The 1,132,341-nt window shown below is 32.0% G+C and overlaps 57 protein-coding genes, 2 long non-coding RNA genes and 3 pseudogenes across 73 annotated transcripts; 29 read left to right on the forward strand and 33 right to left on the reverse strand.

Moving 5' to 3' along the window:
* Positions 1-11,794: 11,794 nt before the first annotated feature.
* LOC149477913 (uncharacterized) lies at positions 11,795-17,127 on the reverse strand. Its single transcript, XM_089709939.1, has 4 exons — positions 16,980-17,127; positions 15,264-15,343; positions 13,324-13,526; positions 11,795-12,825 (listed from the first exon to the last, which is right to left on the reverse strand). Exons 1-4 carry the CDS (start codon positions 17,087-17,089, stop codon positions 12,694-12,696), a joined length of 525 nt encoding a protein of 174 aa, XP_089566065.1. The 5' UTR covers positions 17,090-17,127; the 3' UTR covers positions 11,795-12,693.
* Positions 17,128-22,033: 4,906 nt separating this feature from the next.
* Positions 22,034-26,130, reverse strand: LOC149477914 (uncharacterized). Its single transcript, XM_089710027.1, has 2 exons — positions 25,463-26,130; positions 22,034-22,656 (listed from the first exon to the last, which is right to left on the reverse strand). The coding sequence occupies exons 1-2, from the start codon at positions 25,980-25,982 to the stop codon at positions 22,355-22,357; spliced, it is 822 nt and encodes a 273-aa protein (XP_089566153.1). The 5' UTR covers positions 25,983-26,130; the 3' UTR covers positions 22,034-22,354.
* Positions 26,131-33,745: 7,615 nt separating this feature from the next.
* Positions 33,746-38,203, forward strand: LOC149477915 (uncharacterized). Its single transcript, XM_089709664.1, has one exon. It carries the CDS (start codon positions 33,746-33,748, stop codon positions 38,201-38,203), a length of 4,458 nt encoding a protein of 1,485 aa, XP_089565790.1.
* Positions 38,204-38,315: 112 nt separating this feature from the next.
* On the forward strand, positions 38,316-38,936 carry LOC149477916 (uncharacterized). Its single transcript, XM_089709665.1, has one exon. It carries the CDS (start codon positions 38,316-38,318, stop codon positions 38,934-38,936), a length of 621 nt encoding a protein of 206 aa, XP_089565791.1.
* A 3,358-nt stretch (positions 38,937-42,294) lies between these two features.
* Positions 42,295-55,059, reverse strand: LOC149477917 (uncharacterized). Its single transcript, XM_089710018.1, has 3 exons — positions 54,600-55,059; positions 49,530-49,657; positions 42,295-42,578 (listed from the first exon to the last, which is right to left on the reverse strand). The coding sequence occupies exons 1-3, from the start codon at positions 54,997-54,999 to the stop codon at positions 42,396-42,398; spliced, it is 711 nt and encodes a 236-aa protein (XP_089566144.1). The 5' UTR covers positions 55,000-55,059; the 3' UTR covers positions 42,295-42,395.
* Positions 49,618-649,951, reverse strand: LOC149477918 (uncharacterized). Its single transcript, XM_089710024.1, has 3 exons — positions 648,232-649,951; positions 535,260-535,600; positions 49,618-49,846 (listed from the first exon to the last, which is right to left on the reverse strand). Exon 1 carries the CDS (start codon positions 649,695-649,697, stop codon positions 649,260-649,262), a length of 438 nt encoding a protein of 145 aa, XP_089566150.1. The 5' UTR covers positions 649,698-649,951; the 3' UTR covers positions 49,618-49,846; positions 535,260-535,600; positions 648,232-649,259.
* LOC149477919 (uncharacterized) lies at positions 59,528-61,091 on the forward strand. The gene is made up of 2 exons (XR_016317504.1): positions 59,528-60,315; positions 60,826-61,091. It is a non-coding gene; the product is annotated as an uncharacterized LOC149477919 (long non-coding RNA).
* Positions 67,393-70,274, forward strand: LOC149477920 (uncharacterized). The gene is made up of 2 exons (XM_089709728.1): positions 67,393-67,507; positions 67,804-70,274. The coding sequence occupies exon 2, from the start codon at positions 67,805-67,807 to the stop codon at positions 70,157-70,159; it is 2,355 nt and encodes a 784-aa protein (XP_089565854.1). The 5' UTR covers positions 67,393-67,507; position 67,804; the 3' UTR covers positions 70,160-70,274.
* Positions 78,508-80,080, forward strand: Osi11 (Osiris 11). The gene has a single exon (XM_089709955.1). The coding sequence runs from the start codon at positions 78,616-78,618 to the stop codon at positions 79,381-79,383; it is 768 nt and encodes a 255-aa protein (XP_089566081.1). The 5' UTR covers positions 78,508-78,615; the 3' UTR covers positions 79,384-80,080.
* On the reverse strand, positions 81,120-85,137 carry Osi10a (Osiris 10a). The gene is made up of 4 exons (XM_089709954.1): positions 84,448-85,137; positions 83,878-84,062; positions 83,143-83,424; positions 81,120-81,954 (listed from the first exon to the last, which is right to left on the reverse strand). Exons 1-4 carry the CDS (start codon positions 84,741-84,743, stop codon positions 81,761-81,763), a joined length of 957 nt encoding a protein of 318 aa, XP_089566080.1. The 5' UTR covers positions 84,744-85,137; the 3' UTR covers positions 81,120-81,760.
* Positions 96,796-103,723, forward strand: Osi8 (Osiris 8). Its single transcript, XM_089709951.1, has 3 exons — positions 96,796-97,232; positions 102,187-102,473; positions 102,798-103,723. The coding sequence occupies exons 1-3, from the start codon at positions 96,852-96,854 to the stop codon at positions 102,841-102,843; spliced, it is 714 nt and encodes a 237-aa protein (XP_089566077.1). The 5' UTR covers positions 96,796-96,851; the 3' UTR covers positions 102,844-103,723.
* Positions 111,499-116,505, forward strand: Osi9 (DUF1676 domain-containing protein Osi9). The gene is made up of 3 exons (XM_089709998.1): positions 111,499-111,699; positions 111,769-112,024; positions 115,383-116,505. The coding sequence occupies exons 1-3, from the start codon at positions 111,553-111,555 to the stop codon at positions 115,703-115,705; spliced, it is 726 nt and encodes a 241-aa protein (XP_089566124.1). The 5' UTR covers positions 111,499-111,552; the 3' UTR covers positions 115,706-116,505.
* LOC149477925 (uncharacterized) lies at positions 132,797-136,253 on the forward strand. The gene is made up of 3 exons (XM_089709745.1): positions 132,797-132,958; positions 133,419-133,671; positions 135,456-136,253. Exons 1-3 carry the CDS (start codon positions 132,827-132,829, stop codon positions 135,776-135,778), a joined length of 708 nt encoding a protein of 235 aa, XP_089565871.1. The 5' UTR covers positions 132,797-132,826; the 3' UTR covers positions 135,779-136,253.
* LOC149477926 (uncharacterized) lies at positions 149,032-150,472 on the forward strand. Its single transcript, XM_089710017.1, has 3 exons — positions 149,032-149,242; positions 149,426-149,678; positions 150,012-150,472. Exons 1-3 carry the CDS (start codon positions 149,111-149,113, stop codon positions 150,359-150,361), a joined length of 735 nt encoding a protein of 244 aa, XP_089566143.1. The 5' UTR covers positions 149,032-149,110; the 3' UTR covers positions 150,362-150,472.
* On the forward strand, positions 150,736-154,164 carry LOC149477927 (uncharacterized). The gene is made up of 3 exons (XM_089709834.1): positions 150,736-150,938; positions 151,417-151,672; positions 153,236-154,164. Exons 1-3 carry the CDS (start codon positions 150,801-150,803, stop codon positions 153,580-153,582), a joined length of 741 nt encoding a protein of 246 aa, XP_089565960.1. The 5' UTR covers positions 150,736-150,800; the 3' UTR covers positions 153,583-154,164.
* Positions 162,329-163,802, reverse strand: LOC149477928 (uncharacterized). Of its 2 annotated transcripts, XM_089709812.1 has the most exons (4): positions 163,591-163,802; positions 163,213-163,468; positions 163,106-163,123; positions 162,329-162,823 (listed from the first exon to the last, which is right to left on the reverse strand). In XM_089709812.1, exons 1-4 carry the CDS (start codon positions 163,711-163,713, stop codon positions 162,447-162,449), a joined length of 774 nt encoding a protein of 257 aa, XP_089565938.1. In that variant the 5' UTR covers positions 163,714-163,802; the 3' UTR covers positions 162,329-162,446. The 2 variants fall into 2 exon arrangements, with proteins under 2 accessions (XP_089565938.1, XP_089565939.1); XM_089709813.1 differs by lacking the exon at positions 163,106-163,123 and having other exon boundaries at positions 163,591-163,800.
* LOC149477929 (uncharacterized) lies at positions 180,831-185,431 on the forward strand. The gene is made up of 3 exons (XM_089710019.1): positions 180,831-180,990; positions 181,342-181,597; positions 184,655-185,431. The coding sequence occupies exons 1-3, from the start codon at positions 180,862-180,864 to the stop codon at positions 184,969-184,971; spliced, it is 702 nt and encodes a 233-aa protein (XP_089566145.1). The 5' UTR covers positions 180,831-180,861; the 3' UTR covers positions 184,972-185,431.
* Positions 190,267-191,564, reverse strand: LOC149477930 (uncharacterized). The gene has a single exon (XM_089709821.1). The coding sequence runs from the start codon at positions 191,547-191,549 to the stop codon at positions 190,719-190,721; it is 831 nt and encodes a 276-aa protein (XP_089565947.1). The 5' UTR covers positions 191,550-191,564; the 3' UTR covers positions 190,267-190,718.
* Osi5 (Osiris 5) lies at positions 208,598-238,144 on the reverse strand. Its single transcript, XM_089710022.1, has 4 exons — positions 237,926-238,144; positions 213,557-213,958; positions 210,518-210,630; positions 208,598-208,827 (listed from the first exon to the last, which is right to left on the reverse strand). Exons 2-4 carry the CDS (start codon positions 213,840-213,842, stop codon positions 208,648-208,650), a joined length of 579 nt encoding a protein of 192 aa, XP_089566148.1. The 5' UTR covers positions 213,843-213,958; positions 237,926-238,144; the 3' UTR covers positions 208,598-208,647.
* On the forward strand, positions 238,216-258,738 carry LOC149477932 (uncharacterized). Of its 2 annotated transcripts, XM_089710012.1 has the most exons (5): positions 238,216-238,664; positions 247,482-247,562; positions 252,762-252,954; positions 256,587-256,837; positions 258,141-258,738. In XM_089710012.1, the coding sequence occupies exons 1-5, from the start codon at positions 238,325-238,327 to the stop codon at positions 258,218-258,220; spliced, it is 945 nt and encodes a 314-aa protein (XP_089566138.1). In that variant the 5' UTR covers positions 238,216-238,324; the 3' UTR covers positions 258,221-258,738. The 2 variants fall into 2 exon arrangements, with proteins under 2 accessions (XP_089566138.1, XP_089566139.1); XM_089710013.1 differs by lacking the exon at positions 256,587-256,837 and having other exon boundaries at positions 238,218-238,664.
* On the reverse strand, positions 270,664-288,113 carry Osi3 (Osiris 3). Of its 2 annotated transcripts, none has more exons than XM_089710021.1 (5): positions 287,956-288,113; positions 278,637-278,794; positions 274,818-275,017; positions 272,515-272,729; positions 270,664-271,111 (listed from the first exon to the last, which is right to left on the reverse strand). In XM_089710021.1, the coding sequence occupies exons 1-5, from the start codon at positions 288,019-288,021 to the stop codon at positions 271,106-271,108; spliced, it is 645 nt and encodes a 214-aa protein (XP_089566147.1). In that variant the 5' UTR covers positions 288,022-288,113; the 3' UTR covers positions 270,664-271,105. The 2 variants fall into 2 exon arrangements, with proteins under 2 accessions (XP_089566147.1, XP_089566146.1); XM_089710020.1 differs by having other exon boundaries at positions 270,664-271,126.
* On the reverse strand, positions 309,281-325,786 carry LOC149477934 (uncharacterized). Of its 2 annotated transcripts, XM_089710014.1 has the most exons (4): positions 325,698-325,786; positions 320,532-320,968; positions 316,118-316,293; positions 309,281-309,811 (listed from the first exon to the last, which is right to left on the reverse strand). In XM_089710014.1, the coding sequence occupies exons 2-4, from the start codon at positions 320,959-320,961 to the stop codon at positions 309,614-309,616; spliced, it is 804 nt and encodes a 267-aa protein (XP_089566140.1). In that variant the 5' UTR covers positions 320,962-320,968; positions 325,698-325,786; the 3' UTR covers positions 309,281-309,613. The 2 variants fall into 2 exon arrangements, with proteins under 2 accessions (XP_089566140.1, XP_089566141.1); XM_089710015.1 differs by lacking the exon at positions 325,698-325,786 and having other exon boundaries at positions 320,532-321,090.
* On the forward strand, positions 326,658-342,221 carry LOC149477935 (uncharacterized). The gene is made up of 4 exons (XM_089709723.1): positions 326,658-326,668; positions 337,639-337,786; positions 338,770-338,864; positions 342,119-342,221. The coding sequence occupies exons 2-4, from the start codon at positions 337,653-337,655 to the stop codon at positions 342,148-342,150; spliced, it is 261 nt and encodes an 86-aa protein (XP_089565849.1). The 5' UTR covers positions 326,658-326,668; positions 337,639-337,652; the 3' UTR covers positions 342,151-342,221.
* Positions 351,064-403,581, forward strand: NPFR (Neuropeptide F receptor). The gene is made up of 4 exons (XM_089710010.1): positions 351,064-351,379; positions 387,729-387,935; positions 397,971-398,204; positions 402,584-403,581. Exons 1-4 carry the CDS (start codon positions 351,359-351,361, stop codon positions 403,265-403,267), a joined length of 1,146 nt encoding a protein of 381 aa, XP_089566136.1. The 5' UTR covers positions 351,064-351,358; the 3' UTR covers positions 403,268-403,581.
* On the reverse strand, positions 416,210-421,448 carry LOC149477937 (uncharacterized). The gene is made up of 4 exons (XM_089709996.1): positions 421,415-421,448; positions 420,965-421,112; positions 418,921-419,015; positions 416,210-416,241 (listed from the first exon to the last, which is right to left on the reverse strand). Exons 1-4 carry the CDS (start codon positions 421,446-421,448, stop codon positions 416,210-416,212), a joined length of 309 nt encoding a protein of 102 aa, XP_089566122.1.
* On the reverse strand, positions 429,142-430,260 carry LOC149477938 (cecropin-like). The gene is made up of 2 exons (XM_089709678.1): positions 430,101-430,260; positions 429,142-429,754 (listed from the first exon to the last, which is right to left on the reverse strand). The coding sequence occupies exons 1-2, from the start codon at positions 430,194-430,196 to the stop codon at positions 429,659-429,661; spliced, it is 192 nt and encodes a 63-aa protein (XP_089565804.1). The 5' UTR covers positions 430,197-430,260; the 3' UTR covers positions 429,142-429,658.
* LOC149477939 (cecropin-like) lies at positions 433,838-434,828 on the reverse strand. Its single transcript, XM_089709677.1, has 2 exons — positions 434,681-434,828; positions 433,838-434,265 (listed from the first exon to the last, which is right to left on the reverse strand). The coding sequence occupies exons 1-2, from the start codon at positions 434,774-434,776 to the stop codon at positions 434,170-434,172; spliced, it is 192 nt and encodes a 63-aa protein (XP_089565803.1). The 5' UTR covers positions 434,777-434,828; the 3' UTR covers positions 433,838-434,169.
* LOC149477940 (cecropin-B-like) lies at positions 437,213-438,320 on the reverse strand. Its single transcript, XM_089709679.1, has 2 exons — positions 438,180-438,320; positions 437,213-437,416 (listed from the first exon to the last, which is right to left on the reverse strand). The coding sequence occupies exons 1-2, from the start codon at positions 438,273-438,275 to the stop codon at positions 437,324-437,326; spliced, it is 189 nt and encodes a 62-aa protein (XP_089565805.1). The 5' UTR covers positions 438,276-438,320; the 3' UTR covers positions 437,213-437,323.
* On the forward strand, positions 465,110-519,111 carry Osi24 (Protein). The gene is made up of 8 exons (XM_089710008.1): positions 465,110-465,259; positions 505,212-505,840; positions 507,448-507,567; positions 509,432-509,627; positions 511,277-511,358; positions 512,783-512,882; positions 513,964-514,126; positions 517,214-519,111. Exons 2-8 carry the CDS (start codon positions 505,279-505,281, stop codon positions 517,416-517,418), a joined length of 1,428 nt encoding a protein of 475 aa, XP_089566134.1. The 5' UTR covers positions 465,110-465,259; positions 505,212-505,278; the 3' UTR covers positions 517,419-519,111.
* On the reverse strand, positions 537,708-543,632 carry LOC149477942 (uncharacterized). The gene is made up of 3 exons (XM_089709838.1): positions 543,529-543,632; positions 540,215-540,283; positions 537,708-538,445 (listed from the first exon to the last, which is right to left on the reverse strand). Exons 1-3 carry the CDS (start codon positions 543,601-543,603, stop codon positions 537,978-537,980), a joined length of 612 nt encoding a protein of 203 aa, XP_089565964.1. The 5' UTR covers positions 543,604-543,632; the 3' UTR covers positions 537,708-537,977.
* LOC149477943 (uncharacterized) lies at positions 548,214-549,264 on the reverse strand. Its single transcript, XM_089709697.1, has 3 exons — positions 549,199-549,264; positions 548,906-548,968; positions 548,214-548,483 (listed from the first exon to the last, which is right to left on the reverse strand). The coding sequence occupies exons 1-3, from the start codon at positions 549,262-549,264 to the stop codon at positions 548,214-548,216; spliced, it is 399 nt and encodes a 132-aa protein (XP_089565823.1).
* On the forward strand, positions 554,376-580,266 carry LOC149477944 (uncharacterized). Its single transcript, XM_089710009.1, has 7 exons — positions 554,376-554,694; positions 564,693-564,962; positions 567,477-568,017; positions 569,112-569,301; positions 570,748-570,961; positions 571,617-571,744; positions 580,050-580,266. Exons 2-7 carry the CDS (start codon positions 564,701-564,703, stop codon positions 580,128-580,130), a joined length of 1,416 nt encoding a protein of 471 aa, XP_089566135.1. The 5' UTR covers positions 554,376-554,694; positions 564,693-564,700; the 3' UTR covers positions 580,131-580,266.
* On the reverse strand, positions 588,710-590,921 carry LOC149477945 (ADP-ribosylation factor-like protein 3). Its single transcript, XM_089710023.1, has 5 exons — positions 590,809-590,921; positions 590,466-590,726; positions 589,712-589,844; positions 589,246-589,349; positions 588,710-588,873 (listed from the first exon to the last, which is right to left on the reverse strand). The coding sequence occupies exons 1-5, from the start codon at positions 590,809-590,811 to the stop codon at positions 588,829-588,831; spliced, it is 546 nt and encodes a 181-aa protein (XP_089566149.1). The 5' UTR covers positions 590,812-590,921; the 3' UTR covers positions 588,710-588,828.
* Positions 591,493-592,804, forward strand: NHP2 (NHP2 ribonucleoprotein). Its single transcript, XM_089709729.1, has 2 exons — positions 591,493-591,818; positions 592,132-592,804. Exons 1-2 carry the CDS (start codon positions 591,580-591,582, stop codon positions 592,361-592,363), a joined length of 471 nt encoding a protein of 156 aa, XP_089565855.1. The 5' UTR covers positions 591,493-591,579; the 3' UTR covers positions 592,364-592,804.
* On the reverse strand, positions 599,580-618,235 carry RhoBTB (Rho-related BTB domain containing). 4 transcript variants are annotated; one of them, XM_089710006.1, is made up of 19 exons: positions 618,023-618,235; positions 612,919-613,101; positions 611,627-611,730; positions 610,422-610,505; positions 609,983-610,096; positions 609,480-609,687; positions 609,054-609,146; positions 608,315-608,470; positions 607,921-608,006; positions 607,544-607,670; positions 607,115-607,252; positions 605,616-605,729; positions 604,268-604,438; positions 603,694-603,881; positions 603,122-603,179; positions 602,168-602,301; positions 601,645-601,766; positions 600,403-600,493; positions 599,580-599,795 (listed from the first exon to the last, which is right to left on the reverse strand). In XM_089710006.1, exons 2-18 carry the CDS (start codon positions 613,096-613,098, stop codon positions 600,420-600,422), a joined length of 2,151 nt encoding a protein of 716 aa, XP_089566132.1. In that variant the 5' UTR covers positions 613,099-613,101; positions 618,023-618,235; the 3' UTR covers positions 599,580-599,795; positions 600,403-600,419. The 4 variants fall into 4 exon arrangements, with proteins under 4 accessions (XP_089566132.1, XP_089566131.1, XP_089566130.1 ...); XM_089710005.1 differs by lacking the exon at positions 618,023-618,235 and adding an exon at positions 617,675-617,761; XM_089710004.1 differs by lacking the exon at positions 618,023-618,235 and adding an exon at positions 616,417-616,477.
* On the forward strand, positions 618,762-640,178 carry LOC149477948 (uncharacterized). Its single transcript, XM_089710025.1, has 29 exons — positions 618,762-619,326; positions 620,547-620,697; positions 624,989-625,148; positions 625,423-625,683; positions 626,133-626,346; positions 626,694-626,847; positions 627,054-627,222; positions 627,556-627,723; positions 627,996-628,139; positions 628,471-628,570; positions 628,715-628,819; positions 629,055-629,177; positions 629,620-630,898; positions 631,061-631,214; positions 632,536-632,682; positions 633,260-633,341; positions 633,470-633,518; positions 633,620-633,726; positions 633,837-633,866; positions 633,997-634,103; positions 634,177-634,216; positions 634,592-634,683; positions 635,006-635,113; positions 635,193-635,639; positions 635,740-635,774; positions 635,933-636,007; positions 636,298-636,349; positions 636,481-636,527; positions 639,847-640,178. Exons 1-29 carry the CDS (start codon positions 618,911-618,913, stop codon positions 639,949-639,951), a joined length of 5,121 nt encoding a protein of 1,706 aa, XP_089566151.1. The 5' UTR covers positions 618,762-618,910; the 3' UTR covers positions 639,952-640,178.
* On the forward strand, positions 641,438-644,214 carry LOC149477949 (myrosinase 1-like). The gene is made up of 6 exons (XM_089709667.1): positions 641,438-641,460; positions 641,673-641,800; positions 642,018-642,688; positions 642,901-643,209; positions 643,392-643,630; positions 644,015-644,214. Exons 1-6 carry the CDS (start codon positions 641,438-641,440, stop codon positions 644,202-644,204), a joined length of 1,560 nt encoding a protein of 519 aa, XP_089565793.1. The 3' UTR covers positions 644,205-644,214.
* Ublcp1 (Ubiquitin-like domain-containing C-terminal domain phosphatase 1) lies at positions 644,697-647,760 on the forward strand. Its single transcript, XM_089710011.1, has 5 exons — positions 644,697-644,931; positions 645,413-645,594; positions 646,023-646,158; positions 646,504-646,715; positions 646,943-647,760. Exons 1-5 carry the CDS (start codon positions 644,763-644,765, stop codon positions 647,273-647,275), a joined length of 1,032 nt encoding a protein of 343 aa, XP_089566137.1. The 5' UTR covers positions 644,697-644,762; the 3' UTR covers positions 647,276-647,760.
* A 1,447-nt stretch (positions 649,952-651,398) lies between the features above and the next one.
* LOC149477951 (cytochrome P450 4V2-like) lies at positions 651,399-658,448 on the reverse strand. Its single transcript, XM_089709734.1, has 10 exons — positions 658,274-658,448; positions 658,090-658,179; positions 655,552-655,665; positions 654,255-654,440; positions 653,744-653,940; positions 653,388-653,436; positions 652,904-653,090; positions 652,420-652,568; positions 651,842-652,021; positions 651,399-651,556 (listed from the first exon to the last, which is right to left on the reverse strand). Exons 1-10 carry the CDS (start codon positions 658,416-658,418, stop codon positions 651,399-651,401), a joined length of 1,455 nt encoding a protein of 484 aa, XP_089565860.1. The 5' UTR covers positions 658,419-658,448.
* Positions 658,449-665,250: 6,802 nt separating this feature from the next.
* Positions 665,251-674,266, reverse strand: LOC149477952 (cytochrome P450 4V2-like). Its single transcript, XM_089709736.1, has 10 exons — positions 674,073-674,266; positions 673,881-673,970; positions 668,549-668,662; positions 668,077-668,262; positions 667,609-667,805; positions 667,247-667,295; positions 666,738-666,924; positions 666,061-666,209; positions 665,689-665,868; positions 665,251-665,410 (listed from the first exon to the last, which is right to left on the reverse strand). Exons 1-10 carry the CDS (start codon positions 674,212-674,214, stop codon positions 665,253-665,255), a joined length of 1,452 nt encoding a protein of 483 aa, XP_089565862.1. The 5' UTR covers positions 674,215-674,266; the 3' UTR covers positions 665,251-665,252.
* Positions 674,267-684,362: 10,096 nt separating this feature from the next.
* LOC149477953 (uncharacterized) lies at positions 684,363-687,475 on the reverse strand. Of its 2 annotated transcripts, none has more exons than XM_089709987.1 (5): positions 687,309-687,475; positions 686,947-687,175; positions 686,544-686,687; positions 686,029-686,140; positions 684,363-685,947 (listed from the first exon to the last, which is right to left on the reverse strand). In XM_089709987.1, exons 1-5 carry the CDS (start codon positions 687,350-687,352, stop codon positions 685,742-685,744), a joined length of 735 nt encoding a protein of 244 aa, XP_089566113.1. In that variant the 5' UTR covers positions 687,353-687,475; the 3' UTR covers positions 684,363-685,741. The 2 variants fall into 2 exon arrangements, with proteins under 2 accessions (XP_089566113.1, XP_089566114.1); XM_089709988.1 differs by having other exon boundaries at positions 686,947-687,195; positions 687,309-687,464.
* Positions 687,476-688,037: 562 nt separating this feature from the next.
* Positions 688,038-700,073, reverse strand: LOC149477954 (MICOS complex subunit Mic60-like). Of its 2 annotated transcripts, XM_089709971.1 has the most exons (18): positions 699,961-700,073; positions 699,258-699,424; positions 698,614-698,770; positions 697,929-698,019; positions 697,559-697,630; positions 696,999-697,168; positions 696,473-696,599; positions 695,676-695,839; positions 694,820-694,945; positions 694,111-694,183; positions 693,709-693,797; positions 693,002-693,112; positions 692,443-692,560; positions 691,998-692,132; positions 690,858-690,961; positions 690,315-690,416; positions 689,746-689,831; positions 688,038-688,887 (listed from the first exon to the last, which is right to left on the reverse strand). In XM_089709971.1, exons 1-18 carry the CDS (start codon positions 700,003-700,005, stop codon positions 688,710-688,712), a joined length of 2,115 nt encoding a protein of 704 aa, XP_089566097.1. In that variant the 5' UTR covers positions 700,006-700,073; the 3' UTR covers positions 688,038-688,709. The 2 variants fall into 2 exon arrangements, with proteins under 2 accessions (XP_089566097.1, XP_089566100.1); XM_089709974.1 differs by lacking the exon at positions 697,559-697,630.
* Positions 700,074-700,888: 815 nt separating this feature from the next.
* On the forward strand, positions 700,889-701,687 carry mRpL35 (mitochondrial ribosomal protein L35). The gene is made up of 2 exons (XM_089709737.1): positions 700,889-701,010; positions 701,129-701,687. Exons 1-2 carry the CDS (start codon positions 700,989-700,991, stop codon positions 701,638-701,640), a joined length of 534 nt encoding a protein of 177 aa, XP_089565863.1. The 5' UTR covers positions 700,889-700,988; the 3' UTR covers positions 701,641-701,687.
* A 604-nt stretch (positions 701,688-702,291) lies between these two features.
* Positions 702,292-715,770, forward strand: LOC149477956 (oxaloacetate tautomerase fahd2, mitochondrial). 2 transcript variants are annotated; one of them, XM_089710029.1, is made up of 5 exons: positions 702,292-702,715; positions 704,237-704,462; positions 708,367-708,528; positions 708,841-709,007; positions 710,089-710,268. In XM_089710029.1, the coding sequence occupies exons 1-5, from the start codon at positions 702,426-702,428 to the stop codon at positions 710,243-710,245; spliced, it is 1,002 nt and encodes a 333-aa protein (XP_089566155.1). In that variant the 5' UTR covers positions 702,292-702,425; the 3' UTR covers positions 710,246-710,268. The 2 variants fall into 2 exon arrangements, with proteins under 2 accessions (XP_089566155.1, XP_089566154.1); XM_089710028.1 differs by lacking the exons at positions 708,367-708,528; positions 708,841-709,007; positions 710,089-710,268 and adding exons at positions 714,237-714,401; positions 714,724-714,890; positions 715,289-715,770 and having other exon boundaries at positions 702,302-702,715.
* A 1,341-nt stretch (positions 715,771-717,111) lies between these two features.
* LOC149477957 (uncharacterized) lies at positions 717,112-731,212 on the reverse strand. Its single transcript, XM_089709668.1, has 2 exons — positions 731,166-731,212; positions 717,112-717,712 (listed from the first exon to the last, which is right to left on the reverse strand). The coding sequence occupies exons 1-2, from the start codon at positions 731,210-731,212 to the stop codon at positions 717,112-717,114; spliced, it is 648 nt and encodes a 215-aa protein (XP_089565794.1).
* Positions 731,213-744,580: 13,368 nt separating this feature from the next.
* On the forward strand, positions 744,581-753,799 carry pll (serine/threonine-protein kinase pelle). Its single transcript, XM_089709715.1, has 11 exons — positions 744,581-744,784; positions 746,786-747,008; positions 748,011-748,090; positions 748,513-748,590; positions 749,006-749,171; positions 749,522-749,659; positions 750,450-750,576; positions 751,019-751,183; positions 751,674-751,867; positions 752,798-753,586; positions 753,762-753,799. The coding sequence occupies exons 1-10, from the start codon at positions 744,665-744,667 to the stop codon at positions 752,971-752,973; spliced, it is 1,467 nt and encodes a 488-aa protein (XP_089565841.1). The 5' UTR covers positions 744,581-744,664; the 3' UTR covers positions 752,974-753,586; positions 753,762-753,799.
* An 8,269-nt stretch (positions 753,800-762,068) lies between these two features.
* Positions 762,069-765,353, forward strand: LOC149477959 (juvenile hormone esterase-like). Its single transcript, XM_089709977.1, has 3 exons — positions 762,069-762,241; positions 762,642-763,981; positions 764,644-765,353. The coding sequence occupies exons 1-3, from the start codon at positions 762,113-762,115 to the stop codon at positions 764,813-764,815; spliced, it is 1,641 nt and encodes a 546-aa protein (XP_089566103.1). The 5' UTR covers positions 762,069-762,112; the 3' UTR covers positions 764,816-765,353.
* Positions 765,354-768,347: 2,994 nt separating this feature from the next.
* On the forward strand, positions 768,348-771,532 carry LOC149477960 (juvenile hormone esterase-like). Its single transcript, XM_089709978.1, has 3 exons — positions 768,348-768,500; positions 769,364-770,703; positions 771,285-771,532. The coding sequence occupies exons 1-3, from the start codon at positions 768,372-768,374 to the stop codon at positions 771,454-771,456; spliced, it is 1,641 nt and encodes a 546-aa protein (XP_089566104.1). The 5' UTR covers positions 768,348-768,371; the 3' UTR covers positions 771,457-771,532.
* Positions 771,533-773,516: 1,984 nt separating this feature from the next.
* Positions 773,517-778,420, forward strand: LOC149477961 (juvenile hormone esterase-like; annotated as a pseudogene). The gene is made up of 3 exons (XR_016317507.1): positions 773,517-773,610; positions 773,718-775,047; positions 778,153-778,420. The product of XR_016317507.1 is annotated as a juvenile hormone esterase-like (transcript).
* A 630-nt stretch (positions 778,421-779,050) lies between these two features.
* Positions 779,051-782,431, forward strand: LOC149477962 (juvenile hormone esterase-like; annotated as a pseudogene). The gene is made up of 3 exons (XR_016317509.1): positions 779,051-779,621; positions 780,529-781,869; positions 782,245-782,431. The product of XR_016317509.1 is annotated as a juvenile hormone esterase-like (transcript).
* Positions 782,432-782,806: 375 nt separating this feature from the next.
* Positions 782,807-792,153, reverse strand: wfs1 (wolframin ER transmembrane glycoprotein wfs1). Of its 2 annotated transcripts, none has more exons than XM_089709967.1 (9): positions 792,001-792,153; positions 790,753-790,853; positions 790,147-790,246; positions 788,452-788,571; positions 787,932-788,047; positions 786,958-787,062; positions 785,177-786,366; positions 784,427-784,932; positions 782,807-784,128 (listed from the first exon to the last, which is right to left on the reverse strand). In XM_089709967.1, exons 1-9 carry the CDS (start codon positions 792,033-792,035, stop codon positions 783,756-783,758), a joined length of 2,646 nt encoding a protein of 881 aa, XP_089566093.1. In that variant the 5' UTR covers positions 792,036-792,153; the 3' UTR covers positions 782,807-783,755. The 2 variants fall into 2 exon arrangements, with proteins under 2 accessions (XP_089566093.1, XP_089566092.1); XM_089709966.1 differs by having other exon boundaries at positions 790,753-790,857; positions 792,002-792,152.
* Positions 792,154-796,775: 4,622 nt separating this feature from the next.
* LOC149477964 (protein SHQ1 homolog) lies at positions 796,776-799,558 on the forward strand. Its single transcript, XM_089709702.1, has one exon. It carries the CDS (start codon positions 796,894-796,896, stop codon positions 798,331-798,333), a length of 1,440 nt encoding a protein of 479 aa, XP_089565828.1. The 5' UTR covers positions 796,776-796,893; the 3' UTR covers positions 798,334-799,558.
* A 3,879-nt stretch (positions 799,559-803,437) lies between these two features.
* LOC149477965 (myrosinase 1-like) lies at positions 803,438-809,467 on the reverse strand. Its single transcript, XM_089709633.1, has 6 exons — positions 809,433-809,467; positions 808,682-808,824; positions 806,942-807,609; positions 805,816-806,118; positions 804,410-804,648; positions 803,438-803,645 (listed from the first exon to the last, which is right to left on the reverse strand). Exons 1-6 carry the CDS (start codon positions 809,465-809,467, stop codon positions 803,438-803,440), a joined length of 1,596 nt encoding a protein of 531 aa, XP_089565759.1.
* A 4,154-nt stretch (positions 809,468-813,621) lies between these two features.
* Positions 813,622-825,135, reverse strand: LOC149477966 (myrosinase 1-like). The gene is made up of 6 exons (XM_089709976.1): positions 825,049-825,135; positions 824,300-824,445; positions 823,248-823,915; positions 822,584-822,889; positions 816,669-816,910; positions 813,622-814,037 (listed from the first exon to the last, which is right to left on the reverse strand). Exons 1-6 carry the CDS (start codon positions 825,108-825,110, stop codon positions 813,818-813,820), a joined length of 1,644 nt encoding a protein of 547 aa, XP_089566102.1. The 5' UTR covers positions 825,111-825,135; the 3' UTR covers positions 813,622-813,817.
* A 1,364-nt stretch (positions 825,136-826,499) lies between these two features.
* On the reverse strand, positions 826,500-832,667 carry LOC149477967 (myrosinase 1-like). The gene is made up of 5 exons (XM_089709983.1): positions 832,446-832,667; positions 831,478-832,145; positions 830,726-831,031; positions 828,862-829,103; positions 826,500-826,831 (listed from the first exon to the last, which is right to left on the reverse strand). The coding sequence occupies exons 2-5, from the start codon at positions 832,129-832,131 to the stop codon at positions 826,612-826,614; spliced, it is 1,422 nt and encodes a 473-aa protein (XP_089566109.1). The 5' UTR covers positions 832,132-832,145; positions 832,446-832,667; the 3' UTR covers positions 826,500-826,611.
* Positions 832,668-837,949: 5,282 nt separating this feature from the next.
* Positions 837,950-844,392, reverse strand: LOC149477968 (myrosinase 1-like). Its single transcript, XM_089709634.1, has 6 exons — positions 844,358-844,392; positions 843,840-843,985; positions 842,610-843,277; positions 841,882-842,187; positions 840,870-841,111; positions 837,950-838,538 (listed from the first exon to the last, which is right to left on the reverse strand). Exons 1-6 carry the CDS (start codon positions 844,390-844,392, stop codon positions 838,319-838,321), a joined length of 1,617 nt encoding a protein of 538 aa, XP_089565760.1. The 3' UTR covers positions 837,950-838,318.
* Positions 844,393-855,715: 11,323 nt separating this feature from the next.
* LOC149477969 (myrosinase 1-like) lies at positions 855,716-862,375 on the reverse strand. The gene is made up of 6 exons (XM_089709706.1): positions 862,237-862,375; positions 861,732-861,877; positions 860,760-861,427; positions 860,007-860,312; positions 858,250-858,491; positions 855,716-855,935 (listed from the first exon to the last, which is right to left on the reverse strand). The coding sequence occupies exons 1-6, from the start codon at positions 862,269-862,271 to the stop codon at positions 855,716-855,718; spliced, it is 1,617 nt and encodes a 538-aa protein (XP_089565832.1). The 5' UTR covers positions 862,272-862,375.
* Positions 862,376-864,608: 2,233 nt separating this feature from the next.
* Positions 864,609-870,948, reverse strand: LOC149477970 (myrosinase 1-like; annotated as a pseudogene). Its single transcript, XR_016317468.1, has 6 exons — positions 870,914-870,948; positions 870,373-870,521; positions 869,156-869,813; positions 868,423-868,728; positions 867,063-867,304; positions 864,609-865,238 (listed from the first exon to the last, which is right to left on the reverse strand). The product of XR_016317468.1 is annotated as a myrosinase 1-like (transcript).
* Positions 870,949-872,861: 1,913 nt separating this feature from the next.
* LOC149477971 (peroxiredoxin-2-like) lies at positions 872,862-882,863 on the reverse strand. Its single transcript, XM_089709687.1, has 7 exons — positions 882,749-882,863; positions 882,628-882,673; positions 882,001-882,142; positions 881,443-881,578; positions 880,340-880,442; positions 879,085-879,213; positions 872,862-873,331 (listed from the first exon to the last, which is right to left on the reverse strand). The coding sequence occupies exons 1-7, from the start codon at positions 882,779-882,781 to the stop codon at positions 873,240-873,242; spliced, it is 681 nt and encodes a 226-aa protein (XP_089565813.1). The 5' UTR covers positions 882,782-882,863; the 3' UTR covers positions 872,862-873,239.
* A 56,380-nt stretch (positions 882,864-939,243) lies between these two features.
* LOC149477972 (dopamine receptor 1-like) lies at positions 939,244-964,197 on the reverse strand. The gene is made up of 7 exons (XM_089709635.1): positions 964,168-964,197; positions 949,179-949,266; positions 944,808-944,988; positions 944,311-944,439; positions 943,002-943,247; positions 941,988-942,235; positions 939,244-939,629 (listed from the first exon to the last, which is right to left on the reverse strand). The coding sequence occupies exons 1-7, from the start codon at positions 964,195-964,197 to the stop codon at positions 939,322-939,324; spliced, it is 1,230 nt and encodes a 409-aa protein (XP_089565761.1). The 3' UTR covers positions 939,244-939,321.
* Positions 964,198-1,086,879: 122,682 nt separating this feature from the next.
* On the reverse strand, positions 1,086,880-1,093,029 carry LOC149477973 (uncharacterized). Its single transcript, XR_016317508.1, has 3 exons — positions 1,092,945-1,093,029; positions 1,089,010-1,089,113; positions 1,086,880-1,087,030 (listed from the first exon to the last, which is right to left on the reverse strand). It is a non-coding gene; the product is annotated as an uncharacterized LOC149477973 (long non-coding RNA).
* A 29,411-nt stretch (positions 1,093,030-1,122,440) lies between these two features.
* LOC149477974 (uncharacterized) lies at positions 1,122,441-1,123,799 on the forward strand. The gene has a single exon (XM_089709833.1). It carries the CDS (start codon positions 1,122,725-1,122,727, stop codon positions 1,123,790-1,123,792), a length of 1,068 nt encoding a protein of 355 aa, XP_089565959.1. The 5' UTR covers positions 1,122,441-1,122,724; the 3' UTR covers positions 1,123,793-1,123,799.
* Positions 1,123,800-1,132,341: the final 8,542 nt, after the last annotated feature.

The following is a 1,132,341-nucleotide window of genomic DNA, read 5'->3' on the forward strand; positions in this document are numbered from 1 at the left end:
TCTCAGCATAGTAAAACTTTCCTATAAAAAAGTATTTACAACAATAACTTCAAATAAAATATTACCTGCGTATAATAACGGTCAATCGGAACACTTTTTTGAAACGTTTTCTCGAAAGACTTGATCAATTAAAATAAAAAAAAAATTGTATCTATAATTGATAGAAATTTTCATACACTTGATTACGTTTGGTAAAGCTTTTCTGAAGTTAGCTCTTGATGGGGTAGAAATTGATTTCATATAACATAACGTATGTAACGCAATGGTCTATAACATGCAAAAGTCATTGAAGAGTCATTGGCAGGCTGCAAATGAACTCATAGATAGCGAAAGCATTTATATAGCTAGTGCCCGTCCGCGACTTCGTCCGCGTTATAAGAAATTACTTTGGTAATAGGATATTTCTGTGTTATAAACAGTAGCTTATATCTCTCTCTACTACTAAATATTATGTCCAGACAAAAAAAATATATATCTTGAATCGTCCCGTTCATGTGAAAGAAAAAACAAGCGATCTGTTCAATGTAGGTACACGTTATAATAAAATTGTTACGAGCTGATATCTGTGTTATAGATATTGAATAAAGAGCGCTAAATATTATAAACAGAAGGCAAAGCAATGTTTTATGTTTATTTTTTTTTGCTTTTCTCTCTATGTTTTAACGCTTATTGCACAAAATTTAATTGGATGCAGTTTTCACCGATACATGTGTATGTCATATGTTCACAGAACTTATAATATACACCGTATGAATAAATACAAAAACGTACTAGAACGTCGCAGAAATAAAGTTATATTAGTTAAGTTTTAAAGTCATGAAAAGCTGAACTAATTTTTTTTATCATCGCCGACCGCTGTCATGCAATGAGTTTGAACTGTGACGATCCTTCTAAAGATCTTTCTTCGGTATTATTATATGTTCTCTTACATTATATATATTATGTTAGTTCAGTATTTTAAATTCAAATTACATTTATTTGCAAGAATGTAGTTATAAAAATAGGTGTTATTAAAGTGAAACTTTTATTACATCGTCTCAAACTTTTTGGTCTGTGTAGCGCATGTCGCGTGTATCGCGGCTGCCGAGTAGGTATACCTACTCGGCAGCCGACCGTCACGCGACATGCGCTACACAAAGCAGTGTTCGGAACCGTTCGAACAGTTTCACTTTTACCGTGGTTTCATAAAACCACACAACATTTTTTTTACAATGTTAAGGCGCTAATACATTCTACCCACTAACTGGGTGTGCAAATATTATTTAATAATTTATAATCAAAAAATCTAAAATATATCAGTCGTGTCGATGGGGAAGAGTTAAAAAGTTTTCCATTCCTACATAAATATGTAGATAAAAATAAAATTAATTTCAAAAGACCTTTATTTCTTGCTTCACAGTAGAGATTCAAAATAGCTCTTCAATTCAGTCACATTATTCCATGATTTTGAAGTGAAACTTCTTTATCGGGGTTGGAAAAAAATTTAGTGTAACATTTTTTCGTTACGCGTGACATTTTTCCGTTACGCGCCATCTTTTTCTTATCCCTACCACGCGTGATTCGACGTATTTCTGTAAAGTTGCATGTAGTAAATTATTTTTTGAAAAATAAGGTCATAAAGCAGTTTCACTTCTTACGTGTGTACACTAGTACACGCATACATTTTTTTTACAATTCTACCTCATTCAGTAAAAACCCTCTCTTGTCTAGCTATGAACATGAATATTTTTAAAAAGTTTGTAATTTAAATACTGAATTTGATAAATAAATTGACTTGATGAATTAGATGAGATAATTGAAAAACGAATAACACATTTTTTCTCATAAAGCACGGGTAATGCACATTTCCTTCTCGTTTCATTATGAATAAAATAAATGGACTGTATAGTATCATAACACAGCTGTTTATAATATTGATAAATAAAACAAAATAGTTAATGTCAAATTAACAGAACGCCGTCCGTTGCAACTTCATTTTCTTACTTTCATTTAAAAAAAGAACAAAAAAGCGCGCTCTATCGTTTATTATTGAATCTTTCACTTTTTATATCTCTCCTCGCTGTTATTTTATAATGTTTACGACTATTCGCCGGTAGATGGCGCTGAAACAAATTTTGTGTTAGTGCGGAGAAAACATCAAGAGAGGTCGCTAGCAGTAGCGTGAATAAAAAGAAAAAAAACCTCTTCATATGCAGACTACCTTTTGTATTTTTTGTATACTTTATGCTTTTCACTATTTACTTAAATTATTTTGGTCTAAATGTTAATTTTATTGCATTTACTAAGTATTCAATTATGTAGAAAATAAGTATTTTTATTGAAGTTATATTTTGAGATAAACGGCGCCTATGGATAAATAATTCGCTATTCACATTGTTATAATATTAATATGGCTATTCAATAAGGAAATCCTTCAATTTTCTGCGCTATTTCTTGAAGCTTATAAAAGTTGAAATTATTTTTTTCTATCTTACTAGAAAGAGCCGTGTCTTACCAGTCTTATGAGAAATATAAAATAGGTAATGAATCAATTTAAAAAATAATAGAGCAAGTTAAATGGATTTTTGTATAGTAGAGTTCTATCAAAAATACTTTTTTACGGAATAAAAATAGGTTCTATTCTTTAAATGGGATAAATAATTGCGTATTATAAAGTATTATTAAGTATATATAAAAATAATAAAAATATTTAATTGAAATAAAAGTTACAGAGAAGGAAAACATAAAGTGCTTACCTGGGATAGTTGTCGTATATCTACTATGTTATAAATTAAAAAATAGGATAAAATGTGAAGTAAAAACGAGAAATAGCTAAACGTTTGAGAAAAAGCGTAAGTAAGGTACTTTGATGAATAATTCTCAATGACTTTAAACGTATTTTAATGTATGTGATGTAATTGAAATGTTTAATTATGTGAACTATAAATAGTTAAATAAAATAATGTTATACCCGTTTTTTTCGTTCAGATATAGGTACTAATACTACTATAGATATACAGCTCTTACATTATCTAGAATATTTCAGCAGTTAACTCATAAATATTATTCAACAGAACACAATACAAATTCGATACCCAAACAGAGGTAGGTAACAAAAACGAAAAAACTTACAAAACGTTACGTAACCAAGGAATTTGGTATCACATTCAAATCTCGACCTTGTCCTCTGTATTTAGGGTACATTTTGTGTGTTTGTAGAAAGTGGCACGGGCAGGTACATGAAAAATGAAAGTTGTGAAAGTAGTCGCTCGCCCGTGAACGCAGTTGGTAATACGTAGAGAGTATTACGTGGTTTCTCTCTAAATATTTTGTGAAGCTCACCTGCTGTTGTCTGACTGGTTAATTTCTTCTCGACTTTTGCTACTAGAATATAGTGAATATCAACGGTATTGTGGGTACATATACGATTTATAACAACGAAAAAGTCAAATACATTAAAAGATTTACTATTTATTTATTGAACACTTTATTGTGCAAGATACAAAGTATATAATAAATATAATAAATAATATTATAAATGCGAAAGTAACTCTGTCTGTCTGTCTGTTACTCAATCACGCCTAAACTACTGAACCAATTTTCATGAAATTTGGTATGGAGATATTTTGATACCCAAGAAAGGACATAGGCTACTTTTTATCCCGGGAAAATGACGCAATCCCGGAAATCCCACGGGAACGAGAACTATGCGGGTTTTTCTTCGACTGCGCGGGCGAAGTCGCGAGCGGAAACCTAGTATAATATAAAGGTTACAATAATACATTAAATAACAGCACAAAGGGCGTTCTGCCAACTATGTTATAGCTAGGAATAATTTTAAAATAACCAATGAACACGGTATACATAAAATCATGACGTATTTCCACATAACAATTACTTACTTACATAAATTAGACTTTTACTTAAAACAATAAACTGAAATTAAACTCGTAAACATTCGTAATGATTTCATACTAGTAGAAAGATAATTTCAATTAATCAGCAAATGGAAAGTCTTTTACTTATCTACTAAATTTCATCTGTAATATATTTTCTTTGCAAATGTTACAAACTAAATGCTGTAACTTACTAATATTCCACTTTTTTGTAATTGATAATCAGGTATTTATGAATATTTTCTATTGTTTCTATGGAGAACTTTCTGAACCAATCGATTGTTACAGAGACATTTAAGTTTACATACAGTCTAAATACCTCAATATATATATATTATAGTATACTTATGGCGATAAAAGATACAATTTGACTGTTATTCAATAATTTTCTATTATCATTTAATTTCTTACAGATACTCTCTACACTTGGTATAGGTAATATAGTGAACAAAAACATTGATACATTAACAGGTTTTCATAAAATTTATCACTTAATTAATTTAATTTTAGCCGACCTTTTGTCAAAACAAATCTCACACAACAAGTGGTCTAATGACTACATAAATTTCAAATAATTTTCTCAAATTATTGCAGATAAGATATTGATTATCCAACCTTTAGTTATTTTCTCCAATTTAGTAGTCATAATAGCAGAGCTTGGGAGAACTCTACCAGACTACGCCTTATAAACAACACAATAGTAATAAACAGTTTTGTTCCCATTACATACTATATATTCTTTATTAAAATTCACACATTCATATGAACAAATCAGGCCAATAGGCTCACATTCCAATCGGCATCCCAAATACATATTTATAAAAGCAATCGAATGAAAAACAATTTCCACTCTATTGCCTACGTAATAAGAACTTATGTTTTCATGGAGAAAGTGCCTCCTGAGCATTTGAAGTTCATTACAAGCATTGGAATGTATGGGACAAGGTTAAAGAAAACGTTTATGTATGGGATTATTTATTTAGTATCGTCTATTCCGGTATATTTTGAATTGAATTTCCTTTGTATGTGGTGGTTATGCCTTCAGCTGTAATCTATACTAAAATTATAAAGCTGAAGAGTTTGTTTGTTTGTTTGTTTGTTTGAACGCGCTAATCTCGGGAACTACTGGGCCGATTTGAAAAATTCTTTCAGTGTTAGATAGCCCATTTATCGAGGAAGGTTATAGGCTATATATCATCACGCTACGACCAACAGGGATGGAGCCACGGGGGTGAAACCGCGCGGAGCAGCTAGTTAAGTATATAGGTAGTGAATACGTTATTCTGTTTAATTGAAAATTAATTTGTGGACTTTTTGATATTTTCGAAGATAGAGAGATAGTATTTTATACATATTGATATTCAATTATTGATTGCATATTATTATACAAATTGAAATGGCTGTACTATAAAATCTTATATATAAAAATGAATCGCAAAATGTGTTTGTAAGCGCATAACTCGAGAACGGCTGAACCGATTTCGATAATTCTTTTTTTATTATATTCCTTGAAGTACGAGGATGGTTCTTATGTAGAGAAAACGTAAACATGTACCACGGGCGAAGCCGGGGCGGACCGCTAGTATTTCATATATTTGTTTCATGTATATGTACTTACAACATTTGTTTTATGATTAAAAAGTATTTAAGTAGTTTTTAAAACGTACTCTTGAAAAATAAATATTTTACTACATTGAAAATGTCCAAAAAATTAAGATACCTTTAAAAGATTATTTTAATTGATAGATTGAACCTTTATTTTAATAAAAAAGTTCAATCTTTCAATTAATTTTTTGTAATAATAAATTTTCATGTGAATATTGTATTAAAAACACTTCTAAAGATTTCTAGCTGAATAAACAAATGTTAAAGTTCAAGTTTAAATTAATTCAGATTACAGATACAGAACCTTTCCTAAACATATCTCTCCATAACACAGATAAAAAATACCCCTCACATACATACCACAGACAATCAATACTTATTTTGAACATATAAAAAATAATAGAAACTTGTCGTGTCTATGGACATCCGCTCCCACAGTATAAGGTAAGTGTGCCGGTCCGGGTTCAACGACCGACTTTCCCGAATGATATAACCATACGTGACGTCAGAGAAAGCTCTGTGCTATGGTACATGTGATGTTGTTACGAAATGAATTTGAAAAAAATGTTGATTCTAGAAGAGAAAAAGAATATTGTAGAGAGAAAATGTAATGGCAAAAATAATAATTAATATGTTTTAAGTTGTTGTGTCCACTAATTTATATTCCCTCAAAGATTTAATACAATAGGAGGTCCCTATTGTTTTAAATCTTTGACATTTCTACATAGGTATGTAGTATATATATATTATATTAACTGGCTTAGTTATATATTTTTAAGAAAATAATCGTATAGATGAAAAGGGCATTTATTAGTTCAATATATTCGAGTAAAGTAACTTTTTTATTAACTATTTTCTGAACCGATGGTTAATAATTTATTTATTTATTTAAACAACAAAAAAGTACTTCTTTTAGGAGTTTCTTTGAATTTATATATCATATTTTAATTATAGCTTATATTCATACTAACTTTTTGCCGCGGTTTCACCCACGTGGTAAAATAAATTCTCATGGGAATACGATGTTTCACCGCGGTAAAAAGTAGCCTATATCACTTTATAGCCTTCCAACTATCTCCAGACTGAAAAATCATAGAATAAAATTACTTCGTTGCGAACTGAAAGACAAGCAAACACACATTAATTAAAATGTTATGTAAGTACTAGATTTACCCCTGCGGCTTCGCTCGCGTTTTCAAAGAACCTGCATAGTTCTCGTTCCAGTGGGATTTACGGGATAAAAAGTTGCTTATGTTTTATTCTGGATCTTCAGCTACCTACATACCACATTTCATTGCAATCGGTTCTGTAGTATTTGCGTGAAAGAATAACAAACATCCATCCTCACGAACTTTCGCATTTATAATATTAGTAGAATAGATAGCAGGAATTAGTAAGGACTAGCAAGGAAGCAATTATGATATTTCTTTCAACAATAAAATAATACTAACTATACAGAACCCGCAAATCCAACGCAAAGATTTCGAGCAATAATTACGAATTTTTAAGGGCGATTCACATTCACTTTCCAACTTTCGACTTTCACATGAGTTGCGAAATAATACACCTGTATTCGTTGATCTGATGTAATCGAGTTTCTCTTCTCTCGAAAGATTTGTCTGAATATAAGGAGTATTGTAAGATTTGGTTAGGTTTTATCTTGGATTAATGTTGGACTTAACGGACTGATAATCAGTCCGTTAAGTAAAATAAAGTTAAATTAGTATAAAGTTAAGTTAAGTATTTATGCTAATAAAATAATGTTAAAACGAGAATAGCTTATGTTATCTAGTTATAATGATGTTTTTGATCAGTTCTTTTGTTAACGTTGAATTATTAATTAGTTTATTTCATAGAAAAATAAATTAACCTTAAAAAATGTGTTATTATTACTCTACTAATCAATTTAGGGAGTATGAAATCAGATAGTATTAAATTATTATGAACTAGCTTACCGCCCGTGGCTTCGCCCGCTTTGTCTAAAACCTTATAAATTATATACTAAAACCTTCCTCTTGAATTACTCTATCTATAAAAAAACCGCATCAAAATCCGTTGCGTAGTTTTAAAGATTTAAGCATACAAAGGGACATAGGGACAGAGAAAGCGACTTTGTCTTATACTATGTAGTGATGATGGGCTTAGAATACTGGGAATACTTGGAATACATTGTTATAAATGTATTGAATCTTATAAATTCAATAGAAATCATAAACTAAGTATGGATTTAGGTATTAAGCAATTGTTAATTGAATATATTATCTATGAACAATATCGTTTGATGTATTGCCTTAAAATACTATATTTGCGTTATCCTAGATAACGTTTTCTTGTTTATAATATGACAAACTTTGAGATAGTTTCAAGTATTATAACTTACTAGGTTTCCGCCCGCGGCTTCGCCCGCGCAATCAAAGAAATGCCCGCATGGTTCCCGTTCCCGTGGGATTTCCGGGATTGCGTCATTTTCCCGGGATAAAAAGTAGCCTATGTCCTTTCTCGGGTATCAAAATATCTCCATACCAAATTTCATGAAAATTGGTTCAGTAGTTTAGGCGTGATTGAGTAACAGACAGACAGAGTTACTTTCGCATTTATAATATTAGTAAGTATGGATGATTTAAATTTGCAACTATCAGTGCCTATTTCCTTGGTGAAATTATAATCGTACTTTAATTTTAAAAGGATTAATCATGAAGCTCTCTGAATTTATATGAATATGTTTGACATTAATAATTCTTTTATATGAATATTAATTCATACGTAAATCTACCAAACCATAATTTCCCATACATCAACGAAATGATCGTCACGTATGAAATAAATAAAAAATTATACTTCCCTCTCCTGATTGAAGAAAGTCGTAAACTCAAGACTCTATCATTCTAATTTGATACAAATTGCTCAGATAATATAGATGAAATTTCTTTGATAGTTGTTCTAGTATGTTTTAGTACATCGGGGCCACTATGTTTGGTTTCGTGAAAGCAAAGAGAAAGGTTTATGAAGAACGTAGGCCCAAATTCCGTTGAGATTTTTTTATTACTAACGCAGGTGTTTGTTTTCGTTTGATATCTTTTGGTTTATTTAATTATGAGAAACAGGAAAATGTTTTAAAAAGATGTCTAGTCCTTCTGAGCCTAAATAATTAATCGTACCTTGTTAACGCGATTTCTATTATAGTAGCCGTAATTGTAATTTGTAACCAAACTAAGTTATCAAAATAACAAAAATAAATGAATGAAACTGTTAAATATTGGAAATGCATTTTTATTTTTTTCACTGTTTTACTTTGGGATTAATTAATCAGTAAGCTGTTTGGTAATAAGTAAAAAATGATTTTACTTCCTACTACTTATGATTCATTTCGTTCATTAGGTACTTAAATTATTGTCTAGCAAGCAAGTAATAATTTCTTTACAACAAATATGATAATATTCAATTTATAAGAGATAATTTATTTATATAAAACGTAAATAAGTTAAATGAAATATCAACTGAATGTTATGCATTATTGTAACTATGAAAATAGTGTAATTTATTTCTCGAAACGATTCCAATTTTACATAATAAAATGTAAAAGTATCTACGTAATAAGTATCTACAATGTTCATAAATAATGATTTTTCATTATAACATGTACCTTATAACAATCCAATACATAGATGAATGAATGAATGAAAAATACTTTATTGTACACCTTATAGAATACATTTTACAATCTTAAAAATATAATGTAGGTAACAATGTACAGTAGGCTGATGCTGTTATATTTTATATCTATGTATGCTATAATTATTATATAAAATTTTAAAAAATATTGATATATTGCATGAAAGCATACAAAATAATACAATAGCAATCCATCATAATAACTCAGTTACTATTTACTATTAATTACAAGCATATATTTTATTTTTTATTATTTTTAACATCGAGGAATGAAAATAATAATATTCTACTTGATTAATCAGCATCAAATCTCTATTTAAACTATATTTAAAATGTAAATATTACATTAATACGAAAATTTTCGAATAAGCGCGTTATATAACATTAAATAAAAACAAAATAAAAGTTTGTAAAAGCGTAAAGTAAAACGTAAAAATAGTGTAGAGTGAAAGTCACGCACACAAAGAAAATCGATGTAGTGGTAGGGAAAGTTTGTTACCTTTGGAATGTGGCTACAGACTGCTATGGAGTAGGCATTGTGATGTATATTTTTTTAAATAATGAAAAGATAAAAAGGGGAAGGATTTTAGAGAAGAAATAGATGTATAAATAATTAAGATCTTAAAGGTTTTGCTAGTATTTTTAAGTTTCATTTCAGTCGTACTTCCAGTGCTGGATAAAGAATTCAAATATTTCTAGAACGATCAATCCGATAATTATTATTGTAGGTATGAGTGAATTTTTTTTTAATATTAAGATATTACAATACAAAGTGAAAATACACCCAGATTTCAAAAGAAGTAGGTTTCAACGAAAATAAATTTAAACTACAACTAATGCTGGAAGATTACAATTAGGAATTTACTTTGAACTACTTTTATTTATTTTAACAATACAGGAACAGGAACAGGAAGAGTATTTAGGAAATTATGGATCGTATCCACTCATAACCGTTAGCCAGACATTCATACATTATTCTATTTTTTATAATATTACTTTCACGGAGAAAAGCCTATCGTAAATCCGTCCTTACTTTTCATTTAACTGATATTTATTGATATTTTATATTATATGTCATATCCGGTAACGGAACTAAAAAATGTAAAATAAATCGACTCCACAGCACCTCTGTTCCCAAAGAATTTTGTAAGAGTGTGCGTGACATTCGTGTAATTACACTAGCGTACCCACGCGAAACACATTTGTGTGGGTGTATGAAGAGTTTTTCTTAGAAATAATTGAAACTGGTATAAAAGTAGATATAGACATCACAACTGCTTAGTTTCTATTTTGTAATGTAAAGAGTATGTTTGTATGATTTTCAGGAATATTTTCTAAATATAAAATAATATAATGCTTGAGAAACATACTTTTTCATAAAAACTGTGTAGAATTTATGAGATTATAATGTTTTTTCAGATTTCTCAAAACTTAAATATTAATCTTTTCTAAGAGTTCTTGCTTCTTCAGATAAGAGTCTGTTATTATGCTCTAAAATATTATGTTTTCACAGATTCTTACATTATAAATATACTCATATCATTGTAAATTTTTGAATTTAAAGTTTTTTTTCAATAAACTAGTTATTTACTTCATACTACCATATTATTACTAAATAATTAAGCTGAAAATACTCTATTTTTATTTTAGACCATCACAGAAATACATTTTTTTTAATAATATGAGCAAAATAATTATAACATGTTTTTTAAACTGTCTGTACTTACTATTATTTTTACGTACCTATTAAAAGTCTGCTGAACTTTGATATTTTAAAATTGAGTGACTCATAATAGATAAAAAGTATATAGAGTAATAAAATGAAGGATTATAATATTATCATGACTGATTTTAGGTATGGTTTAATATACGTTTTAGTTATTTCTTGCAATTTCTCTCTACAACTTTTTGGGTATAAGAGAGAATAAGTGAAGAACTTCTTGGTACTTTATCAAATTCGTGTTATACATGTTATCATAATTAAAAGAAATCCTATAAACTTAGCAGTGTTTATTTAATAGAATAACAACTGAAACTTATGTTTAAAGCGATAGTATAAAGCATGACCAATAGATGGCGCCCGTTGTTTCTAACTCTACACCTTTGGATAATCGTCAATGTGAATTGAAATGCAAAATAAGTATTTTACTGTTATTTAATACTTATCTGTATTAATTTCAAATGTAACTTTAGTAATTCATCATTTTTAAAATGTCTATATTAGTATGCTCTATCACAGTATAGAGCTTAAAAATTAAACTTGTCGATTTATTATAAAACGCCCGATATATCGTTACTTATAATAACCTTGTGCTTAAAATGAATATAAATTTATTTATTATATGTAGCCAATCACTGACTTTTAATTATTAGTGGCATTATCATTTTACAAAAAACTATTTACACAAGTCGTTTCAGAGTTTTATAATATTTTGTTTTAAAATTTAATTCATTTCAGTGTGAAAAATAAACCTATCATTATAATAATGAGATATTAATACTTTAAAGGTATAATAATATTCAATAGCTTCTGTACAACCATCAATAGATGTCGCCACACGCATCTTAACGTTGCTTCTAGTTAATTTTTAAGGCTCTATGAAACTAAAATATTATTAGTGTAAAATTAAAACTTAAAGATTTTCTTTATCATTTCTTTATTATCCTTATATCTAATAGTACAGTCTTATTTTGTTTACAAATAAATTAAAAATAAGTTAAGTGGTCTAAGAAGACGATACCCGTAAAAATAAGATCACTGAGTAATAATATCTGAAACAATAAATGAAGAATAATATGATAGGATAGATTTTTTTTACATGCTTCTGACCCTGTTTTCTCCAATTTTCTCGTTTGTACATTTATATATTAATAAAAATCGTTTAATCTAAATAAACTCTGTAATTAATAGATATTCTAAATCTGTTTTCATATGAAAATATTCTCGACTTAGATAAATCTTATGCACCATTGAATTCAGCCTTATAAATACGTCTTAAATGGAAATAAATTAAATTATAAATATTCCTATTAATTTAAATAAAATTAATAATAAGATCATTGGAAATGACGAATAATTTGAAAAATAAAAAATCTGTACTTATTCTTTACAAAAAATCAATAAAATTTAAACAAAACAATTCGTTGGTCGACATATAATTTCTGTAATTTTCGTTAATTAATTTCACTTTTATAATTCGAATTCATTAATTTTGCTGCCGTAACATTCGAAATAAATAATACAATGAACACTATTCTATTATACTTTAGGCGCAAAATTGTAAATCAAATTTGACAGAATATATCCGCCCGAAATTAATAATCTCCTATCTAGTAAAATTACCAATATTCGATTATTGTATATCTTTCGATCAAAAACAATCCTTATAAACAAATATAGTATATATATGTCTTCGAAAATACATTGCTAAATGCATCTATAATTTTAATTATTCGTCTGTATTTTCGGATTGATTATTAATATCGGGCGTTAATCTATGCTTTGATCTGGCAACATATTTCTAGTACTTTATAAGTTCTATTATGAAGGTACTTGTGACCTATAGGCTAGGTCGTTAGCGTCGTTGGCATCAGCTGATCTTGCGTAGGGGTATGTGTTGGACTGCGCAGTTTGTGCTGACCACGCTTGGGGTGCGTTTTGAATGCTAGCAATCTGTAAAACAAATTTATTAGTTATTATATTGTTCTATATTTTATAAGTAAGTTTTGTACGGAACTTCATGGTATGGAGTATGGACACAATATGCTTTATATCTGTCACTGAATGAATTTTGAAGATTTTATCGGAAACGACTCTACTTTTTTGTCAGTCTCTACCATGATGTTTGAACAAGAAAATTGATTAAATATTCAACTACGGATTAAACTGAATAAAATTATCGTTGTAACCGTTTTATCTATTGGTGAGGTTTCTTAAGGATGAAGGCTTCTCAAAAAAGAATGACCTATTGAAAAGGTAACACTTTAAATAATAATAATACAAATATATTTTATCCTACTCAATATGGTAGTTGAGTAGGCTAAAATATGACAACGGTCGCCTTGTTTCACATTCACATTTATTTGTCGTATAATATCATCTTGTTTCTTCTCATACCATATCATCTCATATTTACTCACAACATCGTTACTTTAATTCAATACCACCTACCTTTCCACTAATACTATTCAAGCCGCCTTCAGCGAATATCTTATGCAGGCCAAGCGCAGCAGCTGCCATGAGCGCCAGCTTACCAACCACCAACGCCTTGGTAACCAGGAGAGTCAATGCGCCGAATAACAAGCCCACTACCGCGATAACCTTCACTCCTATACCCGCAAGGAGTGGCGTATACTTCTTTATTTTACCTCGAGCTGGAAAAGAGATTTGTGTAGTTTTCTGTACGATGTTAAAATCTTATAGTAAAGTTATATCTGAGAGAAGAGGGTATTTGTAAGTTTGTATGTTAGTATGTAGCCTACTTTAGACTCGATTTTGACCCACTTTAAACGGACAGATATAATTCAAACTTTGTTAAATTATTATCAAGGCTCTTAAAGACGATACAATAATTTTATAAGTTTAAGGCGTATCTTTTAGTTTTTTCAATTTATCCATTATAATTCTCGTAAATATATGCCCAACAACAAGCTTTTGAAAAAACTACACTCTTGCATATTTTTTCCTTTATATAAATTAGAAATATAATCGTAGCTTGTGCAGAAGTATTAAGGTAAGTATTGAGGTTACTATAGAAAAATATACTTATGTCACATTATGTGGCCCTTAAAAATATGTCTAATGTCTATAGCACAAAAAAAATACCACAAAAAGGACAATAGCATTTGTACAAAATAGACTAAGACCACCAATACTTTCCTAATCCTAAAATTAATTTCCATTTATCACATTAAAACAAAAAAGCTCATACATTTATAGCACGTGATATAAACGAGACCTGCGCACGAGTTGCATCGACCTTGACCAAGCGTTGCGTGCTCTCATGTAACAGTTCATTGACACATACTTTCCATCTGCGGTTAGGGCTGGCACACTTGAGTTTTATTTACGTTTTTATGAGGTTTTTAATTGGAATGCTTTTAACGTTTGATATGCTTAAGTATGGTCTGTAGTTTTTTGTTTAATTGATTAAATATGTTGGATACTTAGAATCATCCCACATTTAATTTTTATCGTGTATATAGGTCAAAGATTCGTTTAAAATTTGTTTGTGCTTTAGTCTAATATTTTTATTTCGTATCAAGACTTATTCATAACTTAAAAATGATGTAATATGTAAGAAAATATACTTAAAATAATGAAAAAAAAAGGATTTTTAATAAAAGTGCTATATGTTAAAATTGTTATATGTTTTAATTCTTAGGTGATATTTTCTGCAAAGTGCCAACCCTATTTACTATAGCCATTGCCATAGTGGTCACGTTCCAACTTATTCTATGTTTTATTCAGTAACTGCATTATGACATCGCATGCAAGGCAAGTATCCAACAAATTTGCTTATTTATTCATCTATTTGTCTGCGAGGCTTTCCAATACTCAACACGCATGTTTTAGTGATAAAGTACGATAAAATGACATTTTACATGCAAGAAGTATCACAACGTAAAAGGAAGGTGTTATGTTTTAATAGAGCTGTCAACATTCTAATTTTATAGTCTTATATATATAAAATTCTCGTGTCACAATGTTAGTCTGCATACTCCTCCGAAACGGGTGGACCGATTCTCATGAAATTTTCTGTGCATATCGGGTAAGTCTGAGAATCGGCCAACATCTATTTTTCATATGTACCACGGGCGAAGCCGGGGCGGGCCGCTAGTATTTATATAATATGTAATGTACATTTTCAATGGAAATGAATCGCGAATTTTGCGATACTTCTTTTTCTTTTACATTTTAAGAACTTTTTATCTTATGTACTTATAACTCTTTAGGTACATGAAACTAAAATAGTAGAAGAAATTCAATTATTAAAGTCATAGGTGGCCTGCGGATCAAATTCCACATCAAGATCGATTTAAAATGTATAAATTTTTTGAATATTAATAACTATGTGGATGGGATTGGGTTTTTTATTATTAGGTACTTACCTTCTTCAAAAGTTCTGGCAGCTTCTTTCAACTCTCCTGGTTCAAACTTGACATTCAATTTTTCAGTACCTAACGCGTCTCTGAAAGAAATAAAATAAATGTTTCTGAATATAGGTAACATATTTCACAATTAAATCTTACACTTCCTCTAAATTAAGCTCTCTTTGATTATAATACGTATAATATAGGTATTCGTAATAAAAGCACATCTTCTATTATACAAGAAAGTACATACAACAATGTGCAGCAGTAGCAATAAGCAGAATTTTTTTTAGCATAATGCTACTGCTGCACATTTTTTCAGTTTTCTCAATTTACTATTTTAATAACTCGTTGTATTTAATAACTCGTAACCACTGCTTATACTCTGCAGAATCCTAAAGTACAGAAATAATTACAGCTCTACGTAAAAATATCAGAAATATCTCCTCAATTTTAGACCAATATAAAACTTGTTACGTCCATTCTAACATTCCTTGATACAAAGACAAACAGTTTTACACTTAACAATAGATGTACACTGTATAAGGTACAATAATTTAAAGTACAATTTTAACACATTTATCACTTTCACTAGTGTTTGTGTCTCAATGAGATCAAAATGTTTTGTTCCGGAACTATTAGGGCGAACATAATATGAGAGAAAACTTGATTATTTATTTTATTGTAACTTTTAGGACACCACTACCAAATTTTGTTGCATAAATGAACCTTTGATTTATAAATGAACGATATCTTAATATATATAAATCTCGTGTCACAATGTTTGTCCTCAATGGACTCCTAAACCACTTAACCGATTATAATAAAATTCGCTCACCATGTGCAGTTCGATCCAACTTGAGAGATAGGATAGTTTTTATGAAAAAAAACGTAAACATGTAGGTACCACGGGCGAAGCCGGGGCGAACCGCTGGTTAATTATAAATACATAACCTATTATAAGTAACACATTTAAATAAGTATGAACATGTTGTAATTATTATAGAATGTTGGTCAAAGTTTAAATATTAGTAATGCATATGGGCTTATTAAAGCTTCTATGATAAAAGTTCTGTACATAATATGACATTATAAGTTTTAGTGATGAGTATTCATGATGCTGTGATAAACAATTACTCTTAAATACTGCTTGATATTATTATTTTGTACGTATTTACTTTTATATCCCTTTTGAAGGCGATGATGAAAATTGGGATATTTTATAGTAGTTTCGTTTTAATAAATAACTAACTTGGTATTATTTAGATAATTTGATTTAGTTTCGATTTTGCTATCATAACCAAAACTCTATCGTGGCATTCCAACTGGCAGTACTACGTATAATAAAATTTCAAAAGTACTATACTGTTTTTCACGAAACCGAACTTACTGAACTATAACTATCTACTGATCTAACGCAACAAATTGCTTCCATACTTTTATTCATCATAATATCAACTTTGTCAACTATATTCTTTGGTAAATTGGATATTGAACCTTCACCTTAAAGTAAATTAAAAACAAACTACACACAACGAAATTAAAGACTTTATCATAATTCATAATTTATTTCTTCAATTGTGTATCCCAACATTTCGAACACTACTGTGAGCTGTCTAAACCAATCATTTAAGTCTTTAATTTCTAGATCTCACACTAAAATAAAACAAGTTACTCTGAGATAAAATAGATACAGAACCTCCACCTTAGTCGATTAATAAACTAACTACTTACTTTTCAATAGCAACACCTTTGAACAGTTCAATCCGCCCATCATCACTGCTGCCTCCAGGCGCCGCACACGCCGCTCCAATTAAAACGATCACACATAATATTACTCTCATTATGATAGTGACGAGATGTTTTCAGTTACAGTGACGAGGGTGAAATGAAGGCATTGGGATGCGACCACGATATATATAGTACGCGGGATTTGGTAATCCTATGTAACTCTGGTAACTGGGGAGCGATGGGTTTTGATACTTTAAGGATTATATGCTACGAACGGAACGAGTTATAGTATTAATTGTTTGAGAAATGCCCATTTTTCATTTTGGAGAATGATAATACTGTATTTAAGAATTTCAGAACTTGAAGTATAATTGATTTTTAAATGAGCATTTAAAATATTTTGTTTTTAAGTAAGGTATACTTCAAATTTCGTTGCGTTAGGCAAAACCAAACTCAAAAAATGCGACGTTCTAGAGCTCCTCAAAAATATTTGTTTCAATTATTATTTCTATATTTAATAATTTAATGAATATTTAATATTTATTTCAATAAAAGAGTTAAGGCTACCAGTTTAACAATCTAAGCTGTGTTATTTTATTAATTTAATTTATAAAAGATGAAGTATATTAAGCATTCAAAATACTTACTTTATTAATAAATTTTAGTGAGTATTTCATAAACTACAATCTTAAAGAAAAACACCAACAATATATATTTTAAATTAAATTAGAATGAAAATTACCAGCAATTAAAAAAAAAAAACAAAGAATTGTAATCGAATCAAAAGTATCAAAACTTCACAATTGCAGTATAACGTTTAGGAGTTCATTCATACATGAGATGCGTATTGTACTACGAAGAGGCGTTACTGAAACGATAACAAACATAATAAAAATCGTCTATGATTTTGAACTTAATGGCCTTAATTATAAGGACTATTGAAATGCACATCTAAATATATTGTACTTTATAAATCTTAAGTACTTTAATCCTTACTTTCTTTTTGATGTTACATGTTTGTGTTTTTGTGTTAGAGTCTAAACAAAATATTAAAGGTTAGTACAATTCTTTGTCATTTGTTTTTGTTAATAAGATTTTTGTTGTGTCGAATTGAATTATTACACTTTCTTAAATAATTATTTAGGGCAAGTTATTTTAAATGCAGACCTTAGGCTTATTTTAGGAAAAAAATGCCTTTTAAATTTACGATTCACAGCATAAAACAATATCTTTCATTTAATATTTCAACAAGCATATATAAATGTAAATAGATAAGATCTCGTGTTATAATAAATTATAATCTCTCACTTTTTTTTTTAATAGCAAATACACTTAAATAATTAATTCATTATGATAATGAATTTAAATAAATTGAATATCTAACTGATTCGTATCACGAGGAACTATTTCAATAACTGAATGTGCAAACACACATTTCTTTTAAATAATAATTCTCGGTTTTTTTTGTATCTGTGGCACGTCTTGACAGCTGTCATCATGAGCATGAAAAGGATATAATGCTAATATATTTCATGTGATATTTCATAATTAATATTTGATGATTATGCTATTTATGTAGCTATGTTGCCGTATGTTTAATACGTTCAAATAATCTGATTCAAAAACATCATTTTCATACAATTTTTAATATTTTTGATGTTTATCAGCCCATAAATAATAATATGTTCCACTGCACGGGTCATGGGCTCAAGGGAATTATGTTATATAGGATAAATTTAAGATAATATTTAAGATATTATAATCTTTGTTAGGTCCACAGATGACATTAGGTATAGTAATAATTTCATTGACTAAGAAATAGAAGGGTGATATTGTGGTGATATTATTTTGTTTAAGAAAATGAAAAATAACAGAATTTTTCAAACTCTACATTTCTAAAAAATATGTTTATAAAAATAGCGTTCAAGTCCTGTTTCCATTTCCATGCAATATACAGATAATGAAAATTTGGAAATATAGGTTCACGTTCTCTTCATATTCAGTACGAAATAGGACAAGGACAACGTACTTTCTCCAATTAGTAAAGATGAGTTTATATGCTTCTAAAATGTTTGCTTAAGTTTGTGAGTATGGATTTTCATTTCTCTGTCAAGCAAAAATGGCTGATTAGATGTCGATGAAATGCCTACAATTTGATTATGGCTTTGGTATACAGTATTATTATTTCAAGGCAGGTGAAAGCGTGAACTTTAGGCAAAAAACACGAATGGTATAACTTGCGTATTTTTTTATTATATTAAAAGGCTTAAATCAAGCAAACCCACCACAAAGTTCAAAGTGTACATTATAACAGTAGAAGTAGTTTTTTATATTGGTTTTATAATTTACTATATAAAATTAACTACCTGATACAATTATAAATCATAGCCTTGCTTAAGATTGGGTACTTATATAAGAAGATTTACACGCTGAATTGATCTTGCCATAACATTTTGCTTTACAAATCAAGATGCTTGTAAGCAATTATTTATTCTATCTCTCACTTGCCGCCATGTAAGCCCACCGTTACATGGTATCGATGCGCTCACTCAAGGCCACGACAATGAACTTGTCGATATACTTTCTATTTGAACTGCACTGACTCACAGAGTATAGAAAAATGCAGATTAAATACATTTTATTTATTAGAATATTTTAATTTTGAATTAAGAAATATTAAATTCGATGTAAGTAAATACGAAATATATTTTCATGTTTGTATTTGCTATATAAGTACAAAAGTGTAATTATTTCATTTTTAATTTGAAATTGTATCCTCATTGAATTGATTAAGTACTAATTAATAAATAAATAAATTTTATTAAGAATTTTAAAAATATAGGTACCACCATGCATTGTGATTTTTAACATGATTACAGTAAACTGTAATCAGAAACAACGTAACCAATGAGAATATTTTTTCGCAATGAAGAATCTACAATTCTTCCATATACTATACATCTGTGTTCTCATCTGAGATAATATTACGCAACTTTACTCGTTCTTGGAATATTGTGCGTGTTAGCTGTGGTGTTGGTAAATATTCTATGAACTTTGAAATGAACAAATTCTATGGGATTATTGCAAATACTTACTTTCTTCTTTATAAATTTAGTAAATATGAATATAATTATATACTATATAGGTTTAAAATTTGATGAAAGTTGAATGAATGAAGTTTTATTAAAGGTTTAGAAGGATGATATTATTTTGTTTAAGATAATGATAAAATAACATAATTTTTCAAACTCTACATTTCTAAAAAATATGATTATAAAAATATGTAGCGTTCAAGTCCTGTTTCCATTTCCATGCTATGTCCTAAATGTGATCCTATATTTTTAAACGATCAAAATGAAATATTAACACCCAGAAAAAAGTTTCCACAAAGAACATTGACACTGTCCGTTAGAACGAAAACAGAATAAACGGCTGACACATCTTGTCACCAAAAAATATGAACACGTCACAATGTAAATTTTAAGAAAAATTCCCAATAAAACATCGAATCAGAAAAAGAACGAAAAATGCAAAACACCGAGACTGTAAGTTGTTAAACCTACCGTGCGCTATATCCCTCGTATTGATTATATCTAGAGATGGGAAAGCGCAGGAGGAGAATATTTCCCAAAAAGAAGAGATCTGTATTCAGTAGACCGCACCCAATCAAGCGGAAGATGATGTTACGTCATAGGAAGATGAAGGCATTCTTTATCAAACACAACCCTCGGTGCTTCATAGAGAAATCGGTGAGGAAAGTCGTGGGAGGGATCTACACAGTATCAGATAGAGTGAGGGATAAAATAGCGGAGAGTACACTGGCGCTAGACAACCCTTTCAGTGCACATTTCTATGAAGACAGATGTATTATACAGTAACTTGCGAATGCAGCAAGAAATTGGTATGGGTATGAATCGTCAGAAAACACTGTCCAAGGTTTTATAGTTATGCTCTTCCATGCATCAATAAGTCAATAAATTGTAACGACGTTCAGATTTTGTTTTTCTTCACTTTTTGATTATCTAAATCTTATGGATCCATTTTTATTGTGGACATAGGTTTAAACTTGAACTTCCTGTAGTTAAACTTACAACTATGTAACTGGCTTCGAGTGCCATTACTAATAATTATTTTCAATATTTATTTACAATTGCTATCAGCAAGCCATCAGCTACCAGATATCTACAATAATTCCTTATAATATTAATATCAACCTCATTAGTTTACAGATTAATGTAATATGATAGAGTAGTCCATATTCAGTCTACTATAGAATCAAATATAATGAAAATATAAATAATACTGAAACGATGTTGTGGCTCGTAAAATCACAAAGGGGAAAAGTTTTATTTGTACTACGGAAATTATATTGCCGAAGCTGTAGTGATGATGTGACCTTTTTCAACTTACGAGATAAATCTTAAAGCATTATGAACGTTTTCATTTTACCTAAAATAGTTTTCTTCGTTACGTTAAAAAAGTTTAAATATTCTTTGCAAATAAGTTTTTTGCGAATGCCTATATTGCTTTTCAACTGGTTACCATTTTGCTTGATAAAAAATAACGTATTTTATAAGTGTGAAGGATTAATAAACTATTCCTAAAAATAATAATATTTATATTCTCAGAACCATAGAAATGCCTATGCCAGTGGTAGAAAATAGAACTCATTTTGATTGATTTATCTTGGGAAGCGTGTATAACTGTATAAGTATGAGGCTTCCCTCATACTTATACAGTTATACACAAAATGCTATAAATCTTACTCTGTTGCTACCAGTGAAGTGTATGCAGTTTACATTCGTTATACTCATTTCCTAAATTTCTCCGAATCCGAATTGTATTATATAATAATATTTCCGACATTCCTTACATAAAACATCGTCCGTGCACAGGCTTGTTGTATTTCTTTTAAGGGAGGAACTATGCCATTGCTATATTATATCTTCCAGACCATTTAAAATCGAATATATATAGTCCCTATATTAAAACACATAACCATTCAAAGCTTGTGTATTAAATTATTTATACAATACGGCTAAAGTAATAAAACCATATCAGTGAACAATATTTAATGGTAACTACATAAATATACTAATACGCAATAATACAAAGTTATAAAAATTATTCATTAAATAACTTAAATTACGCCTTAACAAAATTATTTACAATCGCGATACAATCGCTTGCATATTGAAAACAGAGACAGGGATAATAACGACATCAAATATCTTAATGCAATGGAAAAGGTATCAAGACAGATACGATTCATTACTATCAAAGACGGGAAAATAGACGACAAACAGTAGGGAAAAACGGTCACAGTATTGATTTGTTATCATAAAGATGGCATCGAGAACGTCGACTTTATTATTCTATTAGTATCCGCCCTTTTGTAGGGCCATCGTTGCTGCGAACAACGCAAAGAAGAAACCAGCTAAGCCGGTCGCCCCTACCAGTAAGACCAGACCACCGATCATGACTGGCACTATCGCCAGGTACTTCAATTTGTACGCCATCAGTAGGGGCATCATGTACTTCGAGTATTTCTTCTTATACTTCAGTTTGCTTTTCTTCTTCTTGTTCTTTCCTTTGAACTCGCCGTCTAGTTGGTCTTCGTCTTCGATTTCTTCTTCTTCCTCGTCTTCCTCGGCTTCTGCTTCACCACCACCGAAGATGTCTGGAACGTGATGGAATTGGTTAGATTTACGAGTACAATATGGGGGTCTTCAAGCGAAGAATGAACCGGTACCTTCTAGGGAAGCGCGCGAGATCGTGGTCAAGCGCTTCCCTATCATACAATAATAAAAAAAATTGTATGAACTTTGTTGTGAATTGGACACAAATTATTATTAAAATATTTGCTTATCTGGTAACATGATTAAGTTTGATAATGCATTTAGTAGAATGGTATGTTTTGCTTTCAGAAATATAATTTAAGAGACATAATTACACTTAAAATATCATTAATTAAATATTTTTCTTATTCCTTTGAAGAAAATATTTTTCATCGATCCTTAAAAACCCATGAAGATATTAAAGACTTCATCGCTTTTTTAAGTGTTTAAATCTTTTTCCCTTAATCCTTGCTCATAGAAAATCTTTCTATCTTAACAATAAAGAATTCTTAAATAGATAACAAACGATCAATTTTAAACAATGATTCTTAACGATTTGTTCGACAATTAACCACATGTTGTAATTTGCGATCATTAAGAGCGATATCGTCAGAGAATAGGCGCTTGCGGTGTATTTTTCTATAGTAGTCACGGGAAATTAATTTTTAGTGCTTAACCTGAATATAATGAAACCTGATAATAATGAGAACGTTGACAATAATAAGGCCATAAAGCATGTTGGTAATTAATCTAAGCTTGTATTTATGGTGAAAATTTTCTTTTTGAGAAATTGGGTCAGTTATATTTCAGTTTTTAACCAATGAAATAAACAAGCGAAGTCTTGTAGCTAATACTTGTTGATTAACTATATTGTTTAAAAATATTTTGATTGTTGAAGTAATGAATCACCAACAGTTGCTCAAGATTATTTGCATGAACAATCATCTTCTGAAATATGTTTTAAATTATTTGTTGACAATAGACCAATAATAATTTTGTATTAACAAAATTGCTAATTCAATTACTTGAAACATATGATTTATAATGTAAAAATTACCCTTGTCGATGATATATAATTAGTTTCTACTTCACTTATTACGTAATAAAGCAATTCATTCAAATATTATTTTAAAACATCATAATTAGATGGAAATAGATATCAAACTAAACAAAACAACGTACACACAATATTTCACACCAAACGCGAACTGTCAAAGGAACATACACATATATCATTGATTTAAAAGGTATGAGGAACATTGCGTTTTAATGCGTGACCAATACTGGATAATAGATCACGCAATTTTACAAAATAATTGAAGTAAACTGAACTATTTTCACTATTTCATGTACACAAGCATTATAATCAACACGAAGGTTTGATACGGAAGGAGTTTTTATATTACTATTACCTTATTAGCTTAACTGCATTGCTATTAATTGATGTAGTTTTTAGTGCTCGTAATTCAATTGGCAGTCGGTGTCTGCGTTAAATAAGTTGTCTTTTGATGTGTTAATATTTGAGTTAATATATTAATTATTTCATGATTGAAATTGATCGAATGAAATTGACCTATATGCTCTTATTTATTTTACGCAAGAAAATTTAACAATATACGGTGTTGATGCTTCAAACATTTGGAAGATTGCAGATTTCAAGATCATTGAAAATACTTCATTATGTCACTCTCATTGCTCTATTATTAAAATGTAAATTATGAAAAAGAGGAAATATAATTATCTGTTTCGTGTGATACATTTTTTGTTCTTTTCTATAAGATGGTTTACTTCTGATATTTAAGTAACGTGTACTTTGCATGTTTAGTTAAGAAATGTTTTTAGATTCATTATCATATTTAATGGCAGAGGAAAAGAGAAGGTCAGTTATCTGATGATAAGCGGTCACCACCGCCCATATTGTTTTAATTATTATTTTATGAAAAAATATTACATTGAGATGATTACAAATCCATTAGTTTTAATTTAAATACCAAATTCTAGACACCCTGTTCATAGATATAACCTGATTTTTTACACTACCTTGCTAAAAACACCTACAGTTACGATAGGTCGATAGGATAGGATACGATAGGATAGGATATACAAAAGGTCTTTCGCTTCAGTTGAATAACTAACAAATTAGAATAAAAATTGCCTTAGCGCATATTTCTTTGTGCATCTAACTAATTAACTTGTTACTAAATAATTAGAGCAGAGATTTATAGGAAATTAATATAGAAGAAACTAGGACAGTTTTATAATGTTTGAGCGGTTTTCGTGTTTGAGTTTATAGATTAGTTTTCTGTGCTTATGCAGTTTGAACTGTCAATATAATTAAATGTATCTGATTTTCCAGAATTTCGGACGTTCTTAAAATTTGAATACCTTAAAGATTACTCAAATGAGACGAAGGGAATTAATTTGGAATGCCAGTTAGTCACGCTGTTTCAAAGCATTGTTATCAATTCGTAGGAAACAATTCATTTCTCCAAATTAGTCTGAAAGTAGTCTGTTATAACAGTTGTTCACGTATCTATATTTGTTGTCCACCAGCGTAACTGATTGTCGGTTACCATCGATGAAATTTTAGGTTTCTGCGGTTCAGAGCAAACCGCTGGACGGTGAAGGAATAATAGATGGCAATCAGGCTAAACCTAGATAATACGGCTTAGAGATTTTGCAGCTTTCTTTACGAAAATTATGCTGTTGAAGTTGATTCAATTTTAAGTGACTGATATTTAGATTAGGGGGCCAAATATTTAACACTATTACTTGGGGTGTTTCTTGTATAAGATACTATTACGTAAGGGATAGGGTTAATTGATAAACATAAGAAATACATTGAATAAATGTTAAGTTAATACCCACATGACAACGATCTTCTCGTCGCAGCCAGCGCAGAGAATTCTTCTGGTTTCTCATCCTCTTCATCATCATCGTCCAATGACCTGGCTTCGAATCCGGGGTCCCTCATCAGAGGTATCGTTTGCGGTTGAAATCGACCTGAAACTGCAGCATCATTGGCAAGATCCTCACTACTTTTCTCTTTGGCAATTGCAAAATAATTACCAGGGAAAAGTATTTCAGATTTGTAGTTGTTCAAATTCAAATTGTCCTTCGCGTAGTACACAGCTTTTTCTTTTTGTTCTGTGTTAAAGGTGCGCGGTCGGAATGCATACTTCTGAAATTCAGGAGGACTTCTCGACGTTCTTGCTGATGCGTAATAACTGGATGGTACATCAGACGCGTTCATGTTGCCCGCTGGACGATCTCCATTCGATGCACTCAACGATAGCAGTCTCGCCAAGTCATTCCTGCGGTCAGCTGCCGCCAGCACCACGTAGCATAACACCACTAACGTTTGACACCTTAATCTCATTTTAATCATATTGTCCAGCTAATTGTCTGCTAATTTCTGCGCCGTCACCGATTGCACAATCGCCGTCACTTCACTTTCTTCCCTTACTGTCTCACCCCGCCTCGATCCATCATTTTGTTGCAAGCGATCGCGTAAAACTGAATCACTATCGTTACAAGACGTTATATTTATACATGTGTAGGTATAAACTTTGCGTTTTTCCAGAGTATTCACGGTCGGACGGCTTCGCGGAACCTGCCTCGGCTGGTTTCAATTCCGATATGGGTGAAATATCAAATACGCCCAAATGAAAATGGTACCAGAGTTGATATGATTAGCCGGCACGCATGGTCTCCCGCGCTAACGACGCCAGCATCTCACAATTTCCCCCGATGTGTCCCGCAATCTAATTTCGTTTTCTATAAAGAAAATGTCATTAGGTACTTATTTAGTATGTAATTTTCATGTCAGCATTCACGTTTGTCGGGTTCCGTGAGACGGGGCTTAATAATGTTCTCATCTCACATGGAAATTTAATTTACTATTTTTACTAAATACTATGTTCGATATAATTTACCATCGTCACAAGAGCAAAATTGTAAAATTTTCACCTATACTAACACTTGAATTTCAACTATAGGTCTATCAATATACTAAATCACAGTAAGTATGTAGATACGATCATTCATTTCCTATTGATTATTATAAAGTACAACTATTTAGTGCAAATTTAACAGTTAGGCTGGGAACAAGTTACTTGAATCATAATTGTCAATCATAGTTATAGAGATAATTTACACTAATCGATGGAGTGATATACTTGCGTTACGTATGGATTACACATGATTATTATTCAATTTAATTATTAGGTATTTGCTATATTACTTGTAATTATTAATAATGTACCATGTATGTAATGTACACATAGAGGTATTGGTGTGAATAATTAGGTTTAATGGATATGCATATTACGTCACATGGTATTGAAGCTACAATGAAATGTATTATATTTTGTAGAACCTCAGCTTTAAATAAAAAGGTATACTGATGGACCGCCTCCTTGGTACAGTGGATGACGCGTGAGCATAGAACCGAGGGGTCCTGGGTTCGATTCCCGGTGGAGACGAAGAAAAAAAAAATGTCTCGGTCTGGCAGGACACAGAAGGCTGATCACCTACTTGTCCCTAAAGGAAATCGATCAGTGAAACAGATGTATAATGCATCTGCCCCTTACCCCACTTGGGGACATGGGACTTCACTACTACTACTGATGGTAACAAAGAAACATGATCATGTGAACAAAACTCAAACAAATAATTAACGCTTACATAACATAAAGCTTCGTCAAAGTTGCATTTAATTTCCACTGTAAGAAAATTCATCATCATTTTTTTCTTAAAAACTATAAGAATAATAATATGTAATATGTGTTTATGTGTTTATGTGTTTATTTTATTCGTATATTTATAGTGTGTGCTATAAATTATTATGTAGGTATATTTCTTAAATCATGACTGTAATTTGTCCTACACGAGCTTTCCACCCGCGGCTTCGTCCCCTTTAACGAAAACTTAACACTGAAATCTTCATCGAGAACCACCGTTGCGTAGTTTCAGAGATCTAAACATACCAAGGGACAGACAGACAGCGGGAAGTGACTTTGTTTTATACCGTGTAGTGATTTAAGACGTTTGACGACGATTACGGTGCATTTACATCAAACCAGCGAATGCTCATTCTAACCTCACTAATCACTATGTCAGATGAACAGACGTAGAGTATTCTTTCCTTGTTCTTAGTGGGTTCGAAAAGATCAATGCAATTTTATAATACTGAACCACACTGAATACGATCTTTCATTTACACTTAAAGACCACGAAATAATACTCTTGCTCTAGCTCTAGTTCTATGTTCGTTTGATGTAAATGCACCGATAGACGACAATTAAACAGTTTCTTTAGATCATTCCGCAATATTTCTTAGCTTTGATTTTGTTACTCGGTGAAGATAATGGTAAAATGTTAAACTATTTTTTTTAAATAAATCATTCCCTTTACCCATATTATTTTCATAATCAAATTATGTGTAGTATTTTTAAGTAAATAGGCATTTACGGCTAGTTAGTGAAATATCAAGTATCACGTGTCAATTAATTATTAACCGCATTGTAACGTCATTTTCTAATTGCTTTAAAATTTAATGTTGACATTGTGATTTTCTTTTTTATTGTTTGCAGATAGTTTGCGTGTAACAAGCCGTATCGGATTTTAGTCCTTTGTTATGTTTGATGGTTTAAGCCTGAAAAAAGATTGGTAATATGTGGTATAAATTCTAGTTCATGTAACTGCCCTATGTAATGCCAGGTATATTTCATTTATTTATCTGTTAGCATGATCGACCTTAAGAAATATATCTGACTAGCTGAGCTTCGCGGTTTCACCCGCGTGGCACCGCTCCTGTTGGTTTTAGCGTAATGATATAAGCTTATAGCCTTCCTCGATAAATGTGCTATCTAACACCGAAAGAATTTTTCAAATCAGACCAGTAGTTCCTGAGATTAGCGTTCGTAATCCCACCTGAGTAATAGAACTTCTTTCAGTTTAGTGTGCTTTAAAAACGTCTGATTTATAAACAAAGCATATTTTGAATGATATAAAACGAAATATCAAAGCTTACAAGGGATGTAATCCAGAAACTCGTGTCTATAGCGTGGTTTATTACCAAACCCTAGAAAATGTTTTAACAGTCAGTAATGCTAAATTCAGCAACGGTAGTCAAGCGTTGAAACCGCAAATTTGCGATCAAAATATTTCGGTGAAACGACGAATTTACGAGATACATCTTTGTGGGAATCAATTTATCAAAACAATCAATTTTTTTCACGGGAAATAATATTATTATACACTAGGCTTATGGCCATGTTCCGACGAGGGCTTGGTAAGGGTTGGTAGATTACTACGTGAAGCATACTTTCAATGATTGTGATAACGATAGATGATGGAAGGAATCTATCTAACCAGCTATCGTTATTTGGCGATAAGACCGCTATTTGTTTTAATTTATAATTAGATTAAGTTTCATAGTTAAGATTTAGAGCAATAAACTATAAATAAATAAATGTGCAAATAAATTTAAAATTACGCAATTGATATTTCGTACGCATTTTAAGTGAATGTGCACACTGCACAAGCAGCTGGTAGCGTATGAAAAATCTATGATGGTACATGGCTTGCATTCAAGGGTGAAAGCCAAAATGTGTGAAACCATATTATTAATTATTATCTGGTTCATGATTCAACAGGAAGACTTATTAATTATTATATTAAATAGACGTCTTATCCGCTAACGATTTTATAAAAAATCGTAGCATAATATAGATTACGAAGCTTGTAAATTATTTTGCGCTTTTAAGTTATTAATTATGGTTACTGGTAGATTATTTTTTTTGTGAATTACGTGGAAGGTTGTTAACAATTCTCCCCACATACTAGGATGTCTTCAAGCAGCATTTCCTGTATTGAAAAATGACAGCACTATATAGGTCGTAGAGCGCCATAACTTTTACACAGGGGATAATCCTGCTATAAGTAATCATGGTAACTCCTCAGTTACTTTTTTCGACTTTTTGTACATTTAACTTATCTATATACCTATATAAAAGAAAGTCGTGTTAGTTACTCCACTTATAACTCAAGAACGGCTGAACCGATTTAGCTGAAAATTGGCAGGGAGGTAGTTAAGAGCCAGGAGAAGGACATATGATACTAAATATGTACCACGGGCGAAGCCGGGGCGGACCACTAGTTCTTATATAATTTGGAATACGCATACAATCGGAACACGCAGTCAAGCATAATAAATGTCTTGTTGAACTGTAGTTTTGTCGACAGTTCAGAAGTTTATAAATATTATGTAAACATGCTATTCATTAATGCACGTAAGATACGTCAACGAGTATCTTACGGATGAAGAATTTAATATTATTATTCATTCATTTATTAATATATAATATACTAGCGGCCCGCCACGGCTTCGCCCGTGGTACATATGAAAAATAGATGTTGGCCGATTCTCAGACTTACCCGATATGCACAGAAAATTTTATGAGAATCGGTCCACCCGTTTCGGAGGAGTATGCAGACTAACATTGTGACACGAGAATTTTATATATAAGAGATTACGGGAATAGAGGATTTAATTTTAAATCACAAAGTAAGTTACTATCAAGGCGTGGTGGATTATTAGGAAGACTTGTGGTGTCTTGGAAAATATTATTTGCAAATTCTGAAATTCTTTTAAAATGCATACAAATATAAATAATCAATCATTTTATTGGACAACAGACTATGATAATTTATTGATATTATATTATTTTCAGTTGAACATCGTTTCTTTTAAATATTAAACCATATTTAAGACGAAAATCTATCTGTACAAGGTACTATAATTACAGTAACCTATTACTATAAAATAAAATAAACATTTCAGGACAATTTTCACACACGGCACGGTCTGATCCCATACTAAACTTTCGCTTGTGTTATGGAAACCAGATGGCTGATAAACATACATACATATATAATTTTAAATAATACTAGATAATTAACACCCAGATACAGAGTAAACATTCATCACACAAATATTTGCCCCGGGTGGGAATCGAACCCACGACCTCTGGCTTGGAAGGTAGGGCCACTACCAACCAAACCAACTGGTCAGACTTTGTATAATATAAATTGTAAATTTATAATCATTTGCATCATCGTATCATGTTTCAAGGTCAATTATAGATTAATTTTGAAAACACTAAAATGAAAATATCGTGCGAACAATTTATCGCATTACTAAAACCAATTTATATTATTACTGTTTATTTTTAACATAATCTCAACTCATCATGCATGATACTTTCGTACTAGCGTTAAATATCACGTATAAACCGCCTCACGTAAAACCCTGCTTTTTAATAGTACCTACAATAAATGGATTTAATAGTTCTCTACATATTAGTAACATAAAATCTAGTAGTAATATTATACTTTAGTACTTACGTAGGCACGTATGGTCGAAAAAATTTTTCCAAAACCATAACGCTGCAATCGTCTCATTGTTTATTTCCCATAAAAATGCATTTGGAGTGTTCCTAAACAATTTTGTTGTATACTTAACAATAACGATATAACAATAAAATCTAGTAGCGATAATGGAAATTACACATAGCTCTTTGAGATGATGAAAGGACTAAATAATAAAGTAACATAATATGTTATACGAGTAAACGATGCCATTGAATAAACTGCAACAGTTTTTATCAAAAAAAAATCTATTATTTTTGTGAAATTGTTTATTATGAAATAAAGAATCTGAGACTTTCGCAAGCTACATATAAACTATAATGAATGACCTTTTTATAGTAATTTAAACGCCTCCAGCCCCCCTAGACAAGTGGCTTTCTATTAGCGTAAAGTTCAATAGAATAGATTATGAATGTATGAGATTGACGTTTGATTACGACGACGACGTCGATTGATTACGTCAATATCATACATTCATAATCTATTCTATTGAACTTTACGCTAATAGAAAGCCACTTGTCTAGGAGGGCTGTTCTTCAAAGAAAACTGCGCGTGTTTTAACGCAAGTGTGTACTACGGAACAGTCGTGTGTAAGCAAGTCGGGCATGAAACACGTAAATAAAGGAAACGTTCACTTCCATTTGATTACGCGCAATGACGATAATTAGTATAGGAAGGAATGTTTATATTGTTGGTTTTAGTTCTTAGGTTTCAATTACAAGTCTGATTAGGTCTAGGACCTTAACATTATCCTAGGGTAGGCCTTAATCGGCATGATTGATATAATATATCGTAATTATGTATATAGTAATACAATATGAGTTTTAATCCTACTAATCTTAATAAATGCGAAAGTTTGTATGTTTGTTTGTTATTCCTTCACGCAAAAACTGATAGATCGATTTTCGTGAAATTTGAAGCACATAGTAACTTGGATTATTACATAGGATATTTTTTTATCCTGAGAGTGCCACGGGAATGAGCTTTACTCATAGAAATCTAAATAACAAGACACTAGAAGTCGTAAGCGTGCGTGACCTTGTCGCCACTCAGGTGATTTGCACATCACCAGTGCATTCGTCACTGTTCAGTTGCTCTGGAGACGTATGAGTGTATACATGGTGTGTTTCAGCAATTCCCATTGCGGAAATTCTTCCACAAGTTGTAATTATACTTATAAAGGAATAATATTTCATCGGAAAATATATTTTTTTAGAAATAATGCCGTTTTTCCTTAAAATTATAGAATATTTACAAGTATTACGAGTGTCACCATAGTAATCGAAATAACAATGAATGACACAGTCGACCATTCTTATTATCACGTTTGTTCGTATTGGAGCAAAAAGTCTCATCTACTTAGGGATGTTATTCTAAAATAAACCGTAAATTCGTGCGTTAGGATACATATTCAAAAGCTTAATTTAATAGATAGTTAGTTTTCACTAAAATCAAGCTGTCCAATAAAAGGCATAGTTTACTTGTGTGTACTGTTTAGCTTTCGGTTTGAATGTGTTGATTTTTGCGACAGCGGTTTTCATACGAATTATGACATTATAGCCCTTCTATGTGTCTTGTTATTTAGATTTCTATGGCTTTACTACACAGGCTAAGATGTGGGCGAAAAGCTAGTGTTTCGTTACCGTGTAATTGATCGTGGTGTCTATTATCGATGTTTGGCACAGAGTATGCAAACAAGGGTTGTCAAATTATTTTGCAACTGTCATGCACCACGACACAGTCGACAGGCGTCGACACTTGTACTTCCGCATTCGATCGAGCCGCTCCTCTGCTGTGCGCGCGCGGCGGCTATTGAAACACGTGTATCGCATCGGATGATTGGGCGCAAATTCATCGAGTGCTGCAGCATCTCCAAGGTACGTGGTGCATTGTTTTTGCTGCTCACTATATTCCGAACATCGATTTTGTGTTAACGTAATTTTCCCTAATGTAGTAGAAGCCACCCGCTATTTCGGCTTGGTGCGATTCTACATTATTTCTGGTGCCGAAACCCGGGAATTTGCGTATCAATTATCATATTCAAAAGCTTATGGTATTACTGGTCACACGTAATTCATAATCTAAAATCAAATTCAATTCCATTCGTATTAGGTTCTTTGTTTAACAAAGTAGGAAGTTGTTATAAGATCTATTTAAGCAAACACTTATTATATCGGTGCTTAAATTCAATCGTAAAACAATTTCATATTCTAAAACTTAATACATATTCAGAAGTACAAGTCAAAAGTGTTTAATTATTGTAGGAACTAGTTAAGCAATCACATATCTCATCGGTGCTTAATTTTACACAGGCCTATAGTAATTTCACATTCCAAAACATAATTCATTCACGTTACAGTTTATCCTAACTACATAACTAATATTAAAACGTAATATTAGATTAAATCGTAATATAAAATAATTTCATTTTATATTAATTATACTCGGGGGTAAATCGAAAAACATTCTAGCGGCTCGCGCAGCGCATCATCACTTTAACTTGTTATTGAAAGTTATAATCTGTATTCATTCACATTACCGTTTCATGCGATTTTCATCCTTAACTTCATATGCGTAAAGGTGAAATAATAATTTCATTGTTTCATTTTATTTCATTGTTTGAAAAATTACATCGAAGATTAACTTTGTTATTTAATTGTTTGTGTTTAAACGTTTTTACATTTTGTTTATTCGATATATAAATTTAAATTTAACAAGATGTCTTTATTAACTAAACATTCAACTCGGAAGTTAGGTTCTTTGAAAAAATTAAAATCTAAATCGGTGGATGAATATTATACGACTAAGGACTTATCGACATTGCGTAGAAAACGTACTATAGCGCTTAAAAGATTATCGAAGGCGTTAGAAATAGGTAATGCAGCTTTGAGTGATCGTTCACAATACGACCTATTTTTATCGTATCATCAGGAAATTAAACAAATCGTTTCAAATTTCGAAAATGCTCATTTTAATATACTCGATCTGTCGGACGACGCGGATAATGAATCTGAAATTGAGGAACAATTCGATGAATTATATTTTCAGATACAGTCTATTTATATTAGTTTAACTAAACATGATACAAATAATTCGAATAACTCGAACATCAATTCATCGAATATCCGTTTACCTAAAATTACATTGCCACATTTTTCGGGCAATATCAAGCAGTGGCCTGTGTTTTATGATACGTTTAATTCTTTAATTCATAACTCAACGTCAATTTCGGACACGGAAAAGTTTCATTATTTAATTTCTTCTCTTAGCGGGGATGCGTTATCGGTGGTTAAGGCGTTCCCTATGACTCATGAATATTATCGCGACGCGTATGAAGCTCTTATTAATCGCTATAAATGTAAACGAACATTAGCTTTTACTTGTTGGCAAGATATTTTAAACACTAACTTCATGCATAACAACGCAACTGAGTTTCAAAAGTCACTCGACTTATTCGATGAAAATTTAAATATTTTAAAATCTATTGAGTTACCGATAGATCGTTGGGATTTTGTTTTAGTTTACCATATTTTATCAAAATTAGACAAGAACTTACGCCGCGATTTTGAGGAGAAATATTCTAACGTGGAGTTGCCGTCTTATGATCAATTAAGGGGTTTTTTGCGTTCCAAATGCGAAGCCTTATTACGAGATACACATTTTTCTGGTGTGAACAAATCTTTAAAGCCTTCGACTACTCAAAATCAATCAACGAAACGTTTCAATTCAAATGCACTTGTTGCTATGAACAATAGAGGTAATTCGAACGATAAGTCTAAGGTTTATTCAAGCAGCTGCGCGTATTGCCATAAGTCGCATTCTATTTTTTCTTGTCAAGATTTTATTAGTAAATCGATTGACGATCGTATGGCTATTGCCACTCAAAACAATTGGTGCTTTAATTGCCTGAAGCCATCACATCAATTAAAAAATTGCAAATCTATTTTTTCGTGTCGTATGTGTAAGCGTAAACATCACACCTTACTCCATCGCGATCATAACACTAAGATCGAATCAAATCAAATCGGGTCGTCGCTGGTGTCAAGGTCACATACGAATCATACAGTGCTGTTAGCCACAGCTATCGTTCAGGTTAAGGATGCTTCAGGTAATATGCAATCGTTTCGTGCCCTGTTTGATACGGGCAGTCAAAGCAATTTCATAACAAAATCAGCAGTAAAACTTTTAAATTTAACGCCGGCTTCAACAACCGCGGCAGTGAGTGGCATAGGGCAAGCGGATGCACCTATTATTGGTGACGTCACTTGCTCTATCGGCACTAACGGTCGAATTCTATTTAACTTGGATATGCACGTCATATCTAAAATATGTGGCGATCAACCTATCGCTCAACTTAATTCATCAAGTTGGTCCCATATTAAATCGTTGCCGTTAGCGGACCCTGGTTTCGATATACCTGGTCCCATTGACATTTTGCTTGCTGCTGATGTATTCGCTGACTCTGTTCTTAATCAACATATCAAGGGAGGTGTCAACCAACCTACCGCGTTTAATTCAATCTTTGGTTGGCTACTTCTAGGTAAAACTAATATTTCATGTAGTAGTCTGTTGCAGACGTTGCCTGTAATCAATAATGATTTAAATTCATTAGTTCATCGTTTTTGGGAATTAGATTCGGTACCGCAAACTTCAATGCTAACTCCAGATGAGTTATTATGCGAACGTAAATTCGTTGATGAACACTCACGTGATGAATCTGGGCGTTATATTGTTCGTATTCCATTTAGGAATAATTCAGAACCTACATTTGAGGGCTCTCGCGAAGTTGCTTTGCGTAGGTTCTATGCTATCGAACGTAGGTTGTCACGTGACGCTTTGTTAAAATCGCAATATGTCGACTTTATGTCTGATTACATCGAAAGTGGTCACATGACAGTGGTTCCTGCAGCACAAGTTGGTACAGGAAAATATTACATACCTCATCATTGCGTTCTACGCCCTGACTCTGCGACCACACGCCTCCGCGTTGTATTCGACGCTTCTGCGAAGGATATGCATTCTAAGTCACTGAATGACACACAACTTATCGGCCCAAAGCTACAACCGAATATTTTAAATCTACTTTTACGCTTTAGGGAACACAACGTTGTCTTCATGGCTGATGCTCGTCAAATGTTTAGACAGATTGTAGTAGCGCACAAACATCGTGATTACCAGCGTATTTTCTGGAGGAGTTCTCCTGATGAGCCCCTTTTAGAATATCGCTTAAATACAGTCACATATGGATTAGCTTCGTCTCCGTTTCTCGCTTGCCGTACTCTTCGACAGCTTGCTGAAGATGAGGGAGATTCTTATCCACTCGCAAAACGAGTACTACTCTCTGATGTTTATTGTGATGACGTCACAACCGGATTTTCATCGTTAGAGGTCGCTCAGGAAGCAAAGTCGCAGATTATTAAACTTTTTAAGTGTGGACAGTTTGAACTTAGGAAGTGGGCTAGTAATAAACCGCAGTTATTGTCTGATCTACCCAGTGATAGTTGTTTGACTGGATCCGTATCGTTAGACAATTCTGATAATCAAATTCTTAAGGTATTAGGTCTTAAATGGAATCCATCCACAGATACGTTCGTTTTCGAAATTGAATCTACTTATCGGCCATGTACTAAGCGGTCAATTCTTAGTGAACTCGCTAGGGTTTTCGATCCGTTAGGTTTTTTATCTCCCATCACAATTCTATCAAAATGTTTAATTCAGAAGTTGTGGATTCTCGGCGTTGGATGGGACCAAACGCCGCCTAACGAGATCATCAATACATGGAACAAGCATCGCACTCAACTTAATCTTTTGAGTGAACTTCTGATTCCTCGGCAACTTACCTGCACGGATGCTGTATCGTATGAGCTACATGGGTTTTGTGACAGTTCTACCCTTGCATACGGAGCTGTTATCTATTTACGTGTTACAGATGCTGTTGGTAATATTCATGTTTTCTTCGTTTGCTCTAAGGCTCGAGTTGCACCTCTTAAACATACATCGTTACCACGACTCGAGCTCTGTGCTGCAGTTCTTCTATCAGATCTTTACAAATTTGTAAAAGATACGTATCTTTCTCGTATTCATATTGATTCTGTATATTTGTGGTCTGACTCAACCATCGTTTTGTCTTGGCTGCGTTCTCATTCTTCGCGCTGGACAACATTTGTCGCGAATCGTGTCAGTCACATACAGGATATCACCCCTACAGACTGGTGGCATCATGTATCCTCAGGTGATAATCCTGCTGATTTGTGTTCACGAGGTTTATTTCCGAGTGAGCTTGTGCACAATGCCTTATGGTGGGCGGGACCGTGCTGGTTAACCCAAGGTAGTGATACTTGGCCTACGGATACAGCTGTTGTCACATCAAATGAGGAGAAGGTCGTTATGGAGAAGGAGCAACGGAAGGTAGCTCTTTCCGCTGAAGAGAGAGCTCCAATCGAACCAACAATAATTGACTCTTTACTTAATCGTTATTCATCATTTCAAACAATCGTTAACATTTTGGCATTTGTATATCGTTTTATCAATAACTCTAAAACCCCAGCTCAAGCTAATCGTAACAGTTTCATTAATAACGTTGAAAGGCACAACGCATTATTAAAAATCGTTAAACATGTACAGAGTCAAGTCTTTTCGAACGAAATGGCTAATCTTAAATCGAACAAACCTTTATCGAAACCTTTTCGAAAACTCAATCCATTTATCGATCGATTAGGTATTCTCAGGGTGGGCGGTAGAATTTCACGCGCAGGTTTAGAATACGAACAAAGGCATCCAGCCTTTCTACCGTCTGATCATCCATTAACGTTTTTAATTATCGACAACATTCATCGTAACTACTTGCATCCGGGCATCAATACTACGCATTTCTTACTTCTTCAACAATTTTGGATCATATCGGCAAAACGTACTGTACGCAATCGTTTAAGCAAATGTATACAATGCTATCGAACTAATCCGAAGCCATTACAACCGTTTATGAGTGATTTACCGTCATACCGTGTTAATCAAGTCAAACCATTCTCTATAGTAGGCGTCGATTTCGGCGGACCGTTTCGTATTAAATTAGGCCCACATCGAGGTGCTAAGATTGAAAAGGCTTACCTTTGTCTTTTTATTTGTCTTACAACAAAAGCAGTACACCTCGAGGGTGGTGTCTACACTGTCCACTGACGCATTTATAGCTGCGTTACGACGCTTTGTGGCACGCCGTGGTCGATGTAACGTGATACACGCGGATTGTGGAACAAACTTTATCGGTGCAAGAAATCAATTATCGTCTCTTATGCATCAAGCTTCTAATTTAGAAAAGATCGAATTTAAGTTTAATCCTCCATCAGCTCCTCATTTCGGTGGTGTATGGGAAATTCAAATCAAGGCGGCTAAATCTCATTTACTTCGTGTAGTTGGTGATCAAGTTCTCACGTTTGAGGAACTTACAACGCTTTTCGTGCAAATCGAAGCAGTATTAAATTCGCGACCGCTTTGTCCAATCAGTTCGGATCCAAATGATCTATCGGTCTTAACTCCAGGCCATTTCCTTACCTTAGAGCCTTTGACGGCTGTCCCTGATGAAGATCTATCAAATGTTAATATAAGTCGGCTTCATCGGTGGCAGTTGTTACAATCATTTCACCAGAGTTTTTGGTCCAAATGGAAACACGAGTATCTTAACTCACTAACACAACGCGCCAAATGGACTAAGGATTCTAAACCGCTTCAGATAGGCTCAATGGTGATAATTAAGGATGAAAATCGTGCGCCACTACAATGGTCTCTTGCCAGAGTAGTGGATCTTTTACCCGGTTCTGATGGTGTAGCTCGGATTGCAGTAGTTAAAACAGCGAAAAATCATATAATTCAAAGACCGTTGGTTAAGTTATGCCCTCTACCAATCGAGGACTAGCTTAAATCGTTTATCTTTCTTTTAGTATCGTAAGGTATCTAGACATTAAGTTATCGTTAGCAATAAGATATCGTGTCTGTGTAACATCTATCGTGTTATACAGAATCAATTAGTTAGGTAACTAGTTTTTATCGTAATCAATAAGTATCATCAATAATTATGCGGATCATTCTTATCGTTCTCGTTCCCATTATGTTCTATTTATCGTCTGACCAGAAAATACCATAGGCATTTTGGTGGGCGGGATGTTTCGTTACCGTGTAATTGATCGTGGTGTCTATTATCGATGTTTGGCACAGAGTATGCAAACAAGGGTTGTCAAATTATTTTGCAACTGTCATGCACCACGACACAGTCGACAGGCGTCGACACTTGTACTTCCGCATTCGATCGAGCCGCTCCTCTGCTGTGCGCGCGCGGCGGCTATTGAAACACGTGTATCGCATCGGATGATTGGGCGCAAATTCATCGAGTGCTGCAGCATCTCCAAGGTACGTGGTGCATTGTTTTTGCTGCTCACTATATTCCGAACATCGATTTTGTGTTAACGTAATTTTCCCTAATGTAGTAGAAGCCACCCGCTATTTCGGCTTGGTGCGATTCTACAGCTAGTGTGTTATAAAAGTTAACAACACACGTTTAGGTAAAAAGTAATTTTAACTTAAACTTTACTTTGACGTAGTGTTTTATTTTATGCCTTCACTTACATTGATCCGTCATAATAAAAACAATAGTAAAATAAAGGCCTGCAAAGAATGTAACTTGTTAGCTGGTTAAAGAATCTATCGTAGTTTCGGACATCTATTTTGTTAAGAACTATGTGAAGAAATTTTGAGGACACAATATGATGCTATATTATGCACCATAATAACATGCATATTCTTATTATAGGTAAGTATATGTTTATTTTCTTGAGTTAAATTGTATAAGGTATGTTTTTTTCAAATATTTTTTCCAAATTATGGTGTGTTTTATCGACAATAATTAATATTCTGGTCACTGTACTTTAATCTATTATGTGGTGGACAAATTCTCAGTTTAACCCTCTCACTAGATGATTCTACATACCTCTACTTTAATACAAAGTAATAATGGTAACAATATATTATGCAGGTGGCGCTTATTAGCTTACTGTGTGTACTACGGACAATGTAATATTGTTGTCGACACAAAAGAAACAAAATAATAGTTCCTAGTACTCTCTATGTAACGCTAGATGGCTCTGATTTAAACTATGGTAAATGTATCAGCTCAACGTTTATAGCATGTTTATAATCTGCAATAATATTTCAAAAAATTAAATGTAATGAGTATAATGTTATATATAATATCTATGGATACATAAATTATGACATACAAATTACAATCAAAGATTCATAATAATAAGGTATGCAAAAATATTTGGGCGGGTTTGGAACTCGTCAAATTTGATTGCCTTGGATCTAAGAAAAAGTGCTTTTTGATACCTAGGTACTTCTAGAAGGTGCAAGTTCGATCATTCATGGATAAATATAATAATAAATCTTTGTAGTATGTTACAATGCAATTATTTAACACTCATATACTAACATAATCTCTTTATTATCTGAAATCGTCCCTACCTAAATAAACTGTCTGTTTTGAGGTTATCTGTAAACAGTTCAATTAAATTGAAGGAATTCAATGTTAAAGGTTCTCTGCTATAAAGAGATTATCATAATATTATGAGTTGGGCAGTGTATTAATTTAAATACAAGAGTAACTAAAAGATTTTCTATATGAGGGTACTTTTAAACATTTAATCACGTATTGAATTAAACAATCGATCAATTAAAGAATCAAACAATTAAACAGTACAGCTGTAGACAGTAGATACTATAGGAAGCTTATCTAGGTCTATTAATCCATACATATTTGGCAATGGTAGATACTTTAGCTAACAGGCAATTAACACTAATTAATGACTGATCCAGATCAAGTTATAGTATTACTAAAAGGAAGTATAATTATAAGTAGTAATTATAATTAATTACTACTTATAATTATAATTAATTAATACTTATAATTATACTTCCTTATTCTATATCTACTAATATTATAAAGCTGAAAAGTTTGTATGTTTCTTTGATTGTTTGTTTGTTTGATTGAACGCGCTAATCTCGGGAACTACAGACTGGTCCGATTTGAAAAATTCTTCCGGTGTTAGATAGCCCATTTATCGAGGAAGGCTATAGGCTATATATCATCACGCTAAGACCAACAGGAGCGGAGCAATGCGAGTGAAACAGCGGGGAACAGCTAGTAATTTTATATAATACTACATCCATTCAAAAATTTTGTATTTTTCAGCTCATACTTTTCTGAATTTTTTTAATTAATAGATAAAACTGCATCGCATCTTGGCGACGGACGCAATATTGAATCCCGCTTCTGATCTGATGTGACATATCACATATTTTATTTGAACAATCGTGCGTGGAACAATCAATGGAAAGCCGGGAAAATTAAAAACATAATTAAATAATTTATTTTTATTTAGAAAACACAACATGAAAAAGCAATAAATAAGTTAAATAAATAATTATAGTATACACTTACAGACTTCGTCTTAATACTTTTTATAAAAAATACTTTTTTTATTGTTCATTTTCGAACAATTAACATTTTATATAAGGTACATTGGCAGTTATATTCTACGTGCCTTATATAATTCAGTACAAACATTATAATATTATTATTTACATATACTTTTCAGACAATACAATAGTAAAGTTATATTTTAAATAATGTATTGTCATAACAGTTTTGCGAAAGTTAGAATAATATACATGCCCAATACTAACAGTTTACACAATTTTAAATTTATGTGTAACCTCATAGTATGATTGCATATTTTTTAAAACCTTAGAACAAGCTTAGAACTATTATAGATGAGTTTGAGTATTCGAAGTATACAATGCTGGCCTTTACATATAAGTTTGATTCCAATTTGTACATTATAATTGATCAGAACTTATAAATTCTATCGCATTCGTTTTAGAAATTTCGTAATATTCACGAATTTGGCCTACACGAATTGTCAAAAAATATGAATAATAAATACTCTTAATATAGATACATTTTTTTGGTGTTCCGAGAAAAATTACAATAGTACAGGATACCTTTGTATATAAACAGACATTTTTATTTTAATTATTGGATGAAACAATACCTTTATTCATTCCAAGCTAACTAAATAATGTGAACATTTCTATACAGAATTCCAATTACTAAAACATGCTAAAAGTATCCCGAAGTTATAATAATACCTGAAATATCAAATTCTGCACCTTTTGATAACATTATTTTGATTTGAAACTATCTTCAAATTTATTTACCATTCAATAAATCCACGGAATACGAATTCCAGTCACATCAACTTCCAAATTATACACCCCAATACATTCTCGTAATATTACATCTTGTATAGTCTAACATATCCTAAGCTTTCTTATAGGCGGAATAAACCAAATCTGCTGCGTCATCATACGACCGTCTGTCCCAGCCTCCACTTGAGCCGCCGGACGACCAGCCGCTGCTATGACTATCATGCCCACCGCCTCCACTGTTCTTGGCTGCGATCAGCTTCTTCAGGGCTAAGATACCAGCGAGGAGTAAGGCGATCTGGAAAAAGGAAGACATCACTACATAATATAAAACAAAGTCATTTTTTCTGTCCCTATGTGTATGCTTAAATCTTTAAAACTACGCAACGGATTTTGATGCGGTTTTTCGTAATAGATAGTGTGATTCAAGAGGAAGGTTTTAGTATATAATTTATTATGTAATGTAATGTAAATAAATCAAACGTAAATGGTAAAACTATGTTATGCCAATACAAAAGTTCTTCTAGAAGTATAATTTATTAAATTTATATTTGAATTAGTTCGTAGTTTACAAAGGCTAGGTACTTAACATGTAATGCGAAAGTGACACGGGCTGATTTTAAATCTGTTGTTTTAAGACATATTAACTGTAACTGTATTGAACAGTCGATGATAACCCTGAATATTGGGATTAAGCGAATGATATAGGTAATATTATAATTATTATGTATAGAGATAGTGTATTATAAATGTGATTACCTTTATATTTTGTTGATTAAATATTTCCGTTGTTGGTTCAAAATCAATCTATATAATATACAACTAGTTATTATGTTTCTCAAAAACTATTCCTATTTTATTGAAAGTAATAACTAATAAGTATCTGTTGCGAATTCTATTTATATAAGGGACATTACTGTATAACATGAAAGGGCTTCCTTCTTATTCTAATTGTATAAAAGAAGCCATAGTATAAACAATGCAATATTACTCAGTGTAGTAAATATTTGCAAAATTGTTTGCATTACATTTGCATAAACGTTTATACAATTTTTTATTATAATTCTTTATAAGTTGTTAAGGTTATTTATGAATTTTGATTAAACATCTTTTAATGATTTAATAATATGTTTTATTCTTAATTTGTTCATATAAACATAATATGAATGAAATAAAATTTAATTTCGGTCATAACTTGGACATTTATTAATTTTACAAATGAACGATCCATCGACACACTAAACACATAGACTGAAGTTGAATCGGAAAGATTGTTTACAAACATTCTACATTTTCATCAACTATTTGAATTGTGGCTTCAATTTGAAACATCACTAGCAAACCGGGCGAACTCCGTTTCGCCACCAGAGACACCTTTTCTTTGCTATAAACCCCACGGAGCCCGAGACCTTTCCAATGTATGCAAAACCGTGGAAATCGTTCTGGAATTGAGTATTTGAATGAAAATTTTTTTTGTGATAAATGGAAAGATTATATATTAGTTTTATAACAAAACTGTTTTTATTTTTATTTTTTTGCAATAATTCAAAAGTTATTTCAAAATAAAAATGAGTCTTTGAATCCAGTACCGAAGACACGCCGACAACTCGCGAAGCGTCACCCGAGCGCGTGTGACGTCATAATGTTAGTTTTCACTCATTGCAGTTGATAGAAAAATAAATATAGTTTGAAAAACTAAACAGGATAATAAGATAAATGCATGAAATTATTGTATTGTTACCGGGTTTTTATAAGTATACAAAATTTAAATTAAATCCGTCGGTTTATAGTGGGTCTAAATCTAATCGAAAGGAGAATTGGTTACTTACAAACATATGTTTTAAGCCATGGTTTTAAGCTGATCCTGGCGATCCTTATCAGTATAAAAGGATAAAATTTATGATATTATTGTATTGTCATCGGACCTTGATAAGTGTTCAAAATTTGTGGGTCAAAATCGGGTCGAAACTTCGAAAGGAGTCGGTTATATACAAACATACCGGTGAAGCTAATAAAAGCGTGTTAATAATAAATACAGTGTTTTGATCTATTTAATTTTGTTATCATTATTAAATTACATATTAATTATATTAATTGTTAATTATATTATTTAAATTTATATTAAAAATGGCGAACCTCAAAAGTTATCGTTTTGTACCATTTTGTACGAATACTACAAAGGCAACTCCTGACAAAAATCGGTGATCATAAATATATCAACATCAAGAATATTATTTTCGTAACTAACTAACTAATTCGGAACCAACAAACAAATCGCATCTTAGCAATAAATTTGCAATATTATTGTCTAGTCACGTGTAATAGCCGTAAACGCTATGTACTTAATAGCTATAACATTATGACGTCACAACTATGGTGACCTGCAGTCATGGCGCGTTTGTAGTCACGTGATTCTAATTTAAATTTCATCAATTTTTAATTGCTTATAATTAACGGAAAAAAATTATTTTTGAAGTTATTTTCATTAAATATCAATATTATTGATAATAAAGTTTCAAAATACATAAAAAAAAATCAATAATTTTTTTTTATTCAAATACTCAATTATAGCGTCAGGAAGGAAAACCCAACTTATTTTTATATAGTAGATTATCAAATAAATTAAAATGCCCGTTTATACCAATCCGTGGCAGCTAAATAAAACATTTTTTTATATATTTCACTAGCGACCCGCCCCGGCTTCGCACGGGTGCAATGCTGATACTAAATACACTACAGAAAAACTGTGAACGTTGTATATAAAAACATAGCGGCCCAGCCGGCCGGTACCGCCGCAAACGCTACGTCCCGCAATTTTTAAATCTGTAATATCTTCGAAAATATTCACTTAAATCATACGGTGTAAAGGGCCATATAGATCAATATTAAATGAACAATGTATTCAAGGTATTTAATTGGTTAAGGATTAATGCTGTATTGGTGAAAATCGCTTCGAAAATTAGCTTTTATTTGTCGTAAAAAGTAAATGACAAAAAAAATTTATTGTGGGTTATCCATAAGAGATAGACATATACCATCGCGGACTTTTCTGTAGACCTTTTCAATATGTATAATACTTAGTACATTATTTTGATAAAACTCGTAGGGTTCAGCCTGCGTTTGCAATATAAGCGGAAACAATGTAATTTTTTACGACATCACATTAGAAACCTCAAAAATAACAGTACTTCTCCACTATTTAATGGATGTTATTATACATATAAACCTTCCTCTTGAATCACTCTATCTATTAAAAAAAACCGCATCAAAATCCGTTGCGTAGTTTCAAAGATTTAAGCGTACAAAGGGACATAGGGACATAGGGACATAGGGACAGGGAAAGCGACTTTGCTTTATACTATGTAGTGATTAAATTTTACAAATCCGTGCCAGGGTTGCCAATTTCCTATCAGTCTAAGTAAATCTCATACAGCTTGGTGACATACAAGCCGCACGAGATTTACTTGGAGCGACGGGAGATGTTCACTGACTGACTGACGGCGGCGGACTGGTTAATTGTTGCCTAGGGTTGCCGAGTGCGAGAAACAGTGCAGTGTTTGTGTTAAAAATTGGATTAAAACTGGGCAAATAGAAGAAAAGGTTTCGTCTTGTGAAGTAATATTTTGTTTTAAAATAATGTTGTCACAAATTGTTAGGATAGTTTGAGAGGCAGATAAAAATGGGGCTTTGATTTTGAAGCATTGTTGCAGATGAAACTGTTAGGTAAATAATAGGGTGTTTTCTCATTATATTATGTGAAGTTATTTTGTGTTGAATAACATCGATGTTTGGGGAAATAGATTTGTAGTTCGATTTTTAATGAAACTTAAAACGATTTATAGTGTCTATAAACATACTAGAGTTTTAATGGGCAATTATTTGAAATGAAAAGTTAAGAGAGATCTCCGTAAAATTTGGGAAATCTCGGGATATTTATAATCTAGCAACACCGAATCTTTATACAAGATTACTGTGAACAGAGGCACGTAAATGGACCACCGAAGGCCACACTACATACACTTATTAAATTCTTGTTGAAATCTCATAAGTGGATGAGTTGAAACCCTATGCAGTGGTAATAAGATTTAAATTTGCGGTTCGTTATCCGAGGTGTCAATGGCCGGACAGATATAGCCGGCTTTTGATAAGTTTGTTGTTATGTAACATTTATTTTGGTTTGCGCGCTTTATTTAGATAAATGTTATCAAATGACACGGATATAAATATACTTTTTTGTTACTTCAATAGTTATTTGAATGTTTAATTCAATGCGTAATTAAGTAATTATCGAGTTTCTTGTGGTTTTGATTTCGGTAGACAAATTGATTTGGTAATACTTACTTTTTGGGAGAATTTGAATTGAGGTTTAATTAAAAATTGATATGAATTTAGTCATAATCCTATTAATATTATAAATGTGAAAGTTTGTATGGATTTATGGATGTTTGTTACTCTTTCACGCAAAAACTACTGAACCGATTACAATGAATTTTAGCACACATATAGAGGGTAACTTGGATTAACACATAAGTTTTATCCCGGAAATCCCACGGAAACGGGAACTATGCGGGTTTATCTTTGAAAATGCGGGCGAAGCCGCGGGCGGAAAGCTAGTAATTTATAAATTTCAGTATTAGTACTAGCTTTCGGCTGCTGCTTTGCTGATCAAGAAGACACGTACTTAGTCAGTAGTAACAGAGCTGTTCCACAAACAGTTATATACCTTTACTGTACTTAATTGTTCTAATTAAGGGATGTAAATAAATTGCAAAATCAAGTATTTTTATAGCTCACTACAAAGATTGGTCCAAATCCGCCTCGCAGTTTTTTCCTGACAGAGTAACAAACATACAAAACCCATCCTTACAAACTCCCACATTTATAATCTCCTTCAGTATCTTAATTTTCACAATAATTGTAAAAATATTACAGTGTAAGTCTTAAAAATTGTAGAGTATTGTAAAGAAAGTGAATAACGTATTATGCTATTAATTTAATGAGATAAAACATCACAGGAAACAGCTATTAATGGCAACATAAATGGAAATAAAGACCTTAATTCAAAACTCTATGTTCTATGCTAATGGTGAAAGTCTAGGAAACCTAGGTAGTAAATAAATGTCCGTTTATCTTTGGCTTGATCTTAGAAAATGTAGTGCCTTTCATTCTTGTAATAGGATGGAGAATGTAGCTTTTGTGTTAACTGTCAGTTTTAAGCTTTATATTCGTAGTAAAAAGTAAGCTAGTAAGTAATATATAAAACAAAGACTCTCATTTTCATATCAAACGCTATAAATATCAAGCTGTAGTTTCAACAATTTCAAATTTTATAAGCATTTTAAAATAATGTAAAGATTTATGAAATGGATTAGCATCTCGTCAAAAGTCCAGAAAAATAAACAAAAACGAAGTAAAAATGTAAATCGATACGATATCGGTAGCTTACTGATGTTTAAAAGAAAATAATAAATATCAAAAGCATCGCGAGAAGTATTGGTTGTATAGGTACGTTAACATTATATCGATAAAGTTGAACAATCCATGTGCATAGCAGAAGGAATAGCAATGAATATAAAAATAAAAAAAATACTGAAATAATACTTTTGAGTATCATGTCGAGCCATATAAACCGTTTAAAATGACATCAAACATACAAATCTAAATTTTTAACTTTTTCAAACCATACACACTCTTACTAAGAACGCAAAATTTGCTCTCAAGTCAACAGCCACTTATCACCTATTAAATTGCGAGATTTATCGACTCATCTTACTTCCCACATTCAACAATAGCACCTATTATAGTATATTATGTTCACATCATTGTTCTACTTCCAAGGCAAGTCACCAAGCGCAATGTCATCGAGACCAATTCGATACAGGCTATAAGAACATCATTAGAAATCTATAGTTCCTGCTAATGTATCGAGTAGAGGATGTTTTCTAGTTTCTACTAGAGAAAATATTAAGAATCTTGGAACAGTATGGTGTTGTTCTAATTTTGATATCTTTTTTTATTTTATCCGTATTATCAAATTGTGAAGGTGAAGGAAAACATCGTGAGGAAAACGTGGCGAAGAATTTAAAGTTCGACGACAGGTGTCATCCGCCAACCCGCATTTGGCCAGCGTGGTGGATTATGGCCTGTACCCTCATATCCTCATGCCATGGGATCGTTTATGGGCTGATGATCAAATTTTAAATTATTTATAATTAATTAGTTCACAATATTATACTTCGTCTGCTCTCGCGTTTTAGCAGCGTTCTTAAATGAATCATATTTATTGGATTTAGTGTGATAATAAGTTAGTCTTCCTCGTCCAATGGACCTTCATGGAAATCGACACAATTTCAAAAATATTTTTTGAATTATGGAAAAGTGCTTAAGTTAATAATTGCTAAAGATGGACTTTTGGACGTAGACTTTTTCAAGACACACTTTTTCAAGATTTGGACAAATGTCAAGATAAGCCTAATAATTGAAAAGAATAGCATAGAATTATATATTATTTGTGGATCAGCTGTTAAAATCGGAATCTATAAAATTATAATACTTGTTTTGAAAAAGTGCATTTCATTCCCTGCCATTTACCATTGTATCTGTTTATATAACAATAGCAATGCTCGTAGATACCTATGCGTTTTAACCCAATTTTCCATACAATTAGTTCATTGCCATGTTGTATTCCCACGGCCAAAGCCACTATAGAGCTCTATATACATTTTCCACGTTTTCTCTGATTGTAATCAGTTCATTTAATCATAGATTAAATAGCTCACGAATTACTTTTACCTTTAGTGGTTCGTGCTATTTTCGTAGAGAAATCTTTCCAAAGGTTTATTTCAAGTTTTTACAAATTTCATTGAACTGAAGAATTTTACGATGAATTATGTGAGTATATTATGGTAAATAATTAGGAATAGTAAATCCCCTATATATATAAAATGTATTATGATTTCAGCAGGATTCACATATATAAATGTTATGAAATTTTAAACAGTTTCATGAAAAAAAAGACGCAGACAATAAGTATTTCAACTATCACGGATATAATGATTGTACTTTTCTTTACTTCGTTATGTTGTTTTAAGCTAATTTATTTTACCTGTTTTTTTCACAATATAGGGGTATCTAGATTAAATTTATATTAGTTTTTACTTGTCTCAACTGAAATTAAGATCATAGCTTTTAAACCTTTGAAAAAATTACAATAATTCAACTCATCGAGTTCTAATTACAAATTACATACCTTTGAAACAATCAGTGCTTTTCCCGCTAAAATGAAGAGACCAGCCATAGCCACTGGTATCATAGCAGCCATTTTCATAGCGGCTCCCATCATCATCATTCCCATCATCTTCTTCATCTTTCCTCGCCCTGGAATTGTGTGTAATAATATTTTAATTATATTATGTAAAATTGTAATATTTATGAAAACTAATAGAAATAACATACACAAGTTATAAGAATATGCTACGACCACGCTACGACCTCTACCATTTTTCGGAATGTCGGTTGAAATTAGTTTCATCGCAAGAAATACATTAATTATAAGTTCAATATTAACTATAAATATGTTTATAATGGTAGGGAGTTCATAAAAAAAGATAATTTGTTAATGAGGAAGTTGATAATTGATATAATTTTAGTCTTCAGTGGGTCAGCTTCACATCTAAAATCGAAGAAAGGAACATAGTTCAACGTTTGACATTAAATAATTTGAAGAAAATTTTAATACCAACTTCCAACACATAGAATCTAAATGAAAAACGAAAAAATGGACCCATTCCCCCCCTCCCCCCACTCCGGGGCTCCTCCTAGTGTCCCGGGGTTTTAGTATGTTTATTACCTAGGGACTCTTGACATGTTTCCGAAGAAACATATTCTTACGTTACTAACTCACGCACTCTAGAACTTTTTATTCAATGGACTAATCTATAAGGCCTAAAATTAAGTATCTCTACATTTTATTTTTAAGCTATTGCATAGCTTTTATCTCAGATTTTGTGCGTGGCGACCGAATGTAAAAATTCCGTAACGAAAAAACCTAACACCCCCCACTCCAACCGGCACAGCGATGCGATGCTATGCAATAGCGCAACCGCGGCAGTCTTCGAGTGCCACACGTATTTTTTTCATAAATTCTATCAAAATATGTGTATGTTTTGAAACATTGTTATCAGAATAAGGCCACGCCAACTTCAGCCAACATGCTAAACGTAATATTTACTTTAATTATTGTTATAAATATACCCGTAACTTCCTTATTCAGATAATTAACTGAAAGTGGAAAACTAGTAATTAAATGGTATATATGTAATTTACGTGAAATGGGTTATAAATGTTGATTTTAAACGAATCCGGATATTTAGGTGTGAAGATAACAGAGTTTATTACTTCCGATTGTATAAATACGCACATAAATGGTCATTATGTAAAATGCATATATTTTATTTCTACTTTTGGTTTCTTCTAGTTTTTCCTTACCTTTAGGCAATGAAAAATCCTTCTTGATAGCAACAGATATAACAAGAGTCAGTCGAGAGGTACTCTTTATTATTTAAGTAAGTTTTTCTTAAACGTATTTCAAATCAAATCAAATCAAATCAAATCATTTATTCATTTCATCATGAATACAATTAATTACATAATCATTTTGTTTACTTATATGCAATAATGTTGAGGATTCTAGATAAGGTGAAATAAAATCGGATTATTCGTATTAATTCAATTTATATGTTAGTTGTTTTTAATGAAATTTACTCAATTTAAATCTCGGCCTGATATGAGAAAAGCGAGTGAATATAATATGGACAAGTTTTTAAGTACCCATTGTAATTTTATACAATTTTAGTGTCAAATATCCACTAATTATAACACTAGTGCAAATACTCGTAATTGTTATGAACTAAATATTATTATATCACCGTCAAATTTCATTGAAATCCGTACTATTTATTCAGGAATGCCACACGCTATTTCATCTACGATAATAATTTTTTGGTGCGGTTCCTTTCAAATGCAATTTGCAAATTCTCTGAACTTCAAGCTACAAACTGAATATCATGGCGTATAATTACAATAAAAATTCAAATGAAATGGGTAGCAATTACACATAATGATTTGTATAATAAGATCACATGTTCTGCACTATGGATGCTCGTACTGTGTGCATCTTAATGGGGTAATTGGCCTTTCTCTTGTATGAGATGTAGTTATGATTGTTCATGATTTTATTGACATGTATGTTTTAATTATTAGGAGTATTTCATCCGGTTTTATAGTTCAAATAAGGTCAGGGTTGGTGTCTATAAGTTGGGATTAGTTGTCTTATGTACACGCTAATTTGGGGCTCAGACTTATTGCCGTCGACAATATCATGCACGTCATACTTTTTGTGGTTAAGCTTCATTCATTAATGAAAAAGTCATTTAAAGTGCCAAAATGAAGATAGTACGCTCAATCGTGTTTTGTAATAAAAATTTGCTCGCCTTTTAATGCAATTAGATCATGATACAAATTGATGTCATCCTCGTGCAAGTCATACCTAACCAAAAACAAAAAAGCATCGACAATCATCGAGACTTAAAACTCATTAATCATCAAAAAAGTAATAAAACAAGAAAATGGCATACAATCACCATTATTACAGAGGTCAAGACGAAATAATGCTTAATGAGAACAATAAAATCATTATTTGTCTATTACAAGTCACTTTCTCAAAAATGCAATGTCGTGGTTCACGGCTCATCCTTTCGTTTTTGTTGCGTTTTATCGACCGTATTTAAAATAATGACAATCGTAAAAGTAAGTTTTTTTGAAGAATTTATTGTTGGAACTAATTGGATTTTTATATTATGTATGCACAGCAAAAATTATTTCAAACTTTCAGTTTTCTTTTTTCATGTTACGACGATTAAATGGAAGCATAACCTTTGAATCTTTAACTTCTTTCAGTAATTAATTGATCATATTTAATATGTTAATATGTGGCCTTAACGTTGTAAATACAATTATAAATGATAATGTTTGAAATTTGAATATTTGGAAAACCTTTTCAAAAGAAGAACAAGCTATCCATCATTTATGTTGCTCAAACAACAATAAAATGACTGAAATGAATTGGAATGAAAATGGTACAATATATGGAATATCAGATTAGCTATTAATGTGAGTACTACGTGAATACAGCCGCAGGATAAATGTGTTATTTTTATAATCTTATTGCATTTGTAGCATGCATTGTTAAATCCCATTATTCCAGAAACTGTTCTACGTATAAAAAAACATTTATGTATGAAGTACCTACCATTGCATTACTGAAGAGTAGTAAATATTTAACCTTATTCCGCAAGTACAAAAAATATTACATGCGATTATACGGGCTTTCCCAAACCAATGACCAAAATCACGTTCATCATGAGATTATATCTCAAAACTTTTACCACTACAATACGTGCTCAAACCAGGGGTTACCATGATGTCTTATAGCAGTATTGTTTCCAGTGTGGGAAAGTGATGGCGCTACACGACCCATATAGTCCTGTCCTTTTCTCACACTGGATATAATACTGCTTTAAGACGTAAAGGCAGGAATCGTGAACAAATTAAGCGCGAAAGCCTCTTGAAATCACTGTCTAAGCTGGAGAAAGCTTTTGAATTCAGGACACGGCTAAAGGGCGGAGATTAGTAGTATCTTAAGCACTACAATGAGATATTATGCCTTGGAGTTGGAGTGTTGGATCTAAGATACAGTTTCAAGTCTATTACGATGTTAATTTGGTAGAGATGTGATGTACTACAGTAAAACAGATTACATAATATAATACTAAGATACTAGCAAATAATGAAATGGCTTTGAATGTTGTTTTCAAATCTTAGTCCCTTTAGGGTTAAAATCGGAGGGTTTTTTTCCTTGTAAAGGACTTGATTATAAAAAAAATAATATTAATAGATGCCTTTTCTTTAGCTTTAACAGAATATGTATTTTCCAATTAGTACTAAGTTATTAGAGTTAGGGTTATTTTAACGTTTACTAAAATAGTTGAATTATAAGATATATTGGCGATAAGGCCGCCAATTTGTACGGTGAAGATTCATTTTGTATATTATTGTATTTTATATCTGCGCATTGTACAATAAAGCGTTTTTTATTTATTTATCTATTTGAATTAAAACAAACAACAAATATGTTACCAACAAAGTGAAGTTAAATGTAAATATGAAAATATAAAGATCAAAAGCTTTGATTTTCATTCGATCTAGATTTACGCATGACAGGTACATAAATATTTCATAAGTGTTAAACTAGATCATTTCCTAAAATGAAGTCAATTCATGCATATTATTATTATCAACTAGCGGTCCGCTCCGGCTTCGCCCGTGGTACATATTAACGTTTTCTCTACATAAGAACCACCCTAGTACTTCAAGGAATATAATAAAAAAAGAATTATCGAAATCGGTCCACCCGTTCACGCGGGATGCCGTGACCAAGGAAAACGGGTTTCATTTTTATACATATACATAGATGATTCAGTATTTACAATTTGAATAAATAACAGCCTTTAGATTATTTATCGTATACGTAAAACTCATAAAAAATTGTTGTCCCATAAAACCATTAGGTACCAATTTAAATATGAACATTATCTTCTTAGAAATCTACCCTAAAGGTAATTATTTCATTAGTATGTATTGTGAACAATTTTCTGTTACTTACGTCCCTTATTTAAATAATAAAGGGTTAGAATAATGTTAAGTCAACATGCTTTTTGATTATTAGGGGTGAATTTATTAAATTTTTGTTACCTTACTAGAGTGATTTGTAGTGATAAGAATGTAGGTCATTTAAGATTACTTACTTTCCGTTATTAAGGGAAAAGTTTAAAATGATTGTGTTAGTATGTAGGGCAAAAATAATATATCTTCTCTTATATATAAAAATGAATCGCAAAATGTGTTGGTAAGCGCATAACTCGAGAACGGCTGAACCGATTTCGATAATTATTTTTTTATTATATTCCTTGAAGTACGAGGATGGTTCTTATGTAGAGAAAACGTAAACATGTACCACGGGCGAAGCCGGGGCGGACCGCTAGTGTGTTATATTACTAGAAAAACAGGAATCAAGCTGAGTTTATATTACTGTTGCTATAATTTTATTTGAATGTTTACAGTGATCTTCTTAAGTGTACTACATCATGCAATTGTGATGTATTCAATTTTGTCATTATTCATTGCTCCTTCATCTGTGATATTTACAATTATAATTAGGCATATACAGTGACTTACTTCTACTTTAAAAGCATTGACTTACCTTCTTCCACCCCCTTGTTAAGTTCCTGACCAGTCATCTTAGGCAGTGACAGTTGAATCGTCCTGGAGTTAGCAAAAGCAGCAACCCTGTCCCATAGCATTTCGGTCAGCGCTTCGTCTTTGCTCTCCAGATTCCTCGGCAGACTTGCATCTATATCATTCTCACTATTAGCAACTTCTTCAACATCCGAAATTTTGACAACATCAACTCCATCTATCAAAGGTATGGACTCCATCCTGGCAGCTCGATCGAAAAACAATATGGCCTTCCGTTTCAAACATGGAACTATGCCGTTCGAATTTTGACAGTCTTCGTACACCCTCGTTAAGAATTTCATCCCGAAATCATCAGCTGACGCCACACTAACCAAGAGAAGTAATGCGAGCACTTTTCCAAACATTTTGACCTTTGAACCACGATGGTTGGTGTAATAAAAAAGACTGTGTGTGCACTGACTGCTGCCGCGTATTTATAGGCTATGTACGATATAAAAAGAATTGTGCCTCTTGGATCGGGGGTACAGTCTCTGGAGGTGTGTTCACATTGAAGTAACTGGAGTGTATTGTACGCGCGATCGCTGGGAAGTGAGTGGAGTCTAGGATGCTTACGGTCGATGCGAAAGCACCATTTTGTGTTGTTTCTGTGTGAGTGTGTAGCGAAATGGAAAATTGTTTGCTTGTCTTCGTAGGTCGTGAGTTGAAGTTAGATCACTTGCTTTTGGATGCGCTATGGTCTATGGTGACAAATTACTATGAGATTCTACTGGAATTTAGGTACTTGACAATAATAACAACAACCAGGTTCTATGCAATAATTAAATAGCGTATTTATTATATTTTTAAATAGTTCGTGAGAAAATTGGAAATCAAAGTTAGTAGTTAGTTAAATTGGTGCATGATCAGTGAGTCGAGATTTACTCAGTTGATGATATCATTTCTAAATTACCTTTCAATGAATTTCTGAAACGTAGCGTCATGAACGCTTATTTTCAAAAAAATAGATTATCATTTGAATAATACAGGATTTTTATGTTTATAACAGTCAAGAAAATGTCTTTTGCCATTAAGAAAAGTTAGATAATATTCGCAAAGACGTCAAAGGTATCTGTTCCGATATTATCTTTATATTTCTGAATTTAAATCTTTACAGGTATCGTATACTCAATAATTAAAAAAATAACAAAATATTGCTTTATGTGTCTTTATATAGGTACATCACTTATCGTCTCAACGCGTACCTATTTGATTGATTGAAGTCACGCAAGTTTAATATTATTCACCAATTATGTTCAAAACTTATGTAAGTAATATAGTTATGTGTTTATTACCGCATCCGAAGTTCGCACCTCCATGTTTATGAACGGAGCATGCAAACCACGCGGAATAAACAGTTATAAAATTACATTTATTTATTGTTATTAATTACATTTTCCTGATTAGGTAAATCGTAACGTGGTGTAGAGGAAATAGAGGGTTACCACTCTTTAAAAACTTTTAGAGTCGTGTATTTTCAGATGGAAAAAACGTTGAATATTATTTAGTTATGCATTTTATGTATTACTTTACTGATTTAAAATATTTTATGAATGCTTTGATATGTATTAATTAGGAATTATTTACTTATAATATGACAATTTTTTATAAGTAGAATTATGAACAATAATCATATTATTTACTACCTACTTTATTCATTATTATTATTTTATTAATGTTTTGATAGGTATAATAGTTTATTTTATAATAATGTGACAATTTTCCTAATTATAATGATTATTAATAATATATATGGATAATGGATATTGCTCTACATAATATCTACGTTATTTGATTATTAATTTTTGGTCACGGAAGAATATTTCAATAATATTAGAAATTAATGATATAAAACACGCACAAAGTTATTATTATACGTACAATTGTTACACGTTGAAAATTTTGACGTATTTATTATTTCCTGTGAAATAATAAGTAGATACAATAATTTAATCTTATATATAAAATTCTCGTGTCACAATGTTAGTCTGCATACTCCTCCGAAACGGGTGTACCGATTCTCATGAAATTTTCTGTGCATATCGGGTAAGTCTGAGAATCGGCCAACATCTATTTTTCATATGTACCACGGGCGAAGCTGGGGCGGACCGCTAGTAAAAATATATAAAAAATAAGTGTCAAAATATTATTAACTACTTCGTAATTAAAATAAATCCGTCTTTAGAACCATTATATATTTCAGTCTACATACTACGTAGATGTGTAGTTATGACAGCCTACGCACACAGGTAAACTTTATCCTCACACTCACAGATAGATGAGTCTCACTCCTCTTTTGAAATCGACCAATTTTGCCCAAAAGAATTATTTTTGTAATAGAAGAATTTGCAGGGATACAATTATTACGTACATATTTTTAATTCATATTTTTAACCTCGTCTCTACAAACAGAATGAAGTACATCTAAATGAACGATTTATTTAATTATTCAAAACATAAAAATCCATATTTTACTAATAGGTATTCGTACAAATTAGAAAAAAAAAACTACAATGAGTTGAATAAATAAATTAATCTTCCCGCTAACTTCTATCCGAAAAATATTTAAAATACCTACTTTTCCGCCCGAATCAAATAATAAATTGGAGAAATTTTCTGATCTGGAAAACAATTAGGTATATTAAAATTCGCTACACGTAAGCATCGTAGGTAAATGTTTAAACAATGATAAATGTCATAGATTATGAGATTACCTACGTTAAAAAGCTATACGTTGATGTTGTTGTTAAAAACCTTTCTTTTCAAATTTGCAAACTCTTATTAGCATCAAGATGTTTGAACTATGTTGGCTTGTTTATTATGCATGATAATAAACACTATTTTCTTATGTGTAAAATCTGATCATCGTAAATAATTAAACAAAATGCATGCAAATACTCTACTCATATAATAATTAGCTCCGTCACGCTGGAACCCGCTTTAAAAAAAACCTTACTTTTTTTCAGCCTATTTTACCTACAAACGATGCTAATAGATGTAGTATAGGTCAATTTTTTGTAGTCTTATTAGTTACTTAGAAAACATCATTGATATCGTTCGAAGTAAAAAATATAAATAATAGCGTGTTGATTAGTTTTGGAATGGGTTCCAAATTGATTGTAGTTTATTGTAGTGGCAAGAAAATTCTTTATTTGCGTTGTTTTATCTCAAATTATTGCAAGAAGGTCACAATAACAAGATTTTAAAAAATAAATAACACTTGTTCAAAAACTACAAACGATGCCAATAAATGTAGTATAGGTCAATTTTTTGTAGTCTTATTAGTTACTTAGAAAACATCATTGATATCGTTCGAAGTAAAAAATATAAATAATAGCGTGTTGATTAGTTTTGGAATGGGTTCCAAATTGATTGTAGTTTATTGTAGTGGCAAGAAAATTCTTTATTTGCGTTGTTTTATCTCAAATTATTGCAAGAAGGTCACAATAACAAGATTTTAAAAAATAAATAACACTTGTTCAAAAACTACAAACGATGCCAATAAATGTAGTATAGGTCAATTTTTTGTAGTCTTATTAGTTACTTAGAAAACATCATTGATATCGTTCGAAGTAAAAAATATAAATAATAGCGTGTTGATTAGTTTTGGAATGGGTTCCAAATTGATTGTAGTTTATTGTAGTGGCAAGAAAATTCTTTATTTGCGTTGTTTTATCTCAAATTATTGCAAGAAGGTCACAATAACAAGATTTTAAAAAATAAATAACACTTGTTCAAAAACTACAAACGATGCCAATAAATGTAGTATAGGTCAATTTTTTGTAGTCTTATTAGTTACTTAGAAAACATCATTGATATCGTTCGAAGTAAAAAATATAAATAATAGCGTGTTGATTAGTTTTGGAATGGGTTCCAAATTGATTGTAGTTTATTGTAGTGGCAAGAAAATTCTTTATTTGCGTTGTTTTATCTCAAATTATTGCAAGAAGGTCACAATAACGAGATTTTAAAAAATAAATAACACTTGTTCAAAAACTACAAACGATTTTATTATTAGTTGAAATTATAAAAAAAATAACAAATAGTAGTACTAAGTTATATCACATATCACTCTTGTAATTGCATATAAATATTTATGATTATTTTATTACATAAAATAACATATGTATTGTTTTTTTATGTTTTGATGTTTTCTAAGTAACTAATAAGACTACAAAAAATTGACCTATACTACATTTATTGGCATCGTTTGTAGTTTTTGAACAAGTGTTATTTATTTTTTAAAATCTTGTTATTGTGACCTTCTTGCAATAATTTGAGATAAAACAACGCAAATAAAGAATTTTCTTGCCACTACAATAAACTACAATCAATTTGGAATCCATTCCAAAACTAATCAACACGCTATTATTTATATTTTTTACTTCGAACGATATCAATGATGTTTTCTAAGTAACTAATAAGACTACAAAAAATTGACCTATACTACATTTATTGGCATCGTTTGTAGTTTTTGAACAAGTGTTATTTATTTTTTAAAATCTTGTTATTGTGACCTTCTTGCAATAATTTGAGATAAAACAACGCAAATAAAGAATTTTCTTGCCACTACAATAAACTACAATCAATTTGGAACCCATTCTAAAACTAATCAACACGCTATTATTTATATTTTTTACTTCGAACGATATCAATGATGTTTTCTAAGTAACTAATAAGATAATTAGCAAATTTTAACACTTTTTAACACGCATACTTACACTCTTCACATATACTCTTATCGAAAACAGAACACAACTTTATTCACCTCCCTAAAAATAAACGTACATTTATTTATTCTCTGCATTAAATTTTTTCTAATCCGCGTTAAAATAAAAGGTTTCGCACCCCTAATATTCATCATACGATCGCAACATTCCACAACTTTGAATAATTGTCCGTATTTATGCAAAATGGAACCACTCGACAAATTTCGTTTTTTGCTTTTATTGAAGAATACTCATCCAAAAGTGGTCTAAATTCTTATACAAACAAGAACCACATGATTTTTACGTTGGAAACAAGGTATACTAAAAGCAGAAAGGAACCACCAGCAACAACGAATAATACCATATTAAGCAAAACCGAACCACAGCACCACGGGACTGCTTTGTTCAAACAAATAAACGATATTACTATCATGTCATTTTATACAAAACAGATCCACACCTACTTGGTACCATTATACATTACACATATTTCTATTAATAACAATTATTTTTAATACACAAAATGGAACCAGGTTTCTGTGGTATGGTTATGCGTAAAATAAATACATAATTTAATTGTATTTTTTTATTGCAAAATAAAACCACAAGCATTCGGTTCTATTATGCATAAATAAATATTGTAAAACATTCTGAAAACCATCATCGCTATATGGAACCAAATGCCTTGACTTGTTACAATGCTTCTCATCTTTAAACAACGTATTTCATTACTTAAGTGCAAAACTCCGATTTTTTAAGTAAAACGTCGAACATCTGTCAATATAGGTGACATTCAGCGAAGTAGTTCGAATACGCGACGGTGTTTTTTTCCTCCGCGAAGTAAGTTCTATTGTTTTTGTTAATTATTACCTTTAAAATTAAATGTGAAAATGTTTAGTAATAAATAAATAAGCAAGCAATGGGTAAGAAAAGCATTGGAGACGAACACCGAAGATAATAATGAAGATACAACGGGTAAGTAGTTTTATTTAATGCATATAAGTACTTATTGAATCTGAGATGCAGGTACGCTTTATCCACTTTTGATTCATTCCCGATTGTGGTGTGATTTTAAGAAGATAGTTCATTAAGTAAGTACAAGAGGAATCCTCTGTGGATTTACGTATTTTAACGACAATGTCGTTGTTCACGAAGGCAAGTCGAATTAAGAGTCATTTTGTTACGATTCATCTGTCATTGTGAGATGAAACTACTAAAGTCTAAACCCCGTTTTAAAAATAACTGTCGATGATCTAGGTACCTACCTACTATTTTGGTAAAATACGTTTAGATGTATTTCTGATGCCGCTGTAACAACAAATACTAAAAAACAGAATAAAAAAAGACGTGTGGCACTCGGGGACTGCCGCGGTAAAGCTATTGCATAGCATGCCTTCAAGCCACACCTCCGAGCCCGTCGGAGTGAGGTTTTTTCGTAACGGAATTTCTCGATTCGGTCTTCGGTCTTTTTTCTTTTTATTACAGAAGATAACGAAGAACCTTATACGTCGCTGCCTCTGGAGAAGCTTTCTTCACCTTCTAGCGATATTCAGTCCATATTACATCTCATTCCACAAGATGCACAGTTTTTATAACGGTCTCATTAGTGATGATGCAATAGAAGATACACATAGATGGACTAGACACGGTGGATTTCGAAATCCAATTTGATGATAACGTCGAATAAACGTCCTATATAAGTATTATTTTATGTATTTTATTAATTAAAGCTTTAATTACGATATTATAAATACATAGTTTCATTTATATCATGAAATCCCTGGGATGTGGTTCCTTTTTGTATAAGAGAAAACCTATCAATTGATAAATGTTAAAAGGAACCACATGCACATTTTCTTAATTATCTAGAAAGTTTAAGAATATTCAGAGAAAATTTATATACACATACTTAAATAAGTAATTTATCAATGAATTTAAATAAAATAAATTTTAATTTTACTTCATCTAACAGAGCTGCAAATGTTTTTGTAAATCCTTTGATATCTCAGAAGTGCGTTTTTGCTGGGTGGTTCCTTTTTGCTTAAGGGGGCGCATAAAGCAAAATAACCAATCTTCTATTAGATGATACGTGTAATATGCAAGACCAAATCTAAAAAATAAAATATATATCAAACTAGAGGATATGTTCAACGATTCTGTTTAATCAAAAACATAAAATATTAAAATTGACTCGATAAAAAAAAATCACCAGGTTAGCTCTAATTTTCACACTTTTACGTTTTCTACTTGACATGGTAATACTTATTATGATTTTTTTTTCATAAACAATTATATTAAAACATTTGCAAGATATTTGTCAGAGCATTTTGTGTAATTACTTTTAGTTTTGGTTTTATCTGCGATAAACCACTTTTATCGTGACAAGATCAAACGTTTATCTCGAGAAAAAAAGAGCGCCAAAAGTGGTTTATCGCAGATAAAACCAAAACTAAAAGTAATTACACAAAATGCTCTGACAAATATCTTGCAAATGTTTTAATATAATTGTTTATGAAAAAAAAATCATAATAAGTATTACCATGTCAAGTAGAAAACGTAAAAGTGTGAAAATTAGAGCTAACTTGGTGATTTTTTTTTATCGAGTCAATTTTAATATTTTATGTTTTTGATTAAACAGAATCGTTGAACATATCATCTAGTTTGATATATATTTTATTTTTTAGATTTGGTCTTGCATATTACACGTATCATCTAATAGAAGATTGGTTATTTTGCTTTATGCGCCCCCTTAAATACGGACAATTGTTTCTCAACTACCCGCATTTCTCGCAATATTCTTCGTCGCATTAGTTTATTTTTATATTTTAAAGATTATTACGCAATTCTGTTTTATAAAATAATATTACTTACGGTAAATTGTGTTATTAATGTATTCTATCGTTGTTTTGTATATTTACTTACGCCTGCAAAGGTAACTTACATACTAAATAATAATAGGTACATTAATATATTGATTAAAGTTTTTACCTATATCTTTCAATGGCCTCGAAAAGTAGTTGTTTAAATATTTATTATCAGAATACTCGCGGTTTACGAACTAAGTTACCAGAATTGCATAAAAACATAGCATCAAGTAATTATGACATTATAATTATAACGGAAAGTTGGTTATGTGACAGTGTTTTGGACTCTGAAGTTTGTGACGCTCGCTACGATGTTTTTCGGTTCGATAGAAAAAACAAAAATAAAGGTGGTGGTGTCCTATTGTGCGTTAAAAAATCGTTAATGGCATATTATAATAAAAATATACGGTGCGACGACGTAGAAAGTGTTTGGATCACAATTCCTGCGGAGGTTTTTAATAATCATTTTTCTAAAAACGAAGGTGATTTTCAAATAATAGCCGTATATATTCCTCCCAACTCTGATTTACCGAATACGTTAAAAAAGTTTAACCACTCCCTATTAACACTTTATGAAAATTACCCTAATAATACGTACTTCGTCGCTGGAGATTTTAACCTACCTTTTATTTCATGGAGTGATAATTTCACCTACAATTTAACTGGTAACAATAACTCCCAATGTTCGGAAGCTGCATTGGAACTTCTAAATATTATAAATTTAATGGGGGCGCGACAGTATAATTTCTCGACAAACTGTTGTGGAAATATTCTAGATCTTATATTTTCGAATTTTTTAATAGAATGTAATAACATTGTGTGCTCCGATTCACTTGTTAATATAGACCGCTATCACTGGCCCCTAGTTATAACCATAAATGATATTTATATTAAACCATTTAGACCTCAATTTATTAAATTAAAAAAATTCTTTAGTGCGAATTATGATGCAATAAATATTGAAATAAGCAAAGTTGATTGGGGCTCACTTCTAAATTCGGGTTCGGTCGATGAAGCTACTGCTTGTTTTTATAGCGTTTTAAATAGTGTGATTGAGAGGTTTGTACCAACAATAAAAATTTCATCACGCCATAGATATCCTAAATGGTACACTCCAGCCTTAATTAACATGATTAAAGAAAAATATAAATTTCATTCGCGATGGAAATCTCATAAAAATCCTAACGACTATGCGGCTTTTTCGTTACTTAGAACTAGAGTTAAAAATATACAAAAAGAATCATATACGAGATACATTCAGCGTTGTCAAAATTCAATTAAATCCACGCCTAAGGAATTTTGGAAATACATAAACAACAAACGAAGTAACTGTACCTATCCTTGTAGTATGGTTTACCGGGATCGTAACTTAACGAATGGACATGACATCTGTTCAGCGTTTAGCGAATACTTTCAGTCTGTTTTTCAATCTGATAATCCTTCGGATTCTTTGCCCTCGGTATGTGAGTCTCCTTTTACTAGCAATTTATTTACAATCGCCATAGAAGATAAGGATCTTAATATGCTTTTCAAACAATTAGATGGTCGGAAAGGAGCTGGTTCTGACGGTATACCAGCAATTTTTATAAAACGCTGTCATAGTAGTCTTATCGCTCCTTTACGTATTCTTTTCAAACGATCTATAGACGAAGGCATCTTTCCAAATTGCTGGAAAGAAGCATTAATAATACCTATTCATAAAAAAAATTCCAAAAAATGTATAACGAACTATAGAGGGATATCACTACTGAATATATTCGCAAAAATGCTAGAAAAATTAGTATACCGACAGATTTATAACCACACTATAAGCTGTATTCCTTCCGAGCAACATGGATTTATTAAATCGCGCAATGTCGTAACTAATTTACTTGAATTAACACATTACATAAATAATAATACGAATAACCGTGTTCAGATTGACGTAATATACACAGATTTTGAGAAAGCTTTCGACAGGGTTAGTTACAATGTCCTAATGCGTAAACTTTTTGCAGCCGGAATACGGGGAAATCTTCTTAGGTGGACAGAATCATATATCCGAAACAGGTGTCAATCAGTCGTACTGGGAGGGTTTAAATCCGACTTCGTCGATGTAACCTCAGGAGTTCCTCAGGGCTCACATCTCGGTCCCTTATTATACAATTTATATCTGTTCGATATCGTTAACTGCTTTTTAAATTCAAAATTCTTGTTGTACGCCGATGATAAAAAAATTTTTAGGAAAATAAACACATTGGAAGACTGCTTTTTACTTCAAGAAGACCTAAATAGACTCTCGAATTATTATGAAATTAATAAAATATCCGTTAATATCCAAAAATGTCAAAAAATATCATTCTCTCGTAATAAATCTATTATATCTTTCAACTACAAAATCTGCGATGAAATTATTCCGGCTGCTACAACTGTAAGGGACCTGGGTGTGATCCTTGATGAAAAACTTTCTTTTAACATACACATTGATACAATAACCCAAAAGGCATATAAAAATCTAGGTTTTATTCTTCGCCAGGCAGATCCGTTTGATGATATTCTCTGTCTTAAAGTAATTTATTTTGCTTATGTTCGCAGCATCCTTGAATTTGCTAGTGTCATTTGGCGTCCAATATATAAATGCCACATCGAGAAAATAGAAAGGCTTCAAAAAATTTTTATTAAAAAATTAAGTTTTAAAACTAAATATAACCCATCGAATTACCCAGAGGCTTGTTTACACTTCAATATTAATACCTTAGGAGATAGAAGAAATCTTATTGATATGATGCTATTGCATGATATTGTAAGTAACAAGTTTGATTTTTTATCAGCGCTCTCAAATATCAACTTTTGTACACCTACTCAGAGAACTCGCCACACACCCCTTTTCCATGTACCGGCTGTATCAACAAATTATCTTAAAAACACACCATTTCTAAGACTTCCCAACGTTTTCAATAAAAAATTTTCATCTGTTGACATTTTCCACTTATCTCGTGCTAAATTTAAAACTGCGATCCTTGATTTGATTAATTTAGAATATAAAAAATAATTTGCACACTTATTTACACTAATTCCTACATATAACACACTCTCTCTCTCACACGCACACACACACACACACGCACACATACACACACACTTTCATTCTCAAAAACTCACATACATACACATTTACACATACTTGTTTCGGGTTAAAATTTGCTATTTAATTATAATAATCAATTCTCATTTTGTATTGTTTTAAGTTCTTTAAACACCGTTTCTATAATTCTTTATGTTTGTCACTTACGTTGATCGGATAATGGTGTACCTTGTTATTGGCGTACTTAATTATTAATTATTCTTTATTGTATTATAAGCTGTAAGGTACCTTTTTATAAATAAAATAAATAAAATAAATAAATAAATAAATAAATAAGACTACAAAAAATTGACCTATACTACATTTATTGGCATCGTTTGTAGTTTTTGAACAAGTGTTATTTATTTTTTAAAATCTTGTTATTGTGACCTTCTTGCAATAATTTGAGATAAAACAACGCAAATAAAGAATTTTCTTGCCACTACAATAAACTACAATCAATTTGGAACCCATTCCAAAACTAATCAACACGCTATTATTTATATTTTTTACTTCGAACGATATCAATGATGTTTTCTAAGTAACTAATAAGACTACAAAAAATTGACCTATACTACATTTATTGGCATCGTTTGTAGTTTTTGAACAAGTGTTATTTATTTTTTAAAATCTTGTTATTGTGACCTTCTTGCAATAATTTGAGATAAAACAACGCAAATAAAGAATTTTCTTGCCACTACAATAAACTACAATCAATTTGGAACCCATTCCAAAACTAATCAACACGCTATTATTTATATTTTTTACTTCGAACGATATCAATGATGTTTTCTAAGTAACTAATAAGACTACAAAAAATTGACCTATACTACATTTATTAGCATCGTTTGTAGGTAAAATAGGCTGAAAAAAAGTAAGGTTTTTTTTAAAGCGGGTTCCAGCGTGACGGAGCTATAATAATTCTGTTGTTCTACTTTTCTGTGTTAACATCAATTTATTTTATTGGTTCAATTATGTATTTTACATGATACCTACTGCAGATTTAATATACTTCATTTAGATATGTATTGTATAAAATAATCATGAAAATTAAAGAATGAAGTTTTAGGGAATGTATTTGATACTATGACGATAATCCCAGTTTTACAAATAAAATAAAATATTAATTGATAACCTTTTTTACAGTCGATTACCAAAAGAACATAGTCGTCATATAAAGAACAACGTTACCCATACAGTCTCAACCGCAGTCGAAGAAAAATACGAATATCATTGGAATAAATTACTACTAAGTAATGCATATTCTAATATCGAGGTCACTAATGCACGTGCTATCATAACAGATAAACGATTTCTTGCAACCGTCACCTACTTTTATATGACTGTCTTTTCCTAATGATGATTCGTGTCCGGGAAGTTATGAAAATCTCGATCGAAATCGAATTATTCGATTTGGTCCGCCATTTTGTCTATTCTTATTTATATCGATATTAATTTAATAGATTTTTTGAAGTGAAACTTATTTAAGCGCGTTCACTTCTGCACGCACACTCTTTTTCAATGGTAACCTTATTTTTCTCCATACTTTTTTTTAAAAACAATGGGTAAAGTAGGTACATAATATCTGTGGCCCTAGTGAAAAGGGGTACAAGTCCGATTTTGTCGAAAATTAGTTAAATATACCAAATTGATCAGAAAGATATGCTCTATAATTTGGTGTAAACAGATCTAAGCTATTTCTAAAAACAAAGAAGTTTTTTGGTGCATATGGGGTTAACTTATACAAACAAAACTACATAATTCGGATTCAAGTACTTTCGTATTGTTTTAAACTGAAAAATAAAAAATAAAATTGTGTTTTTTAATCTAAATTAACATAAACTACCTACATTTTTATCAAATTGGTGTTAACTAATACAACAACAGATGGTCCTTATTAAATGGCTTAGTGAGTAATGATATTACGAGACATCAATTTGTTTTCACCAAAATAAATGTCAAAAATCAAATATAACTCTTTTGAGATCAGTTTTCACATTATGCTATTGTGAAATTAATAAATGTAATATAATACAATTCTAGTTGTATCCTACGAATAGCTTTCATTTTACGTGAGAAACGATATAACTCGTCGCTGCGGGGGAGTGGTACGGGTGAGTGGGATGCGGATAGCGCCCGCGTCCCGTCAGTCGCTCGCGCATCCTACTGAGCAGAACCTGTATTAATGTGCTGCAGTAACGTGAGTAAATTAGATCGTTTTTCACATATTTTTTATAATTTATGTCGTAGTGAATGTATACTTTAACAGGTTCAAGTCTAATTGTACCTTTTTTCACCTAATAATTACGTTACAAGAACGTATAAAGAAACGTAACTATTTGGTAGTACATAGTAGGTATAAATCTTTAAAAATACGCAACGGATTTTGATGTTTTTTTAATAGATAGAGTGATTCATTAAGTAGGTTAAATAGTACATAGTTATTGTACATTTAAATTAGTTACATTTATTTAAATTAGTTATTTTCTTTTTTAGGATGGCTGGTAGAGGTAGAATTAACCGAATGATAGATCTTGTTCATCGAGAACTGGAAATGGTTAATGACGTCGATTGCTTAATTGAAGAACCTGTACCTACTTCTTTTCTGTTTACCGAGAATCAATCTCCAAAGCCAGGATTTTCGAAGAATAACTCTCCAAAGCCAGGATGTTCTACGGATTATGCCCCAATATTTGAATGTTTAAAAAACGTTTCACCAATCAGCTCAAAAGTATGTTCTCCTATGCCTGGATGTTGCCAAAATTTTACCCCAAGGCCGAACCCCGACAAAGATGACATTATATTTACTGATTCCGACGAAACATATCTCATATGTCTTGATATTGTTTCTCTATTAGTTGACAAGCTGCCATGCCCTGATCTCGATTATTCTGGTGAAAGTAGTGATGACTACATACCAAATACACCCGATACAAGTGACTCGGATTGTTCAATACGGAATAGGCGTGCAAAAGGAAGACGCAATGTTATTATTCCTCAGTCAGACTCAGACGAGAGCAATAATACGTCATTTTGGGATAGAGAAGGTGTTATACAGGGTCGAAAACGTAAACCGAGGAAAAGTACAAAAGAAAGACGAGAAGATAGAGAAAATAGAAAAAAGAAAAGAAACCTTGGAAAAAGTTACCAGACAAAAAACGGAAAACCTGTTAAAGAAAGGAACATGAGACGTTTGGAAACTTGTAGGATGAAATGTGCTGAAAGAATTCCTGAAGCGTTAAGAAAAAACATTTTTGATCGTTATTGGAGTTTAGGTGACTATGATAGGCGTGTATTGTTCATTAGTAACCTTATAACGTTAAAACAAAAGGCAACACAAAAAATGGCGCCTACAATCAAAACTAGGAATTATTCCAACGAGTTTTTCCTGAAGTTGGATTTAGAGTGTCATCGCATTTGTAAGGGTTGTTTTTTAAACACATTCGATGAAACGCCCAAGTTTGTCCAAACTGTGACAGATAAATTAAAACTAAGCGGTGGTTTGATTTTAAATAAATCGTCAAGAGGGAAAAAACCCAGTGTCTTTAAAATTGATGACGAAAGGCTAGAAGATGTTAAAGCCCAAATTTTGTCATTCCCTCTTTACGAAAGCCATTATGGGCGATCGAAAACAAACAAAAAGTTTTTGCCACCCCATTTAACTCTTAAGGACATGTACAAGGCTTACTGTGAGATGCATGAAAATCCAGTATCAATCACCATCTACTCATGGGTTTTCAGAGCCCAAAATCTATCTTTTAAGGCGCCCTATGTTGATACGTGTGTGAAATGCGATACTTTAGGTACGAAAATAAAATATAGTGAAGGTGCGGGGAGAGAAGAAAATGAAAAGCTTTTGATAGAGCACCAACGTAGAGCAGAAACTATTTATGATCAAAAATCTAAAGATCGGGCGCTTTCAATTACAAAAAAGGATACAGTAGTCTTGTCATTTGACTTACAGCAATGCTTGCCAACACCGTACCTTAAATCTGGTGCTGCATTTTATAAACGTCCATTATGGACTTATAATTTGACTTTGAGGGACTGTACCTCTAATAAGGTATATTGTTTTATGTGGCATGAAGGAATTGGTGGTAGAGGGGCAAATCAAGTAGCTTCTTGTTTGTTTTATTATATAATGAACTGCATATCTGATGACATAAAGCATATTATATTTTATTCTGACTCCTGTTCTGGCCAAAATAAAAATATTCACGTTGTTTGCATGTTCCTGTTAGCTATGCGTAATAATACAAATTTGGAAACCATAACGCATAATTTTTTAGTACCAGGCCATACTCACATGGATTGTGACGTGGATCATGCGTTAATTGAAAAGGCCAAAAAAAAAACTCAAATGGACATTCATCATCCGCGGGATTGGTATCAACTTGTCCGAACATGTAGTAAAAAGAAACCATTTACTGTTGTAGAAATGCATTCTGAATTATTTCTAGATTTTGCGAGTTATCTTAAAGGGCCACTGCAACAAAAGAAAATTGATGAAAATAAAAAGAAGTTCAACTTGTCTGAGTGTGCAGCTTTTAGGTATAAAAAAGGAGAATTTCCTCAATTTCATTACAAAATGCATGGTGAAGATGAATGGAACATAGTGAATTTGCAAAGAAAACGAGGAAAGTCACCGCTCCCAAGTGTTTTTGAAACCGAATGTATACCCAAATTATACGATGGGCCGATTGCAATTTCTAATGAGAAAAAACAAGACTTGCTTAGTCTTCTTCCACTTATAAACCCCAGTGTCAGATCTTTTTATACTAATTTAATCAGTAATGATAACAAAGATCAGCATCCTCTTCTAAATGATGATAGCGAAGATGAGATTTTCTAAATTTTTTTAGTTTTTTAGTATGTTTTTTAACTGTTCCTATAATTTCAAACATTGTAAAATAATAATAATTTTATAATTTCCTTTGAATAGCGCAAAAAATAAAAAATAAATTATGTTCCGCTTGTTTTATTTCTATTAAAATATGGGTCTAAGTAGCACAAAATAGTTTATATAAGTCTACATGTACCACACGCCACGTATAAAATCTTTGTGAAAAAGACGCCAAGATATTTTTTTTTCATAATTTTCTTTAATTTTAAAGTTGAATTAAAGTACACAGCTAAACACTGTTTTCTTATAAAATGAGCTATTAAATATTTCATTTAATTACTTAGTTATCATAAAATTCATTCAAATGCGTATTCCTTTTCACATAAGCGAATTTTCAATTTACTTATGTGTTAAGGGGTATAAGTTATTTTATATCCTCGAGTAATTTATTTTGTAGAGAGTATAAGTCAGTATCTTAAAAACTATTAATTTTACATAAAAAATAACTCATTAATAATAAAGAACATACTCTGTTTACCAATAAAAAACATCACATGTATTACTTTTGCTGGTGGTTTAAATGTCACACGAGGACATCCGCAATTTTTGAGCGCGCCGTGTGTTTTTTGCCTCTCCTGTTAAGTTGTAGTTTTAGACTTAAATCCCTTTTCACTAGGGCCACAGATATTTTAAACGATATTTGCAAAATGACTAAAAGTTTAATTAAGAGCGTATGTTTCATTCTTTATATATATATATATATATATATATTTTTATATTCTTTTTATGACCGATTGTCTGCTTTCAACAAATTTGCATTAATTTTTATGAAGATTGAAAGAGCGAAACTTAAGTGGTATTCACATAGATTGTATAATAAAAATGATACCTAAAAAGCTCAATCATTGGAAGATGAATAAATAACCTTTAGCCTTCAAATATTAACAACTAGCTGTATGATACTCTGCGGTTTTACCCGCATTGCTCCGCTCCTGTCGGTCTTAGCGTGATGATATATAGCTGATAGCCTTCCTCGATAAATGGGCTATCTAATACCGAAAGAATTTTTCAGATCGGACCAGAATTTCCTGAGATAAGCACGTTCAAATAAACAAACTCTTCAGCTTTATAATATTAGTAGGTATAGATAAATAGCAGACAATTGCAAGGAATGGCAAACATAATTACTCTTTTAAAACTGACTAAAAACTGCTTTAAAAAAGAAATTTGTTAAGTGCACGGGTAATTACTCTTGAGGAGTACAATTCTGAAATTGCAATTACTAACATCTTTTGCGATTTCCATACAAATGTGAAAATTATTTGCTTTCTCTATAGCTGTTTGATAAATGTATGATAGCGTATAATACATTGACGACATGATGATAATAATGTAGTGTCAAAATGAAAGTGAAAATCTTATACTAATGTAAAATTATTATGTCGAAGAAATTAAACAAATATGTCAGCAGCACTTACAATAACGGATGCAAGATACGGTCAGCAAAACGTACTAATTACCTTTTTTTCATAATTATTCTATTGACTGTCACTAATATGTACTAATAATAGTTGAAGGTACAAAGATAACATTCATAGATGATTCGTCATCTATCTACAATGAAATTACTTGTTTAAAACTAATAGTACCTAATAACAGAGCTTCTTAACGTGTGTAATACAAATGAAAAGTAGAAACAACCTTTTTTTTAATATTTTAAGCTTTTCTAATTATAACTGCAAAGGTGTGTTTGTTACGATTTTTGTATCTACAAAATATACACAAGCGCTAGAGAGTATTAATGTAGGCTACCTGTTACCGCGATAGAACAGCTCATTCCCATGGGAAATTCCTTGAAATATTGTAATAAATATTATACAATATTTTGTTAAAATATGAAAGCTAATAAATAATATGGTGATGATGGAGTAAGATTTTCGGTAATGGTTAGTAGCTAGAAACTTGAAACTAAAGTCAAACACTGGAACCCATCAATTAACCCACAAATTATCTGTCCTTGACTGCCTCTATGAGGAGACAGTCTTCATTTTATGAGACGGAAAAAAGGACGTATCTATCGAAAGAAAAGTCAAACATTTATTTAATGTACTTTAAAAGTTTTTTTAGTACTTTTCAATAGATATTGATACCTACTTAAACAAGGTTCAAAATGCAGTTTGCAGAGAGCAGAACAGTCTTTATAGAGAAGAATACTATAGAGTAGGAAGGTAGGTATTTATATATAGAAAATTGTCTACCATGTATTAAAGAATTCCCTGCAGATAAGCCGTCCGCTTAAACTTATTGCGAAGTACATCAATTTGATAAATTGAATTGATAAAGAAACATTTATTAGTCACGCTATACTCTTGAAAATAACCAATTTACCTTAAGATATTGGATGACTATTGATATTTGATATATTATTATTAGTTATATTTTACTATAACCTGGCCAACAGAAGTTCGCACAGGTACTATCTATTACTGCATACATTAGTTCTTAAGAAAAATTTAAGGTAATAATTATATACCTACATTAAATTTTAATTCAGTTAGAATAATAGTTTTCAAGCATATTATGTAAGTTGAAATCTATGTTTATAGTTACATATTTTTTTATATTATCGTATATATATTTTTTGTATATAATTCGTATATAATTTCTACTCTAATTATAAATTATGTATTCTGCTTCCAGCACCCAATGTTCATACATGTTTGTATACATTGTCTTAATGATAAATCGTTTAAATAAATGGAACAATTCTTTAATTTTTATGACAGCATTAAGTAATAAGTATAATAAGTTTTACCAATTCCAATCCAATGACCATTCTAATTTTAAATGTGTGCAATGTCCTTTTAGGAGCATTATTTATTAATAATGCTTAATTTTTCTTTCATGAATCTTTTTATCTCACCAACCCACATCTACATTATAACAATTATCAAACCCATACTATACCGACCTCAAAAATAAACGAATCATTACGCATGTCGCATGAACAATAGAAAGAGATATTACAATTATCGTGTGCGTATATAATCTGTATAAGTGAGAAAAAGCTTTAAAATTGTTCTTGTAAGATTCATGCCGCGCCATTTCTTTTAATAGCACTTTCTTTTTGCTCTACTGTCATCTCAAAATGTATTATGTTAGCCTGTATGATCTAATTTTTATGCTTTGTCATAACATCAATGCTACGTAATAATTTATTAAAGTTTTATAGGGTTCAATATGATCGCAGTAAAGAAAATAAATGAAATTCAGATTTTTCTTATTAATTCAAACAAAAATTTAACTTTGAAGTGACCTATTCAGCTTCGTTTAATCTCATTCCCTTATTAAGGCAGTCATTAACCAGTATTTGATTCATTTTAATCAATGTCTCCCCTTAATCAATTTTTGAATCAATATTTCTTGGATTCTACCAACTTTTTACCATTATAATATCGTGCCATTATACTGACATATTATAATATTATGTGCTCATAGGTTACATTTTTGCTTTGAAAAATCTTTTCAAAGCCGGAAAAAAAGAATACTTAGACTTATGGATAAATTACATTCAGTATTGAATACTGACAAGATATAAAATATAACATACAAGATGCAACGCATAAAAAAATAAACATAAACACTCGAATCGCATTAAACATAATGTTAGATTTTCTCACATCTATACATAATTACTGTAAGTACTTCATGTGAAGTGTAATCTTCAAAGAAATTAAGGTCTTCTCGACCTTTTGACATGATGTTTTGACTTTCACTGGATAAAAATGTGTACAATACAGTAACTATAATAATAGATATAGTGAACAATGCAAGGTACAGCAACAGATAATTTTAACACACTTTTAGCTTTAGCTGTATGTTTATTTATTTAACAACAAGCTTTCCACCCGCGGCTTCACCCGCGCAGTCAAAGAAAAACCCGCATAGTTCCCGTTCCCCTGGGATTTCCGGGATAAAACCTATGCTATGTCCCGGGGTAAAAAGCAGCCTATGTCCTTTCTCGGGTATCAAAATATCTCTATACCAAATTTCATGCAAATTGGTTCAGTAGTAGCACACCCCGAACACTCCATACAAAATTATCGTTTTGACAGTCACACTGTAGAGACTGCAAATGTGTGTGTTAATTGAATCGTAAACAATGGACTATTGTTAACTATTTAAAATAATAATTTAAAAAATATATTCATGAGTTTTCAATCTATAGTGGTTTAAAGTTAACTCAAAAATGGAGCATTTTCGTAAATTTTCTAAAAAATCTTAGAGAAATCGTAAGAAATGTTATAGTATGCTATATATTCGTGATCTACTTAATAAGCTCTTTCATTTGATACCCCACACGGCATGTTTTGGAATTTTTTATTTTTTTCTTTGTATGCCATATTTAATTACCGGGTTGGGGGGAGGGGGACCACAAAACTGGTTGGCAACATCTGTCTATAGGATGTCTGGGATCTATACAATATATATCAGAAGTCAGATTTAGGTCCACTATTTTTGCAAACGAAACTCCACTGAGAATCCGGTCTAACTTATCAAGGATCGGTGACAATACAACAATTATAGCGAGTTTTTCAAACTATATATGTACTAGATTTCCGCCCGCGGCTTCGCCCGCGTTTTCAAAGGAAAACACGCGTAGTTCCCGTTCCCGTGGGATATCCGGGATAAAACCTATCCTATGTGTTAATCCAAGTTACCCTCTATATATGTGCTAAATTTCATTGTAATCGGTTCAGTAGTTTTTACGTGAAAGAGTAACAAACATCCATACATCCATACATCCATACATCCATACAAACTTTCGCCTTTATAATAGTATTAAGATCAAACAACTAGCTTTCCGCCCGCGGCTTCGCCCGCTTTGTCTAAAACATAATAAATTATATTATACTAAAACCTTCCTCTTGAATCACTCTATCTATTAAAAAAACCGCATCAAATCCGTTGCGTAGTTTTAAAGATTTAAGCATACATAGGGGCATAGGGACATAGGAACAGAGAAAGCGACTTTGTTTTATACTATGTAGTGATGGTGACCCATTAGTATGACCTAAATAAAGAATTTGTATAAGTAGGTAAATCAGCTATCCATTTATGTGTAAATTAGAAAAATATTACATTGATTACCTACAACTTAAAATAGTAAGGGTTATAACTTATAGGTAATTTCAAATTATAACAGAACCAATTAGAATAATTAATATTATGTTTTACATATTATGAAGCTATTGATATAGTTACGAATGAGTGCTTCTGTGTTATATAAATAAAATATATTCCTTTAATAGTTTTCTACGAAATTACTTTTCATGAAATCTACTCAAACATATTCATGAAACTTTTTTATTTAATAAATTTTATTTATTAATTTGAATTCAACTCGAGTAGAAAATATAAATGTTTTAATTCACTTTAATGTACACGCTATTGTTAATAACTTATTTAAATTTAAATATGAAAATATAGGAACTAGTAGAGTATTTGCGTTAAAGAAAATGTTATAAACTGTTCCTGAAATGTTACAAAGTAATTTTAATATTTTCATGTTTGCTTTCAAAAATACACGCACAGGAAGTATGTAAAAGTGACTTTGCACTAAGTTAAATATATATTATTTAAATGACTATCCAAAAAGGCTTGATTGATAGCAGTTTCAATTCAAAATTTAAGATAGATCAATGAATTTAACGAAAATTCTAACTTAATCTAATATATAAAATTCTCGTGTCACAGTTTTCGTTGCCATACTCCTCCGAAACGGCTAGACCGATTCTCATGAAATTTTCTGTGCATATCGGGTAAGTTTGAGAATCGGCCAACATCTATATTTCATATGTAGGTACCACGGGCGAAGCCGGGGCGGACCGCTAGTATTATTATAAATGTGAAAATAACTCTACCTATCTATGTGTCTCTTCTTCACTCATCAACCATTGAGCCGGCTTAGATAAATTTTAGTACAGATATTGCTTGAGAGCTGAGAAGGGAAATAGGATAATGTTATTACCGGGAAATCTCACGGGCCGGGAACTATGCTGGTTTTTCTTTCACTACGCGGCTGAAGTTGCGGGTGGAAAGCTACATCGTATAAAATATAGGACACTATTTAGGAAAAAATAAATAAAACGTACATTTAGTCATAAAATCCTAAAAACTACTACACCAGACTTTTGTAACAAAACACACAAATAGTTTAAGTTGCATCATAAATAATATGCTTGCTAATTATTGTAAACAGACTTGTCACATTGTTTTAAGAAAAAATGAGTTCATAACACGTTCGTTAAATTAATCTTACATTGCTGTCTCAATTAATGTTTATATCATTATTACCTTTAAAATGCCGCAATCTATTATAAATGATTCTTAAATACCAGCATCAGAGTCAATTACATAGTGTCGCGTGATCTGTATTATATAATTAATGACGGGTGATTAGACGCTAGTCACTGATCTAGTGAATCAAAGATTAATTGACGAATCGCTTGTGCAAAATACAATGACCTTTTTGAAAGTATTTTTTGTCATAGTTGATTTTTAGTGTACTCGTAACTTTTTTTAGAAAATGATAATTTCCCTCTTACTTAATTTGAAAAGTTGGAAAAAAGTTCTGTCGTAAAAAATAACATAAGAATATCTTGATTCCTTCTGATTAGTTTTACAAATCTTACATAATAATACATACATAATTGATAACATAAATAAAGCTGCAATACGTACATATTGCAGCTTTATTTATGTTATCAATTTTATATTTCACGTACAAAATCACCCAAAGTCAGTTATTAAACAAACAATACCAGGATATCATAAACACTTCGAAAGCGATAGTGCCGTCTAATACTATAATATTCTAATTCAATTATCTTGATGTCTCCATTCATAAATATAACTATAATACAATAAAATGACGTGTCCACAAAATGGTCCAGTAGTTTTAACAAGAAAACCTATTTTTCTCTTACGGATGTTATAAGAATCAATTAGACTGCATTACCCATATTAACAAGAGCATGCCGTGAATGTTGCTTATCTAGTTATTTTTCAGTCAATATTAAAGTTACTGGAATTTTAAAATGATTGAGAATATGTGCTCTTTTTGGACTTGAACAATATACGATGTCACAAAGAGGATAAATGTTGTAGTCGTGTAAAATAGTAAATCGGTAAAATTTTCGTTCATTTTCTATACCTACACAAAATAATAAAATAATAAGAATATTTTTTTCTGGCTACTAGAAGTCATTTATAAATAAACATATTTATTACCTATATCTATTAAAATAACTTCTTCATAGTGAATTTATTAAAGAAATTCAAATTCAAAAAATATGAACTGATTTGTGAAAATACTGAAATCATTTTCTGTAGAGGAAACATGGCAACTCATTTATTAATGAGGGGCGATTCAATATTTTCTGTAGTTTTTATTTGTTTTTGTTGTTTGTAGTTGTTAGTTTAACGAATTATTTGTACCTTGTATCACGTAAATTCTATGTTTGAGACGAAAAAAGAAGAGAAGATACCTCCTCTAATAATGTGATGGAAAACTTATCATTTATTGATTATAAATATTTTTGTTTAAGTTTAACTTCAACATTCATATATAATATGCGGGTCCACCTAATTCGAGCAGCTTCGTGAATTATTTTCCATGCGAAGAAGCTGTGTCTATGTGGACGAGGGTCCATTTTTCTTGAAAAAGGCGGCTCATACGTCCTGTGCAGCAAGGTAAGAGTATCACTTAACACACAACACGAACGGTAATTTTTACTTAATTTTGATTGGTCATCCCATCAAAATTAGGTGAAACATCACCATCTTTCAGCCAATTGAAAGCTATCAAAGCGAAGTTTTCTTATGATCGTTCGTGCCGTTTGTCTTATATGATATTTTAACCATGCAGGTCTCTTTTTGTTTACCCGGCTAATCAATGTATTATAGTGGAAGTTGATAATATGGTTATTTGATATAACTGGACAATTTATCTATAATAATCTATAATAAGAATATTTTAATTAAAAAGATTAGCTATTACATTCAATTAATGTACTATACATAATACAGACACTTTTTTATATTTTAAGTTTATAAATAGAAAAATAAAATCATTTTTCTGGTCATTTTGCATAAATTCGGAATTCGCACACAACCTTGACATTGACCACGAAGTGCAGCGATCAAGATCAAAGACAGCTGACCACTACATGGACACAACACCCACACACCAACAAAAACAAACATATACATACACGCCTCAGTGCACGACTATACGATGCAACGATTGCACGCTCTAAAAGATTTATAGATAAATGCAGTTCCCGGTGAAAATAGATAAATGCCAGTGCTCATGTGTTTTCTACACATTTCAATAGGCGCAACTGCATTGACTGGACATTGGTGGCGTTGAAAGAACGGGGCATCCGCGGTATTTTGTCAAAATGGTGCACCGCGGGGTTATTGTCCTGTGTTTCAGTGCTATCCTGGCTGTGACTTCAGCAGACACCTTCGGAGCAGGACTCAAGCTACTCGGAAGGATGTACGATGACTGCGAGAAGTCGGAGGATATTTTTAAGTGCTTCAAGATCCAGGCGACCAAATTTGTGGACAGGGCTGCGCGCATGCAGACGCTTCCGCTCATGGACGGCGTCTCACTTGTGCGGACAACGGAACAAGGTAGAGCATTCCCATCTTCATTACCCGAAGGTGATTTAAATTCCTTGGCATCAGACGAAGTGGACAAGCTGCTCCACCTTGCTACTTCAAAGCTTTTGCAGAGCCATCGAGTGGTTGTATCACCAACGAGTGTCGGAGCTGACATTGGTCGTTCATTAGATGAAGCGAGAGGTAAGATGAAGAAGATGATTGGACCCATTCTAGCTGGACTTGCGATTAAGGGTGGTTTCGTGGCCATGGCGTTCCAGGCTATCGCGATAATTGCTGGCAAAGCTTTGTTGATCGGAAAGATCGCGCTTCTGTTATCTGCAATCATCGGTTTGAAGAAGTTGGTAGCTGGCGGAGAATCTCATGAAAAGACGACGTATGAAATAGTGAAACACCCGCAAGTATCCCAGAGCCATACATATTCATCATCCCATTACGGAAGTGACTTCGACACCACCGGTCCCGGAGGTCATTACAGAAGAAGCGTGGAAGACGAGGCTGCTGCCCAAGACAGGGCTTACAGAGCATATGCAAGCAAGCAGTAAATTGTAACAGAATGGTTGTGGCTTACGACTCCTTTACAAATAGACGACACGGCATATTACTTGTTTATCTGAACCTCCATTGCCGAATTCAAGACGTTTTGCGTCAGCAATACGTCAGCAATGGAGACAAAGATTCATGATGTTTATTTAATAATTCAGACGACACTGTTATTTGGTTAAGGTTTATTTATTTGCTGTATTATTTATTCGTTGTAGACGCTTTTTATTAGGCTAATAATAATAATTTATAATCAGTGGTTGATCGTTTTATGTAAATACAACATAGAAATGAGTAGCCTAAATAAATATGTGAATATTATGTAATAACTTGTAACCTCTTGCACCAAGATTGTCTTAGAATTATTATACGATGACTTAAGATTAATTAACGTAGGCTAGTCGACGGGTAAAGTGCATTTTCCTCTCATCCGATTGTCCAATTTTGTAAAAATAGGTTAAGTTTAGTATAATTTTATATCATTGGTGCGGTATTTTTAGGTAATTTATTATATTTATAAGATATTTATTGTCATCAAAAAGGTAGTTACGCGAGTACCTTTATATGTATTAATAATTTGTTAAACAAATAATTTATTAAATCTATTGATGTTTGCTAATGATAGCTTATATGATAAGATAGATGAATTTATTAATTTAGAATGAGGAAATGACGATAAAAGTAGTTGAAACTTGATAATCGTTTTATTTGTCCCGATAATCTATAAAGAATGTGCTAAAATATAAGCTATGTTGTTGGTATTCCCAATCATTTTAGTATCAACGTAAAACGTTCACTTCCTAATAAGACTGAATTTAGGAAACGATAGCTATAATTGTTATCGATCAGTCCTAAATTACGCCGCAATTAGTAAAAAATACCGATATTATCAGCTCTTTATTCCTCACTTCAATGCTTATAGTAATTCTATAGCAAATTCCTGAATCTATTTGAAAACTATTCGAACTATTCCTTCAATTTGTTTAATTCCTGAAATTATTTAAAAATTCAAACTATTTCTTCAAGCATACAGAAGAATACTTCCATAAATACCTTGGAATACCAACAATAAACTACCATAAAATGTCAGTTAGTTTGGTCCATAATTTTTAGGTTACCTCGCCAATATCAACCCGTATTCAAATACATTTCCTGACAGCGTATCCATAAATAGCAGAAACAAATATACATATTTCACAGTTATCAGCCCCAATACATAGCTACAATATGTAGCTACTGTATAGAAAGCTGAGCATCACGCAAATATAATAAGGCACGCGAGGAACGGTTAAATGGTATTCAATGAAAAAACGATGAAAGTGCACTAAATGTTGGAATTGAGCATTAATCATATTGAGCTGAATGTTTCTGTTATGTGGGCGTAGCACGGAAGCAGAATATGTGTATACGGTATTCGTTTTATTCTACTTTTATAGAAGAGGATATTATTAATCCTCCCTTGAAAGAAAGATGGTCATGTATTGTACCTACTTATGATACAAAACTTGGAATTTTTTGAACTGAAACTTCTTTAGGTGCGTTGAGAGTACAAATTTCAAGGTCGCGTCATGGATAAAGGCGACGATTTTGGTATTTTTGAATCTTGCCAAATGCCAAAGAAGTTTCACTTCTAACAAGTGTGCTCGGTATACACGCTCTTTTTTGATTGATGCTGATACAGATAAATCCCAGGATTAGGAAAATGGAGGAGAAGAGAAGGAACAGAGAAAAGTAAGTGTTAATACTAATCGCTAAATTGGTTATTAATAATTGTGTTTACATTAATACCTATAAATATCAATTACTTCATGTGAAAGACATTTACCTTATAACGTACAGGATTGAATTTATTTCCCCCGCATTCAGAGCGTGAAATTGCATTCGTTATAGGATGTTTTTATTTAATGTAGAACAATGATACTAGACAAAGAAATTATGTATTACATTTATTTATTGTAGAATATAAAAAGAACAAACAGAAAATTATAGTCTACTACTACAAATAAATTACTTCTTAAAACACTTTTTGAAATTATATAAACATTATGCTTAATTTAATGTGGAAACAATTAAGGTATTCCACATTTTATTGACTCTTTTATTATTATTCCATTGTAAATTTTACTTTTTGTCCACAAAAATAAGGTTTAGGATCAGAGTTTTCAGTTAGACATAATTATCTTTTGTAGAATCTAACTAAGGAATGACGACAGTTATAGAGAATTTAAACTATGCATTGCATGTCTCGGGCATTTTTATTGTGTCGATATTTCGCTGTTATATAGGTATTACACGATTTCTAGGTTACCAGATATCTACTGACTGAAAACTACATGACAAATTGACTAGTGAAATTTACATCAATATCAATTAAATCTATCATACATTTATAGGTGTCCAGGAGAATTTTCTGCCATTCCGAATCTTAAGTTCATCATCATCTTTTTTGGTCACAAAGAGCCGTTCCAATCTATCTCTTAGTTCATCAGGGGTGATGGGAGACCCCGTTGTGGGTTCATCGTACTTCTCCTTATAGAAGTAATCTGCTTGGTGAGGGTGTCTGTGGAAGTAGCCTGGAATAAAAGGTTCTGGTATAATATTTGGAAAAATTTGGTTAGGGGGAATTTCTGAGCGAACAAGCGTACCTTATGTTAAACCTTTATATGAAACTTGAGGTTTAAACGAATCACTTTATTTGAATAATATTATGTAAAATAATAAAATCAGAATATTATTATTTTGTGTTCATCATTAGTATTCTGTTATCTATTATGATACAAAATCAAAATAATATTATGAAAACATAACGTATTTTTAGATGATACTATGTTTTATTGTTGAAATAGACAGACAAAATTTATTACGTAAATTGCAAAAAAACTGCATTCATCAGCAAAATCATCCTACATAATTGTTGCCTACAGTCTATTGTAACAATAATTATTTTTCCCTGTGCTTTAATTTTTCATATTTTAAGAATAAAGGTATGTGGAATACTTAACATTCAACTGACGTTCAAGTAATCTTTGAAAAATGCCATCTAGTGGCGAATGCAGAAAACATATTAATATCTCAGCAACTAATAACTAGTAGTAGTATGAATAGTAATAGTAGCAAAATCGGAAGAGTAATATGAATTTAAAACGTGATTATATGTTTTATTTGCCAAGATGTTTTTATGAATTATTCATACAATATATTTTAGTTAGTGAGCTTTAAGCAATATAAACATCGCTCTAAAACTACTCACTTGAGATGTATATTAATTCTTGATTCATTAATTATTTGGTCTAATTATATGACAGTTACATGATGTATATGCACCTGTTTAAATTATAGTTATAAGTGATTGATTGATTATACAATAATTAGCAGATGAAAATACACGATTACTTAAAATTAACAAATAGATTAAGCTATCTTCAAATTAAAATAAGTCTCGAGGATGCTTACTGATTAATTAATATTTTAATTATAATATGAATTTCCCCCACATTATTCATATCGAGTTTGTGAAACAAATTCGTAATAATGCATTGAGGTGTTACAAAAAGTATATCGTTGAGCCGAAAAGCTCTATGTGACTAATAACAACTTGCAGTTAGCAAGTATTATAAAATATTTTACTTAAATCCTAAACCCTTTTCAGTCCTTGTAGAGGAAACAAAAGTAATTTATAGCTCTGTAACAAACTTTCATCAGTATTAGCCTTTCACGTACATACCTCCTTTTTAAAAGCTAAACAAATTTATGATACATACCTCCCGAACCAAGAGCAGGCTGGTAATGCCCTACATTTTCATGAGTATACGACGATATTGTTGGCCCGGCGAAACTATTCAAACCACCAAAATAGTTCCCGTAGTTCCCGCCATAGCCACCACCACTAAATAGGGTCACCGCTAGCAAAGCTACCTTCGCTAACAAAAAGGCCTTCTTACTAGCTAGAAGAAGCAACCCTAACAAAATTGGTAGTAGTGTAGATATGTTGAATTTTATTCCAAGCAGAAATGGTACGAGAAGATTTCGCGCTAATAAACGACCTGAAAGAAAAAAAAATATTAAACTTTTATACAGAACAAGTTGAATTATTGTTGTGAGGAAACCAGTCTTCATTATGAACTGATGTAAGTTCAAGGAAAAATTTATAGATGGCGCTGACGATTCAAGATCAATGTCGCTCTAACCTTGACCATGGTTGTAAAATAGTTTATCTATATTGCAATAGATGGCGCTCTATACAAAACAGTTTTGTGTGAAAATTCTAATGGAAATTTTAACTACTTATTTGAGATTTAACAATTATTATTGTACACTTGAATATAATATTGTATTCCAATAGGTTTTCTCATATTTTAAAATTAATGAAATTGATAATAATATGATATTGGTATATTTTTCATGCAGAAACAAAGTAAAAGCTCATTATATGACCGAGGACTCCCATGTGAATCTCAAGTATGCATTGTCTTAAAATGTTCTAATTTTCCAATTACCTGTGGATTGACTTTCACCCTGGGGTTGATATGTTCGATCCTTTATCCTTGGATCTATAACAAAGTCCAGTACACCGTTGGCCAACGTTGGCCCAATTCGCATCACCAACCCTGGATATACCATTCCCATGTCCCAATGGAGAGATCGCTTGGATATTAAATTGCTTGCATCTTCCATTATTGACCTAAAACAGAATGTATCACGTATAATAATATCATTATACTTGTAATGTGTAAGATAATTTATTGTGAATGAAAACAAAGAAAAATCTCCATGAATAAATTAATTTTTCATTGCGATTGCTATAACAAGTAAAATTAAAATCTTATTAAAAATAGACTTTGACCAGTAGGTTTATAAGATTATGTGGTTTGTTTGTCTGGTTTCACAAAATATCATTAACGTTTCTGAATATAATCACATCATTTTCACTTTATATGTGGTAAGATTGATTTAACTCATATTCATTTCGTTCACTCGTTTTCACTCGTTTCATATTCATTTCATTTTATGAAACCCATTGTTTAATAATTTTGCTTTTGCCCTTTCAATATACAAAATACACATACCGAAAATCCATAGGATCCTTATCAAGGAAAGCACTAATATCTCTAGGAGTTTTCTCATCTCTCACAAACGAAACACCGTTCGCCAAGCTAAACGAATCAGCTTCATCGTAATTATTCAGCTTATGCAACAACTCCTTGCCGAAACAAACAGCTGCACCCCTTTCCTCGTTCAAACAGGCGTTTAAATTTGTATTCTCTACATTATTTCCTTCTAATGTTTCTCCTTGTTGCAACTGTATTGGTATCACCTCGAGTACGGTTATCAGGATCAACGCGGTCACTACTTGTAGCTTCATGATGTAGTATTACTGTTACACCATTGCAAGGATCCACAACACCACTGACTGCTCCGATTTAGATATTACGTATACCTTATTGTATCAAAACCTCACCTGCTTTATAGACTTTGCTTGTTATGTACGAGTGAACTCTTCCATTGTTTCGAGGTCCGTCACGGGTTGTTCCCACGTCCAAAAAGACAATGCAGTGAAAATTTTATAGATAATTCGCGAGACGTTTGAGAGTGCTATTTGCATGTTAGATGTTACGGCAGCTTGCATAATGCTGTTGTTAAATAACTTAATCATAACAATGGAGTATTATCCTTCACAGGTTGAAGACATTAGAGGTGAGAGGGTGAGTGCATTAGACTTGATTGTATGATTCATTCACATAGGCAGATATTGATATACATAGATAGGTACTTATGACATATTAAGTAAAAGAAGGTCGAAGGGAAGGTAGGAATCTGAATAGTCCTAAAGACTTGTGCATTCTGTATACATTTACGTTTTGTAAGAAAAATAAATATATATTTTTTCCAGTTACAGGACATTCTACACAAAATAATAACAACACAGTAAAGTTCTCGAAAGGGCCTCTGCGTGTTGGATCCGTGTCCCCACGTAAGCCTTCCAAAGGACCGGGTACCTTCCTTATGATGGTACCCGAGTATTATGGAATTGAGATACATAATAATAATAATAAGTGGTTGTTTGCAGCAAATACCATTTGTATGGTATATTATTTGATTTATATATATTCTAATATGTTGGTAATCTAATAATGCTATAAACTTCCACCCAATCTTACCACGCTTATTTTAAGCTTTTATGCACACTTACCTTAAACTATTGTCATAATGCAATCTTTGATTTCCTGTAGTTATTGGAATTAATAGAGATAATTTTCACGATTGGTTTTCGTATATCAACCCGTGTTTTTTTGTCTCATTTCATCGATTTTCATAAGGAATTCAAATTGTAGTTCGGAAATCGGTTTTGCGATATCCATTACCTTTAATCATACCATTTAAGGCCTCTGACCTTTTCCAACTAAGCATCATGGTGGAATGTATTATCGAGCACAGCAATTTCGTTCTTACATCTTTGAGATATAAGTTACAATGGCTTGTCAAATATCCGGCGTTTATTTCCTTATTTCGGTGTCGTGTCAAGGAGTGAAAGTAGACAATATATTCTTCTATACGTCCGGTTTGCCCAAGTAAAAGTTTTGTTTGGCTGATGTAATAGTTTCTTGTTTTAACTCGGGGCCTTTGTTTCTGTATTTGTTACGCGTCTTATAGGCATTTTGAGTCACATTGCATTTTATGACCTCCTTGATGGGTCTTTGATCAATGCAATTACGCGAATTTTCTTCATAAATTTTTTATGTTTTATTATTAAATACGTCAATAAAATTGTTATTATAATGCTAAGTTCAATTATTAATTGAATTAAATGTAATGTTTGTTGATTGTTTTATCAGTAGGTATTAACAACAACTCCATGATAATAATTATATTATATCATCAAATTGATAATAATCAAATATAAAACCAACTTTTAACCAATTAATAATTGACATTAAGTAAATGAAAAAATTACATATAAAAGAGCAGAACAATTACTACCAACACGAAATGTACTTGTCAAGATTGAATGTATGAATAAACGCATTATAAGTCATATAATAAACATCTTCCGTTTTAATAAATTATGCTTTTCATAATGAAATGTAAAAATAAATTACAGTTTCAGAAAAAAGCGAAGGAATTAAACATTATTTGTACGCACAAATAATAATGTTACTGCCTGTGAATATGATAATTGATAATAATATCTACTAACAATATCAAAGAATTTAAATGCAAAATTAATTTCGTTCACACGATAATATTCAAATGAAATAAAGCATTCGGAAACACTAAAATTCAATAACTTAATACACACGTCAAGCTTTCTAAAATGTTTAAGGCATTTGAAAATATACTCATTATGTTGTCCCTGTCATATAAGCTGACCTTCGCAAGCATTAGTCATACCGCTTTCACTGCCGTCCCTGGAGGGCCTGTAGCTTTCTTGAACGCGTCTTTATGTAACCTCCCTACCATAGCTTCGGATTTTTATTCGTAACACAAATAAACCCTTATTACTTCGATATAAGACATATATTCGCGTAATTAGTAACGAATGGAACGAGATTAGTCGATTTAAAAATTGATTCGTGATTAACCAATATGCGTTAGATGTGTACACACGATTATCAACTCTAAATCAAGTAAATAAAGTTCAATTTTCTTTGCCGATTATGAGTGCGAATTAAAGAAAAGCGGATATTAGTGGAACACCATGCCCATGAGAGAAACGCTTTAAGGATGTGTCAAGTGACACAAATATTTGATGTAATGACGCGAAGGTACGTGACATAAGGACTGTTATTCAATGAACATAATGACGGATGTCTGTTTTGGGTTAAGTGTATTATATAATACTTGTAAATTGTGTTACAGTGTATGAATGAAGGCGGGATCCTGTTCATGGAATTGGTGTGGAAATGAGGTTTGGTAGATTGATTCATGGCTTAGAAACTTACATGATCAGCGATACCATGCTTATAAGCTTTATACCTATATCATGCAAAAGCTATGCAATAAGTTAAATAGGCACCTAGTAGTTAACTTTTAGAACAAAAGCATTTTTCATTAATAAATCAGGAAGAAGAAGAATAAATTGAACCGTATGCTGCAAACAATACTAAAAATCCATACTAATATTATAAATGCGAAAGTAACTCTGTCTGTCTGTCTGTTACTCAATCACGCCTTAACTACTGAACCAATTTGCATGAAATTTGGTATAGAGATATTTTAATACCCGAGAAAGGACATAGGTTTTATCCCGGAAATCCTACGGGAACGGGTTTTTCTTTGAAAACGCGGGTGAAGCCGTGGGCGGAAAGCTAGTATTCTATAAATAATAATGTAGAATGCTGTATGCAGTGTAAAATTCACAATTCTCAAGTTCACAATTCTCAATTTTACCAAGGCTTTGATTTCTCGAGTATTTTTTGTTATTAGAGATTTAATATTAACTGAGTTACAACTTTAGAAATGGAGCTTATTAATAAATAAATAAATTATTATTTTGGTTCACGAACAGCTGTCCCCTCTTTGAACATTAAACATAATTAACAACTAGATCTATATTATATTAGTCACATAATAATACATACAAAAGAAAATCTATCAGTTTCTTTTAATTCATTAAATTGTTATCTACTACGTTGAATAATATTCAAGCCAAGATGCAACACAAATTAGATTTGAAAAAATTAGATTTAAATAAATTATGTTCATATTATTTATGTATCCGAATACATCGTGAAAAGAAAAACGTTATGTAAAAAAACGTGCTTAAAGTATTCCAATTTTGTGCATAAAATTATTATAATTCTATTACTTCCGATTTATTAAAATATATACTAAACAGTGTAACTATTTGATTATAATATTATTTCAATAACGGAATTGAATAAAATTATATTATACTAGCTGTTGCCCGCAGCTTCGCCTGCGTGGAAAAGATAAATTTTCATGGTACAAACTTTCACCCCCTATTTGATCCCCTTGGGGGATGAATTTTCTAAAATCCTTTCTTAGGGGACGCCTACGTTATGACATCTACCTGCTTGCCAAATTTCAGCCCGATACGTCCAGTGGTTTGGGCTGTGCGTTGATAGATCACTATATCAGTCACCTTTGAGTTTTATATATATACTAGCAGTCCGCCCCGGCTTCGCCCGTGGTACATATTTACGTTTTCTCTACGTAAGAACCATCCTCGTACTTCAAGGAATATAATAAAAAAAGAATTATCGAAATCGGTTCAGCCGTTCTCGAGTTATGCGCTTACCAACACATTTTGCGATTCATTTTTATATATATATATATAGATTAATATCAAACTATCTCTCTTACTATACGTTACGTATTACGTTCCTATCTAGAATTTTATTATAATATAGATAACACACTATTAAAGTAAAGCTTCAAGAACTTTTATCCACATCATGCGCAAACTAAATCATTACTAGAAAAACACATTTCATTGCCAAAATTTTTAAAAATAGTTCTGTTTCCTTGAGAAGCCGATTAAAACACTATCTTTTAAATACAAAACAAAAATAGCATAAACATTCAAAAACTCTCGCTTCTCAAGAAAATTTTCCATAACTCCAATTAAATATCGAGAAAATTAAGTACAGTTTCCTATAAAAAATAACCTGCATCTGTATCTGGGCCACCTAAGAACGGAACTGTATAACTGTTCTGTTTGATACGGCCATTAACTTCACTTATTAGAACATATAGCGCTGATAAATCAATCATAATTGTATAAAAGGTGGGTAAAAATAATCTGTTATATAGGTATTGTAATTAGGTCAACCCAACTAATGGAGGAGCATAGCCAACGCAAGGGATTTAATAAAGAAATGCGTGCTGATCATTACACGCTTTATATTAGCTTCACCTGTATGTTTGTAACGGACTTCTTTGGGCGCAATTTTGACCCACTTTAAACGGCCAGATTTCGTTCAAACTTTGTAGATTTATTGAGGACCGATGACAATACACTAATTTGATAAAATATTTTAGTTCAGTTTTCTATAAAAAGCGTGTTATTTAGTTTTTTTAAACTATTATTATTTTAGGTTGCGTTATTCCATCAATCTCAAAGTACCATAATTAAAACTGTTTTTTTATTATATTTTTTACACGATTTGTTAAGATAAACTCATGATATTATTATTATCTTCTTCATGAATGTAAAAGTTATAATTATTATATCTGACCATTTAAAGTGCGTCAAAATCGAATCAAAGGAGTCGGTTACGTACAAATATACAGGTGAAGCTAATAAAATTAATACAGTTAAAAAATCATGCCTAAAATCATGAAATTATTGTATTGTCATCGATCCTTGATAAGTGTACAAAGTTTGAATTGAATATATTATATTTCCGTTTAAAGTGGGTCAAAATCAAAGCAAAGAAGTCGGTTACATACAAGTGAAGTTATGGCGTGTAAAAAATATTATACGTCTCATATACCATACTTCTAAATACTTAATATAATCTATATAATCTCCATAGATACATAGATAATCTCATACCATCACGTGTACATAGCATTCAGACAGTAATTCTTGTTGAACACATTTATGAAAATGAACGTGTTTTCGTGAAAAAAATGTTACGATTGGAGCCGATAATTTTCTTTCTAAGTGAAAATAAAACTGTACCGTATGAATCCGATTCATTGGGATGGTAGATGCGTATTTATAGTGCATTCCTAGTGAGGTTATTTTCTTATAAATTATTAATTACCTACACCGCACTAGTGTAAAAAATAGTGTTTTATTTAAAATAAAGAAATTTAGAGATCTTTTCAGAAGATTATAAATATAAAATAAAATTAAAAATCATTTGCAGATAAAATAAAATAACGTTTACTATTTCCTACAGACGAATTTTAAATTTGCTTATAAAGATTATCAACATCTTATAGAATGCACATTTCCACATTATTATTAACAAGTAGTAAAATTTGATTGTGAGAAATTTTAGATATTAGTAAATCGATAAATATTTGAAATCATAATCATGTATATTCAAACTACATTCTATTATTGAGTACAAGAGTCTATATTATCAACATAGAAATCCTTTCACGATCTATGATAACAGTTACAGTATACCTACTTATTAAAATAATATTAAAAAATTTATATCTAATCTTTTTAAAATCTAGAAATCACAAAGGGAATGTTTTAAATAGAAATACTGCGCAATTCAAGACCTCGTCTATAAATACGCGTCATTGTTATGCAAATAATATTTTTTGCTTATTTAAATTGTTAAGCGCGAGCGAACACGATACGATTGAGATTCATCTCGAATGCGATTCTAATGCAAATATTGGGAATAATAGTTTGGTTCAGTGGCTGTAATTTACGATGTTTAAAATCTATTTATTTAACTTTCTTGATAAGTTATGAAGCTTTTTGGAGATTAAGTCGTTTAAAATAAGTTTTCATATAATATAATGCATATAATATATTTAATAATATCTTTAGTTATTTTTTTTTTTGTTTTTATTATGTAGTTATTCTGTTTAAAATAAGGTTTAATATAATATGTAGTAAAATACGCTGCAATAAAATTTCGAATAATGTGTCTCATTCTAATTTATTTTCGGTATTATTAAGATTTTTATGATGTGCTTGAATAATTGGGTTTAGACGTTTTGTTTATAGCCGTACTAGATTTCCGCCCGCGGCTTTGCCCGCGTTTTCAAAGGAAAACCCGCATAGTTCCCGTTCTCGTGGGATTTCCGGGATAAAACCTATCCTATGTGTTAATCCAAGTTACCCTCTATATGTGTGCTAAATTTCATTGTAATCGGTTCAGTAGTTTTTACGTGAAAGAGTAACAAACATCCATACATCCATACATCCATACATCCTTACAAACTTTCGCCTTTATAATATATTAGCCGTATCGTCTATTAAAGGCTTTTACCACAGACTAATAATAATATACTACGTATACCTTTTACTCATTCATTACATCGTAACGAAATATAACAAATACAAGATTACGTGTTTCATTCCTTGATAAAAACAATAATATGTATAACTTATATTGATTGAAATCATTCGCAAACGTGATCGTATATAAATGATACTGTATGCGTGACAGGAACTATAGATATATTATAGTTTGTTTCCGACAATAATGAATAGTTAAAAAATAGTGCAAGCAAATTAACATGAACGTTTTAGACAAGAGGAAGTATTGGTTGCAATGTTGTATGCGTTTTTCTGCATAATATCTCATTGTATATGCTACATGTGTAATTTCAATAGAACATGACTTGCATTTTTGAATGACGTATTTCAAAGGAAACAATGAAATTATTGAAATGTAAATTCTGTATTCCAGTAAAAATATATTATAAGTATAAAATATCCGATTTGTGAAAATTGTAAGCTCCATTTTTTTAGTTCTTTAATTTTATACTATATGCCTACCTATTCTTATAAAAATAAAGTAAATCTAGCGTAATCTAAAAGTATTTAGCGATAAGGCCGCCGTTTGTTACAATGTATTATTTATTTATTTATTTACTCTTCAATAAAACTATACATAGAAAACTTATTGCTAATATACAAAACAAAAAACAGTATAGTTTATTAGGCGGCCTTATCACTTAGAAGTGATCTCTTCCAGGCAACCTGGGCAAAAGGTAACAAGCTTACTGAAATTACGATGGTAGGTAGAAGAAAAAAGGCAAGGAACAAAAAAACAAGATAAATAAATAAATGATAATAATTAAAATAGATATACATGTATCCTAGATTAAGTCTCAATTTGTAATTTTTAAGAGCAATAAAGTAATAAATAAATAAATAAATAAATCATAAACTATCTTTATATCTATTATTTACTAGCAGGTCGTCGCTCGAATGGCAAGTGGTTACTATGTTAAACATTAAACACATATACATATGTGGCTATTCATAACATTATCTCTTAAAATTTTATTCAGTTCTGCTCTGCTATGCCTATTTTTAGCAGCCTCATCTCTTATATATAAAATTCTCGTGTCACAATGTTAGTCTGCATACTCCTCCGAAACGGGTGGACCGATTCTCATGAAATTTTCTGTGCATATCGGGTAAGTCTGAGAATCGGCCAACATCTATTTTTCATATGTACCACGGGCGAAGCCGGGGCGGGCCGCTAGTAGTTATATAAAAAATAGGCAATCATTAAGAGAATATGTCATTACATACCCATTTTTCACTCCATTGATTCAAGCTTGTAGCCTTAGATAAGAGACATCGTTGAACTCTTTTACATGGAATAAAGGATTCACAACTCAAGTACCTAATTTTTATTTGATAAACTAGCAGCTAGCCCCGGTACATGTTTACGTTTTCTCTCCATAAGAACCATCCTCGTACTTCAAGGAATATTATAAAAATAATTAACGAAATCATTTCAAATTGAGCGTTTCATTTTTATTTTATAATTATAATATGTACATGTCGCAAAATTGTCTCTTAGAACTGGGATAAATACAGAACTTGTAACACAAAGAAAGAAAAACTAACAGTCATGGCTATTATAAACTACTTAAAAACAACACGTTAGTATGTTGTACAAACCCGATCATATTAGTAAGGTTAGAAGTGTAGAAGAATTTTCACAGCTACCCGCAGCAGATCTAAATTAAAAAATGTACCGTCATCTGTATCATAAGCTCGTTATACATCACTAAAAATGTTTATTTAAACTGTTAAACGTTAATGTTTAATGCCCTTTTATAAAATGTTTATTTAGAGAAAAATATACTAACACACTGCTTTTTTTATTTATTCCTCTAACTAATTAGGGACGAAAGAGACAGAATGAATCTATGGCCCATTCATCCTAAAATCAATTAAATATTTATGAAGGTAGAATGAATTCATAACCTCTTTTAATTACCCGCAAATATTTTATAATAATTACAGTATAGTTGTCAGTTACATAATAAAAGGTGTTAATATTTTAACCTAATAGTTCAAATATTGATTAATAATATAATTAATGTGAACTGATAAAATAATTAGTTTAATAAGTTTTAATTTTAAGTGATAAAACTTTAAGTTGTACTTTTACAGGGTGAGTATATTATTTGCATTATTGTTATTGTTTATTCCTTACGCCGTTATTCGAGGCCTTTAAACAATAATGTAAGAGGGCCCCTGGATATAATAAGAGTTGAATGGTAAGTAAAACTCGACTATTTTGTAAGTATAATTGTCGAGGGCACAATTGTCCCTTCGATTAAACACTACATGTTAGTTCTTTTCTCAATAAAACTATTTTATGTTAAATTTTATATACACAAGTATACCTACAGTAAACAACCGGTTTCGATAATCAGCGCAGTAGAACGGCTGCATAATAATGCAATTTTAATTATAATCTCTAAACTTTTCATCTCAATATTGTTGCAACGGTATGCATGCATTGCTTTTAAATCCGGTCTGAATGTTCATTGATAATAATAATTAATATTGTAGTTTCTAGTGTGAACAATGACTACTATTAGTCATATTGTAGAAGCTGAAATTTGTATCTGGCAGGTAATTATGGGTCTATTGAATAAAGAAGATATTTTAAATAAAAACAATAGTATAAAGTGTCTCCTGAAGATTTACTTTACATAACTTATATGCTGATTTTATTATGAAAATATTAATTTCATTTTTTGAAATTATATTTTCAAAAACATAACTTACTGACACGGTTCCTTTCCTATTTAATTAATTATTAAGCTATTGCATAGCTTCTATCGCGGGCCTTGAGCGCGGGGACCGAATCCAGAAATTCCCAAACGAAAAAACCTCACACTCCCCACTCCGACGGGCACGGAGGTGTGGCTTGAAGGCATAGCATGCAATAGCTTTACCGCGGCAGTCCCCGAGTGCCACACGTCTTTTTTATATAAATTTTTTAAGGAATTTTAATTGATGTGTAATTTTTTGTGCCTCGTAGAGTGAGGTCAATCTCATTGGAAAAGGTCTCCTATTTAATATTCACTAGCCATGGCGTTAGTTTGCTATGGAATATTATATACTACTGAAGAAAGTATATAATATACATCCATACTAATATTATAAATGCGAAAGTAACTCTGTCTGTCTGTCTGTTACTCAATCACGCCGAAAATACTGAACCAATTTTCATGAAATTTGGTATGGAGATATTTTGATACCCGAGAAAGGACATAGGCTACTTTTTATCCCGGGAAAATGACGCAATCCCGGAAATCCCACGGGAACGTGAACTATGCGGGTTTTTCATTGACTGCGCGGGCGAAGCCGCGGGCGATTTCATTCGAATAGGCTTCGGTGTTACAATGGATGTTACAGGATCTGACATTTAAAGATGCTGTTCGCAACCAAAGACCGTATCAAAAAAGAAAAATTATGAATTTGGTTAGAAGCTTGCATCTAATGATCCTTTATTATTTCAGTAGATACCATATTTAAGCATAGTGTGATATATCATATAAGTTAACTGTGCATTTCATACATGTCTTAGCTTATCATCAAATACACACACAGGATAAAAATGCTAAAGCTGCCTGTGTCTTTTAAATAATCCTTTAAAATCGTTATTTATATTCCTAACTATATTATTATCTTTATCATATGTGTCAAAATTTTGTCGTGAAAATCGGTTCAATCCCTACTAATATTATAAATGCGAAAGTAACTATGTCTGTCTGTCTGTCTGTTACGCTTTCCCGCTTAAACCTCTCAACCGATTTTGATGAAATTTGTCACAGACAATCTTTAGACCCTGAGAAAAACATAGGCTACCTTTTATTGCGAAATATGTACCACGGGCGAAGACGGGGCGGACCGCTAGTTATGATGTATGTCGATATCAATAATTACAAGAAGGCTATTTATTATAATATATTTTAAAGATCTCTTACTACTCTCCGCGGATCAAAAGAAACCCCAAACCTCATTGATAAGACCTCAATGTTCGTGCGCTAATACTATCTCGAGTAATGTCGCATACACAAGTGCAACTATATATAATGGAATAAATGTAAAGTCAATTTATTTTTTTAAAGCATTTAAAGTTTTATAAATACTTTATTATAATTGTTAAAGAATAAAGAATATGTGATTCGGGATATTCGTGATGCAGAATACTAACTTACCTACGTCTTTACGCTTTAGCATGGCAACGTCTGCATGTGAATGTACCTGTTTTTTTTTAGTAAAATACAGGTTTTATTTTTTGACTGAATTAACAATATATTTAAACTTATAAAAAGTTTTTGCTTTAGAAATACTTACCTTTGGATGAAGTTAGTGTTAATAAACAACAGCTAATCTAAAACAAGCGCAACAAGTTTAAAACAGATAACTAAACAACAATCTTACATCTTTTCTTAATGCTTCCTTGCATTGTAAAAGGCAGCACGATGCAGATCTTCAATTTTCTATCTCTAACTATAACTGTCTGTAACTGTCAGTTTTGGCATAGTTAGGGATATGCGGTGATATTGCGTTACTCAGTAAGTATTTTATCAGTATTGCATGTTTTTAATTCAAATTCAAATTACATTTATTTGCAAGAATTCAGTTACCAATATAGGTGTTGTTATTACAATTTTATAGTGCTAATACATTTTACCCATTATCTGGGTGTGCAAATATTTAAATTAGAGGAATCATTGAGATTATTTCTTTGAAATGATATTATTGTGGATATAATTTATTTATCTATTGAACACTAAATGAAATATTCAGCCAGATTTTATGAATCAATTGCTAAGCATCCATGCAAAAACTTTGACGGATTAGAAAGACTAGATATAACCATCTCTCATGTTATTAAATAATGTGTTGAGGTAAGTTGTTATAATTTTACAATTTATTTTGCTGCTTAACAGATTTTTAGAATTCCTATGGTATTGTATGGAAGCATCATCCATCCGTTGTTATAGAGTAGGTTGATCTGATGAGTTTTAAGAAATTAAATTCTTAGCCATTGAATCACCACTGGGAATCTCATTATGTAATAGCAAGTGCAACGCAAGCGCATCATGCAGTATGGAATGGAATAAACGTCGGAAATGTGAAACATCTTTTGTGGAGTTCGCATGAAATAAAAACTAATAAGTTACCTTAAGCTATTGGATAGGACTGACTTTTTTGAGCTAAACTGTAAATTGTATTCCTATAAAAGAATGAAATTGTTCTATTCTGAAGTTCCTTAAAGGTATCATTCACAAAGTTTTCAGGTAATTGGCTTCCACTTTTCTTCAGTCAATCTTATGAGGCTGTACCACCCATACATTATAGTTGACAGAATTTCATATTTAAACATTAATCCCTTGACTGTACAAGCAACTGCATAAATGCATCGATGCATCCCTCTCAGCAGCTTCACTGTACCGTGAAACTAAGCGCATATAAACGCAAATACTGTTACAGTATTAAACACAGTGCCTATCCCGCCACGAACGTGCGAACGACTTCAAAATGGTACCACATTACCTCCTCGTTTTAACACTGGCAGCGGCCGTAAGTGCAAGGACAGCGAGCACGAACCAGAACGTCGAAGAAGGCCGGAGTTCAGACGACACGATATTAGGGGACTTGAAAGTTGCATACGAAACCTACAGAGACTGCAGTGGCAGCGATCTAGCCAGTTGTCTGAAGCTCAAATTGGCAAAATCCTTAAACAGGATATCGAAGAGCGACGAGGTAGTGCTGCTAGGAGGAGTTACCATTACGAAGGATAAGAATGCAGTCGAAAAGGTGGACGTTGAGGAGGCGATTCCGAGAGGTCTTGACGAGAGCTCCTTGGACAACCTCATCTTGGACAAAATCGTTGGATTCATGCAAACTCATACCATCCAGGTAACAGACGAACTTCCTCTTCGATGAACTTCTTCTTCTTACAGCCTATATATTCAATCTTGCAGTGGTGACCTTTGGGATATTCGTTATGAATAATGGAAGTAAATAATTAAATTGCGCCAGTTGTAAAAACTTTGCTCATTTCTTTGAGATAATCTTTGTGCAAAATAAGTTCTATTGCTCCTTCAATCTTCTTCAAGCTTATCGCGTTATTTTTAATGTGGTTTTGTGGGTGTTAATAGAGTTAATCAAAACTACCCTAACCAATTATCTTAACTTTTGGATTTAAACAAAATGCGAAAACATTTTTTCTGTTATGTTTAGTACCTAATAGGCAGGCAGGCAGTAAAAATAATAACTTTTCACTTAAGTTGAACATTATCAGTTTTAAACGTAAATTTTTTATTATTTATTAATTCTACATTGTTAGAAAACAAACATTGTTAGAATAAATGGGTGGGTGAGAACCCAAAAAATATGAAAGACAGTATGTCATTTAATTTGTCCATTTTGAAATGTTAAGTAAAATGAACTCATGGCATCAAATTATCTCTCTTTTAATTCATGTCATGAAAGCTTAACTGACATTCCTACGAGCTACATAGTACAATTACAGAGCAATAATGCAACATTATTCCAAATTTTCGCATAGAATATAGATCATAAATCCATGTTAAACAAAATTTCTACCATTTTTAGACCCAAGCAAAAAACCTTTAACAACATCACTTGATTTCTCAGTACTCAGTTACGGCGTGAGTTTTAATTTCTCCTCTATTTTAATTACTGTCTAGTGTCCACTTTTCTATAGTGTCCATAATATGACAAGTTTCTAAACGTAACCTACTCTTTGTGAAGTTGCTTTGCAATGTTGAAAAGAAAGCTTTTCAACATGAACTAGCAAAATAATACGATTATTTCGTATTATGTATGCACAATTATGAATGAAAAGTGAGATTTGTCGCAATGATAATCTGTTTATGTTTTAAAATTAGTGTTGAGTCTATTGGTAGGGGAAAAGTGTAAGTCATAAATATGTATTTGTAATCCTGGAATCTTAAAAATACTGTTTTTGGTACTAAAGAGAGAAGCCTGCGTCTCCAGCATGTTGTATTATATCTGAAATGAAATAATTTTCATTCACCCATTCATGCTAAGATGGTAAAATGGGGCAAATTAACTTATAAAATTCTAATTTCATTTAATTTAATTCATCGTAACCTTACAATAGTTTGGCTGAAGTTATTATCCTACTAATATTATGTTTGTTTGTTACTCCACACGCAAAAACTGCTAAACAGATTTTCATGAAATTTAGCACACACATAGAAGGTAATTTGAAATATCATATTGTAAGACCAATAGAAGCGGAGCAATGCGGGCCAAGCCGCGGGGCTCAGTTAGTAAATAAATAAAAGTGTTTTCGTTAGCATATTTTGTACGATATTAACTATTCCTTGTTACATTGTTGTTTTTTTTGGTATCTTAATACTTCGTTTGACAGTTAACATGAAAGCATGTGTCTGTGGAGGAAGGAAGGTGGAATTCCTCCATCGAAAAAGGGAGGATCCTCGACCAGTCTACTCGACTGGCCGGCCGTGAAGGCCCCAATGGATGATGTCGGAAAGTTGTATATATAGCTCTGTAGCGAAAACATTTCGCTTGCGCGATTCAGAGCGAGGTGTCGCTACAGGACTCCCCTCCGAGACCGGAGGTCGTAGTACGAGTTGCCTTGCCAGTGCCAGGTGTGTTCCAGTGAGTCGGAACAGGAAGCCGCTAGTTCACGGTGAGTCGGAACTGAGTGCGGTGATGCTGCGTGTAATGCTCCAGTGAGTCGGAGTGTGCAGTGAGGGTGGCTGTGGAGCTGACCAAGCATGCGCGATCGCACATGGTAGTGGACAGGACTCCATTTGAAGCCGAGTGCGCTGGCTGGCGGGCGGTGATCGTAGGCGGGGAAGGGATAGGTGCGGGCATTGACATCATGGATGGACAGAAGGAGTTGTGAACTGTCAGGGGTCACCACTGTGGAGGAAGGAAGGTGGAATTCCTCCATCGAAAAAGGGAGGATCCTCGACCAGTCTACTCGACTGGCCGGCCGTGAAGGCCCCAATGGATGATGTCGGAAAGTTGTATATATAGCTCTGTAGCGAAAACATTTCGCTTGCGCGATTCAGAGCGAGGTGTCGCTACAGTGTCATACATAATCATTTGTTTACAACCATTAGAAACCATTTAGCTTTTGTTTCTTAAATTCACTATGAAAGTATGTAAAATGTAATATTTACTCTTTTCACGTGTAAGAAAAACTTAAACTTAAAATAGAAATTAACTTACAAAAAAGGTCCGTATAAAGTAATATGAATGAACTTTCAAAATATGGAATAGCATTATAAAACTTGAGGAAACTGGATATTATTGAAAATAACAACAGAAAAATATTATCAGCCACATGGGTAAATTATTATTATATAGGCAATGTTTTTAGTCTTGTTGTTATATTATATCTGTGATTATTTCACTGAAACCTCCGCAAGATCACGGTCATAACAAGTCTGTACGTCTTTTATTGTAAAAAAAAACGCGTTTTAAAACCTATTTATTACTAGCTGTACTTTATATATGAAACAGTTGAATAAAATCAATTCTATGTATTAGTATGCATCCTGCATCATTAGGTTTATAAAAGGAAATCTTAATAGCAGTTCAATGTTTCTTTAATGTTGTACTTGACCCTTCACTAATGTAATTATTATTTAATCGTTACGATTGTATTACCGCATATCCTTTCACTCTGTATTAACTTTGATACATTTGTGCTTTTAAGTGTAAAGAGTAAGTAAAATATAGTGACCAGTCAAATTTACGCGTTTTTAAAAGTTGTGTATTGTGTATCTTAGGTTACTATTTGACGACCTAAAAAATAAAAAAAAATGTCTAGTGAAAAGTCTCCTTTATAAAGACGGATTATCATGTAACTGCGTATCGGATATAAACCTCCAGATAAATGATATTTGTGTGCTATATTTGAATTTTAAGTTGATTTATTTCGTCTAGATAAAAGATCCAGATACAATTAGAATTGTAAACTAGGAGGGAGTCGGGAATTTTAAACTTTTATTTTCATACTTACTCGTAATATAATTACTACTAATTAATCCAGTGATTAATATTCTTTCATATAAATTATATGCAGTAGCGATGAGGCTGAAAATCTGTAAAAAAATAGGTTAAAATAAAAAGGTACATTCTTCAAGTGATTCTTTACTGCTGTATGCGAAAACAAATCGTAGAAATAGGTTACTAAAGTATTATATGAAATGTAACATATTATTATAATGAATAATAAAGAAAAAACAAGCTACATAATGCCAACTCTACGTCACTTTTACGAACATCGTTTAAAAAATTGCAGTTCTATGAAAAATTAATCGTGTTTTAAATCTATCGTTATAGTGAATGAATAATGGAAGTGTGAGTGAATAAATCAGTGACTACTCGAGTTAGTTTCTTATAATAAATTACGCGACATTTCACGCCTCTCATAAATTGAAACAAAACATGCAATAATAATGAATGAAGGCTAATTATTATCAGCCTATTTGTCAGTTAGTAACTTGTACTTTAGTATGTTTTATGAGCGTAGTTTATAACATTTTATATCGTTTATGACTTCGCTATTAATATAGAATTTATAGATTTCCGTATCTGAATGATTTGTTGTCTTTGCTTGAATAATTGAATAATTTTAAAGTAATTTTAACTAATATACCTATTTGATAAAACTACTACAGATTTTCAGATATAAAAAAGCCACGTTAAAACATATGACTTTATTTATCATTATTTCAATTTATATTAAAAAGTTTTTTTTAGGCACGTAACACAGAACACTTTTTTAAACAATTCTAGGTACTTTTTGTTGTCGACAGCAAACTTGCTGTCAACAAATGACTATTTATTAAGAGGGACTTTTAGATTGTATTTGTATAGTTATACAAATACAATCTAAAAGTCCCTCTTTGTCAATCATATCATCTTTATAAATCCGTGTAAGTCCTACTAAACATTTTCCTAAATAAATAAAACATCTGAAATCTTGAAATAGCAACCGTAAAAATGCATTTTCAATTGCGAATTTCTACAAGAGATATACGTTCGCATACCGTCCGTCGACGCACCGTAACGCTTTCTCTATATACATCTTTTTAATTACGTTCAATTAATTCATCTTGAGTTAAGAAATTAGTTTTTTCCACGCTACACTCTATTAAGCATCCGACCCACATAGTTTCTTAGCTAATTGCGAGCGTTATGCGTGATGAATGCAGTTTTTCGGATGCAAATTTTATCTTGAAATGTTTAGCTCTCTGTATATGAAATAAAGGGTGTAAATGTTCTTAGTATGTAAATGATCGACTATTTTCATGGAGTTCTTAGCCTGGCATAACATACCGATTTATGTTCAATTTTACAATGTGTTTTGAGAATTTTGCATGTAATGTATATAAGTATCGAGACAAATAGTGAATAGGAATTTGGATTTTGATTTCGCTTTCACTATACAATATATTACCTGACGCTGAGCTGTTCTATTACTAACTATTGAGCTAAACTTATGTATATAGATACCTATATCTAAGCTTGACTAATTGTACATAAACTTTTAAGCTGTTTACTGCACGTGTATTGCCTTTGAACATTTACGGTGATATAATCGTAATTTTTACCATTTTTATCATCTTACCACTTCATATTAGACTATAATATAATAATTAACTAAACGCAACAAAACAATGACCACATTTAGTAAGAACATAGCTTTATTATTGCATCTTACATTTCATTCTACCATTCATCCTTAAGCTTCGAACAACTGAAAAAGCCCATAGCCATAGTTTCAGATAAACTTCAAGCACCTATTGACCTGTACTAAAATATACCACATTATCTACAGATCAAATTCCCCACCGGTTCGGATCTGCAGCGCGCGTTCGACGAAGGCCGTGGTAGGAGAAAGAAGCTTGCCCCCCTCCTCGCCATCCCCCTCCTCATCGGGGGCATGATTGTGCCCCTCGCGTTCGGGGCCCTGGCCCTGCTCGCTGGAAAGGCCCTGATCGTGTCTAAACTGGCCCTGGTGCTTGCTGGTATCATTGGCCTGAAGAAACTGTTGTCGTCTAGTGGTACTGGAGAGGCGCATGAGGTTGTGGTCTCCTCTGGGCATGGAGGAGCAGGGTGGAGCAGGTAAGGACCTTTTAACTGTTTATATAAAGCTGTGATGTAATTTAATAATACTGGTATTGAAACTCAAGTTAATATAGTTATAGAACTGTGTTCAAGTACACTTGAGAAGTATGTTTGGTTTCTTAGAGCCATTTGTTAATTTATTGACAAACAGGATCGTTGTTATTACTGTTGGTTTTTAAAATGTATTTCTTTTAAATAATGCAACAAAGTTTATATTGTTAGATAATTGCAAGTTAAGCTTAAAGTTTTCAAAAGCTTTCCACAGAACTTTTGACATGGTATTTTTCTGGAATACATTATAATTCATAAATTTTGTTTCAGGTCTCTTGACTCACACGACCTAGCCTACAATTCGTACACGCAGTAACCCACCTTAGATATCAATTATCCTATTGTGTGTAGCGTAGAAGGCAGACTATTTATTTTAGATTAAGGCGTACATTTTTACAATCAAAGATAAAGCATAGCTTATCCGCGATTGAACAAAATATATGACCGTAAAAAGAGAAGAACGTACTAATAATTGTTCCAAAGATAATTTATATAATATTTATATTATGATGGTTTAATAATAATGACAAGGGCGAGCAACGGACCATGATGCAATACTTAATTTATTTTCTAAGTGAACAGTACCTCAATACTCTATTTAAATGAGTCATATAGATATGTATAATATGTAAATATATTTATGTAAATAACAATATGTAGGGAGTCTTTGGATACCGCTTTAAATTATGTATTAACATTTTATTATAATATATATAAACAAAGTATAGCATTACATAGGAGAATGTAAATAATAATATTATTAAATATATAATATATTTATATATGATATGACTGTGAATTAAACGTATTTATTATTATGTATTTATCATATCAAAAGAAATATTACAATTATATATTTTGATATCTACATAAGTAAAAGATTGAATTAATATTATACGAATAATATATTTATATTATGTGTATATATGTAAATAATGTATCGCATTTATATATTATAAAATAGGTTTATAATATTGGATGTATTAAATGGAAAATATACAATTATTCAATATATATTTCTATATTATTTCTGGTATATATTTATCTATATTATGTATGTATTTATTATATTTTATATTTTTAAATATTTATTGAAATTTTCTTCATATTATAGCATAGTAATGCAGTACATCTTTTGAAAACACTATTAATTTATTGACTAACTTATTGCAATGAAATTAAACTCTGGATTAATTCATGTGTAATTTTATTTGTGTAATCCTTTTAGTTAATATGTATTTAAATTTTTAAACTGAGTTTATAATCTAAAAAGATATACTGGACAAAAAATAGATGATAGATTCAATTATTATAATCCTCACAATTATTTTCTTTAATTCTTTAATGAATAAACTATATTATATTCTATTGTTATTTATATCACATTAAAAATGCCAAGTGAGATCTTTTGTACTACCGTTATAAATATCTAATCTTATGGATAAACTATATTTTTTACAGAGGGAAGAATATCTCAGTACATATATGATTTAGTTATTTATTCCTAGTAATAATAAAAACATAATATAATAGCTATATTTAACAAAATAGGTTAAAATATAAGCCAGCGACAGAGTTGCGTGCATTTGGTATTATCTCCTTACATCCCTTATTTATTATACACTAGTTTTGCTTCGCGGTTTCACCCGCGTGTCTGAGCTCCTGTTGATCTTTACGTAATGATATATTATAGCCTATAGCCTTCCTCGATAAATGGGCTATCTAACACTGAAATAATTTTTAGAATCGGACTTAGTAGTTCCTGAGATTAGCGCGTTCAAACAAACAAACTCTTCATCTTTATAATATTAAGTATAGATTTCATTCCTTTTAACTGTTTAGTTTGGTCTACGAAGTCCCTAAGTTCTATCAAGTCTGTCTCTTTGCCAAATTTCAATTAAAATCGTTGTTAATGGTGTAGGCGTAATAAAAATAAAAATAAAATACAAATTCGACCGTAATAGATCATGCCAAGTTCATCGCTGTTGTCTGAACAAAGAAGTGATTTTCTTTGCCAAACAATCAAAACCTTTTTAAATTGTGTAACACAGAAAGAGTAACACAAATAAAAACAAAATTACAATTCAACTAGTATTACCTGAGTGAATACAGAATTATTAGTGATGCTCTTTGAAAAATTTCAATGAAAATCGTTTTAAATTGTATGGCACAGAAATAAAAACAAAATTACAATTAAACAAGTACTAGACATTACATAGATACAGCACACCTTCACAGGAACATGTTTTGTGAAATTGTATTACCTACTACAAACAAGTTACGAACACGTTAAGTGGCTACTTCAATGATTTTCACCGTGACTCGTGTTCATTCATGGCTTCCACGTGAAAGCTCTAATATGTGATAATGTAAGAAATTCAGACAGATTGCTTGAGGAGAAGATAGTTGAATCGTAGTAGGGATAGGTTTGTTCCAAGAAAATTGTTTGGAACAGTATTATTCATAAGATAGGTTACATAGTAGGTATTTATAGTTTACTATGCCAATGTTATAGTAAAAATAAAATTTGATACTCTTAAATATAACAGTAATTCAAGTATTAAGTACAGATACCTAAACATTTATAAATCTTCTTATTCTTCAGCCAAGTATCAGATTATGAAGTAGATTTTTTTTATAATATGATCTAAAAGCTTTATTTTACCTATTCATGGATGCATAATGACATTACCCACAGGTGTTCGGACGTAATATATAAACTAATAACACTTTCATAATATCGTAAGCGAAAGCGAAGCGAAATGAGAGATTATCCATTGTTGTGACAAGTCATATAAGTTTACTTAAGAACAGTGACATCGAAGAAAGTCAATTATTATTATTAACGTAGCTTTACACATACATAGATAGAAATAACTTATCGTATTTTGTATTGATTGTAACTATGTTAACATTTAAATAAAAGATATTATTGCGTAATAATTCTATGATAAAAGTTTAGAACATAGGCGAACACATCATTCTTAATTTTAAGGATCGACCGAAGATTTTATATGTTCCTCAATCCAAATGTGCCTAAAAGTTATTAAAGCTTTTTGAGCTACAAGAAAGATCCGTATTGCATTTAACTTGTAATAAAATATTACCCACTTTTCGTTTCACGAAAAACAGTAAGTATGAAAAAGTCATTCAAAATGACTCCTCATACCCTCATACACATAATTAATTATTTGAACATAAAAAACTACGCGCCTTTTTCAAACTAAGCGCAACGTGCATACAGACGCAATGACTGGCGTTATACAAGCTAGTCGTATAAAAAAATAATGAGGTTACATCATGAAAGCAAGCTACTGCTTTTTTTTCTCATAAAAAAAGAAAGTCAACTGGCCAGTGCGTTTGAACTGTTCTAGAATTCTGAGGTCATAGACAGACGTGAACGATATTTGATTTTTTTTAATTATCTGTTTCTTTTGTCTATGGTGGTATTTTTAATTGATCGATCACTCGATGAAAAAACAAGGTTAAAACTAGCTAATTACGCACAGAAAATCCATAAAATAAATTAAATTTGAAACCTATGAATTCTTTCAACTTCAAATTCAACATTTTGCTAAGTTTAGCTGTAGCCTGTAACTATTCATATTGTTAATAACAAGAAAATGCTTTATTTTTAAATAGAGCAAAAGTATTTAAAGACATGTATCTAAGACAACAAATGGAGCTTCTCTACGTACCTAAATTGAAAGCTTCATAATTCAGTTTTCCAATGATATATTTTGAGGTTAGAGCATTAATTTTTTTACCTTTTATAAATACACATTGGCAGACGCTGCTTTTGATTGTATAAATTATAACCGATATAATGTACTGTGAATTATACGGTGTAGGAGTTAAATAGCCTAATGCTTTAGAGATACACTTTAGAGATACGTCTTACACATAAATCAATAAAATTCTAACATTTTATTTCTAATCGTATAGCAGAACAGTGTGTAATTGAGATTCTAAACACTAAAATGTTATACAGAGGATATAAACAGGATTAAAGCTACAAAAAGTGAAAATTTATAGTGTTATGGAAATTAAGCAAAAAATCAACGATTAATCTTTGATTATTATTTGTCTTATTTCCATTACAAAAAACAAATTCATCACTACATAGTATAAAACAAAGTCGCTTTCTCTGTCCCTATGTATGCTTACATCTTTATAACTACGCAACGGATTTTGATGCGTTCTTTTAAATAAATAGATTGATTCAGGAGGAAGGTTTGAGTATATAATTTATTAGGTTTTAGACAACGCGGGCGTAGCCGCGGGCGGAAAGCTAGTATTGAATAAAAGGCAACAGAATAACTAAATATTATAACCATGATTCTAACCCTGCATTTGTTTCCATGTTGTTTTCCAAACCTATAAATTTTTGAACACTCGTTTGTCGATCCCCTTTTCAATGAAATCTAAGACATAATCACTGAGTCACAGCAATAAGACACATATTATTCCCACAAATATAGGCCTTAAACATCATACAAAACATGTAAACATGCATTTTGTTTGAAGACACCAAAATTATGTTAATTGGATAAGACGGACCGTATAATTGTTGTTAATATGCACATAAATTTGAATTAAATTTACTTGGCTTGTAGATTTTCTGTCTCGACTCAGTCTACTGTATTGTGTAAGATCGTTTTATTGTGTCGATCGCTAGACTAGTCGTTTTACCTGGGTTGACCCGGGATAACAATTAAACAAAAATTTAATAAAGATGAAGGTCTTTTATGTTAAAGTAAAATCGATAGAGCAGTATTTGGATATATTTAATACAAAAAAAATACTTCGATACTAATATTTTCTGTTTTCATTGACATAGGAAATTATACCTACAGTATTGTTCACTAGGTACTCTATTTCCTATTTATTCTTTCAATCGGATTTTTCATCTGCTTTTAGTAAATAAGTATCAGTAAGTTGAAGTTGAAGCGTACGTAGCGTAGGACGACCTGCTACACGGTGGAGTGACGACATCCGCAGGGTTGCTGGTCAAAACTGGCGACAACGAGCGAACGACCGGGCTCAGTGGCGTGCCATGACTGAGGCCTATGTCCAGCAGTGGACAAGTGTAGGCTGACAATGATGATGATGACGATGATGAAGTTGAAGTTACAATATTATCATTCAAAAACTGTTATTATGCTGACTTAATTAAAAAGAGGATTATCATTTGGTACCGATGCTTCTTCCAGTAGTTTTCGAGTTGATATGTGGACAAATACACGGACTATAATAAGAGTATTATTGTTTTAATAATGGCTATGAATGATGCAGAACAAAGCTTGGTAAAGCTTAGTTAAACCATTTAAAACTAAGCTTATTTCGTTCGCTCTTTCATATTAAGTACACAATATACACAATATACATATACATAATATTATCTACTTCAATGAAAAAGAAAGTACCTATTCTTAACTAGTTGCGCTCCGCGGTTTCACCCGCGTGGCTCCGCTCCTGTTGGTCTTAGCGTGATGATATATAGCCTATAGCCTTCCTCGATAAATGGGCTATCTAACACCGAAATATTTTTTCAAATCGGACCAGTAGTTCCTGAGATTAGCGCGTTCAAACAAACAAACTCTTCGGCTTTATAATATTACATAGTATAAATTTATTATTCGTATATTTCTTACCGTCAAATGACTCTTCTCTTCTACCTTAAACAAGAGTAATATTTCATACGCGCTTCTTGAACTGATTTTGATCTTTTAAGCTTATTGCAATAAGAAAGCGTGGTAATTAGCCTCTGTAAATAAGTGTATAGACAATATCATTGGAGGTTCACATCGGAACTCATTGTTGGAAGCAATTGAAGTATTATGTTCACATGGGCCGCTCTAGATGTACATGTATCTCTGATCTATTTTTTTCTTAATAAATAATTCGGAATATGGGCTAGTTGCTTGGAAGTTTGATAATAAAAGCAGTATTTTTTAATAATTAATCTGTATCAGTATTTTCAGTTTTTTAACAATTGTTTTGTCTAATTCATCTATTGTAAACATTATTTTATAGGTTTAGTAGTTTGGAAAAAAGGTTTGAAATGGTTTAGTACATTGTATAATGTGATAAAATGCATTCAGTGTTATATTTTCGAATTAGAGACAGATAAAGATTATAACTATAATTTGTAGTAAATTATATAGTAAACCTTTTATTGAATTTTCTTATCTACAAAAAGTATAATTTATTGCATGGGTAACATTGATCCTTATTGGTCCAGGATTCGAACCTAGGAACACTTTTTAACCAAATATGCAAACACCCAAGGGTATATTAAACTGAATACTTCAACCTATACCTAATGTAAAATTAAAGGAGAATGGGCATTTTACTATGGAAGTTGGGCCTGAACCCTTGAGTTGGACCAATACACATGAGATATTGTTTTTATAATAGATCATAACACATACATAAAGGGAAAAATATATATAAAAAAATAATCAACCGGGTTTTTGTACAGTCACATCAAGTTTTATTTCTTTGTGTATAATATTTTTTGCAATAAATAACTGTTATAAGACAATGACAATATCTTTATGTTACTCCAATTCACTTTCACTTACAAATACGTTCTAATCTTAAGCCTTCTAATAACCTAAATACACTAATATTATGTTTTGTAACATGTACCTATACCGTGTTTATTATAATTTAACGTAGTTAGACGTTTTTTTGTGGTCGCTCAGTCACTCCAGTGACATTTAGATTTATATAATTACTTCACTCGAATTAAAAACACCGTTATTGTGCGCAAAATAAGAGCCAAATAAATAAAACTTTTTGCATTGACTGTACAAGAACCCGGTTGATTTATTTTTTTATTTTATTTTTTTCGTAAGGTATGTGTAATGATCTATCACAAAAACAATATTTCGTGTGTATTGGTCTTAGCCCAAGTTTCAGGCCCAATTTGCCCATTCTCCTTTATGACCTAATACTATGAATAAGATTAAAAAGTAAAAGTCAATTTCCTTCATATTACGCTATTCGCAGACGAAATTTCTATTTATATTAATTACCATCTAATCAACTCGGAAGCATAAAATTATATCTGACGCCTTTCTCTCAAATTAAAATTTGTAGTGAGAAAATTAAAATGCAATTCACACCATTATATGTAGAACAATGGTTAACGAGAGTTAAAGTAAAGAAAGTGTTATAATAAATAATGTATAACAACACTGGACCTAAATCTGGATACAAATAATAATTTGTAGGTCTATGGCCTTGTCACTACCTAGTACTTTTTTATAGTTACTTCGGTAACTATTATTTTAGTGCACAATAAAGTATTTTTGTTTGTATTTATAAAACAACTATAGCTTCCGCCCACGACTTTGTACGTGCATCCCCGTTTTTCCCCGTTCCCGCAAGAATTTCGGGAAACCCTTTCTTAGCGGATGTCTACGTCCTAACATCTACCTGCATGCCAAATTTCAGCCCGATACGTCCAGTGGTTTGGGCTGTGCGTTGATAGATCACTATATCAGTCACCTTTGAGTTTTATATACAGGGTGTCCCACTGTTGGTATACTAAGCTCAAAGGAGGTTATAGTTTTGCATACGCTGAGTACGTAAAAAATACTTATAAAATTCCGGACCCATTTTTTTTTCAAATAGATGAATTCTTAAAACTAAATGTGTACACCCAAAACAAGCAACCCGCCCAACTTTGCCACCAGCACGTGAGCTATCGTTTGCGATTATGTTTTCATAGACAAAATGCTCACATTAGAGAAGCGGTATATGCCGGCTGCGCGAAGCTAGAGAAGAAAACAAGGATTTTCAGGAAAAATTTAGCAAAAAATTTTTGACGTAATTTTGTTGTTTAAGTATTTTTTACGTGATCAGTGTATGCAAAACTACAAGTCCCTTCGCGCTTAGTATACCAATAATGGGACACCCTGTATATAGATGCCTTGTCCCTGTCTGTCCATCCCTATGTATACTTTAATGTATAAAATTACGCAATGGATTTTAATAGACAGAATGATTCTCTAGGAAGGTTTTCGTGTATGATGGTTTTATAATATAATTTATAAGGTTTTAGACAAAGCCAGCGAAGCCGCGGGCGGATAGTTAGCTTTAATATCAATCTTTAGTTAGGATAAAATAAATAGATCATAATAATATTAGGAAAGAAAATACACTTTAGGTTTAAGGTCTGTTTTATGCGTGTTTTATTATCATCTTATTGCTGTTAACTGTGTTCTTATTGAACTTAATTTACATTTTGTTCTATTATAAAAAATTGCTAATAATCAATCATTGTTCAAACATTATAATTATAAAGAGATAAATGGTATAACAAGCATTTTTATATAAGTGGAAAGTGGATGCAGAATATATTATATTTGAAAAAAGTAGTTCATATAAATTTTAATATAATCTGGGTCACAAAACATTTCACCGAATAATTTTACTGAACACATGAAAGTCTAAGCATAAATTGTTATTTAATCAATGATAAAACATTATTTGCCTATTTATATTAAAATAAAATGATTCCTGGAGGAATTTATTAAATAATAGCAAATGTAAATAATCAATTAATATAGGTATTGGCAGGAAGATCAATTATTATTACAATGAAATTATAGAAAAACAAATTTTTTTAACATACTCGTAGCACCAAAATAAAACTTACTGCGAGAAACCATCCAAAATTCGTACGCGTCCTTCTAGAACAAAATTCCAACCGAGCCCTTGCAACCATAGCTTTACAAATACTATAACCTTACAAATCGATCGATTAGAATAATTGAGTATCGATTACATAAAACGCACTATTACCTCACATATCATCCGTGAAACACATGAATAGCAAGTACGCGCGTCAAGTGCACGAATTAAAATAATTTCGTCCGTGCTAGTTAAGACGACCGCCTTAAGGTTCACTTTACGTCCGGTTGCCCGGAGTGGGGTGAGACACTTAAAACACACGACTTTATACACCGTAGCCACACTTTGTGCTAAGCTTTCTTAGGGGTAGTAAACAAACATGCGGTCGTACGCAATTGCCCTATTTCTGATAGCCGCAGCGCGGGCTATGCCTGCGCTGGAGAAAGATAATGAACCGAGCGTGGTCGGCAACGTTCTGGGCGTCGTCAAGGAGTGTTTCGACGGCGACGTGTCCTTGTGCCTGAAGGTGTGTGGAGTGCTAGTGAATCTGTGATCAGTGTTTGTGGATTTTACTAAGTTTATTCTTTGGTTGCAGGAGAAAGCGTTGAAGTATGTGGAGACGATATCGTCTGCGCGGGAGATGAACCTCGCTGAGGGGGTGACGCTGTTAGGTACTGGGTCGCCGAGGTCTGCGAGGGCGTACGAGCCCTTGGCTGATGAGCCAAAAGCTAGAGAAGCTCAGGTCGAGTCCAGGCTTGTGGATATCGCGGCTGAATTCCTGGAGAACCATGTGATTGAATTCCGTATGCCCTCGTCTGCTGTAGAAGGCATGAAGCGGTCTCTTGAAGAAGGTATGTATATCAATCATATCGTAATTAATTACCACCGAAAGCGTTTAAAAATTTGCCGCATCACTGCGTTATAAAACCGTTTCTATCAAATACGCAAGTCATATACTCTCACTATAATTTTATGGAATCTGTGCTTACATAACGTTCAAAATATATAATTTATAACATAATTTCCAAAAAAGTAAAAGTCAATTTATTTATCGGGTCGAAATGTATTACTCAATACTTTTATGGTCGAAACTGTAACGAATGATTACGTTTTTGGTCAAGTTCAAAGCAATTTATTGCTTGCTTTTATTTATTTCGTTGTAACAAACCGTGAAATAGTATCTTCTCTTTTTACAAAATAATAATAAATAGTTAGATATCTAATCCAAATTATTTAGAGAAGTTTGTCAAATGTAAAATTAGAGGTTTATAATCGTAAACTGATTATAAAATAAATATCCTTACTTTAATTGCAAAGTTCTCAATTAATTATCTCTAATAATAATATTATATTTTTTTTACATAAACTGATTTATTAAAGTTTAACACTAAAACTCTACCAAAGAAAAACTAAATCATATTTCTATCCAATACCTAATTGGACTACAAAAAAATATATAAATAAATAATTGCATTTAGCTAAATTAGATTGATCAAATATTAAATATCATTTGATGTTATTTCAACTACTTATAACATTACTGAGCAAATTCTAAATAAAGAAACATAAAAAAGTGAAATTGAATACATAAAATATAGACGAAATCATGAGCTGAAACTAGTTTAAAATAACATGTCGTTATTACTTATTATTATAATAAGTGTCTGAATCTTCAATGTCCGTTCTCATCTCAAATACAACTTTTACTTTTAATGTGAGAGTTGACTTCCTATATTGCTTATTCGATCTACCAAAATTGCCTTTCACACATCGACTTTTGATTAATATATCATCTTATAGAAAATTTATAGAAGTTACATAAAAATTAAGGATAGTTTCAACTTCTTTTACTCCTGATTTTCATGAATGAAAATAGGAAATCTTCAATTGTGTTTGTCGATCGTTAAATGGCAATTTTATCAAAGTAACTGCCCGCCCAAAAGTTTACACATTTTATATTAAGAAGGTATGTTACCGAAATTTTGTTACTAGAACATCTGATATAATTTCCAAATTATATAAAAAACTAGCGGTCCGCCCCGGCTTCGCCCGTGGTACATATTTCGCAATAAAAGGTAGCCTATGTTCTTTCTCAGGGTCTAAAGATTGTCTGTGCCAAATTTCATCAAAATAGGTCCAGAAGTTTATGCGTGAAAACCATATATACATACATACATAATTACAAACCTTTCCTCTTTATAATATTAGTATAGATTATCTACCAGTTAAACAGACAGACAATCAGATAGAATAACTTTCACATTTAATTTCGTAATTGTTATTGTAGATTCATCTTAGAGCAATTAATTAAAAAAGATATAAATCCATGTACTTTTACATTCCTTAATTCAGAGAAAATTGTGGAAGATCTTAAGGCAAAATATGAGATTTCTCACTTTCATAGCTTTAATTAATAATACAAACTTAATTATTATAATAATGGAGATATACGGTTTAATGGTGCTGCAAAATATGATATATCCCTTTGGACCTTTATATTCCATGCATTGCTTAAGAATCATTTTCTATAAAACTTTGTAATTATAAGCAATTTTTATAACCCTTCACACTAACTCAATATAACAGAAACGTAATTTTAATAGATCTCTAGAACATAAAAACTCAATGAGTATCACGCTCCAATTGATAAAAATTAGCATCCTCTTCATGATCATTAATTTTTAACTTTATTATTAATCTGAAACCTTTGTTCAATAACTTCATTACCCATTATGGTCAGTACAATGTTTTGTGTATGTTTTGCTCGTTGGAAATTAACATTGAACTCAGAGATAGTTATCTTATTTTAATTTCTTTGTTTGGAGTAAAATTATAATTCACATATAAAAATCAAATATATTCACTCATAATAAATACAATTAATTGAGATCAAAGAAACCCCTTTTGTAATTCTAAATGCTAGTTTGTCAAGAATATTAAAAGCAATTTAAAGTCAATCTACTAAAATATCTCAAAACTAACGACGGAATTAATAATTATAAATCTCCTTCAATCAAATAATAAGCATACAGCATAAAAAAGTAAAGAATAACCAAATAATTTGTGCAAATAATATATTCAAACTTATTAATAAAAAGCACAATAATAGACCAAGAAAGTAGTACTACATAGTTACACCCATTTAGCATCAAGAGATCCTGCCTTTGCTTTCAGAACAGGTTTCCTTCCTTGTCAATAAGATTGGCCACTCCTATAAGAAAGTTCTCTCAATATGGATGTACGTGGGAATGCTTATCGGATCTCTTGTTCCATATGTATAGCTTGGTGATGAGTACATTGAGATAATATTACTACGTATGGAGGAGATACCACGAACAAAATCTGTGCGCCATTTCACACATCGATAAGTCTTATGACAAATCTAAACTACAGTTCATTTGCCAAACCAAAAAGGAATCGACTTAATATTCAAATACAATGAACACATTCACACACGTACCAGACCGTCCTAAATTCTTGATAAATAAATATTTTCATAGCGTACGGTATAAAATTTAAATCGCAAACAAACAATTAGCTGCACATATTGAATACTCAAGTTCATGATGAACAGGTTGCGAATACAAAAATGTTGACCTAATTATGAAACTGGTTGTGGAATTTGGAATAGAATGCCAATACGCATCATTTACACGCATGTATTAAGTACACATTGTTTGCAAATACTTTTTTCTGACCTTACGCAAATCTATACTAATATTATAAAGAGGAAAGGTTTGTATGTATGTATGTAAGGTTTTCACGCAAAAACTACTGGACCGATTTTGATGAAATTTTGCACAGATAAACTTTAGACCCTGAGAAAGAACATAGGCTACCTTTTATTGCGAAATATGTACTACGGGCGAAGCCGGGGTGGACCGCTAGTATGGTATAAAGTGGAACGAGCCTTTTACCAGAAAAATGTTTCTAAATTATCCTATCATCACTTTTCTTTCCATCTTCAATCGTCAATTCACGTTCATAATGATTGTTATCTCAAATTATCTTAAACGTTCACAATTAAAATCAAACAATTAACATTCAATAAAACTCGACATAACACATAACTTTCTATTTACTACTGCGATTTAATTTAACGGTGGAAATTTATCTCGCCATCAATCTTAACTACGTTGGTTCATTGTAATATAATGAAATTGCAGTATTACGTTCGTTGTTTAATGATGTTCGTTTGGTTAATTACAGCTCGTGGAAAGAAGAAGAAGTTGAAGCAGCTCCTCCCTCTCCTGGCTCTCGCTAAACTGAAGATCATGGCCCTCATTCCTCTGTTCTTGGGTATCATCGCGTTCGCCGCTGCAAAGGCCGTCCTCCTTGCCAAGGTTGCCCTTCTCGTTGCCGGTATCATCGCTTTGAAGAAACTCCTAGCTAGCAAACACCATGAAACCAGCTACGAAGTCGTAGCCCATCCTCACCATGAAGAACACTACGCAAGCAGTGGCCATGGATGGGGCAGATCAATCGACGAAGCGCAAAACTTAGCTTACGCCGGCCATATTAAGTCAGATTAAGGAGTCGCACAAGGACCAGTTCTTGGTACTTAATTGTTCTTAATGTATGCAAATGAAAAATGCGATATGTGACATGCAAGCGAAACGAGTTATTTATTATTAGATGTAAGCATATTTATTGTGAACTAGTATGTAAACCCTTTGTAAGGGTCGTAGCGAAGTTCGTTACAGTTGTTTTTGTTTTCAATAATATGTTCTGAGTTTGTATGGTCCCCTCGTTGTACTATATTAGTATATTTTTCACACTCTATACGGTATCCGTATTTGTGTATTTGTTATAAACAAATATTTAAGATACTTGATACTTATTTCTACTTTAATTTACTTCTATAGCTATTTTGTGATCTAGTCCTATAAGTTCTTAGATATGTATATGTAATATATTATACCTATTATTATATTTGTATGTGTTCATGTAGATATTATGTTTTATGTGTATATTTTGTAAATATTGTATATTTTTGAACAATTATATATGTATCACTGTCATACCTCTGAGTATCCGAATTTATGTATAATAATGCATCGATATGATATTTCACCTCATTCATTTCTTATAATAATTATGTAAAATGATTATTATTTATATTATCATCCTAATATTTATCATTCATCTTTATATGATTCATTCCCTTTTATCTTTATTTTCTTGAATCGAAACTAGAAACCTCTCAAACGCCAAAGGAGAAGTTTATTTATAATATTATGCATTTTATGCAATACCGTATTATATATTTTATTATCTATATATTTATCGTTATTACAAACCGATTCGTACAAATAAAGAACTGAAGATTAAATTGTTGTTTCTTTCTATTCCTGTGATTGACATTATAATATGATGGTCTACCTTTTTATTTATTCCACACAATAATTGCAATAAACAATATTAATAGCATTGAAAATAATTATGAGAAACTGTCTTGTATCTAAAAACCAAAAAGTTGAACGAACTGCATTTATTTGTGTATCAATCATCGTAAATCGACATATCAATGACATTTTAGAGTTGAAACAGAATTGCCCGAGGATGATGAATGTGATAAAGAAAGAAGTACGAAACAGTTTACTAAATTAAAATTAACCAAAATTAATCGCAATACGCTTTTTACTGTAGTTAGTAGTGGTATGTGTTCAATAGAGCTTTTTTCTGGGAAGGCACAATCAAAAGCTTTCAAACAAAATGATAGGTAAGTAATTAATACATCTTTAATTTATTCTTTACTAGATTTCCGCCCGCGGCTTCGCCCGCGTTTGCAAAGGAAAACCCGCATAGTTCCCGTTCCCGTGGGATTTCCGGGATAAAACCTATCCTGTGTTAATCCAAGTTACCCTCTATATCTGTGCTAAATTTCATTGTAATCGGTTCAGTAGTTTTTACGTGAAAGAGTAACAAACATCCACACATCCATACATCCATACATCCTTACATCCATACATCCTTACAAACTTTCGCCTTTATAATAGTATTAAGAATTAAGATTGTAAGACAAAAAGTAAATTAACAGATCTGTATCTTTACAGTACAATCTTAGTTAAATGAAATATAACTTTAGTGATCACTAAGGGATCTTGAAAATTTACACTAAGAGATTTGCAAATTGCTTAATGATTGCCCACAAAGCTTTATGCAAAAACAAGCTACTAGTATACTAGTATGCTACTAGCTAATATTTAGATGCAACGCATAATATTATGAAAATAAACATAAAAATTTGATATGAACTTGATTTTTAACGATAGATACATTTAACATTTACAATTTCAACGAATTAAAATGTAAAAATTCTTCAGTGAAAAATTATATTGGATGGATATCATATTGATGGTCCTCAATCGAACGATCGATTGCTCGAACTTAATTTATGACTTAAATAATTGTAGAATAGTTCAGAATTCAGATAGATGTTTCACTAAGCATAGTGTTTCGTTAGATTTAGCTACGTTGGTGGGTTGATCAATAACGTTCCAAATAATTAAAACAGTATATAATGTAATTAAAACAGTATAAATTTATCAGATTAAATCTTAAAGAAATTTATAAGTATGGTGGTTTCTAGATCAGCGTCTGGTCATACAAATATATGAAAAGTGTGAACATATACAATAAGTGCCCTCAATTGGAGAATGAGGTATTCCACATACATCAATTTTATTACTCAAAGATTTTCTTATGTGTTATACCATGGTCTTTCGTAATTATTAAACTTCTTTCAATATACATAATATAGTAGGTATGGTATCCAGAATGCGTATATTATTTAATTTAATTTAATTTAATAATATTATAAAGGCGAAAGTTTGTAAGGATGTATGGATGTATGGATGTATGGATGTATGGATGTATGGATGTTTGTTACTCTTTCACGTAAAAACTACTGAACCGATAACGATGAAATTTAGCACACATATAGAGGGTAACTTGGATTAACACATAGGATAGTTTTTATCCCGGAAATCCCACGGGAACGGGAACTATGCGGGTTTTCCTTTGCAAACGCGGGCGAAGCCGCGGGCGGAAATCTAGTCTATTATAAAGGCGAAAGTTTGTAAGGATGTATGGATGTTTGTTACTCTTTCACGTAAAAACTACTGAACCGATTACAATGAAATTTAGCACACATATGGAGGGTAACTTGGATTAACACATAGGATAGTTTTTATCCCGGAAATCCCACGGGAACGGGAACTATGCGGGTTTTCCTTTGCAAACGCGGGCGAAGCCGCGGGCGGAAATCTAGTATACAATAAGTGCCCTCAATTGGAGAATGAGGTATTCCACATACATCAATTTTATTACTCAAAGATTTTCTTATGTGTTATACCATGGTCTTTCGTAATTATTAAACTTTTTTCAATATACATAATATAGTAGGTATGTTATCCAGAATGCATATATTATTTTTCAGCAAAGGATTAAAAGCATTTTATGACTCATTATCATTTAGTATTATAATAAGCATTTGCTAATGGTCTTATAAATAAAAATATATCGTCGCATAACTATAATAAATCTTATATATAAAAATGAATCGCAAAATGTGTTGGTAAGCGCATAACTCGAGAACGGCTGAACCGATTTCGATAATTCTTTTTTTATTATATTCCTTGAAGTACGAGGATGGTTATTATGTAGAGAATACATAAATATGTACCTCGGGCGACGCCGGGGCGGACCGCTAGTAATAATTAATAAAAATAGTTTTATTTAAAAATATGTTAACTATACGAATCATTTAAAGATTTAAAAGTACAGTTTCTGCCGGCTTATCTATGCCGGCTGGTTTCTGATTCATACGTATGTTATAACATGCTTTATGTCATTTCAGAAGCTTTTAAAAGCTGTATTATTATTTGAATAAACAAATATTTGGTTGTGAGTTTCATAATATCCTGAATACGTATCCGCATACATGGACTACATGACTAATATTCCCTTTCTCATGCCACAGATAATATTATATCTTAGTCATACTAACACAGTATTTGCCTAGAAAGTTTAAAGACAGAAAACAGGGCTCGATTTGAGCATTGTTTTTATTAATTTATTTATTCACATCACACATAATGAACCCCTTTTTTAGTATAATCCTAACTAATTACGAAAGTATATGTAGTTAACATAATAGTCTGACTATCTACTTGTCTGCCACTTCTCCACGTCTAAACCACTAACCCGATTTGGATGAAATTTGGCAAGAAGATAGTTTGAAACCTGAAAAATTGCAGAGGATATATTTCGTCCCGGAAATTTCACGGGAACGGGAACTATGCTATGATTTCAGCTAAGCTAGTGAATGATACATAGAGGTAAAATATATTACGTGACTTTAGTCAGAAAAAACTGACCAAAACTAATGCGTGTGGTAATAGGAGTATCATTATAGGTTGTACCTGTAAGTATTACAACACATTACACCTTACATTACAACTTTCTTTGTTTGGGAGTCACGTTTGAGTGTAGGGTAGCCAAACGTTTCGTTATTTATGTAGGTATTAGCTACTATTATTTTTTATTCGATATATTACATTGGTTATTTTATGTGATATAATTACGCCATATGTGATGTTAATATTCATTTTTTACTTATTTAAGCTTTATTTGTGCACTACAATTTTAAGTATCATCATTTCTTTCGGTTAGTAGAGATTTATAGCGATAATGCCAACCTCTCCATACCTAACTATAGCTATTAATAAGCAAAATTAATTATATCGTGTAAAAAGAAGAAAGCAAGATCATACTAATATTATAAATGCGAAAGTAACTCTGTCTGTCTGTCTGTTACTCAATCACGCCTAAACTACTGAACCAATTATCATGAAATTTGGTATGGAGATATTTTGATACCCGAGAAAGGACATAGGCTACTTTTTATCCCGGGAAAATGACGCAATCCCGGAAATCCCACGTGAACGGGAACTATGCGGGTTTTTCTTTTACTGCGCGGGCGAAGCCGCGGGCGGAAACCTAGTCTAATATAAAAATATTAAACTATTAAATCAATTTGTCTCTATTTTATTAATGTCTGGTACTAAACATGGTTACCCTACACCCATAACCGGAATTATAGGCCTCGTGGGTGCATCAATGCGCTTGTTTAACATACCATGACCTTATAAGTAAGTACTTATTAAATATACGAGACGCGTATCCGAATTGTTATTACGGCACGAATTTGCGACGTCTTTTAAATTCGCAGCGGAGATCTTATAATGGTGTAAAGAAAATCTAATAAATGTAATTGATTGTAGGAATATATATATACACGTATCCTTACTGTGATGACTTAAAGAACAAATTTGCGGATGCATCTTTAAAATTCGCATCTGAAATTTTAAAATTTTGTAGAGAAATCCTAATCTATACATATAATAAAATCGTAGGAAAGTCAAAACTGTACATTGAATATTTTTTTAAAAGAATACATAATCCATGATCTATAATCGATATAGAAGCCAAAAACATAGTTTTTAGAATTTTTGTCTGTTTGTCTGTTTGTCTGTTTGTCTGTTTGTCTGTATGTTTGTCCAGGCTAATCTCAGAAAGTACTGCACGGATTTACTTCAAATTTTGCATGAATATTACTAACAGGTCGGGTCAGGCTGTTATATACATATTATCATGCTATCACCTTCGGGGGAGGAGCTGTGAACCTTTATTTTTCTTACGTATTCCGTGTACTACGACAGCGTACAATATAAAGACTCATGTTTAAATGTTGTTTTTGAGTAAGCCATGCTATTGTCTACCTTTACACTATAAAAACTACGTCTTTTAAGTAATTTTGGCATAGAAACAGTATAATGAATCTTAGTAGTATAAAGACAAATTTAAAACAGCGCCATCTATGAGATTTCATTAAAATTAAATCAATTTACATAATATTAACGCTCCTTGGAAATTCATAATTTAAATATTATGATGTTGGTGAGTTTGTTTTTTTTTTAAAGTTAAATAAATAATTCATATCTTCCCAGAGTAAATTTCAGGTGCGCTTATATTTCATGTGAATATACTAAATTTTTATAAGTGAGGGTAGATGTTTATTATTTGATGTTAGTTACAGTTATATAGGTAATAGACGTAGTATTTGTATTCTCTTTGGGTAATAGTAGATAACAGTGATTGTGTTCATTGGTTACATTTTTAAAAATCTTCGGCTTTTTTTAAATTTTCGCCTTCTTGCGTTCCCACAAAAGGTAAGTTGTAGCTTTTATATTTATTTTTTTATTATAATTATATAGTTAGACTCATGTTTTTAATTAGTTAAAGTTATGACAAAATAAGACAATGATGAAATTTTATTTTTATCATGTATAACTTTTACAAGACTATATTATACGCCCAAAGAAGGTCACTTTAGTTCTTGATAAAACTTTATTTGTTAGTAGCTTTTTATTAAAATTAGGTACACTTATCTTTTGATTTTTTTTTATTTACAGATTCAATGTTCATAAAAATTGACGATTTGCGTGAGGATGTAGTGGAAATTAGTAACCTTGCGCGTGGTCAATCAATATTCAATACATATTATAATAAAATTCTAGAAAAGTGATGTCTGTACAATGAAAATATGTAAAAAAAATAGCAGGGGTTATTATTAAATCGATCTCAAACCCAAAACTGTAGTTATAATTTTTTTTGTCTGTTTGTCTGTATGTTTGTGCACGCTAATCTCAGAAACGGCTTATCCGATTTAGATGCGGTTTTCACTAATATATTGTGGTAATCTTCATTTAACATTAAGTGTTTATTTCATGTTAATCGGTTTGTAAATAAAAAAGTTATGACCATTTAAGTATTCACGGCGAACATTTGCAAAGGCATTCTATTGTACACTATACAGTGTACGATAAAACGTAAGTTATCTGTTATACGCTACAATAATTATTCCTTATAAATGTCCAGGTGATCATATCGAAAGTCCCCAAGGGTGGGGGGGTAAGCTGAGGTAGTAGGGGGGGAAGGGGTCAAATTAGAATTATGCTTACTTCTAGGTAAATTTTATACATAAAATGTCCTTTAAATTATGTCGTATTATATTTTTAACCCCTTTTAACCATTTTTAACCATCAAAAAGATGTGTGATAAGTGTTTGACCGCTATGTTTGTCTGTTTGTGCCACCGTAGCTCGCTAACAGGTAATACGAATTAGATGCGTGTTAGGCAGCATATTTTCCGACGCTGGTTCTTAGATAAAGTGTATCAAAGTCGGTTCATCCATTTATTATACCTAGGTATATAGAGGTAAAAGTGGGAATGTGGGAAAAAATATTAGTTATATTTTTATCCAATTCGGTTTATCCATTTATTAGATTACAGCGGTGAAAGTGGGAATGAACAATAATCGAATGTGGTCAAATAATATACTCAAGCGGCATATCAAAATATAAAAGAGCAACGTGTTTTATCGAAATCGGTTCATCCGTTTATTACATTTAGGGGTGACAGTGGTTAGATAAATAAACCAAATGGAGCATCAAACGACAGGATATGACGTGTACATATAGGTATAATTAGATAATATGGTTTACATCAAAATCGGTTCTGCCATTTACTAGGTGTGGAAAGAGAAGGGTTGAAAGTCTGTGAAAGAAGAGGGGGATATGGGAGCGAGAGGATAGCCACACCCTGGAAATTTTGAACTCTACTCAAAGCCACATAGGCCTGGCTCTTGGCAATTTTTTTTCCTAAAGATACCACTTCTTTTGCCACTGTGATCCATTACAATTTGTGCACGGTTACGGCCCAACTTAAAAGATGTCAAGGAGCAACAAACTTATAGATATCAATATGATGTAGGAATGTAATATGGAGGTAGAGGTAGGTCTCGCTCACTTGAAAATATCACATGAAAATAAGAAACAGAAGTTAAAAATTTAAAAATTAAAAAGAAAAACCCAACGCAACGAAGGAAAAGGAATAAATAATAATTTTACAAACTTCCCGACGATCTTTAAAATTAAGTACCATTATAAAAAAAAAATAATTGTATATGATATGATAATGATGGTATGGCAGCCCCGATGACTTTGTTTTTTTATTTTTATAAATATTTAAAATGGTATTTATTTTTAAAGATCTTCGGGAAGTTTGTAAAATTAGTGAAACTTTTATTACATCGTCTCAAACTTTTTGGTCTGTGTAGCGCATGTCGCGTGACGGTCGGCTGCCGAGTAGGTATAAAGCAGTGTTCGGAGTCATTATCGTACAAATACGATAATTTTGCTACCTACTATGCAGTCACTATTCCACGCGGACGAAGTCGCGGGCACAGCTAGTTATGAAAGAAAATTGATGACTAGGTACGAAAATATTATCTAACATGATTCTTTTATTAAGTCATGTTTGTAATTTTTATGTATTCATATTTTTTATTTTGTTCAAATAAATCTGATAATGGTATTTGATTTTAATATTAGATTCTTAAATACTACCAATGTAATCAAATCTATCAATAAGTAAGGCCAAAATATTAGTCTATATTCTATATTATTCTATAAGTATATTAACAGGAGGTGTATTTATAAGAAAATTAAAAAAAAATATACCTTAATACTATTGAAAATTTAAAAGAAAATAATACACATATTTTGAACGACGTTAATAGGCTCGGATATTCTTATATTATTAAAGTACGAGAAGGTACATGTTGCATTATGAAACAATGTTTAAAAAAGCTGAATAAATATCTAACTACTGTTAGTACATTGTTACTTTAATTAAATATACGCATAATTCCAAACCACCAGATTTAATTACACCTAATTAATATGAATGATGCGCAAAAGCCTTACAAGGAGCCAAGTTTTCACCGTTACGTTCATCATTTGCAATTGAAAGATTTCCCTTCATTTAGACATTCTGTGAGTGCCCAGAGGCGATCCTCTAAGCATCTAATACACAATAATATAGCCTCTATTCCATTGTAATAAGGGCCTTTTTAAACCAGTAAATCACATTGAATATGGACAATGAAGCAACTGAGCTCTCTCCTATCGAAGTGTCGTTGTTTGAGCAGTGTCAATAGAGCTTACAGTTTAATAAACTTTTTAATATTCATTGTTATTGTCTTGGAGAGACAAACAAAATCATATTATAATATGAATGCATTAAAGTCGATATTTGTTTACATATCGCACGCTGAGAACGAAAGTGACCTAATACGAAATTCGTGTTTTTTGGGAATCATCAAAAAAGTGTTCGTAATTTACAGAACTATTTACAAATCATGTCATAATTTGTTCGCATGCAAAGTTATATAAGATATTAAAGTCTGATATCATTTTAGAGGATATTGTCCACCCAAACAATCCATAAAAAATAAATTAAATTAAATTTAAATATTTTTTGTCTTTTTTTAAAAATTACCATTAGATATTGCGTCACTTTAGTACTGAAAACTTGTAAATTATCTTTGACTAGTTTGGGAATGAGTCACTTTAGTATTTTTGTTCTATGCATGCATTTGGACGTAACCTGAATTATGTCAACTTAGTATTAAAATATTAATGGGAAGTAGTCTAATGAAACCAAATGTTAACTAAGAAATTATATTTATTGTTTGTTTCAAGACTCATTTTTACTATTTACTTAATACCTATGGGCAATCAACTCTAATATTGGTATTATTAATCAACAAAAAATTATACTTCAGTATAATTAATTAAAAAAAGTAATACAAAAGTGCAGTTTTAGTTAGGAACTAGTGGTCCGCCCCGGCTCCGCCTGTGGTACATATTTCGCAATAAAAGGTAGTCTATGTTCTTTCTCAATGTCTAAAGATTATCTGTGCCAAATTTCATCAAAATCGGTTCAGTAGTTTATGCTTGAAAACCATACATACATACAAACCTTTCCTCTTTATAATATTACTAGCTTACCGCCCGCGGCTTCGCCTACTTTGTTTCAAACCTAATAAATTATACACTAAAACCTTCCTTCCTTAATCACTCTATGTATTAAAAAAAACCGCATCAAAATCCGTTCCGTAGTTTTAAAGATTTAAGCATACAAAGGGACATAGGAACTGAAAAAGCGACTTTGTTTTATACTATGTAGTATAGATTTATTTCGCACCTCTTAAAGTAAAAGTTTATCTAAAAATTTTGGCTCAGAGCAGATAGATAAATAGCGAATAAAACGCAAGTAAGATCCTGGGAAGTACTAAGTAAAATTCTACTAACAGCTGCGAGTGAAAATCTAGGTAATGAGATACGATGCAGAAACAAGTGGCCGAATGAAAAAAGGTTACTAACGAAAAGAATGAAGCATACCTATCGTTACAGCAGACCTACACTTGCAGACGAGAGAGAGCATAAAGCGCAACGAAGGAAAAAAAATAACTACACAAGAGAAAGAAGAAGAAATGTGTTGATGTCAACTAACTTGAAGAGATTGCTAAAAGTTTCTCAACGAAGGACTGGAGAAACTTTTACAGCCAAACTAATAGAGTAGAGGTAGGAAAGATTTCAAACCTAGAACCTCAGCTTGTAAAAGTAAAGATAGTGAGCTACTAAATAGTAAGAACGATATTATTAAAAGATGGAATTAGTACTTCCAAGAACTGCTAAATTGCACAGAAACTGCTGAAACACCTTCTGCCATACAAAATTATACTAACATCCCAGATATCTCGCTGCCTACAAATAGACGAAGTTAGATTGGCCATTAGGAAACTCAAAAATCATAAGCCACCAGGAACTGATTACATCTCTGTGGATTTGCTTAAATATGCTGAAACTAGCTTTAAGGAGAAATTTTATGAGCTGATAGTCCAGGTGTGGTAGTCTGAAATGACGCCCTGTTAACTTTTCTTTATTCTTTCTAAAAGCACATTGCCTTACACATTGCATAGGTACATGAACCACAGACTAAGTACAGGGTTGCCACAACAATGACATAAGAAAAATTATAGTTAAGTTTTTCTAATATAATCTAATACGCCCGATGAGTGGAACATCGCAGTAACATAGGGTATATATTAAAGCGGTGTGTACAGCACAAGAAAGGTGACATATTTGATTGCCAGAATTATCACGGTATATCTCTTACACGGCATATAAAATCTTCGCCTATGTCCTTTTCAATAGAATATCTCCATACACAGAAGACAAACTAGGCGACTACCAGTACGCTTGGGGCCCTAACCGTTCGACTACTGATCAGATTTTGAAACACTTGAGTTCAATGTCATAACACACCATATTATTTTCGTGAATTTTAAGGCTGCATACGACAATGCTCACCGAAATTTCCTGTACCAAGCGTTGACTGAGATCGGCATTCCACCACAATTGGTGTCACTTACAGCAATGACGTTAAAAAAATAATAAAGCGTCGTTCGGATCCATTCAGTATCTTGCAACCTTTTAGGGCAATGGAAGGCCTTAGGCAGGGTGATGCGCTCTCCAGCCTTCTGATTAACACAGCCTTAGAAAAATGCATCCGAGATTCCAGAAATTGAGACATCGGGCACTTTATTTTTCGAATAGATACAAATACTGAGATACGCGGATGATATAGACCTGGACCGGGAGGACGCTACCAGCAGTGATCCTCTACTGCTGTTAACGCATATCTTGCTATAGACCAAACTCCCTAAAAGCTCGGTCTACAAGTCAAGTTCGTGGCTGTACGTGACTTTGTGTACCTGGCATAATTAATAACAAACCAGAACGAAATATCTGCAGAAATATGTAAACGAATTATGGCTGATTCGGCCTTCTAAGATATTTTTGATCGAAACTGCTATCCCGAAACATAAAGGTACTGCTATAAAAGACCCTACTAAGACCAGTACTAACATACGGGTCCGAAAGTTGGGTCCTGAGCAAAAAATGAGGATTGCCTGCTGGTGTTCGAGCGAAAAATCCTTAGACGGATTTTCGGTGCTGTGCTGGAAAATAGACATTGGAGAACGCGGTATAACCATGAGCTTTATGAAATGTACGAGGAGCGAATGTCTTATAGACCATAAAACTAGGCCGTTTACGCTGGGCCGGATACGAGGCACATATGGACGACAAGAAGGCACCTCTGCGTCTTCTCTATGGAAAACCAGATGGGCCGAAGCTCCGATGGTTGGATGGCATCTAATGATTGCTGTAAAAATCTGGAGAACTCAGACAAAAGACCGAGAGATCTGGAAGAAAATACTGGACCAGGCCAAGGCCCACTAGCAGCTATAGAGCCTCAGATGATGATGATCACTCAGCGAGGAAACTCTTGTATTTCATGATAACTTTTTGGGTATGAATTTTTCGTTTTCTTTTTCATTTTCTTGAACCATTTGTAATATAAAATCATCTTTAATCTCTTCATATAATGACCTAAACATAAATATTTAAACAAATTATTATTGAAACAACGACATAAACTTTAATACGCCATAAAATTAACTTATCAAAATATTATTAAAACGGCCTATTTATACATAATACACTTAAACAAAGAAAGCATTTAATAAAGTACAGGCATAACGAGAAATATGTCGTTACCTTTAGAATAGTTGATAATACAAAAATGACTTAATATGATTTAAGTCACAATTCAAAAACTGCATTTTAGTACAAAAGTGACCTAATACGAATAACGGTCTTTTTAGGATTAGAACATTGACAAAATATTTACTTACCTTTCGGTAAATAAACGCCGCAATCAGGATTAAATCACTTTAAAACTAAGAAATGAAATCACCGTGCCGACATAATACTAAAACGGTCACTATTTTAGCGGAGGGACGTTTAAAATACGCAAATTATAAAGAGACGCAACATACGTGTTTTTCGGTTTCTAGGTGACATAGGATAGTTTTTGATTTATTAAATGATAGAATACCTTATTCTGAGTCATTTTATGAGTATAACTCATTTTTGCAAAATTTTGAGTTAGGTCACTTTCGTTCTCAGCGTGCGATATAATGAATGATTATCGAAATAAAATATCATGTAGATAGTAACATTGCAAACACTATTCAATCGTCAAAAGGTTGATTATAAATTATTATTGTCACTGTTCGCAGAAATTATTTTCTAACCAAAGATTCAAAATCCACTTTTACAAAATAGGCAGGAGTAAATATTATAAATTAGGTACCTTCTAAAAGTTTTGCAAAAGAAAATGTAATACTAACAGTTTACATGCCCAACGTTTTGCCATAAGAAATGCATAGGATCTATTTATTATAGTGTTCTACTACCTACATACGATGAGCTTTTCAATCTCACAATGTTAAACAGACGATCATCTTTCAAAGCTGAATGTTTGTCCTGACAATTTGTGTACGCTATTCATTTCATAAATATTCCCAAATGAATCTTTTTATAGCCACACATTGCACAAATTCCAAGGACTCAATTGTATTTTTCTAATTTCATACCGATCATTTGCAATGCCACCATAGATTGAATAACATACCAATATAACATAGCTATTACCAATATATACTATAAATGACGTATAATATAACAGAAGTGAAAACAAAAGTAATCGACTATTAAATCCGTGAAGATGTAAATTATATAATTGGGCTGTTTACATTCAAGATCTAGCCATACATGTACACTTTCGCTGCAGTGTTATGACTCCAAACTGTCTAATCATTTCTATGGAATACAAATGTTAATTTTAGCGGTTATATGTGGAGCAATTATTTGGAAAGCTATTGATTGAAGCCGTTATACATTTACGTGTTTGTTCATTGAATGGTTGATGTTTGAGTCGAATTTAGTAACACCTATAGTCGAGTTTAAGTTTATTAATGACGGAAAAATAGGTGACGAAATGGAAGCAAATTTATAGTGAGATTTTGTGCTCGAATGTTCAATGATTGAAGGAATTTCGTAAGGGAATTTTTTGATAATGTTGGTCCTAAAGCTTACCTCTTACCTCAGAGTGTTTGTATCATAAATAAACCGTCGAAAATAATCTTTTGATCGATTTAAAAAGTTTTAATATATTTATGTATCTCTATAAAATGTATATTGTACACATTTTTAACATTAATTTAATTTCTAAATATTTATCGATAAAAAGGAAAGTAATGTGGAATTCTATTTTATACATTACGTTTTTTTATTATTTTGGTTGCATAAGGTTCAATGCATTTAAATTTATTTATTTAAAAATATGTTAGAAATTTGATAAAGTTATGAAAATTTTAGTACAAATTTAATATTCATTATGAATTAAGAATATTATGACACGAATTATTTAAATGTATAGCGATACAGGAAAACCGTGAACAAAATTAATTCAGATATTGAGTAACGAAGTGTCAAAAAGAAATTAATAATGTTTCACTTAAATATGTTAATCGGTTCGTTAATTCGCATCATCATAAAATATTAATTTCACTTACTTAAGATGATGTAATTGTTTTAAAAGTACTTTTATTACCCATGTTTGTGATTATGACAATTAAAACTCTCTTCTCACTTTTTATACTGTTTTAATTGAAATCACAAATAGATTGCAGGTTAAAAAACTTCGGCAAAATACTATTCTACTCGATTCAATTAGTAATAAAGCACATCGAATGTTTTTAATGGATTTGCAATAAAATAAAAAAATATATATCTTGACTTTCTTAGAAAATATCCGCATAGACGTTTTGCTCAAACTATTCAAGCAATGGTTGAAAGATAGTAATGGTAATTAGACACTTATAAATAACTAGCTACTAGCTGCTCCATGCGGTTTCACCCCCGTGGCTCCACTCGTGTTGGTCGTAGCGTGATGATATAATATAGCCTATAACCTTCCTTGATAAATGGGCTATCTTACAACGAAAGAATTTTTCAAATCGGACCAGTAGTTCCCGAGATTAGCACGTTCAAACAAATAAACAAATAAACTTTTCAGCTTTATAATATTAGTATAGATATATAAAATTTAGGCAAATGAACTTAGTAATCAAACGTAATTTACAACCATAAAGAGGACCTTATTATAGCAAAACTTATATAGAGTCGTACACGATTAAGCATGATTTATTCAAATCCAAGTAATAATGTTCTCATTGTTTAAACCTGAATACAGTTTCTACACTAATTCTAAAACCATCGATCTTAAAATAGCATAATATGAAAAATCTAAAAAAAAACAGTTCTCAAGTGAAGCTCTCCACTTATTGTTAATTTCAACCGGCATACATATTCAAACGACATAGAAAAAGTTCTTATTAAAAACGGTCGAGAAATGCGTAAATATTATTATCTTTCATTGATAAGAAATCTCTGTAAAGGGGTTTGAAACTTTTTGTATGGACGCTGGCATATCGACCCGCCGCCATTTTGATTTTTTTTCAAAATCGCGGCGCACGATTAAAGTGGTATGTATGGATAGAGGACACATAGACGAACAAAAAATGTCTCATAACATAGTACCCTAAAGCGTCACATTACCGAGATATTTGGAGGTAAATATTCACTTATGAGTACAACGACAAACACTAAAAATAGACTTATTACGTGTCTATATGCATAATATTATCTCCAAATAATCACTCCCAGGTAGATTATTATTATTACAGGAAGAAAGTAGGTATTAATTACATTACTTACATTTTTATGTAATGTATGTATGTTTTTATGTAATGAATGTACCTACTTTCTTCCAATAAACTGTTAATAATAATAATCTACCTGGGAGTGATTATTTGGAGATAATATTATGCATATAGACACGTAATAAGTCAATTTTTAGTATTTGTCGTTGTACTCATAAGTGAATATTTACCTCCAAATATCTCGGTAATGTGACGCTTTAGGGTACTATGTTATGAGACATTTTTTGTTCGTCTATGTGTCCTCTATCCATACATACCACTTTAATCGTGCGCCGCGATTTTGAAAAAAAATCAAAATGGCGGCGGGTTTGATATGCCAGAAAGTTTCAATGCCCTTTTTAAGTTTAATTTGTAGGCGCAAATATGAATTTAAATCATATACCTACGTTTAGACTTTAAACAACTGCAATTAGTTGTTACGCAGATAATTGTATTTTTATTAATATTTTATAATAATATAAATAAAATAAAGTATTTTATAATCATTACCTAATTTTTAAAAGTAACATTAACAGGTTTCGTTTTAAATAAAAATACACTAATAAGTTACAAAATAGGTCAAATATAATATTTATTTGGTCATGTTACGTAGGTAAATTGTATGCATACTGTTAAGTATTTGTGAATCGTGGTTTGACCCACAATGTTAAATCACTTGTACATTGCTAATATTATTGGTTTGGTTTATACTAAACATTGCTAGGTTGAAAGCTATTAGTATAATTCCAAAGGAAAATCTAATATTCTAATATAATAATATAATATAATATATTATAAAGGCGAAAGTTTGTAAGGATGTATGGATGTATGGATGTTTGTTACTCTTTCACGTAAAAACTACTGAACCGATTACAATGAAATTTAGCACACATATTATAGAGGGTAACTTGGATTAACACATAGGATAGTTTTTATCCCGGAAATCCCACAAGAACGGGAACTATGCGGGTTTTCCTTTGCAAACGCGGGCGAAGCCGCGGGCGGAAATCTAGTATAAGATAATAATCAATTATACTTACGCCTAGTTTGTATGATATGATTAAGGCGGTAGAACAGAGAAGAAAAAGCGCAGCTCAAGCTTTATTTTACGGATTTTAGCTCTCAACTTTTATTGATTTTAGACTACAGCTGTAATTATCATACTAATATTTTAATTTATAAATTAGGTTAAAGGAATATCTAACAAAAATTGTGTTTTAGATCCGTAAAACTAACGTCTTTTCTTAAATTGACGCCATCTAAATATGTTTTCATAAAACGCATGCAAATAGCAATTATTGTTTTATCTAGTTTGAACAATAATGATACATTGTTAATAAAACTTTATTCTTGTTTTGTACAGTATAATTTTAGTGAGATTAGATAGTGACAGTTATGCATTGTTTTAACGAAAAAAGAGATCCGATCTCGAGAGACAATTGTTTAATTGTTGTGTGAACTAAAGATCTCTTGGGAATAAATTAAAGTAAAATTTCTTCTAGTTTTTCATCTAGTTTAAGTGTACGTGAATATTATGATGTATTGTTGTTTATGAAATGAAATGAAATTTGAATAACAAATTAGGATTTGTTAGAAATATGCTGTGTTAATTTTTGCTACGTAATTATTATATATGAATAGGTATGTTAAGTTTTAATTGAGATAAAAGATACATGTATTTATGTGTTAATTTGTGTGAAAACATGAGTAGTATTACTTTTAATTTTCTTGCAAAATTTAGCGTTTTGTCTGATTTAATTTTTAAAAATTATGCACACGTATTCCTAGTTGCATTGTTGCTTAAAATAACTGACAAAATGTCATAAACAAACATACGAATTTGCACCACCATAAACACCTAGCATTTACGGCGTCGTAAAAAAGAAAACCATTCATTCATTGCCCCAAAAATTTCACACACTATTAAAAACTTATGTTCACTTGCTCATAGTACTACTTAGGCAGGCATTTCGTCACACCAACGTGACATATGCACATTAAAAGAGGGGGGAAGGAAATAAAACTGAATGTGCTACATGCTTGTTTGACAATTGTACATTGAGCTAAGATGAGAGCATTCGTCTTTTTGTGTGTGGTGGCGGCGTCGGTTGCCATGCCAACCAGGGAGGATGGCGTCATGGAGAGATTCGTTTCCACACTCCGAGACTGTGTGGAGACCGACACCATGCTGTGTTTGAAGGTGTGTTCAGTGCAGTGATTAGTGAAGTGATAAGATGTGATCCTTGATGGATTTATCGGCCTTAAATTTTTCTAATAGTGTTCGATCTAGTATTGTTCTAATGTCCTTAATATTGTCGTCATTTTGAATCTATGGTTTGTTTATATATATCGAAGCTTAGAAGCTTTCAAAGCTCCGCTACTAATAGTTGAGCTTTTAGCGATTTCTTCAAAACAAGATACAATGTTGTACATTAGTGTTTACTTTAACATTAACAGTTTAGTAATGGTATTAAAAAAAACCAATGAAGTAACTCACTACTTGTCATAATTTTTATAACGAAGTCGTCGAAATTTCTTGCGGTTTTGTGGTTGCAAGTGAATAACCATACTCAAATAATTTAAACCATATTGAAATTATTTAAATTTTTTTTTTAAATAATATAATACACCAGTTAAAAACTTAACCTCTATTTTTACAGGAAAAAGCGATGAAGTTCACAGAAAACTTGGCAGTCGCAAAGGAATTGAGCCTGGTGGATGGCATCAATTTCTCCAGAACCGGGTCACCACGTTCCGCAAGGAGCTACGAGCCCTTAGCCGACGATCCTAAAACCAGGGAACTTCAAGTAGAAGAGAGAATCATGGACAACGTTGTTGACTTCCTAGATAACCACGTATTGCAGCTTAGAATGCCAAAGTCCTTCACTGAAGATAACTCTATTGAAGAGGAAGGTATGTAGATTTCACACATGACTTGCAAATGATTTACAGTACGGTTAACTGTAAAGCTCGTTAAGAATAGACGGATGATTGAATAGGTATAGATATGCTAAATGTTGTTCCGTTGTTTTTGAGAACAGTGAATTGGTAATTTTAATGATTGATAATTGAAAATTGAGCTGATAGAGTTGTTCCTTTTACTCATAAATTAATTTATTACCATTGCTTTATGATATCTTTGGAAGTATCTCGATTAGAAAAGTATTAAATGTTATAATATAATTACGGGTAAAGTAGGGTCAAGTTACAAATAATAAAAAACATATAAATGTTATTTTAAAACGTGTAATTCCATACAGAGCATAAAGTGTCAATTTCAAATAAAATATCTCTAACTTATTAAATACATTATATTTGGAAAATAAACATTTAATAGAGCATAATTTGAGTACTTAAATAATACAGTTATACACCATAACAAGGACAATGGGAACGATAACTTGCATCATTTATAAAATCATCACGAAATACCACTATCGTAATAGTTCGTGATGTTTTACTAGTTCAATTACTTTCGTGAAATTTCTATTTGTGTTTTTATAGCCACAGAAAGCTTCATGTAAATGTTGACTATCAAATTTAAATGTGGCATGTAATGGTCGTTTATTTTGGATCGTAGAGGTCATTAAACGGACAAAAAATTAGTATACTTCAATTAATCATTTCGTCTTACTGTGTATTTACATCAAACGAACATAGAGCTGGAGGTAGAGCAAGAGCATTCGAAAACTCGTATTCAGTGTTGAATGTGCATTCGCTCGTTTGACGTAAATGCATTGTTACACGTTTTTGTTTCTACCAATCTTTAAATTAGATTTAAAACTTACCTATCTTAAACTTACCTTCAAATCCTTCATTAAATATATTACGTATATTAAATCTTATATATAAAAATGAATCGCAAAATGTGTTGGTAAGCGCATAACTCGAGAACGGCTGAACCGATTTTGATAATTCTTTTTTTATTATATTTCTTGAAGTACGAGGATGGTTCTTATGTAGAGAAAACGTAAACATGTACCACGGGCGAAGCCGGGGTGGACCGCTAGTACGATATAAAATAACTAGTTCTCAAGATTAGTGTCTTGTCTTACTTGAAGTCCGCAAAGTTAGACAAGCTGAAAAAGAAATTGAAAATATTTTAAAATTTATTAATAAACACTTATGTCATACTTCATTAGAAACGGATGAAGATTATATTAATCCTACATCCGTTTATTAATATTTGAATTGAATCTATTAATTAATTACTATGAAATCTTGAGAGATATTTATGAGTGAATTTTGTTGCATAAGTGGTCTACTTCTCGATGTCAAATTGTAATTAATATGAATTATTTTATTCACTGGCTATGTAATTAAATAAGCATAATTGAGCGGCATGTGAATTGCATAAGTGTGGTAATTTATTTTATTAGATTCTATATGTTTTGGTTGAAGCTGTTTTATGTATGAATTATTTTAAGTTCACACAAAGACGTGGGTGCCTATTGAAATGTTAGATCCCTGTCACATCATAAATTTTATGCTTTAAATATTAACAATAATAATGGAATTGTCAATAGATGCAACAGATAGATCAAAAATAATTCAACGGTCTTCAAAGCTTTTGAAAAATTGTTTTTTGTTCTACAAATTAAAATCACTAAACGACTACACTTATTGAAAAACATCATTCATACTATCAATAATTTTGTTTCACCTATAAGATGTACTAAAATACAATTCACTTCCAGGCCGTGGCAAGAAGAAGAAGAAGCTGAAGAAGCTCCTCCCCATTTTAGCGCTCATCAAACTGAAGTTGGCTGCGCTCATCCCGCTGTTCCTTGGTATCATTGCCTTCGCGGTATTCAAGGCTTACCTCCTCGGAAAGGTCGCCTTCATCGCTGCTGCTATTGGAGCCTTGAAAAAGTTATTAGACTCTAAAAATAGCAAGAGCAGTGGCTGGTCTGAACCTCCTCATGAAGAGCATGGTTGGGAAAGCGGCGGCGGCGGCGGCTGGGGCAGATCCCAAGACGCCCAGAACTTAGCCTACGGCGCTCATATTAAACAGGCGTAATTTATAATACCATAACTAATTTATTTGTGTGAATCTCTATTTATTTCTCGACCACCGTTTGTGAGCGTGCGTGTGACAGTATTTATGTATCCGATATTTATGCTTTAATCTTGACTGATTATTTAGTCTATGTAGGTTTATAGTATGTATCGTTTTATATGTGTGTGATTTTTTTGTATATAATTATTCTATGATAGATATTTTTATATGCTATGTATATTCTTCGTATATTCCTTACAGTATTTTTCGATAGTTTTCTTTTTATCTATTATTTTACCAAATATTTTAAGTTTTTGTTCCAAAGATATATGTGTATTTTTATAAGTATTATGTTTATTTCTTATTAAGTGGTGTGTGATTGAGTGGACCGAGTCATATAATTTATTACCGAGTTATCGAGAGATTGCTTTAAGTTATTAAAATGACAATTATTTTGCGATATGTATTCGTGAAATTAAAATGTGTACAAATTAAAGATTTGTTTTCATTTTACCTTTACTACCTTTGCTCTGTTTAACAAGTTAATAAAATACCTTTTAAGCGAATAAATGTGAAGACATTTCTTTTAATTTTTTACCAATAATACTAAAATTTTCTTAAAGCCAATACTCAACAGTTATTACTTTTAAAAAGTATTACACTAAATAGACTATTGTACTCGTTTCGACGAGTCATGAACTCAGAAATCAAACAATACAAACCTGTTTATGAGATCTCTGTGAGAATCTTCCGTAGAGAGAAAGTTATCCATCATTATACAATTTGAGAGATTAGATATTTGAGTGTGAGACAAACAGTTTAAGATTATCTTTATTGTTATTTTACACACGTTTGAAGTCCTCAAAAATGTCTGCTATTTTAACGAAGTATAATTGTACTAACATATTGTTCTCTTTTTAATAAAAGTTAAGGTTTATATTTAATTTACTAATAATGTACAGTGATTTGTTATTTCTTTTTTGAAATAAATTGAATGCTTATTTTTCTTTCATATAATCGGTACCAAAGAAGTAATTTTGAAACAAAAAAAATATGCTGTAACCGTTAATTAAAACAAATTAAATACAATAACCATAATTATAAATCATAATCAGTGATAATTACACGCTTTCCTACAAACGAATTTAACCATTATATCACATACAAAAAACACATTTTAGAATACATAACACCCGTAAATAGGACACCAAAGTATATATCACTTTCACTCTTACTATTCATATATACGAGATGATATAAGCGACTTAACTTTCATTTTTGTGAAAAATATTTGTGGTTATGTAATTTCTGAAAGCGATCGGATCCTGTCTTACTATATTGATGAATGGCCTTTGTATTTTAGTGTTTGGAGAAACATAGAAATTACCGTCTGATTAGACTTCCTACCCACATAGTATTAAGCACGTTACTATTGTTTTGTGGGTAGAAAATGTTAAAAGCTCTTCCGATAAGCGGCGGCTTTATTACCTCGACTAATATATATCTTTCTCTGCCTTTTATTCTATATTTATCTTTTATTCTAAATACGACTAACGTTAAATAAATAAAGTGACAAAGAGTAATCATATCCTTCTAGAGAAATGAAATATCAAAGAGCAGTAAGCTTGTATCCTTTACGTTACAACTTAACAACTGAGTGACAATTAATCTTCCAGAACTTTCTAATACAAATAGTAACAAAATCTCACTGTCCTTTGTGAAGATGTACAGCAAAATGCAATAACTTAATGCATCTCGTGTGCGCATCCGTCGAACAAGACTTTAGCTATATTTCGTGCGCTTTCAAAATCGTCTTGAGCATACAAAACGCATGCAATTGCTATTTTTAACACTTAATGTATGGTTCCAGATAAGCCTTTGACAAACAGACGAAAGTTTTGTATACAGATTCTGTGGTACTTTATGTGTGAGTTTATGATATTTTGTTTCATTTTTACAGAGTAGAGTGAGAGAATTTTAAATTTACTCTTATAGAGAACTGGAAAGAACATTCATAGTAAGATAGAACTGATAAAAAGTTTAACATAACAGTTTTATTTAAATGGTATATTACATTGGTATATTACATGGTATATTACAAAATTAGGTGTAATGTTCAATTTGATTTAAATTCATTCAAAATCAATTCCTAAATCGTTTTATTTCCTAATCAATCGAAGTCAATACTAATTTAAGCTCGAAAGTGTTTGAATGAATAAAGATTTTGCTCCAACACATTTAGCATAGTGATCGAAGAGTAAGAATAAGGACGTATTTCAAATAGAAACTTGGCTTTTCACACATTCATAGAGTAAACAGTTAACACATTATTAATTGTTGTTCATATAATTACCGAACGTGACTCTATTAAAGATGATATTGTATACTAGAAAGAGTTTACAGAGGGGCAGAAGATTTTAAATGAAAATGAAAATGAAAAAATAAATATTAGGAAAAAATATCTAAACCTTTCATTGTCAGTGCGATAACAGTAGGATTATTTTTGCCTGTCTCTTAGATATAGAAACGGAGTACTTTATTTTGAAGAATTATTATTTCGAATATGGAACTGATAAGTCACCTTTTATATCAAGAACAAGTAGAGGTATCAAGTTATTCATAAATTTATTTCAAACAGTATGCATATCAGGCACTATGTAATGAGCTTTTAAGTTCAATTCAATGAAAACACTTTTCCTTCCTGACTTATAACCAAAACTTCTGAAATACCTTTACAACCTTAAAAAGCTTAGATTTAAATAGCTATTAGATTTAAAAATGAACTTTACTTGCACCTCTTTTCACCAACAACTATTACTTTTTCTACTACGACTCTCTTAACTACTTATACTGCAACTGCCTCTACTTTAAAATTTTAGATAGATGTTTTTTCTTAAAAAAGCTCCAAATTGAAATAGCTAATAATATATCTAAAAAATCACTCTCATCACAATCCTTTTCACCTACTTTAACTAATCCTAGTACTAACTTTACAATTTACACCAGACACTTACTACACGTACTATCTCTACTATCTCTACCCCTACACCCTACTATCTCTACTTCACACACGTCACACGTCAAAAATCAATCCCTATGGAATGCAGCGACCCCAATACGAGCTATAAATCTCGCCACACCCTGTAGGAAGCGGTACCATTGAGAAAGCTGGGATGAGTCAGTAGCTCTTGGCCACTTGGCCGTCGAGAACTGTGACCTTGACGTAACGGTATCGGTGCGTGCGCGCACACTGGTCGATTTATTATTGTATTTATTTAACTAAATTTAGCACGTTATTGGCATTTTTTAAATTAAAACCTATTGATAATAAAAAATTAACATTACACAATGTAGGAATAGATATAAGGCAGCATAATAAAAACATATAAAATATGTCGTACTATTTAAAATAATATGAAAAAGCTTGATCAATTATTACTAATTCAATAATAATATGTCCAACTCAAATAATTCTTATTTATTCAATTCCATAACTCAACTTTTGTTCCAAAAGCGGTTTATATTAAACTCTGTAGAACTATAAAAACAACATATGTATTATCATATTAATGTATAGACCAAAGTTGCTTTAATCAAATCATTTCAAGTAATAATAAATAAATAATCTTAAGAAACTACAAGAAAAACTGATTTTTACAGTAAAAGCTTAGTGAGTAAGTACCTATGTAGATTTTTCTACGTGTTGATTATTGAGTTTTATAAAATACAATGTTATATTGACTATCTGGCATTTAAAAATTTGGCAATTCCCTCTAAAAATGATGTGAAGTTGGAGAAAAAATTAATGTACTGAATTTTCCTTTGATCAAATTGTAGAGTCACACTGCAATTTGTATTTGTGAACGAAACTTGTAATTTACTCTGCATAAAACCATAAAATTTAATGAAAAATGAAATAAATAAATAAAAAGTTTCCATTTATTAACCACCTAGTGTGATTCGACTTCCACGCACTTGGGTGCGGCACTACGAACTTTCGTTCCGTTTTGCGGCTTATTACAATGAACCTTACACGAATATCTTACGCATCCAAAATCTCACACCATAACCGTCTCTATCGACTTGCAATACGAGTCATAATCGCTTGTATACATTTGTAGGTCAATAAATTATATACGGATGTGAGTATTGCGTACTTTCTTAGTTACGTGAAGTCGTTACGTGTCATGATATCATTGAACTTCAGGTGTCTGTAACATTAGATCTATTAATAATTTTATATATGCAAATGCATATGCAAATTTATAATACTTGACTAGAAGTACTTAGTAGGCTATGCGATAGTTTTCCTTTTTAATTTGACTTAAACTTTTATGAATAATGCAGAATTGAGAATGCAGATTAAGGTCACATTGGCACATAATTATAAATTATGTCATGAGTAAATTCTGTGTGTAAAATACGCATTAGATTCCTTATTTTTTAATAATAAGCAGTTACATCTAATATTAGGTACAAAGTGTGATATTATAATATACCTACGATTAATCTGAATTAAAAATGCAGGAATGAATATATACAAAAACATCCTGTGTTTGAAGTGAAGTAGTACATTTAAAAGGAAAATTTATTTGACCCTCGTAAAATTAATATGTGCAAAATATATGTTGTTTAAATTAACCTAATATGATAATTAATTTAAAACCAATATAAGTTCTAAAAATACACCTTCAAGGAGAAAGTTAATAAGTTAATGTTAATGTTCTTCTAAGTGCTTTCCAAGACAGTTAAAACTAATGACATTTTACGAAAATCTCTTTAAGTTCAAAACAAGTAACAGTTAAGTAATTTTAAAGCACAAGTAGATGCAACTGTATTTATGTTAGTGTAACTGTTTAACATATTTTTCAAGTAAAGATAGTTTAACTATCTTTATCGTTAATTCAATGACTAAAAATAGTCAAAATATAATTTTAAGTTATATTCAATTAACAAAGAAAATTGTATTTTTTTTGAGGTTATAGTTTATTGCGAAAATTAACCCCGGTCGTCAAACAAATCTTATACGGGCCAGGATCACTTTTATAAAAAGAGGATAAAATAACTTGAACTTTGAAAAAATAATAGCATTAGGTACCTATTAACACTTCTTTATTAACATTACATTTCTTTTTAATATAATTCCTTAATACACTAACCAGGAGGAAAAATGCGACGTAAAAAAGAAAAGAAAAGACGTGTGGCACTCGGGGACTGCCGCGGTAAAGCTATTGCATGCTATGCCTTCAAGCCACACCTCCGCGCCCGTCGGAGTGGCGAGCGTGAGGTTTTTCGTTACTAAATTTCTGGATTCGGTCCCCGCGCTCAAGACCCGCGATAGAAGCTATGCAATATCTTAAAAAACTTTGAAAGCATAACTCCAATCATAAAACCAATCAAATTTCTTCCTTAATCCTTACACGCACCTTCTTACACGCACATAAAACCTTGAAAGTATTCTACCATCAAATTACTCAATGAATCTTCAAACATGCAACTGAAAAAATAAGGATCGTCTCCAAAAAATCAATCATTGCATACACCCGACCTCCTTCCTGCGAATATCTACTTTCACTGACTGCACCACGTAACTGATGTAACAATGCTTCTTGCCATTATTTAATCGTTTTATAATGAATGCCACTGAACTTGACTGAAACTAATCATGTTCTATGGTTTTTGTACCAGTTTAGAGCTGTGACTTAAGGTTCTGACGTCATAGATGTTTAATCATTTTGTTTGTAAGCTTTTATGTTGCACTAGCTTTCCGCCCGCGGATTCGCCCGCGTTTTCAAAGAAAAACCCGCATAGTTCCCGTTCCCGTAGGATTTCCGGGATAAAACCTATCCTATGTCATATGTGTTAATCCAAGTTGCTCTATATGTGTACTAAATTTCATTGTAATCGGTTGTTGCGTCAAAGAGTAACAAACACACACACATCCTCACAAACTTTCGCATTTATAATATTAGTTTATTTATTTATGTTGTATATACCATAAATAGTAAGTAAAACAAATCGTTGCATTAAGCATATGAATTTTCATTTAATGTAAATGTAACAATGTGTGTGTGTGTGTAACAATGGAGAACGTAATAAGGTTTATGTATTTATACTTTGCATATTATAAAGTTAGTATTGTATTGATTTTTTTTACTTCTTTTCACCTTAATTTTCTTCAGTCTTTTAATTTAAAAAGCAAGCAATAATAAATGTTTAATTATCAAGCAGATAGAGATTACAATAGCTTTATCGTTAACTTAACAAGACAAAGGTCGTGGGTTTGACCACTTGTTAAGTAAAAAAAAGTTTCAGTTTAACAAGGTAAACTGTGCTGACCTAATTTGTTCATCTATACATATAATAAAATCGTAGGAAAGTCAAAACTGTACATTGAATATTTTTTTAAAAGAATACATAATCCATGATCTATAATCGATATAGAAGCCAAAAACATAGTTTTTAGAATTTTTGTCTGTTTGTCTGTTTGTCTGTTTGTCTGTTTGTCTGTATGTTTGTCCAGGCTAATCTCGAAAAGTACTGCATAGATTGACTTCAAATTTTGCATGAATATTACTAACAGGTCGGGTGAGGCTTTTTTAAACATATTATCATGCTATCACCTCCGGGGGAGGAGCTGTGAACCTTTTTTTTTCTTACGTATTCCGTGAATTACGACAGCGTACAATCTAAAGACTCATGTTTAAATGTTGGTTTCGGGTAAGCCATGCTATTATCTAGCTTTACACAATAAAAACTATGTCATTTACGTAATTTGGGCAGAGAATCAGTTTAATGAATTTATTAGTATACAAATTTGAAACAGCGCCATCTATGAGATTTCGTAAAAATCAAATCAATTTACATGATAACACTACTGAACACAATGTTAAAAATTAATAATTTAAATATAATTATGTTATTTATTTATTTATCTCTTTAACCCATATCTTCCCTTCCCTATAAGGTGCGCTTATAATTCGTGTGAATATACTACATTTTTAAAAGTGAGGGTAGATGTTTATTATTTTAAGTCAAACTAGACACCATTACAGTTAATCTAATATTGATTGTGTTCATTGGTTACATTTTTAAAAATCTTCGTGTTTTAAAAATTCGATAACGAGGCGGGACTCGAACCAGCATTCTTTAGTGGTCGAAAATTTCTATTCTTTATAAATTTATTGTTTATGAATTTATATTTATAAACAATAATACAAAAAGGTTAGTTCGTTGATAATTTTATTATTCCTTCATCATTTACATGTTGTAAGTAAAAATATACTTTGACTGTTAATACTTTTGTTCAGTATTTACCTGTATGATTATTGCTTGGTAATTAATATATTTTAATGTCGTATACCTAATTAAAAACATAAGTTTGATGTGAAACTAGCTGGATTTATTTTTACACACTCACAGTCTTATATTTTGTGTTAATGTTAAAATAGTATTAATAGTGTAAATCATAATATTTTTTCACAATTAAAAATATTTGGTGTTGGCATCGAATTAAACCGCGCTGTCGTTTCGTTCACAAAAAGTGAAGTTATGAGGACCGAATATGTAGCCGCCTCAACTTACGGAAACGAGAGTAACCTGCGTTGTCTGTTAGTTATTGTATAGTCGAATTTAACGTTACATGGAAATTGGCATCTAATTATATGTATAATACTTATATTAAATCTGTAGAGGTCAATTCTGTACATGAAATATATTTCCTAAATAACTATCACGAGGTGATTAGGGATCGACACTGACGCCAAAAATTTTTGTCCGTCTGTCTGTCTGTATAACCGTTATAGAAACAAAAACTACTCGACGGATTTAAACGAAACTTGGTACAATTATTTTTCATATTCGTGAGCAGAGCAGTAACTCCATTTTAAGCTTTCGTCGCGTGTGCAACCTTAAGGGTTAAAGCTACACAGAAATCAAGTATGAAAGAAATGTTCTCCATATTATATAAAAAATATCTCCCGACATCATAATTAATGTCTATCTTTTATGGTTGAGCTTAGGAGTTCAAAGCTTTCTGATTATATTTGTCTACTAGCTGTGCCCGTGACTTCGTCCGCGTGGAATAGTGACTATGGGATCTATGACCATGGGCTCAAGGTGGGGCAACAATAATTGTTTTTATTTTCATGCTTCCACTCCCACGCCCACTCCCAGGCCCAGGCCCACGCCAACGCCCACGCCCACTCCCCTTCACAATTGGTACCTACCAGATCAAAGCCAGGGTAAGCGCCCCACCCAGCCCCACCGTGGCTACGCCCATGCTGAATTACTACTTAACATACAATTATTGAGTAAATACGTACTACCATAAATAATTAAAAGAATTGTTATTAAAATTTCTTACTAAACTGAGCTAAAAAACTTACGTACCAACTTATTAAAGAAAATCAAGAAATGAAATGCCTAACCTATACCAAATAGTTACTACATAATATTGTAATTAAAAATTATGATTAGTATATAATATCGAAAATCAAAAAAGAAATGCCTAACTAATTCTACGTAAAATTTCTTTTAAATTATGTCATATTATTTTTTAGGAACCAGGGGGGGAGAGGAGCAAATTCTATTTCCTTCCTTTCTTAAATGGATGTTTTTAATAATGTATGGTGTAGCCACTGATCAGCTTAATCGATACTCAATTTTTATCAAATCCAGCAACAAATCCAAATTAGATGTTTCCTGTCTCACGCACGTAACTTAACCGTTTAGACGAAGAAAAGTGTATAGAAAAAGGAATAAATAATTTCATAAACTTCCCAACGATCTTTAAAAATAAATTATTATATCATTTTTTCATTCCCACTTTTACCCCTATGTAGGTATAATAAGTGGATGAACCGATTTCGATACAATTTATCTAAGAACCAGCGTCGGAAAATATGCTGCCTAACAAAAAAAAGCCGCATCTAATTCGGTTTACCTGTTAGCCAGCTACGGTGCCATAGACAGACACACACACACACACACAGAAATACATAGCAGTCAAACACATAACACCCGTCTTTTTGCGTCGGGGGTTAAAAATATAATACGACATAATTTAAAGGACATTTTGTGTGGAAAATTTACCTATTAGAAGTAACCATAATGTTAATTTGACCCCGCCCCCCCTACTACCTCAGCTTACCCCCAAACCCTTGGGGAATTTTGATATGATCATCTGGACATGTAAAGGAATAACTGTAGCGTATAACAGATAAATTACGTTTTATCGTACACTGTACAGTGTACAATAGAATGCCTTAGCAAATGTTCGCCGTGATTACTTATAAATTGTCATAACTTTTTTATTTATGAACCGATTGACATGAAATAAACACTAACTGTTAAATGAAGATTACCACAATACATTAGTGAAAACCGCATCTAAATCGGATAAGCCGTTTCTGAGATTAGCGTGCACAAACATACAGACAAACAGACAAAAAAAATGTTAACTACAGTTTTGGGTTCAAGATCGATTTAATAATAACACCTGCTAATTTTTTTCTACATATTTTCATTGTACAGACATCGCTTTTCCACAATTTTATTATATGTATTGATGATGATGATGATTGATGATTATAACACTCTCAGTCCGTTTTAACTTAATTTTTATTTACTCGCATCAGTGCCACCTAAAATATCTTTATATCGAAATTCGAGCAAAGCTAAGAAAATGAGAAATAAGAGTTCTCAAGGATCGTTAGAGGTAAGAGGCTTACTATTGACCGAAAACAACATATTGTGTTATGCCGAGAACCTGAAACCGCTTCACAACGAGAATTGCGGCTCACAGCTGACCGCGAACGGCATGTACTATCCTGTGAGACCGAAACCTTCACTGAGAGGGTATAACGTCTCACAGCTGATCGCAAATGGCATATTTTATCTCGATAATCTGAAACTTTTACTCAATATGAAGACCGATTGACAAATGATAGGGTGCACCATAATATTATTCGATCTCTTGAAGATGAACATGAGCATAAGCAATGACTAGAGTAGGGACGCGAATATTACCATTATTTAAGACAAGATTATTTGAGACAAGTACGATTAATAAGTTTGTTTAATGAAAGATTAAGAATTGAAACTATTTGGTCTCTTGAAACGGACGAATAGCGAGAGGCCCGTCATACTGTAGACAGATTTCGACAGTCTTAATGACTTAAGAGGTAAACATAGAAGATCAATCTACGAATTCGGTGGTGTGGTCCGACAAATATAAAAGTGGGTTTGCTTATAACCTCACAATTGATTACAGATCATCTTCTGTATAGGCGATATTAACGTAGTATGTTCTTTTTGTAATGCTTTAAAGAGGAGTAAGGAGTCGGCTTTCGTTTGAAGATACACCAGAACCTTTGAAATCACTACTTTTAGAGGAACATGTGCAATCTAAACAGTTCTTAGACAATATTCGCTCTTATAGTAGTGCGTTTTAAATTATCCTTTGGTGCTCAACAATTATCAGAGGATCCCTTCATGCTTACTTTTAAGATACAAGGTCAAGTTTATCATTTGATAAGATCCCTTTTGCCTGAAGGCCAACCTAAGTTTCTTCAAATATATTTTGTATTCGACTACAACGAATAGTCGAATACAAGAAATCAATATTTCTCGAATTTAAAATATAACAATTTTTCCTACAGTAGGGTGACGAATGTATTTTCGCATAGTAACGGAGGGGAACTCGCGGGGGGTCAAGTGACGCGGGCCACGTACCACAAACATGCTTAGTTTGTTGTACCGAGCGCGAAAGAAAGTCATCGTGTTTTTAGTAAAATTACTATGTAAACTAACGTAATTTAATACTTAGGTACATATTATATAATGATGCGCTCAAACTGTTAATCTACATTTAATTTAGATTATTATTTGAATTCCTAAGTAATGTAGAATTTAAATCAAATTCACTCATGTTTTCCTCAGATTTTCGATGTCCTCCGATTTTAAGATTTTCTTATCAGAGTATTCAATTTTAATGTAGTTTATTTTTATAAGAGACAATTAAGAACATTCAAAAATAAAGTGTCACGTATTTTTTTTAAACGACGAATGACGAAAAACGACGTAATCGCGGACGAAGTCGCGGGCAACAGCTAGTCTTATATATAAAAATGAATCGCAAAATTTGTTGGTAAGCGCATAACTCGAGAACGGCTGAACCGATTTCGATAATTCTTTTTTATTATATTCCTTGAAGTACGAGGATGGTTTTTATGTGGAGAAAACGTAAATATGTACCACGGGCGAAGCCGGGGCGGTCCGCTAGTATTATATAAAATCGCTCTATTACGAGGCAAAATTAATAAAAATTAAGGAAACATTCTAATTGTTGCAAAACGATTTGTGAAAAGGTTTTATCTATGGCATCTTGTTTAAGGTCAACAGAGAAATTTTATTTACACAGAAAAAGGATCCGTATTTGCATAATATCAACATTCCTAACATTTCTGCTTGTCGGCAAATCTGATAACGTTTAGGCAAATTCTTTACAATGAGGCTTGTATTGCAAACTTTTTTTTAATTCACTTTTTCTAGGTAATAATGTACGCGCTATAAATGTATGATTTTTAGAACTATATTAATATTGATGAGTATGTCTCCTAAAAGCGCATACGCATAATATATAGAAATGTAGAAAACGATTTTATACGATTTAATAATTTATTCGATTGGTTCTTTACAATTATTGTTTATGTAGATATCATATTATTATAGTACGAAAACTGTAAAGTTATATACCTATATAGTATAATTTCAAAAGCTTGAAAGAACGTATTATAAGGTTTTAAACAATATGAAATTATTGTAGCAGAATTTTCTTCATATTAAAAATAATCGAAATAATTCAATTACTCCTACTTAACCTACTCTATTCCTCATTGGATATTGATGAATGAATTGAATTGTCATTCAAATCAATTGAATTATACAGCATTTATATATGATAATACATTATTATGATAGACTGAAAGTCAGTTTTGTGGTCACTGAGTGGTTCTTCATGAATATATTTCAGAAAGAGTGAAAGTGTTCACACTTGACGATGTAACGTAAATCTTATGCCACTATGATTACAAATTTCATTCACAAAATGAATATTGATTATTTTTTAAACGGTGGCCATCTTCTTTAAAAGCTTTTCGAGTCAATTTAAAAAATCGTAATATTGAAGGAAATTGCAAATTTTTCAACGAACATGAATTTCATAAACTTTCACTTAATTATATAATATACTTAAATTTCGAATGCAATTAAATCATTTTTATGGTTTCCTATCGACAGTAAATGTGATTCTGATACAAATTACATATACGTTTATATAATAACACAATATTCGTTAGTTTGATTACCTAAATTTTTTTTGAAAATTGTATCTATTCCTTAAAAAAAATTCAAATAATTTGATTAATTACTAAAAGACATAATTGAATAATGCTGAAGATGAATCCTGAAGTTTAAAAATTTTTTCAATAAATTATGAAGAAGAATGATAAAGATGTACATGAACAATTGAGTTAAAAAAATGTATAAATGTGACGTATAGAAAAATTTCGTAGAAATGGACAGTGACACTCCGCAGAAAGTTCATTTTCTAACCATAAAAGTGACTTTACCGGTTTTACTATAAACTAGCGTGACCCAAAAATTGTGATTAAAAAAATAGCTACATATAAAATTAGACATGTTTATTCAACAGTGTGCTATTCAATTTTATGTAAATAAAATAATATTAAAAATACTGCTTTTTAGCAAAAAATTAAAAAATACATTTTTATCAAAACTGAGCAGTGAGCATATCAAAAATCTCATTGAAGAACTGGTACCTAGATGAATTTCAATAATCAGAGGTCAAACATTATAAGTTATAATCAGCATACAATTATAGACCCTTTAAAGTTGGATTGATAGTCGAAGAATGTGCCAAATTGACACTACATTACGAGTTTTTGTTCATACACCACTCTTATATTCGTACATTGTAGCTCCTATTACGTACGTGCTAAGTGGTATTTCCGCTTGTAGCTACTTTATGGTGTTTAGTACATAGGTACGAAAAATCAAACAATCACACTTTTTCTTTCGTTTCATTTACACCGACATAAGAGTGCGTATTTATTTCGTTGTGAACACACTTCGCTTTCTATCCAATATTTATTTTTCTACTTATCCTTATGTATGGAGTCTCATCAGTTAGCGTAAGTTGTCAAACAGTGCGTATTACGAACACTAGTGGGGGGACAAAGGATAAATTCCATGACAATTTTGGGATGATATCATAACATCTCCATCATTGGATCTTGAAGTGTTCTGTAGTGTTTTAACACAATACAAAATATGTGGAAGATAATTGCCAGTTTAGCCGTTTTGGCTCTGGTGCATAGTAGCCCAGTGGAATATGGAGTCGGTGAAAATATCGTTGGTGCAGTATCGGAATGTATCGACAATGATACATCGTTGTGCTTGAAGGTGAATAGTGTTTTGTGGTTGTGAACGTGCAGTGCTTACACTTAAAATAATCAGTGCGACAAATTATTATTAGACACAAATTCAAAGTGTATTCTTCCAATACACTCTTGAATATATCTGACATGTAGTATAATCGATAACCAATCTGGTATACTATAAATTAAAACGTTATCATTGTTACAGGAAAAGGCATTGAAACTGACGGAAAAACTGGCTATCACTAAAGATGTGAACCTTCTAGAAGGTCTGACCCTGGTCAATACTGGATCAGTGCGATCAGCCAGGAGCTACGAGCAATTATCTGCTGATCCCAAAGAAAGAGAATCACAGCTAGAAGAGAGGATCGTCGAAAATGTTGGAGATTTCTTGGACAATCACGTACTGCAGTTGCGTTTGTCGGACGACTCCGGAGAATCGAGGGGATTAGATGAAGAAGGTATTGTACATTGATATGATTTACATAATACTTCATATCTGTTTACTACATAAACTGAAATTATTAGTAATATACATGACACATATAATAAAAGTTTATTAAGTATAGTCCTAGGAATTCTACACGACACTAATGCCAATAAACTGTTGTGTTGAGTTATAATCACTCCCTTTTTGAAATTTCTAACAACAATCAATACATATTGCATTGTAACGCTAAAAATGTAAAAATAGAGAATTCATCTTAATTGCATGTTACTTTAAGTCCATCAGTTTTTGACGCTACTTGTACTGAAGTCTAATTATTATTTAACAAATTGTTTTAAATTTCCAGGCCGTGGCAAGAAGAAGAAGAACAAGAAGAAGCTCAAGCAGCTCCTCCCCATCCTCCTCCTCTTGAAACTGAAAATGGCCGCGCTCATCCCGCTCTTCCTTGGTATCATCGCATTCGTTGCTGTCAAGGCTGTGTTCCTCGGCAAGATTGCATTCGCTGTCAACGCCATTTCCCTAATCCGAAGACTTCTGTCAAAGAATAACAAAGACAACTCATCTGGTGGAGCAATCTCCTTCGCTCCTGCGCATACAGAGGAACACCCTGGATACTCCTACGAACCAGCACAGGGCTGGAGCAGAAAGGTCAACGATGCCCAGAGCATGGCCTACGCTGGACAACTTACGAACTAAATGAATAACGTGTGAATGTGTGTGTGAATGTATTTATGAATGAATGTTTGTCTCGAAAAAGAACCTCAAAGTAATTTATTTATTTATTACAATAAACTATTAATCAATTTATATCGTTTTTTTAATTATGTGCCTGATAATAATTTAATACAGTAAACCACAAAATATTTTAATAATAAAAAAAAAATTCTTGCTCCATTAATGCTTGAACTTATCAAAGAAAGAAGTATAGTAGTAAATTAAATTATATGGAAATAACTATGTCATTCACTACGGCATAACGTCTTCTCAGGCTTCATATGGCATCAATTACTTTAAAATGTTAATGTCGAAACAGAGAAGTGGGGACAATTTAGATAAAAAACTCTTACCAATCAAGCTGTTCACACAGTCGATTTCGTTTCGCTAAAGGACGTGGACCTTTAAAAATAAAAGTAAAATGAAGACCGTTTTGATATTGCTCGGTGTGGTGGCGACCGCGTATTCTGGGCCTATAGCTCAGGAGGATTCGGTTATGCGTTTGGTTGCTAGCAATTTTGTGAATTGTATGAGCAGTGATTTGAACTTGTGCCTGAAGGTAATAGTGATTGTGTTTACGAGGATTTAAGTGCATTGTGATAATTTAGTGCATTACAACGCGATTGTTATCAATTTCATTCGAGATTTTAATCGTTGTTTTGATACACTCGTGCATTGTACCTGTACTGAAAATCGTTATGGATTGATTTAGATCAATTTAATATCGAGATTCTGCCGGAAGATATGATGTCAATACTTTTGGATTTTGCATGCAATAAAACTAGTGCATGGCAGTGATTTAATTTTAAATCATATTTCTCAATCTTCAATAATAAATTGATATTTTTTTTAATTTAAAATTTTATTTTCATATAATTTTAAAATTTAGAATTAAATATATTTAATGCATGATATATTAAAAAATGGAATGATATGTTTTAAAGTTATAGCTTCAACGAAAGCTACATTTTTTTCCAAATTTACCAGTGAATTAAAAACCATAAGTCACAAACCTTGATACAATAATTTATTTCCAGGAACACGCATGGAAGGCAGCCGAAAGATTAGGCACAGTTCGCAAATTGAATATCATTGACGGTCTTACAATTTACAACAACGGTCCACGGGAGTCCAGGAGCTTGGAAGCGTTATCTACTGAACCTGAGATCAGGAACAAGCAACTGACTGAAAGACTTTGGGAGAGCACCACAGATTTGCTGCAGAAGAGTGACCTAGAGGTCAGCTTTGCTGGAAGCGACGATGAGGAAGAAGAATCCAGGTCTATTGATGGTGGTACGTACTTTTTTGAAGTCAATTATGTTAGAGAGAATGGATGGAAAGTTTTAGAAGTGATACTTGCAAATTTTGTGAATGGTATCGCACGTAACCTTTAGAAACAATATGCTTTTTTGGTCTATATGTACTATATGTTATATTTTTAGTAAGTTTTGCAATAAAAATAGTAAATCCAGATATTTGATAAGATAAAGAAAAAGTTAACCTAAAATAGAAAGCAAAGAAGTTTTATTATAAGTAATCTTAATATAATTTTTTTTATATGTACATTATTTAAATTGGCCACTTATATTCACCATAGCTTTTACTTTTTTGTTAAAAACAAGAATTAATTAAACCTTTGTATGTTAATGAAACTTATTCAAAATAAGATGATAGAGATAATGTGACTCTATAATATTTTATTACTTACTAAAAGTTAATTGTCTTATGGGCTATCATTATACTATTCAAGAGAAGGAAAACATTTGGACGTAAAAATGGATAAAATCTGATCACCAAAATGATATTATTGAAACTATCAAATTTTAAAATAAAACTTTCGATAAATCGCCAATAGCAATATCAAGGGTCAAATATTAATAAGAGAAATGGTGATAAATATCCCGTTGTGAGATTGCGTAAGAGTGAAATACGGCATGGGGATAAAAAGTGTGTCAACAAGACTGGTTTTTGGATTTAAAAATTTCACCAGTTTTTATATGAAAGAACTTCACTAATTATTGTGCTGACCGAACGGTATATACCAAGTGTGATATATACTTGATATATGAGATGTTGTTGAGAATTTTATTCAAGTTTTACATTTTGCTGTTTCTGACTGTTGCCGTTTTAAAAATTGTGAATATGTGAACAATGTATTTTAGTTAAGAGTATTCAGTAATAATTGATTTTTTTCTTTGATAATCAAGCTCAGCACTTAAAATAGAATTGACATTTATGATGGTTATCGTTTTACTTCAGTACATTTACATAAAATCAACATTTGAATCGAATCTTTCAGGCAAATCAGTTTTCTTTGTGCAGTTCATCCTACAACAAATAGATTTTATCCTATTCATGATTTATGATGCTGCATGTATGCCGTATGGCTTTATCGAATATCGATTAGTAAAGTCACGTTCCATAGTACAAAGTAATATGAAAGCTTTGACATACTTGTGATCAACACCTTGTCATTAATTGCCGACATTGTTCATATCTGTGTTAGTGAGTCTTCCAATTTCACCATTCTTATAATTTTTCCTTCTCACGCGAATATATGTCATGCGTCAGGTTAATTACGATTAAGATCTAACTTAACTAGATCGTTTAAAGCTATTGTACATTTATCTGGCTCCCATATGGTACCTGATTTTATAAAACCTATAGGTTAATGTTTGAGATTTTTTTAAGGTGATTTATAAATTAACTTTACTGATACAACTTGAGACGATATGACTTCTTATTAGATTATCTAAAATTGGGTTCAAATTAAACATGATTAATTAATCTCGCTGTCTAATTTTGCATGACAGTTCTAATTGCCAACTTATATTTAATTACATCTTTTGTCAACAGCCGAAGAAGGCCGTGGCAAGAAGAAGAAGCAGCTCAAGAAGAAGCTCAAGCTCCTCATCCCCTTAGCTATCTTGGCTAAAGTGAAGGCTGTTGCTCTGGTTGTCCTCGCCTTATTGGTCATCGCTGCATCTCTCTTCAAGCTGGCTGTGCTCGCCAAGATCGCTTTCATCGCCAAGGTCATTGCTATCGTCAAGGCCCTCATCCTTGCCAAGAAGCATGCAAGCCAAGAGGAGCACACATGGGTCGCTCATGAGGAGCACCCTCCAGTTCACGGTGGATGGGAGCAAGGCTGGTCCAGGTCCCGGACTGAGGCCAACAACCTGGCCTACTCCGCGTACCAGCAGTAATCTACCAAATAGTTTGAGTTAAGACGTGTGACTGGTAATTTATTTGTATGCGTGTGATTCCGATTCCATTGATGTTTCTCGTTTTATTTTCTTTGCGCATTTTTTGTTGTTTTTTGAATCGTATTTGTGATACTTATATTCTTTTATTTTATATATTATTACTTTTTATGTATTTTTATGCTATGTATTGTTTTGTATGTATGATTTTTGTATTATTTATATGAGTATTTATTTATTATTTCTGCTATTTATTGTTATAAATATTTATCGGTCTATATTTTATCGTATCGTATCATATTATAATATCTATTTACTTTTTAATATGTTATAATTTCTATATTTATATATTGAGAATATCTTATATCTTTTTGACTTTATACGTAATATTCTTATGTATTTTAATATTTATGTTTATTTTTTGTAAATATTTATGTATATTCTTGTCTTGATCTCTTTTTATTTTTATTTGTTTTTATGATTGTTCTAGCAACACAGTATCGTGTATCACGAGATATGAATGTGGACTATTTATTGTGTGTTTGTATTTCAATAGTCATAAATAAACTGCATAATTTAAAAATATTTTTATTTTTTATTTTTTCATCCCCTAATGTTTCACACAAACAGTAAAAAATAGAAAAAATATCCAATAAATAGGAGTTTAATTCCCACATGACTTTACATTTGAATATTCATTTAAACTCATACTCAAACATATTATATGGCTAAATTTATTTCAGAAGCGTTTTAGAATCTGCTAATCTCAAAATACGAATGTAATATAACAATTAGCACCTGATTATAACCTTCATAATTGTTTTCTTTTCATAAGTGTTTATTTTATTTTAACACTAACTTGCGGATTTGCCCGCTTTCTCTAAAATTTAAAAAATCACATACAAAAATCTATCTCTTGACTAACTCTATCTTAAATAATTAAAAAAGCTTAACTTTATTTTAAAGATCTAACCATTTAGCTGGACGTACAGTGGGACTTTGTTTATAAGTGACTTTGTTTATATTATTGTGTAGTTATATTGTACGACTATAAAGTTTACAACAATATAATATTAACACACTTGCAAAATGCTATTGAAAAAACATCTAAAAGAACCCGACTTCCAAATAAATTAACTTTTACTAAGAGTGGATATTTTCAATGTTCATTGAAAATATCTACTCTACAGAAATTTCACCATACACAAATTAAAAAAATAAAACTTTTTGATCTTAAATTACAATTTTCTGAGAAAATGAACTTTCTGCGTTTACTCAAAGTAGAAACAACATGACCTTAATCGATTAAATTCGGGCTGCTAATAATATGTCGGTACTGTATCGAATCGAATAACATATTAAACTTATTGCCATACATAATCTTATATATAAAAATGAATCGCAAAATGTGTTGATAAGCGCATAACTCGAGAACGGCTGAACCGATTTCGATAATTCTTTTTTTATTATATTCCTTGAAGTACGAGGATGGTTCTTATGTAGAGAAAACGTAAATATGTACCACGGGCGAAGCCGGGGCGGACCGCTAGTATTATATAAAAAATATTAAGCTTTAAAAACCAGACTGTTACAGAAAACGTTATGGCAATATTCCAAATGTTGCAATTTTTTTTCACACATTGTAAAAAATATGCTTGTTTTTACACATGAAGACATAGAAGGAAAACTTATGAAAGGTCCCAGAAGATTGGAAAATTTAGGAAAACTTAACAATGAATAAATATTTTTTTAATTTAATACTTATGTTGTTTGTTTGTGAAGATTCAACTCGAACGAAGAACTACTTGACCATTTTATTTAAATTATTTTACTGTATTAGTACTTAAAGGATAATTTTTTCCTGGATCGTCCTTAATAAAGACAAGATGAAAAGCTACAACATTTCACTATTTCAAACACTTTGCTATTATGAATGTCATTAATACGGACACACATTTCAATTAAAAACGCGCATAATTCCCGTTCCCGTAGGATTTCCGGGATAAAACCTATTCTATATGTTAATCCAACTCATCCTCTATTTTGTGTGCTAAATTTCATTGTAATCGATTCAGCAGTTTTATCGTGAAAGAGTAACAAACGTACACACACACATACATCCATTCTCACAAACTTTCGCATTCATTATATTAGTAGGATAGGATAGTAATAACATAATGTGTGTTATTATAATGTTTTTACAATATGGTTGTCTTTTTACAACGGCTTTCCTCGTCTTTTTTTTTGTTTCGTTCAAGCTTTGATGGACAAGCATGGAGCATTTCAGACATACTATTATTCATTAATAATATGTTTTTCTATTAAAGCTCTATTTTTACATAAAAGCTTTAGTTTTGAAATACATTAATAGTAGTATTTTTACACATTTCTATCAATTGATATTATTTGCTTAATCAATTTATATTAAAAAAAATCCTTAGTGCATATAAACGGCTTAAAATTAAATATTGTGTTAAATTATGTTATAAAATTAGTCATCCTACACATTAGAGATACAATAAGTTTTAGTTCTTACAACTATATTATACCTACAATAGATACCTATAATTTAATAGATCTTAGAACTTAATAGAACCTATAATTTAAAAACCGAAGAATAGTTTTCAAGCGCCTAATAAATTGTCAACGCAATAACATCTTGTGCAAGCGCAGAAGAAAGCTTTCTCCTTTCTATAAACTCGATTTCAAAGCCATCGAAGACAGTGCTATTTTAATTCTATAGGCTCTACAAAAAAAGAAGTTGCTGAAATTACAGTTATATTTCACCAAATTAAGTTACTTTAGTGTGAGGTAATTAGTATTTCACAACTCCTATTACTATCTTATTTTGTTATCAAGTCTAACATATTAAACTTTTCAATTTAACATTTTAACATTAATACAATTTTCTTTCAAAATAATATAATCCCCTCACTTTAAATTGCCACTTATTCATATTATACAGTACCAACTTCTAACTTATTTGGAGTTCACGGTTTATCTCGACGCAACCAAATAATATTTGCTAAATTGTATGCAGATCTAATCCTTTTATTCATACTTTAACATATCCAAAATGTGCGTTCCGATCAACTGTTTTGTGTGGATTCATCCTCACAAACTTTGCATTCATAATATTACTAACTTAGGATACTAGTATAAAATAGCTTTATGGAGGGCCGAAAGTTCCAACATTCTTCATTCGAATTAACCCTTACTATTTCATTCATAAACACTTCTTCAGTAGGTCTACCATGAGTTTACGCACACGATACTCGCTAGCGATTGTAGTAAGCGGTTTGTATGAAATTTCGTACAGCGCCCCCTAGTGTGCCGTATTAGAACTAAAAAGCCTACCATGAGGTGCATTATAGTATACTACAGTCTGTAGATAACGTATAGTAAACTATACTACACTCGCTGTAGTAACCATACAATTTTTGCACCATGAGTTCTAATTTTGACATATGTCATAGTTTATAACTATTCGATGATAGATACGTCATTCACGGAAAATAATCTCGTGAACTATTCACGTTTACTATTGTAGTTACGTCAGACGATTTAACTATGTCAACTCATGGTAGGGGTACAGTTCTTGAACTTGCATAATCCTACTGCCACGAGAAAGATCACGGTCGACTTGCGCTAGCGACTCGTAATGCTAGTGAACTTGGCACTGGAACAACTTTTGCAGTTGTGAAACTTACGTGTTTCAATCTCGTGCCGCTAGATGGCGCTGTAATAAAAAATGATTTTTTGAGCTTTTGAGGTGAAAATTGCATCATTGACTAGTTAATAAAATATTATGAATCGTGGAATTCAAAAAGTTCCTTTAAATTTATTGGAAATTTTAATCATGCCTAGATAGCGTCCATATTTTTAAAGATAAGTAAGTAATGACTTAATAAAATAATTACTTAGTTTTTTTTTCTTTACGCACTTTGGCAAAGACCTTCTTTACCCTTGTCAGAATTTGTTAAAACTTTACCATAGCTCACAACTGAATTAATTTAGAGTTTTGTTATAAGGTGCTCTGTCGTCTTTGTATGCTTGTCCTTAATTTATTATAGGGAAATAGAAAAACTGAATTTAGGGGTTTGTTATCAATGATGTATAACTATCGTAATTTGTTTTTGAAGAATTAAATGTTTGAGTTTGAATTTTAGCACTTCTTATGGTGACCAAATAAAAACCTTAAATAGCTTAAATTCATGAGCAAAAATGAATATTAGAAAACAAAATCAGTACTGCATTGAAAGAAGCCTCTAGATAAAAAAATAACCGTATTAGCCGGCATTTAACCTGTCATTTCTTTCCCTTTGACATAACAATGGGAAAAAATACGGCATTCTTATATTGCAATTTTAAACAGAAACTTGAACTTCTAGAGATAATGTGAATGACCTGAGGAATATACACGTCAATTGTGTAACAATTTATATTCTCAGAGGTCTTGCATTGACCTTTTAGACTGTTTACTTTCAAGTTTTGCATTGATTGTATATTATTGAAGTTCTTCTTAAGTCAAGTAGGGTAAGGTTAAAAATATAGTTTTTTTTAAATGGTTATTTTTAATTGGGATTTGCGAAAACTGTACGAGTAGACGGAGCCCACATTTTCAAAACTATCTATAAAAATAATGCGCTGAATCGCAAGCAATTTATTATGTTACGGATCATATTTTTGTTAACAGTTTACAAGATTATATGAAAAGTTAATGAAAAGGTGTTTATGTATTATAAGTAATGTTCAATGTACCTGTAGGTATTATTTTAATTTATTCCTGAATTCCTTTTGTCACCTTCGAACTCGTTGTACCAATCGTGTAATAGGTTCTTATTAGTGTTATGCATATAATTACATAATATTGTATTGCAATACACTTTCACACAAGGTTATCTATCCCATGGGAAAGTTCTTTATTTTTAGCTCAGCTATTGTGTAACAATAGAAATACAAACTTGACATTGGTAAGATGTTTGTTATTGATTCGTTGTTATGTTGTTTTTATTAAACATTCTTAAGTATAATAGAATACGCAATTGTAGAAACATCTAGGTATTTTAATGGTATTCAATCGATCTCTAGCGCTTTTGACTCGCAAAAAGCTATATTATTGCCGTTTATTCGATTTTTTCGTCATTATTTTTTTCACAGCCATTTATTATATTAAGCGAATCATAATAAAGTTATTGATATGGTCAGAAAATAATTTATCAACAACTAAAGCTGTATTTCTAATATTTTACTTTTAACCAATGAAAATATTTTAAAATATAAAATATGAGAGAGAAAAATGAAATCACATTACAAAGATAAAGGGAAAATGTAATTCAACACCGATCATTTGATTACACCACTTATAAATTTCAACTTTCACATTTTATGGAGTAAACTATAGAATAAACTCGAGAAGCGAGTTTTATGACACAATAATTCATTTTCCATGAGCTTTTTGAAAGTAAGAGTAGCGAGAATGATCTACATTTGAAGAGTTAACTTGTTAGTAAGTATGTGTATCAAAATATAGCATGTGTGTTGGATTTAATGTGTTTAACATTTCAAAGCATATGTTGTTATTTTGTATTCAACTCAAACTCAAAGATTTATTTATTCAATTAGACTTCTTCTATTTGAAGCACTTTTGACATGAAAACACATAACATATTTTTACGAAGAAGAATCGACAAGAATCTCCATAGTCCATTTAAAAGTTGTTGTTCATATTATAATGTTATGTTGTTGTCATATTATTATTGTATGTAACATGAGATAGTTTTACTCACAAAAAGTCTATTGTGCGAGTTACTTCGGCCAAATTACATAGCAAAGTTTATACTCTGCTGTTATTTAATACACAAAAGAAAGAACGTAAAGTTGAATTGCTTCTTTTTGAAACGTACCATTATGTAGAGGTGCAAGCTTCGATTTAATAGTGCTAAACGGTTACTCATATAAAGTTATATAAAAATTATAATATCAGTAACTAATGACAGGAATTTTTAGATAAAAACTTTAAAAAGCGCCTAGATAAGCTTTTGACAAATTTTTTCAAACTTTTGACAGATTACTCGACTGACAACTATGGTTAATTACTTGTTTTATACTACAAGTAAAGATGTCATATAATTAATTTTTGTCTTTGCTTCCAATTGAACCACCTTCATAAAATAATTTTATGCAATAAGCTTAAAAAAATCAAAAAGAAAGTCACGCACCAGCCATGCCATACACGTGATCCACCGACCGTGTCATTGATTTAGAACCACAAATGTTCGACAAATTTAATACAGGTGAACCGAAGCTTAGCATCATTGACCACTAAGATGAAATGGATAAAACGAGAGACCGTAGAAAGCAATAATTGCAAACCGGTTTTAACACGTGCCGCGGTATGCGAGATTTCTCGACTAATATTATACGAAATTAACATGTGGAACGAACGTAAATAAAGCAGAGAGAGTGTTTTTTGTACATTGACATGGTTTTAAGGGCGGAGGTTAGAACTTAATTTGAATGACGGAGCTTTGGATAACATTAAAATGACTGTAACAATCCAGAGGCAAGTGCTGTATCATAAAGGCAATTGGCTTATAACTGCACGCTCACTCAATTTTGAATGGCGAGCATTTAGCACATAATATGTATTATTTGCTAGCCCACTTCGTTGATCCATAATTAACACAATCATACACCACCATTTTCTTAATCAAATAACATATTACTTACTTTAAAGGAAAAAGTGTACCTATTAATATAATTTGTATCATTAATAGCATCAGATTACAATAATCTTATACAACTAGAAGTATACTATAATTCACAAAAAGGTCTAACAAGCAAAGGCGCTTAGTGTTAGTATTAGTTTAAGTATTAAAATAAAACCGAAAATACAAGTCAAAGATATTACGTATGAAAATCATAGGTAATCTTCGAGCATTAGTAGCATTGGCATTGCAAATAAATGAATCGACTAGACGCAGTTGAATGACCAAAAGCAAGTGCCGATGTTTTTGCTATGTTGGTAACACGTTTATATACAGACCTTAACATCATGTTACATAATTATTATCTTTGCTGAATGCATTTACTATTTTAGATGTTGGTTCACATTGCATTATTTTAGGCTGTTTATTATTAACTGTTTGAAAAAATAAAAAATGTGTACATGCTATGAAGCTTTGCTGTTATAATTATTATTTACTACTAGCGGTCCGCCCTGGCTTCGCCCATCGTGATATAAAGCAAATTATGTACAGCCTTTATCCGTGCAGACGAAAATAAAAGTGTTGATTTCCGATTTTCTCTCCTTAAGAATATATTTTTCGTAAATAACCTCTTTTTCTTTTCTATTACCTATCATTGACGCTACTGTCGTAATGTACTTAATTACTTAAGTATCATCTTTGAGCTTCTGATAAAAAACAACAAATTTATTTATTTTATTCTCCAGAATTCTTAACCAGGCCTTAAATACAAAACTTATAATTACTAACAGGAAACAGTACCCATACTTAACTACGTATTTGACCATGTATGTTATCATAACCTTATTACCGTAATACACTTTCTGTTTGTCTATCTGTCTTAGTAAAAACATTCGTTTAAAGACTATGAAATAACTTTAGAACGTCTTACTTTTAATTGTCAATATATTCTTGCAAATAACATAAAACATGTATTTTGTTTTCCAAACAACTTTCTTCATAAACGATGAATTTAAATTCTTGTTGAACAGGAATTGATGATTATTTTAAACCGTTCTTTCTTAATTTTTATAATTAATATTAAATATTGAAATTACCGTAAATACTTCATATTGTTTTTATTTGTTGTTTCCAAAAATATAGTTGTAGAAACGAAATCTATCGAATCAAAATTATTATGAGATATTACAACTAGGTACTAATTATACACAAAATAATCATACAATAATTTTAAGTAAATCTTTAAAATACTATCATAAACATTTAATTCGTCGAAATATATTTAGTTATACCATTTACTTCATTCACTGTGATTTATTTTCTCCGCTTGCTAGATTCGTTAGAAAATTGGAAGTGAAAATGATTTAAAGGTGGATTGTATTCTTGAGATTTATTTGATAGAATTTCTTGTTGAATTCCAAAGCACTATAACGTTACTTTATTAATATTACATCCGTATTAAGCATCCTGTAATATGTACTCTTTTCTTTGTCTATTTTTTTGGAATAAATAAGGAAGAAAATAGAAATATCTTTCATAATTTCTCACGGAATTATGAACGGATTGAATAAGCAATATTCCTTTTCCTTTTTAATATCATTGGCATAATAAGTCTGGTTATGACCTCAATCCAAGCAATTACTGACTAAATAAACTAATGCCTCATATCTTCAAAAATATTATTAAATATCAATCTCAGTAAAAGTGATCTTTTCGAAAGTCAAAGGCGATTATCACACGCACACACCGTGTCTCAATGTTAAATAATTTCCAATCACAAAATTCGTTTCCGTTATAAATAAAAACAGTTAACGATGCACAGAATACCGTTACTTAATTGCATAAACTTGTTCAAATTAATTATCTGTGCAAAATAAACATTAAAAAAATCATTCTCTACTCGTTCATTATGTCATATAATATATCATCTGTGAAATTGTTCAGCTAGAGATACAGGCTACAATTTAAGAGAGACTTTCGAAGCGATAGTAACGTACTTTCATTAATGACTTGCAAACAGGTAAATGAATGGCCATGTGTCCAACAATAATAATTTATTCCATACAGTAAGTAATAAGTTAATAACAATAAATTAAATAAATAAGTCTTTGTACAATGGATGCTATTGGTAATACATTTGGTCTAGTTTATGATTGATTAGTGGGGTGAGTACGCTGAGTAGGCGAGGTTCTGGGCTTCGTCGATGTTTTTGTTCCAGTCAGATCCGTAGCCGGAGTAGCCGTGACCGTGGCCGAGATCGTGGCCGAGATCGTGGGCAATATGTTCCACGTGGACTGGGTGGTGCGACTCGTGGTGATGAGCGTGGGGTATCACTTCGTATGTCGTCTTGGTGTGGTCCTGCTTGAAGCAGTATGCGACGAAGAGTACTACAGCCAGAACCAGAGCAATCTTAGCGGTCGCGAGAGCCTTCAGAGCAATCAGCTTGACGATGAACAACTTTCCAAGCAACAATTTGGCTCCAAGAAGTCCGATAATGCCTCCAATTCCGCTGCCTCCCTTCTTCTTACCACGACCTAAAAATAAACATAGGTATTATAAATTCATAGAAAATGCTCGCAAAATATCTTAACCGTATCCTTTAAATTCTAGTTAGCATAACAAATAAGAAAGTTAGGACGTTGGAACCCCGTTGGAAGTAAAGAAACAAGAATTAATATCAGAATCTGGCAAGGCGATGAGCCCGAGCCTACTTGCCCTTGACGAAATTTTGATAAACAAATGTTAAATAGATCTGCCCCTTTTCACTATAACCCACGGACACGGAATCTATCTATTTGAATTAGAAATAAAAATACCCTTTTTCTTGCCGCGACCTAAAAAAAATAAATATTTAAAATCTGTGTTAATCCATACAACTAAATCATAATTATAATTCAATTAAAAAAATTTATATAAAATTTACCTTCTTCTAACGAGCGTTGGAAGGATTCCTTTTCAGCATCGTTCATTTTAACTTCAAGAGCGTGTGTTTCGAATAGGTTTACGACTCCATCCAACAACCTATAGTTCACTTCGGTGTCTCTCGCAATGGGGTCGATGGGCAAGGGCTCCAACTGCTTCCCGGTTCTTAAGGCAGGCTCACCCTTAAGCACTACACCTTCCGCGATAGAAATGCTCCTAGAAGCCCTCACATTATCGACAATTTTCAGCAATTTTTCCTGAAAAATTAAAAACCGTTAAAACTTGTGATGAAATTAAAAATGATTAAGAATTAGAACGGCCCGATGCGGTCACTGATATCACATTCACTGATCACTTTCACTATAATAAAATTATTGACCTTAACACATAAGAAGTAATCCCCTTGGCAATCCTTGATAAAATTAATCGCTGTTTCCATGGTTTTGTCTTCTTCAGCACTAACTAACGCCCCTAAGGCCAAGAGAACCAAAGTGAACTTCATTTTTACTTTTTTTAATATTTTTTTTCTTACGGATTAATAATTTTCTGACATCGAGAGATGTTAAGATATGTTTGACTTGCTGTCGGTGCCCGCATACAGTTTTATTGCGCTCCCCCACTTTTATCTATTTTCTTTAGACTGAGCTCTCTATGGAAGATATTCGATTCAGTTTGGACCCTAATGTGTATGCAAATCAGTTTGCTTTGTACATATTAGTTGTTATCAAAAGGCGTTGGCTTTACTGGTTTCGTAAGTTCCGAATTCATATTTTCGATATTTTATTTGATATACACATTAGAAATTTGTGTAATATTTTAAGATTAAGTAGGCTTATTCGATAAACGGTTTTTTGTGTATGAAGTGAATTATGAATTTGCCATTACTTTTAAGTATTAAAATTAAAGTTTCAATTAATCGTATGATACGTAGTTTTATAAATAATTGAATATTTTTAATCGTCAATAGATATAATTATTTAAATTAATTATTATATGACCTAATTACACGTATTTTGTTTATGCAACACATTGAATATTTTATACGTAACTTATTGAAAATGAAAGTATATTAAGAGAAGCTTTGTATATTATGTGTACTGGTAGATCCTTGTCCCATATTTTAAATAGGTATTATATATTATAACTTTTTTATCTAGCATATTATGTATTACTATTTATTCGTGCAATGTTATTCATTATAGTATGGTTTAAGTATAATAATAGTAATTAAAATGTAAAATTTTTGGACCTTTAATAAAATTAATTAATGTTTTATCCCTTTCACTTTCACCTCATTGGATGAAAGGAAGAACGGAACAAAGTATTGAGTAGTTTTAACATTTATTCCGAAAGTATATAGGTTTAGTTTTATTACATTAATAAAAGTTATTATAATGGATTCCTTTTGTTTATCATTTATTATACTTAATACATAGAATATAGGAACCTCATTATTTTACAAGTAGAGTATTGAAAAATAAATATTGTTTTCTTTTCATTATAAGCATATTATTTTGTTATTATAACTATTAACTAATACAAATAAAATTTACAACAGTATTACAATAAGTAAACAAAAGCTGATTTTTGATTTAGTTATTTTTTTACTAAAAAACTGCATAAAGGTGTTTTATGTTTTCTCTACAAGTGTAAATATATAATTTTAAACAAGAAACTCAACATTTTTTGCATTATAGCCATGTAGAATACTTTCTCATAAGTATAATATTATGTTGAAAATATAAATGAGCGCCATGTTTTAATTTTGCACAAATACGGAAAGTTATGCATTAGTTTAGACTCAGAAAAGACTTTCACTCTGAAATTTTTGCTCATTTAGAATCATTTTCTGTAAAAACTACTATAATTTATATTTACTACAATGAGAACTTAGAAATTATAAATATAAAATGATGTTGTCTTAATTAATCTTTATTTCTGCAATTAATTATTTTAGGAATAGGTATGTGCCTAGTGGCTAGACTAATCTAGTTACTAATTCAAATAAAAAAAAATCTAAAATTAGTACCTATTACTATTAGCTGCAGCCGGCGTAATAACATGTGTGCTATTACAATTCATAATATTCTATATCTGTATAAATTTTTCATAAAATTTCTTTGATATCTGATAAATTTTTGCATAGAATAGAAATTATGGGGTTGACAATTATACATATTTAACTACGGTTAATTTTAGGTTAACAAATTTAATATAACTTAAGTTAAACCATATCTAGTATCATCGTATTCAAAGTATATTTCAAGATACACTAAACGATTAAAGGCCAATTATTTACTCAAAATAGCAGAAAATTCAAAGGTAGTTTTAGTCTCTTGTTGTATAATACAAGCCTGCCCTTGAAGAACCTTAACCTTACTTCATACAGTGGCAAAGTTGAAAGGTCATGCTATCAGTTTATTGATCCCGCAATAGCATTGCGTTGAAATAATAGTGAAAGTACATATTGTAACTGAGCTTACATAGCTGAACGATATTATATGACGACATACAATACAAGCTTTCCGCCCGTGGCTTCGCCCGCGTTTTCATTGAAAAACCCGCATAGTTCCCGTTCCCGTGGGATTTCCGGGTTAAAACCTATTCTATGTGTTAGTCCAAGTGACCTTCTATATGTTAGCTAAATTTCATAGTAATCGGTTCGGTAGTATAGTGATAGAGTAACACACATACATCCATCCTCACAAACTTTCTCATAATATTAGTAGGATAGAAGTAAAATAAATTTCAGTTTTCATGTATTCAGCCTATAGTCACTGATATTTTCTTAAATATAATACTTATGTAATCTTCTTATATATAAAAATGAATCGCAAAATGTGTTGGTAAGCGCATAACTCGAGAACAGCTGAACCGATTTCGATAATTCTTTTTTTATTATATTCCTTGAAGTACGAGGATGGTTTTTATGTAGAGAAAACGTAAATATGTACCACGGGCGAAGCCGGGGCGGACCGCTAGTATTACAATAAAAGTGAAGCATTGCTGAATAATCGAACTACAACTAGGTAGTTTACTTGACATGTTGTCCATGGACAACTCTCCTATTTATAGTTCTTATCAAGTTTAAGCTCTGTAATAAATGATAAGTAAAAAACAGTATCAAGACAATTCGTTTTTATTTTAAAAACGCTCTGATTTCGAAATTATTTCTTAAACAAAAAGTAATGTGAGTAAAAGTCCAAAAGAATTTGTGTGTTTATTATCCATGATCTCTGTAACGACGAGTCCGGTTTTGAAGTTATTTTGCGCTAGAAAGCAGTTACGTGGGCGTATTTGCGGATACAAGAACATATTTTTATCTTTATTTATGTGTAATTTCATATTTTTGGGTTCCACATTTGTACGCTTTAAGAACAATAATTACATACATTATTAGATAATATTAACATGAAGTAGCGATAAATTCAAACGACGTAATAACTGTCTGTCGGCTGTCTTAGCTAACAAGAAATAACCATGAAATAACCAAATTTTAAGGTTCTAATACCACAAATTACGCTTAGTAAATCAATTATTATCGTAATTTATTCATTTGCTTCAGATCAAAGCAGCATTTTATTTCATAAATTGTCATATATAATCCATTAGTACTGCAACAAAGATCAGTCAATTGAGAACGTGCCAATTAGCAGAAATGTTAATAATAATTGTATAATTTCTGCTAAACTATGTAAATAATTTATGAAAGTCTGATGCTTCTATCTATAATATAATATTTTATAATATAAATCTGAAGACTGTGTTAACGTGCTAATCCCAAGAACTACTGGACCGACTTATAAAAAAATTCTTTCACCGTTTGATATGCGATACCTGAATGTTATAGATAAAATCCCAATGGTTTGATAAGAAGATAATAAGTAAGGATGATGTGTTTATCAATAATAAAAACTAAGATAACAACTGAACGGCCACTAACAATATAGTAATTACCAAGCTTTGTTTATCCAAATATTGCACAAAAGTATTACATTGATATTTTTATTATTATCTCAGAGCAGAAGTTCCACGATGCATCCGTGCAAACACAATTGCTAAATTCAGTGGTTAGATATTGCTTATTGTCAATTGTAACAGAGTGCGAATTAGATTTGCACGACTGTAAAAATAAAATTGAGGAGATATTGTCCACTGTCACTTCCAACGTCTCTTCACATAGTTTAACTTAACAGACAGTAAATAGCAATGTGTAAGCTGAAGAGTTTGTTTGTTTGTTTGTTTGAACGCGCTAATCTCAGGAACTACTGGACCGATTTGAAAAATTATTTCAGTGTTAGATAGCCCATCGAGGAATGCTATAGGCTATATATCATCACGCTACGACCAACAGGAGTGGAGCCACGGGGATGAAACCGCGGGGAGCAGCTAGTTAATGATATAAAGGGGCCAGTTGCAGATAAAGTCCCCATTTATATAATTAATATTTGTAGGACTTATTGGTATTTTAATCAACAGAAGCTAAGCCTATGCTGTAGCTAAACATATACAGAATAAACTGGTTATAATTGTATGATTTATATAACCAATAGTTTATTTACTATGACATCGAACTCGAAAACTCTCGATTGAAATGATTCAGCCTAACCACTCCATCAAAATGGCCGTCAAAATAACTGGTAGATTTAAAGAATGTAACTCGAAAACTAATTGGGTTTAAACCATCCTACTAACATACTTCCTATGAGAACCGACCATAGACTTTAACTCGCACTTGACCGGTTTTATAGTCTGTCATAAACATTTATAATTTATGAGTATTTTTTTTATTAAGATTAAGGAAATAGTTCGATAAAACGAAAGAGTTATCAGGGAGTTTGTGCGAATTTTATAAACTACTAGCTTTCCGCCCGCGGCTTCGCCCGCGTTTGATGAAAAACCCGCATAGTTCCCGTTCCCGTGGGATATCCGGGATAAAACCTATCCCATGTGTTAATCTAAGTTACCCTCTATATGTGTGCTAAATTTCATTGTAATCGGTTCAGTAGTTTTTACGTGAAAGAGTAACAAACATCCATATATCCATACAAACTTTCGCCTTTATAATAGTAGTAGGATTACTTTGCGTAATTAACGTCATTCATATAGCTTTTCTTTGTTATTTTTTTACTTTTTTGTAAAAATAATGAATACATTGTTATCTGTATTTATGCAACTATAATATTTAATGATATAAAGTTAATAAATATAATAAGTAGGTAAATTAATCATGTATAATTCCGTATCAATTGAAACATATCTTAAATTCCCCTGATCTATAATTTAATAATATAAAGCTTTGGGTATTTCTTAAAAAAATAAATACAAACAAAATTATTGCAAACTAACAGCTAACAGCTAGTAAACAAATTTAAAACACCGTCGCCGCGTCGTAACCACTAATTGTATGCTTCAAGACACATTAAAATATGTAAACAATTAGCGAAAAGAAAACGTAGAAAGAAATTTAGACAATTCTCGTTTGTCAGGAAGTAAACAAGACTATAGTTTTTAGTGAAATCCACAGTTTGAAGGTCAGCATTTCCCTAAGATAAATTATTACGATCGTCACGAATAGAACATTTGTCAAGCCTCGTTTGTGTGGTAAGGACGTAAATCTTTGAATTAACTAATAAATATGTTAATATTATTTTATTCATACACTGGTTTGTATTATCTGTATAATGTGTTGCGTTCTGGGTTCTGGGGAGGTTAAACAGATTTCAGCTTATGACATTCAAATTTGTTATCTCTTTTTTCCATAAGTATAAATATTAAAATGCAAAAGTGTTTAACATTTTCCAAAAAGTCGTAAAAATTACTAGAGCCTTATTTTAGTATAGTAAGAAAATGCAATATCACATTATTAATGCGCAATCATCTTTAATTGTTCGTAATCATCTCATATACCTAATATTATGTGTATGAGGTACTTGCTAAGTGATCGTTGAATTTTTTTTAAGAAGCTCATAGACACTTAAAGTGAATGCATAATTGAATTGTGATGACGTCTTATTCGTAGTAGTACATTGTAATACGAATATGCAAGTTTTTGTGCTTCGTAAAGTTAATTGTGAGAGTACCTATTTAAAAAAAATCAGAATGTTTATACTTTTATGATATTATGCCTTGACAATTCTTTAAATAAAAATAATATATTTATTTTTAAAGAATACCGCCTAGCAACTAGCAAGTAAGTTATAATGGACCAAATTCACAGACGATTTATAAAGCTTATTGTAGATGACAATCAAAATATTTGTTGTATAACTATGAGTTAATAATGTGAATGACTACAGCGAACCGAAATGGTGTTTTATTTTTTCACGTTTTCTTTTACAGTTTGCACTCAAATTAAACAACAAAAATATATAGCTTTATGTAGAGCTTTTATTCTATAGTTCTCTCTCCTTCGATTTCGCATAACGAGCAGAAACAATCTGCTCTCATATTGCAACGTAAGATAATATATTTGTAACAAACCTGGTACATAAACTACATCACTACCAAGTATCATCAAAATCCGTTCAGTAGTTTACACGTGAACGAGTAGAAACATACAATCATCCATCCAAACTTTCACTTTTATTATATTAGCACATATTATTAGTAAGATAAGGACTTCCTTTAGAACCGCCTTTGACCGTCATAATACATAGAATAAACTAAGTTATGCGTTATTATCATTAAGCTGATGAAATACATAGATATTTGGATAATTATTAAAGCATCGGTCGAAAGTAAAATGAAAAACGAAAGCGGTCCCGATCTATGTCAACGTATCGTGATTACGATGAGTCTTAAAATTTTAAATATGTCGTAGAGCTTTTTACACCATACGACACGATTTCATGTTGTTATGTGTCCACTTTTTTTAGATTAATTTTTAGAGCAGGTTAAAAAGTTAAATTGTATTTGAATTGTTGGTTCTATACAACTAGAAATAATTTAACAAAAGTGTTTTTCTCCCTGCTATTGAAGATGATCAAATATAGAGCGCTCTTACCTAGAGGGTTTCTGTTCAATCTACTCTATTAATAGCATAATACTATTAAAGTAATTGGTCCCAAATACTTGTCAGTCTATCACTCAGGATTAAAATATGTACAGACAACACGTAAAAAAAAATAAAGATTTATTTATTCAACTAGAAGGAAGCAAGCAGTTTTTAAACACGATTCGATAAATTTAACTACCACGGGTAGTAAAAGCAGATCCTACAGAGAAGAGTCGGCAATATATATTATAGGAAAAGTATATTTAATCTTTAAAATTCTCTCTCAGAAACATACTCGTATAATTATTAATTAACTAAAAATAAATAAAATTTTATCGTGAGTTATAAACGAGTCTAACGGTAAGCTCGAGTTATCGATTAAGCGTCTCGTTTCCAACAAAATGTGCGTTTTCCACACTGTAGCGCAACATCACTCAATTGTGATAAGTACTGCTTTCTCCATGCCTTCTAATTTTATAATTGCATCAATTATAGGCAATATTTTGATCTTTATAGACTAAAGAATGCCAACAAAGTAACGTTTCTAAACAGCCTGTTTGTCTCTTCTTCACTCCTAAATCAATAAACTGATTTAGGTAAAATTAAGTATGAAGATAATTTAAGCCCTGTGAAAGGATATATATAGGACAGCTAATTCCAACGGGTACAGGAACAATGCGGGTTTTCATTTGACTACGCGGAAAGCTAGACTGTGCTAAAGCCTAACAGAGACTGTCCTAAAGATATTATAATAATATTATTATGTACTACTACTTAACTAATCTTAGAATAATTTATTTATATTAATAAAATATAGAAGCATATTTAACATCTATTATTGTTTTATATCTTCATAATCGTCCCACATTTATTTTCCGACATGCCTTTTTCTAGTACCTATGCCATATATGTGATATTAAATTATAATACCCATAGATTTAAATGTTCACTAAAAACTTCATAAATGTTTCAAAATCATGCATATCTCTAATTAATTATAAATCACTCCACATTTATCAAGCCACAAGCATCTAATCATCTTAAGCATTAGAAACACCAAACATTTACTATCTTCCAAAACACACAAAAACTCAAGATAAATACAGAGTAACTGCAGTCCGTAACAAAAACCTATTAGTGTAATAATGTAGCGTAACTAAATGGACTAATAATAATACTTCTCGTAATGTGAGATTTAGCAAATAAACTAAAATGAATGAAGAGCGAACGAGCCACTTTTTGCCGAAATTGTATCTTATTAGACGTTGGATAGAATTTATTAAATTCTTCGCATTTATAGCGTTGAGGCGAGCACTTATAGGTACTTAATGGTTTCTTTTAGTTTTATTCTGATATTTAATGTACCAATTGTATGCAGCACATATTGTTTTGTATTTTAGAAGTTTAATAGTCAGAACGATCCTTTGCTAGGTTGAAGCACGCGTAAAGCCATCAGATTTGTGTTTATCTTTTCGATTTTAACTACTTTTTTTAATTTCACTATTTTATAATTTAAAAAGAGTTAAACAAACCTATTTCAGGAGGTAATATATTCTCTCTTTATTCAGTTTTAATTAGTTGGTTTTAACAATTATTGCACGCCTCATAAGCGAAGCGTTGAGGTGGGTACTACTGTCACTTCGCGCAAAACATCTGATTTTTCAAACTTAAAATGTCTTTATGTATCATACATTGCACTTGTAAGATAATACATACACACACATATTAAGAAAAAACACTATTTTTAACGTTCATGATATTTTTGATGTCATTTTTGTTATTTAAACTAGTTAAAAAACAGTTTTAAAAAGTTCTGTCTTGGACGTCCGTGTGTCTGTATGTGCGGATCCTTTTTCTTGTTAACACGATAGCGACCGAAATACTTTACTAATCGAGTCTTTTTTTTTCTCTTACGCTTGAGTATGCTCAGGAATAGAACCCTTTCATTTTTCAGGGTCTGATTCGATGTGGTTTAATTGTTATTAAATAAACAAAAATAATAATTAATAAATATTTATTAAAAAAAAATTATGAGGCGTGCACTTTTGGATTTTCCAAATTATTTACAATAATAAAGCATGAACATCTTATACTGATCTCCAGCATGGATTATTATTGTTAGTAATTGGTATTAATCAATCTTTAATTTCTTACTAAATATATTAGCAATTATTTTGAATGTCGTATTACTTGTTCAATTCATAAATGAAGGCGTCTCATTTTTGTTTCGTAAAAGTTTTCAGCGTTTAAAAGTTTTAGAATTCGTTTATTTTCTAATGTGTATTATTTCATACAGGTATAATTTTAATCAAATGCGTAAAATATAAGTCTATAGCTGCAGACCTTTCTGGATTATTTACATTTTTTTTTTATTATTTTTTTTTTATGTTAGAGCAAGCAAAGGGGCAGGTGGGCCGACTGATGTTAAGTGGTCATCGCCGCCCATAAACACTTGTAACACTAGAAGTGTTGCAGGTGCTTCGCCGGCCTTTTATGGACAAATAAGCTCTTTTCTTGGAGGCCCCAGTCGTAGTTATTCGGGAACACCGCAGGTGGCAAATCGTTCCACAGTTCCATTACAATCACAGTTTTATTTTTAGTTCCCCTACTTGAGAGATGAGGTAAATGTTTATTTCGTCTGTTTCACTCAACGATTTTCTTCAGGCAAGTTTAATCATTAGCCATTGAAATCCTTTCTTTTTTGCTTCTCACGTATAACTAGTTAAATGCCAATGCAATAAAATAATGAATTATGCTTATAAAAACGCGATCACAGCGGAAGTTGTAAATTCGTGTAATAATTGGATGTTATTTGATAGAATATTGTGTTACTTAATACAATAGTTGCATTGTAATGCAACTGTTGTGTGTATTCATGTATTTTTGCAATGGCAGCAGACAAGAAATATTTTTCCCTAAAATAAATAAACCTATTTATTTTTGTTCCTCCAATGTTAAATATTATAAAACAATTACAAACAATTTATCAAAAAATAGGTACCGATTTTGATTGTTTGTTTTTAAAGCAAAAGTGGATGTGGATCGCCTGTGGTAAGCGAATTCACAACCCTTATGCAGAGGTCTCTGTGTGTTGCTAATAAGTGATATTATGATACGTCTATCTGATTGAATGATATAAATCTAATGTTTAATTATAATAATATGCTCTCGTCGGCTTATTCTTCTCTAACTCATACAGATCTCGACCAACATAAATTATAAGCAACTAGCTTTCCGCCTGCGGCTTCGCCCGCGTTTTCAAAAAAAACCCGCATAGTTCCCGTTCCCGTGGGATTTCCGGGATAAAACCTAGCCTATGTCACTCAGAAATGATGTAGCTTTCCAACAGTGAAAGAATTTTTCAAATCTGCCAAGTAGTTTCGGAGCCTATTCAATTCATACAAACAAACAAACAAACAAAAAATCAAACCTTTCCTCTTTATAATATTTGTATAGATGTATAGATTTATTGATAAGTTGAGGTGAGGCGTTGATATTTTAATTTTTATCGCATCACGAATCTTCAAAATTACACTTGTCGTGAGTGCTTGCCCTCATAGTAGACCCACAGTATTACCATATTGTAATACTGTGGTAGACCTATAAAGTCCCTCCAGAATAATCAAATATGTGTTGATAATAATAACAACTACAGATTAAAAAACATAATTTCGTATAAAACAATTTACTCGCGAATCGAGCGTATAACAGCGTTTTTATTTCACAGCCATCAATTTCCAAACAAGGGTTATCTGCAGCGAAATTATTCTAGTATTTTTCCAAATAACCAGGTATATTAGTCGCACAGGTGATTGTGAGAAACACTTACGAATTATGAAAGTAAATCCAACAATGTATGTGAAGTTCACATTGTATTGTTGTAAACAATTTCTTTCATAAACAAAATTACCGCGATTGAAGAGTAAATGAAATTATGGAGTGATTCTCTGCAGTTAATTCTACTTGTAATTTCGTTTTACTGTTGTTTTTCGTTTTCCCGCAAGATTCCAAATTACTGGATAAATAGCGTCTTTGCTTTCTAATCTTTTTTAGATTTTGTGATAGGGAAGAAGCACTTTAATGATATAATAAACTAAAATTTCTAATAGATTTCCTACAAGTTAGAAGTATTGAAATGAGACAAATATCAGAAATTGTTGTAAAAATGTTTTATTGCATATCTATAAAATGTTGAGTTCCTGAGATAAGTTGTTTTAGACCTTTGCGATGGTCAACCATTTCATACTAATATAGCTCAAATCTATTTAGACTGGCAAAGTTTGCAATAAAATTCTTCTTCATGTATTTTTAACCACCGTGCTCCTTTGGGTAGATGCATTTCTCCTATATAAAATTGAGTGATCATATTCTATACGTCAAACGTACGTAAAATTATTGTAGTTATCGTCTATCGAACTGCCTCATAAGCGCCAACGGCTAAACAGACGCAGTTAGTCCATAATAATCTTAAATTATAACGTACACAATATAATTACCCAAACATTACTCTAATAAAACTAAGTGAAAGCAATAGAGTTAAAAATTAAAAGTTAGGTATAATATCTAGAGTAACATTGACTCAGATATTTTGAGAAATTACACATAAACATAACGAGAGAAATTCGTCAAGTTCAACCGGATATATTGCCCAATAAATGCGTAACTATAATTAACTCTGAAACGCAATAAAAGTGTGCGTTTCGTGCGATAGTCCAGGAGGCGGTTGGAAAATAGTAAGTTTTCATGCAATCCAATACAGGCGCAGTGGCAACCGAAAAGTAGGAATCACTAGAATATTATTTGGAGTTTAAATTAGACTTTAATGCACAGGAAGCATTATTTTCCTACACTTTTAACGACCGGAAGCCTTTATTGGTGAATATTATGCGCAGAAATATTAGCGTGTTTTATTTTGTAAATTTTAATAACACTTTTCATTTTGACGATTACAAACGTAAATAAATTTATAACTGAATAGAAATCAGAGTGAATGTAGTATGCAATATTATGTCAATATTTAATCAAACGTGTCTTTTACCCGAAATTGGATACAGTGTCCGCTATATCAGAAAGGTTTATTCAAATATGAATGTTATAATTATTTTGATGTAACAGAAAATTATATTACCGACTCGAATATAAATATTTTAACACACCCTAAGAGGGAAAACATGATTAACAAGGATTATATAGAGGCAAAAATTTATAAAAGATTAATTAATCCCTCAGTCCCTGAATCACAGACACAATAGAAAATCTATTGTGTCGCGGCCCGATCGGGCCGCTCGGTGGTCAATGGGTTAAGCAATATCAACACCACCTCTCGGTCTATATCTAAAAACAAAGCCGTCTTCCTCAAGTTCAGGCGGATCTGGTCATGTAACGAATTAAAGCGTGGAATTAATTTCACCGTTCGCGTTATGTGAACGCTTACATAATCCTTATAAGATCTCATTCATGCCGGTCATTCACTCGCTTTCTTTAAATTTGGATTGTCGCCAATCGTAGTACTCGATGTATGAATACTAAATCTAGGTATATACTGGTTCGTTCATAGTTTGGCAATGTTTGTGAATTGATGAACTGGTGAACTGGTGATGTGAATGCTGAGTAGTTCACCTAATCACGAATACAATATAAAGATATTTAAATAAATAAATAAATATTAAAGGACATTATTACACAAATCGACCTAGTCCCACAGTAATCTCAATTAATATTTGAATACATTAATTATTGTATTTCAAGATTTTTTTTTTCAAAATTTTGTAAAAGTATTTGTGATTAAACGTATTTTCTTTCTTTCTTTCTTTCTAGTGCGTCGAGCACACGATGGTCCATGGACCACAGCCATGGACCATGGAGTTAGGGCTAGCGCATACATACAACTTTTAGTTGAACAACTATTTTGTTGTGTCTCATAAGAATATAGCAATATAGAGCGTATACTACCAATGTATCATAAAGAGAAAAGATAGAGAACCTTTCTATCTTTTTTAAATTAGTAGTTCATACTCACAGTTCATAATTAACATGATTTAGTGATAGATCACAAGTTGTTATTTAAATGATATAAAACAAATTATTAAACATATCAAATAAATATAATTTAATAAATAAGCAATTTTATAGCTGTATATAAACTATAAATATTTTAAAAAGATTAACCATACTTACGTACCGTACTTAGGTATTTGTCACAGAATGAGTAATCTGTACACAGAACAGCTGCTTTTAATAAAGCTATGTGTAGATAGTCATAGACGAAATACATATTATAATACTTTTGTTTTTAAATCCCAATCGATTTTATCAAATATGTATGAACTCTACTTTTAACTATAGCCTCTTTTAGTTTAGGAATAAAAGGACTCGATTTTCCTCATATTATAGGTAACGATTACAATGCAGATTTGTTGAATGCATATCATCGCATGCACTAGAAAAAAAGAGTTAGTTTTAAGATTATTTGAAAGAAAGGGTCTTTACAGACAGGCGTTTTTGTGTTTGGTCCCAAAAAAAAAGAAAAAGTTTTTATTATAAGACACAGCATAATTTAAAAACTTAAACAAACAAACTGACTGCGACCACCAGCGATCCTACAAGTATTAGCAAATCAAATGAGAACACTTCATTGTACGCATATCACACGTGCCTTAAACTTCACTTTCATAGCGTTTGCATTAAAAGGCAATAGAGTTTGCGGTCACGGCGCTTCAGGTCAATATAACAATGATATGTATTTGTCCTACGACGTGAGGGAAAACAGCTGTACATTGGAAGATGTAACTTTTTAATAATAAAATCCCTAATGAATTAGCCAGAGGCAAGTTATGGTCCAATAATTATGTTACTTTTACGATAAGATTTTACGATTGTTTGTGCTTTCTAAATGTTTTTAATTTGAGTTATTTGGAAATTCTTTTTATTGTTTCGTTATTGAAGGTTTTATGGATGTCTGATTCAATATTCCATTGTAATGTTGATTAAAATATCGTGTAGGTACTTTATTTTTATACCTATGTTTCTATTATGCTAGAGACTACATTTATGTAAAAATAGTACGTCTGGACTAAATACTAAACTAGACTGGTGTAAAATAATGGACGCGTTTAATTCTTTCACACACGAATTCTACTTCATACATAAGCTAAGAAGCTACTTTAGCTTGGAATGAGGGGCATGGTTTAGAAATTAGGACATGGTCGCATCACACATGTTTAACTGGTACTAAAATGTTACCTACCCAGGTAGACGTTATAAAATATGTGGAATTATAATATTTAATTGTTGTATGAAAATATTTATATATTACTAGCGGTCCGCCCCGGCTTCTCCCGTGGTACATATTTACATTTTCTCTACATAAGAACCATCCTCGTACTTCAAGGAATATAATAAAAAAAGAATTATCGAAATCGGTTCAGCCGTTCTCGAGTTATGCGCTTACCAACACATTTTGCGATTCATTTTTATATATAAAAGATGTATTTATATACTTTGTGTTACAAAACTAAACTTATCTAGCGTATTTTTTTCTGCGTATTTTACGCGGAAATATCATTCAAATCCTTAACTATGGGTAGGCACTAGGCGTGTATTTAAAGATATATTTTCAGCTTTTCAAATAAAACAACGATACGTATTCAGATAAAAACTTTATAATATGATCAATGAATGTAGGTTTGTGATGAAGGTAGGCTTGTTATAATTTTTTGGTTTTATTTTTATTTTATAGCATATGAAAAGTTGAAATAGTTAAAAAAATTTGATCATGAGGCGGTATTCGGACACGGCTCTTGTCGCCTAAAATCACCCATGATCCTACTTCAGCTGTAGCATCTCTTCTACTCAATCAGTTTTATCTGCCTATAGGGACTTTAGTTACCGTAAAATATTTCATTTTTCAGTCATATTGGTTATTTTGAACTGCATTATATAATATCTATGTAGTCTATCTAGTCACTTAAAAACCTAGTACGTGTTTTTGATGCTGTTCGTCAGTTGTTCACATATACCTGACCCAGAGGTCACTGGACGTAAACAAATAACACCTCACAGCCAAACATTGACAAAATCATTTATCACTTCGATGCCGTCATGCCGTCTGGGAGGCTAAAAACTTGTTTTTGTTACGTATACATGATACACGTTTTATGTAATTTTGTTAAAGCATAACTTTGGTAGCGCCAATATTACGAGGTAAATCATGTAAGGAGTTTTACGACGTTAGCAAAATTTCAAAACGGAACCTTTTTCCCTTGGCCGATTTTTGTTACAGTGAAGGATGTTTTCTAAAGGGGTTTTGCTCCAGTAAAAAATTAAAAGCTCTGGAGATGAGGGAATAAATCAACTTTCATTTACTTATCAAATAAACCCATGAATGAAAGTTTCTCTATTTTTATTCTTATTTATTCTTACAAGAAGACAATACCTGAATTAAAGCGAAATTAATATGTGTCTCGAGTTTAAAATTTTCATAGAAGAAAATAGGATAAACAACTATCTATTTAAAAATATAGTGTTAAAAAAACATACGCATGCCGCAAATGTTCTGAACAGTACCTACCTAACATAACATTTTTGTATCAATGTCAGTGTGTTTGTATGAAATTCTAATAAGCTACAAAAAATAAAGCTAATGATTATAATATATCCACATTTAAACTAAAATCGACTTTATGTATTGTTCGCTCTCCGTTTTTTACAAAAGTAAAAAACACTAAATTTTGAGATATTTATATAAGAAGCTAAATTCTATATTATTTAAATTTGTTTGCTTTCTTAGCACTGAATGTATAATTAAAATTTTTAGTCTGAACATGAAAATAACGTATCTAGTACAACATTAGTGTTATTAAAATGTGAAAGTTTATTTATTAAATTTATGTATGTTTGCTGTAAGTTATTTTCATATAACTAACTAACAAACTATTAGTGAGATTTTATTTTCATATAAAATTATGAATATTATAAAAAGCGATATTTAATATTCTTCTCATTAACTTACATTGCAATAAAATAATTTTTAATTGTTACATATCTCATTGATTAGTTTTATTACTGATTATTCAGTAGGTATGACTAAGGACAAAAATATTTTTTCGATTTCCAAAAATAACATATTATACAAATGTTTAGATATTATAATAATAAACTATGTGCTACATATAATATATAATATGTGTGTAATGCGCTTTTTAGCATCTCTTAGCGTCTTGAAGGCTCTATTATTCAGCCTTAACATTCATATTCATGTTTTGGATACGTTTTTGAATTGCCATAGAAAATATCTATTATGTTTACATTTTTATAATTGAAATTAAAGTACATATCAAGAACTCGATCTCACTACATTATAATATTATAATATGTTGAGTCATCGATTACTTATGATATAATTACAAAATTTTAATTTGTATTCCACTTGACTACCCACGACTTCAATTGTCTGTAAGTCTAACAAACCGGAATCTAAAATATATTCTATGTCCTTATTCTATAGGACAGTTAACTGGTATTATCCTATGACCCTATTTTCGAAAGACCATCAAAATGCATTCAGCTTTCGCTAACTTTCTATCATATTAATTAAATAAATAAATATTTCAGGACTTTTTTCTCACACGACATGATCTGATCCGATACTAAGCTTTTCGTTCGTGTTATAAAAACCAAATGGCTGATATACACACGTAATACTTACACTAATTTTTAAATAGACATAATTAACACCCAGACATCGAGCGAAAATCGATGTTCATCTCACAAATATTTGTTCTGGGTGGGAATCAAACCCACGACCTCTGGCTTCGAAGGCAGGGTCGCTACCAACTAATCAATTAGTTAAATAGAACTGAACTAAGATACAATTTCGATGCTCGATTTTCGATTTAAAGGAAGTTATATGACCACCATGAAACACGCGATGCGCATGCAACCAATTAGTTATTCAAAAAGTTATGATATGAATTTCGTACACGCACACTTATATAATGTTAGAAAACATCCAATAAATGTTAATTTTACAGCTTAAATACATGATTCACGGATTCGCGGGGCAATCGACTGCGTAGTGAATACATGAACTCGATAGCCACGCTTGTAGAGCTAAGAACTGAATAGAGCCGCATAAGATTGAAGCAGGTTATTTTAAAAGAAACACTAGTTATCTTAATATGTGTATATATAATAATACTAACATAGAAAAAAATTATATCCAATGTTTTAAAAATCCTGGAAGTATGTGAGGATTCACATGGTTTTAAATGTTTTCATTACAGGATGTTTAGTAAAAATAAACATAGTTACCATCGCGACGGTAGTAATAATGATTATGAGGTTTATTTATTGTTACGAATTTCTGTTGAATTAACATTTATGTTTTCACTTGAACAATAAAGTAATATCTATATAATAATTAAAAAATAACTAATATAGTTTAGATTAAATGCGTAATACAATATTTTTGCCAAAATTATTTAAATCTAATGCATTCCAAATTACATTCATGCATTATAGCTTCCAAAGCCTAGTCTATACATTCCGACCCCTACCAATACGAGACTAGCAATTTTGTTACCTATCCAGTGGGGGCCGATAAATATAACAGCCATAGCACACACTGTACACATCACTTACCACCGTCGCACCATGAAGTACTTGGTTTTGGTATTGTGTACTGCGGTGGTGGCCGCGAAGCCGGTCGAAGATGACGTCATGGGATCCGTCGTTGGGGTCGTCAAGAATTGCGGGGAAGCGGACGTCTCCTTGTGTCTTAAGGTGTAATAGTGTTGTGATTTGTGTGAATAAATTTAGAAGTCGAGTCCTTTTGTGGTGGAGTCATGATGTAGATGTTCTGTTAAAATTAATTCAATTGTGGTACTCAATTAAATGTAATGGAATAACTCTGCCTTTGGCAATGTTCTGTATCAGTTTAAATAATTATCACTTCTGTAATTTTTCAGTAAATGATAGAATCTTAAAATAATTAAAAATTCAACTTTATCCGCTTCTTAGTTAGATGAACAATTATTAAATATTTTCTTACCGAAATTTTGAACCAAATTGCCATAACAAGATAAAAGATCCAATTACAATTTGCATTACTATAACTTACTCTCTTAATTCCAGGAAAAAGCGCTGAAGTACGCGGAAAATCTGGCATCAGCCCGCGAAATCAGCATCACAGACGGCATAACTCTCATTGGAACTGGATCTTCCCGATCAGCCAGGTCCTTCGAGCCTCTCCCAGAGGAGCCCAGGGCTAGAGAGAACCTGGTGGAGTCCAGGCTTCTGGACGCAGCTGCTGATTTCCTTGAGAACCATGTGATTCAACTGCGCATGCCAAAAGGCGCGGTGGAGGATGTCAAACGCTCGCTTGAGGAAGGTCAGTATCTTTTGCTTATGTCTATTGTATGTTTATCGTTTTTGGGTAGATTTTATTAGGAAATTTTGGCGAAGTTTGGTTGATAAAGCCAGGAAGGAATGCTAGTAAAATTGTTGGTACTATTAATTAGTCGAAATAGGTATAAAATAGATAATTTTTGGTTAGGAAAAATTCACAAATTCTATTAATGCATTAAACTCGTTAAAATTAATTAGCCATTATGATAGGTTTTTAAGATGTATTAAGTAGAGTAAATTTTCTATAGTTCATATGTATTTATCTAAAACTCAAGATAAATAAAAATAGGTAATGTGGTCAGTTACATGAGCAAGTTATTAAGATTATAAAATAAAGATTAATCAGCTTGATTTATTGACCATTTCATTAGAAATAAATTCAATTCATTGATTTTACTGATTAAAGTAGTCATCGATCCTTCTAATAAAATATTTTTTATTTTTTTTTATATATTATCACTAGCTTAATTTTCTTAAAATAAGCAATCATCACATTTCCTTTTTACGTCAATCATTGATTCCTTTTTACGATATTTTAATAATATGCGTTTATAACATTATTCGCACAGCTTTTCAGACAGAAAAATTAATTGTATGTGTACATTTAATTACATCTTATCTCCACGCCACATAAATCCGATTACGAATCAAAATTAATTAATTAGATGAGAAAATTCACACATTTCAGAAAGTGTGAAAGAAATTTCGTACAACTTTTGCGTAGTGAAATAATTGCTTGATAGTAATTATTTTATCTGAAAACATCGTAAACATAGAGAAGATAATATAATTATTTAGATATTTTTATTTCCTAAACATTCGTCCTAAATATTCGTATAGTTAAATAAAATTCATGTTTACATTCCTAAAGGTTTGTGCTTGTAACTTTTATTTGTCCAATATCGAATAAATCTATTTTAAATTTATACTCCTATTTGGATTCGAATCTTAGGCACATAAAACCGAAAGAATAGCCTGAATCGATTTTGATAAAATTACGTTTTTATGTAGATTATCACTGTAAGAAATAACTATGTGGTGTTTGCATAAATTATATGCTTTTTATTTCCGAATAACGAAAATAGCCTGGAGCTAAAATGTAAGAAAAATCTGAACGAACATTATCAACATTACTATAGTATGTGTGGCCGTTTGAACGATAAAAAGCCAAAGTTTCTCACTGCGTAATTATTTTGAAGCGGTTCATATTTAATAATAATATTACTTAGTACTGAGAGATTAACCTCGTAATCTACTTTATCATATGCTGTTAAACTTGACAGTAAATATAGTTTCTCTCATAAGTTATACTCATTTCTCTAGAAGGTATATCTGCTCATGGTAACCGCAAAACTATCGCATATCATATATCTTAAATCGAGCATAATTACGCAATATAATGTTATATAAACATAATATAACTCTCGCCAAAAGCGAAAATAGAAAGTATATAAAAAATTTAATTAAAATCAAGAGAATCTAGGTTTTAGAAATTGCATCCTTGCTTCTTCTCACTTGTTTCTGTAAGTTGTTTGAAAGTACTGGAACGGGTCTAGCCGGGGTATCTAATAAGGCCTATTATAGTTGAAAGCTGGCAGAGTCAAGTTTTTACTGATGCTCCAAGTATGTAGCTTTTTAACATCCGTTACTTTCAAATCGTACTTGATGGACATTATCATTTTCATACTGTTGAAAATCTGTTTCAATTATAAAAATAACAGCTGAAGGTAGCAAAATATTTTCGGACATGAATTTGACCTACCGTAACAAGATATCTTTAGATAGCTGACAGCTTCTCATATCTGTTACATCGAAATAAGTTTTGTTATATAACAATAAAAATGAGAGTGAATTTTTAGTCTACGCGTTAAAGCCTTGTCATGCTTCATAGTTAATATTATATTAGTTACAATCATAGGTATTATTACGTTAAATATAAATATTTAATCTCGTCAATTAGCAGCGTAAATTTTCGTTTTTAGCTTAGAAGAACATAGAGATATTGAAAATAGGTAACAACGCACACATAATTTGCAATAAGCATTTACCCAAACACATTAATTCATGAAAAAAAGAATTTAATTGCAAACGCTACTTGGCTAGATCCGTTATTCGGATAAATTATTTTTCTCTTCAACAGACAATGTTTTAAATTAATAGGTACGTGTTTATATGTAAAAAGTGAAAATTCAAACTTCTTCGAGAGAAATTGTAACGAGACTCTAAAAACACTTGTCTGCTCGCTTCTATATAAGATATTTAAATATATACTTGGGATTGTCAAACTGTTTGTTTATAATGACACGAAATAATGCAAGTAGCAGAGCTTTTGCGTATCGAATAACCAATGAACTTTCACGGCATTATGCAAACATGTGACATCTTGAATTTCAATGAAAGTAAATGTTTGATTTTCATTGTTTTAACTGTTTGGAATTCGGTTCAGGTTATTTGTTCGGTATTTAGATTAGAACTATGGGTGCGTTTGGAAAGTAGGCGGGTAAATGATTTTGAAAGGGAATTAATTCACTTGCATTTTGCATACAAATACATTGTATATAAATTATGTGTTTTACGATAGCTTTCTTTGGTTTTTATGGTTTATGCTACACATAGATTCGTAGGTTTTGGTTACATTAGCGAATTTATACAATCATTTGTATTGAATAATACTATTTGTCATACCTATTATAAGAATTTTGATTACTAATTAAGAAATAATTAAGCTTATCGATATCATCATTTGACTTTTTCTTGAGATGGATTGTTACGCTTTAATGAATTATATAAGCCGAAGCGATAGCATTTTTAAATATAAGATATTCTCTCTCTAATTTATTATAATTATTTCTACAATGATATAATATTATTATAATAGAATTTATTATCAAATAGTCGTAACATTGTTACATAATACATACTCGCGTTAATGTATGCAAATAACGAGCATAATAATATGTAAACCACGTATGATTTTAGTAAAATATTTTTTTTAAATAACTAACATTCAGGCATATTTTTCATTGTTCTTCCTTTCCAGGCCGTGGCAAGAAAAAGAAGCTAAAGCAGCTGTTGCCCATCTTCGCTCTGCTCCAGCTCAAAATCCAGTCATTGATCCCACTCTTCCTTGGAATAATCGCGTTTGCTGCTATCAAGGGTCTGATGCTCGCTAAGGCCGCTCTCCTAGCATCAGCTCTTCTTCTCCTCAAGAAACTCCTGTCAAAGCAAGAACACCACGAAAGCTATGAAGTGGTTGCTCACCCACACCACGACGAACATTTCTCACACCCAAGCCCCCATGGAGGCTGGGGACGGTCCCAGGACGCCCAAGACATGGCCTACAACGCCTACAACTAAACCTAAGAACAGTCAAACGATTATTTATTTAATTTATTTAAATTATTGTTGAATGTTAAGCCACGAAGCTCCGCGTCACCACTTTTTATTGTACCTGTTCTGTTTAGTACAAATAGGTTTATAGCTTTAATATTTCCTTGTTCATGACCTAGTCACTTCGCTTTTTATGCTTATGTAAATAGCTCTTTTTTATGTGTATGCTTATGTAATTTTATGTATTCATTTTTGATACTTATGTATGTATTACGTACTTTCGTTATTCTCGTATTATATTTTATTATATATGTAGGTATATAATATTCTTCGTATATTGTATGTAACGGTGATGCTTCTATGATGTTCCTTCCTACCATTTTCCTTTTCAGATCATCTCAGCCATATTTAATTTATTACGCTAGATAACATTCAAAGATTGTTAAATATTTGTTAAAAATACATAAAAATAAAGAAATATATTACAGTTTTTTGTTTTATTTTAATTTGTGACAACTGCATTCAACCACACACAGTTTTGATGAATGTGAATAACACACAAAAGTTGGAATTAAATCTTATATTTTTTTTGCATTCCACTTTTAGTTTAATAAAACACACCCTTTTGTCATATATCAGTCTAAATTAATAAAAGAGAAAATTATATCTTCATATTATCTAATTTTATATAAAAAAACTGTTACAAACGATGCCGAAGCCTCCAACTCACAAACTCATTAGTCTTCCACTCTTAAAGTCCGATGGAACGTTTTCTTTATGCTGATTCGATCAGAGAAATCAGGACTTTGATGTCTCATAGGAATGAATGTATGCCAACTACTACTACTAACCTACAAAAAATGCTGATCTGTTGATATATGCACCTTGCAAATGCAAAAATTGCATTCAACCACACACAGACCCGAAGTTATCTAAATAGATAACTTACGGCCTTTTCCTTGGTTCCTGTAGTTATTAAATTGCAGACAATAAGCTCTCTAGGAGCTGCAAATGTCTGCAAAGCAACATTTATGAGGTGTTAATTGACAATTTATAAAAAAATAGATGAAGATAATTTCTATTTATTTCTTGTACTTAACAACTTGAAATCCAACAATTATAATTGTTCGTATTGTGTATTGTGTAGACACACACCTTACCTTCAATTTAAACAGCTTAAAGTAATGTTTCTTCACTTACCCATTAATTTAAAAACATATAAAATAAACGACTTATCAAATAATTCTCAATATAAATCTCACCTGTGCATCCGCAAGCCAGTCTTTATAATAATCAATAATTGCATCGATGTACTTAATTATAAAGGTAGTTTTGAGCTATGTAAAACTTTCTAGCGACCGTTAATGTCGTGGGAAATAGTGTAAGTATGTTTGAAACAATGGCATTTAGAAAATGCACCGCATGTTCAGTGGAATGTTAAGCAAGTGTGTCTATTTAAATTGTCAAAGTTTATACTCTGTGTTGTGACCGGAACGCTGTTAATGGCTCAATCTTATAGTTTTATAGATCTATATTACGATGTTTACAGGTCTGTTGTGTATTACCTATCTTTTAACTATATAAAAATAAGTCGGGTTTTCCTTCCTGACGCTATAACTCCAGAACGCACTAACCGATTTCCGCGGTTTTGCATTCGTTGGAAAGGTCTCGGGCTCCGTAAGGTTTATAGCAAAGAAAATTCGGGAAAAATTTCAACAGAAAAGCGGGAAAAAATGAAATGTGTAGGTGGTGGCGAAACGGAGTTCGCAGGGTTTGCTAGTTTCATATGAGAAAAAAGATAGAATGGTTTTGCTATAAGTTTAAAATAACTAATGCAATTATAAAGAAGATAGTAAAGACTAAAGTATCTCTACCTATAGATTCTGTTCTCAATCTACACTGTACGTCGTATGATGTCAACTTTTTGATTTAGGTTCTCGTGATTTTACGAAAAAAATAGCAGTTGTAAGCTTAGTCACTTTACAATGAGTTTGTTGAAATGCCCACTTTTAAGAAAAGTCCTTAAAAGCACCTAGCAATATGAAAAAGATTTAAAATTATTCACTTTTTATGGACGAGTTGCGATTTCGATAGATCTGCCATAAATTATAAAGGAAATTACTAACACTATAAACTTAGAATAATTTAAGACTATAAAGTTAGGTACCTATTAATATCGCTCAGAACTTGTTTACGGCACGTTTACATATTTATGTGTTTGTGAGTCTGTGTCAATGTGTCAGTGTGTCGTGGAATTTCATTGATAATTCAGTAGCTAGTGGTTCTTGTATGCTGGGATGTTAATGTTAACCTATCTATCTACAGCTAAGTGCGTATAAGGTCCTTGATAAATTTATATGTTTGAAAGGTGTTTGCGGAAGATAATTAATTACTCTATGGTGCTTGAAATCTTTGTTCTCTTTTTCTTTATGACTTAAATTTGCATATAACTATGTACATACCTACATAATATTTAATTAGAATATTTCGTGTCTTTGGATGGTTACAATTTTACTATTACCAATTATTTTATAAGCTCTTCATTTATGTTTACATATTTGTATATGAAATATGTACCTATATAATACCTATTATAAATTTAATAAGAATATAGGTACCTAATCATTTTCTAGATAATGAACATACAAATACAATGGAAATTAATAAGTAGATTGTAGATTACACTAACCAGTTTATTTTGCATGAATAAAACAAAAGCATATTTTTCCACCCTTCTCAGCCTTTGCAAATTTTAGTTCCGAACATAAATTTGCAATTAATAACATTATAAATAGCATTTCAAATTAAAAATAATAATTATTTGTGCCAATCAATTTCAGCGCCATCTATGGATCATACGTTGAACTACATTCATGGCCAAGTTTGTTTACATTCGCAATACTCGTATGAATGAATTTACGGTTTACGCTCAAGGTTTTCCGATTGTAGCACTACTACGCTAATTGAGGCCTATGAACTTTATTTATACCTACGTTATGTAATAATTATGTATTATCCATATAAAGAAAACCCAGTGGGAAATTATTTCAAGTTCTATTTGCATGTATATTATTGTTAAGATTTTAATGAATGAGTTACAATAATATTATTATGTAGAGCTTTTGAAATAGATGATTACCAAACGTCGTTAAGTAGGTTCTTACAACTTTCTTGATTATTTAACATGAAATAAAGTTATCTAAAAACATTTTCTTTTTGTTAAAAATATAGATAGACATTAACGGTATCTGTATGTTGTGAAAAGAATTACAACCAATTTGATTTCTAGAGTCGAGACTTCGAGAGTAAGTTCACTGTTCAAGGTTACTACTTTCACAATTTTTACGCTAGATGGCAGTTTTTAAAAAGTGAAGCAATAAAAATAAGACTGCACATTGCACAAGCATGAATATGAATAAATACATACAATCGTGATAAAAATGCACTCGTACCGGCTAGGGCTCTTCGAGTGTTACGGTAAAATACTGAAATTAAAATATATACTAAAGAGTTCTATATTACAGCTACTAGCTTTCCGCCGGCGGCTCCGCCCGCGGTTTCAAAGAAAAACTCGCATAGTTCCCGTTCCCGTGGAATTTCCGGGATAAAACCTACCTATCCTATATTACTCGTGGATAATGTAGCTTTCGAATGGTGAAAGAATTTTTAAAATCGGTCCAGTAGTTTATGAGCCTATTCATTACAATCAAACAAACAAACAAAGTTTTCCTCTTTATAATATTAATGTAGACTAACCTTAAAAGAATTTTCAAAATCGGATAATTAGTATTGTATGTACTGGGCGGTATAAGTAATTTATAGACAATCTGCTGCAGCTCTTCTGGTATAGGTACTAGCCGTGTCGCGTGGTTTCACCCGCGAAAGAAAGCATTTAAGTTCAACTAATCGAAATCAATTCGATGATTTTCGCGAAAAGAGTAGGTAACATACCATACATTCTTACAAACTGTTTCTATCATGCTTAGTAGTAGCATTATCTATGGTACCGACGCGACGGTGTAGTTCAGCCCTATGAATATTTATTGTTTTGGACACGCCATTGTCCAAGTAAGTAAGTTAATTGATTATAATTATATTTTGAATCATGCATAATATATTCTTTGCATATAACATAATACATTATTTGTAAAAGAACGCACCTTCTCTGTATAATTTTGGTATCTTTAATATTTGGGACAATAAGTCAACTCTACACGAATAAAATAATTTTATTAAATATAATTTAGGAACACAGGATAATGGGTATTCTGTTTGTTTTAATTAAGTATTTTGAAATCTAACTCACAAATAAATTGCAAGAAGTATCATTTGTTGCACGCTTTAGGTATACCTACCTCACACAAAATAATAAGAATCATATCATGCCAAAATTATAATTATGTAGATACTTACTTACTTTATTATAATTATATTGATATTTTGTACTTATGATGAGTGATCACAATATTTCCTATTATGAGAGGTTGAAGTCGGTTAAAACTGTTTATTTCTGAAAATTTATTATGGCACCCATTTTAAAAGTAAAACTTTAACACGCAGTAACATTCTAAAACGTATGAAAATCACAATTATTCAACTTACGAAGCTGAACTAATGAGCAATTTAAACAAGAGCTTAATCACTGGAGATACTATCTTCAGTGTTATAACCGTGATAAGATTATAATATCTCCTATTAGTTACTGACCTACTGTTATATCCGCTTTTCACTCGCTTTTACTTATAATATACAGCCCCTGTACCACGATATCTTAAAGCAGTAATATTTCCAGTATGGAAAAATGACAGCGCTATAGGTCATCTAGCGCCATCCCTTTCCCACACTGGAGATAAAACTGCTTTAAGAAATAGGAACCCTCAAGAATGCTAAATCCGTCTGAAATAGATACAAGATAAATGAACCACGGATAATATAAAACTAAATTGTTGTGGAAGTCATTAGAAACGTGACTCAGACATTATGGCGGTATTATGTGCCTTTTCCTTTTGTATTCTTTTGGCAATTTCGTAAATTATCACTTGGCATGCGAGCTTTGATGCGAATAATTTGAATTTAATTGGTGGTTTTATTTTGAATAAAAACTTCGATTGTAAAAGCTTGCAGACGCTTTTTATTTCTATCTTAATTATATAGACCGTACTTTTTTTTAAATTATGATTTAATAGTTATAGTTTATTTAAAGTGACTTTATAATATTTCAATTGTTCTCCCATATTTTATACCAATTTTAAAATGAACTTTTTATTTAAGCGTTTTATTTTGTAGGAATGCATGGGACCAGCATAAAATGAAACACGTAACAATTTTTTAAACTTTAATATTTGAAACAAACAATAAGTTACTTATTTAAAACAACAAATTATATACTTACTTAAATATTCTATATAAATAGACATACATAGGCGAGTTCATCAGTACTTTTAATAAATATAATAATACTATACAAATACTGAAATAACATAAAATATATTATATGATATTTATCACGATATAAATAATAAACAACCCGTGAGGAGTTCGACTTCAAAACCATAAACAGGCAAAGTACTTAAATAACTTAAATAATAATTAAAGCCAGGTACACACGAACAATGCATTAACTATCTATAGCACACATTAAATACATACAATACTATAATAAATAGCTACTCAATACCTATAAGGTTTACTTCATTCAGTCATAAATACAATCACACGGCACACTTGTACACAGGCGTGGAGAAATCGTCACGGAAATAGGTCGGTTTAGTAGGCTAAGGCTTTTGCGCGGCGTACGCTATGTTCTGAGCGTCTAGGGCCCGCCCCCAACCACTACCGTGACTGGCCCCGCTACTGTAGCTGGCCGTGTCACCTCCATACCCACTTGCACCGCCGTAATCGTGACTCGAGGTATGACTCGCCGAATGGTGAGGATGCGCGACCACCTCGTACGTCACATGCTTCTGCTGAGACAGGAGCTTCTTCAAACCGATTATAGCGGACAGGACCAACGCCAACTTTCCAATCAACAACGCTTTTCCAGCTATCAAAGCGATAGCGCCGATCGCTAATGGCATCAACGCCATCATCTTCAACATGACGGCCGCAATTATCGGGCCGAGAATCTTCGCCGCTTTCTTTTTCTTCCCTCTCGATTCTTCAGAAAGATCATTGTCATCCGCGAACGATGTGACTGTTTCTTCCAACGCTCTTCCCACATTAGAAACCGTGTCAATGACATCCGATCCTTTGACTTCGATGCGCAATGAATGCGTTTCGAAGTAATTCTTCAGTCTCGAAGCCGGATCTAAAGCTCTGGGCGCGCCCGTGGTAGGGGGTGCGTCTGCAGCTCGAACCACCGTGACCCCATCCGTTAAAGCGAAGGTTTCCTTTTGTCCGATCATTTTGTCGACGAAAGAGAAGAATTTGTACTTGAGGCATGACGTGGAGTCTTTTCGGAGACAATCAGAAATTCCATCCAAATCATTGTCGGTATGGCCGCTGTCTTGTGCGGGAAGGGCGGTGCAGATTACCGCAAATGTGAGTACAGCGACCGTCCTCCACATAGCTAAGTTTCTTAGAGACTGTGCGCCGGCGCAATGCATCTAACCTTAAATAGCGTACTCTCCGCACCCCTCGCGATGTGACCCGTGGAAAAAACGTATCAAAACAATATAATGGACTTTCTCAGTAAGTAGAAGTAAGGTCCAGTGCGGTAACGTTGCGTCTGCGAAAGCTTCTGGTCATTGCAAAGGTCGTGAACTTGAATTGGCCATTGTGTGGACCATAAACGTCTCTTTGAATTTTGCAACTATTCAAACCGGTATTAGCATGAACGTTGAAGTGATTTTATACAATGTCTCTATTCTACTATTCAATAATAGCACTTGGACGAACTTTGACCAAATCTTTTTAATAAAAAAAATAATTAGGTTAGTGTTATTATAAACGGTGGACGAAATATTTCTTACAATAAATTTATGTTCATTAATCATTTGTTTATTAATCAAGCTACATAGGTAATACGAGACTTTCCAATAAAATTATAAAAGCTTAATAATCAAAGAGCTTTTAAAATAACTTTTATTAAAAGTCTTTTATTATATAAACTTGCAATTGTTAGTTTTGTCGTTTTTTGGCACGTTAATTGAAGATCTTTTTTCTCTACATTGTAACTTTGAAATCAAAACAATAATATCACAATGTATATAAACCACATATTATCATGAAGATTGAAAAAACAAATGGCAAATCCGTCAATACATAATTTCACATTTACAATTGAGACCAGTTTCCAATCCTATGAAAGTTGGCGACACTTGATTTAGTAGTAGGTACTAGAACTTTGAAAGTAATTCCTTTACCTAGTGCATTCCTTGAATAGAAAAAAGTGAAGGAAATCCCTTTCTGAAGATATAATATCACTCGCTCAGTCGTAATTTTTTGCCTAATAGCCGCTAGACCCGGAAAAGAAAAAATAAAAATTTAACAGAAATAATAAAGCTTTAAGCTGATGAAAGACTTTTTTATATGAAGAAGAAGAAGTAGTTTATCAGTTTATTCCTTTCAAAAACTTATAAATAAAAAATAGAAGGACGTAATAAAAGCTTTTTCAGACAATCAAAGCGTATAAGGTTGTAAATTGAAAAAAATCAAATTAATTTAGTAATTTCTATAAAGAAATTAGTAAGTACAAACTATAAACAATTCCACTAGAATTATCACTTTTTAATAATAATATGTAAAAACTCATTAACAAAGCTTTTTTAAAATGATACGTTTAATATAACATACCAAATTATAAACAGCAACTCACATAATTACTTATCATTTTTATCTTCACTGTCATTACATAATGCATATCTTATTTGCCACCATTGTAAAATAAATAAAACTTTTGAAGTGCAAACAAACTAGACCACTACAATGTAATATTATGTTCAACCCGTATCTTCGTTTAACTCAGACAAAAAACATTTTTTTCAGTTATACCAGGCCATTATCCATTTGCTTATAAAACTTTGTAATCCATAGATGCTCTGTGATTTTGGGTGTATCATATTATTATTATGGTAGACTAGTACCTACACAAATAATTATTAGAATGCATTCCAGCAGTAAAAATATTGAATAAAAGCTACATCTTCACCAAGCAATAAAAGCTGATTTTTAATCGAAATTAAAAATTCAGCTTTTATTACGAAGCCAGGGTAAGTGTGCACTAGTGGCGCAAAATAACACCTAAATCCAACCAATATTATAAACTAGATTTCCGCCCGCGGCTTCGCCCGCGTTTGCAAAGGAAAACCCACATAGTTCCCGTTCCCGTGGGATTTCCGGGATAAAAACTATCCTATGTGTTAATCCAAGTTACCCTCTATATGTGTGCTAAATTTCATTGTAATCGGTTCAGTAGTTTTTACGTGAAAGAGTAACAAACATCCATACATCCATACATCCATACATCCATACATCCATACATCCTTACAAACTTTCGCCTTTATAATAGTATTAAGATATTAAGATTAAGATATTAAGATATGAAAGTTTGTACGTTTGTTTGTTACTCCATCAGACAAAAACTGCTGAATTGATTTTCATGAACTTAACACATAACATACGATAGTTTTTATTAAAAACTATCCTATGTGTTTAATTACCGTTCACGTAGTACGTTCCCGTGGGATTTTCGGGATAAAAAAAAATTTTTTCCCGAAAATCCCACGGAAACCATGCATGTTTTTCTTTGATACGCGGTTAAAGCTACGAGCGAAAAGCTAGTCTAAATAAAAAAACTAGTTTAAATAAACATAGTTGTTACACTGCTGTGTTCAGATTTGTAAGCACACTACAAAAAAGTTGGTTGTAGTTGTTTTATTCTATATTTAGTATTTTATTTCTGGTTAGGTTATTTCATTCATGTGATCTCTGTAAGATAATATAAGTATATTAACGAAGTCGTTACACTTTAAAATAAGATTGTGACAGTGATATAAGAAATAATTATGTGTTTCCATATTGTATTTATTTTGGTTTATTGATACAACTTTTCAAGTATTGATTTCATTGTCATGATTAATTCTGTATTACTTGTTATAACTTCAGCAAATTTCGAAAAACAAATAAAAAAAATTAAAGCCATAATTTTAGAAATTCAGTAGAGATAATTAAGCTGCGATCGTACAAATTACATGCTACAAATTCTCAAATTAACTAAGTCGTTACTTTTAACTTTTTCATACATTTAACATGCAAAATTACGTACTTGGATGCTTAATAAACCCTCAATCTGTTACACGCCATAAACAAAAAGTAAGAGTTAATTCTTAATGTTTACGGAACTGTGATTTGTAAGAACCTCACGTTTATAAATTGTAACATGGTCTAGTCGATTGGAAATTGATGCGTTTGTACCGTTTTTGACCTCTTTGATGTCTCATTGACTGTAGTGATGTTTTTGTGATATGTGTATCGATGTCTTTTATTTTACTATGTTAAATGCAGTGGTGATTGTTGAATGTACATATATAGTTAATATTATGTTATAGGTATGTTATATCGCTAGATATAAATTGTTTTGCTGGACAGCAAATCTAATGAAATAGCACAAAAGCAGTGAGTGATAATTTTCATCTTAAATATGTAATACTTATCCAAATTTTTTGCTGGTTTTATAGCAATAGCATAAGATTGAGCTTATAGTATATGAATGAGCTTATATTTATTTGGATAGTGTATCTTAATATGTAAAATTTATAATTAATTTTTAGCTTACATAGCTTATCCATAGCATAAATTAGCTGCTATTGACCTATTTTGAGATTATTAATTAATGATTGTGAATGGTATTATAAGATTTTACGAATATGGAATACTTACTTGTATTATATACTTAAATATAGTTAACAATAAAATTGTATCATCAACCTGAATAAAAAAAATTCTGAAAAAACAACGTCTGTCTCTTTGTTTTATTATAAGTAGGTATATAAGTATATGAAAGTTACACTTCAATGATATAATATTACACTCTGACCTGATTATATTTTTGAGAGTTTCTTTGTAGAATAAATTGTTATTTTTTTTTTGCTTTTGATGTTATTTTTACTGTCTGGTTTTTTATACTATATTAAAGGGGTTTAACCTAAATTTATTTAATATTTTCATGTTTTCAGAACTCAGGTAAATCATAACTTTGCATATTATTTAAAAAAACCTACTTATATCGTAAAACAACTTTATCAATTGACTAGCTTTCCACCCGTGGCATCGCCCGCGCAGTCAAAGAAAAACCCGCATAGTTCCCGTTCCCGTGGGATTTCCGGAATAAAACCTATCCTATGTGCCGGGGTAAAAAGTAGCCTATGTCCTTTCTCGGGTATCAAAATATCTCTATACCAAATTTCATGCAAATTGGTTCATGGAAGGCGTGATTGAGTAACAGACAGACAGACAGAGTTACTTTCGCATTTATAATATTAGTATTGATGCATCAATGGAGCTCTATAAATGATACATTATTATGTTATATCAAGTGTGTCAAAGCAGTTCACATAAGCATGTAAGTCTAGATTCAAGTCATATTCATATTATGTTGGTAAGTAGGTTTGTGTTGCCTTTGTTATGATATAAACTAGAACAAGTTCAAAACTATGTTGTTTGTATTCTTCACAACATGATATTTATTATCTGTCTTTTACATAAAATATATGGTGTGAATATAGAAATATATAGAGCGTGAATAAATTTTGTTTAGTAAAGATAATAATATTTAATAAACAAATTATATATGCGGTATTTTAGTAAGTGAAAATACGGAAATAATAATTATATTTGTTAATTTTCTTGTTAATGAATATTATAAACAATGCTTATAAAGTGAAAAATTAACGCGTTTTAATAGTATGTACGATGGTTTTAACTTAGAACAACAATTAACAATTCAATTCGCATATTTTACTCACATAATATGTAAAATTTCAATTAAATCACAAATATTAAAGGAATTAAAATTTATTCAAATTAGGTAACCTTTCTTCTAGATTATACGTATACCTATTACTCGAAAAAAAAATAAATAAAAACATAGAAACGTCTTCGATTCGCTCCGGTTTGCTCTGCTGTAACAATATTCTTTTTGTTCAAATTTATTATTGGCAAGGCTTAGTTCCTATTTGTATATTTATTAACTTTAGGCAGTTCTATCGAAAAATAATGCTTTATAAGTACAATTATTTTAGATAAAAACATAGAACTATATCATGCAATTATTGATAGAATGGATATCTTAGAAAAGAACAAAATATAATATTTATAGTTGATTCATGGGATAAAATAACAATATAGAAAGAGAGATGATCATATTATTATTACGTTTAATTCGAGTAATTTGAAACTAAGCAGTAAATTCACATTGCCTTTCACTTTCAAAAGCTTTAAGGTCGATGACTCCTTGATGTTAGATAAATTGTAAGAGCAGATTTATTTTTGCATCCTTATTGTTTTATTAAGACCATAAGTGGGCAGATTAACTGCATTGCAAATGCATTAATAAAATATGAATATGTATCATGTCATTGGCTATGTGGATGGTAGGTAAATATTCGTAAAGAAATAAACAAAAAAATATTCAACATAAAGAGATTGTTTAATACTGTGTTCGCATTATTACGCCTTATTAACTAATAACACATTTATATTGAAAGTTTACTTAATATGAATACCTATTACATATATGAAAACCTTTTCTACTCTATAAATACACTTTCTTAGTAGGTAATGGTTACATCATTTATAATAAATTGTTATAATTTGTATAACAGCATAATCTTACTACAATTTTATGCTATAACACCAATGATATAATATTAGGCGCCGTTAAAACCAGTTTTAAAATAAATAACTTCATCGGGTCTTTGAACTTTTTGCAACTACATAATATATGTAATTTGAATGTGTATGTTTATGTTACTCTTTTTTATAGTTTTTACATACAGGGGACCGCTGAAAATCCGTGCGAAAAGTCAGAGCTTATTCTTCGGAAACTGAGTAGCATCATTTCAGTATTACACTTAATGTATAATAATAATTAAGTGAAATAGTATAAAAATATAATGTTTAATATCTCCTTATATTTTATTTTTTTATTTAACAATAAAACAAAAATTCTACTCGTGCGAACGGTCAACGGATAATAGAAACAATCAGTCTATTTATACAAATCAGGAAAATGTACACCACTCAAATCAATATTCTAATACAATTGCATACGAAAATAAATACATATTATAAGCCCTTGACTTTCTCACTTTCGCTCGCGGTCGCAGGCCACCGAGCATACAGGCAGAGTTCAAATGTCAAACGTAAGGTATGATTACACTTGTAGAACCTTAACATTGGTACTCATTTCTCACGTTTGTACTACGTTTACGAGAATTCCGTGGGTTTACGATGAGATTAATGAAGCTAATTTCACGTGGTTTTGCTTTGGTTATATACATCTAAGTTATGTAGGTACATATAGGGAAAAGAATCATAATATTCATATATAATAATTTAATCAGAAAAGTATTATTAATGAGGAGAAAAGCCTACCTCTCTATATTTTTTTAATATTCACAAGTTACATTTAAAGATATACATCTAAAATAAAATCATTGAAGTCACTTTAGTGTTATCTTTAACAATTAACTAATTATAAAATTAAATCGATGTTATTGATATCTTCACTTTCATCAAACCTGCGTTGAGAAAACTAAACGTCCGCAAAACAGTCATATTACGTGATTTAGAAGAATAATGTTTATGATAGATAAGCGTTAATAATAATCTTTAAAATCTTGTTACCTCTGTTATAAGCGTAAAAGTTTGTGGGAATGGATATCTGTTTATCACTTTCAAACTTGCTTTTCGGGTCTGGATGAAATTAGGATTAGGAATTAAAACTAGCATTGAAATACATTAATATAGCCTAGAAAAAAATGGACTTTGGAATGAAGAATAGAAACAAAGTACGAAAATCCACCTACAGGCACTATGAGTTATATGCTTCAGCCTTCAGCCGTAAATTTTTAATTTTGCGCTTCTACCAAAGAAATTCTTCACCACATAATAACTTGAGCTTTAAGATACATGTAATATATAAGAAATATAAAATTTCAACATGCTTTTTATGTGTTATTCAATTTAGTAAAAATACAGATTACAAATTATGTTTAACTTTTAAATAGGTCCATTTCTAATGTAGGTATTTGTATATAATGTATAGAATGCATTGTGATCTAAGACGTGTGTACACATGTTCTCAGGGTTAATCTCATTCACGATCATTGATAACAATAGAAAGAGCATAGTTTAGTTAATTATAGACACTGGTGGCTCAAGAATTGTATTGTTCTGGGGATGAGATTTCTCGTCTTCAAATGAACTCCATGGTTTTAATTGATCTGACCTTTGTAAAAAGTTATGATTTCTATTTAGGGAATGTTAGGGCTGTGAAGGGATATAGACAAAGTTCGAGAAGATTTTGTGGTCGTATCAAGATTTTTATACCAAGTAATCGGTGCTTTTTATGTATCTACAAAATGTATACCATTGACTTAAGAGAGGGGTCACAAACTTATACATAGGTAACAATTATTGAGTCACCTATAATAATACACGGGTTCGGGACTTTGCTGGTATTTGAATGAAATATAGAAGATTTATCGCAAAATTAATCCGATATGAACTTAGAGCCTATTTGGCTTCAGAACACTAATTGTTACGATAAAAAAGCCCTTTTACGACAGAAATTTCTCCAAGGAAACATTTCCGCGTCAACCAAAATAATTAAAAAAAAATTGAGATTGAGTTTTCCGTTTATTTTTGCAGATAATATAACACTCCTATATTATTACACTGGCTCTATAAGACTATGCTTGCTATGTGAATATGCTTTGCTATTACTACTACTATTGTTACCTATTTATTTAAAAAAAATAAACAATAGTAAATAACATAGTATGAATATAGAGCAGATGAATTTGCATGTTTGAACGTGCTCATTTTAGGAAATACTAATGAATCCAAAAGAACAATTATTTTTGTGTTGACTAGCACATTTATAAAGAAAAGCTATAGCCACGAAAAATATAACACGCGCTGATTTATAGAAGCATAACCTTTGAGTAAAGGTAGTGAAATAATTTTATTTGGACTATACTAACTACCTATCTGCAAATAATAACAGAAAATTATGGTTCTGTGGCCCAACCATTGACCATGTCTATAGTACACATTGTTCCCACACTTTTTCCTGTATCTCACAGAAAAACCACGGGACCAGATTCCATTATATCGTCTATTACATTGTAGTTAAATGAACACGAACGACTTGATATTGTTTTATGGAAACGAGGTGAAAGAACGCATAATTGGATGAACTTGCAAGATTGGAAAATATAATTTTATGATGGTAAATTGTAAAGTGATTTATTCTTATCAATTTAAGTACTAACTAAGTTGACTTCAGACGCACGCTCGTGTGGTAAACTAATGAAATATGACAATATGATCTTGTGAGACATTCCACACATTATGATGTTCTTAATTTCCCTGCATTGTGCATAAATAGCCGTTTCCTGAAATAATAAAATTTTTTAATATAGGTATTTCATATTTTAGTATAATAGTACTAACCGTAATTAGAATATACATAAAAACCTCATACGAATCTATAGTAACCGTGCTATAAAGTTACAACTTCGTACTTCTACAATAGCTATAGAGATTGTGTATGTACCTACTTTTTCATTGTGTAGGCAATATGTTGCTTGAAAAATATATTATTACCAATAAAATAAGTAATTTATTTTTATTCTTATAATTTGTTCAATAAGGTCTTCCTGGACAAGTAGTTTTTGCCTCACATTATTATACCTCCTGAATAGCTTTTCCATAGCTTTTTCCGTAGCTTTTTCCATAGCTGTTTTATGCCCTTCTTCAACTTAAGGACTCATTACAAAATTCATTGATGCTACACTCATTACAGCCACACCGTAACTTTCTCCTTTATAGTTGGATATTCAATATAATAACATAGATGGTTCTCACTCGATTTGCGTAGAAAGTAACATGATGTACGCCGCTTTACCTCGAAACACAGATATGCGCGTGCGCTGATGTACATGCGATTAATACATGAATGGAAGAAATATACCCTGGTTCCCGATTGACAGTGTGAGATACTTTTTTAAAGATTGTGTTTTCTCATCTGATTTATAACTTCCTTTGCTATATAATATTGTCTTATTAAACGAACCTATCAATTGTATTTGGTAAAAACGTGAATCAACTTTTCGATACAGTGTAGTATTTTAATAATTAAATATCTCCATAGACCATATTAACCAGATAACCTGCATGCCAAAATTTAGCTTTAACTTTTTAAAGACACTAACAGAGAAGTTAAAATACACTACAATTTCATTTAGAAAATCTCTACATTTATAACAATAAACTATAATCTCACACAAACTATCAATTCAATACAAAACTGCCAATAAATCATATTTATAACAAAAATTCAATTTCCAATACAACATAAATGTAATAAACAGAGATAGTAAGCTATCTAATAGGTAGGTAATTACTTGTTATGAGCAAAAATAACAATTTCACAAAGCTAATGTTCTAATACTTTCGCTAGAGGTTAGTAAGGTTTGCCGACCTTGGGTCATACTGTATAGAATTGTTGAGCTTGTAATTTACATAAAACAATTTACATATTGTTTACTAATAATATCATACGTATTCAAACCAAACGAGTAAAATAAAATAAACTTGCACTAACTGTATTATGTAGGTATCTCATAACTACACATGGTTAGGAAATTGCTTTTTTCAAGCTATACCTATATTATATAATACTTATTATATTATGCAAAATAAAACGATTGACAATAAAACTTAAATAGTTTGGATACTTTTTATTTTACAGCATCAGGAAACTAGATCACTCTGTAACGACTCTCACGCATTCCATAGCATGTAATAACCACAGAACATATACAGGGTGTAATCGTAGGCGATTATTCCGTAACTATTACAGATATCAAAAAACTTAAAAAAAATTAGTTTGGATATTTCTCTCTCTAATTTTTTGGATATTTCTGGTTATATTTTAAAAATGTATTATGGCCATTTTACTCATCAGGAAACTAGAAATACTACTACTTAAGTACTTTCGATTTCAGTTAAAAGTTTTTTGATATCTGCAATAGTTACGGAATAATCGCTTGTGCACACTTAACGATTACACCCTGTATACCTAGTATATATACTCATTACTCAGGTAAATAACTATGTCAAAGTAACATCCATTTGACAAATCATCATTATAATATACAACGATCATCGCGATAATATATGAATGTTCTATAATAAGTAACAGAATACTATTCACTGCAAATTAATAAAAAAAAACTCTCGTTGGACAACATTTAAATAAGTTCAACCGGAATACACTAGCTATCAAATAAAAAAATGCATCATCAAAATCGGTTCACCCAACCTAAGTTATGGGGTAGGTTACAAACAAAAAATACTCCTCTCCATTCCCTATTTTTTGGAATTCGGTTGTCAAGAAATACAGTTAAGAATAATTGATATAAGTACCTAATACCTATAGATAATATTAAACTAGGGAAACTAGTGAAATACGTAAGAGTCGGATATCCTGATGCGATTATGGCGCTGCGTTTTCTAAGTCACGGCAAAACGAGATTGCCAGCACGAGTCTGACCGTCTTGTACGGTCAGCAAAACAGGTTTATTATTGAAACATTTTAATTGTCCTTAGTTATTTTATACGTTCTATAATTACCTAAATACAATTTTTAATCTGTTGTTACTTTTGACTTTAATGTAAAAATATCGAATCGGCCGCCTAGCCTCTCGATTTCTGTAAGTATTATGAGTTATGACGGACAAACTATAATCTTGTAAGCTTTTATAATATAATAATAATATGCTTACTTCGATCATTAGATCATATGAATTATATTGTTTTTTTTAAATTAATATAATCTAAAAGTACCTACAGAAGTACATAATTACTTAACTACATATTTTATAATTATTACTCTTCAAATTTCATACACCCCGAAACAATCATTATTTATGCTAACTGTACCTACTCAGATCATCAGGCATTGACCCGTGACCATCGAAATTACAATTCCCAGTGTAGTCAAATTTAACTCGTTGAATCTATCAATAATTATTTTCATCGTGAATTTATACTTCTGCATTTTGATCAGTCATGCTCTTTACGTAGAAAATATTGACTTTATGCGTTTCGGAGTACCTATCTATGCCCTAAACACTCGTCAAAATGATTTGGCATTTGAGTTATAATCAAAGAATTTGATAAGTGCACTTTGAGTGCATTCAAAACAAGCAAAAAGAAAATATGTTAACTTTTTATCTTCAAATTTCTAACGGACAGTAAAAACAAATAAATTTTCATCTTCATTCCTGTAATAGATAGATCAATCAATTTAACAGATAATATGAGTAACATCTCATATACCTACTCCTTACCCCACAAGGGGAAATTAATCAAATTCTAGTCCCACTTTAGTCAGGTACCGTACAGGAACCTAAACTTTTTTGGAATTCCGTTGAAATTTATGCAGCACGCGGTATTCATGTGGCATTTGTATGCTGAATGCATAAAAGCTACAAGTTGCAAGAATTTTGATGAATGATGATTCAGTGACAAAATATTTAATCATATACCGGATAATTCGAGCTGGCCCACTGTTGGGTAATATAAATATTTTTTAAAAATAATATTAATGGATCTGACATTTTTAATCTATATTGACCTATGTATACCTAAACTTCATAGTAGGAACTTGCCGTGTGGTATAGAATAGAAAAGCAATATTCTCCTCCTACAAGCCTCCTACAAAATATAGGGTCAACCGGGGCAAATGCAACTAAAAAATAACAAGTCTCAAGTTTGATCGGTTGCAGTTATCTCCTTTTATATTTGGTCATTTATTTGACCCATTTATTGTTTTTTGTATTTATTCAAGATTATTTTAAACCAATCAAGCAATACAGTAGTCTTATAAATAACTGGTAGTGAGAATATTTCCTAAAATTGGTAGAAAAAGTTACATTAACCCCTAGTCGGGGGTAAATGCAACTAACTGCCATAGCTCTTCTTCTATTTCATATAAAACAACGAATATAGAATATATTTATGAGATTTCATGTTATTCATAGGATTTTGAACTGGATTACCGTGTAGCAAGGACGAGTTTTCAGGAAAAATCTTATTTTTCTAAATGTGGGGCAAATGCAACTATTTGTTAGAGAATTAGTGTGGGGAATGCAAAAACTTATTCATCGATATATTTTTATTATTCTATATATATATACAATAACGTTATCTATACAATAACGTTGCGATCGTAGATGGCGCCGCATTATTTAGAGGAAAATCTCATGTACCTACTTTGATTTACCACTTTAAATCGCAACAAAAAAAAATTACAGTGTACTACCTACTAAGTCAATTTTAGTTTTTGGTCAGAACAAATAATATTCTTTGTGTTAAATATTGTTAAAAACGTAAACCAAACAAAATACGTTTATTAGTTAATCAACCGTTAACTAAAAATTACTTGAACAATCACAGAACTATCCTACCTATCGTTTTTAGTTACTTATAGTCTTTAACCACGCTTTATCTAATTTTAATTTTACTTATGAACCCGTCTCTGGATATAATATCGAAGAAATAATCGATGGTTCTTCTTTAATTAATCATAAAGAAAGTATATTTTGACTACCAAGAAGGATACATAATAAAAATATCGACACTGTCACATCACTAGTGTTTTTAGTTTCATACAAAAATATAAGGGGCTATTGTAACTAACCTCACAGTTGCAATAACCCCACAGTGAAATTTTCATGAGGCAATTGTAACTGCATCAATAACAGAAAATAGAGTCAACTAACGCATTAAAAATATAAATGAAATATGCTTAACGGCTTGTGATAATCGTGTCCAATCAAAAACACCTGCAAAAAATCACTCCTAAACAATTTTTTTGTCTGTAAAACTCGACACCTGTTTTTACGCACACCAACTTCAAAATAGCGGTTTGACACAATGGCCTATCAATCAAATAGTTTTCATCGTAGGGGCACCATCTATTACTTGTAAGATTTATTAGTCGTTGAGTTATTGAATCATAGGTGGCGATATATTACAACAACTCTAATAAATTAGTTATGATAACTAGTTGCCATAGCCCCATAGTTGCATTTGCCCCGGTTGACCCTAACTATAATTAAATGTCATCTAATTTGTGTGGAGTCTTTTTAAACAATGAGAAAAATAAGTTATTCCATTCTTTAAGTTTTCATTTGTTTTTCTAATCTATCTACTGTTTCTTAAAAATGTGATTTTATAATAATAAATGCTTTAATATTGATGCATTTCAAACAATAAACTACATATAATAATATAGTCATTACAATATTAATTTATAACGAGTGTTTGTAGCTTTTGAAAAAAACGCCATCTATTACAAAATCACGTAATTTGAAAGAAAATTAGTAGGTAAACGTAGTTCGTAGGAAACGTACTAGATGGCGCTGTATTAAAATGTGTAATGTGTTTAAGTGTTTAATATTTTAAAAACAATTTATCATGAGGTAGTGGAAACTATTATTCACACAGTCTTAAAAAATAAAGATATTATTTTGTTCATTAATAAACATCATTTTAATTCATCAACAATAATAATTATAGTCTATAGTTTTTTTTATTTTATTTTACGCTATAATTTTTCACTCAATACTAATAATTATAAAGCATGAAATATTGGATAGCGTGACCCGGAAGATTTAGTTACCGACATAATAATTATAATTTATTTTCAAACCATCTCCGTAACGATAAATTGAAAAGAATCTCAAACATAACATGATACAAGAAAATATACGGTTTTTACTGTTTATAGATAATAACTTACCTACTTTATTTCTCTTCTTCATCATAAAATTTATAACATGTCGAAAGCAATAGTCAAGCGTTTGCGAACTATAAAAATATTTTTCTTCTTCTCAGTTCTCTTAATTAATGACTCACTCATAAAAAATACAATACCTACTAGGTACATCAAACAATGACGATTCTCAAATCTTAAAATTAGAACAAAATGTTTTTCATTAAATTGTTTTTTTTATACGCACAGATAAAAAAAGCGCGAACCGCTTACTTTTCTTACTAGCCAGTTTTATACATAAATAGGTAAGTTATTAAAACCTATTTAAAATAATATTTATTTAAGTAAGAATTAGTAGTAAAATAAGTTATATACAGATAAATTAATATACTTAATTTATAAGATATAAATTTCTTAGTTTATGAAATCAAAAACTGGCAATGAAATACGTTCTCCCGCGCTGTGTCCCGCGCCGCGTCACAACTCACAATATTTTGAAATAAGAATAAAATTAAAAAAAAAGAATGAAAGAAAATTTTATTCGTATATAGTATAGATAGGTATTGGTTAGGTATATTTTTATTTGTGAACGAATTTGTTTAATATTTAAGTATTGTGAAGTATCCACTAAACTTACGAATTAGACGGGAAGAGAATTTTCTTCGTGTTGTGAAAGTGAATACATTTTAAGATTATTTGCATATCTGTGGGAGTAAAATGAACTTGAGGGTGCTAAAAGGAATATTAATAAGTTTCATTCAGTACGAAGAAGTTTTTACTACTTTTTAAAAAGTAATATTGTGGAAGATGAAAATGAACTTGAGATGATAAATTTGCATGCAGAGTATAATTAATTAGCTACTCGCGATTTTACCCGTTTCGTAATGACAAATTGTTCGCAATATTTTTGGTACTTAGGAAAAAGTCATACATTGAAATTCAAAACCATTTTTAAATTTTACTATAATGGTAAGCTCATTTTTAATTTTACAAAACTACCTACATAGTAACTAATTTCACAATATCTACCCTACCTTTACAAAATATATCAAATTAAATTTATTTCTCACAAGATGTAGGTAAGTACATAAAATATAAAAATATATTCCATAAGTTCGTACATATCTAATAAAAAAAGACGTGTGGCACTCGGGGACTGCCGCGGTAAAGCTATTGCCTGTGCTATTGCATAGCATGCCTTCCAGCATGCAAAAATCTGGTTTTGGTGTATCTGGAAATTGATTCATCTGGGAAATTAAAAAGGAATTTTAAAAAGTTGTCATTCATTACATCTGTCTTTTAAAAGTTCTAACAACCGTTTTCGGGATTTTAAGATTCGGGTAATAGAAATTCGAGTTTTTAATAGGTTACCCTTCCAGCCATACCTCCGAGCCCGTTGGAGTGGGGAGCGTGAGGTTTTTTTCGTTACGGAATTTCTGGATTCGGTCCCCGCGCTCAAGCGCGGGGACCGAATCCAGAAGAGGGCCTTGAGGCCCACGATAGAAGCTATTTAAATTTTGTAAAGCCAGTTCAATAAGTTACAATTTCGTCATTTGTTACGTTTGTTCATTTCAGGTTCTATAACATAATATGTTTGTGTTTATCTTTAATACTCGTATACTAACGATCTAATAACAATTTAAACTTACTATCTTAACTCCTAAACTACCGTAAAACATGTACTCGTACATCTTACACGTACACATTTCAAACAATGTATTTCAGTCTAAGCCGATAACACAATATGTTAATAGGATAGTGTGTTCTCGGCATTTCATTTATTCCGTTCGCAGGTAGGCTGACTTCCGTACATCGTTCACGCTTGGAAAGAGACCATTCATGTCTACTATTGTGGTGTGACTACATTGCTGGAGATAGCGGGAAAAACTATCTACTCTACAGTTCAGTTAGTATACTATTTGTGCTTTGTGAATTACGTTACGGAGGGTTCTTATGGACACATGTTTCGTGTTGAATGCAGTTTTAAGTAAGATTTGGTTGTTATTTTTGAAATTTTGATTACTCTTACTTGCAATATTAGGAACTTGCCCTTCGATGAAATTTGGATAAATTAATATTATATGAGCAGTATATTACTGAATAATTAAAGTGAAGGTTTGTGCTATAAATAAGTATCAATTATAACTACAGTTTAATTTTATACTGTGATATATACGTTGTATTGTTACATCAGGATGGAACTGCATTTTATAGTTCACATTTTATCGTCTGAACTAGCTTTTATTATATAAAAATCTAAATAAAACAAACAAAATAATTGAATTGTGTGTTTCTTAAAAAATCTGAACTATATCTACAGTTGAAATCGTTTCGTACTAACGTATAAATACGTAAAATACCCGGTTAATGATCTAAGCGGCGAGCTTTATGAACATAAATTTTAATTAAAAATATTTATTGAAATTAAATTTAAATATTAAAAAAAAACATATTATTCTAATTAATCGCTTATCGCCGTAATGTGTCCTCACCTTTGGAAAATATTTACGCTTTTATGGTCCACTTCTGTTTATTTGATTTTCTATTGAATTGCTGTTATCTGTGTGCCTACTCTTTAGTAGTTTATTCTTAACTAGTTATGCCCCGCGGTTTCACCCGCTTTATAATATTAGTATAGATTCTGTTCGTCGAACTTTTGATTCTTCGACATGTCGGTTTCTTCACGATGCAGATATTGTGTTCGTTAAAAATAAAAAGATGAAGAACTATATTGAAATATATTATACATATTTGAATTTCATTAATTCATTCCTTATTCTCAGGAAATCGTATCACATTTAAATTATTTATATGAGGAAATGGGAGCTTCCGAAGATTAGTCAGAGAACAATAAGCCTGTTAGTACTTAGTTCCTACTAATTATTACTTACTACGTCGTAAAATCTTGTTAATACCAACTGCGCATTTCAATTATTCAACTTTATTGTAGTTTAATGCACTTAGCTGGATCCACTGAAATATTAATTAGTCCTAAGCTGAAACCTAACAGCTACATTGGAAAAGGAATTTATGAAGTTCTGTACAGAATATTATTGCGTTTCTTCTATTGTCTTGTGCTTTTGAGTTTTCTATACAATAAGGGAAGATTCAGTTTTATCATACTAGTTGAACCACGCAATTTCGTCTGCTCTCAAAAATTTTTTGTACCATTTTTCAGTCTATTTTTATTTATCCTATTATCGTGATGATTAAAAAGTTAAAAATTATTCTTTGTGAATTAACTATGCAAAACAAAAAGCAATTGACATTGTGAAATAGCAGTTCCTAAGATTAGTGCGTTCATCTAAACAAAAGACTCTTCAGCTTTTTTAATATTAACATCTAGATATAAATATAAAATATTATTTATATCGAGTTTTCAATGTTGAAATAGGTTCAATAGTTATCCAATTAAATGCGATCATATCAATATTTCTAAAATACATAATCCTTCTTTGAAAAATAAAAAAAATTCAATAGCTAATTTGCGTAACGATTACAATTTTTTATAAGTTATAAACTCCTTTTGGGCAAGTTAGACTAACGATCATTACTTTTTCCAAGAACCAATTTAGCACTCATACTAACTCCACGAAAATAACACAATCTTTTACATGTAAATTGGGAAAAAAACACTAAGATGATTTGAAACTTTATTTACAAATAAATAAATAAATAGCTTAGCAAATAATTTAGTGTTGGTATTGAGACCATCCTCTATAAGGTAAGGGTGTGTGCACATCTCTCCGCCGTCGATGGTGACCATGACCAGCGTATATTACTTGGTGGTCGTCGTGGTCGTCGTGTGACGTGAGCTTCTTGATGCCCACGATCGCGGATAGCATAAGAGCTAGTGCGGATACTGCAAGAGCCTGCGAACAAATGCATTATGATATTATATTTAATAATTTATTGAAACAGCTTTGCGGGTTTCGATGTATTGCTTTGAATAACGAAACTCGCGTAATACTTTCAAATTAACTTGAAATTGGCGAAGAAAGAAAAAATATGAATTTTAATGGCCTCATAGGTAATGTTAATTTTAATTAGGTATGAAAATGTATTTATTTATATTTCAAACACACTTTTGAAATTTTTTTCATGTAGATAAAAAATTTGTTTCACGATGTTTACTTATTACATTGTAAGTAAGTTGTTTTTTTACGATAAAATTTTCTCTTCAAGAAAATTAAACGAGGACTTCGATAATTTTTGAAACTTTCTAATAAGAATTTTTATTTTACAAGTCTTGGGTTATAGTACAGATAAGTGTTTTGATACTAAAGGGTTTCAGTATAAATTGCTCTCAGACATGGGATTCATAACAATGTTCTTTAAAGGGATAGAACAGTTAATTATATTTAGGTATTAAATAGTTCATAATTTTCTGTAAGATTTTACTTCTTTTAGCATTAAAATTAATTTTAAGTAAATATAAATATACATTGCAATATTTTTGCCGCTTAATTTTATTAAACATATTTTGGAGTACAATTACCATTGAAGATGATATTATTAATTAGGCCAGAAATATGTATCAACAAGATTCAAGATATTAAGTTTCAAAACCACAATAACCAATAACAGAATAATCCAAAACTAACGGATAACTATCATGTTAAGTTTAGAGCCGATTTTTCAATCCTTGGTTAAAATTTATCCGTCCAATAAAGTATTACACGAACATATTAAAATTTCACCTGTAAACTGTCAAATACGGACAATTACAATACATTTTTGAAATGGTAGTTTTATACGTTATTCGATGAATAAGTTTTAACCAAGGATTGAAAAATCAGCCCTAAATAGTCTAAATTTTCGGTGGACATGGAGACATTGAATTGAATTTCGTGGAAATAAAGAATTTTATAGACTACCTAACTTATATATACTGTCAAATTAATTTTAGAGAAAAATGGGTTCATTGGTTTTATATACAATTTAAAAATAAATACATCTAAAATAATATGAACCAAGGGACGAGACATGAATTTAATTTGCCAGTTTTATTTACAGGAACGTTATTTCATTGACTCTGATAGGATTTTCGAGATAGTACATGAAAGGAGGTTCAATGGCCGATATTTTTGATGAAATAAATGAAACGTAAACATTGCTTCTTAAGAATAATAATGTCTTGAAGCTTCTTTATGGCTATTTTAACTTTAATTATACCTAAATCAATTACTTCGTATGGATACTTAATTAATAAATTGGTAAATATATTTACAGGTTGTCCCGCTGTAACCCGCCCATCAGCGTAAGCAAAATATAAGACACATTTAGCGTATTGCCACAGATTACGAAATACACAATATACAGATACAACCAGTAGGGAAACTTCTTACAACACGTTCGAAAGTTAGAAGAATACCCTTACGATTCTCGTAAACACGCTTGCTTGTGGCCATTTCGAATGTGTTGTATGAAGTTTCCTTACTGGTTGTATCTGTATATTGTGCTAAATGGTTAGGTAATAATATGTAGTATACCGATGGCCGGACACCCTGTAGAAGGCAACTGAAACGGAACGAAAGTAGTGGTATTATGTTTATTATTTACCTTCATAGTGAGTAGCCCCAAACCTCCTATGCCAGCAGCTCCCATAGTTTTAGCGAACATAAGTCCTAAAAGGGCCATGGACCCCATACCTCCGTTTTTGGCTCGACCGGTTCCTGCAAAAAAGAAAATTTTATTTAGCGCCTTATTGGTTAGTGACCTTTATTTATTATTGTTATGATATGAAGTCGTCGATTTCTTTATTAAATAGTGCAATATTATTTTATACGAAATAATAATATCTGTCACTATATCTCCAGTTGTATTCATAAAAACTGAAGTAACAAGCCATCAAGCCAAGTATAATGCTTCCTATAAGTTTTGATATGCCTAATTTATGAAGAGATGGACGGGTGGATTTAATGAGAAAATTTCTGTAAAAAATAATATTTAAAACTTTCAAACGCTCATACTCAAAAATCACCATTTTGTACTTAAGTGGTACGTACCAAATACCACAGATATATTGGTAGTTACAAAATACAATCAGATAAATAAATGTTCTACGAGTATTCGTAATACTTGTAGAACAACCCAAATTAAGTAAATTCAGTATAATTTTTCTAAACTATAATTCGCTATACCTTGAAATAATTTAGAATTCCTTCCTAGAACCAAAACAGTTCTAATATGTACATAAATTTACAAAGGGAATCTGAGAAACGTACGCATATTATATTTCCTAGGAAAATGTTTCAAACTACCCTGCAACCAAATCGTAAACACCTGCGGGTAGGAATAACATGCGATGAACTTCAGTGTAAAGTGTGTTATTAGAAAACTATACTATTACTCAAATATAGGATTAAAATAACTGAACGGTTTAATAATATTAGTACTTAACGATATTTATAATACAAAATGTGTACCTATATGAAAAGTATGTAGGTACTAAAGTTTATTATAAAATATTTTCATACGAGCAATTTTTTATTAATCTAAATAGGTAATATTGTCAGATAAAATGAATTACAAAAGAAAATATTATGTTTTTAATTTGCATTCTTTAGAATGCAAATTAACTGTTTTAACACACTTGAAAGTGAAGTAATGTATATTGTAAAATGTTATCACTTTGTAATATAATAATAAATAAATAATTCAATACATAATAATTGATCATGTTGATTCGCTTTCAAAAGAAAGGAAAAATCACCACAAAAAGCAACACACGCAAGAACCGCTATCATGCTATTTTTGAAATGGATTAATTATTAAATTATTAATAATCTATTGTTGACAAACGTTATTATAAAGATAAATAAGCAATCAAATTTAAAATGTCTCTACATCATCGAATATTTTTACTCAATTAAGGTTAAGGAAGAGCGAGATGTTCTAACTTCTAACACAAGCATTTAAATGCTTCAAATGATGTCTCAATGACGGTAAAGTTGTAAGCATATTTGCTACTGATTTTGATTTGTTGCTTTTGACAATTCGTATTTATTTAAATAAAGTCTACACTTGATTTTTCAAGTTGCCTAAAATAATAACAGATATGATATTATCTACTTGCCAATATTGTATTAAAATAATAACGAATCTATATTCGTGATTATTTTAATACAATATTGATGAATGAAAAAAGTAACGTTGTAATACTATTATTACATGAAACAATTATAGCTTAATTAATAATGCTAGAAGAGGATCACGTCACGATAGGAAATTTATGATCAAATGATATTATAATTAAAATTATATTCGATATTATCTTTTAAATATACGTGAAAGAGTTAGCTCACAATTATTGAAGTGCTTACTTATACTTTAAAAAGTATTTTACAAGTGCGTTTACTCACACAATTGAACTAGGTAAGTAAACTTAACTGACTCAAAAAGGAGTCAAGATGGATAATTAAGCAGTTGTCTTTGGGAAATTAAAGCCCGCATTTCCTCGATTGTAGGAAGTTTAAAAGGAAAACTTTTTAATCAATCTATATTGCTATGGGTGATGTATGGGACTGAACTTTAAATTTTTGACGCCAAGAACATTGACCTCGATGATGTTACGTATTTACAATATAACTAACCTAACCTAAACAATAAATTTTATAATATATATCAAAAACCTTTGAAATTATGTAACAAATCAGACGCCCCAAATATATTATTAAGATGAATTTAGTTGTGAAGTTACCGCCTTCCTCAACGTTATTTTTATTCATTTACGAGAATAAAAACTTCTAGTCATACTTCTTAGAAATTGTTCAGTATTGGTCTAAAGTTTCCTATAAAACAACCTTTCCCGTAATCTAAAATTATAAATAAAACACGAATATATTTTGAGGCGTGTATAAAGCAGGAAAACATTCATATTTTATGAACGTACATTTGAGAGATGAATTTTTCAATAAGACTTGTACAAATAGGACGCCATTTGCGGAGCATTGAACTTTTTTTTCATTAAATTCGGTCTATATCGGGTTGAAAAGCTATGTAAATAGAAATATTTGAAAAAGACCGCGCATTGAAACTAAGCTGAGGTTACAGAGAATGTTAAATGGATATAATTAAAATGCGAAAATAAGGTCTGTAAAAGCTCGAGATTATTTGCTAATAAAAAGAGACGCTTTTTACCTATTTGTACAAACAAGTAAATAAGATATATTATAAAGAACCTATCATACCTACTGGTTACTGGGGTTAATTTATGGCGCCTATAATTTCACTGTCACATAATATTATATTGCTTTTGATATATTATGTAGGTATATAATATAAGGCTATATTACGCGACTTCGCTCGCGTTGACTCCAACTTAACAAATCATATTATACGATTTTAATAAAAAATTAATGATAAAATTTTAATGCACCACGTCCTAATGATAACTTAATTATATTGTTGGTATTATTTACCAAATTTTCCCATGAATTCTTATGTAACATTACCTATTCATATTCATAATTTTCCACTAAACACTATCACCACAGTATTACAATAATATTGTAATACTGTGCTCTGTGCTATCACTTACATTTACCATACCTAAATCCTAACACTATCTTATATAAATCGATTGCAAATCACACTTACCATTATTTTCCTTATACTCGTCGACAACCTTCAAAGACTCCGCGAAGAGTTGACTGATCTTGTCCTTCTCGATTAAATTGGGTAATTTCACATGTAACTCATGCCCTTGTAGGAATTTGGCCATTCGGTACAAAACCGAATCTCCCATAGAACGACCTTGATCTTCCAGACTATTAGAAACTGGGACACCAACCAATCGAATGCCATCTGTTAAATCTATGTCCCCATCTAACAGAGAGGCTCGCACACTCGACAAAAGGGCCACCAGAACAATTTCCCGATACATTTTTCTCAGACAGTCATTCGAGCAATAAGTGTGAAAGGGTGATATAAATGCTTTTATAGTGGCTTTCGAAAAAATGACTAAAAGTACGGCGGACGCGAGAAAACGTGAGGGCAATTCTGTAGACAATTTTACAGTCTGCTTAGTTCATGCTGTTATTATAATTGTGTGCTATTGTTGTGTGCAAGACTAGATTATGTTTGCTTAATTACCTACTGTATGAAAGTTAATTATGAAAATTGCATATTAACTTTGTTGTTGTACAAAAGTATTTGCAAATGACCAAAAACTTGTTTGAGGTGTGCTACGTTTAAAATAAACGATTTTCATCCTAAACGTACCTTTAATTTTGTTCTCAAATAAAATTAAAACAGTTGATTATTTTTTTCTTTAATTGTGTTTCAAAAATTAAAACAATCACATGTTTATAAACATCGATACAAATATAAAATTAAAAACAATCATTGCAAACATAAATAAGTAAGAAATATTATATATTTGGAAAGTAAAATACCGCAGAATAGCCCCTCAAGATCGCGGCATTGAAAACTAAACAAATAAAACAGAAACAATTTTTATGCTCGAGCCCGTTTCATGATAAAGTAACTAGAAGTGACGCTAATTATGTAATCTTCAAAATAACGTCACCGTTTGAATTTCATAGTACATGAGTGTAGGATGTACGTAATGAGGAACTTTTAAAAATATTAGGTTTATTAAAAAAATGTGAAGTTTATATTACCGAGACTTATTGGTGTACGAAATCATTCAGAATGGTACCTACTTTATTGAATAAACACAAAAGTATTACTTACCTATAGTTTCAGTGAAAACTATCACAAATATAACAATTGAGTGTCTTATCATAATATACTCTACATCATTTCAATAAATCTAAATTACATGTACTATAATGTTTTTAGCGCTTTAAATCAATTAATTATAGGTACCTACTGCGTTTTTTGTTTAAGTAATAAAATTGAAAATACACAAAACCTCTGTTATCTATCAACGGTCATAAAACGACGAAAGCTTTTCTATTCGTAGTGTGTTTTTTATCAATACATAACTTTAAACTTCCTTTCTACTCGACATAGAACAGCGATCTAGTTTCAGTTGTCGCTTCCAGTACACAAACATCAATGTGTACAAAGATAGTTGTTGGTTAAAATTTTTTTGTTTATTTTTCTTCGAGTGAGAGTAAAGGGATAGAGAGTAGTAAATTAAGGGTATCGTAGTAATGTGAATCTATCGAAGTAAATATAATAAACGTTTACGATTTATTATGAAATTGCAGTTTGCTTATGTGTTAATAGATAAATGGTTAGTTGATTGCGTCATACTACAATTATTTAAAGTAGGTAACTTTTGAGGTTAGTAGATGATTTAGATTTGATAATAGTAAAGTTATAATATCACAATTTTGCAGTTTAAAGTGTGATAGAAATACAGGGTAACATAGAAAGAGAGGATGCAGTATATTTGTATAAAAATTGTCATTAGTTTTCTATTTAAAAGCCGTATCAAAATCCGTTGCGTTGTTAAAGATCTAAGCGTTCAGACACAAATACAACGCAAAGCGACTTTGTTTTCTACTATGTAGTGATGTAGGCTGTATAACATCTCTCTACGATAAATATAAGCGGAGGAATATATTCCTTCAGCTATTATTATAATATTACTAGCGGTCCGCCCCGGCTTCGCCCGTGGTACATATTTACGTTTTCTCTACATAAGAACCATCCTCGTACTTCAAGGAATATAATAAAAAAAGAATTATCGAAATCGGTTCAGCCGTTCTCGAGTTATGCGCTTACCAACACATTTTGCGATTCATTTTTATATTATAGACTAGCGGTCCGCCCCGGCTTCGCCCGTGGTACATGTTTACGTTTTCTCTACATAAGAACCATCCTCGTACTTCAAGGAATATAATAAAAAAAGAATTATCGAAATCGGTTCAGCCGTTCTCGAGTTATGCGCTTACCAACACATTTTGCGATTCATTTTTATATATAAGAAGAAGATAATGCGTATTTGTTTTGCCTTTTTATTGGCCTATTGACTACAAATTTTGGAAAAAATTTAACATAAAAGGTTTGGGAAGTTCAAAACATACCCAATAAAATAAAGCAGGTATTTACGTAACTTTTGTTACACAAACTCCTTATAAAGAATAGCATAAGGATATGTAACAAAATCCAGGAAGCCATTTTCGTGTCATAAAACCCTCTGTTTACCATATTTACTGTTTTGATGTGTCGACACTTATTTTCTTTCTTCACGCATGTTCGATAATCGAGGTCCTATGGGTGGGGAATATTTTGTTAGGGTAAACAGGTAATATGTATTTATAAGATTTTTAGGGTATTTTGTGAATTATGGGAAAACTATTTCCCTCACGGATTTGTAGTACCGATCTTTTAATGTGTCGTACTATAGTGCGAGAATAAAGCATGCTTATTTGGTGTTAATTTTTATTTATTCCTTTTATAAGCTAAAGTGTTCTCTTGTTTATTTATTTGGCGGAATGCTCTTATCTCAACATAATCTATTTATCGAGGAAAACAATAGGTTATAGTAATTGATACATGACGCTGCAGCTGCCATGAATAGGAGCAGTAAAGTAATGAAAAATGCGGCAAGAATATTTGCGTTGTTCGGCTTGTAATTATAAAACTTTATCAGAAATACAATAGAGCTATTACAAGTTTTATTTACATCACATAAATGGTATTTTTATATCTACACTTTCAAATGTGTGAAGCAATTCTTATGAGTTTGAATCTGGCGTAACAGAGTCAATCTCAATCATGGTTCAGAAAAAAATACCAACACTGCGAATTGGACACCTTTGTAGGAACTATGTTTATATTGGAAACAGGTAAATTTTTATTGGTGAAAAATTGCATTGCACTTTTAGAATGCAGTTGGTTTCAGTCAGTCATCAACATCAGGAATAATATTTTTTAACAAAAATGAAACCGCCTTCAAGCGGGCAGAACTTGACAGAATTTAAATTTTAAAAATTAATTACAATATATTTATTAAGATATTTATATAATACGTAATTCGAAGGAAGTGAATTAAATAAATAAAATATTGTACGAATAAGCAATAATAACGAGTCAACTTTATGAACATACTAAAAGCCAGAGATTCAAGCGAGCGGGCAGAATTATTCCCAAAAGTTTGCCGAGTTATGCTAAATAGCAGGAAATGTTTTATAACTATAGGTCCTTGATCCTTACACTAAAAGCCATGTGTGTTTGTTATGCTAGGGAAGTTATAGTCGGAAAAATAACTTTCATTTTGATTAATAAGAGTAAAATTATTTATTAAACAAAAGTTTACAGACGAGTGTTTTTAGGGTTAACTTCCTCGTTGGCAAGTTCTCTTGAGCATTAAAGGCTTCTGGGTTCAATCCCTATAAAGATTACTAAAATAGGCCAGCCACCTACTTGCCCATTGAAGTCATTATGTATGTGGTTATGTAGCCATTTATTTGTAGCGACACTGCTCTGAACCGTACAAGCGAAATGTTATCGCTAAAGAGGATATAATATTATTTTACAACTTTCTGACATCATAATTCGAGGCCTTACCGTCCGCGTCGGGCCAGTCGAGTAGACTGGTCGAGGAGCCTTCCTTTAACGATGGAGGAATTTCACCTTCCTTCCTCCTCATTTTCATGACATAAGCAGTGTCATTTGCTGCGCAACAATTGGTCAAAAATCTTGCTGAAAGCTTTTTAAATATTTTTGCTCGGACGCGAATTTTTTTATTAATTCGTTATCAACTCAGCAACACGTTTGACTGAAACTTTACAACATGTTAATTGAAATTTGTAGCTAAACAAATGTTTATCATTAATTGAACTGCTAATATAGAATAGCAGTCGGCTTCGTATGTATGAAATATTTTTTAATCGTTCCAGTAATTTCGGTGATTAGAGCATTCAAACAAACAAGCTCTTAGGTTTATATTATAAGTATTGATAAATGAAACTAATGTTACGTGTAAATATCTGTCCCAAACCCGGGACACTGGACATAGCCATTGTATTAACTTTTCGAAAATATATATATCCAGAACTAGATGACAGTTTAATTACTTACATCTTCACACACTTTCGATTTAAATTATTATGTCGATAACTTTCAATACAATTCGCTGAAATAAACCAAATAAAATGATAATGCTTTCTACTTTCACTATCGAAAATATATCCGTCCTTGTTCAATGTATTATTTGGTGTATTTCCCTCTCTTTCACTTTGACTATATTTGAAAGGTATATTTTGCTATTACATACTATTATCGGGTTCTGTTTGTAATAGTTATTTTTTATTTATTTCGCATCTTATTTAGTTCAATGTTTGATTATAAGTAGGTGTACAATTTAAGTGTTATTTCAATCAAAATATCTATTATATAAAAAATCTACCAGTTACTTGGTTACTCTATACAAAACTTACCTTACACTATCGCCAAATTTTTAAAACATAATACGTATTAAGTCGTGCATAAAGACTATAATATACTGTATGTATTTAATATTGCCTTTAAGCTCAATAACAATCCATATCTATAGTGCAATAGGTACATAATAAAATCAATATCTACCGTTATAGTACTACGTAGAACAACAGCTGTGGTAGTACGTAGCGTCTATGACCTAATCCGTGGTAAGGTGGTAACATAATTATTGTAATCAATTTAACACTCAATCTATCGACACATAGACAACAAAATGAACGTATCTAATTCTGGAACATTCCACGCAACTGCATACAGCCAATAACGTGACCTACCCCCATACTATGTTATCCTAAAACAGTATTATTTCCAGTGTGGAAAAATGACAGCGCTATATAGGTCGTCTAGCGCCATCCCTTTCCCACACTGGAAGTAATACTGCTATAAGAAACGGTAACCCCTGATTGGCCGAGATTACTGAATGGCACTGATTTAGAATTCAATTCGCAGAACTTGGAATTTCCAATAGTCCGAACGTTCTGGAACACAAATTCTTAGAAAGTGAGTGAATAATACACGCATAGGTACATTTTCAACTTGGTCGGCTAATGACTGTTCACCGTAAGGAAGCATATTTTGTATGCTTAGCTTTTGAACACTAACGAATTCTAATTTTGTAAAAAAAATCCAAACAAAACATTAAGAAGATATAATATTTTGATAATGTTTTGATTTAATCCTTAAACAAGCAAAAAATAAATAAACACAAAACACCAATAATTTAATCGCAAAAAGCCACAGACAATCAGCATTCTAAATTCAAATTTCGACCACAGATTAAAGAAAAGACGTGACCGCATTCCATGTTCTATGCCACAAATGTTAATGTTAAAGACGATCGCATTTCCGTAAGGTAACGGAAAGAGTGGGCACAGTCAACTTTGTTATTCGTTGGCACGAGCACTGTCACGCGTCACTTGCGGCTTGTGTGCAAAGATTAGGAAGTATACAGATGCGCTAAAGTCGTAGGTTTTTTGTCTACGGAAAAATAAATTAAAATGTGAACATCGTTTAGCATTAGATTTCTATTTGCCTGCGGTGATGTTATAATGATAGCAAAATGCGTAATTAATGCATAATATAATATTATGGTTACTAGTTGTTATTTAATATAAATTATATTGCTTAGATAACTGGTTAACAAACAACTAACAGTAAATAATTAAAGCAATTATTATTAATAGAATATATAAAATGATTACATTAGGTGAAATGCGTTCATATTTCTTATGTGACTAAGATTCCATGAAAAATTTAGATATTTTTTTACAAAATTGGAATTTTCCATACGATTAATACGCTACTATTTTTTTTCACAAAATATTATAATCGTTAAATTGTTTGCATGGATTATTGATACAGAACTACTCTGGAATATGTAAAATATTATTATGGTTAAATGTGGTATTTTTTTAACTACTTCTTACTTGAATAAAAAAAATATACACACAACATTTATAATACTTTTCATTTTACATAATTACGGAGGATCATTCATAATTAATACCAGTCTCTAAATTGACAACAATCTTTGTCTTCTAAAAAAATATAAATAATGAAGATCTACATAATATTAATTTAATCGTTTTCATTTCAAATGCCTCACAGAGTAAAAGTTCGCATACCGCATCTACGTCACCTAATCTATGAGCAAGGAAATTGTTCAGTCTGCGTGTGCGATACGGTTCCTATTGCACAAATATGTATTTCTACTTCCTAATTAGTTATTCGTGATTCATTATACGCAATGTGATTTACTTAGTCGTGCCACTCTTGACATTTCTTTGTTATAAATTAATTGTTCTCTTCTATTGACCTAATAAAATCGATCTAGCGTATCGCACACGCGAGTAATTATGCGTTAATTGTTAATTGGACGAAATTTTTATGATATTACCTAGTAAAGACTGTACAATATTTTATCAACTGAAAATAACGTGAAAATTAAAATATTAAATGTAATTTTGTTAAAATCATGACTGTGGAAATATGACAATTCTATAACAGTTTTTAGATGAAAAGAAGCTTCAGAAAATATAACATTCTTTTTTCAGATCTTATCATAAAGCTGTAAATTTTTGTTGTCAATAATTTTCTGAAATCGTTTAATAAAATTCATGCATCCGAATACAATATTATTTAGATAAGTAATTATTTGACCGTCTAGGTAATTTATAAGAAACTACCTTTCCGCCTGCTGCTTCGCCAGCGTTGTCTAAAACCTAATGAATTATATACTATTTAATAAAACAAATCCGCATTAAAATCCGTTGCTTAGTTTTAATGATTTAAGCAAACATAGGGACATAGCGCCAGAGAAAGCGACTTTGTTTTATACTATGAAGTTATAAAACAAGACTTAAGATAATAAATATGAAAACAGCAAACCAAAAGCTTCGTGCTGGTTACATCTAGTCTTAATAATAAATAAATAAATAAATAAAAATTCTTTATTGACAATAGAATACAACATTTTTAAATGCTGAAGTCTCTGACTCCCAAACTAGGTAAAAACCTGTATGTCAGGAGTCAGCGCCCTCTTCCAAAGAATATTCAAGAAATGCCAATAAGAAAAATAAAAAACAAAAATGTATAACAAACAAAAAATAAAAGTAGAAATTGATTTTTTCGGCATGCATGTGTGTGTTTTAGTGTTTAGGCCTTGAATGTGTGTGTGTATTTGTGTGTGTGTTGTGTGTATTTGTGTGTGTGTTGTGTGTATTTGTGTGTGTGTGTATGTGTTTGTGTGTGTGTGTGTGTGTGTGTGTGTGTGTAATAGTGGGTACTATATACTCAAGTTATAAGATTTTCCGTTTCTTCGTAATCTAGAGTCAAAAGCCAGTTTTTAATTTTTAATTCTACATCACGCAGAGTACATGGATAAATATCAAGCAATTTATTAATTTTATTATATAGATGTACAGAAACAAAACTGTGTTGTCTTTTCAATAAAGCAGTTCGACACCTCACAGGATCTATTACATTTGTACGTGTCCGTTTGTTACGAAACTTATTGGGGTCATAAGGAGTCGTAACATGTTGTTTTATAATAGCATGATAAATATAAAATTTCCTTACAGACAGTATTTGGCATATCTCATATAATTTTGTTGTTGGGAACCTATAAGGCTTGAACAACATTGTTTTGAGTAGAGACCGTTGTGCTCATTCAATTTGTAGCATAGTGCTTTTAAATGTCCCGCCCCATACCCCAATACAATAGCCAATGACAGATTGAACTAAAGCAAAATAAACAGTTCGTAGAATATCACTATCTGCCACATGTCTCAGGTTTCTAAAGACCCATGTAAGTGTTCTAACTCTAGATGATATCATATTATTAATATGTGGCTGCCATGTTAACTTCGCATCTAAGAGAATACCTAAATATTTTAAAGATGTAACTTGATTCAAATGTGCACATGAACATGTTTTATTAATTGTAGGCGAGTTACAAGTATGAATCTTTACTGTTAGATTAGGCTCTTTAATACGGGAAGTAGTAAATTTAATAAACAAAGTCTTAGATGTATTTAAGGTTAAAACATTTTGTTTAAGCCACAGACTAGATTTATGAAGACCGATTTCAGCATTTATCCTAACTTCGTCCCAAGTATCTCCATGGAACAACAACGCAGTGTCGTCCGCATAGGAGATGATTTTACCCTTGTTTAGTTTTAATTTGCATAAATCATTTAAATATACTAAGAATAAGCTGGGGCCGAGTATGCTGCCTTGCGGAACCCCATATGTAACCGCAATGTCGGAACTGATTGAGTTACCAATCTTAACTTTTTGAAAACGCCCAGTAAGAAAACTTTTGAAAATATTCAATTCATTACCCCTTACACCATATCTCTCCAGCTTGTCTACAAGGGTGGGCACTGAAACAGTGTCAAAAGCCTTCGCTAGATCGATAAAAATACCGATGCACTTTTGTTTTTTATCTATATTATTACTTACAAATTCTACCAAAGATCTAACAGCCCCATCCGTACTTTTTCCAGCTCTAAAGCCAAATTGGTTTTCTGATAGGATATTATTCCTTTCCAAAAATTTCATAAGCTGATTATTCAGGACTTTTTCTAATAGTTTCGATAGCGCTGGCAAAACAGAAATCGGTCTGTAATTAGTGACACTATCTCGCGCCCCACCCTTGTAAACTGGGGTAATAACCGATCGTTTATAAACGCTGGGAAAAATACCCTGTTCAAAACATAAAGTTATGATCTTGGTAAGATGGGGGATTAAAATATGTCTTGCCATTTTAATAAATCTATTCGAAATACCGTCCCAGCCAACAGCAGAATCATTCTTAAGATTCATTATTAATGATTCTATTTCTTGTTCATTGGGAGGGAGTAATACAAGAGAGTTTTTGACACTAGGTATATTATTTGTACAAGAGTTATGATTATTTAATGGCCCAGGATGGTTGTTGTTAGTTTGAGATATATTTTGAGCTAAAAGTTTCCCCACGTTCGCAAAAAACGAGTTTACCGCTTCAGTGGCATCAAGGGGATCTCTGTGAGTTTTTAATAATTCAACTGCATTATCATTCTTTCTGTTACTACCGTTTATTAATTTAATAGTGCGCCACGATTCCTTGATATTATTAGCTTTTTGTAAAATCGATTTTTCATAAGCTCTCTTTAGTTTTCTTAGTAGTTGATTGCAAAAATTTCTGTAACGAGTGTATGTTATTTTTAAAATATCGTCGTCAGGATTTTTTCTAGACTTTTTATGTAATTTATCACGGTTGCGTATGCATCTTAATAATCCAGGTGTAATCCATGGTTTTATTATTCTTTTACGACTAGATACAATTGAACAAGTGGTATTTAATTTTATTATATCGGATAATTTATCTGTAAATTTAGAAGCAACTTCTTCAGCATCAGCTGAAGATGATATGAAAGAAAAATCGATTGATTCTAATTGTTTTATGGCGGTGTTAAAGTCAGTTTTAATTTTAAAATTTTGATTTTTGTTATTATGTTTTTGATTATAAGATAGACTGAGGAGGACAGAATCATGATCTGTTACTGACGATTCAATAACTGTGATTATAGCTAATCGGCAAGTTTTGACCATAATATGGTCTAAACAATTGTTAAGCCTAGTTGGTAAAATGTGTCCTGGTAGAAGCCCTAGTTCAGCCATGAAGTTTAAGTAACACGAGCTATTTCTGTCATTGTTATCGGTTTTAATATCAATGTTAACGTCACCAATAATAAATATATTTTTTAAATTTTCTGTTCGTAATAAGTTATCAATAGTATTTATGAAGCTATCAATGGAATAGAAAGATGGGGATCGATATGTGGCTAAAATCTTTATATCAGGTTCAACAGTAATTAATAAAAAATTTCCACCTATTGGTTCTGGTTCCGTAATAGTATAGCAATTTATATTTTCCGAAATGTAGACAACAATACCGTCGTTCTGGTTAAGACATTTTTTAGAAAAGTAACAAGAGTAAGAATCTAGTGTTGGCGGAAGTTTATTTTTATTTAACCAACATTCCGTAAGAATAATGATGTCTGGGTTAAATGTCAATCGTGCCAGATGGCTAGTAAAGTCATCAAAATTCTTGTAGATGCTGCGAATATTTTGAGTGATAACCGTAAGTTTATTGCTCGTATTCTTAATTATATCGATACATTTTTCTGGGATACACCTAAATGATTTAGCTACTGTGACATTATCGATATCATGTGTAACGCTATTTATGGTAGCCATTGGAAATAATGGTTTTATAATACGTCCATAAATAATTTAGGTCTTCATTATTAAATCTATAAATTATATAATATATAATTACAGCTATTGTATACTCAATGATGGCTCTTACAATATTAGAACATGAGTATTATAGTAATGATTTTTATGATAATTATAAGTATTATAGTGTGTGTGTAGAGAGTTGTGTAGTGTAGTGTAACATAAATACAAGCCAAACTTCATCGTAATGCATAATTTTAAACTTATATGATAAAAATCTAAGTTATAAAAGACAATTGTTAAGTTTACTTTACATAGAAAGAAGACAAATAGTCACATGGAACTATTAGATTTTAGCTTTTGAAGATCTTCTTCTGTAGTAATTCGTATATGGGGATCATCAGCGTGTTTCCGGACATAAACCACACCATGTGAAGTCCAACAAAAATTGTAACCATAATTTTTGTATTGCGTTCTAGCCAGGTAATACAATCTTTGTGTTTTGTAGGTAAGTCTTTCAGAGACATATACTGATACTTAATCAAAGTTATCAAATAAATCCTACTAATAGATAATATTATAATTGTTTTTCTGTGAAACTAAAGAGACATTCTCGGAAATGAAAAGTTGTCCTTACTCTATATTTAGCATTTAACGTTGACAACTAATGTAAATACTTGATACATAATTCTTAGTGTCTTTGCTTGTCTATTTATAAAGGCGTTTAAGTTTAGACAAATACTTTTTATTTATTTATTTACTTACTAGCTGTTGCCCGCGACTTCGTCCGCGATTCGGTCGTTTTTCGTCATTCGTCGTTTAAAAAAAATACGTGACACTTTATTTTTGAATGTTCTTAATTGTCTCTTATAAAATTTAACTACATTAAAATTGAATTCTCTGATAAGAAAATCTTAAAATCATCGAAAATCATAGACATCGAATATCTGAGGAAAACATGAATGAATGTGATTTAAATTCTACATTTCTTAGTAATTAAAATAATAATCTAAATTAAATGTAGATTAACAGTTTGAGCGCACCATTATAGAATATGTACCTAAGTAATAAATTACGTTAGTTTACATAGTAACTTTACTAAAAACACGATGACTTTCTTTCGCGCTCGGTACCACAAACTAAACATGTTTGTGGTACGTGGCCCGCGTCACTTTACCCCCCACGAGTTCCCCTCCGTTGCTATGCGAAAATACATTCGTCGCCCTACTGTAGCAAAAATTGTAATACTGCGGCCTGGGCGTTATAACACGCTCAGGGAATTCCTGAGTGCTGATAGACTTCCGTCTATCGGCATTTATACCAATTTTATATTAATATCACCATCTTGAGGAAAAGCTTCTAATGTCGATTTAAAACGCATATATACGGATTAACCTGATGAATTAACATGTTCTAAAATTGTGAAATGAGTTCAGTTTTAAATTCGAGAAATATTGATTTCTTGTATTCGATTATTCGTCGTAGTCGAATACAAAATATATTTAAAGAAACTTAGGTTGGCCTTCAGGCAAAAGGGATCCTATCAAATGATAAACTTGACCTTGTATCTTAAAAGTAAGAATGAAAGGAGCATCTAATAATTGTTGAGCACCAAAGGATCATTTAAAACGCAATACTATAAGAGCTAATATTGTCTAAGAACTGTTTAGATTGCACATGTTCCTCTAAAACTTAAAAGTAGTGATTTCAAAGGTTCCGGCGTATCTTCAAACGAAAGCCGACTCCTTACTCCACTTTAAAGCATTACAAAAAGAACATACTACGTTAATATCGCCTATACAGAAGATGATCTGTAATCAATTGTGAGGTTATAAGCATACCCACTTTTATATTATTTTGTCGGACCACACCACCGAATTTGTAGATTGATCTTCTATGTTTACCTCTAAGTCATTAAGACTATGTCGAAATCTGTCTGCAATAAGACGGGCCTCTCGCTATTCGTCCGTTTAAAGAGACCAATAGTTTCAATTCTTAATCTTTCATTAAGCTTTCATTAAACAAACTTATTAATCGTTCTTGTCTCAAATAATGGTAATATTCGCGTCCCTACTCTAGTCATTGCTTATGCTCATGTTCATCTTCGAGAGATCGAATAATATTATGGTGCACCCTATTATTTGTCAAACGGTCTTCATATTGAGTAAAAGTTTCAGAATTCTCGAGATAAAATATGACGATCGTGATCAGCTGTGAGACGTAATTCCCTCTCAGTGAGGGTTTCGGTCTCACGGGATAGTACAATATGCCATTTGCGATCAGCTGTGAGACGTTATATATACCCTCAGTGAAGGTTTCGGTCTCACAGGATAGTACATGCCGTTCGCGGTCAGCTGTGAGCCGCAATTCTCGTTGTGAAGCGGTTTCAGGTTCGGCATAACACATGTTGTTTTCGGTCAATAGTAAGCCTCTTATCTCTAACGATCCTTGAGAACTCTTATTTCTCATTTTCTTAACTTTGCTCGAATTTCGATATATAAAGATTTTTTAGGTGGCACTGATGCGGGTGAATAAAAATTAAAACGGACTAAGAGTGTTATAATCTCAATCATCATCATCAATACATATAATAAAATTGTGGAAAAGTGATGTCTGTACAATTAAAATATGTAGAAAAAAATTAACAGGTGTTATTATTATCGAGAAATCGAGAGAAACCATTTTTTTCTCTTAAAAGCTCCCCCCTCCCACTTCCCGAACTCCGATTGACCGTAATTTATTTTTCCTTACATTTTTATCATATCCTTTTCTAATGGGTTTCATCCTACTGCGATTTTTTTTTGTTTCAAAAATTATCTACCCTGGTGTATAGGTAAATTTTCCACATAAAATGTCCTTTAAATTATGTCGTATTATATTTTTAACCCCCGACGCAAAAAGACTGGTGTTATGTGTTTGACCGCTATGTATTTCTGTGTGTGTGTGTGTGTCTGTCTATGGCACCGTAGCTGGCTAACAGGTAAACCGAATTAGATGCGGTTTTTTTTGTTAGGCAGAATATTTTCCGACGCTGGTTCTTAGATAAAGTGTATCAAAATTGGTTCATCCACTTATTATACCTACATAGGGGTAAAAGTGGGAATGAAAAAAATGAAAGTTATAATTTATTTTTAAAGATCGTCGGGAAGTTTATGAAATTATTTATTCCTTTTTCTATACACTTTTCTTCGTCTAAACGGTTTAGTTACGTGCTCTCTCTCTCTTCAGCCTTTAGTTACGTGCGTGAGACAGGAAAGATCTAATTTGGATTTGTTTCTGGATTTGATAAAAACTGAGTATCGATTAAGCTGATCAGTGGCTACTGGCTACACCATAGATTATTAAAAACATCCGTTTAAGAAAGGAAGGAAATAGAATTTGCTCCTCTCCCCCCCCCCCTGGTTCCTAAAAAATAATATGACATAATTTAAAAGAAATTTTACGTAGAATTAGTTAGGCATTTCTTTTTTGATTTTCGATATTATATACTAATCATAATTTTTAATTACAATATGTAGTAACTATTTGGTATAGGTTAGGCATTTCATTTCTTGATTTTTTTTAATAATTTGGTACGTAAGTTTTTTAGCTCAGTTTAGTAAGAAATTTTAATAACAATTCTTTTAATTATTTATGGTAGTACAACAGTACAGTATGGTTGTACGTATTTACTCAATAATTGTATGTTAAATAGTAATTCAGCATGGGCGTAGCCACGGTGGGGCTGGGTGGGGCGCTTACCCTGGCTTTGATCTGGTAGGTACTAATTGTGAAGGGGAGTGGGCGTGGGCGTGGGATTGGGACTGAACGTGGCATATGGCGTGGGAGTGCGAGTGGGCGCGGGAGTGGGAGCATGAAAATAAAAATGATTTTTTATTGTTGCCCCACCCTGAGCCCATGGTCATAGGTCCCATAGTCACTATTCCACGCGAACGAAGTCGCGGGGACAGCTAGTAGACAAATATAATCAGAAAGCTAAGCTCAACCATAAAAGATAGACATTTATGATGTCGGGAGATATTTTTTATATAATATGGAGAACATTTCTTTCATACTTGATTTCTGTGTAGCTTTAACCATTAAGATACACGCATTAAGAACGCACACGCGACGAAAGCTTAAAAATGGAGTTGCTGCTCTGCTCACGAATATGAAAAATAATTGTACCAAGTTTCGTTTAAATCCGTCGAGTAGTTTTTGTTTCTATAACGGTTATACAGACAGACAGACGGACAAACATTTTTGACGTCGATGTCGATCTCTAATCACCTCGTGATAGTTATTTAGGAAATATATTTCATGTGCAGAATTGACCTCTACAGATTTAATATAAGTAGGTATACATATATTTAGATTCCAATTTCCACGTAACGTTAAATTCGACTATATAATAACTAACAGACAACGCAGGTTACTCTCGTTTCCGTAAGTTGAGGCGGCTACATATTCGGTCCTAATAACATGATTTTTTGTGAACGAAACGACAGCGCGGTTTAATTCGATGGCAACACCATCAGAAAAAAGGAAATATTTTTAACTTTGAAAAAATATTATGATTTACACTATTAATACTATTTTAACATTAACACAAAATATAAGACTATGAGTGTGTAAAAATAAATCCAGCTAGTTTCACATCACACTTATGTTTATAATTAGGTATACGACATGAAAATATATTAATTACCAAGCAATAATCATACAGATAAATACTGAACAAAAGTATTAACAGTCAAAGTATATTTTTACTAACAACATGTAAATGATGAAGGAATAATAATTATCAACGAACTAACCTTTTTGTATTAGAGTCCCGCCTCGTGATCGAATTATTAAAACACGAAGATTTTTAAAAATGTAACCAATGAACACAATCAATATTAGATTAACTGTAATGGTGTCTAGTTTGACTTAAAATAATATACATCTACCCTCACTTTTAAAAATGTAGTATATTCACACGAATTATATAAGCGCACCTTATAGGGAAGGGAAGATTTATTATGGGTTAAAGAGTTAAATAAATAAATAACATAATTATATTTAAATTATTAATTTTTAACATTGTGTTCAGTAGTGTTAACATGTAAATTGATTTGATTTTTACGAAATCTCATAGATGGCGCTGAATCAAATTTGTCTTTATAGTACTAAGATTCATTAAACAGTTTCTCTGCCCAAATTACGTAAATGACGTAGTTTTTATAGTGTAAAGCTAGATAATAGCATGGCTTACTCAAAAACAACATTTAAACATGAGTCTTTAGATTGTACGCTGTCGTAGTTCACGGAATACGTAAGAAAAGTAAAGGTTCACAGCTCCTCCCCCGGAGGTGATAGCATGATAATATGTTTAAAAAAACCTCACACGACCTGTTAGTAATATTCATGCAAAATTTGAAGTCAATCTATGCAGTACTTTTCGAGATTAGCTCGGACAAACATACAGACAAACAGACAAACAGACAAACAGACAAACAGACAAACAGACAAACAGACAAAAATTCTAAAAACTATATTTTTGGCTTCTATATCGATTATAGATCATGGATTATGTAATCTTTTAAAAAAATATTCAATGTACAGTTTTGACTTTCCTACGATTTTATTATATGTATAGATAACTTATAATGGCCGATAAATTTTAATATAAAACCTTCGTTACAAACGAATAACGTATTTGAAGTGATACAATTTGATAAAATCAAATTTAACATAGATTACTTCCAACAAACATATTACAAACTACTATTCCTTGTAGGGAATATAATAAGAAGGCACTAACAATTTAATTATACCTAAATTATATTCTAAAAAGAAACTACATAATATTATATAGTTACATAGTCAGGAACATTAGCGTGTTAAACCTTATTGTTTCTTGTAAACAATTACATTCTAACAAGAAACCATTATAATGTAACATGGGCTCTATTTGCAATTAAAGCACATGCGAATACTTCTTTAAAACTACAGCAAAAATACTAGTGGCTCAGTGGTGAAGACCTCGAACTTCAAATCGATAAGTCGCGGGTTCGAGACTGTAGGGGAACGTGTAGGAAATAAATGTATGTTGCAATATATCTGCGTATGTTGATAACATCACCACTGTCGGTAAAGGAAAAAAAAACATGGTAAGGAAACGGACATGTCGAAAAATGATAAGTTCGACATCTGAAATCTGCCAACCCGAACTTGGCCAGCGTGGTGGATTATGTTATGGCCTGTACCCTCATAGCAAGCCCGTGTCCCAGCAGTGGGAACATAATGTGCATAGGTTGATGATGGTTGATGAATATTTCTATTTACATGCAATGTATTACAACTACAGCAAAATGGAATCGAAATACCACAATTTACAATACATTGAATCGAATTCGAAAATAGGTCAATTCAATATCGTGTTACCTACATTAAAATAATTACTGGATAGTTATTGGTTTATCTGGATAAACGAATTTTAATATATTATTACCGGTTATTTAATATCGATATTTACACCATTGTTGATGTTGTTATGTACATTATAATACAGTTTTCTGAGTAGAAAACTGTATTATAATGTACATAACATGTACATAAGAATAATTTTTTTAGGATATAAGAGTTTATATCCTAAAAAATTTATTCTAAAGGTAGCATTCGGATCTGGGCTGTCGCGACCTGGCAGCCGCGGCCCTGCAGCCGGGAACATTGTCACTGCTGTGCGGCGCTGCCAGTAGCTTACGGATAACAGCGTCCGCGACCCGGGCAGCGACTGCCACGCGCAGTTGTCAAACAGCACTCAGTCAAAATAATAGTCAAATATACGAAAGCGAGAACTCGTGAAGAGACTGATAGAGGACGAAGAAGAGGATGATCAAATAATGTTGGTCTTACTATCATCAAAGAGGAATAAAATCGATTCATTATATCATAACATTATCCTTATAGGTTTTGAGTCAAGGATCGTAAAGTGGTGGATTTTTAGCAATTAATTCAACTAAAAACTCGTCGTTTTCATCGGTAAACGTCGCCAGCAGCGCGACCGTACTGCTCCCGGAGCGGTCCGGCGGCGCTGCCAAAGTCGCGAGCAGGCCACGCCCCTCGGCCGCGCGGCTCGGTCGCTTGCGTCGGACACTATCGCATACAATTTCCTACGAAGCGGTGCCTCGCGACCACGGTCGCGGCTGCGGGGCAGCGGCTGCCGGGTCGCGACCGCCCAGATCCGAATGCTACCTTAAGTCTCAGACAAGCCGTAATTTATTTATTAATTGTACCTATTAGTATTTACCTTCTCATTGTTATTGTATTTCTCATTGTATTCAATCCGATTGAAAAATTATTTCACTGGTAGATAGTCCATTTATCGAGCCTATAATATAATAATATCAACAGGAGCGGAGCAATGCGAGTAAAACCGCGAGGCACAGCGAATTTTACAAATATTCATATAAAGGTTTTGAGTATTCTTTTGATCCTTTAAACTTAAAGTTTGCACTCAAGTTTGTTTGCAATCTTGTAAATTACTGATAGAGCATCAACCAGATTGTATAATAATATCTACTTCACTTTTTATTGAACCACTTATTTTTTAAATTCATGGCGATAACCGTTTGCTGTAGATTGCAAATGGAGTTCTCAGCAAGCACTTTTAATTTAGATCTTGAAGCCAGTCTGGATTTTAAGTCTTAATTAATCAGTAGGTATTACCTGAACTATGTATATTTAAATATACATGTATTGTGGTTAAAATTAGATTTCATTTTAAAGTTCATAAAAGGGCGCAGTAATATAGCACTGCGCCCTTTATGAACATAAAATATTGTAAAACGAAAACATTATAATATTGTAAAGTGTAAACAACGAACAACATATTTTAGTAAGAGAAAACGCACTGCATATTCTTCAATCCATTTATGGTATATGCAAAAGAAAATATAAAAAAGTTTTTAAATTAAACAGCTAAAACATATTTCAGAGAACTTCTTTAAGTAATTTTGTATGCACCACTCTGCGTTAGAAATTTTATTTGTTTTAGACTAAGTAACTAATATCCCATGTGTAAAAGTAATTGATACAAAATTGATTACATAATATCAGACTAAATCACTTCGGGGAATTAATCCTGAAAATGGCTAGACCTTGGAAAGAGGCAACGTACAATGGACTGTAAATAATGAGAAACCATAATTCTATTAGTAGTCCTTATTTAATAAAAGCAAAGAAACACTTTTATTATACTATTCTACTATACACACGCATATTTCTACAACAATTTGAACTTTTCTCTGGTTTGGTTTATCGGAGATAAATAACATCTATACAAGAAACAAACTTTTTAATTGTATTCATTTAGTCTAAATCAATCAATCGATTAACAGCCATGGTAAATGGTCTTAATAATTTAGCTAAGATATAAAATATTGACAGAAATCAAGATAAATATGTATCATAATAATATTAAGTTTAAAAGTGCAAATACAGAGTTTGCCGGCTCTTCTCTGGAGAAAATGCTTCCCGAACCGTTGGTAAATGTTAAATTATGTATTTTGACGATTCAAAAGCACTTCTGAAGGAAGTCTAGTTGAATGAATAAATATTTGAATTTTCTATAATTCCGCTATTCAAAAGCATTTCTAAAATAAGCGAAGTTAAATAAATAATTCATGATTATTTTAGCGACATAAGTGACCAACAGTCTCTGGTTTCAAATATTATTGTTCTAAAAGTTGCCACTATTTTTGTATGTTTATATGTTTAACGACGCTCGTTTTGTGCTTTATTTGAATTGATACAGTGATATCATAATTAAAACCTTTCTATAATTATAGGAGATATAATAAATTTTATATTTAGTGCATGTCACTGTACAAAATATATAGTCGTTATAAGTTTATTACTATTATTTTAGAAATTATAAATAAGTATATCTTCGTATCAAGGTATCTTTACAATTTAACTAAATATAGATACTTATAAGAGCATACATATTCTGTTTATCAAATCGTTTACCATAGATCATTTCTTCATTTGTTTCTGACAGATTCGATTCTTATGAAAGTTGTAGCAAATATTTTTCCACTAAGGCTACGTCTGTCTGGCCAACAATTTTACAATACAGATGTCATTGCATTCACTATGTCAAAGATACATGATACCTTAGATTACAAAATAAAATACAGATGGAGCATGTCAATCATTCATCGCCCTTGTCAAAGAAAATACGAAATCAAAAACGAATACGTTCCTCCGCTAGTGCTATAGCGATTCTAGTGTCATGCAATACGTCAAAAGGGGTTTGATATTTTAGTAAAAAAATGCTGTCTTGTGATATTAAAACGCTGTAAAACTTGTACCCAAAAACAAACAAAAAGATAAAACATCGTTTTACAGATTTTCTGTAGATTATTTGGCTTATTTAATTTCGTATACAAATAATAATTTTACAAATACGAAGGAATTCAAAACTTCAACGTATGCTGCCAGTATTTTGAAAATGAATTTGCCATTTTTAGGGGTAAAATGGTTAAAAGATATTCGGGGTAGTGCTGTTGGATTTTTCGATCGTGAATGTGATTATTTGTATAGTGCAATAAAAGTTCATGGTCATTATTAGATTATTTTAAAAAGCATTATACATTTTTTTGTTACTTTTATAAAAAGCGTCGTTTTCGCTTGCGATTTAATTCATGTGAACACATGATGGATATGATGAAAATAAAATGTCCCGCATTCTCGACTAAAACCTACCGCTATTCGCATTCATATGTTTTGAAAAATAAAAACTTTTTTTAATGTAATTTATTTAATAAATTTAATGTAATTTACTTATTTAATAAAAATTGAATAAAATTATTTTGTCCATGTATAACTTTAGTAGATAGGTGATAAAATAATTTTTACAATATTATAAAATAATATCAAAAACCCGAATTTATATTAAAATAAAAATTAAAACATGACTGCTAATAATTTATGTAGCCTACGTCACTACCACCACAGCTACCTTCATAATTCAGATGATTGCAATGACACCTCATAAGTCACAACTCAAAATCGATCCAACAGTTTATACTGCAGGGCGTGTCAAAGAAATATTATACATACATACCTACACTCGAAAAACATAACCCTCTTTCTTCCGTAGTCGGGGAAAATTTTGGGAAAATTTTCAATATCTGGTAACATAACACCCACACAGAAGCACCGTGTACGTACAGTGCAACGGCGAAATGACAGCACACATAGCTTTATGGAAATGACGATAAATTATTCGGTTTAGTTCGGCAACGCTCCATCTGTCTTTTATTTTGTAATCTAAGCATGATACATGCATGCACATGGCATATGCACATTGCATTATATGACAACCTTTGACGTCCTATAAGATGTCTTTAAAGGCAGGATCGAGGTAAGGTGATAAAATTTATTGCGTCTCGAATATTTCGTGATATTACTCAGAATTTCTCTATATTCAGTTATCGCATTAAAACTAGATAAGATGACTTCTTACACGTGGATGTCGAACTTATTTTTATTTTTAATGCTTGATTTGAATATAACCGATGTCATATCCTCTTCTACCTATTGAATAGCGTCGAGCTTTAAAATTTATTACACAATAAATGGGCTAACGTTGTGATTGATAACCTTCCACGATTTTGGTACATTATAAATAGGAATAATACGTAAGAAAAACAATTAAATATTTGATGCGCTACCTTCATGAAAACCAATTTAACAAAATTTTCAATTGTTATTAACAAACTTTAGTTGACGTTTCTTGAAAATAAATATCAATTGACGATTTATGAAATAGATTTTTTAATTATCTGTAATAATTTAGGTACTAAGTGCATGCCAAAGCATTGCACCCAACAATCAATTTAATGGTTTAAGTAAAGAAAAACATCTACGCGTATTGCGTGCTACGGAACGGTTAGACTAATAGGGTAGGAATAAAAAGTAGGTCGAACTTTTATGTGGAAAAACTTTTTAGAATAATTTATGTGTCAACGCTACATGTGATTTGTGAGGACGAAAATTTTATTCGTGGTTACTATTTGGAAGTTGTTACGATTGTTATGACGTCATATATCTGTGTGCTGCAGTAATAGAATATAATTCGCTTTTTCGTTGGAGAAATTGGTGTTTATGAATTTCCGCCAAGAGATTAAAGTGTTAATGGATAATGATTACATTTATTATAAGATAATAAATATTAAAATACATACAAGATAAGGGAAGCCTCCGAGGGAAGCATATAAAAATAAAATTCGTGTTAGCTTAACATAATAATACATAGCTGCATAAAATGTAATTTCTGTAAGATATAAAAGTTCTTTCTTCAAATTTTAATCTACTCAGACTGCGGGTAAATACGTCGACATAAGTAAGTTATAATTAAAGCCTTGAAAATAAACGCAGGAGTGCTTTAATTATTGAATTATGAAGATTATGTTTTATTTAATATCATTCAAAGAATAAAATATTTATAGCTTTAAAAATAAATCGCAAATTTGACAGAAACATCAGCAAAAACGTTTAAAAAACAAAACACTAGCCTATGTTCAAACATATTTAAAATATTTTACAAACATATTCTATAATTTAAGGCAAAACAATTTACGACAATGTATAGTTTAATTAACTTCCGCATTATTAGAATTTTATTTAAACATAAGTGTAACATAATACCACAGTATAATACTATGAACATAATTATTTAGCGTAGGTACGTCTCTACTGTTTAAAAGGTGCATTATGATTTCATTGAAATTGATTGCCTTAAAATTTACTGAAAGAATAATCGGGAAATCTATTAAGCAAAACCAGCGTTCTTTATTTCCTTTAAACTTAACGTTGAAAATTTTTCCAAAAAATATAATCAACGTCAATCTATTTTGGTTTCTATTGCAGAGATTTTCCCTTTGAAGGCTTAAGCCATAATCCATTACGCTGGCCAAATGAGGTTTGACAGATGGAAACATTTTGGTTCATGTATTTGCAGATTTCCTCGTGATGCTTTCCTTAATATATTAGACTAGCTTCCGTCCACGACTTTGTACGTGCATCCCCGTTTTTCCTAGTTCCCGCAAGAATTTCGGGAAATCCTTTTTTAGCGGATGCCTACGTCCTAACATCTACCTGCATGCCAAATTTCAGCCCGATACGTCCAGTGGTTTGGGCTGTGCGTTGATAGATCACTATATCAGTCACCTTTGAGTTTTATATATAGAAATACTTATTTTGTATCCACATAATATATTATATACATACACATATTATGTTATACCAATTTTGGACAGAAAATATAGAGATAAATCCGGTTATTATGATGACAAATTTAATTGAAGTTGGTAAGTAATTATAATCATTAAGCAAGCTATTATACTTGCTCTTTAGGTATTTCTTATGAAAACGTGATAATAAGTAAGTCAAAAACCGATTTTCATTATATATAAGTAGTAGTATATATAAGTACCTACTATGAATATACGCAATAACTCTTTCCTTTCTGAAGAGATTTCCAAGAATCTTTTAAGGATTCTGCACTCCAAATGACATGAAAGGAACCGTATATGTAATCTCTTGTGTTCATCTATTGGGAGTCCCTTTTCGCAGGAATTGAAAGAGAAACTCATGTTTTGAAAACAATTTTCGCTTGAGTAATTGTTAATTAAAGTTTTCAATTATATTATTGACTTTATGACCTTCAATCTAAAAAGGATGTTTTCCATGTTTTCACATGTTTTATTCAATGTAGTGTGATAGTAAAATATAGCCTTCCTTGATTAGTGGAAATCTAAGATAAAAATTTTTCAATCAGTTAATGTTTTCCAAACAAGAGTTTTATCTCTTAACTCATTCAAACACACATTGAAGCAAAAGCTCTTAAGCTTCATAATAATATAGATATGAAAGAAAAATGAATTAATTTTTTATGGCAGAATAAGCAATATCACCACCCAATCACCGCCATAAACACTTTTTACACTGGTTTATGCATCTGGCATCTAAAAGATGAGTACACTCTTTTATAAAATGTCACAACATTATTAAACGCTTTTCCTTATACACCACGTTCATAAGTCTACATAATACTAAGGCCGTTTCCTGACTCCAAGTCAGTTATACGGAATTTCCGTTATATCCTAACAAGGAGTTATTATATTGTCAACGGTTTGATACACATACGCATTTTAAAAATATCATTGCGTGATATTATAATCATTAGAAATTAACACCACTCGAATATATTTATGATTTATGTTTCTACGATGCGAGAATATGTAGGAATGTGACGGTTGCACACTACCGGCCACATTGACGAAAATATTAAGTTTCATACAATGTTATGTTCGTTTGTTATTAATAGGCTTTTTTAATTAGCATTTATTTGCGATGTCACTTGATCTAATGTTTTTAACATGGTTTTGAGTTTAATGAAGTCTGGTTCGATGTATAGTTTGATTTATAGGGAACACTTAAATTTAGTAAAGACGAATTATTATAAAATTGTTTCGATTTCTCGCTTCAATCTCTATATATAAAAAGCTGGACTGGACTGAAAGCTGGACTAATTTTGATAATTATTTTTTGTCTATTGCTATTCATTGCTATTAGTTACTTTCAGAAGGATCTTATGAAAGAAAATCTTTGGTTTTCACTAAAAATAAAAAAGTGAAAACCGGCTCTTAAATTGACAGAACAATGTTTAACAGTTTTATATAAATTGCACACATTGCATTAGTTGATGATTTATTAAGCAACTGATTAACATTCATGTTTCACAATTACTTCAGTGATTTAAACTAGGTATTAATTAAAATCCAAACTTACCATTTAGCTCTCATCACCTCTTATTAAAAATATCTGCAAATTAACAACAATTCACTACGACAGACATAATAATATGTAAGAAAGTGAACTGTCACTGCGCGTATTAAATAAATACGGAGCGTAAGAGAAATAATTAACCAACCCGAGATTTTACGTTAACAAACGGAAAGTAATCGAATGTACACGCAAGGAAAGAAAAGTGTTACCAGCTAGCTAGGAACACGTTGAAAAAATAACGCCTACACGCTGCACAGTGACCACCGTACCATGACGGTGGATAAAAATGATCAGCAGCGGCACCGGGGGCTCATTGACGAACAAACCACCGCTGGTGGTGTAAGTGGTGACCCACAAATGGATTGGTGACTTGTGTAAAGTGCGTGACGGATAGTGTCCAAAATGACTGTATTGCTTTGTATTGTCGCCTTCGCGCTGGTGGGACAGGCGAGAGGACTGGTCGAACTGAACTGCAGTGATAATTCCACATGTATAGACAACATGGTTAGGGAGTTTGTTAGGAGTATACGGGAGCAGAAGGCGGTTAGGCTGTTCGATACGTTTACTATAGAGCCGTTGGGTAATGTGCGGCAGGCGAGGGCGTATAAGGATCCCTTGACGAGGCTGCTGGCAAGCCACGCTATCAGCTTTGACTGGAACGACTTTACGTTTACATTCTCCAACACGCAGGACAAGAGTGACGCCTTGGACCTGGAGGTGTATGAGAGCAGGACTGCTAAAGGTAAATCGATTTAGAAGTATTTTTAAAGTATATCCGTTAAGGATGTGTATGTTTTCTCGTTAAATTCTGTAGTATAAGAAAGTTCACAAAGGACCTGTTTTTTATAGAAATTAGGTCTATGAGGATGAATGATCGTGAGAGTAAAAAACAACAGTTCATGAATTTGTTTCATTACTTTTAATACCTATTTTTACATTTCATTAATTAATTATTGGAGCAAATCATTATTTGCTTAAAGCTTAATTTTCTCTATTATTCTCAAAATTGCTTCTGTTCTAAATCGTACGTACAACCAAATGGATTTCCACAGATGTATAGCGATTAATATTAATAAAACGTTAATCATTCATTCCTTTTTCCCTTGAGGAAGAGTTCAGAAATTTAAACAAATTATGCAATCCCGTGGTTTATTTTTTATGCATGAAACATAATAATAATTGTAATTAATTATGTTTTAGTAATAAAATTTAATTACTATTATCTTTAGCTTATAAATGTTAATATGGATAGGTCCAAGGTTTGATAACCATCAGGTACAAGTATAGAAGAGTGCAAAACACAGTTAATAGCTGATCACCTACTTACTCGTAGAGCAAATCAATTAAAGAAATAGATGTGCATTGCATCTGTTTTATGCTTCGTTACGGAAATATAATGAGGGAAATTACAAATAATATAAACAAATTAATTGACAATGCTAACATAATTTTATTCTTTAGTGATGTTTCTATCAATGAAAACAATATCAAAAACAGTTTAGTTGTTTCGAATCAATTAGCAGAAACAGATCGTTTCCTTAACTCTCATATTCTAGTACATTAAATATGTAATAAAGATCCTTCGATAGTGTTTCTAATATAAGACAATGAAATAGTACTTTTAAGAAATTATACAGCACAATACCAACACAATCTTTATAATTATTAAAGAAAAACACAGTATATAATTGGTGTGTTTTTCACGGTGTTATCTTAACTACATGTATAATATCTTGCAAGATAATGTCCAATTTGCATGCTTCGTTAAAATGTGAAGAACCAACGTACGTGTTAGGGCCAATTTACATCAGACGGGTGAATGCTTATTATACCCCCACTATGTCAAATTATTTTAGTGTAAACAGGCGTAGAGCATTCTTTTTACGTATTCTTGGTGCATTCGAAAATAATCACTTATAATACCACAAGAGCTTCAAAATTATCGGGTATTTTCCGATAGGTTCGTTGCAAACAAATGAAGGAGTCAAGTTTTTAGTCAAGGTTAAAAAATCACGAGCGCGAAGCGCGAGTGATTTTTCCTGAAAAACTTGACGACTTTATTTGTTTGCAGGGAACCTTGAGGGAAATGCCAGATAATTTTGAAGCTCGTGTGGTATTCGGGGGATTATTTTTCCGTCCCAAATGTCGGCCAATAATTTCACAATTGAATTCAACCTGTCAGTTTGACGTCAACGACCAGAGAAAATTTTCAAAAAATTATCAGTATAATACCATGTAGGTTGTACCACGTGACGTCGAATGGTGCAATTCTATTGGTCGATATTTGGGTCGGAAAAATAATCACTTATAAATACCACAAGAGCTTCAAAATTATCGGGTATTTTCCGATAGGTTCGTTGCAAACAAATGAAGGAGTCAAGTTTTTAGTCAAGGTTAAAGGATCACGAGCGCGAAGCGCGAGTGATTTTTCCTGAAAAACTTGACGACTTTATTTGTTTGCAGGGAACCTTGAGGGAAATGCCAGATAATTTTGAAGCTCGTGTGGTATTCGGGGGATTATTTTTCCATCCCAAATGTCGGCCAATAATTTCACAATTGAATTCAACCTGTCAGTTTGACGTCAACGACCAGAGAAAATTTTCAAAAAATTATCAGTATAATACCATGTAGGTTGTACCACGTGACGTCGAATGGTGCAATTTTATTGGTCGATATTTGGGTCGGAAAAATAATCTATGAAATTTTTTAATAGGTACTGAACAAAACTGAATTTTCGTTTACACTAAAACGATCACGAATGCTCGTGCTCTAGTTCTAGCTCTATGTTCGTTTGATGTAAATCCACTGTAAGATAGATTGTTCCTCTCTTAAAACTCTGTTAAACGTAAGAAAAAGCATAACAACTTAGAGATACAGGGATCGTATTAATTGAGAGTTAAGTAGATGAATAAATGTTATTTCAGATGATTAGGTAAGAGCATGAAAATACTGGATAAATAATTAATTATACGTGTTAATAAGCATGTCCTATTTAAATTTAATAGTGGGGAGCAAGTAATAGTTTTCTTCTTCGTATATTTGCTGCTATTAAAAATACAGAAATAAACAAAGAAATACGTCCTGATTAATAATAATAAGTAGGAGCACTTGGTTATAGTACCTATATAATTATGGTGTATTCCTCATTCAGGTTAATTAAATAAAACGTAATAGAGTACACTGTACACTCATTGTTTCATCTGAAACTGTATCATATCAAAACTAAAGAAAACGTTTTTGGTGGTAGGATTTAATTGACCTAGGTCATCAGATCAACCAATCAAAATGTTGAGTTTCAATCCTTCCGTATAAAGGCTTGATACACAATTCGGTTTAATTTAAGAATATCAGTAATTGACTACACGTGGTTATTCTCATACCATGTCTAATAAAATAGTTATTTTCATAGCTTCGTTCAATTTATTTTAGAAGACTTTTTGTACTTAAAAGCTTTTCAAAAAGTTCATTGATATTGGGTTTAAAGTTACTGAAGGAAAAGTAAAAGGATCGGGTGAAAAATGAAAAAAAAAAACAAGTTTTAAAATGTCTCCTTAGCAACTAGGTGTCAGGTTTAGTTTAATCAATATAAAGTTTGGCTTTTCTTTGCTAAAGTCAAATAAAAAATGTACGCTCTTGTAAAATTTCAATAAAAGTCACCCTAAGCAGGCTTAACGATTTTTTGTGATATCCTAAGCGCTAAGGTATAGGGGAAAAATGTGAAAATAATGATCACCTAGACTTTTTAATAATGATTACTTTGTAGGAACGTATCAATCTGTGTTGTTTGTTAAAATTTTTAATCTGAAATTAACAACTAATTGAGACTCATATATTATAACACACAATGTTATTTATATTATGTTTGTCTGTTACGCTCACATGACTAAACCACTGCACCCGTTTGAATGGAAATTTAAACTCACAGACGACCAAAATTAAACATAGGCTTCGTTTTTTTTCAAAATTTAACGCTCGAAGTTTTGAAACCGTGACCATATTAATTATTGAGACAAATATAATAAACCCGTAGATAGGTAAAACTATTCCATTACTACTTAGAATAATCCGAGATAGGTAGTTAGTATTATATATTTTTATTTTATACTAGCGGTCCACCCCGGCTTCGCCCGTGGTACATATTTCGCAATAAAAGGGAGCCTATGTTCTTTCTCAGGGTCTAAAGATTGTCTGTGCCAAATTTCATCAAAATCGGTCCAGTAGTTTATGCGTGAAAACCATACATACATACATACATACATACAAACCTTTCCTCTTTATAATATTATATTATAATTTATATATAGTATTTATTTAATAGGTAGTATTATACATATATTATAACTTATCGTAAACTATGTCATGATAATTTGCACTCCATATAATTAATTATCGAGAGTAAAATGTTAAGACGACGATGACGTTTCTTACTTTTACAATAATTATAATATTACAATAATTTCTTAACTACAACGTAAACATGGAAAGTTGAAAATTATCATATATTTATATCATGCATATACAATATACATTAACTTATTTTATTGATAAATTATTAGTAATAATTGACGATGAAAAAATAATTATCATTACTTTAAAATTGTAAATATAAATTGGAAAATTAAATATAATATACATAATTATAATAATACGTAGCTCATCATTAATTGGTGATTTCTTGTAAGCATATTTATGGTTTACTGTAATATAGAACAGAAATAGCTTTAACATTAATATTAATATAAAGAAGTATATTAATATGAAACTTCTTTATCGGTGTTGGAAAAAAAATTGAGTGTAACTTTTTTCGTTACGCGTGACATTTTCCCGTTACGCGCCTTCTTGTTTTTATCCCTACCACGCGTGATTGACGTATTTCTGTAAAGTTGCTCATAGTAAATTATTTTTTGAATAATAAGGTCATAAAGAAGTTTCACTTCTTACGTGTGTACACTAGTAAGTACACGCACACATTTTTTTGGTTGTTTTTGAATCTTTATAATCCGTTATCATGCCCGGGTACCTATTTGTAAAAAAATCTCTATCCCAATTTACTTTTAGTGGACGTTATGAATATTCTATTTAATTTAAAATATTCGATTAATATTCATGAGTTTACGAAATATATTCTTTGAGATTTTGTAATAATTGGGATTGTAACGATTTAATTTAAAACATAACAGGAATAAATGGGCAAATAGCTATGTAAATAAACAAATAACATTACAAACAAACAACAGTATTATAGCATCACACTTCAACAAACGTGATAAAAACCACATAACCTCGTATTTGCGAAAAAAACATCGATAGAAGAATTAAAATTCAATTTTTTACCTTCTAATTTGTTGAAAATATTCCTGATTACTGTTTCATAATATCAAAGCAGAAACTGCAGATACATTTAAATTTATCTTATAACTAGCTTCCGCCCACGACTTTGTACGTGCATCCCCGTTTTACCCCGTTCCCGCAAGAATTTCGGTAAATCCTTTCTTAGCGGATGCCTACGTCCTAACATCTACCTGCATGCCAAATTTCAGCCCGATACGTCCAGTGGTTTGGGCTGTGCGTTGATAGATCACTATATCAGTCACCTTTGAGTTTTATATAATATATAGATTTCCTATAAAACTTATTTATAAGGTTTTTGTAAGTTATAGTTGTAAGATTTCCTTTATATATACTAAACTGTCAATAAATAAAATAAATAAATATTATCTTGCTATTCTACTAATTTCTATAATAGGTACAAAACCATAAATTGAAATAAAAAGGTCACTGTTTAATTAATAAATTCAATCGAATTCTATTTTTGCATCAACGGAATGCAAAAACACGCTCTCATGAAAACAACACACATCTCTTGCGTTCAAGACTGAATAAATTTCAGCATAATTAATAACAGATTCCGCAATCTCTCGTATTTCCTATAATCTCATTCACTGCAATCAGATCACGCTTTGAATAATTCAAACGGTTTTCTCATAAAGCACGCGATTGTAGCAATTAGTCCATAAAACTTAGACTATGTGACGAACATCCGTGTGATATATCAAGCAGTAATGGATTATTATTTTAGTTTTAATAGGTATAATGTTTATAGTACAGTAATTACATATATTACGTTTTTTCTAATCAATACTAAGGAAAAATGGTGCGGAAACATCTCAAGCAAAAAGTTCAATGGCTTGTGTTCAGGCATGGAAGCAGAAATATAAGCATGATGGTTTAAGAGATTAATTTTACATATAAATGTTGCTTTTATAGATAAAATAAGTTTTAAAGGTTTGTCAGGAGTGTCATATCTATCCTTATTAATATTATAAAGCTGAAAAGTTTGTTTGTTTGAACGCGCTAATCTCAGGAACTACTGGTACGATTTGAAAATTTTTTTTCGGTGTAAAATAGCCCATTTATCGAGGAAGCATCACGCTCAGACCAACAGGAGCAGAGCCACGCGGGTAAAACCGCAAGGCACAGCTACATATAAATGTACACTAGTTTCCATATGAATGTTGCCGCTTTTAAAGTAAAAATAATTTATAAATGTTTGTCAGGAGTGTCATATTGCAATATATTCATACGAATTAACAAAATATTTTTCGATCATTTTAAAATATAAATTCAAAAGCACGCTACATCGTAATGATAATATGTATGTGTAGTGTGAAGTACAGATGTTAAAATTTATATCCTCATAAAATTTATAGCTATTTTGCCGAGTGCCTAGATACAAGGCCGGCTATGTTTCATAAATTTCAAGCTCAACCGTTTACTGCCATCCCAGTGGAGTTGGTAAACATGGATTTAAAAATACTGGATATGCCATAGTAATATTAAATGATACCGAATATGTTTATTGCTCTTTTGAGTCAGAGAAGAGGATAGATTTTAGACAAACATTTGATTTTTCCGGGTACTAATATTCTTCTTGAGGTTCTTCTTGAGGTTACACTTTACAATATTAATATTTCAGTAAATTTCTCTTACTAATTTTGCGTAAGTGTGTACAAATAAGTAAGAGAAATTTAATGAAATATTAGTATAGTAAAGTGTAACCTCAAGAAGCCAATCAGCTAGATAAATCATAATTTATAAGAAATTACTTACATTTTCTATGTTGTATAATAATATATTATTTGTAAGCGGTTATTTAACAAATATACCTATATATAATATACCTATGTATTCGATAAAAGTGTATATGATTCGATGATAAAAATGAAATGTAGAGCCAAAAATTTTAATGCGCCTAAAAAGACGTGCGTGCCTCTTGGTATATTTAAATATTTAGTGAGCTTTAATCGCAAAAAACTGCTTTTTACTGCCGACAATTTCTAGCCAATCTATATCTGTGTGCGTGAACCATTTATAAGAATAAATACGTTGCATATGTGTGAAAATAACACCCACACAACAATGTTTACCTTTGTGTTAATTAAAGTATAGAGTAATTGTTAAAATGTTTATTTATTGTTACCTAGATATTAATTAAAACAGAACTGTGGGTAGAGGTGAATTATGTTTAAAGAAAAGTAATTATTAAAACTGTTTATTTTGGTACACAAAGGAGCAAGTAAATTAGTTTATTATAGTAAACAGTTTCTAATGTATGACGCCATTATTTCTTATCAAAACATACCTAATAAAATAAATCTCTTTATGGCACGTGATATCTCTTGAAATAAATCCTAATTGATCCTGTAATTGGCAAGTACGATGGCCTCTTCCATAACACGCTCTGTGAATTTTGAACATTGTTTATATACCATTAAAAGTAATATATCCTGGAAAATAATGAATCGAAAAATACAATATAATTATATTTTATTGATACAGAAAGAAACAGTTACAATAGCATATGACGGCACTGACCTTACCACGGTATATTCATTCTAATAAAACTGAAAATAAGATAGAGATCTTGAATAGAGTTGCTTTGGAACGTCTCTTTTTAGTCTTACCTTTAGAAGCTTTTACCAATCAAATATAATATTAACAAAGCCATTTAAAATAAATCTAGTACAATAGGATGTATTTTGTATACTTATTTCGCTAATGTAAGTTCGTGAAAAATATAATGTCCAATTACTACGCATCGATGATAACTCCTTCGAGATACGAAAATAAAATAATGAGCTCTTGAGCATATACAGATTTCATTTTGCCAGAAAATGTCTTCATAATAAGCGAATCTATATAAAAATTCGCTTACATTACCGTAGAATCTATACTAATATTATAAAGCTGAAGAGTTTATATGTTTGTTTGAGCGCGCTTATCACAGGAACTACTGGATCTGAAAAATTATTTCGGTGTTAAATAGGCTATTTGTCGAGGAAGGCTATAGGCTGTATATCACCACGCTAAGACCAATAGGAGCGGAGCAATGCGGGTAAAACCGCGGGGCACAGCTAGTATGTTATACAGCATTAAAATGTATAATTTACTTTAGGTATAAAATAAATAAATAGGTAATTATAAAAAAATTAAAGGTTATTATATATTGCATGAGTTGACCTTCGTTCTTTGTAATTAAATATTAACAAAGAAATTTCGTAAATGTAAATCCAGTGCTTTATATTTTTATAATTATTTATTTTCATGAAACAAAGGAACACATAGTTTATTTAAACTGTGTTTGAAAGCTGAAGGTCGAATAATTAATTAAAAAATAGTGTTTCTTTTTTAGGACTCATTTTATTAAATATTTAACATTTTGAAAGTTAATTAGGTGTTAGTAGTTCTAATTTATTAATCTGTCTTTGTCATTGATATTTTCTCACAACTTAAAACCCGTTTGAGTAAGGTCCCTAATTTTTTATTTTAATTTTAATTGCTAGTCTATATAATATTTTTGTATTTACTTTTAATCAAAGAGATTATTTTAAACTAACGAAAGTATGACCTAAATTGCAATCATATAAACCAATTCCAGAAATTTTCGAATATGTATGCACATAATACACTCGTTTCTAATTAATAAGGCATGAAATGTTAATATTTTCGTATTTCTCGAACAGGAATTTTTATGCCCTGCGGCGCAAATCTTAAAATACGCTCCTGGTACTCTGTATGTAAGGAAATATATTCTTTTCATATGCTGATCCATCAAGGTGTTTATTCTTCTTACACAATAAAGACTAAGTCAAATATTTTATAAATGTGGGAGGATATACCCAATCTCGATAGGTAACTGATGATTCAAAACATTCTTGGATATTAAAGTACCTACTTACCTTTTGAATGCCTACTTTTTATTATTATTTGCATCAAAAATATATCTGGATAGTGTGATATAAACTAGCTTTTAAGCGCGGCTTCGTATGCTTTGTCTATAACTTAACAGATTATATTCAAACCTTTCTCGAGATATTTCTGTAGATATCTATTAAAAACCGCAACAAAATCCATTGTGTAGTTTTAAAATAGCATACACACAGACAGACGCCGGGAAGTAATATTTATATGTAGAGATAGTGTTTGAACTCTACATTAAGTAAATTATTCAATAATTTAAGCCAATAATCTTTAATGTAATTTTTATTTATTATTCCAGATGTTTCGGATGAAGCTCCCAAGAAATCAAACAGCAAGGTAGAAGAAGAGAAACCACAAGACAAAACACCCAAACGAATTAGTAAGTTATTTGTATTTATTACCCAAAAAATAAGCGCAAAAGATGGATTATAATATCATTTGTACGGTATTGAAGTATGATTTTAATGGTTAATCTTTTATCCCAAATTTTTCAATTCAATAATTACTAAATATCTCAAGTAAATATTATATAGACATTTGAATTAAACGTAGCGTTGATTATGTCTATAATTTATTGATTTAAAAACTCTATAAACAAAAATATCTAAACTATTTCCTATGTATCATTCCAAAAGACATAACATTAAACATAACCTATTTCTACAAAAAATAATGGTAAACTACCTATATGTATCCCATAAAAATCGTACACTTAATATTATAAAGCTGAAGGGTTTGTTTGTTTGTTTGAACGCGCTAATCTCAGGAACTATTGATCCGATTTGAAAAATTCTTTCGGTGTTAGATAGCCCATTTATCGAGGAAGGTTATAGGCTATATATCATCATCCTAAGACCAACAGGAGTGGAGCAATGCGGGTGAAACCGCGGGGCACAGCTAAACATATAAATTTATACTACAACAGAGTCAAGGTTGCTACAGTGACATCATCCGAAGGTTACACCAATATAAAGTTAATGTGAAACTCGCAGCGGGAACCACGCCAGGGTGGCGATTTGAAGGCTATATTTCCTTGCTATTTTACAAACATACGATAATATACCAGTGATTTATTGAATTAATATACCATCGAGAGTAATCTATACAAATAATGGTTTAGTACCACCAAGCGCTTATAAGTTACTAGCTGTGCCTCGCGGTTTTACCCGCATTGTTCAGCTCCTGTTGGGTCTTAGCGTGATGAATGATGATATAATATAGCCTTTATAAATGGGCTATCTAACACCGAAATAATTTTTCAAATCAGACCAGTAGTTCCTGAGATTAGCGCGTTTAAACAAACCAACTCTTCGGCTTTATAATATTAGTATAGATAACTAAAGAACGGCTGATCGAGTCATAATGATTTTTCCAATGATGTATTTTTTGTCTCCGTCTTTATTAGTAAAAAAATAAAATTGTGTAGGGTTGGAGCTCGGGCGAGCAACTAGTGAAAAATACAATTAGTAATGTAATTCAGATTTACATCAAAATATTGAAAATATATACATTATACACTTTAAATATAATGAACATGGGTAATATAATGTATAAGGCATGACTACTAATGGCCGTTCCCAATATTCAAACTACGGTTATAGATAGACAGCTATCTCCGATAGCTAGCAAGGTTCTATTTATCGTAAGACAGATACGATATGGGGAACGGCCATTACTAGCTGACAGCTGTCAAAACGTTATTAGGACGCTCAAATAGACAAATTAAAAGAATATACCTCTATAGTAAGCAGTTAGTCCTCCAGACGATAGATAGCGATCAGATATAGGTTAGCTTATCGCTAGTAAGCTTATTGGGATGCCAAAACAAAAGATAGATAGCATTTTCTATCTTTAGTAGGGTCAAACCGAAAATAGATACGATATTGGGAACGGCCATTACACAATTACAGACTTCTTTTACTAATTAGCAGTTTATTAGTATAGGCTATAATAATATAAGAATACGAATTATAATCTATATATACATATAATAAATCTGTAGAAGGGTCAATTCTGTACATTGAAAATATTGAAAAAATAAATAGCAGGGGGTGTTACTGGATCAATACCAAACCCAAATATGTGATTAAATTTTTTTTGTCTGTCTGTCTGTCTGTCTGTCTGTATGTGAAGGCATCACGTAAAAACTAACGGTTCAACTTCGATGAAACTTGGATTATACATTATTATCCTGGGCATAAAATAGGATACTTTTTATCCCGGAAAAATACGTAGAAAAAAAATAAATCTTAATTATTCTTAATTTTTCCGCGCGGACGGAGTCGCGGGCGGAAGCTAGTTCCAAATAAACTTAAATAAACATATAAGTAAACACTAAACTCTAAACTTTCTCTTGGGAAACCTACGTAAACTTTGCTGGTATGATAATAGACTAATTAACGGGTTTTACCCTCGTTTACCCTCGGTTTTGTGGAAGATGAAAACTAATTAGTGTACTATTTCTGTTTTTTATTATCAAATATTTTTAATAAATTGTTTGTGCTTGGATACGTACTCGATGAAACATCAAAAATACAAAAAGAATGCAGTTAATTATTAAATTCTAAATGATGGTTACCTACAGCCAAAGAAGTATCTATGATAAAACTAAACATACTAGTTTCACAGCATTTCTCACAAATTTAACTTATTTTCAAGACATGTTTCCTTAGAATCACGATCAGAGGTAATCATTTTGTTTTGTTAGGTAATATGAACCATAGGATTATACATACAAAATATTATTCTTTACTTTTATATAAGACTAGTACATATTTCGCAATAAAAGGTAGCCTATGTTCTTTCTCAGGATCTAAAGATTATCTCTGCCAAATTTCATCAAAATCGGTCCAGTAGTTTATGCGTGAAAACCATACATACATAATTATATACAAACCTTTCCTCTTTATAATATTAGTATAGACATAGCGAAACTATATTAAAAACTACTAGCGTTTAATATATATATAAATAAGGATGATTTAAATCTATTGCAGATTTGCATACTTTGCATACGTCATCTCTAAAGTGGTTTACCATGTCGTCTCAAGCTGGGTACCTATATCGTAACTCTAAGTGCAACCATTTTATATCTATAGTTTCTTTAGTACAGTAACTAATTATTAAAGGAGAGTGCTTCATTATATAATTGAAAATTGCATTAGATAGCTTTTGTTGAGCTTTTAGTGTTTTAGAGCTTTATTGTGAGTTCCTTTTAAAGATCTATAACTAAACTACTACTTACTACTCATTTTAAAATAGTATACTAATATCTAGTGTATATAATTTTAGCAAAAAAAAACTGTATGAAGTAAGTTGCATAAAATATTCTATTCAGTAAACTGTATTCAATATTCGAAAAACACCACACAGAAGCTCATATTGATATTCATTTTAATTAAACATAAATGAAGTCTCTTTTGATAACGCTTAATACAAAAAAACATTGCGATCTGCAAGCTTATTAATTTAGCTTTTGAGTTGAGCTCCCAAATTAATAAATTATAAAATTTCCATAATATTAAAATTTTTGGACACCAATTGTCACTAAAATGATTTTGTCATTATAAGAAAAAATAATCTTTATGATATTGGGCAAAGTCCATTGGTATTTAAAATAAATACAAAATGGATACCTGCTAACTTGTTTTACGTAAATACGTTATACGATATAGAAAAAACAGAAAATTCAAATGCCTGAATAATAATTATGGAGAGCAAATCCTTAAGCGACGTATTTGCGTAAATAAAACAGTAGGAGCAAATGTTTTACATAAATAGCGATGTACGTGAATTATATTATTAAGTTCATTTTGGATCAGTTAGACTACGAGCAATCCTGTTAAAGCCCTCTCAAGTTGTTTTTCCTGTTATTTATTATGCATACTTGTTTCCAGTGCGTGTTTTCTGGATTAAAATACGACATTGCGAAGTAAAAGACAAATTAAGAGAAACAACTGAGCAATTTCGTATTTCAGGTCAATTGCTATGTTGTTTCAGTAGGATAATAAATATAATGATTGTATTTATTTATTACTAGCGGTCCGCCCCGGCTTCGCCCGTGGTACATGTTTACGTTTTCTCTACATAAGAACCATCCTCGTACTTCAAGGAATATAATAAAAAAAGAATTATCGAAATCGGTTCAGCCGTTCTCGAGTTATGCGCTTACCAACACATTTTGCGATTCATTTTTATTTATAAGATTGCTAGTGTGTGTATAATATTTTCGGAAATATTATCAATGATAATGTAGAATATTTTAACCAATGTTATGTTTAACAAGCTGTGGTTATTTCTATAAATAGTCATATTGGTTTGACGTTATTTAGTTTATGGAGTAATAATTACTACACTGATATATTTTATCAGTTGATATTGATATTGTTATGGTTTCAGTAAATATATAAACTAGGCACAAAATAGATATTTGATAATATCATAGACTTGTAATTCAAATAAATTGTATATATTTTTACAGCTCTATTGTCGTTTTAGGATTTGTTTTTCGCCTTTCAATGATATTTTTGTTCCAAATATTATTCCACGCGTCTGGTTCTTATTCTAGAATAGAAAGTTGATTCTAACTTAGATTTATAATTTTGATCTAATTTAATATTTTTCTTGTAATGTTCTTTGGTTGGTATGGGTTAGTTTAAGCAACCATGAACCATCATCACTAGTAATATACTCTAATGAGTAAAAAACCTAACAACGAAATCGGGTCCAAAACAAAAAATGCAATAACAGTTGAAAATAATTATTTAGTGTGGTAGATTACCACCTAAATTCACATTATAAATCCTGTGTTCGCTGCTCCCTGTATGCACTCGCAACATTAAATGTTTATACTATTAACACGTAATATTCAATTCAATTAATGCGAGGAGACACACCTTGTAGGAGCAGGTTGGTAGGTCTAGTTTCAGTCGTAATAAAGTCAGCTTAATATACAATTAAAAATTAGAATCCGCCAAAACGAAGTGCATTCGACGACACGATAATAAAACAACATTTAACATTCCACACTTTCGTGATGATACAAAATCAGTAAAAAAGTACACAATAAATTATGCATAAAGCAAATTAACATTATGATTAGCTATTAACATCCGGATTTGACACAAAGTGGGGACTGCTTGTGCTAAGGAAGAGGAAGAATGTAAAGCATAATATGAGCTATACATGTTGTTCACTACTATTCGATGTATTATGACAGTCTGGTAATACCCGCCCGTCAACAATCACGCTGGCTTCAAATAATAGGGTGGTAATTTTACCTTATTTATCAAGTCTTTATAACCGTTCAAAATTCGTTCAAGTTCATCTAGAACATAGTGACAAGAATCTGCGTTTCAGTAACGTAACCAACATTATTTACGTAAACATAAAAATAGTGTTTAAAGATTAAATCTTTAGATCTTAGTGACGTGAAACTGAATTTCAGCAACGAGTTTCAATGCAATACGTTCTGTAATCTACAAGATATTTTATACCTCTAGAAGTCTACAAACATATCCATATAGCGACTGAGTTATACGTTGTATATGTGTTATAATATACAAAATTATGCTTCCAGGAAGGCGACATAAACGCAAAGTGATGCAAGCGGTGATCCCCCTGCTATTTGGTATGAAGTCGGCTGCAATAGCAATATTCTCGCTTGCGGTGGTCGCAGTCATCACGATTAAGGCTTTCTTAGCAAGCAAGCTAGCTTTGCTAGTCACCGTTGGAATGGCTGCTAAGAAACTGTATGAGAATTACACTGGCGGGTAAGAATCTTGTATATACTTTATAAAAGTACCTATTCTTAATCATATTAGTTGTACCTGTATAATAGAATATATGACTCACGCTACATGTAACTAATTTTCTAATTAAAGAGTTGCTTCATTACCTACTTTATGATTATTTTATTTCTAAGAAGTTAACATGTTTCAACGGATATCAATACGTCTTAAGATATTATGTTTACTACACCATTTGATTGTAAATTATCAAAATTATACTTACCTGTAGAATCAAGTTATACATGTACAACTAAACAGAAAAAGTACCCTATAAAGATGTCTCAGTAATTCCTAACAAGTACTCTAGATTTCTCAGTAAACTATTACTTATTTATGCAGCTAATTTTGTCCTATGTGGGTAAATGTACTAGGTTTCTCCAACCATTAAACGCTCAGAATGTCATTAACTATCTCAAAGTTCAAGCGATTTTCAATCAAGATTCCCGATCGACGAAATTATTTATAGACGCTATTTGCAATTAATTATATTGTAGCTCATGTTCTCTTTAACTAAGTCTTCTAACAGGACAGATAAAAACATTGCTAGAAGGAATGAGTCGAATAATATTTAGGACACTGGTTTTTTTTAAATCGGTGGCTCAATTGAATTGAAAAATTAGCATGTACCTAATCGTACAGTATAAAATATAATTAATACTTATATATAACAAAGTAATGTTGAAACTGTTGTCAAGTTTAACGCGTCGTTTCAAACATTAAAATAGAGATTTGTTAAATAAAAAGCACTCATTTCACTTCAAATACTTGTTTCAGTAGTACAAATGGTAAAATCCATTATCTATTTTAAATAACTAATTAGCTCCTCATTTATTATTCGAGATCGGTTAATTTAATTTTTAATCGTATTAAAATACAATTTGAATACTGTAAAACATATTTCATGTTTACCTCTTTAGGATACAGTATAATTTTCCATTAATTAAAGTAATGAGTTATGTTTGATTTTTAGTCTGAAAAAAAAAGAAACAATTTTGTTAAGTGAGCTGCACTTAATTCACAAAATTAATGCGTGAAACAATAATTATTGTTTTTCAATAAATAAAATGAAAAACTCTATTCATACATTTAGAAACGTTAAATGCAGACTATGTTACTTGCTATAATTTCGTTATTAAAATATATTATACTAAATTACTGGTTGTAGATAAATTAGGTAAAACATGACATTCTAAGCATATTTTTCTTCTAAATATAAAAAAAATAATGGAGAGCTTTCTTCACAAATATTTCAATAAGTAAATCTAAAGTACTTGTTGTAAATACATCTGGAGTATTATTATTTTTCCCTTGTTGACAATTTTTATTTAGTTTCTTTTAGACTTGACCTTTGACTGTATGTGACTGTGTTGTAGTTGTGAACATCTAAATTTGTTGCTAATTTTAAATTAAATCATTTTTAAATAATGTGTAATTTATAAATTACAATAGATGCGGTAAAATAATAATTGTTTTAGTGCAATGACAATGACCTTTAATTTAATTATGCTCCAAGTTGCATGTCTATAACAAAAAAAGCAAATAAAAGAACATGCAACATTTTCACTACATTATTAACTATTATTAACAACTATAATTGATATTACAGACTGTTTTCATCAGTTTTTTCAATATTTAATTAATTAACCATACGCTTTAATTCAATGTTCATTACATTTCATTAATTTAATTATAACTTGATTATTAATTCATTTATCATTGACCGTCACTTTATGAATATACTTATATATACAATCATCGGACATAACTTTTAAAGCATCATCTATATAAAATGCAGTTATTACCCACCTACTAAAAATTACGGTTACATTTTGCAAATACAACCAATTAAAAGTAAGTGAACATTTTCAATAACATAAAACAGCAGTTATCTTTACCGCTTCTGTAAATAACGGCCAATTAGAGAATCGTTGAATTAGCAACAATTTCGACTGTTCCAACTATGTTTAGTATAGCATGACGGATATAGCATGTTGACTCTCACGCATACCACAGCACTGGACTGATTTCTCCACTTGACGTGACTGCAAATGCTTAGTGGAAATGATAAAAACATTCGCACAGTACATGTAAAGAAATTTCATCTTGCTTCATTGGTTCAATACATATTGGATCGACTTTCTATCATTCGAAATCGTAGTAATGTTTGTCCTATTGTAAATAGCAAGACATTTTGCAATCGAGTTAAAAAAATGTAATGACACTTAAACTTTAACAGCCGTACAAATAAAAACTTGCTTATTCAAACCTTATGCAACGAATAGATATGATAAGAATAAATAAATAATAAGGATGTCATAATTTCTTACAAATAAATTTGGAATAACGTCGATGTAACTATGCTCACGCTATGCAATAGGCGCGGAGCGGCAACGTAGCAATTCATTCACAAAATTATGAAAAACATTGAAATTGTCTACGGTTAAACCTTGGTGCTGTCATTTTGACGTTCGTTTGACTTCGTCGAATTTGTTGTGAAGTTTCATCATACGATGTTCTGTTTATTTATTTACAAATAACTGCAGGTACTCAAAACATACAACTCCAAGCTTAGAAGATTTATATTTTCAACGAAAGTTTATATTATTGTGATAAGTTTAGAAATAAGTGTTTTATGTACCTATGTATGGTTTGGCGCATGTCGTAAATAAATAAATCATTATAAATATCAAAAGGGTTCTTCATAATTTCGTATATTTTGACATTTCATACTAAATTTTCCATTTCAATAGGTACGTAATGAAATTATTAATTTGCTGAACTTTTTCTACTTCTCGTATTACTCTTATTGCTATTATCTCAAATTTAGATTGAAAATAGGTTCTAAAACTTGTAAAACACAGCACAATGTACTAAAAAATACGTTATAACTCAGTTATGTCAGACTTATACTAGGGTGGTAGCCGGAATAAGGACGAAATAGCATTAGTATAAATACTTATTACGAAGTTATACTAGGTTTCATTTATTACGTGTTTATTTGTATGATTTTTCCTTATTCTTAGTTTATTCTATTCATAAAATGTTATAACTCGTTTATTTGTACGGCTGTATATGTTTAAACTTCCTGGGTCAATCTCATACAAACATAATCTATTCTATTAAACTTTACGCTAAGAGAAAGCCAGTTGTGTAGGGGGGCTGTTAATAATAGTCTTCTTACAAATCTATATATTATCTAAAATGACATGTACAGAACATCAGTTACCTACACATTCCAGAACTACTTACTGACCTTGTGAGGATAATGTTTTGAATGTTATCCACACAATAACATTATTTTCGTAAATAAAAGGAAGTAAAGATTCCAGAAGGAATGTAATTAATATGTATGAATCGCCACGCTTTCCACTTCGAACTTTCTTATTTAAATATAACCCCACTCACTCAAGATAATGGAATTTAGACAAAGACTGACGAAATTAAAGGGACGTCTTGGTTTTGTAACGAAATTGAAAATCTCCCTTCAATAATGGATTCATTATGACGTTTGACAAAGGACGTGACGCTGCACACAATCTACGGACGACTGCTCAACTTTGTATCAACTTTACGATATAATCATTTATCTTAAACAATTATTGTTTGCGTTCCAGTGCCGGTTTGCAAAACCATCCGTATCTATACTCACAATACCCGATAGACTTTCCAAGCGCCTCGTCGCACGCATACTCCGTTAGCGGAGTGAGCCCACAGTTCGGTTCATCAGAAATGTTCAGTCCCACCGGGCTGGGATCGCAATCGCATACCCACGAAATACTTCAAACGAACGACCCCAGCGCTCAGCAGTCGCAGCAGGCGCCCGCCGTAGTAGCTAACGCGACGCGGGCAGCAGAAAGATGGGATGGTAAGTCAACACTGCTCAGATTTTTTGAGCCAGTCGTTAATCAAATCAGGAGCTTCGTTGATCCGATAGCGAGTGTTTTTTACGATGCAATTCCAGCAACTTTCAGAGGTCTCAAATCTGACGTGTCGACCGCGAAGAGCGTGGAAACAGAAGTCATAGAAGGGAAAAAGAAACCGAAAGAGATTTTACTTCCTCAACCTCGACATATAGCCCAACGAAAGATGTCTTTCAAAAAACTACCGAGACAAAGACCAAAGAAATTTACAGAGCTTAAACTAGATTTAAATAGACTTAAACATAATAAGGATTTTCGCGATTATATTAAAACAAAGAAATATAAGTTTAACTATCCTCACACCTATTATTATCCTAGAATTAAATACTATGTCAATCCTGCTATGTTTGTAGCGAAACCAAATAACAGTCGATTAGTACCGTACCAAAGAAATGTTCCAAAACGAAATGTATTAGTCGAAATAAATAATGCTACACTTGCACCCGAGCCCAGCGATTGGAAGCCAGTAATAATGTTTAAGTTTGAAAACCGAAAGAATCAATCGAATAAAACTGAAAGTAAACTTAAAAAGGTGTTGAATAAAAAGCGCAAGCGACCCAAGCGAAGTCTTGAAAACTTTCAACTGGAAACAACAACAACTCAATCTTACAGTGAACCAAGAGCAAAAAAACAGAAAAAGCCAGAATTTTTAGATACTCTTTTATATCAAGCAAGAGATTATATTAAATCTTTTTTAAAATCTACTCTCAAGTATAAAGAAGAACCTCCAGCCTATTATACCGTTACGTACAATTTGGTTGTGTATATCTTGGATATAATCGAAGGTTTTGTTGAAGTGAATGAAGACTTATTTAGATTCTTTAGCGAAGATACTAAAAAAATAAAGAAATCTAAGAAGAAGAAGAAAAAGAAGAAGGGAAGCTACTATCACGATAAAGTCAATAATAATCACACCCTTAAACTTGACTTCGATGAAATATTCATGACCAACGATACAGATTATACTAACAACACATACCGTTTTGTTATGGCATAAAAGTTATCTGTACCTACACATAATTATTTTGTTATTGTTAGTAACGGTGAAGGTCACATATTGTGAAATTAAACGCAAATGGGTAAAATTTCTGTAAATATCAATGAAAATGACTCAATTCGTACACGATAGCTTAAAAAACCTGAGCATTTATGTCATATATTCATTAGTTTAGTATCAAAGGTCGCTAGAGCTGTACGAGTCATTTGAATTGACATTTACACACATGTAACGATTGTTGTATGATGCAGGGTACCGGAGACGTCCAATATTTTATGGAAGCTCGCGCGCTACTTCAGATTCTTATTCGGCCTCCCACCGCCGCCGCTAAGCGCCTCCTCCATGCCGATGCCCCTGTATACCTTACCTCAGAACATGGCGGAACAACATAACATGGCAATGTTTAACCCGTCAATGTCAATGCCGGCGAGTCAATAACAGAATTGGACAACAGGATCGTAAAATTGGGTCAAGTGGCGTCATTTAGTTCGAACAAGCTAAATGTCAGATTACCACGTGGCTGCTTGATCCGCTCAATTTTAGACTTCAGTCTTAGCGTGGTGATCTGACATTTAGCAAATGAACCAGCCGTAATGTTTTAAATTTCTGGACCTGATCATTGGTCATTCTTGTTTCTTGTGTAAATTTTTTATAGTGTCCAGATAATTTGAAGCATTGCGAGCAGTTTTTTATTAAGACTGATTTAGTTGCTTGTTAACTTGAATGAAGTATTTTTAAGCGCGAGCCCGTCGACTTTGTTAAGAGATTAAATAAGTTATTTATTTTAAGGATAAGTGTTGTTAAGGCTTATTTATTCAGCACCTAGTGAAATAAATTTTGTTAATTATTTTCGATGTTTTATTTAATCTAAGTATTCCCATTAAAAATCCTATAATATGGTATATATATTACTTTCCTCTTAGGAATTAAAAGACTGTACTGAAGAACTTTATAATGTTTTGGAAGATTGGTAGCCATTTTTATATTATTTACTCATAAAAACGCTGTTTTTGATAGGAAAATTACAATGTAAAGAGCTTATACAATAAGAATTCCTGAAGTAAACAATCCAAATTGCTTTCATAAACAATAAACGAGGTTGTAAAAACAACGAAATAAAGCATTCGATTTAATGACACAATACAATAAAATAATATAATGAAATGTTATTTATCCAGTGATTTCCATACCTAACCTGTTTTTATTACAATTTTCGGATACAATAAAGCGCAAAAGCCCAGAATAATTTTTGTATATAGTAACTTCAGTTGGTTTCCATAATTTAAATATTATGTAAATGAGAATACATTATTTTCATCGGCAGAATAACGACTCTTTTATTAGGGTCGATGAAGCATTATACTTGTTTTCCTTGTATCTAAAATAATAATTTATTTAGTGTCTGTCGTTAGTAAAAGAAAATCTGTGTCTATGGTATTGGTATTAACATATTATCATCAAACTCAAACATTTATTTATTCAATAATTAGACTTCTTATAAAAACACTTTTGAATCGTCATAACATTTTTTAACATTTATCATCAGCATTTGAACCATGAAAATCTGTCATAGGGAATCAAATTAAATACTTTCGTAAGATTCAGTTGTAAAGAAAAAACGTTTATTAGAAAAGAAAGTGATCATTCGTCAAAATCGAAAAGAAATATCAAGAGCTTTTTCAATTATCTTTGTCTAGCTGCGAATCTATTATTTTGTAAGCTACGCTAAAACTATTCATAATATATTTGAATAACTTAGCTAATTCAATTATTTTTCTGTTTATAATCACAGAGTGTATTATAAAACTAGATTTTTCAGAAATATTATTTTTTTTCATAGAACGTATCAAATAAAAACTAAAACCTACTAAAACACGTATTTTAACAGATTTAAAATATGGTTCACAACAGTTTTAACATAATATTTCTGTTATTTCTCAATCAACTTTGTTATGACTGTAATATTGAGTAATTTATCAATTATGACACTGTAATAAATGGAGCATTAATTTTTCTTCCTTAAAATTGCTCGTATATTTCCATGATGTTACGTAAACAGGAAAATTTTTCGTATCTACCGATGAAATAACATTATCAAGTAACTACATGCTTTACTGGGATTTTCTAATGTATTTTTATCATAACTCAAACGCAAAATATTTGCTATTCATAATAATATGTATGTACTTTTCTCCATGAATGGAATGCATAGCAAATTTTCAATATAAAATTCAGAGTAAAGACCCTTGCAACAGATTTATTTCATAAATAAGAATACTTTGATTTTTTTTATATAAAAATTGACATCAATCAAACTCGACCTCAAACCTTTATTATTCAACTAGTGGTCCGCCCCGGCTTCGTCCGTTGTACATATTTCGCAATAAAAGGTAGCCTATGTTCTTTCTCAGGTGATGGGGTTAATGAGTCACAAACACTGATTACTTTAAATTAACTTTATTTCTAAGTAAAAATACCGGGAACACATGCAGTCGCTATAATGTCACGGAGCAGAGAGAGACCATAGATTATACACCTCACAGGAAGGCACGCAATTTAGAATAACACAGATAATAAATAAATTTACTTTAACACTCCCTTCAAATAAGAGCCTTCCACAAAGAAAATATAAACAAAAAGTTTCAACTTCACATATACATAAGTTTAACATAACAATTTACTTCTTATTATAACAGAACTTAATATTCACCTTTTATTTAACATACCAAATTTACTTTTAATCTTAAGTCTATCTTGCTATACAAACATTCAAAGTTTTCAAATTTAACATACCAATATTACATTTATTCAACTTAAATCTATATCGGAATACAAACACTTTAAGTTCCTAGATTTGACATACCAATATTACATCTTAACAATTTAAATCTATCTCGAGGTAACGCTTTAGTAAAAATATCAGCAAATTGATGATCTGTACTAACATACTTTAAAGAAATAATCTTTTCATTATATTTTTCTTTCACAAAATTATACTTAATATCAATATGTTTACAGCGTTTATGAAATTCACTATTTTTAATTACATTTATAGCACTTTGATTGTCAATATTTAAACACACAGAACTTTGTTTGTATTCTCCTAAATCACACAATAATTGTTTTAACCACATTAATTCTTTGGTGGCCGCACAGGCAGCCATAAATTCCGCCTCAGTAGTTGACAAGGCTACACTATGTTGGCGTTGACTGGACCATGTGATCGCAGCTCCACTTTTCATGAACACATAGCCAGACTGACTGCAAACATAATGTCTGGTCTGCTTACAGTTGCTAGATGTATAAGTGATCCAACTGCTTCTCTGTATGGTAGCTTGTATGCAAGCATCGTCTCATTTTTCTGTAACTTTACATGAGGATCAGCTGACAGTAGGTGAGAAGGTTTCATCATAGTCGATCCCCTTCGTTTGTGCATAGCCTTTTGCACACAGACGAGACTTGTACCGTGGACCTGTTGGCTCATCCTTTATTCTGAATACCCATTTGCATCCAATCACTTTGGCATTTTCAGGTTTCTCAACCAATGTCCATGTCTGGTTTTCACTATGAGATTGTAATTCCTCACTTATTGACATTTTCCACTTCTCAGAATCAGCTGATGTAATTGCATCATTGTAGGTTAAAGGTACATCTAAAATTCCTTCATTATAGCATAAATATGTTCCAAAATCTTTTAATTTAGAGTGCAACTGTTTATTTCTTGGTCTTAATGTTATGTTTGGATCGGGCAGGTTATTAATATTTGTATCTGGTACATAAATACTGTCTGACGATGAGTCATAAGAATCATATTCATCATAATTACTCACTGTGTTTGTGGAACTTGACTTTGTGCTGTCTGAAGGAAGCTCTTCATCTAGGGACTCGTCCTTTGCTTCAGTTAAGTCCACCGGAACATAGTTTCTTGTTACAGTTGATTCTAGGAAGACAGCATCTCTGCTCTTCACAACCAGTCCAGATGTAGGAATGACAAACCTGTAACCCTTGGTATTAGTACAATAACCAGTAAATATTGCTTTCTGTGCTTTTGGATCCCATTTCTTTCTTTTCTCTTTTGGTAGGTGTACCATCGCTTCACATCCAAATACACGTAGGTGACTAACACTTGGTTTATTTCCCGTCCATACTTCTTGAGGAGTTTTATAATCTAATGACTTAGTTGGTATTCTATTTAGTAGATAAGCAGCCGTATGGATAGCTTCCGCCCAGTATCTTTTAGATAATTTTGCATTGAGTAACATACACTTGGCTTTTTCTACTAATGTTCTATTAAGTCTTTCAGCGACACCATTTTGCTGTGGTGTATAGGGCACAGTAGTTTGATGTATGATTCCATTACTTTTTAAAAGATCAGAAATATTCTTATTAATATATTCAAGGCCATTATCAGTGCGTAGACATTTGATTTTACATTCCAATTGTTTCTCTACAAAATTTTTGAATTCTTTAAATTTATCAAGCACCTCTGATTTGTGCTTTAAGAAATAAACAAATACATTTTTAGAAAAATCGTCGATAAAAGTGAGAAAGTACTTAGCTCCACCGAGAGATTCTGTCTCCATGGGCCCACATACATCGGAATGCACAAGTTCAAGGAGTTTTGTCGCCCTTGTTCCTTTATTTTTGAAAGGCAGTCTCGCTTGTTTTCCTTCTATGCATGTTATGCATGTTAAATTGTTAACACTTTTCTTTAGTACTTTCATACCTTCAGTATTTTCTAATAGTTTATCTAAGTCACTGAAATTCAGGTGACCTATACGTTGATGCCACAAATATGCATCATTTTCTTCAACATCGGACATGCATGCATAGCCTCCTCCGGGCATGTTCAGCCGGTACATGTTGTTGATAATACTAGCTGTTGCTACTATCTGATTTTTATTGTTCATAATAACGCAGCCAGTTTTGTCAAATCTTACTTGGCCTCCACTGCGAATAATCTGACTTACAGATAGTAAGTTTGTAGCTAATTCAGGAACATGTAATACATTTGTAAACAGTACCTTATTTTCTTGACCTTTTTCATTGTAAGTATTTAAGCTCACTTGCCCTGAGCATTGCACTGATAATACTTTGTTATCTGCTACTCTTATATTCTTTATAACGGAAGTAGTCTCATTCTGAAGCAAACTCTTGTCTTTGACCATATGTGAGGATGCGCCTGAGTCCACATACCAGGAATCACACTGTGCAGTTGTCGCAGTAAATACAGCAGCATATGATGAACTACTGGAATTTTGTGATACTTCTTTATTTTTCAATTTGCATTCTGGGCTTTTGTGTCCATATTTATTACAGGTGTAGCACCTAGGTCCTTTAGAATGCCTCTTGAAATTTTTCTGAAATTTTTTGTTAACTGCGAATGCATTTGACTCATTTTCATATGGTCTGACATCCTGTAATAATTTTGCCTTTACAGAATCTGAAGTAATAGTTGTGCCTGAGCTTTCAATGGCCATTATCATTGGTTTGTAGCTTTCGGGCAGACCTGAGAGCAACATAGTACCTAGCCACTCGTCGTCCACTTTGAAACCAATGTTTCTGAGTTTATGAGCTGTGTTCATTATTCTGCTTACATACTCCTCTACATTTTGACATTCAGTTAGTGACGTGTTACATAAATCACGCAGTAGCCCAACTCTGCGTGTCAGCCCAGAGTCATCAAATGTTGAGGACAATTTATCCCAAACTTCTTTGGCGGTGCGAGCCTCTTGGATATGCACATAGTTCGTGGGATCCACTGAGAGGATTATCTTTGTTCTCGCCTTAGTATCTCGTTTTGGATCTGATTCCATGTTAGATTCTATGCAGTCCCACAACTCCTCATGTTGTAGATATGTTTGCATTGCAAACCGCCAAGTTGCATAGTTTTCCCGACCGGATAGCTTTTCAATTAATGCCGATTGGTTATTTGTTGCCATTTTGTTTGAATTTATTCACTTTCAACACAAAAGTTTGTATTAACAAAAGTCACGTTGCCGGTTTGAGGTTAAGTTCACATGTAATGTTTTAATCACTGATTTTACAACGAGATTTCGCACTTTCTTTGTTTCTGAGCTACTGGGCCCATAACCTGATGGGGTTAATGAGTCACAAACACTGATTACTTTAAATTAACTTTATTTCTAAGTAAAAATACCGGGAACACATGCAGTCGCTATAATGTCACGGAGCAGAGAGAGACCATAGATTATACACCTCACAGGAAGGCACGCAATTTAGAATAACACAGATAATAAATAAATTTACTTTAACATCAGGGTCTAAAGATTGTCTGTGCCAAATTTCATCAAAATCGGTTGAGAGCTTTAAGCGGGAAAGCGTAACGACAGACAGAGTTACTTTCGCATTTATAATATTAGTAGGGATTAGACTTCTATAAGCATTTTGAATCATCATAACATTTACCATTTACCACCGCCCCGAAAATCAGTTTCTACAGAGAGACGCTTCTACCTTTCTACTAACGCCTATAGCGCTTCTTATTACAGATACTTACAATTTTAGTAACATAAAAGTTAAATTATAAGCTTCGCCTCATCTACTACAAAAATTGTTTTATTCATAAGTTTTTTACAAACCCATGACATCTTCCTGAATTACAGATATTTCAACCTTACCACTGTTCTATAAGAATATTTACATGAAACAATAGAAAGATGAAAGCCTGCTGACATTCAAGTATACCATATTATATAACAACGTGGGTGCTGTGTTGTGATGGGATATATTAAGCCTTTGTTATATCAAAACAATGCGGTAACTTCCTGTTTTTATTTTTATTTTTTTTTTTTTTATGTATGTGTAAATGCAATCTGTTCATAGAACATTCAGCACTTGGTTATGAATGTATTGAGACTTGTAGGGCGAGCGATCCAGTGATGCCTGCCGTTATTACTTTTTTTTTTTTCTTTTCTTATAAATCTATGGGAGCTTTTCTTTTAAGTCTTTGGAATCTTGTGTCGTTTTTCATTAAATCCATGGCCAAAGCATTGGGATGTTTATCAAGTCTTTTTTTGTAGGAGCTCATAGAGTGCTTGATTTCGTCTTTAACTGTTCGAATTTTAAGATCGTGGTGTAACTGTTGGTTTGTAACATACCAAGGAGCGTTTGTGATTAGTCTAAGCATTTTCGATTGAAACCTTTGCAAAATTTCGATATTGGAGTTGGAAGCAGTTCCCCATAACTGGATCCCATAGGTCCAGATTGGTTTAATGATGCTTTTGTACAAAAGTAATTTATTTTCCAACGAGAGTTTAGATTTTTTGTTGAGGAGCCAGTACATTTTTCTCAGTTGAATGCCAAGGGCTTTACGTTTAGTAAAAATATGTGTTCTCCATGTGAGTCTGCGATCCAGATAGATGCCAAGGTATTTCGCGCCATCGGCCTGAGGAATAGGTACACCATTGAGAGACACTTGTGAGCACGAGCCGTAACGAGTCGCAAATGTTACCTGTACAGACTTCTTTTCATTGGCTTTAATTCGCCAGGTTGATAACCAATCTGTAATTTTATCAAGACAGACTTGGAGGTTTTCACTAGCTTGTACTGGATTTTCGTGGATCGCTAGGGCTGCAGTATCGTCAGCAAAAGTTCCAATTACCACGCCATCTGTCATGGGCAAATCTGCTGTAAATAGCAGGTACAGTGTAGGACCGAGTACACTTCCTTGGGGAACTCCGGCGTGAGCTTTGTGAAGGGTCGTAACATATTCTCCTTGCCTTACTTGGTAGTGTCTGTCCTCTAGATAGGACTTGAGAAATATGAAGTGATTAGTTGGTAATTTAGTTTTTATTTTATATAGTAGGCCCTGATGCCAGACTCTATCAAAAGCCTGTGATATGTCAAGAAACACTGCACTGCAGTATTTTTTGGCCTCGTAAGCTTTGTGAATTTTTTCTACCAGTCGGTGAATTTGTTCTGTGGTTCCATGTTTTTGTCTAAATCCGAATTGGTGGTCCGGTATGATTTTGTTTTCTTCTATAACTGAGTTCAACCTTTTCAAGTAAAGAATCTCTATTACTTTGGAAAGAGTAAGAAGCAAACTTATCGGCCTGTAAGACGACACTTCTTCTGGAGCCTTACCAGGTTTCAGGATCAATATGACCTGTGCCACTTTCCATTGCCGTGGGAAAATGCCTCTCGATATTATACAGTTGAACAACTGAGTCAAAAATATTAATGCTGAGTCTGGTAGTTCTTTCAGCGTTTTAACAGTTATAAGGTCATATCCAGGAGCTTTATTCTGTTTCAGAGTTTTTATAACTGCTATAAGTTCACCCTTTTTTATTTTCTTTATTGGGAGATCAAGCTGGTAGGGATCATCAATGCTTTTAAGGCGATTCATCATATCGGTTGTCATAATTTTTTGACAAGGATCCTGTTTTTATGAAAAATATGTGTCTTTCGTATTAAAAATATTATACTTTACCTTAAAAGTTGTTTTGGTGATCCCCTTGCAGATTTTCACCATCCATAATAATTAGAACGTGTGTTTGTTTGTATGCTACGGTTTAACAGCTAAACCACATGATTGGTTTTGATGAAATTTAAAAAAAAAATAGTCTGCTTTTTTCAGGGTTAATTCATGGTTTTATCCGTATGCAAGTCGCAAAACACAGCTGGTTTCCTTTATATATTTTTTTAATTTTTAGTAGTGTACACCAGTTATTAATTTGAATACTCATATTTAATTATCTGTATTGCTGTTAAGATAAACAAAAACTAAACTAGAGTATAGGATTCTACAAATTCTAGGCCAAATTCTAAACATTTCATTATATCGTGATAACTTAAATAAAACCATAACATTAAAAGGTAAACAAATATAGAGTGGGAACCCTTTTTTTTTGTTCAAAACCATCATTTACATAGAAATTAGAAATACCTTCAAAAACTGAATCTCCAATACACTCAATTCATTCTGCTTAATATTATTTTATTCAAAACTTAATGAAACATTTTCAACATTCAGACAACTCATCTCTTTAGAAACTACAAATAAATGGCTAAAAAATAAAACAAAGCTTTCAAAGAACATAATTTATTTATTGTATGTATGGATGGTCTAGTATGATGTATGGATGATCACGGATGGTCGTATGGATATTTGTCTATATCATCCACCATGTCCCACGACTCTTTGTTTGTTAGTTTGTCCGTGAATACCTCGTACGTCACGTTGTTCAAAGGCTGTGACATAAATCAGTAATAATTAAATAATTTTAAAAACATTTTACACATTAATTAAGTAGGTACTTATTTTTATATTAAGATGTTAATTATTTTCTAAAAGAAATTACATTAAATATAAACAATATTATACTTTTTAAAACTTACTTTGTTATCCCTTAACCTGTAGTATAAACTGCTGAGAATGACATTTAAAACCAATATCATGCAATAAGAAACATGCAAACAAATTATGTTTTCTCATGATAAAAACGTAGCTGTTTGTTTTCATCGAGAGAGAAATGAGTTTGAAATTGCGTAATTTTATTCCATCGAGTTCCGGGACCAAAGAGGCCAAACAACAATATTATTGTATACTAGCTTACATGATTCAGATTTCAGACCGTTTTGCATTAAAAAAAAAACACAACCAGAATATTCGATACAATGTGTTCTATCAAAAAGGATCTTCTCTTTACGGAGCATTTTCATCAAACGAGCGAATGCTTAATCTAACCCCACTATGTAACGTAGTGTAAACAGGTCCAGAGCATTCTTTCGTTATTCTTAGTGCGTTCGAAAAGATTCTATGAAATTTTCTAATACTGAACAACACTGAATACGAGTTTTCGATTACAATAAAAGATTACGAAAGAATGCTCTTGTTCTAGCTGTAGCTCTATAGTCGTTTGATGTAAATGCACCGTTAGAATCGTGTAGAATCCCCAATTTCAATTAGAATGGTTCAAGCTTACTGAAACTGAAACTGTAATCTGACTAAACTATTACTCAATCTAACAAAGGATGCCTATGTATTATTTATGCGTTAAATTCTATTGTCATAGCCTATATTTTATGCGTTAAATTCTATTGTCATAGCCTATTTACACAGTATTACAATATCTATACAGTACGGAAGCGAATGTACTTGTGCAGAGAAACGGAGGGGAACTGGCGGGGGTCGGGCGACGCGGGCCGCGTAAGGCAAACACGCTTAGTTTGCCTTACCTAGCGCGAAAGGACGACGCAGTCGTATTTTTTGTGTAATAATTTTATTATACATAGGTACTTACATATTCTATTATGGCGCGCACAAACTGTTCCGTTTATGGATGTAAACCTACATTGAAATCCCAGAAGGAAACAATATTTCAGAAAGATTGTATTAATTGTATCTGTTGAATTAAAATCAATGTTGTCCTCATTATTTTCTAATCAGATTGTACATCCCAATGCGAATGCATTACTTAGTTAAATGTTATAATATACAATTAAGAACATCCAAAAATAAAGTGTCCACGTAAATAATATTTAGCAGTGCAATATCTGTAATTATATATTTATGAACAAATAATTACATCAGATTTAATAATCGCAATTATTTTGAATGTACATATGAATAAATGATTTCATCATAATATAAATAATCACAATTGTTTTATTTCCCATTTGTTGCAACCCTAGCGTATTTTCGTGTGGCAGCGTAAGTACCTACGCTGGTGGCGGCATCGCGCGACATCAAAGGCGTTTCCTTACTGTAGGAAATAATATTGTAATACTGTGCTATATTTTATGCGGTAAATTCCATTGTCAGAGCCTAAGTGTTATTTAGGAAGATTCAGTCACAATTATAAATTCGATTTTCACATATTTTTGAATGCTTTCAATTGTTATAGTAAATAAAACTCACGCTTTAATATTAAGATAAGCTCATGAAATTATTGCATTCTCACCGGTCCTAATGTGTTGTTTGTTAAAATCTGTCAATTTAAAATGGGTCAAAATCTGAAGAAGACATACAAGCTAATACAAATAGGTGAAGCTAATATAAGCATGCTCAAAATATCGCCCCATAACAGCTGCTCATTTAACTTTTTTCTCTTCATATGAACCTCCACTGTACCTTAGGCCCTGGCACTAAAGCTGGATCCGCCCTTGACCTTAACAAAAACGTAAAACAAAATTGCAGAACCGTTTTCGAGTCTTACGCTTAGCAAGGCATTTGGCAATTTATTTTTATTTATATTATTACTGTACCTACCTGTTATCTGTTATAAACACACACACGCAGAAAGTGTGTATATGCATTCATTCTCAATGTATTATCAGCCTTCATAGGATGTGGAATCTCTGCAGCCTTCATAAGAAAGAAGGGTAACGTATAAAGGGCATTGGAATCTTCATTTAACGTATAAAATGCGATGACGATGTTTTGGCTGATCGTAGTTGATTATATTATGTAATTTTATGACATAGAAGTTTGTTTTTGCCCTTTCAAAGTTCAAAGGTAATCAAATCTTTTTTTACTATACATTTTCCTGGATTTTTCTACTTTATTTTATAAAATGTTACATAATGTTACATAATTAGCGTGATCATAATATTATATAGACTTCCTCGATAAATCGGCTATCTAATACCAAAATTTTTCAAATCGGACGTTAAATTCCTTAGATTAGCGCGTTCAAACAAACAAATAAAAGTATTGATAAGATTATTGGTTGTAATTAATAATAAGTTGTATGTTTATTAGTCGATTAGTTACCTATTATCTTTAAGCTGTATTATACATAAAAAATGCATACATCTAAGACTATATATAAACATTTCTTTAATTAAGCCATATAAAAGTAGACCAACTTCCAAAACCAATTTCCCGTTCAGAATAGAATAAAAAAAACTCTATTTCAGATATATTTAATCTGTATTGTTGCTTTGTATTCAACTTATTTGAAAAATTGAACCAAGCCTTTAGAACCGAGCTTTTGAAAACCTAAAATCTAGTTTGAATTGAAATGGATGCCTTTAATCCATTCATGCTGAATCACTTTAATTTATTATTTGCATAAAGACTTAATTACCTATTTCAGCTTTTTCGTAAGCAAGTACACCCGCGATTCGAATGCCACGAGCGAAGTTGCGAGCAGTTGTCAAAGTAATTCTAAATGTAGGTACCCATTATTATTTATAACTATTTTAATTATGATCTCACAAATAATACTTGTTGTGTTACCTTTTAATAATTATGTCCTGAGACAAAAAAAATAGGTATCTATTAATTAAAAACGATCCTCTATAAATATACAGTCGATAAGAATGTTAATCTCTACATTATGTTATTTGTAATTTCGCCCGTGGCTTCTCGCGCTTTGTCTAAAGTTTAATAAAATGACATACTAAAAGCTTCGAATCACTCTATCTATAAAACAAACCACATCAAAATACGCTGCGTAGTTTTAAAGATTTAAACATACATAGGGAAGGATAGCTAGTAACAGCGACTTTGTTATATTCTACTAGCTTTCCGCCCGCGGCTTCGCCTGCGTTTTCAAGGAAAACCCGCATAGTACCCGTTCCCGTAGGATTTCCGGGATAAAACCTATCCTATGTTTTAATCCAGGTTACCCTCTATATGTGTGCTAAATTTCATTGTAAACGGTTCAGTGGTATTTGAGTGAAAGATAAACAAACATACACATACACACACATCCATCCTCACAAATTTATAATATTAGTAGTAAGTAGGATATTATAGTGGTTTAATAAAAAGCGTTAAGGGTTATGACTTATGAAATAAATGCATTGTTAGTGAATAATTATTTAATCCACATACATAATTGTTAGTACATTTCATGTTATTTACCAAGCAAATGCTTAGTTTTAAATGCGAAACTAGTATATTGTACAAGTTAGTAGATTTATCTTAGTTAAAATAAATAAATAAATATTATTTACATTCGTTATATACCTATGTCGGGTACTGCAATGTTAGGAATTAATATTAACCGTTTGTTTGTTGTATTACGATTGTAATACGATTGTAACACGATTGTAATACGATTGTAATACGATTGTAACACGATTGTAATACGATTGTAACACGATTGTAAAACAATTGTATTGTAATTAAACTTATTACGTATATAGAAACGTCTAGAATTAATTCCTAATTTTGCGATTATTTGTTAGAAGCTGGTATAATCCTTGGCCAAAATCTCCGTCAGGTCCCATTCACCGATATGATTTAGTCCTTTTTGATGATAGCCTGGAATGTATTTGAAAATTAATTCTTTTTTTATATAATGGCATTGTTATTAAATAGGAGTCGTCGGTCATGCGTGACATTTTGGTGTTAAATATTAGGTCAAATATTATAATGAACTTGGATCGGGATAATATTACATATATAATTATAATAATATGATGGTGTGAATAAAATATATACAAAACACTCTATGTAGAGCTTTTGAGTGTTTAAGAAGTAGTGTAGAAACCAACTTAATGTTGTTTATGTATAGAGATTTAGTTTTAAATATTCTATAGTGAATACGTTCTAAGTTCAGTGGTTTTTATAAGTTTTGAAAATACGAGCGGAGTTGGATCAAATTGTTTTGATTAATTCGACGCTAAATACTGTGAAGGAATATATGACAAAAAATATGCATAATATAGGTACCTATAAAGTCAATTCCTGTTTGAAAAGTAAGTAATTTTGATTTAATTTAATAATAAAGAAAAAAGTCAAGCATACGTGCACACTGAAAAACAGTTGAAATACCTAAAATAAAAGTATAGAATAACGAAGAAAATAAGAAATTAAACACAGAGAATAGTTTCAATACATTTTAATCATGCACATGCCTTCATGCTCGATTGGTGAGAAAGTCACTGCTATATCGAACTGTCTTGTAGACGGTTGAAAGCATCAATATTACTCTTAAGGGAAGATAATTTTCTATTCTTGGAAAGTCTTGGAGAGAAAAATAGTTCAATAGTAAACTGTGATAATAATATAGTGGCTATTCTTCGGAGTTGACTTACATGTTATTAAGTTAACTGAAGAATAGAAATTAAGAAGTCAATAAATTGGCTACATGAAATATCATCTATTCTTGTCGTATTTTTTACTACTGCATTTTCATTTTTAATAAACTATAAAATGTTGATATTTAACTATCAATCTATCAATCTATTTTTCAATTGTTTTAATAGCTCATATCATTTTATATTTCTATAAAATGTGCATTATATGCGTACAAAAACTTTAACTACAGTTTTTAATTCTGATTTTCTCTTTACTTCAAATAAATATATTTACCTACATATAAAGTTAATTCTTCCCTTAAGAATAAATATATTTCTCAACCAGTCATATCTTGCAAAAAACATCTTAACCTAATAAGCGTCCATGCATCTCATATAGTGTTACCAGGTGTAATATAAAAAATACCCCCATTTTTTTAAATAACAGGACCATAATTCAAACCCCCAAGTAATCCTAATTATCTTCATAAAATTAATTAATAAATAAATTATTATGCACTAGTTCTTATTAATGAATATGTGAAATGCCTCTAATAATTTAAGAATTTCAACCCTATTCAAGAGACAACCAAAAAAGATTTCCCCAAAAATCAGTTGCTAATCTATCACCTGAGGAGAGAATAATTTCTTCAGTCCAATGATAGTCGCGAGCAAGAGAGCGATCTTGGAGATGAGTAGGGCCTTTCCGACCATCAGGTAAAGGCCTTTAAACGTGAGGGCCCCGAGAAGGCCAAACTTCATAGCCGCCGCTGCTAGGAGCGGTCCCATGTTCTTGTTCCGTTGTCTGCCACTTTCGAACACTTTTGGTGCTTTCATTGATACTCCTGAAAGATAACATTATTATAGAAAATTTAAAATGAAAAGTAAGCATGATTATAACAGAGAATACACAGAATATTGCAGTCTCTTCTCTAACATTATTATATTATGAAATATTAAAAGTTGGCATTGTATTGAGTGGATTATAAATTTCTTACAGAGACAATTTTCTAACGTTTTCTTTAGTAATGGGATATTGTTTTTGTTTACACAAAAAATGGTTGTTGACTCTTTTTATTTTCGGCTTTAGCCTCTAAGGGTACTGGAAAGTATCCAAATACTAAGTGAATTTTTAAGTAAACTTATATTTTGCTTTTCGGCTTTATTTTGATAAATTAATTTAGCCAAAAAAATGTTAAACTTCACACCGTTTATTTTTCCACAAGACAAGACTAAAATTATCAATAAAATATAAAGCGCGTTTTGATAAAATTTAAAATATACAAATTATGACTAATTGAAAAGGTTAATTAATAATGTATTAACAAGTTCATCATTTCAATGATCATTAATATTTCCCTTTATAATATTAAAACATGTTTAATTTAATGAACAGAACATAAAGCCTCCAAGGCTAAACCTGCTGAAATCTCGTGGAAATAAATTTCATTTGCATTTAATTAAAATATAAACAGCAGGTGACATTTATTATCTTGTAGAATAAATCACTTTTGTCGTGTTAAATTTTCGAATCATGCAAATGCTATTACGGTAGTACCAGTAGAGTCAAGTACAATAATTATTATTTTTAATAAATTAAAACGTGTCACAATTAGTAACTTTCAAAATAACTACTTCGTTCAAGCTTAAATAACAGACAATTTTCATCCCTAAATCTCTACCTGTATGATATGAAAAGCAAAAAAAAAATGCAAAAGCATTTTGAATTTACTTTGAAGTATTAAAGTACGTGATCTTTCAGTTAATATTAAGTACTAGCTTCCGCCCGCGACTCCGTCCGCGCGGATGTCGGTATTCGCGTGGATGGTTTATTTCTCTATTTTGAGTAACTCTGACAATGACATCTTATAAAATATATCTATTGGACCCAAATACGGCTAGGCCTATAATAATACGCAACGTGTGTTCGCGGTTGTACAGAACAACGTCTATGGATAAAACTCAAAAATTAAGATTTTTTTTTCTGCGTATTTTTCCAGGATAAAAAGTATCCTATTTTACGCTCACGATAATAAGGTATAATTATACCAAGCTTCATCGAAATCGAACAGTTTTCACGTGATGTCTTCACATACAGACAGACAGACAGACAGACAGACAGACAAAATTTTTTGTATCGATCCAGTAACACCCCCTACTATTTATTTTATCAATATTTTCAATGTACAGAATTGACCCTTCTACAGATTTATTATATGTATATGTCCATTTCATTTCACCCATCATTATAAAACCTAGTGGGTGTTGTAATAAGTTGAAATACCAAGAAATTTAATCAAAGGATAATTTCTGAAAGGGGGTGGAAATTATATTTAAATCTCTCGCCACAGGCGTCAGTAGTGATATTAATTATTTTAATTCAATTTACAACAAAATTGGCAAAGGCTTGCCTATTAGGGCCCTTGGTTGGCATTGATGGAACGTGGTTAATGTAAGACACTGCTATTAATCGTGACAAGTCAATTATGTATTCAATCTTATTAGACTGGCATCTTAGGTATAAAAACACCGTAAAGAGTGGCAAAGTTATCATTTTGAAGATAACTACTTTTCCGATGGCGTTTCCGAACCTTAGATTTATAGTTTTTTTTTTCAATAATAGTCCATTGAGTTACTGACTACTGTGTAGTACGTAGTACATAGTAACTGAATGTAATAGTCAAATGATTGTTCTCAGAACTGTTACAGGCTTTTTTGCCTTATTAGAACTACTATTTTCCAAACCCGTGATAAGTAATATTTTTCTGTATTTGACCATACAAAAATTTTAATTGAAATACGTAATCAACAACATTTGTGTCTTCTAGTTTTTTTGTTTGTTTTGACAACAAAAATAAATCTTTACACTCAAAGCATAGGTGGGCAACCTACTACATAATATGTTTTACGTATATATTTGGTCATATACTAACCTACACCAAGGCTTCCATCTTTCTCCTGTCTGCCAGCAATCACGACATCTGTGTTGTCCAGAATCCTGTATCTCAAAGACCGTGTGGTCGCGAAGTTCCACAGTTTCTCCATGATGACCTGTTGGGCCTGGTCTTCCAATGATGTGCCTGCTCTCGCGAGGGACTCTGGTTTCACTGGGATCTCAGCAGCTGCACCATTGCTGAAATTATCAGGAGATAATATTAAAACATTGCTATACAGAAACAAGTTATTTTTATTTTCTTGCCATCTATACTAATATTATAAAGCTGAAGAGTTTGTTTGTTTGAACGCGCTAATCTCAAGAACTACTGGTCCGATTTGAAAAATTCTTTCGGTGTTTGATAGCCCATTTATCGAGGAAGGTTATAATATATTATTACGCTAAGACCAACGCGCCACGCGGGTGAAACCGCGGTGCGCAGCTAGTAATAAATAAATCTAACAATTATTAGAATCTTGTGGTGAAAGAAATATCGTGAAGAACGATTCTGGATTGTTCTAGAAATATCTATCGAATTTTATTGTTATTTACAAAAGGATTGAAATCAATGATGCATAGAGTTGAATGTGTTGTTCATTTATGATTTCGAATAATAGTCATATTAATAATTAATTTCAATACACAATATTTTAACGTGGTAACATTTGAACAATATTTTAAGCTATAATTGTCGAATTGCCAATAATTAACATTGATTCATATTCAATATTTAGTGATTGTAATTTAGTGAATTCATTATTTCGACAAACTCATGTATTCTATTATTTAGTTATTCATTCGAATATAATATTACAATCAAATTCATTTGAATTTGATTGTAATATTTATATATTATGATATTTATTATTTATTATGATATTTTTTTTTTAATGTTTATTTTTTTGAACGAGCTTATTGAGTAGATCACGAATATCTAGCATACTATAACATTTCTTACACTTTCTCTAAGATTTTTTAGAAAATTTACGAAAATGGTCCATTTTTGAGTTAACTTTAAACCACTATAGATTGAAAACTCATGAATATATTTTTTAAATTATTATTTTAAATAATTAACAATAGTCCATTGTTTACGATTCAATAGTTCGTACAGTGAAATCGTTGCATGGGGGAGTGGGGGGAGCATTCAAAGATGGCGAGTATATTTTCAAGTTTATGCCAGAAATAAAGGCCTAATACAAAATATCGGTGTCAGGGCTTAGAATAATTATCTCTGCACTGTCTTTGTGTTTGACTGAATGAAAAATATGGCAGAAAATTCTTGAATCAGCCTCTGTGTGATTAGATTTGGCATAAACTTGAAAATGTACTCGCCATCTTTGGATGCTCCCCCCACTCCCCCATGCAACTATTTCACTGTACGAACTATTGAATTACCGGGGTGCGGGGAAGGGGACCTCAAAACTGGTTGGCAACATCTGTCTATAGGATGTCTGGGATCTATACAATATATATCAGAAGTCAGATTTAGGTCCGCGATTTATGCAAACGAACATCTCCTTGGAGCCTGCTCTATTATATTCTCGTGGCAATATCAAACATTTTGGTGTGGTTTTTATTCACTAGTCTTTACTATTATTTTTAAGTTCATTTTTGGGTTATTATTTTGTTTGTAATGCATTAAATATTAAAGGAGGATGGCCACATATGACCTGAATGCGAACATTAATCATCGGTGTATCAAAAAATAGTAATTTATGCGTGCTTTTACTAACGGGGTCTAACTTATTTTTTTCGGGCCGGGAAAATGTTATGTATTATTAATAAATAAACTCAAATTCATAACATTGTTTGAACGCATCCAAACGTCTTTCATTTTTACCTGTGTCATGCGTTTCGTTTTCACAGCGCAGCGGGAGTTAATTAGCGATTACGTTTAAAAAAATACTAGAATAATAATTTATATATTTCTTTGTTTTATTTCACCTATCATATTTAATAGCAAAAACAGTAAGAAAGATATAATTTATAGATTTAAAAAATATTTTTTGCCATAAATATATTTAATAATATACCTAAAATATGTAAAACGGAACGTATTTTTTACCGGCATAATAGACACAAGTCACAAAGGTTAGATGACACATGACATGACTGACGCGTAGCTGAAAAACATGATTTTGTTTATTATTTGTCACTAAAGTGTTGTATTGGCTTATATTATATCAATCAAATAAATAACAATATAGGCTACGTCGTCCAATTTAGTTATGGCTGTAGGTATAACTCTAAACCATATTCATTATATACGTAGCCATAACCTCAAAAATGGCAAATTATGTAAAAATTCTAAGCTCCACCACTTTCAAATAATATATTTGCAATGTGGGATTGCTAAGGGTGGTTAGGCGAACCATTTAAGCCCTATATTAATCATGGTCGCGACATTTCATAGTCAGGTCTTGGTATGTATGGGCAGTGGCCGATGTCCTTTATGCACAGAAATCTCTTCCCCATAAGAAGAAGAATAATAAATAAATAATAATTTCCAGAAAACATGATAAAATCATACCTATTTCAAACATTCTGGCATACAACATGACCCATCTCAAAAGAAACCCACTACGTAATTACGATTTATTCCGTCGATAGTCTTCAAGTAGATACTTAGCAAGTCGCATTAGTACTAATTACTTACGCGACATTTTTGGTTTGTTGATTAGTCGCTCCCAGTGGATATATGACCGCAATTTGTTATAGAGAACATTCTAGATTTCTCGTAAGTTCTTTCAATGTTTGTCAACGGTGAGGAATTTGCAAAATATGGTTTTAATTAAAAACTTTAACGTAGTGTTTGGTATAATATTATCCTGATTTTTACGAGGTTATAAGTAGGTATTATGTTTTTGTTATTTTTATTACATAATATAATATTTTTATTATATACTAGCAGTCCACCCCGGCTTCGCCCGTGGTACATATTTACGTTTTCTCTACGTAAGAACCATCCTCGTACTTCAAGGAATATAATAAAAAAAGAATTAACGAAATCGGTTCAGCCGTTCTCAAGTTATGCGCTTACCAACACATTTTGGGATTCATTTTTATATTATAGATTTAGAAATTTATTTAAAATAAATTCTATTTTTTATAAAACAAAAGTTAATCGTTTATTATTAGCTCTTCCGTATTTTGATAAAAAGGAAAAGGTATATGAAAATGTATTCAATGTAGCAAACGTTTAAGCTCTACCAATGAGGATAATAAACATATAAAAACGTTTGTTTAACATCTTCCTCGTGTTAGGGAAAATTGAAAGAAGAAAGAAAGCAACAAACACACACACGAACAAAATAAATATATTTTTATACAATAAAACTACATCACTACGAAAATCTTTATTCAAAGTGTTTAGTACAAATATATTATTATAATTTAGTTTGGTAAAGGCGGCAATTTTAACTGTAGTCAGCAGCAATACTAGTCAGCATTACAACTAACTATATTTAGAAATCTGTCGGAAGTAGCTGACTACTACAAGTAACTATTTAATACTGCAATTTCTAAATCCACCACTAGAGTCATTAAAAATTTCACAAATATATCGAAAATGTGGTAGATTTAAAGCCTTAGTTTTAAACATTGATATTCGATAATTGCATTTAAACCAAAAAGAATGAGATTCATTTCTGCAGATAATGAAATTACCTTTCATCAACGATCATCATATCGTCACTGAGTTGGAAGGCATACAAACTAAACGGTAAAACAACTCAAATTACCTTTCATCAACGATCATCATATCGTCACTGAGTTGGAAGGCATACAAACTAAACGGTAAAACAACTCAAATTACCTTTCATCAACGATCATCATATCGTCACTGAGTTGGAAGGCAGCGGTTCTCAGCATCCTGTCCACATATCCGACCAATTCCACGGCGATGCATGATGACGTCTCTCGTGACGCGCATTTGTTGCTCAAGCCGCGTTTTAGTGATTCTTCTGTTGATACCTGGAATTAAATATCATCATTATTATTGTCATTATCGTCATTATAATCCATACTAATATTATAAATGCGAAAGTAACTCTGTCTGTCTGTCTGTTACTCAATCACGCCCAAACTACTGAACCAATTTGCATGAAATTTGGTAAGGAGATATTTCGATACCCGAGAAAGGACATAGGCTACCTTTTACTGCGAAATATGTACCACGGACGAAGCCGGGGCGGACCACTAGTATTATTATATTTCCATTACAGGGACACAGGTTTCCTATAAGGCTATAATCTATACTAATATTATAAAGCTGAAGAGTTTGTTTGTTTGTTTGTTTGTTTGAACGCGCTAATCTCGGGAACTACTGGTCCGATTTGAAAAATTCTTTCGGTGTTAGATAGCTCATTTATCGAGGAAGGCTATAGGCTATATATCATCACGCTACGGCCAACAGGAGTGGAGCCACGGGGGTGAAACCGCGCGGAGCAGCTAGTTTACTCTATATAGAGCTAACCACGTTTGCTAAGTGCGGGTTGGCATGGATTATTAGTTGGATATTAATTAAATCTTAGTGAGTTAGTAATAATAACAATATTATGTCGGAAAAATGCTCTGGACAAACAATTATTCGCAGATTTGTTGGCCATATCCTTCATTTGGGATCTGAATGCAATTAGGGAGTTGGACATTTGGAATCTCTATCTCTATTCATTGCTATCCGCTTGTGCCGGACAAAAATTACGGATAAAAATTAAAGAACGTGACGTTTTGAGAGTATTTTTTTACATAGGGTCAATATTTTTTGTGTTAAAACATAACAAGCAAAAAAATTTTTTTTTTAATTAATATTAAAACCCTTTAATTAAAATTAAAATCGAATAATTAGAAATATATCATTGAAAAGATTACAATTATTAATCAATGCCATAATAATTTCCATAAAATAATTAAAACTATGATACTGTAATTAACGACGAAATACACTTAGCTACATGGCTTCTATATAATATGATTACATACTGACTAATTTGTAACACCCACGACATTTAAACATCACTCATCATAATTATCTTAATCTTAATATATATAAATCTCGTGTCACAATGTTTGTCCTTAATGGACCCCTAAACCACTTAACCGATTATAATAAAATTCGCACACCATGTGCAGTTCGATCCAACTTGAGAGATAGGATAGTTTAAACATGTAGGTACCACAGGCGAAGCCGGGGCGGACCGCTAGTATATATTATAAATCTCGTGTCACAATGTTTGTCCTCAATGGACTCCTAAACCACTTAACCGATTATAATAAAATTCGCACACCATGTGCAGTTCGATCCAACTTGAGAGATAGGATAGTTTAAACATGTAGGTACCACGGGCGAAGCCGGGGCGGACCGCTAGTTATATTATAATTCGATGATTATAATCAATTTACTATCATAATACTTTACATTCAATTCAGCAAAATAAGGTATATAGGTATTTGTTTAATATTTCAGAGATTTCTAATTAGTTGAAAGATAATTCAAGAATTTATTTCATCTATTAATTGATAATTCGATATTGTTTTAAAAGTTTATCGCTGTTTCCCTTAAAATGGTTTTAAGGTTTCTTGTTTTATAAGTTAGTGCAAGTTATCATTAATTATTTTACATCATCTTTAAGAAAATAAGAGTTAGTTCGAAATATAATTATATAGTTGAAACTTGAATATTTTTATGTGTGTTTATAAATAAATTCCACTTCAATAGATACTTTCGTCAAAAACATAGTACTTAACAGCTAGAATTCATAAAAACGACAAATTTCTTTACTTTAATCTCGTGTCCTATTTCTCGATAAAAATATCCAAATAACATCAAAACATTTCAAGAATTCGTCTTTATTTTTATATGAGACGTTGACTCAATAATTTGCCAAGCTCTAAGGGTCCACAAAATTAATGTATAAAGTGATATTAATCACTGAAATTGAAGCAGGGAGAAATTAACTGACAAGTAGCTCGTAATTCGGTGTTTCGACAAGCTTTCAAATTTCTCTTCTTAGCATAATGTTATGTTAAGCTGGATTTAGAGACATCATTTATACAGGGAACTTGTAAACTGAAATTAATGTATAGTCTAATTTTATTTAAGAACAGCTGAGCGAGTACGCTTAGTTTTTTTTTAACATCCATTTCGTTTTTACTTCCAATTTACGAATGTATGGATAAATAGGTATTTAGATGAATAATTGTAAGTAGTCTTTTGAAATGTAAAAACTACGGATCAATGAAATTCGGCAGCAATATATCAGGAAATCTTACAGATTAGGCAATAATGTATATTGCATTTAATTTGAAAGTTTTTGCAGCTGAAGTCACAGGCACCTAATAGTATACTATAATAGACACTATTTTCCCAATATAATAGAGATTCCAAATGTCCAATTCCTAATTGCATTCAGATGAAGGATATTATGGCCAATAAATCTGCGAATAATTGGTATGCCTCTTATGGACTGCGTGCATCATGGTACGTCGTTTACTTTCCTATAATATAAGTATGTAATAAATACTAAACCACATCAATATTAATATTAGAAATATTTGTATAAATCTTAAACACAGATCTATTACAAATATTTTTTTTAAAAAGCTCATATTATCATAGGAGCCATAACCTCAAAGAAAAACAACCAACTGTTGTAATACTCAGCTCTATCTCTAACTACTGACTACTTATCTATTCACACATTTGAATAATCTATGAAAGGGAAACTATGTGTAATAACACCGTGTATTGTTATTAATATTGTATCGACAATATTCCCGACCATAAAGTAAAAGCACGAAAGTAACCACTTTCCTTTTATGAATAATTAGTAAGGAAAATTATGAAATTACAAAGAAAAGTCGCAAAGAAAATGAAATGCATTTCCCACCGTCATTAGTTCAAGGTTACATAGTTAACTCGACATTCATACAAAGTAAACAATGAGCAATGAAAGACGGAAGAAAGTTATGTTTTCTAACTTTTGCTGGTTGCATTTCGTTTATCCATTCGCACACAGTCCACGAGGCATACCTATACTGAACTTTGCATGTGTGCGAGTGACGGCCAAAAGTGCATAAAGAAACCGCTTTTTAGTCAATTGGAATGTTACATGAGCTTTGCATTTTTTAGAGGACGCAATAAACAAATTTATTTCGGGTGATGTTTTACAAATAAACATACTTCTCTTATCCTACGAATCCTTACATTAGCTTGCATGTACGCAAGTTAATGTAAGGATCAGTAATGTACTAAACAGAGGTCTACAACTGTCTCTTTGGTTTAAACCACACAGACCTCTGATATATTTTTTTGTGCCACAAATACCTTCCGCACATCACAAGATTGTCCTCAAAGAATTCCATACGATTTATTGCTTGCATTCATAGAAACAGTATCTCTTAGACGCCGTAATACGTAAACGAAACGATTGATTTTGTCACAAACGTAATCAATATGTTTGTTTCATTATAGACCTTCATCTAACAAAACACCAAAGAATTTATGATAATCTACCTGTTCTATTACTTGGTTATCACACTTTATATTTAGGTTTATTTTGGAGCAATTCTTTGTATAAAATTGAATTATTTTTGTTTTTACTATGTTAATTTTAGAATGTTGTTTTCTAACCATTTACAATATTTTTTCGGCCCGCTGCTTCGACAAAGTGGTCAAAGAAAATTTCCATGAGAATGAGGTCCACGGTAAAAAGAAGCCTACAGCCTAGTGACGTGAAAGAAAGACAAACAAACACATTTTCATATTAATATATTAAGTTAAATGTAATAATGTAAGGATATAAAATCATAGCATCATAATGTTTATAACCACTACTTCGAAGGTTTTTTCCGAATCTTATGAATATTTTTGTATCAATTTAGTGGAAAGAAGTCAAAAATATATATCCTATGCTCCTAATTGATAAGGGTGTCCTGACAAAACATTTGCTAGGTCAGAAAGTGATTCAGTAAAGTTTTGCACGACATCAAAGTTGAGAAGGGATTGACATTTTAACAATAATGTATGAGACACTACAAGAAATATAAGTTTTCTTCTTAGGTTTTCTGTGAATCAATGACAAGCGCCCTTTTCGGTGAAACGAAATATTTATCAGTAAATATAAATCTTTTTTATCACGCGTAGAGTGTTAAGAGACCTCATAAACGTTATGTCTTATTAAGTTGAGATAATATCTCGTTCCCAAATTTATAAAGCGTCTTTTTACTTACCCACTTTTATATTTTAGTTATAACTTTACAGAATGAAATAACGTAATAAATAGAGTCCTCAAGAGAATAGTTTATTTTATGAAAATATAGATATTTAATGTGATAAGAAGATTGAACATTTTACTTTTCATCAGGTGGGACTGCGGTCAAACGTCTCAAAAATATATAAAAAAACTGCATTTTTTAAATTACAGTTGATTTTTCGTTCCACGAGCAAATTACATAAAGATTACTTACGCCTATTCTTCTCCTGAAATCATTACGATTATAATGCTTAATTTCATTCAAAATAATGATCAATAGAAAAGTATAAGAATACGAATATAATATGAACAGCAACACATGTAAAATTAACCCATTAAATCAATATATTAATTCTATCTAAAATGTCTTCCTAAAGAGTTTACAAAGCACTTATAATCCACCATTAAAACCGTTCATTAGCATAGCTTTAACGTAAACAGCCCCCCTAGTCAAGTGGCTTTCTGTTAGCGTAGCGTTCAATAGAATAGACTACGAATGTATGAGATTGACGTAAGCTGTAGATAAACGTTATCTACAGGTTACGTCAATCTGATACATTCGTAGTCTATTCTATTGAACGCTACGCTAACAGAAAGCCACTTGACTAGGGGGGCTGATGTTAATATCGAGTACATATAGTTAACAATTAATTAACACCTAACTACTAAATTATAGCTTCAATGTCAAGGCAATCTCTGGGAATTAGCGCGGCATACCCACAGATACCAGTTTTCCGCTTTCCAAGTGTAAATTATACCGTGTAGAATGTGTTTAAGTTATAAGCGAAGCGATTTTATTCATTTTTAAAGAACGCTTTCGAATGTTGTTAAATTTTTTTGAATAAATACTGCATCATCATTATATTGAATTTACAAGTTATTCATGGTGTAAAAATGCAAATAAATAAAAAGATTAGTTTTCTCTGCCTTCATGCAATTACAGTTCAAATCGCTTGCACTCATGCCTTAACCGACAGGTTTTAATTGCAAATATGATATATTTGCGCAGTGAAACATAAAATAAGGTCAATGAAAGCATTTTCATCGAGTGTCGTATAATTATACGTTTATTGGATAAGCTCCACTTAACAATGATACATTTGTGAAATTATTTTCATCAGTTTTTGCAATAAAATATTTTATATGGCACGATTATCTTTCTTCACGATTATAACGGTAAATATAATTTATACTTATTTCTCTTTATTTTATATTAAACGTTTATTGTTTTGAGTTTTATCAATATGAATACACATTATATAAAAATAGCTTAGGTAATAAATCTTTATTGAAAGCACTATTATCAAACTCAGCGAGCTATCGTCAAAAGATAAGGGTTAAAAGCTATTACACATTCATAGCTAATTTTGTTACCTTCATTTATTGCAAATGATTTAAAATATTCCATATATTTTAAAATAATATTACAATATTCACGATTAACTAACTAATAATATAAGGATGGATTCACTACATAGTATAAAACAGTCGCTTTCTCTGTCCCTATGTCCCTTTGTATGCTTAAATCTTTAAAATTACGCAACGGATTTTGATGCGGTTTTTTTTAATAGATAGAGTTATGCAAGAGGAAGGTTTTAGTATATAATTTATTAGGTTTTAGACAAAGCGGGCGAAGCCGCGGGCGGTAAGCTAGTATATCATAAAAGAGTATTTTTAATAAAAGCTCTCTAAAACAGACTTTCTAAGTCTCTTAGATAATTAATCCTGGCAACTTGAAAAAAAACCGACAACCTTCATTTAAAAATAAAATCGTTTTAAATTAAGAATCTATTTTCGGTAACGATTAAGCAAAATTAACATGGACCCAGTCATGTGTGCGTCTAATTGCCAAGGGTCTACACAATTAGGCTCAAATTTAGATCAGCACTTATTTAATTTAATCCTTAATACATGTGAAAAGCTTTGAAAATCAACCGGTTAATACTATCCCAGAGCTATTTAATCTCATGACGTCAGAGTATTTTAAATATAGCAAAATATAGGAATACTTTGATGTCACATTACTGAATATTTTATGAAGATATTTATTGTTGTTTTTATATCAAATTATTTAAGAAGTTACAGTCACACTACTTAGCCCGAGAAAAGGTTAGCTAAGAATCGTTCTTAATAGAGATTTAAATATCAGTCTGTATTTCTTAATGATATTTCAATTGGCTAAAACCATTTAGTTTGACTGTTATATAAGTGTGGAGCGCCGTAAGGTTCCAGGCTCCTGGTTTCCTCGGAATCCAGGGCCAGTCAATGAATCTTAATATAAACCTTGAAAATATGTTTTTAATAGTATATAGAAAAATGTTAAAAAAAATTTTTTTCGCGCTCTCAATTTTTTAAAAATTATTATAAACAATTATTAATTTTTTGGAGTTTTCATTGATTTATATTAGTCAAAAGTGTTTGCGGTGTCAATATTCGGCATTCATATTTCCACCCCATTCTTCTGGTAATATTTCTCTTCCAAGCCATGTTTGAACTTGCAAAAATACTCTTTTAAAGTGTTCAAATGCGCTATCTGCAGTGAGTGGTAATGACGGCAGTTTAACGCAGGTATTTTTAGCAGTTGCTTTCAAAAAAGAGTTATATCTTAATGCATTAAGATCTTTTATTTTCTGGGGGTCACCGTATAGCGCATTTGAACACTTTAAAAGAGTATTTTTTGCAAGTTCAAACATGGCTTGGAAGAGAAATATTACCAGAAGAATGGGGCTGGAAATATGAATGCGGAATATTGACACCGCAAACAACGACGCAACGACCAGCTCCAGAATCTTTATTAAAAATTATTTTTTGCTCATGCAAAACAGGATGTGGAGCATCTTGTGGGTGCAGGAAAAGTGGATTAAACTGCACTGCAGCTTGCTTAGAATGCAATGGTGACAGCTGCACTAATCCTTCACCTACAATCTATATCAACGAGATCGACGACGACGACAATAATGTACAATGATGTAACAATGTGTATCTGTCGTGGCCATATCGTAAATTTGCTCATTTCATGATATGACTGGCCATTTCACGAAATGGTCGCATTTCGTGAAATGGCCAATTTAGTTTGGCCACATCATGATGTGGCTTGAGCATATCAATGATAAGAAATCGTTTCACGATATGGCCAACTAAACGCGCGGTTATTTCATGAAATGATCAAAATTATTTGATCATAATATCGTAAAATAGTTACATTAATCATTGGTAGAGGCGCTGCAAGCTCTGTGTTTATGTGATAAGATGGCGGCCGCTGGCGAAAATTTAATTATTCGCAGTTAAAAACTTCATAATTCGTTTAATAACAATATGAAAAAAGTCAAAGCAAAGAATTTACGACGGTTCGAGTACTATGGAAAATGTGGATATCTTATATGTATTGAAGAAAAAATGCGTCTTAAATAAATTAATTTAAGACGCATTTTTTCTTTTAGGATATATATTTATATATCCTACAATAGTATTATAATTGTTTGTTTTTTAAAAAGCGATCCGCTTCTGGCGTTGTTTATCAAAGTCTAACCTAACCTAACCTAACTGTTTTTTATTGCAAAAACGATTCGCTTCTAGCATTCGCCGGCCGCTGCCGCGGCCGCGGCACCAACGCGGCACTAACTTAGATGACATTAAACAAGTTTTTAGAATATTCTGAATTTTAATATTTTATGGACTCTTTATATTTTATATGATCTGGCCAAATGTGGATGGCCAAATCGTGAAACGTTGACGATTTAACGATCTGATCAAACTATGTTGGCCATTTCATGAAATGCGACCATTTCGTGAAATGATTGATCATATCATGAAATGAGCAAATTTACGATATGGCCACGACATATCTATAGTTAATGATAATTTTTTTTTGTAACTTATTTTTTACGATAATCTAATAAATTAACATTGAAGTTACTCTGCACATATAATTTATTACAAATAAAATAAAATTTTTCACTATAAACACTTTTTCCCCCTTCCGCCTCTCATTTTTCAGTAAATTGTTGTTAAAAATTGTTGTAAATCGAGATCGGTCAATTTTTTTTTTTAACTTTTTTATTTGAGGTTTTAATAATGCAGTCTCATACTTGATATACAGATTCATTGACTGGCCCTGGGTTCCTAGGTTTGACCATTTTTATGCCTTACGGCACTCTACTATAAAAATGAAGCTTTTTACCAAGGCATGATAAAAGTAATTGTAAAGCTTTAACAAACAAGTTACTGTAACTTATTTATATTCCAACGATCATTGTTTTATATACCTACATAAAATATTGTATATTTCTAACATGTTATAGCACAAAATATTTCATAAGAACACTTACATGAATGATAATACTATCACAATTATTTCACATACAAATAAAACACTCTACTTATAATTTCTACGATCTAAACATTCCAATGAAACATATTCCTTATTTATAAATATATTATATAATTCTATAAACAATCATAGTTTACATCTCTATATAAAGGTATAATCTCTACATAAAATTCTCCTATTAAAGTGTTTGTTACAATACTCTTCTTAAACGGCTGGACCGATTCTCATAAAATTTTGTGTACTTATTGTCTAGATAGAGCGGCCAAAGTCTATTTTTCACACTCCTAAGTACTAAGATTAAGGCAGAACAATGATTGCCAGGACTAGATCGCTAAATAGTATAAAAGTCCCTATGTCCCTTTGTATGCTTAAATCTGTAAAACTACGCCACAGATTTTGATGCGGTTTTTTTTAATAGATAGAGTGATTCAAGAGGAAGGTTTTAGTATATAATTTATTAGGTTTTAGACAAAGCGGGCGAAGCCGCGGGCGGTAAGCTAGTAATATTATAAAACACATTTCTGCACCATTCTATAATCTTTATAACTCACCCCATTATTGATATCATTCGCCCGCACGATCCCAATCAAAAGAATCGCTAGAAGAATGCTTTTCATTGTCACACTACACAGCTCACTTAACCAAATGGGCGTTCTCTCACAGGCAACCTTGCACTGGCACTGCAAATGTATGGACGCACGATATACTGTTATATATCACCACGCATCGTCGCGTACGCAGTGGGGTGCGTACAAAGATATAGAGTTAAGATATTGATAATTAAAAATATCAATTGTATAATGTATATTTTGTTATAGTACCATATCTAGTTTGTATATAAAGTCTAGCGGTCCACTTCGGCTTCGTGGTCCATGTAGCATACAAAAAAAAATCAAATCGGTCTAGTACCCAGTCCCTGTGTTTAGAGCGTTCAAACAAACAAGCTCTTCAACAATATATTATTAGTAAGCATAGATTATTCAGGTATTTTATTAATCGTGTGATATAATATTATGTATTTTAAATGTTATATGAAAACTAAACTGTAGACTTAACAAAGCATAAGTATATACTATCTTCTATAAAAATACGCAGCTGAAAGGAGACTGAAAACGAGGTTGTGAAAACAAGTGTATGGAATAGGCTGTCAAACTGCCAATCCTTTTTGAAAAGATAGAAGCGCAACGCTACTTATCATAGGTATATTTTATGTATTTTATTGTTTCTCTGGTCCTGCTGGAACTTGTGTTACATTTTTTTATGTGTATCTCATTCCATAATACTCGGGTACCATCATAAGGACGGTACCCGGTCCTTTGGAAGGCTTACGTGGGGACACGGATCCAACACGCAGAGGCCCTTTAGAGAACTTTACTGTGTTGTGGGACACCAGCCGCAGCCTGCCCATGACTGCACTATAGAGATACAGTCCTAGGCAGTCCGCGGCCGATGTAGGACTATTTCGAGATATGGAAAAACAAAATAAAACGGGCTATGGAATGAGATGCTACATGGACTGGAATTGGGGACTATGGAAACTATGGCACCTGCCTTTCTACTTAAGGGAAGTAAAAATATGTTGGCAGGTGGTGACTCTTACATTTTTTTATTATTATTACCAAAAAAATATTATGACTTCTGGCTAAAGTCTTCATAAACTTTAAATATTTCTAGTTTGAGGTAGTATGTAATCTACCAAATATTCAACAAATTGTTCGAAACTAGATCAAATATTCAATTGATAGGTTCCTGAGAGCTCTTATATTCGTCTGATGATTAAATAAGGATGATTTTATTAATAATACCTACATAATAATTATGATCATTGAGATCGAGCTTTTATAAGTTATATATTTACTTAATTTAAAATAAAACTAGTAAGAATTTGCGTATATTAGAACTCTGTTAATATAATTAACTAGCTGTGCCTCGCGTCGTCTTATCCGCATTGCTCCGCTCCTATTAATCTTAGCACCTTCCAAGATAAATAGGGTATCTAACACTTTTTTTTATTCGGACCCGTAGTTCCTGAGATTAGCGCGTTCAAACAAACAAACAAACTCTGCAGCTTAATTGTGTATAAATTAATGATGTACCTATAGATTAAGCTTTATATTGAATTATCGTATCTAGGTATTTATGTGTCTGTCCAACGATGTCATCTGAACGTAAAATATTCATTATTTTAGAAATGCATTAATGCCGATAAAATTTGTTGTTTTATGTTTATAAAAACTTGGTGTGTGGTTGTTGGTTTCCATTTTTTATAATTAATTTACAGTGAACCTTTATCTAAAATATATTTTCATTTGTTATATTTTACAATAATAACAACAGTCAAATAATATCTGCTAATTTTAATCATTATGAAACTAATGATAAACAATATCTTAACCTTTCGTTCAAATATTACACTTAGCTTTTTATAAATAACTACGATTTTATTATATGTAAAGATGTAGGTAGTTGTGATAGTAATTATGTATACCTATTTAAAAAAAAACAAATATTTCTTGACACGAAGTCTTGTGTACTTCACAATATTCAAACTAGTATTGTAACAATAACCAACAATAATATTTTAATAAAACGATTAAGTTTACATAGTCCAGTTTACAAGTCCAAAATCAAATTGATACCTATTAAAAAAACATTGAGTTACTATGTACTACGTAGTACATAGTAACTCAATATTAAAAAGTAAAAAAAAAACGATTACATAAAAGTACACACACATCAATGTTTATGTAGATTAGAAGTTGCGTGACAACTTTGCGTGACAAAAGTAGTATTTAAATGTTATCCAATAGTTTAAGTATTTGACAAAAAAAAAATTCTCATTTATAATGCATTATTTTCTTATTTCAAGATCATATTGAGTATTTTAAGATTTCCCGCCAAATTAAATGAATATAACTGTCAGTTACGATTAGAGTGAAATTAATGAAACAGAGTGAGGTAAGTGTGTGTGTATTATTTTCTAAAATTGTGTAATATTCACTATAATATTAAAATTGTCTTCTATTTATATATCAATGTATTTACAAAAAATTTATCGTACTTACTACTTACTTACGTTAGTAATTTTTACTTAGGAAATCTGTTCAAAAAAGCATACCGACGTAAAAATTAATTATGAATTTTCGTAGTTTGGTATTGTAGTAATTTTCAAAATACCATGAATAAAATTACATAATAATCTTAAATTTGTAGTTATCGATTTTATAATAATTGAAATTAACACATAGGGACTATAATATTAATTGATGATAGAGACAGATCAATCATTTAAGTTTAAACGATGGATGATGCTTCGTACAGCTGTTAATAGTTTATAATATTAATATTCTGTAATCAGTGAAAAATATACATTATTAATTCAGGAAGATATCATAGAGTATTAAAATATTTATATCGATTGTTAGTGTTTGTTTTTGGTAAAAGAAAAACCTTTTTCAATTTGTCAATAACGTTGTACTATAAAAATACTATAAACTAGCTGTGCCGCGCGGTTTCACACGCGTGGCTCTGCTCCTGTTGGTCTTAGCGTGTTAATATATAGCCTATATACTCGTGAATAATGTAGCTTTCGAATGGTGAAAGAATTTTTAAAATCGGTCCAGTAGTTTATGAGCCTATTCATTACAAACATACAAACAAAGTTTTCCTCTTTATAATATTAGTGTAGATGTAGATATTAGTGTAGACTACCTAGCAGAAACGAGGCCATTTATGTAAGTTACATTACTATATCTAAAATAGCTTACAATTACATAAATAAAATTAGAATAAAACAAAGAATGGAACACAATTGTCTCAATTATTAAAACCTCAAAAAGTTATGTTTACATAAATAATAATATCTATGTGGGAACATCTTGCGTCATTCATAAATTACCCATTTAATTAAGCTTGAAAATGTATTGATAACAATGTTTCAATATATTCTTGTTTAATATTAATTGGATTAAAATATTATTCGTTTTGTTCGCAGAAAACATGGTTCACAATTAAAATATTTACAGTGCTACTTATAGGAAATTGGATTTACTCATACGGAGTTTAAATACACATAAAATTACAAAAGCTACGGCTAGTAAGTTGTTATGTGTATATTTGAGCTTTTATTTACTAAGTGTTTGAATATACTATAATAGTTTTTTCTCTATAGAAATTAGGATATCGCATATTATATAAAAAAATGTTATAAAGTAGATAAATTAATCTAAATCATGTTTATGCAAAGAATCATTATTAAGTACTTATCCAAATTCTCTTTTCTTTTCAGGGACATATAGGTCTTCTACAAGGGCTCGGAGTTTTTATGTTGTTTTCCATGTGTAGATAAAGTCCATATAAATTGAAAAATCAATTATTCTAGTTATGTTTTAGTTTATCTAGTGTATTATATAGTATGGGAAGTAATGGATAATATTGTAATTTGTTACCATGACGACAGTTATTATCCAAAAAACGTCGACTCATTATTTTTATATCTTCATACATATTAGTCTAGTTATTTCTAATCAGATACAAATCTATAAAGAAATAAACCATGAAGATCCTGCGTCATTTGTAAAACCTATACACCAATTTGCCATGTTAAAATATACTAAGTAATACTGAAATTTATTCAACACGTACATTTGATTAGGCCTTAATTTGTTAATAGAACCATATTGTAATAAGTTTATGCCAATGGAATATTAAATAGGTCACCTGATCCATTATAAGAGAATATTTACGGATATACCTACAGAAATTTATGATTATATCCGGGAAAATAAATTTTCATTACGTAATCCATTATACTATGAATAGAACAAATGGATTTGTTTCAGAGCATTGTCGACCTTATTGCACGATTTATTGTTAACAGTTTAAATAGATTTGCGTGAAAGCATTTAGGAGTATTTTTGTGTGCTTCTTTGTGAAATTTATTCAGTAGTATATAATATTTAGATGGTATGTTGGTAATAGTAAGGTAATAATATACATATAAAGCTCTATATCTAATAATATAAAGCTCTCCTTTTCCATAACATTGATTATTTTATATTATCCGCTATCAGTGTGACCATTTAATTATTTTATCTATTCCGAACATGCCTATTGTTGCCTGGTAGAGATCGCTACCTAGCTATAAGATCGCCCTTTGGTGTTTTTGTTAAGTTTTGTTTCTGTTTAAATATTTAGTTTCAAAGCAATAAAGCATTCTCATTAATTCATTCATTATTACTGTTATTGGCTCTATATACGGCTCTAATGTCGCTTCCCGCTGTCTGTCTTTTCCAATGAATGCTTAGATCTTTGAAATAATGCAACGGATTTTGATGCGGTTTTGTTTTAATAGACAGGAAGGTTTTATTTCCTACTTATATAATTTATTTCATTATAAACGGAGCGGGCGAAGCCGCGGATGAAAAGCTAGTTTATTGTAATACGTAGTTTATTATATACTTCATTTCTATAATAAAAGCTCACCGTCAAATTAAGCTCTAACATAATTAATATTTAATCGTAGACCTCAGCTTATAAACAATTGCGTAAAACTATGTTGGGCTTAAAATAATTAAGGCTTCACACAAAACTAATTGAAAATATTTGTAGTAAATCTATACGAATAAGGGATATTAAAATAGTTGTTCCACTTTGAATATATTTTAAGGATTCTTATATTATGTAGGTTCTTCTGTTATTTAATACTGTAACTTCTAAATGCTTAAACATATTGTGATATATGGAATATTCCTAAAATGATTTTAAATCTGAAATAGAGTACTATAACTACAGTATTTTGATATTAATTTTCTTCACTCAATTAGAATGAGATTTTATTAAATGTATTAATGATATTTATAATTTCCTTGTTATTGAAAACACGATGAAAATTATTCGAAATTTCTTCCCAACCTGAAGTAATTCAAACAGACATTAAACTAGCACAAGTTTACACATAAAAAGATAAACAAATAAAGAGAAACCAATAACCAATCCCTATGTACTATATTGACTCAGCTCTCAATTTATAAGACCCCGTAAAGTATTTGTTGAAAATATTATTTCAGTTATATTATTTTGCGAACGAATTTCACTTTGTACAGACGATAAACATTTGCCTTCCAGGTAAGGACAAGATAAATATCGGCACATTGAACATATTAGTTTTTTTCAGGGAATACTTCGTTTTCTTTTGTTGGTCGATGCTCGGGGCTTATCCCAAATATTTCAATTAACCGACTTCAAAAGAAGTTAACTAAGTTTTTATAAGTTAATCCTTTGAGGACTGAAACAGACATAAAGTTTTTTTTAAAGAAATTAATCGTATAAGGACTCGATGAAATATGAAATATGTTGAAACTACTATTTATCGTATAATTTTGTTTTCGCGTGTCTTGAAAAATGCTGAAACAAATGTCTATAGTCAACAATGAAGCAAACTATCTTTATTTCGGCAAATTCTTGGCCAATAAATAAAAATATATTACCTACGGTTTATTATTTCAATTATTAAATTCTACATGATATTAAAATTAAAAGAATATCATATTATTACCTACATAAGTAAACTAATGCAATCATAATTTAATATATTATTTTATGAAATTACTAATCTATTATTTATTTATTAAATCATAGGAATAAGTGTAGGTACTACGTGTTATACATATTATAACGTTAATATAATAAGTTGTATAATTTATTAATCTTTTTGTTATAAACGTAATTACTAACAAAACAAATTAAAAACAAAGCTTTTATTTGTATTAGATTCTTTGAATAAGTAATAGTGTTGCCACATTTTCTACACGTAAACAATTTCATAATAAGTGGAAACCTACAAAGTAAGTGAGTTAATCAGAGAGACGAATTGTTTATTAATTGCTGATATGTATGTGATATTCAAGAAACTACAAAAACATATAATTGTATAGACATCCAACTTTAGGCAATAAAGTTAAGTTCGTCGTTTAATATTACTTGGTTTAGCATAAAGATTAATTGAAACAGTAATATCATATCCTGTATTTTTTCTTCGCAAAAACGCAGTATAACATACAAAAAGCCTATAATATGAATCCTAAAATTATTTGTTTAACTTGAAGTTTCAGGTAGTTAAATTAGTTAAATAGTCGTATTTTTAAGATAGTAACTACGTAGTTGTATCGAAGCCTGATATACAGACTCATAATTGTTTCCATAGCAAAATCATAAAGGATTTCCACGTGACTGAAGATCCTGAATAACAATACAGGTCTTTAACCTCAGTCGAAGATAAATTTAGTTAAGAATTCAAGAATGTTCGAGAATTGGAAGAATGGAACATCTGTTCTGATAGCTTTTTATATTTAATATTGTATGTAAGATATGTTTGAGTTGGGCTCGTGATTCGTGTCGAAAATATATAAGACATTCGTTTTTATTATCGAGAAGTGCTTTATTTTGTGTAACGATTGTCTTATTTATATCCAAATTAATATTATGATAACATTATAGAATATAAGATAACATTTTGCACAGGATGTTAGGTAATGCCTTTTTAAATATTTATTAACACTTTAAACACTGCCAATTTACTGATATAACAACTATCTTCACTAAAATTATAGGAAAAGGACTATTTGTCTGTGCAGACAAGCATAATATGAAATATTTAGCTTTTTTCAAGAAGTGTATGCCAAAACCTATGATTGTAATATGCATTTTTTTTAATTCTAGATAGGGAAGCGTTTGACCATAATCTTGCCTGATGGAAAGCTAAGATGTGGTCTAAGATGGTACGCTACTTCCCTAGTAGGTACCCGTTCACTCTTCGCTTGAAGACCCCCATATTGTACTCGCCGGGGAACACAGATTCAGGAAGCATGTTCCAGTCCCTTCCATAAGTAAAATATAATAATATATTATGTCCGATTTTTTATGATTTCGTCATGAAAACGTAGAAGATTTTTTATGGCTGGCTCACGTGAAATTTATAAGGTGCAATTACTGGTTAATCAAAATCAATACAGAACCGGAAAGACTACCTTTGAAAAACTATTTACCAATTCGTGTAAGGAAGTGTAAACTGTCATAAATTAAAAGAAAAACGTGTATATGACAATATCGGTTTTTGCCATAAATGCTTCCTACGCTTTTTATACGTTATTTGTTTCTTTATTCATTTTTACACCCAATGGGAAACATTGGGTGTAAAAATGAATGATTTGGATATAGCAACTTCAATTGTATTTGTTTTTTACCGGCGCTGTTTTGCTATTTGAATTCATTGGAAAGTAAAATCTTAAATTTCTGTTTAATAGTCTATCAGTGAGAAAGTAAATTATGAACAATTTAGCATTAGCTTTTAAATACACTAGGTAGTAAGTTTAATTCAGTTGTTTGAGACAAAATGGATTTCGAATGCTTTTTGTTATTAAGATAAAAGTTCTACGTTTTATTGCCGAATTTAATTGTGGCTATTTCCGAATGACGACGTAAAATATTAAATTTTTCATAAATAAACTATCACTGAACACTATGATATATAGCAAACTTTATTAGCTCTTTCTTTGCTTCATAAACGGAATCATTCTTGCTTGTAGGAATTAAAAAGATGATTTCATTTAAAACTTGCAGATATAATTACACTTCTACATTAATTACGAATATATCAACGGAACACTGAAGATAATATAACTTTAATAAAAACACAAAAACACACTGTTCATAATCAGCTGTAAACTGCAGCATATCCTGTAAAAATCCTTTCGCAATATGTCGTTCCGAATTTGGATTTTTCTATCTCCCATAGCGTATAAACACAAAACCTCAACATATACACCTCACATAGGAAACATAAAGCAGTCTATACAATACATAGCTATCTAGTCCATACATAATTCAGGCGACGCATTACAACGGGGAAAACTTTGTAAAAAATTTACTTTCGTGTGGCGATCTTATAAATAGCGTTTGTGGAAAGTGTACACGATATATTGTCACGCGAAAATTGCTTTAATTATCAGCCTATTATGTATTCGATCGTTTTACATGAACGTGGAACGCTGAAACTTAGGCTGCGGCTCTAAATATTTAAATAAATAATTCAGATTTTCAGATCGTTTCAGATTGTTTTAAATTATGTATGTGGCAGAAAAGAACCTACTTACCTGTGTAAGTAGAAAATAGTCATATAAGTTTATACAGTATGCTGGAAGAGAAATAATAGATTTGTTTCAAGGTCGTTCATATTCTGTAAATTACTTTTTATGTTTTTTCGCAGCTGTATGACGTTCCACTGATAATGCTTTATTTAATTTTATACCAAACAAAGTAACAATACCATAAAATCATCATTACCTACACAAATAAAAATTACAACTGTATGTAATAACTGCAGTAATAAACAATTATCACAATTGAATGATCGATAAAAGTCTATAAATTTGAGTAAAAACAAATATTTTAAGTTAGAAGAAAATATTATTTTAACTGTAACGTAATATTCCTTTGAAAATAGGAATAATATTATAATTATTACGGACCGCAAAGGAAATAGAGATCCCTCTAATTTGGACCTATTTAAAATCATCGAACTACTATGTCTGTATTACTAGATATTCTTTGCTATTATCACATCAAAATAAAGTGTATTTCTATAATACTATATATGTTTATTTATCCACACTATACTAATTTATAAACTCAATTTTGCCTGAGAAAAATCCCATCTTAGACCTAGAGCTATGTATAAGTTAAAACTATAATAGTCAATATGCTGTAGTAATTTTTGCACTATAATATGTGTAGGAACAAACATACAGACAGAAGGACAACAAAAAAAAATTGTGCTTTTTTTTTCTTGATATTTACGATGTAGTGATTATCAGCCTTAATTTTACAATTTTATCGCATGTTTATGTAGAGTTCGTTAGTTTTTCTTACTTCTTTTTATTTTGGTGAATTGTCTGGGAAGACCTCTTGTTTATCATCGCATGGATAAAGCTGCCTCCTGTGCTGATAAAATGTAAGAATACATCATAAGTTAATACATTAGATTTCAGTAAATAATATTCTGTTAATGATTAAAGTACATATATTATTAAGATTAATAAGCTGATATCAAAGATGAAATGGTTGATGGATAAGAAAAGGTTATACTAGAAAAAGTAAGAAAATAAAAATCATTTTAATGAATTTAGTATTTTAAACGAACTCGACGATATTTCTCGGAATTCCATGAGTGTATAAAAACTAGTTTTTCAAGAAATGGGCGAGTAAGAAATACACAATTCAATTGCATTTAATGCCTTAATTATACATATTATAATACTATATTCACTGATAAAATATTGTTTTCTTTATACTAGAGGTTAATAATAGTGGCAAAAGCTTGCAAGTTTGTTCACAACTAATTAAAAATGTAACCAGGCAATCCTTGTTATTTTTTTCGTAATTTAATTGTTTGAACAATAATTGTATAATTAATTAATAGATTACAAGCGAGATAGACTATTTGTTTGTTGTTGAACCTATTTTATATTTTTATATTAATTTATAACTTACATACAAGCAAACATTCAACATTAACATACACAATCATTGAGGTATTATTACTACGTACGTACGTTGTACATAGTAACTCAATGAACACAATCGATTCTTTACTATAAAAGTAATCAGGTGTCCCTATCAATGTTCGCTCTAATTACAGACGAGAGAAAACTCAGTGTCACTAGGTCTTAGAAAGTTATATAGAGTTACTGGCTCGGTGTGGTTTTACCTTTACCTTTTGTGCATGTGTAGGTACTGACGCAAGTAGACGTCATGTGGTACAGAAATTAAAAGAAAATTGAGTTGAAATACATAATATTTATTTGTTCTATAATAGTTTTTCATTTACGTATATCTATAATGTAGAGCCTATAAATGTTTGTGTGTATATTAAAAAAAATAGTTATATTTTAGTTCTTATTGTTTTAAAGTGTGACGCACAAACTATTTGATCCAAGCTTTTAAAATAATTGGTGTTACGAAAAAAATAACTAAACTCAATAAACACAACATAAACCGAGTTATGTGTATAAAATTTCATAATTCATTCAAATATTTTCACTTACAAAGCCTCAATGACATTATCTAATAATACACTTTAATAATAGTTTAAGAATTGATAAAATGATTTATATTTCTTAAGAAGTCTCTTATCGTATAATCAATTATCAATGTACATTTTAAAATAACAAAGATTCAATCATCTTCCTGACCATTTTGTACATGTAACTTAGAATTCAATTCTTATAAGGTTGCTAAAAATAAAGCACATCATTTCTCTACAATCACTTCGTTCCTGATTCCTATCTCAATCGCATCGGATTACATGAAACGCTCGTAATGGTAGAAACGTGTTTCTAAGGGCTTTAGGTGACGCCTTGCTTAGTGGCATACAAATGTTTTGGAATTCATTGAAGATTCTGTACTGCGTTAAAAATAGTTTACTATTGTATGTGATACAAACTTTATATCTATACTAATATTATAAAGCTGAAGAGTTTGTTTGGTTGTTTGAACGCGCGAATCTCAGGAACTACTGGTCCGATTTGAAAAATTATTTCAGTGTTAGATAGCCCATTTATCGTTAATATAGTTTCAAAATTTATTATAAAGATAGAAGATAAGACGAAAGAACGTTACTTTTACTACCTACGTTAATTCTATTTATTTCATATCTAAGCTTAACCCATATATTATATTAACGTCATACTAATTAAACTAAGATTCACATTAAATAACTAAATTCACATTAAATAATAAGGAAAATCTTAAATAGTTAATTAATAGCGGAACTGCAAGTAGCTCTAAAAGCTTCAAGGAGCGTGAATTTAACAGCGTAATAAATGTTTAACAAGTACTTTAATATAATTTACACGAGTTTATAAAGCCTCTTATCCGAGTTAAGTGCGTTTACTTGCACTTTATATATTTGAATTTCTATACTAATATTATAAAGCTGTGTTACCAGTGATGACCTACGGAACAGAGACGTTGCCTCTAACCCTGGGCCTTGTGCACAAGCTCAGCGTCGCCCAACGTGCTATGGAAAGAGCTATGCTCGGAGTTTCCCTACGAGATCGAATCAGAAATGAGGAAATCCGTAGGAGAACCGGAGTCACCGACATAGCTCGCCGGATTAGCACGTTGAAGTGGCAATGGGCGGGGCACATAGCCCGTAGAACCGATGGCCGTTGGGGCAAAAAGGTTCTGGAATGGAGGCCACGAACTGGTCGTCGAAGCGTGGGACGACCTCCCACAAGATGGACAGACGACCTGGTCTGAGTGGCAGGGAGCCACTGGATGCAGGCCGCCGGTGACCGGTCGTACTGGAAATCCTTGAGGGAGGCCTTTGTCCAGCAGTGGACGTCCCACGGCTGAAACGACGACGATTATAAAGCTGAAGAGTTTGTTTGCTTGAACGCGCTAATCTCAGGAACTGCGGGTCCGATTTGTAAATTAATTTCAATGTTAGATAGTCCATTTATCGAGGAAGGCTATATTTATGTCATCACACTAAGACCAATGGGAGCGGAGCAAAGCTGTGTGGGTAGAACTGCGAAGCAAAGCTAGTAGTTAATATTTCGTCAATTACAGTAAGAAACTATATATTATTTAGAAAACTCAGCAGCTGCATTATTTTTCTTGTGAAATAATGATCAAATAATAATAATTAAGAGAAGAGAATCAAGCAGAGCAGCGGTTTCAGTTAGATCCATATCCCGTTAAGTAATGGTTGGCTGTAAAATAGAGGATCTCTTTTAAAAAGTGTATTAAATAATTAATTAGAAATATGACATGGACGCTTTAACGATCTAACTACTCTTTAAATATTATAAATTAATTACCCTTGCAAAAAATTAAAGCAAAGTTTCGCAAACTATACATCTCTATCCAACTAATTTACGAAGGCGCTATAAATCATATTGATTTATTATTGCTGTAAAGTTCTTGAAATTACAATAATTTTAATTGTTGTTATATGTTTAACAATTTATTAAATTCCAATCGAACTACTGCTTGAATTATTTTATTTGTTTCAAAACTGAATTGATTATCCAGCTATTGTAATATTATTACCTACTAGCGGTCCGCCCCGGCTCCGCCCGTGGTACATGTTTACGTTTTCTCTACATAAGAACCATCCTCGTACTTCAAGGAATATAATAAAAAAAGAATTATCGAAATCGGTTCAGCCGTTCTCGAGTTATGCGCTTACCAACACATTTTGCGATTCATTTTTATATATAAGAAGATATGAATTATTTATTGGAAATATATTATATCTATTACAATTATAATATAAAACGAACCTCTTTCATTCAATCTCTATTAAAATTTTCCTACACATAAATCGAGTTCAGACAAAAATCGAATCGATTGCATCTTCATTATTGTTAACTATTATGAATGATCAGAATGAAGTAGGTGTTCTTTGTTATTTGTGCGGTTTTAATTTCTTTGACAAGTATTGTTTCATTACTTTGCGTTATTTGAATTTTCTGAGTATATTCTATTATTCAACACTTGTTCAAATTGATCTGTCAAAATGTGACAATCTCTTTAAAAATTTATAGGAAGCGAAAACTTTATTTTCTGCCCACTTTTCCAATATTTATTTAACTTAAATAAATTCCTAGATTCCTATTGGTTACATCGTTCCATACTCAATCCAATAACTAATAAAAATCACAAAATGATGAAGAATTCATAGCTTTTCTACGATGACATACAATGGAATAGCAATAGTTACTTATTATAAAGTTCGGAACTACAACAAATTATCTGAATCGACACACATTCTCTACGCTCTGTCGGAAAACCGTCTAAACTTTATCTATCTACTTTATAACGTACTAGAGGTCCGCCCCGGCTTCGCCCGTGGTACATATTTCGCAATAAAAGGTAGCCTATGTCCTTTCTCGGGTATCAAAATATCTCCTTATCAAATTTCATGCAAATTGGTTCAGTAGTTTAGGCGTGATTGAGTAACAGACAGACAGACAGAGTTACTTTCGCATTTATAATATTAGTATGGATTATTATTCAGTATATTTAAACTTATTTTTTACAGGAACTCCGTACACATAGAGCAAGAGCCCGCGACGGTCAGACCTTCGTGAAATCATAAAAGCTTATTTTTTTGTGCACATCCACTACTACACAACAGGTCAAGAAATTTGGGTCGTGACTCGTGGTACCTTTGGCAAAATTGTTATCGTTGGTTCTTAGACGATGTTCGAATTTAAGGTTCGTTAATAAAGAAAGCATTAGAGAAACCAGTACAGTCGTTCACGCATGATGCCATGACCGGGAAAATAAGGGATTTCCTTTTGTGTACCCTCACTAATATGATAAATGCGAAGGAGTGTGTGTTTGTTTTTCATTCATGTGGCTACGGAGAAATATTTATGTGTAGAGATTAGAAGACTAGAGAGTGTCAGAAGCTACTATTTAGTGTATTGAAACAACTTGTACCCACGGGAAAAACTGGTATAAATATGTAGTAAAATTCATAATCTTTCTATTGTTACTTGATTTTCCAACAACAAAACTGTACTGAATTCACACGATTGAGTAATAATAATACCCCGAAACGTGACGAGGAATTAACGCCCGTAGCACACCTCCGCTGCGATACCATGACCGCGGAACCGCTAGATGAATTCCGCTGTGATCAAGTGTAGTTTGATTAGTGGAACCGGCATCGGCGAAACCTCATGCGAGTCAGTCAAGAATGTGGTCAAGAAGCAACGATTGAAGCGAAATGTCGTCGTTATCGGAGTCAGAGGAAGAAGAAATATTATTGTGGACTTTAACTTTGAAAAGACATAAAACTCGTAGAATTTGGGTGCATGAGATTAATAAAAAAAGAAAGAAATTAGGAGAAAACCTACTATGTAAAGAACTCGAGTCCCATGAAGATCGTTTCTATACATATACATATGTATTTTTAGAATAACCCCTCAGAGTTTTGATGATTTACATACTCTTTTACAAAAACAATGTAGTTCCGCGTTTTATTTTTGTCGGTTTTGACAAACACGCGCGAAAACAATGCGGCACCACAAACAAATAGCGGCGTGAGCGCGGTAGTGTGGCTGGCGTTAGAAGAGATCGGCGAAACCGCGCGAAGAAAGAGATAAATAATAGTTAGATGTATGTGTTAGAACAGGCAGTTTCGCTACTGTTCCGCTTCTCGTACACGGGACAAGACGGAGCGAAACTACTGCGGTTCCGCTGTTACAGTTCTGCAGCGGAGGTGTGCTACGGGCGTAAGGTGTCCCCAGCGAAACAAATTTCAACAACACGCCATTTTCGCCCTAAAAGTCTTTGCAATAAAGGGCAGAATGGTATTACACAATCTATTGTATTAAGCTATGAATGGTATCATCAGGTCAAAATTGATTTTTCGCTTTAACACTGATTTAGTATTTGGGAATAACTAATGAAGTATTTGTTCTAACAAAGGCCTTGTATTTAACATTAAAAAGCTCTCCGAATTTTAAGTTCGTTCCAGATTTTATAGAAAAGAACATTAATAGTAAATTCCTAGAAACCAAATTAATGTAGGCTCAGTGAACAAAAGAAATATTATATTAAAATATAATTTATCAGATTTTATGCTTAAAATATTTTTCATATCGCTAATTAATATATTGAATAATAAAAATCAATATTTTTCCTAGAAACCATTAAACATCTATTACAGAATTTTCCCAGAAGATCAGTATTACATTTAAGATAATTAATATTATATCAATAAGTAGGTAATATAATGTCCTTCACATAATTTTTTAATCAATAAATATTATCCTGAGGATTATAATATTAAATTTATACAGTGGATCAAAATTACATAATCTTCTAAGAAAAAATAAATTACAATAAAACAAATTAGTTTCAATTTTTGTATTATAATATGTATAAAATTCCCAGCTCTGATTCCTCGTTTTAACAAAAACTAAGCTTTAGGCAAAAGTGATAAAGGCGATTGTTGTGTGTTGCACATATTATTGTGCTCTCTATTTTCATAAACTCACATAGTTGCATTAAAGATTATTAACTTTATTCAGGCTACTGGCCAATATTCTATAATCATTTTTTTTATATTATTGCTGCAAGAACCTTCACGGTATTATAAAAAAGCAAAGCTTGCATTAAACATCTCTATTTAAATTAAGCCACATTGAAAAGATAATCTGAAATTATTGTGATAACTTTCATTACAATAAATTTCACTAATTGCAGTAGAGTTAGTATGTTACTTCGTCACGGCCAAGAACACGAACAAATAAAGCTACAAAATTTTTCGTTTAAAACTAAAAATCTTATAGAAATGTGAGTTTAAACGGTCTAGAACCAAGTGGGGCAGAGCTATAATTTCTCCATTTATCTGACCCCATACTTTCCTAGTTTTATCGAGTAATATTTTATAAATGCTACTAAAATGTTTTTATAAGCCGAAAGACGTAAGAAGTTATATGAAGTCCTATAAAAATATGAAAGTAATATTTAATAGTGTAACATTTTAATGTTTGAGCTTTGGTAACAAATATAATATATTTTTGCAACTTTTATTCATAATTTGCGCTGGATTTATAAATTAATAATTTATTAATAACATGCATGTTGTGCGTATATTATTAAAAAAAGTGTAACCTAATGGTCAAGGTAGACCTCCTGTCTGTTTATATGTACTATGTAGTCTATAATTTAAATACTTGCAAATTGAAAACAAATTGAAGCTAACTTTTGAAGTGTTAGAAGTTAGAATCCACTGCTTCAATCGCCTGGTAAATAAGTAGTTTATCTGCTAATCCAGACTTTAACCTACTTCAAAATATAGGACAAAACAGCTGATTTTGCGTGAGAGTTACAAACGTTCATCCACAAAAACTTTTTGATTTATAATATTAGTATTATGAAGAATATCCCTACTAATATTATAAATGCGAAAGTAACTCTGTCTGTCCGTCTGTCTGTTATGCTTTCACGCTTAATCCTCTCAACCGATTTTGATCAAATTTGGCACAGACAATCTTTAGACCCTGAGAAAGAGCATACGCTACCTTTTATTGCGAAATATGTACCACGGGCGAAGCCGGGGCGGACCACTAGTTACATCATAAAGGAGCTAAAAAATTAAACTATAAAAACGTATTATTTAACCGTTAAATTGTAAACAATATGAACAGAGAATTTTGTATTAAAGTTGCATCTATAATGATCATTATCTTGCAAGTTCACCTTGAAATGAACTTCGTGCTTAATGGGTACAGCGAAATTTAATAATGCTATATTTTGCTCATCTTTAATGCAAGGAGACATCATTATCACTATTTATTTATTGTAATTATAAATAAGAAAATGAGGTTATTAAATCTATACTAATATTATAAAGCTGAAGAGTTTGTTTGTTTGAACGCGCTAATCTCAGGAACTACTGGTCCGATTTGAAAAATTCTTTAGGTGTTAGATAGCCCATGTATCGAGGAAGGCTATAGGCTATATGTATATCATCACGCTAAGACCAACAGGAGCGGAGCAATGCGGGTGAAACCGCGCGGCACAGCTAGTGTATAATATGTTTAAACGTCTAAATTTCGTTTATAGACATAGAATGTAAAGGACAGATCTTATAAACGTTATGATAAGAGACGAGCATTTTACAGCAAAATATATTATTACTAGCGGCCCGCCCCGGCTTCGCCCGTGGTACATATGAAAAATAGATGTTGGCCGATTCTCAGACTTACCCGATATGCACAGAAAATTTCATGAGAATCGGTCCACCCGTTTCGGAGGAGTATGCAGACTAACATTGTGACACGAGAATTTTATATATAAGATGTTAAAAAAGTTATCTCAAAACTAAACTTTGAATGTAAAGTTGAGGCAAAGCAGAGTTACTATACAATAGAAGCATGTCAAGCTTGTTATTTTGTATGTAAATCCAAAATATAGTTTGTATGTTCAAATAAAACGAACAATATAGTATACTTAATTGGTGTTTTATAAATAAAACCATGGTTATTTAGTTCAGTAAGTCTACATCTTAGTGTTAAGTACATAATATTATCTTTATAATGTGTTTGATTTCAGTTTATTTATTTATTTATACTTTATTGCTCTTAGAATCATTACAATACTTAATACTTAATCTAAGAATACATTACAACAAAAGTTTAGTAATATACATTATATAGATTTGTAATTGTTATGTAGAGCTGACTGTTCTGCGATGCATTTTTTTTTAATTTTTAGTATTTTCAATTTGCAGAACCTATAATAAACAAATATATATTACGAAATGTTTCACCGTTTTTTGATCGGTATAAAATAGATAGTATTAAAAAATATCATTCCAACCAGCTTTATGAAAAAATCCCTTCAATAGCGTATTTATTTTCAATTATTTTGTATTCGTATCGTAAAGGCTTAATCTGTATTGCCTTTTCAGAGCTAGATGAAGTTATGCTGATTGTAAATAAAATATTGTAAAGTAATTTATTTTCACGTAAAATCCACTTTTAGGTAATATAGATGTTGAAACAATGAACAAGAATTTAGACGAGTAATAAATTTTTTATAGCCCTGTCGATACAATTTATATTTTCTTAGCTATTGTTTAAGTCAGATCCGATGTAATATACTACGTAGATTTTGTTTTGTTAATATTAATAAAATTTGGAAAAGGCATTTGGAATTTGTTAGTATAGGTACTAGATATCTAGGATCTTAATTGGATAACTACCTGCCCATACAATGTTTTAGACATTTTAGGGCAGTAAGGTAAAATAAAACTAATTTATATTTACGTTAACTTTTCTGAAAGTTCGTTTGTGGAAACTAGAAGACATGTCTAAAAGATGAATGTGAATATTACATATGTTATACATATTTTGTATGTTCGAAGGCTAACTCCTTAATGCCTGAACTAATTAGGATCACACAATCACACATATCTTTCCTTATTTATATATTTATTTTTATTTTATTATGGTAAGTCTATTCTGTAGTTTTTTTTTTAGGATTTATCCATGTAACTAATGAAATATATTTAACCAGATTATTCCTGTGGTTTATTAGATTTTATCTCCAGAATCGGGACGCGTGGGTTGCATTCAATAAGATCAATGACCTTAATTTTATTTAAAATATATTAAAGGATGTGCTTATTGGATTCCTCTGAACAAAAGAATAAAATTGACACGTAAGCTTAAAGGTTCATAACCAAAGGGTAGGTCAGTAACTTTTAAATGAATTATCTTTATTAAATGAATATAATATTATGATGAAGTATGTATGTAATTTGCTTTTATGTTTTCTATAACTTAGGTCAGATTAAAAAAAATATTGCTCAGGCAGTTAATAAATAACTTTGACAAGAACTTATTTCAACTTTTCAATTTATAGACTACTAGCGGTCCGCCCCGGCTTCGCCCGTGGTAGGTACATAATATTTACGTTTTCTCTACATAAGAACCATCCTCGTACTTCAAGGAATATAATAAAAAAAGAATTATCGAAATCGGTTCAGCCGTTCTCGAGTTATGCGCTTATCAACACATTTTGCGATTCATCTTATATATAAAATTCTCAATGTTAGTTTGCATACTCCTCCGAAACGGGTGGACCGATTCTCATGAAATTTTCTGTGCATATCGGGTAAGTCTGAGAATCGGCCAACATCTATTTTTCATAATATGTACCACGGGCGAAGCCGGGGCGGACCGCTAGTCTTATATATATAAAATTCTCGTGTCACAATGTTAGTCTGCATACGCCTCCGAAACGGGTGGACCGATTCTCATGAAATTTTCTGTGCATATCGGGTAAGTCTGAGAATCGGCCAACATCTATTTTTCATATGTACCACGGGCGAAGCCGGGGCGGACCGCTAGTTTTTATATATAAAGACTATCGCCATACATTCTATTACATTGGTTGAATTTAATAGAGTAAATACAGTACGCCTAAAAATTCAGATTCAATTAGCAAACCCGATTCCACCTCTACCAATTTTATTCCAACCAAAAGCAAATATTCTTAAACTTTATTATCTAAACAGATTTTCAGTATTTCTTAGAATAAATTGTCAAGAACGCAAACAGAATCCCTGAAGTAATTGCGGTGGAACTTCAATCCATTGTCATTTGGAAATGTAAATCTAATGGACGGATCTGAGCCGTGGCCCTAATTTGCAAACACCTTTATTAAACTTTGAGAAAGAACTAGAAGTGTAAAGAAATTGTGCTATGACATATTGAATGAATGAGAGCTTTATTGTACACACCAAATTATAGACATTACATAAAATACACATAAATTGCAGAATAGGCAACTAGTGACTACATACTATAATCTATAAGTACTATGATCTATCTATTAGGGATAATTATTTCAAAATTGTTCTCGTTACGTTCTATAACTCTATGTAGAGATATTAAGAGGTAAAATTTCTAACTTATGTTTTTAGGATAATCTTGGGAAGTACTGATCCGATCAAGAAAATTCCTTCACCATCAGAAAGCTGCACTTTTCAGAAGTGACAGGCTATTTCTTATACCAGTTCAAGAAGAAGAGACTTACTTACAAAACGTTGTATAGTACAACAGTATAGTACGTTGTATAGTACGTTGTATAGTACGTTGTATTGTTGTTTACTACAACAATTAAATCTAAAATACAGTTTTGAGAATGTTTCTCAATCATTCGAAGTTTATGAAAACAATAATAAACACGTTGCTAGTTGAACGCTACATAAAGATTTCAAAGAAAACTGTTCACTATATTATAATATTACAGCAATCTAATGTATGGATGAATAAGATCTGTGGCCTCAATTTACAAACAATTTTATTGGAACCTTGGAGCATTATAGCTAGTAAAGGAAATTGCGCTTGTTACATAGAAATAGGTTATATGTTTCTATCTGTCCTTCAGGTCAATTGAAGGGAATAATCCCTTATATGACCTGCTTTAAGGTACAAAGGTTGAGGCATGAATATAGGTCAAATTATTGAGTTGATAGTTAAATAATACTTAAAATCACAAATAGTAATTGGTAAAGAAAAAATATCTAAGGCGTCAGTTAGTACCTATACAAACAAATCTAAAAAAATATAATATGAAAGTTATGTTTAAAAAATTAAAAAATGCAACAATCATGATGATATTTACGAAGCCTGAATTGTGTTTCATTTTAGTTATAATAAATAGAGATAAATAAAAATACAATTATAATATTGAATAGTTTATTTGTACATAGACAAAATATAATTTAAGCTTTATAAGCATCACTTTGAAAACATACAAATAAAAAAAACTATGCTGATAAAATTAACAAAGTAAAGTTATCATTGAATTAACGACCTTAAAATAAATAAATAAATTACGAATCAATAAGTCGAATATTCTTACAATGTAAAATAAATTATTATAAATAATATTTTGAATATATTATATCTAAACATTTCTTGAATCGATATCAACGACAATTCATTAGATTTAATTGTAATAAATGCTTTATTTTATAAAATAACATAATATTAAAAGTTCTACTTGACAGTCTTTCCATTTATGATAACATGGATATTAATAAAAACGGGATAAGGAACTAACTACAAAAAGACATTCGTCCTATCGAGATTTAAATAGTAAATAAATAAACAGATTTTTAAGCCACTATAATTGCATTTGATCAAAAAAACTTAAATATATAACTTATTCATTGCGCTATACTAATATCTCTACTCTACAATAAATAGGTATTTATTATATAAGACATGATTACTATTGCATTATAAGTAATTCATAATGTTATATCAAGATTTTAATAGCTACTGAATAAATTAATAAATACAAAATTGTTTACACATCTTAAAAATATTTGCAATCATTAATAATTTAATACTTTTAGCTCCTGACAGTTTTACCAACTCAGGAGTCTATAGATTCACATAATTTATAATGGGCCCTTTTCACAATGAGCAGCGTTGGCCCAACAAATGATCGTTGATGTTTGCCACCATTACGGCGAATATGAATAAACATCTACAGTGACGACCTATTATAGACATTTAGGCCCTCTAGACTACCGTGATTGCCTCTACTTGCCCAACGTTGCCCATTGTGATGGCCCATAAGCTGTATTCATTCTAGATAATTCTATTACTTCGCAGTACCAGGTGCTGTGATATACACCGGGGCGGGTGTTGGCCGATGTTTGGCAATGGTGTATGCCCTGTTTGACGGCCAGTCCTTCCCGTACCCACCTCCTGAAGAATATGCGTAGCTATTGGAATAGTCCGAGTTGTAGTCAGATGCGTCACTGCCGAAATACGAGTAGTGTGTCATTGGGTGGTGGTGCTGAAATAGAAGGAATTAAACGTTAAAATCATGGAAACGTTTGTAAAATATTTTAGACAAATTTTAAATGGCTTATAATATGAAATAGAACACAATATAGCGCTACATAAAAAGAACGTGTGTGCCGATCACACGTGTCAGAAGTGAAACTTCTTTGGCAAGATTCAAAGATACCAAAATCGTCACTTTATAGTGTGCTATGACGCGAATTGAAATTTTACTCTCAACGCGACTAAAGAAGTTTCACTTCATATCTATCTACATATAACTCAAAAATATGTACCTACTAAAATGTTATTTTGATACATTATTTTCTCTGAAATCAGGGCCCCAAATTAGTTACTGCAATAAATAAATGTAAGCTTATAGAATTGTATTTTAAACTAAGAACACACTAAGATACTCGATTCCTGATAAAATAGAAATATTTGTGAATAACATAACAACGAACTGAAGGTTCGTATTATATTTAAGCTTATATACATCGAGTACCCTTATAAGAGGCTCGTGCCCCATTAGTGGGAACATAATTTATTTATTTATATAAGGCACTATATCACACAAAAATGGGCTGATGATGATGATGAATTATTTAATATATTTTAATCTAATTCATACAGAACTAGGCATGTTTTATATTGTATTACATTCAATTCTCGCACTTCATGAAAATATTTTGTATTGTGTTTATATAATCGATAACATTATCATAGAGATAAAGCTACTATTTCCGCTCAGTACTTCAATGATAAATTTGTACTTAAAAAAGCTTAACAACCACTCAAGATAGGAGAATAGAAAGAACCTCTAATTAATTAAAACATATGATTTGATGTAAACTTAAATTAACCCGAAAGTAAGTAAATTAAATATAAATTTATAAGAAAAATGGATGAATTGCCACTATCGCAAAATAAATCCTACCAATATTGTAATAATGTGGAATTTTGTGAAGATGCATGTTTGTTACTCTTTTACCCAAAAAAAGATGATCGGTTCTGTATGAAATTGGGTAGAGTGACTTTATTAAGAAAGTTAGTTATTATCCAGGTACCACGCGAGTGAAGCCGCAAGTTTCAGTTAGCTAAAATAACAATAAAAAAATTTGCTACATTATTTTCAAAGCTATCGTCGTATTAAATTTCGGTTATCATGAGTTTCCATTCAATATGTCAGCATAAGCCAGCTTAATTTACATCACAATTAAAGTACACAGATTCAATTTAATTCCCAAAAGCAACAGCCGAACCCGTATGATAAGATAATTAATTAACTTCGAAACTTCTGAATCTATTGTACACCGACATCTGAATTTCAAAGGTTGAACTTGCTTTTATTTTATAATTAGTACGTGTTTGTGTTATTTTTTTAACTATATATTAAAAAAAATATTTGCTTTAAATTACTCTAGAACGGCTCGCCCAAATCAGCTATTTTTTAACGTTTTTGTTAACGCACAAGGAAGGTTCTTATAGAGAGAAAAAATGAAAAAGGGGCAATAGACCGTCTGCTCGGGTAGCTCATTCATTATAAATTTGAAAATGTGTTTGTTTGTTTATTTTTCACAATGAAGCACTTATGATGTGATTTTTTGTTTCTGGCAATAGTTAACAAGAGTTATCATTGGCTCCTTTTTACCGCGATAAAACATTTTACTCCCATGGGAATTTCCGATGGTACGCGAAAAAACCCGCGAGCAGTAAGCTAGTTTGATTATAATCCAACAATCTATCGCTGCATATAAAATATATCTATATAATCAGCACAAACCCACATTGGATGATATAATACCTAAAAGCCTGGATTTCAAGTGGATTTAGATAACTTAAGTTTATTTATTTCGCTCCAGAGTCGATAAACGTGGCTTATTTATTTTATTTTTTATTGGATACTAGCTATGCGCCCGCGGCTTCGCCCGCAATGTCTAAAACCTAATAAATTATATAATAAATCCTTCCTCTTGACTCATCTATCTTTAAAAAAAACTGCATCAAATACCGTTGCGTAGTTTTAAAGATTTAAGCATACATGGGGACATGCGGACAGAAAAGGCGACTTTGTTTTATAGGCACTATGTAGTGACGGTAGAGCAATCAATGACGAGTTAGAATTCATATTTTTTAATACGAATAATATTTTTGGGTTGATAGTTATTACCTATTTACTAACTTAATGGAGAAAATAAAAGATGAATTCTAAAGCTAAATTATATCCGAGCACACGTTTCAGAAGTGAACACACATAACACACTATAGTGTAGGTAATAACTAATAAGTATCACATATAATTTTATTCACTGTTAGGAATAGATTTGCTTTAGTCTTAATTTTTCGTTAGATTTACCTTTTATATAAATATTAAAAATTAATACAAGGAAATATGAAAATATCACACATTAATCTCGAAATATAGTTTCAGGTGATTATAGAGAATTCATTTCTTAATTTATATAAATCCTAATGAAAAATACATTTCCAATATGAACAAAGTTCGTTATTTTGAAAGTTTCACACGTTCGCCTTTGAAACGTATGAAGCAGTTAGATCGACTTATAAATTCAATTAAGAGACTTAAATTCATTTCAGAAAACTCAGTCTCTATTTGGAATTAGAAATATTTTATGACGTGAGTAATGTACAAAAGGGTATTTTTTTTAATGAACCACGAGAAATATACATTAATATTAATAACTAGTAAAACTCATTAATAATGTTTTTATGACATTTTATGGTCGAAAAACATACTTTCAAATCCTACTAATAAAATGCGAAAGTTTGTGAGTATGTAAGTATGGATGTTTGTTACTCTTTCGCGCAACTCTACTGAACCGATTACAATGAAATTTGTATGTAGCTGAAGACCCCGAATGACTCAGCTTTCTATCCCTGAAATCTCACGGGATCGGGAAATATGCGGGTTTTACTTTGACAAAGCGGGCGTAGTCACGGGCAGAAAGCTTATAAAGTATAATATTATAGCATTATACAGTTGTTTAAGTTTATTAATATTTAGATTTTATCATGCAAATAATTCCTGAACTAAAATCATCATAACAACAATTAAATCCAGCGAAATACATTTTTTTTAATCGGTACAACTGCAGCGTGTCATATCAAGAAATAATCCAATTCTGACTTTAACATACAAGTAATTTCTAAGGCGCGGGTCAAACACAAGCGGTGCGGGCGCGGGCGTGCCATAAGCGCGCCTCTTCAATCTGTTTTGCACCACATCCTTCTTATACATTTTGTATGAAAGAATTTTGGACAGGCGTCGAGGCGGCACGCCACCGTTGCGCCGCGGGCGTACCGCAGGCGTACCGCAGGCGCGCTTCCCCAAATAGAGGTCAATTCACGGTCATACACAATCAAAAACAAATCGGGTGGTAGTAGACCGGGAGATACTGACACAAAATTTCGAGTCATTTGTCTGTTACAATTGTTACAAAAAAAAAATTTGCAGATTTTCGGCGGTATGGCGACCATTTGGAATCGTCCGAAAAGTATGGCATGGCGATTTTCGTAAATGGCTGCACGACGATGGTTACCTGTGCAAAAGTTAGCCTGGTACAAATGGTTGAATTGTTTTTTTTAAATCAACACATTCGCGTCTATGTATGGCGGGCTGTAAGTCACACCGGAAAAGTATGGCATGACACTACCGCCTACTTCTTTTTTATGGGCTATCGGTAAATTCTAAAATTTTTGTGTTACAAATCGTTTGACTTCGCTATTTTTCCGACGAGTTCGACTAACGCCCACGCGACTAAGCCGCCGGTACCAGCGTTCACACCATCGTTTTTCTTTTTGTCATTGCGTACTAAGACCCCTGTAGAACCGCCATCCTGTTACAAATGACTCGAAATTTTGTGTCAGTATCTCCCGGTCTATAGGACACGGTAGCCTGTCAGTCAAAAATGTGTTCTCTCTGTGTGGAATTATATAGAGCTGCTATTAAATACCCTTCTTCGTTTTGTTTTTAAAGGTGAATTGAATTAATCGATGAAATGATTTACACAGGTGATGGCAGTAGGGAAAGTGAAAATGAAGAAGAGCATAATGAAAGTTCCCATGTATTTACAATGTCAGAAATAAAGATAATCCTGATTTTGATTGTGTTTTTTATTTATTTGTAATTGTAATAATATTGTGGAATGATCAGTACTGTAAATACTTTTGAACTGAGATTTTAATGATAAGATTTATATGGTTTAAATGTAAACCTGTGTTTGAAAACCATATTTTATCTATACTAATATTATAAAGAGGAAAGGTTTGTATGTATGTATGTATGTATGTATGGTTTTCACGCATAAACTAGGTACTGGACCGATTTTGATGAAATTTGACACAGATAATCTTTAGACCCTGAGAAAGAACATAGGCTACCTTTTATTGCGAAATATGTACCACGGGCGAAGCCGGGGCGGACCGCTAGTACAATATAAATTTTGTGTTATTTTAACCTTCTTTTCTTCCATCATTACACCAGTACTACTTTAAAATTATGTACTTTAAAAGTACTATAAAATTTTCCAAGTAAATTCCAACATTTCCAACAAAGATATATTTGCAATCGTGGGGTTATCCTCGCTATTTACTTACAAGGAATTATCAAAACAAAATCGTTACTTTCAAATTAACGTTACTTTCAAATCTCTTTTAGCACAAAAAACATAATTTTACTAAATTATGCATGAAGAAAATGCATTTAACCACTCTATATAAATATCATTTTCGGACGCCAACAGCGCGCCCGAGGCGCGCCGGCAGCGCGCCCGAGGCGCGCCGGCTGGCGCGCCCGCGGCGCGCCGGCTGGCGCGCCCGCGGTGCGCCCGATGCGCGCCGCGCCGCTTGTATATGTCCCGCGCCTAAGAAGTAAGAAGACGTTATTTCCTCTTATTTGCAGCGTAAACCACTGGAGATAAATATTTTACTAACAGTTCAAGCTGGTTATAAAGGTTTTTATTTTTACTGGGCATTGCAATAGATTCTTATCTTTATATACGCGAAAAATGAAAGATGTCTTGACGTTTTTTATGTTATCTGAGGTAAAAATAATTTCCTGAAATAGCCTTTAGTTGTTACTGAATTCATGAGGGTAAGTTATTGTTTAAAATAGTCAGTATATAGAATAAATGCTACGTTAAACAATACAATACTGCTTAAATTATAACTAAGCGTGGTTTCGGATGGTTTTACATCATGTAATATTATGGGACGCATAATATCCTCTTTTTTATGAGGGAATCATAAAATCCAACTATTATATAAATAGATGTTACACGCTACATTTTCTTTCAAGCGGTCCGAATTTGTTTGTACATTATTTAGTTCTTTTTATGTATACTTTATAGTCTTGCAGTCATTAATACTTATGATAACGTCAAATTCTTTAACATCTTGCTGATTTATAGTATAGTAACTTCATCTTGTTAATAATCATTACATTAAGATAATATGGTCTGTACAGAAACTCATTCGCAAGCATAATTGCTTTGCTAAATCGTGATTGGCGGATAATTGTGTCAGCCTAATTTCGATTGGCTAATACTAATGGGTTTCTGCTTGTGAATGCCTTCTGAGATATATGTCACTTTAGACATCCAATTACGTCATCAATTATATCTAATATAATATATAAATCTCGTGTCACAATGTTTGTCCTCAATGGACTCCTAAACCACTTAACCGATTATAATAAAATTCGCACACCATGTGCAATTCGATCCAACTTGAAAGATACTTAGGATAGTTTAAACATGTAGGTACCACGGGCGAAGCCGGGGCGGACCACTAGTCTTAATATATATAAATCTCGTGTCACAATGTTTGTCTTCAATGGACTCCTAAACCACTTAACCGATTATAATAAAATTCGCACACCATGTGCAATTCGATCCAACTTGAGAGATAGGATAGTTTAAACATGTAGGTACCACGGGCGAAGCCGGGGCGGACCGCTAGTTGTCTAATATATTTTGTACAATATGAACCTAGATTGAACAAATAGTAAAAAGATATATTGAAATACATCTGTCTTCTTGTTCCAAATGAAAATTACTTACCGAATTAATTTTAATTTAGTTTTAAGCGGGATTAAATACTAAGTATCCAAATCAGGACGAGTATAACATATTTATATTAATGGGCCCTCTTCACAATGGGCAGCGTTGGGCGAGTCGAGGCCATCACGATAGTGTATGTTGCTTGTTTATTCATAATCCCTTTAATGGCCGCAAACTTTGACAATCATTTGTCAATGATGGGCCAACACTGTCCATTGTGCAGCCCATTAAATATTTACCTTGCAAGCCTTCAAAGTACTCAGCAAACTAGGCATCAACAAGGCAGCAACAAGCAGCAACTTCTTGATCAACATGACGCCCAACAGAATTGGGATTAGCAACATTTTCGTCTTCAGTGTTGCTAGCAGGTTCAGAAATGGGATCATGATTGCCAGCTTCTTCTTTTTGCCACGACCTGTAATGTTCATTTATATATTACTAGCGACCCGCCCCGGCTTCGCACGGGTGCAATGCTGATACTAAATGCACTACAGAAAAATTGTGAACGTTGTATAGGTATAAAAATATAGCGGCCCGCTCCGGCATCGCACGGGTATAAAATACATAGCCGGGCGGCCGCAAACGCTACGTCCCGCAATTTTTAAATCTGTAATATCTTCGAAAATATTCACTTAAATCATACGGTGTAAAGGGCCATATAGATCTATATTAAATGAACAATGTATCCATCGTATTTAATTGGTTAAGGATTAATGCTGTATTGGTTAAAATCGCTTCGAAAATTAGCCATTATTTGTCGTAAAAAGTAAATGACAAAAAAAAGTTATTGTGGGTTATCCATAAGAGATAGACATATACCATCGCGGACTTTTCTGTAGACCTTTTCAATGTGTATAATACTTAGTACATTATTTTGATAAAACTCGTAGGGTTCAGCCTGCGTTTGCAATGTAAGCGGAATAAATTTAATTTTTTTACGACATCACATTAGAAACCTCAAAAATAACAGTACTTCTCCATTACTTAATGGATCTTATTATACATATAAACCTTCCTCTTGAATCACTCTATCTATTAAAAAAAACCGCATCAAAATCCGTTGCGTAGTTTCAAAGATTTAAGCGTACAAAGGGACATAGGGACATAGGGACAGGGAAAGCGACTTTGTTTTATACTATGTAGTGATTCGACTAGCTTCCGCCCACGACTTTGTACGTGCATCCCCGTTTTTCCCCGTTCCCGCAAGAATTTCAGGAAATCCTTTCTTAGCGGATGCCTACGTCCTAACATCTACCTGCATGCCAAATTTCAGCCCGATACGTCCAGTGGTTTGGGCTGTGCGTTGATAGATCACTATATCAGTCACCTTTGAGTTTTATATATATATAGATTTGTATTATGTGTATTGTATACCTACGTTTTTACAGAGAGAAAAGGTATTGAAGAATACAAAAATTAATAAATATATTAATTAATTAATTTAAACTAATTTTTTACATGTTCATATTTCATGTTATGTTCATGTCAAGTAATTTACAGTTACGTAACAGGCAACAAACGAAGTAGCAATTATTTTTTTCATGCAATTTTATACATTTGTATCGAGTTTCTAGAGATTTTACGAGCACAATAATTATTTTGCTACCTATATGTCTTAGAAAATTGAAATTGAATTCTATTTACTCTACTGTTATTTGTATATCAAAAAAAAAACAATACAAAACAATTCTAAAATAAATTTAATCGATGATATTTAAAAAATAACTATTTTACGTACGTTACTAGGCACGTATTTTGGCAAATATTTACTGTAAGTATAACTCCTACAGAATTACTACGACAAAAATGTCGGAAAATAAATCCTAAATGATAACTGTTGTACAGTTGCAGATGCGCTCAGGAAATTCCTCTTAGCTCGGAGATTAATTAAAACTATATTAGAAGCGAAATTACAGTTAGTAAATTACGTAATTTAAAGGAAGATTTAAAATTAAAATATTACTCAGTTGTGTTGATTGCTTTTAAAACGACGCTCTTAAAGAGAAAGAGAATATGAATTCGATATTTTCTTTGTAACACGGTTATATTAGTTTCACGTTTGTATGTAACCGACTCCTATAGAGTCGATTTTGACCCAAGATTTATTCAAACTTTGTGCCTTTATCAAGGATCGGTGACAATACAATATTATCATGAGTTTATCATATATTAATTATTGGTTCTACTCGATAACTCTGTTCAACTGATTGACGTGATTATTTTTGTATTCGATAGTTAATATTATGTTTTCTTATTTAGAACTGTGGTGTGTTACCTCCCTCTAGGACATTTTTTGTAAAAAAATATTAAATATAAAAGATTTATAGAGGTCTTAACACTGGTGTGTGTGAGATAGGGTGAAGTTAGGTTAGACCCGGGATCAGTATTTTGGAAGGTTACCTAAGGTTCCATCCCGAATATTAATAACTCGAGATTTGAAATAAATCCCTGTATTTCTTGCGATTAGGATACAAATTATAATATTTATTATATTGCTTATTGCTTGCTTGATTACTTATTTGCTATCGACTTAATAATTTTATGTAAGATTCGTACGCGAAAAACATGTATTATCATCTGTGAAGTAAATTGTAAAAATACATACGTTTCAAGGTATAACATACACAACATTTTAGGCATCATTTTTTATGTACATCTTCTTTATTCATTAAAAATTGTATAAAATAACATTATGTTCATTTATTTCTAAGTTTCTACATTACAATTACTAACAAAATCTAGATAAGTATTCAACTGGGCAGTATTGTTTGAAACAAGTCATTTCCGAATTCCGTCTCAAAAATTATGCACGTAATACTTAATCTAAAATAGTTTAAATAAACAGTTATAATATTTGCTTTAATTACATCGATTTGTTTCACGTTAACCTTTACGACCTGCTATCTATCCCACGATACGGTCCGATTATTTTCGACACAGCCGTTTAAACTACATTTTGTTGTTAATCGTGATTCGCATGCTCTTAATTTATTTAACACAAATAAACGATGACGTTCAATTTACTTTGTAAAGGAGGTTATTGATTCTATTATAAATGAAGCTGTAAAAAAATGTGTTATGGCTTGCAATCGGATAAAATCTATACTGATATAATAAAGCTAAATAATTTGTTTATTTGGTTGAACGCGCTAATCCCAGGAACTGCGGGACCGATTTGAAAAATTATTTTAGGGGTATCTAGCCCATTTATCGACGAAGGCTATATATTATCGTCACTCTAAGACTAACAGAACCGCGGTGCACAGCTAGTATAGATATAATATACATATCTATCAACATAGTATCATGTTATGAATTCAAATATGGTTCATATTAAGTGCGAATTAAATGACTTTTAACAAGTTTTCAAAATTCAAAAATTCTTTAATTGGAACATAATATATAATTTATATGAAGCTATTATTTTGTCGGATCACGCATGTATTTTTCCGGAAATCTATTTACTGTCCAAAGCAAAAAGAACTGAAATGCGTGGAATCTTTCACATACGTTATCCCCTACTGACCTAAAAGAAATTCAATCATTGAAACTGATGTGAAATTCCTTCCTGATACTTCACAAGAGTACACGCATCGTTAGTTTTCAATGGTTTAGAAGAAACGCTTTGGACTCTGCCCTTAATTGAAAAAAAAAAACATTTGTACTTAATAATTATTGTTAGGAAAACTAAACCTATTTCAATGTGTCAGAATTAGAAAAACGTTAAATGGGGCCAAGCGACGGCTTTCAATTAAAAAACTCTCATCAAAATGTTTTCATTCAGTCGAAAGTTTTGAGGTAACAAACGAGAGAATCTCCTCCTTTTTTGAAGTCTGTTGAAAATTAATAAAATTTAGCAACTAAAAAGCCTTTTATCAATCTTTTGTTTTCCTTAGGAAAAAGCGAAGTAATTTTTATAATCTCGTGAAACAAAATCATTTCATCCCAGATGGTTATAAAGGTCGATGAACTTTGATGGAAGTAATACGACATCCCGCGATCGTGTCGCCTTATAAATATTAATCAGAGCACGTGGATAGGGGTATGAACTTTTTATTTTATTATTAATCCTGAGAAAATGCTAGGAAAAATATAGTATTTTTTATGTTAGTTAGTAATTAATCAACTAAGGTTCTGTTGCGAAATGATATAAATCACGAATACTATTTATCTATACTATAATATTATAAAGCCGAAGACTTTGTTTGTCTGAACGCGTTAATCTCAGGAACTACTGATCCGATTTGAAAAAATTCTTTCAAACTCAAACTCAAACATTGTGAAACCTCGGAGCGCAGCTAGTGTATAATATTTTTTTACTTTATATTTCGTTTAGAAAAGTCAAAAGAAAGAAGTATAGGTATTAATTCAGTTTATTATTGTTCATAAGGTTGATCGTTCTCAGAATTCGATCCGAATGCGTAAGCATAAGTAGATTTAGGTTAAAAATAAGATCTTGGTTTAATATGCGTAGTTTATTCCCTTCGCTCCATATTTAGAAAATGAAACATAGCTGTTAAAATCGTCAGAATAGTTAAATAAGTGCGCAAATTGTTTAAATTTGTTAGGTACAACGAATACAATTAAGAAAAAATAAGTACTTAAATATTTTAGAGAAATACATTTGCATAATTTAAAGTCATCAATCCTTACCATCATCTTCAGTATCCTGCTCCTCAATAGTCCTTGCTCCAGGAGGCAGGTTCACCCTCAGTCCTCTCATTTTGAAGAAATCACGAACCAAACTCATAAAGTATTTAGCGATCTCCGTCCACTCAGAAATAATGCTCCTCTGACCATCTCTCAACAGATCAACTTCTTCAGTAACATTAATATCTTTTAGAACATCCGAGTTCAAAGGTACGAAACTTATGACGTCATTCGCAATGATAGTTTCATTACTGCTAAGGTCGCCGAAAAGCGTCTTCTTGGCGATTTTCAAAGCCTTGTACTTGACGCAGGATAAAGCCTCGCCTTTCACGATGCAGCTGTCTTTGACGTAGCGTAGATATCTATCTTCAGAGCCCATTGTTTGTTCGCTTGCGATAAACAGAATTGAGAGAACTATCTTCCAATTCGTCATTTTGAGTCTGAAATATTTTTGGATCGTATTAGACAGGAGAGAGAATAAATAAGTCTAACGGTGCATTTTCATCAAAGGACCGAATGCTCATTCTAACCCCACTATGACAATTTTTTTTAGTGTAAACAGGCGTAGAGCATTTCGTTATTATGAGTGCGTTCGAAAAGATTAATTCATTTAATTTATCAAATATTAATAATTATTCAATCTAATACTGAATAACATTGAATACGAGTTTTCGTTTACACTAAAAGATCGCGAAAGAATGCTCTTGCTCTAACTACATGTTCGTCAGATGTAAATGCACCGTAATTAAAAAAAAAAACATATTTCATTTCATTTCATTTCATTTCATTTCATTTCATTTCATTTCATTTCATTTGTGTTACCGTGTTAGAGATAGTAAAAGGTAAATTCAAAGTTGTAAATAATAAACTAAATGATCAAAATATGTTTAGAAATTGTGTACACGAAAAATAGAATTTAGGTAAACATTCCGATTAATGAGACAAATAATGATTGGCCTATTTACGTTCTTAGATTAAGACAAAGTGCCTTGTAATTCTTAGTAAACAGTCCATGGTTAATTATAGTTTATTGACCTTTAATGGCTTCTATCACTAGATTAGTTCTTACAAGAGTCATAAAAGAGACATCAAATCTGTTAATGCTAGATTGCAAAGAAATGTCTTTGTAACGTTCGAATCAAGTATTACAAAGAAATGAATTGTTGAAAGTCGTCGTTAGTGGCACATCCCAGCCCTTCCAAAAAAAGCAGAACAATAAACATCAAATTATTATGTTGTGCGAAATGTGAAATATTGTTGATTTAAAATTTCACAAAATAACAAAGAGCATTTCGCAAAAAAGTGTATTAATCAAAATTTGTAATCATGCGTTTGTCCAAATCATAAAGCTTTGTAAAGGTAACAAGGGTCCAAACTCCAAATGCTATGAAACAAAGCAAAGTTGTTTATTAGGTTCCCATACATTTGTATTCTGTTTTTAGGGTTCCGTACCCAAAAGCCGTGAGCTAGAAAGGTGAAATATTCACAAATCATGTATTTCCGTCGCTAAAAAATAAATACTAAAAATTCATGTATAGTACGGATCCCTTCGTGCGCAAGTCCGACTCACACTTGGCCGGTTTTGTTATATTGTTAATGTATAATGTATTCTACGGGTAGCGGAATGTTTTTGTAGGTAACAGCCATGTTGTTAGGATATGATAATATTTGACCGTGTTGCTAGGAAATAATGTAATTTCCAAGAACATGATATTATTACAATTTGCTATTATATTATTACCCATGTGCAGATCTTGTTATTACGAAATATGAGATGATAAAATGTAAACATGTACAATTTATATCGTTTGAAAACTTAATAAAAAGACATTAATGATCCATTGAAATGTTACATTTTTTAGGCCTGACCTTGAGTTTTTTAGAGGACGCAATTTTATTTTTTTGATGTGTAGGGGGGGTCAGTGTGAAGCTAAAACCAAGTTTGTGGGGTCGCCACCCTTGTCCCATGGCCGCCATCTTGAAAATAGCGGTTGAAATGGTTTTAACGATATATCTCTTAAACTATTTATCTGATAATAAAACAATTTTAACATTATTTGTTGCAAATTAAATTCTCTACAACTTTGATTCAGTAACTTTTTGTCGTAGAACTATAAATAAAAAAGTTATAAGCGAAAATGTTCAGAAATTAGAGCTATTTATATTTTTCAATAAAACTTTTTTTTATCATTTTACGAAGAAATGATATAAGACTATTTTTGTAGATTGTTTTTCGAGGAACAACTTTTATATACAACATTTTTTCATTACGTCAATAGCTAAGGTTTTACAGCGCTCAGAAGTGAGTACTATTTTTCAGTAGTAACTATACATAATAAATTGGCTATTGGCTCTTTTCCCAGACTCCACAACAATGGAAGCACACTGCAGAACATTTCAGCCCTGCTTTTCGACGTAAAAAAAAACACACTTCCAGACTCTACCTCCTGGGTTGTGGGGAAAAGATTCAATAATTAATTATTAATAATATTGTAAAATTAATTATTAAAAATATTATTATAACAAAAATAAAATAATTACTGGTGACAAATTATTATTAGTACACACATAATATATCGTATTCTGTATAGTAAAGAGTACTTAAAATAGTACTCACTTCGGATGGCTGTAAAACCTTAGCTATTTAATTAATGAAAAAATGTTGTAAATAAAAGTTGTTCTACGAAAAACAATCTACAAAAATGGTCTGATATTATTTCTTCGTAAACTTAAAAAAAAAAGTTTTATTGAAAAATATAAACATCTCTAATTTCTGAACATTTTCACTTATAACTTTTTTGTTTATAGTTCTACGACAAAAAGTTACTGAACCTAAGTTGTAGAGAATTTAATTTGCAACGAATAATGTTAACATTGTTTTATTATCAGATAAATAGTTTAAGAGATACATCGTAAAAACCATTTCAACCGCTATTTTCAAGATGGCGGCCGTGGGACAAGGGTGGCGACCCCACAAACTTGGTGATAGCTTCACGCTGACCCCCCTTACACATCAAAAAAATAAAATTGCGTCCTCTAAAAAATGCGACCCCAAATGTAACTTTTCAATGGACCATAAGGCTTTCTTTTGCTCACAGGTATTTATATCTACAAATTATAATACAAGTCAACAATAATTTTAATGCAGTGATGGCTCGGTGGTGAAACTTTGAACTTGACATCTGCCAATCCGCACTTGGCCAGCGTGGTGGATTATGGCCTGATCCCTTACTGGAGGCCCGTGTCCCAGCAGTGGGAACGTTATGGGCTAATGATGATCATGATTGACAATTTTAATAAAAGCCAATATTGAAAACTCATAATAATCTACGTATTAATATTCATAAAACTAAACTCGTAAGATGCACCTAAAGAACAATCAGTAAAGTTTTAAGTCACTTTGATGAAGATTGGAAATCTAACTATTCTTTAGGAAGTTCATTAATGTTTAACGACTTTTGCATTAATTATAACTATACTAATAACACTACGGAAAATGGAGCTTAGATAAACGTGAGTTAACTAGCGCAACGAGATTGAAAGATAGAAAATAATATAAGCACTACAAAAAACATATACAAGGTATGCCGTTGTTGTGTTGACCGCCTTGGTACAGTGGTTAACGCGTGAGCGTAGAACCGAGGCGTCCTGGGTTCGATTCCCGGTGGAGACGAAGAAAAAAAAATGTATTGGTCTGACAGGACACAGAAGGCTGATCACCTACTTGTCCCTAAAGAAAATCGATCAGTGAAACAGATGTATATAATACATCTGCCCCTTACCCCACTAGGGGACATGGGACTTCACTTTTATGCCGTTGTTGGTATACTATGTGTAACTGTATGCATACATGGATGGTGCGACATACCTGTATAAACACTGCAATGCCTAAATCTATACTAATATAATGTAAGTAATTCAATTGATTGTTTGCTTAAAACTTTAATAGATAATCTCACGAACTACTGGTTCGTAATGAAAAAAAAATGTTTTGTGCGTTAGATGGACTATTTATTGAATTAGACTATAGGCTATGCTTATAATATCACGGTTAAACTCATAAAAGCGAAGAATCAATAAAAATATTGTAAAAAATGGTAAAAGTATCAATTTTATGAGCAGATGAAGATGCGTGGGTCCTCAGTATTTAACTTGGATAATGTTTTTTTTTTTGGAAAAGTTTGATAAATTGTTAGGTACAAGTTTGTATATAGTTGTTTCTTGATGGAACTAGTAACTAGTTTAAACTAATATTTTAATATTAATACAGGGTGTCCCACTATGGGTATACTTAGCGCGAAGGGCCTTGTAGTTTTGCATACACTGATCACGTAAAAATACTTAAAAAACAAAATTACGTCAAAAATTGTTTGCTAATTTTTTCCTTAAAAACCATGTTTTCTTCTCTAGCTTCGCTCAGCCGGCATATACCGCTACTGTGAGCATTTTGTCTATGAAAACATAATCTTAAATGATAGCTCACGTGCGGGTGGCAAAGTTGGGCGGGTTGCTTGTTAGGGGTGTACACTGTACACATAGAGTTTTAAGAATTCATATATTTGAAAAAAAATGTGTCTGGAATTTTATAAGTATTTTTTTCGCACTCAGCGTATGCAAGACTATAACCTCCTTTGAGCTTAGTATACAAACGGTGGGAAACCCTGTATAATTTTATCATGAACATTTTAATGTCTCTACCATGTATGTAGAAGGAAAGGAAAAATAAAGGAAACTATATTTTTATGGTAACGTACGGCTCTGTTTAGAAAAAGGGGAGCTCAATAGAAATGATTCGAATGTAAACAAAAAGCCAATCTTCGAAGCTTGTACGAAGTAGTTTGGCTTATAAAATAAATATTGGAAAAATGATCAAAATTCCTATTTGGAGGGATAAAGCTTTTAGTGGGTAATCTTCTTGGATTTAAGTGTTTTATACATGTTTTATAATAATTATAAATTGATCTCTTTATAGAAAGTTGTTAAAAAAAATATTCAAATATCACAAAGCAAGGAAATATTAGATTTAGATTAGAATTCTTTGACTTTTTAATTATTATTTAACACGAACTTAAAAATTTTAATATCAGCTTGAGGACATTTTATATTTCACAGATCCTTATGAAATCCACTTTATCACTTTAAACCGCATAATTAAAAAAATAAACTTACATTAAATTCACTGCACTTCACACACTAAATATTAACTAATAAATATATTCATAAATAATGTAATTATAATTATATGCGCACGCGCCGATGTTCGATAGATCAATGTCAATGATGGCGTCTGATTCGCTATTTAAATGATCTAGGATCGATACGCCAGCCAGCGGAACGTAGATAATGTGATCTGGATGATTTCGAAATCGTTAGTGGCTGTATTTTGTACTGCGGGTTTGCTTGTGTTATTTATTTTTAAAGTGCATGCTTTTATTAAACTTTATGTGAAACAATGTGACGAAAATATTATTGTTTCGTAATTTATCAGCTACTTATAAAGGTAACTATTTCTTTAACGTGTTTATTATATTGCTAGCTTAACGTCTGTAGCTTCTCCCACCTAATAAAAAAAATATGTTAAACGCTGTCCATTGGTGAAAACAGAATAAAATTCGGTGCAGTAGTTTTTGATTTTTTATCTCGAAGAGACAAATAGGCGCGTCGAATAATTGTGTTTTGTGATGATATTGAAATTAAAAACATAATTCAAATTTCTGATTAATTATTATTATCATAAGTTTCAATTTAAAATATAGATAGGTAATATGGGTATCGAGTAGGTTTAGTACTTTATTCGACTTATAAAGATATATTTTTCAAGTACAATAAATTGCGTATAACCTTATAAAAGTTTATTCAACTATATGCCAAGAGACCTAATAATTAGATCCCAACCATAATAATATCAAGAACTATAAGAAAGAAAGTTAAACGGACGGACAAATTAATAATAGTTTATTATAACTTATCCACTGTAATATAATAGCCCGCCATTTTCTTTCCTACACTATCATATTACACTTGCATTTTCTTCAACTTTTCATATCTATATCGGTTTAGTTCGTTGACGTGTAGTTAATTAGTTATTATGTATTGTTTGTTAGTTTAGTTGTAAACTTTGACGTGATTGCCTGTGTTTTGTAAGTTGTTAGTTTTAATTTGAATGAATATTTTATAATTTTCTTAAGGCTTTTTATGGTAATGGCCTTCAAGTATAGAGATTTCTATGGCTTAGTACTTGTTAGTTTTTACTGTGTTCTGAACTCAGCGTTTGGACGTATGGTCTTACACTATTATGGAAATAATATTATTATCATAAAAATATGAAATTTTAATAATTTCATATTTGAAATTATGAAATTTTGCCTCTATCAGTGTTGTGTTTTTGCTTTTTGATTTTTAATATTATAATAAAACACGCTACATATTTTGATACGTATTTCGATTCAATTAGGGACTCTACAAAGCTTGTCATAGATTTCTATCGTTTTATCTACTGTGTACGCTTACTATACATATAAGAATTTAGTATAAAAAAAATATATATCTTTGCATAGATCCTATTGGAGTTACTATATTTTTTTCTCTTTATTCAATTTAACTTTGCTGTTCAATTTTAGCTCTCGATTTTTGAACAGGAACTTTTCCGTACAATAGTTCTTATTGGAATGCGAATAATTGAATTTGCAATATAAATTTTATATGAATGTTTCAGAACTTTGAAAAAGTATTTTCAATTACTTTTATTTTATACATTAAAATTGACAAATCGAATAGCTTTTCCATTAATGATATAATCAAAGTAGTAATAAAATGGTTTAGTTTAACAACAAAGCTACCATTAATTAAATTTTATATATGCCTACACAATTCAGAGCATGTTGTGATCATAATAATATAAAACTAACAAAGCTGCAAAACAGTAAGTGAAATAATTATTCATATCTCCCAAAAGCAAGGGACAGGCATTCGTAAACCACAAATTGTAAAGGGCCGGACGGAAATGGTCAAATAATAGGAAAATTAAACTAATATTTGGACTTTATGCTTCATTTGATTTGTTGAACTTTCTCTCGGTTGAAATACAAATATAGTAGCTACAATAAATGCTTAAACAAGTAATAGCTTTGCCAGATAGAACGCGTACTTAGCGCGCGTCAGAGCGCTTAACTGACCCGGCGCTATGACGTCGAATTGTGGTGTGCTACGCAGTAACATGCCGCCAAACAGAGCGACGAGGGACGCTCTGACGCGCTAAAATTTGAGTTCTTTCTGACGAAGCGAATAGCAAAAGTAACTACAGTTTGATTCAAACTTAATGGCGGTTAGTTGCAAGTGGACGTGTGCGCAGGAACAGTCAAGTTGTTTTTTATTTTAGTTTATTTTAGCGTCATAGCGCGGCGTAAGGTTAGCACTCTGACGCACGCTAATATCGCTTTCTATTTCACCAAGTATATTGTATTGCTGAACCTAGACCATACCATTTCACAGCCATATCACTTTTTATTTAGCCTAACTATAATAATCGCATTTGTGTTTATTGTTTTCCTCTTTCTTTCTTTGTAATGTTCTGTGTTGTCAGTATTTATGTTAGTTATTGTGTGTGTTTTTGTGTTAATAAATGTTTGACTAAGTCTATGTCTATTGTTACAAACATTAAGGTTTCCGATAAAATTAATAGATCATCACGATAATATATAGGCATGGAGCGATGCAGGTAAAACCGCGGGGCAAAGTAAGTTCAGAATAATTGTTTATAAAATGAGTAAAGATAACAATTATTGATTAACATGCTACTATGATTTCCTGTTAACATCACAACCTAAATGAAATAAGAAGCAGGTATTTTCAGTGTCATTTAAAGTTTAAAATTTGATTTTTGTGTTTTTATCAAACCTTTTACGTGTTCGGTGTTATTATTAAACTTATTGCCTATATGTTAATATACCTTAATAGTGAGTCAGTACAATACGTTTATGTTTCAATAATTATTAATGTTTTAGGTAATTGAAGTGTATCCAAACCAGTGGTTTTGTCTAATTTGCCGGAAAATATAACTTCTATTGGATTCTGAGAATTAATTGTTATAAATTATAATATAGCCTTTGGGGCTTTACTCTTGGTTGATTAGCTGTTTTGGTCGTTATTTGTAATACACTAGATTTCCGCCCGCGGCCTCGAACGCGTTTTCAAAGAAAAACCCGCATAGTTCCCGTTCCCGGGATTTCCGGGAATAAAAGTAGCTTATGTCTTAATTTGGGTCTTCAGCTACCTACATACTAAACTTCATTGTAATCGGTTAAGTATTATTTACGTGAAAGAGTAACAAACATCACATCACAATAGTAGGATCTATGGAAATTAATCTTGTAGGTATTTAAGAATATTATTAATATTGAAAATTATTTATCGTTAGAATGTTTTAGTTTTTTGGGGTTTACTGTAACATACTTAATGAAATAAATAGAAATGTTATTTTGAGCTTTTACTAAATGTTAATAGTAGGCTAGGAATAAGTTTATTACTATCATAATAATATGAGATAAATTAAGTATCTACATAAAATAATGATGTTTTCATTATATTTACATTGTAACTCTAACTTTTCTTAGTTTTGTAGTTATGAAAATAATTTATAGCTAGCTTTAATTCAATTTTCCTTATGAGAATTACATACCATTATATTCTACAAACAAATAAGTTTTCAGAAATAATACAGTAGTTATTATTCATTACTCCTTCTTATGTTATAATAAAACTATGTTTAATTTAGTATGCTACACTCCGAACTGAATTAGTTTTTAAACTATTTAAAATTATTTAACTAGGTTGTAATATCAATAAGACCGCCTCCTTGGTACAGTGGTTGGTTATTGAACCTAAAGAAAATCGATCAGTGAAACAGATGTATAATGCATCTGCCCCTTACCCCACTAGGGGACATGGGACTTCACTTTTATATCTATAATGATTAAAAAATAATTCAAAGGTCAAATATTCAGTGGGAAGAAATATAACAACTTACGGTCGATTGAATCAAAGTATTTGCAGCCCCAAGTGAAAATATTTGTCGATAAATACTTTTCCTATTTCCTCATTCGATACTATCTTTTAGTTGGAAAAATGTTGTTCAAAGTTTGTGTAAAAAGGACGGATATATCATAAAACCATTTTACTTTTTTATGAGTTAGTAAAACTGTTTGGTTTGTATAGAGATAAATATTTCAGTCATGCATTAGTAAGGACTTTTCTTATAATACCTATTCTTTAAAATAGTTTTACAATATTTATTGATTTAAATCGTTATATAGCTTTGCAAAAGTAAAGTAGTAGTCTTGTGGGGTAATAGGGCAGATGCAATTCACAACTGTTTCACTTTTCGGTCCCCTTCAAGGACCAAATCTTTTTGTCCATATACCTACATATATCCTTATATTTTGTAAAAGTATGTATTTGATTGTTTGTCTTTCTCTCACGTCGAAACTGATTTATTTTTGGTGTATTATTGTATCTAGAGGCAATTAAAGAGCGCGCTCCATCTTAGGCCACATCTCAGCTTACCATCAGGCGAGATCGTGGCCAAGCGCTCCCCTATTGTACTGTAAAAAAAAAGAGTAATATACTAAGTATTATACGTTACTTTTTATCGGTTACAAACGTCAATTCCTGTTAGAAATTTCCTTATACTACTCGGGTGGAGCCGCGAGCAAAAGCTAGTACATATCTAAAATATTTCAAAGAGCTTTGTTATAATAATAATATTATAATAACATCAAAGGTGTTGAACGTTATTTGACTTCATCAAATTCATCTTACTTCTAGGTAATACCACAGTAATACGTCAAATTGTTAGTGATTTTAACCTTATTTTAACCAGAGAGGCTTAGGTCTTAAATAATTTAGGACTTTCAACACGTTGGTTATTGAGATTGGTTAAAAGGTAAATGGTGTAACTAAGAAAATTTGGTCGGAATTATTTGAACAAGGGCGTATAATTAATCCCTTTTACGTTCGCTAAATTTGGCGTTTACTGAAACAGTATATTATAATATACAATGCTTATTTTACAAACATTATTATCGATTCTATATTCGTCGGACTAATAAGATAATAACTCGTAAGATAATCACGACAATGGTCTTCGGCCAACCAAACCTCAATCAGTCTCTTGTCCATAATTATTATACTTACTAATAACTTAACCTGCAAATATAAATAAATAATTTGGAAAATCCAAAAGTGCACGCCTCATAATTTTTTTTTAATAAATATTTATTAATTATTATTTTTGTTTATTTAATAACAATTAAACCACATCGAATCAGACCCTGAAAAATGAAAGGGTTCTATTCCTGAGCATACTCAAGCGTAAGAGAAAAAAAAAGACTCGATTAGTAAAGTATTTCGGTCGCTATCGTGTTAACAAGAAAAAGGATCCGCACATACAGACACACGGACGTCCAAGACAGAACTTTTTTAAACTGTTTTTTAACTAGTTTAAATAACAAAAATGACATCAAAAATATCATGAACGTTAAAAATAGTGTTTTTTCTTAATATGTGTGTGTATGTATTATCTTACAAGTGCAATGTATGATACATAAAGACATTTTAAGTTTGAAAAATCAGATGTTTTGCGCGAAGTGACAGTAGTACCCACCTCAACGCTTCGCTTATGAGGCGTGCAATACATTATAAATTAAATAATTTATATGTCGCCACGCCACTACTGTAGGGTTAAATCTTTAAAACTACGCAACGTATTTTGATATGGTTTTATTAACACTATAGTGTTTTAAGAGGAAGGTTTCTTTATATTATTTATTAGGTTTTAGATAAAGCGGGTGAAGCCGCGAGAGGAAAACTAGTTTAAAATAAAATGTACAGAAATAATCATTACTAATTTATAGGCTCCACATATTATTAGATATAATTAATTACACACGAACCACTCTTACGCTCTTAGTTTGACCCATATTCCAATTAAATATTACGTCTCATTTAAATTTTCATGAGAGCAAAATTATGCAGTCGAATATTTTCATTTCTATATTAATGATTATGACCTTACTATAATCATCATCATCAGCCCATTTACGTTCCCACTAGTGGGACACGGGCCTCCTTCCTATGAGGGTAAAGGCCACAATCCACCACGCTGGCCAAGTGCGGGTTGGCAGATGTCATCTCGTTCAATTTCTGCTTCTTCGCTATTTCTTACTATATTTTCATTCATTGACTGATTGGTGATTCAGTAATCAGTATGTTTAATAAATTATATTATGCATCTAATGGAAACTATACAAGATATTATAAATAGGTAGATATTTAATAAGCAAAAAACGGATATGCATTCAAACATCTTAATCTTAATACTATTATAAAGGCGAAAGTTTGTAAGGATGTATGGATGTATGGATGTATGGATGTTTGTTACTCTTTCACGTAAAAACTACTGAACCGATTACAATGAAATTTAGCACACATATAGAGGGTAACTTGGATTAACACATAGGATAGTTTTTATCCCGGAAATCCCACGGGAACGGGAACTATGCGGGTTTTCCTTTGCAAACGCGGGCGAAGCCGCGGGCGGAAATCTAGTATTAAATATTTCTTATATTATACGATTAAGATAAACTTCCAGTACGCGAGAGAAATCATTTTAGTAAAATGATATTTTTAAGTGGAAAAATTATTTTTTGTTTTTGTATGTATGTTTGAAATGTTTTCAGTTCTAGTTTAAAATAAAATGTACAGAAATAATCATTACTAATTTATAGGCTCCACATATTATTAGATATAATTAATTACACACGAACCACTCTTACGCTCTTAGTTTGACCCATATTCCAATTAAATATTACGTCTCATTTAAATTTTCATGAGAGCAAAATTATGCAGTCGAATATTTTCATTTCTATATTAATGATTATGACCTTACTATAATCATCATCATCAGCCCATTTACGTTCCCACTAGTGGGACACGGGCCTCCTTCCTATGAGGGTAAAGGCCACAATCCACCACGCTGGCCAAGTGCGGGTTAGCAGATGTCATCTCGTTCAATTTTTGCTTCTTCGGTATTTCTTACTATATTTTCATTCATTCACTGATTGGTGATTCAGTATGTATAATAAACTAGCGGTCCGCCCCGGCTTCGCCCGTGGTACATATTTAAAGTGGCCTATGTCCTTTCTCGGGTATCAAAATATCTCTATACCAAATTTCATGCAAATTGGTTCAGTAGTTAAGGCGTGATTGAGTAACAGATAGACAGACAGAGTTACTTTCGCATTTATAATATTAGTATGGATGATATATTAAATAGGTTTGAAGTTGGTGCCGAACATTAAGCACTTAGTATTAAAAGCCCGTGCACCGACATCAAACCTTTTTAATAAATAGCACATATAAATAATATGTAGTAAATAATAATGTCAAATCTTTTTTATTTTTATTAGTGAATATTAAGCTTTCCGTGCGATTAGAGCTTTTTATGAAAATTAAGCTCTCCGTGTGATTAGAGCTTCTTGTGAAAATTAAGCTCTCCGTGCGATAAGAGCCTTTAATGAAAATTAAGCTCTGCGTGCGATTAGAGATTTTTGTGAATATTAAGCTCTCCGTGCGATTAGAGCTTTTTGCGAAAATTAAGCTTTCCGTTCGATTAGAGCTTTTAATGAAAATTAAGCTCTCCGTGCGATTATAGCTTTTTTGAAAATTAAGCCTCCGTGCGATTAGAGCTTTTTGTGAAAATTCAGCTCTCCATGCGATTAGAGCTTTTTGTGAAAATTAAGCTCTCCGTGCGATTAGAGCTTTTGTGAAAATTAAACTCTCCGTGCGATTAGAGCTTTTTGTGAAAATTAAGCACTCCGTGCGATTAAGAGCTTTTTTGTGAAAATTTAGCTTTCCGTGTGAATAGAGCTTTTTGTGAAAATTAAGCTCTCCGTGCGATTAGAGCTTTTTTTGTGAAAATTAAGCTTTCCGTGCGAATAGAGCTTTTTGTGAATATAAAGCTTTCCGTGCGATAAGAGCCTTTAATGAAAATTAAGCTCTGCGTGCGATTAGAGATTTTTGTGAAAATTAAGCTCTCCGTGCGATTAGAGCTTTTTGCGAAAATTAAGCTTTCCGTTCGATTAGAGCTTTTAATGAAAATTAAGCTCTCCGTGCGATTATAGCTTTTTTGAAAATTAAGCCTCCGTTCGATTAGAGCTTTTTGTGAAAATTAAGCTCTCCATGCGATTAGAGCTTTTTGTGAAAATTAAGCTCTCCGTGCGATTAGAGCTTTTGTGAAAATTAAACTCTCCGTGCAATTAGAGCTTTTTGTGAAAATTAAGCACTCCGTGCGATTAAGAGCTTTTTTGTGAAAATTTAGCTTTCCGTGTGAATAGAGCTTTTTGTGAAAATTAAGCTCTCCATGCGATTAGAGCTTTTTGTGAAAATTAAGCTCTCCGTGCGATTAGAGCTTTTTTGTGAAAATTAAGCTTTCCGTGCGAATAGAGCTTTTTGTGAATATAAAGCTTTCCGTGCGATTAGAGCTTTTTATGAAAATTAAGCTCTCCATGCGATTAGAGCTTTTTTGTGAAAATTAAGCTCTCCGTGCGATTAGAGCTTTTTGTGAAAATTAAGCTTTCCGTGCGATTAGAGCTTTTTGCGAAAATTAAGCTCTCCGTGCGATTAGAGCTTTTTGTGAAAATTAAGCTTTCCGTGCGATTAAAGCTTTGTGAAAATTAAGCTCTCCGTGCGATGAGAGTTTTTTGTGAAAATTAAGCTCTCCGTACGATTAGAGCTTTTTTGTGAAAATTTAGCTTTCCGTGCGATTAGAGCCTTTAATGAAAATTAAGCTCTCCATGCGATTTTATGCGGTTATCAATTCGGCCGGTATATTTTTTTTATGTATGTACACCGTACACCGTATGTTTTTTCGGATAGGCCCAGTAGTTTTTATTTTATGAGCATTTTTGTCTGTACTCGATGACTAAGTTGATATGTAGCAAGTAACTTTGATTCACTTCCCGGTAACCGATTGAGCTGAAATTTTGTATACGTATGTAAATTTGATAGCGATGAAACATTATCATCACATGAAGCTGATTTGATGATGGAATCGGAAGGTGGCCATAGGAACTCAGCAATATATTGACTCAACTTTATCGAATTTGGGCTCGTTTGATTCGTGTTGAAAAATACACTAAAAAGTATTAAATAAAAATAACTGCGTTAAAAACAACCGACTCCAAAAAAGGAAAAGTAAGAAATAAAAAAGATTTGATATTATTAACTACTACATAATATTATTGTACATATTTCGCAATAAAAAGTGGCCTATGTCCTTTCTCGGGTATCAAAATATCTCTATACCAAATTTCATGCAAATTGGTTCAGTAGTTTTTTTTTTATGCCATAGGATAGCAAACGAGCAGACGCGTCGCCTGGTGTTAAGCGATACACGCCGCCCATAAGCATCCACTCCACTAGGAAGTGGATGTGTTGCTGTCCTCAAAGGGATTTGGAAGGAGTTAGGTAGAAGGGGCGAGGATGGGAGGGAATGAGGATAGGGAAGGAGAGGATGGGAAGGGGATGGGAAGGGATGTGGGCCTCCGGACCCCTAAAAGGCGTGATTGAGTTACAGACAGACAGACAGAGTTACTTTCGCATTTATAATATTAGTATGGATTATATTATGCATCTTATGGAAACTATAAGAGATTTTAAATAGGTAGACATAATAGCAAAAAACGGATATGCATATAAACATAATATCAGTAAAGATACAAAAAAAGTTGTAGTTTGTAGAAGCAGGTGCAAGGGTTTGCATATTTTTACATATTTTGTGTTTTATAATTTTGGATTTGTTGGTTCTCGCTCATATAAAGTTATAAACTTTTTATGATTGAGCAAGCAAAGATAATACTATACATAATATTTACTTCCCTGATTATTTTTAATGTTGTTTATTCAAAGAAAAGTAGACAAATTCAACCCATTTCTTAAATCTCAGTACGCGAGAGAAATCAGTTTAGTAAAATGATATTTTTAAGTGGAAAAATTATTTTTTGTTTTTGTATGTATGTTTGAAATGTTTTCACACAATCTACTGGACCGATTTCAAAAAACTTTCGCCACCAGAAGGCTTCATTATTCCTGAGTGACAAAGACTCTATTTTATCCCGGCTCTCATAAAGTATATTTATTTAGGAAGCATTCAAAAATAAATCAGGTACATTTACAGTGAATATAGACCATATAAACATTTATATGTGAACGCACGTGTAAATTAAAAACAAAAATAGCTTTCACAGGCATTCCTTTGACTACGATTTAATCACAAATCCGCTATATTTAATAGCTTCTACAAATTGCACGTGGATCGTTTTTAAATCGAACAGTGAAACTTAATATAAACTTATAGTGGAAAGGTATTAATTTGTAACCAACTACATGGGTATTTTAAAAGGAAAAGTGATTGGAGATTATGCTCTGATAAATAAATATAGTATGCTACTGTTTTCTATGGATTAAAACCATGTTACGTAGTTATAAGAAGTTTGATGCCTGATTATATCTATACAAGAATTGATACATATATAAACATCGGAATCTATAAACATCTCCAATTAATGTAGGTATATTCATCAAATACACGTCATTGTTCCCAATTTTTGTTAAGTGGAATATTTCGTATTATAAATGGTGTTTATGTGGTGTTTATAACCTATAGTACTTTACACTATAGAAATAATCTTATATATAAAAATGAATCGCAAAATGTGTTGGTAAGCGCAATACTCGAGAACGGCTGAACCGATTTCGATAATTCTTTTTTTAATATATTCCTTGAAGTACGAGGATGGTTTTTATGTAGAGAAAACGTAAATATGTACCACGGGCGAAGCCGGGGCGGACCGCTAGTATAACATAAAAATGTTATACTGAAATTTTATCACAAATTATGCAGTGCTTGTAAACATTTGGATTTGAATAATATTTTCGATATCGATTTGATAAGCGCATTTTGTTACAAGTTTTTCTTGAATTCATTTTTAATCTAGAACATGCTGATTCGAAGCATATATTTTTGAATTAAATCTGAATTTTACCACTGGTTAGATAACTTTTTTGCACTGGTCTTGTCCCGAACGCACGGCCATTTTAAAAATTAAGTATATAACCGATAAGCTCATGGTAATGCTCAAGTAAATATTACTCTATATGTTTAAGTTTTGTCAGCATAATATATGTAAAAGTAGCTGACACGAGTCGGAAAACATCGACCAAACTTTACAAGATAAATCACAACTTCGCTCAAACTTATGTGTTTTTATGCCTTCTTCAAAAGTAACATACTTTATCATTATTACAAGAAAATGCGTTCACTTGCTTAAAATCGCGTAAATGTTTATTTTTCTGAAAGTTTATGAATAATGTTGTAGTATGGGTGTTTATCTTGATTGAAAAAAAAATGTTGTGTGGTTTTATGAAACCACGGTAAAAGTGAAACTGTTCGAACGGTTCCGAACACTGCTTTGTGTAGCGCATGTCGCGTGTCGGTCGGCATACCTACTCGCGACATGCGCTACACAGACCAAAAAGTTTGAGACGATGTAATAAAAGTTTCACTTTAAAATTAAAATTATGAAATTACGTTGTTAAAACGTTTATTGGTTTAATATATTTTGCGCACGAATGTATACTTACAAAGGCAATGTTATGTAAATATTATGCATAAAAATTATGTAGTCATAAGGTGCGATCGAAAAACTATTTAATGAGAGATATTTTACCAAAAGTTCAGAACTTCTGTAGTTATTGCAGTTACTTTTGAAGTGCGAACAATATCAGTTATGAAAATACGAATAGGTATGTTTTTATTGAAAATTTAAATTGAAATAAATTCATATCCTTCAGTTTTAGCATAATATTAAAGTATACAAATCTAGTATGTATTACTTATTCCTAATATAAACTTCCAAATAAGTAAATACGTAGGTATCTTTAAAATTACAAAATTCATAAAACATGGAACTTATAAACATTTGTATTTACTATCGATGTCTAACTATACATTCCTTAATTTTTTTTTTTATTTACTTATATTCTACATTTTCAGGTATATTCCTCTTAATGTCAGTCATATTAGTGTCTGCAAAATACAGAAAGCCTCAACCAAAATACCCCAGGGACACTGTGTTCTGGGCAACTGACTTCTTCGTAAAAGGGTGTAAGAACTTTCTAGAGAATTGTCCTTCTGGATATAAGTAAGTATTATTGTTAGACTTTAGACTCTGAATTCAGATATACAGAGTGTCTCATGGTTGGTATGAAGATAGGAATTCTTCTGTTAGAAAAACTTATACTATTGCTGATCATGTTAAATCTATACTAATATTATAAAGCTGAAGAGTTTGTTTGTTTGTTTGTTTGTTTGTTTGTTTGTTTGTTTGAACGCGCTAATCTCGGGAACTACTGGTCCGATTTGAAAAATTCTTTCGGTGTTAGATAGCTCATTTATCGAGGAAGGCTATAGGCTATATATCATCACGCTACGACCAACGGGAGAGGAGCCACGGGGGTGAAACCGCGCGGAGCAGCTAGTATTGTTATAATATTCCCGTCATTGTACATTAAATCTGTGACATCCTGTATATGAATATTATGTTTGTTCATTTATACAGAAATATTCAATATACTTGCAACCAAAGCAGATATTGTTTACGATTCAATACATAACAATAAATACACGAACTATAAGCAGCCTAGAACAATAAACGTTACATATTCATGTATACATAATACATACAGTGCATTATCGGATTTAGTCGAAGATGGTTTATAAGCAGACTTCTCGGCTTCACCACTAATGCTAAATGTTTAATGTTAGCTAATCATTGCACTGATATGCTCTAGATTTCCGAGTCTTAATGTTACATGAATAAATTTTACATAGTTCTTCTAAATAACATGCAAAATTCTTACCTATTTTGGTAGGATTATTAGAAATTAAATAATTATTTAATCAGTAAATTTACTTGCCCATTATAATCCTTTTGATGATTGAATATAAAAATACTATCAAATTCTCTAAGAAAAATTGAATTTCTTGGAAGGTTAAAAGTGATGAAATGATTTATTACGGTAATCTTGATATATTATATTGATGGTTGCGATCAGGAGTGTTCCTTTTCAAAAATTTCATTAATGTTATATCAACTAAATAATATCTTATAATATTATATTGTAGAGTTCAAGAAATCTGCGCTCGTAGTTACGGCGGGGAATACAGAAACTTCGCGAATTATTGTCAAATGCAATATGAAAACTGCAACACTTGGAGAAGTGAGTCTCAATGCTTAGTTTTAACTTAACAAATTAGGATTAAAACTTGACAACATTTGTTAGACAAAGGCTCCTTTCCTAGTTTATAAACTTCCTAGCTAGTTAGTGTCTTGAGCTGTTTAATAACCATTCTAACTAATATTATTTATTTGTGTAAATGCAAAAGTAAGGCTTTCTTTTTGCTTCTTTTTCTCTTCGACTGAAACCCTGAACCGATTTGGATAAAGCCGAACAACTGAGATTCCTTAAAATTAATCGATTCTTATCGGTTGTTCAATTCAAAATATTATGTTGTATTGGCGGATCTCAGTTGTTAGTAAATCTGCAAAGAATTGATTTTTAGTGCTTCGGTGGAGATTTTTAAAAGTATTCAGTGCTCACTTGAGTTCGTTTTGAAAAAGCCTCGCAGAATAAAAAAATATGTTGTCTTATACTGAATATTATTTATGAAAATTCCATTGCAAAGATTTTCCAACCGTTTCTCGTTGCGATGAATAAGAAATAAAGATTATATCGCCTGAATAAAGTGCAGCCTTCATCTCTTTTAAGTTTTTATATTTTCTGCAGATTTTTAATGTGTGAAAGTTCAAACTTGGCCTTTCACTATTTTAATCTTGAAGCATCTATGATTTAAATATTTTATTGCAGCTTAAAGATTTAACCAACTTTAAAAGAATATGCTATATTCTATGTGAAATTTATTCTATTTTAAACTCATTGATTTTTTTTTTTAATTTTTATATATTTTTCTCAATTGCATTATTTGGAATTTTAAATTCTCTGAATACGATAGATTCCTTAATTCCGTAACTAAGAAATAACATGGTAATACAGTTAAATACATAGTTTCACTTCCATGAACTTCACTTCCTTGCCATATTACAAGAGCTTGCATTATTATTTATTATAATATTTCAAGAAATTTACATAATTGACTTGCTCGCGCTACGACTTACGAGTTGCGACGTAATATCAATTTACAATATAATAAAATGGACGAAACGTGAAAGAAATATATTTTAAATTCCTATAAAAATATAAAAAGCCACTTTACACAAATCCAATATCCATTCTCTTTACCTTTAAGATTTAGGAATTATCGGTACCTATACTATTTCTATAAAATATATCGAGAATATCATATTGACATACTTACCTCCAGCTTTAGGGTGTTTTTCTACTAGAGATACAGTGCTATGCAGCTATGCTACAAAAATGTAATTTTCATAAGACAATTAAACTGAAATGGATCATCAGCGGAAATAATTCGTGTAGCTTTGAAAATCGCTTGCTAAATAAAAGCACTGTTACGTTTTCGCAGCACAGCTGACACCAATGGCGGAATAGCACCCTAAAGCACAGAATTCGTACTTACCTACCTTTCAGAAAATATAATAAAACTTTTTAATTAAAATAAAACTAACTACAACTAGGACTTGAAACCAGGATTAATTACGTTTAGAATTAATTTATACCCCGAAAGGTCCAAATGAGTATTAATTTACAAGATTGTTTACAGTCCGATTGACCCGTATTGATCCCGACCCATATTACTGACCATTTGGGAGTATTTTAGTAAACAGGGTATATTGACCACCCTTATTTAAAGACCAAATTAAATGGGATTACCGTGATTAATCGTTTTTGGTTAATTGCTATTAACCCAGTTCTATTGTACAATGTACATTATTTCCCAAATAAAACAAAACATTTCGTTTATTTTGCACGCCTCATAAGCGAAGCGTTGAGGTGGGTACTACTGTCGCTTCGCGCAAAACATCTGATTTTTCAAACTTAAAATGTCTGTATCATACATTGCACTTGTAAGATAATACATACACACACATATTAAGAAAAAAACACTATTTTTAACATTCATGATATTTTTGATGTCATTTTTGTTATTTAAACTAGTTAAAAAACAGTTTAAAAAAGTTCTGTCTTGGACGTCCGTGTGTCTGTATGTGCGGATCCTTTTTCTTGTTAACACGATAGCGACCGAAATACTTTACTAATCGAGTCTTTTTTTTTCTCTTACGCTTGAGTATGCTCAGGAATAGAACCCTTTCATTTTTCAGGGTCTGATTCGATGTGGTTTAATTGTTATTAAATAAACAAAAATAATAATTAATAAATATTTATTAAAAAAAAAATTATGAGGCGTGCACTTTTGGATTTTCCAAATTATTTTGGATCTGTACTTAATAATAAAAGCTGAAGAATTCGTTTGTATGAGCGCGATAATCTCTGAAACTTCTCGGCTGATTTCTCAAATTCTATAAGTGTTTAATTTGTGGTCGATCCCCGAGTATTGCAACCTATATGTACCACGGGCGGCATAAAACATCATTTTTAAAACAATCTCACTGATTAAAATCATTACAGGATGACATAAATAACCTAATTTAGATGCGTTTTATCGACATTTTGTGAAAAGTATACTATTTTGTCCACTGTTTAAAATTATCTTCTTCAAACAAACGTCACTAAATAACCGTAATAGAAAATATAAAGCTCTGTTGCAATTCCTCTGTAATTTCTAAAGGATAATAAAATAGCAATACACATAACATATAGCTCCCTTCTGATTGTAAAATATTTCTCAAGACAGATCGCGAAGTTACGATACTACGGTCTCTGTAGCGCATTTTTATGTGAATATAATACTTTTGAAACGACAAAATTGTATTTATGGACGTAATATAAATTTTAAAATGTAGGTATTATTTATATAGAAAATATATTTAGTTCACGTTTATTCCTTGATGTTGAAAAAAAATGTAATACCACAATGAAAGTTTTAAAGGTAAATAGGTAAATTAAAAATTAGCTAATAGATGAATTTGAGAAAGAAAAATATATTTGTTATAGGTACGTAACAGACAAACTACCAATCTAGGTTTTGCATTTTGCATTTTACAATAAAAGTATGGAAAAAACGATTATTATGATATTTAAAAATACTTTTTTCTCGCTTTTTAATAAGAACTATAACGCAATACCTACTAAGATAATTATTAGTGAACTTTAAAAACTTTGTACCTATTTATATAAAATATATTTTTACCAGATTATTTTACATTTATTTTTAGAATATTTAATAGAAATTAAAAAATATTATCGTTGAATTTTTTTGATGTTTTGTTGTATTTAAATGGGGCTTTGGGATTATTTCTTGTAACTTAAGTGTCTACTTAAATGAAATAAATGAATTAACTTTTTATGTAAAGTTTTATAAAAGCTTTTTGTTTCAGATTGGAGAGTTTTCAAAAGAGAGAAGTGCTAATGAAATCTAAGGCGTAATAGATTAGAAGATTGAAATATTGCTTGTTTTTGTTCAATAAATTATGATAAATTTGCATTGTCTATTATTATATTGTTGAAAATTTCAAATTCTTAATCGCATTTCTTACTCTTGAATCTATTTTAAAGCATTGTGACAGATTCATCAAAAAGGGTTTGGGTACTTTTGTATATGGGCTAGTGGCGTCATCACTTTTCTAGGCCAGTGATTAAACTTGTCAAAAAAATCTTATAATAAATCATCTAGATTCTAGGTAAATGAATAATATAAAACCAAATATCTCTGTTCCTAATAACTATTGCTTACAATATATTGCTCTTTAAAAATATCCAAAATTTCATCACTTGCCGCGAAAGTTCATCACGACGCCAACTTTACCCAAACCCCATTCGTAATGACCAAAGCCTATTATTTGCTGTGCTTTCTACATAATAATTGTAGGTATGAATAAACTGCAAGTCATATTTGGTTTTGAAATAGAGCAAATGATGTAGGTTTTAAATACATAATTTTTACGTAAAAACATCTTCAAGCAATCTACCACACTGGCCAAGGGTCTGACAATACAATACCTTCACAAAACTTTCCTGTATTAAAATTAATAAAACGACAATTTTCATCACACAAACAAGGAAATTTCCCTATCGTTTAAAATTTTATAGCAAGAATGTTTCAACATCGTAGCAAGATCGTTTTAATATTATGTAAGCGTTTATTGTCATCTTCAATTAAGTTTTGCATAAATTACATTTATGGGCACTGTATAAAGTAAGTAAGTATAAAATAAGAAACTGTTTTAAATGTTATTATGTGACGATAATCATGAATTTTCATATTAGTTTATAGAAAACTGACTTATTATAGGTACCTAATTAAGAATACAAGCTGTAGATATCTATTTATGATATCAAAACATTTTTTAAAGCGAAAAGGAACAATACAAACATTTTACTACTATATTTCCGCCCGCGGCTTCGCCCGCGTTTTCAAAGGAAAACCCGCATAGTTCCTGTTCCCATGGGATTTCCGGGATAAAATCTATCCTATGTGTTAATCCAAGTTACCCTCTATATGTGTGCTAAATTTCATTGTAATCGATTCAGAAGTTTTTACGTGAAAGAGTAACAAACATCCATACATCCATACATCCATCCATACATCCTTACAAACTTTCGCCTTTATAATAGTATTAAGATTAAGATTAAGCATAATATAGTTGTTCCAACTTTAATGAGTTTTTTAATTATCACTTATAAGAAGAATCACCATTACACATTAATTATTTTAAGTCGAATCCTTATTATCAAGTTACCAGAATGTACAAGCTCCATAATTTATTCTCCGAGTTTTTTGATCAGGCATATCCATGATTTCAAAGGTTTTAAACTGAAAAATAATAAATTTTTATTCACATTTCTTTTTAGTGTCGCTTCTCCCTCTCCCTCTCCCTATCCCTCTCCCTATCCCTCTCCCTCTCCCTCTCCCTCTCCCTCTCCCTCTCCCTCTCCCTCCCCCTCTCCCTCCCCCTGTCCCTCTCCCTGTCCCTCTCCCTCTCCCTCTCCCTCTCCCTCTCCCTCTCCCTCTCCCTCTCTAGCATACTAATCTTTGTCGTTGTCATGACAGACGAGCTTATACAGTGGTGGTCACATTATTAAAGACACCCCCTAATTGACCATAAAATATTTACATTAGGAAGTACAATTATCTGAAAAAGATATTTAATAATACTAGATGTATTATTTTTATTAAACCATACAAGACAATATGTTCTTTAAAATGAGGGACAAAAAATAGGTATATTCCTTGGTAGTTTCGACACTTGCTTTCTGTGGGAATGTAACACAAACTTTGTTAACGTACGTGTAGGCCAGTAGAAATCGACACTAAAAAACCCTAAATTCGCAAAGCACGATGTAGATTTGAATTTTTGGTATGTTGTTTGGATCAGTTAGGGTGATGTAAATCCCAATTTGCAACTTCGAAAAAGTTGTGCTCGCTGCGCACCACGTGATAAACTGCGAAAATTTTGGACTTTTTTCACTTTTTGCTCTAAAAGTCATAAACTATGCGTTTCCGACAAGTATCATTCAGTACATAAATTAAGGTTATTAAATTTGCAACAATTTAAGCCTAACCGCAGCTCTCTAAACCTTATAACGACTAAACTGTGGCCATTCGAAGTTGGTTCATTTTTCCGGAAATATTGAAATTTTTAGTTTTGCTCCCGTTTGAACCAAAATATTGGAAAAAACCCGTCGTTCTATGAGAACGTCGTATAATAAAATTGTAGTGCATTTAATTTTCTTTCATTAGAGCATAGAACAAAGTCTGTGAGACAAATAGTTCACTCACAATATCTGAAAAACAAAAAGAAGGTAGAAATAGATTTTTAAAGAATTGAAACTGAGGGCATATAAAATCATAAAAAGGATAATACTTTTTCATTTGCAGAATAGGTAATTAACAAAATTACAAAGATAATTAAATTTGCAACAATTTAAGCCTAACCGCAGCTCTCTAAACCTTATAACAACTAAGCTGTGGCCTTTCAAAGATAGTCAGTTTTTCCCGAAATTTTCAAATTTTTAGTTTTGCTCCCGTTTGAACCAAAATATTGGCAAAACCGCTCGTTCTATGAGAAGGTCATAAAATAAAGTTGTAGAAAATTTAATTTTGTTAATTACCTATCCTGCAAATGAAAAAGTATTATCCTTTTTATGATTTTATATGCCCTCAGTTTCAATTCTTTAAAAATCTATTTCTACCTTCTTTTTGTTTTTCAGATATTGTGAGTGAACTATTTGTCTCACAGACTTTGTTCTATGCTCTAATGAAAGAAAATTAAATGCACTACAACTTTATTATACGGCCTTCTCATAGAACGAGCGGTTTTTGCCAATATTTTGGTTCAAACGGGAGCAAAACTAAAAATTTGAAATTTTCGGGAAAAACTGACTATCTTTGAAAGGCCACAGCTTAGTTGTTATAAGGTTTAGAGAGCTGCGATTTGGCTTAAATTGTTGCAAATTTAATTAGCTTTGTAATTTTGTTAATTACCTATACTGCAAATGAAAAAGTATTATCCTTTTTATGATTTTATATGCCCTCAGTTTCAATTCTTTAAAAATCTATTTCTACCTTCTTTTTGTTTTTCAGATATTGTGAGTGAACTATTTGTCTCACAGACTTTGTTCTATGCTCTAATGAAAGAAAATTAAATGCACTACAACTTTATTATACGACGTTCTCATAGAACGAGCGGTTTTTGCCAATATTTTGCTTCAAACGGGAGCAAAACTAAAAATTTCAATATTTCCGGAAAAATGAACCATCTTCGAATGGCCACAGTTTAGTCGTTATAAGGTTTAGAGAGCTGCGGTTAGGCTTAAATTGTTGCAAATTTAATAACCTTAATTTATGTACTGAATGATACTTGTCGGAAACGCATAGTTTATGACTTTTAGAGCAAAAAGTGAAAAAAGTCCAAAATTTTCGCAGTTTATTATTTGCGTATAATCTTTTTTCCTACTTTCCCAAATTTTGTAATTTTGTTAATTACCTATCCTGCAAATGAAAAAGTATTATTCTTTTTATGATTTTATATGCTCTCAGTTTCAATTCTTTAAAAATCTATTTCTACCTTCTTTTTGTTTTTCAGATATTGTGTGTGAAATATTTGTCTCATAGACTTTGTTCTATGCTCTTATGAAAGAAAATTAAATGCACTACAACTTTATTATACGAACTTCTCATAGAACGAGCGGTTTTTGCCAATATTTTGCTTCAAACGGGAGCAAAACTAAAAATTTCAATATTTCGGGAAAAATGAACCATCTTCGAATGGCCACAGTTTAGTCGTTATAAGGTTTAGAGAGCTGCGGTTAGGCTTAAATTGTTGCAAATTTAATAACCTTAATTTATGTACTGAATGATACTTGTCGGAAACGCATAGTTTATGACTTTTAGAGCAAAAAGTGAAAAAAGTCCAAAATTTTCGCAGTTTATCACGTGGTGCGCAGCGAGCACAACTTTTTCGAAGTTGCAAATTGGGATTTACATCACCCTAACTGATCCAAACAACATACCAAAAATTCAAATCTACATCGTGCTTTGCGAATTTAATGTTAATTTCCACTGGCCTAGTGTAGCTGGCCACATAATTAAAGACAACAAGAAATGAGTTATAATTTTTTATAAATAAAAAGAAACAGCATTTTGCTTTACTTAGTTTTGTCGCGTAATTTCATAAATCGTTGACACTCTATAATTTTTTTGGGTATTTTTAACTTTTAAAATTAAAATTCATACGTTTAATAGTTTTAATATCAATTATTATGGTTAAAAATAAGAGTTACAACTCGTCCACAAGAAAAAATATTTTTAACTTCCATGATAATTAAACTGTTTCAAGGATATGGTTATGAATGCTATTAAACATGTCAAGATGTTCCACACGACCGAAAACGTACTCAGAAAAGCAAAACCAAGTGAAACTACTCGGCCGAAAGGTTCAAAAATGTTGTTGTTGGCTAAAAAGATCCATTTAAAGGGTCGGAACTGATACAGTTCAGAGTTGTATGGTGCAGCAGGCTTGATGGGGGTGTCTGCAAAGACAATTAGACGGAGACTGTGTGAGGAAAACTTGCACTGAAGAGTATCTCGGAAAGTACCACTTTTGAAAAAACAAAATGTGAAGGCAAGATTTCACTTTGCTTCAAAATACTAACACTGGACTGAACGAGAATGGAAACATGTGCTGTTTTGGCATGAAATTAAGATTAATATGTTTAATTCTGTCAGAACACAATATGTAAGACGCCATCTCAATAAGGAAATGCATCCAAGATACTCTAAAAAGTAGTCATACATGGGGGTGGAAATATCAATGTGTGGCGCTGTTTATCTGGACTTGGTGTTGGACCTGTCAAAAAGACAGAAGGCAACATGGATAAATTCCAGTATAGTATATTTTAGAGCAATCCATGCTGCCCTATGCAGAGGAAAATTTACCTGTTGTTTGGACTTGTCAACACGATAATGATCCTAAGCACACAGCAAAAGTAGTGCAGTGCTTGTTAAGGAACCAATCTGTAACTGTTTTGGATTGGCCCCCCTACAGTCCGGATTCAAATCCGATCGAAAACTTATGAAATCAAGAAAGAAAGAAGTCGCGGCAAAGCGATCATCAAACGTCGACTAACTTTGCAAAGCATTTCCGAAGAATGGAACGAATTTAGTGATGCAACTTGAACAAAATTAGTTGCTTCAATGCCCAAGAGATGTAAGCCGTCATTACTGGCAAAGGACATGCAACTAAATATTGAAAAGTGTAAAAATGTTTTGTAAATACGTCAGGTATTTTGTGTTATAAAAATAATGTCATTAAAATAATATTTTGTTATATTTCTTATAAGCGAGTCTAATGTCTTTAATTATATGGCCAGACTTTTGATAGTAGTAAGGATGAACCGAATAAAATCTAACAAACCGACGAGTTTTGTAGATAAAATTTAGCTTAGCATTAGACAACACATACCTGAATATTTTAAAATTATTTAACAAGTTCCAATGGTAGTGTAAAAAAAAATGTTGAGATAAGTGTCTTGGGTAGTATGAAATGTTCTTAGTGTCTTTAATTATGTGACCACCACTGTACGTTTATGACATATCCTGGACTAGTTGTGAATAATGTTATTAATTGAATACAATCACATTCTATTCCCAAATACTGAAAGGTGCCAACCCTAATCCGTAACTGAAGAAGCAAGTTCACAAAATTCGTAGTCATACGACTGCCACATTGTATTTGATCGAATTGTGGATGTCATCTTTATACCTTGCGATACGATTACGTAACGATAAGTAAATAATAAAGAGGAGCGTATTCGACTCACACTCTCCCACGTATCAGAAGTGAAACTTCTTTGGCAAGATACTAAAATGCTCGCCTTACTGCATGAAGTGACGGTGTTGCCATGACGCGAAATTTTACTCTTAACGCGCCTCAAGATATTTCTCTTCAAAAACCTAACCTTTTTTTATCGTTCCGATATCGAATCGGAAATTGTAAAAATATTTGTTTCTTTCCAATAGAACCATGTCCCTGCATATAAAACTGTATCGCTTTATGTCAAGTGCGTTATTTCTATCCACCTGTACGCATACAAATGCTTTATGAATTTATTTAATATTTTTGCTCTACCGACCTTTTCGGGAAACGGATTTGCTCCAATGTTAGAATATTCGATAAACATGATTTTACATATTGTTTTCATTGTAGAAATATCTTATAAATATCCAAATTGTCTTATATGAATATACAAATTGCGAGGTGAATGCTACAATTCAAAAAAAATAAACAAATGAAGTTAATTTAATCAAAAATACTAAAATACCGCGGTCAATCCGGATAACCGATTATGACCGGGTCAATAATGAGTGACTTGCATAAAATAAAACTATCATTAATATAGGTATTTTTCGATAAGATAATCAAAATTGGGAAATTTCTAAGAAAAGGTAATCTTTATACCAAACATAATATAATTTCTAAGAAGTCAGGAATGATAAAGCCAATGCATTTTATAAGTTGGTATTTGGAATAAATCGTTTGATTTACTATCAATTCTTAGTAAGCGACTTCTTAAAAAACACATAAACGCAAATTACATTAATTACAGATGTACCTGATAAAACAACTATCAGCAAGTAAATTTCTACAGATAAAAACCAATCAATATCAACAATGCAAAAATCAAACCCACAGAAACCGTACTTTTCAAACAAAAAGCTGCGAACGACATTTTTGTGTTTTATGACGGTATATTATTATGGTAACTTATTGCCACGTCTCTTGATTTGCTATAACAAACCTTGTTCCTAAGTGTTAAGATCGAAATTAGCTTAAAGCCAAGTTTCCCCAAACATTTTATGACTGCATTCATCAGTGACAAGTCAGCGCTGGCTGTATCTCAGGGAAACCACATATTCACATATTGTTTATGATATTATGTGACAGTGTCAGCCCTAATTTGCTTCAGAAACTGGTTTAAACTGGCTTTTGCAATAAGTACAATCATGGTAAAATATATAGGTACATGCAAAAAAAACGTGTCATTAATTGATACTATAATTAAAATGAATCAAATGCTCATGCGTAAAACTCGAAAACGGCTCAACCAAATTGCCTAATAATCATTTCACTGTTTTTGTTAAGGCACGCCGCACGAGGAAGGTTCGTAGGGATATTTCCCTAACACGAAAATAGGGCAGAACAAAGGCTGCCAGGGCAGCTGGTTTACCTATGATAAAAACTGAAAACTAAATTGTTTAAGTAATGCTAGGTTTTTAAGAGTTAATACAAAGTCAGATAATGAGTACTTACCAATTGTTTTCGAAAAGTTCTATGAGAGAAGAAAATATATAAAAATAATTGAATTTCTTCAGTAGACGTGTCCTCCCATTTAAAACTTTAATTTCATAATTTATATTTTTATTAAATATCTAAAACAATCACTTTTTATGCACACAAAACTAAATCACTTTTTTAAATCACGTTCGAATGTTTTTTTTTCTTTATGGGTTGCCACTCCATATTTTTAAAAAATAAAAAATGTGGCCAACGTAAATACTAAATTGAATATTTTAGTATATTAAATAGTATATATATATTTTTATTAAATAGTATGTATAGATATATAAGATTTTTTATACGATAAAAATACAAAAGTAAAATATAAGAACCACAGATAATCTAATACTACGCAGTACCTAACTACATTGGTAATAACATAATATATTTCGTGTCGTTTTATTTACATGTTATATTGTATTTTAATCATACAAAAATACAATAAGAAACATACTCCTATAGCAAACTTTTATCACATAAAAAGAAACAAACATACCCTCAAAATTTTTTCGAAGCGTCCGCGTCAGTCAAAAATCCCTCTGGTGGTGTGAACGCTTCAGGCTTCATGTTGCCATGTATGTTTAAGTTTTGTGGAACGATAGGGAAGTAAACTAACGGAGAAATGAATAGATTTACAAATTACAAGTACATACTATAATATTATTATTTATTGATTTGAAATGAAGTTTTAATTTTTTTTATAGACGGGTATTGTACGAAGAAATACACGCGGCACATGGAAGATTAATATTTTATTAATTTATTTAATTGTGTAGAATGTAGATAGTAATATAACCTATAAAATTCCGTCCGTAACCCTTGGCTGTCCCTAATTAACACTTGATAAATTTCATAAAAAATAAAGCCTGTGCTACTCCTTATAAGAGGTGAATGGATTTTAAAAATCGTCTACTTAAAAAAAAAACTTACAAATCTACCGCCATAATAATATTGATTAGTTTTCTATATATAATATTTTTCCCATTACCGACACTATCTGGCCATTGACCTCGTATTGACTCTCTTTATGGAAAGTGTTATTATGTATTATGTTTTACATATTTAAAATTAACCTTCATTTTAGTACCAACCGCTTCCTATTTCAGTGGCCGAATATGTTGAACAAATGTTGTAAAGAGCATTATAAAACTAATTTATCGATTCCAAATATATCTATTATTATTTCATCTTAAAACAATTCAATTAGTCAAAATTTTGTACAAAAAAACAGTAAAACGCTTATAAACATTCCACCCAATTCTTAGTCATGGAACTTGGAAGTCTTAATTCCGTTGAAAACAGTAGATCGAAAAATTTCGCAGCTAACCCAATAAAATTATATTTCGGCAAAACATTGTAACAACTGTTTATCAACGCGATAAAATGTTCAGTTCTCAGATAAGTGGCTCGCTCATGAGATGTACACTACATTGCTACTACGCTTAATAATTTATTATTCAGCTTCAGTCTTCTTTCAGCTACCGTCGTGGATGGACGCTTGCTCCCCTCCCCCTCAATGTTACGAAACTTATCCGACAGTTCGATTTTTAAATTCTAAGTTCATAATTTGAATTCATTTTTTTTTTCTGCGTGGCCGGTGTTGACTGTTAAAGTTTTTAGTGTACTTTTTTATTGTTTATACTGTGATTTAGCAAGATAGGTGCTCAAGGAAGCTCATTGACTGGTCGAAATGGTTTATTCGGAGTGAATGTATGCAACGGTAGTGATCTGAATTGGACATTATGCTATTATCATATCAAGAGATTGTTAGGCATCCCGATGCCATTTTATGATGACATGGTAAGTCTGTTTTTTTAAATACATCTCATAAATAATGGATATAAAAAACGTGTTATAAAAGAGTTTATTAATTTATTTAGAATTTATAATTTTGAGTTTCAATATTAAATTAGTTAAGACCTTTGGATACTGCAAATAAGTAAAAAAAGCATAAGAAAGTTTTGCGGAATGTCTCGTCCAATTATACTTTTCCATAAAGATTGGATCTATACTATTATCTATTCTATTCTACTGAAAAATGGGCAGTTATTGCGAGTGATATTAGGAGTACCTATTGTTTCAAAAATTATTAATTAAATGCAATGTTAAATGGAATGTATTTAGGTTAAGCGAGATTCACTTAAAAATTACAATTCAAATTATGAAAGTTTTTTTTTCAATAAAATTCAGGATAAAAGTGTATTAAAACTTATTCTAGTAATATAAGGATCAATTTATGTAAGTACTTACTTATTTTTTAAGACCATAATACCATATTATAAACGAGGAAGATGTTACAGGATGTTATTTCTCAAAACAAATATAGCTTTCCCTCCTTAGCAAATCATTTTCTTTCAGTGAAGTAAAAAATAATATATTAAATTATAATAATGATAATAGCGTCTATATTTTCTGTAGATAATTCGCTAGCGATACTATAAAAATAATATTTATATTGTAGGTACGGTAAGGTAATAATAATTGTATGGTGAATTATTTAGTTTTCTTTAGTTAACTTCATTCACAATATAATATTATCTACCTACCTATCTTACTAATATTTAATATGTATTAATAGGATTAATATTATAAAGGCGAAAGTTTGTAAGGATGTATGGATGTATGGATGTATGGATGTATGGATGTATGGATGTATGGATGTATGGATGTATGGATGTATGGATGTTTGTTACTCTTTCACGTAAAAACTACTGAACCGATTACAATGAAATTTAGCACACATATAGAGGGTAACTTGGATTAACACATAGGATAGGTTTTATCCCGGAAATCCCACGGGAACGGGAACTATGCGGGTTTTCCTTTGAAAACGCGGGCGAAGCCGCGGGCGGAAATCTAGTTTAGGTATATAATTATGTTACTTTTTTGATTGTGTGTCTCTATACTTTGTCTTCTATTGCTAATAAATGATCTATTATTTGTTAATTAATGCTTACTTGTATATTATTCTTAATACAATAAAACTATTTCTTGTATTTTCAGTATCCTCAGTAAAGGTATTATATAAATTCCGTATTAATTCAAACGTAATTTTAATTAGCGCAACATTGATTTAAAACCCTTTTGAGGAATCTCTGAATCGTGAAGAAATAAACTCGCTATGGGTTGGAAATTCCCGACTTCCTTACTCCTTCTAAATATTTCATTATTAGCATATTCCGTGAAGCTTAAATAATATTATTAATGTATTTGTTACATCATGAATATTCGCTCTTTTTTAAAGGACTTTAAACATATTATTATATGAAAGTACAGAGCCCCGCGGTTTTACCTGCATTGCTCCGCTCCTATATATATTGGTCTTAGTGTGTAATTAGCCTTCCTCGATAAATGGACTATTTAACAGTGTAATATTTTATTAAATCGTGGATAAGCGAGTTCAAGCAAACAAACAAAGTCAGATATGGACATAAAGATGAAATTTTTGGGAATAGCCTCAGCCCTAACCTATAAAATATTGTTTACCTACACTTTTACGCAACAAGGCTGCCCGAATCGAGATAATATTTGGCACAGTGATACTAACTAACTGAAGTAAATATACTTGTATTATTTTTTACAACAGCTTTATTTTGCAACAGCTTATTTGTGCGAGTAAATACGAAACTTGAAGCTAGTTTTGTGTCATATTTTTAGTACCTACCTACCTAAGCGGCTAAGCTGTCAATTCAATGTCATTTACATTTTACTAGGCAACTTTTTCTCTTCTTATATCTTTTATAATCTATGTATTTTTAGTCTGTGCAAGTCGAAAATCCGGCTATTGTGTCCATTGTTAAGCCATTATTGTTGACGATCTCGAGAGCTGTAGGTCTATTACCTATTCAATTTATTGTAATTATGTTACTATAGCTGAATTCCCCATACAAATAGATATTGAAGTAGAAAGAATTTTAGTGGAACTTTTGTCTTGATTTGCAGTTGTTTTTATTTAAAAAAGTATTCCTATGTTCTAATAAATTAATCAAGAAAAATAAGGTCAGATATTTTGAAGGCATAGAAAAAAAATAGGATTCGAATGCCGATGCAATTCCTAGCGTCTCAAATTTTTTTAGCATTTGAATGCTATAAATAAAATTATGAAGAAGGTTTACAATATTTTTAAACGCAGACAAAGTTGCATGCATTACCTCCTTATTTTATAAAAAAATCATCCAATGAAGTAGTAAATGCTAAAGATAATTTTGGACATAGCCACAATATTCTAATTAGTTTTTATTACATGTTCCAATCTAATCATCATCATTCTCTAATTAAGACAAATTATATTACTAAATATGACAGGCATATATGTTTGACCTTTTAATAAAATTTAACTGCGTACAATAAAATGCTAGTACTCATAAACGTATTAATATTTTGATGCGGTGGGAATACTAAATGTATTGAAATAAGTACAACGTATATTAATAAATATTCATGCTTTTCTTTTTAAATAATAATATTATTACTATCTTATCTTAACATGTGTTTTGTATTTTAGAGTGTTCCGTCCTCGTATAGTTATGATACATAATATTATGTCGTTGTATTTTGATTAGAGTGTAATTTTTTCAGATGTATGTTTCTATTATAATTAAAGATGATTATGTATAAGTACATAATATATAACTTTCTTTCATCTCTCTTTTAACTTCAATATCAGTTATGTTAACTACCTACATATTATTATATAATATTAAATGCTGTCGTAAATTTGTTTCAAAAAATCGTAACCTGTTTGGGTGGATAATAATATCATCCAAACATTACTGATTTTTTTATTCATGGTACAAAATAGTCTACTTAAATCTATAGCGGAAGTATATTCTTCATTCCAATGAAGGTTACATAAATATAAGATGTTGATTCAAAAGCGCTAGAAAAAGTCCTAAGTAATAAAAGTTTGGAGTTTTCTTTGACGTCCAGTTTCAACAGATCTCTATAGGGTAAAGTTGTGAAACTCTTAGAATGAAATAAGTCGGATTTATAGTTGATGTTTTGGAAATAGAAGAATAATTGTTCACATAAGCTATTTTAGATGACTTGTTATGTAGTACGTGCAGTCAGGGTGTACGTGCGTTATGAGTAACATTTTATTTTTTGTTCATTAACTGATGTAACCTGTTTGAATGCGGTTACAAAATTTTAATTGAAGATATTTTGATTTTTCTGTATGATATATTTTTGTAATCCATGTATTTTGTGTCCGTTAATAGGATACGAAAGTCGTGATGTTAAATCTGCTAATTCCCGAGCCGTTGGGATATAAAGTGTTTAAAAATAAGCCATAACGATAATAATAATCTTTACCATTATAAATGCGTGTACTTTCATATTGCAACGAATTGATTTTAAGATTTTTGCGATTTTTTTAGCTATATAATATTCTTTGATTTTCAATGGGTATTTTCGTTAAAAATACACAGACAGAGCCGCGGGCGGAAAGCTAGTATACATTATTCTTCTTCCCATCCATTTCACACCATCAATCAATTGTTAAGTAAAAACGCAATATCAAACCATCGAAACGCAGTACAAAAAACCACTAACATATCAAATGTACTCCATTACGTTATTAAATTGAAAAAAAACCTCATTTCATTTGTATCACATCTCCGAATGTATTTTCACGTTGTTTTTCATATATCAAACGGGTTGGCCATAAAAATTAATTAACCGACTCGTAGGTATATTGTTTCAATACTGGATACAGTGGGCTTTATTGTGTATAAATTTGGTTTTCAACGGATTGTTAATGAAAACAATACCGGAAAAATATATGAAAATATTAATCCTACAGTTTACTTATATTATAAATATGAAAGTTTTTTTTTTGCTTGTTACTCCTCGAAATATATACACATGGATGGTAGCTTAGATTAACACATAGGATTGTTTTTATGCCGAAAATCCCACGGGAACGGGAACTATGCGGGTTTTCCTTTGACTACGCGGGCGAAGCTGTGGGTGAAAAGCTAGTGAAAATATTATAAGTAATCATAGTTAGAACAAGTACCATTATTAATCGACATTCCAAAACCAATGGCGCTTCTTAATTCCTAGCGCATCTTTATTCTAAAAACAACGAAGTTCCTCAATTCGTACTGTATATTGTATGATAGTATGATAGTATATTGTTGTCTGATCAACCATTTTAAATAGATTAATCTTCCCTAATTGGAATAGATTGCATACGACGTAAGAAGTAGGTACTATTGCATTTATTTATAGTTGAAAGATTAGAAGCTGTTTAGAAGAGAAACTATATAATAATATTATAGTACATATTTTTAGGCTTATTCTTATACAATTTTTTTTAATTACCTGTGGCCGTATTATGATGACCTCTTATTCCCAGTAAATTTACGCCGTGAATTGAACTGACTGGCAAATTCATATACATAATACAATAATAATTAACCATGGCTGTTTATTGCGATCATATTAATATGAATTTGCCATTTTTGTTCAATTCACGGCGTAATCTGTCTGGAAATAAGAGGTCATAATACGTCCCCAGAGCTGAATAATAGATAATTAATAATTAATTGAATGTAATAATATGTAATGAATATAAAAAATTTTCAGCAAAATATTATCGACATTCCATTGATATACAAAAACAATAAAAACAATATCAATTAATAAAGTTCCTAGAAATTCTATAAAAAAATACCATAGACATTTATATTTTGAAGCCAGCTTCGACCTACTGTTTTAATAAAAATAGCAATACCTAGTAATGAATTCAATTGCATTATTACAGATTACTAATATTATATTACTATACGAATAGTAAATTCCATAATACCAATTTAGATCACAAAACATTCACAAAAGTGTAAACGTTTTTGATTGATGTGGTTATTATAAAGGCTCGGAAAATTTGATTCAGTTGTATTCGTTTGTGGGAAATGTGTGAATTTTACTGGTATTCATTGAACGACAAAATGGCTTGCATTGAATTTTCATAACATTGTAGAAAATTTACTTTTACGAACTTAATTTCCTTTTTGTTTCCAAACATTCGTTTGGCCATTGGACGAAACATTTGTTAACGACTGACGTGAACCACTGAACATAGATTCGTAACTAGTACAATGTAAGTTTCTGTTCGCCACGACTTTTGATTACAACCGAAAAACCGCTCTCAACGCGAATACGCGAATCTCAAAACGAAGACAATCTTTTATTCAACATGAATTGCAGAATCATAGATGCCGTAATTCTATCAACACGAAATAAATTAAAAACAATACTTTTATATCTATTAATCTGGGTAACACATTCTGATAATATATAATAGATGAAGCTGAGAAACATTTGATAAATCATCTCCATACAAAAAGCAGATGCGCACATAACCTCAAAATTTAAACACTTTTAAAATGTTTATATTAGCGCGATAAAAACTAAATATAATCTGGAACGCATATGCAGTATATTATGGTGTTATATAGGTATGAGGAAATCGTTAAATAAAATATTATGATATTATTATTTTAAGCAGCGTACCTTCATCCTGAACCTGAACCAAACAGCTAACTAATATACTTTCTTATTTAAACGCACGTGCTTTATTTATTTATCATAATGTTAAGCCTTTAGGTAGTACATTGTTTCTAAATTCTAGCATAAAGTGGATTTTTATGAAGGTTTCTAATTATTTTCTGCATATTTTTTTTGAAGTGGCGCGTTCCTTAGGCGCGTTGAGAGTAAAATTTTATGGTCGCGTCATGGCAATATCTTCTGACACATGTGCTCGGTACATTCGCTCTTTTTTTATTAATTAAGCACCTAGGTACGTATTGAACATGTATTGAAGATTGATAAAGAATCAAATTTCAAACATTCTTACTAAATGTTTTACTACATTGTATTCTACATATACTAAGGTGTAGAAATGAATTGAAATTACGTTTGAATGCAATACGGGAACATTCTGGAAACCGGATTCATTATGTTTCGCTTTCAATAGAAGTGCCAACGCATTAACTGAAATATGTGCTATCTCTTTTAGCTTTCAACTTACTATTTCAAACAACATTGTCCTACTAAACTCGTATTATAAATGCGAAAGTTTGTAAGGATGGATGCATGTGTATGTGTATGTTTGTTACTCTTTCACACAAATACTACTGAACCGATTACAATGAAATTTAGCACACATATAGAGGGTAACTTGGATCAACACATGGGATAAGTTTTATCCCCGAAACCCCACGGGAACGGGAACTATGCGAGGTTTTATTTAAAACGCGGGCGAAGCCGCGGGTGGAAAGCTAGTCATATATAATTACATATTATGATTAGTATTTAGTGTATACAGAAATGTATTTGTTTATGACTTATTAACTAGACTACTTTTCAAATTTGCGTCCAAATGTACACATGTGTTTACACAGAAACTTATGTATTAAATTTTTACGTATGCTCTTGGCTCTTGAAAGAGGATTGGCTACGTCATAGGCTACGTTCAGTCAAGGAAGATATTAAAATTGCTTCCTATTGTAGAATTTATTTGAAATTCTATTTTACCAATATTAATGACTAGTGAACCGGACTATTGTGCTAGAGAGTATGGAAATATCTACGACTGGAAATATATTGTTATATTAAGTACCTATGTACATAATATATAATTATTAAGTAACCAACCTCTCTTACGGGCGGCCCGTTTCCCAGCAGTGGGAACATAATGTGCTGATGATGATGATTTAAGACTGTCTTTCAGAATATACAGGCAGTGTTTTGCTTCAAATGCCGTGCTTAATCCAACTGATTTGTATATTTGCCGCAATAGGCTATTCTAATCAATAATTATAATTCTTGTACCAAAGGATTTTAAGTTTTTTTGCAGGACGAATTCGTAACTAGCTAAAAATATTATTTTCAATTTACTACCCACAAAATGTCTGGCCTACTCAGCCTTCTGGTAAATAGGCTTTTGACCTCACCCAGTGCCACAAAATATATCACCCTAAATAGCTTGTCTATGATTTACTGCTAAGTCAATAACACTAAATATTCTACTAGGTACCTATTGCCCGCGGCTTCGCAAGCGATCAAGAGAAATTCCCATAGGAGTGTGATATTTCACTGCGGTAAAAAGTAGCTTGCTAACTATATTAAGACTCCAAAATCATACCGTAAATTTATTCCATTGCGACGTGAAAGACAGTCACGACAAACAAACACACTTTCGCATTATAATATTATAAAGTGAGAAATTTGTGTCTATTTCCCTTAATACGAGCTTTTTGTTACTAGATGAAGCCGTTTCTCTATGTAGGTATTTATTATTTACTCAAATTTCAAACAAATTACGTTTCCTAAGACGCTATTCCGTATTCGCTAACATCTGTTATTACAACCACACACTGAATGATCTATTTTGTCAAAGGAAATTCTATCTCAAGAATTCGAATTGCTTTCTTTTGCTTTTATCAAACGGTTTTTTATTAAAACTGGAATGTGTTCTACATCAAAATACGTAAAATAATGCGGACGAATATTTCGCCATAATATTAGGTATAACGTGATTTTTTATAGAGGGATTAATTAGTATTAAAAATCATGTAAAGACATTGAAAGTTCCTGTAATTTTGTATTTTCCTAATGAGAAGATTATTAAAACCTAAGATTAAAACCTTCATCCTTGCTACAAGCCGACCGTTTCCAATTACTGATATAGATGTAAAAATCACAAAATATTGCATAGCAGAAAATATATCTCACAATGTATTTTTTCTTACCTACTCATTGCTTTCCTAATAAGGAAGATAAGAAGTAAGAACTCATTACGAGACCAGGATAGCCGCCGAAAGTACAAAGGTTAACCTCGGCTCCTGTAATCGGGTAATGTAAAGGTTTTATATTCCTTGATATAACTCATATTCTGCTGAAATAATACTAATTTATATAAGACTGTAGTTGCACGTATACACTATTCGGAGAAAACACAAAATAATATTCTCATGCAAAAAAAGTTTGTAAAAAAAACATATCATTAATCTTGCATGTATCTTCACAGTAGATAGTAAAAAGACCACTCCGTAAGTTGCTTAGCTAAATATCTGTAACAGACCAGGAACTTGAGATTTAAAATAAATGTGTGATAACTAAAATGCATATATATTTATTTAAAACTAGATTTCCGCCCGCGGCTTCGCCCGCGTTTTCAAAGGAAAACCCGCATAGTTCCCGTTCCCGTGGGATTTCCGGGATAAAACCTATCCTATGTGTTAATCCAAGTTACCCTCTATATGTGTGCTAAATTTCATTGTAATCGGTTCAGTAGTTTTTACGTGAAAGAGTAACAAACATCCATACAAACTTTCGCCTTTATAATAGTATTAAGATAAATGTATTAATAACGCAATATCCTCCCTCACATTCTATAAAAGCTGCATTGCACTATTTCTACATACATTTCACTAATACGGCTCTTACGTACGTCTTTATGTTGATTCATTATCATGATACAGTGAAATCCAACCGCGCTACAAATGCAGCACGCCGCAATATATTCACGCAGTTAATTTGACAATTCAGAGCACAAACTTTATTCATGCCAAACCTTATTACGCAACCAGCCATAAATTGTCAGGACAAAGTACTGATTTAGCAAAGAAAGAGATTTGTTACAATTTTTAACGTATTGTTGGCTGGTTATGGGGAAAGTTTAACAGTGTTAGCAGTTGAGAATTACGTGGATAACTTATTAACGAATTTTCGAATGAAGACTTTGTTGTGGTTTGAATTCGTTTTGTTTTTTCCTGTGTTCCGTTGTTTCGTAATATCATCTTGTAAATCTGTTGTTGTGTACAAAATAGTATTTCGTAATTGTTGAGTGTTATAATGTTCATTATATTTACAAAACGTTCTTGACTTAATGTAACGTTGAATCTGAAACAGGAAAAAATATAAAAGAATTGTTCTCTAAAATATAATATACCTTACATACAAATGTATGTGCCCTTATACTCTAGGTATAAATAAACCTGATCAATTTATATTCAAAAGATATTAATTTGCACTGATAAGTCTTTTGTACCATATTTAACACATTATATGACTGACTTTGTACTACATACCATCATGCCATAATATTATGTAGATATTAAAATTCTTATCAGATTTAAATGATTTTTAAGAGCTGATTTTTCAATCCTTGGTTAAAACTTATTCGTCGAATGTATAAAACTACCATTTTAAAAACGTATTCTAATTGTCCGTATTTGACAGTTTACGTGACATTTTAATATTATCGCGTAATACTTTATTGGACGGATAAGTTTTAACCAAGCATTGAAAAATCGGCCCTTAATGGCATTGTAATGAATTGCTAAATCTAACCGACAATTTATATTCCAAGTTAAGTTCTCAAAAATTTTAATAATAACATTAGCTTATTACTCAATGATGTTCTAACCGAACACGGAAATATTTTAACTTCTGTTTGTTTGCTCGTTACCATTAAACTCACAAGAACTTTACATCATAATATACCTACTACAACCTAGTTTAGAGTGCGACCTGTTGTAAAAACGTTTTATATACTTAAAAACAAACGCACAATAGGGGACATACATAATAAAATAATAAAGAAGTTGTACAGGATATTAAGGCCAGGTTTATTTATATTATGTGTGTTTAAGCAAAAGTTTAGCATGAACTATTTTAATTTGAACGCTTTATCACAGACACAGATGTTTTAAAGTTTGATGAGAACATAGTTTCAACGATCCTCTAAGTAGATAATTTATGAGGTTAGTTTCCAACAAATTGTTTAACATTGATCTACCTCTAAAATTTGATGAATTGTACTTACCTAAATGTACGCAAAAACATTGTAAAAGCACTATTTACTGTTCTGTGGTAGAAGTAAAGTTTAATCTAGTTTCACGTTTTGACGTTTGAAGCGTTTAGCGTTTGAAGCAATAAATAGGTACTATCGGTTATTTACAATCACATTCCTCGCTATACTTTCTCTTGTAACATTATTAGTGGAAAAGCACCCTTATCGTATAGGGACGTCTTAACAAAATATAGTAGTCCTTATCAATGACAGATAGATATAAATATAGAATACAATATCATTGCATGTCAATTATTGAGATAGTGACGAGGTACGTTAGATTAAATCTTTGATGTGTTAACATCCTGATTAGGATGTTTTGATAAAGTCTAGTGCATTTTATAATAATAACAAACAATATTTAAAAAAAGAGCGTGTGTGCCGAGTAAACGTGTCAGAAGTGAAACTTCTTTGGATTCAAAGATACCAAAATCGTCGCCTTACGCCATGACGGTATTGCCATGACGCGACCTTGAAATTTTACTCTCAACGCGCCAAAAGAAGTTTCACTTCAAAACAACTAAAATTAGTATCTTATAGTCAAGATAACTAAACAGATGCTAGTCATCACATTTACAAATCAGATTTTTAAACAACATTAATAATTCCATCAAAACGCAGTCTGTTTTCATTCAAGATGGTCTAATATAGGTCGACCTGCACCGACGTGATAATAGAATGAGACCAATTTTATAATTAATGTAGTCTATTAAAAAATCTATTAAAGATGGGTTGACTGAAAAAATCCTGGACAGGATATACCCATTATTATTTACAAAATCTACAGCAATATTGATTTTTAAACGTTCTTTATTTTTAAGCTATTGCACAGCTTCTATTGCGGGCCTTGAGCGCGGGGCCGAATCGAGAAATTTCGTAACTAAAAAACCTCACGCTCCCCACTCCGACGGACACGAAGGTGTGGCTTGAAGGCATGCTATGCAATAGCTTTACCGCGGCAGTCCCCGAGTGCCACACGTTTTTTCTTTAAATGAAATAATACTTTTATAAAATAAAGACTTAAACGGATTTTAAACACGATTTATTCATTATGTTACTATCCCGTCCCGTCCCGAAAAGTCTTTTGTCCCATTAATTATTATATTGTTCCTAAAATGTGTTGGTAGGTAGGTAAATGATTGTTGATTAAGCTACAATCCTTTAGAGCTGATTTAATCTTTGTTATATTGTTCTCTGGAGAATTTTAACCACTAACTATTTAAAATAATAAGTTGTTTTATCTATCTCGTATTTATAACACAAACATTAAATACAACGAATAAAAAACTATTCGGATCTAAATTAAAATTAAACAATTAAGGCGTATTTCAATAGAAAACCTTGTGAGTAATTCGTAAAATAAATGTAATTTTAGTACTAATGAAAGCAAAATATACATCATAATGTTTGAAACGGAACTCCGGCTTACATTTACTATTTCGTACCGACTTTTAGAAAATGTGTAATAAATCGTGTTGATTTATTCGTTTCTTTGCTAACAAAAAATAAATTCTGTTTCAAGAAATGTAAATGTTTATTTATTAAAACGTAGCCACGTAGCATTTACAGGTTGAAGGAATGTGACTTGCGAGTGTGCAGACAATAAAAGTGTTTATTTTGTTAACATTAGAACACACTATCGCGTGAATATTGTTCTTATTTGTCAACGCATCTTGCTATACATCCATCCATACAATATGTCTTGTTTCATCAAAATCGGATCAGTGGTTAAAACGTGAACCGACAGACTTTGAACGCGTATTAGTTGCAAAACTTAACTGTTATTAACTAAAGTAATACATAGGTGCCTATCTCGATGATAGGTGCCAATTATTTAGAGGAAAGATTATTTGTTCGTTTGTTATGATAGAGTTCTAACCCTATATTGACGATTTTAAAAATTCTTTTACCATTTGAAAGCACATTTACATCTTTGCTGCAATCAGCATAAAAAATATAGCCTTGCTAATGCCAGCCTATATTTTTTATCTCGGGCCAACCCAGGTAAAGCTGAGACAAAGGGCTAGTCATAAATATTATCCTAATGAATTTGTAACCCACATTCATATAATATATGTATGGGTACTAGTTGACATGGGCAAAAAATATACTACAAGTAATTTATAAAGATTAGTCTATATACTTATTTTCATCAAAAATGCGTCACGAAATCATAGATCTCTCACAAAAGGTAAAATTTGTAATAATGATTTTCATAAGAAATGCCCAATGCCGCCCAGAATAATAATATGTATTTATGTATGAATGAATATTTTGTCGTAAGCCCTAAAGAAAATGATATGGTCTATTAGAATATTATCGTAGGGAATCATAATATTTATAATACTTAGAATGTTTTATCCGATATAATAAATTATGTATAGTCGATAGGCTATCGGCTATACTCTGATAGGCAAAATGCAAAAATGTTGATATCTTGTATTCCGATATAGAAATGATGTTTTTTGCCAGATTAGGTTCTGAAAGATGAAATCTGCTTTTTAGAGTCAGAATCCAATTTCTGGTATGACAAGCGATGTAAGAGGAAATGAATTCTGTAAAATAGAAAATTGTGTTGTGGTTTTGGTTTTGGTTAATGAAGTGACTTTGTAGCTTGATTTTTCATTCAATTTACGTAGTTACAACAACGTATCAATTTATATAGTATAAATATTATTTTACTATATTATGACGTAGGCAATAACTACTCATATTATTATTTTGTATACCAATTAAATAGGCACTGTTATAGTTTTCAAATAAATGGAAGGAATTATTGTAAACATTTTCTTTTCCTTCAGAAATACATACTTGTCTTGTCGCAAATAATTTTTAATTTTTTAGTAATAGGTATACCATAAATACATATTCTCAATCTCAAATATACTTTGCATACAATTTATGAACATAAACAGTCATAATAAACTAGTTCTAACAGAGCCTCGATAAAATTTTTTTAATTTTAAAAGCTTGTCTATTTATGGTCTAGTTGGACCTAGACTCTAGTTTTTTCTAAATTTTGTTACATGTGCAGGTCCGTTGACCCAACCACCAATAAAATAAACATTCGTCTAACATTTTGATGAAACGCCAAAGAGAATTATGTAAATACGAAAAGGGACAAAAAGACAGCTGAATACGAAATTTGAGAACGATTTGACGTGACATATTACCTTTTTCGGAAAAAATACATGTCCATATTTGGAAAAATCTGGAATCTAGGTACGGTAATATATCAATGTTATGAATAATCTTTGTTTCCAATTTTTCTGAGAATAAAGGAACAGTGAAATTCAACTTCTGAAATTTATTATTAAACAAGTTTTATTCGATATTTATTGGTTGAAAATCAACAATAATGTTAAAATAAATAACGACGTTGTACTTCCCATGCCTTTTGTCATTATATTATATTAGTATTCCTTACGATACAGAAAGCAAAATTTCGGTACATAAAAATATTTCAGTTATAAAAACATTGACACAAGCTAACTATAACAGCTGTAGGCTCCATATATTATAATATGATAATATTAAATAATTATTATTATCAAATAAATCTGTTTCTTATCACGGAAACGGAAGCTATGAAATGATGCCCTTGAAGGTTTAGTAAAATATAGATTTTTGATTATTTATGGTGTGATATACATAATACAGTCGTAAAAAGCTTCTATGAACTAGACGGTGCGGTGGTGTAGGTATATATACCATTATATTTTTTTATAAAAAAAAACATATTATAGGTATATCCTACTAAATTAAAATACAATATTGAACATTATATAATTTAGAAGTTGAAATCAAACCAAAAACTATAATTATGTAGGTATATCTAAATAGAAATCAGTCACAATAATTATCTACTAATGTCTTATCTAAAATATGGCCTAAAATTTTAAATATCGTTTTCCAAACTGAAGAATGACTTCATTTATTAAAACCTCTCCAACGTTATTTATGATATCTAATAAATAACGGCTCACTCTTGAATTTTTTGTCCAATATAAATGAAACAAAAACTCCCTGAAATATGCCTAGTATTTTTTACACGATTAATCAAGTCATGTATAGATGAAAAGATAAAATTAGAAAATTCTCGAATGTTTCATTTAAATTTTGCTTCGTTTGGTTTATATTTTAGATAAAATTTAATAAAAAACAATATGAAAAAAATCATAGCCTTGGGAATAGGTAATAAAAACTTATTTATTTAAGAATAATTGATTCAATCTGTTAGTAAAATTGTATTATTAACCTATATAAAACTATGTCATTATCAATTGAAAATATTATATTAGAAGGAATATTGAAACTGCTGCTCTATTAAGCTAACATGAATTAGCCATTAGGTCCTACATGAAGAAATGTGTCATGGGAGCAAACGAGTATGTAAAAAAGCAATGGATAAGACTTTGTTATTTGTTTGTTAAATATATAACGTAAGATAGTGTCGTAATTTTTTCACAGATTTTTCAGCGAGCGGCAATTTTTCCAAATTATTTGACAAATGTTTTAATAATAATTAATTTAATCAGCGGTAAAAAGCAGTTTATAGATACATAAAAAATACTTACACGCACATATTTTATAAGAAGTAACAAAGTCATATTATTAGTAGAACATAAAAGCTGAGTTTTATTTGACATCACATAAAATTACAACAAGCTATCATGTCCATACATATTATTATTTATTAAATTAAGAGAAGGTTCTGGAAACATAATTTGATCAGCGATATTAATCGTCGCACGTGTATACAGCCTACGTGTCATTCCATTGGAACACATTCCATTGGAACATTTTGCTGGAACATTTCACTGGAACATTTCGCTGGAATGTCTATAGTATTTAATGTCTCGTACTTAATTGATATTAAACTTTGATCGTGTAGTGGACTTTGAAAATCTATTTTGATCTTTAATATTGATGAAAAGCAGTATGGATTTTACTTCCAATTTCTTCAAATCGTCTGATTTGTAATTGAATTCCAATTCAAATTCAAAATAAAAAATGTTTTGATCATTATTTGATAATATTACTGTGCAAGATCAAAACATCGTCATCACGATATTTCATAATGAACACAAATCTAATGAGTCTCAAAATTCTGACAAAATGATGATGGCTCACCATTACGGATAGTGACAATATCATAAGGCGGGTCCACACAGAGCGAGCAGCCTCGCGAAGCAATTGCTATGCGAAGCAGCTCGGTCTGTGTGGACGTGGCTCGGCTGAGGAAAGCACGTGTTACGTGCGATTACCGGTTATTAAAGACGGATCCGTCATTTTTTGTATGCACACTGGGCTGAAATACCTCTATATTATGGAGAAAGGAAACTGGAATTTCTCAATCGAAAAATGGAGGATCCTCGACCACTCTACTAATGATGGCGGAAAGTTGTGTATATATAATATTCTCTACAATGAAAACATTTCTTGCGCGATTCAGAGAAGGTGTCGCTACAGAATGAACAAACGGCTAGGGCCTTTTGCGCGCACCATCTTCGCGATGTCACAGAGGCTACCGTGGACCGTTTCCTCGCGCGGAAATAGCTTCGCTAGGCGCTCAGTGTAAACTCGCCTTTTGAAAACAAGGTCAAAGTATTAAGTCGTCCCTTTTGATGTTCCACTGAGTTTTATAAATGAAAATCTTGCACAAGTCGTAAATTCTCTTGTCATCACTCGAAAATTAATCTGTCTTATTATATTTGATAAAGGACGCTCGAATTTTGAGGCGACTTCAAATTTCAGTTTAATATTAACGAATATAACATTTTAATGGCGCGACTGTTTTCATTTTAATCCATTTGTGTCATAAATTAGTACTTGTTAAGTCAATTTCATAAATATAAAATTAATCGAGCTCTTTAACATAAATCACATAAGATTATAATGTGAATATCCAACTAAAGATTTAATTAGATGCCATTATCGCTTAACTTAACTACTTTTAAGATTATGATATTCGTATTTGGAATGTGTTTTTCTTTTATTAATTTTATGAGGGTCAGTTCATGGTGAATTATTATGTGACCCATTTGCTGATGTTATTAAAAGCATTTTTAACCGACTTCAAAAAAAAGGAGGAGGTTATTAACCGACTTCAAAAAAAAGGAGGAGGTTATCAATTCGGCCGGTATGTTTTTTTTTTTTTTTTATGTATGTACACCGATTACTCCGTGGTTTCTGAACCGATTTACGTGATTCTTTTTTTGTTCGATGCAGGATGGTGTCGAATTGGTCCCATAAAAATTTTATTCGGATAGGCCCAGTAGTTTTTATTTTATGAGCATTTTTGTCTGTATTTGTAAATGTTGCAAGTGCAAGTTTGAAGTCGGTTGTTTTTAACGCAGTTATTGACTTGTATTAAGATGCGATGTGAATAAAGCAATTATTATCAAACACATTATAATTCATTGGAATTATAATGTGCTTGCGTGCGACTAGATAAGTTTATGTTACTAGAATTAAAACCAAACGATATTTATGGATTACATTTTATCCCTTAAAAATATAAAATACACAACTATCATGTTCAATACTCGTAAATCAAAATACTTTTTGCCAACCCTAGCTTTTCACACTTACTCGATTATACCCCGTATTAAGTGCTTAACTTTCTGCAAAGAGCAATAAATAAAATAACCTCAACAGCGTGGTTTATTGAACGTGGAAATCCGCTGAGCTGGTAAGAAAGAAATAAAATATATTATTAAGATTCATTAGGGCGGGTCGTATAAATACGTGTAGGGTTGGCACTTTTGGGTTATTCAATTAACCTTTTTCCACGACATTTATTTTGCAAACAGAAAATGCATGTGAAGTGTATATTAATAATTTAAAGAAACTAATAACTATATTAGTTTTCTATTAGTTATTATTATTAGTTATTATTAGTTATTAGTTAACCACTAGGTTAAAATACTATTTCTTGGAATAAAATAATAAAATTTTTGTTTTCCAAGGACATGTGATTATTATTTTATCATCACATCATGATGGTCGTCATTTTAAAACATAACTTATCTTTTGTTTATAAATATTTTCACACTTCCGAATTTCACCGTGTTTAATAATTGATAAGCCCTATTTAATTCTAACCCAATTTGTCTGTTGGCAACCCTACTTCACAAGTCATCGTCATCTCTCTGAATCTAGAATTTTCATTGCCTCATTACTAGGCCTATATTATGGGCCGTATACAGGGTGTCCCAAAAAGTAGTGATGAACGGAAGCTGGGAGGTAGAGGACCTAGAGAGCTATCCGAATCACCCCCATGTATGTTATGCGATTTTTCGTATTTTCGGAGTTATGACATTTTTTTCAATTTTTCATCTATCGCTGAGTACGATGAGATTTTTATTTATGGTGACGTGACTTATTGCGCTAGATGCTTGATTTTTTTTTGTGTGGTAAGCTGAAAGATAGGCCAATTCAGTATGGTAACATTTACTATCGTTAGATCTTCGAATGGAATAAAAAAAGAATTAAATGCCAAGAAAGATAAAATTACCCAGTATGTTCACAACTTCAAGGGCCCATAAAAAAATAAAATCACATAAAAAAAGTTTTCCATTTGGCTTTTAAAAACTCGCTCTATCTATCAGGTAGCTACCCTAAAAATTTCATTTTATTATTCAGAAGGCTTCAATCGAAAAATTGAAATCTAAATGTGGTAAGTGCAAAAATTTTATTAACATGATGATCATTAAAACCAAATTAAAACCCATAAATAGGTGTTTAATTACCAGAAATTTTTAAAATAACCCCGCTGTTGCTCAATGCAAGTGCGACATCACCGTAAAAAGTTGTCTTTTAAATGTCTGAATGCCCTTTTATCATTTTTAATGGTTTCTTCTGCTACTATGAATTTCCGGGTTATTTCGTCCAAATTGTAGCATTCTCTCAAGTAGCCGAGGTCTTTTTAGTATCCCCATTGAAACAAATCAATGGGGTTTAGGTCGAGGGACCGTGCAGGCCAGGCTTTAAGGCAGGCGTCACCAGCGCATGCGCAGGCTGCAACGACCAATCCATCTTTCAGGGTATCTTTGCCCTTTAGCCTGGCCTCGACGGTCCCCGGACATAAACCCTATTGATTTTTTTCCGTGGGGATACTACAAAGACGAGAGACTGCCACAATTTGAACGAAATAACCTGGAAATTCATAGTAGCAGAAGAAACCATTAAAAATGATAAAAGGGCATTCAGACATTTAAAAGACAACTTTTTACGGTGATGTCGCACTTGCACTGAGCAATAGCGGGGTCATTTTAAAAATTTCTGGTAATTAAACACCTTGTTATTGGTTTTAATTTGTTTTTATTAATCATCATGTTAATTCAATTTTTGCACTTACCTCATTTAGATTTCAATTTTTCGATTGAAGCCTTCTGAATAATAAAATGAAATTTTCAGGGTAGCTACCTGATAGATAGAGCAAGTTTTTAAAAGCCAAATGGAAAACTTTTTTTATGTGATTTTATTTTTTTACGGGCCCTTGAAGTGGAGAACATACTGGGTAATTTTATCTTTCTTGGCATTTTAATTCTTTTTTTTATTCCATTCAAAGATCTAACGATAGTAAATGTTACCATACTGAATTGGCCTATCTTTCAGCTTAGCACACAAAAAAAATCAAGCACCTTCCGCAATAATTGACGTCACCATGAGTGAAAATATCACCGTACTCGGCGATAGGTGAAAAATTGAAAAAAACGTCATAACTCCGAAAATACGAAAAATCGCATAACATACATGGGGGTAATTCGGATAGCCCTTTAGGTCCTCTACCTCCCAGCTTCCGTTCATCACTACTTTTTGGGACACCCTGTATAAACACGGAATAACATAACACGTTCCATTCCATTCATGTTTAGTACGAAAGAATGCTTCTAGAAATTTCTGGAACGAATTTAGAAATTTTATGGTGTTATTCGAAATTTATAAAATGAGGTATTATTGGATATTCTGTTCCTAATTTTATTAAGTTATGACATAATTTGCATTAAAACAAATTGTTATGGAGGCTTAAAATTAAAAGCTAGTTATTTGAGTTTTCTTGGAAACGGAACCAAATAGAAACAGCCACTAAAATATTATTATCCATTGTTAAGCAATAACTATAAAAAATTGAAGAATTTCTGAACTAAGCTCAACTTTTTCCGTAGGTAAGTAATCAAATAAGTGTCTCCTAGGGTAAAGGAATCTTGATATTTTTTTTTATTTGAAAGCTGGCGCCTCTCTCATTCTCATGCAAATTTTATCCAGATCGACACCAAATTTGTTTTTTTTTAAGTGTTATATCACCCAAAAAACGACACAAAAATTTCTTTCATAAAATTTGGAACGTTACTTCAATATCGAGTTACATCCCTTAATTAAAAATTAAAACGGACCAATCAACAAAATAACGATTTAAATTTACAACTCTCCGTAACAAGAAGCTTCAAAAACAAATGTAAACAATGTTGAAACATTGTTTATTCAACATGGAAGTTTTGACGCCACTCTAATTATGAAAGGGCTTTAAATTCAATGACCATCAACATTGAATTTAATGAACAATTATTATATAATTTAAGCATTTAATAAGAAACTAAGAGTTTCTTCTAAAAGTTGGTTATATAGACAAACAATAGTTAGAAATTAAAGATTTTTTTTACGTATTTAAAACACGATTTATTCATATTATTTAACCCGAGTTTCGCGTTATCAATTCTATCTACCTACCATTTTATCGCCTACAAAAAGTTTGAAAGACTTTAATTTCTAAATGTAGGTACTCAAATGAAAAAAAAATATTCCGAATGAGTTATATAAAATATTTCCTCTTTATAGTATTAGTGTAATAGCTGATAAACTCCTACATATTATTATTTTAAATATCTCTTTATTCATAACGTGAAAGAAACCACATGACTTGCAAGTTTTCCTTGTTCTAATAATCCGTAGTTCGCGTAAGTGAAGAAAATAGTCAGACTTTGTAATGATTTCAGAAGGAAAACATTACTAAGTTTAATTTCAGAAAACAGTAAAGCAGTCATAACATTCCCGAAACATACATAGATCAAATTATTATGGATTTTATTAACTGAATTATTATTTCTAGTATACCTATAGTTCATAATATTATTATGTTTTGAGTAAATGATCATAGCCAAACAAAAATAAGTCTTTCCTTTTCGTAATGTAAGTCTACATTAGTAGAGTAGAGAGTAATAATTTCTAAAACTTCCTATTAATTGATGCAGTGTTTACATTTTTTACAATTCACATAATATTATATTTTCCTGCTAAATCTAAAAGCAACTATACATACTAAACACATACACATAACGATTTATACTACCCTGAGAATTACTGAAATACGTTTTCTTTCAGTATATGTAAATTCGTTGATAATATCGAGGTATTCGAACCAATATGTGTTCATGTGTTTGTTTATGGCTGATTTATTTTTCGATCGTTTTCTCAGAAGCCCCTGAAATTTTTATTAAAAGGAAACCAAACGCGTGTATTTAAGACTTTAAGAGACACGGAAAGATTATGTTCTTTTGATGTGAAGGAATAAAGTATAATATTAGGTATATTCATGTTTACTGAATTATTTCAGTAATGTTTGAAAAAAACCTTATGATTTGTAAAACGGATTTTAATTCGGTTTAATCATGAAGAAATTAAGCTCCTTTCAATGTGTTTTATAGTTAGCAATAAAATATTTGGAAATCATTTGATAAAGCTTATTTTAAGTCCGTTTAAATTCTAATTTTTAAACATTTTTAAAACCAAATTCTACATGCGTATTTTTAGCTTGTTTTTTGTTCCTTTCTTCATATTACTTCACACATCTGACTCCATATTTTTAAACTTTATTATAAGTTCACTTACAGAGCTTAGTATTAAACTTAATCCTGTTTTTGTTTATTCACATTCAGAACTTAAAAACAAACTTTGTATTTCCAAGTTATGAAGTTAAATAACTCCTGTTCTATGAAAACCTTCAAGAAATCTGCTCTCATTTATAAATGGGAATATACATAAACTCGTATCCAGTTACTAACTGCTGAGCAAAACATTCCAAGAAAAAAATATATTATTATACTAGCGGTCCGCCCCGGCTTCGCCCGTGGTACATGTTTACGTTTTCTCTACATAAGAACCATCCTCGTACTTCAAGGAATATAATAGAAAAATAATTATCGAAATCGGTTCAGCCGTTCTCGAGTTATGCGCTTACCAACACATTTTGCGATTCATTTTTATAATTATACTAGCGGTCCGCCCCGGCTTCGCCCGTGGTACATATTTACGTTTTCTCTACATAAAAACCACCCTCGTACTTCAAGGAATATAATAAAAAAAGAATTATCGAAATCGGTTCAGCCGTTCTCGAGTTATGCGCTTACCAACACATTTTGCGATTCATTTTTATATATAAGAAGATTATGTACTTCTAAAAATATAAATTTATGTGTCCATTTTGGTAATAGCTATATTTGAAGAGATGTTATCACTTCATAGTCGTTGTGCAACGGATTTTGATACGATTTTTTAAATAGAGAGAGTGGTTCTCGAGTAAGATTTTAATAGGCACATATTTAAATTCAAATTCAAATATATTTATTTTTGAATTTGAATTTGAATTAGTTTTAGACAAAGCGGATGAAGCTAGTTTACAAATACATTTACGTACACTACTGTAGGTATTGAATAATAATTATTATAGTTTAAAAAACTAAAAAAACGTGTTTTAATTCGTAAAATTGTCGATTGTCATCGATCCTTGATAAATGTTCAAAGTTTGAATTAAATCTGTCCGTAAAAAGTGGATCAATAATAATTATGAGTCTAGGAATGTGTTACATATAAAAATGTCGGTTACATACAAACATACAGATGAAGCTATACAAGTATGTTAGAAACGATTATCATCCTATTTCTTTCTAAGATGAAACTAAGTGAATCTTTTAAAGTGCCGATGCCGTTACTAGGAACTCAGCGTCATCTGGAGATAATAAAATCGTTCACATCAAAACAGATCATAACATGAAGAACACAAAAATAGACTTGTTAGAAGGTAAACGATTGAAATTTAACACACCTTTTTCAAACTCAAACATGTATTCAATTTGACTTCTTATAAAAGCACTTTTGAATCGTCATGACATTTTTTAACATTTACTACCGATTTGGAAAGCAGTATCTATGGAGAGGAACCGGCAAGAAACTCCATAGTTGCTAGTTTTAAAAACATGTCAATATTACAATTTAATTTTACATAGTAATAGTACTTTGAACGCAGTCATTTGAAGAGATTTGATTAACAGAATATGTGTTTCTGTACAATTCATCGGCTTGTTATTTAAATCGTAAATCTCGATCTAAATTGAAAGACACACATGTTTATTACATTTTTACCGTACCTGCCTGTTTTAGTGAGGTTGTGACGAGGCTAGGTCACACAACACAAGCAAACGATATACAAAAAACAAATGACAGAATAATATAGTACCTATCTATCTAATAAAAAGTTATTATCTCCTTAGGGCCGATTTTTCAATGCCCAGATAAACAGCTAGATAGACTTTATTCTTCAGTTAACAAAATATTCAATTTTTCAATAGACGAATAGGACTTATCTATCGAACAACTACGTTATTTGAGGAATAGATCTATTTGCCGCTCCAACGCGAACGGCCAGATAGCGCGCTATTCGACGGTTAGGCGTTTGAGTTGACAACTGACGCGTCAAATTTGGGATATTTTCGTATGTCATAACATAGAGCGTAGAATTATTAACAAAACCTCTTTCTATATAATTATTATCAATTAAAATCATATTGAAATTGATGTTTTCGATAGTACCTACTGATGACCATACCATTGAAAATTTGCCGAACGCTGCCTTTAAGTATGTCGTTTCCATCGTAAAATATATAAATTGAAACACAAATTTAACCAAACTCTTTACTCGAATCAAAACAACAATCAACAATCATAGAAGACAAGAGCAATACAAGACAAACTTAAAATGCACTCCTGACGTGAGTCATAATGACGGTTGTTGACAAATTGCAAGAGTTGACTCTATCCCGCTCTAACCTGACTAATTTATTATGTTTGTTTCGCCACTCCGAGAGCAGAGCTGCCAATATGGAAATATTTGGTCAGATAGTTATTCATCAAATAAATCACGATTGAAAAATAGGCGAGCCGTTATGAGTTAGATAAATAATTGAATAAATCTATTCGAGGAGTAGTTATTAGACTGTTTATCTCGGGATTGAAAAATCGGCCCTTAATAAAATACGCACTTGTTTTTGTAAACTGAAGCGTAGCGTTATCCCAGATTTTAATATTGAACATTACTATAAACCACGAAGCTCAAAAGACGAAATTTCTAGACTTAGAGTCCAGTAATTATTATACTAAAACGGGCTAATACACAAAGTTTCTTACCACTATAAAGTTTTATTGTCTGAAGTATGCTTATCTGTGTATTTCATAAAGACTAAGAGAGGTCTAGCGGTAGTTATTAATTTAATTTTAACCAATTTATGGAAGTACATTTTATATGGATTGTCACAAAATATACCTATACAAAAGGCTGAGGCTGAATGGCATTGTTTTACAGAATAAGTACATCTTTGAAATGTTTGCACCAATTTTTCATCAAAATTAATATAATTATCATTTTCTATCATTCTCTAATATCATCAATTTCATCGTTTATTTTTATCAGATTAAGTAGGTACATTTTTCCTCCTTTCCTTTTTGTAATTTATCTAAACATTTTGTGTTAAGTACTTGTTGTTACTTTGTTACTTGACAGGGTCAAAACTAATGTTCCAATCTTAATCATGACAACTCAACAAATAAATTATTAATTATATTATGTACTGTAATAATATAATATGTGTATTAAAAAAACATTATCGTCACGTTAACCGTGTTAAATTTCAATGTCATTTTAATGCAATATAAAAAATTAATTATAAAAATGTACCTAATCTTCCCACTGTGCATAAATTCAAATACAGTTATGAGATATCTGCATGAAAAATAAAGCCAAAAAATTAAACATTATCTTGTCAAAATAATGGCGTGGGTGGAATTATCAATGGTTGTCCGTTTTATTTTGTTTTTAATCCGTTTCCTCTTTCGCCCACGACTTGATTTAAAAATTATACATTTATTCTGAGTTACAAAGGTTATATTAAGATTAAAAGCTTTGGCCATTTGGTAAACTCTGATAAAAATAATGTGTAGATTTGAATATTTGGCATTTTCGTTGTCCATCACGAGCGCCCCCTGGTTTACCATCACGAGCGCCCCCTGGTTTACCAGAAATGTGGAGATCCATGAATATCTGAATGTACCGACCGTTCAAGCTGAAATTGACAAATTTAAAAATAGATATGCCGACCGCCTGTCGCGTCACCCCAACCCCCTTGCCCATGAACTCGTAAAACCTTCCCCTATGACCAAAAGGCTGAAGAGGAAGGATGTTTTCTAGAAGACAGACGAGACGCTGGTCTCGTCGTCTACATAATCTCGCGCAGGCAACACATCTGCTTATAGTCTTGCGACTGATTGCAGATTAAACGGGAAAAAAAAAAAAAAAAAAAAAAATTTTCGTTGTCCAATATAATATTTTATACTTGGTACTTACGATTTAGAAAGCGACGTCTAAAAGCTTATTATTTCTACTGTATAGGTACTATTATGTATTCGGATGATTCTGATGATGGATTTGAATTATATCAACATTCACATGTAAATAAATAGTTCCTTGAAAGATAAACTACACTAGCGCTAGAATATAATAAAATACAAAACGATTTCAATCTACATGGAGGTATAAACTTAATAAAAACAAATAACAAACGCATCTACAAAGCAATGTTACTATTTGATTAAATTCAACGCTAAAACTCAAAAGAATGAATATAGTTAACGCGGTCTGTTCCAAGCTTTATCATTGAGAAAATTTTCAACGTACTATATTTACGTCAGCCAACTTTTAACCTATTTTTCTTGTAGATCAATACAATATTTCATACAGTTTATGAGTTCACCTTGGATTTATTCAAGAATAGATCAAACGGTAGAATAGTCAATAGTGTTTATGTGACAGGAAGGTAAACGTCTAAAGGTGCCACTTGATATGGACAAATAATCGCAAAAAGTAGGTTTTCTTTGCCAATTTTTAGTAGAAATGCTATAAGGGAAAAAAACTAAATTTTATTTATTTATTAGACTTATTTATTTTGCCAATCATAATAAAGTTTATCTACGAGCTCAATTCTTTCTAACATATTCAAGTCTCATAGAATAAATCCTTCAACACACTGAATACAAAATAAAATGCTTCTAAACAAAAATATTATTCAAGTACTGAAATATAAATAGAACACTACTGAATAAAAATTCAGTTCAATTCTTTACCGTTTTAAAGAAAACTTGAGCATTTTGCTCAACCACTCCCAGTTTCTCACAACGCGTTGAAATATTAATAAAAGTTTTTCTCAAAAGACCTTGTAGAAAATTTTAAATTCGTTGTCATGGCAACATAGTAAACACGTTGAGATGTTTACTACTTCTACGATTATTTTAATTCATCAGTGGCATAAATTACTATAAGAATGATGTGCAAAAATATGTATGTACGTATATTAAATGATAGTATTATTATTTCATTAGGTTATTTTAAAGTTTTATGTTCTATTTTATTAAGATAAATTACTTTTACGATTTACAAATAAAAAGCCACATGTATTAAGGAAAATAATTTTCTTCACTGAATCACTTTTAGTGATTTCGTGCCAACAGATAGGTAGGTATATTCATTATTCCAAATACTCTTGTCTTATAAAAGTTGCTCGTGAGATGCTCTTCGATGGTCGAGAAAATCACGTCCACTTGTTTGAAAGATTAACTGAAAGATAAAGCATGCCATTAAACAATTCTATAATTTTACATAACAACTTATAGAAATGCATTGGACGTAATACTACAATATATTACGATGTACTACAAGTCTCTCAAATCGTTCAAGACATTTCAATATACACTGCAAATTTAAAGCAAATAATAAATAAAATAACTTGAAAATCGAAATTTTCTATTAACATATACGTGCTTACTTTAAATATGTATTACCAGAATATAAAATGAAGTTCGAGTGACACTGAAAAATTGATCTTTGAAAAAAATAAAGGTTTATGGAAGATCGTTTGTCTTTTTGTACCTATACAAAAAAAATATTGTAACCAAACACTCCAGGGCTTCTATTTGAACCCTTTTCTCCAACATTTATCTATATTTCAATTAGTTTGAACATCAAAATTTTGTTTCTTTATTCATTACAGCCTAAAGCTACGGGCGAAAAGCTTTAAGCAAGTAGGCTATATTGTTATACCGGTTTTTTTTTCTACCCACATATTTTATTCACAGTGATTTTTCAATATAAATATTATTTATAACAAATGCGCTAGTGAAAAATAAACTAATAATCAAAGATTAACACTGCATGTACCAATAAAATAGAGCTACATATTTCTAAAAAGTAGAACACAAACATGTTATTATTAAACAGATAGAATAATTTAATTAATAGGATGATTACAATTTATAATTTTCATAGTAGCGGAGTCTTCTCTATACTTAAATTTAATCGCAATTTATACTTATACAATACTAGAGGTCCGCCCCGGCTTCGCCCGTGGTACATATTTTGCAATAAAAGGTAGCCTATGTCCTTTCTCGGGTATCAAAGTATATCCATACCAAATTTCATGCAAATTGGTTCAGTAGTTTAGGCGTGATTGAGTAACAGACAGACAGACAGAGTTACTTTCGCATTTATAATATTAGTATGGATACAAGGCAACATAATATACACTATCGTATGTATAATAATATTAAGGATAATACAGTGCCTAGACAGCTTAGAGGCTACTACCAAAGATTGCACTAAAGCTTAGCCAGTCTGATGTTTTCTTCGACAAATGTCACTTTTCTCTGGGGATACTTTGTGGCTGACCTTTTCAATCGCGTAAAGAATAGTTGGATTTTGTTCTATAAAAATCGAGGTTCATTTTATAAAGGCATTTGATTAAAAATTATAGAAAAAGGCTAACACAAGCTTTACGTAGGTATAAGAAATAAAAAAAGATAACTGATGTTAAGTATATTTCTATATTCGTTTCTTATTGTATGTACCTATAAATATCTGACCTTAATTCAATATTTGAAAATAAATATGAGATTTGTTAAAGTCGCAATGCGTATCAATGTGACAGATGTGCTTCTCCATATAGACCTGAAATATTATATCCGTTCAAGGATTGTCTCAATATTCATTCCTATTTATTTCTATACAGAAACTTACTTTTTCAGAAAATCATCTCATTCGATAGAATTCTTTATGAAATAAGAGAAATTTTAATTATGTAAGAAAATAAAGAAACACGAGTTTTGGTCCTTCATAACAAATGCAGCCAGGTGTTCAAGCAGTTAACGAATTTCGCTTACTCAACAAACAGATCGTCCACTCCACTGGAGAACCATTGACCCAGTTACACCGTAACACTGTTAGATATGAACACCTACTTGTGTGGAGTTCTATGGCCTAAGTGAAGAGCGGTTTGGGGTTAGAAGTGTAAATTGTACCTTATGTCCTTGAGATAGAATTCAATTTTCACTTACTTATGTGGTAGCTCTATAGTGGAAAAGCTGTGGCGATGCTATAGGTGGTTTATGGTTAAATTGTGCCTTATGTCCTTAAGATAGAGTTCAATTTTCGATGAGTGGTGAATTTCTATGGTGGACAAGCGGTGGCTCTGCCTAAAGCGGATTCGAGTTAGAAGGACTGTAAGTTGCAAATTGTGCCCTAATTATTTAGTGTAGAGTTCAATTTTCATCTATTTGTGAATTACGAAGTTCTCTGGTCGACTAGCGGTAGCGATTCAAATAGCGTTTTGTTGATGGTTGTAGGATAAATTGTGCGTTACCTTTGAGTAAGGTACAATAATTTTCGGTGGCAAAATAGTAACACCTACCTGTATATAAGTCTATGGTGTACAAGCGGTGGCGAAGCTAAGACCGGTTTGTGCTTATTAGTTGTAAATTGTGCGTTATGTCCATCTACTAGAGTTCAATTTCCAAGGAGAGAGGTAAAAACATTGAAATGGTGTCCGAAAAATTGTGAGATATAAAAAGAGGATAATTATGTCCTTCCAGTGAATTCGCCATAAAAAGGCCATTGAAAAGGTACGAATACTTTATAATTCATGATATAAAAATGCTGTATTCCCACTTCTGGTACATTAAATTTGCTTTTTGCAGATACTATGTTATTCATAATAAATATTGTTAGTTTAAAATTATTCCTAGCTTCTTTCTTTTTCGTGAACGCAGCCTTAGTCTAAGAAATTGAGTGTTGTTTACATTTTGTGCTTCATTTAATGCAGTTTCACAAAGTTCCAAGGACTGCTTTCACAGGTTAATGTTAAAAGATCTTAGGAAGTTTTCTTCTAGTTAAGTAAATAGAATCAGAATATAAGGTCCATTTAATACATTTTTAACATGAATTTGTACCTTATCTACTAAGGTCGAATGAAATCTAAATGCAAACAACATTTTTGATACAGAGTATCATGAAAAACTATTTTTCGTACACCCTTTGGAAAATATATCTCTATATTCGAGACAAGTGCACTTATATTCTTTCGCACTGGATTTGAAGAACTCTAGGGTGAAGTTTTCTTGGAAGAACTTTAGGATTGTATCTAACAACAGATAATTTATTATTTCTATGCTGCCAACACTAAATAACACTAAAATATAATGTAATGATTAAATATCTGTAAAATTGTCTCTTTAATGAAATAAAAATAAGTGGTTTTTTATCTTTCGAAAATCATTTTAAATCTTATTATAATATCTATAAAAATTAATCGCAAAATGTGTTGTTACTCGAGAACGGCTGAACCGATTTCGTTAATTTTTGTATAACATTCCTTGAAGTACAAGGATGATTCTTATGGAGAGCAAACGTAAACATGTACCACGGGCGAAGCCGGGGCGGACCGCTAGTTATAAATACAATCTAAAATTAAGGCCTCATGAAAAAGCAAGTCCAACATTATCCGAAGGAATGAAAGTCAAAGCAACCTTTGCCTATTGGAATGAATACTAGCTTTACAACTCAGATAACTTCAATAAGATCTTTGGTAAGACTTTGGTCCTATTCTGTCTAAGCACAAAGGGCTAACTTCATGCCCATAGTAATTAAGCGATCTGGAAATGAACGTACATTTTGCCCTTACCCTATTTTGCTTAAATACTCTTACGACATCGACATCGACATCTTTTCTCTCTACATAATGTAGCGTGTTTTTAGTTTTTCCAACAATTTTTATTTAAATAAATAAGAAATTGAAATACGTTCTAGTTACTATAACAACTTCAATCAAAGAAAGATCGCTATCGACGAAGGAAGATTATCCATTGCAAAGTAACTGAATAAGATCAGTGATAACAGCGTAAAACGATAACAAAAATTTATTGCATAATTTCATATCAAAAAAAAAATGAGCTATTTAATGCGGCAAAATCTTTACTAAAAATAATATTAATATCAGTATTGCCTATTTCGCGAACATCCTAAACTATAAATGTTCGTGATAAAATTCAATTGAGAGAGATAAAGTTTTTGTAGTACCTACTATAATACTTTTACGTGTTACTACTTACTATGTAGGTACTACGTACTAGAGAGGACATTGCTACTACACTATTTGTAACACGAGTTAGAGTCAATCGTCTCAAACTATTTTTTTTGTTACATTGATTGGTTTTAATTATCTGTCTTCTCTATACGTAGTAATAATACCTCAATGGTTCCTACAAACATTTTCATAAGTAAATAATTATGTAGCAAAATTAGAAAGCCAAAATGTTAACCTCGATAACAAATTTTAAATTTTAACCTCGATATTATTATCAGTATAAATTTTGACTCGAATTTAATTATCAAGCGAAACTATGAAAATACTGACTTGTCAAAATAGATTGGAACCGCAAATATTATTTTCATTCTGTTTTGTAACTGAATAATAATATTTTTTTTTATTAAAAAATTACTAGCTTTTCACCTCTGGCTTCACCCGCTTCGTCTCAAATCTTATAAATTATATCCTTAAAACTTCTCGAGAATTACTCTATGTATCAAAAAATAATCCACTTAAAAATCCGTTCAAAGGTCTTCAAGTTTTAACCAAACAGACAGTAGCGACTTTGTCTTATACCTACGTGGTAATAATCTTTCAGTTAACACAAATAATAATGAAAATTTGAAAGAACAAACCAATCAAACAAAAAGTACCTACTGAATAGACTATCAATGAGTTTATCAGCAAGTTGTGAAACAGGTCCTTAAGATTATAAACCTCTTACGTTCGTAATCTGCTATTTTCACCGTATATATAAAAACATAACACAAATTTAAGCCCTTTACCTGTTTTAATTAACGCTATATCAAAAAGAGTTAGAGGAAATAAAAGTATAATTAATTTAAGCAGCCCTTTGAGCACAGAAAATTTTCATTAATATCTAAAGTTTTCGTTTGAGGAAGCTTAAAATTCAATTAGAAGTTGATTCAAAGTTCTATAGGTATCTAAAACCTCAACTTTTTTGTTGGAAACCTTAAGATTTGATAATTTAACCTTTCAAATAACATATTTAGATAATTTTATTACGTTGTAGCTACGTATTTAAACATATTATGTTTTATAATTAACTGGCTGTGCCCCGCGCTTTTACCTACCTGCATTACTCCGCTCCTATTAGTCTTAGCGTTATAATATATTAATATAGCCTATTTCGTTAAATTGACTATCTAACAGTGAAATAATTTATTCAAACCGGACCCATGGTTCCTGAGCTTAGCGCATTCAAGCAAACAAACAATCTCTTCAGTTTTATAATATTACTAGCAGTCCGCCCCGGCTTCGCCCGTGGTACATATTTACGTTTTCTCTACGTAAGAACCATCCTCGTACTTCAAGGAATATAATAAAAAAAGAATTAACGAAATCGGTTTAGCCGTTCTCAAGTTATGCGCTTACCAACACATTTTGGGATTCATTTTTATATTATAGATCATAGATAACTAGCAAACCGGGCAAACTCCGTTTCGCCACAAGAGACACCTTTTTTTTGCTATAAATCTCACGGAGCCCGAGACCTTTCCAACGAATGCAAAACCGTGGAAATCGGTTCGTGCATTCTGGAGTTATAGCGTCAGGAAGGAAAACCCGACTTATTTTTATATATTTAGTAAAAAATATGCCAGTAATAATATACTTACGCCTTATAAGATCATTACAAAACACTTTGTTTTTATTATTTCACGTCATACAGAAAATAGTATTGTAATGAGTCATAAAATATCTCTTAGGCTAATAACTAAGCTAAGTACTATATTTCTCATAAAATGATGACGATTCCGTTGGGACATTATAGTTATTTTATTAGTCTGTACATGTATCAGTGAATTAAGAAACTTGGAATATTAAACTTAATTATTTCTTTGTCAATACTTTTCACGTAAGCTTTTGAAACGTTTTTTTTTTAACAATGTTATTATTTAACGTTTGAAGCTCATGTAGCCTTAATTTTCATTGCAATTACCATTTCCCAAACATTTTTTCTTCTCTCAAGTTTTTCTTCTCTCAAGGTTGCGAAATGCTTGTTTTAGGAGAATTTCCTAGTTGTCCATTAGGTTTGATGCGTAAAGTTGAGATGGTTGAAGTTTCAAGGATGTCTATGGACGATCTTATGGAAATTTTATTCTACACACTAAAGTAGTGTTTACAAGATCATACGAATACATAAGAAATTATGGAATATAAGGTTTCCGCCCGCGGCTTCGCCCGCGCAGACAAATAAAAACCCGCATAGTTCCCGTTCCCGTGGGATTTCCGGGATTGCGTCATTTTCCCGGGATAAAAAGTAGCTTATGTCCTTTCTCGGGTATCAAAATATCTCCATACCAAATTTCATGAAAATTGGTTCAGTAGTTTAGGCGTGATTGAGTAACAGACAGACAGACAGAGTTACTTTCGCATTTATAATATTAAGTATGGATTGTATGGTGTGCGTTTAAATAAACTTTCTTTTTTAATATTTGCACGGCCAGTCGATGGGTAGAATGTATTAGCGACATAATATTGTAATTAAAACATCTATAATTTGTAACTACATTCTTGCAAATAAATATAATTTGAATATGAATTTACTTTACACTAAAAGATCACACAAGAATGCTCTTGCTCTAGCTCTATGTTCTTTCGATGTAAATGCACTGATAAAAGAAGTGTGACAAATAAGCCATTAAAGATGTTTAAAAACCTTTCTATCAGAAGATTAATAAACTATTTTGAAACTTAATCTTATACAACAGCTTGATAAAACTTCAAAAGTATTTAAATTTTTCACACATGCCCTATTTCTCTCTAACGTAAACGTACTAACCATTTCCCTAAAAAAGCATTATTAACAAGAAAAAGACTATGAATCACAAAAATTGCATACACTTTACTTAATAATAGTCTAGCCGTTCCATCACTGTCAGCACATTGTATAACATGATAATATTAGGAACAACTTTAATACAATGGAAAATCCTTTCTCTAGAATTAAATCCTACTATCATATTATAAAAACGAAGTTTGTAAGGATGGATGGATATTTGTTACTCTTTCACGCAAACACTACTGAACCGATTACAATGAAATTTGGTATGTAGGTAGCTGAAGACCCAGAATAAGACAGGCTACTTTTTATACTGGAAATCATTTTCGTTATGATGTTGAACAAATACTGAGTTTTAAAAGTTCAATTTTATAAGACCTATATTTAACTGAAACATTGGTATTATAGGAATGAAGTTATAACTGGATCAACCCCAATTTAATTTAACTATAATTCAGATTAGAATATCCATTCGCCTTTTACTGTTCATATTGAATATAATATGTAAATTAAAAATGAAGTAAATGAATTGAACAGCAGTTAGATATTATAAAGACTGTAAGTAATAAATGTTACAACATTGAATGGTTAATATTAAAATACTTCAGATGTTGAATATAAACTGAAATTAAAAATGTTCTCGCAGATCAAAAAATGATGGCATAATTACGTAAACCTTCAATTTATTCATATCCCATTTTTAATTACTTACTTTTTAATACACAGTGAAAAATCTGGGCTTTCGACTCATTCATCTACAGTTGACCTCGATAAAGGCATATAAAGGTGAATGAAGATTCAAAACTGCCGAGTAAGTGGAAAAAAATAAAGTTTCATATAGAAAGAGAAAATGCAGATAACCCATCTGATATTTATTTACGTTCAAATCCGTATGAATAAACAGAATAATGCAATGAAAATTCACGGGTTTAATGCTCTAATGAATACTTGAGTTCTTTTTGCTGTTCGTAACATTTGCTATCATAAATTGTAAGTAGGACGCAAACTGTTTGTCAACAGTCTGCATTCTTTTGTTTAATAATCCATACTAATATTATAAATGCGAAAGTAACTCTGTCTGTCTGTCTGTTACTCAATCACGCCTTAACTACTGAACCAATTTGCAGGAAATTTGGTATGGAGATATTTTGATACCCGAGATAGGACATAGGCTACCTTTTATTGCGAAATATGTACCACGGGCGAAGCCGGGGCGGACCTCTAGTATTAGATATTTGCACGCTCAACTACGAGCAGAATGTCTAATAACCTATAAAATTTGTACCTCAGCTATGTAACTACATTCAGTAAATAAAGACAATTTGAATTTTGAATTTGAAAAGAGTAAAGCCGGCTACTCATGTACCTGACGCAGGGGCAATATTGGAGCAATTTCAGCAGTTCTCTAAATTGCCCCTACTTGTCTACACACATCACAATTAAGGAGCCAATTAAGGGTGCAATTCAGCAGGTAGATAAGTCTGTAGCCGGTTTTATGTATTTTAATTTTTTTAATGATAATATCTAGTAATATTATATTATTTGCCTCTTTTCTGTTTTTGAAGACGATTTTCTATTTATTTTATGAACTACTTTTCTTTGACATTAAAACGTCTTTATAGAGTCATAAAATATTTGAAACGTTACCTGAGTTGGCTTTGGAGGGATTATCTTGAAAAGTTCTACGTTTTATCTATTTTTAAATATTTATAAATATTTTAAGAGCTTGCATTTGATCATATTATTACTAAATCAAAACTAGATTATCTCAAGAGTCTATACAACCACGCATAGGGCTTTACTTGGCCTAGTATTATATTTTTATAACTAGCTTCCCGCCCGCGGCTTCGCCTGCTTTGACTTAAACCTAATAAATAATTATATACTAAAACTTTCCTCTTGAACCACTCTATCTATATAAAAAAAACTGCATCAATATCCGTTGCGTAGTTTGAAAGATTTAAGCATACAAAGGGACAGGGACAGAGAAAGTGAATTTGTTTTATACTATGTAGTGATGTATACAAACATGGATACACTTGCCTTCTATAGGTATATAGACATGGTATAGAGACATGTCATATTCTAAATTAAGATTTTATTTACAAAACAAAAATAAATACCTTTCGTAACTAGTTTAAAGTATAGCTGTCTTTAAGGAATTATGCCTAAAAGATCGAATAAACTGTTATCTTATATTTCGATTTAAATTTGATCATACGTTCGAACAAAAACAATGACTTATAGACTACAGGCTCGTGTTGAAAAAATTATGGATCATTTGACCCACCAGGTGACCTATCTAGAACGATATAAGAGCATAAAATAATAAGATTCAGCACTATGACGTCACTTGTAAGCTGTCCACCTGAGTGCAGATGAGAATTCGAAGGTTCAGGTAGAGATTTTCTCCCCTTGTCTCCATGATTTTTGTACGGCGTTGCGGAATAATTGATTAAAAGTAGTATAGAAATAGTATGACACAGATGCCGTACAAAATCAAATGACCAAATTTACCCCGGCAACTGTCGAAAAATAAAAATAAATTCCGACTTTGTGGACCACCATCTTTGTACGGCATCTGTGTCATACTATTTCTATACTGCTTTTAAGCACTTATTCCGCAACGCCGTACAAAAATCATGGAGATAAGGGGAGAAAATCTCTACCTGAACTTTCGAATTCTCATCTGCACTCAGGTGGACAGCTTACGAGTGTCGTCAGAGTGCTGAATCTTATTATTTTATGCTCTTATATCATTCTAGATAGGTCAGGTGGTGGGTCAAATGACCCATAATTTTTTCAACATGGGCCTGTAGTCTATTAATAATGAAACCAACTGAATCTGGCTTACAGGTCAATAGAAGAAAACAAGCTTCCGCGAAGTCGTTTACGTATAATAAAAAAAAAGAAAATCCGACAAATTGGACTCTAAAGCTCACTGCTAGAGTTGATTTTCGTTTGTATTGTTAATACTACATTGTATATATAGAAGCGGGCGGTAGCTTTAAAAATGTCAATTCTTTGTATCGTAAACAACGCGTAAATGTGTAAAAACGTCGACAGTTTTACGCAAAACGGAGATTGAGAGGTAAATATTCTGTGGCTGATTGAAATTTTAGATTTGTTTATTTATATGCACGTTGGTTTCGTGGTTGTAAAACTCGGATAGCAGCAAACTTTTATACACAAATCCTAGACTTCATTGAAAGTTGGAAATAATCTTAGCGCGTTAGGTTAGGTAATACCTAATGTTGTATCGCTTACGATCTATAAACTGAAAATAATGTACGAAAATATTAAAGAACTAGCGGTCCGCCCCGGCTTCGCCCCGTGGGACATATTTCGCAATAAAAGGTAGCCTATGTTCTTTCTCAGGGTCTAAAGATTGTCTGTGCCAAATTTCATCAAAATCGGTCCAGTAGTTTATGCGTGAAAACCATACATACATACATACAAACCTTTCCTCTTTATAATATTAGTACAGATTAAAGAATGTATTTATTTTCTTATTAAAATGTACAGTACATAGTTAAATAAGTAGTACGTAGGTAGGTAGGTATATTGTTTCTGCGAATTACTATTATTGGTAATGTTAATTTATGGCAAATTAAACAACAGCAGCTTTTTACATAAAAAAATCCTGTTTGCTCTACAATTTCAAAAGATCAACGTAATAATGTAAATCAATTTTAAATTGATTATGACGTTATAACTACTCATTAATATGCCTTGTTCCAGGCCGTGGATCCGAGCATGAATTTCACCCTAAATGCATCAGCGAAATGGCTAATCGAGGCTTCCCTCGGCGTTGAAAACCCCAACACGCTCTTGGACAAATTCTCACAGAACAGGAAGGTCGATGACCCGACTCGATCCCTGCTCCTCACGTTTTATGGCATCCTGGTAGTCATCGGCGCTGTTGGGAATGCCCTCGTTGTGCTATCTGTAAGTAATTTGACAAATTTATGTATTTTGTTCAGTTGCTTATTGTTTTATATTTTTATTTCTATTGTTAGATGGTAAAAAATAAGCTGAAGCCCCAAGTTCCAATTTGGTCTTAGAAAATTCTCATAGAAAGCCGATTTATATCAACTAGGTCCTTACTGCTCACAGTTTATGGTATCCTGGTAGTCATGGGCGCTTTTGGGAATGCCCTCGTTGTGCTATCTTTAAGTAATTTGACATAATATTAGTGTTATTTTCAATAGTTATCTTTCTTTTTTTTTTTAATAATCGCTCTGATGAGCTTCCCGGCGTTGTTCCAAACTAAAGTCGGCACCAAATGATAATTTATTATAAAATATACATTATTCATCAATTTCAAATTATATTCCGGCTTTACAAATGTATACCGGAATTTATTAGACCCCTGAGAATGCAGCTGTGAAAACCGCATTCAATTTTGGAAGGTAGTGTTAGTACACAATAGTATGCATTGAAAGATTATACATTCTATAATATTATTTACTATCTGTTAATTTAAATAGTAAGAATATTATAGCGGTAATAGATAATATATTATACTTATTAGCCTTTAAAAGCCTGTTATTCCAGCCCAAAATCTATCAGCATACCAAATTTCTACCCATTAATAGAAGACCACCCATAGAAGTTTTGCCGTAAACGATAAACAATCTTCTAATCCATCCAAACGACGTATTATACGGAATCACATGAATTAATTACCTATATAAAAAATAAATATAAATTATACACTTGATGTGTAGTACAGATAATGACAGATGGAAGCAATGTCTACAGATCTTTTTACTTTAGTACTTAATTACTATAACAATATTATGTTATTACAGGACACGAATTTACATAATTATAGCATACACAATCTACATACCTAGCTACTAATAAATAATATTTTAAATTCTGTTTTTCTTCTACGTCACAACATAGTTTTTTATGGTACGATTTTTGTTTGGAGACCCGTTGAAACATCTTAGTCTCATCGGAAATTCCGTTTTTCCGGAGTTTTAATTTCAATTACATTTCAATTAAGTTTTATATAAAAATAGGAACTTATAGATGGTTTCTTAACAGAAATCCTTTCAGGTTGGAAACTAATCGTGGAAAGCGTAGGCGAGAGTTCTCATTTCATTGCATTTTCGATGTATAACTGTTAAGAGAAGCAAACTTTGAAGCAAATTATACGCCCTCATCGTGGGTGTATTACGATTTCTTTAAACTGCAATTAAATGTAAAGATTTCGTAATTTGAAGGATTAAAAATATTTTTTTTTATTATTAATTGTAAAAATTGTTATTTAAAACTCGTGTAAAATCAAACAAGAAAATGTAATTTCAAAATTATAACAATATTTTTTTACTATAATATTTTCATTAATCGTTTCTTTAAAACAGCTTTGTAGAGAAGTCTTTGAACTACATATTATATAACAATCATAATCTTAACTAGCTGTGCCCGCGACTTCGTCCGCGTGGAATAGTGACTGCATAGTAGGTAGTTACTACTTAACTTTTATTGAATAAACACGTACTACCATAAATAATTAAACGAACTGTTAGTAAAATTTATTACTAAACTGAGCTAAAAAATAAAAATAAATTCCTTCCTTGTATGGATGTTTTTGACAATATATATAACCGTTTCTACGAAAAATCTATTTTTTCATTCGTTGATCTCAAAAATAAAAATTCCAATCACCAGAACGACAGGAAATTTTAGTAATTTATTTTTAATTGTGTTTTGCACAATTTTGTTAAATTACGACTGGATGAAAATTTTGTTCGTGGTCGTCGTCGTCGTTGGTAAGGTGAACAAATCCTTATCAAAACATCATACGCTTAAGACAATAATTAGTATCGATAGCGGATTCTATTCCTTTGCGTTTTGACGTTTGTCTCAGCGCTCAGATCTTTCCTGTCTCACGCCGGCCGTAGTAACTAAACCGTTTAGACCGTACAATAAAAATTAAATAAAAAAAAAAACTCAACGCAACGAAGAAAAGTGCATAGAAAAAGGAAAAAATGTTGTGTGGTTTTATGAAACCACGGTAAAAGTGAAACTTAGGCACAAAATTATCGTATTTGTACGATAATGACTCCGAACACTGCTTTATACCTACTCGGCAGCCGACCGTCACGCGACATGCGCTACACAGACCAAAAAGTTTCAGACGATGTAATAAAAGTTTCACTAATTTTACAAACTTCCCGAAGATCTTTAAAAATAAATACCATTTTAAATATTTATAAAAATAAAAAAACAAAGTCATCGGGGCTGCCATACCATCATTATCATATCATACACAATTATATTTTTTTATAATGGTACTTAATTTTAAAGATCGTCGGGAAGTTTGTAAAATTATTATTTATTCCTTTTCCTTCGTTGCGTTGAGTTTTTCTTTTTAATTTTTAACTTTGGTTTCTTATTTTCATGTGATATTTTCAAGTGAGCGAGACCTACCTCTACCTCCATATTACATTCCTACATCATATTGATATCTATAAGTTTGTTGCTCCTTGACATCTTTTAAGTTGGGCCGTAACCGTGCACAAATTGTAATGGATCACAGTGGCAAAAGAAGTGGTTGGTATTTTTAGGAAAAAAAATGCCAAGAGCCAGGCCTATGTGGCTTTGAGTAGAGTTCAAAATTTCCAGGGTGTGGCTATCCTCTCGCTCCCATATCCCCCTCTTCTTTCACAGACTGTCAACCCTTCTCTTTCCACACCTAGTAAATGGCAGAACCGATTTTGATGTAAACCATATTATCTAATTATACCTATATGTACACGTCATATCCTGTCGTTTGATGCTCCATTTGGTTTATTTATTTAACCACTGTCACCCCTAAATGTAATAAACGGATGAACCGATTTCGATAAAACACGTTGCTCTTTTATATTTTGATATGCCGCTTGAGTATATTATTTGATCACATTCGATTATTGTTCATTCCCACTTTCACCGCTGTAATCTAATAAATGGATAAACCGAATTGGATAAAAATATAACTAATATTTTTTCCCACATTCCCACTTTTACCTCTATATACCTAGGTATAATAAATGGATGAACCGATTTTGATACACTTTATCTAAGAACCAGCGTCGGAAAATATGCTGCCTAACACGCATCTAATTCGTATTACCTGTTAGCGAGCTACGGTAGCACAAACAGACAAACATAGCGGTCAAACACTTATCACCCATCTTTTTGATGGTTAAAAATGGTTAAAAGGGGTTAAAAATATAATACGACATAATTTAAAGGACATTTTATGTATAAAATTTACCTAGAAGTAAGCATAATTCTAATTTGACCCCTTCCCCCCCTACTACCTCAGCTTACCCCCCCACCCTTGGGGACTTTCGATATGATCACCTGGACATTTATAAGGAATAATTACTGTAGCGTATAACAGATAACTTACGTTTTATCGTACACTGTATAGTGTACAATAGAATGCCTTTGCAAATGTTCGCCGTGAATACTTAAATGGTCATAACTTTTTTATTTACAAACCGATTAACATGAAATAAACACTTAATGTTAAATGAAGATTACCACAATATATTAGTGAAAACCGCATCTAAATCGGATAAGCCGTTTCTGAGATTAGCGTGCACAAACATACGGACAAACAGACAAAAAAAATTATAACTACAGTTTTGGGTTTGAGATCGATTTAATAATAACCCCTGCTATTTTTTTTACATATTTTCATTGTACAGACATCACTTTTCTAGAATTTTATTATAATATGTATTGAATATTGATTGACCACGCGCAAGGTTACTAATTTCCACTACATCCTCACGCAAATCGTCAATTTTTATGAACATTGAATCTGTAAATAAAAAAAAATCAAAAGATAAGTGTACCTAATTTTAATAAAAAGCTACTAACAAATAAAGTTTTATCAAGAACTAAAGTGACCTTCTTTGGGCGTATAATATAGTCTTGTAAAAGTTATATATGATAAAAATAAAATTTCATCATTTTCTTATTTTGTCATAACTTTAACTAATTAAAAACATGAGTCTAACTATATAATTATAATAAACAATAAATATAAAAGCTACAACTTACCTTTTGTATACGCAAGAAGGCGAAAATTAAAAAAAAAGCCGAAGATTTTTAAAAATGTAACCAATGAACATAATCACTGTTATCTACTATTACCCAAAAAGAATACAAATACTACGTCTATTACCTATATAACTGTAACTAACATCAAATAATAAACATCTACCCTCACTTATAAAAATTTAGTATATTCACATGAAATATAAGCGCACCTGAAATTTACTCTGGGAAGATATGAATTATTTATTTAACTTTAAAAAAAAAACAAACTCACCAACATCATAATATTTAAATTATGAATTTCCAAGGAGCGTTAATATTATGTAAATTGATTTAATTTTAATGAAATCTCATAGATGGCGCTGTTTTAAATTTGTCTTTATACTACTAAGATTCATTATACTGTTTCTCTGCCAAAATTACTTAAATGATGTAGTTTTTATAGTGTAAAGGTAGACAATAGCATGGCTTACTCAAAAACAACATTTAAACATGAGTCTTTATATTGTACGCTGTCGTAGTACACGAAATACGTAAGAAAAATAAAGGTTCACAGCTCCTCCCCCGAAGGTGATAGCATGATAATATGTATATAACAGCCTGACCCGACCTGTTAGTAATATTCATGCAAAATTTGAAGTAAATCCGTGCAGTACTTTCTGAGATTAGCCTGGACAAACATACAGACAAACAGACAAACAGACAAACCGACAAACAGACAAACAGACAAACAGACAAAAATTCTGAAAACTATGTTTTTGGCTTCTATATCGATTATAGATCATGGATTATGTATTCTTTTAAAAAAATATTCAATGTACAGTTTTGACTTTCCTACGATTTTATTATATGTATAGATGTTAATTCAAGCGAAATTATTTTTCGTTTAATTTATTCTGACTTGTATTTACATTATGTTTTTAATGTAAAATTTTATACTATATAGGTTACATATAATAGTAAATAACATACAATTTTATATATAATATTAAAAATATATTCAAGAACATCAGTTTATCACTGTTCATTGATCTACATCTATACATATAATAAAATCGTAGGAAAGTCAAAACTGTACATTGAATATTTTTTTAAAAGAATACATAATCCATGATCTATAATCGATATAGAAGCCAAAAACATAGTTTTCAGAATTTTTGTCTGTTTGTCTGTTTGTCTGTTTGTCGGTTTGTCTGTTTGTCTGTTTGTCTGTATGTTTGTCCAGGCTAATCTCAGAAAGTACTGCACGGATTTACTTCAAATTTTGCATGAATATTACTAACAGGTCGGGTCAGGCTGTTATATACATATTATCATGCTATCACCTTCGGGGGAGGAGCTGTGAACCTTTATTTTTCTTACGTATTTCGTGTACTACGACAGCGTACAATATAAAGACTCATGTTTAAATGTTGTTTTTGAGTAAGCCATGCTATTGTCTACCTTTACACTATAAAAACTACATCATTTAAGTAATTTTGGCAGAGAAACAGTATAATGAATCTTAGTAGTATAAAGACAAATTTAAAACAGCGCCATCTATGAGATTTCATTAAAATTAAATCAATTTACATAATATTAACGCTCCTTGGAAATTCATAATTTAAATATTATGATGTTGGTGAGTTTGTTTTTTTTTTAAAGTTAAATAAATAATTCATATCTTCCCAGAGTAAATTTCAGGTGCGCTTATATTTCATGTGAATATACTAAATTTTTATAAGTGAGGGTAGATGTTTATTATTTGATGTTAGTTACAGTTATATAGGTAATAGACGTAGTATTTGTATTCTTTTTGGGTAATAGTAGATAACAGTGATTATGTTCATTGGTTACATTTTTAAAAATCTTCGGCTTTTTTTTTAATTTTCGCCTTCTTGCGTATACAAAAGGTAAGTTGTAGCTTTTATATTTATTGTTTATTATAATTATATAGTTAGACTCATGTTTTTAATTAGTTAAAGTTATGACAAAATAAGAAAATGATGAAATTTTATTTTTATCATATATAACTTTTACAAGACTATATTATACGCCCAAAGAAGGTCACTTTAGTTCTTGATAAAACTTTATTTGTTAGTAGCTTTTTATTAAAATTAGGTACACTTATCTTTTGATTTTTTTTTATTTACAGATTCAATGTTCATAAAAATTGACGATTTGCGTGAGGATGTAGTGGAAATTAGTAACCTTGCGCGTGGTCAATCAATATTCAATACATATTATAATAAAATTCTAGAAAAGTGATGTCTGTACAATGAAAATATGTAAAAAAAATAGCAGGGGTTATTATTAAATCGATCTCAAACCCAAAACTGTAGTTATAATTTTTTTTGTCTGTTTGTCCGTATGTTTGTGCACGCTAATCTCAGAAACGGCTTATCCGATTTAGATGCGGTTTTCACTAATATATTGTGGTAATCTTCATTTAACATTAAGTGTTTATTTCATGTTAATCGGTTTGTAAATAAAAAAGTTATGACCATTTAAGTATTCACGGCGAACATTTGCAAAGGCATTCTATTGTACACTATACAGTGTACGATAAAACGTAAGTTATCTGTTATACGCTACAGTAATTATTCCTTATAAATGTCCAGGTGATCATATCGAAAGTCCCCAAGGGTGGGGGGGTAAGCTGAGGTAGTAGGGGGGGAAGGGGTCAAATTAGAATTATGCTTACTTCTAGGTAAATTTTATACATAAAATGTCCTTTAAATTATGTCGTATTATATTTTTAACCCCTTTTAACCATTTTTAACCATCAAAAAGATGGGTGATAAGTGTTTGACCGCTATGTTTGTCTGTTTGTGCTACCGTAGCTCGCTAACAGGTAATACGAATTAGATGCGTGTTAGGCAGCATATTTTCCGACGCTGGTTCTTAGATAAAGTGTATCAAAATCGGTTCATCCATTTATTATACCTAGGTATATAGAGGTAAAAGTGGGAATGTGGGAAAAAATATTAGTTATATTTTTATCCAATTCGGTTTATCCATTTATTAGATTACAGCGGTGAAAGTGGGAATGAACAATAATCGAATGTGATCAAATAATATACTCAAGCGGCATATCAAAATATAAAAGAGCAACGTGTTTTATCGAAATCGGTTCATCCGTTTATTACATTTAGGGGTGACAGTGGTTAAATAAATAAACCAAATGGAGCATCAAACGACAGGATATGACGTGTACATATAGGTATAATTAGATAATATGGTTTACATCAAAATCGGTTCTGCCATTTACTAGGTGTGGAAAGAGAAGGGTTGACAGTCTGTGAAAGAAGAGGGGGATATGGGAGCGAGAGGATAGCCACACCCTGGAAATTTTGAACTCTACTCAAAGCCACATAGGCCTGGCTCTTGGCATTTTTTTTCCTAAAAATACCAACCACTTCTTTTGCCACTGTGATCCATTACAATTTGTGCACGGTTACGGCCCAACTTAAAAGATGTCAAGGAGCAACAAACTTATAGATATCAATATGATGTAGGAATGTAATATGGAGGTAGAGGTAGGTCTCGCTCACTTGAAAATATCACATGAAAATAAGAAACCAAAGTTAAAAATTAAAAAGAAAAACTCAACGCAACGAAGGAAAAGGAATAAATAATAATTTTACAAACTTCCCGACGATCTTTAAAATTAAGTACCATTATAAAAAAATATAATTGTGTATGATATGATAATGATGGTATGGCAGCCCCGATGACTTTGTTTTTTTATTTTTATAAATATTTAAAATGGTATTTATTTTTAAAGATCTTCGGGAAGTTTGTAAAATTAGTGAAACTTTTATTACATCGTCTGAAACTTTTTGGTCTGTGTAGCGCATGTCGCGTGACGGTCGGCTGCCGAGTAGGTATAAAGCAGTGTTCGGAGTCATTATCGTACAAATACGATAATTTTGTGCCTAAGTTTCACTTTTACCGTGGTTTCATAAAACCACACAACATTTTTTCCTTTTTCTATGCACTTTTCTTCGTTGCGTTGAGTTTTTTTTTTTATTTAATTTTTATTGTACGGTCTAAACGGTTTAGTTACTACGGCCGGCGTGAGACAGGAAAGATCTGAGCGCTGAGACAAACGTCAAAACGCAAAGGAATAGAATCCGCTATCGATACTAATTATTGTCTTAAGCGTATGATGTTTTGATAAGGATTTGTTCACCTTACCAACGACGACGACGACCACGAACAAAATTTTCATCCAGTCGTAATTTAACAAAATTGTGCAAAACACAATTAAAAATAAATTACTAAAATTTCCTGTCGTTCTGGTGATTGGAATTTTTATTTTTGAGATCAACGAATGAAAAAATAGATTTTTCGTAGAAACGGTTATATATATTGTCAAAAACATCCATACAAGGAAGGAATTTATTTTTATTTTTTAGCTCAGTTTAGTAATAAATTTTACTAACAGTTCGTTTAATTATTTATGGTAGTACGTGTTTATTCAATAAAAGTTAAGTAGTAACTACCTACTATGCAGTCACTATTCCACGCGGACGAAGTCGCGGGCACAGCTAGTAGTTGATAAGAGTCATAACATGGCTTAATAGATGTTTCAGCTTGATCTGATAAGACAGACTTAGATATTATTTTATCAGTCAATTGTATTAGATTCTAAGTCGAACAAACAAGAAGTTTGAATATTTTAGTTTAGAAATGCAAAAACACATTATGGTTATCATAATTTTAATTTGTATAACTCCTTAATAAATTGAGTTTGAAATTATTATTCTTAGTTATAGACTTTAGATATTTTCATTCGTCCTACAATCTGTCCTGTGTGTCTGTTTATTTTTAGAATAATCATCGCTTGGATAAAAAGTATAGTTTGTTACTCAATAACGTTCTAATCTAGAAGATCTTTTAAAATGGCTCCAGTAGTTTTGCATATTCCTATTGTTCATTGTTATAAATAAGTAAGAAATTTTACAAGAAATCAAATCACTTCTATAAAATTACTTTAGATCTATTTTGATATTAACCAAATCAAATGAATGTTAATTAATTATTTATACGTAGAACACATTCTATCTGTACTGAATTCAAGGCTAGGGATTAGGAATTAGGAAAGGACTCAATCTTCAACTTACTGGAAACCTATTTACTCGCAATTGAATATATTCTGAACCTACGACTTAGGTACTCAGAATAATAGGATTTACTTAGTTTAGGTATTGAGTAAAACCACCTTTAAATGTTATATGAATGAATATGTCACTTTAACAGTGGATTTGAAAAGTTAATATGTTTACACTCTTTCATGTTTAAATCACTGAAGTGATTTTCATGATTTTTCACTTAAAAATAGGTGAATAATTTAGGCAATATTTATTAAGTATAATTTTGTCAGTTCCAGGAATAATCAATAAGTTTTATTCATAATTTCGAATTAATTTATATTCCAGTCTAGCGGAAAAAACCTTCAAGCAACAAATAGATTAGGTTATGTATTATGTTGTTATAATATTGTGCACGAAAACGAACTTCTAACTTAAATTACGATTCGTTGTTTTTGTAGTGTGATTGATAAATATAACTTTCTATTCATATTATTAGGTGAATGAAAATATATTCATTCAAAAGATGTTCGATTCTAACTAGAAATACGATATTGTGAGAGTGTTTTGCTTTTCCAGTGTCCATAATATAACATAATATTATTGTATGTACGGTTTTTATAGCACACTCTTTACTTAGTTGGATGGTTTGGTATTGTTATTCGTAACACTTGAAAGAAAATTTCAAACTGTTCATTTATTTTTATCTTATCTCAGAATACTAAAATACAAAACACCTTCCACCCATATATAAACTAATCACGAAGTTTATTTCAATACATATTTTATCCAAAACATGTAGTTAAGTCTCTTCGACAATTAAAGCTGTCATTTGTTCCAGGTGGTCAAAAAGCCAGCCATGCGAACAGCTCGCAACATGTTCATAGTGAATCTGGCGGTGTCCGACACGCTCGTCTGCTGTGTCGGCACTCCACTGACCCTCATGGAGCTGCTGACGAAGCACTGGCCTCTCCCCGACTGGCCGAGCCTGTGCAAAGCATGTGGAGCGATACAGGCTATATCCATATTTGTCTCCACCATATCCATCACTGCGATTGCCTTGGATCGCTACCAGGTTGGTTTGAGTGCTCTGTTGTTCATAGCTGTAGGTGACCTGTGCGTAATAATTGGTAACCACTACAGAAGTGAGAAATCTTTTATTATAAAACATTATCGATGTTCAATCACTATTTCAAGCTTTTAAATCAAAATTATTATCAAAATCTATGTTCTTTGTAATGTTTAATGCAATAAAACAACAAAAACAACAGTAGGTCCCTGACTTAATTTTTCATCTATCAAAATCATCAGATAACATTGTATTTTTTCGTGTCCGTTATCATAAAAAAGGTCAAGTTAAACACGCTATGCCATCCATCATACAATGGTATAATAATAATTAATGTGATATTTCAAATATACATTCTTAAGACACCATAAATTCAAGTTGAAACATGGCAAGTAATCAATCATTATTATTCAACCAAGAATGTTACTGGATTTCTTTTTCTGAATAAGTAAAGGAATTTTGTATTTCGATCAGATTTTTGTCATAATACAAAAAATATTATATGATCAAATTATTCACAATATTTCACTTCTGACATGTGTGCTCGTGTTTTTTTCTTTTCTCTACTTTTTATTCTTCTTTCACCCTGTTTTCTTTCAATTAATCACAAATTTTTGTACAAGATTCCATCAATTTCATTATAAAAATACATTCATAAAACCATTAGAAACACAATTCTGTACAAAAACTTAATTTCTTTCGCATTGTTGATGTACGGATGTCTACATTCCATTCTTTGAGGAAACCTATAAACGTTTATAAATAAAACTGCTAACACTTTTTGTATATAACTGCTATAAAATACTAAATCATTTAATATACCGTCTGCATAATTTCATTGTTTATTGGATCCCTTTTCTGTTCGCTCCCGCCATATTTACATAAGGATGACGTCAGTTGCTTTAATCCTGGAGTTAACAGTTTATATTAAATTAATAATGAGAATCTATTGATCTTTACGAATATCTTGTACTGAAATGTTAATTTGACTCATACTTTGAACTTTAGACACGAAAAGCATAAGGAAAACAGGAGCAGTATTATTAGCAGCAGTAGTATTTATTTTTTAACAAAAACTAAAACATCTACAAATTATCAGAACTACACCAAATTTAAATGGGACCACATTTTCAAGTAAAGAAAGAATCATCAAAATCGGTTCACGCAGTCGAAAGTTCAAACAAAAAAATAATAGAATCGAATTGAGAGCTTCCGCCGTTTTTGAACTGGTTGAAAAACTGCTTGTAGTTATTTAGCGAATTTAATTTAAATACATTCTATATAAATGGAAATAACTCGGAATCTAAATAACTTTGTGTAGTGATAATTTAACAAGAGCTTCTCACTTAGCTTTTATAATGAGACCTCTATTCATTATTAAATATAATTATAGTGGTACAAAGAAACGTTTTGTATTACAAAATATGTAGTATTATTTTTAAAGTATAGAAATGACTGAAGGTCTTTTACGGGTGGATGTTAAAATATTATTGTTCCTTAAACGTTCAAAGTTGTGTATTTAAAAATTTATTGGCTATGTTATAGGACATCAAATTATGTTTCTTTTCAATTGGCTTTACATTTTTTATTGATAACAGCTATGTTTATGAATTAGAACTAGGCATTGTTCTATTATTTTTAAAAACATCACACTTGAATATATCCATGATGCTATAAAATTATAACATTTAAAATGTATTGTCCATCAGTATAAGTACACTATAAATTAATCTAGAATCCTATATCATTCCTCATAATCAACCAAGATGGCTTGTATTGCTTCCAGAGTAGGTACGAAAGGGATAGCGCTACATATACAGTGGTGTCGTTTTACCACAGTGGAATTAATACTGCTTAAAGACATCATTACGGGCTGGTGTTTGCTACAACCAAATAAAGGAATAGAATTTGATGTGAGGCGATATTACATCCGCCTTCTTCACACTTCCTGTGAATAACGTTTTGCACCCGTGGTTAATTACAATCAGCAAATAAACCACTGGTTAAGCGTGAGAGCCTGCGGCCGTGTTTTTGATGGGTAACCATCGACAGATTCAATAATAGTATTGATTGCAATAACAGTATTGATATGTTTAAATTTATAAACTATTCTATTTATATATGCATACTAAACATTGATCTATCATATTATCGATATATAAAAACTAAAGGTAGAGTAAGTTAACATAACTTACGGTATAGATAACTACTAAGTATACTATATTTATTTTGAGCAAAAAGTTTCTCACTTAGCTTTTTAGTCCCTATTTAAATAAACATAGTTTAAAAAACTAAATAACACGCCTAATAATGAAATTAGTGTTCCTTGGCAAGTTAACAAAGTACGAATACAAAGATGCGACATAAGCCACTAAAATCTACTCACTAGTACATAGTATAAAACAAAGTTGCTTCTTTAAAACTATGCAACGGTTTTTGGAGCAGTTTTTTTATTAGATAAAGTGACTTTCGAGGAAGGTTTTAATATATCGTTTATTGGGTTTAACGAACCGAGCGAAGCCGCGGGCGGGTCGCTAGTAATAAATAAAACACAAAATTATCTCGACAACAAACATGTGTCCAAACGTCATTACAATACACACACAATATTGATTTCATAAGAACTGTACTATCGCCAATATATTTATCAGTATATCATATTACGAGTGTCGCGTAATGAACAAAATATCTAGACCGGGAGATACTAACACAAAATTTCGAGTCATTTGTAACAGGATGGCGGTTCTACAGGGGTCTTAGTACGCAATCACAAAAAGAAAAATGATGGTATGAACGCTGGTACCGGTGGGTTAGTCGCGTGGGCGTTAGTCGAACTCGTCGGAAAAATAGCGAAAGTCAAACGATTTGTAACACAAAAATTTTAGAATTTACCGATAGCCCATAAAAAAGAAGTAGGCGGTAGTGTCATGCCATACTTTTCCGGTATGACTTACAGCCCGCCATACCGACGCGAATGTGTTGATTTAAAAAAAACAATTATTCAACCATTTGTACCAAGCTAACTTTTGCACAGGTAACCATCGTCGTGCAGCCATTTACGAAAATCGCCATGCCATACTTTTCGGACGATTCCAAATGGTCGCCATACCGCCGAAAATCTGCAAAATTTTTTTATTTCGCCTATCTTTTTGTACCAGTATTGCATTTGGCTTTTTGGAGAGTATTTGATAAAATGTGACCATTATTATATTTGCCATACTTCTAGTAGGAGGAAAAAGTGCTGTCATACTTGAAAAATAAATTTATTATTAATTTATATAAGTGAAGATTTCCAACACCTAGATCTTTGAAATTTTGTATTTATATTCGTTGATCCTCAAACTTACAGGAAAAATAAGTGCCATACTGTTACAAATCGTTTAACTTTCGCTATTTTCCGACGAGTTCGACTAACGCCCACGCGACTAAGCCGCCGGTACCAGCGTTCACACCATCATTTTTCTTTTTGTCATTGCGTACTAAGAACCCTGTAGAACCGCCATCCTGTTACAAATGACTCGAAATTTTGTGTCAGTATCTCCCGGCCTAATCCAACTGTAGAGAGATGATAACACCACTTAATAAAGCTGATAAAATAAGAGCTGTAAAACACGAAAAAAGTAATATAACCGGAATTTGACATTTACTGTCGTGTGTATAGATAATTCGTTTGCAATTTCACGGCCATGTTTTGTTGCTATGACTAAGAAAAAAAAATCTACTAGTAGTTTGAGCCCACGGCTTTACTTGTATAAGATATAGAAGAGTAACAAATTTTTAACTTAGTTTTTGATAAAATTTCCGTATTTGGATTCTAAATATTATAAACCCTTTCACGCTTATAGTCCAGGAAAATAGACCAATAATTAAAAGTATTGTTCTCATTATATTTAACCGAATACGTCGCTTTGGTTTAACTGAGTTTAACCACGTTTAACGTAGGCGGCAAAAGCGGTAACAATTTAAATTTAGAACGTTATTAATATTTTCTTTATCTCTTCCATAGAGGTTCACTGATCAAAGAGGTAGAAAACTTTTAGGAATAAAATAATACTGGCCGACTATATTACTGGCACTGAAGTAAAAAAGAAAACGAATTAATCTGTAGCACTGAATCGAAAAATTACCCTATCCCTGTTTGTCTGGTCTCAAGGTTGAAATAAGAGCCGTAGTTGTGAAGCTATTATTTATTCGTGGTATATAATTGAAATACACAAATAATTACGTTGCTTTTACATCCAGAATCTTTTTGTAAACTTTTAGTATTAGTTCGATTAAAGTTAGTAGTAGATAATATTCAACTCTACAGATATATATCCTTAAAAAAGTTAAACATAAAGAAACATGATTCATTGGGAAATACTAACTCAAACCTTTGTTCACAGCTGATCGTGTATCCAACCCGACCCGGCCTTCAAACAATGGGAGCTCTCATCACCATGTTCTTCATTTGGGTCACCGCCTTTACTCTCGCATCTCCTCTCTACATCTTCAGAAGCCTCAAGACTCACAAAGTTGGCCTTATAGGAATGGACGTCCTCAGTTTCTGCATAGAAGACTGGCCCATCTCCAACGGTCGAGCTATCTACTCTCTATTTAGTTTAATATTCCAATACGTTCTTCCCGTACTAGTAGTTGTTATGGCACACGTACAAATTCACAGAAGGTTACGTGGTAGACGAAGAACCACTAGGAAAACACCAGCTATTCTTATAGCGATAGCTGTTACGTATGTTATAAGTTGGATGCCTTTAAATGTGTTCAACCTGGTGGCCGACTTCAGTGAGGACGCTATCCTGGATGAGAAGACGTTGACGATAACGTATGCTGTATGCCATATGTTTGGAATGTCCAGCGCTGTCTCCAACCCTCTCCTATACGGGTGGTTGAATGACAACTTCAGGAAGGAGTTCGAAGAAATCCTGTGCTGTGGTCGAAAGAAAGGGCAGAAGAATGAGAAATTTAGGACTAAGAACAAAAAGATGGATACAGAATTAACTGCCTTAGCGCAGATAGAGCATACAGTAACAGCGAACACAAAAACATCACAGTGCTCCCAAATTTTCTGACTAAAAACCTGCTTCAAATAGCATGAGACGAGTGTCGAGATGCAACACTTATGAACTCGAGTCAATTGAAATGACATTTTGTATAGTGTATTATAAAGTTCCTTTTGTATTGTTAACGCCTATTGTAATTATTACGTTACTATTATTGTAAATGAGTTTTAAATGAGTGTCTTCTGTATGTAAATAATTGTATCGTCTTATTTTAATAATTGCAAAGCAATATACGTTTTTATGAGCCCAAAACGTAAATTGCTGCGAGTCTTATAGAGTTAATAAATGTATTATTGTAATTTAATTACGAGATTAAAGTTTATGCAAACTGAATTTGCTTTTTTATTTTTGATCTTTCTTAGCATAAAAGATTTCATATTTTATAACTCAAACTTTCATATTTTATAAAGCATTTGAATGCCGTAAAACCAAAAATATCAAATTCAACTCTAACTACTTTATAGTACATCGCATACCCAAAATAAGTATTAAGGCAAATTTGAAACATTTTACAACAAAATTTTCAACTAACTTGCATTTCAACTATTTGGAACCGTTTTCTGATGAAAATTTCACTCATTAAGGTCGTTTACACTAGTTCATTTCTATTTAAGTACTGACCATTTTCAGAACTGTGAGTGTACCTAAACTCTAAGAACATTAGCATACCTACCCTTTAGTTTAAGTATTTGCAAATGAAGACAAATTTACTTACAAGTGCAGAGAAAGTTTATTCGTAGAGTTGAGAATTTGGTACATTGTGGATTTTCATATTATATTCTTGCAACATTGAAGGAAAATTATCTAGAAGTTAAATTTCACGACAATGTTCTACCACCTAAATGAATACACATGTGGTGCTCTTTACAGTATGTAGTAACATTATAAATTCTGTGTAGAGCAGAGAAAGCACAAACTTTACATAGAGCCATTATTTTATGTAAGATTAATACGAATTCCTTATATTAGAAAATTCAACAAGAAATAAACATTAAAATCACAAAACCTTACATTTAACATTGTTTTACACTCCTCCAGTTTGCGTAGAAATAATTATATTATAGATTTTTTATTTATTTATTTTTTAAATAGATAGATATTCGGAAATCATAAACATAATTATATTTCAGTTTCATATTACCTAGTAAGTACATAAAAATCAAGAACTAATGAACCATTTGAAACTACACGAAAACTCTAACAAAAAGTAATTACCATGTAATTAGCTGTGACTAATGTAATTAATAAGAACTTAGCAATACATACAAGAAATGTTCGTTCAAAGTTTGACGACGTCATAGAAAATAATTTTAATGTCTCATATAAATATATTCAAAGTACATGTATTGTTACTCGTGATGGGTAAGTCTGCAGCATTTACAAGAAAATCTAGACTTATTGTATAAGACTCTATTCATAGGTATTCTTTTGTTTGTAATTTGTAAGTTTCTAATATTATGTTGTATTTAGAGCGGTTAAGCTATGAACAAAATGTATGGCGTAATTTATGCATCTATTTTGAATATTCATTTCATGCATTCATTCTGAATTTAGGCTTGCATTTAGACTTGTAGGTAATCTATATTTGCGTCAAATTTATACAGATTGGATTTTTATTTCTATATATAAAGAGCTGAAGTTTGTTTGTTTGTTTGAACGTGCTAATCTCAGGAACTGCTCAATCGAACTGAAAAATTGGTATATCTAATTGGATCGCGCATTTATCGAGAAATATAGGGGCGAAGCAGCCATTAAAATGCGCGTGAAGACCCAGTGCACAGCTAGTATAAATATTATTCAAATTATGCAATTTTATAAAGCTGAAGAGCTATACTAATATTATAAAGCTGAAGAATTTGTTTGTAGAACTACTGGTCCAATTTGAAAATTTCTTTCGGTGTTAGATAGCCCATTTATCGAGAAACGCTATAGGCTATATATTATATCATCACGCTAAGACCAGCAGGAGCGCAGCAATGCGGGAAAAGCCGCAGGACACAGCTAGTTTAACATAAAATAAATGGCTGTGAGTGTGAAAAATAAATCCAGCTAGTACATTATACAACTTTACTTAACTTTGTAGTGAAAGTACAAAAAACCTTTATCTTACGTTTTAGAAAACCTAAATAACTGCGTAGGTTTTGCGTCTAATTATAACTTTTACACACGTATAATCTGTTTAAGGGGAGGCTCCCTAAATTTTATGTGAATTTGCATTACTATTCTGAAACAGGCACATATACAATCAAAATGGAACTTTAGTATATGATTTATTGGGTCTTTTTCTTTCGATGTATAAGACAGATTCGTAATTGTAACATTTTCGCTCGATTCATTTTTTATTCAAAAATTATGCCTTTTTTAAGGATTATTACATTTTTTTAAAGATTTACTTGGACTTTATGTATAAAATAAATGTTAACTGTAAGAAAATAGAGTTTACTATCGAATCCCAAGATATTTTATCTCTAGATCAATTATTACTTTAGTTATAAACGACTTACTTACTACTTAACTACTTATAGTACTGTAACCGGTCTCGCAGTGCCAGAAATTATGTTAGGGAGCCTCCTCTTAACGGTCGTGCATGAAAATAACTTCTTTGTAGTTCAGCTGGCCAGAAGTTTGCTCATTACCGCCACAGCTGCTGCAAAGTAATAGAAAATAATAAGTTTTTAAGACAAGCTAACTCGTTATTACAATAATATTAAATATCGACTATAAGAAAACTACTAAACTAGTTAAAAAAGGTTATGCTGTGAATATTATATATCTATAGTTATAAAGTAGTGTCCCTTAATTAAATTTTACTATATTTGATTATCAATAAAGTAGCTAACTTATATTAATTATGTATTTATATTATAGATAAAAACAGGAAAGATTTGTTTGTTTACATCGAAAACGAATCAAACCCTATCTACTGTACCGATTTCTTAAAATATTTACTCAATTTCAGCGAAGCAAAAATCTATCATAATCCATTTTATAAGTTGGCTAGCTTCCGTTTTCTCAAATCGAATATTGACATATTATATATCTATAAAAGCAGTGGCCACTCTGCAATATCTCGGATTGAAATGGCCCGAGCAGTTTATGCAAATTTTCAGAATATATATGAGATCGTTTGTGAACAAATCCTTATAGGATTTCCTATCGAGAACATTTAAATTTGGTGGCAGTTTCGTAAACTGGGTTGAGTATAATACTATAGTAGAGGGAGGTGAAAATCTTTAGTTTAAGCGTTGTAGACGATATTCAGTTATATATAATATGAAGTTACATGTTTACAATAATATGAGGAAGTAAGACAGTAAATTTTAAATCAATAAACAAATATCTCGATTAATTTATAATCTTTATAATTTAACAGAACAACAGAAAGTAGTCATCATATTTTTCTTAGAAGTAATATCATATTTGCGACTGTAAAAATTATATCAAAATCGGTATATTGGAATCAACACAATATTATAATTTTTACAAATTATAAACAAGGATTACTCACATTCATGAAAGCACTTTAATTTTTACAGTAATTTTATAAACAATATATAGTAAAGGTATATGTAGAGCCGAAGTATAGGTACTTTATTTTAAATTAAATATAGGTACGAAATATTATGACATTCAAAAATTGCAGCAGCAGTAGTAAAAGGACAAGACGATTCAGATCTAGATACATTCACACCCCGTCCGATGCCTGATATTGGACCCGATATTAAAATTAATAAAACGTCATTCGAAGAAGATATGGAAGAATGTATGGCTGAATTTACACAATGTTTCATTGCCGACAGGTCAGTATAAAATATAAATGAACAAATTAGTCAATTTTTTGAACCATGTTAATATAACCAACTAACTGGTTCATAGATATTGAAAACGAATGGTAGCAAACCATTTTTTTAGTCAGAGGTTTCAAATTTCACGTATCAAAATTCAATTAACAGAAAATATCCAACCGTGCTGTTAAAAAGTAAAAACAAATAATCAAATTATGTATTAACTACTCATTACTGGATGAAGGCTTAATCAAAAGATATTCTGCGTTAATTAGGTAATGAAATATGGTACTATAATAATTCTCACAATTACAGTTGTATACAAATAAGTATGCTTATTGCTTGTCTTTGGAAATAGGAACATTAAATTCCCAATCATTCTTCTCTTGATAAAAACATATGTAGTTATATAACATCGATTTTCAGTAATACTATAACATATTGTCGGGTTTCAAAAATGTCTTAGATCAATATTATTCCCAGTGTAAGAAAGTGATGGCGCTAGATGACCTATATAGTTCTGTCATTTTTACACACTAGAAATATTACTGTTTTAAGATAATATTATATTTGATTTATTATACTAATGCGTGAATAATAAACAATCTTCACGTATTTGGGTTACCTAGGTATGTGGAAAAAATGTTATTTTTCCGAAGTAATTATTGAGGTCGCCCGTGGCCGTAAGATTCCACGGCCAAAAGGTTGGTAAAGTATTACATATTAAAGATTATTCTATTAAATAACTATAGGTTATATAAAATATGAAGCAAAAGAATATTATGTGTTATAGGTGAAGCAACCTTATTTCTGATAATTATTAAACATTATACCACTATTATAATAAAATTACTTATCAATGTTTACAAACAGCATATATTTGTTTTCAATAACGCTCAAAAAACAAACATCCCAATGTATTTACTGTTCACATAAATACATTACGTAATTATGAAAATCACTACATAGTATAAAACAAAGTCGCTTTCTCTATCCCTATGTCCCTTTGTATGCTTAAATCTATCAAACTACGCAACGGATTTTATACGGTTTTTTTTAATAGCTAAACTGATACAAGAGGAAGGTTTTAGTATATAATTTATTAGGATTTAGAAAAGCTAGTATTATATATATCACACAGAAAGTACGAAATCACGATACGTTAAGCCAAAGAACGTTTGCCTCCGTTCAAAAATTAATTTCTTTGATTCTTTGAATTCGCAGGAAAAAACAAATCTGCGCTTTGAATGATCGCCAAGAAAAGAAAACCTTCCTTTCTCTGTGCTTAATGGAGTACGAGAATTGTAAGAATACGGGAGGTAAGTAATATTTCTTATGAACTAGATTCAAAAGTTAATTTGCAAATGCAGTGCAAAGTTTGTATGCACTTATGAAAATGAATGAACGAGGTAATTAATTGCATACTTTTATAACAATATGCCCTTAATTCTCTTAATTATTACGTCCTATTTAATACGGAAAAAGTTATTGTTTTAATGAGGGAATAACTTCAAATGAGATTGTAAATGAAATCAAAGATATAATATGATTCGTATTATTATGTACATAAATGAAATATTAATGACATTATATCAACATAAGTTAGCAAATATATGCTGTATGAAATTATTTAGATTAACATTCTTATTATAATTGAGATATTATATCTTACGCTATTAAGATGTTTTAATTATGTTTGCGTTTGCTCTATATAGTTTAATTTCATCAAGTCAAATAGAATATTATTAGTACTACATTACTAATCTATACTAATATTATAGAGCTGAAGAGTTTGTTTGTTGGTTTGAATGCGCTAATCTCAGGAACTACTTGGTCCGATTTGAAAAATTCTTTCGGTATTAGATAGCCCATTCATCGAGGAAAGTTATAGGCTAAATATCATCACGCTAAGATGAACACTAGCGCAGCTACGCAGGTAAAACCGCGGGGCGCAGCTAGTAAGGTCATATTATCATATAGCAATTCTTTAAACTAGATTTAAAGATAATTCAAACTCCATTAACCTAGGGTAGAGTTGCATATGATTATGCAATTGTCAATCTTACAAACAGTCAATAGCAAATCCTACGAATCAGTAGGAGGCAACGTGGGTTTGACAACAGCTAACAAACCATATAATATATTATGTAATATAAACTTTGTAACAGATAAACTATGAATGCAACACAGCACTGATTTACATAAAATTCGGAATGAAAATAGAAAGAAGAAGAGCTAGGTCAAACATATTATGTTACTTCAAAAATCAACGAAAGGTTTAAAATAGGACACATCAGTTTTGTTTCGTGGGTGAAACTGTGAATCACAGCCAGTTAGAACCTTGAACATTAATATGTATAAGCCATAAAACAATTATTGTGATTTGATTCTTTACTTGGTAAAGAAACTTAATTCAAAGTTGTCACCATTACATTTCTAGCTATACATTATATATTATAATATTATGGATTAAATACATCCTCAAAATCGCTACTAAGTAGTAATTATACGTTTGAGATTGGTCTTTAAATCGAACCCTTACGTAAATAGGTAAATAGCTGTTACCTTGATTGAAACTCAATCTATAAAGTGTGGGTTCAGTTTATTTACTTAGTTATACATTAGTTGAACCTGTAAATACCCTGCTTATGTTACTTTGGAATTTTCTCGAAAGTTCTAGAACAATTCTGTATTGAATTTAAAATTTCAGTTACGTGGAGATACTACATTGACGGCGCGTGTTGAAGATGTAGTAGATACTTGGAAGTTGGAAGTTTTTAATTTACAGCATTTTGGAATAAAATATTGTTATAGAATTTAGTAAATGTATTATGTTGTGATGCTGTTTTATTTTAATAAAGAAATATAATATACATAAATGAAATTAAATCAAAGTTTCATTATAAGTTTATAGATTCATGTGCTACGTACTATAAATAAAAATAAAATGTTGTACTCATAAATTATCATTTGAGTAAATTTTTAATACTACAACATAAGAAATAAAGTATGTTAATAATCAGCAAATATTTAAAGTAGATTGTAAAACCGAGATATGCAGCTGTTTGCCAAATCTTGTTAAATAAGGTGATAAAAGCTACAATTCAATTATCAAAATTCTGCATAAGATGTATTTTTAAAATGTACTTAAATTATATACAGCGCTTCAATATGTATAGTCTCATAGTAAGGAATCCTCTCTAGAAGCCTTGCAGCATGAAATCTAAAGCTCATAACGCTCTAAAGCTCCGTACTACTTCGAGTGTGCACTGGTCGTCTTCCGTAGAGGTCTCGTAACGCTAAACAACGCTAAAAACAAAAGTACAACAATATTATTCTATAAGTATTAAGTACCTGTACTACAGACTGTGCATATACTCCGCATAATATTTGTATCAGTTATTCCTACTCATAGAAATATTAGCAATAGGACGTTTTGCACAATTGAGTGCTACGAATGTAGTCAATAGAATGTATTTCGTAGATGTATACTACGAAAGTTCTTACATACTTACATCACACTACGTTAAGAAAGACTATATACTATATAGGTATCCTGAGTGCTACGAACGTAGTCAGTAGAATGTAAACCATAGATGCCTGCATACTTACCGTATACTTACATCATACTACGCTAGGAAACACTACATAAGTACCCAGAGTGCTAAGAAGAATGAATTACGTAGATGTCAGCTACGAAAATGCTTTAAGGCTACGAATATTCTTATAGCCGTATACTTACACAACTATACTAAGAAACTACATACTGAGATAGGTACGTTTAAGCTACGAAAGGGGTAATTAGGCACAATTGCGTCTGTAATGCAGTCGCGCTTACAGCATACTTATGCTACAGTGCACTAGAGCTTACTACGTTTCTATGTCCTCATTATTCCTTTATAAATATATATTTTTGTATTATATAATTCAAAAAAGAAACGAGGAATAAACATTTATTTAATATTTATTACGAAAGTATTTTTAACATCAAATTCCGGACTCTACCCATATATGAAAAATGTTTCATTACTATACCTAATTTTATATTCCGTTCTTCGACAAATGAAGCGAAAAATTTATTTCAGGTTAAATATATTTTGCTTACCAATTAGCGATAATTGGTTTTATCGATTAATCATTTCAATAAAGTAAGTGAGTTATAGATCAATTAAGAATATCGCATGGTTTACCCAATAGGCCATTAATTTATTTAGCAATCCTGAAACGGTCGTTATATTTGAGTGTATGACTAATTGTTAATTTATTTTGGATCAGGCTCTTTAATAAATTGTGTTTTCACTTTATTGAATTATGTAGGATTGGGAATAGTTACTTTTTGTTTGTTACCAAGTCACTGGGAAATATTGATCGATGTGATCGTTTTCAATGCTGTGCTATATAAAATTATGTTGGTTTCCATAACACAAGCGAAAAGCTTAGTGTGTGATCAGATCGTGCTGTGTGTGAACAATGTCCTGTAATATTTATTTATTCTTTTCAGTTTTGAAAATCCGTACTAATATTATAAATGCGAAAGTAACTCTGTCTGTCTGTCTGTGACTCAATCACGCCTAAACTACTGAACCAATTTGCATGTATGGTATGGAGATATTTTGATACCCGAGAAAGGACATAGGCTACCTTTTATTGCGAAATATGTACCACAGGCGAAGCCGGGGCGGACCTCTAGTCTACCATATTTTAATATCACAATTTGGTACGACCTCAATACAACAGTTATATCTTACTACTACTTTTACATAGGAATATTGGTTTAAAATATATCATTTTCTTTATAATATCAACATAATATGTTAATAATATTATTATTATTATCCTAACAACTATGTCACACTGAAACTACATCCTTTACTTAAAAAAAATTCATAACAACTTCGCTATTCACAAACGCGCCACTAGAATTTATTAAAGTGAAGATTAAAAGGATTTTACTTTACGTTTGCGGCCCTAAAAGCCTGCATTACTACGCAGGAAACAAAAAATATTTTGTCGAAAGCCACCGTTATTAAAGTTCCTTGGGATAAAATTTTCTGTAAACTTTTCTTGTATCCAACGTTGGCTCAGTGTGATGTTAGTTTCATAATTCTTTATGGAGCAATATAAGACGCTTTTTCTCTTATTAAAAGGAAAATTCGTATGAGATTTTTTGTTTGTGTTGGCTTTTACAACGTACAAGTTTTTTATAATAAACTTAGTAGATTGAATTTTACTTATCCCTGTATAAAATTTGTACTTTTATACGATATACGATCCTTCATAAATTCCTTCGTTTATCTATGTTCCTGCATTGGAAACAAAATAAGCTGATGATGATATAAATAATTAATAAATTAACGGAATCCAAAAGTACGTGCCTGTCCCCTTTTAAAGTTACTTATAATTTTTATTTTGGAATTCAAAACATTATCATCATTACTGCAGAAATATAAACATGTTCGTCAATTTCAACTTTGAAATTCCTTGGAACTCTAATCAGGCATCGTTGAAATTTAGCGTAGGTTGGCAGGAACGACTCAAAGAGTATTATATAAAATTACTAGGTATGCGCCCGCGGCTTCGCCCGCGCAGTAAGCGCAAAGAAAAACCCGCATAGTTCCCGTTCCCGTGGGATTTCCGGGATTGCGTCATTTTTCCGGGATAAAAAGTAGCCTATGTCCTTTCTTGGGTATCAAAATATCTCCATACCAAATTTCATTAAAATTGGTTCAGTAGTTTAGGCGTGATTGAGTAACAGACAGACAGACAGAGTTACTTTCGCATTTATAATATTAGTATGGATTAAATTAGATTGGTTGAGTCGTATAATAACACCAAAGATGATTGAATTAGTGATTCACATTCCGATAACAGTACACAAACAGACATTGAAATAATTTATACTAAAACAATAAATAAATAAAATAATCTACACGCATATTTAAACAAAACTGACTATTAAAATGACAAAATGTATTATTTTCTGAGACATTTAGCGTCCCTTCTCGACCTCACTTGAAATGTTACAAAAAAAAATTCGAGCAACATATTTTTTGGAGTATGTTAAAAGTTTTGCAAAAATACATTTCCGCTTCTTTCTCAAGTAAAATGTAAATGAACAATAGATGTAAAAAAAGTATCATTAGTGCTTAAATCGAACAAATACACAAAATATCAGCTCTTTAGTGCGAAAATTGTGTTTATCTTGCGTAAAAATAATTACAAGTTAAGTTATCTTATTATTGAAAAGCTAATCACTACATAGTATAAAAGAAGGTCGCTTTCTCCGTCCCTTTGTCCCTTTGTATGCTTAAATCTTTAAAACTACGCAACGGATTTTGAATGCGGTTTTTTTTTAATAGATACAGTGATTCAAGAGGAAGGTTTTAGTATAATTATGTTTTAGACAAAGCCGCGGGCGGAAAGCTAGTTGTACATAATTTAATGCATTAGATATGCTATATTTAATGGCCTCAATGATAAAGTTTATTTACAAGTGACATGCCAAATAAACTGAACGGATATTGATGAAATTTGGTCGTTTTGTAGCTTATGCAGCTTATATTTATCATAAATTTAAGAGCACGAACACTGGATAAAATATCGTTCAAAACCACACAGATTGTTCCAACAGTAAAAGTTGTTTTTATACGTATACAAGTATACCTACTGACACTGCAAACATTCTGCCAGGACACCCTTATCACATAAGGATATAAAAATGGTTTACGACCTTTTCTCAGACCCACGAAATGTACATAAAAAAATTCATAAATATTGGTCAAGCTGTTATGGAGGAGTTTTTTTACATAGAATGTGTTACACGAATTAACGAAGTATTTCTGTGGGTTTGCTCACATTTGAATTGTAAATCTAATTCTCAAAAAAAAATTTAATTTAAAATCGGGTTAGCATTTAGTTTTTATTCAGTGTCGCGCACAGTGTGTTGTGCGTGTATAATATATAGATATTCTTTTATTCTAGATATATCAAGAAAAAATATTATTATTATCGTAGAGGGCTTAATTAGTCGTATATTACACATAATACACATGCGATAATGAAGCTATTTATGATGTAATTTAAGTTAGAAGACACACTTAATATATATATAGCTAATTATGTTGCCTAGTGTTTTGGATTGACTTTCTGTTAATACTTTATTTTAACTCCTTGTAATATTTTTGATTACTACAGAATATAGAACTCGGATATTCAATATTTAAGTTGGCTGAAAATAAGTTACATTTTAAAAACGTATGCTTCACCTGTATGTTTGAATGTAAATAACATTATTGTATGTAACGACTGCGGTAGATTCAATTTTAATCCACTTTAACCGGCCAGTTTTAAAACGGATTGGTGACAATAATTATTAAAAATAATTTCATTATTGTGTGTATTTAAATTTTTAAATTATATCAATTATTTGTTTTAATTCTCTCTAATATTTTATCTATAAAGTTTTGAAAGTTAAACGTAGTTTACTTAAAATTGGTTACTCACTCCAAAAGTAGAGCTACAATATAAATCACACACACTAGAAGTTTTTAATAAATCATAACATTGGACTCTCAACTCAGAAGTTGGGAATATATTTAATCCTCGTTTAATTGGAGAAGTTTATTGGCAAAATCCGGTACAATTCCAAATGATTGCTGCAAAATATTTCCGTTTAAAAATACCCCATGATAAGGATCTTAGTATTGGAAACCCACGTGCTCTACCAATATAGGAAATAATTTTACTATTACTGAACTATACATTTTATATTGTTACAATGAAATATTCTTTCATAACATAACGAGGATGTGTAGCGACGAATGTGTTTGTAGAGAACCAATCATTTCGCTTCATGAAATTGATATTATTTTTGTTTTTATGGCATTCAAATGCTTTCTATAAATATAAATTTATAAAGAATAGAAAAAATTCTATCAGTCCCTCCTCATGATCGATTTTTTTCTATCTATACTAATATTATAAAGAGGAAAAGTTTGTAATTATGTAAGTATGTATGTATGTATGTATGTATTGTTTTCACGCATAAACTACTGGACCGATTTCAAAAATTCTTTCACCATTAGAAAGCTGCATCTTCACTGAGCAACATAGGCTGTATTGCATTTTCAAAAAAATTAGAGATCCTTACCAAAAATGCAATAATGTAACCCAAGGTGTAAAAAATTCCGCAATAAAACTTCTGTCATCGCGTGCGCTGCGGAATCTATTGAAGATAGAACAAAAAAATGTTCTACGGTATTATAGAATGGATCAATATCTACAAGAAAGTCCGCGATGCCATATGTCCATCTTCAGTAGTTATGTTACTACAACAACTTTTTTACGTTTTCAAAGTAAATAGAAGTGCTGACAGTAATCAAACCATGTTATCCATACACATAATATATTAATCCTTATCCCATTAAAGGATGTTTTATTATAGACTGTTTTAATACCAGCAAAATACTTTTTAAATTAAAAAAAATGGATATTCCATTCAAAAGATATAACGAATTTTTAAAAGAGTCAATCTACAGAAAATAGTAGGTATGTTTAATACAATGAGCAGGCGTAGTGCGGGACGGGGTGAAGGTGATTTTCATGTGATTAAAAATTAAACCTATAGTCCGACCTATAGTAGACTTTTTACGGTCACGATATCGCTATCTATGCGGGTGAAACCGCAGGGCATTGCTAGTAATATTATAAAGAGGAAAGGTTTGTAATTATGTATGTATGTATGGTTTTCACGCATAAACTACTGGACCGATTTTGATGAAATTTGGCACAGACATCTTTAGACCCTGAGAAAGAACATAGGCTACCTTTTATTTCGAAATATGTACCACGGGCGAAGCCGGGGCGGACCGCTAGTTCTTTATAAATTTATATTTCGCTTCATTATTGGTGATAAAGCACCCTTATAAAAAAGGGAAAATACAAAAGGCAGAAAGCATTTTGTAATCAATGTCAAAGTATATTATTTTCAGTCAAGTTTTTAGTCGTTTTGTATTTATGTATTTTCATGGGTATTAATGTATTTTTATATTAATGTAAATAAACTGCATATATATTCATAAGGCTATTACGATGAATTCAATCATCGCAATTTATAATATTCTCTGCACATTAAATCATGAATCAAAAATGTCTCTTTAGAAAGTTTTCAACATCGCTCGCGTTTTATCATACTCCATTCTGAAACAAAAAAAACCTTTTAAACCCATTATGAGATTCGCTTTTAATATTTATCACTGTACAGCAACTCATCATGAAATGAGTAGTTTTATTTTTAGTTTAAAAATATACATAATATTTTACGTTCGCACGTAAAATATGCATAAATTATGTTATGTTTATTAATGTGATGTACTTGGATGCATTGAAAACACACACACACTAAATCTTAAGAAATGAATTTTGGTCATTAGTCAATTTATAGAATTATTTTATCTATCACTTTGATTTATTTAAAAAATTCCCAGCTCGGGTGAAATAAAATAAAAAACGATATCTATCAAGAGTGCTCTAACAAATCTTAAAAATCGATCTCGTAGCTTATAACAAAAAAAATATACTAGTAGCATTTATCAAACAACGCTCTAAAGAATTCCATGCCTTCATTAACAAAATTTCTCTGCAAATACGAGAAGTGGCTAATTAAAATTCAAAGTCACAAATGTATACTCATATATGTTGAAGGTCTTTGAAAAGGCAACAAAGGACCAAAATTAAACGCAAAAAACGTCTAGTATGTAACACAAAAGCTGCAATATGTCAGTGTACAGTTATTTTGATCGGCTTTGAAGCATATAAAGGCAGTGAAACATGACTGAAACTGTACCGGACAGATTTAAATTCTCAGTACTTCGGTGCAATTTTTTCTAAGCGCCGACTGTAGATATTGGCTTTTAAGGAAATTGCTGTAAAATGTAGCTTTGTGGGTTTTCTAGAAAATTTTTGAGGAACGTTATTGGTTTCTGTTAAGAATATTATGTAATATGCATGTTTAACTTTAAAATTTTAACTCTTTACGCCGTATTTTTAACGTTCTATATAATCATATCTACCTTACATTATCTTCTTATATATAAAAATGAATCGCAAAATGTGTTGGTAAGCGCATAACTCGATAACGGCTGAACCGATTTCGATAATTCTTTTTTTATTATATTCCTTGAAAGACGAGGATGGTTTTTATGTAGAGAAAACGTAAACATGTACCACGGGCGAAGCCGGGGCGGACCGCTAGTACGATTATAAATGTAAGTTGGATTATAGATGTAAGATAAAAACATTCCTAAGTTACTTTTTGGTGGTGATGGATTGATATAATTATGTAGTTTGTTATTCTGATATTCCTTGGTTATTTTTTTAACACCACACAAATATAAAATACTAGCTAGTGGTCCGCCCCGGCTTCGCCCGTGGTACATATTTCGCAATAAAATTCGCCTATGTTCTTTCTCAGGGTCTAAAGATTGTCTGTGCCAAATTTCATCAAAATCGGTTGAGAGGTTTATGCGTGAAAACAATACATACATACATACATACATACATAATTACAAACTTTTCCTCTTTATAATATTAGTATAGATGACAGCTCGTTAGCTTGGATTTTTAATTAATGTAGTTTCTCTTATATGAAAAAAACAACTGATCAAATCTAGATGTACTTACACAAAAACATACATCATTTATCACATAGATACCAATCTAACATAGAACATCAGAAACCTAATCTGACCTTGTCGTTTGTTAAGGGCTTTAACCTCTATATGACGTAATATGAAGTAAACAAAAAGAAATTCCTTTGCAAGAAATAAAGGTGACAAAGAACTTTGTAGCAAAGAGGAATGGCGATTACTTTCTGAAAAGCTGTAAAAAGGATTTCAAGGTTCGTCGTTATTGCGTCATACTTTTGATGTATAGATACTTTGTGAAGTTTGATTGTTTTGGACATGTTTCATTCGTTACTTTGTATAGAATGTCTAATTATTATCAACAATAAATTAATTACAGTTTTAGTGAGTTATTTATTAACCAAACATAATATTTATTGATTTATTATACGAGACATAACTACGAGATGTAAAATATTTAAAAACATATTCAAATTGCTAAGAGCCACAAAAGGCTAAAATCCATCTCTATAATACTACACTAGTAAATAAATACATGTAAATTGTACAGTGCTTTTTATCCCTTGCTAAGCGAAACTATTATTTATCTATTTGCTGTAAGGTTTCTTTTTATGCAAGCAAGTAAGAGAACTTTGCACTTTAAAATACATTTTCTATACGTCGATGTGGAACAACGAACTGTTTTATATTCCATTGGTTCTTATTATTGGATAATGTAGATCTAATCGGTCTAGTTCTTATAAATTATTCTTCGCGGCATACGGAATGGCAATTATTTCTTAATACAAGTGTAAAAGAAATTAAATAAAAAAAGATTAACTTTTAAATTTACTTTTATGTTTGATGTTTAATGTGTGACCTACACTGTAAGCTATGAATAAAAGAAGTGGAAATTTTTTGTTCATAGTAACATAGACATAGAGGTAGCAGAGTAAGATAGAACATGAAGCCGGAGCAAGCCAAGTTACTAATCTATCCTAATATTATAAAACTGAAGAGTTTTTTTGTTTGAACTCGCTAATCTCAGGTACTACTGATCCGATTTGACAAATTCTTTCGGTGATAGATAGCCCATTTATCGAGGAAGGTTATAGGCTATATATCATCACTCTAAGACCAACAAGAGCGGAGCAATGCGGATGAAACCGCGGGGCACAGCTAGTATTATTAATTAGCTAATATTATTAATATTAATTAATTTAAAATATTAAATTTTATACTAAGAAATCCTTACGTCTCCAGCTATTACAGTTTTCATACTCGAGTTCACAAAAACTTCCAAATGTTTTATAGTAGCCGTCATAATGTCTTGCACACACTATGTTCCTCCTGAAAATTAATAAATATTAATTGATATTGGACACAATCACACAATAGATAATTTTAGTGAGATAAAAAATTAGATTCTAAAAATTTTAAAACGTACAGTTGCAAATTTTACAATACACAATGAACCAATACACAAATAATAACAAAATAAGAAAAACAAAGCAAACTATTTACAGAAAAACCCTTCATATACACTAGCTTCCGCCCACGACTTTGTACGTGCATCCCCGTTTTCCCCGTTCCCGCAAGAATTTCGGGAAATCCTTTCTTAGAGGATGCCTCCGTCCTAACATCTACCTGCATGCCAAATTTCAGCCCGATACGTCCTGTGGTTTGGGCTGTGCGTTGATAGATCACTATATCAGTCACCTTTGAGTTTTATATATATATATAGATGCTGCTTATTTTGTACGTTTTCATCCAAAAAAATCAAAGAAATTTTCCAAATACACATCTTCCTCCAATAGTACACAAAGCCTATGGCAGATTGTAATTATTCTCGATGACAAATGAAGTTACTGGACACAGGTCTGACATAATATATGATTAATATGGCAGAGGACTGACAGCTTCACATGCTCTCTGAGGCATGGCGTCAAATAGTCAAGTCTATCTATGTCTATATCTTCTCTTAAGCTATGGGATTTCGATGTGATTTGCGAAGTGAATTGCCATTGTATTTTGATGTAATTTAATAGCTTTGTCAAACTGCTCATTCATTATATAAATCAAATTTAAGAACATTAAAGAAAATAGTTTTTGGTTTTTTATCGGCTTATTGACAAGTAAAGGACTCTACCCAACACAACGTATATGATACGTGACACCTTTCTAGGCTGCAGGGACAATCTCGGTTGGTTGGCGGTCAGAGCAATTTCACCTGTTCTCTAAATTGCTCCTGCTTGCCTATACACATCACAATAAAGAGACAATTACGAATACAATTCCTAAACTAGAAGTTTATCATAGTTAATATTATCATTATACATACCCAAAAAAACCTTTCATTTTCATTATTCTTAAACTAACCACTCGTTTGTTTTTTTTGTAAAATATATAAAGAAGTTTCTAGAAGTTTACACGTAGCTAATAATTTAAATTTATATATACAACTTAACAACGTATCAAAATTCTAACAAAGTATTTGAAATCTTTTATAGCCATAAACAACTCTTGTTCTGAAAAAGAACATTTTACTTTTAAAAAATATTAGTAGCCTTTGTTAACAAAATATAACAAAAAAATTGCGCCTGTGACTATAATCACAAGAAATTGAGTTGATTTATTTTAACAAATTCATTAGAAATGATTATGTGAAATTACCTGAATTAACGTCATAGAAAATTACCATCATTCTAAATTTTCATTTTGTTTCTCTTGAAAGGTTTATAAAATTATCTTTATACAAAAGGTGCCAAATTTTGGCATCGTATTTCCTTGTTTAGAATACCCCGTATCATTCTCCCTAATTAAGACAAATCTTACGCCTCTCAAGCTAAAATTAAGCCATTCACACTACAGGGCGCGCTTTTGAAATATTCATAATATAAACAATACCACAGCTACATGCAACCCTTTCAACCCTTTATATTTGATGAATGCTATATTATAATAATCATAAGTACAATTTAAATACTAAAAAAACACGCTTAGAGGCATCAACTAAAGGTAAAAAATATTTTTTTTTTTTTGTTATACAGAATAATAAGATAAACTCAAGAAATTTTTGTATTGTCACAGTACCTTTATAAGCGTACAAAGTTTGAACTAAATCCGTCCTTTAATAGTGGGCAAAATTCGAATTTAATGGAGTCGATAACATACAAACATACGGGAGAAGCTTTATATAAGCGTGTTAAAAAGTATAGACCATTCGATTCGTTTTAGTGTTAAACTATATTTTGAATCATGTGATTAATTTTATCATGCAATTAGTAGTAATAACTTACTTATAAGCAGCAGGGCATTCGTGAATAAAGACCTTACATCCTTTATCAATAAGGTCGGATTTGCGAAAAACAGAATTCTTTGGATAGAAGCGGACACGACCCGGCTTTGTCATACTTTTGTTCACGTAGTGGGAGTCAACTGATAAAACTATAATGGAAATTAAGTAAAAAAATATGATTCAAATTCAATCAAATTAAGATACCGTAGGAAACTATGCGAATACTTTCAATAATTTATGACTATAGGCTCTGAATAGATAGGTATAATATTTCAAAAAAATGATAATAACGTTTTAATGAAAAAACATTTTAAAAAATTGTTTCAGTAGGTACCACATTTTTTCGTAAATTAATATCACAAGGACACCACAATGTGGTATGTTAATACTTGACAATCTCGCTGTTCTTGCAGATATAAATTGAATTGAAAGTAAAAAAATATTGACTCACATAAAAATACCATAAGGAATAGTAATCGAAACATAACTTGAAATCAATAAACATAAAACATTATAGACCGAGATAAATGAAATTTCTAGACGTCTGCAAATTTTTAAACGAAAAATACTTACATATAAGAGAAATTAATCTACTTGTTTCACGCGCAATTTTCTTTGCATCGTAATTTCTTATACAAGTATATTCTAGATCGTAACTTTTTATTTATGTTGTTTATGATCAATATTAGAATTTGCATTTTTTAAACTAATTCTATGAATGAATGAATGAATGAATGAATAAATGAATTCTACTAATTATTTGGAATATATTTCAGTTATAATAATGTGGTGGTTGATTAAGTTGCTTCTATTTCATCTGAGAGTTTAATAAAATACACATGTAGAGACAGTATTTGTAATCTTCTTATATATAAAAATGAATCGCAAAATGTGTTGGTAAGCGCATAACTCGAGAACGGCTGAACCGATTTCGATAATTCTTTTTTTATTATATTCCTTGAAGTACGAGGATGGTTCTTATGTAGAGAAAACGTAAATATGTACCACGGGCGAAGCCGGGGCGGACCGCTAGTTATTCATATTTGTGATTATTTATTAAAATATGTAACTACTTATGTATCAAATGCAGTGGGAAATAATAAAAGAATGCATTAAAAAGAATTTGTATAATATTAATTTATGTAATTATTGTGTTGGAAAGAAATTCCTCAACATTGCAAAAGAATTCGTCACTGCATCATTTCCACCCTGTGAACCAGCTTGTCCAGCACCCTGGAACATTAATTGATATTATTCTTACACCTATTCGTAATAATATATCCTACTAATATTATAAATGCGAAAGTTTGTGAGTAACGATGTGTATGCGCGGGCGAAGCCACGGGTGGAAAGCTAGTTATGATATATTACCTATGTAAAACTAGCTTTCGCCCGCGTTTTCAAAGAAAAAACCGCATAGTTCCCGTTCCCGTGGGATTTCCGGGATATAACCTCTTCTATGTGTTAATCCAAGTTACCCTCTCTATGTGTGCTAAATTTCATTGTAATCGGTTTCGTAACATTTGCGTGAAAGAGTAACAAACATACATACACAAACACATAATATAATATCCATCTTCACAAACTATCGCGTTTTTAATATTAGCAGGATAGGCCTAGATGTTTCCTGTGATCAACGGAAATTCCCTTGGTGAATGACTTTTTTCACAATAGTTTTGCCTTATTAATCCTAGCTCTTTACAAATTGCTAGGAACAAGCTCAGTGGTGGGCTCTACTATAGAAATTATAACAATTAAGTATCATATTTTATTCAGCTTCATTGTATGGAATCACTACTGCTTATGAGCATTTACAGAACAATTGAAATATGCTTCTGCAAATGTGTTGCTAGCTTTTTAGCAAAAGTGGATAATTGGATATATTTAATAATAATAGAATAACTAAAAGCAATAGAAATGATTATGTAAGGAAAGGTATATAGGTATCGGTTGAAAATACATAATCTACAAATACCTAATTATTAACGTTCTGGAGCTAAAACATAAGATGATAATATAATATTAAAGAAGAATGTCTTTCGCGCCTTTATAAGTGAAGCGAAATTTTTCCTCGCTTATGAAAAAGAAAATAAATGACCTGAGATTTAAGGTAAGAGGATACTTACTAAGTTATCACCTAATACACAAGAATTCAGTAATGAAATAACGAATAAAAATATTATAACTTGCTTCATTTTGTACTTTATGTCTTCAACGATTAATGTCTTTTATGAATATGTAGATTATATACATTATTATTCTATTATTCTTTACAGTATGATGGAATATTAATAATAAGTTTGTCATGTGTGTTAGTTTACGGTAGGATGCCTGGTATTTCTGGACACTTTATTTTGTTGAAACTTGAAATAAATATAATAAATAGAGAATGGATTGAAAATTATTATGAAAAACAACATTATTACAACATATTATACGATCAAATAATCTTCCGTGCATATTTTAAACTATGCAAAACCGAGAGTCGCTGTTAGTTATGTAACTTAATATTTTTATTGAGAATTCGTGACGCAATTAAACTCATGATGCATTCACACTGTTATTATTTAGTTTCATAGTTATTATATCTTCTACATATTCAATCGACATATAAATACATTTTGCACACCTTACGACACACCGCACATTTTAGTCTCAGATTAGTAGATTTCTCCTATAAATAAAATTATTATTTGTCACGGTGCATTTGCATTAAACGAGCGAATACTCGTTCTAACCCCACTATGTCAAATTATTTTAGTGTAAACACGCGTAGAGCATTCTTTCGTTGTTCTTAGTGCGTTCGAAAAGATTCTATGCAATGTTCTTATACTGCACAACACTGAAAACGAGTTTTCGTTTACACTAAAAGATCACGAAAGAATGCTCTATCTCTAGTTCTATGTTAGTTTGATGTGAATGCACCGTGACTCTACGATCACTTATAAATAAAGATTAATTATATTTTTAACATTTAAAATGCCTTAGGTACGTTAACAACAATTGCAATAAACACAAACCTCATCTAAATTACTTTATTCAAAACTAAATACAAAAATATATATTAAATTTATAATAAAAAATATATTATATTTATCCACGTATTCCTTTATACACAGTGGCCGCTTCTCCGATGACTTACAGCGGGGCCTGCTTTTACAATACCATCTCGAATATTTTGGCCAATTCTCTCCTGAAAGTTAAAAAAATCTTATTTTATATATTTCTCATTATATGTGAATCTGGTAAATTTAATTATATGAAACTTTAAATTTTTGTTTTTATCACGGTACTACTAAATAGAATAATCTAAATTCTTTTTAGATCATGCAAAAATGAGTGAAAATACCAAGTTAAATTTGACGAAGTTTGTATCATGGATGACGGAAACTAATTAACTAACTATTGAACATAATATAAAATTCCTTAACATGACACGTCAAAATATATGGTACAAACAATGAACACCCAGGCGTTATAACAAAAACACATAAATTTTTCATTGGAATAGCAGGCAAGAGGTGATGTCAATCTGGTTCGGTCTGTAATATCAGATAAAAGAGTCTCATTGTAGTATTAATAACATAATATTGGACATGATAGTTATACAGTTTTAAGTTATGTTTCTGAAAATCGACTCATATATTTTGTTCCAGCTGCTGGGAAAAAGGTCTTATAGGAGGGTTCAGACAATAATACAATATTTGAGGTAAATGCGGGATCTCCGAAATAAAATTTTAATTAAATATTATCGTTACGCCTCTACTCTAATTTAAACTTAAGATTTAGTTTAAAACATATTAACTTGTTTATAACCATTATTATAATTACCAATCTTTTAAATGGCCTCCATCTAGGCGCAGGAGCTCCCTGTGTTACGAAAATTACTAAAGCAACAAAAAACAAAAATAAAAATTTAAAATCCATTATCATCCTTCACAAGTTTCTGAATGCTTTTAGTAAAATCAAGCCACTTTTATACATTGATGAAAAATTTCTTCTATTTACTAACATAGCAAATTCTTTTATTTTACTGTCATATTAACATAATATTATTAACGTATTTATTTGGAAATCCAATAGTTTATTTTTATTACAATAGCTATCATAGTATGTATATTGTTTTATTAAGCAAGGTCATTTACAAGGCCTTTTTTTTGCTATAGATTATATATTTAAACTGAAAAATTATGAAATTAATTCTTCCAGCGATTGGTAAGTCTTGCTTGTTGCCGAATGCCTAAGAAGTGAGGACCAATATTGATAGAGATAGGTAGAAAATGAAACAACTAAATCTAACAACAATCGACGGAATAACAACCGCAAGATAACAGTTTACACCATAGAGCAGAGAGCCTGCTAAACACATCTTATCTTCCTTGATATCATATTATAATTAAAATCCCTGAACGTGAAAAGTTCGTGAGGATGAATGACTCTATGTATGTTTGTTAACCTTTCACGTGGAAACTTCTTAACGGATTTTCAATATTTGGTAGTTATGTAGCTTTTTTTCCAAAATAACACATATGACATAACCTATAGAAATACCTTTTGCTCGCGGGTAAAGTGCGTCACACACGGTGAAGATACTATAATAATGTTATCTTAAGATACTGTAATATTTTATATTACAGTATCTTAAGGTATCCGGTATCAGCGTTCTGACCATCATTTTTCTTTTTGTCATTGCGTACTAAGACCCCTGTAGAACCGCCATCCTGTTACAAATGACCCGAAATTTGTGGGTAGTTTGAAATATAACTCTTAGGGTGCTTTCCACCACTAATGTGCGAGGATGTGTACCGAGGAATGTGTTTGTATAGAACCTAGTTTGAAGTTTGAAGCGTTATGCTTTAGAAGCGATACTATAGCTTATTTATCGCACATTATTAGTGGAAAAGCACCCTTATTCTGGCATAGCCGCAGTACATTTCGATATTTAGCATGAAATATAACTGACAATATTTGCACTCAGCCTGCACAATGTTGTCACTAAATAAACGTTGATTATTGTAAATTGTACGATATTATTTATTCATTGGACGCTAATGATTGTATACTGAACAACCGATAACACCGTGGTGGTAGTACCTAAATACAAGATTAATGTTGTTTATTTAAATCAATCAAATGGACTGTCGATTTAATTTTGATAAACTATTGCAAATACCAATTGTAATTGAACTGATATTTTAATATACTGTAAATTGTAAAATCTATATTATATAATATGTATGTATAAAAATGAAACCCTTTTCGCGTTGACACGGCATCACGTGGACCGATTTCGATAATTTTTTTTTATTATATTCCTTGAAGTACGAGCATGGTTCTTATGTAGGGAAAACATAAATATGTACCACGGGCGAAGCCGGGGCGGACCGCTAGTATTAAATAATGTTTAAGTTGATCTTGTTTGTTTATATCTTGGTTGCTTTTCACATTTTCTTAAACCCTTAAAATTGCATGTCAAAACATAAGGAAAGGAGGCGTAAAGATAAAATAGGGGTTAATTTAAAACTTTTTATATTTTAAATATTATAAATATACGCTCTACATTTTTAATATTTTTTTTAATAGTTATATTTTTAACGTTGCGAATTGTATCTGATACGTATAAGAAAATAGATTATGTATTTCATTGTAAAACCCTGTGTGTATAGTGATAGTTTTGAAAACATGTAAGTGAAAGTTGTAACATGTTATGAAGAGAAATTTCGTTGACTAGGGGAACCACTTACTATTATTATACAAGGTAGGTTTTCCATATTTCGTTTTTAAATTTATATGTAACTAGCTTTCCACCCGCAGCTTCGCCCGCGCAGTCAAAGAAAAACCCGCATAGTTCAGGTTCCCGTGGGATTTCCGGGATAAAACCTATCCTCTTTCCCGGGGTATAAAGTAGCCTATGTCCTTTCTTGGGTATCAAAATATCTCTATACCAAATTTCATGCAAATTGGTTCTGTAGTTAAGGCGTGATTAAGTAACAGACAGACAGACAGAGTTACTTTCGCATTTATAATATTAGTATGGATGTTTAAAAGTATAGTATATTAACCTTAATTCCTTTAGTAATTTATTTAGTAACTAAAAATCTATTCTTAGAATTATAGTTCATAGATTTCATGCGTAATTTTACAGCATGACGTCGAAAAGATACTTAAATAGGCATTTTATTATTCTACTATAATATATGCAAGGTTAAAATAAATATTTCAATACGAAAATACTATGAAAGTTATTTCGAAGAACAATGTCAACCTATATTTTTATTTTGTTAGTATTCTCTTATCACGAAACGATTAAAATATATTTAAAGAGGCAATTATTTTTAAAACGTTTTTGTTCAGTTCAGTTATAAATACGGGTGGTAAGAGTGATTCCCCTTTTAGTTAGTCATGTCTGAAACCTGTTTTTATAGAACGGTACTATGAATCCATACCACATTCATACTATACGGGTATCTTAAGTAGAGGAGGTAAATTCCCGATGTAATCTTAATTCTGGGTATAGTATTTAGTATATATATAAGATAGTATTTTCTAACGTTTGATTTTATGCGAGTATTATACATTTAAAAATAATATAATAAATAAATCGCGTTTTAAATCCGTTAAAATCTTTGATTTCTAGTTACTAGGATGATAATCTACAAGTTGGCAAGAAAAACATCATCATCTGCCGCATGATTTATTTGATAACTAGCTCTCCGCCCCCGGCTTCGCCCGCGCAGTCAAAGAAAAACCCGCATAGTTCCCGTGGGATTTCCGGGATAAAACCTATCCTATGTCCCGGGGTAAAAAGTAGTCTATTGTAGCACATTTCCTTTCTCGGGTATCAAAATATCTCCATACCAAATTTCATGCAAATTGGTTCATTAGTTTAGGCGTGATTGAGTAACAGACAGACAGACAGAGTTACTTTCGCATTTATAATATTAGTATGGATTAATTATAATTATTTTAATGCAGATAAGTGATCGTCAATTTGGATCTCAGACTAATTATTTTGAAAGTTTACAATCCATAAATTTTGTTATTTAGAATTTCATAAAAAATACACTCATAGTTCATGTTTGATAAAATATTAGTTTATATATTATACACTAAAATATTAGTTTATATATTATATTTTTAATAAATAATTAATAGCTTAAAAATTATATAATATTGTAAATCTATTTTTCTCTTTAATGTTAGTAATGGATTTGCATGAGCACTCACATTGTAGAGTCATATTGCCAATACTATTAACAAAGGCGTTATGAAATGCATTAACAACTATAAAACACTGAGAAAATAACATGATAATATTAACTTCAATTATTCTATCTTCGGACCTTTTTGGTACGACCAAACCGAAAAAAAGGTTTAACTATAAATTAATATAAGTAGGTACCAGTAGGTACATAGACGTTATAAAAATTAGAATGGGACGTCATTTTAGGTAGGAGTTTAATTAGTTTTAAAATCTAGACAAGCTGTGCTATCGGGATTAAATTAGTATAATAATTTTTTTCAGTTTCAAAACTTCTGGATATTATGTTCTGTCAGCTTAAATCTGTTAAGGTAAAATGATTAATAATGTACGAAAATTTTCAGGAATGAATTTACAAACAAAAAAAATTATTGCAATTAGAGTCATCTAAATTGTGGTCTAAATTGGTGACATTTGTGGCTACAACAGGCTATGGCTGAAAAACAGCGGTGAAAGCACTGGCCTTTTAGTCATTGCTTCCACCATATGCTGAGTCCATAGCCTTTTCGTAGTAAACTGTTATTTTTCTTGTGTATTTTTTTTGTTTATGTGTTTGATTTTTACTGCGAATAAATTCTTATTCTATTCTATTCTAAATTGTAAAGCAAGTTTATGTAGAACTATGATCCAAGCTTGAGATTATATTTCATGAACAATGAACATAAACTAAGTTTTAGTAGAACTTAGTTCAGATCTTAACCCTACGGTGTTCTGCGTTTAACATAATATTTGAACTGTTCAAAACTCTCTTCCACCGTCATGACAGTAAAATGTTATATGAAATATTCAATACATGAATATATACTATGAAATTAATGGAAGTACTATCATTATAATCATCATCATCAGCCCATATGGTATAATATAAGCATTGTAAATAAATTTATAGTAGAGTAGATATACCTAAAGAAAACATGTTGTATTTGATTTAAGATTTTTATTATTTAAAAATTAAAAATATTTACAAAATAATACTTTAGTATGACAATATAATATCATAACTATGAAATAAATTATAAAGAGTATTTTGGCAGTAAATAGGAGACCTTAATCCACAAGAGACGGGTTCTACAAAGGAATTCTTAAATGTTTAACAAAATATTATAGTGTTTACTATCATAACACATATTTAATTAGTATTTAAACCTTAGATTATCAACATTATTACCCAATTAGGTTCTTGTCAAAATTTACAAGGTTGGGAAATCTCTTTGATTAATTACAAGTAAACAAAATTGAACTAAGCTGATGGTTTAAAATCTTTAGGACTTATTTCACTTCCTCCTGATAAAGTCTCTGATATAAAATAGTTTATCAGGAAAATTATCAGCTACTCGTGAAATCGGTCCCTAATACTACAATTTCTTGTAAAGTTCAATAGTGTAGATTGTGAATCCGTCTATGTAATTATAGTTATAATTTAAGATATATCTTCTATTTTCCCTTGTAAATGGATGTCGCCTGGCCAACCACGGCTACCGCTGGTCCTGCCTTGATGATTCCATCTCGAATGTTCTGGCCCATGTGTTCCTGAAAAATATAAACAATGAATAATATATCCTACATATACTGAGACTAATAATAAATTAAAAGCATGGAGCTGGTAGGGTTTTGAATGGTGTCGATTTTAGACTTAAAATTAAAAAAAAAATAGGCAAATAAAACTAAACTCTACTTTGTATTACATTGTATTACTATACATTCTTACAAATTTATTAGTTTGTAAATCTCTAGACTAGACGTAGTATAAATATTTAGTTATTACTATTCGGATATACAATAATTTTCATGATAGACAAGAGTAAAAATATATACATTTATAAAATGAAAGCATAAGTACTTTATAATATTAATAATATTAATCAAAAATACTTACAATTTTCTTAAATATCTTCCACTTGGGCGCCGCCGAAACCGCGCTAAGAGCCAACACCAACGCAAACACGATAGAGAATATCTTGGCGAAATTCATTTTTATATAGTTTATTAGTTATTTATATAATAATATAATAACTATAATATTAATCTTGCTTCACTCACGACTTGTAGTGATCTGAAGAAACATTCAAACACACCGCTTTTATATTACAAGTAAATACATAGTTAGTCATGTGGTTGGTACATAAGTGTTATCAATAATGAACTCTATTTCATTGTGTTACGGCTGAAATTAGCTAGTCGTTTTAACTGCATCTCGTCTCGGGTCAGAAGGGAACTCCCGACGCTCTTGATAAAGTGATTCCTCTTGCGTGTGAAATAATTAATGATTTTGATATAAACATAGTGTTTAATAATATGAAGCGTCAAATAGTCCCAAATTGTGAGGGGAAGTACCTACTAGTAATTTAATTTTTAAAAAGAAAATACGAAGCGTTGAATATATTTTAATACATAATTTTAAAGTCGTATATTATATTTTTAATAATATGGCTCTATTATGACACTGTTAATTTGGTTCCAAATTTTTCGTAAAACAAGATCAATATAAAAATGAATAAAATATGAAATGACTAATCAAAAATTAAACTGACTTAAAAAAAATGCTGAAAAATATTATCATAATTAAGAACTAATTATTTTTTGAGGGTAATAACTCAAATGCTTATATAACATATTAACAAGGACTTGATTTTAAATAAGGAAAAATTTAATAGCTCAATTATAAAAATTCAATGTTGAAATTAAACCTACATTTTGTATTCCCAAAATTAATAAAGTGAATTAATAATAAAAAAGTTAATTAAATTAAAAATATTTCTTAAACACTTCAATAGAGATTATTGAAAAATATTAATTTCAATAACTGTGTATTAGTACCTATATCCGATTGGGATAAGTACCTATTTATTAAAGTATCTACCTATTAAAACTTTTTTATCCTAGTTTTAAGTACGACTATCGACGTACAATATTTATAACTAACTCACAAAATATTTTCTTTTGAAACGAATTTGATGTAAAGTTTCTTCTCATTCTATAAAATGTAGCAATGTATCATATTTTTATAGATTTAATAGTTTTATTCGCTCAATAAGTTCGGTACTTACATTATAGAGTGAAATTGCCAATACTATTATCACAGGCGTTGTAAAATATGCGCATTTAGAGAGGAAGCTTGAATAATAATCAAATTATAGAATATTCTTCGTCGTTCAATATATAATTTGATATATTCTTACGAATATAGCTTTCAAGCTCATATGAAGATTATAAATACTCAGGAGAAGCGTGTATGGCCAATATAATAATTAATTGGTATGTTAGCAAGAAGTACATATCTAGGTAATATTTTAACGTAGCTATTTAAAAAGCTCACCCGTGCTATGTTTTTGTTTCATGTTTAATATTATGTATATATTATAGTCACATCAAATATTCTGCGCTTATTAGTTACTTACAAATTATATTATGTAGAGCCACAATCACATGTGTAATTTTAATAATACATAATTTTGCACGCATATTTCTCTGTGTTTTCTGATAAAATTAAACACATTTAAAATGGTAAAATGTATTGTTTCATAAAAACTAAGTAAATTTGTCACTATACCACAATATTATTACACATCTACATAAAAAAATCGCTCTCTTTTTTACTATAGGTACCTACCTACGTTATTAGTTTTCAATTTCAAATGTACACTTACATATTATATGAAAACTCATTTCATAGATATTTTACATGATATTCAGCTCCGAACTATTCATTAAAAACGCCAAGAATTTCATTATTAGGTACTCCTAGAAGGTTAACTTAATTGAAATTCATAACGAAATTAAATTGTACTCTTGTTGCTATTCGGGTTTTATTGGGTGTTAAGCAAAAGGAATTTTCTCATATTACAAATTATTGTTAGTAATTTTACGGTGTCGAGAACTAAATATTACTAATAATATACCATAATTATACCTACCATACCATATACCTACCGGGTGAAATCGTTAGGTGTGCACAGGCGATTATTCCGTAACTATTGCAGAATATCAAAAAACTTTAAACTGATATCGAAAGCCCTTTACCTAATGAGTAAAATAACATAATAACTTTTTAAAAATAAAACGGGAAATATCTTAGACTACAGGCCCGTGTTGAAAAAATTATGGGTCATTTGACCCACCACCTGACCTATCTAGAATGATATAAGAGCATAAAATAATAAGATTCAGCACTATGACGTCACTCGTAAGCTGTCCACCTGAGTGCAGATGAGAATTCGAAAGTTCAGGTAGAGATTTTCTCCCCTTGTCTCCATGATTTTTGTACGGCGTTGCGGAATAATTGATTAAAAGTAGTATAGAAATAGTATGACACAGATGCCGAACAAAATCAAATGACCAAATTTACCCCGGCAACTGTCGAAAAATAAAAATAAATTCCGACTTTGTGGACCACCATTTTTGTACGGCATCTGTGTCATACTATTTCTATACTGCTTTTAAGCCATTATTCCGCAACGCCGTACAAAAATCATGGAGACAAGGGGAGAAAATCTCTACCTGAACTTTCGAATTCTCATCTGCACTCAGGTGGACAGCTTACGAGTGACGTCATAGTGCTGAATCTTATTATTTTATGCTCTTATATCATTCTAGATAGGTCAGGTGGTGGGTCAAATGACCCATAATTTTTTCAACATGGGCCTGTAGTCTACTAAGTCCTATGTGTATACTTTGTAGAAAACGGTGGTAAAATAGTAGGCTAAATAAAAAAAAATAAAAAAATAGGTACGAAATAATCGCCTGTGCACTACCATACTACATACTACCATACGATATGTATGTGTGCGTGTATGTGTGTCAAATGTACGGGAATGTGTGTGTATTGAATTGTTTATTGATTTCGTGTATTTCTTCTCGGGAATTTGTGCATTATTTTAAAATTATCCGATTGCACTTCTCTATAAAACTATAGTTTTCTCCTATTCTCTATTAAAACTATAAGTTTGCTTTATCTCATAAACAACGCTGCTCCATCCACACAATTTTCATAAAAAACGACATACTTTAAAAAGGAGTAACTACTTCAGGTAGATACTTAAGTAGGTAGGTAGGTATATATAGTATATAGTAGTAAAAAAATAAAAGTACTGGCTATTGTGTTAGTACATGCATCCATAAATTCAGTTTATCGTCCTATTAATATTCGGCACTGACTCGCTTGGAATACATGTTAATAAATTCTTCTAAAATTAGAAAATACATTAAAATTTTATATGTTTTTGCTGTATAGTGCATTTCTATACACAAACAGTTTTTAATTACTTATACAATCCAATGTTGTTGGTAAAATATGATTAATTATATTCTACAAGATTATAGTACTATTATTTGCGCTCATATTCGTCATATAAATATCTTATTTATAACAAAATTCATGATTTATTTAATATCCTTTACGTTTTCATTAAAACAAAGGATTTAGGCGTGAAAATACATTTAAAATAAGATTAGTTTACTTGAATTTTACTAAAATTAAGTGTCTGCAATAATATTAAATTTTGTAATAATAATAATATGATTATATTGACCATTATTTACTTAGAGTTAGAACGAGAATGTTCTGGATTTAACACAATTATTAAAAATCAGGAGATAAAATAAAATTCATAAAAATAAGTTTTAAGATTTATTTACAAAATAATACTTCACTATGTAGTCATATTCTAATTAACAAATAAATAATGTCGAGTATTTAGGCAGTAATACAATATCTCAATTACATTAACAATGTTTATAAAAAGTTTCATAAAGAATCACAATATACCTAAAGAAAGGAATATATCGATTATTTGGGAACAAAAATATAAATTCGAAGAGTTAATGTTACTATAATATCATTTCGTAGATTGTTCTTCCCATATTATTTTTACTAGTAGATAATAAGGTGAAGAAAAGGTACTCTAAACGCAGTTAAGTAATTGACTCATAATTTTGGGGGTAGTTCACTATTTTCCTTTATAAATTGTTGAAGCCTGGCCCACTACCTCTACCGCTGGTCCAGCCTTGATGATTCCATCTCGAATGTTCTGGCCCATGTGTTCCTGGAAAGATAATATTTAATTTATAATTATAGTTAATATTTTATTTAATAAAAGGAATGTTAAAAGTAAAGTTGCAGTGTCACATATCCTCATAAATTTCATACATTAAAGAAATGAGATACACCTTTATGTTAAAGAAAAGCGGGATAAATATTTTGTTTTAGAATAGTTATATATACAAAAATCAAGTGACACAATATTAACTTAATACTTATTATAACTAAAGTAGTAATAGATTGTCAATTGCGAAAGGTAAGCAATTAAAGACGAAGAAAATCACTGCAAATATTTCTGATCACTCTACCTTATTCATAAAACTATCTAGCCCACGTCTTTATTCCTAGATAAAAAGTGAATATGCACTCGTAGGTAAAGTATTTATTATCTAGAAGCCACAAAAACAAAAAATACTTACAATTTTCTTAAATATCTTCCACTTGGGAGCCGCCGTCACCGCGCTGAGGCCGAGCACGAGCGCGAACACGAAAGCGAATATCTTAGCGAAATTCATTTCTATCCAATTAGTCTTGCTGCTTCACGCACAAATTGTGTTCTGAAGAATCATTGGACCACAACGCGTTTATATTGTACGTAAATGACAAACTTTGTAATGCAATTACAATAATAATAGACTTGAAAGTTGAACTCTATTCCCTGATGTTAAGGTTGAAGTTAAACTTGATAGTTGTATGGTCTGTTTACTTTCTTTGGTCTTGTCGGGAACTCCCGAAGCTCTTGATAAAGTGAATCCCGTACAATTAATGATCGATACTTTAATTAATTTACGTCACTGATAGCGCGTATACTGTAATTCTATTTGAACTTTATTTGTTTCTTTGTGGGTGGTTTTTTATCGTTTTAGTGTTTGAACTTTGAAGTTTATAAGGAAGCTTTAGAATGCTTTAGTTTTATGCTTTAATTGATTAAATAAACTAGAAAGAAAGAAAGAAAGATTAGATTGTTTATAAGTTTGTGATCGATAAAGTTAATTATTTTTTATTATTATTATTAAGCCATGGCTGTCCCACTGCTGGGCAAAGGCCTCTCTTCCCTCCGTCCACGTCTTCCTATTGTGATCAATTTTAGTCATTATTCAAAGTAAATAAATATAATAAATTTTAAAAAACGCATGACAAGTCAGGAGAGTTGGCCACTCTACATTATTAATTAATCAGTTTTTTTTATTATTTTAACATACGCAATGACGTCAGGAATAATGTTAATATTAATATTAAGTGAATTTATTTAAAACTAGGTTTCCGCCCGCGGCTTCGCCCGCGCAGTCAAAGAAAAACCCGCATAGTTCCAGTTCCCGTGGGATTTCCGGGAATGCGTCATTTTCCCGGGATAAAAAGTAGCCTAATGTCCTTTCTCGGGTATCAAAATATCTCCATACCAAATTTCATGAAAATTGGTTCAGTAGTTTAGGCGTGATTGAGTAACAGACAGACAGACAGACAGAGTTACTTTCGCATTTATAATATTAGTATGGATTAATTAACCATCCCAAATTTTCCCTACATAAAATAAGTAAAAGAATCTAAATGAAACTATAATATGCATGTACGATAACCATTTTTCACAGAGTACAGACATAAAAATTTTAACTTTAATAATGGCGCGGCGTTTATCGAATTAAAAGGAAGCAAAAAAAAAATATTTATTAAATTAATAATAATTGTATTGTCAAATAAGTAACCCAAACCCATGACAAAGTAAATTGACTGGGCTTTGCTTTCAATATCAATATAAAACGAATATAAATAAGAGAAATGTATACATCTCTTTAAATATATTACCTCGAGAATTTAGGTCAACAGAATAACCGTTAAAATATTAAAGGAAGTTCTATGTTTATTGAGAAATCATTTCCCGCCAAAAACCATTGTATTTTTTTTTCACGCAATGGCGTTCGGATTTATAACAACAACGCCTTGTTATATTCGTTAAAAAAAGGAAAGAAAGCTCAAAATTATTATGTGCATGGTGAAATTTTATACAGTTTTGTGTGTACTTATATGACTTTCAAAGGGTAATAATCGTCTTCCAATATAAATAACAAATACAAATAAAATGTGTGTGTATACAAAGTACATACGAATAACATGTATGTGGCCTCTGGAGTAAGCCTTCACAAAAGATAATTATATTATGTATGTAAGTTATTTAAAATTGTTATATAAAAGTTTATATAAGTTTAACGTCTATTAATTTCGTATTTTTATTTATTTGTAAGAAATAAAAGGCTTTATTATTTTTTATTTATTTAATTATTATTTTACGTTTATTGCATACTCCTCACAGTTTTCTCCTCTAAAGTCCATTAAATATAGTTAACACTGTCCGCCAAAAATAATAGAACACTGTAACAGTTTTAGTGAACTAAAATTGTATACGGGCTCAGAAAATCCTGTCAAATGTTAAAAACAAAACTAACACAGGCATTGTTTATAACTAAGTTTTTGTTTGAATTCATAGCGGAAACACGCAGTGCAGAATTTCGAATGTATGTATTTTCAAAAATGTCTAGTATGAAATATTTTTATTTTGTCTGACTTAATTCAGTGTTTAAAACTCTCTCTGGGACTCTCTGGTCTGGATAAATTTGTATTAATTGTTATAAACACCAGTTAATAAAAAAATTGCTTAGCAAATAATATTTAAATTTAAATGGTTAATCAGAATTAAAAGAGATAAAAATGTTTTGTGTATGTTTCTTACACTACAGGATTTCAAACAATATTTTTCCATATATTTGTTAAATAAGTAAATATATGATGATACAAAGAATTCGAAAAGAAATATCTTTGAAGGTGTTTTTTGACTTCGCACTTGACTTCGAACTTTAAAGTACTTATTCATAATTTAAATGTAAGGTTAGGTATAGAAATCATTTTTTCAGATCAATCAAGGTCTTAATAAATAACTACGTAATAAAAAACCTTAATAGTTTTTAATAATTTATTCCTTAAAATAAATACAAAATACTGAATTCATTATTATTTACAATTATACATAACATTGAGGTATATAATATAATAGATTTAAAATAATTATTCTATCCTTTTACAATGCTCGTAGCTTGTCCAACAACTGCAACGGCTGGCCCCGCTTTGATGATACCATTACGTACGTTCCTTCCAGCTTTTTCCTGTAAAGAAATAAAATATTAGTACATATTATTATAATTTAAATAGACGTCGTCCTAAAAATATTCTTCTTAAGGATTGATATCATTTTTAAATATACAGCCTAGCTTAGGTAGGTTACAGTTAAAATAAAAATAAACTTTAAACTAATTCTTTCGAAAATAGAATATATTCCATACAGAGTAAGAAAATAGTATTCATTCCATATATAAATCTAGCTGCACTCCGCGGTTTCACCCGCGTGGCTCCGTTCCGGTTGGTCTTAGCGTGATAATAAATATTAAATAGCCTATAGTCTTCGTCGATGAATGGGCTATCTAACACCGAAAGAATTTTCCTGAGATTAGCGCTTGCAAACAAACAAACTCTTCAGCATTATAATTAATATAAGAATTTGAATAGATTTTATATCAACACTCTTGTAAGATGTTCAAGATAGAATATTGTTTACATACAATTAAACTGTACCATTTATGAATGATAAGAGATGCGGTTATTATTCTTTGTATGATTAGGAAATTATCTTTTATTGACCTAATCACTACATAGTTTAAAGTATGGTCGCTTCCCGTGTCTGTCTGTACGTACCTATGTATGCTTACTACACCTTACCTAGGTCTTTAAAACTGCTCAACGGATTTTGATGCAGTTTTCTTTAACAGATAGAGTGATTCAAGAAAAAGGTTTTTTAGGTTTATTAGGTTTAAGCGGACAAAGCCGCGGGTTGAAAGCTAGTTATTTATAATCACATAATTAAAAACTTACGATTTTCTTGAAGATCTTCCATTTAGGGCTAGCGTCCACCACGCTCATTGCCAAAATACAGGCGAAAACAAAGAAAAATATCCTCGAAAAATTCATTATTAGGTTTATTGTTTGCGTTTAACACGTTTTGCAATGAAGCGATGTGAGTTTATGAGAAATACTGCTGCAAGTCCAATTTTAAATACTAAAAACATGACTAATTTTAACGTGTAGTTAATATCGCGTTGCCAGGAAAATTAGAACTCTATTGCGTAGGAAATAAAGGTTATTTTAAGCAAGTTGTATTGTTTGTTATGGTTGTAGATAAAAGGGTCAATACAGGTCAAATTGCTCGGAACTAAATATGGGTGATAATCGTGAATCCCCTGAATGCATTGGGACAGGGGAATTATTACGGTTTGTGTTTGGATGTTTATTTCTACACTAATGTGTAAGTAAATTTGGAAATGTGGTTTTAAAATATTGAGTTTGTTAAATTTATGCCTGGTTACTAGAATATATTCGTTAAGGTCGTGAAATTCATTTTTCTCTTAAACAAAGTCGCTTTCTTTGTCCCTATGTCCTTTTGTATGCTTAAATCTTTCAAACTACGCTACGGATTTTGATGCGGTTTTTTTAATAGATAGAGTAATTCAAGAGGAAGGTTTTAGTATATAATTTATTAGGTTTTAGACAAAGCGGGTGAAGCCGCGGGCGCGCGGTGAGCTAGTTTATGTATAATAAAATAATTATTAAATGTGTGGGATTTTATTAGAATTATCAAAAGGTTTTGTTTTTATTTTCATTCAATTTGTGTGGTCTTTTTAATAAGCTCTTTTTATTTGGACGGTTCGATGTTTATTGCTCTTTGATAGATTATAGTAAAACCTAGACTTTTAATATTTCTACCTAAGAATATGACTTGTTTTTTGTATTCTGGCAACAGTCCCAATGTCTGGGTATTTTTCATTCTAGCTGACAAGAACACAGTTATTTTACTAACTTAGATACTTACTTATTGTTAAAGAAAACCTTATAGGATAAGTAAAGTAAATAAGATTAAAAACATAAAAATTTTACACATAAAATACTAAAGCCTTTTTTAATTTTCTTTTATGTTTTCATCTCTTCTCTTATCATTTGTAAAATTCTTATACTAGTCTTTGCTCACATACGCATACGTATATTATTTTACTACCTATTGGGGTACCTTTTAATTGGCGTAGCTTAGTATTAATTCATCTCAAAAATTGTATCACTAGCTGTAAGGTACCTTATCATATATAAATAAATAAATAATACATAATATGCTATCCTTTCTCGCTAACCCGCTTTTTAAAATTCGCTCCAAGTTTCGATATGAATTAATAAACAGAATATGAATCATTCAAAAACACAGGGTTCAAGTTTCTTGTAAAGTGGCAGGGACTTTACCGATGAAGTTTCAGAACCTTCTAGAATATTTTGATATTTACATAATTTAAGTATATTTCCTAACTATGTTGGAGAGGTTTATGATAAAACAAGACAAGTGTTAAGTATTTTTTAACAGTAGAATATTCATAAATTATGTTTTAAAAAGTTATCAAACAAGAAATAATTTTATTTTCACGAATTATTATCTACTATTTAAAAATAAGTCGGGTTTTCCTTCCTGACGCTATAACTCCAGAACGCACGAACCGATTTCCACGGTTTTGCATTCGTTGGAAAGGTCTCGGGCTCCGTGAGGTTTATAGCAAAGAAAAGGTTTCTCTGGTGGCGAAACGGAGTTCGCCGGGTTTGCTAGTCGAACTATATATTTTACGAGTTAATGATTCTATTTGAGGATAAGTTAGTATAAAAATATAACCAGACATTGAAGAATTGGTGCCTCTTCATATTTCCTACTAATATATTACCCATTCCAATATTATTTTGTGAGCACACACACTCATACAAAAATACTGCTTTGAGTTTAATGTAGTTTTCACTGCTGATAAGACGATGATGGAAAATCGTTTGATATAATTATTTAGATTTTAGACTATTAATTTAATTTACAAGCCCACACAGGTTGGTATTTAGTGAATCTCAATATTTAAATAGCGTTATGTGTATACAAAAATATATTTGTAAATCTAAATTTAAAAAACAACAGGTATATCAACAATTTAATTCATATATTATTTATTATACTTTATTATCCTTATACTACAATCGATGAGTTGAAAACGAAATTCTAGTAACATAATTAATAGCATTTAATTATTGTTTGATACGGTTCTTCACCGCTGACTCATTGCAATGCGGAAGCTTTTCATTGAACATGAACATGTCATAGTTATGTTATGACAAAATGTGTCGATAAACTGAAAAAGTACCTTGTATATCTCCCATATTTAATTTCTTGTTAAATTTTTCAGTAAATTATAATTATTACTTTCAATATAAACGAATGCAATGAATTAATTTAATTTATTTTATTATATTTTGATCGAAACAAATAAATATTTATTTTATTACCAAACTAGCTGCGCTTTGCGGTTTCACCCGCGTGGCTGCGCTGCTGTTGGTCTTTAAATGTGCTATCTAACACCGAAAGAATTTTTCAAATCGAACCAGGACCTAGTTCCTGAGATTAGCGCGTACAAACAAACTCAGCTTCAGCTTCAGCTTTATAATATTATAGTATATTACTATACCTAGTAGGTATTCTGCGTTCTTTCCATATTAAGTTATGTTTCATCTTATCAAGCGAATGGTCTAAATAAATTATCCATGTTTCTGGTTTATTTTCAACAAACCAAGAAATTAACTGAGACAGTGGCCTAGTACTTAGTAGCAACAGGAAAATTATGATATATATATTATTCAATTTTATAGGATGTTATGATTCAATTTTAACCGTTTTTGATTATTTTTCATTCAAATAAAAAAAAACTTCAGCTTCTTTTTAAAATACATCAGAGATTGAGAGAGATTATTGAGATATTTTGAGTAGAGTCCTGGTGGAATCAATTGAATCTTCATCGTTTTTAAATCAAACTCAAATTTAATTGAAGAATGATGAAGAATGATTATAGTATAATGATGTATTTCTTAGTGAGAATAAAGTTTATTAAAAAGGATGCTCAATACTATTTTACTAGCATCAATCCTGTTTCACTTGTATCTATAGTAAGTTATCTATTAAGTTAGTATTAAGTAAGTAGTGAGACGTAGTAACTATTTTATTTATTTTATTTAGTAATCTGTGGGCTCTTTGCAAATTTCACCTACACTCGATCAGTCGTTTTCGAGTGAAAGAAAATCAAAAATGCACACAAACTTGTATTTTTACAAAACGTAACAGTCACGATCAAACAACAATAAAAACTACGGAATCTCAATAAAAAGTGTAATCCCTTGCGAGGAACATCGATCTGTGAAACAGATGCAGTGACACGCCTTGCCAATGCTCCATTTCACACGGGACTTATTTAAATCAACCGACTTTAAAAAATGAGCTTGGATTTTATCCAAAAATTTCACATTGTAGAATTTAAACTAACGCGCCCACGAACTCTTCGTGTGTGTGTTAGTGTGCTGTATTTGAAGATCGAATATTGTGGTGGTAACCTATTTGTATTTACACCTTTTTACATATTTTTACTCTTATAATAATTTAATTCGTCGGTAATAACCTAGAAAGTTCATCCTTGACACAAGTATGTATAAAGATAATTTTTCTAGATTTCGAGTGTATGGAACACAAAAATCTTAGAGATAAGAGTCGTATCTGTCTAAGTTCAATATTTCTTTAGCCTCGTTGATTGTCTAATGTAACTAATTGATCTTAAGGATATAATATAATTAACTAGCTTTCCACCCGCAGCTTCGCCCGCGCAGTCAAAGAAAAACCCGCATAGTTCCCGTTCCCGTGGGATTTCCGGGATAAAACCTATCCTATTTCCCGGGATAAAAAGTAGCTTATGTCCTTTCTCGGATATCAAAATATCTCTATACCAAATTTCATGCAAATTGGTTCAGTAGTTAAGGCGTGATTGAGTAACAGACAGACAGACAGAGTTACTTTCGAATTTATAATATTAAGTATGGATTGTCAAATATTAATATTTATAAACGAAACTAAAAGGACGAATATAATATTAATTATTACGGGTCACGTCTTTTTATCGTAAAAGTTGTGCCATACATTCCTAAACTTCAGAACTATTTCATTTTAATTAAATTTAGTTTTAGCATAATACTACCACATTATTAAATGTAATGGTAGTAATATGCGCATGTAGCCTTTCACTCTTATAATTTAGGAACGACCCCTTTCGTAGTAATGTTATTTTTTGCTCAATATTAATTACTGTTCAGTGCTCTAATAATTTCTCAAATAAGAACTAGAAAGCTCCATCCAACTTCACTGCTCTCAAAAGGAATAACTTTCTAATTTTTAAAAGAGTTTTCATTGATGCTTCATCCTTTTCAATTCGAACCAATAGTTTCTGAGATTATAAGTATAAAATATATAACATGTGCTTTTAGATAATAAATAAATATCGCTTTTCGCATGAAAATTGTAAATAACTTATTTCTAGACACGTTTCACAAAGATTATTTCAGTATAATAGTATTTAACTAAAATAATTAATCAATGAAATATATTCCAAACGTGATAATAACGTTAAAATGAAACCTAATTAATTAATTATAGACTTAAGATGAAGTCAAACATATTCATATGAAAGGAGCATAATATTATGGTTATCTTTGTTTTAATATAATAATTCCCCAAAACGACAAACTAAAACACACAATAAAACCCTAGAAAAATAACGTTGTGTGGCACTTGAATAAGAATTAAGAGAAAACCTGTGTAGTAAGATTGAAAATTGCTTCTTTTATGGATCTTAGGTATACATAAAAATGTACGCAACATAATAATCATAAATTTGAAAATTTTAATCTTTTTATAAGTTCCATTGTTACTTGCTAAATCTATGTAAAACAGGGATTAACGATGTCGGAAGTTGGTATTCAGCTGAAAATAAAAAATAGCTCAAGGCAGTTTAATGTAGTCATTTCATCTTTTAAGATTACAATCTTGCGAAACGTTTTAGGAAGAAATTAATTTTTTATCACAGTTATTTTTGGCAGTAAAGAGAAAATCTTAATCCGGAACATTTATTTTAAAAGCACTTATAAATTGTATTAGTAAATTGTTCAAGCTTAATTCGTATTAACTGAAAGTGTAAACATTTTCAAAGACAAAATCGTGATATTATTTCAATGTAAATATACTTGCTTACTGTTTGCTATGTCCATGTGATAACTGATAAGCCATCATTATTTGCAAGGCGTAAAAAAATAATAAGTCCTACTGCACGTAACTAGCCGCCTCCTTGGTACAGTGGTTGACGCGTGAGCGTAGAACCGAGGGGTCCTGGGTTTGATTCCCGGTGGAGACGAAGAAAAAAAAATGTCTCGGTCTGGTAGGACACAGAAGGCTGATCACCTACTTGTCCCTAAAGAAAATCGATCAGTGAAACAGATGTATGCATAATGCATCTGCCCCTTACCCCACTACGGGGACACGGGACTTCACTTTACTGCACGTAACTAAGTACCCTCAACTAATGCCTCGACTATATTTTTTTTATTAATTATTAATTCATTCTAAAACATAGTAATACCAAAGAAAACAATAATAAAAATTATATCTTAAAATTAAAATTGCAATTCTGATCCTTGCTATAAAAATACTATCAGGCACGAAAAATATGATCAATTTATACACATTACTTTTTTACACTTTTTAGTGGGAGTCGAGCATTGCTTCGGCACGAAATGGGTCAAGCTCGCACCGGGGAAGTTACCACACCCTCACAGAAAACCGGCGTGAAATGGTGGCATATTAACAGTATGCTACCGTGTTTCGTACGGTGAGTGAGGGGTCCGGAGGCCCAAAAACAACCCCCAAATATGAACGCGGTATTATCAGGCAGAATACCCCAGGAGGGTACCGGCACCTGCGGTGCCGGAGAATCCCTCCCGCAGCGCCTGCGCTGCGGCAGCCCGTCGTATTCTGGGGCGGGCATAATTCCGCTCGGTCATGTGCCAAGGGGTTCGCAGAGCAAGCGAAGAAAATCACCCCCCTCCACTCTCACGGTGGACTTTTGTAACATCCGGGGGCTGCACACTAATTTAAACGCCGTCCACTACCATCTTGAGACGGCTAAGCCGGCCTTGCTCTTCCTGACTGAGACTCAGATATCAACTCCGGCCGACGTATCTTATCTCACATACCCTGGTTTTAAGCTGGAGCATACTTTTGCACCGCGTGCCGGGGTATGCGCATACGTTAGGGAGGATATCTGTTGTCGACGTCTTGGCACCCTTGAAGGTGAGGATCTGTCCATTATCTGGCTGCATATTGACTGCGGCGACCACCCTCGCGTCTATGCTTGCCTGTACAGATCCCACAGCGGGAATACTGGTACCGACCGTTTATTTGAGCACATCCAAGAGATGATCGACACTTTGCTTGTACAGTTCCCTTCTGCAGAGCTTGTGGTTTTAGGCGATTTCAATGCCCACCACGTTGAATGGCTCGGGTCGCGTACAACTGACCACGCGGGACGAACTGTGCACGATTTTGCTCTAGCCTATGGCCTAACACAGCTGGTTTCATCGCCTACGCGAATACCGGATGTGGAGGGCCATACTCCCTCTCTTCTGGATCTTCTGCTGACCACACACCCCGAAAACTATCAGGTCTCCGTCGTGGCCCCACTGGGGTCATCAGACCATTGCCTGATACGGAGTGTGGTGCCACTTATGGGTTCGAAACAGCAGACACCTGCAGCTCGACGCCGTGTGTGGCACTACAGGTCGGCAGACTGGGACGGAATGCGTGGTTTTTTCGCTTCCTACCCATGGGGGCCTGTTTGCTTCTCCTCGGAAGATCCCAACGCTTGTGCTGAGTCTGTCACTGACGTGGTGCTGCAGGGTATGGAACTATTTGTGCCATACTCTGTTGTGCCCGTCGGTGGCAGATCCAAGCCTTGGTTTGGACGTTCCTGTAACATGGCGTCTCGCCAGAAACAGGAACTTTTTCAAGCCTGGGTTGCAGCAACGGCGTGTCGCGATCCAAGCGTTGGTCTCATCAGGAAGAAGTACAACTCTGCCTCCAGATCCTACAAGAGAGAAATCGCTAGGGCTAAATCTAGTTACATTGGTGCACTTGGCGATAGACTGACGCGACTTCCTTCGGGAACACGGGCGTTTTGGTCCCTCGCCAAGGCCATCCAAGGTAACTTCTGTCGTTCATCCTTTCCACCTTTGCACAAGGACGAAGACTCTCTGGCCCATTCCGCTAAAGAGAAAGCCGAACTCTTGGGCGCTCTCTTTGCTAGGAACTCGACTCTTGATGACAGGGGAAAGACACCGCCGACCATCCCGCGGTGTAACCATTCAATGGCGGATATACGTTTCACACAACGTGCCGTTCGAAATGCTCTCTTTTCCCTTGACATCCATAAGTCGTCAGGGCCGGATGGAGTCTCCCCTATTGTGCTTAGGACATGTGCTCCTGAGTTGGCACCGGTTGTAACGCGTCTTTTTCGGCTTTCTTACGCCAAAGGCATTGTTCCGAATTCGTGGAAGACTGCTCTTGTCCACCCAATCCCTAAAAAAGGCGATCGCTCAAATCCGTCTAACTACAGACCGATCGCCATCACTTCTTTACTCTCCAAAATAATGGAATCCATTATTAACTGCCAGCTCATGAGGTACCTGGAGGAGAACCAGCTGTTAAGCGACCGGCAATACGGTTTCCGTAGTGGTCGCTCGACTGGTGATCTTTTGGTGTACCTCACTCACAGATGGGCGGAGGCGGTTGAGAGTAAAGGGGAGGCATTGGCTGTAAGTTTGGATGTAGCGAAAGCCTTCGATCGGGTCTGGCACAAGGCACTTCTAGCGAAATTACCATCTTTCGGACTTCCTGCGAGGTTATGCGATTGGGTTGCCAGCTTCCTGGAAGAGAGGAGCATTAAGGTCGTTATCGACGGTTCTTGCTCTAAGCCTCTTCATGTGAATGCTGGTGTCCCACAAGGCTGCGTGCTATCTCCTACACTGTTTCTTCTGCATATCAATGATTTGTTACAAATCAGTAATATTCATTGCTATGCAGACGACAGTACGGGGGATGCTCTTTATCCCGGCCGTGCAAACACCTCAAAGGAAAGCCTCAATGAGAGTCGAAACAAACTTGTGTCTGAAGTCGAGTCTTCTCTCCAAGAAGTCTCGGATTGGGGCGAACTTAATCTTGTCGAGTTCAATCCCCTAAAGACACAGGTTTGCGCGTTCACCGCTAAAAAGACCCCATTTGTCGTAGAACCTCGGTTTAAGAGTACTCCCCTTAGTATATCGCCGAAAATCGGAATCCTCGGAGTCGAAATCTCGAGTGACGTTCAATTCCGCAGTCATTTGGAAGCGAAGGCTAAATTAGCCTCGAAAAAACTTGGTGTGCTCAGTAGATCGAGACAGTACTTCAAGCCGGCCCACCGACTTCAGCTGTACAAGGCTCAGGTGCGACCGCATATGGAGTACTGTTCTCATCTCTGGGCCGGAGCCCCACAGTATCAACTCCTTCCTCTTGACCGCATCCAACGTCGAGCAGCTCGAATTGTCGATGACCGTAGGCTTTCCGATAGGCTCGATCCTCTGTCAGTGCGAAGAGACGTTGCGTCTCTCTGTATACTGTACAGAATCTACTATGGGGAGTGCTCTGAGGAATTGTTCCACCTACTACCAGCCGCACAGTTCCACCACCGGACCACACGCCGTAAAAACCAGTTCCATCCGCACCATCTGGATGGTTGGCGCTCCACCACTGTCCGCTTCACCCGCAACTTCCTTCCGCGTACGGTGAAACTGTGGAACGATTTGCCACCTGCCGTGTTCCCGAACAACTACGACATTGGGGCCTTCAAGAAAAGAGCTTATTTGTCTATAAAAGGCCGGCAAAGCACCTGTAACACTCCTAGTGTTACAAGTGTTTATGGGCGGTGGTGACCACTTAACATCAGGTGGCCCATCTGCTCCTTTGCTTGCTCTGACATAAAAAAAAAAAAAAAATTACAGTACAGTACCTATACATTTGGTCACTCGATTTGAGTAAAAAATAAGAGTGCACACTGAGTGACTTGAAATTGTGACCAAACAGTAAAACCAAATATAGATAAATCAGTAAAAATTGGTCTGCGTGAGAGTAATTATGTTTTTTTTTAAATAGTGGTAGGTACTTTCAACATGAACCCCACACACCACAACATTATTCAGTTTCACCGGTACATGCATGTATGTTTGGAGACTCATATAGGATCTAACTTTTTAATTCAGACTTTGTGCACTATCTTATCAAGGATCGGCGAGTATACAATAATTTCATGAGTACGGTAACCGCATCATAAAATAGTTAACTTCCGTTACCCATAAAAACATAATTTACACTAAAACCTAATGAGACATAGTTATTTCAACAGAATGTAAGCAAAAGTTTCGTGTTCAACAAAATAAAGGGTAACTTTGCATGTAACAGCCCTATAAAATTTAAGTAAGGTGCTAGGGTTGGCATAACTTTTAAATCTGTAATTTGCTGCTATTAATTAAATGTGACCTTGTTTTGAACTTGGTTATGTAGTTTTTGTTGCGTGAAAGCCCTTTTTTATAGACATTTGGTTCCTTTATCCATGATAAATAATGGATTCTTATCATGAATTTTCGGGTTAAATATTAATAAAATAACTAGTCTCATTAATTATAGACAGTTATGGAAATAGTGCGAAAAATTCATAACTATTTACTAATGGACCTCGCTTTTTATTTATATAGGGAATGTTATAAATTCCCTAGATGTGAAGGAAGAACGAGAAATCTTTGTGGTTTAGTATCTCTAATTTAAGTGGCTTTGAAACTATTTGTGTTCGAATTTCACAATGTGTTCTTTTTTAGGCAAATTCATTGAGATTAAGATCATAATAATATTTGATTGTACAAAATATTATATTATATCACTACATAGTACATAGTATAAAACAAAGTCGTCTTTTCTGTTTAAACTACGCAACGGATGTTGATGTTTTTTTTTTAAATATAGAGTGATTCAAGATGGAGATTAGAGTATATAATTTATTAGGTTTTAGACAAAGCGGGTGAAGCTGGGGGCGGATTGCAATTTATGAAATATTTTATTATAAAATAATCTTAAACCAATTGGAACAATAAGGCTCTATAGTTTTGATCAAAATAATATTATATTGAACTCGAATAGTGTACCTTAACTGTGCCTTAACTGACTTACAATATGATTCAATTTCACTAACTCATTTTCATAAAATTTTATACGCAACGTTGTTTCATAAAGCTTCCTTGTTTTATACACTAAAGCCTCTAAAAATCGACGATTTTACGGAAACCGCTTATAAAAGGCGCAAGAATATTAGGAAAATCCTTGACCTGAAAATGGTTGTTTGTGAAAAAACCCTGTTCAAGACCGAAACAAAGTATCGACGATTTATCATGGAACGAAGCCGTAAATGGTCATAGTATTGGAGAGATGCCAATATGTACTAGCCGTGAATCTACCGTGATATCTCTGGAATAGCCTTTTTTAACCCGTGACGCGTCCTATGTACAGGCGGTTGCTCATAACTAAAACTGTACTGTAGCGTCCTGCGTAACAACGACTGTTCATAACGCGGCCAATGACTTTGAAGGTCACCTGTAGCTGCTTACAAGTGAATGTTTCCAGTATAAAAAATATTTGTCTATGCCTTATACATTTTTAATTCGAATCGGTACGACTCCGACGCTGGCAATAAAGACTAAAACCACAAAATAAAAAAAAAAAGTGAATCATTGATTGAGTTGCGTCATCGGCCATAGTTTGTGACATTTGTCTTGTTCAACGAATATTTGGATTGTGAATTATGCCGAGAGGAATAATTAGATGAGTGATAATTGAGACGTATATTACTGGAAATTTTACGTAGAATACGTTTATGATATTGGTTTTAGGGATATTTGAAGAATACTCAGTGAAAAAGTGTCTCAACTTTTCAGTGCGGAAGACGCAAAATGGCGCTTTTTTTCTTGTTTGTGAATAATGGAGATTTGTTATTATTCATAGTGAAATACGTTGTGTTAAATGTGTGAAAATATAAGTGAATGTATTTGGCAATCGTGTAGTGATATGAAAACGTGAATATGATCATTTGATGACTCAGCATTATCATGTAAGTGTTAGTATGTAAGCAATTAAAATTAAAACAAAAGAAAATCAATTTTTTATAATTTTATAGAAAAAATATATCGTCATGATTACATTTTTATGCTATAACTAGTTTCTTCCTCTTTCCAAAAATATATCATACATGGCATATAATTATAGAACAACAGGGTAAATAAAATTTTCAAACTCGGTAGTCATAAAAAAGCTAGATTTCGTGAACTCCCTTGACACTATCGGGATCGGTGCCGGCTGTGCGCCGGACGCGTCACGGGTTAAGCTGGTAGAAAATGTTTTCTGTATGGAACTTTTCCGACTAATGTAAAATAAGTTTTTGAAGTGAAACTGCTTTAACGTTCAGAGTAAAATTTCAAGATCGCGTCATGGCAATCCCGTCATGTCATGAAGTAAGGCGACGACTTTTGTATCTTTGAATCTTGCCAAAGAAGTTTTACTTCTGACACATGTCCTCGGCAGGTTTCTTTAATAAATGCTTTTGAAAGTAAATTATCGTTTTTTATTACTCCTTTCTATATTAAATAGCAAATTACCAGTGAATGTAAAACAACACATAATAGAACCAGACCAGACTTTTGCATGCTACATGATAAACTAAATCCTAATATAAAATGAAATCGTTATTAAAAAGCCTTATATTACTTATTGTTGTTTCCTCAATAAAAAAAATATTTAAGACACGCAAACCCCTCAAATGAAATGTTTTACTAATCCAAGCTTTTGTAAGGTAATCACGCAATACCATGATATTATAATATAAAATTACGATAACGTAATCTGCTTCCGTGAAACCAAAGTTTACGTCTTTGATAAGAAATAATATGAGCAATTTAAATAACTACTATGTATTTGAGCCTCAAGGGTATATTTTTGTTGGACCCGGTTGATTTTGTTTGCGATTCTTACCAAGTTATGTAATACTTCGTAAGAATATGTAATAAGGACTATTATAATGTATTTATTATTATAGGAGATGGGTTTGATTCTCAGAATGGTATAACACATCTGTTATGCACATTTTTTTAATAAATAAATACTGCATCATATCTTCCGTATTTAGCGGTCTAGCATGTTTAGATAAAACATTGCTTAGTTTTCAACTACATGGCATTTTAAAGATATTTAGTAAAAGTATTCGAAGTGAGTTTATTTCATACAATATCTTCATTGCAAGCCACATTGACCCTTTTCTCTTTCACATAATAACTTTAATTGTTTAATGATGAGTCGTAAAGCCATAAATTGACGTAGGTAGTTAACTAATATATGTCCAAATAATGGTTCATCATAAATCTTGCTAACGATATCATCATCAAATACTTTCTCGTCAAGGTCCAATTATTCATATACCTATCCAATAGTTGTTGACAGTAATATGACGAAAGAGAAATCCGGTCGAACAATTTGACAGCCATTATATTTCGTACAAAAATATGAAAGCAATTTTGGTCAAGTGTGACAAAATACGTCATTCGATTATGGATATAATGGGTAAATTTTACCTATATCATTGTTTCTACAATTGCTTGTTTAAGTAAAGAAAACAGCTAAGCAGATGGATTAAAAATTAGTTTAATGATGCTCATGGTTGAATACTTGGATACTACGTCGCGGTTTCACCCGCGTTGCTCCGCTCCTGTTGGTCTTAGCGTAATGATATTATATAGCCTATAGCCTTTCTCGATAAATGGGCTATCTAACACCGAAATAATTTTTCAAATCGTATCAGTAGTTCCTGGGATTAGCACGTTCAAACAAACAAATAAACAAACTCTTCAGCTTTATAGTATTTAGTATGATGGATTAGTAAAGATTAATTATTAGGTACACCTTTTGTGATTTATAGCAATTGACAAAAATTATTCATGTCACTCATTTTTACTACAATAAAAACAAAAATACCTACTACTAACAGTCTCTGACTAAGTTCCTATTAGAAAAGATATCTCAGATAATTGGGCATATACGCCTATTCCCGCAAAATGAACCCACAAACAAAGATCAGGAAAACTGATGCAAAACTACTTCTTCCCGACATAATGGAACAAATCCTGCAAACTAATCAACATTTGATTACGGAAACACTGCTTGTATCCTTGTTGCAAACGAGTTTTAAAAGTTCGCAACTTACAACGTTCGAGGGTTACCATGATGTCTTATAGCAGCATTACTTCCAGGGTGGGAAAGTGATGGCACTAGCTGACAACCTATATAGCGCTCTCATTTTTCCACACTGGAAATAATACTGCTTAAAGACCTCATGATACGGAAGCGGGATTCTTTAAACCGTCCAGCTGAATCGATTTCTGAACTCAAAATAAAAAGTTGATCCCATTTTAATTACGAAAAGTCGCTACATACATAGGAACTTTTTCATTTTTGATCCCGTTGTTTAATTAGGAGGTTTTTTCCGGGAAAATATTAATATTAATAGCCGATTTAACGTCAGGGAGGAGAACTGGGCAATTGATTTGGGAAAAAGTTATATTAATAATAGTTATGAATAGTTAGAAACAGCGCAGCTTTTATAATGTATCGAAAATGGACATTATCTTGTCGAAATGTAAAACATTGAAACATTCCTAAAAACAACATCAATTATAGGATTCCTAAAGCTTTTTCTATATTTTCTGCATCCTATAAAACATACGTATACGCCACGTTGTACGTACGATGTACGATGCTGATCGACTTCCAAATTATCATACAATTTATATATAGGTATTATGTATGTTTGCTTATGTGTATAACTATGTATGTTACCATTATATCTTCTTCTAATAATAAACATCAATCTGAGCATGTTATCAATCAGGTACCTGACCTGTAAAATTTACCACAAAAATAGCATCTTTCACGACGAGAAAATTACAAAAAATAGCGAAAAACCGAAGTGATAATAACAGACAAAAATCAGGATCAAAAAAGTCACGTTCAAAAGATTCCTTTGACATTTTCTTGAACACGACAATAGAGCTTATACGAAACATATAATTAAACATTGAAACGTGACGCCACTGATGAGGAATTTTCATTAAATTTTAATCAAAAACCATTATTTATAGTGACTGACTAGAATATATTCTATAGTTATAAATTTCCTTTCGCTGTCATAAGTATTTATTTTTAGATACACGTGATTTGTAGTTTAAGGGTGCACTCACACACATCAGTCACCGTCACGGCACGTCACCGGACAGGATTAAAAAAAAATATGTATCAATAGTTCTAGTATGACTCTGTTCCCACACGACAGTCGCCGGCACGAAATCTATCAGTGACGTCACCGGTCAGGCACGTCAAATAATCTTTCCATACATGTATCATACTTTTATCCCCACTCACCCGGTGCCGTCACGTCTCAGTTCAGTCAGCGTCGTGCTACCGTCAATTGCTACATGTTCTCTAGCGTGACACACGTCTAATCACTGACTAACCTGATGTATGTGTTCAATGATTCAGTCAAACCGGCGACGTGACTGACGGACAACATGACGGTGACTGGTGTTTGTAGATACGTACACAAACCGTCACCGATCAGTCATCGGTGACTTGACGGTGACTGATGTGTGTGAGTGCACCCTAATCCACGAGTATACATTTAATAAAATTGCAACAGACTTTAGTTATATTTAGAAATTGAAGCAATTTTTTGTCAACGCAGAATAGAAAAGATAGGTACAGTTTTCACTGATATATTGCAAGAAGTCTAATTCAAAATGTTGGATTCATTTGCCGAAGAAATTTCTGACCAAACCTAGTCTAGTTAAAAATATGCTGTAAGAAACCTTTTAAAGTAATTGAATTCCTAAACAGATTCACAAACGACACGGTCAAAAGGTATTTTAGGAGTTTTTTTTTATCTCTAAAACTGCAGTTCACTAATCATATCAACACATCCCATACCTATTTTCTAAAGTATTAATTTTTCATCCATTCATACAAAATTTCAGATCATAATATCAGGCAAGTCAGACAGACAATGTACAAGGCAATTCAACTATCTAACAACTAGGCTATTTGTTTCCAGAAATACGTCGGTTAGTCCAAACCTTGCTATATTGAAATAGCATAATATAACTGAGATCTATTTCTTAGCCAAAGTTCTGAAGCAATCAGAGAATGACAAACGGTTTCCATTTAGCTCGTTGCGTCGAATCCATGTTTGTGCAAACATGGATAGATACAGCTGAACTATTTTAGCTATTTGGCCACAAATATTATCAAGGAAGTAAATTGATGGTATAAGCGGTTTGTTGTTGATGATAGATTTGAAATTTGAACAGAGGTATACATTAAGTTCGGCTTTTGTAATTTACATAACAAAATATAATAGATTTGTAAGCAAAATGATGAAGGTAAGATGTTACATTTTAATTTTACTTTTAAAAATAGTTCATTATAGGTACCTATTCTACAGTCTACTATAGCTTATGCGGCGATTACACCTAACGAGTACAGTGGCGAGTCAGTGTCCTCGGCCGAGTGCTCGGTTGGTATAATAAACACTTCAACGAGTGCTCGGCCGAGTACTCGGCCGAGAAGAGCGGCGAGACAGTCACTAGAATCCCAATTTGTTTACTCGGCCGAGTATCCACTCGCTATCCCGCTCGGCAGGTATAAACACGCACTCGTCGCGTCACTCGGCCACTCGCCACTCGTTCGTTTCGTCATTGTATTTTTTCAAAGAATTATTATTTTTATTTATTATTTCTAATAAATCCCACAATTCGTAAATAATATCTGGTAAAAGCCGAGTCTCGTTAAATATAGCATGATCCCGATCTAATATTGATTATAGAATCCCATACAGACTAACAAACGATTAATCGTTTATTAGACTAGAGTAGATAATTTTTGAAACAAAAAAAAATCGCAGTCGGATGAAACCCATTAGAAAAGGAGGGGAATATGATAAAAATGTAAGGAAAAATAAATTACGGTCAATCCGAGTTCGGGAAGCGGGAGGGGGGAGCTTTTAAGAGAAAAAAATGGTTTCTCTTGATTTCCGACAAAACTACAAGTCCTATAGAAAAAAGTTCAATGGCATAGTTGTAGGTAATTAAAAGTTCTACATTTTTTGTATTCACAATTTTTTCACATAACCTAAAAATTTAGGTGAAAAATTCAAAAAACCAAGATTTTGGTCTTTTATTTCTATCTACTTCAAAAATTTTTTTTTTCTACGAAATTTGGTGGAAACTTACTTTATTATGTCCCAAATACACTGTAATTTATTTGATTGAAAATATTTATTTTTTCGCCTTATTTTGAATTAATACCAAAAAAACAACCTAATTTTCAATCGAAAAGTCACCCGTCAAAATATCAACTTTTTTCAAAAACTTGGGGTGCCTTTTATTCATTGAAATCTCTACTTTCATATGGTGTAAAAAAAATAAACACCACCATAGTAAATGTTCTCAGGAAATGCATACAAACAGTCTGAAAATTAGCTTTTACCAAATCAGGCACACTTCTCGAACTACCTGAAATGTTTTTATCGACATCATTTTGCTTTTGAATATGCTGTAAAATATTAAACTTAGAACAGATAATTATTTTTCTTTTGAAATATTACCGAAAAGCCGATACAAGAGAAGATATAGAGTTCAAGAAGTGTGCCTGATTTAGTAAAAGCTCATTATCACACTGTTTGTATGCATTTCCTGAGAACATTTACTATGGTGGTGTTTATTTTTTTTACACCATATGAAAGTAGAGATTTCAATGAATAAAAGGCACCCCAAGTTTTTGAAAAAAGCTGATATTTTGACGGGTGACTTTTCGATTGAAAATTAGGTTGTTTTTTTGGTATTAATTCAAAATAAGGCGAAAAAATAAATATTTTCAATCAAATAAATTACAGTGTATTTGGGACATAATAAAGTAAGTTTCCACCAAATTTCGTAGAAAAAAAATAAATTTTGAAGTAGATAGAAATAAAAGACCAAAATCTTGGTTTTTTGAATTTTTCACCTAAATTTTTAGGTTATGGGAAAAAATTGTGAATACAAAAGTTGTAGAACTTTTAATTACCTACAACTTTGCCATTGAACTTTTTTCTATAGGACTTGTAGTTTTGTCGGAAATCGAGAGAAACCATTTTTTTCTCTTAAAAGCTCCCCCCTCCCGCTTCCCGAACTCAGATTGACCGTAATTTATTTTTCCTTACATTTTTATCATATTCCCCTCCTTTTCTAATGGGTTTCATCCGACTGCGATTTTTTTTATCTTTTCATTATTTTCAAAGGCTTCTACCCCAGTCTATATGTTTAAAAATCACATTTTGTATTTCCCTTAAGATACTTAATCTAATAATTGATAGATTGAATAAATGAATATTGTCTGTATACGAACAAAAAGACAATATAAATTAATTGTGCACACAACGAAGCTACAGCCTACAAGTAAAAGGCGGCACTGTCTGATAATAATCTTTAGACTCGAATCAAAAAAATAATCTTCTTAGTGCAATTGAAATATTGTAATTTTGATTCCCTTTTTCAATAAAAACCAAAGAGACAAATCAATCCTTTGTAAGTACTTTTTGCAATTTGATTTTAATTAAATTCTTAAAATTCTTAAATGCTATTCTATTAATATTGACCCAGAAGAGGACAAGTCTTTGTAGATCAATTTATCAATGAATTATGTATTTGATATAAGTTGTAATAAAAATGGATTTGAAATAATTTTGATGCAAACTTATAGCTTTGACCAAAAAGTAGCTTAACTATATTATCGCGAACAAAAAAAAAAACAAGAAAGCAACCAAGCAAATACGCGTGCCAAAACTATAGCATAGAAGCTATGTATTTATAGGGTTTATATAGCACTAGCTTTCCGCCCGCGGCTTCGCCCGCGTTTTCAGAGAAAAACCCGTTCCCATAGGATTTCCGGGATAAAACATATCCTATGTCCTTTCTCGGGTATCAAAATATATCTATACCAAATTTCATGCAAATTGGTTCAGTAGTTCAGGCGTGATTGAGTAACAGACAGACAGACAGAGTTACTTTCGCATTTATAATATTAGTATGGATTGTCACTAACTATCTACAAACCATGTAACATTAATAATAATCGATTTGTATTCAAGGAAGAACAATAAGTGAAATTTTATTTGAATTGTTATGATAAATATGATAGGATTGCTCAACGTCATAACAATAAAATGGAGCCTCTAAGTTTCTGAGAAAGTGTTATATCCGCAGTTTATCTAAAGACAACTGGTATGGATTTATTAATTTATTTATTAACTCTTTAATAAAGCCACACAAAAGGAAATTATGTTAAAATTTTATAAAAAAAACACAGCACAGTTTATTAGGCGGCCCTATCACTTAGCAGTGATCTCTTCCAGGCAACCGAAACAAACAAGCTCAGGTAAATAAAATTCATACCTACTGCATTCACTATTAATATTCATATCATTTGTATTTATTTTTATGAATACAATCAATTAATGATCTTTTTTATGAAGTGTTTTCATAAATTATGTTGGTATTGCGTATTTTCCCTCTAGGTATTTCTGCAATATTCCACCCTATATTACTAGCTATAATGTACAGTCTTATCCTAGCACTGATTCATTTTTATAAAATCGATATTGTGTTTTTTCAGTAAACTCCAATAACATGCTATATTATTATTATCAAATTGTAAAAAGCCTGAATCCTGAATCTGTTGCTTATTGAATAAACCCAGTATTATTATACTTTTAAAAATATTTATGTTGTATGAATCAAACCCAATAACCAGTAGCAATTGTTTGTATAATAAAAAAGGTCTTTGTTTTTACTAAAATATAATAATAGTAAAATAAGACCAACACAGATATTAAAATTACACACGTTCTTCTTGAATTAGAACTTCCAAATTCGATATATTATCCAAAAGAATGCATTTTCCATTTATTAAAAAAAATTGATTAGCATATTTTTTATTCGATGTATTAAATAGCAGAGAGGATGTTTTAAATCGAAATCTCTAGAAACAGACGTTGATTCAAAACATTTTAGATATTTTCATTTCATAGCCTTAATTTTATCAAATAAATACATTCCGTGTTAACTTGCGTAACATTTCGTAAAATCCAGTTGATTCAGAGACATACGAAGAAAGACAAAATTGACTTTCACATGTGAGTCAAGTTGATTTTACGAATTATCAGCTATTCCAAACCACTTTCTCCGACCTCGAGAAAAATTATACGTAAAAGGCGAGTTAAGGATATAGTCAAAATATGTATATTAAAACTAGCGGTCCGCCCCGGCTTCGCCCGTGGTACATATGAAAAATAGATGTTGGCCGATTCTCAGACTTACCCGATATGCACAGAAAATTTCATGAGAATCGGTCCACCCGTTTCGGAGGAGTATGCAGACTAACATTGTGACACGAGAATTTTATATATAAGACTAGCGGTCCGCCCCGGCTTCGCCCGTGGTACATATGAAAAATAGATGTTGGCCGATTCTCAGACTTACCCGATATGCACAGAAAATTTCATGAGAATCGGTCCACCCGTTTCGGAGGAGTATGCAGACTAACATTGTGACACGAGAATTTTATATATAAGATATGTATAACAAAATAGATAGTTGCCTCTCGCACAGGGTCGGACTGGACTGTGATAATCACACACACACACACAAACACACACTTTTTCTTTCTAACTTCCAACGTCAATCAGGATAATGCATCTTTCCCCTAGTGAAAAAATATTATAATTTCCTTAATCATTATTTGAGTAGTTTTGACAAATAAAAAAAAATCTCATTAAAGCTATATTTGGTAAAGCAGCGTCTCAGAAGCTTATTATATTATTGTTTTGGGATCCATTTTGACATCAATATACTTTTTTTTTGTTTGCAAATTGTTATTTCGTTTTAAAACGGCAAGTAATATCACAAACGTTTAATATCGTGTAATGTGACTTGTTTATTTTCTTATCTTTACAATAAAGATACATGGTTATGTTCATTCATTCAATTTGCTATCATTCAGCCAAGCGACCTCCAACTGAACCGGTCTGTGTGTTTGTAAACAGTTATATCGTCGTAAATATAATAAATAATTCATCAATTTGTCCCCATTCTACTAGGACACAAGCTTCCTAGTATGAGGTTTTAGACTTTGACATAAACTACACTTGACCAAGTCAAGTGCGGTATTGCATGACGTTATTTTCAACCGACTGAAAAAAAAAGAAGGTTCTCAATTTTTTTGAGTTCGTGCTTCTCTCTTCATCACAACTTTTATTTCATAGAAGTAATAATAATGAAAACAATATACGTAATTGTATATTGTTTTCATTATTATAAAAAAATGTAGCATTTGATATTGAAAACTAAGTTTATTATTTGTCTAGTCACAAAGCTTTTGTAAGCTTGTTCTGAATGTGTATACACATAGTAATATACATTCTATAATAAGTTTTTATGGATAACTACCTATAAACAGGGACGTATTCCTCTATTTTTCACCTCCCTTATTATATTATTATATTCAAATTTACTTCTAACTAATTAAACAGCATTGATATTCAAGCATAATGAATTTATAATTAGTCTGGCTCTATATTTAGACTATAGGTTAAAACTTATCAAAATAATGAATTTCGGTAACTTATAAAATCTTCTATCGAAAGTATGTCAGTTATGTTAAAGGAAAGAGCAAATAAATCATATAAAAACAAATTACGAACGTGTTCTAAATACATATTTCTTGAACGAACAACTTTATAGTTATTGTTACTTTGCAGACACATGAAAGTTATGTTATTTTAAGCACGAAAATAAGATGTTAATGCTCATTCTTGATCGCTTAACTTTGTTTCATTTATCTAACAATACTTGTATGAATATAGGATCTATAGATCGAAAGAAAGTTTAATTACACAAAGTTATTTCGACTAATTTGGAGACCAATAATTTGTTTAAAATAGACACTGACGGAATTAGTAATTTGAAGAGCCTTATACCAAACTAGCTGTTGCGCGCAGCTACGACCGCGTGGTTAAAATAAATATCCATGCGAGAAATTTAGCCCCTTGTTTATTCCATTTTGGTAGCATTTAACAACATTCTTTTTAGCGGATGCCTACATTATAGTGGCTCTCTGCATGTCAAATTTCAGCCCGGTCGGTCGAGAAGTTTGGGCGTCATTGTCAGTAAGTCAGTTTAGTCACTTTTGCCTTATCTGTTCGTTGATTAGCCCGTTCAAACAATTAAACGCGCTTATCTCAGGAATTACTGGTCCGATTTGAAAAATTATTTCAGCCTTCCTCCATCACGCTATGACCAACAGCAGCGGAGCCACGCGGGTGAAACCACGGAGCGCAGCTAGTATTAAATATTATGATTAATGTATTATTATGTCTTATTTCTTGAGTAACTTTCAAAAAACTAAACAAAAGATATAAATTAACAATAATTAAACAGACATTTATTGTTTAAACACTGACGACGATTTCTTGGTCATTAAGTAGTATGACTTTCCATTTTACTCACTTTTCACTGTCATAAGTTCATAACTCATTATTTTTTTAATCACTGCTAACACTAATGGTGTAGAAGAATTCGATTGTATGCATATCCGTATAGCAGGAATGTATGCATTAACTTAAGAATGATACAACTTCCCGGACATTTATTTATTTTGTAAGTTTTATGGTAACCTAATTTAGACATTGAAGCCTTTGAAATTACGAAATGACACTATTTTTGTAGTATTTCACTAGCCCAAGTGTAAACCAAACCAAAAAATAGCAATAGAATGTTTACGAAATATCTGAAAGAATATATTATGTAACATATTGAATTTTTTATATATAAGCATAATGCATAGCATAAGCATAATTACATATTGCCCAATATGTAATTATTATGCTTATGCCAGAGAAACGGTGAGGTGAAGTAGGGTTCTTTTGCTAAATTTTGGATGACCTTTGGATGACCCTATTCATTCTCAAACAACTAAGTATTTTACTTTACAATAATTACTTAAAAAAAAAGAAATCGCAATAAGCAGTATCTAAAATAAAAAATTAAATATCTCCCCAAAGAACAAACAAATGTTACCATGTGGAGTAACTACAGCAAAACTATAGCGTTCCTTTTAATTAAAATTCTCACTAAAAAAGGCATTTAAAAAGAAATACTGCATAGAGTTTCCAACTTCCCACATTACTAAGCGGAAAATGTTTTAATTCTTTAGAAAATGTCCTTTATAGCGAATACTTTCAAACTTTGGCGAGAGGTGTCTTTTATTTTATTGTTCTTTATTATTTTATAGGTTTACTTGTCTTTGCTTTTTTGAAAGTTTTTACAGGTAGGAAATTGAATAACAATTTTTGCGAAATTCTCTAACGGAAGACAATAAGGATCTTTAAAACTTGTTTCATTTATTCTTTTAGAGCTTAGAAATGCTTTATTATAATAATGGTAGTTAGAATTAAATTCCATAATTAATTGAAATGTTGTTTACGTTTTTTTTTTTCGAAATTATGGCTGGTAAAATAAAATTCAAATCAAAGCCTTTAAGGTGTATCATTTACTTAAAATAATCAATTTTTATTCATAACTAGCGTTCCGCCCCGATTTCGCCCGTGGTACATGTTTACGTTTTCTTTCCATAAGAGACATCCTCGTACCTAAAGAATATTATAAAAAAAGAATTAACTCTCTATCTATATTAACTAATTAGTTCTTGAGATTTGCGCTAAGAAACACATTTGGCGATTCATTTTTCAAGTGAAACTTTTTTATCGGGGTTGGAAAAAAATTTAGTGTAAAATTTTTTCGTTACGCGTGACATTTTTCCGTTACGCGCCATCTTTTTCTTATCCCTACCACGCGTGATTCGACGTTTTTCTGTAAAGTTGCATATAGTAAATTATTTTTTGAAAAATAAGGTCATAAAGAAGTTTCACTTCTTATGTGTGTACGCGCACACATTTTTTTTTGTTTTATAGCTGATAATATTACATGTCTTTGATAAAATAATTCAAGCATGTTAAATGCGTTTGTTTTTCTCTCACACTTCACTCAAAGACAGTGAATTGTAAATAAATTAAACATGCTAATATGTGCTAGAAACTAATGTCAGATGTGCCGCTTTCCAAAGGAATTCCTAAAGACCTGTTTGTGACATCTTTAGAAAACTCATAATTTTGGTGATCGAAATAATATGACCTGCTTCTTGAATTTATGTTGGTAATATGCATATACGATATTGCTAGTTTTATTTACGACTTTTGGAACTTTATTTTATTGATGTTCAAGGTTGGTAGATGGATAAGAATCGATCGTTACCTATACAGGGTGTCCCACTGTTGGTATACTAAGCTCAAAGGAGGTTATAGTTTTGCATACGCTGAGTACGTAAAAAATAATTAAAAAATTCCAGACGCATTTTTTTTTCAAATAAATGAATTCTTAAAACTCTATGTGTACACCCATAACAAGCGAGCTGCCCAACTTTGCCACCAGCACGTGAGCTATCGTCTAAGATTATGTTTTCATAGATAAAATGCTCATATTAGAGAAGCGATATGCCGGCTGCGCGAAGCTAGAGAAGAAAACATGGATTTCCAGGAAAAATTTAGCAAAAAATTTTGGACGTAATTTTTTTTTTAAGTATTTTTTACGTGATCAGTGTATGCAAAACTACAAGTTCCTTCGCGCTTAGTATACCAATAGTGGGACACCCTGTATACATTCAAATAAGGCATAGCTTTTTATCGACTTCAAAAACGGAGGCTCGTAATTTGACTCTTTGATTTTAAATATCTTGACCCAAAAAAATAGGATATAATCATTTATTTTGTGTAAGCTTTTACTTTTCATATAGTCCCATTTAAATGAGATAAATATTCTTACTAAAAATCATTATTTTCAACGAAACAACGTCTGGTATAAAAGCTATTTTTATCAAATTAATTTCATTTATCGTTTGAATTTTTTTTCAAAGTCAGGTATATTTTTAAAAATGTTTATTTGAAAGTCAGAACTTTACTTCGCAGTTTCGGCTTTTCATAAGATTAGGAAGTTTTGAAGATAAAAAAAAATACGTCAAACTTTATCAAGTTACAGAAAGAATATTGAAACAGAAATAGACAGGTATTTGTTACGTTTTTTTTTAAACTTGAGGGTAGATTTTTATTCACTTCTTTTCCTTATTGATTTAATAATTGGAAGATGTATCTATGTAGGTAAATTCTAATTATAAATCTTTACATTCTAGAATGATCTAAAATTTCAGTACCTAGTTTTGACAATCTTTCGCAGTCTCGTAGTTTCTCTTTCGCATTTTTCGTAATCCCTTCGTAATTATAGATAATAATAATATATTCTTGTTGACTCTATTTCCGTCAAATCGGTTTAGTAGTATCCGCATAAAAAGCCTACTTACGATAAACTATCGTATATTATAATAAATTACCGTTAAGTTATAATTTTACTAAAACACCGTATGAAAAGTAACCTAAAAGTAGGTAAGAATACATTGGTCACGGATGAATTCTACTCATACCCGTGGCCCTGTCGTTGATGCGGCTTGACGGAACACAGTGGGGTTTTGGTCGGTAGGAATCCGACATAACCCACGGCCCCTCCGCCGGAGGCCGTGGGTATCTATGAAAGATTTCCCCACTAAAAAAAAGGCAAGAATACATTGAAGGAGAAGTATCTTTTGAGTTACATCTACTACTACTTCCGATAAAAAGAGACACGAAGAGACGGAACACAATTGCATTGATAATTTGTTACCAACTACTAAAAAACATAAGTAGTAGGTAGCACAGATAATAAAATACTGAGAAGTAGTAAACTATAGTAACAATAGATTTCAGACGTTACGTATAACAAACAAACAAACAAGAAATAAAATGAAAACAGTAACAAAAACGCTTATCACTACCGCTGTAGGTCGTACACCTCGTACAAACCGGTTCAATGACCATTCACGGGCAAGGTAAAGGCTTTTCGCGTATCGATACAACTATGAGAACTCGATTATCTCAATAGATGTCGAGTTTTCAAGCGACTTCAAGAGGTTCTCAATTTGTTCTCAGTTCTCATAATAATATTCTTATTATTATGACAACTCGATTATCTCGATAGCTGTCGAGTTTTCAAGCGACTTCAAGAGGTTCTCAATTTGACTGTATTTCTTTTTGGGCACTTTTAACTGGATCAATCGATCCTAAGGTTGCCTGGAAGATATCGCTTTTTAGCGATAAGGCCGCCTATTTGTACCGCTCCAGTTTATATTATTATTGTTTGATTTTGTTATGTTTTGTGTGTGCAAATAAAGTGTTTTTTATTTTATTTTATTTTTATTTAAACTAAATAGTAAATAAATTCACAATTGATACAAATTCTTACGAAAGTTCATCACTTTCATTACCTCGTCTCTACATGTAAAAACTACAAAATATAAGAAACTTAAATAAAAGCAAAATGTATACAAAAACACTTTCTCCCATTTCTTTATCTACAATCAACATTATGCATTACTTGTAATATGCAAAAAGAGTAATTTCCAACTAACGTATGAATTATCATACATTATGAAGCAATCTTAAACATCTTGAATTCTTGAGACTTCATTTAGATGTGAATATGATTAGGTAAGTGTGGTATTGTTAACTACAACTTACGTTAAAAAGAAAGGAATTGAATAAAATATAATGCTTAGATATAAGTAATTTTCATTTGTAAAGTACTGGGGAAATACGGTCTTGGAGTTTTCTTACGTTTACTTTTTTAGATAAATAGTTGTTTAAGTACCGTGTATAGAAAAAAAAGAAATAAATCCCTTGTAAATAATAATTTACGGTCCATTTTTAATCCAATCTACATATTTAAATTATTGATTAGCTAATTTAAAAAATCTTATCATAGGTGTAGTACATGAAAAGTATATGATATTAGGGATATCGGATTTATAAGAAATCTACAACACTTTAACTTATAAACCTACAATATGAGCATCATCTGTGTATGAAACGGGGATTACGCCTTTATTGGAAACCAGGTCTATGAAATGCTGCTAATACGGATTGCAGTATACATACAATATGTCTTAGTTACTTCAATTATATATTGTGTAAGTAGTTTGTTTGTATTTTTTTACAAATTATCGGATTGACGAAAAATATTGTTTATAGAAACAAGTATTGGACTATCATTATCATAAACTCTATAAAAATAGTTATCTGTTAGTACTATTAAGTATTAACACATTAAATGCCAATCAATATTAAATTATGTTCCTAAAATTGCGGTGGTATTTTTTTACCTTGTGGTTTCTTAGCCTCAATCATCACCACCAAAAGATTCGCGCCATTTTTCACACAGAACATTCTATTCATGAATACATCCAATAAAACTCGACTACCGAATTATTACGTAGTACATTGTAAGAGCCGAAAATTTCTTCACTTTCACTTTCCAATACAGCCGCGCATACAAAATCAATTACCCATTTATCATGACTTATGCGTCCCTGGTACCTGGTCCAACAAATTTCTAAACAAAAACTTACTAGACCGTATATGTATATACTTGTATGTTATATCAAAAATTGTCAGGTCTTTAGTTGATAATGTTAGTAATGGCCTGCAGATAGTTTGTGGCGGTAAAAGTTGGGAGGGGATTGCTACAGCGATCTTGACAGTGAGCGACCGTGCGCGTGAGTGTCATCGCGAAACCAACATTATATTTATTTACTGTGTTCGATTGTGTTTTGTGTTGTGTTATTTGTGTCAATAGTTCCCGGATTTATCAATGGATGCTATTGAAACATAGTAAGTAATAACCTCAATTTATTAAAGGAATTTTCATTAGAACGCTTTCGAGTCGAGGCATTCCTTAATTTTAGTATGGAGAATGTGCTAGACAGTTTAACGGTAACCAAACGAGCAATGCTATGAATAAGAGCGATATAATTAGGTATAATGTAGAGCAATAAAAAATAGCAAGAATGTAAGTTATTTGAAAGGAACAGTCTTGTTTCCTTTCTACGTTTCTGGGTTACTTGGTATAGGTTTCTAATCTATACTAATATTATAAAGAGGAAAAGTTTGTATGTATGTAAGTATGTATGTACCTATGTATGGTTTTCACGCATAAACTACTGGACCGATTTTGTTGAAATTTGGCACAGATAATCTTAAGACCCTGAGAAAGAACATAGGCTAACTTTTATTGCGAAATATGTACCACGGGCGAAGCCGGGGCGGACCGCTAGTTAGGGATAAATACACGCTGGCTGATAAAGTTTTAGTTGATTCTATTGTAACTATTTAATTTATATAGATATTATATAAATAAATATTTAAAAACAAACCGCTTCTTTACATCAAATAACAATTTAAAAATCTGTTTTATAATATTGTATAAAAATTTTTATTGTTATTTTTGTTGTGCGAGTGTATTATTTCATTTTATGTTTTCCATACTTTGTAGGTGACATAAATGGATACCAATTTCTCGTAGAAAATTGGGAAAAGATTTCTTATCTTTTAAGGCGTTTAAATGATCATGACCTTATCTTTAACCTCATTATGTGTTTACTTTCCAAACATACGACATTTCACATTTTTTATCTTAACTGCCTTTTTCGTTAATCTAGGTAAATACTTGTTTATGGCTTGTTCCCACGCTTTTTTACCAAAAAAAGAGTTTTCCTTTTCTTTTAATTTGGAGGTTTGACACACTTTTTCTTTCTTTACAAAAATATTGTTTTATTTGTTTTGATGTAATACTAGGTTCTGGACTTGACTTCGTCTGCATATCATTTCATGTGCCGTAGGGAATCAAGTTCGAAGCTATATAGATAAAAACTGCAAAACAACTTCATAATATGTATAAATTTTTTACCATTTTTTGCATTTTACCTACCTATTATAATAGATATGAAAGAGAGCAGCGTGGATATTTATATCAAATCTGGTTATTAACTGGCAAGCAATATAAACATTAGAAGGTGAAACTCTAAGAGAATTTAATAATTAGGTAAAAGGTGTTATGATTGAAAATCCTTAAAATATTAGTTGATTGAAAAACCTTAATAATAGTATCCTTAAAATACCTTAAGCCGTGTTATTTTAAAAAACTAAACGGAAAAAACAACCATAATCCATGAAATGCAAGAATTTAAATTGTTCCTCTCCGTTCTAATATTCCATTTAATTTCCTACAAACAAACACATTCAAACAATAATAAAACAATAAACATAATACATTAAATAACAATCTTAATTATAGTAATTTATTGCAATTAAAACAATCTACGCATTGTTCACGTACTCAATACACATGACATAGTAGCACAAAAACCAAGGAAATGGGTATTATTGACCGTCGAAGAAAGCCGCTTAAATATTTACTTGGCATTAATACTATGTGACTGCAGTTTAGCCAAGATATACTGAATCCTACTAGTCCTACTAATATTAAAGATTACTAAATAGTTACTACCTTATTTGTAAATGCGAAAGTTTACTCTTTCTCGAAGAATCTACATGACGAATTTGGATGAAACTTTACAGTAGGTAATATAAGTTAAGGAAATATTTGATTCTGTCCCTTTATGGGGTATAAGATGCATTACATATCTGTTACTAGACAAGTAGGGTACTTTTTATCCTGCCAGACAGAATATTTTTTCAACCGATCTCAATAAATGGAGGATCTTAATTTAACTGATTCTTTTTTGGGTTTATTACCTCAGAACTTTCAACAGAGCAAATCGATTTTGATGGTTATCTTATTTAAAAAGCTGAGCCTTCCGTGTGGACCTATTTCTGACCATTGGAAGGTGGTTTTTTTTTTGTTAAAATAATTATTGTTTTCACCTGCAATCGAACCCAGGTCCCGATTCTAAGGGTTCAATGTTTACCAAAGATAATAATATAATACTAGTAATATTTACAATATGGCGGATGTATTAATCTCCTTTGTAATTATAATCCTATACCGTTCTTTAATCGAGATTCGTAAGGTTTCTTTTAATACAAAATCGCTAATTAACTTCAGGAATGGAAAAGATGCAGAAGCCATACATTTACGAAATAATATTATAGAAGGGTAATGCTGTGTGTTTTCTGTTTGAATTTAATAAAACTATTAGTTTTATATAAGACTAGAAGAATGAAAAATAAACATGGGAACTTTTATTTCGTCGTTTGGTATAAAAACATTGTTATTAAACATTATCCGGAAAAAAAAACACTATCCAAACACACGCCAACATCTTTATTCCCTCGTGATTATGATGTTGTTATACATTTCAGTAGTTTATAAACATTAAAACATAGACAAAACAAGCATACCTACTTTATTTACATGTAAAATAAATGACTCCCTCCGTTACAAGAATCTTAATATTCTTTTAATACATAAACTGGTACTATAATACCTTTACAACCAGAAAACAAAGCACTATACCTATAGTGTATTTAGCGGCTTAATCACTAATAAGAGTGATCTATTATAAGTCGCGAAGAAAGTTAAAGTAAAAAAATGTTGATTCATCAACACTATAACGTAAACTGTTGTTTTGGCGCAGAATCTCAAGATATATTATGTTTCATATTTTGTTTACTGTATTTGGCGGCCTTATCACCTTCTACTATTACTAGTCACGTAATAGGTGAAAGCAAAAAAAAAAAACTCAATCTTATCAAGCAATAACACAATATTTTATTGTTAATTCAAAAAAATATATCGAGAACTGTGTTGCCTTGACGCAAAATATCTTTCATATTTTGTCTTCTCAAATTTTGATTGCCATAATGCGCATGTTTATACGATATGAAAGCAGTGATAAAAGAACAAGCATCATTATTTGCATTAAATTAAAGAAATGCTAGAAAGCTTTTTGTTCATTAGAGAATATGAAAGTGAGGATTAATTTACCTTTGACAGAGGAATAATTATAATTTTTAAGAAAAAAATTGGTATTCATTGTTTACTGTTGATTTCAATGAAATATCACTAGTACATAGTATAAAACAAAGTCGCTTTCTCTGTCACTATATCCCTATGTATGCTTAAATCTTAAAAACTACGCAAAAGATTTTGATGTAGTTTTTTTTTAATAGATAGAGTGGTTCTCGAGGAAGGTTTTAGTATATAATTTATTAGTTTTTAGACCTAGCGGGCGAAGCCGCGGAAAAGCTAGTTATAGATAAATTAACCATTTAATAAATAAATCCCATAGATTATTACTACAGTAATTTCAATATTACTGTACTATTTTTAGGTCCTGAAATTTTCCATCAAAGTATCCCCAATAGCGTACCTATAATTATCTAAGTAATTACATACATTCAAAACATTATATCCCCAAACTGAAAGCACAGTAAACTAATTAATTAGAAATTACCCATAGAATACTATTACTCTGTAACTATAAGAAAACTTTCGTCCCAAGGGACGTGACGAGATCACATACGATTTATTATATGAAATGAGATAGACCTTCATTTACCCAAATTTGGAGCGAGAACTCTATTGAATGGCCAGCAAGAGCTAGTGTAAAATATGCTATATTACTTACTAGAGGTCCGCCCCGGCTTCGCCCGTGGTACATATTTCGCAATAAAAGGTAGCCTATGTCCTTTCTCGGGTATCAAAATATCTCCATACCAAATTTCATGCAAATTGGTTCAGTAGTTTAGGCGTGATTGAGTAACAGACAGACAGACAGAGTTACTTTCGCATTTATAATATTAGTATGGATTGCTTTTAATATGTGATCCGTACTTATTTACTAAAATATGATACTGATTTGATATTGTTTTATGATTGAGAGAAAAAGCTTTTCCGATAATTTTGTGTCAATTATTTCTTCGAATTACGGTGCATTTAGATCAATCGAACATAGAGCCAGAACCTAGAGCTAGAGCAAGAGCATTCTTTCGTGATCGTTTAGCGTAAACGAAAACTCGTATTCAATGTTGTTCAGTATAAGAACATTGCAGAGAATAGTCATTCAAATTCTATATTTACTGAAATATAATTTATAAAAAAAAGACGGGTTGCACTCCGGGAGTGCCAGCAGAAGTGAAGACTTGATTATTAACGTTGAGCATGTTTGATATTTTGGAATGATATCCGTCTTACGCTTTTTCGTTTTTCGATAAGGCCACGTGTCCTGACGCGAGTATAAGATTTCATACCCATTACAGAAAAAGTGCTCAACGCCGCTAAAGAAGTTTTCACTTCAAAAAAATTCTTAACAAGATCATAATATAGTGTTGAATAACATATCTTTATTGAAATTGGCAAAGTATCAACCTTTAGATAAAATATCTCCATTTATTGAAGAAAATGTTCGACAGCTCAAGCGAATAGAATGAATCATGATATAAAAGGAAAGTAATTATAAGTGACAGTATTCTTCCTGCTTGACTGGACGATAAAGTATGCAAATTTTATGAAGTTCGAGGTATGTATTTTTACGATGATAATTCGATTAATTGACTGGCATAATGTATGAGGTTTTGTAAAATTTTTAACCAAAAAAATCGCAATATCATCTCGATAAATTAGCGACCCAATATTTTTCATTCATTGATTATAATATTTATCGAACATCATTATGTATTCGTATGCTAAAGGAAAAAGATTAATGCAACTCGTTTTGCTTTCATTTAAGTATTTATTTTATATGGAACAGTCATAGTGACTTGCTAAAACACATCTATGCTATACAATGCACATTATTTTTATACAATTACACGCCATAAAAATAATAATTTATTACATTTATAGGAAGTATATCAAATCAATGGATGAAAAAAAATCATATAACATCTTTACAAACGAAAAATCAAATTCAATTATGGTATAAAGAAACTGAATGAATAATAAAACAGTAACAATTTGCCTTAACCCCAGGTCCCATTGAGATTTCCATTTGGCTTTAAACCAAAACATTTGTTTGATCAGTTAGCTTGCTCTTGGTATTCTGTGCCAAAAACCCATTACTAGCAAAACAGTGCAAAACGTGCATCCTTTTATTATTTTACTAGCTTTCCGCACGCGACTTCGCCCGCTATGTCCTATTAAATTAAAATAATAATTCGTAAAAAATACCTATAAAATTGTATACTAAAACGTTCATCAATAATCACCTAATCTATTAAAAAAACTGCATTGAAATCCGTTGCGTAGCTTTAAAGGTTAAGGCATAGGGACGGAAAGACAGCGACTTTAACTATAGTTAAAGAACCGTATTTCAAAATTGTTCATAAATTGGATGAGATAGTGTACAATGATAAAGACAAACACCCATACAGTACTGTAATAGTTTTATTAAACGTTAAACTACAGGATTAACTTTAAATGATTCGTAAACAACAGTTACTTCGGTAGATAAATAAAAATAAAAATTATAAACAAAGATGAATTATTCACTTAGAGACATAAATCGCACGGTATTATCATAGTTATTATCATACAATAAACAATACAATAACAGAAGTTTAAACCGTTGATATTCAATGAATAAGCGGTAGTTTATGTCCCCATTTTTTATTCAAGTTAACCTTTGAAATACTTTACAATTACTTAATTAGTCGCAAAACAGTTCTAATGAGATAAATTTGCTATTCATTGAAGTTAAGTAAAAGGTCAACGTTAAAACGGTACTTAATTTATAGTATTTTCTTGTATTTGATTTTACGCGAGTAATAATACATTTAGAAATTAAAAAAAACGTCGAAAACGTCAATAAATCGCATTAAAATCTGTTTAAATTTTAATAACTAACGGTACCAAAATTATAAATGATTCCTTTGTAATTTTTAATACATTAAATTACTCGGTTAATAAAAAGACAGTTCAAAATTAAGATACGAATCTATTTCGTGATATAATTTTAGTACAAATATAAGTGTAGTGAAAGTGGGCGTATGTACACGTGTGCGTGCGTGTGTGCGTGTGAGTATGTGCATTAGCATATTTAAATGCCCATCTACAAATTATATTTTATATAATTTCATAGACAAGCTATTATCCATATAGGTAGTCATATAAATCCTTAGTTTTATCGATAAGCTTGTGGTTATAGTCAGTTTAAGTACCTCTGTGAAGTACCTACAGATTTTTGTTCGTATTGAAAGTCGAAACAAAAGTTCGTCAATCGTCTTCTTGTTATCGTTTGGAAAAAGTAAATTCTGTCGTCATTCAATGAATGCGCTAGTCGTTCAAAAATATGTCAAGCGTTATATCCGCTCTGTTCAAAGGTCTATGACAATCCGCTTACTAGTTGGACGTTGAGTGACCTTTGTTGAATCAACGTTCGGCCTAGTCATTCAATTGAAGAATGACGTCATTCAATAAACGCGCTAGTCATTCAATCAAATAGCAGATTCAACCAGATGCCAGCGACGTTTACATTGCACTATTACACTATCTATTTTACGTAATTCCTTTCGATTCATAAGTTAGAATAAACAATAATTATTTTTATAAACCATATTTATTAAATCACAGACAAACATACACGTGTATGTGCATAAATTCATCTTAATTCTGTTCTCGTTGCTCAAGTATCATGCTCAGATTTTAGTACATGCATGGTACCTACACACATATTGTTTTACAATTTCAGGGAAGTAATCTGGGATCACAGAAGCATGTATAATATTATTGAATGTTCATCTGTATGAATACAGTGAATTCCGTTACATTGTTTTGAATAGAGGATTTATCTTTTCTTGTTAGAGAAACAACGCATAATATCGAATGTCAACTGAATTTTTATTTCTAGTATTTTGTGGAAAATATTTGAAAGAATATTTTTGGAAACTTTTAATTTTGTAATTCAGTTGAAAATATTTTGTGTTGGGAATAATCGAATGTGTTAGATGAATAATAAACTTTTTTATCTATAATGCTCGAATGCAGATACAATAAAACAAAGAAAGAGACATATTTTATTATACCATAATAACTTATTTATTAACGTATGTATTTAATCTTAATCTAAAATTAAATAATCTCGTTTTATATCCATCTAAAAGTTATATATACATAATATTTTCATATTTGATATTATAATATGATCAAAGTTGTTCATCCTATTTTAAATTATCTTACCTAGTTACATTTCAAAAATTTCCCTAGAGTTATCAGTATCCGTACTAGAGATAATATCAAAATGTATAAATATCAGTCTCTATGATGTAATTAGATCCATTAGGATAAAACATTGCTTTCTTGTTAAAATATTATTTAAAAACGTTTTAAAACGTCAGCGACTTCAATTTGCGATCCTGCGGAATCTGACACAGTTGGCACCGGTTTCCGAGTCCAGTATCAGACAGTACTTTCTTTTAATTTTATTAGCAGTGCTTTTTGATTCGTGGAAATCATCATTTAAATTCGAGGTTTCATTTGAAATAATTACAATAAACCGAAACATTATAGTTGTATGTGTTTTATGCTTTATGTTTCCTTCCTGAATTTACCAAATTGTAGATATTTATTATCATCTACTTTTGGAACTAAACAAAAAGTCAGTTTATGGAGCTCAATTAGCATCTATCAGTAGAATCGTGTGCATGAGCAAAATTTGGTGCACGTTTCGAGAACCACACAAAGCTGACAATAAGCCTTATTCAATTGTGACACAAATTACCTATAAACGTTTGACACCGAACGGAGAACTAAATCAAAACCACACCATCTTCTCTTCAACGCATACCACGGTGACCAGACCGAAAAAAGAGTCATCCAAGAACATGATAACACGACCAAAAAAAGTGTCCAACATTAACCGTTCACAATTTCGCGTATTCGGTTGGATAATCCACGTAAGCTTATATTAGCCAGTGACCGTGATACCCACTAATGGATACCTGTCTACAGCACGCTCTGCTTGGTGCATTTGACGTCCCATTAATCGACATACTCGCACGTAGGATTATAGGTTTGACATTATACATGTTGGGTAAACGTTGGGGAAAGGAAATTTTTAAAGAAATGTAAGAACATTTCTGAACACTGCTAGTTGATACGCTGTAGGGTTAAATGAAATAGTTCCTGATATTGATGAACTTTACGGCTCGTGGCTTTTAATATTGTTCAATTTGCTGATAAATTAGCAATTGGTTGACGTCCTAAAGAAGTTACAAAATTTATACTGATCATATTGCAGTACCTATGAAATGTAAAGATAAAAATTAATAATAGAGAAAGTTTCACGAAGTATTTACTTATGGATATAGGAATTTAACGATATTTTTGAAGACGACTACGTCTACAGACGTAGTCGTCTTCAAAAACCTTACAGGTAAGGTTTTCACTGTTCAATTTGGGTTTGATATGAAAAACAATATTGTTAACAATGTGTTTACAAAGCTCGGCATTTTGAAATATGTCGAGAATTCGTAATCAGAAATTTTTCGTTTGGATAAGGGGGTGGGTTAGGTTAGGTTCGTATTTTTAAAACTACACAGAAATACGGCTCGCGACCGTCTTTTTGTAGAATTTTGGAAAAAGTAAATCCTCAGCATATTACAAACTGCCGAGCATTTGTAAACGGCGAGATTATACAATTTGCCTGCGACATAATATTATAGACTATAGTGTATAATGTATACCGATCATACGTATGAAACAATTTAAAGACAACAATAAAAGAAAGTCTCAAAAAGTATTTACCTCTGTGAAATTTATAGCCAGCTAATTAATAGATTTAAATGATCTACTGCTGACATAGTTTCCAACGTTTAGAATATTAATGGGCGAATTTAAAAGACACTGTCCTATTAACCTGATCATAAAGATCCGTAATAAATATGAGTATCATTCCCATGTATCTTTTGCCGCCATTTTATAAACTTGTTCCAGAAGATTCGATTCGATCGCTCGGTGGTATGACGGTCATGGGGTCTCGTTTAAAAGCTGGTTTTATTATAGAAATCTGCTTATATATTAGGTAGTTTTTTAGATTACCAAAATGATTTTCATATTAAATAATAATATAAACATATATCATCATCATAAAACTATGATTAGCGTATAAATCGATAATATGAACACATGTTATGGTTGTAAATCTGGGTCATAGAAAAGTACCTATAAACTTCATAATTGTTTTATATTTCACACAAAAAAAAGTTTGTAGTTTTTTTAGTAGACCTGAATGTTTAAATACCTATTCAGATTGATCTTGATTTTTCGGAACCATAAAAATTACGATTTTTCTCTCTATGCTATAAATTATATGTACTTAAATGTCAGCTCTGTTAAAACGAGGAAACAATAGAAAACCCCCTTTAGTTGAAAACCTTAGTTGAAAACGTTAAAAACCTAAGTTTTAAACACTGTCAGTTTCACATCAACGTCTCTAGAGGAACTTTTAAATTGAACTGTCAAATACTGTCTGTAGTTCAGAACGCATTTATAGATAGGGAGGCGAATAGGGGAATTTTCGGTAATACTCGAGCGTGGCAGTTTAAGATATGAGAGATACCTTAGACCTAATAGAACAACCTTGTAAACTATTTAGCTCTATATGTAGTGACGCGCGCCTAGGATAGACGATCAGATTAGGAAAAAATAATATGTAGTTTAAAAAAACTAAAAAACACGCTTTTCATAGAAAACCGAACTAAAAAATAGAAAATTTTATCAAATTATTGTATTGTCATCGGTCCTCAATAAATCTACAAAGTTTGAACGAAATCTGGCCGTTTAAAGTGGGTCAAAATCGCGCCCAAAGAAGTCGGTTACAAACATACAGTCGGTTACAAACATACAGGTGAAGCTAATATAAAGCGTGTAAAAATCGATAGTCTGAAATACTCGAGCGCGTCAGATTAAGATATTGGGGGTTGATTTTAGTGTTATAAGACTAAATTTAACTAATCTGACGATAAGTCCTTGACGCCGCCGAGTTATAGGGTCGTGAACTTGTAAAAAAAAAACGTTAATCCGGCATTCTCGAGCGCGATTTTTTTATTTTTTATTTTGAAGAATATAATCTAAAACTTACTAAAAATACAAAATCTGCCAGTTTCCGCATGACCGGAAGTCTGGAGGAGCCATTTCGTCTTCCGAAAAACGCGTTGCAGTATACAAGTCGCGAACGATACATTTTACAAAAAAAAAGTATAAATACACAAAAAAGGTAATTTTATTATACACAAAAAATGTCTCTACATTTTTGTCCAAAGTTAAAACTTTTTGACTTGAAGCATCATAAAAACTTAAACTCCCGGTTTTTTGAGTATATCTCGAAAACTGAGGGTGTTAAAAAAATTGATATGAAATAACGATGATTAAAAAAAAGAAACCCAAAAACCTTTTTCGGTCAGATTAAGAGAACCCACCAACATTTTTGTCAGATTAAGAAAATATGCTTTCAGGATACCGAGATAAACCTCCCCTATGAAAATCTGACGCGCTCGAGTATTTCAAAATGACTTATTTTTTTTGCATTTTCAAAAATTCATTGTAACTTATCGTCACGCCGAAATCGTCAGTTTTTTTAAGGGGAGCTTCCTTGGGGCCTACATATCACCCCTTCCGAAAATCTGACGCGCTCGAGTAAATTTTTTTTTGTGCATTTTTGACTAATTTATATGCCTAGCCCCACCGCGCAAACCGGCAGATTAGTATACCGTTGTTATCAGAGGCACTTGGGGCATACGTAGTATGAATATCTGACGCGCTCGAGAATGCCCAAGTAACTGTTTTTTTTTACATTTTTGAAAAACCGTACACGCCAAACCCACCGCTAAAATGGTTTTTACCATACAAGCTTTTCTTTTCGAAATTATTTTATCTTTCGATTTTGATAAGTCTCGACGGCGCCGTCGAATTACGCCATTTAGCTACCTCGCCTCCCCAACAATTATGGAAGTTTTATTGAAGTAGCTTGTTTATAAAAATAACAAAAGTATAATTAAAACGATGTATAGTTATTTCATAATAGTATCTATATTCCAGGCTTATTTATTGATCAAAATTCAAAATGATAGATGATAATATAATAATTATTAAAGGTGTTGTCTACTACTAATATTATAAAGCTGAAAAGATTGTTTGTTCGCTTAAACGTAATCTCAGGAACCACGGGTCTTATTTGAAAAATTACACTGTTACATAGTTCATTTTTCCAAGAAGGAATCGCTCGATGGAAGCATAGCAAAGCGGGGAAAACCGTGGAACACTGCTGTATAATATTCTATTTATATTATTGACGTCTTACATTATATTACAAACATTATACAATAACAGTAATCTACAATCGATGATAATAATTAAATTTCTTGTAGTGAGATGTTACTTTTATAGGCAATTTTATTACAATTTTATGTCGATAAGGACGTTTCAACTTTTTATTACGACGCACTTAACCTAAATTGTGTTCGGTAAAAATTTTCTTTAAAGTAGACGTCTTATTTACATAAACTTACGAGAAATATAAGAACTCTTTATTTGATTCAATATACTAATAATATAGTAATTTTTTATCAATATATTTGTAGGTATGAACTATTTTCTTTTCTGAAAGCCTACATAATATAACCTACATAATATAATATGGTACTTATATTTTAAATTTTCGACAATTTCTTAAAGGTTTTAACAACCTTTAATCTATATTAAAATGCCAGTGTCATAAATCAATACAACCGTGCCTACAACAAATTCAGAGTAAAAGTGTATCGTTGCATAAATTGTATAATTTCATTTTTAAATGGTTCACTTTCGCTCAATGCCATTCATAAAAACGTTCGAGGAATGGTCAAGAGAAAGTATTGGGCTTGCCGAATATTAATATATCACGATATACACATAAGGATGCGAATAAAGTAATAATTATCTGTGTTTTATGGGCTATAATATAGTTTGATAATTAGGTACCTATGTTCTTTAGGTAGATCGTGATCTATGGTTCATTATAATATTGGCATTAGATATAAAATATTATTAGGTTGTATTAAAAAAAAAATTAAGGGTTCCGTAGAAATAAGCTTTTTTTAAGAGAAACGAATGTTTTATAGCTTAAGAGCATCTGTAAAAAATTGGTCACCCATCAAATTTATGATCGCACCAGACGTTTCTTAACCCGATTTTTTACTATTTACTGTTATAGCTGCAAATGAAATTTTCAAATTTCATCTAGTACCTCTGAAATTTTCAAATTTCTCAAGGCAAATTTTAAAAAGGTAGCTAATCAAAGACAACTATGAAACAGTTTCAATTGTGACACTCGTTAGAATATCACGCATAAAGAAGAAAAGCTATCTTTAGTATTTTCCTTAGGAATCAAAAGCCTTCGAGGGAAGTTCTTTATGACGAGCCTTGAGGCTTTCCGATGTCAATGATATTTCAAATTGCGCAAGCTACACGTCTTGATATTTTTGTGTGAAGTTTCAACAAGAGAATAACAAAAGATAAATTATTATTTTTGTGAAAATTTTCAAGTATGCACTTGTAAGTAGAATAAAATATATTTAGAAACATATTATTATGTTGAGAATTAATATATTTTATTGAATTTTATAATAAAGCACCATATAACTTCTTCTGCTATTTTACCATTGGTAATAATATTGGAAGTATTTTTTGCAAAGTCGTAGCGTGATTCGTCAATAAATAATCACAAAAATATTTTTTCAGTTCAAACCTACGATTCTGATAAAACTTGAAAACGGAATTCTTAACTACATACATTTTAATGTCTTACTTCAATAATCTTTCATGCTAAATTAATTATTATAAACAAAGATTCAAATCATGTTTACGTACGACACAGAATTCCGCAAAATATATTATTATGCTTGTTTGTTGTTTGTAAATCGATAAACATAAAAATGAAACAAATAAAAATCTTGTAATATTGTAGCGGAATATCTCTCAATCTCAATATCTTCGTTTTTACATTTACATAAATTCTTTCACACACGACGCTAGTGTACCCTCAAATTATGATAATAGCGAACTTTCATATTTGTTATTTATTCATTTTTACAAGATTGACGTTTAAATAAAATATATATGTTTAAGCCGCCGGAACGACTGACATTTTTATTTTTATTATACAAAATCACGAAATATATTTGAATTAAACTCCGATAATAGAATATTATCTATTATTTAAAAATAACGTACCTAATTAACGTTACATAGCCCTGTGACCTAGCCTTCTACAAAAAGGAAAAACGCGTAGGTTTTACCTATATCTAATCTCTCTATCATATCTAATTAGGTAAAAATATCTAAAACTTTTACTTATTATCAAATGAAACCCCTGAATTTAATATTACCTTACGTGCTCGTAATATTATACAAGTAGTTCCTTACTTGCCTCACAACTAAAGCTGACGTGTGAACGATCCTAACCTATATGCCTGACAACTAAAACTGACGTGAAATCTTATCAAGATTATACGGGTGAATATGAATAATTAAACTTGGAATTTATAATATTTATTCGAAATAATATGAAAGTTTAAGACACGAAAGAACAATAAGATAATCGTTGATCTATTAATTTAAAAGACAAAAATTATTGACAAGAGGTTGGAATTAAATCAAAATGAAATAATTTTCAAATTTAAAATGATCACTCCTTCACGTCCATCACAGATAAACTAACAAAGTCATGGTCATTATTTTCAGATACTAATATAATTTCAACTGATAAAATAACTGAAATTCAACATCCTACTTTACGGCTCATAAGCCAGCTTATTTCAGAAAAAATATAATTAACATCTAATCGATGCACATTGGTTGCACCAGTCTTTAATATATTCAAAGATATGGTCACAATAGTAATGACGTCACGTTCAAGCAGTGAAAGGTGGTTGAGTGAACACATGATATCGGAATGCAAACGTTGAGGAGGAAAGTCAACGAAATGCTTGACCGATGCCGATACTGCAATTTGTTTTTTAATATTCTCTAAGAACATAATATCAGGTTGATATGAAATATTAAATAATAGAAATATACTTATATATTTGTCTGTATGTCTTTTATAGAATCTTAAACTATTGATCATGACGCGATGATCTTCAGTTGTGTTGTGCATTATATTATGGCCAATGCAGACTTAGAGGCAATGTTAATGTAGGTATGTGAACTGTATTAATTGCGCCATAATTCGTGCATTGAATAAATAAATAAATATACGGTCCCCCGGTGGTTTCTGAATTGGTTTCAACAGTGAACCCGCGAAGCCGGGATCCACAGCTAGCGAAATATATTTTTGAAGACTAATTCTGTGCCAGAATGTCTGATATAGATTACAAAATACAAGATCATTAAAATTGATTGATAGAGAAAAATCTGAAATTAATGACAAAAACAGATAACTCGAAAGTAAATGTTTTGAAGGTCAAATAGGTCATCAGCTAAGACGCAGTACTAAAGACTAGCTTTAGCCTTTAGGTCACAGAAAAGGTCGGTCCAAAATACTTACGGCAATTTACTATCAAAATGATTATGAAAACACAAACATTGAAATGGTTGACTATAGTTTTCCGACAAGCGTGTCACACTGGTGCTCATGCCACAATCTTATATATAAAAATGAATCGCAAAATGTGTTGGTAAGCGCATAACTCGAGAACGGCTGAACCGATTTCGATAATTCTTTTTTTATTATATTCCTTGAAGTACGAGGATGGTTCTTATGTAGAGAAAACGTAAACATGTACCACGGGCGAAGCCGGGGCGGACCGCTAGTAATTCATAATTATTGGTTACATTTGTATAATGTAGGTTGATATGGATCTCTGTTTAATTCATATAATTATAATATCGCAAAAACGATTTATTTCGTTGCTATATAATAAACCACATATTTGTTCAATTATATTTTACTGTTGATAGCAATTACTGCTCTATTAACTTTATAAGGTGATTTTAATTTGAAAGTTTGAAACAAAAAGTTGATATGAATTTATTTGTTAAAATTGCAATATAAATAAGCATTTTTCTGTTAAACTTTTCCGAAATAAAGAAGATTCTGCCTATGAGTAGGTAATCTAGCAATGTAAAAAAGGTCATTATTTCTTACAGAATCGATTCTTATTCACGAATATTATAGCTTGTAATGTCTATCTGTATTCCTTAAATGGCTACGAGCATAATGTACAAAACAGCAAACAACAATGGTTTGAATAGTTTCTATCTTTAATAGCCTTTTACGAGGATTTTACTTCGACTTGTAAACCATTCAAATTTGCGTCTTATGTCCAAGAATACTAAGATTCAAAAAGGTCTGGAAACATTTAGAAAACTGTAATAAACCATTGCGGAGAACCGTAAAAATATTATAAAATTCTCTGAATAGAAAACGTTCCTTATTTTCAGGGTTTGTAAGTAAGTATACAAACTATTATTGTACGGATGAAAACCTTAAACGACTTTAACGATGAATAAAAATATTATGTTATGAGGTACAAACATTTTAAAAGTACGTATATGTTAGTGAACTTAGCAGATCATTTTTAGCAGATCAAAAAAAAAATGTGAGTTCTTATCGCGTGCAGTTGAGTTCTACAGTTCCTGATACTTTTTAGAAATAGTTCTGGCGTTTTTACCTTAAAAAACGACATTTGAAAAAATGATCTGCCAACTTCCCGTAGCAGATCATTTTTAGCAGATCAAAAAAAAAATGTGAGTTCTTATCGCGTGCAGTTGAGTTCTACAGTTCCTGATACTTTTTAGAAATAGTTCTGGCGTTTTTACCTTAAAAAACGACATTTGAAAAAATGATCTGCCAACTTCCCGTAGCAGATCATTTTTAGCAGATCAAAAAAAAATGTGAGTTCTTATCGCGTGCAGTTGAGTTCTACAGTTCCTGATACTTTTTAGAAATACTCGCGTAAAATGAAACACTAGAAAATTTATTTATGTCATATTTCATCACGCCGTAGCAGCATGCCGTAGCATCATGCCGTAGCATCACGCCGTAGAATCACGCCGTAGTATCATGCCGTAGCATCATGCCGTAGCTTCATGGCGTAGCATCATGCCGTAGCATCATGCCGTAGCATCATGCCGAAGCATCACGCCGTAGCATCACGCCGTAGTATCACGCCATAGCATCACGCCGTAGTATCCGGCCGTAGCATCATGCCGTAGCTTCATGCCGTAGCATCATGCCGTAGCATCATGCCGTAGCATCATGCCGAAGCATTACGCCGTAGCATTACGCCGTAGCAACACGCCGTAGCATCATGCCGTAGCATCACGCCGTAGCATCATGCCGTAGCATCACGCCGTAGCATCACATCATAGCATCACACCGTAGCATCACGCCGTAGCATCACAGCGTAGCATCACGCCGTAACACATGCCGTAGCATTACGCCGTAGCATCACGCCGTAGCATCACAGCGTAGCATCACGCCGTAGCATCACGTCGTAGCATCACGTCGTAGCATCACGTCGTAGCATCACGTCGTAGCATTACGTCTTACCATCACGTTAAGCCGGGTCCAGGTCGGGTTTTTTCAAATGTCGTTTGTTAAGGTAAAAACGCCAGAACTATTTCTAAAAAGTATCAGGAACTGTAGAACTCAACTGCACGCGATAAGAACTACATTTTTTTTTTATCTGCTAAAAATGATCTGCTACGGGAAGTTGGCAGATCATTTTTTCAAATGTCGTTTTTTAAGGTAAAAACGCCAGAACTATTTCTAAAAAGTATCAGGAACTGTAGAACTCAACTGCACGCGATAAGAACTCACATTTTTTTTTTGATCTGCTAAAAATGATCTGCTAAGTTCACTAACATAGTAAGTATTCAGTACTAAAGCCATAGTATGTAAAGAAACCACAAAAATTTGCTTAACTCCAAATATTTTTAAGTCAGAACCTTATTATATACAAATACCATTTATATCTTGAAAATTTTTCGCGAATAGCAAATACATACATTACTTCCAGGCCTTTACTCGTAATATTCAACCAAAATTGCCATTTACATGTAAAAAAAAAGAAAATCTGCCGCACCGAAATCTTATTTAGATTCTTCATTAATTTAGTTCCTATTCAAGTTCACGTTACGTTTCACCATTCCGAACATTTTGAATAGAAAAGTGATTACATTACAGTATTATGTAATGGGACATGAAAGAAAATGTGTTTACTTACCATCAAGAAAGCTGTCGGAAAGGCGGTATGAGCCCTTAGTATCGAGGGGCTCCATACCTTAAGGAGCCTCAGTCTATGGCCAAAAAGAGAATACGATTTCAGTATTCAATTTCTTAGTTTTCTTTATTTATAATTAGCGGCAAAATGTAGCATATATGTTACTCTCCAGCTTGCTAAATATATCCAGTCACTAAATTCTTATCAAAAAGCGACGTGAAAGAAAAACAAAGATACCTACTTACACAAATTTTTGCATTTATAATATTAAGTTTAATGTTCTTAATTATTAGGTTATTATGAAGTAGACTGTAAATGTAAAAATGTATGTAAATTAAATTGTTAAGAAATATTTTTTAATTTGAAAAAATGAAGCTTCTTCAGGCCGTAATCCCATTTACTTTAAATTAGGTAAATTTTACACACGGCTGATATTCTGTAAGGCTTTGTAGCTCAAAGTTGACGATGAAATTATTTTATATTTGTTATGAACTGAAATTATTTTTGTTTGTTATGATTTATATTTGTTATGAAATTTCGAACCTTACAAGTATTCCTTTGTTGACGCATAAATAAATTACATGCTTGACTTCATAAAACTTTGTTTAAAGGAGCCTTTATTGCGTTTGTGGCCTTTGGTTGGTTAAGTACATCTCTGTGTATCATATTGCTTACATCCCGTAATTTGATTTTGTCTCGTGAAGGTAACCATGTGTTTAGTATGTGGTTATGTTTTACCTTTTACGATCTAAGTATATATTCCAGTTTCCGTATTTTTTCAAATATTTTTTTTTGTTTATTGAGATGAAGGTAATTCTCAAAATACGTTGGTAATGAACACTGATTTTAACGTGAACATCATGACTCGTACATTTGCATTTTGCATTCGAAAATATTGTCATCATAATAGACTTAGAATAAAATAGACATCTTCATTTAATTAGTAAGGTCTCCAAAGCTTTTCATTTCATATAGTAAAAACTTGGTAAAAACGCCAATAAATGTAATTAGACGTGGATGCACTAAAGAACATGATAATTTCATGAAAGTAAAATAATTTTTTAACTGACATGACCTATTTTTCAAATTTTCTTTGAATGTCTGAATTCGTATAAACTAGTAAGCAATATATACAATACTTACTATTAATAAACAACTGTAGTATTTACATCTATGACTTCCAAGTCCAAGAAATAAAATTTGGATTCAACTGAAATAAAACCTGTCAAAAGCGAAAAGATGTTTGTACATCAATAGACATGAAACTTTATTGATATGATAATGGCCACAATTATCATACCAATACACCGTCCATTCGGATAACTATAAGGATACAAATACAAATACTAGCCTTGCACACGTGACTTCGCCCGCATGGTTAAAGAAAATTCCGATTGGAAAGATGTTTCACCGCGGTAAAAAGCAGTCTAAATGTTTCATAATCTTATCTTAATATATTTTAGCCTCCAAAGTATCCGAAACGTAAAAAAAATATATCAGAAATTCCTAAATTATTTTTTTAAGGTTACTTCGATAATTTGATTAATAATCTGTTCTTTGTCCTAATTTAAATAACGTTTCTTAATTTAATCTAATAGGTAGATATAGGATTTTTAGGTATTATTAAAGTAAGTATTCTTTTCTTATTTGATAAAATTTCATTGCTTTTGTAATTATATCGTTATAATAAAAGAACGCATACCTACAGATTATAATTGTGAAAAAACCTTTTATAATGTAACTTTGTGGAGTCGTTTAATTATCTTTAAAGATACAGTTCATTTTTTCCCAAGCCTGTCAGATAAACAATGTTCTGATTAAAATATTTCTTCTAACTTTAATTATAATTAGACAGTACAACAAAATGTCTAATAAATCACTTCCTTATCAAAAAGGATTATAATATAGTATAATTTAGATACAAATGTAACAATTTCACTTGTAGATTTACCTTTAACAACAGCTGTAGTAAATTTGGGTTCGTATAAACGTCTCTGAGATTTGGGTCAATACAAGTTTGATATAAAGGGATTTCGGGACGTTTGTTGTCAAATAATTCAATTTTGTTTATACTATTTCGTGGTAAAAAGGTCGCGATTCTACTTAAAATAAATGTGTTTCTGTACAAGAATATTATTGAATTAAATTTTCGATTCTATGAGATAATGGGATAATATCTTTATAGGATTGGAGATGTAATCTATACTAATATTATAAAGAGGAAAAGTTTGTAATTATGTATGTATGTATGTATGGTTTTCACGCATAAACCTCTCAACCGATTTTGATGAAATTTGGCACAGACAATGTTTAGACCCTGAGAAAGAACATAGGCTACCTTTTATTGCGAAATATGTACCACGGGCGAAGCCGGGGCGGACCGCTAGTACATTAAAATATTCTTGTATGCAATCTAGGTAATTAAACACTTCAAAGCATTGTGTAAGTAATTATAAATTGTAAAATTAATTTAATTTATAGGTTTAATCTTTATCAGGATAAACTATTATAATATAGACTACAATACAACTATAGGGACATACCACTTTCCTAACGTATAAAACTAAAGAAAAGTTAAATTTATTGTTGAACGAAATCGCATCATCGCGCTTAAATATTAGAATATCAAAAACCATTTCCAGTCAACCCGGAAATGCTTTTACTACACTTGAATATATTTTTCTTGTCAAACTTTTTACAGAATAAATCTGCTATTCACCTACCTGCAGCAGGGGCAATATTGGAATTGCACCCTTCATTGGCTCCTTTATTATTGTGATGTGTATAGGCAAGCAGGGGCAATTTAGAGAACAGCTGAAATTTCTCTGACCGCCGCGCCGTGCAACCTAGGTTGTTCCAATATGGCCCCTGGGGCAGAGAAGCCGGCCTTAGTATATGTATAAGCGATTTTACTTTTTACTGATACTGATTTTTACAATTTTAACAACTTATCATCCAAATTAAACTCACAGAAAAAAAAAATACTTTTAAATAATACGACACTGGAATTTATACAGCTGATATAAGTACAGATTGTTAAAATATTATTATGTTACCAACTTTTAAATTGAATTTTGTTTGTATACGTGTTTTACTGAAACTGTAGCAATTATAATATGTATCGTATCTATTAATTGCTTTCTATTGAAGAGAGATTTACTTTTACTTCAATAAAGTTCAACTATACTCGTATTATAAATATCTGAGTTTGTTTGTTACTTGAAAGATTATATAAAACATTTTTTTTAATCAGGCCTCCAGTACCTATTTGAGTTAAAACGTGAAACAAACAAACCGAAAATCGAATATTCCTGTGTAATAAATTGTTTAAGTACATAATATTCCCGTAAGATTCCCGTCTAAATTTTTCAAGAACAGTCTAAACATTTAACCGAATAAACTAACGATCCACAACTTTAAAAATAAATTAAAATGACGATACAAAACAAAAGAAATGTGATTGTTTATCGCTATGATTTCCCCAGTTAAAACTAGACTTAGTTACCAACCAACTTTTCATTAATTTAAGTAAATACCCAATTTATGAAAATATAACAAAAGATTTGTCTGGAAGTTCCGAGAAAACTCGTACAAAGCACTTTTAAATTAATGTTTTGTTTACGTTTCAGATTTTGAATGTCTTAAAACAATATTGAGATAGAGAAATGCTAAAAGGAAAATTGTAATTAGGGATAAAGAATAACCTAAATGAGTCTTGGAGTATAGCGAAATTATTAATTTATAAACGTGTGTGAAATTCAAATAAAATTAAAATTGTATCAAAGGTTTCTGCTGTTAATAAATTCCTTATTGTTCTTTCACTATCAGACCCTTTGATTAACGAAGAAAAAAATATTGACTCATATTTTTATTCAATAAATCTGCCTCTCCCAGATTTCTTTACTTGATTAGATAATTTTCCTTATGATTTTATCACTGTCGTTTCTATTTATTAATTATTATGAATGAGCGGAATGAATATTATCGGTCCAATTCCAATATAATATATAAAAAAATAACAGAACCGCAATCAATTACACGACTCGACAAAAAAATTTTCGTTCTTTGTCCTAAAGTTTATACTATTATTTTCCAGTTAGTTATGCACAAAAACGAAAAGAAAATACCTTTTTTCGGTATAAAGTTTGCTTTTGTGATAGTTATAATAATAATACTCATTTTTCAATTTTTTCATAAATTTTAATTGATTTTAATATTTTTAAAAAGACCACGCGGTGAGAGTGGGGTGTTAACGTTTACAATGTGCCGCTAGATGGCACCCGAGTGATAAACAACCATCAGGTGTTATTTACAAGCCCAGAATAACTTAAAATGTCGTCACGAAAGTGCAAATACGATGCTGATGCATTTTGTTTTTTATGTGGTCAATTTATTAAAGTTCGAGACGTGAAATATGAACTAAAGACATCTCATGTTCTCTGTGAAGCCTATGAAGCATATTTTGACTGTCCTGTACGGAATCAACATAAGCCATGGGCTCCACATGTTGCTTGTAGTTATTGTAAAAGGTGTTTGGAAGGTAAGGCAAATTACAAATTTTAAGGCCATGGGCTGCAGGATGTCATTAAAAGTACATATGCTGCATGCTCATTTGGATAAATTTAAAAACAATATGGGAGCCTATTCCGAAGAGCAAGGAGAACGTTTCCATCAGGACATCATAAATTTTGAACAACGCTATCAAGGCCAATTCAATGAAAACATGATGGGCGACTATATTTGGGGTTTATTGAGAGAAAGTAGCTATGAACATAAAAGAAAAATTAAAAGTGTGCACTTTTAAGTTATTTTCCCACTTTTCTGTAAGCTAATTTGATAGTACAGTAGAACCTCGATAAGTTAAAGTCCAAGGGAAACACAAAATATTTTAAGTTATAGAGGTTTTAAGTTATCAAGGGTCTATCCATTTTTCACTGCTTCTATAGCTTTTAATTTATCAGCGTAGGTGAGGGTTGTTAGTTTTCTTTTTGGACTAATTTTAAGCCAGTTTTATCACACAGTAAGTAAAGTGATGTTTCCAGGACAATGATCAAAAACTTATGAAGTAAGTCGTTGTCATAAAGCTAACCGCCGCAAATGTTTGAAGAATTTCGATAAAGCAAACAATAGGTACCTAATGTATTGTTTACGTTAAAAATACATAGTAAACACGTGCAAGCAATAAATACCGAAACCTTTTGTTTTGACATTCTTTCAAAATGACTCATTGACAAAAAATTTTATGTAATAGAGGTTGCGGAAACATTTTTTTAAGTTATTGAGGGCCAATACAGAGATTATTTATTTAAGTTATAGAGGTTGCGTATTTTAAGTTAAAGAGGTTTTGGGCTCTGATGGGAAGGGAACATATTATTTTGTGAAGTTACAGAGGTTTTTATGTTATCGAGGTTTAAGTTATCGAGGTTCAACTGTAAAACTTAATAAAAATAATAAACATTTTTATTTCAATAGTTTTATTTTCAATCAAAAATTAAAATCCGAGATTTTTAAAAATTTCGTTCAATCAGTCTTCTAAGCACAAAAGCAAAGTTTTTCATGCCATATATTTTTTTTCCGTCTAATTACGACCTAAACTACCAAATTTAATGCTTTGCAATCAAAGTCAAATTTCATGGTGACCCGTTGTTATCTTTAAAAAATAGTAAAAGGAAATCACCAACAATAGGTACTTGGTATACCTAAATAAACAACTAAAAAGTTATGCGTTCATCAAACAAAACCAACCAATTTGCAGAAGTTAGCACAATACATTTATGCCGCTAAACCAACAATTTTCGATTTAAACTTGTTTACATTCCTAACATTTTTCCTTGGTTCTTTTCCACAAATTAAGTGCGAGGATGTGTAGCGAGGAATTTGTAAATAACCAATAGTATCGCTTCAAACGCTCAACTCTTCGAACTTCAAACTAAATGAAGCGATATGATTGGTTATTTACAAACACATTCCTCGCTACACATTCTCGCACACAATTGGTGCTTACGTTTGAAAAAGCTTTATTTTTAGAACGAGGTAAATGACTTGTTTCTAGACGAAGGAAGTAATTACGTGACATTCGCGTTTTCAAGATAGGTAATTGGTGCTAATGGCTACCATTCACAAGCCGGACAGACGCTGTCACTACACTGCGCTGTCGCAGGCGACTAGTCTGCAGACAAATCTGTAGGTATATTATTATCATTATGAATGTTTTTGTTCTCAGTTCGAGTGTAGTAGTGTATGGACGAAGACGGTTTTGTCCACGGATAGGCATTGCTCGGATCTCGGCTCGTGGTGCGTTTAGTGAATGTTAGTCTTTAGAGTACCTATAGACTTGAAATACTACAATTTTGATTACGTCACTATGACACAGAACAAATAACTATAATGTGCTATAATGCTGTATAAGTACATTGAAACACATTAGATCTAGACCTAAACAGAGTAACATCAATTTCAATTGAATATAGAAACTTCTAGACGTTTCCTCATCGAATGTTAAGTTTATTATGCTAATAATTATAACATGTAAACAAGATCTTAAGATGACTGATATCGTAATAAATCAAACGAATAGTACTTGAGAAGTTAATGGTGTAGAATTAAGCGCGTCACACGGTGAAGATACTATAATATTTTATCTTAGGATACTGTAATATTTTATATTATACTCAAACTCAAACTCAAACTCAAACATTTATTCATTCAATTCTTCTTCTTATAGAAGCACTTTTGAAACGTCATTACATATTTTAAAATTTACCACCGTATAGTATCTTAAGGTATCCGGTATCAGCGTTCTGACCATCATTTTTCTTTTTGTCATTGCGTACTAAGACCCCTGTAGAACCGCCATCCTGTTACAAATGACCCACAAAATTTCGGGTAAATACTTAAGCTGCGCTTTGCGGTTTCACCCGCGTGGCTCCGCTCCTGTTGGTCTTAGCGTGATTATATTATATATAACCTCCCTCGATAAAATGGGCTATCTAAGACCGAAATAATTTTTCAAATCGGACCAGTAGTTACTGATATTAGCGCGTTTAAACAAACAAACAAACTCTTCAGCTTTATAATATTAGTAAAGATTATTTATCTATGACACACACTCAAGTAACTTGTAACTTTCTGCAAATTTTCACATCGTTCAGAACTAGGTGATGTTCAAATACCCAGTATTTGACCTGTTGCGGTATATGATCCTTCAACCTATGGTTGCACATGACACACAATGTAGCTTGGTATAAAATAATATATAATTCGCAAACGTTTATAGATAGGGTAAGGTTGCTCAAGTCGTACCCCCTAAGGAAATTATGCTATAATATTCACGACAATTGAAATAATACAAAATAATCCACATTTACTGAATCTTTATTTAGTTGTCTATTATTAAAAAATCACAGAAACTTACAATGTTAATATTAAAATATATATTTTAACGTTTTTCAAAAACATACCTTCGGTACGATTAAGGCGCCTAGTTGCCTAATTCGTACCACATACAGCCTAAGTCGTACTTAGAAAATACACTTTAGTGAAGATATAATAAACTATATAGAAAAATTCTTAATAATAAGAGATCAATTTAAAGTAAGTTAAAATTACAAATAATTCAGTCTGAGATTAACTTAAGCATATTATTTGGTAATTATTTTAGTGAATAACAAAATCTTAGACCTAAATAGAAGTACGAGTAAAGAATTTTTAACAGGTACGACTTAAGCATACTTATCTTTGAGGTTGAAAAATAAAATTACTAACACAACCTAAAAATTTTCTCCTGTTTGAGTATGCCCAAACGATTGACAGATAAGCATTAAAAATCGTTGTAAACAAAGACAAAATATAAAGATAACATTCCTGCCGTAAAAAGCTTATGAATGAGTCGTTAATTTTACATGAAAAGTGATAAAAACTTACTTTTTGAATTATTTTCGCTGCACGAAGCCGACCGCCTGACCACTTGTTTACGCTTGCTCGCGCGACTAAATAGTTCACGTTAACAACACTAGATGGCCCAATTCAATGGTATCAGACGAGATATTGGTGGGGTACGACTAACGCCGTGGTACGACTTGAGCAACCTTACCCTATATTATTTTCCGGATGGATTAACTGGTTTCTAAAATTTGGCAGAAGTTTTTATAATAGGTTTAAGAGTGGTACCTAATTGATGTGTAATTTATTGCGGTTTTATTATTATATAATTGCTAAGTGATAATATTTATAAAACAAAGTCGCTTTCCCTTTCCCGATATCCCGTATGCTTAAATCTTCAAAACTACGCAACAGATTTTGAAGCGGTTTTTTAATAGATAGTGTGTTTGAAGAGGAAGGTTAATAATATGTATATTAGGTTTTAGACACAGCGGGTGAAGCCGCGGGCGAAAAACTAGTTTTCATAATACGCACAAAAATAAGAATCGAGTATACCTACCTACATAAAAAGAAAATACCATTTTTAATCTATGGAGACAAAATCTCATTAATTTCAAATCAGTGACTAAAAAAGTACCAGTCATGTATTAAAACAACAACAAGTAAACAACAATTTTAATTTCACACATTTTGTGAAGAGTGAAAGCATACAGCTCAAACGGTTTTAGTTTTATTTATGTCTGCTTATCAAAATGGGCGTCTAGTTTCTTGTTGGTACTCAATTCACTTTTATTTTCTACGACAAACTGTATAAACGGTTTTAGGTCAGATAGTTGTATAACTTTGATAATATATTTTCGTAACTTGATTTGTACAATCGTAATAAAATAATATTATTATGATAATAATTATAATACATAGGTATTATAACATGTATGTGTATATGTTTTTCTTATAACATAAGTACATATATCCGAATTTTATACCTATAGTTGTTATCTATAGGGCATGAAATTTGGTATAGAGATATTTTGATACCCGAGAAAGGACATAGGATAGGTTATATATAGGGCATGAAATTTGGTATAGAGATATTTTGATACCCGAGAAAGGACATAGGATAGGTTTTATCCCGGAAATCCCACGGGAATGGGAACTGTGCGGGCGAAGCCGCGGGCGGAAAGCTAGTAAAAAATAATGTTGAATATAAGATGTTGCATATAAATCTAAATTATCTAAAATACCTAGTGAATATATAGATCATAATATTATTATACCTGTACTACAGCTTATAGTATAATACTAAATCTTTACCCATAAAGTATCTTGAAAAACAAGGGCATGTCTACGTATTTTATCACCGAAAAACACGCAAAAATATAATATTAAACATTTATTCCCCATACTTATTCTTTTCACAGAACGGATAATAAAATCAACCCAGGCTATAAAACTCCTATTCCCAAAGCCCATACAAATAAACTTAATGCTGTATTTATACTCACGAAGACTTGATACATGATAGCAATGTATGAACTCATTTGAGATAAAACCTTACGTTTTACAATGTATTAAATGCTTTATTAAATATAGTCAATGCAAGTTATATCTAATTTGTATTTTTTTTTTTATTAATTAAGTGATAATATTTATAAAACAAAGTCGCTTTCCCTTTCCCGATATCCCTATGTATGCTTAAATCTTCAAAACTACGCAACAGATTTTGAAGCGGTTTTTTAATAGATAGTGTGTTTGAAGAGGAAGGTTAATAATATGTATATTAGGTTTTAGACACAGCGGGTGAAGCCGCGGGCGAAAAACTAGTTTTCATAATACGCACAAAAATAAGAATCGAGTATACCTACCTACATAAAAAGAAAATACCATTTTTAATCTATGGAGACAAAATCTCATTAATTTCAAATCAGTGACTAAAAAAGTACCAGTCATGTATTAAAACAACAACAAGTAAACAACAATTTTAATTTCACACATTTTGTGAAGAGTGAAAGCATACAGCTCAAACGGTTTTAGTTTTATTTATGTCTGCTTATCAAAATGGGCGTCTAGTTTCTTGTTGGTACTCAATTCACTTTTATTTTCTACGACAAACTGTATAAACGGTTTTAGGTCAGATAGTTGTATAACTTTGATAATATATTTTCGTAACTTGATTTGTACAATCGTAATAAAATAATATTATTATGATAATAATTATAATACATAGGTATTATAACATGTATGTGTATATGTTTTTCTTATAACATAAGTACATATATCCGAATTTTATACCTATAGTTGTTATCCTAAGATTAAAATAATTAAAAGTTTATTGCTGGAGCATGGCTCGAACATAACAATAAAAATCGGTTTTGTCTAAATAATCCATACTTAATATTATAAATGCGAAAGTAACTCTGTCTGTCTGTCTGTTACTCAATCATGCCTTAACTACTGAACCAATTGGCATGAAATTTGGTATAGAGATATTTTGATACCCGAGAAAGGACATAGGATAGGTTTTATCCCGGAAATCCCACGGGAATGGGAACTGTGCGGGCGAAGCCGCGGGCGGAAAGCTAGTAAAAAATAATGTTGAATATAAGATGTTGCATATAAATCTAAATTATCTAAAATACCTAGTGAATATATAGATCATAATATTATTATACCTGTACTACAGCTTATAGTATAATACTAAATCTTTACCCATAAAGTATCTTGAAAAACAAGGGCATGTCTACGTATTTTATCACCGAAAAACACGCAAAAATATAATATTAAACATTTATTCCCCATACTTATTCTTTTCACAGAACGGATAATAAAATCAACCCAGGCTATAAAACTCCTATTCCCAAAGCCCATACAAATAAACTTAATGCTGTATTTATACTCACGAAGACTTGATACATGATAGCAATGTATGAACTCATTTGAGATAAAACCTTACGTTTTACAATGTATTAAATGCTTTATTAAATATAGTCAATGCAAGTTATATCTAATTTGTATTTTTTTTTTTTATTAATTAAGTGATAATATTTATAAAACAAAGTCGCTTTCCCTTTCCCGATATCCCTATGTATGCTTAAATCTTCAAAACTACGCAACAGATTTTGAAGCGGTTTTTTAATAGATAGTGTGTTTGAAGAGGAAGGTTAATAATATGTATATTAGGTTTTAGACACAGCGGGTGAAGCCGCGGGCGAAAAACTAGTTTTCATAATACGCACAAAAATAAGAATCGAGTATACCTACCTACATAAAAAGAAAATACCATTTTTAATCTATGGAGACAAAATCTCATTAATTTCAAATCAGTGACTAAAAAAGTACCAGTCATGTATTAAAACAACAACAAGTAAACAACAATTTTAATTTCACACATTTTGTGAAGAGTGAAAGCATACAGCTCAAACGGTTTTAGTTTTATTTATGTCTGCTTATCAAAATGGGCGTCTAGTTTCTTGTTGGTACTCAATTCACTTTTATTTTCTACGACAAACTGTATAAACGGTTTTAGGTCAGATAGTTGTATAACTTTGATAATATATTTTCGTAACTTGATTTGTACAATCGTAATAAAATAATATTATTATGATAATAATTATAATACATAGGTATTATAACATGTATGTGTATATGTTTTTCTTATAACATAAGTACATATATCCGAATTTTATACCTATAGTTGTTATCTATAGGGCATGAAATTTGGTATAGAGATATTTTGATACCCGAGAAAGGACATAGGATAGGTTATATATAGGGCATGAAATTTGGTATAGAGATATTTTGATACCCGAGAAAGGACATAGGATAGGTTTTATCCCGGAAATCCCACGGGAATGGGAACTGTGCGGGCGAAGCCGCGGGCGGAAAGCTAGTAAAAAATAATGTTGAATATAAGATGTTGCATATAAATCTAAATTATCTAAAATACCTAGTGAATATATAGATCATAATATTATTATACCTGTACTACAGCTTATAGTATAATACTAAATCTTTACCCATAAAGTATCTTGAAAAACAAGGGCATGTCTACGTATTTTATCACCGAAAAACACGCAAAAATATAATATTAAACATTTATTCCCCATACTTATTCTTTTCACAGAACGGATAATAAAATCAACCCAGGCTATAAAACTCCTATTCCCAAAGCCCATACAAATAAACTTAATGCTGTATTTATACTCACGAAGACTTGATACATGATAGCAATGTATGAACTCATTTGAGATAAAACCTTACGTTTTACAATGTATTAAATGCTTTATTAAATATAGTCAATGCAAGTTATATCTAATTTGTATTTTTTTTTTTATTTATATTGCGTTAAAATTTTGAGATAAAGGTGATGGTCCAAAAAAAACCCAGAGTCGATTTAGACAAATTGGGTATCAATGGCTTTATTATATTGCACAATTTACCCCACCGAAAAATTAATGCCCATATCCATGGGGTATGAGAGTTATAGGCTAACAAAGTATATATGGAAAAATCATGAGTAACTTGTTATTTAGCCTATAACTCTCATACCCCATGGATATGGGCATTAATTTTTCGGTGGGGTAAAATGTGCAATATAATAAAGCCATTGATACCCAATTTGTCTAAATCGACTCTGGGTTTTTGGTCCATACATTTTTGGACCATCTCCTTTGGTTTAAATATTTTTGATTTCCTAAAGTCTATCGTTATGGAAGATCAGTGAACAGTCACGTTATATTGTTACTTAACATTATCGTTAATAAGATTTATTTTTTACCTAATGGTTTATTTGTGTCACAAGTAATAAATGAGTAACGCAGAACTCATACGAATATCTAAACTATAACTTATTCTACAAACACGTGCATATTTTAATAAGCAATTTATTGTACAGATTGTATAAACATTTAACATTCAACCACCAATCGGTATTCCAATATGTACTACTCATTTTTTTATATAACTATTGTATTTTGATTTTTAAAATAGTAAAAATTAAGTTTTAAACCTCGATCTAATCAAACCCATCATCGTTCACTCACCTCATGATATTTTTTAAAAATTAAACATCTATTCGAAGACATAAACAAATTTCATTAATAAAAGGCACTTTGAATAGAATATCAAAATAGAATAAAATAATTTGTTTCTTTTCAGTGCAAGCAAGTCAGTGAACTTTGTATTAAGTTTTATTGTTAATACGTTATTAGAGCTTGACGCATCACAATAAAACTTAAGTTGTTGACAGTACAATAAGTATAGTCTACTAACGTAGCTTTTAATATTAAAAACAGGCTTGACAATTTAACATTTTGATAAAGAGAACCAGAGTGAATAGGCTCTTTCAGGACAGGCATCATTTGCGATCGACCGCATCCACGCTTACCACCAGACGGGATCGCGGTCAAATGCCTGCTCTGTTATGAATTAAGTAAAAAAAAAAAAGAACTTTTCAATGATTCTAGTAAATAACGAAACTACTTACCTATTATGTTTATTCGCGTCTGAACAGAACGTTGGGCATACCCAACATGAACATTTGAACATATTCAAAATAGTTTAAATCACCTTTATCTATCCTAGTTAAATGTTACACTATTTACACTTCATAATATTAAATATTATATATTTTAGCCACTAGAAAAAAAAAACTATATTTATTTTGACTTGACATCGAGAATGACGCTGGCTGCAGTTTACACACATTACAATTTTCTCAACATAATATATTAAAGATTAAAACGTTCCAATTTCAAATTAACAATTTTCTCGATATAATACATTTCAAAGATTAAAACGTTCCAATTTCAAATTGAGCAAGAATTCTAGAACAATCTATAGACTTTATTAAACCTCGTTTAGAAATATGGTAAGAATCCCACTTAAAATTTTCCATACGATTTCACTATACGATTCTAACAAGCATTGTTATTGGACAAAGGGCTCTTAGAGACAATTTCATGGACATATGAACATATCGAAACGGCTTCATATTTTCCAGTCGTCTATAAAAGCCTATTCAGTCTAAAAAGCCTGATGATAATTCAGCTCGGGCTAAATCTGATATTTTGGCAATAATATAGTTAGAATATAAGACAGTTTACCAATAAAGATTGAACCTGCGGGCGATAGAAATTATAAGTTAAATAAATGCCAAAATATATCACGAAAATCCGTTCAATGGTTTTCGCGTGTTAGAGCAAAAAACACATCTAAATATTCTTACAAATTTCGTGTTTATATTAGAAATATTATTTTTAAAGTGAAACTTTTATTACATCGTCTCATACTTTTTGGTCTGTGTAGCGCATGTCGCGTGTATCGCGGCTGCCGAGTAGGTATACCTACTCGGCAGCCGACCGTCACGCGACATGCGCTACACAAAGCAGTGTTCGGAACCGTTCGAACAGTTTCACTTTTACCGTGGTTTCATAAAACCACACAACATTTTTTTCTATTTAGAATCTTAAATTCAACAATTTCAAACTAATATTTACGACTTATCTTAAGAAAATAGTATATACAATTATATACCTTCTTTAAATGGCATCGAGATACAAAATATAACAATACAATGTTTATGAAACCATTAATATAAGCCATATACTCATAAATAAGTTCTCTATATCGGTTACAACAAATTCATAGTCCATACTGAAGTAATGGCCAATAAAAACAGACGCCACTGAACGCTGAGGAGACTAACTTAGTATGGGTTACTTATTACTGCTATAGAATTAAAGAACTAGAATAGAATGAAGATAGTCTGGAATTGTTTTAATTATAGTGAAATTATAGTCGAGGCCTGCTTCGTAGAAAATAAGTAGATTTGGAAACGGTTAACGCTCATCTTATAAAATATAAAAGGTAAACGTTAACCTAACAAATGTTTTGGTGACTTACTCCTGAAATATTTTTGTTTTTACTTTAAATGTTTCTTAATATCATAATACTTGTGCAATTTATTTTACAATTATGTGATGTTGAAAATAATTCCTTTCAATGCAAAAAATAATACGGACAAACGCACTAGTCTCCTTTCGTAACAATCATTGTTTATTTTGTTGATGAAATCCGTACATCGAACAAAGATACATAAATTTTTTATTTACTCCATCCAGTAGCCTACATCTACGTTAGTAGTACTAATGTCAATTACTGAACTTTGGCTTGAGAAAGTAACGAGGACAAGGAAACTTCCCGTCATGATATTACTTTAGTTACATTTTCTAGCTCTTATTAAATTACAAGGACCTCATGATAGTATTGTTTTTGACAAACTGGCTCAGGGCACTAGAGTTACCAATAGAAAAAAAGACGTGTGGCACACGGGGACTGCCGCGGTAAAGCTATTGCATGCTATTCCTTCAAGCCACACCTCCGTGCCCGTCGGAGTGGGGAGCGTGAGGTTTTTTCGTTACGGAATTTCTGGATTCGGTCGCCGCGCTCAAGGCCCGCGATAGAAGCTATGCAATAGCTTAAAAATTATTTGGTATTACATTATCTGTGGTACTGTTTTCATAGTTGTTTAGTGTTAGAAATGTGTGTGATACCTTTAAGATTTGTATGATTATTCGTCGTTTTTTTTTAATGTTGTCGTTGTTCTTGAAAGAAAACTAACCTATAATTCAGGCCATAATCGTAATGATAATCGGCATCGGTTTGTAAATCTGTATGTACCTATTAATGTATGGTCGAAACGAAACCAGATAAAGTTGCTAGTTTCATTATTTCAAGGACATTTGGAAAGTTACCATTTATAATAGCTAAGGTATTAAAGTATTTTAATTTAAATTCATTTTATATACACATTAATCTTATGAAAAACAAATATTTTCAAGCACGAAAGCTTGGCACAGTTATCCAAATTTCATTTAGCCTAATTTACATTAATACGACTTCAAAGTGAAAAATTCAACAACACGCAACCAATTTAAATATATTATTATAATTTTGTAGTTTTATAAACGAAATTAAAATCAAAGAAACCCGTAGAAAGCCACAACCTACGGCCAAAATGATTTGCATGCGTTTACACCATTTCACCGAGAATGGGCTTAAGTTACTAGCAGTAGCGATTACTATTTATTTTTATGCATTTCTTTCCAAAATGAATCAGAATTACAGTTTTTATGGATTAGTGTAACGTTGCATTTAGACCAAACGAACATAGAGCTAGAGCTAGAGCAAAAGCATTCTTTCGTGATTACATAGAATCTTTTCGCACTCTTTACGCACAAAGAACAACGAAATAATGCTCTACGCCTGTTTACACTAAAAATCGCTTTCGTAAAAGATCGCTAAAGCTTACTTATTGAGTCATATCCCACACGTTTAATAGAGAAAGCTGTTGCCAATAGGTCAAACAAAGTCAAGGCTACCTTAGCTAAGTGCTACAATATAAGCTGTTATAACTTATAAGATGATACTATAAAAATAAGTCAAAACCTAACCGTAAATTGGTTACGTGTAGTACGTCGCTTTCGCTTCAATTTTTATTTCAAATATAACTACAGGAAAAACGAAAGTCTTTTACATTTTATTTACTCAAAGACATTCTTTATATATTATTTTCGATTTCCGAAAATTGTATTCTTATTTAGTTAAATAATTTCTTTTCTATAAACGCTTCATTCTATAAATAAGTATTGAAGACTGTTATCATATCTTTAGAACAGAAAAACAAATATAAACCACAATTTCAAGTGTAAATTACATCAAAGCAATTAACGTTACCGCGTTTTAAACCAATTACAAAACCACTTCAAAACTCTCGTCCCAAAAAATTCTTAAACCATATTTTATTGATCTTTGATTGAACGTCTCAAAGCTCAGATATCAGATAATCTCCATTTCGAGGAATTAAGGCGATTACGTTTATATTCAGATTATTGCAGAGATATTCAGAACTCGTATCTAAAGGATATTAAGTACAAATTCAATTTATTTGCAAAAATACTCCCCGCGGCTTAGCTGTAAGATGTTCAGCGAATATTCATTTATTGGGTACAATTGAGTTGGGAATTGTAGTTTCATATGTATTTGCGTTGGCGGGAAACGTTAGATCTACGAGGAATCAACATCGCACAAGCCTAAAAAACTATTTGAGCATTCAATGAATGGATCTTCCCAATTTCCTATAACAGTATCTTCAAACTCGATAACTCATTACTTTGAAGTTTATTTTAAAAACTACTTGAGCTTTTAATCAATAGACTTTCAGAATTTTCAATTACATTGCTCTTCAAAATCGACAACTCAAGTTGTTTAAACAATTTTGGATAGTAAATTTTTACATTGGAGAGATAATACATTAGAAAGCTTTTGTTGTTTATTATCAACTAGCGACCCGCCCCGGCTTCGCACGGGTGCAATGCTGATACTAAATACACTACAGAAAAACTGTGAACGTTGTATATAAAAACATAGCGGCCCGCTCCGGCTTCGCACGGGTATAAAATATATAGCCGGGCGGCCGGCCGGTACCGCCGCAAACGGTACGTCCCGCAATTTTTAAATCTGTAATATCTTCGAAAATATTCTCTTAAATCATATGGTGTAAAGGGCCATATAGATCTAAATTAAATGAACAATGTATTCAACGTATTTAATTGGTTAAGGATTAATGCTGTATTGGTTAAAATCGCTTCGAAAATTAGCCATTATTTGTCGTAAAAAGTAAAGGACAAAAAAAAGTTATTGTGGGTTATCCATAAGAGATAGACATATACCATCGCGGACTTTTCTGTAGACCTTTTTAATGTGTATAATACTTAGTACATTATTTTGATAAAACTCGAAGGGTTCAGCCTGCGTTTGCAATGTAAGCGGAAAAAATGTAATTTTTTACGACATCACATTAGAAACCTCAAAAATAACAGTACTTCTCCACTATTTAATGGATATTGTTATACATATAAACCTTCCTCTTGAATCACTCTATCTATTAAAAAAAACCGCATCAAAATCCGTTGCGTAGTTTCAAAGATTTAAGCGTACAAAGGGACATAGGGACATAGGGACAGTGAAAGCGACTTTGTTTTATACTATGTAGTGATTTGTGTTCAATTAGGGAATAAGAACTAAATAAATAGATTTCGCTATTGTCCCTAAAATAACATTAGCAAAATAGAGTAACGTTTACATATCTTAATTCGTTTATTTTCCTCCACTTCATGAAAAGGAAGATCTCCTTATTTATATTTATAGAGTAAATCTATCATTAATTCTAATGTACTGTGATAACCAACAATAATATAAGTAAAATAATTTGGAAAATCCAAAAGTGCACGCCTCATAATTTTTTTTTAATAAATATTTATTAATTATTATTTTTGTTTATTTAATAACAATTAAACCACATCGAATCAGACCCTGAAAAATGAAAGGGTTCTATTCCTGAGCATACTCAAGCGTAAGAGAAAAAAAAAGACTCGATTAGTAAAGTATTTCGGTCGCTATCGTGTTAACAAGAAAAAGGATCCGCACATACAGACACACGGACGTCCAAGACAGAACTTTTTAAAACTGTTTTTTAACTAGTTTAAATAACAAAAATGACATCAAAAATATCATGAACGTTAAAAATAGTGTTTTTTCTTAATATGTGTGTGTATGTATTATCTTACAAGTGCAATGTATGATACATAAAGACATTTTAAGTTTGAAAAATCAGATGTTTTGCGCGAAGTGACAGTAGTACCCACCTCAACGCTTCGCTTATGAGGCGTGCAAAAGAGTCACGTCTAAATGTTGCTAAATAGCTATAATTTACTTCAGTAGCTGTTTCGCTCACGATAATCATGCCATCTTACTGTGACGTCTTAAATGCATAAGTGTACCGTTTTTGAAGATCGAATGTTTGTATTCGTAACCTATCTACACCTTTTTACTTATAATATCATTGAGGGTAACATACAAAGTTTCAAGAAAAATGCACCTTATTAACAGTGGTTAAAATAACTATCAGTTATAATATGTTGTGCAAAGGGGAAATAATATATGAGAATTATCCGACAAGCTGAGTCAGACGCAATACTGCAACGTCATTCTATTCTATTGAGGCGATGTTCGATCGTGATGTGGTATGATTAATTGCAGAGTAAGCTTAAAGGATTTGTTCAGAGATATTCAAGAATCGTTCGTGCGTGAACTTCCTCCGTTAATATTATAGATTAAAAATGTATTAGAGAATGTAGAAGAATTAGGTGTCTCAGGTAATTGATTCGTAACAAGGCAATGTACCCATGTTACTTAAATGTAGTTTGTAGATACGAAGGGGATAATTATTATTCTTTTCGTTCTCTGTTAAAATTTAATACCAGTCTTATAAAACTATCCGATAGGTACCATAATTAATTTGGAAGTCCGCCAATTCTCTTTAGATTTAACCAGTTAGTAACATAGATGCTATAAAATAAATGCACTGGAAAAATTACTTGCAGTTAGTTTCCTAAACTTCAAATTTTAAATCGACTGATTTTTTTTATTGATACGTTCTATAAAATAATAGGCACAATCACAAATTTTATTTAGCTCATATCTACTAATGTCGTAACAACGGAAATTAATTCTAAAACATGATTTTCTGTTATTAGAGGATCTTAGGCTTATAATAACGTTTCGTTTTAAGCATAATATTAATCTCACGTGTCTTTGAGAATGAAATTGAAAATGTCGTGGAGGGTTGTACATTCATATCTATTGTTCACAACGCTTTCGGGATTAGGATAATATAATATATGAAGTGTTTTAGGGTTCTGCAGTCAAATTTTAGATCCATTTTGGTTTTGTATTATTTTTTTTGTGTTTTATGTTTATCTCGAGATATGGTAATAGTTTATTTCATACAGTATCATAATTCTAAATATTGGTTTGCTCAATTGCCAAATAATGTATGTGAATGGAACAAATAGAACTTATGATATCGAAAATTTATAGTTAATACAAAAAATATTTGTTATTTTCGAACACACACCATTAAAACAATTATTTTGTACGTATAGAACTTTTAGCAGCTACTTAAATACGACTGGCACTCCAAAACTTAAACGTCAGTCTAGCCATATTACTCTTATCTTTTAAAGTTACACAGCACATTGAAGCATTTAACTATTTACTTCTAACTTAGTTTAAAACAAATATTTTTACTGTTATCACAAGTCTAGACAGAGAATTTAGTATAAGCCACTCGGAGTAAAATTATTTTACCTTTCCCGCAGTGTTTGTGGATTAAGTTCATAATCTTATAGAAATTGGATTTTAAAATTGGCTAGCATTTTGTAGAACGTTATCTTGTAAAAGATAAGTAGTATGTGTCATGAAGTTTATTATATAAGATATAGGATCGTATTGTATGAACTTATTTCAGCGATTGAATGTAAAATATGTTTTATTTTATAATTGTTATGTGTATTATGTCGTTATGTAAATTTAGGCTGGGTTACATCAATCATTGTGTTCTTTGACATATTATCCAAGCAAAATATTATGCATTCTATATACCTAGTAATTTTTTTCATATAAAATATTCTATATTTTTCAAAATTCCTTTCATCAATAAAAAATTACGTTACCATGATTGATTTCATTAAATTGTGCATTACACTATAGTTTAATCATGGTTTAATGAAGTAATCTGGTCATTAAAACTTACCAAGTTAGTGCTAAGAATCAACCAATCTGTTAACACGAGTTAAACTTAATAATATTCCGGGAATTCGTAAAGTGTGGACATTTTCCGGAAAACGAATATACAGAAATTCTATAATTATATACTTAATGCAACTTTTAAGCTTTCTTACAGAGTCAATATGAAATATATGTATGTTCAGTTAGGTATCGTTCCAAAACAGCTGATTAAGAATTTAAAAGATAAATTAGATCTCTAGACTTATACCAAGCTTCTTGCTTATACCTAATATAATGACAATTTAATAATTATAGTTTACATTTTAAGAAAAGAGGGAAATTCTGAATTCATCTTCAAGATTTTTATGCTATATGTTAGGATAGGTTTCACAAATTGTGAGGCAGATAATGAAAATTATAATTTTTTGCACGAGAATACGAATATTTTCGATAACATTTCAAAGTTAATCAAATAATAAGCAAGGGTGATCAAATTTTCAATACTCTCCCGGGATGTAAAGGGAATCCAACTACAGTGATTGCCCGGAAAAGTTCATATTACAGTTTCAGGAAATACGAATAAAGTACGTCAATATGGAATAAAATATTTGGTTCATTGAATTTAATTATTTAATTACTGAATGCAGAAAGACGAGATTTTTGATGCTAAATGCGGTTTCGACTGCTGAAAATGAAGAATTTTTTTCTAGTGATTAAGCTTTTTTAAATGTAGGGCCGTGTGATGCCATGTGAACAATTTTAGCGTAAAAACAGATATTTAAAATATAAATTCTTCTGAATAGTTATGGAAAATATTATAAAAATATTTTTTTGTAAAACATGTCTTAAGATCAGAGTAATTATATCCATGACTAGTTGCGCTTAGCGGTTTCAAATCGGCCCAGTAGTTCCTGAGATTAGCGTGTTCAAACAAACAAACAAACTTTTCAGCTTTATAATATTAGTACCTATAGAAGATATATTTATCAGAATGAAGTATGAACAGAGAAAGTAAAAATTTAATTAATCGTCACTCCGTTATGCGTGTCAAGTGCATTATAGGTCAAATTTGTAACTTTTACCCCGTCGGATTCAATTTATAAACAAAATCATTTTGTGCTTAAAAAATAAATAATAAATGCTTTTGTGCATTTATCACTATAATTATTTGTAATTGAACTAAACAAATGTCACCTATTTAGAAGTGAATAATGCCAGTTGGCCTAGTTGAAATTGAAATGTATAACAAATGCATTTTTATGAATGATCCAAACATAACCATAGGTATTAAAATTACATAAAAGTTTTTAATCCATTTTATTGCACGCCTCATAAGCGAAGCGTTGAGGTGGGTACTACTGTCACTTCGCGCAAAACATCTGATTTTTCAAACTTAAAATGTCTTTATGTATCATACATTGCACTTGTAAGATAATACATACACACACATATTAAGAAAAAACACTATTTTTAACGTTCATGATATTTTTGATGTCATTTTTGTTATTTAAACTAGTTAAAAAACAGTTTAAAAAAGTTCTGTCTTGGACGTCCGTGTGTCTGTATGTTCGGATCCTTTTTCTTGTTAACACGATAGCGACCGAAATACTTTACTAATCGAGTCTTTTTTTTTCTCTTACGCTTGAGTATGCTCAGGAATAGAACCCTTTCATTTTTCAGGGTCTGATTCGATGTGGTTTAATTGTTATTAAATAAACAAAAATAATAATTAATAAATATTTATTAAAAAAAAATTATGAGGCGTGCACTTTTGGATTTTCCAAATTATTTTGAGACTTATTCAAATCTGATTACTTACAATCGTCAATATTTAAACATAAACACGTCAGTAGAACAAAAATTAATCAAATCAAATAAAAGTCATACAGTTTAACCTTCACAAGAATACACCAGATAATATTATGACATCCGCAAAAACATTTCCTCTACAATAGCGAAATATAAACGTCCCGACAACTCATTGTCGCGAATCTCAGCGAACAATACCCGGACATTTTCTCAATCACCATAACAATAGTGTGAAACCAATAGCTTCGACGCTTTACAATTTTCTCCAAGAAATTTAATACTCTCTTCCTCTTTGTTACAGATTTTCTCAATAAATGACGTGAGAGAACGCATCGTACGGTGATGAAGATTGAAACATACAACACAAAATGGACACGAAAAGCAATCAAAGACGAAGAACGGAATGGAGGTTCACAGAAAGAATACTATTAGTCTCATTGTATATAATTTGTTTAAGTGTCAAATGCAACTCTCAGACTCACAAAGATACTGAAAGTGTAACCAAAACTAATTTAGATAGTACCTTAGAAGCCTGCCATAGCTGTTCTAATAGTCAAATGCATGTAGATGTAAATAAAGTAAACGATAAAGACGAACCAGAAAGTGTAATGGGTAATTTAATAGATTCTATAAGTACGTTTTGCGAGAAATACGTGTTTGTTAATAATACAGAGAGACAGCTGAGCGAAGTTTTGGAAAATGCAATAGACGATGCATTGACAAAGGACAGATATGAAATATTTGAAGGGGTTGAAATTAAGTCGCTAAATGTAAGTAAATCAAGCGATAAGAAAGAAGACGCAGAGGCGAGAGCACTGTTCAGTTCTTATACATATGAATACAGATTATTCAAGAAGGTGAAAGATTTTATAGATACCCACATTCTGTCCATCAATTTACCGAAAGCAGCAAGGGTGATAGGATTCAGATGTAAGTATTATTCAAACTATATTTATTTTACCGCAATAAACTTTCCCTACGTTTCATTGAGAATCAATGTGTTTACATTCAGATTTAAACATAAGGAAAAGCATCACGTGGTATGTCGGTCAATCAGAGGTAAAGAGAGTAACTTTACTTGATATGACTCATTGAGAATTATGTCACGAATGTACTTTTAAAAGTATTGTTACATCATTAAAATAATATCAGCACATGTCTAGCTTGCAAACTAACATTTATATGAATTTACCATAATATATTTTTTATTATTGTAGTTACAGATAAATAAACGTCACATTATTGCATTAAAGCGCATCACACATGGTGAAGATACTATAATATTTTATTTTAAGACTAGCGGTCCGCCCCGGCTTCGCCCGTGGTACATATTTACGTTTTCTCTACATAAAAACCATCCTCGTACTTCAAGGAATATAATAAAAGAAGAATTATCGAAATCGGTTCAGCCGTTCTCGAGTTATGCGCTTACCAACACATTTTGCGATTCATTTTTATATATATAAGATTCTCTAATATAAAATACTAGCGGTCCGCCCCGGCTTCGCCCGTGGTACATATTTACGTTTTTTCTACATAAAAACCATCCTCGTACTTCAAGGAATATAATAAAAAAAGAATTATCGAAATCGGTTCAGCCGTTCTCGAGTAAGCGCTTATTACCAACACATTTTGCGATTCATTTTTATATATAAAATATTACAGTATCTTCACCGTGTGTGATGCGCTTAACTGTTAATCATTTATTCAATTTACGTAAAATTAACGGTAAAAACATACGATTTACGGCGGTCGCGGTGTTTAAACAACAATCAGCCCCTTTTATGTAAACTCTAAAAAATTAAAAGCGTCATTTACGTAATGAGTATAATTAAACACCGTCCAATGTATAAAGCTGAGCTGATTTATGAAAGGTACGTGGATAAATTAACAACAGATTTACCGCCCCTATTATATGGAAATTATAAACCAAATATTCTAAATAAATTGTAATAAATCCAAAAGTTTGTATAGGAAATGAATCGCTTTCACATTAAAAGTATATTTTATAGGTAAATTGTTACTCGGAAAAGGTTCTATCTTATAAACCAAACAATGTAAATTTGTTGTAACTTGTAGCTAAATTTTCATACAAACGAACTACATATTATTTACCTTGATTTAAAGTCTACCTACTCTACTTCACAAGAAATATTTTATCAATGTATAAAAGCTGGAAACCGCGGCGTCATAAGCAGCTTACGTGCTTAGGCAGACTATAATAATTATTTAACTCTGTACTAAATTTGGAAATTGTGATTACAATATCATAATAATAGATACGCAACGCTAGGACTAAAACTCAAACTGTGCTTACGTACTATTATATCTTAAAGCAATATTATTTCCAGTGTGATAAAATGACAAAAAGTGACAGCGCTATAAATGTCATCTAGCGCCATCACTTTCTCACACTGGATATAATACTGCTTTAAGATATCAAGCCCCGAGGAAGTTTTTCCTTATAATATCAGTTTACAAACTTCCACGTGTATAAGATTAGGATGGTAAAAATAACTTGTATTCCGTTGTTACAGCGTTTGGCTTGAAGAAATTCTTCCTTCCACTCCTAATAGGCATGCAAGTTTTCAAGAGCATCCTTCTGGCGATGTTTTTGCCCAGTATATTGGGCAGCTTCGGGAAAATACTGGGAAAAGGTAAGGACTTTGATAACTTTTCCAATAGAATCATTGAGTTTTCGCTTTGGCGAATTCATTAACTTTACTTTGAATTGGCATTTGGGTATTTGCTTTGCGTTGATATGTGTTAACATTTGTTATAGATTTGTAAATATATAGTACTAGCTTTCCGCCCGCGGCTTCGCCCGCGCAGTCAAAGAAAAACCCGCATAGTTCCCGTTCCTGTGGGATTTCCGGGATTGCGTCATTTTCCCGGGATAAAAAGTAGCCTATGTCCGTTCTCGGGTATCAAAATATCTCCATACCAAATTTCATGAAAATTGGTTCAGTAGTTTAGGCGTGATTGAGTAACAGACAGACAGATAGAGTTACTTTCGCATTTATAATATTAGTATGGATTGTGACTAAACGAAAAATGTACGTTTTTATTTCTTTCTTGTTTTTCTTTGTCTTGATATAACAGAAGTAATAAAGGTTTAAAAGTTTCATTTGAATACAAGTAAACTAAAACTGTAATAATTTTCTAACGTATTGTGTAAGTTCTACTCTCTATTGAAACAAAAGACGCTCTTTTAATATTAATGAAAGCGAAAATATCTCATCTTTATTTGCCTATTGTTTAGATATTTTACAATATTTATAATATCTTTAGAACAGATTTCTTATATAATAATACAATAATAATTCATTCATTTATTCAAATAACCAGGACTCATTTTGTTAGTAACAATTAATAACTTAAAAATTATGTAAGTAAAAATACAATTTATTATGACTGCTAGAAATGCACTCCACCGCTACAAAGCTATCAAGGAAGCAGACAGTTTGCAGCAGTGGTTTATACTTTTACCCTTTTATAATTATTCGATTCCATATTCTATAGCCAGCATATTTAATTTACCTTTCGTAAAAATCTTGAATACTTTTCATTTATTCGTTTTATTATTAATAAAATATGTTCAGGTATTTTTTAATATAACACCTAATCTTATAATATTTAAATAATAAAACCTTTACCAAATATACTGTATGCCTACTTTATTATTCATTGCTATTTAATATTTTCTACTTTTAAAATTTATTATCTTAATCCAATAAACCAAAAATCTGTAATAAACAACTTTTATCGATTTGTCCCGTTTTTTTTTTTTAAAGTTATTATTGTCATTTTACTCATTAGGTAAAGGGCTTTCGATATCAGTTTATAGTTTTTTTATATCTGCAATAGTTACGGAATAATCGCCTGTGCACACTTAACGATTACACCCTGTATAACTACACAACTTTCTTTTAATAATATTATTCTTATAGTATTACCTGATTGTGAAAAGATTAATGATTTTCGATTGTATTTATCAGAATTATGCTAGTGACATAGGATACATTAATTAGCAGCCGGGTTTTATTGTTTAACTAGCTTCCGCCCGCGACTCCGTCCGCGCGGATGTCCGTCTTCGCGTGGATGGTTTATTTCTCCATTTTGAGTAACTCTGACAATGACATCTTATAAAAAAATGAATCCACTGCGGTTAACGCAACATGTGTTCGCGGTTCTACAGAACAACGTCTATGGATAAAACTGAAAAAATAAGATTTATTTTTTTTCCACGTATTTTTCCAGGATAAAAAGTATCCTATTTTATGCCCAGGATAATAAAGTATAATTATACCAAGTTTCACCGAAATCGAACCGTTAGTTTTCACGTGATGTCAGCATATACAGACAGACAGACAAAAATTTTTTTAATCACATATTTGGGTTTGGTATCGATCCAGTAACACCCCCTGCTATTTATTTTTTCAATATTTTCAATGTACAGAATTGACCCTTCTACAGATTTATTATATGTAATAATAATAGATAATAACTCTCTTATTACAGGTATATCTCATATCTCGGCAGCTTCAAGTCAGGCTAGTTACCCACCAGCCAATACAGATGAATCTGCTTACAATAATGATAATAAAGACATCATGGGGTACGAAACCAACCAAGCAGGGACGTTCGCCTTCGCACAGGATTACGGGAATATGGACCCTAATGACGCTAACGATTTGTCTAACATTGACATGTCGAGGTAAGGGTTTGTTTGAAAGATCATAAAGGTGTAATTGCTATAAAGTAATTGTTGAGAAATTCAGGAACAATGGTTTAAATTAGGCAAATAATGAGCATTCGAAAATTGAAAAAAAAACAGCGTGTATGGCGAGCTCACGTGTCAGAAGTGAAACTTCTTTGGCAAGATTCAAAGATACCAAAATCATCGCCGTACTCCATGACGTGACCTTGAAATTATACTGTCAACGCGTAAAGTTGTTTCACTTCAAAATATTCTTGTGATTATAATATAATTTACAATGTCACGCACACATACTCAAGGTCAAAATTAAAACTTATTTATGTAAAAAAATATATGTTCATGTTCCTGACACATTACTTACTTTTCCAAGCCGTTGAATATAATACGGTTTCTTTAATAAATTTCTTTAATATACCGAGCTTGAACGAAAATTTTTAATATACAATATAAGAAAATACAATACACACGAAAGTATTATTTACAATACAATAAACGTTAGAATTATTACTGAAATATACATTATCACGTTCCACGTATATTTCAAATTCAGTGCTTTTCAATGTATCATAATATTCTACCAAGCAATATAGAAATTTAATATACCTAGTTTTCTCCATTTATTAAAGTTATAAATAAATTCTATAAAGACCTTAATGTTCAGCTAAATATGATAAAACTAATCATGATTGAATGTGTATTTTGGACATAATAATATTTATTTTCTATTATGAGAAATAATATTAGCAATTTCAAACCAAACCAAACTCAGATTATTACCAACATAGTCTTCATCATATTATTTTGATCTAATATTTCATTAATATTTTGCTATCAAACGTCTTTCGGTCTCTATTCATAAATAATTATAATTTACTTACAAATAAAAGACAGGAAGGAAATATAAAAGGGCAAAAAGGTATTTCTAGTAATTAAATGTAACTTCAAACATTGCTGAAATAAAAACTACCACAAAATTCCCGAAGCATTATTGACTCAATAAATAACGACAGATACAGCCAATCTCAACTCGTCAAACACAAATTGGAGGGAAATTGTACAAACAAGTATTCGATAACAAGACAATCCAATTTATTGCCAGAAATGGCTTCGTCACGTCACTTAATTTAGGGAAATGAACATCGTGATTGAATTTAAATGAAATTACACGAGTTGAAAGGGTGTAAGATTAATTAATAGAAAAAAGAATTTAAAAAGTTTGACATAAGTAGTACATACGTCAAGCGTTAATGAGAACGTCATTATAAAATAAATTTGAATTTGGAACGTTTAAAATATTTTTTATCTGCGACAAAAAAATTCCTGGCTGGTTAGATTGACAGCGCGCCAACTAAAAAAAAAGTTATTTTTTTTTCCCAGAGGAAATGAAAAGCAAAGCGTATCACTCTTGTATCATTCAACCGCTAAATTATTTTTCCCCGGTCGCCGTATATTGAATTTGCGGTCAATATTCAAACTTACGCTTTTGTGAACAATATAATGTATTTATTTTATTTCAAATTTATTTGTAAAAAAGTAAAATGTAAACCGATTCGTTTTATGTCAATGTGAAGTTAAAAAGTTTGTTATTATAAAAAGTTCAGTGATAATATTTCGAGTAAGTAAAGTGTAATTTAATATATTTTCAGATTCGGCGCAGGTGGACAGAAAGTGACTTATCTTCCATCCAAAAACAGTTACTATAAGAATCAAATGACAAATAACTATAAGGTATGTTCTACAAATTAATATTAAATACTTATTCAGAGAGAAAATAATATTTAAAATATTGAACAGTTTACACAGCATTTTTTAATTATATTTATTTCTGTAGGTATTCGCAATTCTTTTGTTATTTTTCGAATGAATTTTTGCTATTTATCAACTTCAAAAACTATTAAACATTGAATGCTTTGTCAGTGTTAACATAACCTTATTTCCAAGAATCACGAACAAAATAAAAGGAGACCAAACTCGAAATAATTTTATTCAGAAAAATTGTCGTAAAACTCTGACATGTTTTTGACCACCGAGCGTCCCGATCGGGCCACGACACAATAGATTTTCTAGAATGGATTGTGTCTGTGATTCCGGGGGCTGAGGGATTAATAATTGGTTAAGAATTTATCCTCTCCTTAACCGATTATACACTAATTTGACCTAAAAACCTGAAAGAGGCTTAAGAAGACCTAAATTAGTATAATTAATGGACATTAACAAGGGTTCCTATTAGATCCTTCTTTGAATATTAAAGACCTGATTAATTAATACGGGGACTTATAATTGAGTTAAGAGTTTATTTAAAACAATGTTCTTATTTATTTAGAATCTATATTTTGGCAAAAAATGCTACGAAATGAGAAGCCGTTGTTTTTGTAAAGTTTAGATACGTTATTGAACTTTTACCAAAAATTAAGAATCTAATTGTTTTATAAAATTCAAAAGAGTTTCTTATCAAAATATACGATACGCTTATGTTTTTATTAGTAAAATCACGTAAAATATCTACACCTTTTTACTTATCTATACTTCTATACTAATATTATAAAGAGGAAAGGTTTGTAATTATGTATGTATGTATGTATGGTTTTCACGCATAAACTACTGGACCGATTTCAAAAATTCTTTCACCTTTAGAAAGCTGCATCTTCACTGAGCAACATAGGCTATACTGTATTTTCAAAAAAATTAGAGATCCTTACCAAAAATGCAGTAATGTAACCCAAGGTGTAAAAAATTCCTTAATTAAAATTCTGTCATCGCGTGCGCTGCGGAATCTATTCCTTGAAATACGAGGATAGTTCTTATGAAAAAAAAAAACCTAAACATGCAGGTGCCACCGGCGAAGCCGGGGCGGACCGCTAGTGTAACATAAAAGGTATTAACTTTTGTATTAGTACTAGCTTTCCGCCCGCGGCTACGCCCACGTTTTCAAAGAAAAACCCGCATACGCATAGTTCCCGTTCCGGTGGGATTTCTGGGATAAAATCTATCCTATGTGTTAATCCAAGTTACCTTCTATATGTGTGCTAAATTTAATTGTAATCGGTTCAGTAATATACATAATATATATGTGTATTATATATACGATATCTTTCTTATAACAATATTATTTATAACCACAAATAATATCACATTTTAATAATAATTTACAGAACTTCCAGAAAATTCCAGCATCATCTATGATCCTGAGTAATTACGATCCGTTTTACTCGCCACTGCTCTCGCGTTTGGACGGGATCTTCTCGAGTCTTGGTAAGTTTTAAACTATAAAGTTCATTGGAAAGTTGTATTGGATTATGTTATCTATCAATGTTAACTGTATAAAAGGTATGATTGTTATATTATATGGGTTCAAATCAAATTCAAATACATATGTTTGACTGAGTTTATTTATTCGCTTATAAATACTTAAATGGTTATTAATAGACATCGGATTATATGCACTAACAAAATGCCAAAATATGCATGCAAATATGCACTAAAAAAGGCTGAAATATGCACTAAAAACGACTGATATGCCTAAAATATGCACAATAAAAAATAAAAAAAAGTAAAAACCTTTATTATTTTTATATGTATATTTAAATCAAAGATTGTACAAAACATTGAAATTTTCTTGAAATTAAGTATAGTTTTTATTAAGTAGTATAGTTTTTTATAGTTTTTTATACAATTAAGCATTTTTACCAAATTTTCGAGCGCAAATTTGTGACGTTTGTCACCCGCGAGCCCAGTGTTGCCACCACAAGGGCTAGATTTAGCCCGGAAAGGTCTAAACCTTTCCGGGCTAAATCTAGCCCTTTTTTGGAATTCAACCCGTGTTTTAAGTTTTTAGCCCCAAAAGGGTAATCTAGCCCTATTTTGAATGGCTCAAAATTTACTGATAAATTAAATGGAGCCCATTTTGTAATTTTTTGCCATTAGTCGACCAATCAAAACTCCCGCTACTTAACGAAATATGCACGATTGGGGAAAAAGGTTAAAATATGCACTAACGCCGTAATTAGAGAGTTTTATCATATAATCCGATGTCTAGTTATTAATAATATAAACTACGAATATTTTTTCTACTATAGGTACTTTGTCTTAAGAAACTTATCACATTTTTTCAATAATTTTAAAGATAAAAAAGGAAATACGTTGAATAATAGTATTTAGTTTTATAAAATTAAAAAATTAATAGGCTTCTAAATATTCTAAAAATAATAGCGGTTGAGAAGGACGTGTGTTCGAATCCCGCTTCACGTTCGATTTTTGAAAAGTAGAAAGAGAAGTCTCAAAAATCTAATATCGAATACGTTCACCTTAAAAACAATTAAAATTTCTATTCCAGGTCTAGCCCCAACAGAAAGTACCACCGAATCCCAACAGATCGGAGGGCAGACCCTCAGCGATGTGAAACTAGAATCCTGTAGGGAACAACTTATATGCTTGATGTACGCAAATCCGGCAAAATATGCGCCGTATAGTAACCTCGTGTCTGCACAGTTAAGCAGGTTTGTATGATAAATCTATATCTATACTATAATATTATAAAGCTGAAGAGTTTGTTTGTTTGTTTGAACGCGCGGATCCCAGGAACTACTTGTCCGATTTGAGAAATTTTTTCGGTGTTAAATAGCCCATTTATCGAGAAAGGCTATATTATATTATATAGGCTAGATATCATCACGCTAAGACCAACAGGAGCGGAGCACTGCGGGTAAAACCGCGGAGCACAGCTAGTGTATAATAAAATCGTAGGAAAGTCAAAACTGTGCATTAAATATTTTTTTAAGTCAAAAATATAGTTTTTAGAATATTTGTCTATTTGTCTGTATGTAATGTGCCTTAAATATATGTGCAATTATATAAAATTTTTCAAGAATATTACTAACAAATTGGGTCAACAAATAGGCTATAATATAGCATCACGCTAAGATAGGAGCGGAGCAGTGCGAGTAAAACCGCAGGGCACAGCTAGTATATAAATGTACCTACTGTAAGTTTCTTTGCTTATCAGTTCGATAAATTGTGTTGACGAAGAAACTAATTTAGACTATTAAGTCTAAATAACATAGGAATTCCAGATTGGAATTTTACTATGTAGATGCTGGCGTTTGATACTAAGAAAAAATAGTTTAAATATACAACCAAGCTCTTTTTGCGTCTATTAATACAGATTAAAAACATGTTTACTTGTTTAAAAGGAATAACAATGTTTTGTAAAAACCTTTTAAAAAATTAAGCGTAGGCAGATTTGTAGGCGTTTACGATAATGACAAAAACATCAAATTTGTAAATAAATGTAAAGAAAAGGAAAAAAGTTCATTAAAATGGACGGAATTAACACAAAAAAGGGAATGTAATTAAGAATAACAACTGAAAATTTTCCACAGAAAAACAGACTGTTGCTGATAAATTATACGTATAAAAATAATATAGTATTGGAACTGTTTCAAAAGCTATTAGCTTTATAGCAACCCTATTTGACTGTTTGCAAAGTTTGTATAAGTTTGATTGTATAAAAGTTGTGAACGAACATAGTTATATATAAGATACATAAATAATTTTAAACATAACTCACAATATAAAAAACATGTTTTAGGGCCGATTTTTCAATGCTTGGATAAAACTTATCCGTCCAATAAAGTATTACACGATAATATTAAAATGTCACGTAAATTGTCAAATACGGGCAATTAGAATACGTTTTCAAAATGGTAGTTTTATACATTATTAGACGAATATGTTTTATCCAAGCATTGAAAAATCGGCCCTTAGTGGAACTGATAAATTTTATTCAGTTAAAGCGTAAAAGATTCCTTGTAAAATTATTATTAAACTGCATATGAATAAGTCAGAAGACGAAATTATTTTAGAAATAACCAAGCGAAAAGATATTTAATGGAGACAGAGTGGCTTGAAATTCTAAAGTCTATTACAAACTATTATCATCTTAAAACAGCTTTCTCTTGTTTAGACCCTTCACTGTCACCTTATTCCCAAAATTAACATAAATATTTAGTAAGTTAAAGTGGAAATTTTCACTCAATTTTAATACTTTAAATTGATAATACACAAAGAAACTAAGGTAACAAAATTGCTTGTAAATCCGCAATTTCCTAACTTCAAGACCCTGAAGCTGTTAAAAGTTAAAATGAAATACTCAATGATCATTTGGTGTGATTAACTATTTCATTGTGTTATAATCTGATCAACGTAAGGCTAGGAAGGCAGTAGATCTTGTTGTTTCGCATTAAAGAAGGATTATCAATTGTGGGATAAATTTCATTCGAAGATTGCTGTTTTAGGTTTAATATTTTTGACACTTCTTCAGAACTGTTTTGTGGTGGACATCACGTATCAGTTGTTTTTTGACGTGACAACGTCTTATAATTCGATTGAGCCGGCTGCACGCTCGAAAAACATGACTCATGCGGCGTTACCTCGCTCTGAGGCGTTCCATGTAACACCCCTGACAGACGTACGAGTAAGTACGCGAACTTGTGGCTCGACGACCTTTTTCGCTCGTGTGTCACCCCAAGTACGCGTACTTAAAAACCGTCGAGTAAGTTCGTTGACGATCCAACATGTTTGAAATTTTACTCGAAGCCCGCCATCGCTCGCACGTCTGTCACTGCCGCGAGCCGCGAGCCTAGCCTGTCTAGCTATAATAGGTGTTACTAAGTGCAAAAGTTCAATTTAATTTCGTCTTCTTCTTTTAGTTTTATGAAAATAATTTAATATAATTAATATGAATGAATATAATATACATAATTGAATATTGGCGAAGGTATCTTTGAATCACGCCAAGGAAGTTTCACTCCTGACGCGTGGGCTCGGCGCACACGCTCTTTTTTTGTAAAGTACCCTCAAAATATAATAGTAAAAACGAAAATATATCCTTCAATTTTTGAACATTTATTTTGTTAGAATGCTATTTACTTAAAAATAAGTGCTGGTTATTAAATTAAAAATGTCTATATTTAATTCCTGAATAACATAAAATTCCCTCTGTTGATGACATAGAGACATTCGATATCGGTGACACGCGAGAAGCTACCTGTGGAAGCTACTGACCAAGCTCTACGTGTGTCACCGACGTCGAGCCGAGTAAGTACGCGAACTTTAAAACCGCGATTTTAAAGTTCCTACGTCTGTCACCCCTTTAAGGCTTGAAGTGCAAGCGAGAGCGCGGAACGAGCGACAAAGAAGCACAATCGGCCTTAAGACGTTGTCACGTTCAACTATCGTCAGTAAACCGACTTTTTATATTTATTGTGTAGGTAGGTAATTAATTAAAATAGTATCAGTAATTATCAGTTGTCATCAATTGTGTACTCATATTATATTCAAAATAAAATCAAGTAACATGATTATTATCTACCTACTATCTAATAATATTTAGATTACATGAGCGAACTATTCCAAAATCAACCCTTGAAAATGCACATCACTTGCGCATCCATCCAAAATTAAAAGATATTAGATACAAGAGTTACGACACATACTCAATATCTATATTATTAAATAGTATTAGATTCCTATTATATTTTAAAATTTTATTATTTTATTATATATTTATTTATTATTTATTACAGAGAACTAAACGAACTCCGTCGCCCGGTATCCGACAATCCCGAAATACTTCGTTTCTTTAGGTACATGAGAGCCGCTAGACGTGGGCAAGAGGGTGTCGACTGTATACAGGCCAACCCAGCTTGTACTGTCAATACCCCCACACATACTATGATCGCTGCTTACCATGATATTAATAAACTTGTGTCTGCTAGGAAAATACATTAAAAAAGTCTAAAAATGTATTAATTCTATTTCCAGAAATGTTAAAAATAACTTGTTATTTAAAAAAATTGTATGATAAAACTTACATTGTATTGTCTTTATAGAAATGTAAAATAATTTTATGGTGGATAGGGTACGTTGATGAACAATTTCTAAGTATTTCCAAAAATGTTTATTGAAAATTTGTTTGTGTTTTAAATGTGTAGAAATAGTTCGATTTAAAACTGGAACTGGAAATATTCAGAAATTTCTTTGAATTGTATAAATGGTAGTAAAATAGAAATTTCGGTAGTTTTTTTAAACAGATCAAGTCCGACTTTATTGTTTTACTTCGACGATTATTTCGTGAGGCGACGCGAACGTGTGCACAGCCCAATTCGATTGAAATTACCAATGTAATAATATTATGTTAATAATGATTATTAACATTTATTTTTAACATTTTATAATTATAATAGTGTCGCCTAAACATTTAAGTATAGATTAAATATTTAAAATTTAGTTATTTTATTGTGAAATATTATTCCAAAAAAAGGAGATTCTTTTTCAGCTTGTTGCATTTTTTATAGGTATGTTAAGAATATCTATTTTTGCTCAATTTTCTCAAACGCTATTGGTCACATTTTTAAATCATGTTTCAATAGACAATATTATCTATCTTGAATATTATCAAATATTTGATAGAATTTTAAATATAACGGGGCTTTACCTAATCGGCCCTCTTCACAATGGGCAGCGTTGGGCGAGTAGAGGCAATCACGATAGTGTAGGTCCTAAAATATGATCGGCCGTCATTGCAGGTATTTCTTCATAATCGCCGTAATGGCGGCAAACATCGACGATCATTTGTTGGGCCAACGGTGCCCATAAGTTCTAAAATATAAACTAACCAACATAATATGAGGAAGTTTCACAGCTCTCCAGAGTAATCCCTCTTTACTCAAGTTTCTTGTATATTCAACAACTACATCTTGTATTCACAAGTTTGCAGGAAGGTCTAAAACTTAAACTATATGGTAAATACCGCACTAAGAAGTGCAGTGTTAAAGGCTACCACTGACGATACGTCCATTTAGTGTTGCATAAATAATAAATTACTAGTTTAAAATTACATTTATTTTGTTGCAAATTTGATCAAAATCGGATTTGTGGTTTGGCCTGGAAAAAGTAACAGACAGACAAGATTTCGCATTTATAATATTAAACATATCCATGTCATATTTCTCTTTTTTTCTATAAATTAAAATTATTTAGGTATTTCTCATATGCATAAAAGTAAAATGCTGTACATAGGCTTTTATTTATTTACATTATTATCTCTTTGCATAATTATGCAAAGATTACTTATGCACACAATTGTGTGAATTACATAAATATGTTTATTATTATAATATTTTGTTAATAAGACCATATTATTTTGATTAATTTCGTAAAGCTCAGTAGTTTTTAAGTTTTCTGTACATATAATAAGATAATTCTATACTAAAATATTTAAGAGTGATTGTAATTTATTGTATGAATGTTTGCGTGTATGTTTTGAAAGTCTTTAGTATTTTATAAAGTTAAATAAATTTCTAATAATGTTATCTTAATTGTGCCTATTTTAATTGTACATTATTTATTTATTTAAACGTGAAGGTATGTTATTTATTTATGGTTATAGTCATTTAATATGAAATATATTTTTGATTCCAAATGATGTGATTTATTGTCCTGCTTAGTTTTTCCTACACTGCCTATTCTTTTTAAGCTGTTTTGCGATTTTTTACATTATCTGCAGATATTTTTAAACCTGCGAATTCCTTAAAAGAAATATTATCAAATCGTATTGATGGCTTTTTGGTTATAAAAAATAAGCTTCTCCAACTCGATTTAATAAGATACACATAGTTCTATACTTTTGTTATCGGATTATTGACATGAGAAAGAACGAAGTTGTACGAACAACAAGGTGATATTCATAAAAATTTATTGTATCAAAGTCCGATCGAATCATGATCACGTAAAATTTGCTTTGAATGTTTGTTCAAACTTTCTTTTATCTACACTAGGAAATTCAAACTTTGAACAGTAACACATAATTTGAGTGGAGTCATTTCAGCTCAAACCTGATTGCCGATTGGAAATGGTTTGCAGTTGCATGCATACAAGAAAGGTAAATTATTCATAAGTCCTGCAAACATACATTTTTACAAAATGATCTACTTCTAGAAAATAATATCGTTACAAAATAGGTAATGACAATAACGTTTATCATTCATAAACAATCAATATAATGAATACAAAGTTCTAATTTATACACTTTATTTTCTTACCTCTAAAATAATCGAATAATAGCAAAAAATCATACAATTGAAAATATCATTAAAATATCACGTGTAGCACGCAATTTTTTCCGCAATTGCTTTCTACTTTGTTGAATAATAATAAAAACAAACACATGTTCTCTTCAAGCATCTTATTCTAGTTGCGGATAATCTTTTCCTTCTGGTGACAATATACCTTCCTTGTATTAAAAAGAAATAAATCATCTCTCTTTTGTAAAGAAATAAATAATTCAGAAAATGTCATTCATGACCGACTGTGCGCATCATAAAAATAAGCTAGTATAATCTCAAGTTCAGCTGTAGCCCAAATCTACCTACTTTACGAAAAAGTGCCATCGACCCAGACAACCTTTTAACAGCATCACACGTACACGCTAAAATACATTATATAAATAACAAATAAAGGAACAATCTCTGTCTGCTTTTTTTATTAAGCTTCAATATCTTGCATACTTAACTTTTGTTTTGTCAATACTAAGTTTACGACTAAGATCTTTTAAATGCCAGCCTTTTATCGTATTAGGTACCTTTTTCTTAATAGTAGAAATAGGAATAATATTTTCAATACATTCATCCAAATAGTATTCCTTCCGCATACTGAGATGAGACCACGGCTTTGTCGCTTGAATGCGCTTTATGACTAAGCTATTACATATTACATTTCGCAAACAAACAATCTTGATACTTTTAACATAAAATGAGATATTTTGTAAAGCTAACTAGCATAATTTACAAGAATATAATAATAATTGAATTTTATTTAATGCACTCATTTATCGTAAAATAAACGAAGATACACAGTCCCAATCATGTTAAATTCTAATTAAATACTTAAATTAATAGAAACTGTTTGACTATAAGAAAGTGACCATTTGTAGAAAAATTATCTCATTAACGACAGCCAACATCCACTGAATATGACGTATTACACAATTAATATTTGAACAGTATATAAAAAAACATTGAATATCATTTTTTGAAACTGTGAGTACGTAATTATAAATTGAATATAATATAAAACACTTAGACTTTATACGCCATCAAATTAAAGCAAGATCTTACTGTTATACTTGACATCAAACTCTTGACCCAAACGATGTTTCTTTAGTCTTTAATCGGATCAGCTTAACTCATTTTGAATTGAGGTCACAGAGAATCGGTCGGACATTATCGTACCTAATACAAAGAGAAGCAATCCAGATCACGAACACTAATTCCTTATGTATTTATATCCATGAAGAGTACGTTTCTCGATTTATCTGAACTAGGAATTAAACGCAGCAGCAAGAGGTTAAAAAGAGGGTTCTTTTGAAAGTCTGAATCTACCACTAGTTACTTGCGGCTTGCTCGCTTGCATTAAGAAGGTTTAAGTCTTACTTTAGCACATTCGGTTTGAAATGAAAATAAAATCTTCTATGTAGCTACAATATTGACAATATTGGCAAACTTTCTACTTCTATAACATTGACGTGCGGGTTTCATCATGTCATCGCAAGGACAGGGGTTATGTGAATAAAGTACAACTCAATTGAGAATTTAAATTTATTGCACGCTCTTGCTATTCAATACTACATATTGAATTCTAATAGAAGTTGAAGCTCAATCGATCGACGTCTATCTTGAAGTAAATATTGACGACATTACGACGGCATCTACAAAATTACCTAGCATTTTAATTAAATAAAAAAAGCTCTATGTGACAACATGCGTCCAATTCCAGTTATCTATATACACACCAAATGTTAAGTTGATTAAAGACAACTTATATTAATATCGATAAAGATTGGCTATTAAAACAATCAATCTTCCAAATAGCTCTTAAATGCCTATAAAATTTCACAATCCGAATTGTCGAAGGAAATTTTAATCCCCGCATTTGATTATTTTGTTTTGAACCTTCGTAATCCTCGCAAACATTCAATTAAGTTCACAATAGAATAATCACTATACCACGTTTAATACAATTAAACTAAAACAATCAGAATCAAGTATCAAAACTTTTCGAGCAAAACACAAAACAAGTGAATGAAGATCCGGTTCTTTACCCCTTCTCTTTCCTCAATAGAAAGTAGATCCTACTTTTAACGAAATGGAGACACGCGAAAAGAATCTTTATTGTATCGTCTAAAATAACAAAATTGAATGGATGGTTTTAAGCAATAGTGCATAATATGATGCACTATTGCTTAAAACCATATGGGGTAATGTGTGTTTTTCGGTTAGTGGCCCAATCGTATGGATGTTTTGACTCCATGTGACGTCATAACTTAATATGAGTCATAGTATATACAAACTAAATATGAATGAGTTACATTTGATCTTTCATCATCATCAACATCAGCCAAGCCAATTGCATGAACAAATAGGCCTCTTATGCGGATTTGGGTATTTCTTTTCGTGATACAAATCTCGATTATCACATTAACTCTTATATATGAGTTATAATACTTTTAGTTGTACGCCTAGGTACATTTTCAGTTAATTATTATTTTATATACGTACTAGCGGTCCGCCCCGGCTTCGCCCGTGGTACATATGAAAAATAGATGTTGGCCGATTCTCAGACTTACCCGATATGCACAGAAAATTTCATGAGAATCGGTCCACCCGTTTCGGAGGAGTATGCAGACTAACATTGTGACACGAGAATTTTATATATAAGATATACCTACCTACAATTTATATAACACATATTGTGTTCTATTCATCTTTCCAATGAAAAAAATCGTTAATAATAATTTTATTGTAAATATAAAGTCGCCTGAAAAATGTGTTTAAGCTAAAATATTGTTAAAATTTATAAACATTCTTTCTTTTTAATGAAAAAACATTTTCCTGAACCTTTTCTATTATAATTGTTACGACAATATTTTCTGAGGAATAATTAACGAAAGTTCTTAGAAAAACTTCATAATGATGAGAAATAATATTTTGCAAGTTCCGAAGGGTAGAGTTACCATGAGCCAAATTATGAAAACCAACAGGACACAATGAAAGCCAGCTTAACATGGAAGCGACTTTTTGTCTATTTATTTTGATTATAATAATATGTACATGCTTAACAAAACCTGCTGAATGTGCTATTATTATAATAATTTATAATGTAAAATCTCACACAAATAAAGAATGATAGCAGTAGTTAAAGAAAAAATACAACTAAAATTAGACGTTAACATAAACTTATGTTCTTGACAATAACAAGAAAAAATCTAATTGAATATCAATATCTATGTAAAATTTACATGTTTGGGTCTTAAATTTTGTGTGGCTACGAATCGATTATTGCCGTCATGCTTTTTTATTTAAATTAATTTCAATTGAAATTTTACAAATCATTACATTATATTATGATTTGACTCTACATAGTATACAGTACTTTTTATATTCTAAATAACTATAAAACAATACTTAAATTTAATTCCCAACATAATCCAAGAATGACAGCGAATAAAAAGATTCCTCCATACTTACATAGCCTCCAAACATCAGCTGGGATATCCCAAAGTTGCGTTAACTTGATCCAAACAAACTCGATCGCGTTGCAAATTTATATCATTCAAAATAGAACTCTAACCGTGCTAGTATTAAGGCTTAAATTAAAACAGCAAGCTTTCCGTTCAAGCATGAGTTCTTTAGAGCCTTACATAGGTACTCATGTAAAAGTAAAGCCAATCTATATACAAATATGGTATAAAATCCATTACAGCGAATTAACTTTACAATAGTCTGATCGTATCCTGAGCTGACTTGCGAATTTAAGCCCTAAGTCAATGTATGAAAGTTTAATTTTGTGTGCATTAACGAAATGGAATCATGAAGTTTATGCAATTGTTATGTTTTATTATATAAGATGGTTTGTTGGTCCGTGGGTCACTCTTACTTGCAACGTTCAGTGCATTGAACGTGAACTAGATTTAGTGATTATTACTATAAATAGGTAAGTTTTAGTTATTAGATAACCTATTTCTAAGATTATTTCCAAGCTTCTCCTGTTTACACATAAGGGTCTATTGTTTAAAGTTTAACAATATGTTATATTATAGTTTTATCCAAAATATTCATGTTACTATCAAACAATTCAAGTTAAACTATAAACTATATTTAAATTGGCAAATAGGCTCTTGAATATTAAGAGCCAAGATGCTCTTTTAACATCCTACTTTAAAAATTAAAGTTCAAATTTTTTAAATACATTATGTAATATATTAATCGATTATACAAAGTCATTTTTTTTGACAAACAGATCTTAAAATAGACAATATATTTTCTTTAAGCCTTACAATAATTTATCAAGAGAGATAAAGATCGAATTAGTAGTATTTCCTACAAAAGCCATTAAAACCTTAACTACCGTACATTCAACTAGTCCTATACGGAAATAATCAGGAAAGACCAGATCTTAGAAAGTAGGAACCCTTAACAAACTTTGAACACTTTCTAAGCTGTCCTTTAGATTATAATGTATACAGCGTTGGAATATTTAAGCGTGACTCTACGCACGCAACTGGCTTTTTACTTAGAGGTTCATAGTAATATACATAAGGCGATATAATTAATTTTGACAGTAAAGCTTGCTTATGAAAAAATATTTTTTATTAATTCACCACTTATTGTTAAGCCAAGAAGTGTTAATGTTTTTTTCTAATTAATACTGCAACTAACTATAGCAAAACGACTATCGTAGGTATGTACCTAAATTCTGCAATACAATTTATACCTAATTAAAAAAGTAACTAAAACTGTACAAAACCAAAAAGAATCGATAAATATTAACTGTTTAAAACTAAATCAACAAGAAACATTGTCAAAAATAACCTAAATGATATATAGAACATGCAATACGTATAATAAGAATTTCAATCATTTCAATAAGAGATAGTCCCAAGGAAATACTTTCGAATAAATCGTCAATAACCCAGTGGCCTCTACATGACTTAATCCGGCCCTGTTACCGTCATAACACTGTTATGTCACACGCCTACTCATTGTGTCCTAAACTAACCCACTATAAGGATATAGTGTTACGACAGAAAACATTCATTCGCTTACAAAAATATTGTTCTTGGCGACGCTAAACTGCCTTTAATCGAATGCTTGTGTCACGGTGCATTTACATCGAACGAGCGAATGCTCATTCTAACCCTACTATGTCAAATTATTTTAGTGTAAACAGTCTTGGAGCATTCTTCCGTTGTTCTTATTGCGTTCGAAAATTCTATGCAATGTAAATAACTGAACAACATTGAATACGAGTTTTCGTTTACACAAAAAGATCACGAAAGAATGTTCTTGCTCTAGCTTCAGCTCTATGTTCGTTTGATCTAAATGCACCGTCACATGCCTCGATAGTATCAAAACTATTTTGGAGAAACGCCCACTTTAATAAAACAACATTGTATCAAACACAACATTAAATTAGTAACGTTTTTCCAATTTTATTAGTGACTTTAGGCAACTTTAATTCGTAATGTATTTTCCTAACTGTTTTAGATGTCCACTGTGGTTTTTAAAAGGTTAAAAACTTTACGGAAACTGAAAAATAAAACGTTATTTAATTTAAAACGAGTTTGGCAAAGAAAACTTTTTCAATTAATAATTAAACATGCTTTCAGGAAACTAAGTTTTTTCTCAACAATTTTCTTCAAGACGTATCTATAAGTATACTCAACCGTTACTTTGTCAATGTCTTATTGAGTTTGTTAATGAATTTTGTTAAAAGGCATTACTTTCGCGCCTCAATTTGGTATTATAGGTAATTGATGTGTGAATAACAAACTTACAAGTGATATGAAAATAGAAATATTAACAACAAATATATTATATAATCTGTATTATTTTGAAACATTTTCAATTTAGATTTATTTATTTGTATACTAGATTTCCGCCCGCGGCTTCGCCCGCTTTGTCAAAAACGTAATAAATTATATACTAAAACCTTCCTCGTAGAGTAGAGTAGGGTGATTCCTCTATCTATTAAAAAAAAACGCATCAAAATCGATAGGGAGAGAGAAAGCGACTTTGTTTTATACTATGTAGTGATTATGAATTATTTTTATTACATATTCAAAATAATTAGCATTTTATTTTGCCCTTGTTTTCGTGTGTGCAGAAATCCACGAAACATTCTGTTAGATTCTCCAATGATATTCAATATGAAAAGACCGAATTACGCTATGTCTTATGTGGGATTAAATGCAAATCTCCCACGCACTAGATATGCTAATATTTTAATTAGTTTACATAATAATATTATATAGAGCATCTATGTATATGACAATTGTTCTTATAATTAAAGCAATATAAGCGTCTTTTTTTTTCATTGAGCTTTACATGTGATTTGAGATTTTTGTTTCATTGAGCTTTTGATATCATTTGAGCTTTTTGTTTCATTGAGCTTTCCATGTGATTTGAGCTTTTTGTTGAACTGAGCTTTCGATATGATTTGAGCTTTTTGTTAAATTGAGCTTTTTGTTAAATTGAGCTTTTTGTTAAATTGAGCTTTCGATATCATTTGAGCTTTTTGTTTCGTTGAGCTTTCCATGTGATTTGAGCTTTTTGTTTCACTGAGCTTTCGATATAATTTGAGCTTTTTGTTAAATTGAGCTTTCGATATGATTTGAGCTTTTTGTTGAATTGAGCTTTCCATGTGATTTGAGCTTTTTGTTGAATTGAGCTTTACATGTGATTTGAGATTTTTGTTTCATTGAGCTTTCGATATCATTTGAGCTTTTTGTTAAATTGAGCTTTTGATATCATTTGAGCTTTTTGTTAAATTGAGCTTTTGATATCATTTGAGCTTTTTGTTAAATTGAGCTTTTGATATCATTTGAGCTTTTTGTTTCATTGAGCTTTCCATGTGATTTGAGCTTTTTGTTGAACTGAGCTTTCGATATGATTTGAGCTTTTTGTTAAATTGAGCTTTTTGTTAAATTGAGCTTTTTGTTAAATTGAGCTTTCGATATCATTTGAGCTTTTTGTTTCGTTGAGCTTTCCATGTGATTTGAGCTTTTTGTTTCATTGAGCTTTCGATATAATTTGAGCTTTTTGTTAAATTGAGCTTTCGATATGATTTGAGCTTTTTGTTGAATTGATCTTTCCATGTGATTTGAGCTTTTTGTTGAATTGAGCTCTCCATGTGATTTGAGCTTTTTGTTAAGTTGAGCTTTCCATGTGATTTGAGCTTTTTGTTTCATTGAGCTTTCCATGTGATTTGAGCTTTTTGTTAAATTAAGCTTTTGATATCATTTGAGCTTTTTGTTAAATTGAGCTTTCGATATCATTTGAGCTTTTTGTTTCGTTGAGCTTTCCATGTGATTTGAGCTTTTTGTTGAATTGAGCTTTCCATATTATTTGATCTTTTTGTTTCATTGAGCTTTCCATGTGATTTGAGCATTTTGTTTTTGGTTGAAAGTTTGTGAAAGTAGAGGGGGATGATATAAATTGGGACTCTACTCAAGTCTCAATGCCACAGACAGTCCTGGCCTTTGGCAAAACACCAATGCTTTTGACACTGTGGTCCCAAACAATGTGTGCACGGTTACGGCCCAACTTAAATGATGTCAAGGAGCAACAAACTTATAGATATTATCATGAACACACCGACATATCAACACACATACAAACTTTCGTAGTGATTAAATCAGTGTACCACGGGCGAAGCCGGGGTGGACCACTAGTATAGGATAAAATTTCGCTCCATTAGTAATTTACCGCGAAAGTCTTAAGAAAAATTCTCAAGACTTATTCAGTAAGCGTTTAGGGATTGTTCTTTTCGATTCGAATATTAACTAAACGGAATTTCTCGAAATGATTTATGCGAAACAGAAATAGCCAATTCTATGAAAATATTCTCCGGAATAATAGTCATGACTGGAATGCTTGTTCATTAAAGTAAATTTCATAATTAAACACTTTCAAGTGGTTAAAGGGCAAAAGACATCAATTAATTAAACAGTAAAACCACAGTGAAATCTTTTCAGTATTGTTTTTATTCTGATTAAACAGACCGGTAAGTTCTGGGAAGAACTTTATTGAAAAATAGGTAGAGCTTTAAATAAAATACATAATCCAGGACTCTACCCACTACAACGTATCATAATATTATGACCGTAATAAAAAGGTGTCGACACAATAACTGCAACCTGAAAATTTCGAATGCGAATTTTATCTTCTTATATATAACTAGCGACCCGCCCCGGCTTCGCACGGGTGCAATGCTGATACTAAATACACTACAGAAAAATTGTGAACGTTGTATAGGTATAAAAATATAGCGGCCCGCTCCGGCCTCCGGCATCGCACGGGTATAAAATACATAGCCGGGCGGCCGCAAACGCTACGTCCTGCATTTTTTAAATCTGTAATATCTTCGAAAATATTCACAAATCATACGGTGTAAAGGGCCATATAGATCTATATTAAGAGGGCGTATAAAGCCAGATAATTCTACGATTAAGCCCCGCACATTACGCGCCATGCCGCGCGCCCTCACAATACCCTCATACACCCGGCTCATCCAACGTACGTAAAGTTCATCGCACGCTAAATTATACACAATATTCTTCGCTCGTTCAACGCGTATTTTCGGTAGTTAGTAGGTATGTTGTCTAAAATAATTGTATAAAACAGTGAAGTTGAAATCATCACAAATTATGTAATATGTCTTTTTATTATTATTTGTTTATAATTATTAATGATAATCTATACATATTATAAAACAATAAAAAAACTGTCTGTATGTAATATATAAAAAAAAACAATATTAGGGAAACAGTATAGAGCACGAATCCGTAAAAAAAGTCTGTAGAAATAGCGAGTATAGATACTATTTTTAAATAAACATACGCAGTCGACGACACACATTCCTCCAGAACTTTATTTTGATTAATTTGGTTATAGTCCATTAAATGAGTCCCTCCAAGGGGGGTCTAGAGTGCGTGAGTTAGTAACGTAAGATGTTTCTTCGGAAACATGTCAAGAGTCCCTAGGTAATAAACATACTAAAACCCCGGGCCACTAGGAGGAGCCCCGGAGTGGGGGGAGGGGGGAAATGGGTCCATTTTTTCATTTTTCGCTTAAATCTCAAAAACGGTACATGTTAGAGAAAAACTTTCAAGGAAAAATTGAAAGGCCATAAAATTATCTACAAGTTGTACCTGAATCATTTTTTCCTATATCCTACCGTTTCTGAGTTATACGCAGTAAAACATGATTTTGGCTCAAACAATTTCAAATTTTCAACATCAATCGATCAAAAAATATTTCTTTCTTCCAAAAAACTCAAATGTGCAACTTGTGACCAGTACTGATAGATTGCTCTTAATTAGGTCTATAATTGGTAAAATAAACACATTCCTCCATGGAAGCCTTTAGGAGGAATCGATTGTCAAAATATTATATTAGGGCAGTTTGAGTTACTGAACTTGATCTTTTTATTTTTTTCTTCCAAAAAACTCAAAAGTGCAACTTGTGACCGGTACAAATAGATTGCTCATAATTAGGTCTATCATTGCTAAAAATACCAGATTCCACCACGGAGGCGTTTACGGGGAATTGAATTTTATCAGGGTAGTTACGATACATGAACTTTTTATTTTTTTTCTTCCAAAAAGCTCAAAAGTGCAACTTGTGACCGGTACAGATAGATTGCTCATAATTAGGTCTATCATTGATAAAAATACCAGATTCCACCATGGAGGTGTTTACGGGGAATTGAATTTTATTAGGGTAGTTAGTTAAAAAGTTCATGTATCGTAACTACCCTAATAAAATTCAATACCTCCTAAAGGCCTCCATGGTGGAATCTGGTATTTTTATCAATGATAGACCCAATTATGAGCAATCTATCTGTACCGGTCACAAGTTGCACTTATGAGTTTTTTGGAAGAAAAAAATAAAAAGATCAAGTTCAGTAACTCAAACTACCATAATATAATATTTTGACAATCGATTCCTCCTAAAGGCTTCCATGGAGGAATGTGTTTATTTTACCAATTATAGACCTAATTAAGAGCAATCTATCAGTACTGGTCACAAGTTGCACTTTTGAGTTTTTTGGAAGAAAGAAATATTTTTTGATCGATTGATGTGGAAATTGTTTGAGCCAAAATCATGTTTTACTGCGTATAACTCAGAAACGGTAGGATATAGGAAAAAATGATTCAGGTACAACTTGTAGATAATTTTATGGCCTTTCAACTTTTCCTTGAAAGTTTTTCTCTAACATGTACCGTTTTTGAGATTTAAGCGAAAAATGAAAAAATGGACCCATTTTCCCCCTCCCCCCACTCCGGGGCTCCTCCTAGTGGCCCGGGGTTTTAGTATGTTTATTACCTAGGGACTCTTGACATGTTTCCGAAGAAACATCTTACGTTACTAACTCACGCACTCTAGAACTTTTTATTCAATGGACTATTAGATTGTACGACATTTTTCGACTCAGCAATTATTCTAAAAATAAAAATAAAAATTATCCTTTATAAAATATTACAAAGTTCTTCGAAATTTACGTATTATTTTATCGAGAGCTGGTAACTTTAGCAGGTACCTTTCTGGAGTATTTTTTTCTGCGTGGCAATAGTCAGTAGACACAGGTTGAGAGTGAGGGTCCACATTTTCCAAATTTAAAATTGTTCTGTGAAATTAGTAAATTACTTTCAAACAGGGTCAATTTGATTGATTGCATTTGCAAGGCGACCGTAGGAATTAGGTACCTACATAACTAAGTATAAAAAGTGTCTTTGTAAATTGTAGGTACCCACTATGAATGTAGGTATCTATAAATATCGTCGCATGAATACTCAACTCGCGGAAACGAATTTACAGAATTTACACAAATAATAATATCCAAACTCGCCTGGATAAACTTTCTCAAATGAATCTATAGTTTAGGTGGTCTGTTGCGGTTCTGCATCAGGTGTTTCAGTTTTCAAAATAAATTATTATTTTATATTTCCCGGATAATATAATAGTACCTACACAACAAAATAACTTTCATTCAAATCCGTCCAGTAGTTCCGGAGATTAGCGTGTACAAACAAACAGACAAACACAGACAGTTTTTTTTATTTACGGGATAAAACTCATCCTATGACCTTTCTCAGGTCTCAAACTATATCTGCACCAAAATTAGAGCCCAGACTTACATACAGACAGACATACAAAAATTCTAAAAACTATATTTATGTATAGATATGTACTACATATTACTATGTAATACAGATTATGAATATATTATATATTTACATATACATATGTTGTATGTACATATACATTACATATACATAAAAAATATTGTGTACTTTATACAGTATTATACAAGTGTACGCTCCTACGGAAAGCTCGAGTGAAGATGAACTAGTAACATTTTATTCTGACTTAGAAAACGCAATATCTCAATGTAACAAAAAAATTATAATTATGGGCGACTTCAACGCAAAAATTGGTCAAACAGAGGATAACGAGGAAATGATTAGAGGCATATACGGTTATGGCAAAAGGAATAGTAGAGGCCAACGTCTAATGGATTTTTGTTTTCAATATAAATTTAAGATATTAAATACAATCTATAAAAAACCAAACAGTTTAAAATGGACATGGATGGCACCCAATAATAAAGTAAAAAATGAAATTGACTTTATCATTACTAATATACATAGAAATGTGAGTGATTTGAGTGTGTTAAGCCGAGTTATACACCCAAGTGACCACCGCATGGTAAGAATGACACTATGTACCAAATCAAGGAAATTATCGCGTTCACGTTATTCACAATTTACAACAAGAAATATTGATTATGATGCATTAAAAAATAAATTTAATCTATGTCTGGGACAATATGATTCAGTACAGAGCCTCTATGACGATATTGAAAAAAATATGCTGAAATGTTTGAAAAAACCAAACGTAAACTCTAAAACCACACGAAAATGTCAAATAATTACTGAGGATATCATTCAATTAAAACAACAGAAACATACATTAAGAAATAAAACTAATAAAACCCGAGAAGAAAAAATAAAACTAACACATCTATACAGAACTATTAATAAAAAAATCAAAGAAAATTTAAAAAATTATAGATTAAAAATATTTCAAAATCATTTAAAACAAACAGGTGGAATAAAAAAAGCGAACAAAGTTCTAGAGAGAACCAAACAATTAATGACACATCTAAGCACCCCCACAGGCTCTGTTACCACACACAGAAAGGAATTACTGGATGTTGCCACATCGTTTTACAAAAACTTATATAGTAGTACGAATCAAGAGCCAAGTAAAACGTTGCAAAATTTTATGACCAATAAAAAACAATATAACAAAAAGTTTGATGATGTCCCGCCCTTCCTAGAATGTGAAGTGGAACTTTCTATTAAAAAGCTCAAATCAGGAAAAAGCCCCGGCCCCGGTGGTATAACAAATGAGATGATCATAGCGAGCCAACCACACATAGTAAAACCTCTGACAAATTTATTCAACCTCGTTCTACAGAGAATAGAATTTCCAAAACAATGGCTATGCTCAGATATAATATTATTATACAAAAAAGGAGACCCTAAATTTATAAGTAACTACAGACCGATTAGTTTAATTCCATGCATATATAAAGTATTTACCTCAACTCTGCTAAGAAGACTGACATATATCTTAGATGACAAACAACCCATTGAACAAGCGGGCTTTATGAAAGGAATGTCTACAATTGACCATATACATACAGTAAAACAGTTAATAGAAAAATATAAAGAATTCAACCAGCCCTTATATATATGCTTTATTGACTATGCAAAAGCATTTGACTCTATTTTACATAGTACTATATGGAAAGCATTAAAAGCTCAAGGTGTCAACGACACATACATATCAATTATAAAAACAATATATGAAAACAGCTATGCTAGAGTAAAATTAGATATACAAGGACCAACATTCAAGATTAACCGTGGTGTTAAACAAGGGGATCCACTTTCAGCAAAACTGTTTATATCTGTACTGGAATATATCTTCAGCCAGCTAAATTGGGAGTCATATGGTCTCAAAATCAATGGACGATATTTATCGCACCTGAGATTTGCAGACGATATAGTTCTGTTGTCAGAAAATGTAAGAGAATTGCAAACAATGATAGAATCGCTAAATAAATATAGCAAAAAAGCAGGTTTAAATATAAACCAGGAAAAAACTAAGATTATAACAAACAGCCACCAGTTACAAGTCACAATAAATGAAACTCCTATAGAATATGTTGAAGACTACATTTACCTCGGACATCTTATCTCATTTAAGCTATGCAACGAAAAAGAAATAGAAAGAAGAGTCAAGCAAACATGGAATAAATATTGGGCTATGAAAGAGATTTTCAAAGGACAAATACCAATTCCACTAAAAGCTAAAGCCATGGACATATGTCTTACACCTTGCCTAACGTATGCATGTCAAACATGGCCCCTTGCAAAAAAGCATTTAAACAGAATTAGCATCTGCCAACGAGGCATGGAACGAAGCTTTTTGAATATTAAACTTAAGGATAGAATACGAAATAGTGATATAAGAAAAAGAACGAAAGCTCAAGATGCAGTAAGATATGTATGTAAATTGAAGTGGAAATGGGCAGGTCACCTGTGCAGATTGAGAGATGACAGATGGTCACATTCGGTAATAAATTGGACACCTTTTTATAAAAAGCGTAAGAGGGGAAGACCAATCACACGATGGAGTGATGATATCAAAAATCATGCAGGTGCCCTTTGGACTAGATTAGCTAAGAACAGGGATGAGTGGAAGAAATTGGAGGAGGCTTTTACCGCAAAAAGCGGTCCTTATTATATTTAATTACATACTATTACAATTATAAAGACTAATTAACTAACACTTAATGTAATATTTAAAAAATAGAATTGTTATAGAGAAATAAGAATAATGTTAATACTAACCACACTAACAACAAAATTTGTAATTAGATATAAGAAAAGGAATTAATAAAAGCTTTATTTATTTATTTATTTATTTTATTTATGTATATTATAAAAAAATACCTATTCAATGTAAGTAAGTACAGTTTTGACTTTCGTACGAATTTGTTATACCTATGTATAGATGTTATGTATGATTATCTAATACAGATTGTAAATATAATATATATGTACTATTCACAACCGGTTTACATATTATTTATATTATTATTTACTGGAGCGAACATAGGATCTGCCTATAGTAATAATAATAATATAAATCTTTCTTGACTTGATTGATTGCACCGCGACTGTAAGAATTAGGTACCACTATGAATTTTATTTACCTATCTATAGTTGCTGCTGCTATCGCGTCAATACTCAGCCCGCGGAAATTATTTTACAGAAACTAAACTTTCTCAAATAGGTAAATCAAGACTTATCTTTTTATATTATAATTATTATTTATTAATATTATAACAATACTATTATATTATACATTACCTATATACATTATTACCTTCGACATTTAGTTATCTTTTCAATTTGAATCTTCTTTAGTTCTCGTTTCTTAAGTCTTTTCATTTTGTTGTTTACCATTTTCAACAAATCAATATTCGGCGTAATTATAAAACACGGCGCAGCAATTTTAGCGTGGTCTACTCGTCTCAACGGAGCGATAGCGTCTGATGTATGAAATAGAATTATGTTTTTAGCTCCCGGAACGTGCGATGGAAGATGATTTCTTGCGTAATTAAAAATATAGTAAGCGCCAAAAGTGTTTTATCGTGATTAAACCAAAACTAAAAGTAATTACACAAAATGCTCTCACAAATATCTTGCAAATGTTTTAATATAATTGTTTATGAAAAAAAAATCATAATAAGTATTACCATGTCCAGTAAAAAACGTAAAAGTGTGAAATTTAGAGGTAACTTCGTGAATTTTTTCTATCGAGTCAATTTCAATATTTTATGTTTTTGATCTGACAATATAATCGAAAATATCATCAAGTTTTACATATATTTTATTTTTTATATTTGGTCTTGAATATTACACGTATCAACTAAAAGTTGATTGGTGATTTGACTTTATACGCGCCCTTAAATGAACAATGTATCCATGGTATTTAATTGGTTAAGGATTAATGCTGTATTGGTTAAAATCGCTTCGAAAATTAGCCATTATTGTCGTAAAAAGTAAATGACAAAAAAAAGTTATTGTGGGTTATCCATAAGAGATAGACATATACCATCGCGGACTTTTCTGTAGACCTTTTCAATGTGTATAATACTTAGTACATTATTTTGATAAAACTCGTAGGGTTCAGCCTGCGTTTGCAATGTAAGCGGAATAAATGTAATTTTTTACGACATCACATTAGAAACCTCAAAAATAACAGTACTTCTCCACTACTTAATGGATCTTATTATACATATAAACCTTCCTCTTGAATCATTCTATCTATTAAAAAAAACCGCATCAAAATCCGTTGCGTAGTTTCAAAGATTTAAGCGTACAAAGGGACATAGGGACATAGGGACAGGGAAAGCGACTTTGTTTTATACTATGTAGTGAAAATGAATCGCAAAATGTGTTGGTAAGCGCATAACTCGAGAACGGCTGAACTGATTTCGATAATTCTTTTTTTATTATATTCCTTGAAGTACGAGGATGGTTTTTATGTAGAGAAAACGTAAATATGTACCACGGGCGAAGCCGGGGCGGACCGCTAGTCTTATATATAAAAATGAATCGCAAAATGTGTTGGTAAGCGCATAACTCGAGAACGGCTGAACCGATTTCGATAATTCTTTTTTTATTATATTCCTTGAAGTACGAGGATGGTTCTTATGTAGAGAAAACGTAAAAATGTACCACGGGCGAAGCCGGGGCGGACCGCTAGTATCTTAATAAAGATTTTTTTCAAGTTTAGTTTTATATTCTAAGGGCTGATTTTTCAATCCTTGGTTAAAACATATTCGTCGAATCTTATATATAAAAATTAATCGCAAAATGTGTTGGTAAGCGCATAACTCGAGAACGGCTGAACCGATTTCGATAATTCTTTTTTTATTATATTCCTTGAAGTACGAGGATGGTTCTTATGTAGAGAAAACGGAAATATTATGTACCACGGGCGAAGCCGGGGCGGACCGCTAGTAATGTATAAAACTACCATTTTAAAAACGTATTCTAATTGCCCGTTTTTCACAGTTTACGTGACATTTTGACATTATTGTGTTTTTAACCTTATTGGACGGATAAGTTTTAACCAAGCATTGAAAAATCGGCCCTAAGAATAATTTTTGTTGAGAAAGAGGCGGGCGGGGACAGAAATAAGACAGCTATTTAATTAATATTCCGTTTGTCCAAAATATGCCATCGTTAGAAGCTTTGTTGACAGGCGTGTCACATACAAATTATCTTAACAACCTCAACAACTAGGTAGTTATTAGTTACAGTCAATGCTAGAGAAAATTGTATGACAGTAAAAATACTTTGGAATTTGGGCCACTTCCAGTCTCTTAGTCCAATTTGGTACATAATAGGAACGTACTCAGTTTCAAATTAAACGGCCCACAAAACTATATGCAGTTTGCTTGTAATATTTATTGCATACCTATAAATGTGTTATAACTCATAGGTACTATAATATCATAATACAGTAATACATATCAATTCATATACTAAAATTAAGATTTATCATATAACAATATTACGAATGAATTATTAGAGCGGTATTATATCTTCTATTATTCAACTCTTCAACACTTCTGACATAATAATTTCTCTACTTTCTTAGTGTGAACGTGATCTAATCCACGTTGAAGCATTCTTTGACTAGCATTTTTGATTTATATTATAATGGAAATGAGAATTCATCTTCTTTGACTCGTATTTGAAAAATAGAAAAAAAAATCATCAAAATTCCTTTAAATATTTACGATAAAAAAAATTGTATCCTAAATTTTATAGAAAATTCGCAATGATAGTCCAATGGGCATTTACATAATTATGTAAAATTTTAATTAATACAAAAAAATATGAATACCTGAGGTAGATCATTTTTCGTGAAATAAATAATACTAGTAATATGTATTTTATGAAAACAACTATGCTATAGGTATCTTTTGCTCTAAGTGTGTCACTAATTTAAATATTGAGTGAAATCCAAGGACATTAATTATATACATTTAATGAAAATTAGGACACTAATATGCGAACAATATCACATAATCTGTATTCCGTTCACACTGAGACGCTTGCACTTATTTTTACCGTTATACAAAGTATATTATAGCAGATATGACGTTTGTAATTTCTACCCAATTATTAAAATAATACACATAACATTATACTGTCTACAACATTTGTAGATACTTCTATTATTTCTCTTTTGCTATACATTTTTTTGTAAGTATTTTAATGTTAACAAGCATGCTCCATTCTGTGTTCAATAAACGTGCATTTTATAAAGTCTACTCGCATCTTCGCTTTGCTTGGTAACTTTTAACCACTTAACTCACCTGCTTAGGTAATACTTAGATAATACTGACTCTGTGTCAATCATTATAAAGTAATGCCGTACAATGTTTAAAATACACTCACAACTAGTTGTGATTCGTAATTATCTATTTGCGTACGTGAATTCAAGTAAAATTGGCTGCAGAATGTACATAATTCTCTTTCAATATTTTCTATCCTGTTAACAAATGTTTATTAATGCTCAGGTTACCAGTAATCATATATTGCAAATTTAAGTCATATTAAATATACTCGTAGAAGTCTTAAAGGTGCCAAAATTAAGCAACATTCTAGACTATTTGTAAGGGTTGTTTCACATAATAAAAGTGCCAATTTTATATTGCTATTGTAACTCCCCGCATATTGTTATAATTATACGTAATATTTTTCATTGTTATTGAAAATATTGCGAATTCAGACAATGCTATTATCGGTAACGAATTCACTGAAATCCGTTCTTTTTTTTCAAAAATAATATGCTTAGAAACGACGTACAGAATATTTTTCAATGTGTACAATAAGAAGCCTTATAAATATTTTTTTGTTGTTACTATACTCGAGTACCAAAAGGTACGAATAAGTGTAAACTTTATAAGTTTTTGTAAATAGAATCTATTCTTTTAATTTATAAGATGTTATATTTTATTGTAACATTATTTGTTTTATAAATAGAAATAAAAGCTTTACATTATAATACTTCGTTTTATTTTGCCCTGAATACCTTAATTATTATCTATCCAATTATTATGTTTTTGTTACTACCAATAGTTTTTAACGTGTGCATTAACAACATCATAATCCTTATCACTACCAAGGAATTCAATTTCATCTAAATCTTTAAGGATATATACGTCACTTCTTTCTGTATCTCTTTTATTTCTTCTCATATTTCTCGTCTGCAACTTTTGAAACGGCATATAATTTCTCAATACCTTGGAATTCTTTTTAGGTCTTCTTCTTTGATTTGCTTCCGTTGTGTATTTATCTTCACTTTGATCTGATTGGAAATTATTTTCCTGATTTTCGTATACAGTTGTTATCGTTGGTGATCTTGTAGCTTGTTGTACGTATATTTGCCTATGTTTCATTCTATTCTTCTTTATTATCTTTTGCACTGTCCGCTTCGGTGACTTCTTTATCTTCTTTTTCTTATTTTCTTGGTAAAGTGGTTTCGGTATTCGTAAGATGTTATCTGATTTGTCAATGAATGTCTTGTTTGGTACCATCTGCAACAATGTAGAAGTTTGTTGTTAAAAGATATAAATTACTCGTCGCTCTACATACTGCCAGTTTTAAGCGCGTCACACACGGTGAAGATACTATAATATTTTATGTTAAGATTCTCTAATATAAAATATTACAGTATCGGTATCCGGTATCAGCGTTCTGACCATCATTTTTCTTTTTGTCATTGCGTACTAAGACCCCTGTAGAACCGCCATCCTGTTAAAAATGACCCAAAACACTGACACAAAATTTCAAACGAGCAAATGCTCATTCTGACTCCACTATGTCAAATTAGTTTAGTGTAAACAAGCGTAGAGCATTCTTTCGCTATTCTTAGTGCGTTCGAAATATTATATGCAATGTTCTGATACTGAACAACACTGAATACGAGTTTTCGTTTCCACTAAAAGATCGCGAAATAATGCTCTTGCTCTAGCTCTATGCTCGTTTGATGTGATGCGCCGTTAGAAGAAAACGTATATCAAACGTTGTTAATTTGTTTCATCGTTTATTTTATTTAATTTTCTTTTAATGTATGCATTAAAGTAATAAAAATCATGTTAATGACCAGGTTTTTTTTTATAAAATTCGTATGTAGTAAAATGGACGAGTATTGTCAATTGAGCTTATCAATCTTCATGTTACTTCAATACTTCATCGTATATGATAAGCCAAGCCAATATAAGCCCATCTCTTACTTTTTTGCGCCTATCCAATTATAATAGCTTCAACGCATACGCGAAACAATTGCTATTTCTTTCAAAAGGAACCCTTAAATGAAACGACTCCACGCTTTACCATTTACCTTTATCCCTTACCGGATAATATCGCTGTACTTATTATGTTTTAAATATTCAAGATCTTCCTTCCAGGAATCGACTTCTTTACGTCTAATATTCTGCGTCAAAAGATGGAATTCTAAACGATGCGTTAAACAATTGATTATTAAAATAATTCTTTATTATTTACTTTTCATTCTACCTCACATTATTGAAAATTAGGCAAAGCCTAAAGCCTAATCCTTTAAATTAAAGTACCTATCTACTGAATTTCTTTGCATGAAACCTCAACTATTCTAATATAAAAGAGACCACAGTTAAGAGAACTCACAGAAAAGACCGACTGATTGAATATCACTACTAGATTACATTTTTAACAATTGATTGCATCCAAACATTCTGAAATAGGCCCAAAAAATTCCTTTCACCTTTATCTTCAGTTCAGTCAGTTAACGTTAATTCTGTTAACGCTTCCAACTGTTCTTAGAAAATCAAATCACTTCAATATAATCGTTCAATACCTCGTAGATACATCTATAGACTTATAGCTTCGCAATTCTGCTATTAATTAGCAGCTGTTAACACAATATGATGTATCTCTTAATACCTACAGTTTCATTATCTCAACTAACACATCAACCATTTATTGTATAATTAATTGAATCCAGGTCTGTGGTATCACGTAGGTACTACTAAGGATTTTATTCATATCTATATTTTGTTTCGAAAAAGTTTTTAAAAGAAAGTAATCTTATTATTTATGTCTAAATGAAACTTTTGGTATTTGAATTTTTATTACCTACACATATTTTAATACAAGTTTATTCGAACATTTTCCATTTTCATTTTATAGGGTCCAAAAAAGAACAATTTTTTCTCGACGTCGCGCGTCGTCGTATTGATGTAGATTATTAAATATTAACATAATCTACAAAAATGGTACAGGAAAAGTTCAGAGAATTTAAATAATAATCGGGTCGACTACTTACCATGCTATTCCTCAAAGAAACGTAAGAAGCCACTCCATTGTTTTGATTTTCCTTAAACACGGAAGCATTCTGTAAGAATGAATTTAATTTTAGATATTTACAACGAAAGCTTAATACGTTTTAAACAATGTAACCAAACCCTTCTTAAATAAAACATTTTCAAGTATAAAAAGAAAACCATTGAAAATTCAAAGTGATATTTAGTCAAATAAAAGGAACTTGAAATCCTATTATTTTATTACCATAATTTGAACGCATTTTTTGGTAAAGTCAACATTAATTGTTTTATTACAGTCATAGAAATCTTAATAACAAGTATTACAGTGCATTAGTTGTAGTATAAAGAATTAATTCATTACGAAATTTTGAGAGAGAGATTTTATCACAAGACCTACTAACTACTATGTATTTATATTATATTTATTTTTGTGAATGGTATAATCTGCAGTATTTTTTAACATAGATAATCTCATTCTAAAAACTTGATCTACATTTCTATCAGTTATTCCGATATTAACAAAACAAAAGCTATAAATATAGTCTTTATAATCGTGCTATAGCTGCCTAAAATTAGAACCAAACGATACATAATATTATCTCACCTGAATTAATTCATTTGAACATGACAAACTAAAAACATTTAAAAGTAACAGTAAATGTAACATAGTGTGCTATACTAAACTTACAAATGAGTAAAACACGGCGCAATTAGAACAAAGTTTATGTGTTAACTCAAAACACTATTGTTCCTTTTAACTGCTGAGTAAACTAGATTTACCTGATTACGAGCAAAATCCTAACGCAACTTTAAACATTCAGCTTCTAAGTAGGTACTTATGAACCTGGGATATAAACCACTGTTAATATTTTTAATTTTTATGTACCTATGGGATATGCAATAAAACGGTTGATCTTTCTTGTGAACTATCTAACATAGCTTACAATTTCGACAAAATATGATTAAAAAGGTGTAATAGATGCTGAAATGTAGAAAAAGAAATTAGACTTAGTCATACAGCATTATGGTATTATCTGTGATCATACTATACTATCCTTTAATCGCACATTTCACGATTACTCCTGAAAAGAAAACATTTGTTTTCCAAAGGGAATATTATTCTAAAAAACATTTTTTTAACAAAATTCATAATATGTACTTACTACTTAAATATCTTTAATCGCTACCTCTACCAGGGAATAAAGCCATGTTTGTACCACATAAACATCACAAGCGAGTATAAAGCAATGATTTTATCTACAAAGCTTTATGACCTTTGATAAAAGGGTTTGGATAACTTTTAGGTCATGAGAGGCAATATTTTTGCAATACGAACCTGATACTCATCGTATTTTTGGGCATAATAATTTATGTGCATATTAACCTACTAAATTAAAGTGTCCTATTTAAGTATCTATAATATAAAAATTAAACGCTTCTGTTGCTAAGCGCAAATTTCGAGAACAGCTGAACCGATTTCGTTATTTTTTTTTTTATAATATTCCTTAAAGTACGAGGATGGTTCTTATGCATATGTACCACGGGCGAAGCCGGGGTGGACCGCTAGTTTTCTAAAAAAGAAAATATGTTTAAAGCAAATGGCATTGTGCTATCAAATGCCAGTTTAATATACCTAAAAAGCTTTATATTATGATGCTGCATACACGGGATGAAAACAGAACGAAAAAGAAAAAAATATTATAATAATATCATGCATTTATCTTTCTATTTCCGACAAGATGTAAATAATGTAAAGTAGTTTTGAAGCTTTTTAGTACGAACAAACAAATATTGTACAATATTTTACCCTGCGATTTCAATTTCCTTTCTTAGTTCAACGAAATAGTTTTCCATTTACCATTTCATGGAAATTTAAGAAGCGAATGAAACGATTGAATTAACTTCAATAATATGTATTGAAGAATAATAAAGATGAATTTGAAAATTATTTAAATAGACAAAATACTACTGCTCTTTACATTTTATAATTCACAGAGGTATGTTTATAGCCCTTGTATGGATGCCCAGTCGAGCTATAGATCACAATTGTTTGCGCCTGACAATTTATAGCAGGCAAATTAAAGAAATATCGCTAAATATAAAATGATTTTTGTACATAGCTTGTCGATTTCTAAGAAATATATTTCTGTAAACCGACAAAAACAAAAATGTTTTAACTAAATTGCTACTTACAATGTTTTTAAGATTGCCGCTTAGAAAAGATTTTCCCAAAAATAAGTTAAAGTAATTGCTATTCAAGGAATTCCTAAGCCTTCCTTTTGCAAACCTTAAGCCATCGAATTAAAGAATAATTAATCACGTGGAAGGATATTTATTTGATTTTAGTAGAAATTAATTTGAAGCTTTTCGTGCTAACACGTTTCGCGTAAACAACTTTTTTGGTTAAAAATAATTAATTTCATAAGCCAGCTATATTTAACCAAAATTCGATCTTTCTCAGTAATTAACTAGCTGAAGAGGAAAAAATGTTACTCTGCTTATGGTAAAAGAATTGTTACAATTGTATAAAAGTAAATTGTTAAAAAATTTACAAAAATATATCCCCCTACTACCTTAATACTCATGCCACAGGTACTGCAAAGTTTTTCGGGATTCATGAAAAGACTCATAAACATCACCAACTGATTTAAAAATGCGTTTTGAAATAACACTATACAATAATATTATCATTTATCCTATTCGTTTTATCAAGCGTATTTCTGGTTCGTTTATTTAATTCTGATATTATTTAACTAATGAACAATCTCACTACCGCCATAATTAAATTTTACATGCCGAGAATTACCATTTACAGGAAAGCTTTAAATTATTAAACTCTCTGAAAACTGCTGCAACCGTTCGTTCAGCGTAGTTTTAATTAACTAATTAAAATTTAACCCTATCTATGCATTTTTTTAATACCTAAGCAATAGCCTCGCTAATTTTCAATGACGTAATCATTCTCTCTTCGGTACATACATTCATTCTAAACAATATTGAATGGAAATCTAAAATAAATGACTACAAAATATAACCTTTACACCATTTCCATGATATAATACGGTATCAGCTTCTAAATTTTAGGATTTGCCCAAAAAAGGAGTTGATATATTGTACGTGACCCTGTAAGGTACCCTTGGCACCCACGGCCGCGGCGTAGTCTTTAGATATGCCTTCTGCTTTATTTGAGGAACACACCATAGTAAAAGTATAAACTAAAACGGAAAGGAACATAATTAATATAATTTTTTATGTATACGTAATTTTAATTGATAATATCAGACAATTTTTAATACCTTTAATGAGTACCACTTACCTTATTTGCAATTAGGAAGGGTTGCAGGCCTACGATACAACTTACAAGCTGTCTTAGTGTAAGCCTGCAGTTCATATCTTAATCAACAGGTTCTATTATAATATCTTTGTATATTTTTTTATAGGATTTATTAATAATTAAGATAATGATTATGTATTTAATTGTATTTATGATGAATAAACGATTTGAATTTCAATATACTTTGCCAGCGTCTAGTAAAGTATGATGTACTAGATTTCAGCCCGCGTCTTCGTCCGCGTTTTCAAAGGAAAACCCGCATAGTTCCCGTTCCCGTGGGATTTCCGGGATAAAACCTATCCTATGTGCTAATCCAAGTTACCCTCTTTAAGTGTGCTAAATTTCATTGTAATCGGTTCTGTAGTTTTTACGTGAAAGAGTAACAAACATCCATACATCCATACAAACTTTCGCCTTTAAGAAAGATTAAGATAGTATGTACTTATTATACTATCTGTAGTACTGTATTATTATCTATGCCAAAGTGGTGAAAGTTGACCTAACCCCTATAGAAAGCCACAAAACGAATATGGGCTTCATAACTGATGATAACAATGGAATGAACAAAGTCCTAAGTTCCTACGTTTAAAAGCGTAAATGACTGGAATGATAGCTGTCTATAGGCTATACTATAGCAAGTAAAACCACACAATACAGCTAGTAAATAATAATTATTATCATTGTTATAATTACTAGCTGTATTGTTAATTATCAAACATGCAATGAATTTCGTCTGAACTATTGAAGCGTTAAAATTAATAAAAGATAATAATTATATATAAAAATAACTGCATGCTTTTCATCTCAAATGAAATCGCATTAACTCTATTTGTTCCAGTCTAGTGGTGATGGAGTATTTGTGAATTCACTTAATACATAGCCAATCTTGTTAATAAAACTAATTCCTAGACTACATTAAAAAATGGCGTCAATATGTGCAATGTAGTACGTGATTGCAGTATATATATGTATGCGGATGATACTTGTCTACTCTATGCGCATAAAGATATGCACATATTAGAAGCTAAAATACAAAATGACTTTACAAATATAATAAAATGGGCGCACGATAATGGAATCATAATCAATATGAATAAAACAAAATGTATACATATTCGCTCACCTTATAGTAAGACTATGAATTCGCCAAAAATATTAGGTCATAATTATGAATGTCTACATATTGCAAAGAAATGTAATTGTAAAAATATTGAATTAGTGGAAGAATACAAATACTTGGGGTTAGTTATTGATAAATACTTTTCATGGAAATCTCATATTCTTAATCTTTCGGATAGGCTGAGGGCAGTTCTTGTTAAATTTCATCATCTTAGTTTTATTTTAGATAAGGCCACTATGTATATTGTGTACTATGCATTGACTGACTCACTGCTTTCTTATGGATTGGCTAGCTATGGGCGCACTTTTAAGACTTACCTTGATAAAATAAAAGCGCTTCAATTAAAATTTATTAAAATATTAGCACATGAAAAAGTAAAAATCCGCTGTAAAAAAAATAATGATTATAACTATTTGTTTGTAGAGTGCAAGATGCTGCCTGTTCATGAGAAGGTAAATATGTTAATAGCAATGGAACAATTTCATAATGATGAATTTAAAATCTGTATTAATAAAACAATGTCTTATAACTTAAGAACTAAAAATGTATTAGAAGTGCCACACTATTGTAACTACTATGGGCAGAGACATAGGAAGTACTTAGTGCCAAAACTGTTTAATAGAATCCCAATGAAAATTAAGGAAAGTGATAGGAAGGATGGAATTATTAGGAAGGAATTAAGAAGATATTTTTTAAATGCATTTGAGAGTGAGTTGATGTGTTGATGATCTGTGGCCGTTGAAATGTAACATTGTTAGCTGTTAGAATATCAAAGTGTTAAATTAAATTGTAGTGTTTTATAAGTAAAATGGAAGTACATATTTTGTAAAATGGAGCTACATCTGCCAACAAACTGTTTTACAGTTTGGCAGAGTATTGTGATAATATGTATATGTGTCTTTGGTTCTGAAATAAATAAAAAAAAATAAAAAAAAAAAAAAAAATAAAATGAAAGTTCTGTTGGACATATTTTATTGAAAATCAAGGAATAACTGCTCATCGAATTTACATACTACCACAGACTAATAATAATATACTACGTATACAAATACTACTTATATACTATAACTTTTACAATAATTATTTTTTAACAAAAATTTAAATATAGAACAAGCAAAGAGCCAGTTTTCAACTAAAAAAAGAATCATCGAACTCGGGTTTTATTCCAGAAATCCTACGGGAACGAGAACTATGACTTTAATAAAGATACCTCATTCTATGAAATTAATTTTACCACAAAGTATCAAATCAAGTTGCGTCTAAGAAATATAGTCGTTAGAAAACAGTAAAAAAATGTAAAGCAAACAAAAGTTGCTTTTGAAAACATTCGACAACGTTTCTGAAATACATGTATACAGCCATTATACAGCATACATTTCAGTTTAACAAACGAATGTATAGACACAGAATTATAAATTAAAACATTTTTTTTATTTCTTTAAATATTTATTAATATAGAGAAATGATAAATCAAATATATAAACTATATTTCTTCATCACTCTACTAGCAAATACCACATTTGGGAATTATATTATCGAAAAGTTATTTTATACTGCCATTTTAATAATTATGTTATAATTCTTAAAAATTAAACATTAATTAAGAAAATTTTCCCACCTTTATAACGGAATGAAAGTACAAAAAATCCACTTCACGCAACTAGCATGAAATATTATATTATTGGAGCAAACATAAACTAGAACTAAAATTAATATGTTTATTTTCTGATAAAAAAAATTATAACTCCAATTCTTTTTTCCAAAATATAAGTAGCAGATTATTATTTTTATTGCCTTATGAGACATAAGCTGTAACGAAAAAAATTAATGAATTTCAAAATGGGTCTAGTCATTACGAAAATTATCCAGTAACAAAAACTCTACAATAATATCAATTATTATTACTTTCAGGGTAACACTTCAGAAACTTCTGATGTTATATTTAACAATTCAAATATTCGGGTATGTATAAGATGTTTTTGAAGTGAAATTTTTTTAGGCGCGTTGAGTGTAAAATTTCAAGGTCGCATCATGGCAATACCGTCGTGGAGTAAGGCGACGATTTTGGTATCTTTGAATCATGCCAAAGAAGTTTCACTTCTGACACGTGTGCCCGGCACACGCTTCGTTTTTTTATATTATAAGATAACTCTTCTTAGTTTCCAAATGTCAAAAAGTGAATTTTTTCATAGAAGTGCAGGAATCGTATTCAATTAAAATTACCTTTTTATGAAAAAAAGTAAACTTACTCAGTTTTATAATCTGTGTTTATATTCACTTAGCACTTATTCCATTAGTAAGAATAATATTTTAACAACATCTCTCCGTCCCGGGTTTTATTATGTAGTATAAAATGTAATTATCCAGAAAAACTTCATATATTTTTGTTAAATTCTATGAGATCTTTTGTCATTGTTCTGCCATATTGCCCCGTTTTGGTGTTTTCTAAATAACAAATTTCAACAAAATATTATCCAAATTGGTCGAGCCGTTCTCGAGTTTTCGCTTAGCAACACATTTTTATTAAGTAGATTGTAGAAGATAATTAATATTTAAACGTTTTACAGGTAACATATAAGTATATATTTAATTTATAATTACTATCTTAATAAGTAAAAAATGTAATTATATAATTGGAACAACCTCGCAGGCTTCTAAAATACATTCTTTAAAACTTATAATGACTTGTTTTAACTTTTAATGAATCTCATTTCAGAGGGCCCGACATGTAGAATTTGCTACAGAAACAACTTTATCCCACGTTTTGCATACAATAGCGAGAAATTATCCAGATTTGAAAACAACAAAAGGACAATCTATTGAAAAAATCAAAGAACGTATAAGACGGAAACTGCGTCAATATATGAAGAAGAAGAAAATGAAAAAAGCTATGAAATATATTAACGTAACTACGTAATAGAGCAATAAACTATTGAAAATAATTATGTCTGTTTTTATTTGGATAATTTATAATTTTATAATTTTAGATAATTTTATCGCCAGAAAGCGATGTCCCGTATTTGATTTCCTAATTTACAGATTAAATGCCATATTTTTGAAAAATAAAGTACTTAGCTCAAATCTTTAATCGCAAAATATCTATCTCTTAATTTAAATTATATCCAGCCCCCCTAGATAAGTGGCTTTCTATTAGCGTAAAGTTCAATAGAATAGATTAAGAATGTATGAGATTGACGTTTGATTACGACGACGACGACGATTGATTACGTCAATCTCATACATTCATAATCTATTCTATTGAACTTTACGCTAATAGAAAGCCACTTGTCTAGGGGGGCTGGTCGTGTAACGATTTATATAATATTATTTTAATTATAAAAAAAATATCTTCGATATTCATATCCCTCTCCTTGTGTTTGATGCAAATAATTAGTTGCCTGACAGCCTTTTGAAAAATACCTTGGTTACCTTAGTTAAATACCTTAAAGCTCCAAAATAACCTACAAAATATATCACATAACTCTCTTTTACCGTCGGGGATAGAGCGAATACTTAGGTTCAAAAATAAAACAAGTTATTTTAAATTTTAATCATTCATTTTAATATGAACAATAATATCAACAGGTTTTCCCTTCTCCAGTTCTTTCGACTCTGATAAATTAGAATCCTTTCCTCTTAGAGAGGTTTTCACGAATCGTTTGCCATATTTTCTTTTTGGTTTAGCCTTCTTATGAGCTTGGACATCATTGTTATTTATCTTTTTCTTTTTGTGTTTTAATTTCTTTCTCTTGGGCTCTCTGTAGGAATATTCTGCTCTATTATTTTCATAATAGTCGGGTTGTATCGTCGATACATACTGAAACAGATAAAAAAATATTAATATTTAGTTAGACAAATGTTAGTATTTCGTAGGTTCATGGTTAATTGAAGATTGGAGAAATCAGGAAAATTATTATTTTGTGTGGTGTGGAAATTAAAAAGTGAAAAAATTTTTAGTTAGAAAACGGTTGTCATATTATTTTATGAAGTTTATGTTTGTCTCAGATTCATAAATTTTATATATTCATTTTGTCTGATAAACAACCAAATTATTTTAAATGTCTAAAATTAAACAAATCAAATTAAATCGGTAGGTTTATTACTATAATCAGTTGAGCTACGCACCCTTAAAATTGTTAAACCTGTACAGTGAAAAGGTTTGTAATTATGTATCAACTTTAAATTAAATCGTTCAAAAGTAACGTTTGTGGTAAATTCAATATTGTATTATAATCTTACCTTGAATTGTAAACCTTCTCTGCTGCTAAAGTCCAGAGGCACAACTGCATGTCTTGCTTCTACCTAAATGAAAATAAATAAAATCAATATGGAAACATAACTATAAAAACTTATCATAAAAGAAAATCCGGAAAAATCTGTTTTCCGTAAATTTTTGTATTATGTATTTATAATACAAAAATTTAGGGATAAGTAATGTATTATGTATTTATATGATTCGTCTATAGATCGTATTTGAAGAAAATTTTATAGAAGATTAATAATTAAATTTTATAATAATACTTATTACCAACCCTATTCCGATCAAAATTAAATTCTAATAAAACTAATAATACGTAAATAATCCACTCATAGAACATTATTCAGCTTCATAGCTTTATCAAATGGTGCTATTTATGATTTCCTAAACAATTTGGTTTACGTTTAAAATCCACAATATTGATAAAACTCTTGTATATTTTTCCTTTTTATAATTTTCTAATCTCGTGCTATATTTATTAAACAAACTTACCACTCTGAAGTTAGATTATTAGTTCGCCCTTTTCTTTCATATTCAGAATCGTATTTCTATCTACCCTTGCAGCTTACTTCAGTACGGTGAAATGAACTATGTATTACATAGAAATGAACAATGTAGAGATTTTATCATTACCTAATTATAAACAATATAGTTTACGTTAATTCCTACAAATCACATAATAACTACCTAATTAAAAATGTTAAAATATATCCTTCGAATGTTACTTATCGGTCAATTAGGGAAAGCTGGCATGTTCACAGTACTCACACTTATGCAATTTCACTTACAGTATGTTCAAAAATAAATGCGACTCTAGTTTCATTTTAGACTTGAATTGTAAAATGGGTGCGTTGTAGATATATATATGCAAATATAATTACTTATGAAAGCTCTCATAATTTACCTGTAAAATTATAATTTAAAAGTAAATCAATTGATGAAGTTAATTATTTATTCTAATAATAATCAATTGGATAAAAGTATTAATAATCATTCAATTATCAAATAATAATTAAATTCCTGACTTTGGTCGAGTAAAGATATCTAAGAAATATTATATTTGTAGTAAGTACGTAATACCTACCAATACGCGCTAACAAATATGTGTTACATGTTTATTGTATAATTTTCACACTATTGGTTTTAAACTCAAACTCAAACATTTATACAATTAGACTTCTTCTAGAAGCACTTTTGAATCGTCATAACAGTTTAACAGTTTTAACATTTACCACCAATTCAGAAAGCAGTATCTATAGAGAAGAAGAAGAATCTATTTAATCATAATCGTAATCTTCTACTTCACTGTAACTTTCATCGCTCGAAGAACTCGATGTTTCGTTGTCGGAATTTCTTAATGTTATTATAAACTAGCATTCCGCCTGCGGCTTCGCCCGCGTTTTCAAAAAAAAACCCGCATAGTTCCCGTTCCCGTGGGATTTCCGGGATAAAACCTAGCCTATGTCACTCAGAAATGATGTAGCTTTCCAACAGTGAAAGAATTTTTCAAATCCGCCAAGTAGTTTCGGAGCCTATTCAATTCATACAAACAAACAAACAAAAAATCAAACCTTTCCTCTTTATAATATTTGTATAGATGAGTCAGTGTAATTATCTACTTTTGGTTCTAATTGAATATATTTTTCCTCATGTTCTCGCGTCTTTCTCCAAACGTCACTAAACATATCCAGACTAATAGCATTTGCTTCCTTTCTAAATAATTCTTCCACAGTTTTCAAGTTAAAGTTCACATTTTGTGATACTACTTTCCCTTTAATTATGCCCCATAGTAACTCTATTGGGTTGAGTTCTGGATGGTATTGTGGAAGGCGCAATACACTATGTCCATGATCTTTGAGGATTGCATCAAGTAGGTAAAAATTGTGTATAGTTTGGCTTATTTTTTTTAATAATGTGATAACTCTGATTATTAATAATTTGATTTTTAATAATTTAATAATTTGATTTTTGAAAAAAAAAATGCCGATTTTAGTCAAAATTTATATTTTTCTAACAAGATCCTTATCATCCAAATTTCCACCTTGGTGAGTAAAATTGACATTTCTAATGAAAATGAACAAAAAATGAAATGATTTTATTAAATACTGTAAAATAGTCTATAATTCTTCCATTTACTGTATCACAAAATTCTTCATAGATTTTTAGATATTCGTACTACACCAATTACATCACCCTGTATTTATAAACAATTGCAAAATATGACACATACATAGGCCGGGAGATACTGACACAAAATTTCGGGTCATTTGTAACAGAATGGCGGTTCTACAGAGGTCTTATTACGCAATGACTAAAAGAAAAATGATGGTCACAACTCAGAACGCTGGTACCGGCGGACTAGTCGCGTGGGTGGCGAGAAAAAAAAAATTCAAAAATTTGCAGATTTTCCGCGGTATGGCGACCATTTGGAATCGTCCGAAAAGTATGGCATGGCGATTTTAGTAAATGGCTGCACGACGATGGTTACCTGTGCAAAAGTGAGCCCGGTACAAATGGTTGAATTGTTTTTTTTAAATCAACGCATTCACGTCGGTATGGCGGACTGTAAGTCACATCGTAACTGTATGGCATGACACTACCGCCTACATCTTTTTTAAGGGCTATCGGTAAATTCTAAAATTTTTGTGTTACAAATCGTTGGACTTTCGCTATTTATCCGACGAGTGTGACTAACGCCCACGCGACTAGTCCGCCGGTACCAGCGTTCTGACCATCATTTTTATTTTTGTCATTGCGTACTAAGACCCCTCTAGACCGCCATCCTGTTACAAATGACCCGAAATTTTGTGTCAGTATCTCCCGGCCTAACATGTGCAATGTGTTAAATGTGTTGACGTTCCAGCTCTTCTTAATATACCTGTAAGTCACTGTAAAACGACATTACTTCCTACCTCTAACCTTTAACAAATTTTTATATAACAATATTATATCATACTAGCTTTCCGCCCGCGGCTTCGCACTCGTTTTCAAAGAAAAACCCTATGTGTTAACTCAAGTTACCCTCTACATTATACATGTGTGCTAAATTTCATTGTAATCGATTCAGTAGTATTTCCGTGAAAGAGCAACAAACATACACATACACATCCATCCTCACAAACTTTAAATAATATTAAGTAGGATAGTAAGTAGACTTTGAACACGAATAAAAATAGACAACTATAGAAGTTTTAATCACAAAAAAGCAGCATCCTACAGCTATTGTCTAACTTTCAATATTCTTGAATATGTGATTTTGTAAACTTTACAAGCGGGCTTATTTCGTCGGCTAACCATTTTTTTGGTTCTATATGAAATTCTGCACTGCTGATAAACCCAATATCGTATGTAGGATAACCACAAGTTTCATATTATGTAGAGTTTATAAATATATCGTATTTCGCAAGTATTGTACTTTATATCCAGAGTGGGTACAGATCTTTATAGTAAATGTGATAAAATTTATTTGAGAAAACATATTATCAAACAATTTAAACTCTATCATTTCTTGAACATACAAATAAAATAAATAAAAATAAAAAAAAAAACAAGTCTTTAAAATGCGAAAGCACGTGTGTATATTTATATTTGTATAATAACTTACTACAAAGAAAGTCATAATGTGATAAATATATTAAAACAGAGGACTAATCAATAAAATATCAAAGAAAAAATATATTTATGACATACAAGTTTTCCACACGCGGCTTCGCCCGCGTTTTCAAAGAAAAGCCCGCATAGTTCCCGTTCCTGTTTGATTTCCGGGATAAAAAGTAGCTTATGTCTTATTCTGGGTCTTCAGCTACCTACATACAAATTTCTTTGTAATCGGTTCAGTAGTATTTGCGTGAAAGAGTAAACAATCATCATTAATCATCATCCTCACAAACTTTCGCATTTATAATATTATTATTTATTTGGATGAAACAATTATTATCCTAAAAATATTGAACATCGTGCTACCCTAGTACCAGCCGTGCTATTTAATAAGCGAAAAATGAAAACTTTGAAGTAAAATTCTTTCTTTTTACCGCCAAATAAGTCTAAATGGGAATCATTCTTATCAAACAAAACCGTGCCTTTATTGTATTTTACTTACAATGGCTTAGGAATTTTGTTCGAATTTTTATTTGTACAATGATAGCGTTTAATGTTTTAAGTTTGTGATTAATGTCCTGTTTTTCAGGCTTTTGGATGAAAGAATAAGCTTGGCAACAAATTCCATGTAATTTAGTTATTATTGTTCTTTAGAACCTAGTTTATGTAGCGATCAGATAAGAATTTTTCGCATTATTGTCTCTTTAAAGATATTGTACAAGATAGAGTTATCAATAACAATGTAAGAAGCAATAAATAGGATAGAAACAACGTAATATTAAAGGTATCTTTAGCTTTTGGGATAGTAAAAAAATGTCTAGAACTAAGTCCTAAGAACATGTACGTCATCCTTTTCTCAGAAAAGTCTAGTTACATATTTTAAGTCATTTAGTTACGCTTGCTAAATCACGTTGTAAAAGTGTACCAATTAACACAATATTTCCATGTCGTTTCTATTTAAAAAGAAAACAAGTCAAAGACCGGCAAAATTGACTCACACCAAATCACTTAATAATTGATGTTACCGTTGTGAACGAATTCAAATAAATATGCTCAACTTATTGTTACGTGTAATCTCTTAGATAAAAGCCCTCCAGATATATTTTGTAAAACAAAGGTTGTATCCTTTTTATATTTGGTATGAAATGTTTCTCTTGTGAGTCACACGCTTGTTTGTCCTAGAAAGTGGAATTGGAATTGCTTCTAAGAAATGATTATTGTGTGTAAAACATTCTACATCAAATTAGTAATGTCCTGGAAGGATAGATATTCTTTAGTTTTAAAACAGAAAACTAATCAGCTTTTTGTAAAAGCTCTTATTATCTAAGTATAGGTAATTAGGTAATATTCGTTATATGAGTTTCTAGCTACTGAAAATTTACAAATGCAAACAAAAACTGTTTTAAATTTTAATAGTATCGAATTATTATATGTATTAAAATCTGGTAGGCAAATAGTTTTAATTTTCAGAAATAAATAATTTAACTAAGAAAGTGATGTAGAGCGGTAAGATATTGCTTAATATATAATATTGAAAAAAAAATAGGGCGATGTAACTTGACCACCTCGTGGTTGTAAACATCGACAGAAATTCCCCAAAAAAACAAATCGAGGTCAAAGGACCTACATAACAGTACACCAAGTTTTCTTTTATTTTGGTCCTTCCCGCGTTCGGTCATTGACAGTTGGATTTAACACCTTCCATATAATTACATACCTTTCTCTTTCCCCCTCACAGAATGGACACATTACCGCTATGATAGAAAGAGATGGAACGCGGAACGGTACTTTTCAAATAGCGGAGTTCAGAGTCAAGGACAAATGCACTCTGATTTTCTTACTCGAGCGAAGGAGACAATTCTATGGCGGAGAAAGAGATGACTATATGAAATGAGTTTAGATAGAAAAAAATTGTCATCGCGTGCCGACGTTGCCTATACGCCGCGAGTGCGCTCGATTTTTAAATATTGCTGGATTTACAAATATTAATACATTTTGACGAGTGCATTTCTAATATTTGTGTCATTTGTTTTTTGGCACGCAGTTCAGCATTGTGTTGGAGGTAAAATAATGTTACCGTAATTTATGTGCAATAGAAGTTTCATAGTGAAAATAGACGTTAGTTACCATAATAATTATTTATTTATATCTGGATGAAATACTTTTAGTAACGGTAAGTTAATTATTTATTTATATATTAAATAATGTTATTGTTTTTGTCCTACTTATGTATTATGTATATAGAGCATACAGCCTAATTAATGACCTACCTCAGTAATTACGAAACTGAACTTTTCCAAGTTTGGAAGAAAAAACAAGCTTTCGAAGTTTAAATAATATTTTCAGGTTTCAATTAAATTTAACATTATTTGATTTTGATGACGCAAACATTTACATATTTATTTTTATGAAGAACAGATTTTCTGTCTCCAACATACCTACTATACAATAATTTAATTTAAGTAAGTGCCTTGACTACCCCATTGACGGTAAGTTTATTAGTTTTAAATTATCTCAAACAAGAGGGATGGTATCATCTTAATATATATATAAATCTCGTGTCACAATGTTTGTCCTCAATGGACTCCTAAACCACTTAACCGATTATAATAAAATTCGCACACCATGTGCAGTTCGATCCAACTTGAGAGATAGGATAGTTTAAACATGTAGGTACCACGGGCGAAGCCGGGGCGGACCGCTAGTATAAATATAATTCATTGAATATAACACCCCGAGTTTTCCGGGGGGTTGCTTACTTATATTATTACTTATACTTAAATGCTAAATACTTACAGGGGTCAATAAAATTATGCATTGTAAATAAATAATTTATAATGCAAATCGTTAACAAGTGTGATTACCTAAGTACTTAATTGTGAAAATCTTAATATAGGTATATAAATCTCGTGTCACAATGTTTGTCCTCAATGGACTCCTAAACCACTTAACCGATTATAATAAAATTCGCACACCATGTGCAGTTCGATCCAACTTGAGAGATAAGATAGTTTAAACATGTAGGTACCACGGGCGAAGCCGGGGCGGACCACTAGTTAGGGATTATAAATAAATACCAGTTTAGTTCTCTAAATCATAGGTAAGTGTATTTTGCATAATACGAACATTTTTTCTCTTCATTTTTACTCTACATACACCTCTACCAAATAATAAGTATAGGTACATTTTTCACATTCTAACCTTATAGGTAGGTAACTAATAATAATCAATCAAAATTTTGTGGGACATAGTACATACTAACAGATGATTTTTTCATTGACTAGCTGATCCACGCGACTTTGCCTGCTCTCAAAACGAATATTTTTTGCCATTTTTACAATTTTTTTTTATAAAAAACCGGCCAGGAGCGAGCCGGACTAGAGCACCGAGGGTTTCATATTAACCTGTTTCTTTTATAATAGGTAGGTATGCCGTAACTGTAAATTTATAAATACCCTAACTATACCATTAATAAATACCCTGTAGGTTTGTAAATGTCGAAATTTTCAGCATAAACCGTGAACAGCTGCAGCTTTTGATTACATTGGCTTATAATTATTTGATCGCCCCAACTGATAATATTATTATAGATTTAGGCTTGGTCAAGGCACATGATAATGCTACTACCTAATGAAAAATGAAATTTCCGAACATTTCACGAAATCAACAAACTTACGATATGGCCACGACATAGATTAATGGTATGATTTTCAAATCCCGTTTTGAACCGGTCTTTTTATCAATAGTTCGTTTGCATTGCTTGTTTGAGTACAATGATGTATAATTATTGCAATATTATTGTAGTGCTCTCCATGGCTAAGTGGTTTAGTCATAAGGAATGTTAGCGAAAGGTACCGGATTCGCTTCCCAGTGGAAACGAAAATGTACTAAGATGCTTCGTATCTATTTATAAGTGTGGCATTTTTATTTTTTACTGAAGACAACTGATAAATAGAGAATTTAAGTAGGTATATTTATTTAAGGAGAAAAAGCAGGCATTTATTTATTTTTAACTTTGTTAGGGACAGCTGTATAATGAGAGATTTATGACTTTGATCTGCTTAGCTAAGTGGTTAAAGTTTTGGTATTACACAAGGTTCAGGATTTAGTATAACTAAAACATGTCTCGGTATAGCAGTAATCAGTATAGGACTAATGACTAACTTATCCATAAATAAAATACATCATGAAACATAATATCAGAACTCCATGTAATGATTTACCTACCTACCTAAAAGGAGCTTTTAATTTCGTAAGAAAAATATTTACAGACTAAAAACAATCGTATGCATTTAGACTTTAGATGTGTTTTATGAGACTGAATGGACTCTGTTCTAATTCTATTCAAATGAAAGTTTTGATAATAAACGTTGATATCACAACATTCTCATATATTTAATGACATAAAGCACTTACACATAATCCTCAGAAATATACATAAAATGACGTCATAAAGAAATCCCATAAATGCAAATGTGCAATATTAATATTCCTTTAAAAGCTTCATAATTTAAAAGATTTTATATCATATCCTGGAGCTTTGAGCTTTACAACCGGCTAAGAGTTTTTAAACCATAATACATTAATGACCTACCCATAAGTTTTTTTTACTAACTTACGATAAAATTTTACTTTTATAAAATAAATGTCGAAAACACACTGCCCAAAAACAAAAATAATTACTTGGAAATATGAATAGAGAAGGAATAAAATATTTATATTTGTAAAATAAATTATTCATTTGAAATGTCGTTTAAACACAAAGAGGACTATTTAGTATTTACAAAATACTAAGAACTGTTATTGTATTGTGGAATTTATATAGAATACGTAGAAAAAGCGTAAGAAGAATAATATAAAAATTCCTGTGTGTGAAACGTGAGAAATAAGCCAAAACTAACAAAACAAATATAACGGCAATTCATTATTTAAATTTAAACACAAAACAAAACTTAATTGGTAAAGATTTTGTATAAAAACTATTACTAATCTATTAATTGTGAAAGAAAACTAATTACTTATCTATATCAAAATTGGGAAAATTAATATTTGATTGTAGTCTTTATAAAATCGTTTGACCAATTTAATGATTTTCAGCAGTGTTGTGCATGAGCCAACGAAGCGAAGTTGGTACGATCATTCTTGTTATTTAGTACTTAAATAAATAAGAAAATTGTACAGCTATTTAAATTTAAAAGTTGACTCATAGCATGGGAATTTTAGTTTTGTCTGATAATCCTAACTTAATTAGTGTTTGGACTAGATAGCATTGTGTGAACTTTCCCTGAACATAATATTATGAATTATAATGTTATTTCGCAAAACTATTTTATAGTTTAACTTTGAATACCTTTGTGTTTATGTGTTAAAATTTATTGTATTCGTCATTATGGTGATTCATTAAATAATCAAGAAATTCTAATACATATTTCGAAGCCTTTGCCAATCTTAAAGTGTTATACACTACTGAATTGAATACGTTCGGCTGTTCTGAAACCATTATTTTACCTACCTATAGATATAATTTATTTTTTTTCTAGCTGTTACTAATGAATCGACATACCTAATCTTATTACGTTTTCACTTAGTTCTATATCGCAAACCGTTATTAGTAATTTAAACTGCGTAAATGTAAAAAATAGCACGTGATTTTAACACCAATAAAAACATACAAGAAAAAAACAAATAAATGGAGGCTATAGCGGACAGGTGGGGTCATTGACCGTGTGACGTCACTGGGACCGCTAGCTATGCCTAGAACGATCACGAAGAAATTAAAATCATTTCATATGTATTACGTCATAGTTCTTTGCAATTGGTAGACGATAAAAGTTTACATAAAGTATTATTGTAGAGATATTCTACGAAAAGTGAAGAAAAATTGTTATTTACTTGAATTGGGGCGTAATTTATTACATTCACCATAAAACAAGCGATAGCTTAGTATGGGATCAGATCGTGCCGTGTGTGAAAAATGTAAGGAAAAATGTCCTGAAATATTTATTTACTTAATTATTATTTATCAATAATTGTTGAAATAATGCTTTACGTTATTTTACAACTTTTACTTAAGGGACAGGCCTATGGGCTATGATAGATCATAGAAGTAATATAGATATTGTTCTACCTAGGATATGAAATTTTTGAATAAACTTACTAAATTCTAACAATAGAACTCTTTCTATAGTCTTGAACGCAATTGCAATTAAATTTCTCCTATTATCGTGTTCAACTACATAAAAATATTTTTCTCTGTACTTATATTGCGTTTACTCTCATTCTTATTTTACATGTGAAGAAAAATGGACGTTAGTAAAAAGAATTCCAACTACGTAATTTGTTAGTAAAATATACACTACTCAAAACAAAATAGGGCCCACCCTCATTTTTTGCTGTGTTGTAAAAACTCTTCACTTTTTTCTTATTTTATGAATGGGTATAAACGAACAAGGTGTAGGACAATTGTTTTAACGTAAACTTAAGCAAAAATTAGCGATGTTATGAAAATTATGCAAAATTAACAGTATTAGAGAAAAATTGCACAAATAAGACAAATGACAAAAGTTTCAATAAAACCTTTATTAACAAAAAAAATCTGGTTTATTTTGTGATTAGTAGCGTGTGGGACCCCCTCTGCTCCGTATGCACTCTCTGAGCCTATCTGGGACACTTTCAATCAAATGGGTTACATTTTCGTCAGGTATTTGCTCCCAACAGACTTTAAGAGCATTTATGAGATCTTGTTGGCTGTTTACGTTGCTGAAATTTGCTTTGACGCTCCTTTTTTATTGATCCCACATATGCTCTATTGGATTGAGGTCAGGACTCATAGCTGGCCACGGCAGAACTCTTATATTGCCATCAGAGAGTGCTCTTTGAGTGATACGGGCTGTATGTGGGCGGGCATTATCTTGCATTAAGATGAATTCTTCCCCAATTCTTTGTGAAAATGGGATCACGTGAGGCCGGATGACCCGTTCGACATAGGTAGTAGCAGTCACGGTACCTCCATCAAGAACTACGAGCTCCGTTTTGCCATGTAGGCTTATGCCGCCCCACACCATGACGCTTGGACCTCCAAATCGGTCTGTTCCATGGACACAAGGTTCAGAAAAACGTTCACCTTCCCTTCTCCATACACGCACTCGACGATCGTCACTTAAAAACTTCACTTTAGTTTCATCCGTAAACAGTACTGTCCCCCAGTTATCCATAGACCAGTCTGAGTGATCACGAGCAAACCTTAATCGTGCTGCACGATGAGCACTTGTCATTTTCAGTCGAACAGCGCGAGTTCTGGACCTTTGGCCACCTTCATGAAGTCGATTCCGAATGGTTTGATCACTCACTCGCGTGCCAGTAGATTGCCGCAGTTGATTTTGTAAGGCACGGGCGGTTTCCGTCCGCTGCCGACGCGCTGTTAGTCTGATGTACCGGTCCTCTTGGGCTGTTGTAGCCCGAGTACTTCCTGTTCCACGTCTTCTAGCAACACTACCTGTCTCTTGATAACGATCCCAAGCATTTCGGATAGCTCGACGTGTCACACCAAGACGTATTGCCACCGACCTCTGAGAATTTCCTTCTTGAAGCAAAGCAACCGCTCTTGCTGCCGTTTCCATATCCATATGAACCCGAGATCCAGGCATAATAATCACGAATAATACCGAAATCAAATTAAACTTTAAAAAATAACGATGTGCTACAGTAACATTCAGAATGAGACTTTGAACACAAGTGATTGAGAATTTGGAAAGAACGTGATTTTGAAACATTTAACTTTTTCTGGTTACCCACTTGAGAATAACATTAAAAAGAATAGTTAAAACAGCAATAAAGTTTCGTTAACATGTCAACAACGTAAGGGAATACTCAAGTACCCCAATAACTACCCTATAAATTACGTGTAGGCAAATCTTTGAGATAAGTGTAGGTGGGCCCTATTTTGTTTTGAGTAGTGTATAAATGTTAGAGTAGCGTATTGTAAATATAATTACATTAGTCAATAATATTATTATTTTTAGTTGCTAAGATTTTCAAAAATTAAATGAAAACACAAAATTTTTCATTAAACTCATAAGCCTAAAAACATCGAACGCAGTTTACTCTATCGTCAATACAAATAAAATATTACTTATTATTATTAAGTACCTACAACTAATCTTCAATGCATATAATTACTAAAACTTTGAATTTCTACTTCCAATCAATCTGTATAGCTATGATTAAATACGGAAATACCAATCTAACACAAACATTATTGAAACAACCATCAGTTTATTTCCAAAGCTTCTAGAACAATAGCAAGCTGATAGATTTCGCTTTTAACGAATACTGTGACTACTGTGAGCTATCAACCGTTAATGTACTTTCATATCTTTTATTCATATATGATCGTATGGATTCCACCTTGTCACGATATGTGCTGCGATCAGGTTATTTTTGCCGATTATGCGAAATGATTTAGTACTCAATTATAATGAAATCATAAAAACATAGCCTACATTGTGTTTAGTTATGTAGGTCATAAGTAGCAATTAATAGTTGTCTAAAGTGTTTGAGTATATCTCAATACTATTATAAAGGCGAAAGTTTGTAAGGATGTATGGATGTATGGATGTATGGATGTTTGTTACTCTTTCACGTAAAAACTACTGAACCGATTACAATGAAATTTAACATTACACATTACACATATAGAGGGTAACTTGGATTAACACATAGGATAGTTTTTATCCCGGAAATCCCACGGGAACGGGAACTATGCGGGTTTTCCTTTGCAAACGCGGGCGAAGCCGCGGGCGGAAATCTAGTTCTGAAATAAATCTCAGAAATGTAGAGCAAGAATAAAGGCTATTTTATGTGCTACCTAACTGTGATATATTTTGCGTTAGAGTTATACAATTTATCATAAAAATATTCATTACTTATTAATAAACTAGCTTACCACCCGCGGCTTCGCCTGCTTTGTCTAAAACCTAATAAATTATATACAAAAACCTTCCTCTTGAATCACTCTATCTATTAAAAAAACCTCATCAAAATCCGTTTCGTAGTTTTAAAGATTTAAGCATACAAAGGGACATAGGGACAGAGAAAGCGACTTTGTTTTATACTGTACTAACTAATTAATAAATAAGTATATCTTCACATTATAGATACAATATAGTCTAAATATAACTCAATTATAATTTATAACATTCAGAAATCCTTCTAGTTAAATATCCTTATGCAAAAGTACCCTATAAGTGGGTACTTTCATATTTTGTAAAGGAAAGTGTTTCAAAGCTTGATTTAAATTATTATTTTTCTTTCAAAATGATTCGTGCAAAATTTTTATACGAAGGAAATCTGTACAAAATGAAATTGTGACTTCATTTTCTTTATAGCTTTCCCTACCATAAAAATATAATTTGCTTTTGAAATGTGTAGTAACTATTTCGTAACAACATTGAAGCAATTTTCAGTGTGTATATTTATTCTTATTATTTAGTGTATATATTTTAAGTAGGAATTTTATATTAGGTAGATGTGAATTTAGTTCGCAAGTCTTTCATCCTACTTTTAATATACATATCTACTAATGCTTGCTTTATAAAGTAAAGTACCTACAGTACGTTACCTCGTAATTATTATTTTCATTGAAAACTTCAAAAAATAATTACATTTGAATATTCAGCTCTACATTGTAGTCAAACTTTTGTGTAACTCGTAAGTATTTTTTGATATAAAAAATACTTACCAGTTACGTGTAACAATTCGTATTTAATTTAATCGTTATTATTATTGTACCTATACATATTATGAATTAAGATCATCAGTAACAAATACGATAGTTTCAAATGCTATTTTGATTGTTAACCCAATCCAATTTTTACAATAAAAAGTTTGGAAAATCCAAAAGTGCACGACTTATAATGATCGGAAGGAAGTTAGCGCGGAAAGTTTATTTTTTTTAATTATTAATATCTCAAAAAATTGCTCCTTAAATGCTCCATCAGAATCTGTAATTGCTCCACTTCTATAATTATTAGTTTATTTATAATTAATTTTTAAAAAAATCCAAATACTGAAAACTTGATTTCCCTATAGAATGAAAAATATTCACTTTTCATAAAAAATTTTTTTGCAAAAAAATTGCTCCCGATTTGCTCTATCAATTACAAAAAAAAATTATTTAATTTTGATAATTTTTACAATAGTTGACTGAAAAACTATGTTAACATAGTAAACTACTGCGCTGTGACGTCATCAATTATTGCTGTTGCGACGCATAAGGGCCATATTTACATGTATCAGCACTGCAGCGATATCTGTAGACCTTAATGTTTATGTTTTCCTGTTTATATTATTTACTAGATTTCTGCCCGCCGCTTCGCCCGCGTTTTCAAAGGAAAACCCGCATAGTTCCCGCAAACGATAGCAACTTGACACCGAAAGATGAAACAAGCGACTGAAACACAAATTAATTAAAAATTACTTGAAGTTTTAATAATACGAATAAACGTAATATGCGAGTTTAGGGATGGGTAGGGAAATGTTTATAAACATACCTATGATAAGAATGATTTTAAATACATAATAATATCTGTTTCTTTCAACTTTTGCTAGATGAAACTCAATAATTAATTTATGTAATAAGTAAAATTTTTATGTAAAACCTATTGTCAAAAATAATTCTTTATATAATTATAAAGAATTATTAATTATACTCTAGTGAAAAATTTTCAGGTGATTATATAAAAGTAGGATAGGGTAGTAATAGATTGACAGTAGAAATATTTATTAATTGTTCATTATTATTGAATAAAATAGTACTTACACTTGTTATTCAATTGTTGACTCAATCACTATCCATACTTATAATATTATAAATGCGAAAGTAACTCTGTCTGTCTGTCTGTTACTCAATCACGCCTAAACTACTGAACCAATTTTCATGAAATTTGGTATGGAGATATTTTGATACCCGAGAAAGGACATAGGCTATCTCGAGAAAATGACGCAATCCCGGAAATCCCACGGGAACGGGAACTATGAGGGCTTTTCTTTGACTGCGCGGGCGAAGCCGCGGGCGGAAATCTAGTAAATAATATAAATAAGAAAACATAAACATTAAGGTCTTTATAGATATCGCTGCAGTGCTGATACGTGTAAATACCCATAACCCTTGCGTCGCAACGACAATAATTGATGACGTCACAGCGCAGTAGTTTACTATGCAAACATAGTTTTTCAGTTAATTATTGTAAAAATTATCAAAATTAAATAATTTTTTTTGTAATTGATAGAGCAAATCGGGAGCAATTTTTTTGCAAAAAAATTTTCTATGAAAAGTGAATATTTTTCATTCTATAGGGAAATCAAGTTTTCAGTATTTGGATTTTTTTTTAAATTTATTATAAATAAACTAATAATTATAGAAGTGGAGCAATTACAGATTCTGATGGAGCATTTAAGGAGCAATTTTTTGAGATATTAATAATTAAAAAAAATAAACTTTCCGCGCTAACTTCCTTCCGGTCTTATAATGCTCATTTAATTATGAAATATAAAAAAAAAAACTTATTGTAGTTTTCGTTTTTTATTAATTGCAATTAAACGACACTGAATTAATTAATCATTCGCATTCAGTGACCTACAATCGTCGATTAGAATATTAAAAAAAAATTTTAACTCAAATGATGGATTTTTTCACAAGTTATAGTGTTTTCAGGTTTCACACATGACGGACAGGAAAATTTTTTGACCTATTTCGGTGATTTTTTCCAATTCTATTGAAGTAAATCAATTTTTAAAAAGTATGGGATTAATCTCCATTAAATTATCTCGACAATAGTATGCAAAATATCTTGATTCCGTGAACTAACAAGGCTATAATAATAAGAATAGCTGCAAAAATGAGGCGAAAAAAATTTTTCGATCGTAAAGCACTCTCTGATGCTTCGCATCATGAGTCGTGCAATAAAGAGAAAACAGACATTAATTTTATTTTCTAACGCACGAAAATTAGCCCTCAAAAATATTGTAAGTTTGTTTCGTCTAGTTAAGCCTGTATTCCTATCCTTAATCCCATATTAGTTTGGACGAAGTAAATCAACCCTCGTCCCTAGTTCCTACTGTGCAAACATATAATGTCAGTTAACTTAAAAAACGTCCTTTCTTTTGTTCCAGCAACCAAAATGGCAAGAATAAGCACACTCCTCATAGTATTATGTCAGCTAGCGGCAATTCCAATTTTGGGCAGCCGTTCAGAAGATGACAACCCATTACTGGATATGGCATCTACCTTCCTACAGAATATGGGGAATGGAGGCGGCAATAACTTGGAGGGTCTGGCGGCCATAGGCAATATCATGGGAACGTTAATGCAAGGAGACAATGCTAAGAACATTGGAGCCATGTTTGGACAGGATGGTGGAAACGCTGGCGATGTATTATCAGGTAAATTACTGCTTTTTCTAATTGATGAAAATTTATTAAAAATGACTAGTTACTTGTATTTGTGGAGGCAAGAGGAGAACTAACAGCATTAAAGACTGGTTCTAATAGAGTTAATAATGACATAGTAAATTACGAGCCAATACAAGTAAATTTAGTAAACTCAGGAAGATATTGAAAGTTATGCTGAAAACGTTACGTACCTATAAGAAGTTAAATGAAATAAAAGATTTATTTATTTAACAAAATCTTTAATGTGTCCTTCATAGAAAACGAATCTTCAAATACACAGTAATAATACTTACTACTAACCTCCACTAACACATAGTTTATTCTAGTTAAAATAAACCATCATTAATTATGTATCAACTTCAGTAAAGTACAATAACAGACCCTATACATTATGAATTGTCGACTCTCGAAATCTTTACAATACAATGTATCTGAGAATAACACTCAAAACATCTCCAGACTCCAGTAACACTCCAGAAGACACGTGTATCTGACAACTCTTAACCCTGAGAGCTTTGAATCATCTTTATTGCCATGGTTTTGGCGTTTCACTGCAAATGATTTCCTGTAACGTTCCTTTCCTGACTTGGCGACTCCTAAATTGCGGTATTGAAGTGTTTCCAATTTCCACCAACACATGCCAACACTGAAGAAATACAGAATTTTCCGGCACCATCGCTCTTTGAAAGATGAAATGATTAAAGCTCCACCCATTTTATTGTAGGATTTAGACCTGTTTAATCTTATAATATGGAGAGTAAATCATTACATATTTCTAATGATCATAAGAATCGACAATCGACGAAGCTTGTGGTGATAAAAAGCGATTTATCTCAATACAGTTAATGATCATTTCAAAAGAAAGGAATAACATTTTAACACGTTCACTGCGCCATCATTATCAAAGAACTTTCAGCTGGTGCTTTGGAGACCTAATAGATCTCGAAACTTACCAACCCTTTGGTGCGTTTGAGACCTAATCAGTCTCCTAAAGATACAATTTTGAAAATAATTTATATCTTCCAGAAAACAATGACATATACTTTGAAGTTTTTGTGGATGAAAGATAGTCTATTGTTTTATATTTTGCTAGGTTCGCACGCAGTTATGACATTTGAATAAACTACAAATACCAAAAAAAAATTAGATATCGATTGTATCTCGTACCGCAACCAAAGATAGTTCAATATGTGTAGTAAGTAGTGATGGGAATGTCAGTTGTCGATTGAAATAGTTTTATTAATTATGCAAAGTGTTTTTCATTTAAACATGGTAAGCAAATTGATTGCTTGCATTGCGCGCATATGGTAAAAATTCGTTTTCCGAACATTTTCCAAAATTTTTATTATACTGGACGATGCAGCAGTATAATCCGGCTTTGATTTTTTGTTCTTCTCCGTAGATACTGCTTTCCGAATCGGTGGTAAATGTTAAAAAATATGTAATGACGTTTCAAAAGTGCTTGTAGAAGAAGTCTAATTGAATAAATAAATGTTTGAGTTTGAGTTTGTTAGAAATCTCACCAAAATAAATAGATTTTTTACACTTTTTTCTTTCAAAAGAACTCATTGTTTATAAAAAATAATCAACACCTAGATACCCGAGTATTATTTCCAAAAAGAGCGAGCTCCCACATCGATGCTAGGACAACACTAAACCGAATCACGCAGCGCCCGCGCCGTCTACCCTCCCTCTCTTGCGTCTACGAGGCCTACGATTCCACGAGTACCGACATATCTCCTCACGCAAGGAATGAATATAATTACAGTACTGTGCGTTAGGGACCTAATCCATCTCTAACTTATTTTTTAATGTTATTGAACTCAGCTTTAAGTAGGAAGCAAATATGTACATTTGTCCTACTCATACTTAAAGTACTTTACAAGTTAGATCCTCCCGCAAGGAGTGAAAAAACACGATTATATTCAACGCACAAAACAAAAGTCCTGCAAGGGATCTGATAGATCTCGTAATGCAGCGAACGTGTTAATCTCTAGAGAAACATCTATGTCATAGTGTTGCGTGTAAAGTCATAAAGTAGGAAATTTTCTGTTTTATCATTTTAATCAAAGCATATAGTTTAAACTTAAAAAATCTAAGCATTTTCAAATGTACTCACACATTTAATTAAATCTCATTATGCATTTAAAACAGAACAAACATTAGTTGCATTTTATAAATTGCCAACTCAACATAGTACACTCCATGTGGGTAGAGACCATGTAGAGACAGTTAACTATCGTTAGTGTGCAAGTGTAAATTCTATGTAAGCTAAAATTCTAAATACATATTTTGCATCCTTGCATAATCAAGAATACGTGCCTGCATGGTTATTTTTAGATTCCAATCATTTTCGAATTACCTTGTACTTATAAAAAATTAAGTAAACAATAAGTATGTACTTATTAATGATTATTGTAGCACTATAAACACAAAAATATCAACACCTCTGAATCGTCAAGTATAATTGTAATTTTTAATCAATAATTATAAATGTATTTACAGGGCTCGGCAGCTTACTCGGCGGTCAAGATGGCAAGATAGATCCATCAATAGTAGGATCCATGGTTTCCATGTTTGCCCAACAGATGGCGCCTAACGAGCCAAAGCGCGAAAAACGCCAAGCCCAAGAAAACGACTTCAATATGGAAGGCCTTATGAGCCTGGCTTCAGGATTCCTTGGAAACAAGAATGCTGGAGGATTCTTACCTCTAATCATGAACACATTAAGTTCACTTTCCGATGACGAAGCTCAGAAACGAGCTGACGGTCACAAGGACCATGCGTCTTTCCTACCTCCATTTTTGGAAAAGGCTCATTTATATTGGGATATATTCATTAATTCCGAACTTGGGAAAACTATTTGGGAAAAATCTGGTTTCAAAAGGGCAATGAAATCGTTTATAGGCCCGGATGGAAATATCAGCTTTGAATTGATGTTCAAGAATTTTGAAAACCATTCGTTTAGAAGACATTGGATTAAGGCTGTAGCGAAGTATTTGACGGATATGGTTGTTCACATTGCCAAACCAGAAGTTTATCAAAGGTTAGTACAATCCTGTTCATGTGCAATTTTATATACCTAACATCTTTGTATTTTAAAATCTCGATATATATCCTTGGTGGTTGTTCAAGGCTACAACAATGTTAAATTTGTTAAATACCAGTTCAGTAGTTACCTATCTATTTATTATTAACATTCGATTGGCAGATTTTTATATAATATTTGATTATTTGAAAAAAGAGCACACACAATTACAAATTAAAACATAAAAATTACAAGTACGTAGGTACACGCGTAGAAATCAATACATTAGAAAAACAAAAACAACTGATATCTATAAAACAAGAGCACGTTTTATATGATTCGCAATAGAAAAAAGCAGCAGTCAAACAATTAAGAACCTTTACCTTAAAATAGAGCAGTAAAAATCTCAGCCAAGACCCCTTAAAATAGCCAACAATTACTTCAAATAGAGCACTAAATAAATTGCAGGAAGGAAGTAGGTGCTGGATTTAGTCCGACAATCCCACTCGAACCAACTTCGCAGTTCGCATACTAATTATATCGGTTTCCAGCTAATCCTGCTGTGCGAATATTAACCTGATTTACGCATTTGAAATAGTATTTAAGTTTAATATTCATATCACACCATTCTTAATAATTTATTATATTTGGAAAACACGAATTCTAAAGGTTCAAGTTCGTAGAGTTTTTATTGCTTATAAATTGCTGTTTTTAGTTTTTACTTTATCTTTACATGTGGACTTAGAAGAATATTGATCGTATTTGAATTTAAAAAAATACAGAATAATTATAGTTAGGTGGAATTTGAAATCAAGTATTTTGCTTTTCACGTTACCCACGACCCTCTTACTCCTCATAGTTAGTATATTTTTAATATTTACTAACATAAGCTTTAAAGTCACGTACTTACTAAAATTAATGGATCTCTGCCATCTAATTGTTTAAAATAAATAAATAAAATAGACATAGACATTTTTCCGTTTACTCATTTTACTCTTTTATTTTTAGTGTATAATATGGCACTATTTCAATTACTGTTTTCCCTGCAGAACGACCGAATAATTTTACTGATATTTTAGTAAAAAAATATGCTATAAAATATACATTTTCAGGTACTTAATATCAGGGCAATTCATCGTCAACAGCTTCCTAGACTCTCAAGGAGTGCCAAAAAGCGTTCATTTGAATCCTAACCGACCAGAAGATTCGATCACAGTACTAATAAACTATGTACTTAATAAATATTTAGATATGGATACGGATGTTTCGGGATATGTGAAACCAGCTATGGAATATATTAAGGTGAGTGTTTTGTAGTAATAAATCAATGATATAAATAAAAGAAAGTCGTGTCAGTTACCTACACTATTTATCACTTATAATACCACAAGAGCTTCAAAATTATCGGGTATTTTCCGATAGGTTCGTTGCAAACAAATGAAGGAGTCAAGTTTTTAGTCAAGGTTAAAAAATCACGAGCGCGAAGCGCGAGTGATTTTTCCTGAAAAACTTGACGACTTTATTTGTTTGCAGGGAACCTTGAGGGAAATGCCAGATAATTTTGAAGCTCGTGTGGTATTCGGGAGATTATTTTTCCGTCCCAAATGTCGGCCAATAATTTCACAATTGAATTGAACCTGTCAGTTTGACGTCAACGACCAGAGAAAATTTTCAAAAAATTATCAGTATAATACCATGTAGGTTGTACCACGTGACGTCGAATGGTGCAATTCTATTGGTCGATATTTGGGTCGGAAAAATAATCACTCAAAAATAGCAGAAAGATAGCGATTTGGCTGAAAATTTGTGGTGAGGTAACTTAGTTCCAGAATTCAGATTAGGGATACTTTTTATTCCTAAACTTTCATCAGTATCTTATCTTTCCAACTAATATCATAAACGTGAAAGTTTGTGAAGATAAAATAAGCAAATACCTACAAATGAAGTAATTTAAACAATCTCAAATCCTATTATGCTATTTTTATATTACCAACAAACAAGTTTTTAGAAAAACTGTATATATTCTGTAGTTCTACAGTTATTCAAAATAACAAAGACTATCCATATATTATTATGAGCGAAAATGTATTTATAATTCCTTTTTCTGCTAATACAATAAGTAGGCTGTTGGAATCGCCTACGAAATTTTCGTTATCTAAGTAAAAGGCACGTTTATTTCCTAATATAAAAGAAACATTTTATGTAACAATATTGAAAAGGGATAAAAATAAACTTAAGACAGATTTAAGAATATAGAATAAAGCTTATTTCTTATCTACAGGATTAGGGATTTAATTGGGTTATTTCTTATGCTCAATTGGGATAAAATTATAGACACAAAGTAACAAACAGCTTTTATATTTAAACACATAATAATTATATACATCTCCCATTGATTTCTCTCTTTCATCAAGTAGTTTAGAGCCTCAGAATATTTATAAAAACTCTGCTCTTATTAAATTGCCAATAACTTGAAAAAAAAAAACAATAATAAAATGATGTGGTTTTCTGCTTGTAACCACGTTAGCGTAACTAGGCTAAACTATGCTTCAAAACTATCATGAAACAACACCTAAGTATGTTGCGGTCATTTAGACGAACTGATAACATCCTTCTTTTTCGAAGTCGGGTACGACTGATGGATATGATGTTCTCAATTCATCTTTCATCTGTCTTTTTCTGTATGTAGTTGTAAGGTTTTCTGTTCGTACAACTTTATTAAAGTGTTAAATAAATCTTCCCTTCCAGCAAACGCTAAAAATGGCGCAATTCAAATCCCAGAACCTCGCTAACCGTTCCGACTATCATAAACTAGCGGACAGAATGACAGACACACTGAACTTAGAAGTGATAGAGCCTGTGCTACGCGTGTATAGAGCGTATAAACATGCTATAGCGGCTCCACATTGCCAGGAACATTTGATGTGTATTGTGAATAGGCACCATGATCAGGATAAATTAGGTAAGTAAACCGACTTCAAAATGTAGGATTTTATGTTTGTTAGGAAGGTTCTCTTTTCAACTGTATTTTAATGTTTATTGACTTAGAACTAGATGAAGCAATTTTGATTATTCTAATTTTTTTCGTAAACGAGTAGTAAGGTAAATTTAATATGACTTCGACTTTACGATGAGAATTAATTTGTTTTTATATACGTATATATATATAAGTACATAGTTATGTTTACTTTGTTAATACTTTCAATAATGTTCGTATATTTCAATAAAAGGAAAGTCGTCTAAAGCTTTCCAAAGGATCAAAATGACCGGACCAAAAACATTATTTCAGCATTCAGGAAAATACATTAACACAGCCAAATATTCAGGCTACTGCGTAATAACAATTAATAATCGAATACATATCTAATAATGAACGTTGTTTAAATAGTTAATAGTTTTAGTAACGATGTACTTTTCAATTTCGACCTTCCTATCTATACTTATTATGAAGGTGTTTTAGAATAATGCGAATGGCATATTAATTCCATTAATGTAAAATTAATAATATGTAAATGGTGACTATTCTTATATGAATGCAAATATTATCAATTCATTAATTTCATTATATCAGTACCAATAATTACTATATTCTCTATATCTAATTATTTCTATTTTAGGTCTGCCAGGATTCAAAGCCGGTCTCACAAAGCTTAGCAGCTTAGTTGCGTCAGCGGCTCTCAGCTTCCAAAACGGGAAAGGTTTCTGGGACCTGTACAATGCAGTACAGAGCGATGTTAATTGTGAGGTAAGTCGTATACTTAGAGTATATATACAGTACTAGCTTTCCGCCCGCGGCTTCGCCCGCGCAGTCAAAGAAAAACCCGCATAGTTCCCGTTCGCGTGGGATTTCCGGGATAAAACCTATCCAATTTCCCGGGGTAAAAAGTAGCCTATGTCCTTCTCCGGGTATCAAAATATCTCTATACCAAATTTCATGCAAATTGGTTCGGTAGTTAAGGCGTGATTGAGTAACAGACAGACAGACAGAGTTACTTTCGCATTTATAATATTAGTATGGATAAATACTCTAAGGTCGTATAATTATAATATTATACTACCTGTGCCCCGCGGTTTTACCCGCATTGCTCAGCTCCTGTTGGTGTAAGTGTGATGATATATTATAACCTATAGCCTTCCTCGATGAATGGGCTATCTAACACCGAAAGAATTTTTCAAATCGCATCAGTATTTCCTGAGATTAGCGCGATCAAACAAACAAACAAAATCTTCAGCTTTATATTATTAGTATAGATTATTAAGGCATTAAGCATTATTCAGACTACACGTGACACTACACCGTGATCATCTTTTAAATTAAGCAGTTTTGTTTGTCCATTTTCCTTGAGACCCCTTTCTCTTTAGGGATAAGGGTCTAATGTAATTTACCTTTGTGTTGTTAATTATATTTCGGAGGGACTTTATCTAATTTGGTCTTTTGTTGTGAGAATTAAAATGGTTTAAGTTTTTCTCGTAAAGTTGGAGAAAGTAGGAAATAGCATCCACCATATTTATTAAATAGATACAAGGAAAAGACTTTCCTATAAATAAATAAAAACTATCTGATATTAATAATGTTTATGTTTATAAATAGCTAATTTTCTATACTCTATGAAATAAAAGAAGCCTGACCAATTCAGCCACTCGTGCCCCAGAGCGATCGAATTTATTCTATTCTTTCAGTTTTATGTGTCTTAAGGGACACATAAACCAAAAATATCAAATTCATTAATAAACCTACACCAAAACCCACTCAAAGCAAACACAGTAGGTAAACAGATCCTAATGTGATCATGAAAACTTTACACCCAACGCTTCCGGCAGTTAATGTGTATCTTAACCCTTATGATAGTACATTAGGATTAAATTTAATGGTTAAAGTGATATTTTGGCTTGAGAATAATCTACTCTGGCCATACTTGATCTTTGAGTATAATTGTGCTCGTAAATTCGGTCTAAGCTCGCAGTTTTCCGCCTGGGGTGGACAATTGTAGGAAATTCAAGTTTTGTTACAAGTAAGAGTGTGTCTTTTCTTAAACAAAATAAAAATTTTGTTAGAGGATAGTCTTTGTTTTTGCAATTTATTTTTCTAGTTCATGAAAACTAATACATGCTGATACATTTGAAGTGTTACTACGACGTTATCTACTATCGTTAATCCATACTTTAACGTTACATTAAATTCAATTTAAATTTGGTAAAACTAAACACAATTTGAAACAGACACAACTAATAAAAAGACACAAAAAAACCTCATCAAAATCTGTTGCGTAATTTTAAAGATCTAAAGATTCACAAGGATGTGTGTCCGTACACAAATGGCGGCGACTTTTTTTGTACTATGCAGTGATGCATAAATATATGATACTATTGATTTGACTAACCTAACACATTTTCATTATAGACTGACCGGTTGGCTTGGTTGGTAGTGGGCTTGCCTTCCAAGCCAGAGGTCGGGTTCGATTCCCACCCGGGGCAATTAATATTTGTGTAATGAACATAGATGTTTGCTCTGTGTCTGGGTGTTAATTATCTATATAAGTAGTTATTTATTTAAAGTTATATATTATGTAGGTATGTTTATCAGCCATCTGGTTTCCAAAACACAAGCTAAAGCTTAGTATGGGATCAGATCGTACCGTGTGTGAAAATTGTGAAAACTGAATATTTATTTATTTACTAGCTGTGCCCGCGACTTCGTCCGCGTGGAATAGTGACTGTATAGTAGTTACTACTTAACTTTTATTGAGTAAACACGTACTACCATAAATAATTAAAAGAACTGTTAGTAAAATTTATGACTAAACTGAGCTAAAAAATAAAAAAGAAATGCCTAATTAATTTTTTACGTAAAATTTCTTTTAAATTATGTCATATTATTTTTTAGGCACCAGGGTCGAGGGGAGCAAATTTATTTACCTTCCTTTCTTGTATGTGTGTTTTTAACAATGTATCGTGCAGCAACTGAGCGCCGAGACAAACGTCAAAACGCAAAGGAATAGAATCCGCTATCGATACTAATTGACATAAGCGTATGATGTTTTGCTAAGGATTTTTTCACCCTACCAACGACGACGACGACCACGAACAAAATTTTCATTCAGTCGCAATTTAACAAAATTGTGCAAAACAAAATTAAAAATAAAATATTAAAATTTCCTGTCGTTCTGGTGCCTGGAATTTTTTTTGAGATCAATGAATGAAAAAATATATTTTTCGTAGAAACGGTGGCTCCTAGAAAAAAATGTATTTGAAGTTTTTTATAGATAATTTTATGATCTACAATTTTGGTAAAAGATGATTATATATATTATATAGATATTATATAACTTACCGTCTCGCCGACAATCGCAAAAAACCTATTTTTATATTAATTATCCTCGAATTTTTTTTTCTTTTCGAGTACCAGTATGACGGGAAATTTTAATATTATTTTTAAACTAATTTTGTCTGGAGGACAATTTTGGTCGTAGTCGTCGTCGCCGTTGGTAGTGTGACCGAACCATTACTAAAATATCATGAGTTTATGTAAAAAATTAGCGATAGTAGTTTCTATTCTTTAGCGTTATTCTATTCTCTGACATTAGTCTTGGCCTGCTGATCAGCTTAATCGATACTCAGTTTTTATCAAATCCAGCACCAAATCCAAATCAGATCTTTCCTGTCCCACGCATGTAGTAATTAATTACCGTTTAGACCATGCAATAAAAATTAAATTAAAAAACACCCAACGCAACGAATAAAAATGCATAGAAAAAGGAATAAATAATTTCACAAACTTCCCGACGATCTTTAAAAATAAATACCATCTATACTGATATTATAAAGAGGAAATGTTTGTAATTATGTATGTATGTATGGTTTTCACGCATAAACTACTGGAACGATTTCAAAAATTCTTTCACCATCAGAAAGCTGCATCTTCACTGAGCAAAATAGGCTAGGTTTTATCCCGGAAACGGCCGCAGGCGGAAAGCTAGTTTTAAATATTTATAAAAATAAAAAACAAAGTCGTCGGGGCTGCCATGCCATCATTATAATAATACATATATCATATTTTTTCTTTTATAATGGTACTTAATTTTAAAGATCGTCGGAAAGTTTGTAAAATTATTTATTCCTAAAATTTTTTCTTCATTGCGTTGGGTTGTTTTTATTAAATTTTCTTTTATAATTTAATTTTCTTATTTTCATGTAATATTTTCAAGTGAGCGAGACCGAGCTATCAATTCTACCTCCATATTACATTCCTACATCATATTGATATCTATAAGCTTTTTGCTCCTTGAAATCTTTTAAGTTGGGCCGTAACCGTGCACAAATTGTAGGGTAAAAGTGGGATAGATGCCCCACTTTTTGAAATAGCCTCATAATTTAAAAAACATGAATCTTATACGAACACTTTGTATGAATATAGCTAGGTTAATTATCTGTTTTGAATTACTATATATATTTTTAATCCTATCATTTATAGATAATGTGTAATAAATATTTTTGTAGAACACCTTTTTTGAGGATAGATGCCTACCTAGTTGGATAGTTGCCCCACCATGAAAATACTAAGGAGGATAGATGCCTGCAGAGTGGGATAGATGCCTGACATACTCTATAAACGCGAAATCTAATAAAATTAATATGATAAACCAGCAAATGTCAAGTTCACATAGTTGTTCTGTTGTCCAAGAATATACTTGCGCTCGCACTCCTTCTTTTCTTTTGTATTTTCGTGGCGTGGTTCTCCTACAATCAGTATAAGGGCAGATCATTAATAAGTAAGTAAACATAACAAAAAAAAAAGCAAATTAAACGAGTAAAATCGGTTAACATAGAGAAAACCTCTGACGCAATCGGGTAAAAATATAAACAGTACCTGTGATTATCGATACTAACATGTACATATGTATTGAGGGATAGATGCCCTTAGAGGCCCCTAAGGGCATCTATCCCTCGAAAAAAAAGGGGCAACTATCCTTTTTGATAAGGATAGCTGCCCCAGTAGTTTTTTTATTAAATAAAAACAAAAGAGCCACTATTTTCACTTAGATTTGTACTTAATGAACCAGTGTATAGACATAATAAGAAATATAGTGAAATTTATTAATACTTATAAAGTTATGCAAAGGCAAATATCAACCTTTTTAAATTTTAACGTGTTCGTGAAGTTCGCCGCCGATATTATAACACGCACTAGCGAAACACGTCTTCACCAAACAACAGCTCATGCGTACACGAGGTGCGGGGTGATAGGAGCTCCTATTTAAATCATTAATTCGTAGTCAGGACTCTGGGAAGTGAGGTTTTTTGAAAATGGGGCATCTATCCTAGTGCGGCATCTATCCCACTTTTACCCTAATGTATATTTAGGAAGAAGGTATATTTAGGAAAAAAAATTGCTACTCATAGCCTATGTGGCTATGAGTAGAGTTCAAAATTTCCAGGGTGTGGCTATCCTCTCGCTCCCATATCCCCTCTTCTTTCACAGACTCCCCTTTCCACCCCTAGTAAATGGCAGAACCGATTTTGATGTAAACCATATCTAATTGTATCTATATGTACACGTCGTTTGATGCTCCATTTGGTTTATTTATCCAACAACTGTCACCCCTAAAGTAGGACTGTTGATATTTTTTAAAATATCGGATTTTCGATGTATCGATATTTTCAAATATATCAGTATCGGAGTTCGATATATCGAAAAAAATATCGATATTTCGATATATCGGCTTTATTTAAAAAAAATCGTAAGTCAGCTCAAAAATGATTACACAATTTATAGTCTAGTAGATTTATTAAACAAATTAAATTATGAATGTACATAAGTAGTAGGTTACAGTTCTTGGTAATTACTTTTTTTAATTTAAATAAGACAATTATGTATACCAATACCAATATTTTTCTGTAAGAGTTTTTAAAAATACTCTTTGTTTTAAATATGTTCAGCTGTTTGGCTACTAAGATTGTTAGGCACTGAAAGATTGATTGAAGAAGCAACTCGTTCAGATGATAAAAAATTGTCAAGCGACTGCTAACATTAAGTTTACGATGATTTTTTAGATTAAATAAATTACGGAAAAAAAATTATTAAAAAAAAAAATCGACCATCGATATCGATATTTCAATACCGAACTATCTATATATCGTCCAAAAAATATTAGTAATAAATATCGATATTTCGAAATAATAATATCGATATTTCGATATATACAGGGTGTACCAAAAAGTAGTGATGAACGGAAGCTGAGAGGTAGAGGACCTAGAGGGCTATCCGAATCACCCCCATGTATGTTATGCGATTTTTCGTATTTTCGGAGTTATGACGTTTTTTTTCAATTTTTCACCTATCGCCGAGTACGATGATATTTTCACTCATGCTGACGTCAATGATTGCGGAAGATGCTTGATTTTTTTTGTGTGCTAAGCTGAAAGATAGGCCAATTCAGTATGGTAACATTTACTATCGTTAGATCTTTGAATGGAATAAAAAAAAGAATTAAATGGCAAGAAAGATAAAATTACCCAGTATGTTCACCACTTCAAGGGCCCGTAAAAAAATAAAATCACATAAAAAAAGTTTTCCGTTTGACTTTTAAAAACTTGCTCTATCTATCAGATAGCTACCCTGAAAATTTCATTTTATTATTCAGAAGGCTTCAATCGAAAAATTTAAATCTAAATGTGGTAAGTGCAAAAATTGAATTAACATGATGATCATTAAAACCAATAAATAGGTGTTTATTTACCAGAAATTTTTAAAATAACCCCGCTGTTGCTCAATGCAAGTGCGACATCACCGTAAAAAGTTGTCTTTTAAATGTCTGAATGCCCTTTTATCATTTTTAATGGTTTCTTCTGCTGCTATGAATTTCCGGGTTATTTCGTCCAAATTGTGGCAGTCTCTCGTCTTTGTAGTATCCCCACGGAAAAAAATCAATAGGGTTTATGTCCGGAGACCGTGCAGGCCAGGCTAAAGGGCAATGATACCCTGAAAGATGGATTGGTCGTTGCAGCCTGCGCATGCGCCGGTGACGCCTGCCTTAAAGCCTGGCCTCTACGGTCCCTCGACCTAAACCCCATTGATTTGTTTCAATGGGAATACTAAAAAGACCTCGGCTACTTGAGAGAATGCCACAATTTGGACGAAATAACCCGGAAATTCATAGTAGCAGAAGAAACCATTAAAAATGATAAAAGGGCATTCAGACATTTAAAAGACAACTTTTTACGGTAATGTCGCACTTGCATTGAGCAACAGCGGGGTTATTTTAAAAATTTCTGGTAATTAAACATCTATTTATTGGTTTTAATGATCATCATGTTAATTCAATTTTTGCACTTACCACATTTAGATTTAAATTTTTCGATTGAAGCCTTCTGAATAATAAAATGAAATTTTCAGGGTAGCTATCTGATAGATAGAGCAAGTTTTTAAAAGTCAAACGGAAAACTTTTTTTATGTGATTTTATTTTTTTACGGGCCCTTGAAGTGGTGAACATACTGGGTAATTTTATCTTTCTTGCCATTTAATTCTCTTTTTTATTCCATTCAAAGATCTAACGATAGTAAATGTTACCATACTGAATTGGCCTATCTTTCAGCTTAGCACACAAAAAAAATCAAGCATCTTCCGCAATCATTGACGTCAGCATGAGTGAAAATATCATCGTACTCGGCGATAGGTGAAAAATTGAAAAAAACGTCATAACTCCGAAAATACGAAAAATCGCATAACATACATGGGGGTGATTCGGATAGCCCTCTAGGTCCTCTACCTCTCAGCTTCCGTTCATCACTACTTTTTGGTACACCCTGTAGATATTTTATCAACAGTCCTACCCTAAAGTGCCCTATATGTAATAAACGGATGAACCGATTTCTATAAAACATTACTAACTAATTGTAATTCACACGTTGCCCTTTCATATTTTGATATGCCGCTTGAGTATATTATTTGACCACATTCGATTATTGTTCATTCCCACTTTTACCTCTGTAGTCTAACAAATGGATAAACCGAATTGGATAAAAATATAACTAACTGTACTTCACCCGTTATGCACTTTCATTTGATATAATATGTCTCTTAGGTATATTTGACAACATTCGTTTTTTTCATTCCCCCTTTTATCTATATACTATAGGTATAGTAAATGGATGAACCGATTTTGATTAAATACGTCTAATTAAACTTTACACGTCATGCCCTTTCATTTCATATGTCACTTGAGTATAATTGACAAAATTCATTTTTTATTTTTATTTTTATTTTAATAAATGGATGAACCGATTTTGATACACTTTATCTAAGAACCAGCTTCGGAAAATATGCTGCCTAACAAAAAACCGCATCTAATTCGGATTACCTGTTATCGAGCTACGGTGGAACAAACAGATACACACACACAGACACACATAGCGGTCAAACACTTATCACTCATCTTTTTGCGTCGGGGCTTAAAAAATATATGTAATACGACATAATTTAAAGGACATTTTATGTATAAAATTTACCTAAAAATAAGCATAATTTTAATTTGACCCCTCCCCCCCTACTACCTCAGCTTACCCCCCCACCCCCACCCCACCCTTGGGGACTTTCGATATGATCACCTGGATATTTTATAGAAATAACTGTAGCGTATAACAGATAACTTACGTTTTATCGTACACTGTATAATAGTGTACCATAGAATGCCTTACCAAATGTTCGCCGTGAATACTTAAATGGTCATAACTTTTTTATTTATAAACCGATTGACATGAAATAAACACTAAATGTTAAATGAAGATTACCACAATATATTAGTGAAAACCGCATTTAAATCGGATAAGCCGTTTCTGAGATTAGCGTGTTCAAACATACAGACAAACAGACAAACGGACAAACGGACAAACAGACAAACAGACAAAAAAAATTTTAACGACAGTTTTGGGTTTGGGATCGATTTAGTAATAACCCCTGCTAAATTTTTTTTACATATTTTCATTGTACAGACACCACTTTTCTAGAATTTTATTATATGTATTGATTTATTTATATTTTTTTTTATTTCAGGCCAAATACCCCGCTGATTGCTCAGCATTCCACGAACATGAACTAAAAGTGACTACCGAAGTTTACCATAGCGAATTATAAAAATGTTTTAGATAATAATTTAATTAAAAGTATTAAGTTTCTGAGATTAATTAAGATTCGATTTAATGTAAAGAGATTCCTAATTATTACTTATATTTGGCTTATTAAGACTCATAGACTTAGTCTATACATATAATAAAATCGTAGGAAAGTCAAAACTGTACATTGAATATTTTTTTAAAAGAATACATATAAATATAAACATATTATCATGATATCACCTTCGGGGGAGGAGCTGTGAGCCTTTATTTTTCTTACATATTCCGTGTACTACGACAGCGTACAATCTAAAGACTCATGTTTAAATGTTGGTTTCGAGTAAGCCATGCTATTATCTAGCTTTACAAAATAAAAACTATGTCATTTACGTAATTTGGGCAGAGAAACAGTTAAATGAATCTTAGCAGTATAAAGACAAATTTGAAACAGCGCCATCTATGAAGTGTTAGAAAAATCAAATACACGTTAACTATTGGAAATTAATAATCAAATGACGCATATATAATATGTTGTTTGACAATATCTAGATGGACACTATAAAAATTATGCCATTTAAGTAACTTGGGAAGAGAAACATAGTTTAAAGAATGTAAGTTGTATAATGTTAATTTTGTAACAGCGCCATCTATGAGATTTCGTAAAAATCAAATCAATTTAGATGTTAACACTACCGAATACACAGTTGGAAATTAATTAATAATTTAAATATAATTATGTTATTTATTTAACTCTTTAGCCCATATCTTCCCTTCCCTATAAGGTATATTTCGTGTAAATAATAAATATACTACATTTTTTAAAGTGAGGGTAGATGTTTATTATTTTAAGTAAAACTAGACACCATTAACTACAGTTAATCTAATATTGATTGCGTTCATAAGTTACAATTTTAAAAATCTTCGTATTTTATAAATTTACTAGCTTACCGCCCGCGGGTTCGTCCGCTTTGTCTAAAACCTAATAAATTATATACTAAAACCTTCCTCTTGAATCAGTCTATCTATTAAAAAAACCGCATCAAAATCCGTTGCGAAGTTTTAAAGATGCATACAAAGGGACATAGGGACAGAGAAAGCGACTTTTTTTATACTATGTAGTGATATTATTTTATAAAGCAATTGAATGCCATAAAACCAAAAATATCAAATGCAATCTTCGTGTTTTGTGAATTTTCACCATCATGCGTTCCCACAAAAAGTAAGTTGTTACTTATAGGTATTTATTTTTTATAATGATAGCAATTCATGTTTTTTGTTGGTAGGTATTATATTACACTTTTAGAATGAAATAATAAAATGATGAATTCTTTTATTATTTTGAGGTGCATTGGGAACAGTAGTTTTTGATAAAATTTTATTTGTAAGTAGCTTTTTTTATAGATTTACAGTTAACTTTTGATTTTGTTATTTACTGATTCAATGCTCATAAAATTATATCGCCTTTGGAAGACGATTTCTGCTGATATTTTTACAACACCACTTGAAAATTGATGATTTGATGGTAAAGATAGTAGCAGCGAGGATTAAGTGGAAATTAGTAATCATCCGCTTCGTCAATTTTTGACTGAAGTTAATGTCCAAAGTCCAATGGTTCAATCATTGGAAGTATCTCGGGAAATTTTGGAGGATATTTTTCAGGAAGGAGAGGAGGGGCAGCCAACCACATATCAAACGACTACGTTTTAGTACCGAAAAAAATGTTATTCCAGATGAAACGTAAATTTTGCACTCACAACTGTACAAGTAATGTTTTTATTTTGACTTTGCGGTTATCTGATTATAATATTTATCGTTATGGCTATCGAGGTACCGACTGTACTGGGATCAGAGTACATGATACAGTTCATCATCCAGGATTGCTAAGAGCATTTTAACACTGAAAAAGATGTTTTCTTTGAATCGTAGTTGCTTCATTTATTTATTTTTAATCATTTTACATAATATGTTTTATATTTTATAAATATAATATCATTTTCATTATTTAAGTAGATAAAATAAATTATGTAACGGTTTTATAAGAAAACACAGTATATTTATTAGGCGACGGTGATTTCTTCCAGGCAAAAGATATTCATCAGCTCAATAAAATTGAATAGTATGTTGTTAGTTATTCTTTAGATTCACAATTGTAATGAGCATTTCCGCAAGCAAGTTGTATCGTAGTTTAGATATATTATCATAGTTTTGACATATTAAAGTTCCAACAAAACCCTCAAATTTTTGAGCAGGGTTGATCAAGATAATTTGAAAAATGTGCCGTGTTAAGTATTATAGAAAAGGTTAGTTCGTTGGTAATTATTATTTCTTCTTCATTTACATGTTGTTAGTAAAAATAAACTTTGACTAACAGTCAAAGTATATTTTAACTAATACTACTTAATATCTATTATACCTACTTATGTTCAGTATTTATCTGTATTATTCATCATCATCAGCCCATATACGTTCCCACTGCTGGGACACGGGCCTCCTATGAGGGTACAGGCCATAATCCACCACGCTGGCCAAGTGCGTGTTGGCGGATGACACATGTCATCGAACTGTTTTAATTCTTCGACATGTCGGTTTCCTCACGATGTTTTCCTTCACCGTTCGAGCAGTGGTGATGTTACAACATGCGCAGATAAATTGAAAAATCAATTTATTTCCTGCGCGCTCGCCTGGTCTCGAACCCCGGACTTATCGATTCGAAGTCCGAGGTCTCACCACTGAGCCACCACTGCTTATCTGTATTATTATTGCTTGGTAATTAATATATTTTCATGTCGTATACCTAATTATAAACATAAGTTTGATGTGTAATTAGCTGGATTTATTTTTACACACTCACAGACTTATATTTTATGTTAAAAGAGTGTTAATAGTGTAAAGCGCGTCACACACGGTGAAGATACTATAATATTGTATCTTAAGATACTGTTATACATATTTTATATCACAGTATCTTAACGCATCCGGTATCAGCGTTCGGACCATCATTTTTAGGGTTCCGTACCTCAAAAGGAAAAAACGGAACCCTTATAGGATCACTTTGTTGTCCGTCTGTCCGTCCGTCCGTCCGTCCGTCTGTCAAGACCCTTTTTCTCAGGAACGCGTGGAGGTATGAAGCTGAAATTTATATCAATTACTCAGGTCTACTGTCCCTTGAAGCTGTGAAAAAATCAAACTTCTAAGCCAACGCAATCAAAAGATACAGCCGTTTATGCCGCAAATTTTCGACACTTGCAAGGGAATCAAAACCTACAGTGTGCTTCCCGTCAACTCAGAATCTTGAAATTTGGTACGAAGCAACGTCTTATAGCATAGATAAAGGAAAAATTACGAAAACCATAAATTTTTAGTTACATCACATAATATATATTTTTTTAATAATTTTAAACTTACTACCACGGAACCCTCGGTGCGCGAGTCCGACTCGCACTTGGCCGGTTTTTTTTCTTTTTGTCATTGCGTACTAAGACCCCTGTAGAACCGCCATCCTTTTACAAATGACGCGAAATTTTGTGGGTAATAAAATATAACAGTATCTTAAGATAAAATATTATAGTATCTTCACCGTGTGTGATGCGCTTAAATCATGATATTTTTTCACAATTAATAATAATCCTTTTTTCTAATGGTGTTGGCATTAAATTAAACCGCGCTGTCGTTTCGTTCACAAAAAATGATGTTATGAGGAGCATATTCGGTCCTCATATCATAAAAAATCTGTGCGAAAACAATAAACACGTGTGAGGCCCTCACGGCAGATCGGGGCGGTCTGACGCGAAGTGGGGACAGCGTTGTCACTGTATCGCTCTTGCCACGCTGTTCAACAGACTTATTCGATAGTTCAGTTTTGTGTTAAGACCGCTGTGACAACCAACCCGTGAGACAACCAAACCCGGTCTCCCCTACTATCCCGTGAGACCGAAACCTTCACTGAGAGGGTATGACGTCTCACAGCTGATCGCAAACGGCATATTGTACTATCCCGTGAGACCGAAACCCTCACTGAGAGGGAATTACGTCTCACTACTGATCAGTGATCACGACAGTCATATTTTATCTCGAGAATCTGAAACTTTACTTAATATGAAGACCGTTTGACAAATAATAGGGTGCATCATAATATTATTCGATCTCTTGAAGATGAACATGAGTATAAGCAATGACTAGAGTAGGGACGCGAATATTACAATTATATGAGACAAGAACGATTAATAAGTTTGTTTAGTGAAAGATTAAGAATTGAAACTATTCGGTCTCTGGAAACGGACGAATAGCGAGAGGCCCGTCTTTCTGCAGACAGATTTCGTCATAGTCTTAATGACTTGAGGTAAACAATCTACGAATTCGGTGGTGTGGTCTGACAAATATAAAAGTGGGTTTGCTTATAACCTCACAATTGATTACAGATCATCTTCTGTAAAGGCGTAGTATGTTCTTTTTGTAATGCTTTAAAGTGTAGTAAGGAGTCGGCTTTCATTTGAAGATACACCGGAACCTTTGAAATCACTACTTTTAGAGGAACATACTGTGCAATGTAAACTGTTATTAGACAATATTCTCTCTTATAGTAGCGCGTTTCAAATGATCCTTTGGTGCTCAATAATTATCAGAAGGTCCGTTCATGCTTACTTTTAAGATACAAGGTCAATTTTACCATTTGATAGGATCCCTTTTGCCTGTAGGCCAACCTAAGTTTGTTTAAATAGGTATATTTTGTATTCGACTACAACGAATAGTGGAATACAAGAAATCAATATTTCTCAAATTTAAAACTGAACTCATTTCACAATTTTAGAACAGGTTAATTCGTATGTATGCAGTTTTAAATCGACATTAGAAGCTTTTCCTCAAGATGGTGATATCGGCACTCAGGAACTCCCTGGACGTGTTATAACGCCCAGGCCACAGTATTACAAATTTTTCCTAAAATAGAGCAACGAATGTATTTTCGCATAGCAACGGAGGGGAACTCGCAGGGGGTCAAGTGACGCGTCACGCGGGCCACTTACCACAAACATGCTTAGTTTGTGGTACCGAGCGCGAAAGATAGTCATCGTGTTTTTAGTAAAGTTACTATGTTAACTAACGTAATTTAATACTTAAGTACATATTCTATAATGGTGTGCTCAAACTGTTAATCTACATTTAATTTAGATTATTATATTTTGATACTAAGTAATGTAGAATTTAAATCACATTCATTCATGTTTTCTTCAGATTTTAAGATTTTCTTATCAGAGTGTTCAATTTTAATGTAAGTAGTTAAATTTTATAAGAGACAATAATTAAGAACATTCAAAAATAAAGTGTCACGTATTTTTTTTAAACGACGAATGACGAAAAACGACCTAATCGTGGACGAAGTCGCGGGCAACAGCTAGTTAATTGAATATAATAATAATTATAATATGCATAGATATCTATAATACGCGTACCTACTTAATATACAGAAAATTTTTTAAGCCTATTATCTTATATAAATTAACTTTCAAACGTAGGCAAATTGTGCTCATTATTTTTAATTAATCCAATAATAATTAAGGTGCGATGGAAGATACGGAAAATAAATGGTTTGCTATTTCCATAATACCTTCGTAATTAGTTCGATTTATTTCTTAATTTAGATATTTTATTCAATTACTTAGTTATTTACTTGATTTAAATATTATTTTCATACGAATTTATTTTAAAACTTAATTGTAATGAAAAAATGGCTGGATTTGGTGCTAAAATGTATAAAACTTGCATTTATTTGCATTTACCTTTAATTTATATTTTTATTGTACTTAACTTCTGTAGATGTAAATACTTATTTGTAAAAAGAGGACTTAAATAAAACACTTTTAAATTAATATGTACTTTTATTAATTATATTACCTCATTATTTTAAAATTAATATGACTAGTTATAAATACACATAAGTACCCTAGTAAAGTGCAAAAATAAAGTGCAAAAATCACAATATTTTTTAACCTTTATGTAACAAAATTTAGTTGCATTAAGTATGTACCAAACGGTTTACAATTATTGTAAATTACAACATAAAATGTTTAGTATATAGCTTACATTTTGTCATAATTTTTATTACACATCATGACAAGCTCATACAAAATATTTCCAAAAAAATGTATAAAAAGTAGATGCAGACGAAATTTAGTACTCAGACTCGGACGGCATAAGAATTTAAATGTTATTAATTAAATATGCGACTTTTAAACAATACAGGGTGTCCCACTATGTATACTTAGCGCAAAGGGACTTGTAGTTTTGCATACACTGATCACGTAAAAAACACACAACAAAAAATTACGCCAAAAATTTTTTAGCATAATTTTTCCTTAAAATCCATGTTTTCGTCTCTAGCTTCGCGCAGCCGGCATATACCGCTTCATGTAGGCATTTTGTCTATGAAAACAATCTTAAACGATAGCTCACGTGCGGGTGGCAAATTTGGGCGGCTTGCTTGTTAGGGGTGTACACATAGAGTTTTAAGAATTCATCTATTTGTCAAAAAAATTCGTCTGGAATTTTATAAGTATTTTTTACGTACTCAGCGTATGCAAAACCATAACCTCCTTTGGGCTTAGTATACCGTTGCTGTCCCAGCAACGGTATACCCTGTATATTTTGTACAAAAATATTAAGCGTATTAATTTGTGCTTTGTATATTCTTATGTATCTTAACCCAGATAAGCCTACTGTCCTATATTTAGGACAGTAGAAATAAAAAAAAATATCAGAATACCCTTTTTATCTAAGATTATTTAGTCTTATGATTTGCAGTAAGAAATGTGTATGCTTTATTAGAAAAAATAAAAAGACAGTTATTTTAACAGTTTTTACCTAATATTTTACCTTATAAGTGTGTAATAAAAGTGCGTTGCAGACATGGCAAATGACAGGTATGTATAAAAAGTTATATTTTACTCGTGAGTTGTTTTTTTCTGTGTTAATATCTACTTGATAACCTTAACTTTTGTACTAAATAAATATTCTAGCAAAATAATATAAATAAATTACGTATAACTTGTTACAAATACTAGCGTACTATATATAGGACAGTAGGATAATATACATGATTTTAGTACAATAATACAACTTTTTCTTTACAGACCGTTAGCTGCGCATGAAATTTTAGATGCTTTAGAAAATGTTTCTGATAATGAAGAAGATTATAGAGAATGACTGATATGTATTCTACCTCCTCCTGTTGATCCTGACTGTCTCAATGACGAAGATTCGGGTGAAGAAGATAATGTAACTTTGAATAATTTGCCACGAAACATTCTGCTTCAACCGGCTGAAGTAATGATTCAACTGCAGATTATGGTGAGTGATACAGAAGAAGAACCTTCTGATTGTACAGGTCGAACTAAACGTAGGCGTACCTACGCATGGAGAAAACGGGACGTGGCAAAAAATCCGGTGAATTGGCCAGATGTTCAAGGCGCTTGCCAAGATAAGCGCTGAATTGAGTGGTTTGAAAACTTCTTAGATGAAGATGTTATTTCGTTGTTGGTGTCAGAGAGCAATAAATATGCTGTCAAAAAGAATTTGCCTGGAGACATAGCCACTGAAGAAATGAAATGTTTCATCGCCATATTGTTGGTTAGTGGTTATTCATGGCTCCCCCGTAGAAGAATGTATTGGGAAAACTCCCCTGATACAAAGAATGAATTGATCAGCTCGGCTATGACTAGGGATAGATTTGACTTTATTTTTCGCCACCTTCATGTCAATGATAATCTGGATTTGCAAGACAAATACACAAAAGTACGCCCCCTAGTTACACTTCTAAATAAAAAGTTCTTAGAGTTTTCTCCTCTTGAAGAGCATTACAGTGTAGATGAGGCCATGATCCCCTACTATGGTAGACATGGCTGCAAACAGCACATAAAATGTAAACCTATTAGGTACGGGTTCAAAGCTTGGGTTGGTGCTACACGGTTAGGGTATGTTTTATGGATGTTGGAGTGTGTGACAAGTGTTTTGAAACATATCATTCATAAATAGTGTTAGTCTAGTAAATTACATATAACAATGGGTGATATAATCAATAGTTATCCAATAAACTACACTTTTTGATTACATTCTGTTTTGTCATAAATGGTCTTTTATTTCCTCTTATTATCCTACTGTCCTACATATAGGACGGCTGTTTCCCTGAAAGCCTTACACTTAATTTTTTTTTCATAATTTTTTTTATGTTGCATAAGATCTAATAAACTAAATAATGTAACTTTTTTCAAAATTTTCAGAAAATTTTAGTTTCAGGCTTATCTGGGTTAAGAAGCTTATTTATTCTGCTTATAAACAGCCAAATAAAATGTAGCATACCTACTCATCTTTTATATTTTCTTGTATTGGATGAAAATTTTTAAATAGAATAGGTATGTACAACCACAGACTAATGTACAACTATCTATAGGAATTAAAAATTACCGGTTATATCAAATTTGCCGCCTAATTACTTGTTATTTTCTGTTGCCAACCAAAAAAAAATTTGAAATTCAGAATAGACAGTTGTAGGACAATGAAAATTTAAAAAAAATAATATAGGTATCATAACTGTAAAAACTAGATGAATATAGAAGAAGGAATCTACATAAGTTGCTTAGACATAAAAAGTGGAATCTCTTGGTACCATATTATAATTCTAAAATTAAATACAATATTTATGACGTGACGATTATCTTAAATTTTCCGCTTTATTTCTTGACTGGTATATTCTTACACACCCACTCCATGCCTTCCTGCAAATAATAAATCACTATTAAATATAATATTTATTATTAATGTTATGCAGAAAAGAGATAATGTAGCAATTGAATGTTCATATTAAGTATTATTCATAAAGTATATTGTAGTTAACACTTAGAACATATTTAATATTGTTTCTACTTAATATTTTTATTTTTGAAGTGAAACTTCTTTAGCGGCGTTGAGCACTTTTTCTGTAATGGGTATAAAATCTTAAGCTCGCGTCAGGACACGTGACCCGATCGAAAAAGCGTAAGACGGATTCCATTCCAAAATATCAAACATGCTCAACGTTAATAATCAAGTTTTCACTTCTGCCGGCACTCCCGGAGTGCAACCCGTCTTTTTTTTAATATTTTTCATACTTTAACTCCAGTCCCGTCCGTAGCAACACACGCTTGTATCTGCCAAGTGCGATCTCTTATCAAGTGCAGGCCGAGATGCTGCGCCACTTCACTTGCTGGTAGAGCTGTTTAAAGATTAGGATTTATATATTATCATTTTTAAAACTGAAAAGAAACCAAAATAAACTGTTGTTAAAATATTATGACTGGGAAATTGAAAATATATATGAAATTCCTCAGTATTTTATTGTAAACAAGAATAGAGCACACAATAATGCACACAATAGAATAATTTGAAATAAAAAATTCCAAAGCTTATATTAGAAGTTGAATTTAATAAAAACATGTTTGAGTTTAAATTTGTGTATTAGCATTCCTCAGTGTGACAACAAATAGATTTAAAAATAAATGAACAAGTCAATAAAAAATAAATTTTTCCTTCCTAGTTAATAAACAATTGGTATCAATTTTATTTAGCAACACATACCAGTAGACAAATCCTGTTTATTAGCGTACACCAAAAGTGGAACTCCCCTGAGTTTCTCATCTTGCAACAATTCCGCTAATTCATAACTAGTCTCCTGCAGTCTTTGGTGATCTGAACAGTCTACTACATATATCTGAAAATAAATACCAATGATAAAAAAAAATATTAATATCATGTGGGTGATATGAAACTTCTTAATATTTATTCAGTACTAGAGGTCCCCCCCCGGCTTCGCCCGTGGTACATATTTCGCAATAAAAGGTAGCCTATGTCCTTTCTCGGGTATAAAAATATCTCTATACCAAATTTCATGCAAATTGGTTCAGTAGTTAAGGCGTGATTGAGTAACATACAGACAGACAGAGTTACTTTCGCATTTATAATATTAGTATGGATTTTAGTTAAAGCTTAATTGCCATGAGGTACAATTTACAAATAAGTATTTATTATGTATTATTATATTATAATAAGATAAGAAGTAAGTACTTACTAAATTAAGTTAGCTGTTAGATAATACAAAACTTTGCGAAGAACAAAAATCTTGATCTAAAAAGTGTATGGTTCATGCGCATCACAGCTGATGTATATTAATTTGTAAAATATTTTATAGTTATTAAATCATAATAAAATTATGAATAAAGCTCTATGAGAAGTTCAAGGTGAAAATCAAACATGAGTTAATGAGAAATGTTGTGCAATTGGAATGCAGGTGTAAAATACTACTTTAATACCGATATTTAATATTTTTACTCACCAAAATATCCGTATTTTCAAAATAATTCCTCCAGTAAGGTCTGATTTTCCTTTGACCACCTATGTCCCACACATTTAACTTAAATCCATTTGATAAAACCGATTTTATATTAAATCCTGCAGTTGGGGTCACCTGAGTCACATCTTCGGAGGCTAGTTGCTTCAATATAGTCGTTTTACCTGCATTATCCAAGCCTAATAATAATAGACGCAGTTCCCTTTCTGTAGACGATCGCAGCTTTTTTAAAATACTTAAAAGACCCTGGAATTATAAAATTAAATGGTTATTCCAATACATTGCTTTACTTAGTTATATTCTATTATGAAAAAAATAATCCACTTACCATACTTTTTGTCTTAGAACAGTAAAATAGCTATTTTCAATAAACGCAAAAGCGTAAACATTGTTGATGCGACAGCGTTACCATGGTAACCGGTAGGCGGCAACCGCACAAATTTATAAGAGCGAGCGCGCACGAGCAACTTTGTCTCCGCAACTATTTTGTCTCTCCCATCAGTTTGTATGGGGAGTTGCGTCGCTACGTGCGCGCACTTTCATACTAGCCCATGGGTGAAGAGACAAAATAGTTGCGGAGACAAAATAGTTGCGGAGACAAAGTTGCTCGTGCGCGCTCGCTCTAACGATAATAATTAATAATTTCTTGAATGTCATTCTGCATTGTCATTTTGAATTGAGGATTTATTTTCTTAGTTCTTTCTTTAATTTTGCACAGCGTAGTAAATACAAAATATGCTCGTCATCTTAATACACATTAAAACACTGAACTGAATAAAAAATCATAGTACATAAATAGTGTTCAACAATGCTGAACCTATTTTATTATGTAATAAAGTGTATTTTGATATTATAAATATTATAATGCTTAGACAAAACTTTACCTTGTTTTATTATACCTTACCATTGAGATTCGTTTTTAATCTGTATCTGCATTATCTGTCGTCAATGTCAGTCTGACTCTGACAGCGTAAATTAAAAATTATGAACATTTACGTTTGTCAAAGTCAAACAAACACGCGTGAATTAAGCCACACACGTGTTTTATATAGTGGTGTTTATTTTTATTAGCTTAAAAATATTACAAATTCTACTTAAAATGGGTAAAATCAAGCAAGAACCTGTAGACCAAGAAGATGTTAAAGATGTAAGCATAAAAACAGAGTCATTAAGTTATGACGATAAAATTGATCACTGCAGTGTTATAGCAAAGCCGATGGCTTCAAAAAAACTAAGCAAGAAGATATACAAATTAATCAAGAAGTCTTCAGGACACAAGAATTATATTAAAAACGGACTTAAAATCGTTCAAAAGCAGCTCCGATTAGGTGAAAAAGGGTATGTTTACTTTTTGTTTCATACGCTTATTTTGAGGTTATGTATACGCATTTATCATCTTCTCTATTTTAAATTCTAACTTACTATCTTAATGTACCTTGTATAATGTTTATCCATATTTTATATGTTCAAACTTTCCAATGCATAATATTTACAAGTACATAATTATGTATGAATGTATTCTGAGTTGAGATAAAAACCATTTACATTAAAGTTAACAGGTTTAAGTATTTTAATTAACACAATATTAAGAAAACAAGTTATTTACACTACACATTACATGCACCAATGTCATCATTACCTTTTTTTTCAGTATTGTCGTCTTCGCCGGGGACATTTCACCAATAGAAATCATGTGTCACCTGCCTGCAGTTTGTGAAGAAAAAGATGTACCATACTGTTACACGCCCAGTCGAAAAGACATAGGAGCAGCCATGGGAACCATGAGAGGCTGTATCATGGTCCTTGTTAAAGAGCATGAAGAATATAAAGATTTGTTCGATGAAGTTAAAAGTGAGATCAAATTGTTAGGACATCCTTTATAGGTAGATATATAGTAAGCTACTATGACATGTTCCTGACCATTTTTATACTGGGAAGAGATATGAGGTTTTGATTATATTTCAATGAGAAATAATACAGTAAAACACATTAAATGAGTTGTTTGCAGTAATCTTACTATAGACATTTATGAAGTCACATTTTTAATTGAGAAGATGTCTAAAACTACAAAAATAAGGAATTATAAGGATGGGATATTAAAACCTGCAATTTCATCAATTAATATGTCAGAGTATGAGTTATTTTTTTAAAGGTCCCAGATGATCAAGTTTACTAAATTGATTTCGGAGCATGCAATTAACTTTGATGAATCAAATTTTAAAGTTGTATGATTATCTAGGTTCTATTAAATACCCAATTAGAATAAGTAGTGTTATAAGCTTATATGTAAGGTAAATGTAATTTTATGTTCCAAAAAGGTAAAATATAAATATTAAAAAACATGTGTGTTTTATTTTTCATAAATATTTATTTGTCTGAAGTTAAATATCATGCATGTTCTTGCAGAATGACTGAATCTTTTGATCAATATTAATTTAATATTTGTGCTTTGAGTCACACCACAGTTATTTCAAATATTAGTAAGTTCAGAATTGCTATAAAAATAATAATCTTAACATAGGATGTTTCTCAAAAAACCTAGAGCTCAAAATTTGAGGATAATGGTAAAAAGAAACAAGCATATTTACACATACATTTATTAATTACACTTATTAAAATCTATGGGTAAAAAATGGCAGATCATTATTAACCAACAGTGAAGATTGGCAAAATACATCAGACATTGTTATGCACTAGAATACTAAAACGCTTAAGCTACGTCAATCTAGAAATTCAAAGGTTTCAGAAAACAGTTTCTACTTGTTTGGATCAAGCGCACAGACAAAAAATTTCTCCTTTTTAAAAACTGCTAATAAAAGTGATTTATAATTTATTTATTTAAGAGGAATTTAACAGATATTGTAAGTAACATGAATTGATACAGAGTAACTAATTAAAATAATAAGTTAGCTAAATTTCGAGTATAAATTTATAAATAAACTTTCATAATGTCATAAAATAGTCATGTTCTTGTGAATATTTCTGTATCAACATATCCTTTACTTAGAAACTGTTTCCTGAAACAATTATTTTGTGTACATTAGAGTTTTCAGTTATCCCCCATTCATTATCAATTAAATACTAATAATTGAAGCAATTATTTACGAATTAAACCCTGCTCCAGAGTGCACTGATAATGAGATCATTATCTTATGATTATCCAAAAAGTGTGATCCGAAAATACATTTTTAATAGCAATAATTCTGATTCCTTTGTACTAAATCTGCTTTTTTGTGATTATCATAAATTATTATACATTTCAAAGCAAATTCTAATAAATAGTATTATAATTATGATTCTATGACCTAGCATTATTTTAAGATGGATTATACTTAAGACTAGGAAAAATGTTATAGACCAGAGCCAGGCGAAACAATATTTCATATTTTAAAAAATTCTTTGAATGGCTTAGTACTTTGATATGTAGGCGTGAAAATTATGGCGGAAATGTTTTTCAATTTTAATTAGATTTTGGTTTTGTTTATTGTTTTAGAAGCTTTTCAGTTTTCATCATGTAATGATTGTCATAAATATACAACGGCTATATTAAAAGTTGAAAAATACCCAGTAAAGTGCAGAAATATATTATCACTATCATACTCTATTTGAAATCGATTATTCATTAAGACTAGGTACAATAATTACAATTATAAAATTCAAGATTAAAATGTAAACCTCGGCCCTTCCTCGGCCAGATTTCAAAAATAATACATTCTCTTCAAATCTCATAATTAGACATCGGATTATATGCATTTGCATATTTGCATATGCAAATGCATAAAACTCTCTTATTACGGCGTTAGTGCATATTTTAGCCTTTTTCCCCAATCGTGCATATTTCGTTAAGTAGCGGGAGTTTTGATTGGTCAACTAACCTTTATTAGCCAATCAGAATGCTCAACGAGTAAGCAAACCCTATTTTGGCCTGGTAAAATGGCAAAAAATTACAAAATGGGCTCCATTTTAAGTAAATTTTGAGCCATTCAAAATAGGGCTAGATTACTCTTTTGGGGCTAAAAACTTAAAACACGGGTTGAATTCCAAAAAAAGGGCTAGATTTAGCCCGGAAAGGTCTAAGATGGAAACACTGGGCTCGCGGGTGACAAATGTCACAAAGTGCTCGAATATTTGGTAAAATTGCTTTATTGTATATTGGCACAAAAACTATACTTAATTTCAAGAAAATTTCACTGTTTTTTGATTCTGTATTGTGCATATTTTGGGCATATCAGTCGTTTTTAGTGCATATTTCGGCCTTTTTTAGTGCATATTTGCATGCATATTTTGGCATTTTGTTAGTGCATATAATCCGATGTCTACTCATAATCATAACGATTTAAATTCTTACTGCGTTCATTAATGTAAAATCGAATTATAATTTTACAAATTTATATCCTATGTTTTAATTCTAATAAAACCGAACCTACAAAACAAATTACAATACACTTTCCTTTTTTAAATACCTACTTTTTCAAAAGTACCGCGAAATCCTGTCAAACGAAAAATAGACCACAGAGGATTATCCTTTTTTTTTCCTCGTAAGTTTTGTTTGACGATATCTTAGACGATATAGTATAACTGCAAATTTGTAATGATTTATCTTAAAATTTCAAAACTAAATATCTTGATTAAAAAATATGTAGTTAGGTACATATATTCAGATTAGAAATTAATAACGTACCTTTACTGTGCTTTTATCGAGCATGAAATGACGTAAACTAAGCTATATATTTTTATCAAGGCATCTAGACACACATGTAAATCCTACCTTATCCAAATAAAATCCACCTACACAATCTACTATAATATTTTTCTCACAAATATATGGAGCGCTCTTTAAATTTTACATTTGTGCGCAAAATCATAACATACAGCGCTTTTCTTCGCTTTGATTATTTATTTACATTGCAAAAATAATTTTATAACGATTAAGGAGCGGGAAAAGCGATGAAGTGTTCGAAAAATAATTTTATATACTTAAGTAATAAATAAATTAATCATCTCACCTATCGGTTCTTCACACATTCAATAGCATTATATGCTTCGTAAAGACAAAAATGGTGTAGGTACTGTTGTAGACAGACAACAAAAGATATGAGTTAAAAAAGTTGGGAGCTAGTAGCAACCAAATCAAACGAGCGAAGTCAAGTTATCAAGTGAGGGCAAAATTATTATTATTACTTTAACCTAATTCGATGAAATTAATTAATGATACACATTTAAAATTTCCTAAAATTATTTTCAATAAAATAGGAGTTTTGAACTAAGTTAACTCTATAGAACAAAATTTGCCCTATTTGAGGCGTGAAGAACCGATTTCAATCCCCTCAAAAATCACAGTCAAGACTATCACAGTTTCTAAATAAATACATAATTTTAGATTATGCGCCAAAAAGCTTTGCATCAATGTTGCCAGGTACATTCTATGTTAATCTAAAGTAATTTATTTTATGAAAACCAGTTTCTGGTTTTCAGATTTCTTTTAAAGGCGCTAAGCGTATACTCTACTTTAAAACTGAATTCTATACACTCGAAATATATATTTACAATCATCTTTATTAACAAAGTAACTGTTTATTTCCAAATCACATATTATGATATCACGTGTTAAACACAAATTATTTTAGAGAGAGAAAATTAAATACAAATTCCTACATGCACAACAGTAACAAATAACACTGTGTGATTTTTTTTTAACAAACACACGACAGCTCTCGAACAAAACAATTTAAAACTTCCTAGTTTCTTAAACTACATAATCAATTTAGTTAGTTAAATGAAAAAAAAAAACGTGCGTGACATGATTCCCTAAAATCGCCTTTCTGTGAAGCTTGTTAAAGTCTTACCATTTATACCGCTTATCTAGCTTCCATATAATTATTAATAATTATTATTACCTACGCATTTCAAAATAATATTACTTTCTAGATCTCATCAAAACCTTTAAATCTACAAAAGCACCTAGCTTAGCGGGCAGGACACCGTTTAACCCATAGGTTTAACCCATGACCACCGCATTCATCAACATTGTCAAAGTAAATGACAAATACAAATACATAACATGGAAGAGATTTAAACTGACCTAAGATGGTCATGCTTAATACAACGCATATCTTCAAACATTCAATAAACAATGCGACGGTAATTTTCATTTTATCACACTTGACCAAGCACTTGACAGTAAAACAATGGAGCGTTAGTATTTCTTGAAACTTCATGCACCTTTTGCATGTCATGCAATAAGACCGTCTCGGTCCTGCATTATCCTCCTAAGGACCAAGCTAAAAAAATCCTATTCTGCATTACCACCCATTGTTCTCACCTGAGTACATAAAAATACAACAGACCTGCCACCCAATGGTATTTTTTTGTTTTTTTTATTGTTAGAGTTAAAATTTACTTGTGGGATTTTTTATCTGTGTAAAATATAGCTTATAGAATACATTTCTGAAAAAAAAAACTCGTTTTATTTTGTTCCCATGTGATCACATCAGACCTAAGTGAATCCAAAATTTTTTTTATTAAAATTAGGTTTTACTTGTAGATTTTTTTATTTACTTATGTTATAACATATGAGATCATACAATAACCTCTAAAAAGTATACAAAAGAATTAAAAACAGTTTTTCTTAAATTCTAAATGTGTAAGTTTACTACATATTAGGTAATAAAATATCTAAACTATCTGAACATATGTTAAAAAAAGAAATAAAAACATTGGAAGTACAATATTAGGAACTTGAAATATCAATGAGCTAACTAAAAATCGATTTGGAAACAAATGGTGGGTCTCCTAAGTCTTCATCACTAGGAATAAAATCTCCGTCAGTCGGCTAGGAAGTCGATGATATTATAATCGTCACGAATAACTGAAAAAATAAGGAAGATAACTGTTTATTTTGATTGCAATAGTAATTCCTGTTGACAGTTTAAATAAATTATAATCATAAAACAGGACAATTATACTCAAAATTACTGTAAAACAACAAAATAAATTATTAACTAATTAAATGTTTTATAGTCATTGACTACCAATGTCTTCAACTGAGTACAAAAAAATGAAAATAATGTTGTAAGTAACGACCAATGTTCTCACATGATCACATAAAAATTATCCGTGAATTTAAAAAATACAATATGAATTGTTTCGTTAAATTTAATTATTTTTCAATACCAAATGAAAATCAAGTGAGAGATTAATATGATAATTAACGATTTAACTTACCTCTGTTACGTTGACCAGCCATTTTAAAAACTTGAACTAAAGTATTTTAAAATTCTGTGATTGGATAACCCATTTACCTACCAAACCTAATAGTTCAATTCAGCCAATCGCGTTACACAGTGATCATAGGCAGAAAAGCGCGGTATTTTTTAAGATATTTCGAATTTTCGATTTTGTCATCGGATGAGGACGGTGGTTGGTAATTTAGTTAAAACTTTTTGGTGCTTTGGGTGGTAATGGTGATGGTGTTTATGTACTTATATGAGGCCATTGGTCCTTAGGAGGTTATGGTAATTTTTTTTAGTTGTCAATGTGCAATTTGACATATCAGTTATGGCGGGAAAATTTTATCTGTGGACGTCGGACGAATCAATCTATCCAAATTCCAAGATCTAAAGACTTAAATACCTACAAATGATGGCGTGCGAATAAATATTATATTATTATTAGGGCTGATTTTTCAATCCTTGGTTAATACTTATTCGTCGAATAACGTATTAAACTACCATTTCAAAAATATAATCTTTGCCCGTCTTTGACAGTTTACGGGTGACATTTTAATATTATCGTGTAATACTTTATTGGGTGGATAAGTTTTAACCATGGATTGAAAAATCGGCCCTTAATCGAATACCCATTAGGAGTTAATAAGTTGAACAATGTACAGAACTATCCACTGTATGTGGTCTTTAGTAAATTCTATTTGCGTATTCAGATTTATTATAAGGACTTAAATAATGCATTATAAAGTGATTCTTACTTCAATTACAATAAAATAGTTAAAATTAGTATCGTATGCATTTTATATTGCTATACATTCAATAATACTAAAAAGTTCACTTCACGTAAACAGTCAAGATTTAAGGCGTGTTTCCAATATCTGTACTAAACTCCGACAATGTTTTTTTCTTTTCTTTTCTTCCATACATTACAGTTCTAAAACTTACCAACTGAATTTGTACCAAGAGTAATCAAATATCTACTCATACTGTTTTCTCAAAACCTACCTTTAAAACTATGTTAAAAACCTTTTTATGTCATTCCTACTAATCCTACTTACCGTTTGACCTACGATTTCTCTCTTTGGTATAGTTAGAAAAGTTAGAAAAAGGTGAAATTATGCAAAAATTGGTATCAGTGTTATTTCACGCGATAGATCTGCCCCGGTTTTAAATACTAAGATTAGATGAACATTAATTTATCCGTTCAGTAAAGGGCAGTGCGTTATAATGTTTTAAGGTATTATTGCTTACTTTTGGAAAATTCTGTAAGCTCATTATGTTTCAGTCAAATAATAATAGAGAGAGTAGACGTTATTACATTTTTTCTAAAATACGTTATGATTTTTTTTTTCTTTAGCACAGATATTGAATTAAATTAATGAGCATATCTTACACTTAATTACTGGCCAAACTATACGCCTACAAAAATCATTACGACAAAATCACATTCCGTATTTGCATTGCAAAGTATTTGTAAAACTTACTGACTTAAATCTATACTTAATTATTCGACAAGACAATAATAACCAGACGTCATTAAAATTCGAATTTAGTGCATTAATTAGATTGCTATTTTATTATGGATCCGCTTGTACTATATATCTGGTTTACAGGCTAGGTATATATCTTAGAATATTGACAATATTTGCATTTGACATAAAGTTTGACTGTATGGGCGTATTCAGAAAGAAAGCTTGAAACTTATAAGCGCTTATCGGCGCTTGTCATGTTCATATATTTTCCTGTCAGTGCTGTCAACCCGCGCAGGAAAATATATGAACATGACAAGCGCCGATAAGCGCTTATAAGTTTCAAGCTTTCTTTCTGAATACGCCCTATGATTAATTCCTTTGCCCGTCCATACAGAGAGGCAAGGGTTTTGATACATACAGCCAACTTTCATGTCAAAGACGTTTGAAAAAATCTATAACTTTTAAAATGTCAATATTAAAAGATACAGCCTACAAAATAGAGCAAGTGCATATATTACAATGGGGTTTAAGTGTAGATGTGAAATATAATTAGAATAGTCAGTATTGTGCTCATGAAGCACATGGAGACCGGCAGGAGAACCGCGAGACGAAGCGATCTGGTGATAAAACATACACTAATTATTATTAAGTACATTTATTTATACATATTGGTAAAATATCAAAAGGCTTTGGATTAGAATTTCAGAAGTATCAGTCTGGGTGTCTATGTACACTATTTTAAATTATGAACTTTTCGTGCGTTCACGTTGTTTTGCTAAAAAATTCTTTAAGTAAATCTTACAATAATATTTTTTGACGTGACAACGTCTTATAATTCGATAGAGCCGGCTGCACGCACGAAAAAACATGACTCATGCGGAGATACCTCGCTCTGAGGCGTTCCATGTAAGGCTTGAAGTGCAAGCGAGAGCGCGGAACGAGCGACAAAGAAGCACAATCGGACGTTGTCACGTTCAACTATCGTCAGTAAACCGACTTTACAGACAACCAAGAAGCTTATATCTAATACACTGGAGATTTCAGTATGAACATTAACTTGTAACAAGAAAATATGACGTTGAATGACGCCTGTATTTTTTTTATGAAATTTAAATTATTTTTTTTTGTGAAAGTGATAAAAAACATACAGGTACTGAAATCTCCAGTGTATTAGATATAAGTTTCTTGCAGATAACCAATTTGTTTACTACGAGCAGCACTCACCTCCAGTGCGGCAAGTGTCAGAGCGGCTGCTGCGGCTCGGTGCGGCACAGCGCCGTGGACGCGTCCGCGCCGCTCTCACGCCGCACCTTACCTGTACACATATCATTCACTACTATAATCTCTATCTTAATATACAGGGTGTCCCACTATTGGTATACTAAGCGCGAAGGAACTTGTAGTTTATTGCATACACTGATCACGTAAAAAATACTTAAAAAAAAATTGGGTCCAAAATTTTTTGCTATATTTTTCCTGAAAATCCATGTTTTCTTCTCTAGCTTCGCGCAGCCGGCATATACTGCTTCTCTTATATGAGCATTTTGTCTATGAAAACATAATCTTAAATGATAGCTAACGTGCTGGTGGCAAAGTTGGGCAGGTTGCTTGTTTTGGGTGTACACATAGAGTTTTAAGAATTCATCTATTTGAAAAAAAAATGTGTCTGGATTTTTTAAATTATTTTGCGTAATATAATAATTTCAGCGTATGCAAAACTATAACCTCCTTTGAGCTTAGTATACCAACAGTGGGACACCCTGTATATAAATCTCGTGTCACAATGTTTGTCCTCAATTTACTCCTAAACCACTTAACCGATTATAATAAAATTCGCAAACCATGTGCAGTTCGATCCAACTTGAGAGATAGGATAGTTTAAACATGTAGGTACCACGGGCGAAGCCGGGGCGGACCGCTAGTAGGTATATAAAAATGTTTCCCTTGGTCACGGCATCACGCTTGAAGGACCGATTTCGATAATTCTTTTTTTATACTGTTCCTTGAAGTACTAGATGGTTCTTATAGAGAGAAAACGTAAATATGTACCACCACAGGGGAAGCTGGGGAGGACCGCTAGTCTAATATATCTAATATATTCTAATATATCTAATCTAATATATTTATCCCGGAAATCCCACGGGAACGGGAACTATGCGGGTTTTCCTTTGCAAACGCGGGCGAAGCCGCGGGCGAAAATCTAGTATATTATAAAGGCGAAAGTTTGTAAGGATGTATGGATGTATGGATGTTTGTTACTCTTTCACGTAAAAACTAATGAACCGATTACAATGAAATTTAACACACATATAGAGGGTAACTTGGATTAACACATAGGATAGGTTTTATCCCGGAAATCCCACGGGAACGGGAACTATGCGGGTTTTCCTTTGAAAAGGCGGGCGAAGCCGCGGGCAGAAATCTAGTATTATATAATAGACAAAATACATACAACTTAGTACTTACTAGTAAAACAAAGACAGCCAGTCTGTTGGCTGGCCTGAAGGGACGTTGTGGGTCGAATCTCCTTCAACTCTTTCGATTGTTCTGCTAAGCACTTTTGATAGTAGTCGAATTCTTTGACGTACCTGTAATGAAGTTCTTTATTGATGTGATGTTTTTTGTTAAAAAAATATTTTTTAACTGTTATGTTACTAACAGCTAACAGTTATAAGCGAGTTAAAGATGAAAATTTAAATTTTAAGATGTGGAACTTATTGAACATTGAATTTTCATAGATTTGTAACGTGCAAAGTGCAAATGTTAAAGCGAATCTCGATACAGCGCTCCGCACAAACATTTTTAGTTAAAAAACTTCTATAAATAAAATAATATCAATAAACAGTTACTACACAAAATAAAAAAAATCCGGTGAAAAAACGTCATCACAAAAAAAAAGTTCAATATTTTTTTATATATATTTATACAATTTTAAAGCTATATTAGTTTTAAAGCTTTATAATTGTAGTAGTTATAAAAAACAACTCACCAAACCGGCGGCCACCTATTATCAGCGAGGTATTCCCTAGACGCTTGCGAGAGATGTTTCGCTCTGCACACTCTGTCGTACGCGCCGCAGAGCCGCCAAGTGCACCATTCCGAGAGATTGTGCGCGTTGTGTAACTGGGGATTGCGGTTATAACTTTACTAGATGATTATTTATTTATTAAGCTACTAGAGGTCCGCCCCGGCTTCGCCCGTGGTACATATTTCGCAATAAAAGGTAGCCTATGTCCTTTCTCGGGTATCAAAATATCTCCATACCAAATTTCATGCAAATTGGTTCAGTAGTTTAGGCGTGATTGAGTAACAGACAGACAGACAGAGTTACTTTCGCATTTATAATATTAAGTATGGATTGCATAGCTTCTATCGCGGGCCTTGAGAGCGGGGACCGAATCCAGAAATTTAGTAACGAAAAACCTCACGCGCACGAAAGAGCGGACTTGTTGTGACATTGTCCTATGAGTGAATTCGCAAGGGTGATATTGCAGTTATCTGTTATTGTTAGAAAGTTCTTTAAATTTTTCTATGTCTATGTTAAGTTATGTATGTAGTTTTAATCTAGCATTTAAGTAAGTTTAGTTTATTTTGTAAAATAAAATTAGACGTGTGATGTTTTTTTAAATAAATAAAAAAGACGTGTAGCACTCGGGGACTGCCGCGGTTAAGCTATTGCATGCTATGCCTTCAAGCCACACCTCCGTGTCCGTCGGAGTGGGGAGCGTGAGGTTTTTTCGTTACGGAATTTCTCGATTCGGTCCCAGCGCTCAAGGCCCGCGATATAAGCTATGCAATAGCTTAATAATAAATAAATAAATAAATATCTCAGGACATATTTTAAGCAACTGCAAATTTGCCATTACATTATAAACGATTGAAAGTTCGTAAGAATATAAATAAATAAATAATATAAATAAAAGTAAGTACAAAAATGTGTTACCTTTACAGCCTCGAGTAACGATAGTGCGATTTCAACGACATTATCTTCATCACCGACTCTGGAATCAATGCCATAAAATATAAAAAAAAAATATTACAAATGTGACATTTATTTGTATTTTATAAGCAAATTTATTTCATTCTGCCAATGATGGATGGATGAATCAAAAGGATAAATAGTAGAGTTCACATGAATATTATGAAAAAAATGGAGAAGATTCTTAATTCGATCTTTATTTTGGCGTGTTACTGTTACTTCAGAACTTTCGACAATGTGCACCGATTTTGATGATTTTTGAAGTGAAAACTTCTTTAGCGGCGTTGAGCACTTTTTCTGTAATGGGTATATAATCTTAAACTCGCGTCAGGACACGTGACCTGATCGAAAAAGCGTAAGACGGATACCATTCCAAAATATCAAACATGCTCAACGTTAATAATCAAGTTTTCACTTCTGCACTCCCGGAGTGCAACCCGTCTTTTTTTTTAAAGCAGGAGCCTCCCACTTACATTTTGTCTTATTCTAACGATTTGCAGGCAGTTAATTGTTTTAACACTAAATTGACCTCTTACCTGTCCTGATGTTGCAATTGGTCTATAACCCTAGCTTCGACCAAATTGACCAATCTATTCATACACAGTCTATTGGCTAACTCCAATAACTCCAAACACCTGGTCGGCTCGACTGTGGGAATCTTATCACAATAGATATAGCAGAGCAGGATGTGAAACGCGTACATTTTAACACCGGGGAATGTTATCTGGGGAAAAGAACCTTATGTGTAGAGGATTAAGTCTATTTTGCAATGCAATTGTTTCAGTTTTACTTGAAAATAACTATTGAAGGGAAAAAGTTAATCGTTTGTTATCTATTATCATAGTACAATACACATTAATTCATCTAAATCTTATTTCAGTTAAAAAAATACAATCTAGATCAAACATTTAGGTAAAGAAAACCTAGATAGATATTTAACACACAGTCAAGTATGCTTCAGTAATTTTTAGGTAATATATTTTACTTGTTTGATAAGTGCCCTCTTGTACTTTTTGACTCCTATTTGCTGCCTTATTTTGTATTATTAATAAATAAATTGCAGTTTTATTTGATTTACAACCGTTTAATACATAATTTCTGGTCACTCACCACTCTCGAAGTGCTTTCCCTAAAGTGTCCCTGAAACATGGCTTTCATGGGATCACATCTGGCCATCAACATGGCTCTATGAGCCAAATGTATCCCATCATCTAGATCGAATGTGACGTCAGCGAATAGATTCCTTTCTACATACATGTCGCACAGCCTTTGAGGAAGTGGCTGAAATAACATAAATGCATATAATCCATACTAATATTATAAATGCGAAAGTAACTCTGTCTGTCTGTCTGTTATTCAATCACGCCTAAACTACGGAACCAATTTGCATGAAATTTGGTATGGAGATATTTTGATACCTGAGAAAGGACATAGGCTACCTTTTATTGCGAAATATGTACCACGGGCGAAGCCGGGGCGGACCACTAGTCTTAATATAAGTATATAAATCTCGTGTCACAATGTTTGTCCTCAATGGACGCCTAAACCACTTAACCGATTATAATAAAATTCGCACACCATGTGCAGTTCGATCCAACTTGCGATATAGGATAGTTTAAACATGTAGGTACCACGGGCGAAGCCGGGGCGGACCACTAGTATATGGTATTTTCTTGTGTTCGAGTCGAGGTTTAAATCCGTTAGTCTTTAATCTATAAATATACATAAATTCCATATAAAAATATTCTACGGATGGTATTGCAAACCAATTTTCTAGTAATTTGTCGATATTATTGACCCATAAGCAGGAAGCGCGGATCAATAAACGATTAGACTCACAATCATATCCAAAAATTGGCCGAAAAACAACTCTGCCAACGCATATAGTAGGTAGGCATAGTTTTCCTATAATAAATAGAATGGACTTTAAACATTACTATAGATTGTCTAATCTAAAAATGAACGCCCCTCCACTGTGTTTACGCTCACATTCAAAGTACGTGTATAGACGCAATACACACAAATTGGTCTGCCTCATTGGTCGTTCAGTCCTCCAGTCCCGTCCATGCCCGAACGACAGGACCAGTTGGCCAACTATTCCGTACATAGCGCGCTCTCCCCGCCATACAATGCTAGGCACCTGAACTGATCGCCCGATTAGTTGACAAATCAGTGCGCGAAAGTCAAAGTTTGCAGTAGAATCGCCGCGCGCACACATATAAAAGTGGTTCAATAATTATTTGTCCTCACACATTGAAACAATTAAGTTTAGTGGAAGGGCGTTCATTTTTAGATTAGACAATCTATACCACAAAAAGGTGCTAATTTCAATAAATATTTTATGCGGACACGGCCATTTTCTAACAACCCATAACGACTATTTATATGAATAAATATGTTTATAGACAATGTATGAACTTATAAATAAAATCAAATTCGATACTTTAACAAAACATACCGTATGAAACTGCAGCATGAATCCCTTGTCGAATAACAAATGCTGATCCAATATAAATTGAGTTAGTTTTGTCAGTTCATGGAAACCCAAAAGCTCAGCCGCTTGGCGTATTTCCTGTGAACATACCGACCTACTGTATTTTTTATATATATATTTCTAAAACTACATGCGCCTTTATAAAAAATAGTTTTTTTTTTAATAATACCTATACAAATATGTATTTAATGACCACATCTATTAAATTATGAAACAAATATAGAACAATTAAATGATAAAATAAACATGAATGTGTTTGGTACAAATCAACATTCTTGTTCACTATTTAAACTATTGAGTGCCTATTTTTTATATGTGTTTTATTTCGATAATACACAGGACGCAAAAAACCTTTGCCTTAAGCGAAGAAATTCAATTCAGCAATAAATATAATATTAGTCTTATATTCTACCGTGTAAAAAATTCATGCATTTAAGAAAAAATATGAAAATACATATTTAAAATATACGAAGCAAAAATAAACCTAAGCGAAGTGTGACGTAATCAAATGAAGTAAATTATTAAAATATAGATAACAAATAATAATAAATGTAAAATTAATAATCATGATTTATGATTTATTTATTAATAATAAAAATTACCAGTAGTAATCCAATAGCAGCGGACTGCAGAACATATTATTAATTTAATGTTATTTTTATTTATTTACTTGGAATTATATAACTATAGAGCTTAAATACATAGAATATAAAATAATGAAGCAAACTTGGTGTCTCGAAGCAGCAATGTAAGATAAGTAATTACTTATTGAGTACTTCTGTGTATGTACTAAGTTATACTGTCTACTATAAGAAGCTAAAGGTTGGAATACACTGAGATATTAGGAAATTGTAATTCTTTCATGATATAACAGTGACTTTTTTTTCACGGGACTTAAAAAAATTGTTTTCTTTCTTTCATTCTAAAAGAACTTTTGTAATACATAAGATATACAGTTGTTATGAACCGATTATGATAGAAAAGGAATAATTTAACTGTGAGTGAGTGTGTGTAATTCAAATGTGACTATTAGACGTTTTATTTTGTTAACTTTATGCAACTTTGTCAATTCTAACAATGTTTTCTTTGTTTACTTACTTAGTTACTCAAAGTAATAATATTTCAAAATAATATACATTAAATAATCATCAACAAGTCCTAAACAGTACTGTAAATAAATTTAACAGCTGATGCTGATACACTGTTGACACTGTTGATACACCATTTAACTGTTTGAGATTTTTTAATAATAACACAAGCTGTTATCAAATAAATACTCAAACTTTCCTCTAGCGCAAATATTATATTCAATTTAAATACAACTTTAAAAAAAATAACCAGACCCTGCAAAACTTTATCAAATTAAACTACACCCAGTGTATTCCAAGCCTTTAGAGCGTTAAAAACAAGCCAATCGATTTTGCCGCTTATACCCTTGTAATAAGATCGATATTCATACGCACTTGTTGTTTGAACGCGTTGCTATCCATTGCTCCAGTGTATATGAAATTGATAATTTCCTGCATCACGTTTTGTGATATTATTTTACTCATTGTCACTATTGTTTGAGTTTGAGACGTTGCGTGTTGGATCTTGTCACACTAAAACGAGAAAAAATGTATGACAGATAAATTCTATGTTTTTTTTTTTCTTTTAGGGTCGATTTCACGACTTCCTGGTATTCTTTTCTGTCAGTTACACCTATACGTAGCGTTTGAAAATACATCAAAACATGTAAAATAGGCTATCAGGGCCATTGTCAGCAAGGTGTAAAACCGGCGTACATTCTATTAAATAATAATTATTAATCAAAGACATAGAAAACCTTAAAATAGTCACTTGAAATTACTTACTAAACTATATATATTTTAATAGTAATTATATTTATTTACCCTAACAACTTTTATAGATAAAATGGCGGGATGGTTGACTTCTCTATATAAATCTGGTGGTTTTTTACAATTATCACTGACTGGCAGAATCTGACAGGACGAGCGACGTTTTATTTGATCCCAAACTCTGTAAAAACAAAAAAAATATATAAGAAATATGTAAAATCATCATTAGACTATACTATTTTGTTTTCAGGCTGTGCTATTTAAAGGTTTGTAAAAAAATCTACAGAAAATATAATATTACATTTCTGTCTAAGAAACTTTAAACTACTGAAAAGATGCATTGATATTAATCTCAGGTATTCGTTAAAATTATTAGATATACAAACGTTAGAATATTTCAATTCAATATTAAGTATGATCTTATTAACTACCTCATTTGTTTAGCTTGGTCCTGTCGAATTAAATACTCAGTGTCTTCATTGAAATCTCCCGTTGTGGCTTCACCCATACTGCTCACCTACAGGATTTGAACAATTGAGAATACAATAACTATGTCAGAGTTTAGGAACGGTTTTTCAAATAATTTTTAAGGGTATATTGAAACAAAATGTAACAATTTAATGTATGCTTGGCACTACGCAAAACATTTCATAACGTTTGTGTTGGCCATTTTTTTATTTAATTCCACATTCAATTTGATTATTTAAAGTAATTTTTAGTTTAAATCCATTTTTATTAATTATGAAGTACATAATTATAACCCATTTTTAAACCATTATTTAAAAAAAATTCTTTATTACCTGTAACATATATGATAATACTAACCATACTACTCTCACTAGAGCTCCTCGCCAATTCAGCGGACACACTTATGCAGTCTGTGGTCAGTAGTCTATGGAACGCTTCACACGCGGCCGCCATCATGAATCTGTGGACCGGAAATCCTTTCGCGCCACAGATTATCACCATGTCTGAGAAATACTGTGGACGAAAATAATATTAATTATAAGTATTTAAAATTATTAAAATGATTACTTGTTTTTGTGTGATGTCTTTCGTTATGTGTATGTGATGTTATTTAAGTTTTGTTTAAATAAAGGGAGAATGAAATTGATTCTTTTGGATGAGCTTTTGATGTTTTTTTTGACGTGACAACGTCTTATAATTCGATAGAGCCGGCTGCACGCACGAAAAAACATGACTCATGCGGAGATACCTCGCTCTGAGGCGTTCCATGTAAGGCTTGAAGTGCAAGCGAGAGCGCGGAACGAGCGACAAAGAAGCACAATCGGACGTTGTCACGTTCAACTATCGCCAGTAAACCGACTTTACAGACAACCATTTTTTTTTGTTACTATTATTATTAAATAATTAAAATGATTTAAATGGTCTAAACTCCGAGTTATAGAAAATAAATTTTGCTTGATTTAAACATATTATAATTCGTAAGATTATGCGAAATTTTCGGTTATGAATGTCTACTTGTTTTCCAAGATTATAATCAATATATGTTTTTGTGATTTGATTATTATTATACGTTTTTATATGAGGATAACAGAATTACCTGTTGTCGCAATAATGTTGCCATATTGTCCAGATACACACTGTTAACAACTGAAACTTCTGGCTCCAACGGTCTCGGTGGTCTGAATGGGGCCTAAAACATTATAAAAGAATATAGAAAAAAATAATTAAAAGTTAACTCGGACAAAAAAATAATAATTTGAAAATATTCGATCAGTATTTTTGAATAAAATATTTACGTACATTAAGCAACCAGACACACAATCATGCAAAAATTGTCTAATGCAAAACTATGCCTACGCATATAAAAAGCAGAGTTTTGTAACGAGCGACACAATAGCTTTGAATATTACTGCTACCAGTAATTTCAATTAGTTACAACAACATTTTTGACAACCTTTCAATAGACTTGTGAGTCTGATTTTTGTAGTATTCAATAATTAAAATATATATTTTACTATCTCACCTGTAATAACGGCCTTTGAACTCGTTTCAAGTTAGTCATCCAGAATCTTTGCTGTCTCCTCGCTATAAGGGCGGCTCGTATAGCATTTTCGAAAACCTCATTCACTCCATAATACGTAAATACTGAAGTTTCATAGTAATAGATACCAAATTCGTGTGCTAGAGCCCGCCCTTGATCTGGCATTACTAGATCGCTTTTTCTTGGCGCCCTACAATTTACATATCGATTAATATTTCAGGATAATAAGGGACATAACTATTATTATTAAATTTATTTGTCGACATTTTATATGGTCGTTCAATTTCTTAATATGTCTTAACGTAAAATAAAACAATAATAATATAGTGAGCCAGAATTCGTACTTTGAATATTTAACATTGGTCCTTCGAGTCGGATACGGAGGTTTCGACAATCTTAACACAAAATTTATATTTCTGTTTTTATTAACTGTACTTAACTACTATATGCATATTATTATATAAATATAAAATCATCTAGCTTACCTTATAAAAGGACTTCTATCCTTACAATAGTTCAAGTAGGTTTCATCACGGTACATATAGCGTAAATCGTTTTTACAGCCCACTAGAAGAACCGGTGTGTTTGGACAGAATCGCCTGAAATTATTACATTACTATAAAAAAAAATAGTCTATAATATAATAATATAATTTTGGCATATGTTATCCGTAAAATTTTTGGTTTTTAGTCATGTTTTCTCATGTTTTTCATCTTCATTATCAGTTATCTTCATACGATTGATATAAAGGAGTGATACAATTAGTGTACATATAAATTTAAAAGTTCCATTTTTTCTATCGTATGGTTGGGGTACTTGTACCTTTTTTTGGAAGTCGACACCATCACTGCGCAATCCTACTCCGGAAATAATAAAAAATAATAGATTGTTCGGCTAATAATACCTTATAGAACTTATATTTACCGTATTTCCGGATACCACATGGCACCGCAGTTTCTCAGAGAGATTGGATTTGTAATGGAGAAACACAAAAGCACCACATCGGATCTGTAGACAAAAAATATAGATTATAACTATAAACAACAAACCCATCTCAATAACCGACATTTAATTTGTATGAATTTATTTCAATGAGCATGAACTAAAAATGTAATTGTTAATGTAGTGTAAAGTGTAATTAATTCAATCAATTCACCATTGACCATAATTATTTCAAATCTTTTTCAAAGCGAAGCGAAAGCTAAATGCTTAAAAATAAAGTATGATATCACACTAAATGTACTACAATCTAAATTAGAAGAGAATATAGTTCCAATTCATAGACCAAAAAGTTAATAAAGCCGTATTTTCATAATATATTTTCATCGTAGGTACATTATTTCAAATATATAAGAATCGTTAGGTATAATTGAAACGCTAAAATAGGTTCAGAAATTGTCATTAATGATTCATATGCATTCAAAACGTCGTTAAGCTTAGCTGCTATTTAACTGGCGGATTAAAATAATATGAGTACAATTTTATAATGTAACGTAACATTGTATGGCTTGTTTGAAGGCTATCAATGTATTTTAATCTATAGTGTCATTGTTTTATGGTATCAAATTGTATGTTTTTACTAAACTTGGTATTAGGTACTATAAAGTATGGATTTAAAACAGTTTTATTGCAGTTAATTCTGTTTGAAATGTGAATATTCAAGCTCAGTTATGACTGTAATGATAGAGCTTCAGAACGTCCTTGGTTTGCTTTTAATATTTATATTGTAAATATCAATTATTCAGTAAGGCTTATGAATGCTGATACATTTTAAACAAGAATATCATGCATATTTAATTTCGATGATATAAAACCTGAGAGCTTTTTAATCAAATATTTCCTAATACTTAAATCACTACATAATAATATGCTTTGATAAATAATTAAAACACATTCTTTATAATCAGTAATAATTTGTATGCTGTTTTTGAATAACGGCTAAACATGATGTGCCTACTGTAAGTAAAAAAAATGTAACATCTTTATATATCGTATCGTAATTATAGAATAGCGAATTAAGAAAACCATTAGTAATGAAATAAAATAACCAGGCATGACTGAAGTTTTGTCTTGTATTCACATACAAATGATATGACTTAGAAAAATGTATATTAATAATTATACCATACCTTCCATAAGCGAATCTTCTGTCTTTCTCGTGATCGCCAAAAGTGTCCCACAATCTCAGCGATACATTCACTCCATCCACAACTTCCCAGGATCTTTCTAATACCTAAAATTAATAGACAGTGAAATGATAAGTTTGAAATCTGTAAAAATAATTAAATGGAGGTGTTTATTAAAGAGTGCTCTACAATCTAAAAATTTGTTTATCCTCATAATTACTTAATCAAACTAATCGAAATTAACAAACATTTCTACAAAAACCAGGGCTTCTATTATTATGCAATATTAGGTAGTAAATGTCTAAAGGATTGAGTTAAGCTGCATTATATTACATCGCTTGCTGTACGAGAAAATCCGCTGAAATTAAATTTCAGTGCAGCTATTTGCGTGATAAAAAATTCTAAGTAGGTATTAAACTTTAATGTTCAGTTAACTATTTGGATAAAAATTTAATTATATAGTGGGTATGACCTCATTTTATATCGCTGAATAAATGTAGTCATACAGTAAACACTTGGGTTACACCTAAAATGCATTAGGTTAATGGCGTCATGCTAAGAACAGATTTCTAAAAGTTCAACGTTCTTTAAAATAGTAGTTATGTGACAGATTATTTAGATAAAATTTTCTTTTAACTACATAAAGTAAATTTGATAGAGATTTTAGTTGTTGATACATTATCTTGGTTATCTATTACTGGGTTGGTTATTTAATTATTTAACGATAAAAGTAAATATCACCATCGTGTATAAGCCAAATAGAAAATAATGCTATTATAATTGATGTTTTATCATGATGAATGCAGTCGAACCGCTCTGCCCCCCTATGCAAGTGGCTTTCTGTTAGCGTAGCGTTCAATAGAATAGACTACGAATGTATGAGATTGACGTAAGCTGTAGCTAAACGTATCTACAGCTTACGTCAATCTCATACATTCGTAGTCTATTCTATTGAACGCTACGCTACAGAAAGCCACTTGCATAGGGGGGCTGGTTAAACATTCAGTGTGAGTTTAAGAATTTTGACGATAGAGGCAATCATACTAAATAACAAACATTGTAATATATAAGCATTGCTGTAATAAGTACCGAATACTTTATTACCTTCTAGAATAGAATCTGTAAATTGCATTAACGACTGTTTAAACTTCGAGCCTACAAGGCCGTGCGAATTTAGGACAACTTCCGTCGACTCAGCTAGAAAATACACATCTACCTACTGCAGTGGACTCACATCTTTATAAATCGCTACCTCTGACGACTCAATAAGAAAATTCATATTAATCATGACTTACATCTTTATAGATCCGATACTGATCGATCGCCCAAACAGTGGGCACATGGGTGGTCATCAGCTGCGACAGAGACACATGCTTGTTGCATGCGCGGGCGCATATCAAACGCGTTTTCCCCACCGCCGTGTCGCCGACCACCACGCATTTCACTAACTCCTGATGGGGCTGCTCGTTATCCATTATCTGTAATTAAATTGAGTATATAGAAATTGCTTGATGCACGCCGCCGCAGTAATAATAATGGTAATCGTTACGAACTCCAAAGTTCATGAATACATTATAACCTGAAGAAGCTACCTCATAATATTATGCCCAAACAAAAACACGCACGCACGCACACACACTTACACATACACATACGCACGTATGTGCGTACATATACACACACACAGACACGTACACGCGCCCTCTACAAAATACACGCAGATGCACACCTAACTAAAAATTCAAAATTTAAACTCAAGTCAAAACATCTTTAATGCATATAATAGGTAAATAAAAAATATAATATGTAAATAAAACATCTGATTAATTTTAATACAGGTAAATTAGCTTGGAGAAATTTTTGCGTTTGTAGTAGTGTATGGTCAGCAAATAAAATAAAACAACATTTTATTTTTAGTTTTTATTTTATACAGGGTTACTTGTAAAACACCAGCAACCTCGCAGGACAAGATAGCTAACATCATAAGTAACAACATTTGTTCTACGACTTTTGGCATAACGCAATAAATTATTTTTAAATGATTTTTTAAACTTTTATTGTACTCTCCTTACATTTGTAAGTCTATGTTCTATTAATTATCGGATGGACGACGCGACGCCCCCTTCCCCCTCTCGTTCGCTTTTTGTTTACGTAATTTTTGGGAGGCGTAGAGTTTATAATATTCAGACGGAAAATTAAATGAATATTTATTTTTGTATGAAAATAAAATCTAACAAATTATCAAAAGTCGAAATGTTGTTACTTATGATGTTAGCTATCTTGTCCTGCGAGGTTGCCGGTGTTTTACAAGTAACCCTGTATATATAAGGGATTTTAAATTAAACTATATGTGTTTCTCCTCTGAAAAAGATGAGACTTTATTTGAATATTTGCTCATTTAACATACATATAACTTTTACATTAACAATGTTACTAAAATGAAAAATTTACTAACCTGAAAAAGAAACGACATTTAAAGTTTAATTCTTTAGTTTGAGAAGTCAAAGGCTTGCCTCGACCATGTTTTAACACTGGAGCCATATTGAATTAACAATATAAAGTTACAACACTTACACACAAATTAAACACTAGTTATGGCCCTGCCTTCATACAAAACTGCTGAATACGCCGTTCGCACGGGAATAGAATGTGGATGCGATTTCCCTTAGTTAGCATCCAAGCTTACGTCTTTATAATTATTAAACTGTATAAATTCATTCTTTAACTCCGGTCTGCATCGTGCAGACATGGGTGTAAAAGTCTCATTTTAGCTATTAAATGTAGTTTTTAAGTACATCTGAGTTTTCATTTGGGGCCTCCGGCTGCGGGACATGTAATTCACTTCAACAAATATTATAACAATAATAACAAATAATAACAACAATCAACAAATACAAAATTTATCAATTAAACTACGTACATAATAATTATAATTTTTGAATGAAATGTGCTTTATGTTCTAACGCTACCAAACGACTGCACGTGGCACCTGCGGACAGCGTAAACTGGTTTATTCTGGTTTTGTGCGTGTTTCCACTTTCCACTATCAAGTGACGATTTATTTATTTGTTTTGTTTCGTAATTATTATGGTCAAATATTAATTATGAAACAAATTATTATGGACACGATATTTTATTGTTTCACGGTAGTCGCCTTGTCGTTTGCTCAAGGACGTAAAATTGAATGATATATTTTTTTTTATAAAGTCAAAACCATTTTCTTTCAAATAAAAACTTGTTTTTATTGAAAACAAAAGTGTTGCTAGGAATAAGTATAAAATTAAATAGTAATGTTAGGATATCGAAACATTTTTGTATGGGCCAGAACGATATAGTGGAAACGCGCTCTAAGATCTGAGTAATATACACACCACTACATATGCAAAAATTTCTCCAAGCTAATTTACCTGTAGAATTATTACACTTGAATAACATCTGTTTAAAATGAAAAATATTTGAGGGTAGACAAACCATTGTTGATCAACCTGCAGAGTGCAATAAAGATCACAATGAGCATTTTTCAATAAAAAAAAAAATGTGTGCGTGTACTGTGTACACACGTAAGAAGTGAAACTTCTTTATGACCTTATTTTTAAAAAATAATTTAGGTACTATATGCAACTTTACAGACATACGTCAATCACGCGTGGTAGGGATAAAAACAAGATGGCGCGTAACGAAAAAATGTTACACTCAATTTTTTTGCAACCCCGCTAAAGAAGTTTCACTTCAATAACATACTTTAACAATAAAGTTCTTTGATATTACCCAATTGTGTGTTTTATCTGCAAGTGTTTATATTTAGTGTTCACGCTTTTAATTATATTATGTAAGTATTTTAAAACATTTTTTTATTCAATAGCTTCATTTCTTTAGATTCCATATTACAGATAAGATATTTGAATCAAGCACAAGCAGAAATTATTTTAATCAGGGACTGTATTTAGCAAACTTGATAATAGTTGCTGCATTGTGAGTTTATTTCCTGCTATAAAATTTTTAGTGTGTTTTAAGTAATACCACATTCTTTTGTTTGTGTGAGGTATTAAAATTAGTTTTATCTTATATAGCAAATTTGTATTATTTTTTTTAATTTGTTGGGTTCAATAAATATTAAATATTCAATTAAATACTTTATATGAAGTCTGGAAAAATCATAAGCGTTGGTAATATAGTAGACTAGCTGTGCTCCGCGGTTTCACCCGCGTTGCTCTTGTTGGTCTTGTTGGTCTTAGCGTGATGATATATAGCCAATATAGCCTTCCTCAATAAATGGGCTATCTAACACCAAAAGAATTTTTCAAATTGGACCAGTAGTTCCTGAGATTAGCACGTTCAAACAAACAAACACTTCAGTTTTATAATATTAGTATAGATAATAGTAGTTTGTATAGAAAAGGTTTAATTTTTATTCATGTTTATCCATTATTATTTTAAAACTATCTATAATCAAATTATTTTGATACCTCCCTCAATTAATATTACTTATATTAAAATAATAACTAGCAGCTTGCCAGAACTTCAACCAAATTGATTGGGAATGATAAATAGCCTTAGATGTTACTTGATAAAGATTTTTCTAATAATAAAATATTTTTTATTGATTGAGTATTTGAGTTTAGAAAATAAAAAAAAATCTTTCCTGCTTATTGTACAATATCTGCTATATAGGTACATGTAAGCAAAAAAAAAATGCTCACCTTAAAATAAAAAAATGTTTCATTAATTTAATAATGAACGAATTATGTTAGCTCCATTTTAATAATAAACATAAACAGATCTGCTAAACATACCTCACTCCTAAATGAAGGTAAACATTCAATAATATTTTAATGCATCACTTTTATTTTTCTTGGTATTTCTTTAGAAATTTGCGGCACGAATTAAGGGGGGGGAGGGGAGGGAAAGGGAGGGGGGAGGTAAGAGGAGACCCCCTATAAAGTGGGGGGGTGAGGAAACCCCCCCTTCTATTTTTTTTTTTAATTTTTTTTGAGATTATATTTATACTAGCTTACCGCCCGCGGCTTCGCCCGCTTTGACTTAAACCTAATAAATTATATACTAAAACCTTCCTCTTGAATCACTCTATCTATTAAAAAAAACTGCATCAAAATCCGTTGCGTAGTTTGAAAGATTTAAGCATACAAAGGGACATAGGGATAGAGAAAGTGACTTTGTTTTATACTATGTAGTGATGTAGTTAGAAATATAACGAAGATTATGGGCTTTCTTGACTGCTCCGGCGCTGCAGAACGTGGCGCTTGCCCCCGTGTACCTCGTTGCAGGCAGGAGTCTTCACTCGCCTTCGTAGCTTCGGCTTTTTGGTCGCCTTTGGCGACCAGCCTCAGCCACTCCGGCTCGCTTGACTCTGCCTGCTCCTCAGCACACGCGGGCGCCACGCTCCTCCGCGCCTCCGACTTTTTAAATACACTCTAGTGTATGACAGACAAGTACCACGTGGAATCGGGGTGGACAGATTCGGTTCTGTGATTAACAATTTGTGTGCAATATACTTACATACAATAAAAACATTTTTTTTTAAATAATTATTTTTCAAATCTTGTATACATGTTTGATACAATTTACAATGGCAATGAATGGATCCATTTTATTTATTTCCACCCATCGTCTCCACATATTCTATAATATTATCACCGAAGTTTGCTGGGTGGTTACAAATGAGTTGTCTGGGTCTGAGTGATTAACTTTTTTATGAACATACCCATATTGCCCCAAACAATCATATGCTCGCCAATAACCCGTATGAATTGTTGTCCCCTCAGCAACATGCTTTTGAATGAACTATGGTTTTTAATATGTACATTAAGACATTTGTTATCTCTTTCAAACACAATTCTTGTAGTTTTGTCAATGTAACTCAAACAATTTTGAACATAATCTCAAAAATTAAAAAAAAGATTTCTCTGTAATTACACGTTTCCTCACAAAAAGCCGCTAATGTATGTTTCGGGGCATCATTATCGATCGATAAAAATTAAAATCGCGCCGAAATTCGTGCCGCACGTTTCTAAAGTCAACCCTTTTTCTTACCCCTTTTAAATACCGAAATAATTTATTGAGTCGATAGAAAACATCGCACTTTATTTTTATTGACAAAATATTATTTTCAAAACAACTTAGAACTGTCAAAAGCAGCTGATGATTTTGACCACAGAATTTTGACGTCATTTTTAAGAACGCGTTCAAATGTGTCCCATTTTAATCCTTATAAAATTAAAAATAATTAATGATAATTTGTAATACAACATAATATTTTACTTCATTATAAAAGAAAATAGCTATTTTTCTTGATAATTTACTATGAAATTAATAAAAGATGATTTAATTTTCATGTCGTGAACATTTTGTGAAAGATATATTATTAATGCAGACACTTACGTGATTTTTTCAATGAAATTTTAAACCACTCATAACTACTAACGTAATATGAAGATCATCTGCACATTTTCACAATATTTCTCACTGAAGTCAAAGGAAGCGCCACAAATAAAGACAGCCTACCACATTTTTAATAAAATAATACTTGTATCAGAATATCGGCAATATAGCTCATAAGCTATTTCGAAGTGAAGTTGATTTTGTAGCAATGCAGTGTTCTGCGCATGTTTTATGAATGAAACCTTGCGCAGAGCAGCAGGCAAAGACCGGAGACGAGCGACATTTTAATTCAGATATTGACAATTTAGCTGAGTCAATGAACTCCAAAATAATTTTGTTGCGCTCATATAGCAAATATTGTTTTAAAGTGCATTTGGTAGGCAAATAAACACAAAGAACAATAATGATAATAATAAAGAATACATATTCAGCAAATTGCCAAATAAACAACATCCTCATTACGCTAAGGGTGCGTTCAATATAATGTATTCCAAGTCGCAATTATTTGCTATAATATCTAGGAACTAGGAAGTTCTAACCTTACTAACTTTCATAAAATAGGTAGCGGTAGTCTTGCAATCTAATTCGATAAAATATATCTGGTAAAATATACATGACCTACTTAAATTAGGTACCTATATGTAATTTTATAACAATTCTTTTGTATCTATTTACAAAGCAAAAATTTATTAAATTCAGGCCGGAAATTTTTGTAAAAATTAAAAAAAAATATATTATGCGTCATTTCGAAAGTCAAAGGATCGAAGATAAATCAATTTATAATTTTAACTTTTTACCATAATAAAGTTCAAAAATGAATTCGATTGCGGAAAGGGAAGCATTTCTAGAAATAGTATTTCGAAGATTATTATAATAAACAATCAGAAAATGGCATATTTCGCATCACTTTGGAAAGCAAGGATCATAGAAAAACACCGCCGAGAATATGAAAACGAGAAAATTAATTCAATATTTCAATCAAATACAAAGGTACCTAAAGATTCTGGGCTGAAATGGCGAATATACGGGTATGATACAAAACGACGCATGTCTGGCCAATTTAAAAAGATGTTTCCAGACGGTTCGAAGATATCGAACTTGTTGTTGTATTTGAAAACAGATCAAACGTTTCCTAATTTCCTATTGAAGAGTTTAATAGGTTTCCTTGGCGGGATCTTGCTCACATATCTTGGCTTCATGTTCTTTGTGTTCCAATTGTCAATATCGCTCGTGCATGCTACCATAATGAGTTCTATTATTGGCGTCTTACTCACACTGGGACTGGCTTTCAGCTATAGAATTAGGTACTTACCTAAACATAGACTTTGTTTTCATAGCGTAGGTGCATTTGTTATGTCTGTATCTGTATCAATATGTACTTACATTCGTCGGCTCTTTATAGCTCGTTTATACCTACCGAGATTTTTATTTCTACGGTCGAGATTTCTATTGATACGTAGTATAAAAGTAGAAATATAGACTACAGGCCCATGTTGCAAAAGCTATGGGTCATTTGAACCACCAGCCCCCCTAGACAAGTGGCTTTCTATTAGCGTAAAGTTCAATAGAATAGATTATGAATGTATGAGATTGACGTAGGTAATCAATCGTCGTCGTCGTCGTAATCAAACGTCAATCTCATACATTCATAATCTATTCTATTGAACTTTACGCTAATAGAAAGCCACTTGTCTAGGGGGGCAGGTGACCTATCTAGAACGATATAAGAGTATGAATAGGTACTTAGGTATGTAGTGTGTACATTTACTTGCTAGAATAAATTTCCTAAGTATGTATGCCTTAATGCCTAGAGTAGTAGTACAACTGGGAATTCGTTCATTTAAAGATTCACAGCACATTTTCACTTTCCAAAGTACCCACATAATATTTTATTCTGATAAAGTAGAAGTAAGCTTCTGTTTGTTGGAAGCCTACGTTATAGACATTAAAAGTAAAGTATCAAATCAATATTTATATCTTCGCAATAGTGGCGTGTTTACGTTATAGGTACTTTTAGAAATGCATTTGTTTACCTTACCACACACATATCATTAACTAGAATAACATTCTAGTATGTATTTAAGTGCAAAGCACATTAATCGCCTCTTTGGTGCAGTGTTTGTTGCGTTAATAAGAAAATTTGGATATATGACTTTCGAAAAAAAACCATCATAATCAAGTGGCTGTGGTCGGAAGCCCGTTTGCGCCGACACTAGGGTTTCGTTTAGTGACTTGCCTCTTAACATAAGGTGTATTGGGGTAATTCCGGGGTAATTCCGGCCACGGGGTAAATACGTATAAGTTCAATTAATAAGTATCTAGTGATAGATTAAGCAAATATGTATGCTAATAATATCAAACCTATATATCTTTATGCCCTTACTTCACGATACTTACGATAAAGCGATGCTCTGAAGTGGTATTCACAATCTTCCGAAATTACCCCTCATTCGAAATTCCCCCAATGCACTATACATAAAAGACAAAAAATCAGCATCGTAATACAAATTACATTTCTTTTCAGATGTCTAGTGTTCCTTCTAATACCGCAATTCTTTTCACGCATCGGAAGGTACACCCTTACGTGCTACGCTTTGATACTTATTTTGACAGGACCAGCAACGAATACCTTGAGGAATTCAGAAGTGCTAACCGAATCTATGGCTTGTAGTCAGGTATGTCCATCTTCACTACTTAGGTAGTATCACTACATAGTATAAAACAAAGTCGCTTTCTCTGTCCCTATGTCCCTATGTCCCTTTGTATGCTTAAATATTTAAAACTAAGCAACAGATTTTGATGCGGTTTTTTTATAATAGATAGAGTGGATCTTGAGGAAGGTTTTATTATATAATTTCTTAGGTTTTAGACAAAGCGGGCGAAGCAGCGCGCGGGAAGCTAGTAATACATTACTGTAGGTATAGTTTTGTCGCCTTGTACTTCTGTGCTTTAAATTCCTAATGTAAATGCACTATATTGCACTAACGATCTATCATTGAGGTTTCAATTACTGGCTGTGTGTATGTGTGCGTATGAGTATTTGTGCACTTACGCAAATACACGTGTGCCGAATGCCGATAAAAAAATATGGTTAGTTAATTAATTTATTCTGAAAACTATTGCAAATATTGTTTATAACACAATTATCTAATAACATATATTTGCGTGTAGTATGTAAAACAATTAAGTATGTGAAATTTACTGCCATAAAGCTTTTCGTGTGTAATATTTTAGTAGGCATTCTGAAAATTTAATTTCGTGCGGATACAAAGCCTGAAGGTAGGTAGGTAGGTAGGTATGTATGCGGATTTTTTGTACGATGTCATTTTGGTAATCACGTAATGTTATAATGGGTTTGGCTTTTCCATTATACGAGCTTAGCGTGTAATTTTTATACAGTAGGTTCTAAATTAGAACATATTTTATGTGACGCGGGTTCCAGCTAATTATATAATAGATGCGGAAGATTTTCATTCATAGTTTCTGCCCTTATAATTAAATGTATTTTTTCTGTAACGATATGCAACAGAGCTTTAAAAATTCATTTATTCTGTTATCTGTTTACAAGACATTGCGCGTCCATCATAATTGTAGGTATTTTATGACCCGAGAGAAAGTGCTGTGTGGAAGATTTTCTTAAATGAACTTCATTTGAATAAACAACGAATGCATTAATAATAATTGTTTGTAGGTATTCAAAAGTTTTATAGGTATTATTGGTACGGGAGCTATTAACGTTTTAAAAAAAGTCATTTTAGTATAGTTGGGTTTTTAATATACTGTTTCTCTTGCTATTTCGGTTAGAGTTCGGGCTGTCTGGCTGGCGGTAGTGGTTGCGTTTAATAGTGCGCACAGGAAAATATCCGTAATTTAAAGTCATTTATTAACGCGTAATTGCACGCCTCATAAGCGAAGCGTTGAGGTGGGTACTACTGTCACTTCGCGCAAAACATCTGATTTTTCAAACTTAAAATGTCTTTATGTATCATACATTGCACTTGTAAGATAATACATACACACACATATTAAGAAAAAACACTATTTTTAACGTTCATGATATTTTTGATGTCATTTTTGTTATTTAAACTAGTTAAAAAACAGTTTAAAAAAGTTCTGTCTTGGACGTCCGTGTGTCTGTATGTGCGGATCCTTTTTCTTGTTAACACGATAGCGACCGAAATACTTTACTAATCGAGTCTTTTTTTTTCTCTTACGCTTGAGTATGCTCAGGAATAGAACCCTTTCATTTTTCAGGGTCTGATTCGATGTGGTTTAATTGTTATTAAATAAACAAAAATAATAATTAATAAATATTTATTAAAAAAAAATTATGAGGCGTGCACTTTTGGATTTTCCAAATTATTTTTAATCTTTTGCCTTTAGATAGATCCATCAGACATAAATTTGTTATTGCAAGACGTTTTTTTCGTTGTTAAATAGGTGCCATACGCAATTTTTTTATTTCAAAATCATTAAAATGTCATCGAAATAAGTGAAAATACATCAACATGAATCCGCTTAAAAGGTAAGTAATAACTTTATTACTTTTACTTATATTATATTATCCTTTTTTAATACTTATATTGAATAATTAGTAAACTAATATTTTTAATAGATGGTTTCATATTTATTACACTTTTGGGTATTAATATGAATTTGATGATATTTGGTTTTTATCAAGTTTACATTAACGTCCTAGGTATTTGAGGTTCGTTGGGAAAAGGAGGCACCATGGTAGATTGTTGCTAAAAAATTGTAAATAGTAAAATGAATATTATACATAGTATATCCTTCACGGGGACTCATGTTGATGGAATTTCACTTATTTCGATGACATTTTAATGATTTTGAAATAAAAAATTGCGTCTGGCACCTATTTAACAACGAAAAAAACGTCTTGCAATAAAAAAATTATGTCTCATGGATCTATCTAAAGGCAAAAGATTAAAAATTACGCGTTAAAAAGTGACTTTAAATTAAGGATATTTTCCTGTGCAGATAAGATGCGCACTAATAAACGCAACCACTGCGACCAGCCAGACAGCCCGGACTCTAACCGAAATAGCAAGAGGAACAGTATATCAAAGAACCAACTATACTAAAATGCTCTCTTGTCAACGTTGGTAGCTCCTATACGATATATTAAATAATATATTTTATAACATACCGCCTATTATATTTTTATGCACCTAACGACGTCATCGTTGACCGCAATAAAAAAAATGTGTGCGTGTACTAGTGTACACAACATGTAAGAAGTGAAACTTCTTACATGTAGTGGGTCAAAATCGACCTTGTAGTGGGTCAAAATCGAGTTTAAATGTGACGGAGAGATTGAATTCACTTATAAAGCATCGGTGATACAATAATTATATGTTAATTTGAGTTGTTTTACCCTTTTTATAAGTAATTTATTAATTACTTATAATAATTATTGATAGCTAGTACATGTATGATAGAAGAAATTAAACACAAAGGCCAATTAAAACTTTTTACTCAAAACTAATTTAGTAGTATAAAAGAAAACTAATTTTAGTTTAGTCGATTAAAGTTATTCTTTTCGGTTTTACTACATCAAAGTTATAATTATCCATACTCAAATATTAGACTTGAATCTCTTCTAGTAGACATTGTGATCAATTTGTAATATAAAAAAAATGTGTGCGTGTACTAGTGTAGGTACACACGTAAGAAGTGAAACTTCTTTAAGACCTTATTTTTCAAAAAATAATTTACTATATGCAACTTTACAGAAATACGTCGAATCACGCGTGGTAGGGATATGAAAAAGATAGCGCGTAACGGAAAAATGTCACGCGTAACGAAAAAATGTTACACTAAATTTTTTTCCAACTCCGATAAAGAAGTTTAATTTCAAAAATATACATATTTCTGTTGTTTTGTTATAACGTGTACCCGATCATGATTGTGATACCATATTTAACTAGAATAGGCATGACGAAAGATTTTGAAATCCTCTTCCATAATGTGTGTATACGTTTACTATACAAGAAAAACCCTATATTTCGGTAATATACTTAAATTTAACGAAGATAAAAGCCATTTTCCAAAAAATATTTATTAACTGTGCCAAAACAGCTCGCAGGTGTCATGGCGTAGGCGTGACGTCACACTTTGGTAAATACGTAATTATTTGTACGCATTGCGAAGAAAATTAAAAAAATATTTATTTAATATGTGTTATAGAAACGAATTTCAAAGTTTATAAGTGGTGTGCAGTATTGCAGTGTGAATCCACATAAAAATAATGCTCAAAAATGTGTTAGTAATTATTTTAAGCGAGAAAATAATAAGAAATGATTGTATAAAGTTAGCGCGGAGAACCCCGAACCATGTATTCGTGAATTCGCAATTATATTTCTGTTCTGAGTCGATAAAGCATACGTGAAACAATAGAAAATAAATAAAAATGCGTATTCTCAACATATTCATAACAACAAAAAACATCTGACGTGATTTGTTTACTTAAGCGTGACGTCACGCGTGTTTTAGTCAAAATGGCCAACTGCAGTATTTCAATGTTTTATTTTATTGATAATCTCATTAATCAAGTAATGTTTTTAAGATTTCTAAGTCACTATATGTAATTTATCTCTTATACATTTTCCCTTAAAAACACTAATACGATCATTTATGGATACTGTCGTCATGCCTATTCTGTTTTAAGCATTATAAAAGCGTCTTAATATAATATTTTACCTAAACAGAAACCAGGAACGTACTTTTTCAGAGAAGAACCAGAAGAAATATCCTGTACCTACCGTTTATTACTAGCTACCAAATTCATCTTTCTAAATCTCTGAAGTCTTATTACCTACATAATTTACATAAAGTATTTCATCTTTTAAAATTAATTTATAAATGTATTTGCAACAGTCCAGAATTTATTATTTTTCCATTTTAAACTCTCAACTATTGCATTTACGTATTGATCCAACATAACAGGAGCAAATAAAAGCCAACGTGCGGCACCTGACTGATTCCGCGAAAAGCCCCTACAACGCGATCAAGGACAGCATTCGCGTAATGCTCGCTCAAATCAACCGGGTCAACGATAAAATGGACGACATTGTAAGGAAAATCGAAGGCTTGGTGATTAACATCGGTGGGTAGTTAGAATAAGATTGCACGTTGATTTCAGTTTTTTATATACTTACTTACCTAAATAAATGACCAGTTACCCCGCACATTTTTTTGGGGTGTTTAAAGATGTGGATCGTTTTAGTACCTAAATATGCTAACAGAATTTCATTTTCAAGAGGTTTCGTAGCTTCTACGTCGTGTTGTAAAAGTATAATAAGGTTTGACTATCTTCGACATGTCGTAACATATTATTCTGCTCCTTTTTTCTACTAGTTTTAAGAATTGAATAATTTCAGCGGACATTATCCAATCTTCGTACACCTGGTTAAATAAAACAGTCAATACTTGCAATCTGAAACTCGGATCACCATACCAACACTGTATGCATGCCCTAGCTAAAGGAATACCAAATTGTATATCTACATTAGGACCAAAGTTTTCTTGGTTATGTAATGTGACCACGGTGGAATCGGCATGCGAAATTGTGAGGAGTTATAGAGAAATGTGTTTGTTGGATGAATTCGCTAAAGGATCTTTTGCGGCTACTATAAAAAGAAGTGAGTTGTTGATTTCTACTAATAGTGAGTTTATTCTCTTAATTAACGGATTATTTCTTCCAGGTGGAAGGTGTAGGTTAATTCAAATTTCATAAATGCATCTGATGACACTTCTTTCGCCTTCTTGTTATATTTCTTTGTAGATTAAATAACGGATACTGACAAGTATAGATTTCTAAACACAGCCTAGTAAAATTGATAACCGCTCCAAAAAGACACTCAACAGTTAAAAGTTGAAATACAAACCACTAACCCTGTTGCAAATTAATTAAACATAACATTCTTGGCCAGTTTCTGTTTATGTTCTCTTTCTCTATCTGTTCAAGTTATGACAGCGTTATAAAGACCAATAACGTATGCAAATTATGAACGTCAAGAAATAAGGATCCTGATCCTATCAGCAAACAGTTGCAGTGGAACCACCCTAATAGAGCAAAATCATTTTCTAGAACTACGTGAATTCACAACTCGTATAAAGAGAATGTTCTACGCCAGCATACAAATCCACCACCGGTTCACAATAAGCACTAATGCTAGTCAGTCAGCCAGTCAAATAGCGAATGGTATCATAACTGAGATACGGAACAGAGCTGATCCGCTGTTGACTTGGTTGTCTTGGAGTTCGTGTGCAACTAGTTTGTTCTTGGTGCTTATTATTTTTAGGTTGGTTTGTTACCTTGTGTAAGTTTTAGAATCGTTGCATGATAATTATTTCTGGTTTTATGTTCAAATGTTCGTTCATGCTTTATTGAAGTATGAACTAATTAAAAAATATTTAACAACTAGATAACATCGCCGTTGGTATTCAAATAGATGATGACCTACTCTTGAGTAATATACATTATTATTTATCACTATAATAAATTGCTTATCCTGGAGTTAAACTCATCTATTGTGAAATAAATTCAGTTTTTAATTCGGGCACTTTATAAAATATGGATCCTAGCCCCTAGGGTACATTTCCGAAATGAATTAATTCTTGAAGCTGATGACTGTTGATTTTGTACCAGGGCAAAATATTACCAGCACATGTATGACACAAGATCAAGGTTTGATAATTGCTACGTGACAAAGGAGTTGTACGAACTCGATTGGAAAAGGTTTCAGGAAGGAAGGGACACTATTCTACCCTTAAACAGGAGAGAGAAAGCCAAGTATATTCCTGTGAGATTTTAACTTTAGCATAATATTATTTGGTGAAATTAAATTGATTTATTAATTACGATACTTACCTACTTATTTCATTTGATAATTTTCACATCTTATGTTTTTCTAAAGTACCTAATACCAGCTATCCTGTCTTTACCTTTATCCAATTTTTACACTAAGGTTAGTATAATATCCCAAACCAGAAAAGACCCTCTTTTCAGACGACATCATTTCGTTTAGTAACTACAGAAAAGGTATTTCTATCCCGTTCGGCTGTGGTAATGGCTATCACGACATTCAAATTGATGATACACATGGTAGCAGATTATAGTTTATACTGGGTATTAATGACGATACGGTATCATGGAAGGTGCCAGAGTTTAATACCACGTTAGTATTTATCTCGGTGCTTTTCAAGGAAAAATAGGTGGAATAATAGTAGTTAGGTATGAGGTATGATAAAATCAAAATAAACTGCAGACTGCAGTCATATCTACTCGTCCAGTATCCTTAAATTTTCTGTTTTCCTGCACTGAATTCTCGATTTTCTTCATTTCAATTAACCTATATAGTAGATTAATTTAAATAATAACAATGTTGATTCCCGCTAGCTAGCTAAGATTAAATATTTTGAATCAAATAAAATACAATTTCGGTAAAATTTCGCAATAAAACCTCTTTCCTCGTCAATATAATAGTCTTCTTAAAATCACTTATTTATAGCTGGTCCTCCCGATGCTGGCATAAAAGTAACAGGAACAGGCTTGGATGCAGAATTGTTACGATCTATATTCCATATATTGACAGTGCCATTGCATTTGCCAGCATCATCTCCTATATCGTGCTTACCGAATCCACATCCACCAGATTTTCAACGTTATTATCAGATAGGTAAGGCTTAGAATGGTTTACGTTTAACTTCAAGAGAATCCCATACACTACAGGAAATAGCTTAAAAAAACCTGCGTCATTCATTTTTAACGAACCCAGACATTTTACTTACCTTCTTACCTACCTTTTATTCAAGCAGCGTCTTTGACTTATGGCTAATAAGTAGATAATATCAGTTCTAATGTCTGTCAAGTATAAGTTATTTCAACTATCTCTTCAGTTTAAAAAGCCATTTCAAATTATTTCCTTCATTACTATATTACAACTTTCAGGTGTACTAATAATACTTTTATGGTTATTCGCGTTATTCGAACCTTACGGTCTGCGACTTCGCCACGTGATCATGGGACATTATCGCCCAGAGCGAGCAAAGGCTCGAGCCACTTGGCTTTATAACCATATTTTGAGAACTAGGGGTAGGGTTTTTTATCATTTTATCAATAATACAGCGGTATTGATTTTAGTTAGTAATCACGTAGTGGTAGATAAATTAACTAGTGGAATGGCCAAGTTTTGGTGGTTGTTTGATCAGAAAGCCATGAAATTTTTAAATATTGACCATGCATTAATCTAGTGCTTTTCAGTTAAAACTAAAAAATAAAACAAAGAGTGGAATTAAACCAAAGAGAAGATTCATGACCTTTTACGTCTGTAGCATTAACATTAGGCAGCTTACATTATTGTACTAATAATTAATAAGTAAGTATTATTTATTCAATATTTCATAATTTTTTTCACATTCAACAGGCAGTTTTATGAAACTAGCAAGAAGGAAACTTCATCGTGAATATAAATATAGCGGTGAAGAGAATCTCACATTTCGACACTGGGTGGATTCTCATATACCGTGAGATTTTGTTTATTATAGCGATAGTTTAAAATATGTAATATTAGTATACAATAAGATTAATTATGCTAATAAGCATAAATGCGTGCATACTTTTAAAATATAAATTTGAAATTAAAAAAAGTTGTCCTTTATTTTGTTTAGGTGTTACTTTTTGCGTCGTTTATTGGGAACGTTGCCGAAAGAACCGCATTGCCTGCTTTGCGACACTATAGACTTATTGAGAGATCCCGACACAAGATTGATCAGGCAAGTCCATGAAATTGAACGCTTATAATGTGTAAGCTAATAAAGAAACACTTCTTAATTTATTCCTTACCTTCCATTCAATTTATTTCATAAATGATGCCTTCTTATGATGGTTATCTTTATATTTCGTTCGATATTATTTTTATTTTTATAATGATATCTATAATTATCCCTACATGTATTTTACCTAATAAGGTGAAAAAATCATTACACTTTTTATTTTTATTTATTCTAGATGCGAAACACCGTCATGTCCAGGCATATACTGTAGATGTTGTTTCACCGATATCGGTGAATTATGCACTATTTGCATGTCTCCCGCCGATTATGGAGACCTTAGTGATATCAGTTTGGAAAAGTAAAAATTTTTGTGTAATGTTTTGTAGTCTGTAGACGTTAGATCTGGACTGCCCCCCTAGACAAGTGGCTTTCTATTAGCGTAAAGTTCAATAGAATAGATTATGAATGTATGAGATTGACGTTTGATTACGACGACGACGACGATTGATTACGTCAATCTCATACATTCATAATCTATTCTATTGAACTTTACGCTAATAGAGAGCCACTTGTCTAGGGGGGCTGATAGAGATGATGACGGTTTTAATGATAAGTAGTTAGGATGGATACTTGAAAGTTGAAAGTATACTCTTTCATGAAAAAAGGTTGAACATAAGTATATTTTTACCGTTGTAGTGCGAGTTGCGTTTTAATTTGTTATAATGACATGAGTTTGATAATTTATTAGAACCTACTGTAATTCAATGGTTCTACACGATTAACGTTGATAAAAATTTCAGAGGGTCCTCAGACGATGACAGTGACTATGATATCAATGAATGCAAAGCTGATTCTAGTAAAGATTATCTAAAACTGTGTCTTCTCAAATCAAAAGTTAATTATAGAAAAGAAAAATATGAGTCATATTATTCGAAATCTAACAGAGATGAATATTCGGAAAAGACTTCCCTTCTTAAATCGTTTAACGATAATTTAGAACTTAACGAATATGCAGGTTCAGAAGTTCAAAATTCTGATTTTAAGAATAATTACGAAGTATATGAAGCTAAAACTTATCATGTACGTAATATGAAGAATAAAACAAAACACGAAAGAAACTACGTAAAATTTAAATGCATAAGATTTGTAATAAGATACTTCAAGAAGACAACACGATATAAGTTAAAATTACCAAGAATCAAATCAAAAGCAATGAAAAGAAAACGAATTCATGAATGTAGAAAAATGAAAATGTTACAATTTTACAAAATTTTATCAAAATACCTTTCCAGATCGGGGAACGTTAGACGTTGCATTTGTCCCAAAAACATATGTCGTAAAGAATATTTTTGTTGTTTTCATATTATGTCAAAGAAATTTAAACATAATATCAGTTTTAAAGTACCGTTAAATGAAAAACGACGAGCTCGTAAACATATCATAGAGAATAGATATAAAATAAATAGTCAGCTGAAATTATTAAATTGTGCTTCAAAAATGGTGAATCCTAGTAAAGTAGCAGTGAATTCTACTGATGCAACTATTTTTTATACGAGATCGGATAATGAACTTAATGCTACAGAAGAAAACGGAACAAATGATATTCATAATGAAAAACCTGATAAGAAACAAAACGAAAATAAGGGTAAAATGAAAAATAAACCTACTGAAGGTATGCCCAAAACTGAATCAAAAAAACGTAACTGTGCTAAAACAGCTTTTATAGCCTTTTCAACTTGCTTATGTCTTAAAAATAAATTAACATCAAGTGAAAGAAAGCTGAATGATATGAAAAAACTCGATCGTTCCTTTCAGAAGCAGAAAAATAATTTTAAACGAAGGAAAAAGAAAGAAAAAATTGTAACGAAGTCGGATGAAACTCTTAAACTAAAAGCGGATAATGAAAATACTAGGAATTATAGAATAACAGCGTATTTACAAGATCAATGTTGGAATAAAGGTAGTTGTAGAAATAAGGAATCATTGGAATTGTTGACGAAGGAATGTGCGCTAGATGACTTGGCAAATTTGAGGATGGCAGCGGCGAGAAATAAAGCTAGAGAAGCAGAAATACTGAAGGTATTATAAATTTTAAAATGTGGTGTTAGGAAAAAGTTAAGTAGGAATGAGTAAATTGGCGTAAAATATTTGTTAAGAATATTAATTTCATGAGACTTAGAAATGGCACCAATAATTTTTAAATTTTAATAAATATGTTCTTGAATGTTAATTCTTTTATAGATTCTCGCAAAAAAAGATTCGCTTAACAATATAAAAGCAAAGAAATGCAATTGTCCCGAAACTCCCTGTATTTGTGTACCCAATCAAGGAACGTGTCACAATAAATGTCACAAGCCTGTGAAAAAAGAAAGAAGCTTCTTTAAATGCAATAAAGGTGTGATTTACATACAAATTAAGAACTATTATATGCAAAGTAAGGCCCTTCGCTCATGGAGCTACTCAAAAAGAACTAGTTACAAACTCAAATTACTAACGAGTTGCCTGAGCGTCACAGCCCATACGGCCCTTCGCTCATGGAGCTACTCAAAAATGACTGAACTAATCAGTAATTACGATTACAAACCAGTTACAAATTGTATCTCGCATACAACGCTACTCAAGTTATATAAGGTTTCAGTCACTTGTCAATGTTTGCTCGTTCATTTTTATCATAAAAAACAAAGAAACTCGGGAAACCAGTAGCGTGGAGACCGGCACGACGCGTCGCGCGTGATTGGTTGCTAACGCGTTACTCACCAGTTAGTAACTAGTCGCGTCGTGTGCGAATCTCCATAGAACAGGTATGGGCTGTGACGCTCAGGCAACTCGTTAGTAATTTGAGTTTGTGACTAGTTCTTTTTGAGTAGCTCCATGAGCGAAGGGCCTACATGTTCTATGGAGATTCGCACACGACGCGACTAGTTACTAACTGGTGAGTAACGCGTTAGCAACAAATCACGCGCGACGCGTCGTGTCGGTCTCCATGCTACTGGTTTCCTGAGTTTCCTTGCTTTTTATGATAAAAATGAACGAGCAAACATTGACAAGTGACTGAAACCTTATAACTTGAGTAGCGTTGTATGCGAGATACAATTTGTAACTGGTTTGTAATCGTAATTACTGATTAGTTCAGTCATTTTTGAGTAGCTCCATGAGCGAAGGGCCTAAGGTTTTACCCAAAGCCATTATCCGTTTTAGGCCCTTCGCTCATGGAGCTACTCAAAAATGACTGAACTAATCAGTAATTACGATTACAAACCAGTTACAAATCGTACCTCGCATACAACGCTACTCAAGTTATAAGGTTTCAGTCACTTGTCAATGTTTGCTCGTTCATTTTTATCATAAAAAACAAAGAAACTCGGGAAACCAGTAGCGTGGAGACCGACACGACGCGTCGCGCGTGATTTGTTGCTAACGCGTTACTCACCAGTTAGTAACTAGTCGCGTCGTGTGCGAATCTCCATAGAACAGGTATGGGCTGTGACGCTCAGGCAACTCGTTAGTAATTTGAGTTTGTGACTAGTTCTTTTTGAGTAGCTCCATGAGCGAAGGGCCTTATAATAAAGAGATTGTCTTTATAGTAATATGAATTGTATTTCAAAATAATTTCGTCTTTTTTTACCTGTATTCCTTATTCCTCATCATAATTAAAGCTAATTGAAAAATTGATATCCAATGACTTCAGAGAATCAATATAAAATTCTGTATTCTAGATAATATATTCCATCAAAAGTGTAAACCCAAAGATGTATGTTGCAAATACGTTCGTCATGCAACCGACATTGACCAAGCTGTGTCAGCGACGTTTCCAGAAGTTCAAAGTAATGAGATCAAAGTTCATGATTTTGAGGCTGGAAAACGTAAGCAATATTATATTTATTATGTTAAGAATTAACTAAGGAGTAGGAACCACATTTGCTTCAAATGAATCGATCCATGATTCCAATATCTTGCATTGAGATAATATATACCTACATATGGAGACGACACACACTTTTGTTCCGCTCAACATACGCCATATGGCGTAACTGCACGCTCATTTTTTATTTGTTTTAAAGTGAAACTCATCAAATATGCCTTCGTGTGTATTACGATATTGCACAAATAATACAAATAATACGGAAAAGTGAAAAAGGAATAACTTTTATCGGTAAGTACCTAACTAGATAATAATTTTTAAAACTTAGTTAGAGCAAAAAAATGGCGCACAGATTTTGTTCGTGGTGTCTCCTCCATACGTAGTAATATTATCTCAATGATATCTTGAAGGCTATCTTTATTATTATCAGAAAATGATACTTATAGAAAGAATATTTATTTGAAACTAATATAGTTAACAAGAATATAACTCAGTAAAGATTGCATCAAAATTCTTGTAAAATAATCATTTTGCAATGATAAATTATTATTTAAACCAAATCTTATAACATTTTTCAGACTGCAATAAAACTACGGAACCGCACAGAAGGCACGGTTTTAATTGTCCAACTAGGAAAGAGTTTGGCAAAATCGAAGACGGGTGACTATAAATACATATATCTCGATGTATAAATGTTGAATTTTAATATTTCGAATAATAATTGAATATACCTAGATGAAGTTTAGCATTCGTACACAATTAATATCAACAAATTACTTTATTTGCAGTTATAAGCTTTACAATTTTATAAACGAGACTAAGATTTGTGAAGATCAGGTAAATTCCTATGTGTCTATATCTAATAATATTTAGTCTTTAGACATCTAATAATAAACATGATTCATTTTTAACTGATATTTTCTCTTTGTTTTTTAAAGTATGTTCCGGTGAATTACGAAGTATCATCAGGACAAACAAATAAGACAAAGAAGCCCCTTGATAAAATTCCAGCATTTAAAGCAATGAAGATAAAAGATATTAAATTGTAAGAACACGCTTTCGATTTTCATAATATAAAAACGTGTTATTAAAAGCGTATTTATTTTATTTTTATACTATTTACATTTTAATGATTTATTTTGTTTTAAATTGCAGGGTTTTATCAGAACGTTGTATGCATATAAGGTAACGTATTTTATATCTCCTTTAAACACTTAATTAGATGGTTTTTGCCTTTGAATTTACTGTAGATACCTGCCTACCTATATAATTCAATCAAATTTTAGAATAATTTTAAATATTATATACGTTGTAGGATCAAGAATCCTGCGCCGATGATAAAAAATCTCTATAAAGGTTTAACAAAGTCTCGTAAAAATCCCAACAGTGTACAATACACGAAAGACACTATTTTCAATAAAGGTAATAAACTTAAAATACAAAGTTATTTTACCAATTAATGTTTCAAGTATGAAAAGTGTTTTATTATTTGCAGCTTTTGGAGGCAAATCGATTTTTCCTATTGTTCAATCCAGGTAACTTAAACTCTTCTAACAAAACCTTTCTTTTTCTATACTAATATTATAAAGAGTAAAAGTTTGTAGTTAATTATGTAATTATGTATATATATACAGTATTGTTTTCACGCATAAACCTCTTAACCGATTTTGATGAAATTTGTCACAGACAATCTTTAGACCCTGAGAAAGAACATAGACAACCTTTTATTGCGAAATATGTACATTCTGTCATTTATATTCATAATATTATTATACAGGAAAAGTTAATTACCTATATTTCAATGATTTCAATCTTCTTCTTCCTTGCCTGTTTTATTATACTTCAATGACAATTCATAAGTTGTATGCCTTAAATCTAAATCTATCTTAATAAATCTTTTAAACATTCAGTTCCTGTCAATATGTTGATGAGACCATAGTTCAAGATCGCGGTACTCAGATGCTTCAGAAGTCGAATGCTATAACTCCTAAGGTGTATTGTGGTAAGAAATTTTCTGAATTTGATATACCTTTGACTAGATAAATGTATTATTAAATTATTGTATGTATGTATTATTATTTCACTCCATTATATTGGTCTTGTTTTTTGTGACAAAAGGAACTTTAACGATTCTAACTCTTATAATAAATCATTTCAATAAATTCGGCTCATTAATTTTAATGCGAAAGGAGGATATTCAATAAATTCATTTATTCCGAAGCTATTTGAATCCATATTGTTTAGTAATAGTTGCGATGAATTTACTGTTAATTCAATCAATTTAAGAGCAATCTAAATAAACATTTTCATTAAATTCTTTAAAGATGCTGCAGTTGAAGTTGTCAGGCAAACCTGCACTTGTGCTACGCAATGTAGAAATATAAATTGTGTAGAAAAAGGCTGCTCTACAGATGCAAAAATGAAAATATCGGGTAAATATTTTCTATATAAAAATGTTCAACAAAAATAACAACCTTATAACATGTGTCTGATGATCTTTTTCCTTTTTAGAACACGCTACAGATAAAAAGTCTCATAATGTTATAAATGACCAAGAAATTTCTTCTGATTACTCAACATCTAATTTTGAAAGCTCTAGCACATCGAACGCATTCACTCATAGTGACGATACAAAAACGGACACTACTATTTGCAGTAGAGTGGCAGTTGATTTAATCGAAGAAACACCAGTTAGGGCCAAAATCAATAAACACGTTAAGAAAATTAAAGTTAACGTAACAACTAAAACTAATCAAGGAACAACGACGGATTTTGCCAAATTTCGAGATGTCAGTACTATAACAGACGATTGGTGGAGTCCGATAGTTGAACGGAAAACTATAAAACATATTAAATATGAACCGGCCAATAAGTTCAAGTTAATGCAGGATAAGTGTATATCTACGGATAGACACAGAATTGTTAAATTTTTGAGTCGTGCGCAAATTATACCGAGAGGTCAGTTATTTCTGAGTTTATTTGTTTATAAAAAAAATCAGCAGTTATTTTATTCGTTGAATCAAATGATGCGCAAATATAATTGTTTTTTTTCTTTCAGAAGATATTTTATCTCCTTCGCGGTATCTTTTAGAGGTAAGTTTTGCAGTTATGTGTAAAAAGATATATTTATTGAACGGATAAATTTTAACCAAGGATTGAATTATTTTCTACCACTGTGATTCTTTAATAATCTACCTTCTCATTATATGTATTATATTGTCTGGATAATTTTGATCATATTATTTTTTCAGTCTCAAAAATACTACAATGAGTTATTTACTTCCAAACTATTTGCGCCACATTTATTCCCTGTTCTTATAGCAAAGGTAAGACTAAAAACATCTTAATTATTTATCAGATAAAATAAAATAATTAAGCTATTGCATAGCTTCTATCGCGGGCCTGGAACGCGGGGACCAAATCGAGAAATTCCGTAACGAAAAAACCTCACGCTCCCCACGGGGACGGGCGCGGAGGTGTGGCTTGAAGGCATGCTATGCAATAGCTTTACCGCGGCAGTCCCCGAGTGCCACACGTCTTTTTTAATTGAATATGGAATACGTAGGCTAGAAATCATTTTGTATAACTAGTACATATTTCTATGATTTTGTTTCAGAAGGAAAAGGATAAAGCATACTCGAAAAGTCGATACAATAACCTTCGCAAAAGTAAGAGACTTTTTCTTTTTTGTTTTCAATTAAAACTAGCTTTTTGCCTTGGGCTTAAATTGGGCAAAATATATGTTTACAAACAAAATGTCATGCCTAAAGTACGTACCTATATGAAATTATACTTACAGATAGAAAAACGAAAAGACTAGAAGACTATAGTTCACCGCGTTTAAAGGTTTGTTCATACTTTGAAATTCATAGATAGGTATAGATTGTCTAATCTAAAAATGAACGCCCCTCCACTAAACTTAATTGTTTCAATGTGTGAGGACAAATAATTATTGAACCACTTTATATGTGTGCGCGCGTCGATTCTACTGCAAACTTTGACACTCGCGCACTGATTTGTCAACTAATCGGGCGATCAGTTCAGGTGCCTAGCATTGTATGGCGGGGAGAGCGCGCTATGTACGGAATGACACGTCCGTTCTGTCGTGCATCGCGTCATTTATGCACTAGTTGGCCAACTGGTCCTGTCGTTCGGGCATGGACGGGACTGGAGGACTGAAAGACCAATGAGGCAGACCAATTTGTGTGTATTGCGTCTATACACGTACTTTGAATGTGAGCGTAAACACAGTGGAGGGGCGTTCATTTTTAGATTAGACAATCTTCTACAATATTGTCATAGTAGTCCATCGAATGAGTCCCTCCAAGAGGGGTCTAGAGTGCGTGAGTTAGTAACGTAAGATGTTTCTTCGGAAACATGTCAAGAGTCCCTAGGTAATAAACATACTAAAACCCCGGGCCACTAGGAGGAGCCCCGGAGTGGGGGGAGGGGGGAAATGGGTCCATTTTTTCATTTTTCGCTTAAATCTCAAAAACGGTACATGTCAGAGAAAAACTTTCAAGGAAAAGTTGAAAGGCCATAAAATTATCTACAAGTTGTACCTAAATCATTTTTTCCTATATCCTACCGTTTCTGAGTTATACGCAGTAAAACATGATTTTGGCTCAAACAATTTCCACATCAATCGATCAAAAAATATTTCTTTCTTCCAAAAAACTCAAATGTGCAACTTGTGACCAGTACTGATAGATTGCTCTTAATTAGGTCTATAATTGGTAAAATAAACACATTCCTCCATGGAAGCCTTTAGGAGGAATCGATTGTCAAATTATTATATTAGGGCAGTTTGAGTTACTAAACTTGATCTTTTTATTTTTTTCTTCCAAAAAACTCAAAAGTGCAACTTGTGACCGGTACAGATGGATTGCTCATAATTAGGTCTATCATTGCTAAAAATACCAGATTCCACCACAGAGGCGTTTACGGGGAATTGAATTTTATCAGGGTAGTTACGATACATGAACTTTTTATTTTTTTTCTTCCAAAAAGCTCAAAAGTGCAACTTGTGACCGGTACAGATAGATTGCTCATAATTAGGTCTATCATTGATAAAAATACCAGATTCCACCATGGAGGCGTTTACGGGGAATTGAATTTTATTAGGGTAGTTAGTTAAAAAGTTCATGTATCGTAACTACCCTAATAAAATTCAATACCTCCTAAACGCCTCCATGGTGGAATCTGGTTTTTTTATCAATGATAGACCTAATTATGAGCAATCTATCTGTACCGGTCACAAGTTGCACTTTTGAGTTTTTTTGGAAGAAAAAAAATAAAAAGTTCAAGTATCGTATCTACCCTAATAAAATTCAATTCCCCGTAAACGCCTCCGTGGTGGAATCTAGTATTTTTATCAATGATAGACCTTATTATGAACAATCTATCTGTACCAGTCACAAGTTGCACTTTTGAGTTTTTTGGAAGAAAAAAATAAAAAGATCAAGGTCAGTAACTCAAACTACCCTAATATAGTATTTTGACAATCGATTCCTCCTAAAGGCTTCCATGGAGGAATGTGTTTATTTTACCAATTATAGACCTAATTAAGAGCAATCTAACAGTATCGGTCACAAGTTGCACTTTTGAGTTTTTTGGAAGAAAAAAATAAAAAGATCAAGTTCAGTAACTCAAACTACCCTAATATAGTATTTTGACAATCGATTCCTCCTAAAGGCTTCCATGGAGGAATGTGTTTATTTTACCAATTATAGACCTAATTAAGAGCAATCTATCAGTATCGGTCACAAGTTGCACTTTTGAGTTTTTTTGGAGAAAAAAAATTAAAAGTTCAAGTATCGTAACTACCCTAATAAAATTCAATTCCCCGTAAACGCCTCCGTGGTGGAATCTGGTATTTTTATCAATGATAGACCCAATTATGAGCAATCTATCTGTACCGGTCACAAGTTGCACTTTTGAGTTTTTTGGAAGAAAAAAATAAAAAGATCAAGTTCAGTAACTCAAACTACCATAATATAATATTTTGACAATCGATTCCTCCTAAAGGCTTCCATGGAGGAATGTGTTTATTTTACCAATTATAGACCTAATTAAGAGCAATCTATCAGTACTGGTCACAAGTTGCACAATTGAGTTTTTTGAAGAAAGAAATATTTTTTGATCGATTGATGTGGAAATTGTTTGAGCCAAAATCATGTTTTACTGCGTATAACTCAGAAACGGTAGCATATAGGAAAAAATGTTTCAGGTTCAACTTGTAGATAATTTTATGGCCTTTCAACTTTTCCTTGAAAGTTTTTCTCTGACATGTACCGTTTTTGAGATTTACGCGAAAAATGAAAAAATGGACCCATTTCCCCCCTCCCCCCACTCCGGGGCTCCTTCTAGTGGCCCGGGGTTTTAGTATGTTTATTACCTAGGGACTCTTGACATGTTTCCGAAGAAACATCTTACGTTACTAACTCACGCACTCTAGAACTTTTTATTCAATGGACTATAGCCTCTATATATTTTATTCTATTTTATCATAAAACTAGCGGTCCGCCCCGGCTTCGCCCGTGGTACATATTTACGTTTTCTCTACATAAGAACCATCCTCGTACTTCCAGGAATATAATAAAAATAATTTGGAAAATCCAAAAGTGCACGCCTCATAATTTTTTTTAATAAATATTTATTAATTATTATTTTTGTTTATTTAATAACAATTAAACCACATCGAATCAGACCCTGAAAAATGAAAGGGTTCTATTCCTGAGCATACTCAAGCGTAAGAGAAAAAAAAAGACTCGATTAGTAAAGTATTTCGGTCGCTATCGTGTTAACAAGAAAAAGGATCCGCACATACAGACACACGGACGTCCAAGACAGAACTTTTTTAAACTTTTTTTTTAACTAGTTTAAATAACAAAAATGACATCAAAAATATCATGAACGTTAAAAATAGTGTTTTTTCTTAATATGTGTGTGTATGTATTATCTTACAAGTGCAATGTATGATACATATAAAGACATTTTAAGTTTGAAAAATCAGATGTTTTGCGCGAAGTGACAGTAGTACCCACCTCAACGCTTCGCTTATGAGGCGTGCAAAAGAATTATCGAAATCGGTTCAGCCGTTCTCGAGTTATGTGCTTACCAACACATTTTGCGATTCATTTTTATATATAAGAAGATGTTGTAGGGCTCGAATATATTTACTGATAAAACGTGCGATGAAAAGAGTATAAAGAAATGTCAAAGATGTCTTACAAGAGAAAAGTGCAGGAAGGTAGATGAGAAATCTTGAAGAACATACGGTACACTTTAAATTTTTTTATAATGTTAAGTTTCTACATAGTCTTATAATAAATGAAATTAATAAATTGATAAATTTTTGGTTTTTTGGTTCAGATTTTTTTTCATATTTTTCAGATGATATTTAAATGTTAAAAATGTACGTTGCGTGATATTTGGACAGCTGTAAATTTTTGTCTTATGTTTTTGTTTGTATTTTTAAATAAATTTAATTTTATATTTTGGATATGTGTTATTTAAAATTCGACCGAGACATTTTCGGTGGCCCACTGACCCGATTCCATATTATTATCATAAGTGATTCAGTTCAAGTGTTACCTACCTAATCAATCAACTTTTTAAACCTTATTTAATCAATATATTATAATGTGTAGTTATGTACCTATATTTACTTTTATTAATTTATTCCTTACCCACTTGCCCCTTCTTTCCCCGAGACGAAACAGTAGGTATATTTACTCACGGTATACCTAGTGAAATTCTATACGAATCTGAAATCAGTCCAAAAATAAACAAAAATATGTGCTATATCTATCAATTAATGTACCTATTACACTTTTCAGTAAAAATACTAACATTTCAGCCAAGATTTCACTTTTATATTTTCGTTGTCGCCATTACCCATACTAATTTTACAGACCTTACCTATTTCACTGACTTTCAAGTTTTGTTGTATGAAAAATAACTATAGTATATCCAATATCGTCAAAACGTTAATGTAAATAAAATGTACCTACCTAATAACAAAGTCTTAACGGATAACAATTATTGAATAGTACTGTTTATTTTTATAAACTCTACGATTGTATTGCCGACTGCCGAGGATGATCTCATTTTGAAACTATGGGGGGTAATGAACACAATTGCAGACCTAATACAGAAAATAAGCCTGATTTAGAACTAACATAGTTAAAACCTATTATAAGAGTTTCTCTACTATTAACCTAGTAAGATTATATGCTTTATTATGTACCAAAAAACTATTCTTCATATTTTTAGTGTAATCAGTCATCTTTTTAAAAAGTGAAACGTGTTTCACTTTATTACACCTACACGCAGTTAGGAAGTTTTTTTTTTATAAAACGAGGGAAACTTCCTGAACACAAGTGATTTGTTATTTTTGATGGGCCCTGGAGGGAAAGTAGATACTTGAAATACTGGAGATAGCAAATTTTGCTGATAGAAAACATTCATTTATTTTTTAAAAGTAATAAAACTGCATTAAAAGATTTTTGAAAATTCGCTGGCTTCGACTGGGAATCGAACTAACTAAAATTTTTAACAATTAAGTAGTAAGGAATAAGAAGTAGTTTTTCAATTTATCACGTACCTAAAGGCAAACAGATTCGACGGATAATATTATAAAAATATTTTATAGTGACAATGATTAACCAATTGTTTATCATTATTGTTTGAGACTAATCCGCTGTTTGTATCTATTGTATTACGATCATTCTACTCGTTAGCGCCTTGCTATGATGGCTCCATCGTTATATTTTCTGTAAGTTTTATTTGATTCGTTATTGAACATACCTACATATTAATTTGAAGTAAATCAATTCGATGTTTCAGAATTTCCTTTCACTCATCCTACCTAAGTAGATTTTTAAGTAGAGTTTTGTAAAAATATATTTTAGAAAAAAGTAGTCAAAATAGTAAATAAAGGTTTTATTACGCTTGATCTTCATTTTTTTTAACTTTTTTACATTGCAGTTTTCTACTAATATTTAATAGTGGAAATCGTGTTGCATCTAAAAGTAAAGTGAGAAGTTTCCCTGAAGGATTCCTGTTTGGAGCCTCGACGTCGGCTTATCAAGTGGAAGGAGGTGCTTTTGATGACGGTAAATATTCCTTTACATAAACTTATATTAGCTACTAAGATAAAGAAAAGATTTTTTTTTCTTTGTTGCTTTGTAGAATGATTTAACTCAAAACATAACCGATGAACGATTAAAAATTATTTTAACAGCAGACAGGTACGTTTGGCAAATTTTAGTTTTACTTTGTTGTGTATTTTTTAAGTGAAGGATCAAATAATATCGAAGTTATTTATTTCAGGCAAAAGTTTATCTATATGGGACGTAGCATCTCACGAGAAACCGTCTCCCATTCAAGATGGAAGTACAGGCGATGTGTCTGCTAATTCTTATCATTTCTACAAACAGGACGTAGAAATTATGAAAGATCTTGGCTTAGAATTCTATAAATTCTCAATTTCATGGCCTAGAATTCTTCCCGATGGCTTTGCAAATAATGTGAACAAAGCTGGAATTGACTATTACAATAACCTTATAGATGAAATGCTGAAAAATAGTATAAAACCATTTGTAACAATGTATCATTGGGATTTACCTCAGCAGTTACAGAAACTTGGAGGTTGGACCAATCCGTACATAGCGGATTTGTTTAAAGATTACGCTGGTGTTTTATTTGAAAATTTTGGGGACAGAGTTAAACACTGGATCACTATTAATGGGCCTAACGAGATTTGCTACGGAGGGTATGGTTCAGACCTATTAGCTCCTATGTTAAATATGACTGGAATAGCCGGTTATGCGTGTGCCAAAAATGTTCTTCTGGCTCATGCTAACGCTTATCACCTGTATGATGAAATGTATAGAGAGCATCAGAATGGAACGATTGGTATTGCTTTGAATTTTACCTGGTTCGAACCGACGTCCGACAATCCTGATGATCATCAAGCTGCACGGGATGCAAGACAGTTCTTAGTGAGTTTGAGGGTCCTTTTTATACTTTTAGCTAGCTACTATGTCTGTTCTTATGCCAAATTCTATAAATTTAATACCAAAAGTACCTACATCAATTTTAAATATTTCCGTATAGATAACTGTGTTTTCGATAGAATTGGTTTTTCAGTCAGAAAGGAAAAGTTGTTGATGATTTTACGTCTACAATGTATATTTTGTTTTAAATTTTTCAGTTTGGCCAATACGCGCATCCAATATTCACAAAAGAGGGCGACTTCCCGGAAGAATTTAAAAGGAAAATTGCAGCGAAAAGCGCTGAACAAAGTTTCAAGCGATCACGACTTCCAGAACTATCTGCAACTGAAGTGACTGCTATACGAGGATCAGCAGATTTTCTGGGCATCAATTCATATACAACTAAAATGGTATATAGGGATGCTTCGATAGAAGGCATGTACCCAGTGCCATCTTATATGGACGATATGGGAGTTGTCATTGTAAAGGATTCAATGTGGCCTCAATCACAATCGGACTGGTTGCAGGTAACGTGTTGCTAACTTATTAGCCAAATATAATTAATGCTGGTATCAATAAAATATATTGCCAATTATTTTTTACAAACAGATGCAATTATTATGGTTTTTCTCCGATGTAAGAGGGTGTAACCTTTTTGTTATTACAATTAATATTTTTCCTGGATACGCTAAATAAATAATCTTTGCAGGAAGTGCCATGGGGATTTTATAAAATGTTACGAGAAGTGAACAGACTGTACGATAATCCATTGGTTTATATAACTGAAAACGGCTGGTCAACAGCCGGTGGTCTTCTCGATGAAGATAGGATACGTTATCTAAGGAATTATTTATCTGCTTTATTGGATGCCATAGATGCTGGATGTAATGTGCTAGGTTATAGCGTTTGGAGTATGATAGACGCTTTTGAATGGAGGGATGGATATAAGTAAGTCGTCTTTTCATAACGAAATGTTAAACAAGTGTGCAGTTATGAGCCTCTCCGATTTGTTATGACAATATAGATGATAGTATAATATCGTTCTCAAATATTACCTATTGAATATGTTTAATATCTATACTAATATTATAAAGCTGAATAATTTGTTTGTTTGTTTGAACGCAGTAATATCGGGAAGTACTGGTTCGATTTGAAAAATTATTTCAGTGTTAGATAGCTCATTTAGCGAGGAAGGCTATAGCTATAATAACATCACGCTAAGACCAACAGGAGTGGAGCCACGCGGATGAAACCCGCGGGGCGCAGCTAGTCAGATATACGGCTAATTGCATTATTGTATATATTAAGTTTACTCTTTGTTTTATTCTTTAGCGCAAAATTCGGATTATACGAAGTGGACTTTTCGAATGAGGACCGCTCAAGAACGCCCAGGAAATCGGCCTTTATTTACAAAGAAATTATAAGAAGCAAATCACTTGATCCACACTATGAACCTGAAGTGTATCTCGAGGAAGTTCCTGAAAATGAAGAAAAGAAAGACGATTACGTATACAATAAATAAATAATATAGTAATCATTAGGGTTGATTTTATTTACTACAATAATAATATTATGTAACATAGTATTTGGTTTTTTGGATGTGTAGGGAACTAGGGATAAGTAGAGTAAACTTGCGGCCAAATTTTGACTGGCAACCCAGTCGATATTTATTCTCCTGAATAAAAATATACCATAAACCTACATAAAATTTAGGTTTTAGCAAAAAAATTATGAACGCACTAATTCTGCGGTGGGATCCTACCTAGACCTATACTAATATAGATATATGGAGTTAGCTTATTTAATTCCTTGGTAAAGTATTTTAATATTAATTAATAACGATAGCGTTAATTTTGACATTTTAATACTAATTATTATATTATTTGCCTTGATCTTTTATGCACAACAACTTTGATTATACATAAGATTGAACGCATCTATAACCTAAAAAAACGCACTGTCATTTTGGCATTGACTTCAATCCGACATTCACTTCAAATGTAAATGTCAATTGTTTTGTTTATGTGTAAGCTCGTGTAAGTGTTATCGTTACACGTTTTGTTAAAAAATAAATGGAAAAATGTGTGATTTAGATCAGCCTATAAAGTTGTTTGTGAAGTGGAATGGAAAGGAGTATGATCTTCCAGAACTATCGCGGTCGGACTCGGTAGCAATGTTGAAAGTCGCCATAGAAAATGCTACAGGAGTTAGACCGGAAAGACAAAAGCTTCTCAATGTTAAATTTCAAGGTATTGTATTTAATTAATAAGCTGCGTTAACATATTTAATATGAGGGTATAATTTTAATATGCCATCTAGTATTTGTTCCCAGTTACTAATTGTATTAAAAAGTATTATTTTTAAAAGTTGCCGAAATTTGAGGTAACATTTGTTTCATTACGATCTGCAATACTGCACTAACAGACGAATTCATCGCATTTCATGGCATTTTCATATAAAACAAGTTAATATGTTTTCATAAAATTATATTTTATACCAAGTACTCCCTCATGCTATACTGGCATGAAAATCGCATTATAAATTTAAAATAATAACAAGTTTATGAAAATAATGCACCATAGTGAATCCCAACACAACTGGTTTATTAATTATTTGATGAGTCATTGCCTCGCACATCTATACTAATATTATAAAGCTGAAGAGTTTGTTTGTTTGAACATGCTAATCTCAGGAAATACTGGTCCTTAATAAATTAATAATATTTCTCAGGAAAGGTAGCCACAGATAACTACACTCTATCTGAGCTGAATTTGAAACCGAACCTCAAAATAATGATGATGGGTTCGTTAGAAGAGGCGATACAAGGCGCTCAGTCTAAGCCTGATGGTGGGGATGATGTTATTAACGATCTGGATATTGAGGAAGAAGAGGTGGATGTAGAAAATCAAGAGGTATTTAATTTAGGATAAAAAAAATAATAATTAGTGTTATAATTTTAAAGTAATTAACATATCAAAAATTAACAACAAAAACAGGAATAACATAAAAATAATATGAAAGTACAATAAATTTTGCCTTAGTATTTTCTAGTGTTTGATTTTACGCGAGTATTATACATTTAGAAATTAAAGATTTTTTAATGGATTTTTAACGCGATTTATTTTATATATTAATTTCCCGACATTTCGAACACTTGACAGCGAGCGTGGTCACGGGGAGACGCGTTTAAAATCCGTTAAAAAATCTTTCATTTCTAAATTTTGCCTTGCTGTTGAAAACATAAAATGAATTTTAAAATTAGCATTATAAATTAGGTATTGATTATTATTATTGAAAGTGGTAATAAAATATATCATTTAAAATCATTTTTTTTTTTCAGATTTATTTAGCAAAAATAAACAAAAGGGTGCGAGATTATAAAATTAAAGTATTAAATGAACCAAGACCTGATAAGAAGTTACTAGTATTGGACATAGACTACACTCTCTTTGATCATAGATCAGTTGCAGAAACAGGTATGGTGATTATTTTTCCTTTTATTATCTATATTTAGATATTTAGAAGCCAAACTTTTTTTATAATACTATGGCAATAAATCAACTTATAGGGAGAAAAAAAATCACTTCCCTGTTCCTACTGATTTATTCTATGAAAGAACAATGTTATGAGTTTAACATTATGTACTTATGAACTAAATATTAATATTTGCTACCTACCATTATATCTACACAAGTATCTCTAGGCTCCCTTACCTGTCTATAATTGTAAGTGATTACTGAGGAGAATATGTATTTATTTTATTTGTTCATAAAATGATTTGTTTTCTTACTCAATTTAAGTAACTTTCATATTTATTTCAGGTTACGAGTTAATGCGTCCATTCCTACACGAATTTTTAACATCAGCTTACAAAGATTACGACATTGTGATCTGGTCGGCAACTGGTATGAAATGGATAGAGGAGAAGATGAAATTATTGGGCGTGTCTACGCACCAAGATTATAAGATAATGTTCTATTTGGATTACTTAGCTATGATCACTGTTCACACACCTAAATATGGTACTATCGATGTAAGTATCTGTTGTTGATTAGTAAGAACATAATATTTTTAGTCTTTGTCCTAACTTTTTAATCTGTACAATCATCTGTAATTGCTCCTGCATATTACTTTTATTAATTTGTAAAAAAATATATAAGTAATTAATGTATTACATTTTTAGTTAATGCTATACATACACTACATACTCATACTCAACAACCATTGAAATCATTAATTTGTACACAATCTGTTTTACAGGTAAAACCTCTAGGCGTTATTTGGGGTAAATACCCGCAATACAGCTCAAAAAACACAATAATGTTCGACGACATTCGAAGGAACTTCATCATGAATCCAAAAAGCGGGTTGAAAATACGAGCATTCCGACAAGCGCATTTAAACAGGGACAAAGATAGAGAATTACTGCATTTATCTGGTTATTTGCGAGAAATAGCCCGGCATTGTGACGACTTCGATACTCTAAATCATAAGAAATGGGAGAAATATAAACCGGAAAAGAGAAAGCAAGCTGGCAGTAAAAGAAAAGCTGACGATAATGCCGATAGCTCTGGTGCAACCGCTAACGAATAAGTTTATATAAGTTCAGCCTCAAGGCTTAAGACTGCAAATAAGACTTTTACAGCTTTATAACAAAAATCTTAGATTATTCACCGTCTTACTCTTATCAATTGATTCTAATAAAGACTTAAGTGTAACCGTCTCAAAGCAGATAACTGTTAAATTTCTCTCATTTTGTGGTAAGACTGATAGTGTTCATGTATTTATATTGTATGCACCAAATACGTATAGAATATAGATTAGTTGTTCAGTATTGCAATTAAAATTTATTTAAAGAATCCCTAATGTTTTGTCATGTCTCTATAAAATATATATCTGATTCTATTTATTTGTACTTATTGGTTTATTTATGTAGAAAATTGACATTATATTTACTTAAAAGTTGTAACTTATTTAATATTATTTATCCCAACAGTCACAAGCTAGCATGATTATTGATTATATTAAAAGAGCATTTAAATTGAAAATAATACTCCAAATAAATACTTACAAAATATATTTTTTCTTTATTTTAGAAAAAAATTGCATTGAATTTTTGGTCCTGTCCCCTACTTTGACTTCTATGAATAAAAATTCACCCCCAAGGGTCCACTCCTGTTGGTCGTAGCGTGATGATATATAGCCTATAGCCTTCCTCGATAAATGGGCTATCTAACACCGAAAGAATTTTTCAAATCGGACCAGCAGTTCCCGAGAATAACGCATTCAAACAAACAAACAGACTGTTCAGCTTTATAATGTTAGGATAGATTAATATTTATTTTACCTAAATATTTTATTTCTGTACAGTGATTAACTGTAACTAGGAATTGTAGGTATCATCTTTCATTAATGATGTACTTAACTTATAACGAGGACATAAAGTCTTAAGTTTATTTCAATAGAATGCTCTCAATGTTTCCAAAGGTCTTGTGAATAAAAAAACATAAGAATTTCATACTTTTATTGTCATTTTATCACCGATACACTTTATAAGTTTAAAATCAGCCTTGTACATTGCAGAAATACATTGAAATTCGAAAATTTCATCACAGTATGAATATTTGAAGCACTTAATTTCATTTTGATTAATATAGACATTTAATTAAAAGTAAATGGCATTATGTAAATGGCTTGTGATGCCTCTTAATATAAAAGATAATAAGTAATAACATCTAAAATTAAACAGCTCTAAAAAGAAATGAGCAGAGTGAATAATTTGATTATTTTTTGCCTTATAGTTGATGCAGTTTAACTACCTAATTGTTATGTTTTGTGACATCAGTCTAAAATTTACTGCATGTTTTATCAATACATATATACATAAGTCATTGATAATATATTTGTTAGCATAGTTCACAACATACCCATAACATGTTAACAAGCTTATAATGACTGCAAGCATATTTTTATACAAAAATAAAATATTTGAGTCTTAAATAACAAACTTCATAGAAAAATTATTATTTTAACTTAAAAAATAAATATGTAATATATCACACAAATATATTTTGTACCTATAGAATTTTTGCAAACAGAATATGTTTTTGGGCAAAATGACAAAATAACATTGTCGAAGCCATGCGGCATGGCTTTGATGACGTTATTTTTTATTGGTAACAGAGATGCTAACCATACTGACAATTGCCGGGCGAGCTAAGGGAATGCGGGGGGAAGCAGGCGGGTTCTCGCACTCCAGCGATGCGTCAAGTTAATGTGACCGCATTGTATGCATATCCTTAATAAATATATTGGAAGATACAAGTAAATGGCGAGTATTAAACATGTCTATATTCAACATACACAAATAGAATATAAAATATGTCATTAGTTTACTAAAAGAATTGTATAAAGAATTACTTAATCTACTGTAGTAATGTCATAAGTCATAACATTTTAAACAGGAAAACTTAAATTAAAATCCTATAAGCACCTTAGTTCATAATAACATAAAGTATACACCATTCAATACTATAAAATAGTAAGTAAATGGCCACATTCCACCTGATTTTCACTTTCAATCAAAGCAACTGCAATCACAATCACACCCATCCGCATTGCTACAACAGTCTGCGTCACCACTATTGATATCTCCACTAGACTCACAACAAGATGTAATACATTCCCCACACCCGTCAAAACAAGCCTCCGTACATTCGCCAATTCGAACACAACACCATGCTATGCAGCGGCACAAGAAATATATGTCATATTCATCAATTACATATGGAGCGCAACAACAGTCATCATTTCGCCGTCTATTTTCTTCTGCGTCTGGATCGTCAGGTATTACATGGTTACTACTGAGTGGCTGTGTTACTATTAACTGTTCTTGACTTAAAATATGTTCAGAATTCGGACTACTTTCTGATAAGTTTGGAGTATTCGATTCTATACCACTATTTGAGATATCGTTGTTGATTGTGGGCAGTACGTTCAGAACTTCTTCAGCCATTATATTGATAGAAATACCACTTTATTAAATGTTTATTAATAACTTTTTACTTTGAGTTATGTTTCACTATCATTGTAACTTTCTCGATGCTTATGGATGCTTACAGATAATTTGTTTTAGATTGAAATGAGCACAATATAAATGAACATAATGTTCAGTGTAATTTATAAAATAGTAAAATAAAATTATGAACTTTTCCTTATTTTAAAATTTGACACAAAACAAATGTGACATGTGTGATGTGCGGTTTTCACATGTCAAATGTCAATACCTAATCATTGTCAAAGGTCAAGTGTGTTGTCAACAGAAATAATAAGCAATATGCAATAAAGATGCATGAAGCCTTAGGCCGGGTTTCCATCTGCAAGAAAACTTCCGCAAGAAATGTCCGACCTGTAAGTCTTAAGCCCGCCGTTTCCACCACAGAGCAAGTAATGGTTTCCACCTGCAATAATAAGAGTTGCAATCTGCTGTCAGACAGAATGACGGACCGGACATTTCTTGCGGAAGTTTTCTTGCAGATGGAAACGCGACCTTAGCATTAGGGTGGAGTGCAAGAAGCTTATATCTAATACACTGGAGATTGCAATAAGACCATTAACTTGTAACAAGAAAATATGACGTTGAATGACGCCTGTATGTTTTTTATCCGTTTCACACCAACTTGCCAAGTTAGATGTTAGGTCAAACAAAACCAACATGTATGGTGCTTATCATTTGCATAAAACCATTATTCTTTCGAGGTAACTACCTACCTCCCCGAACACCTGAAAATGATAGTAGATCCAGTCATACAACGAAATGGTTTCTTTGGTCGTACAGAGAATATTTTGTTGGCTGTGTTGGCTGACGAAAGAAAAAATATAAGAGTTTCGGCACTGCGTAAAATCCTTAAGGCACGTGATTCAGCAGTTAGGGGCGTGAGAGAATTTAAGGTTCCTCAAATAAATTTCAATGCTGTTGACTACATTGACATCGTCATTTGGAATGATGTGGTCGTCACGGAAAAAATTGATCATCTAATAATACCTCTTCTAAAAAAGTACCCTTGTCACACCCAAGCTACAGTAACAGAAGCCTCTGCTGCAGTTCCAATAAGAAGGGATGGATTCATACGAACCCGCCTTCTATCACGTAAAATTATGCCTGTTTTTGAAACAAAAAAAGATTAGGTACTTAAAACACATTGATTTTTTTATTTTTTGCAATTTTTTTTGTCGAAACACCAGTTACTTATAATTTTACATAATTTAGTTCCATGTTTTTATAATTATGATAATACGGATAGTTTCTAAGCTAATAAATGTAATTTTTATTGAAATTTTACTGATTAATTAATCTCCATCAAACATCTAAATATTGTCTAAAAAGTTTATTTTCTCAAAATATCAGAGGGCTTGTGGCAGTATTTCCAGAAATATATCAAGAAATTTAAATATACAGTTTTAAATGTAATCAATAATCATATTATCTGACAACTTTTGGCAATACTATCCATTTCGAAATTCCAAAAAAAAATTACGCTCCACCCCGGGCGGTTAGCATGTAGCATATTCGTAAATAGGGTGTCAAAAATATGCGGAGGCCCTCGGAAATATTAAAAAGAGATGAAAAATTAAGATGAATAGTAATATCATATAATTATGTAGGTACATTATTAAATACCAGATTTTAAATAAAACAAAAGATTTTTGAAAGCTATTATTTATTTCTAAGTTCTATTTCTATTTCATGACCTTGGCCTGGTTTATTAATTCCTGTGTTTATAATTTCCATTTTATTGTAATTTCCAGATACTTTAAAATGACGTAGAAGATGTGCGAGGGTTACTTTCATGGTCATAATTCCGTATGCTTTACCTGAAAATAATAAATACTCGACTTACACGTGTAAGATACACATTTGAATGGATTTAAGTAATTCGCTGAATAATTAATAATTAATTCTGATATTATACTTATTAAATGCTTATGAACAAGAATTAAATCAATAATAATCGATCTCGGGTCAATGTTCTATACATAAAATTATGACTTAACATAATATTATGTAACGATATAGTTACTTAGAAATACAGTCTATATGAGATTGTTATTTTAGGTTCAATATCATAAAATAAAAACAACAATTTAAGTAGTACTTACCGATACAATTCCGTCTCCCGTATCCAAAAGCGCCAAAGAAATTAGGATTATTCGGAAGCCGAGCGGGATCCAGCCATCTCTCAGGATGATACTCTTCAACATCCGGACCCCACTTGGGATGGTGAAGTACTCCATATAACGATATTACACAAATGTGGCCCTTTCGAAGAACTGTATTTTCTAAAAGAATAACAAGTTATTCTATAAAGCTAATAATGGTAAAAGGATTTTTAAAATCGATCGACGCGTTGTCACGGCTTACGGGCTGCGGCGCCCAATCCAATGTACCTATTTTAAAAACCCCTAAAACGACAAGAGCAGGGCAGAAAAACGTTTGGAAAACATCATTTTATAGTCTATACTAATATTATAAAGCTGAAAAGTTTGTTTGTTTGAACGCGCTAATCTCATGAACTACTCGTCCGATTTGAAAAATTATTTCGGTGTTGGATAGCTCATAGCCCATTTATCGAGGAAAGCTATAGGCAATATCATCACGCCACCACGACATCACCAATAGAATCGGAGCCACGCGGGTGAAACCACGGAGCGCGTTATTTAATAGGTAGTATACTTACTAAGTTGTACATCTTTAGCTATATAGCGTGCAGTTAATGGTGCGACAGTGCAAAATCGGATTGTTTCTTTCAACACTGCTTCAACGTACGTCAGCCGAGATAGATCTTCTTTTAACACATCCCTGTCTTCGTCGAAAATTTCTTTGATCCTATAATTAGAAAACACATATTGATTTTCGCAGTGTCAGCCCAGCGTCAGGAAGGAAAACTCAACTTATTTTTCTATAGTAGAAGATTATTATAGTCAAATATAAAGACAGTCTAACTCTTTACTTGTCACACGGCAAATATTCTGATTTAGAAGCTTTCTTGTTTTTTTTTTTTTGCTGCAACTAGTGTTCCGACTTAAAGTGGGTACATATGAGCTCGCTTCGTTGGAACTCGCTACGTTGGAAAAATGATAAGTTAAATTTAAATTCAAAAAGGTAGTCAAGTTCTATTGGACAAAATATATCTTACTACTTTTTTCAACAATATTACTCACTCCTGGTAACATTTTTCTTGAATTTCAGGATAAGTGCCAAGCAATACTAGTGTGTAGGTCAATATTGACGAACTAGTCTCAAAGCCTGTTAGAATAATATTGTTCATTTCATCCCTGATATCTTTTTCCTTTAGAAGCACATTGTCGAAGTCTAGTAGACGGTGCAGGAATGGTTTAAACTTGGTTTCTGAAATAACACAAATATCCTCTATAGGTCCTCTATAGGATTAGGGAATTGCAATCTTCTTATATATAAAAATGAATCGCAAAATGTGTTGGTAAGCGCATAACTCGAGAACGGCTGAACCGATTTTGATAATTCTTTTTTTATTATATTCCTTGAAGTACGAGGATGGTTTTTATGTAGAGAAAACGTAAGTACCACGGGCGAAGCCGGGGCGGACCGCTAGTTAGTAATAAAATTATACGATTCGTTCGATATCTTATTAGTCCGAACTTATTGAATCTAATTATATTAACATACCTGATTTAAAACTGTATTTGCTAGGCTCTTCTCTTCTTTTTCTTAAAACCTGCAATAAGAAGTAGCCCGTAAAGTTATAATATATATTAGATATAACTACTTATTTTTATTATTACACTAAGCACTGCCTACGATTTCAATCGATTGCTGCGGGTAAAAATATTGTAGGCATTTATTAATTCAGATGAAAATCTATTTCTGTGCCAAACTTTGACCTTACAGGCATTTTTTGCGTAAAAGCGGATCAGAAGCTGTCCATCCAACCTTAGAAACTTTCGACTACCTATTTTTAAAACAGTAGCAGCCAGCAGGATTAAATGAAAGATATGATAAAGATTAAGCTAATAATTCCTTACCATATCAGTCAATTCGTGTGTAATCCCGACGTAGTAGTCTTCGTTTCTCTTAATGTTTGATTTCTCATACAACGTGTCACTCAGCAACCATGGATATTTTACCCGATCACTAATGTTGGTTATCGCACCACGGAACGCTTTTAAGCAGTCCTCGTTGAAGGCACTTTCACCTGTGATATCGACGCCTGCCGTTGTCCCTATGGTGTCATAAATAATATATAATATAAATAACATAGAATTATGTATGTACATATTATGTATATGCGATGGTTCCACTATGTAGTTTTAAAAATTGTTTGAACATATTCTAAGGTTTACATTTCCTCAGATTGTATTTCTTTTAACTCTCCAACAATTAGATAATTCGCGAAAATTTTTATACTTAAAGTACCTATCTTATAAGTCTTTATTATCATTTAAGAGTTAAGAGACGTTAGAGGTTAAGAGACGATTATATTGTCGAGGTTTAACTTTAAATATTCAAAATTCAAAAGAGATAGAAGACCCTTACAACAAATGGTTTCCAGGGTATTTTTTTCAAAGCTGTTTAGCTGATCAAAGGGGCCGCAGTCAACCCGCTCCTTCCACTCCTGGACCAAACGACGACTTTGATCGTTAAAAATACCCATAAAGCTGTCCAAAACAACCTGGTTAAAAGTTGGATTCACGATTTTCCTGTGCTCTTTCCATACAGACACTGTAAATATAAAATTAAAATATATTTTAACTGTATGTACTCTGTTGTCAGGGTATAAAACTACTAGTCCGGGAGCCAGCTACAGATTTTCATAACATAGTTCCAGATTTTCATAACCAAGATTTGTCATTTCCTCCCAGATGAAAATTTGTGAGCTGATTGTTAATATACTGATGCGATAAATAAAAAAAATCAGCTAGCAATAAGTTGAGGAAAACCTAGTCAGCTGATGCATATAAATTGGCAGTAGATGCTTCTGTCTTACTCCTATGCAATGTAATAACTTTCAAAGTATCAGCTGACGGTTTTTCTAACAAGATACAGCCAGCTGACCTATATATTTATCCACAGTAACATATAAGCTATCATCAGGTAAATTTTTGTTTGAGAGGAAATCACGGAAAATATATTTTTTTTTTCATGTTCGAGACACCAGCTGACGTATAATACTATACTCTGATGCATCTGACGAATTATTTCTCGAAAGGAAATAATTAACCAAATTTGCACCTGACTCCCGGACTATGTATACTGGACGGATTTAAACTGTGGATTTAAATAAATATTTTTTCGTTATAATCAAGTTATAAGTAATATAGCCACAGAAAATAGCTTCTTGCTCACATGCTCGTCCTTGACAGTTGACACAATTTAATTTGAATTCGATTCTACGGCCTACGCACGTCACAGCAAAGAATACTTATACTGCGTCACAGACGCACGTGCCAATAGCCCGGTTTATACGCACGCTCTTTCGCGCGCGATTCGGCTTTCACGCGGGAAAGAGCGAGCATTTAAACGATGACAGAGAGAACGAGATTGCGCGTCCACTCCGCACACACTCCAACGCGCCACGCTTTACTTCGATCAATCGCGCGCGATTATCGTTTACACGCACAATCTTTCCTCTTTCCTCGGCGCGCGTGCTTTCCCGCGTTCAATCCCGCGCACTCAATCCTGCGGTAAAGACTGTGCGTGTAAACCGGGCTAATGGAAGTGAAAAGTCGAGGGCACAGCTATAAAATTTTCAATTAAAATTTAAAGTAACTTAGTAGCTAAGAAGTTATCAAAATAGAAGATTTTTTCTTCCTATCTCCATTCGAGTACTTACCTGGTCCAAAAAGGAGGCCATCGCCAAGAAAATGATTCGTAATTCTTTTCATGAAACCCGGTTTGTGCATGCATGTACTGAGCACAGTGTTACAATCGTCTGGATCGGTAATGGCTGTAAATTGTTTAATTATTTCTTAGTACTTAATTCAATTGTAGAACGTTAGTAGTTTAATTGTAATTTGTAGAGATAAGTAAAACTATGTCGTATTCCTTCAGTTTATGTTGTATTATTTCATACTATCTTCGGAGTTTCTTGCCGGTTCTTCTTCGTAGAAACAGCTTTGTTAAAACTATGTTAAGACGATTCAAAAGTGCTTCTAGAAGAGACTGAGTTTGAGTTTATCTCAACTAAATTCTCGCTCAAATAAAGCGCTTTTAGGCTTTAACCCATTGAGCCCCGAACGGCCCGATCGGTCCACGACACAATAGATTTTCTATTCTGTCTGTGATTCCGGGGCCTGAGTTAGTTATTAAGCTGCACATAGCAGCGTTTATAAAAGGTACCTACCTCTACGAGTACATAGTATCTAGTGTCTAGTGTGTGTGTAAATATGATATTTGATAGCTTCGGATATATCAAGCGTAACAGAACATGACCTCTTTCAACTTATCATGCACGGCCAAGTTGCAGGAGACGATATTATAGTTAGGTTTACCATTATCTCTTAAAACAGTATTAATTCCAGAATGGATAGATGACAAAGCTATATTATCGCCTAGCACCATCACTTTCTTACAATGAAAATAATCCAGTTTTAATGGTTTGAAAAGAGGAATAAGTCAGTGTTTAAATTATGTGTTTAGACAAATAACAGCAAGTGAAACTGTTCTTTAGTTCACAATAGGACCACTCCTTGAAAATATTAGTAAAGGTTGTATACCTACGTAGTATATAATTATTAGTCTGCGGTATAGGCATAGGCAGTACCTGTGTATTTAAAAATATGTAACTACATTAGTTATAATATATAAAAAAAAATCAATTGTCATTACGTGATCAAGTATTTGTTAAATTTGCATACACAGTGATTTCTATCAATAATAATTAAAATTTAAAATTATACAATAGCACAGTTTGATATGAAAACAACGAGTAGTAATAAAGATGTACCTATGAACCATACTGAATATTCATAAAATAGTAATGGACATTATAGTAAGTAAAAGTAGGTATATATGTATTTATTTAATTTTACTTATTTATATAAAACAAGCTTTCCGCCCACGGCCTCGCCCGCTTTATCTTGAACCTAATAAATTACACTAAAACCAGAGAGTGCTTCCTCTTGACTCACTCTATCTTTAAAAAAACCGCATTATCAGTTTCCCCATAAAGGATCACTTTGTTGTCCATCTGTCTGTCTGTCAAGACCCTTATTGGTCAGGAACGCGTGGTATGCAGCTGAAATTTATTACAAAATTGAATACTCAAGTCTACGGTCCCTTGATTCTATGAAAAAATCATACAATAAAGGCCAACGCAATCAAAAAATACAGCCGTTTATGCTGCAAATTTTCGCAAATTTCAACATTCGTAAGTCTAAGGCACAGGCCACTGATAAAGGAAAAATTGCAAAAAGCTTGGATTTAAAGTTACAATGTATTTAATCAATAAAAATAACTACGTTAAAAAAAAACCGACTTCAAAAACGGAAAAGTAAAAAATAACAAAGTTTGGTGCCAAGCCAATGTAAAACTTACCGGTTTTTAAACCTATTTAATAAATAGCACATCTAAACAATACCACACAATACGCAGTAATTAATAATATCAAATCTTTGTTATTTTTTACTTTTCCGTTTTTGAAGCCGGTTTTTTTTAACGTAGTTATCTTTTTAGTGTATTTTTCAACACGAATCAAACGAGCCCAACTCGATAAAGTTCATTCAATTAATTGCTGAGTTCCTATGGCCACCTTCCGATTCCATTATCAAATCAGCTCCATGTGATGATAAATTTTCATCACTATCCAATTTACATACGTATACAAAATTTCAGCTCAATCGGTAACCGGGAAGTGAATCAAAGTTACTTGCTAGAATTTCAATAAAGTCATCGAGATCAGACAAAAATGCTAATAAAATAAAAACTACTGGGCCTACCCGAATGAAATTTTTATGGGACCAATTCGGAACAATTCCACATCAAACAAAAAAGAATCACGTAAATCGGTTCAGAAACCTCGGCGTAATCGGTGTACATACATAAAAAAACATACCGGCCGAATTGATAACCTCCTCCTTTTTTTTGAAGTCGGTTAAAAATAGGTTTGTTCGGAGCTCTCGGTGCGTTTTGTTTGTTATTCATTTTTGTATAATATCATGGCAAATACACTTATGAGTAATTTTTTCGTCTTAAAAAAATTGTAAGTAAATATTTTTGTAACAATTCTTTTAGTGAATATAAAGCGAACTTTTTGGAACTTGGTGATCGGTATTTTTTTTTAAGAAAATTTATAAAGTTTTAGACAACGCAGGCGAAGTTGCGATTCGGGAGTTCCTCTTAATATTTAACAAATATTACAAAGTATACTCACCATATATAGGGAACATTCCCACATAACACACAGACACATCACCGTTCGCTATAGTGTATCGAGTTATGCTCTTTATTCGTTCCCATCTTACTGAAAATATGAATAGGAATGTAATTTTTGGATAGTAGAAAAAAAACATCGCCGTACTGTGGCAACGCCTAGCCTCTCTTAAAATATAACTTACCTTGACGACTTCCAGATATTAATAGATTTAAGTGACCTAATATTGGCCATCTCCCTGGATATACGGCAACATTACCAGGATACCACTTTATCGTAATAAAAATGTATAGAAATAAAAGAAAACAAAAAATAAGGAACCACAACATTTTTGTTAACTGCCGCGCAATAGAAATGAAATATCAATGCTTATATACAATTATGCAACATGGTATAATTATTTTAATATACGTACTTATAAATGCTAAATACTTACAGGGGTCAATAAAATTATGCATTGTAAACAAATAATTTACAATGAAAATGTGATTACTTGCCTAATTGTGAAAATATAAATATAATACCCCGAGTTTTCCGGGGGGAGGTGCATGTCTGAGCTGCATTTGCAATATTTCTAAGTGAAAAATTAACCGTACCGGTATCTTGTACCGGTATGCAAACTGCAGATGCAAGAAGCTACATGTAGATTATTTGAAATATTCTTTCCACCTAGAGGCTTTTTATTTCTCTCATCTATCACTCATGTATCTGTCGTGGCCATATCGTAGATTTGCTCATTTCATGAAATGATGGATCATTTCACGAAATGGTCGCATTTCATGAAATGGCCAACATAACTCAAACTCAAACTCAAACTCAAACATTTATTTATTCAATTAGACTTCTTCTAGAAGCACTTTTGAAACGTCATTAGGTACATATTTTTAACATTTACCACCGATTCGGAAAGCAGTATCTACGGAGAAGAATCGGCAAGAAACTCCATAGTTGCTCTTTTTAATCATATCAGTTTTACAATTTTACAAATTACATATGTAACATCATAATAATTATATTAACATAATATGCCAAAGAACTGTCCTGTGGTTTTTACGCGACAACCCTCCATGGGTTTTTATCGTCCATATATTCCTTGATACTGTAATAGGCTCTCTGAACTAGTACATTTTTTATATAAGTTTTAAATTTAGAACAACTAAACTCTTTAATATTATGAGGAATTCTGTTGTAAAAGCGTATACCTTGACCCATAAATGAATTTTTAACTTTAGCTAGCCGGAAAAATGGCATTTCAATTTTATTTCTGTTTCTTGTGTCATAACAATGTCTATCTCCGACTTTTGTGTGTAAGTAAGCGTTATTGTGTACATATAAAATATTATTAAATATATACTGCGACGGTACAGTAAGGATACCAGTATTCTTAAAGAGATCTCTTAGTGAGTCTCGAGCACGCAAATTATATATAGAGCGTATGGCTCTTTTCTGTAATATAAATATAGTTTCTATATCTGCAGCCCTGCCCCATAGCAGAATTCCATAGGACATTATGCTATGAAAGTAGCTAAAGTAAACCAATCTAGCCGTTTCTTCATCGGTGAGATGCCTTATTCTTCTAACTGCATATGCAGCTGAGCTGAGCTTAGCAGCGGTGGTGGTAACATGGGCCCCCCATTGAAGCTTCTCATCTAATGTCAAACCAAGAAAAACAGTCGATTCCACAGGGTATAATACCTCCCCGTTTAAAATAATATTCCTTTTCACCTTTTTTACATTTGGGAGGATAAATTCTACACAATTTGTTTTTTTTTGTATTTAATAGTAAATTATTAGTATTAAACCAATTGGATATGCGTAAAAGAGCAGAGTTTACTTCGTCAACATTTGTGTCATGTCTATCCACATTAAAAATTAATGAGGTGTCATCTGCAAACAGTACTATTTCACACATATCCTCCAAATAATAAGGTAGGTCATTAATATACACTAAGAACAAAAACGGTCCTAAGATAGATCCCTGCGGAACACCTATGTTAATCGGCGCACCGCGAGATTTCTCTCCATTAACGACAACGGTTTGTACCCTGTTCTGAAGATATGAAGCTATGAGATCCTGAGCTAAACCTTTGATACCATAAAAATTTAGTTTCCGTAATAGAGTGGAATGTTCTACACAGTCAAAAGCCTTAGAAAGGTCACAGAATATCCCCAAAGCATTCTTTGAATTTTCCCATGCTTTGTATATATGTGACAAAAGAGCTACTCCGGCATCAGTGGTAGAGCGCCCCTTTGTGAAACCATACTGTTTGGCGTGCAGTAAACCATAGTTTGATCAGATCGTTAAATCGTCAACGTTTCACGATTTGGTCATCCACATTTGGCCAGATCGTATAAAATATAGAGAGTCTATAAAATATTTAAAAAATTCAGAATATTTTTAGAACTTGTTTATTAAAATTAATATTTTTGGTTTTATGGCATTCAAATTATAAAGCTGAAGAGTTTGTTTGTTTGTTTGAACGCGCTAATCTCAGGAACTACTGGTCTGATTTGAAAAATTCTTTCGGTGTTAGATAGCCCATTTGTCGAGGAATGGCTATAATATCATCACGCTATGACCAACAGCAGCGGAACAATACTGGTGAAACCGCGGAGCACAGCTTGTTTTAAATAAATTTGTGTTCTTGTTTCATATTTCGGTGTGAAAAATATATATATATTTATAAAAAAACTAAAGGGGACCTAACAAAAAAAAGTGCAACCTTAAAGGACCTAACGGGGACCCATCGATTAAGGTCATTTTCGACCCAAAATTCCATTGATGGGGTGCTAAATTTGCATTGGTGTTACTTACATCAGATTCGTTAATCGCCTCAAACTGCGCACAGCACAGGGGCACAGCACAGGCGCACAGCCCCTATCTTTTCGCACGATTGTGTAAATGCATGGTACGAAGTTTAAATATGAAATTGTTTTTTGATCAATCCTAATAGTACGAGATCCGGCTGCAGGATCAGTGCGTTCATCGTTTTTTGCTGAAAACCGAATTTTTATGTATATTTATAATAAGGAGAATATATATCGACTAGGTTGCCAGTCAAAATTTGGCCGCAAGCATGTTTAATTAAAATTTTTCTAATCGATTTTTGGGAAAAAAATTCGTTCACTTGTTTTTTGAATAAAATATAGTCTACATCACGTCAAATGATATTAAAAATTCTAAAAAATCACGGTTGCCGCTTTTCACCTGGCCGCAACATCTTGGCAGCCTGGTGCAAACAGTTATGATTTCGATTTATTTTTACGTTCATAACGCACATTTATGAATCATATATCAAATTAAAGCTAATTTTTTTCTATTTATCATCATACTAGCGACCCGCCCCGGCTTCGCACGGGTGCAATGCTGATACTAAATACACTACAGAAAAACTGTGAACGTTGTATATAAAAACATAGTGGCCCGCTCCGGCTTCGCACGGGTATAAAATATATATATAGCCGGGCGGCCGGCCGGTACAGCCGCAAACGCTACGTCCCGCAATTTTTAAATCTGTAATATCTTCGAAAATATTCACTTAACACGTTCACTGCGGCACCTAAAATGCCAAACTTACCGTTGTTGCGGCATGTCTTCAATACTTCACATCGGTAAGTTCACCACTGTGCGTCATGAGCCATTTTTATCACATCGCACCTACTGACTTTGAAGGTTAATAATTTCATGAAATTTCAAGATATTTCAAAAAATTTTTTTCGGATAATAGTATATATAGTCTTGTATATACCGCATAAATAGCTTTTACTTTGACTCAATAGTTTAAAAGATATGAGGGAAAATGTAAACCCCTGATTTTGTGAAAAATTATTTGCCATCCCGCACTGCGTTGATACGGCATGTTTACAGTAATAGCGATGGGAAACACTGTAAAATAAAACATCGATATCGATATAAATCAATTTTGTATATTTCAGTCTGTTTGTTAACAGATAACGAGATCGTCGATACAAAAAAAAAACACATATAAAACAAGGTACTTGATAGAGTACTATCAGGAAATTGTTCAGTAACTTTTGTTTTAATTTGTTCAGTAACTTTTGTTTTAATGTTTTATATTATTTTTACAACTGTCATCACATTTTTGCATTTATGCTACGAAATAAAAGAAAGTAAAAAAAACTAAAGCCTCTAAGGTATCATTGTCATTTAAAAATTTGATAACGACGCGTGCGGTCCTGGTACATCACTATGCGAGATTGACACGCGGCGCGCTCGCAGTACAGTGCGGCATGAGGTGCTTGTCCATGGCAAAATATTTGACATGCCGCACACAAAAGAAACGGTTTCTTTTCTATGCGTGTGTCCAATATTTTGCCATACGATTTTTAAACGAAATTGAGTCCTACTTCAAACTGTGATCACAAAAATATATTTGTCTCTTTTCTAGTCATTGATTAACATATAAAAAACCTCGCCGCACCACGGTGAAAACTGCGATTTTGGGCGCCGCACTGTGGTGTAGTCGCTGATGGCCCGATACTGGACATGCCGCAGTGAACGTGTTAAATCATACGGTGTAAAGGGCCATATAGATCTATATTAAACGAACAATGTATTCAAGGTATTTAATTGGTTAAGGATTAATGCTGTATTGGTTAAAATCGCATCGAAAATTAGCCATTATTTTTCGTAAAAAGTAAATGACAAAAAAATGTTATTGTGGGTTATCCATAAGAGATAGACATATACCATCGCGGACTTTTCTATAGACCTTTTCAATGTGTATAATACTTAGTACATTATTTTGATAAAACTCGTAGGGTTCAGCCTGCGTTTGCAATGTAAGCGGAAAAAATGTAATTTTTTACGACATCACTTTAGAAACCTCAAAAATAACAGTACTTTTCCACTATTTAATGGATGTTATTATACATATAAACCTTCCTCTTGAATCACTCTATCTATTAAAAAAAACCGCATCAAAATCCGTTGCTTAGTTTCAAAGATTTAAGCGTACAAAGGGACATAGGGACATAAGGACATAGGGACAGGGAAATCGACTTTGTTTTATACTATGTAGTGATGATATGGTTGCCTAATTAAATCCGGCCGCAAATAAGGGTTGCTGGCTTATAAAAATTATAAATATAGGATTGCTGCGTTCATCGGTTTTTTGCTGAAAACGAAATTTTTATGTAACTATAGGGTGATTTTTTTGCTGGTTTCTTTTTGGCAATACTGTTTTTGATAGATCACGCGTGAATCGTGTCTTGTGTCTTTATCAAACTTGTTCAGTTTGGTCTATAATTTAACCATGAATCGACTTACGAACGAACAACGCTTGCAAATTATTGAATTTTACTATCAAAATGCATGCTCGGTTAAGAGAGTGTGAAGTCGGTTAAGAAGTGCGCGATGCACTTCATCGATTGGCGATTTCATTTTTTTTTGCTTAAAATGGAAGAATTGGACATGCCTCACACGTGGTTTCAAAAAGACGGTGCCACATGCCACACGGCACGCGAAATAATAGCCCAATTGAGAGCCGCCTTCGGCGAACAGTTTATCTCACGTTTTGGGCCCGTCGATTGGCCGCCTAGATCGCGTGATCAAACGCCTTTGGACTATTTCTTTTGCCTACAGGGATAAACCAGCAACGATTGACGCACTGGTAGCCAATATTGAAGCATTTAAGTATTCGTGATATACCGGCCGATATGTTGTAGAGAGTGTGCCGAAATTAGGCCTTGCGAATGGGCCATCTAAACTGGAGCCGCGGCCATCATTTGCATGAAATCATCTTCAAACATTAAATTATATTGATCGTTTTATCAATTCCATTATAGATTACATCAACATTTTCAAGTTTTTTGTGTTTTTTTTTTGAAAATCAAATCCTATACCTCTTAAAAAATCACCCGTTATATGTATTTATAATTAGGAGAATATATATCGACTAGGTTGCCAGTCAAAATTTGGCCGCAAGCACGTTTACACTCAACCTTAAATATTCAACATCTTTAACAGCCGGCAACCCTTATTTGCGGCCGGATATAATTAGGCAACCATATATGATAATAAATAGAAAAAAATTAGCTTTAATTTGATATATGATTCATAAATGTGCGTTATGAACGTAAAAATAAATCGAAATCATACCTGTTTGCACCAGGCTGCCAAGATGTTGCGGCCAGGTGAAAAGCGGCAACCATGATTATTTAGAATTTTTATATCATTTGACGTGATGTAGACTACATTTTATTCAAAAAACAAGTGAACGAATTTTTTTCCCAAAAATCGATTAGAAAAATTTTAATTAAACATGCTTGCGGCCAAATTTTGACTGGCAACGTAGTCGATATATATTCTCCTAATTATAAATATACATAAAAATTCGGTTTTCAGCAAAAAACGATGAACGCACTGATCCTATATTTATAATTTTTAAAAGCCAGCAACCCTTATTTGCGGCGGGATTTAATTAGGCAACCATATATGATAATAAATAGAAAAAAATTAGCTTTAATTTGATATATGATTCATAAATGTGCGTTATGAACGTAAAAATGAATCGAAATCATACCCGTTTGCACCAGGCTGCCAAGATGTTGCGGCCAGGTGAAAAGCGGCAACCGTGATTTTTTAGAATTTTTATATCATTTGACGTGATGTAGACTACATTTTATTCAAAAAACAAGTGAACGAATTTTTTTCCCAAAAATCGATAAGAAAAATTTTAATTAAACATGCTTGCGGCCAAATTTTGACTGGCAACCTAGTCGATATATATTCTCCTAATTATAAATATACATAAAAATTCGGTTTTCAGCAAAAAACCGATGAACGCACTGATCCTGCGGTGGGATCTTAGACTATAAGCATTTGGAAAGTAGGACTTTTTCTTTTTCTTGTTTTCGTATTAGGACAATATTTTTATAGCGTACCTAAAATTACCTACTCGTATACCACAGGTGGTATACCGTCTACCGTCCGCGTCGCGTCGCGGTCGGTAGTTTTCACAAACCATACACAAACAAATAATTGTTTGTGTATGGTTTGTGTATAATTAGGTACTTACGCTCTATAAGCACGTAGTAACCTAATTTTATATTACTTATTACCTCATTATAAGTCCGAATTTATTGTGAAATAACGAGCATAACCCAGATTTTAAATAAAACAAAAGATATAAAGTAAACTATTATTTATTTCTAAGTTCTATTTCTATTTCATGACCATGGTCTGGTTTATTAATTCCTGTGTTTATAATTTCCATCTTATTGTAATTTCCAGATACTTTAAAATGACGTAGAAGATGTGCGAGGGTTACTTTCATGGTCATAAATCCGTATGCTTTACCTGAAAACAATATATGTAGTAGGAGAGCCCGTGGGAGATCGTCTATGTATCGCCTAGGTATGCTTTTTTTTCACCTATTTTAACTTACCTGTTTATAAGAGACAATAAAGAACATTCAAAAATAAAGTGTCGCGTATTTTTTTTTCAAACAACAGCTAGTTGTTCTATAAAATTATGACTTAACATAATATGTAACAATATAGTTACTTAGAAATACAGTCTATATGAGATAGTTATTTTAGGTTCAATATCATAAAATAAAAACAACAATTACTTACCGATACAATTCCGTCTCCCGTATCCAAAAGCGCCAAAGAAATTAGGATTATTCGGAAGCCGAGCGGGATCCAGCCATCTCTCAGGATGATATTCTTCAACATCCGGGCCCCACTTGGGGTGGTGAAGTACTCCATATAACGATATCACACAAATGTGGCTCTTTCGAAGAACTGTATTTTCTGAAAGAATAATAAGTTATTCTATAAAGCTAATAATGGTAAAAGGATTTTTAAAATCAATCGACGCGTCGTCACGGCTTGCGGTGCCCAATCCAATGTACCTATTTTTCATACCCCTTTAAAGCAAGAGGAGCAGGGGAGGACAACTTTTGCCGGGACAGCTAGTATAATACATATGTATAATATACTTACTAAGTTGTACATCTTTAGCTATAATGCGTGCAGTTAATGGTGCAACAGTACAAAATCGGATTGTTTCTTTCAACACTGCTTCGACGTACGTTAGTCGAGATAGATCTTCTTTTAACACATCCCTGTCTTCGTCGAAAATTTCTTTGATCCTATAATTAGAATACATATTGATTTTACTCTTCATTATTATAGAAGCGACTAGCAAACCCGGCGAACTCCGTTTCGCCAATGGCTTCGTTTTATATGTAACATTTCATTTTTTCCCGCTTTTCTGTAGAAATCCGCCTGCCCTAGGAACATACTATATAAACCTCACGGAGCCAACCTTTCCAACGAATGCAAAACCGTGGAAATCGGTTCGTGCGTTCTGGAGTTATAGTATAGCGTCAGGAAGGAAAACTCGACGTATTTTTATATAGTAGAAGAATAGTCAAATATAAAGACAGTCTAAACTCTTTACTTGTCACACGGCAAATATTCTGATTTAGAAGCTTTCTTGTTTTTTTTTTTGCTGCAACTAGTGTTACGACAAGTGGGTACATGAGCTCACTTCGTTGGAACTCGCTGCGTTGGAAAAAATGATAAGTTAAATTAAAATTCAAAAAGGTAGTCAAGTTCTATTGTACAAATTATATCTTACTACTCCGTGGTTTTCAATACGAAACAATATTACTCACTCCTGGTAACATTTTTCTTGAATTTCAGGATAAGTGCCAAGCAACACCAGAGTGTAGGCCAATATTGAAGAACTAGTCTCAAAGCCTGTTAGAATAATATTGTTCATTTCATCCCTGATATCTTTTTCCTTTAGAAGCACATTGTCGAAGTCTAGTAGACGGTGCAGGAATGGTTTAAACTTGGTATCTGAAATAACACAAATATACCTACTCTATAGGTCCTCTATAGGATTAGGGAATTGCTATCCATACTAATATTATAAATGCGAAAGTAACTCTGTCTGTCTGTCTGTTACTCAATCACGCCTTAACTACTGAACCAATTTGCATGAAATTTGGTATGGAGATATTTTGATACCCGAGAAAGGACATAGGCTACCTTTTATTGCGAAATAATATGTACCACGTGCGAAGCCGGGGCGGACCTCTAGTTAGTAATAAAATTATACGATTCGTTTGATATCTTATTAGTCTAAACTTATTGAATCTAATTCTATTAACATACTTACCTGATTTAAAACTGTATTTGCTAGGCTCTTCTCTTCTTTTTCTTAAAACCTGTAATAAGAAGTAGCCCGTAAAGTTATAATCTGTGGTTATAATATATATATTTACTCTTTATTTTTATACACTAAGCACTGCCTACGATTTCAATCGCTGAGGACAAGTAAAAATATTGTAGGCAATTGATAATCCAGACGAAAATCTATTTCTGTGCCAAACTTTGACCTTACAGGCATTTTTTGCGTAAAGGCGGAACAGAAGCTGTCCATCCAACCTTAGAAACTTTCGACTACCTATTTTTAAACCAGTAGCAGCCAGCAGGATTAAATGAAAGTGATAATGATTGAGCTATATAATAATTCCTTACCATATTAGTCAATTCGTGTGTAATCCCGACGTAGTAGTCTTCGTTTCTCTTAATGTTTGATTTCTCATACAACGTGTCACTCAGCAACCATGGATATTTTACCCGATCACTAATGTTGGTTATCGCACCACGGAACGCTTTTAAGCAGTCCTCGTTGAAGGCACTTTCACCTGTGATATCGACGCCTGCCGTTGTCCCTGTAGTGTCATAAATAGTATAATAAAAATAATAAGAATTATGTACTTATATGCGATGGTTCCACTATGTAGTTTTAAAAATTGTTTGAACATATTCTAAGGTTTACATTTCCTTAGATTGTATTTCTTTTAACTCTCCAACAATTAGATAATTCGCGAAAATTGTTATAAAGTATCTTACAAGTCCTTATTATCATCGGTTAAGAGACGATTATAATGTCGAGGTTTAACTTTTAATATTCAAAATTCAAAAGAGATAGAAGACCCTTACAACAAATGGTTTCCAGGGTATTTTTTTCTAAGCTGTTTAGCTGATCGAAGGGGCCGCAGTCGACCCGCTCCTTCCACTCCTGGACCAAACGACGACTTTGATCGTTAAAAATACCCATAAAGCTGTCTAAAACAACCTGGTTAAAAGTTGGATTCACGATTTTCCTGTGCTCTTTCCATACAGACACTGTAAATATAAAATTATTATATTAAAACTGTCTGTTGTCAGGATATAAAACTACTGGACGGATTTAAATGAATATTTTTTTCGTTATAATCAAGTTGTAGTATAGCTTCTTGCTCGGCCTTGACACAATTTAATTTGAATTCGATTCTACGCACGTGCCAACGGAAGTGAAAAGTCGAGGGCTCAGCTAGTATATTTTTAATTAAAATTTAAAGTTACTAAGTAAGTAGTTAAGAAGTTATCAAAATAGAAGATTCTTTCTTACTATCTCTATTCGAGTATTTACCTGGTCCAAAAAGGAGGCCATCGCCCAGAAAATGATTCGAAACTCTTTTCATGAAACCCGGTTTGTGCATGCATGTACTGAGCACAGTGCTACAATCGTCTGGATCGGTAATGACTGCAAATTGTTTAATTATTTCTTAGTACTTAATTAAATTGTAGAACGTTAGTAAGTATTTAAATTGTGGAGATAAGTAAAACCACAGGTAAAACTATGTCGTATTCCTTCAGTTTATGTTGTATTATTTCATGCTATTTTCAGAGTTTTGTTAAAATATGTAATGACGATTCAAAAGTGCTTCTAGATAAAGACTGAGTTTGACTTTATCTGAAGTAAATTCTCGTTCAAATAAACGATTTTGTCATCCACATTTGGCCAGATCGTATACAATATAGCGAGTCCATAAAATATTAAAAAAATTCAGAATATTTTAAGAACTTGTTTATATGTATACCTCGGAAAAATATGCGGGCAGACTGAAAATCAGCGCTGTTCGGGTGAGCCCACAGCATGTCTGTTCCGATTGCCTAATATCTGTGAACTTTTTAAGTTAAGGTAGTCTAAGTTTTTGTTGGCAATAAAGCTTTTTTTTCTTTCTTTCTTCCTTTCTTTCATAGTCATTTAACGATTAACGATTTAGCGAATCGTTTCTGTAATAAGTAAGAAACAGGTTAGGTTAGGTTAGACTTTGTTAAAAAAATTGCGCTCCTCTAACAATCTTACGCTTTGTATGCCTGCTCACATCTCCAAATTTTATGATTCATCTTTTACCGTGCAAGCCGTAAGATTGTGGAACTCCCTACCAACCGCAACAAAGCAAGCGCAAACTTTGAATAGTTTTAAATCTGTCCTCATAGTCATTCTGTATCTGTACTGTTTTACCTATTTCTCTACTTGAAATTTTATATATCCTCTTCTGCACGTTTTCTTTCTTTCTTATGTTATATGTAAGTAATTTTATACCTTACCTATATTTATTATATTTATGTGTTATGTTTATTATATTTATGTGTTATATTTATGTGTCCTTGTTTAAGCACTATCTACCTTTTTTCAATCTTTTCATTTTCCTATATCCCAAGGTTGCCTGGAAGAAATCGCTTCAAAGCGATAAGGCCGCCAATTTGTACGGTGAATATTCTTTTTGTATGTTATTGTATTTTATATCTATGCATTGTACAATAAAGTGTTTTTTTATTTTTTTAAAACAACGCGAAGCGACTCGCTTTTTAGAAAAGAAACAATTACCTATAATACTATAGTAGGATATATAAATAAAATTATAGGATTTTAGACTTTTTCCATAGTACTCGAACCTCTTCTCTTTGCTATGACTTTCTTCATATTGTAATTAAACGAATTATGAAGTTTTTAACTGCGAATAATAAAATTTTCGCCAGCGGCCGCCATCTTCACATATAGGTAAACACAGCGCTTGCAGCGTCTCTACCAATGATTTATGTAACTCCTTTACGATATGATCAAAATATAATTTTGATCATTTCATGAAAAAACCGCGTGTTTAGTTGATTAGTGAGAAACGATTTCTTATCATTGATCTGCTCAAACCACATCATGATGTGGCCGATAGACATTCAATCATTTCGTGAAATGATCAATCATTTTATGAAATGAGCAAATCTACGATATGGCCACGACATATAGATGACAAAGCTATGTATATAGTCGCCTAGCACCATCACTTTCTTACAATGGAAATAATCCAGTTTTAATGGTTTGAAAATAGGAATAAGTCAGTGTTTAAATTATGTTCTGTTTAGCACAAGTAACAGCAAGTGAAACTGTTCTTTAGTTCATAATAGGACCACTCCTTGAAAATATGGGTATAGGCATAGGCATAAGCATGTATTTAAAAATACATATGTACATTACTTATATAAAAAAAATTGTTGTTTGTAAAGTAGGTTTACAATCGAGATGTTTACGTGATAACGTCTTATTGGTGGCAGCGCTCGAGATGAGACTCTCTCGTTATACCTGCGATCGCGTTCGTGAGGTTTTGGTGTGACACAAGTTTCTGAACATGTCACCCGACTAAAACGATTTTAAAAACGTTATCACGTTAAAAATAATTGTCATAAAGTGATTGTGTTTGTTAAATTTGCATACACAGTGATTTCTATCAATAATAATTAAAATTATACAATAGCACAGTTTGTTGAAGACAACCGTAAACCATAAGTACCTATGAACCATACTGGATATTCATAAAATAGTAATGGACATATATACGTGTTTATTTATTTTTACTTATTTATATAAAACAAGCTTTCTGCCCGCGGCTTCGCCCGATTTGTTTTAAACCTAATCTATTATCTATACTAATATTATAAAGAGGAAACCTTTGTATTTTTGTATGTTTGTATTGAATAGGCTCAAAAACTATTGGATCGATTTCAAAATTTCTTTTACCTTTACTTAGAGGGATTCTTCCGAATCTGTATAGGCTATATTTTATCCCGGAAAACGTAAATATGTTCGCTAGTAAATTATATACCTACTAAAACCAGAGAGTGCACGGTCTTGACTCACTCTATCTATTAAAAAAAACCGCATCAAGATCAGTTTCGTTATCGCGATTATGATATGATATTGTGTGCTTTGTCTTTTATTATGAAACTAGCGACCCGCCCCGGCTTCGCACGGGTGCAATGCTGATACTAAATACACTAAAGAAAAATTGTGAACGTTGTATATAAAAACATAGCGGCCCGCTCCGGCTTCGCACGGGTATAAAATAGATAGCCGGGCGGCCGACCGGTAGCGCTGCAAACGCTACGTCCCGCAATTTTTAAATCTGTAATATCTTCTAAAATATTCACTTAAATCATACAGTGTAAAGGGCCATATAGATCTATATTAAATGAACAATGTATTCAAGGTATTTAATTCGTTAAGGATTTATGCTGTATTGGTTAAAATCGCTTCGAAAATTAGCCATTATTTGTCGTAAAAAGTAAATGACAAAAAAACGTTATTGTGGGTTATCCATAAGAGATAGACATATGAGGAGTGTCTTTTCAAAAGGGGATATGTACATTCTATCTTATTTTTCACAAAATGAGAAAAATTTATATGGGAAATATTTATAAACCTACCGAAAAGCATTATTTCTGTTATGAAACTATTTCATTACAGTGTTCTAACTACACATTTTGCCAAAAAATATGACTTGTTAATTTAAAGCTACAGAGTTCAGAAAAATCATAATATCCTCTTTTGTTTTGTACTTATTGTAAATATCCCCTTTAGTTGTGTACTATTTTGTAAATATCCTCTTTTGTATTGTACATCTCAAGATTTTAAATAATAAAACACAGAATATTCTTATTATTTAATAATAATGACCAAAATTAAAGACATACTTATTAATTCTACTAAAAAGAATAATAGTTCAAATCCTGATTTAAAAGTAAAAGTAAAAGGTGCAACGAAAACGTTATAGATTCATTCGTATACGATTTCTGTTTACGAGGTTTTTTCGCAATTCTATCCTTTCTTCCGCCACTATTCAAATCTTCTACTGTTTTCTCATCCATAATTTGGTAAAATCCAGTTGAAAGTATCTCATAAACAGCACTGAACTTCAAAAACAAAAATGAGTCTTTGGAGCGGAGCGAAAATAGTTTGACAGAAGTTTAAATGACAGATGTCAAATTACCCAACTTGCCAGAGTAAAAAAAATACCGATGCGTTCAAAAAACGATAATTACAAATACTTTGCGTTCCGTTCTATAGAGTAAAATATCTAAAAATAAAGCCTAAAGCATAAAGTTAAAGGAAATAAAACACTATGTAAAAGTAATTATCGCGTTTTGAAACGGCTAATTGGTACAGTGTAAATTTTGTATTGTAAATATCCTCTCTTGTTATGAAATGAAAAACAACTATTATTTTTTAATTTTGTAAGTGTAAATATCCTGTTCTGAAATGAACACTCTGAAATGAAGCTGCTTTACTTGGAGAATATCCCATTTTGATTAAGATTCAAGTGATGAAAGTGTGTATTTTAGCACTAAGAACAAGACGGCATACTCAGTTTAATAAATAATAAAAATGTAAATATCCCCTTTTGAAAAGACTCTCCTCATATACTATCGCGGACTTTTCTGTAGACCTTTTCAATGTGTATAATACTTAGTACATTATTTTGATAAAACTCGTAGGGTTCAGCCTGCGTTTGCAATGTAAGCGGATTTTTTACGACATCACATTAGAAACATCAAAAATAACAGTACTTCTCCACTATTTAATGGATGTTATTATACATATAAACCTTCCTCTTGAATCACTCTATCTATTAAAAAAAACCGCATCAGAATCCGTTGCGTAGTTTCAAAGATTTAAGCGTACAAAGGGACATAGGGACATAGGGACATAGGGACAGGGAAAGCGACTTTGTTTTATACTATGTAGTGATCTACCTCAAAAGGAAAAAAAACGGAACCCTAGGATCGCTTTGTTGTCCGTCTGTCTGTCTGTCAAGACGCTATTTGGTCAGGAACGTGTGGAGGTATGCAGCTGAAATTATATTGAATACTCAAGTCTACGGCCCCTTGATTATGTGAAAAAATCATATTTAAAGGCCAACGCAACCAAAAGATACAGCCGTTTATGCTACAAATTTCAACATTCGTAAGTCAATAGGCACAGATAAAGGAAAAATTGCAAAAAGCATAAATTTAAAGCAGAATAACTAGTTAGAATTTAATAAAAAAAAAGGTTTGTTAGGAGCTCTCTGCAGTGCGTGAGGCCGATTCGCACTTGGCCGGTTTTTATTTAATTGTTATTTTTCCCGTTTCTATTTTATCCCTATTTTGTATGTTTGTCTTAATTATAGTTAGTAATTCATTTTTGTATATGATGGCAAATAATACACTTACCTATGACTATTTTTTTGACTTAAAAAAATTGTAACCATTTTTGTATCAATTCTTTTAGTGAATTATAAAGCAATTGGATTGATCCTGGATAACGTTTTAGAACATGCTGATCGATTTTTTGACGTGACAACGTCTTATAATTCGATAAAGCCGGTTGCACGCACGAAAAAACATGACTCATGCGGCGTTACCTCGCTCTGAGGCGTTCCATGTAAGGCTTGAAGTTCAAGCGAGAGCGCGGAACGAGCGACAAAGAAGCACATTCGGACGTTGTCACGTTCAACTATCGTCAGTAAACCGACTTTACCTACAGACAATTAATTTTTTTCACTTATTTTATTAAGTTTTAGATAAAGCAGGCTAAGCTGCGGGTTGCTCTAGACTCTAGAGAGTTCCTCTTAACACTTAACAAATATTAAAAAAGAACTCACCATATATAGGGAACATTCCCATATAAAACACAGACACATCACCGTTCGCTATCGTGTATCGAGTTACGCTCTTCATTATTTCCCATCTTACTGAAAATATGAATAGGAATGCATGGGAATTTTTTAGATACTTAGTAGAAAAAAATCCGCCGTACCGTGGCAACGCCTAACCTCTCTTAAAATATAACTTACTTTGACGACTTCTAGTGATTAGATTTAAGTGACCTAATATTGGCCATCTCCCTGGATATACGGCAACATTACCAGGATACCACTTTATCGTAATAAAAATGTATAGAATTAAAAGAAAACAAAAAATAAGGAACCACAACATTTTTGTTAACTGCCGCGCAAAAGAAATGAAATGCCAATGCTTCGCTCATACATATAATTGTATGACATGATATAATTCTTTTAATACTTATACTTAAATGCTAAATACTGACAGGGGTCAATAAAATTATGCATTGGAAATAATTAATAATTTACAATGCAAATCGTTAACAAGTATGATTAAATACTTTTAATTGTGAAAATATAAACATAATAAAATATATTATGTAGATAATCCCTCGAGTTTTCCGGGGGAAGGTGCATGTCCGAGCTACATTTGTAATATTTCTAAGTGTAAAATTATTAGGTACCTCTAGCTTGCTAACTGCAGATACAAGAAGCTACATGTAGATTATTTCAAACTAGCTGTGCCCTATGCTGTGCCGCGCGGTTTCACCCGCATTATTCCGCTCCTGTTGGTTGTTGGAATTATGATATATGTACAGAAATGTATTTACAAAGATGTATTACATTCTTAGGTGAACTGAAAACTCAATTGTTTTATTTTCGCTTATAGAACAACTCAACCGCGCCGATTCAATGTAAAGTTTTGACTTTCCTACGATTTTATTATAATGTAGGTAAGAATAGATTTAATATACCTACATATTAAAATTAATTCTCTATAGATAAATAAATAGAAATAATATATTAAAATGAATTCTCTTACCTACGACTTTATTTACATTCAGGAAATGCATATAAATGCATAGCGTATGAGTATATTAATTATTTAGACTGCACCACCAGGCACTAATTACTTTTACTTCACCCGCGTCGTGATCGTGAAGCACCTTATACCACATTTCATCCAATTCAAAATTCAAGTCACATTTTATGTGAAAAGCTTTATTTTGCAATCTTCTGACAAAATAATGGTCAAAAACTTTCATCCCCCTGTTTCAAAAATTTTTGGAGTTATTTTGCAATCTTCTGACAAAATAATGGTCAAAAACTTTCATCCCCCTGTTTCAAAAATTTTTGGATTGATTTTGAAAATAATGTTTGACGTTTTGTTAAATTAGGGAAAATTTGGTCTTTTGTGCGGCTAACTCTGCAATACAAAGGTATAGTTGTCGCATTCTTCGTTATTAAGACATGCGAAAGCTGTGTTAGAGCGTTTTGATATTACTTATTTATGAGAAAAAGTGTGAAACGCTTCTTTCAAAATGGGGGCCGCACGACAACTTAATGTTCTACTAACTATATCCATACTAATATTATAAATGCGAAAGTAACTCTGTCTGTCTGTCTGTTACTCAATCACGCCTAAACTGCTGAACCAATTTTCATGAAATTTGGTATGGAGATATTTTGATACCCGAGAAAGGACATAAGCTTCTTTTTATCCCGGGAAAATGACGCAATCCCCGCGGAAATCTCACGGGAACGGGAACTATGCGGGTTTATCTTTGACTACGCGGGAGAAGCCGCGGGCGGAAACCTAGTATGTACTATGTACATAAATCATCAAATAAAATGCTCTGAAAATGCAACCCTCAAGGACTGTATGGCTTACCAATGGAAATAATTCGTATTTCCGATAAAAAAAATAAAAAAGTAAGTAACTATGGTAAGCATTATTAAAAATATCTATTTTCCCATAATTCTTGGGATGACTATAGGTAATGAAAAGTGAACCCAAGTTCAATAACATAAGATAAACCAGGTCAAATATATGCCCAATGACCTTATGTTGTTTCTCTTATTAAATTTTATGTTGGTATTGCTAACTAACAATTTATTAAACAATAGTTATATATTCTAAAACATAAAACTAACATTGTATTATATACCCAACTAGCTTCCGCCCACGACTTTGTACGTGCATCCCCGTTTTTCCCCGTTCCTGCAAGAATTTCGGGAAATCCTTTCTTAGCGGATGCCTACGTCCCAACATCTACCTGCATGCCAAATTTCAGCCCGATACGTCCAGTGGTTTGGGCTGTGCGTTGATAGATATCACTATAATATCAGTCACCTTTGAGTTTTATATATATAGATATATAGATATATAACTCGACATTCCTCATCAATCAAAACCAATGTTATTATTTACATGGTGGCAAGATTTTTATCAAACCTACCACGACCACTTAGGTAAAAGTCGGGCTTACACTGAGCGGGCAAACGGCACGTGCTTTCCTCGGTCAAGCCAAGCCCTTCAAGTCCTTAATCCATATTAGAGACCGTACCGTTGAGTAAGAATGTAACTTAGGACGAAACGCACAATTGAAAGCTTTCAAAGACTGACAGATATTCTGATGATCAATGAAAATTAAGCGAAAAAATCGTTCATACCGTTCGTCTAAGTGAATTTATAACCCTGCTGCTTCGCGCAACAATTGCTTCGCGTGTCCGCTCGCTCTATGTGGATCCGCCTAATCAATACTTAATGCTTTTACTCATTTTATAGGTAATTTAAGAGACTGAAGAAGGTTTCAGTTTTAAAATACGCATTACCTATTTCCCCTTTTTACCAGACTTAAATTTATTAATTACGCATCCAAAGTGTTAGATATTATGAGGTAGGTAATACAACGGTACACCAGAAAATTACAATTGTGATAACGTAGCTAGCAGGCTGAAAGGTGTGGTGCTAAGTAAATTATTATTTTACTTCAGAAATGTGTGTGATGCCAGCTGATGAAGGTGTGCTTTGGGGTGCTTTAGGGGCACTGTCCCGTTTGATCTGGATATTTGGTATATGTCCCGTAAGTCGCTCCCCAAAAGTAGAAGTATCGAAATGGAAAAGTTTCTATGGGAGATATATTCTACTTACGGCTATGAGTAAGTTTTATGTTTTAGTCGTGAACCCTTTAGCACATTATAGTTTTAACGTCCTAACGTCTACAATGTGCTAAAAGGTTTGACCGTATGCGTGAAAGCATTGGCGCTTTTGTCTTCTCAAGGGCTGTATTGGCCATTTATTTCAATCTAGTATATTTGAAGAATGAGTTTCCATTATTACAAGACATATTTTTCTGGTCCTAATTTGATGAGTGATTTACAGTGTCTACTTTTCTTTGGAGTTCCTACAATTACACTAAAATCGAAAACCTTACTGTTCTCGATGTAGTTGGTTATTTAAATGAACTCTCACAAATACTTATCGTTATATTTTCTATTTGGAAAGCTCCAGAGCGTATTAGAAAATGGTTGAAGTGCCTAGAGAACATGGATAAGGTAATATGCATTTGAAATTGAAGCTATAAGTATTTTTTTCTGCATCATATATTATTGTATGCCTAAGTAATTTTTTAGAGATAATTTTTATGTTACAATCTTCTCGATTGCTAATGTAATTAATTTAGTTTAGATAATAGTAAGAAGTGAGTCCTTAATGAAGAATGAAAGGAAATGGAGCATATCATCTATTGGATATCTATTAGTGATACTACCTTTGATGGCGCACGTAAACTTTCTTAATACATGCAAAGCTTATGGTTGTTCTTATTGTAAGTAGTGCTTATTTTCTGACGAGAAAAATTATTGTAGCTTATTGTAGCAGTAACAAGACAAGATCGTATCTACTAAATAAATATCTACTATAGGTAAATAGAAAGGTAATTCGTGAATTTAATAAAATATGTTCTATTGGCTTTTATAAACTGCTTAAAATCGCCTTTCTTTTTTAACTTTCAATAGATAGTAACAGAAACATTATAATTTATATTTTGAAGTTAAGTAAATATAGTTAACTATAAGTAGGTACTGACTCATCGAATGACTTAACTTTTCAATTATTTTCAGTGTTTTTTTTTAAAGTCTGGGCGCCTTCTTTTCCTTCTCTTCTAACCGTCAACTCCATGATATTCCTTATTATACTATATGTGATTCGAATAAAAATATCGCTGATTGCAATCAACAACGAATTGAAAAACTTGCTTGACTGTTCAGGTACCTAAATTAGTAAATTGATCTTCGCGATTTACGTCAGTTAAAGGGAGGCTACCATGATGTTTTATAACATTATTTCCAGTAGTATAGTAGTATTATTTCCAGAGTGATAAATTGATGGCGCTAGACTATATGCCTGATAAAGGAGTATCGTATTCAATATATATGTATTATGTATCTGTATGCGCCTGTATCACTGTAATTTTTCCACACTGGAATAAATACTGCTAAGACATCTTGGTGCGGGTGCGGGACTTTTCATTATAACTTTTCACTCATCTTTCTGTTTAGTTTCCAGTAGGTAATTAGTAGATATAAGTAGGTATACCGACTACTTGTTATACCTACCGTAATTGAAATAAAATAAAGTATTTTTGGTAGAGCTATTGTTGTATACTGAGTATACTGTTGCCGTCGTTTTATTTATTGATTTTTAATTAAATTTTAGAAGGTGAATATAAAACTGGAAGCAGAAAAGTTACATTACGGAACAATTACGTTACCGCCCAATCATCTCAAACCAACGGTAGGTAAATCTTTTCAGTAAAAAAGGTTTAAATGTCAACATTAATAACTAAAAAAAAAAGTATAGCCAGTGGCACTCGGGGACTGCCGCGGTAAAGCTATTGCATAGCATGCCTTCAAGCCGCACCTTCGCGCCCGTCGGAGTGGGGAGCGTGAGGTTTTTTCGTTACGGAATTTCTCGATTCGGTCCCCGCGCTCAAGGCCCGCGATAGAAGCTATGCAATAGCTTAAATATTATAACGTCTATTATAACAGTATATCTCTAGATATCCATTTGTTCTACCACCAGAGCCACGTCAACTTCCACACATATCTGAGAAGATCCGTAACTTGGCGCATTCCTTCTCTTCTGTGTGTGAGGCAATAGAAAGTGTCAATGATACAACGGGAATTATACTGTTATTTTTAATAGCTAGTGGCGTATTAGTTATCATGGCAGGCGCTGTGATATTTGTTAACCTGTTCGTCAAAAAAGGTACGTCTTTTAAACTAACGTTACCTACATGTAGGTATGATGCCTCCTCCGACTTACTTTTACAGGTAAAGAATATATTTACAATAGTATACAAGCTGTGCCCGCGGTTTTATCCGCATTGCTCCGCTCATATTGGTCTTAGCCATAAGGCTAAGGTCTAGGCTACATATAACATAATACATATATAGTTAAATATCATAATATTACATAGGATAACTTAGATTAACACTAGGCTACATAATATAGCCTGTGTGTTAATCCAAGATACCCTCTGTGTAAGTATGCCAAATTTCATGAAAAACGGTTTAGCAGTTTTTGCGTATTCATGTTTGTTACTCATTCGAGTAACAAACAAAAATGCAATTTTTTTCATTTATAATACTAGTAGGATTAATAGGATGTATTACAATTATTTTTCTATTTTCAGAATCACCGGTCACAAACGTAATACACTTCTTATGGTGTGTGAATATTATATCTAAATTTATTATACTGAGTGAACCGTGCCATTGTGTATATAAAGAGGTACCTACATTTGTTTAGATTTTTCTTTATCAGTCTTTTCAAATTATAGTTAAACAAAAGGAAGGGCCATGTCCTTTTCCTTTCCCTTTCCAGTCCTTTCTTTCATTCCACACATCGCTCCTTTCCTATAGGTTTCGCGTATAGGCTTTCCCTGTGGGCTTTCCTAATATAAAGTCGGCAATATATTTCCGAGACATAAGATATCTGCAAATGTTCATGGTCGGTGGGGTTCATAGTGGGTACCTACATACTACATACCAACAGCTCCTTTGACATAATAATAGCTATTTGCTAATACGGCATGAGATGAGATGCATATGGGCTTTATACTAACTTGTGAATTATCTTTAATTTATTTTACAATTAATTTTTAATTATTTTAATTTCAGATGTCTCTCATGCGTACCCATTTAATAATGTTACAAAAGAAATACATCTACAATGAGAGGATAACGAATGAATTGAAAATATTCTTTTTACTAACATACCTCAATAAAAAGAAAATATCCCCCATGAAGATTGTTACTATCGACCGATTATTGACAGCTAAGGTAAAGATTTAAGGGTAAAAAGTAAAAACACGTTTTGTTATATAAAAAGGATAATTCTATTTAAAATTTAAAGTGGCATTTATATTTAGTGTTATATACCAAACACAATAAGAATATATATATTTTTTTTTCTTTTTCAGATTCTACAATGTGCAACAGCTTACTTCGTGGCCGTGATAGGGCTAAAAGTAAAAACATTTCAACTGTGAAAATGTGGATATTTTATCATACTAGCTTTTCACTCGCGATAAGTTCTCGCAAATTAAAAGAGAATGTAGGTATTTTACAATAAAAAATGAAATTTCGTTTGCAGGGAATTGTCACTAATTCAATTTGGAACCGTGCCAATCGATTTTTTAGGCCAGTATACCTAGCGAGTGTATCTAGCGACAACAGATGAAAACATTGTCTCTGAAAAATTCATCAGCACCTTAGGTACCTACTTGAAATACAGCCTGGTGAAAAACGAGAAGACAGACGGTCAGTGAAGTTTTAGTAATAGAGTCACGTTTTACCTTTTCGTTACGGAACCCTAAAAATGTCAGAAAATACCTAGATATTTTGTTTGTAAATACATATTTTCGTGTAAATAAATTATTATAACTACTACTCGATTTTGGCTCATAAGAAATATATTATTATAATTAAACTAAATTGTTTTTTTTTTCTCTATCCCTGTGTGAAATGGTACTTATTATCCTATCCTATCCTACTAATTAATATTATAAATGCGAAAGTTTGTGAGGATGTATGTATGTGTATTGTGTAGGTGTGTGTTGATGTTAGGTAAGTACTCTTTCACGCAAATACTACTGAACCGATTACAATGAAATTTAACACATAGAGGGTAACTTGAATTAACACATAGGATAGGTTTTATCCCGGAAATCCCGCGGGCGAAGCCGCGGGTGGAAAGCTAGTTTATAATATCGTTGTAAAAATTTATACCACTTCAGTAATGATATAAAGATAGTAGAAGTAACTAAGTACTTATTTTAATTTTTAAGTTATAAGTAAGTAACTATTGTGATCTTAACTAAGTCGCTTTAAAAAATACCTAGTTCAACACTTTTCTCAGACCTACATAATAATCAGAGTATTAATAATTATACTACCTACTGTACTAAATACTCTAAGATAATAAATAATAATACATACCTAATATGTAGGTATATCAAAACATATCATAAAAATCGGTCAAGCTGAAGCTGGTTCGGTGAAGTTTTGTTGCAAATACGATATAGGTAGGTATACAATATACATATACCTAAATTACCTAGTAACTAACCTAACCTACCTATTTGAACCTGTGATTTGAACTTATTTAAATAGCCTAGAAAAACACAAAACAAAATGCATATAAATAAATTATGTATTTGAAGTAAGGTCATTGGCGACGTAAAAAAATTCCGCTGTTAATAGAAACTCACCGTATATTTTGCAATAATCCCGTAGCTTCAAACTCACTTTTAGGCTATTTTTCATTAGACAAATGGATGAATTACTTTGACATTTCTGGGAATATCTGTGTTGTTATTGAAGGTTTGAATATGAGTAAAAGCAAACTATGTAAGGCTAATATTAAAACTTAAAAGCATATGTTCAGAATATTTATTTAAAAATTATAATACATGTTATAAGTTGTTTACAGATGGTTCAAAGGATGAAAATGGATGTGGGTCAGCTTTTTATGACCCACAAAAAAATACACGCCTTGCGTTAAAGATAAATGCTAATTTATCTGTTATGCACTGTGAGTTAGTTGCGATTTTGGAAGCGTTGTCTTATATGTCAACGGTGGATTGCAATAACCTTGTCATTTTATCTGACTCAAAAAGTGCTTTGTTACACTTGGCTCGGCTACCTTCGAGAGGACGAGAGGTCGAGGGTTTGCGATAGCCTACACTATTCTAGACACCATCTGTAAACTTCAATCCCAAAATAAAACCTTATTTATCCAGTGGATTCCTTCACACGTAGGCATCCCGGGCAATGAGGAGGCTGACACTGTGGCTAGGCAGGCAATTAGTGACGGAGTATTATTTAATAGTCTACCGGTTTATTCCTAAGTAGGTACTTTCCTGTGCAAAAAAATGTGTCGTAATTTATGGCATGAATATTTTAATGAGCGCTCACTCACAAAAGGTATTTGGTATAGGACGATTCAGTGTCAGCCTCCTACATCGCCCTGGTTCGATTCTGATAAATGTAATAGGAAAAATTCTGTTATTTTGATGAGGCTTCGTTCGGGGCACATCCCGTCAAATAAGTTTAAATTTCTGTTAAAGCTAAGTACATCTCCTAATTGCCAAGAATGTGATGTCATTGATGATGTTACACATATTTTGAGGGAATGTGTTCGGAATGAGGCCTTACGATCTCAATTAATGTACAATATTAATATAGATAGTGATTTAAATCTTGGATGGTGTAAGAGCATCTTGGCTTTTCATCTTTCTCGAGAAGCAAAGATGCTGATAAAACTATATTTAGGTGGTAGTAGTTAATTTTTATTATGTATGCTAATATCGTGTTATTTGCATTTACGGGGGTGACATTGTCAACTGTTGACAAAACCCCTTTAAAAAAAGAATAAAAAAAAAGTAAGGTCGGAATATAGAGCTCTTTATTTTTATATTTTTCTAGATTACTTAATACCTAACTACTCATGTGCGTCAAAGTGGCAAGATTTTTATCTAAGTCAATGTGGCCTTTAATTTTGTAGACGAATTAATTGTATATTTTCTTTTTTTTTTAATGGAAAAAGTTTCTAAGCGTTTAAATCAGTTTGCTTTATTTTTTCTACCTATATTCTTCAGTTTTATTGTCTTTTTCAGAAATCCTTTCAAAAATCTGTCTAAAACATACTTGATAAACCAAATTGGTCTGAAAAAACTGGACCACAATTGAATAAATTTAAAATTAATTCCAGAGCCCTGGCTTCTTGTTTTCTTCTCCGGTAATCCATGTGAAGCCAGGGTGATAACTTGTATATATAATTCTTGCTTATAATGCAAAAAGTGCACTGCACCTGTACAATAACTCATTAGTCATTAACTCATTACCATTACAAGCTAAAGTCAATGACATTATAATTTTAATTTTCAATGTTCTCGGATTTAATTATATTCAGAGCATATAAATATGTAACAGTTTATTAACATAACAATTCAACGAAAGCGTCATTTCCTTGTGATATAATATTATATCATAAATAATAATTTTACAGTTAAAGAAAAATAAAAACATATCTCCATAACTTACTTACATAGTTAAATACTTATAACTTTTTTTATTTATTTTACAAAAACAAAATATCTTAGGACTTAGATCAATCTTAAAGATGGTCTTTTGAGGTGACATTTTCTATATTATATAAGTCATTGATATAACTAAGCCATGGATATAAAATTTTATAGAAATTTTCCGACATTTCTGCATATAACTTCTTTAAAATTCAAGAAGCTTATAATATTTAATACACTGGAGATTTCACTATGAACATTAACTTGTAACAAGAAAATATGACCTTCACACCTATCCCTTTCACACCTAACTAACTACCTAGGTGTGAAAGGGATAAAAAAACATACAGGCGTCATTCAACGTCATATTTTCTTTAGTGTCCGACCGAACTTTCGGTTTCGGTTTCGGTTTCGGCCGAGTTTCGGCCAAAAATCAAGTTTCGGCCGCAGTTTCGGTTTCGGCCAAAATCGGCCGAAACTTTTGCCGAAACCGAAACTTATTTCGCAAGTTCAGTGAACTTAGGTCACACACGTTCACGCTTGCCTAACTTCGTTTTCCTCGGCAATGCTTTGACGGACGCTGTCAAAGCGTTGGTTGACCCACGCTGGTGGAAACAATTTTTGATAATCTATGTTGAGATTGGAACTGGGTGTAATAGTAATTAATAATTATTATTTTTATATAAGAGGTACTTAAAAGAGACTGATTATTCTTCTAAGTGCAAATACCAACCCAAAGTATTAAAGACTCTTTAATAAAGAGAAAGATCTCAAAATACCAAAACTTAGTATTTAAAGTAACAGTAACAATTACTGATTTGATTTAGATGACTGATTTTACTGAGAACTTAATTTGAAAAAATAATAAAAATTAAAATTGTTATTATTAATATTTTAAAAAGGGGAATAATAAAACGAGCTACTGAAAATAAAGTGAGCGACTGATTATGAGGTACTGATTTAATAACTTGAGCGGTATGAATTTGAGTAATCGACAAATAAACTAAACAAGCAACGAATATTGGTTGATAATAAAATACAGATTGAGCGTACTAAAGGAGGGTTGTGATTAATCCATTTGATATATTAGAAATTCTAACTGTGTGATTACATTACTATATGAGCGAATAAATTACTAAGTGAGCGACTAAATTACGCTCATCTGGAGCGACAAAAACACTAGAATAAATTGTTCAAATAGTTATTTGATAAAACTTTCAAAACAAATTGAACTGATAGTACCTACTCTGTCCATTATAGTATTTTTCAAAGTGATTTTTCTATTCGAAATACCTCGATTAAGATAAAATGCCACTCAGTATAAATAAATCATATCCCAAATAATGAAAATAATACAAGACGTAATTTTGTCACTCAAACAATTAATATTAGGTCGCTCAAATATTATGAAGCTGCTCATTTTGTATTTTATGTAACGCAAATTAATGTTTGTTAGTTGCTGATCTATTAATTTTTCATCGCTCGCAGTCAGTCGCTCACTTAGTAATTCTGTTACCCCAATTAATTATTTTTGATAACTAAAACTTTAATTTACAGTCACTCGTTTAAATACTACCCTTTTAAAAATATTATTTTTTTATTTTATATTAAATAAATGATTACAACAAATTTAATATACTGTGTTTTCATTTCATGCCCTAATTAAGGCAAAATAAAAGGTAAAATGCACCAAAGTTCAGTATTTTTAGAAATTTCATACTTGACCACGTGAGTTTCGGTTTCGGTTTCGGTTTCGGCCGAAACTGAAGCCACGGCCGAACATTCGGTTTCGGTTTCGGTTTCGGCCTGGAAACCAGTTTCGGTCGGACACTAATTTTCTTGTTCATACTGAAATCTCCAGTGTATTAGATAAGGATATAAGCTTCTTGTTAAAATTCATTGACAAAAATTTATGTTTACGCCGTTAGTACACCTAAGCATTCGCGTGCGGCAGCGAATCTCTGCGAAACTACTGCGTAGCGAAATATCTTGGTCTATCTAAAGGTCGTGTTCCATCGTCACAATATTGTATTCACTGAAAAGTGTTTCATAATGGTTGAGATGGTTGTTAATCATCTCAATTCTCAATAGATGGCGCGCGGTGTGTCCCTTAGACACATAAAAATGAATTAATAAATATAAACAATCGCTCTGGCCGGTCACGAGTGGCTGAGTTGTTCAGGCATCCGCTCCCAAATGGCTCGAAAGGATGCGGGTTCGAGTCCCGCCTCGTGATCGAATTTTTTCTATTTCAACACTTAACAGCTATTTAATTAAAAGGAAAAACTCTATCGGTTACAGCTAGTATTATAAATCTAAATTATTTTTTAATATTAAAACTTCCAATCGTAATTTTTGTAACTGCAACTGGTGCAACTCCTCATTTTGCCGTATCTTTTGCTCGTGGACCTCCTGGGCGTGTCTTATGGACTCCTTAATTTTTTTAAGCTCTAGTTCCTGGAGGCTTTCTGTAATAGAAATTTCTTTTTCTGTCCTTTCTTTGCTTGCTCCACCTGACAAATAGAGATAAATAAAAGATGTTTGTAAGTATTTATATAACTCTTTATTATGTAAACTACTAATAAATGTATTACATTGTAACGGTGATGCCATAGGTCTCTTGAGGGAGCTATAGGGCGTAGATGCATCGCACTTTTCTGAAGTCAACGGGTCATCTGTATCCATGGACAATTCATTGGGAGAAACCTGTAAAATAAGTATTACTGAATATAACAGTAACACTTTAACTATATTAAATTTTAATATTGAAATCTAAATTTTAAGCTATTGCATAGCTTCTATGATCTATCGCGGGCCTTGAGCGCGGGGACCGAATCCAGAAATTCCGTAACGAAAAAACCTCACGCTCCCCACTCCGACGGGCGCGGAGGTGTGGCTTGAAGGCATAGCATGCAATAGCTTTACTGCGGCAGTCCCCGAGTGCCACACGTCTTTTTTTTTAATATGGTGAGATTCAGTTGCAAATTCATATATTTCTATTGTTTTATTATTTCTTCAAGCTTTTTTTTGTCAGAAAATGTATCTTAAAAGTAGGTATACTCCTTCAAAAGTACATGCAGAAAATAGGGTAATTATTATAAACACTTACATATTCAGATTTTGTACCAACATCATATATTGTTTCAATTCCATCTGTTGATGATGGTGTAATTGACCTAAGCCAATCTGTAGAATCTTCTTCAGGTTGTGGACCTCTTTCAGTACATATTTCTTGACCCTCTTTCCTTCTATCCTATTTTTTTGAACATTAATTTGAGTGTACTAATATTATAAAGCTGAAGTTTGTTTGATTACGCTAATCTCAGGAACTCTTGGTTTCTCTCAGTGTTAGATAGCCCATTTATCGAGGAACCAGGACCAACAGACCAACAGGAGCGGACCAATTGTATATGAGTAAAATAATTCAATGTTTTTATTTGTATGGATAACGAAAGAACTTATAAAATATATGTATTTTAAAATAATAATTACATAACTACGTACTTACTTACTTTTTTTGCAATCCTCTTTAAATTGTCAAATTTATCCTTGAGTTGTTTTATTGTCCTTGGTGTGCTGGCAATAGCATTGAATTCACATTTAATCGATTGCCATGCACTGTCTTTTTGTTTATTGATGTTTCCGGTAGTCTTTTTGCAAAACACTATATTTTTATGTTTTATGATGAGCTTTTGCAATCTGTCCATTTCAGCTTTTGTGAAATTTGCACTCCTTTCCCTGCTATATCCGATACAAAAAGACTATATTATATTGGGTTAAACTATATAGTAGCCAAGAACAGTGTAAAATATACAAAGAATATATTTTATAAAATAGGTATATATCACAAGGCAGATGACTGAGGCTTACTTACTTAGATCGACAGTGTTTAAGCAGATTATCATCCTTTCCGTCCATTTTCTATTTCAGTAGCATAGCATTAAAAAATAACAACAAATTTGTTTTCACTTTGATAGAGATTTGATCTTACTTTGCAATTGTTATTTGTTTGCAATACAAATTACAAAGAGTGACAATTTCACTTACATTAAATTTTGACAAATGACAGATAACAGATTCATGTGTGATATTGCTGTATTTAAAAATGTTACCAAGTGTGGAGGTAAATATGAAAATTTAACTTACAACCCACACAACAACTAAAAAAAGTGGTTTGCTTTCTATAAGAGAGAGGTATAAAGAAACCTGAAACACGCGTCCATCGCACGGCTTACAACAGCTATAGCAAAAAGTGTCGTTACAACTTTTGGTCTTAACTGTCTTAACCACAGAGCAAGAAATATAGTCTTAATTCCGTCTAGCCCCCTTTCGCAACGCCCAATGAGGAACTTCGTTCCAATATTATAATATTCAATTGAATAAAACATTAATTATTTCTGTTTGAAAAATATACTTGGATAGGAACTTAATGGTGTTGTTTAAGAAATGTAATAAATATTGCGAACACAAAAAATCATATCATAAAATCATTACGATGCGAAAGAAAGACAAACCAACAAGCACATTTTCGCATTTCATTATTATAAGTAAATATAGTAGGGATTCCTAAACAAAATAGTAGGTAGTAAAATAAAACAAAAAATTCGAACTCATACTTTAATTTAATTACATACATACCATATTTACATAAATAACTACAATAAAGGACTTCGGTTCCATACAGTTTGTATGACGTAAAATTTTTAAGCTTTTAACTTTGCCGCTATTTAAATGCTTAATTTTACTATTTTTACACAAATCATATTATGAGAAATGTCGAAACACTTCCCGTAATTGAAACTAAGCCCATATCTACAAATTAAAAATCTACTAAAAATAAAATCTTCAATAAATTATTTTATTAACTTGGTGTTATGCTGTGTTGACAATAAGGTTGAATTTCGTTTGCTTAAATTTTATCAAAACAAAAAAATAGAATTATCAAAAAAAATTACAGCAATAATAATTGTTCTTCTTAAATCTTTATTATCGATAGACCGCTAAGTTTTCAATACAATTTCAACATTTTAGTTAAATAAAACCTAAATGTTGCCAGTTACATAAGAAAATCTCCGTGTCGAATTTACACATTACATCTGGCAACCCTATATTATTATTGCCAATCAAAGGTAAATACAAAATAGTAATATACCAATTTAAAATATTGCCAATCGAAAAAACTATACTCGACTTGCACATGGCAAAATCACAAAAAAACTCCATTATTAAACGGCAACATTTATTTATAACAATATTCTCGTTACACATGGCAACCCTACAGATACAATAGACCGGATACAGAAGCGTGTGCCATCACAGCTTCCGCCGCTTGTCTGATCTCGAGATGAACTCGAGCTGAATCTAACCAACTCTTTGCAACTGCTCTGGGAGCGCCTTGTAAAAGGTTAATGTAGCGTAAAGCTGATGGTAAATCGCCATGGTCGATGTGGTATCTAAAAAAACATCAGATAACATTTAGAAAAAAATTGGTTGTTTGTAAAGTAGGTTTACGATCCAGATGTTTACGTGATAACGTCTTATTGGTGGCAGCGCACGAGATGAGACGGGAGATCGGTCCGTCTCTCTCTCGTTATACCTGCGATCGCGCTCGTGAGGTTTTGGTGTGACACAAGTTTCTGAACATGTCACCCGACTAAAACGATTTTAAAAACGTTATCACGTTAAAATATGTAAAACTTAGGGCCGATTTTTCAATTCTTGGATAAAACTTATTCGTCGAATAATGTATAAAACTACCATTTTAAAAACGTATTCTAATTGTCCGTATTTGACAGTTTACGTGACATTTTAATATTATCGTGTAATACTTTATTGGACGGATAAGTTTTATCCAAGCATTGAAAAATCGGCCCTTAGTATCGCACATATAAAAAAGGAAGAAGGAATGCAACAGTATTCAATGAAAGGGAAATACAATATTATGATTATTATGACGTATATAAAATAAACAGTATGAAAAAAACACGATGGTTCGGGCGTATCCAAAAAAAGTAAAATTATATAACTCAAAAGTTGTGATCGATATTTTTTCTGTTATTTAAATTTTGTATCTATTTTATGTCAAATAGCATAAAAAAAGACGTGTGTCACTCGGGGACTGCCGCGGTAAAGCTATTGCATGCTATGTCTTCAAGCCACACCTCCGCACCCGTCCCCGTGGGGAGCGTGAGGTTTTTTCGTTACGGAATTTCTCGATTCGGTCCCCGCGCTCAAGGCTCTCGATAGAAGCTATGCAATAGCTTAAAATTCAAATTATTATTATTTCTTACAAAAAACAATAAAATTCTCACCTCGCCCTTTGAATGATGTCGAATGTGTCCAATTTCGAGAAGTCCATGGGAAGATTGTCCAACTCATCTTTGGGTATTTCGGCAAACTGTCAAATAACAAATTACATTAAGTACTTTTATTAGAAAAAAATGGCAAAATTATTTTCTCGATAATGATAGATATTTTTTTACATCAAGAATATTTTAAGATAATTGCAAGATTGCTTTAATTGATTTAATACGTGACAATATTGCTGATACATACAAATATGTAGTTGTTTCTATATATGATCTTGTTTTCTTGTTAAAATGTATGTGTGTGCGTGCGTGTATGTTTAAGTGTACGTACGTAATTAATATAACTATTTTGTAAGGGAACCTAAGTAATATGTACAGTTTAATTATATTATAACTAGCGGTCCGCCAGGCTTCGCCCGTGGTACCTTCATGTTTAAACTATCCTATCTCTCAAGTTGGATCGAACTGCACATGGTGCGCGAATTTTATTATAATCGGTTAAGTGGTTAAGGAGGCCATTGAGGACAAACATTGTGACACGAGATTTATATCTATTATATATTAAGATATACCTTCTGGAAGAGCAATTTCGACTGCAGCCACGAAAGGAAGTAGACCGGCAAACTCGCTCCTTCGCGACCCACTAAGGCCACTTGACAGGCTGTCTTTTCTAACTGTAGACAAAATTATTTATTATATCTATATCTTCTATATATTATATAAAACTCAAAGGTGACTGATATAGTGATCTATCAACGCACAGCCCAAACCACTGGACGTATCGGGCTGAAATTTGGCATGCAGGTAGATGTTAGGACGTAGGCATCCGCTAAGGATTTCCCGAAATTCTTGCGGGAACGGGGAAAAACGGGGATGCACGTACAAAGTCGTGGGCGGAAGCCAGTTAGTTATAAATTAATTTACTATACTACTATTAATAACATTTAGATACATACAGAATGGAATATCTTCCATTCTTGAATTTTTTATTTAAGTTTAATGGAATAATAATAAAACGATCATTGGAATCTTTGTTTCATTTGTCTTTATCCCGAATATAAATAACAATAACAAGATTAAACATTAATTAATATTAATTATAAATAAATACATACTGTATCGAATCTGTCCCTCAATGCCTTCTCTGTAACAATTCCCTTCTCCCGAACCTCCTTGGGGATTCCTTTTAGTATCGTTTGCACTAATTTATCGTCTTTACCTGGAAATATGTAATTTGATTAGATTTTTTTATTATTATTAAACTACTACAAAATATATTTAATTGTGTAGATAAATTGCAAAATTATTTAAACATATTTCTGACTATAGCTATAATAAGCTATAGTCAGGAGTTTTTATTAGGTTAAACAGCTTAAATGCGAATCAAATAAGATAGTTTAAAGTTTTGCGTCACGTTTTAACGTCATTTATGGCAAATTGAAAAAAATAGGTGAGATAAGTTCATATAATAAATAATGGAAACATTTTTGTTGCTTTCCATCCTTTTTATCTAGCTTTCACAGAACAAGGTTTATAGCATTGAGATATACATATAGAGACGACACCACCTACATCACTTATGTTCCACTCACCATAAGCCATATGGCTTAACTGCACGCTCATTTTTTATTTGTTTTAAAGTGAAACGCATCAAATATGCCTTCGTGTGTGTTACGATATTGCACAAATAATACGGAAAAGTGACTAACATAACTTTTCATCGGTAAGTACCTAACTAGATAATAATTTTTAAAACTTAGAGCAAAAAAATGGCCATACGTAGTAATATTATCTCAATGGTTTATAGTAAAAACATAAGAACACTAGATTTCCGCCCGCGGCTTCGCCCGCGTTTTCAAAGGAAAACCCGCATCGTTCCTGTTCCCGTGGGATTTCCGGGATAAAACCTATCCTATGTGTTAATTCAAGTTACCCTCTATATGTGTGCTAAATTTCATTGTAATCGGTTCAGTAGTTTTTACGTGAAAGAGTAACAAACATTCATACATCCATACTTACAAACTTTCGCCTTTATAATAGTAGTATAGTATAGTACTAGCGGTCCGCCCCGGCTTCGCCCGTGGTACATAATATTTACGTTTTCTCTACATAAGAACCATCCTCGTACTTCAAGGAATATAATAAAAAGAATTATCGAAATCGGTTCAGCCGTTCTCGAGTTATGCGCTTACCAACACATTTTGCGATTCATTTTTATATATGTATAAGAAGATTAAGATAATAAATAAACTCACCAGCCCGCTCGAGCGCGGCGATTTCATGCGACAGCACCGCGTTCGGTTGCGGACGGCGTGTGGCCGCGTGCAGCGCCTCCGCGGCCGCCCACAGCGACTGCGAGCGACGCGCCTCAGACTCCGCTTTGGCGCGCTCTAGTTCCATATTTGAATTTTAACTTTTTTTTGTAAGGAGGTTGGAAGGATGAGGTTGCGTGTGGAATGATTTTTTTTTATAGGAAGATCGGTCGAAGTTGGTTGTCCATGAAATGTGTTTGTATACAATTCCTGCGTATTAGGATATATGAGGTCAAATCAACTAGATTACTAGAATAATCGGCATATTGAATATTATAATATTATTTGGAAGCCTATCCTTACGAGACATTAATGATGAATTATATAATAATTATGGTTTCTAACATGTATAAAGATAAAGAAAACTTCTTATTCATCTATATCTTACGTTTAAGCGTCTGTTCAATGGCCATCAATTTCCCAGCCATAGCCGCTAACTCCTTTTTGAACAGTACCCTCTCTTTCTCAACTTGTTCAGAAACTGAGCGACTGAATTTACCCATCACCTGTGAAATATGATTTTAGTTATAACCAAGAAGCTTATATCTAATACACTGGAGATTTCAGTATGAATAACTTGCAACAAGAAAATATTACGTTGAATGACGCCTGTATGTCTTTTTATCCCTTTCACACCTAGGTAGTTAGTTAGGTGTGAAAGGGATAAAAAAACATACAGGCGTCATTCAACGTCATATTTTCTTGTTACAAGTTAATGTTCATACTGAAATCTCCAGTGTATTAGATATAAGCTTCTTGGTTATAACTAATTTTCACGATACATTTTAAATTTAAAATTATCTAACTTAAGTAGAAGGAGACCTATATTTCGATACAGTATTATTATTTAGCTATGAAATTTATGAAATAAATAATATTTTCAATTTAAATATACATATAATCTGTTTCACTATGAAGAAATTATTTAAAAATAATATATTTAGTACCTCTTTCTCTTTCCTGTTCAATTGATCCTGCAGAACTTCTTGTTGGATTTCAAATTGTTTCTTTAGTTGTTCTTTCAACTTTCTATTCGCCTCGGCTTGGATTGCTAAACTCTGTAGAAAAAAAAATTCTTTATGACCTTAAAAATGTCACGAGAATGGCGTAACGCAAAAATGTCACGCGTACGGCGTAACGCAAAAATGTCACGCGTACGGCGTAACGCAAAAATGTTACACTAAATAAAAAATGTTACACTTAATAAAAAACGAGTGAGATATATCTTATTTCTGACATTGAGATATACATATGGAGAAGACACCGCCTACATCACTTATGTTCCGCTCAACATACGCCATATGGCGTAACTGCACGCTCATTTTTCATTTGTTTTAAAGTGAAACAAAAAAAAATATGCCTTCGTGTGTGTTACGATATTGCACAAATAATACGGAAAAGTGCAAAGGAATATTTTTCATCGGTAAGTACCTAACTAGATAATAATTTTTAAAACTTAGAGCAAAAAAATGGCGCACAGATTTTGTTCGTGGTGTCTCCTCCATACGTAGTAATATTATCTCAATGATTTCTTATAATTTATCAAGTTTTAGACAAACCGCGCGAAGCCGCGGGCGGGAAGCTAGTTTGTAATACAATATTGTTGGCCTAAAATATCTATTCTTATGATATATCATGGAATTTATCCATTTACCTGTTTCTGGAACTGTTTTTCTTTCTCTAATCGTTCCCGTTTAATCATGTCTTCCACTTTCGCTTCTATAATAGCCTTTTCATCGTGACCTGAAAAAATTTAAATGTAAGACAATTTGTAAATTGTAATATAAAAATGTAAAATGTTCCCTTTTTTCTTTATTTTATAGATATTTTTTCATTTTTGTGCTATTGTGTAATTTTTAAAGTAATACAAAAAATACGTGTTAAACATAATATAACTCAGGCTTTAGAAATGAGTTTTATAATTGGATCTTTGAATTAATTAATAAATTTATTTAAAGTAAGTATAAAAAATTGATTTTGCACATACAGCTAAAAACAAATTCTGATTTGAATATCTAATTTAAAATCATTAAAATAAATATAAAAAGTAACTCACATTCAATAGCTCTGTTAATTTTAAGATCTCTCAAAGTTTGTAACTCGGCTATTTCGTTTTGTAGATATTGCACCTGAAATAGAAACACAATATAGTAAATGAAAAGAGGTTAGTATTCAAAAAAAGTATGTTAATCAATAACTATAACTATAAGGCTGTACATCCTAATACTATTATAAAGGCGAAAGTTTGTATGTATGGATGTTTGTTACTCTTTCACGCGAATACTACTGAACCGATTACAATGAAATTAAGCATACATATAGAGGGTAGCTTGGATTAACACATAGGATAGGTTTTATCCCGGAAATCCCACGGGAACGGGTTTTTCTTTGAAAACGCGGGCGAAGCCGCGGGCGGAAAGCTAGTGTATGTATGAAACCGACTCCTTCATACTCAATTTTGACCCACTTCAAATGGATTAATTCAATTTTTGTCCTATCAAGGATCGGTGACAATAAAGTAATTTTATTTTTTAGTCTTTTAAACTACATTTATTTCACACTAGAGGTCCGCCCCGGCTTCGCCCGTGGTACATATTTCACAATAGGTAGCCTATGTCCTTTCTCGAGTATCAAAATATCTCCATATCAAATTTCATGAAAATTGGTTCAGTAGTTTAGGCGTGATTGAGTAACAGACAGACAGACAGAGTTACTTTCGCATTTATAATATTAGTATGGATTTTACACAACTATTATAACGATACCTGTTTCAAAGTGTACATTAGAAGCAAGTCGGTATCACCCTTGACCTCCAACTTGCGGGCAGTGATGTCGATTCCCGGGAAGAGCATTTGCAATTCTTCCTTGTAAGCTTGGCGGGCTGCTTCAACCTGAAATATAACAGATTTAAGTTATTTTATTCTACAAATTAGTAATATATTTATTTTTGTAGTCTTTCAAATTGTATTAATATTATACCAATATTACAATAAATGAAAAACAAAAATATTTAAAGTTTAAACTATGTAATTTGATTTATCCTTTTATCCTGTCCTTGTATCCTTTTATCAAATGCTTTCTAAGAAATTTTTAAATAGAAAAATTTCGGTAAAGATGGCGTGGGGCAAGATGGCAAGGAGTATCCGCGGATTGGCAAAAAGCGCGGGTTCGAATCCCGTCTCGCTATAGATTTTTTTTTAATTCTTTAAAAGTTAGTTTATTATTGCAAACAATATCACCAAGGAAGGAACTCTATTTTATAGATTCAAAAATCACAACATAAATCGCTTTGTTACGCTGTGAAAGAGTGCAAAACGAACACACTTTCACATCAATAATATTGGTAACGATAAGGACTACATTCAAAATTTTTTTTTTAAAGTGAAACTTTTATTACATCGTCTCAAACTTTTTGGTCTGTGTAGCGCATGTCGCGTGACGGTGAGCTGTCGAGTAGGTATAAAGCAGTGTTCGGAACCGTACGATAATTATCGTACAAATACGATAATTTTGTGCCTAAGTTTCACTTTTACATGTTTTTTTTAGGTTTCATAAAACCACACAACATTTTTTTGTGGTATTTAAGTACATACTTATTTAATTTTATTTAAGTACGGTTACCTTATTCCAATACTTATCACCGAGCACAGCTTTTTCCACACACTCTTTATATTCAACTTCCGCATTACCGAGGTCAGATCTAAACTGTTTGATATATCGCTGTGTTGCCGCTATGCTCTCGGGTGGAGCTTGTACACCAGCCTTTATCATGCGGTCTAGGGTTTCTGGAAAAGGTTAATTATTTTATTTAAGATGTTTTTAGTTAATTTGGAAATGGTAAACTTTATTTATCGTGTCTTCAAAATCATTGATGTATGTGTAAGTAACTAAAGTAAGAAGTGTCTTCAAAAAAATGGTTGAGCAAAACTATTCATTGAACACCTTATTTCGTGGCAGTAATATTACAAGTCTATTATATACACTTAGAAAACTCTGCCCAATAAGTGCATAGGCATAGTTTTGCATTGGACAAATTTTGAAAATGATTGACAATTCAAACTCAAAGAAGTGTTTGAACGTTTGTTGTGAAGAAGTTGAAGTGAAGGTATGTATTTTTAAATTGAAATTCAAATCGTCCACCACTACTTATAAACAACTAGCGATCCGCCCCGGCTTCGCCCGTGGTACCTACATGTTTAAACTATCCTATCTCTCAAGTTGGATCGAACTGCACTTGGTGTGCGAATTTTATTATAATCGGTTAAGTGGTTTAGGAGTCCATTGAGGACAAACATTGTGACACGAGATTTATATACATATATTAAGATAATAAACATAACAAAACATTTATTTTCGAAATATCCGGAATACTGTTAAAATCAAATAGTTTCAACAATAAATTCAAATAATAATCATACCAATAGCGCATCTAGCCTTAGCAGAAGCCTCTTTAGCCTTCTCAATGGTAGCGTCCCTTTCATTTTGAGCACCCTGTAGTGCTGTGAAATGCTTCTTATCTAAATCATCTATGGGTGCTTCTACAACCTGAAAATGGTTTTAAATATTGTTTTAGCAAATGATTAATATTCAAGAAATTCAACATTATTATGTTAATTGAAATAATAATTTAATATGATTGTAATTCGAAAACAATCAAGGAACAAACATTGAAAGACATAGAGAAGGAATGCAATATCAGAAAATATGGATAACATAATGAATTTACATATTCTATAATAATAAGTGTTCACAAAAAGTAAACATTCTTATGATTAACAAACAGAGTTTCTTAACTTGCTATTTATTACATACAAAGGGATTTCTTTAAACAATTGATACATAGATAAATAGAGCTCCTAATAGTTTGGTCTTTTAATTGTTTTGCCAATAATTTTTAATTAACAACTGTGAATTTATAAAAAAAAACAAAATTTATATCCTTACCTTATACAAAGCTTTATTATAATCAGCGCAGCACTGTGTAGCCTTCTTATAGTTATCGATGGCTATTTTGGTGTTTTCGTGCATTTCGTGTTCAATCTCAACCATGTCTTTTGTGATCACGATCGGCGGAGGTTCGTGGGGTTCGCACTTGTCTGTTTGTACGAGGGTTGCTGCAATTATATTGTTATAAGGTTAGTTTATTTTAAAATAGGATAAGAATACATTTTCTATATATTGTTTGTTTTATTTTAATCATACAGTATGGAACCATGTATGGTGTTCACTTTTTTTTGTTATTTGTCTCAATGTCTAGTTATCTCTATTATTTTTCTCTGTATTGAAATAAATACATACTAACAAAAACAGGAGATTGTTTATTTTCTACAAAATGCTTTGTACGACGTCCGCTTAGTATGACGTGTTTGATATTTCCATTCAGTCATTATAAATGGATTCCACTGTATGATTAAAATAACATGATGTTCTGAAACTTTCTTTGTATGTATTAAATTAATACATATTTTCCTTACATATAAGAAGAATATTTGATAACAAATTACCTGGTGTCTCAACCTCGGGAGTCTCCAATTTTTTCTCTTCCACATACAATGGTTCAAATTTCGTTGGCGGTACTGTTATATAACAATGAATGATATTAGCAATGATAGTTAGTTTTAATGATTTGATTTTAAAATTTAATATGGAATAAGGAAAGATATGAAATACAGCTATATTTAGAATATGAAAGGTAGATTTTAAGGCATTAATAGTTTATTATCTTGGCCAAACAGCTGAAATATTTTATTGTAATCTACAAAATGAATTTACGAAAAAGTATTTCATATATGGCTTCACTGTTAATGTACTTTTAAAGGTATAATCCATTGGGTCAATGTTTTAGAAAATATATTTCCAATACATTGTGCTTACGTTCATATGACTTCTTTGAAAAAGCCTTCTTTGCATCAGCTTCGAGGTCTTGTTGAGATCGCTGTTTGAAATCCATAGGCGATACTCCTTCCTGCAATTGTTTTAACAATAAATCAATATTATATCTCTTTAAGTTCATAAAAAAGAATCAACATAAAATAAACGTCAGATTTCAGAGTTAAACTTGGTTAAAAAGCAAAAGAATGAAATGAAATTTAAAAAATTTTCAACAATATCTACTGATGTTGGGATTCTATTTGCAAAGCAATAAAATACTTCATTGAAGCAGAGCTTCCAATTAAGAAAGCACTCTCAAATATATCATATAAGTAGGTTGCTTTAACAATATACAAAATATTAAAATATTTTTTTAGGCTTTAAACATAAAAATTACAGTTTAACCACTCTATAGAGTGGCCATACACGGACTGCTTCAAGCAGTTGTGACTGACTTCTAACGCAACCGCGCGGTGAACTAAAGATATTCATTTACTGCTGTACAAATGACTGCTCGAGCAGTCATGACAGCTTCAAGCCGTTAACGACGCGGTTGGTAGCAAAAGCTTGAACAGTCAACGAACAACGACTCGAGCAGTCCATGTATGTCACTCAGCTGTTAACTGCTCGAGCTGCCCATGTACGGCCGCCCTTAAAGGCTTAAAAACAAAAATAATATTTCACAAACCTTTCCAAACAAAAAGTTAGACACTGTGGTGGTGGCTTTATTGAACTGGTTAACTGTGGACTTCCAATATGTTGTGTTCTCCTGGTACACAAGCGCAACTAGATCGTTAGCCCAGGGGGCGTTTGATTCTAACCAGTTTCTCGCTTCTGGGCTGTTCCTGAAATTTAAAGTAAAAATATTGTTAAAATACAAGGCATTATTTTTAAAATAAACAGAAAGCCACTTACACAAGATTGTTGGAAACATGAAGAAACTATGATTTTACTTTTTTTTCCGTTAACTCATCATTATAAGTAGGAAAAATTAATATACATTTTGATGCACATTTTTTAAAATATAAACAGCATAAAATAAATGTAAACATTAATACTAATTTCTAATCAGTTATTTATTGCTTCAATGTTAACTTATAGGACATTCAATATGTACCATATAAATCAACACATTATATTATTAAGTTATTGCATAGCTTCTATCGCGAGCCTTGAGCGCGGGGACCAAATCCAGAAATTGCGTAACGAAAAACCTCACGCTCCCCACTCCGAGGGGCGCGGAGGTGTGGCTTGAAGGCATAGCATGCAATAGCTTTACCGCGGCAGTCCCCGAGTGACACACATCTTTTTATATAAATAAGTATAGCTTACTTGGCATAAACCACAGCTGAACCAGTGAGGAGTGTAGCACCGAGGGTGCCCCATAGTAACTTTCGGGATTTTGGGGCCTGCTTGCCAGAATCTGACGCATGTCTCCTATGGGGTGATCTCATTACTATAAGAGCTGAACATGATCCATCGCCAATTTGTTTTCTGACCTAAAAAAGGTGCAAAAAATTCAATGAACAAAGTCAAATAAACCTAATTTCTTGATATAACTAGAAGTTTTGTTAACATTTGGATTTTGAACATTGTTTTGTACAGACTTGTTTTGATAATTTAATAATGCAGTAAAATTGCTTGTATTTTTGAACAGACTTTTATTAATTAATAGGTATTATGGATGAATAAGGTATATAATATTATATGTATAGGTTTATATGTTTACAGCTGATAATTTTGATGATTACGTTACCAAGTTTAAGGTTAGATTAGTTGAGTATAATCTATGGTTATGTTATGTTATGTAATACAACAATAACAAGACTAAATAACATAAAAATTTATTTGTGGATAGAAGGAGACTTTATTAACAAAATAGCCGTAGAACACATCTTCATCGTGTATTTATTTGTTGTTATTGGTATCTATTTGAAAAGCCACTTTCGCAAAAATTTAATAGAGTTTTGACGCATAAGGAGTAATAGCTTGGACATGAAAATTTTTATATTCAAAGTAATACCGTAATACATACCAAAACTAAGCTGGGATTTGCTATTTGATTTGTAAATCTATACATTTTCGGCAGTGAATATTTTCCACTCGGGCTGTCAAAACCTAGAGATCATCGTAGATAACAGAGTGAAGTGCCTAAAAGGGAGCTATAGACAAATCTTAATAATAGAGCTATGTTGTATACAGAATAAAAATACAAAATAAAATCAAGAAAGTTTATATTTTCCACTAAATTTTCTGATATATTCATGCTGCTTTACTTCATCATAATCTATCAGATTTTTGGATTTTTTAAATTAGTGAAACTTTTATTACATCGTCTCAAACTTTTTGGTCTGTGTAGCGCATGTCGCGTGTATCGCGGCTGCCGAGTAGGTATCAGCCGACCGTCACGCGACATGCGCTACACAAAGCAGTGTTCGGAACCGTTCGAACAGTTTCCCTTTTACCGTGGTTTCATAAAACCACACAACATTTTTTTCTAATATAGGAAATCTAATTATATCACATATCAGTATGGTACAATTATATTATATTATATTATATTATATTGTATTATTTTTTCTAGGTAATATAGGAAATCTAATTATATTACATATCAGTATGGTACAATTGTATAATATTATATTATATCTTATCTTAATACTATTATAAAGGCGAAAGTTTGTAGGGATGTATGGATGTATGGATGTATAGATGTATAGATGTTTGTTACTCTTTCACGTAAAAACTACTGAACCGATTACAATGAAATTTAGCACACATATAGAGGGTAACTTGGATTAACACATAGGATAGGTTTTATCCCGGAAATCCCACGGGAACGGGAACTATGCGGGTTTTCCTTTGAAAACGCGGGCGAAGCCGCGGGCGGAAATCTAGTTGTATTATAAGTTAATGAGTCAGTGCAGTGACGTCGACTGATAAATTATTTATCTGTGGATTAATGACAATTGACATTTGACAATCGACGAATTTTACATAAACTGCATAAACTTTTGATTGTTTAATCTTCATGTACCTAAATAAAAAGATTATTTTTTCAAAATGTTTCGCCGCACATTCTCCGGTAATTTTTCATTACATTTGTAATATAATTATTCTTTAGTCAAGTGCTCCTCCATGAATTACATAATTAATTATTATTTTATGTATGTCTTGACAATTGAGGTTATCTTTATTTCCAGTTCTTCGCGGCCTGAGACCCTTAACAACTCCTTTATACAATACTACCAGAGTTATCCCAAATGAACATCGCTGTTTCTCCACATTATCTATGAAAACGAATCTTTCTTTAACCAATGTCAGCCTCCCAACTACCCATTTGTTGAACAACAAGCAAATTTTAGATGTATGCAGAAACATCGAAGCAGTCCCAGTTAGGACTGTAACCAAATTTAGCCTGAAGAAGGGTAAGCGGAAAACAGTAAAGCCAGCAATAAAAAGATTCTTCAGATTACATTGGGGCGGATGGATCAGAACAAAAGTTGGAAGAAATAAGAAAATGTGGAAGAAAAGTTTAGCACAAAGAAGGCGTTTGAGGCAACATGTATTCTGTAACTCTACACAATCTACTCTACTCGATAAAATGGTTACCAAGTTTTGGAAAAAACCCAAGTATTATGTTGAAGATCCTTATGCACCGTACCATACAAGGGAAGAGTTTCATATAACAAGAAAGAAGCCTGCTAATCATTAAGTGCTTAAGTTTTAAACAGTAGTTATAATAAAATGTTACATAGGTAATGGATCTACTTATTTTAACCCCTGTTTCAGTAGAATAAATAATTATTCTAATATTATAATATCAACTTAATACCTATGTGGTTCAAATCTAGAATTTTTCTTAATTTCTGTTTTATTATTGTACTTACCATAAAATTAAAACTATGAGTATAGTAGTTTCTAAATGGCATATTCTTCTGTGTATGTGTTTCGGATTTAATTGCAATTTTATTGCTTGTCTCCAAGTCTGTTGAAAATGCTTTAGATTGCAATTCAAACCCGATTGTATAATTTAAATTTATACATATGTTGTTTATCTGTTTAGAAAAATATTTTTATGCCATTATAAAGTTACATTCATTCATACATCAAATGTTTCATTTTAAATACTATAATTATTTTGTCTAACTTGTATTTCTACTTAAGTAAAAGTAAAAATAACATTTTATATGTATCTACATAGGTAATTATTTTGTGAAGAAATAATTTTACTCGCAGTTGCAAATATATAAAATGTGAAAATAATGAAATGGAATGTAAAATGGGCATAATGTCATCTGTCAACTGTCATGTATCAGATGGCAATTTGTCATTGTCATTCATGTCAGTGTCAAGACGTGTCAACTGTCTAACCAAAATATTATTGACAAAGTTGCGTAATTTAACTTTTGGATATTTTTAAAAGTTTGTAGGACTATAAATAATTTTTTTATGAAATAAAATTGTGTATCTTGAAGTGACGTTTAAATATATTCGAGTATGAACAGCACGTGGTTTGTTCGGCGTTCGATAAGCTATATAAAACCTCAAACTTTGAGGAAAACTGTCAATAGCGCGACAGCGGCAACAGTGTTTGGATTTCGAAAATTTTCGGCGGGAACAGTTTCCAACATGAAATTTGTACAGTTTTCATACAAAAACAATCCAAGTGAAATACGTGTTGGGTATTTAGATAAAGATAATGTGGTTGACTTAAATAAAACAATCCCTGATTTGCCGACAACTTTATTGGAAATTTTGAAGAAAGGACAACTTGACAAGGTTTTAAGGTGCGTGTTTAAGACGTAATATAAATTAAAATATGAATGTGAATGCACGTATGTACAACACTGAAAAAAATTTCAAATAGTTTTTCACAATAAAGGAATGTGTTGTGAAATTCTAAAAGCTTGTTATCTTAGAAATTATTTCACTATACATTAGGGATTTTGTTGTGATGTTCTTTCTAAAAGTGTGCAATACCACTTAAAGGTATGCCAGTACTAGAATATTTCCCGTGCATTTTTTTAGTCTAGTCTAGCAAATAACATATAAGTACAACATAAGTCCGCTTAACTTTTTATATTTACCTCTTACAATCCCACATAAAACCATAATATATATTTATGCATGGGGATTATTTACTGTTTTTTTAATGTTCAATAAACATTATTATTTTGTTTGTGCATCAATTTCCATCTTATCATCATATTATTCTTTAAAAATCTTTTTGTTGTTACTTATATAATTCTTATTTCATAACGTTCCATATACATAGCTAGGTGTTAAGATAAAACAATATCTCTATGGGACAAAGGTACATCTTTTTGAGAAGATGATAACATTAGCATGCCTGTTATAATTTTAGATAAGGTTGAACATAACATTCAATGACAGTTTTGTTTTTCATAGTAATAAAAGTTAAGATAAATGTTTTATGAGCGAATCATGATAGTTATAGCATCCAAATATGTATGATAGTATGCTCCTTCAGTGCTTTGTTCCCATTAATATTCCCTGCATGCATGGGAATATAAATGGGACAGACTGACACACAGACAGAATGAGGAGTTCAACAGACAAATAAATTAGTAGTAAATAATCACGATCAATTAAGGGCCGATTTTTCAATGCTGGATTAAAACTTATCCGTCCAATAAAGTATTATAAATGTCACGTAAACTGTCAAATACGGGCAATTAGAATATGTTTTTAAAATGGTAGTTTTATACATTATTTGACGAATAAGTTTTATCCAAAGATTGAAAAATCAGCCCTTAACTAAAAATATGTATTTCAAAGTATGTATTACACTATGTAGAAATTTACATGGTACATAAAGTTTATACTTGTATCATAAAAGACACTTAACTATGTACAAGTTCAATTACCTAGTATGTGCTTTTACAAAAATGTATAGTTCCTTTTTCTTACAATCTCTATTTAAATAAAGTTTGCCCTGTTACTTAGGTGTATTCATAGAACTTATATTACTTAAAATTCTAATTTAAATCTTAATACTATTATAAAGGTGAAAGTTTGTATGGATATTTGTTACTCTTTCACGTAAAAACTACTCAACCGATTACAATAAAATTTAGCACACATATAGAGGGTAACTTGGATTAACATATAGGATAGGTTTTATCCCGGAAATCCCACGGGAACGGGAACTATGCGGGTTTTCCTTTGAAAACGCGGGCGAAGCCGCGGGCGGAAATCTAGTTATTTATAAGAAACCACACTACACTATCAAAACATAGATTTTTCATTCACCAGTTTGAAATAGACTACCAACTTTTTATTTACAGTTCATACAAAAGTTCAAGCAACCCAGTAAAGGAACCACTATCAAATGTTTTACTAAAAGCTCCCATAACTGGTATGGATAAAGTGCTATGCATCGGTTTGAATTACAAGGACCATTGTGAGGAACAAAACTTAAAACCGCCAGAAGTTCCGATGATATTTGGCAAGTTTGCCAGCACTGTGATTGGACAGTCGGATGCTGTGAAACTGAGAACTGATGTGACTGATGTAAGAGCATGTTTTATTTTGTATTTTTACTAGCTGTCCCTGCAAATGTTGTTCTGCCTTACTTTTATCAGTGAAGGACGTGGGTTTGAATCCCGCCTCATGATTCAATTTTTTCTATACATAAAAAAACCTAACATTCATTTTAGGTAATAGTAGTATAAAATTAAAGTATAAAAATTATATCTATTTCTATTTTACTAATAACATTTTTTATAAAACGTGAGGAATCGCTATGAAGGTCGAGAATAAGCATATTCATTGTGAATTCAAATGTGTTGTTAACTAATTTAATACTATTTAATATTTATGTATCTGTCCACTTATACAAAAAATAATACATATATATTGAATGGTAACGTCGTAAGTTTAGTTTCCAACTGGGATTAAAACTAAGACCACATTTTGGTTTATCGTCGTCGATCTGAGACTATAGAATAGTATTCAAACTATAACATTTATTTATTAAAGAGCCTTCTTCTAGAAGAACTTGAATCATCATAATATAAGCATTTACCAATGATTCGGAAAGAAGAGCCGGCAAGAAACTCTGTAGTTAAAAACGAGTTAACAGTTTTGTTTTTAAATTATTTTTAAATATGACGATCACATGACTTGCCACAAACAATCTTAAATTTACACACTTACCTAATAGGTACAAGTTATCAGATATTTTAGTTACAATGTCTAAAGATCTTGAATTGTGCATCACTATCACAATTCACAAATCACTGATAAAATAGGTATTTGATGTGATTTTTTTATACATCACACCATAGCGTGATTATTGATTACGCAAAATGTAATCATACCTACGATGTTTGAAGAAAAAAAAGAAAGAAAGCTATTAGAATATCATATAAAAATAGGTCTTAACGGGCCGATCCGGGGGATCAGCTCGTTGCGTATAACAGTGCCTTAAATTTTATTTTCGTTTTCCCAAACTGCATATTCTATTTATGATAAACTTGTTTAGTTAAGATCCAAAATATCGTAAAACAATGACGTTCAAATAAACTCGCTGTAACCGTTTATTCATCCGAAAAAGCACATTATTTATTATCACTAGTATACGTAGTATATTATTATTAGTCTGTGTCACTAGCATTCTTAGATCATTACCTAATTAATGTGCTAAGCTAGCATTTATAAAACTACGATTTTTTTACCAAATTACAGTAAAGCCCTAGCCAATTTTTTTTTCTATACAAACCGATTATTATCGTAAGATAAACTTACATAACTTTTTAGTTTTTATAATGTACGTACGGAACCACAACAAAAATCCAAAAATGTAATAATGAATCAGATCTCTTGTGACCTGCAGGTCTACAAATTGGGGTCAATCATTGAGGCAAATTGAGCCGGTAATTCATCGAGTGTAGGTGGGCACGGGATGAAATAATTGTGCTTATGCGGGCTGACGTCACTGTGTTTCATAAGACGATGCTCTTTTACTGACCTTCTGAACATATCTGCTGATTCTGTTATTTATTTACACTAAGAACATTTGCAAAGCATATTTAATAATATTTCAAAAAATATCCCCTTTTTAAATCCTGCAGGTACACGAGGGTATTAAACTTTATTTTATTTAATTGAACGCCTACTCATTTTGTTTCTCTTTTTTGTGATGTGCTGCTTATTAAATAAAAAAACGAATGCTTTCCTATTTTCGGGGTGGTGATTAATACATTCTAAAATATAATATAAAAAATCTTCATTATAATTTTGAGTGAATATACGAAGTTCTTCTTCTTGTTCTTCTTCTTTTTGTGTATGGTCTTCGGTGAACACATTTGTTAAACCAAGGTAAGTAAAATTAACATTGTATGAAGCATGGCGTAGTATATCATAATAGGTAGGTATAATAGAGTACCATTTTCAACAATAAACTTCGCCGTAAAGCAAAAGTCATACAATAAGAAATAATAATAATTATATTCCATCATTGAGTTAATATGTACTTCCATGCTTAGTGCTTATCACATCCTACTAATATTATAAATGCGAAAGTTTGTGAGGATGGATGTGTATGTGTATGTTTCTTACTCTTTCACGAAAAAAACTAGATATTAAAACATGGTAAAACATAACCAATTTTTTACATGCCACTATTTCGATTGTACTGTCATGTAAAATGTTGATAGGTAGATAGGTACAGGTAAATTAGCTTGGAGAAATTTTTGCGTTTGTAGTAGTGTATGGTCAGCAAATAAAATAAAACAACATTTTATTTTTAGTTTTTATTTTATACAGGGTTACTTGTAAAACACCAGCAACCTCGCAGGACAAGATAGCTAACATCATAAATAACAACATTTGTTCTACGACTTTTGGCATAACGCAATAAATTATTTTTAAATGATTTTTTAAACTTTTATTGTACTCTCCTTACATTTGTAAGTCTATGTTCTATTAATGATCGGATGGACGACGCGACGCCCCCTTCCCCCTCTCGTTCGCTTTTTGTTTACGTAATTTTTGGGAGGCGTAGAGTTTATAATATTCAGACGGAAAATTAAATGAATATTTATTTTTGTATGAAAATAAAATCTAACAAATTATCAAAAGTCGAAATGTTGTTACTTATGATGTTAGCTATCTTGTCCTGCGAGGTTGCCGGTGTTTTACAAGTAACCCTGTATATATAAGGGATTTTAAATTAAACTATATGTGTTTCTCCTCTGAAAAAGATGAGACTTTATTTTAATATTTGCACATTTAACATACATATAACTTTTACATTAACAATGTTACTAAAATGAAAAATTTACTAACCTGAAAAAGAAACGACATTTAAAGTTTAATTCTTTAGTTTGAGAAGTCAAAGGCTTGCCTCGACCATGTTTTAACACTGGAGCCATATTGAATTAACAATATAAAGTTACAACACTTACACACAAATTAAACACTAGTTATGGCCCTGCCTTCATACAAAACTGCTGAATACGCCGTTCGCACGGGAATAGAATGTGGATGCGATTTCCCTTATAGCATCCAAGCTTACGTCTTTATAATTATTAAACTGTATAAATTCATTCTTTAACTCCGGTCTGCATCGTGCAGACATGGGTGTAAAAGTCTCATTTTAGATATTAAATGTAGTTTTTAAGTACATCTGAGTTTTCATTTGGGGCCTCCGGCTGCGGGACATGTAATTCACTTCAACAAATATTATAACAATAATAACAAATAATAACAACAATCAACAAATACAAAATTTATCAATTAAACTACGTACATAATAATTATAATTTTTGAATGAAATGTGCTTTATGTTCTAACGCTACCAAACGACTGCACGTGGCACCTGCGGACAGCGTAAACTGGTTTATTCTGGTTTTGTGCGTGTTTCCACTTTCCACTATCAAGTGACGATTTATTTATTTGTTTTGTTTCGTAATTATTATGGTCAAATATTAATTATGAAACAAATTATTATGGACACGATATTTTATTGTTTCACGGTAGTCGCCTTGTCGTTTGCTCAAGGACGTAAAATTGAATGATATATTTTTTTTTATAAAGTCAAAACCATTTTCTTTCAAATAAAAACTTGTTTTTATTGAAAACAAAAGTGTTGCTAGGAATAAGTATAAAGTTAAATAGTAATGTTAGGATATCGAAACATTTTTGTATACGCCAGAACGATATAGTGGAAACGCGCTCTAAGATCTGAGTAATATACACACCACTACATATGCAAAAATTTCTCCAAGCTAATTTACCTGTATCATGTAGCATGTTTGGGCTATACGTCATGAATTCTGTAGATAAATAATCTACCCATAGCTAACCATCACCCCATGTCGTTACGTGCTTAGTTCAATGCATGCAGCATTGCCTTGCATTGGGCACCATGAAGTTATACAATACAAAAATATAATTTAATTTTTATTTTTAGAACGTAGATTGGGAAATAGAATTTGTAGCGGTCATAGGCAAGACAGCAACAAATGTGAAGGCAGAAAAAGCCTACGACTATGTATTAGGCTTTACTATAGCTCAAGACATCACTGCAAGAGATTGGCTAACTAAGAATGGTGGACAGGTTTTGCTTGCGAAGGTAAGAAAAATGCAGTTTAATGGGAGTAAATTAAACGTTATTTACGAAGAAGAAAATTCAAGTAATTATCAAACCTACCATATACCCTTTGGAGGAAGAATTAAAAGAATTCGTCGTCCAAAAAATACTTTGTAGATTTCATGATTAACTTGCTTTACTAATGTTGTCTGCAAATATATTACTTATCAAACACAAACATAATCAGAACATTAACATAATATTATTTGAGCTAGAAATTGAGAATTCGCAATAGCTTCTTAAAAGAGTTTCAGTATTTATGAGACATCTTCTATAATTCGATCAATTTCACAGACGATGGACACATTCTGTCCCATCGGGCCATGTATCACAACGGTCGATGATATAGGCGATCCCCAGAATTTAGCAGTTAAATGTTCAGTCAATGGAGTATTAAAGCAATCGAGTAATACTAACCAACTTGTACATAGGATACCTGAAGTTATTGAGAGATTGACTTCGTAAGTACTTAATATTCTGGCCCTGGACGTTAGAAACTGTTCGTTTTATCTATTGAATTTCTTAATATTTTTTTCAAAATGTTATGCGGGTAGATGTGAATAAATTGAACCTAGTTAATAGGCATGACGAAAGATTTTGAAATCCTCTTCCATAATGTGTGTATACGTTTACTATACAAGAAAAACCCTATATTTCGGCAATATACTTAAATTTAACGAAGATTAAAGCCATTTTTCAAAAAATATTTATTATCTGTGCCAAAACAGCTCGCAGGTGTCATGGCATAGGCGTGACGTCAAACTTTGGTAAATACGTAATTATTTGTACGCATTGCGAAGAAAATTAAAAAAGTCTTTATTTAATATGTGTTATAGAAACGAATTTCAAAGTTTATGAGTGGTGTGCAGTATTGCAGTATGAATCCACATAAAAATAATGCTCAAAAATGTGTTAGTAATTATTTCAAGCGAGAAATAATAAGAAATGATTGTATAAAATTGGTGCGGAGAACCCCGAACCACGTATTCGTGAATTCGCAATTGTATTTCTGTTCTGAGTCGATAAAGCATACGTGAAACAATAGAAAATAAATAAAAATGCGTATTCTCAACATATTCATAACAACAAAACACATCTGACGCGAGTTGTTTACTTAAGCGTGACGTCACGCGTGTTTTAGTCAAAATGGCTAACTGCAGAATTTCAATGTTTTATTTTATTGATAATCTCTTTAATCTTAATGGTTTTAAGATTTCTAAGTCACTATATTGAATTTATTTATTGTACATTTTCCCTTAAAAACACTAATACGATCATTTATAGATACTGTCGTCATGCCTATTGTAGCGTGTTAATTATTCCGTAATACTTACTTTACTTTTTTAATAATCAAATGGTGTTAATCTTAACCATGAGGAAGATTAGAAGTTAGAACGTTCTTCTGGTTTGTCCATCCAGTTCCTGATCCCAAGAGACCATAATTTTATAATATTCCATTATACTATTCTTAGAGAATAACTACCTGTGCAAGATGCACGGGTATATATAATTTTTAATCTGTATTTAATTCCTAATTTCCAGCGTAATGACGCTATATCCAGGTGACATTTTGCTAACGGGCACTCCAGGTGGCGTGGGTACTTACCGCTCCCCGCCCGAGTACTTGAAGCCCGGTGACGTCATACACAGCGAGATCGAAAACATCGGAATACTCGAGACTCGCGTAGAAAAGTTCTAGAACGTTCCAGAAGGAATTGCATCGTTAGGCGCGGGTCAAACACAAGCGGCGCGGGCGCGGGCGTGCCATAAGCGCACCTCTTGAATCTGTTTTGCACCACGTCCTTCTTATACATTTTGTATGAAAGAATTTTGGAAAGGCGACGAGGCGGCACGCCACGGTTGCGCCGCGGGCGTACCGCAGGCGCGCTTCCCCCATCGCATCCAAATAGAGGTCAATTCACGGTCATACACAATCAAAAACAAATCGGGTGGTAGTAGACCGGGAGATACTGACACAAAATTTCGAGTCATTTGTCTGTTACAATTTTTACAAAAAAAAAATTTGCAGATTTTCGGCGGTATGGCGACCATTTGGAATCGTCCGAAAAGTATGGCATGGCGATTTTCGTAAATGGCTGCACGACGATGGTTACCTGTGCAAAAGTTAGCCTGGTACAAATGGTTGAATTGTTTTTTTTAAATCAACACATTCGCGTCGGTATGGCGGGCTGTAAGTCACACCGGAAAAGTATGGCATGACACTACCGCCTACTTGTTTTTTATGGGCTATCGGTAAATTCTAAATTTTTTGTGTTACAAATCGTTTGACTTCGCTATTTTTCCGACGAGTTCGACTAACGCCCACGCGACTAAGCCGACGGTACCAGCGTTCACACCATCGTTTTTAGGGTTCCGTAGCCAAAATGGCAAAAACGGAACCCTTATAGTTTCGTCATGTCCGTCTGTCCGTCTGTCCGTCTGTCCGTCTGTCACAGCCGATTTACTCGGAAACTATAAGTACTACAGTGATGAAATTTGATGGGAATATGTGTTGTATGAACCGCTACAAAAATATGACACTAAATAGTAAAAAAAAGAATTGGGGGTGGGGCCCCCCATACATGTAACTGAGGGATGAAATTTTTTTTTTCGATGTACATACCCGTGTGGGGTATCAATGGAAAGGTCTTTTAAAATGATATAAAGTTTTCTAAAAAACATTTTTCTTAAAGTGAACGGTTTTTGAGATATCAGCTCTCAAAGTCGTAAAAAGTATGTCCCCCCCCCTCTATTTTTATAACTACGGGGTATAAAATTCTAAAAAAAATAGAGGTGATGCATGCTAATTAACTCTTTCAACGATTTTTGGTTTGATCAAAGTATCTCTTATAGTTTTTGAGATAGGTTGATTTAACTGTAATTTATTATATTTGCTGCTACGGAACCCTTTGTGCGCGAGCCCGACTCGCACTTGGCCGGTTTTATTCTTTTTGTCATTGCGTACTAAGACCCCTGTAGAACCGCCATCCTGTTACAAATGACTCGAAATTTTGTGTCAGTATCTCCCGGTCTATAGGAGACGGTAGCCTGTCAGTCAAAAATGTGTTCTCTCTGTGTGGAATTATATAGAGCTGCTATTACATACCCTTCTTCGTTTTGTTTTTAAAGGTGAATTGAATTAATCGATGAAATGATTTACACAGGTGATGGCAGTAGGGAAAGTGAAAATGAAGAAGAGCATAATGAAAGTTCCCATGTATTTACAATGTCAGAAATAAAGATAATCCTGATTTTGATTGTGTTTTTTATTTATTTGTAATTGTAATAATATTGTGGAATGATCAGTACTGTAAATACTTTTGAACTGAGATTTTAATGATAAGATTTATATGGTTTAAATGTAAACCTGTGTTTGAAAACCATATTTTATCTATACTAATATTATAAAGAGGAAAGGTTTGTATGTATGTATGTACGTATGTATGGTTTTCACGCATAAACTAGGTACTGGACCGATTTTGATGAAATTTGGCACAGATAATCTTTAGACCCTGAGAAAGAACATAGGCTACCTTTTATTGCGAAATATGTACCACGGGCGAAGCCGGGGCGGACCGCTAGTACAATATAAATTTTGTGTTATTTTAACCTTCTTTTCTTCCATCATTACACCAGTACTACTTTAAAATTACTTTAAAAGTACTATAAAATTTTCCAAGTAAATTCCAACATTTCCAACAAAGATATATTTGCAATCGTGGGGTTATCCTCGCTATTTACTTACAAGGAATTATCAAAACAAAATCGTTACTTTCAAATTAACGTTACTTTCAAATCTCTTTTAGCACAAAAAACATAATTTTACTAAATTATGCATGAAGAAAATGCATTTAACCACTCTATATAAATATCATTTTCGGACGCCAACAGCGCGCCCGATGCGCGCCGGCAGCGCGCCCGAGGCGCGCCGGCTGGCGCGCCCGCGGCGCGCCGGCTGGCGCGCCCGCGGTGCGCCCGATGCGCGCCGCGCCGCTTGTATATGTCCCGCGCCTTAGGAATTACAAGCGGCGATGTCAATATGATATTAGATGTGTAAATTGTAAATATGTATGTATGTTGATAGTATTTATTGTAATCGTAATAGATAATATTGTTTTGAAAGTATTAAACTAGTTTGAAATATTTATAAATGTGTTATTATTACACCTATTACGAGAATATATCTAATCTAGTTATAGAATTAATAATGTACTTATGTAGGTACTTAAATATAAAACATATGATTTTGTTAATAAATGGAATTTATTGTTCATAGTTTTATTTAACCTTTATTCGTACATAACACTGGTTTAAAACTAAAAGTAGGCAAATAAAAAACAATATTTTATAAGAAATTTTTAATAAAAGTATCAAGATACTTCAATCCATCTAATTAGTAGGTACACAATAAAATGAATGTGTACAAAATTACCTCAAGTTCAGTTCGATTCAAACTTAATGAGGGTTCGAAAGTTAGCTGCGAGTACAGGTGCGCACAGAACAGTCAAGTTGTCAATGCTACTGATACCCAAAATTGCGTATTGCGCATCGGAACGTACGATGTTCCGAGCTGCCATTAAGTTTGAATCGTACTGTATACGGTCACTTTATTTTAATTGACATCAAAATGTACATATTATGTCTCGGTATAATATGAACATAACAAATTTTAGATATTGCTTAGTCTTATAGCTGTCCTAGTCTATCCGTCGAACTATTGATCTGAATATTCTTCAGACGGATTGTAAACAATTTTCAAAATAAATAGGTAATTACTTCGTCTCGATAACATTTTAAATTAAAGGAAGCAATGTTAAGCACAAACTGTGAACCTCATTAATATTTAATGTACGTTTTTGATACTGCATGCAATAAAACAAAAAAATAATAATTACCTAAGTACTAGTAGATATTAAATTTTAATCTGGGATAACGTTGTTCCAACATTTAAGTTACCTTGATTATCAAAATTTTATGCAAAATGAAGAATTTAATGAAAAACTTACCATTTCAGAATTTCAGTTTATGAGGATTTATCTATGTCAAAACCTTATTATTCATCACATTTCAATCTCTAGTATAAAACTATAGTAGGTATTGATATTTGATGCTCGTTATTTGCCATGTTTTTTTTTTTATTTTATCGTGCCAATTTACATTTAGTTTCTAAGTTATTCTTTGCTTACTACTTTTTAAGTGACGGGGATGCTCTGTTCTGTTTAAGATGATTAATTATGTACACATAAAAAATCTTTCTAAATGGTTCAATCAATATCATGCAAGCATGCAAGCTTGCATGCTTGCTTCCAACACAAAAATGGTTCAATCAATATCAGTGTTGTGTTGGAAGCAAGCATGCAAGCTTGCATGCTTGCTTCCAACACAAAAATGGTTCAATCAATATCAGTGTTGTGTTGGAAGCAAGCATGCAAGCTTGCATGCAACACAACTCACTTAAACCTTATCCAAGTTTTAATGGAAATGTTAAAATATAATTATTATAATATTTCCCCTTTTATCTCCAGGATTTCACATTATTTTTCAAAACAGACTTTTCTAAACTGGTGCTGAAGTAGATAGTTTTGTAATTTGCAGGGAATTTCATCATAACGTTATATCCGCTCCAAATCTTGTACGATTCATTTCTTTTCTAACATCACGAAATATTAAAAGACACCATTTTGTTTCAGAAAGTAGACTGGGAGGTAGAACTAGCATTGGTGATAGGTAAGACAGCGAGTAGGGTAAAGGCAGCGAATGCGTTCGATTATGTTCTGGGCTATACGGTCGCTCAAGATATCAGCGGTCGGGACTGGCAGAAGGCAAAAAATGGAGGACAATTCTTACTTGGGAAGGTAAGAATATACACTTTAATAAGATAAAATTGTTATATTGACACCGATCCTTTATACCTATATGTGTACAAAGTTTTAGTTAAATCTGTCCGTTGACAGTGAGTAAAAATCGACTCTAAGTTATAGAATAATCAAAGAAGGTTGTGAAATGTGTGTGTACTCCTGTATTAAAAATATTAAAAACATTAAACATTATGGATAATTTTCAACAAAGATACATATATAGTTACGTACAAAAACAATTCTATTCTATAAAACATAATAATAGTGTAATGTGAACATGCTTTTGTATTAAGATTAAGAAGGCATATTTTTCGTTCAGTCAATGGACACCTTCTGTCCCATCGGGCCATGTATCGCGACAGCTGATGAAGTGAAAGACCCACAGAACTTAGCCATCAAATGTTCTATCAATGGCGTGCTCAAACAATCCAGTAGGACTGACCAACTGGTACATAAGATACCTGATGTCATTGAGAGGCTAACATCGTAAGTGTTTGTGTGTAGAATATGTTTTTTGCTATATTAAATTGCATAAATATTGTTTTCTTTGTATTGTCATATTAATTTTAAATCGTTCAAATAACAATTTGGGTTTAATTCTGAGCAGGGTTATTTATTTTTATTAATTTTGCGACTGTTTGAAAATGCTGATAGGTAATGTTATAAAAGTTAACCAATTTTTATGGAAAAATATTTTACAATATGTTGCAGTATCATTTGCATTTGTAAATCTAATCTGTTTACAAACGCACAACCTGCGGACAAAATGAATCAAGTTACTTTGTCATTCATAAAACAATAAGTACAAATTACACAAAGATATTTTTTACAATATTGTTTTTAAAACGAAAAGGAATTAACACTAAACTATCTTTGAATTTCAGCGTGATGACATTATATCCCGGTGACATTTTGCTAACGGGTACACCAGGAGGTGTGGGTATGTACCGCTACCCGCCCGAGTACTTGAAGCCCGGTGACGTCATACACAGCGAGATCGAAAACATTGGAACACTCGAGACTCGCGTAGAAAAGTTCTAGAACGTTCGAGAACGTTCTAGTATCTTGTGACGTCATTGTCGTGAGGTAAACTTATGTGAAATATTGTATGTTGTACTTATGTTAAAGTTTAAAGAATGTTTAATTGTTTTTTTTTTAGACTGTTTAATTGGATATTTATTAATACTTTTTGTTACGATGGTGGTGGTTATACCCGAATGATTCAACATTATTTAGATTAAGTATATTACCTGCAGTCTGATATGTATTTTATATGCTTAATACAAAATGTAGTCATCAATATATAAAATGTAAGTGAAGATATTTTTATTTTTATAAAGCTGTATTTAAATAATGTTTATCATAATTTATTATTTTATTGATCCCTCCGTTCATCGCCGTTTAAAAATAAATAACAATTTGCGGTATGCATTAAGAACTATTGACATCAAATTCTAAATTTAAAATTTAAATTAAGAAGCAAACTATCATAGCTACAGCTTATCACTGATTGGTGAATAGAGCTCTCAATTGAGCCAATCGGCGTCTTCCGTTTGCACAGGAAGAGCCGTTTGAGGCCCTTTCATACACTATTAAATTTAATAGCAAGGGGAGTTTTATTAACTTAAGTGATCTATACGGGTCGAATAACCATCATAATTTGATCTATCACACTTTAAAGTGATAGGATGCAGTGGGTCACAATATAGTGGTAATTGACCCGCAGACGATTAATCTATGCACAGGATATATGTTGTTATGAATAGAATTTGAGCAATTTTATCATTGAATCTATTGGTGGGTGCAATTTGTTTAAGTGCACGGATTTGCAGTGCTATATGGGACACGGCAGGAATGGATAAATTGGTATTGCAATAGGTCTTTGTATTGGTGTTATTTTCTTATTGAGAGTTACTTTTATTATGAGTGAATAATGGTTCAATGCTTACGTAATACGGAGGAATATTATATTTGTAGATTTATAATAAAATCCGAAATATACCATTCATTTTTCGCTTTAAAGGTAGTAGTCTGAACGACAGGAAAATTCGTTTCAGCTGTGGATACTGTTAATGAGGACTAAAATAACTATTTTCAGTGAATCGTAAGATGAACCCAAAATGAATCGAATAGAATGCAGATAAAACATACCTAACCTGTCATGCAAATAATAACGAAGATTATTTATATATTTAGTATACTATTTACCAAGAACAAAAAGGGACCAAACATAGATCCCTGCGGACACTAATGTGAATCGCTTTAACATCTTTCTCCATTAGCAACCTCAGTCTGAAAGTTCCATAGTTATGGAGTTGATTCAAAAATGCTATGTTCTACGGCTCTACGCAGTCAAATGCTTTGGAATCAACAACAACATAATCCCAAATCATTTTTAGAGTTGGCCCATGCTTTATGTTGTACTACTACTATACTAGCTTTCAGCCCGTGGCTTCGCCCGCTTTGTCTAAAACATAATAATTTAAAAACCTTCCTCTTGAATCATTCTCTCTAAAAAACCCATCAAAATTTGATACGTAATTTTAAAGATCTAAGCATACAAACACACAGACTGCATAAGTCATAATGTGACTTTGTTTCATATCTACTACTAGTAGCATACAGGGTGTAATCGTTAAGTGTGCACAGGCGATTATTTTTTTTTTATTTTTTTTTTATCGCCTAAGCAGGCACACGAGCTGGCGGGTCACCTGATGGAAAGTGATGCCCGCCGCCCATAAGCATTCGCGATGTTAGGTCCACCGCGAATGTGATGCCGGCCTTTGAGGTATAAATATGCCCTTTTCTTAAAGGTCTCTGCGTAGAATCTGTTTGGGAACACTGAGGATGGTAGATCGTTCCACAAGGTCGTCGTTCTCGGCAAAAAGTGTCGGGAAAAGCGCACTGTGGTAGACCACCATGCATCCAGGTGGTGGGGGTGGAACTTTAATTTGTGGCGAGAAGTGCGATTATGGAACTCAGCAGCTGGAATGAGTTCAAAAAGTTCCTCAGAACAGTCCCCGTTATAGATCCGATAGAACACGCATAGAGATGCAACATCTCTCCGCAGTGAAAGTGGATCTAGCGAATCGGAAAGCTCAGGGTCGTCAATAATTCGGACGGCTCGTCGCTGTACGCGGTCCAATGGTAGGAGCTGGTATTGGGGCACTCCGGCCCAGAGGTGAGAGCAGTACTCCATGTGGGGCCTGACTTGTGCCTTGTATAATTGCAGGCGATGAGCAGGTGTGAAGTACCGTCTTGCCCTGGCGAGCACCCCTAGTTTTTTCGAAGCTACTTTTATGCCGTAACTATTGCAGATATCAAAAAACTTTAAATTGATATTGAAAGCCCTTAACCACAGATTAGAGAATAGTTACTTCGTAACCTTAACTTTATATCTACTCATTAAGTAAAATGACAATAATAACTTTAAAAAAATAAAATGGGAAATATCCAAAAAAGTTACATTAAACACTCCCTTACACAACCCTTACATTGAATTTTCTATCTATTCATTTTGTGTTCAAAGCAAATGTTCGAAGTGACGTCCTTGTTTTGGAAAACCATTGTATTCCACATCGAGCTCTATTTACAGTTTCTAAATTAGTCCATTAAAATGTTACATTTTTTAGGCCTAACCTTGCGTTTTTTAGAGGACGCAATTTTATTTTTTTTCATGTGTAGAGGGGGTCAGTGTGAAGCTATCGTCAAGTTTGTGGGGTCGCCACCCTTGTCCCGCGGCCGCCATCTTGAAAATAGCGGTTGAATGGCGTAGAACTATAAATAAAAAAGTTATAAGCGAAAATGTTCAGAAATTAGAGCTACATATTTATATTTTTCAATAAAACTTTTTTTTATCATTTTACGAAGAAATGGTATCAGACCATTTTTGTAGATTGTTATTCGAGGAACAACTTTTATGTACAACATTTTTTCATTACGTCAATAGCTAAGGTTTTACAGCTCTCTAAAGTGAGTACTATATACAATGGTGACCATAAATAAAAATGTAATCGTACTCGGCAATAGGTGAAAATTGAAAAAAAAAACGTCATAACTCTGAAAATACGAAAAATCGTCCGTCGTCTGTCGTCGGACGTCCGTCGTCAAAAGGTCCTCTACCTCCTACCTTGAGACACCCTGTATAAACAATCTTAAATAGAATCGATTATTCTTTAAATACTTCAATGTTATACTGAATAAACACGTATCCATACCACGCAACAAAAACGTATCTTATTTGAATCCGTTTCCACCAGTACTAAGCTATATGCATCAATGAATATGATTGGTGGCTATCTTACGCATTCACAGCTACATAGCATAGCACATTTCTTGTGGAAAAGCACCCCGCTTAACATCACATTTGGCGATTATTTTTATGATAAAATTTAATATACTTTTAGAAATTGTACACGGGGCCGGGTTCCATACTGCCTAATGTAGTCAGTTCATAACAAATCACAGCAAGTCAACGACTATTAACAAGGTGAGGGTAGTTGGGTCAAACGTCGTAGGCGGCATTTTTAAGTATTCGACACTCAGAGCAATAATAGGTTTATTCCTCTGAGATTCGACAGCTAAGCATGTTCGGACAGAATAGTGACAACTATATCACAGACTATATTGACAACTATTCATCCCTATTCATCCACAATAATATTATATCTTAAGTTTCGTCTAACAATACCTGCAAAGTGTAGTTTATGTAATAAGCACAGTGTTGTGGTGATTCAGAAAAATATGTTTTATATTTTGTAAAAGTCAAGTGTTATGGTTCTGTAAATTAAAGAAAAAAATTACACCATTCGCCACTCATTCTGGTGGTAGGTAAAACTCTAAATTAAGGCTTTTCTTCAATGTATTTTTGGCAAAGTATCCATCTATGGAATATAATAATCCATACTATCTATACTAATATTATAATTAATGCGAAAGTAACTCTGTCTGTCTGTCTGTTACTCAATCACGCCTAAACTACTGAACCAATTTGCATGAAATTTGGTATGGAGATATTTTGATACCCGAGAAAGGACATAGGCTACCTTTTATTGCGAAATATGTACCACGGGCGAAGCCGGGGCGGACCTCTAGTAATTAATAACTATTACTCGGCATCTATGTCATACTATTTCTATACTGCTTTTAATCCATTATTCCGCAACGTCGTACAAAAATCATGTAGACAAGGGGAAAAAATCTCTACCTGTACTTTCGAATTCTCATCTGCACTCAGTTGGACAGCTTACAAGTGACGTCATAGTGCTGAATCTTATTATTTTATGCTCTTATATTGTTCTTGATAGGTCACGTGGTGGTTCAAATGATCCATAAATTTTTCAACATGGGCCTGTGGTCTATTATATTATTGGTTTATAATCAAAGTACCTGGGCAATTCCATGTAGGTATAATTTTCATTTTATTTTGTCTTATGAAGATAAATACATTTTTATACTTTTTAGACTTTATATCCGTTTCAAAAGTTATCTTATAGTAGATTATAGAATATAGAGACAAAATGACAGCCGAAGATATGCTAGATTTTGGCCGTCGCCTTCGCCCGCATAGTCCCTGTGGGATTTCCGGGATAAAAAGTAGCCTATATCTTTATTCTGGGTCTTTAGCTACATAATTACGTACCAAATGTCATTGTTATCGGTTGGGTAGTATTTTCATGAAATAGTAACAAACATCCATCGATCCATACTCACAAACTTTCGCATTTATAATATTAGTAGGATAAAACTCAAACGTGACTGACACTAGATCGTTTTCGAGAGTGTTTTTAAACTTCAATAATATCACTAGTGAATACAGCGGGTGGGGTAGAACTTCCCAATAGTAAAATTAAAAGAAAATCCTGGAACCGCAACGTACGTTTTACGCGCACCAAATACGCAGCATGAGCTTTTTTGATAATATTGACGCGTGGCTAGTTGATTTATTATTTTTGGATTATACATATCAACTTTTCATCAACAATTACCATTCGATGGAAAAACCCTTTAAAAAAACGGAATAATAAAAACGTGACCAAAAACCGCAGCGCAAATAACGAGTTATAACAATTTATGACAAGAATAAACTAAGAATAAGGAAAAATTATCCGAATAAACACGTAATAAATTAAACCTAGTATAACGTCGTAATAAGTATTCCATTCATACATTGCTATTCCATGATTATTCCGGGTGCCATCCTAGTATAAGTCTGATATAAACCTACATTACATCTTTTGTGTACATTATGCAAGTTGTAGAAGCAATTTTCAATCTATATTTGAGATAATGGCAATGAGAGTAATAAGAGAAGTAGAATAAGATGAGTAAATTCATAATTTAAGTATTGAAATGGAAAATTTCAATGCAATAAAGCACAGACATAGATAGACTACGCAAGTACCGCGATCTGTATGAAAACCAAGCGTGTCATATTTTTTGTACTGACCTTGACGCGTTATGACGTCACGAGCGCTTTTTAGTGATGGTAATTTCATTTTACGCTAAATCGATTAGGCCGCCACTCGCGCGGCGATTCTAGTATCGTCCTATCCCATCGAAGTAAATCGAAAGAAATCAGATCAAACTAGATCTATGTCTAAGAGGTAATTAAATAAATGAATCGTAATCGATTACTTAATCGATTCAAGACAGAAAAATGATAATTACCATAGACAGAGGAATGATAAAATAAATTTATAAACCTTTTAATATTCTAACAAGTAAACTAATGTGTTTTAGCTTTTTCTTACATATGCCCATTGAGTTACCGTGTACTACGTACTAGAGAGGCCATCGAAAGAAAGTAATGAAACTGTCAATCAATCAATCTTTATGTCCCGTTGCATCAATCCATTTTTCTTTTATGTTCGGGTTACTTGGAAAACTGAAAAAACAAACATAGTCTAAGCAATAAGGAGTTTTGACAAAAAAAATCTATGCCTTTTTTTCTGAAAAATTGCTCCTTCAAATTATCATTTTTCTGTTCGATTATAAAATCGATTAGAATCGAGAACTGTTGCATCAAATGAACATCACTAACCACAAAATTGGACAGAAAAATGAGAACAGAAAAATGAGAAGATGCTATTCATTGCTTGTTATCATACGACTCGATCTTTACCGTGCCAAGTAAAAGCCGCAATGTATTCCGAATCATTTCGTATGATTTGGTATCCGTGTTTGTCACGATCGTTTTCCACAGATATTCTTTATTTGATTTTAAAATAAATAGTGCATATTCTGATTAGAAAATTACTTACCGGTGGAAGGAAACATCTCTGCTAACTCGGCCACTCACAGCTGTGGAGTTTCTACAGTTTATAACGGCGTAATTCGGCATTTTACTTTATTCAGCTTCACGTCTTTCCTTGGCGAACTGCAAGCGCGGACTGAGTGTAGGCCAGCGTCAAGTAAGTTTCATAATCTTAGTTTGGACACGGGAAGTACATACACTCGCTTAGTCTATCTTGATACATGTCTGTGCAATAAAGTATAATAAAAATAAATAAATGAATAAATAACTTACTTTGAAATAGCGTTCTCTTTCATTTACTTGCATATGATATATTTAAATTAATTCCAATAATACCTATTTAAAAATAAATAAATAAAACATATGACGAAACTTCGACAATAAATTCGAGGGAAGTCAAAATGTGACCAAGGCTTATCCATTCACAAATTCAATGTTTTACATAACTTTTTTGAATGAATTGCTTCGAGTACGTTGCCGCTTCGCACCTATTGCATAGTAGACCGGGAGATACTGACACAAAATTTCGAGTCATTTGTATCAGGATGGCGGTTCTACAGGGTTCTTAGTACGCAATGACAAAAAGAAAAACGATGGTGTGAACGCTGGTACCGGCGGCTTAGTCGCGTGGGCGTTAGTCGAACTCGTCGGAAAAATAGCGAAAGTCAAACGATTTGTAACACAAAAATTTTAGAATTTACCGATAGTCCATAAAAAAGAAGTAGGCGGTAGTGTCATGCCATACTTTTCCGGTGTGACTTACAGCCCGCCATACCGACGCGAATGTGTTGATTTAAATAAAACAATTATTCAACCATTTGTATCAGGCTAACTTTTGCACAGGTAACCATCGTCGTGCAGCCATTTACGAAATGATCATTTTTCTTTTTGTCATTGCGTACTAAGAACCCTGTAGAACCGCCATCCTGTTACAAATGAGTCGAAATTTTGTGTCAGTATCTCCCGGTCTATAGCGGGAGAATAGTTACATCGACATTATTTCAAGTTAATTAGTAAGAAATTATGACATCCTTATTGATTATTCTTTATATTCTAATCATAACTATTCATAGAATAAGGTTCGGACAGCTCTTATGCTTTTACGGATGTTTGAATTTTGAATTGAATTGAATGAGCAAGTTTTGCACGCCTCATAAGCGAAGCGTTGAGGTGGGTACTACTGTCACTTCGCGCAAAACATCTGATTTTTCAAACTTTAAATGTCTTTATGTATCATACATTGCACTTGTAAGATAATACATACACACACATATTAAGAAAAAACACTATTTTTAACGTTCATGATATTTTTGATGTCATTTTTGTTATTTAAACTAGTTAAAAAACAGTTTAAAAAAGTTCTGTCTTGGACGTCCGTGTGTCTGTATGTGCGGATCCTTTTTCTTGTTAACACGATAGCGACCGAAATACTTTACTAATCGAGTCTTTTTTTTTCTCTTACGCTTGAGTATGCTCAGGAATAGAACCCTTTCATTTTTCAGGGTCTGATTCGATGTGGTTTAATTGTTATTAAATAAACAAAAATAATAATTAATAAATATTTATAAAAAAAAAAATTATGAGGCGTGCACTTTTGGATTTTCCAAATTATTTATTTGTACGGCTGCCTGATAGGCTATAAAGGACCAAATTTGATTTGTAGAAACTTTAGATTATTATAACTTATTCGCTATTTATATCTGAGTATTGATAGGAGCTAGAAGATAATCATGTATTTTTATTTTTTAATTAATTCTAATTTGAAAATTCTTAAAACACGCAAGCGTATCCCAAATCAGGGCTGAAAACTGAAATATATTTGATATTTAGTTTTATAGCATTTATAGCTTTATAAATAAGATGTTTTTAAAGATTAGAAATCCCGCCTATTGATTGAATGTTTTTTTCTATTACTTAATTAAAAAAAATCTAAATCTTTCAAGAAATGTATTTTTCAATTATCAAAATTGTACACTTATCACACGTAAAAGCCACCATTTTGTACTTAAATTTTAATTAAATTTGAATACATGAAACACATAAAAAAAAGCAACCTAAAAAGTCAGCAAGTCGCATCTGCACCTATAATAGCCTACTGCCAGGCGTCTACACCACACTACAGTCTACACCATAGCTGTTAAAATATTATGTGATTAGCCATTTTGTTATTACAAGAAATACTATAAGTAGGTAATACATTATCAAATAAGCAAATTAAAGAAACTTCACTAAGAAACATAAATTACAGTCATGGGTTCAATATTAGGTACCTACCTTACGATTATTATTTTAACTAACTAACTATTTATTACTTATAAGAAATATTTTATGGATTGAGAGCTTCTGTCGTTTTGAGATCTTCGTTTAACTTACTATTGAAAAAAAAACTACGCACACATTGACATAACTACTCCTAAGAGCGAGCGCGCACGAGCAACTTTGTCTCCGCAACTATTTTGTCTCCGCAACTATTTTGTCTCTTCACCCATGGGCTAGTATGAAAGTGCGCGCACGTAGCGACGCAACTCCCCATACAAACTGATGGGAGAGACAAAATAGTTGCGGAGACAAAGTTGCTCGTGCGCGCTCGCTCTAAGCAAAAAAGTAAGAGCTAGCGCGCACGAGCAACTTTGTCTCCGCAACTATTTTGTCTCCGCAACTATTTTGTCTCTCCACCCATGGGCTCGTATGAAAGTGCGCGCACGTAGCGACGCAACTCCCCATACAAATTGATTGGAGAGACAAAATAGTTGCGGAGACAAAGTTGCTCGTGCGCGCTAGCTCTAAGGTAATATTATAAACTTTATTTAGCACGAAATGTGAACATACTAGCTGCACTCCGCATTTTCACCCGCGTGGCTCCGCTCCTGTTGGTCTTAGCGTATACATGTATTATACATGTATACATGTATTATAACCTATAGCCTTCCTCGATGAATGGGCTATCTATAACATCGAAAGAATTTTTCAAATCGGACCTGTAGTTCCTGAGATTAGCGCGTTCAAACAAACTCTTCAGCTTTATAATACATATTTGTATAGATGACACAAACTGGCAAATCAAATAGGATTAATTGGCGCATGTAATAACATTAAAACTATTTGCGTTAGATACTATTATAAATTATGAAATACACAACAAAAAAAGTACAAAAATAAATGTGCATTTTGCTATCCATACTACTACAAAGTTCAGTCTTAGCTTGCTTGCTGGTTTCTTCCCTGGGTCTTCATATCTTCGTTAGATGAATCACTAAATCTATTGATAAGCACTTAAGCAGCAGGAGATACAAGAATCACTCCTGCGGCACTAGTACTTAGGAACCAGATTTAGTTTTATCTTCTTTCTTCTCTTCTTCTCTTGATGTTGTTTTCTGCTTGTTCTTGTTATTTCTTCTTTATTCGTTTGCATTTCTTCATTTCTTGTATTCGTTTCATATGCAGCTTTAAATTCTAATTTTGAAATCGTTTTTCTTACAAGGATTTTTAACAAATTGATATATTTAGGTACAAACTTAATATCACATGGAATCAGGACAAACATGAAATTAGAGAAATATGGCTGTGAATGATGAAAAGTAGTTCCTATAGAGCATGCTACGTTAGTTCATTAGTTGCTAGTTCTTTCATGTCGATTTCCTATATTATATAAGAATTAAGTAAAATAAACCTTTTGCTGATATTTATTTTTATTTATTTATTTAGAATAGATTTATTTAGCGGAGAATCATTTCTAATTTATTTAATAAAGTGGAGTAGCTTACACCGCAATAAAATAAATAAATATAAACTCATAACAATTTAACTTTAATACAAAATTATATGAATCAAGGCCATAGATATATAAATTTGAACGAAACAAAATGGGATTGTACTGTTCATAAGCTTGTTGCTAAGCTTATCAGTTATCACTATACCTACTACAAACAACGAAGTCGTTTCTGACTTTCAGTCCCTTCCTATATTATTTATTTAAAAGTACCTAACGAATTTGATGCGGTTTTAATAAATAGAGTGGTTATTGAGGAAGCTTTTGTTAAGTTTAAGTTTTTAAATAACGTGGGTGGAGCGTCTGCAGCAATATAGTAACTCAATTTAGAGAGCTTTAATATTCTGTAGAGCTTTATGATTCTGAATGTAATGGATAATATTTTAAAGTATTGTGTACACAGCATATAATGAATATTTTGTAATCGATTTAATCTGCTTTTTTTAAAATAGTTTTGTTCTTAGTGAAATTTAACTTTAGTTTTAGGTTTGTCTCCACGTAAATACTATTAACATTGTAATTTCTTAGATAAGATTTTGATAAACATAATTTTAATGACGAACAAAATCGCGAGGCGCCACTAGTATAATAAAAACATTGTGCACAGTTTATACGAACTCGACGAAATACGAGGAACGTCAATTAACTGCGTCTGGTTTGACAATTATATTCACATCGTATGCGCCTACGCATGGTTGGATTAAATATGATCCCTTCGTTTTATACTGTATCTTGCATTGTTCACTCATCAGTTTATACCTTGTAACAATATTTGTGTACGTACTTACAATTATTTACTTCTTATTAAATTATAATCTAAATGTTTTTTTATTTCTATATCTAAATAATATGCCTAAATTATAGGTAGTAAAAGTAATAAGAGATAGCCTTGAAATAGCTCTAGAATCTAGATTAACTAATTCTGTCAGATATTAACAGAATTTGCAGAAAAGACAGCGATTAATTACTAAATCAAAACTTTAACTAACGGGAACATAACTAGTTATATAAATAAAAAGTTAGTGCTTTTCCAACATTTTATTATGATTTAAAATATGAAGATAGCACTGATGATTGATTTTTTGAATAATCATGCAAATTGACACAAGTATAGAAAAAATATGTTAGCAATTTAATATAGATACCTATTAGAATAAGCTTTATTACAATTGCTGGTATTAAGTTCTATCATTTATCTATATAGAGATGAATGACGATAGAGTCGTAATTAATCACAGAACATTCTTAAATACCGCGGAAACCCTTATAATCTTACGTTTGGATAACATATTAAGTATATTGAATCTTTCAAGCTGATGATATTTTTATAAGGAAATATTTATGCAATGTCAAGATTGGCAGTTTATAAAAATTGTGGAGTAGATAACATCTTAGCCTAAGCCCTAATGCAAATAGAGCGCCTACGTCCTACACATAAAAAAGTTTAATGTTTTTTAGTTAGGTACTTAACGCTTCTGAAAGGTTTTTATCTTAGTTTACAACCATAACAATATGTTTATAAAATGAATATTAACAAAATCCATGACTCTATTTTGCTCTACCTATAGTGTTAACGAAGATTTAGATATTAAATAAGACAATCTGGTTACTTATTAAAAAAAAACAGCTATTAGTAAAATAAATACTTACAACGATAAACATATTATTTAGAATTAGTATCATTTTTTTAAAATTATAACATCTTAAACTGTAACATGTTTTGCAACAACTTCATTCACAAATATAACAACAAAAACCGACCTGAAAGTAAGTCTATAAAATGACACACATCATAACCATCGCTATCTTAACTCATAAGGAACAATTCAACAATTCAAACTCCAGTAAATTGCTCAATTGGTAGCATCCGCGGGCAAAGAGCAAGTAACTCGCAGAACTAGCAGTATCCGGTATACAGTACCGCAAGTGACTGCACTAATTCGATAAATGCTACCAGATTTATTTTGATTGATTGGAATTTTTAATCTATTGTTAACTAGCTTCCTTGAGAATCACTCTATGTAGTCAAAAACATACACTATGTAGTGTTTGGTCGAGAGACTATAAGTGGCTGCAATGCTACAAGATTTAAATGGTTAATTGATTGAAATTTGTTATCTACATATTAAAAATGTGGCTTTTATACTCTTTTGATTTTCACTACCCACCTGCCCTGAAATCACAAGGATTCAATTTGCATCTTATAGATACAATTAAAAATCTTCCTTTTGATTATACCTACCCCGCATTAAAATCCGTTATGTTGTTTTAAAGATCTACATACAGCGAATATCAACTTTTATACTATGTAGTGATTGTTCGATTGACCGTACGTGATTGCACTAATTCGATAAATGTTACCAGATTTAAATGGTTGATTGTTTGGAATTGTTAATCTATTGTAAATGGTCCAGCTTTTGTACTTTGATTTCTATTTTGTGTGGAAAGGGACGTGTTCATTCATAAACTTTTAGACTTCATTATTTTTGTTTAGACTTTTTTTCTTGTGTTTGTTTATATCTGTCTTAAACTTATTTAACCTGAAATTAAGAGATTCGCTATACATTTAATTATTTAATGGTAACTACCTAACAGCACAGCTCTACAATAAAGCTTTTTTATCAAAAATATATAGATTAGATACAATATATCGTAAAGAGCATAGGTTATTACTTATTACAATAAAATTGTATAAAGTATTTCTGGACATTCGATAATACCACCGCCAAATATGTAGTCTACGATCACTGTATTTATAACTGCGATAAAATAAAACTAAGTATGATTTTAATAACAATTCTACTAATAGACTAATATTTTGGGAAATATTTGGATAATAGAAAAGTTTTCTTTGTGAAGAGTACATGAAGCTGTAACATGAAGCTCTTCTAACGTTTTATTTTTCTACTAAAACAGATCTATAGGCGACAATCGTTGCAATACGTGAAAAATATGACTTTTTTAAAAATATATTTCTTTGCAACTAAAAAGCAACGCTTCCAATTTTGAAGGCCATCTTTAAATGACCTAATATTTTTTATCACCAAGTCCCATTAAAATTAAACACAATAATGTATGCAGGCGTAACAATTTTACTTAATTTCCCCTATTCATAAAACACGTGGCGGTTCTAATTAATGCGTAGTCTTGATCCTCAGCCCATATGGCATGGGATGAATGACCAATGATTCGGGAGCACAAATTCTTTTTAATTGCCACGCTGTTCGAAATTACTCATCACGCGAAAAGAGGTCATATACAATTTTATAGTGTGGCAACACTGACGCGTTGTGGCGGTAAAGTTACGATGTAAAATTAATTTTGTTAAGTGGTAAAATGTGTTACAGTTTGGATGCTTGGTTACTGTATATGTTAACATTTTTGATAGTGAATTAATAAGCTGGGAAATAGTTTAAATCTATTTAGAAATATTATACTCAAGTATACAATGAAAATAAATTTATAAAGTTTATTTTAATGGTTCCATAATCTAAACACGTGCTATAATTATTACTAGGTTGAAGCTTTGATAATGTAGATTACCTAAATAAGTTAAATTTTAACTGGCACCAAGATACTTACATAATTTTTATATATTATAAGATGATGAAGACAGGATAATAAAATTGGGATGTTTGTTTATTTTTTGAAAGAAAAATAAATAAGGACAATTCGTAAGATCAAAATATGTAGTACAGTTATTTATATCCATAATCATGTGTATTTAACTACATTACATAATATGAATTAGTCAAAAAATAAGAAAACTACGCAAATAAAGAAGAGAGCTGTAATCAAGGCAATATTCCAATTTGTTATTTTACACGTCCTCGTTTGTTAAATAAAAACGAACTGCCATTACTGAACAGTAAATCAACTTCTATAGTACTGAATTATTATTATAAAATAATCGAAAACAATACACAATAACACGAACAATTACAAAAGGCCCTAATTGTCTATTTAAGGCGAAGTCTAGACTTTTCATGAAGTTCATCACACTGAATTATGCTTATTATTAATGCTATCAGTGAGTCTTTATAATACACATCTTAAACTATTGACCCCGCTATCTAACGTCGGGTTGCCACCCTGCATTATCTCATAACGTGTAAACAGAGCGCCATTTCTTGAAAGTTATTTGTTCATTGACAGTTTATAGATACAACGAACGAATTGAATTTCGAATTTCGTTCGCCATTTTGTGTGAAAATAGCGCGTAATTTATAAATGGCTTTTATTTTATATCGTGTTTTGATATTTTTAATTTTTAAAGTATTTAATTATTATTTTATATTTGTTTTAATGAATAAGTTTTAGAGGATCCTTTTTATGACAGTGCCGATCCTTTATTTGCTTAACATTTAAGTAAAAGTGTATCTGTATAAACCTTACAACTAATTTTAATTAAAAAGGAGAGTATCTACAGTTTATTGGGCGTCCTTATCACTCGTAATCTCTTTCAGGCAACCGGCAATTTTATCTTAATATCAATAAAATATCGCATAAGTTAATACCTTATAAACTTATAAATGTATTCGGTAAATAAATTAAGTTACACTACACATAGAACTTTTTTTATAATGTTTGATTTAACAAAACATATTTTATAAATCCAGGTACCGTCATTTATTTAAGCAGGTACTTTTCAAAATTGTATGCAACAGATAATACAAAAGCGGAAGCGATTATTCCAGAGTCCCAATTAATTTCCAATAATTCAACAAATTAACAAATATACGAGAATTCGTTGGAATGCATGATATGGGCACTTAGTAGAATTGATTAGTGCTTCATATGATGTGGCCGAAACGTCATGATATTAGTAATAGGTGGTAATAGGCTTGAATGAACGCGCCTTTAATTATCCTCATAACATTTTCCTGAATCAACTATTTCGGTATAAAATAGTTTAATAAACAAGATGCAGATGTTACTGAGAATTGCAATAACATGATAAAGTATCACGACTATAAATAATGAAATGATTAATTATTTTTATTTACATTGACATCTTGTATCTCCAATATTTTTAGTATACAATCTCAATCACTACGATGATGTATTTTGTTAAAACTCACCACGAAAATAAATCTATATCCATACAAAATCACTGTTAACATCACTAAAACGACCGCTGCGTTCGATTTTTGAATTGAAACTGAATAAAATGGCGGACATAACGCGTCGCTTGCGCACGAGAGACTACTCCTTAACTAAGTTTGATTACCTTTAAATAGCTATGCCCACATTATCTAGTTATTTCATTGAATGCTCCTAGGGTTGCGAAGCTCTTTGTTGGGGAATGTTGGACGGTTTCAAAATTAAATTTTGTATTGTGATAACTTTTCAGCTGTTTTCAGCTATACCATTTTTAGTAGTTTGGTAACGTTACTGGTGCTTCCTTATTTCTATATGCATATTATGAAGGAGAGAGATTTGATTGTTTTTGTAAGAGATAAACTTAGAAGCTACATAGATACTTTCAATAATAGAAAACAATCTATTTCTTAATGATATAGCCAACTCTAAATTTTTCTTTTAATATAGTGAGATATATTATGTCAACTGGTGGGTTGAATAAATAAGAAAAGTTTAGAGTATTTTGTGCAAATAGCAAGTTATGCTGCTATTGAAAAAGATGTTACATATGAGGACGAACATATACCTACCTACCTTATTATAAAGCACTTTGAATGCCGATAAATAAATTCGAAATTACGTAAGCTCCAATCACCTGCTCTCAGTTGCATCATTGTTTGCAGGATCAGATGCGGGATGCATTATTAATTTAACAAAATTAATTAACAAAATCTGTTAACAAATTTTGTCAAGCGATGTAATAATAATATTATGTAGATATGAAACAAAACATGTTTGTTGCTTCTTTATTTTTATTGTTGTATTTATTTTATAGGACATGAAAAATAATTGGATATTACCTCATGCTTGAAAAATGTAGAAGCAATTTATAAGTAGCTATACAGCAGCAAGAAAATATTTTCCTTTAGGATCTGTACTATAATAATTGTAGTGCATTTTTACGATATATTTCACAAGAATCGATTCTGTCAATTTGGAAAGTTTCCTCTTTATGTTAAAATTCATATTAAAGTTTACAGTTTTAAATATAGTTTACCTCTATATAAACTGTAAATAATAGTCACTAGTTATTATAAAATGATCTCAAACGCGAATATTTTCTTCCTACTTAGTTTTCAGATCTCCATACGAAGTTGGTGTTTAATTTTTATTTGGAAGGACAAAATAAATTGTACTTATTAAAGCGGAACTATCTCATTACAAAGCACTTTCCTGCGGAAGTCGTACTAACATTTTCTTAGATTCAATTTAATTCAATTAACCTAACTTCACCCCAGTGATATTGTTTGAAATAATAGTTGCATAAATGATTGAAATATTGTGATTCATTGGAGAATTCATTTATTCGATCATTTGATTCTAATCTGTAATAATTTTAATAAAATTATTTGCTAAATACTTACAGATTTCGTAGTAGTAGTAGCTGCAGGTGCCTACTAGCCAATTAATAATTTGCTAAACCTTTTATTTCCCATCATATTACAAGCTTATTACAAGTATTATAATAACATAATTTAACACTTATAAAATATAAACCATACATTTTGATGTTTTAATAAAACTAAGTATAGTTTCTTATATTCTCTTGAAATTTTTCAATTTCTTAAATACTATCAACAAGCCAATAATTACCATAATTTCTTTTTTTCGAATTTTAGTGTAGTCCATTCAAAAAGATCAATTATTACTTGTTTCCAAACGATAAATAAAGGTATAAATACGAATAAGAGCCTTAGATTTTATCAGGATGACTGGATTATAGAATAAAAATACATCATAAACTTCAATATTTATTTTTAAACTAGCGATCCGCCCCGGCTTCGCCCGTGGTACATATTTACGTTTTCTCTACATAAGAACCATCCTCGTACTTCAAGGAATATAATAAAAAAAGAATTATCGAAATCGGTTCAGCCGTTCTCGAGTTATGCGCTTACCAACACATTTTGCGATTCATTTTTATATATAAGATTATAGATAAAAATACATTTAACATTACATGCGATGATCCAAACCATTAGGTTCGTCGCACACTAAGTGATGACTTCCTTATTCTGTCTCGTCAGCTTTGTGATTTTATACCTACGCCTTTAAATGGGTAGATTGCTTTGACCTACAGTATTTAAAATACATAAATAATACTTGAAATATATAATTATGTCAGATGCTAAACTTAGGAACAGATTTATGATATTATTAGATACATATTAGATATCAAATATAACTAATCAAATATATCAATCAAACATCAAATATAACTATTCTATTAAATATAAGTAACTGAAATGTTACGTAGGTATTCAAAATCCTGGTAAGAATAAAAGTTTATAATTTCTCTAATTAAGTTAGAAATTTCTAGTAATTTATTATTGCTTTTATGTAAAGTATCTATCACTATCAAATTAAACCTGTAAAAACGTTAAAAACTCCCTGAACTCCCAAATCTAAAATAAACACAGTAAATAGGGACAAAATTCATCCGATAAAAAAAAGGTTCGACATTGCTGCCCCAACGAAGTAGACCAGCAGCTGTCAACATTTTTGCGTTGAATATTAAATTCACAGATAAAAAACCTTGACAAATTTTCCGAGCCATCAATATAAGTACAAAACGACATGCTATATACATAAACTAGCCAATCGAAATGTACTTAAAAAGATGGCAACTGATCTTCTTCTATAGTCTATACCCAGCTGATATTATTGCAACTCATGAGAGTAGACAATGTACCACTTTACCAAAAAAAGTGAAACAATATCTACTTACAAAAGTAACAAATTATTCTTCATTTCTGCTTCATTTTGTCGAAGATTATTCGTTTTAAGCGTAAGTAAACGTTGATCGACTTTAATGCTAAAAAGCCAATCAATGTCTACTTAGGCTTATAACAAAATTAGAGGAAATTGTAGAAAGATTTTCACAAATTTTCAAGTAGATTGTGTTCAGGTTGATTGCTATTACAAACTGAACAGGGTCTACTTAAAGACGTGTGAAACATAGTAAAACTAGTTGTGCTGCGTGGTTTTACTCGTGATTGAACCTATAGGGAAAAACGTCTATTTCTATAGTTTATGTGTTATCCATTCGGTGTTTTTCGGATGAAAGTGTAACAAACATACATCGATACATCCTTACAAACATTAAAATAATTGTAGAGTTTCTTCATAGAAATAATTGGAGTGTTTCTTAAGAATAACGTTTTTTTAAATTACATACTAAGGAAAATTTAATGAAAAAATTATCTTATATTATTTTGAACTGAGCTTTCAAGCTTTACAAAAATTATATCCAAAAATTTTATAAATGTAGAAGGAAGTTGTTATTAAACTATAACATACAAAAATCTCTCTCAATTTAAATTATTTACGTTTCACAAAATATTCAATAGTTAATTAATTCACGCCACGTTTTAGCTGCGTTCAAAAGCTTTTTCGAAAAAATCAGACATATTATGCAAAACTTCTACAATTTTAAATGATTGTATATTTTTATTTATGTTTAGGTAGACATTGAAAGTATGAAGTCTACTTTAAAACTTATGAAAATATTGAAAAAATATTCTCACAAAAAAACTTACGGCAAAATCTTACCATTTTTTGGCTTCCGAGTTCCGATTATAGAATTTGTATTAAAAATATATAAATTTTCACAACTTGGATGCAAGTAGACTTCAAACGGCTTAATAAATAACAAGTCGGACGAAATCTACTTAAAACCACGCTGTATTTAATATGTATCTTCTTGTCTTGCTATAACACACTGTTCACTACACATCTTTGCCATAAATTTAAATAGGAAATTCACGGTTTATTATAAAAAAACCGAACAAAGACCTACTTAAAATCATAGCAATTACGTTTAAACTATCACTAACTAAAATCAACTTTAAATAATTTCACTAAAGCTAATTTATTATCTTGATGAACCAACTTCAAACTGAGATACTATTATGATAAGTAATGATCGAATCTTAACAGTTTTATACAAATGTTTAACTCATTAAGAGTGTGATTAGGACAAACAAACAAAACTAAATTCGATTGTTTATATTTTGCAGTATTTTGTTTACGAATGGAGAGGAACGTGATTAGCTTTAATATATTCCTAATTGTTTTGTTTAATGATTTAATTATTTTATTTGTCTTTGCAAAAATTGTTGAAGTAAATAAATACAGTGAAAGCTTTTGCTGTGTGAACATACATAGGCGATAAAAAATAATTTAAAAAAAGGTGTATTATATGAAATTGACACGTATCTATCTATGTAATGTAGAGAAAACTTGGACTACTCGATTATATATCGATGTTAGTAATCTAATTTAAGGAAACACATCTGAATGTACTAACATTAGATACCTATAATATGTTATACCTACCTAGTTTTTATTGTATTTGTATTAATATCCAACAACCTTGGTTAAGTAATTTTTGCTTTGAGCTTCTAGAAAACGTATTCTTGTAAACGTATTCAAGTTTGATACAGATTTGAGTTATTATCATAGGAAGGTGTGGCATAAATTGAAATAATATTTTTTAAATGCATGATATATATTCACTTAGGATTAAATACTTAAAACATGTATCTAAAATATATCAATGTATCTCTCCTAGCATCATCACTACATAGTATAAAACAAAGTCGCTTTCCCTGTCCCTATGTCCCTATGTCCCTTTGTACGCTTAAATCTTTGAAACTACGCAACGGATTTTGATGCGGTTTTTTTTAATAGATAAAGTGATTCAAGAGGAAGGTTTATATGTATAATAACATCCATTAAATAGTGGAGAAGTACTGTTATTTTTGAGGTTTCTAATGTGGTGTCGTAAAAAATTACATTTTTTCCGCTTACATTGCAAACGCAGGCTGAACCCTACGAGTTTTATCAAAATAATGTACTAAGTATTATACACATTGAAAAGGTCTACAGAAAAGTCCGCGATGGTATATGTCTATCTCTTATGGATAACCCACAATAACTTTTTTTTGTCATTTACTTTTTACGACAAATAATGGCTAATTTTCGATGCGATTTTAACCAATACAGCATTAATCATTAACCAATTAAATACCTTGAATACATTGTTCATTTAATATAGATCTATATGGCCCTTTACACCGTGTGATTTAAGTGAATATTTTCGAAGATATTACAGATTTAAAAATTGCGGGACGTAGTGTTTGCGGCGGTACCGGCCGGCCGCCCGGCTGGAGCGGGCCGCTTAGTTTTTAAATATACAACGTTCACAGTTTTTCTGTAGTGTATTTAGTATCAGCATTGCACCCGTGCGAAGCTGGGGCGGGTCGCTAGTCAATACATATATTTAAGGGGGCGCATAAAGCAAAATAACCAATCTTCTATTAGATGATACGTGTAATATGCAAGACCAAATCTAAAAAATAAAATATATATCAAACTAGATGATATGTTCAACGATTCTGTTTAATCAAAAACATAAAATATTAAAATTTACTCGATAAAAAAAAATCACCAAGTTAGCTCTAATTTTCACACTTTTACGTTTTCTACTTGACATGGTAATACTTATTATGATTTTTTTTTTCATAAACAATTATATTAAAACATTTGCAAGATATTTGTCAGAGCATTTTGTGTAATTACTTTTAGTTTTGGTTTTATCTGCGATAAACCACTTTTGGCGCTCTTTTTTTCTCGAGATAAACGTTTGATTTTGTCACGATAAAAGTGGTTTATCGCAGATAAAACCAAAACTAAAAATAATTACACAAAATGCTCTGACAAATATCTTGCAAATGTTTTAATATAATTGTTTATGAAAAAAAAAATCATAATAAGTATTACCATGTCAAGTAGAAAACGTAAAAGTGTGAAAATTAGAGCTAACTTGGTGATTTTTTTTTATCGAGTAAATTTTAATATTTTATGTTTTTGATTAAACAGAATCGTTGAACATATCATCTAGTTTGATATATATTTTATTTTTTAGATTTGGTCTTGCATATTACACGTATCATCTAATAGAAGATTGGTTATTTTGCTTTATGCGCCCCCTTAAGCCATAAAACAAGACAAATTAAACTCAAACTCAAACATTTATTTATTCAATTAGACTTATTTCGAACGATACGACGATTCGAAAGTGCTAGAAGCATTTTTAACATTTATACCATTGTTCATTTTCTTTGTCCTTATTATTTACAATATTGTAACCATGTAAGCTTATTTTTTCAAAAACTTGAAAAAATATAGTCGGGAAAGTTGCTACGAAAACAGATTAACATTTTTGCTAATGTAACGAAAATAAAAGCTCTAATCTTGGGAGCGCATACTAACTGATGATTTTTCCCTTCTTGTACTCAAATATGATTATTATTCTATGAATTAATATTAGTTGTAACTATAAATGATTGTTGAACCAATGTTTTTCACTACCAGGAGTAGTAACAAGTAGGTATCGTATAAAAATAAAACAAAGTCTATTATTAGTGTATATAAAATTTTTAATCAAATAAAATAATTTACAACAATATCATTATCATCAATTCAATCAATCCTTGTTTCTTAATACTTCCTGAAATTAATAAATTATTTCAATGTAAATATGTACATAATGCATAATACACACGATTTGGCATAATTAAGTTAAAAATAGCAAGTTGAAGTGGCGTTGGGCTGGGCATATAGCCCGCTGAACCGATGGCCGTTGGGGCAAAAAGGTTCTTGAGTGGTGACCACGTACAGGACGTCGCAGTGTGGGACGGCCTTCAACGAGATGGACAGACGACCTGATCAAAGTGGCCGGGAGCCGCTGGAGTAAGGCCGCTGGTGATCGGTCGTTATGGAAATCTTTGGGGGAGGCCTATGTCCTGCAGTGGACGTCTTGAAAGGCTGGAATGATGATGATGATGAAGTTAAAAATATTTATTGCGAAATCATGTTTTTATTGTTTATAAAAATACCTCCTAAACACTGAAATCATCTAGGCATTGCGTGAACACTGAACATTATCATTTACTTACAAGTAAACTGTAAAACAATGTAAAATACATAAATAGATTGGCAAGTCTTAAAATTATGTTATTACTAGCTTTCCACCCGCAGCTTCGCCCGCGCAGTCAAAGAAAAACCCGCATAGTTCCCGTTCCCGTGGGATTTCCGGGATAAAACCTATCGTATTTCCCGGGGTAAAAAGTAGCCTATGTCCTTTCTCGGGTATCAAAATATCTCTATACCAAATTTCATGCAAATTGGTTCAGTAGTTAAGGCGTGATTCAGTAACAGACAGACAGACAGAGTTACTTTACTACTTCTCATTTAAGTATCTAGGTACTATCTATACCTACTCATCTAAGCTCTATATTTCGTAATAAAATTGAATCAATTAACTATTTACGAATCTTTACTAATATTATAATTCACATTATTATTGAAAATAACACGTCACTTCCCACTTCTTCTACGGTCTACCAGAGATAAAAAAAACCTTACTTTACTCGGTAGAGACGAAGCTTTCTTATGGTAAAGACATGGTAGAATCGATAGAACTCTCAAGAGTTTATTTGTAACACACAAAATACAATTTTTTGTCTTTATACTATAATGAAAAAAAACATAAGTACAAATAGGTATGTACAACAAAAGGACAAAGAATTGTATTAACTGTAATACAATTCTTATCCATAAATTCCACGTAGCTGTCTTCGTTATATATATAAGGCTTCGTGGAAAGCTCGAATCTTCATAATCTTCATAGTTGTAGGTATATAGTCAAACGAGTTCATTTTGCGATCGTCAAAACGAGCAAACAGACACACTGCCCGTTAGTGACGGTCACAAACCAACTTCGCTAACTAAATTGTGTCTTCTGTGTCCAATTATAGTAGTCACCTTGAAAAAAAAGAGCGTTAGTGCCGAGCACACGTGTCAGAAGTGAAACTTTTTTGACAAGATTCAAAGATACTAAAATCGTCGCCTTACTGACGTGACGGTATTACCATGACGCGACCTTGAAATTTTACTCTCAACGCGCATAAAGAAGTTTCACTTCAAAATTATAAATGGTCATTCCTGAAATATTGATTTTATTAACTATGTTAAAAATATTAGCAGTAATTTCTCTACAGCTCTAGTTCTTGAGACTTCATGTCCAATTTTCATGTAAAACTTCTGAAATGAAATGTAAAATATGAGCTATTGCAAACAATTATCATTTTCAATTTACCAAAACCTAGAATGGGATAGTCACATATTTAAATCTAAAAAAAATATATCATAATCATCGCATTCTCAAATATTAAACGCTATAGAACTTCAAATTTTAGTAAAATACTTATTGTCGTAGCCTCTTGTTAAGTAATGGATGTAAACAGTATAATTAATGCATTGTAATAATGTAGTACTGTAAACAAGATTAATCTTCAAATGAAAGTCATTACTCATTAGGCTCAATTGTTTTGTCCGAGGTCATAAAATTTAATATGAATAAACAGACTCTCAGAAGAATGACGACCTCAGTGGTGCAAATGCAAAAAATAAATAGCTAGTAGAATCGATATCTGACGAGAAAATTAAAAAACCCAAACTTCGATTTGACAGTTCATAGTTCCCGACTTTTTTTCGTAAACTTCGATTAAGAAACCACGAAGTTGCAGTTGGAGTCAATACATAACACTAGATAAACAGAAATAGATCTTATCCACATGGACAAAAAAAATTTACAAATTCGATGCTTTTGTAGAGCGATACCTTTGCGGTTATAGTTTTACCGATACAACCTTCAGACAATCATTGAGAAGAATGAAAATCCGTACTTCAAACTGATCATCTATGTATCCATGACACTCCAGTATAAATCAAGTTTGGCTGTAGTTACTGAGATAATAGGGTATTCATCAATTCTTCGTCATATCTACAGCCGAACGGTTCGGCCCGAACCTGCAGGTTCTGTAAAATAAAATGTTTTACTTTCACAATAAAGTACGAACGCCTTTTTAATCGAAATTGCTCCGATTTTTTATAAAATTAAATACAGGCTGTTCTAATAATGCAACAGAGATGACTTGAAACAAAAAAGACATAAGATAAGTTTGAATAATAAAAGGAGTAAGTATTCATTGAATTGAACGTTCCTATAAAACAGGATACCTAAGTATTAACAATATGAAAATGTTTCTTTTCTGAAACGAATATACCTATACGAATAACGAAGGTCGGTTTAAATTTAAGCAAATACTAAATGTAAGTATAATAAGATGCATTCCGTATAATTGTTTGAACAAGTGTTTTACGTTGAATGTATTGAAACTCGAAATTGTTATAGGTAAAGTTTTAATTTATTGTACGAAAGTTTGACATTTATTGCTTATTAATATTTCCATATTTTATTGCTAATATGAATTTGCATAATGCACTAATCTAGGTACCGATGCAAAATAATTTTACTTCTGTGAAAAATGTACTTTAAAGTTGGAAAAGCAGCTCTAGATTGGAAATTTAATTTAACTCCAGGTTTTATAATGGGACCAAATTAAACAAAATTTCCTATTAAACACAAATTGAATCACGTCCATCAGGCTTATCATCAGGTGAAAACTCATGGCGATATCAAAAATACAGTCAAATTGGGAACCGTGTGTTAGGAACTTTAAAAAGGACTTGCAATGCCAAGATTATAATATTAATTTTAAACTACTCAAAAACTGTCAATTGCTCAAACATATTGCTATTGAATTAAAAAAAAAAAACCTTAACCGTCGCAAATCAAACACTACCATACCGCCTACATCTCTACCATAGCCTACAAAGGGCAGGTAGTTGCAACTAAAAAGACTTAATAACAGACACTTCAAATAAAGACCTAAGACCCTAACAGACATAAAAAAACAATTCTTACCATCATTGAAGCACAAATAAAATAATAGATCTGTTTCTGTAGAAGACTGAGGCTGCACTGAGCTGGTTATCGCCTGCGGTTCGGCAATGTAGGTCTTGAGTACAGCCTTCGGTTACAGGGATGTAACTTAGTAAAAAAATAATTATTGATGAATTATGTATATCGATTTTACAAATAGATCAACAGGGAATATTTACGAATATAAGAGATATTAATAGATTTTAGAAAATATAAATAAATATTGTATTCTTCCAGCCTCTACAATACATCATTTTGTACTACAAATTTTTCTCATTATTTATTACAAACTAAAAATCGTAAATTCTCATTATATTTAGCATTATTTATTTAAGAATTACTTATTCTAGAAGCACTTTTGAGTCGTCTTTTTCCAGTTACCACCGCACCGATCGGGTAAGCAGTTACTACGGAGAAGAGCCAACAAGAAAATCTGTTGTTTTTGTGATTATTATCAACTAGCGGTCCGCCCCGGCTTCGCCCGTGGTACATATTTCGCAATAAAAGGTAGTCTATGTTCTTTCTCAGGGTCTAAAGATTATCTGTGCCAAATTTCATCAAATTCGGTCCAGTAGTTTATGCGTGAAAACCATACATACATACATACATACATACATACAAACCTTTCCTCTTTATAATATTAGTATAGATTATTTTTTCAAGGGGTTGATACGTACCGACTTATACTAATTATTGTAACTTTGTAAGACGATAAGTAGCATCTGCATCGTTGTCTTTAAAGTTAGCAGAATAGAGTCAACGCTAGGTCGCTGATAAATCTATTTATGAGTAAGCTTTGGTTTAGTTGTCAAGTAGTTAATCTACGTAATAACCATCCATTACTCCTCCACTTAACAAGCTGTAAATGATATCTATTCAAGTAAAATCAAATGCTAATCTATTCCAATTAAATCAGCGACACTTTAAATTTCATAAGAAAGAAGAACTTTTACATATTTCAATTTATAAGATGTCTTTGAATATACATTTATTTTTTTACAAAATTACTAATCGTATTTTATGGTAAGACTGGGTAGGTACTAGGTACATTTACCTAAACAATCAAGAACGACACCTTATTATATTTCTAGCAGCTTTACCGTCCTTACTGTTTATTAAAACTATTGAAAGTATAAGTAAAGCAGATAATAAATCCATACTAATATTATAAATGCGAAAGTAACTCTGTCTGTTACACAATCACGCCTTAACTACTGAACCAATTTGCATGAAATTTGGTATAGAGATGTTTTGATCCCCAGAAAGGACATAGGATAGGTTTTTTCCCGGAAATCCTACGGGAACGGGTTTTTCTTTGAAAACGCGTGCGAAGCCGCGGGCGGAAAGCTAGTATAAAATATTTTTAAATTCGATCATTTGTATTTTGTACCCAAAAATAAAATAGAAAACTGCATTCATTTATAAGTACAGCCCTGTTCTTGTGTGGTTTTGTGTGTGTTCAAGTGTCTTCTATGTTTGTTCTAATTCCTGCGTAAGTGTAACTCGAAGGTACCGCTCATTAAGATGTATTTCATTGTAATTACTTTTTGGATGTTAATCGTATCATTCGATATCAATATGAGCAAAAATACAACTGCAAAAGGGTGTAGAGAAAATCCTTTATCCTATACTTATTTCGTTTTGTTATAGTGTGTAATAACTAATAACATTGAGGAATCATGTCAATCATACCAATATCAAAGTTTATATTATAGGATTTTCTTTTTTTCGGATATTACAATATTATGTCATTTAGCTGTAATAGGCATGGTGCAAATAAAATAAAAAAAAATTTTACTTATTAAAAAGTCAGATAATTTTCATCAGCTCTATAATATTTACTAGATTTTTTATGTAGGTATAGGTAATGTTTATAGTTCTACAAATTACAATCTGATCAACACCATAACATAAATAAAACTAGATAATTACAAATATTCGAACATCGACCGTATTTTACCATTTACCTACATAAATAATAAAAAAAGCTAGCTAGCTAGCAGTAGTACTATAGTACTATATATATAATACATAATGTATTATATTTTATAATACAATAGCTTTCATAAGTGAGCAAAATCGGTAGGAGAGCTTTTTGCAATTGTGCATCCATTTGACGAAGTCAATCAAAAGCTGCTTTTAAAACTCTACTAAAGATACTATTTGTTTATTTATATTTGACGATCAGATACACAAATCTTTTGCATTTATAATATCATCATATCAATGGCGTATTGGTATAATAATATACTATTTTCGTAAGATTGGAAAAAGGTAACATGGATTAACAAGAGCCTGCGCTTTATATGTCTGCTTGAGGAAAATAAGAAAAAATCTAAATTGAATTTAGAAAATAATTTATAATTATCTACTAATCATGTTCTTATAAATGTTGGCATATTAAAATATACAAGGATCTTATTATACCTACAGGTATAATCCAAACGCTTCCACGCAAAAACAAAATATTTTTAAAAGTCGGTGACCTTTCAGTTTAAACAAGAATTCCATGTGAAGACAAATTAGAATATGATTTGTATCGATATCACTTTAAACCCAAAATCTATTTAATCGATTATTATTATAAATACGTGCGACAGATCCACAGTTGTTCAAACAATGTTACTCACTGCCCTCATTTTAAACCATCTGTTATAATGTGAAATGAAGCAATGTAGGTTTTTACATTTTTTTAATAACGTTTAAATTTTTCAATAATAGGTATAAAATGCACAAGTCTGCAAGAAAATGTAGTTATTTGAGTATTAATTAAATTATGCGCCAAAAATTATATCTTTTAGCATGAGCGAAACATAACGATATTCTCTTTTAGACGCCAATTACAATCAATCAAAACCTACTGCTTTTAAAACTCTACTAAAGATACTATCTGTTTATTTCTATCGTGCTTTTATTAGCTTCATCTACAGGCTACAGTATCTATGTTTGTATGTAAGTATGTAACCGACTTTTTAGACTCGATTTTGACCTATTTTAAACGGACAGATTTAATTCAAATTTTGTACACTTATCATTTATCAACGATCGGTAACAATACAATAACAACAATAATTTAAGTGTTTTTTACTTCTTGAAAACTACTTATAATTATTACTATAATAATTTAAGTGTTTTTTACTTCTTGAAAACTACTTATAATTATTACCTATTTTAATAAAATCTTTGGCATTTAGGAATGTGAAATTCATTATTTTCTACGATACACGGGACATAAGTAAACTAGATACAAAGGGTATTGTCAATTGCGGTATAAAACCGCGAAATTTTAGATGTTGTGCCATCGGATGTTAGAAGTATTACAATCATACAAACCTACAATCCTTATTCTATAAATTTTAATATCGTAAGTGTGCGTGGCTATAAATCCTACCATAAATTACTTATATAAAATGCGAAAGTATCTATTAATTACTGAACCGATTACAATGAAATTGACCGCACATATAGAGGGTAACTTGGATTAACACATAGGATAGGTTTTATCGCGGAAATCCCAAGGGAACGGGAACTATGTGAGTTTTTCTTTAAAAATGCGGGCGAAGCCGTGAGCGGAAAGCTAGCATTATACGCCATATTATTCATCATATCAGTAAGAATTTAGTTCATTAAGTACTAACTTTCCGCTCCATGATGAATGATCATGAAATGAAAAAATGATCTAAATCATTTCTTAGGTTTCAAGCCATGTAGGTAAGTATCAAGTTTTTCTAAAATCGGTTCAATGAAAAGGCAGGCAGACACACACCGGACATACATTTTCATGTGCTTTACTTGAACTTCTAGTACTTACTCCCCATATTTTTATAGATTTGAGGGTACTTTCGAAAAAAATATTTTTAATTTACAACAAGTAGAATGTTAACTAACTTTCTATTTTGAAATTGTATTAATTCCTGTACAGAAGTACTTGTACAATTTGATAAACTTAAACACTGAATTCTAAAATGGGATTATATTATTAGAAATTTCTAAAGAAATGGTGATTATTAAGCAAAATAATATGCGTCTCTAGTAATAACATTAGTAAAAATATTTTTGTTTTTTATATATGGCAATAATTAAAATGTCAATTTGACATTGATTAATGATTTGACAGGGAAATCAGCTGTCCACTGCGCGCAGGCCGCAAGTGTCAATTTTACGCAGTCATAAACAGGTGTCTATCGAGTTATGTGTTTATTTTGTTGAATTTAACCTTAATAAATAAATGAAAGTGTAAAATGTATATTTACGAGTTGCCTTTTGATATAAATAAAGAGTTGTGCAGATTATTAGACAACGATGACGACTGGAAGGAACTCTCTGGAGTTTATATGAAGTATTCTGCGTTTGATATCAATGTAAGTATAGTTTCGTCGGTAAGTATTATAATTTGTTGGGAGTTTCGGGTTTCCCCACACGTAAGCATATTACTCTTTGGATTTCCCAAATTAAATATACATTTTTCCCTTAAAACCGTCTTCTCTCGTGTGTTTCACGTTATAACAGTTTTTACTTATAACAAATTTACGTAATATATAAACTAAAACCAAAGCTAAAGTTGGTTATTTCTATACATTACCGTTGGGTGCTTGAACTCAAACTATTTATTCATACTATAATCTACTAAATTACTAAAAGTGTCTTTGAATGGTTATTTTTTATACAGTCATCTTCTCAAACATTACTTCAGTTATCTACTTAGTTTAAATCAAATCTAAATACATTATAAATAACATTATATAATGAACAGAGGTGTTGTCGAATTTAAAAATATACCTATTTATTTTTTAAAACACATGTATGATATTTTATCTATAGTGAAAATAATAACTTCATAATATTTCCTTCTGAGTGAATAATAACATTATTAAATAAATTAAATAAACAAAAATTAACATAATATGGTCAGTTTTATATCATATTATCTTCCTCTTCTTTGAAATGACATTGTTATTCTTAATTATTTCAATCGTAAACAATCTGAACTGTCTTAAGGAAAATCATCTTAAAAACTAAAGATATTTGTATTATACATCACCCGATCTTCAAATAATATCTACTTAATAACTTCTACCTTTAAAATGTGTATGGTATTTCTAATAGATTACTTTTATAATAAACTTAATTCATCAATAATGATGTTAATAAATTGGAGATACTTACCTTGTTAAATTCATGTTGACTCTGAAATAGACCGGACTCTCAGTGGAGTTTCGTTTGCAAAAATCGCGGACCTAAATCTGACTTCTGATATATATTGTATAGATCCCAGACATCCTATAGACAGATGTTGCCAACCAGTTTTGTGGTCCCCCTGCCCGCACCCCGGTAATTAAATATGGCATACAAAGAAAAAAATAAAAATTTCCAAAACATGCCGTGTGGGGTATCAAATGAAAGAGCTTATTGAGTAGATCACGAATATATAGCATACTATATACATTTCTTACACTTTCTCTAAGATTTTTTAGAAAATTTACGAAAATGGTCCATTTTTGAGTTAACTTTAAACCACTATAGATTGAAAACTCATGAATATATTTTTTAAATTATTATTTTAAATAATTAACAATAGTCCATTGTTTACGATTCAATATTTTGTACAATGAAATAGTTGCATGGGGGAGTGGGGGGAGCATTCAAAGATGGCGAGTATATTTTCAAGTTCATATAGTATATACATAGTTATTTTCATCAAATCCACCACATAGCTCACTTATATTATATTACGAACTATTGAATCATAAACAATGGACTATTGTTAATTATTTAAAATAATAATTTAAAAAATATATTCATGAGTTTTCAATCTATAGTGGTTTAAAGTTAACTCAAAAATGGACCATTTTCGTAAATTTGCTAAAAAATCTTAGAGAAAGTGTTAGAAATGTATATAGTATGCTATATATTCGTGATCTACTCAATAAGCTCTTTCATTTGATACCCCACACGGCATGTTTTGGAAATTTTTATTTTTTTCTTTGTATGCCATATTTAATTACCGGGGTGCGGGCAGGGGGACCACAAAACTGGTTGGCAACATCTGTCTATAGGATGTCTGGGATCTATACAATATATATCAGAAGTCAGATTTAGGTCCGCGATTTTTGCAAACGAACATCTCCTTGGAGCCTGCTCTAAAATATGTTTATAAAATTATTGGGTTATACCTAATATAAACATTTCCTACAAATAATGTTACAGGTAAATTAACATACATGATTACACATACATACTTACTGCTAAGTGATAAGGCCGCCAAAAAAAACCATATTTTTTTTTTTTATAAAATTATAACAAAATTCTCTTTTCTATAGTCATATTGAAGAAATAAATAATAATAACATACATTTTTAAAGGAAATAGAACAAACAGCGAAACGGCAAGCTACATCACCGACAAACCAGTTATTCACAAAATGGGGCCAACAGAACCACAGAGTGGAGGAACTATTCATACTTCTATACAGAATGAAACATATACCAGCTTTAAGGTGCTTAGTTCCTGTGGTGGATTCTCGTTTTCACAAGTTATTACAGAAACATGACAGTAGGAGCATAAAGGATAGGAGTAATTTAATTGGTAAGTTTTTAAATGTTTTGTTAATAAGTAGTAATTAAGGGTCCGTTCACACAGACCGGCTCGGAGAGCATCGGAGCGCATTTTTCTTTTCACACAGACCGGATCATATATGCTTGGAGTTGGTCGGAGCGGAGCCGCCAACTATTTCACATAGACGATGAAGCTATCTGAAAGCAGATGCGCATACAATCGGAGCTGAACGGCTGCGCGAACGAGAAAAAGTACGCGATCGGAGCCGGTCAGCTCCTCTTATTATTTCACACCAAGCGCGTTCAAGCATTCTTAATGTTAAAAGCAGTGCACACGCAAAAATAAACCTTACTACAAATACTAAAAACTCTGTTTTCATTGTGATAAGAATCTGCTCTCCTCTCCGAGCCGGTGTGTGTGAACGGACCCTAAGGAATATATGAATAAATATCTAATTTACATAATTAGTATCTTGAAGAAATGTTTAGATAAATAATATTACATCTAATTGGAGACAATATAACTTTTCATGTACAATGGCTGCTTGTCCTGGTTTTGCCTGGTTAAATTGTGATAAAACTCAGAAAAGTACAGTTATATAAAATTTAAATACCACAGACTACTGTCAGCTTCATGCTCTATAAGTTATACACAGTTAAAAGTAATCAAAAACTAAAAAGGTATGTTTTTCAAAGTACCTTAAATGCAGTGAACAATAACATAATGTACTGGTTCTTATAAGTTACTTTTGTAACAATACCATGAACAGCTTTACTTACAATAATTCCTATAGGTCATGAACTGTATAATTATAATTCTATGAAATGAATCATTAATATAGGTATAGGTTTGATTGTTTTAATTTCTAAGAATGGATGAGTAAGTTCATACAAATTTATTTTGACGACAGGATAATATGAAAATAATAAAAGTGAACATTCAATTTTACTTAAAACTGCTAAGGAAGTGGTCAAAGAGGCCAGTATTCATAATTTTATTAAGTATTAAATATTATTTTGTCTTTTCTTTCAGAAAATGCATATAAACAGAGCACACAAAAAATAGATGGTAGCGAATCATCATTGCCTCTTCCTGTTATGCTTATAGAGAAGGTAAATATTTTATTTTAATATGTTTTAATAACTTTTTAATTAACATAAGGTAAACAATGCAATAATAATTTTTGAAGTTAATTTTTTATATATTTAATTTCACATGAAGTTGTAATAAAAATATATATTACTAGCGGTCCGCCCCGGCTTCGCCCGTGGTACATATTTCGCAATAAAAGGTAGCCTATGTTCTTTCTCAGGGTCTAAAGATTGTCTGTGCCAAATTTCTTCAAAATCGGTCCAGTAGTTAATGCGTGAAAACCATACATACATACATACATACAAACCTTTCCTCTTTATAATATTAGTGTAGATGTACTTAACAAAAAAAGAATGATAAATGAAACTTATTATTTTTTCTTGTTTTATTTAAAACCATTTTTTATATTTTTTAAACATTTAAATTTAATTTATCTTTTCAGGGTGCCCATTTCCCAACTCCAAGCCGCATTGTAGAAGTTCATACAAATACAGATGATTCAAATACAGATTCTACAAGGGTAACTATGATTCACAAATACTGTTTCTTTTAAAAACATAATATGAATTTTAAATTGATAGTTTTTAACTAGCAAAAAAGCAATTATTTCTATATATGTTTAATGTGTTGTTATATTAAATACCAATCATCAAAATACATCTTCAGCCAAGGAGGAACAAACATAAATGTAAATTATAGTGTACTAGCGGTCCGCCTCGGCTTCGCCCGTGGTACATATTTCGCAATAAAAGGTAGCCTATGTTCTTTCTCAGGGTCTAAAGATTATCTGTGCCAAATTTCATCAAAATTGATACATACATACATAATTACAAACCTTTCCTCTTTATAATATTAGTATAGATAAAATTACCAAAAATCATAATACTTTTTTTTGCGTTTACAAAAATCGGTGATTTTTTTTTTTCTCATTTTAGAACAGTTCAACAGCACAAAGCGGAAAGGGTGATGTTTTAGACGACGAGTTCCTTAAGAGTGTATCAGCCATACCAATGTTGAGGTATGAGGATCTACGGGAAGCGACAAATAATTGGAATGATAGTAATTTGCTTGGTAGAGGTGGTTTTGGACAAGTTTTTAAAGGTATTTTTTTTTACCACAGACAATAACAGAGATTTTGATGTGCGTCATAGAGCATAAATATTTTGAATTTTTAATGGTTTTTTTTGCCAAAATATAAAATTGTTGTATCCAAGAGTTTTTGTACAATTATTAAAAATTTTAATAAAATTATTTAATTATAACATATTTTTTGGTATTCAGATTATTTCGTCAAAATAAATGAGCAGCAAAAAAATATCCTAATTATTTTTATGAATCCCAAACAGAAAAGGCAATCTAAATATTCTACATGTCCATTAATATTAAAATTGATAATCTTTCTTGAAATTTATAAAAATATCACTATAAATTTTTACTTTTTTTATTTTCAGGCGAATGGAAACTCTTACCTGTAGCGGTCAAACGGTTAAGAGATAATGATGACAAAAACAAGGAATTAATTCGTGAAATGTGCCTCAATCAGTACAGACATGATAATATACTGCCGCTGTATGGATATAGCTTAGGAGGTATGTTTCATTATTTTTTTTTATACTAGCTGTTATATATTTTTTGTATAAAATTGAAAATAAATATGTAATATAATTATTATTAAATGATCAATATATTATACTAATATAACTTATATTATGACCCAAGCAAACTAAAAAAATATATTATAGTAAACGGTCGGTTTCTGAATAATGTATTTTACGTTAAGAATGTCTCAAAACATTAGGTATGTTTTGCTGCTTAAATATTTACTTATATCTAACATAAGCTTTCTCATACCTTAATTGAATTAATTTATTTGGAAACCGGCTGTAAGACAACTTTCTTTTATATTATACAACAGTTAATTTACTTAATACAGTTACATAACAGAGATGACCCCCATAATAAAGTAAAATTATAATATTATGTACCTACATTTTTAACTGCTTAAAGAAATTTTTGTTGAGACATTCATATTATTTTTAATGAATTTAGAATATTTAAAGTTTTATAATTCAGTCACTTGAATTTTTAATTAGATATCCGCCCGCGGCTTCGCCTGCGTTTTCAAAAACCCGCAAAGTTTCCATTCCTGTAGTATTTCCGGGATAAAAAGTAGCCTATGTCTTATTGTGGTTCTTCAGCTACCTACATACCAAATTTCATTGTAATCGGTTCAGTTGTATTTGCGTGAAAGAGTAACAAACATCCATCCTCACAAACTTTCGCATTTATAATATTATAGTACAACAAATTACAAATTAATGTTTAAAAGCTCATTTCGTTATTCGTGTTTTAAAAGTATATATTTATTTATAATTTCAGGTCCAGAAGCATGTTTAGTATATCAATTAATGGCGGGAGGGTCTTTAGAGCAAAGACTTAGATGTAAATCACATCACCCGCCGTTGTCTTGGGGGCAACGGTATAGAATAGTGCATGGTGTTGCCAGGTAAATATAAAGTTATTTATTCTTTCTTGCTTAATACAACAAAGTAGAGTAAATAAAAATATTATAATAAATCCCACGAAGGTATTTAAATGTACGCTCTTTTTGTTAAATAACAATCTCTTCCAGGTAACCTAAAAGTGAATAAACTTAGAAGAATTAAATTAAAATGCGATAAATAAAAAAACATATATATACATTTTCGTAAATATACATTTAGTTACAATACGTGTTAGTGCCATAATTCTGGTTGCTATTATAAAATTAAATAATTAATTATGAAATATTCATTAGATTTGAAATAGTTCCTTAACTATTTTTATACTTACTCTTAAAATATTATATTGTGTGTTCTGCCAAAAAAAAAATAACAAATACCTATAATTATTATTTTGTAAATAAAATGTTAATTTTTATTTTATAAAAACATTTTATAATCTTTCAGAGGACTGCAATACCTCCACACAATGGCAGGAACACCATTAATACACGGAGATATAAAACCGGCTAATATTCTATTGGACCAATGTACAATGCCCAAAATTGGTGACTTTGGTCTGGCGAGAAAGGGTCCTTATGGTGAAGATAGGACGCATATGAAGGTTTCTAGGTAATAATATAGATAAATAATTATCTAATTATTTATTATATTAGCTGTAGTTAAGGTTTTTGTTTTAATCGCCTGATATGAATCACTACATATTATTTAATAAAGTCCTCCACCACGTGTGTTTATCCAAAATAAACTACACCACTTCCGTTATGTTTTCACCACTGCAACTGTTAAGATTTGTTTAAAGCTGCAGTCCACTAGTTAAAGAATAATAAATGCCTTCGAGCTTTTGTATAAATAAACTTATTTATAATGCAGATTATCTTATCAAAATCAATTCAACCATTCCAAATATTTGAGAAACAACTACTAATAAAACAAATTGAAATGAAGCGATCTGCATCCTTTGTTTAACTTTCCTTGTAGTCAATATAATAGCTGTAGTATTATGGCAATCAGAGACAGACACTTTAATTTCATTGTTAATTTTAAAACACATGTTTAAAAAATTATATTACCATATTGAACTTAATTTCACACATTCCAGAGTGCACGGAACCCGTCCATACTTGCCAGACGAGTATCTCCGATCGCGCTGTCTCTCTCCCGCAGTAGATGTGTTTAGTTACGGTGTTGTTATGTTGGAAGTTGCAACAGCACTACCAGCTATAGAAAGGGCGCGAAACATCATGTTGCTGAGCGATTATATGCAGCAACAAGCAAGGGAGGGAGTGGATTTTGGTAAGAGATCTAATTATTACAACAGAAAACAAATCCAAATAATCAAAAACAAAGAATAGGTTAGAGACACTGGTTCGAATTCCACCTTACGATCAAAATTTACTATTGTTAAAAAAAATCAATTTACATATGTCATTGCACGCCTCATAAGCGAAGCGTTGAGGTGGGTACTACTGTCACTTCGCGCAAAACATCTGATTTTTCAAACTTAAAATGTCTTTATGTATCATACATTGCACTTGTAAGATAATACATACACACACATATTAAGAAAAAACACTATTTTTAACGTTCATGATATTTTTGATGTCATTTTTGTTATTTAAACTAGTTAAAAAACAGTTTAAAAAAGTTCTGTCTTGGACGTCCGTGTGTCTGTATGTGCGGATCCTTTTTCTTGTTAACACGATAGCGACCGAAATACTTTACTAATCGAGTCTTTTTTTTTCTCTTACGCTTGAGTATGCTCAGGAATAGAACCCTTTCATTTTTCAGGGTCTGATTCGATGTGGTTTAATTGTTATTAAATAAACAAAAATATTAATTAATAAATATTTATTCAAAAAAAATTATGAGGCGTGCACTTTTGGATTTTCCAAATTTTTTTCATGTTTCGAAACTAAAAATTTTTATCATAAAAAATATATTCGTACCTTCCTTAATTAGCTCGATCAAACAAACTCTTCATGTCAATAATATACCATACATATAATATGACTTATTTAATACAACTACAATTTTTTATGTACATCTTCTTTTATACGTACCTCATTAGCAATAAGTATGAAAACATATGTAGCGGTTTGTGGGTTTATGGTGCACAGAAAAACTTGAATGAGTTTATGATTGCATCAATGTAAATTACCTATATCATGTAAGAATTATAATGTTAAATAAATAAAAATATATATAATATTTACATTTTCACAGCTACCCTCGAAGACCCTATACTAAAGAACACACCAAACGCAAATCCACGAATGTGTCGAGATTTCATAGCAATCGGCTTACATTGCACAAAGTATTTACGACAAGAGAGACCCACTATGCTTGAAGTGTACAAACGTTTGGACGCTATGGAGTTCCCGGGGAAACATTATGCGTGAAACTAGCTTTTTACATGCGGTTTTACTTGTATAAAATGGAGTGGATATCACTGTTGCAAAGAAAAAGAAACTTAAAAATAATTGTCGTCTTCCATCATCGTATTTTGAGTGAAAGAAAGAATAATAAACAAAAAAATTATTACATTTTTTGTTTAACAGCATTGCCGTAACAACATAACAACAAAAATTAGTAGGTATCACGCTAAAAATTGTCCGAAACATAACTCTGCTTATGCGTTTTTGGGCAGAGTTTATATTCAAAAGACTTTGAACTTGACTGCCATGTAATAAGATATTAATTTCAATGAATGTTTTATCTATAAAAAATGTTTTATTATTAATAAAATTATGAAGACCAATGGAAATAAAATATTAATTATATTAGTACAGGAATACTGCTATTGATTTATATAATATTGTTCTTTCCAAAAGATTCTCTTGCCATTTGAATGTGAATTTATACTTTATGAGATAAATTGCAAAATAATTTAACACTCGTTTTATTTGATAAGAAACACATGATTATATAAATAAAGTTAAAATAATAATTTTGGTGCTATATTCAAAAGATTTGTAACATAAATGAAGAATTCTAATAAACCTAAATATACAGGCCCCCCTAGTCATGTGGCTTTCTGTTAGCGTAGCGTTCAATAGAATAGACTACGAATGTATGAGATTGACGTAACCTGTAGATACGTTTATCTACAGCTTACGTCAATCTCATACATTCGTAGTCTATTCTATTGAACGCTACGCTAACAGAAAGCCACTTGACTAGGGGGGAGGGTGTAATCGTTAAGTGTGCAGGCGATTATTCCGTAACTATTGCAGATATCAAAAAACTTTAAATTACTGATATCGAAATGGCAATAATATTTTTTTAAAATAAAACGAGAAATATGTAGAGTACTTTCGATATCAGTTTATATATATTTTTTTGATATCTGCAATAGTTTCGGAATAAACGCTTGTGCACACTTAACGATTACACCCTGTATATAATATTATATTATTAATTCTGACAAATAAATCTGTACAAAGTCAATTATTAAATAATGAAATAAAATTAGTATGTATTAAAGAAGCTTGTGTAATTTGTATACTTATGTTATTTACTTAACAATTTTAAGTTTGTTTAAACATTCATTCAGTATATTGTTTTACAAAAGTGTAAAAGTATTTTAGTAAATTATGAAATGATAATTAACTGATTTTAAAAAAGAAGATATTATTATGTTCCACTGTACATTTTTCAGTCTGCTTTGTACTTTTAATGTATCTATTTGTATACTTAATAAATTAATAAAAGCTTTAAACTGATTTTAGAAATAAAAAATAATCGAATTATAAGTAAGGAATATAAATTAATAATAAGTGTTATTATTATATTTTTTGAGTAAATATTAAAGTGACTGATTACATCTTGATAAAGTTTCATATTTTTATAATATACGCTACTATGAAATTATTGTGTTGTTTTATTTAATTTCCGCGGCGTGTTTATCCCTTACTAGCTGTGCCCCGCGGTTTTACCCGCATTGTACCGCTCCTGTGGCTGTTGGTCTTAGCGTGATGAATGATGATATAATATAGCCTAGCCTTCCTCGATAAATGGGCTATCTAACACCGAAATAATTTTTCAATTCGGACCAGTTGTTCCTGAGATTAGCGCGTTCAAACAAACAAACAAACTCTTCATATAACATTAGTATAGATGACATTTACTTTCAAAATTCTGTCGAAGTATTTTTTTAATCGAGTGGTTTTTTAGTTAAATCGAAACAAATACTTAATCAAAATTTTATTCAATAGTGGTTCTGTAAATATAATGACCACTGTTCATCTTACCAACTACCTATATAATAATAACAAAAAATACACAAACTTATGAACATAGAAAATACCTAACTAGGTACCTTTATAGTGGGGAAATCTTCGAAAGATACCCACGGCCCCCGGGGATGGAGCCAAGGGTTATGTCGGATTCTTACCGACTAAAACCCCACTGTGTTCCGTCGAGCCGCGCAGTTAGCCGGGGCCGCGGGTACTCTTAGAAATCGTCCACGACCCTGGCAGCGGACGCCCGGTTACGGGCCCACCTCCGTTACCACCTACGGCTGCGCGCGTGCGCGCCACCTAACTAGGTACCTACTTCAACACTGAACAATATTTTTAACTTTTTTAACCGACTAGCTTTCCGCCCGCGAAAAACCCGCATAGTTCCCGTATGCGTGAGATTTCCGGCATAAAACCTATCCTATGTGTGAATTGAAGTTACCCTGTATATTATGTGTGCTAAATTTCGCTCTCTATTATGAGTTACAAACATACATGCACATACAGTATACACATTACTTACACACACATCCATACCCGCAAACTTTCGCATAAATAATATTAGCGGGAAGCACAGAGCAAGTAATATAGTAGTGTCGACCCACTGGTGGGAAGTAGGGAGTGGAAAGTGAGTGACGAAGTTTACCTATAGCCATAGATAATATTAACTCAACTCAGGCCCCGGAATCACAGACACAATAGAAATCTATTGTGCCGTGGACCGATCGGGTCGTTCGGGGCTCAATGGGAATAGTATGTACTATAATATACTAGTTGTATCTTACAGACTAACATAATGTTGATTATCGAAACGTATTTATTAGATAAAGCTCATTATTATTATTTTTTTGATAAGAAGATAATATTGCATTCATATGTTGCAGTTGTATACGTAGTATATTATTATTAGTCTGTGGTTGCAGGTAACTTATTTTTTAAACATGCCACTATAGATGTTTGTACCTAACTAGATCGTTGTTTTATACTAAAAATAAATTGGAACCGAAAACAATTTTTTATATTTATTTATAACTAGCGGTCCGCCCTGGTTTCCCCGAGGTACATGTTTACGTTTTCTCTCCATATAAACCATCCATGTACCTACTTCAATGAATTATAAAAAAAGAATTAACGAAATTAGTTCAGCCGTTCTCGAGTTACTTAAATGCGCTTACCAACACATTTTGCGATTCATTTTTATAATATTATAGACTAGCTTTCTTCATGTGGCTTCGCCCGCTGACTATAACTTAACAAATTATATTCTTTAACCTTTCTTGTGAACCACTCTTAAAAAAAAGTGCATCATAATCCGTTTTAAAAGTTTAATAGGGGTGACAAACGTACGAGTAAGTACGCGAACTTGTGGCTCGACGACCTTTTTCGCTCGTGTGTCACCCCAAGTACGCGTACTTAAAAACCGTCGAGTAAGTTCGTTGACGATCCAACATGTTTGAAATTTTACTCGTAGCCCGCCTTCGCTCGCACGTCTGTCACCGCCGCGAGCCGCGAGCCTAGCCTGTCTAGCTATAATAGGTGTTACTAAGTGCAAAAGTTCAATTAATTTCGTCTTCTTCTTTTAGTTTTATGAAAATAATTTAATATAATTAATATGAATGAATATAATATAATTGAATATTGGCGAAGGTATTTTTGAATCCCGCCAAGGAAGTTTCACTCCTGACGCGTAGGCTCGGCGCACACGCTCTTTTTTTGTAAAGTACCCTCAAAATATAATAGTAAAAACGAAAATATATCCTTCAATTTTTGAACATTTATTTTGTTAGAATGCTATTTACTTAAAAATAAGTGCTGGTTATTAAATTAAAAATGTCTATGAAATTCCCTCTGTTGATGACATAGAGACATTCGATATCGGTGACACGCGAGAACCTACTGACCAAGCTCTTGCGTGTGTCACCGACGTCGAGCCGAGTAAGTACGCGAACTTTAAAACCGCGGTTTTAAAGTTCCTACGTCTATCAGCCCTTTAAAAGGGGTGACAGACGTACGCGTAAGTACGCGAACTTGTGGCTCGACGACCTTTTTCGCTCGTGTGTCACCCCAAGTACGCGTACTTAAAAACCGTCGAGTAAGTTCGTTGACGATCCAACATGTTTGAAATTTTACTCGTAGCCCGCCTTCGCTCGCACGTCTGTCACCGCCGCGAGCCGCGAGCCTAGCCTGTCTAGCTATAATAGGTGTTACTAAGTGCAAAAGTTCAATTAATTTCGTCTTCTTCTTTTAGTTTTATGAAAATAATTTAATATAATTAATATGAATGAATATAATATAATTGAATATTGGCGAAGGTATCTTTGAATCACGCCAAGGAAGTTTCACTCCTGACGCGTGGGCTCGGCGCACACGCTCTTTTTTTGTAAAGTACCCTCAAAATATAATAGTAAAAACGAAAATATCCTTCAATTTTTGAACATTTATTTTGTTAGAATGCTATTTACTTAAAAATAAGTGCTGGTTATTAAATTAAAAATGTCTATATTTAATTCCTGAATAACATAAAATTCCCTCTGTTGATGACATAGAGACATTCGATATCGGTGACACGCGAGAAGCTACTGACCAAGCTCTTGCGTGTGTCACCGACGTCGAGCCGAGTAAGTACGCGAACTTTAAAACCGCGGTTTTAAAGTTCCTACGTGTATCAGCCCTTTTAAGCGTAATATGAACAGACAGTCAGGCGGCGGAAAGCGACTTTGCTGTGCCTACAAATTTGTTCTAAATCCGACCTTTTTGTATAATAGAGAAAAAAACAAAATAATAACCATTCATCTTCGTAAAGTGTCGTGTTCATATTATAGTAGCAGCATAGACCTTGAAAAGACTATAATAATAATTCATATTGATATGTTTTCTGTTTATTAGCAGTTGTTATTATGTATTAGTAAGTGCTAATTGGTTTAAAAAATAAAAACCACATTGTATCAGTCACGAGCTCACTAATGGCTGGTTCACACTTTGATTAGTGTGAGTGCAGGTGATTAGTGCGAGTGCAGGTGTGTAGTGCGAGTAGTGTCCAATTGACTGCGAGTGCAGGTGATTAGTGCGAGTGCAGGTGTGTAGTGCGAGTAGTGTCCAATTGACTGCGAGTGAAGGTGATTAGTGCGAGTGCAGGCACGCTGCGAGTGAGGGGGAAGGGAGGGCGCGCGGGACGTGGCTACTCGCAGTCCACTCGCAAAAAAATAGAACACGCTTCTATTCACTTTACTACACAGCCTACTAAACACTCGCACTAAACAGTCGCTGTCCACACGTAGTACTACTCATCACCTGCACTCGCACTAATCAAAGTGTGAACCAGCCATAATGGCTGGTTCACACTTTGATAACTATTTCAGTAGTTAACTATTTCAGTAGGTAAGTACCTATATAAAAAAGGTATTCTTTGGTTAACTACCTACGTAATATATTACACTAGCAATGCCCTGCGGTTTCACCCGCATAGATAGCGATATCGTTACAGTGAAAAGTCTACTATAGGTCGGACTATAGGTTTAATTTTTAATCACATGAAAATCACCTTTACCCCGTCTCGCACTACGGCCTTTTTTTTTTGTTTTAGTGGGGAAATCTTTCATATATACCCACGGCCTCCGGGGGAGGGGCCGTGGGTTATGTCGGATTCCTACCGACCAAAACCCCATTGTGTTCCATCAAGACGCATATTGGTAGAATTCCTCCGTGACCCCCGCACTACGGCCTGCTCGAACAGTATACCTACTATTTTCTGTAGATTGACACTTTTAAAAATTCGTTATATCTTTTGAATGGAATATCCAATTCTTTTCATTTAAAAAGTATTTTGCTGGTATTGAAACAGTCTATAATAAAACATCATTTAATGGGATAAGGATTAATATATGTGTATGGATAACATGGTTTGATTACTGTCGGCACTTCTATTTACTTTGAAAACGTAAAAAAGTTGTTGTAGTAACATAACTACTGAAGATGGACATATGGTATCGCCTTAGATCATTAAGTAATGGATAACACTCGCAGGCGTTTCCCCTTTTGCCGAGGTATAAGATTATTCGAATCGAAAAATCTTATGCTTTCATAAAAACTACTTGCGTAATCGATTACAAACACTCTGCGTATTCGTAAAACATCGAAAGGACGTCTGCGAGTGCTCCGCTAAAAATGCCGTTTTGCACTGTCAAGTCTTGCAGAAGCAATTCAAACATGTCGAATATTAAAAAAGATGGAATAACCTTTAATTTGTGTATATTTTTTTATTTATTAACGTACATTTCTAATTAAATGCAATTTCTAATAATCGTCGATGTATCGTTTAGCGATATGATCAAGACAAATAATCGAGTCATGTTTCGAGAGAGAAAGAGACGAGACTATCATGGAAAGAAAATATACAAATTTAATCTTTATCTACTAAGAGATAAAGTTGAATTTAAAACGCGATAATGAACCGCATTCCTTACGAGACTATCTTTCAAAGAAATACAAATTTAATCTTTATGTTATAAGTTATAAAGTTGAATTTAGAACGCGATATTGAACCACACTCCCCACGAGACAACTTGGAATGAAATACAAATTTAATCTTTATGAACTTAGGGATAGAGTTGAATTTAAAAACTCGTCGCTTAAAAGGTCGTAAATTTTTACGACTTTCGTGACACAAATTATTTTTGTGAATGTGTGATTGTGTTTCAATAGTGTGAGTTACCCTCCCCGCACCAAAATCAGCAGAAAGTTTAGTTAGAACATTTGCCAGCGTACTCCATCCATTACTTAATGATCTAAGGGTATCGCGGACTTTCTTGTAGATATTGATCCATTCTATAATACCGTAGAACATTTTTTTGTTCTATCTTCAATAGATTCCGCAGCGCACGCGATGACAGAAGTTTTATTGAGGATTTTTTTACACCTTGGGTTACATTATTGCATTTTTGGTAAGGATCTATAATTTTTTTGAAAATGCAATATAGCCTATGTTGCTCAGTAAAGATGCAGCTTTCTAATGGTGAAAGAATTTTTGAAATCGGTCCAGTAGTTTTTGCGTGAAAACCATACATACATACATACATACATACATACTTACAAACTTTTCCTCTTTATAATATTAGTATAGATAGGTAGTTACCTAGTTATTAATAGGAAATCCTGAGGAGAGAGACACCAGATTCTAAAATGCGACTAAATGAAAACAATTTCATAACAAACACAAAAGTAATCACTGTTGAAGTTTCGGAGCTATGTAGTAACAAACCCTAAAAAAATACAGTCGAGCTAAGAACCTCCTTCGTTTTTCGGAACGTCGGTTAAAAATTAATAATAAACACATTATAATTATTACAGTCTTGCTTTAATGTCAGTTTACATGATTATATCTGTGCAATAAATTATTCTAAGAAACCTCATTCACATTAAAGACAATATGTAATCCATTCAGGTCATACTGTATATAAAAAAAACGTGTCGTTTTATGTTAACGAACCGGATAGGCCGTGACAGTGTTATTTGTATACTCTATAGGCTATGGCCATGACCTTTATTTAACTGGAATTTCTAAAATATTTTTATGGAAAAATTTAAGTAAGTACCTAATTAATAATTAACAAAAAACAAACCTACCTTCCATTTGTCAGAACTAAACATAATTTAAATACGACGAACCGGAAGGCATCAAATTTCAAATAAAAAAGAACCATAAAAAAATCGTGTTGAGCAGCGGTTGCCACGATCTTATTGATATTGTGATACATGGATATTATAGACTTATTACATAGGAATATTATAAAAAAAGAATTTTCGAAATCGGTCCACCCGTTCACACGTGATGCCGGAACCAAGGGATTAATTTTTATATATAGAGATTGTGAATATAATAAAAATTAACAAAAAAAATTAACTGCCTGTGCCGTACACGTATCCACTTCCTTATAAAAACTTTTAATAAAAAAAATTTTCGCAAGTTATGCACGCTGCATACGATAATTTTATGTATAAAGTTTAAACTATACGATGTTATCTCTCATTCCGAGGTTAACTATTATAGTTATGCTAAAACAACTGGTCTATAAATCTGGATTTTTTATAATATTTCTTAGAAAGAACTCATAAAAATGGGAACTAATTTTTTACATCAATCATAATATGACAAACAGTCATTTAAAAATGTAACAACTCTAGTAAAACTAGTCAATTTTACAAATACCTATCTCACTTATGAAGTTTTTTTTAATTTACACTCCAAAATTACTGACCAAGTAAGAACTTACGTTCAGATTGTGGTTATATAAAATAACGGTACCTAGATATACATTTATAATGTTACGTACTTGATAAAACTTATTCTAATACCAATGGTAATCAGCCAGCCCACGTACATTGCTGTGCTGATGTTATTATAGTGAACTGCCATAAAAAGTAAATAGGCAGATCCACACAGAGCAAGATGCTTTGCGTGCCTCGTGTGCCTCCACGAAAAGCGGTCGGCAGGCGGCAGCACAAACGCTTTTCTCGGCTAGGTCACATCCACAGAGAGCGATCAGCCTTGAGCCTATCGCAGAAATTGCTTCGCGAGGCTGCTCACTCTGTATGAACACGCCTTATGATTTGTTGATGTACACGTATTGCATTTTCCTGCTTCATTCATTATTTTTATTACACAGGTTCCTAATGAAACGACTTGTTAGTTAATTTAACTGCTTTATTCATTATTTTATTGCATAGGTACTTACTTAATGAACACCAGTTTCTATCCATTTTCATCTGCTAAACCCTGTGTCCTAAAAAAAAGTAATATTATTGTGGTAATATTATGCAGGTAGAACCGTAGAATACGGGTCTACTATCGAGGCACGCTCGCTTCGCTCGTATTAATTAAAATGATAACGGTTAATCAAAAAAAATGTTGTGTGGTTTTATGAAACCACGGTAAAAGTGAAACTGTTCGAACGGTTCCGAACACTGCATTGTGTAGCGCATGTCGCGTGACGGTCGGCTGCCGAGTAGGTATACCTACTCGGCAGCCGCGATACACGCGACATGCGCTACACAGACCAAAAAGTTTGAGACGATGTAATAAAACCCATTGCAAGACATCTATGAAATAATAAGTAGCACATATTTTTACGTAAAATCATAACTGGGCATATCACAAAACGGCTGAATTTTAAAAACACACTGTGACATAATAGTCTTTATGGAACCTGATCAGGTAGATACGGACAGAAATAAATGAGTTGTTTCAAAATATATTTTCATTTTCCCCGCGATCTCTAGTACGATCACATGTTTTGAAGATATAATGGTTAGAATTAAAGTGAATGAAGGGGTGTTGGAGGGTTGTAAAGTGGATAATATTTATGGAAAACCCTATTTTAGTTTCAAAGGTATTCCGTACGCGGAGCCTCCCCTGGGAGATTTGAGATTTAAGGTAACGAAATTAAGATAATTACGAAATTTAGCAATGACCAAAAAAAAGTATTTTAATTCGTATCTAGTGTTTTCACCGACATAATAATATTATATACCTAGCTTGAACAATTTGATAATGCTATTTACTAATATTTTTGTTATCTGCAGATAACTGCAATATTTCTCGCCTATCGAAAAAATATCCTTATGCAAAAGCAGATGAGTATTTTTGTAATAAAGACGAACACCATCCAATTGTATCATCTTTTAACTTAATAATTTTTGAATTCCCAATAAATTCTAGTAGGTATCGTTGGAGTTTGGGATTGATGGTGATTGGTGAATAACATTTATTATTAAACCCTCTGTAAGTATATGATCATACTAGTAGTTAATGATATGTATATTTTTCTTTCAAGGCACCGAAACCTAAAACGTCATGGACTGGAGTTCGTGAGGCAAAACAACACGGCCCAGTAAGCTGCCAAATGGACACTATATTTGCACAATCTACAGAATTTAAGGGGGAAGAAGACTGCCTATATCTAAATGTATATACTCCAAATATTGAACCAGAGAACCCACTTCCCGTCATGGTGTACATTCACGGAGGGGGTTTTTTGTGTGGCAGCGGAAATGACGATCAATACGAACCCGAATTTCTGATAAAACATGACGTCATTCTGGTGACAATAAATTATCGTCTCGATGTACTTGGCTTCCTAAGTCTTGACACCGAAGATATTCCTGGAAACGCAGGAATGAAAGACCAAGTCGCTGCGCTTAGGTGGGTGCAGAATAACATAAGGAACTTCGGAGGCAATCCTGATAATGTAACTATATTTGGTGAAAGTGCTGGAGCAGCCAGCGTATCGGCACACTTGGTTTCACCGATGAGTAAAGGACTATTTAAAAGAGCTATAACGCAAAGCGGAACAACACTTTGTCCGTGGGCACAAACATATGGAGCGCGGGACAGAGCTATCCTCTTGGCCAGAGAATTAGGTTGCGAATGCAACAATGATAAGGAGATATTTGAGTTTTTCAAAAATCAACCAGCCGAAAACCTGGTGAATAGAAAAATACCTATATTTTTCACTGAAAGTGCAAAGTTATTCCCTCATGTTTGCTATGCCATCGTTTCAGAGAAAAAATTTAAAGGTCAAGAATGTTTCATTGAAGGGGACTTCTTTGAACTTATGCGAAATGGAAATTGTATTCATGAAGGGGTAGAAGTAATGAATGGATACACACAGGATGAGGGTATTCTCTATTTTGCAATGGGTGCTCCTCCTGAAAAGGTAATTGAGCAAGCCAGTCATTACGCACAATTCTTTGTGCCGCACGACATTATGAACCATGTTCCCCCTATTCAGCAAATGGACCTTGGCAAAAAGATTAAGAAATATTATTTAAAAGATCAATTTGTAAACAAGGAACGTAATTTTGATGAATTACTGCAATTTTTGAGTATGGATTATTTTATACATGGAGCCTTAACTTGGCAGAAATTATGTGCAAAGAAAAACAAAAATAAAATTTATTTATATAAATTTTCATGCAAATCTGAGAGGAACCTTTTCGCTCATATGATAGGATGCAGTTTCGTTTATGAGAAGAGAATTCCTGTATCGCACGTTGATGATTTACTATATCTATTTCCGTTTTCTATTGGTCTACCAGCAGTTGATGTGAATTCCAAAACCTTCAAAATGATTGATCAATTTACGAAACTATGGACTAATTTTGCTAAATATGGGTAAGTTGATAATATTTTTATTTCTGTTCTATGTAAATTGAAGCTAATTAGAGACTAATAATGGAGGTCGGTTTGTCATTTATTTTAAAGATACATCTATAAATTAATATTGACCTTCGTAATTCGTTCGAAGTAGACTTGTCGTTTAATGTTTGTCTCGCTATTATATTTTGCAATTATATTCATAGATATATAAAAGACTACTTAAGACGAAATTGAAATGTTATTTGTTATTGTACTTACTTATTTACTGTATTTATTTTTACTAGCTTTATAGCTACCGTCTCCTTTGAGTGCCTAATTTTTAAATAAATTCTCGCTATTCCATTTCATAAATGAAAGGACAAGTTTTAAAACAGTAATCCATACTAATATTATAAATGCGAAAGTAACTCTGTCTGTCTGTCTGTTACTCAATCACGACTTAACTACTGAACTAATTTGCATGAAATTTGGTATAGAGATATTTTGATATCCGAGAAAGGACATAGGCTACTTTTTATCCCGGGAAATAGGATAGGTTTTATACCGGAAATCCCACGGGAACGGGAACTATGCGGGTTTTTCTTTGACTGCGCGGGCGAAGCTGCGGGTGGATAGCTAGTAATGTATATTATATAATCTTATTTCCAAATTGATTCATGTTTAAAAAATTGTTTAAGGAACCCTACGCCTGATGATAGTTTAGGAGCAAAATGGCTTCCATATACAACAGAACAAAATCATTATTTGGATATTGGAGAGAAGTTAACACCCGGTACATCTCCAGATGATGAACAAATGCAGTTTTGGGAAGATTTTTACAGAGAATATTGTCCACAAAGATTGTGTTAACCAACGTTAACAGTGGAAAAAGGTTTTCCAATGTGATAAATATTGCTTCAATTGACACATTTATTCTATTGACTTATTTGCCGATGGTTTGTTTATAGACAAATTATTATTTGAGGTAATTTCGTATGCTGTGATTTTGTAATTAATATAGTTAATATTAAATATATAAAAGATAAAGTCGCATAAATCTGTTATAAAATAACAAGAAAGAAACAGGAATTAAATACATCTAACATAGATTGGAAAAATGATGAATATCTAAGACCTTTATTCCGATTTCCGATATTACATAAAAAATACTGCTCAATGTTTTTGAATGAATTTGGTTTTGTAAATAGATGGAGCCAGGAGATAATTAATGTTTAATCATGCAAAAACGTCACTTACATTCGAACGATGATCAATCAGATAAGCAGTAATCGATGTTTTTGATATTTTTAATAATAATTTAGCTACGTTTTTAAGACCTTGACCTTGGTCGATATAAATAGACTAGTGCTTCGTTTTAAGAGTAAAATAAGATTCTTTTGTAAATTTCCAAAAATAAAAAATAAATAAATCTATACAAATTTACCCCTGTAGTTTCTGTTCGCGTTGCAATTTTTTGGGATAAAACTATATTTTCACTTTTTTTTTATTAAAGCTACATATATCCATATTACTTCGGATCGTATGACGGATCCTTGGTTTTCCATATATAATTAACTAGCGACCCGCCCCGGCTTCGCACGGGTGCAATGCTGATACTAAATACACTACAGAAAAACTTTCGTTGTACATATAAAAACATAGCGGCCCGGCCGCGGCGGCCGGCCGGTAGCGCCGCAAACGGTACGTCCCGCAATTTTTAAATCTGTAATATCTTCGAAAATATTTACTTAAATCATACGGTGTAAAGGGCCATATAGATCTATATTAAATGAACTATGTATTCAAGGTATTTAATTGGTTAAGGATTAATGCTGTATTGGTTAAAATCGCTTCGAAAATTAGCCATTATTTCTCGTAAAAAGTAAATGACAAAAAAAAGTTATTGTGGGTTATCCATAAGAGATAGACATATGCCATCGCGGACTTTTCTGTAGACCTTTTCAATGTGTACAATACTTAGTACATTATTTTGATAAAACTCGTAGGGTTCAGCCTGCGTTTGCAATGTAAGCGGAAGAAATGTAATTATTTACGACATCACATTAGAAACCTCAAAAATAACAGTACTTCTCCACTATTTAATGGATGTTATTATACATATAAACCTTCCTCTTGAATCACTCTATCTATTAAAAAAAACCGCATCAAAATCCGTTGCGTAGTTTCAAAGATCTAAGCGTACAAAGGGACATAGGGACATAGGGACATAGGGAAATAGGGACAGAGAATGCGACTTTGTTTTATACTATGTAGTGATGACATTGAGCGGAAAAAAAATCCTTGGGTGACGTTGTGGCAATTTAGTTCAAAAAAAAAGAATTGCCGCGCGTGATAAAGTTTCAACTGTATGCTATTATCGCAGTAAAACTTCTTTAGGCGCGTTGAGATTAAAATTTCAAGGTCGCGTCATGGCAATACATCACAAACAGTATGTCGACGATTTTGGTCTCTTTGATTCTTGTCTTAAGAAGTTTCACTTCTGGTTCTGACACGTGTGCTCGGCACATACGCTCTTTTTATGTTGTTTTTGTTTAAACTTCCGTAGCGGTTTTATCTCATAGAGTGTAGGTACTATCATTATTCTGTCCAAATAAAAGCTATTGTCTGTTATTTAATGCCATGACCTTTGTTACAATTAAAGGAGATAATTGAGGCCTGTGAGCAGTGAGATTGTAGGTACCTAATAATTGTTTTCTTTTTTGTTTTTGTTTTACGTATAAAATTCACTCTTGGAAAAGATAGAGATATACTTATGATATAGATTTCTGATTATAATAGAAAATAATTTTTAAAATCAGTCAAGTACTTAGTTTTCACAAAAGTTACAAACAATCAAATCGTTCAAAATATTCACACATATTATCTAGGATTCAAATTATGCGTGTTAAGATTTATGAAGGAACTAGAATACTACAGAGAGATTGACATTCTTCATTTCTTCACAGGTTAAAATTAAGAAACACACGCAAACAAATGAAATTATTAAATTTTCACCGATCCTTGATAAATGTTCAAAGCTTAGTCAAAAATCAGAATCGATACTTAAAGAGTCGGTTAAAAATACAGGTTAAACTAATACCTATAATTATAAGCGTGTTTAGAAAAATTATACGACTATCTAAACAAATTTTCTTAGCTAATACTTTCTGACTCACAGGACTAGCTTACCTACAATTTACAAACTAACACAATATTTACATCGAATTATATAATAGATAAGGCCCAATAATAAATAAAGTTTTACACAAGTTTTAGATAAGGAGGTATCATATTATAGGCAATTTTTATCTACTAGGTACTTACTATGTATGTACATATTATCGACCCTTCGACCCGATTTTTATCTCTATTAGGTTAATATTTATTTAGAAAATTCACTTTTTAATTCATACAATTAATACTATTATATTCGCCTATTGTTTTGTCTACAAAACATATATCTACAAATTAGTATTAAGTACTCTTAAAAAAAATATTTATTTTACAAAAATAAGCTAGGAAAGTTAATCCTGCAATGTGATTGTTTTTATGAAGCATTCAAGAGTATAATGAATATTATAATGTTAAACTCCTTATTCATACATTAAATTACAATCACATTCGACGTTATTGCACAGATATATAAACATTACGGTCATTGCTTGATGCAGAAACAAACATCCATTTATTTAAATTGTTGCGTTTATAATATTATGTAGCAGCAGGAAGCAGGACTGTATTGCATAGATTAAACTAATTCGAAAGCAGTAATGTTTTAAGGTATCAATGAAACAATTATAAACCCGATAAGCATTAGTATATTTTGAAAATTGATTGATCTAGAGGGTTACCACGAAGTCCTAAAGCCGTATATTTTTCAGTATGGGTAGTGATGGTGTTGACGACCTATATAGTTCTGTCATTTTTCCATATAGGATTAACTATTGCCAAGCCAAAGCCAAGATAAGAGCGTTCGATAATCTAGCGATAGGCTTTCAAGAAATTTTGTTTGGCTCGTGTTCGCTTTTGAAGAAAAATATAAATAAGAATCTGAATCCATGTAAAAATAAAAGCTCAAAACCATGCCAACGTTCCATTAACTTGTTTTTCTAAATACTTAATTAGACCTGTTATACCATGTACTTACTACAACCTATCTAGTTTATTTACTTTTGCTTCACCGCTTTCAAATTATGATTCAAAATTTAAAAGAAATCAGGTTCTTTCTTATTTTATCAACCCACGAGTCTATAAGAATAGGGGCCCGAGAATTGTATTTATTAAGGGCCCTGATAGGGTTAACCCGGCCCTGCTCTTTTGTGCCATTTGTCTAGGCTTGTCGATTAGATAAAAATAACAATTAAATGAGCTATTATTACATTTTTCTTGTATTCTCTAGTACGATCGCACGTTTTATAAAGAAATAATGGTTCGAATTAAAGTCAATGAAGGGGTGTTGGAGGGTTGTAAAGTGGATAATGTTTACGGCAAACCCTATTTCAGTTTCAAAGGTATTCCATACGCTGAGCCTCCTGTAGGAGATTTGAGATTTAAGGTAACGAATATTGCAACTGTTTTTTTTTTTTCATAAATGCATAACGCATATTTTTTGAAGAACATATTTAACGTGTAAAATGTTGCCAGTCCCAACTGGAAAGTTATTAGATCTAGTGTATAACAAAGCTTGTGAGTCTAAAATCTTATCATCTTAACTCGACAAGCTCTTACAACCTTAGTTAAAATATGTAACTTGGCCTTTTCCTAACTGTACTACAAGAACTGTTTTAATAAAACACCAGCCAAGTGCGAGTCGGACTCGTGCACGGAAGGTTCCGAACAAACCTGTCTTTGTTATACGTTGCAACAATAAATTTGAGCTTTTCAGTTTTCACAATTATTCTTCCTTTATCTGTGCAATAAGGCGTTGCTTCATATTTATTTATTTATTTGTCTTTGGGAAACAAACAATACAGTGTTTCTTAAAATTAAAAAACAAAATACTATACATATATCAGCAAAGTATCCACTGAAATTTACATTCTTAAAATATAAAAACACATTCAGTCATATACAGTAAACATTAATTAAATTTTACATATATAAATTATTAATTTAAATTTGTTAACATATATATCGCAAGCATGAGTACAATTTAAAGATCATAGTTAACGTTTAGTAAAACTTTTTTCAAGATTTAGATTTTAATTTCAAGATTCTATGTTCACGATAAGTACCCAGTAGGTTGTGATTGCTTTGCAAAATATGTAGAACGAATATCCGCCAGGTAATAGCAATCTTCTTTGCTTTATCAGAATGACAAGGAAGACCTCCAAAGTCCCAAAGTCCAAGTGGATTGTTGTTGTATACTTAACATTAATTAAACTTTTCGATGGTAAATGTTTATATTTGTCTTTCTAGGCACCGAAACCTAAAACGCCATGGAATGGAGTTCGAGAAGCAAAAGAACACGGCCCAGAAAGCTGCCAAATGGATGTTTTATTTACACAGTCGCCAAAATTCAAGGGTGAAGAGGATTGCCTGTATCTAAATGTATATACTCCTAATATTGAACCAGAAAACCCACTTCCCGTAATGGTGTTCATTCACGGTGGTGGGTTTATGTGTGGCAGCGGAAATTACGAACATTATGGACCCGAATTTCTGATAAAACATGATGTAATTCTGGTGACAATAAATTATCGTCTCGATATACTTGGCTTCCTATGTCTTGACACCGAAGATATTCCTGGAAACGCAGGAATGAAAGACCAAGTCGCTGCGCTTAGGTGGGTGCAGAATAATATAAGGAACTTCGGAGGCAATCCTGACAATGTAACTATTTTTGGTGAAAGTGCTGGAGCAGCCAGCGTATCGGCTCACTTGGTTTCACCGATCAGTAAAGGGCTATTTAAAAGAGCTATAACGCAAAGCGGAACATCACTTAGTCCGTGGGTTCAAACATATGGAGCGCGGGACAGAGCTATTCTCTTAGCCAAAGAATTAGGATGCGAATGCAACAATGATAAGGAGATATTTGAGTTTTTCAAAAATCAACCAGCTGAGAACCTGGTGAATAAAAAAGTATCTATAATTTTCACTGAAATCGCTAAATTATTTCCCCATGTTTGCTTTGGTATCGTTTCAGAAAAAAAATTCAAGGGTCAAGAAAGTTTCATTGAAGGGGACTTCTTCGACCTTATGCGAACTGGCAATGGTATTCATGAAGGAGTAGAAGTAATGAATGGATACACAGAGGATGAGGGTATTGTCTATTTCGCATTGGGCTGTCATCCTGATAAGGTGTTTGAACAAGCCAGTCAGTTTACACAATTCTTTGTGCCTCACGACATAATGAACCATGTTCCCGTTGTTCAACAAATGGCCCTTGGAAAAAAGGTTAAGCAATATTATTTAAAAGATCAATTTGTAAACAAGGAACGTAATTTTGATGAATTATTAAGATTCTTGAGTATGTATTACTTCATACATGGCTCCCTAACTTGGCAAAGTTTATGTGCAAAGAGAGGCAAAAATAAAATTTATTTATATAAATTTTCATGTAAATCTGAGAGGAACATTTTCGCTCATACGATAGGATGCAGTTTCATATATGAACAAAGAATTCCTGTATCGCATATTGATGATTTATTTTATCTATTTCCTTTTACAAATGATCTACCAGAAGTCAAGGTGGATTCCAAAACCTATAAAATGATTGAACAAGTTACCAAATTGTGGACAAATTTTGCTAAATATGGGTAAGTCTATAATATTATTATGGACCCTGGGGGGTTACCGTACCCTGTTAAGTGCAATTTGAAGCTAGTAGTAGGTAGGGTAAAAGCATGGTAAAAGTCTGAAACTGTAACTCGATTTGTCATCTATTGACAAAAATATTGACCTTCATTCGAAGTAAATTGTATAATATTTGACGCACTATTATTAGGTAGGTATATCTCATATCTGTGACAGCCAAGACTCAAAACGTATTTCATTGGTTTTGCAGTCAAAAGTAGTTATAGTTATTATGGGTATGCGAAAACTACTTTACAGTGATTACACGAACATGAAATTATTTGTAACAGTCTTATTCCTTATTTATTTTTTATCATATTAATATCTTAATTGATTCTTTTATTTCTGAGTAATTTCTTTGAATAATCACGCCAATCCATTAGGGGATTGAAAGAAAAAAGTATAGGTAATTATTTTTTTACAATTCTATAATTTCCAATAAAAGGCTTGTGTTCCTACAGTGGGAACGTATATTGACTGATGCTGATGATGATGATGATAATTTCCAAAGTGATTATTATAATGTGTAAAAAATGTGTTTAAGGAACCCTACGCCTGATGATAGTTTAGGAGCACAATGGCTTCCATATACATCAGAACAAAAACATTATTTGGACATTGGAGAGAAGCTAACACCTCGGGTAGCACCAGATGAAGAACAAATGCAGTTTTGGGAACATTTGTATAGAGAGTATTGTCCGCAAAAATTGTGTTAACAGTACTTACCCAAACATAAACGGGATTTCCAATAAGATTCGTGTAAAATATTGCGAAATATAAAAGGAAAGACGTATGTATTTATGCAATGTCTGTCATGAGCGTAATTTGTTTAGGATAAACAGACGATTTTATGTTAATTGGTGTTTATTTATAATATGTGGTCCTTTAATAAATATTTTAAACATTTTTTGTGGTTTCATTTATGGAACACTAGGTAAAAGCTCCTCTGATTTTGAATTTAATAATTACTATATAATTTATTACATATACAGGCTGGCTTTCGTCGAAATTTTTCCACTATAGACCACATTCACACCCTTAGACAAATATTGCAAAAATATAAAGAATATAACAAGACTTACTATCTAGGGTTTGTTGATTTTAATAAAGCATTTGACACGCTAGAACACGACTTTATATGGATGGCACTAAAAACGCAGGGCGTACAACCAAAATACTTACGAATTCTCCAAAACGTATACACCAAGAGCACAGCGCAAGTTAAGCTTGAAACTATTGGCCAAGAATTTCCCATCAGAAGAGGCGTACGCCAAGGAGACCCTATCTCTCCTAAATTATTCTCAGCAGTCTTAGAAACAATATTTAGGAAAATGGATTGGAAGAATCAAGGATTAAATATAAACGGCGAATACCTGAGCCACTTACGTTTTGCAGATGACATAATTATTTTCTCGGAAAGCCCAAAGACATTACAATCAATGCTGCAACAATTAGCTGAAGAAAGTGCAAAGGCAGGCCTAACGATGAATTTAATGAAAACTAAAATTATGTCAAATTCTACACAAAATGATACCATAACATTAGACGGAGTGGGAATAGAATATGTACATGAGTATGTTTACTTAGGACAACTAATATCTACCGAAGACTGCATGAAAAAGGAAATAGAAAGAAGAATAGCTAACACCTGGAAAAGATACTGGTCGCTAAGCGAAGTTATGAAGAACAAAGACATGCCAATGAAAGAAAAAAGAAAGGTATTTAATATGTGTATTTTACCATGTTTGCTATACGGGTGCCAAACATGGGCATTGACAGAACAACTGGCAAACAAAATAAAAGTTTGTCAAAATGGAATTGAGCGCAGTACAATAGGGGTTAAGAGAAAAGATCGAGAAAAACTAAAAGACATCAAAAGTAAAACTAAATTCAAGAATGCATATATAACATACAAACAACTAAAGTGGAAATGGACAGGCCATATGATAAGAGAGAAGAAGGAAAAATGGACTAGACAAGTAACAGAATGGTACCCGATAGACTGCAAAAGGAACAGAGGAAGACAACTTACAAGGTGGGAAGATGGTATTCGGAAAATAGCAGGTCCAATGTGGACTCGAAAGGCTAGGGACAGAACAGAATGGCGATCTTTAGAGGAGGCCTTTGTCGGAAGACAAGTTGAGGAGTAACTACCGTTTGCCGAACTAAAATCACTTAAATATAAATTAAATTGTTGAGTTTATAAAGTATAATTAGTTAAATGTTAGTACATAGTAATTAGTTCTGAGGCATACTTAGAAAAGTTTTGTAATTTAAATTAAGATCAACAATAAAGGCTTTTTATTTTTTTTTTTTATTTTTTTTTTATTTTATTTTATTTATTTTATATAATTTATTGATAGAGTTACAAAATGAATAACTATATAGAAAGAGGAATTCACAATTCTAATCAGTAAGAATGTTTCATTTCTAATCTTGTCTATAACTATAATCAATCTATGTATACATTCGATGAGCATTTGAGTAGAAAAATAATCAAAATACATATTATATTAGTGCCACTAGTTGGATATGAATTATGGCTTATAAGTATTTGATAATTTTTAAATATCGGACACAACATGATGTAAAATATATTGCGACATACAACCAAAAAACAACTCAAAGATACTGAAGATACAGTTGATGGTGGCGATATTATTAATTTAAAGATTAGATAAGTATGTAGAAATAAAATTCGACTTCAATACGTTGTCGTTGTTGTTGTTTTCCAATACAGTATAATGAAAGTAAGAGTAAATGAGGGAGTGTTAGAGGGCAGTGCTGTTGAAAATGCTTACGGCAAGCCCTTCTTTAGCTTCAAAGGCATTCCGTACGCAGAGCCTCCTATTGGAGATCTAAGATTTAAGGTAGGTAGTGTCAATACATTATATCATATTAATTATGAATGGTGTACGCCAAAGATATAAACAAAACTTGCCATTTATGGAAAAAACTGTATATATTATCTTTCTAGGCGCCAAAACCCAAACAACCATGGACAGGTGTTCGCCAGGCAAAGGAACACGGCCCTATATGTTTTCAATATGACGTCTTCTCCAGACCACCAGTTAATACAGGAGAAGAAGACTGCCTTTATTTAAATGTATATACTCCTGATATTCAACCGCAAAAGTATCTGCCTGTGATGGTGTTTATACATGGGGGTGCTTTCATGAGTGGAAGCGGAAATGACGCTTTTTACGGACCTGAATTTTTAATAAGACACGATGTTATTCTCGTCACTCTAAACTATCGCCTCGAAGTACTTGGATTCCTGTGTCTTGATACTGAAGATATTCCTGGGAACGCAGGATTGAAAGATCAAGTTGCTGCGCTTAGGTGGGTGCAGAATAACATACGAAATTTTGGAGGTGATCCCGACAATGTAACGATTTTTGGTGAAAGTGCTGGTTCGGCTAGTGTATCGCTGCACTTAATATCACCCATGAGTAAAGGTCTCTTTAAAAGAGCCATAATGCAAAGTGGAACAATGGTCAGCTCATTAGTGGAACCTTACGGAGCGCGCGATAGAGCTCTTCTTCTTGCTAAAGAATTAGGATGCAATTCGAAGAACGATAAAGAAATTTACGAATTTTTCAAAAATCAACCAGTTGAACGTCTTGTTAACGTACAAGTACCTATAACATACACAGAACTTGCTAAACTTTCACCCAAAGTGTATTTTTCTGTTGTCTCAGAAAAAAAATTCAGTGATCAAGAATGCTTTCTTGAAGGAAACTTACTAGATCTTTTCCGAAACGGCATCCACGAGGGCGTTGAAGTAATCAATGGATACACAGAAGACGAAGGAGTTTTATTATTTATGATGGGATGTGATATTGATGATGTTTTCAATCACGCCAATTCGCAGAATTCTTTGTTCCTTATGATATCGCTAATCATATTTCCATTGACCAACAGATTGAACTTGGCAAGAAAGTCAAGAAATATTATTTGAAAGATGCATCTGCACGTAAGGAAGATAATCTTGACGATTTACTGAAATTCTTTGGTATGAATTTGTTTGTCTACTCCAGTACAGCGTGGCAAAAAATATGTGCAAAGAGAAACAAAAACAATATTTATTTGTATGAATTTACATGTAAATCTGAGAGGAATGTTTTCGCTCGCTTTGAAAAAGGATCCGAATTGATATATGACCGTAGAATCCCAGTGGCTCATGCAGATGACCTGACCTATCTTTTCCCGGGTTCAAGTATTTTACCACCAGTTGATATGAACTCCAAAACGTTTCAGATGATTGACCAAGTAACAAAATTGTGGACAAATTTTGCGAGATACGGGTAAGTTGTAAATATTATGTACATAAACACGTACCTATAACATAACGTATAACGTATAACATAAAGATATTGCCGTTAGTAGATGCAGAGAGATTTAGGTGTATTTAGGTGGTTTATACCTGGGAAAATTGTATTGAAAAAAGGTTTAACTAATAGTTTTTCTTAGAGAATTATTCTTAAGGCTGCAGTCTAGCAAAATTGCGTTTTCAACAAGTTATTTGACAATTTTTTCCCGGCTAATGAAATGATAAACTGAATTTTTTTTTCTTGTTTATCAATTAGTGTTATATATGCAATGCGCGTGAATTTTTTCACATTTATAAAGTTACTTTATGTTACCTTAATCAGGCCTTCAAGATAAGTCTCTTTCCCCCAAAGACATTTCGAGCTAAGTTTGTGCACTCACTACGTTGCAACCGATTACAATTTACACAATCTGATCAGCGCATTATTATCCTTATATAGTCGTTATTAAAAACTGCTGAATACAATTGCCGAAAAACTTATGATTTTCTTAATTAGAACGTTATAAATTCATTAAATTTCCCATTTTTTGCCTTACAAAATCTATTGATAAATACTGCTAAAAGTTATTTTTTCCATTAATTTATTCGAGTTGGTTGAAGACCAATGAGTATTAATCCTTTAAAAAAATTTTTTTTTGAATTTTGATAATTCTTTAAATATTAAAAAAATATTTAAAATAATTAGGAAAAATCCTAGCGAATTTCTTTAGTCGCGCTCCTTGGGCCGGAGCGTTCTGACGTGTGCTCTACGCTCGATTTTTCTTCATACCGAAGTGAAAGTTGCTCTACTTCATTAAATTTAATATTTTTGTTAATTGATTATTTTTATCTTAGTTTTGTGCAAATATTCGTATTTTTAAACATTTGATTTCGATATGGAAAATAAACGAAAAAAATACGCGTGTAACTACTAGAAAAAAAATTATCTTCGAACATAAAGTTAATGAAACCAAATAGATTGCAAAGGTGATTGGCAACAATTTCTTTATTTTACGGGGTGTCAGTAAAGGGATGTATATTTCTTTAAAACTAAAGTAAGCTCATAAATTTTCTTATAATATAATTTTTTTGAAGTTCCAAAAATGTTTATTTTTCGTTTGAGAAATACGAAATATAATATAAACTTGTATTGAGAACTTGAACTTCCCAAGTTCATCCGGGGAAATCCCCATACGGGGAAAATGATTTGTTTACTCCAAAATTGATCCGAGGTGTTTTAATTTTTTCTTCTAGTCATTTTCAACGTAGCGGCATTTTGTTTGATTATTAATTTTGTAACTTAAATACAGGATGATGGTTTTATATTCTGATCTTACAGACGCGCTGACAAATTTAGTCCGCCATTTCTAGTTTAGTCTACCAACTCTAAGTACCAATATTAAAACGAATGGATTATCATCACATCATCAAAACTCAGATGTAATGGAAGATCACAATAACATAGAAAATTCAGTGGGTGTTGAGAACTAAACAAACAGAAGTAACAGAGACGCGAAGAATAAAAAAAGAGGACGAAAACGATAATTCGTTGATGCTTTCCCTTTTCGACGTATTGTTAGGGTACATCACCAATCTGCAAAAAACAAAACTGATGATTCCCAATTGCTGATTAAAAATGAAAAACAAATAATCTACAACAGTGGTGAAAATTTGCTGATCACAATGAAACATCCTTCAGTGGTAGCAGATTTACTCATTTAAAATGTATCGGTGAACAGCGTAAAGGAGAGGAGGACAGGAAAACATTATGAATGTGGATGGTGGATTGTATACAGGGTGTAATCGATAAGTATGTGCAGGCGATTATGACGTTATTATTGCAGGTATCAAAAAACTTAAAACTGATATCGAAATTACTATACCTAATGAGCAAAATGATAATAATAACTTTTTAAAAGTATAACGAGAAATATCTAAAAAAATTACTTTATACACTCCCATATCAAAAAGGGAAAATGGGACTAGTAGAAGTTAAATGTCTAATTCCGGCAAAAGACATGAATGCGGAAGATGCGGTTAAAAAAAAATTTAATATTTGAAATACAATGCAAAAAATAACACTTTTGTCATAGATAAGAATCATGACTATTTTTTCTAAATTCAGGGACAACTAAACGTTGCAGAAGCAGAAGTCTGCTTATTTGCTGTTTGGCTGGAGTGAATAATTCGTTAAAAATAGAATATATAAAAAAGTATGTAACGTTTAGGCAAAATAAAATGATGGACCATTATCAAGATTTTACATAAATTGCCTACTGTCAGAATTGATTGATTCGAGACTTCAGCATTCGATGTCCATCAAGGACCCATCCTATATCATTCAAGCGATTGAAAAAAAAAAGAGATAAATCCAGTGCAACCGATAAAGCATCAGAATGCTAGCAAAAGATTTATTAGGTTTATCAATATAAATCTATATATTATACATAATATGTATAATAAATCTGTAGAAGACGCGAAGTGACATCCGCGCGGACGGAGTCGCGGGCGGAAGCTAGTCAGAAATAAATAACTTTTGTTTTCATCTGTGTATTTTTCTATTTAATAATTTTTTAACACAAACATTACATTTTTTTTATTATATACAAAATTTGTTTATCCGTTTTATTAGTTAAACTGAACAACTTTCACTAAGAAACTTAGGTCGAAAAAAATGTATAGAGTTATGCATTTTGTATGGAAAGCTTATTTTTTTTTATATTTCGTCCAAATTTCTTTGTAAAAGTTGATCAGTTATATAAACATGAAGTTGAAGATATCAATAGAAAGTATTCGCAAATTTTGTGTACTGATAAAAAAAAAATCACCCAGTGTAATTTTCACGAAAATTGTTTCAAATTGTCATTTTTGGTACTTATTACGAATATTAAATTATGCATACGAATGATTTAATTTTTAAAAATTAAGTGGAGCAACTTTCCCTTAGTACATTTGTATTATTTACATATAGGATGACAGGATGCATATTGCATTTGTTTGCACTACTAGACCAAGCCCTTAACTCTAATAAATTTTTCGTATTTTCAGTTAACTAACTAACTAGTTCAATAATAATATGTAACTTATATTTTATTTTTAGGAATCCAACACCTGATGACAGCTTAGGGGTAAAATGGCAGCCGTATACACTAGAAAACCAGTCCTATTTGGATATTGGAGAAAAACTAATACCTGGAGTATCGCCAAATGAGGAGGAAATTAACTTTTGGGAAGATATTTATAGAGAATACTACCCACAAAAACTACCTTGAAAGGAAAAATGTATACCTACTTAAAAATGTGTAAAACAATTTTTCAAATGTCAAATTTTTTGAAATAAGTTAAGTATGTAGTTACATCTATATAAAATTAAAGTACCTACATAACTACCTTATTAGTTTTTATTCATTTAAATATAATACTTCCAGAGTTTTTCCCTTTAAACACAATTATTACTATACAATTCTAGCTATTCCTTAGATATTATACCTATAATTAGATAAATTAATGAAAGAAAGTCAGGTAATTGTCCGATGAGCGTAAGCAAGCGAGCGAGTTGTAATTTTTATACGCGTGAGAGAGACGCTCGGCTTATCGTTTATAAGTCGTTAGCCTTTTCAAATTTAATATTGTCTCTGATAAGTTTATTTTTAGATACGTCATTGCACTATTCATCATTTTTACACGATCTATAGCAGGTTAATAGCAAATTCTTCATTATGAATCATGCGATTTATTTCCAATAATTTTGTAACTAACATAACTTCTATCTAATCTTTGGTTAATATTATCTTCTATTGATAGGTATATAATTAAACAATTACATAATAAATAATAATTAGGTAATACCTATCGGTGCTCGCCACCATTGAAGTAATAAAATGTTGTAGCAATAATTACACAATGTAAGAAATTACCCAAAAACATTTATTTTTTGAAGATAGAGCGTCGCCAAATTCAATTGAATCGAAGATATTCCGTAAATGTTCGTTTCATAATCCAATTTTATAATCTTCCAAATTTATACAAAGTAGAAACAAATATGTATAAATTCTTAAAAAAATCTTATTCTTCTCCTCAACTCCTTTCCGAAGCCTCTCGACCTCTAAATCCGATCCTTCTTAGGGTTAAATAGCAAGGCATATTTTTTTTTTCTTATCAATAGATACCTATGTCTTAATAATATAAGGAAAACCTCGTGAAAATATTTATCTAATACATACATAAATATACAGTTGGAAGATTGCAAGTCATGGTGTGGGCAAAAATTCCGTGTCATGGTACCTTTATTTACCAAAATATGAATTCGATAATGACGCTGCAACTGTCCGATGTCGATAGAGTAGGTAATGTTTAGATTAGATAAATGCAGATAGAAATAAAATAGACCTCTGAAAGCATTCGGTTACCGTGTTTCATAGCAGAACATGCTTGTAAGAAATGGTCCAAGTAAAAGTAAATGAGGGGGTCTTGGAGGGTAGTAAAGTGGATAATGTTTACGGCAAACCCTATTTTAGTTTCAAAGGTATTCCGTACGCTGAGCCTCCTCTGGGAGACCTGAGATTTAAGGTAAATAAGTCGTGGTTAAATGTTATCGGGTTTAAGTTAATAATTTTTTTTTCACTTAAACATATGTGTACAGTGTATGCAAGTAAATTTGTTTATGAAATTTTAAAGACGAAAGTGCATTCATTTATTATAGTGTTACGGTTTGTTCGGATAGGTAATACAATCTCAGGCCATGAATGAATTCATTCATTCATCAATGAAACTTTGCAACAAGTAGATGTGTAGATACTATGAATGCTTACGATAATCTCCTTGAGAATCCGCTGTTTTTAAATTCATAGTTCTATCATCTGCATCGCCAATCTGAGAAGAGAGGGCCAGCACCATAGAAATCTAAATAACAAGGCAATAGAAGTGGTAAGCGCGCGTGACATTGTCGCCGCTCAGGTGGTTACCATGCCACATGACCATGACCATTCTTATTATCACGTTTAACACAAATTTCAACCTTATTTCTATGAGTTTATGTTCAAAGTTATATCTATTGAAAATTGACAACCTCTGTTGTAGAAAAGCCGAATTTTTGCGTATTGGAGCAAAAATAAACAAAACGTGTCATATGCTTAGGGATGTTATTCTAAAATAAACCGTAAATTGGTGCGTTAGGATAAATATTATTAAAAAGCTTAATTTAATATTTAAGTTAGTTTTCACTAAAATCAAGCTGTCCAATAAAAGGCATAGTTTACTTGTGTGTACTGTTTAGCTATCGGTTTAAATGTGTTGATTTTGGCGACAGCGGTTTTCATACGAATTATGACATTCTAGCACTTCTATGTGTCTTGTTATTTAGATTTCTATGGCCAGTACACTTAAATATTCTTTTCATTATTATTTTATTTTAAAAAATCAAATATAAAGTAACTAAGTACAATTATTAATAAGTCAATAATATTTTCATTTCAAGGCGCCAAAACCGAAAAAACCATGGTCGGGAGTTCGACAAGCAACCGCTCATGGACCAGAATGTTGCCAAATCGATATATTTTCTCTACCACCGATTTATAAAGGCGAAGAAGATTGTCTCTATTTAAATGTATATACACCTGACATGAAACCTCTGAAGCCTCTACCGGTGATGGTATTTATTCATGGCGGTGCCTTCATGAGCGGTAGTGGAAACGACTTTCTGTTTGGACCAGATTTTTTAATAAGACACGATGTCATCGTGGTTACAATAAATTATAGACTAGAAGTACTTGGATTCCTCTGCCTTGATACTGAAGATATTCCTGGAAACGCAGGATTGAAAGACCAAGTTGCTGCGCTTAGGTGGGTACAGAAAAATATAAGAAACTTTGGAGGCGATCCTGACAACGTAACAATTTATGGTGAAAGTGCTGGAGCGGCCAGTGTATCACTACATTTAGTTTCGCCTATGAGTAAAGGCTTTTTTAAGAGAGCTATAATCCAAAGTGGAACATTATTCAGTGCATGGGTGCAATCTTACAGAGCTCGCGATAGAGCTATACTTCTCGCAAGAGAATTAGGCTGCAAATCTAAAAACGATAAAGATATTTTCGATTTCTTTAAAAATCAACCAGCCGAGCGTCTAGTCAAGAAAAAGACACCAATTACGTACACTGAAATTGCTAAATTATCTCCCCAAATATTCTTTGCTGCTGTTTCAGAAAAACGATTCAAGGGCCAAGAATGTTTCCTTGAAGGGAATGTTATTGAAACTTTTCGAAAAGGTATCCACGAGGGTGTGGAAGTAATTAACGGGTTTACGGAAGACGAAGGTGTTTTATATTTTGCATTGGGGTGCACAACCCTGACGCTGTGTTCGATCACGCCAATAGACTTCCTCAGTTCTTTGTCCCTCAAGATTATATAGCAAATTATCTTCCGACAGATCAACAAATGGAACTTGGCAAGAAAGTTAAGAAGTTTATTTGAAGGACACGGTATTTGCGCGAAAGGAGAAGAATCTGGACGAATTATTGAAATTCTTCACTATGGATTTCTTCGTCTATTCGAGTTTAGCTTGGCAGAAAATCTGTGCGAAGACAAACAAAAATAAAATTTACTTGTATAAGTTTTCGTGTAAATCAGAGCGGAATATTTTTGCTCACATTATAAAAGATTGTGAATGTATATACGAACGGAGGATTCCAGTGTCTCATGGCGATGATTTGATGTATTTTTTCCCTTGTTCAATGGGATTACCACCTGTTGACACCACATCCAAAACCTTTAAAATGATAAATCAAGCTACTACATTGTGGACGAATTTTGCGAAATATGGGTGAGCTAATATTATTATTCATTGCATAATTGCATTTATTTTCTAATAGAAAATATTTACTACTAGCGGTCCGCCCCGGCTTCGCACGTGGTACATGTTTACGTTTTCTCTACATAAGAACCATCCTCGTACTTCAAGGAATATAATAAAAAAAGAATTATCGAAATCGGTTCAGCCGTTCTCGAGTTATGCGCTTACCAACACATTTTGCGATTCATTTTTATATATAAGATAATAATCCTTATTAACTATAAAATCTATATATAATATTTTTAATCTATGAGGTACCTTTTCATACGAGATAATATTTTCTTTTAATTTACTATGCTTCTTTTACTTGACCAAATAAATATATATTTCTACCTTTATTTCTAGTGACCCAACGCCTGATAACAGTTTAGGAGTAAAGTGGCAGCCGTATACTATAGAAAATCAACATTATCTGGATATAGGAGAACAACTAACACCTGGCATTTCTCCAAATGATGAAGAAATGAGATTTTGGGAAGAAATTTTCAGGGAATATTATCCACAAAGACTGCCTTAGAGTTTAAGCAAAAGTTGTCCTAAAAAATTATTTACTTATTAAAAAAAATTAATAAATAACTTGCGACTTTCATTTCCACACCAATGTATTCGTACGAATCGTGCCTAGGGGCTCGGACGTTGTTTATATGACGTTCGACCCAACTACCTTCACTTTGCTAATAGTCGTTGACTTGCTGCGATTTGTTATCAACTACCTACATCAATTATGTAATTACTTAATTAGGTAGCTGTGTAGAATCGCAGTAAGTAGGTACATTCTTATTACATTTCAAACTAATATTTAACCCGGCCTCCCGTGTAATTTCTTACAGTAACATCTTTGTGTGTTAAGTAGCAAGATAAGGACTTTTCTTGGGTATAAAACATATCAATGAAATAATAGACAAAATACAGTTCCGTGAAAATATATATTTATACAGAAAACTATTCGTTTTGAGAACGAGTCACATTCAATAATAATTTAAATAACATTTGCAATAAAAATACATTTCATTTGTAACAATTAAAGTGTTCTAAGGCGGTTTGATACGGTTCGATTTATTCGGTTACAAATGCGAAATTTAAATTTAAAATTATATACAGCATTATTTATTTTTTCTTTGAACCCAATTATTTTTGGAGGCAAAATCTCACATTATTCTTATTAATTGAAATAACATTTGGATTGTAAAACCATACTGTATATTATTATTATTAGTACATTTGAAAATTAAGGAAGATCAATTATTAAAACTATAAAACAATTGGACATTAACATGGCTTAAATATAATCAGTTTTTATTATGTTTTATTTTACATCTTTTAAATTGTTAAAGACCATGATTTTCGCATATTGTAGGACAAATTTAAACATACATATGCAAATAAATATAATACTTCCCAATTCATTTAAATATAATTTAATACGATTATGAAAAATACTTTTTATACAAGCCAAACTTTGAGTAGATTTTACAATAAAAAAAGTAATTTAGACCTTTGTTCAGTACAAATAAGGCTCATTTTTCAAAAGCGATCTTGGAAATAACATTTTGAACACTGTGTTTAAAACAATAATTCAAACCATAGTTTCTATTAAAATATCTATTTTTGTTGGTCTTATATCTCTAGACATGTCAATGATATTCATATCCCACAATTTAAATAACAGAGCCAATAGCCCTTAACAGAAAACGACTTACACACATCAAAAACTATCATATATATATTCATTTCTACACTATAAACAGTTAAAAATTAACAATCTCTCATTAACATGGCAATTTCAAAAACACGTGATCGACGTACAGACATACAAAAACTAGTCACTAATTTTCCTTTTACACACTGAAAAAATATCATTTAAAAACTATCACTGGATTCAATAGGAAATTCAATACATATTTAGTAGAAACGATACAATCGTTGACAATAGTACGACATAATTCTGACAGTTTCGACAAAGATGGCGCCGGCGTACTTCGACTTCCGCGCGCAATTTTACATTCGACGCAACTAATTTCATAACCTAAAATGTTCAAATCTTTCGAGCCGATATTATAATGTGTTGTTGGATCATTCAATAGAGTCCCTTTGAAACGTATCTTGTCGTCTAATCGCAAAAGTTTCGTGTAGTTTGTGAAGAAATGGTCGAATATTATGTCGATTTCCGCGTGACGCTTTAGTAGACCCCCGCTGGTTTCCATGCTGACTTTCACTTCGTAGATGTATCTACATAAATAATAATGTTGTATTAAATAATTGTGTCAGTTTTACTTAATTAATTGACTTGGACATTGTTTCGTGTTCTTTTTATTCGACTATAATTATTAACTTAATTGTAAGTAGTATTTAATGAATTATTTTAGTTTGCATTTGAGTGTCATTACACTAAAAATATCAGATCCTTAATTCAAAGAATCTTGATTTTATAATAACGGAACTGACGTCATTTTTTTGCTGATTTATAGATATAAATTTTTATTATAATACTTGAAACTAATAAAATAAATAACAATAGCATACTTACTCATTCATATTATTCAAGTGACAGCTTTTCCCGCTCTGCCTCGCGACTCTGCGTACAAATTCGCAATCCTCCAAATTCAGACCTTCCCCCTTTTGGCATAGAGTCGAAAATTCTTGCCCATAATAACACTTGAAGTACTCTCTAATAAACGCCGGCAACCAAGACGCAAAGTCATTCCATTTATTTTTCACACTTTTTATTTTAACATCTTTAACATAGCCTTCCCAGTTAACGTTAGAACCTTCTAGAACAGAGCATTTAATTTGAGTAGCGGCCATGTTGTTTTCAATCCAAGATGGCGCATGGCATTGGTTGTAATAGTCGTCCCAATTTACGTAGTGCGTATTATCTTCGTAATCTGTTATAAATTCGTTCTTGAGAAGGTTTTTAAGACTGGTTTTGTCTTCGCTTAATAATTCTATGAGACCAGAAGGTACGCCCTCATCTTGAAATCCGACTATTAGCTGATTGCTGAAGTATATTAGAGTTATTATGCCGATGCTTAGCTGTAATGGAATAGAAAATATGTTATATGAACCGTAGCCACATATAAATACAGCATATTTTTGATCAAAGCTTCTAAATATGGATTGTCAAATTTATTTACTAAAGAAAAGGTAACTTTACATATGTATTTAGATTTAGTTAGGTAAGTATATTGTTAAGTTTTTCCTTATTATTTCAATAAATTCCCTTATTTCTTAAGTAATTTAAACCTATCAATAACAGTAAGTAAAAATAATACTATACCTGGAAAGGAGTGACAAATTTCTTCGTAGCTTCTGTCTTCGCCAACAAACATGTAACACCCAACCCCATAGCGAAACTCAGCAAGACCGTCATTGTATACAACAACCTCGAAACCGGTATATATTGTAAAAACGCAAAAATCGGTAACGTAACCGTAACAATACCGATTATTGGCAAAAACAGGAAAGAACACACCAATGCTAAAGTACCACGTATCAAACCATACGTCGTACACCCGTGCGAACAAGTTATGAACATTTGCAACCAACTCAATGTAACACAATGCGGTAGGGTGTACTTGAAGAACCCTTGCCAATTACTCCTCTTAGCCATTGCTATTAGAATAACGGGAATTAGTAGCGAGAAAAACACGCGAGCGTTCAAGCAAAATTCAATGCTATTCCCAAGTATATAAGACGGATAGTTTGATATGTGCAAGTCTAGGAACCGCCAACCTTGGTGGACGACTGTATCTTTCTCGTAGGGATACTTCGCTAGAACGTTAATTCCAAAGGATATTAATGCCAAAACATCAGGGTACGGTCGGCCATTTGTACCGAAAGAAAACAGCGTTAAAAACATGAGGCAAAATGATAGAACGCAGAATTCAGAAAACGGCACCCATTGCGTAGCTATAAACGGATAGAGAAATAAATTGACGAAAAGCGCCAAGAAAAACTGTAAAAACGGCCCTAAATTATTTCGCACAAACAAATTCTCCGATTCGTCCGGCTGCAAGTTGCCATCACTATACCTCAGAAACAATCCTGACCATTTCCGAAAATCGATAAACTGCCTTTTCGCTAGCAACATTTTGAACGTACAAATCACCATGGCAACGATGCTTATATAATACAAAATTAAAGGTACTAGATGGTATAGACTGTCCGTGCTAACTGACAGATAGGCTACGAGTAGCAAAGAGAGTTCTAGATTGGACAATCTGAAGGATAGCGAGCCAAAATAATAGAGCAATTTTAGGTATAGCACTTGTATGAACACTTGGGGGTGTAAAAAGGCCTGTTGCAATATGGGGATATGGTCTAGGGCCTTAAGGCTAGGGTCTGTTAGGGTCAATTCATGGCTGACTAGAGGCAATTCGCCCTGACAGTAGTCAACGGCGGCGGAAACTAGATTATCGACTGTGAGATTTCGAATTTCATCGTTGGAACTGCACCGCTCTGGGTATTCTGAAAATACATACATTGAAAATTTAACTAGACATAGAAAATGGATAAATATAATATTTATAGGAAATTTATTTTATAAAAAAACAGCTGATCAAATCACCAAAATCTTACATGAATAGTTCGCTAAAACTTGTTATTATACTTTGCCGATAATATCGAAACATTTAAGAAATTAAAAACACCAAAAAATTCTGGAAATAAATGAAAATAAAACTTTTAAGAACTAAACAATTCCGTTATTTGCAAGTTTTTTATTGAGGAGTTAATTCGGACAATTTTAAAACGTTTAAAACATTTTTGAAGTGAAACTTTTGAAGTGAAACTTTTGAAGTGAAACTTTTGAAGTGAAACTTCTTTATCGGGGTTGGAAAAAAATTTATTGTAACATTTTTTCGTTAAGCGTGACATTTTTCCGTTACGCGCCATCTTTTTCTTGTCCCTACCACGCGTGACTCGACGTATTTCTGTAAAGTTGCATATAGTAAATTATTTTTTGAAAAATAAGGTCATAAAGGAGTTTCACTTCTTACGTGTGTACACTAGTACGCGCACACATTTTTTTTATTTGCGTTAAAGTAAATAAAATCATACCATCATGACTAATTTCTGCGGTTCGAATAGTTCCATTCCCGTGAATGTGGTCTCCGGCTTGAAGTGACTCCAATGCTTGACCATTATTCAACGCTGGGGCTTCATCTGAAAGTTTAATGAAATTATTATCATTTTGGTAATTAAATCCATACTAATATTATAAATGCGAAAGTAACTCTGTCTGTCTGTCTGTTACTCAATCACGCCTTAACTACTGAACCAATTTGCATGAAATTTGGTATAGAGATATTTTGATACCCGAGAAAGGACATAGGATAGGTTTTATCCCGGAATTCCTACGGGAACGGGTTTTTCTTTGAAAACGCGGGCGAAGCCGCGGGTGGAAAGCTAGTAAAAAATACATTAATATAATTTGTAAGTTATAATTTTAGATGTGATTTGTTTGATGTGGATGATCTTAAGAAAAAATATATACACAGGATTCTCTGTTTCAATTTGGCTTAAATTATGAAATATTATATGTATATATATAGTTATACATATATATATATATTTTACTGTCGTGTAATATAATATAAAAATGCAACAACTAAACTTAAATTCATACATTTAAACAGCAAAAATATGTTTGCTATGATTAATACACTTGGGCTTGATTTTTCAATCCTTGGTTAAAACTTACCCGTCTAATAAAGTATAACACGATAACATTAAAATGTCACTTGTAAAGTGTCAAATACGGGAAGAAGAATACATTTTTGAAATGGTAGTTTAATACGTTATTCGACGAATAAGTTTTAACCAACAGTTGAAATATCAACACTTAGGGCTGATTTTTCAATCCTTGGTTAAAACTTATTCGTCGAATAATGTATAAAACTACCATTTTAAAAACGTATTCTAATTGACCGTATTTGACAGTTTACGTGACATTTTAATATAATCGTGTAATACTTTATTGGACGGATAAGTTTTATCCAAGCATTGAAAAATCAACCCTTAATTTAACATACCATGTGACTCATCCAAAGCCTCATCTTCCTGTTCCTTTTTGAGGGTAGTCGTACAAATCTCACGGATGCGCCGCTCTAACTGCGCCGTTGTTATAAACTGCTCTCCGTTCGATAAGCTAAGAAAAATATATTATTATAGATTTCATCAAATAAGTTTAAATAAATATTTCTTCACACATATTGTAACTGTTCTTCTTTCAAAATCACTCGAGATATATTTTCCAAATAAAAAAAAATAAATTCTTTGATATTTAATTATTATTAAACGCAGTAGACAGCATAAAATAGCGCTTAATAGACAAAATCTCACTAAAAAATCCCAGTCAAAAAATAGGACATTTTTTTACAATTCCCCCCACCCTGAAAACAATTTTTAAAGTGAAACTTTTATTACATCGTCTCAAACTTTTTGTGACGGTCGAACCGTACGATAATTATCGTACAAATACGATAATTTTGTGCCTAAGTTTCACTTTTACCGTGGTTTGATAAAACCACACATTTTTTTTCCAATACTAACCTAGCAAAAAGGTCTCTAGCGGCCTTTCTCGCGACCGTCTCCTGCCGGCTGGCGGCGAGGCACGACTTGGCGCGCACTATTGGCGCACTGTCCTCGTCTATGACGCCGCTGCGTATGCACCTATGGCAGGAAAAAAGAAAAAATACGTGACAAATGTTGGAAAAATGAAGATTTTTTGCTGTAGAATTCGAATTGACCTGATAACATAGAAAAAAATAAAACATGACAGTAATACGAATTTTTGTTGGTGAGAATTTTGATAAAAAAAAATTGTTTACAAAATCGAGTAAATCTGGTAAAACAGAAAAAAAATTATGGAACATGAAACAGTACGATTTTTTGTAGCTAAAATCGAATCGACCAGGTAACTTCAAAATATCAAGAAAAATCATAAAAGCGGACATGGATAAAATATGGTATGGTATATTTTGGTTACTACAAATAAGGTTTTCGTAATAATGAAGTCAAATAGCAAAGGCGATGGAACTATCATAAATTCGTACACTTATAACATACACTCACATAAATTCCTGCAGCTCAATCTGAACCCTATTCCACCTCCTTTGCCAGAGCAAAAAATCACGAAAATTCCCATTCATTTATTAAAACTACCACTTCATTACGATTAAATCCTATTATGGTGGTCAGAGCGGAAAATTTGTTTACAGAATATGTTTATTGTTGTTGAAGAAGGAATGTCAATATTTGTACAACATTATTTGTTACCTCATAATATCATTTCTTGCATTTTTATTTTCTTACACTAGGCATTTGCGTGTATGTCGTCAATCCGTGCAATTTTGAAATTATTGACGTTTTGTGTCATCTATTTCTTATGAATGCCAGTTACAGAAAATAAACAAAAATATCTAAGAAGGTCCCATTAATACATAAATGTACCTTTTAAACATCTAGGAAGTATTTCAAATTATGTTTATATATGTTTAGTTCCACATTAATAAAAAAAAAATTGTTTCACTTGTGAAAAAATATAGAACTATATTCAAAATATTTAATGTACTTGCTATGCCATATGTGACAATATGCCACCTTCAAACATTCAGAAGCCATATGATTATTGATTAGCATATTCTATCATTTCCCCTACTTTTGTTAACAATATTTATGAATTAATTAGTTACCTACCTATTTAAAGATATACTTGAAACCTTAAAAAAAATCAGATTTGTCAAATTCTACTTTCACACCATTGAGGTATTATTACTACGTATAGAGAGGACACCACGAACAAAATCTGTGCAACAATCGCGGCGGTGCGGGGCGCGCGTGGGGCAGCTAGTTAGTCATAGATATATAAACGATGTTTGAGACGCTTGTCTCTAACTCGTGTTACAAATAGTGTAGTAGCAATGCCCTCCGTAGTACATAGTAACTCAATGTTTCACACAAGCTAGATCAAGTTAAATTAGTGAAATGGCAATCAAATGCAACAAACTTATCAGCAATTAACATAATTACTAATATTTTAAAGCCAATATAATATGATTGTTTTTTTTAATCTCAGGAACACTGTTCCAAAATTTATTATTGTATGTTGTTATTTCATTTATGGAGGAAGGCTGGCTATTACCATCACACTACTGCAAATCTGGCAAAAATTTGGGAAAACATTGCATCTAAGAGCAAAATAAGTTGCATAGGTCAGGTTTTATTTTTAAATTCTAGTAAACATACCTTCGCAACATTCTTCTTGCTTCTGGGTGTGCCTGTTCAGTTGCGCAAATTAGCCATTCCAATGCCTGTTTGAAGTTTGATATTTTATCTGCCTCTAGTTCTGAAAAATAAATTTATTTTTTAGCTAAGTACTTTTGCATTAAAATATCTCAAATAACAGTTGTTTAGAATAACACAAAAAATTAGTTTTCACTCATTGAAAGCCATGTATATCAGTATAATGTAACCATAGAAACAAAAACATAGAAGAGGTTTGGATAATGATTCTCTTACAAATATTATGCCTCCTTGTTATAAAAGTTAAAGCATGAGCTATAGGGGCATATTGAAGAAGTCTGAATTTGGCAGGATAAAAAGTCAAACACTGGTTAAGTTACATCAATTATCACATACATTTTGCACTCCGGGAATGCCGGCAGAAGTGAAAACTTGATTATTAACGTTGAGCATGTTTGATATTTTGGAATGGTATCCGTCTTACGCTTTTTCGATCAGGTCACGTGTCCTGACGCGAGTTTAAGATTTTATACCCATTACAGAAAAAGTGATCAATGCCTCTAAAGAAGTTTTCACTTAAAAAAAAAATAAAAAGATAAATTTACTCACCACATTTTTCCTCTAGTAATTGTTTCGCCAGAACAACCTGTGATTCGGCACACCCATCTTCAGCTAACTGGTTTCGGAGTCGCTTCAGAGATCCTTGTGGTCCATCTGAACGAAATAGATTCAACAAAAATAATAAGGAACCAATTATTGTATTGTATTCATGTACTGTGTTCTATGTGTGTAGAAAGTAAGAGAATAGCAAAAAAAAACCACTTTAAATTGTTTTAAACCTTTTCAATAGAGCACTTCATTAAGAATACATTTAAGAATGAATTTATATTTTTATAATATTTAATTATAGGCTTGCAGTGAGTGTAAGTTTGATCCAAGTGAAATCTTTTGAAGAGTTTATCGTCATATTTATTGCAGCAACAATTGAACTCTTTTATGGAATAAATAGAAAAGTAAAATCACTTTATTCCATGTCTCCTCGAATAATAGGACAAACAATAACAGGTTGGCTTGGTTCTTTCATGCTTTATTTAAGAACTAGCGGTCCGCCCCGGCTTCGCCCGTGGTACATATTTACGTTTTCTCTACATAAGAACCATCCTCGTACTTCAAGGAATATTAGAAAAGAATTATCGAAATCGGTTCAGCCGTTCACACGTGATGCCGTGACAACGCGAAACGGGTGCGGACCCGCCGCCTTTTTATAGCTCCCGCCGCGAAGCGCGTCGAACGCGGCAACTGATACACAAAAATAATCCTTATGGCATGTAATTCACGCGCGATGACTTATAGCGTATTTCATGTATAACTTTGGTGTTTCTACACCGATTTACATGATTCTTTTACTATAACCTGCCCAGGAGTATGAAGAATAATTGTGCCAAATTTCGTTAAAATCCGTCGTGTAGTTTTTGTTTCTATAACGAATATACAGACAGACAGACAGACAGACAGACAGACAGACAAAAATTTTACTGATTGCATTTTTGGCATCAGTAGCGATCCCTTATCACCCCTTCATAGTTTTTTTTTTAATATATTTCATGTACAGAATTGGCCTCTCTACAGATTTATTATAAGTATAGATGTGTTGTTAGTGAAACAATATTCATTCCATATTATGTCTTTTTCATTGAATTGTAAACTTAATTCATATCGATGTTTTACATGACTTATATCAATTTTTCAACTTTAAGGTGGTATTTAACATGCATATTACTTAAACCTAACTTAAAATAGGTACTTAATTATATTATTGTTGCTCTAAGTATATAATTATTGAATTTCAATTACTTACCATGTAGATTCCAACGTTTTCTTCCTACAGGCATTATTTCATAACGTCACAAAAAGAAAAACAACTCTTATTTTAATTAAATTACTTTTTAAACCGTGTTAATTATTTTTAAAAAATCATGTATTGATGAATAACTATCAATCGATTGTTGTGTCAATTTGGCAATTGGCAAAATATGGCACAAGTGAATTTGTCAATGTGAAGTTCACTGGTGGGTGTTTACAGTTTCCGCTTATTATGTTTAATTTAGGGAACTCTATTTCGTGTTAAATTAAGAAAAGCTGTGGAAAGAAGAATAATCTATTTGATGGTATATGAGTGAATGGATTAAAAAAAATTAATCTGAAGTGTGGGGCTTTATCTAAAAATTATCTAACTGTAAATATCAAGTTGTCTTACTGCAAGCTACCCACGTAAACACCCACTTTCCAAGTGCTTGCTCTCTCGTATTATTATTAGAAAGCTTAAAATAGAAACATTGTATAGAGCACTTAAATAAGTTGCGTCCTATAACTATTTTAAAATTAAGTCACCGAACACCGGGTAATGCGTTTGCCACAGTAGACGGAAATTTCCAAGAAAATTTCAAATAATTTGGAAAATCCAAAAGTGCACGCCTCATAATTTTTTTTAATAATTATTTATTAATTATTATTTTTGTTTATTTAATAACAATTAAACCACATCGAATCAGACCCTGAAAAATGAAAGGGTTCTATTCCTGAGCATACTCAAGCGTAAGAGAAAAAAAAAGACTCGATTAGTAAAGTATTTCGGTCGCTATCGTGTTAACAAGAAAATCCTCCGCACATACAGACACACGGACGTCCAAGACAGAACTTTTTTAAACTGTTTTATAACTAGTTTAAATAACAAAAATGACATCAAAAATATCATGAATGTTAAAAATAGTGTTTTTTCTTAATATGTGTGTGTATGTATTATCTTACAAGTGCAATGTATGATACATAAAGACATTTTAAGTTTGAAAAATCAGATGTTTTGCGCGAAGTGACAGTAGTACCCACCTCAACGCTTCGCTTATGAGGCGTGCAATAATGGGCACAGTGATAACAAAATAGAAGAAAATGACCTCAGATACCAAAAGAGACCTCAAACATAGATACACCGAGAATAAATAATATGCTTATTATTACTAAATATAAATACAGAGAGTTGGAATTGTAACGAATATGAATTTATGAAGGACCAAAAGGTTGCGATGAATGTTGCAAATTGCAATTGCAAATCATTTTGCAAATTAATGCAGAAATTTGTTCCGTCATTGTTTGTCAGAGGAGGGAGATAACAAGAGTGTCACAGAGCAAGTAATTGAAGAGTGTCTAAATTGTTCCTCTATCTCTCTCTGTCTCTCTCTCTCTCATAGAACTTCGTAAGTTCGTTTTATTAATTACATAATACGTTGATTTAAATATTAGGCCATAATAGACTACCATATTTTAATACCTGCTTCCTTTGTGTAGAACGAACCAGCACTGACAAGCAATTTTTCCAGCTTTCTTTCTGAATACGGCCTATGTCTATATTTCCGTGTATCGGAACGATTTTATCGGATAAAGTAAAACCAGCACATTTTAGTGGCTATCGTATACCGGCGATCGGCGTCCGATACCGATATCGGATCGGATAATCTACCATTTCTACAAAGTACATCAATGATTTGTTCAGTAATTGTCAAAACGTTAGACAAGGACCATTTACCGTTGGGTGACCTCTCACTCAGACCATTATTTATTGAAGTGAAACTTCTTTATCGGGGTTGGAAAAAATTTAGTGTAACATTTTTTCGTTACGCTATTTTTTTCTGTTTTTAGTGCACTTTGCCCTGTTTTTTATTACTTTTGCACTGCGTCTCCTTGTCCACCAGGTTGTCTGGAAGAGATCGCTGTCTGAACGATAAGACCGCCTGTTGTGCTCTTATATTAAATAATGTATTGTGTCCTTACTTGTACTTTTCTCTGTGGTGCACAATAAAGTATTTTTGTTTGTTTGTTTGTTTACGCGTGACATTTTTCCGTTACGCGCCATCTTTTTCATATCCCTACCACGCGTGATTCGACGTATTTCTGTAAAGTTGCATAAGTAAATTATTTTAAAAAAAATAAGGTCATAAATAAGTTTCACTTCTTACGTGTGTACACTAGTACACGCACACATTTTTTTTAGCTTCAGCATCTATGGTAAAGCTACATTAAGCATATAGCAATAGATAATTTTTGGTGCACTGTCTAGTTCAATAGTTAATATTTTAGTATTTTTAAACTTCTTTGATTACCATAAATTACTATTATTTTTAATAAGACGTGTACATTACAAGAAGCTTATATCTAATACACTGGAGATTTCGGTATGAACATTTGACGTGTAACAAGAAAATATTGCCCAGTTGTGTTTTATCACTTTCACACCTAACTTGGTATTGCCACTGTTAATACGAAGTTTTCCCAAGGCTACTATGTATGCTGTAATATTCTGTGCAAAAGGTTAGTTTTTGTACATGAGTTTGTTGATAAATTGCCAACAACGTCATTCAGAAGCATTGTTGGATGAGACAATTATTATTATTTATGCTAAATAAAATATAGGTCTACCAGAATCTGATGGCATATTTATATTTAAGAAATAAAAGATTTTCATGTGGCAACTTATTTGACAACTATCAAATTGGTTGTCAAATTATTTGTCTTTTTTGCAGTTGATGAATAATTTTTAGGATTTTGTCTAAAAAATCTTCGAAAATGTCGAAAAAGCCGCTGCGATCACAAGCAAGGGGTGTTGTTTATAATGTGTATAGAAAAATATTCGATGAAGAAGGGTCAAACACATCACAATTTTCAATTTTGAAGATTTTATTGGTAAATTGGACTTACCCGTTTTGATACTTTAAATTAAAAAATATTATATGTAGGAAACTATAATATTGTTTGTTGTGGTTTGTTGATTAGAATATAATTTTATGAAAACTTATTACAGGAGTTTCCAATACGGCTATTTGTCAAGTCCAAGCTGTCCAAGTCAATTTTATAATGTGTGTATCTGTTAATACTTACGAAAATAAACATAGTTTTATTTTATTTTATAAAAAATTATAAGCAGTCTAGTTTTGATCTACATTTTCATTATATCGATATTTTCACATGGCATACTGATAATGAATATACAAATATAGGTAAGTATGTGTAAATAATAATATGTATTACCTGTATAAAAGTAAAATGTATAATATACATGTAAGTATGTACTTACATAATATTAAGTGGATATCTCATTATTAAGTACAGTATTGTCCACTTATGTAATGTGACTAATGATATTGAGGACAAAATAAAAAATAAGCAGTATCAAGATCGTTCAGTCCATTTTCCCTAGGGTTGCACACTCAGAATTTTGATTTCCCTAATTGCCATCAGATTCTGGTTTACCTATAAGTATCTGAACCAATTATTAAAAAGCGATACTCCCTGATTATGGGTAGTTACCATAATAAAATTGTAGCAACTCTCACTGATTCTGTCATTCAGTCATCAGTGCATAGAGTAATATAATATATACGGGTATAGAGAGCCCGCTCGCAGAATTTTTTGAAGACCGCTAATGTCAATTGATCTGATAAACAGCGCCATCTATTATCGGCATCCACAAACTTGTGAAATGTATAGCTATAGCTATAGACATCTACTATATTACATGCAATGGTAGGTACTTTGACTTCAGCTTCTTACTATTTTATTGTATTCAAGTTGAGAGAAAATCAAATTCCTAATAAGTAAAATCTTATCACCTTGAATACAGTAAAATAGTAAGAAGATGAAGTCTAAGCATGAGTTTCAGAAAGGGAGTGCATACAAATAAAAACAAATGCTATTTTACAATAATTTATTTATTTACACTTACAGTAATAACATAGAATTGTAAATTTTGACAATGGTACGGAATTTTTAGAAAATAATTGATTTTGAACAGTATTACATATTTAAATAACAATATTATTTTTAATTGTTACATGTTTATGTTTATTTTTATATGTTTGTGCTGTTGTTTTTATTTCGTCCTCGCCATGATATGTGATTTTGCCAGACTGTATACAACAAGTACATATGAATTACTGTATTTTCAAAATAACTTTTTAATGTAGTTTTATGTTTATCACAAATAAAGGGATAATACACAAATATGTCAGTAAACTTTTTATTTTTTGTTTCAATCCTTTTTTAGGAACATCTTTCTTCAAAAGTAATGTCCGTCACTAATTTTTGTTTGATGGATATATTAAAATGATTTTTTATTCTTTTTGTATTCTTTGGAAATTCGTACACTTCACTACGGAGGACTGAGGAGAGGACTCAACTCAACGCGGATCGGCGGATTAATTTCACGAATCACGAAGAACAGTACAAAATATGGAACAAAACTACAAACAAGCGCAAAGCAAGGAGCAGTCGCCATATTTGTGACGTATTTTCACAATCAATATTGGAATCATTTCATTGTGTTGCTATCGTAATTATTACTCAACTTGTAAGTTACACAAAATTTAAAAATATTTATAATACAAGTTCAATTAAATAATTAGATATTTAAATAAATGTTCTTTGTCTTTTTTGTTTTGTAATAAATTATTTCTTATCGATTGTTCTTCCATCTGTGATCGTATAAAGCAACTAATTGTTTTGGATACCGTTAAGAGATGGCGCATTTTGAAAATAAAAACCCCAAATCTGTCATTGTATGGAACTGTCCTACCCCTGCATCAGTGTCTATCATGGTTGCGCGCTGTGTTGTGAGATCGGTGTTTGAAAATAAATAAATAATGGTGTGAATCTTATGCTCCATTTACTGAATCATAATAGACTTTGTATTAAAAAATCAAAATGTTGACGCCAAGTTTTAAATTATCACAAGACGAAAACCACGTGTTTATTACGGTGCACGCACCATACACAAATGTTAAAGATACGGAAATCGATGTTGATGGAGAGAATTTTTTGTTTGTTTCTAGTCCTTATTTCTTGCGACTGTGTCTTCCAGGAAAAATTGTTGAAAATGATAAATCTAAAGGGTCATACGTTTGCGATTCTGGTGATTTCAACCTTACGTTCGACAAAGTGACACCCGGCGAGCATTTTGAACACCTAGACATGATTACGAGCCTCTTAGCTCCTAAGGATATACCAAATGTTAATCCTAGTTTAGTCGAAATGCTCGAAGAAGACGGTATTACGATTGAGGATGACGAGGGTGCTGTGGGCGGCGCATGTAGTTCAAAGAAATATTCTTACGGTTTTGGGGGGAAGGTCTGTACGGATTTCGCAGATATCGGTAATGAATTTAATAAAATTTTTGAATTGAGAATACCCGAAGAAACCAGCTTGGATGAGCGCCATACTAAACGTGAACAGCACGAAAATCGAAAATTCTCTGCTGATCATTATTTCGCTGATTTATTTGAAGAAGACCTTGTAAGCCCCTATTTAATACTTACCCTGACATGGCAAGCCGAAGATTTTGATAAAAATGTAGAATTCAATGATGATGAGATCAGTTTGTTGAAGGAATTGCCTAACAAACATTATGTTTTAACTAAATCTGAACACAATCAAGTGCTTTTAGGCCTCATAGATATACTGTATGCCTTTTGCTATGATAAAAGAACCACCTACAATGAAGGCACAGTTGAGTCTTGCTGGACAATAAATAAATTGTCATCAACATTGAGTTGGTTTTGTGTTTTTGATGATATGAAACAAGTATTGATTGCATGTTACAGGCGAGCTTTGTCGTATCCGATATATAGAAATTTTGAGTTGTGTCACAAGGTGAGGAATGATGTGATTTCTGTATTAAAGCTTGGTAAGAAGTTTGTGGTAAAATGTATGGTAAGAGTTCACAGGCTGTTCAATTCGAGCCAGGACGCAAGGTATATATTGAATCAGCTGTATATAACTGATTACTTGGTTTTCTTACAAAAGTGTAAGCCTGAGGAGTTGATGGAGCTGTGCGATAATCTCTCCAAAGTTGAATTAAAGAAGAGCGATCTGTCCTTAGAATTGGAGGAATTAGAAGAAGCAGCGAAAATGGTTCAAAGGGAAGAATGTCACGTTGTGGGTAATGAGATGGCTTTGCAAATGGCCTCTATGTCCTTAATTCAAGGGGTGAAAAAGGCGAGTGACTATAAATATGATGACGATAGCAGTAGCGATTCCTCAGATTCCTCAGATTCCTCAGATTCTACAGATTCTACAGATTCTTCTTCTACTTCTTCATCTGAAAGCACGTCAGATTTGGACTCTGACGATGATGATTCCTCTTGACAGGAGGATGAGGAGGAATGTGTTATGGGTTTGTAAAACCTTAACACTGAATGTGATGGGTTATTTCTATTTTGAATAGAAGCAGTGCACAATTGAACATTATTATGTGCTATATGTAATGTGAAAGAAAAGATAGACAATTATTGGCATGATACAATCTTTTTGATTATAAATTTTGATTGGTGTTTAAGTGGTTAAAGCAAGAGCTTACACTACTATATTTGAGATATTATCTGTGTTAAATGTCTATTAATCATATTATGATAAGTTTTATTGGATTTTGAACTCAAAACTTTTTGAGTAGACAACAAATTTTAATTACTGTTTATGTGATAAAGCAAATGCGAATACACTTTATTATATGTGTTAAATGTCTATTTATCATACTGCTGCGCTCCGCGGTTTCACCCGCGTGGTTCCGCTCCTGTTGGTCTTAGCGTGATGGTATATAGCCTATAGCCATCCTCAATGAATGGGCTATCTAACACCGAAAGAATTTTTGAAATCGGCCCAGTAGTTACTGAGATTAACGCATTCAAACAAACATACTCTTCAGCTTTATAATATCATTATTATAGATTACCCGCTCAATTTGGATTTAAAAATCAATAGAATCAATATTTTTGAAGTGTTTTAAAAACTATCTAACTTTTTGTGGTAGTAGCAAATGCGAAGATTTATTGTATAAGAAATAAATGTGTTACATGTCTATTAAACATATTGGATTTTACATCTTTTTGATGTTAGTTTTATTATATAATTGGTGTGTAAATGTTGAAAGCAAAGCAAAGAAACTTTACTATATTTGAGATATGTGTTTGATGTCTATTATATGTGTACTACAGTTTAATTCTATTAAATGTGCCAAAACTATGAAGTTTCAGTTAAATTTTCAGAATTATGTTGCTAGAAATAACAGCAACTTTAATACAATGGTAGTATGAAACTGCTTTTTACAATAACTGTCAATGTTTCCTTTTCTAGAGGGTAGTTATAGATTTATAAGATTGATGTTAATTAAATGTTAAATCAATGTTATATGATAGAGAAACATTTGTTTCTATTATGTGTTACTACATATTATGTGTTGTATGATAAACTTGTTTCCAAATTCCTTTACTGTAATCTCATAAATGTTTAGCTATTAAAATTTAACGAAATATGTGTCAAATTATATGTTAAATATGGTCAAGTATCTAAATGTGTATTTGTTGAATAAAATAAATAAAACTACAATATATATTTTATTGCCATCTCCTCAAAATATGATCAAATAAAATTTTACTAAATGCAAATCAAAACTCATACCTATTACCTAGGTACTAACTAAGTAAATGTTAATTATTGATATTAAATATGTACATCCATACTAATATTATAAATACGAAAGTAACTCTGTCTGTATGTCTGTTACTCAATCACGCCTTAACTACTGAACCAATTTGCATGAAATTTGGTATAGAGATATTTTGATACCCGAGAAAGGACATAGGCTACTTTTTACCCCGGGATATAGGATAGGTTTTATTCCAGAAATCCCACGGGAACGGGTACTATGCGGGTTTTTCTTTGACCGCGCGGGTGATGCCTCAGGTGGAAAGCTAGTATACTTATATATTTTTTTTTCGACGAAAAACTAAACCGCCTTTTTATATGTCAGAACTAGATAAAATTATAAAGGGACGATACGAGAGGCACCACCTATCAAAAAATGATAGAATCGTAAAAATTTGTACAGCCAGTTCAAAGTTATGAGATAATAAACAAAAAAGAATACAGTCAAATTGAGAACCTCTTAGTTAGTTATTTTTGTTGATATTTCTTCCATTATTCCACTTCTTAAATATTAAATAAATTAAAGGAGCTTTCTTTTTTTATTAAATGCGAAAGTTTTTGTTATGTTTGCTTTCTTAAGTTATAAATTATAATTATTAATTAACTATTGGTGGAACCACAGTGTAACTGACGCGATTTTCTTATTCATTTTATATCTACACATTAATATGTAGGTAGATGTACCTAGTTTTGTTAACGAGAGAATTACAATGAAGCCTTTTCCTTTTTTCTTGATCATAATCCGTTTTCCAATAACGCGGAGGCTGGGAAGCGTAGGTCGCACCGTAGCAACGTACCTAGCAACCAGCAATGGAAAATACAATACCAGCTTTGGGCACGTGGGCAGTGAGATCAATAACGGGGTGGAGCTTCCAGGAATTGCGCTTTACTTGTTGTACATAGGTCACCCGATTGCTCTAGAAGGATGCAATGTTTTTAAAATGTTATGCGAGTAGGTATGTATATTTATTTTGCAGATGTCTAGGTAATTTTTGAAGTGAAACTTCTTTAGGCTCGAGGAGAGTAAAATTTGAAGGTGTCATGGCAATACAAGTAAGGTGACGATTTTGGTATCTTTGAATCTTGCCAAAGAAGTTTCACTTCTGACACGTGTGCTCGGCACACACGCTCTTTTTTATTATTGGTATATCAAGGGTTGGTACATATATCTATCTGACCCGGTAAATTTTGTTATGCCAGGGAATAAACAAAAACACAAATCGAATTACCAAAGCCTTTATATTGACAACGTTTATTATTAGTATTGACACGAGTTTTATACATAGAAAAATAACAAGCCTCTGCCCGGGGCTTCGAGGCCTTAAAGGAAGTAACCATGACAACGGCATGTTTCATCGCGATAAAAAGCCGGTAATCAACAAGTGGCTTTGTAGTTTGTGTAGTATTCAAACATCATAAACTCGCTTTCATGCGACGTGAAGGAAGGAAGTAAAAGAAATAAATAGGCAAACAACTTATAACAATAATAATTATGTAACCTGGATGTACCTAGTGGTTAATGTGCTTTATCTCTATAAAGCACATTAAATATTTTATTATCTCTATAATAATTATTGCTAATGGAGTGCTAATTGCAATTATATAAAGTTAATACTTACCTACTATTGTTATATTAAAATTTAATTTGTTTAAATATATATTTGTTCATACAACCTTAAATTTTATTGGTAACTAGTAACTACGTAACTAGGTACGATCCTTATTTTCAAAATATTTGTTGCAGTGTAAATAATAAATCGAAACAACCCCGTTATAACTACTACTTCGCAATAATTATAAAACCCTAGTGCACTCTAGTGTTGTTTTAACTCATTATAGAATAAATAAATAGATGGATACATTTTACATTTATATTGAGAAAACTACCTTCATCTGACTTTCTAAGCCCCTTACATATTTATGATAGCAGATAGATTTTCCCAAAAAGTACTTATTTAAAAATATCAGGATCTCTGTGTTTCGTAACATAGTTAAATATAATATAAATATAGATAGTTAACGTTATAATTATACGCAATTATGAACTATTTTTAAACATAATATTTTTGGCATAATTAATGGGGTAGGTAAGGGGCACATGAAATAATGATACATATTCTGTTTCACTGACAAGTAGGGGATGAGCATACTGTGTCTGACCAGTTCACCAGTCCAACATATTTTTTGCTTCTTCGTCTCCAGCGGGATTCGAACCCAAGACCCCTCGGTTCTACGCTACGTGTTAACCACTGTTCCAAGAGGCGGTTGACTCGAAAATTATACGTGGTAGTTAACAAGATTATATTGATAATGTTTAAAAAATTCTATAAAATATGAAAAAGACCTCCGCTAGCTTTCCCGGGTTTTATGACGCAGACATTCAAAGCGAAAACAACCTTCATATTCAATCAATAATGATTCCGCGCATGGCATAACGACCCGGATTTAATGAAAGAGGTTCTATTTATATTCTATCAAAAGAAAAGTACCTGTAGGTGTGTATGTAGGTTTGGGTACCAGCATATTATGTGTATGTTAATAATAATCGTTCTGAATTATTTTCCATCATAATAAGTTAGCATTAATTTGAACCTCCTTTGTTCGAGAGAAAATGTTTGAAAAATTTTGGTTAGGTTTCGGTTTACATATTCGGTCGGATTTTTCCTTCGCCAATTTTGCTTGTTGTGATGATGATGTACGATGATGTGGAATTTATTTGTCTATTTAATTGTTTTAAGCTCTTACTCTAACCTTAATTCTTTCATTGAAGCCCCTGGCTTTGACCACTGAGCCATCACCACTTTTTTTCAACCGAATTCAAAACGCCTACCAAATAACCTGAGCAATATTTTGTTTCGATAGTTTTTATTATTATTTTAATGTGGATTTTTAAAAATTAAATGTTATTTTAAACATCAGCTAGTAGAATTAACACGTCTCTAAACAGTTTTAACACTATTTAAAGATATACTTATCAAGAGAGTTTGCACTGATAATTTTTTTTATTTAAGTATAACGCCGAACCGTGAATCTAAATTATTCATGAATTCTTTTCATAGCACAAGTATATGATCAAAATACATTCAACAGGTCAGGATTTCAGTCATAATATGTACGCACGCGTAATGAAAAATTGTGTAGGTAGATAAATATAATAAAAATGTATGATCGTTATGAAGAAAATAATCCACGTGTAAGTAATAAATATAAATAATAAATTGGTATATAATCTACACGTGTCTTTCTTTCCTAGAACCTAGTGAATAGAGTTTTGAAATAGATATTTCTTCGCAGCGGGAGTCAAGCCATTGGATACACTATACAGCATTCATGGACTAATAGTGCATTCAGGGATTAATAGTGTTGTACACGAGAAATATTGTTTGAAAGGTTCAATTATATATGAAAGGAGAAATAAATAGAGTAAGTATCATTTATGCTTTGCAATTTTTATTCAATTTTCTTGAGTAACTAATAAGAGTATTTGTCATAATCTCTTATATATAAAATTCTCGTGTCACAATGTTAGTCTGCATACTCCTCCGAAACGGGTGGACCGATTCTCATGAAATTTTCTGTGCATATCGGGTAAGTCTGAGAATCGGCCAACATCTATTTTTCATATGTACCACGGGCGAAGCCGGGGCGGGCCGCTAGTATTATAATAAATAAGTTATATGTTACAAAATGTCATAATAAACATTTAATTTTAATAACTAGGTAACTATTATAAGATAAAATAAATACTTAATATAATTCATTTCACATATTAAAATACTGTTTTAATTAATGATATAGCCGCTAAGAGAACAATGGAAGTTTTCGTGTTTATAGCTGAACTGGCAAAAGGATCTGGGTTGTAGTCCATGTCGATGGTCCTCGTTCGAACTATTTCTTTGTACACAAGTGCAGATTTTCGTGGCCTTCTCGTTTTCTCTGGGTCATTTTGATCGATTTCATAGAGGCCGAAACGGACACTGAAATCAAAACGGCAAGTGTTAAAATTTAACATAACGCATAATAATATTATAATTGTACATATATGCTCTTTTAATAGATCGGTAAAGAGATGGTAAGTTAAAAGCTAAAGACGCATATTTCCACCAAATGAAAAACTTCATGAATTTTATAGCGCCTTCGCATTTTAAACGGTTACAATGTAGAAGCAGCGTAGCAAAAAGCTTTAAGCGTACGTATCAGTGCCGTCTTTAGGATCAACGAGGCTATGGGCCAAGGTACTGGCTGGGGCCTATGTAAGGAATGAAAGTTTTTTAAGCTGTATATAATTACTGTTATTTTAGTGCAAAAATAAATTTTTAAACAAATTTTCTAAATCTTGTTTCTATTTTACCAAGTGTGTGATTTGATATTTTTCTTATTATGTTATAAAATTTGTTGTTGTATATCGAAAATTTTCAGAATTGTGGGGCCCCTGCCTACCTCGGGGCCTCGGGCCAGGGCCCTGCGGGCCCTGCCTTAAAGACGGCACTGGTACGTATACAACATTTTTCATTAGATTTCTTAGTGCAGTGAACCGGTAATATAACGCACAGTTTTTTTTACTCAATAGTCGGTTTTTCTGTTATTTCCTGCATCCTCATGGAAAATTTTTAAAGTATTTGAATGCTATAAAACTAAAATATCGAAAGGATTTTTTTTCCACAGTCTATTATTCATAGTCTATATACCTTATGCCTATTCAAGGCATCTGTAACTCATAAATCTATAGCATATTTATTACCTGTAACCAAAACTCCATTCGAAGTTGTCCATAAGACTCCACGCACAATATCCTTTTACATTCACCCCATCATCGATTGCATCCAGAACTCCAGTTAAATATTCTCTATAATAATTAACTCTGCCTTCGTCGTTCAGTCCTGTGGTTGTTGCAAAACCATTCTCTGATATGTAAATGATCGGGTTATTGTAATTATCTTTGATGTATACCAGGAGCTTGTGTAAGCCGGGACCGTACGTCTGAAAATGTTAATAAATTGTATCAATGTCGTTGTTGTTAGTCTATATACATATAATAAATCTGTAGAAGGGTCAATTCTGTACATTGAAAATATTGAAAAAATAAATAGCAGGGGGTGTTACTGGATCGATACCAAACCCAAATATGTGATTAAAAAATTTTTTGTCTGTCTGTCTGTCTGTATGTGAAGACATCACGTGAAAACTAACGGTTCGATTTCGATGAAACTTGGTATAATTATACCTTATTATCCTGGGCGTAAAATAGGATACTTTTTATCCTGGAAAAATACGTAGAAAAAAAACAATCTTAATTTTTCAGTTTTATCCATAGACGTTGTTCTGTAGAACCGTGAACACACGTTGGGTATTATTATTTATTATAGGCATAGCCGTATTTGGGTCCAATAGATATTTATAAGATGTTATTGTCAGAGTTACTCAAAATGGAGAAATAAACCATCCACGCGAAGACCGACATCCGCGCGGACGGTGTCGCGGGCGGAAGCTAGTGTTAAAATAAAAATATAAGCTTGTTAAATCTTGATGGAATCGTACCGAAAATAATAATAAACTTCAAATGAATCAATCAATAAGTCACATAAAATTATAAAGTACTAGCTTTACGCCTGCGGCTTCGCCCGCGTTTTTAAAGAAAATCCCGCATAGTTCCCGTTACCGGGGGATTTCCGGGATAAAACCTATGTGATAATACAAGTTACCCTCTACACGTGTGCTAAATTTTATTGTTATCGGTTCAGTAGTATTTGCGTGAAAGAGTAACAAACATATACATCCATCCTCACAAACTTTCGCATTTATAATTTTTATTATAAATGCGAAAGTTTGTGCTCATTATAAATAAATTATAATAAATATTATAATTTTTATTATAAATTATAATATTATTCATGTTATATTATTCATTATAAATTATAATATCATCATCTAAAAAGATGAGCACAAACTTTCGCATTTATAATAAAAATTATAAATGCGAAAATTTTTATTGAAATTATAATATTTATTATATGTAATTTTATAATAACCTTATTGACTGATTTTACCGGTCAATAAGGTTTTTGACTGGTTAAGGGTTTTGACTGTAACATTATATATTTTGTAGATAGGTATTATTTTAATTAATTATCCTATAGTTTTACTTACTCCAATCCAAAAATTCGTATGCCACGAGGGATCCTTATAAGACCCTATTTGCGCGTCATCCAGCATAGACGGCACTTCGTGCATGTTAACTACTGACGCGTTTCTATACACATAGCTACTCGAATAGTGGTTGATCGATAAGAAATCTCCCGTACCCCTCATGTAGTCAATTTGTTCTTGGGAGAAACTGCGTAGGCGAGACTCTGGGAGACCTTGCCTCGCGCTCGCTTCAGCAATAAGATCAATAAATCGTTGTGGGTAGTTCCCGGTTTCTGAGTAAATAGGGTGGGCGTACTGGCCGAGCTGAAAGGAAAATTTATGATGAAACATTTAAATAATAATCTTTGAAAGCGAAATATGTCCTACCATGTTGTACCATGATCAAATACTGTAAATAAAAGTAAATAAAATTCATTACTGCTTAATAAGCAAGGCTTCGGTCTTAACATAACGAGCTTTAATTAAACGCGTCTTATTTATAAGGCTTTGAAATTATTGGTCCGAATAATTTATTATGCGTTTGATAACAGGAGAGCTTTTTTATTGTTAAAAATAAAAATATCGCAACCCAACAAAAATGTCTCCCTTTGAGGGCAGACGAAATTGCGTTGGTCAGCTAGTGTTTGTAAAATATGCTTCAGAGTTTTTAAGAATCGAGAGAAACAAATACAATAAACATTGGAAATTGCCCCCAGTGGATATTTGCGCGTGCAAATGTGTAATAAAATGTTATTACCTGATATGATAATTTACTATCATAATTGGTGGGTCATTATTGTAAATTTTATATCTCAACAATAAACAAGAGTAATCTTTTTTGATCTTATTAATAATTGAAATTGTTTTATTAGCTTTCCACCCGCGGCTTCGGGCCCGCTTAATTTGCAATTAAAACCTTTCTATGGAATCACAATCAATGTATAAAAAAACTGTATCAAAATCCGTTATGTAGTTTTAAAGATAGATAGATACAGACATTTGAAAAGGCGCGGGAAGCGACTATGCCTTATTATAATTATGTAGTGATAAATACAAAAAAAATAGGTTAACTCTAGCTTTACCTACTGCTTAGAAAGTATGTAGTAATTAAAATTTGGTAATAATTAAAATTTGACAAAGAACTTACATTAAATATCATGGAGTCTTCCGCCGCTTGTATATCTTCCGGTGAATTGCTGCTCGGCATACTCATTTCGGAGTCCAAAGCAAGACCTATCATACCACCTTGATGTGCGAATTCATTTTTGTAAATATGGTACGCTCTTGCGTGAGCTAGCAGTATATGACGCCCGCATTCATAGTATTTGATACCAGGAGACTTGATCCTAGGAGCGTGGTTGCCATAAGCGTAACCAAGAGAGCAATGGACAGAAGGCTCATTGATTGTCAGCCAAAGCTTGACTCTGTCACCGAAATTTTGGAAGAGAACTCGGGCATAGTTGCCAAACCAGTCTACGATGTCTTCAGTCAACCAACCGCCCTGTTCATTCAAATTTTGAGGCAATTCCCAATGGTATATGGTTAAAAATGGCGTGATGTTGTTGGCAAGCAGGCGATCGATCAGGGTATTGTAATAGGCGATTCCTTCTGGGTTGATGTAGTCTGGGCGACCGAACGGCAGTATTCTAGGCCAGGATACGGAAAATCTGTATACACTGACGCCCAACTCTTTCAGGATGGCGATGTCTTTTTCGTAGAAATAGTATGAATTGGCCGCAACGTCACCGTTTGTTCCATCACGTATATGGTCTGGGTCGGTGCGTACTAAGTGATCCCACATTGACCAGCCCTTTCCTAAAATAGTGAAGAACGTTAACTTTTTAAGACCCAGTGAAATTTATCTCTAACTAGCGGTCTGCCCCGGCTTCGCCCGTGGTACATATTTATGTTTTCTCTACATAAGAACCATCCTGGTACTTCAAGGAATATAATAAAAAAAGAATTATCGAAATCGGTCCACCCGTTCTCGAGTTATGCGCTTACCAACACATTTTGCGATTCATTTTTATATACATACTAGCGGTCCGCCCCGGCTTCGCCCGTGGTACATATTTACGTTTTCTCCACATAAAAACCATCCTCGTACTTCAAGGAATATAATAAAAAAAGAATTATCGAAATCGGTTCAGCCGTTCTCGAGTTTTGCGCTTACCAACACATTTTGCGATTCATTTTTATATATAAGATTATACGTATTATAGAATTGTAAATAGGTACCTAAATTATTGTAAATGATAATAATGGTGATATTAATATGTTGATGCTTCATTAGATAGCTTCAAATAGATAGATACATAATAATTCATGTGTGTGGAAATAGTTTGAAGATAAAGCTTATTATATCCTATAAAAGAGTTTTTCCGATATACCTAGTATAATAATTCAACTCCGAGAGATAATTTTTTATCTATCATAACATTCATTACTTTCAATAATTAATAATATCTAAGATGTAATACGATAAATTTTTTCCTTACGAAAAATATCGCCGACTTTCCTGCTTGCGTTACGATATCCCGCATGTAACAATACTTTTCATCCTTCCTTCTTTAGAAAATGGAAAGAGTAAAGTGCTTTAAACTAATTTTACTCAACAATGTTGAACATAAATTGAATATTTATGAAAATATAACTAAATAAAAATTTGTATATCTAAAATCGGATAAAAGTTTTTACGTAAACATAACGTTTATTGTTAAAGTATCGAATCAAAAATCATACTTTCAGTCCCTTTATTTAAAAAAATATCATGCGTATAGAAAGTTATGTATCAAACTTCAGATAAGCTTTTGAAAGTCCTAACTATAATATGACTTATATACTTAATAATATTATAATTTAAGCATGTATGTTTATAAGTATTTACCTCCATCATTCCATGCTCCTTCAATTTGGTAGGATGAAGTAGCAGTTCCAAAGAAGAAATCATCTGGAAATTTCCTCAAGGACTTTTGCGTTACATTTCTAGCAACATTCTTCAAACTGACTGCCTGTATCGCTGATAAAAGGCTGAAAGAGAGTTTTTTGGCTTCAGTAAGGTGTGAGGGTGTAATCACCCGTGGTGTTTTACTGTAATATTTTTATAAAAAATGATCGGCCATAATATTTTTAATGTAGATGTGTATTTGTTTTACGCCAAAGGGCCACGGACGCGGACGATGGAATTTATTTCATAAACCTCAAACACTGAAAGAATCATCTGTAATTTTGTCAATATTTTATAGACTTTTAATATATTTTAAGAAAGAAAATAAAATTTCCAATAAGAAATATCCAGCTTCTGTAGCTCTATCTCCATTATTTATAGATACCTACTTTTAATTTAATTCTGAAAATGGGTCTGTGCGACATTTTTAGGTTTCGCACACGATGTAAAAAGCTGGTAACTGGTAGCTGGTTTAGCTATTGAATATATTTTTTTAACATTGTAACTATCTAATATAATAAAAATGTCTTAAAATTTGTAGTAAAAAATATTCGCATGTGGGAGCTTTTTTATATACCGTACATCACAATATCACAATTTTTCCATTATATTTACTTGACCACTAGCTACAAAAAGAGAAATAAACGAATTAAAACACACATAAAATATTTTAATACGAGAAAAACAATACCTCAATATCACAAATATCTCCTTTAACGAGAACATGATTGCAACACAACTAGCCTCCACAATTAACTCTTGTCGAATTTATAAGTTCCAACTGTTGTAAAATCCGATCATCAGAAATAATCTATATTACATCTTGGTGAAAAAATGTTTATGTACAGGATGTTTATTTATTTTTTATTTTAAGCTATTGCATAGCTTCTATCGCGGGCCTTGAGCGCGGGCACCGAATCCAGAAATTTCGTAACGAAAATACCTCACGCTCCCCACTCCGACGGTCACGGAGGTGTGGCTTGAATGCATAGCATGCAATAGCTTTACCGCGGCAGTCCCCGAGTGCCACACATCTTTTTTTTTATTAACAATATAGGCAGAGATTTGGCCACAACCTCACCTGATGTAAAGCGGCGATGTGGCCTACTTGGTTGCACGTCTGCCTAGAAGGAGCCTTTTCACCCTAGCTTTGAAGAGGTCCAAGTTGTATTGTTTAGGAAAAATGGCGTTAAGGAGTGAATTCCATTGTTTAGCTGTTTTTATTATGAAGGAAGACTAGAAGCGACGAGTTCGTATATTGGGGATATCCACAATAAAAGGATGATATCCTTCGGAGCGCCTCGAGGTACGTTTAAGAAATGGAGATGGAGGAATTAAATTGTGTAATCCATACGCACATTATTATACGTTATTTATTTCCTGATGGTAATACTAGATACTATTAAAAGATTATTAAAGATAAAATTAATAAAGATAGAATGATTTTTTTAGCCCTATACATTTGGTTGATGTGTGAATGTTGGTAAGTGTTTATAAGAGAAGAAATTAAAGAGCAAAAATGATTTACGATATTTATTGATTAGGTACCAACTTACATTTTACAATGATAGTCATTGAAAGGATTTTCCGCATATATTTTGTAAAATACATACAAATTACCTGTACTGACAGTGCTAATAGCACCCTTTGATTACTCTCTAATAAAAAAATATAACATTGATAGTTACTCAATGAAACTAAATGGGCTAGGTACTTATTGGTTCGAATACCTAACGTAGTTCAAATATCGCTTCAGAACCTTTTATGATTTTGAAACATACATATCCCCAGTAATGGATGATTTGTCATTCCATTTACATGTATCTACATATTTTAAAATATATAATGCGCATCGTATGCTTTAAGAACATACTGTATATTTATATCTTTAGTAGGTCTTTCTGAAAACTGAGATAAGTTATTAACAAATACAATTATAAATTAATTAAATAACAAAATTTATCTGTCACTTTTATTCCGCACATCAATGAAAATTCCGATAAATTATTATTATGCAGACTTTAGCCAGAGCCTTAAAAATTTAGTAGGTATCTTCACTATCTTTTCTTTCTCGATATCGTATTTATTATCATATCATCACAGTCTGTTATAAGGTTCGGAATAAAGTGTATAGTTAGGTGGGTCATTGTCATTGTCACCTTAAAAAAAGCTGTTCATTCGAATGTGTGCGTGTGTTATAACTTATGAGTGTAATGTTACGTGCTTATAAAATTTCCTCTTAATTTTATCTCAAAAAGTAAACCATACTAATGCTATACCTAGTATAACTGTAACAGATTAACTAAAACATACTATTTTTACTTTATATCATGACTCATGAGCATAAAACCAAATTGTCTACTTCGGTGGACCATTCAGATTCTACCCATCATTAGAAAGTGCCTTCTAATAAATACGTGTGTTTCATCGAGAAATTAAATTTAAATGTAAAATCTGAGATTCCACCAACCCCCTTTCTCTGGACTCTGGTTGAAAGGATTTTATTATCAATATTAATAATAATATTTTTGGTCGAACTGAAATATTGTCTTTTACCTATAAATCGCCATTTTAGAATTATTGATCTTCGATTACTTTTTTGTATCGTAAAGTGGGAGTCGAATATCTAATTAACTTTGATTTTTATAAATCACATGTTTCATTTTATCGCAAAAAAATATCACAATGACCCAGGTAATCCCGAGGTCCATAAGTAAAATGTATGTTCACTTTTTTGGAGCACTTATTTTATTAATTTATTAGGACCCCCGTCTAATTAGCTTCTTTTTCGCATATTGCCTAGGATTATGGTTAAAGGTTATCAGCATGGAAAATCACCGACTGGTATCACATAGCAACAAATATCTATATCAACTAATATCAACAGTTCCTAGCCCGACCTATGTTTTGTTTATTAGAGACTAATGGACGCACAAAATCTACTTGAAATGCCATTAAATAACCGATATGGTGGTATTTGCAAAAACACAGTACCTACATTCGCATGCTACTCCCGCGAACTTCAGAGGAGGCGTGATATCATTCCCCCCTGCAAGCTAATCCACTTCGAAGAATGCTCGATATACACATTCAATAACCTACGCAGATCATGAGCTTAATGTTATCAGAAGAGGTCGGTGGCGTAATCTAAAGACTTAAATATAAGAATAATACGCTGGTTCTTAAAGGATGTAGTGGCCAACAGGTGGTCGTTCGCACTGTGTTTAATGCGAAAAAATGGTTAGCACTTAGCAGCTTATGTTCTCTATAGATTGTGAATAATTTTTCCTCATTATAAAACTGCAAAAAAGCTCAGTTTTAATTTTTACATTCAATTTCGAACGTTTAAAAATCCAATCAGTTGAAGATCGATAGGTGATAAAAAAAATAATGTTGACATGTATTTTTCATGAGCAAGGTGGATCTTTATCAAAATATATATACCTACCAATATAATATTGTCATCGAGATAATTTATTGTAGTTATCGAGTAATAAGTAATTAATCCTGTTATGTATGTTTATTTGGTTTTGAAATAAATAATTAACTCGGTGGGGTCGGCTATTTTATAGATTGAGATTATAATATTATGATATAAGATTATGCGATATTATAAGCTTATATGAATAATTTGTACGACCTTGAAATTGATCCGGTACAATATTTATGACAATAAAATAACAAATAACATATTAAATCGCATTATCGGGATATAAAGTACCTATTATTTTTTATAATAAATTTATTTATTATACCTAATCATATTTAGGTATGTACGTACAAAACAATAATCTACTTTTTCAATCAATTTTAATTTCAGATGGAAAATATATAGATTTGAAAATGTATTTATTATTTATTAGCGGTCCGCCCCGGTCTTGCCCGTGGTACATATTAGGTATGTATACTTATATAGATTTCTGCCCGCGTTTTCATTGAAAAACCCGCATAGTTCCCGTTCCTGTGGGATTTCCAGGATAAAAAGCTGGAAAGGCTCCAGTCTTATTCTAAGTCTTCAGCTGCAGCTACATACCAAATTTTATTGTAATCGGTTCAGTATTTGCGTAAAAGATTAAAAAACATCGATCCAAACGTATGTTTGGAAGGATGAGGATTGGAGGAAAGTTTGTGAGGATGTATATCCTTCCTCACAAACTTTCGCATTTATAATATTATAATAGTAGCATAAGCACATAGCATAGGGATCTCGATTGTTCGAGCAGCTTTTCAGCTTTATATTATTATTTAATATATTATTAGTTAATTTTGGCATATTCTATTCTCATCTTGGCCGATATTATTATTCAGTGATTCCATACCTCACATACCGTAGATAAATAAATTATTAACAACAGTTATAAATTAAAATTGTTTTATTGATGTTATCTTTTTACAAGTCCATAAATATATAAAAGTTATTACGCAAAATACCAAATACTGGCATATGATATCTTAAATCAATAAATAATAACAATAATACTTAATAACAATATTATGTTTTCACATAAATAAATAATAAATAACTTATTAATGACTTGAATAATATTTCTATACAAGGGTTAATAATATCGACACAAAATAAATTATGATATCTGTATAATAAACACTATAATCATAGTAGGTATATAGAGAAAAGTAAGCAAAGTATGTACGCGCAACGCTGCGTACGTTTGTGCGTACGCGGAGCGAAACGCCGGGAGTTGGCCTACTTCTCTCTTTAAACTATGCTATAATATAACGTATCACTTCAAAATATCTTAACTAAGATATATAATACCGTATAGTATCCTGTCTCTATCGAGACATATAATAACTATCATTGACCGGTATGTTTGTATGTATATTTTACCCACACCTATAGACTCAATTCTGACACATATTAATTTACCTACTCTGTATAAGAGCAAGTGACAATTATGTTGATTCTATAATTAAAGCTAGTTTTTTAGATTTTTTTGTAAACTATATTTATTTTTATTTACATTTAGTTTAGATTGTTCTCAGTAGTTCTGCCATACAATATTTATTTCAACATTCTTAATTCTTATAAATTAGCTATACATAAAATATTACAGATTAAAAAAGCGTATTAACAAAAGCAGATATAAAAATAAACAATGCAGATATTTTAACTACAATAGCACTATTTGAGTCATCTTTAGCATTAGGGTCCGGATTGTAGGTAGGGTCAATAACCCGAGATCTAATTATTTCTTTGTACACCAGTGCTGATTTCCTGGGTGTGCGTGTCCGGTTCGCATCGTCGAAGTCAACTTGGTAGAGACCGAAACGCATCCTGTAAGAAAATATCAATTTATTTATTTCATTTAAGGTTCACTTACAGTTTAATACATCGAGTACATAATATTAGAATCATGTAGGAACTAAATTCACACCTCTAATAAAACTCAAAACTCAAACTCAAACATTTATTTATTCAATTAGACTTCTTAAAGAAGCACTTTTGAAACGTCATTACATATTTTAAAATTTACCACCGATTCGGAAAGCAGTATCTACGGAGAAGAACCGGCAAGAAACTCCATAGTTGCTCTTTTAAATCATGTCAGTTTTACAATTTTACAAAATACATATGTAAACAACATATAAGTATTGTAATAACATGCCAAAGAACTGTCCTGTGGTTTTTACGCGACAACCCTCCATGGGTTTTTATCGTCCATATATTCCTGAATACTGTAGTACGCTCTCTGAACTAGTACATTTTTTATATAAGTTTTAAATTTAGAACTACTAAACTCTTTAATATTATGAGGAATTCTATTGTAAAAGCGTATACCTTGACCCATAAATGAATTTTTAACTTTAGCTAATCGGAAAAATGGCATTTCAATTCTATTTCTGTTCCTTGTGCCATAACAGTGTCTATCTCCTACTCTTGTGTGTAAGTCGGCGTTTTTGTGTACATGCAAAATATTATTAAATATATACTGTGATGGTACAGTAAGGATACCAGTATTCTTAAAGAGATCTCTTAGTGAGTCCCGAGCACGTAAATTATATATAGAACGAATGGCTCTTTTCTGTAAGATAAATATAGTTTCTATATCTGCTGCCCTGCCCCATAGTAGAATTCCATAGGACATAATACTATGAAAGTAGCTGAAATAAACCAATCTAGCTGTATCTTCATCGGTGAGATGCCTTACCTTTCGGACTGCATATGCTGCTGAACTGAGCTTACCTGCAGCGGTGTTGACATGGGCTCCCCACTGTAGTTTCTCGTCCAATGTTAACCCAAGAAATACAGTCGATTCTGTAGGGTGTAATACCTCCCCGTTCAAGGTAATATTTCTGCTTAACTTTTTAACGTTTGGTAGTAAAAATTCAACACAAGTTGTTTTTTTGGCATTTAATAATAAATTATTAGCAGTAAACCAGTCGGATATGTGTAAAAGAGCACTGTTCACTTCGTCAACATTTGGGTCATGCCTATCCACATTAAATATTAATGAGGTATCATCTGCAAACAGAACTATTTCACACCTATCCTGTAAATAATAAGGTAGATCATTGATATATACCAAGAACAAGAAGGGTCCTAAAATAGATCCCTGTGGAACACCAATGTTAATTGACGCACCGCTAGAACGTTCTCCATTAACAACTACAGTTTGTATCCTATCATGCAGGTATGAGGCTATGAGGTTCTGAGCTTGTCCTTTAATCCCATAGTGATTAAGTTTACGCAATAAGGTACAATGTTCAACGCAGTCAAATGCCTTGGAGAGGTCACAAAATATCCCCAAAGCATTTTTTGAGTTTTCCCATGCCTTATATATATGTGTTAGTAGTGCAACTCCAGCATCTGTGGTTGAGCGCCCCTTTGTGAAACCAAACTGTTTGGTGTGCAGCAAATTATTAGATGCAAAGTGACTAGTCAATTGGTTTAATATTAACTTTTCGAATACCTTACTTAATGTTGGTAAAATCGAGATAGGTCTATAGTTGTTACAGTCTTCTTGATCGCCTTTCTTAAATAGAGGTATAACTTTACTAAGCTTTAATAAATTAGGAAATGTACCATAGTCACAACACTTATTAAATATAAAAGCTAAATTGTTCGCAATATTTTCTATTATATTATTAACTAAATTTACGGACATTCCCCAAAGATCACAAGTATTTTTTAAATTTAGTGTCTTAAAGGCTGTAACAATATCATTAGCAGTTACGTGTCGCAATTCAAATAATGTGCTGCACCCCGCAACATGGTCCCTCAAAAAGGTCTCTGCAAGTGCTGAAGACGAATTTAAATTATTAGTAATGCTAGCAGGGACACTACTAAAGAAATCTTCAAATGCAAGCGCAACATCAGCATTTTTGTCAATAACCATGCCATTATTAACAAGTTTTATGGTATTACTTGATAATAAGAAATATAATAAGAAATCACAACATGCATTATAGTAACTTAATATAAAAAACACAGACGTAAGAGCAAATTATTTAACACTAGCGGTCCGCCCCGGCCTCACCCGTGGTACATATTTCGCAATAAAAAGTAGCCTATGTCCTTTCTCGGGTATCAAAATATCTCCATTCCAAATTTCATGCAAATTGTTTCAGTAGTTTAGGCATGATTGAGTAACAGACAGACAGACAGAGTTACTTTCGCATTTATAATATTAGTATGGATTTAATTATATTACTTGGCAGATCATAACTATTTTTAACAAAAAATAAACAGACACACAGCCCAAACTACAGAAAACGGATCGGGCTGAAATTTGGCGTGCTGCAGGTCTCCTAACATCTACCTGGCATGTAGGCGTGTTTGGCGTGAGGAGACCTGCACGCCAAATTTCAGCCCGCTCCGTTCAGTAGTTTGGGCTGTGCGTTGATAGATCACTATGTCAGTCAGTCACCTTTGATTTTTATATACTTATTTAAGATTTCAACTTACGTGTATCCAGTAGCCCATTCAAAATTGTCCATCAGACTCCAAGCACAATAGCCTCGGATATCCACACCCGCGTCTATAGCATCTAACAAGGAATTAATATATCCTCTTAGATAAGTAACTCTGTTCTCATCAACGAGACCAGTAGTCCAGTTACCGAAACCATTTTCTGTTACGTAAACTGTCAAATTGTTGTATTTCTCTTTGAAGTGTACCAGGAGTTTGTTTAGTCCGGGTGGGTATGCCTAGAAGAGTATAAATGCAATTTAGTCTACTATTATTATGAAGAGGAAACATTAGATTAAGCTACTCAAAAACTACTGATTTTAAACAATTGCATAATGCCCAGTGCTGGGTGACAAAGGCTTTATTTTTAAGTCAACTAACAACTGCAATTATAAAGAGGAAAGATTTGACTCTTTGTTTGTATTGATATAACTCAAAAACTACTTATCCGATTACTATGATACTACATTCTTGAGTGACTACATCTTATTTTGATTTTGTCCCTATGAGTAGCTTGTTTGAAATCTGTTTATGAGCATGATAAGAGAGATCATAATTCACGAGATTTCTCTCTTAAAAATTGTATTTAGATTTTTCATAATAGCTTAATAGGGTTGAGCAATAAGGCCGCCTTTTCGTGCATATGTGCCCGTGTCTTATTATAATATATAAAGCTACACTACCACTGACTGACTGATTGACATCGGGTTTCTCGGAAACTACGGGGAAAGTTGGGGGGATTTCGACGTGGACGTGTAGAGGTGCTCCCAGTGACCACCGGAAAAATATTGACATCTCCAACACCCTGGACAAGAGAGTGGACCCCTGGAGGTGCGCAAAAACGGTGGTACCTGGAGGGGGGGTGTCTGAACAAAAAATGCTCGGAACTGGTGGCGATTACCAGGGGTGGTGGAAAAATGGCGATTTTCGCGAAAACAAGATGGCCGCCGTACTTTGCCAAAATCGCCGTTTATGAATCCTTACGTCTCAAATTTGGCACACGTGCTCTGTTCGAGCCGGCCAATCGATCGGTGCCCCGTTCGAGTGGCTCCGGGCCCCAGTTTCCAACTTCCATACAACGTAAAATCCAACCGCCCGCGGAAACGGTGCGAGTTGAGTGGGGGGTCCCGGAACTAAGAATGATCACCACCCTGGGACGCTACCAGGGAGCCGTAGTGGGACGCTCGATTTTGGAATTTTTCCATTTTTGGCGCAAACATAAAAACGTAAATTTAGACGAGGTGGCGCAACGGAGAAATACACCAATGATGCATTCATACTTGCCCAGATCCCAGGATATCCAGAAAAATACGAAATCTTAAACTTTCCCTCATCTCGCGAAGACGGTCAACGGCCCGCGCAAACGGTAGCAGCTACATCTGGGGTGCTCAAACTAAACTTGTAGTAGACCTCGAGCAATTACCACAGATAGTGAAAAAAATTCAAAATGGCGGAAAAAATGGCCGCCGCCATACAAATGCTAAAATGGCCGTCGCTGGTCCGATCGAGCTGAAACTTGGCACAGGGGCTTTAATCGAGCCTCACATTACGTTGGAATACTCATCATCGAGTTTCCATCGCCGGTTTCCGAGTTTCATACAACGCGAAATTCGACGGCTCTCCGAAACGGCGCCAGATAGGTGGGGGGTGTAGAACTAAAAAATGATCAGGAAGATGGGGCGCTACCAGGGCAATGGAGAAATTTCAAATTGGACGCAATTTTTTTTTCAAAAATGGCCAATTTTTCAAAGCAAGATGGTGGCGCCGGTTACTTTATGATCGGTCTGAAAATTGATTTCTGTTCTCTAATCGGCCAGATTTACAAAACTGCATACTCAGAATTTCTCTCCGACCCTCGGTTTCCATTTTCCATACATCACGAAATTCAACGGCTCTCTAAACCGGTGGCAGGTAGGTCGGGGTCGCCGAAGTAAAAAATGCTTCAAAACCTGGTCCGCTTCCAGGCATATAAAAATTTTTGGTAAGAAGCGAAATTTTTTTTTTCGAAAATTTTGTATGGAAATTTCCATAGTAGGAAGGGTAATTGAATAGCAACGGCAAAAGACGGCGCCGCGGGCTGCTTGCTGCCCGCGCACCACGCAACCTCGAAGGTCAACAGCCTCCCGGAGTAGAAAATATTTATTAACTTTTGAACTACCGCACGAGCCAAGCGAGCGAAGCGAGCGAATCACGGCAGCGGCTGGCGTAAATATTCAAATAGGTAGCGAGGAGCGAAGCGACGAGCGAGTTAGGTTAACTTTTGAACTACCGCACTAGCCAAGCGAGCGAAGCGAGCAAGTCACGTCAGCAGCCGGCGTAAATATTCAAAGAAGAAGCGAGGAGCGAAGCGACGAGCGAGTTAGGTTAACTTTTGAACTACTGCACTAGCCAAGCGAGCGAAGCGAGCAAGTCACGTCAGCGGCCGGCGTAAATATACAAAGAAGTAGCGAGGAGCGAAGCGACGAGCCAGTTAGGTTAATTTTTGAACTACCGCACTAGCCAAGCGAGCGAAGCGAGCAAGTCACGTCAGCGGCCGGCGTAAATACTCAAAGAAGTAGCGAGGAGCGAAGCGACGAGCGAGTTAGGTTACTTTTGAACTACCGCACTAGCCAAGCGAGCGAAGCGAGCAAGTCACGTCAGCGGCCGGCGTAAATATTCAAATAGGTAGCGAGGAGCGAAGCGACGAGCGTGTTAAGTAAACTCTTGAACAGTTTATTATGAAAAGTCACTGCCCGCTATCGATTAGACACCTCAAATTCGGGGATCACATTTCAAGAATTTAACCAATATTTGAATAAGTAATTTATAAACAGTTTCGACTGACTGTAGAATCGCTGTTAGCAGATGTAACAAATGGACAGGAAATTCAAATGCATTTTCAAATGACTGAAGATTTCTGCCCTGGGATGAGCCGCGAGCTGCTTGCAGCTCGCGCACCACGCACCCTCGAAGGTAGACAGCCCCCCGGAATAGAAAATATTTGAATGGGAAATTTATAAGCACTTGCGATTGACTGTGGAATCGCTGTTAGCAGATATTAACAAATTGACGGGGAATTTTTATGCATTTTCAACTGACTGAAGATTTCTGCCCTGGGATGCTTCGCGGGCTGCTTGCAGCCCGCGCACCATGCACCCTCGAAGGTGGGCAGCCTCCCGAAGTGGAAAATACTTGAATGGAGAATTTATAAGCATTACCGACTGACTGTAGAATCGCTGTTAGCAGATGTAACAAATGGACAGGAAATTCGAATGCATTTTCAAATGACTGCCCTATTGCTTCAACCCAGAGGCAAAAGAGGCTCGCGGGCTGCTTGCAGCCCGCGCACCACGCACCCTCGAAGGTCGACAGCATTTCAAAATAGAAAATATTTGAATTGGGAATTTATAAGCACTTCCGATTGACTGTGGAATCGCAGTTAGCAGAAAATTATAAATGGACTTGGAATTATAACACATATTCTAATGACTGCCCTATTGCTTCAACCCAGGGGCAAAAGGGGCTCGCGGGCTGCTTGCAGCCCGCGCACAACGCACCAGCTAGTTATTGTATAAAATTATAGTCTAAGTTTGTTTGCCCTGGTATGTATGTACAATAAAGCATAAATAAATAAATAGCTATCTGACAGTGAAAGTCTTATCATATTTCTAATCGTTATTACATCTAATCAGAATTCATTATCTACAAGATTATGCTACTTTTATATAATCGAACCGGTTTGGACTAACACTCGATTAACGTAGCTAAGGTAACGGCACCAGTGGTGGACAAGCATCCAGTAATGGACAAAATAAATATTAAATTTAAATATTAAGACCAAAATTAACGTTATATAATTTGGCAATACTTAAAATAAAAGTTTGGTTCATAAGCTATCAAAATACGACACTTCATCTTATTCGGCCAAAACAATAGAAGATGGCAGAACGTTATGTTTAGTTGCTGCGACTCGTTTCGAAGAAATCCGTTTTTACTAAGGAAATCCTTAAGGAAGTGAGGACACAATTTTGGTTATAAGAATTTTTGTATAAATGTTAGCAAAATTTGATATTACTTTTATTTATAGTAGTTAATTGTATGAAATATTACACGATTTAGTATCATGATAGGTTATGTTGTTTAAATAAAATTCTTCAGTGTCCATAACTGGATTTAATTCTATGGATATATCCATTTATGGACATATGTCGAAAAAAAACTTTTTTTAATGGTATTAATTACATGCCCTTTTCTGTATTGTCTTTTCATTCTGATTAATAATATACCTATCACGACCATTTCAAACAAAGGGTTCCAATATTGTACAACAATTGTCCATGACTGGATTTGCTTTGGTTCCTATAATGGACATTGACATTTTTTTGTTAAAATTACACTAATGGGTCCAACAACATAATATCTATCTACCCATGAAGAATATATTTTAGAACAATGGGTCATTATGTGCTGTGCGACTCGTTCTCGGCTTCATTCTCTATCACTGCGTAGAGAAGTCGCATACTTATGCGTATTGTAACGCATCTATCATAGAGAGTTCTCTGATGAACTGTTTGGATCGCTGTCTGCTGCTAAATTCCACCACCATATAGCACACACGCTTAATTTCATCCACACCATCTTGACAACAGTTTAAAAAAAGCTTTTTGCCTCGTGCTACAATTTGGAATCCATATCGATGGACCGATCAGATTAAGGCTGTTGGCGGATTCAGATTGGCGATTCACTTCACGAGTGTAGCGGAATGCCAGGAAACAGAGAGATATGGCGGAATATCGTGAAGCGGGTAACATCTACCCCCCCCAAACCTCATGTTGACCACGTTCGCTCTGACGAGAGTGATATGACGAAGAAGAAGAAGTCCCAAAATGGATGGAATGGCAGTACTTTTTTTAGTTATATTTTTCATCCCTGACTTATTGAGAAAAAAAACCCATATTGGTGTTTCTTAACGGACATAACTAGTATTTAACGATGCATTTGTTCAATTTTTGCCTAGAAAATGGAAATTAAGACTGTATTAAATATTATAACTATGCAAAATAATTAATAAGTACTATTTTTTATAAATACATCCCCGATTTATTATATTCCAATCATCATTTTCAAGATTCTATTGATAACTATAAGTCTTCTCCAAGTGTAAATAACTGGAGAAAAAACATTAGGTACAGTCCATAAATGGGTGTTCATAACTGGATGTTGTCCAAAACTGGGTGTCCATCATTAGATTTTCACTGTCCAACACTGGTGCAAAAAAGTGGTTTTTTAATTTATAAATAACTTCATTATTTATGCATTGTAATCTTTTTTCTAACATTGGTTACGTTAAATTAACCCATTGACCACCGAGCGGCCCGATCGGGCCGAGACACAATAGATTTTCTATTGTGTCTGTGATCCGAGGACTGACGGACTAACATTGAACTAAAGGTATAACTTAACAATATCCAATAAAGTTAAAAAACCTACGAGAAATATGCAAAAAACTTCAATTTTTTCCTTAATCTGTACAAGACTGGTGCCGTTACGTTACGATAGTATTAAAAAGAAACAAGTTTCAAAAGCAATTGGTCATTGTAGATAATATACGATTATTTTTTATCACTGGTTTTATGTGCTGCAAATTACAAAAAAGTCGACGCGGATATTATTCTTATTTTTATCATTTTTTTTTACTTTTGAATTTTATGAATACTCATATCAAAGATCGTGAGGCGAGATTAGAACCCGCTTTCTTCGACTTATCATATCGTAGAAGAAATTAGATTGCTGAGGTGGGATCACGGACGGATGTTCTTTTCTACTTTGTATATACAATTTATAAATATCTGAAAAATCTTACATAACAGAATTCATATTTAACAAACATTAATAATTCTGCTAACAAAATAACTAGTTAAAACCTTACTTACAAAAAGCCAAGTGCCTCCTTGCATCCAAGAGGGGTCAGGATACGTGCCAAGGTAAGCATCATCTTGATGGGAAGGAACTTCGAAAGTTCCATTAAGAGAATCATTCCTGTAGACGAATTTACTCGTATAATGGTTTAACGCAAGGAAATCAGAAGTTCCCCTAATATAGTCGATTTGTTCTTGCGTGAATGGGCGGAGACGAGACTCTGAAAGCCCTTGGTTCGCACTAGCCTGGGCAACTCTGTCAATCAGTCGTTGAGGATAATTGCCGGTTGCGGAGAAAATTGGATCCATGTATTGGCCCACCTGAAAGGATATTTAGATTTTAAGTTCAGACAAATGTTACTTGATGAGCTCTCTTAACCATTTGATGCGTTGGGCGAGTAGAGGCAATCATGATAGTGTAGAGGGCCTAAATGTCTAAGGTCAGCCGTTATTGTTTATGTTTATTCATAATCGCCGTAATGGTGGCAAACATCGACGATTTGTTGGACCAAAGCTGTCCATTGTGAAGAGGGCCCATCATATAAATATTATGTCAAATCAGGATACGATCGACTTGGTACCATGTTATGACGCCATTTGACACATTAGAAGATATTCATACTTATTTTGATCATCAACAAAATATTGTTCCAGTAAAATTGTGATTTATTATACTTACATAGAAAGCTCTGTAATCTTCCATAGCCTCATAGCTGGATTGAGAATCATCACTTGGCATGGACATATCCGAACTTATAACTATAGCAACTTGACCACCTTGAAATGCGAACTCGTTCTTATAAATATGGTACGCTCTTGCATGAGCCAAGAGAATATGACGACCACATTCATAAAACGCGATGCCTGGCGACCGTATCCTTGGCGCATGGTTCCCTCGACTATATCCGTGATTGCAATGAATGTATGGTTCATTTATAGTCAACCAATGCTTCACTCTGTCTCCGAAATTACGGTACAATACTCGAGCATAATCTCCAAACCAATCGACAATATTTTCTGTCAACCAACCGCCTTGTTCGTTCAAATTCTGTGGCAGTTCCCAGTGGTAAATGGTCACAAATGGGGTGATACCATTTGCAAGGAGTTCGTTGATTAAATTGTTGTAATATGCCACTCCTTCTGGGTTTACGTAGTCATGTCGACCGAAGGGCAGAATTCGGGGCCAAGAAATGGAGAATCTGTAGATGGACACGCCAAGTTCTTTGAGCATTTCTACGTCTCGTTTGTAAAGGTGGTACGAGTTGGCGGCTATATCGCCAGTTGATCGGTCTGCGATATGGCCGGGGTCTGTTCTGACGAGGTGGTCCCACATGGACCATCCTTTACCTAAAATTTTTGGTAAGTATATGGTTATAATGGTCTATGGGCTCTAATTTATGAAATATCTGAAAAAATGCGCTTCTCAGTTCAGTAATAACATTTTAACAATTTGTTCAGAGACTGTGACAAATTATGTAAACGAAGTAACTAGTACTTAAGTTTACCTTACTTCAAAAGTATTTAACAGTTGGTATATCTAGGACTTCAGTTGGTTCAATAAAAAAAAGATAAAGTATACGTTAAGACTATATAGCTTGAAGAAGACATGGCTTATTAATTGATACTTCAAAGTTTAAATTTCAGTGTTTTATAAATAAAAAAAACTTGAGAAAAATAATTGATAGTTATAAAAAGCCAAATTGAGAATTTATGAATTGAAATAATAATTACCTCCTTCATTCCAACCACCTTCTATTTGATATGAAGACGTAGCAGCTCCAAACATGAAGTTGGCGGGGAAACTTCTCAAGTTTCTTTGCGTATTATTCCGGGATTCCTCATTATTCAATCTGACCGCTGAGATGCCATATATTATACTGAAATTAGATACACATATAACAAATTAGAAAAGCTGTTTAAGTATGGAAAGGCTAAATTATGTTATATATCTGGTGGTGTATGATGAAATCAGTAAAGAAATTGATTTAACACTAATGCTATTGGAAAAATATTTATTAATGTAAACATTAAAGAGATTATTATCACAGTGTGTTACATATTTAAATGTATTTTTTTTAATTACTAAAGGGTCCATTATAAGGGATGCAGTTTATGATGAAAGAAAAAATAATTAAATGTTAATTTAAAAACCAATTTCACTGAACATATGTAAAATTGTTTTTTCGACGTTCCTCAATAATGATGTAATAAAAAAATCCACGTACCTTAATAACACAATTACTTCTTTGAGCGCAAGCATTTTGTGCTAAATTTTCTGTGTTCAAAAATCAAATGTATCTCAAAATCGGAAAATAAGTAATATATTAAGGTTCTTTATCTTTGATCCATCACTATAAAGATTACTGGAATTGTTATCGAGTGACCATAAAAAGGCTAAATATAAAATATTTAATTCTGCACCTTTGGAGATAATACTGATAACGAAGAGATTTAATTCTTCAATATTAATTATGTAGTACCTTATTAATTTTGTATGTGTTAAATATAATGCAATGTCACTTCTTTCTAGTGCTTGAAACATTTGGAATGAGGTAAATTTTGGTGAAACTTTTGTAGGCGGGTGAGAGCAAAGAATATCTAATTTAGATTTGATAAAAACTGAGTATCGATGTCTGTTAAGATCAAGCTGATTTAGCTGTACGTTATATCGTTAAAAACATCTACACAAGGAAGGAAGGAAAAATTCCCCGTAGTTCCTTAAGTATCGACCGTACAAAAAAATATAATACAACATAATTTAAATGTAATTTTATGTAGAATATTTTCCTAGAAATAACAGCTGTGAAGCTATATGTGCAGGTTTTAGAATTAAGAGCAAAAATAAGGGTCCTTTGAACCTCCCCTCCCTTGAGGCCTTTCGATATTATAATCTTCTGCACATGTCAAGGAATCACTGTATAGTGATTTTTAAATCTACACGAATTATTTCCGCTATATAATGGCCCATTTTCGGCTTAATTTTCTCGGGCTTATACCTCACATACCGTAGATAAATAAATTAACAACAGTTATGAAATAAAATTGTTTTATTGATGTTATCTTCATATTGTTATAATAATTGCGCAAAATGCAAAATATTGGCATAATATGATATCTTAAATCAATGACACGTTAATAACAATATTATGTTTACGCCATACACAAATTATAAATAACTTATTACCGACTTGAATAATATTTTGTATACAAGGGTTAATAATATCGACACAAAATAAATAATAATATCTGTATAATAAACACTATAATCATAGTATATAGAGAAAAGTAAGTTATCTTCGAACAAATTTACATCGCGCCGTTTGTGCTACGTACTACGTTGAAACGTACGTTTGTGCGTACATCGAGCGAAACGCCGGGAGTTGACCTACTTCTCTCTTTATACTATGCTATTATATAATGTGACTTCCATAATTCTATAAATATTTTTTATACAGAGCTACAGAGAGATAACATTTATAAAATATAATCTTTACGTATTCTTTTAAATATTTTTACTAAGAGATATAATACCGTTTAGTATCCCGTCTCTATCTAGACATACTATCTATCTTTTTAACCACTAACCGACCGGTTTATAAGTATGACTCGATTTTGACATATGCTTTTATCTTATCTATACTAATATTATAAAGAGGAAAGGTTTGTATGTATGTATGTATGGTTTTCACGCATAAACTACTGGACCGATTTTGATGAAATTTGGCACAGATAATCTTTAGACCCTGAGAAAGAACATAGGCTACCTTTTATTGCGAAATATGTACCACGGGCGAAGCCGGGGCGGACCGCTAGTTACATATAAATAGGAGAGAAAATATTGTAAATAATTTATTTACGCTGTATTGAAATAACTAAGTTGATCCTATCATTAAAGCTAGTGTTAGTTAGTGTAGTAGGTATTTTTATTAGGTATATGTATATATTATTTACTTTTAGTTAAGTTTGTTCTCAGTTGCTTTAAGCTGTCATACAATATCTTATTACAAACATAAATAAATTATCTATACAGAAAATATCACAGATTAAAAAAGCATGCTAACAAAAGCAGATAATAAAATAAACAATGCAGATGTTTTAACTACAATAGCACTATTGCAGTCATCTTTTGCATACGGGTCCGGATTGTAGGTAGGGTCTATAACCCTAGATCTAATTATTTCCTTATACACTAGTGCAGATTTTCTGGGTCTGCGTGTTCGGTTCACATCGTCGAAGTCAACTTCGTAGAGACCGAAACGCATTCTGTAAAAAAAGCGTTTAATTGTATAAGTTGCCAGATTTTATTTAACAAAAACTTCTTATCACCTTCTATTGTCAGAAGTAGATAAAATTAAAATGGGACTGAAAATGGCTGCCCTATTTGTCTCTCACACACTCACACAGTTAAAATCATACTATGATATCGTCAAAAAACAATTGGATAATGAGCGACGCCATTTTCAATCCCTTCTATTCCGACGTGTGATTTGACCGATGATTATAGACTGTATTAAAAGAATTGATTTTTAGTCCCAGCCGAAGTCTATGGGCGCTTTCAATTCATGCGTTTCGTGTCGGACGGCTGCGACAGAATTACAAAGAACTCGCGTTCTCGCTATGGCTAGTCCGTCTTCTCCAATTGGTATCTTGTTTTTCTATTTCAGATTTTACATAAGTCATGTAACTCATTAAAGCTATTAATTGACATTCGAAAATAAATATAAAATCTCTCTTCATCTAGAAGCAGCTCAGGGATAAGAATACTAAATTCTCCCATATCATCTCGTTTCGTGTTGATAGGGTGTACCCAACATTTTCTACTTTTTTTTGACTCCTCTAGACTCCACAAAAGCAAGGCTTCATCTTCGGAAGATGAACTTTCGAGAGACATGTTTCACGAAATAGAACGCAAATGTCTTGAACGGCTCCTGTGTGCGCTAGAACGCAGAACGCAGAACTGACGAACGCAGAACGCGGAACGCAGAACGCTGTATGTCTGCGCGTAGCCTTAAGCATACATAGGGACATAGGGACAGAGAAAGCGACTTTGTTTTATACTATGTAGTGATGGTATTATTATAATTTGATTTAAATGGTATACATGTGAATTGTATAATACTTAATGACCATACAGATATAGATATTTTATAGATTGGTCTGTAGGTAATTTTCATTAAGGCAAATTGCAAATCACGTCGAAATCAGGGATTAATTAGATAGCCATAACAATCAATTATATGAAGAGAACAAAATAACAAAAATATATATTCTGATTTGAGCTTAATAAGATTAAAACATTGGGTGATTTTAATTATTTTTAAATATTACCTATGATAATGCGTATATCTGATTAAGAAAAATAATAAATACTTTTTCATGTTAATTACAAATAATCTTTTCAAATAATATGTATTTCCGATTGATAGTAGATTCTATGAATTTCTATTTTTAAGTGCAAATGCCGTCTATCATCAATCATTATATTGTTATCAAACTCAAAAACGGCTTGACCGATTTTCATGAAATTTTGATGAAATGAAATCTGCATGACGTTACGTTAAATTGTATGCAGCGCCCTCTAGGGAACTTAAACTAAGAATTAAAAAAAAGACGGGTTGCACTCCGGGAGTGCCGGCAGAAGTGAAAACTTGATTATTAACGTTCAGCATGTTTGATATTTTGGAATGGTATCCGTCACGCATGGAATATAAAAGCTAAAAAAAAAGTCCGTCTTACGCTTTTTCGATCAGGCCACGTGTCCTGACGCGAGTTTAAGATTTTATACCCAACGCCGCTAAAGAAGTTTTCACTTCAAAAAAGTTGTGTGGAGCTTCCTTATCATATGTAAAATATGTAAACACCTTAAACATGAATTTACATAACTCCAAAGCAAGTTAAATAAATATAGTTTAAAAAATAAATCCCGACTAAAGAGTATCTATTTTATCGAATGACATACAATCTTGGGTTAACTTGTGGGTTAACCAGTTTCTATATAAATTACTAGCTGTTGCCCGCAGCTTCACCTGCGTGGAAACCATAAATTTTCATGGTAAAAACGGGGTAAAATTTATGAAAATTCTTTCGTAGCGGATGCCTACGTCCTAAGTATGGTCCCATACATAACATCTACCTACATGCCCAGCCCGATCCGTTCAGTGGTTTGGGCTGTGCGTTGATAGATCACTATGTCAGTCTGCCACCTTTGAGTTTTATACATTACTCAAGTAAACCTACCGATACACTGTATCTACCGAATAAATGACTTACTTAAAATATAAATTTCAACTTACGTGAACCCAGCATTCCATTCAAAATTGTCCATCAGACTCCAAGCGCAATATCCTCTGATATCCACGCCCGCGTCTATAGCATCTAACAAGGAATTAATATATCCTCTTAGATACGTGACTCTCTTCTCATCTACTAGACCAGTTGTCCCGTAACCAAAACCATTCTCTGTTATGTAAATTGTTAAATCGTTGTATCTCTCTTTCAAGTGCACTAGGAGTTTGTATAGTCCGGGAGGGTATGACTGGAAGAATTATAATGCTATTAAGGTGACTAATATTAAGAGGAAAGATTTGATTAAGCTTCCTACTTCAAAAACCACTGTTTCTAAACATTTTGATTTTTGCATTAAGCCTGCATACAGTCCTGGGTGCCATAGGCTATTTTTTAAATAATTTATCATAAATACTTATAAAGAGGAGATTTGATTGTTTGTTTGTATCGAATTAATTCAAAAACTATTGAACCGATTTAAATAATTCTTTTACCAGCAGAATTCTACGTTATTCCTTAATGACGTAGGCTACATACAATTTTGTTTAATTTAATAAGCTTGAGATAATTTGAATTTTCATAGGTCATTAACAATATATAGGCCGATTAAGAAGAGCTGGAACGTCAACACATTTACAGTTTACACATTGCACATGTGTAGTGTCTGTGAAGACGCGCATGGCGTGACGTCATACTGCATACGCACCATGAAAAGTCTCTCTCGCGCGCAGACTATAAGCTTATGAGGGTGAAGGGGACAATTATTGTTTTTATTTTGCAACTATATTCGACGAGTCTATACTACGTGGCACGCGAATTAGAATTTTTTTTACTTTCCCTATGTTAAATTATGTAATAATTTTAATAAGTTTTGGGAGCAAAATGTAAACGCCGTAAGTTAAAATTTTCATACATAGCTGAACATTACAGCTTTTATTGTAATGTAGCCTTATCTCTTACTTGCTAGGGTTTCGCTTTTCTTGATTCTTGGGAGTGGGCGCACGTGTTATTTGTATTGTTTTATCGTTACTTTGAATTTGACATGAAATTTAATTATTATTTGATAATTTAATGATTATTAATACTTTTATTATTTTACAATTGATTATGACAATAAATAATTAAGTTAATGAATTGAGTTACTTTTAAATTATAAGTTTACATATAAATTATGAGTGTTTTCATAATTATGTTTGTACCTATATATTTATCTACAACGCACCCATTTTACAATTCAAGTCTACACTTATACTAGAATCGCATTTATTTTTGAACATACTGTATAGTAAAATTACATAAGTGTGAGTACCTACTGTGAACATGCCAGCTTTCCTTAACAATAATAAGAATAACAATAATAACTGTCTTCCAGTGAAAGTCTTATTATAATTCTAATCGTTATTACATCTAATCTGAATTCAGCAGTATTACAAGATTATGCTACTTTTATATAATCGAACCGGTTTGGACTAACACTCGATTAACGTAGCTACGATAGTATTAAAAAGAAACAAGTTTCAAAAGCAATTGGTTATAATAGATAATATACGATTATAGTTTATCATTTGTTTTGCTGCGAATTACAAAACAATCGACGCAGATATTATTTTTATGCTTATCTATTTTCTACTTTACATTTAAAAAATCCTACTAAAATTTGTATCATTATAAATAATGGAAACCAAAAGACCATGAGGCGGGATTCGAACCCGCTACTTCGACCTACCATTTATAGAAGAAATCCGATTGCTGTATGTAACGATAGATTTTTTTTTCTATTCTCTCAGATTTTTCAAAAATATATTAATTGCATTTATTGCTATAAGACTAAAACTTAAAACTGACAAAATAACACGCAAAATATTCACTTACAAAAAGCCAGCTGCCTCCTTGCATCCAAGAGGGGTCAGGATACGTGCCAACGAAAGCATCATCTCGATGGGAAGGAATTTGGAAAGTTCCCTTAAGAGAATCATTCCTATACACATATTTACTCGTATAATGGTTCAAAGCAAGGAAATCTGCAGTTCCCCTAATATAGTCGATTTGTTCTTGCGTGAATGGGCGGAGACGAGATTCTGAAAGCCCTTGGTTCGCACTAGCCTGGGCAACTCTATCAATCAGTCGTTGAGGATAATTGCCGGTTGCTGAGAAAATTGGATCCATGTATTGGCCGACCTGAAACGATATTTATATATAAAGTAAAGACGAATATTACTAAATGAGCTCTCTTAACTATTTGCGACGTTGGACGAGTAGAGGCAATCATGAATTAATGAATGAAAATTCTTTATTGTTTAAAAAATACAGAAACAAAAGCACACAACACATATAAAACAAGCAAAAGGCGGCCTTATCGCTAGATAGCGATCTCTACCAGGCAACCCTTAAAGTATAGAAAATAAACAAAAATATCATGACAGTGTAGAGGGCCTAAATGTCTGAGGTCGGCAGTCGTTGTATATATGTTTTTTTGTGTTTATTTATAATCGCCGTAATGGTGGCAAACATCGACGATTTGTTGGCCCAAAGCTGTCCATTGTGACGAGGGTTGTCTGAGAGTTTTCTTATTTTGATCATCAGCAAAATATTGTTGCAGTAAAATTGTGATTTATTATACTTACATAGAAAGCCCTGTAATCTTCCATAGCCTCATAGCTGGATTGAGAATCATCACTTGGCATGGAATGATCCGAAACGATAGCTATAGAAATTTGACCACCTTGAGATGCAAACTCGTTCTTATAAATATGGTACGCCCTTGCATGAGCCAAAAGAATATGACGACCACATTCATAAAACGCGATGCCTGGCGACATTATCTTTGGCGCATGGAGCCCTTGACTATACCCGTGATTGCAATGAATATACGGTTCATTTATAGTCAACCAATGCTTCACTCTGTCTCCAAAATTACGGTACAACACTCGAGCGTAATCTCCAAACCAATCGACGATATCTTCAGTCAGCCAACCGCCCTGTTCGTTCAAATTTTGAGGCAGTTCCCAGTGGTAAATAGTCACAAATGGGGTGATGTCATTAGCAAGGAGTTCGTTGATCAAATTATTGTAATACGCCACTCCTTCTGGGTTAACATAGTCATGTCGACCGAAGGGCAGAATTCGGGGCCAAGAAATGGAGAATCTGTAGATGGACACGCCAAGTTCTTTGAGCATTTCAATGTCTCGTTTGTAAAAGTGGTACGAGTTGGCGGCTATATCGCCAGTTGATCTGTCTGTGATATGGTCGGGGTCTGTTCTGACGAGGTGGTCCCACATAGACCATCCTTTTCCTGTAATATTTGGTATTTGGTATAATGGTATGTGTGATTTATGTTTATGTGGTAAGAAAAAAAAATACTAGCGTAAATTAATTATAGAAATTATGAGATCAAACTCGTTCATTTAATTACTTATTTGCATTTACTACCTACTCGTAACTACTTAAAGGTTTCTCAAAGGAAACTTAGCTTATGAATCGTAACTTTATAGCATAAACGATAAGAATTATGTTTTTCTATCACATACATAAAGAAAGTATTTCATTTACTCTACTCTCATAAAAATTGAAAATTTATGAATTGAACAATTACCTCCTTCATTCCAAGCTCCTTCTATTTGATATGAAGATGTAGCAGCTCCAAACAGGAAATTTGCTGGAAATCTTCTCAAGTTTCTTTGCGTATTATTCCGGAATTCCTCATTAATCAAACTGACTGCTGTGATGCCATATATTATACTGAAATTAGATACATAATAAGACAAGTAAACAAATTAGAAAAAGCTGTATAAGAATAAAAAAAGCTAAATTATGTTCTTTCTGGTGCTGATGAAATAATTAAAGAAATTGCTTAGACACTATTTAACACTAGTGCTGTCGAAAAATTATTTAATAATGTAAACATGTAAGAAATAAAAGTTATAAACTTATAAATGTATTTTTGAATAACTAAAAATATGGATCAATAATTAACAGTGATGCAGTTTATGATGAAAGAACAATTAATTAAACGTTAATTTAAAATCAAATTTCACTGAACATAATATGCAAAATTGTTTTTTCGACGTTCCTAAATAATGATGTAATAAAAAAATTGACATACCTTAATAGCACAATTACTTCTTTGAGCGCAAGCATTTTGTGCTAAATTTTCTGTGCTCAAAAATCAAATGTATCCCAAAATCGGAAAATGAGATATATATTAGGATTCTTTATCTTTGAACCATCATGATAAAAATTACTGGAATTGTTATCTATTTACCAAAAAAAGGCTAATTATAAAATATATTCCGCATCATTGGAGATAATAATGATAATGAAGATCGAAGAATAATGTATGTACGCACAACTTCTACATTGCGTAAATAAGTGTTTTCTACATTACAGCAATAATTTTAACCAAATTGACAAACTATGTACTGCTGAAATCTCCTGAAAAATTAAAGGTAGGTACCTACAGTGGACCAATATTTAGGTTATATAAACTACTAGATTTCCGCCCGCGGCTTCGCCCGCGTTTTCAAAGGAAAACCCGCATAGTTCCCGTTCCCGTGGGATTTCCGGGATAAAACCTATCCTATGTGTTAATCCAAGTTACCCTCTATATGTGTGCTAAATTTCATTGTAATCGGTTCAGTAGTTTTTACGTGAAAGAGTAACAAACATCCATACATCCATACAAACGTATTACTTGTTGAAAATTCTTAAATAAATAAAAAAATTGAGTTACATCTGGTATAATTAATTGGTACTCATACAAAGAGATTTTAACCCGATTTTTTTACAGGGAGACTAAAATCTCCGTTTGGCAGACAGAAAACTAATCGTCTATTAAGGTGATAAGTGAAAAACCCACAAGGACTATATCTAAGTGAAACAAAACAAATGTATATTCTACACCCTACTAGCATAGTATAAAAAGAAAATTATGCTATTTTCGAACAAAAGTACCTACATCAGGCCAAGCGCTCTGTATGCACGTTCATGTAAGTATACGTAGGTACGCACGCACACAACGCGGCTCGGTTACTACTCTGGCACCGTTGAGCGGTCAGTGTTTGTTTATAAAATTATTTAAAAGATCAATGTGACAAGTGACAACCCTGCGCCTCGCGAGTTTAGCTACCGTGCGCTCCTAAATGCCGAGAGTTGGACTACTGCTCTCTTTATATGTACTATGCTACTTACACGGATAAGCAAGAGGTTTTATTAGGACTAGGGCTGGCTCTTCAGATATTTTTCTTTATCATAGTAGTCTTATTAAACTACGAATCTTTTTGTTGTTATATATTGTATGAATATTGATAGTCAATTGCAGGTTATGATAATGTTCAGTATACAAAAAATAATTGGTATTTTTTAAAGAATAGAAAAAATTCGATCACGAGGCGTGATTCGATAATAAATTTATAAAGAAGTTAAATGCCATAAAGTCAAAATATCAAATTCAAAACTATTGATGTTAAATGAACCATAAGAAGAGGAAAATAAGGGTTGGTTCTTTTTTGTTTTGAATACATTTCAATCGATTACATTGATAAAAGCAATCAGTCAATTGAAAGATATATTAATTTGATTTTGGAGAATCGTGAATGGGGACTTATCAACAAAAAAACAATTAATTATAGGGGCTTTTTACGTGAAGCGGGTATCGAAACAAAAATTAAATTTCCGATTTCAAGCATTTTTTAGTAAGTTAGTTAATTAATTAGGGATTTAAAAAAAAATATAACGATTAAAGGGTAATTGAACTCATAATTTAAAATAAAGACGCTTTCTGTCTGCCCCTATGAAAATACTTTATTCTTTAAAACTAAACTAATTATTTTGATGGCTTTTTATAAAAGATAGTTTTTCCCTAAAAGTAGGTACTCTACTAAGTGGACGAAGCTGCGCGCTGATGTAGTATATGTATAGTTGTACGCTAGTATTTCATAATACCGTTATCTATATTTATTTTAAAGAATACTGTTTTTTTAGATGCCAGCTTCACGTGAAATGCCCCTTAAATAAGATATGTATTTCCACGATTTCTTTAATCTGATATATCGTGAAGAATCCTATTTTTACACTCAAAGAGGTCCAAATAATTAAAATATTAAAACGCAATTTGATAAAGATAAACTCAGATAAATGACAAAATTCATTGATAAAATAACCTTATCTAATGTTTTACATGCTTAATTAAAATGCACTATATTTTTCTATTGTTACACATTCAATTGTTTACAATAATTATTGTGTTATATAATTCAATATAACAATTTATTACTAATGACAGTCTAATTCATGTATGAATACAATTCAAAATTGCTTCTGAAAGTAGATAAAAACATTATTTTACAACTAGATTTCCGCCCGCGGCTTCGCCCGCGTTTTCAAAGGAAAACCCGCATAGTTCCCGTTCCCGTGGGATTTCCGGGATAAAACCTATCCTATGTGTTAATCCAAGTTACCCTCTATATGTGTGCTAAATTTCATTGTAATCGGTTCAGTAGTTTTTACGTGAAAGAGTAACAAACATCCATACATCCATACTTACAAACTTTCGCCTTTATAATAGTACTAGATTTCCGCCCGCGGCTTCGCCCGCGTTTTCAAAGGAAAACCCCCATAGTTCCCGTTCCCGTGGGATTTCCGGGATAAAACCTATCCTATGTGTTAATCCAAGTTACCCTCTATAAGTGTGCTAAGTTTCATTGTAATCGGTTCAGTAGTTTTTACGTGAAAGAGTAACAAACATCCATACATCCTTACAAACTTTCGCCTTAATAATAGTATTAAGATATTAAGATTAAAAAATGTTTATATCGTTGTGTATTTTTTATCTGTTACGTCATTTATATGGCAACCCTTTTAGACTGTCAAAGTTGGAAGTTTGGCCTGTTATAAGGCATTTAAAGGCCACTAACAGACTGACAAAATGACTGACTGACTGACTAATCTAGTTCGCTTTCTGGAAGTATTCCTTGCTCTCTTTAGGATTAGGTATGATTGTATCCGCCTTGCTTTCTGGGTTCCAGTTAGCGGGGCACACTGAAAGATAAAGTTTAATCAAATTAAACATATAGAAAACTTAACAAACTCAAGGGAGGATTCATCTATTTTATCTTAGTTAAAATAACTGAAAATTGATGCCTACAAATAATCAAATACGCTATCAAGGATCACTATCCAATCCAACCACCACACCCTTATCCAAACCAATGACTATGCTAAGTGACGTTCAGTCAAGACGTTGAACGTTACATTTATTTATTGGTACATAATTAAATTAAACAACTTGACGAGTTTTGGTGAAACTTTTAAGTAGTCGGGAGAGAGCAAAGATCTAATTTTTGATTTGATAAAAACTGAGTATCGATGTCTGTTAAGATCAAGCTGATCAGTTACATCTGCACGTTACATGGTTAAAAACATCCACACAAGAAAAAGGAAATTGTCCCCCCGTAGTTCCGACCGTACAAAAAAAATAGAACATAATTGTAAATGTAATTTTATGTAGAATATTTTCCTAGAAATAACTGTGAAGCTATATATGTATATATGTGCAGATTTTAGAATTAAGAGCAAAAATAAGGGTCCTTTGACCCTCCCCTCTCTTGAGGCCTTTCGATATTATGATCTTCTGCACATGTCAAGGAATAACTGTAGTGATTTTTAAAACTACACGAATCATTTCCGCTAATGGCCCATTTTCGGCTTAATTTTCTCGGGCTAATACCTAACATACCGTAGATAAATAAATTAACAACAGTTATGAAATAAAATTGTTTTATTGATGTTATCTTCATATTGTTATAATAATTGCGCAAAATGCAAAATATTAGCATAATATGATATCTTAAATCAATGACACGTCACACGTTAATAATAATATTATGTTTACGCTATACACAAATTATAAATAACTTATTACCGACTTGAATAATATTTTGTATACAAGGGTTAATAATATCGACACAAAATAAATAATAATATCTATACAATAAACACCATAATCATAGTATATAGAGAAAAGCAAGTTAACTTCGAACAAAGGTGCATCGTGCTGTTTGTATGTAGGCGCAACGCTGCGTACGTTTGTGCGTACGCGGAGCGGAACGTCGGGAGTTGGCCTACTTCTCTCTTTATACTATGCTATTATACAAATGTGACTTCCATAATTCTATAAATATTTTAGATATGTTATACAGAGCTACAGAGAGATAACATTTATTGTCGAGCCAATTTAATAGGCAACATTTGACGTCTATCAATTTTATCTTCGAAGAGAGGTAACCTGCTTAAAAACATCGATTAAAGTGAATTAATCGATACGGATTTGAAACATTTGTAAATCGAATTTATTAATTTATGATGATTTTTGTTCACAAGTAATCAATGCATTCGATTCTAGATGTCAGATCTCGATTTTTAGAGTAACATCTCTGGTATTTAAAAAGAAAAAAGGTTTATTGACACAAAATTGTAGCGACGTCAGTTCTTCAATTCAGAAATTGTTTATTATGTTTAGAATGGTTCATCAGTAAAATGAAATCTTAAAATTACTTGTATCGGTCATTATTATTATAAATATGTAATCGTTATTGAAAAAAGTTAAGCAAATGTGCAGATCTAACAGAAAGAAATATCATGTTATTCTATGTTGTCGTTACTAGGTTACGTTGTAGAATTTTGTTGAACTGTCAAATGTTGCCTATTAAAATGGCTCTACTATATAAAATATAATCTTCACGTATTCTTTTGAATATTTTAACTAAGAGATATATGTAATACCGTTTAGTCCTGTCCTATCTAGACATATTAATATCTTTTTAACTCGCTTTTATTAATGTACTAGAGGTCCGCCCCGGCTTCGCCCGTGGTACATATTTCGCAATAAAACGCCTATATCCTTTCTCGGGCATCAAAATATCTCCATACCAAATTTCATGCAAATTGGTTCAGTAGTTTAGGCGTGATTGAGTAACAGACAGACAGACAGAGTTACTTTCGCATTTATAATATTAGTATGGATGTTTGTATATTGTAACCAACTCCTTTAGACTCGATTTTGACACACGCCCGAGGCCTTTGGCTTCGCCCGTGGTACATATTTCGCAATAAAAGGTAGCCTATGTCCTTTCTCGGGTATCAAAATATCTCCATACCAAATTTCATGCAAATTGGTTCAGTAGTTTAGGCGTGATTGAGTAACAGACAGACAGACAGAGTTACTTTCACATTTATAATATGTATTAGTATGGATAAATAGGAGAGAAAATATTGTAAATTATTTCTTTAGGTATACTCTGTATTGACATAATTAAGTTGATCCTATCATTAAAGCTAGTGTTAGTTAGTAGAGTATTATTATATTTATTATTTACATTTAGTTAAGTTTGTTCTTAGTAGCTTTAAGCTGTCATACAATATCTTATTACAGTAACATAAATAAATTATCTATACAGAAAATATCACAGATTAAAAAATCATACTAACAAAAGCAGATAATAAAATAAACAATGCAGATGTTTTAACTACAATAGCACTATTGGAGTCATCTTTTGCATACGGGTCCGGATTGAAGGTAGGGTCTATAACCCTAGATCTAATTATTTCCTTATACACTAGTGCTGATTTTCTGGGTCTGCGTGTTCGGTTCACATCGTCGAAGTCAACTTCGTAGAGACCAAAGCGCATTCTGTAAAAAAAGCATTTAATTGTATAAGTTGGTAGATAATAATTATTTTTAACCATAACTATCACCTTCCTATTGTTAGAAGTAGAGAAAATTTAAATAAGATACACGGTAAGTACAAATTTTCAAATAAATAAACCTAGGAAACCTAGTAGTAACTGGTAGATTAGACAATAGCGAGAAAATAGGTCCTATGTTTCCACTTTTAGCGATGGGGAATCGTTTTATGATTATTAAAAAAAAGTGGCATGGAAATACTTTAGATCGTTAGATATTGATATTTTGCATGCTCTAGGACTTTGCTGAAACAAAATCGTCGATTTCGTGGCTATGCAGAATGGGTCAAAAGTTAAAGTAATATTATTCGAGCACGTCAGATTTAGATATGGGGGTGTTAATTACAATATTAGAGGTCCCAATGTTGCTAATCTGACAATTTGAGTGCAACCTTAAGAAATGATGGAATTTTTTAATTTTCCGGCGCGGGCCGGTCCTTGAGCGCACCCATCAATATTAACTGCTCATACTGGCTGGAGGTGTGATTTTACCTATGAGTATAGACTCTATTATCTCTAAAAGAATTGTTTCTTAGTTCTAGCCGAAGTGTATGGGCGCTTTCAATTTATGCGTTTCGTGTCGGACGGCTGCGGTGCCGCAGCGGTGCGTTTTTTATGAAAACATAGGATCGTCCGTTGTTTAGTGTATAAAAGCGACCTATGCTTTTATAATATATGTATATATATGTATAAATGGTATTATTATAATTTTATCTAAATAGTATAAATGTGAAGTGACCAAACAGATGTAACTACGTATTTTAATCAAATTCACATAGATTGGTCTGTAGGTAATTTTCATAAAGCCAAATTGCAAATCACGTCGAAATCAGGGATTAATTAGATAGATTATATGAAGAGAACAAAATAACAAAAATATATATTCTGATTAGAGCTTAATAAGATTATTTTAATTATTTTTAAATATTACCTATAATAATGCGTATAGCTGATTAAGAAAAATAATAATACTTTTTCATGTTAATTATAAATAATCTTTTCAAATAATCTGTATTTCCGATTGATAGTAGATTCTATGAATTTCTATTTTTAAGTGCAAATGCCGTCTATCGTCAATCATCATATTGTCACAGTATTGTTATCAAACTCAAAAACGGCTTGACCGATTTTTATGAAATTTTGATGAAATGAAATCTGCATGACGTTACGTTAAATTGATACAGCGCCCTCTAGGGAACTTAAACTAAGAATTAAAAAAAAAACGTTGTGTGGAGCTTATCATATGTCAAATATGTAAACACCTTAAACATATATGAATTTACATGACTCCAAAGCAAGTTAAAGAAAACTAGTTTAAATAATAATAGTTAAAAAAAACTAAAAAACACGCTTTTTATAGAAAACCGAACTAAAAATAGAAAATTTTATCAAATTAGTGTATTGTCATCGGTCCTCAATAAATCTACAAAGTTTGAACGAAATCTGGCCGTTTAAAGTGGGTCAAAATCGCGCCCAAAGAAGTCGGTTACAAACAAACAAACATACAGGTGAAGCTAATATAAAGCGTGTAAAAAATAAATCCCGACTAAAGAGTATCTATTTTATCGAGTGACATACAATCTTCGGTTAACCAGTTTCTATATAAATTACTAGCTGTTGCCCGCAGCTTCGCCTGCGTGGAAACCATAAATTTTCATGGTAAAAACGTAAAAATTTATCAAAATTCTTTCGTAGCGGATGCCTACGTCCGGTCCTAAGTCCTAACATTTTACCTACATGCCCAGCCCGATCCGTTCAGTGGTTTGGGCTGTGCGTTGATAGATCACTATGTCAGTCTGTCACCTTTGAGTTTTATATATTGCTCAAGTATACCTACCGATACCACAGAATACATAATAGTAGCTAAACGCTACAGAACGGACACTCTCCGCCTCCCGCCAAAATTAAACATTTACCTCCCCCGCACGATCAGTCTAAAAATGGTCCACATTTTTCTACAAGGACGATACGCAACGAAGATTGACAACATTAATCAAATTGACTTAAAGTAATTTTATTATTTTGGATTTGTGATTATCGTTTTTCGTAGAAAATGGTTAGATATTGTGCTGTTTACGGATGTATTTCATCATAAAAACGCGAATTTTTTTTACGCTAGTCACAAATGTGCCAACCATAAAGCGTTAACACACACATTTGCAGTCTCTACAGTGTAACTGTCAAAACGATAATTTTGTATGGAGTGTCAGGGGTGTGCCGATACACTGTAGGTATCTACCGAATAAATGACTTACTTAAAATATAAATTTCAACTTACGTGAACCCAGCATTCCATTCAAAATTGTCCATCAGACTCCAAGCGCAATATCCTCTGACATCCACACCCGCATCTATAGCATCTAACAAGGAATTAATATATCCTCTTAAATACGTGACTCTCTTCTCATCTACTAGACCAGTTGTCCCGTAACCAAATCCATTTTCTGTTATGTAAATTGTTAAATCGTTGTATCTCTCTTTCAAGTGCACTAGGAGTTTGTATAGTCCGGGAGGGTATGACTGGAAGAATTATAATGCTATTAAGGTAACTAATATAAAGAGGAAAGATTTGATTAAACTACCTACTTCAAAAACTACTGTTTCTAAACATTTTGATTTTTGCATTAAGCCTGCATACAGTCCTGGGTGCCATAGGCTATTTTTTAAATAATTTATAATAAATACTTATAAAGAGGAGATTTGATTGTTTGTTTGTATCGAATTAATTCAAAAACTATTGAACCGATTTAAATAATTCTTTTACCAGCAGAATTCTACGTTATTCCTTAATGACGTAGGCCTGAAAATCTTATCATAATTCTATTCGTTATTACATCTAATCTCAATTCAGCAGTATTACAAGATTATGCCTTTTTATATAATCGAACCGGTTTGGACTAACACTCGATTAACGTAGCTACGATAGTATTAAAAAGAAACAAGTTTCAAAAGCAATTGGTCATAATAGATAATATACAATTATAGTTTATCATTTGTTTTGCTGCGAATTACAAAACAATCGACGCAGATATTATTTTTATTCTTATCTATTTTCTACTGTGCATTTTAAAAATCCCACTAAAATTTGTATCAAATGGTAACCAAAAGACCATGAGGCGGGATTCGAATCCGCTTCCTTCGACCTGTAGAAGAAATCCCATTGATGTATGTAATGATAGTTTTCTTTTTCTATTCTCTCAGTTTTTTTTTTCAAAATTTTATTAATTGCATTCCATGCTATAAGACTAAGAGTTAAAACTCTCAAAATAGCATGCAAAATTTTCACTCACAAAAAGCCAAACGTCTCCTTGCATCCAAGAGGGGTCAGGATACGTGCCAACAAAAGAATCATCTCGATGGGAAGGAACTTGGAAAGTTCCCTTAAGAGAATCATTCCTATACACATATTTACTCGTATAATGGTTCAACGCAAGGAAATCTGCAGTTCCCCTAATATAGTCGATTTGTTCTTGTGTGAATGGGCGGAGACGAGATTCTGAAAGCCCTTGGTTCGCACTAGCCTGGGCAACTCTGTCAATCAGTCGTTGAGGATAATTGCCGGTTGCTGAGAAAATTGGATCCATGTATTGGCCGACCTGAAACGATATTTATATTTTAAGTAAAGACGAATATTACTTAACGAGCTCTCTTAACTATTCAATCATGAATGAATGAATGAAAATTCTTTATTGCTTAAAAAATACAGATACAAAAGCACACAACACATATAAAACAAGCAAAAGGCGGCCTTATCGCTAGGTAGCGATCCAGGCAACCCTTAAAGTATAGGAAATAAACAAAACAAAAATCATGACAGTGTAGAGGGCCTAAATGTCTGAGGTCGGCAGTCATTGTATATGTTTTTTTTTGTGTTTATTTATAATCGCCGTAATGGTAGCAAACATCGACGATTTGTTGGGCCAAAGCTATCCATTGTGAAGAGGGTTGTCTGAGAGTTTTCTTATTTTGATCATCAGCAAAATATTGTTGCAGTAAAATTGTGATTTATTATACTTACATAGAAAGCCCTGTAATCTTCCATAGCCTCATAGCTGGACTGAGAATCATCACTTGGCATGGACATATCCGAACTGATAACTATAGAAATTTGACCACCTTGAGATGCAAACTCGTTCTTATAAATATGGTACGCCCTTGCATGAGCCAAAAGAATATGACGACCACATTCATAAAACGCGATGCCTGGCGACAGTATCTTTGGCGCATGGAGCCCTTGACTATACCCGTGATTGCAATGAATATACGGTTCATTTATAGTCAACCAATGCTTCACTCTGTCTCCAAAATTACGGTACAACACTCGAGCGTAATCTCCAAACCAATCGACGATATCTTCAGTCAGCCAACCGCCCTGTTCGTTCAAATTTTGAGGCAGTTCCCAGTGGTAAATAGTCACAAATGGGGTGATGTCATTAGCAAGGAGTTCGTTGATCAAATTATTGTAATACGCCACTCCTTCTGGGTTAACATAGTCATGTCGACCGAAGGGCAGAATTCGGGGCCAAGAAATGGAGAATCTGTAGATGGACACGCCAAGTTCTTTGAGCATTTCAATGTCTCGTTTGTAAAAGTGGTACGAGTTGGCGGCTATATCGCCAGTTGATCTGTCATCGATATGGTCGGGGTCTGTTCTGACGAGGTGGTCCCACATAGACCATCCTTTACCTGTAATATTTGGTATTTGGTATAATGGTACGTGTGATTTATGTTTAAGTGGTAAGAAAAAAAAAATACTAGCATAAATTAATTATAGAAATTACTAGCTTCGGCCCGCGGCTTCGCCCGCGTGGTGTTTTGATAAAAGGTAGCCTGTAGGATGTTCTTTTTCAGGATCTAAAGATTGTCTGTGCCAAATTTCATTAAAATCGGTTGAGAGGTTTAAGCGGGAAAGCGTAACAGACAGACAGACAGAGTTACTTTCGCATTTATAATATTAGTAGGGAAGTAGGCATAAGATCAAATTCAGACCTTGCCACAAAAAATAAACAGTAGTTACTTACATAATAATTACTGATTTGCATTTCCTAAATTATTCTCGTAACTACTAAGGGTTCTCAAAGGAAACTTAGCTTATGAATCGTAATTTTATAGCATAAACGATAAGAATTGTGTTTTTTTAACACATACTTAAAAAAAAACATTTCATTTACTCATAAAAATTAAAATATTCTGTTCTGATTTAATAACATCAACATATTAAAAATTTATGAATTGAAACAATAATTACCTCCTTCATTCCAAGCTCCTTCTATTTGATATGAAGATGAAGAAGCTCCAAACAGGAAATTTGCTGGAAATCTTCTCAAGTTTCTTTGCGTATTATTCCGGGATTCCTCATTATTCAAACTGACTGCTGTGATGCCATATATTATACTGAAATTAGATACATAATATGACAAGTAAACAAATCAGAAAAAGGCGTATAAGAATGAAAAAGCTAAATTATGTTCTTTCTGGTGCTGATGAAATAATTAAAGAAATTGCTTAGACACTATTTAACACTAGTGCTGTCGAAAAATTATTTAATAATGTAAACATGTAAGAAATAAAAGTTATAAACTTATAAATGTATTTTTGAATAACTAAAAATATGGATCAATACCTAATTATATAACAGTGATGCAGTTTATAATGAAAGAACAATTAATTAAACGTTAATTTAAAATCAAATTTCACTGAACATAATATGCAAAATTGTTTTCTCGACGTTCCTAAAATAATGATGTAATAAAAACATTCACGTACCTTAATAGCACAATTACTTCTTTGAGCGCAAGCATTTTGTGCTAAATTTTCTGTGCTCAAAAATCAAATGTATCCCAAAATCGGAAAATGAGAAATATATTAGGATTCTTTATCTTTGAACCATCATGATTAAGATTACTGGAATTGTTATCGAGTTACCAAAAACGGCTAATTATAAAATATTCCGCATCATTGGAGATAATAATGATAATAAAGATTGACTTCTTCAATATATAGGGTAAGTAATTAATTTTGTATGTACGCACAACCGCTACATTGCGTAAATAAGTGTTTACCTACTACATAACAGTTATAATTTTAACCAAATTGACAAACTATGTAATGCTGAAATCTCCTAAAAATTTAAAGGTAGCTACAGTGGACTGGTACGTATTACTTTCATGTAAGTACGTAGGTGCGCACACAATGCGGCTCGGTTCCTACTCTGGCACCGTTCTCGTGAGGGCCGCGCCATTGCTGTGAGCGGTCGGTGTTTGTTTATACAATTATTTAAAATATCAATGTGACAAGTGACAACCCTGCGCCTCGCGAGTTTAGCTACCGTGCTCTCCTAAATGCCGAGAGTTGGACTACTGCTCTCTTTATAGTATGTACTATGCTACTAACACGGACAAGCAAGAGGTTTTATTAGGACTAGGGCTGGCTCTTCAGATATTTTATAGATCTATATCATAGTAGTCTTATTAAACTACGAATCTTTTTGTTGTAATATATATTGTATTAATGTGTATTGATAGTCAATTGTAGGTTATGATAATGTTCAGTAGGTATAAAAAAATAATTTGGATTTTTTAAAGAATAAAAAAAATTCGATTACGAGGCGTGATTCGATAATAAATTTATAAAGAAGTTAAATGCCATAAAGTCAAAATATCAAATTCAAAACTATTGATGTTAAATGAACCATAAGAAGAGGAAAATAAGGGTTGGTTCTTTTTTGTTTTGAATACATTTCAATCGATTACATTGATAAAAGCAATCAGTCAATTGAAAGATATATTAATTTGATTTTGGAGAATCGTGAATGGCGACTTATCAACAAAAAAAAAACAATTAATTATAGGGGCTTTTTACGTGAAGCGAGTATCGAAACAAAAATTAAATTTCCGATTTCAAGCATTTTTTAGTAAGTTAGTTAATTAATTAGGGATTTAAAAAAAAATATAACGATTAAAGGGTAATTGAACTCATAATTTAAAATAAAGACGCTTTCTGTCTGCCCCTATGAAATTACTTTAATCTTTAAAACTAAACTAATTATTTTGATGGCTTTTTATAAAAGATAGTTTTTCCCTAAAAGTAGGTACTCTACTAAGTGGACGAAGCTGCGCGCTGATGTAGTATATGTATAGTTGTACGCTAGTATTTCATAATACCGTTATCTATATTTATTTTAAAGAATACTGTTTTTTTAGATGCCCGCTTCACGTGAAATTCCCCTTAAATAAGAAATGTATTTCCACGATTTCTTTAATCTGATATATCGTGAAGAATCCTATTTTTACACTCAAAGAGGTCCAAATAATTAAAATATTAAAACGCAATTTGATAATGACAAAATTCATTGATAAAATAACCTTATCTAATGTTTTACATGCTTAATTAAAATGCACTATATTTTTCTATTGTTACACATTCAATTGTTTACAATAATTATTGTGTTATATAATTCAATATAACATTTTATTACTAATGACAGTCTAATTCATCTATGAATACAATTCAAAATTGCTTCTGAAAGTAGATAAAAACATTATTTTACAACTAGATTTCCGCCCGCGGCTTCGCCCGCGTTTTCAAAGGAAAACCCGCATAGTTCCCGTTCCCGTGGGATTTCCGGGATAAAACCTATCCTATGTGTTAATCCAAGTTACCCTCTATATGTGTGCTAAATTTCATTGTAATCGGTTCAGTAGATTTTACGTGAAAGAGTAACAAACATCCATACATCCATACTTACAAACTTTCGCCTTTATAATAGTATATTAAGATTAAAAAATGTTTATAACGTTGTGTATTTTTTATCTGTGACGTCATTTATATGGCAGCCCTTTTAGACTGTCAAAGTTGGAAGTTTGGCCTGATATAAGGCATTTAAAGGCCACTAACAGACTGACAAAATGACTGACTGACTGACTAATCTAGTTCGCTTTCTGGAAGTATTCCTTGCTCTCCTTAGGATTAGGTTTGATTGTATCCGCGTTGCTTTCTGGGTTCCAGTTAGCGGGGCACACTGAAAGATAAAGTTTAATTAAATTAAACATATAGAAAACTTAACAAACTCAAGGGAGGATTCATCTATTTTATCTTAGTTAAAATAAATGAAAATTGATGCCTACAAATAATCAAATACGCTATCAAGGATCACTATCCAATCCAACCACCACACCCTTATCCAAACCAATGACTATGCTAAGTGACGTTCAGTCTAGACGTTGAACGTTACATTTATTTATTGGTACATAATTAAATTAAACAACTTGACGAGTTTTGGTGAAACTTTTAAGTAGTCGGGAGAGAGCAAAGATCTAATTTTTGATTTGATAAAAACTGAGTATCGATGTCTGTTAAGATCAAGCTGATCAGTTACATCTGCACGTTACATCGTCAAAAACATCCACACAATACCTACCTTTTAGGAATACAAAAATCAGTTCCATAATTTTGATATATTTATTTATTTTTCTCTGTTTATTTTTATTAATTTGCACTGTCTTGTTCCTGCCGTAAGGCATAAACCTATAGGGTTACCACACCTTCTGTGGAATGCTTGTTGGTTCCTGAAGTTTATTATTATTTCTTATATTGTGTATTGCCCTTTCATTTGTGTACCTATATGTTTATTGATATACTATAATTTTATGAATATTTAACCTTTATCTCCTTTGCATTATCTATTTATTTAAGTTTATTTTAATTTTCTGCCCTCAAGAGGCATTGGCAGAATATCAGCGTCGGGGTCTCTTTAAAAACTCTGACATTTTTCTGTGTGTATGAGTGTTTTCTGTATTGTTTTACTGCTTTTTGTCTTTTGTGTTTTATTTGTAAGTGTGATTGTGTTCTATGAATAAACGTTTTATCTATCTATCTATCTATCTACAAGAAAAACGAAATTGTCCCCCCGTAGTTCCTTAAGTATCAACCGTACAAAAAAAATAGAACATAATTGTAAATGTAATTTTATGTAGAATATTTTCCTAGAAATAACTGTGAAGCTATATATGTATATATGTGCATATTTTATAATTAAGAGCAAAAATAAGGGTCCTTTGACCCTCCCCTCTCTTGAGGCCTTTCGATATTATGATCTTCTGCACATGTCAAGGAATAACTGTAGTGATTTTTAAAACTACACGAATCATTTCCGCTAATGGCCCATTTTCGGCTTAATTTTCTCGGGCTAATACCTAACATACCGTAGATAAATAAATTAACAACAGTTATGAAATAAAATTGTTTTATTGATGTTATCTTCATATTGTTATAATAATTGCGCAAAATGCAAAATATTAGCATAATATGATATCTAGTTAAACTTTGCGGGAGCGATTTGACTTTTTTAAAAAAATAAAATAAAATTAAAATTAAACTTATTTAATTATTAACTATAACAAGTGGACGATTTGGAGTCACAAATGTTAATGCCAGAATTACATGCAATGATACAATCGATACCTTATTGCGAAATAAATGTTTTTCAATAACTGCAACGCTTATGCTAAATTGCAAGAACTCTCCGGTGGTCTTGCTGAGGCCAGCGGAAGGCTATTGCTCAACCTAATACAGAGGGTTGGGGTGGATGCGTAACTCCTCCCTCCTTAAGTGCGAAATTATCGGTTTGTTCATTTTTAATAACTATCCGATGATTTCGCAGACATGTTACATTTAATATCTTATAACGAAGTAAGTAAAGTAAAAATAGAATTACAAGTACAAAGATTAAAAATAGAGACGTATAGCCTAAAGTAGCACTGAATCTAAAATTTCTTTCACTGTTAACCATTTCACTATCACTGAACACTGATTGCTTTAATATCGTTGACATATATTTAACTTCGTCCAAGTTGATGCCTCGCATATTGAGTACACGTGTACTGGATAATATTGGAGTTCTATTCACAGGTAATTGCGGCAAAACTATAATTTTTGTTGGTTCTACAGGATCATTCTCAGTGATTACTTGGTGAGGGCGAATCGTTATATTCTGGATCTCGATGCTACATGGTTCGTCGATGGTCATTATGTATGTGCCCACGACAGGATATTTACTGACATCACCATTGCAAATTTGAGTCAGAGTATTTCTGTATTTTGAGAAAAGTATCCAACTTATAGGTGTGATTCTTTGAATTCTCACATTCTCTATATTGATTAGCTGTTGTTCGCAGTGCATTGGGTTTCCTTCAAATTTAAGCAGTTGTTCTATGCAAGTAGTTTCAGGATATGGCGTTTGATTTTGTTCATCGCATAGAAATTGTTCTCCAGCAGCGAGCGATCGGCACGGTTTTACGATCGGTAAGTATTTCATCCCCTTTGCCAACAGGTAAGGATATTTAGGAAAAATGGAAACGATATTACTATCGGATTCACGGTACATAGGTATAGAGTATAATTTGTAATAGTTATAAGTATAATTATCCGTAATTGGAACCTCCATTATGAACGTAATCTGGTTTTGTTTAATATACGATTTAACATTAATAGTTTCTTCTAGTTTTACTAAATTTGCCTCACTCGCTTTAAACACTAAATTTTCAGTTTGAGATATAAGAATTAAATGTTGCAACAGTTCAGTAGAATTAATAATACTTTGATGTAATATGGATACTCTACTAAATGCTAGAGCAGTCTCTATTTCTCCTAATTTTATAAAAATAGAACGAAAATTACTAACAAATAAATTTAAAAGGCTTACAACATAAGTAGTATAAACCCAATGATTATCCTTAGATGCTAATTCCTTAATCATAGATTCTACAATTTTTAAACGCTTATCTAATATATTAGAATTTTGATTTAAGACTTCAGTAGAATTGATAAAACTATCGAGCATTTTAGATATTAAGGTAATTTTATTTCTAATGATAGTCTGATCGTTTTCAAGTTTAGCTGTAAGTTTATCGTATCTAATTGCGTCACTATAGTCTAAATTTCCCGTTATAATTTTAATTAAGGAACCCAGAGGGTTGAGGATACCTCTTTTGACGCGTTTGTGTGGAACTAACTGTTCGTATTTCTGAACCGTTATGTCGCGAATATATTCAGCGTGATATTTTGCCACTTGAAAATCGTGTAAGTATGAAATATTCTTATTAATTAAACTATCGAATTCACTGTATTTGCTAATAATAAAATTTAAGTCATCATTTATCTTATCTAAATTTAAAACCTTAATTATAGTCCAATAGTCTGTTTGGAGATATGCTTGCCCTTCTTTCACAGGATAAATTCCCGGGTTATGTTGAAGAAGTTGTAGTTGAAGGGCCAGCGCGGACCTCATCACTATCAGCCAACACCACCTGCGGAGGGCGTTTTACATTTTTAATAGGGACCTTAGTCTTCCGTTTACCAATCTCTATCGGTATAACGTTCCTTGAACCTTGTCCTATAACCTTAGCTTTATGGAATCGCGGCTTATCCTTGCTTTTTCGCTTATTAACGTCTTTCGCAAATATAATTTTTCCTGATGGGAGACTGATTTGGTCTTCACCACCTCTCCTATCCTTTACCTTTTGCTTAGTTTCGATCATTTTCTCTGCTAAATGTTTATATAGAATCTTTAAACGTTTTGCATGGTCCTTAACCAATTGCTGTATATAATGCTGCTCGAAATCAGCGTTAAATAAGCTACCTGAATCCGTGTGACCAAATACGACTTCAAAAGGGGTTAAGCCCGTAACTGAATGAATTGAACTATTATAGGCAATAATTGAATACATCATTACTGATGCTGCATCCGTGCATTTCTCTTCATATTTCGCACATCTATAAATTTCACTAATGGTCGAATGTAAACGCTCAATTAATCCCATTGAATTAGGATTATTAGGTGAGCCGATATGAAGCTCAATTTTATGTAAATTCAAAAATTCTTTCATTAGCTCGTTGTTAAATTCACTACCGGGATCTGAACTAATCTTTCTAGGAGTGCCGTAAAATGAAAAATACTTCATGAGTGCACGCACTACCTCTGCCGTTGATCTATTGTCTATTGGAATGGCTTGACCTAACTTACTAAATGCGTCGATAATAGTTAAGTAATAATTTCCTTCTATCTGAAAAATATCAATAAATATTTCTTGGAACGGCGCGTCTTGTGTTTGAGTTAATTGTAAAATAGGTTTAAAGGGATTACGATCATACTTCATTTTACAACACGTTTCACAGGCATTAATAAGGGCTGAAATAGTTTCCTGCATATTGTGCCAAAAATAATTTCTACGTATACTTGCTAGAGTCTCTTTAATACCGCGGTGACACGTTTTGCCTTGATGGTGCTTTATTATAATAGCCTTTTGTTCCTTCTCATCTTCTATAAAAACTACACGCTCCGTACATTCAAATAACAATACTGTATCCTTTCTAAATAATTCTATGACAATGCTAGTGAACTGTTTGCGATGTTCATCATCTTCGAAATAAATGAAATACTTAACCTTTGGTTTAATATACTCTTTTAAAAATTGTTTTACTAGATCCGGATTATTAGTAGGCAAGAATACTTCTAAAACCTTTTGCTTTTCACGTGAAAGGTCGTGAACTTGCATTTCGTTCTTAAACCACGTATATACTAAAATTTGATTTGGTTTTGTGTCTATTGCTTCATGTAATATAGGTATACCGGACGATTCTACTATATTAGCTGAATGAACTGTATCCGATTTTGACGTTACAGATGGTGACCTGACTGGGTAGTCACATGTTCTAGGAGAACTTAGCGCCGATAGAGTTTCAGAGTCGGGAATAGATATCGTTTCACTAGAATCGCGTTCTGGTATAGAAATTGTACTAGAGTCGTTACGCGTTCTTGGCCTATTGTCTCTATCGCCTATATTACCAACCATGGATTCGTTTTCATTATCGGAATGCGTAGCGTTAACTCTAATTCTAGATAAAGCGTCCGCGTTAAAATTTTGCTTCCCAGTTTCAATCATAAATTTGGAATTAGTTTCGGGAATATAAATGTGTGGAAATTTCAGGTTTGGATCGCAATTTAATTCTATGATTTTTTCTTTATAGAGGCTTTCGTTTGAAAATTTTCTTCATCAGACGGAAGCACATTAATGTCTTGAGTATCGTCAGTGGGTGTATAAATCTCATTCGCGTCGTATTCGTAATTCGTATAGTCGTAAGGATTATAGCCATAGTAATTCGTATAGTCGTAAGGATTATAGTCATAGTAATAATTGTCATATAGTGAATTGTCATTATGTAAGTCGGTTTCATTCACTCTAAAACCTGGCTGAGTTATATTTTGTGGTCGAGGGGGTGCGGTCCTCATGGAAACGTCAGTAGACTCAAAGCGGTTATTTTGAGGAGGTCTTTGACCTAAATTCTGTGGCGTCATACCAAAAGTTTCAGGAGGCCTATAACCAAATTGTGGGTTTTGATTAAATGTTGGCCTATAACCAAATTGTGGATTTTGGTTTAATGTTGGTCTATAACCAAATTGTGGATTTTGATTTAATGTTGGTCTATAACCAAATTGTGGATTTTGATTGAATGAAGGCCTATACCCGAACTGTGGGTTTTTATTAAACGGTGGCTTATAACCAAATTGTGGATTTTTATTAAACGGTTGTTGGGGTGTGAATTTAAAACCAAATTTTTGAGGTACATTTGGTATCCCAAAATTAAATCTTTGTTGAGAATTTTGTAAAAATTGGGGCACCGTTGTATTATTATGGGTACAATTGCGCGACTGATATTGTTCGTGAAAATCAACTTCTTCTAACACAACTTCTAGAGCCTGTTCTAATGTATTAGGCGATTTTAGTCTAACAATTCGCACCATGTTTTCGGGCAAATTATACAAGAAAACGTTCAGGGCTGTATGATTATAAATCGCAATTTTCGCGCGTTTAATTTCCGTATCTACCGATAAATTAACCTTCGATATTAGTAACGATCTAATATTCTGTATCCTATTACAAAATTCAAGATAACTTTCCCCGGATTTTATTTTACAGGACTCGAGAGAGATTTTTATGCAATCCTCAGTTCGCGGATCGCCAAAATGTTGTTCCAGTAATTCTTTTAGCGCGGGCCAAGTGTTAATATCTTCGCGCTCTGATAATAACGCGGCGGCATCGCCTATTAATCTACTAGTTATTGCATGTAAAACGTAAATATTCTGCTCTTCGTGCCCTCTAAATTTATTAATTATATATTCACATTTTCGAAAGAATAAATTCAAAATTCTTTTGTCTCCACCAAAAAGAGGAATAAGCTTTAACATATCACTCGGAATTGTTATTACGTTTACGCTTTCCATGTTAAATAAGTACAGAGTAATTAAAGTTCTGAAGTCTTTAACCAATTACAATAATTTCGAATTATAAAAATCACACACACAAAAATCAATTTAAAACACAATATAATAAAAATTCTTAAAATATAGCACAATAAAAAAAATATATGTTATCAATTACTATAAAAATTAAAACTTGAAATAAGTTATAAAATCACATATAAAATATAAAAATCATTAATTGAATTACGATCGATTTTGAGATCAATTAAATCAATTAATATTAATATTTCTTTATGCAAAAATCATTTAATTTTCTAATTTAAAACTTTTAATTAAGTTACACTCTATAGTTAATTAGTCTGTGCAGAGTTTTATGCAAGACAATTCTTAGAATTTAATACGATATTTCTTATAGAGCAGGCTCCAAGGAGATGTTCGTTTGCAAAAATCGCGGACCTAAATCTGACTTCTGATATATATTGTATAGATCCCAGACATCCTATAGACAGATGTTGCCAACCGGTTTTGTGGTCCCCCTGCCCGCACCCCGGTAATTAAATATGGCATACAAAGAAAAAAATAAAAATTTCCAAAACATGCCGTGTGGGGTATCAAATGAAAGAGCTTATTGAGTAGATCACGAATATATAGCATACTATATACATTTCTTACACTTTCTCTAAGATTTTTTAGAAAATTTACGAAAATGGTCCATTTTTTAGTTAACTTTAAACCACTATAGATTGAAAACTCATGAATATATTTTTTAAATTATTATTTTAAATAATTAACAATAGTCCATTGTTTATGATTCAATAGTTCGTAATATAATATAAGTGAGCTATGTGGTGGATTTGATGAAAATAACTATATACTATATGGACTTGAAAATATACTCGCCATCTTTGAATGCTCCCCCCACTCCCCCATGCAACTATTTCACTGTACGAAATATTGAATCGTAAACAATGGACTATTGTTAATTATTTAAAATAATAATTTAAAAAATATATTCATGAGTTTTCAATCTATAGTTGTTTAAAGTTAACTCAAAAATGGACCATTTTCGTAAATTTTCTAAAAAATCTTAGAGAAAGTGTAAGAAATGTATATAGTATGCTATATATTCGTGATCTACTCAATAAGCTCTTTCATTTGATACCCCACACGGCATGTTTTGGAAATTTTTATTTTTTTCTTTGTATGCCATATTTAATTACCGGGGTGCGGGCAGGGGGACCACAAAACTGGTTGGCAACATCTGTCTATAGGATGTCTGGGATCTATACAATATATATCAGAAGTCAGATTTAGGTCCGCGATTTTTGCAAACGAAACTCCACTGAGAGTCCGGTCTATTATGTATAAGTTATAACTAATTACTGATTTAATAGAATTTCATATTAAAACCAGATCCGTTATAATGCGAGACGTTCAATCCCAAAATAACAGTTAAAAATAGTTAAAAGTCAAAATTACACTCTCGTGAAAAGGATATAGGAATATATCAGAAAGGATGGCAAAAAGTTTTACTCACCAACCGATCGTCGATCCCATGTCCTCGTCGTGGTCGTTTAACAAATTTATTATTCGGTTCTTTTAGGATAGCACGGCCTTTATAGCAATGTTCTAGGGCTAATTTTGAAGACCTCTAGACATGCAGACCTTATATGGCTATCCTACCGGCTGCGCCAGTTAAACTTTGCGGGAGCGATTTGACTTTTTTAAAAAAATAAAATAAAATTAAAATTAAACTTATTTAATTATTAACTATAACAAGTGGACGATTTGGAGTCACAAATGTTAATGCCAGAATTACATGCAATGATACAATCGATACCTTATTGCGAAATAAATGTTTTTCAATAACTGCAACGCTTATGCTAAATTGCAAGAACTCTCCGGTGGTCTTGCTGAGGCCAGCGGAAGGCTATTGCTCAACCTAATACAGAGGGTTGGGGTGGATGCGTAACTATCTTAAATCAATGACACGTCACACGTTAATAATAATATTATGTTTACGCTATACACAAATTATAAATAACTTATTACCGACTTGAATAATATTTTGTATACAAGGGTTAATAATATCGACACAAAATAAATAATAATATCTATACAATAAACACCATAATCATAGTATATAGAGAAAAGCAAGTTAACTTCGAACAAAGGTACATCGTGCTGTTTGTATGTAGGCGCAACGCTGCGTACGTTTGTGCGTACGCGGAGCGGAACGTCGGGAGTTGGCCTACTTCTCTCTTTATACTATGCTATTATACAAATGTAACTTCCATAATTCTATAAATATTTTTTATACAGAGCTACAGAGAGATAACATTTATAAAATATAATCTTCACGTATTCTTTTGAATATTTTAACTAAGAGATATAATACCGTTTAGTCCTGTCCTATCTAGACATACTATCTATATTTTTAACTCGCTTTTATTAATGTATGTTTGTATATTGTAACCAACTCCTTTAAACTCGATTTTGACACACGAGTTTATCTTATTACATATAAATAGGAGAGAACATATTGTAAATAATTTCTTAACGCTGTATTGAAATAACTAAGTTGATCCTATCATTAAAGCTAGTGTTAGTTAGTGTAGTATTTTTATTATATTTTTTAATGTTTTATGGACTCTCTAAGATATTTTATACGATCTGGCCAAATGTGGATGACCAAATCGTGAAACGTTGACGATTTAACGATCTGGAATGAGCAAATCTACGATATGGCAACGACATATATATTATTTACATTTAGTTAAGTTTGTACTCAGTTGCTTTTAGCTGTCATACAATATCTTATTACAGTAACATAAATAAATTATCTATAGAGAAAATATCACAGATTAAAAAATCATACTAACAAAAGCAGATAATAAAATAAACAATGCAGATGTTTTAACTACAGTAGCACTATTGGCGTCATCTTTTGCATACGGGTCCGGATTGAAGGTAGGGTCTATAACCCTAGATCTAATTATTTCCTTATACACTAGTGCTGATTTTCTGGGTCTGCGTGTTCGGTTCACATCGTCGAAGTCAACTTCGTAGAGACCAAAACGCATTCTGTAAAAAAAGCATTTAATTGTATAAGTTGGTAGATAATAATTATTTTTAACCATAACTATCACCTTCCTATTGTTAGAAGTAGAGCAAATTAAAATAAGATACACGGTAAGTACAAAAGTTTCAAATAAATAAACCTAGGAAACCTAGTAGTAACTGGTAGATTAGACGATAGCGAGAAAATAGGTCCTATGTTTCCACTTTTAGCGATGGGGAATCGTTTTATGATTATTAAAAAAAAGTGGCATGGAAATACTTTAGATCGTTAGATATTGATATTTTGCATGCTCTAGGACTTTGCTGAAACAAAATCTTCGATTTCGTGGCTATGCAGAATGGGTCAAAAGTTAAAGTAATATTATTCGAGCACGTCAGATTTAGATATGGGGGTGTTAATTACAATATTAGAGGTCCCAATGTTGCTAATCTGACAATTTGAGTGCAACCTTAAGAAATGATGGAATTTTTTAATTTTCCGGCGCGGGCCGGTCCTTGAGCGCACCCATCAATATTAACTGCTCATACTGGCTGGAGGTGTGATTTTACCTATGAGTATAGACTCTATTATCTCTAAAAGAATTGTTTCTTAGTTCTAGCCGAAGTCTATGGGCGCTTTCAATTTATGCGTTTCGTGTCGGACGGCTGCGGTGCCGCAGCGGTGCGTTTTTTATGAAAACATAGGATCGTCCGTTGTTTAGTGTATAAAAGCGACCTATGCTTTTATAATATATTAAATGGTATTATTATAATTTTATCTAAATAGTATAAATGTGAAGTGACCAAACAGATGTAACTACGTATTTTAATCAAATTCACATAGGTAATTTTCATAAAGCCAAATTGCAAATCACGTCGAAATCAGGGATTAATTAGATAGATTATATGAAGAGAACAAAATAACAAAAATATATATTCTGATTAGAGCGTAATAAGATTATTTTAATTATTTTTAAATATTACCTATAATAATGCGTATAGCTGATTAAGAAAAATAATAATACTTTTTCATGTTAATTATAAATAATCTTTTCAAATAATCTGTATTTCCGATTGATAGTAGATTCTATGAATTTCTATTTTTAAGTGCAAATGCCGTCTATCGTCAATCATCATATTATTGTCACAGTATTGTTATCAAACTCAAAAACGGCTTGACCGATTTTTATGAAATTTTGATGAAATGAAATCTGCATGACGTTACGTTAAATTGATACAGCGCCCTCTAGGGAACTTAAACTAAGAATTAAAAAAAAAAACGTTGTGTGGAGCTTATCATATGTCAAATATGTAAACACCTTAAACATATATGAATTTACATGACTCCAAAGCAAGTTAAAGAAAACTAGTTTAAATAATAATAGTTAAAAAAAACTAAAAAACACGCTTTTTATAGAAAACTGAACTAAAAATAGAAAATTTTATCAAATTAGTGTATTGTCATCGGTCCTCAATAAATCTACAAAGTTTGAACGAAATCTGGCCGTTTAAAGTGGGTCAAAATCGCGCCCAAAGAAGTCGGTTACAAACAAACAAACATACAGGTGAAGCTAATATAAAGCTTGTAAAAAATAAATCCCGACTAAAGAGTATCTATTTTATCGAGTGACATACAATCTTCGGTTAACCAGTTTCTATATAAATTACTAGCTGTTGCCCGCAGCTTCGCCTGCGTGGAAACCATAAATTTTCATGGTAAAAACGGGGTAAAATTTATCAAAATTCTTTCGTAGCGGATGCCTACGTCCGGTCCTAAGTCCTAACATTTTACCTACATGCCCAGCCCGATCCGTTCAGTGGTTTGGGCTGTGCGTTGATAGATCACTATGTCAGTCTGTCACCTTTGAGTTTTATATATTGCTCAAGTATACCTACCGATACCACAGAATACATAATAGTAGCTAAACGCTACAGAACGGACACTCTCCGCCTCCCGCCAAAATTAAACATTTACCTCCCCCGCACGATCAGTCTAAAAATGGTCCACATTTTTCTACAAGGACGATACGCAACGAAGATTGACAACATTAATCAAATTGACTTAAAGTAATTTTATTATTTTGGATTTGTGATTATCGTTTTTCGTAGAAAATGGTTAGATATTGTGCTGTTTACGGATGTATTTCATCAGAAAAAACGCGAATTTTTTTTACGCTAGTCACAAATGTGCCAACCATAAAGCGTTAACACACACATTTGCAGTCCCTACAGTGTAACTGTCACAACGATAATTTTGTATGGAGTGTCCGGGGTGTGCCGATACACTGTAGGTATCTACCGAATAAATGACTTACTTAAAATATAAATTTCAACTTACGTGAACCCAGCATTCCATTCAAAATTGTCCATCAGACTCCAAGCGCAATATCCTCTGATATCCACACCCGCGTCTATAGCATCTAACAAGGAATTAATATATCCTCTTAGATACGTGACTCTCTTCTCATCTACTAGACCAGTGGTCCCGTAACCAAATCCATTCTCTGTTATGTAAATTGTTAAATCGTTGTATCTCTCTTTCAAGTGCACTAGGAGTTTGTATAGCCCGGGAGGGTATGACTGGAAGAATTATAATGCTATTAAGGTAACTAATATAAAGAGGAAAGATTTGATTAAGCTTCCTACTTCAAAAACTACCTTTTCTAAACATTTTGATATTTGCATTAAGCCTGCATACAGTCCTGGGTGCCATAGGCTATTTTTTAAATAATTTATAATAAATACTTATAAAGAGGAGATTTGATTGTTTGTTTGTATCGAATTAATTCAAAAACTATTGAACTGATTTAAATAATTCTTTTACCAGCAGAATTCTACGTTATTACTAAATGACATAGGCTATATACAATTTTGTTAAATTTAATAAGCTTGAGATAATTTTAATTTTTCATAGGTCATTAACAATATATAGGCCGATTAAGAAAAGCTGGAACGTCAACACATTTACACATTGCACATGTGTAGTGTCTGTGAAGACGCGCACGGCGTGACGTCATACTGCATACGCAGCTCTCTCGCGCGCAGACTAGCTTATGAGGGTGAAGGGGGCAATTATTGTTTTTATTTTGCATTTGTTTATACAGGGTGATGACGCCGTAAGTTAAAATTTTCATACATAGCTAGCTGAACATTACAGCTTTTATTGTAATATAGCCTTATCTCTTACTTGCTAGGGTTTCGCTTTTCTTGATTCTTTGGAGTGGGCGCACGTGTTATTTGTATTGTTTTATCGTTACTTTGAATTTGACACGAAATTTAATTATTATTTGATAATTTAATGATTATTAATAATTTTATTATTTTACAATTGATTATGACAATAAATAATTAAGTTAATGAATTGAGTTACTTTTAAATTATAATTTTACATATAAATTATGAGTGTTTTCATAATTATATTTGTACCTATATATTTATCTACAACGCACCCATTTTACAATTCAAGTCTACACTTAAAGTATAGTCGCATTTATTTTTGAACATACTGTATAGTAAAATTACATAAGTGCGAGTACTGTGAACACGCCAGCTTTCCTTAATCGGCATAACAATAATAAGAATAACAATAATAACTGTCTTCCAGTGAAAGTCTTATCATAATTCTAATCGTTATTACATCTAATCTGAATTCAGCAGTATACAAGAATATATATATACTTTTATATAATCGAACCGGTTTGGACTAACACTCGATTAACATAGCTACGATAGTATTAAAAAGAAACAAGTTTCAAAAGCAATTGGTCATAATAGATAATATACGATTATAGTTTATCATTTGTTTTGCTGCGAATTACGAAACAATCGACGCAGATATTATATTTTATTCTTATCTATTTTCTACTTTGCATTTTAAAATATCATTATAAATAATGGAAACCAAAAGACCATGAGGCGGGATTCGAACCCGCTTCCTTCGACCTACCATATGTAGAAGAAATCCGATTGCTGTATGTAACGATAGATTTTTTTTCAATTCTCTCAGATTTTTCAAAAATGTAGATATTAATTGCATTTATTGCTATAAAACTAAAACTTAAAACTGACAAAATAACACGCAAAATATTCACTTACAAAAAGCCAGCTGCCTCCTTGCATCCAAGAGGGGTCAGGATACGTGCCAACGAAAGCATCATCTCGATGGGAAGGAACTTGGAAAGTTCCCTTAAGAGAATCATTCCTATACACATATTTACTCGTATAATGGTTCAACGCAAGGAAATCTGCAGTTCCCCTAATATAGTCGATTTGTTCTTGCGTGAATGGGCGGAGACGAGATTCCGAAAGCCCTTGGTTCGCACTAGCCTGGGCAACTCCGTCAATCAGTCGTTGAGGATAATTGCCGGTTGCTGAAAAAATTGGATCCATGTATTGGCCGACCTGAAACGATATTTATATTTTAAGTAAAGACGAATATTACTAAATGAGCTCTCTTAACTATTTGCGACGTTGGACGAGTAGAGGCAATCATGAATTAATGAATGAAAATTCTTTATTGCTTAAAAATACAGAAACAAAAGCACACAACACATATAAAACAAGCAACAGGCGGCCTTATCGCTAGATAGCGATCTTTACCAGGCGACCCTTTAAGTATAGGAAATAAACAAAACAAAAATAATGACAGTGTAGAGGGCCTAAATGTCTAAGGTCGGCAATCGTTGTATATGTTTTTTTTGTGTTTATTTATAATCGCCGTAATGGTGGCAAACATCGACGATTTTTCGGCCCAAAGCTGTCCATTGTGACGAGGGTTGTCTGAGAGTTTTCTTATTTTGATCATCAGCAAAATATTGTTGCAGTAAAATTGTGATTTATTATACTTACATAGAAAGCCCTGTAATCTTCCATAGCCTCATAGCTGGACTGAGAATCATCACTTGGCATGGAATGATCCGAAACGATAGCTATAGAAATTTGACCACCTTGAGATGCAAACTCGTTCTTATAAATATGGTACGCCCTTGCATGAGCCAAAAGAATATGACGACCACATTCATAAAACGCGATGCCTGGCGACATTATCTTTGGCGCATGGAGCCCTTGACTATACCCGTGATTGCAATGAATATACGGTTCATTTATAGTCAACCAATGCTTCACTCTATCTCCGAAATTACGGTACAACACGCGAGCATAATTCCCGAACCAATCGACGATATCTTCAGTCAACCAACCGCCCTGTTCGTTCAAATTTTGTGGTAGTTCCCAGTGGTAAATAGTCACAAATGGGGTGATGTCATTAGCAAGGAGTTCGTTGATCAAATTATTGTAATATGCCACTCCTTCTGGGTTTACGTAGTCATGTCGACCGAAGGGCAGAATTCGGGGCCAAGAAATGGAGAATCTGTAGATGGACACGCCAAGTTCTTTGAGCATTTCAATGTCTCGTTTGTAAAAGTGGTACGAGTTGGCGGCTATATCGCCAGTTGATCTGTCTGCGATATGGTCGGGGTCTGTTCTGACGAGGTGGTCCCACATAGACCATCCTTTTCCTGTAATATTTGGTATTTGGTATAATGGTATGTGTGATTTATGTTTATGTGGTAAGAAAAAAAAAATACTAGCGTAAATTAATTATAGAAATTATGAGATCAAACTCGTTCATTTAATTACTTATTTGCATTTACTAAATTATACTCGTAACTACTTAAAGGTTTATCAAAGGAAACTTAGCTTATGAATCGTAACTTTATAGCATAAACGATAAGAATTATGTTTTTCTATCACATACATAAAGAAAGTATTTCATTTACTCTACTCTCATAAAAATTGAAAATTTATGAATTGAACAATTACCTCCTTCATTCCAAGCTCCTTCTATTTGGTATGAAGATGTAGCAGCTCCAAACAGGAAATTTGCTGGAAATCTTCTCAAGTTTCTTTGCGTATTATTCCGGGATTCCTCATTATTCAAACTGACTGCTGTGATGCCATATATTATACTGAAATTAGATACATTATAAGACAAGTAAACAAATTAGAAAAAGCTGTATAAGAATGAAAAAGCTAAATTATGTTCTTTCTGGTGCTGATGAAATAATTAAAGAAATTGCTTAGACACTATTTAACACTAGTGCTGTCGAAAAATTATTTAATAATGTAAACATGTAAGAAATAAAAGTTATAAACTTATAAATGTATTTTTGAATAACTAAAATATGGATCAATAATTTAACAGTGATGCAGTTTATGATGAAAGAAAAATTAATCAAACGTTAATTTAAAATCAAATTCCACTGAACATATGCGAAATTGTTTTTGGGCGTTCCTAAATAATGATGTAATAAAAAAATTGACATACCTTAATAGCACAATAACTTCTTTGAGCGCAAGCATTTTGTGCTAAATTTTCTGTGCTCAAAAATCAAATGTATCCCAAAATCGGAAAATGAGATATATATTAGGATTCTTTATCTTTGAACCATCATGATAAAAATTACTGGAATTGTTATCTATTTACCAAAAAAAGGCTAATTATAAAATATATTCCGCACCATTGGAGATAATAATGATAATAAAGATTGACTTCTTCAATATATAGGGTAAGTAATTAATTTTGTATGTACGCACAACCGCTACATTGCGTAAATAAGTGTTTACCTACTACATAACAGTTATAATTTTAACCAAATTGACAAACTATGTAATGCTGAAATCTCCTAAAAATTTAAAGGTAGCTACAGTGGACTGGTACGTATTAATTGTTGAAAATTCATAAATAAATAAACAGATTGAGTTACATCTGGTATAATTATTTGGTACTCATACAAAGAGATTTTAACCCGATTTTTTTTACAGAGAGACTAAAGTCTCCGTTTGGCAGACAGGAAAACTAATCATCTATTAAGGTGATAAGTGAAAAACCCACAAGGACTGTATCTAAGTGAAACAAAACAAATGTATGTATTCCATACCCTACTAGCATAGTATAAAAAGAGAAGTATGTTATCTTCGAACAAAAGTACATTGCGCTGTTTGTATGTATGCAGAGCACTTGGCCACGCCCCCCGTTCATGTAAGTACGTAGGTGCGCACACAATGCGGCTCGGTTCCTACTCTAGGACCGTTCTCGTGAGGGTCGCGCCATTGCTGTGAGCGGTCGGTGTTTGTTTATACAATTATTTAAAATATCAATGTGACAAGAGACAGCCCTGCGCCTCGCGAGTTTAGCTACCGTGCTCTCCTAAATGCCGAGAGTTGGACTACTGCTCTCTTTATATGTACTATGCTACTTACACGGATAAGCGAGAGGTTTTATTAGGACTAAGGCTGGCTCTTCAGATATTTTATAGATCTATATCATAGTAGTCTTATTAAACTACGAATCTTTTTGTTGTTATATAATATTGTATATGTATTGATAGTCAATTGTAGGTTATGATAATGTTCAGTATAAAAAAAATAATTTGGATTTTTTAAAGAATAGAAAAAATTCGATCACGAGGCGTCATTCGATAATAAATTTATAAAGAAGTTAAATGCCATAGAAAAACTATTGATGTTAAATGAACCATAAGAAGAGGAAAATAAGGGTTGGTTCTTTTTTGTTTTGAATACATTTCAATCGATTACATTGATAAAAGCTATCAGTCTATTGAAAGATATATTAATTTGATTTTGGAGAATCGTGAATGGCGACTTATCAACAAAAACAATTAACTATAGGGGCTTTTCACGTGAAGCGGGTATCGAAACAAAAATTAAATTTCCGATTTCAATCATTTTTTAGTAAGTTAGTTAATTAATTAGGGATTTAAAAAAATTATAACGATTAAAGGGTAATTGAATATCACTTCATAATCCATACTAATATTATAAATGCGAAAGTAACTCTGTCTGTCTGTCTGTTACTCAATCACGCCTTAACTACTGAACCAATTTGCATGAAATTTGGTATGGAGATATTTTGATACCCGAGAAAGGACATAGGCTACCTTTTATTGCGAAATATGTACCACGGGCGAAGCCGGGGCGGACCTCTAGTTTAAAATAAAGACGCTTTCTGTCTGCCCCTAGGAAATTACCATAGAGATCTAAATTACTTTAATCTTTAAAAGTAAACTAATTATTTTGATGGCTTTTTATAAAAGATAGTTTTTCCCTAAAAGTAGACCGTACTCTACAAAGTGGACGAAGCTACGCGCTGATGTAGTATATGTATAGTTGTACGCTAGTATTTCATAATACCGTTATCTATATTTATTTTAAAGAATACTGTTTTTTTAGATGCCAGCTTCACGTGAAATGCCCCTTAAATAAGATATGTACCTATTTCCACGATTTCTTTAATATATCGTGAAACAACAAAATTACATTAAAAAAGTTTTGCTGAATTTTTCCTGAAAATCCATGTTTTCTCCTCTAGCTTCGCGCAGCCGGTAAATACCGCTTCGCTATTGTGAGCATTTTGTCTATGAAAACATAATCTTAAACGATAGGTCACGTGCTGGGAGCAAAGCTGGGCGGGTTGCTTGTTAGGGGTGTACACATAGAGTTTTAAGAATTCATCTATTTGAAAAAAAAAAACTGTGTCTGGAATAGAATTAATATTTTTTACGTAGTCAGCGTATGCAAAACTATAAGCTCCTTTGAGCTTAGTATACCAACATTGGGACACCCTGTATATATATATATATATATATATATATATATATATATATATATATATATATATATATATACGCCCGTGGCCTTTGGCTTCACCCGTGGTACATATTTCGCAATAAAAAGTAGCAATAAAATGTTCTTTCTCGGGTATCAAAATATCTCCATACCAAATTTCACGCAAATTGGTTCAGTAGTTTAGGCGTGATTGAGTAACAGACAGACAGACAGAGTTACTTTCACATTTATAATATTAGTATGGATAAATAGGAGAGAAAATATTGTAAATTATTTCTTTAGGTATACTCTGTTTTGACATAATTAAGTTGATCCTAACATTAAAGCTAGTGTTAGTTAGTAGAGTTTTATTATATTTATTATTTACATTTAGTTAAGTTTGTTCTCAGTTGCTTTAAGCTGTCATACAATATCTTATTACAGTTACATAAATAAATTATCTATACAGAAAATATCACAGATTAAAAAATCATACTAACAAAAGCAGATAATAAAATAAAAAATGCAGATGTTTTAACTACAGTAGCACTATTGGCGTCATCTTTTGCATACGGGTCCGGATTGAAGGTAGGGTCTATAACCCTTGATCTAATTATTTCCTTATACACTAGTGCTGATTTTCTGGGTCTGCGTGTTCGGTTCACATCGTCGAAGTCAACTTCGTAGAGACCAAAGCGCATTCTGTAAAAAAAGCATTTATTTTTAACCATAACTATCACCTTCCTATTGTTAGAAGTAGAGCAAATTTAAATAAGATACACGGTAAGTACAAATTTTCAAATAAATAAACCTAGGAAACCTAGTAGTAACTGGTAGATTAGACGATAGCGAGAAAATAGGTCCTATGTTTCCACTTTTAGCGATGGGGAATCGTTTTATGATTATTAAAAAAAAGTGGCATGGAAAGATATTGATATTTTGCATGCTCTAGGACTTTGCTGAAACAAAATCGTCGATTTCGTGGCTATGCAGAATGGGTCAAAAGTTAAAGTAATATTATTCGAGCACGTCAGATTTAGATATGGGGGTGTTAATTACAATATTAGAGGTCCCAATGTCGCTAATCTGACAATTTGAGGAAATAATGGAATTTTTTAATTTTCCGGCGCGGGCCGGTCCTTGAGCGCACCCATCAATATTAACTGCTCATACTAGCTGGAGGTGTGATTTTACCTATGATTATAGACTCTATTATCTCTAAAAGAATTGTTTCTTAGTTCTAGCCGAAGTCTATGGGCGCTTTTAATTTATGCGTTTCGTGTCGGACGGCTGCGGTGCCGAAGCGGTGCGTTTTTTATGATAACAGAGGATCGTCCGTTGTTTAATGTATAAAAGCGAAGCTTTTATATATTAAATGGTATAATTATAATTTTACCTAAATATAGTTTAAATGTAAAGTGACCAAACAGATGTAACTACGTATTTTAATCAAATTCACATAGATTGGTCTGTAGGTAATTTTCATTAAGCCAAATTGCAAATCACGTCGAAATCAGGGTTAGTTAGCCATAACAATCAATTATATGAAGAGAACAAAATAACAAAAATATATATATTCTGATTAGAGCGTAATAAGATTAAAACATTGGTTGATTTTAATTATTTTTTAATATTACCTATGATAATGCGTATATAGTTGATTAAGAAAAATAATAATACTTTTTCGTGTTAATTATAAATAATCTTTTTAAATAATCTGTATTTCCGATTGATCATCAATCATCATATTGTCACAAAAACGGTTTGACCGATTTTTATGAAATTTTGATGAAATGAAATCTGCATGACGTTACGTTAAATTGTATGCAGCGCCCTCTAGGGAACTTAAACTAAGAATTAAAAAAAACATTGTGTGGAGCTTCCTTATCATATTAATTATTATGTCAAATATGTAAACACCTTAAACATGAATTTACATAACTCCAAAGCAAGTTAAATAAAAATAGTTTAAAAAATAAATCCCGACTAAAGAGTATCTATTTTATCGAGTGACATACAATCTTGGGTTAACCAGTTACTATATAAATTACTAGCTGTTGCCCGCAGCTTCACCTGCGTGGAAACCATAAATTTTCATGGTAAAAACGGGGTAAAATTTATCAAAATTCTTTCGAAGCGGATGCCTACGTCCAAAGTATGGTCCCATACATAACATCTACCTGCATGCCCAGCCCGATCCGTTCAGTGGTTTGGGCTGTGCGTTGATAGATTACTATTTTTTTTTGTGTGGTGTCTCTCAATGTTAGCCAGAAGGGCTTCTACATTTTAACGCGGACGCGGGGGTGAACTGAAGGTTCACCCTGGTAGCGACATGCACAAGGGCGTCCCCCCGCCACGGGGATCTCGAACCTCGGCTTGGGCTGTCGCTTGAGTGGAGGAGGCCAGAAGGGCCCTAATCGGACGGGCGATAGATTACTATGTCAGTCTGTCACCTTTGAGTTTTATATATGGCTCAACCGAATCTACCGAATAAATGACTTACTTAAAATATAAATTTCAACTTACGTGAACCCAGCATTCCATTCAAAATTGTCCATCAGACTCCAAGCGCAATATCCTCTGACATCCACACCCGCGTCTATAGCATCTAGCAAGGAATTGATATATCCTCTTAGATACGTGACTCTCTTCTCATCTACTAGACCAGTGGTCCCGTAACCAAAACCATTCTCTGTTATGTAAATTGTTAAATCGTTGTATCTCTCTTTCAAGTGCACTAGGAGTTTGTATAGTCCGGGAGGGTATGACTGGAAGAATTATAATGCTATTAAGGTAACTAATATAAAGAGGAAAGATTTGATTAAACTACCTACTTCAAAAACTACTGTTTCTAAACATTTTGATTTTTGCATTAAGCCTGCATACAGTCCTGGGTGCCATAGGCTATTTTTTAAATAATTTATAATAAATACTTATAAAGAGGAGATTTGATTGTTTGTTTGTATCGAATTAATTCAAAAACTATTGAACCGATTTAAATAATTCTTTTACCAGCAGAATTCTACGTTATTCCTAAATGACATAGGCTATATACAATTTTGTTTAATTTAATAAGCTTGAGATAATTTTAATTTTTCATAGGTCATTAACAATATAATATGTAAAAATAATAACCATCTTCCAATGAAAATCTTATCATAATTCTAATCATTATTACATCTGACGACGCGGTTGGCGCAGTGGTAAAGTAACTGCCTACTGAGCCGACGGTCCCGGGTTCGATCCCCGGTCAGGGCAAATATTTGTGTGATGAACTCAATTATTTGTTCTTGGGTCTGGGTGTGGGGTATCTATATATGTATTTATTAAATATTATATTTATCGTCGCCTAGTACCCACAACACAAGCCTTAATTGAGCTTACTGTGGGACTAGGTCGATTTGTGTAATAATGTCCTATAATATTTATTTATCTAATCTCAATTCAGCAGTATTACAAGATTATGCCTTTTTATATAATCGAACCGGTTTGGACTAACACTCGATTAACGTAGCTACGATACTATTAAAAAGAAACAAGTTTCAAAAGCAATTGGTCATAATAGATAATATACGATTATAGTTTATCATTTGTTTTGCTGCGAATTACAAAACAATCGACGCAGATATTATTTTTATTCTTATCTATTTTCTACTTTGCATTTTTTAAATCCCACTAAAATTTGTATCAAATGGTAACCAAAAGACCATGAGGCGGGATTCGAATCCGCTTCCTTCGACCTGTACAAGAAATCCCATTGATGTATGTAATGATAGTTTTCTTTTTCTATTCTCTCAGCTTTTTTTTCAAAATTTTATTAATTGCATTCCATGCTATAAGACTAAGAGTTAAAACTCACAAAATAACACGCAAAATTTTCACTTACAAAAAGCCAAACGTCTCCTTGCATCCAAGAGGGGTCAGGATACGTTCCAACAAAAGAATCATCTCGATGGGAAGGAACTTGGAAAGTTCCCTTAAGAGAATCATTTCTATACACAAATTTACTCGTATAATGGTTCAATGCAAGAAAATCTGCAGTTCCCCTAATATAGTCGATTTGTTCTTGCGTGAATGGGCGGAGACGAGATTCCGAAAGCCCTTGGTTCGCACTAGCCTGGGCAACTCTGTCAATCAGTCGTTGAGGATAATTGCCGGTTGCTGAGAAAATTGGATCCATGTATTGGCCGACCTGAAACGATATTTATATTTTAAGTAAAGACGAATATTACTTAACGAGCTCTCTTAACTATTCAATCATGAATGAATGAATGAAAATTATTTATTGCTTAAAAACTACAGATACAAAAGCACACAACACATATAAAACAAGCAAAAGGCGGCCTTATCGCTAGGTAGCGATCTCTACCAGGCAACCCTTAAAGTATAGGAAATAAACAAAACAAAAATCATGACAGTGTAGAGGGTCTTAATGTCTGAGGTCGGCAGTCATTGTATATGTTTTTTTTTGTGTTTATTTATAATCGCCGTAATGGTGGCAAACATCGACGATTTGTTGGGCCAAAGCTATCCATTGTGAAGAGGGTTGTCTGAGAGTTTTCTTATTTTGATCATCAGCAAAATATTGTTGCAGTAAAATTGTGATTTATTATACTTACATAGAAAGCCCTGTAATCTTCCATAGCCTCATAGCTGGACTGAGAATCATCACTTGGCATGGACTGATAACTATAGAAATTTGACCACCTTGAGATGCAAACTCGTTCTTATAAATATGGTACGCCCTTGCATGAGCCAAAAGAATATGACGACCACATTCATAAAACGCGATGCCTGGCGACAGTATCTTTGGCGCATGGAGCCCTTGACTATACCCGTGATTGCAATGAATATACGGTTCATTTATGGTCAACCAATGCTTCACTCTGTCTCCAAAATTACGGTACAACACTCGAGCGTAATCTCCAAACCAATCGACGATATCTTCAGTCAGCCAACCGCCCTGTTCGTTCAAATTTTGAGGCAGTTCCCAGTGGTAAATAGTCACAAATGGGGTGATGTCATTAGCAAGGAGTTCGTTAATCAAATTATTGTAATACGCCACTCCTTCTGGGTTAACATAGTCATGTCGACCGAAGGGCAGAATTCGGGGCCAAGAAATGGAGAATCTGTAGATGGACACGCCAAGTTCTTTGAGCATTTCAATGTCTCGTTTGTAAAAGTGGTACGAGTTGGCGGCTATATCGCCAGTTGATCTGTCATCGATATGGTCGGGGTCTGTTCTGACGAGGTGGTCCCACATAGACCATCCTTTACCTGTAATATTTGGTATTTGGTATAATGGTACGTGTGATTTATGTTTAAGTGGTAAGAAAAAAAAATACTAGCATAAATTAATTATAGAAATTACTAGCTTCGGCCCGCGGCTTCGCCCGCGTGGTGTTTTGATAAAAGGTAGCCTGTTGGATGTTCTTTTTCAGGATCTAAAGATTGTCATTGCCAGATTTCATTAAAATCGGTTGAGAGGTTTAAGCGGGAAAGCGTAACATACAGACAGAGTTACTTTCGCATTTATAATATTAGTAGGAAAGTAGGCATAAGATCAAATTCAGACCTTGCCACAAAAAATAAACAGTAGGTACTTACATAATAATTACTGATTTGCATTTCCTAAATTATACTCGTAACTACTTAAAGGGTTCTCAAAGGAAACTTAGCTTATGAATCGTAACTTTATAGCTTAAACGATAAGAATTGTGTTTTTTTAACACATACTTAAAAAAACACATTTCATTTACTCATAAAAATTAAAATCTTCTGTTCTGATTTAATAACATCAACATATTAAAAATTTATGAATTGAAACAATAATTACCTCCTTCATTCCAAGCTCCTTCTATTTGATATGAAGATGAAGAAGCTCCAAACAGGAAATTTGCTGGAAATCTTCTCAAGTTTCTTTGCGTATTATTCCGGGATTCCTCATTATTCAAACTGACTGCTGTGATGCCATATAATATTATACTGAAATTAGATACATTATAAGACAAGTAAACAAATTAGAAAAAGCTGTATAAGAATGAAAAAGCCAAATTATGTTCTTTCTGGTGCTGATGAAATAATTAAAGAAATTGCTTAGACACTATTTAACACTAGTTCTGTCGAAAAATTATTTAATTATGTAAACATGTAAGAAATAAATGTTAGTTAAACCACAGACTGTTAAACTTATAAATGTATTTTTGAATAACTAAAATATGGATCAATAATTTAACAGTGATGCAGTTTATGATGAAAGAAAAATTAATTAAACGTTAATTTAAAATCAAATTCCACTGAACATATGCGAAATTGTTTTTGGGCGTTAGGAACGCCCAAAAACTGAAAATAATGATGTAATAAAAAAATTGACATACCTTAATAGCACAATAACTTCTTTGAGCGCAAGCATTTTGTGCTAAATTTTCTGTGCTCAAAAATCAAATGTATCCCAAAATTGAAAAATGAGAAATATATTAGGATATTAGGAATCTTTGAACCATCATGATTAAGATTACTGGAATTGTTATCGAGTTACCAAAAACGGCTAATTATAAAATATTCCGCACCTTTGGAGATAATAATGATAATGAAGATCGAAGTTATTAATTTTGTATGTACGCACAACTGCTACATTGCGTAAATAAGTGTTTACTACACAGTTATAATTTTAACCAAATTGACAAACTATGTACTGCTGAAATCTCCTAAAAATTTAAAGGTACAGTGGACCACTTAAGTTATATAAACTGTTACGTATTACTTGTTGAAAATTCTTAAATAAATAAACAGATTGAGTTACATCTGGTATAATTAATTGGTACTCATACAAAGAGATATTATCTCATACATGGTATGTACACACGCACACAACGCGGCTCGGTTCCTACTCTGGGACCGTTCTCGTGAGGGCCGCGCCATTGCTGTGAGCAGTCGGTGTTTGTTTATACAATTATTTAAAATATCAATGTGACAAGTGACAACCCTGCGCCTGGCGAGTTTAGCTACCGTGCGTTCCTAAATGCCGAGAGTTGGACTACTGCTCTCTTTATATATGTATACTATGCTACTAACACGGCCAAGCAAGAGGTTTTATTAGGATAAGGGCCTGCCTCTTCAGATATTTTATAAATCTATATCATAGTAGTCTTATTAAACTACGAATCTTTTTGGTGTAGGAATATTGTATGTGTATTGATTGTTAATTGTAGGTTATGATAATGTTCAGTATAAAAAAATAATTGGTATTTTTTAAAAAATAGAAAAAATTCGATCACGAGGCGTGATTCGATAATAAATTTATAAAGAAGTTAAATGGTATAAAGTCAAAATATCAAATTCAAAACTATTGATGTTAAATGAGCCATAAGAACAGGAAGTAAGGGTTGGTTCTTTTTTGTTTTGAATACATTTTAAAACTAAACTAATTATTTTGATGGCTTTTTATAAGATAGTTTTTCCCTAAAAGTACTCTACTAAGTGGACGAAGCTGAGCGCTGATGTAGTATATATGTATAGTTGTACGCTAGTATTTCATAATACCGTTATCTATATTTATTTTAAAGAATACTGTTTTTTTAGATGCCAGCTAAAGTCCGGTCGCGGAGCAGAAAGAATTTCGTACAATGACCTCTTTACCTACTGACAGTGGTCACAAACATTTTTGAATGAAGTGCAGTTTACATGAAATATTTGGAGGAGAAAATGTTTTTTACTAATTTATTAAATAAATGTCCTTTATTCATTTACAATACTTATTAGTTAGTTACATTTTAACTTTTTCAATAACAACGATATATTATATAAAAAAAAGTGTTCGTGTACACACATAAGAAGTGAAACTTCTTTATGACCTTATTTTTCAAAAAATAATTTACTATGTAAGTACAATATTACAGAAATACGTTAGTCTAACACGCGTTTTCGACTTAGGCGGATTTTGATTGGACATAAAGAGTTTGAGGTTTATTCTTATAAATTTTGAATTCACAAAATCATAATTGAACACCTGACACCAATCAAGCAAACACAAACCTTACGCTCTCAGGTTAAAGGTTTACAATCCCTAAGGACGGCGGTCATTGCACCTGTGCGAGCAAGACACATTATTTTTACAAGGGAGTGACAGTGACAGGTAATAACAGGTTAATGTACGAAATTCTTCCTGCTCCGCGACCGGACTTTACACGTGAAATGCCCCTTAAATAAGATGTGTATTTCCACGATTTCTTTAATCTGATATATCGTGAAGAATCCTATTTTTACACTCAAAGAGGTCCAAATAATTAAAATATTAAAACGTAATTTGATATAGATAAACTCAGATAAATGACAAAATTTATTGATAAAATAATTTTATCTAATGTTTTACATGCAAATTAAAATGCACTATATTTTTCTATTGTTACACATTCAATTGTTTACAATAATTATTTTGTTATATAATTCGATATAACATTTTATTACTAATGACAGTCTAATTCATGTATGAATACAATTCAAAATTGCTTCTGAAAGTAGATAAAAGCATTATTTTACAATTAAAAAATGTTTATAACGTTGTGTATTTCTTATCTGTGACGTCATTTATATGGCAACCCTTTTAGACTGTTGGAAGAAAACAACAAAGTTGGAAGTGTTGCCTGATATAAGGCATTTAAAGGCCACTAACAGACTGACAAAATGTCTGACTGACTGACTAATCTAGTTCGCTTTCTGGAAGTATTCCTTGCTCTCCTTAGGATTAGGTTTGATTGTATCCGCGTTGCTTTCTGGGTTCCAGTTAGCGGGGCACACTGAAAGATAAAGTTGAATTAAATTAAACACATAGAAAACTTAACAAACTCCAAGGGAGGATTCATCTATTTTATCTTAGTTAAAATAGCTGAAAATTTACGCCTACAAATAATCAAATACGCTATCAAGGATCACTATCCAAACCAATGACTATGCTAAATGACGTTCAGTCAAGACGTTGAACGTAACATTTATTTATTGGTACATAATTAAATTAAACAACTTGTCGAGTTGTTCTTTAGTCATTCAATTAAATAGCAGATTCTGGCGACATGTATATTTTTGGCATGCCCCCGACGTCTGTACAGATTTTGTTTTATAAGGTGTCGTTGTTATCATCTGATAAGCTAATGCGATTATTTATGCAAATCATGTTTCTATGTAATATACAGGGTGTCCCACTGTTGGTATACTAAGCTCAAAGGAGGTTATAGTTTTGCATATGCTGAGTACGTAAAAAATACTTATAAAATTCCAGACGCAATTTTTTTCAAATAGATGAATTCTTAAAACTCTATGTTGTACACCTTTTAACAAGCAACCCGCCCAACTTTGCCGACAGCACGTGAGCTATCGTTTAAGATTATGTTTTCATAGACAAAATGCTCACATTAGAGAAGCGGTATATGCCGGCTGCGCGAAGCTAGAGAAGAAAACATGGATTTTCAGGAAAAATTTAGCAAAATATTTTTGACGTAATTTTGTTGTTTAAGTATTTTTTACGTGATCAGTGTATGCTTAACTAAAAGTCCCTTCGCGCTTAGTATACCAAAAGTGGGACACCCTGTATAATTGTTATTAAATTTTTCGACACGCTATCATTAGCTTCACCTGTATGTTTGTATGTAGCGGACACCTTTAGACTCAATTTTGACCCACATTCAGTACCAGCGTAAGGGCCCCTGACACACGGGGAGAAAATATTGTGGCGCCCACTTGAGGCAAGAGACTCCAACTTCAGACCTTGGCGCCCCCCAGAATTTGTCGCCCTGGGCCATCGCCCCATCACGCCCCCCCCTAAGGCCGGCACTGCCCACATTAAATGGACAGATTTAATTCCAACTTTGTACCATGATCAAGGATCGGTGACAATACAAAAAAATGTATATATGTTTGTTATTATACAAAAAAATCATGGCTTTGAACGTTTAGTTTTCAAAATATAAACAACACACAACAGTTGAATCTAGTAGGCATTTGATATATTTTAATGCTAAATATAAATATTTACTTTTACAACATTACTTCCCGCAACAAAATTAGGCAGGCAAAAATAATCGTTATTATTTAATGTGCCGTTATCATCTTCAGAATTATTATATACAGTGTGGAAATTTTCGATGGGCCCTGGAGGGAAAGTACTTGAATACTGGAGAGACTCGCGTGACGGTCGGCTGCCGAGTAGATACCTACTCGGCAGCCGCGATACACGCGACATGCACTACACAGACCAAAAAGTTTGAGACGATGTAATAAAAGTTTCACTTTAAAAATTATTTGTACTTTGATGTAAATAGCAGTATCGTATTTATGGATGTGTTTAGTCAACACGGAATTATATTTATTTATCTATACTATTACAAAGAGGTTGCGCTTTGATGTGTTTAGTGAACATTGAATTGTATTTATTTATCTATACAAAGAGGTAGCGTTTAGGGTTGTGTTAATCTTTAGATTTAATTAACTGATTTTGAAAATTCTATAACTAATAAATATAAAGACCCATTACTTGTGGACAACAACCCGGGCGAAGACTACCGGCTAAGCAGCTATTTATATAGTAATACCAGCTGTCCCCACGTAAGCGTGTCTAATTTAAAGTCATTTCATATGAAAACGTAGGTACGCACATTGAGTTACTATGTACAGTCAGAAGCATAAATATATTACCATTTGCAGATTAGCAATAATATCTGTCATAAGAACGGGTTCAATAATATCTGTCTGCCCGTATACAGCAAAAATATCTGACATTAGTAGGCAGCATAATGAAGTGGCATCAAAATTATGTGACGAAAATGTTACAGCAAATAATTGTGACAACCTCTCACGGCATAAATATGTGACGTCAACTAGGAAGCAATAATATCTGACACAATTTTATATTTCTGTATTGTAAAATATAATTGATTCCTCACAAAAAGCATAAATATGTGACACTAGCTTTCCGCCCGCGGCTTCGCCTGCGTCTTCACAGAAATACCGCATAGTTCCCGATCCCGTGGGAATTTTGGGATAAAACCTATCCTAAGTGTTAACCCAAGTTACCCTTTATTTGTCTGCTAAATTTTATTGTAATCGGTTCAGTAGTATTTGCGTGAAAGAGTAACAAACACACACATACACATCCTCACAAACTTTCGCATTAATAATACTAGATTAGTAGGATAGGAAGTAGGATTATAGTAGGACTAGTAGGATAAGATAGGATAGGATTTTAAAAAGGCAAAACGTTATTTATTGAATTAGTGTTATGTTTTTTGCTGGGGTAAGAATATAAACAAAAGACACATTATATTTTGTAAATATTTTTTTTTTTATAAAATTACGATAATATGATAACTTGCCATAATTTTCGATACTCAATAAAATAATAGCAATATTATAGGCTAATTATAGGTAAATGAAAATGAATAACGGAGCAATCGTGTCAAACGCCGCTAACGTCAAATATAACAAAACATGTGACAAAACAATTTCTAAATAATACATGAAGGTTACACTGAACCTTCAAATAAAATAGATCTACCAAAGTGGGCATTCATATGTATAAGTATATGAATACTTTAATTTTGTCATGATATGATATCCTTCTAATATTATAAATGTGAAAGTTCGTGAGTATCATATTGTAAGGATGTTTGTTACTCTTTCACACAAATAAAAGAGAAAATGGAATTTATCACACACATAGAAGGTAACTTGGATTAACGCTTATGAGAGCTTTTATCCTGGAAATCCCACAGGAACGGAAACTATGCGGGTTTTTCTTTGAAAACGCGGGCGAAGCCGCGGGTGTTAAACTAGTAGGATATATGTAATATCTAGACATACAATATGTAGTATACAACGACGGCACATATTAATTAATATGGTAATAATGTTTTTAAACAACGTAGTTAAAATAAAATTTATTTATTTTGTATGAATACAATATTAAATTGAAAATAAAATTGTGTCAGATATTATAGCTTCCTAGTGCTTTTAGTGTGGAATCAACGCAAAATACAGAAATATAAAATTGTGTCAGATATTATTGCCACCTAGTCGGTGTCACATATTTATGCCTTTTGTGAGGAATCGATGCAAAATACAGAAATATGAAATTGTGTCAGATATTATTGCTTCCTAGTTGATGTCACATATTTATGCTTTTTGTGAGGAATCGATGCAAAATATAGAAATATGAAATTGTGTCAGATATTATTGCTTCCTAGTTGATGTCACATATTTATGTTTTTTGTGAGGAATCGATGCAAAATATAGAAATATGAAATTGTGTCAGATATTATTGCTTCCTAGTTGATGTCACATATTTATGCTTTTTGTGAGGAATCTATGCAAAATATAGAAATATGAAATTGTGTCAGATATTATTGCCACATATTTGATGTCACATATTTATGACTAGCGGTCCGCCCCGGCTTCGCCCGTGGTACATATTTCGAAATAAAAGGTAGCCTATGTTCTTTCTCAGGGTCTAAAGATTATCTGTGCCAAATTTCATCAAAATCGGTCCAGTAGTTTATGCGTGAAAACCATACATACATACATACATACATACAAACCTTTCCTCTTTATAATATTAATATAGAAGTATATATTTGTATGAGGAATCGATGCAAAATACAGAGATATGAAATTGTGTCAGATATTATTGCTTCCTAGTTGACGTCACATATTTATGCCGTGAGAGGTTGTCACAATTATTTGCTGTAACATTTTCGTCACATAATTTTGATGCCACTTTATTATGCTGCCTACTAATGTCAGATATTTTTGCTGTATACGGGCAGACAGATATTATTGAATTTGTTCTAGTGACAGATATTTTTGCACATCGCCCCCTAGGCATATATTATTGCTCGTGACTGTACTACGTACTAGAGAGGACATCGCTACTACACTATTTGTAACACAAGTTAGAGTCAATCGTCTCAAACCATATTTTTTTACATTGATTGGTTTTAATTGATAATTTTATTCAAATTTTTTAATAAGATAAACAATAGAGGCAGAATATCTACAAAGCGTATGATCCGACGAGCTTGTCGCACATATTTTCTGATTTTGTTTGTAGTGGCCTCTCTATACGTAGTAATAATACCTCAATGGGTACACAGAAAATATTCATCGACCATTTTAACTCAAACTTACGAAGACACTCCGACCAGCTTGTCTTAAAAATTGATTTCTATTTTAAGATCGTTACTTTTAAAAATGGATTATTCTACAACTACCAGAATTAATTTTAACCAAGAACTACATCGTTTTCAAAATGTCAGAACTATATAAAACTTAAATGGGACTACAAGAGAGGTGTCTCCCGTGTGTTCCTTTTCTTATCTTTCAAATCATCAAAATCGGTTCACCGAGTCTAAATTTCTGAAGTAACACAAAAAAACATCACTTATTAAAATTCAGAAATAATTATTTTCAAATTTTACGTGTCTTTGTCTCCTATTTTTCAGACAGTTTCTTGACTTTAGTTTTGTAACGGTGCATTTTGATTTTAGACCACGAACAAGAGCATTCTTTCGTGATCTTTTAGTGTAAACGAAAACTCATATTCAGTAACAGTAATAGAACATTGCATAGAATCTTTTCGAACGCTCTAAGAACAACGAAATAAGTTGACATAGTGGGGCTAGAATGACCATTCGCTCGTTCGATTTAAATACACCGTAAGTAATTAACATCTTTTGAGCAGTATCATTTCAGTCTTTAAGATAATTATATAATTGTTATCGGCAAATGAAATAATCGTTTTACTGTAGGTTGTTTATGACCATCATATTTAATCTTATCATTAACTTCAATATATATTTATAATATAATTGATTTATTACTTTACGAACATTAATTTATATTGTCATTGTTTTTATATTTAGTGTTCTTGATAACCTTATTATGACTAAACCACCTTTGAATTTTTCTATTTAGTACAAAACGCATGAAAATGCGATGAGCATATTTGAGCTTGTCGCGAATAGACGTAACAGAAGACTGTTAAATTGAATTTTATTACAAATTGAACTTCCAAAACGGCACACTACGCACACACGATTAGGCTTCAACGTAAGATGGAATTCAATGTTATCGTGAGCGAAAAAGAGACAATTGAAGCAAATTGTGGCTATATTTCTCTCGGAGCACTAATAGCCTAATTTCCTAAATCTTTTGTTTTCTTTCAAATAGCATTCGGTCGAGTAGTAAAATGTAGCCATGACGAGGGATTGACGCGACGTTGCCGCACCGCACGACGAACGGCTGACGTGACGTTGTCGCTCCGCACGCCAGGCGGCTAATTAAAGCTATGTTGCCGGTCCAAGCAAACAGTTTCATGCATTCGTTCATTTCAAACATTCGTCTTGCAATTGTCACGTGCATATTACGTTGAAAACACAATTGGGAGATTTTAATTGTAATGTTTAAGTTTTGTTTTGCTAAGTTGCTGCTTATGTACCTGTTTGTGTATAATCAATGTTTTCTAATCATAATTTTACAAAATCCATATAATCAACAAAATTACCTTCTCCATGTTTATCAGCAAATTGGAAAGCTTTCACCAATCTCAATGTTTCCTCCACAGAACGTCCTACTGGCAGGTCATTGACCGACATGTGTCGCAAGATACCATTCCTATCAATGATGAATAGACCTGGAATATAGAGAAAATATACATAACAAATTATAGACGCTTTACTTATCGAAAATTGTAAGAAAGTCACTTTTCTACAGTCTACTAACCCACAGCTTCGCAAATGGGGACAAACTAAATTCCCATGAGTACGAGATGTTTCAGTGTAATAAAAAGTAGCGTATGTGGCTCTCAAGCCTCTATGTTCACTATTTTCAGGATAAAAACATATTTCAGACACTTTTGCGTTACTAATATCAGCCCCCCTAGTCAAGTGGCTTTCTGTTAGCGTAGCGTTCAATAGAATAGACTACGAATGTATGAGATTGACGTAAGCTGTAGATAAACGTATCTACAGCTTACGTCCGCTACGCTACGCTAACAGAAAGCCACTTGACTAGGGGGGCTGGAAAGAAAATATTATATTATTAGCGCCATCTATCGAAAGTTCTTGAAATTAACAAAGCCTTAATGTTAGAATTTTTTTTAAAAATAGAGAAAATTTGATTGATGGCAAGATCACGAGTAACCGAGAGGCTTGGCGTCGCAATAGCAGAAAGACGCTGTTTCGTATCCAACTGCGAATTTTTTCTGTTGTTGAAAAAAAAAATCATTTATAAAGCATTTGAATGCTTAGTATCAAATCTTTATATTATGATTAAAAATAATAATAAATTAAAACCTCTCGGTTACTCGTGATCTTGCCAGCAATCAAATTTTCTCTATTTTTTTTTTAATTCTAACATTAAGGATTTGTAAATTCCAAGAACTTTCGATAGATGGCGCTACTTATTTTCGTGAATAATATAATACTTTATTTCCTGATATTAGTAACGCAAAAGTGTCTGAAATATGTTTTTATCAATTTGAGTTGATTTATACTTTATAGCATAAAACATTTTAATTTTGACTTTATATTTTTTAGTGAGTACTGATGTGAAAAAATATAAGCAATTAAGACAAGTTGAACTACTTAAATACTTTTCACACATGCTGTTATACACTATATAGTTTTGTTTTATTATAATTTTCAATGTACCTATTATACATTCTCCTTCTTATTTACATGACAAACTCAAAAATATATTATTTTTAATAGTAGTTAGTAGTACATCTGGAAAAAGAATCTAAATAGAATGATTATTACCTCTTAATGCAAATCCATCTTCCAATAAAACATCATAGTCCTGTGAGATTTTCTTCTTATAATCGGCCAGTAGAGGAATATCCAATTTACCAAGACCTCCATCCTAGTAAGAAAATAAGATTTAATAATAATATTACATTCTTTTGCATATATATATATATATATATATATATATATATATATGAATATTTTTAAAATAATATACAAAATATGTTAGAATGAAGAATGTAAGAATTTACTAATAAGAATAAACATATATAAGATTGTTGGTGGTATTAAGATTATTGCAAATAACAGTTATTCTGTTAAATAGCTAATATAAAAATATAATAACAGTTATTCTGTTATTATGCTACAACAAAGTTGCATCAAAATCGGTTCAGCAGTTTAGTCATGATAGAATTTACCTACATCTATTCATCCTAACTTCCAAACAAAAAATTAATATTATTGGTATAGAAAAAATGAATATGTACATACATAGAAATCTAAATAACAAGACACTAGAAGTCGTAAGCGTGCGTGACCTTGTCGCCACTCAGGTGATTTTCACAACACCAGTGCATTCGTCACTGTTCAGTTGCTCTGGAGACGTATGAGTGTATACATGGTGTGTTTCAGCGATTCCCATTGCGGAAATTCTTCCACAAGTTGTAATTATACTTATAAAGGAATCATATTTCATCGGAAAATATTTTTTTTTAGAAATAATGCCGTTTTTCCTTAAAATTATAGAATATTTACAAGTATTACGAGTGTCACCATAGTAATCGAAATAACAATGAATGACACAGTCGACCATTCTTATTATCACGTTTGTTCGTATTGGAGCAAAAAGTCTCATATACTTAGGGATGTTATTCTAAAATAAACCCTAAATTCGTGCGTTAGGATACATATTCAAAAGCTTAATTTAATAGTTAAGTTAGTTTTCACTAAAATCAAGTTGTCCAATAAAAGGCATAGTTTACTTGTTTGTAATGTTTAGCCATTGTTTAGGTTTCGGTTTGAATGTGTTGATTTTGGCGACAGCGGTTTTCATACGAATTATGACATTATAGCACTTCTATGTGTCTTGTTATTTAGATTTCTATGGTACATACCTTCCTGGGTGTATTGACCCAGGCAAGATGGCTGAATTCCGAGTCTGTTGAAACACCAATCACTTGACAGTCAATGCTTGTAAAGTCTTTTGATCTGTCACTGAATGCAATCAACTCTGTAGGGCAGACAAAGGTGCTGAAATTGTAGAAATAATAATTATTGAATATTATTATATTAACTGGACTTGCCAATTTACTATTCCAGGTTTATATAATACTAGCTTTCCGCCCGCTTTGTCTAAAACATAATAAATTATATACTAAAACCTTCCTCTTGAATAACTCTACCACTGCATCAAAATCCGTTGTGTAGTTTTAAAGATTTAAGCATACATAGGGACAGAGAAAGCGACTTTGTTTTATACTATGTAGTGATTATTACAAAAAAATTCAAAGATGTAAATGGTCTGCTGCCTGTTTTTATGAAAGCTTAGAAGACTATGCCATGGATATCGATGCAGTCTTTCAAAACAGAGAGCATGCTTCTCGAGGAAGTTTTAGTATACAATTTGTTTTAGACTAAGCCGGTGAAGTCTTAGGTGGAAAGCCTATACTCACAAATCTAATGGGTAGAAGACGAGTACAACATATTTGCCTGAAAAATCTGCTAGTTTCAACTGATTGAATTCTCCATTAACTACAGCTGTGGCTGCAAAATCAGGAGCAGGCTTTTGTACTCTTGGGACAAATGCTGCACTAGCTGAAAACAATTTTTTACAAAAAAAGTGGGTTTTTAGATAGTTATCCCTTTATTTTAAGTTATTATTTACCAATGTGAAGTGAGGTATATCATTTTGTAAGTATTATGTTGTTTGACTTCTAGTGAACATGGAAAATGATCTAGTTGGTAACGTAAGAAATATTATAAGATTAAGGACGGAATAAAACAAGATTGACACAGTTATGTGTAAGATACAGAACCAGTAAAATTTCTACTAGAAATTCTAGTTCAAGTTATGTAAAGTAAGTCTGACTGGTTTCTGACTTGATCATGCTTCTAAATTTATATTAATTATTAATACACGTATTCCAGGAAGTGTATAATTCATAGGATTCTTTTGCCTGTCTCAAGATGTACGAAAGTAAAATTTTATTCAATCAATTAAAATATGCTAAAGATCAGGAGGTCATTCGAATAATTATGAATTCCAAATTGTATGAATTATGTAATATCTAGGTACTTACTTGTGGAAAAACTATTTTTTGTTATGGATACGGCCGGTGTGAGAACCTAAAAGAAAACAATATTGTTATATAAAGTACAAGTTATGTTACTAACAGTATAATGATAAAATGTATTACTTACTCGTCGAATACATTGCTTAACAAAGAAGGACATTTTTCAATTTTAAGAAATTAAATAAAATGGAATTCTCTGGTAATTCAATGAACTGCGAAACCTGATTATGTCAAAATTAATTAATTAAACTTCACTCTTCAGCGTTTCAAACTTCAAAGTCATGTTAAATTTGCTGTCACAGAACGACGTTGAATGACTGTGTCAACCGAGGTGTCAACCAAGTGTCAACTGTCACAAAAACAAAAATAGGTTGCCATCGCCAAAAACAAAAAGTATTTAGGATTTTAATTTATTAAAGAAATAATTAAAACAAGCGGCATATTTCAAAATGGTTTAACTAGAAGAAAGGTAGATAGTAAATAAGTAACCAGAATTACCCACGAATAGAAAAATGGCCTGGTATTTTTTCAGTTAAAACGCAGTTAGAACTTTATTAGATTAATTATTATTAAGTAACTAATCTTTTATAGTGCTATTCTAACTTAATATAAAAAATACCTATACAATTGGATTGTTATTTTTGAAATAACAAAACTCAAGTGGAAGTTTAACAAAAAAACAAACAAACAAGTGGAAGTTTATTAATGATTGTCGCTAAAATAATTGCGCATGATCAAGCGATTATCATTAATTTGTAACAACACTCGTCACTCAATTCGGATTAATTATATAATATATAACAGTAATAAAAAAAAATTCATTGTATCGTAATTTCATTAAAATAGGCACCAATCGCTTTTAATATGAATTGAGTCCGTTTTAAACCCCTGTCCAAACTTGCTATTTACTAAAACAACAAACAACGCCTAGTTTACATAATATTCAACCATTTTACTAATTAGCTAACGTTTCGCTGTTTGAAATGCACTATTAAATTAAACTCTAAACAGCACTAACATAACCAAACTCATTACATTTGCGCCTGTGAATGAACTCGCGTGAAATTACGGATAAGTTAATGTTTTGGTGAATTATTTTGAAATGTTTTGTTAGTAGATATTTTGATGCTTAATTTTATACTCGTCTTTTATACTCGAATGAACTCGCGTGAAATTACGGATAAGTTAATGTTTTGGTGAATTATTTTGAAATGTTTTGTTAGTAGATATTTTGATGCTTAATTTTATACGAAAGAAAGAAAAATACTGTACTCTTTTTAATAAAATTCAAAACATGGCAGTACTATACCCACTAGATGACAGAAGATATGAACGAAAACAGATGTTTTATTGAAGGATCAAGGAGAAAAAAATTAACAAAATTAAATTGCCTCTTTTATGTACTCTGAAGTCTGATTGATATATTATTATGTACACATGGACCTAATGCATGTACTTACAGCAATCAATACGTAATAAAATATAGAAAGATACTTACAAGTAATTTACAGAACATCTTATTTATCTTCAATAACAATTTCTTGCCATTTAAATTAACGAACTTAACCGAATCACGAATCTTATTTATTCACTCGATCTGATTGCGAGGAAGGCATGAAGAGTTATCGAAAGGTTTAAACAAAGTTTAATGAATAACTGTCAAAACTTTGCTCCACCCGACGTTTATCAAATTGCCTGTGCTTATCAAAGTAGGTACTTCTGATTTTGCTAAAGCAGAACTACACTGAACTTACTCATATTGAACTACATAACTTCTGGATTTCATTGAGCATATTAATTAATTGCATTCAATTTTCTCTATAACAAAGTTTAGGTAGGTATGCTTATGGTCGCTTTAGTTAACACAAGGATGACTTATCTAATATTAAAATGATTTTATACATACTAACATGTTTTAGTACCTAGGTTTAATAATTGACAGTGACCCATGCATCAATCTTTTAAAGAAAGCTAAATAATAGTTATAGTTCAGGATACATCGACCATTTTTGCACTTGATTACTATCAAGCTAATTTTCCGTGAGTAGCTTTATTTTGATGAGACGCCCAATAATTTCCTGTACGAAACTCTCAATTGTGGTAGCTAACAGAGGTAACAAGGATAAAATGTTTTGATTTGATGGTTCTCAAATATTTATTACGCAATTTGTAGGACAATATGTCTGTTGAATTACATAAATATGAACTAAATGGAGACAAAAAATCTGCTGGTTAGTAATCATCTTAGATGACCTCGATAACTATACACATTGGAAAGATGGGACTCTTTGATCAAACCATAGATTTTGTAGGACAAATATTTTTCGAATAATTTAGATACATAATTATCTTGAACAAAAAAAATTCAGTTAGTAATCATCATCAAAATAAAGCTACTCACGGAAAACTAGCTTGATAGTAATCACGTGCAAAAATGGGCGAAGGATCCTGGACTATTAATATGTATAACATTCAAATTATATTAATCAGTGCGAGCCGTAGAGCCGTCGAGTATTATTAAAATTAAATGACAATGGCAACATAATGTCAAATAAACACTGTTTCGCTTGGAATTGTTTTTGCGCAAATATGGTTCATTAAGTTTAATTATTCAAATGCAATCCTAGTGATGCATTACAGCCGGTGTAGTGTTGAATAATATTATAATAATGCAGTATACTATTTGTTCATCTAATAATAAATAAAATAAATAAAATAAAATAAATAAATAAATGTGATGTGTGTAAACATGAAATAAACTACTTTGTTACAAATGTTGGTATATATCTAATGTAATGTTCACACAAGTCTTATGTAAAGTTATTATAGGAAGTAATTTTAGTAGATAATATATTTTAATTTTGCCTTCAAAATTAATAAAAAAAAAAACAAGAATACAGTTAACTTTCAAAATTTAACAAATGGAATAGAAACGTGTAAAAACCACGTTGGAAATACTAATGCTGCTCTGCTTTGGATTTCAAATCTCTTCTGACATCTGACATTAGATTTGAACGCTGAAAAAATGACAGATGTTATTTTGTATATATTATTGATATTGTGATACCTAATATTATAATAATTCATCAATCAATCATTGAATAACATTTATACCTTTTTAATGAAAATGGTTGCAAAGTTAAGATATTTATACAAATTGCGTCCAGAAACTGAAAAGTGTATTGAACGGCCTTTTGAACGTCAAACATAAAATTGTACTAGCAGCATGCCTTCAATTTGGGGTGATCAGTCGGGTGTGAAGGGTAAAGGTGGATGTACATTTATACTGTCTTTGACTTGATTGACACTGGATTGATCTGGCTATTCTGTTTTTTTTTTTGTAATCGTATTGATTGTGGAAAAATTGTGTTAAAACAAAGCGTTCGGTTGGTTAATAAATTATTCGCATTATAATTTTTGGTTACCTATGTGTACTTATCTTGAGTTTATTTAAATGAAAAAATATAGCCATATTTTTTTTTTTGAAAAGATGAGTTTTCTACAAATTATCTGCATTGAAATGTTTGTTTATTTTCGAGTTTATGAATTAATGATTAATGTAGATTATTAGAAACTTGAGGGTAGGTATACGTGATTTGTTTTGAAATTAAGGGTATTATCATATTTAACTAAATAGTTACTACGTAAGTATTACGCTCTCATGTCTATAAAAATATATCTCTATACTTCATTAATTGTATACCTATATTTAGATAGATATAATTTCCTAAAATAGTTGTGGCAGTCAGTAAATATTCCTTCCCCATTAAAATAAACAAAAAATTACAAAAACAATCAATAATAAAGTGAAAATACTCCTTTATTCGAACAGAATGAAGTACTTTGTTCATTCAAACGTGACGAGAAAAGTGAAAATGACACATGACATTCTCAAATCTGCTTTCCTACATCATATTACTGGTTTCAGATACAAAAATACATTTTTATAACTAAGTTTATTACATTTATTACAAAAAAACTTCAAACTGTAATCATTTGTTTCACGACAGTTCAACAAAACATTTTTGAAGTGAAACTTCTTTATTGGGGTTGGATAAAAATTAGTATAACATTTTTTCGTTACGCGTGACATGCGTTTCCGTTACGCGCCATGTTGTTCTTATCCCTACCACGCGTGATTCGACGTATTTCTGTAAAGTTGCATATATAGTAAACTAGCTTTCCGCCCGCGGCTTCGCCCGCGTTTTCAAAGAAAAACCCGTTCCCGTAGGATTTCCGGGATAAAACCTATCCTATGTCCTTTCTCAGGTATCAAAATATCTCTATACCAAATTTCATGCAAATTGGTTCAGCAGTTAAGGCGTGATTGAGTAACAGACAGACAGACAGAGTTACTTTCGCATTTATGATATTAGTATGGATTATTTTTTGAAAAATAAGGTCATAAAGAAGTTTCACTTATTACGTGTGTACCTACACGCACACATTTCATTTTACTACCGAACTTACTATGAATCACTGTTTGTAGTATGTTATAGGAACCAAGTAGTAATATACAGTAAAACGGATATAAAATGGTACCTACATACTTAAAAGGTACCAATAGGTAATATCTATAGATAAAATAGTGATCTATTTCGTAATATAACGTTTAGATATTTCTGCAGACAGATGCAAACAAAATCGAACTATTTGTAAGCCTAACGAATCTATTGACGTTAGGTGATTACACTGGCAACCCAAAAGCGAACATTCTACCCAAATCGTTAGCAAGGCTATTCAACTATTTTGATAAAAAATAACATATAAAAAAAGGTCAAGCCTTTTTGGAAAAGTTTGGTTATTCTGTGACGAAAGAATGTTATATATACGTAATAATAATTATAGATTGACTATCCCCATAAAAATTATTTGTTACTCTATATTATGGTAAGTACCTATTTGAAATACATGAACAGATCATGACATGATGACCCTTTAAAAATTATTCTATTGAATTTGAATAACCAATCTATTGAATAATTTTATTGTCAAGAATCTTAATACTAATAAAAAGGCGAAAGTTTGTAAGTATGGATGTATGGATGTATGGATGTTTGTTACTCTTTCACGTAAAAACTACTGAACCGATTACAATGAAATTTAGCACACATATAGAGGGTAACTTGGATTAACACATAGGATAGATTTTATCCCGGAAATCCCACGGGAACGGGAACTATGCGGGTTTTCCTTTGAAAACGCGGGCGAAGCCGCGGGCGGGAATCTAGTAAATACATAATAAATTCATACACACATCCGATATTGGCTATAATTTCAAAGGAAAAAGATCAGAATATCAGAGTTCTTCCTAATGTGACCCAAGGGCCCGTAAAATTCAGGAAACCGTATAACTTATTTGAAATAATTTAGAGGGAAATGGAATATGAATTCAATCTTCTAGGATTTAATTTTACTGTGAACTCATGACAAATTTTAATCCTGTTTCACGTTACATTTTAATAGACTGCGTTTTAACCATAATTTGTTTTTATATGGGTTTTCATAAGCGTGATTCTTCATAAAATATTATGACTGACATTACGTGCTAAAAATTTATAAATTTTATTTATAACTATACGTAATATTGGTTAGAACTTTTTTAAGGATTCGATTTATAAAATAATTGATTCAAAATTAAAGAATTTTGTTATTAATTACCCTAGTTTAATATTATGAAGGTATTTTTGGAAAGCGTTAGCCTGGCCAAGTTATGACGTATGAACTATGAACTACAATGTATGTAGGTCAAATCAAGAATTTAAATAAAATCAACATATCCAATACTATAGAATACTTTAAAATATTCGCATTGGTTTTCTTAATTCTTAGGGTTATGGTGTTCTAGTTTTAGGAGTTAAAAGACTAGCAAAGTGAGTTATACCTACCTTTGATGTGAGATTTTATCTACTTTTCACGAAGTTAGCATGTTCGAAGAAAGTTTGCTTCTCTTATCTTTAAAAAGTTTGTATTGATATGATATCGATCGAATCAACTTGAAGGGAAATAATAACTGAGGATAAATTTAACACACACACGCGTTCTTGCTAAATTATAAGAACCGGGTAGTGTTCAAATACGTGATTCCGTATAAACGGTTTTATGTTTGATTTATTATCTATCTAATGATAAATAAGGATTTTGATGAAGATTTGCTTTTGTGAAACTAATAGTTACGTTTAAAACGTCGTATTAGGTAACCTTATGACCATATTATATTCGAGAAGAGTTATTTCTTTTTACCAAACATGTATAAATGTCAATCACACATATAGTCGACTTAAGTGTATATTAAAATGCGTAGCGTCAGCATATTTTTCATAATTTATTCCAAATGTTTGACCCTACTTTAGACGGCGTTAATTGCCGCTAAATATTCAAGAAGTTAGAAAGTTCCTGGCTTGTAAAGTTTTAAGCAAATTGCGCACTCACTCGGATACCCCAGGTTAACTTTTGAGACTAAATAAATGTGATAATTTATACGCTTCGATGAAATTATGAGCGTTCAGTCTGGTAAGTATCTATACGAAAATAAGCACGAAATATTATTTCCTTAGTATTAATGATTATTTGGTGGGCTGGACTTTGTACTGTTTTTATTCATTGTTTCAAATTGGTTTATTTTGATGCTAGTAGCAAAGATGTTAGCTGTATTCGTTTTAAACACATTCTTTCCATAATACTGTATAAGTGTAAGAGCTTAGTATATTTTAGTTTTTACAGTGAATATTATGTGTAGTATAAAAAGTTCTATAACACTCTCATTAGGTTTTATTTTCGCAATAGCATTTGTCAAAAATATAATATACTGTTGTTTCATAAAGCTTATCAAAAGTGATTGATCTCGATGTATTAAAATGAGAATATGTTTATTTAAATATAAAAGTTCATATATAAATAGGAATGGAAATCATGTCAAAGTAATGAACCCAAAAGCCACATGGCATTTATAAATTGTCTGAATTGCATATATTTGTTAAACAGGACGTTGAATTAAACAGGGAAATTTACGAGAGTTTGGCCCATGTTAATATTTTTAGGTTGATTGGACGCGTCTGTGTGTCTGCATTTATTCTTATTACTTTAATTTACTTTATAACTATAAAACTTATTAATAAAGAACATAATTAATTCTTTATAACCCATATTATGACCATATTGATAAATCAACTAGCTTTGGTCCGCGGTTTTACACGCTAATATTGATCATTGGTCATCACGCTCATGATGATATATTATAGCAATATGCTATAGTCCATTTATGGAGGAAGTATATTATATAGCCTTCCTCGATAAATGGATTATTTAACAGTGAACAAATTTTTCAAATCGGTCCTGATGTACCTGAGATAAGCGTGCTAAAGCTAGCAAACTAACAAACTCTTCAGCTTTATAATATTAGTTCAAAAACAATATGTTCAGTTAAACTTAATTATATAAACACTGAATTATGTATTCAATTTAAATAAGAGGGTAGTTGAAAATCTACATTGATGAAACAACGAGGTCGCGCAGGTGGAAATCCCTTTGAATATTCATGGCGTTAAGTGATTTTTATAGGACTATAAACCTTTTATTCGTTCCATATATTTGACGTGTTGAAAATGTGAAAATTACTTTGATGGCGCGAGGACGTTACCACATAATTTTGTTCGTAGACGTCGTGTAATGTATATTACGTAAGATTATTGTCTTTTTCGCTAAAGGGGCTATAGAAGTCTAAAATAAAAATTTAATTCGAAACAATAGTTTCTGAGCTTAGGGCATTTATTTAAATATCTTCAGCTTTAATACTTTTAATAGTACTAACTCGGTCAACGCCGTCATTAGGTACAATTATTTTAAATTATTTTCGTCTATCAAATAACTAGAAAATTAACTTGAAATTATTCAATATAGTATGAACAGTGTAAGTTCAACACGAAACATCTGCAGTATTTGACTATAAGCTACGGAATCTTAGTCTACGAAAATCTGCTACGCGATAGCTACGATGTGCTACGTGCTACATACAAGTTTTTGGTGTAGCACTATCTACAAACTATGCTTGTTTGAACTATTTAGTTGGTATATTTTAGACTAGTAGTTTGATTTATTGTAGTTGAATGTATTTTTTGAGAAAGATGTATGATATTATATCGTAAGCTTTTTAATACATAAATCTCAGTACCATAATTTCTAATGTGTACCTTTTTATTCCAAACGATAATCTCAGGGGAATTTGAGTCACTCGTTTGTGACCACAAACGAAAAAGGAATCCTCTTACGGCGATTGTTTTATTGTTATGTAACTATCAGTCTTGCCTTTTTATAGAATCATATCGGTGTATACTCTTACTTATGTCAATGCAAAATATTTTTAAATTATAAGGAAATGATAACCCAGAGGGTTTGACTTTCATCTGTAGACCGTATAAACTTTCGACAATATAACATGCCTTTGTCGTTGCAACGTAAAGAAGATAAAAAAAGCTACTGAAAAAAAACGCCGTATTATTTTTACCTAGGAAGAATGTATTAGAATAAAAAATGATGTAGAATAGAAAAAAGTTGTCTTTTTCCTTTGAAATAAAATGGCTATTCATACGTATATAAAAATACAAAGTCCGAAATTAGGCTTTACACCGGCGACTTTTCTTAAACAACTGTCTAGAACGGAAGGAAATACGTCATTACTTTAAACTAATATCACAATATAAGCTTTGCCCATCAAAAGCTTTGTGCCAGGGCCCATTAGTGAACAATACTCCTTTGACACCTAGCTTTCTTTGTAACTATCGGTTATTCAGGATCGTATTACGTCCATTTTAAAGTTAGACGTTAATTTTAAGAGTTTTATTATTAGGTAGGTTTTATACGATTGTTTTCTTGTGGATAAGTACTTAAAAGTGTTTTTTTTTACTTAACGATTGCAAATGTTGCACATGTAACATTAAAAATAGATTATTTTATTATAATTGCTTCCTAAGGACACAATATTCTATGAAATTAAACATATAATAAATACCTAATCAAATGTTATATTAAATTATATGTTATTAAATTTTTTAATCAAATACAAAAATATGATACTAATAATTTTAAATTATACCCAATTAACATATTCGAGACGAATCAAAGGTGTTCACAGCCATTTCCCAAACTCAATTTGTATCTAGACACGCGGCAGCGTGTCAAGCCGAGTTCAAGCGAAGAGAACTGGCGAGCAGCAGCCGTGTGTTAAAACATTATCATGACATAGAGCTGATTTGATGATGGAATCGGAAGGTGGCCATAGGAACTCAGTAATATATTGACTCAACTTTATCGAGATTGGGCTCGTTTGATTCGTGTTGAAAAATACACTAAAAAGTATAAAATAAAAATAACTGCGTTAAAAACAACCGACTTCAAAAACGGAAAAGTAATAAATAAAAAAGATTTGATATTATTAATTACTACATATTATTTAGATGTGCTATTTACTAAAAAGGTTTGATGTCGGTGCACGGGCTAAATACTAAGTGCTTAGTTTTTGGCACCGACTTCAAACCTATTTAATAAATAGCACATCTAAATAATATGTAGTAATTAATAATATCAAATCTTTTTTATTTATTACTTTTCCGTTTTTGAAGTCGGTTGTTTTTAACGCAGTTATTTTTATTTTATACTTTTTAGTGTATTTTTCAACACGAATCAAACGAGCCCAATCTCGATAAAGTTGAGTCAATATATTACTGAGTTCCTATGGCCACCTTCCGATTCCATCATCAAATCAGCTCTATGTCATGATAATGTTTCATCGCTATCCAATTTACATACGTATACAAAATTTCAGCTCAATCGGTTACCGGGAAGTGAATCAAAGTTACTTGCTACATTTCAATTAAGTCATCGAGTACAGACAAAAATGCTCATAAAATAAAAACTACTGGGCCTATCCGAATAAAATTTTTATGGGACCAATTCGACACCATCCCGCATCGAATAAAAAAAGAATCACGTAAATCGGTTAAGAAACCTCGGAGTAATCGGTGTACATACATCTAAAAAAAAAAAAAAATTATACCGGCCGAATTGATAACCTCCTCCTTTTTTTCGAAGTCGGTTAATAATAATAAATAAACCATACAGAGAAACCGCAAGAAAAAATAAAAAAAATCGTACATAAAAAGTATATTATATTCATAAAGTAAATCAAATTTGCAGAGTAATTTTCTCTACAAAAAGTAATGATATCCCACCAAAAACATAAATGTAAAAATTGGAGCCGAGTTCAATCGTTGACTTAATATGCCAAAAAAAGAAATGAGATCTAAATGTGTGCCAAGTTCTGCAGACAGTCCAGAAATGTATTTACAAAGATGTATTAAGTTCTTAGGTTGACTGAAAACTCAATTGTTTTATTTTCCCTTAGAGAACAATGTTTATTCCAAAATATAACTTTTTTAATTTGAATAATATAATTATTTTCACAAAGCAAACAACTAATGACCTATTGAACCCCATAATTTGATGAGGCTAGTTTTACATACTGTTTATATTTTGTGAGGTTCTAAAAACTAGCCTCATCAAATTATGGGGTTCAATAGGTCATTAGTTGTTTGCTTTGTGAAAATAATTATATTATTCAAATTAAAAAGTTATATTTTGGAATAAACATTGTTCTCTAAGGGAAAATAAAACAATTGAGTTTTCAGTCAACCTAAGAACTTAATACATCTTTGTAAATACATTTCTGGACTGTCTGCAGAACTTGGCACACATTTAGATCTCATTTCTTTTTTTGGCATATTAAGTCAACGATTGAACTCGGCTCCAATTTTTACATTTATGTTTTTGGTGGGATCATATTTATCCAAGTGACTAAAATTGGAACTCTATGTTTATTCACTGGCAAAACGTATGATATGTAGATACAAAGGCTTTGTGAAATTATTTAATAAATATATTAAAATACTGGGAAGTTTCGGCGTAGTTATGACGGCAATCATGGTTGAAAATAATCCGAATCTTTTTTGTGAACTTTAAACCTTTAATTCTGGACTGTTTTGTAAAAGTCAATTCACCGAAATGTTGTAATATAAATTGTATACTGAGCATTGTAACTCTCGTATTGATGACACCTTTTGTTTAAAAAGAAATAGCAGGATACTTCATTTATTTATTCTCAGTAAAACGTTATATTTAATACTATTTGAATTAACATAAAACTTGACCAAATTTGTCAGCTTGTGGCTTTTGTGTACATACGATGTTATGATTAAACAATAATTATTATTGCACATATTATTACAGGTTGCTTGTGTTTAACTGAAGATTAAGTCGCATATTGGCGCGCAAGAAAATTCTAAGTTCGGAACAATACATTTATTACAATGCGCTATTTTAATAAGTCGGAATTCCGCTGTGAATAGACCAAAAACAAACAATTTTAGTCGCCGCTATGTTTACACGCTCTCTTTAGGTTTCAATAAAATTCGACGCCATTTATACAGCTCAAAAACTCCCCTTTGACTATCCGTTTATTTGTTCGGGTTTTAGGGATTTAAAACCGTATTTTTCCTCTTGTAAAGTTGGAGAAGTTCGAACATCTCCTTATCTGACGTCGTTTAATAAAGTCGAATGTTTAGTTAACGAAAGTATTATGACTGTTTTGAAACGATTGGAACGTTTAAAGTTTAGATGTGAATGTAGCTTTTGCAATTAAATCTATCAGTCGATTTATAATATAGTAGATAGTTGGGCGCTATATTTCCTGTTTATGAAAAAAATATTTCTACTGTAGATATTTTTGGCGTTTCTCGATTCGTATGTTTTTTTTTATAAAAAAAAAATTATATCAAGGACCAGCTTTGACTTATCGCTAATATAATAGAAGTTATATATTAATTTTAAGCTATTGCATAGCTTCTATCTCGGGCCTTGAGCGCGGTGACCGAATCGAGAAATTTCGTAACGAAAAAACCTCACGCTCCCCACTCCGACGGACACGGAGGTGTGGCTTGAAGGCATGCTATGCATATTGCATAGCATGCCTTCAAGCCACACCTCCTGCCGCGGTAAAGCTATTGCTTTACCGCGGCAGTCCCCGAGTGCCACAAAAAGACGTTATATTTTTGTAAATAAGTTTTATACGATAAATACAACGAACTATTATTAATTATTATATATATAAATATAAAATAACGTTGCAATCTTCGAATATGTAGCCATTAATTCACAGTTCCTATATATTGAAAGTCTAGATAATATATATATCTAGACTTTCAACTCCATTACACAATGTAACAAGAACATAATTAAGGCGATCCTGGTTACCTAACTTTACAACTAGCTATACAAATATGAGCCAAATACGAGGGTTTAACATTGTTCAAGCTCTATAGAAGTCCCATAAACGGTAATATTACTCGATATCTCTTCTTGCATACAAATATTAACGATTAGGTGTTAGGCAATAGTAATTTACAAATGTGGTCTAATTCTAGGACATGAAACTTCTATTATATCAATTTGGATTAATATTTCTCCAGTTTTGTTGGTTTTCTGTCCCACTGTATCTATTATTATAGTCATAGAATAGTGAGTGCATTTATGTTTTTGCGCATTCTCCTGTATCTACTACAACATAATGAAAGAAAGAAAGAAAGAAAGAAAATACATTTATTTTAATGTCTTGCCGCACAGGAAAAAACAGAGAATAGTAAAATACAATAAAGTTTGGAGTGCGAAGAAAACAGAAAATTATATACAATACTGATTTCAACTTTAACACATAGGGTCTGTGCAGCATCAAACATTAAAAAAGGTAACCACTCGGTGATATTCTGTGATGCAGAGGCATCGCAGCACAGAATATCACAGAGCCGCCGATCAAGAATTGGACTCTTCTTGCATTGTATGTACACTTGCACTTCGCAGCCTCAATTACAAATCATCTGTACTTGCATTAATCAAAGTGCCGTTTAGGTTTGATAATTAATGTCAAACCGCTATAATATCAAGGATAAAATTTTAACACCAGCTTAATGCTAAAACTAATTCAGAGCACAAAAGCGGCTAGTACCTAACTACAGGCGGTAAGCGAACTATAGTTCATGATCGCAAGAATAGAGGATTATGTCTCTTATATATATCGGTATAATAAGGCTTTTAGAAGTATTAAATTGGCTTTTAATAGTGTTTAGATTTAAAGGTTAGAGATTGAACCTACAATATTGTTGACGACATGATTGAACGAAAAAGTTATTTAGAATTTTACTTTTTGAATTGTTGAAGTATTAATTATTTTATTCTTAATTATTATTAAGATAATTAATGATAATTAATAAAGCATAAAGTTTAACTGTTAATGTTATATACACCGTATAAAAATCACGTATCAAAAGCTAAAAGATTATTTATATTATTGAAAAGGAAATTATAAGAATTAATAAATCTCTAACATAAATATACAATATCGTTAATACATAACTGATTATATAAAATAAAACAAAAAACATGTCAATGTTATCAACATTAAATTTAACTTGAAAGGTATAATAATTTACATAAAATTACAACATTCAAACAAACAAACAAACAAGAACTAAATTCATACTAAGCAAACCAGTACGAGGCAAAAATTATAAACTCTCATCGGAATATTCAATAAAAGTTCCAGAGAGAACCGCAAACTAACTTTCATTCGACATTCGACTTTTTCAACTTTTTCTATTTGAACTTTCTGTATCTTGTTTATGGATTTTGCCTCGTAAGCTTTTATCTGGTAACTAAAGCCTTATTATTACTATAAATGAAGAAACAATTGCATAAAATATACATATATCTATACATATAATAAATCTGTAGAAGGGTCAATTCTGTACATTGAAAATATTAAAAAAATAAATAGCAGGGGGTGTTACTGGATCGATACCAAACCCAAATATGTGATTAAAAAATTTTTTGTCTGTTTGTCTGTCTGTCTGTCTGTCTGTATGTGAAGACATCACGTGAAAACTAACGGTTCGATTTCGATGAAATTTGGTATAATTATACCTTATTATCCTGGGCGTAAAATAGGATACTTTTTATCCTGGAAAAATACGTAGAAAAAAAATTAATCTTAATTTTTCAGTTTTATCCATAGACGTTGTTCTGTAGAACCGCGAACACACGTTGCGTATTATTATAGGCCTAGGCGTATTGGGGTCCAATAGGAATTATAAGATGTCATTGTCAGAGTTACTCAAAATGGAGAAATAAACCATCCACGCGAAGACCGACATCCGCGCGGACGGAGTCGCGGGCGGAAGCTAGTACTTAATAAAAACTGCAGAATATATTAGGTTTTTTATTTTTTAAGTCAAATATAAAAACTTTCTACTTTAATATTAATTGTTATCAGTATTTATTTATAACGAATGCAAAGACGACAGTCTTATTAGAAAACAATGTAAGTTAAATTACTATCACACATAGTATAAAACAAAGTCGCTTTCTCTGTCCCTATGTCCCTATGTATGCTTAAATCTTTAAAACTACGCAACGGATTTTGATGCGGTTTTTTTTAATAGAACGAGTGATTCAAGAGGATTCATATATAATTTATTATGTTTTAGACAAAGCGGGCGAAGCCGCGGGCGGAAAGCTAGTTAACTATATATTAATATTTTCCTTACTCTTTACTCTATGTTTTATTTTACATTCAGTATTCATTTATTTTAGTAGGAACTAGAATAATAAGAATTGCATACGAATAGAAGGTTATTAGCATATCGAAATGATAAGAGTTTAACCATTTAGCTTCAGTGCTTGCTTGTAATCGCACAATGTTATGGTAAAAGTTGTGTATTAACCTGGAAATCTAGAAATGGGACCTGTTATTTGCATATTTAAATAACAGATATTTCCTTCAACAGAAATAAAAAAGTTTACCGTTTTATTACAAAAAAATAAAAAATAAATAGACCTGGTTTAAACCAAGACTATAAAGTCATGGTTTAACAGTTTACAGTTTTTAGTTTAACAGTTTTTAGTTTTAATACAGAGGTTTAAACTCGTCCTTAAATGAGGTTTAACGCTTAAATAAGTTTTGTAATAAAGCATTTACTTAGACCATGGTTTTAATACGTTTTAGTCCGTGTTTTGGTAGACGGTTAAAATTTTATCGAACAGCGAACTTATTAGGTAGTAAAGGAAGTAGATTAGAGAAACAGGTTTAGAATACGTAATCTTAGTACTACTGATAAAAATATTTATTTGCTACCTGACCCGGTGCATTTCTTATCGCTTGAGAAACATTTCTTCAACTTTCTCGTGATATTTATTATTCAGATCTTAGCTCAGAATGCAAACTTTTTACAAGATTTGTTAAAATAGTAAGCGAGAGTCTTATATAGTAGTGAGAGGTATCTTGTGAGCATAAATGCGATTTAAGTTTTGTAGATGTTTACTGGGTACTAGTTTTAAGCGTAACATATGGAGACAAAATATTTTAGTATATTATCTTCTCTTGTCTAATTTTCACATTCAATAATATTTATGTAACTGATGTTCGAGATAAATAATTATCATGGCAACTCGTTACATGATTGTTATGTACAATCGACTAAATAAAATATATTATATGCATTACCTTGGAGTTTTCAAAATTAAAAGTGTTTAGGCTAAAACTGTCATATAATATTAGCATTAAATCATAAAAGACATGTATAAGATTACGAAAAATAACACCCCGTTCAAGGAATAAATCCTTCACTCATTTTATTTTAATTAACAATTTATCTCCCACGGTCCCCCGAGTACGGCTTCGCAAGATCGGCGGTTTACCCCTTGGGCCTTCATATATTTGAGTTTTCCATTTGCAGCTAAAAACAATTTCAATTACTGTGTTTCTGTATGGGTTTCGATCCTTAAACCTTTGTCCGATTTGCAATCAGTAAATATGAATAGTTGTTAACCGAGATACGTTTTGAACAATTGTTGGAATATATTCACAGAGGGTTTGCGTAAATTAAAACGGCCATTTCCGTTGTTTTGCAATCGTTTATTTAACGACTATCCTGTATTTTCCCCTGAGAGCAAAACCCATGGGCCACGCTTTCCAAACTTTAAAGAATTTACTTAAAAATAATTTTATTATCTTCAAAAATTATTTTTATTCCAAATGTCTTCCAAATCGGTATTATGGTTTATCTGAGAAAGCGTAACAAACAGGTAGAATTTCACATTTATAATATTTAAGGCTTCTATGTATATCGTAATGTGTATAAGACCGCTTCCTTTACTTTAAAGCAACGCGTAAAACCTTAGAAGACGGATTCTTAATTTTTCTCGATTTTTTACACCACTATGTAACATAATATTGTATTATACTATCAAGTTGGGCTCTGCATAAATACTACGACCATACTGATTGTTAGTGGAATCATACAAACACTCTAGTGATGTGTAATTGACAAACAAATCCAAACATAAGCTCAACCCTGTTGACTTGGTCGCTTCGTTTGCATCTTAGCAATATGGCGGTCGATCCAGATCGAACCTAGATAGGTTGCTAGGGTTGTCACAAATGAAAAATCTATTATTTTTTTATTAGCAGGTTTTTACTGTTGAGGCGGAAAGAGCTATTGGCAAGGTATGATGGAAATGTATGTAGTACCTATGTGTAATGTATGGAATAATAGAATTGATCGTCTTTTAAAATTCTAGACGTAAGTGATAGTCTTTCCGCATAATTTAAATTCGTAAAATATCAGTTCAGTTTTAAGTTCTATGGTGTATGTTTCTGACATTTCTTGCTATTTTGATAATTCAGTATTTTTATTTGTGTCCATAGTTAATGACTTATTAAAAATCACGATATTCATTGCAGCTTTCTTAGTTTTCTTTGTAAGAAATCAAAAAATCAGATCAAAAAGCTTTTAAGTTATAACTCCGTGTTCTGTACTTGTGTAGGTACTATAAATGAATATTCACAAAGTGACAACCCTACGCAACAATAGCATTGTCAATGGACCATACACAATGTTTGTAGAAATTAGACGATATTGCTGTGGTGTCGGTATTTGATGAATTGATGAGTGGTTTTCGAGTACTACGCCATGTAGCCATGTATCGATATATCATAGTCATACTAATATGTTTTATGCTTAGTGGAGCTAAAACAATGAAAATCTTCAGATTGGTTTTTCTAATGTTAGCTAACAAAACTTTGTTTTATTAACCGACTTCAAAAGAAAAGCAGGAGGTTATCAATTCGGCTGGTATAATAGATATTTATTTTTTTACTCTCTATTTTCAATCAAACGACGAATAAATTTATTGTATTATTAAAATCGAAATATACGAATTTTAAAAACACCTAAATCATATTTTTTTGGTTAATTATTTTATTTCATTGTCTACCTTACCTTTACCAACTAGAAATTGAACTGCCTTTATTTAAATAAATATTAATCAAAATAAAAATATCTAGAAATATTATATTAACCCTTAAGCAGGCCACGGACGGATGCGTCCCACATAGATTTTTCGATGCTGTAGCCAGGTTTTGGTAATGAAGAGCCCACGATCTGTCAAAATTTAATCGTAAATACATACTCTATGGTTTCGAATTTGCAAACTCTGTGTATCCGAACGTATGTGACACTGACAGCCATTCGAATTTCGTCGGTCCGTTATAGACGTGTTTTTGAGTGACTATGGTAGTTTTATTCAGATTATGGCGAAACAAAGAAAGCTAAGTCGTGCAATTTTTTGATATGTTAGAGATTTTGAGTTTTCCTAGCAGGATTTGCATTATTTCTAGTCGATTTCTTGCCAAATTGTCTAAAACAAGGCAAATAATAATGTGGGGAACATGTGACCAAAGCCTGTTGAGTCGAACTTATTTGTGGGAGCTATATATCCTTTGCCTATTCAAATCACCCATTATTTTTATACTAGCCTTTGCACCCGACGTTTCTTGTGTTTTTTTTTAAATATATTTTTTTTACTGAAAACTACGCAACTAGCAATTACAATTTAAAATAATAATGATCTAGTAATCAAACACTAGAATTATGAACACACAAACATTCGACATTTATATATAGTCATCACACATAAAGGGTAGTCTCTACCCAGGCAATGGGATTATGTTTTCCCACATTTTTTTTCAGGACTTTCGGTGTTTTTTTTTCAGAGTGTGTTGATAAGGAATCATACAGGCCGCTATTCAAAGCCTAAATCCATATATAACACTTTATTTCTTACAGCAGTTCTTCGGGGCCTGTTTAAGGGTTAACATGTTACCCCATCCTCCTATAAAAAAATCACTCTGCCCAACCTGTTCTATGTTGCAAAACCTGTTCTATTTTGCAATATTAACACGTTACCTCATCACTATAAAAACGGTATCTAGTTTCACGTCGCAGTAACTAACTTAGTTCAAAGACAATGTGCCAATCAGGTGCAGTACAGCCTTTGTTCCCAGATTGAATCGCAAACATGATGTGACTTGGTGATCGAACACCGCAATCTATTTAGTTCTTCAATGGATGGTCGTGTATGTAGTGCTATAAGTAAGCTAAACAAGGGTTTTTTGGATGGGAAAGTAACGATGGATGAGTCTAAGAAGGGTTTTTTCAAAGATTGGAGGATAAGCTAAGGATTGATTATAAAAGTTTTGTTTCATTTCAAAATTATAGTGATTCTAAAATAAGTTTAACGGTGTAGGTATCTTTTACTTTTATCTTTTACTAAAGCGATGTTACAAAGTAATTTTAAGCCATTTTTTACATTAGAAGATATTTAGTACTCAGTTCATTAATTACGACTAATAGGCGTAGTAGTTCCATTTATTTTATTATATATTTAATACTCAAATAATAAACAGCTACGTTAATATTTATTTAACTCAAACGATATATTATTATACGATTAATATTAAAACATACTTGGCGTACAAGAAATACTCAGACAAAATTACGGCTTAGTTATTGAATAAAAGATAAGATATTTCTTACTAACTCTACTCTCAAAGTTTAACTCAGTTTTGTTCAATTAGAAACATGAGAATCAATATAATAAGGAAAGGCGTAATATAAGTATCAGTTACATAGTTTTCTGAGTGCTGCGATCATATTTCAGTATAAGAGAGATAATATTAAGCATATCTACAGTACACAGGTAAGATATGCATTAATACGTCGATAAACAGAACACATTATATTATTGGAACGAAGTTCCTTATCCCGCGATGTGAAAGGGGTTAGACGGAAAAAATTCTTACGAAAAGCTGTCACGACACTTTTTGCTAGAGTTGTAAGCCGTGCGGCGTGCGCGTGGTTCTCTGTCTGTCCTCTCTAACTTAACACTTCGTTCCATCCGGATGTCCCTTGACATCGCTCAAGTTTTTTAATTATTAAACCGTTAATGCATTAAGTAGTATCCGGACCCCCTCACTGTTTCACTGATTGTTACTGTATACAGCAGAAACATTATTCAGTTAGGGATAAAATACAAATTCATTCAATACATACTCACATATTTTATAACCGGCAGTACGGTTATAGAGGATATACTTTGTATCAGAAGTAAACTACATACATATGTATAGCCGACTTACAAAAGGGTTGATGGAACTCTAAAAAAACATTCATCTTTAAACAGTACAGGTAAGAAGAGAAGAACAGTATTAAACTATAGCACCTTTATCAGACATAAAATTATTAAGAAATTTCGTGATTATACAACATATATTTATTTCAAAGTACGATTTCCTCAATAAAAATAACAAATAACAACCCAAAAGTTTGAAGATGTATTGACGTAAAACGATACTTGAATACGTAATAAAAGGGACAAATATAACGGTTTGTAGCTGTATGAATGGAAAGTCCCAAGTCCAAGGAAGTCCATTAGGACACCCATTTATTCGGTCGGAAATTTAAGGAAGTGAAGCCATGTTTTTGTTACAGCTGCACTTTTTCTTAAGCCCCAAATGAATAAGTGAAATAAGGAAAATAATCGTGTAAATGAAAATTCCCAAAAAATCGCCTTACTTGAGAAAATTTGATAATATACGATTTTCAAATATCACAATTTACTTAATAGACATATTTTATGTTAAAATTAAATAAAATAATTGTTATGAACAAATAAAAGGCCTTTAAAAGGGTTAAAACGTGCTTTATTTATTCTATTACATAATTACACAATACAAAAAACTTTTAGCTTTAAATATCAACAAATGGCTTTTAGGCCAGTGGAAATTAACATTAAATTCGCAAAGCACGATGTAGATTTGAATTTTTGGTATGTTGTTTGGATCAGTTAGGGTGATGTAAATCCCAATTTGCAACTTCGAAAAAGTTGTGCTCGCTGCGCACCACGTGATAAACTGCGAAAATTTTGGACTTTTTTCACTTTTTGCTCTAAAAGTCATAAACTATGCGTTTCCGACAAGTATGATTCAGTACACAAATTAAGGTTATTAAATTTTCAACAATTTAAGCCTAACCGCAGCTCTCTAAACCTTATAACGACTAAACTGTGGCCATTCGAAGATGGTTCATTTTTCCCGAAATATTGAAATTTTTAGTTTTGCTCCCGTTTGAAGCAAAATATTGGCAAAAACCGCTCGTTCTATGAGAAGTTCGTATAATAAAGTTGTAGTGCATTTAATTTTCTTTCATAAGAGCATAGAACAAAGTCTGTGAGACAAATATTTCACACACAATATCTGAAAAACAAAAAGAAGGTAGAAATAGATTTTTAAAGAATTGAAACTGAGAGCATATAAAATCATAAAAAGAATAATACTTTTTCATTTGCAGGATAGGTAATTAACAAAATTACAAAATTTAGGAAAGTAGGAAAAAAGATTATACGCAAATAATAAACTGCGAAAATTTTGGACTTTTTTCACTTTTTGCTCTAAAAGTCATAAACTATGCGTTTCCGACAAGTATGATTCAGTACACAAATTAAGGTTATTAAATTTGCAACAATTTAAGCCTAACCGCAGCTCTCTAAACCTTATAACGACTAAACTGTGGCCATTCGAAGATGGTTCATTTTTCCCGAAATATTGAAATTTTTAGTTTTGCTCCCGTTTGAAGCAAAATATTGGCAAAAACCGCTCGTTCTATGAGAAGGTCGTATAATAAAGTTGTAGTGCATTTAATTTTCTTTCATTAGAGCATAGAACAAAGTCTGTGAGACAAATAGTTCACTCACAATATCTGAAAAACAAAAAGAAGGTAGAAATAGATTTTTAAAGAATTGAAACTGAGGGCATATAAAATCATAAAAAGGATAATACTTTTTCATTTGTAGTATAAGTAATTAACAAAATTACAAAGCTAATTAAATTTGCAACAATTTAAGCCAAACCGCAGCTCTCTAAACCTTATAACAACTAAGCTGTGGCCTTTCAAAGATAGTCAGTTTTTCCCGAAAATTTCAAATTTTTAGTTTTGCTCCCGTTTGAACCAAAATATTGGCAAAAACCGCTCGTTCTATGAGAAAGTCGTATAATAAAGTTGTAGTGCATTTAATTTTCTTTCATTAGAGCATAGAACAAAGTCTGTGAGACAAATAGTTCACTCACAATATCTGAAAAACAAAAAGAAGGTAGAAATAGATTTTTAAAGAATTGAAACTGAGGGCATATAAAATCATAAAAAGGATAATACTTTTTCATTTGCAGGATAGGTAATTAACAAAAAAAATTTTCTACAACTTTATTTTATGACTTTCTCATAGAACGAGCGGTTTTGCCAATATTTTGGTTCAAACGGGAGCAAAACTAAAAATTTGAAAATTTCGGGAAAAACTGACTATCTTTGAAAGGCTACAGCTTAGTTGTTATAAGGTTTAGAGAGCTGCGGTTAGGCTTAAATTGTTGCAAATTTAATTATCTTTGTAATTTTGTTAATTACCTATCCTGCAAATGAAAAAGTATTATCCTTTTTATGATTTTATATGCCCTCAGTTTCAATTCTTTAAAAATCTATTTCTACCTTCTTTTTGTTTTTCAGATATTGTGAGTGAACTATTTGTCTCACAGACTTTGTTCTATGCTCTTATGAAAGAAAATTAAATGCACTACAACTTTATTATACGAACTTCTCATAGAACGAGCGGTTTTTGCCAATATTTTACTTCAAACGGGAGCAAAACTAAAAATTTCAATATTTCGGGAAAAATGAACCATCTTCGAATGGCCACAGTTTAGTCGTTATAAGGTTTAGAGAGCTGCGGTTAGGCTTAAATTGTTGCAAATTTAATAACCTTAATTTATGTACTGAATCATACTTGTCGGAAACGCATAGTTTATGACTTTTAGAGCAAAAAGTGAAAAAAGTCCAAAATTTTCGCAGTTTATCACGTGGTGCGCAGCGAGCACAACTTTTTCGAAGTTGCAAATTGGGATTTACATCACCCTAACTGATCCAAACAACATTCCAAAAATTCAAATCTACATCGTGCTTTGCGAATTTAGGGTTTTTTAGTGTCGATTTCTACTGGCCTATTTGTATAACTACAGATAATATTTTAAAACTGATATCTTTTACACTGACTCTATTACATTGCTACATACTATATTTTTTATTTAGTAATCGTTTTATAACAGAAAATTATTACGTAATACCTACGATACGATAATCAAAATAAATATTTCTCAATACTATTACTTCTAGTATAGTACTATAGTGTTATATGTATATTATCTGTGCGTACATAATTTACCATAATATAACATTACAAATACTTATCTGTATTGACGTAACAGTTTAAAATAGCCGTTTGCGGGTAGCTAAATATATCCACAGGGGATGAAGGCTTCACTGGGCATGTGGGTCGCCTGGTTATACTGCGTTCATGTGCTTTTTGAGTTGGGACTCAGGAGACTATATTTTGGCTTAAAGATATAGGATAAATTGTTATAATAAGAAACGCCTTATTTAAAAAAGTTATTTATTTAGTCCAAATTTAACATTTTTTGTGTACATAAAATATTTTAACATTAAAGAATCAAAGGTAAGAAATTTGTTACATAACATGCTAAAATTCCTTGCCAAGACATTTTTTTGGACTTTGCAACACAGCAGGAAAACAGGAGTGGTAACTGAAAATCGAAACACAAATGTGGTTAATTATTCATTACAATGCATTCTTTAATTATAAAAGGTATTGTAAAAAGTAGCTTTTAGCATAGTTTATCTATTGAATAATAAATCAAATGTATAATAAATGTTATTTATTCAATATCCGAAATGTATGTGACAATTACGTAAATTAAGCTCTCCATTAGATTATAGATTAAACCTGGGTGAACAATGGGATTGTAGGTGAATGCTATTAAGTTGGATTCCATTAATATATTATTGACTAGCTTTCCGCTTTGTCTAACACCTAAATAAGATAATACTAAAGCCTTCCTTCAAAACCATTCTATATATTATATAATAACCAGCAATGGTTAATTATTATCTATACTAATATTATAAAGAGGAAAAGTTTGTAAGTATGTATGTATGTATGTATGTATGGTTTTCACGCAAAAACTACTAGACCGATTTCAAAAATTCTTTCACCATTAGAAAGCTGCATCTTTACTGAGCAACATAGGCTATATTGCATTTTCAAAAAAATTAGAGATCCTTACCAAAAATGCAATAATGTAACCCAAGGTGTAAAAAAATCTTCAATAAAACTTCTGTCACTGCGTGCGCTGCGGAATCTATTGAAGATAGAACAAAAAAATGTTCTACGGTATTATAGAATGGATCAATATCTACAAGAAAGTCCGCGATACCATATGTCCATCTTCAGTAGTTATGTTACTACAACAACTTTTTTACGTTTTCAAAGTAAATAGAAGTGCCGACAGTAATCAAACCATGTTATCCATACACATATATTAATCCTTATCCCATTAAATGATGTTTTATTATAGACTGTTTCAATACCAGCAAAATACTTTTTAAATAAAAAGAATTGGATATTCCATTCAAAAGATATAACGAATTTTTAAAAGTGTCAATCTACAGAAAATAGTAGGTATACTGTTCGAGCAGGCCGTAGTGGGGGTCACGGAGGAATTCTACCAATATGCGTCTTGACGGAACACAGTGGGGTTTTGGTCGGTAGGAATCCGACATAAGGCCGTGGGTATCTATGAAAGATTTCCCCACTAAAACAAAAAAAAAGGCCGTAGTGCGGGACGGGGTAAAGGTGATTTTCATGTGATGAAAAATTAAACCCATAGTCCGACCTATAGCAGACTTTTCACTGTAACGATATCGCTATCTATGCGGGTGAAACCGCAGGGCATTGCTAGTGGTATAATATGTATAATTTTCAAGTCAGTTCAATTCACGGCGTAAACTGTCTGGAAATAAGGGGTAAATACGGCTCCAGCTCGCTTCGAAGCTGCAGGCAACAGCTAGTCATCTATATTCTGTTTATTAATAAAGCATAGTTAATTTACACAATATATTGCCAAGAAAATAATAATACATGTATGTAAGAGTACCTACGTTCGAATATAATGTTCATTGGTGTATAAGAAACGTGCTTTCATGATCAAATTTAAATTTTAATTACGTACCAAGCAGTGTATAACGAATTCATCGTATTGATATGTCGAATTCATTAAGTAATTATCTTTTAATTATTAACACACGGCTACCTGTGAGTTTCATATTCAAAAGAATTGCGAAATGTATTTTGTATAAAATCTTAATTTAACAAAATTAGGTAATTAAGTATTGTATAATTTAGTTAAGAATTTAGAAGCTCTTCAGCTAAGTTTTGAAAATTATTAAGAGACTGTAACTGTAATGTGATTAAATACAATAACTCTTCGTATGAAATTTATTTTTAACACGCCTATTTTTAAATTGATGTATAATAATATTTTATGTAGTATTCCTCTCGATATTCATATGTAAGAATAACTTGGAATTTTTTTATAATATTCGCTACATCAAAATACACGTATACCTAATTGCGACTATGCAAAACGCAAACAAACATTTCCAAATTCAAACATCAAGAAAACATAAACAAAAACTTCACAGCATTTATTTAATGGCAACTTTGAACTTTTTTCTTTTATTTCACTCAAAGCATGCATCTCCAATTTTAAACTGGAAAAGCTGGGTCGTGGAAAGTTCGAATCACTTAAAGTTTAGACAGGTGCCGACTTTAATTTTGTGCATCTGTGAATTTGTATTTTTTATCTGTATTCAACAACAAAGAAAAAAATGTTTGTAACTTTTATTAGTTAAAAAGTTAAAACATTATTTTTGTTTGTTTTTGAGTCTAAAGAATGCCACAAACGCCTATAGTATACGCATTACGCATTCATATTTAAATAGAAAAGGTTGTTTTAAAAATAGTAAAATATTCTTTATCTACTATAGCTTTCTTAATAATAATAAGCTTTTCTTTCGCTTCTAGAAATACCGTCTTATCATCTTTAAGTCTATCCGCAATGCTTTTGTTCAAAATGAAGAAAAAATTAACCGAGTTTTCTAGTATACTTACGAATGTTTTTATGAGAAAAATATTTTTGAAAAATTTAAAGAAATGGCACATTTAATTTCAAAGAATAATCCGGAATCTTGGTAGCTTTAAACAAATTACCTACACTTTATTATCATCTTCAGAATGGGCTAAATTCTTTGCCTTGCCTTACAATTAAACAAATCTAAACAAGCTTTGTTTTCTTTAAATTTCACTTCCAATTTAGAATTCAAGCTTTCCATTTCAAAGGGTATTCATAGACAGAACTATGGAGAATAAACATAAAACATCTATTAGGTTCCATTGTGTGAACCCGAATCACTCTTGGCTGTACGGGACTCAACTAATAAGGGTCTAATTTAATTATCGTTGTAATGCCCTTTCAGACGATCAGCGTTTATTCGGAGACCCGAAATTGGCGTGAGTGGCTTGCTCTGTATTATATAAATGAATATGTGTTGTGGACAACCGCACTAATACACTGAGTACAGCTCTAATATAATTTCATAGAAAACGTGGTATGCGTGCAAAATTTCAATAAAATTATTTATAAGTAGGTACCTACGTATCAGCAAACTTCTGGGTGATAATGCCACGCACCTTTCTCCTGTAATATTATATGTATGTCGTAGGCGTAAGTGAGCATTGAAAATGACTCTTAACGGAATGACTCAGTACTAACCGTTTATTGTATAAAAGTTTTATAGTTCATTGTGATTGAATGAATATTTTTTCCGCCTTACATATATATTCTTCACACAACATAGCTTTATAAAATATTATGACAGGAATTAATGAGTTTTAAAATATAAACAAACAACGTGTTTTTCTTTCTTGTTTATTGCCCACGTGTTTGCTCTTTAACGATTAATTACAATAATAGTACTAGTTAGTTGCGTGCATCGAATGCTTGTGTGTTACAACCATAATAAGTATCCATCTCATTCCTAGAAACAAAACAAATCTCCACGATTAGGGGGGATTCAATCTGTTGTCGAATAATGGGACTACACTAGAGTAAGACGAATAATCCGATACGAAACAAGAAATTCAAGACTTGGGCCTTTTCGTATTAGGCCTTGATTTCACGGTTTTATTAGTAAGGGGCTAATAAGGTGTTTCATTATTAGGTAAAGTAGTAAAAACAAGAAGTTAAGTTATAGTAGTGCGTTCCAACGCTGTAAGTTTTTTTAATTAAATGTTCTAACATTTAACAAACACAGAAACGGCTAATAAAATAATAAGCATTGTTTCAGCATAACATTATTTTAAGTATTAAGTTTTGCAGTCCATTACTACATACTTAAAATGAATGTCCACCACAGCGTCTATCTGTCTATCTCTCAAAATCTGCAGCACCAATTTTCATTCTGTTTTCACCAATGGATAGCGGAAGATAGGTACAACGCGTGCAAGAGCGGGCGTAAGCTAGCTTATACAACTTATACCAACTACTTTGTTATTTTGAAAGCGTTTATTCAAAACATTTACATTGTAAAATTTACGTCGAAAATCTTTTGTTTTCGTCCCATTATTCATGTTTGTTACAGCTCCGAGATTTGCAGCCATTATAAAACGAAAAAAATTTATTAAATCGGACTGAAAAATATTCATATCTCGATAATTGTTCGCAATATTAAAAGTTACCCAGTTAATTGGAGTGTTGTTTGACAGACTGAATCCACAATTAAGTTTATGATTGGATCTCTTCAATTGGAAATATTGTAGAACAAGCTTATTTTTGTGTTGTTAGCTTGTTGTTAGCGTGTGATTCTGATTTTGTCGTGTTTTCTTGCTTTATGCTCAGATCATCGAAATTAATAGCTAGTTAAAAGTAATGTTGTGTCTGTGGAAGTTTTCTTGTGCTTTCACAATTTTGTTACTTCAAATATTCAGTTCAGTTATTGTAATTACCAAGTTGGACAGATTCTTAGTATGATAATGAGCAAATAAAGACACTTTCATTACAAGCTTTTAAAAGCCTTTTATTGTGCATTGAAAATACCTTATAAATATGTGAAAATAGTATTATAAATAAATAAATATATATTCCATTTTCTAGATTATTTGTGCTGTAGTTTTAAGTTTTAAGTAATAAATGAAATGATGAAAATGATTTGTCTATAACGGCTAACGGCCTTTTTTATTTGAAGCATTTCGTTTAGTTTATTTGCTCAGAAAATAATTTTATCAGGTACTCACTATTACCGTTTTAACGACTCTCCTTTGAGAAACAACGCAATTAGTTTATTAGACGTTTAATTGTCCGAATTATAGTCAATTAGAGACAAGTTTTGATTTTAAATCTTTCTTGAATCAAGCTAATGTTTAATAGTCTAAAACAAATTAAAAAATTACTATTTACTAAATCAATAAATTATTTATGTAACTATGAATAAATTAAAAATATTACGAAGTTACGTATGTACTGTATGCTACCTACATTACATTGTAATCGGTTCAGTAGTAGGTATTTGCGTGAAAGAGTAACAAACATCCATCCATCAATCCATCCTCACAAACATGCGTATTTTTAATATTAGTAGTATAGTAGGATATTACTGGCTAAAAATAGTTTCCTTATAATATAGCAAAATAACTTTGAAATCGTTCAAGAAATTTTTGAGAAGATTGTTGCTAATAAACTAACAAAAATCCGGGTTCCCCATGGGTTCCCTCTATATCCCTCTAAGTATGGCTGCTGTTTAAATACAGCTGTTTAAAACATTAATAAATGCTTGAATACCTTATCCCTTAGTATTCACAATCAAGATAAGGGTTAGTTAGGCTACGTAAAAACTTTTTGAAATTAATTAACCACCCAAACCGCTGATTTTCATAAAGATTACTTTGGGTGTAAGGATTAAACATTTGAAAAGTCTCTTAGGTTAACATTCTTCTGTCCACGATGTTTTTATAAGCATTAAATATAAACCTCGTTAGATGGAAACTGATTAAGAGCCGTTTCTATTTAATAAAAAGATAAAAGCGAGTAGATTTCCAGTTTGAGGGTTCCGTCGAAATAAATAATTCAATTATATGCGAATAAATTGATTAAAATACGTTTGTACATAATGTAAGTTCTAAAGGTTTCTGTTAAGTAATAAATAATGGATAAAATAATTAAACTTATGGTAGAAATAAAAAATATTTTTTGTTAATTGTTTTCAAGTATGTACTTGAAGAATGGAATATAATATTTGTATTGTAGAAATAATGTCTTATTTACTAGACATAAATTTGTCTTGAAAAATTGATGTATTACGTAATTGTAATGTATTTTTTGGAAACATTGTTTTGCCTCATTATCACACAATTTTCTGACTTGTTATAAGTTACATGTCATTATTTTCTAAGTTCTATATTGAACAAGAAATCGCTGAAAATATTAGTTCTCAAAAAAAGAAGGAATCCTAAATTTTAATCATCTTTTTATGTTCTTGCTTCTTAAAGTATTTGAACGAAGATCTTATTCAAAGGTCTTAACTCTACTACTTACTGTTTAACATAATAGTTTTGTCCTTTGAAGTTATCTGATAACACTCCCAAAATATTTAGCTATAAGAAATTATTACATTGTATCTATTTCTGTTAATTAGAATTAGTAAAACACATTTTTAGGTTATAAATAATGTAAAGGAAAATCTATAATAATAAGCTCCATTATACGTTTAAAATTATATCTCGACTAGCTTTCCGCCCGCGGCTTCGCCCGCGTTTTCAAAGAAAAACCCGCATAGTTCCCGTTCCCGTTTGATTTCCGGGATAAAACCTATCCTATGTGTTAATCCACGCTGCCCTCTATATGTGTGCTAAATTTCATTGTAATCGGTTAGTATTTGCGTGAAAGAGTAACAAACATCCATACACCCATACTTACAAACTTTCGCCTTTATAATAGAAGTAGGATTAAGGAAGATCGCCACAAATCCAGTTCCAGAAAACAAATACATTCAAATAATTTGTATCCGCACAAAACAAAGGCGTCTCGAACATTCCATGAAAACTTCAAAGGTATCAATTTCACTCAAATATTTATCGCTACCAAATTCCCCGCATTATAACATAGTGTCAAATGCCTGCGGGATGAAGATATACGAACAAAAGAGTATTGTGTTCATTGACGTGCAAAATATTCGAAGAAAAAAGGCTTTTATTCCAAGGGAGGAAGGGTGAGGATCCCGCATCAAGAGGACCAGCTACAGGCGCAAGAATATCTGAGGTTAATGATGTTATTAAGGTTATGTGTCAATTTTCGGATTCAGAAACTTGGGATTAGATGCTTGGATTTTATGTTAAGGTAGGTACATAGGGTATACCTGTCTAGGAGATGTGGGTCATAGATATGAAGGAAGTAATATCGAATATTTGAATATATTTTTAATAAATAATGTACGGGTGCCAAAAGGTAACAAAACAGATAACGTAATATATTGAATATTGTGACGAAATTTTTAATATTTGTGGTTTTATTTATTCTTTGGTTTGATTTTAGTATATAGTAACTAGCGGTCCGCCCCGGCTTCGCCCGTGGTACATATGAAAAATAGATGTTGGCCGATTCTCAGACTTACCCGATATGCACAGAAAATTTCATGAGAATCGGTCCACCCGTTTCGGAGGAGTATGCAGACTAACATTGTGACACGAGAATTTTATATATAAGAATATAGTACTTTATAATTAAGAAAAAATTATGATTTTTCTTTAGAGCGATTAAATTAATAAAGTACAAAGTGACTCTCTCCATAAATTTTATTTTTCCACATACTTAAAAACTATTTGATGCATTTATCTAATTAAAAAGTTCAATTAATCTATGATATATTTCTAATATACCTACCAATAACGATTCAATATCACAACAATATTAATATTCCGATTACATACACTAGACAAGTTCATTATAAATCCAATTTATATGTAATCAAATTTAACAATATCTAGTATTAATGCATTGCTATCGATTATAACTACTATGTTATCACCTAACCTAGGTATATTGAAACTAGATAGCTCTCAAGTTAATACGTGTGTTAAGTGCTAAGCTTTATCATCATCACTACATAGTATAAAACAAAGTCGCTTTCTCTGTTCCTATGTCCCTTTGTATGCTTAAATCTTTAAAACTACGCAACGGATTTTGATGCGGTTTTTTTAATAGATAGAGTGATTCAAGAGGAAGGTTTTAGTATATAATTTATTAGGTTTTAGACAAAGCGGGTGAAGCCGCGGGCGGTAAGCTAGTCTAACTAATAAATAAATAAAAACTATTTAAAAGTCAAAACCAATTTACTTATAGAGCGGGATAGAGCTAATCAAGAAGACACACCAGATATAATGAAGGAAGAGACAGCCAGGGCTATAAATTCATTAAAGCTCGAGAAAGCTACCGGCCCCGACCACATTACAAACGAAATTCTCAAAAGTTCTAGCACAGTCATCATCCCACATCTAACAGAGCTATTTAATGAAATCGTAAGAACCGAGTACATCCCACACGACTGGACCAGATCAACAATAATTCTCTTGCATAAAAAAGGGGACAAGGGGAATATCGGAAATTATAGACCGATAAGCCTTATTTCAAACATCTATAAAGTATTTTCAAAAATTATACTCTCTAGAATTACTATGACACTCGATGAGAACCAACCGAAGGAGCAGGCAGGTTTCCGAAGAAATTACTCGACGATAGATCACATTCATGTATTGAGACAAGTTATTCAAAAATATCAGGAATACAATAAAAAATATTATTTGGGATTCGTCGATTTCAACAAGGCTTTCGATTGTTTGCAACATGAATACATTTGGGAAGCTTTGGACATGCAGGGAGTACCTTCGAAATATATAAGACTGTTGGAAAATATTTACACAAAAAGTACTGCGCAAGTGAGACTGGAAACAACAGGAGAAGAGTTCCCAATAGAAAGAGGTGTTCGTCAAGGCGACCCGATTTCTCCAAAACTATTCTCGGCTGTCCTAGAGATGATTTTTAGGGGTCTGCAGTGGACAGAATTCGGTTTGAATATAAACGGCGAAAAATTAAATCACCTACGTTTTGCAGACGATCTGATCTTGTTCTCCGAGTGTCCAAGAGTTCTAGAACAAATGCTGCAGCAATTAAGTGTCGCTAGTGCTAAAGCCGGACTGTCAATGAACACACTTAAAACCAAAATTATGACAAATTCAACACAAACATATATAATAAGAATAGACAATAATGAAATAGAGTATGTAGAGTATGTACACATATTCGTTATGTGTATCTAGGGCAACTAATATCGCCATCAAATACCATGCAAAAAGAAATAGATAGAAGAGTAGCAAATACCTGGAGAAAGTACTGGTCCCTAAGTGAAGTCATGAAAAACAATCAAATGCCTATGGAATGTAAGAGAAGAGTATACAACACATGCATTTTACCATGTTTAACATATGGTTGCCAAACATGGGCACTGACTGATCGACAACTAAATAAATTAAATGTATGTCAAAACAAAATAGAAAGAAGCGTTATTGGTGTTCGGAGAATAGAAAGAATAAAATTGAATATAATTAAAAGTAAAACTAAATTTAAAAATGTACAAACTATATCTAAAATACTCAAATGGAGATGGATTGGACATATGTTGAGAGATAAGGAAGAAAAATGGACAAGGACTATAACGGAATGGTACCCCCGCGATGGTATACGGAAAAGGGGAAGACAGTTCAAGCGGTGGGAAGATGATATTAAAAAGATAGCTGGCCCGGAATGGATCAGACTAGCTAAAAATAGAGCAAAATGGAAATCCTTAGAGGAGGCCTTTGTCGGAAGACAAGCTGCCATAGAAGAAACAAGTTTGCCGATTATATAGATTAACAGCTAATGAAATAATATAATAGAGAAAATAGTTTTAAAAACGTCTAAAATAATATACAATATAATATAGGAATAAATAAGGAATATTGTCAACGGCATTTAGTAGTATAAGATTTTTGTAGTAGTTTGTAATGTTTTTGCAGTAATAAAGGCTTATTTTATTTTATTTTATTTTATTTTATGTATATAAAAAAGCAAAATCGTTTAAGTTGCAATATCTACATTTGTGATATAGTATAATATTCTACAGTTTATCTTTTTAATTTGTTATGACCTTTTTCATAGAAACAGGACTTTATATAAGCTATTCCTGTAGGTAACTCACAACCAATGTGTTAAAAATGTTGATTTAAGTCAAACCATTAACAAAATGTATTCGAATTATTAAGCATTCTCTGTATCAAAATACATCAATGACATTCACTTAGTGAACTCATTAGTAATACAAGCTAAGATGAGAATACCAAATCCTTAACAACCCACTTTAATTTCAGCATCACCAAAAATAACTAAAATAATTGCGAATTGCCTCAAAGAAAACAGGCTTGACGTTCGAAGTTAAATTGAAAAGTTGGGGCCGTGATAATGAAAGCCAGTTTATTGAAGTCCCTTTTATCCAACACTATTGTTATGCAAACGGTAGTTGTTAATTGACGTATTGTTGGCTGTAAAAGAGCTGCCAAAACAATGCATTGTAAATGTATGCGATGGTATTGTTATAAAAATTTCGTATAAACGATACGGCTTGGAAATATTGAGACGTGTTTTTTCTGGCTGTTGTAAATACTTTTCGCGTTTGGCATAAGAAATTATCATAACTTTGCAAGACGTGTATATTTTCAATTAATAAATTCATTCATTTTTCTCTGCCAAAATTGTATATCAATATCAAAAGCTATTACGTAAAAGAAGATGTAAGACACAGATCTAAACACTGAATTGCCTTGTTACCTAAGTATTCTAAGTATTTCCTATTTGGACTTAAACTTATATTTTACTAGCTTTCCGCCCGCGGCTTCGCCCGCGTTTTCAAAGAAAAACCCGTTCCCGTAGGATTTCCGGGATAAAACCTATCCTATGTCCTTTCTCATTTTTCATGCAAATTGGTTCAGTAGTTGAGGCGTGATTGAGTAACAGACAGACAGACAGAGTTACTTTCGCATTTATAATATTAGTATGGATTTAATAGTGTCCGTACACCAGAAGATATAATCGCAAACTTAGAATCATGTCCCAAATTTATATAAAAGCTATTTATTTATATAAATATACCAATTATGCACACGAGATTTCGAATAGACAAATAATTTCCATTAAATCCGTTTACCCATCTTAAACAAACCTTTGTACCCTAAAGTTAAGCCATTAAAATGTATTATGAAACATGTCAATCTAAAATGTAAAGCTATTTAACAATCAAGTAACAAATAATTAAGATCTTATCAATTTCCTGACACAAATACTTCTGACAGCGTAAATTGAATTTGCCCAAAACCTTGTGGTAAGATGTTGAAGATTTTTGAAGTGTACTTGATTTAAAATCATTTATTTTACTTTCAAATATTGATATAAATTTTATTTGAATGGCTTTCAACGATTTCAAGTGTTTAAAGTGTTCAAATTCTATATTTTGCAGTCTGAAAATATCTAGAACTTGCTATATAAATAACTAGCTGTGCCGCTGTGTTATGCGCTCCTGTTGGTCTTAGCGTGATGATAGCCTTCTTCGATTAATGGGCTATCTAACACTGAAAGAACTTTTCAAAAAACGAAAGAACGCGTTAATAAGATTAACGCGTTCAAACAAACTCTTCAGCTTTGTAATATTTGTATATATATCTACTATTTTATTGCAGTCTTAAAACACGTAGAGATATCAAATAATAATACATACTATAACAATAATATCAATATAATCATACTTCCAATAGTTAATTTACTTATTATGTTACTATTTACTCAATAAACAGAGACCAAATACACTCTGATTACAAGATTATCACTCCTTACTAACAATTAGTTGGTTTGTCCGATCGTGTTTGGTTTATTACAAACACACGCTCAATTAAGGCCCCATTCACATGTGGCTATTGATTGCTCAAGTCTACGTGAGAGGAATACTAGTAGATTATGTGAGCCAAGTTTTGATATTAATTACTGGCTGACCTTTGCCCACTTCTTATTAAACTAATATAAATTATAAAGCTGAAGAGTTTGTTTGTTTGAACGCGCTAATCCCAGTAATTGCTGGTCCGATTTGAAAAATTCTTTCGGTGTTAGATAGCCCTAGATTTATCATCACGCTAAGACCAACAGGAGCGCAGCACTGCGGTAAAAACTGCAGGGCATAGTTAGTGTTAGACATAAGGTAAGTTTTTTTTTATTATGTGTTGTTTAAATTAGTGAAATATAGAAAAAATTGAGAAAACTAAATGAGTAGAAATAAAAAGCATGAAAATATTGGTATGAAATAGATCAGTTCAGAAAATATGGTTTTAGATTTAAATGAAACTTCTTAATTTTGATTGATTAATTTAAATAAGTAGGTATGCTCTGATGATAATGTTTCTTGATCTATTAATTAGTACTGAGAGTTTTTTTTACTCAGTATTTTTTTATTTGATTGATGAATATGATGACTATCTCTACAAATATGTAAGTATAAAAAAAATGCTTGCCGCTATCAAAATTACGAAATTAACTTTTCTCCATTAACTTTCTTTCGAGATTTAAATACAATAACTGCCAAAACCAGTGTAACATTTTCATTATATTATTAAGAAATTTCAAAGAACTTCTAACTTCATAAGTTATAACTGTCACTTTCAGATCTAAGGCGCGGGACATATACAAGCGGCGCGGCGCGCCGCGGGCGCGCTGCCGGCGTGCATCGGGTGCGCTATTGGCATTTTGTATGAAATAATTTTGGAAAGGCGCAACCTTGGCGCAACCTTGACACAACCGTGGCGTGCCGTCTCGACGCCTGTCCAAAATTCTTTCATACAAAATGTATAAGAAGGACGTGGTGCAAAACAGATTCAAGAGGTGCGCTTATGGCACGCCCGCGCCCGCGCCGCTTGTGTTTGACCCGCGCCTCAGGGTTTTAGCAAGCTTATAAGCCTGTAAACAATTGTTCGTAAATATTTTTCGCGAAATAAAGAAAAACTGTGTTTTCTCTTTTTATATGCCTTATGTTGTTCTGTGGGGAGTACTTAGCTAAATTTTATAGTGTAGGTCGCGTATTTTATTCAACCTTTTGCTTCTTAGCTAGCTTTAGCTGAAATATTCTTGTCTTTTACGCTTTTTTCTATGAGTTAAGTATGTTGCCTAATTTATTTGTGGGAAAGAAATAGACCGGTTGGCTTGGTTGGTAGTGGCCCTGCCTTCCAAGCCAGAGGTCGTGGTTTCGATTCCCACCCGGGGCAACGTAAATATTTGTGTGATGAACAATAGATGTTTGCTCTGTGTCTGGGTGTTAATTATCTATATAAGTATTTATTTAAAAATATTATATGTATGTTTATCAGCCATCTGGTTTCCATAACACAAGCGAAAGCTTAGTATGGGATCAGATCGTGCCGTGTGTGAAAATTGTCCTGAAATATTTATTTATTTTATTTTATATACTATACTGACATATTGAATGGGCGTAAATTGTGTTGTAATAAACGGGAATCAAACACTATATTGTTATGCACATAGGTTTAGTTGAATGAATAAAAAACTTAAAAAGCACTAGTAGGTTGGTACACACAAGTTCATAGTAAAGCCAGTATTGATGAACTCTATATCAATAGTCAATTTCCAATTTTTATTGAGCTCGGTGTAACGTTTCATAAAATACACGTTTTTAGGCTTAAATCTTTATTACTGCCGTTTTTCAAAAACTAGTTCAATACGAATTAATCAAATGGAATTGCTGCGAGCTTTTTATTTGCAAAGAGTATTGGATTTTCATGTTTTTATATGTTTTCAAAACTATTATTGTTGGTATAGTTTAATTTTATAATAGGTAGGTGCATAGTATAAATTGGTATTTGGAAATACAGAATTTATTTTTTACGTTTTATACGTAATAAATATAATATTATATACTTATAAATGAAACCCGTTTCACGTTGTCACGGCATCACGTGTGAACGGGTTTACCGATTTCGATGATTTTGTTTTATTATATAATAAAGAAGTTTTGTTTTGCCTTGAAGTACGAGGATGGTTCTTATGTAGAGAAAACATAAATATGTACCACGGGCGAAGCCGGGGCGGACCGCTAGTTAGTAATAAATAGAAAACAAAAGAAATCCATAATAATAACAATTAAGCAATAATATTGTAGGTACATTAAGATGAAAATTATTATTATATCAAATAAAGAAAATTATTAGATGGCGTGGTACTATTTAATATCAGACAAAGATAACTAATATAACAGAATGTAAATAGAAACATGTGAACGCCAGTAAAACATTAATGAATCCAAATGAAAATGACTTTAACGTTCATGAATATGTAAAAACAGTTGTCAATTAAGTATTACAGTCTTTGAAATTTCGCGTTGAAACGAAATTTCCAAGATTTAAGACGGAGTGACACCACGTCAAGACAGCGGGAATCGATATTAATGAAATTTGCCTAAAACGTCCATCGTGTAAACGTGTTTAGGGAAAATGTGAACTGTCAGCGATAGGCTAAGAGTCGGTTAATGTTTTATGAATAATGTTTATCTAAAGAGATTATTTGCATTAATTTTAATATACAACAATCATAAATTTGGAGATTGGAGAAACTGATAATACGAAAATCTGATTACATAATATAGACAGTATTTATTTTTTCTTTTTAATTCTGATAAATAACGATTAGATTGAATATCAATAATTGTCTTGCTCGTTTTATAATTGAATTTGTGTATAATAAACAACCTATTTAGGGATAAGAAATAACGTTTTAATGTACCTACAATAAATAGAACAAATAATAATCAAATCACGTTCCACTTTCAGTGATATTTAATAGCTTTATAAAGTGTTCAGTTTCTAATTATTAGCTTTTATAAGTAACTAAGAATCAAAAGGTTTTCTTAAAAGCTAGTCTTGATTGTCTTGAATTTGATTAATTAAACACAAAGATAACAAACTTTACGAAAATTGTGTACAATGTTAGCCTTCGCATTTTAAAAATATTATTGAATAATAAAGATAACAGGACCGCTATTAAATTAACTTTATAGAATCTAAAGTTACATAGATACTTTTTTCCTCAACCATAACTTCGGGACATAAATTTCCCGCGATAAAATAATTATCCAATAAACGACTCTGGCTCTTGGCCTATATGTTCATATGTTCGATAATGCAGGAAGCGAATATGCTATATCAAGAATTATTGCCTACATAACGTTATGAACGTCATTACTGTTAAGCGATGAAGGCACACACACATCGCTTTAAAATTATTTTTCAACCGATGTTCCCAAAAAGGATCTAACGGATGCCTACTCTTTGATTCTCAAATCGTCTGTTTTTTTTATTATTATAACTCTGTGATTTTTAATTGATTGACATGATTATTATTATCGAAGTGAAACTTCTATAACGGGGTTGGAAAAAAATTTAGTGTAACATTTTTTCGTTACGCGTGACATTTTTCCGTTACGCGCCATCTTTTTCTTATCTCTACCACGCGTGATTCGACGTATTTCTGTAGGTCCATATAATAAATTATTTTTTGAAAAAATAAGGTCATAAAGAAGTTTCACTTCTTACGTGTGTAGTGTGTACACTAGTATACGCACACATTTTTGTATTTGATAAGAAATAGTAGTCGTTTGGTTTTAGAATTTGGATTGGTACGTTATGCCCAGGGACGTCAGTGACGATTTTTGTAGAAAATTATATTTCATAGATTTTTGCATGTACTTTAAATATGGAAAGAGAAGAACAAATAATGAAATATAGAGTTATATATCACCGTTGTTGTAAATTCTTAAGATATCTGCGCTTTTAAAGCAAACAAAGAGCATTGAATTAATAGTCCATAAGATTTGCATCTTTCATTCTCCAAAATGATAACTAGCCTTATCATAAAATTACTTTGAGTTTCGTTTTATATTTACTATTGTTCCTACTTTAATAATAACAAACATAATCATAGCAATTATAAGTTAACAAACAAAACCAATAAATAAATAAAATAATCGTCTGTATTGTCTATCGTTTTCATGATGTAACTTTACCACTGTCTACTAATAATTATTGTACCTACATTGTAATGTCTATGTTTGATTTTTGATGTCCAAATTTGGCTCATTGAACTTTCTCGTTTGATCAATTACTGCGGGCTAATAGAAGAGGATGTATTGCCTACTAGTTTTGCCTGCAAAATCAAGTATATGTATATCAAGAAAATTCTATAGCTCATGTGTAATCTGATGCATAACATAATATATAAATGTAAAGTTTCATCTAATTTCATACAGTAGTTTTCCTCGAAATAGATACAAACAAACATTCGCATTTATCATAGTAGAATTGTTCATTTGTTAGTGTTGCAAAAAGCCTTCTCAACAACTTTCCTAGGTGGGTCAGTACCAGTATTTGTGTTTGGCCGAGTACACTCGTCTCGAATCGTTTATTTAACTTTGTTCTTTTATTTCGAGAACGCTTTTATTAGGTTTACCTGTATGTTTGTGTGTTTATATGTAACCGACTCTATAGACTAGATTTTGATCCACTTGAAATGGACAGATGTAATTCAAACTTTGCACACTTATGAAGGATGGGTGATAATACAATAATTTCATTAGTTTTAAGCGTAGTTAAAAGTTTTTTTTTACTGTTTCAATTCTTGTATATTTTATAGAACCTTTAACTAAAGATGTTTAGTGAAATAATATTATGTGTGCTACGTAGAGTCAAGTTTTAAAGAGATATTTAATGCAAAGTAAAAGTACTAGGTATGTTAAAAGTAATCGTCGTCTTCCTGTTCTTTTGTCTATTTAAACTCGACAACTCAAAGTTATTATACGCATTCACAATGCACAAAATAATGAGGGGACTTTTGAAATAAAAAGTTTAAATCTCCTGCATACTTTCTATAGTAAACTCCGTAGTAAATTTGTTTAAAAATCGTTGGATTGAAGCTCTATGGGAAAAGAAATCCTGATATGAATAAGTTGTTTGTTTGTTTCAATTGTTTCGTTTAGAGAAAAAAAAAGATAGTCGATGTATTAAGAAAGGTCATGGGCCTAGGCCATCAACACGCTAAGATCATTAGGAGCGGAGCAATGCGGGTAAAACCGCGGGGCGCAACTATAGATGTATGGCATACCTGAAAAATAAAAGAAGAAATTATCGCCAAGACCTCGAGGCGAAAATAAGTCGTGTAAGGAATTTTAAGAGCATTTCATTTTTATACCGGATCAATAATTCAACTGAATTTCCTTCGGCATTGCAAATTTTATTCTCGTTTGATGGAAAATTTTATTATATTCTGAAATCATTAAGCTCTATAATATCCGGCCCAAAATGAGAAATAGACGGTCAATGAAGCGAAACCAATTTTTAGATTACTCCTAGTGTAATCTTGGATACTTTCAAAATTGTACTCTTACGGTTTTATTCATAAAAGTAGCCTTTTGCAGGTTTTAACTTTACTTAAAATGTCCTTTATTTTTTTATACGTAACTAAACGTTTGTTAAAATTTATCATCATAGAAATCTAAATAACAAGACACATAGAAGTGCTATAATGTCATAATTCGTATGAAAACCGCTGTCGCCAAAATCAACACATTCAAACCGAAAGCTAAACAGTACACACAAGTAAACTATGCCTTTTATTGGACAGCTTGATTTTAGTGAAAACTAACTTAACTATTAAATTAAGCTTTTGAATATGTATCCTAACGCACGAATTTACGGTTTATTTTAGAATAACATCCTTAAGTATATGAGACTTTTTGCTCCTATACGAACAAACGTGATAATAAGAATGGTCGACTGTGTCATTCATTGTTATTTCGATTACTATGGTGACACTCGTAATACTTGTAAATATTCTATAATTTTAAGGAAAAACGGCATTATTTCTAAAAAAAAATATTTTCCGATGAAATATTATTCCTTTATAAGTATGATTACAACTTGTGGAAGAATTTCCGCAATGGTAATTGCTGAAACACACCATGTATACACTCATACGTCTCCAGAGCAACTGAACAGTGACGAATGCACTGGTGATGTGAAAATCACCTGAGTGGCGACAAGGTCACGCACGCTTACGACTTCTAGTGTCTTGTTATTTAGATTTCTATGTTTATCATTCATAAATTTTTAACTTTTTCCTTCTATTTTGAATTATAGAGTCAATTTATTTAATTGACTCTATAATTCAAAATAGAAGGAAAAAGTTCTGCGTAGTACAGCAGACGTGAATAATAAAGGTAATAATACGTTATTAATTTAAAGAACCATCATAATCTTATTAATATGAAAATTATGAAATGTGTTCCACAAATAGCCATAAAAGTCAAAACTTTAAAACACCGCTTCCTTACGCAGCACTTTTGGTAACAAATCTCAAATTCTACATTTTAAAGTAACTGAAAATAGTTCTACATTTCCGAGAAATCTTTCGCTCACAATGTTTCCACAGACTGAGCAATTCCTTGAATTTAACACGACGTTGAATAACATATAATTTAGCTATAGGTAAGTATATTTTGTTTCCAATACAGAGAACATTCGATCTTATTATTGGCTAGCTGTGTCCCGCGGTTTCACTCGCGTGGGTGGGTGTATACATATTATAGTGTAAAATATAGCCTCCTACTTTATTACATCAGCTATCTGTCAGTGTCCCATCAAAATCGACCGAGCCGTTACAAAGATGCGCGTCACACACGGTGAAGATACTATAATATTTTATCTTAAGATACTGTTATATTTTATATTACAGTGTCTTAACGCATCCGGTATCAGCGTTCGGACCATCATTTTTCTTTTTGTCATTGCGTACTAAGACTCCTGTAGAACCGCCATCCTGTTACAAATGATCCACAAAATTTCGCGTCATTTGTAACAGGATGGCGGTTCTACAGGGGTCATAGTACGCAATGACAAAAAGAAAAATGATGGTCCGAACGCTGATACCGGATGCGTTAAGATACTGTAATATAAAATATAACAGTATCTTAAGATAAAATATTATAGTAGGTATCTTCACCGTGTGTGACGCGCTTAACTTGTACAAACAAACAGAATATAATATTACAAATTAATCAAATTATTATATCTCTTTCGTTAAGTGGAATGACTTCGTATTTAGATAAATATACTGTTTAATATTTTTAGCGCCCTTTTTAAATAAATTATGGCTTTACTATAGCGCCTTTTAAGAAAATTGATTCGTGTTTCTGGGAAGTTCTGCGTTCATTTTAGATGCATTTCTAGTAACCAAACGCTCAAAATCCTTCAGGGAATATGAAAAGAGACTCTCTATTGGCAATTTGAACATTTTAGTAAATTGTTAGTATGTTACCATTAGGGAATTTGTATGTGGGTTATAATTAATTTTAATTTCAATTACTTGAAGTGATGAAGCAGATAAGTGGTGGAACTAAATTATTGATAGCAATAATGTTTTGTCATATCGATTACTACATTTGTTTTATTCTTTATAGGAACTAGTCTTTATGCTGTAGAATGTTGAGGTTATATTAAAACTGGTTAAATGTATAAAAAACTTCGATTGTTGCAAGTAATTGTTCATACGCATTTAACAAGTATTCATGTCGAAAGAGTGAAATAGATGAAGCTGAAAGGTGAAGCTTGAGATGATGATGATGATGATGGTGTTAGAATATATTAAATAAACAAAATACACTTACAAAGAAAAGAGTCAAAAAGCTGTTCAAAATTTCTTTAAACGCGAAGTAATACAAAATTTAAGATATAGTCTTAACACTATCAGAGAGAATTTGTAAGTCGCAAGGAAGATATAAAAGCTATTTTGTTCTTCACGTAAGAGCTTTGTTCCGAAGTTGTAAATCCGAGGATCTGTGGAACAACGTTGAACAATAGATTTTTAATATATTTCAACTTCTACTTTGTAAGGCTTAGCCTAGCCTTTCAATTTGCGATGTTGCGTAACTGTTTTAAGTTTTGATTTTTAAATATGCTGTTATAGTTATATAGGAAATCAACAACTGTGCAATACTATTTTATTTTGTTAGTGTTTTAGTGTCCGAAGCCTTCTTTGTAAGCCGAGTGTATTGAAAAGGTTTTTATGAATTAGAAATGAAACCAATGGTTACCTACATGATATCAATTCTTTAATATTGAAATTAAATAATGTTTTTTTTCAGATCAACCAGAGGAATAAATTTTATGCTACACTACAATAAAGAGAAGAAAATTTTATAATTCATCATATATATAAGTTTAATTCCTAAGATTAATTATTATTGCAAATTAATTCCAAAAATATAATGCATGTATGTGAAACTTTTATTAAACTTATTTCCTTTATGGCGTTGTTTTCCTATAAACATTTTACGTACATACTTTAACAGAGCAATATATAACCCATACAGGTTCATAAATGTAACGTTATAAAACAGTAATACACGTAGTAAAATTTACAAAGCATTCTTATTTCTCAGCAATTTTTCATACAAAGTTGCAATTTTATGGTAAATAGCTACAATGTTATGGTTCTTTTTACATTTATTGATGTATTTATGCAAGAAAATTTTTAGAGTAATTATTGATTTAAATGTATTTGTATAAAAAAAGAAATACAACCAAAATAATCTTTATTTGCGTAAATGTTGTTGGTTGTACAGGTCTTACGTAAGTATATAAATTGTACTTACAGCACATTCGCCAATTACATTGCCATGCAAATACACACTCCGCATACTACAGCTCCGCATAGTTAATCAGAAAAACACATTATAAATATTAATAAAAAAATATAACATATTCGTTGCAGACTGCAGTAGAGGAACTTAAATGAGTGAAAATTATAATATGATAGTATTCTATAAAGTGGAAGAAGCAACAAAAAATATTCTCTAACTACGTATTATCTCATTATGCATTAAAATAATGTGAACTCTACTATTTCACTGTTAATTTTTTACTCACAGTAAATATTAAATAATATTTAATAATTCAAATCCATATTACACTTCAAAATCAGAATAAACAATATTGCCTAACAATAATAGAATTAAGCCTGAACAAGCGGAATCACGAAAAACATTCACAAAGCAATTTATCAAGGGAATTTAAAAAGTCAAATATTACAATCCGACCTAATTTAAGAGTTCCGAACCAACAATCATCTTTATTAGTTCCAATTCAGAAGATATGCCATCATTAAAAATGTCTGCTTTTATTTCGTTAACTCTGTAAACATGATAAAACCTGTTTCAAACAATTCTGAAGTGTTTATTGCTTTCAGATGAGTTTATTAAATATGAAGACTACTTTCACTTATAAAAATGAAATAGTTTACTTTGCTTCATATCAATATAAAACAATAGTATCAATATCATCAGTGTAAATATAATAACAAGGTCGTTAATTAGCCCTTTAAAAAGGAATAATATGTTCATCATAGTTCCTAAAATGAAGTCCTAAATAGCTCATTGATACACATCGAATCAAATACGATTAACGTTGTTCTTATCTTTAGCCATTTTTATATATTATATAACTAGCTTTCCGCCCGCAGTGTCACCCGTTTTGTCTAAAACCTAATAAATTATATACCTTTCTCTTGAATCACTTTATTTATTAAAAAACCGCATCAAAATCCGTTGCGCAGATTTAAATATTTAAGCATACGTAGAGCCATAGATAGGGACAGGAAAAGCGACTTTGTTTTATACTATGTAGTGATATCATATAGTGATAGTGATATTCTTCATTATATTCGTATATTAAAAAAGAAACAACATACTTCTTACTACAAAGTATCTTTTTGTACCGCAAGTCTAAAAATAGTTCTTTTCAAAGGCAATTCTTTTACAACTCAAGTCTTACAATAAGATATAACAGTCAGCAATTTATCAATCGAGAATCTTCCGTTTAATTTATGGTCAATAGCAGATGAAACTGCACAGATTATGTATTATAGTCCATTTGATTCTAGGAAGCTGTTAATATTCTAAATTATCTGTGGTTCAATGGTGATAATATATTTGATTAAATTGACAGTATTATATCGCAATGACAATTTGCTTTGTGGGTTTATTAAGAGATAATCAAACTAACAGGTAATAGTAAAATCACATTTACTATTTGTATTTATTAAGACTCGCACACGATAACGAATACGATTAACGATTAGAATAATATGTATAGAAATGATCTCAGATAGATTATTTGTTAATAACACAGGTAACCTAGCATAGGGGTCATTGTTTAAACTTAATAGGTAAAAAAAATTGTGTTTTTGTTTTTGAGTCAAATATACTGAACAACTAATACATAATCGACGTTTTGTTTACTTTATGTAAAGCTAAGAACTATGACTCTTAACTGTTTAAATTATTTTATATAAATAAGCAAATTAAAACCACTTTCAAACAGAATATCCAAAGAAAAACAATTACACAAGACTATTATGATCTCTCTTAAGTTCTTAATAATTCCAAAGTAATGGTTTAATTATTTCAAAGCAATACAACATAATAAAACGACTCTATGAAATAGAAGCGACATTGAAAAATGATTTCCCGCGTTATCTCACCCCTCATATTTTGTGGTTAATTTATAAGTTTTCTTTTCATTTAACTTTAATCTTCCTTCGCTTTAAAAGTTTTATTTTATTTTATACGATTTTGTAGCAAGGTAATCATACTTTAGTCAGTTAAACCGCTTGCTGAAAAGTCTCTTGCCAATTTGATACTTTTACTGTTTTTCGTAGATTATTTTCGGTTTAAGCTAATCAGAATAGGTATATGTATATAGATATATATGTAATACTAGCACCCCGCCCGCGGTTTCGCCTGCTTTGCCTAAAACCTAATAAATTATAACTATACTAAAACCTTCCTCCTAAATCACTCTATCTATTAAAAAAAATCACATCAAAATACGTTGCGTAGTTTTAAAGATACATAGGGACGGAGAGAGCGACTTTTTTTTTATTCTATGTAGTGATAGAGAATACATAACAATACTTTTCTTGTCTATAGGATATCAATTCTTTAATATTGAAATTAAATAAAGTTTTTTTTTCAGATCATCCAGAGGAATAAATTTTATGCTACAATACCATAAAGAGAAGAAAATTTTATAATTATTATCATAATATATAAGTTTAATTCCTAAGATTAATTATTATTGCAAATTAATTCCAAAAATTTAATGCATGTATGTGAAACTTTTATTAAACTTATTTCCATTATGGCGTTGTTTTCCTGTAACATTTGATGTACTTTTTAAAGAGCAATATATAACCCATATAGGTTCATAAATTTAACGTTATAAAACAGTAATACACGTAGTAAAATTTATAAAGCATTCTTATTTCTCAGCAATTTTTCATACAAAGTTGCAATTTTATTGTAAATAGCTACAAGGATATGGTTCTTGTTACATTTATTGATGTATTTATGCATGAAAATTTTTAGAGTAATTGATTTAAAATGTATTTGTATAAAAAAATAAATACAACCAAAATAATCTTTATATGCGCAAATGTTGTTGGTTGTACAGGTCTTACGTATATGAATTGTACAGCACATTCGCCAATTACATTGCCATGCAAATACACACAGCTCCGCATAGTTAATCAGAAAAACACTTTTATATATTATAAACATTAATAAAAAAATATAATATATTCGTTGCAGACTGCAGTAGAGGAAATTAAATGAGTCAAAATTATAATATGATATCTAGTATTCTATAAAGTAGAAGAAGCAACAAAAAATTTTCTCTATTATCTCAATATGTATTAAAATAATGTGAACTCTACTATTTCACTGTTAACTTTTCGATTCACAGTAAATATTAAATAATATTTAATAATTCAAACCCATATTACGCTTCAAATTCATAATAAATAAATAACAATAATAGAATTAAGCCTGAACAAGCGGAATCACGAAAAACATTCACAAAGCAATTTCTCAAGGGAATTTAAAAAGTCAAATATTACAATCCGACCTAATTTAAGAGTTCCGAACCAACAATCATCTTCATTAGTTCCAATTCAGAAGATATGCCAACATTAAAAATGTCTGCTTTTATTTCGTTAACTTTGTAAACATGATAAAACCTATTTCAAATTGTGAAGTGTTTGTATTACTTTCAGGTGAGTGAATATTTTTATAAAGTAACGACTTTAAAAATGGAATAGTTTACTATGCTTCATATCAATATAAAACAATAGTTTAGATAAAACAAGGTCCTTAATTAGCCCTTTAAAAAGGAACATAGTTCCTAAAACGAAGTCCTAAAAATGCTCATCTATATACATCGAATCAAATATGATTAACGTTGATCTTATCTTCAGCCATTTTTATATATCTATTACTAGCTTTCCGCCCGCGGTTCCACCCGTTTTGTCAAAAACCTGATAAATTATATTATATGTACTAAAACCTTCCTCTTGCATCACTATATCATTATTTAAAAAAGCGCATCAAAATCCGTTTCGCAGTTTTAAAGGTTTAAATGCATACATAGGGACATAGGGACAGAGAAAGCGACTTTGTTGTATTCTTCATTATATTCTTATATTAAAAAAGAAACAACATACTTCATAATACAAAGTATCTTCACAGTATTACAATATCATTGTAATACTGTGGTATCTTATTGTACCGCAAGTCTATAAATAGCTCTTTTCAAAGGCAATTATTTTACAACTCAAGTCTTACAATAAGGTATTACAATTAACAGTAAGCAATTTATCAATCGAGAATCTTCCGTTTAATTTATGGTCAATAGCAGAGGAAACTGCACAGATTATGCAATTTCATGATTAGTCCATTCGATTCTAGGAAGCTGTTAATATTCTTAATTATCATGGTTCAATAGTGATGTATTTGATTAATTTGATGGTATTATATCGCAATGACATTTGCTTTGTAGGTTTATTATGATAAGATTTAGATAATGAAACTAACAGGTAATAGTAAAATCACATTGATATGCACATAATATTTGTATTTATTAAGACTCGTACACGATAACGTATTATTATAATAATATGTATAGAAATGATCTCAGATTGATTATTATTTGTTAATACCACAGGTTTAACCTAGCATAGGGGTCATTGTTTAAACTTAGTATGTAAAAAAAAGTATATACCTACAAATTATATCTGTATATTCCTTGTGTTTTTGTTTTTGTGTCAAATAAACTGAACTATTATTACATTATCGACGTTTTGTTTACTTTACGTAAGCTAAGAACATGACTTTTCACTGTTTAAATTATCTTATATACGTAAATAAATTAAAATCACTTTAATATCCAATGAAAAACAATTACATCAAGACTATCACTTTGAAGTTTTTAATAATTCTAGTGAAATGGTTTAATTATTTCGAAGCAATACAACATAATACAACGACTATAGAAGCGACATTGAAAAATGATTTCCCGCGTTATCTCACCCCTCATATTTTGAGGTTAATTTATAAGTTTTCTTTTCATTTAACTTTAATCTTCCTTCGCTTTAAAAGTTTTCTTGTATTTTATACGATTTTGTAGCAAGGTAATATTGTATTATTCTTTGGTCTAGTTACACAATTTGGTTTAAAAGCCTATTGAAAACTTTTAACTGGCATATAAGCTAAACTGTGAGCTAAACAGATCATTGTGAAGCTGACTTTCAATATGTTAATTCCAAAATACTGTACTAGTTAGGAGGTTTGTCCGTTTGTATGACTTTCTCTTATCTTCCATCAGAAGCTTCGTCTGTGTAGACAAAAAATCCACATAGACACCCGGATACTCAAACTCAAACTCAAACTCAAACATTTATTTATTCAATTAGACTTCTTAAAGAAGCACTTTTGAAACGTCATTACATATTTTAAAATTTACCACCGATTCGGAAAGCAGTATCTACGGAGAAGAACCGGCAAGAAACTCCATAGTTGCTCTTTTAAATCATGTCAGTTTTACAATTTTACAAAATACATATGTAAACAACATATAAGTATTGTAATAACATGCCAAAGAACTGTCCTGTGGTTTTTACGCGACAACCCTCCATGGGTTTTTATCGTCCATATATTCCTGAATACTGTAGTACGCTCTCTGAACTAGTACATTTTTTATATAAGTTTTAAATTTAGAACTACTAAACTCTTTAATATTATGAGGAATTCTATTGTAAAAGCGTATACCTTGACCCATAAATGAATTTTTAACTTTAGCTAATCGGAAAAATGGCATTTCAATTCTATTTCTGTTCCTTGTGCCATAACAGTGTCTATCTCAAGATAAAAAGAAGAATAGAGACATTTAAGTATATTTGTGCTAAATTTAATTCAATTCGGTTCAATGGTTGAGACGTGAAAACAGACAGGCAGAGTAACTTTCGCATTTATAATATTAGTATAAATGTAGGACATGAGCTGTTTGTCACGACAGAACAAGAATTAAATGAAATAAGAGGTTGAAATTTGTATGAGGAAAGCTTCTCGCGAGATATGATGTAATGCACGTAGGTAAAGCGGGCTTAACATTATAATAAATACGTGACACATAAAAAATTGTATTTTGTTTGTCTACTTCTAGTTACACTTTAGTGCAAAGTTTTGGTGTAATGTGACATAATAATGTACTTACCAATACTTAAGTACTTTATGGGTCCTTTTCTTGAAGCGCTGTTACGTAAAAAAAATTGGTTGTCTGTAAAGTCGGTTTACTGACGATAGTTGAACGTGACATCGTCCGATTGTGCTTCTTTGTCGCTCGTTCCGCGCTCTCGCTCGCACTTCAAGCGCACTTTACTAGGAACGCCTCAGTGCGAGGTAACGCCGCATGAGTCATGGTTAGGGAGCCAGGTGCAAATTTGGTTAACTATTTCCTCTCAAGAGATAATTCGTCAGACGCATGAGAGTATAGTATTATAAAGCCTCGTGAACGTCAGCTGGCGCTCGGTTGGGGGGGTGAGCGGTTGTAGCCTCCCACGCACATAGGAAAAAAAATACATTCATTCATTCATTTCCTCTCAGATAAAAATTTGTCAAATTGTAGCTAACCCAATATCTCAACGAAAAAAAATAGTCAGCTGGTTACAACATGGTGTATTATACGTCAGCTGGTGTCTCGAACATGAAAGTTAAATTTAAAGAAAAATTTATTTTCCGTTATTTCCTCTCAAACAAAAATTTACCTGATGATAGCTTATATGTAACTGTGGATAAATATATATGTCAGCTGGCTGTATCTTGGTGGAAAAACCGTCAGCTGATACGGGAGGCTACAACCGCTCTTCCCCCCAACCGAGCTCCAGCTGACCTTCACGAGGCTTCATAATACTATACTTTGATGCATTTTACTAATTACCGCTTGAGAGGAACTTGGTCATAAAATCTGCTGCTGGCTCCCGGACCATCATGTTTTTTCGTGCGTGCAGGCGGCTCTATCGAATTATAAGACGTTGTCACGTCAAAAATAATTTTTCCTATATCTGATAGAGATTAAGGTAACTTTAATTGAAGTGTTCCTATTATTCCATTCATCTATGATATAGTTAAAAAAAGTATATAGCTATAGCAAGCAGTACAAGGTTCATCTGCTTGTATGTAAATAGATAAGTTAAATATTTATATTAATTTTGACTTTATTAATCGTACAAAATAACCTTTAAAGTATAAATTTTACTATACTAATTGCTTACATCTTTAGCCATAGAACTCTATGTCTATACATAAAGGAAAAGAAATAAAAAACATAATATTCGTTATAATTTATTTTTGACTAGAAATTTATAAGTACAAGTATTTTCCTTCAAAGTTCAAAAGCTCGCGATTGAAAGAGCATAGAAAATTATTTACAATATTTTTTATTAACTGCGATTGCTCCTTAATCTAATACATCCATTTGTAATAAGTAATTATAAACTATATACATTATAATAATTCATAAGACTACAAACAGTTTATAAAATAAATTACATTATATTGAATATATTGCTTATATTTTTGAAACATTAATCTTTCACAATAATTACCTTGCAACATTCCAACTGGTTTGTAAACAATGAATCTGCAAATCCTTTGAAAATGTTTCCGATAAGATGATGCGGGCTTTAGCCATTTGGAGTTTCAAATATCAAAGGGAAATTAATACATTATAGTAACTATCAAATGTAAAGTGTATGGGTATTAGGTCAGCTTTATAGTTTATATAGACATAGTGCAATTGGGTTTAGGAATCTCTTTAATTATGAGAATTTGGGAATATCTTTAATAATTAATACATAATATATTGTTCCTATTTAGTTAGTACATTTAGATAGTAGATAAAATATAAATAATTGTATTTTTGTATCCTCCCTTGTTGAATACTATCGACGATTTACACTGTACTATCTTATTTAAATAGACCAATATAGAGACCCTCAACTAGATTTTTAGATAAAACAAGGTACAAGGAAGAACAAAATTTTATAGATAAATAGGTATGCATAAAAGCTCAGAATCAAAAAGCAAACTTAGCAACTGAATCTATTTCTACAAAAAATTAACTGCTATAGTACTGGATAATCTCTTTAACCCGTGCAAACATACCGGTAGGGATATAGTCCGTCTAATTTGCATAGTTTCTAACTTCTGTAATTCTAAACTGCAACAAGACTAGAATGTTCGTTGATTTAGGAGAAACCTTATAAATATTTATAATAAATACAGATTACATTAGTTTAAATAGATGCAGATTTCGTTAGTATGATTTTAAATAAATCTTTCTTATTTCTGTTTTTGGTTATCCGTTATTTAATCGTAATTAAAAATATAACTGTGAAATAATTACGATTATTTCAATACCTAGATTTTAGTCTAGTTTTGTTTCAGACTTTTAACAATTTTGTTCAAACGTAATTTAATTTAAACGACGTAAGAGCGACTTTGAATTATTATATACATTTTGTTTCTAATGGTCATAATATAATCACGTAATAAAACTAATGGGGCTGTTCAACAAATTGGTGACAAGGTAAGTCATTATATTCAAATGATAAAAAGGTGTTCCCGAAGTCATCAATCATAAAATGGGACCATATTTCCTATATAATGTAAAAACCTGTAAATTGCGTAATGTATTTTTTGATGTATAGCTTCTACCATCAATCTTATTTGAATCTGAAATGAATGCATCGGGAAATGCTGATTTTGTCGGATTTTTTACTCACTTTCCGTATACATTTTCATCCGTGTATATTCGCTTCTATTGGTATTAGTCTAAGACACACAGCAGGATTAGTGCGTTCATAGTTTTTTTGGTAAAACCAAAATTTATATGTAAAAAGTGTACACGTAAGTATTAAAGAAAAATGATTTTAATTTTTTTTAGCTCGTATAGATGGTATCTGTATAGTAAAAACATTAACAAAAAACATTAACATTAGCTAAAATTAAGAAAAACACCTCATCAAAGGAAAAGCGGTGTAAACAAACTCACAAACTTTATTTGGATACCATTAACATATAACTATATTATTATTATGATAGTTTTATATCTTATATATAAAATTCTCGTGTCACAATGTTAGTCTGCATACTCCTCCGAAACGGGTGGACCGATTCTCATGAAATTTTCTGTGCATATCGGGTAAGTCTGAGAATCGGCCAACATCTATTTTTCATATGTACCACGGGCGAATCCGGGGCGGACCGCTAGTATATATATAGATCTTTATATTTTAATTCTATTTTTTTTAAGTACATGTCCTTAAATTATGTAGATATTTCGTGATAATAGAACTATATAATATAAAGTACAAACACATGTGGAAAAATATAGTAAAAAATACGGTCCAATTTAATTCAGAGGTCGGTTGCAAAACTAATAAAGTTTAAAAGTTAAACGCAGAGCTTAAACTCTCATAGTCCAGAGTAAAACTTTAAAATTGAGTTGAGTTTATTAGATTAAATAACGAGGTTACATGGTGTACCTATTCATTACATGTAATTGTTAGATACTTTCTGTTGATCGTAATAAGATACAATATTATTTGACTTATATTTCTGATTTTGAATTAATGTTTAATTTTTAAAATTTGTACAAATTTGGCTGTGAGTAAGACGAAAGGACAGTTAAAATTAGGACAGAAAATGATCTATTAATCCATCAGTCCTCGGAATCACAGACACAATAGAAAATCTATTGTGTCGCGCCCCGATCGGGGCTTACGGTGGTCAATGGGTTAATAGGTAAAAATAGATTGTTTAAATTGTTACTTAATTGTTAAAAAAATATATTAAAATCTTCAAGTCAAATACTCAGCAATTGTTTTTTTTTTGTGAATTGGTTGTTGTATAAAATATATGAGTGTTCTTTTCAACTTTCGCATGTGTGCACTTGTGATAAAAATAATAATGTAACATGATAAAGAAATAATAATATTTTCTACGTTTTTTAACTGATAGCGATAATTTTATAGGTTGCAGATTCATTGTTTAGGTATTACCCAAATATTTAAAAACATAACACATTCCTTATAACTAGACCTATATATTCTAAATGACAGTGATATGTACGACTAACACAAGTATTATACAGTTTTTACATCTAACTCTAATAATGTTCTTAGCGCTTTTCCCCATTTATGTATGAATAAATTATATTTAAAATTTATTGCGCTAACGCCTACACTACATAAAATATATTTATTTATTTTAATATATCTTCGATTCTATAGAGGCAACATTTATTAAATCAATCAATGAATATAATATAGGGAATGGATATCACAGATCAAATAAACATTGAGAATGAGTATATTTTAAAGGTCATATAGTTTAAGATCTGTAAATAAAATTTAAATAGGTATAACTTCACAACATTTTTTACATAGAATAATTATTTTAAACAATAACATAATAATACACTAGTAATAATTTACATATTCAACTTTTTCAATCTACTAATACTACAAATTATAAGTAATTTAGTTGAAATCCGTTCTAATTTTTGAAGTGAAACTTCTTTAGGTGCGTTGAGAGTAAAATTTCAAGGTCGCATGATGGCTCATCACGTCATGGAGTAAGGCGACAATTTTGGTATCTTTGAATCTTGCCAAAGAACTTTCACTTCTGACACGTGTGCACACGCTCTTTTTTTATTTCAAATAATAAATACAAGAAAATCGAAATAATATCACTCGTGTAGAATGTATCAGGGGATGAAACACAGAAATATTTCATGTTTCCTCATTTTAAAGTTTGCGAGAGTTCTACGAATTGGGATCACGGAGTTTAATAAAATTTCAAGTTATAATAAAAGTACTTCTCTTTTGTTATAACGTTTTCAACACTTTTATATAGGCTATAAATAATCTATATATAGATATATAAATGAAACCCGTTTTCCTTGGTCACGGCATCACGCGTGAACGGGTGGACCGATTTCGATAATTCTTTTTTTATTATTTTCCTTGAAGTACGAGGATGGTTCTTATGTAGATAAAACGTAAATAACTACCACGGGCGAAGCCGGGGCGGACCGCTAGTGTTTTATAAAATAGTCATATTTAAACAATGAAAGTTCATTAATTCGCGTATGAATAATTTAAAGAATAACCTTTACAAAAGGGGAGAATTTAATATAAGATAAATCTTTTATCAAATTGAGCGAAATCTAATTAAATCCTCAGAACTTCCGTTGATTAAATTTTATCAACTAAATATTTACAAAGCTCGACTAAGATTTATTTACAAAAGTATCACAGGAAATTTTATACGCTAATACAATGAATGGAATTTTTGTTCTCTTAAAAATAAACTAAATTTAGCTTTGGTAGATTTTTTATAAATATTTTATTTTTCTTACAAATTATAGGTAATTTATATTCATTATAGAGTTCGTTTATTCTACGTAATATGAAGTAAATGAGGTTATATATCATTCTCTTGTCTAATAATACTGACCATAATAATATATCTCTTAATTATATTTTTTTTAAACTTAAGAGCGCATATTCTATTTAACGCAAGTCAAAAACTCCGCGATCTATTACGGTAGATCGCGGCTTGCGCTATCCTTTTACTATGAACAGCATAGGTCCACAGGAGAGCGCCGAGCAACATGTCCTCTCCCTGGAAAGGCTCGCTGCCGACTGATTTTAATCGGGTCGCGCGCAGTGTTTTATAGTACTTTAAAAAAAATTGTAGAAAAATAATAGAGGTACCTTAGTTGATTTTTTAAATTTTATCTTATAAGTAAGACATTCTTTTATTGCAATATGTATAAATTATATTCAATAAAGTCAAATATCTTGGTGAAAATAATCATTTTGTCGACTATAATTTCTAAAAAAATTCACATTGTTCGGATTTTAATTTCGTAAGTTAGGAGTCCAAAATAAAAAAATCTTTTAACTAACTATTTTAATAAGGATTTTTGCAGTTAGTTAAAAATAATTGTGTGTCAGATCTGTCAGCAATTTCAGATATTTTTAGCTTCGAAATTGACACTAAAAGTGAAATCAAGTAATCATCGGCTCAGTTATCTTGATGGTATTCAGAAATACTGTATTAATTGAAAAAAACTCTTAACTAACTACATAGACAATAAAATTTCCTAAAATTATTAGTAATTCATATGTTTGTAAAATAAGTGGTTGATGGACAATCTGGTTTGAAAAATCACATATTTGAGCCAAACAGCGCACGGACCGCGTACACGGCCTTACGGTTAAAGGTTTGCGCATATTACGGCGGGTTGTAATATATTATTGTAACGTGCTTTAGAAAAAAGTGTATGATCGTAATCAGTGTTTAATATTTAATAATTTTTAATAAACAAAGACAATACTTATATCCATACTAATATTATAAATGCGAAAGTAACTCTGTCTGTCTGTCTGTCTGTTACTCAATCACGCCTAAACTACTGAACCAATTTTCATGAAATTTTGTATGGAGATATTTTGATACCCGAGAAAGGACATAGGCTATTTTTGATCCCGGGAACTATGCGGGTTTTTCTTTGACTGCGGAAACCTAGTAACATATAATTTTGATAACTAACGGAACAGATATGTCTGCATCATAATATCAACTTTATAACATAAAGCACAAACCTAAAAGGTTAAACTCCTTATCTGAATATGCGCGAACCTTTATGCCTTTTCCATTTTCCATTTACATTTAATTAATACAAGTATACGAGTAATTAATATCTATAAGAACATCTCATTTTATGAAAGCGCGCCCATATTTTGAAAAAATAATTTTAATTAAACCAATTATTCACAGATACTTAGTACAAGATTCTTTTAATTATAAATAATGTTTTCACAGTAAAAAGTTATACTCCGTATAGCTATATTGGAATATAGTTAAACCGTAGTTTAATTTCCTATTCTAAAATATAGGACAGTAAATTTCAAAGACTTGGTACTAAAGTTGGTAATAAAAATATCCAGTAAACGGTTTTAATATTTTATAACGACACAATTTTAAAATGCTATTTCCTAAGATCAAAGGGCATAAACATTATACATAGGTTTCTGATTGATTTTCTTTACAGTCAAATAAAGTTTAGATCTTAACCTGTCTGATCGAGATTTTAAATAATCTCTTTAAAAATCCTGTAACTTCATCCTTGTAAAGTATAATAAATAATAATCAATCATTTCGTCTTTCTTTTTACATTTCGTAGTAGTATTAATTTCTACGAATGTCTTCGCTATCGAAAGATGAAATATGACTAGTATGTGGAAAGTATTTTTTATAAAATCACATATTATTACGACATGGCATTTCTTAAGAAATTCACCATAAAGTTTTAACAGCCGTTTTACAGTTTAAGCGGTGACGACACAATTTAATGTAGAGTATTCATATTAAAGTATGCTTAAAACCGCAAAAGTATAAACTTTTTAGTATCCTCTAAAACATAAAAGCTAAAAATTTTCAGACCAAACATACCACAGATCATTAACAGAACATTATTTTATGCAGAGTGAGTTTAGTAAGTAGAGACGCCAATATAATACGTAATAACTATTTAGTAATCTGTGATAATACTAATAACTGAATTCTATATGTATGAGCGCACTTTTAACAATTCTTATGATTAAACCACATCGCTCTTATCGAGTAGCCCATTGTTGCTACCCCCGTCTTCTTGTCAAATGTGATAGTCCCGTAGCGGCCTAACCGACTCCGCAGACGAACGAGGCGTAGGGTCGACTCCAGATAACCCCAGAGACCCACTTCTCCTAACCACGAGCGTCTTTGTCCCATAGTCGGTGACGAAATTGTCATTTCTAGTTGGAGTGTTCGCTCGTACAGTTTGGTAACCACAGCAAGGAGGATATTTTGAGGTTAGGATCTTTTTGAACGCTTCCCGGAATTCCGTGTTGAATATTGAGTATATTATCGGGTTGAACGCTGAGTTTGAGTAGCCGAGCCATGTGAGGATCTTGAATGCGAGATCTGTAACAATGTTCCTTGTTAATGTATTTTAATTATGTTGAACAATGAATGTGAAAGGTAAAAGGTTGATTGCATTTTCAATATAGATTGATAATGTTAAAGGTTATATATTTGAATGGTTTTGTGTAATTAATAATCGCGTAGTAATAAAAGCTATTTTTTTTTAATCAAAATTCATAAAACATGGTTTTCACTAAATATTATAACTTCTTAAGAAGCTATAATTATATTGTAGTTGAAATAAAAACAGCAGATACTTTTGATAATGTGGAGTTTTATTTCTTACCGACTTATACAATATGGCGTGGCAGTACAGTAGTGAAAAGGAAACAGACATAGACATATAGATTCAAGATACAGTGTTGCAAACTTAATATTACATTGTCTATTAAAGAATAATACCAACATATATCTTAGATTCTCAAATTGAGTCTTTGTTATCATCTCCAAATATTTATATTAAACAAAACTGTTTTTTTCCATCGAATATCCAAACATATTATGTACCAAATCTTAATTCATCCGGTAAATTGGAAGCAATATTAAAAACAACATCTCCAACACAAAATAATAACATATAATTTTGTTGATATTTCCTATCGCGCTTGACCCAAATATCAAGGAAATAATTATAAGAACATTTTCCTGAAATGCTCAGGCATTTATATTAATTATTTATTAGAGAAACGCTTATTAGTTTTCTTTGTATGTGTGACGGTATTTATGTGTTTAATTGATTTTTAACAAAACCTTCAAATACGCATATAAAATCTAAAAATACATTAAAATATTATGTGAGTAATTGTCATGAGATAAGATTTTAGAATGAATATGAATGGACTCAGATTTTTTAGAATACGAAAATCCAATTTAAACCAGCAATATAAATCGAAAAAAATATTAGAAATGATAAAACTGAAATATTTATTTTACATAGATAATTTTCATAGAAAATGCAAATATTTTATGTAGAAAATAAATTTAAAATATGTAGTATATTTTCCACAACATTAGCGCTAAAACTTCCGTCCTCAGACCCGAGCCTCATTAATCATTACTACCGTTTTGTTAAAGTCTAGAATAACCTAGAATAACTAAAATTTATAAGAGAATTTCATTACTACATATTTAAGCAACTATTTTATGATTCCAATAACAGATAATTTTTACTTATTAATTTAAAAAATACTTGACTTTTTATGTTCATTATTATAGGTATGATGAAATGTCAATTAGCTGATATTTTTTTATTATAATTCACTATAATTCGATAAAGGAATAATATTTATTTATATTTAAAAACGTACAAAATATATTTACGTAAAATCATAACAAAATCTGTGTTTAATTAAAACATTTATTTCTGCGAACTCTTTCCGAATTGTTTTATATTAAATGACAATTATATTCACTCAGTTTGTTATTTCTTCCTAAATATAGAACAGGAAGTTGTTAAGAGCAAATGGTTATTTACAGACATCTAATTAATGTAATCGTATCGATTACAATTTTGACATTTGCCCGTTTAGAAGGCGTGCGTATAGAATTTCATTGTTGTTTATATAGATTTTCATCTTAAGATATAAATAAGTAGAATTTTATTTTTAGTAAGTTTTTAATCATCTTTATTTTCCATGGTGCCAAGATTGGAAGAATATGCTATAATATGTCGTAATTTTTGAATTCCTCTTCCTCCTTCCTTAATCCTGATTCCTGAAGGGTTACCATGATGTCGCATAGCAGTATTACTTCCAGTGTTTTAACGAGATAGCGCTGTACGATCACGCTCAGTCATTTCTACAAACTGGAAATAATACTGCTTTAAGACATCATATAAGGTCCCCCAGTTTCTTCACGAATTTAAATCATAATATGGAAAGTATTTTCCTTAGTGCTATTGTGGTTTACTCTTATCTTATATGTGACCAAATATTTGTGCATGTTTATCGTATCCATCAATCTGCATTAGACCAGTGTAATGTATTACGGCTAATCCTCTAATCCCTCTTAGTTTACCGAAGTTATTGTGGTGGAAATAGTATTGAGATGATAATCTTTGTATGGGTACAGAAGACTGAACTATGGCATTTTATTTATATAAAATAGTTAGTTATATTTAATAAAAAGTATATATCAAAGTATAGATTAAGTTAAACCTTAAGATTAAATTATGCCTGTTTTTTAATATTAATATAAACACAATATTCGTTATTTTACAATAAACAAACATAATATCAATATTCTATTAAATTATTTTTGCATAGTGTACTCATAGCTTAATTGTCTGACATGTGGTAGGGAGACTAGGAAACGTGCGTATGTATACACTTCAATTTCTACCAATTATAATCAAATTACCTGGTATACATGTCTTGCAGAACGCAGCCACAATGTTCACGCAGAAGAACGGCACCCAACACAGCAAGAAGACTCCCATTATTATTCCCACTGTGATAGCAGCTTTATGGTCTGACACGTGGTAGGGAGACGAGTGAACGTGCGTGTGGACGCGCGTCCGGACCGACTTGGTGCGGTTGTCTGGTAGCTGCACCGTTCGGGTCACTGCTCGGATGGACTTCACGTGCTTTTGAGCGTAGCAGTATAATCTGTGAAATAACGACTGTTAGTATGAAAGTGTGTACCTATGAACTTGTGTTGCAATATGCTTTAAGTACCAATATATTTACTTCCTTATTTACATTTTCTATAATGAGTATTTTTCGCTTAATGTAATTATTAAAATTTTTGTATTGTTAAAATTCATTACAATAAACTAAATGACAATCTCTTTCTTTTGGACTCATCTATCAATTATTTTTAGTTTATAATGAAATTTAATACATAAGTACACAGATATTTAAAAAGCTTGCAATATTTTGATAAAGCTGAAATTTGATGATAATTAAAGAATTGTAAAAGTGACTCAAAAATCTTATAAAGAGGACCACAGATAATAAGACTCTGATGGATACTTATGTTTAAGAGTACTTATAACTTTGTCTTCACGGGATTTTCCCTCACTTTAGTGGTATGTGGTATCATCAATATCGTTATTAGGGTATACGTAATAACAAATATCTAATATAAAATGTTCGAAATACTTGAATGAAATTTATTTTAAACAGTTTTTATGCATGTCTTACGATTAAGGATCAAAAGACATTGATAGATTTTGTAGTTTTCAAACTCAAACATTATTCATTCAGCTATACTTCAGAATCGCTTTTGAATCACCAAAATACAAAATGCTTTAGGTGTACAATAAAGTGTTAAATTATTGTTATAGATAAACATATGCACAAGAAGTAGCAAACTTATTTAAACGTAATTATTATTACAGATAAACATTCGCACGAGAAGAAACAATCTCACCTGCAGTATATACTGATCATAACAATGCACGGCAGTATGAACGAAATACAGCTCGACACTATCGCATACGTCGGCGTCAGAACCAACGCACAGGTCGGGTACCGCGGCGGTCTCTCCGTAGTAACTGTCTCCTCTGGCGGTCTGTGCAGACCCAGAGAGATGGGCAGGAAACTGACCATAACAGCTAGAAGCCAGATGAGTGCTATGGTTACTATGGCAACCTTGCGGGTCACCCATCGGCCGTATCTGCAATTTAGAATAGGTTAGAAATTGATTTTTTAAGGTTATTTATTAACTCGTTGTTATTCGAAAATATCGCTTTTGAGTTAAGTTAAGGGTCTTTGGAAATAAATATTCAAACAATGATGGTGTGTTTTATTTTAACTCCGAAACAGTTACAATGATTGTAATACATTTTACTACAAAGAAAGATCTAGTAGACGTATTTAAGATACATTCTAAAAATAAATCTTGAACTGGTTGAAATATGGAATGAGGACGTTGTGATAACGTGAAGTGCATGCATTTAGAAGCTCGTGTTCATGTTTGAATCTTCGGAACACGTTCGATGTTGAACAAATCCATTGTGATTTAAATTTCAAACAGTCTTTCTGAGTGGCTGTTACAATAATATTAGAAATGTGGGAATTGTGTGATATGTATTTGGTTTTATAGCTTAGAAAAAATTACATCACGAGGCGGGATACGAACCCGCGTCTTTTGCCTTTCGCCACTGTCTTTGCTGCGAAGACGCGGGTTCGATTTTTTTTATATTTTTTGAAAACTATAGATAAATCTTTGAAAACTTTTAAAATTCATTTCTGATTTAAAATTTTGCATAGGCATCCATATAGTGAATGCAAATGACTCTATATTTACAGACTACATGACCCGCTGATCTTTGCGTCGAAAATAGATTTGATTGTAACCTTAATTTTACGTTTTATTAAGGCTCTCCAGAATCGTGGGAACAATAAAATAGAAAATCGGTTCAATCTATTTTTGCTTTTACAAAGTCAATTGCGCTTATCAAAAACATTTTTGAAAATCTATACCTCTACATCTACAAAAAGTTTGGTTTACATTTTAGCAAGAAAAAATCCCGCTGCTAGTTTTTTTAATTATTATTTGTTAATTCCTCACGATGTTCAAAAGTGCCTGTCGATGAAGGCGGATACACACTTGCCTATATAAATTCGTCAGCAAATTCATTAATGTTTCTTATTTTTCATTTCGTTTGAGTTCACTAATGCAGAGATATATATCTAGAATTTAACAACCAATTAAAGTCTATTTTATTTGTTCTAACCTCAACGGATCCTTAATATGTATGTATCTGTCCAATGAAATGGCACAAAGATTGAGTATGGAAGCCGTGGAGCACATGACGTCACACGCCACCCACGTGTCGCAAAACTGTTCGCCGAACACCCAGTACCTGATGAATTAATATTTATTTATTCTTCATTGTTTACAGAGTGGAGTAATATGAATAACGGTTGGTACTTATTTATATAATTAATCGATTCTTCCCTCAATTTTCCGGATTTCATTGAATTTTAATTAATTATTTGAGATATGGAATAATTAATTTCCTAAAGATAGCAGGGCAAAACAAATTGTGATCGCTGTATGATAATGTTGTCTGCTATTAAATATTCTTTTTAACTATTATGTAATCTTAATTTCATTCTGATAGATCGAATAATTTATTGAAAAAATATCTTTATTAGTGTCTTAGTTCATTTTTCATAATCATTGTTTCATTCCCATTATTACCTTTTACAATTAATAAAAAAAGCTTACCCAAGCAAGTCATTCACCCCAGCAAACGTCATAACCGCCGCTGCCACAAGCATATCAGCGATTGCCAGTGAAGCCAGGAACAGATTGCCAATCCTTCTCAAGCCACGGTCCGTGTAAATCGCTATGCAGACCAGAATGTTGCCCGCTGCGCTCACGAATATGAGCAGGGAGAGGAATATGCCTGAAAATACTGTATAATTATAGATATTATAGAACATATTGGGTTATGTAGAGGACAAAAAGCTGTGGGACCTTCATAAGAATAAGAAATAGGCATGTTAAATTGATGATGGCTTACGAAGAGATATTTTCTGAAACTTTTATTGGTACTTAGTAGATTTATTATACGTATATTTAATTGTAAATATAAATAAAAAGCTTTTGCATACTATGCTGTGTCTCATTTATTGAATAGTAGAAATTGCTTCAAAATATCTGGTTCTAGAGATGTATTTCTGACTTGTTTTAGGTAGGAAATTTCATACTATCTATCGGAATCGACGCATTAAGTTACTTATATTAATACCATTCCAAAATGCAATATGTATATGTTACATAACACATTGAAAAGAAATTAGACATAATTTATTGTATTTTTCAGATAAGGGTCACAGCTTTAACTTTTAAACAAAGTATTTTTAGATATAAAAGGAGTTTTATTATTTTCGACCTTCACTCTACAATGTAAACATTTTGTTCTATTAACGCAAAGCTATTGAAATTACAGCTTTGTTTGTAAAGCCGATATTCATACATGACAATCAATATTCCATGAGATTATTCAGAAACCCTTTTGTTTGTTTGTTTTGTTCCTAATCTACGTCTTGACGTGTAATCTTAATTCAAATACACATTATAGAGTAGCTGTGCTTGCGACTTCGTTCGCGCGTGCGTAGTCACATTCAAATTATATTCTTAAAAATAATAATATGTTATAGCCTATAGAGTATAGCTATACGTTGCCGAAGACTTAGATTAATAAAAATACTTATTGCGTCTTGTACCGTTTTAAGATATCTATGTATTATAGACGTTAAATAACGGTTCTTAGGTGGGATTTACAATGAAGTATATAATTACCTACTAGTTCCATAAAGACACGTTAGAGTAAGACATAAATTAAGGTTTTGTCATGGAGTTGAAATATTATAAGTAATACATTTCAAGCGAATTGCTTTACAAGAAAACGCTTGAAATGTAAATGACTGTACAGAAAGCTATCATCTCTATCTAATATATTTGTATGTATTTATATACGTTCGCATATGTATTGAATTTTGAGCCTACATTAATGCAGAATTTGTAGAAATAACTAAGCCGAGGTTAAAACTCTAACCACGTTATTTTAACTATGAAATAACTGTAGTATATATTCTGTTGGTGATTATGAGCATACGCAGAACAGTTTAAAGTTCACCTTTGTGCACAAACACTGGATATAAATTAAGCATACAATAAATCTATACTTATAATAAATCTGTAGAGAAGCCAATTCTGTACATGAAATATATTTAAAAAAAAACTATGAAGGGGTGATAAGGGATCGCTACTGATGCCAAAAATGCAATCAGTAAAATTTTTGTCTGTCTGTCTGTCTGTCTGTCTGTCTGTCTGTCTGTATATTCGCTATAGAAACAGAAACTACACGACGGATTTTAACCAAATTTGGCACAATTATTCTTCATACTCCTGGGCAGGTTATAGTAAAAGAATCATGTAAATCGGTGTAGAAACACCAAAGTTATACATGAAATACGCTATAAGTCATCGCGCGTGAATACAGAATCATGCCATAAGGATTATTTTTGTGTATCAGTTGCCGCGTTCGACGCGCTTCGCGGCGGGAGCTATAAAAAGGCGGCGGGTCCGCGTATTTCCAAACTATACATAGCCAGAACGCAACCATAGGAAACTGCTCGTGTATACTTTGTAATGCTGTTTTTAAGTTTGTTATTACAAAATATACACGAATTTTGCGTACTGACCGTGTATACTTTGTAACGCGGATGCTTGCTTCTTCGTTCCAAACTATACACGATCAGTACGCAAAATATGTATAACTAAATATAGCTACTACACCACTTACGCTTGAGCGAAATAATAAATATATAGGCAATCAAAGACTTGTACAGCTATCTACTTTATTTTATCTATCTACTTTTATTCTTCTTGATTGATTCAGTAAAATATGGAATAAAATATTATTACCTAGGTAAGCTTACAAAATTAAATAGGTAACAGATATAAGGGTTACCTATGGGTGAGGTTAGGTTCGTATTTTTTTTAACTACACAAAAATAGTCGCCTCGCAACCGTCTTCTTCTGGACTTATTAGATTCTTATATTTTAGCACTATTGTCAATTGTAAGTCGTGCAGTATATTCGGGAACGAAGACACAAGCATCCTCGATACAAAAAATATACGATCAGTACGCAACACAATACACATGCATTTTAATAATAGATTTCAAAACAGCAATACAATAATATAAACGCGAGCAATGGAATGACGCCGCGCTTACTCCGAAATATACACGATTAGTCCGCATGCGTACTAGCGCTGTATATTTTGGAGCGCTATTCTTACTTACTTCACTACAAAGTATACGCGAGTATTTGTGTACTGCTGTTGTATAGATTGAAAGAACTTTGTTAAAAAGTTATTTCCAAACTATACGTGATTAGTTTCACACCGTTGCGTACTGGCCTTGTATAGTTTGGAAAGACGCGGCGGGTCCGCACCCGTTTCGCGTTGTCACGGCATCACGTGTGAACGGCTGAACCGATTTCGATAATTCTTTTCTATTATATTCCTTGAAGTACGAGGATGGTTCTTATGTAGAGAAAACGTAAATATGTTCCACGGGCGAAGCCGGGGCGGACCGCTAGTAATTAATATAGTTCACTATTCGTTTTATTTTTTGTTCAAATAACCAATAGATGATCAAGTAATCAATTTTATTAAAAACAATATATTTCTAATCATTAATTAGCGGAGACACTTTTGTTACTTTTTTTGCTTTCTATAACATCACAGTTTTAAATATGTATGCCTGTTTTGAGTCATAAACACATAAATTTGATTTTTTGGTAATAAACCAAACCAATTCTTGTACGAACTGATGTAATTTTATGAGATTGTGTATCTCCAAAAACACGCTATATATAATAAAAGAGAATATTACGAAAGAAGCACGGCATATTTTTTGCGAAAACGGGTATAAATCACTTTTCTGTTGCCTGTCAAGTACAGGCTTCCTGTAATCGATAGCCGATAATTACAGTGGCTTTAAGTTAAATGAAAAACAAATATAAACAAAGTGAAAATACGGGAAAATTCATTAACAGTTATTGGAAGAGTAATCTGCTTGAATGGTTAACGTTTTACTTGACAAAAGTCAAATAATAGTAAAAAATCGTGTCGCAGTATTCGTAATTAAATTGTCATGTTTTTTTTAATATTTCTGTGTTTTCAGTAAATTAATAATAATAATATAGTGTCTAGTCTGTATTCAGAGGAGTCCATGTGTTTACGGTAACATATTACACGCATTGCTCCGCTCCTATTGGTCTTTGCGTGATGATATATTAGCCTTCCTCGATAAATAGGCTATATAAATGTCAATGAAATATTTTTTCTAATCGGACACATGGTTCCTGTGATTAGCGCATTCAAGCAACAAACAAAAAACAAACTCTATAGCTTTATAATATTAAGTATAGATTGGAAATTGTGAAGGTACATTAGTCGAAATATTTTTTAATAAATATGCATTGAATAACATGCTGTTGCTTATTACGATAGCTTCATTAAATTTGATTCTTAATTTACATGACTTGGGTTATAATCCAATTACTTATACTAAAATACAAAAATTATTATCTCTCTATTCAAAGACGTTTACATTAAAATTAATACTATTTTCCTCTTTTGATATTTTTAAGAACGTATTAAATAACTGTGGGTAACTAGTTTCTTCTTCTATTATTATAATATAGCAATATTTTCAGTCTTTTCTGTATCATACAACGATTTTAATGAGTTAAACCTACGTCAAATAACGTATTTAGGACAGTAACGGATGAATTTACATTCTAAAGCCCTTTGTTTTTTTTCTTTATAAGACTTGAAAGTATTGGTATTATCTTGTGCACAATCTACGCTACTAACAATGCTGAGAATTTTGTTTGTTTGAACAAGTTAATCTCAAAAAATCTGTTTTGAATGGAACAATTCTTTTTGTGTTCAAATTTTACTACCAATAGGAGCAGAGCTTCTTGTAGAAATGTTGCAATTTAAATAAATGTTTATTCCTCTGAGAGCAAAAGTTACGTCTGTCAGTAAGTAAAGTTACCTATACCTACACTTACCGACAACCAGAATAGAGAGTAGTGTAACTGCGTCGGGGTCTTCCGCGTCTTCATATTCGACGGTCGTCTCGTTCGTGCCTATCACCGCCTGTGAACAATACTTATAATTATTGTTATGAAATTTAATTTATTAGAGCATTATTTTATTGTCTATTTTGTATTTAATTTGACTTGAATACTTGAACTTATGTCTTCATCTTGGTCTTTGATTAAATAGATTTTGAATAAAATCATTGTGATGATGATAATATGTTTGAAATAACATAGGTATATAAATTGCTTTTCTAAATAAAATAACCTTGTAACAGTAATTAGTTAACAATTTTTACGTATAAAAATATTTCCAAGATGTATATTTTTAAATGTCACATCATATTGATTAATATTACTTCTGTAAATCTAAAGTTTAAAGAAGTTGTGACTCTATCTCTATTTGTCTATTATGTACGCATTCATCTAAGAATTTACATGCAAAATAAGGTAAAATCTCAATAGCTTTCCGTAATTGTTAGAAGCAAGGTGATGGTAAAGACCCTTGCTACAAAGATCACGTACATTTTATCAGCTACGCGTCTTTCTCCCCTCAGATTAAGGATTGATGGAAGGAACTAATTATGTTTTCGTGTATAATGTGTACTGTGTTTTTAAAAGCGTAGCTTAATATTTTCCTACTGCAATGTTTGGAGTGCAGTTGAATATTCTCCATGGATATTAAACGATACAGATGTAATATGACTTAATTTTATTTTAAATATGAAACATAATACAATAGTTTACAATAGTAAAATCGAATTTCTAAAAATTCGATTTGCATGGTAATAACGGTATTACTTGTCTTTTACACCAATAAATACAAATGTTATACAATTTATTCAATTGAATTAACATGACGTCACAAAATGGTGCACAATCGACCCTATTGTTAATCGAATCGGAACGTACCTACATAAAAGCTCCTATAAGCGGCAAAAAGTAGGAGACACTTAATAAAATACTTTCACATTGTAATATGTGATAATTTCATACATAATTAATTTAAGCAAAGATAAATACAGGCGTTACCGTGTAACAAGACTGAATTTTCCAAACTCAAACATTACAAAGTCACGATGCTTGAACTTCGCTCGTGTTAAATCCCCGATGTTTGAGTTTGTACAACAAATGAGTATTAAAGGTTTTGTCAAATAGAACGCGTTTTTAGCGCGTGTTAGCATGCTCAAGTGATGCCACGCTATGACGCTTTATCGATTTACCAGGAAAAAACGCGTTCTTAGCGTGCGTCAGAGTGTTGTCGCTCGGTTTGACGGTGTATCAGCGCATAGTACAAAACCAATTGGCGTCATAGAGCGGCGTCAGGTTAGCGCTTGGCGTGCGCTAATAACGATAGTATAATTCTATTTGACGAAGACATTATTATTTTTACAGAGTACAGCTACCAGCTACGCGGTAATATACCGTCATACAGTCAACTACAACGCTTTAGCGCTTTATAGTTACGCGTTCTATCTAGCAAAGCCTTAAACTATGTATATGTTAGCGCGTTTAATTTAAAGATAAAATTATATTTTAAAAGTAAATCAATTGATGAACTTAATTAATTATTTTAATAATAATCAAATGGATAAAAGTATTAGTAATCATTTAATTATCAAATAATAATAATATTACATGTCATATTCAAAATAACGATCAAAACAACACAAATAACACCAGCGCTGACTCACACAGTCACGCCACTCGAATAGTCGTTCTATAAATAACGGTCGTCTGCAGTTGCGAGTCATTCTTGTCTTGACTTTGGTCGAGTAAAGATGTCTAAGAAATATTATATCAGTATTTAATTACGTAATACAACCACGCTTTAACATATATATGTACCATTTTCCTACTTTTGAACACTAAGCTATCAAAAGGGATTCAAATCGCGTTGACCTCTGAAACGGTCTGTAGAGACATGTTTCACCAAACTTGTAAAAACTAGTTTGAGGACAGTTTAAATGACCTGAACGGGTCAGCGATGTGATTCCTAATATTCTTGGGAATTATGTATTTTTATATGTTTCTATACCATGAGTATACAGAGGTATGTACATATTTATACATGTAATACTTTATTATCACGATATTTTTTTAATATGACCAAAAAAAAGCGATGAGTAAGATACATAAATAACATTATATTATGACTAGATTTCCGCCCGCGGCTTCACCCGCGTTTTCAAAGGAAAACCCGCATAGTTCCCGTTCCCGTGGGATTTCCGGGATAAAAACTATCCTATGTGTTAATCCAAGTTCCCTCTATATGTGTGCTAAATTTCATTGTAATCGGTTCAATAGAATTTGCGTGAAAGAGTAAAACACCCAGACACACACATCCTCACAAACTTTCGTATTTATAATATTAGTAGGATAATAATGTCAATTGTCATCTACATTAAACGTTGTCTAAAGCACAACAACCTAGAGTTGTCTGACCTATCTAATCAATGAATAATTTATAAAGTTGTGTGAACTGTGATTAACATATTAAGGTTCTGTTAGCTTTATGCCGTATCATATAGACAGCAATTAGAGCAAAATTTAACCTGAGCGCCAAGACATTTTTGTATTAAAAAAAATATAGAAAAGGAAGTCTATTTCTTTTTTTACCGTCACTTTACATAAATTTAAGATTATTTTCGCCGACAAATAATCGTATATGAAAAAATTACATTGTAAACTAATATTCTCTAACAATTTGCCGACACTGAAAATTTTGCCGCCCTAGGCATTAACCCGAGCTAGTACAAATCCAAAATTGGCCAATATTTCCGTAGCAACTATATAAAGAAAATCACAAAGTAGAATTCAATAAAGAAAGAGCTTTATAAATTAAAACCCATTAAAAGTCCATTAAAACTAGAGCCGTTCTCTTACAATAATAAAAAGTAAAAAAACTAAAACCCAACTACGACAAAAAACGACGCTGAAAAAGTATAAAACAAGATTTTCAGAATTCCACTATGTAGAGATAAATTTTCATGTTTGGAAAGGCGTAGTCACACGTTGTCAAAGTGCTACGGTAGATATATGTAACGTGTGACTACGCCTTTCCAAACATGAAAATTTATCTCTACATAGTGGAATTCTGAAAATCTTGTTTTATACTTTTTCAGCGTCGTTTTTTGTCGTAGTTGGGTTTTAGTTTTTTTACTTTTTATTATTTGTACTATTTTGGTATTAAAGTGTATTTGTGGCGCAAAATATTAACAAAAGTTAAATTGATGAACTAATAAAGAAGCTATGAACGAAAAGATATGAATTATATGCAATCAGCCCATGAATACAAGTAAAGTCACAAGCAAATGCTAGTAATATATATATATATTCAAAATGTGCAAGTAAAAAGCTTTCAAATGATACCAAACACGGCATATTTATCTTAACTTTATTTTTTTACTCTGTATGTTTTGTCCGCTAGAGGGCGCCACATTAAATTTTGTGAAACCCCATATAGCCTATAACCAGCGGACAATTAAGACGCTTCTAATGATATATCATTTGTCGAATTCTGATAACTAGTTTAGAAGTTACGAGGGAACAGATGAACATACATACATACATATATACATACATACATACATACATACATACATATACTCCTCCTCCTTTTGCTTTGCCGTAGTCGGGTAATGAAATATTACAAAGACGTAGTGTTCTTTGCGATAGAAACTTGTATAATTTACAAATAGTTTCGTAAAGAGTGAGGCAAAAAGTAGCACCTTTTATTGTATGTAACAAACACGTTTTTGTTAAAACGTTAAATGCAACGCTCGCTTCAGTTTTTCAGACGATAGTTTTACGTTGCCCTATAATATAATAGAACCTGGTCTGATAAAAAATATATGCTAACATTTCAAGTAAGGTATTATAAAATAGAGTAAAACAGTTAATTTCCTTTGTAATCTTTAAGCGAATTTTCCATGCCTTGCCAGGCTAACTAACTAAAAAAAATATATCATCGCATCGCTGTGGTGGTTGGAGTGTAGGTGTTAGGTTTTTTCGTTACGGAATTTTTACGTTCGGTCGCCGCGCTCAAAGTCTGAGATAAAAGCTATGCAATAGCTTAAAAAGCGCACCTGTATAATGATTTCAATTAAAATACAGTGTTCTTTACAATATGAACCATAAAATGTACGCCACCAACATTTTATAATATTCAAAAAAGACAGCGGAGAAATAATAAGAAAAGTATATCGTTACAATTTTGTAAAAATACAATACCATTTTTTAAAATTAGTAGAACAGAGAAAATGATTATTTGCCAAGTTTCAATTTTCGTTTGCAACAAATATTGGAACAAAATCATGGAATACTTCCAGCGGAAATATTGTATAACTTCACGCAGCTAGAACTTTTGCATTAAAACTTATTTTTCCATGTTACTGAAAGAGAATAAATATTACAATATTACTGTTTCTTTTGCTTTTAAACATTATATTCTTAGTTTGTAGATATATCTTTGTGTACGTGGTTATATCTTCCAGACCATTTTAGAATTCCTACAACATACTACAGATCAATAGTCATTACTCAGAAATAAGAACTAGTAAGTAAATAATTAATAAACCTTTTTAAGTCATATCGATATTAAAATAACCTCTACATATTTTCTAGTGCCTCAATAGATAAACGAATCTTTACTGCCTTTTCAAAAAAGCTCATACACTCATACCATGTATATAAAGACCCGATCAATGCGACTGAATGAAACCATTTCAATGAATATGTATAGCACCTGATTGTTAACACACTAGCAAAATAATTTATTCACGCGATTATACGCTCCATTGCCTGTACATAGAGGCCATTTTGCAATATACGCGAGTTAATTCAACAGCACCGATTGTTGTTAAGGTATTCGAGCGTAAAGATCTCGTAAATGAATGGGCGCAGCTTTGTTTACTTACTACTCCAGTAATTGTATTATCGTTTATTTTCATATATTTTGAAGAATATTTTCGAGGGAATTGTTATTTATTTATTGACAGGACTATTATTACAGTATTGGATGAGTATTTATTTTTATTTTAAACTTAAAAACATTTTCATATAAAACGTTGTCAAAACGCGTATTGTATACTTTTATGGCTTACACTTTGAATAAGTTCATGTAGAGACAAGCGTCTAACACTACACGTCTTAAGTCTATAAGCCCTAACTTAACAAACTCTTTGCTAAGTATGTGTGAAATATGAGAACTATTGCAATACCTATATAAAAAAAGCCAAACTGATTAACCAAATGTTTCAAGTACGATGTAGAGTTATTATTATTCTCTTTAATTAAACCCTAATTTTGAATAGTCTCTGTTAATTGTACATAATCTCTAGTTAATCTAGAGCCTCATTATAAACCAACAAAATTAAAAAGCACAGATCGAATTACCATCCCTTTTTAGCCGGGTTATACTCATTGAAATAATGTCATTATAAACCAATAAAATTAAAAAGCACCCACATCGAATTACCATCGCTTTTCAGCCGGGTTTTACTCATTGAAATGACGATGATAATAAAGCGTACAAAAGTTTCAGAGACAAAAGAACAAATACAGTTACTGGGCGGTCGGAAGCACTTTTCTAACTAATGAGCAGCGAAACGGGATACTTCGTGCTGTAACTCAGCAAACTTGATACATAAGTGGAAGTAAATGTAGGTAGAATTACGAAAAGAATATATAATATTACGTGAAATATCCTACTAATATTTTAAAAGCAAAAGTTTGTTTGTTACTCCTTCACGTAAAGACTGATCAATCGATTTTCATAATATTGACACACACGTACCTAGGGAGTAACTGGGCACATAGGATAGTTTTTATACCGGAAATCCTACAGGAACGGGAAATATGCGAGTTTTTCTTTGAATAAGCGGGATATATATTATATAATAATTGTTAAATAAACGTAGTTGCGGTTTAAATTAACTTTGGAGAAGGCTGTAGATTATACGCTATATAATACTATAATAATAAATACTATAATATACATAATATAGGACGAGGGTAACCCCTTTGATAATACACAAAATTTTAAATGTATTGCTGTTTTCAAAGAACCAAATATCCAAATGACCACAGCCCTTTTGAAATGTTCCAAAGAAAGCAACAATGCTACAAGAAAAGTGGCTTTTCAACTAGGTATATCGGTCAATTAAGGAAAGCTGGCATGTTCACAGTACTCACACTTATGCAATTTCACTTACAGTATGTTCAAAAATAAATGCGACTCTAGTTTCATTTTAGACTTGAATTGTAAAATGGGTGCGTTGTAGATAAATATATGCAAATATAATTATGAAAGCTCTCATAATTTACCTGTAAAATTATAATTTAAAAGTAAATCAATTGATGAAGTTAATTATTTATTCTAATAATAATCAATTGGATAAAAGTATTAATAATTATTCAATTATCAAATAATAATTAAATTTCAGGTCATAAAAACAATACAAATAACACGTGCGCTCACTCCCAACATACACCAGGGCCAATCCCTTCCAAAATGATAAAAACCTAAAAAAAATAGTAGTAGGATGAAACCCATTAGAAAAGGAGGAGAATGTGATAAAAATTAAAGGAAAAATAAATTACAGACAATCCGAGTTCGGGAAGTGGGAGGGGGGGAGCTTTTAAGGCTAAAAAAGCCAAGCAATAGTCATTGGAAGTTCACAACTACGCTCAAGAATTAACTGGACCGATTTTCCATGTATACAACTCGATGGGTTTGTTATACCATACACTTCTGAGGTGAAAAATCTGGGATTAACCTTTGACGAAATACTATCATGGGTACCACAAGTCAAAGCTGTTTCTAAAAAAGTGTATGCATCCGCAAACAGTTTAAAACGGTTAAGCCACTTCCTACCTATACCTACCAAGGTTATGCTTGCGCAGACTCTTCTTTTGCCACTCCTGGATTATGCTGATGCGTGTTACACAAACTTATGTGAAGAGCAGCTTAATCGACTCGAACGGCTCCAAAATACTTGCATCCGATTTGTTTATGGGCTGCGAAAGTTTGACCATATTTCCGAGTATCGTAGGAAACTTAAATGGCTGCCAATCCGTTCACGCCGGAATATGCATGTCCTCAAACTTCTCTACTCTATTCTTTTCTGTCCTAATTCTCCTTCCTACTTAAAATCTAACTTTAACTTCCTTACAACTGATACCTACTCTCTTAGATCTTCCAACAATCTTTTGCTTAGTTTCCCTATACACTCAACTAAATATTACACCTCCTCCTTCACTGTCACTGCAATCCGTTTATGGAACAACCTACCTGAGAGAATTCGTTGTGCTCAATCAATAAGCTCTTTCAAGAAAATGCTGAAAGATTATTTCCTTTCCCTCTAATTGTAGTATTTATGTAATTATCGTATTGCTGTTTGTATCTGTAAGTATGTGTATGATATTTGTATATGTATGTATGTATGTGATTATTATATTCTATACGTATATAATATTTATGTATATGTGTTACTATATATTTTATTATTCAAATATTTATAAGTTATAACTCATGTTAATTATTGGCTCACACTACCGAAGTTATTATATTTTTATCCTCTACCCGACGGTTGCCTGGAAGAAATGGCTTATAGCCATAAGGCCGCCCACTGTATGCCGATTGTATCTTTTATTTTGTGTCGTCTTAATCTTGTATTTCCTATACAGTGAAGAATAAATAAATAAATAAATAAATAAATAAAAAATGGTTTCTCTTGATTTCCAACAAAACTACAAGTCCTATGGAAAAAAGTTCAATGGCAAAGTTGTAGGTAATAAAAAGTACAAAAGTTGTACTTTTGTATTAACAATTTTTTCACGTAACCTCAAAATTTAGGTGAAATATTAAAAAAACCAAGTTATTGGTTTTTTATTTCTTTTTCAAAAAAAAATTTTTTTTCTACTATATTTGGTGAAAAGTTACCTTATTGTGTCTCAAATACACTGTAATTTATTTGATTGAAAATATTTATTTTTTCGCCTTATTTCAATTTAATACCAAAAAAACAACCTAATTTTCAATCGAAAATTCTGACGTCGAAATATCAGCTTTTTACAAAAAGTTTGGGGGCTTTTTGTTCGTTGAAATATCTACTTTCTAATGGTCTAAAATATAATATACATTACCATAGTAAATTTACTCAGAAAATGCATACAAACAGTGTGATAATGAGCTTTTTTGGCAATGGCAAATTTCTCAAACGACCTGAAATGTTTTTATCGACATCATTTTGTTTATGTACATACTGTCAAATGTTAGCTGTGGTATCGTTACTTTGATCAGATGAAATTTTTTCTTTTGAAATGTTACCGAAAAGCCGATACAAGAGAAAATATAGAGTTCGAGAAGTGTGCCTGATTTAGTAAAAGCTCATTATCACACTGTTATTGGTAAAAATGTCGATTTTAGTCAAAATTTATATTTTTCTAACAAGATCCTTATCATCCAAATTTCCACCTTGGTGAGAAAAATTGACATTTCTAATGAAAATGAACAAAAAATTAAATGATTTTATTAAATACTGTAAAATAGTCTATAATTCTTCCATTTACTGTATCACAAAATTCTTCATAGATTTTTAGATATTCGTACTACACCAATTACATCACCCTGTATTTATAAACAATTGCAAAATATGACACATACATAGGCCGGGAGATACTGACACAAAATTTCGGGTCATTTGTAACAGAATGGCGGTTCTACAGAGGTCTTATTACGCAATGACTAAAAGAAAAATGATGGTCAGAACGCTCGTACCGGCGGACTAGTTGCGTGGGCGTTAGTCGAACTCGTCGGATAAATAGCGAAAGTCAAACGATTTGTAACACAAAAATTTTAGAATTTACCGATAGCCCATAAAAAAGATGTAGGCGGTAGTGTCATGCCATACTTTTCCGGTGTAACTTACAGCCCCCCATACCGACGCGATGCGTTGATTTAAAAAAAAAACAATTCAACCATTTGTACCAGGCTAACTTTTGCATAGGTAATCATCATCGTGCAGACATTTACGAAAATCGCCATGCCATACTTTTCGGACGATTCCAAATGGCCACCATACCGCCGAAAATCTGCAAAAAAAAAATTTTTTTTTCGCCAAACAATTTGTACCAGTATTGCATTTGGATTTTTGGAGAGTATTTGATAAAATGTGACCATTATTATATTTGCCATACTTCTAGTAGGGGGAAAAAGTGCTGCCATACTTGAAAAATTAATTTATTCGTCACGTTTCAAAAATACGACTGTACAATACGTAAAATAATTTTTTACAGTATGGGATCATTATATTCTGTTTGTTTGTATACAATTCTACCTAGAAAAAAATATCGCAGAATGCAAACATGGGGCGGATGATTGTAAGACTTAAGCCAAGACGTAAAAAAAAAAATGAAAAGAATTGGCGATTTGTACCAGTACGGCATTTTTTTTTTGGAAAGTATATGATGCAACGTGACCATTATTATATTTGCCATACTTTAAATAGAGGGAAAAATTAGTGCCATACTGCTACAAATCGTTCAAACTACGAATAAAATCTTACAATAAGAAAAAAATCTTATACACATTCGTCACCTCCCACAGGTATGGCATTATCACACTTCTATTTATAATCATTTAGGAGTTGTTGAAAAAAAATGTAGGGTGGTACAAATCGTTCGGCGAGAAAAAAAAATTCAAAAATTTGCAGATTTTCCGCGGTATGGCGACCATTTGGAATCGTCCGAAAAGTATGGCATGGCGATTTTAGTAAATGGCTGCACGACGATGGTTACCTGTGCAAAAGTTAGCCCGGTACAAATGGTTGAATTGTTTTTTTTAAATCAACGCATTCACGTCGGTATGGCGGACTGTAAGTCACATCGTCAAAGTATGGCATGACACTACCGCCTACATCTTTTTTAAGGGCTAAGACCCCTCTAGACCGCCATCCTGTTACAAATGACCCGAAATTTTGTGTCAGTATCTCCCGGCCTAAAATGTGCAATGTGTAAATGTGTTGACGTTCCAGCTCTTCTTAATATACCTATTCCGATTATTAATGTGTTACAATAAAAAAACATTGACTTGCTCCAGTGTGCGAATCACATTAAAAGAATCATAGACAATTAAAAAAACATCGTGAAAGTGTGGACGATCACAGCTGCAGTTTCATAGCTGAGGCAAGAGTGATCGCAGACGCTCTATAAGTTGATTTTATAATGCCCGGCATAGCAAAAAGACAGATTCATATATTATTCTATTTTTTAAGTAATATGAGTAGTTGTTAAGTTAGCATGTGGCAATAAATATTTTTTCTTTGTTTCTTTCTTTCAGATGCATCGGAAAAACCTCTGGCAGAGAGTCCTACTCAGTTTTGGAAACTATCGTTAATTATTCCCTACCTAAACTCGCTAATTATATTGTTGGAAGAACGTTTCTCGGAGACCAACTTACCGGCATATTCTTTGATCTCTTTGCACCCTTATAACATGCTGCAAATGACTTTCGAAGAGTTTTTGACAAACAGAGACCTTTCGCGAGTTTTATATCTTAACTAGTAGTTTCCTCAGTGAAGCTCAACTGTGGTACCACTTGTAGGAAGAATAACATATGGCAATGAATGTTCTGAAAGACATGGAAGTGACAGAACTGATAAAGACTTCAGAAATGTTTTATCCGAGCATATAAACTGCACTTGCTATGTTACTGGCCCAGCCGTGTACGACTTGTGCTATAGAAAGGTCTAACAGTACGTTACGGCGCGTCAAGACTTAGCTTCGTTCTGCCATGAGTGAAAATCGTCTGTATGCCGAGATCCTCTTGCCGAAACAAAAAAAACATAAAATTGAACGCTCAGAGCTAAGAAGGGTCTGCCAGAATCCACGACGGCTTTTCTTAAAGTAACACATGTTTAAATTAGTTAAGACCTTAATAAATAAACAATTTGTAATACCAATGTGTTGTTATTTACTTCTAGTTATATGTTTTTCTATACTGCTGCCCCACCCAAAAATAGTACTTCTTAAAATGTAGTCTACCGACGGCATTCAGAAACTCAGAAATGAATGCAAGATTATTTTAATCGATCTAGTGTTTTTGAGTAAGTATACTCGTAATAAACACTCATACGAAATTCTTTATTTGAGAAATAATTCAAATTAATAGCACACTACAAATTGGTGGTATAATTAAAGACTTAGCAGATGATTAAAGTTTAATTTTCGATTCGAATTTCGCCCGTTTGTAGAATTATCTATTTATTCTCTAGTTGAGGTGGAGTTGCGGCCAACTTGAACGGCTGAATTGTTTCGAAATTTGATATATTAGCTTTCATAGCAATAATATATGAAGCAGAATTAAAGGTTAGTTACGGGTTTATGTTAAGGGTGTAGTTATAACGTTATAATTTAGGTATAATAAATACAAATTAGGCTAGAGAGGCAGGTATTAAATAAAAATGTATTTTTATAAGCACAAGGACTTTAATAACTTTAGTTACATAATACCTAATAATTTAAAATACTTGGTTTCAATATACCTACCTTTTAATTTTATAACATATATTACAAAAGTCCTAAGAAACCCACTTTTAAAATGGAATTTATCCAATTATATATATAATGGTAGTAACAGATCTATTGCAAAACACATTGGAATGTCTAATCACTAAGATATGACCCTTGAAATATTTATATTGCTCTGAACAACATTTCACCTCGATTCCTTACCTACGATTATGTCGACTTAATTTAATTTGTTAGAATTTCAATATTCTATAACAGTATAATCCGGGTTGTTTATTATTGTATCTTTATTCTACGTAAAAAATTAAAAAACAATTTTTTGTAACTACTTATTCATATTTTATCAAATATAGGTGGCAGTTTATTTCAGTTAAAGGAAAATCCTAAGCATGAGGTGTTTAAAGTAGTGTACCTAAAGGCTGGTTCACACTTTGATTAGTGCGAGTGCAAGTGATTAGTGCGAGTGCAGGTGATTAGTGGGAGTGCAGGTCAATGGTGCAATTCGCGACGCTACACACTACGCTAAACACTAAACACTAAACACTCCTGTCCAGACGTAGTTACTAAACACCTGCACTAATCACCTGCACTCGCACTAATCAAAGTGTGAACCAGCCGTAAGTTTATTTATCACCTAGCTGCACCGCGCGGTTTCACCCCCGTGGCTTCACTCCTGTAGGTCGTAGCGTGATGATATAATATAACCTATAACCTTCCTCGATATATGGGCTATCTAACACCGAAATAATTTTTCAAATCGGACCAGTAGTTCCCGAGATTAGTGCGTTCAAACAAACAAACAAACAAACAAACTATTCATCTTTATAATATTAGTATAGATTTAATACAAATTAAAGATAAATTATTAATAAAGTATAATTATTAATTATGTTCTCCACGGCTACGAAAGGGGAATACGACATCAAAAAATGTTGAGCAAATAGTGTTCCTAAATGTAGAACTTAGAATAACATTTTGATGTACAAAATTATTCACACCAAAATTATTTATAAGTACATGATACATGAAATTTCTCTCGGCTAATACATTACGGAAGACATAAATGTCTACACATTGGATGTGACACAAGCTTCCACTGTGTAAACTTTGTACAGGGGAGATTCGATGAAATTTTCTTATGTTTCAATATGAAAATGTCGGAGTTTATGTGTTCTTATATCTTACAGCGTTCGGTTCGGGTGAAATTACGTTCTTATATGTATTATGCTTTATATTTTTGTAAAAATCTATACTACCATGTGAATTTGTAACGTGGTAAGGTATACATAATCTTTGAATCTATTGAACCAATTTTTTAAATACTCTTTTCAATAGAAATATACCTACGTCATCTGTAAGTTTCATATAGGCTATTAGTTCATTTTTTTTATATCCCGGATTAATGCGAACGAGGCCGGGACGGGCGGTTAGTCTAATAAAATGATTAAAAAAAAGAAGAAACCAATAAATATAGGTAATCAATATTAGAAGAGTGCCTACGAGTATTCAAATATCGATATATCAATGATATCGATTGGTGTATCAATAGTATTAAATAATTCAATATTATTCCTTATAACTTAACTTTGTTTTTGAGAATACACTAGTATAAAATGGTCCTATAATGTGTTTTACATAATATAGAAATAGAGCCAGAGCTTTACGTAATAAATTTCAGTAATACCAATGTTAATTCGCTTTACGATATATTACCGCTCATCAAACATCACGTGTCACCGAAATATTCCGATTTCATTACCTTTGTAACGAATGCCGACATGTCACAAAATTAGTATTTAATATGTAGTTCATTCTAGCGGTTAGCTGCTTAACAATTTTGGTTCGCACTTATACGTAAACGAGTGTGAATAGAGGTGAGATTTCTGTGTCGGAATGTAATGTAATAAAGTTATTTCTTTACGTGTAGTACTTGTTATGAATGATCCATAAGAGACTTAGATCACTACATAGTATAAAACAAAGTCGCTTTCTCTGTCCCTATGTCCCTTTGTATGCTTAAATCTTGAAAACTACGCACCGGATTTTGATGTTGTTTTTTTAATATATAGAGTGATATATAGAGATAGAGTGATTCAAGAGGAAGGTTTTAGTACATCTATAATGTATTAGGTTTTAAAAAAAGCGGCGAAGCCGCGGGCGGTAAGCTAGTATTCTATATTATGAGCAGTAAGTACTGGAGCCTTATAAAATATAATAATTTTACAGACTTAGGTAAATGTAGAGAAACATAATTAATAATGAAAATGTTATTAGAATGAGAAAAAGAAAGACACTTTGAAACTTGTATAAGCTGTTATTATAAAGAGGAAAGGTCTGTTTTCTGAATTAGCATGGGATAGTAAAAAGTTTGAAAATATCTTTGGGTCTTCTTACTAAACTATTTATGTTGAACTTGAACATATATTTACAAATTCATACAAATGATACGAGGGTCTAAAGGTGTAAACTTGACCCAATTCTAACCCGATATCTTGTAGACTTTGTACAAAATATTGCCAAATATATTTTATTATTTTCGATTAATACCTAGAGTTATAAAAAATTAAGTATTTGCTTAAAATAATTGTAAATAGTAGATTATTCTACCCATAATATATTAAAGTAAGTAATTTTTAAGTCACAGATTTACATGCACGTACATTAATAATCCCTATAATATTATAAATGCGAAAGTAACTCTGTCTGTCTGTCTGTTACGCTTTCCCGCTTAAACCTCTCAACCGATTTTGATGAAATTTGGCACAGACAATCTTTAGACCTTGAGAAAGAACATAGGCTACCTTTTATTGCGAAATATGTACCACGGGCGAAGCCGGGGCGGACCGCTAGTTAATAATAATTTAATAGTAAAACATAATATAACAGACCCAGGATGACGCAATCTTATATATAGGTGCATATTATACAGTCTATGGTGACCCATATAGTTCCTATAGCAATTGAACTGTAAGTAAGGAAGGTGATCTTCCTCCAAAGGGCTTTGACCAATCAATCCGAGTGAGTGGCTCTTAGGGTTACAATCTTGATATTGCGGCCAAAGGATGGAAAAAGGGGATATTGTTTTTAATTTCTTTAGTCGTATGTTTTGATATATATTTTAACAGCGTGAATTTTGGTTATAATATTTGATTTGCAGCCTAATGGTAAGTTACTCACCTACTGCATTTTTTAAGATTTTTTTCATACAGAGAAACAATATTGTACCACGTAGTATACAAATTGCATGAAAAACTTTGTTTTTATCAAAATTATTTAAACTTTAGTGTAATTTATGCTTATAATTTATGATTTTTTCTCTTTAACAGTTTAAAAAAGTAATCTTAACACTAGAAATGCTGCGGTCAGGGAGCTAAGAACAAAATGTTAATATAATAAATGTTAATAATATTATAATAAATAAACTCACATTGGTCGGAGATATAAAATTGTACTCCATTGTAGTCCTATCTATATTGACGCATGCCGATTCAAATTTTCGTGTCTTCTTTTAGCAGGAAGCTCCCAGGGCGCCTCAACCGCCATATTCCAAACTTCATTTTTAGATGTCACATCTCTGGAATAGAATGGAAAAATTAAAAATGTATTTTGTGTCCTATTATGTGATTTAAATATAATATAGGTATACGTGAATAGATTGTATCTTTGTTTAGTTTTATAGCATTCGAATGCTTTAAAAATGAGAAATGGTGCGAAGTGGTGGGTTCGAATACCGCCTTGTGATCGATTTTTTTCTATAGGTACTTCAAATAATTCTTATAGATTGTATCTTAGGTACAATAATAGAATATAATATGTAACTAAGGCTACATATAAATTTAACTGTGACTGTAAAATCGGATTTGAATGCATATATTGTAAATTCAGAAGTACCTATTTGCGTCATAAATAATATAATGAGAGTTTCTAAGTTGTTTATAGTAACAAACATTTTGTATATCTACCTAGATACCTAACAATCTTTACAGAAAGACTCTGATATTAAAATTCACATTAAAGAAGATCAAAGAAAAAGTTTCCTCCAAGAAATTGCTATCAAAATAGTTTTTGACATCTTTGCCATTTGTCCAAAGTTTTTAATGGCTTATAAGTTTGACCTACTATTTTAAAACGTTAAATTACCGTAACTTTATGATATTTATTGTGAGTTTGATTTATTCACAAAAGCTGGTATGTATACGTTAGTTTATTTGATTTCCGGAATGAAAGAAAAATAAATATATACGACTAGCTGGAGCCCGCAGTTTTACTCACGTAGTATATCTTAAAACATAGTTTCATAAAAATCCGATCAGTTCCTTTATATGAAAATTAAAAAGTCAAAAATACTTCTTCACAAACTTACACGATTATAACCAACACGTTAGATTACTAACTACATAAGAGTAGAAAGCAGTAGAATTCAAATTCAAATATATTTATTTGCTGGTATATGGTTCATAAGGGTGTTACACAATATTTTTTCTCGCATATACTGCCATTTTAAATGGCGTGCAAAAATTAACAAATTACGATAATTAAATTAGAAACCTAGATCAGACCCCTGTTATGCAGATTGTATTATACGAATTATTGTCGTACAATATTACTAAAACTTCACTCGTTTATGCGTAGTTCATATTTACACAAAATATGCAGCGTTGTTTTCAGATGTATTGATGCTCGTACATTCGATATTTTGCATTATCACGTTCCGATAGATGACGCGAGTTATTTAATCTATGAATAATTTATCAGCTGAAACTTTCATATAAAATTTACTCGTAATACCTCAATTTGAGAGCAAATTGTGTTTCATGTGGTATAAGTTTATCATGAATAATATTAGTGAAATACGTTATAATATATTATATTTTAGTGGGAATAATTTTTGAATTTCAACTTATTACGTCAAGATGGGTAGGTAGTAGGTACTATGCTTGAAGTAGCTTGTAGTTATTGTGTTTTAAGAAAGTACCTAGAGGTAAAATGCATAAATCTCTAACGTTCTATTAAGCTTTAGAATTTAGATACCTACTTTCAAAAGTTCAATATAGTTCAAATTATATGTATAAGTACTAGCGGTCCGCCCCGGCTTCGCCCGTGGTACATATGTACGTTTTCACTACATAAAAACCATCCTCGTACTTCAAGGAATATAATAAAAAAAGAATTATCGAAATCGGTTCAGCCGTTCTCGAGTTATGCGCTTACCAACACATTTTGCGATTCATTTTTATATTATAGATTACTGTAGTAAAAGATAATATTTAAATACTTGCGAGCTCTAGCCTCTATGTACTTTGTACGGAAATTGTAACAAAACAATCAAGTAATGTTAACATGTTCAACTTATGAGTTAAATTTCGTAAAGAAAATGTAGTTCAAATTTAACAACCCCATTAACGTTAAAAGCTTACAAAACTCCAAAACGAGCATGAAAAAGAAAACCTATTACCAAGCGCTAGCCTTTACAATTCAAATCCATGCAAAAGATTGAACGGAAAAATACAAACGACTTTTAGTTGAACTTTGTACGGTTTAAACATTTTTACATGAAGACAAATGGTTTACATATGCAACGGGATTATAGACTCGATTGGAGGACTAATGGACTCTTGTTTGCACAAGTGGCTTGCACAAATGAGATGGAATGCTTCTACAATCGTATTACTGCTGAACTTTGTTTTGATATGCTAGTGATGCAGATTTATGGACTTTAGACGTTGGAATTCTTGTTCTTGTGTATTTTATTTTGTTGTATTTAAAACTAGCAGCCCGCCCTGGCTTCGCACGTGGTATATGTTAACTTTTACTATCCATAAGAATAAATTAAAGAATGGGGCGTTCTCGAATTTGCACTGAGCAACGCATTTGGTGTTTCCTTTTTTTATTATATTGATGTATATTTTAAAGCGTACTTAATAATTTACATAAAATTATCGGTTTTATATTGTTTGCTACATATTTTGAACGCTAGGTGTGAGGTAAAAGGTAGAGTCTAACCGTAAAGGAGCTCTCCCATAAATATCTACCATTCTCTTACTACCGTCATTTAGATACTTAAATCCTTTTAAGAACTCATCAGCTCTTACAATTTAGGACTAAATAATGAATAAGGCTTTAAATAGTAATTTTATGGAAGTATCATAAAGAACAAGATATAATTTTGTTCTCAGTAAAGTTTTTTTTTTATTTTATTTTTAAAGTGAAACTTTTATTACATCGTCTCAAACTTTTTGGTCTGTGTAGCGCATGTCGCGTGTATCGCGGCTGCCGAGTAGGTATACCTACTCGGCAGCCGACCGTCACGCGACATGCGCTACACAAAGCAGTGTTCGGAACCGTTCGAACAGTTTCACTTTTACCGTGGTTTCATAAATCCACACAACATTTTTTTTCTTAAAGACTAGTTCTAACTAAACAACCAAAGAGGCTACATACAACCTTAAAACAAACACATTTACGATTTCCTTACAGGCGACGGTAACATGGATTCTCTAGGTGAATTTAAATGGTTTACGCCGAGAATGTTCAAGCACCGAAGCAATTTGGCGCGAGAGCACAGATAATACATGTTTTGTGTAGTCTGTCTCGCCACAGAGTATAAATAGACGGTACCAAAGAGTTACAATGAATTGCTATTTTATTATTAAAAAAGCTTTATCGACTAGGATGGATAAAAGTACAGAATAATTATCAGTACAGACATAAAATATCTATTCAGGTGAGTTTAAAAAAATTAAATTGTGTTATTAATGAATTCGTGTAGTTCATATTTCTGTAAATTATAAGTTCGGAATTTAATTAGCAAACTACATCATAGTCAAAGGTTGAAATAATTTTAATAATGTGACGGAAATCGCGAGTAAAAAGATTTTAAATTTTATTCTGTTCGAGCTTAATTCTTGGGAAGTTTTTTAATGAAATTAACTTATTAAGTAAGTATTATTTTCAGGATAATAAATATATTGCGATGTGTACCTATGGGCATCGCACACTAAGTTATAATAGCTATATTTTAGCTACAATTTTAAATAATATTATTCTAATAGGAATCTTGTGATTATTCCAATATACAACGTACTTATTAGGATTAATGTAATTACTAATTATTATTAATACTAATAAAATTATTATATCACATAAAAGAGTATACATTCTGTAGTATTTTATACTGTGGCATAAGATATTACGATCAAGATTTTGGAGAATGCATGGAAATATTTGGTAAGGAATTAGGTGTGATGTAGGTACGCCCATATAATATTATTATGTGGGCATTTTTGTCTTAGGGGGGAGTTTTATTGCAATTATAGAAATGCAATGGCTTGGGTATTTATGTATTACCTATTAATAGATATATTTTATCGTTTTCCATACAAAAACCACTTTTCGACCGGATTTTTTTGCAGTAAGTTTATCTAATTTTTAATAAACGTGTCAAATCCAAAATCATTAAAATTCATTCGGCCTAATAACTTTCGTGTGTTTAAAATAATATAAAATCTTTTAAGTAAAATAATAATGTTTATATATTACTTACTACCAGTAAAATATGTGACACCACAACTGACTTATTTACGACTAGAGGCCCGCCCCGGCTTCGCCCGTGGTACATATTTCGCAATAAAAGGTAGCCTATGTCCTTTCTCGGGTATCAAAATATCTCCATACCAAATTTCATGCAAATTGGTTCAGTAGTTTAGGCGTGATTGAGTAACAGACAGACAGACAGAGTTACTTTCGCATTTATAATATTAGTATGGATGTAATCAGAAAGATGGCTTTTGGAATGGAAAACACGGCCATCATACATATTTTTATAAGCCTACTGTCATTGAAAAAGTGATATTAAAGTAAAAATTTAAGTGTTTGAGCTTTTAAAAACATAGCATACTACTTATACCCTACCATACAAACGTATTGTTATGTAAACGAAAGCAAAAACGAAAATATTACATCGAATATAATTATTCAAATCAATATAAACTTAAATAGCAAAAAAAGTCCGAAAACATTTATATATAGAGAATGTAATATATTGGAGGGATATTGCTTCTAACGAGTCAATTTGTTACTTGCCAGCAAGAAAACTTTAGTGGTGAAAAAACGTACGAGCGCAATTCTTTAACAGTTATTACGCGGTTATTACTTAAAGAACATTTGAACTTGTAACTGTTAATGTATTTATGTACGTGACAATCATAGATAAGTCTCCAAAAAAATAATGGTATCAATAGAAAGGATAAAATTAAATTCCGAAACCAATTTCGGCACTTATTCGAAGGTTGTGCAAATAAATAATAGTTTTGTAAATTCTCTTTTGACTCACAATGTACGCTTGAGGACCCCAATATTATTGCTGTGCTGTGTTCCTCAGAAAGTTTTTCACGATTCATGCTTTCTGATAGTGTTGATATTTTAAACACGCTTTGATGTTATTTTCATACATAATTTGTAAATTTAAATCTATACTAATACTAGCGGTCCGCCCCGGCTTCGCCCGTGGTACATATGAAAAATAGATGTTGGCCGATTCTCAGACTTACCCGATATGCACAGAAAATTTCATGAGAATCGGTCCACCCGTTTCGGAGGAGTATGCAGACTAACATTGTGACACGAGAATTTTATATATAAGACTAGCGGTCCGCCCCGGCTTCGCCTGTGGTACATATGAAAAATAGATGTTGGCCGATTCTCAGACTTACCCGATATGCACAGAAAATTTCATGAGAATCGGTCCACCCGTTTCGGAGGAGTATGCAGACTAACATTGTGACACGAGAATTTTATATATAAAGAGATTATACTTAAGATTTTGTTTGTTTATTTGTTTGAACGCGCTAATCGCAGGAACTTCAGGTCCGATTTGAAAAATTGTTTCGGTGTTAGATAGCCCATTTATCGAGGAAGGCTATATAATATCATCACGCTAAGATGAACAGGAACGGTCGAGTAATGTGGGTGAAACCGCGGAGCACAGCTAGTACAAGATAACCCAAAGAAAACTCTCCATAAGCTATGAAACTGGCCATTATAGTTTTCTAATTATAACTTGATTTATAATATAAATGCCTGAACACATTAATTTGTATGTAGCAAGTTTGAATTGCCTCACTTTTAGAAGTTGTATTGCCTTTTGTATCTAACTTCAATAATAATTGTTGACTTCAAAAGCACTAGATTTTAAAATGAATAGCTATTTTGTTAAATAATACAATTGCATCATTTTTACGACACTAGCTTTTCAGAAAGCAGTAAAAGCCTATCTCTTATTCCACTCACTTCAATAACAATCAATTTAAGCAATAATGGACTTTAATTAAAACGATTACAGAGGTGCTATTACCGCGGCAGGCTTTATCGATCGTTAAGATTAACATTGCCAAATTACAATGTCACAGTGAAATTGTTTAGGAAACTGATTGGAGTCGTTTACAAAGTAACAAATGGTAGTAGCGTGATATCATTTTGCGAAGTTTGATCGTTATATTTTGGGAGTTGTAAGGGTATTTTTAGCTATGTTACAAGTTACACACACACAACAGAAAGGATTCTAAATAGCAAGTCTATTTAGAATCCTTTCTGTTTATTTTTAGTATATTGATACACAAATATAATATAGTGAAAGGTTCAGTGTTTTATTTGGTAGGTACATTCCTCAATATTATAAACGTGAAATTTAGTTAGGATGGATGGGTGATGATGATTATACAGCAGCTGATCAAGTCAATACGATATTAGGTAAAGAATAGTTATCCCATTTTTGAAGTGACTTCTTTAGTGGCGTTGAGAGTAGAATTTCAAGCTCGCGTCTAGGCAATACCGTCACGTCATTGAGTAAGGCGACGATTTTGGTATCTTGCCAAAGAAGTTTCACTTCTTACACTTTCTTTTTTCTTGCTTTAACTTTGTACCATATTTTGTACCATATTGTGTATTGTGCATCAGTTAGTATATTTTTGACATCTTTGAACATTTTATTAGTCAAAATGACAAAGAATCCATACTAATATTCTAAATGCGAAAGTAACTCTGTCTGTCTGTCTGTCTGTTACTCAATCACGCCTAAACTACTGAACCAATTTGCATGAAATTTGGTATGGAGATATTTTGATACACGAGAATGGACATAGGCTACCTTTTATTGCGAAATATGTACCACGGACGAAGCCGGGGCGGACCGCTAGTATAATATAATTTCGTTAATCTCGATCAACGCAAAACTAAAAGTGGGTTAAAGGTTTAGTCTCCGATAAACGAAATTGAGTTTCCTTTAGTATTCAAACTTTCTATCTTCTCATCCGTTTTATTATTTACGGTTCCATCAATTTTACCCAATTCCTGGGTTTAAATAGTTTAGAAGTTCACCACAAATAGAACTCGTTATCATACGAATAATTTAGATTGCTTATGTTCGGAACAGTCTAAATATATTTGCATACACTATTATAGAGGCGAAAGTTTGTATGGATGTTTGTTACTCTTTCACGTAAAAACTACTGAACCGATTACAATGAAATTTAGCACACATATAGAGGTTAACTTGGATTAACACATAGGATAGGTTTTATCCCGGAAATCCCACGGGAACGGGAACTATGCGGGTTTTCCTTTGAAAACGCGGGCGAAGCCGCAGGCGGAAATCTAGTATTTGCATACATTGTTGTTGGCAATTATGAAGAATAATACTTCACGTTATATTTTTAGTTTTATGAAAGCAGAGTATCTATTTCATTTTGGAATATATTGATGGCATGTTTCGTGTTGATACAATATCTATTTTCGTTTCTTTATCGCGTGCTGTATTTGAGAAATCCAATAAAACTTTATGATTTATTGTAATTTTAAGGATATCGTATAAGTAATGGATTACGTAAATTGGTTTTGTGTTATTTCTTAAAAAATATTGAAAGAAGTAATTTACGTCTAAATAGAAAATAAGAGCTATTACGCACTGTCGACCAGTCGCTGGACTTACTCCTGGACGACTGACGACTAAGTGCGCAAGCCCCTATTTAAACTATAGTAAGTCACAGTCGCCGGCGACCGAGTCGCCAGCGACTGGTCGACAGTGCGTAATAGCTCTAAAGTCGTCTTAGTTACATCAGTTATAATTGAACACGGTTAAACGTATTTTAATTACTTTACTTTTTTAGGATTTGTCTCCGCATAAATTAGAATAATTATTAGATTATATTCAATCTGTTATAATGCCTGTTTCGCTTAAACCATATAAAATTACGGTGAATAAGCGCCTGAAAATCTGACCGGCTTTGAGAATCATTTACGTATCTGTCAAATGCTAACCCACTTCAAATCAATTTAAATCCACACAAGAACCCTTTCTTCATCTAAAATAATCCCTCTCTGCTATATTGAAGTTTGTTGGGCCTTTGTAAAGTTGGGTGCATATCGGACTATAAGCTCTTGCCAAAGGTTCTACAGAGCATGGTAATTATGTGTACGAAGCCTTATATTACAAGCAATTTGGTCTGTGAAGTTCTGGTAAAGTGCGGTAAGTTGCTATGAAACGGGTACTGCACTAGTGCACCTTTAAATATTTCTAGAGTAAGCTCAAAGGGTAGAGGACGCATTTTAGTGGAATACCTGACCCACCAGATGCAACCACAGCTTTAATTTGTCGTCCATTTGGTAATTGTAAAATGGAATGGTAGGAAACGATTTCCAGGAAAGAAGGATTTTCAGATCTCGTGTGGTAGCAACTAATATATAGCTTACTACTGCATTTTTTATGCTGTTATTTCGAAATATGTTATAAAGTAATCAATAAATAATCGATCTTTATTAAACTTTAATTTTTAAATCCATCTTTGTATATAATATAAACTAGCGGTCCACCCCGGCTTCGCCCGTGGTACATATGAAAAATAGATGTTGGCCGATTCTCAGACTTACCCGATATGCACAGAAAATTTTATGAGAATCGGTCCACCCGTTTCGGAGGAGTATGCAGACTAACATTGTGACACGAGAATTTTATATATAAGATTTATATAAGAAGATAATAAACAGAATGCAATAATAGTATTCAATTAAGTATTAACGTATTTATTACTCGTTCTTGTGTAGGCCTTTTTACGACTATGCATTGTAAAATAAGCAATTTCATAGCAATATTAAGCTAATCAATTAAGCTCAACCCAATACAACAAATCCGTTCTCAAAAGAACAAATTAGTTGATTAAAGAACGAGTAACGAATCTCTTTGAACACTAAGAAAACTCTCACGTACAAGCTATATCGACGTCCCCCGCGAATAATCCGGTAATGACCTATTACGGGGTTCTTCATGTTATGCGTTTTTCGGCATCTAGAAGTTAAAATACACCATGTAAATTTTTTTCAGAATTTTTCTATCTTTATTTACGAAGATATAAAAAACTACGCGTTTATTCCATAAAATAACATTAAAATGTATTTGAAACGAATAATATGGTTTTAGATCTTTACGAAAAATAATATCAATATGATTTGACAGTAAACGTTGTTACGATATTATTCAGGTAAAAAGTTTTCTACATTATTTAATTAAGTGCTAGTACTGGCTTATTCGGGGTTTTATTAAGAAATCGATTTCCCGCTACTTTCATTATGGAGTGCAAGTATGCAAGGTATTTTTTTAAACACTCTTTCTATTACTGAGCAAATGATTTACACAGCCTTAGAAAAAATTAAAAGAGATGAAAGTTTGATAGATAAACGAGACAGGCATCAGAATAGACCACATCGAAACCTTCATCTTCATCTTCATTAGATGCTGGTCGTCCGACTCAGGTTCTACCTGCTGGCCAAAATAAGCCCCCATCAGTATGGCTTCATGCCACAGAGGAGCACCGACGACGCCCTCTATAGACTAGTGAGCCACATCAGAAATAAGAGGGAGGAGAAGAAGATTTCTGTTGTGGTATCTCTAGACATAGAGGGAGCCTTCGACAGCGCCTGGTGACCAGCCATAAAGGTGCGGTTGGCCGAAGTTGGGTGTCCGGGGAACGTTAGGCGGGTGATCAGCAGATACCTGAGTGGAAGAGGTGTGAAAGTTAGGTATGCGGGTGTGGAAGTGAGTAGAGAGACCAACAAGGGGTGCGTGCAGGGTTCCATAGGTGGGCCGCTCCTGTGGGACCTCTTGCTGGATCCTCTGCTGTGGATGTTAGAGGAGATGGATGTGTTTTTTCAGGCTTTTGCCGACGACATTGTGCTAGTGTTTGATGGAGATACTGCTTTAGAAGTAGAGACGAAGGCAAACTGCACATAGAGGAAAATTGACGAATGGGGTGTCAGAAATAAACTAAAATTCGCGCCACACAAGACATGTGCCCTGCTCTCAACACGAAAATTAAAATTTGACAGGCCACGACTTGTAATGGGGAGTGTGGACATCCAATATTTCGAAAGTATTAAGATACTGGGCCTTACTATATTGATGGCGGCCTGACATTCAACGCCCATGTCGGGAGCGTTTGCAAAAAGGCAATCGCCCGTTATAAGCTATTAGCAAGAGCAGCTAAAGTAAGTTGGGGGCTTAACCCCCAAGTAGTTAAGACTATATATATCGCAGTTATATAACCGACTATATTGTATGCATCAGCAGCGTGGGCACCCAAAGCGGAAAAGATGGGGGTCCAAAAGAGGCTTAACACCGTTCAACGGGGTTTTGCCCAGAAGATCTGCAGAGCATATCGGACTGTCTCTGGGGATTCTCCCTCTTGACCTCAGGATACTCGAAGCTTCGAGGCTTTATGAGATCAAGAGGGGTGTGTTGCACCCGGCGATGTTGAGGGACAGGGAGATGAAACGAATGGCACCCGCGATACGGACCCACATACGGCAGAGCAGGTAGAGCTGGGGTTTGGCTTGATAGATGCCTATGCCGACGTGGTTAACAGCCACGTCTTCAGGGTCTATAGGAACGGCAGCAAGATTGCGGCCGTCGAGTCGGAGCCGCCCTTTCCGGAAACCGGATTACGATCTGTGTCCTGTTTCATTCGTCAAGCTTATTTTGAGACAGGATACGATCAGCGAATGGGATAGGAGATACGATGTAGGAGGAACGGCCGGAGTCACGAAGCCCTTTTTCCCAAGCGCTGCTGCTGTATACAAGGTAGTCGCGAAAAAGACATCACACACTACACAAGTACTGATTGGTCACGGCGGATTCGCCTTCTGTGAGGTTCTGATGAGGATTCTGATTAAATTTTAACTGTAATAGAACCATAGTATAATTTTCATTATTGTGTAATCATGTAATAGTCGTGTTTTCAGTGCAGTGTCTATTTTCTATGATAATAATAACTATCGTGTTTTGTGAAACAATCCAAAGTTGTTTCATTTACTAAAATGTCCTGTATTTCATAAAACATACTATAATAATCATCAAATAATACTTAAGTAAACTATTCGAATAAACAGTAATAGTTATAACAATAAAATGTACGTTACTGTTAAACAATCGAATAACCAAATAATAGATTATTACAAATGTTCAGTATACAAAACAAATAACACGAATATTAGCGCAACAAGATTTTACGGTTGCCGTCGAAAATATAAATTTACACGAACAATATCGTAAGTGACATTACTGACCAGAGCTTGACCTACACTAGTATAGTAAAATGAATCCAGCTAAATTTTAACGAAGCCCTTGGGACTACTTAAATTTTGTTGAAATAACCAGATAGCTGAAAAAATTAGCTTCCATATGCGATATTAAAAGTCTCTGATACTTGTTGTTTAATGGAGTTATTAAGGAAAAATGGTTTTTTATTTTTCCTGAACATTTACACTTTTACGATTACCGGATTATTCGCGGGGGGCGTCGATATGAAATGTAGCCATTCTAGTATTATATTATTATCAGTGGCAACACTAAATCACTCCCAACGGACACTGCGGTTTCAAAGTGATTCATTTTCGTTAACTGATCGCCTTGGTACTTGATCTTTGTAAGTAAATAGATCATACGTATTGAAGGTACCATCAATCTTATTTGTATTGAATTGTTATTATTTAGAAAATTGAATTTGTAGATCTTTGCTCATCATATTTTTAAAATATATTCATTTTATTTCATGTAGTTATAATTATTATAATTAGATGTTAATGTCGTTTTCAACATATTCTTTAATCATTACTTATTTCTAGGCTGTTGTTCAGTAGTTTTTTTACAGACGTTTTAAAACTTAACTCTGTTTTTTTATGTATCGCAATTCACATTGTGGCTTATTTTATTTATAATTTGAATGTTAAATGTTCATTAAATTTTATTTTTATGAATGTTTACCAAGTCATTAACCTCATAATATAAATTGGTTATTTATAAACCGATCTCAAAGCTTTCGTTTATCTAAAGCGTGAAATTTACATAAAAATACTAAAAGCATAATAGACCGGGAGATACTGACACAAAATTTCGAGTCATTTGTAACAGGATGGCGGTTCTACAGGGGTCTTAGTACGCAATGACAAAAAGAAAAATGATGGTGTGATCGCTGGTATCGGTGGTTTAGTCGCGTGGGCGTTAGCCGAACTCGTCGGAAAAATAGCGAAAGTCAAACGATTTGTAACACAAAAATTTTAGTATTTACCGATAGCCCATAAAAAAGAAGTAGGCGGTAGTGTCATGCCATACTTTTCCGGTGTGACTTACAGCCCGCCATACCGACGCGAATATGTTGATTTAAATAAAACAATTATTCAACCATTTGTACCAGGCTAACTTTTGCACAGGTAACCATCGTCGTGCAGCCATTTACGAAAATCGCCATGCCATACTTTTCGGACGATTCCAAATGGTCGCCATACCGCCGAAAATCTGCAAAAAAAATTTATTTCGCCAAACTTTTTGTACCAGTATTGCATTTGGATTTTTGGAGAGTATTTGATAAAATGTGACCATTATTATATTTGCCATACTTCTAGTAGGGGGAAAAAGTCCTGTCATACTTGAAAAATTAATTTAGTATTAATTTATATAAGTGAAGATTTCCAACACCTAGATCTTTGAAATTTTGTATTTATATTATTTGATCCTCAAACTTCCAGGAAAAATAAGTGCCATACTGTTACAAATCGTTTAACTTTCGCTATTTTCCGACGAGTTCGACTAACGCCCACGCGACTAAGCCGCCGGTACCAGCGTTTACACCATCATTTTTCTTTTTGTCATTGCGTACTAAGAACCCTGTAGAACCGCCATCCTGTTACAAATGACTCGAAATTTTGTGTCAGTATCTCCCGGTCTATAAACACTGACCCTCTTCATAAGAAAAACAGCGGGAAAAGTGACGTAGATTCCTCTTAAATTCCTATAAGGTGAAGCCTCTGATAAAAAATAAATTGTGTACGATAAGATGAAAATCGGCTTTCACCGTAAGTTGTTACTTGTTAGAGATTTGTCGAGCGATTCTGTGAAAGTTGGGCAATTATGATTGTGTTCGTAACGTATTTTTGGTGGAATATTTTATTGTATAAATTTATAAAGAATAGAAAAAATTCGATCACGAGGCGGGACTCGAACCCGCATCCTTTCGCGCCATTCCGGGGCGGATGCCTGACCAACTCAGCCACTCGTGACCCGCCAGAGCAATCGAATTTATTCTATTCTTTCAGTTTTATGTGTCTGTAGGGACACACCGCGCGCCATCTATTGAGATGATTAACAACCATTTCAACCAATATGAAGCACTTTTCAGTGAATACAATATTGTAACGATGGAACACGACCTTTTTTGTTGAATTTATATTTTTTTGTAGTCTTTTATTTTACTGTATTGTAGTTATTTTATTGTAGTCTTTTATGTTTTATGTGTGAAGTATTCGACTATCGTCTCTATGCTTGTCGTGTTGGGTTATATTTATTTGCCTTGCTTCGGTATTATGCTTTTTTTCTTTACGTAGTTTGAGTCGGTAAGAATCACCCACGGCTTCTTTGCCGGGTGCCTATGCAAGATTTCCTCACTAAAAAATTTAATGTTGTAACTTGTAATGATCATAATTATCGATGATAGAGATGCTTTATTAATGACTTGTAATTAACATTTTTTTCCATTATTTCGCATTTTTTCAACATTTTCAAAAAATTTCATTCAAAACTCAAAAGTCACACGATAATTTTTATAATATACCTACATTGGATAGTTTTATATACATATATCTAAAAGTGGTTTGAAGTACAGTAATACTATAAGCTTACAGTTTAGTATTAATGGTATTCGTATACCATCTAAATTCAACTCAACTGAAAATGGATCAACTAGGCTTTCACAGGCTCAATAGAATGGACAATAATTTGCGAACGGAGAATAATATTAAATGTTTTAGGTATTCTACAGAATGGTAGGTATTGAATCTTTTAACATAATAAATACCGAATATAGTATGGTACAACAAATATGGTAATACATAAAAATAAATTAAATATATTTTTAGCGAAAATGATTATCTTCTAATGAAATAGACATTTCATATATTTTCATGTAGAGTAACTAATTTTAAACAATAAAAATATTTTAATGTATTTCAATTCTATAAAACAAATAAAAATTGGAATAGTTGCCTAATTGAATACCAAACCATATTTAAAATCTGTTTTATTGCTTAAGTAGGTACTATTAAAAAACTCATCTATCAACAATTATAAAAATACAATACAATTGAAATGAAATAGTTTACAAATTGTAAGCAAAAAATATGATTCTCCACAAAGTATTTCTTATGGCTTCATTTGAAAATATTCTGAAGCGAACTGTTAAGAAGTATCTCTTGACTGAAGTTTATTTTTACTTTTACTGTTTATTGTGTTCAATATCTTTTGCTCTAGATAACATTCCGCCAATTCAAATACACTTTATATTTATAATATTTCTTCGCTTAAATTGTCTTATAATATACTACAAAAGTGAAGAATTACGGTACCTAAAATATTCATACAAAAGTTCTGTATAAAGCTATATTCCATTTACAAGAAGAAGTAAAGTAAACTTATAATTAAGTGGTAAGATATTTTTACCTATTTACGTTCGATCCAAGATATCATCAATCTAATGACCACATACTCTTCTATAAGTAGTTTTCGTCCCATATATCCAAACTTAATGCAAATTAAACGATTACTATGGATTTCGACGATTTATAGTAATACTAGCTGTGTCACGCGGTTTTACCCGCAATGTTTCGCTTAGCGTGATGATAAAGCCTTGCTATATATTATAGTCTTGCTCCATAAATGGGCTATCTAACACCGAAAGAAGTTTTCAAATCAGACCAGTAGTTCCTGAGATTAGCGCGTTTAAACAAACTCTTCAGCTTTATAATATATATAGTACTAGCATACCGCCCGCGGCTTCGCCCGCGTTTTCAGAGAAAACCCCGCATAGTTCCCTTTACCGTGGGATTTCCGGGATAAAACCTATCCTATCTCTCAAGTTGGATCGAACTGCACATGGTGTGCGAATTTTATTATAATCGGTTAAGTGGTTTAGGAGTCCATTGAGGACAAACATTGTGACACGAGATTTATATACAGGGTGTCCCGCAATCGGTATACTAAGCGCGAAGGGGCTTGTAGTTTTGCATACACTGATCACGTAAAAAATATTTAAACAACAAAATTACGTCAAAAATTTTTTGCTAAATTTTTTCTTAAAATCCATGATTTCTTCTCTAGCATCGCGCAGTCGGCATATACCGCTTCGCTTATGTGAGCATTTTGTCTATAAAAACATAATCTTAAACGATAGGTCACGTGCTGGTATCAAAGTTGGGCGGGTAGCTTGTTAGGGGTGTACACATAGAGTTTTAAGAATTCATCTATTTGAAAAAAACTGCGTCTGGAATTTTATAACTATTTTTTACGTACTCAGCGTATGCAAAACTATAACCTCCTTTGAGCTTAGTATACCAACAGTGGGACACCCTGTATATTAAGATAGATAGGTTTATAGATAAGAATAATACATGAGCTAAAGAAATACATGAATTTGTCTGAGTGAAACCGCGTGAAATAGTAGTAGTAATAGAGTCTCATAGTATAACATACACCTAAAATCAAGCACATTAACAAAATCCCTATCAAAATAACAAGACATTTCACACGACAAGCGAAGAGCGTAATTTACTTCAAAATTTCAACCGCCGAGTTAACAAATTTGTTAGTCAAGGTGAATATTTGAGAAACGTTTACCGCATTTTGTAAAGCATCTTAATACCACTTCAATGTTATGTAAGTATTATATACAGGGTGTCCCACTGTTGGTATACTAAGCTCAAAGGAGGTTATAGTTTTGCATACGCTGAGTACGTAAAAAATACTTATAAAATTCCAGACGCATTTTTTTTTCAAATAGATGAATTCTTAAAACTACTTATAAAATTCCATAACAAGCAACCCGCCCAACTTTGCCACCCGCACGTGAGCTATCGTTTAAGATTATGTTTTCATAGACAAAATGCTCACATTAGAGAAGCGGTATATGTCGGCTGCGCGAAGCTAGAGAAGAAAACATGAATTTTCAGGAAAAATATAGCAAAAAATTTTTGGCGTAATTTTGTCGTTTAAGTATTTTTTACGTGATCAGTGTATGCAAAACTACAAGTCCCTTCGCGCTTAGTATACCAATAGTGGGACACCCTGTATATATTATATAAGGGGGATTTGTATAGGTTCTGGAGGAAAAGTACTTTGAGTTTGAATACTGGAGATAGGAAATTTTACTGAAAGGAAAACTCGTTTATTTATTTTTCAAAAGAAATTAAACATGACGTTAAAGGCTTTCAAAAAATCAAATCTGGGACCATGGCAGGTGAAGTTTTGAAAATATTTATATTTCTTTGGAATGTTATTCTAATTATGTTTCTAATGGAATGTTTTCTTTAGATCTCCAGTATTGAAAGTAGGTAGGTAGGTAGTATATCTGGGCGCTTTCAAAATTCCCATCCTGTACATATACACAGCTATATAGCTGTTCCATAAACGATTCCCAAAGGCTTTAGTAAAGTGACAATTCATATAAAGACAGCGCAAAAGGATTGTCTTTCCGACGTTTTAGCTTATAATGGATCGAATTTTATATTCTCGTACGAGTGGATTTGGACGTTTAAGATTTTAACATCACTTCACTGGCTCGACGTGTTTTTTGGTAAATTTTATCCGAGCTTTCCTGGTGATTATGGATGAGATTTTGATATTTTGCTGTATCATAGAATTTTTAAGATTCAAAAATAAATTTTACTTATTATTCATAGCAAAGCATATCGGTGTATAATGTATAAGTATATCTATAATTTTAAATGAATCGCAAAATGTGTTGGTAAGCGCATAACTCGAGAACGGCTCGATCGATTTAGTTTTTTATAATATTCCTTGAAGTACGAGGATGATTCTTATGGAGAGAAAACGTAAACATGTACAACGGGCGAAGTCGGACGGACCGCTAGTAGAATATAAAATTACGTTTTATCATATTATTTTGATTTTGACATACAATTTTTGTCGAAGTTGATGAGAGTCGATTAATTATTAAATGAAAAACGCAAACCTTAAATTATACCATTGTGGTAAATACAGAGTGTATTTTCACATTCTACAAACTTCCAGTGATTGTATTTTTATCTCTCAACCTACTTTAATTAAATCTATTTTCAAATCATTCCCAATATAAATTGAGATCCCTCAAGCACACTTTTGATTAGTTCATCAACATTCCTCATTGAGAAGTGGACTTTCTAATCCAACTGGGCCCACGCAAGTAGTAGAGGCATCAATAGACTTTTAACCCATTGACCACCGTAAGGCCCGATCGGGGCGCGACACAATAGATTTTCTATTGTGTCTGTGATTCCGAGGACTGATGGATTAAATAACTGAAAAGGTTTTAAATTTTATCTTCACTTTTTTATCGCAGATTGTATATTTTAACTGACAACACATTTAAAAATCGTAATAAATGTATTATCTTATTTCATTGTATCAACTTAATACTATATATTGTTTTCTGTAATAATTAAAGATTTTAACAACTATATACTAATATTATATATTTGCGACGCTTGTAAGTTGCTACTGCAATTGTGTGAAAATTCTTTTACCAATAGAAAGCCACATTATTTGCAAGGCCGTCAAACCCGGGATAAGCAGCTAGTATGTACTATTCACAGAAACTCAAAAACAAAAATAATTTTTTTCCTTCTAACACAGATGGAAATAACTCGACCCTATTCCTCAAATGTCTTTTTTTAACGGGTTAAGGCAGTCAAGGCTACCAGTGCCCGTCTGCCCGTTGTCTAGTCGAGGTAATTATTTCTTCGAAATGGAAGAAACAAAGGAATAACTATTACAAATTAGTACACGTCTAAAACGTTATACAATCCCCAGTTTTCGTGATGGATTTTGTTAGAAACTTTATTAGGCTTCGAGTATTTGGGAGGTAAAAAATGTGATGGATTGTGTAGACTTAGGCGCTAGTATTTTTGTTAAATGTCAAGGGCTTACTGTTTCCAATCTCTGTGAGAATGAATATTGTTAATGAAGTTTGTAATCTGAAACAATACGATTAATTTTCTTACTATTATTTGCTAAATCAATAACTCTTAGATAACTCTAGTAGGCGTAGATGACTCAACAATTAAATGTTGAAAAAGAAAGAGACTGGAATTTGCAACAGATGCTTTAAATGTCCTAATAACTCAATGAATAATTCACAGAAAACTCATAAATAGAATAGAGCCCATAAATTCCAATTTACTGCAAAAAGCCGTGAAATTCACGTAGCAATTTATAAAATGTGTCTATCCAATTTAGTCGACATATTTCAAAGAATATCGCCGTATTTTGAGTTTAAAATTTTAGCTACGCGACGTGAATGGATAAATATTACGTTTAATATTGGAAGGAATTACTAAAATCCTAAACAAACCTCACGGGAACTGAAAATTGTGAATATTTCGTATCTATTCATACTTCAAAAGACATAATCAAGATTTATGCTAGATTTCAGACGAGAGGATAAAAATGGGAATGTATTTTGAAGGAAATCTTTCGAGAAAATGTTTCCTGCCTTTTATTAACTAGTTTTAGCGCAGTGCTTTGATCGTAATGTTGTTAGTATAATTGAAGCCTATATCTAATGAGTGTATGTTAATTATATTTAAACTAAGTAGGATTCAACGTTTTTCAGTACATTCTCAATTAATGTTTACCAATTAAAACTTTTTAAATAATATTTTAAATGACATTGAGATGGATATGACTTAGGATAATAATATTTTACATTTACATTAAGATTTAATAAAAGTCTAGTAGTAAGAGGGATGTAGGTATAAAAATTGCATGTATAGATACAAATAACATTTAAACAGTATACCAGATAATTACCATTATTAATATGATACTGTAAAACCTGATAATCTTTAATATTTTACATGACATTCGTTCAGTAATTAGGTATCTCAGAAGCTATAGAACCTTGAACTATTTCTCGATACAAGAGCCTCTTGGCCGACATCCAACCTTGTCACTTTAGTTAGACGCTATGTTAAATGTTATATTTTCGGAGGCTCGACGTGATTAATTACCTGCTTAATACAGATCAATTTGAAGATGATCTGTTCTTTATTAAATAGAGCTCTTCATAAGTCTACTAATTTGTTATTTTTTGTTTATCTGATTCATATTAGTATGTACTTGTTATATAATATACTAGCTGCGCTTCGCGGTTTCACCCGAATGGTCGCTCCGCTCCGTTGGTCTTAGCGTAATGATATATATAGCCTTATATCTATACTAATATTATAAAGCTGAAGAGTTTGTTTGTTTGTTTGTTTGAACGCGCTAATCTCGGGAACTACTGGTCCGATTTGAAAAATTCTTTCGGTGTTAGATAGCCCATTTATCGAGGAAGGTTATAGGCTATATATCATCACGATACGACCAACAGGGGTGGAGCCACGGGGGTGAAACCGCGCGGAGCAGCTAGTAGATATATATAGATATATATAGCCTTCCTCGATTAATGGGCTATCCAACACCGAAATAATTTTGTAAATCGGACCAGTTAATCCTGAGATTATGCTTAACTCATCAGCTATATAATATTAGTATAGATTAGTTTCAGCTCATAATTTTAATCGCGTGGTCTAGTCAAACGTAACCTATATCTTTTTTATCGTTTGCTAATTCAAATGATGATATTACTCTATGCATTATGACTTATATTTTTACTAACTCGAAAAATAATTGTAACAATTTAAAGTCATAATTTTGTTCTTGTAATATTGTTAAATCTACCTACAAAACTTGGGAAATACCCATTAAGTATTTTGTGCGAAATGACGCGAAATTTTTTATTCATATTTTTATCCTTCGAGACGTTCATTTCTTGGAATATGAGCGTAGCTTTGGTCTAAATATGGAAAGAAAAACATATTTATCGCCTCTCAAAGCTGGCAATTTTCAAACTCTACGTAAATATTTTTAGATAATTTGAGCTGTGGTATTATAGTATATTTATGGGTTAACTTTTATAAAAATTAAAAGGAACCTTATCAAGTTTATATTTCGCGTAAAGATAAGAAATAAATGTTTTAAATCCAGCTTTTCATAGCTTAGGATAACTATTATTCGAATATAATCTTTGTTACATTGAATTTTCAGTCGAATATGTAACGATTCTGAAGCTTTAGTGGGCATAGTCCACTTTTCAATACAAATTTTTGTCTGACACCTTCCTGTTATGGTCATAGTATGAGACGTTGTTGTGTTGTTGAGACGTTAGAGTCCTTTTAATGCACATATTTATTCATAGAATAATTTACAAAGAAGCAAAGAAATAACTATTTGTTTAGATTTGTTTCAAGTACTTTTATTTTAGTATACAATAAAAAGTAAATAAATAAATAAACTATTACAAATTTGTATACATTAGAACAATTTAAACTTAAATCTATATTAATATATTATTAAATAAAACACGTGTGAATTAGAAACATGTTATTAGGTCAAGAAGTCTTGCTTCAAATCTCAATAGCACTTTAAGATATAGAGGGGCTGGAATTAGCCGACAGCTTTATCATTGTTATACAGCTTATGTAGTAAACAATTTGATTTTAAATATAAATTGATAATAACCTACCTGATAATCATAATATATTAGATATGATCTATACTAATATTACAAAGAGGAAAGGTTTGTAATTATGTATGTATGGTTTTCACGCATAAACTACTGGACCGATTTTGATGAAATTTGCCACAGACAATCTTCAGACCCTGAGAAAGAACATAGGATACCTTTTATTGCGAAATATGTACCACAGGCGAAGCCGTTGCGGACTGCTAGTTAAATATAGAGCCCTATCGCAATTTTAGATACTATTTTAATGTGTAAATTTTTTAATGTGTAGTTTTCTTAAGTCTCAGTTCATACCAATATTAAGATTTCTATATTTCTTCTTTCTATATAATTAATGTATTCTATATGTTTCATAATGTATTTAATGTTCTCGTTATTGGGAAGAAAAGTCATGTAAAAGAAAAAGAAAATAAAAATGAACAGAAAATTTCTTAACGGACAATATAAAATATTCTTCAAACTTCGAGAAAATACTACGAATACGAGTAGGTACTTACAACTAAAGCTTATTAGAGCAAGTTAAGCTTTTTCAAATAATTTCTAGTTGTAATATTGCGGAGTTTTCAATTGTAAGTAGGTACTTATTTTTATATGAGGACTCTTATAAGTTTTTCCTTTAACGAAGAAAATTTATAATGATTGTTTAGTATATGTCATCGTTTGAAGTAAATTATTACGTGATTGGTTTGCTATATAGATTTATTATTTCAACGACAAATATGAAAGAGTGTCTTAAATTAATAGAATAGGTTCATTTCTTAGGTAGTTATTTTGATAATATTATTTTGACTGACTGATGTAATATTAATAAAATTGCTGCCGTTGTCTTATATAATATCTGTGCCTCCAGTGAATAAGGGAGTAAGACGAGTTATTCCCTTTGGTTTTTATTGCACCATTGGATTCAGCTCGTCAAAATACACAACATATCAAAAGGTCATATCTCTAGCTGCGTCCTAACCCATTTTTTCGAATGACCCAAACGGTATAAGTAGGGTGTGATTAACGGTATAAGTTACCTTATCCATCATTTTAGGCAATCGCAAAGGAACTATTCGTCTCGAGTCAAAAGTACCCACGAACACAAAGACGTATGTGTAGTTATACTTTTTGAATAAAGACTTAATTCATTTTGTTCCATCAGTCCTAACACTATTTTAGTATAAACGCATTTGTGTCATTTTTCTAACATGAGCATAAAGGAACAACTCTTTTAGTGTCATTGGTTCAAGTGACGACATGAGACAGTTTGGCATTAATGCCGTGTTGCTATTGGTCTATTAATTGAATACTGCACGGAAACAACACACACTATTCCTTATTATTTTTAAATCGATTTTTCAATAAATCTGCAACAACAAATCTTTATATTTTCTTCTTATAATTGGGTAAGTTTTTAAAAAATAACTCGTTTTTAATCTTTTTTTTTTTAATTATTTAACTACAATAATCAAGACAATAATACTATAGTCTATAATAGTCGCATAAAAAAAAGTATTTATAACCAGTCTTGACAATTATGAATATCGTTTTCTCCGCATGCGTTTTAGCCACTGTGCTTTGGTAATTTGCCTTTTTTATAGGAAAAAAATCCGCAATATCGATACTTCTTTGGTCCTGCATTTTCGTAAACATTTTATGGATACTCTGGTACCACATATTTTGAAAAAATTGGGCTTTTGTCACGTAGAGTCTCTTCAAAGTGCGTGCCACAAGTCGTATTTGCATCCAAGGCACCTTCAAATCTGTGCTTAATTTTTTCATAAAATCTTTGCGGCTCATTGTATTTTCTTTATTTATCTACATTATTTTAATATCATATGATATAGAAATTGTTAAAATTCTATATCATGCCGTAAAATATCGCCACTGACCACCTATAACTTTTCCTGTAGATATTAACTGAACATACAGGAATATGGTTTTCGGGCTTCTCTTATCTCTTTATAGTACTTGTATCCTCAATGTATACCACCATGACATTGTGGCGTTGCCACTTTTATTATCTGTGGCGTTCCGAAACGGAACGCACTTGATCGAATTTTAAATTGATTCGACGATTAATTTTCATTAGGACAATAGTTAATACGCAAATCGCAATACGCAGTTGATACGTATTTAATACCAATACTCAATGATTGTCTCCTGCTAACCTGTACAGACTAGACTCATTGTGGTGACTGGTGAAACATTGTATAGCATTAACAACATAGTACTGTATTATTGAAAGATCGATTAAAGGTTTATTTTACAATCTACGACTTTACACATATTCGGTTCTACTCCGGACAACATCTTCAGCCACCCAATCCCCTTGCTTGAAGTCCAAATCCAGCGGAGGACAATAATCGTCATTTACTAAAATTGAAGGTTTTTCGTCCTAGTATAAAAGTTGTCTGGATCCCATTTTATACTCAATCTATAGTATAATACTATAGATATCATGTGAAACGTGACTTGGAAAAAAATTATTCAAATAAATCACAAAATAAAAATTTGAAACAATCTTAAAAGATACGAAAAGCCTAATTATACGTCAAAATGACGCACAACATCCTCTTTACAACCAAATTGCGGAATTTACCTGGATGAGCCAACTATGTACCTACTGCTAGGTCTAGACGGCTAATAAGTTGGTTCTGGATTTTGCAGCGATTCGATGGTAAATATAGAAGAGTCCATACGTAAAATTTACGTAGTTTGGACTTCTAGGGTTAAATGCATAAATACCTAAATTTTGTTTTGTTTTTATTATCTAATAACGATAAAAAACCGTTTATTTCATTCGTTTTTCAAGCTACGTGCATAGTTTTTCCACTAAAATGCCTCAATTGAGTCATAAAGTACACAAATTTCAAGCATAATAAGTCACATCATTTCTATAAAACCAAAACTGGCAATAATATAAGTCGTGTTGTGCGATTATGAACATAGTGCCTAAGGGCATAAGTCGTTATAATGCAAAGAGTAAAAAAAAAGTATGTGAATACATTGAGTTATTCCATGAAGTACTCGTTCATAAGGCCACAACTACATAAAAACACGAAAAAAGTATATTTATGGGGTTGTTACAATATGTGTTCATATGTAAAAATATAGTCTAACATCATATCTTACACATACAAGCTTAAAATTTTGAATTAATAAAGATTTAGTATTGATATATAGTTTTTTGTCTCTCCTGAAAAGTGCTGTTTTTGAGTTATTCCCTTATTCACTGGAGGCACAGATATATATTTATAAGTACCTAGATATGTATTGTAACCTATAATAGGTTAAACATAATACATAGTAGCTAACCGCTACAGAACGGACACTCTCCGCCTCCCGCCAAAACTAAACACTCTCCCCCGCACGATCAGTCTAAAAATGGTCCATATTTTTCTACAGGGACGATACGCAACGAAGATTGACAAGATTAATCAAATTGACTTAAGAGTCCTTAACGATTTAAGAGTGATTTTTACTTGTTTCTGTAATCCTTTAGAAGCTCGTTTAACAAAACTAAATTAGTAACAATGTGTGATGATATCTTAAATTAAAGATTCATTCAATATCTAAAATATGTTCGAGACAATTTATTGATATTCATTGTCCAGTTTGTTTAATAGCCAATAACCTAAGGCGTGTTTCAATTTTTTCCATGCGGGACGTTCGTGTCTTTGTATTTTACACGGAATTTAATAGAAGAAGTTTTCTTATAAAATATACTACAGTAAAGACACTGAGACATCCTAAAATATGTTCGAGGCAATTTATGTACTTTTATTGAAAAATTCAAAGAACATCTAAGTTAAAATAGCCTTACTTTGATGAAATTTTATGCGTATATGGCGTCGAATTTCTAGTTCTTACAACAGAGTTAAAAAAAATAAAAAATACACACTAAATGATAGGTTAATGCTTAAAAATTTGCAATAAAAAAAATACATATTATATGTTTTATGAAAGAAATGGAATAATTTAAAGTTCTCTAGAATTTTCGATTATATACGGGAGCGCAAACGTTGTTACGGCAGATCTATATAATCAAATATTCTAGAGAATTTTAAATTGTACCATTATCTTTATATAACATAGTAGTTAGTTTTTTTAAACGAGCTCCTAAAGAATTAAAGAAACAAGTCAAAATCACTCTTAAAATCGATACGGCCCCTTAAAGTAATTTTATTATTTTGGATTTGTGATTATCGTTTTTCGTAGAAAATGGTTAGATATTGTGCTGTTTACGGATGTATTTCATCAGAAAAACGCGAATTTTTTTTTTACGCTAGTCAAAAATGTGCCAACCATAAAGCGTTAACACACACATTTGTAGTCTCTACAGTGTGACTGTCAAAACGATGATTTTGTATGGAGTGTCCGGGGTGTGCTATTATTAAGATATTATAGGAAAAATATTTTCTAATAATATATTAAAAACTATTCCTCCAAACCTCAACTCTACATCACAATATGTTGTTTAACTTTTTTCAATTCCTGAAAATAAATGAACAAATGAATACGACTTCCACATCAGTGATGTAATATTAAATAATACTTAAGATAGGTATACTATCTTACCACAAAATAAAGATGTTTTCTATCGACTAATAACCAAATAGCTTTCCATTCAGTACAGTTACTCAAAAGACAGGTCAATGAATTCATTTTCTATTTGAAATCGTTCGTAGGCGGGAAACCTAGTAAATAAAAGAAAAACAGTTTGATTCAACCCGTTTTTGCTTAATTAGGATAAATGTAAGAAGTCCCTCCGGCTGGGTTTTCTAAAGATCTTTATGTACTTAACAATACAACTCCCAAAATCCGAGGTTAATTACCTAGGGCCGTGTAGAACTATCTCTAAGTTTATTTAACTCTACCTGTCCGGATTTGAAGGAAAACTTTGTATAATTAACTCATAATGTTTTTTGATTACTGAAATATTACTTAAATATTATAATTTTACTTCTACTCAATGCAATTTTTTTTTTCTTCTGTTTCTCAATTTATTATCTCGCTTCTTTGCCTTCTCCCCGTGGTTGCCTGGCAGAAATCACTGCATAGTGATAAGGCCGCCCTTTGTGCTTTTACTTATTGTAAACTGTTATTTTATGTACCTGGTTTATTGCACAATAAAGTGTTAAATAAATAAATAAATAAATATTATATAACAAGCTTCAGTTCAGAATTTAGATAGCTGCATAATTATTTTTCCGTCAATCATGTAGGTATATAAGATTAGCTAGCATTAAAAAAAATACAAAACCTTGAAGGTATATTATTTCTTAATATTCCAGAATATTTGTAGTAAATTATTAATTGTGTCGGATAAAAAACAGTTCTCAATATAATTTCAATTTATATTTAAGTTCCATTAGTTATGTATTTGAAATTCAACATAACCTGTCTAACATATCACTAGTTATCCGAGTATAATCGAAATAATTCACTGATGTACATGTTTAAATCAAATTATACATAAGTATTCCATTAGTGTTAAATGTATCTCAATATTCATAAACATTTGATAATTTGAAACGGGAGATGTCTATCATGTCCTAACAATAATATAATATGTTTTTGGAAATGGTATGTATTTATTCATTTCTAATATATTTGCTACATTAAACATATAACATGATATATTATACTTAATAATAAATATTTCAACTTTTCCCGGCTTCGCTCGAGTAGTCTTCTTCTTCTCTTTCTTATATGGAAATTCACTGGGGTTAAAAATGGACTTTGACATTTGGGAGTAATGTAACTTTTTGATGATAAAATGAATAAAGTAAATTGAGATAAATCGTAAGAAATAAACAAACAGATAAAAAATTAAATCTTTCCTCTTAACAATATTACTTAAGTTTGTTTCGTCAAAAAAGAGTCTAGTAAAATTTGTATTTAACACTTAATTATGAAGGTGATATACATAAATTTTACTTGCTTATCTACCGATCATATGTATTATAGGTACTTATTTATGTGATTAATGTGTTAGTAATTTCAGATTAATTTCCATTAGCTGTTATAGAATAAAGTTGAATTTATCTGCTTTATTTACATAGCTAAGTTTAAGCATAAAGTATATTACTTTTAACTCATAACTAGAAGGTAAAGTTTTAATATTATCAAACTCAAATTTCTAAATAAATAAAAATTAAACACATTAGCCAGCGCTAAAATATATCCCTAAACTTTAAAAAGTTGCGAATCCTCAAATACAAGATCAGAGTTTACCCATTTTACAAAGGTAATTATCATTAAACAGGGGTTCGCTAATTGTGAGCTATGTAAATCTCGTTACCTTTAGTTAATTAGTCGATTACTTGAATTTACATTTCGTAATGGTCCGAGCGAAGTGGCTGCGGGCAACCGAAATTGGTTCCCTAATCAACGCTCGAATGATTTTTGTAGGTTTTAAAATAGGGGAATAATAAAACGAGCGACTGAAAATAAAGTGAGCGACTGATTATGAGATACTGATTTAATAACTTGAGCGGTATGAATTTGAGTAATCGACAAATAAACTAAACAAGCAACGAATATTAGTTGATAATAAAATACAGATTGAGCGTACTAAAGGAGGATTGTGATTAATCCATTTGATATATTAGAATTCTAACTGTGTGATTACATTACTATATGAGCGACTAAATTACTAGTTGAGCGAATAGATTACTAAGTGAGCGACTAAATTACGCTCATCTAGAGCTACTAAAAACACTAGAATAAATTGTTCAAATAGTTATTTGATAAAACTTTCAAAAACAAATTGAACTGATAGTACCTACTCTGTCCATTATAGTATTTTTCAAAGTGATTTTTCTATTCGAAATACCTCGATTAAGATAAAATGCCACTCAGTATAAATAAATCATATGCCAAATAATGAATATAATACAAGACGTAATTTTGTCACTCAAACAATTAATATTAGGTCGCTCAAATATTATGAAGCTGCTCATTTTGTATTTTATGTAACGCAAATTAATGTTTGTTAGTTGCTGATCTATTAATTTTTCATCGCTCGCAGTCAGTCGCTCACTTAGTAATTCTGTTACCCCAATTAATTATTTTTGATAACTAAAACTTTAATTTACGGTCACTCTTTTAAATACTACCCTTTAAAATATTGCTGTTAATGTATTTATAAGGAAAATTTTAGTGTAATTTTTAACCTGCGTTTAAACCTTCAAAGTAATTTAATATCGAATTGTATTTTACTAATGTTTAATTGTATGTGAGTGTGACGTCATGCCAAATAGTTACCTATAATGTTTTAGATTATTATCATAATAATATAGATAGATAACATAAAATGTGTGACTTGAAAATACCTATGATCTTTTTAAGAATTCTGATATTAGGGATATTTATCCGTACCTCATAAAATATGTATAGATAAATTCACATATAAGCATTAAGCAAGATAAGTATATTAAAAGATACAGACTCGATAAGAACAAGAAATACTTTAATAAAATGTACAAATTTACTTTCTTCAAATTGTATGAAATCTACTTTACGCGAGTAGTGTTGTATTTTTGCTTTCAAATTTCAGAACATACCAATACAAACTAAACGTTTCAGTACAATCCATAGATAAACAATACACACACAAAGTTTGCATGTATGTTCGTGTGTTTCACGTGAAGCGAATGACAGATCGCTCCAATGGATAACACACTCGACTGCGTTTCTCGTCGTACGCTTTGAACTCATTTTACACTTTACCAATCTCAGCAATGTTCGGTTAAATTTAACTGAGGTACACGTGGATAGGTTAAATATGTAAATTATGGAATATATAATACTTATGTATGTTATGTCATGTGGTTTTGTTTATGTACAGGAATTTCAATTCAGCTTAATAATGGTGAACGTAATGTAAGTTTAGGTTAGGTTATTAATACGTTTTAGGGCCGATTTTTCAATGCTTGGATAAAACTTATCCGTCCAATAAAGTATTACGCGATAATATTAAAATGTCACGTAAACTGTCGAATACGGGCAATTAGAATACGTTTTTAAAATGTTAGTTTTATACATTATTCGACGAATAAGTTTTATCCAAGCATTGAAAAATCGGCCCTCAATGCAGTAACTATTAAGAAAATATATACAATTACAAAAAAATCATGTTATGTATCTTTTAATAGTTATATGAGTAAATAAACCGGCGACGAACGTTAAAACTGAGTAAATAAATTCGTTATTTATTTACTCAATTTTAACGTTCGTTAATACTCAATGTTAAATTCGCGTATAATAAATATTACCATAGTAGAAGGTAAATAATATATTTTTTATATCTCTCCAACAAAAATTCAGAGACATTGTTATATAAGAAATTCTTTCCCTAGAGACCTTTAAATACAGACCACAGAGATATATTTCTATTGTTATTTTTACCATATCCTTTAGCAACCTATATGTATGATAATATATTTTTACAAGTAACAAATTACTCCAAATATTGATATTATAATATTGATATAAAGGGTGTTCTTTATTTGGAAAGAACTTCAGTTTCGAACAAAAGATTCTGTATTTGATCGACAATCGTCTAACACTTTTGACCCATATTCCTTATTCAAGTATTGTGTTATAATATATGAGATAGATAAAATAATCCAAACCACTTTTAAAGGTATTTCGATTTTCATGGATTATTAAGAAAGTATAAGTATAAGTTTAAGTAAGTAAGTAAGTAAGTTATAAGTTTTTTTATTCTATAAGTTTCTTTGCGTAGTTTGCGAAGTTTGCGTTAGATACAATTTTCTGTTATAATAATTTTATGTTTTAACAAAAAACGAAACCAAACCGCCTTCAAACTGTCTGAACTAGATAAAAATAAATATATAAAAAAAAACATCAAAGTCGTTTAACCCAGTCGAAAGTTCTGTGCTAACGAACTAAAAAAATACAGTAGAATTGAGAAGCTTCTCCTTGAAGTCGATTGAAAATAATACGTAGTCAATTTAGTTAGTAGTTTCAGCCACATGGTAACTGAAAGAAAATAACCTAATTCAAACTATAACTTCTTGTGCCTTCATCTTAATTCAATACCTAACATATTTTTATCCTCAACTTTTAATGTAGGTAATGTACTAACTTATATTTGAGCACTATGTTACAAAATGAGTTTTAGTTACACGAATAAATGAATATTATTAGCGTGAAAGAATAAAAAACATTTATCCTATCTAGTGTTTATTTAGTAGACATATTAAAATCAGCATCATCTCAAATTCATTGTAAATAATGCCAACATCAGAATTTTATTTTTTAAAAACAATTACATTCAATGAGGAGTGAAAGCAAACTTAATAACACTTAGTAAAAAATAGTGCAAAATTCTTTGTACATTTTTGCATTGAACTAAACGTAAAAGGTTTGAAAAATATACTGCGGATTGAGAGCAGTTTCAATAGAAAGTGTTCGATAGCGTCAATTTCGTAAAATTTTATTTCTTTGGTGTTTTCGAATTTCTATACATCGCACTTTATTGATATTATGTGGATTCTATTGAAGTTTAATTGTAGAGGGAAGTAGGTATGTAGGAAAAAGTGAGGTGATTTGAAAAAATCGTTTATATATTTTTTTGCATTAAGCAACAAAAGCATGCGCGCCGAGCACACATGTCAGAAGTGATACTTCTTTGTCAAGATTCAACGATACCAAAATTGTCGCCTTAATCATGGCGGTATTGCCATGACGCGACCTTGAAATTTTACTCTAAACGCAGATGTTTCACTTCAAAAGAACGACATTTTTTATGTTCAATTTCAAAATTATTTCAAGGACAATATTTGCATGACCATCATTTCAATATTCTAGTATACCACTTTTATAAACCTTTATGTCCTTATTACCTTTCCACAGATTAAATCTTCATCATATTTCAAAGTAAAGGTATAAAACCGTAGAGAATTCTTAGCTACAAAGCATAAGACCCGTACCATTGTCCAAGCGTCATAGAAACTTTAATGCTCTTACCAATATCTCATTTTCCGCGCCAAGTTATTTAATTAAAAGGTTATTAATCTGGCTAATAGCTAATAGCTTTCAGGGATATTAAATTTATCAGCACTATTATTGATTATGGGATTAATTGTGCATAATATGCACGGCGTAATGCTATGTATCGTATAGAATAGGCTTAAGAACTTTTTTCAGTTCTAAGCCATTTCAGCTAATACATAACTGCTTGCCTCGTAGTTGATACCTAATAAAAAATGGCCTATCTTTTTCAGTAAAGACGAAGCTTTCTTATAAAAACTTATTGTTTAAATTGATAGCGTAGTTTTGATTTTATTCTCTACATGCATACATCTTTGCCCTATAAAATATCTTCAAATAAATGTGCCGCAAGACTACTTAGTGATCTCTGTACTGAGCAGTCTTACGGCATTGCTTTAAAGTTGTAGATTAATGTAAATTAAAATAATTTTTATTTATTGTCTAGTAACTAGTTGATACTAACATGTTTTTAAGCATTTTACTAACGAAATGTATCAACAATAAATAAAAAATAAACATTGGTGTAGAAGTAGATATAGCTGTGATAAATATCTCCAATAAACTTCATACCAATACGCTGTGTATTCTCACATGGAATTTGGCAGGTTACCTGCAGGTAACACGTACTGATGATACATTGTGTCCGTATTACAATGCAGATTTGTCGTGTTTCATGCATATATTTCGATGAAGAGATTCATTATGGAACATTTTGCAGCAGGTGGTTTTTGTACTCAATTATAGATTTCTAGATGTGATGATATTCAATCAATATTACAACATAGCACTTACGTTTCAGAGATGTAGAGAACATATAAAACAAAATATGTGTAAATTATTTTTTGATTGAAGCAAAAGTACTGTGTTAATATTATATTATATTGACGACGCGATGTTAAAAATACACACATAGTTTGTGAGATGAAACAATAAACATTGTCTTTATAATGTTAAAGACTCAAACACGATAGTAGATTTTAGATCTCTTTACTTAAAGAATAAATCTCACGTAATAACAAAATCAAGAAAACAATACGTAGCTAGATATTTTCTTCATGGATTCGCTCCCAAACCACTTATAAAACTTCAAAATATATACTTTACAACTACAGCAATTTTAAACAATTTTATAATAGTAAGATACACATTTGTGACTATAAAAAACTTTTACGATCCCATAAAGCTAACATTGTCTTGACGTATCGTTGAATCAACAGAATGTGTATCATAAAAATATTACGATACAACAGTAATGGATTTTAAATTATAAGATATTATCTTTATAACGAGTATTGTCAGGTAAAAATTTATGTGGGGATAAATATCCATTTTCATTTATCACAAACATATCCAGAGTAATATTTAGTTACAATTTCGTAGCTTACATGCATGTCAATATTATTTATAAGTTTTAATGTTTTTCAGACCTTCAATTTGTGAAGTAAAACATCTTTAGGCGAGTTCAGTAAAATTTCAAGGTCATGGCAATACCGTCATGTCGTGGAGTAAGGCAAAGATTTTGGTATCTTTAAATCTTGACAAAGAAGTTTCACTTCTGACACGTGTGCTCGGCACACACGCTCTTTTTTGTACAGAGTTAATACGTGATATTTTTTGCAACGAAGTCCTGCTTGTAATAGATTCATAAAACAATGTGTATCTATCGTTTACCATTGGATTTTGTCAATGTGTTCAATGTTTCATCTATTTTATTACTATAAAATAGCCGAAATCGTGTTAAAGCTATAATATAATCTGCGACACATTGCAAATACGTAATTTCTCAGCTCAGTACCCCAGAAGCGGGCTAAAATTTATATCACGCATGTAGGCTATATGCCTACATATAATAAATATGGTAAGTATGTAGGACTTAGTTATGTAATATGTTCAAGGTTTTATTCAAAGTATGTATAATGAAACATGACGTATGATTATCTATTTGAACGATTGAATAAAAAAGAGTTATCTAATTTTTGCATATATTTTAAAGTAGAGTGTTTAAATTAAGCGTTAAAATAGCACTGAATGTTAGTTCAGAGTTATTATGCCCATGTGACCGTTTAGCTTTTTAAACAAATAGTCTTCGTCATGTTTTTGTGATATATGACCAATATACTATGTATATACATATACAACAAATAATGTTTATGACTTTATTACTGTTTCTAAAGTCAAGTCTATCGTATCGCGTAGCATCGTAGCACGAATGCTACGCGACTACGAATTTCGTAGCATATTGAATTAGTACGTTACGTACGAAAAACATACTAATTCAATATCGTTGACTTTTTAAATCAATTTCTGTACTCAAAATGAGTGACTATTAAGATAGCTGCCTAAAGATTTGTTAACATTTGTTAGCATAACAGAATTTAATGAATTTTTTTCATTTGAATTTCTGTTATGTTGTAAATTCGAAAAACTTTATTAATTCTAATACTGTAACTATAAATATATAATATACCAATCTGAATACCAATTCGAATGTTATGGATACTCAAAATAATAATAATAATAAATAATAAATAAATATTATAGGACATTATTACACAAATCGACAAAATATCAAATATATTCTTTGTATTAGAGACATTCGTTCCGAATAGAAAGTTTCGCTCCGAAAGTCCCTTTGTAAATACGTGCCCTGGTAATCATGACAGAGAAGTATTGATTACCGGCAGCTTGTAATCGATCAATGTAAAAATACATGGAGAAAAGTATACCTGTCTTTAACAATATTTATTCTACAATTTAAAATACTCAAATGTGAATTATTTTATTCAACTAGATTAATCATGGAAGCATTCTGAATTATACTACAAACTAAGTAATAATTTTTAAAAGGCAGCACAGAGAAGAATTTGCAAGAAACTCTTGAGGACTATCTATAGAATTTTCTCTATATTATCATACTATATATATTACGTAATTTTTGTGGCGAATATGTACTATTTTAAATAGATCTTCTTTATAACAAGAAGAGAAAAGCAACAGCAACATTTATCCAATATTCTTTCGTACATACGTTACGAAAGTTATGTATCCTTTTAACTTGATTAAAAACCGATTTGAATCGAATGTTGTAACTAAACAGGAATATCTTTGATTCCGTAGCCAGAGTCATCTGTATTATTTGGGTCCGTCATTTTGGAGTTATTTTACGTAGCAATAGGAAGAGGCAATAATAATATAAAGGGTCTGAATTGTATATTACTTGCACGTGTTTAGAATTTTTCAATTCATGTTGTTTGGCTTGTAATATCTTAAATAAGGATTTGTGGTTGAACATAACCGTTAACTATGTAGTGTTTGTTGTTGAATGTGTAGTAGAAAGAACAACTATGGAGTTTCTTGCCGGTTCTTCTCCATAGCTATAGATACTGCTTTCCGAATCGGTGGTAATTGTTAAGAACATGTTATGACGATTCAAAAGTGCTTCTAGAAGAAATCTAATTGAATAAATAAGTGTTTGAGTTTAAGTGTGTTAAAGTAGTAAGTAGTTGCGCCTTTTTGTGACGTCATGTTGGATATCAGCATAGTTTTCCTTCAGTCGGCTACAAACGCTTCAAGTATTTATAAACTCGAAATTTGGAAAGAATGTTTGGATGTATGTTTGTTATTCTTTCACACATAACCAGTTGGTCGGTTCTGTGTGAAATTTGGTACAGAGATAGATTTAATATTTAGTTATATAGCATTCAAATGCTTTCAAAATGAAATTTTTAAGGATTAAAAAGAAATCGATCACGAGGCGGGATTTGTACCCGCGTTTTTCACAATGCTGGGGCGAAATCGAATCCGTCATCATGATTTTTCGCTTCTTTAAAATTCTTTTAAATTTACACAGAGATAGATTACCTACAAAATAGACCACATTTTACCCGGATATCGAGTGACGCCACGGGTTCCAGCTAGTTTTTATTTCAAGCGCAAAAGCGTGACACATGGAAGTTAAAGAAACACGCATAGTATGTCAATATGTAATTATTTTGTGGTTTTGGTGATGTTAATGTATTTATGTTACATTCAAATGTAACGCAAAATAGGTAAAAGCGTATACAACTTTTGAGAATTATTATGTAACATGTATTTTTGTCATCTTGCTTTCAAATTCATAAAATTGTAAACTGTGAACTAGGTATAATTGAAGCTCAGTTTTTGTCAAAATTTAACAAAAAATAACTTCTATAGACTTAGGTCTGTAACAATTTCCGTTTTATGTTTAAGTCTTTATACGTTTGCTACAAAGCCTTCTTAGTGTGGTAAGTGAGACTAACAGCTAGCAAATACACCAATTAGATCAGTCAGAATCGACATTCAAAATCGAGAATTTAACAATAATTCCAAAAGTTTTTAAACTTTGGTCAAGTGAATGGTACATTGGGACGACAATAAATCTCATTTTGCAACCTTGTCCCCAGTCCGGAACATTGTTAAAATTGCAATTAAATTATTTTTTGCTGTATGGTCGTGAAAAAAATTCCAAAAGTTCTGCAAACTTGGGGAAGTTTTCGATATAATATTTCATATCACGTATTAAATTTGCAACCAATCTAGGTGTACGGAACATTGTTAAAATTGCAATTAAATTATTTTTTGCTGTATGGTCGTGAAAAAAATTCCAAAAGTTCTGCAAAATTGACACAGATATCGGAAATATATACCGAACGGTTGTATAAATTTGCAACCTTTTTCGTTGACCGGAACATGTTTATTTATAATTATTTTTAATTCGTGGTCATTTTTTCGAGTAAGGTGGTCTCGGAATAATTACAAAAGTTTTGGAACTTGGTTGCAAACTTCGAAAACATCTATTCCTATGCATTTACAAATTTGCAACCTCATACGCGATCCGGAACTTTATGCAATTTGCAAAAATATACTATTTTTATTTTTTCACCTTCAAGAAAATTTCAAAAGGTCTGCAAATCGAGGGAACTATTTAATTTTGGGATTAATGTCGGTATTTGAATTTACAACCTCTCACGCAATCCGGAATCTTGTGTGATGTCGGAAATTTGTAAATTTGCAATCGAGCGTAGACATAATAAGTATTTTAAAATTAAAGAAAAAAAGTATGAGGATATCAAATATTCGTAAAAAATAATTAATAATAATTAATAGTAATTATTCCGAGACCACCTTACTCGAAAAAATGACCACGAATTAAAAATAATTATAAATAAACATGTTCCGGTCAACGAAAAAGGTTGCAAATTTATACAACCGTTCGGTATATATTTCCGATATCTGTGTCAATTTTGCAGAACTTTTGGAATTTTTTTCACGACCATACAGCAAAAAATAATTTAATTGCAATTTTAACAATGTTCCGTACACCTAGATTGGTTGCAAATTTAATACGTGATATGAAATATTATATCGAAAACTTCCCCAAGTTTGCAGAACTTTTGGAATTTTTTTCACGACCATACAGCAAAAAATAATTTAATTGCAATTTTAACAATGTTCCGGACTGCGGACAAGGTTGCAAAATGAGATTTATTGTCGTCCCAATGTACCATTCACTTGACCAAAGTTTGAAAACTTTTGGAATTATTGTGAATTGAATGTCTTGACTGACTGGAGTAAATATTCTATATGAAGTAACATTGCGAATTCCCACAAAGACGAAATAGCCAACACAAGTATTCTTTTTGTTATAAATAGTGGCCAATTAATTTAGTCACTGCGGTCATTACTAAATCGGACGTTTAACTTGCGTGGTTGAGACTATAAACATAGTTATCGCTTAGTTCTAAATTCTGATTTAAACGAGTTTAGCTAAACGTTGGTTTATTTGTTTCACCCTCGTTATAGTTCAGTTTGAGATTTCTGTAAAGAAAAAGAATAGAAAATAACGAGGTAAAGTGATAGTCTTATGTGTTTGAGTTTGTGATGTTATTGTGAATATTGTTTTAGTAAAATATTCACACTAAATAATATTGAATTTATCAAAGAAACAAGTATATTTGTCTCAAAAGTCATTTAGATAAAGTTTATCTAGAATAGAGTACCAGCAAAGAGAAAAAAAAGAAACAAAAGTTATAAAGATGGAACTTTATAATGATTCAAAGAACTTTATATTATTTCCTGGACGTCTAGTATATACAGAAATTCTTTATTTCCTTCAATAATGACCTACTTTTAAACTTGTTAAATGTTTTTTTTTTTTCACTCAAAATGCGCCTGTGAAATCTTAACAATTTAACTTTTTCGTTTAGAATAATATGAAATTAAATATAGGACCTACCTATGCATGTTCTCAATAATTTTTTTTTCGTTATTAAAAATCAAATTTAATAAATATTCATTCATGGTTTTTTTTTGTTTGTTTCACTGATATTCGTTACATACACAACGTAACACCTTGGCCACGGACACCGGCGGCGCGACCGACGGCGCGACGGGCGGCGCGGCAAGTCGCGCGGCGCGGTAAGCACGCCACGGGCAGTTGCGTTCGCCGCCGCGACCAGTGTAGACGAGGAGACGAGATAGCTTTATCAAAGTTAGCTCGACGTTGTTTGGAGAGTAGCAGCTTTTTTGCTCAAGATTTAATGTTTGGAAGATATAGTGGAGTACACGAATTAAATAGAAATCGTGTTACAGACGGAGAATTCCACCAAAAATATGAAAAATATAGGCATGATGAAAAATTATGTTGCGGGTGGCTAGACTTCCAAATAGCTGGTCTAGCTAGAATTTCTGCAATAAAAGATTCCGTCTCCATTTTCGCGAAAAAAAAACAAACTATTTTAAATTAAGTTCGCTCCGGGAGTAGTCGCCGCGTCTGCCGCTCGACTCCGTGGCCTGCGCCGTAATAACTCATACATTTGTTTCGATCGCTAGTCGTGCCGCGCGATTCGCTCGGGGAAATTCGCCGGTCGTCTCGCTGGTCGCCGCTGCGCGTGGCATGCCCAGTACATTTCCATACATTTGATTCATTCGCAAGACGCGCCGCCAGTCGCGCCGCGCGAATTTTCGCTATAGCGAATTGTCCGTGGCCAGCACGTAAGAGGTAATCGAACAAGCTTTTAAAAAGTGACTTAAGTACATAAATGACAAACGTACATAAACGTCAGATCTCTGACATCTTTTATAATAGCATCAAATAAACATTTTTCAACTTCAAATATCCATTTAAAATCAATATAGCCAATAATTCTATATCGAATATTATATACCTACTCATTTTTGTAAAACCCTTCGAAGGTTCAAAGGGTAGTCCCTAGGCCCACTTCTTATAATATATTGGTTTTCTGAGCTCATAAGTTCTTTTACATTCATAAGCAAATAAGAATCGGATATAGGTTTATTGCTAATTTAATTTTATAGGTCTCTTTGGCTTTTTATAAGTAGTTCAATACGATACATTAAGTGCGTAATATAAATGCTTGAGCTGTTTCTGGAGTGATTCAAAATATTTGTATGAAAAATACTGGTTATTTAAACATTTTCATAATTTTAACGTTAAATAATTATGCAAAAGAAAATATTTGGTAGCGAAAATCTCACCAAATACATTGTATTTACTGTTAAGTATTTAAAATCGAAATTTAACAAACATCACTTAGGTAGATAATCTTTTTCACATTATTTACACTAAATCAATATAATTCACCACTTCATTGTTTTCTGTATTTCCAAAAATAAATACAGTTACTGTAACTTTTGTATGCAACGACAGAGGGTTTCAAAAGAATTTTAATAAAAATTTCTAAAGAAATCCAATATGACATTGTGGCGATTCTCGAGGCTGTGGCGAGATTGGAAAATATAAATATTGAACTCCATTTTAAAATTGTTAATATTCTCCACATTCCCAATTTTATTAGGAAAATTGTAAGAGATTGTTCGTTTTTGAATACTTTTAATATTATATTTTAAAACTATGTGATCGTGATTGTCGTAATTTTCTTTGTTAGATAATATTATGGAATGTTTCATGAAATACTGGTGCAGCTTTATCAGCTTTTATTTTAAAGGAATAACGAATCTTTTTATACTTATTTGAATACATCTTTTTTGACAGTTGACACTTCTACAATTAGTCTCCGTATTTTTTTAATTTAAAAATAGAATACCTACCTAAGTTTTGTTGAAGCACAAGTGCGAAATATAGTAAAATAGTCAGCAATTAACAAGTGTAAACGTTATCTTAACGCTACGTACAGTCTATCGATCATAAAGTGATTGGAAATAATCGTCTAAAGACGAAGACACTAAAGTGTTGAACATATGTTCCGTAAACAAGTAACATAAAGAAGATTAAAGTGATTGTTGAAGTGTTTTAAGTGAATTTGGATTCCATTGTTATAACTAGGAACCAATATTAATAATTTTTAACGTGATGAAATAGTGTTTTGTGATTAAACTTTTGATATCGTAAAGAAAAAATTATCACGGGGGTAATACAAAAACTTTGTTTCGTTACTTCGATCAATCGTCGAATAAGACTAATAATTTCGCAAAAGTGTGTAACTGTGCTCGTAGCTATTAGAAGTAACTGTGCAGTGTATTACAATAAACCGTCCAATAGATGCTGGTTCAAACCCTAGTCGTACTTGATATTTTTTTTTTTGTGTTTTCATTATTATATTTTTTTTTAATTAACCTATACACTTATTAGTTAATTATCCATACTAAGTATTACAATTAATTTTATACAAGAAATTAAAACTTTTTTTTTTTTTGAACAATGTCTAACGTTTGTGCTGGGTGTCATAATACTGTTAAGGGTACGCATTCACTGAGATGTTCTCTATGTTCCTCGGTCTACGACTTACAATGTGCAGGGACCAGTGATAAAAGGTTTATTGCTATGCTACCCGAAAAAAAGTCCTCATGGAAATGTCCTGCGTGTCTTAATCTACGACCCAAGCTTGACAATACAAATACGCCTATCCGGAATATACTAAAAGAGCCAGTTTGCGACGATTTGAGCTCACACGTAGCTGATAGCAATATAACGCTTAGAAATAAAATGGGAGGCTCAAGCCGGTCGCGACCTAACGCTAGTGATGATTCCAACCCTGTGACTGAAGCGAGCTTGCAAAAAATACTGGATTCCTTTAAAAGCGACATGACCGAAGTGATACAAAATGCTGTCACCAAAGCAGTGTGTGACAAGTTTAGTACGTTAACAAAACAAATTTCGGAATTTCATGAATCACTTACTTTTTTAAACGACCAGTACGAAGCTCTTAAACTGCGCGTAAAGGAAAATGATAACATAATGACTAATCTAACGAAAGAAAATGCTACCTTGGTGATTACTGTTAAAGATCTCACAAGTCGTCTAGCCTACACTGAGCAACATCTACGTGAAAGTAATTTGGAAATTAATGGCATTCCTGAAAACCGTAGTGAAAATCTTTCAAATTGTTTGAACCAACTGGCTAAAGTAGTGAATGCCGATATTAAGGACGATGATATAGTGCAAGTAACTCGCATAGCCAAAATAAATAAAGATGATGGTCGGCCGCGTGCTGTTGTTGCCAAATTAAGAAGCCCCCGCCATCGCGACATCCTGCTTGCAGCGGTGCAAAAATATAATAAATGTAATAGTGATGATAAATTAAGTACACATCATCTGGGGATTGGTGGTACTAATAAGCCAGTTTATGTTGCTGAGCATTTAACTCCTGCTAACAAAATTCTTCATGCTACTGCTAGATTAAAGGCAAAAGAAACGAACTATAAATTTGTTTGGGTCCGAAATGGAAAAATATTTGTGCGCAAAAATGAAACCAGTCAGGCATTGCAGATCCGTTGCTTAGATAGTATTAAGAAAATGGTTTAACTTTGTATTAATATTATTGTTTAATGTATGAATGTGACGGTTTTTATTATCTTCATAATGGTTAACATATACTATCAAAATGTTAGAGGACTTAGGACAAAAACTAACGAAGTATTTAAGAATATAGTATTAAACTCGTATGATATAATTGTTTTTTGTGAAACGTGGCTGAAATGTAATATTTCTAGCAGTGAGATATTTGATTCCCGGTATACTGTATATCGTAGAGATCGCAATTGTAATAGGAATGCTAAGTTGGATGGAGGTGGAGTTCTAATCGCTGTTTCCCGAAAATTTCAGTCTTCTAGACTATTGAAATACGAAACCGAATACGAGGATCTTTGGGTAAATGTTATAATCGAAATTGACGGTGTTGTAAAAAATGTTCCTATCTGTACTATTTACCTCCCACCTCCAACCAATCATAAAGCTCTTCAAAGATTTATTTCAAATGCTAATAATGTTATAGAGGAAATGGGAAACGTAATAATTCTTGGTGATTTTAATTTGGGTAATATAAAATGGGTCAATATCTGTACTAATCGTGAAGTAATGGTTCCAGTTGAGTATCACGGTAATGTGGAATGTGCTCTTGTTGATTTTATAAACATTAATAATCTTGATCAAATTAATAATGTTCTTAATCACAATGGTAAAATGTTGGACTTAGCCCTGACAAATATCTCTTGTTGTAACGTATCCTCGGCGATTGATATATTGACTAAGCCAGATCCTCATCATCCTAGTCTTTTGTTGTGTGTCGAATCTAACGTACCTTCTACTTTGCGATGTAATAACTTTGTTAGCTATAACTTTTTTAAGGCTAATTATGATGATATTGTGCGAGAGCTGGAAAATATTGATTGGTACTCTAAATTCCTACATGTTAATGATATCAATAAGAAGGTGGAGCTGTTTTATGATGTTTTGCGAGGCGTAATTGATCATCATGTACCGAAAAGTTACATTAAAAAAAGCAAATATCCTCCCTGGTTTTCTCCCGCTTTAATTCGTATCATTAAAGAGAAGGATAAAATAAGGCGTAAGTATAAACAGTTCCGAAACCCCCGCGATCTGTTTGAGTTTAATGTATTGCGAGAAAGATGCAAAAAAATAAGTTCACGTTGTCATCAAAACTACAAACAAAAAATTGAAGAAGCCATCAAAAGAGATAGTAAAGCATTTTGGAAATATGTTAATAGTAAGCGAAATAATTGTCTATCATCAATACCGTCTGTTATGTGTCTCGACAATCTTACCGCAGAAAACGGTCCTGACATTGCGAACCTCTTTGCCTCTCATTTTTCATCCATATATTCTAATCCAATAATAAAAGCGCTTCCAATTTGTTCGAGTAAAATGACTTGCTATAATGATTCTTGTTCCAAATTCAATGTTACCAAAAAAGAGGTTCTTGCAAAGTTAAAACAACTCGATGTTAACAAAGGTGCTGGGCCGGATCTTATCCCACCCATTTTTCTTAAGCGTGTAGCCGTCACGATAGCTTCTCCTCTAGCTAATATTTTCAATGAGTCTCTCGAACAAGGTATATTCCCCGAGCGTTGGAAGTTTTCCAAGATTGTGCCAGTATATAAAAAGGGTGACCAAACCATTGTTAGTAATTATAGACCTATCACTATTTTATCAACCTTATCAAAGGTTTTTGAATCTCTTGTTTGTCCTATAGTTACTCGCTACTTGGATAAATTTATATCACCACATCAACATGGTTTTCGTAAAGGTCATTCTATCCAAACAAATCTTGTGAAATTCTTGTCTGACATAACGAATGTACTGGATAACGGAGGCCAAGTTGACGCGATCTACACGGACTTCAGCAGCGCTTTTGATAAGGTTGATCATGAAACACTGCTCATAAAATTAAAGAATTACGGTGTATCAGGTTCCATTTTGAAATGGTTCGCATCTTACCTTTATAATAGATCGCAGGAAGTGGTTGTGAAGGGTTTTAAGTCGAGTATGTTTACTGCAACATCTGGAGTCCCACAGGGGTCCCACTTGGGTCCACTGCTATTTCTTACTTATATTAATGATATTTCTGACTGCATCAAACATTGCCACTATGCTCTCTTTGCTGACGACTTAAAAATCTATAAATCGATCGAAAATTTATCAGACGTAAATGCTATTCAGGATGATTTAGACAACATAGCAATCTGGTGTAAAGCTAACTATATGGTCATCAACTCCAAAAAATGTTCTTACATAAGATTTACGCGAAAAAAATCACTACTGCATTCTAAATATAATATCGAAAATGTTGCACTAACTGAAAATACTCAAATTGTGGATCTTGGCGTCACTTTAGATAGCGGACTTAGGTTAACATCTCACCTAGACAATATTATCAAAAATGCAGCACGGATGTTGGGCTTTATTAAAAGACATGACTCACATTTTAGGACATCAACTAAAATAGTTCTATATAATTCTCTGGTTCGCAGTCACCTCGAGTTTGCTTGTGTGGTATGGAATCCCTACTATGCCGTACATTCGCAGCGTATTGAAACTATTCAGCGTTCCTTTACGAGACACTTGGCTTTTGCCTCTCGAGGTATATCACATCGCTGCCCATATGGTGAACGCTTAGATTTTTTTAAAATGATTTCGTTACGTGACCGTCGCAAATTACACGATTTACTATTTCTCCATAAATGTGTAAACGGTGCTGTTGTCTGCGAGGACATTATTTCTAACATCGCTTTTCAGATACCGTATCGCCTTCCCAGAAAACCGGTAAAACACCTTTTTTGTGTTCCAGTTTGCAAAACTAACCTAGGCAAACATGCTCCATTATCGAGACTGTGTGCTACTTATAACCAACAAATAATGCTCTTACCAGATCTTGATATATTTTTCGGATCCCTCGCACAGTATAAGCATCAAATTATTCACAGTTTTTCCAGTAGTATATAAAAATTTAGTATATTGATTATGTTTTTCTTTCTATTTTGTTTAATTGTATAAGTGTTATTAATGTGAATGTTGTGTACACCTATAATTGATAAATACATAAGATACAATTATGTAATTAGATAATGTCATCCTATATATAATGTAATGTGTATTTATTGTTGTGTGTTCCATAAATAAATAAATAAATAAATAAATAAATACATAAATCGTAATTATAAGTAAGAATTTTTTCCAACACGCTCTCGATAAAACTTAATAAACTATAAATCAATCAAGCAAACATTTATTGGCAACAATACAAAACAAAAAAGTAAACCAAACACTCGATTGTTCTCGACGTTTCGAATGCAAACAGTTAACTGACTTTTATGTTTCACATTTACGGAATGAATTTTCATTAAAACCATTCGTGCATACAAGTGACTCGTAGTGAAAAATAAGGTCATAATCTTGTCTATAAAAAACCACACATAAATATAAGGTAATAGAGAAAAGAACGACTTTCCCGTTACGACTTCACGAGAAATAAATTTTAGCACCCCGTAATTGTTGTACGGGACCTTAAATCACAATTTACAGCCATTTAAGTAATGGTATAGGTTGTTTTAAGGGTTTTATTGCACACGTTTCTATTTATAAAATATTCGCTTTTATGTGTTGTGATGTTGGTTGGATAAACGCGTTTTTTAACACGCTTTTATAGCTATTTCATACTAACATGCAGCTGACCGAGCGCTCAAACCGACTCTTTTACATTCGATTTTGTCTGGAGGATCGGTAACAATAAATTCATGAGTTTAAGCAATAAGCATGTTTTTTTAGGCGCGTTGAGAGTAAAATATCAAGGTCGCGTAATGGTGATACCGGCATAATATCATGAAGTGGCGACGATTTTGGTATCTTTGAATCTTGCCAAAGAAGTTTCACTTCTGACACGTGTGCTCGGCAAACACACTATTTTTTTAAACTATATTATTATTCACTGGCTGTGCTCGTATAATAAACTAAAATATAATATAATATGATGACATATAAAATCTCAGAATCTCATCTTTCAGGAAATTGTCTGCCGTAAAGTTCTACCTTTAGGATGGAAATAAGATTATTATATTATTTAGGTATGTTCTGTTTTTTTATTAGACAGAATATTGAAGTACAATGTGGCTCTGAAGGAACCTTCAAAATAATTTCTCATATCGTTATTTTTAAAATACTTAATCATAGCATCATACTCAATATGTAAGAGGTAGTGATAGTAATAATTAAACACAAACGCTTACCAAATATTTTGTACTATGTAGACTACATATGTGATTTACATTATTTTCTATACTTGTACTGAAAACTAAACAATATATTTCATAAGTCTAATTTTTGCATTGAGATGCTCCAATCACTGCGCCAAGCTTCATCATAAATAAATACATACATTTTCAAATAAAATGAAAACAAAATGATAATTTTATTCAAAGATAAGCAAGCAGGTGTGACAACATTTCTAAACTTTACGGGACAGTGTTATATAAACAAACCCTTGGATTTCATTAGGGTTGAGCCACATTTAGATGTTTAAACTGTATGTTAATAATGATTAATACAATGCATATATTATATAGGAGTTATTTAGTGTTATTTTATGTCAAACACATAAACTTTTGTCTCACTTATATTATAACTAGCGGTCCGCCTCGGCTTCGCCTGTGGTACATATTTAGCAATAAAAGGTAGCCATTGTTCTTTCTCAGGGTCTAAGGATTTTCTGTGCCAAATTTCATCAAAATCGGTTGAGAGGTTTAAGCGGGAAAGCGTAACAGACAGACAGACAGAGTTACTTTCGCATTTATAATATTAGTAGGGATAGTGAAAATTTGGGAGGATAGATAGATGGTATGTGTGTAAGTTTGTTCTTTTTTTACGCAAAAACCACTTGATTGAATTTTGATGATACTTGCTAGTGGTGTAGCTTATGCACGAGAATAACAGAAGCTATTAAATACATATCATGTACTTACTTTTGTAAGCAGGTTCGACAACAGATGAAATCGCGCAGCATAGTTATAGTTATTAGTAAAATTTGTCTCTTAAGCTTCTACGGTAAACCCTACCACCGACTTTGGTGAAACTTGAAATGAAAATATTATATTGTAGTACAAGACATGACGTATTACGCTATTTATCTGAAATATTTATTGAAATATATTACCGTTGAATTACCTTATATTGTTTTTTTAATATTTTTGTTCACCATATAAATTTGAATAAAAATATACGTTACAATGTGGCTTCACCCTACCCAGTAACCCAGCTAAAATTAAAAGCGAAAGAGAAATAAGTAGCGAAAGGAAACAAGTGGCCCGTGTAAATAAGCACGATTATACGGATACGAATAACGGCCTTTGATTTTATTTCAATGTGTATTTCGAGATAATCTGTTTACGTGCATGAAAGGAGATGAATTAACAGGGTTCAGTTTAAGAGCTACATTTTAAATGTTATATATTGTATAAATATGTTTCTACTATGTTAAATATGTATTTATTTGTTGAGCAAACATACGGGTATATGTTAAGATGATGATCATCACCATATTATATTCACAACCCTGTATTTGCATGAAACAATACCTACCTATTTAATTATATCAATCTACTTGATTATAATATATAAAGAATAGATATAGGTACTTCTTTTGATCGCGCTTCGAGCGATGGAGCGTGCTTTCGTATCGTCATAGTAGGGGAAAGGGGCCTAAAGTGGGCACAGAGCCTAAAGAGGGCACTCAGTATAGTATCGGAATTTTAAATAATGGCGCGCGCGCGACTCGTGAGCACGATCCCCACACCCCTCCCACCTCGCGGCAGTCGTTGGATTCGCTTGCGAGCACGCATTTACAAGCTGCAACAAATAAATGTTTTTCGACGATTTTTGAAAAATATTGCAAGGTATGTAATATGTGTTCTTTTTATTTTGGTGTTTACAATCCTTTAACCAAAATTTGTTAGTTATTAAGTGGCTATCTGGCCATATTTTGGTTCCATAAAAATCCACGTGCATAAAAATTTTGACGTAGAATTTCGTCTGAACCTTTCAAATGTCGAAAAAGGCAAAGCGGGCAGGGTAAAGCGGGCACGCGCCCGCTTTGCCCCGTCCGCTAAAATGTTACATTCTTTTGTTAATTTGCTTTTTCCTATCAGATGACCGCTTATAAACGGCGTAAATATAAGCGTAAAACTTCACAAGCCTCATGGCAACGCTCAACTATGCAGCAAGCAAAACGAGAAGTGCAAGAGTTAGGAAAACCTGTCAAAAAAGTAACAACTAAATATGGGATTCCAAGAACGACATTGCAGACATCTTAAATTGGGTTCGTGTAATGTAAAGCTTGGTAGGTTTACTACTTACTGTCTTTTCTACGGAACAAGAAATGGAGCTTTTGGAATACGTATTCCACATGGACTCTTTATTTTACGGGCTGTCTAAACAAGAATTTTTGGAACTTGTATACCTACCTATTACATTATTTTAGGATTTATAAAAAAATATATATATGAAATAATTGTATCGCTTATTAGAGACTAAATAATGATAGACTGTAAACAGTGCGTTATTTTTTTAAATATTATTTCAGATATATCTGGAAATATTGTACCTAAAAGTTTAAAGCTCCTAAGAAGTTCCTTTGTTTCATATGGTCTAAGATCCGAACATAAGGCGAAATTCAACGGCGTGATAATAGAATGAGACCAATTTTATAATTAATTTAGTCTATTAAAAAATGTATTAAAAATGGGTTGACTGGGAAAATCCTGGACAGGACATTTTTAATGAATTAAATTTTTTTTATTTATTTTTATTTTTTATTAATTGCAGTTTCGAGATAATAAAACAATTTTGTAATAAAACAGTGCTGACATAATTTTTTTTTTCATCATCCTATCAAGTGAAAGTAACTGGTACCGACATACCTGTTTATACCTGCCAACCTAGCCGTTTGTCCCGGTAAATATTAGAAAACTATGACTGCACATTCTGTAGGTTTCATACTTTAAGTCTATTATATTTTTTTTTTATTATCTTGATACTGCAATTAATTAAAAAAAATGTTTTTTTTTTAATTCATTAAAAATGTCCTGTCCAGGATTTTCCCAGTCAACCCATTTTTAATACATTTTTTAATAGACTAAATTAATTATAAAATTGGTCTCATTCTATTATCACGCCGTTGAATTTCGCCTTATGTTCGGATCTTAGACCAATATATTCATTTAAAAATAATTGTATGACTGTTTGAAATACATAACTTATAAAATATTTTTGTGTCTTTTACTCTATTTATTATTGTATATAAGTATTATTTGTGGCTGTATATTTTGAAATCTACTGTTTAAATCCAGGCCTGCCCGCTTTACCCAACTACTGCCCGTTTTGCCCTAAACGAAAGCCCGCTTTAGGCCTCCCCTTCGGGCAAAGCGGGCAATCGTAGGCTTTTAGTAATCTGTTAATAATTATTATATACTTTAACTTTTGACAAATTTAACCACTTAGCATTCAAAAGTATTTATTAATGGAACTTTTGGCAAAAAAATAAATGGATTAACTTCTTTTCAAACTTCATTTTTTTTAATTTTCCCGTAAGGTGCCCCCTTTGGGCCCATCTCCCCTAAATAGTCCTATTCAGCCCCTGTTTGGGAGTCTTGTTTCAGAGATATTTAGCCTGATTCGTGTTAAAATTTGGAAATTGAAAAATGAGAAATTTTAACAACGAAATGTTATGTATTTCCAATAAATGTGCATTATGATCCAGCGTAAATGATTTGACTTTCAAATTGTTACTAACCTAAAATACTACATTTGTCGACTCATGCAAGTAACAATTTACAAAACAAGGAATGTATGTATTTTTACGGATCATTTCTATTTGAGTAAAATGCCTTGCGTTTACATAAACCATGTTGAATATGGCAACCCATTTGTCACCTCAAAGTGAAATATAAATTTCGCTATGTTTTATTGTTCGCATTTCGTAAAGAACTGCCATAAGCGTTACCATGGTAACCGTTTATTTCATGAGCTCACTATGGACTACTTTTCTTGAAGTAAGTATTTCTCATACATATGTATTTCCTTGTGCCACTTTTTATGGGTTATGTTTGGTATTACGTGGCATAACACCGCAATCGCTCATAATGAACCTTTTACGTTTTTATGGGGAGTATTTAGGGCACTTTGGGATATTATAATAATAGTTGATTTTACATATTTTTTAAAGTCCTAGTAAAACTCTTTACGTTTCTGCTAACTTACGATACATTTTTATAGCAAAAAGTTGAATTAACATAAATACGTATTAAAGATATAGATAACAATAGTTAGACACATTTCGTGTCGGAAAAGCTCTGGTTTGAATATCTTTCTTACTACCTACTTATCTATATTAATACCTACGATTAAAACAACAATGATGGTTGTAATGTAGGTATTTTCTGAAGCAAATTGTTCGTACTCATTACAACCAGAAAATTAAGATCTCTTAATTAACGCCTCGTTAAATTAACTTCACGATTCTCGCAAACTTTTAATTATCTACGAGAATTAGAGCTTATTCTAAGTGTGCAGAAACAGTTGTGATTATATTTTATTCGATAGTACTATTAATATAAAATATGCAAAGTTGTATGTACCAATCAATGTATGTATGCAATGTATGTATGTTTGTTACTCCTTCTCGGGAAAACCACTAAACGTATTTTGATAATATTTGGCAATGATGTAGCATGTTATCCTGGTACGTACTACACGTATCAGCACATGACCTTTAGAAATACTTGATTTTGATTACCGGTTCGTCCGAGTTAAACCACGGAGCACAGCTAGTTAATACTACTTTACTCTACAAACTACAAATTAATATATTATAATATATATATTCACGATAGGCTTTTTCAACATATTATATTACAATGACTATATACCAACGTCCCTCATAACCAAATTTTATGCATCATATCAGAACTGTCAATACCAACCCACGTCATATTACAATTTGATGAAAAAACTATTATGCGACGAAATAGGCTGCGATAAGCTAATCTTGACCTTAGTAAACTAATAAAGTGTGCTTCGCTTGGTACAAATTTGCTTACGTAAATTGAAAAGTTCCGGATATCTTGAAGATTGCTTCTGCCAGTTCTTTATGGGGATATATGGGAGTATTTTTCAATTTTGAAAGGCTTGGTGTATCAATATTCAATAGATAGACTATTTTGGTAAGGTATTAAAAACGAAAGTTGTATTGATGTTAATTATTCATTTATAATATTATATAGAAACAATTAGGAGAAAGATTATTGGAGGAATTTGTTACACAGATAGTTTTATATATAAAGGCTGCAAAAGTTTATCTGAAGCTTGTACGATATAGAAATGCATTTTAACCCTTAACACGGCAAGCCTTGAAATAATGTACCAAGATATAACCTGAATTGGTTTTAGTGATAGTTATTGATTAAAAAATACTATAGTAGAGAAAAAAATAAAACAAATTTTCTGTAAGTAGGTTTTTCAGGATGTCCGTTAAAACGGCCTTTGCCAAGAACCCCATATTCATTGCTGTCTCAAAAAACGGACAACGCTGTCATACAGCTCATAAAATAAGAATGAGAAAAAAAAATATCCACATAAAATAACACAATTGAAAGCAATTTCAAGTAGCATTTTATTGTTTTATTGTTACACAGTATTTTCACTACCTATCATAACAGAAAATTCTTCAATTTAAACTGAATACCTAACAAATGATAATTGAGCCCTCTCATGCTCAAACACACTATTTAGTTGTGTGGAATGTTAAATAACATTTCTTATTTCGTGTCAAGCAACCTTTGGTTTCATTTAATACAAATAATAATGTTTTTTCTAAATGTGAAGTGATATTTGGCCGATGATTAGGACATCTAGACAAACTGCATGTGGAGGTCAAGGAACTACTGGCTTTATTAAAGACCCAACAGATTTAACTGATCTTGGATTATTTTCGTCATTTTGAACTTAATTAAAATTAATGCTACAGATAATTAAAGACTCTAAAGCAAGAAAACCCTATAAAAGTGATATTTTATTAAAGTACGAATCATGGCAACGTCCGTTTTTTGGGACATGCCAAATGGTTCTTAGTTACCTGTATCTACGGCACTGTCCCAAAAAACGGACCAGCTATATTTTGAATATTTTGTCATAGAATTATTTGAATATTTCATAATCTTTAGAGCAAAAACAACAGTTTATCTCACCTGAAAGTTAAATCAATAGAAATGGAAGCATGGAAACTATTTCATTAAAGCTATTATTGACCAGAAACACAAACCATCACTAATTCCGGGAATCCCTAAATTCAACAGTCACCTAGCACACGAATCAAATGTTTTCTATAATTGGCATGTACGAGAAAAATAAAGGATTGTTATCGTACTTTCTCCGACGTAGTCAATTTTTTAGATTTTTTGGAACGTTAAAGATTTACACGGCAATAAGTACATGTACTAAAAAAGTGACAGAAAAGCTTTAAGGGTTAAGACAAGCCGCACTACATCAGAAAATATTTTAAAAATATTTTAAATACAAATAATAATATAAAAAAACTATCGTTATAGTTAAGGAAACAACAAACTAAAACAATTTATTCTAAAGCTTGATTGAAAAGTTATTTGTAGAGGCCAAACAGCGGCTTTATCGCTGCAGCCAAAAACAATTAGCGCTAAAATTGCTTTTCAGAAAAAATGCATGATTACATGGAGCAAGCAAAACAGCGCTTTAAGCACTGCAGCAAAATCCGTATGTGCTCATTTCGTGTAGGTTACAGCGGCTTTATTACATTCCCGTCCTCAGAGAACACCTAATGGACCCTCTTCACAATGGGCTGCGTTGGGCGAGTAGAGGCAATCACGTTAGTGTAGAGGACAAATGTCTATGATCGGCCGTCATATGTTTGATAATGGCGGCAAACATCAACGATCATTTGTTGGGCCAACGCAGCCCATTGTGAAGGTGGCCCATTGTAATGGCCAACTAGTTGTTACTCGACCTATTTCTGTCTGTGTTGCTACACTATAATATAATAACTGCTCTTGGGGTTGGTCGTGGTTGACCTTTTAAATATCTGCTCGAATGAGCATGGAACATTTATTTTAAAAGTAGAATCGATAGTTGATAATTGAATATATGATATATAGTGCAAAATAAACAAATCATGTGAAATTTAAAACCAAAATACACAAAGATTGGATTGATTTTGATAATGACTATTCAGTTCGTTTAATATAACACCAATTTCAATAATTATTATTATTAACAATGTGATAAACAATGAATTGATTAGGAATTAAATTTACATAATATTATATACACACACTTAAAAATAACATCATTTTCAAATATTTATCAGTTCTGCTAATGTAAGTAGAGACAAATACAAAAAAATGATTAAAATCTGTTCTTATGTGAGTTATAACTTAAAACAGCTCTTCTCTGCATAATATTACTACCTAACATGTACCTAACTTTTTATACGTATCTATGATCACCCACATCGCGTCATCGTCGTCAAAATATTCACAATAAACACTAAAGTTTGACTATAATCTACATTAATTTGTATGGGATTTTCGTACCGTACCAACAAGATTGGTTACATTACCTGTGATGCTCATGTAAATACACGGAAAGTGAGCACAGAGCCGTGTCAAACATCGCTACGTGCCTACAAACCAATGTCGGGTCTTCATTAAAATATACCAGTTCCAATCTGCTCACAAAATTATAGTGCGAGAGCGCGCGAGAGTTTTGATCAGTATAATGTAAATTTGTAATGTATTAGGTAGTTTGAATAGCAAGTACCTTTATTCTATGTTGTGTGCAACATTTAGTACTAAAGAAGAACGAAGAATTTAGAACGAAGTAAATTTATTGTAAATAGGAAAATCAAAAATCTAAAATGTGAAACGAATTTTCTATTGTACAGCGATTGAAATGTAAAGTTTATTTACAATATAAAATATTATTGCCATTTTGGTTAGTTGTATTATTCATAAATATGGTAAGTACTTATGTTTATATTATTGTTTGTAATTAATTTGATAAAATTGACGAAATAATAATGTGAGGATATATTTATTCTTTCTTATGTAAACTATTTTCAAATAAGTAAACAATTATAATGTTTCAGATAAATAAGATAAATAAGTTAACAGAAAATCTTGTTCCGATTTTAATTTTAAAGTCAAGCAAAAGCATTAGATACAAACAGAATATGAAATAAATTTAGTCGTAGACTCTCGGGCTTCAGTAGTTTCAATTTTGTAATGTTAACTCGGCTTATTTGAATGCTAGGGGTCAGACAACTGCTGTTAAATAATAACATTTTTTTATTGTCATCGTTCAATAATATTCAAAGTTAAATGCACAGAACAGAACAATAAATAACAATTTTGTCTCCGAGACCGCGAGATAAAAAAAACTTATTATTAAACATAGATCCTCCATAGGTGTATAATTTTCATTCAAAATAATATTTAAGATTAATCAATAGAAGGATATCCAAATTTCTTTTCTAAGATACCTACATCTGATCCTATTTTCATAATATAAATGTGAAAAATGTTTTGGATGTTAACGAATGACATATGACAACACAAAAATAATCACAGGCTTTTGCATTAAAAAAAAAATTACCATCGCGCGAACGAATTCGCGGGTAAAACCTAGTATTATGTCCATACACATAAAGCAGTCAAAATTCAATGAACATGTACATTGTACAATGTACATGCATAAATCGTGTACAATTTAATTAAAAGTTGCTGACCCACTCCCAGTGACCCTTCGAAGGCCTATACGAGGCTATAAATTCAAGACCGCTTTGTGATTCAAACTGAGGTTAAAATAAAACTCTCTATTACCATAGTTACGACGTGCAGAGTTTTATGAAAGAGTTGAAAATATTAATTCTTTTATATACAAATTTTTGAATATTATATGCGTGTAAATACGTGTATGTAGTTTAGAATTTGTATGATTGTTAATATCATACGGCAAAACAGCTGAGCTGTATGAAATTGTTACAGACGTCGATTATAATCTTTATTAGCATAATATAGGCCTTTTTTCTAGGGAAACTGCTACGCGGGTGAAGCTGCGAGCGCCAGCTTGTCTTTTAAAACTTAAATTAATACAGGAAGAAACAAATCTATATTTCTACGATTTTTGACATTCTTAATATGTTCAACAATTCTGAACAAGAGTCGTACCACAGTCGTTCTTAATATTTCAAAGTGACAAGCCAGCGAACACAAACAAAGTAATCAAATGACTTGCTTTGTGTCTCGTACGATGTGTTTTGAAGGCGAACGTTGTTGTTTTATTCAAGTCAAATGTTATACGAAGTAGGATAACAAATTTAAACAAACTTCCATTGAAATAAAGCCATTTGATTCCTCTGTATAGATATTGTGTTGCTTTATTCTGCTACACACATCTATACTATAATATTATAAAGCTGAAGAGTTTGTTGGTTTGTTTGTTTGAACGCGCTCATCTCAGGAACTACTCCGATTTGAAAAATTCTTAGCTTAGCTAAATAAATAGCCCATTTATCGAGGAAGACTATAGGTTATATATCATTACGCTAAGACCAGAAGGAGCGGAGCCACGCGGTTAAAACCGCGAAGCGCAGCTAGTTGAAGAATATGTCGATAAAAATAAACATTTTTTTAAATGAAAATGGGTAAATTGAGAAAAAGAAACTAGAAATAAATATACTCAAATCTGGCCTAAACATATAAGAAAATCGAATATTGGAGCAGTCACGAAAACATCAATCTCTACAAGATAAATGATACTGCTATGAAGAACCATGTATTATCATAGTCAAATAATAATTTAGTACAGTCTCCTTGTTGTAATTTATAGTGTGAACATCGAAGTTACATTGAATATCCTAAATAAATGTTTAAGTTAAGGCAATTCCAATGGGATTTAGATATTTTACGCGGTACAAAGAAGTCTTTATCACTCTCTAAAAATCATAAAACCGCTTTAATGCGACGTGAAAGAAAAACAAACACACATTTATTCATTATGATTTTTTACCCGACGTTTCGAACACTTCACAGCGAGCGTGGTCACAAGGAAACTGACGCAAACTTTCTTAAATTCATTCAACTTCTAAAGGTATAATACTCGCGTAAAATCAAAGAAAATACAAGTTTAAAGGCTTTGTCAGATAGGACGCGTATTTTAGCGCTGCGTAGTAGCGCTACAGCGTCCTGTTTTAACGTCGCGCGAGGCTTCGTCAAACAGAACGCTTTAGCGCGCGTTAGGACACAGCAATTGATATTATTAAAGCTGCATGTTGTTTACATAATTATTACTTACGAACAAAACAAGGTACAGCGATATTAACTCCGGAGTCGGAAGAATTTTTTACTTACCAGTTTCATTAATTTCTTCTCCGATTTGTGCCCACAATTTTGCCTTCATTGATATATCTTTATAGTTTATATGAACTATCCTTCGTATTATATAAGCATGGATATTTTCTAACCAATTCTATCAAATTTTCGGTCATTATGCAGTATTTTATTATTATTTTACGCCTATTGACTCCGACGCTAAAATAAAATTTGTAAAAAAATACAACACCCGACGTTAAAGCGTCCTAACGCCGCGACAGAGCGTTGCGTACTGCTAGCGCCGGCGCTCTGTTTGACGGTATTCTACGATGGTAGTAGAACACATCTTAGCGTCATATCGCGGCGTCAACTTAACGCTCTGACACGCGCTAAGTACGCGTCCTGTCTGACAAAGCCTTAAGGATATAATAGGCGACTTCAGGTGACTCAAGACGCCGGTTTTCAATCAATACCTCGTGATGTAGTATAGTATATTAGCAAAGAGGGTTCAGATCCCACGTAATTTACATAGGTTTTTCATCAACGGATAAATAACATGAGATTGGAAATATTCCACTTGAGTAGTGTCACTTAATACATTGATATTGCGTTTTTTCTTGGAAACAGGAATTGACTGTGATATTTCACGTACGTAATGAAACTGAAACGAATTCCGTATTTTTGTAATATTTTATGGAAGGAATAAAGTTATTCTTTACTAGCTTCCGCCCGCGACTCCGTCCGCGCGGATGTCGGTCTTCGCGTGGATGGTTTATTTCTCCATTTTGAGTAACTCTGACAATAACATCTTATAAATATCTATTGGACCCAAATACGGCTAGGCCTATAATAATACCCAACGTGTGTTCGCGGTTCTACAGAACAACGTCTATGGATAAAACTGAAAAATTAAGATTATAGCAGGGGGTATTTATTTTTTCAATATTTTCAATGTACAGAATTGACCCTTCTACAGATTTATTATATGTATAGATTAAGTTGTGTGAGTATAGTAGTGTGTTATTTTTATGGGATTCTTATACGAATATCTTTGTTCTCAAGTTTATGAAGAGAGTGAGGAAGAGTATAATATGATGCTATGTTTAACGGTGCATTTATGTCAAACAAACACAGAGCTAGAGCTAGAGCAAGATCGATTCGTGATCTTTTAGTGTAAACGAAAACTCGTATTCAGTGTTGTTCAGTATAAGAACATTGCATACAATCTTAACGCACTAAGAACAACGATAGAATTCTCTACGCCTGTTTACACTAAAAAAATGACATAGTGGGGTTAGAATGAGCATTGGCTCGTTTCATGTAATATTGTATCACAATTTTCAATAAATATTATGGAATGTTGGATATTGTTTCTGTTCAAGATTGTTTATTATCTGATAAGCCAAAGATATTGGCAAAATGTAACAAATTGCTAATTCCTGATAAGAATTTATTAATCTTTGTTAAGTAATGGACTTAATAAATGGCGGCCGGCTTTGAATAACTTTACTAATTATTCGATATTGTTATTCTAAATATTGGATTTCATTTTAATTTGTTCGTCATCGCTAATTGGGTAAACATGTTTACAACTTTGTTCCGTTCGAATCGGTCAATTCTCGTGAATTAATTTTATATAAATATTGTTCTGTATATAATATTGTTAACGTTTGTAAGACTTCTTCTGTTTGGTGAAGAAATATAAATATCAAAATATATATAATATAAACATCTTGTAACGTTAGGTACGTTCATAGTATAAACTAGTTTTAATAAAAATTTTAATGAACTGCATCACAATATAATCTCTTTTATAGATCAATTGATCAGTTTTTCAAAATTTTACTTCAACAGTAAGCCTTGTAGCTTAATCGGGGCATATTTTCCCTCTCAGTTATCTTAAACAAGAAAAAGAACAAATAATCATCGTTTGTTGCTTCTTAAACGGGAAGCCCTCGTTATAAACTTGCAGTCTTTGAAATAAAACAAAAACTTGCAGTTTCACAAGCAGTTACTATTTGGAATTCAAATCGTGAACTATTAGGCCCTTCGCTCATGGAGCTACTCAAAAAGAACTAGTCACAAACTCAAATTACTAACGAGTTGCCTGAGCGTCACAGCCCATAGATGTTCTATGGAGATTCGCACACGACGCGACTAGTTACTAACTGGTGAGTAACGCGTTAGCAACAAATCACGCGCGACGCGTCGTGTCGGTCTCCACGCTACTGGTTTCCCGAGTTTCTTTGTTTTTTATGATAAAAATGAACGAGCAAACATTGACAAGTGACTGAAACCTTATAACTTGAGTAGCGTTGTATGCGAGATACAATTTGTAACTGGTTTGTAATCGTAATTACTGATTAGTTCAGTCATTTTTGAGTAGCTCCATGAGCGAAGGGCCTTAGCGTCTACGGAGTTCATTGTTGGCTGTTTCGTTAAACGTCAGCTAACAAGGAAATTTCAGTTTATATTTTATCCCGATTTGAGTAATGGCTTACAAATATTTTGTCTTTATATATATATTATTTACTATCTATGACCATAGAAGATAAACGAACTTCAGCTGAAAAAATAGCATTAACTATCGATACTACGATATTGAGTAACAACAAAATTATACATTTGCCCTTTTAAAATATTATATAATAGTCCTCTCATTATTTGTCTACTCTAGAGTCTAGAATCTACGTGACTCTACATCTAACAAACAAGCGTCGACTATTTGTAGAATTAACGTTGTATTGTTACGATATTAAGTAACGATATATGTAAGCATGTAATAATTTTGAATCATAATATTGTAAATGATACCTGTTACATAACTTCTTTAAATTGATGATATATCATGGCAATATTCAGTATAAATAGGTACCAAATATAGTAAATACAGAAAAACTACAGTTAGATTTTAGACGTTCGCGTACCATTGCTAATAGTAACAGTCAAGAAATCACTGTTATTAAATTCTAGTTCATTTTATCTGCCAGATAAAAATAATAATATAACACTTTGAAAGTATATATCCAAATTTTATAAACGTGAATTAAAATGTAGACGAACAGCTGCTACGCGTGAAGTGCGCGCGAAGCCGCGGGCGGAAAGCTAGCAATTAACATACATTCAATTCGAAATCATAAAACTCAAATATAAACCATAATAAGAGCACTGTTATAATTGATCAACTCATTAATTTTCCATTTCAAAGTCCAATAAATAACAGTTTAGCATGCCTTTCAAAAACATGGAAACAGATACATATTATATTATATAATATACATTTGATATGTTGAATGTATTTCATTTGCAATTACTTATTACTCATTTATATCAACCATAATCCATACTTATATTATAAATGCGAAAGTAACTCTGTCTGTCTGTCTGTTACTCAATCACGCCTAAACTACTGAACCAATTTGCATGAAATTTGGTATGGAGATATTTTGATACCCGAGAAAGGACATAGGCTACCTTTTATTGCGAAATATGTACCACGGGCGAAGCCGGGGCGGACCACTAGTATAATATAAAATGAATATCAATATAACTATCACGCCAGCTTTACAAATCAAAATTCCTTCTCCTTCAAGATTATAAAGCAGGAAAGTGATCTTTCATTTTAAAAATATTTATTTACTAATCTCAACTTTCCACCTCTTAATTATTTTATGATTAAAATAAAATTCTTGGTTGTTATAGAGACAACCTTGAGACGACAATATTATTGATAGTATATAATATTAAGATTCTTTCCAATTTGATTTTCAAATGATATTCCTAAATTTAAATGAAGTTATTTCCCAAAAAATATCCAAATAAAACGAATGCGATATCAATATTAATATCGGAATTTCTAATACGTAATAAATTGTCTCAGCGTTCGCAAAATTGAAAAAATAATAAGAAGCAATATTTCTTATGAAGATGGAGTTTGAATGATAAAAGTTCTGAATTCAGAAATTGAACAGACAGAAAATAGGTTTTTCCGTAAGAACGTTTTAGATATCTTTATTGTTTCAGAAATAATATGTTTTTGCTTTCTTCGTGAATATTTTATGAACTACAGTTGATATAGATACGTATACAGCTGTAAGGAAAAAACTATGTTCTTAACGGATTTTGACATGTTTTTTTTAAAAGAAAGGGGAAGTTCTAGTATAGAATTTGTTAAGTTTTAGAGAAAGCGGACAAAACCGCGTACGGTAAGCTAATACAAAATATAAAGCTGTACACATTTACTCGATATCACAATAATGAAAGGAATAAATTTAACTTCAGAAAAAATTAAAATAACAACTGTGACCAAACGTTTCTAAAATTCACATTCACTTCGTTACATTGTGCAGAAACGTTTCCACTTTAAAAATTACCCCATTACAAACATTTACAGAACTAGAAACTGCAGTAAAAGGATTTTAGAACTAAAGCTTTATTGTTTTTTACAAATCCACCAATATCCGCTTTAGCCCACACACATAAAGTTCATTTTTAAATAAATCACCATCCACCTGTATTTTCCCGGGAAGCTTAAACTTTTTCAACTCCGTTACTTTGACATTTTTAATTAGTAAGTCCAGAGAATCCACTTAAGGTCTTTATTTGCACGTGCATGCTAAAATTAATAAAGGGATAGGTTATATATAGCCTTAATTTTGTACAAGCCATTGCTTTATAACAGTATAATGCCGATGAATATTGTTCTTGGATATAATGTGAATATTATTTTAACGGACGATTGTTAACGTTTTTAAATACGGGCTGAAGTTTCGTTATTTGATATGGCACAATATATAATACACTAGCGGTCCGCCCCGGCTTCGCCCGTGGTACATATTTCGCAATAAAAGGTAGCCTATGTTCTTCCTCAGAGTCTAAAGATTATCTGTGCCAAATTTCATCAAAATTGGTCCAGTAGTTTATGCTTAAAAACCATACATACATACATAATTACAAACTTTTCCTCTTTATAATATTAGTATAGATACCTATACACCTTATTGAACAAATTAATCTTTAGAATAATACATATGCCTATTCATAACTCCGTGATGCTACAACAATAATTCATGAAATCGTAATTTAAATTAATCAAAATCATTATCTAACTGTTTTATCTAACCTGTGACTATACTAGAAACTATCCATTTATAGTCAAATGCATGCTTAAAGACTAACAAGATAGTATTATTAAACACTTGACCGTAATTTGAAGCCTACTTATTGAGAAGGTACCTAGCTTTTTCCGCCTATTTTCCCTCTCTTTCTCGTTGTATATATGCTATCTCTCTCGCACACGGCACACCTCCCACCAGGTGGCGCGGCCGGCGCACGATAATGTGCAGGCGCTTGATCTTCTTCATTGGCGTCTAGCTTCCGCCGCGAGAAGGTTGTCTACAAGACTACAACCTTGGTGCTATTAAGTATTAAGTATTGCTTAAAGCAAGTGCTAAAAGTGTTAAAAAGTGTATCCCGTCGGATCGGTACAGTGAGTTATTTTTACATCTATTCTAATAATATTTTACTTAAAAATGAGTAAAAATCTTTAAAGTCAACGGTATAATCGTTGGACTTTATTTAAAATGCTGAGGTTTTTAATGAATCCTTCAGCAATAGTTTATTTTTCAATATGCTTAAATACTTAATAGCATGAATAAAGATATTTAAAATTAACGATACAACCGTTACATTTTACTTGAAATAGTAACTTTTCTTTTGAAATATTTCATTATGCAATATGTACTAATTAATATTTGAATTTTTAATACTGTGAGTAAAGCTATTTTAACGGTGTTACCGTTCGGCTTTACTCGAATCGTTAATATTACTTTTGTGATTATTTGATATTACTAGATATATCAAATACCCTCTCTTGTATATAGATATTTTTAATATTTTATTTCATTTTTAATAATGTGTTTTTATTACAAGGGTACAAGTGAATTTTTCGTGGAAAAATTACAATTAATACTTAGTATGGATATGAGCCAACTCAAAGCTTTACAGGCATACAATCCATTGCTACGACTTTATTACATTGTCGTTATCGCTAGGAACGGTTCGGAATTCCTATCATAGTTTATTACTAAAAATTATCGAACGAGATGAGTCAGCTCCAAGAAGTCACGACATGTCAGAACACGTTGTGATATTATTTTATAAATCGTACGGGAGTTACCGCTCAACTGAATAATGATGGAATTCGCTCATGTATAGTAGATACGTACCATGAATGTTCCACACATTCAAAACTATCCGTAGTCTATACGTGTCCTTTTATGAGTATTATTCTGATCCGTTTTTATGTGAAAATAGACATATTACACACGGCTAATTTGATTGAAAATTACGTTTCCTATGTTCAAATGATGCAACTTTTTTGTTAAAACGAGTAAGTACCAAAAATTTTACAATTAAATTCTTTGGTTTACTGAACTTGTGCTGAAAGGGTTATCGTATAATAATTATCGAGATATCTTAATATAATTAATTAGATTTAGATACACTTATTTCAAAGGATTTACAATTCACTTCTAACGTTTTAGAATAATATTATAAACTTGTACACCTTGACAAAAAGTAAAAAATTGCGGGTGAGTGGAGATTATTTTGTGCAATTAAATATTATAACGTCCTACGACGGTATGGTTGCGTTCGTAAGGAATGTTAACGGATATAAAGCAACTAAATGTTACATCGATTGCATGAACAAAAATAAATATGAATCGAAGTTCATTTTAAAATTTAGTGAATTGATTTGAATTATGAATTTATTAAATGTCGCTAACATTGGAAAATAAGTTAAAGGACCTTGTTAATTGCTATATTATTTAAATGATTATTTACTGCTATTTTTATATTAGCACTAAGGTGTATTCTTGCTCAAAGCAGAATACATAAATGTGGCCACTACTCCTCGCAGGGGTTAGCCAGGTCAAATTCACCCTCGCAGGGTGTCTCTTAAGCATTTTTTGGCAGGCCCTACTTATTTCTAGTTACAAACATCCCTCGCGCAGCTGTCGCTCGCAGGGAAATGGTGCAAATATATATCGGCCCTCGCGGGGCTTTGATTACAATCGTCCCTCACGGAAAAGATGGTGCGAATATATATCAGCCCTCGCGGGGCTTTGATTACAACCGTCCCTCATGGAGAAATGGTGCAAATATATATCAGCCCTCGCGGGGCTTTGATTACAACAGTACCTCACGGAGACATGGTGCAAATATATATCAGCCTTCGCGGGGCTTTGATAACAACCGTCCCCACGGGGAAATGGTGCAAATATATATCAGCCCTCGCGGGGCTTTAATGGCGATTGGTGCAAATATACAAAGGATTGATCATTAAAATGATCATAGATATTTGCTTTTGTCAACGAGGACCCACGAAAGAAGTTTTGGATATGACCGTATCGGATCTTCACTCTTCTAAGGTAGGTAGAAAAAGGTTTTGAAATCTACTTCACAGTGGGCAGTATAGTAAATGACCTAATAAATACAATAAAGGTTAGATACGTCAAATAATGGGCGCATGAAATTGATACTTCGTATCCTAAAAGTTTACGCTTCAGGAATCAGGAAACCACCATTGGTTTACCAATTATGGAAATTGGAATTGAACAAATTGTATTTACCAATGCAAAGCCTAATCACAACAAAGGAAGGCGAGTCGGATCAAATATCATCTCGCAGATGTTTTGTGGCGGTGGTTTCGAGGATTGTCACCAAGCCTTGTGTCAACGGTATGTTTGGTATCGTAATTAAATGGCACTAGCCGACCAATTTTCATATACAAACATCGGAAGAGATTTTTTAATCGCAAAGCGATTGAATGTAACAAATGACGATTGATTACGTATAGTTGACCTCTCATAGGCCTATTTTAGTTGCCCGGTCTTGTAGGCAATTTATTTGACTCGTTTTTCAACCCATTTGACCTCATTATTGCACCCATGAGACTTTTCTTCGGGGCTCAAACAATAAATCGCTGAGGGATTAGGATAATCGTTTGTTAGACAAGTTTTTTGTCATCCCACCAGGATTATTATATTGTATAATAAAGTTATATACAACTATTAACGTAAAACGTTTAAGTACTCAACGAATGCTGAGAATACTGACTGTTGAGTTACATAGGATAGAGGATAAATAACGGAAAGTCAATCTTTCCAAACAAAAGCCTCTTATTATTAGATATTACTTGGAACCCCTACCCTTAACGAGAAAGCTCTGCCAAATGACTTCTCATTTCTTTGCTTTGAGGGGGGGGGGGGGCAATAAATGAAATGTACAGGCTATACGGCTTTTAAAATATAAGTCTGGTAATCGAACTAAACCTTGCTGGTTTAGTTCTTGCTATATCGCTATCCGTGCCTGCTTCTCGTGTTTACGGGTGAATTAAGTTTATCAATAGTCATAAATGCAATGCTATTCAGAGGATATACTGCATTTAAAACATGACAAAGTCTGGTAAGCGAACTAAACTTTGCTAGTTTAGTTCTTGCTATATCGCTGTCCGTGGCTGCCTCGCGTGTTTACGGATGAATAAAGTAATGTCCTGTCTTCGCATCCACAGCTAACTGTCCTATACTGTCATAATCTTAACACAGATTCATTCGACATAGCTCCCCACGAGCTCAGTTCTTCATTTTTGCACTCGCACAACTGTGGACAACACAAGAGCAATGCCTCCATTGGTAGCAGTCACAATCAAGGGATAACTAACCTTAGGCTAGCCATATTACGGATGTTGGAACAACCGACTATATTCAGGGCAATTTTCTTTGTTCAGTGTAACGTTTAGACTGTCGTAGCATTCCTACGGAACAAAGATGGGATCAGATCTGCATCCTTAATGCAGTTAATCGAAAGGAGATACTTTCAGACGACGATAGTATTCAAAACCCACCATATTCCTTAACATAATAATGCATAGTTAAGCTTATAATCTCTCTTGCCATTATGTCAGTTAGAGACCTGAACGACGCGATAGAGTACCGCTATTTCAGTAGTAGTAACACCTAGAAGGGTGAAGGTATTCTGGAAAGCGGAACTGAAGGCCCGGTCAGCAGCATCAGCCACCTAATAGACAGTGTTCAGTGCTGCACCACTATAATCTGCAAAATGACTCTGACGGTATGAAAATGTGGAGTACATTTTCAAAATATCAAATGATATAGTTGGAATAAAAATCCTATTTGCCTCCGTCTATCCAAAAGACATACGGAGTAGCTAGTAGCAGTTGGTTGAATTAGAATAAAGTAACTATAGTTAAAATCCTTTGTTACTGACTGGATAAATTTGGCTCTTTTCCTATCTGACGTTCATATAGCTGTTGACTGCCTAGTGTTCTGCACAAACACTATTATTATAAACTAGCGGTCCGCCCCGGCTTCGCTCGTGGTACTTACGTTTTCTCTACATAAAAACCATCCTCGTACTTCAAGGAATATAAAAAGAATTATCGAAATCGGTTCAGCCGTTCTCGAGTTATGCGCTTACCAACACATTTTGCGATTCATTTTTATATAAGTATAAGAATAAGAAGATAAGTCACGTTATGTAGTCCCGAGGCTTTCGGTATATAAGTTCTGATGTAAATCATAATTATATCTTAAAACCGAATTGATTAAAAGTAACGTACTTGGCTGTAGTAATTGCAGTTTTGGGACACAGATAAGCTCCTTATCATTTTAGTCTCTTAAGTTCAGTATATTTGTTTCCAGTACAGAGTTTATGACCTATCAGTTTTAAATAAATAATTCATGCATTGTACTGAAAGTACTAGCCATGTTTAGATTATGATTGGTGGCGTTGGCTCTAAACATTAATAGATACCGCACGGTTTGGTTGGATGTTAAAAATCTGTATTATAATTAAAACCGTTTACCTGTTTTGATATTTTATTGCCTTATTCAAGGGGTGACCTTTTAAATTTATTTCTGACCCCAAAAGTAAGGACCAAGTTCTCTTCTTGTCCGCTTGTAGCAGGTTGGGTTAAAACTGTGTGAGTCGAGACAGGTGGTAATTCTATGTTAAGATGATTCAATTGTGCTTCTACAGAGTTCTAATTGAATAAATAAAGGTTTGAGTTTGAGGTATTTTTGCCTCGTCGGGATCAGCTGTTGCTTCATTTTGTAAGTAACATCTAAATGCGTAATTGAAAGTCGTTACTGGCGCTTTCGCAGATTTACGCTAAAGATAGTGAAAATTGTAGTAACTTTAACTTTTCAAGCCCAAAAGGTTAACTAAGGTACGCTTGAACCAATCTCATAAGTTCTAATACTTTTAATCATTATGATTAACTTTTTGGTTCTTATTTGATTAACTTTTCATCTGGGATTGTTAATATAAATAATATAAAAATTTGTGTGATTTATTGGTATACTATCTGCACACCTTACTCTTTCAAATAAAGAAATAAGTAATTACTTATGTACCTATTCAAATTCACATTGGCGTCCATATATTGTACACCAGGTGGGTAACAAACAGGTCTCAATAAGTAAGCTTCAAATTACGGTCAAGTGTTTAATAGCTGTGTTTTACCTGAAAATAAAACACATATTAAATACTTACCTATATTTGAAGCTTACACTTAACGTCCACCTGTTGAGGATTTCGACTCAATGAAGAAGATCAAGCGCCTGCACATTATCGTGCGCCGGCCGCGCCACCTGGTGGGAGGTGTGCCGTGTGCGAGAGAGATAGCATATATACAACGAGAAAGAGAGGGAAAATAGGCGGAAAAAGCTAGGTACCTTCTCAATAAGTAAGCTTCAAATATAGGTAAGTATTTAATATGTGTTTTATTTTCAGGTAAAACACAGCTATTATAAGACTAAGAATATTCACTATTGGCAATCGAGTACCTTTTTTTTATAGTGGGGAAATCTTCCAAAGATACCCACGGCCCCCGGGGAAGGAGCCGTGGGTTATGTCGGATTCTTACCGACTAAAACCCCACTGTGTTCCGTTGAGCCGCTTTAATGAAGGGGCCGCGGGTATTTGATAGAATTCTTCCGCGACGGCAATCGAGTACCTAATCAACCAGCTCCTAAACTAGCACTACGCCTTTGGAACGTGCAATAATAATACCATCATTTCTCAATAGTTAGAAATAACTTCATCTGTAAGTATACCTACATTATTACTGAAAACTTATTACGTAGCATGTTTACGTTCAATTATTCTTGAGTCAAATGCAATTGAAAGCAAAGGAGCAATTTGTTACCTACTAATTTTGTTCACAGCTAATATACGTAGACTTATATATGAAAAGTTACCAACTGCATAGAAAATATGTAGATTGTAGTGCATAATATATTACGGGGATTACCACAAAATATAATAATTCTTACCTCTAAATACTATTATCACAACGCCATTTACTACTTAATAATTATTGTTCTACGATCCTTTGTACTATGATTTTTGACTACGAATTTTTGCATAAATATAATTTGTACATTTCTATAAGGCGCTACAACAAAAGATTTGTGTCAAACGCAGACGAAAATAAACAATATAGTCTATTGATAAGGAAGTAAAGCTAATATTTCGATGAATATGGAAGGAATCTAGTATGGATGAACATGGTTTCTAAACACAACGTGAAATGCAGCGTTTCGGGCAATTTCCGTTCTGAAAACGATGGGCGGTCAATCCACGTTGAAAATGACATATTACGGTACGTAAATACTTAAAATATACATACATACATACACACACAGTATAATGTATCTAATATACAGTTTATTTTAAAGCTAATGATGTTTCCCATGGCATAGGCAAATGAGTAAGTAATCAAAATTTAATAACAAAAGAGAGTACTTTCGAATTCGATCTTCAATATATTGTTTATAGTAATAAAGTAAATATAAATAATATAGCAAGTTAGAATATCTTCCTTTCGCCAATATTATTTCTTTCGATCTGTATAATATTGTGTACCTACTTAGTTATTGAATTATCTTATATATAAAAATGAATCGCAAAATGTATTGGTAAGCGCATAACTCGACAACGGCTGAACCGATTTCGATAATTCTTTTTTTATTATATTCCTTGAAGTACGAGGATGGTTCTTATGTAGAGAAAACGTAAATATTATGTACCACGGGCGAAGCCGGGGCGGACCGCTAGTAAGTTAAAAAACTAGGTGTCTACCCCATTTAGTTCAAACAATAAATTCTTAAAGATTCAAGAGAACTTAGTACACAATTGTATTCGCTAAAATCTTTACAAAATTCATCAAAAAATGTTTTTTACAAAGCCGACAAATTCAGAACTTTGTCAAAATATCTAAAAGTTTGTCAGCCGTGACGTTACACAAATACCGAGTGACATCATTCATCTTGATTGATATTAATCTTGGCATAATTCATTGCTAACCAGCTTAGAAGGCATTTAGAAGGTAAGACATTTTGCTGAAATGTTCACGTAATTAGATGTTCGGATTTCTTTTTAAGAAGGCACCTTTTTGTTGGAGGAATTTTGGAGAAACATGGTTTGGAGAATTATCCGTGCCTTATGTAGCTAAATTGTTAAGAACAAAACTCAACAATAGAATAGGAAAAAAAACCTTTTATTTTTACTGTTGTAGTCATTATTTTGTTGATAAAAAATGTTTTAGGGCTGAGATAATGAATGTAGTTCCTACTTGTTCATATTGAACATTGAACAGAACAAATTTCATACCTAGATACATATAAATTGTTCGGAATTTAAAAAGTTCCTAATTAACATAGAATAAAAATATGTATACCTTAATGAATTCTTCGAAAATTTAAGAAACTTAATAAATATTAAGTGTGTAAATCGAGTGAAGATATCATCAAAAGGACATTAAGTGATTGTTGCTACAATCATATTATTAAGTAAAATATACACAATGCTTGTGCGACAAAAATAACATTGAACAATTCTAATTTCTTGCTTATTTAATAACCTACATAGGCATTCATGAAGTTTACACAAATATTTTTGCGAACATATTAATAATACACTAATACGCAAAATAACACGAAAAAAAAAAAGTTACAGGAAAAAACGCCGAAATACAAGCACTGTTCAACATTGCACCTGTAAATAACTGACTATTGACTTTTCATTAATTAAGTTCTATCGACTCGATATACAGGCGATATGTGAACTGTATTAATTAAACTTAGGTGCTATAGCTGCCTTGTGGTTTCATGCAATGTAATCAGTGTAATTCATGGTAAGTGATATTGATACACATGAGCGTTAAATCAACGTTTTATTAGTGTAAACGTTACATTATATAACATAATCCATACTAATATTATAAATGCGAAAGTAACTCTGTCTGTCTGTCTGTTACTCAATCACGCCTTAACTACTGAACCAATTTGCATGAAATTTGGTATAGAGATATTTTGATACCCGAAAAAGGACATAGGCCACTTTTTATTGCGAAATATGTACAATAATATTATGTAGTAGTTAATAATATCAAATCTTTTTTATTTCTTACTTTTCCATTTTTGAAGTCGGTTGTTTTTAACGCAGTTATTTTTATTTAATACTTTTAAGTGTATTTTTCAACACGAATCAAACGAGCCCACACTCGATAAAGTTGAGTCAATATATTACTGAGTTCCTATGGCCACCTTCCGATTCCATCATCAAATCAGCTTCATGTCATGATAATGTTTCATCGCTATCAAATTTACATACGTATACAAAATTTCAGCTCAATCGGTTACCGGGAAGTGAATCAAAGTTACTTGCATATCAACTTAGTCATCGAGTACAGACAAAAATGCTCATAAAATAAAAACTACTGGGCCTATCCGAAAAAACATACGGTTTACGGTGTACATACATAAAAAAATATACCGGCCGAATGGATAACCGCATAAAATCGCATGGAGAGCTTAATTTTCATTAAAGGCTCTAATCGCACGGAAAGCTAAATTTTCACAAAAAAGCTCTAATCGCACGGAGAGCTTAATTTTCACAAAAAACTCTCATCGCACGGAGAGCTTAATTTTCACAAAAAGCTTTAATCGCACGGAAAGCTTAATTTTCACAAAAAGCTCTAATCGCACGGGGAGCTTAATTTTCACAAAAAAGCTCTAATCGCATGGAGAGCTTAATTTTCATAAAAAGCTCTAATCGCAAGAAAAGCTTTATATTCACAAAAAGCTCTATTCGCACGGAACGCTTAATTTTCACTAAAAAGCTCTAATCACACGGAAAGCTTAATTTTAACAAGAAGCTCTAATCACACAGAGAGCTTAATTTCTACAAGAAGCTCTAATCACACGGAGAGCTTAATTTTTATAAAAGCTCTAATCGCACGGAAAGCTTAATATTCACTAAAAACTAATCGCATGGAGAGCTTTATTTTCATTAAAGGCTCTAATCGCACGGAGCTTAATTTTCACAAAAAAGCTCTAATCGCAAGAAAAGCTTTATATTCACAAAAAGCTCTATTCGCACGGAAAGCTTAATTTTCACAAAAAAGCTCTAATCACACGGAAAGCTTAATTTTAACAAGAAGCTCTAATCACACAGAGAGCTTAATTTCCACAAGAAGCTCTAATCACACGGAAAGCTTAATTTTTATAAAAAGCTCTAATCGGACGGAAAGCTTAATATTCACTAAAAACTAATCGCATGGAGAGCTTAATTTTCATTAAAGGCTCTAATCGCACGGAGAGCTTAATTTTCACAAAAAGCTCTATTCGCACGGAAAGCTAAATTTTCACAAAAAAGCTCTTATCGCACGGAGAGCTTAATTTTCACAAAAAGCTCTCATCGCATGGAGAGCTTAATTTTTCTCATTAAGCTCTAATCGCACGGAAAGCTTAATTTTCACAAAAAGCTCTAATCGCATGGAGAGCTTAATTATCACAAAAAGCTCTAATCGCATGGAGAGCTTAATTTTCACAAAAAGCTCTAATCGCACGGAAAGCTTAATTTTCACAAAAAACTCATCGCACGGAAAGCTTAATTTTCACAAAAAGCTCTAATCGCATGGAGAGCTTAATCTTCACAAAAAGCTCTAATCGCACGGAGAGCTAAATTTTCACAAAAAAGCTCTTAATCGCACGGAGAGCTTAATTTTCACAAAAGCTCTAATCGAACGGAAAGCTTAATTTTCACAAAAAGCTAATCGCACGGAGAGCTTAATTTTTATTAAAGGCTCTTATCGCACGGAGAGCTTAATTTTCACAAGAAGCTCTAATCACACGGAGAGCTTAATATTCACTAATAAAAATAACTGCGTTAAAAACAACCGACATCAAAAACGGAAAAGTAAGAAATAAAAAAGATTCGACATTATTATTTACTACATATTATTTATATGTGCTATTTATTAAAAAGGTTTGATGTCGGTGCACGGGCTTAATACCAAGTGTTTAATGTTCGGCACCAACTTCAAACCTATTTAATAAATAGCACATCCATACTAATATTATAAATGCGAAAGTAACTCTGTCTGTCTGTCTGTTACTCAATCACGCCTTAACTACTGAACCAATTTGCATGAAATTTGGTAGGTATAGAGATATTTTGATACCCGAGAAAGGACATAGGCCACTTTTTTTGCGAAATATGTACCACGGGCAAAGCCAGGACGGACCGCTAGTAATATTGGATAATTGAAGCTATATAACAAGAGGAAGTTTATAGTGGAGTGTAATGAACATATTTATTAAAAAGTGTGTGTTTTTTTATAATTCCGCTCTTGAGTTCATTTGTCTTCATTTTATCGTGCGACTAAAGTTCTTCATACAAATACCCATTCATAGAAATCGCTGTTCCGGACATTGCATTCTTATTATGTTTATTTTCGTAAAAAAATAATTTTCTTCTTTTTAAGCTTCAAAGAAGAAAGACGTGTAGAATGTAGATCTACATCTATATGTATTATTTTAGTATGAATGGATAATTTAGTTTAATAAAATAATTAGTTACCATTATATTTTATAACACGAAGAGTATAATCAATTTCCATCATTATATTAAATTATGCATACAATAACCTCAATTATTATACAGGGTGTCACAGCAACGGTATACTAAGCCCCAAGGAGGTTATAGTTTTGCATACGCTGAGTACGTAAAAAATAGTTATAAAATTCCAGACGAATTTTTTTAACAAATAGATGAATTCTTTAAACTCTATGTGTACACCCCTAACAAGCAACCCGCTTAACTTTGCCACCCGCACGTGAGCTATCGTTTAAGATTATGTTTTCATAGACAAAATACTCACATTAGCGAAGCGGTATATGCCGGCTGCGCGAAGCTAGAGGCGAAAACATGGATTTTAAGGAAAAATTAAGCAAAAAATTTTTGGCGTAATTTTGTTGTTTAAGTATTTTTTTCGTGATCAGTGTATGCAAAACTACAAGTCCCTTCGCGCTTAGTATACCAATAGTGGGACACCCTGTATATTACATTAATTTGGTTGATGATATAAGTATAAGAAGAAATCAAAATAAACTAGTTGAAAACAAAACTTAATTTAAATAAACGAATCTAAACTATTAGTCAACTTAAAATAATGTTATTCTTATTTCTAGTCTTACAAAGTTTTACATACTATATATTTTAATGTAATTTAAATCTGCGTCAAACACAACTATTTCGCATTATTTTTCATTCATTTTAATAAAACACTGTAAGTTAAGTATTTCGTTTCGGCTGTAATATTGAACATTATTTTTATAATTTTGAAAGTAGTTACTCATCCTAAAATGGCTGAACCAATATAGCTGAATTTTGTCGGGTCTTACTAAATTATGTATTGAAAAAGACAAGTTTAGTGAACCAGAAAATTCTAAATAACTCCAAATTAATATTTTGTATTTTTCAAAACATTTCGCTAATTTTATAGTAGTATGTATTAGTATAATATACGCTACTATTTCTTTAAATTAATTGATAGAAATATTCCTTAAAAATATTCCACAAACATAAGCCTCTTAAATTCAACGATAATATTCATTGTTTATAAACGATTCTAAAGAGCTTATTGGGCGACGCTCCCAAGGTTATAGGGGTCAAATATTTAAAAGTAATCAGATATAAATTTTCGATACAAAGCCTTTGCCAATACAGACGTATTCTTTTACAAGCTTTTATTTTACTTTTTCTGTATGTTTAGGTCAACTTTGCGATTCTATACGACCCGTCTGATGTTGCTTAAATTTTTGCAGACACATTCATGACATGCCTGAAATTTTTATATTGAATTTGTTCTATTTAAACAGAAAAAGATTGGCGATTTGAGTCATGGAATTTTTATTAGTGAAGGCGTAAACTTCCGACACAAGAAGATTAATAATAAATTAATACTATGAATTTGATTATGTTGATTCTAAGGGCAGTGATCTCTTAGTAATAAATTAAAACTATATATCAAAGCTCCATAGGACTTTATAGGATAATATCGCCCATGTAATTGAAAAATTAAAATGTCAAAATATTATCCGCAATCTTCTTATATATAAAAATGAATCGCAAAATGTGTTGGTAAGCGCATAACTCGAGAACGGCTGAACCGATTTCGATAATTCTTTTTTTATTATATTCCTTGAAGTACGAGGATGGTTTTTACGTAGAGAAAACGTAAATATGTACCACGGGCGAAGCCGGGGCGGACCGCTAGTTTAAAATATAAAACGAAAAACATGACTCTTCATCACACTTAAATTGTTTATTTAATAAATAAAACATGAAATAAATCAATGTTTAATTTAATCTTTTGAATGTTAATTAAAAAAAAAAGTTATTTTAAATTGCGACTGACACTATTTTTGCAACATAAAATATTATCTTACGATATTTGTTTATAAATACGCAAATATAAATATGATCAAAATTGCGTTCGAATATGAGTTTGTTATGTACTGTATATACACGCCTTAACCATTAGAGGATGCATGGGGCCACCCAAGAAGGACTTGCACCTGTTAGCAATTGCGACATCGCGCACACCTGCGATTCCAGAGAGTGTTGCGGCAATCATCGCCACCGCGACGCTGTAGCTGCTCCGCCGTGGACGACGAGCACTCTTTGTTCCAACATTGAACGGGAGGGACATAGTTTAAGTTAGGAATAATTTATCATGTAATTTTTTTACAATAAATTATTAATAAGTAAATTTCGGTTTTTTTTGCGCCTTCGCGGGTCGGTCAATATAATTGGCGCAGTCTTGTGGATAATCCTTGAGAGCCGTCTCTCGGAACGCGAAACTACAAGCATCGAGTATCGCTATTCCATCGGAGGGACGACGACGGGGATCCAGAACCTACACCGTTGGCCGCCGCAACGCGAAGGGTATCCAAACATTGATACTGCAGGAAAGGCCGAAATGAAAATCCTGTAAGTACACTAATTCTCTTAGTGTCTTGCCACTCCTAGATTGTAAGTTTTCCTAGATTACCCATTCACGGGAACCGAGGAACTGTAGTGCGTAGGCTTGAAATATATTAATTCATCGAGAATTAATTGTAGAATTTTACAAAATCAATTTGTAAAATTCAAATATATAGATATTAGGTTGATAAAAGATTAATAAATTTAAATATCAATTAATCACGAATTGATTAATTTTCGAATTTTACTAATTAATTCATTTTATAATTCAAATATATTAGGTAAAGATTATTAATTTTTTATATTAGTTTAACGAAGTAAATAAATTTAATTAAATTTAATATATTTTATATAGGTAATACAGATATTTAAAATGTCAGATTTGGATAAAATTTTTAATGCACTTAGGCTTTTGCCAGAATTTGATGGTAATGTTAACGTTTTAACAAGATTTATACATTTAAGTGACCAATTAGCTGAGGAATTTATAGATAAAGATCCCGGAAATACTTTAAAAACTGCCGCGTTATGTAATGGTATTTTAAATAAAGTTACTGGGCCCGCAGCCCGAGTTATTAATGCAAATGGTATACCTACTACTTGGCACGGTATTAGAAGCGTATTAGTTAATAACTTTTCTGACCATAGAGATGAGACCGCCCTTTATAACGATTTAGCCTTATTAACGCAAGGTCGTAGCTCTCCTCAAGAGTTCTATGAAAAATGTCAGCATCTTTTTAGTACCATAATGACGTATATAGCATTACATGAAACAGTCGTTACTACTCGTGAGGCAAAAAGGGACCTGTATCAAAAATTAACACTACAGGCTTTCCTACGTGGTTTAAGAGATCCGTTAGGCTCACGCATACGTTGCATGCGCCCCGCAACCATTGAAAAGGCATTAGAATACGTTAATGAAGAACAAAGCACTTTATACCTTCAACAACGTAATGAAACTTTTGATAGGAAACCCCACGTACCTTTTAGAATGCCGTACTCGCATGAACCGTTTTATAGACATAATGATTTTAGTGAAATACATTCGTTTAGACCGCAATTTAAGCCATCAAATTTTATTCAACCATACGGACCAGCACGTCCTACTCGTACTATGCAAATTTTCCGCGCTGCACCCCCTAACTATAACCCGCAGAGCAATACGTTCAGATTACAGCCTAAACATCCCGCGCAACCGAAACCGCATCCTATGAGTGGCGTTAGCCATTACGTGACAAAGACTTTACCACCGACACCTTTTGCACGCGCTCATGATTGGTCAAAATTTGGTAATCCACCCCCGAGTAATTACTTTAAGACTAGGGAGATGAATCATAATGAATATATAGATGACGAATATTATTACTGTACCGATTTATATCCTTATGAAGATGATTATTATAATAATGAATATTACTGTACGGAATATGAACCTTATGTACATTACGAACAGACAGACGCACCTGAAAATTCTGATGAAACGTGTGACGTACGTTCAGAACACGATCAGGATTTTCAGAATCCACCAAAAATTAGAAAAACCAAAATAGAATTAAATCTACACACGCAACGTCAACTTCCTTATATTCAAATTCATAATCCTCCACTTAAATTGTTAATTGATACTGGAGCTAACCAATCTTTTCTTAGCCCCGATGCAGTACAGAGATATTTTCCGGACGTTACGCTTAATTATGATCCCTTTGAAGTAAGTAATGTTCATGCTGTAACACGTAATAATTATTCTATAACATTACCTAGTTTTCCTGAATTTAATGACCCTGACGATATCACATTTTTCGTTTATAAATTTCACAATTATTTCGACGGCTTAATAGGTTCAGATTTGTTAGATAAATGGGAAGCATCCATTAATTATAAAACTAAAACTTTAAATACTTGCAATGCTACGAATCGGTTATTAGTATATGACTCACGGAACGCTAATCTTTATGAGGACGTCATACCCGCAGGAAGTAGTAAATTAGTTAGACTACCTGTAGATGTTGAGAATGGAGACGCTATTATACCGGAACAAATTATATGTAATTGTCATATTTCTGAATGTTTAACGAAGGCGAAAAGCAATCGCGCTATCGTGGAAATTTCTAATCCAACCCGTAATGATGTAATTTTTTCAATGGATCGACCGGTATGTGCCGAGGTTTATAATAACGAGTGCACGCGCACCAAACGTTCGTCCGACCGTGTGAAACAGGTATTATCTCGCTTGCGTACTGATCACTTAAATAATGAGGAACGTTTAAATTTAGAGTCATTATGTACACAGTATGCGGATGTATTTTATATAGAAGGAGAAAACTTAACATTTACGAATAAAATTAAACATTCTATTAGAACTAAGGATGAAATACCGGTTTATACGAAAAGTTATCGTTATCCATTTATTCATAGGCAGGAAGTACAGAATCAGATAAGTAAGATGTTAGAACAGGGTATTATTAGACCATCAGATTCAGCATGGAGCTCTCCTATTTGGGTGGTACCTAAAAAGGCAGATGCATCCGGCAAAGTTAAATGGCGTTTAGTTGTTGATTTTAGAAAGTTAAATGAGAAAACTTTGGATGAAAAATATCCGATTCCTAATATTACAGATGTCTTACGTAAATTGGGTAACTGTCAATACTTCACAACGTTAGATTTAGCAAGTGGGTTTTATCAAGTGGAAATGAACCCGGCTGACATTCCAAAAACTGCTTTTAGTGTAGAACATGGTCATTTTGAATTCTTAAGAATGCCCATGGGTCTAAAGAATAGTCCATCTACTTTTCAAAGAGTAATGGATAATGTACTGAGAGATTTGCAAAATTCTATTTGTCTAGTTTACCTAGATGATATAATAGTGTTTAGCACTTCTTTACAGGAGCATATCGTTAATCTTGGGAAAGTGTTTCAGAGATTGCGTGAATCCAACTTTAAAATACAGATGGATAAATCGGAATTTCTTAAACTTGAAACCGCGTATCTAGGTCACATTATTAGCAAAGATGGGATAAAGCCTAACCCAGATAAGATATCTGCCATCCAAAAGTATCCTCTTCCGAAAACTCCAACCGACATTAAACGATTTCTAGGTCTATTAGGTTATTATAGGAAATTCATACCAGATTTCGCTAAAATCACGAAACCCATGACACAATGCTTAAAAAAAGGTTCAAAGATAACATTTTCTAAAGATTACATTGAATGTTTCAATAGGTGTAAAACATTATTAATGAATGATCCAATTCTTCAGTATCCTGATTTCAATAAAGAATTTATCCTTACGACTGACGCGTCGAATTTAGCTATCGGTGCTGTACTCTCACAAGGCCCCGTTGGTTCCGATAAACCAATTGCGTACGCTTCACGTACACTTAATAGTAGCGAAATTAATTATAGCACGATTGAGAAGGAGCTATTAGCAATTGTCTGGGCAACGAAGTATTTCCGCCCTTACCTTTTTGGCCGTAAGTTTAAAATTATAACTGATCATAGACCCCTTCAATGGGTCATGAATTTAAAGGAACCTAATTCCCGTCTCACACGTTGGAGGCTCAAACTTAGCGAATACGATTACACCGTAATTTATAAGCAGGGAAAACAAAATTGTAACGCCGATGCTTTATCGCGAATTCAAATTAATAATGAGGAAACAGATTCTTTAGCGGTTAATCCAACGGAGACAACATCTTCATTGATAAAAAGAAGTTCAGATACAATTACTGTTCATTCCAATTCAATTAAGATTACTGCACATTCGAAATCAGATACTCTTAAAGCAAATTCCGACACCGTCACAGTTCATACTGACGCGGAGAACCCAATTCTAGATATCCCTATAACAGATGTACCGGCTGATTTACCTATTCATATCTATACTAAGAAGAAATATGGCGCTGTTGCTAAATTTAGGTTTAAGAGGGTACCTAAATTGTTACAGAATCCTTCCTCTGATCCTGTGCCTGATTCAAGCGGAGGATCCCACCCTGAGTAGCTTGGATGATGGACCCGGTATACTACCATTTAATATTGGAACTGCAAGAATTGTCACTCATTATCATTCATTTTTGCAAATTATTAATTTAAAAGATATTCGCGATAGTATAACCATAGTAAAGGATCAATTAAATTCATTAACGCCTAATTTGCACGATAGATTATTTTCGCTTTATAATTCACATATCGAACACCTGCATTATAAGATTATTAAATTATCAAATCAGTTAGAAACTTTTGAACCCAATCGCAAAAAGAGAGGTCTCATAGATGGTTTAGGTTCAGTAATAAAAAGTATTTCTGGTAACCTAGACTATACGGATGCAATTAAATATGATACCGCAATTAAATTATTACAAAATAATGAAAATAGATTGGTCACAGAAATGAATAATCATATAAGCCTCAGTAAAGATTGGATAAACCAACAATCTGACATTTTAAACAACTTAATTAAAAATCAGGAAAAAATTGAAATAGCTATAAATGATTTAAAGGAAAATAATTTAAACATTACTATATACATCGATTTAATTCAACGCGTAGCAATTTTATCAGATAACATTGATGATATATCTGAGGAATTACATAGATTAGAAAATTTATTAGGTTTTATTCGTGCGAAAAGTACGCATCATCTTATGTTCAATTCAAATTCACTAAAAGAAATGTTAAATAAGTTAAACAAATTTTATGGCAAAGATCAAATCCCTCAAGTTAATTATAGAGAATATTTTGATTTAGTTAAACTAGGCTATTATTATAGTAATAGAAATATAGTTATAGTTTTTATGTTCCCGGTTGTCCTTCCTGCTACCTTTGAATTATATAAATTATCCATAGTTCCTAATAAAGATAGTAAAGTCCTAATTCCACCCTATCCTTTTGTGGCAATTCACGACGAGGATTTTATGTACATGGAGGCAGAATGCCCGAAGTCTGGCCTAGGGTATCTATGTGAGGACAAGCTGAACCATCATCGATCTAAAAATGACTGCGTGTATCACCTTATTACCACGCAACGAGTCGTCGCATCTTGTCTCTTCACGCCTGTGGAGCTCGGAGCACCCGCACTAGAAAAATTAGACGACGCCCACTACGTCATCAGTTTCCCCAAGCCATCAAAAATTCACCTATCATGCTCGCAAGATCAATATGACGTCATTAAAGGAAGCTACTTAGCCACAATACCCAAGAACTGCATTCTTCAAACGGAGGCTTTCAAGATAGTCAATCGAGAAGACCATATCAAAGGACAGATAATGAAAATTGCAAACCTGCCAGATTCCAGCCAATATAATACAGATGAAGAAGTTCTGAAGCTGAATTCGATAAATTTGGATAAATTACACGCTAGTAACAGAGCTATATCAAGGGAAATGCCTATCAGTACCAACAACGGATACGAGATTCTCTATATGCAGCCTTCCATCATACCGATATATGTTATATTAATAACGAGTGCAGTTGCCCTAGTGACATGGTACGTCGTACGGAGAGTGCGTACATCAAAACCTAAAACTACGAGTGTTCATGGTAATCAAAAAGAAGAAATAGAACATCAATCGGCGGAGTGTGAAATTTCAGCGATATTAACGAGCCTTGCCCGCCAATAATCGCTGAACTTCAGGAGGGAGGTGTTATGTACTGTATATACACGCCTTAACCATTAGAGGATGCATGGGGCCACCCAAGAAGGACTTGCACCTGTTAGCAATTGCGACATCGCGCACACCTGCGATTCCAGAGAGTGTTGCGGCAATCATCGCCACCGCGACGCTGTAGCTGCTCCGCCGTGGACGACGAGCACTCTTTGTTCCAACATTGAACGGGAGGGACATAGTTTAAGTTAGGAATAATTTATCATGTAATTTTTTTACAATAAATTATTAATAAGTAAATTTCGGTTTTTTTGCGCCTTCGCGGGTCGGTCAATATAATTAGTTTTCTACGTACATAATATTTGTGTTTTCTTTTTTTTTATTTTTTTTGATAAATACGCGCTATATCCATACTAATATTATAAATGCGAAAGTAACTCTGTCTGATGTTAGTGAACTTAGCAGATCATTTTTAGCAGATCAAAAAAAAAATGTGAGTTCTTATCGCGTGCAGTTGAGTTCTACAGTTCCTGATACTTTTTAGAAATAGTTCTGGCGTTTTTACCTTAACAAACGACATTTGAAAAAACCCGACCTGGACCCGGCTTAACGTGATGCTAAGACGTAATGCTACGACGTGATGCTACGACGTGATGCTACTACGTGATGCTTCGGCTTGATGCTACGCTGTGATGCTACGGCGTGATGCTACGGCGTAATGCTACGGCATGTGTTACGGCGTGATGCTACGCTGTGATGCTATGGCATGATGCTACGGTGTGATGCTACGATGTGATGCTACGGCATGATGCTACGGCGTGATGCTACGGCATGATGCTACGGCATGATGCTAAGGCGTGATGCTACGGCGTGATGCTACGGCGTGATGCTACGGTGTGATGCTACGGCGTAATGCTACGGCATGATGCTACGGCATGATGCTACGGCATGATGCTACGGCATGATGCTACGGCATGATGCTACGGCATGATGCTACGGCATGATGCTTCGGCATGATGCTACGGCATGATGCTACGGCATGATGCTACGGCATGATGCTACGGCATGATGCTACGGCGTGATACTACGGCGTGATGCTACGGCGTGATGCTACGGCGTGATGCTACGGCGTGATGCTACGGCATGATGCTACGGCATGCTGCTACGGCATGGTGCTACGGCGTGATGAAATATGACATAAATAAATTTTCTAGTGTTTCATTTTACGCGAGTATTTCTAAAAAGTATCAGGAACTGTAGAACTCAACTGCACGCGATAAGAACTCACATTTTTTTTTTGATCTGCTAAAAATGATCTGCTACGGGAAGTTGGCAGATCATTTTTTCAAATGTCGTTTTTTAAGGTAAAAACGCCAGAACTATTTCTAAAAAGTATCAGGAACTGTAGAACTCAACTGCACGCGATAAGAACTCACATTTTTTTTTGATCTGCTAAGTTCACTAACATCTCTGTCTGTCTGTTACTCAATCACGCCTAAACTACTGAACCAATTTTCATGAAATTTGGTATGGAGATATTTTGATACCCGAGAACGGACATAGGTTACTTTTTATCCCGGGAAAATGACGCAATCCCGGAAATCCCACGGGAACGGGAACTATGCGGGTTTTTCTTTGACGGCGCGGGCGAAGCCGCGGGCGGAAAGCTAGTTTAGTATAAAAGATAAATCAATAATAATTAATGTAATACGTTTACTCAATAATAATTAATGTATCCTCTTTCACAGGTAAATAAACAATATTAAATTAAATAATTTCTAATCAAAATCATGACAATTAAAGAGATACACCTAATTAATAAAATATCCAAATAAAATAAATTCGAAGCAAAAAAACTTCCCTCGAATTTTCCTAGACGTAACCATCATGTTATTTAAATATGCACCCACACAAAAACACAGATAACACTTAAATACTATTATTATATAATAGCTGTGCCCCGCAGTTTCACCCGCATTGTTCCGCTCCACTATATGTTGTTTTTAGGCCCGAAAAAGTTTCATTCTTGTTTTATTGGAAATATCTAAGGAGTTTCTCTTTTTAAATGCACGAGTAGAACACCCAGAGTTTTATTTCAATAAATGGGCTATCTAAGACCGATAGAATTTTTCAACCAGTAGTTCTTCAGAGCGCGTTCAAACAAACTAACTCTTCAGCTTTATCATATTATTATTGTCATATTAAGTATAGTTTCATCTCTAAGTTACACAGGTAATAAAGATATTACTTAGAATTAAAGTACCACAGATACTATACTACTAATAGTACACATATTGAAGTCAGTCAGTCAGCATGTACGATGGTTTGCGGTTTTGTATGCTACAGATACGCGGTCAACCACGACTGCATATGACATGCAGCTATTTGTGTTAGAATATCTTTGTAGTTTTAATTACAGTGAGGAGGATGTTATGGGGAATAATTATCTGATTGTGATGTTTGTGTTTATATTTCATGAATTGTTATTTATTTTTGAGTCGTTGGAGTGCTCTAAAGTAACTTTTTTGTTAGAGTAAATATGAAAGATTAGTCTTATTTTGAAAATTAATAGCTTTAACAAGATTTTTTTAAAGATATTAGAACATATTGATCTTCTAATATCTAGCTTTTTAAATTATTGTACTTTTATTTAAAGCTTTTAGTTAAGGAAAACGAAAGCTGATACAAATGGAGAAAGATTAAGACACTTTCTTGTTAATTTGATATTAATAGGAACGTTTAAATTCGCTAATAAATATCTAAAGGTATCTAAATCAATAGCTCCTTTCCTAAAACATAAAAAACCGTTTCACAACAATCCATACTAATATTATAAATGCGAAAGTAACTCTGTCTGTCTGTCTGTTACTCAATCACGCCTTAACTACTGAACCAATTTGCATGAAATTTGGTATAGAGATATTTTAATACCCGAGAAAGGACATAGGCTACTTTTTATCCCGGAAATCCCACGGGAACGGGAACTATGCGGGTTTTTCTTTGACTGCGCGGGCGAAGCTGCGGGTGGAAAGCTAGTATTCAATAAACAGTTTACAGATATAAATAATTTAATACCAATAAATGAAATGTACAAAAGCTTTGTACATTGAAGTATTGTGACATTTATTACTGACCGTAAAGCTAACAATAGAAATCCCTCTTTTCAAATACAGAAAATAATTTACCACTATATAAAATCAGTCTCTCTGAGTACACTGGTTAACACATATTAATCTGACTAAGGGCTCTATGTTCGATTCTTAGACTACAGTAAAATCAGGCAAATAGATATAACTTTAAGGGCCGATTTTTCAATGCTTGCATAAAACTTATTCGTCGAATAATGTATAAAACTACCATTTTAAAAACGTATTCTAATTGCCCGTATTTGACAGTTTACGTGACATTTTAATATTATCGTGTAATACCACAGACATGTATCAAATATACATGTCTGTGTGTAATACTTTATTGGACGGATAAGTTTTATCCAAGCATTGAAAAATCGGCCCTAAATGTCACTACAGTGAAATACACGCGAGCATTCATTTATTAATTAAGGTAGTAACAATTATTATTTAAGTACTCTGAAAACATGTTTTTCTCGTTGCCTTTACTTCACTTTCTTCATATTACCACATTATAATACACAAATTCAACATTAATTAACTACAATAATGTTCACTATTGCTTTACATTAACACCATTTTAAACAACATAATTCCACAGAAGAAAGAACATCCACATGCCGTAACATGTTATATACAAATAAATCAAATAGATACGCATTTCACATTGAAATCAAGCGAATCGCTGGAGCAAAGTGCTGAGCGTGGGTTTGAATACATGATCTCGAATCGTACTATTGGTTTGTGTATCATATTCTAGCGTATTTTAGCCGGTTTAACCTCACAGACAAGCGCAATTGAACATACAGCTATGTTCAGCTAAACAAAACCAGATGTTACAACTTAACTTTATGTTTTTATAGAAGTCTCGTGTCCCCTGGGGTATGGGGCAGATGCATTATGTATTTAACTAATCGGCTAATCTTTCTTAAACCAGACAAGTCACTAAGATCATCTGTTTTATGTCCTGCCGGAAATTTATTTTTTTCTTTATCTCCACCGGGAATCGATCCCAAGACCACCTTACTTAATAATCCATGTGAACATCTTTAATTATGACTAATAGTCGCCTAAAATTAACTCCTAAAGGGATTAACTGAAAGGTTGGTTCAGCAAAGGGGATTAATTCCGTGATGTCTTAAAGCAGTGTTCATTCCATTGTAGAAAAATGAGAAAGCTATAATAGGTCATCTAGCGCCATCACTTTCCCTCATTGGAAAGAATACTTGCTTTAAAACATCATGGTAACACCCTGACCGAATTTCGAACACGACGTTATCGTAATTAAGATTAGTCAAGTGTCTTGGTTTATATATTTTAGTTGTAAATATACACCATATTATATTAAAAGAAAACATATACTAGTTTAGTTCTAGTTACATATTTTATAAACTTATAGAATGCAAGAGCACTAGCCAGATAAGAAAAATATCATCTAAGTGTTGCGGACAGTACAGTGTAGGTTGTATGGTGTAGTATGGCATCATATAGCTGAATCTAATTTGTTCTTCTCCTCTATTTATAGCCACGTCTTTTGTTTACACTTTCTTTTATATTTTAATAAAAATATATGAAAGTTTAGTCGGTAGTGCTAGTGTAAGTATTAATAATTATTGTCTTCCTAACAATAACATATAATTTACCTACATAATATTTGCTTTTTCTATGTGAACCGTAATGCCTATTAGAGTAGTCATTTTTTCTTAGTCTTTCCTCTTGTTTAGATAATTTAGTAAAGTGGTTTAACAGCTTTAACGATAAAATATATTAGTAAACATTTTGTCATTCTATGTTATTCTATATTACCTACTAAAATCTATCCTCTTTACTTTATTCTCGTTTGTTTATTATGCTAACATTATTTAAGATATAATTTCCATATGCATTGGTCATAGAGTACTATTAGATTATTCATAGTCAATATGAATTGATGATTGTAGGTAATCCGTATGTGGTTCCAATCAGATTAGTGTACCTCTATTATGTGAATTTGTCAATTTACGCGACCATTTATCGAGACAACTCATTTTATTTAAGCAAATGAATTGGCCAATTACTATCCTCCTGAGATAAGCGCGTTCCGTACATATCAAACTGAGAAATAATTTATGAAATCGAGTAGTTCCTGAGATAAGCGCGTTCAATACAAAAAACACTTGAGGTTTTATTATTATACTATAGATTGTTTTTAACCTAGTTTTCGTAGCTGTCTGTTCTTTAGCAGATTGATACGGTAGCTGTGGTTTACCACGGTCTATCGAATTCTGACGTTTAATTTAGATCCAAGGTGTAGGATTTCCATACCGATTTAAATTGATGTAAGTATAATTTTCGGTTGTGATATTGGCTTTATAGATAACTAGCGGCCCGCCCCGGCTTCGTCCGTGGTACATGTGAAAAATAGATGTTGGCCGATTCTCAGACTTACCCGATATGCACAGAAAATTTCATGAGAATCGGTCCACCCGTTTCGGAGGAGTATGCAGACTAACATTGTGACACGAGAATTTTATATATAAGAGATGTAACATTTTTGGATATTTCTCGTTATATTTTAAAAAGTTATTATTGCCATTTTATGCATAAGTACTTTCAATGTAAATTTAAAGTTCTTTGATATCTGCAATAGTTAAGGAATAATAGCCTGTACACACTTAACGGTTACACCCGGTATATGCCTAAATTACAATTAAGTTTAAAATTATTTATATGTTTACATTCTCCTTTACCATAATCATCTATATGTATCTAGTATTAACTCAATCCCAAAACGTAACGTAATGTAAAACAAATAATATCAACACCAAGACGAAACAATTATTCGGAACAAACACAATCTAAGACGTAACAATAGCTTCGTTATTTGTTTAAGAACATGTGTTTCTAGCACATAATATGGAGGATAATATATTCCATAAAATTAGTAAACACGTCGACGGGGTGTTGTTTAATTTAGTATGTTACGGGGCTGTGAGAAAATCCGGTTAGCTTTACGAATAGATATTGCAAAAACGACACGACTGCGATACGATAAAATATCGTATCGTTATCGTGTCGTACCTAATTGATATAAGTATTTTATTACTCATAAATCATAATATACATATTATGTAAAATTCTTAACTAGTATAGTGTAGGCTTCTTATGAATTTCAATATTATGTAAATACGTAGATATTCGATCATTAATTAAAAGCTTAAATCACTATTTTGATGATCAATTTAACCTCAAAATAATTAAAATTCATCACCACAATATATTAAAATCAATACGCAAACAAAATTAGCCCATACAAAACACAAAGACATTTATAAACCAATTTCCAAACGATAATTGCCCGTTTCCACGCAATTTTGTTCCACATTCCGTTTGGACACATCGTACGGTCTAAATGACCTCAAAAGAGCTTGATCCCTCTAAGCCAGTTTGACCTAACATGAGATTAGCGTAACATTAGCTATAGGTATGTAGACATAATCTCTCTGTATGGATAAGATCTACTAAAAAAGCTTTACCTTCTTGGTTTTTTTGATATATTTCAATCTTAGATTTATTGGTATAAAGGTTTCATAAAGTGTATGTTTTATTCATGTATATTGTATTACGGTTTGTGACTCATTGTTTTGATTTATGTAATACAAGCCGCACACAAAAAAAGATGGTCTTCTAATAGTTTGTCTGCTATTTTTTATAGGTCATATACTGCGATGGTCATCAAAATTTGTGCAGTAGTTTTGATATCATTGATTAATAACCTTCCATAGAACTATTCAAACAAGCTAATTTTCGCATTTATTATATAATATGTAGGTTTACAATCAATTTTGATAAAGATGTTTTACCTAAGTATACACATTACACACATTTTCTCTTATTGAACGTAAGTTTTGGTCTAAGATATAATTATTTTTAACTTTTATAAGAGTTCGTGACAACATAAATATTTAAATAAATAATACAAAGTTTTATGAAGCACGGAATTGGAAAACACCGTCTGAATTTACAAATGGAAAAATTCTATGGCGTCGTTGAAAACAATACCATGAAATTTTACAACTCAGAATTTCACTCCACTGTATTTAAATGTAAACACGATAATTATACAAGCTGTGTTTTGATCGTTTATATCCGAGTAATTGGCAACTTCAGTCTGTATCTTTTACTAAAAACTATGAGTTCAATAATAAATATCTCCTGAGTCCTGAGTAACTATCTTTCGTTCTACCGGTAAAATATACAAAGTTGAAACAAACTTCATAGAAATATCATAATCAAATAGGTCAACTGAGATTTTGCTCTCGACGAATCATACATATGAAATCAGTTGACGATGTAGTTATTCGTCCATACTTTAGATTCCAATGTGGAATCGTTCAAAATTTCCATTTTTTAATCCAATTTCCCTTTAATATTATAAAAAATATTTTTGAATAGATAGATCATTGATATTTGTTGTTTTTTACGCAAAAACATCTAAGCTGTATGAAACCCGATACAGATATACGAATACATTAAAGTCTAGATGAGCACAGAGGCTACTACCTACTCATATATTCATTTAAGTAATGCTACAAGCTAAATAGTAAAATAATATATTTGTGCACGTATAGGTTTCTTCACTTTTGCATTGCGGTTGTTCAAATTGTTCAACCTAAATCAATTCAGCTAGACCTATTATTAAGAGTCTTATTACATAATATATAAGAGTAATTAAACGACGTCCTACAAAACCTTTGAAGTACACATCATTGGAGCAAAATAACCATTTATATAATCCTTAAGAAAAATAATTATACATGCCACAACCAATGCTCAAACCGCTACGTTATTAAAGATAAGGAGCCAGTAATTAGTTTTCAAAGGCTGGATTGGATATAGAAAAATACAGCTTATAATAGAGGTCTACTCAAGTCGCCAGTAAATTAATATACGTTTATTTGAGAGAGGTTGGAGGTGAAAATGTGTATTACTTGGAAAGCGAAAGTCTGTCATAATTAATAAGAGTTAAATATAAAAGAGAATTGAATATATTTTGTTTCATTTTATAATAACATATCCTGCTGAAGCAGTCGGGTAAAAAGATCGAAATCATTATCTTTAAACACTATATAGAGTGCTACGACATACTACGCTACCTCTACAATAATCGTAGCAGCGTAGCAATTGCTACGGCACACTTTTGTCCGCTAAAAGTTAACAGTATTTAATTAATAACTTATTGTTTTATTATCTTGATGTTGGCTACTATTGTTATGATAAATATGTTATATATAAAATATATAAAAATGTTACTACTATTGTTATGATAAATACTATCTGTATATTCAATGTTCCTTTCCCCTTACCATATTTCTTTACAAATATATGATACTGTTTACAGACCAAAGACGCAAAGTAACAATATGTATCCCGTTTTTCCTCAACACTTACAAACAGGCGTGAAAACTAGCTCTTACGTCAACGCAATTTCTTTCAGAAGTGTTGGAAAGGGAAATGTCGAATGGATTCAATAACCAATTGTGTAAGCTTTGTGGATGCAAATTTGAGTGTTGGTTTTGGGAGTGAATAGAATTATCATTTTCTTTGGTGTTTTGTTTTACAGGCACATCACACACATTAAGACATCATAAGTCTACTTTATTATATATAATTAAGTAATTTTATTGAAGTATCCTTAAAATATGGTACCTAAGAAATAGAGGATTTAATATAGTTTATAAATAACTAACGGTCAGCTCCGACTTCACCTGTGGTACATATTTACGTTTTCTCTCCATAAGAACCATCCTCATACTTCAAGGAATATTATAAAAATAATTAACGAAATCGATTCAGCTGTTCTCGAGATTTGCGCTTAGCAACACATTAAGCGTTTCATTTTTATGTTATAGAGATATGAAATAAACATTATTAATGATAAGTTGATATTATTGTGAGTAATTTAGCTTTATAATGCGATTTATATAAAGCGCTTGTATAATATCATTAACTGGAATAATTGGCTTTCCTTATTTGTTTACTAAGAAATAACCTTATTACGAAAGTGATTCATGTCCAAATGCAATAAGATCAAGTCTTTGAAGCGGATTATTAAATATAAACGAAATCCTTGCCTTTATTTATTTTTCATTAGTCACAAAAACAGATGCCTTTGATTGCTTTCAAGTGGATTTTGACAAATAATTCACAAAGATAATTGAAGCATTTCAGAACCGGTCCAATCTTAACTCAAAGTAAACTTGTAGATTATAACTTTTGATTAAATTGATTCAATGAACAATTTTTAAGATGCCTCTTTCATTTTAATGGAGATGAAAGATTTAATTATCTTCAAATAAACACAGTTGAAAACTTGGCAATTAAAATAAACTCAGTGATGATAAATTTTTGTTTATCTGTCATAGAAAAAAAGTTACAACCTAAATGATAATGGGGAGTGTCAAGAAATCATGAAGGAAGTTGCTTCTCAATAATTATGTATGTATTAAGAAGCAACGTCAGTTCATTTAATATTTAAACATACATTTAAATGTTAAGAACTAAATACATATAAAGAATAAAGTTTTTAAATGAATATAAATCAGTATATTATTTTATAGATCAATGTATTATTTAGCGCCCATTAATACCAAATTATATAACAATAACATCATAAAATACTCCATACATAGCCCTAAAATCTTATATCCATATCTAAACCAAACACAAGAAACACTTACACACACCCAGTGATACTAAAAGTCGGAAAACAATCAACTGAATATATGTTTGGGCCATTAACACCCGACCCGCTTCTAAAAGAAAACGTTCACCTATTAAATATAATAGAATAAAACTGTTACGACTCTTAAACGTTCCAACAAGGTTCTAAGTAAATAGTACAGGTATTTGGAACACAGCCAACTTAGCGATGGCCCTTCTGCATAATACATGAAACCTTATTTATCAGACGGGGATCGAACGCCTACGTTAAAACTGCTAAACAAAGCACTGAACGGTTGAAGTTGATTTTGACGCCTTACGAGGTATTTTATTTTGTCTCTGACTAATGAATTAAAAAAAATAGCCGATGGTGCTAATTAGATCTTTATTATATCGACTCTCACGTCTGATGAAATATGTATACACAAATCGTAACGATAAAACAACACAATCATGAAAATTAATATGCTTTTTATAGTATGAATAATATTGTTTGAAGACTAACGTATATATTTTTTATAGCCTATTAGAGATACTACCATCTCATGTTTCTGAAATATGGAGGTATGATTGCATAGTTTAGCGATAAGTCGACTGATTTTAACTTAATAATTTGACAAGGAAACTATTATTGGAAACATAATGTTAGAAATTTTATTGCTAGTAAATAGATATTTATACAGTAAAGAATATAACCAGGCACAAGGCATACAACGGAAAATACAGATAAACCAAATACCGTATTCTAGAATGCAGACTATATTTTGAGCTTGATAACAATATACGCTTTCATAGGAATATGCAACATTGTTCATACCAAATATTATTATGTGAATAGTAAATAAAATAAAAATGTACGCCAAACTTTAAAAAATATTGTTGTTATACAGGGAAATATTTAATAATAGTTTGTGTAACGGAATGCCTGAACACACGAAAGTTCAGCGTGAGCATACAAATTTATAAAAACGTTACAGATTTATAGGTTTTTATATTTTCACAGAATAAATGTTCAAATTCTATCTTGCATTACTAAAACATTCAAGAAATCTCTTAAAATATGCAAAAATTTAGTTATAATATTATATATATCCAGTTCATTATGTAACTACATTATTATTTTTAAAATTACACAATATTGTGCTCGAAGTTGAAGTACGTATGAATAATTGGTTTCTGTTAATTCAAAAAAGCAATTATTAACCCCAATTATTTTTCCGTCGCAAACGAAATGCGTAATAATTAGAAACAGTCGTAATTCGATCGTAAATTTGTTACGATAATTATTGTATTACAGTTGAATGTGCCGCTAACGACGCTATTAAATTCACTTTAATTAATTAATATTAATTAATTGGGACTATTGTATGATCATACGAATATCAATGACTGACAGGATACTGATATGTACTAGTATCGATACTGTGTTTTTAATATTTTTATTATCATTAATATTTTTTAAAGCTTTACTCATAATGGAATGGGAAAAACGACTTATTGCCTTGATTATAGTATAAAATAATATATTAAGCTATTGCATAGCTTCTATCGCGGGCCTTGAGCGCGGGGACCGAATCCAGAAATTCCGTAACGAAAAAACCTCACGCTCCCCACTCCGACGGGCGCGGAGGTGTGGCTTGAAGGCATAGCATGCAATAGCTTTACCGTGGCAGTCCCCGAGTGCCACACGTCTTTTTTATTATTTTATAAATTATTACTGATAACTGCGCACTCTGGCTTCGCCTTAATACACTATGGAAGATCAACTAGAAACCTTCTTGAGATCATGCATACTTTACTGAAGATCATCACATAATCAAATACTAACATAGCTTACGATACTATAAAGGACATTATATTATTAATTATTATATAAATATAGAACGTTCATTAACATACATACTTGATCCTCGAGAGAATCGAAAACAGAGATTTTCACACAATATTATATTGTTTGAATATGTTCAAAGTTCAAATCGAAACCCGTATTTCTACGCACTATCACAAATACATGATAATAGAAATATTCAGGGAACTGACCACAAAAGGTTCAGATCGTTCAATCCAAAGTAATTGTACAAAGCTTTAATAGTTTCAGAGTAATAAAACAAAGTTTGAAATGAATAAATTTTATCCACAATCCCCGATTTGAGTATAATAAATATATGAATGACCGATGAATATCATGAGTTTATATTTAGAAAATTTATTACGTTAAATAGTGTGAGATGTTTTAGTAGGAGTACTCAGTGAGGTAAATTACAATACCTTTTTTATGATAGTATTCACGAACGCGATATCATTTACTTTTGTTATAGATTTCCAAAAAAACAATTGTGCTATTGAATGTTTTGCCCTTCTGAAATCTATTTGCCACCACGTACAGTTTATATGATTATTTTTTTCAAAATGCAGTGCGTTTTCTTGATAAGTTGTTTCCTGCGGCTTTACCTATGTGTACTTTTTATAAGTAGGTAGGTACCTAACAACTTTACTTACCTGAGATATGAGGTATTTAAGTACATTTCGTATTTTTAGTTATTAAGATTCAGATTATTTCAGTAAAAGTATCCGTAGTGAAACATGTTATCGCAAGACTTTCGAAAAACATTCACAAACTGTCTTCCACTCAAACAGAAAAAGTATTTTTTTTTAGGAAAAGTGACCACAACAATAACAGCATTTGAATCACAAAAGCCAATAGTTTCCCCTGATGTCGGCAAGCCATGAATTTCAATTTACTCCCTATTCAGAATTGGCCACACCTGTCACAATGCTACGCGAAAATATTATATGAAATTTTACATCAGATGCTGTAGAATTTAAATAATCGCACCCAATTAGTTGAACAAGCGAGTAATTGGGCTTTTACTGTGTTTTTTATGGATGCATTATAGTTACAAAGTAAATAATAAGTCAATTATTATAGGTGGCGTCGATTCAAATGTAAACTAAAATAAATGATTTAATTTTGTTCACGAGCTAGAGTTAACTCTAAAACAACTATTTTAATAGTTCTTTTACTATAAGAAAGCCACATATTTCTCAAAAATAGGCAAAATTAATTGTATTTCTCCCGGGTAAAGGTAGAGCAAAGTTGAACAAGGCAGATACTATCTATACTAATATTATAAAGAGGAAAGGTTTGTATGTATGCATGTATGGTTTTCACGCATAAACTACTGGACCGATTTTGATGAAATTTGGCACAGATAATTTTTAGACCATGAGAAAGAACATAGGCTACCTTTTATTGCGAAATATGTACCACGGGCGGAGCCGGGGCGGACCGCTAGTCTAATGATACGCTTATATTAAACTGGCAAGCATCATATAAATAGTTTATTCAATGCATAGATTATTATTTGCCAGTTGATATATTCGTTTGTGCAGTCTGCAAAAACATTCCAACAGATACAGTTTTTAGCGGTTTGTTTAGAATTTTATTTGCTTAGATGTTTATCCACGCCACGTGAAATAACTGTATGAAATACATTTTTTCAATGTTGTCAAAACGAGCTAGAATCTGAATTGTACTATAAGCATAGTGACTTCATAATATTCGTATAACATTTTATCTGTATCATTACATAGTTTAAAGAAAAGTTGCATTTTGTTGTGTGTACCTATGTAGCTAGTAATGTAAAAAAACTACACAAGGGATTTGGATGCAGACTTTTTAATAGTTTTAATGTATGTGGTTTAGTATTATGTTTATATATCATGCATAATTGTACCTATGCGAAAGCGAAGCTAGGGCGGGTCGCTAGTCCTCCCTAGTTCCTACTAATATTATAAATGCGAAAGTTTGTGAGGATGTAAGTTATACATCAGAATAACACATGAGCTATAGAAATACTTGATTTTGCGCGTTTTTCGTTTGCGGTTGAAGCCGCGCGGTACAGAAATAAATAATATTATTATTTCATTTGTTACTTTATCGAATTAAACATTAGCGACGCATAGCATTTAACTGGAAGAGTTTTTGACAAGTTAAGAACAGTTGAGTGTTTTAACCGTTTGTGAGGGAACTCTCGAATTTGTTGAAGTTTGTTTGATGAGAGCAAAAGTTAAAGGCATAATTTTTAATTACATTTTCCTTTTCATTTAAAATTTGTATTATATACATATATGTGGATTACATATATGTATATGATATTAGGTATGTGCATCCATGTATGATGTGTATAATTTTAAGAAAATGTTTGCATTTTTAATAGAGATTTTATTGCATCAAGCCTTTAGTTACGGGTATGTTTATTTTTCAAAATAATATAATAATTGAGTCAATTAATAACTACAACATAAAATATGTACCTCTTATTTACCGTCTCGAGCTTTTAGCTTGCATGTAGAAATATTAAGATAATATATTATGTAAATTAATTTAAGTTTCATAAGCACTAGTATTATTAAGTTCTTAATAAACATCTCTATATTCTAGCAATATTTCGTGTATAATCTTATAACAAAGCTTATTACAACTCCACGTGCTTGCAACATAATATTCACACGTTCAAATCATAATTATATTTCATAAATTATTAAATTTCAGACGTTCATGCACTACATAAATTTAATTAGAATGCAAATAATATAATGAACCCATTAAAATCTTGAGCGAAATTATGCCAATTTTAAAGGTATGTCCTATACTGTAAGGCTTGGCTTTAACGATAAGTATTTATAGATATTATGTGACATAGAAACTGATAAGTAACGCTATGTAAAATATATTTTTATAGGATTATAAGAAACTTTGTTATTAATCCTTTTCCTTTTTTCAGTCGAAAACTATTAAACATATTACTTAGGTATATCAGTAGTTATAAGGCTTGTGCCATCGCGTAAACAAGTATAAATAATATATCCTTGCCTTCTTCTAAATATATACGTTTAAACTACTTATTGATTTATTTTCTTGTATTGCTTATAAATAAAATAAATAGGAACGTATTCAATTCGATACCTGTAACAGGTATTTTATTATAAGGCAGTGTATTTTTTCCCCAAATCTTTGGAATTATGTCCGGATTATGGCAATACGTTCACCCTCTAATACCTATGTCTTAAACATGGCTGACGAAAGCTTATTTGTGAGATTTTTTATAAGTCATTTCTGGTGTTTTATTTAAGAACAATATTCCATACATTTTAACGGATTTAAAATGTGATTTGTTCATAAGTTGCAAGCGTAGGTACCTGCTATACTATATTTAAATGATAAAAAATCTAGAAAATTATAGAAATATGTGGGCTATCACATAATATGTTTGTCATGCTACGACAGTCTTCATCGTTTATTAAGTTAATTTAAAGGGGAGCTATCAGTTGTATGTAGCACTAATCATTAAAAGTTACAGAATTTTAGCGCTAAACGAGACGACGAATTCCGAAATAAATTATTAAATTTGCAAGAATTGAATGAGGGTGCATATAATTTCTTAATCTTCACAACAAAATATCATAAATTTCTGATATTGTACAAGAAACTAAAAAATTGTTAAAAGAAATACTAATAAATGTATCCCAATACCGGGTAATCAAGTAACTTCGCCATAGTTGTTAACTTTCTAGCTACGGTTTAACTTTGTTACGCGGAAAAGAAATTTCATATATTTTTTTATTATATCATCGATTTGTAACATCGAGATGGCCGAAAATACTACCTACCTAATTTTAGTATTTTCGACACAACGACAACACAATACCACAGTTAATATTATATTATTAATACCTTCTTTAGTTATCGCAGAAATAACAGTACACATACTATTACAAAATTACAAAAAAAGCTTTACTGTAATAATAATATTTTACCTTTCACCACTTATTACGAACCTCAACATTAAATTTTTCAATCGTCGTCATAAATTATGTTTGAACCACAGAATAAATAGGAATATTGTTTGTCAAAGCCTGTCGTTTTCTTTACATTTGATGACAGTACCACGGATTTCTATTTGGCCGCTATTGAAAATCCCGCGACAACACCTGCGCTTTGTGATTTGATGGTAAAATGTGTACCTTTTTGTAATTTTTGTATTGAATGTCGAAATACATTTATTTTATTGTTACAGTTCGATTTGTTATTTTCTTTGGGATTGAAACGAAAGTGAATATAAATACTGAAGCTAAAAATATACCGGTGTATATTTTTTGTGTGTTGTCTTTTATTTTATGAATGTTTTGTATAAATCAATATTTATCTTTGCACGACTGTGACGCGTTCTCTTATAGCTTGAATAAAGGGGAAAATAAATTTAGAAATCAGAAAATGGTGTTTATTTGCATGCGAGCATAGCCATGTCAATAATATATTGATTTTAATATTTACATTTATAATATCTAATATCTGAATTCAAATATCTATTGCGGTTTGCGGTATATAACTCTCGTAGCTCAATGTAACGTTTCTGTACTGAAGGAAATATGTGAAATAGTAATAAATAAAATTCAGCCGTATAAAATAGTCTCAAATCTCAATTATTAAGGATAAGTACCTAATACAAATACAACCCAAAAAATTTTAAGAAATATTTAATTTATAGTTAGCATTTATTACACATTTTTATATACTTAAATTGTCTTTCAATTAATTACAAGAACTATCTCATCTTAGTTCTAATAAAGTTTCTTTTCTCTCTAGATGCCTCTGGATTGTCTTTATAAAATACATTCAAGTACTTTCTTTTTCGTTCTAGATTTCTTAAAATAGTCAGAAAAACTTTAAATTCCTACTTTTCACATTCAAAAGATTATTGTATAAAAAAGACCACACAAAATACAATGTTTCGTGCATTAAATCTACCTTTAAAATCCATTTTAGAGCATAAAGCGAAATCTCACAAAAGTAATACTAAATTTTAAACAAATGTGAACTTTAAAGTTTCAGAAAAAATTAACGTGAAAATGTTGCTTCCTTTGCTATTCCCTTTCTCTCTAATGAAGGTGATATCAAACATTATTCATTTCAAAATTTCTGTTTTGTTTTAAACTTTATTTGGCATTTTGAACTTTATTTACATACGAAAAAGGGTTAATTTCAACGGAATATTTGAGGCGCTAAATTTCGTAGCATGAATGCTTTATCGCTTCGAATCACTTCAGAGGAACGGTTTCTATGTTCTGGAAAATTTGCAAATAGTTACCTGGATCTCAATTTTAGGTAAAACTTTAGTTAATAAAAAATATTTTGAGTTTAGAATATAGAAAGATTGAAAAATACGTATGTTCTGGAAGTATTTCTTGTATTATTGGTCGCTTACTAAACGATAAAGAAATTAGATATGTAAATACTTAAGTTTTAAGACATTTAGAAGAAAATCAAAATTTTAGCAAGAAAAATACGCCATATACTTAGAAAAAAAAACTGAAAAACATAAACGCAATCCTCTTTAGCTACTTCTGCGTTTATAAAAGGCATTTTAGACGCCTATTCGTATGTTAAAAATTCTTTAAACACTGAACAGCAATAACATTTCAAAGTAAGTATGCTCGTAGAATACAGTATAATGTAAAATTTCACAATTTAGTCCCCGTTATGATTGTTGGCAGATCATTTCTTTATTAAAAAGTTTTCTTTTTGAACATTTTATTTGAGCCCAAGTGTCGCTGGAAGTACATAAACTTTTATTTCAGTATAAGGAAATTTATACTGTTTTACTAATACTATTTTTTTATTGTTTGAACTGCAAGGTGTTCAGAACTGAATATCAAATACAGATTAAAACTATTAAGACACAAATTTAGATAATAATATTGTATAGATTACTATAGCAAAAAAGTTATATTATAGAAATGGTTCGCATTTTGAAAGTATTTTTAATATAGGGCTAATGTAGTATTTATTCTAATGTAAGTACCTACCTGTAAAATATTCATCTAAAATCAAAATGTCATAAATCTGTAATATAAATCTTCGTATTTCATAGTTTAAACTCTTTTAAGTGTTTTAAATTCAATTCAGACAATAGGTTAATAAATTAAGTAATAATATATGGATTAGAAATAAATATTTTAATTATTAATTAATAAATTATAATCTAATAAATTCTTAAAAAGTAATTTAATTCAATTAAAATTAGTAAATAACTTTTGTGAATCTTAATATTAGAAGCATTAGAAGTTTAAAAATGTTATTATCTTTTATGTGCGACGCATTAAATAATAGAAATTTAACTGCAGGCCGTAATTGAATTTTATCCATAACATAACTCACCTGAAGTAAAAACTTCGCGTGTTTGAAGCAATATTTCCACTCCGTGTCCATAAAAACAAAAAATATTTTATTACAAAACGTTAAACACCACCTATAAACTAAACCACGACAAAAAAAAAACAATCGAGAAGTAAAACCTCAACTTGCGCGCCAAATATGCACCACAGATTATTTAAAAAAAAATGTTAATGCATTCGAATTTCAAATTGTCCCAAACCGTCCCGCTCTTGAACTTGGTTGGCGCGCTCAACTAGTGGCCGATATGAACGGCGCCCCAGAGTCTACTGCCGCAGATTGCCGCCATGTTCTACGAAGAGCATATTTTTCTACGATATGGGTTTTATTAGTATTTTGAGTATAATTTTAACATGGATTTGAAAATTTTAAGGTAAGTCATGCATTGTATCTCAGTTGTGTGTGTGTTTAGTTATTTGTGGCTTTTAAATGTATAGGTGCGAAAGAATAATTTAAAATTCGTAGTATGTAAAAATGACCCATAGTCAAAATATTAGTAAGAATTCGGAAGTTTTTAAGTTAATTAATAAATGTCGTTAAAGTGACCATCCTTATAAAAAAATATATCATTAAATTATATAATTATGTAAAATACATCAATCCCATAGTTCACAGGAAGACACGGGTCTTTACTTTATCATCTACGTATAAGACATCTACGTTAGTTATTCAATGGACAAATGAACTAATCAACCAATTGACTTCGGTGTAAAATTATTTGATTGCTTTCATAGAACTACTTTTACACGTGTAGAAGTTAAATCAAAACTTCTAGATAGTTTTCAAATGTTTGATGTCCCTACATACCAAGAACAAATAGTTTTATCCTGAATTGAGTAACACTAGTAAATGAATGGTCGATAAACTGTTAATTGTAGAATACTAGCTTTCACAGCTACTTCATTTGCGCACATATGGCTAGGCAGTCTTTTTATTGTTTATTTCAGTTCTTAATTCAGCAGTTATTGTTCGTCATAATATTACAAATCAATTTTAAAATCAATTACAAAATGTTGACTGTTGAAAGTATATAAAAAGCTTAAAGCGTTATTTGTTAAACAATACTACAAAGAGACAAAAATAATGAATCATCGCGAATCCATAGTTTCATTCTTATATCCATTTCAAAGCAATTTCATCGGGTTGTTATTCCAATTTAAATTAATAAACTTTTCAAATACTATGTAACGGTGAGGCTTCAATATCGTTTTGATAAAATTGAAATAATACATGTTTCACTTTCGGATTAATACTAGAAACAATTTTGTTTGACAGATTGCAAATTCAATAATGAATTATTTTATAATATTACTAGCGGTCCGCCCCGGCTTCGCCCGTGGTACATATGAAAAATAGATGTTGGCCGATTCTCAGACTTACCCGATATGCACAGAAAATTTCATGAGAATCGGTCCACCCGTTTCGGAGGAGTATGCAGACTAACATTGTGACACGAGAATTTTATATATAAGACTAGCGGTCCGCCCCGGCTTCGCCCGTGGTACATATGAAAAATAGATGTTGGCCGATTCTCAGACTTACCCGATATGCACAGAAAATTTCATGAGAATCGGTCCACCCGTTTCGGAGGAGTATGCAGACTAACATTGTGACACGAGAATTTTATATATAAGATCTACGGATTATAATTTACTTTGGGCCAATTTTTCAATGCTTGGATAAAACTTATCCGTCCAATAAAGTATTACACGATAATATTAAAATGTCACGTAAACTGTCAAATACGGGCAAATAGAATACGTTTTTAAAATGGTAGTTTTATACATTTTCGACAAAGTCACTTCAATCGCTTATAAAATGTGGTATTGAAATAATATGAAGGTTATTGTAGTTTCAGTTATCCTTCTTTATTATATGTATAAACTCAATTGTTTTGACTACTTCGCTATTTATATTGTTTATTTGAATATCCTTATGATTGTTTAATAACTATGATGTTGGTATTACTCATTGGCATTATATGCCACTTTATTTAATTCCGACATTTAACAATACTCATTAAGACCTATTTCAAGACAGTAGAGCATTATAATTTAGTGACTTTTTTTTAACTTTCTACCGATGTTTCGTATCTTTTGATCATCGTAGGTTAGTTATCTATGTTCATCCATTGAGAATTAACATCTAGATATATTTCAAGTTCTAAATGGATACATTTTAATAAACGATGATTCATTCAATACATCTAAATATAAAGATGTTTTAGGGTCAGTACCTAGCGGCCCGTGAAAGTCTATGTAAGGCAACTTTTGCTTATCACGATGTTTTCAACCCACATTCTAATTATATAAGTTCCTAATAATTTGCTAAATCATGGGGCACAAAATCTTACGGTTGGATAATTTAATAAATTAATTTTGATTTGAAAATTTCATGATTGTGATGCGAGTTTCATATTTAGGTAGGTATATTTTACTATTTAGTAGTCTGTGATTTCGTACTTTTTTTTTATTTTTGACGTAAAAATATACTATATATTATTTCTGAATTAATTAAAAAAATATGATTTGGTATGGTGGTAATAGAGCTTCTACGCAAAATTCGTGTTGTAGCTATAATGAATACGCTCACAACACGTGGCAATGAAGAAATGCCAGTACGCGTTCAGACATAATGGGGTTTACCAAAACACAGTGGACAGGCTTTTATTTTTTACTTGAGGTTGGTAGGACTTTTAAAATATTATGCTACACTTCGATGCGATGTTAAACTGCGACCACAACGCGTTGTGGTCTATTATTTGACTCAATTGTCTGTTCTTTGAGCGTAACATTTACACGAATTTATAATCCTTTAAACATTAATCTCGTTGAAAGAATACACGTTCCTTTGAAACTATACTCTATTATTTTATAGAATAATATTATGAATATAATATACTTGAAGCATGTAACATGAGGTGATCGAACTATGTTTACATTCGCGGTTGAGCACATTGCTGGCTTGGCTGGATTTTCAACCGAATAAGCTAGGGTTCGATGCACAAGTCCATTCACGTTGGGAAAATAATCAATATAATATTATAGCTTAACCCGCCATTGGTGACCTCATATGTCTGTGAGACCGGGCAGTTAAAGAAACCCAAATATTTTTGTCACCGTTTATCGAATTGCACTGTGGTTTCGAGTAGCTGCCTAATTTCGCGCCCCCTACCCTACCCCTACCCCACGACAGCGACGCGGGCGCACGTTACTGAGTTTTGGCCCCAACCCGGTCCGTGAGACCGGCGTCACCAACTAAGTAAGTCAAATGGTTATTGTGTATTTTTTTTATTTTACTTATTTTGATAAAGCTGTTGTTGTAATTTATAGTTTAATCATATAATTCTATTATTAGTAAGCGTTTTGCTAGATTTGATCGATATTTTACAAGAAATTCCGTGTTTTTTGTTCAAATTGTGAACACTGTTTCAGCATGTCTTACGAAAGTAATCAGTGTCGTCTCGAGGCTCTTTTGCAAGAAGCAGTATCTGATGAGGACAGATTACAAACGTCATCGGAAAGTGAATCTGGAAGTGACTTCGAACCAGATAATTTCAAACCAGATCGCACGTAGTACCAATAACTTGCTCTAGTTGTTTGGCTGTTGAAGATGAGTGATTTTAGTATTGAATATTTTTTTTTGGTCGAAGTATTACCATTTATGTTACTTCATTTTATGTTTTCAGTGTCATAAGACTGACTAAGCCTAATTTTACTGTTAAATAATTAAAATTGATGCTTTATTTTTGAGTTTTAAAAAAACTTTGTTTAAATACTTGACAATTTTAGTTATTTCAAAGATGTTGTCTTATGCTAATAAAAGAGATTTGATTTATTAAATACCTATGTTTTATTGACAATAAAAGATCAAATTTTATATCTATCCCAATGAAAAGTAGCATGAAACGTAAATTACAGATAAACTCGTAGTCAAAAACCCCGGTGCGTGAGACCGGGGTCACCAACGCTGTAAGTCAAATTCACGTCACCAATGGCGGGTTAATAAATATCGTTTCACTTGCTTCATATTAATCTCTTCTATATATAAATTACAATATAGGTACTAGCTTCACCCGCGGTTTCAAAGAAAAACCCGATTAGTTCCCGTTCTTGGGGATTTCCGGAATAAAATATATCCTAAGTGTTAATCCAAGTTACCCACTATATTTGTGCTAAAATTCATTGTAATCGGTTCAGTAGTATTTGCGTGAAATAGTAACAAACATACATACACATACACATACATCCATCCTCACAAACTTTCGCATTTATAATATTAGTATTAATAAATTAATAAAAATCTTCTTGTCATAATCTGAGTACCTCCTCCGAAACGGTCGGATCGATTCTCATGAAGTTTTGATATTATTAGGTAGATCTGAGAATCGGGCAACATCTATCACAATAATAAAAAATTATAAAGGCGAAAGTTTGTATGGATGTTTGTTACTCTTTCACGTAAAAACTACTGAATGGATTTGAATGAAACTTTACCACAATATAGCTTATACATCAGAATAACACATAGGATAGGTTTTATCCCGGAAATCCCACGGGAACGGGAACTATGCGGGTTTTCCTTTGAAAACGCGGGCGAAGCCGCGGGCGGAAATCTAGTTTTTCATATACCTTAAAAATATAACCTATTCGATGGTACTGCTTCAAATGTAAATTATAATCTTATAACTTCTGCATGCTATGGTATATTAAATAAATTAAAATAAATAAATTTATTTTTTCTGTTTCAGAAAGCACGTGCAAATAATAAAAGGAACACAGTGATTGAAAAAAAGTAAAATCTGAAATGTTCAGAGATTTTTTCGGACAAAAGGAGCCGAATTTTTAACAAGACAAAAGAGAAATTCGCTTCAAAATGTTCTACAAAAATGTTCAATCTATAAACTCGTGCGTATATCTTGGAGCAGTGATGAAAATCGATAAAGAGTAGGACCTGTATAAATAGCGTCAACGTACAATTTCATTTACGATATAAATTTCCATAGCATAGTGAAAATTTTGAATTGGAACAAATACAAAGTATTGTATTAGGCTCTTCACAATGGACAACATTGGGCGGATAGAGGCAATCACGATAGTGTAGAGGGCCTAAATGTCTATGATTGGCTGTCATTGTAGATATTTATTTGTAATCGCTGTAATGGCGGCAAACAATTGTTGGGCCAACGCTGCCCACTGTGAAAAGGGCCCAAAATACTAATGTATCATCGTGCTACTTGGAGAGAAAGCTCTTAGATATGTACAAATTCATTAGCTTTAATATACCGGTATAGAATCTATAGATTTCCAGGACTTTTACTAGATGATATTAGAATGTTTAATAAAGAGAAACGAAATGTTCGCTTCGTTCCACGCATTCCACACAAACGAACGTCCAAGTATTTAAGAAGGTCAAACAACATTTATAAAACACCTTTTTATTTATTTTCGTATGAGAACTTTTAAGGGGATTTCGATTTCGTTGTAGGTAATTATAGATTCATTTATTGCTTTTTTAAGATTAATTTAAGCTTCACTCCAGTTGCTTCTGAGAAACTTTCTTCTTAGTATTAGCTTATTCTTTGTAATATTAGTATTTAAGGCTAGAATAATAGTTTGACTGTGGTTTCAAGTGAGAAGCCTTATTATATGCATATAACTACCTTATGGCATATTTTATATATCACATAGTATAAAAGAAGTCGCTTTCTCTCTCTGTAGCTTAAATCTTTCAAACTACGCAACATCATTACCACATAGTATAAAACAAAGTTGCTTTCTCTGTCCCTATGCATGCTTAAATCTTTCAAACTACGCAACAGATTTTAATGGGGTTTTTGAATAGATAGAGTGATTGAAGAGGAAATTTTTAGTATAATATGCTTAGATTTTAGACAAAGCGGGCGAAGACGCGGGCGGAAAGCTAGTCTAACTATATTATGTAATCTACATAGGTATACATTTTTTTGTAATATTAATTAAAATTCCCTTTTCTAATTCGTTTCTCATCATTAAAATATCTCGCAGAAAATGAAAGCAAAAATACGAGTAAATAAAATGCCTAACTTTAATTATTAACATTTGAAAAGAAAGTCTGAGACGTTTCAAATTCTAAGGGATAGTATAACTAGCTTACTAATTATATAATTAAGTTTTCTGAACGTGTGAATTCCCTTATCTAGTGTAGGGATAATAATATGATCGATTTTCTTTTCAAGAATAGTCTTTTGTGCTTTGCTAGACTTCGTCCCATCGAGCTTTTTCTATAAGTCGGGCATCCAACGTGTTAAGGTTTTTTTTTTAAGGATTACGCGATTATTACTAGTTAACCAGTGAAATATTTAAGTGTATTAATTAGAAAATTAATACCTAAATGTACTATAAACAAGTACGATTTATATTTTATTAATTCTGCGAATGAACGTCATTTTAATACTAGTTTTCATCATCTGCACAATAAAAAAATAATATTAGGCATGCAAACTGAACTGAATCAAACTGAGCTACAATCTATTAAGTAAAAAATATATCACAACGAACTATTCGATATTTTGTGTTAAAAACACTAATAAGCCATTGCAGTTTATTTTCGGCTTCAATATCGCAAACAATTCCTTTATCAAAAATGAAGTTACACCAGCCGAATTAATTTCCTTTTCTTTACAGTCGGCTTGGTTTGTTAGAATTTAATTTTTTGATAACTGAGATGTCTCAATGTTTTATTGTCATATTGATATTTGAAGATTATTTAAATACAAGTTCTTTGTTCTTGCTTTGCATTGATTTAAAAACTTAATAGATATTTGTCTGAAAGGTTTTTTGCACGGATTCACTATGAACTACTTACATTTTTATCCCTGTATGCGCACCAATGTTCTAAATAATACGTTGTATTACTACTGGTCCGATTTGAAAAATTATTTGGATGTTAGATAGCCCATTTATAAAGGAAGGCTTTAGGCTATATATTACCATCACGCTAAGACCAACAGGAGCGAAGCAAAGCTGGTGAAACCGCGGGGCACACAGTAAGTGCTAAAGGATCAATAAGCTTGCACACATTAGGTACTATAGTTGAATAATTAAAAATTGATCTCAGCAGAATAAAAGGCCGCTTAAAAATTAAATTGATACAGATGTGGTCTATAAAAAGTAATAAAACAGTAAAGTGCATAAAACTATCGTGGAAACTGCACTATAAAAAGGAATGGTTACTGTGAAAGGAAACGCCTGTAACATCAGTTACAATAATTGTCAAATGAATTGCATCTAATGCATTTTTATTTGAAAAAGTTGGTCTCATTTTTATTCTTTATCTGTATGATATAACGCTTCAGTTACATAAATAATTTAATCACTTTTATGAAGAATTGTTAGTTCGTCGCGGAAGGTCTATTAAATGCATGTAATTCTCAAAATAAAATAAAATCTAAATTTGTATGTGAAACTATGAAACATTTTTTAACGTGAATCTACAATTTATAATATTTTGATTAATATGTTCAATACAAATCAGAATCGGTTTCTATTATAAATATTTTTTCTTTTAATTTTCAAAATATTGCTAAGTACAGTAAATAAAAAGTAATTTAAAATTAAATACCTATGTGTGTATGTAAAAACCGGCTCTGATATCTAACCAATGATCTTCTTAAAAAAACATCTGTATAAGCTAAGACCTTGAAGTTTCAGCCAAGTTTCAGTAACTTATGTAAATATTCGAAAATGTGACAAACAATACAAATAAACATCAAATCCTATGAGATTTTGCGTCAAATCGAAGAATAACAGAGAGACAAAGTGTAAAACTTTGGGAAATTGGAATGCTTTTGATCTCAACGTATATTATGCATGCTTTCTTCTTCGTCAATTATATAAACAATGTAATGTAACATTTGTTATGGTTTGTATTGTGTAACTTTCTTAACTTTTATTATTAACTTTTAACTTTTATTATATTACGATTTGGGAGCCCTAATGACTTCTGATTTTATAAAATGAACCATTCCATCTATCTCTGTGCCAAATTTATTATTGACTGGCCGGTTGGCATGGTTTGTAGTGACCCTGCATTCCAAGCCAATGGTCGTGGTTTCGATTCCCACCTGGGGCAAATACTTGTGTGATGAACATAGATGTTTCCTCTATGTCTGGGTGTTAATCCATACTAATATTATAAATGCGAAAGTAACTCTGTCTGTCTGTCTTCCATACTAATATTATAAATGCGAAAGTAACTCTGTCTGTCTGTCTGTTACTCAATCACTCCTAAACTACTGAACCAATTTTCATGAAATTTGGTATTAGGATATTTTGATACCCGAGAAAGGAACTTTTTATCCCGGGAAAATGACGCTATCCCGGAAATCCCACGGGAACGGGAACTATGAGTATATCTCATTCCTAGTTTCTTTCTTGGCAATCCCATATTAAGGAGTGAATAAAATACGATAATTTGCTAGTTTTAAAATACTTATGACAAACTATTATATTATACAATTACTATAAACAAAGTAATAACTATTCGATTATAATGTATAATGTAACCTATTACAACGTAGTTCTTGTAATAAAAACTTATTGGAGGGTTGGTGTAGAAACACTGTTACTATGGCTATTGTCCACACTATAACAAGAAAGCAACCTTACGAGATATCATAAAAACAAAACACCTTTTCGAACAGATTGTTTTAATCTGGTTATTTTATATCAACATTCTCGAGTGTGATTTGATCGTCTTTCATAGCAAGTTAGCGTGTTTACAATAATTTGAATTTGGTGGCTACTTAGAAAAATTTAATCGCATACATTTAAACAATCTATCTATAAAATTAAAATATATAGACTAAAAACATATCATATTTTACGAAGAAGATTTTTTAATTTGATTATCCTTTTATGGATGTTACAATGAATATCGAATAAACAATTTAATGAAGCATTTTATATCCGCATTAATTTTTGAACTTTTACCGATTTAATCTATCCTTAGGAAATTAAAATAATCATATATATTTTTCATGAGATTCATAAGAACCTAAGGAAATTAAAATTAAAATACCGATATTAAAATAAGGAGTTACGAAATCTCTTTTGAAGTCAGTAAAAATCTTTCCACCGCTATTTTTACACCATAATAAATTTTCAGCAAATATTTATTCGATTAACATCTCGGGTACACTGCAAATATGTTTTTCTTCTGTTGTCTAATAAAGGTCCGTAGAGAAATCAAGTTTGCAGTTTAAAATATGAGGTGTGATAAAACTGTGGTCGGGAAAATGCAAGATACTAAAAATATGAAGCAAATAATAACTTTTTATTATATCATGTAAAATTTAGGTTTTATCCAATCTGGATCTAGAATCTTTTCTACTGTTTTTTTTTTGCCCAAAACCTATGTAACGCGTGAAACATTATTCCCGGATATTTTGCCTACATTTTTGTTTATTATATCGTGTACTGTAGGTATGTATTATTATATTATCTTATAGCATAGGATACAATCTTCTATTATAGGTATGATTAGAACAATTATTATTAGGTACAATATTACATTATTCATTTAAGTAGGTAAATATTTTTTCATCTAATTTTAAGCTATTGCATAGCTTCTATCGCGGGCCTTGAGCGCAGGGACCGAATCGAGAAATTCCGTAACGAAAAAATAATTCAATTTCATTTCATTTCAATTCAAATTCAATCCACTATAAAAATATGAATTCGTTTTAAACGCCCATAAATTCTCTCGAATATTATGGAATCACTAAACATAATGCAATAAAATTGTATTAAATTCATAAACCTGCATCCGAGTTATCTCCGACTTGCAATATCAGTTTAACTATGAACATTTTGTAAACACACGGGTGCGTTTGAAATTTAATGTTATAAAATAATAATAAATAATATAATATTCGTTTTTTTTAATATTTGAATATTAAAAATAAGCTATGACATATTAGTAAAAATAATGTAAACTATAAAATTAAACTAGGTAAAAAATAATATATTATTAGGTTATTTGTAATATAATTATTTTATAGTAAGCGAAATGTTTGTAGGGAGATTGGATTTATAATTGCATCGCTTATATCTAACATAGCTAAGTAACAGAATTCGGTAATATTTGGAGGTTTTCTATATTATCTCCACATAGGGTAGAGGGTTTGTTTCGTTTTTACACCAAAATGGTTGACCTAGTTTAAATGAATTTAAGCATTAATACTAGCAAAAATAACAGTAGAGACAATTAATACAGTCTGTTCTCCTGCTTATACCATTTTTTCTGAAGTGAAACGTATAATAAAAATTTTCAATAAGCGGCTGTCGCACGATAAAGAACAAAGTACAAAAGGTACTTACATCCAATAGGTTTCCTATATTATTACGACTTTATATACCCTATGATAGTAGACTCGGAGATAATTAAATTTCCACAGTGTAAAAGTTAAAACACCGACAGAGACTATTAATTATCAACCAAGTAAAGGCCCGTATATTCCCGCATTATTGCAAAGCACTGAAACGCTCTGAATACCTAACGACCTGTGAAATCTTTTTTCCACTCTAACAAGTCACCTGTGACTACAAAGAATTTAATTAACAACGCAATTTCTACTTATAATTCTCTCGAATTTTGTTTAATGTTAATTTCGAAATACATTCTTTGAATAAGAATCGATTTATTTTGGTACCTTTTGATTTTTTAAAGATTTTTCTTTCGTTTTTCCTCGTTTCTTGCTTATGAAATGTTAGGTAATATTTTCAGCTTTATAAAAGTAAAACGTTGAAAAATTTTACGCGTAAATTTTGTATTTCGTAAATAAAGTGTACTGATTATAATTCAATTTTTATTCGACTGCTGAAAATAAGTGTAACATTTTTAAGATAGCAAGTATTTTTGTACTAAAATGAGTATTTCCGAATCTAAAGGGATTTATATTTACATCGTTGGAATTATTTCGTTTATTTTAATATCAAGGGCAAGATAAAATTAAAATATGTCTTTTAATTCATGATAAATTTTTATTAATAATTTAGACAAATCAAATATTAGAATCCAAATGAATATTTAATTTGTCTCAATTATTAAATAAAAATAATAATTCACACTTGAACGATGTTGATAAATACAATTTGAATTATTTATTATTCAATTATTTTAATTAGCATAAAGTTACAAATATTAAATAAATAGAAAACTATTCAAATACTTCTGTACTGTGAGTTGTGACATAATATTGCAGTTTGCAATAACAAACTTAAACTAACTGTTCCAACTTGTATTTGCTTACTCGGTTATCAAAAGCAATTCGGTTCAACGACTTCGACTTCGGTTCTACACAAACAACTACAAATTAATGAATTAGAATATTAAGATAAATTGGTATTATGTGACGATATTCTAATATATTTTATGTTATTAACAGTGATTATGGACGTCGTTAACAGGGTTGGTTACAAGAATGTTAAATTATTTATTATAATAACTTTACATAGTGTGTAACTTTACTTTACAATTCTATAGTATGAATGAATGAATGAAATGAATGAAATACTCTTTATTGTACATACACAGTGATAAAGTTACATAGTTAAGATAGCTTATAGTAGAGATGTACAAAGAGCGGCTTTATCGCTCGTGATCGATTTCTTCCAAGCAACTCGATTTATTGATGGTAGTTTACATACAATACAAAGCTGAAAGCGTATAAATAAATAATATATATAATATTAATATTGTTATTTATTTATTTTTGTTTTTATTGGAAATATTCTTGTAACCAACCGTAATATTTTAAATCCCGATGATAGAGTGGATGTTAATAATGAAGATATTTGCTGAATCATGCAATTACTTAAATACTGGTTGTTTTAAGTTGTGTGAAATTTGAAGAATTAGTGTCTGAAACAATATCAGAGCTTTTATCCTCTCTACAAGGTATGAAAAGTTATTTACTGTCATATACATAAACATTCATTAAGATACTATGCTGCTGATACACACAATGCTGAAAGAAAGAATAAACATACATGATCAACTATTTTAAAAAAGCAACTACAGAATTTCTTGCCACCTCTTCTCCGCAAAAACTGATTTTCGAACCGGTGACGACCAACAATGTTTCTAGAAGTCTAATTGAATTCATAAATATTTGAGGTTGAGTTAAAAAAATAAGCAGATAATCAAAAAAGTCATATACAGCTATGAACATCGAGTAGATACATTAAAATATAGAAACTCCATAAATTAAAACTTACGTAGTCTGTGCAGCGCATAAGTTATACCTAACAGTTTAATTTGCACTTAAACTAAGTCGTATAATAACGACAGGTGGATATTATCAAAGTTATCGTTAAAACTTTATCAGAGAACTTCAAATGCTTACAGACTGGATTACATCTTAAATTCGAGTATTTATCGTGCATTTTAGTTAGTTTATATGTCGACATTTTATAATAATATTAATGAGAGTTAACATTATTTTGTGGTTTACAGTATCATCGTATGTTTTATTACATTTTTTATTTATTTATTATGTTCACCACAATGTTTCGTTTATTTTCCTCGACTTTATTAGGTTGCTTGGCAGATATCGCTGCCAGCGATAAGGCTGCCTTCGCACGTTGTTAAATATTTTGTTAAGTATTTAAAATGTATCCTATATGGTGTACAGTTCATAATTTTTCATTCATTCACCAAATTAATATTGATAGGTAACTGTTTTTTGATAATATGACGATTACCAACTTTCATTGTTCTTATTTATAAGTTCATTGTTGTTATTTAAAATCCTACGAAACTTAAATAGGTAAGTCACACATGCATATTTTCCACAAACACATATCTTAACTAAAATGCAAATATTAAAAGCCCCCAATTTGTTGGCTGGAAAACTGCATTTAAATTATAATCCAAACGGTAGTAAAAGATAACGAGAAATAGTGAACAATTCCTAACCCATTATTATTGTTGAATTATAACTAGGAATGTAAATTAAGTGGCTGCAAGTGCCTTAATTTGCACCCTATGCAAATGTCGAGTGGAATTAATTGTACCCAGAGTCAGATACGGCTTCATAACCGCGCCCTGAATAATATTGATGAAGGAAGGCAAACAGTTGCTCTATTCATGAGTAAAGTGATGCGAAGTTTAAGGTAATATGTTGTTGGTCAAGCATTTAGTATTGTTACTATACTTAGTTCTTGATAAACGTATTTATACATTTTGCAAGCAGAGCCTTTAGCCAAGTGGAAGAATTTAGTAGATCGCCGAAAAAGTTTCTTGAAAGATTTCGAATACTAACAAAAATATTAAGGTAGAATAATTTATTCTATATATTATTTATAGCAGTCGCGTATTTAAATCAAACAAGATGTAGAGCACGAATTGTATGTATTTACTTTGCTACTTCACGATTTCTGAAATCGATATCGTCGCCCTACCGCGCCCATTGCTGAGTTCGTATCTGACCATTGTTGTTTTTACAGCTATTGGCTAAAAGGGTTTTGCGAATATATTAACCATGATTTTATCAATTGTTTATATTAGCGTCACATAAGGAGTATATTATCAAAGACTTATAAATTGATTAAACTATATTTTTAGCGTGATATTAGAATTCTAATAAATTGTGTAAAGATGTACTTATTTATGAGAATATTTGGCTTTACACAGGAAACTATAAACTTCAGATACGATAAAGTTGGTATGAATTTTATTGGATCACGTTTGCTTTGAACGACTCAAGTTAAATAGACGAAGTATTCTATGTTATTTATGTACATGATATACGAAGTTTTGAAATATCTCAGGGTTTTAAAGTTATCTGAATTTTAAATTCGGGGATAGTTAATAATTAAATTTTAAGATCATAACCTGCCTTTATGTTATTTAATAGTCTCATATATACCTACTTTTCAGGATTAAAGTCAATGAATTATCTCATACACCAAAAATGTAATAATTTACATTTAGTTCAAGTCTTATTTTATATTATAAGATAGTTTATTTGTACATTACTTACTTACAAGTTTCATCCTATTACTGAATGGGGCACATATGCAAAGTCTTACATGAATTGATCTTAAATTGCATATTGCTTGCGTATTCATAGAGATTTGCTTTCACAGGAGGAACTTTTCCTTTATGCTCATATAAGTGTAAAACTTCGCCTATATTCTCGCTTATTTCAGCCATATGTTAACACGAATCGATTGCTTGTGCGCTGTCAGAAAACTAAGATGTGAAATGCAGTGAAATGCAGCGCATGCATACAAATGCACTTTAATTTTGTAGTCATTTACTGCTTGCAATGTGAAAAAATTTAGTTGAATGTTATACCACACTTTATTTTATAAAGATGAAGCTTTTTAACGATAAAAGTGTAAGTGAAATTGCGAGAAACAAAAAACGCTTCTTCTTCATCAGATTGGTATCTATATATTATTTATGATTTATAGTTTATTATATTAGTTTGAGTTATCCATTATAAACAAAATTAAATAATTAAAACCTTCACCTGTGTAATTAAGATGTGTCTTTGAACTCATAAACATTTCAATAGTGCGCTCAATGAATCGTGATAAATCCTTTCATATACAAAATATAAGTAGAAATGAAGTTCAAAGAACATTTTTAATGCCTACCCTAGCGGATATGAATCCTTAGTAAAGTGATATTTTTCCATTTGGCATAAAAACGTAAAAGTTACATATCCTACGAAAATATGTAAATGTACCTAACAAGTTTTATTTTTAAATTCGCGTGAAATTCTTTGAAAGAATTTTGCATTTAAGCTCTCACTGTAAATTAGGCTGATACTAAAACTTTGTGTTGTGAAAACACATTTTCATAATGTTTTGATTAAAGTTGTATTAGATTATAAAATACACTATTAACTAAAATTATTTACGGCTTATGATAGTTCTGGTTCTTTGATAAAGAAATAGAAAAGCTCTAAATATAGGACAAACTTTAAGGGTAATGAGATTTATATCGTCATCAAAAGGTTTTCGAATTTTGGGAACTTATAGATAATATAGATTATTATCCCAAAGGAAAGATATTGTAAGTCTAGAGGTTTCTTTATGATATATGATTTTGCATTTTCAAAAAACACACTTTGATATTAGCAAGGATTCTTTAATACGATATCTGTTTGCTAAATATTAAAAGTAATATAAAGTAAGCCTGAAGTCGTTTTGAAATGTAAATATTTACCTTCGCTTTTTCTTTCCGCTTGTTTATTTTGATTCTATCTCAAGATGCATGTTTGTTATGTCCCGAGTTTATGAAGTTTTACGGTTTTCAAGTTATAAGCTGTTAGCTTTTTACCTATAATTTAATTATTTGAATTTGAAAAGCAAAAAGATTACGAAATAGGTATAATAAAAACATTTTAGTATGTCCTAAGGTATCACCTAATCAGGTGCAAGATAGTGTTCCAGTGCAGTAGGATTTTAGGCCATGTAAGTATTTTCAAGAAGGTTAAGGTTAAAGTTTCGTCTCTCGTGTAATATCCGGGTCGAAATAACCTAGGATCCTTTTCCCGAGAGCTCTAATGTTTTGTATCTTCCGCTATCATTCTCATAAAGCTCGTAAACGTATAGAAAAAAAATACGTGTGGCACTCCAGGACTGCCGCGGTAAAGCTATTGCATAGCATCGCTTCGCTGTGCCGGTTGGAGTGGGGGGGTGTTAGGTTTTTTCGTTACGGAATTTTTACATTCGGTCGCTCAAAGTCTGAGATAAAAGCTATGCAATAGCTTAATAAGAAAAATAAAGGATCCTCCACTGTAACAAATATATTATTATTATCTCTCTTCTGCTTATACCTTGTGCCATTTCGAATTTAATTGCAACGGAACTTGAAGCAGCGACGGAATTTTGACGTGTCGCAACGGAGATTATACCCTTTGAGTGTTTAATTAAATTACTCCTGGATGCGCTGCCAGTTGCGATGTATTTTACAAGTTTTGAACGTTCGTGTTTATTTGGTTTTGAGTTTTGCACGGAGGCGGTAGAATATTTTATAGTTAAGTATAGTTTGTTACTTTATCAAATATAGATATACTGTTAGTAAAATCAAAAAGGAAAAGATAAGCTCATTCATAAATATTTGTAGGCTAAATCTATTTATTTATACATACTTATATTATAATACTGAAGAGTTTGTTTGAACGCGCTAATCTCAGGAACTACTGGTCCGATTTGCAAAATTCTTTCGGTGTTAGATAGCCCACTTATCGAGAAAGGCAATAAGCTATATTTCATTACGCTAGGACCAACAGGAGTGGAGCCAAGCGGGTGAAACCGCGAAGCGCAGCTAGTATCTAATAAGATGTTCAGTGGAAGTCAGTCACAACCATCTATATAGTATTAATAGCGGTCCGCCCCGGCTTCGCCCGTGGTAGGTACATATTTCGCAATAAAAAGTAGCCTATGTCCTTTCTTGGGTATCAAAATATCTCCATACCAAATTTCATGCAAATTGGTTCAGTAGTTTAGGCGTGATTGAGTAACAGACAGACAGACAGAGTTACTTTCGCATTTATAATATTAGTATGGATAAACTTTTACCATAATATCATTAGTAGGGTAAGTAAATTGATTTTAGCTCTATCTTATAAAATAAATATAGACCGGGAGATACTGACACAAAATTTCGAGTCATTTGTAACAGGATGGCGGTTCTACAGGGGTCTTAGTACGCAATGACAAAAAGAAAAACGATGGCGTGAACGCTGGTACCGGCGGCTTAGTCGCGTGGGCGTTAGTCGAACTCGTCGGAAAATAGCGAAAGTCAAACGATTTGTAACAGTATGGCACTTATTTTTCCTGTAAGTTTGAGGATCAACAAATATAAATACAAAATTTCAAAGATCTATGTGTTGGAAATCTTCACTTATATAAATTAATAATAAATTAAGTTTTCAAGTATGACAGCACTTTTTCCCCCTACTAGAAGTATGGCAAATATAATAATGGTCACATTTTATCAAATACTCTCCAAAAATCGAAATGCAATACTGGTACAAAAAGTTTGGCGAAATAAAAATTTTTTGCAGATTTTCGGCGGTATGGCGACCATTTGGAATCGTCCGAAAAGTATGGCATGGCGATTTTCGTAAATGGCTGCAGGACGATAGTTACCTGTGCAAAAGTTAGCCTGGTACAAATGGTTGAATGATTGTTTTATTTAAATCAACACATTCGCATCGGTATGGCGGGCTGTAAGTCACACCGGAAAAGTATGGCATGACACTACCGCCTACTACTTTTTTATGGGCTATCGGTAAATTCTAAAATTTTTGTGTTACAAATCGTTTGACTTTCGCTATTTTTCCGACGAGTTCGACAAACGCCCACGCGACTAAGCCACCGGTACCAGCGTTCACACCATCATTTTTCTTTTTGTCATTGCGTACTAAGACCCCTGTAGAACCGCCATCCTTGTTACAAATGACTCGAAATTTTGTGTCAGTATCTCCCGGTCTAATAATTTAATACGGCTTTTTGTAAATTCGACAAAATAATACTAATATAAAAGTACCTACGTCTAATAAAATTATACATCAATGAAAAAATTCGTTTGTAAAAATGAAATCCATTCAAACATTTTACAAATCTCAATGAACCTAAAGTAAATGATTTAACTTTCGTTTGCAACAAAAACGCTCTAGTAAGCTGTTTCAATTGTTCCCCGTAATTCTTCAAGAAACCAATATCGTTGGTATTAATGAGGGTTGCCACTATACAAAATATGAAGTAATTTTAAATACATATAAATTTTATGAAGTTTATGATGTAATACATTTTATGGTTGTAAAGCTGGAAAATAATTGACAAGTTTTTTCCGCCAAAAAAATCCAAGTTTTAGTAAGAAATGCAGTTTTATTGATTTAAAAAGACCCGCTAAAGTAAGGATGGTAAATTATCTTCAGTAACTTTACAAACAGTAATTCAATGTCTTTCTTACTTGTAGTTAAAAGATATAAAATTATATAACATTTTATTCTTCAACAAAAAGTATTATTACAAAAGAACTTTCTTACAGTGTTAACGTTTGTAGAATAAAAGTTCAAGCGAGTTTCATTTTCATTTCTTTGCTTTCTACAATACAGTCTTAATGGAATAAAACAATAAATAAATATTTGTTTTGCTCTTTAATGAGCGTGTATAAAGTACTATATTCAGTGCCAAGATGGATAACCTTGAAAGTTTATAGGAGGTATAGTGATAACAGTATTTTAATGAGTATGCAGCTTATAATCTACGCTACAATTTTCAGCCAAATCCAAGCGAAGTTTCAAGCAATTATATACAGATACCTTAATTACCAGGCCTTAATTTTCTAAACATCAAAATATACCCAACCATAATATCTGCTCATAGTCTATGGTTGATTACAGATAGGAAAAAAATATTCAGATACACACACTACATCTAATTTTAGTACCGGCATGTAGGTATTTCAATTATAATATTAACAATAAAATAAATATTATGAAATAAAAGAAATATTAATTAGTTATTAGAATGGGGCAACCCTACTAGTGTACGAAGGTAAGGATTTCTTTCAAGTCAATTTCCTTTACCTAAGTTTTAAGACGGAATCGCTTTAATGGTTTGTGAATTTTCAATAATACATATTTTCTAAAAGTTTTCAGGCGTGAAGTGACTTTCACCTTAAAAAGCTGTTATAATAACATTGAATAATTGAATGAAACATAATTTATTTACGTATTTAAAACACTATTATTATCAATGAAAATTAAAAGCTATTTTGACAAAAATCTTATCTCCGATGCCTAGTATTTACATATCTAAAGATATAATATGAAATAAGATTTTTCTATACCAAGCTGCTTCGCGCATCAATTACTTCGCCTTAAGACGTCTCTACATCTAAAGCAGCAAATAGTTATTTCTTTTTCATTACAAGTACTTGATTAGTAACAAAGAGTACTAATTTAGTGCTACAAACACTTCATTAGTTAATTACAAAGCTTCAGAGGCAATCGTTCATTAAGTCTTACCGCAGTCGATTGGTTCACGCCTACCAACTAAATTAATTTATTCACTGCGTACTTGCTAATAAATACTCATTTATTTTCAGGTGTTGGTACGTAAAATTGAATGAATTGACACATGTATTACTAACTAGTGGTCCACCCCGGCTTCGCCCGTGGTACATGTTTACGTTTTCTCTACATAAAAACCATCCTCGTACTTCAAGGAATATAATAAAAAAAGAATTATCGAAATCGGTTCAGCCGTTCTCGAGTTATGCGCTTACCAACACATTTTGCGATTCATTTTTATATATAAGAAGACTAATAATAATACAACGCTTTCGTTGTGAGTTCATAACAAATTGAATAAATCAGAAAGGAAAGGAACAATTAATCACTATTGGAACCAATTAAAGAGGTTTTAATTTCTGAATACAACGTAAATTATACATACAGAATACAAGAATTGTACGTTTTTCTCCTATTAAAACTTATATTATTAGCACAATAGTGTAGATGAAAGTACAATATATTGTTTGAATGTGTTTAATTTAAACATTTCACTCTATTTAGCCAGATAAATGGATCCCCTATGTACTATATTCGTTTTACTCTGCATTAAACTAAACAGAGGTAAAATAAACAATATTTGTGAGATAAACAAAAATGGCAGACATTATTGCTTCATCAATTAGGCAATCTAATAAAAACATTTTGCTAATATTCTAATCTATATTTAAAAGTTCCGAGCTACGTTTTTATATTATCCTAATTACGAATTACTTTTTTTAATAATTAAAATATTAAGTTTTCTACTATTAAGCTATTTTGTTTCAATTAGGTGTGTAATGTGTATACAACTTGTTAATTTAAATCCGAATAATATTTTAATTGCATTTTGTATCTTATTCGTAATTGCGTGTGTGCCGCTAAAACGTGTCAGAAGTGAAACTTTTTTAGCAAGATTCAAAGATATCAAAGTCGCCTTACTCCATTACGTGACGGTATTGCCATGACGCGACCTTGAAATTTTACTCCAACGCGCCTAAAGTAGTTTCACTTCAATAAAACAGTTGGACAATAACATTAATGGATTCTTTATTGACAACGGAAACCAAGCGAAAATAGCCATCAACATTAAGGGCAGTTTGTTTAACCTTTGTTAAAACAGGTCGAAAAACTACTGGGACTAAGATAAACGCTCTAAAATCACATTATTTGTTTAGGGCAAAAAGCTTCGCTTTGACCTCCTTTAACTTTTACCTTTTAGTTCCGGTTTCAATCTGAAAAGCAAGGCTTGCGTTCAGGGTGACCACTAACTTGTGACTTTGTCTGTATTTAGAAGATTTTAGATTCTCTTCTCTACCTACTTGATGTATTGGAATGACTATAATTTTTCAACTTTGCATTTTATATGTAAGTAACTTTCACAGCTTTCATAATATAGTTAGTACAATTGGTTAAAAACTGGGAACGAACACTGAGTTCGATCAGTTTCACGGTACGTAGCTCAATTAAGATGTAGTAGTAGTTTTTCAATGGCAAACTTTGAAATCGGTGTGTATTAGATACTACTTATAAGAATATTCATTAATAAAAAGTCCTTGTTATTATACCTATGAATATTATACATTTACTAGCGGTCCGCCCCGGCTTCGCCCGTGGTACATATTTCGCAATAAAAAGTGGCCTATGTCCTTTCTCGGGTATCAAAATATCTCTATACCAAATTTCATGCAAATTGGTTCAGTAGTTAAGGCGTGATTGAGTAACAGACAGACAGACAGAGTTACTTTCGCATTTATAATATTAGTATGGATGTGCTATTTATTAAATAGGTTTGAAGTTGGTGCCGAACATTAAGCACTTAGTATTAAGCCCGTGCACCGACATCAAACCTTTTTAATAAATAGCACATATAAATAATATTATGTAGTAAATAATAATGTCAAATCTTTTTTATTTCTTACTTTTCCGTTTTTGAAGTCGGTTGTTTTTAACGCAGTTATTTTTATTAGTGAATATTAAGCTTTCCGTGCGATTAGAGCTTCTTGTGAAAATTAAGCTCTCCGTGCGATAAGAGCCTTTAATGAAAATTAAGCTCTGCGTGCGATTAGTGATTTTTGTGAAAATTAAGCTCTCCGTGCGATAAGAGCTTTTTGTGAAAATTAGTCTTTCCGTTCGATTAGAGCTTTTAATGAAAATTAAGCTCTCCGTGCGATTATAGCTTTTTTGAAAATTAAGCCTCCGTGTGATTAGAGCTTTTTGTGAAAATTAAGCTCTCCATGCGATAAGAGCTTTTTATGAAAATTAAGCTCTCCGTGTGATTAGAGCTTTTGTGAAAATTAAGCTCTCCGTGCGATTAAGAGCTTTTTTGTGAAAATTTAGCTTTCCGTGTGAATAGAGCTTTTTGTGAAAATTAAGCTCTCCATGCGATTAGAGCTTTTTGTGAAAATTAAGCTCTCCGTGCGATTAGAGCTTTTTTGTGAAAATTTAGCTTTCCGTGCGAATAGAGCTTTTGGTGAAAATTAAGCTCTCCGTGCGATGAGAGCTTTTTGTGAAAATTAAGCTCTCCGTGCGATGAGCTTTTTGTGAAAACTAAGCTCTCCGTGCGATGAGTTTTTTGTGAAAATTAAGCTCTCCGTGCGATTAGAGCTTTTTGTGAAAATTAAGCTCTCCGTGCGATTAGAGCTTTTTGTGAAAATTAAGCTCTCCGTGCGATCAGAGCTTTTTATGAAAATTAAGCTTTCCGTGCGAATAGAGCTTTTGGTGAAAATTAAGCTCTCCGTGCGATGAGAGCTTTTTGTGAAAATTAAGCTCTCCGTGCGATGAGCTTTTTGTGAAAACTAAGCTCTCCGTGCGATGAGTTTTTTGTGAAAATTAAGCTCTCCGTGCGATTAGAGCTTTTTGTGAAAATTAAGCTCTCCGTGCGATTAGAGCTTTTTGTGAAAATTAAGCTCTCCGTGCGATCAGAGCTTTTTATGAAAATTAAGCTTTCCGTGCGATTAGTTTTTTCTGAAAATTAAGCTCTCCGTGCGATGAGTGCTTTTTGTGAAAATTAAGTTCTCCGTGCAATGAGTTTTTTGTGAAAATTAAGCTCTCCGTGCGATTAGAGCTTTTTGTGAAAATTAAGCTCTCCGTGCGATTAGAGCTTTTTGTGAAAATTAAGCTCTCCGTGCGATTAGAGCTTTTTATGAAAATTAAGCTTTCCGTGCGATTAGAGCTTTTTATGAAAATTAAGCTCTCCATGCGATTAGAGCTTTTTGTAAAAATTAAGCTTTCATGCGATTAGAGCTTTTTGCGAAAATTAAGCTCTCCGTGCGATGAGAGCTTTTTGTGAAAATTAAGCTCTCCGTGCGATGAGTTTTTTGGGAAAATTAAGCTCTCCGTGCGATTAGAGCTTTTTGTGAAAATTAAGCTCCGTGCGATTAGAGTTTTTTTGTGAAAATAAAGCTGTCCGTGCGAATAGAGCTACTTGTGAAAATTAAGCTCTGTGTGATTAGAGCTTCTTGTGAAAATTAAGCTTTCCTTGTGATTAGAGCTTTTTGTGAATATAAAGCTCTCCATGCGATTAGAGCTTTTTTGTGAAAATTAAGCTTTCCGTGCGAATAGAGCTTTTTATGAATATTAAGCTTTCCGTGCGATTAGAGCTTTTTATAAAAATTAAGCTCTCCATGCGATTAGAGCTTTATTGTGATCTCCATGCGATTAGAGCTTTTTTGTGAAAATTAAGCTCTCCGTGCGATTAGAGCTTTTTGTGAAAATTAAGCTTTCCGTGCGATTAGAGCTTTTTGCGAAAATTAAGCTCTCCGTGCGATTAGGGCATTTTGTAAAAATTAAGCTTTCCGTGAGATTAAAGCTTTTTGTGAAAATTAAGCTCTCCGTGCGATGAAAGTTTTTTGTGAAAATTAAGCTCTCCGTGCGATTAGAGCTTTTTTGTGAAAATTTAGCTTTCCGTGCGATTAGAGCCTTTAATGAAAATTAAGCTCTCCATGCGATTTTATGCGGTTATCAATTCGGCCGGTATATTTTTTTTTTATATATGTACACCGTACACCGTATGTTTTTTCGGATAGGCCTAGTAGTTTTTATTTTATGAGCATTTTTGTCTGTACTCGATGACTAAGTTGATATGTAGCAAGTAACTTTGATTCACTTCCCGGTAACCGATTGAGCTCAAATTTTGTATACGTATGTAAATTTGATAGCGATGAAACATTATCATGATATGAAGCTGATTTGATGATGGAATCGGAAGGTGGCCATAGGAACTCAGTAATATATTGACTCTACTTTATCGAGTTTGGGCTCGTTTGATTCGTGTTGAAAAATACACTAAAAAGTATTAAATAAAAATAAGTAGTAGTGGCGTCTTTTGTTGTCGGAGGCCAAGACCCACTTTGGGGTCACTGCGCCAGATAGTAAGTAAGTAAGTAAGTAAGTATTATTAACTACTACATAATATTATTGTACATATTTCGCAATAAAAAGTGGCCTATGTCCTTTCTCGGGTATCAAAATATCTCTATACCAAATTTCATGCATATTGGTTCAGTAGTTAAGGCGTGATTGAGTAACAGACAGACAGACAGAGTTACTTTCGCATAATTTATACCAGTAAAGGAATGTGTTCAAACTTCTATTTTCATAGCCTTCTAGGATTTTATGCATTTTTCCAATGGATCGATCGTTTCATTTCTCACGTCATGAAGTAAGGGAAAAATTTGTTAACTATATACAAAATATAATAATTATTAGAATAAAATGAGAAACAAATTAAAAAAAATTTAAAACAATAAAACTTGAAAATAACCTAAGGAACATTTTACTCCTAAAAAATCTCCTATAAAAATATCGCGAACTCTGAACAATCAAAATATATACCTGGGTGATAAGTAGAATTCCACGAAAGGGCTGCCAAGAGCAGAAAAACAAAAACAAAAGTTTGGCTTCAAATGACATTAAAAACAATCATGATTTTAATATTATTTTAGGACGTATCGCTCCAACGTAGTCACAGCTGCAGACTATATAAATTACTACCGATGTCAGATGCAACAAAGCAGGCTGTATAAATAAATCATTTCATTGCATTCCTTATAAGAGCGCATTTTATAACAAATCAAACGTCATAATATCGATGTATTCGTCTCTTGTACGAATGATTATGAGTAAGTGTATACCTAGTAATGCAAATGCCGGCGGCATGGCCGGAGCATTCGCATGGCATTTGTATGGCATTCGCATGGTATTCGCATGGCATGTCACAAAGGATTGTGACAGGATTGTGACATGCCATGCGAATGCAAAAAAATCTCCTCCTGGAGATTCATATCATATCACGTTATTTATAAAATAACGTGATGTATGACTTTATGATATTTACACGTTTCATTAAACAAAACCACAGTTTAATTAAACTGAGGTTAACTCAATTGTGATAAAATCTGACGCAACTTCATAGATATTCTAAAAAATTAAAATATATTATATTCTAAATTATTAAATTTCATCAAATAAATAGTTATTATAATTATTGTTATACATAGATAAGGTATCCAATTGAAATTTGTAAATTTGCATGCTGTGTCTACATCCAGAAGGTTATAAATCAACTGCATGATAGTACATAATTAATAGAATAAATCACAAACATTTGTAACCAGTTTTGTAGACCAATAAAAAAAAATAAAAATAAAAATAAATAAAAATTCTAATACTGAAATATGAAGGAATTCCACGAAACTTGCTCTTTCAATAAACTCTAACTCGAACTGGGTCAAAACAAATTCGGTTAAGAGTGTGTTGACTCATTCATAGAGGGAAGATAGTATGAACTTACTGGATAAGGAGTTTAAAATAACAATTAATGGAAATATAGTTCATAAACTTTGTATAATTGAAAGATATCTATCAAATCACACTTATATTTAAAAAATTACAAAATAGTTTGGAAAATCCAAAAGTGCACGCCTCATAATTTTTTTTAATAATTATTTATTAATTATTATTTTTGTTTATTTAATAACAATTAAACCACTTCGAATCAGACCCTGAAAAATGAAAGGGTTCTATTCCTGAGCATACTCAAGCGTAAGAGAAAAAAAAAAGACTCGATTAGTAAAGTATTTCGGTCGCTATCGTGTTAACAAGAAAATCCTCCGCACATACAGACACACGGACGTCCAAGACAGAACTTTTTTAAACTGTTTTTTAACTAGTTTAAATAACAAAAATGACATCAAAAATATCATGAATGTTAAAAATAGTGTTTTTTCTTAATATGTGTGTGTATGTATTATCTTACAAGTGCAATGTATGATACATAAAGACATTTTAAGTTTGAAAAATCAGATGACAGTAGTACCCACCTCAACGCTTCGCTTATGAGGCGTGCAATAAATATAGTTCAAAAAACTAAAAAATACGCTTTCAAGATAGATACCACTAAAAAGTAAAAAATTATTATTACTCTAGTAAAATATAATAACCAATAAATAGTATAAGTCTGAAAACAGCGTGGGTCGCTTTTCAAGAGCTGATTAAACCTGGCATGTTTATTTAGCAAGCTAGTAATATTATAAACATGAAAGTTTGTAGGTAAGAATATATAATGTTTGTTACTCTTTCACGCAAAACAGCTAATCGGATCTTTATGAAATTTAGAACAGGGATAGAGAATTGTCTGGATTAGCACAAAGGCTACTTTTAATCCGAGTACCACGCGAGTGAACCCGCAAGCTAAAGCTAGTTATAGAATAAAAATCAATAATACTTTAATATATTTATTATTCTTCAAAGGAATAGGTAAAATGTACTTTTGCTATCAGAACTTGGGTCTGTTTTAACTCAACTTTCTGTTCTTAGCAGTCTTTTCCAGCTATTCCGATAGTCTTCATGAATCTGAAAAGAAAATCAATGCTTTAAAATCTATACGTATATAATAAATCTGTGGAAGGGTCAATTCTGTACATTGAAAATATTGAAAAAATAAATAGCAGGGGGTGTTACTGGATCGATACCAAACCCAAATATGTGATTAAAAAATTTTTTGTCTGTCTGTCTGTCTGTCTGTCTGTATGTGAAGACATCACGTGAAAACTAACGGTTCGATTTCGATGAAACTTGGTATTATTATACCTTATTATCCTGGGAGTAAAATAGGATACTTTTTATCCTGGAAAAATACGTAGAAAAAAAATTAATCTTCATTTTTCAGTTTTATCCATAGACGTTGTTCTGTAGAACCGCGAACACGTTGCGTATTTGGGTCCAATAGATATTTATAAGATGTCATTGTCAGAGTTAATCAAAATGGAGACCATCCACGCGAAGACCGACATCCGCGCGGACGGAGTCGCGGGCGGAAGCTAGTCCTCAATAAAACTTCTGTCATCGCGTGCGCTGCGGAATCTATTGAAGATAGAACAAAAAAATGTTCTACGGTATTATAGAATGGATCAATATCTACAAGAAAGTCCGCGATACCATATGTCCATCTTCAGTAGTTATATTACTACAACAACTTTTCTACGTTTTCAAAGTAAATAGAAGTGCCGACAGTAATCAAACCAGGGGCCTTAGACAAAGTAACAATTAAAAAACGATAACGAAGTTAGAAAAGGCAAAAATGTATGGGATTGACATACGCCGCGTTAGGCGCGGGACATATACAAGCGGCGCGGCGCGCCGCGGGCGCGCTGCCGGCGTGCATCGGGTGCGCTATTGGCATTTTGTATGAAATAATTTTGGAAGGGCGCAACCTTGGCGCAACCTTGGCACAACCGTGGCGTGCCGTCTCGACGCCTGTCCAAAATTCTTTCATACAAAATGTATAAGAAGGACGTGGTGCAAAACAGATTCAAGAGGTGCGCTTATGGCACGCCCGCGCCGCTTGTGTTTGACCCGCGCCTAAGATCTCGTGGTCTATCTAATGTCAATCCCATACATTTTTGCCTTTTCTAACTTCGTTATCGTTTTTTAATTGTTACTTTGTCTAAGGCCCCATGTTATCCATACACATATATTAATCCTTAGCCCATTAAATTGATGATGATGTTTTATTAAAGACTGTTTCAATACCAGCAAAATACTTTTTAAATGAAAAGAATTGGATATTCCATTCAAAAGATATAACGAATTTTTAAAAGTGTCAATCTACAGAAAATAGTAGGTATATAACTGTTCGAGCAGGCCGTAGTGCGGGGGCCAATTCTACCAATAAGCGTCTTGACGGAACACAGTGGGGTTTTGGTCGGTAGGAATCCGACATAACCCACGGCCCCTCCCCCGGAGGCCGTGGGTATCTATGAAAGATTTCCCCACTAAAACAAAAAAAAAAGGCCGTAGTGCGGGACGGGGTAAAGGTAATTTTCATGTGATTAAAAATTAAACCTATAGTCCGACCTATAGTAGACTTTTCACTGTAACGATATCGCTATCTATGCGGGTGAAACCGCAGGGCATTGCTAGTCATTCATAAAACTGTATTAGATTTTATTCACAAGCTGTGCCCCGCGATATTACCCACAGTGCTCCTGTTCGTCTTAGCGTGATGATATTATATTGCCTATTATTATTACTTAAAATGTAAACAAATATCAAATTTTTCATTCGCTCGTAATATCTTAGTTATGGCCGTCTATATGCGGTTTCAGACTTACCTTTTATACCCACCTAAGTATTACTTAATAGATCACTGCCCTGCAGTTTTATCCGCATTTTTCCTGTTGGTCTTAGCGTGATGATATTATAATATAGCCTACAGCCTTTTTTTTTTTTAAATCGAACCAGTCGTTCCTGAGATTAGCGCGTTCAAAAAACAAACAAACTCTTCAGCTTTATAATATTAGTAGGTATAGATAAAGAAAGATGAAACTTACTTTTCACAAGTGATGCAAGACCCCCACGGAGCTCTAACACTCCCGGATGGACATGACTGCGGCGTTGGTACAGTAAAGCAGGTAGAAATTGACACTAAAAAACCCTAAATTCGCAAAACATGATATAGTGCTGCATTTTTGGTATGTTGTTTGGATCAGTTAATGTGATGTAAATCTCAATTTGCAACTCCGAAAAAGTTGTGCTCGCTGCGCACCACGTCATAAACTTCGAAAATTTGGGACTTTTTTCCTTTTTTTCTCTAAAAGTCATAAACTATGCGTTTCCAACAAGTAACATTCACCACATTAATAAAGCTAATTAAATTTGAAACAATTTAAGCCCAACCGCATCTCTCTAAACCTTATAACAACTAAGCTGTGGCCTAAGGCTGTGGCTCTTCAAAGATGGTCCGTTTTTCCCGAAAATTTGAAATTTTTAGTTTTGCTCCCGTTTGAAGCAAAATATTGGCAAAACCGCTCGTTCTATGAGAAGGTCTTAAAAGTTAGTTTATCACGTGATACTCAGCGAGAACCTTTTCGAAGTTGCAAATTGGGATTAACATCACTCTAGCTGATCCAAACAAAATTCCTGACGTTCTTCCCAGATTCAAGTTGAAATCCATGTGATTTCATTTATTCTTCATATTCTACAGGGTGTCCCACTATTGGTATACTAAGCGCGAAGGGACTTGTAGTTTTGCATACATTGATCACGTAAAAAATACTAAAACAACAAAATTACGTCAAAAATATTTTGCAAGATTTTTCTTGAAAATCAATGTTTTCTTCTCTAGCTTCGCGCAGGAGGCATATACCGCTTCTTTAATGTGAGCATTTTGTCTATGAAAACATAATCTTAAACGATAGCCCACGTGCTGGTGGCAAAGTTGGGCGGGTTGCTTGTTATGGTTGTACACATAGAGTTTTAAGAATTCATCTATTTGAAAAAAAATGCGTCTGGAATTTTATAAGTATTTTTTACGTACTCAACGTATGCAAAACTATAACCTCCTTTGAGCTTAGTATACCAACCACAATACCAACAGTGGTACATCCTGTATACAGGGTGTAATCGTTAAGTGTGCACAATAACAACAATCAGTTTTTAAAAATAAAACGGGAAATATCCAAAAATTTTACATTAAACATGCGCATATATTTAGTATGAGATAATATGACTATCCCCAACATGTAATATGAAAGGTTTTGGTTCTTTTTTAACCGACTTCAAAAAAAGGAGGAGGTTATCAATTCGGCCTGTATATATATATATATTTTTTTATGTATGTACGCCGATTACTCCGAGGTTTCTGAACCGATTTACTTGATTCTTTTTTGTTCGATGCGGGATAGTGTCGAATTGGTCCCATAAAAATTTTATTCGGATAGGCCCAGTAGTTTTTATTTTATGAGCATTTTTGTCTGTACACGATGACTAAATTGAAATGTATAGGTCTACCAGAATCTGATGGCATATTTATATTTAAGAAATAAAAGATTTTCATGTGGCAACTTATTTGACAACTATCAAATTGGTTGTCAAATTACTTGTCTTTTTGTAGTTGATGAATAATTTTTAGGATTTTGTCTAAAAAATCTTCGAAAATGTCGAAAAAGCCGCTGCGATCACAAGCAAGATGTGTTGTTTATAATGTGTATAGAAAAACATTCGATGAAGAAGGGTCAAACACATCACAATTTTCAATTTTGAAGATTTTATTGGTAAATTGGACTTACCAGTTTTGATACTTTAAATTAAAAAATATTATATGTAGGTAACTATAATATTGTTTGTTGATTAGAATATAATTTTATGAAAACTTATTACAGGAGTTTCCAATACGGCTATTCTTCAAGTCCAAGCTGTCCAAGTCAATTTTATAATGTGTGTATCTGTTAATACCTACTTACGAAAATAAACAGTTTTATTTTATTTTATAAAAAATTATAAGCAGTTTTGTTCTACATTATCATTATATGGATATTTTCACATGGCATACTGGTAATGAATATACAAATATAGGTATGTGTAAATAATAATATTATGTATTACCTGTATAAAAGTAATATGTATAATTGTACCTTTATTATACATGTAAGTATGTACCTACATAATATTAAGTGGATATCTCATTCTTAAGTACAGTATTGTCCACTTATGTAATGTGACTTATGATATTGAGGACAAAATAAAAAATAAGCAGTATCAAGATCGTTCAGTCCATTTTCCCTAGGGTTGCACACCCAAAATTTTGATTTCCCTAATTGCCATCAGATTCTGGTTTACCTATAGCAAGTAACTTTGATTCACTTTCAGGTAACCGATTGAGCTGAAATTTCGTATAAGTATGTAAATTGGATAGCTATGTAACATTATCATGACATAGAGCTGATTTGATGATGGAATCGGAAGGTGGCCATAGGAACTCAGTAATATATTGACTCTACTTTATCGAGTTTGGGCTCGTTTGATTCGTGTTGAAAAATACACTAAAAAGTATTAAATAAAAACTGCGTTAAAAACAACCGACTTCAAAAACGCAAAAGTAAAAAATAAAATAGATTTGATATTATTAATTACTACATATTATTTAGATGTGCTATTTGCGTTTTTGAAGTCGGTTGTTTTTAACGCAGTTTCTATTGGAATTCATGGTCGAAGCTTAACGCAGAAGCCAGATGTTAGTTAAATTATTAGACTCCCGTATGTTTTGACGCTATATTTCAATTAACCGATTAATTAACTAGTTCCTGGCTGAAAAAATACTCCAATATATTATTAATTTTCATTAAAAAACAATCCACTCAAACACGCATATTTTTGTAATTTTCTAAATAGTTGCGCGTGATTTTTGTTTTAAAATGCGTTGTATTTTTTATTTTGTTTGTGTCTATGTGTATTTTTTTTTACAAATAATTATTTAAAATTGCTCGAAATACGGCTTGAAATGAACTCGCGCCACAGTAGTACAATGTACATTATAGTAATATTGTGCCCGCGCTCAGTAACGGCCGGTACTACCTATATTTCTTGCTCTGTGGCATGTCTGTGGCCGGTACGCGTTGAGCGGGAGTAACACTTATTTTGTTTAACTTTTTATGAAAAAGAAAACGCTCCAAACTCGAAACACAATAGGTTAGGTTATGTTAGAGTTTTTTTAACAATCGAGCGGAGCGTCTCGAATTGTTTAACGAAAATAAATCGCCTAATTTGAAACTGTCAAAACAATAACTATGCGTAACAAAATAAAAATGGCGTAACTTCCTATCTTGCTTCCTACATTAATTTTCGGATTTTCAAAAATTCGTTAGGGCGTTTGTGCACTACAAGATATTTTACTGTCCGGCATTCCGATTTTTTACGGTCCGGTATGGCACGCCATTAATCTAAATCTAATTTAAATACTAGCTTGTGTACTATAGGTAATTTTACTGTCCGACATTTCACTTTTCGCTATTTCGGATGGCTTTTTGTGTCTACGAGTCGCTGTAGGTATAATTGTTTTCAAATTTTCGAATGCCCACTTGCTTGGAAAGCAAGCTCTTGTTTGGCATTGTGCTTAAATAATATCGTAAATTTTTATGAAAATTCATTTAGAAACTGTAAATAGTGCTCGATATGGAATATAGTGGTATTCCAAAACGAGGATGTCACTCCGAACATTTGCTTTGAATACAAAAATGTATGGGAAATTAAATGTACGGGCGTGTTTGATGTAAAATTTTTGGACATTTCCCGTTTTATTTTTAAAAGGTTATTATTGTCATTTTACTCATTAGGTAAAGGGCTTTCGATATCAGTTTAAAGTTTTTTGATATCTGCAATACTTACGGAATTTTCGCCTGTGCACACTTAACGATTACACCCTGTATAAATAGTTTTATCACTATGCTTATGCTAAGGCTTAGGATATGAAAATACTATGTATATGAACCATAAGAAGTATTATCACTAATCGCTTCATGGTTACAGTACGACTGACCAAACAACACAATTTTGTTATGTTTTATTTGCCTTATATAGTGTTATTGTGTTTATATTTGGGCTATAAATAAACTAGCGGCTCTAATAAATATATATTATTTATTCGCAAATTATATTCCTGTATAATAATTTGTACAAGGAAGGAAAGAATATTGTTCAATTATTACACTGTCATCGTTAAAAAATTTTAACAAACTTATATTTGTCCGTATTTAAGCAAAAAGGAACCACCCAGCAAACACGCACTTCTGAGATATCAAAGGATTTACAAAAACATTTGCAGCTCTGTTAGATGAAGTAAAATTAATATCCCACCAAACACATAAATGTAAAAATTGGAGCCGAGTTCAATCGTTGACTTAATTTGCCAAAAAAGAAATGAGATCTAAATGTGTGCCAAGTTCTGCAGACAGTCCAGAAATTTATTTACAAAGATGTCTTAAGTTCTTAGGTTGACTGAAAACTCAATTGTTTTATTTTCCCTTAGAGAACAATGTTTATTCCAAAATATGACTTTTTTAATTTGAAAAATATAATTATTTTTACAAAGCAAACAACTAATGACCTATTGAACCCCATAATTTGATGAGGCTAGTTTTTAGAACCTCACAAAATATAAACAGTATGTAAAACTAGCCTCATCAAATTTTATTTATTATACAGGTTTATTTAACTTAAATAGTTTTCGAGTTATAAGGGGGTGAAAAGTGGCTCGAAATGGTTCGTGTAAATATACACACGGCTGCTGCTCGCCAGTTCTCTTCGCTTGAACTCGGCTTAACACGCTGCCGCGTGTCTAGATTTATTTTATTTAAATTCATTGATAAATTACTTATTTAAGTATGTGTATATAAATTTGCTCTGAATACTCTTAAACTTTCTAGATAATTAAGAAAATGTGCATGTGGTTCCTTTTAACATTTATCAATTGATAGGTTTTCTCTTATACAAAAAAGAACCACAACCCAGGGATTTAATGATATACTTAAATGAAACTATGTATTTATAATATCGTAATAAAGCTTTAATTAAAAAAATATATAAAATAATACTTATAGAGGACGTTTATTCGACGCTATCATCAAATTGGATTTCAAAATCCACCGTGTCTAGTCCATCTATGTGGTCTTCTATAGCATCATCACTAATGAGACCGTTATAAAAACTTTGTGCATCTTGTGGAATGAGATGTAATATGGCCTGAATATCCCTTGAAGGTGAAGAAAACTTTTCCAAAGGCATCGACGTATAAGATTCTTCGTCATCTTCTGTAATAAAAAGAAAAAAGCTTTAAATCAAAACAATAAAGCCGCGTGGCTTTTATACGTAGGTATATAACGACAGCAAAATATTATTAGTTCTTATAAAGCCGTGTCCCTACTAGACGACTAAGTATGTTGTAGGTACATACACCATGTAGGTACCTACAAAAAACTGGCTAAGTGTGAGTCGGACTCGCGCAACGAAGAGTTCCGTACGTATCTATAAAAACGGCAAAAAAATCACGGTTTATTGTATAGGAGCCTCTAAAATATTTATTTTATTATTTTTTTTAGTATTTGTTTTTACAGCGGCATCAGAAATACATCATCAATGAAAATTTCGATTGTCTAACTATCACGGTTCATGATTCATGAACCGTGATAGTTAGCTCTGTCTCATGAGACAGAGGGACAGACAGACGGACTGCGGAGTCTTAGTAATAGGGTCTCGTTTTACCCTTTGGGTACGAAACCCTAAAAATCATACGCAACAGTGACCAAACCTAGCAAAAAATTAAATAAACTTGTTAAATTTTGAATGTTTTAAATTTAAATTAAAATTGTAAAATCACTCCACAATCGGGAATGAATCAAAAGTGGATAAAGCGTACCTGCATCTCAGATTCAATAAGTACTTAAATGCATTATTTTTGGTATTAGAATGGAATAAATCAATAAAACTACTTAACTACCCGTTGTATCTTCATTTTATCTTCGGTGTTCGTCTCCAATGCTTTTCTTACCAATTGCTTGCTTATTTATTTATTACTAAGTTACATTTTCACATTTAATTTTAAAGGTAATTAACAAAAACAATAGAACTTACTTCGCGGAGAAAAAAAACGGCCGTCACGTAGGTATTCGAACTACTTCGCTGAATGTCACCTATATTAATAACAGATATTCGACGTTTTACTTTAAAAATTGGAGTTATTTAAGCTACTTATTTAAGCACTTTGAGCTATTTAAGTAATAAAATACGTTGTTTAAAGATGAGAAGCATTGTAACAAGTCAAGGCATTTATTTGGTACCGTATAGCGATGATGGGTTTCAGGATGTTTTAAAATATTTATTTATGCATGATAGAACCGAATGCTTATGGTTTTATTTTGCAATAAAAAATTACAATTAAATTATGAATTTATTTTACGCATAACCATACCATAGAAATCTGGTTCCATTTTGTGTATTAAAAATAATTGTTATTATTAGAAATATGTGTAATATATAATGGTACCAAGTATGTGCGGATCTGTTTTGTATAAATTGATATGATAGTAATATCGTTTATTTGTTAGAACAAAGCAGTCCCGTGGTGCTGTGGTTCGGTTTTGCAGTTTGCGTCATATTATGTATTATTCGTTGTTGCTGCTGGTTACTTTCTGCTTTTAGTATACCTACCTTGTTTTCAAGGTAAAAATCATGTGGTTCTTTTTTGTTTAAGAATTTAGACCACTTTTTAATGAGTATTCTTCAAAAAAAGTACTTACGTTTTTCTGTTTTGTTTGTTTTCCGTTTTTACTTTTGCATAAGTGCGGACATTCAAAAAAAAATGAGATTTAATGCATAAAACTATAGTATGTTGTTCAATATCGTGTTGTATATTATACAAAAAAAATTGATATTAATGTCATATAATATATATATTATAAAGAGGAAAGGATGGTAATTATGTATGTATGTATGTATGGTTTTCACGTATAAACCACTCAGCCGATTTTGATGAAATTGGGCTTAGACAATCTTTAGACCCTGAGAAAGAACATAGGCTACCTTTTATTGCGAAATATGTACAACAGACGAAGCCGGGGCGGACCGTTATAGTGTCATATACTACGGTGCATATCTTTCATTTTGGTTTAAAAATGCTAATTATTGTCCTATAATTATTAATACTTAGTATAAATGCGAAAGTTAGTGAGGATGGATGTATGTGTATGTATGTATGTTAGTTTCTCTTTCTATTGAACCGATTACAATGAAATTTAGCACACATATAGATTATACGGGGGAAACTCTTAATGGTATGACTCTTAATGCAGCTAAATGCTACACCAGAAAGAAAAAACCACTTGCTTCTGTGTACGAGCTTGACGGCGCACCATTAAAAGAAGTTAGTGAAATTCGTGATCTTGGTCTAATTATAGACAAAAAGTTAACGTTTATACCTCAAATTTACAAATCAGTTACCAAAGCCGCTCAGATGTTAGGATTTCTCAAAAGAAATACTGGTTGCTTTGGTGTAAAAACTAAGACAATTTTGTATAACGCCCTAGTGCGCAGTCATCTCGAATACGGTAGTCTAGTATGGAATCCGTTTTATGCCGTTCACTCACACCTCATTGAGAGTTTACAAAGAGCTTTTACAAGACACCTAGCGTTTATTAGCAGTGGTTTCTCTCATAGGCACCCATACGAACAGCGTCTTGGCAAATTCAATATGATGTCTTGGCAAATTCAATCGTAGACGCTTTACTGATGTTTTGCTTCTGTACAAAGTAATAAATGGTCATGTTCAGTGCGGAGATATTTTGGAACATGTAAACATTCATGTACCACATACATTCCCAAGGACACGAATCAACAAAATATTTCACATTCCTTTTGTAAGAACTAATCTGGGTGCACAGGCTCCTCTCGTACGTATTCTTAAGGAATACAATAAACTCAATGGTGGTATTTCGGGTCTTGATATATTCGGTAGCCAGCTATCTCTATTTAAAAGGTGTGTTTTTAAATTCTTACATACTCACAGAAATAAAATAATTACCTAGTTGATAATATAGTCTTACCTCTAGTTTTTTTTCCATAACATAATTTAATTTTAGCATATATGTATTGTCAAAATTTGTTATGTAGTTTTCGTGAAGAAACTGCTTTCACTATCTAATTGTAATATTCATTCAAAAAAAATATATAATAAAAAAAGCACCTCAAATACATTAAAGCATAAAAGCTCGGTTTTTTGATATTTTCTTTAGAATAATATTTAAAATGATGTCATCCATTGCTGGACACTTAGTATGGTTTTAACCCCCTGCCGGACACCCCCAAACTCAAAAAAATAATTGTACTTACACTTCACTACATAGTATAAAACAAAGTCGCTTTCCCTGTCCCTATGTCCCTATGTCCCTATGTCCCTTTGTACGCTTAAATCTTTGAAACTACGCAACGGATTTTGATGCAGTTTTTTTTAATAGATAGAGTGTTTCAAGAGGAAGGTTTATATGTATAATAACATCCATTAAATAGTGGAGAAGTACTGTTATTTTTGAGGTTTCTAATGTGATGTCGTAAAAAATTACATTTTTTCCGCTTACATTGCAAACGCAGGCTGAACCCTACGAGTTTTATCAAAATAATGTACTAAGTATTATACACATTGAAAAGGTCTATAGAAAAGTCCGCGATGGTATATGTCTATCTCTTATGGATAACCCACAATAACTTTTTTTTGTCATTTACTTTTTACGACAAATAATGGCTAATTTTCGATGCGATTTTAACCAATACAGCATTAATCCTTAACCAATTAAATACCTTCAATACATTGTTCATTTAATATAGATCTATATGGGCCTTTACACCGTATGATTTAAGTGAATATTTTCGAAGATATTACAGATTTAAAAATTGCGGGACGTAGCATTTGCGGCGGTACCGGCCGGCCGCCCGGCTATATACCTATTTTATACCCGTGTGCGAAGACGGAGCGGGCCGCTATTTTTTTATATACAACGTTCACAGTTTTCCTGTAGTTTATTTAGTATCAGCATTGCACCCGTGCGAAGCCGGGGCGGGTCGCTAGTACATAGTATAAAACAAAGTCGCTTTCTCTGTCCCTATGTCTCTTTGTACGCTTAAATCTTTGAAACTACGCAACGGTTTTCGATGCGGTTTTTTTTAATAGATAGAGTGATTCAAGAGGAAGGTTTATATGTATAACTAGCAATGCCCTGCAGTTTCACCCGCATAGATAGCGATATCGTTACAGTGAAAAGTCTACTATAGGTCGGACTATAGGTTTAATTTTTAATCACATGAAAATCACCTTTACCCCGTCCCGCACTACAGCCTTTTTTTTTTGTTTTAGTGGGGAAATCTTTCATAGATACCCACGGCCTCCTCCGGGGGAGGGGCCGTGGGTTATGTCGGATTCCTACCGACCAAAACCCCACTGTGTTCCGTCAAGACGCATATAATTGTCCTCCGTGACCCCCGCACTACGGCCTGCTCGAACAGTATACCTACTATTTTCTGTAGATTGACACTTTTAAAAATTCGTTATATCTTTTGAATGGAATATCCAATTCTTTTCATTAAAATCACTACATAGTATAAAACAAAGTCGCTTTCCCTGTCCCTATGTCCCTATGTCCCTATGTCCCTTTGTACGCTTAAATCTTTGAAACTACGCAACGGATTTTGATGCAGTTTTTTTTAATAGATAGAGTGTTTCAAGAGGAAGGTTTATATGTATAATAACATCCATTAAATAGTGGAGAAGTACTGTTATTTTTGAGGTTTCTAATGTGATGTCGTAAAAAATTACATTTTTTCCGCTTACATTGCAAACGCAGGCTGAACCCTACGAGTTTTATCAAAATAATGTACTAAGTATTATACACATTGAAAAGGTCTATAGAAAAGTCCGCGATGGTATATGTCTATCTCTTATGGATAACCCACAATAACTTTTTTTTGTCATTTACTTTTTACGACAAATAATGGCTAATTTTCGATGCGATTTTAACCAATACAGCATTAATCCTTAACCAATTAAATACCTTCAATACATTGTTCATTTAATATAGATCTATATGGGCCTTTACACCGTATGATTTAAGTGAATATTTTCGAAGATATTACAGATTAAAAAATTGCGGGACGTAGCATTTGCGGCGGTACCGGCCGGCCGCCCGGCTATATACCTATTTTATACCCGTGTGCGAAGACGGAGCGGGCCGCTATTTTTTTATATACAACGTTCACAGTTTTCCTGTAGTTTATTTAGTATCAGCATTGCACCCGTGCGAAGCCGGGGCGGGTCGCTAGTACATAGTATAAAACAAAGTCGCTTTCTCTGTCCCTATGTCTCTTTGTACGCTTAAATCTTTGAAACTACGCAACGGTTTTCGATGCGGTTTTTTTTAATAGATAGAGTGATTCAAGAGGAAGGTTTATATGTATAACTAGCAATGCCCTGCAGTTTCACCCGCATAGATAGCGATATCGTTACAGTGAAAAGTCTACTATAGGTCGGACTATAGGTTTAATTTTTAATCACATGAAAATCACCTTTACCCCGTCCCGCACTACAGCCTTTTTTTTTTTGTTTTAGTGGGGAAATCTTTCATAGATACCCACGGCCTCCTCCGGGGGAGGGGCCGTGGGTTATGTCGGATTCCTACCGACCAAAACCCCACTGTGTTCCGTCAAGACGCATATAATTGTCCTCCGTGACCCCCGCACTACGGCCTGCTCGAACAGTATACCTACTATTTTCTGTAGATTGACACTTTTAAAAATTCGTTATATCTTTTGAATGGAATATCCAATTCTTTTCATTTAAAAAGTATTTTGCTGGTATTGAAACAGTCTATATAATAAAACATCATTTAATGGGATAAGGATTAATATATGTGTATGGATAACATGGTTTGATTACTGTCGGCACTTCTATTTACTTTGAAAACGTAAAAAAGTTGTTGTAGTAACATAACTACTGAAGATGGACATATGGTATCGCGGACTTTCCTGTAGATATTGATCCATTCTATAATACCGTAGAACATTTTTTTGTTCTATCTTCAATAGATTCCGCAGCGCACGCGATGACAGAAGTTTTATTGAGGATTTTTTTATACCTTGGGTTACATTATTGCATTTTTGGTAAGGATCTCTAATTTTTTTGAAAATGCAATATAGCCTATGTTGCTCAGTAAAGATGCAGCTTTCTAATGGTGAAAGAATTTTTGAAATCGGTCCAGTAGTTTTTGCGTGAAAACCATACATACATACATACATACATACATACATACATACTTACAAACTTTTCCTCTTTATAATATTAGTATAGATAACATCCATTAAATAGTGGAGAAGTACTGTCATTTTTGAGGTTTCTAATGTGATGTCGTAAATAATTACATTTTTTCCGCTTACATTGCAAACGCAGGCTGAACCCTACGAGTTTTATCAAAATAATATACTTACTAAGTATTGTACACATTGAAAAGGTCTACAGAAAAGTCCGCGATGGTATATACAGTCTATCTCTTATGGATAACCCACAATAACTTTTTTTAGTCATTTACTTTTTACGACAAATAATAGTTAATTTTCGAAGCGATTTTAAACAATACAGCATTAATCCTTAACCAATTAAATACCTTGAATACATTGTTCATTTAATATAGATATACATGGCCCTTTACACCGTATGATTTAAGTGAATATTTTCGAAGATATTACAGATTTAAAAATTGCGGGACGTAGCGTTTGCGGCGGTACCGGCCGGCCGCCATTGCACCCGTGCGAAGCTGGGGCGGGTCGCTAGTATAGTATAAAAGCTGAATTTTAGATATGTTACTTGGGGGACTATCAAAAGAATTTACCCCAGTAGCCGGACAGTTTTCACGGTTTTTACATATTGCCAGAGGCCTTGAAAGTCTGCGGTAAGTGCGAGCGCGAGGCAATATATATTTAGGCAGGTTTGAGTGAGATGGTGAGTTTGCTCTATTGCGAACTTTTATTTACTCAGTATTATATCCTAAACTATATTTTATACAGTAGTATCGTAGTAGTAGTAGTAGTTTTATACAGTACATATAGTTCTGCAACTTGTATTGATAATGTTTACTGTGATTGCAACTGTTTAGAAAAAAATATTCTCAATACACTACACTACAATACACTAAAACTCGATCAAATTTATTTCACAAACTACACAAATAAACGATAAAACGTATTAGTGAACGTATAATAATTCAACACAATACAATGTAAACGACAGATGATGCGCAGTATAAGATCTCTTGGACTATAAAGCGTTATCGTGTTTATATTTGGGCTATAAATAAACTAGCGGCTCTAATAAATATATTATTTATTCGCAAATTATTTTCCTGTATAGTAATATGTACGAGGAAGGATAAATATTCTTTAATTACACTGCCATCGTTATAAAATATTAACACACTTATATTTAAAAAAACAAATGAGATTTAATGTATAAAAACTATTTATTAGAACAGACTAATAATAATATACTACGTATACAACTATTAGTATGTTGTTCAATATCATGTTGTATCACATACGTAGTAGATATATTATTATTAGTCTGTGATCACTACATAGTATAAAAAAACAAAGTCGCTTTCTCTGTCCCTATGTCCCTTTGTATGCTTAAATCTTTAAAACTACGCAACGGATTTTCATGCGGTTTTTTAATAGATAGAGTGATTCAAGAGAAAGGTTTTAGTATATAATTTATTAGGTTTTAGACAAAGCGGGCGAAGCCGCGGGCGGTAAGCTAGTATAAACAAAAAGACGTGTGGCACTCGGGGACTGCCGCGGTAAAGCTATTGCATAGCATGCCTTCAAGCCACACCTCCGAGCCCGTCGGAGTGGGGAGCGTGAGGTTTTTTCGTTACGGAATTTCTCGATTCGGTCCCCGCGCTCAAGGCCCGCGATAGAAGCTATGCAATAGCTTAAAAAATTGATATTATGTGTCTTTCTAAAACACAAAGCGTTGGATGAAGAAAGCTGTCTATGAATCCTATATATCTCTATGAAAATAGCGTCACCTTACCGAATATCGATGGATCTTTCACCTCACTAGCAAGAGCGCGTCCCTAGTATGACTATGAGCTTGGCAGATGACAGCGCTTCAAAGGCGATGTCAAATTGGCGATGACAGATGACATACTAGGGACGCGCTCTTGCTAGTGAGGTGAAAGATCCATCGATATTCGGTAAGGTGACCCTATTTTCATAGAGATATATAGGATTCATAGACAGCTTTCTTCATCCAACGCTGTGTGTTTTATTCGACACATAATACATGTTTTGTTTTAATGCAAAACATCAATATAAATGCCATATAATATTACGGTGCATATCTTTCATTTGGGTTTAAAAAATCCTAATTATTATCCTATAATTATTAATAGTATAAATGCGAAAGTTTGTGAGGATGGATGTATGTGTATGTATGTTAGTTGCTCTTTCATATTATTGAACCGATTACAATGAAATTTAGCACACATATAGATTACCTATACAGGGGAAACTAAGATTAACACATAGGATAGGTTTTTATCCCGGAAATCCTATGGTAACGGGAACAATGCGGGTTTTCTAGTCCTACTATCCTACTAATAATTTAAATATACGAAAGTTTGTGAGGATGTGTGTGTGTGTGTGTGTTTGTGTGTGTTTGTTACCTACTCTTTCACGCAAATACTACTGGACCGATTGCAATGAAATTTAGCACACATATAGAGGGTAACTTGAATTAACACATAGGATAGGTATTATCCCGGAAATCCCACGGGAACGGGAACTATGCGGGTTTTTTGGGAAGCCGCGGGCGGAAAGCTAGTAATATTATAAATGCGAAAGTTTGTAAGAATATATAATGTTTGTTACTCTTTAACGCAAAAACAGCTGATCGGATCTTTATGAAATTTAGAACAGGGATAGAGAATTGTCTGGATTAACACATAGGCTACTTTTTATCCGAGTACCACGCGAGTGAACCCGCAAGCTTTAGCTAGCTACTTATAAATTGAATAAAAACCAATAATACTCTAATATATTTATTATTCTTCAAAGGATACTATGGATACTATATATTAATTTTGTACTTTTGCTATCAAAACTTGGGTCTGTTTTAACTCAACTCTTCTGTTCTGAGCAGTCTTTTCCAGCTTATCCGAAAATCCTTGAGTATCTGAAAAGAAAATCAATGCTTTAAAATCATTCATAAAACTGTATTAGATTTTATTCACGAGCTGTCCCCCGCGGTATTACCCTCAGTGTTCCTGTTGGGTTTAAGCGTGATGATATAATATAGCCTATTATTATTACTTAAAATGTAAACAAATGTCACATTTTTCATTCGCTCGTAATACCTTTTAGTTATGCCCGTCTATATGCGGTTTCAGACTTACCTTTTATACCCACCTATTACTTAATAGATCACTAGCTGTGCCCTGCAGTTTTATCCGCATTTTTCCTGTTGGTCTTAGCGTGATGATATTATAGGCCTATAGTCTTTTTTTTCTCAAATCGGACCAGTAGTTCCTGAGATTAGCGTGTTCAAAAACAAACAAACTCTTCTTAGTAGGTATAGATAAAGAAAGATGAAACTTACTCTTCCCAAGTGATGCAAGGCCCCCACGGAGCTCTAACAGTCATGAATGGACATGGTTGCATATATTTTGTTATAAAACGTTGGTCGACTTTCTTCTCAGGTTCATAAAACCCTTGCGTTTTCAAATATTCTTCATATTTTTATCAATAGATTCATAACTAAGCTGAGGATATGACAATACTATATGAACCATAAGAAGTAATATTACTAATCGCTTCATGGTTACAGTACGACTGACCAAACAACACAATTTTGTTCTATTTTATTTGCTTTTTATAGCATTATCGTATAAAAAAGTTATGTGTCCAATAATCTTCTTATATATAAAAATGAATCGCAAAATGTGTTGGTAAGCGCATAACTCGAGAACGGCTGAACCGATTTAGATAATTCTTTTTTTATTATATTCCTTGAAGTACGAGGAAGGTTTTTATGTAGAGAAAACGTAAATATGTACCACGGGCGAAGCCGGGGCGGACCGCTAGTTGGGAATATAATTAAAATGCCCTTTTTTGTACAAGGAAGGAAGATATATTGTTTAATTACTGTAATCGTCAAATTTTTATTAAGGAACTATTTTGGTACCATTTATATATTATTATTGTCATTTCTCGCTATAGCTGGTGGGTCGTGTAGCGAAACTAATTAAAAGAGATTAAAGAAATCTTTCTGTTTTATTATTATACTGTCTGAAGGTTTTACATGTTTTTGGTCTTAACAAAAAATATAATAGAAAACTAATAGATTTCATCGTTTCAAATGATTTTTATGAATACCTCGTCAATATCGAAAATACATAAAATTACAACAATAAACCTGCAAGCCAATGTTTTCCATACTATTTACACTACTATCAATTCATAAAATAATGTACATATTCCTCACAGACAAACAAAAAGACAAATCCGTTGAATTGGCACTCAAACCTACCGAACCCTAAAAAACGGACGATGACAGTTCAAAAATTCATATATCTCTTTCAAAACATATACAGAACTTTAATAACGCGGGACAAAATGAACATACTAATTTCCCATACACCCACATGACATGCTATTTCATATAACCCGATTTCAGGCACACCCGTTTTTGTGAATCGAAATTCTTTCACGTATAACAAACATACAAACGGAATTAGAAAGAAAATTTGTCGTCATCACTTATCATTCGTAAAATATTTTTATTAATCGAAAAATATGACGTAGAATCTCATTTCGGGAAATTATTTATCATATTCATTTATTGATAAACATTTAAGGTAATTTAGATAGTGGTTTAATTGATTTCTAGAGACTTTATTTTGATCTTATAAAATATACATATACGAAAACTCTAGTTGAAGCTACGGAACAACCATATAACGTTACCTAACAGTAGGTGAGCTTTTAATAAAATTGAATGCATTCTTAGAAATTCGTGTCCAAAATGGACCAAACAATTTAAACAAACAGATTTTCACTCGTACATATAAATAAATTAAAATTAATACCAATACCGATACTTGTTCAATATTAAATAACACAAATTATTTTATCCTCGGTGTATTTAAATAATTAATCTTAATTAAATATTTGTAGCCTTCATTAATTAATAAATACCATTCCGGTGTACAATAATTAGGTAATGAATAACTCGAACAAGCCACAATGCCACGTGAAATTGCAAATGAACAATAATTTTAAATGAGAAAATTTTTCTTCTACAATAAAAATGTGAATTTATCAAAGCTAAGTTTTAATCTCCTTTTAGGCACTGATATGATAAAAGTACGCTAATGGACAAATTTTTATTACAATAATCTTTTTTGTTTAGGTTTATAAGCACTATTTTAATAAAGTTTTTCTAATTAGACTTATTAGCGCTATGGGATATCAAAAAAATAAAATAAACGAAACACTTTTCGACGCTGAAAAAAACCTACTTATAACAAAGTACTATATTGCCTATACTCCGTTTAGGTAAAGCACATGTCTGTGGGTAAAGCCTATTTTTTATCTATTTCATATATTATATAGTGAAGTCCCATTTCCCCTAGTGCGGTAAGGGGCAGATGCATTGTACATCTGTTTCACTGATCAATTTTCTTTAAGAGACAAGTAGGTGATCAGACTTCTGTGTCCTACCAGACCGAGACATTTTTTTTTCTTCGTCTCCTCCGGGAATCGAACCCAGGCCCCCTCGGTGCTACGCTCACGCGTCAACCACTGTACCAAGGAGGCGGTCAATATTATATACAGCGGATATATACCTATATATACCTATATCATATTATGGAACTCCTTCATCAAAAGTTCGATGTCATGTGACATCCGCCAACCTACACTTGGCCAACGTGGTGGATTATGGCCTAAACCCTTATACAAGGCCCGGTCCCAGCAGTGGGACCATAATATATTATAGTTGACAATGTTGAATCTCCTTTAGCTTCTTCAAGACTTGAAGAAGAAAAACAAAACCCATTAAAATATTCACCTCTTAATCGAAACAACACAATGCGCACATTAAAAGCAAACAGATAAACAATATATTATTTGAATAGTCATATTTAAATCAAACACATGAAAATGTACATTAAAGTTGTGTTGCAGCTTGGAAAATGTGTTTATAAACTCGGTGAGATTAAGTAAATCATATTTGCATTTTAAAGCATCACGATTAATAATTTAATAGTGATTTAGTTTGTTTAAGGTTTAACATATTTGAAATGCACTTGCATTTAGTACAGATTGCATTTTTATACGGTAATTACACGTATTTACGTAATTCACAGTTCACACGCAGCATATTTTGTATAATTCAAAATGTAAACATACATTAGAGCTTAAAATTCAAATGTATTATTTGTGTTTATAATAATAGATTTATTCATTTCTTCTTTCTAATGTATGCTTTTGATAAGATTGTTTTAGATTAAATACTTGTATGAAGTTTTGTTTATACCAGCTACATAAAGAACGATATTATAAAATACAAAATAGAATGATATCTGCATTGTATGTGAATATTAAATGATTATAAACACAATCATCAAACAACAAATTTCAAAAAAATTAATTACCTATACTAAGACGTACCTAATTTCAAATTCTAAATTGTTTTAAATTAAAACTTTATTCAACCATAATTCCACGATAAACTCTCTATTTGAACCATCAGTTCAGTAGCTGCAACTAATTAAAGTTCTCAGCAATAATTTCCTGCTTGGAAATACTTCGGCTCAGGCCAGGAAGAATAAATTGCAAACGTTTGAGTATAGCTGCGAATTTTCTTGAAAATGAAGAATTCATATGTGCAAATGTTTTTAGGAAATAAGTTCTGATTACAATAATTGGTAAACAAACACGGATTCAATACGTTTCTCAAATTAAACGTCCATTATTTTATATTTACGGATATTTAACATAATATTTTAAATGCTAAAGACTGCGACATAGAAGCAACGTATACATTTTTTGTAGTGGTCAATTCGTGTACCTATCACATTTATTATCAACTAGCGGTCCCCCCCGGCTTCGCCCATCGTACATATTTACGTTTTCTCTACGTAAGAACCATCCTCGTACTTCAAGGAATACAATAAAAAAATAATTATCGAACGCGTGATGCCGTGACAACGCGAAACGGGTTTCATTTTGGCAAATAAGGTTATTCAAACTAATTTAATATTTTTCTTCGCAAACATTTCTATCCCAACTCGTAACCATCAAGAAATTCCTCCGTCTAAAGTTTTATAACACCTAAGCTGATACTTTAAAGAACTTTAAAGGTCAAACTATGCATCCAAGAACTACAAACAAACAGTTCATCTATTCTTAAAAATTTAATGTATTGGATAAAGTTTTTCGCGAACGAAGTTTTGTCGGTAGATGCATAGTATAAAGAGAGAAGTAGACCAACTCCCGGCGTTTAGGAGCGCACGGTACCTTAACTTGCGACGCGCAGGGTTGTCACTTGTCACATCGATATTTTAAATAATTGTATAAACAAGCACCGATCGCTCACAGCAATAGCGCGACCCTTACGAGACCGATCCCAGAGTAGGAACCGAGCGGCCGCGGCGTTGTGTGCGTTACCTTTGATCGAAGATAACATAGGTACTTCTCTATTTACACTACGGTAGAAGTCAAGGCAAGTACGGTAAAATGTTTGAACTTTCTGCTCCTGACGCTCGAAGTAAACAAGCGATATTCATAATAAATGTTCGCTTGAAGTAGAAATTTCAAAAATAACTTTGTAATGTGAATACTGAAAATATTATGAAGAAAAACTAGACGTTCTATATTCCGAGTTTGTTATGCTTTCGTTTCGGTAACTTTATTTTATCCATCTATAAACAATAGGTATATAAAATATAATGTTAAACAAAATTTTAGTCCGCTATGTAATGGAAATTTTATAAAGCACACTCCTTATAATCATAATATCTATTAGTTCATTTTTCCTTACCCGTTTTCTTAATAAGAACATAACAACTACTTAACAAAAATCATCATATTATATAGAAAGAAAGACAAAAATAAAAAAAATATTCCCAGATCCATTCCTTGTAAACATTTCTAAATGTTGTTGTACCTATGCTAATATAGATACCGTTTTAAAAATAGAATGTAATATTGTGAATTTCCTCATTCCTTTGATTTTCCTCAAAGGTTAATGTTTTAATTCGAACACTCATGTTTTTAATAAAAGACAAGTCAGTGTTGTGCTAATGCAACATTGTGCTATATTTTAACTTTTAAGGTTCAAAAATATATTTTTTATCGTACTTATGTTATTTTTATAAACTGAAGACTTTTAAAATTCTTACATAGATTGGGCTGGATGGTACCTGTAATTTATTTTCTGTAAAATACATATTTAAAACTTTAATGGTATGCATAACATTGCTCTAAATTCAAGCCCTGTAATCCTGTTTAGATTTGAATTCAGGAACTATCATACTAACATCGAATTAATATTTTCTAAGGGCCTAATACCAACAACTATTAAAACAGTCATGCATAATAGATACCTCAATCAGTGTTCGTAACACGCACTTAAACTTTAGAATAACCTTGTACACTATGGTAACATAAATATTATCATGGTAAGGAAATAACTTCAGATTTTATTTTTGTAACAAGTTATAGGTTAAAGGTGTAGATCTATGTGAAGAATAGGTTATGTTTAATTATGGATAAAACATATAAAAATCGGTTTATTTATCGTAGCCTAAAAGACAGATTTACATAGACAGTGTAATAGATGTAATTTTTAATTATTATTATTAATAAGACTAAAATATTATATGAATTTCGTTTGCATATTTAATAATAAAAAATGCTTGAGAACTTTGGAAATATCGAATCGAATAAGAAAGCAGTATAACTACGAGTAATTATTCATAAGTTTTGTAGGAAAAGAAAAAGTTCTCAAAAACAGTAGGTACAACTTGGTATTATGTATTTTTAATCAACGTGTCATTACTACATTATAAATGCCTAATGTGAAGCAAAATGGTAAGCCTAGACATATAGGTCTTAATATTTACCTCTGAATAAGAAATTGTTACAAGTTTCATGCAGCAAAACTAGCGAACTTTTAAAAGCTTTAACGGCGAGGTTTCTTCTCATAATAGAAATACTCCCACACATAAGTTTCATAAGGGTGTGGCTTAGTTATAGCGATTTAGAAACCTTATTAATATATTAAGATACTACAAATATTATTAATTTACACATACTTAAGCAATTAGCTTCCCGCGCCGCGACACGAAAAGCTCGCGCAGATAATTTTCCTAGACTTTTTCTGTTTTTACTTTTTACGAAAATCTGTAACCACAACGAAAAATCATGTAGAAAAATGCTTTTATATCAGGCTATTATATTAAATAAATGCTTCTATCACTGAATAAAACTGAAGAATATAAGCCCTAGTCACTAAGCTCTAAAATATGAAATCCATTTCAGCGTGTTATCTCCATAAGAACTGAAGCAATTTTGTCGATAAATAATCTTCAAAAATATGCCTTGATATAAAATGAAAAACATATCCCTTCCACAACCTTAGGGACCTAACCTACAAATTATCATAGTAACAATGTAAATAATGCTTACATAAGTACATAAAACGTCAAATAAAACCCGTTAACAATTGCACCCCCAAGAAACATATCACCTCTCTGTTTAACTTACCACATTAAAGCAAGAATAAAGAAGACAAATAATGATTGAGACCGTTATTTTTCACGGAGCAAATGCTTGAGAGTAATTTAGTAAAGTCGGACGTAATTTGGGACAGGAAAGTCAATTGCTGGCCGACAAATGTGTTCTCTCGCCTCGATCTATCTTTGTGAATCACATTATTGGGTGGAAACCTTGTTATATTTCCTAACCTTACCTTCATTGATATTATATTGTAGTGGCTATGATAAAATATTTACTAAATGTTTTATTCGTGGTTATGATATTATTTTTTTATTGATAAGAAATATAATATCTATAGAAAAGCGCTTGTGTGTTGAGGTGGTGTTGTGTCAGAAGCTTCTTTGACAAGATTCAAAGATATCAAAATCGTCGCCTTACTCTATGACGTGATGATATTGCCATGACGCGACCATGAAATTTTACTCTCAACGCGCCTAAAGAAGTTTCACTTCAATAACTGAAACAGTAAAAAACGTCGAAGATTTCAGCGATGACTGTTTTTTTTTTCTTGCTAGCCACCACGTACCACTGCCTACCAGGTACGTATCTGGTAAATTGAAATATTTTAATAGGGAAAAATGAACGAACAGAAAGTGTAAAATATTCATATATATTAAATCATAAATATTATTTATTCTATAGCCTCCTGGCTTTAACTTCAGAAAGTGTAACATTCTTCAAAAGTTAAAGAGCTCTCGTCTCTTATCATGCATAACTTACATTATTTGGAAATTATTTCTATAAAATATAAACTTGTCCCGTACTTTATGAAGGCTAAATATTAATATTAATGATTTATGCTAACGCGAATACTTAACACAGACTTTCAAAATATATTTAGCCTTTTTATCGTCGACCTACTCCAAAAAGAAGGGTCAATTCAATTCGACTGTTTTTTGTTTGTTTGTTACCTCAAAAATTTCGATTGGTTGAAGCAATTTTGATGATTCTTTTTTATTTAAAAGTGCTTCCTGTGTCACCCCATTTGAATTTGGTGTAGTTCTGACAATAATTTGAAGGTGTTTTTTTTTTTACTATTACTTTCTTAATTTTTCGTATTTTCTTTGTATATTGTCCTACTACCTACTACATTTTTGTTTTTATTTCTTTCCAGTCATACAATGCGTTCATGGAAAAAACTAAATAGGAATAGCTTCAATCCGATGCAATCTAAAGCATTGAAGAGACCTGATTCTTCCAGCTATTGTGATTTATATTCAATAAAATGCTCTCCGACAATACTTAGCTATTAAGGTGAAATGGAATATTCAGTTTCAATAGGAGATTTTTTATTTACTTTCTTCCCGTGTCTGGAAGCATTTTGAATATATTTATTACCTATATCTACAGCCAGTTTAAGGACAATAGCAAATGGGAATATGATTAACACAATGTAATGACTTCTCTATCATCCATTTTAATCTATTCACCTTAAATGGGTCAACCGCACCTTCTTACCTTAATACGGTCAACCCATTGAAGGTATACTATAGATATAAGGTAAAACATATAAAATAAAGATTTATAAGGAAGCAGATATAATCGTTCTGATTCTGCAATCATATTATCATCATTATAAACTAAAATACTATTAATACACATAGCACAAATAATTAATTACCTTCCTACATTTCATCAACTTTTGCTCTGTAGAATAAAGGAGGCTTTCAGCACAATGCTTATTATTCCTCTTAGAAATAATCTATTCTATTAATTAAAATCAATATCCTTTCAAAGCTTCAAATGTGAAAATATTTGAAACAGGCGAACAAAGTCAGACATTAAAGATAGTATGAATATTTTATCCGCATCGACATTTTAGATTAAGAGTGAACTTCATTTCGTCCAATTTCATGAAAAAACAGGCACCTTCGCCTCGAAAATACATTTCCAAAACCTAATTTAAAACGTAAAGCGTGTCAACGATGAAATTCCAAATATTTTATCATCCTCATTTTATTTACGATAACAGGAGTACAGTTTACCTTTATATTATTTTCTGTTGATTCACAAAATGAGGCAACGTCGTCCTAATCATAATATTTATATAGGCCTAATGGTTCTCTAATTTTAAGTGCTTAATTGAACTTGGTACAATTAATATTTACATAATTTAATTTTCTGTATTTTGTGGTAAAATTAGATATTATAATTTTGTCATTGTATTTTAAGATGAGATTGCATTTATAACTGCCATTATGTTTATTTCCAAGAAACGTTTTAATAAAAAAGATCTCTATTTCCGAATAAGAAAAGAAGTTTTGTTGTATTTTTGTCATTCTTCGAAGTTGAATATAACTAATTTGGGATCGGAACGTTAAAATAAAACTTTGTTTTTTTCAGTATTTCTGAGAAAAGGTTCTATAAAGTGACATACTGAGGTAAAACTTATAATTGCAATGTTACTATTGATTGCTATTCTAGATTTGATTATCTAGACATAAATTAGATTCAAATTGAATCGTTATAATTCCATATCAATTACTACTCGATAGCATAACGATAGCAATTTCAATTTTCGTATAATCTAGAGGCAATCTGAATTACTAGTAATTGGTTCGAATCTTGGTACGTCTAAAGTTTCCACTAATTTAGGCAATATTACCCTCATTTGCATGTTTCATAGTACGCTTCAATAACAAAGATAGTTTGCAACTTGAGAGCGTAATTATATAAGTGTATGGACAGTTCCTATTGGAAATTATGCAGTGAATTCTCGTGATTTCGCGTTTGAGTTAGTAATTTGAATGGTTATCAGCGAAATGTTATCGTTTTCAGTTCTAGTTAACTAGAATTTGGTTTGCATATTATAGTGTTTTGATTAAAATATCTGTCTGCAAGAAAGTTTTATATTCTTCCTACAAGTCCGCAACTACAGTACTGCATCTGAAACTTTACGTAAATCTAATAATAGGAATACACCAGTCTGTAAAATGATAAATTAATTAACTATGTGGCACTATATCTCAAGATGATGATGGTTTTTTTTATCATATGCGTCTCATGTTTAGCACGTATTTTGTTTAATATATCTAGTCTATAAATATATACCATAAAAACTTTATAGCAAATAGGTATAAATAATCCTCTCCTTTACATATATGTAAATACTAGAAACCATCAAAAGCATTGTGACGAGAAACCCTCCATCTTACTAATCGTGATAATGGTTTAATTTTTTCTTAAACTATATCCATTAAGTACTCTACATTAATCAGTTTCTTTCTCTTTGTTGTATTTCCCCTGAGATCCCGTTGAGATTGCCTTTTGAAAATCAACTACGAAGAAGCTTACTTATAAAACTCGTAATTTTTATATTATTTATGCAAGCTATAAGTTATAGTTTTTCTTTTAGCTAATACGATTGTAGAATAAAGAAATAACTGTTTAGCTCACAAGTTAATTAGATTCATAATATTATATATTTATATTATAGATAGCAAGCGCGGATCCAGGGGGGGGGTCACGGGGTCATGACCCCCCCCTGGGCTAGGTCCACGACCTAAGTGGACCACTTATTTAATATTAACTTTTTTAAATTAACAAATTAATACTGTTCAATATGATGTTTTTATAGAATTTTGAGACATAAAAGTAATATAGAACAATGAAATCAATTACAAACGGTAACGGAAGAGAATATAACAAAAATTATAGAAAAATATTATTAGGGTCGACCTGTGGTCGTAATTTAAGGACAAATAACAGGTTTTTCGATTAAAAAAAAACTATAACTGCGGAATAAAGTGTAATGGTAAAGTTGTATGTAATTAATTTTTTTTCTACAACTTTTGCTGTTACACTTTTCACACAAAACCTCAAATATCGAAATATCCCAGTTCGTGGATAAGACATAAAATAGCAAATTTTTTTTCAAATGAACACTATAAAATACAGTCAAATTACAACAAAAAATCGGCCAAGTGCGCGTCGGACTCGCGCACCGAGGACTCCGAGCAAACATATTTTTTCATTATAAAAGTATCAATCAAAATATAAGTTGTATCTTACAATTTTGTTAAAAGGATTTTTTTCTTTGTCGTTGCTTTTAACCAAATTTCAAGACTGTGTTCACGGGAAGTACCTTGTAGGTTTTGATTGATGATTCCCTTGCAAGTAGTTGCGAATTACAGAATAAGCGGCTCTAATTGCTTTTTCTTCAGATTGCGTTGACATAGAATTTGAATTAAATAACAGATTTAAGTTATTATAGACCTGAGTTCTGATGTGAATATCAATTAAATACATGTAGACGTTCATGAGTAAAGGAATTGTAAGTTTAAAATTATTTAAAAATATATTTTTATTTAATTTAATTAAATAATTAGGGTTTTCGCAGATTACTACATCTGTACTATAACACGATACTTTTTACTCAATTTCAAGACTGTGTTTACGGGAAAGGGTGCTCCCTGCAGGTATTGATTCCCTTACTAATGTCGAAATCGTACGGTCTACGGTCCCTTGATGCTGTGAAAAATTCAATCGTTTTAGCCAACGCAATCAAAAGATGCAGCTGTAATTGCTGAGATTTTTCGACACTCCCTAAGAAATCAAAACCTACAGGGTAGTTCCCGAGTACACAGAGTCATGAAATTTAGTACAATCAAACGTCTTATAACGCAGACTAGCTTACCACCTGCGGCTTCGCCCGCTTTCTCTAAAACCTTATAAATTATATACTACATATTCCTCTTGCATCACTCTATCTTTAAAAAAACTGCATCGAAATTCGTTGCGTAGTTTTAAAGATTTAATCATACATAGGGACATAGGCACAGAGACAACGACTTTGTTTACTAATTGCGAAAAGCATGAATTTTTCCTTAGATTATAACTCATGAACGCTGATATGTATTAACTTGATATTCATACCAAAAACTCAAGTCTGAAATACCTTACGCTATAATAAAATCAAACTTCTATGACAACGAATCAGAAGATACAGCCGTAAATGCCGAAAAATTTCGCAAATTTCGACATTCGCAAGGGAATCAAAACACAAAACCTACAGGGTACTTTCCGTAAACTCAGAATCTTGAAATTCGGTACAAAGCAACATCTTTTAGTACAGATACAGGAATGATTGCAAAAAAATTTTCAAGTTTGTCTGCCTGTGAAGACCCTTTTTCTCAGGAACGCGTGGAGGCATCAATCTGAAATTCATACCGAATACTCAAATCTACGGTTCCTTATAGCTGTGAAAAAATCAAACTTATAAGCCAACGCAATCACGGCATAAATGGCTGTATCTTTATACAAATAAATTATCACAAATTTCGACATTATCGCAAGGGAATCAAAATCTATAGAACACAGAGTTCTGAAATTTGGTTTAAAGCAATGTCAGCACAGATGGAGGAAAAATTGCTAATACATACATTTCATGCTTATCAACATTCGCAAGTGTTGCCAGGAATCAAAACCTACAGCGTACTTCCCGTGAACACAGAATCTTGATATTTAATCTTTATTTAATAGAAACTTACGTCTTATAGCACAGATAAAGGAAAAATCGCAAAAAGCATAAATTTAATATTAAAACATATAAAAATGTTTGTACGGAAGTCTTGGTTCGCCAATCCGACTCGCACTTGACCATTTTTTTTAATCTACATATCAATTAAAAAATATAGCTTTTGAAAATTGACCACGTCTATGTGACCCCCCCCCTGGCACTAAAGCTGGATCCGCCCTTGATAGATAGTAAGCCATTAGTTTTAATCTATAATATAATATAATATACGCAGCTATTAAGATCCTTACTTTACGATGAAAATTTAATTTAAAAAATAGGTTCCCTTTTCTTGCTTTAATATTTATAAATAAGTCAACTAAATATAATATCTCTATAATTCCGAATATCCTTCTTTTCATCCACATTATAGGTCGAGGCTGTAAAAACTGCGATACTTTAGCATCATCACCTAATGGACAAAATAATTAAAGCGATAAGGGACTAACTGACCTCGTAACTAAGTCAGTTTTAGTAAAGGGCTTGACCGCCTATAGTGATTAACAAATAATCATATTAATCACAAGGAAACTCTAAGTAATTATAGAAGAAAGGCACTAGGTTTCATCTTCAGTAAGAATTAACAAAAAAGACTAAGCGCGATATGTATTAAAGCCCCTTAAATAATAATTTAATCTATTTATGAAACACGTTTAAAAAATTAAGCCTCGTATTCGTAAACATTTGTTGAGATATAGTTGGTAAACATTGATGATGGGAGAGGATGTTTCTGGAATTTTCGTTGAAATGTTGCTCTTCGGATGAAAGCTTGTCTACCTGCAACAATCGACTCTGCAACACGTGCTGTCTGTTTCTTTTTTACGCCTCATCCACTGAACCGATTTGGAACGGACATAGCTTGATACCGGAGAAAGAACATAGGTTTTACACCAGAAATCTTGCTGGAATGAAAGCTAGTTGAATAAAAATAAATGTTTTAGTTTGAGTTTGAAACACTTCACTTCCTATTTAAAATGTTGGCTACAACAGCTTCATCTTAATGCAGTCACAACTCCAACAAACTTTCAAGATCAATCCTGCCCTATATTTCTTTGAACCTAGTAAACTATAGGTAGTAACTATTGAAATAACCACTCAAGCAGTTGATCCGTTCGCGGGACTCAATTACGGCGTTGAATCTATTATCTTAGTACGCTCCAATCTAGGCTTCAATCTTAGCGGACACTATAGAACCTTCTAGATACACCTTTGACTAAGCTTTATGTCGTTTAATCTATATTTATTATTATGTGCAGTTGACTAGTTGATTTTAGTCCTATTGAATATTATATGTAAAAGTTTTATGTCAGTTTAAAAGTCGGCAACGCAACTACAGAAACCCCTGTAGATGAATATAGGCGGTGAACTCGCTTACGATTAGGCGCTCCACAAGCCCGTTTGCCCACTCTAATATAAAAAAAGTCTGCCCGTGAACACGCTCGCTGTAAAGTGTTCGAAACGTCGGGAAAATAATATAATGAATAAATCGCTTTAATAAATCCGTAAAAATATCATTAATTTCTAAAAGTTTTATGTTGTAAAAGCGATTAATATAATCGATCAATAACTTTTGATCCAATTTGTGTAATTATGAGGATAATAGCGTCTCATTAAATTGTGTGTAGCTTGGAGCAACTAACGAGGTATTTGTATTTCCAAAATTTCTTTAAAAAACTTAGTTCAATGAATACAAAAATCAAACTATCAATGGATATTTTCTACAGTAAGTATCTACTGGATACTTACAAAATAGAAAAAAGAAAAAATAACAAATCATAAACATTTGTTCCATTTCCAACAATAAGAAGAAAGTTACAGATTGTTTTAAATAATTAATGGTAAATAAAGTAAAAAGCAAGGTTCAACAAATACATTTTCCCTAATTATACGCATTTCATTAGAATTTAAGGAAAAAGAGAATCACAACAATAGCTTAAAAGTTATTCCCAGTGATTAAATTCTTTACAAGAAATAATTTACTTTTGTCCGAAGGAAATTAAAAATAAGGCTAATCTTATTTAGCATCCACACAAAAATATTTTGTTGAAATTAACTTTGAATGTTTTTGGTGAAAAATATTTAATAGGTTTGAATTTTTTGTAAATAATAACGACTAATTCTACTTCAATTAGGTAAGAAATCATTTTCTCGTTATTAACTCATAGAAAGAAAAACAATATTATATATAATAATATTAAAATTTAATTACTTAGCTATCATCTATCATGTAACAACTTTTATAGTATCGTGGAGTAAAATTATGTTTATATTTAATTGCTTTTTTACGTTATTTGAAGATACCTTTAGCTATCAACCGGTTGGTACCTACTGTAGATAAAAACTTTATTATAATAATATCTGGACTCTAACATTTTAATAAAACCATAATATCATATTACGCCATACGTTATTTTTAATTATACTAATTTATCGTAATAAAATAAATACTTTGCAAGCTCCTTCCATAATTTCAATAATCAACAACAGAGGCTATTTAGTTCAGGGGCTGCAAAGTGCAAATCATTCGCGCTACTTCGATATTGGCAATCTACGTTGAATTCATTATTTATATTTAGTACCTCGCCTATGGACTTTAAATATTTAAAACAAATAAGGAAACATTATCAACCGATTTCAAAAAAGGCTCCTCCTTTTGTTTAACCCTACTGTTTTTTTTATTTTTGTGTTGGAACTTTTTACTGAGGAACCGATTTTGACGATTCTTTTTTTAAGGCTAGAAGCCCTACAGATCGTCCTATTTAATCCGGCAATTTGAAAGCGGTCTAGTTTTCTGTTTAAAATAATTATGACATATTTATATAGGTAATAACGGTAATAATTATACTCGTAAATGAGTATCATATTTCAACAATGTAATATAACCTTAGAAATATTTTTTCTCCGTAAACTTAAGTCTAAGTTCTTAGATAATACTATGAGACTTTAGTTAAGACATGAAGTTATAGGAAAAGTTCTTATGCCAATCCAGTCAGCGAAAGGCAGAACTAACTAAATTCAATAGTTGAGTTAACCAACGATTTCAATGTAAAAGCAACTAGTTCTATTTCGAGGTTATCTGAAATTGGAATCCCTAATAGTTAGAGAATCCAGTTATTGAACTACCACGCTGAGTTGGTTTAAGCTTCAAAGTCAGTTATTATATTTTAGTAGTTATTGCAAAATACTACGATAACATACAAAGAAAACAATGATATAAAAATAATATATTAACTTAAAGAACAGAACAGTTACAAGAACAGAAATAGTCAATACATATAATTTACTAGCTTCCGCCCACGACTTTATACGTGCATGCATTCCCGTTTTTCCCCGTTCCCGCAAGAATTTCGGGAAATCCTTTCTTAGCCTACGTCCTAACATCTATACCTGCATGCCAAATTTCAGCCCGATACGTCCAGTGATTTGGGCTGTGCGTTGATAGATCACTATATCAGTCACCTTTGAGTTTTATATATATAGATGTACGAATTACGATATACCTGTGCTTTAATATCATAAACCCAATTTACCTAGAATGATTTTAAGCCACGTTCAAAAATAAAATATAGCGTTTAGCTAGGTTAGTATTTGTTGTTTCCCAATTGAATAAAAATGTATAACATTTTTCGACATTCAAAATATAATCCCGCCAAAACAAACTTTTTTAAATCACGTTTTCTGGGCAAAGGGTTTTGTACATACAGCCTGTGTCAAATCGCCGAATGTTCGCAGACCCTCGTCAAGATACGGATTGTCGTTCACATATTCATTTAGGGTCGATTATTTTCCCATTGCGAACAAAAGATATCAATAAATGGGCAATAATTTTGTCTGTGACAGTTGGAGAGATATAAATAGAGTTACAATACGTTCAGTGTGTATATTTTCATGGAATTTTATATATTCAATGTTTATCTGTCAACCTTTGAAATTTATATAGATATACTTACCAATTTTATTATTATTCTGAATAGGTATATATTTTGTTATTATTCAATATTGATATTTGAAAATAAGTAAGTTTCTCTCGAATTATACAATAAACTAACACGTCTTAAAAGCGAGAGAAAACAATTTCGCAACTATAAGAAACTGATTTCCATTAAAAGCTAATTTAAATTTGAACTGAAATAGCAAACGGTGAATTTCCAGCAAAAATGCAAAACAATTAGGAATGTAAAACGGGATGGTCAAGCCATTCGCAAAAGGAAATAGAATCGTAATCGTGTTGTCGCGGGCGTGTATCCGGCGCACAAGTTTACTAGCGCTCGCTTATCCTGGCTGAATAGAATTTTCTATGAACTGTCCACGTCGATGTTCTATTTTCAAATAGAAAAAGTCAATATCTTTTTTTTTTCGTTTACGGGGTTCGTGAGTTCCCGCGTTTTGCTATTTTTCTTTTATTGAATTGAAGTTATGATACAATGAGTTAATTTAAATTTATTAGGACTATCGCTATAAAGACTTCGTCGCGGGTGTGTATCTGACGCACAAGTTAACTCGCGTTCGCATATCCTGGCTGGATAGAATTTTCTATGAACTGTCCACGACGTTCTATTTTCGAATACCTAGAGAAAAAGTCAATACCTTTTTTTTATGTTCGTTTACGTGTGAGTTTCCCGCGTTTAGGGGTAAATAATAAAAATATATTGAATGCTTTGATACAAAGTGATAATTTAAATTTTAGCATCTAGTCGGTGAGTAGGTACTTAACGCTATAAATACTATATCACATTAATTCTGTTATAATTAAGTTGAAGTGGAAGATTTCCATACATTAAAATAAAACTTGAGCACTAATGAAGAACTACCCATAATAAATCCGTAAGTAGAAAAATACATATTATGTACCTATTTGTATTTGTATTTGTAACAAATTGAAACCTTTGCTGTAATAAACTACTGTGTAAAGTATTTGAGAAAAAGTTCGTACTTACAAAAAGAAAAACATCCCCTTTTCGTCAACATCCACTTATTCAAACTAACGATGTACATTAATTATAGCACCGTAGGACGTGAAAAGCATATAATGGAACAGAAAGTACATTATTTATCATCTGTGGTTCAAGAATAAGTAAAACACATATTATTTTGTACAATAGAATAGGATTAATTGTTTAAAATTTCTTTAAGTATAGGTATTGATTATTCTATAAAATATTATTTATAATGTGTTCGAAAATTTATTTTAACTACACAACATACAACACATTTTTATTTTAACTTCACCACGCGTGCACACAGTTGTATCAGCTCCGTAAAATTATTAAAATTAGATCAGTATCTTACAGTTTAACTAACAAGTGGTGCATATTGTTTCAAAGCTTGTGATAAGACCCGTGTAGTAGTGTTAAATTTACTCATATAGTGCAGTAAATACGTGAGTAATCATAAAATAAACTTTTTAAATCGTATAAAGATTTAGTGGACAGCTGTGCGATATCAAACCGGTTGACTGACCGCATCGTCCATCCCGCTTGCGTGCGCGCTAAAGTTATAAACAGACGTTCGAATTTGGTACGGACCGCACCGTGACCTTGGTGCGCTCCGGACCATATTCGATCATGTGTACAGTGGTCCGCCGGACATAATTATTATTATTGACGGTACGGTTGGTTCGATGGTTTTTTCATCCGAACTTGGTGCGGACCGTACCAAATTCGCGCGTGTGGACGGGCGATCGCACCGGACAGCGCATTAGTCATAGACTATATACTTATTACAGCTTTAGTCATAGTTCTACCGCCAAACAAAACGGACGTCGGTCGATCGTTATCAATGGCGATGGCGTCGGATGACGTGGCTAATACTGAAAAAAAGATTAATAATATAAATTTTAGAACTCTACAAAGATTTATGATATGCATATGTCTGAATGAATCCCTGTCTTTTAAATATAATTTTGCCCATTCTTTTCTCTTCGTTTTCTTCTTTTCAATGGTTGTAACTTGTACTTGTACTTGTACCAAAAGAAGCCTTGAACTGAGGTCTACATGTGAAAAAAATACAACATTCTAACAACGAATTTATTACGAGAAATAGATTTTCAAGGAATTCGGTTTGACTTTTAATGAGATTACTATGATCAATGCTCGAAATATTCACAAAAAAGGAGATTAATTTGTATTAATTTGATATTATTGAATTGTCTTATAAATCTAAGATATTTTTTTTGTTCAGTTAATTTATTACATATAAAGATTATGTACCTACATATAATAATATATTGAAATATCGACTATAACTAACGACTAAAACATAAACAAAAACTTGGTAATAGATAGATGATATATATATAATTTTGTTTACTAGGGACAACCCTGACATTCTTTGAAAATCTATATCTCGTAATAACTTCGTGGCTAGAATGTGGTATTTTTGTCACATGTAGAACTCAGTTCAAGGTTTCTTTTGGTACTAAACAGAGCTTCTACTAACGCCTGCATATAATATAAAAAAATAAAAACAAAAATCAGTAAAAATTACAATACTTTCGCCTCTATCGACAATATCGAAAATTTCAAAAAGGGATAATTTGCGCCTTTAATCACTTCATATATTAGCAACGTAATAAATTATCTAGTCACTAGTGTATCTATTTTTTTGTACGAATTTATTTAGCTCAGTCGGCCGCGAAAATTCCAATATTTTAAATGTTTTTTTAAAAATCGTAAATTTAATCATAATTTTTAAACAAAGAATATTTTCTTTGTGCGGCAATGCCTGGACGGATAGCCGAAACCAATTGAATATTGAAACTGTAAAGGCGAAGCTGCAAATTAATTAAATGTAATTTTAAATTATCGTGCAAAGATTTTTATACATTCGCTTTAGAAAATGAAGAGCTATTAAAAGCTGTTTCTTCCAACAGCAAATATAAATGCCAAAAATAAATTTTCTCTATTTAACATTGCTGTTTTAATTATCTCCCGTAAAAAATAACTAAAACTCGTATTTTTGATGCTGTTAACCCTTAAATCCTGGCATCTTAAATACTGGCAACCCTAGGTGCGGTGCGGTCGTGTGGCGAGTCGATCGCACCGCACGAGTACGGTGGTCCGGTCGCACCAGTTCGAACGTCTGTTTATAATTTAACTGCCGCATCTTATAATTGTCGCTCTTTATCGCACAACGACCTTGCTTGAAACTTGTTCACCTTGAACGGCCTAGGCGCCAAGCAGTCTGCTTAGCTTAGAAATAATTTTAACTGCATCGCTTCATTTTGCAATAATGAATATTACACGCGCATAAAGAATTGCGTTGTATATGAATTTTTGGGAATATATCAATTTTATTGAGAATAATTAATTTTGATATTGATTTTAAAAGGCAGTTTGTCCTATTGTCGTTATTTATAAATTAATTATAAATATTTATACGACATGGCTAATAATAATTCACGTTGGGGTTGCTGTATCCCGGAAAATGAGGATGATGAAAGTTTTATTTTGTGCTTAAAATGCAATAAAAAATACCATTTCGCATGTATGTCCCTTGATGATAAGTTATTCAACTCGGAAATGAAAGCTGTGTGGAGCTGTCCCGACTGCGTAAGGTCTATTCCTAGGAGTAATAAAAATGACAACACTCCGATCCGTAATATATCCACCACTAGGGGTAGCAAAAGACAAGCGCTTAATTCTCCTCCGATGGACCCAGAACATTCATTAATCATACGTGATTCTGTGAGAGAAGCCGTTGATGAAGCAATAAAAGAAAATATGAAAGAAATGTTTTCTAAAATACACGACAACATAAGGGCTGCGATCGTAAAGGAGTTTAAGCCGATTAAGGAGGAGCTGTCCCAATTGAAGGATTCTATGAATTTTATCAATAGTTCATACGAAGAATTCAAAAGAGATATTGAATCATATAAGAGCAAAGTTTTAGCGTTAGAAAATCAGAATATTAGATTGATAAATGCTGTTGATGATTTACAGTCTAGAATAAATCAGTCTGAACAGCAGCTCCGTCAAAATAATGTAGAATTACAGTGTGTCCCGGAGCGTAATAACGAAGATCTTGTCAAAATCGTGAATAATTTATGTACCACTATTCAATCTAATATCAATGAAAAAGACATTCTTCACTGTACCCGTACTGCTAAAGCCAACAGAGCTAGTAATAGACCTCGCTCTATAATAATTCAATTATCATCGGCTAAGGTTCGTGATGAATTACTCGCTTCAACATCTAAATACAATAAATCTAATCCGCAAAATAAATTAAATAGCACACATCTGGGCATTTCGGGGGCCTCTAGTCCAGTCTATGTCAGCGAGCACCTTTCCCCTGCTAATAAGGCGATACATGCGGCCACCAGGATCAAAGCAAAGGACAAAGGTTATAAATTTGTTTGGATTAGGAATGGAAGAATTTATTTGAGGAAAAATGAAGGATCTGAGCTCATCTTTGTTAAAAGTTTGGACATTTTAAATAAAATCAATTAACGTGTAGATTAAGATTCTCGATTGTAATGGATTATTTTAATCATAATGTTAAATATATATTACCAGAATACTCGCGGCTTAAGAACGAAAACTCACACATTTTCTAGACAAGTTCTGTGTAATCAATTTGACATAATAGTTCTAACTGAGACTTGGCTGAACAGTTCAGTGAATAATAGTGAATTATTTGATCCCCGATATATTGTATATAGAAGAGACAGAGGTGACTCAAAGTGCTGCAAACGTGACGGAGGCGGAGTTTTAATAGCAGTATCTAGAAAACTAAATTCAAAACAAATTTTCTGTGGACAGTCATCTTTAGAAAATCTTTGGGTACTTATTGAAACACATAAAACGGATTCTAATCCTCCACAGCAGTTGGCACTTTGCGTCACGTATCTGCCTCCACCAGTTAGTCGTGTATTGTTGGAGCAATTTCTAGACAATTGTAATAACTTTTTGGAGGTTTTTCGCCCTAACCACTTTTGTATAATGGGTGACTTAAATTTAAGTAGCTTAGATTGGAGTATGTTGGGGGATGAAACAGCTGAATTTCATATTCCTAGTATATGCCAGCCATTGGTTGACTTTATTTACATGAACAATTTGAGACAGCATAACAATGTATACAACACATCTAAAAGAATACTTGATTTAGTAATGTCAAACATGAACTCTTGCGTTGTATCTCAGTCCACTGACCCTTTAAGTACGATAGATGTTTTACACCCCCCTTTAGACATTAATATTTCATTTAAAATAGATAAAAATCTTATGTATAATTCAGATACACATTACTTCAATTTCCGTAAAGCTAATTATGTAAAAATATCTAAAATACTGGAAGAATGCAATTGGGACACTATATTTGCAAATTCTCGAAATGTTGATGATATGGTCGAAGTTTTTTACGATGTAATAAATAAGATTATTGTAGATAACGTACCGCATAAAAAACTTAAATCTAAAAAATTTCCTCCATGGTTTGATACTAATTTAAAACGTACTCTAAATGAAAAGTACCGCGTTAGACGTCGTTTCAAAATTTATAAAAATCCTCGAGATGAGTTGGAGCTTAAACTTCTCAGTTCTAGATGCACTAAAATGGCTAAGGATAACTATACCCGTTACATGAAGGACCTAGAAAATAAATTTCAGAGTAACCCAAAGCTATTCTGGTCTTACATTAAGTCTAAAAGGGGTGGCAGTAGTTCCTACCCTGCATCTATGACGAACGGACCTATAACTACCTCTGATGGAGATCAGATTTGTGATATGTTTTCTAGGTTCTTTGCTTCGGTTTATACTAATAATATAGATGATGGTAATGAAGATAGTGACGTTAACAATTTTTGCACAGACACTTCTAGCATCTCTCATCGACTGGCAAGTCATAATCTACATTTACCTATTCCTATTCTAGATTGTCGCACAATTCTTAAAAAATTAAAGAGTTTAGATAAATTGAAAGGAGCTGGCCCTGACGGAATACCCCCTATTTTCATAGTTGAATGTGCACAACACTTAGCTTGGCCCATTTCAAAAATTTATAATAAATCACTCTCATCTGGTATTTTTCCAACAGTTTGGAAAATTGCTAAAGTTGTACCCGTTTATAAAACCGGAAATGAGGAATTCATTAATAATCACAGACCTATATCTATTCTGTCGTCCTTTGGTAAAGTGTTGGAGTCCTTAATTTGCCCAGTATTACACTATCATTTTAAACAGTTTTTTAATATCAGTCAACATGGTTTCATGCCATCTCGGTCTACTTCTACTAACTTGGTAGATTTTTGCGAAAATCTTTCTAGTTCCCTAGATCGCAATGAACAGATTGATGTTATTTACACGGATTTTAGTAAAGCGTTCGACAAGGTTTCACATAAAATATTACTTAAAAAGCTATTTTTGCACGGTATTTCAAATCAATTTTTGCAATGGATAGATTCTTACTTAACGAAACGAAGTTTTTATGTTGTTGTAAATGGTTTCCGTTCTCAAACGCAAAATATAACTTCCGGCGTCCAGCAAGGCTCTCACTTAGGCCCTATATTGTTTAATATATTCGTTAATGAGATACCTGATTTATTGTCTTGCTCCCAGAGTTACATGTACGCTGATGATCTCAAGTTCTGTCGTACAATAAACAACATTGACGATACTCATAAGCTGCAAAGTGACCTAAATAAACTTGTTGCTTGGTGCGACTCTAACAAAATGGATTTAAATCCTAAGAAGTGTTTTTTGGTAAGGTTCGCACGCAAAGGAAACTTGATACAATACAATTACAATGTAAACTCTGAGAGTATCAAAGAGCTCTATCATATTAAAGATTTGGGAATTGTTTTTGACAATAAATTGACTTTCGTGCCACACATAAATCAAGTTGTTACACGGGCGGCTAAAATGTTAGGATTTTTAATACGTAATGTTAAACATGTACATAATGTCAAGGCGAAGATATCATTATACAACTGCCTGGTGCGCAGTATATTGGAATACGGTTCTGTGGTTTGGAGACCTCACTATGCGTGCCATTCCTTACGATTGGAAAGGATACAGAGAAGATTTCTTTTGCACCTTGTTTATGCAAGTGGAAAATCAAAGAAACAGTTACCATCATATAAAAAGCAACTATGTCACTTCAAAATTACATCTCTTGATAATCGTCGGGTACTTCTTGATTTACTCTTTGCCTTGAAATTATTCAATAGTAAAATTGATTGCCCCCAATTGCTTCAAAAATTTAATTTAAAGGTGCCTTCTAGATACCCTCGTAAGGTTTTGTTGCCGCTGTGTCCTCCTCAACGCAGAACCGTATCGGGTCGAAACTCACCCATTGCGAGAATTTGTAAAACTGTAAATGACTACAGTGAGTTGTTTGATATTTTCACAGATTCTCCCAACAAACTCCGCAAAATTTTTAATTCCCTTTTTAACGATTAAAATAGATAAGTGCATAATATATATTACAATTTTTCATTGTTTAAGATACTTAGTAGTTAATTCATTAATTGTATACTTTTAAACTTACTTTACGCATGCTGTGTTTACCTATAAGTGCTTTTTTACGTTGATCATATAAAATTGTATTTTAACTTTGATGTTTTATCTGTGATGTAAAGAAACGTTGGTAAATCAAATAAATAAATAAATAAAATTGCTTGTAGCACATAGGCTCCTACTTTTTATAGTAGTTTGTTTCCCCCTACATAATTGAATTATTGTAAGATAGTTGATAACATTGCTCTACAATAATATAAATAAGTATTAACATTGCTAGCTCTCCACCCGCGGTTTCACCCACTTTGTCCAAAACTAACTTTGTAAAAAAAGTCACATAAAAATCCGTTGCGTAGGTAGGTAAGGTATTTATTCTATGGGTCTGTACAATTTATTGTCTGTTACCTGAATTATATATAATAAATAAAAAATAAAATAAAGTAGGTAGTTATAAAGATCTAAGCATAGGTACATGGGGACGGGTAGACACTAGACAGACAGACAGCAGGAGGAGACTTAAACTATGTCAGATAATAATATACTACTACTAACTATATAGTGATTTATGTACATTGTACATATTTTGTTACTCCTTCCAGCTCTTGTTCATAATCTGAAACTTGTTAACGAAGCCTTTATGTAGGTATGTTATTACACTTAAAACAAGAACTTGCTAAAATTGCTGGCCTAAATAAAGGCCTTTAATGTTTCGTTAGTTAAGAACACACTTCATCTATTTTGAGTAAGATAATTTATTTTGTGTTGGTAATGAGAAAAGGTTTTGGAAATTATTTTCACGTTGAAATTGTTCTTAGAAATAGCGTGTTTCAGAAGTAATTAGTAAACAGAAACCTCAACAGAAATAATTTGCTTCTTATAAAATTGTTTAGGGCTGATTTTCAATCCTTCGTTAAAACCTATTTATTCATTTGAATGTCGTATTAACAACCATTTAAAAATGTGTTCTAATTGTACCTACTGTAAAATAACAAAATCCAAGTTTTTGTTGTACAAGTGTAATAATATGATTTTGAAAGAGCAACTACAGACTTTCTTACCGGCTCTTCTCTGTAGAAACTTCTTTCCGAACCGATTGACGATTCAAAAGTCTAGTTGAATGAATAAATGTTTGAGTTTAAGTTTAATACTTTATTGGATAACTAGCTTCCGCCCACGACTTTGTACGTGCATCCCCGTTTTTCCCCGTTCCCGCAAGAATTTTGGGAAATCCTTTCTTAGCGGATGCCTACGTCCTAACATCTACCTGCATGCCAAATTTCAGCCCGATACGTCCAGTGGTTTGGGCTGTGCGTTGATAGATCACTATATCAGTCACCTTTGAGTTTTATATATATAGACTGTAACTGTATAAGTAAATATTATAAAGAAAAACTAGTCTATACTAATATTATAAAGAGGAAAGGTTTGTAATTATGTATGTATGGTTTTCACACATAAACTACTGGACCGAAATTGAAAAAGAACATAGGCTACCTTTTATTGCGAAATATGTACCACGGGTGAGGCGGACCGCTAGTGTATAATATTATGAATCTAATTAACTTGCGAGCTAAGAAGTTATTTCTTTATTCTGTAATCGTATAAGCTAAACAAAAACTATAACAAGTCTTTATAGCATGCATAAATAATATAAAAATTACGAGTTTTATAAGTAGGTACCTTATAATATTGTATACGTATAGGTATAGCGCGCTCATTACACCAACAACAATATAAAATATTGAAAAGCTTTGTCAACGTTGTCATTGAAATCACTATTAAGCCCCTAATGAGAAGCAGTAATGGCTCCACAATCACCTTTGTTATACTAAACAAAGGTACTATTATCGCCTGAAGGAAGATATTAATTATGAACTGTTTGCAAGTAAACTTTGAACGTGCGAAAAACGAGATACCTTAAATTGTATTAAGATAGCTTGTACGTAAATAACTTGTAATAGCTGTGGAAATCTTCGTTCAAATTATGTGTACTATAATTTGTCACAGATAATTATAATGCGAAATAAACTTATATTTCGAATTTAAATATTGCTTTATAGAATCAGTATTGTAATTCAAATAAGACGATATTTTCTTTTTCATCTATTGAAATGTTACAAGCTTTGCATTAGTCTTCTTTAGAATGTAATTCGGTCCTTAAATGATATCTAACTTTTAAAATATTCCCATACTAATTACTATAACATATTTCTTCTAGCGGAGTTCAAATTTTACCTGCATTTTTACAAATCTCAGAATGGCACGACTTTAATTAAGAAAATCCAACCTAAAGACTTTAAAAACCCAAGTACACGACTTTTTCGTGTAATCAAGAAAAAACTGAGGTAAAGTTGATATTATTACATAAGAACCTCAACCTAACAGTGTTTAGGCCCCTTGAATTTTTGTTGAATCAGGCCTATTCAATTGAAAGACCTTTCTTTGTTGAAATAAGGCTCTTAGATATCGCTGTGTGTTATAAAAATAGGGTTGAAATTATTTAATAAATGTGTGTTACAATTTTTACAACAATTTACGTTGTAACTGAATTTGAAGCTTTAACTTTTCTTTTAAAGTGAAACTTTTATTACATCGTCTCAAACTTTTGGTTATTCTTAAAAATAATTTATCCTAATACTGAAAATCTACTGCAGAAACCAATTTTGATGCAATTTGATATTTTTTTAACCAACAGAAAACTACGTAATGTATTCCTATAATTAGAATTTCTTATCTCGGTTTAACACAAACGGGTCCGGGTGTGTGGCTAGTATTATTTATTAAAATTATAACAACATCATGAATATGAAAAAGGCTCTGAGTTATTCTTACTCTACGCTAGAAATCATAAAACCTGAATAGATATGATCGCATCTTATTAATCTGAATAAAGAAGATTTTAAATGGAAAACTTAAACAAACCAACACTCAAGCAACTTCATTAATCTAAGTTAGCGTGAAACTCGTTTAAACAAGAGGTTTTTTATAAACTTCAGACTGAATATTTCACCCACAAGTCTTAACGGTTATGCTATGAGCATATTAGTGGGTGAAACTTTTTCCTACTTTGCGAATAATTTCTTCCTTTTTTCAGCATTTTTTTATATAGAATATAGAATATAAATGTAGAAAATTGAGTAGACAAGCTATTTATATAATACCAGAGATCGTGGATTTTCCTGATACTAAAATATGCTATAGGTAAGGTAAATTTTTCATTTACTCATAAAATTAACATTTCTTGTTTAAGATTAAATATAATTATAATTAGGAAAATGTAATGTATTATTTCAATACCATTTTCTCAAAAATCATGTTAATCGACTGATTTAAGTAATTTATATACTTAAATCAGTCGATTATCATGATTTTTTTGATGATACCAATTTTTTTACTATTCTTACCTACCTGTATTGTATATTTTTTTTAGTGTGGCCACATCTTTAGAAAACGATTAGATTCTAATTGATGACTCATCAATTTGATAAAGGGTATTGAGTGGATTCGGGAAAGACGCGTTTTTACACTCAATGTACTTTACATTTAGAATATATTAAGCAAATTATGTGTATGTATGTCTATATACCGTAAATCCTTTTGAATGTGAAGCTTTAATTTGTAGCGTTTTGATATTACACATTATTTTTAAACGTTTATATTTATTTTTATTTGTTATTTTTGTACCAGAGAGAAACTATTTGAACCACTCACATATACATACATATACATAAATAAACATATACATAAACAAATAAATACTTTATTTAAAGTTCTTCATATTCTGAAAACATAGTTTATTTTTGTCTGATGCTGCACCAAATTAAAAATATACGCAAACATGGCGACAAAACTTTTAATGAAACGTCATGTATGACAACCTGAGTTTCAGAATCCATTCCAACAAACGTAGTGGTTAGTTTCATAAAATATTTTTAAACAAAAGTTTTTACTCAGTAACTCTACAATTAGTCTAAAACTATACGAAATGTGTTCAATTATTTGAAATAGTTGGATAAAAACATAGTTCTAGAACTATTAATAATTAATAATTATATTAGCTGTACACGACAGCCGTTGTCATGTCTTAGCACGATTGTCAAATCCGTGATGTTATAGTAGCCGTACCTAGTCGTTAAGTTTCCTTATTTTTTTTATTTTTAGCGCAAATTCTTCAGTTTTTCTTTCATCAGCTGCTTCTCTTGACAATAACGAATATATCAAAAAAGACGGGTTGCACTCCGGGAGTGCCGGTAGAAGTGAAAACTTGGTTATTAACGTTCAGCCTTAGATTACAAAATAAAATACAGATGGAGCATGTCAATCATTCATCGCCCTTGTCAAAGAAAATACGAAATCAAAAACGAATACGTTCCTCCGCTAGTGCTATAGCGATTCTAGTGTCATGCAATACGTCAAAAGGGGTTTGATATTTTAGTAAAAAAATGCTGTCTTGTGATATTAAAACGCTGTAAAACTTGTTCCCGAAAACAAACAAAAAGATAAAACATCGTTTTACAGATTTTCTGTAGATTATTTGGCTTATTTAATTTTGTATACAAATAATAATTTTACTAATACGAAGGAATTCAAAACTTCAACGTATGCTGCCAGTATTTTGAAAATGAATTTGCCATTTTTAGGGGTAAAATGGTTAAAAGATATTCGGGGTAGTGCTGTTGGATTTTTCGATCGTGAATGTGATTATTTGTATAGTGCAATAAAAGTTCATGGTCATTATTAGATTATTTTAAAAAGCATTATACATTTATTTGTTACTTTTATAAAAAGCGTCGTTTTCGCTTGCGATTTAATTCATGTGAACACATGATGGATATGATGAAAATAAAATGTCCCGCATTCTCGACTAAAAACTACCGCTATTCGCATTCATATGTTTTGAATGAAAAATAAAAACTTTTAAAGTGAAACTTTTATTACGTCGTCTCAAACTTTTTGGTCTGTGTAGCGCATGTCGCGTGTATCGCGGCTGCCGAGTAGGTATACCTACTCGGCAGCCGACCGACACGCGACATGCGCTATACAAAGCAGTGTTCGGAACCGTTCGATGAGTTTCACTTTTACCGTGGTTTTATAAAACCACACAACATTTTTTTAATGTAATTTATTTAATAAATTTAATGTAATTTATTTAATAAAAATTGAATAAAATTATTTTGTCCATGTATAACTTTAGTAGATACTAGATAGGTGATAAAATAATTTTTACAATATTATAAAATAATATCAAAAACCCGAATTTATATTAAAATAAAAATTAAAACATGACTGCTAATAATTTATGTAGCCTACGTCACTACCACCACAGCTACCTTCATAATTCAGATGATTGCAATGACACCTCACAAGTCACAACTCAAATCGATCCAACAGTTTATACTGCAGGGCGTGTCAAAGAAATATTATACATACATACCTACACTCGAAAAACATAACCCTCTTTCTTCCGTAGTCGGGCAAAAATTTGGGAAATTTTTCATTATCTGGTAACATAACACGCACACAGAAGCACCGTGTACGTACAG

The sequence above is a fragment of the Colias philodice genome, chromosome 23 (assembly GCF_061535455.1).
Source record: "Colias philodice isolate Cphi_HAF_F1 chromosome 23, ilColPhil1 Martin Lab GWU primary, whole genome shotgun sequence".
NCBI lineage: Eukaryota > Metazoa > Arthropoda > Insecta > Lepidoptera > Pieridae > Colias > Colias philodice.

Coding starts and splice junctions, on each gene's coding strand:
- LOC149477944 (XM_089710009.1), top strand. CDS start 564,701: ATGGCAAGAATAAGCACACTCCTCATAGTATTATGTCAGCTAGCGGCA. Junction 564,963..567,476: donor CGCTGGCGATGTATTATCAG/GTAAATTACTGC, acceptor ATGTATTTACAG/GGCTCGGCAGCTTACTCGGC. Junction 569,302..570,747: donor CAGCTATGGAATATATTAAG/GTGAGTGTTTTG, acceptor CTTCCCTTCCAG/CAAACGCTAAAAATGGCGCA.
- LOC149477965 (XM_089709633.1), bottom strand. CDS start 809,467: ATGTTCTCGTTAAAGGAGATATTTGTGATATTGAG. Junction 807,610..808,681: donor AGGAGCATGGAATGATGGAG/GTAAATACTTAT, acceptor TCACTATTTTAG/GAAAGGGCTGGTCAATGTGG. Junction 803,646..804,409: donor GAATGGAGTTTTGGTTACAG/GTAATAAATATG, acceptor TTTTGATTTCAG/TGTCCGTTTCGGCCTCTATG.
- LOC149477972 (XM_089709635.1), bottom strand. CDS start 964,197: ATGGAGTACAATTTTATATCTCCGACCAAT. Junction 944,440..944,807: donor GGGGTGAATGACTTGCTTGG/GTAAGCTTTTTT, acceptor TTAATTCATCAG/GTACTGGGTGTTCGGCGAAC. Junction 939,630..941,987: donor CTGCAAGACATGTATACCAG/GTAATTTGATTA, acceptor ACATTGTTACAG/ATCTCGCATTCAAGATCCTC.
- LOC149477928 (XM_089709812.1), bottom strand. CDS start 163,713: ATGAAGTTCACTTTGGTTCTCTTGGCCTTAGGGGCGTTAGTTAGTGCT. Junction 163,469..163,590: donor ATTACTTCTTATGTGTTAAG/GTCAATAATTTT, acceptor TTAATTTTTCAG/GAAAAATTGCTGAAAATTGT.
- Osi24 (XM_089710008.1), top strand. CDS start 505,279: ATGGACACGAAAAGCAATCAAAGACGAAGAACGGAATGGAGGTTCACA. Junction 512,883..513,963: donor CGGGATCTTCTCGAGTCTTG/GTAAGTTTTAAA, acceptor TTTCTATTCCAG/GTCTAGCCCCAACAGAAAGT. Junction 514,127..517,213: donor GTGTCTGCACAGTTAAGCAG/GTTTGTATGATA, acceptor TATTTATTACAG/AGAACTAAACGAACTCCGTC.
- LOC149477925 (XM_089709745.1), top strand. CDS start 132,827: ATGAGAGCATTCGTCTTTTTGTGTGTGGTGGCGGCGTCGGTTGCCATG. Junction 132,959..133,418: donor ACACCATGCTGTGTTTGAAG/GTGTGTTCAGTG, acceptor CTATTTTTACAG/GAAAAAGCGATGAAGTTCAC. Junction 133,672..135,455: donor TAACTCTATTGAAGAGGAAG/GTATGTAGATTT, acceptor ATTCACTTCCAG/GCCGTGGCAAGAAGAAGAAG.
- LOC149477943 (XM_089709697.1), bottom strand. CDS start 549,264: ATGTTCTATGAGTGGATTATTTACGTATTATTAGTTTTATTAGAATTT. Junction 548,969..549,198: donor TTAATTTTGATCGGAATAGG/GTTGGTAATAAG, acceptor ATTTTCATTTAG/GTAGAAGCAAGACATGCAGT. Junction 548,484..548,905: donor GAGAAGGTTTACAATTCAAG/GTAAGATTATAA, acceptor TATCTGTTTCAG/TATGTATCGACGATACAACC.
- LOC149477920 (XM_089709728.1), top strand. CDS start 67,805: ATGGCTGGTAGAGGTAGAATTAACCGAATGATAGATCTTGTTCATCGA.
- LOC149477951 (XM_089709734.1), bottom strand. CDS start 658,418: ATGTTGTGGTTCCTTATTTTTTGTTTTCTTTTATTTCTATACATTTTT. Junction 653,437..653,743: donor CACACGAATTGACTGATATG/GTAAGGAATTAT, acceptor TTCTTATTGCAG/GTTTTAAGAAAAAGAAGAGA. Junction 652,022..652,419: donor AGCTAAAGATGTACAACTTA/GTAAGTATACTA, acceptor TTATTCTTTTAG/AAAATACAGTTCTTCGAAAG.
- RhoBTB (XM_089710006.1), bottom strand. CDS start 613,098: ATGGATAACGAGCAGCCCCATCAGGAGTTAGTGAAATGCGTGGTGGTC. Junction 610,097..610,421: donor ATGTGGTATCCGGAAATACG/GTAAATATAAGT, acceptor TAATAATTTCAG/GCGATTCTGTCCAAACACAC. Junction 609,147..609,479: donor TTCAAAGGCCGTTATTACAG/GTGAGATAGTAA, acceptor ATAATGTTTTAG/GCCCCATTCAGACCACCGAG.
- LOC149477956 (XM_089710028.1), top strand. CDS start 702,426: ATGAACAGCACGTGGTTTGTTCGGCGTTCGATAAGCTATATAAAACCT. Junction 704,463..714,236: donor TGAGAACTGATGTGACTGAT/GTAAGAGCATGT, acceptor ATTTTGTTTCAG/AAAGTAGACTGGGAGGTAGA. Junction 714,891..715,288: donor GTCATTGAGAGGCTAACATC/GTAAGTGTTTGT, acceptor TTTGAATTTCAG/CGTGATGACATTATATCCCG.
- LOC149477969 (XM_089709706.1), bottom strand. CDS start 862,271: ATGCTTGCGCTCAAAGAAGTTATTGTGCTATTAAG. Junction 860,313..860,759: donor AAGATTACAGGGCTTTCTAT/GTAAGTATAATA, acceptor ATATCGTTTCAG/GTCGGCCAATACATGGATCC. Junction 858,492..860,006: donor AAGGAGGCAGCTGGCTTTTT/GTAAGTGAATAT, acceptor TAATTCTTCCAG/TCATACCCTCCCGGGCTATA.
- LOC149477927 (XM_089709834.1), top strand. CDS start 150,801: ATGAAGACCGTTTTGATATTGCTCGGTGTGGTGGCGACCGCGTATTCT. Junction 150,939..151,416: donor ATTTGAACTTGTGCCTGAAG/GTAATAGTGATT, acceptor ATTTATTTCCAG/GAACACGCATGGAAGGCAGC. Junction 151,673..153,235: donor ATCCAGGTCTATTGATGGTG/GTACGTACTTTT, acceptor TTTTGTCAACAG/CCGAAGAAGGCCGTGGCAAG.
- NHP2 (XM_089709729.1), top strand. CDS start 591,580: ATGGGTAAAATCAAGCAAGAACCTGTAGACCAAGAAGATGTTAAAGAT. Junction 591,819..592,131: donor CTCCGATTAGGTGAAAAAGG/GTATGTTTACTT, acceptor CTTTTTTTTCAG/TATTGTCGTCTTCGCCGGGG.
- LOC149477929 (XM_089710019.1), top strand. CDS start 180,862: ATGAAGTACTTGGTTTTGGTATTGTGTACTGCGGTGGTGGCCGCGAAG. Junction 180,991..181,341: donor ACGTCTCCTTGTGTCTTAAG/GTGTAATAGTGT, acceptor TCTTAATTCCAG/GAAAAAGCGCTGAAGTACGC. Junction 181,598..184,654: donor CAAACGCTCGCTTGAGGAAG/GTCAGTATCTTT, acceptor CTTCCTTTCCAG/GCCGTGGCAAGAAAAAGAAG.
- Ublcp1 (XM_089710011.1), top strand. CDS start 644,763: ATGTGTGATTTAGATCAGCCTATAAAGTTGTTTGTGAAGTGGAATGGA. Junction 645,595..646,022: donor TGGATGTAGAAAATCAAGAG/GTATTTAATTTA, acceptor TTTTTTTTTCAG/ATTTATTTAGCAAAAATAAA. Junction 646,716..646,942: donor CTAAATATGGTACTATCGAT/GTAAGTATCTGT, acceptor TCTGTTTTACAG/GTAAAACCTCTAGGCGTTAT.
- mRpL35 (XM_089709737.1), top strand. CDS start 700,989: ATGTTTCGCCGCACATTCTCCG. Junction 701,011..701,128: donor GTTTCGCCGCACATTCTCCG/GTAATTTTTCAT, acceptor CTTTATTTCCAG/TTCTTCGCGGCCTGAGACCC.
- NPFR (XM_089710010.1), top strand. CDS start 351,359: ATGCCATTTTATGATGACATG. Junction 351,380..387,728: donor TGCCATTTTATGATGACATG/GTAAGTCTGTTT, acceptor GCCTTGTTCCAG/GCCGTGGATCCGAGCATGAA. Junction 387,936..397,970: donor ATGCCCTCGTTGTGCTATCT/GTAAGTAATTTG, acceptor CATTTGTTCCAG/GTGGTCAAAAAGCCAGCCAT.
- Osi8 (XM_089709951.1), top strand. CDS start 96,852: ATGGTACCACATTACCTCCTCGTTTTAACACTGGCAGCGGCCGTAAGT. Junction 97,233..102,186: donor TGCAAACTCATACCATCCAG/GTAACAGACGAA, acceptor CATTATCTACAG/ATCAAATTCCCCACCGGTTC. Junction 102,474..102,797: donor GGAGGAGCAGGGTGGAGCAG/GTAAGGACCTTT, acceptor ATTTTGTTTCAG/GTCTCTTGACTCACACGACC.
- LOC149477939 (XM_089709677.1), bottom strand. CDS start 434,776: ATGAATTTCGCTAAGATATTCGCTTTCGTGTTCGCGCTCGTGCTCGGC. Junction 434,266..434,680: donor GGAAGATATTTAAGAAAATT/GTAAGTATTTTT, acceptor TTATCTTTCCAG/GAACACATGGGCCAGAACAT.
- LOC149477934 (XM_089710014.1), bottom strand. CDS start 320,961: ATGACGAATTGGAAGATAGTTCTCTCAATTCTGTTTATCGCAAGCGAA. Junction 316,294..320,531: donor GCAGGATACTGAAGATGATG/GTAAGGATTGAT, acceptor TGAACATTACAG/GTCGTGGCAAAAAGAAGAAG. Junction 309,812..316,117: donor GTACTTTGAAGGCTTGCAAG/GTAAATATTTAA, acceptor CTTCTATTTCAG/CACCACCACCCAATGACACA.
- LOC149477917 (XM_089710018.1), bottom strand. CDS start 54,999: ATGTTTGGAAAAGTGCTCGCATTACTTCTCTTGGTTAGTGTGGCGTCA. Junction 49,658..54,599: donor TAACAAGGGGGTGGAAGAAG/GTAAGTCAATGC, acceptor ACACAATTCCAG/GGCGAGGAAAGATGAAGAAG. Junction 42,579..49,529: donor AAGCACTGATTGTTTCAAAG/GTATGTAATTTG, acceptor TCCTTTTTCCAG/ATCGCCTTACTCCTCGCTGG.
- LOC149477966 (XM_089709976.1), bottom strand. CDS start 825,110: ATGTTTCAAGCACTAGAAAGAAGTGACATTGCATTATATTTAACACAT. Junction 824,446..825,048: donor ACACATACAAAATTAATAAG/GTACTACATAAT, acceptor ATCTAATTTCAG/TATAATATATGGCATCTCAG. Junction 823,916..824,299: donor AGGTGGTTGGAATGAAGGAG/GTAATTATTATT, acceptor CAAAAATTTTAG/GTAAAGGATGGTCCATGTGG.
- LOC149477913 (XM_089709939.1), bottom strand. CDS start 17,089: ATGAGAGTAATATTATGTGTGATCGTTTTAATTGGAGCGGCGTGTGCG. Junction 15,344..16,979: donor AAAGGTGTTGCTATTGAAAA/GTAAGTAGTTAG, acceptor TATTTCTTTCAG/AGACGCGTTAGGTACTGAAA. Junction 12,826..13,323: donor TGAATAGTATTAGTGGAAAG/GTAGGTGGTATT, acceptor TTTGTTTTACAG/ATTGCTAGCATTCAAAACGC.
- LOC149477948 (XM_089710025.1), top strand. CDS start 618,911: ATGGCATATTTCGCATCACTTTGGAAAGCAAGGATCATAGAAAAACAC. Junction 628,820..629,054: donor CCCGACACAAGATTGATCAG/GCAAGTCCATGA, acceptor TATTTATTCTAG/ATGCGAAACACCGTCATGTC. Junction 635,640..635,739: donor TGCGCAAATTATACCGAGAG/GTCAGTTATTTC, acceptor TTTTTCTTTCAG/AAGATATTTTATCTCCTTCG.
- LOC149477914 (XM_089710027.1), bottom strand. CDS start 25,982: ATGATTAAAATGAGATTAAGGTGTCAAACGTTAGTGGTGTTATGCTAC. Junction 22,657..25,462: donor GACGAGAAGATCGTTGTCAT/GTGGGTATTAAC, acceptor ATCACGTTCCAG/ACATCTTCGGTGGTGGTGAA.
- Osi11 (XM_089709955.1), top strand. CDS start 78,616: ATGGTGCACCGCGGGGTTATTGTCCTGTGTTTCAGTGCTATCCTGGCT.
- LOC149477916 (XM_089709665.1), top strand. CDS start 38,316: ATGCATCAAGCTTCTAATTTAGAAAAGATCGAATTTAAGTTTAATCCT.
- LOC149477949 (XM_089709667.1), top strand. CDS start 641,438: ATGGCTCCATCGTTATATTTTCT. Junction 642,689..642,900: donor GGGATGCAAGACAGTTCTTA/GTGAGTTTGAGG, acceptor TAAATTTTTCAG/TTTGGCCAATACGCGCATCC. Junction 643,631..644,014: donor GAATGGAGGGATGGATATAA/GTAAGTCGTCTT, acceptor TTTATTCTTTAG/CGCAAAATTCGGATTATACG.
- LOC149477959 (XM_089709977.1), top strand. CDS start 762,113: ATGGTTAGAATTAAAGTGAATGAAGGGGTGTTGGAGGGTTGTAAAGTG. Junction 762,242..762,641: donor TGGGAGATTTGAGATTTAAG/GTAACGAAATTA, acceptor TTTTCTTTCAAG/GCACCGAAACCTAAAACGTC. Junction 763,982..764,643: donor ACTAATTTTGCTAAATATGG/GTAAGTTGATAA, acceptor AAATTGTTTAAG/GAACCCTACGCCTGATGATA.
- LOC149477954 (XM_089709971.1), bottom strand. CDS start 700,005: ATGTATAGATTTACAAATCAAATAGCAAATCCCAGCTTAGTTTTG. Junction 698,771..699,257: donor TCAGCTGTGGTTTATGCCAA/GTAAGCTATACT, acceptor TTTAAATTTCAG/GAACAGCCCAGAAGCGAGAA. Junction 692,561..693,001: donor TGAACAGGAAAGAGAAAGAG/GTACTAAATATA, acceptor CATATTTCACAG/GTGATGGGTAAATTCAGTCG.
- Osi3 (XM_089710020.1), bottom strand. CDS start 288,021: ATGAAAAGCATTCTTCTAGCGATTCTTTTGATTGGGATCGTGCGGGCG. Junction 278,795..287,955: donor CGAATGATATCAATAATGGG/GTGAGTTATAAA, acceptor ATTTAATTCCAG/GTATCAACAGAAGAATCACT. Junction 275,018..278,636: donor ATGATGATCGTTGATGAAAG/GTAATTTGAGTT, acceptor TGATAATTTCAG/CAATGGTGCAGCTGCTGAGA.
- LOC149477942 (XM_089709838.1), bottom strand. CDS start 543,603: ATGAACTGCAGGCTTACACTAAGACAGCTTGTAAGTTGTATCGTAGGC. Junction 540,284..543,528: donor CCTTCCTAATTGCAAATAAG/GTAAGTGGTACT, acceptor TCATTCTTACAG/AATGCTTCCGTGTTTAAGGA. Junction 538,446..540,214: donor TTTCTTTGAGGAATAGCATG/GTAAGTAGTCGA, acceptor ACATTGTTGCAG/ATGGTACCAAACAAGACATT.
- Osi9 (XM_089709998.1), top strand. CDS start 111,553: ATGCGGTCGTACGCAATTGCCCTATTTCTGATAGCCGCAGCGCGGGCT. Junction 111,700..111,768: donor ACGTGTCCTTGTGCCTGAAG/GTGTGTGGAGTG, acceptor CTTTGGTTGCAG/GAGAAAGCGTTGAAGTATGT. Junction 112,025..115,382: donor GAAGCGGTCTCTTGAAGAAG/GTATGTATATCA, acceptor GGTTAATTACAG/CTCGTGGAAAGAAGAAGAAG.
- LOC149477938 (XM_089709678.1), bottom strand. CDS start 430,196: ATGAATTTCGCCAAGATATTCTCTATCGTGTTTGCGTTGGTGTTGGCT. Junction 429,755..430,100: donor GGAAGATATTTAAGAAAATT/GTAAGTATTTTT, acceptor TATATTTTTCAG/GAACACATGGGCCAGAACAT.
- LOC149477918 (XM_089710024.1), bottom strand. CDS start 649,697: ATGGCTGAAGAAGTTCTGAACGTACTGCCCACAATCAACAACGATATC.
- LOC149477930 (XM_089709821.1), bottom strand. CDS start 191,549: ATGCATTGCGCCGGCGCACAGTCTCTAAGAAACTTAGCTATGTGGAGG.
- LOC149477957 (XM_089709668.1), bottom strand. CDS start 731,212: ATGCATCCCGCATCTGATCCTGCAAACAATGATGCAACTGAGAGCAG. Junction 717,713..731,165: donor AATGATGCAACTGAGAGCAG/GTGATTGGAGCT, acceptor TATCTGCAATAG/TTACGGCATAAAAGTAGCTT.
- LOC149477915 (XM_089709664.1), top strand. CDS start 33,746: ATGTCTTTATTAACTAAACATTCAACTCGGAAGTTAGGTTCTTTGAAA.
- LOC149477940 (XM_089709679.1), bottom strand. CDS start 438,275: ATGAATTTTTCGAGGATATTTTTCTTTGTTTTCGCCTGTATTTTGGCA. Junction 437,417..438,179: donor GGAAGATCTTCAAGAAAATC/GTAAGTTTTTAA, acceptor ATTTCTTTACAG/GAAAAAGCTGGAAGGAACGT.
- LOC149477932 (XM_089710012.1), top strand. CDS start 238,325: ATGACTGTATTGCTTTGTATTGTCGCCTTCGCGCTGGTGGGACAGGCG. Junction 238,665..247,481: donor TGAGAGCAGGACTGCTAAAG/GTAAATCGATTT, acceptor TTATTATTCCAG/ATGTTTCGGATGAAGCTCCC. Junction 256,838..258,140: donor GGCAGCAGAAAGATGGGATG/GTAAGTCAACAC, acceptor TGTATGATGCAG/GGTACCGGAGACGTCCAATA.
- wfs1 (XM_089709966.1), bottom strand. CDS start 792,035: ATGCCTGTAGGAAGAAAACGTTGGAATCTACATG. Junction 790,858..792,001: donor AAAACGTTGGAATCTACATG/GTAAGTAATTGA, acceptor TATTTCGTTCAG/ATGGACCACAAGGATCTCTG. Junction 787,063..787,931: donor GGCTTTGGATGAGTCACATG/GTATGTTAAATT, acceptor TTAAACTTTCAG/ATGAAGCCCCAGCGTTGAAT.
- LOC149477964 (XM_089709702.1), top strand. CDS start 796,894: ATGTTGACGCCAAGTTTTAAATTATCACAAGACGAAAACCACGTGTTT.
- LOC149477968 (XM_089709634.1), bottom strand. CDS start 844,392: ATGCTTGCGCTCAAAGAAGTAATTGTGCTATTAAG. Junction 841,112..841,881: donor AAGGAGACGTTTGGCTTTTT/GTGAGTGAAAAT, acceptor TAATTCTTCCAG/TCATACCCTCCCGGACTATA. Junction 838,539..840,869: donor GAATGGAATGCTGGGTTCAC/GTAAGTTGAAAT, acceptor CTTTTTTTACAG/AATGCGCTTTGGTCTCTACG.
- Osi5 (XM_089710022.1), bottom strand. CDS start 213,842: ATGTATCGGGAAATTGTTCTGGTGGCCCTTTTGTCGAGTGTGCGAGCC. Junction 210,631..213,556: donor CGAGTATAAGGAAAATAATG/GTAAGTGTGATT, acceptor TCTTTTTTGCAG/GAACCGGTCGAGCCAAAAAC. Junction 208,828..210,517: donor TGGGGCTACTCACTATGAAG/GTAAATAATAAA, acceptor ATTTGTTCGCAG/GCTCTTGCAGTATCCGCACT.
- LOC149477945 (XM_089710023.1), bottom strand. Junction 589,350..589,711: donor TAAACAGGATTTGTCTACTG/GTATGTGTTGCT, acceptor ATCTTTAAACAG/CTCTACCAGCAAGTGAAGTG. Junction 588,874..589,245: donor CGGACGGGACTGGAGTTAAA/GTATGAAAAATA, acceptor TATTATTTGCAG/GAAGGCATGGAGTGGGTGTG.
- LOC149477952 (XM_089709736.1), bottom strand. CDS start 674,214: ATGTTGTGGTTCCTTATTTTTTGTTTTCTTTTAATTCTATACATTTTT. Junction 668,663..673,880: donor GGGAATGTTCCCTATATATG/GTGAGTTCTTTT, acceptor AACAATTTGCAG/TCATTACCGATCCAGACGAT. Junction 667,806..668,076: donor TACCCTGGAAACCATTTGTT/GTAAGGGTCTTC, acceptor ATGACACTACAG/GGACAACGGCAGGCGTCGAT.
- LOC149477974 (XM_089709833.1), top strand. CDS start 1,122,725: ATGGCTAATAATAATTCACGTTGGGGTTGCTGTATCCCGGAAAATGAG.
- LOC149477953 (XM_089709987.1), bottom strand. CDS start 687,352: ATGGACGGAAAGGATGATAATCTGCTTAAACACTGTCGATCTAA. Junction 686,688..686,946: donor TAAAGAGGATTGCAAAAAAA/GTAAGTAAGTAC, acceptor TCAAAAAAATAG/GATAGAAGGAAAGAGGGTCA. Junction 685,948..686,028: donor TATGGCATCACCGTTACAAT/GTAATACATTTA, acceptor TCTATTTGTCAG/GTGGAGCAAGCAAAGAAAGG.
- LOC149477926 (XM_089710017.1), top strand. CDS start 149,111: ATGTGGAAGATAATTGCCAGTTTAGCCGTTTTGGCTCTGGTGCATAGT. Junction 149,243..149,425: donor ATACATCGTTGTGCTTGAAG/GTGAATAGTGTT, acceptor TCATTGTTACAG/GAAAAGGCATTGAAACTGAC. Junction 149,679..150,011: donor GAGGGGATTAGATGAAGAAG/GTATTGTACATT, acceptor TTAAATTTCCAG/GCCGTGGCAAGAAGAAGAAG.
- LOC149477960 (XM_089709978.1), top strand. CDS start 768,372: ATGGTTCGAATTAAAGTCAATGAAGGGGTGTTGGAGGGTTGTAAAGTG. Junction 768,501..769,363: donor TAGGAGATTTGAGATTTAAG/GTAACGAATATT, acceptor TTGTCTTTCTAG/GCACCGAAACCTAAAACGCC. Junction 770,704..771,284: donor ACAAATTTTGCTAAATATGG/GTAAGTCTATAA, acceptor AATGTGTTTAAG/GAACCCTACGCCTGATGATA.
- LOC149477967 (XM_089709983.1), bottom strand. CDS start 832,131: ATGTGGGACCACCTCGTCAGAACAGACCCCGACCATATCACAGACAGA. Junction 831,032..831,477: donor AAGATTACAGGGCTTTCTAT/GTAAGTATAATA, acceptor ATATCGTTTCAG/GTCGGCCAATACATGGATCC. Junction 826,832..828,861: donor GAATGGAATGCTGGGTTCAC/GTAAGTTGAAAT, acceptor CTTTTTTTACAG/AATGCGTTTCGGTCTCTACG.
- pll (XM_089709715.1), top strand. CDS start 744,665: ATGTATATTTACGAGTTGCCTTTTGATATAAATAAAGAGTTGTGCAGA. Junction 744,785..746,785: donor ATTCTGCGTTTGATATCAAT/GTAAGTATAGTT, acceptor ACATTTTTAAAG/GAAATAGAACAAACAGCGAA. Junction 749,172..749,521: donor TTTTGGACAAGTTTTTAAAG/GTATTTTTTTTT, acceptor TTTTATTTTCAG/GCGAATGGAAACTCTTACCT.
- LOC149477971 (XM_089709687.1), bottom strand. CDS start 882,781: ATGTCCTTCTTTGTTAAGCAATGTATTCGACGA. Junction 880,443..881,442: donor GGGTCAATACACCCAGGAAG/GTATGTACCATA, acceptor TTTTCTTACTAG/GATGGAGGTCTTGGTAAATT. Junction 873,332..879,084: donor TGCTGATAAACATGGAGAAG/GTAATTTTGTTG, acceptor TTTATCTTTCAG/TGTGCCCCGCTAACTGGAAC.
- LOC149477935 (XM_089709723.1), top strand. CDS start 337,653: ATGTCAGTCATATTAGTGTCTGCAAAATACAGAAAGCCTCAACCAAAA. Junction 337,787..338,769: donor AATTGTCCTTCTGGATATAA/GTAAGTATTATT, acceptor ATTATATTGTAG/AGTTCAAGAAATCTGCGCTC. Junction 338,865..342,118: donor AAACTGCAACACTTGGAGAA/GTGAGTCTCAAT, acceptor TTTTTGTTTCAG/ATTGGAGAGTTTTCAAAAGA.
- LOC149477937 (XM_089709996.1), bottom strand. CDS start 421,448: ATGTTTCGATTACTATTCCTTATGGTATTTTTAT. Junction 421,113..421,414: donor ATTCCTTATGGTATTTTTAT/GTGAGTCAATAT, acceptor TTTCCATTATAG/TTTTATCAGTTGACTCCCAC. Junction 419,016..420,964: donor GAATGCCCTGCTGCTTATAA/GTAAGTTATTAC, acceptor ATTAATTTTCAG/GAGGAACATAGTGTGTGCAA.
- Osi10a (XM_089709954.1), bottom strand. CDS start 84,743: ATGAAGCTACAAGTAGTGACCGCGTTGATCCTGATAACCGTACTCGAG. Junction 84,063..84,447: donor AAGGATCCTATGGATTTTCG/GTATGTGTATTT, acceptor ATTCTGTTTTAG/GTCAATAATGGAAGATGCAA. Junction 83,425..83,877: donor GGGTGAAAGTCAATCCACAG/GTAATTGGAAAA, acceptor TTTTTCTTTCAG/GTCGTTTATTAGCGCGAAAT.